This window comes from Bacidia gigantensis (genome assembly GCF_019456465.1).
Source record: "Bacidia gigantensis strain McMullin 20006 chromosome Unknown contig_156, whole genome shotgun sequence".
Classification (NCBI taxonomy): domain Eukaryota; kingdom Fungi; phylum Ascomycota; class Lecanoromycetes; order Lecanorales; family Ramalinaceae; genus Bacidia; species Bacidia gigantensis.
Window position 1 is genome coordinate 80 of NW_025408594.1, and position 941,388 is coordinate 941,467.

Here is a 941,388-nt window from a genome sequence, read left to right on the forward strand (position 1 = left end):
TTATAATAAAATAGTATATTAATTTATAAGCTTAATAATAGTTTAATTAATATAATTAAAGTATTGTTAGAATATACTTAATTAGGGCTTTAAAACAAGCTTTTATTAATATTAATTAGAGTCCTAATAGTTAAGATACAGTGTAATTTATACTCCCTTGCTGGCGGCTAATTAGTAGGGGAAAAAAGCGTATACGCTAAGCCTACCTTTTTTGCTTATAAGACTACTACCTAATCCTAACCCTAAGCTGCATAGAATTTTTAGCTTAAAATACTTAAGAGGGATCTTACTTTATAAAAGCTAACCCTATTTTTATTTTAATATATAGTTTTAAGAAGTTAGCTACTAGTTTTAAAAGCTAATTTTATAATATTAAAGTTAAGTATAGTAATAAAGTATAGATTTTAACTAAGTTCTTTTTATTATATTTTTATAGTTAATTATTAGTTTTTTTAAAGAAGAGTACTATTTTATTAAAAGTTTTTAAATAATTAAAAATTAAGTACTTTATAAGTTATAGTAATAAATAACTCTTTAGGTTATTTTTCTATTACTTAGGTATTTTCTTTAATATATAATACTATTTATTTAAACTTTATATAGAATATTTAAAAAAGATATATATTTTATTTAAAAGTAATATACTTTTATTTTCTATTATTAATATAATTATAATTATAGTATAAAGTATTAAAATATTTAAATAAATTTTATAGTTTTATAAGGGAAGTTAAATCATTATATTTATTAAATAAAAAAATAATAGTATAGTTAAATATATTGCTTCCTAACTAACTTTTAATTTATATAATCTATTTATTAGTAATAGAGTATTTATTTTTATTATAATTAAGCTTATCTATTATTAAACTCCTTTAAAAATAATATATAACTTTACTATCTAATATTACTATAAATTATTTAAGACTAATATCTTTCTATAATAGTTTAGTATAACTTTAACTATTATTACTTTATACTTTATTTTATATTTAGAAATAATTTTATATTAAAAATTTAACTTAAGCTTTAAGATTTCTTTTTTATTATAAATAAAAATTTATAAATTATTATTTACTTAGTTTACTTTTTCTAGCTCTTTCTATATTTTTTTTAGCTATTAGTTAACTTTACTAATATTTTAAGTTGCTTTTTTATATTTATTAAAGAGTGTATTTAAATATAAAATCACTTATTAAAAGACCTTAAACTTGGACTAAAGCTTAATATTACTTCTTAATTTCTTATTATATTTTTCCTATTATTTAAAAGAGTTAATATCTTAAATATTAAAATCTTTTATTTCCTTTAACTCCTCCTAAATTATACTTTAATAAGGAATATTATTAAGTTTTTTTTATTTAGCTTAGATATTTTATATACTTATTTATAAATAATATTAGTTTCTAACCTTTTAGAGATTAGTTTTTTAATTAATTATTATTCTTTATTATAATATATTTTATTTAATAAGCTTAGAAACTCTATTTATTTTTATTTAAGTTTATTATTAAGCTATTATTTCTCTTAAATATAATTATTATCTTTCCTTATAGCTTTTTTTAAATATATAAGAACTATCTTTAACTATTACTTTATTTAGCCATATAGTAGTTAGTAATTAAAGTTAAAAGTAGGAACTAATAATTATTTAGCCCCTAGTAGAATTTATTTTTATAATATTATTACTTAGATATTATAGTAATAATAATAATTTTAGTTCTAATATTAAAAGTCTATTTAAAAGTGAAAACTAACTCCTAAGGCTTAGAAAAGATAAGAAGAACTAAGATAAAGAACTAACTTTATCTTAGATAGATATCCTACTTATATATCTAATAAATATTATTATATATTAACCCTCTAATCTATATATATTTACCCTTATATAAGAGTAGTTTACGATACTTACTAAGCCTTTAATACTACTATTTCTATGTAACTAAGAGGGACGTAATCTAGATTATAATAGAAATATATTTAATATAATTTAAGAAGAGCCTAAAAATAAGGGTAATAATATTATAAAAATATAGAATAAGAATAAATCTTTTATACTACTAGAAAAGAGATTCAATAAAATAAGTAATAAATATAAAATTAAAATAAGTAAATAAAAAGGTAGGAAGAGAATACTATTAGCTATAGTAAGTAATAATTATATAATTATATACTATATTATTTATTAAGGGATTATTAAGCTAAAATAAAATTAAATATAATAAAAATTAAAAATAAACTCTATTAACTTTAAGGTATATACTATATTATTATATATAAATAACAGTTTAATTTTTAAAGAAGAATTAGTTAAATAGATTTTCTATTATAATAATATCCTCTTTAGTTATAAATTATTATTACTTTTTTAAATTAATTATTAATATTATTAACTTAGATAAAGCTAAGTCTAGTTAATATTATAATAAATACTTAGATACTTATTTATTTAGCTATACTAAAACCCTTAGAATCTTTAAAAATTAAAATAATTTTAAAGTTTTTATATTTATATATTAGTTATATTTAATATATATACTAAACTAGCGCGAAAAAAGAAAAAGAGTATTAATAAATAATTATAAATAAAAGATATATAGTTTATAATATTATATTAAATAAAGTTTAACTATAATAATAAATTAATAATTTTAAATTTAATATTAATATTTTTTAAATAATTATTAAATTAATTAAAGTTTTACTTATTTCTGCCTATTAAAAGCTTAGAAATAAATATTTATTTTTATTTAAAATATAATTATTAAAATATAAAAAAATATTCCTATAAATAGCTAATTAATAAATAGTTAATATTATATATACTAAGCTATAAAGGTTATATAGAGGCTCTACTATATAATAAATTAGTATCTTAGTTTATAAGCTTAATAGTAGTCTAATTTATATAATTAATAGCTTATTAGAATATATTTAATTAAAGCTTTAATTATTAAGATATAGTCTAGTCTATAGTATCCCTATAATAGCTAATTAGTAAGTAGTTAATAATATATACGGTAAATTTTTATTATATAAAAGCTTTACTATATAATAAACTAGTATGTTAGTTTATAAGCTTAATAATAATTTAATTTATATAGTTAAAGACTTATTAGAATATACTTAATTAAAGCTTTAAAATATATATTTAATTATATTAATTAGAGCTTTAATAGTTAAAATATAGTTTAATTTATATTCCTTTACTAGTAGCTAATTAGTAGCTAGTTAATATTATATATACTAAGCCTACCCTTTTTACCTATAAAACTATTATCTAATCCTAACTCTAAGCTATATATAATAATTAAAAATACCCTTAGTATATTTATATATTTTATTAATATTTTTTTTAGGGTTATATTATTTAAATCTTTATTTTACTTTTTATAAGCTACTACTTTTTATTCTTTTTATATTTATCTTTTTTATTAAAGTTATCTTTTTTTTTAAACCTTTTTTTTAAAAAAGCTTTTATTTTACTAGAATTAAAATTTTTTATTAATTTTTTATATAATAAAGATAATAGAATTTTATATAATAAAATAATAGAAATACAAAATATTTTTAATATTCTTTTTTAATTATTTTAATTCTAGTTAAAAGTAAAATAAAAGCCTTAAACTTATTTTCTATATACTTTTTCTTTTAAAAAATAGATATAAAAAAAGCCAATATATAATATTCTCTTTCTTTATCTTTTCTAGCTTTTAATTAAAAAAAACTTTAAAGTTTCTAAAAAGAGGAAATTTAAAACTTATTTCTATTAATTAATACTTTTAACCTTATCTTATCTATATACTTTACTTAGACTATTAACTATTTTATAATACTTTTTAATATATATAACTTTTTTATTTTAATAATAAGTTCTTATATTCTATAACTATAATCTCTATCTTTAATAGCTTTTTTAGCCTATAAATCCTTTTTTCTCAATAAAAAGAAATATTTATTAATTTTTTTAATGAATATAATATAAGGAGAAAAAAATATCTTCTATTATATATATTATTTTTAATTATATTTATTTTATTATTTAATATTAAATAATTATTAAAATTAAAATTAAAGATTATATTTAAAATTTAATATATTATTATTAATAAATTTATAATTATAAAGTTATAAAAAAAAATTTACTTTTATAATCGTATATTAAAAAACATTTTTAGACTTTTAATAAGATTTATAATCTTTACTAGCTTTTCTAAATATATTTTAAATTTTTAATATTAAAAATTATATTTAATATTTTTTATATTTATTTTATAAATCTTTTAATTTAAGCTTTTAAAGAGTATTTTCTTTAAAGAATAAAAATAAAAAGTTTTATTTTATATAAGAATATAATTTTTAAAAGAAGATATTTCCTTTATAATTTAATAGTCTTAATTTAAATAATTTATATTAATATTTTAATTAAAAAAGTTAATTAATAAATTATTTATAAATATTAATAGATTTAATTCCTTAAAGTTATAAAGCTTATAGCTCTTAAGCTTATTATTTAAAATAGAAATTTATTAAGTTAAAAGATATTAATTATTAAAGTATAGAAAGTAAGATAATAAAGTAAGAAAATTTATAATAGAATTAATATTAAAGAATTTAACTAGACTAGATATTAGTAGGCTAAATAGTTATTTTATTTAATTTCTTAAACTTTTATATAGTTATTTAATAGCTTTTACTTTATTATTCTTTTTATTATTTCTATTAGTTAAAATATTTATAAATATTGTTAAGGCGCTCTAGACACTAAATACTATATAGAAGTGTATAGAAAGTATAAGTATATTTATAACTTATAGATAAGATATAGTAGCGCAACTCTTAATAACTATTTAATAAATAAAAAAAACTTAATTTTTATTTCTAATACTACTTATTTAATATAAGGTTTATTAGTTCTAAACTTTAAGTATATATACTTTTATATATATTAATATATAAAATACTTAATTAAACCAGCTTTTCTTAGTAATATTTATTTTAAATAACTTTTTTTATTTTTTAAAAAAATTTAAAGTTTAGTAATACTACTATAAATATATATATATTTATAATTTTTAAGTTAAGAACTAATAAAACTAAGCTTAAATAAGATATTTTTTATATAATATATATAAATATTACTTAAATAGGCTTAGTTTTATTAGTATATAACTTTTGTTCCTAAAGTATACCTTTGTATAGCTATATATAGTACTATACTATATTTACTAGGGCTAGAAATGTATAGATAAAGACTTTTAAAATACTTATTTATTATTACTATATATAAATCTATAATTATAAATATTAAAGGTATATTAGTAAAGGGGTTTAGCTAGCCTAAGGGTAGCTATATAGCTTTGCTAGTAAGAAAGATAGTTTTTAGCTAGTGTAGACACTTAATAGTATAGTTTAAAAACCTTTAAACCCTAGGCCGGCACGGCCAATATTAGATTCTATAACTTATTAAATCATTATGTCTAAGCTCGTCAGACCACTAATAATGCCTAAAATTCTTAAGCTTAAGCCCATTGTCCGACAACTCCCTATTCCCTAAAATTTTTTCTTGGTCAAAGCCTCTAGAACTTCTATTCATCAGCTAACACTCCACCACTAGACTTGAAGATGAGATTGCGCATCGAAGTTGATGACAAGGAGATAGCTGGCATCATATCTCAAACTCCGGCACCGGGCTTTTGGCCTTCAGTCAGCTGGAATGTGTAAGTGTCATCCTAATCACGAAGTCTGTCGATCGGCTGTATGGACTCCCGTTCGCGTAAGCAAACCTGGGCCATATGACATCCTTTTCGTCTGCGCGAAGGTAGAATGTCTTGACTGTTTCCTACTACGAATTCCGGCCTGCCTCTTGAAATCCATTGATTTCCGTCATAGGCGAGTGTGAAATTCAGATGAGCAACATCACGCTGTCGTAGGATCGGCGCAAAGGCTTGATACAGAAGGCTAGATACAGCAGGCTATTGTATGAAGCGGTGGAGATGGTGACATAGATTCAACCCGAAATAAGAGATGTTGAGTACGTGAGAAGTATTCTCATGAGAGCTTGATGAATTCTTAGGACTTTGCTCTAGTCTAATAGTCTTCGATTTCAGTAGGAAACAGCAATTCCTCTACGTCTTCTTCGGTGGATGGGTCCAAGTGTAAACTTGAGTATGTGAAAACACTCTCGCGAGGGCTTGATGATGTCGCGACTTCGCTCTGGGCTCTCAGTTTCCGATAAGAAAAGGCATCTCGTCTTCGTCTTCTTTGGTGGCTAGCCCCAAGTGTGCACTTGGGGATACTTCATCGGCCGAACCTTGGGCTTCGATTGTTCGACTTGGACGTCTAGTGGAGCTGCAGCGGCTTGAGTATCAGGCCATGCTGCAAATGATGGCTGCGCGGACGCGGTAGACTGACTAGCTTTGAGGCGCTTTTGATTGATGTAGCAGCCCGTCCCCAGAGACTAATCTCTATTTGCATACATATTCCTCCGAGAACAAAGCAGAGACACTGTAAAGTGTCCATGCCTAACAAGCCTGTGGAGAGTGACGCTTGTTTCTCTTTCCAATCCTACGCCTTCTGCTCGTGATTGAGGGCCATTGTGAGATATGATTCCGACGGCGATCAGCCTGTTTGGAGGCAAAGTTCGTAGTGGACAACATTGAAGGTCCGAGATAAGGATGCAAAGGTGGTAGAGAGGCTTTGAGCGACTCTGAAAGCTTCTTTTACAGCAACTCATGTGTCGCTGTGTACTCTCTATCATGGGACATTTGCCAGTTTCCAGGAATGGAACGTCGCACGTTGAACCTTTATCCTCCCTCAACGCAGGGTAAGGCTTGCGTCCTTCGTGCGACACAAATCTTAAAAAATTCAAACATATTACTCACCATCCCACACTCCAGTACTTCGTTTTCCAGCGAAAGATCGAAGAGAGCATCGGTGGTCGTCGACAGGGCTCAGTGTCCACGCAAAGGGTACTAGAGACGGAAGGAAGAGCAAGGATACGGCTGACGGGTGAAAAGCCGGGGGCGTCTTCGAACCAGGGATGCGCAGCTAATCATCCAGCACCAAGATCGGTAGTCGCGCAGCCACGCCGACTTGGCTTGGCTTAAAATCCCATCTAAGGAAGATCTTTCGATCAGAGGCACAGTGTCGCCAACGTTTTGGTGGACTGCCAACGGTTGGGCAAACCAATTACTAGCAGTTCGTTTTAGCAGACTATTAGTGCTCCGGTCGTGTAGGAGAATCAATCTTGGGTCGTGATTTGGCTTGACCGCGGTATGGGACAGAGATCTGATCGATAGCAACTACGTTCAGTGGCTGCTGCAACTGGCAGGGTACAACATGATGTCTGGCTGAAGACTGCTGCAGTGGAACTTCCCCCCAAAGCTATCACTCATGATTGTTGATGAGTTGGGGGTGAATGTTGGTCAGTCTTTGGAACGTCTTCTTTTCCTAGGTCGCAAGATTGTACAGTCTCGTTGTGGACTGTCAAAGTGTTAGTGGTCCTCCTTCTTCTGTACACCAATCGCCGGAGCTGGCGACGTGGAAATCGGTTTATTTTGAGTAGCACAATCATCGTCGTGCTAGCGATGTCGTTTGGCTTACCTACTTTGGTGTACTATTGTCGAGTATCTTTTGCCTTGCCTATGCCGTCTTTCCCTGCTTTGAAGTCGACCAATTTACTCGAGGTCTCATGATGGTCATTTGGCATTTCGGAGCAAGTTCTGAAGCCGGGCCGTGTGATCGGAAGAAACTGATTCGACAGTGACACTCTGACATCGATGAAGAATGTATGAGCGAGTATTGACTCTGTGGCGGGCTTTTATTCGGCGAGATCGCATTGCCCCTACGACATATGCTCGAGACACCATCGATGGTGAAGCGCACGCTGGCGTGTGTAGCGGCACGATGTAACACCACTGTCGTGGATCCAATGTCAAGATTTGCGTTCGTAAGGGTGGATAAAGTGGCGATAGACTGGTGCTAGCCCGTAGCCTATGTACCTTTCGATGCTCTGCGCACCGTCAAGCTCTTGTGCCAGTAGTTGTTCAAGTGCAGGTTGCCAGCCAGTGATCAGGCAGTCATCGTCGCCGATTGGATTGCTTAGACGCGTAGTTTTCCGAGGCTCCGCATTCATCCTGCTTCCATCCCGCTACGATCTTGATATGAACCAATCTTGTTCCTCTGCTCTTGGAGACCTTCGTCACCGCTAACCACTGCACTTTGTCTGCGTACCTATCCGTGCCTTGGTCAGCCTGCATAGATTGAGCTGTTCGGTACCAGAGGAGAGGTGGTTAAGCAATGCGCTCCGCCTATATTCTTATCAGCTCTCATGCCTAAATTGATCGTGTAGACCTCTTACCTGCTATTATGTCTGTCGTTTGCTCGCCTCCAACTCACGGGAAATGTATCTCTTATGCCCTATTCTAAAGGTCTATCTCATCGTCACTTAGTCTCGTTAGGATGGCTAGTCCCTTGGCCCTGCATGCTCGTTCGGATCTTTGGACTATCGTCACATCGAGCGCAAAGACATTGATATTGTTTATTGGCCTATGTGCTACCTATTGCTAGTCCCAACTGATATTTGCTGACTAGAGACGACTTGTCTCATGTTTGGCACAACAGCGGCCCAACAAGGCCTTGTACCGTCAACCATCCGTGGCAATTTGCTGATACTGTATTAGAGGGATTTTTTCCTGCCCTTACTCGCTGATTTTCCACTCTCCTTCGTTTTTTTCGAGTTTTGACCTTCACCCTTCTTGCTGGGTACCTTTGCTCTCTGTGTTTGGCGTTTCCCCTTCTTCTATCTGGCATCTGCTTCTGGGGTTTGGCTTTCGCTGCTCTCGTTTAAACTACTTGCTTCTAAGTTTCGACGTTTACCCTTCTTTTTCGTTGCATTTCTTTCGGAGGTCTGACTCTCGTTTGCCTTTTCACTGTCTGCGTCTGGGGTTTGACACTTACCCTTCTTTTTCGTTGTATTTTTTGAAGGGGGTTGAGCTTTCCTCTTTCTCTTCCCATTCGACGATGACTTTTTCAAAACAGCATCGAGAAGCTTGGTAAACGAAGGATCAGCAAGCCGGCCAGTGAACTCCCCGACCTTCTCTCCAGGCACGTCTATGGTAAAGAGGTTGGGTATTACGGTAGCGAACTCTTCCCTTTCGGCTGCGACGCGTGCTGGTCTTTGATTATACAGACTATTGGTTGGTCGGGGACAATCCTTGATACAATGATAAGTAGTATTTTCAGTATCGGGATCAAGGGTAAGCTGTCGTAGATGATTTATGTATTCTAGCTAGGTTTGGCTCAAAGCCTACATCTAAATCAGTCATTTCCCTTTAATTCTGTGGACGTTCACGCTTACTCTGAATTGACGAATCGCTTCGTCCCAATGCTCACGTGTGATTTTACGACTAGCGAGTCCGAAAGACCAGAAAATGTCACGTTTCTACGTCGAGCCAGACCAGTCGATCGAGGAGAAAGGTCCCTTTATCTTTGGGTGATTTTGGATAGAGATTTCGATCGTTCGGGTCTCGTTGAACATATAATTCTGCTTCGTCATCAACAATCTGCCAACATGCACTTTTATTTTGCGACGAACTTGTAAACTCGTCGAGTCATTGCAGAACGCGAAGAAGACTTTGAATCTGGAAGTTTGATATGACTGATCACTGCTCCGAAACTCAAGCACGACATAATTTTCGTCCCAAGTGGTGAGGTCGCTATGTCTCATTCTGAGACTAAAATTGGTGTCAGGGTTTGAAACACTAGAACAGCGTGATACCTAAGGGTAGAGCTTCGGTTTGCCGCACATGGCATTATTAAGGCGTACGAAATTACTTCTCTCAGCTTTATCATCTTTACTATTAAAGTATTGTTAAGTAGCTATAAGCTTTGAATAAATTAGGTCAACAGGGCGAGCGTTGCAACGATTGTAAGAAGTGATACAGATGTTTGCATTTTTTTAGTCCCGAGGACGAGTTGAACGAGGCATTACTAGAGACTATATGACTGTCAACAGCTAACGAAATTCTGATTTCACGAGAGAATGTGATGGTGACGTGAACATGAAGGGACGAGATAATTCAAATAGGGAAACTTGCTTCTTATTTACATACGTTCGAAAAGATCACGAGTGCAAACATAGACGGAAACAATTACTGAGAACCCACACTGCGAGCATATGAGATGCTCTTTGACTGCTTACTCTCCAACCGGAGTAAAAGGCAGCGAGTGCTGGGGCTGTCGAGCTAGGTAATCAGCGTTTGTAATAATTTGACTTCGCGGTGCTTTAAAGCTGATGGTTAGTGGGCTGGACACAAATCTGCTCGACACTTTCAAAGCTCAAGATAATGGGGAAGGATGCAAATTTCATTTTGGTTTGAGCTGCACTGTGCAGCGCAAAGCGGGTTTATCATATCAAGTACTACAATCACTACTTGATGACTAAGGCAGACCCTCCCATTTCATTTCTGATTGTATTTCTTAGCAAAGGCCGCCACCCCAGTCCTTATGCTCTGAATCAATTGCTCACGCCCTTCTTCATCATCCTTTCAACATGCATTAGTTCAAACTCTCCAACGATGTTATCTAGAGAAACTTACTAAGTTTTTTACTCGCGTAGCAGCTACTGATTGGGGGTTTGGCGGTTGGCCGGTTGGGGTTTGGCGGGTTTGGGGTTGGCGGGCTGGGGGTTGGTCGTTTGCCTATCGAGCATTCAGTACACGCATCTCCGTTCGATACGTGAATACACATACAGCAAGCAAGGCAGCAAAACCAGATTCGATGTTGATATTGTTGGCGTCTGGGCCCATGATTATGGCTCTACATCTACCGGCAAGGGTTGAGCAGTCGTTGACGTAAGACTGCCACAGACCAGGAAACTCGATCTTGGGATTCTTGAGGTCTCAGTGCTACGTCAACGAGATCGAGGATACTGCACACTTACTGGGGACGACATGCTTGTTTCAGTTGACGTGATGCAAAGCAGAAGGTAAAAGTGTAGACAAAAGAAGACAAAAGAAGGTTGACGAAGGAAGGTTGGTGGGTGGGGGACGAGGTCAAACAATTCGAGGGTGGGGGACGAGGCTAGTTCGTTAGCGCGAGACTAGTCCGCTTTGCGCTTAGTAACGTCCAAGCCTGGATACATTTGTGAAGAGCATGCGCAGTCGAATCATGATTATCGAAGCTCATAAGTATTTCATTGCAACTAACTATTGCTATGGAATAAGACACATAGACGCTAACCCAGCGTAGGGGGTTTGCGCAAAGCACAGCAAAGGGTTTGAATTCTTCGCCCAAATCTGCTAATGGTGTGGATGATGAAGTTCTTCCTCGTAGTACTTGTAGACAGACAAGGGTGAATGATCATGCCAGCATGGAGAGAATCTGCATTGTTCCCCTCTAGCGAAGTAGCCGCAGATGGGTTTCACATGCACGTAGTCGGTGTCCGGAGAATGAGAGCAGATCTTCCACAGCAACTCATCAGTTTTTGAATAGTGTACAGAGTGGATGGATCACTTACTTTCTGGGCGCAGACCTTTCTCTCGAATGGACACTCCATGATATCCCTCCCCGAGTATTGGCACCTGTGTCCACGTACGATGCAAGGACACAACCATGAAGAAAGAGGCTGCCAACATCCGAACCAGTCCCAGACGTACTCTTCCGACTCGAATGAAGTGCGTTTGAGGTTTGGTCTGAGATTCGGTTGCCCGAACTCAGTGGGGTTTGCCAAAGCAAAGGGCGGAGCATCCATTATAGTAGCATACAGATCGGCTTTCAAGTTGGGTTTGAGGGGGTGGCCTTTCAACCTTTCCAGCACAATTTTCACTCCTGTGCGATAGCCAAATGTATTTGTTGACGGTCGAAGTTTGTGCTCCTTTTGCGGGGGTTCAAGGGGTTCAGTCCTGAGTTCAAGGCCGGTGTTCCGAGCCGAAATGTACTGTAAATCCGATGAGTGTGTAGCAAGTATTGTGCTGGGTATCGCGTGCCTACCAAATCTGGATGGTCTCCCAGCTCTTTTGAAATGATCTTCGGTTGCTGCCACGTCGGTGCATCCATGAGGAGGGTTTGCATTTCGATGAAGTTAGTTTGATTCATCGCTGAGAGAGATCCCTTTCTTCGTCAGTCGTCGTAGACTTCAAAAGGGGACACTCTTACACTACACCACGCGACGAGGCTAGGGTTATCATGCTCGATTCGTTCAAGTTCCTCATCCGTTGGCTCTGCCGTTGGATAGCTTGACTTAGCGATGACCCAACTACCAGCCGGGCGGACTCGATTGCTCATAATAGCTGAGTACAGAAGTTGGTGATGTGTCGGGTGGACGGAGCAAAAAGTGAGAAGTGGTATTGATGTGTTACGGGCTCGGACTTTGCGGATTGACCGAATGGCCGATTGGTTAGGGTCAGGTCGCGTGGTCATCCATCCGCTTTGGGCGAGTCGCGTCTAAACATGGAAACAGGATTTCTTGTTGACACTTTTAGACACCTTCGTCATCTTTTTTCCCCTCCATTCGCATCTCACTCGAGACGTAAATATCAAACTACGTTAAAGCGGCTTTGCGTCGCCTTCACGTTCACCCCATACATAGAAGAACCCCAAGCAAGCAAGAAGCAAAAGCAAGGAGTCAATCGACGAAGAGCACAAAATGGAAGCTACTCGTCATCTCAGACTCGAGCAGGACGAGGTTCAAATCCTCCACACAGCAGATCTGAGTAATATCACTTCCGAGATCAAACCCGGCGTGCATGCAGCCACGACCTTGCTGGTTCTCCTGGATATTGGCCACTCGAGAAAGAAAATCAGTCGGTACTTCGGGGAATGGGAAGAGATTAGCAGAATTCGTGGCAGGTACCATTGACTAATGGTCTGCTTTACAGACACATGGCCTCACTCTCCAAGACATCTTGAAATATTGAGAAACGGCATTCCGCGAGAGAACACTATACAAATAGTAAGCTTTCCAGATAGGCTTGATGTTCAGGACTGACCTGCTTTCAGCCCAGATGGCATGCTTCTCCCTCGAGCAGCAGTCACCTTTCGTCATCTAATGCATCAGGCTATACTTGCTAATAAATCCCATTTGGCACAAGAGGCCGCGGGGAAAATCCAAATATTCATGCTAGCAACCTATCTTGCTTCTGTATCCGTTAGATCGGAACGACGTTAGTCAAACGAGCGCAGTCGATGAAATACCACTTACGAAACCAGGCAAGCAGAAAGACTAGTTGCCAGACAACGAAGGAAGTGAAAAGTGGCAAGTCGAAGCTTTTACTTTAGTGCGAAGTCCTGCATCAAACCCAAGCTCAGATTAAACTAATCCTGTCCGCAAGCCCAGACATTGGAGTTGGTCACGTAGGAAGCATAGTCTTTGGTTTCATAACCCAAAGCTTTGGCTCCAAACGTGCAATACTTTGACAGTACCCAAGGTTTTGCTAATACGTCCTCGACCATAATCGCGGACAATGCAGCTATCGATTCCAGCCTCGATGATCTCTTGATAGAGCCACCTAGGTCAACTTTCAAATTTGCCGCTATCGTCGGCATGAATGAACTCAGGAAACGACTCTCATGTACGTTGAAATATCGCTATGTTCTCCACTCAAAACGTCAAAGCGAGCTTCTGACAGGAATGCTGCTCTTTGGAGAACCGAGGAATGAAAAATCCGTACCTGTCAGGTTGCTTGCTCTCGAGAACGACTGAAATTTTTATTAGATCAACGGAAGGGCTTTACTATCGAAATACGTTGGTGACACAGAGAAGTCTGTCTCCTTTCGCGCAAAAGAGAGACAATAACTGATATGGAATGTGTAGAGCTATCTCTAAAAATTTTCAGGAGAGCGGCAAAAACAGATTACACGATTCTGTTTTTGGAGGAATGAGATTTGATGCTTGCTAGGAGACCGGAGTCTCAACCCTAAAATTCAAACCATAATCCTATCTCCCATTTACAAACTAATTGGGACGAGGTAACTACCAGGGGGGTAACGTCATCATCGTGGGATCGACGAACAAACCATGGGACATCGATGAAAGTCTGATAAGCCGCTTCAGTGCTCGACTTTGGGTGCACAACCCGGATTTCGAATCTCGTTGCCAACTGCTGGAGTTAATCTTGAGAGACTTTGATCATGACATTGCTCATGAAGAAATCAAGCTTTTAGCAAGTCAGACGAATGGTCGATCCGGGCGAGATCTTCAGTCGGAAGTTCTCTCGCTTTATGTGACTTACTCGTTTTCATCATTAATCAACTCCGAATCTTAGCCTAGTGTATTGATTACGTCACTAAGGAAGCCCGAAGGGGAATTGCGAATGCTATGGTGTATGAGGTTAAGGACCCGGAGGAAGGCAGGATATTTGCCGTCTTTTGGTGTCCATTCTATCTTTTGAATATTGGGGACACTGAGGCCCGGACATTGCTCTCTAAACAGAGTTGTTACAGAAACATCAAGGCGCGCTTGGTCGGTTCGAAAACATAAAATCCGATCTACACGCCGTTTTTTTGATCGCTGCGCCCATTTGCTTGACTTCCGTGGTATTGATCTTACCAAGCGTAGGTGGCATACCCCTTGTCATTCACTCTTCTATTGCGACTCAACGCTCATGCCTTTCCTAATTTGGCTAGGCTATAGAAGAATCGAACCTCACTTTTGCATTCCTCACTCTTACACCTCACTCCTCCTCACCCACCCCATCCACTACACTATACTCTTCATACCATACCCCATACAGAGATCTCTGGATCACTGCTCTACAGAGCCAAAGCTGCATCACGTAAGTCCTCCAAAACACCATGCTGCATTATCTACACGACGCAACCAAAGCCCATATTAAATGAGATTGATGTGACATGTGACATCTGAATGAGCTGAGCCTGTTACACCCTTCCAAACATCCTGAGACCTCCATAAAGCCAAACATTACCCCATTACTCTGTTCAAGCCTGTGACGAGATCACGACAGATCGCTGACGACTCATCAGGATCCTCGAGATGGCCCCGCAAAGCAACAAACGCATCGCTTGTCGCGAGGCTAAGGTCTCCGGATACCTCGTATGTTACTTAGTACACATATCACACGGCCCTGTTGACATCGGGAAGACGAGAACGGCCAACAGAATCAACACGGTCGGCAAGAACAACGCTGCCTTTGACTACAAAGGCAGACGACACATCAAGATGGTTGCTCTTAATAGAGCTATAATTCGCGACTGCATGGTCCATCTTCCAGGTCTGACAGTGAACGGCAACATCGACCCATCTGTGGCAAGCGGCATTCTCGTCCCTATCAATTGGGGGTTGAAGCGGCAAATCGTTGAGGTTGTTTGCCATCGCAACCGAGCGGGGTATTAGCTAGTCATTAGACCACGTAGCTTCTTACTCTTCAGTACAACTACTGTTCATCATCTCCATCATTCGACAATGGCCAATAACGCAGCTACGAGCAACAATTCCGCTGTGAACCTTCCGGCCCCTTCACTTGCCGTCCATGCTTTAATGGCCAACATCTCCCAGCTAAATGGTTTTCTGCCTCGAGACGATAAGCCAAAGGGGCGTAAGCTCTACAACTTTGAGCAACCAAATCCGCTGCTGCTCGCGGACGACCCAATGGTGGACTTTTTCAACCGGGAGATTGACATGGGCCACCCTGACCAAGACTACCGGACAATAGGGAAGGTTATTTTTTTCAGAAACCATACCCTAACACCAGACGAGATTCGCCACTTCTGTTCTTCCAAAAAAATGCTCTCCCGAAGCCCCAATTGGGAAATCCACAAAGCGAACATGGGCAATGCAAAAGACGATTTCCAGCACCAGACGTTTAAGGCATATCTGGAAGGGCTAGCTGGGACCATTAGCCTCGTCGGAGGGATGGAAGTGCTCTCTAACCTCTCGTCACATGAGCGAATGGTCTTCTACAATGGGCTTGTAGCCATGAACCCATTAGCAATGGCCCACGTCGTGCTCCGGATTCTGGCCTCCAGTCTCGATCTCGACAATCTTTTTGCAGCATATGACCCACTTCGCGCCAAATGGCAAAATAAGATACGATTGGAGACGGTGTGGGCAATCGAAGATGTCTTTTCCCTTCGGTTTATGTCAACCACAAAGGCCGACAAGGATCTCTGCTTTGATAAGTGGAGAGACATGCCCCGCGACCTCGCTTTTGTTTCAATGAATCTTGGTGGACTTGGTGAAGTCCCGGTCAATGCCTCGGGGACATTGAGCCGTGTTGCGAGGAAGGGTAAGAGGGCGTAAGGCGAGCCACAAGGGATTTAATATTATGCAGACCATGGTTATTATAGCTCACCGGCTTTAAATTGTCGCCAACGAAAGCCAAAATAGGCCTTGGGGGCAGTTGCATGAAAATGAAATTTTATAAGTTCCTCATTCCAGAGTTCTTATCGGGCAGAATCGGTGACGCTGCAGCCTTTTCGTGGAGTTAGCCGCCTGTACTTCAATTGCTGTTTTGCTTAACTGACGATTGCAGGACAATCTGGCGCTATGAATGGAGACTTCTCAATCGGGCAGAGAAACATGGACCTGGTTAGTGGTGCAATCTGAATCGCACTGCCGGCCTCTAGCTGTACTTTCCGCTTTGGCAGGCTGATATTTTTCCTGCCAAGGCGTCTTTGCGTCCTCTTGCAGAGAATCTATCTCTGCTATCGGCCCGTTATCTTCCAACTCTTGTTGCATTTTGCCAATTTCTAACTGGAAAACTTGGGTCCGCGCCTTCGTTGTTTGTCCGTACCCGAACGCCGATCCTTCTGGGAGAGTGCTCGCTATGCTAGCTGTCGGGCGTTGATCAATTCTCAATTGCAGGGGGCAGCCTTTTAATCCTCATGCTTTCAGATGGAGGTTGCAAATCAAATGCCTCCTCAGATGCGACTGCAGTAGCTTTTGGATATTGATCTCCCGCTCATTGTCGGTTTTTCCGACATCAACGATAGCCTTTGAAATGGTTGTAAATTTCGTAGCCCAATCCTCATTCTCACTTCGGTTTCTCGCGTGACGGATGGCTTTGAAAGAAGGAAGCTTTCCATCAACGATTATGCCTTGAGCGGCTTGAGTTTGACACGCTTCTTCTCAGAACAGAGCTTTTTCACCGTCGTTGGAAGCTGTGAAGGTCGGGTATCCAATATTCGCCCTTCTGATCATATTGCTAGAGGGACGTTAGTCTGTCCTGTGGGTGAAGTCTTCGATGTGCTTACTAGACCGAAGCGCTTGAACTCACACGCTTTTGTTTCTGCACTGATGCGCGGGTTCTGCAAGCCTTGTGATCACGATGAGCACACGAATATGATCCACATTGGGGGCCAATGCTCCAACATGATGTCACAGGGCCAGTGCAAATACGACGGACCCAATGGATGTACCTTGAATCACAGCCCAGCTCTGCTGTACAAGTCGTATGAGCATGATAGGTGCCATCATCGGCAGCTAAGAGATTAATGGCCCACAAAACGGTGCGTGGCAGAGAAGTAGACCTACACATGAAACTGGGCAACGAGGAGAAAGACCTACAATCATGTCAATTGCCAACGACTTTTTGTACTAGCAAGTCAACACTGAACAGCTTGAGCAAATCATTCATTGTGGTAGCATTCCAAATTCTATTGAAACGAATATTCATAGGGCGTATGAGCCAAATAGAGAATAGTAGCTCATCTTTCAAGGATTTGCGTACGCACGTTCGTATTGATCAAAAGCTCGTAGCAGCCTCGTACCCGCGAGCCCGCCTCGTACCCGCCTCATGATGCTAGCGCATGACCTCGGCCGAAAGATAATCCGACGCTAAAGTCTTGTCAACACCTCTTCCTCCAACTCATAGCATCATCACAATGTCCAGCCAACCCATCCAAACCGATCATGACTGGCCGCGGCTTTAATTTGACTCGAAGGACGCGTACGGTTCGATGACAGATGGACTTGAACCCTGCACCACAGCAGCAGCAGCTCGCAGATGACCAACTACCACACCCCATAGCTGATTTGGCCTACAGCAAGCACGCGTGACAGATGATCCACCACTACGTCAAAGAGATTATTCTCCAGCGCCACGCCGTCCTGCAAATTATCCAAGAAACATCACCACCGGAATCAATGTGTTGCTGTTCGACCGAGGACCTGTAAGTCTATTTTTGAAACGCGGTCTCCATGAGATGTTGATGTCAAGACAGCCCACATCGCAAAGGCCAGGACTTGACCGCCCTCCAGAGATGCTGATGCTTCCTGACCGTGACTCACACTTCTCTGCCCTCTATGAATTTGCCTACACGAAAGATGAGGACTGGAAATGGGATATACGATCCTGGACAAAAGCTTCTCCCCAAATTTTCCAACCACCACCAATTGCCACACCTACAGAGACAGATGACCCACGACCGACTACCTCTGCTGAAGCCATTGAGCAACCACCACCACCACCAGCTGCTGCTGCAAATGTCGGGGAAGGTGTCCCATTGACTCTACAGGAGGATTTTGATCGACAATTTGGAGTGAAATCACTGGATAACGTAAGCGAATACAAGCGTGCACATATTCAAGAAGAGCAGTACTAACCTACGACGGTAGGAGGACAAATTGGCCCGCAGAATCGACCATGCGCCGGTGGCTGCTTCAATCAAGGATATTGGCCTAAGATACGCTCCTACGCCACGCCTTACGCGGTTCACCCGTGAGCCACAACTGTCCATCAGCCCCCCATTCAACGCATCTCCTGAGCTACAACCCAATGTGGCCTTAGCAGCGCCTAAAGCCCCAATCGTGCCCGCAATGCCTCAGAGGCAGACAGCACCTGAAGAGCAACAAACTAGATCTTTCCTGTCGATAGCACAGGAGCGTGCTCTCGCGGCTGGAGCTCATCTATTTGAGACAAGGAAAGCAGCTCTGATGAACGAGGACACAGAGAAAGCGGTGATCGAATATGAGTTAGAATTTGAACCAACACAGATAGCAGATGTTGAGCACCCTACGCTGTTACCGGAAGAACGTCAAGAAGCAACGAGGCACAATGAGCTACAGCTTGGCACATGCGATAAGGTGCAAAGATATCTCTGCCCTTTTGCGCTATTTATGGAGAAAGAATGCCCGGACAGACAATGCTACTACGTCCACTCTTGTCCAGAAGAACGTGTTGTGAGCATCGTCACTGCGCGTAAATCAATTACTGAAAAAGCTAATGTTCTCTAGACATGCAAATGCGGAGGCATACATCCCGGGCACCCATGCAAGCTCAGCGCCAGCACTGGCTGGTGCTCGAAAGCAGCTTGCTGCGGTCAGCACAATGCCCTACTGAGAGTTAAGTGGACGGAGCTGGCCCACTACTACGGGCATTTCATGTCACCGTAAAGCAGTTGAGCCACAGCAAAGACCCCGCAGTTGGCAATCGTGTACGTAGAAGCGGCCTAAATAAATGAATCATGTCAAGAAGTCCGTGAGTATATCACGAATCGTGTTATGAACAAGTCTTCATTTGATAGTATTTTGTGGTGAGAAAGAAGGCTTTGGCAGCCATGAAAGCCATGCTCCTTCGGCGAAGTTCAAAATGGGTGTTGCTTTTCATGACCTCGGTGTAGATGGAAATGCGAGGCACACAGATTGTCAACCAGCGCTTTGATCCGATCCTTTGACTCTGCCTATTCGCATGTTCAACGCGATGAGACATGAGCTAGAAGCGAGCGCGGACATTCTCAAAGATGTCGAAGGGGTGGTGCACACCGGTGAGAAGCTTTTAGTACTCAGAAGGTCGAGCGCTGGGTGCACAACGGTACTCAAGATGCTGGTAAGTCAGACTCATAGGCTAAGAGTCGGCTAAGACTCAGTGATAAGCGATCAAGATAAGCGTTGATCACAATGTCCTGGGAAAGAGGCTGACTCATTAAGACCTGCGCCCGAACGAAGTGCATTCCCAATTTCGCGAATAAGCGATCTATCAAGCAGAGGCTGAAGTTCATTTTTTCGCTCTCTACCCTCCATCAAACCCTCTCTCTCGCAGCAAAATCAAGCACTCCGCGATTGTCAGTCGCAGTAGTGTCGTCATCAGGATGCGAGCCAAAATGCAGACAGTCAGGTCCGTTCTACACGGACTTGGACTAGATCCTGTCTTGTACACCATGTGTGATTTGGCTTAACTAGTTTGGATTGCATAGTGTTAATGACTTGATAAAATAGGAAGCTGTCTAAGAACATGATATAGGAGCAGAATCGGATGCTCTTCTCTGCTTAAATTACGAGGTCACCCACGTGGAGATCTTAACGCCTGCCCATGGAACTATCATTGTAGATTTCTAAAGAAGTAATACGAGTCAGATCTTCGGCGACGATGCCACATGGCTCACATGGCTCGACCGAAAGCCGGTGAAGTTAAGCGCCATGATTCAGAAAGGTCTATCAAAGTTTGTATGCTGCTTAGATTGCACTTTCACATAAGTCTCGTTTGTTCCGCGGTTTGCTAGAGTCTCCCTCGCACGAACTATTTCCCCCATTGAAACCATTGCTAGCCCAGCTTTGTCTTCCCCCATCTCCTCTTCATATTGCCAACGACCCCATCTTTCTCCTAAGGCGGCGCAGCACAGACCCCACCCACCATTGGCCCGCAACTAGAAGCAGTCTGTACACAAACATTCGCCAGCGCCTTCCCCCGCTTATCCTTCACCTCCAATAACGTCCCATAAAACTCACCACCCCCAACCCCACCCCCACTCTCCCCACTAACCTCCTCCATCCTCTTCAAAAGCTCCAGCGCCTCGATCTCCTCCTCGATATGAAAGTCCGCGCCATCCTTACTCCCGAAATTGATGCACAGCCTGTCATAGCAAGCGTTGGGATCGTATGGCTCGGTCCTGTTCATGACTACGCACGATCCAGTGCTATGCACGGTCGCTCTTCCAGGGCCGGCTTCGTTGTCTTCGATGTACTTGATGCATGTGTATAGGAGGTCGTCGGTGGCGTTTCGAAACGCCGCCGCGGGGATGGGCACGGTGTTGATGTGGATGTTGAAGCGGAGGTTGGAGCTGCGAGAGAGGCAGACGTTCTGGAGAGAGCTATCTGGGTCGAAGGGCGGTGGAGCGGTGATGCAGGCTGGTGACGGGTTGTAGGGGAGTGGGACGTGGGAGGATATGGGGTAGGAGGGGAGAGGTTGGTAAGGGGTTGTGTGGTTCCTCGGCTGAAGCAGCGAGAGAGCTGAGGTCAAAGTGTGGAGGAGGGAGTTCATGATGAAAGGCGAAGTGGTTTTTGTGTTTTCGGTGTCTCTCAACGAGCCCTTATAGGACAACAAAGGGTCACGCTTGTTGAGTGAGTGGAGCGACGAGTTTTGCGCACTAATGAGCGATTGTGCCTGGATTGGAGTCTCTGTTTTCCTTCAAAGTAGTTGGATTGACATGCTTCTTTATAGTACGATTTACTGTGCATTCCAATTCTGGGTGTAGGCGAGTAAAGCGCAGCCTGAAACACCAGGCGGATGAACTGTGGATAAGGGTAACGGCTCGTTAAACATTTCGTGACGAACCTTCTGTTAGACGAAGAGACATCATGCAGTTCAGCACACCCTCAAAGATGGATTGACGGCGACTGGTCACCCTATTGTCCGGGTTTCAAAATTGGTCATTTGCGATGTGTTTGCCAAGGTGATGCTCAGCCATCAGGACCACTGATTGTTCCAAACACTGCAATCCTATAATTAGCCTAGGCTTCTGAGTAGAACATACTGCCAAGTGCTGGCAGAATGCCTGCAATATCTAGGTGGTCAAACCTCGTAGTATTGCCGTGTGGATTTCGAACCAATCGTCGCATCGTGGACTCACCGACCGCCAAGTCCCAGACAGAATGTATACAAGCGAGCCATACCCTTTGCTGTTGCGCGTAACCGAGAGGCAGAGAGCTGCAGGCTACCCACGGGGTCTTTCGGCATGCTTTCTATGCTTCTTAACCTTCGTGCCGAACACCAATACCAAAGTAAACGGCATGTAGAAACGCTTCTTGTGCACATGCTGTATAGACAGGCATAGGTGCGAAGGCTGGTTTAGGAGCTCCGTAGAATTATATATCCACGAGCATGGAGTAAATACTTATCCCGCGGTCCTTATCTCCAATCCATCCCCTAGTTGAAGCTCCGGATTCTTTGTAATCCTCCACCGGATTGGGGTGACTTAATCTTTGCCATTGATTAAGCTGCCACGAAAATTGCAGCCGTGAAGAAGATGAAGGAGGGAACCTGTTCCTGGTCTCCAACATGGGCTGCTACGTCATGGCCGATGACGTCATATGGCAGTGGTAGTGTTCAGCTCCAATCCTTCGCGGCCTCACTCGCTTCAGAATGACTCACGCATTCCCTTAAATTGAATATTGAAGCTTTTTAAGGGGTATCTGTTCCGCAACCCAACTTCTAGCAGCCCCGAACAATCAGCGTTGGCAACGGTTTGGACTTAAAGGTTAAGATATCAAAGCCTGGGACCTAATCTTTGTCTTACAGAGCATTATATAAAGCCTTGGCAAACTATCAGTCAAACCAATTCAGCCGCTAGCAATCCAATTTGCCTTCCAAACGGATTAAAGACTGTCAATTTTGCCACTGACGCCTTGGTTTGAGCTCAAAAGCAAACGGCTTAAGCGGCTGCAAACACTGCACACAATGGCAGTAGCACCCCCAGACAGCAGCTCATCCGCCACGCCAGCCCCCCGAACCCTCCCCCTCCTCAGCCTCCCAAACGAGATCCTCGCTTTGATACCGCAGCACTTCGCCAACATCGAAGATTTCAAAGAAGCCTCATCCACGCGCAGCACACTCCGAGCCGTCTTCTCCCAGACCGACCCGAACACAATCCTACGACTAGCAGCCTCATCATCGCGCATCTTCTTCCGCCCAGATCCCTATTTCCTGGTCGCCGCGACCGTGGATCAAGTAGCTGCCTGGGCGCTCCGGAGCGAAGACAACGTGCGCGCGCTGCGTCGAGCGATCAGAGATGGGGTTGAAGGACTGTTTGCTTTATGTCTTGAGGTAGCGGGGTTGACGATGCAAGATATCCGTCGGTGAGTGCGAGCGAAATGCTACTTACCTAACCCCCATATTCTGAGTGAGGCGCAAGTGAGCTGAGTGTCGTGCAGGCTACACATCTCGCGCTTCCGGATCTTCAACCCCGTGATTGACGTCGTCGACCGGTGCGCGGGCAAACAGTGGTACGCGGTGGATGATTTCTGGAACGGGGGGCGGTCCGACGCCGAGACGATCGACTGCGAGCCTGGGCGCTCGCTCTACGAGATGGCTATCTATGGTTCTCTCTTCCGGTCGACGCTGGAAGCTAATCTTCGCGGCGACCTTGGGTTCGATCTGCATACTAGACTTGATTTTGTCAAGTATTGTATTCCGGACTGGTATTGTAGGAGTTATAAGGGTTTTGAGGTGGAGATGGTTGGACCGTACAGGAATGGTAGGGATGAAGTGATGCCGCGCATGGATCAGTACGGTATCAGGCATATTCTGAAAAGCAGTACCTGGGGGCGTGAGTGGGAGAGGGTGCGTGATGAAGTTGGTCCTGCTTTCGATGATGATGTGAAACAAGAAATTTGGGAGAATGCGGTGCAGATGCAGGGATTGTTCGGGTTTGAGATGCTCAGGCCAGGAGGTGCGGAGAGCTGGAAGGAACGTGTGATCGAGCTAAGGGAAAAGGTTGCCATGGCCGATTTGAGGAAGATGAAACCCGTGGAGAAGGACGTACATGGTGAGATTTCGTGGGTTGGTTGCCCAATGTTGACACATGAGGTTTATTTCTGCGTGAGAGGCATGTGGCCGGTAGGTGGCTGCTAAAGACCCTCTCACGATGAACACTGCTGACTACCTATTCTAGGGATATGATGAGATGTAGCGATCATAAAATAATCATCCATGCTTCACGGTAGTGCCATTGACTTCGGGTCGTCTTATCTATGACAGTGAATGCTCTCAGAGTCAATTTTGAAGTCAGAAAACTCGGGGTGCAGCGCTTGTAATAGAAACCAACACTGAGGAGAATTGATTCATGATGAACCAGGACGCACAGCCGCGATGTGGCAAGTCCGTCTGGGTCTGGAAGTATTGAGCGCCTCTATCCACTACTGAGTCGCTCGCTCTTTTACATGGCATCCACTGATAGTCGAGAGCAGGACCGGCTTCAAACGGCAAGGATGAAGTTAAAAGCAGGCTATAGTTATCAAGATTCTTAAAACTCCGCAAAATGCTACCCAGACCTCAACGCCTTGTATCACGTTCCCCTAACGATACTCAATGACCAGAAGCATCCAACTGAAGATCCTGACCACTCGCTTCAGCAGGATCATTGTCCGCACTCCCCACCGTAACAACCTTATTGCAGCGCTGGTTCCAGTATTCGCCTACAACATTCTAATTAGCCATGGACTTCACCCAATCCAAAACAACGCTCCAATATCGCAATGTTCGATCTTTGCCAGGAAGGAAGCGGCTCACCTGCGACCACGAATGCAAGATTGTCAGCATTCTCGAAAGATAACTTGGGGTCACATCGACCCTTAGGGCCATTGGGGTTGTTCTTGTCTGGCCCGCATCTGACAGAGTCGTGATAACCCCCTACTAACGCTGAACAATCTCTCGCACCATAGGCGTAGTCGTCGGCTCTGTACTCATGTGGTAAGTGAGATGCTTTGGTTTTTGATGACAAGGGCACATACCTAGGAGGCTGCTCTACCCCTCCTGTGGGATATTTCGTGTGCATCAGCTCATGGACAAGGGTAAATGCTATTGCAGTGTTATCAGATCAAGTACCAATCGTTTCAGTGGCAAGGTGGTTGCATACACTTCGTAGCTTTGAATTTCCCGATATTGAACCAATCATCAGTCTTGTCGCTGTCTGGCTGGCACTCATCAGAGGCCACTGACGACCTCTTCTTGGTATTGTCATCCCACCACAGCGGGCATAGATTCAAGATATTTAACTCCGCGATCACAAAGGCAACAGTTGTGGGGTTGCATAGGTTGGCATCGCATGTAATCTTTACCTTACCGTCGGTACGTGTAAGGATCGAATATGCGTTCCTATACTTAGTGTTGACTTGGAGCTCAAACCCTACTTGGTTTTTCACTGCGGGAGAAAAGTAGACCTGGTAGAAGGCACTCGCTGCTTTTATGTCGATGCCCTTTTTCAGGATGTCTGTTGCTGTCAAAAGCTCGGTAAATAAGAGTTCCAGGTCGTCGTCACTATGACCTTGGCAACTGTTTACAAATTCAAAGGCGCCGTTGTCAGGCGCTGACTTTGGCCACGGGCTCTCCGGAGTCGCTGCAAGAGCATTTGGGTCGGTAGGACCCCCTCCAGCGGTGACAGCGCCGGGGGTATCCGGTGCGACGGGATGGGCGGTCACGCTGGGGTCGATACCAGGGATGTCGAAAGGGGTCGCATCAACAGGGACGGCGATCAGACCCGCGGTCGCAAGGAACGCAAGATTGAGTAGCATGATGAGTTGAGATCTCTGGTATCTTGCCAAAGTATTGTGTCAGGTAATTACCTGGTGCGGCTTCTATATATTGTCTGCGAACCTCCATGGTGCCGCTTCCAAGGCGCAGCGCAGTCATTCTGACATCCAACTTTTGAGGATTCCTCAACTTTTGAAAATTCCAGACGAAGGAACATCAGCCTCGAGACTGGTTTGTATATAGAACGCTGCTATTCAAAGAGGATCCTTGAGCACAGACTTTGAAGCAAGGAATCAATGTTGGTTTCGTATTACAGAGCACCACGAATGTTGTCTCGAGCCTCATAAGAGTCAAGCGCTTACTTTCATGACCCTGTTATCTGTGTCACAAAACAAGCTAGGCCTCGTGGGATTGTGTTTCATAGCCTCATAAGGCGGACTATCAATTCCTGGCGCCTAGCGAAGGATCATTACGAGTTAGTCTCATGGCGGCGGTGGTCTCGTGGCCTCGGATGTCTGGTGACTCTGACCTGATATCTCACACTTTTTGTTCTGACTCTCTTTAGGTTATGGTAATTGAAAAGACAAGACAGGTTCAACTTCACAAGAAAGGACATCCTTTCATTTCGACATGATCAATCCCAACCCTTTCGCTGAAGTGCCTTGCAGCCTTGCAGCCTATGTTCGATGGTTCATCTGGACCTGAATACTACTTTTCCAACCAACGGGGACGTCTGCCATTGGCTCTCTCTAAATCCTGTCAACCTGACATATCAGACTAGGAAAATATTCTAGACGGCCCGCACATATCTACGCGCCCAGCTAAAGAGCCCTGATCCTAGGCTTTGTTTCATCATTTCCCACATGATGTGAGAAGATAGACACATGGCCTGAGCACAGCCTCGATTTCTGCTATATGTGTGCTTACTAGCCTTACACAGCCCCAGAGACTAAGACCGAAAAGGATTCTCACTCGCGGAAGGTTTCCGTGCACCTCGCCGCAGTAACATCATCTATTAACTGTACATGACAGAGGGAAAGCAGGATACAGAGCAGGCAAGACGAGAAACTTGCCACACCAGTGAATCTCCAATATCATGCTCCAAACCCTCTCTCACCGACTCATCCCAATCCCCCCATTCAACAGCGTTCAAAAATGACCACTTCGGACAAACTAAAAGACCTCATCGAATCACACCTCTCTCTCAGCATAAGTGGCCCATCCTCCTTCCCCCACTCCACGAACGAAACCGACAATTACACCCTCACAGTCACCCTCAAGTATCACGCCCCCTCCCCCGCTCCCCATAGCCTTGACCCACCACCTCCGCTCCTCCCCGCAATAACGATCAAAGAAGCCTTCTCGCCTCTCTCCACGCTCTCGTCGCTCCTGGGTCTTTACCGTCTCTACCCTGTCCAATCTTCCACCACGCCTTCCAATCCTTCCAATCCTTCCATCAACCCTGAGACAGGGGTTAAGCACGAAGCTAGCGCCGAAGTCCCAGTGCACTTCAGCAAAGCCGACATCGATCTCGATATCACCCCCAAGCCCGTGACGGAGGATAACGGCTTCACGTGCTTGCACCCGGGTGAAGAAGTTGTGAGAGATGTGGCGATGGTGCCGATGTGCCATCGTGTTGAACAGGGGGAGAGGTATGTTATTAGGATCGTAGATGCGAGCGGGGAGGGGGTTGAGGTTGGTGAAGGTGGTGGGGATGGAGACGGCCTTGTTGAAGCAGCCGTGGAAGGTTCTGGGGAAAAGGCCAGGAAGGGGGAGTGGGAGGGCCAAGGGAAGGCATACGGCAGAATCGAATGGTGGGGCGTAGGCGAGCTGTCCGCCTTCGAAGGGGAAAAGGTCGCCGTGACGGAACGGAGTAAGGATGGAGGATTGATTGTGAGGGATTTGGGGGAGGGTGTGGAGGTTGTCGTTGAGAGTGCTGAGGAGGAGAAAGCGTAGGGGGGTGCAGGAGGGGGAGGAGAAGGGTGCAGAGAAGGGTTGGAAGGAGTAATAGTAGGGGTATGTGATTGGAACTGTCTTGAAACGGGAGGAGGAAGGGTTTACGCGGTGGTGCTAGTGGCGTTGAGAGGTGGAGGGAGATTCGGTAGAAAGAGTAAGGGTAGAATGAGTTATCGGCTCTTGTCTTCTCATGTATTCCCCACTCTTTTTATTGCAAGAATAGTATAGCTGCGGGTAACGTAAAAACGAAGGTAGGTACTTGTACGTATTTCTTCTTCTTCAAATTGTCACAAGACTAATGCTGCAAGAAATGAATTTCTTTATCGAGTTTACGGCGACTGTCGATTCAACCTTCTTGGGCTGGTGTTTGATCGTGGTCCGGAGGACTGTGGTCCATTGCAGCTTCTTCACAAGACTCTCGCTCGATAGTAATTCCTTGGAAGATGATCTTTGACTTCTTTTTGCAGGTATCTCGAACCTTCTTGGTGTCAGCCCCAGAGGCGGGCTTGTTCCGAGGCATCATGGCTTGAAGAGAACGGGATTTTGTTTGTCTCATGTTATGGTCGCTTACCTCAGCATGTGCTTATGCAGTTGGCGGTCCGGTTTGGCGATTTTATACATGACACCAACTGTACGCCTATGGCGCGCGAAATTTGACTAATGAGTTGAGGGCATAGTCAGTTTCCTACTTTATTGCATCATTGATGCTACCACCGCATCGCGTGTTGAGGCTCAATGGCTGATGAACTGTCGAAGTGGCAAACATTACCTTGCTCAAATCCAAGAAGCCCCACAGCGTTGAATCATGTGAGGGGTAAAATGCAGATCTAGACCAATGGTACTCTGCCTGACACGTCCAAATTTGAGGCGGATAAGAGCGGGCCGATCAAGAGACTGTGTTGATTCTCCACCAGTGCACGAACCCATGGCATGAACATGTTTTCGACCATACAGCACCCCCATCATAACGATTTCATACTCTCAAGGTGGTATTCGATATCTATCGTCGGCGACGATTCTGATGATGGGCAGAGGGGATGGCATTTTCACGGGTGGCAAACGAGTCGAGTGTGTATTACCCTTTTAGGCAAATACTGAAATGTTGAGGTGTCATGGCAGACTTCCCCGCTCTGCTGCTTATCTCCCCTGCCTCCTTCTTTTTGCAATTTCCTCTTGTCTTCTTCCTTTCAACTTTCAGACGAACATCACCCTTTTGCTACTGTCACCATTCCACTGCTCCTTTCATCTTACCACTGCTACCATCATCAGTCTAGTGCTAGAGCCACACGTCTTCTTTTCCTTCTTTTGCAAAAGACAATACGCAATGGAGTACACGGATCAGGCGTATCTGACAGTGAGTCAGAATGTCATTGTGATGGTGCAATGCTGACTGTCGTTACAGCTGGAGACAGTCGTGAGTCGTATTCGGGGGGCTGGGCCGTACCCTCTGCCCGATGAAAACACCATCATAGATGCGATGATGGCAGTTTGTATGAATCGAACCAAGGAAGAGAACAGTCGAAAGGAAGCGTATGACGCGGGGGCAGAAGCCCAACTACAAAGCTGCGAGGTGGCAGCGAGAAAGATCAAGCAGGAGGCTTATGAGCAGGGTCGAAAGTACCAACACGAGGCTGATATTGAGCAACTGAAGAGCAAGGAACGGGAAATCAGGCAACAAGCGTACAGCGAGGGCTGCGAAGCCCAGCGGCGAAGTGACGAGGTTACGGGGCATCGAATCAAAGAGGAAGCCTACAAGCAGGGTCGCAAATTTCAATGTGACCAAGACAATGACCAAGTCAAGCCAATGTTGAAGCAACACGAGGAGAAGGTGGAGACTTTAGAGACTCGGGTAACTGAGCTCGCAACTGAAAATGCTCGTTTGATGAACCAGAATCTTGCATTGGCTCTAACTGTCAAGAATCAAGAGGAGGAGAACGCCAAACTTGCTCAGGATATTTCACACAAAGATGGCATAATTGAAAATATGCAAGCGAGCTTGAGTGCTCCCATTGACCATTCGGCGTGCAAGAACAAGATAGGCGAGCTTGAACAGCAAGTGGGAACTCTCTTCGGACAATTTGGAAAGTTTGTTGACAAACTTCGTCTTGGCCCAGTGGTTTGCATCAATGGCGATTACACCGTCCATAGGTGCGACCATAGCACATGCGACCGACAACTCTCGGAGACGAGAGAACAGATCGGCAAGTTTGAGAAGGCCCAAAGCCTCCACAAGGAGCAGAAGGATCACCTCAAAACGAGGTATCGTCGCCTGGAGGACCAGGTTCAGGGCAAAATTGACGCGGCCGTGGCGGCGGTCAGAAACCGCGTCATCTTGCCAGTGAAGCCGAAGACCGTGCCGAATGCAGAGGCTGACAACACAATTCTGAGAAACCAGCGCAATGGGCTGAGTACTCAGCTCAAGTCTGCTCAAGGGGCACTCCAGGCGACCAATGTGGCCACTCGCGGTCTCAAGCGTGAGCTTGACGATTATAAAGCCGACGAAGTGACCCGGAAGATGAAGAAGATGTTCAAGCCGAAGAAAAGCTCGGCCGCCAACGATGACGACGGCATACGTTAAGAAGGCCCCGGGGACCCAAAAGGGCAAGAGGAGGTCACGGTCGAGTTGCTCAACCTCCTCTCCTGCCCTGCCAACGAAGCAAAGTGACATGCACGCAAAGTGACATGCACGACCAAATTCACTGCTTCTATCATCTCACACCAATCATCTCTTGTTCACTTCGTCTCGGCACTTCTCGTTGCTCGCTTCTTTCATACACACATCATCTGGCAAAGCTCTCTTACCAAATGCTACATCGAATCCTCAACGATCAGCAATATCTCCGCTTCACCACGCTCTACAAAACTTCCTCTAGATGCCAACAGGGACGCGTCGATGGCGAATATGCGCCTCCGCGCTCGAACAATCAAAGGGCTGAGAGAAGTTGATAGATACCGTTTTCTTTCGCATGCCTGCCGATCTTTACCTCACCACTGGTTCACTCCACCACTTTGGGTGATACTTTGCTCTTCCAAAAGTCCGCCTTCTCACGACACCATCTCCTGACCGACTCAAATTACTTCCTTGACCAACGATAGGCCTCCTCATCAGCATTGAGCTCACTTTCACCCTACTCACGAATCTCAACCGCTCACGCCTGGCTATTCTCACCGATATCATCATTCGATATCTCTTGAGGTCACTATCGAGTCGCTCAACCTCCTTCATCTACTTCATGGCCAATGAAGCCAAGTGACATGCACGACCATATCACTGCTACTTTCTTACAACTCCGACACCTAGCGACATCTTCTCCTGCTCAACTTGCCTCATTTTCATCACCAAAGTGTTGAAAACTCCGATACGCATACAGCACCAAGCTTACTCTGACTACGCCTACGAATCCCGACCGCGCCCACGGCTCGCTATCCTCCCCGATGTCACCACCTAAGACCTCTCCATCTCACCAACTCATTATCTCAGGTCGTACATCCTTCACCGCCTCACAGCCTCGTTCAGCGACCAATTTCCCCATATCTACCTCGGATGCGCTTACCAACATTGCACAGTCGCTTCACCGATAGTCTGTTGGTAATAGCAGTGTCTGGGTGATTGAGAAGGAGGCGAATTACAGATCGTGAAAGGGCAAAGTGTTAGAAATGATCACGGGTCCATATAGGGAGGGGCCGAGAGGTTTTTCAGGAACGCGAACGAATCCCAACCACTCACGTCTCGCTATCCGCACGAAGATTACCACCTGAGACCTTTGAAAGCCATCACATCAAGTCACTATCTCAGGTCGTACATCTCTCTCTACCTTACAGCCTCACCCTCTGAACCTCTGGTGGACTTGACCTAGCAGACCTTATTTCACCACCCATTACTCCTACCTAGTGATGGACTTGACGCAGCATATCATATCTCCAGCGACCTTTACTCCCACATCTGCCCCGAATGTGTTACCAACACTGCACAGTCCCTTCACCGACGGTCTGCTGGTGACGACAGTGTCTGGGTGTTTGAGCCAGAGGCGAATTACACATCGTGAATAGGTAAAGTGAGTCAGACTTGCTAACGATTCAATACAGGCGGGCGAGGGGAGGAGTTATATTTTAGGAACACAGACGAATCACGATCCCAAGGATCCTATCGAAATGGTTGGCAGCCAGGCGCATCGAGCCAAAAAGGCACCTCCCATCCCTTCACATGGCCAAGGGCATCGAGCAGAGAAACCACCTCATATATTCCCCTATTCACCATCTCCACCTCCCTACCGACATCCTCGCTATCCCCATCACCCATCAACCCACCCACCAACCCCTCAACATCCAACCCCACACCTCCAGGTCCAAGCCAACTTCCACACAACTCCATCAACCACCCCAATACCACCCCAATCCCACCGCCGACCCATCACATCGAAAGATGTCCCCAATCACCCTTCTCACCCCCTATCTCAGTCGCAGCTCGTTTCCGCGCTGGCTCTCTGCTTATGCTAAGCTGCCGCGCGATGTCGGCTCCTGATGATTTGGTGGGTAGATGGGTGAGGGGGGAGAGGGGTCTTTGGAGTGAATCGATGTGGGCAAGGGGGAACGGTTAAAGGGGGAAGGCATGGATAGGATGGGGAGGAAGGGGAGGAAGGGGAGGAGTAGGTGGGTTGGAGAAGACGATGTGATGAGGCAGGCATTCGAAAGAAGCCGAAGGAATAGGTATGGTAACGAAGACTGGATACATGGTGGACGGAGGAGATGATATAAGGGGGAAAGATATGGAAAGAACGAGGAGGACTAGCCGGAGCAGAGAAGAGGATGTAATAAGGCATTCGGGAGAAGCCGAGGGAATGGTCGAGCAATAAACAGAGCTCGCGGTAACAAAGGGGGGATACAGCGGACGGAGGAGACGACGCAAGCGATCTCTCGTGTATCATGCTTTCAAAAGTGATTTTCTATAGTATTACGAATATGCACTTGTCTTGCATGATACCCAAATAAAAGAATATTTACCTCTTGAATCTTCCCAACCTCTCTCCACCTCCGACAACGCTCGGCCGCATCACCGTAGCTCCAACCACTTCCAACCACGCCCCGCTCCACCAAGCCCCAGCGCTCTCTCCCTCTCATGCATCACCCACGTCACCCACGTCCTCCGCCGCTGATACCCCGGAACTCCCCCCGCCCCCCCTCTCCCCACCTAGCGAGAAGTTCCGCTGCCATGTCGACCGGCCGGCCTTTGCGCAACTGGGACGACAATGGAAGCTTGATTTGTTTGTTTATTTCTGCCTTCTTGGGCCTTGTGCTTTGCAATTTCGCAATAGCCACTTGGTAGGGGAGTCGAGAGTACGGCTGGCGGTATGAATGTGGATCGGGCCGATTTGAGGAAAGGGAGGGAGGGTTGGGGGAGCGCGACTACTAATTGCGATGGCGGTTGATGCGCAGGATATGTGTTTGCTGAGTTGATCGGATGGGGAGAGGGGGGGGGAGGGGAAGAGGGGGACGGGCGTTATGCTGGTTGCATGCCTTCTGTTTTTGGAAATGGTGTTAAGTGGGTAGGAGATTTCTTTGAGGAGCAGAAGCAGTAAGGGAAAGGGGGAGCATGGTTGGAATGTGAAAAGGAGGGTAGAGAAGGGTGTACATAAGACAGAATCCGTTCGGCGGAGAAGGAGTTATCCGGGCAGGGAGACGCTGTATCAATATCCTCGGAGTCATATATGCTGTATGAATCCAACTGGGCTACCTCGCCTTCATGTACCGTGTCATACTTTCACATCCCGCGTCGTGTGCAACCCACGTTTGAAATTCCATGATTTCGCTTCCCTCACTCCATTCATCTACGACAAACAATCCGTCTCCCCAAAGCTATAATAAGAGCTAAGCGCATTCGAGCCACCATCAGCATCCGTCGCTTGATGGCATACATTCAACGGCATGGAGTCATCCCCTCCCGCACAGGCATCATACGTCACGGGCCCTGCGCAGGCGTTCCGAGAATAGGCATTCAGTCGCTGCCCCTCTCCTCCTTTGGTCGTGAGTTTGAAAGATTGGAAACCGCCGGTGTAGGCGCACGTGTTGTCGTAGACATTTCGTTTGGCGACGGCGCCCGTGCAGCCTTTTTTGGTGTACAGTTCGGCGACGTAGGCTTGGCTTGCTGTGATGAGGCTGGTGCCGGTGAGGAGTGCGATGAGGATGTTCTTCATGGTGGATGGGGGAGGTTGGGAAATTTGTTGAGTAGGGTTTTGAGGGTGTGATGGTTGTTCTGGGAAGACGATGAGAGTGAATTGGGTGTTGTCCTGAGTTCTCAAGAGACGTTTACGATCCCTCCTTATACATCAAAGCCATGGATGACCTCGGCTTATGCGACGTAACTTCATGGCTATTCTAAAGTCAATATTCTGAGAATACGCTCTACAGACCAATTTTCGGACACTTTTATGCCATCTTTCGTGTTTAGTCACCAGCTTTGTGTTATGAACCTTCCTAGATATAGCTGAATGCTGCGCTGAGTTGAAGATATCGTGTCGCTAGGTCGACGCCAGTCTAGTCAAGTTTCAGGCCTCGTCGCAGCTTACGACCTAACTAGGCTAAAGCAATCTCACGCTCAATATTTCGATTGGCGGGTCAGGATTTTTACCGTTAACTCAGTTGGCATTAACGTCAACAGAAGACATCCGAGAAGTCAGAAAGCTCGGAATGGAAATTTCAGTAACATTATTGCTGGACTACTACGCTGTTAGTAATGCTCCTAAGTGGTGCTTACCGGGAAGGGTACTGAAATACTCGGCACGCAGCGCTCGAGCTTGCAAAGCTCAAGGGACACAGGGACAATCGCGAGAGTGTTGTGAGGGCTTCCATGTTGATAGTGTGGCGGAAGTAAGCTTTTATGAAATGGTGGTAAAGTTGATTGGCAGGTACAGAGGCATTAGTGGACGTTGCTGGTCTCCCATCGGCTTTGGTTGTCTCTTTTGCACCATTAGCGAGTCTACCAAAAGAAAGTGACCTAATGAATTGCGAGAGAATATCAGGATCGTGGGTCTCATAATGTGACTAGAATACTAGTATCATCCACTTTCCTCCTCAAGTTTCTGGCGTATCAGGCATGCCTCGACGGATAGGCGGATTGAGCCCGTAGATTGAGCCCGTAGAGGCAAAAGAGTGGCAGTGGTCATCAATCTGCCGTTTCTTCACCTCCTTGATTACTCCTCCATTTAGAGCTAGGCATACCGTCTAGATGATCATGTGACGGCACTTATCGAAGAAGACGACCTAGTAACACCGCAAAGCCTTTGATCAACCTCTGCAAAGAGCCTTTTTCGGTGATTAGGTACTCACGTGTTGTCCAGCTCTGCCTCGATAAGGCTTTCAGTACCCTGCTCGTACGTATAGATCCTTGTGATCTTCAATCCCGCCTGCGCCAGCAGCTCTCGCCACTGTGCCTCGGTTCGTTCTTTAACGGCACCCAGTGCCAACATGAGCCAATCCATTGACGTGATTGAAGATGCAGCGCCCTGATCAGGTACGACGTATTCGTTGATGAGAATCTTTGAGAAGCCGGGTTTGAGAGCCGGGACGAGGTTTTTGAGGATCTTGAGGCATGAGGCGTCATCCCAGTCGTGGAGGACTGAGTGGAGGTAGTATGCTCTTGCTCCTATTTGCATCATCTTAGCAGTTTTCTTGTCAAGTTGCGAAGGATGTCTACCCTGAACTGGCTGTGATGTAAAAAAATCGTGAGCCATCAGCTCGAATGTCTTTTGGTCGCTACCGACCTGCTTGATCACATCCGGCAGATCTTGCAGCACCAGAGTACCTGGAAGCGCGGGATACTCTGATCTTAGCTCTTCAAGATCATGCCCAAGGCCGCCGCCGACGTCAACGAGCAGGGTGGATGCTGAGTCCACGCTTAGGTGGGTCTCCAGCGGATAGAAATCTGCATCGCACCAGCTCTTTTTCCCTTGGCGGTACCCACTCATGTAGTTATTAAATTGCTGTGCCAGCTCAGGGTTTTCTGCAAGAAATATGAAGAAGGGCTTTTGCGTCTTATGTGCGAACTGGAATGGTCCGTCGGCGATATTCGTTGGGTGCTGATAGTCTGTCTGCTTCAAGTAGTCTGGAATGCCGTGGAATGAGGGTCCTGCGACGTTGCGACTTGGAGTAATCTCATGAGTCAATGCCTCCAAAGCGGTGTGGTGGCAACTTACAGATACGTGATGCCATCGCGGTACTTGGGCTCGACCAACGCGGTGCTCAATGACGTGGCTTTGTATTGGTTTGCAGCACTCTCGGAGATCATATTTGTTGCGGCCAGATGCTTGAGTACCCGAGCTGGTCATGTGATCAGCACTTTCAGATGCCTTTCAGCGAGACCCGCATGGTAGAGTGGCACATACATAGAAGTGTAACATCTTTTCCCGTCTGCTGCACGATTTCTGCAAGAGTCACAGCACTAGCACTTTGTGCTAGTATGCCGAAAATGTTGAGATCAATGGCGATTTGCGTGCAAGCGAATCGAGCAGGCTGCACCTTATGAGCATGGTGCTCTACAATCGCTTACGGGCAGTGAAAAGACGAACTTCTGTCCAGCCTATCCTCTGAATAGCGTCGCTCGGTGTTTCGAGGGAAGATCTGAGCTGCTCAGACAGCCACAACAGCTTCTCTCGCGTGCCCTGTTGAGATGGAAAATCTTGCAAGGTTGTAGCAATCTCATGCGAAATCTCTGTAAGAAAGACCTTTTGCTGCTGCTGCGATAATGAAGTCATGATTGTGATGTGTAGGTAGCCTTCACAGATGACAACGAAGGGTAAAAGCTATGGAGCAACATGGTGGACGTCAAAAGCATAGGAGGAATAGCATTGGGCAACGTCACTTCGGGGTTAAAATTTATCTCCGCCAATTCGTGCCAAGAACTCCACACGCATTTGACGCGTGGCTGTTCAGGAACACAACATCATCATCCATCATCATGCATTATCATACAGCGTGAAGTTGATCACGTCAGAAAGAGAGAGGCACAGCCCGTATTACATCAGCATCATGGCTGCAGCTATGTCAGCCCCTCTCCATCCTACAGGCTGCAGCTGTGGGCTGCCTCTCTGCCGTACGAGGGCTGAGCCATTGCCTGGATGCTACTACATGCGCCAAGTGGCTGATTGTAACGAGATCTATGGCTCTATGTATAGGTGGAGACTTTCAGGCATGATCCGTTAGAAAGTAAGTACTCAGGCGGCTGTCATCGCGATGAGACACTGCTGATCTACCGCCTACAGGGCAGATCTGTCATCCAATCAAGCCCACTGACTACACATCGTCCCACTCCAGTACTACATCCGTCGTTTGTTTGACGCCTTGAGATGGCCTCGAGCTATTTTGACTCGATCGATCATCTCCACGGGTGGTACACTCTACTGTGCTAGTTCCGGGCTGCATCTGTCCCAAGGCCAAGGGTGTCTTGCTGCCATACTCCATGACATCTGTCGACCGCGGTTGACGACTTCCTCGGCTGTGTTCTTTCAGCGTTTGGGTCATGCTGATCGCAAAAGGCCTCAAGCTTGGGATGCAGGCGGCAATGATGATTACGTTGGCCTCCACACTATCGATTCGCACGTAAATCAGCTTGTGACTTTGTGAAAAACATTCAAGGTACATACACAACCCATATCAGAAGGTCAACGGTGGCGTCTGTCATGAAAGTCAGCAATCTGCATGTCTCATTTGCGGAGACTTTTTCACATACAGGTGAAGTCAGCCAGATTGGCAAGCTCATTCAACTTGGACGTCTTAACGATGGCACAGATTGCGGCACTACAACCAGTCAACACAGAATGCAAAAGGTGCTGAGTCAGAACACACAATAAGGTGGTGCTCATCAGCAAGCACAGACCAAGCTTCTTCTGCGTCCTCAGTTGAAGCTTCCAAAATGCGAAGGCAGGGATGACCGCCAGTAAGACGTCAGTAAAGGCAGAGTATGCTACAACCTCCCGTGAGCAAGCAGAGATACATTGATTGGCACTCCTCTCACCTCCAACAAAGTATGAGTAACCTGTTATGACATCTGGAGAGAGGCACGTAGCCGGAATAGTTGGGTCCCACAAGAAGCGCGATGGGTTGCATTGAGCAAACAACAGTACACATGCTATCCCAGTGATGATGCTCTGGGCAATAGCGACACTGAAGAGGGCCCATTTCTGTAGTCGGGGGAGAGACAATATTCTGTTAAGAAAGATTGCAACCGAGATATTGGGAAGCGAGTATGCCATTATGCCAAATGGATTGGAAATGTAGTTGAGCTTGGTGGCTCTAACTCTTTGATGCGGAGACAGGAATACCGCATGCCGCCCCATCCCCTCCCCTACACTAGCAGATATGATTGAGGTACAGATGATAACCAGAGTCTGGGCGAGCAAGAAATGGTCAGCCGAATCCAATGAATCGATCCAAATGACGAATTGAATAGCTTCAATACCAGAGAGATGACTGTAAACACATCATCCAGGGCAAGTTCTCTCAGTATCCTCGCCCGTGTGAATAACTTGAGGCCAACCACTACAATGGCTATCGCCGTGAAGATCCATGTGATGGCCACCAGCTCAGGGCCTCTGCTATTATCATCAAATGGCACAGCAACGTCCATCTTCAACACTCGAATAAACGATATGGGTGCACTCAAACAAGGCTCCGAAAGACACGCTGTGATGGTTGAGGCTTTGCGAAACGACACACGCACACGAGTCACTCGACACCACAAGAAGAAGCAAACTCAGACGAAAATCCAGCGGCGAGGCACACATGATAAGCATCAGCAAACCGTCACCGCCCTTGCGGTGGACTTATGCAAGGTATCGCATCGGACGTCCAGTCTTTTTGAAGTTATCCTACCATGAGTCTGCGGCTGCTGACTGCGTGTGGACCTGATGCTCGTGTGGTCATGGCGAGGGCAAAAATCCCCACATCCCACATACCAATGGGAATCATGCAGGAGGCTCAGGATCCCGGCGTCGGTGTCCGAGAGGGCGTGGACGATGATTGGTGCGCAAATGGCGCAGATCCTGCGATCTGCGGTCAGCATTACTCCGCTCCCGGTTCCTTTATGCACAACATGGGTAAAGGATTGGCGTTAACGAAGCTGACAGCTGCCATCCCACTTCAATTGGCAAATGTACGATAAGATTGGCGTGGAAAACAGGCAGCTGCATCGATGGAGGCTAGAACCTGTGCCAGGGGGCTGAGATCTGCGTCTCGGCCGGAGGGTCCTCCCTCTAGGCTGCATCCTTCGGATATATAATTTCCTTTGAGGCATACGGATCAAAATAGAAGCATCCTCCGTGTGAGCAGGCTTTCAGGCATAAGACTGACTGAGACGTGAGTTTCATGACAAAACTCAGCCGTCGAACCTCACAGCCATGGACGGCTTCCAGGGGTGGCATTACCATTATGGGTCGTTGACAGACCTTATTGGCTCAAGGTCCATACCCTACGACCCTTGCGTTATCTTTAAACTATCGCCTAGGCCCCAAAAGGCTTGTCGGGCATCGGGCGAGCCACGCTTTCGATCCCCTGGACGTCCCGATCGTTGCACGTGGAAGAAGTCATCGAACGCGAACTGTCATACTCATAATCACGATAAGGCGAAGCAACACAGTCACAACTCCTTCTTGAGCCACCTTCCGGGGGAGCCAACCAGGGTGGAGAACGAATAGGAGCCTATGACATCAGGCGATGGTCAGCTCTATGGCAGTGGCCTTTGCCATACCTACGCCAGGCTGCCTGGAACCATCAGGGGACGGGCTGCCACAGGCCTTTATTCATATAATGGACTCTCAACGTCGGAAGCCGCTTTGCGCTTTCATCAAACTTTTACCGCCAGGAGTGCATTTTCGCTCTCTTCCTTTGAACCCGACGCGTATACAGGAGGCGACCATTTTGATGAGAACCCTCATTTCTCAATATGCTTTCGGCTTACTATGTCTATGCCTGTGCTCTGGCTCCGCTCTTCTTCATCCTCAAGGGCATCTATAACCGGTATTTCCATCCGTTGTCCAAGTTTCCGGGACCCTTCTGGGGAAGCGTGACCGATCTCCATCTCTTCCTCGCCATCAACTCTATTCCCACCAATGGTCTAGCGCTTCATGAGAAATACGGTGCGTGGCCTAAGCTTGGAGTCTTCACCGCTTCAATCATACTAATACTAAGCGTGTAGGGGACATTATTCGCATTGCCCCAAATCTTCTTTCGTTCTCCGATCCAAAACTCTTACCCGAAGTCTACCATACACAAGCAGACAAGACTCCCTTCTACAGCTCATGGCTATTTTCAGACACGGTTGGCATGTTCCAGACATTGGACCATCGCAAACATGCTGCGTTGTTCAAGATCATCAACCCATGTGTAGGTTCACGTACTCTTCAGTTTCCCGAGTTAGCTGACAATGAGTCTTAGTGCTCGTTGAAAGCGTTGAGCAAGTTCGAAGGCAGGATTGATGAGCAAATAGATGGTCTATGCGCTCAGCTTGGACAGAAGTGCAAGACGGGGAAGTCCGTCGATTTTGTGGAATATGTGAGGTGAGTCAGCCGCTCAGCTTACGCTTCTCCTGAAGACGCTTGTGGGGTGCATGGTGAACGTGTTGCGCCCAAGCCGCCATCACAATTCACTCCATCCGAGGTCCCATCTCTTCGTGTATGTTTCTGACAAGTCGGTCAGGTACTGGCTCGCGGATGTATACAGCCACATCGCCTACGGAAAGCCACTCGGCTGCGTCGATCAAGGGCGTGATGTCGGCGGACTCATTGATGCGATCCAATCCATCTACCCGATGGTCGGCACCGTAGCTGTGTTGCCTCAGATATTCATCCCAATCTTCAACAACCGCTTTTGCAGACGATTCATAAATCCGCACCTCAAGCCGTTTAGAGAAATCCAGAAACACTTTGATGTAGGTACAAGTCTCAATCAAGTCTTCACCCAGCCATCTAACATCTGACCGCCATCCAGAATTACGCCCTCCAGACCCAACCCCCCCTAACCGGTACGACTCCAAGCCACCACCTCCGCGCCTCTTCGACCCCCTCCGCTCCAACCCATCCGTATCCCCCGATCTTCTCCGCGCCGAACACATCCTCTTCACCTCAGCGGCGCTCGACGGCCTCGCGGCCTTCATCGCGCCATTCATCCACCACACGACCTCGTCCCCTCGAATCTACCACCTCCTAACCTCGGAAATCTCCCAAGCAGCAAACCTCTCCTCCCCGGTGGCCACCTACGAAGAAACGCTTTCACTCCCCTACTTCTCGGCCTGCGTAGCCGAAACTCTGCGCTTCGAAGCGCCCGCGCAGACGATTCTCCCCCGCTACGTGCCGCAGGGCGGGCTCATGTGGAAAGGGCGCCTGATCCCCTCGGGGACCGAGATGGGCGCTAGTCCGTTCATCATCCACCGCAATCGCGCGGTGTTTGGGGACGATGCGGATTGTTTCCGGCCAGAGCGGTGGTTACTACCCGATGATGACGACGACGACAACACACGACTCGAAAACGCAGCCACCTCACCCAACCCCAACCCCAATTCCCAGAAGAGCGAAACTCGCCGCCAAGCTCTCCACCGGACCAAAACAATGGAAAAGTACGGCATGTGGTGGGGGTACGGCACGCGGGTGTGCGCAGGCAAGAATCTGGCGCAGATGCAGATGCGGAAGGTGTGTTTGGAGGTGCTGAGGCGGTTTGACGTTCGCGCTGTGCTGGATGGGGAAGGGAAGGCGTTTCGCCATGAACGCTGGGCGGTGGGCATGTTTTGGGACCAGAGAATGGTTTTTGAGGAACGGGAGAGGGGGAGGGGGGAGGGGGGAGTAAGGAGCTTCTGTAATTGTGTGTGTGTATTTGCATTATTGGCATTGGGGGGGGGCACGGTTTTTCTTGAAAATTGGGCGGATATGGTGTGGTTTCGGGGAAACGTTTTGAGAGCGCAAGGCAGGCCATCACATCGATGAGTGGACGCCATTAAATGGTGCGTATAGTTTAATCTGCTGGTTGTCATCTAGTCTAGAGGATACAGACTCAGCATCACACGCCTTCCCCTTTTCCCTGTCTCGTTACTTCTGGCTCTCCCATCGAGGATCTCGTCACGGTAATATGATTTTCGTCCTACTTCTTATCGGGCGGCTTTGTGTGTAGATATTCTCCAAAGTCCGTCAAAATGCCGCAGAAGGGTAAAATGATAGAATACCTAACTGCTGTTTGTCGCAGACCCTAAAGTATCACTCTGTGAATGATGCGCTAAATATAACCTAGCGGCAATTCATATCTCCATAACCACCTGATAAGACAAATTATTGATCAAGTGTTCGCTCTTCGCGTTCGCTCCCCAGACCCGTTCTCCCTACCCGCCTCTATCGTCTCTCGTTCATGTGTTGCTCCTGAAAAAAGTGTTGCCCAGGGCCCAATGTAATAGTAGTATATACGCATTCATCCTAATTTTAAGCCAAGTTTTCTCTGCAAAATTGCCTATCTTCGACCTTCCATCGCGCACTTCGCCCCTAGACGCCCGATTTTGGCTCTCTTTCGGTCTGTATGATGTTTGAGTGTTAGACGAAGGGTTGCCGCGAACGTAGTTCGAATATATGTATGCAGATGAGGTTTCAGGTTGCGAGGGGGTTTCAAGTCTTACGAGTTGATTGCCTGGATGATGCATAGGTAATTCTGAATGTGGTTACAGAGCCTGCCTGGGCGCTTCTAAGGCTGCTGTAGGAAAGATGTCATTAAACTGTCGAAAAGATTTTCCGAGATCAGTCAATCCGTTTTAGCCTCATGTACGATGCCATGGTGAATGAAGGCAATCAACGACTTTTCCCGCTTTGTTGCCTCTATGTACCACTTCTTGACTTTCGGTCAAGATTCCTCTCCATCAAAGCTGATGACGAATCGATATATCATGTCGCTGTCTAATTTCCTCTGCAAAACCCACAGCAAGTCCATGGTGTATCGCTCAAGTCTCTTTGGGCTCAGTCACATACCAACATGACTTCAACAAAGCACGTATATGGCCGGTCCGTTCTCGCGCGGCGTTAGGAGGAAAGGCAAGGAAACTGGTTGGCTGACAGACCAAAAGGCGCTTTCAGGAGTACTGGGATCTCTCGTGTCAATCCCAACAACGAAGGCAATTGCAGAAGACTCGCAAAGGATGCTAGAATATTGACCTGAATACTGGTGATAATCCGTGGAGTGAGAATGAAATCCATCCTGGGTGCGGAGACTCGAGTATGAATATATATAGATAGGGAGAGAGAGATGAGGTAATGTTGCAGCGCACAGGGCTTAGGGAGGGACTTGGTCTCTGTAGTGGTTTCTCAGCCCTTGAAGAGGAGAGGAAGTCAGAAGAAGGCCGGGGGCAGAGAGGGTTTATATACCGCAGATAAGACCCTAGTGATTTGAGAATGCCGGGGGGCGATGACGCAACTGAGAGGGTCAGGACTATTCACCTCTGCATAGAGTTATACATCAGACCGGTGGTAAAATGCGTAGTGAGACTTTCCCCCGATATTCGAGCGCTCAAAAGTGAATAAAAGGCAAAATGAACTTTTTAAACCTTTCTCTACGTCCCTATTATACGCGCTACCCAGCCTCGGACTGGCACAAGATCAAACGTCATGACAAACGTCGTGACCTCCGCCAAAATTTCATTCGTCGCACAATACCTGCCTGGACACAACGTACTTCCACCGCCAAAAACGGAAAGCAGCTGCAGCTGCAGCTCTCTTCCCATTCTCTGTTTGCGGGATGTAGTCGCGCATAGAGCGCCGCGGTATGAAATCATCGTCCCAAGTTGCAGCATCGCGGTGAATGACGCGCTGGGCGTCTGCACCGCGCGCTTTTGCGCAGGAGATTGGTGTTGTTGAGGAGGGTGTCGGCCATGGCTTCGCGGACGGAGGAGTCCATGGAGGGGACGCGGAGGCCTTCTTGGGAAATGAGATTGAGGAGAAAACAGGTGGCTTTGAGTTTGGGAATGTCGAGGGTGTGAGTGCGCTTGTCTGTCGCGTCGATAATGGTCTTGAGGACATGGCTCATTTCTGCCCTGATGTCGTTGAGGAGATGATTGTCAGGATGGGCAAATATGTGCAGAAGCATCCAGAACGCGGCTGGGGAGGTGTTCGCGACCGTGGCGATGGTGAGCGCGGTCTCGGATTTGGCGGTGTCGGCAAGGGGTACGCCGTGGCGCTGGTGGGCGAGCAAATTATCTTGCTTGAGCTCCAAGACACTCGAGGCGTGGCCGTTGCGGTAGTATTTATCGAAGCCTGCGGCTAGGGATGAGCGTGCTGCAAGGATTTTGCGTCCGAAGATGGATGGAAGAAGGCCGACTAAGAGAGTGCCGAACTCACGCTGAAATTACCTGGTTGCCGTTGATGAGTCAGTCCGGATATTTTGACAGACAATGTTCAAGAAGGGTGCGTACATGAATGATGCATCGCAAACTTCATGCACTCGGAATGGGTTGCCATCATACAGACACTCTCCGCCGTAGCTTTCACAATTACTCTCGCCAATCACCCCAATAGACCCAATCTCATCACACCGTTCTTTTTCATCTTGTTCGCTAGACTCTCTAGCGACTCACCCACCTCCCTCACCATAATCCTGTTCATCCCATCCAACCCCCTGCCTGGTCTCAATGCCGCCTTCATCGCCGCGTGTGCCTCAAAAGTAGATCCCCACTCACCCGTGTATATTCCTTGTCTGAATGTGGTGCGCCTCAATCGCTGATGCCGCAGACTTTCTGTATGAAGTCCGCAGCCACTGGCGGGAAAGCGAGCGCTCGTGGGAGCTTTTGGACGGCTTGGAATAGGGTAGGAGTGAAGACGATGTAAAGATGTTTGCCGGGGAGACTGACGGTGAAGATGGGCGCGCGAAGACGCTTGCTAGTGGATGCGTAGAAAGGTCAGCAGATGAATAGTGTAGAGAGAAGGCTTGGAAGGTAGGAGTGAGACTGGCACGCTAGGAGAAGTTGCGTACCTCAGGGTTGGGTAATACTCGAAGCCGTGTTGGATGAGGCTAATGATGTGGCCAACGAACGGGATAGGAGTAGGCGCGGCGGAGGAGCACAAGAGTCTTTGGGGGACTTTATCCACGAGGAAAACAGAAATGTCGCTATAATGGGCAGCAGTATGGCTGTAGTTGGTAAGCTGGGAGTCCAGTATGCCATGGTGTCATTGACGCTGGTGTTGGCTTCTTGTAGTTGACCTGTGTCCAAGCGAGAGACTTTTATGCAGATTTACAACTTTATATTCACATCTCGCGACGACAAAGCCTTAACTGCAGCGACAACTTCGTTTGTGGCACCAGGCAGGAATACACCTTTACCAGCGGACCTCCAAGCATTGTCTCCCTTTCGATGGTCAAGGGGGCAGTAAGAGGCATACATTGCTAGGCTCCGCACATGGCTACCTGCGAATGAAAACATCGGTTGCTCGAATTCGTGGTAACAGCGGACAGTGCTCATTCATCGTCATCGTCACAAGAGCAGGCCTTCAAAACGATACTGGAAGTCCTTGCGCGAATCGAGCCCAGTTTCTTGAGCTTTGTCTGGTCTAGCGTGACGTTATTGTGCATCGTGCATGGTATTAAAGTTGTGCAGATCCAGATGGATGAGAGAGGCATAAGATGTATATCGAAGTGTCGGAAAGGTGTCCCGATTAGGCTTAGTCTTGCCCTAGTGGCAAAGGAACAGGGGGTACTTGAGAACATCGACATCTACGACACTTCGTGCAATTGCTTAGTCCAGCATAACTGCAGCAAACATCCTGGCCCTCAAATCTCGACTGGACATGCTTGGGATGAGATGCGTGCTTCCAGGACTCAAAGCCTTCAAGGCGACATAGCTTGTCGAGGCAGAGATCTAGCATCGTGACAGCTTTAGCAATTTCCTTGATCATGCCTGGGAGAAAGAAGAACTCGCGAGGTGATGCCACTATCCTCGTTGACTATTCGTGGAGGTATAGAATATCGATAGACGAAGACTCAAAAGACTGGACCAGATGCTAAAGACACCGCGCTGTATTCCCTCTTGCACTCTTAAGCGAGAAGGTGCAGCGGCATCGAGCTTTCTTGGCAAGAAACAAAAAAAGCTTCTACTATCACCAGCATCAGCCCTGCCATTTCCTCGGATTTTTGAGATTACTTCGTGGAATTGAATTTCTTTCGAGCATCAAGATGACGCACTCGTGATGAGACAAGCGGGATGATAGCTCAGGAGGGGTTGACATAAGTGCCTCAATGGAGTGTGTTCATTGTCTGCCTATTCCTGAACCCGGGAATAGCGCTGGCGAAACCAAGATCGCGCCTTTCTTTTACTAGTCCGAAGCTATCGTTCTGCTTCATGAATCCTTTCAACAGGCTTGCTAGGGGGATTAGTGCAGAATATCATTGAGCCGAGAAACGTGGCCGATGATCAGACAAAAGAAAAAATAAACTGGTGCCTGGCCCCTGCAATGAAGCCTAAACTGGATGCATCCTCAGAGAAAAATGTGATTTCGTTTAGCTGTTCTAGCCGAACTCTTTCAAGCAGGCTGAGAAGGATTCCAGGTCAGCTCGCTTGCGGCGCATAATTTAGGATCCTTCCAAGCAGGCTGGACGTAGGTAAGATTTTGACTGTGGTGCGCAGCCTATAAACTAATGCATTTACATCTAGGATGAGGATCCTTCGCGAGTGGATCCTGTTTCGCAGCACCGCGATTTCATGCACGAATTTGTACGGAGCCAGAGAGCCTTCTACGTCACATTAAGCCTTTTACCGGTGCAGGTACTCTAGGATCTGCCACACAAACCACGAAGACGAAGTCTGACAATAATAGTCCGCGCAACTACCTTTAACCGCTGTCCGGAAGGGAGGCACGCTCTCCCGCCCGTGCCTAAATTGACACATGTCTGTTGCCCAGACACGACGTACCTACAGCCCATTCGATGATGCTATTATCGATCTTGGCAAGACTTTCACCCGATGGATGAATACCATGTCATGTACTGCAAGAGTGGGTATTTCTCCGCAATTTTGATTCACCGCCCACGCATATCGACCTCGCTTGGCCCTGCACTCTGCCGCATGGCCGATGCAAGCCCCACTTCCACCATCCACTCAATCCATCAAATGAGCATGCAGGTCCGGACGTGCAGCTGAGCCAGCACCATTGGAGTCTTTGATCGGCACGCAAAATTCATGAAACAACCACAGGTGACACAGTAGTGGAGGAAGAGTGGGCGTGCAGGCACAAGCGTCTGACCTGAGAACTTAAGTGGGTTCCCGGCTTTCTTTGTCTGCATCGCATGTGACGCCTTATGGTCGTCACGCCGTATGCAACCGCCGCGCGTTGTACAGGCGTTCCTATGACTTATTTACTCGTGCAATGTTTCACGCTTGGGATCCTGTACTTGACTCTGGTGCGTCCATTTAGACTACGACTTAAGCTGAATTCCACAGAGCCTGTGCCTCCCAAGAAATAGTCCAGCGGCACCTTGCCTCGTCAAGCCTCCAGATGTCGGATCCAGTAAGTCCGAACCTCATCCTTTCCATCACCTTGCTCTCGCTCCCAACAAACTCAGCCTCTTACTCCCGTCCAATGACTGACTCAAGATCCGCACAGTGCGCCGCACTTTCCAAAGTGCTTCCTAACGCCGTCATTTTTCCTTCGGATGCATCATACGCCACATTCTCCGGCTCCTACTGGTCAAAGCAGGAGGAATCCGTCAGCCCCAGTTGTGTTGTGCGACCGAACAGCGCCCAGGATGTTTCGACCATTATCAAAACTTTGACACAATGCAACGATGCTAATTCAGACCCATGCTCGTTCGCGATACGAGGGGGCGGTCATACCCCATGGGCCGGTAGCGCGAACATTGAGGGTGGCGTGACTATTGACATGAAGGAGATGAATGAGATCGATGTCAACAAAGACCAGGCAATTGTATCCGTGGGCGCTGGAGCCATATGGGGGGAGGTGTACAAGAAAACGGACTCGCTTGGTCTTTCCGTTGTGGGTGGTCGGGGTGCGAGCATTGGAGTTGGGGGACTTCTCACTGGAGGTGAAGACTGCATGTCCTATGTTGTGCATCGTTCTCGACGCTGAAACTTCGGACAGGTGGTATTTCATACTTCTCCGCTCGTAAAGGGTTTGCATGTGACAATGTCGTCAACTATGAAATTGTCCTTGGGGATGGTCGCATTGTGGACGCAAGTGCTGAATCGAATCCAGATTTATGGCTTGCATTGAAAGGGGGTTCGAACAATTTCGGAGTTGTGACGAGGTTCGATATGCGCGCCTCTGAACAGGGCGATTTCTGGGGTGGATCGATAATCTATGCCGACTCAGTGACGCCTCAGCTTCTCCAATCTTTTGCGACCTTGAATGATGCTCATTCTTTTGACGAATATGCAGCTCTCATTTTCAGCTTCTCTTACACCTCAGCCTATGGCTTCCTGACTGCCGCAAACATTGAATATACTAAAGCCACACCCAATCCGCCAGCCTTTCACGACTTTACCGCTGCTAAACCTCAGCTTATGAACACCATGAGAATCTCCAATCAGACAGACTTTACTACGGAATTTGTCCAAAGCCAGCCTAGTGGCCGTAGGTGTGTAGCGTCTAGCCTTGTTCACAAGAACGGTAACCTGACTTTCGTCCGCAGACAGCTCTATCTTACCTCCACGTTCGGTAACGACTTGTCGTTTCTGAACTTCGTCTACGATCTATTCAAGTCCATGCCATTTGCGCCACTCGGCACCATCCCAAATCTCGCCATATCAGTCACAATTCAGCCAATGCCACCGGCCATAACATCCAGATCGGGTCCCCTGGGCGGTAATTCACTTGGCCTCAATCTTGCCGATGGTAGCCTTGTGCTTTGTCTGCTTTCTGCAACCTGGGACAGTGCCGCTGATGATTATCGCATCAGGAATGTTGTCAATACTTTGCACGATGGGCTTGTCGCAGAGGCACGAAAGCGTTCCTTGCTCAACGATTGGATCTATCTCAATTATGCAGATAAGTCACAAGATCCTATTGCAGGCTATGGCTCAGAAGTGAAGAAAAGACTGAGGGAGACTAGTGCGAAATACGACAGTGACCAGATATTCCAGAAGATGGTTCCAGGTGGTTTCAAATTATCTTGATCAATAGAGAAAGCATCTGTTTTAGAGGGAATAGAAAAGAGTGCAAGATAAAAATTCTCAAACCATCGCCAACCTTTTTGACAAGCTTTTTGCTTAAACGCTACTGTTTGTCTGCCACCTCAGGGCTGATCAATACAAAAATCATTCGGAAAGAATATCTTTTTTGCTCAAACCTCTCGAAAGGAGCCACTCCCCTGAAATGCTCTATCACTTAGCTTAATCCACGGTCTTCCCTCCGTCCATTCATCATTGATCACCGGAAGGTTCTTGATATCAGGCTCACGCGTGTGCAAACGGCTCGATGACGATGTATCTTCCCCCAATACTGGCTTTTGCGACGATTTTGAGGAGCGAAAGATCGATGAAAAATAGTTCGCCAGAACTGAGACCTGAAGTATTCGTTTCGGGGAGTGGCCCCGGAGCAAAGGTGTTATGACTGGCATGCAACTACAGATGATACCGGCGGAAGTCTCTGCAGCACTGGGATTATGGATCAGAGAGAGAACTTTCAGGTGTCTTCTTGTGGTTTTCACCTACCTGAACATGTAGACAGATATGCTGAACCAGGTTTGATCATGAACAGATAGTAGCTTTGTCCTGTATACTAAGCTCCCTAACGAACAGGCGACCGCTCTGGATGTTTAAATTCGTCAGCAAGCCTCTATTAAGATAGACTCGGACCCGAACCAAAAGTTGCTGGTAGAAGACTAGACATACATAATTCCTATCATAAAGACTGCACTAACTCCCATCTTCTTCTGGAGAGAGAGCTGTAACTGGAAGACCGTTCGAATCGGTATCACGAGAAGGTAGATATCGCTGATAGTACCAAATGCTCCCTGGGCGACTGCTAATCGCTCCGTCGAGACGGAGCATTTTTGCTGAAGCTTCAGCCAAGCCGTGCTGTCGCTGGGATGACCAGGCCGTGGCACGCAAAAGACGCAATTAGCGATGATGCTCGCGGTATAGAAGACCGCGCACGTGACGATTCCAGCGTAATTGAGCCAACGTGTGGTCTTGCTCGGTTTGAAGAGTCGGAGGTATAGGAGGAATAAAGAAAACTTTACAAAACAAACGGCTGCTGCATAGAGATTGACCGAAGATATTGTTATCTACGACTCTAGTCAGCCCTTTTCGCATCCTTGATTAGATCAAGGCACTCAACCGCGAAGTAGACTGGTGTTAAATCAACGATCCGCACGTCCCAAATATGCTTCCCTAAACCTCCACCATGTGGACGCATCACTGTTTCATCAGCAAAGGCTGGGCGGCCGGGCGGCTGCGAGTCACGCTTACAGATGAAGGAAAGAATGTCGTGACCCAAGATCAGGGCCTTATATGCCAGCACATCAGCTTAGCCGTCTTCTCGCCGATGAAGTAAGGCGTACAAAGCCCAAAACACAACTCCCTAAATTGTTTGAGCCTTGCAAAATTCGTGCATTCAACAGACCTACAATCTTCAATATACCAGTTGCGCGAGATGGTACTTTTCACGTAGATCCTCAATGCAAGAAAGATCGAACTTATTGCAATACAGACACCCATACCCACATGAGCAGCATATGCGCGAGAGTGTGGGTTTTGGAAATTCGGCTGCACTCCTGCCGGTGGTGTACCAGCGGGCAGATTGGCATACTCAGCCGGGCTGATACCTTGAGCCATCGTGGAGATGAGCGCACTTGAGATTTCTGGAGCTTTGGGCAGTCAAATCAGAAGTCTTAGGGGCTTCAATCAGTAATTGAAGTCGAAGGGATGAACACGAGCCTTAGACAGGCAGAAAGCGGACTTTCAAGGAAGCGCTTCAAAAAAAAGACTTGGCCATTTGCAAAACTGCCCGATAGGTACTGCCTACTCCCTGCACAGATGTGGCACTGAATCCGTGCATATCTCTAGCGTAGGATCATCAGCCCATGCAAGGTTCGTCGTGCGTTGATGCGCATTTGCGAGACGCAGTGAGACCTGTTTTGGGGAAGTGAGCTTGTCGATCCGACCTTCTCTTTTCATGTATCTTACTTAACAAGGCTACGTCGCTTTGTGAAGGGCGTGCCACGGGCACGTCATGCATATGCACCAAGGATTAATAAAGGGGGATCGTCAACCGTCGCGGAAGTGGTACTGATTGGTCTGCACCTTGACCACACAAGTGAATCTTATGTGCCCTGCCACTCTGAGAGACTACCACGATTGGCTCCCGGCGTTTCGTTTCTAAGACATCGAGATGGGCAGTCGTAGAAGCGATCTCTCTCACGGCGGAGGTGGTACTCCGCCCCGTCAAAAGCACAACTACCGGATCGAGAACAACCCGTGAGCGAACACCAGATACAGGCAACAACAACGTCCTGACCACTCCTCAGGTACTCGGTCTTATCAGCCTGGTTTCACGTCAAGAAGCTTGGTAGTTTGGGCACAGCCCGGCCAAGATTTTGTGAGCTATCCTTCAGGATCTCAGCTCGAACTACATAAAGGCGGGTATTTAAACACGCTTGCGCCGGGAGATTGACATGTCACGAAGATGTCTTTGATCTTTACACATCGCACGAATAATGGCTTCCATTCTTACCTATCTCAAAACCTACGCTGGTAAAGACCTGGGCGGTCTCATGGGCGGTCTTGGTGCCAAAGACCTTCCTATCCTCTCGGCAAGCCTGTTCCTGCCTCATGGAGCGGCAAATACTTATACCGTCAACCTTTACCAACTTGTGTGCTTATGTCTCTCGCAGGGAAATGCATTCATAGGACGAGCTTTGAATGGATTGAAGCCAAGCACAGCATTGGAATGGCTGGCTCTTCTGGTCTGCTTGACGATGCTGACCTCTCTGATCACTATATCGATCACGGGAATCCAGTCAGCTTTGGCGGTGTCGAGCTCGAAGAGTGGAAAACGGCCGCCAATGCTTCCTTATTGGATTCCTATCGCTGGCAGCATTTATCCTTTTCTCGGCGACGGTCTATCGTTGATGAGGAGATTCATGTAAGTCGCTATCAACTTTCCTGGATTGTAATTGTCACATTATACCCCCCGCGTGATTTATTTGTACTTGAGACTATATCGATAGATTATAGGATGGGAAGTACTAGAGCTGAAGCTGAATGATTAACCAGGCAAAAGTATGGATACAAAGTGCCAGCTGGACTCAAACTCGGCACCACGACGCTCTATTTCGTCAGCGATCCGCAATTCGCGCCCATCTTTTTCAAACCCAGCCCACAAATGGGTGCTAATCCGGTTCTACTGTACTTCATGCAGAATGTTCTCGGAACACCGCGTCGCGCTCTTCCCTTATATGCTGAAGACAACTCAGGAGGGCACCCGACTCCGTTTCCTGGGAGTTGTGTGGAACCCGAGAATCGCATCAGGTTCCATCACATGCAGGCGGCTCACAAATTCCTCGCTGGGTCTCACAATGGTATTCAGCTTAGCGAACGGTACACAGATATCCTTCGCCGCAATATATCCGCCAACGATACCGTCCAAGACGATTGGATAGACTATCCAGATTTTTATGCCTTCCTTCGAGACATGATGTTCTCAGCATCAACGGAAGCTCTATGTGGCTCAGAAATCCTTCGGCTGATTCCAAACCTAGCCCAAGATTTTTGGACGTACGATGACCATGTGCCGACTTTGATGAAAACGCCATACCGCTGGCTAGCACCTAAAGCGTATAAGGCTCGGGACAAAATGCTCGATGATATCAAACTGTGGCATGAACACGCAAAAGCCCATTCTGATTTCACCAAAATCGATCCGCAAGATCCAGACTGGGAGCCATATTTTGGGACAAAATACGTCAGAGCAAGGCAGAAATTCTTCCATGATATCAAGATGATGGACGCCAATGCACGAGCAGCCGAAGATGTCGGCTTGATCTTCGCGTGAGTACTTCGCTTGTCCTCGACCGTTGTAGATCTAACAAAATCCCAGGGCTTCCGTCAACTCCATCAAAGTAACATTCTGGGTCTTCTTCGAAGTCTTCACACGACCTGCCCTCCTCGCGCGGGTACGAGAGATCGCTCGCCTCATCCATGAATCATCAGAAGGAAAAGAATCGCACACAGTCGCGCGTGGTAATGATCCCTTGCTCCAATCCATCTTCGCCGAGGCGACAAGATTGCGAATCGCTGGCATCATTGGCCGAGAGGTACTTGGGAATGATCTTACTCTTGGAAAATGGAGCATCCCCAAAGGTTCCTTCATTGGTCTTTACTCAAGATCTGCAGGCCTGAATAGCGACGTCTGGAAGACGGGGACGGCTGATGATCCTCATCCAGTGGAGGCCTTCTGGGCGGAAAGATTCCTTGTATATCCCAAAGAGACAAGGCCTAGCGAATCGCGCAGCTCTGATCCCGATGGACTCAAGGACGAACAGCGCCCCCATCCAAAATCCAGGCCATGCACACCCGTTCTTCCAGAAAAATCATCCGCAAAGCCCATCTTCTCAACAAGAGGCCTGAACAACGTCTACGTTCCCTTCAACGGCGGCACGCTGGCTTGCCCAGGTCGACAGTTCGCAAGATACGAAGCCATCAATACGCTCGTGGAGTTCGCGCTGAACTTCGATATCGAGTGCAAAGTTCCAACGACGGGATGGGAGCCGAGGATGAATGGAGGGTTCTTTCCGATGGGGTCGCTGCCCCCGTTGGATGAGGTGCCTTTTCGCATAAGACGGCGCGGGCGCTGCTGAGCAAGATATAGACGATCTTTGGATGGCGAGGAGTGTGGGATCGGGGGATCGGTAGGGTTGGATGTGGTAGAGGATGGAGTTGAGGAGGTAATGTCAGATCGGTCTATGTCATGTCTTTAGTCAAAGTTTTCAGCTCTGATTTACAATATCTCTCCACTAGAAATGGAGTTGGAAGGAACATGAAGTTTTTGAGAGGGCATCATCGAGGCAGCATATGCCAGTGATTAGGATGAGAAAAGCCTTGGATCTCGTTTCAGACACACCATAGATGTCTTCCTCGATCAACCAGAAGCGCAGGCATTGACTTCCCCGCGGAGATTGATATGCGCTAAACCCTAGTCCACAAGCATCATTCACCGAACCAGGCCATGCCACCATCTCGAACCAACAATAACACCACCTGCCCTCTACGCAGACGGATTATCCTTCCAATGCGAATTACAAATATTCTTCGGCAACCCCCCACTCAGCCCATAATCCGCTGGCCAGCCTTTCCCCTGAATGCACGTACACGCCCCATAGACCTCAATCGGATGCTTATCCTCCCCACCAACATCCCAATCGATATGCTTCCCCGCGCCCATGATAGCGCCCAGATCACAAATCGGCAAGCTGAAGAACATCAGATCACTCTGCTTCAGCTCGAGCGGATTGTCCTGCAGATGCTGCACCGTAGCCGCATTCTGATCCTTGAAGGGGAAGCCCTTCTCGTTGAAGGTCTTGACGGCCGAGAGGATGACGTCAGTTCTGCTGAGGTGGTACTGGTTCATGTTGTTGGCGTTGGCATCACCGCCGCGTGATGGACCGGCTTCGTATGCTCCCCACACATACCAGTCTCGTGCCACTAGCTCTGTCGGATTTGCCATCGCGTTTGGCACAACGGGTGCTTTTGTGGCGCTGACGATCCAGCGGAAGAGAATGTGCGCGACACCGTTGATACATTCTGTCATGCTTTCCAGGGCTTTACATGCTTGGCCTGGCCCCTTGCCCCATGCTTCGTCGGTCAGTATCATGATGAAGACCTTCTCGGTTGCCCAGAGCGCATTGACAGCTGTAGCGACCAAGCCGCCAAAGACGCCGTCGTTCATGGTGCCGACGGCGGGGGTCTTTGCATAGCCACCATGAGAAAGGATCTGAGGCAGCTGGAACGGGTCGTCTGTATACTTGGTTTGACTGATATGTTTTGTGAGTTTGAGGTCTCCGACTGTCCCGCCTTGAGGGGGAAGTTGCTTGAGGGTATGGTCAAAGGTCTTGGTAAAGCCATCAGTGAGCGCTATGAAAGCGTTTGCGACCGCGTCTGTGACTTCTGCCCATTGCTCTAGAGGGCTTAATTACAATCAGCAAAGAATATGCGACATGACGACAATGAGTGTCTTGGGAAGCGGGGGAGTCGACGTACTCTGCTTTGTCCAAACCAGCCTGGGTCAAGATCCCGTTTGCGACCGATCCGGCGCCCGCAACAAGACCTGCAGGGGGAAACACCACCGAAATTGCCCCTGCAATACCGGAGACGACGGATATGGGGACGATCAGCTTGGTGGGGTCATCTTGCGGTGTGTAGAATTTCTTGACGATGTTTGAGGTCAAACCTTCAACTGCACTGTGGGTGATGGTGAGAGAGCTCTGCATCTTGCTCAGGAATTGCGCCCAATGTGTGGTCGCAAACCAAACGAAGGTGGCTTCAGGGTGTTGTTTGCATTTCTCCCAAGGCAGGCCTGTCCCACTGCAGACAGAGACTGTGATTTCATCGCACTGTTCGCTACCGTCGTTGCCCATCATGTTCAGGATGACGCTCTGGATATTTGGTTGATGCGTTCCTCCGGGCCATGTCCAATTGGCTTCTTCGTAAAGCTCGAGACTGAATCAAGTCAGCAATAATTTCGAGACGGAAAAGACCAGGAGAGCTTACGCTTGAGAAAACCAGCCCGCGATGTCATTGTTGTTCCATGTATCGGCATTCCGGTCGTCGCTTGCAACATGATCGGCGCTTTCGGAACCACAGACGTCGTCCTTCAAGTCTCGTCTAAGAAGTGATATGTCTTCCAAAAGGGGGATTCCCAGGGAGAGTGATGCTGAATTGATTAGCATTACAATATAACCGCTTCTGTGAGGATCTTACCCAGCAGACTAACACACAGTAGACGCAAGTGGATCCTCATGGCGGCCAAAGTTGTGGGAATGCCGTAATTGGTAGAGACTTCAAGTATTTGTGGGTAAGCCAGAAATGGTTCACAGCTTTTAGGACCGCCAGATATGACTGTGGACAGGTGCTGGTTGCCTGACAGAACCGGCACTCATCGTATTTATCTTCACTCATCCAACAGTTGGACTGTAGGAGAGCCCCAAGGACGAAACGGCCAAGATCGTAGTTGATGAAGAAGCCAAAGATCCGGAAGGAAAGGAAAAGCTCTGCCAACGGCATTGACTGCACACCAAGCTTTCGAGTGGTATTTCAACACCTATGGTAGGTACCAAGACTTTGCGGCAGAGTGGTTCAGGTTGTTGTTCAGAAGACGAGAGTGCTTGGAGAAAATATGTGATGATATGCCAACAATGAGCTGTCATCCGAGAAGGTTAGAGCGATATTATTGAAACGGCCCAGCGCCGTAGTCTATCAAAATAAGTCCATCAGAGTAAGATGAGGCCGATAAGGTAGGTTTGTTGGAATTCAAAGCGTTAGAAGGCAGATCAAAAGGCATGACATTTAACTGCGGGCGGAGCCGAAATTTGGAGCGGAATAGCCATTCAGCTTCTCTTGCTGCGGAGAAGCCTAGAGTGTGCGGTCGCTTCAGTGCTGTAGTGTATATTCTAAGATTCAACCAAGAAGGATGTTGATGACCCAAACGTCTTGGCTGCTGATCAAGCCAATGGTCTCGTCCAGTAGCTCGACCTAGCAGCGTCACCCCGCTGCAATAGGACTCAATAGTAGTACCGACTAACGACTTAGTATCGACTCAAGGAGCCGCAAATTGCTAGCCTGGTGGCCAACAGCTGACCCGTTGGTCTTGATGCCAAGCCAACGGGATTAGCGTTTAGTGTCGATATTTCATCATCTATCAGGCCATCACAAAATCCTCGTACTTGAGGTCAATCGTCTCGACAGATTTGTAAGGAGAAGCCCCTTATCCGGGTTCAAGGTTGTGGTCTTTAGCACATTGGGCGTGAGGCTGTGGCTATTATCGCCTTGGCATCTGGCAGAGCACGTAGTCGCGGGTTTTCAATCGGGCATGCAGCCATAAGGCTACCGTAGATATAGCACAAGGAAGATTGACCACAAAGAGGGATTTGGGTGTTACTGAGTAATGAATTTGAGTAGTTACGGATGTGAGCGAGTTGCCACAGAGATTCTTGAATAGTCAAGGTTTTTCGATGTCCAATGGATACGATCCGTCTCAAGGGTCTGCGTGAATGAGTTTCAGTAAACGACTTTCAAGGTCAATTACCTCATGCGTGAAACGTGTGGGGGCTTGACGAGGCTCGGGGCGTTTGTAGCGTACTCAGTGTTCTGATTGTTGGTGTTAGACTCCGTTTCATCTGAGAACCTATCGCCTTCCGTGACATGAAGCAACAAGCATCATCGTTTGCTACTAGTGACTATGATGATTGCGATGGATAGTTTCCACGCCGCGCCAAGCACATGTTTCAGCCGCAATGGTTGTGGGGACATTGTTGGCCAAACTCCTTGCTACGCCGCATGGGTCGATCCGTGCAACGCCAATTCGTTTGGCGTGAAGTCTCTGCCGACCTAGCTCAAGAGACTCCACCTGAGGAACGCCAGGATGTCTCCTTGTCGTAAACGCGAAGAAAGGCCCCGAGCGTCCACAGATCACGGCCCTTGCTGAGGAACCAGTCTATGTGTATGGTTCTCTTTGTGTGAGAAAAAGAAAGCACCTTCACGTTTCTCGCCAATCATCGCTCATCGGATGATCTTCTTTGTAATCGGGTGCATAGCCCGGTTTGATGACCTCCTTTAACCAAGCCAGACGTGCAGCACGCCGATGGATACTATGTAGCATCAAGCGAAACCATTGACCGTGGCCACATTTCCCGCGCAGATGAACGCAGTCTGTGTGACACTCAGCATGACCATTGTGAGATCTGACGTATGAGAGCGTATGCTGCCACAGGCACTGATCAGTAACATTTCACATGCAGCGTAGATCGATCGTGTCTTGGTAAGCTCACCGTCATCTCATGCAACAGCGTCTCAAAAACCTCCAAGTAGGGATTCAACTCTCTCGACTGCAAGAAACATTTATTGGCGTCCATGATAATATGAGCGGTACCGTTTTCACCGTGCTCTACGTGACCATAGACTGCCATGTGAGTCACGCTCGGCGACCATCGCACGTCGACGTAGCGAAAAAGATGGCCGGCGAAGAATACCGTATCGAGGTCACGGAATGCTTTGAAGATGAGATCGGGCCCAAGATGCACCATATCTCTATTGAAGAGGTCATTCAAGCGTCTGATGGCTTCTGCTTCGAGACCATGGTCGGGCACTTTCCGCAGAACCTCATTATGTGTGCACACCTCCAGGGCAGCCTCCCGCTCATCAACCGTGCGTCGCTTCTGCCTCAGCTTCGGCGGCTTTGCTACTTGATCGATAGTGCTCTGATCGACATCGTAGGGTGTTCCTGCATCTGCTCTTGGAGGCTCAAGCGCCTTCTCGTACAAAGCTTTGAATCGGCCCGGCGGCAGAGTATGCTGCGCAGTCTGATGCTTCTGGCGTTTTGGCATTGAGTGTGTCCATCAGATGATCATGAAAGGATGTGAGCTTCGGCCTGGCTGAAGGCTTGTGGTTGCCTACGGGGATTGAATTGTCAAACCAATGCCTTATCAAATAAAAGACTGCAAAAATCAGCGAGAAAATTCGAGCGGTCTGCCAAGAGGCGGAATAGATCCTTGTGACGTCATCCAAACGCCGGGCACCGCCTGTGGAAGCCGTAGTTCTAGCATTTTTCCAGATTAAGAAAATTATACGCAGCGAGCGCATGGTGATACAAATAATGATACAAATGACCAATCAGACCGAACACGGAAGTTTTCCCAATGACCATTGATTTGTCCAGACGCCGCCGATTCCTTACATGATAAAAATCTACTGCTTAAATATATAAAAGGTAACAACATGTTGAACAAAGAATAAGGGGGTCACGAATTCAGCGGCAGGTTCAAGCGGTGACTAAGCTGACTTACCTAATCACGTTTAGTGTGAATTATTCCTGCATATCTATGCAGCTTACAACAAGCTCCAGCCTTACGGCGATCTTCGGCTTCAACATCATCTCGTCCACTTGCCTCATTTCCTCGTTATCGCTCAAGCTATGGATCCCATCACAGCCATAGGCTTGACTGCTGCAGTAGTTCAGCTGCTTGACTTCAGCATCAAGGCCGCGAAAACGGTCAAAGAGGTGCGAGACCGCGGGTCAAGCACTGATGTGGAGGATACAGATCACGTGGCATCGCATCTCTCTTCGCTCTCCGAAAGTGTCAAGAGCTCACTCCAACTGTCGAGTATTCATCGATCGTTGAGCGGAGAGGAAAAAGAGCTTCTGGAGATCAGCAACAAGTGTCAAGAATGTAGCCGAAAGCTGCAGGAACAGCTGAACAAGCTCAAATTGAACGACGATGCGAAAACTTCGGATCGTCTCAAGGTTGTTGCGAGGACACTGTTCAAGAAAGACAGTATAGCCACGATGCAGGAGAAGCTGGACGGATTTCGAAGAGTCCTTGAATCAAGGCTCTTACTTAGGCTTAGGTAAGCCGTCGGCCTTTGATGAGCACGCTAACGGCAGCAAAGTCAGCGATGGGACGTCGAAAGCCTGAGAACGAGCGACAGATTCGAGGAATTGAATGATGCCGCCGAGCACCTCGTTGCCTGCCTTAGTGACTCAGAAACCAGTCTGACAAAATTAGTGCAGTATGAGGCACTCGAGACTCGACAGCATGTGACACAGGAGATAGAACGATTGAGGCAAATTCAATTGAATGATAAGTTCTATCAAGATGTGAAGGATAGCCTTTTCTTCTCCGAGATCTCCTACCGTCAAGAGCAGATTGAGCACGAATTCGACGGCTTCGAGGACAGCAATGATTGGATATTCGAAGGATCATCCCTTGGCGACTCTCCACTGGAACATCCATCTAAGCGCTCGACCGCGCCTAAATGGGACAACTTTTCGGACTGGCTTCGATCTGGAAGTGGAGTCTACTGGATCAATGGCAAAGCTGGATCAGGGAAGTCGACTTTGATGAATTTCTTGTACAGTCATCTAAGAACGAACGGTCTATTGAGGGATTGGGCTGGTAGAAGAAAACTCCTGACTCCAGCTTTCTTCTTCTGGAACTCGGGCAGTGTTCTCCAAAGAAGTGTCCAAGGGCTCTTGCGTTCGCTAATCTACCAAATTATAGAGGTGTGTCCTGAATTGGCGTCATGTGTCAAGGTACCATCCGCGCAGAATGTCCAAATTATGGGTCTCACTGATAAACGCGCCTAGAATCCACAGTTCACTTGGACGGAACAGAGGCTGCTTGATACCCTTTCGTCTCTTTTGACCCAGATATTGTTGCCGGTCGCAATATGCATGTTCATTGATGGCTTGGATGAGTTTGATGGTTCTTACAGCTCCATAATCAACATTTTACATCGTCTTGATTCTCAGACAAACACAAAAGTCTGCCTGTCTAGTCGACCACTGCATGAGTTTGAGACTGCATTTAATGCAAAACCAAGTCTGAGGTTACAAGAACTAAGCTTCGGTAGCATCAAGAGATATACGAAGACTAAACTTCTCAATAGTCTTCAAAATCAGAGCTTCTATGACGAATACGACCAACAAAAGATTTTAAATTGGGCGGAAGAGATTACATGGCGGTCGGAGGGTGTATTTCTTTGGGCTGTCCTCGCTGTGCGGGGTCTCTGTCAGGGGCTCATTGATTTTGCTGATCTCAGTGACTTGACTAAGCAAGTTGATGACCTCCCACAGGGTATTGAAAGTCTCTACAGCCAGATGCTCAAGCGAATCAAGCCTGCATATCGGCGCAATGCAATTAAGTATCTTCAGATGGCCTTGTTTGCGCTTGATGATGACTTGGATCTGAGTCTGTCGCATTTCTATCTCATTGATAATGAGACTGTAACAGAAGACTGTCCGCTCATTCCAGACAGCCAACAGCTGCCTAATCTCGAGTCGTGCCAGAACATGAAAATTCGACTGCTTTCTCACACCTTGGGACTTTTAGACATAGTTCCAAATACCGGACCTTCTGTGGCCCAGTCTGGGATCAACGACAAAGTTCAGTTCTTCCACAGAACTGCAGTAGACTTCTTGCGCCACGAGAACTCACAGTCAGCCCTGATGAATGAATCTATCACTGAAAGACATTTTCAGCTCTCCTACAGCAGAGGCATCATAGCGCACCTAATGTATATTTCTTCTGGAGCTATTACGACGTCCCCGGGTAGAGATCATAAACGACACCTGGCAGCGGTCGAGGATGACCTCGGTGCAGCGATGTCACGGATCTCTTCCATTGAGAGAGACGCTCAAGTAGCTCAGTCATGTCTGCTAAAATCGTTACACCAGTACCTTGTATACGCAGATGCCCGCTTCTTCCGCAGCATCGGCGACTTATTGCGCAGAAAAGGTTGGGGGTTCTTATTCCCAGTAGACCTCGTAGGATTGGCTGCTCAATTCAACATGCCAGTATTTGTATTCAGAGTCATTGGGAAACCGTTCTCCAGGGATCCGTCATGCGACAGGTGCAGAGAAGGCTACAAGCGATATGATGCCATTGTTCATCACAAAATCGATAACTTTTGGTGGGACTTGGAAGAAGATGTTCAACGGCTGCATGACCAAGATCGTGCGTGGCTGAAGAAACGACTGAAATGGGGGAACACTTCGCCCACAACAGGACAAATGACGACCTGCGATTGCGACGATATTCTCCCTGAGACCTATATACTTGGTCGCCTTTCAATACGTAGAATCTTATCCCGAGACTGGGTTGAAACTGAGGAGTCCAAAACAGAGGCACAATTGATGAAGGCTCTTTTGTGTGCAGGTGCAAACCCTATGTTACAAATGAGCTTCATTCAAAGTGCGAATGCTAGACTAGGCGGAGCAGAGATAACGCCATTTCAATCATGTTTCTGGCACCATTGGCTTTTGAAAATGCTTTTAGTACGAGTCCAATGGGGACATGAAATATTTTTGAAAGAGATGACGATCTACTATTGGGACTTGACTAAGTCTTTATTGACTCATGGTGCCAATCTAGACTACGAAATTCAGGATAAAGGTAGTACGATAAGCCGAAGATATGTTGCCCTTGACTTCGACTTCAAAATAAATACATGTGATGTCTTAGATATGATCTTTGGGGATTTTCTGGAATGGCGAGATATTATTGGGAATTGTGTCTCAAGCTTTTCGCAGCCAAAGAGAAGGATTATTTCCATATTTCCTAGGTCACTTACGCCTAGGCCTTCAAAATTCTCTCGTGGCAAGCGTACATACCTTAGTGACGAAGAGTCAGAAAGGTTGTGGCAAATTATAGAGGTAAAAGGAGAAGTGGACGAGGCTTACGAGGTGTACAAAGAGATGAAAAGGATTTTTTTGGCGCATAATCCAGACCTGTCCGCCTGAACCTCCACTTTCTAGCTTCACGAGTGGAAGCAGGGACGACGAAGATTGAAGACATACATAAAGACCTCTTTAACATTGTGGGAGTTTGGCTAGTATCGCTTTATAGGAACAATCGAAGTCTTTTAAGTCAAGATAAAATGATCGCTGGAGTAAAGAATGCCTTTAGCACAAAGATATCGACCTATTGCGCCCCAATGACTCTTATTGTGACGTGGACCTGGTCTTAATTCTTACCAGACACATTCTAAGCGCCAGAAAGGAAGTCATTATATCGAGCAATTGCTTTTTTAAAGGTGTACTTCCTACCGCCGGTACCGCAGAGTGCTCTAGCATTCGCTCTTGTTGGCAGCAAATTGGGCACAAAACGCGATACGATTGACCATGAAGCAGGAAGCTATGTAAAAATACCGTCTCATAACCAAACTGCGCCGATAATTAACCCCCGCCAACACCATTCCTCGCCATCTCCATCCTTTCCCGCTCCTCCCCAATCCTCAACACCAGCGTCTCCCCATCCCTTCACATCAGCGATCCCCCCAATCAAACCTCATATAGCTGCTCTCCAGCCCACCACCAAGACCACGACCCTGCGAGCCTACCCTCCGAACTCTCTACCCAGAGTTGCGCTACTACCATAGATCCTACTGGCACTGGTGACAAGGTTATAAGGCCCTGCCAGTGTTCAACGCTACCTACAAACAATCAACAATAAGACGTCCGCGACTATGCTTCGAACCATCCTAGTCAATTTGTTCCAAGGGAAGGACGTGGCAAGGCAAATACAGACACCGCGAGAGGGTGTGGATGCTTGGGAATAAACCGTGAATATTGGCGAAAGCCTTGAGACTGAATTTGTTGGGAGGAGAAAACCCAATATAGGTAAGGTTCCCTTGGGGAAACATTCTTTGTTCGGTCTGAGTATACATTCGTATCACCGTGCGCTCGCTGCGTAAGATTTTTTCTCAATCGCGCTTGTTTGAGGGGGAGGAAGTGTGGGATACAAGGATACGCTGGAAAGGTCTGGAAACGCTAAGGGGATAGGAGAGGACGGAACCAACTGAATAGCAAACGCGCCACCATCGTTTGATCAGAGCAAGGGATACTAGTCTCGCAATACCCATAGCTCTGACGTCTAAATTGTGCAGACAGACCAGTGCGATTTGAAGTCTGCCAGTCATGACATCACTACCGCTAAAGTCAGTCACGAAGAAGTTTTCCCGCCGTTCCTAGTGCCAGACTTACTCTTCTCTACTTGACAAGGACATACTCGACATTATCAAGCTCAAAGACCTGCGTCACTATATCGCCTTGTTGGAAAGTCACATTATCCACCTTACCAAAATCTTTGGATAAAACCTGGTGCTTCATTGTGGCGGACGTATTGACCGGCAATGCCCCGTCCACCACGAACTCTGTAGCCCAAGTCAGCCTCAACTAACACTCTTTTGCATTAGCAAGCATTCAACTATAGCCTGAGAAGCCACCTTCTTCCCTTCCAAGAACCCAGTCACCTGCACTGGGCAACTCACGGCGGTGTCTACCGTGCCCTCGAGAGTCTCCAGCAAGCACCCGAAGTAGAAATACTTCAGACCAAAGTATCTGGCTTGAGTGCCAATGCTCGTGATGTATGGATTGAGGGCCTGGTTGAGGAGGCGTGCGATAAGACCTGTCTCCTGATCGGTGAGCCCCAAAGCAACCATTGAACTGCTTTTGGTCAATGAAATAGGCATATGTTTGAGCTTCTGTCTTCCTTTCCCTGAGGCCATATCCGTTTGACGAAACCGCATCTCTCACTCAGCCCAGAGCCGAATCTTTTCACTAAAGATGACTATCATCAAGTTTCTCAAAACCTTTCGGTGGCGTGTTTTAGGACATACATAGCTTGGGGTATCTATCAGGTGCGGCTAATCTCAGAATACTTCGCATTCGTTGGAATGTAATGGCAAAACTTGACTTGTGGCTTGTGGGCGTTTCTTGACTTTCGCCTTTCGCAGGATTCGAAACCGATTTTGAGCTCTTCATGGCTTCGTCTGCAATGACCCGTCTGCTCTGCACCACTAGGGTGCGTTTTGGGTCTTTACATGAATGTCTGACAGATGATTGTGTGTCCTGGCTCGGCCATTGCATCAGAACGAGTGATTGATATGCATGCTATCGAACATGTTGTTGGATGGTTCGAGCCATATCTGGTCGTTTAGAACAAGGCTGGTAGGAGAGGCTACATTACGCGAATCTACATTGCGCTAGAGTATGGTCTTGCGAGTGGTGGCTAATACCCATGAGCTTGCGTCAATATGCAATCACAGTCTGACTTTGAATCACAGGACTTGCATGCTTTCAATCAAGTCTGCTCTCCCGTTGAAAGCCAAACGATGATCGTCACTACCAAGGAGCGCGGAAGTCTTCGTGATCAACCACCTTCTCCAGTGCAGTAGTTGGGGCTGTCATCGATGGAGCTAGAGACATGCCAGCCAAATGCGCTGCCCAGATGATTAATGTCGTCATCTCTCTCAGAGATTCGAGCGGCTACAATCATATTTGGGAAGGAGGTAGCACGGGTCCGTTAACAGGGGAATGGCAGCTATTTTTTTATGAAAATGAGAGCTAGCTACGGTCTTACACACTGTTATTCTATTCCGTCACCAACACTACCTGGTTCGTCAATTGCGCTTTGTTGGACGAGAGATGAGCACGTCGCATGCGAACACTGTTAATGTAGGAAGGAAGCGATGCAAGCTCAAAGCGGATTTACTGATTCATGGGAGAATGTGTTGAGCGTGGAAGTAATGGTTTGATCTAGCTACTAATGGTTTGCTCTAGCTACTGTTGGTTTGCTCTAGCACTGTTTCTCAAAGACTACACGACAAAACGCAAAGCAACGACAGCAATCCACTTTCCTTCTCCCATGATCTCAAGCAATCTTTAATAACGGGGTTTGTCCCACACTTTGCAAAGCATCGCAAATTCCACCTGGTTTGATCACGCCAGCCATTTTCATCCCTCATCTTCATGCCTTTGCTTTCTTGTCATCTTTCTTCTCGGCGGTAGGGGGTTTGCTGGATGCCTAATCTCCACGTCAGTATCACCCAAGGATTCTCAGAGAACGACACTTACCGCATCACGTTCAACAGCTTCCTTTGCCTCTTTTTCATTCGTCTTCTTGTCCTTCTCTTTGGTCACGTCTTGGTTTGACGCTGGTTTGGAAGCCATCGCGCTGTCATTGCTTGATGGTTTGGTTTTTGCAATTGTAGCTTGCGATTCTGGCACGGCAGGTTGCGACGGAAGGGGCCCATTCCAGAGCCTATCTACGTTGTTGATTTCTTCTTCGTCCGAGTCGGCGAACTCCCAGCCGGACCAAGGGTACTTTTTGTCTTCAGGTGTGATGTTCTTGCCGGGCATGGTGATGGTTGCGAGATTGGATGGTGCATTGGTTGCGATTCTTGGCAGAAGGTATGGAGGACTGTGTGATGTGTGCGAGTGATGGAGGTGAGAGATGGAGAGGGGAAAGGGCGAGCGGCGATATATGTAGGCGTCACGGACATTTCTTGAAGCCGTAGAGTCCGGTCGGAGATGTCGGTGTGTCACGGGTGAGCGGACACGTACCGTTCAACTGAGAGCATTGTCCGTTTTGGGACACCGCTTGCATGGAGGCGGCGAGGGTCACCGGAAGGAAGGTTTTGCCGGAGGATGGAGTCTTCTCATGGTACCGAGATATGGGAGAGACGTAAATAGGCGTGACGTGCCGATTGTTATGACCATCAAAAAGCATGTCTCGGGATGGGCCGAGTGTCAGCTCCCCGAATAGGTGTCAGTACAACACATCTTCAACCAAAGAGCCAGTAACAGCTGCCTTCCACACTGAGCATGAAGGTGAATCACTGCTGGGGTGACACCTGACTAAGGCGGTTCTTGCTGTAAACGGCCTTTGACATTGCATATAATCCACTGCTCGATACCGGGACTGTAGGCGAGGAGAATGAAGTGAGACATCCCGTGATGCAGCGCGGTATCAATGAAAACAAAAACGCTTTGGGAATGCAGAGTGCGTCATCCTTTCGTTAACACAACACCATCCCCGCGATGGTAGGGCAAGTCGCGGCGCGTGTCTACCCAGACTCAGTACGCTTGCCTTTTCGCTGCTTCGTGTAGATAGATATGCTCTCGGGCAATGAAACAACCCTCGACTCCCTTCTCCAGCACGAAGTAGCCAAGCCCATCGTAGCTATAGGAACGGGCATCGATCACTGGTATGAATTCAAATCATGGACACGCAAGTATTAAGAGAAGCATAAGCAAATTTGCCTGGTTCAAAGCATGTGGAACGGATCCGAGATCCTCGATTCGTTATTCATGTGTGGACGGAGGATCAATTCCTGAGCTGAAGATCGACATCAGATGGCCGGTAGTTGTTGTAGCTCTTTGTAGCTGTTGTAGCTGTTGTAGCTGTTGTAGCTGTTGTAGCTGATGAGCATCGCCAGACGGAGATATGCTACTACTGGAAAAGTACTTTCGGTCTCGCTGACCTTGCTTAGTGGGTAATGTGTTAGGTGAATGATTTCCTTGGATGGACTCCTCAAGACGAACTTTGGAGCAACATCTTCTCCCGATGCGGTGGTAACGCGCGCAGTATTCATCATCGAGATCATCATCGACAACAAAGGAGCCATGAAAGTACGGGGGAAGCTGTGATTGGTTTGCCTAGCACTATCGAATACATGCTTTCACCTGCTTGGTTTGCTTACTACTATCTCACACACACACTTCCCTCTCCCTTGCTTTGCATCTCACTATCGAATATATGCTACCTTTCGCTGGGTTTGACTACTACATTCAATCTAGACCTCGAAATTCAATGATCCGACGACAAGCCTCTTGCGGTGACATATTTGGAGGCAACCTCATAGACCTACGCTCAGCGTACTGCGCAGGCGTGAGCGTCTCGTATGGACCTAGCACTACATCGAAGTCGACGATCAGGGTTTGCTGCAAGTCCGGAGGCGAGACCGGAGGCGAGGCAGGAGACGAGACTGGAGGCGACTGGGGTTTGACGGGTGGTGATGCAGGCTTGGCTTCTTTTTCAAACCAGCCGCGAAGGTGGGGTGGTAGATTCATGTCCCAGTCTTTAAGAGGCAGCAGTGTTGGTTTGCGGGTTCTGACCTCCGTTACAGGCTTATTGTTTGTCTCTTGGCCATGGGGTTTTTTCGATGCGTCGACCGGATTATGTAGGGCCGTTTGTGGGTTGGGGGCTTCGCATGTGGCGCGTTGGCCTTGGACCGGGGTTGGTAGCGCCATTGTTTGCTACAGTGAGAAGGCGAGATTGAAACTCTCTGACACCCATTAGCCTTGGCTCTTAGATGGATACAACTTAGATGAGCAGACTTACGATTTTGATGATGGTTCTGTGTGATCTGGTTGAAGTAGATGAGGTGAGGTTGTAAGAACAACACTTTGACTTCTTGCACGCGGAAAAGTCCCGCGAGCCTATACCTTATTCAGATTAGCGCCACCCCTGACTTAATTGATGGAGCGCAATGTCAGCCAATGTTCTTGAAACGTATACATTCTGTCAATTAAAGTAGGCAGAATCACTCTATTTCAAAATGAAAGTCTACGGTACTATTTGATGACATAGAAAGCTGTGTGATTCGAGAATATATTGGTGGCTGGGTGAGACACAGCAGGGGGAACATGGAGAAAAAACACATCTAACGATGGTAGAACGGCTGGTATCAAGTTCTAAAGGCGAATTTTTAAAGAGCTTCGGGAAGAACGATGTTTCTGCTTCCACGATGTTCAGGGGTGCTGGTCTGTACATAATGAAGTTTATGTATTATCATCTCTTGCTTCTTTTTACCCTGCAACTACTCCTACTTTCTCTCCCAATCTTCTGGCCATGTCATCTGTACGACATGGATGTCCTGGTCGTGCTAGCCCAGCCTGTTGTTGTAGCAACACCATCTTCCCCTTGACGTTCTGCATCTGGCTAGCAAAGCATTTCTAACCTGAGCTTTTTGACGAGTAGTGCTAACAGATTCTGCAGAGGGAGGAATGAAGTAGTGGTGGTCAGGTATTGGAAGGCAGCCTCCGACTTTGATTTTCTGGTATTGAACGTTAAGTATCCTATCGCTCTTGCCGGCTGATCCTGTTCGCAGTAGCTCGCTTGGAGCATTGACCGTCTTCGCCTCACACCCCCGCCTTTCTATCCCTAGCGACCAGTCTCGAGCCCGCCTCTCTTTATCACCAAGCCCTTTGCTCTTTCTCTTCTCGGTGATCTTTCCGAGAATAGTGGTGCCTCAGTTCCCGATTGGGTCTCATAGCTTCCGCTGTCCTGCTGTAATTCTGCCACTGGGTTTGAACTCAGCAGAGGGAGAGTGAACTCTCTAGTGGGCTTCGGACCAATGGTTTGGTAGTGTGAGTTCTGTGATGCGCATGGGCATCGTATGGTCACCCAATTGCGGCAGGAAAATGGTGGGTCGGGAGTGTTTTCTGCGACTCTCTGAATGTCGCTACAACTCGTTAGACTGAGACGGAGATCGACCTGTGTTGTACACATTACCTAGACGCAATAAAGCTCAGACGTCCTGTGCGGCAAAATTGTAGGTCGTGAAGGGAGAAGAGGCAGGTCCACGCTTCAAGTCTCGCCTTGCGACTGAGCGTGCTTCGACCTAAAGTTGATGTCAGTATAAAAGCGTAAGATTCTGCAACAAGCCATGCTTACAGTGCCCCTCGTTACACAAAGTGCCTGCTCTAGAGATTTGGATGCAAAGATGGCGGAGTCGCAAAGCTGGTGAGCCTAAGACGTCATCTAGGCGTGTCGTCACCGCGCGACGGTGATAGAACTTCAACACGTCCTAGAAGCTCGCGGCCTTACAGTACTACCGACCAAGCGGGCGACCACAACAACGACGATGGTATGGTCGCATAGTTTGCAGCGGACCACAGGGTCGGCGTGGCTACGCTTGTAAGTAGAAGACACGTTGAGTCTCTTGCACTTGGCCGACAAGGCAGATTGCGGTAGATACTAATTATTTTACCTTTTCCTAGTATCGGCAGCCTAACGCATCTTCTCGCGTATTCCGTATCGGACGTCATATTGAGGGCTCAGTTAAAGCCACGACAAAGGCGACACATAATGTCTATTAATGAAGAATTCCAGCGCAAAATCAAAGGCGTACCCAATAGTTCAGCTATTTACATAGCAAATACAATAATAAATATCCATGCTGTACATGAATGCTAGAAATGAGCCCTACTCCACCTCTCCGCCGCCTGATGTAAAACAAGCCCAAGCCTTCCTAGCGATCTCTAGAATGTGATAAGCACTATTTCCACAGCGACCATCATTACGTAAACGTCTCTCTGATCTTAGCAATCCACCACAGAGGAGATAATAGAAAGGCTACGTTGTATCGCTGACGAATTGCATAGCACAGAATCGATAAATCTCTTCCCATCCACGATATCACAGCTCCACTCCCCTTATAAATATCCTCAAACTTCCTAAAAAGAAACCCTAATAAAGAACAGGAAAAAAAAAAGAATTCTTGCTCCAGGGCCCGGCTCGAACTTGTGCTTCCGAAACGAAAGGAGAGGTGTAAGCTTACCCGGGTATGGGCAAATTTTGAATTTTTTACTTAGTTGTTATTTATTTTTCTGACTTCTAGGTCAGTTTTTTTTGTCAAGGGGGTCATTTGATGCGATGCCTCGCGGGGTCCATCCCGGTTCAATGGGGGTTTGCTCTAACGTATCTGATTGCTTGTTTCGGGGGTTTGACGTATCTATATGCTTGGTTTCAGTCGACGGCGAGAACTAGCGTGGTTTTCTATTAGTGAAAGTTGGACTTTGGAAATTGCGCTTGTGCCCACTCGACCAGCCGGACCCGCAAGAATTAGGAACTGTATTAGTAATTGCATATATAAAGGGTTTTTCGCTACGGAAGAGTTTTTCGCGTCATTAGCATCCCTCGGTGATTTCTAGGGCCATTGAAAGGCCTTATCTACTCATAGAACCGACTCACGCTGAGCAATCTTCTCGAATTACGGCAACAATTATCTACGATCTTGGGCGAAGGGAGACAGTCAAAAGTGGAACGCAATGCACAGTTTCCAATACTTGGGAAAGAGATAGGATTCTCATCAGGGATATTGGGTCTCTCAAATGGCTTACGAGCAAGGCCGCACAAAATCAATATCCAGAATCATAATGTATCATTACTCTCTTGAAGTTGACATTCTCGAGGGGAATACAGATATCGTACCTTCCACGCATGATCTCAGATGAACAGCTCAGGAGTGCTTTGATTCTCGACCCCGTATAGCCAACGCCTTCTCCCTGACACATCCTTCGGCTTAAATTTCATGGCTTTCTGCATCTCAATTGAATTCTTTCGTATCCATGACAAAAGGCTAGATTCTGTCATGCGTCGATCGTATTATAAAGTCTGCTACGTCGTATCCCGAAGCTCTCGCTATCCTGCCGTGCTGCAGACCCATGCCAGTTCCAGGGCTCTTGAGTCTCTCGTTTCATCGCTAATTCGTTCATGCAGAGGTACCATCCGTTTTCTAAGACTGACGCTGAGTTCTGTCCTCTTCCATCAAGGTAGGATATAGCCACTGAAATGGGACTATAGAGGGTCATGTACATAGGCTCTAAGAGGTTTGCTTTTTTCTTCATCCCCTCGAATGTTCATGTCATTCCTCGCTCTTTCGTACTGACCAAAACCTTGCTTCAGCTTGTAATCGACGCTGTTGTTCATGACCGACTCAAAGGGGGAGGATCAGCGTGAATTTTTAGAGATAGGGTTGGAAATCCCATATTCAGTATCGGACAGGCGTCTCAGCATGGATGCTTGCCTTACCCACGCAGTCCCAGACTATCTAGCCAAATAGGAAATCACCGTTTATAGTCGAATGTTCTTCATCAGCAGTGAGGACTGTGTTTCGTCTTTCGAAGAGACTTCTTGTTGGGTAGGGACCAGACATCCTATGTTTTTCGAAGTAGCCAGTGAGCCTCCACATGAGGGATTTGCGATGTATGATGCTCACAATTCCCCCAGCTACTGGATCCTATCGTGCGTTATATTCGCCCAAGCTCTTGTCCATTGCCACCGTTGGTCTGATTGCTGCCTTTCAAGGTGCAAGGTTGTGGGTACTTTTTCTGAGGGAATCTCGCGCTGTGGCTTCCTGGGGGGCATCCCTGCGGTTTCCGTTGGATCAGGACAGTGAGTACGTGGCACAGGTGATTGCTTCCAGATACTTACATACCTTGCTTGTGCTACCGGCAACCGATCCGATGTATGGCGTCGCGAAGCCCTTGCAGAATAGTCCCTTAGCTTTGCGGATCTTAGGGATGCAAGCGGGATGTTCGGTGCTGTCGACTTGACTTGACTTGCGTTTCTCCCAAGCTCTGCACAAATATCACGAGACAGAGGTGAGAAGGAACAATAAATGCGCATCCGATGCGTCAATGCTGCACCACCGCTGCGTGATGACCGCGGGAAAGCCAAGTTTCTTCCTTACCCGTCTGTCAGCGACTTGCACATTCTACCATTCAACTAGGTTCACCTCTTTTCTCCTCTGGATCATGAGTCTATTCGGGAATCACCAGCGTGTTGAATGCACGTCGGGCTGTGGTACTGCTTTCGCGTTGAGGTCTCTGGACGCCAAAATGTCCAACCTCAGCGCGGAAAACCCCCACGAGAAAAGGCTCGACAGCTTTCATCTTTGACTTATAGCTTAGCGAACGAAATCGTGCTTCCGGTCTTAGGTCCTACGACCAGCGGAAGGCCACTGTGAAAAACCAGTCAAAGGAGGCTCATAGAGAAGATTTCCTTCAAAACTTGTTTCGTGGTGCTGACGATAAAGACACGGCCTTCCTGGCTGTTAGATAATAGCCCGCATCCATGAACGCTTCAGAAAAACCTCGACTCGGGCCCGTCTCTCACCTCGTCCCTCCCCTACATTAGCCTTTCACCGTCATCCTCCATTGGGTGATCGGCCCACTACGGCAATACCTCTTTGAAGACAGGCTTGAGACCACGGGGTCGAGTCTCATACAAGAAGCAGCATGGCAAAGACGTATAACGACCGAACACACCTCTGTCAGTCAGGGGCCGACCTGTCGATTGGACGGCTTGATATACCGTAGAAGAGCTTGGTCAGATCATAAAGCAAATGTTTGGCGTTTAGGAAAAACAATAAGCAGAGCATGATCTGAAAGGCTTGAAGAGCTCCGCTTAGGAAGTAGAAGGTCAAAGGCACAAAAGGAGAAGACCTCAACGTCGGGGTCAAGGCAAGGAGATCCAAGGCTGCTGAGTCCTCATCGGGCCTCCGGGAACACAGGAGAAAGAATGCCTACTCAAAGATCTCATGACTGGGGAGATGAGTGATCATGTACAGCACAAAACACTGAAGTCTTACGTAGATGGCTACAAGGAGGATTTTGCAGGCAGTCAAGTGTCCTCTTCAAGATGATCGAGTGGTATAGGTGGGAGAGAAGATAGTCTAGTAGAAGCGAAGATCGATGAAAAGCATACTGTCTTGAAACCAGGTGACATGATCGATTCTAGTTACATAATTACATGAAGAATGTAAGCCATGTGCATCATTTCCTGTAAAGCTAGCATCAATTCATGCTTATGTATGTCTGACTCTTGCATGCTGTACCCTCGCTAGCCTTCAATCACGAGAAGTGCCTTCAAGTAGAGATTAATGTAGTATCCAACCAAGTCGTTACCAAATCAAATTTTCTCAAATATCTACCACTGTCGTTCACGTACTTTCCTAGATCACTTAAGTAGCCACTAGCGCGCTAACGCCAACCGCCCAAACTCCCATCCTAGCACCACTTGACAACACTTCTCGAGTCACCTTCCACGTCACCGCAAGTCCAAAAAGAAACAGCAAGCTTCAAAGAGCAGAAAGAAAACGGACAAAAAACATATTCTTGCTTCTTGGTCCAGCTGGGTCGTGGCTCGAACTTGCGCTTTTTGGCTTAGGATGTAGGCTGGCTTACTAGTTTGTTTTTTTTGATTTCCCAATTGGGTTTGCATTTTCGGGTTTGAAGTTCCGAGCATTGAAATCGACTGGGTTTCAATATCACCGGCTTGGGGGTTTGCCCTTTTTTTTTCGCCGGGGTAGGGGGTTTGATTTTCATGGTTTGATTTTTTTTTGAGCGTCTTAGGGGGTTTGCTTTCCCGAATTGGTTTGTTTGATGCTGAACTGATCAGACTTTGTTAGCCGAAGTAGGTAATTGAAAAGCTGCGCTCGTGCCACTCGACCAGCCAGACCCGCAAGAATTGAAAAAAATCACACTAATGGTGTACATATCCTTTTGTAGCTTGCACTCTGGATGTCTAGTCTATCCCTCGATCTTAGGGCCATTGGCATAGATGCTAGCTAGAGTGCAGACTGGTTGGTTGTCAGAGTCAAGAGCCTCGATCATCACCTCGACAGTCCTTGCAAGCCAGACTCATAATGGGCGATTTCTCATACGCCTAGTCAGGGTTAAATTACGGCCATAGCTCATCTCCCGTGCAATAACGTTACAACAATACTGCTTCTGCAAAGAAAATGACCAAGCAACCAACAATCAGCTAAAGCTACCCTAGATTCAATCCGCCACATGAAAGCATCCATGCGGCGGGACGCATCTCCCACAATGATATCATGAGCGCTTTTATGGCAGACACTCGGCCGCTACCCAGTCTACAGTCGCAAAGCAGAGCAAAATATAGGGACGTTGATGATTGGAAGACACTGGGGTCATTAGCAGAAAGAAGGATTCAGTGTTAGCAGGAAGGAGAGTCTTGAACTCTTCAAAGCACCAACTAGAGGCCGGTTGAGCCTTGAATTATGTGTGGAGGACAAGAGATGTACAAAAAGCGTAACCCAATCCACCTACTTCCGTACACAGAAGTCGCGGAGCATGACGAGTACCCGAAGACCCAGCAGCCGAGCGGCAATACTATATTGTTGAAGGATAGGCTTTCATTCTAGGAGGTGTCCTTCTCCACCGACCACTCTTCCTCCTCGCCTCTCTCATGCTCCATTTCCCCAAGTCGATAGCATGATCAAATATTAGGCAAATTCGAAAGCACTAGGCTAGAAGATGCTCCCAACTAGATTGAGCCCGACCCAAGCGCTTCCGACTCGAGTCCAGCCATCTTGTAGCAAGAAGTAGCCATCTGAATATCGCCACTCTTGTTCCACTAGGTCTTTACCAAAACACTTCGATGTGGTCGTTGACGCCGAAAGTTTCACCAGGAAGGGTGAGGCTTCCGGCTGTCAAGAACATGCCTTGACTATTAGGGGTAGCGGCAGGTTTTTCAGTTCGTCAAAGAGCCCAGCCGGATGTTGTTCGCCGAATCAGTATGCCAAGTGCGAGCACACCAGGTGAAGGCATTCTGTAATTTTCCACCTCTTGCTTCATTTGTAGTCCATGCTCTTTCTATGTTTAGGATTCAGAGAGCCGGACAAGGGAGGCAAGACTGGTGCTTTGGTGAAGAGATTCTTGCTTAGATGTCAGTTACAGTCCATAGTCTTGAATAGTACATATACTTCTTTCCACCAACTGGCAGGGTTGCAGATACGGACCTAACGACCTGGGTATCGTTTCTAGGATTCAGCAAAGGTGAGGAAGATGATCCATCCACTTTCGTCAATACTGACTCGAGATAGCGCAAAATCTGTCTGGACATATTGTTATGACGCTGTAAGGTAGATGGACCGTACTGGCTGCATAAGGTAATCCATGATCGCAGCCGCTAAGAAAACACAGGGGATTATCCTGCAGCCCCACGCTAAGCCTTTTTAAATCGTGTCCAAGAATCGATTAGTGTAGGGCTACAAGCTTGCCCCTGAACCCCTGGTCGAAGTCAACTTGAGGTGGTCCACGCCGATGCTTCTGGAATGTCAAATCATCTGACTGTTGGCTCAAGGAAACTACTACAGCGCCTGAGAGTCATCAAAAACGATGGGACATTTGAAGGATGGCTACGTAAGTCACACAACGTTGGCAAAGAACGACCGTTGGCTGGTGAGAAACACTCAACGGCTGAACCATTATCCACGTCGTTGCTGCACAACAGCAACCTTCTCCCCCATTACCTCACTTCACGAATTCACTATCTAGGCGAACGCATCCACGAACCCTCCAACTCGTGCACGAATCAATCGTGAAAATCAACCCAGACAAGAGCAGAAACAAATTGACATCGCTCGAACCCTACTGTCGATGTCTATCGTCTTGCAAAGACAGCATCCAGAGCGTTACGAAGGCTGCCTAGGGGTGGGTAGGCTTACCTAGCTGGCCATCGAACGTCTCGTTCACATGTGGCTGAGTTCGTAGAGTGGGCGGAGAAGAGCGGGAACCGGAGGATGCGGTATATGGTGGTTGGAGGGGTAGGGTGTTGTTGGCAATACAGGACGGAACACGGTGCAGGGCAGCACGAGAGTAAAATGTCAGACAAGCAGTGGTGGGAGAAGGAGAGCGGACATGGGCACAAGACATTATCCTTCCTGTACCACTGGTAGTGAGGCATGCCCCTCAACGAACCCACATCTCCTCAAACACCACCCCATTCTCCAGTACTGTAAAATACTGATATCTCTCACCACCGCTCTCATTCTCGGACTCACACATCTGTCGTCCACTTCCATCCTCATCCTACCATCCTAGCTGCCATTCGACTATGCACAACGACATACCTTTCAATCTCGTCGACGGAGGTCAGCCCATGAAGAGCCATCACAAGCGTCCATAGATTACCTCCCGGCCATGAAGCAGAGCGAGAATGCCAGCACAGCCCTTAAGTGGTTTTTATTTGCCTTGCAAGGCCATTGAGAAATGTGACTCATGATGCCGCCTCCGTCCGCATGATTTTTCAGCAATAAGGTCGCACAACTCGTGGAATATCTTTCGCTGAGTAACCTTGCAGAAGTCTGCTCGTGTCCGCCTTTCTGAAAGTGCATGCGACGGCGATGTGAGCGGAAAGCTCAAGGTCTGAGCCAGGTGTGAAAGACAGTGGAGCGAGAATGGAGTTTCAAGTGGCTCATATTCTCAATAGCGTCTGTCTTGACTTGGGAAAAAGGGGGAGGGGACCGCCGCATCCTGTGCTTGATTGTCATTTATGCGTGAGGATGGCGGAGGCATGATGCTTTGTTGCTTGAGGTGGGACGGGTCGGTGGTTGAGGTATCGTAAGGCGATGTGGTTTGCGAGAGCGGCCGCCTTGGAATTCGATGCAACGAGTTGGAGGGGATAGTAGGTAAGGTCACATAGACGCGCTTGTAAGCCTTCCAGAAGTTCTACCAAGGCCCCCGTCACCTTCATCGCGATACTATTTCTCGCGGCTAGGGTGTTCAATTTCTCAAGGGTGGTTCATCCTAGAGGAAAGCATCCTACGTTGTCCGCTTTAGCTCCAGGGGTCGATCTCGCTCCGCCAGCCCGGCGTGCCGTCTTGAGTGTCGTATCTCGCGATCCCTAGCTTCGAAGGTGTCGAAATCATCCCCAGAGACGTATGTCGGGAGCTCCTCCGACTCCAAAATCCTCGTCAAGTCCGCCATGCCGGCGCTGCAAGGGAGTTGAGGGGGCTACTGGGTCCAGGCGTTTGCGTAGATGTGGATCTATTGTCGCGGCCTACGGGTAAGCATCTTTCTCAATCTAAATGTTGTTTCATGCTCTGCTTAAGGGTCATCGGAAGGAGTTCATGCTGGTGCAGATGTGGATAGCCTTGCCCCTTGAGACCATAGTATTGCAGAGGTGAACCGCGTTCTGTGGACAGAGCCGCTGAATTGACCGAAGTCTCCTGACTCCAGTATCGAATTCAGGCGGCGTCGGTACACCTTCCTCAATCCTTACTTGCACTTCACAAGTTCGACCAGTATTGTGGTGCAGTCCAATGTTGGGAGGTACGTTTGTCTGTCCAGACACTAATATCGCGTCATTTTATATATATTTAGAAATGAAAAGACTAGCTCTTCTATGAGCACGAAGTGTGTGACCTGATGTCAAGTGTGATACTGGCTCCTTTTTGCTTTGCTTCAGCTTCGGACCACAGCTGTGGGTTGCGAGCTTCATATTCCATTTGTGCTGAGGTAGCAGTGTTGGTTTGGGTTTTCTGCCTGTTCATTCAAGAGCTCATTGCCGACGGCGACAACGTTTTTGTAGTTCTGACGTTGAAATACAGAGTCTGGTTCCCAAGGCTGATCTATTGGACCCTGGGGTCTGCACCACAGTAGGCGGTGGAGACAAAACTGGAGGCGTGGCAGGGCGCGTCGCAGGAGGCGATACCAGAGGCGATTGGTGTTTGACGGGTGGTGGATTTGCTTCCATCTCCCTCTTGGGAAAGCTACGGAGGTGTGGTGGTAGTGTCATATCCTGTTCGCTCCGAGGCGGCATTCTTGGTTTTGCCTTGGGTAAGGAGGCCAGTCTCCTGGCCTCCTCACCCGCTGCAAGTACCTCTGCCCAGCCCTCCCGTAGAAAGGCGTTTTCTGGTTCCCACTCCACTGGATCCTCGACAACCATATTAAAAGGCTCCTAACATTAAATTAGCTATTCTTCTTCAAGGCATTATAGAGCAAACTTACGGGTAATTCAGCCTCTGATTCAGACGAGGAAGTCGAAGCAGCACGAGTGGGATTCGGTCTAAGTGCCTTGTTTATCCGATCAAGTACCGCATTCCGTAATTCATCATTGCCATACGGATCAGTAGAGTTTGGCAGAGAGCCTAGCGCGACAATCGGAGCAGGCATCAGGAGAAGATCCGGAGGTTCGGGCAACAGAAGAAGACGCGGCGGAACGATAAGGCTTGGTGGCGGTCCAAGCAATAGAAGACGCGGCGGTAAGACCGGGTTTGCTGGCGGTCCAGGCCCGACATATCTTGCCGGTATGTATTATATATATATATGTATATAGATCTCAAGATGATAGACACAAGAGAAGAAGAAAGTATAGAGCGGTAGGGTGCTGGAAGAGGCTTGGAGCCTCTTGAGTTTGTCGACCCATGAGAAAAAGAAAAAAGAAAGAGGAAGGAAGGACGGGGGAGGAGGGGGTTTATATACCCGAGCCCAGCCCCCCGAATTACAAATCGGGGACTATTCACCACACCCGCCGGACAATAGGAAGGTGGAAGTGTGATCAGGAATGAGGCATGAACTCAGACACGCCACAAACCTACGTGTGAAGAGGGAAAGGGAATGACGCTCTGAGACACGCCACAGACACGCCAAAGACCCACATGTGAACAGGAAAAGGGAGTGACGCTCTCAGATACGCCACAGACACGCCAAAGACCCACATGTGGAGGGAATGATGTATGATTCCCTAGTGACTCTCTCATTCAACTCCTCGCCTCCATTCGCTATTCATTCGGAAATAATCAATGAACACGCAGGTGATCTTCTGATGTCTCATGTAGGTGACTTTCCACACAGCACAAACATTCATACACTCGCTCGCACCTACCACGATAAGTACCACAATCAAGTTGCCGCGGTCACGCCTCTTCACCGTAAGGAAAACGGTATGCATGAATAAACTCGTAACGATATGTGTTCAAGAGGAACGATTCATGAGCCGAGGGGACGTCATTCCTTTCCTTTGCCCCATACATTCAATGAACACAGGCTGCATGATTCATCGTGTGAGACATAGCACATGATTGTTGTGTGTGTGAACACATATGCATTGAACAACCACAATAACGCCAGCAAACCCGTGAACCTCGCCACCATGATGAAGCAGGGAATGATACAACATGCATGTACGTGACACGATTCGTTTGCCACACGGTGAAGTTCACACTCTGCGGGTGAGACAAGCATGATACGTGATGCTGAAGCCGCATGACAGGATGTCTCTAAAGTGAAAGCATGTGAAGATGTCTCTGAAGTGAAAGCATGTGAGAAGTGAACACAGCGGAATCGCCTGAGGAGATCGCCACGCATGTCAGAGCACCGAGTGCGCGAAGAGTAGATAGTCTTTTGGGCGTTTTGTATCCCTTGAAAAAGACCGGTGGCTGTGTGGTAACCACAAAGCACTTTTCAATGATTGCTTGTCATGAGCAAATGTGGCGTGTTTGAGCAAACCTAAGTGCCAAATACCACCCCAAAAGATAAAAAGACCCGGCATTTACCACCATCGTAGCATGCGTTCAGATGTCAAGCAAAGTCGGCGTCTGTCAATTGCTTTGTCAAGAGATGAATGATTTATTATGTTCAAAGGTGACCCCGACCAACGACGAAGCCGAAAGCGTTGCACTTTCGCCATATCGTAGCAGAGCCCGAAGAGTTTACCAATATCGCTACCGTCCAAGTCATATTTGTGTTGTATGCATATGACATCACAACGTGGACTTACACCTCCTTATGCGTTACGAGAGCCGGCTTGAGTGGTTCACGGGAGAAACCAATTTGCATCGAATGACGAGCGACAACGATGCCTGCAAGAAACCGAAGAAAGCAAAATTCGATGCCTGACAGGCGGATCGAAGACGGACATTCGTGGTGGTATTAAATCGTCAACAAGCGACGACGTGCTGGCAACGCAACGAGCCAATGCCGTTTGTAATAAGTTCACATTACTTCAGGATGACGAAAAAGAAAGAACGTGACCTTAAGTCTTGCTCGTTGATAGTTTCCACAGCCACGGCACAAACGGCACAGCATGGAACGGCGATTCTTTCTGATCATCACGAACGGAAGACACGGACTGTGCGTCGAAGCTATAGCCTTTGTGCGTACAGAACCCCTTGGTAGCATTATTGGTAGCGACCTGGATACAGATAAAAAGACACACTTAATAACCACCCCTGATCGCCAGCTTCCAAAGCACGATCTCGTCCGATCCACCGCCAGATCGTTGTCGTCTCTCAGGTCAGGGTGTGGTGATCAGACTACCAGCAAAGCATTGCCCTCCAACGTTTTCAACAGCCATCCAACATGTCGGACGAAATGTGTCTCAATTACGGCCTCGAAAGTATTGCAGCTGAAGCTTGCATTCAGTCGTCATCACTACCTGGCAGGCTTGCAAGCGCCAACTGCCAATACCTGTCATCTCATGATTATTGCGCATGCAGAATCAGCATTTGAAGTCAAGAATTTCGCTAATTAGAGAAGTAGCCCCTCATCAGCGGCTCTCGGAAGGCCGCAGCCGTTGCCGGGAACATCATTTGCGGAACTATTCCGACGGGTGTCTTGTCACCTTCCCGTTCCATCCTAGTTCTTTACGTGATCTTCATTCGCAATATGAGCGTATCAGATCTACTTCCCCGCGCGAGCGAGCTCTTGCCGTCTCTTGCTTGTCACCGTTGGCGATAAGGATGCAGGATGGATGGCGTGCGGGAGGCACGTGACGCACGTCATCCATTCTTGAGTTCTCAGGCTGTGGACTGAGCTTTTCTTCACACCTGACATTCAATGATTAGGAGCTTCATCACCCCCCAGCTTGGATTTGTGTAGCTTGAGACGTCTCCGCCGACAACATGCCTGAAGAGAAGATACCTGGGGCTCCCATGCCTGAAAAGATTCCTGTGGCGCCAATGCCTGAGAAGATCCCTGTCACGTCGCCCATTGAAAAGGAGGCTACAAACGATTTCGAAGAAGAGGAGCATGTGGCTGTAATGCCCCCACCAGCCTATGGCGCGTCTGTGGACGAGGCCATGAAGGCATTCGGAGACGGGGAGGTCCTACACATCGACGAAGCTACAAACAAGCGGTTGTTGAGGCGGATCGATCTTCACATCATGCCATTGATGTGCATTGTCTATGGTCTCAATTACCTCGACAAGACGACACTGTCCTATGCAAATGTCATGGGATTGAAGAAGGATCTCAAATTGAAGGGCGATGACTACCAATGGCTTGGAAGCATGTTCTACTTCGGTCAGTCTCTACTTCTATGCTGAAGCTGCATCTCACGATAACAGGTTATCTTGCTTGGGAGTATCCCACCAACCGTCTCCTCCAGCGCCTTCCTCTGGCTAAATACTCCTCTTTCAACATCATAATCTGGGGTGGAGTCTTGTGCTGCATGGCCGCCGTTAAGAACTTCTCGGGCGCGGTAGCCGTGCGATTCTTCCTCGGTGTCTTTGAATCTGCTGTCACACCCGGTTTCGCCCTTTTCTCCAGCCAATGGTATACCAAAAAGAGCAGGGAACCAGAGTAGGCATATGGTTCAGCTTCAACGGAATGGGTCAGATCTTCGGCGGTCTGGTGGCTTATGGCATAGCGGTCGGAGCGAAAAAGTACGGATATACCATGGCTCCATGGAAGATCGTTTTCCTAGTCTGCGGCCTCATCACCTCCTTCATGGGCATGCTGTTCCTCTATTTCGTCCCGGACAATCAGCTCAATGCGCGCTGGTTGAGTAAGCAAGATAGGCGGCTTGCTATTGAGAGAGTCCGGATCAATCAACAGGGCATTGGAAACAAGCACTTCAAGATGTACCAAGTCAAAGACGCCTTGACCGATCCATTGACCTGGGCCTTTGTCTTCTACGCTCTCACGGCCGATATTCCAAATGGAGGCATCAGCAACTTCTTCAGTGAGCTCATCGTATCCTTCGGCTACACTCCGGAGCAGAGTCTGCTCTACGGCACGCCTGGTGGGGCAGTTGAGGTCGTTGCCTTGATCGTCTGTGGCTATCTAGGAGACAAGTTCAGAAATCGTCTTCTGGTTTGCACCTCAGGCCTCCTTATCGCCATTATGGGCATGCTTCTCATTGTATGCTTACCATTGTCCAATCACGGCGGCAGACTCGCTGGCTACTACTTCACACAATCAAGTCCGACACCTTTCGTGGCTCTGCTGTCACTAATTGCCACCAACGTCGCTGGCTACACCAAGAAGACAACGGTCGCCGCGCTCTATCTGATTGCGTACTGCGCAGGCAACATCATTGGTCCCCAGACATTCCGACCAGGGGATGCTCCACGATACGTGCCTGCTGAGATCACCATCATCGTGTGCTGGTCTGCTTGTCTCGTTGACATCATATTCATCTACATTTATTGCCGGTGGCAGAATCAGAAGAAAGCAGCGTTCAGGGCGCGGCCGGGCTATGTTAAGCTGGAGAATCAGGAATGGTTAGATTTGACGGATAGGGAGAATCCCGAATTTGTATATACCTTGTAGTCGAATTTTCGCCGTGGCAATACAATACATCAAATTGTACCTTTTTAAAGGTAGATCACCCGTTGCGCGTGGCCGCATTAGCTACATGCAAGGCCCGCCCTACCTCATGCATATCGGTTGTGCTCTTCCACGACCAGGCAATGGTATCCTAATTCTTATTTGTACCATATTTACGTGTGCATCAGGTTTGCACGGGTTGAAGAGGAAAATACAATGACTTGCCGCATGCTTGTTACAACATTTGCCGAAGGACGAGAAAGTCCGATTTTATTGAAACCACGCCATGTCACCGACGCCAGTGACGAAATCCGCACATCTTGGGTCAATGGCATGAAAAATTACGTCGGAAGCGAGTCAGAGCATGAACATGTCCGCCCGCTCGACTTCCTCTTCGCCCTCGACGGCTCCGTTGATATCCAGGCCCCCACTTCGACAACTTCTGACCTCCCCGACACTTATCCCGCCACGCACCGCATTCCTCCAGCAACAATCGCCGACCTTCAACCCAAGGAGAAGGTTCGCCGTGCGGAGCTCTTCGCCCTTGGAAGTCTGATATACGAGATTTACGCCGGTGAGGCACCATTTGAGAGCCTAGAGGACGACGAAATCCAGACGCGGTACCGAGGTGCAGAATTTCCGAAAGTGACGCATCTCCCCCAGTGGCCTATCATTCTAGCTTGCTGGAGCGTAGAGTTTGCCAGAGAGCTTGGCGCGATCTTGAGTAAGTACTTATGCCCATGCCCACCATTGACGAGCGAAAATCTAAGCATTTTGTTCCTCCTCTAGACAGCTCCGAAGGCACCTTCAAACGCTTCGGACGTCTGACCGGCAAATACATTGCAGCCCACCCGGTCCTCTTCGGAATGCAGTGTGCTGGCACCGTCGTCGGCATCGGAGCGGCTGTGGCCCTGCCGGTGCTTGGTTTTGCAGGGTTCGGGGCACTGGGTCCCATAGCAGGCTCGTCGGCTGCTGCGTGGCAGACATCAATAGGGGTCGTGCAGGGCGGGAGTCTATTTGCGTGGTGTCAGAGTGCGGCGATGGGGGGCGCGGCTTTGAATGGAATTGCTGCTGCTGGCGCAACGGGAGGAATTGCTCTGACTTCTACGGCAGCGGGTATTGTGACTGTGGATGAGAGTATGGAGGAGAGGTTAATGAAGGTGTTCGAGATGGTGTGTAGGAAGGCTGAGGGATCGAAGGAAAGCCTGTCGAAGGAATAATGCGTGCTATTTCTCGGATTGATTCTTTCTGGGTTTCACAGATGTGTGTCTAACAAAGGCATAGAAGAGGTTTCCAGGCCCTCAGGACAAGCAAATCGAACAAATATATACCATAATACGGTGGAAGTGGCAAGGCGGCGTTGTGGTCGCACAGGGGCTTACAGGGGCGCTCGGGGCTCTGGCCACCAAGACGACAGCCCTTAGACCAATCCTTTTAGGGGTGAGAACAGAATACTCTACATTCCTCTCGGCCCCACTTTGTACAGCAGCCCTTACCATCCCCAGGGCCACAGATCTCTCCCATGCAATCTACTCGAAATCCATGAATGCATGTATATTGTACTGCTAGACATGAAGAAACACGTCCAACGCCGGTGACGCCATCGAGCGGCTCACATTGCGGCGTAAGTCTAGCGGTAGCGCAACGCGAAGATTGAGCCGCCAGTTTCACCAGTACAGGCCAGTGAACATGAGGCCAACATTTCGTTGTCTCTTCTATTTGCACACATGTTTGGTACCTGTCACAGCCTGACGAGAGATGACACGCCCACGTCCTCACGTCCCCCAAGCAACCTACCGCTCTTCAGTCCTTTGAGGCCCACCAGATCAAGCATCCAAACGAACGCTTATGCCTCCCCAACCACAATCTACCTCTCTGTCAACACACTACTCTGAGCCCGCCGATTCTGATGCCCATTTCGACCAGCTTGACGACACTTCCCTCAAATACCCCGACCTCCGAGACCCTATCCCCAAAGTCGCCCACTTCATTTGCACCTCAGGCGATCCATTGACCTGGATCCAATGGCTCGCAATTCGCGGCGCCATCGTCAATCTACAAGTCGAGAAAGTCAGGCTATGGATACCAGCAGAAGCTCAGCTAGAAGGCGAGCTATGGAAGCTTGTCCTACAAATGAAAGAGGTGTCTGTCGAGCGGATCGTGCTCCCCACACATGTCTACAGCACCAAAGTCAAGAACGCAGGCGAATCGGCAGATCTGGTCAAATTGAAGGTGCTCTGGGAAGAGGGAGGCATATACCTTGAGAACGACTTGATTGCGCTGAGGTCGTCGGATGGCGTGCTCGATTCGACAACCAGGGCCACGATCATGGCGGAGCGGCTGCAGCCTGCGGGTGTGCCAAACTGGATGATCATGTCGAAACCGCAGAGTCCTTTTCTCATGCGTTGGATGGAAGAATATGCGGAGGAGAAGGACTTTGCTACACTGGCGACCGTGACGCCATTCGAGTTCCTGAAGAATCGAGATCCGGACTTGCGGGTGCTTGACGGGCGGACGTGGTTCTATCCGTTGGCGAGCAGTCTGGATGGGGACAGCAGTTTGAAGAAGTTGTGGTTTGGCAAGAGTTGGTATGATATTGCCGACGTCTATGGCACGCATCTGTGGCATTGGAGTGAGGCTTTTAGAAACTTGATTACGCCTGAGTTGGTGAGGACGATTGATACGCCATTGTTTTGCAGGCTGAGAGGACTTTTTGATGGGGTTGGAGGGGTGAAGAGCTTGCCGTGGGATCAGGATGAAAATTGCAACGTCACAATCATACCAGATCTGAGTATTAAGGAAGGGAGACTGTTTCTCGACTACCAGGCGCGAGGGGATCGGGAAGGCATCAAGATGTTGGACCAATCAGGGCACAACAATCATGGTTGGGCTGTCAACGGCACACAGCTGTACAGAGGCTATCGAACTATATCTGAGAACTCTTTCGCTGTCATGCCTGTTCCTGTCGGCTGGGACGCACGCGTCTGGACACTTCACACCAAACTCCGCGTCGACCCTTCTTGCCTCAAAAGTACAGAGGCCACAGGCTTGATCAAGATCCGTATGGACGATGAGAAGGAGCTTCTCATCCAGCTCCGGACAGAAAGCAACGGCCCCGCTTTAGATATACACTGGGAAAGCACGAAACAAGACAAATACCACAAAAATGAAGATTTCTCCTGGATCTCCGCCCCAAAACTCGCACCGCTTACAGAAGCAGCCCATGACCTCACCATCTCCTTCGATCGACGGGACAATGGGAGTGTTGCTGTATACCTAGACGGGGAAGATGCCGGTGGTGAAGATATTTCGCTTATTTACAGTCCGAAGATCGGGCAAGAGATATGGTTGAATTCGCGGCATTGGGACAATCTTGACACAGGCTTCCGTGGGGAACTGTATCGCTTCACGATGTTTGCGGATGCTATTGGCCCGCAGAAGGTCGTTGAGATATTGGGTAGCAAGACTGGGGGTAGGCTTCCGGCTTTCCATCTGAATACACCGTCGCTTGATATGGTGGCCATGCCGATGTCCTTGCTGCCGATCTTGTTTGTGGTGCTTCTCGTTGGACTGTCTGTAAAACAAGGGAAGGCGCTCAGGAGAAATCTGGCGGAAGTGGGCAAAATGGTCGTCGAGATTGTTAGAAAGTCAACATCTCGGTAATGTGGTATCGAACTCGGACGCCTATACGAATGATCGACGTCTTGCCAAATAAGAAGAGAGCTCGATGCTTCGCAACAGACTCTAGTAAGGCAATTACTGGATGTTCACTGGTGCTACCGTCGTATTGTCCACCTTGTTGAACATATCAGCATCAGGACGCCCAGGACCAAAAGCGCCTCTCCCGATAATCCTGCCATTGATGCGAATCAAGAAAGTGCACTGCCTCCACCTGTATGGATGGGGTACTAGTGACATTTTTATCGCCAGGTCGGCGATTGCCAACTTAACGGCCCCATGAGTGAAACGATTGGCGGCCGCAACACTGGTGGCTCCAATGCCAATTGAGGCATCACTACCGCGATCGTAACCAGTGACTGCGAGGAAAGACTCGCCGTTGGGCTTCTCCGCTTCAGCAATGATCAGGTTCATCATTACGGAATAGACGGTAGCTGCAGGATAGGTGGGTCCGTCAGGAAGGACCTTGACATCCGTGATCGCAATGCCACCGGCAGTAGCGTTCGAGAAAGAGGTCATATTCGGTCCATCCTGCGGGGGAGTAGGATCGAAAGCGAGCTGCCCGACGCCCATGTGAGGATAGCCGCTGTATTTGATTGCCCAATTGATCTCTCCATATCGATCTTCTGTTTGAAAATAGCAAGCCGTAGTCCGGATTGCCCACAGCATCTCTTTGATTGTGAATCCTGGAACGTCTGGGACCCTCGTACTGGACAAGCGAATCAACAACTCGCGATTTGAGAAGCGGAAAGTCTCTTGGTCCTTATTGAAATCTTGCAGGGCGAGTAACGACAAGGCTTCGACCATGACTATGAGGGTATCGATCTTGGTCAGTGCGATCCCGCGAGGCTTCCAATTATAAGCACAGATGAAGTCTGTAGGCTGCGGTTCTGCGAAATTGCCATCTCCGTACGATACTTCCGAAGCGGGAGGGCATGTGAAGTCTGATCCTCTGCAATTGTCAGCCCCAATCAAGACGATTATGAAGGACCTACTCCGCTGGCGAATCGTCCCGAGACCAAGTCAGGCCTGTCGAAAGCACACTGACGGCTAGTGAAGCGACAACCAAGGCCAAAACACTCACCAAAGTCTGCAGCATCGCCAACTGGGTAAAGAGGGAGGATTCCCAAGCTTAGGAGTCATCAAGACCCTCGACATGAAGTGAATTAACCCCCACGCGAAAACCAATGAAAATGACCTCAATCGAGACATAGAGGCGCAAATGATCTCCAGAGTCAGAATCGCGCGTCTTCCACGGCATGATTGCTATGTTTATCTTCATGCATACAATCATGCGTCACAAGTACGCGACGCCCTTCGAACAGGGCACCATTTTAAATCTCGTTCTCCACACAAATTTCCATTATTAAGGTATCATGATATGGCTTTTGCAAACCTATCGTAACCTCCAAACTCAACTTCCTTCACCTAACCCCTCTTTCATACTTCACAAAACAACCAGCCCCCCAACCAACGCAGCGAGTGAAACCGCCCCAAACGTCACCCATGGCACGTCCTTCACACATCCCGCGCCCGTGAAGGGTACAGGCGTCGAAGACGCCACCGTCCCATTCGTCGCGCTCGAAGAATTAGTCGTGATGTTCGCTCCACCGACAGACGAACAGAGCTGGTCGCCGAGGTATGAGGTGACTAGGATTTTCCGGTCAGCAATTCACGCCCTCGACTTCTTTCTGTCTGTTCCTGGCAAGTAGAGAGAGCAAAAAACGTACTCTCATTCTCGGTCTTGGTGCAATTCGCCAACTCGCATTTTCCGACGGGTTCGAGGAATGCGGCATTGTGGCAGATGCAGGCGCGGTTGGAGAGGCTGCTGCAGCCTGAGAGGGCGATGGCGGTGGATTGGCAGGCTGACTGAAGTGGGGTCTTGTTAGCGTGGTGTGCATGTCGAGCTGTTCTTGGTGGTTTGGAGGGAGAGGAAGGGAGGGGAGGGAACGTGGTACTTACGGCGCATGGGGGATAGTCTGCCTGTTTTGTTGGGTCTTTGTTCGCCACCGCATTCGCGGCGAACGCGGTCGCTGAGGCGATGGCTGAAGATACTGAGGAGCCTAGTGCGGTGTCATTGTTGTAAAGCGCGCCGCAAACTTCTGCGCCGAGGAGTGTGCTTTCTGTCACAAACACGCATGGTCAGATCATTTTTGGGCTGGAGTAGGCAGAAGGGCAAAGCATACTGTCATAGTCGCTGGAACTGCACGTCACTTTCTGGCACGCTGATGTGCGGCTCCGGTAGTCGGCGCTGCAGAGGTATTGGATGTTGCTCGTGTCGTAGGAGACAGTGTTGTTGACGTCGGTGTTGCAGGAGAGCGCGCATGCAGGATATGTGGAGAGGGAGAAGGGGTCGCCAAGTTCGGGAGATGGTAAGGCAGATGAGACCGCAGAGATGATGGCCGTGACGGGGGTTGCAGTGGGTGCAAGACTCGTGGGAAGGCCTGGTACTGTTATGGTCTGTGCTGCTGAGAAGGTGATGCTGAGGGCGAAGGTCGTCGAGAGGAGAAGAAATGCCATGGTGAAAATCTTGGGGTCTCTGTGGATGGATTCAGCTGGGAACGATGGGGGATATATAGCTTGATAGTTACTGTATGACGAACCTTGGCCCCTAAACAGCTTGGTGGTCCCCGTATTGAACCCCATAAAGATCTTCATCTTGCATGGAACTGTACGAAGCTGCAGGTCCGACAATTTGCTCGGCCAACCATTTTCAGGCGCGTGTAGCGGACGAACTCGGGCGCTTCGGCCGAGCTGATGGCGTTCCTCATAAGGAGATATTGTTGCGGAGAGAGTCTCATGGCCTAGAAATGAGGAACGATTTGAGGTCATAAGATGAGATGGTACCTGCATCATGACACAAAAGTGCACTGTCAAATACGAAGGAGTTCATTGTGGTCCTCACATTTCGCTCTTTCGCAGCATACAGACGATTGAAAGACTTCGTCGTTGGCCAGTCTGAATGAGCTTTTCTCGGACATGTACGGAGAACTCCTCCACCTAATGATCACCCTTTAGACTATGAATATTTCCGAGTCAGTCATACTAACTTCAATACGAAGATCCAGACCCGACTTACTTCGGAAAATGTAATGAGTTGGGAGGGCTATTACCGCCGTCTCCATCTACAGCCTTGGCTCTCAGTGCATGCCCAAAGCTTGCTGTGCAAATTCCTTCGTTCCTAACGCCGCCTTCGCCACGCTAACGTCGGCCTCAAAAACATTCACAATAGCACTTCTATACACTTCTTCCGCATCCACCAAGTGATACAGCACCAACAAGACATTATTGATTTCACCAAAGGTAAGCGTCTGACCCGGCACCTTCTTAATGTAAAAGCATGCCGCGTTGGCGCCCGGGCTAGGGTAACAGTGAACTAGGTCTTCGTCAAGCACGGCCTTCTCTTGATGTTGTGCTTTGACGATGGCAATAGCTTCTGGCAATAGCTTTTCGGCTCACATGGCGTTCAGAGGGGTACTGAAACGGATGTCGAGGTGCATTTGTGTGTCGGGAACTGTGATATTGGGCATGAAATATGACGGCGAAGGAGGGACGACTTGTGGTGCGACGGTCGTAGTATCCCGCAGGACGTTGATGAAGCTAGCTGATGAACCGCGTAGGAGCAGGAAAGATGGGAAGAGCTTGAATGAAAGCATGATGTTAAATGTTTTCGACAGAAATGAATTGCTCTTGTGAGGGGCTTTGGGCGCTTTTTGCCTTGATTTATTTGAGTGTAGGTAGCTCGCGCGTAGTCGATTGAGAATGCAGAAAAGATACGGGTCATGAAGACGTAATGACCGTCTGAATTTAGAGTCGTTCGCATCTATCCAAGGTACCTGTCGGAGTAAGTCGTCTACAGCAATCCAATGAATTTTCAGGCTCAATAAACTGTTTTCATCATTCCTTGCTTTTGTCTTGCGTGTGTTTCATTCTCATCGCTCCATCCAGAAAGAGAGGGCAATCGAGCCTGGCACATGTAACGAGAGCCAGCCGATGGTTCGGAGCCAAACAAAGCGAACTCGAACATGAACTTCGGATCTGTTATTAGCCCATAGCATCTGAATCTGTATTAGACGGGGGGACCTTTGACGGTAGATCAAAAGCTTTTGAGCCAAGCAATTCACATCACTCTTGTTGATGTGAGACATTCAGAGAGCCCCTCAAAAAGACAGACTGTTCACTCTGGGAACCATCAGGTGAAAGTGGCCTTGTGGCTTCAACTATGACATCGTGAACCCGAGGTGTGCAACCTCCCAGCCGCCAAGGTGTCCGTATTGGCCCATGGTCACGAGATGTATGTGCGGAGGGTCTAGAAAGGCCGACAGTGATTGACGATCAAGGTCAGTACATGAGTCGTCAGCAAGTAGATCGAACATCTTTTCACGGCAAGATTCTCTTGCACCGCTCAGCCTTTGGTCAAATCAATGCGCCTTCATCAGCAGGAATAACCTCGCTGGCCTTGCAACCGGACTTAACGTGCTCCGAGTTGACATAAAGAAGGCACGCTGATTCAGCTTGGTGAACATGCACACCTTGGAGATGGAAATTGTCACCTCGATCGACAGAAATATGCCAAGATGAGCCGCACGGGCTATGGTTTATCCGAGCCGCTAGACCGCAGACGACTCTAGCGCGATCCTTCCAATTACTTACTTAACCCTTACAAATGGCATTCAGGCGGGCCAGGCCACCCACGCCAATCGCATCAACATGCACTCAATGATATTCTGGCCAATCAGAAGAAAAGTGATGCAATGCACGCAACAGGCACGAGCTATTTCGAATATTCAGTCGTGGGATACATAATCAAGAGCGCAATGGAAAGCCCGAAGGACGAACCCCATCCACATCCGCCTGGACCAGTCTACGCCATTGACATGGCGGGGTTGTGGGGCGGCAAGACATCAGAGGAACATAAGAACAACCCTCGTCCCTGACATCCTGCTTGAAATACAACCTCCATATTCACACCAACCCTCCATTATCATCATACTGTCTCGACTACTTCATACCTCTATCATGTCTGCCAAGAAGATCTTTGTTGTCTTTGGAGCCACTGGCAACCAAGGCGGCGGGGTCATCAACGCTATCCTCGATGATCCCAAAGCGTCCCAAGAGTTCGCCCTTCGAGGCATCACTCGTGATCCCAATAGTGGAAAAGCAAAGGCATTGGCTGCGAAGGGTGTCGAATGCGTTACAGTACCGCCACCCTCAGTTCCGATCCTTCTCGTACTGACGGTTTAGGGCGACATCAATGACAAAGCCTCCCTCTCAAATGCCTTCAAAGGCGCCCACAGTGTCTTTGCAGTCACCAACTACTGGGAAAAGATGGATGATAGGCTCGAGGTTCAGCAAGGAAAGAATGTTGCCGATGTCGCAAAAGTACGTAACACAGGCTCTTACATGATCAATACTCATGTGCCACAGGAAGCCGGAGTGAAGCATCTCATCTTCTCTACCCTCATCAATGTCACCAAATTGAGCAATGGCAAATACAAGAATGTCTTTCACTTTGACAGCAAAGCCGAGATCGAACAGTATATTCGAGGGACTGGCATACCAGCTTCGTTCTTCATGCCTGGTTTCTACATGTCCAACCTTGAGACTATGATCAATCCCAACCCTCAATCGAAGGCCCTCACACTCGCTCTGCCAATGCCACCGACTACTCCCATCCCCTTCTTTGACGCCGCCGTCGACAGCGGCAAGTTTGTGAAGGCAATGGTGACCAAGCCTGATCAGGTATTGGGCAAGAATGTGTTTGCTGCAACCAAATACTACACTGCAGAAGAGGTTATCAAGATCTTCAACGAGGTGAAGAAGCCAGAGCCAGCGGCTCAATTCTACCCTCCAGATAAAGACACATATAAGGGATACTTGACGGGTGCAGGCATGCCAGAATTCGCTGCCGAAGAATTGTATGAGAACATGGCATTCATGAATGAGTTTGGGTACTATGGGAAGCAAAGCTTGGACTGGAGTCATAGCGTACGTCATATGACCTCTGCTGCGAAGAAAACGTTGCTAATGACAATAGTTGCTCGACGATAAGCCAACAACTCTCGAGGAGTTCTTTGCTAGCTCAAAGAAGTGGTAGTCTATTTGTGGACAGCATCTCCACTAGTCAAGATATGATGAATACATAGACGAGCGTATGCATTGTCAAAAAAGCGAACTTGGGATTGCATGCCCCAATCGAGCATTCTCTACTTTTTGCACCGTTGCCATTGCGTCTCAATGATAGTTATGGAATTGGATATTACGCAATCGTCCAGCTATCGTTACAAGGGACATCCCCAACGGCCCAATCATGACGCAAGTCGCTCATCCAATGGAGAAGGGATACTCACCCCAAAAGGCGTAGGAAGCGTATATCTGGGACAGGGTCCTAACTTCGTTGGCAGTGTACTCTGGCAATCATCATCACGAGCGTGCCCTTGACAAGAATAGAACAAACACCATGAGGCTGAGACGGGCTTGGGTCATTGTCTCACATACTGATGTTGCATTCTCAAACTGGCCCGCCCGTACCAATGTTCAGCTCTCTCGTGCACGACTCTTATCTTCCGCCGACGCCAACTTGGCTCGTCCACCTTGGGATACCTGTGCTGACGCCCACCCGACAATCTGCCTTCTTTGCTTGGCAAGTCTCACAATTAAAGCCCGAGCACAGAAAGAACCTTCTGCAAAGGTCCGGCCGTGGTGTTGTCTCATTCGGCTTGGCCCTGTATTGAGTTATCATAGCCCATTCCAACGTCTTTTCTGTGGGGTGCAGATTGCCTTATCTCATCCCCGACTTGAAGTCGTTCTTGCCGCGATTGGCGACTGGCGATACGCACTGTTCAAACGTTGGTGTTTCTCCCCTAAACGTGCTAATTCAAACCCGTTTTATTCGTGGTGTTTCGCCGCGCGATCTCGGATAAATGAGCCTAAATCCTGCAGTGGTCTTGTTTTGGACCCCTTCACAACATCTCAAGCTTCCTGACAGGCGCTTGAGAGCTTGGTCCCGCGCTCAGTATATATCTACCTCGGGTGGCAATTATGTCTCCGTCCTCTCTTTCCAATCAGCCTATGTTGCAACACAATGCCACCAATCCACATTCTCTTCGCCTGCTTCTCCCTCATCCTCCAAGCTTCGCAGGCACAATTCGTTGTGGGCTCAACCAATCAAGGAGTCGGTAGCGTCAATGGTGCTTCTGCATTTAACACCACCACCAACACCACGGATACCGAAGGCGACAACGACTACAGTGATCCAGTCATTGTAGAGTGCACTGACTACAAACGCAAAGCACTCCCTGAAGCGGATCTCTGCATTTCTGCAGTCCAGAAAATACCGAAAGACGCAGACACGAGAACCTTCACACAACCAGGGGATTTTCCGTTCCACTACGACAACGAAAAGTGCCAGGTCTCAATAGAGCTAGTGACTGACGGTCAAGAGCGGGCGTCATATTTAGACATCGTCCTCACGGTCATGCAAATGGCTGGAGGCTGTCTAAGATCAGAAGCGGACACCGGTCGAATTATGAGGACGGGAGGGGCGTTGAGGGGTATTGGGCAGAATAATCGGATGGTGCTCAAGATTGGGAAACCAGGAGAGATGCCAGATACTCCTGAACTCCCTAGGCAGGGGGCTTGAATGTGACTTCAAACCCACCTGCGACCTCGTGATCCTCAGAAGCAGAATTCGGGCGATACCTCCTTGCATTTCAGCGTGTACATACATCTCGCGAGAACATAATATTATAGCGGCGTGGAGTTTGGCGGATTGGTCAGTACGGGAAGCTACTAGTCATGGGTGTCTAGATGAACATTACAGTCTTTGTAGAAAACATCAAATGGGAGATTGTTTGTCACCTCACACGCAGTGTATTTGCTTTCAATGCTCCATATCGTCAGAGGCGAGGCAATCACACATTCGCTACCCGGCACTCGGAGATATGCCACTGCTCTGAGATCTGGTGCAGAATAAATTTTCCTTCTGTCATCATATTGCCCGAAGAATCATCCACAGGATACATATCACACCTGCATGTCACTCGAATGGTCCATATCACCATTCTCTTCTTCTTCATACGCCACGCTTGACTCGACCAAAACGGGCCTCAGATGTGCAACCAGACGCTGGGTCCATCCAGGTATGGAGAAGAGCATTTGCCCATCGTGCCGAGTTCGATTCTTACGGTACACTAATTCGGGCCCTTGACAACAGAGTGAAGCTCGTTTCAACGTCACAGCCTGCAATTCATTGAACTGCTGCCTAGCGGTGCAACGTAATCACCTTCGCTTGCTTCAGGTTCGGATTCGACTTCGAAACGGTGAGTTCATCGCGAAAGGGTGTCATGGCAATCTGACACGACTCTGACCATGGGCAGAGTCATTAGGAGCAGCCCAGCACTTATGCAGATGCTCCACGCGACATGATTAAGCAAAATGCCAATCAACCCGTTACTACCCACAGGCTAGCTTGAGGCACGTGCTGAAGCTTTCAAGTTGAGCATGTGCTTCGACAACCTGCCAGCGTCAATGGGTTGATGCCAAATGCCCTCAAAGCTAGGATCCGGCAACCTCCGGTGGCCCCAAGTCGTGGAGATTGAAGCTGGCGGCTTAGAGGCTGCCACACCTCCACAATTTATCGGTGGGTCTCTACGCTTTAGGGAACACAATCGAGAATGGGACTTTGTATGCCACGCCATCGAGAATGAAACGCCGAACCAATCAACGTACGGACGAATAATTCTTGAGTTGCATCTGCCAAACATTGACGCAGCAAATGAAAAGCTTAACCTGAACGGTTTCGACAAGCCTGAGTCTATCAATCTTATAGCACAAGGTCGTTACGATCCTTCACGTCCTATCTACAGCGTCAATCAATATGCTTTGAAGAATCGATACTTCTGGCCCTAGGTGTGGATCAAGACCAGGGGATGATTAACAAATCTCAAGAAAGAGAACAGCAAGTTCGAAAGATTTCGTTGGGCTAAGCTACCTGCATAAGGTGTGGCAATCAATTCAAATTTTCGGCCAATCATCTTTGGATGACGGCTCGACCTGCACTGGTTCCCCTCGACACACGATGATGCTACGCTGGATTAGCGGGCTGCAAGGTGTGGCTCGTTGGCAGTCTAGGTCCTGAAGAGAGATGATCTAGCGTCTAGGCTGCACGCCACGTCCAGTTTCTCGCATTTGACTTCTCCCATTCGGGCTGTGGGGAACGGCTCGCATCCTCGTGCTCCCCGCCCATAGGATCCCGGAGGAACTAGGAACGTTGCGTCAACCTGATAGCAAGTGGTTCTTATGTCAGACAAACGTCCGATGCTTAGAAAAAGATGCTTCTTGTCGATCGACTCTCTCAAACCATAGGACGACTTGCCAGGCAGTCACATCGCTTCACACCTTGTAATCTTAGAGGTTTCAAGGTCTGCAGCCTTCGCATGCCGTACAAATACCGAGCGGCGTTGCTGTCGGGCAGCTGCATAGGCCCAGAGTAGGGCTATGATGACAAAACATTCATTCCTGCAGTGGAGGACTTTTCCTTCTTGTGGACCTACAAAGCAACCCTAAGCAACGGCTCATGCTGTACCTCAGCTTACTTAGCCACCTGTGCTTGGTGAAGGAGATCTAGGAAATGATCGGCAATTTGCAGCCTCAAAGTACCAGTCATTCCTCATCTGTTTCAAAAATCACTCAATTCAACGGTTTGCGGAGCATTTGAACGGTGGTACAATGCTGCCTCTCTTCTTTGACAAAGGATAATACATCCTCGCGCTTGTCGGACACGGCGCTTGACTAATGGCGCCTCAAGCTCCCCCAGAGCTTCCCTCCAATGTCATGAATATTACAACTTCTAAAACTGCGGAAGAAACATCGAGATCTTTGCAACTCACACGGCAGCAAGGCCATACGCTCATCGGAGTAACATGTCTTCTCCTGTTCCTATGCATATGTGCAGTCGGTGGCCGCACGGCTTCTCGACGCCTTGTTCGGGCGAGCTTGTTGCTTGATGACTACCTTACTTTTGCTGCTCTTGTAAGCCACCAGGTCGAGATTTCCACGTCGGTGCGAGCTCTGATTGTGGTGAATATCTAGGGACTCTTGATTGCACTCTCGATTCAACAATTCCTCCGTAAGAGCCCTGTTATGTATGAGATAGATTCATGGACTAACGAAGAGGAAGTCTCCCATTATCTCCTTTCCATCGGCGACGCAGGGGTCCCATCTCTAAGTTTGATGCAGACTCTTGGAAGGGTGAGTCACGCTGCCAAGTATTGAAGGGCGTGGAATCTAATAGGTACAGCTTGAAATTGTCTCACAAATCTTATACATCCTCCTCATCACTGCGTGTCGCGCATCCTTGCTCTTTCTCTATCGCCGCATTTTCGGACTGGGATGTCGCTCTTTTCGGACTGCGTGGTACATAATATCATTTATGTCCTTTGGTTTCTGTATCGCCTTACTTGTGAGCCTTGCGTTCCAGTGCCAGCCTGCGCCACTATCCTCCCTGTGGACGCATCCTGAGGAATGTCGTACAAGTGCCGCTGGTCCGGTTGCCATGGGCTTTGTGAATGCTTTCATAGATTTCTTGATCCTGCTGCTTCCGATACGAATGGCTTGGGCACTTCAGATGCCTGTCAAGCGACGACTGGCGGTCTGTGGTATTTTTGGGCTAGGCTTAATGTCTGTTGACTCTTGAGGATGAGAAGCTCCGCTGACTGGTCCTGCAGTGGCGTGGCTGTCAGCATATCCCGCGCTGCTGCTTTCACCTCCACCATTCAGTCTCGTAAGCGCCCAACCCGAGATCCTGATTCCGTTACGCTAATATCCTTCAAGCAACCGGCGGTGTCACATTCGCGCTGTGGAGTACAGCAGAAGCAGCGGTCGCCCTGCTCTGCGCTTGTTTGCCACTACTGCGCCCCGTGTTCAGCGAGGTCTTTACCATGCTGTCGACCCTTACGATCAGCAGGCGGCATTCACAGGATGTGGATGAGCTGGTCAAAAAGGTGGTGCTTGAGGGGCAAATACCGGAGATCACGCCATAGATTGTCCTCTTCAAGGATGGTTCGCCCAGGATCGATAGAGGAAATAGCGGGGGAAGGGAGATGCGCCAGGGTCGAGCCGTACAAGTGTAGAGAACAGGCGCAAGAGATAGTGCTAGAGTCGGAGAAGGCTGCAAATGTCAAGAGTCGACGTTGGAGATGGCCACGCCAAATCTCTGTCGTCAGATCTAAGGCATCCCCCCGGGCTCCGGCCCCTTTTCACCCCCCCACCCAGGACAGTGTTATAAACTGTGCCAGGCCATTCTCTTCATACCACACGCAGCTGGTCTCCGTTCCAACATCAATGCTTGCGGAAAGAACTCTTTCTAAAGACTCTTATTCACTCCGGGAAGACTGATACACAAGTCTATCCATGAGCCATTGTCGCAATCCCCATTCTAGTCAGCAGAAATGACGCACTAAGCAATGCCACCATCTCCTATCACCAACCAAGCTAAGAATTTCGCGCACGCTTTTTCATCGCAGCATATATTTCCCTTGTCTTCTGATCCTTGTTGTTGTGCCATCTCACCTTTCTTGTCGGTGAAGCCCAGCCTACAACTTTTTTGGGCGCATCTGTCAGCTGAATTGAGTTGTGGCACAGTGCAAAGCGATGGGCATGAGAAAGTCGGGCTATACTCTTCTTGTGGGTAGGAGGAGGTGGTGGTTGATGTGATGGTGCAGGTCAGGCGCATAGCCTCGGTGGTGCTGGAGAATTTCGAGCTAAGCTCGTCTCATAGGTAGGAGGAGGTCGACGATGCAGATCAGGTGCACAGTCTCGGTGATGCGGGGATGAGCGTGCAATCTTTGGGTGTCGTATTAAAAGTGATTGAAGTCTGAGGGGTGCAAGAGTAGGAAGGCGGTTAGGTCTCTACATAACCTGGCGTTGTACTTGGAGTAAATGGCCACGGTCAACGCGATGGTGATAGAGGGGCTTAGGCTTGGGAGATATCTACTCATTGATAGGCTATGGACAAGGTATCTCTGGCTGGCGTGTCGTGTTGATAGGACGTCTCATCCGACAAGGGTTGGTGACTCATGGCTACAGAAGACTTTGGTCTCACAATCCGCGACATCCTTGGGTCTGGCCGGCTGTATTCATGCCTTCCACAGGAATTGATGAATTCGAAGAACCCGGCGGGACCACCATACGCGTGAGGTGCTGCCGTGTTGACAGACCTCATCTGACTGAAGAAAACTTAAATTCAACACGGCCTCGCTAATTTAGACTTCGCTGACTTCAGGACTGGCTATAGGTGGCCCACCTACGGAAGAGATTTTGCGAGCTGATACGTTGAAGGTGCAACCCTCCCCACCCTGAATATTCAAGCTGTAGTACTGATTGGGGAACCTCCAAGCAGGAGGAAACCAGACCAGAAGTACAAGTATCAAGGGAAACTGTGCCAGCCAGGGATCACATCCTGTCCAACAGACTGAAAACCAACCAGCTCAAAGATGAAATCATCGACGATCCACTCCTTCGCACCAAGGATCATCTCAAATTCCCAGAACACCAGCCTGTCCGATTTGAGTTCGAGTATGGACATCAAAAGATCCTCGTTGGAGCTGGACGATCCAGAAATAATTGGCCGAGGCGTAAGTATGATGATGTGAGAATCTTCCGAGACCTAGATGTATCTCACAAAGTCACATTCCTGATTCAGGCTACGGAAACTTTCAAGGAGGGTATGAGTCATTTTGTAGCGCAACCATCCCCAGCATTGCCACCTTGGTGTCGTTCTAGACGAGACATCGTCAACCTTAAGCCCAGTTTGATGAGTCTAGTTAATACTTATACGGCTTCGGCAAAAAGGATATCGACGAGAGAGACCCAGAAGCCAGGAGGATACTTTGCAAAAGACACAGATTTGGGGTGTGTCAATTTGCCACGAGTCCCCAGTATGCCGAGCCAAACCCAGTCTGCCCCTATCCAGCACCTACAGAATACTGAAATGAACCTCATTGCGAGCTTTGGATGGAGATATTGAGGGGCAGAGCAAATCAAGTCGAGACCGAAAGGACGCGAGTCCAAAAGGATTCTTACGCCGATGGGTCCTCGAGAGATCTGCAAGGATAATTTGCAATCATCAAAGAGACTAGAACCTTGCTATGCCGGTCAGTTCTGTGATTCATCAGCTAAACTCAAGCCCCGTCTGGCTCGAGGTTCTCATGAATCAACCATTGGAGCAAATCGAGGTGGAGGCACTCGACTCCAGAAGAAAAAAGTCGTCACCATGCTCCCACTTCCGAAGTCGACCGAAATAATTCGAAACCTATTGTTTTCACTCTTGCGAGGATGGTGTGTCGCATCAGCAGCTCTGTGTCAAGAACTTTGGGTTGTGGTGTGACTCGGATCGTGAACCCGATACGAGGTGACCAACGGTCCCGAATATATCCGTCATCTTGTGGTGGTGGTAGCAGGCTCTGAATGCGGCCATAAATAGGGCCCATGAAGTCCTCTTGCTTCATTCTTCCACATTTCTTCACAACTTCTTTCATCATCTCAGACATTAAATCCTTAATTGATCAAATTATCCCCTCACTCAAGGAATCATGAAGGCATCAATCGTGCAGGTGAGAACTCCTTCGAGGTTCATTAGCAATTGATTTCTCACCCTGACGTTTCTCCTTTCTAACGACATACCCATGCATCTCATTAACGTGCTGCTGACCTTGCTATCGAACAGCTTCTATCAGCCGTCTTAGTAGCAGCATCAACTGCGAATGCCGTTCCCGCCCCGGCTGCCACTCCAGCGCCAGAAGGTCGTATACTTGTTTTCACTCTTGTCGAGTGTATCAATGCCGCTGAACCTGGCGTCCAATTCAAGACGATTGATCTTGAGAAGGGTGTTTGCAAACCCATTAGTCCAGCTTTCACCGCCTTCAAGGCAGCGGTGGACTATCCTTGTCCTGCCGGCAAAAAGCCGTCTGTCACTGCATTTTCAGGAGACGATTGCACCGGCGGCCGGGCTGTTATAGATACATTTACTGCTGATGGAGGAGCGGGCGCCGCATGCGAGAATATCTTACTTGATACATCAGGTACTGGCCTCCCAAAAGCCGGGGGAGAAGCGCACGATTCGATTGCCTTGGCTGAGCTGCGTTCGAAAGGATGGATCTATGCTAGAAATGGTCCCGTACCTATTGCTACGAGCAGATGGATTCACTCTAGGAAGTAAACGAAGTCGAGGTCGCTTTGCGCGTTTGATCTTAAAGATGCGAGGGTGGAGGCAGGGCGGAGAATAAACGGGGTTGAGCTCGTCCATCATTCATTCATTCATTGACAAAGCTTCAATTTGGGCCCAGTAAAACAATCTTCAGCCATAGTCCGTCCCGCATGCCCGTCGTATGTTCTGTTCTCATAACTGCAATGCTTTTGGGTAGAGATGGATAGACCCATAGAAGTAAATGGGCGATGGAAGGCCAGTCTACCTTATGTATCAAGCGAGGGTTGGTTGGTTAGTCGGACGCTAAAATTCTACCGCCTTATCTCTAGGGGCTATTATAAGATGGGGCGCCTTGAAGCTCGCCCTATAAGCTGGTCTTTACGCCTAAGCGCAGCCCCTTATCTCAATCTATGGAGGTTGGCGGCGCCACCTCTAGACTAACTAATATTGCAGAACGGCTCGGGTTTAAGATCTTAAGTCCTTGGCGCGGCCACGGTTCTTTCACCTTTTCCCATTTCCTGGCATTCGCAACACATCAACTTCATCCAATATGAAAGATGGGTTGACCGCAATGTCGCTTTGGCGAGCACGTCCATACCAATCTCTCTGAAGAGATACCTACCATCCACGAATATGACGAAACTGGAGGTCGCCGCATCTGTATATCTATGATGCGTTTACAATCCTTGCAAGTCCCGCGATGACACGCGTGCCTTCTGCAGACGCACTTGAATCCTCTTTACAGGACCGATTCTACACTCTGGCTTTACATGCATTGTGTATTGAGCGTTGACGGTGCCTTTCTTTAGTCTGCTTCATCCTCTGTGATGACGTACCGCATCAGCCAATCAGTGCGATTGCATTACATCTCTACGCCGTCATTATTGCCAAAGTCTACGATCCTCTTTTTCGCGAGAACTTCTACTACCTTGCCAGTGCCTCATTCTCATCTACTGCATTCACGTCGTTCATACTCCTCGTTCCGAGATTCAACCCCTACCGAAGCAATGGAAGCAATCAAGCAGACGGTGGCTCAGAATATGGGCTTCGGCGACAAAGCTCATACCCTTGTCCCTGAATCGCAGCAGTTTGCACTCGAACAAACGCCCGACCTCTCTGGCAAAGTCGCGGTAGTGACAGGTCAGTCCACTTCAAATGTCGATCTGAATGATCGCTGACCTTCAAAAAGGAGGCTCTGAGGGTATTGGCTACGGTGCAACTCATACACTGCTCACTCATAATATCGCCAAGGTCTTCATCCTATCTGTCTCGAAAGATGTCATTGACGGGGCTGTCGACGCTATCAAGCAAGAGATGGGGGAAGCCGCGGCCAAAAAGGTCGTCTGGTTACAATGCGACATGAGCAACTGGTCTCAGGTGGTAGAAACCGGCAATATCATCCAGAAACAGACGGACAGACTAGATATCTTGATCAATAATGCAGCAAGAGGCATCATGTCATACCAAGTGACTGACTATGGGGTCGATCGCCATGTATGTACGTCTAAATCTTGACATTCATATTGCTAATAGCGGTCGCAGATGGCAGTCAATCACATGGGGCATGTCATTTTGACCTCGCATCTCCTTGGTCTCCTGAAGTCGACGGCGAGGAAAGGAGACACAGTCCGGATAGCCAACCAGGCGTCAAATGCTCACCAAGCCGCACCCGGCGATACAAAGTTTGCCTCTCTGGACGAACTCAATCAAGACCTTGGACCAAACGGGCAATACGGTCGATCCAAACTAGCCAGCATTCTCTATTCCCGCTACCTAGCAAGGCATCTTACGAAGGAGCACCCGAATATCTTGGTCAATGCAACACATCCCGGGTTTGTAGACACGAAGATGAGCACACAAGACATCCATGAGCCGTATCCGCTGGGTGGGTACGCCATGTCAGTTGGGATGGCACCGTTGAAGAAGAATATCATGCAAGGGGCTGTTTCTATTGTGTTTGCTGCAACGGCGACCAAGGAGAGCGGCCAGTACATTTGCCCGCCAGCGGTACCGGAGAGTGGGAATAGCTTGGCGCAGGACGAGCAATTGGGGGAGCAGTTGATGAAGCTCACTATCGATGTCATTAAGGAGAAGACGTATAAGGACTCGGTGGAAAAAGGATGTCCATTCCAAGCATATTGATGTAAAGTGGCCTGAGTGGCTTGAAATGAATGTACATGTAGCGCACTTGTGACCTAGCATATGACATTAACGTACCTTGAATCGATTCCCTGATTTGCCATAGGAAACCAGAGATCGTCGCTTACACCTTGATCTCACTTTCTCCATTGAGGCGATTTTTCGTCAGCTTGCGTACGTGTGGCTGAGCAACCAGGCACCCAAATTCTCGGCGGGTACAAATTTTGTCACTCCCGCGCGTTCGCAACCAAAATCATCCCCGCCCCCACCATCACTTCATCTTGCATTAGTTACAGACTACAGGATGAATGTTATAAAACTACAAAGGTATGAATATGTCCCAAGTACGAGCCGACAAGCTCTCAGTAGCTGCACTCCCCCAACGCCAATTGCTGACATGAACCTCTCGCAGAAAGTATCCTCAATTCCAGCAGCAAGACATCTTCGGCTTGCAGGATGCATTTCGCAAGCTAGACGTCGATGACAAAGGATACATTGATGAGGCTACGGTCATAAAGGCTACACAAAGCTCGGAACGACAGCCATACGATGTCGTCCGGCAGGCACTTAAAGAGGTGGAATTAGACAGCTCAAGAAGGGTTGAATTAGATGATTATGTCGACGTATGTGATGCCCCGATCATCTTCATGTTGCATACATTGAATGATCAACGCTGACGACACTTCATGCAGCTCATCTCCAAAGTCCGCCAACCCTCCTCCGCGCAACAGCCTCAAGCCGGCCTTGCACCTTCAAAAGTTGGCCCCCCAACAGTACCAGGGCACAAGCCAACAGGTAGTCTGTCGGGCAAAATTCAGATGCAAGGCAAATCATCCAATACAACGCACACCATAAATGAAGATGAGCGAACAGAATTTACAAGACACATCAATGCCGTTCTGGCGGGCGATCCAGACATTGGCCACAAGCTCCCATTCCCCACCGATACCTTCCAGATGTTTGACGAGTGCAAAGATGGCTTGGTACTTGCAAAACTCATCAACGACAGCGTACCTGACACTATCGACGAGCGAGTGCTCAATCGGCCAGGAAAGAAGATCAAAACGTTGAATGCCTTTCATATGACTGAAAATAACAACATCGTCATCAATTCAGCGAAGGGTATCGGATGCTCGGTGGTCAATATAGGTAGCGGTGACATTATGGAAGTCCGGGAACATCTCATACTTGGCTTGATATGGCAGGTCATTCGACGAGGATTGCTGGGCAAGATTGACATCAAATTACATCCGGAGCTCTATCGGCTTCTGGAAGATGATGAAACACTGGAGCAATTCTTGAGGTTGCCTCCAGAGCAAATTTTACTGCGATGGTTCAACTATCATCTCAAGAATGCCAAATGGGACAAGAGGTACGGGGCCGAGGACTTGTGAAGTACCATTGCTAACGTTGAAGCAGAGTATCGAACTTTTCGGGTGACGTGAAAGAAGGCGATAATTATACGGTACTCCTCAATCAGCTCGCCCCAGAAACTTGCTCCCGACAACCTCTGCAGACACACGACCTCCTCAATCGAGCAGAGCAAGTACTTCAGAACGCTGAGAAGCTGGACTGCCGCAAATTCCTTACTCCCACATCTCTCGTCGCCGGAAATCCTAAGCTCAACCTCGCTTTCGTTGCCAACCTCTTTAACACCCACCCTGGCCTAGACCCGATCACGGAAGAGGAGAAGGCACAAGTTGATGATTTCGACGCTGAAGGGGAACGCGAAGCACGCGTCTTCACTCTATGGCTGAATAGTCTTGACGTCCAACCAAACGTACAAAGCTTTTACGATGACCTGCGTGACGGGTGGGTTCTGCTTCAAGCCTACGATAAAGTAGTCAAGGGTTCGGTCAATTGGAAACACGTGAATAAGCCTCCGCCATCTGGAGGGCAAATTATGCGGTTCAAAGCAATGGAGAACACCAACTACGCGATCGAGCTGGGCAAGCAGATGAGATTCTCGCTTGTAGGTGTTCAGGGGGCCGACATCACGGATGGCCAGCGGACGCTCACACTTGGCCTCGTCTGGCAGCTCATGCGACGAGACATCAGCGAAACACTTTCAGCGCTCGCCCATCGTCTCGGCAAAAGCGAAATATCAGACAACGAGATGATTAAATGGGCAAACGACAAGGCACGAGCCGGTGGAAAGAGCTCCAGCATTCGTAGCTTCAAGGATCAAGCGATTGGAAGCGGCGTATTTTTGCTAGATGTTCTCAATGGCATGAAGAGCAGCTATGTTGACTACGACTTGGTCACGTCTGGACGCTCCGAGGAAGAGTCATACATGAATGCGAAACTGGCCATTTCGATTGCGAGGAAGATGGGAGCGACGATTTGGCTTGTTCCGGAGGATATTTGTCAGGTCAGGACGAGACTGGTTGTGACATTCATTGGTAAGTGTTCCTAGCCGCCATTGCAATGATACTGACTGAGAGACAGGTTCTTTGATGGCAACAGCTGAGAAGATGTGAAGAGGCAAAGTATGACAGGACGAAGACATGAGCGAGGTCGTGACGATTGTAAGTTAGCGTGCAGGACGAACATGAAGCTATGGGGTATACGGCTTTCCTGAGCTCAATGAAAGGAACGATGGACTACAAATTCTCGCCCATTGTGATTTGTTGGACATTGTTCTTCACTTTCCTTTGCTAAATCGGGTTTTAGGAGCACGGATTTGAACCGGTGGAAAAATGATTCTCGCTGACATTCACAGGACAGCGCCACTCGTGAGGCTGATCTGAAAGGATGAAACGGCTGGGAAGGATCATTCCTGGTCCTGGCTGCAATTAGATTCTGCAGTAGCTTCATGCTGGCCCTGGCGAAGTTAAATTGGCGCCGCGAAGACGCACGAATTTGTTCGCATTGTACAGGTGCATTCAGCCTTCAAATCCAACACATAGCGGGTAGAGACTTGCGAGCTAATACACCCCCAGGGAACAATTTCACCAGATATCAATATCGTCTCTACTCATCAAAACATCTCCATGTGAGCCTGTCAAGAAAAAGCGACTAGCGCCAGACTAGCAGAATCCTTCATCCTTCGCGTACCTTTCTCAGCCTCCCTCGCTCCCACTTAGTGACACGCAAAGTTTTGAGGATGTACAGAGTAGACTTCGTTTCGCCTCTTTCTCCCTCCTGCCATACCGACTCAGGTTTACTCTCGACAGGCTTATACCAATGGCAACTGCGCCACAGAGCCCCGAAGATACTCGCCTGTTGTCTGCGTCGGAGCTGCCAGTGGACTCAGTACTACACCAAAGACGCGCAGATAGCCCTGATAGAGATATTCGGCGGATGGTCTCATTCAGATCTTCGATTGGATCTCTTGAGCTGAAAACGCCGACTGACCCTCCGAACCAGTATATGCCACATCCTACACCAGAGAAGCACGGATACGACATGCCCTTTGATAAGGGCCCAATCCACCATTCCCAGCCATATTCTTTCAGACTCAAGCTTGATCAAAGCATCTATAGATGGTGGTTAGCGGAGCTCCTCTGCTATCTTGGCAGCTTGATATCTCTCATCATTATCATCGTCATCCTGAGACGCTACGATGGGCGTCCACAACCAAATTGGCCGCATAATATCACACTCAACTCCGTCATATCCTGGTTCACCACGCTATTCAAAGCCAACTTGCTTGTTCCTATTACTGCTTGTCTCAGCCAAGCAAGTTGGATCCATTTTCGTTCAAAGTCTCACGCTTTGACGGACATGGTAGTTTACGATGCCGCAAGCCGTGGACCGTTGGGCTCTTTGTTGCTGCTGTGGAGTTTTCGTGCTCAGTGAGTATATCGTATCGTCTTGAGCGCTACGGGGCAACTAATGGCTTGATATCAAGATATGTCGCTAGTATAGGTGCCCTCATTACAGTCTTAGCGCTTGGCATCGATCCAATTATTCAACAAACCATATCAATCAAGACTCGTGAAGTCAATGTTACGACGCCTGCACATATTGGTCGCGCGCAGAGCTTCCTAAGTTACGATGATTCTCCTTCCAAAGTCTTTGATCCCTATAACGGCGCTGAAGTAATGACTTTACCTTTATCCGACATGCTGGGTGCCATGTTTGCAGGCATGTTTGCAGTCGGTCCTGACACCAACGGGTCATTCTTTCAAGTAGACGCTGCATGCTCAACAGGCAATTGCACGTACCCAGCCTTTCAAACGCTTGCAGTATGCTCCTCCTGCGATGATATCACCAGCCAATTGAGTCATAATTGCTCGTTGACAAGGCCGAAGGATCCTACAGATGATGACTCCCAAGATAATGGAGGAACAGGAGAAGGAGAAGAAGATGACTCAGACCCAAATAACAGGAAGCAAAAAAGAGAAAGAAATGGTGACGGCTCAATGTCTGTACCTGAAGCGTACTGCTCGCATGGATTACCGAACGGTTTCAAATTAAATAAGACTTCCAACGACAGTGAACTAGGCGAGGTAGCTTCGAGTTGTGCTAGAAAGCCAGTTGGGAATGTGAACTTGGGCCACACTATCTTGAATTTCACCAGGATCTGGTCTGGAGGCCCTAGCAATGGTCAATCTCTGGTAGACAATGTGACTGCTACGCAGTGCTTCCTTCATTGGTGTGTGAACACAATTGAAGCATCGGTGCGCAATGGGCAACTACTGGAGATTCAACGGGACACATGGCATGATAACACTACTCAATGGTGGAATGGGACTGCCGGAGGTCTTCAGAATGATCTTGGAGACGCGTTTTACGACTTTCAAAATCAGTCAACAGCTCGCACCGACTTAAGGCCGCCTGCCATGGAGCCTAATACAAGTGCATCGAGTTTTCCAGTCGCCTGGTTTGCTCACAGAGGCGTATCTGACTGGTTGAGCCAGAAAATGACTCTTTCCACAAGCTTGGCTGTCTATAATGGAGGATTTAACCTTGATGCCTCGATTCCGAGAGACACCCCAAACAGGGAGATGATCAGGCTTCTTCGAGACGCAAATATGACCTTGACATTCGCCAACATAGCCAAGAGTATGACTCGCAACATCCGCAGCGCGTCCTCGGACCTTCAGAGGTCGGGCATGAACGCGTCGATTTGGGCGGTTCCTGATATCAGCCCTGCCGGAGGAACAGCGACTTCGGCGGATGTTTATGTTGCTGTGCGATGGGGATGGCTATCATTTCCCATCGTACTTCTGCTACTGACAATTATATTCTTTACATTGACGGTTCTGGGTACAATCAGGAATAAGCTAGCTGTCTGGAAATCTTCGCCGCTACCATTGATGTTCAATCGACTTCAGGAGCCGGTGACTAACGAAGCGGAACCACTCATGACTAACAAGGTTAGGGAGATGGAGAAGGTAGCGAGTCAGATGGACGTGAGGCTTCAAGAGAGTGATGCGGGCTTGAGACTGGCTCGATGGGAATAAGGATTTAGCCGTCAACCCAGTTCAGAAAACCAAAACATGCGGCAGTACGCGATCTCGACGAGTGGCTTGGATAACTAGAGATCATACTTTTCCCAAGAGACGTGGCTCATCGCTTGGAAGAATTCTCTCCGATGTGCTATTCAAGGCATGTGTGGCTTGCGCGAATGTATCACTCGCGACAAGCCTATGCATGAAGACAAGGACCCTTACAGAAGACACCCTGATGGCTGCTTTATCTCTCAATCTCCGGCGTGCTCGCTTTCGCCTTCAGAATGCTACATCCTCACTCCTCATCTGCGCACAGTCATCATGCTTTCCTGGTATCTGCTTCTCGCATGGTACTTCCTGTCCTGCTCATATGGGGTGAGGGCATCGGGGCCGTCCAACGCAAGTTCGATCCGGATTGCCGCACAGCTAGATTGCTTTTCAAAGGTCATCAAGCGCGAGGATACTAACAGGTGAGCTCAGCTATTTCAATCTGCAGCTCCCACTAAGGGCCTTGGCAATTGACGCAAGTGGCAAGACCACATTTCATCATCCATGATACAGTAATTCGTACCCCCAGCGGCCAAATTGTCACTCTCGAGCTCGAAATCTGTGAAGATGTCGCTTCGCAGCCGATCCCGGTCGTCGCGAGAAACCGGTTGGCGCTCAGATCGATGAATGCCGTGGGACAGGTACCAGACCAAGATCGTAGTATTGGCGGGTCAGTTGTGAGAGTCCATCCTTACTTCACTTTCGTCAGCCAAGAAGGATGCATGACGTACAAGTATGCATTTTATGGTTTCAGGGCTTTGGGCATTTGGATGCTCCAAAATCAATTCACTAGGGAGGTCGTAGCTCGAGTGTATGAAACTCGCCCTGGAAGCTCGACTGGCTTGCTGTGTGGGACTGTGCATTTTGGCAAGCTGCCGGCAGGCTCCGATGCTGATGGAACACCGCTTTCAAGCGATAGTATATCTCAGCAAAACAGCAGGTCAGCCTATTCTTATTACGTACCGCTCAAAGGGAAGACACTTCGTTCGTAGGAAAGCACTTACCCTGTGAGCAGTGATTCCACATCAACAACGGCCCTCTCAGCACGCGAATACTACGCCATCGAACGCACACCTTCATACGTAACCATCGGCCTCTCCATCAATGTAGACCCCGCTTCCCCTCCCCTCACTATCATGAATACCCCCGGCGCCGTCATGATAACCATGAACTACGCGTATAACCACCGTCGTCTCCAGAAGGTCAACTCGCCCCGGCAAGCCTTCGATTTCGGCAACGTTAATGTCAACATCTTACCAAGTCCGTTTACGAGCGATAGTATGACGTATGAAGAGGCATTTCATGCTGTGAGGGGAGCGTGGGAGTGGACGGCAGATCGGAGATGGGGGAGAGGGTTCAAGGCCAGTGTTGTTCGTGGGAGGACGCCAGAGAGGCAGGGAGTATCTGTTGGAGGCGTGGTATTTGTGCCTGTTGCTGGTGAGGAAGGGGTGGAGGCTCTGTAGGGATTCGGCTTTCTGAGGCGGGGTGGATTGGTGGGTTGGTGGTGGATCAGGCGCGAAGATGATGACGATGATGATGGTTGAGCATGCAATGAAGCTGGTGGCAGGCCTTCACGAAATATAGGCACGTCAGTAGGTAATTGTATGAATACGAAGGATCATTTACTAGACCAGCTCATGTTGGGTCCGTTATTTGCTTACGTCACTAGCGTGCCCTATTGAGCAATCTAGATTGAACGACACCAACTCGCGAACGCTGACATTTCAGTACCGGCATCGAAAGGCACGAGGGGAAGTTCGAATGCATTATTTACATGTGCAGCAAGACGGTGCAGGCTCAATGAAACGCTTTTAAGACTCCGAACAGCCAAGTCAATGACATAGCCACAGAAAGGACAGCCTTTGGCTAAGATGTGTACACCAAGGCAGACGTCACGACCAAGGAAATAACACAAGCATGACCCATCCATTTATTGACTTGATTGAAGAGAATACGCAATCAAGTCTCCTCTTTGAGCCTTCAACGATGACAGAGGTGAGCCTGATGCCATGAATGGCAAAGCTGAAACGACACCGTTCTCATAATCTCGCAAGACCTTCTGACTTGTCTCATAGTCCTCATGATCAGTACCTGCACACATTTCTCATTAACCCTAACGCACTTCAGCATTCAAGCAGAAGAAGTGGCATACCGACACATATCTCTAAAACCTTCAATGCTCGCTTTTGCCACGCGACAGCAGCCTCGAAATGTCCAGCTTTGGCATTGAGTGCGGCGAGGCCAAGACATCGAGCATCAGCTTTGAAGCAAAGCCATCGAACGACCATCACAGTAATCATGAAAACTCACGGATCAAACCTATATATGTCGTTGATACCCTCCGCCTTCAGCAGCTCTTCCATGACATTCAACACACGAAGAAGCTCCCTCTTGTCGAAGCCTGGGACTACATCAAGAATCTGTGCAGGAACGTTCAAATACATCGACAAAGCTTGCTCGATCTCAGCGAGCTGCTTCCGCCGCTCATCACTTTTACGACCAAAGGTCGTCGTTGCATCACACGCTTTACAGCCACAGATGAAGTTCTGGACGCTCAAATCCTCGGCGCGCTCCTCGCGTGTGCGACACATCGCCTTGTAGCAAATTTCGATTTCCTCACCCGCCGCAATATTTCGCACTGCCGAAACCGTGAAGAGCCCGACACGGTCGTTCCAGCAGCAATGAGCATTAGGAAGACAAGAATGATTGATTTTGGACGCTTTGGGGAAAATGCCGCTGGTGTTTCCTTGCGCGAAGGCATTGGTGTCAAAGATCCTGAGTACTCCAATCTTTACTTCGGGAGCCAAGTCAGGGAAAACACTATCGCCTAATTCCACCAATGCTTTTATCGTGTCCATATCTCGAGCCGTGTTGTCTCCGATGTGAAGACTGAGGTATGTCGCTTGTTGCTCGAAGTCTAAGGAGAGGAAGCCGTGGAGGATTCCGGCTGCTGGCGAAGGGATCAAGTCTGGGCGATTTGGCAGTGATTCAAGCGGAACAGTCATCAAGGGCTCCTCGGAGATGATTCTGGTACCTCTCCTGATGCTTCCTCGTGCGATGACGCTTAGGCCTTTCCTGGGATCTGCTTGACCTCATGGAGGTCATCTGCGATTTGGATAGGCATCTGAAGACGCACAGGGACATGAAAGGTCTGCAATGCGAGGGATTACGTTGGTGAAGATAGAAGAGAGTACAGAGAAGAAACAACGGTTCTTGAGAAGGAAGGGCTTTCGTCTTGCCTAGCAAAACATTGTTTGCTCATCTGGAGACCTGCAGGACAGTCTGCTGGAAGCCGTGGCCACAACATCATAACCCACATACTTTACACCTGCCTTACCTATACCAACAATGTATCACCAGTCATGCAGACCATATCATCTCGGTCATGTACTCTTTCTGGAGAACGTTGTCGGAATGAAGTACTGAACAGGGTCTCCCAGCCAAAGGTAGCCTCACGCAAGAGTACATCGTCTTCGGCCTGCAGCAAAACCTGTTGTCAAAGTCGGACACTGGAACTGAATCAATCGATTCTTGACACGATGATAGACTAATTATGCGCGCCTCAGTCTCGGCCCTCAATATCTATTTCCGCCGCATGAACCGCCGGTCTCATTTATGACTTGCAATTGTCGCTAAATGTCTCGAATCGGCAGACTTTCGAGAACGACTTTCTTAAAACCAATTTGGTTACTCTCCTCATCGACACTGCAGCTTCTTGACCCACATCTCGCATGATGTTCTCTAACCAGGCATCCTTTTACTGGATATCGACCAACCTTTGCGCACTCCTCGCCACGGCCTTGATGCTACCACCAAATGAAGACTTGACATTACCTACCATGACTAATAACATTGAAATCATAAATGGCACCATTCCGAGTATCAATACTACCAATCACGACGGTGGAGTCCCCGTTCGGAATCAGCCAATCCTCGTCCTAGAACCCTACTTCGATCGCTACCCTCGCAACCTCCCCTTAGTCCTTCAATCAAACCTTTTCAACATACTTGCAGAACAACTCGTGCATCAAGGAAATGATCTCGATCGGACTAGACTGCGGATCTTACCTGGGGTTGGTAGTCTAGCCATTGGACCGGCGAACGATGCGCCGCCGTACATCAGTAGCCAGGCTGCTGCAGACGTAATCATGACGCTTGAGTTTTGGATTGGGAACGGCATTGACAGGTGCAAGACGCTGACATTCTACGTCACCGAGAAAAACTTTGGGCATAGATTGGCGAAGGGAGGGCTCTATCATGTCCCTGCTGATGTCAGCGTGATTGGAAGCGAGGGTGGGGTGGAGCATGCGAATGAAACTGTTCTCTAGGTCAGGCCAGAGGCGAACGCATGTCTAAGCACAGAACTCAGCATTCCACTGCCATCAAGCATGCAGCACGGCATCATCACTCGAAGAATCATGGAATCACAAAACAACAAGATACGGAATAATGTGGAGGCTATGCCAAGGCAGACAATAACCATTCTAAACTCATCATGAGTCTGCCTTACATGCGGTTTCAGATCGTCTCACATCACTGGCTCTGGACTTCTACAGCGCCGACAGGTGGTGGCTTGGTCATACGTCGGGTCTCGATTGGTCGCGTTTGGGTCTTCTTGCGCAAGAGACAGGCGAACGTACCGAACCTTACTGCGCGATTGCCAGCCTTACACAGAGGGTTGCCGATGGGGCTATGCTATGACGCCCCACTGTGTGTCCTAATGTTGCCCTTGAGCTGGAATACCGGTCGAATAAACTTATGGAGGCGAAACGTATGAAATGGTGGTTGTCGAGAAATATACGAATGTCAGAGGTAATGGAGAGGGTTTATGTCGACCTACGTCGAACTACGGCCCAATTTTGGGCCTCGATATCAACCAAACGGGCTCACAGTACGGAAACCTACGACGCAAACGAGGACTCAAAGAACGACTTTGAGTATCCCAAGACTCCCGCGAAAACGTCGAAAAGATGCTGGTGGCAGATACTACCAGATGGTTGTCGAACGGGGGTAATTTACAGCTGCTCGATCGCCTTCACTGTCCTCCTCGCCAATCTCTGCGTCTTTATCTGGGCCATGTCAAAATACAAGACCGTTGGTGGCTCCAAGACGCTCTTCCGGGGTGGATGCAAAGATGCAAAGAGCGGCAACGCCGTGGTGCAGATCGGAATCAATGTTCTAAGTACATTGATTCTGGGAGCAAGCAATTACTGTATGCACTGCCTTGCCGCTCCGAATAGGGAAGAAGTCGACCGTGCCCATGCGAGGAAGAAGTTTCTGCATATTGGGATACCGGCGTTGAGGAACTTGAAGTGGATTAGTCGGTATCGGGCTATCGTTTGGGTTATTCTAGGTATTACTGCGCTACCAATACATTTCTTGTAAGTCGTGTCACTGTGTCTCCCAGAAACCTTTGCTGACTTCCACTACAGATACAATTCCGTCCTCATCTTGACGACGCAAGCGAATAAGTACCAGGTCATGGCAGGGCCTGAAAACCTTCTAGAACCCGAATTCAACGCCACTAATTTCTATGGAACGGGAAATCACACCCATCTTAGGGAGAAAGCCTACGAAGTTAGACATCGCATCAGCTCTGGCGAGTTTCAGCAAATGGAAGCCAAAGACTGCATCGACAATTATGTCCAACAGTATGTCTCCAAATGGGGAGACTTGATGGTGATTCAGGATGGAGACCTCGCCGGTGAGGACGGCCTCGGTCAAATTTGGGATGGGAAAAAGATACCTTACGATCACAATGCTCTCGTGGTAGTTGAGTCCGACGAACAAGACTTTCCTGACAACGGTACCTATCTGCTCCCTCACGGGTCGACGCTCTACGTTGACTACGACTACCAAGCAGACTACCAAGCAAGTAACATTGTTGAAGATGATCAATGGACCGCCCTGGCTCATGGCGGTCTTGATTTCTTGGAGTACAATTACCCTGGGAGGACGAACGTCACTCTGTTGAGAAATTTCCCCTTGACAGCGGATCCACGCATGTTTCCTACGGCCTACTGGCAATGCCTAGGTCTGATTGACTACGAGTCATCCGCTTCAAGTGACTGTAATCGCACCACATTAGCGACCATCTTGAACGGCGTTGATAAATGGAAACCATTCGGACATGAAGTGAAACACTGCTGGAGCGAGATAGTCGAGGAGGAATGCTCGCTAACCTTGAACGTGGGTATATGCATGGCAGTCATCGCATGCAACTTCGTGGAAGCATGTTGCATGTGCTTGACACTGCTTTGGATCAGAAGACCAGGTTTAATGACGATAGGAGACGCCATCGAGTCGTATCTCAATTGCGCGGACTCCCACACAGCTGGATTGTGCACTTTTCCAGCAGATCGACTTCGCGAGATCTGGAGCTTAGAGAAAGTCGCACATGCTTGGCCGGTCTTTGGTGCTCAATGGAAATCAGTAGCACGCGAGCAAGTGACGCGACCATGGCGACCTAGAGTTAGGAGGTGGTGGAGCACTGTCAGTCCAATGCGGCTACACACCTTCCTTCTGTAAGCTCTATCACTCTGAAGTTTCTTGCTTCCCAGTACTATGAATCTAATCTACTTCTGTATAGATTGTTCCTCGGGCTCACAATGTCCGCCGTATCCCTGGGCGTCATACAAGAGAAGGACGGGCAATTCCAGATCGGCATCGGCACTCAAGCCGGGAAGAACAACATCGCGAACAAGCAGACACTGGTCAGCGCCGTACTTCTCGCCAATTTCCCTCAGATATTCTCCTCCTACATTTTCATCGGCTTCAACTACATCCTCACCAGCATGTTTGCCGGGAGGGAATGGATCAGCTATTCTCAGCGCAGAAAGCCCCTCCGCGTCACAAACCCCAAGGGGCAACAATCTAGCACCTACTACCTCCAACTCCCATACCGCTTCTCTATCCCTCTACTGGCGATCTCAGGTTTGATCAGCTGGCTCACGTCCCAGGTATTGTTCGTTGTGCGAGTACAGATCCGAGACAGCTCCGGCGTGAACCAGCCGGATGACTTCATCCTGGCGTGTGGCTATTCTCCAGGCGCGATCGTTATAACGATTCTCGTTGGTACTGTACTTGGTCTTGCCGTCTTGGTCATCGGCTTGAAAAAGTTGCCGGATACGATGCCTCTTGCAGGGACGAATAGCGCGGCCATTGCAGCCGCCTGTCACGCCTTGCATGGAGATGAAGACAGTGCGCTTAAGCCTGTCAAGTGGGGTGTTGTGAGCGATGATGGAGATTTTGGGCACTGCTCGTTCAGTGCTGGACCTGTCGAGCCTCTAGTCGCTGGACGACTGTATCGTTGAGATGCCAATCGGTCATTTCATCTTGATCTTCACCAGCCGCTCCTACTCTGGGCAGACTCATCCCAAGACTGCAGAAATGCACCAGGAAGCGTTTTCATCTCAGCTGTGATGGAGTAGTCAGAGCTCGCATCAGATACTGTCTCAGCCTCGTCCGCCTGTCTCTGAGCGACCTGCCTTGATTGCAAAAGAGATCTGATGGCAGTCACGCTGGGATCTGCGCCGGCCCTGAGTAGTAACTCCACCACATCCTCAGCAGCAATTGAACAACTCGCTGCAAGCGCATTGCCGAAGCAGCCTCCAGTGGCGTTCACATCAGCGCCCCTTCGAAGCAGTAGTTCGACCACGCTCGCGTCACGGCTCCACGAGCATAGGGCTTGGAGGGCATATTCGTATTGGCTGTCAGAATGCTGGGCATTGATGTATGCGCCACGGTCGAGGAGGGTTGCGATTTTTTGCATATTAGGCCTTAGTTTGGTTTGATCTGAGACTGCCGAAAACAGCTCACTGTCCAAGATGTCCCTCTCGTACATAGAGAGATGGAAACGAGCACTGCTGCTGGCTATGACTGCCTCGCGATCTACCCCGGCATAGGTTTCTCCCGTGGGAGGCTGGACCGTTGGATTGTACCGTGAGGCAGATCGAACAGTTGAGAAGACGCTGTTGATATCGAGGGGCTTGCCTGAGGCGGTATCTGCGGGAAGCTCGACTATGACGCCTTCCAGAGGCTCGAAATGCCTAGGGGCAGAGTTTGCGGAATTCTCGACTGATATTGAGCTTGGTCGACTGGAAAGAGACTCGCTATCGTCCGGATGTCTTGCATCCTGTTCGCCAGGGAGTTGGACTTTGGGCTCGTCCTTTGCAAAGGTTTGCGTGCGTCCGGCTTTCGTTTCGGACGTTTTCGCTCTTGATATGATCTTCTCGTATTGGGAGAATGTTCTCCGATATACTTTGGAGTCGATGACTTCCTGATCAAACGCCCTCTCCGTCGTGCTGCCTAAAGACTCTGCGTCATTTCCGCTCAAAGTACTCGACCCATTGCCGCCGTCCTTAGTCCCCTGAATAATAGACTCCGGAGGTCGGACTTGTGGGTACCGTTCTCGCAAGCTCCGACTATCCGCCATCCTAGCTCTCAAGATCTTAGCCAATTCGTCCTGCTTCTGGTGCATGCTCGCCATCGTCTCGACCTGCAGGCTCTGTAGAAGTAGCTGAATCGCACCCCTCTGCCCGCCCAGATGCTGCAACAGCGCCTTTATCGCATTCTCCGTAAACATGAATTTGATATTGCCCGTCCATTTAATCGATTGAAACGGCCGCCGTTTCGACACCTTGCACAGTTCATGCTCGATACAAGAAATCACAGTCACGCAGCCCGTGAGCGCACTGTCGAACGTATCGACCAAGTCGGCCTGCGAGCTGAACCGCGTGCTGATAGAGTCTGGGTCGTTTTGACATAATCGCTCCAATCGTCGCAGCGCGTCTAGGATGGTAATGATTTCGGTCTGGATTAATGTTAGGGTTATGGGCGCGGACTTGTAGCGTGAGATCAGGTCTTTGATTAAGAAGCCCGTTTTCTCGGAGATGACGATTACGCTGAGGATGAAGGGGGCGAGGGATAGTGGATCCATTATTATTGGAGGCTGCGAGGCCGTTCAAGGTTGGACTTTCTTCAGTCCCTAAGACTGATTGTGGAGCGCATCGCGAGAGAGATATGTCGAAAATTGCACTGTAGTCAAGTCAATGATACTCGCTGCATTCGTGCTATTTTAATGCTCCTGTGCTTGTGTACGACATGCTAGACAGCGCATACGTTGTAGAGAATCGCCGTGGCTTTCGTTCATCCCGCGAGCAGGTTTTGAGATCGTACTTCTGGGTCATGATCCCTTGTTCTTGGAGTTATTTCTGATATTGAGAATTTTTGGTGGTGGTGGTGGATGGAGTTGGCCGTGCGGCAAAGCGGTTACGATGACGTTCGCAGGAAATCCTTCGAAATCAGTGAAAAGGGAAGACGGACGAACATATAAATGGGGCGGGTCCAACGCATATCTATCGCTACGGCGTCTGTCTACGCTACGAAAGGCTGCATTAGAAGCAATACCGAGATTTTATATGCGAGAGCTTTGGTAGAGTTTCCTCAAAAGTTCGTGTCATGCCTCAATTGCTTCGAGTAGAGGCCTCATTCACGTTCACTTTGCTACCTAGCCTTCCTGCATTGATGTACGTGATCCCTTTCTTGCTCAGGCTCTCTCCGCCCAGATTGCAAAGACCGTCATGCATTCCCACCCAGTCAAATACCGCTCGTCTGAATGGCCATCAACCACGTTTCTAGAACACAAGAGCCGCTCCCTTCGTCTTCTTATCACCACTGCAAAGCATATCAGCCGCTGCTCACCATCCCTATCCAGAGGAAAGGAACACATACCCCAACTCAAAGTGCTTGCATCTCTTCAACGAAAGCTGAGCCTTGTATTTGCATTCTGTGCATTCTAACCGCAGCACCACTTTCTTCGTTGTCTTCGCTTTCTTGTGGAACACCGGTTTCGTCTGTCCACCGTATCCGGACTGCTTGCGGTCGTAACGGCGCTTTCCTTGTGCGACTGTTGAGGCCTGGGGACATCGATATCAGCATTTGATCTCATCTGCCGAGGAGGCTCGTGGTATGGAGGGTGCAGTTCAAGGTCAGGGGTTTGGTGTATCTGGAGAACGTACTTTGCCAGTCTTGTATTGCGTGACCTTATGCTGTGTGTGTTTCCTGCATTTCTGGCCCTTGCAGTATGTGCGCCGGGTTTTTGGGACGTTAACCTAATTCACGAATATGTGTCAGCCGGTGGATTGAGGTCGCAAAAGTACGCTGTGTGCTGTAGTCCTTCTCTTGCGACAAGCCGGGCAATGTTGCGGTGGCGACCCGAATGCCCGGAGCTCGTCCTCCTCTTGATGAAGCCGTTGCGAACGATAATGGAGCTTGTAGGGCGTATGACGACCCGGTTCTCTCGTTGTTGATGCCTCCCTCCAGAATCGTGTGATCCTCCTCTTCTTGGGCTGATAATCTCTTCGGCTTTGTCCTCCAGCTAACCATCTTTCCAAGCTGCCTGTCGCAGCTCTCGCGAGTTGAGGGAGAGTCAGAGATAGGGGCTTACCATCTTGAATCGTTGGTGACGATTGTTCAAATAGTGTGCGTGGACTTGTTGCCGCTGTCGTGATTACTCTTTCGTAAAGTGCGGGCTCGCTTCAAGCCAAGAAATGCCAAGGCGCTATGTATAGGCGCCCTGTCCGAATCATAGTCCTATTCGTATCGAGCTCTATGCTGGATTCAAGACGAAGTTTCATTCCTCCATTACGACTATCCAATATCCAAGTCACCTATGGAAAAAAGGACTCCATCTCCACCAGCTATTGGGATACAGCTCTGCCCTCATGATGACTCTCACCGCCTCCATACCAGACCTTACCCTTCCTGCAAACCAGTCCCTTCTCCTCGCCAACAATCCATTCTAACGATTCCTCAGACCAATACTCTTGCAATCCTTCATTGATACCCTCAATCTCTTCTACGAGGTCCTTCATCTGCTTCTTCTCGAAGATGTCTTGATTCACGAAACGGGCAATCGTGAGATGCGATGATGGCACTACATATCTCGAGCCTACCTCAACGCCAGTACTCCGGCAGAGCTCGTACGCATCCCGTCGCAAGTGATGGTAGGTGTAGGACTCAGTCGACACTGGCAAAAAGCTCAGGGCGAGTGCTGCGCTATCATAGCTGACCATGGGCTTCACAAGGGTAGGGTGGTACATGGTCGTGTAGGCTGTGATCTCTGGTATCTTTGGCTCCATGATATCGATCATCTGCTGGATCTCATGCCAAGTTTTCGAATGAGCCATCTCCATCACTGTCAAGTGCAGATCTTCTGTTGGCATGAACCAGAGTGCTTTTGGCGTCAGCTGGCATCTCACCAAACGTCTATGAGCTACATACATGGAAACTGGTGTGCTAGCCTCGTCTGGATGTCTCCGATCAACTGCCGTATCCTTTCCGTTGGTCGGGCCCAGAATACCAAACAGTTTCTGGGGTCTTCGTATGCAGGATGATTCACATTGTCGATGAGCTTGGAAAGAATGGGATCTGTGTTGAAGCCTGCAAAGTCGGGTGACAAGATCTTCGCTTTTTGCTGCTCGTTCCTAGTCTCTCGATGAGTCGAATAGCGGGCTTGAATCTGACTCTGCAAGTACGTCAGACCTCAACGACCAAAGACATTGGAGCTGAGTGCGTACTGGGTCTTGGTTACATGATTGGAGTAGAGCATTGTACGGATTCGCGAACGCAGCCGTGTCTACACCAGAGAGATCTTTGAAATTTCGCCCGTCTGAAGGATTTGACTCGATAGCCATGGTTCAAGTACAGAACCCGCATCCAAAGAGGGGCCGTTGATATTTCAAGTGAGGGTCATTGTGACACTTGGTAGTGCATTTCTTAGCAATGGTAGGAAGATGCAACCAGGTTACTGTCTGTTGGCAAAGTATTACTTCTGATCAGCGCCGTTGCAGCGGAGGTCGGTTCTGGTTGCCGCCAAAAGGTCTGTGCGGGGCAGTCAATCGGACTCGTTTACAAGGAGCCTAACACCCTTAGAGCCGATTGTTCATTGTAGGGGCTCATCCAGTGGTCGCCCCTTACAGATTTTACCAGGACTTTGACCCAAAGTTAGAGGCCGATTATTGTATGGAGTCCCTGTTCTTCAACCTGTTCTCGTCTCTTCTGCCGTGAACACTCTTTGCCATATATCCATGAGATGTTGCTCTTTCTCATCAAGCTTGCTGCCAGGCTGCTTGATCTGCTTCTCGACTATTGCCTTAATTCCACTTCTGAGAGTCTTCAACACGAGCATCATCGCTCGATCCTTGACCGAGAATTTAATACGATTCCCATCCACCACAAGAACTCCGGCGTGCATCTTGAAATCCGCATCGCCGCAGCACAATGCTACTGCAAGGTCGTCGACAGCACTGGTCTCATGTGCATTGAGACTCTTGTTGCCAGATTGCATGACGTGGTAGAATGAGACCCAGCTAGGTGGATTTTCTGATCGCTTGTTGACAGACGTAGGATGGAGGGTAATGGATTGGTTGTTGGCAACATTGCGCCATGCTCGGCCTTCTCTCTTCAGGAGCTTGGGATAGAAAGACATTGCGATGGTGGTATTGAGGATCGTGTCGTTGGCACCGTTGATGTTGTATCTTGCAGGTACGTCTACAAAGTTTCGATGGCCGAAGGATGGACGGCTGCCCCTAACTCTTCCTCGCTCCTCAGCTGTCAGCGTAAGCAAACCTGCATCTATGAGCGAATTGAAAAGCTGGCCTTTGATGTCCTCAATGTTCAGGAGCGTCTGAACACTCAAGAAGCTCTTCCGACAGAACTGCTGCTCTGAAACGCCAGTTATATTGCAGACTCGCCGCCACGCTGAATAGGCGTTGTACGCTGTCAGCAGATCCGAGTCACCTCTTTTGAATGATAGTCGCGCTTGATCGACCTGTGTCCTAGAATCCATCGTCGAATTGAATGGCGATTTAGCTGAGAAAGTAGCGGCGATGGTCAATGTAGCATCAAGACACCCAAATATCGTGCCGAGAAGCAGCAATTTGCCGAGAAACACATCTAGAGGTAAGCGGGCAAGCTGTCGGCCTAGTGAGGTAAGATTCTGCATGACAGTCAAGGCCTTGACATCTTGAAGGGCATCCACTGCTCGGCGTATGTTCTTGGCTGAAGGTGGGTCAAGTGCTTCGGATAGTGTCTCCTCAATACCACCCATTTTGTAGATTTTTACACGCAGTACCAAATCTTGAAGTGATAGGCGCAGTATCTCCGGCGTTTGTTCCTTTGCCATTCTCTCGAATCTTTGTTTGGAAAAGAGATGAAAGCAGAGGCCATTTTGGACCCGTCCAGCACGTCCACGCCGTTGAGTAGCATTCGCTTGCGAGATGAAAACTTCCAAGAGACGTGATAATTGGCGACGTTCGTCAAATCTCATTTCTTTGTGCTTTCCGGTGTCAATGACGCAAGTGATGTCTGGAATCGTGATACCAGTCTCGGCGATGTTTGTAGCGAGGACAATTTTACGCATGCCCTTGGGAGGTACCAGGAAAGCCCTTTCTTGGTCCTCGGTGGCAATCGAAGAGTGCATTGCAAAGATCTCGCAGCTTTGTCGAATCGTCGGGTGGCTAGTCAACATATCATGCAGCCGCCGTATTTCTGCAATACCAGGTAAAAATATCAGAGTGGCCTTGTTGTAGTCGGACAATTGTCCAGACAAAATCTTCTCAAGGAGTTTAATTATGAGATCAAAAGGTATGCGATATTCATTAAGCTGCGCTAGCGTCTTTCGTGTCTGCAGGCTGTAATTGGCCAACTCTTTGGATGAGTGGGATTCTTTCGTACTAGCAGGTTCGCTATCATCTTCTTGATCTGCATCGTTGTCCTCGATGGGTATTGCACCCACGTCGCCGAGCTTGAAATGGGTAAGTTCGATAGCATCTTCCAGATATCTTGTCTCAACGGGAAAGGTTCGCCCGGGGACTTCGAAGATTGGCGCATCTCCCAGGTAAGCGGAGAACTTTTGAGCATCGACGGTGGCAGACATCAAGACGACTTTGAGGGATGGGCGCTTCACGAGGAGCTTCCGCAAGACAATCAGAAGGAAATCACTATCAATTGAGCCTGACAACGTAAGTATGTCAGTGACACAGATTGAGAATCGCCAACCTACGTTCATGTACTTCATCCAGGAGGAGATGCGTTATATCTTCAAGCGTTTCGGAACCTTCAAGCATTCTCATGATGACTCCAGTCGTAGCATATACAAGTCTTGTCTGCGCTGTCATCTGGCTATCAAGTCTTACTGCAAAGCCGACGAGTGACCGGGCAGTCCCGACATCGTTCTTCTGCTCGCCTAACTCTTCACTCACACGTCGAGCCAATGATATTGCAGAAATCCTACGGGGCTCCGAGCAGTAGATCTTGCAATGACGTTGGTTGGAAAGTTCATACTCAAGGATGTAAGCAGGGACTTGAGTACTTTTACCACAACCTGTTGCGCCACAAATGATGACCACTTGGTTGCTTGTTATGGCTTCGAGTATTTGCTCCCGATACTGCCAGACCGGCAGCCTTGCTCGAGAAGTGAGCATCGCCTTGTACTTCGCCGAAGAGGCTTTGCGATGCCACATTTGTTGAAGATCAGTTGGTGTTCCAGTCGCAAGCGTAGATCGTCCTCGAAGAGTACTTTCAGAATACTCAAGTCTCGTATCTTTCGACGGCGTCAAATCGATCTCACTAGAGATTTGCGCGTCTGCTACTAGTTTCCGAAGGGTACGAAGGGTTTCTCGATCGACCGTATCTTCCTGCTCCTGCCTTCTTCTCGTCATTTCCGCCCAGAGGTCTCTCCATACCCCTGGTAGCCGAAATGAAGCTTTCTCCTCTCTAGGAGAATGTGCCACTATCGAGAAAAGGGCCACAGTTGCGACGAATGTTTCGGACTGAATCGAATTGGGACAAGACACCGAGATCATCGCGAGTCTTGCTTGTCGCGAATTAGAGCCCTCGGTGCTCATCGAGTCTAGCGGAGAAGATACAATATCCTGTTGTTGCGGCTTCGACCATTGTATCTGAACGGCGTGTCGACAACTAAATGACGCTTTCGATATCACACTAAAGGTAACTTTGGCAGAAGGATCTCTAGCTTTGCAGGCGTCTTCCAAGACTCTGCGAGGTGCCATGCCGTTCCATGTACCAAAATCACGAATCTGAATTGGCCTACCTCCGTCGTCTGTAGTCTGTAGAGCACTGCCATCCTCGGGATTTGCGGACAATTCGGGAAGAGAGGAGAAGAAGTCTCCCACGCCACTCTCGGTGTCCTCTGTCGTTACAGGCTCATCTGGCAAACGAGACTTGACAGGCGAGTCCGGCTGAGTATGGTCATCAATATCCAGTCGTTGTCTTGCAGCCTTTTCCTGACATAATTCAATGTAATGTGATTCCCATAGCATTTGAGCCCGTTCGGAATCAAATAAGATATCTGAGGTGATTTTTGCTATCTGAGCCTGGAGTCGTTTAATTTTGGGGCTTATCGGCCTGACATTGTTGTGACTATTCCGCGTTGAATTAGGCACTCTATTCTTATTTATTTTTCCAGGCCTCGACTCTACAACCTTTGCATCAATTTCGAACAGTCTTCGCTGCAGTTGCAGATACCTATCCACTAGTTGTTCCGGCTCCATATCACTCGGTAAATCGCTAATTTCGGCCATTTTATCGTCATTCGTTTCCTGGTTGGTAACAAATTCCCACGATGTCGGAGTTGATGTTCCAGTACCGTGCGCGTTCGCAGTATCTAGCTTCTCTTGTAGACGAATGTCAGTGCCGGTCTGTCAATATGCATTGGCTGTAATTTACCTTCGCCGAAATTCACAGGCGTTTGCTCTATCGTCGTTACTTCTTGCCTGGAGAAGCTGTAATCTGACTCGTTTTGCCCTGCTGTCTTTCGGGCCAACCAATCAAGGCATGTTTCAAGACCCCAAACATCATCTCTGGTATCTAAAGCCAATGACGAGGGGTCATCAGAGTATCTGTGCAACGTGTGCCTTAGAACCTCCGAGATGTCTTCCTTGGGGAACGATAAGTGCGGTAACATGAGATGAAGTTGCCACATCCTTAATACAATCTCGTCACTGGAGAGTTCTTGAATGGATGAAATCCTGGATTTGTATGAATTCGAGTCTGAAGTAGCCCGTTCGGAGTGCACAAAATCAAGCACTAGTTGCACAACCTCGTCTGGTAACCACGGCTTGGTCGTCAGTCGATCAGAGTGCGTGCGAAGAAGGCGCTTCTCCGTTTCCAATCTTGACACTTGCCTTGATGCTTCTCGTTTGATCTTTTCAGCATGCTTATCGACAAGATTTTGAAGGTCTGCTTCCTCAAGGTGAGCTTCTAATTCTTCTGGACTCAGCTCATGCAGCGGCCTCTCCGGCGCTTGATCATTTGCAGTAGTTGGGCCATCTGGATTAGACGAGTCATTTCTCGACGGTAGCTTGCTCTTCGCCTCAATCCCTACTTGAGGATCTGATTCAGGGTCCGCTTCCCCCTGATCATGCTTCTTAGACGCCACAGACGTTGTGGCAACAGCACGAGCGGGATTCGGCGCAGACTTTTTCTTTTTCTTGCCATGAGCCATTATTAGGGGTAGCAAATACTTTTGCACGTGAGAGCCCGATGGGTGGTCTCCGAGGCAGTCAATCGATGAATTTAGGAGAAGGAGCAATATGATTCATCAAAACAATTGTGAGCTTAGAGCCCTGCCAAGATACAATTAGCCCTCAAGCTAGTCTTCTTTGAGAGATGGAGATCCTCCTGAAAATCTTCAGCTGTATAATGCTTCTCCCCAATCAATCTACGTGAGTGGTTAGCGGGGCCTTCCTTCCTTATGTCAAGACTCACATCTGACTTTTGTCGGTGCTCGCCCTCTTCATTCTGCCTTCTTGTTCCTTCGGAAGACCGCTTCGCTGTTTCAAAGCAAATGCCTCCATGGCTATTAAGCTATTCTGCGAGCGCAGTGGTCTTGCTACGCCGTCATTCAATGAACGTCCTTTTCTTACGTCCCGTACCAAAGATCTACAAGTTGTGAATCCATCATGCCAAGCAGGCGGTCTCATCCACGCTTGCGAAAAAAGTCACCATCATTCACTTTCTCCAAGCCTATGTTTGCCTTGGAACCCCTCAAAAATGAAAGATATATCCACCTTCCTTCCATCCATCTTCCCCTCTCAAATCACTACAAACAAATTGGATTTTCAAGCCAATTCTTGAAACCCTTCTCTGCTAGAATGGCTACTACCAACCGAATCATTAAGGGATCTCTACTTACCCAAATGTCAAAGGGGGCTCAGAAATCTACATTGAAGGCACCTACTGAGACACAATCCTTCGAACGCACCAATGAAACGGTCAACATCCCTGCGCCTAGGTTGATCGAGATTATGCAGAAACATGACAAGCTACTGCCAGCGAATACCGCGAAAGCCATCATCCGGTAAGTGTGTCCCAACCACACCAGATAGAGACATCACTGACCTTGCATAAGCGATTTCGAACATGGGGACGATAAGCACATCAATGTGGTTTGCTTTGACAAGGATGGCAAATTCATCGAAACAGTGCACATCCCGCTAGAAACTGACGTTCAATTGAAAACGGTCGCAGGTCGGCATGAACAACAAAGATTTCAAGGCTGCATTGATTAATATCTATCGTAGGCGTTGTCGACAGCACGCCTACCTAGTCGAAACAAGGGGCACGGATCTTGGTGCGCCTGGAGAATAAAGGGCAGAACGAAGGGGCGGTGAAATAGCTTGTAAACGATCTTGGCAAGACATTGAGGGTGAAGCGCCTGCAGAACTGTGCCAGACAATTTACATACAGTGAGGTAGTGATGAATGGATCATTTGGGAATCTCTATCTTTCCTTTACGCAAGTTCTGGGATGGAAAACAAGCGAAGTGTCAGCCCACCACCCCCGAAAACCATTGGTCCTGAAGAAGCTCTTTAGCTGAGGGGCGATCTCTCGGGTCGAGCTTCATGAACTTGTCGAGGAAAGTTATGGTCTCTTTACTCATATTGACAGCAAGTGTATGTCTATGTCTCCTTCTACCTCCTCGCTGCGTGACATATCCCTCCATAGAATGAAGATGTTCCATCGTGAGTTGCTCAGCGAGTTCCACATACTTGTCAGGGAAAGGTCCAAAGTATGCACATTGGAGCGCAAGAACCATGATGGTATACATCTCGTCCTTTTCATCTAGCTCTGGCGGACTGAACATCCTTGCTCCGGTAAGTCCCCACATTATCTAAGCACAGCGTCAGAGGAAATGCGGCGTGTATCTTTCAATTACTTTGATTGGCGCTTACCAACGTACCAAGAGCCCACAGATCCACATTCGTTGTCCATGGCATTCCGAACAGACTCTCAGATGGGCGGTAAGAAGGATGACTGAATTCATGGTGCGTAGTTGGCGTCAATTCGAGAGAATCACCCAAGTCTATCACTTTGATCCTGCTAAATGAGCCGTGCTGGTCGAAGTCGACGACGATATTGTCAGACCTGATATCTTTACTCTCACTTCAGTAAGACTCCGGATTGGTAAGCTCTTGGATATACCTGTATGCGCAAAATTTCTCTCATGCATTGTCACTAGTCCCTTAAGCACGATTTTGGCCACCCTTTTGACTTCTTGTTCTTCGAGCTTTTCTTGCGGCCGCGAGTACAAAACATGGTGAAGATTTTCGTCGAGATATTCATGTACTGTGATCTTCTGATCAGGAATAACGTCAACCATTTGTCGAAATGAGGCGTGGCTGCGAAGGCACCCATTAAGGAGATTGAATTCACGATCAAAAGCATCATCATCGCGTGCTTCCTTAAGAATCACACGCTGTCGATCATGACTGTCGCAGTGAGTACAACAAAGTCAAAGGGTTAGAGCTGTGCTCGACTGAGCTCAATTGGTACCATTGTCCAAGCCAAACACTTGGACAGCCTTCTCTGATCATTCGAAGCGCTGTGTACATAGCTTTTCGCCATTGGCCACGGAAAACAATGTTGGGCTGCAAGAGACCCATAGCAACGAGGCTGTCGAGTATTTTTCGAAAAAAATCTTAAAATAGGGGAAAATTTCCATTGGTCAGACGATTCCGACCTTCAACCGTCAAAGGCTCTGTCTGTCCCGGGAGTCCATCATCTATCGTTTGGTGCAGATGGAGGCAGAGTTGTGGGTTATGTATCGATTGATTGGGGTCCGAGAGCGGGGCGTTGGCTTTGGAAGTTTCCAGCCCTAAGCTAGACCATTCTGGGATTGCCCGACTTTCGACTCGAAAAATAATCAACTGTCTAACTCACATGACAATGCACGGCTACCATGGCCCAGAGTGACGAAGAGCTTGGGCGTGCAACGCGTCTAGAGGCTCTCGCTCTAGGGCTTGTATCAAGTTCCCCCAAACGGCGTCTGCCAAAGCTCGCAGAGCTCAGTGACCTGTTCGACAGTGAGGGTCTGACGCTCGATGCAGATCCCAGAACAAGACTGACATTCTGTTAGATACTCCGCAGGGGCTCAATGAGTCAATTCTCCCCCTCCTCTTCCGTACATACGCATATTACCAGGATCGAGCCTCCAGAAGAGCTGTACAACGCATCCTACAAAATGATCGATTCTATCTTCCTCACACCTCATCACTCGTGGATTTCTACACTTCGGAATGTGCAAAGCAAGGGCTAGCCTCCTCAAATGCCTTAGTGCTTGTCGAATGGGGTTCGGTGATTCTCCAACACTCGGCTGCCGACAAAGACAAATTCCCAGAGTACGGCCCTTCAATCGTAGCTGCGATTGCTCAGGCGTTGGAAATATGCCACAGACCATCAGGCAAGGCCAGGAAGAACTTAAAGTACAGCTCTCGAAGATTGATAGAACGTGCCATCCTCAAGATCGTCGATTCTCGCCGAGGACGCCCGATCGAATGGCTGGTGGGTTCACTGACAGCTAAAGGTCATGGCCTTGGGCCTAGGGCAAGTCCGTTCTTGGGCGCCTTGGCTGATGCTTGTGCCTGGCCGCATAGTCGACGTGGGGAGTTCAAAGAGCAAATGTTGCCAATCTTCGACTTCTACACACGCGAGATTCTTGGCTCACGGTCTCAGATTCCTCTCCACATTGTTGTCGGGCTACAACCGTTCTTTAGCTTCTTCGTGGACACTACAGATCTCCGCCAAAGCATTGTACCTGCGTTAGAAAAGGCACTTTTGAGAGCTCCCGAGGTCATTCTCAGCAATGTTTTCTCTTCCCTTGTGGAGGCTTTGCCCTCCTCACAAGACCTTGGACCTATTTTACATGATCATCTTCTCAAACCAATTACAATGAATATCAAATCGCAAAATGAGATCATTCGTAACGGCGCTGTGTCAGCCTACAAAGTAATAGCAGGACACACTTTCGCAGATGACGCCATCCAAAAGATCTCGAAGCAACTACTGGAAATGCTTTCCGTCACCAAAGCGCCGGTGGAACGGCAGTGCTTGTCACAGATGCTTGAAAGCACTCCGTCAATGTCATCACAAGTATCATCTACATGTATCGCTATGTGCAAGATCATCTCGAAAGAGACAAGTGAGGCTGTGCTCGGAGCTGAGATTAAGGCTCTTTTTGTGAATGTCCGAAAAGGCTCTCTCGATGACAGCATTCTATCGACAGTCAATGACGTAGCGAGTAAAGGGGCTAAAGACAAGAAGCTTAGTGTACGCAGATTGTGGATCCTCGCCTTTGGAGACTTTCTCTGGGATGCTTATGATTCTCGAGAAAGAGAGATGGCATCAAATGTCAAGCTTATTCAAAATCTGTCGAGTGTCCTGCATAATGCGTACGAAGAAGCATCGCAAAACCCTTTGAGCGCTGCCCAGAATGGATCATTGGTCGCTGCCTACATCTTCACAGCACTTTGGCCCAAGCTCAAATCAAACCAGCCTCCGACAAACGGCGTCAGCAAGGCGAAATCACCAGTTTCGGCCGCAATGGACTCCGAAATCCTTTCATCATTCCTCTTGAATCCTAAATACTTCTCGAAGGTCGATCCCATGGATATTTCATGGCTGGTCCGCGCACTGGCGGCCTGCAGTGAGACTATTCCTAAAGTGCCAACAGCAACTTCAACAGCCTGGGGCGAGACTTACATTTACACTATCCTTTGTACAAACATCCCTCCTCAGATCAGGCGCACAGCTATAAAGTCCTTGAAAAATGTGTACCTCGCGCATAGAGCTACTGTATCGGGCAGCATCATCCAAGCATTGTGGAAGTGGCGAAAAGATGGATTAGTTGACAAGAAAGATACGCCTGCTACACTGCCAAAAGCAGACCATGAGAAGCTAATCTTGGTCCTTCAATGCATTTGTCCTCCAAGAGAAGTTTTGAGTTCCAATTCTTTGGGAGCAGAGCAGTCAACCGTGACCCAGTGGCAGCTTGTACAGCTGCTGGTCCTGTGTCGTCCAGAGATCATTCCTAGAGCTCATTGGATTGAAATATGCCTGCGAATGGGCGAAGACCCCGGCGAGATTGCGAAGACAAAATCTCTGGACTGTTTAGAACGTATTGACACTATTCTCGGATCTAATCAGACCGCCAATGCAGCCTTGCCAGTTCAGGGTGCTGCCCTGCGTGCGGCTGCGGAATTGGCGTTTGTAGCCCCCGACATCATCACCCCGCTGCTCATCGACCGGATCAGAGACAATCTTCCAGGAGACGATATTTCTAAATTTGGACCTACCGAAATAGCCATCGCGCGGACTCCGGAAGGTACTGCGTTCGTCGACGTCCTCAGCTCACAGACGCAGCGTAATTCAGTGCACAAAAGCTCTCCAGACTATGAAATCGCAAAATGGGAAGAGGAGATGAGAAGTCAGATTGCTCAGAAGAAAGGTCAGACAAAGAAGTTGACATCTGACGAAAAGGCAAAGGTGGAGGCTCAGCTCCAGAAAGAGTCTGCTATTCGGCAAGACGTTCAAGTTGTGGGCAACAAGCTAAAGCTGGGCGCAGGCCTGATCCATGCCCTGGCCACCGGACCACCGACTGATGCTCTGCTATGGCTCGGGTCTTCGTTGAGTCTACTAATTCAGGTGATAAGAGGTGGTGCTGGTAGATTGGCCGGGTCTGTTCTAGACGACGCATACCTTGCGTGTGCAGATCTAGTGACAATCAGACTTGGTATGCAGAGGAAATTCATCGGCATCGCGACTCTAAGATCCGAAGGGTCATCTTCTTTATCAAACGAGCTTGTAGAGGAGCCACTTCGCGAGCTCGTTACTCGGTTGCTGCATCGGATCCACTTCCTCGGCGGCCAACGGAATTTCGATTCTCTGTCTCTCATGTACTTGCTCCCGCTAGTATTTGCGGTGTTGAACAAGGGCGGGCTTGGCGATTGCGATGCTGACGAGGCTGATGAACAAATTACACTTGCGTTGGAGTTTCTGGAATTCCACACCAATGAATTCGCCGAAACCACCTTACCGCGACAAGAGGCTCTCGACACGCTGATAACGAGCATAAAACGCTTCGGTCAACACCACAGGCTCATCAAAGATTGCATTAATGGCATCTGTGAAGCTGTTACCTCGAACATCACCGAGTCAGAGACCGACACTCTACTCAAGGGTCTTATCACGCCAGAACATAATGTCCGTACAGCACTTTTGCAAGCAATCAAAGATCATGTAGACTTGACCGATCTCGAGTTCTGCGAACAAATTTGGATAATTGCTCATGATGATGTGGAAGAGAACGCTGCACTAGGTCAAGCAATATGGCAGGAAAATGCTTTAGAAGTAGAGCCGACGAATGCCGCCCAGGTCATGCCTTATCTTGAATCTATTGAACGAACGATCCGAAGCGCAGCTTCACGGGCACTCGCAGAATGTGTTCAGGTCGACCGCGAGTCATTCACCAAGGCTATACACGACCTCGAGGAACAATACCGCCAGCTTGCGAAGCCAAGAATGCCTGAGAAAGACGCGTATGGGATGCCCAAGAAGATGGATCTTTCCGACCCTTGGCAAGCAAGAAGTGGAATTGCATTGGCCTTCAAAGAGATGGCGCCAGCTTTCGAAACTTCAGAGTTGGTCGGCTTTGTTGATTTCATGGTGAATGATGGTCCCCTCGGTGATCGCAACACAACCGTTCGAGACGAAATGGTGGAGAGCGCAACTACTGTCATCACGCTTCATGGAGCGGCCGAATTAGAGGCACTAATGCAAAAGTTTGAGTTGGCTCTCGAAGCGTCGAAAAGCAACTCAGGAGTCTCTGACCTTGTTAGCGAAGCAGTTGTCATTCTCTACGGCGCCATTGCACGACATCTGCCGGAAGGTGACGAACGCGCGCATGAAGTCGTGCAGAAGCTTTTACAGACCCTCGCAACTCCTTCCGAAAGCGTTCAGTATGCAGTCGCAGGCTGTCTACCTCCATTGATTCGAAAGTGTGGGCGAAAGACGTCCGAGTTCGTTCAGACGACGTTGGATACTTTACTCCAATCGAAGAAGTACGCCGCTAGACGAGGGGCTGCATACGGGATTGCTGGCATTGTTGCAGGAAAAGGTGTCTCCGCCTTGAAAGAGTATCGTATTCTGTCGGCTCTGAAGACCGCCACGGAGAACAAGAAAGACCAAAATCAGAGGCAGGGCGCACTCTTCGCTTACGAGCTCCTTGCATTACTCCTCGGTGATACGTTTGAGCCCTATATCATCCAGATCGTCCCTCAGCTACTTGGAAGCTTTGGTGACGCAAATGCGGATGTGCGAGAAGCGTGTCTTGACGCCTCGAAGACATGCTTCTCACATTTAAGCTCATACGGAGTCAAGGTTATCTTACCGACACTCTTGGAAGGCCTGGAGGAAAATCAATGGAGAAGCAAGAAAGGTGCATGTGATTTGCTTGGCGCAATGGCATATCTCGATCCTCAGCAGCTTGCAGTCAGCCTGCCAGACATCATTCCTCCCCTAACAGGAGTACTGAACGACAGCCACAAGGAGGTCCGGTTGGCTGCAAACCGTAGCTTACAGCGCTTCGGTGACGTCATCAGCAATCCTGAAGTCAAGAGCCTCGTGAGCATCCTCCTTAAAGCTCTCAGTGATCCGACAAAGTACACCGAGGATGCCCTTGAGGCACTGATCAAGGTCTCCTTTGTGCACTACCTTGATTCACCATCCTTGGCGCTAATCGTGCGTATCCTTCAACGAGGCCTGAATGATCGGTCTGCAACGAAGCGGAAGTCAGCTCAAATCATTGGCAGCTTGGCACATATGACCGAGAGGAAGGATGTCATATTTCACCTCCCAATCTTGGTCGCAGGCCTCAGATCTGCCGTAATCGATCCAGTGCCAGCAACACGAGCAACGGCATCGAAAGCATTAGGCTCGCTAGTTGAAAAGCTTGGAGAAGACGCATTACCAGACCTTATACCTAGCCTCATGACAACATTGAAGTCGGATACTGGCGCAAGCGATCGATTAGGTTCCGCCCAAGCTCTCAGCGAAGTTCTTGCTGGGCTTGGAACCAGCAGGCTCGAGGAGACCCTGCCTACCATTTTGCAGAACATATCAAGCGTCAAAGCGACGGTCCGTGAAGGTTTCATGACGCTGTTCATCTACCTGCCTGCCTGTTTCGGAAACAGCTTCGCCAATTATCTCAGCAAGGTCATTCCTCCCATCCTTTCAGGTTTGGCAGACGAGCTCGAAACTATCCGTGAAACGGCCCTCAGAGCAGGCCGTCTCCTAGTCAAAAACTTCGCCTCCAGGTCTATCGATCTACTGTTGCCGGAATTGGATCGCGGACTTGCTGACATCAACTATCGTATTCGACTTAGCTCCGTCGAGCTGGTTGGTGACCTACTCTTCAATCTGACAGGAATCAGTGGCAAGACGGAACAAGATGAGAACGAAGTGGAGGGTGCCGCCGAAGCAGGTCAGTCTCTGATCGAAGTTCTCGGTGAGGAGAAACGTAACAAAATTCTTTCATCGCTCTACATCTGCCGTTGCGACACATCTAGCTTGGTTCGAGGTGCAGCTATCGATGTCTGGAAAGCGCTTGTTGCTACGCCACGCACACTGAAAGAGCTTGTGCCTACTCTCACGCAGCTGATCATTAGGCGACTTGCGAGCTCCAATATGGAGCAAAAAGTGATCGCCGGCAACGCACTGGGCGAGCTGATACGAAAGGCTGGTGAAGGCGTACTATCTAGTCTCCTGCCTACATTGGAAGAAGGGCTTCAGACGTCTACAGACACCGACCACAGGCAAGGTATCTGTATGGCACTACGCGAAGTTACATCTGCTGCTTCATCCGAAGCTCTCGAAGATTACCAGAAAGTTCTTATCTCTGTTGTTCGGACGGCGTTAGTGGACAACGATAGTGAGGTCCGTGAATCTGCTGCTGAAGCATTCGACTCGCTGCAGCAGGTGCTCGGCAAGAAGGCTGTTGATCAAGTACTTCCACATCTACTCAATCTACTTCGATCCGAGGACGGCGCCGATACTGCACTATCTGCACTATTGACACTGCTCACTGACAACACGCGGTCCAATATCATTCTACCAAATCTCGTTCCTACATTACTTGTTTCGCCAATCAGTACTTTCAACGCTAGAGCAGTCGCATCACTGGCGCAAGTCGCGGGTTCGTCTATGAATCGAAGACTACCGAACATACTGAACACTCTAATGGACAACATCATCGTATGTAAGGATGAAGACCAGCGACAGACCCTCGAGGAATCTTTCGAGTCGATCTTGCTTTCTGTTGACGAATATGACGGACTGAATACCATGATGAGCGTTGTGCTCACTCTAGTCAAGGACTCGGATCACCGCAAGCGCGCCAGCATCGATTCTCGATTGGGCAACTTCTTTGCAAAAGCCACCGTCGACTTCTCGCGGTACTATCAAGATCTGATACGTGTCTTGCTAATTTCATTCGATGACTCGGACAAAGAGGTCGTGAGAGCAGCGTGGACGGCATTATCTGGACTGACTTCAAGGTTGAAGAAAGAAGAGATGGAATCACTTGTTTTGTCTACACGCCAGGTCCTTCTCCAAATCGGTGTCGCAGGGGCCAACCTTCCAGGCTTCCTACTACCCAAGGGCATCAATGCGATCCTACCAATCTTTCTACAAGGCTTGATGAACGGAACATCGGATCAAAAGGTCAATGCAGCGCTCGCAATCTCCGACATGGTCGATCGCACAAGTGTGGATTCATTGAAACCTTCTGTCACTCAAATTACGGGCCCTTTGATCAGAGTGGTGTCTGAACGATCAATTGATGTGAAAGCAGCCATTCTATTGACACTGAACAATTTACTTGAGAAGATCTCTATCCTCCTGAAGCCTTTCCTTCCCCAGCTACAGCGGACATTCGCGAAGTGTCTTGCAGATCCCTCCAGCGAGCTTCTCCGATCACGAGCAGCAAAGGCTCTTGGTACTCTCATCACCCTTACGCCAAGAGTAGACCCTCTCATAGCCGAGCTAGTCACCGGCTCGAAAACAGCTGATAGCGGCGTGCAGAATGCGATGATGAAAGCATTGTTCGAAGTCGTCAGTAAAGCTGGCGGCAATATGAGCGAAGCATCTCGAACCTCGATCCTAGGGTTGATCGATAGCGATATTGGGGGTGACAACGACACGACAGCCATAACCCATGCGCGGCTTTTCGGAGCGCTGATCAGATCATTCCCAGCTGGCAGCAGCCCATCAAGCCTGCTTAAGACCAGAGCGCTTGCACAGCACCTCACTCCGTCCACCGTTCTCAACCTGAATGCCGTGCTTGTGCACTCGCCCGAGTCACTGACGGAAGGCTTCTCTCAAGAGACACCGAGTATCATCACCGCAGGCATGCAGCATCGCAATCTCTTCATCGTCGACAATTGTATCTTGGCATCCGGCAAATATCTCCTCACTCCGTCCTCTAATCGCAACAAAGCCAGCGAATCCATTATCCCAGCTCTTACCAATCTCATATCTCCAGGCGGACCCATCGACACTCGCCGACTTGCGCTTGTAGTGATCCGCACCGTCTCCCGGGCTGACCCGGAACTCATCTCCCCTCATCTTCCGGTCCTTACCCCTCCGGTCTTTGCCAGTGTTCGCGACACCGTCATCCCAGTCAAGCTGGCAGCCGAGGCAGCATTCCTCTCAATCTTCAGTGTCGAAGAGAACGAGGGCGAAGTATTTGAGGCGTATATGGCCGAGCATGGTGGGTCAGTGGGCGCCGGACCAAAGCGGAGTATGCAGGATTACTTCAAACGAGTAGCAATGAGGCTAGGCACTCAAGCCCGGGAGAGGAGGGAAGCCGAGGGCGGTCAAGGCGGCTTGGGGCTGTCGAACGATGAGGTAGAAGATGAGCGGGAGATCTGGAGCGTGGGGAAGATGGAATTGGAGGATAAGACATTCAGCGTGGACTGAGCTGCGTGATACACATCAACTGGTGTGATTGTTGGAGAGAGGCGAAGAGGCATCTTTGCCTGCAGTGGTTAGAGAGTCTGCTGGTGTGAGGAAGTTGCGGAATTGCATAGCGAGGCGCTCAAAAGTGGATGGTTTGTTTGTATTGAACGGAGGGAAGTGGGTATAAGTCATAATATTCTGGGCTTCTTTCAGGCTCGACATATGGCGGGCGCCCACAGCATTGACGGTGTTCATCTCCTGTTCAATAATGTCAAAATCCTAATGAGCGATAACGTGATGGATGATTGATATAGCCTCCTTTATGCGGCGGGATGAATCACCTTCTTATCAACCACCAGATGCCTCCACACCGCCAAGCAGCAGGTTCCTCATCGATGACCGAGAGTTAGCGAAGTACCCTTAAGGCCCTTGATATGCTCTCGACGAATGAAGTGTCTCAATTGATAAGCTTGTCAGTCAGATCTGCGTATCGCACGTACAGTTCTGCTCCCCACCAATCACGTCGTCGCATGATGGCGGAGCCGAGTAATGACTAATTCCACCAATTGAACGCCACGCCAAGAGCTGCTATCACGCTAGGAAGATCTAGAACATTGACCAGCATGATACCCCTAACATGTCAAGCAACGGTCCAGATCCCACGGTCACCTCTCAGCACAAGCTTGTCGCTTGGGGCTGGCCGGGGATGCATCACGCCATGTCCCAATGGAGAAAACGGCGACATCGTGTTACCCTTCTCGGCTGACAGGCTGGAGGTCCAGCTGCGACGTCTTGTCCACAGCCTTGTGTCACCTTACACCGACGTTGGACTCATAAGTCACTTCAAGCCCAATTGCTCACTTACTCATTAATACCACGTCTTGCCTGTCGTTGTTTATATTGCAGACGCTTCACCCAATGGCTGCCAACACGAACCTCATCCCTCCCTACAAATATGAGGGCCCACAGCAGAATCAGTCTCAACCTGCCTCATATGGCCAGAACTTACCATATGGCCAGAATACGTCTTATCCTCCTCCTCCCACTCAACCTCCGCCCTCGGCCACCCCTCAACCCTACACTGTCTCTCCGATGACTTCTCCCGCCTTCAATCAGTCCGTCAATCCTCCTTACAATGCCTACAATCCCTCTGCCTTTGCTGGCCCACCTCAACCTTACGGCAATCCGATGAACAAGCAACAGCAACAGCAGCAAGCATTTGCTCCGCCACCCAATGCTCCTCCTACTCCACAGTACACCCCCACAAGCGCAAGCAGGCCTGTTTCAGTCATTGGGACGCCGTTCTTTCCACCACCACCAGGGCGGAGGCAGTCTTCCTACTTTCCACCTCCCGCCAACGTTCCTCCAACTCCACAGTACACCCCAACATCATACGGTCAACCGGCCCTAAGCCCTCAGAGTACGGGCTCCTCCTATTTTCCACGACAACCTCAAAACCCGCCAATCGCTCCTCAACAGCCATATCGAGCCAATTCGATTACACAAGCGCCTTACGGGCAGCCAATTCTGACACCTCAGAGCACAGGAGCCACTATAAGCTCTTTCGGCGACCCACCATCCCCGCCATCTCCACTAGCTCCTCAAACCGCACCAGGTCCAGATCAGCTTGTACATGGGGTTGAAGGGTTACACATTGAGTTGCCGGCGGTCGGAACCCCTGTCTCTGCAGCCGAGAACAAGGGCCAAGGTGTCAGCGCATTCCAGCCACCGTCTCAGCCGCCGGTTCAAGAGAACGTAATTACACCAGTCCAGGACCTACAACAAATCCCGGTTACCTCGCCAACTCAAGGGGCTACCCCTACGCAGGACAGACAAGCTCCTCAGATACAACAGCCACAGCCTATTCAGCCTTCAGTCACTGCCCAGTCAGCCTTTGCTCAACCACCTCCTACACCGTACGGCCAGCCACCAAGCTCACAACCACAATTTACGCCACCTCCAAATACAGCCCCACCGCAGATTGGCAATCCAGGACCACCCCCAACCCTTTACGGACAACCAGGCACTTATCAAAGACCTGTTCCTCCTCCCCCAAACTCAGCACCACCGCAGAATAGAGACTCAACTCAATTCATCCAGCCTCAGTGCGCGCCAGAGACTACATATCAGCCAGCACAATCGACCATTTATGGGTACAATTCTATTGGACAGCAGCCACCTCCACCTCCCCCCTACTCTCCTCCCACGCAACCTCTCCAGAACCCACCACAATTCAAGCATGAATATCAACCTCAGAGCCCTTACGGCCAAACGCAGCCGCTACCACAGTCACCTCCAATACCTCAGCCATACGGTGTCCCGCCTCAAGCTCCACAACCCTATGGACAACCTCCACCTCCACCACCACAAGGATACGGCATTCAAGACCAGAAGCAGCAATACCAAAACCAGATTCAGCACCCAGTTGAAGCTCAAAACCAGGTCCAACCTCCGCTATACTCTCATCCGCCAGGCATGCAGGTCGTCTCTCAACAACAGCAGCAGACATCCGTTCAGCAATTGGGCCAACAATATGGCATCCCAGTCCAACAAACTCCACCTCAACAACATCAGCCAGGCAAAGACGAACACCAAACGGGCAAAGCTAAGCGCTTCTTTGGTGACACGCTGGTGGGAAGATTTGCTCGCTCGTCTGTTTCAACGGTTACTACTACCATCAAGATGCCATCAGTGCTGTCTCCATGGGGTGACAACAATCCCGTCACCCTCCCTAACGTCCGCTACCGAGATGCCGTCCTCTTCGGCACATTTGCCGTAATAGGAGCCCCACTCGTCGATGGCGTCGTCGATGGCGTTGCCAGCAGTTTCGGCGCCGATCATTTCATCTCAGAGATCGTAAGCTCAGGTGGCGGATTCATCACCGGCAACACCATCGTCAAATACGGCGTATTCCAAGTCGTCGAGCAAGCAATCGACAAAGGCGTCCTGGAGAAGGTTCTCCCTGAAGTCGAAAAGACAATGCGAACAACCTCAGCCAAAACCCTCCAGGTCTCCATTAAGCATAAACTTATGGGTGTCGACGCGGACATCCAATTCGTACGAACGTACCCGACAACAAACATGATGGCTTGCGACAAAGGCTGGTTCAGCCCCTACCTCTTCGCCTCCTCACGCACACCGATGATACCGCGGAATCAGGATTGGGCAATGGCGCAGTTCTTCCGCCCATACCTCGCTGGTAGGTCTCTTCCACTCCGTCTCCACGTTTCCCTCTCCTTACCCCCTTACTCCAGCACCCCCCTGTCAACCCCCTCACTAATACCTCTGCAGCCGATACAGCACTCACCCACAAACTCCTATCCGAATCCCCTTCCACCATCCCTCTCTGCGACCCCAACCCTCACGCCGTAAACCTTCCCTATACCCGCCTCCTCATCACCTTCATTGGCATCTCCCCCTCCGAGGCGAGTCCGCGGGGATGTGGTCGTCATCCCGCCGTCCAGGCTGCGGCAGCTTACGCATCCATCTCCTCAACGGCTGCCCATCCATCGTTGTCCCTTGCCTCAAGGAGAAGACGCCCGTCATGGCCTGGAGTCCGTGGACGGTCAATCAGATGCAAAATGCCATGACGCCTGGCGCTAAAGGGAATTATAGTCCGCAGAGACATCATGAGGAAATTAGTAGCTACATATTGGGATTGGTGGATAGGAATGGGTTGTTGGAGCAGGTGAAGGTGCCAGGGGTGTTCGAGAGGTTGCTTGGGAAGGGCGTGCAGATGGTTATGAATGGGGCTATCAATGCGCCGAGGAGTATGGGGAAGGTGGTCGGGTGCGTGGATGGGGATAGGGCTGGGATCGTGTGTTTGAGGTATTGAGTGATTGCTGTGAGAAGGTGGGGTGGGCTGTGATGCTAGAGATGATGAGATCATTGGGGAGCGTAATGGATGAATGATGGACGAATGGCTGGAAAGATGAATGAGCTACCAATACTGGCAATGAAATATGGTATATCAGATCCGAAAATAATTTGGGAGAGCCCGCCTCAGATATGTGTACATACGAAATATCTACCCATAATTCCGACTCGCTCTTAACTGCTCTCGTCTATGCCTCCCTTCTACCCATATGATCCTGCGGTTACAAGGAGACACCCATCTCGTCGCTAATCTGCAGTCATGTTCTCCAGCTGCCGTATTGGTCTGGATATCCCACCTGCTTTCTCCATCGCCCTATCTCTTTCTGTCCATTGCCTTTCCCTTGCCTCCCCCGGGCCCAATTTTCTTGAGTGATAGATAAAGTTCACGTATTTCACGGCTCCCTTGAGCACGACGCCCAGAGCGTCTGTCCAGCGGAGGACTCCCGGTGTGGGGGGCGCAATTGCTGGGACTTGAAGCAGGTGACTTTTTTCGATTGAAAGAATTTGGAGAGTATTCTTGACTGGAAGGGACTGGTGGAGATGGTCCAGTTGTGTTGTGTTTTGTTAAAAGAGGAGAGGAGAGGAGAGTGGGGGGTGGATGATTTGAAGAATAAGCGAAGGATTGTGTAGATGCTGGATGCTGGATGCTGGCTGATCCTGGCTTAGGTAGCACAGCGTAATTTATAGCCACTTCTGACATTGGGAGACGTTGAAGTTGTTTCCTTCTTGTCTGGTCGGCTTATTCGATTGCTGAGGTTGTTGTGTAGAATTGATTCTTTGCGCAAAAAGATTTTCTTTGGGATTGTGCTCCTGAGTAGTCCGAGACCAGGCTTCGATGAGAGGTGGCTGGTCAGACACGGGGATTGTGTTTCTCATTTCTGGCACGAAAGCCAGATCTCATTTGACTCAGCCGATCATATTATCAGTCGTTACATCTGTATCAATGAACCATGTCGTCCTCCCTGTGACTTCACGAGTCTCCCTCACCGTCACCCACATATGTTGATCCAGCCCGCACCGGACTGAGTGACAATCATTCAACGAGAAGTCATGATCTACAGACCAGGCTACACAATCGATAGCTCCTTCAGGATAAGAGAGCCCAAGCGCGTAACAAGAAGGAGCAGATGTTAGCAGACCTTTGGGGGGCTTGTCTCCCCCTCGAGGGTCTTTCAGGAACTTTGTCGCAAAAATATAGCGAATCCTCAATTGTATCTTGTTGTCAGAATCCAGACCCCAGGATATGAGAACCATAGCGTGCTCATCAATAAATCGGATAATCAGAGCCGAAGATGCTTCTCGGAGAAGAGGGACAGGTAGGCTGGCTTGCTCCGAGTCATAGAATAGCCGTATTTGAGCATGTGGCCCTTCGAAATCGGGTAGAAGTACCAGCCCTGAAAACATGTTCGGGGCTAGTCGAAGGATGAAATATGGTGTTACTGTTCCCTTTGGATCACTCAACGGGCGCCACAAGCCATATAGAAGTATTTCTTCCTCCCAGCGAGGTTTCTCAGAGTATTTGTCTGAAAAGTAGAAAGCTAGTAGCTCTCCGTCTGGTATGGGATGATAGTCTAGCGCTTCCTCGGCGTAGTGAAATACATCGAGATGCGTACGCATGGCTAACCTGACTACATTCATATTCAGATTGTAATCTTTCGCATGGTCCTCATCAAAATTCAATAGCTTGAATTTGACGAAAAGTGACCGGCCAGTAGTTGAAGATTTGCAATTCAACGGTTTCGTGAAGTTCGGCTCGGGCACCTTTGAATTGACCCAGCTTTCGCTTTGATGGATTCGGAATTTCATTTTCAATCCAAGATTCGTTCTTGTATAAGGTGGTCGGAAATGCCCCCATGGTCTGTCGGACAAGGTTGTCACTACATTCCCAGATTCCTTGAAAGCTTTTGGGGAGCGAGCCAGCATGCCACTATGCCATAGCGTCTTATCGGTCCAGGCGAAGATGGACTCGTCGTTTGAGTCCTCGATGATCGCATGCTGCAACCTCAGAAAGGCTTTCTTTTCGCCTTCGCCATAGAGAAGTGGCATATTGACGTCGAATAGACCCAGTAGGCAATAAGCTATATCTTCGCTTCTTGAAGTCTGCCTTTTAGACATCCACGACATTTTCTGGGCAATACTGGCATATCCAGGAAACGTCAAGAAGTGGGAAGCTATACCAGTTGCAGCAGATATCTCCGCCTCAAGTTCGTGCTTCGTTCCAATCACATTCCAATACTGGTCGAAGAAATACACATTTGCAGGCGCCAGTAGCTCCTGCAAAGTCCAGCCCCTGGTAAACCAGCGACTATTTTCAAACTTCACATTTTTTCGAGACTCTTCTTTTCTCTCGACATCTACGTCAGCAAGAAAGGCATAACACTCTGCAGCCCCTTTGTACCATTGGAACATCGAGTTGATAGCCTCAGATAACTCAGCACTACTGTCACTGTTGATACAGCAGGTATCGACCCAGAGATAAGAGTATTCGTCTTTCACCGCCTGGTGACATGCAGCCTGTATCTTGTGGAACCCTTGTTGCGAAGAAGGACGAATTTGATTGTCTGATACATGCCGGAACAGGATCTCTTCTGTCCACCAAGTGTGAGACAAGATCACATATTTGGGAATATCTTGTCCAAGGAAATCATGAAGCGTCAGATTTTCGGTATGAATGAGACGCATGATGGCTCAATCTTTCTCTCTCAAGAGCATTCTCATATCCAGACTGTACAGCGAACATATACTTTGTGTGTTTGGCTCTAGGCTGGCTTCAACACAGAAAATTCAGATCCTGCATCAAGGAACCCATGAGGCAGATGTTGCTTGCTCGAAGAAAGTTGTACTCGTTACAACATAGATTACCATCACTTTCAGCTGGTGCAAGGCTGCCATACCAAAAAGTCTGTACCGGCGACAACAGAGAACGCACGTGAGGACTTCTCAACCTGAGACTCGTTCGAAAGAAAACATGATGTACGCATCATCTCGAATATCCCATGTGCAAAGAAAGCGGTCTCATTGGGTCTTGGAAGATTGATGGAATTAGGAAGAGAATCACTTGGGTTGACGGGATGGCGTCGCGTCCATAGAGCTAAGTCCTATACCAAAGAGCCTGCGTCATTTCAATGAGCAAAATTGCACAAGTTCAGCATCTTACAGCAAACTGCATAATGGCTCTTCCAGAGTCTCGTGACAATCGTCACCCAAATGAAGACAACAAGCAGCCAAGCAAGAAATCCAATAGTCGGAAAATACGCCGAAGGAATGACGACTTCGAAGAAAGATGGGGTGATGAGGAGGCCTTAGAGGAAGAAGAGACCTTCGAGGAATCACCAAACAAACGTGTCCGCTTGAACAATGGCTCTTTCTCACCGAAAACTCCCGAGCCGGAGATGGATGAGGAGACTAGAAGGCGTTTGGAGGAGGAGAAGGACATTGCAGAAAGAGACGAATTCGCTCGAAGGTTGAACCTTAAAGATGCGGAAAAGAGTAAGAAGATCACCGAAGATAGGTCCGGCAGGAAGAGTGAGAAGGAGGCTCAGAGACGGCGTGCCATGGCCGAGGATGCAGCCAACAAGGAAGCAGCTATGGAAGCTTTGCGGATCCGATCCAGGCAGGAATATTTGGGCAAGCGAGAGACTGAGCAGCTCGCCCTGCTACGAAAGCAGGTGAACGAAGAGACGGACGAGCTCGAGTCAGATCCGGACCTAAGCAAAGCTGAAAAGGCAGAATTTGCCAAGAACAGAGAGCTACTACGTCTTGCGGAGGAACGGCAGCAAATTGACGACTACAGGGATGGATATATGCTACCGGAGGACTACATCACAGAGAAGGGCAAGATTGATCGGAAGAAGAAAGAAGACGCTCTCTATAAACGGTATGTGGACAAGGACGAGCGTGGTCAGGAGCGATTCGTCACTGAGCAGGAGGAATGGGAGCAAGAGCAGACAGCAAAGGCCAAAGCACAAATTGTTTCTCAAGAACGAGTGGACGAGGGCAATTACGAGTTTGTGTTCGATGAGGCACAAAAGATCAACTTTATCATGGACACAAGACTTGAAAGCGATGCTAAGCCTATGACTAAAGAGCAACGGCAATTCCAGGAACAACTGAGAGTTGCTGAGGGGAAAGCTGAGAAGATTGAGGACACTAGGAAGAGCCTACCGATATACCAATTCAGAGACGATCTGCTTCAAGCTATCAACGATTATCAAGTGCTGATCATTGTGGGAGAGACGGGAAGCGGGAAGACCACTCAAATACCCCAATACCTTCACGAGGCTGGATATACCAAGGACGGAATGAAAGTTGGCTGTACGCAGCCACGGCGAGTCGCTGCTATGAGTGTTGCAGCTCGTGTAGCTGAGGAGATGGGCAAGAAAGTTGGCAATGAAGTCGGTTATTCCATCCGTTTCGAAGACAATACGTCCGACAAGACGATCTTGAAATACATGACTGACGGCATGCTCCTTCGAGAGTTCTTGACAGAGCCGGATCTTGGAGCATATTCAGCACTCATGATCGATGAAGCTCACGAACGTACGCTTCATACAGACATTCTCTTCGGCTTGGTTAAAGACATTGCCCGATTTCGACCTGAACTCAAACTCCTCATTTCCTCTGCGACAATGGACGCTCAGAAATTCGCCCAATACTTCGATGATGCTCCAATATTCAACATCCCTGGCCGACGTTATCCCGTAGACATCCACTACACACAACAGCCTGAAGCCAATTACCTCGCCGCAGCCATCACCACCGTCTTCCAAATCCATAGTTCTCAAGGCAGAGGTGACATTCTCGTCTTCCTCACTGGCCAAGAAGAAATAGAAGCTGCCGAGCAGAACCTGCAGGAGACAGCTCGTAAGCTAGGCTCCAGAATACCTGAAATGATCATCTGCCCAATCTACGCCAATCTCCCTTCCGAGCTTCAAGCCAAAATCTTCGAGCCCACACCCCTAAAGTCCCGGAAAGTTGTCCTCGCAACCAACATCGCCGAAACCTCCCTCACCATCGACAATATTGTCTACGTCATCGATCCCGGCTTCGTCAAAGAAAATGTCTACAATGCCCGAACAGGCATGGAGTCGCTTGTCGTCGCTCCCTGCTCCCGTGCTTCAGCTAATCAACGCTCTGGTCGTGCTGGACGTGTCGCACCTGGGAAATGCTTCCGATTGTACACCAAATTCGCTTTCCATAACGAGCTTGATGCTAGCACGATGCCTGAGATTCAACGTACGAATCTGAACTCTGTAGTCCTACTCCTCAAATCGCTCGGCATCAACGACCTCGTCTCTTTCGATTTCATGGACCCACCACCCGCAGAAACACTGATCCGCGCTCTCGAAAACCTGTACGCCCTCGGCGCCCTCAACGACCGTGGCGAGCTCACCAAGTTGGGACGACAGATGGCCGAATTCCCAACAGACCCAATGCTTGCCCGCGCCATCCTCGCCGCAGACGAATTCGGCTGCGTCGAAGAAGTCCTTTCTGTCATCTCCATGCTAGGCGAGAGCTCCTCACTCTTCTACCGGCCAAAAGACAAGAAATTGCTCGCCGATAGCGCAAGAAACCGCTTCACTGTGAAGGAAGGCGGTGACCATCTCACGCTTCTCAACATCTGGAATCAGTGGCTTGACAGCGACTTCAGCTACGTCTGGTCACGCGAGAATTTCCTACAGCAGCGTTCGCTCACTCGAGCTAGAGACGTCCGCGACCAGTTGGCGCGCCTTTGCGATAGGGTGGAAGTCACCCTCTCCTCTTCCGGCGCTAACGACATAGTGGCGATCGCGAAAGCCATGACGGCGGGGTTCTTCCCGAATTCCGCTCGCTTGCAGAAAGGTGGAGACTCTTACAGGACGATCAAAAATGGGCTGAGCGTGTACGTTCATCCGAGCTCTACGGTCAACGAAAGGGCGGGCCAGGGAGGGGAGAGGGGCAGTGCGGGAATCAAGCCGAAGTGGGTTGTTTACTATGAGTTGGTATTGACGAGTAAGGAATACATGCGGGGTGTGCTGCCGATCAAGCCGGAGTGGTTGGTTGAGGCTGCACCGCATTATCATAATAGGAAAGAGTTGGATGAATTGGGGATTGATAAGAAAGTGAGTAAAGGCACCGGGGCGGTGGGCGTGAAGAGCAAGATTTGATGCTCAGTGGATGGCTTTAGGTGCTACATGATGTTTGTGGGAAGATTTTTAAGAAAATTAGAAATGTTCCAAAACTTCAGACGAGCGAACAAAGTTTTCTGGCATGGCTCCGAGTAATTTGCTTGAATCATGCTTGATCATCTCATGTGAGCAGAGCCATACTACAGCACGTACGACCAGATTGCTTTCCTCCTTCCTCAAATTGTCCAGCTACTCCGCTGTCTGCTTTTCCTCAAGCCTCACGCCACGAAGCCAGTTCAGAACCTAGCCCCATCATCTAGACCTTGAACCCCCGACTCCTCCTCCTCCCCCTCGCCTTCTCAAACTTCCGCCCCTTACTCTCCACATAGGGCTTCTTACGACTATGCGGCCCAAACCCAAAATGCTTGATCGCCTCCCGACTCGCTGGTCCCCTGAGCAGCACACAATGAGACCCCGTGGGCGCCCTCAACGCCAACTGATCGATCGTCAAACACTCGCCTCCCGCCTTCTCAATTCTCGCACGTGCGGTGCGCGTGAAGCGGAGCGCCGCGATGGTGAGTTTTGGGATCTCCAAAGCGCGCACGTCGTCTGTGATGGTACCCACGTTGACGAGGATTTCTGTGTTTTCGGGAGCGTGCGCGAGGTGGGAGGAGAGTCGGGACAGGGAGATGGGGCGTTTGTTGATGCGCGACATGAAGAGGCGTTTTAGGATTACGCGGTTGAAGTTGGCGTCGGTGCGGCCTGGGCGGAGGGGGGTGTTAGTTGGTGGTTGGAAGATATGGGCTTGGGTTTTGAGGGGGGTGGTTGGAGTAGGTGAAGAAATGGAGGGAAGGACTCACGGGCTAGGAATTTGTACAGCTTGACAAGGAGCTTGAGGTAGGGGTTGTCGCTCTTGGGCGCTTTGCGGTGCGAGGATCGCACATGGTGCTTGTCGAGGTCGATACCTAGGAGGGTCACAGTTGTTAGCAATTGCTGTCCTGGGAGTGGACGGTGGGCATTTCAGTCGGCGTTATGGATTCGAGATGTGTGGACTCAGTCAGGGTCTATGTAGACTCACCCATTGCTGCAGTATCGCGTCTGGCTGTCGACTTCGCGGTGAAAGACTGAGGATGATGTTGTAGACATCAGGTGTGATTTTCGCTTAGTGCGTAGGGCTGGAATGCCAAGGAATAATCGCTTAGTTCGCGCTAGTGCACTCCCACTTTGTATGAGTCGACGACCACGACATCTCGTGTCCCTCACCATCAACCATTCCCCATCCACGGCGATTAGGGACAAGTCAAGATGTAAGTCGTACTCTCCCACTTTGAATCTTTCTACCACCCAGCTTTTCGGTCCCCAGTCTCTCCTGCTTTGCCACACACAACCCCTCCCCTCTCCACCATCCTCTTGACGAACCCTGAGCTAACACGTTCCTGACAGGGTCAATCTCCGCACACAAAAGCGTCTCGCATCATCCGTGATCGGATGCGGCCAACGCAAGATATGGCTCGACCCTAACGAGATGAACGAGATCTCCAATGCCAATTCCCGCCAAACCATCCGCAAGCTCGTCTCCGATGGCCTTATCATCCGTAAACAGGTCACCATGCACTCGCGTGCTAGAGCCAGGGAATTGACTGCTGCACGACGAATTGGGCGGCACAGAGGCTTCGGGAAGAGGAAGGGTACAGCTGATGCTAGGATGCCAAGGTTAGTGAGCTGCTATCCTGGTTGAGGTTGAGAGAGGGAGGAAGGTTAGGGCTGATGCAGTGTGAATATAGCCAGGTGCTCTGGATGCGCCGTCTCCGAGTCCTCCGCCGTTTGTTGGTGAAATATCGTGCTGCGGGCAAGATCGACAAACATCTCTACCACGAACTGTATCACCTATCGAAGGGTAACACGTTCAAGCATAAGCGGGCGCTCATCGAGCATGTGAGTCTACCCGACACTTATCACTCCTATTTATCGCAAGAATGTCATCTCATCATCGTCATGGAAATGATAAGACTGTAAACGGAACTTTTGTTAATACAACGAAATCCACAGATCCATAAAGCCAAAGCCGAGAAACAGCGCGAGCGTATCCTCAAGGAAGAGATGCAAGTCAAGCGTGACAAGAACAAGGCGGCGAGAGAGAGGAAGGTGGAGAGACAGACGCAGAAGAGGCAGGCGCTGCTTGGTGAGGATGAAGGTGAGGAGAAGAAGGAGGGTTGAGGTTTCTGATAGCATGTCGGCCAGACTGTGGCATGATTATTCCGGGACTTTTGATTCTCGATTTATGCATGTATCATGGATGAATGGAAGCAGCTTCATACCCTCGCTCGCGCTCTTGCATTGACTTGTGATGTTTGTTCAATTGTTTCTTGGCTTCGTATGGTAGGGTTCGTTGATGTTGATACTGGTAAGTTGGGGGAAGGAGAGTCATGACAAGTTTCTCTGCTGTCACATTGCCGAGCAACGAAATACCTGGCAATTCAGGCCACTTCTGCGCAACAGATAGCGATGTCCCGAAGGACTCTTCTATGAGCGGAAGACGTCGATTCGGATGACTGACGTGACGAGGTAGATCAGTCACTAAGAATGCCGCTCTATTCGTGTATGTCTAGGCCAACAGGCTCACTTCCATCTCGTCTAAATCTAACCGGCCCTTTCCCCCTTTACGTCACTGCATCCATCGTTCTAAACTGCAAGTAGGATATCTGAAAGGAATGCAAAAGCCCCAAAGCACGTACCCGATCCATTTCCTCCCTCATGACCAACGACTCCATTTACCCAACCATTTTCCCAAATCCTCCTTTTCATCGCATCATTTTCAATTCGTTACGCATCACTCCCTACCCATGACCAAACCACTGTGGCCCACCACTTCCACATCACGGCTTACTTCTCTCATCACCGATCAACCCCGGCGGCATCGTCTCCCCCTCCGGCCATTCTTCCCCTACACCAACCTCCTTCCCCATCTTGACCTCCAGATCGCCACCAAGCCACTCTTTGATCTCGCAAGGATCTTCAAACGCGCCCTGACACATCTTCCGTCTCCCAAGATGCTTGAATCTCGGTCCCAACGGCCCATTCACGTAGTGGTACTCCCCCACGAATCCGTACTGCCGCCCGTCGTCCAGCGGGTAGTGTTTATCCCCCCAGTGGCCATTGTAGTAGAACCAGCCTGTCTCAGCATCCGGATTACGCATAGAAGGCCGCACAGTGCAAGCGACATGGTCGAAGGTGTAACTTTTCGTATTCAACGCCGGGTCCCAGAGGGGTCCACGGTCGGTCTCATCGTGCAGCAGCCCTAGCGGGAGGATATAAGGATGCAAGCCCGAAGTGGCATACATGGCATGCGTGCCCACTGCGCTGTACAAGACCGGCCTCTTTCCAATCTTCTCGACGGCATGGTAGGAGTATGCAGAGCCGAAATTGTGCTCGGAGAAGAACACGGCGGCGGGACGACCATGTTGGAAGCGGATCAGCGTGTGCTCCCAGTCGCCGACGTGGTTGCCGAAGCGGATGTTGAAGACGGAGTTGCCGCGGTTGAAGCTGTAGAAGAAGAACCAGAAGGCGTCGAGAGTGTTGTTGCCTTTGGGGACGGTGATGAGGATGGCGGGGGCGGGGGAGTAGCCGCCGTGGGTGGGTTTGCTGCCGTTTGTTTTGGGTTTATTGTAGTCTTTTAGATTCCGAGAGTGTTTGGGTGGGTAGGTGAATTTGGTGGGGATGTTTTGCTCGCCTTTGATCCAGGGTGGGTGGTCTTCGACGTCGTCGTTGCTGGTGAGGAAGACATGTCGGCCGTGCTCGTATTGATTGAGCAGATTGAGGTTAGAGATGTTGAGAATGGGGTTTGAATTGGTGATTGGGTCGTAGCCAATGGCTGGGTGAGTATGTGGGATGTGGTCGGACATGTCAGTGGGCCAGTACTCTTCGTCGGAGAAGAGGTGGACGAATGGGGCGTATTCGAAGACGTAGTCTGGGATTTCCTGAGATGTGCGCGAAGTCCCGTTGTCGCCTGGTGGTGCGTCGTACCAGGGCGGTTGTCCCCCATTCATTGAGAATGGGAACAGCCATTTTGATGCTATGGAAAAGAACCACAATGGGCTGTAGACGACGTAGCGCCGGCAAACGAGGTAGATCAGGACCAAGAGGATGAGATATTTGTATAATCGCCAATAGCTCTTTCTCGATTGCTCCCTCAATGTTACGCGTGCAAGCCCATCCGACGTGCGTGTACTTATTCTTCCTCTACCCGAATTTCTCACCCTGCTCAGCAGACCCGTCTTTTCATCTGGCCTGGGCCCATTCTCGAGGACGGTCGGTGTCGCCACCATCGCCAATTACCTCGCGTCTTTGGAAGAGGTGGGTTCAGCGTCTTCTTTTCATATCGACCTTCTTCGACAAAATATGTTGATGATGCAGAATGAAGAATTGAATGGCGACGTCTGATGGCTGTAAGAAGCTGACTGTCTCAGTCACTGCGCCCTTTGACCGGCGTTTTTCGGAGGGCAATCGATAGGGTAATCGATAGGAATAGACTTTCGGATTGATCCGAAATGCCAAGCCTCCGCGAGATCCGATGTAATGGTTCAGGCACCATCTACATAACTAAGACGTCTAGTGCTCAAGAATTCATGTCTTCTTCATGGACCGCGATGAAATATTGTTTGAAAGCCCCATAGAATCATGACTAGATCGCACATAATTTGGAGCATTACTGTTGAACGTGTCGAAAAGCTCCCTACAAACACCTTGAAAGTGTTCGGTTTGACGTGAGCTGCTGATGATGATAGATGTTCTTCCGACTCTGAACGTAGTATACAGTCTGCGCCCTCAGCTTTGATCGAATACACCTGTCAACAACATCCCAACGATCATCACGACCGGTGCATAACCCCAATGGTTCCACTCTCCTCTGCCAATTTGAGCCTTACAAACAGCACCGTCCACGAGGGCGACGAGACCTCCTGCGATTAGAATTCCTCCTAGCGACTTAGGTTTCCCGAAATATGTTGCGGAATAGACGGCTACTCCCATGAATAAATCCCTTGCTCCGTACAGAATCATCAAGCTATCGACGAGCTTCTGGTCAACAGCTGCTGCTGGTAGGTCGAACTCGAAGACTTCAAACGCATTTCGCGGTCGGAAGATGGCATTGAGACCGAAGCCGGTCCAGATCAAGGCGAAGAGTGTGGCCGCATAGCCGAGGTAGGCAGAATTTGAGAGCTTTGATGGGGCCATGAGGAAATCTTTGAAGATGTTTTAGATCCGTAGAAATCGAGAAACTGTGGCTCTGAAAACGGGCGGTTAATACTGTAGGAAGAGTGGTGCATTTGAATACTGAGTTCCATTCGGGGGGCGGTTTACCCGTGCCGCCCCCTGACGCGCCAAGAGCTCAATATGCGGCTCTCATCGTATCAAACGCGATGTTTCTGGATCATTGCCATACCGTTTTGCTATGTATATGGCACAGCCACGCATTCACAGAGGCTGCCTTGTCAAGCGGACATTGATCGCTCCGCGTATACGGTCGCTTAATAGCCCAGAAGGCTCATATCCCCACGTCCAGCCCACAGTTTCATGTGCATGTTGCTTCAATCTTAGCTCGAAGAGCGAAGGATTTGACTTTGCCTTCGGTGATCCTTCAAGCTTCTGCTATGTCCTCGTATTCACGCCATGCAGATGCTCTCTTCTCTTTTGCCTGCCTCTACCTTGTCCTTCATCGTTCCCTTTCGTTTCCCCCTACTTCCATGAAGGATGAGGTTCAAGACCAGACAAGCACCAGCTAACAAATCGCCTGACGACTTTATACGTCGGTTTTTCCACGCAGGTAAGCCCTTGCGTTCCGTTCCATAAGCATACATGTCGACTGACTGTAACATAGCTGTGATCGCAAACACATTTCTGTACATTGATGGAGGGCAATTCTCATACATGCAAGATGGCAGCCCCGTCTATGACTGGGGTGAGTTCCGCTCTACCTACCCTTACACTACAACATATGAATGACTGTTGAGCCAGCTTCAAACACCCTCTCCCTCGATATGTCCAAGGATTGGACGAATTCTACCGTCTCTTTCGGTTCCATCGACAAGCCATCAGGCGCACCATCCCTCTTCGGCGGATCCTTATCCTACTATGCTCCCAACAACGTGATCTACTCCGGCCTTGCAGGAAGACCTGACGACTATGAAAATGACTTCAATGGAACATACCCAAACCCACCCAATCTGTGGGCTTTGAAACCAGACAATCAGGGTGGCGGCACATGGTCCCAAATATTAGACTCAGATGCTCCCGTCTTGAAGAGTGTGACTAGGCCAGTAGATGCGGCAATCGCAGCAGGACCGAGGGAAACTTGGTTCCTAGGCGGTGGTGGTCTCGATGGCAGTTCCTTGGCAAATATGCTGCAATTTGACATGGAGAACCAACAATTCAACAATGTGACGACGAAATTTGACTCAGTATGGCATGGAAAACTAGACTACGTGCCTGTCTACGGTACGGACGGTATTCTAATAGCCTTCCCAGGAGACAGCAGATACGGACTCATCGATTTCAGCACCGTGGAGGTCTATGACGTGACGACACAGGCATGGTACAACCAAACAACGACAGGAGACTTGCCAATCCCTCGAAAGGATCATTGTGTTACTGGGGTAGCTTCAAGCCAGCAAACTTATGAGATCTTTGTTTATGGCGGGTTCCGTGGTGACTTGGGGAACGAAACAGTGGCATATGATACAATCTCAATCTTGACTCTACCCGCATTCCATTGGATCAGTGTACAGTATACGGCAGAACACCCGCGCATAGGCCATTCCTGTCATGCTGTGGGGGAAGCCAGATCTTAGTAGTGGGTGGTGGTGATCCGGCTGCTACCACTGCCGACAAAGCAGACTACACCTCACAGACTGAAAAGGCGCAAATCAGTACGAAAGATCCCAACAAACAAGGTTTAGGTATATTCGATATGACGACGCTTCAATGGAATGACCGCTATTCGGCCTCAGCGTCAGCCTATAAACAGGCAGAACAGGTCAAAACGTTTTATGACGCAGCTGGAGAGTGGGTTCCCCGTCGTTACCATTTCTCGATTTAGCTGACGAAACGGCAGTTCTTACAAACAAGGTCTCCTTCCGGAAATCTCTTCACTCATGCAAAAGGCACATTTCGATCATGGTAAGTTGATCGCTTGGCTTTCGCACTTCACTCTAATCATTGTCCCGCCTTGCAGTCACCAACTCAACATCTACATCTACCACATCCGCCAAGTCTGATAGTAAGACTACCAACAAAGGCGCTATAGCAGGTGGCGTTGTCGGCGGTATCGCTGCTCTTGCGCTTATAATTGGCGTTAAAAGGCTGCTTCGGCGGCGTCGGCAGCGACGCAACAATGTTGCCGAAAAAGATGCCTTGCCGCTAAAACCAGAAGATCAGGCTTACATGAGCGAATTGCACAATACTCAAAGGCCTCACGAGATGGACAGTAGGCCCATGCATGAAGTTGATGGCAACTCCAACCAGCCGAACATGATGGTAGAGCTGCAATGACAGGAATGGCGATGGCGTTGAGGTTGGGTATGAGAGTCTTGTGAGTACGATCGCCTTAATGGATTGTATGAGAATGTACAACTAATGCTGGAGGGTTGTGCAGATACTTGTGATTGACTAGTCCTCCGAATATAGTATCTTTCTTAATTTCTCTCAGTTCATGTCTTTCAATACTTGCATTAGAGGGATAAATGCATAATGTTGTCCGGGGTAGCGGACGCGTGACCCATCGTGCACCGTGCCTTCCCAGAATGGCCAAAAAGGACGCTAGTAGTGACAGAAAACAGACTCGAAATTTTCCTTCCTTCTTTTCTCCCCAACCTTTTCAGAATATGTCGTGGATAATGCAGCTTTACACATCCTTGGTCCCTAATTTGGACCTAAAGAATTTCCTGAGCATAATCTGCGTACCACTGATTGCGTATTTCATAGGTTTGTGGTTTAAAAAGCTCGCCGGTGTTGCCACCGTGCAAGGTAAGCCCTCTTCGTCCCCACAAGCTCTTCCCAACCCATCAGCACATCTCTACCTCGTGACGCACGTCACATGTGGCCTTGCTGACGTGTCGTTCTATCAGCGGTGGGGCCACAATTCTTCTTGGCTTTGGCCATAGATACAACCAAAGGAATGATCGTTGCTCTCGTCTGCCTTTTAATCAAAGTGTTGATGTAGGCAACACCGACCCCAACTGATGACGTATCTTTTGATGCCGAGGAAGGGGGTCCCTGAAAGCTGTCATGGCTAAAGGGGAGAATCAGACTACAACTGATGACGTATCTTTTGATGCCGAGGAAGGAGTATCTCCCGAGGCTGTCACGGCCGAAGGGGGGGCACTGAAGCTGCCTGCTGTGCAGCAAAGGCTTTGGTCTCAAGGTTCGGGGTGTGTAGGCCTGTACTCGCGGCCGGGGCAACGCTGAGTACCTAGAACCACCACCGGAAAAGACCGGGATACTCGTAGACCGGGATGGACTGGGAGGGGTATATCACCCCGGGCTGTCACGGCCTGGGGCCCATTATAACTCAAGAGGGCTTTTGGTCACACAGTAGCTGGGCTGTTGATCACAGAGGGCTTTTCATCTCAAGAGGGTTTTTGGTCACAGTAGCTGGGCTGTTGATCACTGAGGGCTTTTGATCACACAGTAGCTGGGCTATTGATCTCAGAGGGCTTTTGATCACACAGTAGCTGGGCTGTCGATCTCAGAGGGCTTTTGATCACACAGTAGCTGGGCTGTTGATCACAGAGGGCTATTGACCCTATATGGGACTTTTTTTCATCCTATCCAGCGCCTAGTGCACTGATAGGAAGAAGAAATGAGCTCTAACGATTTGTCCAATAATGGAATGTCCTGTCCCAAACTCATTTCTTGGCAATCTGAAAGTACAAAACGTCGGGCTCTATAATTCTTGCATGAAATAGTGCGAACTAGCGTTACACAACAAATTGTGCCAAAGCATACAATATCATAGAATGTATCTACGTCTCCAACCCATCTAACATCAGCTCATGTCTCTAGGTCTTCGGCAACGACTGCCCTATATGTAGCTGAATACAGGTCGAGATGCAGGTAAATATCGTGCTTCGCGCTTTACACTCGAGTCATCACAAACCACACCCGCTAATCAAGACAGCCGGTAATGGCAAGCTTTCCAACAAAGATTTCTATCGTGTGACTCTGCCGCTGAATTTTGCAAGTTGGGGACACATAATCCTTGCACCCTTTCCAGCATACCGGCAAGATACTGCTTCAGGTAAGAGGCCTCTAATCAAGGTATGTTCGACTCAGCTCTACTAATCGGATTGGCGCAAAATCAGTGCATCCTCAAATGCAACAACCGATAGGTACGTGTACCTCACAAGCTTCAATCGGGAGTACGAAGCCTATGTTTCATGTTAGGATATTCAAATTGAAGTGATGTCAATCATGAAGTGTATTGTCACCGACGATCATTGCAATCAATCCCTCCGCAACTTCCAGTCTTCCCATTCATACCCAGGTTTACGTTGACGTTGGAATAACGCTAAAACCCAGAAACATAATGCCAAGAAGATCATGAGCACCGAGAACGCCTCTCCGAATTTCCGGCAACGAGTTTGCCCATATCTTACACCAATGAGGACTAAAAAGGCACCGAAAATAAGGTTGATGCAGATATAGCCACCTATGATGACAAAGCAACACCCCTGGTGCACCTGTAGTCGGGGAGGGCCTGGTGAAAAGTAGCCAAACCGATCGGGGATTCGTAATGTACGAGATTGAATGCGGTACCCGGTAATTCCAACGGCAAGGTGAAATGGGTTGAGCTGGTTGTTGACTATTTGTTCAGCGAAAACGAATTGAAGCTTTTCGCCAATGTTGATGACGAAATTGTCAATCGTAGCAGGGCGAAGAGGGTTGAGCTGATTATTGGCTATGTGATCGGCGAAGACGTATAGAAGGCTTGCGATGACGCTACTGACGAGTGTGTCAAGCATTTTCGTACGTTTTTAGTGATGTCGACTCTGTGGGAAGTGGGAAAAGATGTGACATTTTGAGGGGATGATATACCGTAAAGTGTTCAGTGCCAAGAAGACAAGCCACATTAGAAAGCCCCAAAACTCAAGGCGGAAGCCTGCAGAAGCGCTAAGTCGAATCAGGTCTAGTGACCCAGTCTCATCTTGCTGAGGTAATCGCATCATGCCAAGATATCGAAGAGCCTCAGACTCACTCACATACACTCAACGAAACGACAAGAATGATCAAGCCCATGCTTCTCTTCGGAACGCACTCAACTCTAATATAGCCACACGCTCATCAATTTGGCAGCATGGGAGTATCCAAGAAGAAGAGCGGTAGGACAAGAAAGACTCTTCCTACATTGCCTCCTTGATCCAAGTTCATCATGGGCGAGCCGAACATGCAGATGGACTCAGTAGGGAGCGAAGACACAGGATCTGAGTACGGGTATGATGAACATGAGACCGAGGTAAGCAAGACGTCAGTCTCTCAGAGCTCTTTCTGACTCCGTAAGACATTCTACGTCACCGTCGACCTCTCGTCTGCTGCTCCCTTGCGAGCCCGGAACAAACCCCACAAAGCAGCTCCAGCAAAGTCACAAGAGCCCCCAAATACTGTCAATGATGAGTCCGCCGGCGCTCTATCCCAAGATGAAGCTCAAGAGCCTCAAACGCGGCCTGAGAGCTCAAAATCCACCTCTCGCGCCCCCAAGACCAATCTACGAGCAAACCAAATACAAATTCTCGACCTACACACCACAAACCCCATGATATCCTACCAGAACCAGCTCTACACCTGTTCGTGGGGCACGGCTCTGGGAACGGACATCATCCTCGCACCCAAATATCCCTCCCCTGAAACCCCCATCACCCGTCCACTCGCAGATGCCCACGACCCAACGAGACCCGAAGCCACAGTCCTAGCAACAACCAATATCCGCCTCTCCGGGCGCCCCATAGAGGCTATTCCCCGCCCCGAAGCACCCTCAGCTCCCACTCCTCTCCCCACCTCTCTCCCGGCCTCCACCATCTCGCTACCACACCAGCCCACACTCCCACCAGCCAACCATACCAGCACAGTCAAGCATCTCGACCCGGGCCCCAACGCCTCCAAAGCCCGCACAAACCAAGCCGCCTTTCTCGAGCGCATAATGAAGAGCAAACAAGGGAAGGGGGAGACAGACCGCGTGATCACTAGCTTACCGGCGCCAAATCGGAAGTTCGATGATGAGGGGAACTTGATCCGTGGACGTGGTGGGAGGAAGGGAAGGCCGAGACGGAGGGGAAGTGGTAGGGGTGGGAGTGGAGGTAGGGGACGCGGAAGGGGCAGGGGAGGAGGAGGGGGAAGTTGGTGGGGAAGGGCGTTGGCTGGGGATGGGAAGGGGGAGGCGGCTGTGACGCCGAAGGCGTGGGAGGAATTGGAAGGCGGTGATGAGCGAACGAGGGAGGACGAGAATTTAGAGCCCAAGGGTAGCGATGGGATGGAGGACAGTATTGCGGATGTGGCTGAAGAAGAACGTGATGGTCAGGATGCAGATACCAGTGCAGGTTTGGACGGTAATGATGTAGATATGACTGACGTCTAGAAAGTTTTGAAACATAGTGCACCTGCAAGTCTCGGAATGTATCTAGAGGCTGCTGCATTCATTCCATTGCTATGTACTCTACAAAATAGTTGGATGGACCGATAGCCTACCTGTTGTTTTCGCCAAGAGATTCTGACTCTTCTTGCACGCGTGCTTTATCGATCGGCCAGGGGATGCTTGTTTCCGACACTATTGACATGACATGGTGGATGGCTCTTGTCGAGTTGTGAGCCTTGTCGGTGCTTCGGAGCTGACGGATGGTTCAGCATGGCAAGTTTCGAGGGAAAAGGGGTACGGAGGGTAAAAAAGGACGTTGGGAGGTTGTTAGTGCTTGGGATGAGTCGTCGGCATGCGCTGATGGGGTCTAACGTGGTTAGAAGTACTAAACGCTAGGAGATTACAGAGGGGCAATCGTAAGGGTAGGGATCGATGGCGGCATTCGTAGAGTTGGGAAAGGAGGAGGGCGAAGGAGAATGCTGGGGTTCAGTGACAGTGTGAATTGGGATCGATCGTTCGGGGCTGATCGTTCGACTCGAGGTACGCGATTTGTGAAAAAGGAAATGTTCGCCGTATTCGAGGACTCGACACCGTCTCGACGTGGAGATCGACCGGACTGTAGGAGAAAGCTTCTGAGTTATCTGTGAAACCGAGATCCTCCTACTTCCAATGATAAAAGCACTTCAATAAGCAAGGGAGAGTCTCCGCAAGCAGACCTGCCTGTAAATTTCCTTTTCACCTTCTCAGTATTCCTCCGCAATTCTATTGCCGCTTTGACGATAGCGAACGACATTCGAATTAGGAGCTTATTCCGCAGTGTCGAGTTCGTCGTGGGTTATGGGAACCGGGGACCTCATCTCGTCTAATGGTTTTAGCAATGCAGCACAAGGCGATGTGCCAAGTGATCTCACCTTTGCGATTGTCAACCTCTTCAAGTGGAGGTTCTTCGTCATCGCGACGACGGTCAACATCTTTCATCTCTCGATCACGGTCCTCTGGGCTACGAGAACGAGCACCATCGCGGCGATCATAATCGCGGTCCCGACGATCATCACGATCACGGCCACGGTCACGGTCGCGGTCATCATAGTCACGCTCGCGACGGTCATCTTTGCGAGGGGAATGCTCATCTCGGCGGCGGCCAGGAGAGTATGAGCGGCGACGTGGGGAGCGCTCGCGTCTGGGAGGACGACGCTCTTCACGACCAGAATCGAAGCGCCAGGAGGCTGAAGGAGGGGTTCGTGCCCACTGAATACTGTCAGTCCCTGGTTCAAACATTGTGCGTGCAGAATACTGACTTCAATCTTCAATAGATCATCACGGCCGATTCTCACGTTGTGCATCTCATGATAGGCATCATCTGCATCGCGACGACTCTCATATTCGACAAAGGCGAAACTACTAAATATATCAGTCAAGAGTTCTCCATTAGACGTGTTTCCTTACAGTCGGCTAGAGGCACTCCTAGGAGCTGGAATGTCGCAGCGCACAAGGCGTCCGTAGCTACCTCAAGTCAGCATTTGGTCCAGCCATTCTTTGTCTCCATTATCGCCGTCCACCACACCAGGACACTATGAAGACAGAAATTTCGCTATTTCGCTCTCTGTTCTCGTCCGAAGGCTTTTGATCGATTCGCTGAAGCTCGGGGGGAGGATGGGGAGGAGGGCTCGGAGGAGCGTGATCGAGGGATTTCGTACCGTTCGAATTCGTAGGCAAGATCACGAGCGCGTGTGCCTTGACCGAAGCCGGTCACGTAAAGCGTTGTTCCGCCGCGAGAACCCATACTCGATTTCAATTCAATTTGAAGTCAGTGTGAATGAAAAGGCAGGACAAGGTAACAGAATTGAATAGAGAAACAGGCATCGGCAGAGGATCGAAATTGGCAACGCTAAGGAGCTGAGTCAGCAATATCTTGGCACAATAGGACATCGAAATCCGCTTCGAGTTAGTGCCAAAGGGAGGGAACATAGCAGTAATTTTTGACGACGTTGAGCTTTGTTACACTAACATTTGATAAAAACATTCGTGCAACCTACCTATGTCTGACAAGGTTATAAAAAAGACTACTAATAATGCAATACAAGAGGAAGATCAAGCGTATGAGAGGGCAGAGCTCCTCGTCCCCAACCCTTAAATCTTAGACTTTTGCACCCCTAGACTTCAAGAACTCAATCATCTCATCCCGCCCCTTCTCACTCGCCCTCATCAAAGGTGTCCTATCAAATGGATCTCGAACCTCAATCCCAGCACCCTGATCCAGTAACACTCGCGCTATTTCAATATCTCCCCTCTCAGCAGCCTTATGCAGCGCCGTACCCTCTTGGATCTTCTTCCGCCGGTCTCCAAAATCGTGCACCCCAACCTCGTCGATAGCTGCTCCCCGCTCGAGCAGGAAGCGTACCATTTCCAGATGACCGCGGCCTGCAGCTCCGGGGAGTGCCGCCGTTCCGGACACGTGTGCGCCGTGCTCGAGAAGCATGGTCGCGAGGGGGAGGTGGCCTCGCTCGGCGGCAGCACAGAGGGCGCTTGTACTATCGGCCATCAGATGGCCAGAGTTGGGATCTGCGCCATGTTCGAGTAGCCAGCGGACAAAATCAACCTACTGCCAGTGTTAATACGACGACCGATCACGATACACGCGCTGGTTGGGGAAGGAGGACGCTGCTGCTGACCTTGAGCTCCCAGACCATGTTGATCAGTAAGTCACCGGCGGACTCGAAGTCATCGTTGATGTCCAGAAAGCCGGCTGTGATGAGGACCTTGCAGACTTCTGGAAATTCTCCGTTCTGGGCTTCGCTGATATCGTCGTCACTGGGTTTCGCACCTCCATCCAATAACCGGCGGAGGGTGTCTACATCGCCTGTCCTAATGGCGCGACTGAGCGGGCTGTTTTCTTCTTGAGTCATGGAAGTTGACATCCTTATCACTATTCGCAGCACTTGTGTGCTATGAGGGCAGGCTTGTCAGATACGTTTGCTACGTCACGCGCACAAGACTGGAAACTTACGGCTCTAATTCATTGGCGTGGATGGTGATGGTCATTTATGACTTGAGTTCTGGCTCTGAGGAGCTATGGGGGAGAGTAGCACAGAGATCCTTCCAAGCTGTCCCTGCAGACCAAGTAATTTGCTCGACAAATTTCGAAACCTTGCTGGTTGGGTATGGAGCAGCTGGAAACTTCGCCCGAGGCGTACTGGGCCCCAAATGCAAATTCGGATATGGCCCAGCATTCAACACGAAACAGGCATTGTTGACGACTCGGATCTATTGTCATGGATGATGATCGTGATGCTGCGCAAAATCAACAGAGTTTTGGGGTCCGGTGCGTTAGGGCTGACAGTCTCCGAGTATATCTGCGAATCAGCGTCGTCTCGGCGAGCTGTATCCTCAAGTACCTACAGCAGGGGCTGGCCTTGCCAAGAGCGCCGCCACAATACTAGCCTGTTTCTCGCGAGCGGAGCCGGATTCCGCTACCTGCTGGTGCCTGCCGCTTGACCCAACAAGGGCAAGCTGCGCCGCTCCGCCTCATGATGCTACAGGAAGAAGAAAAGACTAGGCCCTATTATTGGCATGTCAGCTGAACCCCACGTGTTTCAGACCGATTAAGATATCTCCAGGTTTGCCCTACGCCCCATCGCTGGAGGATGACGATCCAAAAGCTCCGAGGATAAGATTGTTAGGAGATATGCTGCCACTGACAGTCTGGCTGAGCATGTCTCAAATCGGCCCGTTCCCGATGTCTCAGATCACTACCTTAACCTTGCGGTGCAGTCTATGGGGACTTTGTATATGCATATCCTGACTTATTCAAATGGAGGTCTCGTAGTGGCTGCCTGACAGGACGAGGGTCAGCGATGCCAACCGTTGAAATCGTTTGACTACCTAAAGCTCAAACCAAACTGTCCGTAGTCCAAATTGGACCGACTCTCTAGGCAAGCGACTAGTCGGTCTGCTCAAACAGCTGGCGGTCCACCCAATCGTTAGCAACGCTAAGAAGGATATTTTGACCCTGAGGCTGCGGCACAGCCGAAGAATCACGTTTCCAAACATTCGGGTGGGTGTAGTGGCCATGGTCTTCATTTGATACTACTCGTTGCTCTGCACCTTTGCCATCTCGCCATAGGATACCCTGCTCGGAAGATTTGTCTTCTAGTTACCTTAGTGATTGAGGCCGCTCATCAACATGAGTTGGGTATCCCTACTCATCTGTGAGAGCTCGCGTTCTATTCCTCCGCCATTTCAGCATTGGGGGCTGGGCTGGGTATCTGATGTCCTTCATGTCATTACCGGTCCGTAGCGCTCGCAGGTACGGCGCTCTAAGAATTTAGCGCCCGGGCGACCGTGCTTTTCATCAGCCCAAGGACGTTTCGAGCCTCTGACGGCGTCTGCTGACTGGATCCAATCATAAGGCGTGATATTTGCATCTCTCACTCGCACATGGGTTCCTCCAGCCTCTTGGGTCATCGTAGCCTGGCTCGACATGGTAGCGCGTGGCTCTTGGTCACTGTGACGCCGCCTCCTGGGTGATGATTGTCGGCGAAAATCGCAGTGAAATGACAGCTGGTGCTCAATATGCCCTGCTAGCGTACTATTTTTCCAAGATCCTACAAGGCTAAGGCGTCACTCTCCTCACACTATTTCAGTACTATCATCATGGCAGTGAAGAGCACTGTAAGCACAACAAGTGTCCAGCTCGCCGAGCAGTCCCATTTCCCAATACTCCACCTCCTACTGCGCCGCCTCCGTCAATATCACGGGAGGCGAGGATGGGCCCCAAATGACTGGGTTTCATCAGCTCTTCCACTATGAGGCTAAACTGTGCTTCCTGAAAGATACAAATATTATGGCATCTCTCTGCATCACCTCTCAGCTCGTTCGACCACATCAACAGACTCCTGAGCCTTCGATCTTAAAACCACATTCGTGCACATTCTGGTCTCCAGCCAGTATTGATTGACCATGTATCTAAACAAAGGAGGCTCCAATTCGCTCTTCGGCCGTCTTGGCTACATCTTGTCCCTTCTACTCCTGATCGGCATCCTGCACCAGAACGTCGCCTTAGGATCTCCCCTGGCCAAGCGTGATGATGACATCGAGCCTGACGATCCAGACTCCGACAACGATGACCAAGACACCGGCTCCCCATTTTCACCTACCGTTGACAACTATCCAGATCTCACCAAATGCCGCGAGAAGGTCTCCGTCGCCAAGGATAAGTCCGTCTTCTACTCCGGTGTTGGCAAGCACGAGGACAAGCCTCAAAGTTTCGCCGATCAGCTTCCTAATGGCGTCCTTTTACGTGAAGCATATCCCAGTGGTTTTACAGATAAGAACGATGACTGGACTGGCTACAAGAAGTTCCTTGAGCGTGCCAGCCAGGCTTTTGCGGAGAAAAGTTCTGGGATAGTTTATGTCTTGTTGCCGACGGACAAGACGGATATTAGCAAGAAAGTGTGGACGAAGATCGAGAAAGACAAACTTACAAGCAATTCAGCTGTTGAGAGGATCGTCAAGGTGGACCCAGATGATTTCACGAAGAAGTGTGTACTCTCAGGATCTGCGGACAATGATTTATCGAGTTGCGATCTCGAGAATGGACCTGTGCCTGGTTTGCCTCTCTTTCCTTCTCCTCTTTCCCCACCCTTATACCCAACCCGCTGACCTTCTACCCAGGCAAAGACAGCAAAACGTTGGGCTACACCCCCGGCTGGTGCGGCGTGCACGTTATCCAATACCAGAAAGCAAACCCCAGCGACCCATCCTCACACTACCACCTCGACGTCACCATCTACGACGGCGCGCAGAAGCAGATCGGCCAAGTGACGAACCAAGACGCGCCCTCGGGACAGGGCGTCAATGTCGACAGCGCGCTGCCTTTCGTCCTTATCGTTACGGCGCAAAACGTAGATGCTGATGCTGTGCTATTCAAGTACGCAGATCAGTCTTGGGGGAGTAATGACCAGGATCATCATTGTGATTTTGGAGCTTATGACAGTGGGAACAGGTATGTGTTGATCCCATGCTATCGAATCTGGTTGAGAGGAAGAGGGGCTGACGCATTGATGTTTTAGGGACGGCAATTGTGGATTCAGTTGCTAGAGGGTCTTCAAAGCCTTCGAGCTGGTTACGCCAATCTTATCTCGGTGTTTGGTTTGGAAACGAAAAGTTGTCGAAGCGTCGGACGTTAATGACTTTTGAACGTTGCTCACTAAGGGAATTTGCGGGAGTTGGGTGCGTTAGAGCTTGGTCGGCTTCTGTTGGTACGATGTAGTCTTCGTATCAAGAACATAAAGCATATAAATTTTCAAACTCATTGAGCGTCATCTGATGGTTGAAATACTTAAGAATCTATTTTGAGCCTCTCCCAAAAGGGTTAGAAATATGTATCGTTCCGAAAAGCCCAGAGTATCCTGCCAGCACCCGAATCATAAAGAGACAATGCTACCATTACGATGAAGAAGATGGGAATTCACGGAATGGGCCATTGTCCGTGTTGACTTGAAGTCAGTCTGTACGGAAGGTGCCGTCAAAAGTTCTGACCCTGTGAAAACTGGTCCCATAAGGAACCCCGATAAACCTTTATAAGCTTCACTTATAAGATCGCTCCAGGGGACCCTTCTAGGGGACCCACCCCCTGGAGTATTGGCTGGGCTAATATTTCACGCTAAGTACGGTAGCCTGATAGGTAGGGTCAGAACTTTTGACGCCACCCGGAAAAGGCACCACAGGCGTCGGCACTCGGCAAATTGGCAACGCTAAGTAGATGAGTCAGCAATCTCTTGGCACCAAATTTGGATGCGGCGCCGAAGGGTGAATCGAGCTTCTCCATTCGTCTCCTATTGCCTCTCTCGCACTCGCCCCTGCGCTATCGAGAGTCTCGATCGCCACACAGGATGCTAGATAAGCATCAACAATCATTATAACGTCGTATCACTTCCTCCAAAACATCTCAGCCCTTTTAGGCACACCGACGCTTCAACAGCCTCGTAGCATTTCACCATCGAAACACCAACGATCACCTGCATTCTATGGCCTGTGACCTCAACCGTCAGAGCGGAGATCCCCTTTTCTTCTCCTACACCTCGTTGCCGCGACTCAGTATTCCTTGTCTCCACTTATCGACGTCCTTTGGCACACAGCCTTGCCGGAGTCAACATCATAGCCAAAGACATCTGAGAACGAGATTCGATCTCCTAAACATTACACTACTTCCTCCAGAATCGAGATAAAAATTGCACCATAACAATTTCCACTAAACGGAGAATATACACCTGAGTCTTTCAAAATGAGTGTCGATCGCCAGACCCCTTCGGCTAAGGTCAAAGGGGAAACGCCGAATCCAATTGCGAAGCTGCCTGAAGAGTTGACACGCATAATTCGCATACGACATTTTGTGTCTCAACCATTCACGTCATCCTTCATTGCTGGAGGCATGGCTGGGGCAGTCTCGCGAACGCTTGTTTCTCCTCTCGAGAGGCTAAAGATACTCTTACAAGTCCAAAGCGTTGGACGGACAGAGTACAAGCTCTCGATATCACAAGGTCTGCAGAAAATGTGGAGAGAAGAAGGCTTCAAAGGGTTCATGAGAGGAAACGGCTCGAATTGCATACGGATTGTACCATATTCTGCTGTGCAGTTCTCGAGCTACGGGTTTTACAAGAGGGTATGAATTTTACACATTCTATTTTCTGATCTGCGAGTGGTGTGACTTGCTGACACCTACTTCCCAGCATCTTGAAGCCTCACCAGGCGCAGGCCTACCACCACTCGAAGGACTTTTCTGCGGGGCATGCGCTGGTATCACGGCCGTCTGCTTCACCTACCCACTCGACATCGTCCGCACGCGATTGTCAATCCAATCAGCCTCCTTCTCTTCTCTCAGTGAACTTCAGAAGCAGCAACTACCAGGGATGGGTCGCACGCTGGTCAACATGTACAAAACAGAGGGTGGCTTACGAGCTCTTTATCGAGGCATCATACCAACCGTGGCAGGTGTAGCGCCTTACGTTGGGTTGAACTTCATGACCTATGAGCTTGTGCGGAAATACTTCACGCCCGAAGGCGACAAAGATCCGAGTGCATGGAGAAAGCTATGCGCTGGTGCTATCTCGGGAGGCTTTGCGCAAACCTGCACATATCCATTCGATGTTTTAAGAAGAAGATTCCAGATCAACACAATGAGTGGAATGGGATACAAGTACAACTCAATGTGGGAAGCAGTGGCGACCATAGTCAAGCATGAAGGTGTACGTGGGATGTACAAGGGCATCCTGCCGAATCTCCTCAAGGTTGCCCCCAGTATGGCCAGCAATTGGCTCACTTTCGAGTTGACAAGAGATATGCTACGGAGCCTGGATGACGAGGGCGAGAAACAGAAGGTCGCATAAGGGATGGTGACCATAATGAGTGGATGCTGTTATGCGTTGGATCTGAAAGGCGTTGACGAGTGGCATTGATACCCAATCCTTTATTCTCACCTTGAGTGAATATACTGACCGGCCTCCATCGATCCTTGTACATACTCATAGTTTCCAATTCTTGGGTACAAAGTGTTTTCGGATAGACAATGCTCATAGACAATCAAGGAGGCATGTAAAAGACTACTGCCGTTCACTCTCTCGTTTGCAACCAGTAAATTATGTACCTATTGCCGGAGGCGATATGTAAAGTGATTAGTAAGCTTTAGTGCCACTTTGCCCCTGGCCCAAGCGAATTCGGTGACTTGACTCACACATCATTCAAATCATCACATTCTTTTACAAATTCCTGTCCAAATAGGCGGCTCTTCATACCACGAGTCATCTTGAACCTGGTCATCTTGCAGTCCCGTTTTCTTTTAATTTGACTTGCATTTGACCTCAATCAAAGTTGATTCGCATTCCCCACATTTTCGTGAACGTTCCTTTGTATATCCAAAAAATCATGTCAGTAACAGATTCGTCTCCTCTTGAGATAGCCAAAGCAGCATCGATATCATCCCGAAACCTTGCAATCACAGACACTTCATCCCGAAACGATGCGTTGACGGCAATACATGGCGCACTCTCCGAAGCCAGAGAGACAATCCTGGCAGCCAACGCTGAAGACCTCAAAGCCGCGAACAAAGCAGCTGAGGATGGCAAGTTGAGCCAGAGCGTCATCAAACGACTAGATCTGAGTCGACCGGGCAAGTACGATGATATGTTGAAAGGAATTTTGGATGTGAGAAAACTTGAGGATCCTCGTAAGCCACCACGAAATATGTGATACTGCACTCCATGAGAACTAACGTATCGTACGATGGGTCTTAGAGGATATGCATCATCTGACTTTCATGGCACATCCACACTGTTGGTCTGGCGGGCCTCTCATGGAGGTGTGATGCATGTCCTTTGAGACCCTGTACGACTCAGTCAATCAGACCACTTTGAAAACGATCCTAGACGATGAACTGGTGCTCGAACGTGTATCGTGTCCGATTGGGGTGCTACTCATCATCTTCGAGGCACGCCCTGAAGTCATCGCCAATATCTCGGCTCTGGCTATCAAGTCCGGTAATTCAGCGATCTTGAAAGGTATGATTGACTCGGTTTTCTTCATTCTGCAATTCATAGCATTCTCCCATCAGAATATCCTCCTCTGCCCTCTTACGCAGACTCCTCACCTCTGTCATAGGCGGCAAAGAAACGACTCTCTCCTTCCTCGCCATCTCCAAAGTCATATCATCCGCCTTGTCAACAACGCAGATCCCCAATTCCAGCATCCAACTCGTCACCACCCACGCCGATATCGCCTCTCTCCTCGACTTAGACCAATACATCGATCTTGTCATTCCTCGAGGCAGCAGTGACCTTGTTCGGTACATCAAAACACACACCCGCATCCCTGTCCTAGGTCACGCCGACGGCATCTGCAATACGTACGTAACCGCCTCCGCCGACCCATCGATGGCCGTCAAGCTCGTCCTGGACGCCAAATTAGACTACTTGGCTGCCTGTAACGCACTCGACATACTCTTGATCGACGAAGCAGCCCTCACCACCGTCCTGCCACCTGTAGCCACAGCCCTGATAGAGAAGGGCGTCAGCCTCCGCTGCGACGCAAGCAGCAAGACTGCCCTCTCATCTTCACTGCCAAGGTCTCAATCCGTTCTTCTCCAAGACGCCGAAGACAAAGATTTCTCAACCGAGTTTCTGGGCCCTACCATCGCCATCAAGACTGTTCCTACCCCAACAGCATCCAGCGCAGACAACATCGCCACCGCCGCCTGCACCCTAGCGATCGCGCACATTAACGCAAATTCTTCGCATCACACCGACGCGATCATCACCGCAGTCCCATCGTCCTCTGACTCCACTGATGAGAAGATCGCACGACAATTCCAGCGCGGCGTGGACTCAGCGTGCGTATTCTGGAATACGAGCACGAGGATGTCGGATGGGATGCGCTTTGGATTCGGCACTGAGGTGGGGATCTCGACGAATAAGATCCATGCGAGAGGGCCGGTGGGGTTGGAGGGGCTGACGATCTATAAGTATCTGGTTAGTGGGCGGGGACAGGGCGTTGGTGATTATGCTGGTGAGGCGGGGAGGAAATGGAGGCATGAGAAGGTTGTGTGAAATGATCGGGGGTGGAATCTGTCATCGTGCTAATTGGAAAAGCTTCGATGTGACCTCATCTTGGTGAATTCAAGTGAGATGAAAAGGTTTGAAGATAGACATGACCTTTAGGAACCGATGTTCCCATCTACCCAATCCCATGCACATTCCGCTTCGGCGCTGTCAAACGGCCCTAGAAACTCCCTTCTCCTGCATCTTCTTCTTCCTGCTAAACCATACTCCCAACGCCCTCACCCACCACCGCACCACCATCCCCAACCCCACTCCCCTGATCACACAACCCATCACACCCCCTTCTATCCTCCACAAACCTCACCACCAACCAGCCCCACGTGCCACAAAGCCTACACCCATCATCTTCGAGCGCATGTAAGCCGTATCTAACCACCATGGCGCCCATCTTGATTCCGCCCGTCTCAGGAGGCGGCGGTGGTGGTGGGGATGGTGGTGGCGGTGGGGAGGGGGAGGAATTGAAGACGCAGTATCCGCTTTTCTTGAGGAAGGGGAGGTAGGATGCTATGGAGGGGATGCAGAGAATTTTTGCTACGGGTGGCTTCAGTTGCAGGAATGAGGAGGGAGTAGCGGGGAGGGTTGAGGGTTGGGCGATTGAGGAACGGGGGGGGAGGGTGCTTACTGCCGGGGTCGTATTGCGACGTGTCTGGCATTACGCCGTCAGCTAGGGCTGTGAGCCAGGGGATTGCGGAGACGTGGGAGGCAGGGCAGGCGGGCTCGTGATCTTCTGTAGAAGATGGCTCGTTAGTTTAGGAGATTCATGGCGGGGCGGGACTTACGGCATTGTGGAGTAGGGAGCCCTGTGGTGTTTGTTTCTTGTATCGTCGCAGAAGACAGAGATAGATATAAACATAGCAAGAGGAGCAGGTAGCGGAGAGAAGGATGGGAGTGGGGCATCTCTGTCGTGGAGCTTCGTCGAGAGAAGGAGCTAAGAAACTCCGAAGCATGGGATTTTGACTATTGCATCCTCATGCGCGTCCTAAGACGGCTGTGCCAAGGAGAATTGTTCAGAAGAAAAGGATTCGTTGAAGCGCATAATATACTATAAACGGCACTTAGACGCGACGACTGCTAGCGAAAGACCACAATACGACGTACGCAAAGTTAAAATGACCCTTTCCTCACTGTGATCTCGTTCCTCAGTCTTAGTTTGACCCAGACAGGCTCTTTCTCAATCGTGAGGAACACTTTCAGTGTCTGCCAATCCAGGATCGAGCCATGTTCCTCGGGTGCCAAAAAGTCGAAATGCCATACCAGCTTCGCAAGAATAAGTCTCATCTCACCCATCGCCAGTTGCTTCCCAATACAGCTTCTAGGGCCATGGCCGAAGGTACGAACGGCGCTGAGGTGATCGTTGATGTGTTCGGCTGGGCGGGTTGCTTCTGGGAACCATCGTTCTGGAATGAATTCTTCCGGCTTATGGAACAGAGATGAAGATCTGTAGATTGCTGCAGGAGAGACACTGACATGAGTGCCGGCAGGAAGATGAAGACCGCAGACTGTTGTACCGCCTTTCGGGGCAACGCGAGGTAGGCCCGAGGGGATGGGGTTGCATAAGCGGAGGGCTTCGTGGATGACGGCGTTGAGATATGGCAGATCATTGAGTGCAGCAATGGTTATTTCGGATGGCGAGGAGAAAGTGGAGCGAACTTCTGACGCTAATAATTCCACAACTCGGTGTTCGCGGAGGAAGTAGGTAGTGAGGCCGGTCATTGTCGTCGCTATCGTTTCGCTGCCTGCCACCACTAACATGAAAAATGATGCCTCGATCTCACCAAGGGTCATTCCTTTCCCTGCTTGATTTTCCGGGAGGATGCCTTGTTTCAGTAAAGGCGTCATTAGGTCAGCTCGTTGTTTCTCGATGCTCATCCGCCGGTGGATCTTCGCGACGGCTTCTTGATAGTGATTCTCTGCAAATTTGAGTAGACTCTTGGGGACGAGGAATGTTTCAACAAGAAACGAGAACCATGGGTAGAAGCGGGGGGCGGCCGCGAATATTGCGGCCTTGACAAATGAGAATATCAGAGTGATCCAAGGATGTAAGGCATTATTTTTGAGGCAGTCAAAAGATTCACCCAATACCAGGTCACCAATGATGTCAACAGTCGTGTAATTGAATCGGTCCACTACGTCGGTGGTGACCTCCATTCTCTCTGATCCCGATAACTCTGCCTTCTCCACTAGCTGTGAAACCAACAAATGGACGTAAGACTCAACAATCGGTTCCTGGCCTTTCAAGGCTGCTGGAGTAAATGAATGGTTGAGCGCCCGTCGCATACGAGCGTGATCTTCTATCACTGGTGTACCAACGACATTATGGGGCATATACGGCGGGGGCGTGAAGTAAACCATATCTTTCAGGCACTGATTGTAGCCTGGCCGGACACCAAGAACCTCATTCCATGCTTCTTCCTTCGCAAAAGAGATTTCATCTGGTGCCAAGCGAACGATCGTCCCATACTTCTCGTGAATCCTCTTGACGTCGTGCGATATCTGGCCACTGGCGAGCGACATGATAAACCTTAGTCGTGTGGCAGCCCAAAACTTCGGTCCCGGGACGTTGGCAAATTCATGAAAGTAGAGGTTGTAAACAAGCTGGTAGACAAAAAGCTTCGTACCGATGTTAGCGTCTTCAAAGGACCGACGGAGCAAGATTTCGCTCATTCACCACTTACCAAAAGCAGTGATGCGAAACTTATCGTCAGAAGCATGGGGAGTGTGCCGCTTAGGTCAACACCTAGGATGGCCATAACGATAGTCTTTCAGGAAAAGTACAAACGCTCGTCAAGCGGAGACACAACAGAATTGAGGGAGAATAACAAAGTGTGCTGCGAAGTGGCTCGAACGGTCAAACGCAATTTGTAGAGTAGAGAGAAGAGGATGAGTGACGGAACGTTCAGTCCTCAAATGGCTCGACTGAAGTAATGCAAAATGCAAGCGACGAAGGTACAACGCACTTGGGAGAAAGTTGATTGACAGGTGGGGTTGGAGGGGACCTGGATGCGCCTCGCAGGTGTCATTGTGTACATCTGCACTACAACCTGCATGCACCATGATGTGTCATGCGAATGCCAATTCAGGCGGTTCGCAGTCCATGGCGAGCTCCGATGAATCTGCAGTACATCTTGTGCAAATAGAACTGTATCCAGAACAGAACGGAAAGTAGGATGAAATCTACTGGAAGAGCGATGTAGTGGCCTGAAAGCTGGAGGATTGAGGGAGAATCTTAGGGCTAGATGATTAGGGTTGAACGGCTGCGACCCCGGAGTTCGCGGGGTTTAGGGCGCCTACCGCGCCTTAGACCGTTGGCGCCTAAAGTCCTCGAGGAATGGATATCACACCCATTTCGACACCACTCGGACCGTCCACAATAGCTAGCTCAAGCATGGTCATAGCTCATACTGTGTTATCCATGTAGCTAGCAGCCTCTCACGAAGCCCTCTCTCCCTCTCCATTTTCCTAGAAGCCACATCTACATCCCACATAATGGACGCCCATGTGACTCTGCTCTTCAGCTTTCCCCCGCACCCACCTCCAAATCCTCCTCTCACAGACGCAGAATATGATAAGCAAGCCAGAAACTTCACCCATTCAATACAGAAGATCCCGCTCTCCAAATTGACAGGTTCTGTTTCCGGGGGCAGCTTGCTCGACGTGAGATTGCCTAAACCGTCCCATAGCTGCAAAGTGCTGATTGCTGCTCAGATTTTGAATCCTGCCATTAACTCGATCTCCTACTCACATGTCCTGCTGGCTCACATAATCGATCCGAGTGTAAAAGGAAAGAATGCGCCTGCAATACATGACGCTTTTGCTCCTGGGACGCCGTTATGGCAAAAGATGTTAGACTTCATGTCACACTTCGATCCTGTTCAAATACGTTACGCTGGAAGCGATGTTCGTACTATCATCGAAACGACTAATCACAAAGCCTTACTGGCTCAAGAGGTACATCCGAAGCCCTCCCATATCATTCTCGCGTACTGACAGAAACCAGCCAGCATCAGCTATCAACCCAATAAGAACCGCCATCTTGCGCATCGACCCTTCCGGCGCTACCTTCACATCCTCACACGTTCTCCTGATACGCTTGTGCTTATACGCTCGAGCATACGCTGCTCCACTACAAGTCCTTGACTCCGACATTTATCACTTTCCGGCCATGACGAACAAAGGAGCTGAAGCTGTTGCTGACAGCCTTGCTCCTTTCCCTTGCTCTTTCCATGAAACAAGCTCAACTTTCATAAACACTGCATCTGGACTCACTCGAAAATTAGACTATCAAGATCATTTAGAATATTTTTTACTTGGCGCAATGTGCTACATGGCATTGAAAGATTGGGATCGAGGCATGCTATTCCTTGAGCTCTGTCTCACTTCCCCTACCACAAATACGGCGAGCCGAATACAGGTTGAGGCTTACAAGAAATATGTTCTGGTTTCGCTTCTCCTCTACGGAAAGGTTCGTACACTCCTCGCTCTTCCTGGTCGTTACTGACGAGATGTTGTAGCTAGTGCCATTACCGAAGACGGCAAATGTTCAGACAGTCCGAATGTGCCAAAATTTAAGTAAACCTCACACCGGCCTTGCTGAGGTCTTCAAGTATGGTATTGACAAAGAAGAGCCTGCGACAAAGTTGATAGCAGAGGCGCAAGAGGGGAACAAGTTTTGGCAAGAGGAGTGTAATTTGGGTCTAGTACGGCAAGTTTTGGATGCCTACCGACAGTTCTCCGTGCAACGGTTGGGGAAGACATTCGCTGCGCTTCCCATACCAGAAATATCGAAACGGACTTCGTGGGATCCGAACGATCACGTGGAAACGGGCCAATACATTATCAAGCTTATCAGCGCTGGCCAGCTCAATGCGACAATTTCGGAACCTTCTGAAGATCCATCTACCTGGGTCTTGCGGTTCTTCAGCTCCTCAAACGAGGGTCCAAAAGCGCGGTCAGGAGAGCAACAGTTTGATGACTTGCAGCGACAGGTTGCAAAGGTCCAGACACTCATGTCTCACGTGAGAGAAACCGACCGGAAATTCGGGCTCAGCAAGGAGTACATCTCGGAGCAGAAGCGGCTGAAAAAGGGGGTGGGATGGGGGGAGAAGAGTTAACCTGGGCTACACCCACAGAGGCATTTGAGAACGACGAAGATATGATGGCAGATCTTCGATGATCCATTGAGAAAGATGAGCAAGATTTATTGCATTCTCTCGGCAATGTAGTGCGGCTATTTGCATAGCGAGGCGTTGGCTAGGAAGCAGACTCATAGCGGAGACTGCTTTCGTAGCTCTATCATTCCATCTTCCATCCATCATTCGTCCACCAGAACTGCTCTTCGCCTTATTTTATTAAATACCCCTTATTTCCGACCTCCGAGCCTCCTCCGATTCGGTCCCCAGCCGAACCAATCACATCCCCCAAACCGCCATCGGGCAAAACCCATTCCGTCATCGCATTTCCATCTTACTTCAACTCCTCTCCACCACTCACCCACCTACAAAGCAACCCCCATCAACCACAATGGCCACAATACAGCGAATAGTCCGTCCAGCCTCTCGCGCCGCCGCGCGCGCTCTCACAACCTCAGTCCGCCCTCACATCGCCCCCTGCATGGGCTCCTCCATCCTTCCCCTCGCCTACCCCAACCCAAACCCAACCCCCTCCTCAACCCGCTTCTACCACGAAAAAGTGCTCGACCACTACTCCTCCCCGCGCAACGTCGGCTCTCTCCCCAAGAACGCCCAGAACATCGGCACAGGGCTCGTCGGGGCGCCGGCGTGCGGAGACGTGATGAAACTGCAGATTCGCGTGAACAAAGATGATAAGACGGGGGAAGACAGGATTGAGGAGGTGAAATTTAAGACGTTTGGGTGCGGGAGTGCGATTGCGAGTTCGAGTTATTTGACGGAGTTGGTGCAGGGGATGACGCTTGAGGAAGCCGGGAAGGTGAGGAATACGGAGATTGCGAGGGAGTTGTGTTTGCCGCCTGTGAAGTGTGAGTCCAGCTCTATTTGTTTCTTGTGGTGGTATCGATGAGGGAGGAGTGTTTGGTGTGATGAAAGAGGTGCTGACGTTGGTGGTTTGATAGTGCATTGTTCTATGCTCGCTGAGGACGCGATTAAATCTGCGATCTCAAACTACTACACCAAGAACCCGAAGGCGAAGGCGACAGATTTGGGAGGAACGAGCGCCCCGATGCCGAAGGTAGAGATCGAACAAGTCATGAATTCGCCGCCGGCAGGGCAAGTTGGAGTTGCTGCTTAGGCGGCCATATGGAAGAAGAGAGGCTTACGCGAAGAGAAGAGAGAAGAATTGTGAAAAACAGATGCGCAGCGGTAGACATCTGTGCTTGAGCTTGCGTTGTGTTGGCTTGTCATAGCATTACTTGGATGGGCGTTGAGATTGTGATGAAAGGCACGTAGCATTTTTGTATTCATTAGGTCTACTCCTTCGACTACAGCATCGATTCATTGTCCGCGTCTGGTCCAACCTTTTCTTTGGTCGCTTGTTTAACAAGAGAGTCCTCTGTCGAAAAACCTTAAGACGTGATTTCACGACTGCCGAGGACAAATTGATATTCTGCTCTGTTTCGATACATGTGTTGTTAGTTCTTCAAGAGCAATGGCAAATCTCAGATGAATTGCATATTTATGTGCATAGCCAATACTGATATCGCGATTCCACCCTGGAACAACTCAAGTACTTGATCACCTTGGGTTTCCTGGGAGGATGAGCGGCTTGGCGCAGTCATGCTTGCCTTAAGACATTCGATCAATATTAGCTTGGTGAGGTTTGGTCATCACGATATACTGTCAAATGGCTGTCTTCACATTTTGAAATCAATTTTGTTCAGTCTAGGTAAAGACGGTCAATTTGCCGATGTTCTCGAATTTGACATCATTGGCATGGGTGAGGACCTCTATCGATCGTTCGGTAAGCTAGACCGAAAGAAGTTACTCGGGCTTAGGAAAGGAATGCCCTTGAATGAAACCCTGAGAGATTATGGTGAGGTGGGGGAGGTGAGGGAGAACGGCAAAGATACCTAACGTATGAGCAGGGGGAGCGGGGACCGCCAAATGCACTTAGAGACCTTAGAACCAATTAGTAAGTGTCTAAGTGGGACGCCATCTCGCGGGCACCCGGTGCACAGCCGGCCGCGTCAGACGAGCCTGGGAGAGTTGTATGGATCGAGTCGATACGTGTTTAGCTTACGGCTCGATCTGGTTTAGAACTCTCATTCAAGGCGCACCCGTGCATCAAGGGAGTGTCAGAGTCGACAAATGCCTTGGATGCACCCAACAAATTCGTTGGCTGATCTGAATTGGAGCTTCAGCCTTATGTCGGACTTTCAGAGAGCTCAGTAGCGTCAACCTGATCCTTCACATTAGCGTAGAGACTCAGTTGATCAATGATCAATGTTGCGCGTGGAGGTACGGCAATTTTGTGTGTTGTGTGTTCGTGCTACTATTTTCGAATTTGCTAATGATTATCTACCTAGAGATGCTATCAGGTAAGCCTAAGCTGTGATCTATGGGACTCTTTTCTATAAAGTCCCTCTTGTGATCTTGGTTGATTCTTTTGATGTGACGTCCTCGCTGGCTCCCCCAAATTCGTTCCAGCTTTCTACTTGCCCTCACTTGCACTCAATCACTAGACAATCCGTCCGCAGGATTCCTTGGTGCTCACATCAGATGGCACCACTCTCCGAGGACAATAAGTCCGCCTGGACTTCGAATCAATACATCGTGGCTGTTACCCGCATCGTCATTTTCATTGTGTTCATATTCCTCATCAAAAGCTTTTATGAACTCGTGAAGTGGTCTTGCTCTAAGCACAAAAGCCCCAGGCAGCCATGTAGCAAATCAATATCTCACAGCGTGAACATAGCTGATTGTATGACAGCACGGAGGACTGGCTTCGGTGTTGCCCTCACTCTTGATCCCACAGATGAGCTGCCTGGCCTGCAAATCCAGATGCCGAATGGCAATCCTCCAGACCCTCGCCCGCTTTCTCCAGTCCATAGCTCCAGCCATCAGAGGAGAGGTACATGCTAAGAGCGTCGAAAGTCTTCAAGCTCAAGTTTATTACATCGCCTGAAGATTGCCAGTGGTGATGTGCTGATGAAGGTGAGGAGCAAGGAGGGAAGAGAGCACATCGTGTTGAATAAGGGCGGGAGGGCCGAGCTCTATGCAGATGATGGCGGGCACCGAAGGAAATAGTCGAGTCTCTCGTAGATATATAGGAGTGAGTCGTAGCTTGATGAAATCGATTGTCAGTGGAAAGTTCAGGGAGCGATCCAGACCGTTGCATCTACCCATAGTTTGGGTTCTCCCCAAAACTGCACTGCCAAGCTGGGCAATGCGCTAAGGAATCCGAACTGGGGTTAGATCCAAATTAGGGGTAAATCCTTCTAGAGCGCATTAGGCTAAGCATGCTGACACGTACGAAGCGCTGATGGAAAGTACAGCCTCGCCTGTTCTTCTCGACAATCCTTCCATGAAGCCCCACCCATACCATTTACTCTCACATAACGGATGATCTTTACCAATTCAGGTGTAGGCAGCACTCTCTAGTTGTAACAGAGGCATGGAAGCAGAGAATCAATTGTCGGTTCTACCGTGATGAGACGAGGACTTTTGTGCTCGACGAATGCTGTCAAACGTACGAGAATTTTATCTCATCAATCACCTCGAGAGACAGAGAAATAGCCCTTATAGTGATACCATTATGGCACGTCAGATTGTCCGCAGGAAGTGGACCATCTACAGCATCTTGTTTCAGTTCGATCTGAAGCATGTGCCGATCTCGTAGTGAAGAAAGTGGTGAACATTCCAGAGGCCTAAAGCCTTGTGAAGATTACATTGCCAATTATCACTGAAAACCGACCATTGGTTTATGCTTAACAAGGTGCGACCGCCGTACCCTCTGACTATGAGCAGGAGTGTGGGACTACCCCGGACTCGGCCAGTGAGACAACTAGTCGGACAACATTCGCAACTCCCTTTGATTGGGCTCGAAGCTCCATCGACTCAATGGCAGCACAAGGAGCATCGAGAGCGGGATGAGCGACACCAGTAATTCGTCCCTCGAAGCTTGCACAACGGATGACAAAGATAAGGCGGTGTACGGCCGACACGTACAACTCGACTGAGAAGGTGAGGTGCCACAGGATACCGAAGTTTTTATTCTTCATGCAAAAAGATAATTGTCTTCCATTATAAAGCCTCTCCAATTCCACTCTCTTGTCTTTCTCTAAAAATCTTTCATATTCCCTCGAACATTAACCTCTACTTCGGAAGCAACAAGCAAACTCCCTTCAGAAGTTTTGCAAGCGGAGTACGCTTTTGCTGATCTCTAAGAGATCACGTACAGTCAGTGCTGATAGCAGTCCAGATAATTGACCATGTCAGACAATCCTTTTAAATGGCACAATATCGAGTGGGAGAACCTAAGTCACGCCTCAAAGCTACTGCTCTGTGGCTGCATTCACGAATACGGCATCTCGGGCACAGGAATAAATTCCCAACAATTCGCCATCCTCTTCAACATCTTCATGGAAGACCTCCCTCGATACGTACGCGCCGAACCCGACTTAATTGACAAAGCCATCGATTCCCCCGAATTCCAAGAAATGCGTGTGTGGGACACAAACGGCACGGGCCCCATCCCCTCCTCCATTCACAAAGCCCACAAAACAGAATGTCCTCAACTGATATGGGACACCACCACCCGCTCCGCAGCATTCAAGAACAAGACCCCCATCATCGTCAAATGGGAAACTCTATCCGAGGACTGGAAGCTCCGAATCTGCGTTTACAACGTGTACCATCGGCTCGACATGGTACAAGCCGTCATTCTCATGGACTGTGTGAAAGGGAGGCAGGGGCGTGCTGTGCGGCTGGAAGATGGGTTCGCTGAGAAGGTGAGGGCGTCGAGGCAGTGGATGGAAGTGAGGGACGGCATTGTACCTCTGGCGGGGGTGTGGAAGATCCATCGAAGGGGTGATAATGCTGTAGCAAGCCTTTGTAGGCGGTATCCTGAGATCAAGTTCATGAGCCGCAATAACCGGCACAATTCATAGATGAAGCATCCGATCATCCTCCCCTCCTTGGCGTGCGCCTGTCTCACCACTGCACTAATGCCCAAGACTCAGTCTATCCATCTCTTCATCCGATAGAAAAAGGCGGTTTAGGAGCTCCTCGTTGCCTCTTTCTTCATGCGATTCGTGTACGATTATTTTGTGTTTCATATGTATTTTTATGTATATTGTTGTCCAGCATCCGTCTCCTCAATACAACCGATCATTATATGTCAACCTCTCCGACGTCTCAACCACCACATCAGTCTTCACTCCAATCCTCTTGCTCGGCACCGCCATCCCCACTCCCGCCTCCTCATCCTCTCCGCCTTTCCCATTTCCCCCAGCCATGCCTGGCCCTGGGGTTCCCGTCCTTACTTCCACCCCATGCCCAAACGGTCTTAGATCATCCATCTCCTCCAGCCTGCTGAATCTGCCATCATTTTCCGACCCAGTGGATTTTTCCGCTCCCCATTTCGGTTTCGAGGACATGACGCTTGTAATGTGAGATTTTAGGTTCTTTTGGATGAGAGGGTGCTGGAAGACGCCGTTTCGGAGGATTGTGACGAGAGGGCGGAGGGAGGGGATGCAGGCGCAGATGACGGCGATGTTGGGCTCGAGAGTGGACCAAATGCCGAAGTCAACGGCGCCCCCTAAGGCCGAGGTTTAGTGGTTTGTCTTTCCCAATATTTTACTTTTAGGCGAATGGCAGGATGATACGTACAAGTGATGTCTCGCTGAGTTACATCGGGGACGACAATGATCCAGACGATGCTGATTATGATCACACTGTTTCTATGTGAGCAGATAGCCCACTAGATGGGAAACACGTGACATACAAGCCGGCAAGCGTGAAGATAGATGTCAGGATGACCTGCTGTCTGAGAGTGACCCGAAGACGCCAAAGAAGGGGAATCGGCTATCCAATTTAGCAATCGCGTGACCAGAGCGGCGAGCCATGGAGAACAGGCTCACCAATATGAATATTATAGCGTTGAGAAGCACGTTCGCAATGCCCTTCCCCACAAAGAATTTGTGGAAGTTGACGCACGTCCCTTTCGCGGTCGGGTCTGGTAAGTCCCATTGATAATGAAGTGGACGGCTGGATGCATGCGTTAGTCGATGGCAATCAAGTTTACACAGGTCGATTACCATTGAAACAAGATGGAGACATCAATTGAGATACCGTACGCGAGGGAGAGGGCCGCTACCCCTAACAGGATGTTCCTGAACCCGCGGAAGGGGAAGATGCGATAGTAGAATGCGAGACTACATATGTCAGTGTCCGACCTTCTGCATAACCATTCGAGTGGTTTCCTACACAGAGAATTTGCAGATGGTGATCGCAGTATGGAAGAAGAGCTCGAAGACGAAAAAGTCCCTTCGCCAGTGCCTCTCTTTCTGCATGCGCTCATTTACCGGCCAGATGTAGATGTGGCGTCCGTAACCATTGCCCAATTCTTCAAGCCAGATTCCTCGTCAGCTCTTGGCCCGAGATCCCATTGGATCGTGACACATACCGCAGAACCATATGATGCAGAGGATGTTCGCGAAGATCTTGATTCCGTTAGGCCAAAGTCTTGGGTCAACTTCGAAGCCAACTCACCATTGCAATCACAGCGAGAACATCATCCCACTATAGCCCCAGACCCGTCAGCACTTTGGCATTCCATTTTGAATCCCTCTAGGTCGTATTGAAGCTCACCCAATACCCAGCTCTCGCGAGCTTCCTCGACACAAGTCTTAAGATCACGAAAATATCGGTAATAACGAATATGGCGACGCAACTCCCAATGATACGCCCACGTTGGTCGGCATGGAGATCAATGCCTAAGGGGATACCGCCAGCAGAATCCGACATCTTTTCTTTCTTCACATTAAAACTCACATGGTACATAAACCAAAAGACAAGCAGGTAACAAAAGCAGAGAGATCCCCCAGCAGCGATGAATAAGCTCTTCTTGTTTCTGCTCGTGGCGTGGGGCGTAGGTCACTAAAGAAAGATAGCTAACCTACAACAAGAGCTTCTCAGCTTGCTGCAGGAACGCCGCACACGCTTAAGACGGCACAGCATGAGATCCATATGATCACCCTGTAGTGGAGGGCGGCACGGGCCCAAGACGGGCACATCCAAGCTTGCAGCGTGCATTGGTGCGCCAGCTTGTGCTTTGTTGGAGGAAAGCTTAGTTTCATTCGATCCAGTGGTTGGTCGGTGCTTAGCAGTAGTTCTAGTGCGGACGTTCGCCGTGAGCAAAATCTTGCTTTTCCCTTTCCTTTCCTCTCCTTTCATATGACGATTCTCTTCCGAAGATGCGAGGCATGTGGAAGCATTGCTGTCAGTCTCAATCGTAGTATGGATGGCCTACGGTAATGGGGTCGAAGATGCCGCTCATATATTCGACCTGTTGGTGAACCGATCCGGTTTCCCGGGCTCCGGGTGGTAATGTCGCCTAAAGCTCCCTAGTTCTAAAGGCGCCATACGATGGTCAATCTTATTCCATTTTTCTGCTGTCTCCTCCGCCTCGTGACGTAAATAGTGACAATCGAGATCTATCGATCTGCCCTCATGTGCCTTTGCACCAATGAGCGCCCAGCTATTGCAGCCTCGATAATATCGATAGTGTCGTAGTAGAGTCCGGATGTAACAACATGCTCCGTACCGCGACCAATTGGCTTCCTCTTATTGGACCATTTAAATCACCCTCATTCCTTGATGTACATGTAACACCGTAGCGGACTTGGCTGTAGGACGGCCATCTTTTGGCCTCTTGTCCATTTATTTGACGTAAACTGTACGTTGACTGCATCTTCCAACCATTCATTTTGGTTATAGCAGTATCTCTTAGGAACCCCTTTCCTTCGGCCGCACCCCTGAGTTCATTTCAACCCCATGGATGGTTTATTCTGGGTTGGTTGAAATCTTTGGGTTGAAATTCAAGGTACTCTAGACAAGGCGTCAGATTCGTAAGGACTCCAAGAAGCCAACACTATTTGGCTTGTCCTCGGGTCGTGTTGAAGGCCAGATAACGAGGCTAGGAGGGCAAGGAAGGTTGGATAAGGCCCACGAAAGATTCGGGTTTGATCTGGTTGTGACCTGCCGAGCAGCTTCCTGTATCCCTGATCACATCTTCCGTTACCTAGTGTTCCGACTTCGCTACCATAGTTAATCTAGATCTGCGACGTTCAAGTCGACGAGGGCTGAGATAGCTTCTCACCATAGCCGACCCGCCTACTTTTCTGCGACGGCGAGTTTCGAGACCATGGCGGCTGATTGCTAAGGACAGCAACACTTGCCCGTTGTTGCAATCCCATTGAATGCGTAAATGACATCAAATCGAAAGGTGCTTGAGATGAATTGACTTGACGTGGTGATGAAAGTCGGGAGGAGAAACGCTGTGTTGACGGTAAGGAGGGTCCCGCTGATTGCTGGAAATCTGCTCCGGCACGGCCTGGTGCGGCCGATGAGGAGCCTAAAGTAGAGCATTTGGGCCCTAGAGGCTCCCCTATGGTCGTGATGGCAATGCAAAGCTACGACCACGCAGCACGCTCGATTCATGACTTCAACGAAGGATGTTGCAATTCTTGCATTCTAACGTATTTCTGTGACACACGCCGTGAGTACATCGTACTTCCTCCCACCATACCACATATCCACTCCAACAACCCTTCTCCTACCTTATTCTCGAGTACCAACCCCCCTCTCCGCTCACATCACTCACCCCCTACTGATTATGCTCCTGTCCAACCAGATTCGGGCTTCTCGTGTCCGTCCCCTGCACGCCCGCGCCCTCTTAGGTCAAGCCCCCAGTCTCCACTCCGCCTCCCTCCTCGGGCCACTTCTGGACCGGCTTCTGCAGCTCACTCAACGGGACGTCAGCATTGCCCCACCACGTACAGCTTGCCGCCTTGACCACAGCTTGCCCTTGAGCCTCAGCACCATCGGCACCCCCAGCCTCGGAACCCCGTGACGGGCGAAGCGCTGTCCACGCACTTCCCTCTGCTACTCCTAAATGACTGTTTTGCACCAAGTTTTGTATTGCCTCTAATCCCTGGATCGCTAGTGTGACCGTGCAGCCCTCGGGAGAACGACTATTGCCATCAAGGATCAATGTGGCGACGGTAGCTTGTTCGTTCTTGGTACTGTTGACGGGTCCGTCGGGCGCAGGGCCAGGTTTTGGTGCTGGACCACGGCCGAGGGTCGTTCGGGTGCCGTTAATCACTGTGGTACCTGGGAGAGCTTTGAGTTTGGTGACTTGGAGGGTGACGGCATTGAGGAAGGCATGATAGTGATTGGAGTCGGCTATAGATGGGTGGTAGTACCAGAGAGCTAGTTTTGCGACTGTGGAAAAGCTTGGGGTGCCAAGGGAGAGTGGATAGGTGACTACTGGAGGCGCAGAAATAGGCAATTGCGATGGATTTTTGGCACTTGTTAGGGAACGAATGTCGACTTGGGAGGTGGATGATAACGCGGCAGTGAGTTTGGCAGGGTTGGGTTGATTGGGGTCGGGATTTGTGGAGGGCAGGTAGGAGCTGAGAATACCGTCACTGTATATTGCTGGGTCGTTGACAGGCTCAGGACGGGGAAGGGAGAGGACTGAAGTGAGGAGAGTGCCCGCTACGAGGGCGATGAGCTGGTTACGCATGGTAAGGGCTTGTTGAGGGGCTTTAGACGCAAGAGGAGACTCTTGTAGTGATTGACAGCCAGATTCAACATTGTTGGATGAAGAGGCTGATATATGAGACCGGCGCCAATTCGAACCCTTTTTCAAGGTGAAGCTGTGTCTCTCCACCAAGCTGCCGCGTCTGTGACATGTTGAGTTCCGATTGATACAACGAGTGCTCTATTCAGTACTATTCCAGCAGGAAGCTACCGCGTTTGGTGGGGATTTACGCACGTTTCAGATGATGAGCTTGAGATGTCGCGTGTGCGCTTGTCTTCAGTCTTGTTTTCTGTATATTTTTAGCGTCCGAGCAGTCTAGCGCTGCTAGGGGACCGTGGCATTTCATAGAGGGTAATCCGGAGACCAAGACTGCATGATGAATGCTTCGAGGAAGCCTAAACCATCAGTATTTCTCGAGCCCAGATCCCGAGGCAACAGCACTTCAATGTGCTTCAACGCAAACCAGCAAAACAGATCTCGCTCCTTAAAGCAGGCAAATATATCACAACGGTAGACACTGCACCTAGACTCAATCCGTTCCTCAGCGTGAACAGCGTCGTAATCAATGCTTTATCCGCGAGTTTGGGGCTTTGCATCCAATGAGGGGGTATGGATTGGAAGCAGAGAGCGCTTTGCTTTCATCAACAGCGATCTCTCGCTCTCGACTAGGGGTGGTGGGGGCACACATACCCTCGTTGACGAGACAAGGGGACAGTTTGAGTCACGAAACGGTGGTATGTAGCCGGGTGTAGTCGTCGCTCGTCTTTAGAACCATTCATCCATATAACATGAATAGATAGTCAGGATTGAGCCCCATGTCGCATTCAAAGCAGACGAACTTCGGACGAATGATAGCACGGTGCCCATTCGAAACTCACTGTAGTCGCGATGTCAAATCTTGAAGGTGCCGCCTTAATTTTGCAGCCCATATGGCCAATCATTATATTGTGCTGCCGGCTCAACCTGTACAAAGATGAGTCAAGAAGCTGACCTGCGAGAGTCATTCTCGCAACTTCGTGTAGTGAAACAGGAAGCGCATTGGATGTGTCACTTGAGCATGCATCCCCAACATGCCGAATAATGTAGAGAATTTGAAAACCGGTCGAACAGTCAGGAGTTGAGGCCTCAACATTTCAGAGTCTCCTTGCTCATCCTGTCCGCCAAGCTTTGCTTCCGAGCGTAGAGAATCGAATAACAGACAAGAAAGCAGGCAGCGAAGCATCATTGATTGATGGTCTTATCATAAGGGAACCAACGAAGACTCTTGCAGCTGTCAAAACGTAATAGCGAGAAAAATAGAACGTCGCGGTGGATTCTGAAGCAGCACGTGAGTTTTCTCGAGACTCGGCATGCAAAACTGGTTGCCTTATTTTCGAGGACAGAGCTTTTTCGGGTATCTACATCCAACAGCCTGGTGACAGCTCTGGAGCCAGGCCGAGCTCACCGACGCAGGAATTGATCCGAATATAAATGCTCAACAGCAGGCGTACGGTCCGTGCTGATGTTGGTCACCCAAACAACGAAAACTGCAAGGGACATTTGGAATGCCTGTTTCGGTAGCAAGTGCGCTCCACTCTCGGTCGAATATCGAGTCTAAATGCTGACGGACGAGTATGCGTGAGTCAGGCACAAGTCTGGCGAACAGTCTGCCTCGTTGCAAGAGCAGGGAAGAAGGGTTGGAAAGAAGGCGAAGCAGGCGTTCATGCAAGTCATTTTCTGTTCGGGACGAGGGAGGAGCATTTAGGGGGCTTTAGGGGGCTTTAGGGGCCGGCTTTGCCGGTTTTAAGCAGTCACTAAGCCAAGACCGGCCCCGGAAACCCTAAATACTGGCTTATGTAAGGACTTAGGGGCCGGAGACGCCAATCACATCATCGACCTCCACCTCTGAAATGCTCTTCGTTGGTGCCTCCTGGGCTGACACGTTTTTTGCGCACTTTTGCCTCCCCGAGGACTAATGCATAAAGTACGTACTAGTACTCGGTACTCTATCTCGTCGTGCTCGTGTCACAGAAACAGTGGAGTGCCCTAACAATTTTCATGCATGGCGTTGCATGGACCCAGTCTTCATCCACTCTTTCGACCCCTAACCACACCCTCCTCCTCTTACCTCTTCAGCCTCGCATAACAATCTAGAGCTCGTCGCATTTCCCCTCCCCCCATAATCATGCTTAGGTGTTCTCTGTCTCATCGACACGCGTTGAACCCCCAGTAACGTCATCAAACGGGCGCCATCATGACGCCCATCAATATGACCCAGGACCGGTACCCAGACACCCTCTCTCTACTACAGACTCGAGTACTGATGAGATGGACAGGCTAGCTTCAGTCGCTGCAGCTGCCGGCGCCGGCTTTCGTCTTTCCCTCGTCCTCAATGCTGTCAAGATCAACATGCAGAATGCAGACGTGGAGATTCAGAACATTTCAAGGGGCGTGTCTGACTTTTCTCTTATGCTCAAACAGGTCGCTAGAACCATGCAAGAGGGTGGTGTACACCCCACGTCTTTAGCTGTCGAGACTGTCTTCGACATTAAAGAGCACAGCGAACACATCTTCCAGGAGATCAAAAGCATGACAGAACTCGCCCAGATCAGGGATGAAAGCGGACACCTCACAGAGATTGGAATGAGCAAGAGGATCGTTTGGTGCTTCAAACAGCAGAAGATTCCATATCTAGTTGGTCAGTTGGACTATCTCAAGTTGAATCTATCAATTATGCTACAGATACTCCAGCTGGCCAAGACTATTTCACCATTGAGGTAAGTTGATACATCCAGATCCTCAGACTATCAATCACTGACACATTGCAGGCCCCGCGTTTCGGACAAGTTCATGATGCAAGAAAGGGCAGAGATCCAGAATATGATCGTCCTTCAACACTGGTCATCTGAAGATCTGAAGAATCTATATGTCGCTGCCAATGATGATGACAGAAAAGACTCGGTCGGCTCCATCGGCGAAGATCCTCCTCCGAAGTACGATGACCACCCACCAGACGAAGTTCGGCTGGCAATTACAGCTCCACCAAGGCCACCAAAGGAGGAGGACACATCCAAAGCCCTGGTACAATACCAGGAACAGCCATTGCACGAGCTTGATGAATCTCTACATCAAGCACTTAGCAAAGAGAACCGGACCTTGGAGGCACACGTCCCAGATATTGTGAATCACCTCCTAACCCAGTGGACAATCCCAGAATATCCACAACAGATGAACCATCCTGGCGCGCGTGCCATCACCAATGGACATGGCCACCATAAGCCCAGGAAGTACGGAGCTCGCGTATCTGATGACGAGGATGATACAACTGAATCTGAATTTGATGACTCTGATGAACATCCACGAGGAAAATACATCGAGGGCCCAAAACTCAATGGAGTTAAGAAGAAGCTCCGCTTCAAAGAGCAACAAGCCAAAGTCGAATCTGATGATGATGAAGATGATCATCGCCCGCGACGATCTACAGATGGCCGTCACATTCTTCGCAATGTTGACGATGACTCCTCCGACTCTTCCGAGCTGCCTTCGCCTGTTGCATCACGTCATAAAGGGCATCGACAATCCAGCAGTAATAGCAGTCCTGAAGCCCCTTCTCATAGCTCGTATGATCGGAAAAGGCGTCCATATGCTGGAGGTCCTGTCGGAGGTCCATCCGGACCCAGGAACAGCCCACCGGAGAAGGAATTTGTACGGCAAGCCTCCGTCCGTGGAGTGCCATATCCTCCAAGACAAGCCGCGGCTCCTGTATACACTCAAGGTTGGCAGGGTCATCCCCAACAAGGTCACCATCCTCCAGGTCCAAGTCTGAGGCCTCCACCACCCCATCACTATTACACCAGCCCAGCAGGTCCAGCCCAGCGACCGCCTCAGGGAGGGCCATATGTACCGCAACAATACTATCCAGGCCCATATAGTCCAGCAACTAGCCCCACAATGCAGAAAGGCCAATTCTTTCCTCAGCAGCAGGCACGTCAGCCTGGGCCTCCTCCTTCTCACGTACCCTCAGCTGATGGACGATCGGGGAGGCCTAAGCATGATCGAAGCAATCGGAGTAGTTACGAGAGCACAGGAGGTCGCAGGGATCGACCTTCCGATCGCGTCCGAGACAAGAAGGATGCAAGCCGGAACATCAAGAGAGGCATCGGAATTGGTGCCGCTGCTGCTGGCCTGATGGAGCTACTAAGTGGACTGGACGCTATCTAGGCCTGCAAGTCTTGCGCAGTCGTCTGCTTGCCTGCCTTTGCCTTTGAAGCCAGTCAGGGGACGTCTGCAAGGGAGAGACTGGAGGTTGATTTTCTACGACAACAACATCCCATATACCCAGCCTGCGATTTCTCAATACCCAAGCATAAAGGTCTTACAACCTTCTCTTATTTTCCGCTAAGCCGTTGGGGCTTCGGCATCCCCAATTCTCTGAACGGCTACATCCATGATGTTACGGCCAGGATTCATGACAAATTTACGACCTCCATTGACGAAACCTATGGACACTTGTTGGGTAATTCACGAATTGGGCGGCAAATATGTATGCTTGTACGTTAGGGAGGTATAGGTCTTCAATTCTTTTGTACGTTCCTGTGTCCTGCACAGCTATGCCTTTTGCATAATACTACACTTCATTATCGCAACAGTCTCAGTCTATTTATTGCTTGATTTCTTTGACCTCCAAGCATTTCCATCCTCCGAGTAGATCTTCATGTCGGACAGTGTGAGGATATAGTCACTCTCACGTCGTTAACAGCCCAGCTGGGCGATCGATCTGGTCTTCGTCATTCTAAGAAAGGACTGACAAGCTTCTACCTCCCGAGCCGTCATCCCGATTATAGTATCAGGGGAATGAGCAAGGACCATGTAGGCCAAACGAATAGGCGATGCCTAATCAGTACTCAACAACACCAACCGTGGGAAAGCGCAACACTGGGCCTTTGTCAGTTAACACATTTGGCCAGATCCACAGGGGGAGGCTGAGAATTGACATATTCATGCGACCGACCTGGCTGGACCCTACAAAATTAGGTGAGACACTTCTCCACGCTTTGGCGTTCGTTGCATAATCTTTTTTGGCTTTCGCACCGCCCACCTCTTAAATTTCTGTCCTATGTCAAACAGTCTTATTTCTATTTTTGCAACTGGCAGTAACAAGTGTCCACGGCTTTGGCGCAAATTACCACTGTCTAAGCCAGTCGCATATTGATATGCCTTTGTTGGTCAGGCTCTCTCATTGGTGGATATGCGCCAAAGCTTCCAAGGCAATTGATGCTTGCGCCTTTGCGCTTTGGCGAATCGCGGAAAAGAGCCAAAATTGAGACTAATGACACAATGGCTCAAGAATAACGTAAGTAAACAACCACGAAAATGATGGCCAGATGCCCAGGTACGAGTATCCTGGTGTTTTCTCCCAACACTTGCGCTGAGGCACTGCGCCTTTCGGCTTTGACGTTTCGCGAAAAGGAGAAATTGGAAGCCCATGAGACAACAATCGATGACCTCGTACGTGAGTCTGAGCATCTGGGGAGATGGAGTGGTATATGTACCCTCCGACACCTACCTTTTGTCTTGCTCAAGCAGTGAGACTATTCAAAGCCAACCACCATACCAACAACGTGCAAAGCGAGCAGCAAACCTCTAGCAATCTAAGCACCACATCATTTCAATCTTCTTGAATCAATTGAAAAAATGCACGCCCTCCCGATGACCCTCCTATCCCTCCTCACCACCCTCATTTCACAAACCCACGCCCTCCCAGCACCGCAACAACCATTATCTACTCCCAAGCTTATTACAGCCAACTCTCTGCTCACCGATTTGATCCCCGCCCACAACCCTGATCCCAAACAATTTCCAGACGCAGACTTCACCTCCGCCCGCTCATCAGCTTCATCCCTACAGCTCTCGAAGATTTCCGCTGGGCCACAAGACACCTCAGAATTTACCCTTCCGTCTTCGACCGTAGCCTCAGGCTTCACGCCACTCTTTTACCCACTAGGCTACGAAAATTATGCCTCTCTCGATGCCAAATTCCCCAACCAAGAATTGAACATCGGCCAGCTCACGGGAGGTGCGCTGATCATCTACTACCTGAGCAAAAAAGTTGCGACGGAGACTCAGCAGACGGGCATGAACAGTGCTGCTTCGTCACTCCGAAACCAATTCAAGCTTCCCGGGTCTGCAAACGTCAAGGATGGGTTCACTCAGGCTTCGAACGGTGCGACTATATATGTTAATACCGACTTTGAGTTGACCGCCGGTCAGAAGGCTTGCCCTGGATCGTTGGGAGAGCAGGCAATGACGACCCTTGCGCTGTTGGCGAAGGAGGGGCAGACCAGTGTCAGACAGACGATTGGAGCTGTGGCGTGGGACGGGCATATAGCTAGTTGTGCTTTCACTGTCATTGGGTCGTAGTGTCAGGTACGGCAAGATTCGTTGATGAATAAAATGTTGGGAGTGGGAATGAATCGAGATAGAATCATAGAGGCTTCCTAAAGTCGAGAATATAGACGGATAGAAGTAATGCTAATTTTCAACATCATATCAACCTACTCTTCAAGCCTCGCCATCACTAATTCGATCCGAAGCAAGGACCTGTGGACGTTCACCGTCCCGGCTGCTTGGAAAGATATTACACAAATAGAAAGATCGGCAGGGACTCCCTCCTGATATCCGCTCTTTGCTGCGTCAGTTCCGAGCTGTCGAATGTCAATCAGGTACAAAAGCATTACCATCCCGAACTATCGAATCATCAACGTCCTTCAGCATAGCCACACCGGACGACGAGTCCCCGCGAAAATCGTGGCTTGGCAAGCGCCATCGATCATTGCGAATGATCGGACATCACTCTTGGGCCTAATTTCATCTGAAGACGCCCATACTTATTGCTTGTAGATGCCTGCTGAATATCACCTCCTAAGTTGATGAATACTTCATGAGTGAGAAGGCCTCAATACATCACAAGAATTGCGCCTTATCGATAAGAAGGGAATCGGTACTTAATCAGCTGCCTACACCCGCACCACGTGAATTGCTTTTGGATTAGAGATCACACATAAGCAGAGCCTCGCAATAAGTACAGAAAGAGATACAAACGCACTTTGTACGACTTGTATCACCCCATCTCGGCGATCGGCTGCGATCTCGACACAGCGTATGAGCACACCCCACCCTTGAGGAGGTTGCGCTTCGGATCGCCAAATCACAGCGCAAACACATCATGGACGGCTCAAGCCTGAGAAGAAGAGACACAACCAAAGGAACACCGTTGCGCATATTATCTTTAGGTAGGCACGATGCTCAAGAATCGATGGAGGACATGGCTGACGCCGTACAGATGGCGGCGGGGTCAGAGGCTATTCCATGCTCATCCTCCTCCATGACTTCATGCACAAAGTCTATACCGAGAGCCACGACGGCGAACCTCCAGAACCAGACAGAATACCGAAACCATGCGATTACTTCGACTTGATAGGCGGCACCGGGACGGGGGGGTTGATAGCCATAATGCTGGGAAGATTACGGATGAATACGAAAGACTGTATGAGGGTGTACGTACAAATGACGCGGAAGGTATTTGAAACAGACAAGACAATAGCAGGGATACCGTATCGGTCTACGTTGTTCAAGGCGTCGCTCTTGGAAGATGCGATTAGGGCTTGTGTCAGGACATTCGAGCATGAGAAGGATGCTGAGGAGTATGAAGACAAAGATATGCCGATGACACCTGCAAGCTATGATAGGCCGATGAGCGTGAGAAGTGGGATGGAGCGGAGTCCGACGAGTGCTACGACAGCGAATTCAAGACACTTTAGCGGTTTCTCTTCGGAGGCGTTCTCGTCGTTGGGGAATCCGAATGCTTCATTGGAAGACACGAGGAGAGAGAGGAGATGCAAGACGTGAGTATCCGAATGGACTTGAAGGAGTAATTTATCTGACAGTATGATAGAGCTGTCACAGCCGTGCTGAAAGGGCAATCAGAAAGGCACGGTACAAGCATCCTCCTCCGGTCATACCCTTCTCGGACACAACCAGCGGTCGAGCCAGACTGTACGATATGGCAAGCTGGTCGAGCAACATGCGCAACGAAGCTTGCTTTCAAAGAAATCAGGGTCGGCACCTCAACATTCCAAGATGAAGGCTACGGCCTGCTCAACTCAGACAAATCGCCCACCTACAACCCTGCACCTCAGATGCTCGAAGAAGCTACCTCAAACGAATGGCCGGGACAGTCAGTAGGCCTACTCCTCAGCATCGGCACCGGTAAAAGACCAGGCGGCACCCATCTCCAGCAATCTGAATGGTGGGAAGGCTTCGCCGGCGGACTCGGCTCCTTCGCCGAAGCAAAGCGAAAACTCATCGCCAAAATCGAAGGCTGCGAAAAGACCCACAAAGAAATGCTTTCGATCCACCTCCCCAGACGCAGCGTGAATCCCGACAACTACCTCCGCCTAAATGTCGAAGTAGGCGTGGGCGAATTCGGCATGAACGAATGGAACCGATTAGCAGACATAAGCAACAACACGCAAGCCTACCTCAACACGCCCGCCACAAAAGTTATGCTTAACAACGGCGCCATCCAGATGGCGAAAGTAGAGGCCATGCGGCGCCAAATCGCAGCGAAAATTCAGCGCGCGAATCAGAGCTTCGACAATAACAATCCCCCGCCTCCCCAGAACACCAACACAGGCTACACGCCCCCATCAGCATTCGCAGTCGAACTCCCCACCGACGACGTCCCTCCCTCCGCTCCACCCCGCCCAGGAGGCCACCACCCCCTCCCCCCGCCCTCTCACCTACCCGCAGGGTTTCGCCCAAGACGATAAATACGTGATCGAAGCCTCGGACCAGTACCCCCACCCGCACCCTCAACCCCAACCCCAATCCGGCGACGATAAATATCTATACCAACCGCCTCCCCCTCGAAGTAGCAACGAATACGACAGTGGCAGGGTAGGTGCAGGTGTAGGTGCAGGGGTGGGGGCGGGGACGGAAGCACCACCTTTACCGCCCAAGACGCCGATCAATATGCAGCAGGGAGGGCATGGCGGACAGGGGCCTAGAAGATACCATTCCCATCCCGTACACCAGCAGCAAACGGTGTTGCCGTATCCGGATAACGATGGCCCGCCGCCTGCGGTTAATATGGCGCGGAAACCGCAGATGGGGCGGTGATGAGGTGGGATGAGGTGGGGTTGGGGAGGGGTTTTGATCGCATGGCGTAATTTGGTGGATTGTTGTTTGGGAGGATTGCATGGGATGGGACGGGATGGGGTGGGATGGGGTGGGACGGGCGGTGTCATGATATGGATATGTAATGAGGGACGATATGCCTTGCATACGATATGATATGATACGAGGGGCTACAGTCCGCGGCGTTAGGTTGTGCTGTGCTTCATTTCGAGAAGTGGAACATAACAATGAGCACAGAACCTCATGATATGTATGGCATGTATATGCTTCCTCGCCCGTTTCGAGCAAGTTAGATACCACTCGTATTCAAACAATGATCTGAACACGTTCCTCGAACCGAATCTAGTTTCCATACGTATATGTAAGTATATTCATCGCCCGCTAATCCAACTGTGCACTCGAACGAGGTGCTTCCGCCCAAAAATGCATCATCGACTTCATTACTACTCCACCTCTACGCCCGGCGTCTTTCCCCAGCTCATATGAACGCCGGCCTTCCACTCCCCCCTCCCCCTCCTGCTCCGCCACTACCTCCACCCTTATCATCGCCATCCTCTCTCCCTCTGTAAGCGTAGTCATACTCCCTCCTATACCCACCCGCCCTCGCCTCCTCCTCTTTCCCCTCGCTGCTCTCGCTATCCTCCGTTTCCGTCTCTTCCGCAATACGGCCTCGCCCCACCCCAACCCCACCCCCAGCCCCACCCGCACCTAAATCACTATCCTCCCCTTCATCCTCATACCCATCCCTATAACTGCCCCTCGTCCTCTCTTCCTCCCCCAAAATATTCGAGTCACCCTTCACCAACCCCATCTGCTCCTCCTCGGTAACAGTCTTGACAGGGTATTTAGTACTCCCCCCACTCCCCACCGTCGGGCTGCGCAGTCTATTCCCGAAATTGAAGGACATGTGCGAATGGCTCGTGCTGGGCGGACTTCGTGGCGGCGACACAGTCGTGGTAACTTCATCCGCCCCGTCGGTCGAAGGCCCACGGTTCCTATGGAACACGTTCTGGAAAGAAAATTGGCGTTTTGCAGCCTGATGCGGGGGTGGTACAGGAGCCAGGGTGCTCGCTGAGGAGGAAATAGGTTTCGACTGCTCAGCCCACTGGATCGGGCGATTATTTCGTGCAGCAGTGCCAGGGGAGACGTTGGGGGTGTCGTCGACGTGGCGGAGGGTGCCTGGGAGGCCGTAGACATGGCCTGTCATTTCCATGTTGTCTGTGCCTTGCGGGTGGTAGGCTGTGTCTTCCATTTTTGGGGAGACCACGATTTCGGTGAGGGGGCGCTGAGGAAGGGAGGAGCGTTTTTGGGAGGAGGTTTGGGTGGAGTGGACGGTGCGTGTGTGGGCGGGAAGAGAGTCTTTGCGGGGATTCTTGTGCCGCCGGAAAGAGTCGAATATGCCACCGTGAAAGACACCGCCACCATGGACGTCGGTGGAGGAGGGCCGGGATTCTGGGTCATCGTTCGAGTCGTCGTCGGGGAAATGTGTCATGCCAAGGGGAGGGTGGATGGTTTTTTGTCGGCGAAGACTGCCTGGACCTTCTACGACGGTTTTTCGCCGCCGAAGACCATCCCATTCAACAGTCTCGTTTTCGCCGATGGGTTCCATCTGGTCGCGCATGCGGTCTTCGTGCACACGCTTGGCTTCTGCTGCTTCCATCTTTTGGCGCGATTGAGAGAAGCGGCGGATGATTGCTGCAGCGCCGCGGATTGCGTCCGCTTTGGGTTCTGATTCTGGTTCTGCTTGCTCAGCGACTGTTCGAATTTGATCAATGTCGCCCTTGAGCACTGCTGTATCTGGTACGTCTTTTGCTGATTTCGATAGCTGCAACAGCACCACTCCTGAGCATATGACAAAGAAGCCCATGACGACTGTGATGATGGAAGTCGGCGAGCCTTTGAAGCCTTGGAAAAGGATGGCTGATGTGACGATTGTAGCGCTGGTAAAGTAGACATAGTATGTAGGCGTGACGACTGCCGCGTTGAAAAGATTGAGAGCTTTCTGTTCAAGCGTCAGCTTCATCATCAAAGCATTCTCTCCTTTGGTACTCACATTCAGGTATATGATCTCCGTAACCAGAGTCGTGATCACGAACACCAGCAGCACATATAAGAACCACTGGTTGAACTGCGGTTTTCCAGCAGCCTGCGCAACAATCGCTGCACCCAAACCCTGCGTACTGACCACGCTCAAACCCCCGATCAAGCTGCAAATCGTGAGGTATACCAGCATGCTCTTTTTCCCATACCTTGGCCCCACCCAAAGCGCCACGAACGTACTCGCTACTATCACGAGACCCGCATAGCTCAAGAATCCCGGCGCAATCACAAAGTGCTTCATCTCCTGAATATTCGCCGCACTAGCCTGCGCGGGCGCATTCATGACAATGACCACACTCCCAATAATACAGCAAAAACAGCCCACCTTCCCCACAAAACTCAATCTCTCCTTCAAGAAGATCGCGCTCAAAATAGTCGTGATCACCACACTCAGCGCCCCCAGCGGCGTCACCAGGATGGCATCCACGAAAGCATAAGCGACGAAATTGCAGATTTCGCCGATTATCATAAGGGTCATGCCGGACCACCAGAAGGCATTCTTGAGATAGCCATAGCCCTCGCCCGCTTCTTCGTTGTATTTGATGTTGGCTCTTAGGAGGCCCGTCTTCTTCAGGACGAAGGACGTGCCAATGAAGAGGCCAGAGGCTATTGCGAGAGAGATGCCGATGGCTTTGTAGACAGGAGGGCGGCTGTCGCCAGTGCCGTGAACGTCGGCGCGGGCGTAGAGGAGTTGAGGGTCAGAGGGATGAGGGTTTCTGAAGTCCATGATTGTGGTTGTAGGAGGATTGAGGGCGGAATGGAGAGGGTGAAAGGACTCGGGTCGTGGCGGAGCGGCTGATGGCGAGTCCTATATCTTTGCCATGGCGCGCAAGGGTAGGAGTGAAAGGGGAGGATGTGGAGGACGGTGGGTTCGTTCGGGTGAGCTTTCAAGGGCTGTTATCGAGGTATCATGGAGGAAGTCGATTGTTTGGGAGGACTAGCTCTTCCTCCGCGTAATCGGTCTAAGCCGCACTCGCCTTGAATGGATGGATGACAGATGGTGGGGAAGTCAGCGGATGTAATGCGGGCCGTGATGGCTTGAGGATGTGGTCTTTGGTCTTTGGGCGCAATGAAGGTGCTTGAATGGATTATAGGAATAGTAGGAAGTAGATGGAGGTTCTTCAAGGTAAAAGTCGATAGCGTTCTGGGCCGTGAAACTGCGATCAACGAATGACGTTGTTTTTCAGGGGTTCTAGCGGCATTTGTTTACTTTTTTACGGTCGCAATGCAAAATTTGTTTCTTTCTCCGCCAACAATGTCTTTGTCTATCAAATGTTGAAGTGACTGATGTTTACGGCAAGGCTTTGGAACCCGAGCCCGTTCGTGATCGTAAATCTGTCACAGCCTCTCATGGCACGCCACCGAGACCAGTCAAGGACAATCGCTTGGCATCTGGTGTGGCAGTCTACCTCCAAAAGAGGAATGGCCATTTCGCAATTGGGGCAAGAGGATGCCAATCAGCTATTTTTAGATGCCCCCATCAAGCTGTATCCATGAGGCTGCGACCGCGTAGATATTGCTCTGACATCCAAGCCGACTCTACCCTATATGTTCATACAATAATGAATGTCAAACTTGGTGACAAAGTCCATGTGGTAAGAAGCAAGACGGAGTTGACGGCGGACTACTATGATGCTTGGAAAGCAGTCAATGTTCATCCCCTGTGTCTGGATTGTTATTCAGTGTTCCAGTGAAAGCCGCCAACGCAACTCCTGCCATCCGACAGCTCAGAGAATATTTCGACCAGAACCAGGATCCTGAAGATGACGAAACTCGACAAAGGATCCGCGACGCGCTTCATTTAGAGGGTTTTGCAGCTTGGCTTGTGCGAACTGCTCTGAAGAGGAATTTTGACAAAGCAAGGAAGGACGAGGAGAAGGCTAAAGAGACATCGACGTAGGCAGGCGGACGACCTCCTGGTGGCCGTTGTGAGGCTCCAAGCGTCCGTTGTAGGGATGACTCGTCTTCTTCATTCTTTTTTGGGACGGGTGCGAGCTTCGTCGCTGTTGCCATTGATCCACGAAAAATCATCAGCAATGCTCGCGAACTGGCTCCGGGAAAATTATGCTCCGGAAAATATATCCACCGCGAAGTAATGGCCTGGGTTTTCTCCTGGTTGGAAGAAGCCGATTAGGTGAACAGCATTTGAAGCTTAACATCAAGCAACAGGCTTTGCCCGGCCCTCTTGACAAGTAACCCCTCGGAGATGAATTATCGTCTGACTTTGCCTTTGGCCTTGATTACTGTACCATTTCCTCTCACGCTTAATAATTCCGCTGCCATGACGAAACTTTTCGTCCCTCCTTCACGTTCCCTGTTCAATCCTCTTATACTCGTTGGCTCCACTTCCATAGCCTTCAACATCCTCCTATCACATCACTACCATGTCCTCAACTCCCTCAGACCAATTGACAGCCTGGGGTCTGACCGCGGTCTCTCGCGATCTCTCCTCCCTTTTTACTCACCTGGACCCTAAGAGCTCTCCGCCCTCATTATCCCCCTCTGCCCTCGCGCTTCCCTTCTCAGAACCACTAGTGTCCTCGGTTCTTGCGTACGCAAAGAAAGAGCTGCCGGAAGAAACGTTCAATCATTCCATGCGCGTGATTCACTGGGGTAATTCCTCTCAATCAACCCTCTAGAGCCTATCCTTATAATCGATAGGATTAGCGATCCACCACCTCTATCTCACGCACCTTGCCTTGCCTCCTCAAGCACAGACAAATTTTATTATTGCCGCCCTTCTTCATGATATTGGGACCACGCCCAAGAATCTAACGTCCACGCGGCTGAGCTTTGAATTCCGGGGCGGGGTCATCGTGTTGGAGGTATTGAAAGAATTAGACGTAGACACGGATTGCGCGGAGAGTGTGGCTGAGGCTGTGATGAGGCATCAGGATATTGGGGAGGTTCGTATCCGTTCCACTATGCTACTTATGGCTCGGAATTGAGAGATCATATCGGCTGTCAATCCTCCGCTTGTTCGCCTGAGGGTATTGCTGACATTCAAATCATTGTGCAGGAGGGAAATTTGAGTCTAGTGGGTGCATTGCTGCAGATTGCTACCGTGCTTGATAATCTGGGCTTGCGGTGAGTTTGTCGAGTCCCCGCTTCGTCACACATTCGTCATAGTCGTTGCACCGCTCGAGAGTCTCGTTGCCGACTGGTGGCGTTGATGGGATTTCTGGATTGGGACTGACTGTGAGCCTTCTTGTAGGAAGGAGTTACTGCACGACGAGTTCGTGGCTGAAGTCTGTGAGAAGTTTCCCAGAAAGATTGGGGGAAAGGTCTGGAGTACTTGCTTCGCCGAGGTGGTGAAACAAGAGTGCGAGACCAAACCGTGGTCTCATACAACGAAGTTGAATAAGGAAGGGGCGTTTGAAAAGGGGGTTTTAAGTAACCGAGCGATGCAGAAATGGGAGTAGAAACAGCATCGAATCTTCTTCGCTGAGAGAAACGAAAGACGTGAGGTTTGAGAATTCGATGCAAAGCTTCTGGGATGTCTTCGTGTATTGCGAGGACTGTCATGGTGGTTCTATCAATCATCGTTCATGCGAGTGCTTTGGTAACTTCGGGAAGAGCAACCAAATGCCTAAGAGCACTACAAGGAAGGCGAGGATGATAGGCTGTAAGGTTTTCACACCTGATCCCTGGACGATTGCGCCGACCATGAAAGGAAGTCTACGTGGGTTAGTAATTCAAGCGAATGTAACCTGTAGAGCTGCGTGGGAGTGACGAGGGGCAAGACATACAAAGCGGCTCCACCACCACCAAATGCAGCAGCGAACCCGACGGCTGCCACATGAAGTTCCTTTGGCAGTAGCCTCGAGGCCATCAGGACTGCGGCAGGGAAGAAAGGTCCGATGAAGAAGCCGACGAGAGCAATTGCAACAGCGGAGATGATGAACTGCGGGACCAACCAGAAGAGTAGTTCAAGACCGATAGCGATGATGAGATAGATGACAACGGCGAGGCGTTCACCAATCTTGGGGGTGACGAAACCTAAGACGACACGGCCGACGGTGAAGCCAAGCCAGAACCCAGTCGCTGTGAGGCCGGACGAGAACGGTTGCCCATGTCTGACCTGAGTCATGAAAATGACGATGTATCCTCCAGTGGAGACTGCACACATCAGCTCTGTCAACATGCACTCGCTGAGATGGTCAACCGACCTTCAACCCCCATATATGCAAACAAGAAGATTGCCGCCACCCACGTAGTCTTCTGTTTCATCGCTCGTCTCGTCATCCCCTTCTCATCCGTATCATTCCGACTCTTCAATTTGTAAACCCTACTCGTCTCTTCCCAAAACGCAGCCGTACAGACCACCAACTCCACTACCATCAAGGCCGTCATGATATAAAAGAACTGCCACCAGCCCAGCCCATACTTCACTACCATGGCCGTCGCAATCGACGGGGCAATCACCGCACCCGCCCCGTAGCACCCGTGCAATAATCCGAGGAGCTCGTTGGCTTTATCCATTTCCGAGAGATAAGTGTTCCACGCCCCATCAAGCAGCCCATTGCCGAATCCTGCGAAGGAGAGGAAGACAATGATTACGGGAAAGGGCGGGTGGGCGTCGATGACCACGTAGGCGAGGAGGCGGGAAATGGGGGAGAAGATGGCCATGCCCCTCTTGCCAAAACGGAGGTGCAGGCGGTCGGCGACTAAGGAGGCGACAATGTAGCCGACGAAGGGAGAGAGGAAGACGAGGGAGGCGACGGTGTAGTTGAGAGAGTAGTCTTCCTGGATCTAGGGGTTGTTAGCTGCCAATTGGTTTAGTGGGACTGAGGGGGTTTACATAGGGTAGGAGAGGGCCAAGAGAGGCATCGTTCATGCCGAAGTTGATGAAGGCGAAGAAGATCGATGCCAGTCGCCAGATGTTCTGGCGGGGATAGTTCCACCTTGGGAGAGCTTCGACTGCGTTCTCTGGATCGTGGGTTTGGGTTTCAGAAAGTCTGTGGTCTTCTTTTGGCGGCTCATGTAGAGGCAATTGCTCTTTAGAGTGCTGGAGAACAGCATTTTCAGGTGCCCTTGGCTGTAGCTCGATGGTGGTTGTACCAGAGACCATGATGAGGGACGAGATGTGGGTCCTCGTGCTGGTCAATCGTTCTCGATCATTGTTACGGAGGGAGGGTTCGCAAGCCCCTCATATGTCAATTGAAGAGGGTACATCTTCGGACCTTTCCGTGTAGCACTCCAATGGTGCAGCACTAGTATGGCGTCACATCTCACGGTTGAGAAAAAGCATGTAGCGGTGAGCGGCTCGTCATTGGGTGTGCGCTGCTTCGCTTTGTAATGAAGCAAGCAAGTGTGAAGTTTGGCACGCAAGGACGTATTCGTGACTCTCCGGTCGACTAGAACGGCCTCTCGGAATTAATTATATATCTGTCTGTAGCCATTACTAGAGTCAGAAGCAAACCTCTATCAGAGCAAGACTCAAGAAGTGATTGATATCGAATCGATAATGATGGTTCTACATGCTTGTCGCCGAAAATATCCCTAATGCATTGAAATCAAGCCCAATTACTTTACAACGGATGAAATAAGAAATCACCTAACCCAACATATCCCAACATTAGACGCAGTCTCCTAATAATCACCCACCAGCACCATACCCATTCGTTCTCTCGATATCTTCCGGCCCCCACGGATCATCCGGATCCACATACAGTTCGTCCTCCACGTGCGGCTTCTTCGTTGGTGGAGCTTTGCCGTGATCGAATGCCGCGGCTACAGCTGCTGCCCATGCTTCGTCTGCGTCCTTCGGATCTGGCTCCCCTGGTCGCTGATACTTGTACAGAAAAGTCTCGGTTTCTTCTTCTGGTTGATCGGTACCTAGGATTTCTGTGAGAAAGCCGCTACTATCATATTGAGGCTCAGAGGAGTGCTGTTGCTTCTCCTTCTTGGCTGATGGTCGTGAAGGCTTCGTCAACTGCTTGTTCTCCTTCTCCCCTTCATCCACATCCGAAATTGTTTCATTGCTGCTTCCGGTTGACTGATTGGGTTCCTCGATTGGGTTTGCGGGCTTGGTCTTTGCTTTAGCCTTGGCCTTCTCCTTTCTGGCTTTTGAGTTGGCCTTCGCCGCCTCATTCATCCTGGTCTGCTCAGCTTTCTCAGCTGATTGAACTTTACTTGCTCTTGCAGCTTTCTCTTCATCTGCCGCTTCCTTCTTGAGTCCTTCTTTGTAGTGTATGACTTTATCTTGCTCCGCTTTCACAGCATCTTGGTACAATTTCTGCTGCATCTTTCTATTCTCCTCGCCTCTTTTTGGCTCATTGTCCGGGGGCCTATTTCCAGGAGAAGTTTGAGAAGAGAAGATCTCTTTCCCATCTTTTTGTTCTCCAGTATCCGTTTCGTCGTCTTCAAAAAGCTCTTGATCTTCTGAACGGTCTGCCAAGTCAGAGACTGCATTCCCCTCTTCTTCTTCTACTTCCTTGCCACCACTCCGGCCAGGCTTATCATGCTCGTTTTCGGTTTCAGCCTTGTTTTTATCGTTGCCTTGAACATGAATTGGATTCTTTTCTTCCTTGTCGTGCTCCTGCTTTGCATCCTCGGGCTCTGCATCTTGGTTATTTCCCGCTGATTTCCCTTGATCTTCCTTGTCCGATTCAGCATCATTCTTGTGGCCGGGTTTCGACTGTTCCTGCTCGTGGTCGTTCTTGGGTTCTTTTGGTTCGTCCGATTGATCTGTCTTCCTACTGCTCGCCTCATCTTTATTGTGGCTCTTCTGGTCCTCAACTTTTCGATCTTGCTTGCCCTCTTCAGCCTCTTTTTCATCCTTTTGATCTGCTTTTCTAGCCTGCTCCTTGTGCTCGTCGTTGTTTCCATTTTCGCTCTGCTGCTCTTTGCTCTTGATATTGCCTTTGTCGTCCTCTTTCGTTTCGTCCTTGCTGCTCTTTTCGTTTTCATCCACTTTCTTCTCTTCCGTTTTGTTTTCTTCAGCTTTACTACCCGAATCCTTCGATCCCTCCTTAATCTGCCCCCCATCACCTTTTCTTTCTTCGTCTTTCTTCTTCTCCTTCTCATCACTTGCCTCACCCTTATTATGTTCCTCTTTTTTCGTATCGTCCTTCTTTTCATCGTTTCCCTCCTTCTCGTCACTCTTTTCCGTATCATTCTCCTTCTTCTCGTCACTCCCATCCTTCTCGCCGTCTCCCTTCTTCTTCTCCTCCTCTCCGTTCTTGTCACCGTCTTCCTTTTTCTTGTCTTCCTTCTTCCCGTCTTCCTTCTTCTCATCTTCCTTCTTCTCGCCTTCTTTCTTCTCGTCCTTCCCCTTTTCGCCCTCATTCTTCGCATCATCCTTCTCCTTCTCACCATCCTCTTTCTTTTCATCAAGCACCGTCTTCTCATCGTCACCTTCCTTACCACCGCTTTTCTTCTTTTCTTCCTCCTTCTGCTTATCTTCCTTCGCTTGCTCCTCCATATGCGCTTTCTCTTTCGAGTCAAGCTCCTCTTGCTTCCTCATAGCCTCATCATGTAGCATCTTGTCTGCGATAGGATCTTGCCATATTTTACCCTGACCTTCTTTGGCTTTCTGAACCGCGACCCACTTCTGCAGCTTTTCGTCTTTTAGTCTGATGGCATCGGCTTCTTTCATCATCGGGTCCTTGAGGTCTTTGTTCAGGACGGTATTGCGATAGGCTTCATCTGAGGATAACAAAATTTTCTCCTTGGCCTCGATTTCGGCTTGAGCAACCTCACGTTCAATTTCATCGTCAGTTTTGTCTGGTATTTCCTCTTCGGGATCCAAAGGATGTGCATCGGTCAGGACAATTTCCTCTCCATTGCCACCTTGTTCCGCATCACTCAAATCCTTGTGGAGAAAATCGGCCATCTGCTTCTCCTCTTTCAACATATTTTCTGCTTTATCTTTGTCTCCTTCTCCATCTTTCTCATCATCTTTTTTGCCACCTAGGCCTTCAAGGTGCTGCCCACCTTCATTGTCCCAACTATGACTCCAATAGGTAATACTCCAACTACCCCATGCCTGTGTGCCAACGACCTCCTTGCATCTAGTCGAATTAAAGGCATTCTGACCTACTAGGCAGTACTCTTTGTAGGGGTCGCCATCTCGTTGCCACGAATATGGGTAGATCGCCCAAAATGGTAGAACCTCCATACCTTCTGTAGCATGACCAGGGTACAGCTTCCCCCATCCGCTCTTAGCATATCGCTCATCGATCGCGTTCTCCTCATTATGGTATTTCACCCTGTATGTCTCTACCTCCTTGTATAGAGCCGCTGGACCGGTGACATACTCTGCCTGTCCTCCACTATTGGAGCCGGTCTTGATTTTCTCGAGCGGTAGAAGCCAGAACGGGTGACCTGGAGTCGAAGCCATCCATGCATTTGGAATGCTGTGTTCGCTGCCTTCATCTGTGCCCATACGACCTAGGAATGCTTTACGAGCGGCTGGTCTAGTAGCATTGAAAGGTAGTGTGGTGCCAAGATCGTCATAGGACGCGGTGCTGACATTGTATTTTTCGAACAAGTCTGTGTACGGCTTCAAGCATTCCGTGTCAAGATCCATGTAAACACTTTCCAACTTCAGCACTGATGCGTCCAAAGAAAGGATCGGGAACATACCCTCCAAACACATGCATGTAGACATTTCGTATGGCATCCACTCGAAAGATCTCCGATTGCAGGTCCTTGTACGTTTGCAAGAACCAAGGTACATGGGTCTTGATCAGTTTTAAATTGTCTGCATCGGTCCAAAGCACATATTCCCAGTCTGGATTAATTCTGCGGCACGTCGTGCTCCAGCGCTGCATCTTGGGCGGGAGTTTGGCATCTTTCCAACTCTGATGCAGAAGCTTGGGCGCTCGTGTCACATCGACTGGGAGATCGCGTTTGAGGAGTTGTCGTGGAGAGACACGCTTTGCCTCGATAGTTGAGGGATGATTCTGTCCATTCTTTTGGATATAAGGAAAAGTGTCTTTCTTTTGGGACAGATAGCTCTGGAGACGGTCAGAGTACCTTTGACCGGGGGGATTGCCGCCTGGTCTATGATGCCCGAGGCCTGTAATGAGAGAAAGTGCAACAATGACAAGGACGAGGCTCTGCAACAATCGCGTCAAAAATATTGACCCCGGCTTCCTGAACCACATGCTTCATTATTGAATGATCATGAGGCGAGCTGTCAAAAGATTCAAGCTTTTTCTGCGAAGGTCTGGAAGGTATGAGACCCGCTGTGGAACCTTGAGATGACTGGAATGCGTTCCACTCTGTTGGAAATGGACGCGCAAAAGCATATTGAAATGACCGCGAAGCATTGAATGTGAGAAGAGAGTCATGATGCAGATACAATTGATTCGCATATCTCCTGCAAACGGCGAGATGAGATGAAAATGCATGTTTCCAGGCAAGGGAAAGCAGTGCAATAGGCGTGGACTCAGCACTAAGGTCTCAACCTTCCGCATGCAGAAGACATCGTGTAAGATGAGGACTGTAGACCACAGGTCTCCCGGGTGGTAATTGCGGAGGCCATGATCCCATCTCCGCAGCACAGCTATAGGTTGACTTCTTGTTGCTTCAACGGCAATAGGATCGTTGTTGGGACCCGCGTTGGAGTTTCCCATGACGTGGATCAAGAACAATAACATATAACCAGGCAAGCGATGCGCTCAGTCTACGATGGTGACGCTGTCAAGCAATGTGACCTTCAGGATGTCATACTTGAAAGACTGATGACTTCTCCGAGTCGAAATAATAAGATTTGGTCGCGTCCCTTGTATTGCGATGACGTCGACAACAACCATGACGACAACTTTGATGTCCGCCTGCAAATTGCAGCAGTGTCCTATGGCAATGGGAAACCCTCACCTCGATCCTTCTTCGATTGAAAACAGGAATGGCCACGATTCTGCAGTCGAATTAATCATCCTCTCGATCCCCCAGCTCCAGCTATACCATGTCGGCTGAATCACTCGCTTCAATTCCCACCAGTTACGCTACAGCCTCAATCGGTACCCCACAGACCCCCTTACAATCAAAACTTGAGGCCATAGCAAGTGCAGGATGGCAGGGCATAGAGCTGGCCTTCCCAGACTTGTTGTCCTTCGCTTCTCGAAACCTTGGCAAGGAGGTGGATTCACATGACTATGACGTGCTTTGCAATGCAGGGCAAGAGGTCAGGAGATTATGTGAAGGACTAGGATTGAAGATCGTGATGCTTCAGCCTTTTTCAAACTTTGAAGGCTGGAAGCCGAAGTCTGAAGAGAGAAAAGACGCATTCACGCGGGTCAAGGGTTGGATCAGGATCATGGAGGCTATTGGATGCAACATGCTGCAGGTTCGTCTCCTGATTACGCATGTTCGGATTTAATGGCTAAGTAATTTAGGTCGGGTCTTCAGATTCCCTTGACATCGACACCTCACGCGACGCCATCGTTTCTGACCTTAGAGAGCTTGCAGAGCTCCTTGCCCCTTACAACTTCCGCCTAGCGTACGAGAATTGGTGTTGGTCAACCCACGCACCAGATTGGCAAGATGTATGGGACATTGTGAAGAGAGTGGATAGACTGAATATGGGCCTCTGCCTCGACACTTTTCAAAGCGGCGGAGGAGAATGGGCAGATCCTACGACAGACTCAGGAGTCATTGAATCATTATCACGAGACGAGCTAGAGAACAGATTTCAGGAGAGTCTGGCAGAGTTGAGCGCTACCGTACCAGCTGAAAAGATCTTCATACTACAAATCTCGGATGCCTATCAAAAGCGGATGCCGTCTCGACCAGATGAGAGCGGCCTGAGTCCTAGGGCTCGATGGAGCTCTTGCTTACGGCCTGTGCCATTTGCTGGAGGCTATCTACCGGTCGTGGAGTTTACGAGAGCCGTTCTTAAGACGGGCTTCCGAGGCTGGTTTTCCATGGAGGTCTTCGATGGGGGACCTGAAGGCACAGACTCGGACTGGCCAGATATGCCTGGCTATGCGAAGAAAGCAATGAATGCTCATAAACAATTATTGAGTGAATCAGCAGCGTGAAAACACCGTGCTGTATCGATGAAGACACGTGTCGCTGCCTCCCGCAGTGGGCTATTCTAAAACAATTAAACGGTGATGGTCATGCCTTGGTAGCTCGCGCTGCTTAGGCAATGCAGGCTGCCGGATTATGTTGTCTGTCATCATTTATACTGAGGGAGCACACAACTCTATGCTGGATTTTGTTGGTCGAACAATTGACAGCGTTGTCACTCTTGGTCATCGAAGGAGTGCGCATCGTGGAATGATGCCTGGATATCCTGCCATCGCACTCTTTACCTGCGCAAAGTCGCAAAGAATTCAAATCGTCCAATAAGGCCTCACCTGCCATTCTTGCCACAATACTTGGTCATCAGGAGGACGAGCATGCACATTATGAACAAATCAAAATCACCAATTCACTCCTGAAGCAGGGTTTAATGATCAATTGAGATATATCAACAAAAGACATCGCTATACTATCAAAGCTTAAAGAAATCCTGACCAGCAGCAATCTTGACCCCCGCTTTAGAATTCCACAGCCTAGGTACTCTGATCCATGAATCAACTCGCATCAAGATGAAATTTGCTCAATTTCGAGTGACTCATCCTTTTGCAGCTTAGCCTTCCTATGGCAACATCAAACAAGGTGTCAGACTCGCCTGATATTATGATCAGAAAGTAAGCAAAATAGTAAGAATTCGTATCTTAGATTCCTTCACTCTTCACAACAAGCTCAACTTTTCAGAGTGGCCGACTTGGCCTGTGTCAGATGTGTCTATAGCTGACGTCGCTTCTCTTTGGGGCCGTGAACTTGCTCTTCTCGACCTCACCTGCGTCTGGAAGGTAAACTTTCCCTCAAACCAACACTTAAGCCTTATCCTTGCTTCAATATCAGGAGTCATACATTTACTTGAGGCTGGCTGGATCAAGCTCTACTGAATGAGCAATATGTTACACACGGTTGAGATCGACCGAGTTGGAAGAAGACTTCTCACCATCACCGACCAAGATGTTGAACATCGCGTTCCTCTAGACTCTCGTATTTTAAAGATCGATGGCCCCCAGGGAATATCGGAGTACAACGTCAATGATCTCCCATTAAAGATTGACATTGGGTCTCTCCGTGGACCCCTGAGGATTGAGGACCAGAACGACCAACTCATTTACGAATGCAAATATGGGAAGAGCAGAAGCATTGGATTGGGTACGACACGAAGCACATCCTCACAAACGGACCCTTCCCCGCATGATAGCTCGACCAATTTCGAGCTGGGAAAAAGGGGAGTTCAACAACATGGTTCTGCGCATAGCGACGGCGTCAGGAACAAAGTACATAGTGATAATCAAGTGAGCACGTTGGAAGCAAGCACCAGCACAACGCTGCTTCCATCTCCATGCCATATTCCCGAGATTGATCCCGAGATCATGTCATCTCCGACCATATTCAATCAGCCAAATCAGAAGAGGAAGTTTGGGGAGAGTAATGTTGTGCCCACGCCACCATCAAAATGGGTGAAGCTTCTCGTCCAACAACGTCCAGACCAAGAGCAACAAGATGACAAAACGGAAGTAGGCTCGACCACTACAACAATCAATAGTGCACCAACCGAGACCGGAAGATTGAATGCTGAGGATTGGGAATTTCATCGTCGATTAATTGCCACCATGGTGGAGATGGACCATCTCGAGGCCTTTGCAAAACCATGTGACTACGAAGAGCTCAGCAGAATTTACGATAAGGTATATCGGATGTATCCCAAAGTGGTTGAGAATCCAATGGATCTTGGTACGATACTGGCAAAAATTGACTGTGGAGAGTACGCAAAAGTTGGGGACATAAATGAGGATATTGGTCTAATTGCAGACAACGCGGCTACTTGGTACTGGCATTGTAATCGTCTGAGAGGCACGAGACGCGATATCGATGTCCGAAATGCTGCGCAAAGTATGCGCGAATGCTACAACGATGCTATCGAACAACACTACGATGACGAGGACGAAGATGAAAACTCTGAAACATCCTTGGGTAGCACGAGCCAATCTCTCAAGCGTAGGAGTATTCCTATCTTTCCTGGTGCTTTGGATGATGGTACACCTTCAGTGAACAGCTATGCGGAATGGGACACCGAGACGGAAGACGACACATCAAGTTCATTGGACGATTCCACTGATGAGACGGATGAAGACAACGATGGAAGATATCCTCACGACTCAACCTATAGGAAGTCCAGTGAGGACAGCTGATGCGGTGGCTCCGCTCTTCCAGGCGCCGAACCGACGACGGCTTTCGCAGTGAGCCAAGGCGGCGAAATTGGGAGCTGTGGAAACCCCTCGATGAGCCTACGACATGGCCGATTGTCGACCTGATTGTCCTAGCATTAACCAAAAATGACGATTGAGCATACAAATTGTCGATCAAGACTGAAATCCCGATCTGGCAGCGTACAAGCCGGATTGCAATTCAATTCACTTTTCAAACCTCACTTTGATTCAGGTGGGGCTACTCCACCAGCTTCAAACCTCGTCATGTTTTCATGATATAAAGTCCCCTTTGCCTAAGTCCATCCTACACCAACACCGACGCTTTTGATCTTCAAGTTCATTACAACATGGTGTAAGCACCTAGTAGTAGCGACTTTCGCGTGATCAAGCCTCGAAAATTACAAGCTGGGAGAGTTTGATATAGCTAAAACCTCAAAATGTCGGGTATCGTAAATATCTACCACATTGGTAGTAAAGTCTTGACTATCACGTACAATGACATCGAACATCACGTTCTACTACCAGGAGAGACAATAGTCATCCATGTCTTCGGCAGGGCAACGAAATATAACTTGACAGAACTACCATTACGACTGGCGGCCGCAAGCCTTGAAGGCCGCCGCCTCATCATCAACGACACCGATGGCAGTCTCATCTATTCCACCAAGATACCTGATAATGAACAGCATCATTCAAGACCCCGTTCAAGCCCACTTTCATCTTCAGGACAATCGCCTACCACGCCGACCATTGGCAGCTCCGCATACCAATTTCCAACGCCTCAACCATCCGAGCGGTCGTTTTCGCCACATACACACTGCTCGCCGCGGCTTTCAACGCCATCAAGTGATTTATTCGCACCCACCATATACAAAGCAACGTCGCCTATCAAGAACCGCAAGCAAGGCGAGGAGAGATCATTCATGCCGCAATCAGACACAACCAAGGTTGGCAGTGGCAGCAGGAAACGCAAGCAGGGCGAGGAGCGACCATTCATCCCGCAATCAAATTTGTCCAGAGGCAGCAATCCTTCTCCTTCAACTCCAAGACGGTCATTTGGAAGGAAGTCTATCAAAAGAGCGCCTTCTCAGCGTCGCAAAAACGATGGCGAAAGGCTTTCTAAACTTAGCAAAAAATCAATCACGCCAGAAGAAAGTCAGTGGCTTCCCAGGTTCCTCAAAGATCTGTGTAACGACATGAAATTTGCGGCCTTCTGCGAACCAGTCCGCTACAACGAACTGGCGAGAATCATTGGTCCCACTTACAATGACTACCCAGAAGTCATCAAGAAGCCAATGGACCTTCTCACAATCCGTATCAACGTCGCCCGACGTAGATACACAAACATGCGTAGCGTACAGCAAGACATCCACCTCATGGCCAACAATGCCATCGCTTGGTTTCGCTACTACAAGGAGAAGACCGGAGATGGTGACGATGAGCACGTGAAAGACGCCGCCATTGCCATGCGGGATGTGTTTGATGACCAGGCAAGTCAGTACAAGTGGTATTCTGAACTTCTGAACGACAGCGAAGCGGAAAAATTGCAGGCCGAGGGGCCGGCGAGGAAGAGGGCCAAGTCCAGCCGTAACACCATTGACAACAAGGCCAAGAGAGGTAGTCGCGCGAGGAACAAGTATCCGGCGGATCTGATAGGGAATTTCCTTATTGGTGAAGAGGAAGAAGATGATGGAAACGAAACATTCAGCCCAGATCCCGCTTCCTCGTCTGACGACAGCGACTACAGCGAGTATGCAGAGAACGAAGATGAGGCGGATGATTCGGCTTCGGGGGATGATCAGCCAGTCGACGACGAAGAGCCGGACTCGTTCATATAACGGCAAGTAGCGGAGCAACGATTTTGCGTATGAAGAGAATGATGTACGTCGCTTTAGTATACGAGATTGCGCTTGGTTAGCAGAGCCTTGGTCTGTTGTCTCTGGCTGCGGATACGTCGCGAAAAAAGGTCAATACGAAGCGCTTTCATTGCGGCTGTCCTTCTTTGGTCTATGCATGCGTTTCTCGAGTCTCTCTAGACCTATGCTTTATTATGGGGCAGCCAATTCGTTGTCATAAAGGTCTCGCAATCTCCTTTTCAGAGCTTCCTTTGCGGTCGTGATCAAGATATGCAAACCACCCCAGCATAACTCACAGCCGGGAACCGATCTTACAAACACGGAGCGAGAGCACGGAAAACCCCTCTCGAATTCTTTCGAAGGGAAGGCACCGTAAGTAACGAAGCTGAAGGTGGATGTCGCATGGCAGGAAGGAATACGGGGATGTTCATGACACGTGTAATTCCGAGATGAGAGGGGAAACGAAGCCTCAAAGAAAAAGAGCAAGATCAGTAGAACTGTCGATCTCAAAGAAAGAAAGTATCAAAACCGTCCGCAGAGACCTTATGCACAACCATCTTGCTTACTCGCCAGGGGTTCTCGCCCTCTTTCGTACCTTGCCGCACCACTTCGATCGCCATTCTAGCTCTAGCATTCGCGGTCACCTGTTTCCCATCTGGCTCGTCCCTGACGAGATAGACGTCGATGTTCATATCTACGTGCACGGCGTCGGGTTTCTTGTCGTCGTGGTACTGATTGAGCGAGAGCTGGGGCAGGATATTACTAGAAAGATGAATATTAGGGCGCATAAAACCGGGGAGTCATGGCGGCGGGGGGAATGCGGCGTCAGGAACAGAGAAGGGGGAGACTCACCTTAAAGCATGCGACGCGATGGTGATCTTTGTCCATAGGCCCTCCCATGATTTCACAATGCTATCGGTGGTATGGGTTTCGGGTGAACCGCCGAAGACTTGTGTGTAGTCGATGGCTATTTCTGAGGCGAAGGCTTCCTTTCGGCAGATCTCGAGTTGGTGGCTGTCAAATCCGTAGTACTTTTCTCGGTTAACTTCTGTGCTGCTGGACTGGGATGGGCGCAAAGGGGCGTGGATAGGGAAACATACCATCCTTTTCAGAGTGTCTTGGATTTGGGAATGGTCGAGGAGGTACTGTTGTACATGCATATTTGCTGCTGTCTTGGAATTAAAGGATTATGCGAGAATAAGATGCCTCAATTGCATTCTGGGCTCATGAAGGAAGTCATTCACGCTGGTTTATATGCCTCTCATTCGGCACCATTACAGCCAAAACGGAGTCCGAGAGTCCGTCCGGCTATCTTCGGCCTGTTAGCTTGCAGGGCGAGCTTGTCGAGGTATTCTTTATCTCTAAGAGATGATAGGTGAAGCGAAGCCTGGACGGCTTTGACATACCTTAGCCTTCCAGGCGGCCTGCTGTCACACGCATATCTTTGGGTTCGGGGCGGACAGCACATTAAGTACTTGACTCAGGGCAATCATAGGTAGTCAATGCCTTTAAGAAACCGTCCCAAGCAAGGTAAGGTGGCGTTCATGGGTCATACATATGGTGTGAAGGTGGCATTAGGGTGACGATTCGGCGGCTTCTAGACCGTTGTTCTGAAGCGGAACACTAAGCCAGGCTGCAGGCGTCAAGGTGGCTGCCGCATCCTTCTCGTCGAGGCTTTACTTAGGTCTGAGATGTAACAGACTGACGAACTATCCGCTTGAACCCCAAAAAGCTTTTTCGAAGAAGAGACAGAAGAAAAATTGGAGTCTCAACCGTGCTGTTATTACCAGGCCTTGGTGCCGCCCGCAATCTCACACATCACACATTCACTCACACCCAGACATTACAGGGGATTCTTTGTGCAATACAATAGGTCCTTGGGGGCGTGACAACATAAGGGTTTGAACGAAGGATGTAAAGGTACATGCAGGCGAGGTGGAAGGGATGTTGAGAAGTAGACGAATTCCGTCCAGTGCCGTATTCGTATTCTTACGTCCTACACCAAAGGATTTGATCATAAATTATGACGCGACATCTGGTACTGGCCCTGCAGGGCTTTATTTGCTTGCAGCGATAACTTAGACTGACGTATTGAAGATCCGGTGACAGAAATTCATACATATTCTATCTATGCATTAATTCTGAGACCGTGGTAAGAAGAGATCGTCTCTCGCTAACATTACTCGCTCGCAATGAACGCCGTTATGAATATGTACAGCATCGCCTTTCACCTGACACCATTGGCTGACTATCAGAATTCAACTCACTTCCTCCCATACCCCAACGGACTTCCATCCTCAGGGCTGCTCTGGTGCACCTCCTTGACCTCTTGTTCTGTTACCCCACTCAATCCCTTGAGCTTATGGTCCTGCATCTCCGGGAAGACCAATCCGGGGTGGAAGATCGTCAAGCACAGCGTCGCGATGACGATCATTACGCCCTCCAAGATAATGAAATCCGTCTCATCCTGCATGATGCTGTTCTTCCACCCATTCGCCATCTCCGCAATTCTGAAGACGCATCGGGTAAAGATGGTAATATAAGCAAGTGCTAGCCCGCCCAAGAACGCTCGGAAGCGCGTGGTGTGCAGAAGCTGATAGGCTTTTGGCGGGAGATTGTTCTTGTTCGAGCGGAGGCGTAAGGCGTACGATGTGCACAGACTTCCGAATACGATCAAGGTGATCACTTGCCAGACGATACCAGCCATCATCAAGTCGTTGCCCACGTCGATCATGTTGGAACCATGATCAGCTGTTGCGGCTATGCCACCGCCGGCGCCTTGGAGAACAAGAGAGAGGATGTCGCAGAGGATGAAAATCCAGGTGTACCAGCGAGCGGGAAGATGAGAGTAGGACGGGCCGAGCTCAATAACGATGTGCTTGAGTCTATTTGCTGAGTCAGCGGGGTGCTTCAAGACCAGTTGAAGGAAAGGTTGACTCACGTCAAGTACACGCCCGCAGCGAAGAATGCAGGACAAATGATCAAGCAGCAGATCTGGATGTCGAACCCATTGCCGTCCCAAGGGTTGTGGTGAAGGATTATTCGACCAGCGTAGCCGAGGGCTTCACCCAAGCAGCCAAACCAGAGAGCGATTAGGTATGTCCATGTCTTGTAGCGGAGGCCGAGGTATGTGTGAGCGACGAGGCAGGCGGCGAACAAGGCCAGGAAGAAGGCGTTGGCGCCGAGGTTTGGGTAGTAGCCGTAGATTGTGGCCTCGACAGGACATTCAGGGGTGATGTCGACGCAAAGGTCGAAGTCACCTGTGTGGGTGTTGTTGACTGTATCATTGGCACGTTTTAGGAGGGTGGGGAGGATTTCCAGCATTGGGGAGGCCATTGCGTCGTATGTTTTCTGAAGAATTGAGAGGGAGTGAGAACGAAAGTCAATTGAATTGGATGCTAGAGGTGGGTCTGAGAAAGACAAGGAAGCGGAGAATGAAGAATATATCTTTGATCCTCTGCGACATACAGAGATTATTTTAAGAAATCACGGTTGCCTAGAATGGAGAGGAGAGGGTGATGGGTCTATATAGCCCCATCACCTTATCATAGCCACAAGCAATCGCAATGTCAGAAAGGTAAAACCAGATAGGATTCGAGAGAACGAGGGTATGACTGCATGGATGTGACCCTTTTGCGCACGTTGCACGCATCGCTTGTGGGAAGCAGTGCGAATACGCTCCGCCTTGGGAGTAGGAGCGGTGAAAATTACCCTGGAAGGCAGCAATTAAAATCTGACAATAATATGAACCACAGGCTGACTGCGGGCGAACAACAGGCCCAGTACGTTTCAGCCCGGAGAGCATTGCACCGACTGCTATGATTGGTGTTTTCATGCTGACTTTGCAAAGAGGGAAGCGAATGCGAGATGAAGTGACAGGCTGGCGGAGAGCACAGCCCAGCCCATCAATTTCCAGGGTAAAAACCACGAGCCATTTCGGAGCGCATTATCTTGTATCGCCGGAGCTTGACCGCTTTTGGGGTTTCGTTGGTCGGGCCACACCTATGAGTCAGAATACGGGACCCACAGTAAGCACCTTTAGTCGAATCATACGGGGACTTTATGCGATAGCGCCGACTCGGTAGGTGGAGTGAGGACGTGTAGGGGTGGCTTTGTATGGTGTGATGTGCACATGGGGTCACAGCCTGTGATAAGTATAGCCGGAGGCAGACCAGCCCAACGCTCTTCGAATTGCTGAAGGACAAAGATTTCTCCGAATATTACACGCGCCTAGAGCCAATCCGGCATCACTCTGCGCCTGACTAAGCAGGTAGGAATGCCAAGGCTTGGCAAAATTCAAACGTCGGAGGATTCTGTCGACGAGTCACCTAAACCCATGTCAGCGACAACAAATATAGTCCATCAACGAAAGCTCATGACTCTGATCCATTACACTGACTTCTCTATCGTTCGATGGACCTGCCACATAGGTTATTGAACTATCGTTGAAACGAGCATGTCGAACAGCGGCGTGCAGGGCCAAATAGTGACCGAAAGCGCCGCGCCGAAGTCTGCATCATGGGTGGGGGCTGCTACCAATTGGCCTCCCAAGCCTACCCACGCGATCATCTTCTGTCGCTCAAGACCCGATAGTCGACCGTCCGTTCACTAGCCACTGGAAGATCATCACTTTGCCATCTTGTCAACTGTACTATCTGGTAGATCGCAATCCCGCTGTGGAGGAGAATCTGGACTTACCAGAGCGCGGGCTCGGCTTACGGAAATGTGAGCGGATTCCCGCTCCCAGCAACTTATTTTCCAACTCAAACTACTCACTCAGTCCCGATATTAATTGCGTCTGTTTCTCACTCGTTTTGAAGCTGGGCTGATACCATTCAGGAGCATCAGACCATTTTCTCCAAACTTCCCTGAAACAAGGTGCTGAACCACCTCCTCCAACTTGTGAAGATGAAGCACATGCATCATCAGGAACCTCTCCGTTTGATGTGCGAGGCACAGTTCAGGGACACAACCCCTCATGCACGAGTATACAGACCATGACCTTTCCTCACCCACCGTCGCTTCTTCCCGTACGGCTATTTCGCGATAGTCGGATATAGCCTAGAAGCCTGCAGCGTTTCGGTCCCGGAGTTTGATAGTACTAACCATGTCTAGTTTAGATGAAGAAGCTAGGTATGTCACCAAGATCTTCACTAAGTGGATGAGGCTGGGGGTTGAGCCGTAAATCTAAGCCATCTGCAGTTTGGTGGCATCGCAAGGTAAGCAGCAATAGGGAAAGCGTTTCAATGGCTGCATGCTAACTAGCATAGCTTCAAGCCTCTCCGCTTGCTTAATTTTGGGACCTGGCTCGTGCATTAGCGTTCAGCAAGTTCATTGAAGCCATCCTTAGACCGTGGCCGTTGACGATACATAATGGCCTCAAAAGCTGCATCTCTTTCCTGGTTATCAAGCAGAAAGAGGATAGCTTGCGAAAGAGCGCCTTCTACCTGACCAACGACAAATTTTTTTGAAAACATCACATTATTTGAGAAGTCTTCGTTGCGATTCGTTACTTGACATTGATCATCGTCATGGTATATCAAGGCAAGCCATCGGCTGGTTGCGCTAACTGCAGAAAGCGGAAGATCAAGGTATGGCTGTCGCTCCAAGACACTCATCATACTGATCGATCAAAGTGCGACGAAGGACTTCCCGCTTGTTCACAATGCACAAATACCAAACGGACATGCCCCGGCTACATCGCGAGGTTCGATCTCATCCTTCGAGATCAGACCAAGGCAGTCCGTCGAAAGGCTCAACGGAAAAGGCAAGAGGCCGTTGCAGCATCAACAGCTCCAGCCTCAGCCGTTTCCGCTCCCACCGCATCTTCAGCAACATCAAGCAACAGCGCACGCACTGCCTTTCCTGCCTTCAAAGGTCCACGAGCGACATCACCACCATCCTCCGTCTCTTCTGCAGAAGAAGGATCAGGCGGATACTATGCCCTGGCTGGCCCAGGGGAAGGCCCTTCATATGCTGTAATAAAACGCTCCACCTCCGATACAACCACCGTTCCGCGCATGTTTAACGACTTTCCAGAACAGCAAGCTATCTGCGCATTCTTCCTCGATTTCGTACTTCTACCACGAAACACCGATGCTTCTCGAGGACACCTGGAACACCTACTTCCCCTATACCAGCGATCCGCTCATGATTCCCCACTCGCTCTGGCAACCTCTTCCATTGCCCTGGCAATATCCGGAAACCCACATACTCGAGATTCCGACCAACAACTGGCACGAACCATATTCGGACGTGCTCTTCGTAAAGCCAGCGCCGCTATACGAGACCCTGTGGAATCCCTTCGAGACGAAACCCTTCTGGCCGTATTGCTACTAGGACTGTTCGAGCGCCTCTCCGCTGCCACTGGATCCAATACGGGCGAGTCATCTACCGACATGACATCCACCCACAATGCAGGCGCCGCAGCTCTCGTCAAGCATCGTGGGCGCGAAAATTGCACCTCTTCTTTAGCCATCGGTCTCCTCTTCGCAGTGCGTTCCCAACTAGTCGAGCACGCGATTGAAGAGGGTATGGCATTCAAAAGATGTCCAGACAAGATGTCGGCGATCTTCAGGAACCTCCCTCAAAATTCAGCGGCACGTCTTACCTCAGTGACAATCAACATTGCCGATTTACGATCTTGTGCGCAATCTGCCCTCATTCTCCCCCACTCTCAAGCCGCGGAGCAAGAAGTCAACGACTTGATCGAATACGCCATCAGTATCGACCTTCTGGTTGCTGCGTGGGCGGAAAGTCTGCCCGACTCCTGGCGCTGGCAGCGAGCTACAGGTTTCGACATGCCCATGCAACAAACGCCCAGCCTCAATGTCGACAATACAGCCTATCAATATCTCGATAAAAGCGACGTCTACACCGACTTGTGGGTGCTAAGTGTGTGGAACCAGTACCGCTCAGCCCGCATTCGCATCCAATCCATCATCCTCTCCTGCATTCATTATCTCGGTGCGGCACACGAAGCGCAATGGTATTGGCGCTCAATCTATGCCAAGATGATTGCGCAGGAGATGGCGGATGAGCTCTGCGCGTCCGTTCCGTTCGCCTTGGGCACCAAAGTATCCGGTGGGCCGGGAGAGCGAGACGCGGTCGAGTTCCCATATGTGCTTCAAGGTGCCGCAGGAAAGGGGAAAGTTGGACCAGAGCACACGAGAGCTGCTTGTGCGATTGGTGGGTGGCATCTGCTTGGGCCGCTGAGGACGGTAGCATTGTGCGAGGGAGAAGCTAGAATGGAGGGAGTGCTGAGAGAAGGACAGGGAAAATGGTGTGAGGAGCAATTGGAGAGGGTGGGGAGGGTCTACGGTATGACCAAGGCGGATGGGAAGGGAGAAGTCAAGGGGGAGAAAATGGTAGAAAATCCTCTCTACGGTGAACAATTCTTTTGATGGCGGTGAAGATTATTGTATGATTAAGACGGGAGGATTGCATGGCGCTGGCGTTTGGATAGCGAAGCTCAGAGACATGTTCACTACGACGTGATGTTCACGACGAAAATGTACGATATACTCCAGCTAGAATTGGATAATTTGACGCTCGTCTTTCATCCTCTATCTCTCCTCTTCATGTCCTCTAAAAATCCAACCATTTCCTTTTCCAGTACCCAGCACCCTTCCACTATCAAACCCGGGACCTCACTCCGACCTACCTCGATCCCCATACCCCCCTCTCCTTTCCCCCTACCGATACCGCCCGAGCATATGCGAAACATCCAAATTCTACTTGCTCTTCTGCGTCCACGAAAATCTGACACACACGTCTCAAGAACCGACCGACCGACCGACCCCCTTCCTCTCCCTGTGCACGATCCTGAATCTTCACCCCCTTCATGCACGTCAGACACGTTCGTTTGAGAGGCCCGCCGCGCACGTGGCTCTCTCTGGCCCCCGAAACGGGCGTCACCGACCCACTCACCTTACCTCGTGCGCATTTGCATATGTTACTTACTTACACGTGCGTCAAGGCTTGGGTCTGATGGCTGCGGCGAGGTCGCGAACGGGGGATGGGGGGAGAAGGGGGGGCGCCACTTGCGAGCTGCTGCTGCCGTCGATGGCTGGGTATGGATGGGTATGGGTATGGGTTTGCCACGTGCGTGCGTGAGTGTGGTAAGACTTGCGAATCTGCACTACCTACCCACCCGCGAGGGCAGGGCACGAAGGTACGGGGGTACGAGGTAGGTGTTTGTGGGAGGCAGGATGAAGGGAAGAGAGGCGGGTGTGCCTGACTAGTGCTGTGCCGCGTAGACTCCGAGACCGTCCTACTAAGGTAAGGTATGCGGGCACGCCAAGGATTGGGGGGAAGGGGGAAAGGGGGAATGGGGGAAGGGGGGGGAGTCGGTCCGTTCTATTTACGTCGTCGGTGTTGTTGGTGAGGATATTTTTGTTTGTCTCGGTCGCGGAGGATGGGGATTTGGGATGGGAATACTGTGGTGGTGGTTGTTTAGTGCCATTTTTGAGCGCTTGGGCCGTGGCGGAGATACCATGGGCTGGAGTTGCGAGTTTTGAGCAGGTCTGTGAAGGGTCCCGGACTCGATGTTGGAATTGTGAAATGTTTGGAGGATGCAGGCTGTGGCTGGTGGGTGGTTGGTGGTATTATGGGGTCGTGAAGAGGTCCCGGGTTCGATGATGAAGTTTGGGATTTCGACGAGGTTTAGTAGATCGATCACCTTCAGAATCGTTTCTGGGCGGAAAGAAAGACGGTCCTGAAAATGAAGGAGTTGTGACAATGAGTAGAGGTCTTTACATGCAGGAGCTTTCACATACCCGACATGGTTTTTTCCATTGCCTATTTCAGCATTGTCTGCCTTCTCATGCTGGGGGAGTTTCGGTACTTATACGGGCTCCTCTGCAGCGACCCACTTGTTTTTGGCTTTGATGGCACTCATGGCTGACGTCTGTCTCTGTCCGCTGCTCCGCTTCTCGCGCGCCGGTGGACACCGGTGGCTTCATTCCATTCCCCTTTCAGCATTTCCGTGTTCTTGCGTTGAACGGGGGAATGTGGAGTATAAATACTCAGGATCCCCCGTTTGCACGACAATAATATGTTCAGGGATTTGTCGGCACTAGGTGGCCGAAGCCTCTTCTCGTTTGGGCGTTCTTTTTGTGCACGTGGTATTGGACGGCTGCACGCGTGGCTGGAACTCTTCCTCTTTCAATTATTCTTGATCTCTGACGTTAAATCATTGGTTGTTGGGATAACCGTCATTGTCAATCGAGAAGAGAAGTGGTACAATTTGCTCATGAGAGATCGATGAAAAATTTGCGATAGTATTTTATAAGAAATCCAACAATGAGGCTTTTGTACAAAACACGTGAAAAAAACTTTTCACCTCACCGTGCCATTCACATCCCCTTCAAATGTCCAAACTAATTCCACCAGCTCATCCAACCTTTTATCTTGCCCAAATCTCCGATAGTACTGCCTCACCCCTCCCCCAGGCACGACCTTCGCGTCCAGAAATCTATAATGCACTTTCTCCTCCTCTAACTTCAACGCATCCCGCAACGGGCCCAAGTAATGATCATACCCCGGATTCAGACTCCCATCAACCTCGCCGCTTGTCGCCCACGTCTTCTCCATGTCGCGCCACACAATATCCCTCGCGTGTCCTTTCGGATACACCGCAATACTGTACCCATTCGTCAATACTGTGTCTTTGCCGAACATCCACCGCTGCAGGAAGCAGTTTTCCCCGCAGACATCTTGGACGAGTGACATAGCGTCCATGGGGAACCAGCGAGAATGGCGGATCATGTCCGCCCCTGCGCCGTTTTCGGACCAATACCCCTCTTTCCAGTGGTGCTGGGAGATGATTTGGCGGCCACTCTCGAAGACGCCGGAGCGGTCACCGTGCAGGTCCATCTGGTACAGCCCGTCGAATTGGGTGAGTCGCACGTCGGTGGTGTGAGCTATGCATTCGTAGAGTCTGTGGTCGCCGAAAATGCGTTTGGCAATTTTCTTACAATCCTCGTACTCTCCCTCCAAAATCTCCAGTAGTGGTGCTGAGAGGAAGATGCCACCTCCGCCCATGGCCAGAAATCCGTATTGGCAGACTGTCCACCACTCCTCACTTACGGCCCCCAGATACCAGAGTTTCTTGGGATCAAACTCTGACAGGCGAGAGACTAGACTGGATACGGAGGTGAAGAATGTGTCGTCATCTACAAAGCCGAACCATTGAGTGTGCTCGTCTCGGTGTTTCCATAGAAGTTTGATGAGTGAGAGGTAGTGGTGGATGTTCTCGCCTTTCTTCTCGAGAGGTGGGATCAAGTTGGCGTCAATACCTAGCCCTCGCATCCGCAACTCCATTTCAGATATTTGCGTCGATGTGGCGGCAACGCCCTCGTTGTTAGGTGTGACGATAATCAGGAGCCGAATGGAGGCTCGGGAAGCCCAGCGCTGGAAGAAAGTCAAAGACTGCGAAAGACGATCAAGGTTCGTTCCAAGACCGAGAAGAATATGTGAGGCATCGATGTGTCTGGGAAATGGGGGAACGTCCAGATGGATCGGTGGCTCACAGGATTTTGGCGCCAATAAGGATGCGGCGGGAGAAGCGATTTCTTGAAATCTTGGGAGCAGGGAGCCGGAAATCTTGGTGATAGATTTGCGGTCGAGGTCCGGTATTTCGCGGACAATGACATCTCGACGAGAGTATCGCAGTGGCCAGCGAAGGTCTTCCACGCCCTCGAGCTCGCGGAGCCATTCCGCCGACTCTGGACACGTGGTGAGTGGAGCGGAGGGAAACTCGGAGTCAAAGGTCTTCTCAGTTTCTCCTACATCTTCTCCTGGATGGTCGGCGGGCGTCTTGAGGGTGGTGACATGACTGATACTTTCGTGGAGGGTTGTTCGCCATAAGAAGCAAATAAGGGCGATCAAAAAGACTAGCGTAACGAATGCCGTTCTCGACCGCGAGAGCATTCTGGATCTCGCCGTATCCTAGGCTGGCAATGCATCATTTTGAAAGCATTGTGCACATACCTCTGGATAGAAGAAAAGCACCAGTCGATAATATGGGTATGATGTACGTAAAGATAGATGTAAAGCGAAGTGCAGAAATTGCGACATTTTCTTTACCCAATCTTCAATCCCCTGCCAAGCCTCCCGGGAAGGCTCCTATGAACCCTATTGGACGGCAGCGCGCGGGGCGGGAAGGCCTTAGCGAATGCGACGCCCGAGGCCAAAACTTTGCCGCAATCTTCTAATATCCGACAGAATCATTTACAGCAACCGCAACGGCAATAAGCTGTCATGATGGTACAGGAATACCGGAACATCGCTATTGATAGATTAAATCATCCAAGAATGGCAATCGAGCTCCCTCATGTTTCCTCCCACTGCACGGCATCCATCGTACCTCGGTACATAAGGCGAGTCGAGATGTAGTGATGTCAAAATGGCTGCGCACTTCTTACGCCGTAACGTGGATCCATTCATCCTCCCTAGCGATACTTCTCTTTGCAAAAATCACACCCCTTCCCCGAAATGTGAAAGAGCTCGTCTCGCGGACATTTGTCCACGTGCCTTTATCGGACGTATCCTGCAGTTGACGCCCTTTTGCAGCGCGGGCAATGGCATTTCTCATGGTCGCGGGACTGGGACGGGGAAGAAAGTGTGGTGGATATGAGGATATTGGTACCTCGACCCTGATCTTCCCAATAGTATAAGGCTGCCTAGTCCTGCGTTCTCAAATTCGATCCAACGGTAAGCCTCGAGTGCTGAGTGCCTTTTCGTGGAGGTCGACAATAGAAAATGGGGCTTGATGAACGTTGACAGAGGGGAAGATCCCTGCAGTCTACAACAGCTGGTATGAAGGTTCATCCACATCAGCTTTCAACGCCTAGGAGAAACTCCATTCGGTTGGGTGGTTTACCAGCCTTAGCATAGAAAACGCTCGAATATTAGATCCGCTTTCTCCTCCCATGTCTTGGTATTTCGCACTCAAAGCCATCTCAAATTGACTTCGAGAAACCCTTGAAGCTTGCTGATATTAATTTCGCTGCTGCCAATGTGCTGCCCGGTCGAGGTTAACACCCCTAAGCCCAGATATGACTCAGGTCGGGCTCAAAAGGTTGCCATGGTCTGGAGTCAGATGGGCCCAAGCTACGACGTGTCCTTGTCAGATACGAAATATGTATAAGTCTGCCGTTCTTTGGGATGCATACGTCCAGGAGCGCCAGCACCCAGGTGAGACAACCCGAAAGGCGATACTCGGCCACATTTCAACGTATAACATCCCTTCACTTGACGTAGACATGCATATATTAGAAATCGCCATGTCAACTTTCTCGACCTAGAGCCACAAAGCCTGCTTAATATCCTCTCGTGAGCCCAGAGTGGGACGCGACTGGTTTTTTAATTCCATCCACCCACACCGGGTCGTCTGGCCCAATTCTCGGAGAATAAAATATAAATTTGTCATTAATGTAGAGCGCCTTGCACACCAAGTCTTTTTGTGAAGCATTTGATACGACCTGGATGTTTTCTAGTTTATCCATGTGAACACGGTAGGCAATTGTCCTACGCGCACTGTTCGTCCATTGCTTGAAAAAAAGTACAAGTAGAGTGCCAGGTAAAGAGTCACGTCTGCAGCATATAGGCGCAAACAAATCGTACGCCTTGAGGGAAGGAAATGTTGTAGGCTGCGTTAAGCAATCATTACCATCAGCAGCCAGGCGGCGAATCTCGAATTGTAGTCCAAGGTTTGTCCTAGAATAAGGAGACCTATCACAGTAGGGTTTAGATTGGAGCTCACGTATGATATCTCCAGAGCCTGCAAAATAAGCCGGCGATCGTGCAAGAAAGATGTTTGTACCCGGCCTTGTGTCGTTCGATGCCCAGGCAAAGATGGACTCGTCCGTGCTGCTTTTCAAGATTTTATATTGAAGTCTTATGAATGCATTCTCTCCTTCACCATAGAGAAGAGACATGTTGATGTCAAAAAGCCCAAACAAGCAGTACGCTCGATCCTCCATCCGAGTTGTTTGGCGACCAGACGCCCACGACATTTTCTGAGCAACACTGTATCGAAAATACTTACGTTCACGGACAGCTAAAGGAGGAATACCCGTGATCGTTGAGATTTCATCTACGAACATATGCTTAGTGCCGAGCTGGGCCCAGTCACGGTCGAAGAAAGTCACATGATCAGGAGCCAGGAGCTCTTGCAGCGTCCAACCACGTGTAAACCATCGACTCCGACTAAATTGTGAAAGCCACACCAGCTGCAAAGCTTCCTTCTTCACGTCCTCTAAATAGACCAAGCAATCAGTGGACATTTCATACCAGCGATACATCGAATTTATGGCTTCAGAGAGCTCAGCACTGCTGGACTTGTCGATGCAGCAGGTATCTATCCATATCCAGTCGCTGTCTTGGAGCCGCGCCATTATGCATGCGTTTTCAATCTTCTTAAATCTTTCGCTTCCCTCATTCTTACATTTCGAGAAATCTGCAAAAGACACCTCCTGCTCGCCCCAAGTATGAGATAGAATTGAGTATTTTGGCACACTACTACCGATGAAGTCTTGCAATTCTATTGAATGGGTATTGAGAAGCCGCATTTTAATAGCTTTCCTTTACTGGCCGCCAAGTGATTCATTGCAGATCCAAGAGTCGAGCCAGCTAGCTTTAGCAAGTGCAACTAAATTAACACTTTAGCCAGCTCGTGCGCAAGCATTCTGCCGTCATTGATTCAGATTGAGAGCCGGGCTCCCTGTTTCTGGCGTTGATGAGTCGTAAAAGTCGACGTGAGAAGTGTAGTCGAAAGTGAAGCGGATAGCGCTAGAGGCCACCAATAAGGAGAAAGACCCCAGAGCCTGGCCCATATGCTCATCTTTTAGGGGCTGCCGCTTATCGATTGCGAGCTGCCGGCGTCTTTACCGTTTAATGAGGGGGAATTTCTTCGTCATACCTGCAACTCGAAGATGAAGATAACGCAAGTATGTTCACTGCAGGAGGACAAGAAGCTTGATCCTGCGGCTGACGTACTTCAAAGTTATACACGTATCCGATCAAATCTTTGCGTAGCGTACCGCTGCAAACGACGGCAGTCACAACCGATGGCTTCCCCTATGATAGGAGATTCATGGTCGTCAGAGTGCACAAAGACGACTCGACTAAGGCCCGAAGCAAGAAGCACTTCGATCCGAAGACAAGGCTCGAAAACATGACCATCACTTACTGGCCGGAATTGAGCCTCTTCCTGCAGACCCTGAACGAGTCGAAGGGGACTATCGTAGTCGAACACTGCCCACCAGATCGATCAAAGACACGCATTGAGGTCCCTTCGAAGCCTGACGTGAAGAAACTCGGCTTTGTAGACATCAATCTCCACGAAAGTCCAACCAAAGCATACAAAATGGATGACCATGTCAATGCCTGGTTCTCCAAATGCCTTGGTTTCAGTGCCATGCTGATCTATCTTGGACCCCATCGTAGGAAGCTGTGTGGCAACTTGTCGCCAGATCCTGTCTCCAAATCTTCTTCATGGGTGCCTGGTGTGGTCTCTGGATCGTCCACAGCGGAGACCAAGATCACTTTTGCAGACCTTGCTGCATATCTTGTGGTAACAGAGGAGTCCTTAGCTGATGTGTCTGAAAGACTAACAGGCAATATGAAAGCGGATGTCACCAAATTTAGACCGAACATCGTAGTTTCTGGAGCTGCAAAGCCGTGGGACGAAGATTACTGGGCTGGTCTGACTATCACCAAGCGCAATGGATCAAGCAATGATAGTACTGAGATGGTATTGACGGCAAATTGCGGTAGATGCGCAAGTCTCAATGTTGACTACAAGACGGGAAAATTCGGCAAAGGTGAAGAAGGAACAGTATTGAAGAAGATGATGAAAGACCGACGAGTGGATCCTGGTAACAAGTACAGTCCAATTTGCGGACGATATGGGTTCCTCAAGCCAGGCACTGTTTCGGCCGGCAGAAGGATTGCTGTTGGAGATGAGGTCACCTTGTCGAAACGAAACGCCCAAAGGACAGTGTTTGGTAAGTGGCGCAATCAGCTCTAGAATCTTGGTGATTATAGCTAAGAAACAACAGATTGGCCGGGTCTTTGAGATGATTGGTTGATGGCCGGTAATGAGCTGAATATCTTGATGATTCCGTGGAAATGACATGATTTTGGAACAAATGTGCGAATGAATTACGATGAGACTATCAAGGGCTATTCACGGCGTACCTCTCTTCTGTAGGTGTACCATCGACTAGGGTTTGTGATTTGAGGAATAAGTAGCAATATTTGGAGGTTGAAATGTATTGATTGATGAGACGAGACATTCCGTGAAGGATGTGTGCCCATCTTCGTCCAGTATGTGGAAGAGAGACTTCTATGCTAATAGTTTGGATAGTCTCAAGCAACCCACCATGCAATGATGACAATCTGTACAAACGCGACAACATAAGAGTTGCTCACGACAGGTGACCGAAAAGCTAGGCATTAAAGAAAAAGCATTCCGGGTTATGATCGTAATCGAAATGAAGAAGAAAGGCGACGACGCCTGCTGAGCTCCTTACCACTCCCTATTGGGCTTCTCCAATGTCGCTGCAACCACATCAGCGACTACCTTTTGCACACGAGCAAAAGACAAACCTGGCCCACCCCAGTCACTCGCAGCGTCTTCCGCTTTCAACTTCTCACTCGGTGTTGGGATCTGGATGATTTTGGGAGAGTTGGGAGGGTTTGCTGCAATCGGAGCTCCCTCGGCATCTTGAAACCCGCCATCAACCGTCGTACCACCGCTATCACTCTCGTGTCCATCGTTCCCATGGTCATGCTCGTCTTCAACTCTTGGTCTTTCGTATGAGGAGGTGCGGCTCGGCATAATCCTCATTCGCTCACCCGTACTCGAGCTTTGCGCTCCATCACCGCTATCGCTACCACCGCCGTTCATGATCATCCTACCTTCTACGATCTCCTCCTTACTACCTCTCCTACCACCACCGCCAACTCTCACCCTCTCCCTCAACTCTCGTTCCTCTCTTCCTCCCCCACCATGCCTCTTCAACAACACATGCAACATCTCCAAATCCGTCACCAACGCATCCATCTGCTTCCGTTCTCGAAATGCCATGTCACGACTATTATCCACATCCCTCGCCATCCTCGTCAGCTTCTCTGCCAGGGTCGTCCCATCCCCTTTCGACTGGTGCGTCTCATACACCGTCGCCTCAATCGCGTCATTCAGGCCCCCACAAATCCTCTTCACCAAACTCCGCGGTGCCGTTCTATCCCCGTGCCCGCTGCAATTGCGTTCAATGAACTTTAGCTTGTCGTGCCAGATGTAGTCCATCAGCTTGTCGTCGAGGTAGATTAAATGTGCGGTCTCGCTTATGAAGGAGGATTGTAGGTTGCCGAAGAGGTAGAGGGCTTCCCCGACCGTGTTACTGAGGTATTGGATTGCTTCATAGGCGGACATGGAAGGGGGAGGGGGCCGAGGGGCGCGGTAGGTTACTTGTTCCGGGCGAGGGTCGCTGATGTAGTGGACGGATCTGCTATCATCGTTGTAGCGGTGGTAGTCGCTGCGGCCGCTTGAGGAGAGGACAAGGGATGAGGAGGTGGAGCGGCGTTCGTTGGGGGGACGCATTATTGATTTTACCATAATCTTGTGGAGGGCAGGTTTGAAGGAAGAATGTGGTCAGTGCAGCTGTGGAAAGTGAAAGAGGAGAAGGAAGCGGTCTCGCAGATTTTCCAAAGGAAGTCTTCTGAAATGAACGAAGAAGGCAATAATTAGGCAGCTTGAAGGTTGCATAATGGCTCGGTGAACCTCAACGCGTACTGGGCATTCTTTGGGCAGTCAAGCAGATGCGGGCTGGCTACCTGCAGAAGAAGATGCTCATTCGATCTAGCGACATATCTCAAGGCATCAAACTTGGTCTTTGACCCCTCATCCCATCCCCAAGTATCCGTTCAAGGCAGGCGAATGCGAAGTTGCTTCCTTCGCCACAACCTCATGCACGAAGGGCCACATCCGCGCCCATTGTCGCTGCAGGGACTCCAACCACAGCTTTGAGCGATCAAGCCATATGTGGGCTTCACAGCTTCGCGTCTTTGCTCATCACGCTCTGCAAGAACTTAAGGCTCTCTTCCGCAAAAGCGAGCATATTCGCTTCTCGATCTCCACCCAGGCCTGTCTCCACTTCTTTCGTCAACACCATATCTTCCAGAGCCACGGCTAGGGCAGCGTATCCCCTGCGTTCGATAAGAGATAGGGAGTCAGCTGTCTGACCAGCATCCTTTTTGGTGCTTGGCTCACGGTGTTCTATTCCTCGTATTTCCACCAGTCGGGCCAGCAGTGCCGCTTTCACACAGACAGTATGTTGCCCCGAGCTTTGTTCTCACGTTCTGTGCCAGCCCACTGACTATCTCTTCCGTTGGGCCTCTGTAGTTCTGTATGTTTTCTTCCGTCCACCCCGCAAATGCTACCCTTGACTCAAGTGTGTACAGAGTCAAGCCACCTCTGTAGAATTTTGAGGCTCCTGGGACGGATAGGAGGACTGAGGATACTAGGCCGCCTGCAGCCTGTTGAGAGGATGACACTCATCAATAGGAGCTCAGTTATGATGCGTGCTTTGAGCATACAGTCTCAGCGACGCAGACCGTTCGCTTGTTCCATATCAAGTGCTCTGCTATCTGATCACGGATTTCTTTGAGAGATTCTGGAATAGCACTGGACATGTTGGCTTTGAATCTCCTTGAGAATTGCTACTTGCAGTGAGATGGAGAAAACAAAATTCATCCGTCATCACAAAACAACCATGGCTCAGATTACACAAGCATGATGAGAACTGCGGGCTGCCTGAAGATCTTGGCGCGGTAGGGCCGCCTGCCGCTCCGGCCGTTATCTGGGGTTTGGGGCAGAGTTTATTGTCACATCACGTCGAGATGGTAAGGTAGTCTCTGACTGTTGGCTTCTGTGGCGATATAATGCACTGTTTCATTCTGTGTGCTACATAGTCTGTTTTCTGTGATTCTGTGATTCGTTGCAGTCAAAAATACGAGAAGTTGAGCTCGTAAAGATCAAGTCTCCGAGCCTGCCACACACGACCTCCTATTGGTGTGTCCACTCTGGCTTGCGCTTCTCAAGAAATGCACTAATACCCTCAGTCTTGTCTCTTAGATCAAAGCTGGAGTAATAGAGTCCTCTTTCTATCGCAAAGCCACTTTCAAGCCCCGCATCCGCTATTTTCTTCGTCAGCACTTGCCACCTATATGCGACGACCTAAATGCAGAGGGTCCTACCGGCCAAAATTGCTTGTTTCGCAAGTGTGACAACCGGTCCAGACTTCTCGGCTACTTCTTTTGCGCAAGCCATAGCTGCTGGAAAAACTTCAGCAGCGGGCAGCACTCGGAGTCCCGGGATGCACGCTGAGAATTCCGTGGCTGGTAGAGACGTGCCACTCAGGATCAGTTTCATTGCCTGGCATGTCACTTAGTCTGACGGCTCGCAACACCTCGTCGCAGAACAGGGCTCTCACCATGTGCTTGCCAACCAGTCTGGTTAGTCTCTGGGTACCTCCGACGCCAGGAATCGTTCCAACATTCACCTCGGGCAGCCCGAGATGTGCGTTCTCGGCCACAAAGATGATGTCGCACTAGAATGATCCAGTCAAAATCTGGCGCTGAATCTCACCGCTTTCAACTTAAGGTACCATCAAAGCAAGCTCAAACCCTCCACCAAGCTACTACGCGTCAGCAGGCACGTAGCGTAAACCTTATGAACCTTACAGCAAACCCCTCAATGGATGCTATTATTGGCTTCCTGAACCGCGTCACCCCATCGGAGAGATCTTTCAGGTACTGGATCTTATGGGCTTCTGACGTGGAAATTCGCTTGAGTTCGCTGAGGTCTGCCCCCGCTGTGGTAGGTGCACGCCGATTAGTTGGATCGTTTGCTGGGTACAAGAACACACCCACCAGAAAATGGCCCTCCTGATGAACCAGTAAGAATGACAACCCTCACCGAATCCTTTCGCTCCAGAACTTGCAACGCTACATTGAGGTCTGCAATGAGGGCAGCGGACAAGGCATTGCGCTTCTGGGGGCGGTTGAGGGTGACAGTTGCCGTCCCGTCACACGATGTATCAACGAGGATCAGCTGGGTGTGGGTTGCATTTGACGTCTCTGGACGTCTCTTGATGGCCTCTTGGAGGTTGTCCATCTTGCTCAAGACTTGCGAACGAAACGTGGCAGATCGCCTCTACATTGCGAAAAGCTTACGGTATTTGAAGCGTGCAGAAACCTTACTAATGTCAGCCTGCATGAATCTTGGCGATCTCAGCCCCTTCTCGTGATGTACGGAACGGCAATGAAGCGAAGGCACAACTTTCCGCAGGATTTAGACTATTAAGTCTGCTACCCCGGCTACTGTTTTTCATTATGACAGACAACTCGCCATGGAGATTCAGACTAACCACGCTTCTTCCCTCTCGAGTGTCGATCGATCCAAGTTTGTTTGCTTTGGTCAGGGGCGTAGCAAAGACATTCCCCAAAAGCTCGTTCATGAGGCATTCAGCAAGATCGCTGCAGAAAACCCGTCGGCTGTTGCGGTCGAACACGATGGACAGCAGATTACTTATCAAGAGCTCGACTTGGCGTCGACCAATCTCTGTCGGAAACTCATTAGTCTCGGTCTATACCCTCGAAATCGCGTGGTGTTGCTGGTTCAACGCTCGATACCGATGATTGTGGCAATCTTTGCTGTTCTCAAGAGTGGCTGTCAGTATGTGCCTATGGATGGGGGTGTCGCTTCGGATACAGCTCTAGCACACGTCCTGTCAGAGGCAGAACCACCCATCATTCTATGTCTCGACAGATATTCGCAGAGAGCCCGACAATTTGCTCTGCCAGAGACACGCGTTTTGTCACTTGAAGACTCTTGGACAACTTCGACCGACTTTGATGTAGAAAGCGGTCGAATCGTCGCCGTTGATCCCGACGACGGTACCTATGTCATCTACACTTCAGGTACATCCTCCCTTCAACCTCAATCGCACATTATCGGCTAAGTGATTTAGGGAGTACTGGAAAACCAAAGGGTGTTGATGTTACACATCGCAATGTCACCAATCTGCTCACTACCGCTCCTGGGAATCTTGGCATCAAGCCAGGGCGCAGGGTGGCGCAATTGCTATCCGTTTCATTTGATATGGGTACGCCACCTGCTTAGTGTGTACCAAATCGGGTTCTGAGCTCACGTTCCTAGCTGCATGGGAAATTCTGGTAACTTTGATGAACGGTGGAACTCTTTGCATCAGAACCTCCAATTGGAATACCGTGTTGAGCAATGTAGGCGCCATCGTGACAAATCTTCTCACATTGGCTAACATAACTGCGCTAGGTTGACACGATAATCGCGACCCCGACAATCCTCGGGACCTTGAAGGAATTGGCCTTTCCAAATATAAAGACTGTTGCCTTGGCGGGCGAGCCATGTCCCCTAAGGTATTCAGCTTCGTACAAGTTTAGTATATTGGAACGCTGAAATATTACAGGCTTGCGGATCAATGGGCTCAGGGTCGCGAATTCTTCAATTGCTGTGGCCCAACGGAAGTCACAATTGTCAATACAATACATAAACATCAAGCAGGGCAATCGCTATCAATTGGTCGGCCTGTTCCAAACACGACTGTCTATATCCTGGATGAAAATGAGGAACCTGCACCTATAGGAGCCAGCGGCGTTATGTGGGTTGGGGGCTCCTGCGTCTCGAAGGGCTATGTCAATCTTCCAGAACTGACGAATGCTCGCTACAAAGCGGATAAATTTTTGAATAATGGGTAAGTTTCTTGGCATTTAGAAGGGTCAGACTAAGCACTCTCCAGGCGCAAGATGTTCAACACCAATGACTTATGCAGATGGAGAGAAGATGGCACGGTTGAGTCATTAGGCCGAGTTGACGATCAAGTCAAGATCAAGGTCCGTCCCTAATAATCTTGAGTCTTCTATGCTGTTGCTGATGTGGTGAAGGGTTTCCGTGTGGAGCTGGATGGTGTGTCAGCTGTGATTGAGGTAAGTTTCTCAAAAAACCAGCTTGATACACTGTAGTTTCGTTGATAGCTAATCTTTGCTCCTTAGTCACATCCTGATGTCACGAAAGCATGTGCTCTACTTGCCGACGGCAACCTGTGCGCATATTATGCCGGTCCCACCCCAATTAGCAATGATGAGCTCGAAGCAATTTCCGCAAAGACTCTACCGTACTACGCTGTCCCTACGAAGTGGATTTGGGTACCAGAGATTCAGCTTACCCCAAACGGGAAAATCGACAAGAAGATGCTTCAAGCTTCAATAACGGCATGCTCTGGTGACATCACTCCTCTGACGCTTTCTACACCCTCATCCATCTTGGGTTCCCAGGCATCTAAGGAAGGTATCACTGAGAAAGGTTTGGCGAGAGTATCGAAGGTGCTTACCACTCATTCATCGCCTGACAGCCAAGAGACTTTGACCGAGAAAGATTTCACCTTACCGCCAGAGAAAGGGGCACATAGCCTTATGTGGCTGCGTTACTACTTTTTCACCATGTACCGCCGTCTCTTCGGCATTGTCTTTATTGGCAACCTGGCGGCCATTCTCACCATCTTTGCTTACCGTCGAACTCTGGACAACTTGCGAATTTCCGACTTGGCTACTGCCACCGCTTCAAATGTCACCGCTGCTTTGCTTATGCGACAGGAATATGTCATCAACCTCCTCTTCACCATCGCTTGTTCTGTGCCGACCTGGATGCCACTCTTCATCCGACGAAATTGTGCGAAAGTCTTCCATATCGGAGGTATCCATTCAAGTGCCGGCGTGGCAGCTGTCTTCTGGTTTGTAATACTCACAGTTGCCGCTACAATAGGTCTCGCAGCGCCAAAAAAGACCTCACTAGGCAAAACCAATCCCGCAATCGTTGTTATCGTATACCTAATTCTCGCGCTTTTCGTCTCTATTCTCGTCAGCGCACACCCGTCCTTCCGAGCAAAGCGTCATAACGTTTTTGAAAAGACACATCGTTTCGCAGGCTGGACCATCCTCGCTCTTTTCTGGATCCTCACCGTCCTCAGCGCTGACGCTTCTCGCGGATCAGCATCCCTTTCTAAGACCCTCACCACCGACCCGACCCTCTATCTCCTCATCGTCTCCACCATCAGCGTCATCCTCCCCTGGCTCCGTCTCCGCAAAGTCCCTGTCCGTTCCGAAGTCCTTTCTTCGCACGCCATCCGTCTACATTTCACCTACACCAACACCTACCCAGGCACCGCAGTCCGCATCTCTGAGCGCCCCTTAATCGAATGGCACGCTTTTGCAACGGTCGCCAAACCGGGGGTCGACGGTTTCAGTCTCGTCGTGAGCAACGCGGGAGACTGGACTAAACGTCAGATTGGCCGTGCTCCGGAAAAGCTCTGGGTCCGTGGTATTCCCGCTTGCGGCGTCTTGAGGATCGCGCCGCTGTTTAGGCGCATCGTCCTTGTCGCTACTGGTAGCGGTATTGGCCCTTGTCTGCCTGTTCTGTTGGCAAAGAAAGTCCCCATGCGCGTGTTCTGGTCAACGCCAAATCCGGAGCAGACCTTTGGCAAGGAAATCATAGAGGCTGTCAGGGGCGCGGATCCGGATGCTGTCATTTGGAATACGAGGACGCAGGGCAAACCAGAGATGGTTGAGGAGGTGTGGAAGCTGGTGGTAGAATCTGGAGTGGGCAGCAATGGGAGGTTTAATGCGGAGGCGGTGTGCATTATTGCGAATCAAAAGGTCACGAAGAAAGTGGTCAGGGGTATGGACGTGAGAGGGATGGCCGCTTATGGCGCGATCTTTGATTCTTGATGGCGTAATCTTGTTCGAAGTACTGCACTTTTAGTTTGAGCCAGCTGGACATGTTTACTGGGTATCAGCACTGGTGCTGTAAAAAGCTGGCTTGATGTGGGATTGGTCATGTATTGGATACGTGTAAGAGTAGAGTCTTCCAACAATACCAGAGACTTCAATGCGGTGAACTCCCAAATTAATCTTTGGATATATTGAAAGCAACCTGCTCGTCGATTACAGGTTGGTGCGGCGGTTGAATAGGGATCACCGTAGGGTCCTTGTCGCGGTGAGGAGCCCCTGGAAGCCCCCCATAAGAAATCGCAATCCGGGGGCCGCCCGACTTCCCGTTGATACAAGCGGACTTCCTCGGCTTCGTTCGTGGATGACGTAGACTGCATAAGTCTGCGTAATTCTTCTCGTAGCCACCAGAACGATGCCTATCATTTGGATAGTTCAGAGAGAAGATGGTGCGATTCGTAAGAAGCTGGGCATACTCTCTGGTGGTTTCCCACCTTCAATCCATGCCGGTGAGCGCCGTACAAGACGAAGGATGCAACCACCCTAGGTAAGCAAGATGCTGTCCCAATGATCATGTAGCTGCTGATCAACATGTTTCCCAGCGGGCTGGACTCGTTGATTGGCGAACGTATCATGTCTATGGGCGATGGACAGCTGCAAATACCTTTCGCAGTGCCAATGGAGCCCACTGTCACGATAGATTCTGGCCCATTGATTGGTACCACCACTCTTCTGCCATCGTCGACGGTCACAGTGAACAAATTCCTGGGTATTCCATTTGCTATCAGCCCTCCAGAGCGCTTCTCACCACCTGTGCCCGTGCAAGAATGGGAGGCTCCAAAGAAGGCACAAGCTTTCACCAGTGCTTGCATGCAGCAATTTCAATGTATTTTCTACCGTCACATATCTCATGAAACTTCTAGGCTGATAAGTTGACATAGCCGAGTTCATAAGGATGTTCTACCAAGGTACTGGCTACCCAGGAGATAGCGAAGACTGCCTGTACCTGAACGTATATGCCCCTACTCAAGGGGCAGAGGGCAAGTCCGTCCTCTTCTGGATCTATGGTGGTAATTTGCAGGTCGGCACCGCGATGCAGGATTTGTACGATGGCTCAAGCTTTGCAGCAAATCAGGATGTGGTTGTAGTATCGGCGAATTACCGAACAAATTGTGAGTCGTGCTTATTTCTAGACCCGACAGTCTTGGGCTGAGACTGGCATAGTATTTGGTTTCCCAAACTCTCCAGATATACCTCTTAGCCAACAGAATGTCGGCTTTTTCGATCAGCGTCTTGCCCTTGACTGGGTGCAGCGTAACATAGCCGCCTTCGGCGGTGACCCTGACAAAGTGATCATCGTTGGAGAGTCATCAGGAGCTGGCTCTGTCGATCGACTAGTCCATCTTCCTCCAAAACCACTCCCTTTTAGAGGAGCTATTGCTCAGTCTGGGCAAGCTAGCGTCAGCTACGGTGGAGCAAACGGTAATGTCACAGCTTGGAAAGTACTAGCCGAGGCATTTGGGTGTTCTGCGCCTGATAAACAGCTCGCTTGCCTTCGCGAGGTAGACTCCCTTGCTATCCAAAAGCTCCTCGATGACCCCGATGGACCAAGATTTCACCCGGTAAATGACAACATTACCCAACTTGCTACCCCTGTCGATCGATCGCTTCATCAAAGCGTCCCTTACATGATCGGCTCCAACGGGCAAGAAGGGCGTGTCGATGTTGTAGAGGATGCTGATCGAACAGACATGCCGACCATATTGAGAGGATTCGCCCGTAATGTATCTGGTCTAGAAGAAGCCTACTCTATCCCATCCGCCGGGATCACTACTGCAGCGGATGCAGCAGCTCAGATCTTTACTGAGAGCATGTTTCAGTGTCCGGCTGCCGTCGTCGCTAACGAAAGTGAAGCTGCAGGGTGGCCCACTTGGAGGTACTATTACAACGCAAGCTTTCCGAACCTGGCCATCCAAGATGCTCTTGCGAGTGTCGGTCAGCCGGACTTCGATCTTCGGGCTTTTCATTCTGCGGAGATCTGGTTGGTGTTTGGAACATATGCTATGACCAACGCGACAGACGCCGAAATTAGGCTAAGCAAAGCTATGCAGACTGCTTGGGCTAATTTTGCCAAAGACCCGCATATTACTGGACCTGGATGGCCCAAGTACGGAACTAATAACGAATCCGTTGGCCAGGAGCGTATTGCACGCTTGGGTCTTGGTCCAGAGTACAATGTCACGATGATTGGAGAGAATCAGATCGATTTCCGCTGTTCACTATTCAAGGAAATGTATAAAACAGAGGAAGCGCCGCCTTTTTGACTGGCGGGTGTCATACGCATTACAAAATCTTAATGATTACATCCGGATACTGTGAGATCTTAGATTTGGAAACGGTTTCGAAAGCCACTAGACATACTTCTGTGCCTGCAGTGCGCTCATTGCCTCTCAGGCAAGGGCACTAAGGTAATGCAAGCCAATCGAAGCATGGATTAGCTGCGGTTATGTTAAGCCACTGATACACAGCATCGACTTTTTCGCCCCGTAACGCCGCTTCCAACTTGGCGACATCAATCTTTTTCATTCGCTTCATGGCTGCCACCACCCGTCTCGACACGACTGGGTCTAGATCGGTGAGACCGTGTTTGAGTTTCCATGGGACAAATTGCCACTTAAACTTCCAACGATCCACGCACCAGCCGAAGTTGAGTTCCTGACCGCCATTGTCGACGATTGCGTTCCAAAAACGATCTGTCTCCTCCTGACTCTCTGTGAACACCCTGAAAGCCACTGCATTCATGGGTCGAAAGTTCTGTGCTACGTTTACTCCAAGGAATGGCTGATTTAAGATACTGAATTCGACGGCTTTCATCTCGCTGTATTCGCCTCCATCCTCATCTTCCTCCTTGACACTCTCTTCGTCTTCCTCTTCTGTGAGAGGACCGCGTAGAAACATGTGAACTCCAACGTGGCTGTCTGGAAAGATTGCTGCATAGAAATCGGCGGCTTTTCGCGCTTCGTTGTTGTTGAAGTATAGGCAGGTGACCAGCTTCTCCATTTCTGGCATCTTGGGCGATATTTCTGCACAGCCAATAGAACAGCCGCACAAGCACAGGGTGATGCACTAGTATTACAAGTTGCTCTCGTATTTCAATTAGGACTGCGAGTATACGTTTGATGCAAGACTGAATCTGCATCAACGACGGACAGCTCACACCGTGTCAGATCTCAATGGGCTCTGGTGACATACCCAAGTTGACCTGGTAAGGTCGCTAGTTGATGGTGCGAGTCGATGATGGATGCAAATGATGATAAAATGCAAACAGTCAGATAAGAAAATGAAGATAAATGAGTGGGGCCGGTGATCAAAGGCAGTTTGAAATTAACTTCACCTTTCACATGAGGAACTACCGTAAGAAGACTGGAGCTGCAGGAGCGACCCTCACAAATGACTAATCTCCATGTTTAGGAGAACCCAACAGCCCTTGAAGCTGAACACTTCGAAAGCAGCGTCCTTTTTCATATCATCGTCTAGCTAAGCGCACCGACTTCTTAGCAAAGCATCCATCTTGCAGGCATGATATAGTGTTTTTGAGAGCTTTGTGCGACCCGTTGAGGAAAGAGTATCATCGCGGCAGTCTTGAGTGGGTCGATAAAGCCGACAAATGTTAGAGTGATCATCGGATCTTTGGAAAAGAGGCATCACGAGTTCCATCGTCAATCTTTTCTGGTCCAGACATGCCCTTGATACCGCGAGCAAGGTATACGGACGAATCTCGTTTCACACTCGAGACTTACAATTATTCCAAACTCCCAAATGGCTGTATCCGCCTACTTCGCAGAGTCCCCAACAGCCGTCCAGCTGTCTACACCCTGGAAGAAGTTGATACTTTCAGACTCGTTGATGATCCGAATTGGATAGTAAGTGCCGTGAAATACTGTGTCATATCATACGTCCGGGGCTCATCGGCTCTTACGCACTTTATCATATGCAACGACAGAAAACTTGCAGTCCCGTGTAGCGTTTATGAGCTCCTGCTTGACATTTCTGAAGCCTCCGTATGGATTGATGCCATCTGCATCAACCAAGCAGATAGTAAGGAAAAAGCGGCCAGTGTAGACTTAATGGAAATGATCTATGGCAAGGCAAACCTACTTTATGTCTGGCTTGGTCCTGGGAGCTATGACAGCCCCTTAGCAATGATAAGCCTTAAAAAGCTGGCTAGTCGTGTCCTGCACGAGACGGATGAAAGTCTTGAGCAGCCTTACTTTGACCCGCAACCGGCGCAAGCAATTGGCCTAGAGACTGGAGACGCCAGAATAAAGCGTGCTCTCGAACATTTATATTGCCGGCCATGGTTTAAACGTCTCTGGACGTTCCAGGAAATAGTGATGGGCAGGAATGTTGTTGTCGCTTGCGGTAGGGAAATGATGGGCTGGTCGTCTTTCATTGTTGCTACAAGAGCGCTTTCGAGGCTCCGATCAACCAGATATCTTGTCAAATTAAGAGAAGATGGCTCAGGTAATGTCAGCATACTGGATGGTATCCTGGAAATGGAAGACTTCATACGGCTCTATCGCGACAAGACTCAGGTATGGGATGGCGCCCCTAATTTCGTCACTTTGTTAGAAGTGGCACAAAGAAAAGACGTTTCGGATCCGAGAGACAAAATCTATGCAATATTGAATCTAGCGCGCCCTAACATAAGGCGCAGAATTCTTATTGAGTACCGGCACGAAGGTGAGGCGGCACTATTGAGGCTGATAATTGATGCTGGAAAAGCATGCATTGACAACGATAATACACTCAGCCTACTCCAACTGGTCTCATCTACAAAGCGAAATCCAAGACTACCGTCATGGTGTCCAGACATCAACTCTACGCAACCCAGAAATATGTCCTTGAATCCATGGGGGATGGCAGGAATCAAGGAATGGGGCCTACAAGAGCGACCCTGCGCTTCGTTCCAGGAAGGAAAGGATGATCTCCATGCCCCAGGCTTTAGGCTTGACAAGGTCGCCAGAGTTGTGCAAACGTCCTTCGTGTGGTCCAATACTTGCCTCGACGCTGAGCACCCGTCACGAGAAGACGCGATTCATAATTTTGAGTGGATATATGAGTGTATGGACTTTGAGTTGCTAGAAAACGTCGCACAGAAGCCAATCGCGAAGAAGGCAAGAAGGTCATTGGAGGAAATACCATTGACCTTTATCCTCACCCTTATAGGAGGTATCCTGGTTGGCAATTCCAACACTGAATCCGAAATCCGCGCTGCCTACAAACGCATCATAAGTATCTGGCGCTCTGTGTTTCTGGGTTTAAGACGAAAACCATTGACGCTCCTGGAAAATGCTACCGTAAATCGACTTCAAGCTGGCCTCATGCAGAATTGTCGTTATCGCCGTGTTTTTTCGACACAAGATGGGTACATAGGTGTAGGGCCGCCAGATACTATGGCCGGCGATACCATATGCATTCTTTATGGCAGCCGGACACCTCATCTGCTTAGATTTGGGAAAAGCAAGACGGAGCTATTGGGAGACGTGTATCTCACCGAGTGTATGTGTCTAGAAGATACGGTGACGCGGGGAGTGAAGCTCCCCCAGATGAGATGTTTGTAATAAATTGAATCATGAGTAATGCCTTGTTCAAATTTCTCGCCTGCTGAAGCCTTTCCTTGACGAATGTCCCAGCCGCTAAGTCAAAATTCGAGGAGCGTAATAGACATTACGGTTGCTAATTTACGTTGAACTATTTACGCGGCCTCTTGAACAGTGAAATTTCTTTTATTTAGATGCGCAGAAGTTGTCAGCATTCAATCTCATGCTTGATGCGTTTGAAACACGATCTTCCGAGCCTCGATCGCCGTTGCATCATCCAAGATGAGTTAGGCAACTCGCAGTGCAGAATAAGAGAATGGCACTATCACAATGATGCTATTTTGAAATTGGCGCTAGCCAATACCCCCCACGAGTTACACTGGTTTCCTGCATCCTTGAAGACATAATATGTCGTCCTTTGTTCTTAGAGAAAGACTAGAATACTAAATCCTCCAAGATATACTACCTAACAACGCTGCCTTAGATAGATATACTGCTGTTGATGAGTGTCTTTTAATTCTCCAAGATTGGCTGCTCTTGCCAGAAACCATAACTTTCACATACGATCAGCGGTTATAGCAATGTGGTGGTAGTGAACGGGGCAGCAGGTCATATTCAAATTACTTATCGATCACGCCAGGATTTCGAAATTGGATGCCAAAGGGACGGCACAATGACGATCTTGCTGCTTCAAGTCTGCCTTTGCGAAGCAGATCACCTAATATAATCAGCACAACAATTCGCTCCCATCCATGAAAGCTGAAACGGATGTATCTCCAGAAACTCATTGAAACTCGCCAGCTTCTCACCCATGCTCCCAGCAGCCCAAGTACTCTCCTTCTCCGTTTGCGGCCCAGAATACCAAAACTCCTCCCCGAAAACAAATGTCTCAGCAAAACAATCTGTCAGATTCCCCCGCTTTATCTCCCATCGCCCCCCTTTTACGGACGGCAGCGTGCTCAACACCACAAATTGCATCCCTAACTCGACCGCTGCATCCACCACCATCTTGCCCGTTTGTACTTCCTTCTCCCGTCCCCACCCCTGACCCCGACCCCGACCCCGACCCCAGCCCTGACTCTGACATTGACAAAGACACAAAGGAGAACAACGGCGTAGTCATCACAAACGCGCTATCTACACCTGTGAGCGCGATTGCATATCTGCTTGCATGACGGAGACGCCGGGGGTGGTTGCGGGTTGCGAGGAGTTGGTGGCGGGGGAGGGGGAGCTGGTGGAGCGGGTTGGGGTGCGGATTTCATAGGTGGAGGAGAGAGAGAGAGAGAGGGAGGGAGGAGGGAGGTGCTTCATTGGCCTGTTGCACCGAAGATGGCGAGGGTTTCGGGGGACATATGTGGCGGAGGTGGTTGTTGGGGGTGGGTTGGGTGTTGATGTTGGGGCTGTAGGGTAAGGGAAGACTGCAATGATATGCGAACAGTTGCTGTCACGAGGTGATTTTATGGGTATAGGGGCCGAGAAATGGAGGGTTTAAAAACCTTGGTCGAAACAAGGAAAGGATTTGCGGGCTCATGTAAAGATAGCTGTCTTTACAACTGCAGCGGCCGAAGGTCGAGCGAGATTGGGAATGGAGTTGTTCATGATCGAATCTTGTATGATGCGGACGGAATTGGGTGCGAATATGTGGATCAACAGAGATAGACGGACCTTGCATGAGGTGCTGGCTGCTTGAAAGGGTACTACCAGCACTCTCTTGTTCAATGCCTTCTATATTCCCAGAGAGATCAACAGAGGTTTCGTAGCAATCGTGCACATGCGCATAAGCACCGCTAATCAAACCTCACCATCGTCCCCTCCTTTTTCTCCCCGGGCCTCGCCTCCCTATAGAAGTTCCCATACTGCTCGTTCACCTTCTTCTTGACCGTCGTCCCAAACTTCAGCAGTTCCTCAGGAACCTCTTGCTCACAGTCCCTTAGCACATTCACCAAAGCTCCCGCCAATCCCTTCTCCTGTACTGTAAAAAATGTGACCGCTGTCCCCTCTCTCCCTGCCCTCCCAGTTCGCCCAATTCTATGCACATAATCCTCAATTGTCAACGGAAAAGTGAAATTCACTACGACTTTGACATCCGGGATGTCTAGGCCTCTAGCAGCGACGTCGGTGGCGACGAGGATGGACACGGCGCCGGTCTTAAATGAATTGAGATTTGCGGTGCGGAGGGGCTGGGACATGTCGCCGTGGATAGCGGCGGTTTTGACTGCGGCGCCGGCGAGCTTGTTGCGCAGCATGGCCTCTATCCTACTCGCCTCCTTTTTGTAGAGGCAGAAGATTAGGATGCGGTTGTGTCTTGGGTCCGAAGTCTTACGAGTTAGGTTGTTGGAGGGCGAGTGCGATTTTACGAGTTCGCGCAGGCGGCCTTCTTTGAAATACGCGTCGAGAACTTCGATGGTCTGGGTGATGTGTTTTGGAGCGTGTAATTGGCCGTCAGTGGAGGGCTGGGAGGAGCTTGAGACGGTGATGTGGATGGGAGAGGTCATGAAGGTTGAGGCTAGGTCGCGCACGGATTGTGGCCAGGTTGCTGTGAACATGCTTGTTTGGCGGCCTTTGGAGGATGAGGGGCATTGGGAGATTATGCGGCGGATGGCGTCTTCGAAACCAGTATCAAGCATACGGTCGGCTTCATCCAGTATGAGGTATTTGACGTGATTAAGTTTGGCGGAGCCTTCTTCGATAAAGTCGTTCAGCCGGCCCGGTGTGGCTACGATTATGTGGGCTTTACGAAGCGCATTGAGCTGCTGATCTTTTGGCATGCCGCCGTAGATACAAGCCGTTCGGAGAGAATATTCTGCGGCGAGAATCTCGAGTTGAGCATGGCTTTGCACAGCGAGTTCGCGAGTCGGGGCGACGATCACTGCTCTTGGGCTTGTATGCTTCGATGCTGATTGAAGCTTGCTGACCGCCTGGACACATGGGATGCCAAAAGCCAGCGTCTTGCCTGATCCTGTCTCTGCAATTCCGATAACATCGCGCCCCGAGAGAAGATGTGGCCACGCCGCTGCCTGAATTGGTGTTGGACTTTTGAAGGAATCAAATGGCGAGTCTTTCCGCGTCAAGATTGAGAATTGCGGGAGGTACCTGAACTCAGTGATGGGCCGCAACAAGGGTCGTGTAGTAGCCAAAGGGTCGGCTACTGTAATGTGTTTCGATTGTAGGAAGTCGTCGATGCTCGATTGTGGAAGTACTCTCAAAAGAGCATCTTCTACGTACTCTTCCGATGCATCGTTGCCCCCTTTGGCCTTTTTCTGTGTCCTTCCCTGCGAGTCTTCCATGCCGTTATTGGTTAGAGTCTCTGGAGCATGCGTTTCAGCACCTTTACTCGACTTCAAAGACGCTGCTTGTGCGCTCAGCTTCGTCTCTTGCTCGGGAAGGTCGTTATCCTCCGCAAGCGCATTGTGCTCTTGTGACTGGGCTTTTCGCTTTGCCTTTCGTTCTGCTTTCAGTCTTACTTTTTCGGCCTTTTTGGCTTCTTTTGATTGCGTCCCGTGTGTATCTTTTTCGCCTCGTTCAACGTTTTCTTCGTCTCCGTTCGTAACACTCTGCTCGAGCTTCTTCAGCTTCCGTTCCTCCTTGCGAACCATCTTTGCAGCGATGGTATCTGATGCTCCATCAACAGGGAGTTGCTGAGGCTTCTCCTTTGATTTGTTGTCGTTCACAATCCTTCGATCTTCTTTCCTCAACCTCTTTGCCTCTCTTCGCTCATCTTTTGACAAGTCCTTGCCCTCTGATATCGACACGACATCCTTGTCTTTCCGCTTACGTTTCCTGTGCGGTTTCTGGTCTTCATTGTGCTCTCGAATTGAGGCAATGGCCATTTTGTCATATAATGAGTAGGACGCAAATTGCTTGCAAAGCAAAATTTTGCTGCCGTAAAACCCTGCTCATTTTTTTTGGGGAAGGTGTGCCGAGACGAAGGCTTGGCATCTATACGGGGGTCCAAATTATCCGTAACGAAAAGCGAATAGAACTACGTTCAATGGATTACCGGAGGCAAGAAACCTGAGGTACTCTAGTTCAATCTCTGTCCTCCAACGCCTATGCTAATTTTACGATGTAGACTTTCCTTCTTTCACTACTGCCTCGATGAAAAAATTTGCGTCGAATGATTTGCACCCGCTTGACTCGGTGCCGATTTTACAGGTTGCCAAACAACCTTTATGGCATCATGGCCTTTGCTGATGACCTGTTTGTCTTTCGTCATGAAGACAAACTGCAAATCTGCCGCTCCAAGGACTACCTTGATGTCGAATTCTATTTTCCAGTGCTTTTTACCACGATTCCAGAAGTGCTTGTTTTTGGCCTTCCATATAACCTGCACGATATCATGCGTCAGTAAATCATTGGACAATTGTGATGATTGGCCTTGCTCGGGTAGAGGCGTACATTTGTATCCTTGAGGCTTGCTGAAACGCTACAAAGTCCCTTCGAACCGTACTGAGAAACATTTGTAGGGAGTTGGTCGCGCGGCAGCGACGACATTACAAGTCTAGTCTCCCATGGCTTATGCTCATCTCCCGGGCTCTTCTTGATTGAGTACGGTCTTATAACACCGTCTATTGAAACGGTCTTTCCCTGCAAATATGGTCTTCAGCATCTAGCGGATCTGTCATGCAGTGATGTTTACCTGTTCAATGAACCACTCAATCTGGCCTTGAACCCAGACTCTTCTATCTCTCGGGTCCCGAACAGAACGCTGTCCAATATGACTCTTGTTTTTCGGATTATACTTCTGCTTACAGACAACACCGTAGCTGAGACGACAGCATCGTTCGGAAAAGATTTCTGCCTGCTGGCTGATCGCTTGAATTCTGTCCATTACCAGACCTTGAACGACAGCCAATTGTCTACACCTCATGAGTCAGCTCGTCGCTGGATCAACAAAGTCATCACATACGGCTCAGGAACTGTTGTAAGCCTCATGCTACCGACTCCTGGTTTCATAGATCCTGGGCCGGAGACGTAATGCTGCCTCATCCGATCCTTTACGTATGCAGAACTTCCCAAGCCACCGGACAGTACCAAATATGACTAAAAGAAGATGAATATAGCAGATGACGTTACTGGAATGAACGGACTCACTATGTCAGTCCCTGGATGCTGCTGTGCAACACGGTCAACCTGCTCGTCCGTTAGTTGCAGCAGCTTTTTGATTTGAATGTCAAAGATGCTTTTGATGTCTTCTCTGCAATGCAAGTCAGTCATTATCCGCCAGGCATCGAGTCGACTACGTACTGCGACAATCGCATGTCCGCATTGAAAATCTTTGCGGCTGGGCAGCTATGACCAGGTGCTAACCCAGGAACTTTGAGTATCAAATTTGGCACTGATGCGGAAAGGGCAGTTCCGTATGAACACTTGAAACGTTCGAACTTGCCCTGCACCATATGATCTGCAACTCTGTCTAGATCCCCAGGTAGATCGTACCTCACCTGTTCCAAACGAGAGACAATGAGTCTATGGATTTCCATGTCGATTTGTGTTGAGCCTACTGGACGTCCTTCAACCCAGGAAAGCTGCTTCAGTCGTGTCGGCTCGCTTGGTGAGGAAATAAGCTTGAGCGCATTCACATCCGTAGTGCCGCCGCCGGCATCGCACACGAGCACGACGTCGTCTTTCTCATAGTCTGACTTCAAAGCGTAAACAGCTGCTGCCTCGGCCTCGGTCAGACCTATCAACACTCGATGATCTCGACCATCTCGGCCATAACCCGCCTTTTTGATGAGTCTCTCCGTATCAGCAATGACACCTGGGTCATTCCAATTGGTCGGAACACTAAATACGAACTCGACTTTCTTCTGTGTCCATCTAGGCATTGAGTCTGTGAAGGTGGTCACAATGTGATCGTGAATGGCTCGCAGATAATCCTGAAACCATTGCCGTGCCTGTTGTATGGTCGGTGCTCCGGGGTTTGCAGAGCCTTGAAAGGAAGGATCAAGGTGCAGCTTGAAACAGTCCACTATGTCCGAGTCCTGTTCACAGAGGAAACCCCATCTCTGCACCGTCTCCGAGTCAAATCCATATTTCAGCATAGTGGGTACTTTGTTAGCAAGCTCGTTGATCATCTTCCCTGGCCAGTGTTGGAAAGTCTTAGGCTCTGCCCATTGCGGCCCACGCGAGTGCGCCACCCCTATAGCGCAGCGTTTATCAAGCGTTCATTCATTCGCATTTTGGACCTACAGACCTGTGCAAGTCATCCCAAAATCGATCGCGACTACGATCTCAGGCTCCCAACCGTCGACATGTGGCATCTTGTTCCTGGTCACCTGCGGGCTTTATATGACGTGCTTTTCGAAAACGGATGATCTTCTATGGGTAATATGATTATCTGCGTCGGAGTGGCGCTGAAGAGAGTCGAGTCAGGAGAATAAAAGGATGTTTATAATACCCGTCAGGCTGAAGCGGACGGAACGGTCAGCCACGCGCTCATCCTGGACATAGCCTCTATGTTTACGCCCCTATGTCTGCACTATGCTATCATTGGCTTGCCTCACCGCCACATTTAATTTGGCCTGTAACATCCTTGAAGCCGCCTTACGAGGTCTAGACGCAGCCGGACCTGAAAAAGCACATTCTTACAGGCTAAGCTTGCGCCTTTCTTCGGGTTGCATGCATGAGCTGCCTCAAATTTGATTCGACTCTTCGTTATGTATGTGTTATCTGTCAGACGCATGACTTTATGACAGGTTTACCTCCTCCAGTTCTTTACAGTCCGCCTCCGCCTCTCCTTTGTAGCTCAATAGATTCTGCTACAAAGTGCAAAGACAGCCTATTCGACTACGAGCTTCGATGCCGCTCAACAGAGGCAACACCTGGCGCTCACACGGGCGACAGGATGAAACAGCAATACCGCAGACTACCAAACTCGTACTTGCTTCGGGTCCCCAGAAGATTGCCTCCCAGGTGGGCTTTACATCAACACCACGAAGCCAGGATGCAGAATCTCCATCAGTCTTTGAAAAGTTTGCCCACTGGCTCAACAGGGACAGGAGTCATGCTCAAATTGAATCTACAAGAGACACTTCTGAACCAAAGCTTGGGAAGAAGCGTCGCAAACACAAATCAAAACCAGATTCTCATCCGGACGCCGATTCACATCAGTCGAGATCACCTTCAACCGATTTCCAGGACTTGCTTCCACAGTCTGCAGATGATAAAGGTGTGCAGTTGAGGACCCAAACGACCTTGGATCAAATAGAGCTTTTCGTCCAAAATTTCTTTCAGGTAAAGCATTCCAAGCTGGAGGAATCACTGGACTTGGAGCTTTCCAAATTTGCCACTCCGGAGTTCAAGCAGCCATTGACAGCTTTGCTGGCCAGACCTGACTTTACACTGAATGTGATTACGCACTGTCTGGCAATGAGCGTGCTCACGGCGATTGAACCTGGGTGTGTGAGGGAGAAGTCTCTCCTCCCCTCAGATCTTAACTTCCTTCCTTACAAGCTTTACGAGGATCGAACGTATGCAAAAAGGAGAGCTGGTGAGTTTGTCGATATTTATCTACTCATTGTCAGCTGACTAGCTGTGGAAGGCCACTCCCAGTTGTTGTCACGCTGGCGTGTTCTTAGCGTCCATCTCCGCCCAGACGCGTTGACTGATGAAGAACACCTCGCAGAACGGGACCGCAAGATTGCGGCCGCAGTCCAAGCGTTCTTGCAAGCATTCAAGCCTTGGGTCAACCCAGATTTCCAAGATGAGGAACGGGCGAGGGGCTTGACCCTCCTCTACAAGGACGCGGCTCATCTTGGACTCTTTCTATTCGCTCAGCCGCCGGAGCTACTTTTTCGGCTGCCTTCTAGCAAAGAACGTCGGGAGGGTAGCCTTATTGTAATCCCTGCCTTGTACAGGTTTACCGACGAATACGGGCGGAGACTGCAACAAGACGAAATACTCGTGAAGCCACTGACGTTCGAGCCAACACATCAGACTGCAGCGCAAGACACACAGGGGCCGGTCAGACCTCCATCGGCAAGGCAGATGATTCCTCGCAAAAGCCTTGGGGCTATCTGAGAGGGGAAAGCCTGTACTATTGTGCAATGTGGAAATTGTCTTTCTTCTTTTGGGATAGTGCCGTCGTATTCCTCGCATTCGAACGAATATCGGCACATTGAATGGCAGCCATGAGACGAGGCTGAAGGTGGCTTGGAAGAGCTAAGGCATGCAACCCTACCTTATCAGAGGAACGCCAAGCGATGGTGCGCCCCGTTTTAGTTGGAGGTTGGCGGACCATGGGACTTACTAGCCCATTTAAGCTGGTTGTCGCCCCTTGGACATCTCTCATGCAGCCAAGGTGGAGGCTAGCAAGATCTAGGCCAGCCTACCTAAGCGTACCCTAGAAGGAGACTTTTCGTTGGTCAACAAACCCTGGTGATTATGTTGCGAGCCGGCAGGAAAGAAACGCTGGCTAGATCGACGTGATACGCGCCCACCAGAGTCTCATCAGCGTCCCGCCAATATTCCTTGGGCGCGGTCTTCGAGGTCTCAAGCAAGTAGCCTTACGATCAGTTTGCACGTCTACGATGTCACTTGATCCTGTTTCCACAACTATCGCAGGCCTCAATGCTTCTATCAAAATATTCGAAGTGACATACTTGCTCAAAGCTGTTGGCGAACAGACAAATGACCTACTCAGAACAATTCGGCATGTCGATCGTGGCATTCAGGAAGTGCAAAGGCTTTGCGATCTTAAGAGAGACATGATCGACAGCCAAGAGAAAGATTGGATTGAAACGACTATAGCAGATGTCAAGGATGCTCTATTGGAGATCGCGCAATTGCTTGAGCCCGCCCGTGTGAATAAAGCAACCACAGGATCCATTAACATCATCACGAAAACACTTTGGGTCTTTCGGGATAGCCCAAAGGTCAGAGACAAGCATAGTCGATTGAGTCTTTGTTATCAGACACTTATTAGTGTCCTGAACGGTCTGCAAGCAAAGTGTAGGGCCGATGCTGCGCCCGTACCCAACAATAGCTATGGCGGACCACCACCTCCTTATACTACCGAGCTGGAAAGGATGTTCACCTGGAGGAAGGAGAAGGCGCAAAGAAGGTCCTCCTCAGACGTGAAGCCGCCCGCCCTGCGTCCCGAACTCGTCTCATCAGTCTCCGATCATTCAAATTCCATTCCTAAGCACTTGAAGCCGGAGATGCTTGAACGTCAACTTGCACCCTCTCCTACACGCATGTCAAGACCGCACTCGGCCTTTTCGTACGATGAAGCCCTGTCACACCAAGCAGCACCGTCCATGTATTATTCCTCCCTCGAAAGCCCCCAGAATCTTCAATCCTCCACACCCCACTCCAGCACCCCTAGGAATGCCCGCCCCTCAAGCATCGGCTTCCTACCCGTACCAAACAGAAGATCATCCATGTCACCCTCCTCAGATACAACGTACCCCCAGTGTGGTTTCATTGGCAGTGCTGTACAGCCCTTAGCTGACAGCGAGCTGCCTCTACACGCGTCAAATGGCAACATCATGCAGGAGCCACTGATGCCAGGCTTTCCCTCCAACGATAATGGTCGCGCAATCATAAGGACAAGAGGGAAGGAATGGCTGGCAAACTATGCTGCACTGGAAATGTAGAGCACGTTGTAGATGGAGCAACAGACTACATCTGAGAAACAGGACTGGATCATTGGCGTGACCCTTCACGCTCGAAGCAGCATCTAAGCCGTGGTTTTGCAACAATGAGAGGCCCCAAGCATTACCTCATGGCTGATATGCCAATAGCTCACACGGAGGTGGATGCAGCCTGCGATTAGCAATGAGACTGCTCTATCAGTCCTGGGCACCACCAACGCCTTGAACACTGGCTACAATCCCATCATCACCATCTTAGTGAGCTCTTCACCATCATCATCCTAGAATGAATGCGAGATCAAGCAAAAGAAGCGTCATGGAATTACAGTTCGACCGACTGCTGGGATCAGCATTCTGGGTGGGACCTCCGCCCTCACCGGTCGAAAGATATTTGAGAGGAAGAAGTGATGTAAAGAAGAGTTGGTGGTTGGACGACTAAGGGCCAGAGAGATTCGACGGAAGAGTAAAGCGCGGGAGGATAGGTATGAATGATGTTGAGAAGGATGAGTGAAAGAAGGGTGAGTTGTGGACGTATGTGCGTTATCGGCTGCCGTAATTGTTGCGAGCACTTTGGCGTTCATGGTCCTCAACCAGACACTCTATCAGTATGTAAGCGCGAGGCACGTGCCTGAGAGCATCATAGTATAGTCATTGAGATGGCTGCTGTATACTTAGCAAGATAGCTTCCATATCCATCTTTGCCTCTTTCTCGCTCTCTACTTCATCCTCACCTGCTGCCCCATCTGCAACAGTCTCTTCCACCCCCTCGCCCCGCCTTGTCGTCAACATCCCCCACAATTCCCCCACAAACCTCCACTCGCACGCCAAGATCAGCACGCCCGTTACTCCCACAGTCCCCGCAAGCCTTAGCAAAACACCCGTATCCCCCACCTCTCCCTGCCCGTCCAAAACCCTCCCCACAACCCTCCGTCCCAGCACAGCAACAAGCACACTCATCGGCCTCGGCAACATCCCCACCAAATCCACCCTCCCCAATTGCACACCCCTCTCCTTCAAATCCCTCGCAACAAACCACGCACTCCACCCCGTCCTCCCCGCTCCAACAACCGCATTAACGACCACCAGGCCCTGCGCGCCCACATTCCAGCCCCGCTCTCCCCCTTCCCCTCCCAGGACAAGGTATCCCGTGCCAGCGAAGAGCAAGCTAAACGCCACCATCCACGCCGACTGCAGCCGCAACCGCGCGGGCGTAGCGACGGCGGATATGTAAGCTTCCAAGAGGCCGTTGAGGGCGAGGAAGGGGATGTAGTAGCAATACGCGGCCAGCACTGCGGGCGCGGTGGTTGAGGTCCAGCGTGAACCGGCGATTAGGGAGAGGAGGAGGGGGACTAAGGGGGGGCGAGGGTTGTGAGGGAGGAGAGAGAGGAGGGAGTAGAGGTGCAGGAGGCGGGTGAGGTATGCTATTGCTTGAGCGAGAGAGTTGCGGGAGTTTGGGGGGAGGTGGTGAGGAGGCGGGCGAAGAGCGTTCGGGAGGATTCTTCGATGGGTTGGAAGAGGATGCGGGCGAGTAGGCCGCCGTAGTTCGAGGCTAGAGCGTACGCGCCTTGGGATTCGAGCGTTGTGAGGGTCGCGATTAGGTAGCTGTCCCCGCTTGTGAGGAGCTGTTTGAAGAGGGATTGGGCGTAAAGGGTTGAGGCGAGCTTGAGGCGTGCTGTGGGCATGAGGGAAGAAGCTGGTGAGGATTTGTGAGGGTATGGAGAGGTGGAAGTCTCGACAAAGGTACTTGAGAGGCGGAAGGAGTAGCCGAGTAGGAGGGTGATGGAGTATGTAAGCTGGCCAGCAGCGAAGGGTAAGACGCCTAGGTCGAGATTGTTCTTGCTCGCCCAGATTGCGGATACGCAGGTGATGATGCAGCGGGAGAATGTTGCTTGCATTTCAGAAGACGTCCGGATGCCGTATTGGAGCTGCGATTGAGCGGCGGCGAAGTAGGGTTCGTGTAGCAGTTCAAGGATTGTTGCGATGGCATAAAGGTTCAGAGACTTTTGGATGTAGGCGGTAGAGAGGACGGCAGGGTCAGCTTTGCGAAGATAAAGGTATTGAAAAGTGAAAGCGAGGACGACCCCGAGAAGGATCGCTATGTAGGAGATGTTGACGGCTTCTTGTATGTCTTTCCGTCTGCCAGCAGATGGATCCGTCTCATCACGTTTCTTGTCTTCAGACTGCTTGTCATTGTCATTTCTTCCTCTTTGCAACACAACACGAATGCTTTCTCTTGAGAAGTACAGGGTTGAGACTGAGAAAAGATCAAGCTGTGTTGCGACTCCAAGTATTTGAGGGGACAAGAAGCGCAGGAGGGCTTGATTGACGATGAAAGTCAAGGCTCGCGACGCGACTTGCAAAGCGATCAGGGACGTTGCTCCATGGGCTGATTTGGCAAGTAGCGACATGATGGACCTCTGTACATACAGTAAGCCTCGTACGCACCAACGGGTGCTATTGTCACCTACCTGGTGGAGGGAAGTCTCTGGCGAGACCGCATCGTAAATAATTTGGGTGATTGATGCCAAGCCAGAACCCTCGAAAGCCCCGGAGATTGGCATTTTCAGGGCGTATCGCCGGGCACACCGCCGGAAAGGGCCTGGTTTAACCCCTGAAAATGAATCACATTCAATCTCCCTTTTATCACGACCATATGCCGTAGACCAGGAGACAGCTCATCTCTCAAATGCAGACTATAAGCTGGTTCCAGACTTTATTCAATTGACCAAGTGCTTCGCAGTCAAGTGAAAAATCTACACAGTCATCATGCATTTTCCACCACCCTCGCCGCCTGCCCTTCCCCCCCTTCCCCACCACCAGGAATCACCGTATCCTCGCCCACCATATTCACCAGCGTAATCAGCTGCGGCAACCCCCACGGCGCACTCACCCTCGTAACCGTAATCGCCGCTTCCTGCACATACCCTCTCAACTCCACCGCCTCCTTCATCCCCACCAAAACCCACTGCGCGACCTCCAGCGTCGTCGGCGTATCCAATAATTCCTCAAATTCGATTTTGATAAGGTTGGACTTGAAGATGCCTTCCTCATTAGGTCTGTCAGGCGCAGTGCCATTTTTGCGAAAGGGCCATTGCGGGCCGTGGATGTGGATTAGGACGTTGATCGTGGCGTAGGCGTCGTCGCAGGCGTTAGAGAGGTGGGTGGGATCGAGGATGCGGATGGGGTCGTCGGGGTTGAGCGTTATGGAGCGGTATTGGAGTATGTAATTGGGGTGCTCGGGTAGGGGAAATCTTTCTTCACTGTGGAAATCATTAGCTGTGTTTCACTGCGGGCGTTTATCGAGGTTCTGGCTTTTCTTACGGCCCGTAGCGACTGATGGTCGTGTTGGTCGTTGAGTTGACAATGGATTGTGCTGAGGGTGCTGGAAGGAAGAGTGAAAGTGCGATTGTCGAAATGGCACTTCTGACAGACCGCATTGTATTTGCTGACTTTTTTTGGTCATCGCAGGTCTGAAATGTTGTCAGTGGTCTCTGGAATCTATCATGAGCTTCTATTTAGATAAAGATTTCCCCATGTCTCACACGATTGCGCGAGGGCAAACTTGACGCCAACATCGTGTCGCGGCTATTGAGACAATATTGTTGGACCTCGCATTGACCATGTTCATGGAGATAATGCCAAGACACATCGTTCCTATTGATCAGCCTGTTGATGTTCTGAAAGTCAAAGAAATGCTAGTGAGCTTGCGGTAAGTCCTCACAATTTCCAGCTCTGCGATTTTGCATTTTCTGCGAATTGGGTGTATTTACTTGAAGTCTCATCCGAGATAAGAGCGATATTAAAAGTTCTCTCGGCCGGGAAAGACCTGTTATGGGCATGTCCCAGCGTGTTACAAAGCTCTACCAATACCATCAATGTTGAATGATGGGTTTGGTTATTTCTCTGATTCTCAGCGAAGCATACACCCGTGCAGCATTCACATAACAGTACATTGGTCACGACACCCCTCGTTATTTTCATCATTTTCATCATTTTTACCGTCATCCCCGCAACAACCAGGACAGCAGCCAGGATCACCATCACTGTCACCACAACAATCAGCAGAGCCACCAAAACAACCACCTCCACCATCACTCACATCGTCACTATCCTGAACATCACCATATGTCGGCTGCGTAGGGTTGTAAGCAAGTCCGTCATGCGAAGTTGATGGACGGGAATTGTATGCTGGATTAGCATCGTAACTCGTTTGATAGTCAATAGGCTCTGCGGGAGGAATCTCGTGAAGAGACTGATGACCACTTTCGGAGTCATTGTCGGAGTGGTCCGACTGGACCCTAGAGCTTTGATCCGAGTCTTCACTGTCGCCACTCTCTTCGTCAGAGTCATGGGCTGTTTCGCCCTGCCCGCTACTATAGCCGCCGTCCTCGTGGTCACTCGTCACTGATGCGGCTCCTGCGCCAATTGCTGCACCTGTTATGGCACCAGTAGCTACAGCAGCAGGAGCATGTGTTTCAGGATGAGCCTTGGAGGGTTTCTTTGAAGCAGGTGTTTTCGGATGTTGCTCGTGTGGTGGATGTTTCCCATCGTGACTTTGTGGGTGTCTTGGCTTGTGGGGGAGCTTTGGTAGGGTTTGCAGTGGAACAGGTGGGTCACGATGATGGAACAAGGGTGGGTCGTTGTGACGGAAGGCAGGACGCTGGAGATCTGGTTGATGTGGATGATTCGTGTGATCAAAGGCACTTGTCCTTGATGGTTGTTGATATGCCATACCTTGGGTCTCTTTGTAACCCACGGCCTCACCCTTGGGAGTCGTTACAGCTTTTCTTTGTACACCGGCTGGCCCATTGCTGCTACTCCCGAGCATCATCGTTCTTGGATCATTGGTAACATGCGAGCCTAGGACCATGTGTTGTCTCGAAGGAGGCTGGGAAGAAGGGTTTCTAGCTGGACTTGAATGTGCAGAGCGCTCTCCGAAGCCTGGTCTAGTTTGACCTAAGGGAGAGCCTCGTTGCTGTGGAGCAGGTCGCCTAGTTCCGTTCGATTGGAAGTGAAGATCGGGACTCGAGGATGCAGACCACTCTCCCAGGCCTGATCGCTCTTGGTCGGACGGCAAAGCTCTCTCATGCTCCGAAGGCTTTCCCATTGCAAAGGAAGGATTATTCATTATCGGACCCGGATTCACAGCTAAGGGTCCAAATCCCGGTTGAAGCTGGTCGGTAAGCCCTCTCCTAGACTGTGGATATGACTGTCCGAGCTCAGGGGAGCCTTGATAGCCACCATATACATTTTGGCGGTAGACAGGGTTGTTTGAATGCCCCAGGTCTTGTGTGGATTGCTGCGATACTAGTGCCGACCCAGGCTGAGGCGGGCTCGACACGACAGCCTCAGCTTTGACGATGTCTTTTCTAGGAATGATGCTCAGGAGCTTCTTCGCATACGCAGCTGCCGTTAACGCTCCATATTGCTGCCATACGTCATTTTTGTGCGAGTCCGCATAATCGCATATACCTCGAATGACCAAGAAAGGGAAACCGTCTAGTCCAGCGGCTTCCATTTCGACACATTTGACGCCACGGAGATCCTTGTTGAGCTTGTCTCTTGTCGCAGCATCTTTTATGACCCAACTCCCCGACGCAATGGTGCCATAGTGAATCCTGGATTCAGTTGGGGACTTTCGATTTGACCGCAGGACCAGGTTCTCGTTATTGCATCGGGTGCAGTCTTTTTCGTTGCCAACATGGGTATAATCAGCGCGATATAGCTCGTCTTGTGCTTGTGGTCGGCCAAATTGATCGCGTACATTGGTACGCTTTTCTTGAAGATTCGTAGTCAAGAATTTTTGGAGGTCGAAGTCATCGATGTCGCATTTTGCCTTCAGCTTTGAAATCGCACTCCGCAACACCGTAGGAGGCTTATCCAATGATCCTGTTCGTTCGAACTTTCCTCCCACCAGCTTCTTTCCAAGGTCGTACTGCACAACACCTCCCAATCTACCCTGTGGCTCACTGACGACCACATCGCCTAGCCGTATATCGTCCTGTGGTTGGGGCACGCCGCCACCGGTTCCGACCATTAGTACAATCTTAATAGACTTGAAGCTCCTCAGCATCTGCGTTGCCACCTGGGCTGCTGGTGCATTCCCAGTGACTCCAGAGGGTAGACAAGCTATAACCACTTTGTGGGTATAAATGCGTCCTAAAGTGTAATTATTCGAGTCGTGGGAGTCTTGTCTCGATATGTCCTCATATTCTTCATCGAGCATGGTCATTGCTGCAACCATTTCTTTGGGAAGTGCACAGATCCATCCCACTGTGTACTCGTCACTCTTACATCTGGCTCCCTCTTCAGCCATGATGTGTCCAGCGAGGGCCCTCTCTTGATGTTGTACAAAGTCACTCATATTGAAGGCTCATAGAACATAAGTAATTTCTAGCCGTGAAGGCCAAAAGTCGAGCTATCGATGCAAGAAACAACTTTGAGTGGGCAAATAGGGAGCTTGGAAAATAGATATTGCAGACCTGCGAGGATGCTGCTTCGATGATACCAACAGCTTTTCCACCATTGAGGCTGGGGCTGACGGTCGTAAGATACTCGTGTTGAAAAGCCATGGCATGAAGGTTGCTTGATGTCTTGAGGGTTTCATCCCAAATGGGTATCCAGGACGCCCCTCAGCAGCAGACATTAGTGCGGCTCTGTCGCAGACGAGCGATGTGTCGAGAGGGGGTATGCAAGCACCTCGCCACGTGCGCAGTCTCTGAATCAGGACACAGGGTTGCTCATTCGTTCGGTATAACCGTAAGGGTGGCTATTCCCAGCCTAGCAGCAGAAAAAAGCTCCACCTCCCATGTACAATGGCTGACTGACTGTTGTTACAGGCTTGCCGAGACCTGCAAGGCGCACACCCACTTCTGACTAGCTTCAAGATTAAGTCGTAATGCAATATTGTAAAACCGTATTCGAGGGGCACGGTACCTAGATCTAAATATACACGGACTCGGGATGAAGCATTACTAGGGTCACTTCTTTGTGTCTAGTATATACATTACTCAGACGCCTGATGGTCTGAGATTATGGAGACTGGCTGCTCATGAAGGATCGATGTTGCATGCAGCTGGCGCACTGGAGCGCCCGAATTTCTAGATACCAACATATCCTAAGTCACAGGAGTTTCGGAAGAAAGTATGATCGGCATTCCGTGGCTTGATGCCGCAGCATTCGGCTATATTTGCCCAATGTTACTTTGCTCCTCCTATTAAGGCCCTATGGAAACATTCAGCAATTTGAGTTTGGCCAACAGTCTGTCGTAGTCTTTGGAAGCGACGCTGAAGTGATATATATAGGCTAAAAGGGCTGCCAAGCATGTGAAGGGAATCGATATCGCCCAATATATCCATATTTGCTCGGAGATTCTAATTATGCCCCTTTCAGCATTATAGCAAAAGAAAAACATGCTGAAAATCGTTGCAATGAAGGTCATTGGCACGAAGCCCGCCGTGACAAGCACGATCGTCTTGACAGCAGAGCTGTCCGTTTGAACAGCATGACTGATGATGTTAGATGCATTCGCAATATTTTGTGCGACAATGTTGAAGGAGTATTGGATCTCATTGAGTAGACGATCCCTGTTAGCAGTTGCGCGAAGTCGCAAGCTTTGGATCGAGTCATGATAGAATTGAAGGCGATCATTTACATGGCACCGAGCGGTCGCAGTAACCTCATCGGTTGCCGGTATCTTCGTAGTGAAAGTATTACAGTGCTTGATCATGCGCTCAAGGGTCAGAGATGCCAGTTCTAACGTTTCGAGAACATGTATTGCATGCCTGGCCAAGTCGTGAAGGTGTGAATAGTTTGGAGCCGCAAGTGTGCGTGTCAGTTCTATATTACGGACCGAGTCACGAATTTTCCAAACAGCTTCTTCTTGAAGGGTGAAGATGATTGTCGCAGCCAACATATGAACAGTTTGAGGCTCGGCATAAGTCATCGCGTCCGAGGAGCTTGACAGAAGGTCGCGTATTTGCCTTTTGATCTCAGGTTTGGCGTCAAAAACAGCCATCATATTCTGTCTGGCCGAAGGATCCCACCGAGAGAAAACGTTGAGCTTTAGCCACTCATAGTCTTGATCAGCGCTTGAGTCCATTCTTTCAATGAGATTCTTGACAACACATCGAAACCAAGTATCTATAGCCATGTCAATTCCATCTGAAGATTCAGTGCTGGCGTACTATATCCATCCACTTGTCCCTTGTCTCCAACTGTGGATTCTTTACCAAAAATATCATTGCTTCGCCGAGACGATTCGGTCCACCAAAGAGGCGGTATTCTGAATAGCGCTGAGAGCTCGCGCTTGCAATTCGCGCACTTGCGGATTTTGTTTGCCTCAACGAAGCTTTGACCAGTCAAAAATCAACAAAGAAACGAAGATGGACCGTAGTGTACTAGACAGTCAATCCATTGCTGCTAGGGTAGTGCTTCTGTAGTCCTTGAAGTGCAACTTTTGCACAGTCCAGCCGGCCTAAATTCGTGTCACTCTCATATCACTATCTCCACAGGGGAAGCGATAGATCATGACTAGGTCATAGTGTAGGACTTACCGCGATCAGCCGTGATTATTTCGACTAAGGGACAGCCTCGGCATTCGAAGTGGGTCATGCTGAGGTCCTTGTGCAAGAATTTGATCGGAGGGAAACAAAAGCTATCCTCTAACACAACTGAGACGATGAGGAGCAAACCTGGATGATTGCATGGATCCCACGGGAAATCACAGCCTCGAAGCGGCACAGAGTGGGAGGGCTCGGACACGTCGAAGTGAAGAGGAAACTGAGGAGTCATCTCTTCAAGCCTCCGGCCCCCCTGAAGGACCGATGTGTGCGCCGACCTTGACCAGTGGCACCGGGTACTTTGGACCCCTAATCACTGGCTGAGCACCTCATTTGACATGGTGCTGCATTGCAGATCCACCTTCTCGCGTGAGTTTGCAGTGCAACAACACAGACTCAGCCGGCAATTGTTATCTTCACATGAACGGGGCGTTCCCTCCTGCACGAACAACTGTCAAATGAAGCTCAAGGTTTTGATAGGTAGATATTAGGTATCAGCCGTGCTTGGCGCTGACGGTGGCTGTCTTGGCATCTTGGCGAAGGAAGCCACCTGTGAAGATACGCGAGAGCACTCATGCATGTGCTAATCCACCAACCTCGGCGTGTGTCAGAGATGCATTGAGGATGATCTATATCGATATACTGTTGGGCTCCACACCCCCTATTCCGTCAAACTTCTCGTACTTCCAGCATGCCAGCCTCGATGCCGGGACCTATCAAGAAGGTAGCTCGGCGCCTCTACCCTCTTTCGACGCTAGTTCGTATATGCTCTACGGTGCTTGAAATCCTTCGAGTCTAAACGTGGAGTTAGAAAACGTGGCATTGCACACCACCCGCGTCATGGCTTAGCACATTTCTCCCGGATACGTTTCGCCTTTTCTATCCTAGTGTTGGCGGCCGACTCAGCCGTGAAGCATGTCAGGAACAACGAGAAGAGGACTGTTCAACGACATGTTGCGTCCAGTCGAGTGGTATATGTTCGTGGTTTTCCACAGCTATGCCATGACTATCCCCTCGAAGCACAGGAGTATTCGCACTGGAAGATCGGCGTCCAACACCTCAAATCGATTATTCCCTAACGGATACACACCTGAGAGCCATAGTACGAATAATAAGTGACAAATATGTCCCAACAATGCTCCGGGAATCATACCATCCGTTGCAGCCTGCCCAATTCGTTTGAGGCCGACAGTGACATCGCAGGCATTGGTGTATGTTCTCTGAGAATCCATTAAACTTGTTCACAGCACTGATATCCCAATCAGGTCTATGCAACTTTCGTCACCATGTCTGTGTTAGCCTTACTACTAAGTGTCACCCTCATGTTTACCAATACCACGCCATCTTACATACGGTGAGTCTGACTAAAGCCGTCAATGCTTTTTGATATTTTGAGCTAACGGATTGAATCTTCAAGAAAAATTACTATCAGTAAAATGCAACGGGTGTTGAACAATTTTTTGGTTGCTTTGATCGACACGCAGATTGTCCTAGGTCTCGCCCTCACTATTCCTACGGTGTCATTCATGAAGTGTTACATCTCCACCTACCACTTGGATCTTCTCAGTGATCTTATCACAATTGCAACTACATCGATCTTAAGCTCAGCAATGGCTGTGGACTGGCACTCGGCTTCCAAAGCGTTATGGGTCCGACTAGTTTTCGCATGGGGCATACTTCTGCTTACAGTCACAATCCTCGGTTACAAAGCAGACTCTCCAATTCTTCCCACCTTCACACCCCACGACGAGCAGACGAACAAGTCAAGCACAGGCCTAGTACTACCAGCCATGTGCTTCATAGGCCATCCGAACAAAAAGCAAGCCAAAAGCGACCTTCAGAGTTTCACCACATCCAGTCTCTGGACCAAGAGTGCATCCGGCTCCGCAGTCAACGGCACAGAAGTTACAGGCATCGACTTTGCGAACAACAGTACTGGATTTTCAACAAACTTGGAAAAAACTGCGGCCTGTCCCGCCTGTTTCGAAAGCTTCACTTCCAACGACAACCTAAGCAAAAGCGTCGACACGTTTCTCCTAGTGGCAGTCATTATGATCCTCGCACTAAGCCATCTGTATCTTTTTCTTGCCAACCGAGCTCGACACCCCAAGACACCAAAACAAAAAAAGGGCAAAGCCTCAGCGAGACCGAAAGCGCCAAACAGAAAGTTTTACATCGTCATCGGTGCAGTCTGCTGGTTACTCTCAGTCACTGTAATGATAATATGTTCGGTACGTTTCCGCCAGCTTCAGGAATGGATGCTCGCATCAGGCTGGATGAGCAACAAGGGAGAAGAGCAACCAAGCTCACTCGACACGTACGGCGAGTTCATGCCGCTCATGTTACTCATTATACCCGTCATCGCCGGATTTGAAGCCTGCTTCGAGCGTGGTAAGTCCTGTCTCGAGCTCCCCAACCCCGCCCCCGTCATCTTGCGTTGATTCACTCCATTCCCATACTCGCCTCAGACTTCTTCTTTCCGTGCTTTCGTGACGTCGAGACACGCTTCAGTATGAGCGCTGACCATTCTGCTCAGGCCCCCGCAAACACGATGGAGGAGACGCCGTGCAATCTGACGCAAAGTCAGACGGTGGATTTATGACTTTGATGCCAACATGGGTGCCGGGCGCCCATCCACGAGGTCAGTATGTGGAGATGCGCAGTCACTGAAGCTGAGTTATGGATCCTAATACTGCTCTGCTGTGGGTTAGGTTTAGGCGCCGAAGGATAAAGCCCGGGGAATATATTAGGTTTGGAATGGTGAAGCAACAGGTAGGCCAGCTTCCATTTTGAACTATCTAGATAGCAAGTAGTCATATAGAGATTGCTACCAACCCACCTTAGCTAAATTTGCTCAACCGCGCTCTTAGTAAGTCCCATCCTGATCATTCCGATCTTCAAACCCTCATCAGTTCCCTAGATACCTGAATCATCCTGGAACTCGATCTCGGCTGTCGTATTCCACAAGTTCTTCTTCTCACCGACCCACTTGTCCCACTGCTTACAAGTCTCGTTCATCGCAAGTTGGCTCGCAGCTGGAATCTTCATCTTGTCCATATTCTCCAGAATCTGGAAGGCAAGGCCAGATGAGGCGTGCCAAGCGATATGGCAGTGAAGAAGCCACGGGCCTGGGTTGTCTGCCTTGAAAGCGATGACGATGTATCCACCAGTGGGTAGGAGCACCACATCTCGTCGGGGCGGATTGTCTCTCTTCAGCTTGTGCTCAATCTGTGCCAAGGTGCCGGGATATGGGTCATTAGATGCTGCCAGGAGGGCGAAGTCGTGGCCATGAAGATGCATGGGATGACCTCCGGGAACAAAGGGACTGTCTTTTCCGCCTGTGCTGGGTTTTTTATCGGTCAATGTGATTACGAGATAGATCCATTCATCTTTGCCTTTTGGATCGTGGGTAACGATGTCGAGCCATTTTGGGTATGGTTTTCCAGGGCCGGGGTTAGGATATCTGATTGATGGCTGGCTGAAGTTCAGCCACATTGGTTCTTCGTAAGCCGTCCAGCGAGATTTCCCCTCTGGATGCCAGGGTCCTTTGATATTAGGCTTTCTCAAATTGACAAAATACTGATTGTCAGCTATGTCTACTCAGCAAAGTCTTGGTGATTTTGGGAGTGGAAATCTACCATCTGCATTCGATGCTTTGCCTACAGTCCATGGAACTTTTGGAACCAAGCTCTTGTATGGCTCATCTTGGCATTCAGTTGAAAAGTCCCGACTTGCTGAAGTAGGATCGTCCGTGTTGTTGGTATCGTATCGAATGATGCCGGTCTTGTCATCTGGATTGATATCCTGAAATCTGGCGCAAGCAATGGCTGGGGTAGTTCGTATCCAGTAATTGCCATTTGCTGATTTAACGATTGGTACTGCCTCGACGACAACATGATAACGCTGGCCTAGCCACAAACTGTCAGATGTTTGAATCAGGAACAAGGAAATTAGTATGACTGACCGATTCCGACGCGCACAGAGTCTGTGACGTAGGGTTTGACAGGCACAAAATCTGCACCAATAACGGTAACATTATGCCCGTCGATAGAGAAAACGAAGTGAGTATCTAAGGATGTATTAATAAGCCGAAGAAGATACTTCTTCCCTGGCTTAAGGACTTTGCTATAACGCTCAGACTGGGCTATTGGTAGACCTGGTTTGTTGGGGTTGGTGTAATTATATCTTCCTTTGCCATTCAGTAAGATATTTGTCATTTTTGGTGGACCTTTGAGTATTGGCCAGTCCTCAAATGCGCTTCTATGATTCCAGTCTGTCATCAGAATTGGCTCAATCGCGTGATCGTAGCCTGCCGACGATGGCCCGTAGATGGTCATGGGCCCGGCCAAGCCATCAGCATACTGCAGAGAATAATGGCTATGATACCAGGACGATCCATATTGTATAGCCTTGAATTTGTAGGTGAAAGACTGTCCAGGCGCAATTGGACATTGAGTGATTGCATTGACGCCATCCATCTCAGCTGTGTTCCATTGTCGAATTCCATGCCAGTGGATAGTCGTGCCATTGTACCAGAGATTATTGCGCACTGTGATCTCGATGTCGTCACCCCAGCACCTGTGTTGAAGTGGAGTCAGCAATGCTTACAGGTGTCATTGCTCTGCTGACATCTCTACTCTTGATCGAGATGGAAGGTCTGGAAGAGCACTTACGCTTGGATCCAAGGCCCCGGATATGAGCCATTGAACACCTTACCGTGTGCCATGCAGACACCATCTGGAGCTAATGCCATCTCCGCGACATCAAGGGTGTACTTGCGTGTCGTCCCTTGTGGCCATCTGATTTCGTAATTGGTGTCTATAGTGAAGTTTTCGGAGCCCTTTTTGAGCCAGCAACCTCGATCTTCAGGGCGATTACATTTCTCCCACCCAAGCATGGCGGAATAGTCGCATTGGATAGCGACATCATCAGGGGGGCATCTCCTGGTGGATACGGCGGAGCGAAGGTTGGTCCTGGAGGAATGACAGCTGCCACAGTAGATGCTGGAGCTTCATAAATTTGTAGGGGCTGTTGATGAGGGGGCTCATGTTTGACAGAGGAAAGAGTCACAACATCAAGGAAAGAGACAAGGTAGGAGACAAAAGCGTGAGGAAAATGCATGACGGTAACTGTGGGGGGTGCAGGCTATTCGACCTGGCAGAACGCTGTTTGGTTCAAGAAGGATGAGCAGAAGAGCCAGCGGTCAGGGGGATGGAACTTATTTGAGTCCCGTCGTCATTGGTGACGCAGCTAAGATAGGCAAGTCACAGAATTGGTGGTGGAGACGTGCTCCCCGCTCTCGACGGGAAGTAGCCGCGAGAGCGGCATGAGAACATCCTCCGCTGTACGGAATAGGAAATGTTGATGATGCAGATCCGGCATGCCTCAACCAATGGGGTGGTCGTTCCATCAGCTGGGCCGTTACCACATTTTTGTGGCATAGTCTGGAATCGTGTGACACGGCAATGGCTTGAAGATAGTCAGTGATGAAGGAGGAATACGTTGACATGCAAAGAATCTAGACCAAGTTCGGCTCAAATAGGAAATCAGCTAACCGGGCGGCGCTCTAGGCTAGCACCAGTTGGGACCTAGCGTTGGGGCGAACCTTTAATTGACATCAGGACCCACCTGTCATATCACGTCCCCTGAATCCTCCTTTCCTTGAACAGATAGCCCGTGCACAACCGTCAGCACGTGGCTAGTGAACTTGACAGCTGAATATTCTGCCTACCAACCAATCAGCCTGTGGGCAAGCCGAACGGCACATCTTTCCACTCGCTCCGTCCAGCTGGAACCCGCATTTCAGCAGAAAGGGGGTGTGGAAGTCGGCATCATGTCTGAGATAGGAGGTATCTTGGCGTACTGAAAACGGCTTGTCATGAATGACGACTTTTACAACAGGCTTTGAGGGACAACTCCCCGTCGAGCATCGCGACTCTGATGAGTGTGATGAGTGGGGTAGGCCGCACTAGCGGTCAAACCACCTTCATGCTCCGTACCATGCTTGTGGGAACCACCGGTGCTTCCGTCATAGGTTTCAGCACAGCTCTTATTACTAGTGCAAGTCGGTCACTCTATCCACGACAGACACTTTCCCCACATTTACTACTTTTGGGGGCCGGTCTTTATTTTTGCCACTGGCTTCTTACGCATACATGAAAAGATCGTCATCTGACGAGTACAGTAAACGGTACCGCGGCGCTTCCTTCCTGTATCAGCACCATACTCGGTTTCGCTGGGTCAGTCATCGCGTATTATCGGACTTGCTTGACGCAAAATCTCCAGGCGGCGTCGCAACATCAGCGTTTGATTTTCTTACATGCAAAACACCATTATCCGACGCAAGCCTGGAACGTGAAAAGGATCAGAAGACTTTGGGAACGGAAAGCCACATGGATTGAAGATAATATGATAATCGTCGGCTGGCATAGCGCTGTCACTGCCCTAGACGTAAATCTGCAAAACGTGAGCATCAAGTTTGGCGGCTAACTCTCCCAGGAGATACACATGTAACGCGAACAATCTTTGATTGAGCATTATGTACAACAGAACCACGACGAGAATCATGACCAAAAATCGACCAATGAGAGCGTTGCGACTGTATCAAGCGTGGCTGCTGCATCAAAATGAAAGATCGGTCCAACGTGAGTGCAATGGGCTGATGCACGTTCGGAGATGACGACTCAGATCTAGATGATCAAAGCGCACGGCAAACCCCTAGCAGCAACGAATCTGTGGTGTTCGTTTCGGCAGCTGAAGATCAAGCGACCATCTACCACGGTTGGCCGCATTGACTGTCAGGGGTGACGCCGGCATCGAAATTTCATTTCATGACCAGTCGAGTTTTCCTGCCAAATGGGCCGCCGTTCGGGTAAACAGTTCAGAATCAGTGCTGAGACGCCAACAAAATTTGCTGGCTATATGATTTTGATCGTCAGGTCATCTTTTATCACGGCAGGTCACCTTATTGGTCGGTCCAGCTTTGGTCGTTGGTCTGGTCACCTATATTCCTAGTCAGCTCTGCTATGGTCCTTGGTCGGGCGAGCTTTGAGCAAGTCAGCTCAGCTTTATTCGTTGGTCGGCTCAACGTTGGTCAGCTCAGCATTGGTCAGGTCAGGTCAACTTCCGACCCAACGAACGCCGGGTAGCACCCTCAAGATTTGTGACGGCAGTAGCCAGCACTCTAATTCATTATCTTATCTGATCCTCGACCGATGACGAAACGCGATGTCTTTGCAGTGGGCCCAAGATGCGACAATAAGCACTATGAATCCCCACAACTGATCACTGAGGCAAATTGCGCCCATTGGCCCGTGCTACACGACCTCCAGTCCAAGTTGTTCAGACATTGCGTCTTCTTCACTTTCCCTACCTTACTGCTCTATCTCTTACCATATCAACCCCCCCAAGTAGAGCTGCGAGAACAAACGACTTCAGATTCTAACAAAATAGTCCCTCGAACTCCCCCATCCACCCTCTTCTCCGACAAATCATTACCTACCCTCCAAAATGTCCGACACAGCAAAGACACGAACCTACTACGACTCCCCCACAGCCAACGCGTTCTACTCCACCGTCTGGGGCGGCCAAAACATCTGCATAGGCTTATACACCCTTCCTTCCCCCTCCCCTTTCCCATCAAACCCCACCACCCACCCATCATCTCCTTCTCCCCCACCAGAGTCCATCCCCCTCGCCTCCCACCGCACCGTCTCACGCCTCGCATCCTTCGCCCAACCAATCACGCCAAAGACGCGCGTCATCGATCTCGGCGCCGGCTACGGTGGCGCGGCTAGATACCTGGCGAAAACCTACGGGTGCCATGTCACGTGCCTGAATCTGTCGGGTGTGCAGAATCAGCGGAATGGGGAGTTGTGTTTGGAGGAGGGCGTGGGGGGTTTAGTCTCGTAAGTCTTGCTCTACCTTTTTCTTTTTCTTTTTGGGGGAAGAGGGGAGGGGTTGGGGTCGGGGTGGCCGTAATTGGGTTGATGCCGTGCTGTAGCATTGTCGAAGGCGCGTTCGAAGATCTTCCATTCGAGGACGACAGTTTCGATATTTGCTGGTCGCAAGATGCGTTTTTGCATTCTGTGGATAGGCAGAAGTTGGTCGCGGAAATTGGGCGGGTGGTGGTGAAGAAAGGGGGGACGGTGGTGTTCACGGATATTATGGAGGGGCCGGGGAAGAAGGAGGGCGGGATAGAAGAGTACCTGAAGCGGTTGCCTGTGAAGGAGGTGGGGACTAGGGAGGGGTATGAGGGGTTGTTTGAGAGGGAGGGGTTTAGATTTATGGAGGGGAAGGAGAGCGAGGGAGAGGGGTGGTTAAATTGGACGGAGCACCTCGTTGTGCATTATGAGAAAGTCAGGGAGGGGTTTGTGGAGTATGAGGCTCGGGAAGGGGGAAAGGAGGGATGGGATAAGGAGTGGGCGGAGCGCGTGAAGAGGAGTCTGGTGGATGCGGCGGATGCTTCGAGGGGGAGGGCATTGGTTTGGGGATGCTTCAGGTACGCAAGGTGAATTAAAGTATTCTAGGCATAAACAATGAAGGAAAAATTATGGCTCTTCTTGAAATGCATCTTGGAGACTCTGCCTTTGTTCGGTATTTGATTATTCAGAGACGGCCAGGAAAGGCGCGTGAAAAGGTGGGGACGAGAACGTAGATAATCAGGAAAGATGTGGTATCTTTGTTCATTTTGTGAAGCGAATTAGGTACACCAAACTTTCGGTTAAGCTAGATTGTGCCCTTTTGATCTCAGAGCCTCAACCTTCATTTGCATTAATTCTAATCAGTGCCGGACCTTTCAGCTCGCGAAATCATCGCTCAGCTGCCGTCATTGCTGCCTTTATGGTTATTAGAAGCAACTAGTTTTTCTTGTAAGTGATCCGAAGTATCAATCTGCCATGTTTACTGTTCGTAAATAAATATTGTCCTTACAGCATCTCTTCGCTTTGTTTCGCAAACCAATTGCCAGGTATAGTGTCGGAAGGAGAAGTCAGGCTCGTCGGAAAAGCTTCCATCTCGCGCCTCTTTTGTTGCTCGGACTCCTTTGCTTTGCGACGTACTCTTGCTACATGGCGCAGTAGCAGATCAAGTTCTTTAAAGCCGTCACCTTTTCGGTACGGGGAGGCATCCGATGACGATATAAACCCGATAGAGACGCCGGACTCTTGTGTGTAAGTACCGCAAGATTCTACAACGAGGTGGCCAAGGTGTGGTGAAGAAACCAAACTTTGAAAAACGAAAGACCAACCTGCAGTGGATCGTCTCGAGCGCGATACATCCAACTGCACCTCTTCGAGACTGACAGATCGTAGCCTTTGGTCATCTTTAAAGATCGTGAAATGCCTCAGACTCCGAGTGGATAGGCGGACACGAGTCAAATCCAAAACCTGTAAGTTTTGCATGCGTTCTCCATCAGGTATGTAAATGCTGAGTATGGAGTCGCAGTTGATACACAAAGAATCAAGGTTTGATAGTTGATTAATCAGCATGGAAAGACAGTACTCTGCATGCGATAGAACTGGATTGCTGTCCAAGGGCATTTCTTCTTCCACTAATATCAGACCGTCTTCTCGCACTTGGACTCTCAAATGTTGAATAATACTCAAACAATCTGTATGACTTGACTGTGTATCAATTTTGATATCAGCCTTCGAAGGTAGAAAGTCATCAAACAGGATCCAGAAGTTTGTATTCACGGGCATGTCCAACACAAGCTCATTGAGCTTAAGATTAGGCCAATCTCGAAGGGCGACACCAATGATGCGTGCGAGAACCTTTCCTACCATGAAGTCACGCCCATGATCTTTACACAGCCGTCTATAAGAGAGCGCAAGCGCGCGAAGATTCTGAAAACGTCCGATGAAGCCGACGAGGTTGGAAAGGTCGTTGATGTACATGGCAAAATCGGTATTCTGATCGCTAAATAAATCGTCGTATACGCGTATGTCCAAGATCTCTACGTAGTTTGCGATTGTGGGACTTTGGGAAGCCTTGTTTAGAAGCCCGAGACTACCTCTGGATGTGACACTAATCTTTCGTTGGAAACACGGGCAAATGGCACGGTAGAAAGCTTTGCTCGTAAGTTCGAGACTTCGCAGCGACTCATCGCTGTTGTGCTCCATTTGTAGCCAAGTATGCGGGCCTAGAGAGTCTTCCGGTACCAGTCCGTCGTCGACATAATACGTAATCTGAGGCGTTAGCATAAATCGTATAAGATATTGACTCGATGCTGCACTTACCAGATTACAAATCTCTTGAGGAACGTTCATATTGGACTTAGGACTGGTGTATGACGAGCTTGTTGGATTCTCTGTATTGGATGGTGGGGTAAGTCACATGCGAGAGTGTAAGGACGAAATGAAGAGCGGCTGGCTGCGGGGTTGTTGTGTCTTTGATGAAGCTGGGGATTTGCGATGAATCCTTGCTGTTGCCACTTGATAGTTGCTGAAATAGCCAATCAATTCAGAAGGCCGAAAGGAGAGCGAGGGTCCCGAGATTGCAGCAGGGCTAGTGACGCTGTGTATAATCAAAACCTGCACATTCGTTGTCTACATATCTGGTGCCCTGCCCAATACCCCCAAGCCCTTCTCACCACACTTTGCTGCGCGTTGGCACTTCTCGAATTTAAAGTCAGAAAGCAGCCGAAAGATTCATCACAAAACATGAAGTCTCGTAATCTTAATCATCTCTGGCCAGTCGTTTTGTCGTTCGCGGTGATCTGTATCCTCTTACCGACATATACGGTAATCCAGCGCAGCGAGCGTGTGGGATGGAGCAAAACGAGATCCAATGCAAATATACCTACCGCCGCTACTGTTAACAATGACTTCACCAAAGTCGGCATCCCTTTCGGAGATCCTTATGAAGCGCTCAAGCTCTCAGAGAGCAAATTAAGCAAGCGAGTAGGTTTCTGGTAAGCTGCATCACATTTCTCAAATCATTCATCGCACCTGAATTCATGTGCGTGCTGTAGGGAGACTGCCATCGCAAATGGGAAGGCCAGAATCGAGAGAATGCAAGGACCAAGGACCCAAACTCAATATAGCCACTATGAAGACCTTGCTGGCAATGTAAGTACTTTGCCCTGATATCGTTAGTCCTGCTTCTTCTTGGCTAAATTTGCTGATAACATGCAATAGGGTTGGACGTACGAAGACGAGAAGGAACCATTCATGGTGCAAGGATATAATCAGATATACAAACAGCTGGGAATCAAAAGTGATTTCGACAATCACATTACTAACGCTCAAAGCCAAAGTTTTGGCAATTGCATGTTCCAAGATCTGGTAAGAACAATGATACCGATTGGCGCACATAGGATCTCATGCAATGTCCATACTGACTGTGACGTAGGCACCAACGGGAGGAACTTTCTACAACATCTACAACCCTGCAGGGCGGATGCTCATGGGGTCCGACAATGTCAGCCCATACTCGAGGCTTCAGGGTCAGGCCAATATTACAATCGGAACCAACACCAACGTTGCGTGGTGGCAGAGACTGCCAAATTTGCAAAAGTGGTCCGACGTGGCTGGAATTGTGTGGTCTCATTTGGCAGGTGGCCAAGCTGGGTCGCTGAAATACATCTTTAAGTATATTATCTCGCTCTCTGCGTATCCTAGATCGAATGTCTGATGACACTGACTGACCCCAATCAGACAGGGAATCATCACTCCAGCCACTCAACGAATCATAATTGAGGCCGCGGGACGGCAACCGATGGTCGAACCAACCGGCAATTTTGTTTTCGACAAGCCTTGGCCGGGTTACAATTTTCTTTCCGGCTCGGACACTTTCGCGGCCCTGATGAGCACTCCCCATGGGAACGGGATTGCCTTTCTACTAATATCTCATCCGGATCAATTCGGCAGTAAGATGATTGAGAGTATCACCATATTCACTATCACCGGCCAAACACCCCCTTATCACATGCTGTTCACCCTTACAGATTAGATTCTGACACATTGATGTGACGTTGAGTCATCTAGAACGATTCTGTGTGTCAGAAAAGATACTGATTGAATATTTGAAGCAACATGCACTAAGATATGCCACTGGATAACCAATGAGGAGAGATACAATCAATTCGCTAGGAGAATAAGGCGGGAGTCAATGGTGGAAGGTGAGGTTGGGTTGCGACTGAGGCTCTTGAGGAAAGATAGGGAATATACCAGGCCTAGCACTTGATAGTTCATTCAATATCAATCTTCTCGTCCAATTTCTTGCCCTTTGAATGTACGAGCTCCCAGGCGCAAGAATTGCGATGTTTCCGGAAGCCTGCTATCATCTTTCGTTGGCGGATTGTCTGTACCTATCCGGTGATAGACGAGTTTGCATATTCGAGAGGTTTTGGTCAAGACGCCAAATCCTTTTGAAGTACTGTCCAAGACAGATCCGGCTAGTGCCTGCTTCGAATAGCTGTATTTCAAGGCTTGATCGCCGGATCACCCTCTGACTATTTCTCCTAGGAGTAAGAATTTGCTCGATCTACGCATCTTATGCTCTAAATTCTCCGATGGGTAGTTCCAGAACTATTTGCATTGACACAGACGCATGTGACGAGTCACTCCTGCTCCAATGACAAAAGCCTTCGTGGGATTGTGGGAGCCTTCAGACACCATCATGACACGCCGACGACAACATGTGTGACACATATGATAGCTGCGGCAGTGTCTAGCTCGGTCTGACTTCGGCGCCCAAAGGTACACGCTTTTCCAAAATATCGCGACTATATCCTTAGAACGGCAATTCGATCGATTCATTTGTCAAGATCGTCTCTTAGCCTTGGTATCCTTGCCCCTTCTGGTCGTAGACGGATGATGGCAAGGCAGCCACAGATGTTGAGTGTGTACGCATATGCTCGGCCCGGCACATGAGCACGGCACGCGTGAGGAAAATTTAATTAAGGGTGGCTGCATTGCACGAACCTTCTCCGCATTTTCAAAGCTAGCTTGAAGCTAGGTTATTCACTATCTCATGCAGTCAGCTCTTTTGTGATGGGTAGTGTACCTGCCTCCAATCATACTTCCTCCAGCTGAACATCCCAGACTCAGTATTGAATTCTGAACAAGCCTGTCCGATGAAGCCTGTATCTTGATTGAATCAGATCTGATATCGTCAGATGCGTCGACATCGATCAAGTTTCTTGGTTAATGCCCATAAGTCACTTGAGCTAGTCGTGTAGGCATGAGAGTCTCCATTGTTGATTCGTGGGTCGGTCATCCTCGGTAGCGTGAGACGGCAGGTTAGTCTCACACCATCTCGCAAAATGATGTGTCTCGAAGAATCAACAGCACAGCGAAAGCTTCACAACAGCTCACAAGTCAGCGGAAAGAACGACAATTAGGAAACATAGGCTCACTCAAGCGAACATTCCCGAACTCACTCTGTGGCCCTTCCCCGTAGATATAAGACCTCCTGCGGCACAACACAGATTCCACAAAGCCGATTTTCCACATCTTTAGAACTCATAACAATCTACAAACTCAGTTGACTTTTGGATCCTAGACTTATTAAAAGATGCTTCTTCCAAGCCTCAACCTTATCTTTCTCTCGGCGGCCGTTGTGGCCTGTGTATCAGCAAGCCCAGCACGGCTGGAGCCCCGACGCACCGCTACGTGCCCACGTACCCTACGGACTGTCACTGTTGACGGCATTCCAGTAAGTCGCCCTTAATTCTCACTCCTCCTTCAAAAGAACAGATCGAGTCTCTTATATCTCTGAACCAAGCTGATGACTGACTTGTCGAGAGTAATAGTTCAGTAGTACCGTTGTTGTCTGCTGCAAGCAATATGATCAGGTCAAAGGAACTGTCATTGGTGTATGTGTGGATGGCAAGATCGTCGACCCAAAGGCGTCGTGCGGACCTGAGCGCCCAAAACAGTTTTGTTGCTCTCTTGCGGTAAGTCTTGGCTTGTACGACTGAGGCGACGGTGAGAATATCGACTGATAATTTGGTCCACAGGCCGGGAGTAGTTCGAAAGGGGATATTTACCTTTTCTGCAACGGGCCTACCTATACCTCTTGATCCAGTAAGGAGGGAAGCTACTCGGAAATTGATCTCGTCACTAGTCATTCAATTATTCATGCTGTCATCTTGGAGATAATTAGAGGAGGAGATCATTCTTTGTGAAGTCATGAGCATGAGAATGGACGGGAAGAAGGAGGAATGAAAGTAGTCTTATCTTACTAGCATCAATGCAGCTCCAGTGTCTATCGGAGCTCTAGCCCCCTATGTTTAAACAGGCACGTACTCATTCTGTCGTGAGCAGTGAGCAGTGAATATGCTATCTCAGAGCCTTAAACCAATAAAGCAAATCATCCTTCCTAGAAAATAGCCTTTGAATGCAAGAACGTTCTTAATATTGCGCTTTGAGGATACTCTGCCGTCTACCCAGCGCTTTTGTCAGAGGCGATGCTAACGGGGCATTTCACGAATTTAGCAACCAGGAATATGCCCGTTCTGGCGATGTTCGGAGCAGCGACTCAACTCCTCCTCCTTTGGCAAGAGTGCAATGGCGCATACGAGCTCACTAGTCTGCCTGTCTTGGCCTGGTGTCTCATTTCCAGCTAAGCTGTGCTATTCTTGCGGTTTGACCACAGGGTCAGCCGTCTCACACGCTACTCCCACTAATCGAGATCGAAGGATACATTGATAAGAGATAGTTCGCAAGTTGTGCAAATCCGAGACTGCATTCCCAGGTCGTCGTCTCCCTTTCTCCATTAAGCAGACACCGGTTGACGAGGCTGACCCCGAGGCATACTCAAACCAACAATGTTGTTCAGCATTGAGGGACTCAGCAAATCACGACCCATTCTCTTTGTATGAATGGAACTTAAACTCCTTTATGAATCTCAAATGATGCATTTCTGGCCTCGATGAAAGCATCGATGGCAATGAGCGGATGCCCGATGTCAGACTATCATGAGAAGATACGTCTCAAATATTATGCATATTTAAAATTCTACAAGCCACTCACGACCTAACATAAAACTTGTCACTGGAGCCGACATCCTGTGTACCATTTTTCACTTCGGCAGACCAGCAATGAGGCTTCAGCACTTCCCATGAGATAGGGAGGCTGCTGATAGCTTGAATGAAGAAGCGAGGATCATACATGAGCAATCTCATAGAGCAATTTTGACGAATCCGGCCATAACATGGAATTGATAGGCTGATGAGACTATAGATACGAGTATGGTCATATCGAAAGTTCATTGCTCTGTAATCAACTGGTTCGCGAGTCCGTGCCTCAGACGAGCGGCTGACCTATAACCTTTTCAGTGTACTTGTTTGCGCTGACAAAAGACAAATCGACATGGATGATAAGTAGTCTGATTTCATACACCTGCTAAACATCGTCACTTCTAAGAATGACTAGTCCACATCAGCACTCACTCTCAATTACCACCACATCAAATACATTGCCAAAAACAAGAGCTTGAACTCAAATTCAAAGATAGTGACCATCACAGACTACCGCTCTCCATCTTTCCCCCCCTCCACCTCCCGGCTTCCTCGCCTAAAGCCCTCCCAAAATCCTCCCACCCTTTAACAAAGCTTCCCACTCCTACTACCTCTATCCCTGAAAGCCTCCCTTAGCAGGAGCATAGCGATAGGCTGGGGATTACAAGCCCGCCCACGGTTGCTGAATTGGTCACTTACGCCCTTCTGAAGGCCGGGTGCCCGACATTGGGGCTGTTGGCCGCTGGGTCGGTAGGGTAGGGAAAGGGAACGAGGAAGGCATAGAGGGGACACTCGGTATCCACTGATTCGAGGATGCTTCGGGATGACAGCCAAGAAGGGTGGACGATCACGATCATCTTTTGCACGTTGAAAGATATTCACCCAGAAAACATTTCAATTTTTTCAATTTCCTTGCACACGAACACATCTCCCCTTCTTGCGCTATTCCCGTATATCTTAATTTCTTACATCCTCATACACACCTCTCCTCGATGTGAAGATAACAGCACACTCCATTCACTCCAGCTGACCCTCCACCCCCACCCCCCCCCCTCCCCCTCCCCCCCCCTGCACCCAGAATGACAAACTCCCCTACGCACCGCTCGGACACAACTGAATCCCCTTCGGCCTCTTCGCCAAATGTTTAGGCCCATTCGTATTCGAGATACAGACGGCATACTCGGTAATAACCCTGCCCGCCGTGAGCGCCGGCGCCTGAAACACGTAGGGGTCACGTCCAATCTCCTGGCCCTTGATCGCACCACAATTATCCGCATACTTCCTGATCTTATCACCCTTGACTTCGATGTTCGTGTTCTTGTACATCAGGCCGCAGACGAAGCCGCCTTTGGGACATGTCTCGCCGACGGTGGTGGATTGCGTTGTGGTGTAGGACCAGGAGACGCTGCCGGTTACGGACAATATCTCGCTTCTGGCAGGAAAGTTAGTGGTTAAGGGGTAGGTTTTTGGGTTCATGAGGTGATGAGTGGGAGAGGCTTACAGATCCAGACCGCCTCCAACGGTGATGGTGACGCCGATGCTGACTGAGTAGCCTGCTCCGACGGTGCAGGTGTCGGACTTGGTGGAGGTACAGAATTGGTCTGTTCCTATCCTTTCGGGGGTTTCGAAGGGTGCAGATTGGGCATCGACGGAGTAGCTGGTGTCTTCAGTGCAGGTTGCTGCACCACCACTAATTTGACCGTATTGGCGCTCGATCAACTCGGTGGGAAAGGTTGAGGCTATTGCAAGGATGGCAGCGAGGGCTGCGGTGTGGAGAATCATTTTCAAGCTTATGAATGAGGAGGGAACAGGGATAACAGCAAGTATCGCTTCCTTTCAAGGGATTGAAGATGTCTGAGAGAGTGTGCTGATCAGGCCATTGCAGAGAGGAGAATCGTCCCTTTATAGCCGTCGGCATCGTGAAGGTCCTGATATTGTTTGCACACAACCCAACGTAACAGTATGGCCCAGCCGCTGATTTGCGAGCTTTGATATGTTTGAACTAAAAGATAGCGTTCCTCGAAAGGCCCTAAATAGGTCGAAAGCGACAGCATGCTCTAGTGCTGACCTCAGATGAAGCGTAAAGCAGAGCCAAGATTCAATTTAAGCTCCAAGATTAAGCCATTACCGAGATCTCTGAGGCTGCCGACGGACGTATTCCTTCATCTGCATGTAAACGAGCATCTAGCGCGCTGCTGACATGAGCAACTTCGCCTGCTACAAGCGCAACCGAGGGTCTTTCCTTGGAAGCGACAATGGTCGTTGAAGCGAACATGTGTCGTGCTGTCGGATAGATCTAAGCATGTTGTTTCCGTGTCTTCAACGTTGTCTCGGATGTCGGATCGGCGCATCGAGAGGAGTCAGAAATGGACCTAGGAAAGAAGAGCCGAGAGGACGCTTGATGAGGCACATGTCAAACTATGAAGTTGGTGTAACATCCTCGACCTCGACTATGACGACAGCTGACGGCGCTGATATGATTATTGTCTCTAGACGTAATCCTGATGTTAGCCTTATCCCTTGAAAACAATCATTAGGGGTCTCCGTTTGTAAGAAGTGCCAATTCTCAGGATTTCAAGGCAAACATCGAGCTCGAGCTATCCGGATTGGCAATTTGATAGATCATGTGCGTTTGGTCTTGAAGAAGGAGCTCGTCGACACACGAAGGAAGTGGTTTGCGCGACTGAGATACCTTCGTCTGATGCCGTTCGCAAATTTAGTTCCACCTGGTATTCTACTCTTTACGACAAGCATCAGATAGTCTTTTCATGATGAGGTGACATATGTAGCATCTAGAATCGTGCCTTTCGAGTTTTCAATGTCCAGTCTTCCATGCTACTGCTGAAGTCGTCCTGCCAAAACGTTGGACAAGGATCAACTTGGGCAACGGGAACATCCTCTTCCCAAATATGCTTTCATAATGTAGCTGCTGCTAGAGTGATATTGTCGACTTCGAAATATCCTGGTATCGTCCTATTCATGATTTCCATTTGTGGTGGTGGGACCAATGGCGGGTAATTCCTCAAAAAGCCGAGCCCTAACATGGCACGTAGGGCTCCCCTTCTTGAAGACCTCCACATCTGAAATCTTACGCTCCTCAAAAAGTCGTTCTCGATCTCTATTTCCTTCAGGCCTCGAAACACATCTACTGCATCTTGCCAGGTGAATTTATCGTCAAGGTCGAGGCGCATGATCTTAACTTCAGCGCCAAACATATCAAAATGATCGTAACCTGCAGGAATTGGTATTGGTTCCCCGTCTGTTTGGCTTCTTGCATAGTCGCTTGCAGTGTCAAGGCATGATTCGATGTCCGTACGGATCATAATGTCACCTTCGACGCTTACAACCAAGCTTATGGAGGAGCCCGGGATTTTGAATACGAAACCGGGTAGAGGTTGACACGACGTCCCTCCAGAGCCGGAATCTAATTTGCATTGCGTTATGATAGTAGTATTCGTATTCGAGGTAGTGGTGTTGAGGGGTTGCAATGCAGCAAACGCTTGACACAACACTTGGAGGGAAGAGACAAGAATAATCAGGCTCCGGCTCTGCATGGTGCGGGTTGGCACACCAGATAAATCAAACGGCCAATTCAAGGACTGCTCTCCAAGCTAGACTTTAAGTCTGCTCGAGGAAAAACTCAGCCATGCCCTTGTCTCCGCGGGTGTCAAATTTAGGTTCCCCATGGGTCTGTCGCCTAAGGACTTCTGAGACATCGGGATTGATCTGATCGCAGATATGGGTATCTTGATAGATTTGGGTCGTACTCTTATATTATAGGCGATGACATTTGTCTAGACATCGCTCGCGGAATGTGGAATAGTCAGATCTTTCCTGTATCTTTCTGTGTTTTGCAAAGGGATTTGGTGAAAGTTTCAGGATCTCTGCAAAACCCCAGCAGCTATTTGGTGCAGTACTCAGGCCATTTGAGCAGGCGAAACGTCCTGCAGGAACGGATGTCTACCCCAAAGAGCGGTGCCTATCCCTGGCGTAGATATCCACTCGACTTCTTCTTGTCTGTCTCATTTTGCTCTACACTGGACATACCAATAGATGTATCATCAGAGGAGGCTAGCTGCCGAGGGTCCATTATTGAGCACAATATCGGTAGTCTTCAATTGTGTTAGGTAAGCATAGGCCGGCCATACACAAAATGTCAACTTGTAGTGATATCGATATGATCAGCTTAGGAGAGTTATAGTTTGGGAAAAGGCGAGTGGCTGAAGGGAATCTTGAGGAGGAGAGAGGTCGGCTTGCCACAGGCCTCGTAGTAGGCCATTGGATTCTCAATTCTTTCCTGAAAGACATTGGGTTTTATCATAGTTTGTCTCACACACAGGAATATCTAGATGACGAAAAGCTAGATGCTATTAGCAAGATTTTGGGACCTCAGCGGGGCGATTTGGTGTCGGACAATCCTGGCAACGTGCTTGGTACCCACTCGCATGACGTAGCGCTGTCCACATCGAGGCATAAAAGTGGTGCTTGAATAGATGTGGAGATTTGTGGCAGCTCGCGGAAATACAGTGAAAATCTCGCCTGTGGGGGACGATGGCAATGGTGAAATTAAGGTTTGGCCCATGACCCGATTAGGCTGTACAGGGAGGAATATTGCTGAATAGAGTAATGGAATCGACACTCTCGAGTACACAGGTAAGAAGCTTGCCTCGGAAAGATTTCGAAGATTTCGAAGGTATTAGACAGCTGGGGGAAAGTGTGAGGCGGATTGGCGCTTTGTGGCGGAAATATTAGCGGGGGTGTCTAAAAGCGGAGCGTGGTTGATAGCAAAGCGAGAACATGACAGAGAATAGGGATTTGTAGCCAGAATCTGATGGATCATGTGCCTGCGCCAACGGGCGTGTGGTTCATTTAGACTTTCGATTTTTGGCTGTCACATCGGACCGTGGCGTTGATCGACATTGATATTGATGGCGCCACTTCCCAGCCGCCATTACTGTTTGCAGTCTAAGGCTCGCAGTATGCTACCACTTCTTCTTAGCAGATCAAGTCAATGCCTGAAGCCATTGAATTCTTCCTTGTATTCGCAATTGCCAGCCATCATTTGCGCGGTCTTTCTCGGTATCGCGTATCGAGAGATGAATTGCTGTTATCAAGGTTCGATTTTTTGCAAGCCAGCGTGGCGGAGAGTGGAGCTGCGGTGTGTTGCCAGAACAACCATCCTAGAAGGACGAGCCTCTCCACTCTATGCCTGTTTTTCCGAAAAGTGGAAGATTCTCGAAGATTTTTCTGAAAGCCCCACATGGTATATAAGACTTCTTGCGCTCTTCTGTCTTCTTTCTTCCTAAACATCACTTCTCCTTCGACGAATCTCAATCACAATCCACAAGATGTTCTTCAACACCACTCACATATCTTCTCTACCTTCATCATCATCATCATCATCATCATCATCATCATCATCATCATCATCATCATCATCATCATCATCATCATGTCTCATCCACATTCTATTTCATCCTCACTATCCCACCTCATCACCACGCGTGGTACACAGCCTGTCGGGCAGCACATGAAAGATGATATGAGATACACTTGATCAGGTAGGTTCGAATTCGTCGTTTGCAGCAACTCTCCTCAACTGGTAAAGCCGGGTGTGTCCAGCATGTGGCTGCATGTGATTGACGTCGGTTCAACTCCGACCAAGCCGACCGTAGTGAGACGCTGCGGCGAATGAAGCGTCCCTTGTGGTTTCTTCGTGTGTAAAAGCTACCTATGTAGTCCAGCCAGGCTGACATCCCTACGGTGTCTCAATTTAGGAATCTTCATCATCACCAACGACGGCCACAGCGGTGCCAGCCGACAACACGAATCAAACCAAAGTAGGTACATCAGCACCCTCTCTTTATACTCGCAAAATTTGGTAAAGTCCCGGGGGCCAAGCATGGCGGCTGCATGTCTTGATGTCGGTTCGACTCCGATGACGCCTAACGTTGTGAGCTACCAGAGGGGTGCAGCGCCCAATACACAAAGGTTTCCATAGGAGTAATTAGTTGCCTTCCAGTCCAGCCGGCTGATAGGTCTACGGACTTTTGATCTAGGTACCACCGCCGACGTTGCCGCCGCCGCCGCCGCCGCCGCCATCACCACCTCTCTCAGTCTCATTGAACAGTGATCGTTGGATACATGGCATTTGATCAGGTTGGTCCACCAGCACCCTTTCTTTTTATCTCCCCAGCTCGTGAAACCCGGGGGCTACGCATGTTGGCTGCATGTCGTGGCGTCGGTTCGACTCCGATATACCAACCGTTGGGAGGGACCGGGAGGGGTGTAGCGCCCAATACACAAGAGTTTCCATAGCGAGTAATTAGTTGCCTTCCAGTCTAGCCGGCTGACAGGTCTACGGACCTTTTGATCTAGGGTTTCCCAACCATCGCTGCCCTCAGCGATCCCCAACCAACGCGATACAGATGGATCTCATCAGGTAGGGTTACTCTTCCTTTTGCATTCCTGTATTTGGTGACCCCGGGGGACCAGCATGTCGGCTGCATGTGATGGTGTCGGTTCGACTCCGATGAAGCTGACCCAGATGGTGAATGGGAGAGTATAGCGTCCATTGTGTTCCACCGCGGGTAATTAGCTGCCTATTCAGTCCAGTCGGCTGATACCCCTATGGATTCATTTTAGGTACCATCGACACACTGAGCAACCTCGTCATTCACTGCACCGAAGAGCAACGCATGTCAGAACACCAGCCTTGATGTCCATCCCCAACGCAGTCGGAGGTAAGTCAAGCACCCATCTAGCTGAGCCTAGCAAATACTGACTCTGCCTGGCCGCACAGCTTATCTCCATGTTTTGGTGTCGAGTGGGTATGGCTGCTATGGCACAGTTCAGAGTTAGATCAGTTCTACCCGGGTCGGTCATTGTGAATTCGCCTCTTTTCTCTCTCCTGCACTGTGCAAAGCCTGGGGGTCAATCACGAGTAACATCGTGACTTGGCGTCCGTTCGATTCGGACTCAGCCGCCGCAGCGAGTAAGAATTTGGGGCGGACTTGTGTGTTGTATGACAAGTCAGGTCAATGTCGGTCGCTCCTACTCTTTCCTGCAAAGTGCGAAGCCTGGGGGTCAAACACGAGTAAAATCGTGATTTGGCGTCCGTTCGATTCGGACTCAGCCGCCGCAGTGAGTCAGAATGGGGTTGAACATCAACGAACTTCCTTGTCGACAAGCTTGCCATCTAAATAGTATCAAATGCAACTCACTCAACTTCTCTCAGTCAAGCTCGCAAGGCTCTTTTCGCGACAAGATCAGCTGCTTCAATCCCCGGTATTCCAACGTGTCCAGGCACCCAATGAATCTCCATCGTTATTCCAATCTTCTCAAGTTCCTGCGCCTGGCCGATGATCCTTTGCTCCGCCAGGTCACAATGCAGGCTTCCCAGCATCAGATTCCGCAGAACATCTTGGCAATCTGAATACACGACCATTAGCGAGCAAGCATCGTCCTTTCCCGAGACCGATGATCGTTCGCGCTCATCGCACTCAAAAATCATCCTGAGCGCTTTCCAAATAGCCCAAGCTTCCACCCCATGCTGATCCACAGCCTCCAGATCAACACGATACCCCTCCGCCACCCACGCCGATCTCGAATCACCCCGATCAGCCACACGCAAAACCGCGATGCTTCCGCCATGGTATCCAGCATACGTCGCCCCATCGACCCAAAACACATTCCGGCCACCCCACTGCTTATACTCAGCAAGAGCATGCGTAATCGCCGCCACCCGATCCCTGATAACAACCTTTCCCGGAAACCACACATTCTCCGCCCTCTCATCCACAATCATCCGCCCCTCGTCATCGCTGCCGCCGTACTCGGTCCCCATGCCCAAGTTCTCGGCCTTGGGGGATAAGAGGTCATCACTTGGGAGAGCCAGAATCGGAAAAGGCATACTCGCCCGCGCCGCTCCCATCGCCTTCTTCCATTCACCTCTCGACCGTAGCTTGCGGACGGTCTTCAGCACCAGCCGTTTCAGCGGCTCTCGTGCTAGTCGTTTCCGAGCGATTTCGAGGGTTTTGATGGGGCCTTTGCGACGGAGGAGTCTGGCGTGCTGTTTTTCGAGGTGGCTGGGGTTGGGGTTGGGGTTGGGAGGATATGAATTAGTGGTCTCTACGTGTTCGAGCTTTGATGCGTTGCGGAGGATGTGTTTTGCGAGGTGTAGGGTGGGCATTTTGGAGGTTGGTTGGATGGGTGGTGTGACGGATTATGGTGCGTGAAGGAGTGTTGGGGGTCAGTGACAGGGAGCTTGCTTCCGCCATTAGTGAATCTTCAGAGGATGCAACTTTTCAGAGTTTGTGGTGAAGTCGTTAGCTTGCGGCTGAGCTCAAATCATGGTCAAGAAGATGTAGAATCCTCACCATGAAGCAAACAGCATGTATAAATTTGAACGAACGATTATTTTGATTCGTAAGTTGAGTGATTTATGACGAAGTCTATACCTTGAGAATTGCAAAGACTGGCCGTTCATTTCAAGATCGTGAACCATACGTACTACTTTTTCAACTTCGCTTCGATGACCTGCTCATAATCGCTCCTCCCACCCCAGATCTTCACAATCTCCAGTCCACACCTCCCTAATAGGCTCTCCCACTGGCTTTTCGTCCGCTCAATGCCCCCGCAGAGCATCATCATGAGGAAATCTAATGAGCTGCCACGGATCGGCGCCTTCATATCAGGCAGCACATACTCATCGATCAGAAGCCTCGAGTATTCAGGTTCCATTGCCTTCGCAGTGTTGCTCAAGATCTTCTCGCTCGAGGGATCATCCCAATCGTGCAGTACGCTTCGTAGGTAATATGCCCTCGCCCCTTTGACTGGTTGCTCCTCGAAGAAATTGTAGGCCATGGGCTCCACGCCTTCCGATGTGCCATTGTCCTTCACTGTCTGGATCATGGACTCCAGATCTTGTAATATAACTCTGCCAGGGTGATCAGGGCGTGCAGCGTGGAAGCTCGCGGCTTCATGGCCGAGATTGCCGCCAATGTCCACCAGCATGACCGAGTCTGCTCTCGTGTCGGGGAATAGCTCTGTCGCGATAGGGTATGTCTCATACCACGATTGTATCCCATTTCTTCGTGCAGCCATGTAGTCGTCAAATGATTTGCGTAGCTTTGGATTGTCTGCCATGTGATCCCAGAGGTTTTGTCCGAAGGTATGTTCAAAGGCGGTCTTTTGAGGGGGTGTGGGGAATTGGTGAATCTTGGTCTCGTGGAGGTAGTCCATCAATTTCGATGCGATAGGGAAAGAGAGGTCATAACTGTACACAAATCAGATTTGCCTTCTCATGGGGTGAGGAGGCGGGGAGAAGAGTGGTCGTACATATGCTTCAGTCCGCCAGCTCCACCGGGTGCGACGATGAGTCGGGTCGTCGGATTGGCCACGTATGTTGCAGTGCCTGCCTCGTCGCAGACCCCGCACCATGTGACAAGACGCATTACGCGTTCTGGAGGTAGCACTCGTCAGTAGCATTCAGAGGCATCAGGACAGCCATGCCCACCAATCATCAAAGCATTGTAACCAGTGATCTCTGCAAGTTCTTGGGCGGTGATCTTCTCTCCATCCTGCGATACGAGAGCATCCAATGCTCCGATCTCCAACGTCAAGCGTATTGCAGCAACTTGTAAAGGCTTCACTCAATGGGATACCTTAGCGTATGCTTCTCAGCCGACGTGCAATACGATGTGAATGGGACTGGAGTGCATTTGTACCTCGAAACGAATCCTCATCAGGGTCTCCTGAGGTGCTTCTGCCACCAGATTCAGCTGTCGAACCGCCTCGAGGAAATCAGCGTGGGTTTGGCCGGTCTTGGTTTTATCTGCTTGTGCTGCTCTTTGCACATTTGCAATGGCTTCTTGCACTCCGTCATCGGGAGTAGTAGGGGCAGAAGAGACAATTGGCGACTGGCTTGAAGCCGATGATGGACGCGAGTCATTGTCCACGAAATTCATGATGATGTGGTATGATAGACTTGCTATCAGCGTGAATGTCTCGTCGGATAGGATTTTGGTTGCCACAAGGAAGGCTTGTTACTCCGAGGACAACAGATTTGCTAGCTGCAAGGGCCCCTCAAAAGATACTTTTGCGTGGAAGATATCCAGTGGAAAATTTCCTGACATTTCGAATGCCGAAAAGCGTTTGTCTGCGTTCGCATACCTGGTGCCATGGTGTTGGAAGCGCTAGTCGTCGAAGTTTGCCTATCTTGCTCTGGGCCGGCATGACCTATCGTACTACCGTACATGCCCCGCATGAACACCTGCATACTCCATCAGCCAAAACCGCCCTAGAAACCCTCCAGAAGCCGGTGATGATGGCATCCCACATAATTATTACGCATCGTGTACAAGCACGAAATTATTCTTTGCGCGCGTTTTCCCGGCAAGGTTTTGGGGGCCTTCGGGCCTAGCAGCCGTACCGTTGTTACCTGAAGGTCAATTCCGCACTAGGGGTGCCCGGCTGCTGGTCAGAGCCCCCGCTGTTACGGCTGTTACGGCATCGGAGCCAGCTATCAAATCCTTCCCCCGTCCTCCGTACCGTGGGGAGGTGGACAACCCTTTCGTTATATCGCGATACACCAGAAGCTGGACGGCGAGAAGGCTGGCCAATCAGCCAGCTACTGGACTGCCCCGAGATGAAGCCTCAGACGTAAGAGTGAGAAACATTTGAAGCTCCGCTAATCTTGACGGCGAGGAGAGGATGAGAGACACTATGCTGACTTTGGAAGGTTGTGAAGTCAACATCTTTGGCTAGGCCTTTTGTGGCACTCGTATATCCGCCCACACACAGGGGGAATTCTAAGTGACACTACGAGCCGTCGTGCATGATGCGGGACAATCACACAGCCTATCGCATGTATGGCTCTACCGTCTTCTGCCCACGGCACAGCAAGCTCAAGCCATTGGCCAATAAGCTGCAGACCCCACGTGCAGACAAGCTCGTACCAACTATGCGGGTCTCAAGTTCCTTCAAGAGGCCGCCCTCCGCGGTTGTAGGGGGCCACCTCGCCCCCTGGCAGCAAGACAGGATAGGCCACAATTAGGAGCGGAGAGACAATAGATCTTCCGCTAGATGGCTTCAAAGACGACAATTGGATTTACTCATAGCGCGAGCGTTGTGAGCTTGTACCTAACAAGTACCGAATACTGAACTAGCAAATATCTGGAATCTCAAGATACCCCAACAAGCTAGTCTACTACAGGGGGTGATTGATCGTGACGAACATGGCTGGCCGTCAAGATTTGCAGCGTACCTGATCGGCGCAACAACATCTCGGGAGGCTCCCGCCACATCTACTCTTCTCTTCACGAGATCCGATCCTGTTCCCTTTTCTCTCTTCAATTTCTACCTTTCGACAAGCAAAGAGTCGTCATGGCCGCCAGACCTCCGGCAACTCATGTCATCCTAACGGATCCGTATGGTGGGAAGGGGGCTACAATCATGGCGGCCACCTGGGCGCAGGCTGCTGTGGCCCTCACGTTCATGCTGTTGCGCACTTACACCAATGTTTTTATCGTGAAGTCATTCAAATGGGATTACTTTTGGGCCATGTTAAGCTTCGTACGTGCGGAACTTTGTGCATCGTCGATAACATCTTCCATGTGGCTGACTTGAGGCAGGTTTGTGCAATGATAGCTCAAGCAATGATAACAATATCTTGTCTGTCGGGCCTGGGCAACCACACATGGCTCTTGTGGGGACCTCAGCTGGCCAAAGCCAATCTCTACGCCTGGATAGGCCAGATTATCTGTATTCACAGCATTGGTTTTGGCAAGATTGCGGTCATTGCTTTCCTCTTGCGTATACAATCTGGTACCAATAGCAAGAGCAAAACGTATCTGAGATACTTCCTCTATTTCGTGGCTATCAGCAACATTATCCTCAACATAAATCAAACTGTCCTGATTCTGCTGTCTTGCAACCCAACGGCTAAACTTTGGGATCACTCTCTGCCAGGAAGTTGTGGAGGTGAGGAGAGGCATACTCACGGAGGATACTTTCAAGGCAGTACGTATAGACATTCATTCTGACTGTTGGTTGTGGTGCTAAGCAATCATTCCTGTAGGTTGGGCAGCCGTGAGCGATGTCGTCCTCGCCTTGTATCCAGTCATTGTTTTCTGGAATCTCAAGATATCTCTAAGAATGAAAATTGGCCTCTGCCTTCTCATGGCAGGAGGTCTGGTGGCTGCTGTTGGTGGTGTCATGAAGACGATCAACATCAAATTCATCGAAGCCCAGGACGACAAGAACTGTATGTGATCTCCCCATCAAATGCTGACCTCCGTAAGCAATCTGACCGGAACCTATAGATTTCATTGCCAACCTCGTCATCTGGGCTTACACCGAATCGTGGCTGATTATCATTCTGGGATGTCTACCACCCCTCCGTCCTCTGTTCGTCACAATGTTCTACCGACTCCATAGCACCTACAAAGGATCCTACAAGCGCTCAGGCTACTACAACCATACGTCTGATGCTGATAACGTCCCCATCCAAATGTACCCGGCGTCTCATACAGCCTCGGCACACAAGGCGACTAACATGTTTGGTGACACGGAGAGTGAAAGAAAGATTCTCCCGCCAGCAACCTTCAATGGCGATGGTATTTTGCGTACGACACAGGTGCACGTCCATGCGGATCGGAAGGAAGGCCAGACCTCGAGCGATAGCGACGACGACCTACCTCTTGCCACACCGGGAAAGGCTTATTAAGGCATACGACAGGATCGTAATTCATTTGGCGCCCTCGATGGGTTCCGCCTTTGCGTTATCTTAGAAGAGGTTACGTAAGTGCAAGAAGAACTACGATGCGCCCCACGGCTGCAACTATCAACACATTGCTTCATTTCCTACGGATGCGATACCGGGTATCTACACGAATCATGCACTCCTTGTATATTCCTTTTTCTGTGTATTATGGTCGGGACTCTGGCTGGGGAAAAGCTTATCACTGCGGATCGTCTACGTCACGCTAATGACGGTCATGGTGAACGGGTGTTCTGGAACGATGTGTCTATACTTTCAACTGGACATACGTATATACATGGAGACTCAGGGGCGTCTGGTAGAATATGACTGTACCAATAGAAATGCTGGGGCGTCTCCTGCGAAATGGATTCCTCGTATGCTATCGACGAGGCAATGGAAAATTGGAAATTCCCCAAATTACGTCCAATTCGCAATCAACCTAATGACACAAAAGGCTGACCAAGTCGTGCATGGCATTACGATAGGTGGCTTGCGCTTGCATGGAGCTACGAAAGCTACGGAGATATCGAGGATCCACCACCAACCCACGCCAAGTAGGAAGCGCGCAAGCCATTGAAAGCAACCAGACTTCTGGATAAGCCAACCACCAGGCCAACGAAATGCTGGAGCGCCCCTTTTTCACCCCGCCATCCCACATGGGCCTCATCCCACCTGCGCCAATGCGCGATGCCAGATCATGATCTTCCAGCATTATCGAGGGACCTTCCAATTGCGCTATGTGACCCGACAGCCTTGTCCTGCAGCTGCAGCTCACAAATGCCCAGCATGCTATCAATCAGCAAATCACTACGACCCTGAGTAGGATCGATAGGACAATCACCGATGAGCCAGCAAGCCTAAGCGAAGGCTAGGACGTAGTGGACGATAGTGTACAGTAGTCTGGCTCCTGCCGTGGGCGCCGCCCCCGAGATGATGGATCCGGGGGACCGCGGGATGTCGAGCTTGTAGATCCGTCCATGCGTTCCGAATTCCAGGAACAGACGGTGTCTCAACCGTCCCGTCAGTGCACCAGAATTTTACGTGGTAGCTTTTGGCTGCGCAAACTCCAACGAGATTGTACCAAACGTATGGGAGCCTCTTTGAGGTCCGTGTGGAGCTGTAATTCGTGCGCAACAGGGGCCAGGATTGGTGAGTGCCTCGGTCGCCATGATTTACCTGATTTACTCTGCTCTTACCGTTCAACAGCCTGATGCTTTAATCCATTTTTTGTTCCGAGCATGCACTGAGCTACTACAAGCTGCATAAACGGCTCATACGCCAAGTCGCAAGCGTGTTTAGAAGCTGGAAGTGAGATCAGCGGTGGCCCCAGCCATGCCATGCAGGACCATGCGTGCGAACCGCTTGGAGGCGTTCATGCAGCTCCCATGCATGAGTCCACGTTTTTCTCCAAACCTTCTGCTTTCCTTTCCTTCCACTTGCGTAATACCTGATACCATCAACTTTTAGGTGACGTTATCTCTGCGATACTTGCGCGCCGTTGGCGACGGTGAGGCTAATTTCACCTTTTTGTTGCTTTTCCATATACGCAAAAAGGTCTCACGCTCTTGAGCGTGTCGCGGACAGCCATGGCAGAGTCGCCAAAGCCTCCGTCGAATCCGATGACGGAGACCAGCTCCGACAACGAGAAGAATGTCGCGACCATCGGGACTAATGAAAGAGATGAGAACGACCAGTATATCCGAGAGCAGGGCTTCAATGGCACCCATATGCTGGATGCTCGCCAGTTGCATGACTCAAATTTGAAAACAACAGCAGATGGCAAGACCGTTCTCATCCCGCAGCCATCAACAGATCCCAATGATCCGCTGAACTGGAGCTTCATCAAGAAGCATCTCATCCTCCTGGTGATCACCGTGGCGACATTCGTTCCCGACTACACCAGCTCTTCAGGCGTCATAACCTTGCTTCCTCAAGCAAAGTGCGTATTCCATGCATTAGGCTATCTCACGCGTCACGAGCTTGCCTTGATCAACGCCTGCTAACAGTAAAGCGCAGACAATGGCACAAAACGCACAATGTCATCCAGCACAATCTCGTCGGGAATCTCTTCTGTCTGGGCGCCGGCGGTTTGTTCACAGTCTGGCTATCAGCTTATTTCGGACGTCTCCCAGTCCTCTTCATTTTCATGTCTATCGCGCTCGCCACATCAGCATGGTGCGCCGCGGCCACGAGCTTCGACTCATATATGGCAGCACGCATCCTGAACGGCTTCTTTTCGATCGTTGCGCAAGCTGTAAGCTTGCCTCATGTATGGCCTCTCCTCGTCATGCTAACATTCACGTCACAGGGTGGTCTCATGTACATCCAAGACATATTCTTCTTCCATGAGCATCCCCGAAAGATCAACATCTGGGCCGGCTCTACAATCGTCTCCCCCTACATCGGCCCCCTCATCGCGGCCTTCATCGTCAACAAAATGGCCTGGCCCAATGTCTTCTGGGTGAGTACGGGCCTCACCGCATTCGCTTGGATCCTCATCGTAGCCTTCATGGACGAAACTATCTACAACCGTCGTATTGCCCCCTCCCAGCAAGTCCCACCGAAAAATCGCCTTTTGCGCTTAGTCGGGGTGGAACAATGGAGGAGCAGACATAATCGGCAGAGTTTCGGCCAGGCGGTCATGAGGCCGCTTATTGCCATCAGTAAAATCCCAGTGCTGCTAAGCACGATCTATTACTTCCTGAACTTCGCCTGGATCATTGGTGTGAACGCGACGATATCGATCTGGCTGACGGAATTCTACAAATTCAAACCCTACAATCTCGGTAAGACTCACCCTTCCCCTATCCCCACCCCATTCCCCAACACCACCATCTACTCGACCACCCATCTCCTCAATCCCGTCTAACGCCCCTCAGGAATGTTCTACTGGAGTTTCATAATCGGCGTCCTCCTCGGCGCAGTGATCGGCCACTGGCTACACGACCTAATCGGCTCCATCTACCTAAAACGCCACAACGGCAAGATCGAACCCGAAGCACGCCTCATAATCATCTGGATCGCCTCCCCACTGATGGCGCTCTCTATCCTCCTTCTCGGCTTCGCCCTCGAGCACCGCTGGCACTACATCGTCATCGGCATCTTCGCCGCCGGCCAAGTCATCGGCATCATGTTCGCCACCACAGGCCTCAATGCTTACTTGCTGGATGCGTATCCCGAGGGTAGCGGCGAGGTCGGCGCGTGGATTAATGTCGGCAGAACTCTGGGGGGCTTCATGGCGACGTATATTGAGATCAACTGGGTGGAGCGGGATGGGGAGGTTAATGCGTTTGGGGCCCAGACGGGCATCACCGCTGCGGCAGGGTTGATTATTCTGTTTTTGGGGATGTTTGGGAAGAGGATTAGGAAGAGGCAGGGGCATATGCAGTTTGCGATGTAAACGCTGCAAGATAGCGAGAAAAGTTGGGAGGATTTTCTGGTGCATTTTTGGTATTTTGGGTTAGGTGGTTTTGATAGACCCGTTCATGTATATGATTTTGATAATCTACGTGTCTACGCCAGTAGGGCTTTCTCCTCTTTTCCATGCAGGCTAACCCTTCTGTTTAAAGTCCGTCGGAAGCGAGGCTATCGTGCACCAATACCTTCAGACCAGCACGCAGATGCGCTGCCATTTTTCTGCCAGGGCTGTCTAGTATTCGGAACGGAACATAGATGATCCGCGCATGATGAAGTCCTCGTTCGTCTCCGCACGAGTCATTGCTTTCGCAATAGAGGTTAAGGCTTGCGAAGTCACGTACATGCTCCAGCACATGGACGAGTGTAGCTGACGTGACTGGCAAGACCTCCGAGCGAACCGGCTGTTATATTTTCCTGGGACATGGCGATTCATAGTCTGCCTACCTATCTTCTGATGGGGCAAACGGGGCGTACCTGGCATGTACTGACAAAGTGCCCTGTAATGTCCATATGCAGGTCAAATGGGTCATTGCTGCGCGACAGAAGGACATCGACATTGAGCTTACGACCGCCCTGATCCTGTTGCTAGGGTTGAGATTCTTTGTCAGTATTGACTTTGTGACTGTGGAGTAATGATGATGATGAGAAAGTGCCGGAGGCATTCGTTTTACTTGAAGACCAAGAAATTTGGAGGAGGAACCCTGGGGGTCACCGTATGAAGTGCTTCTGCACACCGCCGGACGCTGATCGATTGACTGAGCATGCTGACAGCCTTCTTGATATTTCGAGTGTTCCATCGCCGTCAGTGAAGTCAGTGAACCCAGGGGCCGATTTGAGTATGGATCCGTGAAGGATGAGATGAGCCCGCATAGCAGCTGCATGATGCCATCGCACTGCGAGGTCGGTTCACAGGGAATTTCTATGCCATAAAAGAATATAAATCAAATGATACTTCTGAGGATACGCAAACGAATGTGAACCTCTTCAGCAATAAGGAAATGACGGCGTGTTGGTGCCCAGAAGTCGACCAATCCACTTTTGTTACAGCTATCTCTGGGAGCTTCACAATTAGGACGCTAGCTATGCGTTTGCCAACATGGCCGAACTTGCAAGAGCATCAATCGCCAGTATGGTATCATGAAACCCATCTTGGAAGTAGCCTCCAAGTCAGGTACAAGTATTTTGGTCTGCGTTCCTAAATGATTGTGCCCGCCTACTCTTTGGTTTGGCTGTACGGCACCCTTCCCACAGCCAACCGCTGCTTTACCTCAGGCTTATTGTTACGATGTATGGAAACGATGGGCAAACGTGTGCTTTGTCTCAAAATAACTTGGTGGTCGTAATGCTGACAAAATGCTGCATCTTCCGAAGGTTGGAAAGGAACTCGCAAAAAGCGTCACTCAGAATCTCAGCATTCACGTTATTATCAGCGACATATTCTGAGGCTATAAACGCTTTCGTACTACGTTTCCTGAGAATATTTTGGGAAGCAGCGACCGACTGCAAGCCTCACATCGAATTTCAACGGTTGCTCGGCGTACCCTTGAGGCTACACGCATCACGCAACCCCCTCAGGTAAGCATGCACCGCCCATTCTGTCGCGGACATCATCGAATATATTCGATCCATTGCACCAGCATAGTGTATCAGTATGGATATTCCACAAGTGATCCACGATGTTCTCATCATAGGCGGCGGCCCAGCAGGCCTGGCCGTCGCCGCTCGTCTGCGCGAATCCACTCCTTCAGCTGTGTTCTCGGATGCAGAGCATTCGCGATACCAATGGATCAAGAAACATGCAGAGCGAACAAACATACATCGTCCGAAAGCACACCATGCCAAAGGGGCCAAGCATACATCGACGTCTCATTTCGGCTCTGCCAGGTATAGCGACCCCACCTGATCATTGTCAAGCTCACGAACTCTTCTGACACGTCGATGATGCAGTAACAAGTCTACAAGCTCCAAAGATAAAGCCCTCGACATCAAAGTCCTCGACGCAAGCGGGCCCAATTGGATGCACACTTGGAAACACAACTTTTCGGCCCTACGCATCTCGCACCTCCGAAGCCCCATGTTCTTCCATCCTTGTCCTCGAGACCGCGATGGGCTGCTCGCGTTCGCACACGAGACTGGTCGTTCCGATACTTGTCTTGAAATTGGAGGCTGTGTGGGTAAGTCGATGAGCAAACATCGGCGAAAGAAGAAAATTGCAAGGGGATGCGGTGTGGGAAAGGAATCAGCGAAAGCGCCACTGGAGATCGATGAGAGGGATCGAAAGGATTATTTCAACCCGACTACAGATTTGTTTCATGCTTATTGTGATAGTATCGTAGGGAGGTATGGGCTGGGGAAGTTGATTGAGAATAAGAAAGTCATGTCTATTGAATTTGACTGTCTCAACCCGTCCAATCTCGATCATGAAAGGAGAACTCAGGAGTCCCCCCCAATCTTCAAGGTCGTGACCGCATGTGGAGCAGTCATGTTCTCAAAAATGGTCGTGCTCGCTATCGGTTCCGGAGGCAGCCCAATCATGCCACGACCACTTTCTACAGCAGAGCATGAAGGTGCTTGTCATAGCACGCAAATCCGAAAAGGACAATTTCTGCCCAGCAATGTGATGCGGAAACTCCAAGCACGAAGGCCAACCGCGGTCGTAGTTGTTGGAGGTGGTCTGACAGCAGCCCAAATTGCCATTAACTGCCTAGAGTCTGGAGTGTCCCGAGTTTTCATGGTCATGAGGAGTGCACTGAAGGGTTTGCAAACCCTGCCTGGACATAAACATCGCTAATGGGAGTTTTATCCAGTGAAACCATTCAATATCGATCTGGCGTGGGTAGCCAAGTACCGCAACGGCGAAAAAGCAGCGTTCTGGTCCGCCGACAGTGATGAAGGTAAGCCATGGAGAGTCTCCACATCAATCAAAAAACCTCCCTACTGAAAGGCATCCTCCAGAACGGTACGAAATGATCCAAAAGGCCCGCGATGGCGGCTCCATGACCGCCCGCTTCTACCGCAAACTTGAACCCTTCATCTCAAAGAAAACCCTCTCCATCCACCCACACACCACTATATCCACCCAATCCTTCTCCCCCACCTCCCACACCTGGACCCTAACCACCTCCCCACCTACCCCCGCCCTCTCCCCTCCCACCCAAATCGACTACATATATTACGCCACCGGCCTCTCCACCAACATCTCCACCCTCCCCTTCCTATCCGCCATCCGCGAAACCTACCCCATAGAGATCAAATGCGGCTTGCCGTGTCTAACGAACGAGTTGGCGTGGAGGGAGGACGTGCCGCTGTTCTTGATCGGTCGGCTGGCGGCTCTGAGGGTCGGGCCCGATTGTGAGACCCTGGAGGGAGCGAGGCTGGGTGCTGAGAGGGTGAGTTGGGCTGTGCAGGAGAGGATGGAACGGGAGGGTGATGCTGGGGATGGGGGTGGGGGTGGGGATGAGCAAGGGAAGTATTGTGAGATGTGTGAGAGGATTGGGGCGGGGAATATGTATGAGTGCTTAGATGGGGATGGGGGTGAGGAGGACTAGTTTGCTCGTGAGCAGCCAGCCCTGTTACTGTATCACTCGTGGGGTTGGGGTGGGGGTAGCTGTGTGTTTATCACGCACAAGTGGCAGCGGTGGGAATATCTTGGGTTGAGGAAAGAAGCTACTTGATCACTTGACTCCCATTCTCTTCGACTCAATAATGAAATATGTCTCACGACTCCATTCTTCAAGCCTGTGCGCACAACACCATTCGCGCCGCTCTCTAGCAATAAGACACTGGCGCTGATTTGGGGTGCATACATTGACTTTAAATGGGGAACAAATAGCAAGCTGCACTATCACTATCCTAAGAAAGTTCTATTCTCCATCGCCATTGCTATCAAGGCTAATAATGCTAATAATGCTAGTGTATCATGTCATCTCTACCCCAAGCACAGGCCGTCGATGCAAACAATCCTCTATCTAGATAAATCACGCAACACGCTCAATAAGTATGAAAATCCCCTTCAAGCTTTCCTGACCCTTTCCATAAACTCCTCATCAAATGTCACACGCCCACGCACCACGTATGTCTGCCTCCATATTACCCCCCAACACCAACGCCAGCTTTCCATGTCAATTAGTCGCAAACGTTGCAAGCGTTCATTCATAAGCATAAATCAATCAATCAATCAAGCACGAATGATTCTACCACACCAAGCCCTCCTGCGCCCCCTTCTCACACCCGGCCCCCAACCCCTCACAGAACATTTCATCAGCCGCACTCCCCTTCCCCCCTCCGTCTCATCCACGACCTGTCTCGCCGGCCAAATCTCCTTCCCACCCTTCCCACCCTTCTCTTTCGCCCGATGCGCCACGACCGTCTCCCTCACAACCTTCTGAAAAAACAGCGGCCCCTTTTCCATCCGTCCGTGCAATTGCCCATTCACGAACACGCCAGCGTTGAGGTTCTTCTGCGCGTGGTTGCACAGCTCTTTGTCTTCGGACATGATGCGTTTGTAGATTTGGTTCACCAGTTGGAAGTCGGTGGAGGAGGAGTGCCGGTTGCGGAACACTTGGTATTGCATGCTGGAGGAGGTGGGCGTGAGCGGGACGAAGCGTTGGATCATGAAGAAATGGGGTCTGTAGATGAAGGGAGAATTAGTGGGGTTGACGGCGCGGTGGGGTATGGAAAGGGAAAGGGGAAGGGGGAGGGGGCTTACGAGATATTAGTCGACACGTTGGGGAAGTAGTATGTGCTAGCGACCGTGAGGCCGTTCTTGCGCTGCTCGTCGGTCGTGGCAGCGTCGTGGATGATCTGGCATTTCTGCGTGCGGACGGAGTAGGATGCTAGATCCGCGAGGGCAGTAATATCAGGGTGCGTAGTGGGGCAATGGTAGCATTCATTGTAATTGTCTGCGAGAATCTTCCAGTTGTAGGAGCCGTCCATTTGCCAGGTGTGGTCGAAGACATAGTCGTCGAAGTTGTACTGCGTGTAGCGTTCCTGCTTGTCGATGCCGGCGAAGTCGTCTTCCCAGGCTACTTCGGGGGTAGGCTTGCCGTCTAGGTTGACCCAGATGAAGCCGAGGGTGTCAATGTGGACGTGGATGGGGAAGAGGCCGTTGGTGTCTTTGTCGAAACCGGTGAGTTCTTGGTAGCCGGGGGCTTTGGCGAGTTTCCCGTTCAGACCGTAGGACCAACCGTGGTATTTGCAGGAGAAGATTTTTGCGGAGCCTTCGTCATCGAGGCAGACGGGGAATGCGCGGTGTCGGCAGACATTGTGGAAGCCGTTGATGGTGCCTTGACGGTCACGGCATAGGATGAATTGGAAACCTGCGATGGTGAACTTGAGCCAGTCACGTGGTTGAGCGAGTCGAATCTTGTGGGTGATGAGCATCCACTTCCTGGAGAAGATTGCACGCCTCTCGAGCTCGTACATCTCGGGCGATGTGTACCAGCTGGAGGGAAGAGCTCGTGTCGCAGTCTTGTCATCTTCAGCAGGCGGCGGCGCGCTCACCACGCCGAGGTATTTCAACATGCCTAGTGCCATTCTTGGAGATCAGAGATGAGGCCCTGAGGTTGGAATTTGACTAGATGATAGAGATGATTATAGGATCGGTCACGTACTAGGTGGAGCGAACTTGTTGTCGCACTCAGATGCTTGGAATATATATCACTGCTGCCACGTCATACAGATAACGGTCTACCAAACCCCATGGGGGATGCAGGTCCACCCAATCTGCCTTCAAGCTGGGTTGGTCATGAGTGGATTCCGGGACCGGCAGGAACGCAAGCATTAACCTAATCCTCCTGTAAGCCGTATCTGAGACAAAAGTAATGGCTGTATGGTCAGGATTTCCCGATATGGTAGTGCTTTGGAGAAAGTAGGAGATAACACGATGATTTTCCGAGAACAGCTCGATAACAAGATAGAGGCAAAGTCTTATAACAACGCGTAGGATCTGGAGAATGATAAAGTGTGTATAGTTCTCTGAATACATGTCAACAATACAATGATTTCATCTCATCCAAAGATCATTCACAACTGTGTCTTTTGTTAAGGAAAGACTAGGTTGCTACGAAATTCCGATGTCGCTCGGAATCTTTCGATTGCCTTATCACCACGGTGGCAACGCAAGACAATTCATTCGATAATGGAGATACGAGTCTGGTCATTCGGATAGTTGCAAATTGAGGCGAATGTTCATCAAAAGGCATGTGATGTTTGGAGGTCATTCCGACTCGTGTGAATGACTTGGTTATCGCCACCGAGCGGAAGAATAGGCAGAGCTACCCAAAGCCCACCGACACTGACCTCTTCGTTGCTTGCCTGCATAGATCAGATCTCTACTTGCTTGAGTCGTCAGATGGTGAGATGGTACCTCTTGTCGATTGCCCAAGTGTAGCTGCAGTAAGGTCCCGCAGTCTGCAAGGGGAAAGAAAAACCGGCAATCAAATTCCTAGTGCTGTGCCACATATGTCGCGTATACCTTATCTGTTGATGCGCATACGCTAGGCAACAAGTGGTCGTTAGGTCCCTTTCTCCACATGATCTCGATATTTCGTATGATGGAGCTTTTCGAGTGTAGAGAAATTGCATAGCATAAGAGGTGTCTGAGAATCGTTCCCTATGCATGTGTCGCCAGTGACGTGATTGCAAGAGTAGCAACGCTCAATTGTTGTAGCTGGATTCCCCTTCCCGATCCGGTAATGACCTATTTTTGGAATGATAGTCTCCAGAATGAAGATTGAGAATTTCGTTCGCCGATAGGATGAGTTACATATGCTTGTGGCTCCAACGGACATTATCGTTAGGACTCTGCATGTCAAGGCCAATTGCTGATTCTATTTCAGTCGAGATGAAAATCACCAAAGCCTCCGACGTAAGCCTTCGTAGATTCATCCTCCTTGCATGCATTGCTATGTATGTTGAGATGAGATGAAAGGCTTTGCCCAATGGAATCATGATCTGTACATGCATGCGAAATTATGCGACGTCTTGTCGCCCAAAGAAGCCCACTATTGCAGTGAGCTCAATGTTTAAAGGCGGGCCTTGAGTAGCCCAGATGCAAGCATTTGGACTTCTTTCGCAGGTCTGACATCTGACCTCGCCGGTAGTTCTCCACGTAGATAGCTGTTCCGAGAGTCATACAGTGGCTCTGAATTTACAGTAGCCTGGATCCTCTTTCCAAAATACTCAATTTCAATTGCCTCGCCTTCCATGATTGTGCTAGGTAGATACGCGTAGGCAATAGGCTTACCGATGGTAAACCCGAACGCAGCACTGGTGACAAAGCCTACCGGTTTGCCATTGTGGAATACTGGCTCCTTGCCAAGTACCACCGATCGATTGTCATCAACAGTGAGGCAGCGTAGCCGGCGAGTGTGAGGTTTTTGAGAGCGTTTTTGAAGTCCAGCCCAGCCGACATATCCCTGCTTTGCTGTGTCAATAGCAGAATCAACTCCCGCCTCGTACGGGTCATGTTCACTCGTCATGTCTACGCCGAATGTTCGATGACCGTTCTCCATCTGTAGCGCCTTGTAGGAGTAGTTGCCAGCTGCGATCAATCCAAATGGTTGACCTGCCTGCCAAAGTACATCCCAGAGGCGCTGGCCGTTGTCGGCACTGGTGTGAAGCTCCCAACCCACTTCTCCAACGGGAGATAGCCGCATCGCGATGACAGGCACACCACCGATGAACACTCTCTTGACGCTAGAGTACGGAAAGCTTTCGTCAGAGAAATCGTCGGTGCATGCTTTCGCCATTAATTTCACGGCGCGAGGGCCCCAGAGACCGACACAGCAGGTACCACCAGTCGTGTCGCGTATTTGTACCCAATGTTGTGCTTTGAGCTCTCTTTGTTTGCTGGCTTCTCGCTTCAGATACAGCAGATCCGAAGGGCTGTTGACGCCAAGGTGGAAAGCCTCGTTCTCCATCCTCGCTACGATCACATGACTGCGAATGCCTCCGTGATCGTCCAGCCATAGCGTATGTTTGACGGCACCAGGCTTTTCGGATACATCACCTGTGCTCAGTCGTTGTAGCAAGTGGACCGCTCCAGGACCGGAAAGCTCGACCCGTCGTTGCGAGGTCAAGTCATACATAGCCACTGCAGTGCGTGTTTTCCAGGCTTCGACCGCGGCAATCGGAGAGTAATGTCGAGCCGACCATGAATCACGATCAACAGGCTGCCATTTCGCCGGCAACTCTTTCAATAGCTTTGCATTCTCATCATACCAATGCGGTCGCTCCCAGCCCCCACTTTCCAAAAACAAGGCACCAAGCTCACGCTGACGGGCATGGAATGGGCTGACCCGGAGGCTGCGCGGGGAAGTTTTTGGCTCTAGTGGGTGTATAATGTCATAGACACCAATGAAGTTTTGCTGTGAAGTCTCGTTGACGTATGTCGGGGCAAGCTGTACTTCCTCAAATCGCGAAAGGTCACAGTCTGCAATATCGATCTCGGATCTCCCCGTAGTAAGAATCTCTGCGACTGCACGTGCCACGCCAGCAGAGTGTGTCACCCATACAGCCTCTGCTACGAAGAATCCCTCCAGAGTAGGCGATTCTCCAACGAGCGGCCCGCCGTCAGGCGTGAACGAAAAAATTCCATTGAAGCCGTCAACGAGCTTACTACCTTGCAGGACGGGTAGAAGGTTTCCGGACTCATTCCATGCCGGCTCAAAATCTTCTGGAGTAAATTCAAGCCGAGACGGCATGTTCTTTTCATCAACTTGCTGTGGGGTTGGACCAAGTGCCGAGGCAGTGACAGGCATAGGGCGGTGGCCATAGTAGCCAATGCCATACTGCTCTCCATGCTCCCGATAGTAAAGATCGTGGTCTTGATGGCGTAAAATTGGTAGGCTCGCTCCATTCGACGGGCTGTTGCGGCCAGCAAGGGCTGGTATGGGGCTTGTTTTTGCGTACTGGTGGGCAAGTGGAAGGAGAGGAATCGGCAAGCCCGCCATGGCTCCAACCTCAACGCCCCAAAAGCCAGCACAGGACACCACGATATCGGCATCAATGATGCCATTAGGTGTGGTGACACCGATGACGCGGCCTTCAGATTGTTCGATACCTGTGACGGGTGTCATTTCCAGGTAACGGACGCCAGCATTGCGTGTGCGTGTGATAAGCAATTGAACCGCACGGGCAGCCATTGCCAGACCGTCACTAGGAATATGTAGGCCTCCAAGCACCATATCTCCGTTCAACTCCGGGTAAATCTTGAGGCACTCTGCAGGACTGAGCAAGGCTGAATCAATGCCCCACGATAAGCCCCATCCATGCCTGCGCTTAAGTTCTTCGAGTCGCTCAGGGGTCGTCGCTACCTCTAGACCACCCACTTGATTGAAGCAGGTCTGTCCATCCTCTTCCAGAGACAACAACTTACTTACTGTATAGCGCGCAAGTAGGCTCATAGTCCTTGAGGAATTGATTTGGAACACTAGGCCGGGTGCATGGCTTGTTGAGCCTCCAGGCATATGCAGTGGCCCTTTCTCGATTACTGTAATGTTGTCCCATCCTCGCGATACAAGCTCATCAGCAAGATTAGTGCCGACTATACCAGCACCTATGATGACAACCTGTGGTGCTGAAATCATGGTCGATTTATGTGCGCGGGCCTGGGCAGGGCTTGCTTCACTTAGGATGCCTGGCAAAACCGTTGAAAGTCTTTCCAGATGATGGAACTGTTAGCGGATACTCTTACAACGAATTTGCAGCCGCGAATGGCGCGAAAAGTATTATTGATGTAAGTTGACGGCAGTCCGTAAAAGTAATGCTCTAGCGTAGGCTGCGTGGCGCCTTCAGGGTTCTCCTAATGTGAAGCAGGCAATGGCACTGCCCATGCGAAGACAGGTGCTATAAGTCATACACTTAATCTCAGTTGTATCGGTTCAAGAGATCATCATCTCCAAGGCACTTGGATTGTACCTCCTGATTCGCTCGGTACGTGCCCCGGTGAAGTCTTTCCGAATCCGGTAAAAAAAGCCAGGACAGCAAAGTGGCGCTAAAGTCGCGGGGCCAGATAGCACTGACGTATTTCCTCCAATAGTTCGCTTGTACAACAAAGTGTTATTTTGGATACAATTCGAGTCCTTGGAGGCGGATAACACATTCCTCGGGGTGAATATGCCGGTCGTACCCGAATTCCATGTTCCACATATGAAGATATCTTAGACTGCGACTCGTTGTAGATCCAGAAACCCATTTCCTCGCGTGTTCTTGCTTTGCATTCTCAACATGGCTTCCAGCGAACAATCATATCTCATTGTTGGCGCTGGTGTATTTGGAGTGTCCACTGCCTATCATCTCATACAGAAGTACCCCAAAGCATCAGTAACCCTGGTAGACAGAGATGCATTTGATGCCGAGAGCCGCGTAGCTGCGTCTTGGGACTGGAACAAGGTCGTGCGCGCTGACTATGATGACGAAGTCTACTGCCAGTTAGGATTAGAAGCTCAAGATATCTTCACATCTGACCCTCTTTGGATGCCGTACTTTCATAAGACAGGAATCTACTGGATGTGTCGAAGCGGGGAGTATGCTCAGGATGTCATACAGAACTATAAGAAATTTGGCCGAGACAACGATCTAGCTGCCGTCCCAGTCAACGAGGCCCGTGGGATGTATGGTGGTCTTTTCGAAGATGCAGATTATACTGACGTCAAAGACGTACTCGTCAACCGGAACAGTGGCTGGGCCGCTGCGGGAGATTGCCTGAGAGCTGTCACTGACAAGACCCTCGAGCTAGGAGTTAAATATGTGACCGCTGAAATTGCATCGTTGCACTTCGATGATACCGGTCGATGTTGTGGAATCAAGACAGCAACAGGGGACCTTCTGAAGGCCACGCACGTCATCCTTTGCACAGGGGCGTTCACCCCGAAGTTGTTGGAGCTCAGTGCTCAGAGTAGTGGTCTAAGCGATCTTCGAGCAGGATCCAGGATTGTAGCGGGAGGTATTACGACGGGAATGACCCAGCTTGATGACGAGTCGTACGAGAGATTTGCTGCGATGCCAGTGGGCGTCCAAGGATACACAGCGAAACAAGGTAAAGTGCCCTTTACGTAGTACGGACTGCGCTTTCGGCTGACTACTGAGTAAGGTCCCTTCATTGGCAGTCTTCCGCCAACCAAAGACCGAGAGCTCAAGTGGTGGGGACAGACGATTTTCAGGAACACTCGAGAAGTTTCACCAGGCCATTTTATCTCCGTGCCGCCTTCAGAGCCCGACTATGCCCAGTGGGATGTCTCTGGACGATTGAAAGAAGACATCAGCTTTGCAAACCATGTGTTCTATGGTAGCAGAGGGGCGAAGTGGAAGATGGAAAAACATCGGATCTGCTGGTATGTAAAAGTGGCCCCGAATGGAGGGAAAACGGACTAACCACTCAAAGGGACGCGTTCACGACTAGCTCTGACTTCATCATCTCACCACATTCTGCGTCAAAGGGTCTGTATGTAGCAACCTGTGGCAACTTTCACGGTTGGAAGTTCTTCCCAGTGCTTGGCAAATACATACTGCAGATGTTAGAAGGATCGCTGTCTCCCAATCTAGCAGAAAAGTGGGCCTGGGACCGAGAACGACCAGATGCGTCGATGAATGCAGATTGGCCAAGATCGGAGATGAAAGATCTGCGAAAGCCTATCGTGGCTCCAAGGCTTTAGTCCTTGGCCCTGCTGATTTTGTTTGGATTTCTCGTGGATCTAAATGCGTTGCCTGTGCTATGAGATGAAAGAATCTAATGATTCTCGATACATCTTCGAATGAGAGAGTGATGCTCGCCGTAGAGTGAGACTCGATCAAGGGTCTACGAGACCTGGTGGGGATTTCTCGTTACGATAGAACCAAATTAATGGCAAGGTGGAAGAAAGGACCAAGGCAAATAGAAAGAGAGAACAGGGTGAGTGTCTTCACATAGATAGTTTGAAAGTTTGCATCGGAAATAGAGATACGATGAAGTATTACACGCCCATCTCTAATTCATACATGCCTCAAGATTTCCATATTCTTCGGTCCCGTGACATAGCAGATTCAAGGCTGGAGGTCGTTCCAATCGCGTTGGCTGGAAGTCTTCACGTGCTCAAGCGTTTGGAGAATATGAGACTGGACGCATGCAATTGCGAGAGCAATGGGTCGTTGGCAGAAGATGCAGAATTTTCAAAAAGTTCGTCACCGCGGATTATACATGTTCCGAGCCGAGTACCGGGCAGCAGATGGGAGCCCGTTGTACCCTTTTTGGTTAGCAGACTTAAGGTAGTCTGGTCCATAACCAGCCAATAGATAGCTGCTTGGCACAATGAAAATAAACAACCGACCGACAGGCCCCAATAGCAAAGTCCACAAAGCTATCGCTTCATAGGCTCACATAAAGCAAGGATATCTGTGGGTTCGAATTTTGTCGTATTGTAAACGCTGATATGTGACGCTCAGCCCATTGTCGGCGCTGCGTTGTTTTACATTTGTTATAAAGCCCGATCATCATCCACAGAAATTCACATCTGAATCAGTCAGATTGCGCATCACGTATATCAGGAGACGCTGACCTACACTAGAGCCACGGCCCTGGTCCAGTCTTACGTGATTACATCGCCCCATGTTGTATGGAAAAAGTTTGCTAAGTGCTACAACATCCCATCTGCTCATTTCGCATTCACTCAGGATGTTCACCCAAGTCAAGCCTACCACAAGCCGGTAGCTTCTCTCTGCATCGAGCCTGCAAAAATCCGGCGATTGCCAGCAAGGATTCGATTGAGTGAAAAATGCGAACATTGAGGACTGTCTGGTGTTCCTAACCTTATTGCGGCAATCATGATCACTCAATCGATCTTCAGACTGACCTAAGTTCAGCACTTTTTCTCGCTCGGAGTTTGACGCCTACCAGAGCGAATGCATCCCATAAATCATCGATTGCTGATCCACAACCCTTCGTGTGACGGCTGACATCCCTCTCCTTAGTCAGAGGCCCACCAGGGGCGAGGCCGAAAAGTAGGACAGGTCCTTTAACGTTTCTTTGAATCTGACCACAGGATAGTGTGCAGTCGACATGCATAGTTTGTGCTTGTTTCTATAATGTCATGCACTCTGTTGCCCTCTTGTACTGTTTGAATGCAGTATGAATGGATGTCTGCACACACTTTTCTTGTTTTGAAAATGCACATGATTCAAAATGAAATAATGAAATAGTAGCTACCAGCAAGCTCATATGGCTTCAAAGTAAAGCCCTTCACGGAGAGTCTAGTCAGTCTTCTTCGAGCTCCATAGAGCCGACGCCTATATCTCACATCGACCATTCCGTCTCAGGAGTCAATGCATCAGCGGCTGACAGAATTGAAGAGATTTAAGAGACCGCAATTCCCCACCAAAATAGGTGTGCTTCAACGATTTTGGTACCAATATTGCTATTCTCTTGTTTACCAAGTACTTTGAAGATTCAAATCTTAACTAGACTTTTGAGATACATATGTTTGAAACATTTTGAGCTCGATCAACGTTGAGGCGTTGTTGAACACTCTTTGGAGGACTCAAAGTGACCACAAGCCCGCGCAATCTTGGGATCGAAGGAAAATTTCACATCCGGGTCCGTCCCATCCTTTCTGACGCATACGCCATCGCAATCCTTGTCTTCGGCCATGGGATGGCAATCATCTCTCGGATCGTCAATCTACGTGACAACTCATGTCAGCATCTCATGTCTCCAGTGATTCTCCCAGCATGTGACTGGGTAGTACTCACACAATAAGATCCAGGGTTTCCACATTTCAAGTTCTGAGGCCCAGCGCATTTTGGGCCTGGTATGGCGCAGTAGCCTGGGCATGGATTGCCCACCAGACCTTTAGGACATATTTGAAACACATCGTATGTACAGATCTCGTTTGGGAGGCATTTGTCGTGAGATGAGCCGTCACAGGGGCGCGGTTTCTAAATATTAGGTGTCAGCGATCATTGGTCTTCCAGGTGGAGATGAAAGCTTGGGGCCAAAGTGAAGGAAGGAGCGGGGGGAATGATGGAAGTGATGCGCTGAGTTCAAACATGTCCGAGGAAAAGAAAGATCACAAGAAGGAGACGCGTGTATTCGACATTCAGCGAGAAAGAGGACGGGATAAAAGAATTAGTTACCTCTGAAGCTCCGGCGGTGGTGAAGTTGCTGAGGGAGAGTACCGCTGCGATGAGTAAAGTAAGTTGCATTTTTGCTGTTGAATTTTGTGTAAGGTCCCTTTGCTGTTGAACGGTGTGTAATGGTCTTTTCGTTGGTCAAAAAGTTGTTGTGAGATGAGATTCTCAAATGTCAGCATTTCGGTCTTTTTATACACCACGAATACCATTTCTGCTAAAAGCGCCATACTGTTGTGGCGGAACTGTACATTGACAAATGATAGGATGAGGAGAATCGTGAGTAAGTATGTATGACCTTGTGACTCTTAATCTGTGGGCTTAGCTGCACGGAAAAGCTTTGATTTGGCACATGTGTGGAAAGTATGAACCTCGTTAGGACTAAACTTCAGCCATGTCCTCAGAAATGTTGTGGATTTCGGGTCAATGACTCCCTTTCCACTCCACTCAACAACCATATTCGCATTCCTCTTATTGCTTGAGTTGTAGCTACGGCTTGATTCCTCTCCAAAGAGCAAAAGTAACGGTGTTGATGTCAGACAATCTCAACACGTTAGATCTTCCCCAAGCTTTAGCATGATAGAAAGTGCGTGACTGCATCCATAGTACGGAAGTTACCTAAAAATAGATCCCATATAGCGAAGAAGTTGCGAGTAGAAATGCGGCTCGCAGTGCCAAAGTATTCAAAATAAACGCCCGAAATACACCACAAACCACCTGACCCAGCCACAAAACTCACTCAGTCTCATTCGACGGCATACTCACAACCTCCGTCTCATTTCGCCCCTCGCCCCCCAGATATGGCAACGAGAAATTCTCATCCATCCAACTCCCCGTCGCCCACACAAACAGGCCGAGCCCACCATAATCCCCAAACTGCACCCACGCCGCCGTCGTGGTCGCCGAACAAGTATCCTTCACCGCGAGCGAAGCCTCATAAACGTGGCGATAAGTGGAGTGCTCAGTGGGCGGCCAACTGATACCTTTGATACCAGGCAGGTCGGACCGCCAAAGTTTCCTCATGACTTTGTCGATGGTGACGATGGCGATGTTGCAGGAGTTGACGGTGAATTTTTTGGGGGTCAGTACTAATGGGACTGTGCGAGAGGATGGGGGGTGCCGATGGGGTAGAATTCGCGTGACACGTCCGGGTTTCCTTGCCGTACTTGTTCGTTGTAGATGAGGTAGCTGGCTGCGTAGCAGTCTACGGGGATCCAGCCCTTGCGAGTGAATTTGTCGGAGGTGAGGCAGTTGGCTGTAAGTCCATTGGTTGCGTTGAACGGTTGCGTGAGAGGTGTGCTGGTGACGAGTTGTGTTAGGAAAAGCAGTAGTGTGGAGGCGTATAAAGCCATTTGCAGCTCGTTGAATTGCCTAAGCTAAAGCAATGAATTTGTTTCAAAGGATGGAAGCTCGCGATAATCACATCCTCTTATAAGTAACCGCTCGTGTGCTTATCTGTCACGTTGGCTATGTTGGACATTGATTCAGATAGGCACACATCGATCGTGATAGCTGACGAGGGACACTCATCCCACGCCCTGCGAGCACACGAGCTGTCACCCACCTTTATTCTCCGACCTGGCGCCGTCGGCAGCTTTACGAAACATTTCGGGGCTTTCCATACCCGCCATTAGGCCGTTTGAGACTGCAGAGCCAAACAATTCATCTTCATCTGACCTTAGCGATAAGCGACGGATCTTGTCTCAGTCAGAAGGATCGAGTCCACCAGAGCGATTTACTGAGTAGAACACCACTTAGTCAAGGAAACCTGATTGTTTCGCTCTCAGGCTGAGACATTGCCAATTACTAAATGTAGGTCCGATGTTGTTGGGACTGGAGCAGCACACCACCACCTTTGCTGAAAATTTGGAATGATTGTCAAGAGAGATAAGCGTGGTCTCATGCAACTCCCTCCTCTCAGCAAATTTCACCTCCATTGGTGCTCAAACTAGATGTTTGTCCTAGCGCAGGTTAGAATTCACGATGAGAAAATGTTCTGTGTCGTTGAAGTTCATGTAAGACACATAGGCCTAGTCTTTTTCCTCCAGCGTATGTCAGCAACAAAAGAAACATCTCCCTTTTGAACCAAGAAGAAATGCAGAAACAAAATCATGTAATCATCGATTGACTTCCTGCTCACCTACGAGCTCCTCTCTCTTTCTTTTCCATTACCTTTCTTTGCCATCCCTATCTCACCTTTCCTCACCTCCCTCTTCTCCCTAATCTACCCAACAAACAATCTTCCCCCTCGTCTCATTCCTCTCCATCACCCCATGCGCCTCCACAACATCCTTCCAACTAAACACCCTCTCAACCTTCACCTCCAAGTCCCCCTTCACAACCTTCGGCACCACCTCTTCAGCAAGCAAATCCCTCAAGCGGCCCTGATACTCCGGGTCCCTACTCCGCAACGAGCTTCCCAGAAAACTAACCCTCTTCTTCACAAACGCCGCAATGTCCGTCCCCTCCGGCAACTTCGTCCCTCCCATCATCCCCAGGTGCACAATCCTCCCATCTCGTGCTGCGGCGTCGAGGTTGCCCTGAAAATAGCTCGCGCCAATGAAGTCGATGATGACGTCTACGCCCTTACCATCCGTAGCCTTCAGGAGTTCTTCTGACCAGTTGGAGGTCTTGTAGTTGAATCCGTCTGTTGCGCCTAGGGACTTGCAGAACTCGATCTTCTCGGAGGAAGAAGCAGTGACATAGATTTTCGATGAAGGAGCGAGAGAGCGGGTGAGTTGAATGCCGGCGATGGATACAGAGGACGCGCCGGCGTGCCAGAGGATGGATTCGCCAGGCTGGAAGTTGGCGATTAAGTGAATGGCTTGGAGGGCGGTGATCCATGTCTGATATTGAACTTAATTGATGAGGTTCGAGGCTAGAGAAGAGGATGGGGAAATAATGGAATGGGTGTGGGTGGGGTAGGCACAAACCTCCGGCATCCCAGCAGCGACCTCCCAGCTCAATTCCTTCGGCTTATGGATCAGCATATGCGTGCTCACGGCAATGAACTCGGCATACGCGCCTGCCACAATAGCCCAAATCAGTTCAATTACTTCTCCCACTCACGCCAACGAACAAACCAAAAACCATCAAAGGAGCAAGAAGACTCACCACCATAAGCCAACCCAAAAACCTCATCCCCATCCCGAAACCCCTCCGCAGCATCCCCCTCAATCCACCCAGCAAACTCAACCCCCAAGGTCTTCGACGCCTGCGGCGGAACGGGATACATGCCCTCTCGCTGAAGCAGATCCATGCGATTGAGACCGAACGCTTTAATCTTCACGAGGGCTTCGCCTTCCTTGGGGACAGGTTTGGGGATGGAAGGGTTGATGTAGAGGGATGAGGCTGGGCCGGTGGTGTTTTTGATATCTGTTAGGTGAGTCAAGAGAGGGTGAAAAGCGTGCAGGGTACATGATGGGGAAGGGGAAAAGGGATCGAGTGAGGGTGTGCGTGAGGAGCTTGATACTGATCTGGGGCTCTATTCCGAATTTCTTTATATTTTGTAATGAATGGTATAAGAATGAGGATCGTGTATAGTGCGTGTTCGCATACTCAATGGATGAAAGTTGACTCACCAACTGCTCGCATCGTCTGTGACATCTTGAATGACTTTGATCCTAGATGTTGTTGGTGTTTGGAGATCTTCTTCGGATGTCCCGGACTCAGTGGGACTGTGTTCGCTGCGGAATTGATAATCAAATGAAATCAATGTTTGATACGTGATTTGCAATGGACAAACGATTCGTCCAGGAAGTCAAATTCTGAGGATGTTTGATATCGACGTCATCTGACTCTAGGATGTCGCGGCAATAAGAAAATGTTTAGTCGCAGGAACACACATATTCATCTGATTGAAAGCTCGTAGCATAAAGCTATTCTTCTTCATACATTGAACGCCAAGCAACGCGACAGCTATTCGGCCACAATCATAAGCTTCGAGCAGACCAGGTCAGAAATACTAGGAGCAAAGATACAACAGCAGAACCACTCATTTGATATTATACTCCTTGATCATCTCTGTCAATTTCGCACACTCGTTCGAAAAGTTGAGCTGAGATGCTCCCGAGACTTGATACCGGACCCTAAATGCCATTAGCAATGAATCAATCTCATGGAATGTTTTCAGAAAAGGCCGCTCCGTACCTCTGCTGATCCTGGAAAGTATCCATCTTCGCTCTGCACTTGAAGACCAACGTCTTACAATTCGCATCTTGGAACAGATCATCTTTACCCTTGACGTCTCCAGCATCATTCAGCTCCATGACACGATCTGCCGACACACCCATGATCATGCGTCCTACATCGTCGAAACAGCTAAGCCATAGCTGGCCAGTATGATCGCTGATGTTAATCTGCATGATATATCGGTGATCGGGCTTGGGGTGTGTCTTGTCACAGCGCTCGCACCGCCATTCGCCAGGGTCAGTCTCAACCACTTTCTTGTTGCAGCCTTCTGAGAGACAGGCTGGATACGAGACGTTTTCCTGCTTAATGTAGATGATAGTAGCTTTGACGCTGAAGTAGTCGGTTTGTTCTGACATTCCTAGGTTTTCTTCCTTGATTTGAAGGATCGTCTTCAATGGATCGCCTCGTCCGCCTGCTGCGCTCATTGTACCACCCATATTGGCATGTGACATGAAAGTGTCGCTCTTGCCCTGTGCCATGTACCAGCCCTTTAGCTTGTGGGCTTCATCAATATCTGGGTTGATGGTCATTGAGCCTGAGCTCAGCAGACTGAGGCTTCGGCCTCCGAAGTCTGAGACTTTGACACCTTTGAAAGCCACCACTGATTCTGTATTGGCGTCAAACGTGGTTGCCGTATTGCCCCATATCGTGAGGCGCACTGAGTAGCCTGTTGCGTCTACCAAAGTCAACTCTCGCTTATCGTATGGCTTGCTTGTTGTTTTTGACGTGATCTGTGACGTTTCCCCGACTTCTTTCAACACACCGATAGTATCTATCGTTGTATCTTTCTCGACCTCTTGTAGTTGCGATATACTTGTAAAGTTGAAGCGTACTTGAGGGACGTCGTTCTGCTCCTCTGCCTTCTCCACCACCGTATCCCGTTCAAACATGAGCTCATAATCATTATTGAGATTCGTAAATTGCTTCTTTGCCATGTTGACCTTACACGGGCTCGTGATGTAGTAAACTCCACCATCGTGAAACAGGTCGTATAGTTGGTCGCATTGGTCGTTGAATCCTGTTGCACGTATCTCGCCGCTCTCGTCTAGCAGATTTACACTGAACAATTTACCCTCTCCGTTCTTGTTGTGCCACGTCTTTATGTCCGTCTTGTGTGTACATCTTGCTTTGATGGTCCATTTGTGAGCGTACGGCGACAGTGCTTCTATCGGATATATATTTGCATGTGCAGTGGAGGTATTTACGGGGCGAGAGGGGGTTTCTTGTTTGACCTGCGGGCCTGGTTGGTTGCCATAGAAGCCATTTGTCGACATAGTGGTTGATTGAGGTTGCGGTTTGGCGTCTCCACCATCTTCAAATTCCAAGGCTTTGGGCTCTCCTATCTTTTCGCATACCCCAAGATTCTCCAGCACCTCAAGATCAAGCACTATGATGATCCTTCCCAGATCAGCACCGCAACATGTCGAGCCATTCGGAAGTCTCTCACCTTTTGCCCTTCACTTGGTTTGCTTGAAAAGATTTCAATCGAACAAAGCAGCCTTTCACAAGCTTTCCCTCGTGCACGACGTGGTTTGCCTCTGTCGCATATCAGTCCATGCTCTCGACAATCTGTAATGGCAATGGAACAACTTACGAGTCGCCAGCATGCTCTGCACGAAATTGCTGATGTCACTGAAGACAACCCTAAATCTTTCTGGCGTACCCTGCTGGCCTGCAAGTGGCTTGACCTGAACGCATTGTAGACATGGTTGTGCTACATTTACACCAGTTTCTTTTTGTGAGAAGATGGCCCTGTGACAAAGGTTTAGCGGGACCACTCTACGCAGAATCCTCAGACTCACTCCAGCGCCCCTTGGTCGATTGAGGCTTGCGCATTAGCTGCCATGGTTCCTCAAATTGCAATGTGAGCGATGTAACAGACGTCAGCCAGAAGCTTTTGTTGGCGAGAATGAACGAACAGGCAGACGACGCGTTGTTTGTCTGGATGTCGCGTCCTGCATAAAGTGGGTTTTGCCCCTCGCTGACGTAATCTGTCGTGGCTGCCAATATTTCGGACGCGACATAATATTCTCTCTAATGGCCTGTGGCAATTTCTTGTCCCTTAAGATTTTAATTCGGACAGTATCATGAAGACTAAGGCATGCAAGCGAAAGAAACAGGATCAAAAAAATGTGTGCGGCAGTATTCATGTGCTCCTGCTAAGTCTGGCAGATTCAGAACCATTGCAAGCATCAGCATGCAAAGGGAGCCTTTGAAGCTACTAATCAGAACTTCCTCGTGCGCCAGAAGGCGCTTGAATTGGGAGTGATCAAATCTTTTCTGGTGCAGCTGTGGCATGCCAGTCTTCTGCTGCCTTTGTATTACAATCCGTCTAAAATGCTAAAAATGTATAGCATGCTGTCAAATTCTTTGGCAGTTGGGGGATATTCACAGCCCTGTAAGGTGGTAAGTATAACATTACTGGCCAGCATTCGATGAGACTACGCGATTCAATAATAACATTGCCGTCAATCTCATGCAAATCCTGCCATAAATCTGTTCCTTGTCATTATTGAAAAGTTCGAAGCTGAAAAAGCTTTGCAAGCAGTGGCCACACTGACATTTTCTTTTGGAAAGCATTTACATTGCAGACACTTTGAGCATCCAGTGTCAGATTTATTTTCTTCTTCTCAAAATATGGCAATCTATAGTTGCTGAGGACGAGCGTGTCTCATATTCTCGAAAGTAATGAGCGCGAAAGGCTGAGGATCAATGTTCAAATAATGCATCGAGCACATTCCTCACACTTTACTTCGAAGTCAAGCCAGTACTAGCTCTGACGAAGGGTATTAAATTGGACAAAAAGCTGACAGAGATCCGTGATTGTATACGTGACGAATAGACGACCGGAGCGAGCCGATGGCTAGGTCTCATTGATCATCAAGATTTCCGATGGATTGCCCCTCAGACTTAGAAGCCTGTGAGACGGATCGGGACGGTCCAAACAGCCTCATTTGAGATATTTTTGGTGTTCATCGGCCGTTTGCGATTGGCCCCTGAGTATGCTGTTAGCCGTCGGAATGGCCGAAGTCTTTCACACTTCCATGTCAAAAAAGCGGAAACAGACAGCAAGAAGTAGGACTACGAGCTCAATTTCTCCATTATTCCGATCCCGATTGGCCATCGAATTAAAGGTCACATCACAGCGTCTGCCTGATGCAGCATCAAGCTTATCTCGTCAGCAGTAGCAGCAGATCGAAAAGCCGCCCAGTGGCAAGTCACTCAGCCATATAAACAGAACCAAAGAGCTCATCCTTCTCCCGCCATTCCCTCATCATCCACACGGTAGGAATCACACACTCGTCGGCACCATACCCCACAATCACTCACAAGACTAACCACCGCCAACCTGGAAGCAATCATCAAAGCCCCAACATCAGCCTTCTTCAAACCCCCCACATCTCCCAACATGAAATTCTTCTACCTCATGGCCTCCCTAGCCTTCGTTGCCGGGATGGCATCCTCCCTTTCCATTCCCGCAATCGTCGGCTCCAACAAGCCAGATACCCTCGAGAAGGGAGACGAAAATCTTGAGGAGAGAGAAGCAGAGCCGGCTGCGGGGGGAGACGAGTATCGTTGCGCAAGGTCGCCGGAGCCGCTTGGGGAGGGTTATAAATGCCAATGAGGGGGGCTGGGGGGGGGGGGGGAGGCAATCGAACGAGGGGACTGGAGGGAAGGGCGAGGGCGAGGGGACGAAACTAGATAGTAAGATGAAGAGGGAAGGGATGCGGGAGGGGCACAGGTAGCAGGACACTGGTTAAGATATGCAGACGGAACATGGGTATTAGAGAAATGTAGATGCCGTCTCCCGAATTAATGATCCTGTGAATTCTGTCGCCCATCCTGTATCTTCATATTACTTGATTCTTAAGGTCTTTTTCTCAATACATATGCATCGTCTCCTGTCTCCGACTTCGTAGCTCGCCGTGTTGGCCCCTCAGATGATAATGATTCGAATCAAGCGGTACGATGCACTCAAAGCATGGGCTGTCGTTCTTTGACCAAGGCACCGGTAAATCGAATCAATGGTGGCTCCTTCATACAAATCAAGGCAGTCCAACTAAGCAGCCATATCATTTTCGAGCATCAAAGAAAGCTACTGTCCCGCTTAAAGGGACTCTCAAAACATGCTCAGAGCAAGATCATATTCCGCCAAAGCGAAGACAACTCCTCAAATACCATCGATCTCAATGACAGGGCCTGAAAATGTCCTTTTGGCCCAAAAATGATAGTATAACGTGCTGAAAGATACCACAGCCCCGGTGACCACGACACTATAATTCATGGTTGCTCCTGTCGTTGGTGTCTCTTGCGGCCAGAAGCTGAAAAAGAGCAGGATCATCAGGAAAATGCAGGCGAGTAGGTTGTTGGCTATACCGAGAGCACCACGAACGCGCCAAGGGCCCCAAACGATTTCTGAGGGTTCAGCCTGGATCTGTGGCGTACCTAATTGAGTTGGTTGGACAAAGCCGGTGATCCGCCGATGAAGCAGAAGCACACACACTAAGAGGTAAGAAGAGTATAGGCAGCTGATGACGAGCGATACGACGTCATTGAACGCAGTAGTTGAGCCAATGTTAATGAGAATCAGGATACAGGAATTGAACGTTGATATCGCGACTGCGTTTAGGGGAATGAAGGTGTGCGTGTCGACCTACATGGGACGTATCAGCGAACGAATACCGATCACACTTGGACAGCAGAGGATACAGAAATACAGTAGTAATAAGATTCAGTGTTGGCTTACTTTGCTAAGGTATCGCCACCCAGGAAGACCGCGATCGCGGGCAAAGGACCACGTCATTCGCGACGAGCCGGCTAAAGCTGCGATGACGGCACAAAAAGCCAGAGCGATAACGATACTTGTCATTACGGTTGCACCAGCTTTTGATGCTGTGCCCTGTGTAAAGATTTCAATGAAGGGGTATTTTGTTGGCGTCTTGATAGCAGCGGTAATATCGCCCACACAGAATAGCACTGCTATCAGCATACCAAATGCTAATAGACCATTGATCCCGAGGCTTATGATCATCGTTCGTGGAACGACAGTAGATGCGTCTTTGATCTCTTCACACATCTTCAGAAGTGAGCGAGACTCATGATTTAATGTCGACCATGACATGTTAAAGAGGCACAGGGGTAAAATTGAATACTCACATGAATAGCTCCGTCTGTGCCTGGAAGTCTAAATCAGCGAATGTACTGGGATGTAATACTCTCAAGCGTACCGAGAAAAGCCAATGCACTTCCACTCAGTCCGATGAAAAAGGCTAATCCTCGCGAACTCCAGCCACCACCATCCAAAAACACTGTGAAGACTTCAGATGGGGAAGAGTGTGGTGCTAAGTACACCAGTGGTATCAGGATGGCAACAAATCCCAGGACGTGAAGCACCAATACCATGCCTTCAATCTTCGGTAGCACCCGAATCAATATAGTATTGAAGACGACAGCAAGCAAGATTATTGCCCATGTTAAGAGGGTACCATGCCATCTCTGGAAATCGTAATTCGAATCATTGTTTACCAGCAACCCTTGGATGAGAGTTGCACAGAAGAAGGCAGCGGTCGCAATCTCAGCTTGCCAACCGGCACAGGTGACCCACCCTACCGCTATCAGCAGATGCCTGTCTTCACTTTTCAAATACAATGTGCAAACCAGTCAGATAGCTGAGGAAGTTCCGTGAAGATTGCGGAGCAAGCATTGCCACCCAGTGATATTGCCCGCCTGCTGTTGGGGCCCTTTGGCATGTGTTACCAAGAGGTTGACTGAGGGCATTTTGTCAAGCTCACATAGATACAAGCTCTCCCATACAGATGAAGACTGATAAATTTCCAAGCCAGACAAAGACAAAGCCATATATGAGCCCGGCAGGGCCTCCGCTACGTCGATCCTCGAGTAAGAATGGTGAGTTGCGACTCAAAGAGTACTAAGCTTACTTATTGAGCCCAAGAATAAATACGCTGTGTTCTCATCTGAGCACGCCTATCACTGGTCACGCTAGTAGACTTACACGAGTGACCCTTCCCATGTGCCCATGAGGGTGCAACTGAAGCCCAGGACTGACATGAAGCCGAAATTCCTCTATGTTTACATGAGCAAAAAGTCAAGTGACTCGGCAAGAGCATCGGAGTCTACTCATACTTTGAGCACTTGCTTTTTGCCCACTCGAGCCAACTCGATCTGGTCTCTGTCTGTTGCTCCTGGTGCTTCGGCCTCTGCGTGCCAGACATTCTTGCGTTCTTCCGAGCCGCTCATAGTGTTGGGCTCGTGCACGTCACAAATGATGGTGGAATTGAAATAATTGCAGATTTAAAAGAGATGGAGTAGACTTTCACCTATAGAGCCTTTGTAACATCCTGATCGTTCTCAAGAGAAGAAAAGGGCCGTTTCGTGAGTTGGGGGGTGAGGCAAATTAGCCTTGATGGCCCCTATGAAGTCTCGACAGGGGTCTCGAACAGTTTGTGGTGACTGTGCGTGCGTGCATGGTAGTATGCAGACTGGTTGCATGATCAAGTCTCCATTTCTGCCGATGAACAATCCTTAAGGGGTGGTACGGAAACATTGCTGTTGGGATCGAATCTCGTTTGACTTGGCCACTGAAGTAGTAAAGAGAGTCCCTCAACGCGCAGACTTGGTATGTAGGAATGGCGGCTTCATGAGATCGGCAACCTGCATGCGTTGTTTGCGACACTTCCCTGCAGATGGTGGGGATCCCCTTGCGGCATGTACTCCGAACTGCTGCGCCCTCAACGTTGTGAAGATACGGCCGGGTTTTACCATTGCTTCTGGTCTCTTGCAGGGAGGGTCTGATATTCGATTCGACGACTTCACGAACTCGCAGGATTGTGTGTCTGCGTAGTCTATGCACGTAGGACCGCGCCGCAAATCATGCGGCATGACCCTACGGGCGACAAGGCCCGAAAAAGATCAAGGTTGAAGGATTTCCACTTACTTGCGAATGTTACATAGAAAGCGGCACTTGCGAGGGAACAATGCATTGCACGCTTGATGCAGATTCTCGTCAAAGATTGCAACCTTTGGGTTTCTCCTTACCAGGGTATCGCATATGTTTGGACCTCATGAGCCAGATACCTCTAGTTGGAGGGTGTAACGGAATGTGCATATTCAGCTCAGAAAAAGCGAGCCTCTGCTTCAGGACTTGGGTATGCTGTGCCACGATTGTCTGCTTGAACTGCACCTTCCGTTGGCTGCGTGTGAACTTGTTCACTTGAAAACAATGTTTTCCAGTCTAGTGACTGCTCACAGCAGTGGACCTTCCCAAGGATGAAATCCCTCGCATCTTACGTGAATGGCTAAGCTCAACCCAGCCAATTGTTACGAGGGCAGAGTGCATGTAGTAAGGCCCCCTGTGAAGTAATAATAGTGCATGTAGTCCCTCGTTCTGCCTGATAGTAAGGAACATGCCTCGGTGTATTAAACCTGAAAGCCAAACATCGCCCTCCTGGTCACATCATCTGAGGAATATATGCCCAGGACTTCACTAGCGGTTGCACATTCTAGAGTCCCCCAGATGTCTCCTACAATACCTAACCCAGTCTTGGTATCCGGGAATGAGCACAGCTCAGTCATCAGTATCACTGCATGGGTCTTGATTGTGACTGTATTCCTTGCAGTAGTGACTCGATTGTGGACCCGGTTTGCGGTCTCAAAAAGCCTGAAGGCCGATGATTTCTTCATTGTGGTGGCTCTGGTAAGTCAAAGCAGCAAAGATGAGGACCCCACTAAGTGTAATGTCAGATACTAAGCATAGCATTCGCGTTGTGCTGTTCCTCCGAGGCTACCAACGGCCTCGGGCGGTCTACAGACCCAAAGCCGTCACAGAAAGTTCAGCAGGTAATTGAACCTATATCAATTTGGGGCTTTTCAATGACAGTCTCTCTAGCTTAACTATGCATCGAAGATTCTTTACGGACTTTGCCTTTGCTTTACAAAGCTATCGGTCGTGACCTTGTTGTTCTCTCTCTCGCCTGTTGAATCCCATAGAAGATGGAGCTTTGCAGTCGGATGTACTGTCATGACATGGACAATTGCAATGGTTTTTGCGACAGCCATGCAATGTCAGCTACCGAGACCTTGGGAGATATCGAAAGGGCAGTGTATCAATATGGTAAATCTCGAGTTTGCGCACCTGGATGTTGCACCTCTGATGGCTTTCAGATCGCTTTCTGGAATACCTTCGAAAGCACAAATATCTTGACGGATCTTTTACTGATTTTGATTCCCATCAAGATCGTATGGAGCTTGCAAGCGAAGAAGGTCACAAAAGTAGTCATATGTTCATGTTTTGTAGCGCGCATAGTGTAGGTCCTGCCGGTCTTCGTTGCTTCAAGCTGACACACTCTAGAGTGGTCGCTGCTGCGCTTGTACGCATTGTTGAACTGACAAGGACCTCTGAAGCACAAGGTTCTACCCTCGAAGCGTGGTCCGTCGTTTTGTGCGCTCTTGTGGAAGAAAGTCTAGGTGTGGTTGCAGCATGCATACCATATTTGAAACCGTTCCTGGACAACTTGGAGTCTGGCATGATGAATAACGATCTGCTACGACGAGAGGGACTCAACGACCTATATGACCACTGCAGATCGGGAGTTACTTTGACTCGAGAAGCAGAAGATGCCGCGCCGATCTTCGCACGAGCTAGATCGCCCAACAGCTTTGAGCACGATTCATGGAGACATGACAACAGCATGTCCAATGTCCTCAAAGCTGATGTTATCACATGCAATAATGATATCGAATCGAGCTTTAAAGGGAACGTTGATGGACAGCCAAGGTGCACTACCAATATCATCAGGAAGACCACAACTTTGACATTGACTAGTGCGCCGTGTGAGTAAGGTTGCATATCCTACGCAACCTCCAATACAGGGCCAGATTCTGCCGGGTGTGAACACTGATTTGTGGGAGTGAAAAGTGAACAAAGGACTATTCCAGTCTCAGAGGTAGCAGTAAAGATAATGACCAGAAATTCTATCCTGGTAATAAGAGAACGTTATCAGTACTATGTCATTATGGCAACGGCCGCTAGGACTGAAAGCCTTTCGCTCAACCGTTGAGGATTAAGTCTCTGGATAGCCGACCGCAAACAGAATATATCATGCTTGCCTTATTCCTAAAGTCGTCCAATACGAACGGCGGGTCGACGCACGTGAATTCCAATGTGAACTCATACTGTGTACGACTCTTAATGGCTTTGACGGATTAGTAGCACTCTTGTTCCAAGGGCGTGCCATTGTCAGTGGGGGAACTTCTCAACAGACCGACCAGGTAGTTTTCTCATGACCCACTTGTGACCGTAAAGATCTAGCAGCCAGAAGTGCATGAAACCGCGCTCATTTGGCTTTGGATGATATGTACTGCTCCACAGTATCTGCCTCCGCGGGGTATCTCCATCAGCTGGCATGTGCTTCATAGGTCGGACTATTCTATCTGATTGAACGATCTCCCCATCTAATCTTGAGATCATACCGTCCTTCATGCATTGTGGACATTTATGAGTATCGGATGGCGTCCGATGAGTCATGAGTTCCTCGTCATAATCCTGTGTGAGGTATTCGAGCATTCGAACGATCTGAAGGAGCACAGAGCTCCGCCCCGGCCGTCGCAGAATGTGTGTCGCTACAACAGAGTGTAGTGGCGTCCGGGACTCCTTATGCACTTTCAAAATACATTCTAAAAGGCCAAAAAATTCCAAAAGTCCAGATATCGATAGCTTGCTACTTTCGGATTTCAAAGTCAACGATGACAACATTTGGTAACAATCCGAAGCATCAAATCGTGGAATGTTCAATGACTTCATCTTACTTGGGAGACCCGTTGTGTCTCCTGACATAGGACCCGCAATTGATAACGGCTGTACGCAGGCCCAGATGGAGAAGATAAGCTCCCTGTGGCATTGTCGTGTATACGGATTCTTTTCCTCGAGCCGTGGAACACGCTTATGTTTATCGCGTTGGTGCTGCACAGTCTGTGGGAACGGCCTCCACAGTTTGTAGAACCTTTTCTGCCGTACCGTTATGGTTTTCGTGGGCATGTCTTCTTTAATCGTCATTGTGTCAATCACTTGGTCTTCACTGTTGTGTTCTTCATGGCTAGTGTACTCGGTCTGGCTATCCTCGAGCCATTCCTCAATTGAACGAAGATCCTGCGATGCTAGCTGGGATGCAGCTATGCGAGTACTTGCGTAGTCAGACCAGTCAGTCTGCTGTCCCAGACTAGCAATCTGCAGCTTCCGCAAAGCAGAAAGGTCATTTCCAACGCTCTCGACGTCTTCTTTGATCATCAATCTCTGGAACGTCCTTGGAATAAGAACAAGGTCGTACAGACCGCTGACAAGCTCATGTAAATTGTGCAAAAGCTTTGCAAATCTCTCTCGGTCCTTAATGACCCATTTTTGGTGCTGCATACTTCCTTATTTGTCATCTTGGAGAAAGTTCGCGCTTGTGTCTGCCTGAAAGCAATGTCGAAATCCCCAGTACGTCTAGAGCTAATCGCTAGTGTCTGTTTCTGCTCTCCGTGAAGATTTCATTTAAGCCATAAAGCGACACAAGATCTTTCGACTTGGTCAGAAGCATTTTAACCGCCTTGAGAATCCGTTCCAATTGCGGTCGCACTGCCGGGGAAACCAGCGTGGTATCTTGGCCTTTTGGCTCCCGTGATTGGAGGCCGAAAACTTCTGCTCATTGTAATAAGCCGGTCTTCTCAATGTCTAGTGTGATCGATAAAAGCTCGTAGTCATGGCTTGCGTCTTTCGCCGTTCCAATCCAGTTGAAGGCTTCCAAGCAGGTCGAACAGAATCCAACGAGTGCTACGAAGGCAACAGCAAGACCAACAGCTCCCATAGCAATATGCCATCAACACACTTGTAATCGTAATACGCGTTCGCTGACGCGACAAATGTAAACAACGGCCTTCCTTCAACCTGATCCGCTGTAAGCCGATTGGCCTGGAATGACCACGCTCAGTATATTCAGCAGCGTAGGAATGAATACAGCTATATAATTATGGCCTTCTCGCAGTACACTCGCTCTCAGTCGACCTTCCAGTCTAGAAGGCTCCTAAGAGTGGTTTGAACCATCCTCAAGTTTTGACCGCAACGGAACTGGGTCAATAAACTCGGATAATAGTTCTTCCGAAGACCGATATCAGCGTCTCCTACTCTTCCGACCTTCTCGCTTTGTTCGCAGTAGAACGCCAAATTTCTAGCCTGTGGATGACTTACCCGAGGTCACAGCTGGCTTGAGGCCTCAGAAAGCGTGCACATGTGCTCTTCTCGCCCTGTGGCTATAACACGCCATTGGCGCAAAGTGAGACATGATGTTCATTATTTGAGGCTCGTTGAGACAACAACATAGATACATGTTATTCTTGCGAGTAACAACAGGGCCTGGGGTCAGAAAGTGAGATCTTCGCATCGCCCAAGGTCTTCATTGAAGTCTGGAAGCTCGAGAGCACACTCTGCTAGGCAAGAAAGCCGTTGTACCGCGCGGTTTCCATATCGATGGCGACAACGCCATCGCGTTGTCCCGAGTTTTCACCTGAGGTGCGCAAGAGAGCCAACATATTTGAACGCCATGTCTCCTTCAGAGAAACGGAACTCTGTTGCTTCATTGAAGACTAAAGCATGCTGTCTTTGTTAGATGATCTGAAAAGCGCCCAACTTTCCCCCCAGAAATCATTTTGTTTGCACAAGCGTCATTGCGATATTATCGACTACCATCAATATGCTCAAGATACTCCTTTTTTTAATAGCTAGTGTAGCTTTGAGTACCTGTAGACCAGCTGAGGTGGACCAAACTTCCGTGAATGACAGCTCAAAGGGCAATGCCACTCTTGGCAATCCATTTGATCCAGCTCAGCGGCCAGACATCAGAGTGACTCCCAACGCGCAATCTAGTATTAAGGCACCGGCCGCTCAGGTTCTACATCTCTGGTTTAGCACAGTCACTGCTTGCTGGCTTTCAGGGCGGGAATCACTGACGAAGTACACCTTTGTGGACACTCTTGTCCCTCAACATCTCCGGTTTGACATCGAACCGAGTTACAAAGGTCAAACCATCGACATTATGTACATAGGTTGGGCTGTCATGGATATGATCACGTTACAAACCAGCACGGACCTATCGGACGAAGATCCCTCTTGGATTGTCCCCACCTACGATCTATATATTGGTGATCTGAAATTTGGAAGACTGTCTACCAGTAGCGCCGGAGCTCTCGACATACCTCAGAACATGACATCAGCAACGAACGGCACTGGACTTGCCTCGCAGCTGGGCGGCAATAGAAAACCCGACTTGGATGCCTCCTCTAACCTATTCAATGGAGGCAATCTGACTGACAATTCGAATCCTGAGCTATCTATATTTAACCGCATCATAGAGACTAAAGAAGGACATATAGGAATCGGACCGATACTCAATCTAGCCAGTCAAGCCCTTCAGTCTCATGTTTGGAAGAATCCACCATTGGAAAGAATTTCTGCTAGGCTTCCACATAAAGTCGACGTTGTAACAGTCGAGACGGCCGAAGGTCAACGGCTGCTCATAAAATTTGACCCCGAAACCTTCAAGATTGGCGACTACGATATTATTTGGTGGATGGTAGGATCGGCACTGATATCATCGATCTCACGCTTTGCTCGAGGCAACAAAGACCTCAGACCGTTTTTGCAGGATAATTTCCTTGTTGTCGACGGACGTGTGCAAGACGACTTCTTTCTGAGATTAGCATTTATTGATGAACAACACAATGAGGAGACTATGCCTTTGATTGGAGGACAAATCGCGAATACTACCGCCGCCTCCTGAGATGGGAATTTGTTAAAGTAAGACGACCCTCAGGACGGAAGCTAGCTGAAAATTTCCAGTCAATTTCTCTCAGACTGTGGGACGCTCCCGCGTATCAATTCATCAATCTCTCTCAACGCATCAACAAAACCCACTGCTGACCAATCACTCACTCTTTCCCCATCACATCCTCCATCTTCTTCAACGCCCTATCCGTCCCACCCCAAGCCAACCACCCTTTTTCCCTCTCCATCATCTTCACCGCCGCATACACCCAGCGCTGCGAACTCGGCCACGCGCCCCCCTCCCCCTTCCCCTTCCCAGTCCCCAGCATCATATCCTCCACCTCCCCCCTCCCCACCCCCTTCTCAAACTCCCCAAGCTCCAACGCAATCTCCACCCTCCCTCCTCCCCACATCCCCCCTTTCCCTCCCTTCACAACTTTGCCCACACTCTTGAACGATTTCAACTCTACGACTTGTTTGCCGCCGGCGCTGACGATGTGGGCGACTAGCGCGGACGAGGAGGAGGAAGAGGAGGAACTGGGGAAGGAGAAGAGGAGAGCTGCGTGCGAGGTCCCTGGGGCTGTGAGAGAGGGGGAGGCGCAGATGATTATGTAGACGGTTATGCGTGGGGGAGGTTTGGAGGAGGAGGTGTAGTCGAGGGTTTTGTGGGTGGAATAGTCGTAGTAGGGTTCTTGGCGAGGCATGGTGGCTGTGGATGGTGGGAACGATGGGGTGCGAGGGAGAACAGTACGAAGGTTGGGGATCTGTAGTTGGGGCATGATCCGTTCTTTGTGCGACGCCGGGCCACACGAGGAGACGTTTGCAGAGGTCGGACACTAAGATGATGATGTATTGTGGTGAGGTGAGCGCATTGTCCAAACCGTCCGCATCCGGAAATTGGATAGAGACCGGCAGCATCATGGTGAACAAAGGTCGGTAGATCAACGAAGGTAACCATCAGAGGTCTGGATTGTGGGACTTCATACAGGATTTGAGCTTCGAAAACGTCACGAATGAGCCTGAAACTCTTTTTCAACGAGAGAGTAGCTCATCAGTTCACATCCTCTATACATAGAAAACAGCGATATACAGGCAGGGTATCTGAGTCGGCAGAATCTTTTCAGCAGCATGTACTGGATGATCTCGATGATCATGTCTGCACCATGGCTTTGGGCAGACCCAGCGTCGTAGCCTTAATAACAAATGGTCCGTCTCGTACTCGACCCCCTACTGCTCTTTTAAGTCTCTCCGATGGAGCCAAATGCTTGTATGCCATTCCCTGCGATGAGGTAAAGAATAACAGAGGGCGTTCAGAGTATCTCTACATGCCATGTCATCAAGTGACCCTTGCCCAACTTTGCAATCTCGCACCGCACAGCCTGCGGTATATTCTCACTAGAGCATAGATCTTCACAATCGGTGTCTTTGGTGTACTATTGAGTGGAGGTCGTCCTGAACGGCTGTGGTAGGACGTTCAAGCATGCGGCAGCCTCGGCCATCAGAGACGACTCGATGCCTATGACTCCCTAGCCCCTACTGCTTTAAGTCGACTTTCACTGGCGTCATTTATGTGATAATGTTCCAAGCACACGATGTTGAGTCCAGTATTGCAGGCGCCGACCGTGCAGGGCTCATCCACGTCATCATCATCACCAAAGACGTAAAGGACCCGTTCAAGCCTGTGACATAACAAACAGCTCTAATCAGAGGCCATGGGGAAAAAGTGATGACAGATCATGTCGAACTGTTGTTGGCAAATACGTGTAAGAGACAAAGTAGCAAGATCACACATCACCTCATCTCAATGTCCAAGTTGGGAGGCTGAGCTTCCAATCGACGGACAGTTTGGCTGTAGGCCGTGCGTTTGAAACGCAGTGTCTCTGTTTCCAGGCAACGACCCACAGAAGCAAATGATGCGCTTACAATTCAAACCCGTCCTGCGCCTACCAGAGCACACTCCAATCTTCTGGACCCCGTGTGTGAGACTTGCAACTGTTGTAGCGGAATCTCAAGGCTGGCCATGGAGGCGAGGGGAGTAGGTAGTATAAATCCACCACTGCTGCCCACCGAATCCTTTACTCCAGTATAAGTCATCATCATCATCATCGCCAAAACGAATAGCAATCGCTGCTTGTAACATCCTTAAAAGAGATCGAGCTTTCAAACATCCTCATCATCAAAATCGAACCAAACACCAACCAACCCACCAGAAACCTACAGCACTCACAATGCACCCCTCCCTCCTCCCCCTCCTCCTCACCACCCTCCTCACCGCCATCTCCGCCCGCTCAACCATAATCCACTCCCTCGAAACCCGGCAAGCAGCCCCCCCACCCGCACCCGCACCCATAAACGCAACCTCCTGCGCCTTCGGCACCCTCTACACCGTGCTTGCCGGGGACACCGCCACCTCAATCTCCACGACCCATAACGCCTCCACACGCTCTATAATCAACATCAACGGGCTCCGGGCCGACGGCAGCGATCTCGCCGCCGACGCGCCCATTTGCATCCCGCCGCCGTGTTGGGTGTATGCTGTGCAAGCGGGAGATATCTGTGAGGGGGTGGCGAAGCTGAATGGGGTTTCGTTGCCGGCGTTTAAGTGGTGGAATGGGGATTTGGATGGCAAGTGTACGGATTTGGTCGTGGGGTTTAATGTTTGTGTTTCGGAGCCGAAGAAGGCCGGGGGCTGTTGATGGGGGTGCTGCGCCGTGATTGAGGGGGTGGTGGTGGTGGTGGTGGTGATGGGACGGAAAGGAGGGGGAAGTGGAGGCTTGATCTGGCTTTCTTGGGAGGGGAGGCTTGCATTGGTGGGGTGGGGACATTCAGGAGGCTGTCATCTTGTGTGAATGCGAATGACGGCTTGGCGTGGCGAGGTCCTTGGGTAGGTTGTTGACTTGATGAATAAATCATGCTCCTTTAAGAGAACACAGAATCTGGATGATGCAGACGTCTATAGCTCTAGGGTACGATTAATAAAGTACTCATACCCCAGTTCAAGAACATCGTATCTCGCATTCGTGCGATCAAGAAATGATGAATCGCACTTCTGTATGATGTTGTCGGCAAGGTAAGACTCGCCCACCACTTGCGAGAAATTGATCACAACGCATGAAAAGCCCTAGGATTCGTAGTCGTCTGTGCTTTATCAGTTGCACCGAAGATACCCCACATCAGGACGTTACCATCATTCGAATTTGCTTCATCCTAGCTTCTACAGAATGACTTAGCCATCGTCCCCGTACCCTTCGGGACAAAGCGATGACTTCCGGCTCCAAAAGTCAGCCACGAATGGGCTAGAACAGTCGACACATTTTCAAAGGCTCTGACATATCGGACTTGAACGTGTGGGGCTCCTTGTAGCGCAATAGCCATTCATAGTCGCAGACAATCCTACACGGAAGTTCCCTGATGACATGTGTGGCGCTCGACGCCATTCGAAATCTGGAGGGCCTGAGGGAAGTACTAGCCAGATTTGGCTTGAAGGGACCCTCGAGTTCCCTCATATTTTCAGGTGGACGTTCTGACAGATTCATCAAATATGATGTTATTTCGTAGGATGGTCAAGCAGGTATTTGATCCGTTGCAATGACCTAAGTGTTGAGCGATGAGAAGGCTATTGGTAGGTATTTGGATGGTGATCTTCTATTCTGGAATTGTTGATAGGATTGTATATGTGAAAATGCGAATTCCTTCTCATGCAGCGCTTTTGATAGGTCATCGGCTCCAATTCCCTGCCGTGGATCATGAAGGTCGTTGTGGATTCAGTACCTTGTAATTCGATGTACTTCTTGTGCTTAACCATTTCGGGCTTTCTTTCACTTGTTCCATCTTGACAGTTGACAAGGATCAGACGTTGGATCTGCCTTCATGGATTGTCTCGTCCCGGCTTCACTTACTCTCCTTCGATCGAGGTTCGCAAGCCACCCGCTCGAACAGGAAATAAATGGCGCGAAACCCTGGCCCGAATGCGGCCTCGCGCGTAGTCTTTCCATTGACAGTAATATTGCTGATCAGTCGCCGCCAGATCTTCCTTCGTGTGAGGCTCAATGCCGAATGCAGCTAGATGAGCGAGATCAACTCGGAAAATTGCTGAGTCAGTTGCAGATGTTGATGCATGGCATCGGCACAATGCTCCGGGTCCAGATCATGAAGTCAAAGGATCGATTGGTCCGACCACGCGGATCCATCTGAAGGACCGACTTCTCAAGTGTATAGATTAAGCGACGACAGGACGAATGAGGTAGTGACAGGTTCCGAACGGAAAGTAGCGTGGGAGACTAGCCAGCGCCACTGGAATTAGCGTGATGAGTAAGACATCAATTAGGCAGGTGGTCCATCTGGGTTCGGCCTATTTAGTCTAGGTCGTGCAGTAGGGCTCGATAGCCTGGATGGAACAGGCTAGACAACTGTCCCTGTGGCCAACTTTACTCCGACCTACATCGACCACTTTCAAGCACCAAGTCGTTGACCTTCTCTCACCCTTCCATCGCCTCTTCGTGAGTTTGAATGGATTGAAAAGGGCTGATACGACGGCGTGGGGGGGCCTTCAGGGGACATATAAATGTTTCTGAACTTTCGTTAACATAAGCCATGTCCGTCGTTCACATCCACGCCATCGCCAAATTCAGTCTGGTGCCTTCGCTTCTTGAAAATAAGTTTCAATGGCCCGGGATTGTTGGTCACTGTGTTATTCGATTCATCGATGATCGTGCTTTTCATTTCGCCCGGTGCGAATCCAATGTCATAATTGTGGACTAGGAAAGCGGTCGTAAGGCGGAGGAATACCAGCGCCAGGTTTTTGCCTACGCAGCCGTACGGCCCTAGAAGTGGTGAGTCTGTAAGTTATTTGTAGATCGTAGGAAGGAAGTGGGGCACGAATGTGCTCGCCGCCGATCAACGGCGGGCAAAGTTGGCTTACCGAGCGAGAATGGCATGTGCGCACTCTTGTCTTTCGTCAGATGTGGAGCCGTGGTCCATCGCTCTGGAATGAACTCTTCGGCATCTTCGAAGCAGCTTTCCACTGTAAATCCATTTTTCAGTTTGAATCTCGAGATAAGGTAGTGTGTTTGGCACTCACGTCTTGCAATCGTATGAAAGGGTGCTAAACAAGTGACGTTTCCTGGGATATACTGTTCGCTGATAATGACCCCTTCAGATGGCGTATTCCGCTGCAAGCCATCGAGGATAGGTGGGTGTACTCGCATGACCTCATGGATGAATGCATTCAAATGTGAAAGCTTCTGCAGCTCCTGAGAATCTTGAGTGTTTGGAATCGACTTGAGCTCGTCCCGGATGATTTGGAAGTTCGTGGGATGAAGTGCAAGACGATAGACCATGAATGTAAGAACGGGAGTCATGGTTCCGCTACATGTGATGGAATCAACCAGTGACCAAGACGACTAGTATCTGAGCGTCAGAAGTTCAGAGTGGGATGTGCTGACCTTCCTGCCAGTACTGCAAGCACAGAATCGTCAGCCAACGTTGGCATCCCGCCTTGAGATGATGTCTTTCTCCCCCTAGCATCAATGAGATGGGCCAGAATCTGTCCATTGTCAGCTCACTGATAATGGTCAGACTCCGATGACTCTGTGGCTTACGTCTGGTTGTTCTGGCTCAGTCTAAAGCCGCAACTCTGTCAGATATAATTTACTTTGATCGGGGAAGCATTATCGACTTACCTGCAGTCGTCTTTCGACTTCTTTCTTGGACCACTTCACGACTCTTTGATACGGGCCCAAGAATCCAGGGACCGCCATCAAGAAGACTAGCAGCCATGGTATTGGGTTCAAGTATCCTACGGGCTTGAAGCCTGAACTCAGCAGATCCGCTGCGAAATGCTTCTTCCCAGTTCTGGTCATAGCGAAGTCTACGCCCGAGACAATGTCCCCCACAACATCAGCGACGAAAAAGAACACCAGATCTGTCGCATTAACCACATGGCCTTCGATCGAGGACAGCCTCTGGTCCAATGTGTCCAGATGTTTCAAGATGCGTGGTTCATAGCCTGCAACAGCTATTCAGTCGGCAAAGTTAGCTTCAACATCTGGTGGTCACGTCGAAAGATGTAAGTCGCACTGACCTTTGGTGCTGAACGCGCGGTCCCACACTCGCTTTCGCTCGCCGTGAACGGCTTTGATCCGTGTCGAATGCATCGAGTCGTTTGGTTTCAGGACGTCATACCAGGCAGCTTTTGTGCATCTAGACTGTGAACCATGTAGGACAGAGTACGCCTCGGGTTTGAATATGGTGAGTTCATTTGGGCCCGTGCGTACAAAATCTCCATATTCCCTTTGCAGTCGATCCATTTGTCGATGATTGTCAAGCTTACGCGACCTGACGACGTGTGCTAGCTTGGAGATTGACATAGCTTTCGGGCCTGGAAAGTGACGAAGAGGGTGCAAGTAGACCCGATAGATGATGATGCTGCTGCACAAGGCGACGCTATACGATAATGACATTGCGCAGCTGGTCTTGTAGGCATCGTAAAGCGGTACCGAATAGAGACAAACCTGAATAGTAGAGACAGTGATGAATATTGCAATCGCAAATCCGAGATGGAACGTGGTGTGTAGATCGTGCTCCCCATGCATGAAATACACAAGGTGAGAAAGGACACCGACAACGGCACAAAGCCCTAGAACAAAAGTAAAGCTGTCAAATTGGGCCATTAAGGACAAGCAAGGAGCGAAATCGAAGCTGTCGATGTTTTGCATGACCATGGCAGTGATGCTTTGAGCAAACCAGCAGAGCATTGATTCAAGAGAATCGCACGTCTCTTGAGGCGTTCTCGACGCATAGTCGCTCGGTCCCTAGATTTATCAGGCCTCTTTGGACAATAGTAGACTTCTGTTCATGGCCTAGAATCGATCAGAAGCTGGTGATTGTAATGAAAATATCCCTCGTGGGCAGACTATCGCCCAATGGCATGGGGTCATATCAAGTTTAGTCAATCGACGGTACTGACAACATAATTTGGCTTCGTAGAACCGATTCCTTTGCCCGTCTGTGGCTGATTTCGTTGAAAGATAGAGTATGTCTTCTAAGCAAGGTGCAGCGGATGGATATCCTCAAGTCTGTCTTATTGGACACCCCAGGGTTAGCGCCAAAGAAGACAAAGACTTAAGTCTCGGCCTTTGCAAGAAGCGAGCACTATAACCACCTTGCCCTCTTTATTAGATGTAATGTGTCCGTGTGAGTGCAATGTCAAAGAATTGTGGTAAGTGTTCCGATTTCTGAGAAGATTGCGTTCTGTCATTCGCAGTCACCAGTCGACAATCATCATTAGTGTCGCTGCATGCGACTTTGATAAATCCGAAATGACTGACATATCGACTAGGATACTTTAATTGCGCGGCGTAGTATGCTCATCTGTAGTGCCCTGATTGTAAACTTTAGGAAGAATACTTCAGGCAAGATCTCTTTGTCGTATGATTCGAGTCTAGACGTGCTGGTGTGAACTATTTCAACTAGATCAGCAGATAATCTAGCTTGTTAACCCGCAGAATCTCGACATTCAAGATAATCGAGGTGTGGAGTGCTTTCTCTCACATCATTACCTCCTAGCCTGCTAGACCTAATTCCCTAGCAGGCATAGCTTGACTTGAGAGTTTTCAAAGGAACGTAGTATGGTCTCGCTAGGCTACTTGCCTTACGGCATCTAATTTGGCTTGAAGGGCAGTCATGCAGCGCGTCTGGCAGAAATCCAGCGCACCTAAGTCTTCGCTGCACAAAGTGAAAGCCTGGTCCCAAGAGACTAATTTGACTCAAGGTTTGTGGTTTCTGGACGGCCTGGCTGCCAAGCCCATATGAGGAAAAGGCGAGTGCATAGACGAGAGGGACGTCACCCACGCATTCCAAGCCCAAACGTGGCGAGAAGGAACCAATCTAGTGATCAGTTCAGTCAAGCAGCCGTCGCTTCTTGTGATGCACACCGATAAAAATCGTTGACCAAACAAATTCAAGCAAGCGTTGGTGATGATTGAGGGCATCCTTAAGATCCACTCTTTTTCTGCGAGCGGAAAGATAAATTATTGACAGCAGTTGGAACGTGTGACTCGAGGCAAAACCATACGAATAAGGCAAACTGGAATACCAGACCTTTGACCTTTGAGATGAAAGCCAGCAGGACGCCCCCAATCTTTGCTCCCTCATCTAAAGCAGCGTCACTCCAGACCAGTCATTCTCGGTTCACCAGATCCAGCGTGACTACTTCAAGTAGCTTCGAAAAAAGGAGGTTTTCTAAGGTCCACGTCCTGGACTGACTCACCTCAAAGTCAGTGGTTCTTTCCATCAATTTTAGCGTACCTATCGATATCGACCGCAATATCGAAGAAATTAAATAGCCTTTATATCAGAGACAGTGCACCAATATTCATTAACAGGATTCCTTCGCTCTTAGACATTACTAGACAAGATGCATTGGATGTTGACGGCATGAATAACGGATTCTATGGGGACCTCGGGAGCACTGTCGGCCCGGATGAGCTTCTCGCAGCATTTTGGGGTGATCTCATTGGTCAGGAACTGTTGGTGCCAAGACCTCAAGTACCAACTCAGCGAGGGGCATTACCTTGCTATCCCTACAGCACGGCAACCTGCTAGCTTAACGTCATTATGGCAGACGACGCGAATGCGACGAAAGCTCCAGAGAGTGATGCTCACGAGCCGAGTGTCATCTCGCAAGATGACACGCCTGCTCAGACAGGCGCGAGTATGGGCGTCAGTACCACTACCAAGCTTTGCCCTCTTGTCAAGCTCAAAGTTGTTAGGAACACTGTGTAACGGACAGACCGTCTCGTATGTTCCCATGTCTGTACATAACAGGCTTAAATGGCTGACCCTGTGAGCAGCGACATCTGGAGAGCAGCCAAGTGGGGTACGCTCGCAGGATCAGCTTTCTGCAACATGAATGCTGACCATGTACCAGGAGCTGTCCAAGATCTCGGACATTGATGTCAGTCAGGCTCGGAGCGGTGATGACCGGCTGGACTGAAATCAGTCTGCCTAGGTGTACATCGCAAAGCCTAGCGACTACCCCCACCTACCATCAAAATTGCTACTATACCTAAGCAGTGGCACTGGCATACATTCAAAGAACAACCAGCTTCAAGCGGACAAATATGCTAGCAAGGGATTCTTGGTGGTGATGCCAGACCAGTAGGTCTTAGCACTCGCTTCCGACCATTTCGTGGCTGATTGGCCCAAGATTTGCAGGCGACCCGTTGCCCAACACGAACACAACTCCCAGCTCCGCCACAGATGAAAATGGCTCCATCATCGAGAAAGTGAAAATGGGACTTGCTACAACCGCCAAATCCTTCGTACTAGACATGTGGCTCGCTCGGCAAACACCGGAAAAGGTGCTCCCAGTCATACATAAGGTCATCGATGGAGCGAAAGAAGAGTTCGCTGATGCAGTCGCTAATGGCGGTGGGATCTATGCGGTTGGTTACTGCTTTGGTGGGAAATACGTCTGCATATTGGGCTCAGAATTACCCGATACAGTGGCACATGGACAAGCGATTAAAGATGAAGAGCAAGGGATTGTGAAGACGGGGCCACTGATAAAGTGTGGAGCTCTCGCCCATGGCACGTTGATTACGAAGGAAGATTTAGAGGCTATCAAGGCACCAATTTCATTTGTCGCTGTCGAAAATGATCAGCTGTTCCCAGATGACATACGGACAGCTGGTAAGGAACGTCTGGAGAAGGATAAGGTTGAACATGAAATGAAGGTGTACTCGGATGTCCCGCATGGATTTGCTACTGTGGGGGAGTATGAGGATCCAAAGATACAAGAAGCTCAGAAAGCGGCTTTTGAGCAAATGACAGCGTGGTTGCAGGCACACTGAAGATCTCTGTGTAGCTTTATGACAGAACTGAAGACATGAACTTTAAAATAATATTGTGATGATTCTCAGCTTTCCTTCTCCAACGCATTTGACCACTGGCAGCCACCTGTCATATTTCAGGGCCCTGACGCATGTCACGCCAAGACTTACCCCTTTGATTACATAATCTGGCAGCAGCTCCGGTGTTTAGGCGAATCTCCGAGTAGATCTATAAATCATACACCTTGGAGCCTGGATGTGTGTTTCTCAGCACCATCAAGGGACTTCTAGGGATCGCCTTTTCCGCGGGAGACTTTAGACATACACTGTCACTCAAATACACATGGCGTGCAAGCATATCGACTTAGCTGGTAAGTGTCCTCAGATAATTCGGTCAATGTACAAGGCTGAACGGAACTTCCAGAGCTACGTCCACCTACCGCTACGCAATCCGTTTACCGAGAGGACTGTACACGGTGTTTTGATTCTATCGTGCGTGAACAGCCTCAGACTTTCTACTCAATAGTCTCAATACTCACATAGGCTGTCATAGGATGATCGTCTCGGTCTGAACGTCTGTCTACAGTGCTTCAACGGTGGCTGCGCTGCCGAGCGAGCCCACTCACTACTCCATCTGCAAGATTCAGGACACACCCTCGTGCTCAACATTCAAAGAACGAGGAAAAAAGTCAAGGTCAGATTGAGAACGTCCTTGTCACGCGAGCAAGAAGTTCCGCTGTACAAGCACGGGTAAAGAGGTGAAGGCAGCGCTGACTCCCTGCAGCGTGATGAGCCCCCTCAAAAAATCACAAAGTTGGCAATAGCAGCCGAGACGGAGGAGGACCGGTATGATACCACGACGGAAGTGAGGTGCCTGGATTGTTACGTCAATTTGGATAAGACGTCGCCGAAGCTGGCACCCATCGTGCACGGAATCTTGAAGGCAAATACCTTTGCCAGGCAAGCAGAGGTCAAGGCTTGGGAACAAGAATTCACGCCTTGTGAACATACTCTTTGCCTGGAGCAAGAGCCCAATCGAAAGATCGATTCTCAGGGTAGGTCAAGCACCCTGCGCAGTCCAGCATCAACCCTGAATATGATTTAGATCTAGCCCATTGTGCAATGTGTGATCTGAAGGAGAATCTTTGGTTATGTCTCCAATGCGGTCACCTTGGTTGTGGACGCGCCCAATATGGCGGGGTCGGGGGCAACTCCCACGGTCTGGCTCATGCCGATCAGACCTCTCACCCTGTAGCTGTGAAATTAGGCTCTATAACGTCAGAGGGAACAGCTGACATTTACTGCTACGCTTGTAATGAGGAGAGAACAGACCCCGAGTTTGCTTCGCATTTAGCGCACTGGGGTATCAACATTGCCGAGCGCGAAAAGACTGAGAAAAGCTTGACCGAGATGCAGATTGAACACAATCTGAGGTGGGACTTCTCAATGACTACGGAAGATGGAAAGGAAATGCAACCTCTCTTCGGCCAAGGCTTCACAGGACTGAAAAATCTGGGTAACAGCTGTTATTTAGCCAGCATTCTGCAGTGTCTCTTCTCACTCCCTGAATTTCAACAGAGATACTACCACCCGCAAGACCCACCATTATCTACGACATATCCAGCTGAAGACCTTGAGACCCAATTGAGAAAAGTAGCAGATGGCTTGATATCCGGGCGCTACTCCAAACCCGATACAGATGTCATCGCCTCTGAGCACTCACCCGAAATTCCAACCCAGAAAGGTCTCGCTCCAGCCATGCTCAAACACCTTATCGGCAAAGGCCACGAAGAATTCTCCACTATGCGCCAACAAGACGCTTTCGAGCTCCTCCTCCACCTCTTCAAACTCATCACTCGCTCCGCCCTACCACCCGACTCTCCCACCGACCCCATCCAATCATTCCGCTTCACTCTAGAACAACGCCTTCAATGCACATCCTGCAACCGCGTCCGCTACCACGCCGACGAACAAGACAACATCTCCATCCCCGTCCCAATCCGGCGCAAACCCACACCCACACCCACCAACCCCCCAGATTCCACCACCTCCTCCAAAGAAGACCTCTTCGAACCCGTAACCCTCCGCGAATGCCTCGACATCTTCACAGCCCCCGAATCCGTCGAGCTCACCTGCCCCGCCTGCTCCAGCAATCTCGGCTTCACAAAACGCACCCTCTTCAAATCTTTCCCGCGCGTCCTCGCAATAAACGCACGCCGCTTCGAGCTTGTGAACTGGGTCCCCACCAAACTAGACGTCCCCGTCATCGTCGAAGGCGAAAGCCTCGATCTCTCCGCTTACAAATCGCACGGACTGCAAGATAGCGAGGAGGCATTGCCCGATGACGCTGCGCCTGCAGCGTCTGGGGGCTTCCAGCCGAATGAAATGGCGTTGCAGCAGCTAGAGGCCATGGGATTTCCGCGGGTGAGGTGCGAGAAGGCGCTGCATGCCACCGGCAACGCGGACGCGGAGGTAGCGATGGAGTGGTTGATCGGACATATGGAGGATCCGGACATTGACGTCCCTGTTGCGCTTCCCGCGCCTGGTAGTGGTGGGAGTGGGGCCGGGGCAGAGATCAGCGAGGAGAGTGTGGAGGCGCTTGGCGCTATGGGCATACCCGCACCGCAGGCTAGGAAGGCGCTGAGGGAGACGCAGGGAGATGTCAATAGAGCGCTTGATTGGGTGTTTAGCCATCCAGACGACGCAGGTGGTGATGAGTCTGCTGAGGCGGGAACGGCGTTGGGGGCTGGTGAGCCGGTAAAGACGGAGTTGGCGGGGAGTCAGGACGTGCCTGCGCGGTATGGGTTGAAGGGTATTGTGTGCCACAAGGGGGCGAGTATTCATGCTGGGTGAGTATTCTCCCCTTTCCCCCCTACTCTTGATGGGCAGTATTTGGAGTTGGTCACCGGATGGTTGGCTGATGAGGGCGTAATAGGCATTATGTGGCGTTTATACGTAAGCAGCTGCCGGCCGAACAAGGAGGGGAGGACGCGTGGGTGCTTTTCAATGATGAGAAAGTGGTGAAAGCGGAAGGAGATGTGGAGGAGATGAAGAAGTTTGCATATGTGTATTTCTTTGAGAGGACGTAGGCGTGGACATGAGGTTGAGGTTAGGTTTAGAAGTGGGAAAGGGCGGTAAGCGATGAGCAACGAAATTTGCATACGGTGGCGATCAAGATCAGATTGAGCTCACGCGAGAGATAGTGGGAGGATGGATGAATTAGCTCACATGGTTTGGCAACATTGATGGCTTGGATGATTGAATACACGAAGATGAAAGTAGATGAGATCGAAAAGTGATATGAATGCAAAATGTACCCGTTCAAGGAGAAAACGTCTTGCCTTTTTGAGTATCCTTTCTACTCAAAGTTTGCTTCGAAAAGGACGATCTTGTAATATATATTTGCTAACTCAAAAGAGCAGGGGGTATCACTCAGACGCCTTCTACTCTTCCCCATTGAAAATAACGCCGCTGTCTGTTTGAATATCGTGCTCCATTGCCAGGCGATTCGATACCACACAGCATTTCCCATTAATTAAAAGAATTCGAGAACAACCAAGTGATGAATGATCATCGCTTCAACACCCGCTGTCGACTCAATAGCTGGGAAACCATGAAGTGACTCACATCCTCGTCGCTCCAGTAAGATAGATGAGACGCTATACTCGCCATCGGGTTCGTCATGTCGAACATACCCCTACAGTTTATCGTCAGCGATCGGCTTCACTCATCCCAAGACATATTCAAGAGAAGCGTTCTACTTCAAGAGGGATGTAGACGAAGGAAAGAGTAACTCCCGGACACTTACGGCTGTATAGAAAAATCCACCCTCCCATTCGAATTCAGCGCCCGAACCTTCGCCTCCTCCCTCTTTAATCTCTTCGCCTTCTGCTCAGCCTCTGCCCACTGAGAGCTCTCACCTAGATCGCGGGACTCATCGCTTTGCGTCAGCTTCCTTGACTTCTCAAAGCCTGCGTACAGAGTTTCAAGCTCCTCGTCAATCAGCGTCGGAGGCGGCTCATGCGCCTCTTCTTCCGCTTTGCCCTGTTCGGAGCCTGTGACTTTAGCGTCGGGTTTCGTTTGAATTACAGGCGTCGCAGCCACCGCGGCCTGTGTTTGGGCATCCGGTGGTAGACCTAGCGTGCGATTCAGCAGCGAGGATGCCATGCCGCTAGTCACAGACGACCAGAGGCCAGAGACGCTTTGGCCAACACGATTACCAAGAGCAGAGAGGCCTTGACCCTGGATGTCGAGGATGCCGCGCTTGGTATAGGGAAGTGGCTGAGGTTTTAGTTCCGCCATAGCTGTGGAAATGAGGGGCTCGATACGGTAGGCGATCGGGTCAGCAGGATGGAAGATGTTGAAGAGTTGCGCGCACTTGGGAGAGGAGGCGCTTATGGCGAAGGAATTGGAGGAAGTAGTTGTCGGATCCGTAGATGTTGCGGCCAGGAATGGGTCGTCTGTTAGGGGTGAGTTGGATTTGATCGGACTTTGCAAAGGTCGACGGCCAACGATCTTGCGGCCATTGAGCATTTGATAGAGACCCAAGGGTGATCCAAGGCAGTAGTAATCCTCAACTTCGAAATTGAGCTCGAGGCTAGAGCTGGTCATGCTGGAAGTTCGCTTGTTTAAGGAAGAATTCCGAGAGCGAGAGGCGGTCTGATTTGGATCTTTTTGGTGACAGAGTACATCGAAGAGAATTGCCGAGCCCAGTGAATGTCCCAAGAGGCTGACCTTCCCGCGAAATTCTGGGTTTCGCTGTTTGAAGCTATCGTAGACTCGGTTGCATTCACGCACGACGATTTCTGAGATATGCTCACGATAGGCGCTTTGATACATCAAAATGTCTAACCCCAGATCTCTGATTGCTGTTCGGATTATAGTGGGAGGTTCAAGCGTGATGTTCTCCAGACTAGGGTACTCATCTTCCTCGGTTGTATCCGCAAGGTCCTGTTCTCGATTGCTCTTGTAACTCTGTTTCGGGAAGTCTAGAAGATGACGCCAGACAATTGGGAGTACCTGGATACGACTATTTTCTGGCTTTTCCATTTCTGAGTTAAGAAGTTGAAGGTCAGGTGATGCTCCATAGACTGCTTTGATATTCTTCCGCAACGTATTTACGTCCGCAATGAAGTTCAACATTTCAAGTCTCATGCCCAATTTCTGCCCTATGCCGTGAGTCACCAGGACAAGATGCTCGATCTCGCGTTCTTGATCCTCTCCTTCTGCTTGCTTATAACCGTCCTTGATCTCGGCTTCGTCCCGTTGACGAGCCTCCGCTTCTTGCTGTTCGGGATCTAAATTTGACATTTGCTTCTCCAGCTTAAGAATTGAAGGGTCTTCCTTGTCCGCTTCGGAAGTTTCAGGGGTAGGTTCTGTATCTTCGGGTACCGCTGATTTTCTTTTCGAATCTTCTTCATCTTTCTTCCCGTCCTTTCCCTTGCTGGTTTCTTTAAAGCCTCGGACTACCTTTACGCCTCCTAGATGTCCGCCGCCTGCAAATCTTTGGTAGACCGTGCTACTCATTCGAGAGAGAAAGTCATCGGTAAGAAGCCATGCTGTCATACCATCCTGATACGTTACGACTGAGTTCATGTACGAACCAAACAGACGTTGCGTCTGCAATTCGAACTTTTTGGTAACCGGCAGCTCCTCCTTCTTTCCATCTGTCACGCATTTGGGAGAGCTCCCATCTATGTTGTCCTTTTCCGGCGAGTCCGCTTGCTCTGACCCTGGCTTTGGCTTTGGTGAGGGTTCTCTGGACTGCTTTCCATCAGGCGGATTTTGCCAGGGCTTTACTTTTAAATAGCCTTGCTCAAGCTGGCCCGCAAGGTTTTCGTCGCAAGGCCTTAAATTTGATCCTTCTTGATAGAACCAACTTCCTCTGCGAACACCATAAATTGGACCAAGCCAGTACGCCGGGCCCAGTTCTCGTTTCTTGATGTCAACATCAAATAAAAAGTCTTCATTGACCGGAACCTTTATAGAAGCTTCATTGCTCGAAGTTGTCGGCCCTATGTCATTACCTTGTTCACCCAAGTCCACATCCGCTAGGGATTGGCTGCGTTTATGGCCCAGCTCGGCAGCATCATTTGCCGTTTTACTGCGCTCGAGAGCTTCTTTTTCCACCAAATCAGAGAAAGCCTTTTCTATTGCGTAGGAGTCTCGATAGGAGAATGCGGAATATTTCTTGGGCTTTGGTAGCGTCTCGTGATCCTTTGATGTATTTGCATACTGGGCTTTCGCTTTAGGTGCATCAGTTGCGTAGAACCACCTCGTGTTTAGTCTTGGACAATCTCTCGGATAGTCCTTTGAGCTAGGATAGTATCGGTGGGTTGTGGCGTGATCTTGAAGAGTCTGGCTGCTTTTGGAGGGTACACTGCTATCGTCCTTCGCTACCTTCTTCTCCTGGCCAGTAGCAGCGGGCTTTGGGGTGGTACTCCGTGAGGGCCACGGAGAGTATGCTTCCAGAAAGCTTGCTTTCTCCGTCATTCTACCCTTTCTGAGGCTCCCGAAGGATCGGAGGGATGTAAAGCGTGCCAACGCGGCAACTCAGGGTCAGTATACGCCTACATCCATAAGAGGAGGCTCCTTGCCTGCATTGCTGCTCAAAACCGGTATGGATGACGTCTGAGTTGTCTAATTACCGCGTCTGGCGCAGGAAACGCCCGGATAAGCCGCTGAACAATGCCGAATCTAGGGAAGCTTGGGGGGCTTACGGGGAGCCTATCCCTAGAGTTCCGGGCGGCCTTCAAGCCTCTACGGGCCGGAGACCGTCTTCAGCTATACTGTGCAAGACACTGTAGATTCATTTTCTCCTCTAGAGCAAAGTCTCTGTTGCAGCTTTGATGGAGACCAAAGAGCTAGAGCATGTTCGCCAACACTGGGCTGGACTCAAGGATAGAAGCGTCATCTACAAGTTCCTACTCAGTAATATCCGAATAGTCTCTGCGAGCCATGGAACCATGACCGCGAGACTTACTGTGGGTCAAGAGCACGTCAACTCTAAAGGTGGGCTTCATGGTACTGTGTCTGCCTGTCTCACAGACTGGGCGGGCGGACTGGCGATTGCTTCGACAGGTTTAGACAAAACAGGAGGTGCGTTGAACACAAGCGCTATACTCCCTTGACTAGATGTTGAAGCTAGCTGAAATGGTGTATTGAGGATGTTCATAGTCTCGACTGACATTCACACTATTTACATATCTACCGCTAAGGAGGGTGACGAGTTGGAAATTGTTGGACGTGCTAGCAAAGTCGGCAGGACGCTCGCTTACACGACGATCGAAATCTCCAAAGTATCGTCAGACGGCCAGAAGAGCCCGGTATGCCACGGGACACATACCAAGTATGTCAAGCAGTAAACAGACCGCAGAGATGGCTCAAGCCATCGATACGCATTCTTCTTTGCGTACGACGCATGATCAAGTTGTGTCGGACCTCACTCGGATTGCGAAGATCTACTCCCCTACTCAGCATTAGACATGTGCGTTGACATAATGATTGATACGCAGTCAATTTGAAAGGGGTAAATACTCGGAGTGTCATAGCCAGAGAGTTGAGGGTAGTCGACTCATTGAAGATTGTCATCCAGGAGGTTTCAATCTTCCAGAACTCACCCACTCATCCCAGATTCCATCCATTGAGGCTGCTCTTTCTTCTGCCGTCTTGCCTTCAGAATCTCTCAGAGAGCGAATGTCAGTCTTCTCCCTTGGGTCGTGCCTAATGAAAGCCAAGCCTTGTGCTGCTCTTAGCACTTCAGCTGGAAAGTGAGCCATGTCGAGACTCGAAGCGAGCAGCAACAGAAGCCAAGCCACTTCCGTACGTCCATTTTGAACCGCTACATGCAACCCACTATTCATGGTCCTAATTTGATCTTGATATCGAAGAAGCAAACTCGTTTCATGAGAAAATGTTTGACCAGTCTGTTCGTCGTCTTCACTGTCACCCTCCAGCAAATCCGCAAGAGCATCGATGTCCCCTTGTCCGCAAAACTCGAGGAATGCTTGACATTTTCGCTCTTCGGGATAGGCTTTTAGATACAGCTCTTCGGTCAGAACCGGCAGTATATCTAAATCCTCTTGTAGCCCTCCTTCATTCTTGAGATCACACAGCAGCTGGTCTCCACCTATATTTGAAGTGCTGAAGAGCATCAGCTTACAGCTTGGACATTGCCCCACTTCGTATCCATCTAGTAGACACTCCCTAACAGCCCGAGTCAACGAGTCCCCTCACCAAGTAAATGATTTTACAAACCAGTGAAAGTGACAGCCACATTTCAGTCTTACATCGTCATCTACATGCCTATCTCCGCCCGAAGTGCCAGCCCCAGACATTGCCTCATCCCCTTCCTCATCAATCTCGATCAACAATGTGAGAGGCTTATGACACGAAACACACACGTCAGCAGTTGAAGCTGCCATTCTAAATTAGGCGTACGCGGTAGACGTAGTGAAGCTTCTGTCGCATCAATTTCGACATCAAATAAATAAACTTGTGCGGAACGAGTCCGCTCACCAGTGAGGCCGGCGATGACTACCAGCTGACGGTTGTTGTAATACGGCTTATACCTGGTCAAGCTCACCTAAAAAACATTGAATCACTACTTGCAATGTGCACGAACGCTCAATGGCTGCGGTTATCCTTGATGAGGAGCCAGTCTCGGCGGAGACAGCGGGAAAAGAAAATGGTAGTCCTGGAGAACCATTGCCTGAGCTGAGGCCACCTGAGCCTTCACACAAAGAGGACATCATAGTGAATACGGAAGCGGGGTATGATGCCGTCCAAACAGCGCGCGACGTCACCAATCGCATCCTACACTTTCTCTCCACAGCCAGCAATGAGACTCTGGGCGCATGCCTCGTGGGACTTGCCGCATCGACCTACCTGATATTGGGAAGAGTTGGACTTGTCTTAATTGGCGTCGTAGCAGGCATCGTTCTCCAGGCTGTATGGGAGGGGTACGATCCGAACACACCAGCCGAGGGGGGGAAGTGGCTGAATCACAGAAGAGGAAAGAAAAGGGGCTAGATATCGTTAGGAGAATCCTAGATTTGAGGGAAGGCAAGAGGGCAGACAAGTCTCAGGATGAGGGCAAGAGCCTGCATGATCTGGACTTCGCGGATTTTCAGCCAGATACGAAGACTGCACTGGAAGGCTTCGTGGATGCTGTCATTCGTGATTATGTACACTGGTGGTATAAACCTCTGTTGCCAGATGACGCATCGTTTCCATCAGCATGTCGGCAAACACTGAATCACTTCATTTTATCATTCTCAACTCGTCTCGCTCGAAAGCGTCCCGCGGACATATTCCTTGATTTCCTCACCAATTCTTCGTCGATCGTCATCGTCTTCATGAGTGAGCTCTCGGCAGCTTTGTCTGCTTCGCGTGGCCTTGAACCTCAGCAAGCGATTAGCGATTATCTTGAAGAGAACCCAAGTGCGAGTCTAGCAAATGTCCTGGATGAAGAGCAACAGAGAAGAAAACTCAAGGCTGTATCAGAAGACGTGCTAGAGACATTCTTGGACGCAAAGGCATATGCTTGCGACCCAGTAAAAGCTTTTCTCCGTGAGGTTTTGGCCGGTCTAATCTTAACTATGACTATTACGAGTTGCTCCAGAGCTGAGTTCGTAAATGAATGGATCATTTCTGCACTAGAGGATCCAAGTTCAACGGAGCTAGTACAAGCCATCGATGCTAGTGTCAGTAAAGCTACGAACAGCAACGTCGAACAAAGGGGGCTGAGATAAGCGGTGGAACCAGGTTAGACGAGGATGCTGAGAACATAGAATCTTCAGCAAAAGCGAGCCATCGCCGGACTGTCAGCAAAGCAGAGACGGCTATGGAGGAGGCGATGCAAGAGGCTCAAAGACTGAATCAGATGATCGCAGAGGAAGAAGCGCGGAGGAAAAATGAGTCCGAAGAGACGGTCTCTTTGCCTGAAGATACTTCTCACGTACCAATTGACGCTCCTCAGAGCAATGAACTTTTCAACGACCCGACAATCTCGTTGGATAGTCCGCAAGTGAATGGCGATCAGGTTGAGGAGCCGTCTTCAATGTTGGTACAGCCATCACCAGCTTTCAAGAGCTTCAACGATATCCTTGCTGAACAGGCGCCAACCGCCCTTCGGTCGAATACTGACCCCTCTACCCCCCAGAAACCGCCCCCACTAACGTTACATAACGCCAAAATTTCTATCTTCGACGACTCAGTCCCTGGTGAGAAGGGGGCTATCAAGTCTAAGCCAGCAGCGGAATACCTGCTGCAAATTGAACCTGCTTCATCTCACCATCCTGGATGGATGATCCCGCGAAAATACTCAGATATTGAAACGCTGCATGAAGTTTTACGGCGAATATCCGTCGTTTCTGGCGTTGAGGAATTTGCGAAAATGCATGCTACACTACCGAGCTGGAAGGGCAAGTCAAAAACCTCCCTACGAGTAGAGATCGAGAAGTATCTTCAGGACGCTCTGTCATTCCGGCGGCTCGCAGAATCTGAAGGCATGAGACGCTTTCTTGAAAAGGACCAGCACACTGACCGGGCCTCACCCAACGCGCGGCAGGCGACGTTCCCAGCGGCGTTTGAGACTATGGGAAAAGGTATGCTTGATGTACTTAGTAGTGCACCCAAAGGCGCTGCTACTGGTGGTAAGGCAATTGTTGGAGGTGTGACTGGCGTCTTTGGAGGTGTAGCTTCTCTTGCTCAGAAGAAGCCGTCTCCAAAGCCGCCCTCAGATAGGACCATAGGATCTCCACCACTTTCTACCCCAATTATCCCTCGATCAGAGACGGCGACTCCATACAGGCCACAACAGTCACGGGACTCTTCGGAAAGTGTTCAACGAATAGAAACAACCTCACGAGACAGCCTGCATTCGACAAGCCTTGACTCCAGTACGACATTAGCTTCTGCAAGCCAGTCGATAATTGAATCACCAAATGCGAAGCTTGAACAACCTTCTATCGACCCTAAACCTCTTGAGAATGGTACCCAAAGTCAAGTGACCGACGAATCAAAGACGAGTCACCATCCTACCCTTGACCAAACCGACTTCAATCTCCCACCCCCTCCAAGCGAGATCTCAGACGACTACAGCACCCACCCATCTTCACCGAAACCCTCCCTCGACGGCATCCCCCCTTTTTCAAGCTCCATCGGCACCGCCCCCGCTTCATCCATGCCCTTCCCAACACCCCCACTATCCACACAACCAAAACCCAAACCCCCACCAACCACGCCCCCTTCCGCACCCCTAACCCCCCAAGAAACAACCCTCTCAATCGAGCTCTTCTTCGCCACCATAAACGCGCTCTACACCCTCTCCTCCGCCTGGTCCCTGCGTCTCACGCTCCTCAACACGGCAAAATCCTTCCTCCTCCGGGGCGGGCCCACAAATTCCAATTTCGAAGCTATCAGGCAGTTGCTGCAATCCACCATCATTGACGCCAACACCTCCGACGCCGGTATCGCCGCGCACATTGACGCGCTGCGCGCCAACGCGTTGCCTACGGAGGAGGAGTTGAGGGTGTGGGAGGAGAAGGAGAAGGTGAAGAGGGAGGGGATGGAAGTGGAGAAGGAGAGGAGGAGAGAGCGCGCGAGGGAGTTGTTGGTGAAGCGGGGAATGCCACAGGCGCTTGTGGGGGTGATGGGGCAGGCGGCTACGCAGGAGTGTCTGGGGAGGGTCTTTGATTGTCTGCAGGTTGAACGGGTGGCGAGGGGGTTGGTGTTTGCGGTGCTTTTGCAGGGGGTTAGGGCTGTAGTACAGTGAAAGTTGATGAAGAGAAGGGGGAAAAGGGGGGCAAGGAAAAAAGTGGTGATGATTCGATGACTTCTCGTATTGATTGTAGGTGGTCAAAATGGTTTAGATGGAGAAGAGCACGGGCTGTTTTGGGGGAAGTCGATGACCAATGGCAAGTTCCTAAACGAGGTGAGGGTTTCAAGGAATTCCTCACTATACATACATTTGACATTTATTGTATAAATTTATAAATTCATCCATCAAATCATATGTCATCCAACGTATACACAATAATTACCATGCTGCCTAAAATGCTCATCTCAACTCATCGTGACAAATCACCAACAACGCAACCTTCGTTTCCGGTCCTAAAATCAACAAATATCCTCCTTAGAATAGCTCGACACATAAGCCTGCCTGAGACCGATGTGATTATTACACCTCAAGCACCCTCTTCCACCAGCTCGACGTGGCCCTTGCCACCCTTCTCATCCTCTTCACTCGAAGTTTCCACGACGACGCCACCATCGACTTCCTTACCCATACCCATCGCTCTCAGTGCGTCGGTTAGCCCAATCTCCTCGTTGATCTCAGCTTGGCGTTTAGCATCCTAGATCATAGCACGTGTCAGTCAGATTTGCTCAAGACACAAGAAGTGCTTCCTCCTTCCTCTTTTCCACTTCTGCTTCTGCGCCTTCGAAACCATATGCAGGCGCAGAAAGCAGCCACAAGTCGAATAGCAGAAATGTGAGAGACGAAATAGAAGAAGAATAACTTACAGCCTCAGCGACGCCCTTACTCCCAAACACCAGATCCATCTCCTCAAGCGTCAACCGTTTCGTCTCAGGCACAACTAACCAGATGAACAGGAACCCGCCCACGCAGCCCAGCAGGCCGAAGAATATGAATGTCCCGTATTTCATGGACTCCAGCATATCAGGGGTGATTTGTCCCACGATGAAATTGGACATCCAATTCGATGAAGCGCCGAGAGCGATGCCGTACGCCCTGTTGGATATGGGCCACACTTCTGAGATGATGATCCAGCCGCAAGGACCTATGTATTGCCCCCAGTCAGCTTTCCACCATAGACAGAAAGACGGGCTTCAATCATGGCATTCCATGCGAAGGTCAAGACAAAAGGGGACGAAGAAAAGAAGAGAAGGGAGGAGAAGGACCGACCCCAGCTATACCCAAAGTTTACCACAAACAACCACACGAACACACAAGCCGCCCATCCCGCAGTCTTATGCGCCGCCCAGTCTTTATAGCACGTCCCGAAGATGGCCGCGATGATGAAGTGGCAGGCAGCCATCCCCGCCGCACCGACAAGCATTACGGGTTTCCTGCCTAGCTTGTCGATATAGAGTACTGCGGGCACGGTAGCGAGGAACATGGCGACGCCCACAACACCTGTGGCGAGCAGACTAGTTGTGTTGCTGCTTGTGCCGAGGGCGGTGAAGATGGAGGGGGCGTAATAGAGCACCGCGTTTATACCTACGAGATAGTCAGACCCAGAATCTGAACTATTCGACGCGCACTAATACCTGTGAATTGTTGGAAGAACATAGTGACTGTGGCGACAATGACGCGCTTGAACATCGCCTTCGTGCGAAACAAAGACGCAATGGCTACGAATTGCAGCTTGAAGACATTCCAGGGTTTGAGTTCGACGAGGTGCGGCCATTTGTCTGCGATATTGCGTTTCTCGAACACGGACTGGGATTTTATCTCGAGGAATTCGAGCTCGATCAGCTCGTGGTCTTCGCTCAGTCCGCGGAGAGAGGAGAGGACGTGTCTGGCTTCCTTCTCACGACCGTGGTGAAGGAGCCAACGGGGGGAGAAGGGCATGAATAGCATTCCTATACCGAGGGCGAGCCCGGGGACTAGTTGCAGGCAGATTGGGAGGAGCCACGCAGCTTCGGATTGGGTCTTGCCTGTGCCGCCGATGTAGTTCGTGCCGTAGTCGATCCAGAACGATACCTAATACGATATTAGTCATCTTACAGGTCTCTGAGGTGTCTAGACGTTTGGGCCTAGTGGAGATCAATAGTACCATGATGCCAGCGGTGATAGCGAGTTGTTGGAGCCCGACAAGGCTGCCGCGGACTTCGGGAGGTGCAACTTCAGCGTTGTAGTTGGGCACGTTGACGGACATTGCACCGATTGCGAGTCCTATTGAGATGGTGAACAAGGAGACAGGATATAATGATTCGAAGGACGGGCTAGAGAAACATACCAGTGACGAAGCGGCCGCCAAGAATGGCAGAGTAACCAGCTACAATTGCACAGCTTTGCACGATCACACCGATGACAAACAAGCCGACATTGAGAACGATGGCATATTTGCGTGAAAGAGTCTCGGCTATGAAACCTGAGTAGAGACAGCCCATCCAGGCACCCAATTCGAAGATCGAGGTCAACCAGCCCTTCTTCGTCTGGTCTTCCACCCAGTCGCCCATGTCTATTACTGTTCAGCAATGTTGTGATAATCGAGGACGAACTAATTTCATACGCCGTCCGAATACTTTCATAGTCAGTATGCCCGAGAAGACACCCTGATTGTAGCCATAGACGAAGCTGTGTAGAGTTAATGAGCTTTCTTGTGCATTGTTCTCATTTTGAACCCACGAACCCTCCCAAACAGGCAAAACAAGCAATACCAAACACTTTGCGGTTCTTGACAAGTGCTGCAGGACCTGATACTCCCGTGAGAGCCTTGCGTCTGGCTAGAGCAGCGCTCTCGGCGCTGTTGACTACGGGCGCCATGTTGTTGTAAACGCGAGGAAGCAAGGTCTCTTGCTGGACTCGATATAGTCGAAAGGATTCACCTAATGCAAGTACGTATCTTTGCTGAGACTTGGCCTCGCTTTGGCCGTTGGCTTCACTGCAGGGACGCTTTGTCTTTATGATAATTGGCTAGGTGGTCCGCATGCACGGCTTTCCTTTCTGAGCCTAGAGCCGCCCCAATGGCATCTCAAGAAGGTTCACCCACATGCGGAGGCGGGAAGACTGGAGCTGTGCGTTGAACACGGTATGCTAGGCCAGGAGAGGAATTCCGTGTATCGCAATTGACCAATCAGTGCCGTTAGACGCGATGAGTTTGCGGCAATGAGGCATGTGGCCTCTTGGAACAGCATTCTTGCGTCGCTGGCTGTAGTTCCAGGTTTTTGCTTTTCCTACAAAGGCCACGTAGATCTGTGTCGGCTCTGACCTGAACATCATAATGCACCAAGTTGGTATGTTGTATTGTTCGCTTGCTCTGCGAGCGGTCAGCACATATATAGTTTACCTTAAATAAAGGGAGACTTACCGCTCATGTATGCATTGAAAAATTCATGCGGGTCGAAATTCAGCTCGGTGTTCCCAATGTTGTCGGCTGAGAAATCATCCCATGAAAAGTTACTGGGATCAAGGAGATTGTTAGTTGGTGGGCCTCCTTGCGCTCCTGGGGGAACAATCTGCCAAGACGAATCAGCCTTTGCGAGCACGAGGACGGATCTTGTGGAGTTTTAGAAATAGACCCACAGTCTGCAAGGCAGCTTCTGATGCACCGGGTCCTCGAAGATTCTGCAGACGAATGAATGTGCTGATCGAGTCGCTGACAATCGATAGATCGACGTCTCTAAGGCCAGTCTCGCGCTGATCCAGAACAGCGTCTACCCATCCTGAGCCAGCGTAAACTCGATGTTGATCTTTGATAGCCTGACGAAGGAATTGGTGATTCGCTCGGGCGATCAGAGCAAGGAAGCCTTGCGTCGACTTCCTCGCAGTGTCTGAGGCATTCGAGAGCGGTATATTGAGTTCGTCTTGAGGCAGCACCATCGATGGCGAGGTTTGGCTGGGGATCGGGAACGCGGCTGGGGAAAGCGCATCCGGTGATTCTTCAGATTTGCTCTCGAGCATATCACGCACATAAGCAGCAGCTGCGTGGAAAAACGCCTGGTTGAGGTAAACCAAGGAGACTGTTGGCCGGTCGTCGATCAACTTTGCGATTGTCAGCAGATCGGTGATTGCCTTAATGGAGTTTTTGTAAAGGTCTTTTGCCCTCCTGTCGGCTAGAGCATTCGAATCTTGTCCGGCAAATTTCACCACGCCTTGCTCAACGAAGCTTTCTTGGCAGAGGAAGGCGATCTGAAGATGATACTGCAGGTGCAGCAGCAAGTAAGGGCCAGCTTGAGCAGCTTCCACGGCCGCTCGGTACGGCATGGCACCAAATGAGACCTCTTTGGGAAGGGTGCGATAAGTTTGCATCATGTTGCTCCGCAAGCTATTGATGCGCCCGATGCGATCATCGAGTCCTTGGTTCGACGGGTGACTAATTTGACTCGCTCCCGTGTTGAGGAAGTCGATCGATTGAGACACCTGAAGCATGATCTTGACCATCTCAGGGTAGACCTCAGCCGACCGGACTTTCGTGCGGTTACTGGGGCCCGCTCTTACTCTCGCTACGTCTACGCTGGTTGGCAGCCTCACATTCATCTCGTGGGGTTTGAGGCCAGGAACCCTTCCAGTACCGTTGCAAAGGGCGGCATCGGAAACAAAAACAGCCCAGAATAAGATGATTTCGGCTGAATCGTGGAAGGCTTCCGGCTCAACGACCTCGTTCTGAGGGCTTGTTTCTCCAGGGTCTTCAATTTGCCGACTAGGGCGCCTTTCACTGCGTTGTCGTTGCAATCCTAATTCTTGTGCCATGCGAAGTGCCATTCCTGTGTACATCCAAAGGCCTAGGTTCGTGAGCTTTATACCATATACTCATGTCATCTTACATACCTGCTTCGTTGTTGTCCCCAAAGTCTGCAAACGCCAGCAGCAGAAGACCAGCAACACCGTCTATCGTAGGCAGATTAATAGCTGAGACGACCATTGACTTGGCCTTTTCAAGAAAAGGTGAAGCATTTTCCCAAGCCTCACGCTTCGTGTCCTCTGGTATTGGCGAGAAATATGGTACAAAGATCTCAGGCTCGCAAAATCGAGAGGAAAGGGCTGCAATTGCCCAGATTAGAAACGTAGAAGCCCTGCCCTGGGCAATTGACTGATTCAGGTAGTTTCGATTCATGAAACAGTAGATGTCGCCATAGTAATTGAAATATGCATCTAGAATGTGGGAAAGTAGCTTTGATTCTGGCAGCCCTGTCCGAGAGTCAACGATGGAAAGTCCATCAATCGCTGCAGAATCGCCGCCTGAAACGCGAGGCTCTCCGGGCGGACCCAAATTGTGAGCACCCGCCGTACCCTCTGGTGCATCGTCGCGCGCTTTGAGAGAGATTTGCTTATGACCTGGAGCTATGGCAGTTGGGCCGTGATGTCTGTAATAGTGAACGGTCGTGTATGGAGTATCGCTTGCAGATGAGCGGCGGCTGTCGTCTGTGGAGGATCCTCGAGACATGTTCTTCGAGTCATCTTTCCGCGAGGCGGGCACTCCTCGTGGTGGCTCTACATTATGGAAGCTATGCTCGCTTCCCTCCTCCAGGATTGGTAAGGGAGGTGGTGCGAATTGGTCATTGAGCTCGAGAGCGCCAAAGCGATCCGCTCCACCCTGGGAGCTCTTGGCGGATGATTGAGACAAGGACCTGCTTCTCTGCCGCTTCACCTTTCGTCCGTCCTCTTCGGGCCAATCGCAGCTTTTGGAATGTTGCATGCAGTAGTCGCAAGCTAAGGGCGTAGAGCGTGGGTGCTTGTCGCCCGGTTTGCTTCCTTTGCATCGGATCTTTAGCTTGCGACATTGCGCGCATGCTATACTGGAGTGCTTGTTCTTTTGGGGGAAGATGTTGGATCCTCGAAGTCGCTCGGGGTCCTGACTTTGATTGAATCCATTGTGACTGTGGCGGATCCATAATCCTAGTAAGATCAAATCATGGAGCTACGGAAGGTATATGATATATACTTTTGACAACCTGATATGGTTGCATAAATGGCTCACTTTGAGAGAGATTCCTAACGTCGCGTGCGGCAATGATCAAAATAGGACCTGTACTAGTCATTCGGTCAAGCAATTGACCTGTGCTTTTGACGCAAGCTTGGACCAGCGTGGACCCTGCACCAGGGTGAGGGTGGCACTCAGAACGGACAAGTATCCGTAATAGGAGCTATTCGTGGTCAAACATGATGAGCCTCCGGATGACTTGGCCTCAGGCTATCAAAGCCTCTGTCCTATGTCCCGACCCGTTTGTTTATCTGTGAGGACAGTCTCAGATCAGTGTGAGGTCCTGGGGCACGATGCTCGGCAAAACCTGCCCACCACAGAATTGGTGAGGTCGCCCGGACGCGATCCGCGTCATGTCGATTTCACCTCCTCTAAATTTAGGTCCTGATTCCTAACCCTTTTCCGAACCTTCGTTTGGGAGTATCCTCTGTATGAGACTCGAGCTTCTATACTGGTCGTTGCCTTGACTAAGATGGGAAAACGCGCAACGAATCAAGAGGACTATGAGTCGGACGGAGGCTTCATCGAGGACGCACCAAAGAGCAAAAAGCAAAAGGTTGGGAAGCGCGAGCGTAGTCAGACAGGAGGTCTCGACAGCGCTCACGGAGGGACTAAAGATAAAGATGGCACCTGGTGGGAGGTATGAGGCCTCCCGTTGCCCTTTGTTGCAGGCGCCTGAGCGTCAACCCGTGGAGTCTCAGAAGCATTGATCTGATTACCACGGCCCCAGCTATCGCGGACACGCCGTATCCGCATCAACGAATTCAAGGGAAAGACGATGGTAGATATTCGTGAATACTATGAGAAAGACGGGGAGACTTTGCCAGGAAAGAAGGTGAGCCCAACCGAGCTTTATGGGTACGGCTATGGAAGAAAGGAGCAAGACTGAATGAATGTCTCCAAACAGGGTATATCCTTGAACATGGAGCAATTCAACACCGTCATAGGCTTGCTGCCCCAGATCGAGAGGGCATTGAAGGGGAAAGGGGAAGAGATTATTAGACCCGACTTCAACAAGGCTCCGGACAAAGATGCTGACGAGAAAGAGAGTTCGGAGGAAGAGGAAGAGGCTGATGATAGCGATGACGATGAGTAGGCTGGTCGCAAACAAAAGAGCGATGGCACCGGCGTGCGGTGCATATTTGGGCAGTGAGATCGTTCATTTGTCAATCGACATGCCATGTGGTACTCAATTGAGCGATATAAAATAGATGTACTGGGTACATCGGTTGCGGCGGCATGCAGGGAAAAACCGCCCCATTCTTCTAAATACCGGAGGTGAGCCTTCGGGGGAGGAGAAAACCAGTAAGTGTGATCATGGGCGCGCATTCCGTAGCATCAGGCCCTGCTCGGCTACAGACGTTGACGCTAAAGCAGGTCCCGACGCTAAAAGTCTTGCTTTGTCCTCTATTTGGCCAGGCCTCCTGTCATGTTTTCAAATACTCTGTGATTGATCTACTTGATTCAATGAACATTTGCATTTGCGCAGCTGCAAAGACCTATCCTTAATTTCGATGCTGATGAGTCTTTTATATATATTTATATATATATGTCGGTTGATTTGAACTGCTCTATCTAACGTCCAAATCCTTATCATGGCGTCACCAATTCTTCTTTCCTTAGCTGTTCTGTTCGCCTTTTACGCTCTTAATCTTTTACGACAGTTTTTCAAGAACCGAGCAACTGCAAAGGCGTCGGGCATACCGTACTACTACAGTATCGCCTATCCTGGATTTCGCTTGTGGCGAATATCTGCTCTCGTCCTTGAGCCACTTCTTCGATTACTTCCAGATAGATGGCTGGATCCATGGCTGGACCTGGCCCTGAAATTCGGTTGGTCTCGTCGCTTCGAACCATTCGCCAGAATCGGCTCTGGTTGCTTCTTGATCGTAACGCCTGGGTCCTTGACCTTGTACATGGCAGAAGCCGCGGCGATTACCCAAGTCGTGAATCGTAAAAATGACTTCCCAAAGCCAGTCGAGATGTATGGGATCCTTCGCATCTACGGCGACAATGTAGTGACGACAGAGACACAACAATGGAGACATCACCGGAAAATCACGAGTCCACCATTTTCGGAGAGGAACAATCAATTAGTATGGCTCGAGACCTTGAACCAGACTCAGAGCATGGTCGACAGCTGGTTTGACCAAGATCAAGACCGATCGAGGACTATCACTACTCTTGTTCAAGATGCCATGAGGCTGAGTCTGCACGTGATCAGCAGGGCTGGTTTTGGTGTTGGTTTGGCCTGGCCCGGGGCTAGAAGCCAAGACAACGATGCGTCAGTGATATCGCCAGACTCGAATCCTGGCCACACGATGACTTACATGGAAGCCATAAGCACGGTGCTTCATCGTCTCTTGTTCATCCTCTTACTCCCCGATTTTCTCTTGAAAATACTCCCCTTCAAAGTCACGAAGGAGGCACATGTTGCCTTTGTGGAATGGCGTCAATACATGAAGGATATATATGACAAGCGAAAGAGTCAAATTCTAGCAGGTCAAGAGGGTGACTCGACGGACTTGATGGTCTCCATGCTCAAAGGCGCCGGCTTGAAAGCTCAAGAAGATGCTCAGGACGACAAAAAAATGCAGCAAGCTTTGACGGAAGACGAAATACTAGGCAATGCCTTCATATTCATTCTCGCTGGACACGAGACGACTGCTAATTCGATCCATTTCACCATGGCCTATTTGGCTATGAATATCCCAACCCAGCGTAGGCTACAAGCCGATTTAGACGAAACCTTTGGGTCTGCGCCTGTGAGTGAGTGGCAGTACGAGAAACATGTGCCACAACTCTTCAATAATATGGCTGGCGCCGTCATGTGTGAAGAGCTACGGCTAGTTCCACCCGTCACCGATATACCCAAATGCACTCGGACTCCGCAGGATCTCGTCATTGGCGGCAAGCACTACACTGTCCCAGGCAACATTATGATCCACTTATGTGCGCCTTGCGCCGGCCGAAACCCAAATTCATGGCCAGCAGGACCCCCAGCTGACCCTGACAATCCTTCACATCCATACTCGAACCGCGACAACGATTTGGAGGAATTCAAGCCAGAACGATGGATTCTTAATTCCAGCAAGATCAATGAGACTCAAGAGCAAACCGAATCTAGTCCTCCTTCAACTGCACTTCCAAGTGTAGACTCTGGAGTAGACACAGGAGCAGGCTTGTTCAAACCCGAGAAAGGCTCTTTCTTGCCTTTCAGCGATGGTCACCGGTCTTGCCTTGGACGTCGATTCGCACAAGTCGAGCTACTTGCTTTTCTGGCTTTGGTCTTCAAGCATTACAGCGTTGAGCTCTCTGTCGAGCAGTGGGCCAGCGACGAGCAAGTAGAGAAGATGGATCCAATATCCAAGAGGGAGACTTGGGAGAAGGCTAAAGCAAAGATTGAGAAGTCACTCAGAGATGATCTGGACAGTATGATCACCCTGCAACTACAGAAAGGCCACCTCGCACTGAGGCTGGTGAAGAGGGGTAAGGAGACATTCGACTACAGGCAATGAGGCAGATTCATGCTTACCGACAATGCTCCTTGTGCCGTTCAACTAGCCGAGTGCACGTTCTGTTGAGCCATAGGAGGCTCCAAAGGCAGTCGACGGCGACAGTAGAGTCCTTCATGGGAATTGCTGGCTAGAGACAAGTCAATTCGCCAATGCCTCGGCCGGCCCTTCAGTGGAGTGAGCTCCTCAGGGGCAAGAGAACAGTGCGAGTCAGTGCGTCGGCACTACTGCAGCTTTAGCATGGTTCATGCCGTCATGCAAAGGTTGGAAAGCCCCGCGTGTGCGCACACGACATTTTACCTATTTCGGAATTTCTATCCTCTGGCTGGTGCTGGTGAGACTAAGACGAGCATTGCATCAGCGGATCTCGTCTATCGGCATAGAACGCTATATTCTTTGACATCTTCGTTCTAAACTCTTCAAAAGCAAGTTCTGGAGATTCTTCTGAGTTTTTTGGACCTTCAAGCTACCGACTGCTATCTTCTACAATGTCGCCCAATCTACCCATCATTGACCTTTCTCCTCTTTCACACTCATTTCCTTCCCCTACATCCCTCTCCCATCTCAGCGATGAATTCTCTAAAGCCATCTCCACAACCGGCTTCGCATACCTCTCTCACCCACCCCTCTCCATTTCTGAACCCCAAATCTTTCACCTAGCAAGAACATTCTTCTCCCTCCCACGATCTACAAAGCACACCCTCGCAAAGCACTCCTTCAATCCCCACAATACCAACACCTACCACGGCTACTTCCCCCGCAACCCTCCCTCGCCTCCGACAATCTAAAGGAAGGCTTCGAAATGGGCCCTCCCAATCCCATACCCAACCCTCCAGACATGCTCACCTCCCCCATCAACCTGACCGAGCCCAACATCTGGCCCCCACCCTCATCCGCTTTCAATCCCACCCTTCGCGCTCAAGCAGAGACACTCCACCATGGGCTCCAAGCGCTCGCTCAACGCCTCCTTTCCCTGCTCGCCATCTCCCTCGACCAAGAGCCGACCTACTTCGACTACATGAATAACGACAGCGTTAGCACGTTGCGCTTTCTACACTACCCTTCCCCCTCCCCTTCCAACAACACCGCCGCCCCAAAAAACGACGAAAGAAAGAACGAATTCAGCTGCACCCCCCACACAGACTCCGGCATCCTCACCCTGCTAACGCAAGATCCCACGGGCGGGCTGGAGGTCTTGGTCCCTACCCAATCCCCCACCCATACCCCTACCTCTACTGCTGACACTGGGGAGGTGACGGGGCAGGGGAGGGGGGAGGAATGGATCCCCGCCCCCTACGTGAAAGATACCCTTGTTGTTAACATCGGGGATTTGTTGGCAGAGGTTAGTGGAGGGCGGTGGAGGGCGACTGTGCATCGGGTCAGAGCTTCGCCTTTGCCCTCCCTTACCCCTGGCCCTGTCAAAGCTGTAGGTGGGGATGAAGGGGGAGGGGAGGAGGGGCAAGGTAGTGCAGGGAATGAAGGTGGGAGCGAAGGGGAAGGGAAAGGGGAAGGGGAAGGGGAAGGGAGGGAAGGCAAGGAAGGGAGATATTCCGTGCCGTTCTTTTTTGAACCGGGGGTGGAGTGTGTTGTCAGGCCTGTGGGAAAGGAGGGGGAAGAAGAGAAGGGGGAAGGGAAGGGGCAGGGCGTGGTCTATGGGCAGCATGTTTTGGGGAAGATGAAGGGGTGGGTGGAATTTGCTGATGTTGGATTGGGGCTGGGGGAGAAGAGTATGGGTGTGGCGAGGGTTGGAAAAGTGGGTGTGCAGGCTTGAGAGATGAGATTCTCTGGCGTATTGGGGTATGTCAGCGGAAGCAGCAAGTAGAAAAGGTGTCGAGTTAGTGGACGGGAATGGTCTCCATGATGAATGTCTCATTTGCTCATTGCACTTGGCTATGACGAAGCGTCTTTACATCCATCGCTCTTTCGTCCTCCCGCCACCTACTCATCCGAAGCATCATCCTCACCCCCATCTCCACCCTGAAACGCAGTCGGATACAACGTCACATTCCTCTCCAACGGCCCATGCGGCCTCAAGAACTGCACGTAAGCACCATCGATCTTCACCCTGCCATCCTTGCGCATCTCAACATACTGCTCGCGGCGTAGAGGCGTGAAGCCCCAATTCTTGCTCACGATGATCTTCTGCCGGCCTGGGAATTTGTATTGAGAGCGGCGGAGGGCTTCGATTGCTGTGGCGCGATCTATTTCCCCCAGTTATATCAGCATATACCCCAACCAACCAAACAGCAAAGGGAGCACAGGATATGGGGTTATATCATGGGGTAGGATAGACATACGATTATCTCTCGTTCTCACACTAAGCAGGATCTGTCCGATATTGACTCTAGCAACGGTCCCATTCGGCTTCCCCCACGCCCCACGCATTCCGGTCTGCAGCCTATCGGCTCCGGCGCACGACAACATTTTGTTGATGCGGACGACGTGGTAGGGGTGCGCGCGCACGCGGAGATGGAAGCCTTCTTTGCCGGCTACTTTGACGAGGTATCTGATCGCCCACCACTTGCGTTAGCCTTTGTTCTTGGTCTTCCTTCTTTCACAAAGGTGTAGAGATGTTTTGGGGGGGCGTACTTATTTGCACAAATACGCGCAGCTTCTAAGGCTTCGGAGGAAAGCTGCTCATATTCGTTCGACACCATGTGTACGCAGAGGGGGAATTCATCGACGTTGGCGCGCTTGCGGCCCAAGTCGAAGATGCGAATTTTGGGATCGGGGACACCGCGATTGAAGCGGGATTTGGGATATGGCTGTTGGAGAGAGATATGTTAGTATTGAAGGCTTAGAAAGGGGTTTTGTGAATGCCGAGCTGTTCCCACGTTGGGAATTTGCCTGCGAAGTGGGGGAGGAGGTACTGACCTTGTTCTTGCAGTATCGGTAGCAACGAGCTGGACGGCGTGCCATTTTGGAGGTGGATAGAGGATGTTATGGAGGGTTCTGAAGTGGAGGAAGGAAGATTGGGTATCCTCCTCTTGAAGCACGAACAATGAAATACTCGCTTAGCAATATATGTTGATTTACAATCTGCTCAGCCCTATAATTCTTGGCACTCTGGTCTACTTTTTGAAGGCCGTGGTAAATCGACCCTTTTCATACATGGTATCAGGATACAAATTTATGACTCACTTCGTGTCAGACTGGGCAGAAGACAAGCCGTGCTATCCCAACACTCAGCGTATGATTCGCGCTCCTATATTTGTGGGCAATTTGGCATGGTTACTTAGTCACTTTGGGCGATGAAGCCAGGCTTGTGTTGATTGGTTTTACCTATGATGCAGGCCACGATTTTATGGGGAGATTCTTAATACCTGGTAACATGCACGTCCGCCTGACGACCTCGCTTTGGCGTGAAGACATCTCTTACCGCTCACGCCAAATGGTTGAATGAGTTTCGAAGAGAAGCAAGAGGTCATTGACATCGTTTTCAGGGGTCAGTCGCAAGTATGCGTCAACCAGTCAACGATATCGGCGAAGCTCGACGGACTGAGGAAATTGCAGGTCTGTCAGGTTTAAGAGCGTGGACACAACAAGAGCTTCTGAGCTATAGAGGGATTTGGTTGGCATGGTGCATGCGAGCAAGGAGCTCGGTCCATTTAGTGATCGCAAATGATTTACGCTTGGCGGGCCATATTCTCAACGCTCGCCGCCAGAGCTGTATTCGATAGCCGGCCATCCAATTTCGATGAAACCAACCTGACGGAAAAATCGTCATGAAAGATTCGGAGTTGAAGGAGCCTGTAGTGCAAGATTGACTGGGCGTGCGACATGTGTTGCACGTGGATGATCTTCTGACTTAAAAGATTTAAAATTTTCAGATCTTTCGTGCTTCAATATGCCTAAAGTCGCTCATTCGGTCATGACTGTCCCCCAGCGCCTGATAATATGTCCGAGTCCCCAGCATCCAGTACAGCCATCGTCGAACACCTGAAAAGTTTCCCGCATGCAGTTCCTAGCTCGATCTGTAGAAATGAAGAGTCAGCTATTGAATCTTCACCGTTGTTTTCGCTGGAGGTTTGAAGATTTGAGGGAGGTTGGATTTGTCGGACTCACATTGTTGCCCGCGAAGTGGTGGACGTTCGTTTTCGACAGCATAGAATAGTCTTGAATAATATCAATTGGCTTGTCCTCTGACGACTTGCACCCTGTGTCACCTACACTCAAGCTCACTCTTCCGGAGCGGCGCCGTATTCCCAGCTATTATCACTAATTTTGCCTTGCCTGATCGGAGGGTCTTGAGGGTTGATTTGTATCCGAGCGTGACTATACTCCAGTGGGTCAGCTCCGCCGTGCTGGTAGAGCAGGCACAATTGGAAGCCGTACCTTTCCCTGATTTCATGACCAGCGCTAGGCGGGAGTTGATGCTGTCCGCTGTCTTCTTGGATTTTTTGGGCGCCATTCTGGACAGAATATCTCGCCGATGGCCTGGCAAATGGAGGTGAAATCGACACTTGCGTACGGACTGCGGACACTCACGTAGGCGAGTCCGTAGAGATATGTGTGCGCTAGGCGGAATATTTCCGCGCGCCAAGACCTTTGTCGTTGAAGGTCGGCGGTAAACTAACTTACCTTCTACAAATTGACAACAACAGAGCGCTATAATTGGTCTGAGCAGTCATGTCCACCGCGAATACAATCAAACGTGCTTTGTGCTTGTTTCCTGGAGTGCCCTTTAAATTGACTCACCATTTTTACATCCAGTTCGCGAAGTGAATGCCGACACCCAAAAAAAATCAATCCTTATCCACTTTTTATGTCGGCCAGACCCTCAAATCAAGAATTGTCGAGAGAGCTGATAATACTCTCTCATCGATTTTGTTCTGGTTTCCATCCTTCTTGAAAAAACGCTAGCGCTGAGACATCTGTTCATGGTGCAAGTCCTATCTTTGAAGATATCTCCTTCCGCTTTTGATATGGTCAAAATGAAAAATAGCACCGAATGATTCATTCGTCTTGTGCCGTCAGCCCATCCTACTAAAGATACATCAAGCAGCATTTCGAGGGCGTACCCGATACGAGGCGGCACTAACAATCATTTTCAGCCTTTTTGCTCTATTACATAACCCGTTATAGATTTCAAAAAGCTTTGATATAACTGACCCTTGATCAGATCTCAGCTAGATCCAACAAGCCACTATCTCATGAGCAGATGCTGCTATTGGATCGCGAGCATGTCTTCACTAGCTATGGCGGGCCGCGGCAAGCCACAGGTTTTCGCTTGGTTTCTGATAAAGCGCAGACAATGTCAGCTTCTTCGAACCAAGCCACGGATTTAAGGTAATGGACAGCTGACAGTACCTTCTTCGACCGCGGGGAAAAGGAACGGTCCAGGTTTTCAGCCTTTTCCAACCCGTCGACCTCTGGCCTTCTAGATCTGCAAGTTATGGACCCAAGACCGAGGACTTTAATGCTCTACTTTCCTAGGTTCGAGCGATCTTCTCATGTTGTTCAGCATGATGAATCCAAGGCCTTCTCGCATACTTTAGCCATCCGATACTTGCTCCAATCTCATGGAATCTATATCCTTCGATCCATAGTTCCGTTTTCAGCAGCCAAATCCCGCGAGACGTGCGATCAGCAGGCTTTGACTCTCCTCGTTGTCAACACAGAAGTGATCCTGCTCGTCATTCGAGGTAAAGCTGCAATAGCCTTTCAGCTAGACTTGTTTTGCACCAAGTCCTCCCATTCAGAATGGCTCCTGCTTTATTGTCTATAAAATCCTGATGTTCCAACCCATTCTTCAACAGCTTGCTCTGTGTGCGAGGATTTCAGTCTCAATCAGTTCCACCAATTTCCAGCTCAAGCTTCAGCCATGGCGGTCCCGAAAGAAGCCGCCTTCTATCTTCTCCATGTTACGCTCCTTGGGGCAGCAGCAATGGGTAAATCACTAGATCAGATCAACTACAAATCCTTGCCTATACCCCGAATTATACTGGCAAAAAGATAAACCAAGTGCTTACTCCCTTGCCATACACGGAGAATCCTGTAAGTCAACTCCTTAGAAGTTGGTCTCGTATTTGAACTGTCCAAAACATACAAAACGTGTTTGTTACATCACGTATCCATTGGGGCGGCATTTTCAAACCTGGTTTTTGCAGAGTATGTTTGTTGAGGGATTTGATGATTAGTTGAAATCCACACCATACTAGTGATCAGTCGAGCAAAGAAGTTGCTGACGAAGACGTCTTCCAGCGGTCAAATGGGGAAATACATCCTCCTCACTACCTGGAGAGACCACAGCGCAAACAGGTCCTTTTCCTTAATGAGGTCGATATTAAATTCATGATTGACAGCAACCTCTCATCCAAAGGCTCGGAGACTGGCACACTAGCCGGGTTCGGTCAATTCCTTGAGCCTGGAAATGTGATCAACGTCAGCGTGTGGTAGGTGCTGGGCAAAGACAAATTGATCAGCCACACTCCAGACAATTTCGATGTTTACCTCCAATATGTTTGTACCAACTTTGCCGTGCCGAGCATCAAGTGGACACCTTTGGATGATACTCAATCCACTCTCCCGGTCCATGGTCATTGGTCCGTGGTCAGGAGCCTTTTCTCTGGCATGCACGTTTCTCAGGGATTAATTTGCGTGCTGAATGATGGTTCATTCGTGCGCAGGAAGATTATTTTGTTCGCAGGACGACGGTCACGATTGTTTCGGTGAGCGCCATCGAAGCCGCAGTACTCTCATTATCTAGGCACTCAAATACATAGTCATTGATTTAGAAATACGTAGCCGTCATCCTTCTAGATACCAGACGGTTTTTCTTCTTTGACATTGTCCACGTTCTTGCGTTGATTGTTTTTCCCGCGCAGTTCTCATCAATAGTGCGTAATATGATGAGAGGCCCTGAGAACGACTGCTCCGGGCTTTTCTAGATGATGCATAAAACAGATAACTCCGGTGAAAGGCAGTATAAATAGATTTTAGATACGAAGCTTATATTAAATATGTTGAAATTTCCAAGGTTTATTGGTTATATGAAGAACAAATAGTCTCCAAGTTTTAAAAGCAATCAAATTTGTTGTTGTGGTTAAAATCTGAGGTGAAATTGAAGAAGATTACCCCCATAAGGCTTAGTTTTATGCATCATCTAGAAAAGCCCGGAGTAGCCTTATAAAGCGGCAAGACCCGCGCGACTTCGAAAGGGAAGTTGATGACGGCTGAGGTGATGCTTGCGGCTATGTATAGGACAACGCGCCATCTGCAAGACACATAAATTCTCCGGCTTGCAGCAGACTGTATACCCTGATCGTCACTGCTCTACTTGCAATACTTGTGTGCACTCTTTGGTCTTTCATTGCTCAGTTCGGCAGGTACGACCTATCATCTAACCCCCTCAAATCCCAGGGGCTTCTTCGGCCAGCTGCAGAAGGCGGTATCTTACTATTGCTGGATCTTGCTCTACATTCGCTCACCGACGATGCTTACTACTTGCGTGATGGAATGATCAGTAGAGAGTCAAGAGCATCGAAATACCTAAATTGATTGAACGACTCTCCCTCTTGAGACTATGGCTCCTTCAAATGCTACAACGGCCAAGCCGCTCGCAGAGAGACAGAATTCACGACCAAATACCACAAAGCCATCGACTCCAAAAGCAACGACCGTGAATGGTGCAGGAAGATCTCCATCACTGCGAGGGGGAGTGACCCGCCCTGGACGAGCTACACCAAACAGATCAGATTCTCAACACCGAGCCGATGAGCAATTTGAAGAAGAGGCAAGAGCACAAAATGCCGCACTCCTAGACGAACTTCGTGAAAGCACACGAAAAGCAGAGACTGCATCTGAGGAGCTACAGCGGCAACTGAATCTATTGCAGGCAAGACTGGAAGAGTCACAGCAGTCTCAAAGCCGATTAGAAGATCACATTCATGAACAAGACAGCAAGATTGAAGATCTTGAAATGGGCAAGTCCGATGCGGCTCGTCAGAAGCGTGATATGCAAACTCTGTACGAAAGCGAACGGACTGCGTTATTCAAAGAAAAGGAGGAACAGAATCTTCGTGAGGATGAAATGCAAGGAACCATCCAAAGATTGAAAGAAAATCTTGCACAGCGAGAAGCAAGAAAGGCGCAAGAAGGCATCAAAGATGTTGATAATGGTAAGTATCCGTACGGCGTGGGTCTTGATGTGACTGATCAAGGCTTTCATAAAGCGACTGATCAATTCGCGCCACCGATTTCTCTTCAACGTATTGGTACGGATGACCAGTCGAGACTGGTAGCAACAAAGGACCGTGTCATCGAATCACTACGATTAGAGCTTGCTGAGGCACAGATCAAGATAATGGAAATGGATGGCATGGGAGGTGGGCAGATGCATGAAGTAGAGAAAAAATTGATGGAGATAAAGATCGAGAATGCTCGCTTGTTGGAAGATAATGAGAGCTTTCAATTGCTACTTAGTGAAAAGACCCTTAATGGAGAATTCAGCAAAGCGGACGCAATGCAGTCAACTTCCGGTCTGGGATCATTAGCAGAAGAGCTCGGATCTGAAGACCTTGAAAACGCCGAAGATAAAGGGGAACCAAGACGACGTCTAGAATTGGAGAACAAATCACTCAAAGATCAGAACAGGGCTCTTGCAGTATACATCGAAAAAATCATTGGCAGACTACTTCAGCATAAAGACTTTGACACAATCTTCGACAAAAATCCTGAATTGTTAGCGGGTGCACCGCATCCGCAGTCCAGCGGGGCAGCCGATGTAGACAAGGACTTACCTCCTCCACCTCCACCCAAGGACAATCCGCCAAATGAGGGAGGTGCTGGCGGCTTCTTGCAGCGTGCCAGATCCGTCGTATCTGGCCCTGGTAAGCGCCCTCGACCAGTCAGTCAGATGCCGCCTACCACAGAGTCGCCTCTCGCGCCATCTGGACCAAATGAGGACCCATCGAAAGCACCCAGGATACCCCTTGGTCGTTCTACATCCACCCGTGCTGGCCATGGACGGTCCCGATCTGATATGCCTAATGTTGCCCCTATCGTCAATCAAATGTATAGAGGACTCTCCCCTTCAAGGGTACCAGGACCTTTAGGCAGTCCTGGGCTTTCTCCTTCATCGACAGCAGCTCGAACCTCGTTCTTCTCCCAGGCCGCTTCACTATCAGGCTCGACGCAGCGTGCAGTTTCTTCGTCACGTACCTCTAATCAGGAGAAGCCCACACAGGACAAGCCACCCGGGAGCAGTTCCAACAGCACCTTCAGTGATCGTAGTGGAGGTGTTGATGGCACACCTAATAGTGCAGCAGCAAACAACTTCACGGGAGCAGTTATGACGCAGAATCGTCTACGACCATTACGACTAGTACAAGAGAACAAGGAGATGGAGGGTGGTGATGATACCAAAGCGCAGGAAGAAGCCACTGCTGCAAGGAAGAGAGCAAATCGCACCAGCTGGATGCCCAATTGGATGGCTCAGCGCAATGTCAGTAATGAACAATCATAGATCATGGGAAGGTTTTGGGAGGAGTTTGGACACATGGCGTCGGTTGACATCTGCAGCGAAACATTTTATGACCTTATATTTTAGAGTCGGCTTCTTGGGTTTTTGGAGCTTTGCTCTGTGATTGATGTTTAGCTTGTTCAGCATCAATGAGAGAAAACGGGATTCTTTTCATGACCTGCTTATGCAGCGAGACCTCCTTCTTATCCATAATTCGCAGTCAATATTTGACAATTTTGACCCCAGCTTCACGGGTCTTACAAAGGGCTGTTCTCACCACTCTTGCTGTTACTCCCTCGATTGCCCCCTTTTCCGGTTTTCAGCCCTAGCCCTAGCTCCAATGAGAATGCCCATCCATAAACTTGAAATAGCATACCATGGCAATGCCCGCATGTTACTCCTGGTCTTCGCTTCTCAGCTTGTCCGTTTTATGTGAGAGTTGCACTAGGAAAGCCTAGCATTATGTTTGGAGCGCTCAATCGCTTCATATCCCGCCTAGACTCGGACACTCCGTCTAATGGATCTAGAGATGGTTATACAGCTTGGGGATTCCAAGTGCTTCGCAACAACAAGCCTGAAATACCTGTTGAGCCATGGTATGATTTCATCATCGGGATTAACGGCCGACAAATAGTAATAATCTCGTTCAATGGCTGCAAATTGCTTGCTAACCACAAATTAGGACAATTCTGATCCAAGTCTTTTCTCCACCGAAGTCCGCAACTGTGCAGGTGCAAATGTGACTTTGACGACCTACACGGCAAAGGTTCCCTCCATTACTGTTGTTATGGGAGAGGACGGGTAGCTTACACTTAGGGATAGGGTCAGCGAACGTCAACAGTTGACATTCCTATCGATCCTTCCTCTCCCAGTCTTGGCCTGACACTACAATGGTCACCTCTGTCAAATGTCGACCAAGTCTGGCATATCCTTGAAGTGACACCTAACAGCCCTGCTGATACTGCAGGGTTGCTTCCCTACAGCGATTACATCGTCGGCACACCGGAAGGACAAGTACATGGAGAAGCTGGCCTCGGTGAACTTGTTGAAGACTACATATCGAGACAACTGCGATTATTTGTGTACAATCAAGAATATGGTATCACAAGACTCATCACTATAACGCCGAGCCGTAGCTGGGGTGGAGAAGGAGCCTTGGGTTGTGTGCTTGGATTTGGTGCATTACACAGGCTCCCTGCTCCTCTCACTGAAGGGCCAGTGCCTGGCCCCGGCGAGTCCCTATTTGAGGGTGTGAGACTCAGTGGAGAAGGTGGTCGGCCGGTATCACCTTATAAAGAAACCTCAGGGTACAACACAAACGCTACTCCTGCACAATTTTCATCCAATGTAATAATACCAGCGTCGTTGACTTCGGCACCGCCTTTACAACCGCCGACTAGTGCGCCAGCTACTGGCCCTCCACGAGGCGGAAGGAGAGGGAAGAGGGTCTTGAGCCCAACGGTTGCGTTTGATGAGTACTTCAAGGAGGGAGAACAGAAGAGCAAGGAGGATGATTTCGTGCCGACTTCGAAATCGCCTGCACCACCACCTCCGCCTGGAACGAAAGGTGGATCCGCAGATACAAATGACGTTACCACCCATGAAGAACATAGTTCAGCAGAGAAAGACGGTAGTACTGAATGATGCTCGGACTCCGTTTGAATGACGATCAATTGGTCCAAGAATCTTACAAAAGGTGACGAAAGAGGGTCCATGTTTCTTCCCCATTGGACTTTAAGTGTCAGCCTCCATTGAATAACGAGAACACAAAGGTGGCCATCGCCAGTTCAGCATCAAAGGGCCTCCAAGAATCCTGTCAACGATCTCAACTACTCCCGCCATGCTTCTCATGGCCTGCCATGGACACCTCCATGATTCGATCTTTCAGTCCATCCACAACACTCACCACAACGCCAGCTTCCTCCAGCCGCTTCCTGCCCTCATTCTGGCCAATGAACGTCTCTGGCTCCTTGATTCCTACATACACTGTTTTGATCGCGCCGCCCAGCCTTAGTATTCTGTCAACACAGGTCCTATTACCACTCAAGCGTTCATTACATGGCTCCATGGTTGTGTACAGAGCCGTGTTTTCTGGCAGTACTTCACCTATCCTTTCCTCTGGAAGATCGAACCTTTGCGCCACTTTAATGAAGCAGCATTGTTCAGCGTGCGTGGTTCCTATCAGTCAAACGTCAGGGGATTTTGACCTCAAGCCATTTGACGGGTAATTAAGGGAGAAGCCTGCTTAGACAGATTCCGAAAAGCTTGGATCAGAGAGGTTGGGGCGTCCCGAGCTACCTTAAAGACGTCGTGCGTTACTCTTGCTTGACTTACCTGGATCCCCGAGCGAATCTCGAGGTAGTTCGAGAGAGTATCCAGTAGAGATGATAGAATTGTTCGTATGGTCGACCAGGACAGCTCCAACACAAAATTTTGTCGGTGCCGGAGGCGACAGCTTAGCAATGCTTATGGCGTACTCCATATAACCTTTATGGTCCCCTGCTGCAATACTAGGAAACGAATGTTCCGCCATTGGCTTCGCTATCGATATTACCAAGCTGCCGGAGATTATTCGCTTGGACAGCAAGTTCGGTTGCTTAGGAGCGGAGATAAAGGCTAGGAGTACGTCTACGACAGCCACCGGTGGAGGGAAGCTTGGGAAGGTATCTAGCAGCAAACAATATCTTAAGTTCATACGATTTTGAAATGGATGAAACTATGATTAGGGATTTTGAGCACCGTCCCGGGCGCCTATTTTACTTAGAAACGTCATCCATAGTCCACAGGACAATAGTGGCCGAACATCGGGCTGAGTAGTGTGAAGATTCTCACTTAAGTTCAGGCTCTTTGTGAACGCTTCATCGGAAGGAAATCTTGGCCTGTCTGCAGCATTTCCATCTTTGTCGCAGACTACATCAATCCCGAACACTGGCGATCCTGGTTGGATTGCTACCGGTCAATCCGAGCAAAAGCACCTCTCTGGATCCTTCTCGACCCACCTCAAGTGCCGCTGAATCAAGCTTGGCTCCTTTCTGCAGAGCCTATCGCGAGGCAAGACTCGACTTTCCGCCCCTTTCACTCTGCATTAGCGACCACCACCACCAGTAACGACCAAGCGCCAATGATTTACCTTGCTTATGCTTGCATTCAGAAACCACCGTTTACATTTCAATTATTCCACTCATGCATACGCAGACCAGACCCTAGGAAATAGGCATATCTGATTCAACGCTATTGATTGAGCTCATCGGGTTGAGCACGAAATGAGTACTTACTTCGGAGGTACTCTAATTCAAAGCAGTGCCTACATCCCTGTGGTCATATCAATAACCTGATTTGCAAGACGACCCATTGGCTCGGGCGAATTCAATCCGCACTCATACAGAGCGTACCAAGATGCGGCGACAGCATGGTACGCATACGACATGACATTCTGCGAGCGATCAATGGCTTTCCCATCCGAATTTGGCTGATTTTAACATAGTCGATCTTGAGTTTCCGGCGGAAGGACACCGCATTGTCCTCTGCCTCCACGCTCCTGGGCACGTCTATCACCAATGATGGCGTGAATAAGCCGGCAGGTCCTCTTGGACTGAACCTTCTTCATTCGCCTTCGAAGCCGCTTGTTGACTTTGTATTCGTGCACGGTCTAGGTGGTGGTTCGCGAAAGACATGGAGCAAGACGAAACTCATCACAGACTACTGGCCCCAGGAATGGCTTCCCAAGGACCCTGCTTTCAAAGACGTGCGGGTACATAGCTTCGGGTATGATTCAGACTGGACCAAGCGTACCGGGAGCTTCATGGATGTACATCATTTCAGCAAGGCATTACTTGGCGAGATGTTTACATCACCATGCCTTGAATCCTCAAGGACGCCTCTTGTGCTCATCGGGCATAGCATGGGAGGCTTAGTGATCAAGAAAGCTTACATGCTTTCGAAGCAGGCCAAATGCTACGACTTGCTCTCACAGAGAATTCGCACCCTTTATTTCTTAGCGACGCCTCACAAGGGCTCTGACTCGGCTAGACTTCTGAAAAACATTCTGCAGATGACAAATATGTCTGTTCCTTACGTGGCAGACCTTGAAAAAGGCTCTGTAGCTATACAACATATTAATGATGAGTTTTGCGAATTCGCTACTGATCTGGATATCTGCTCCTTTTATGAGACGAAAAAGCTGAAGTATGGACCTCTGAGCACGCTCATAGTAGATCCGGACTCCGCAATTCTAGGCTATCCTGAGGAGAAGCAAGTACCGATGAATGCTGATCACCGTTCAATATGTAAATTCGACACGCCAATGGATCCAAGCTATGTGACTCTCCGCAACGCTTTGGCGCTTACTGTTCAGCAACTTGCTAGCTTAGGTACAGTCGTTGTCTTAATCTAATCAGATATTGCTAACAGGAAATAGTAACCAAGACTGAAGAAAGTCAACGGCATAGCCAGCTCGCCCATCTGTCCACATATTTAAAAATGCCTTTTCGTGCGGAAGATGATTTTGTCAACGTTGAAGATGCCCGAATGCAAGGAACCTGTGAATGGATTACTTCTAAGGATAGCTATCGGGAATGGTGTGACACAGCTTCGAATACCCCTAGAGTACTCTGGGTGACTGGCAGACCGGCAGCGGGTAAGTCTGTACTCGCAGGCTATGTCATTAGTCAGCTAGAACAGCAAAGTTTCGCCTGTAGCCACTTCTTCTTCAGGTATGGTGATAAGACCAAATCGCGACTTGATATCTGCCTACGATCATTGGCTTTTCAGATGGCTTCTCACAACTCAGGTGTACGGGAGAAGTTTTCAGGAATGCAAAAGATGGACGAGAGGCTTGAACTCGCCAGTCCTCGCAACATGTGGCGGAGACTATTCATGTCCGGGATTTTCAAAACAATGTTGACTCCACAATTCTGGGTCATTGATGGCTTAGACGAATGTGAAGATGGTGCTCTGTTTCTTGATTCAATGCTGGCAAGTCTAGATGACGCAACGCCTTTACGGGTCTTCATTACTAGCCGGGAATCTCCTGAGCTCCAGAAGCGAGTAGATAGCTTTGGCGTCCACAGAGCCCGACATGAGCGGATGACCATTGCGGATACCCTTCCTGATATTGAATTGCTTGTCAAGACCAACATTAGGTCTGTGTCCCTGGACAGCGACGAGCAACGTCAAGACTTGGTCGGCAAGCTTCTCGCGAAATCAGAAGGCTCGTTCTTGTGGACAGCTCTTGTTTTAGAAAGTCTTTCTAAATCCTACGGCGAGCAAGAGATAAGCCAATCTCTCGAAGACCTTCCGCCGGACATTGAAAACCTGTATCAAAGGACTCTGTATACATTAAGCAAAGCTGGAAGTGGGAAGAGATTTGCTCAGGCAGCACTGATGTGGACAGCATGTGCATTCCGGCCATTGACAACAAGGGAGCTCCAAACAGCGCTACAACTCGATATCAAAGATAATTTCTCTCGGATTGAGGAAAGCATAATGGCAGTGTGCGGCCACCTAGTCGTCGTGGATAAAACAAAAAGGGTGCATATGGTTCATGGGTCGGCAAGGGAATTTCTCTTGAAGGGTAAAGTTGGGTCAGAATTTGCGATCAGTAAAGTCAAGGCACATACACGCATAGCCCGAGCTTGTCTGGCCTACCTCGTAGGACCTGAAATGAAGCCACCTCGCACAAGCAGGCGTGGCCTATCATCTGCAAGGCCTTCGACAAAGAGGGACGACTTCTCAGCTTATGCCTGCTCAGCATTCTCCTACCATCTTAGCAAAGCCGACCCGCTTTCAAGTGACATACTACTAAGCTTTGAGAAATTCTTGAAATCAAATGTTTTGTCGTGGATTGAAGCCATCGCGCAAGAGAAAGATTTGAAGCCACTGATACGGACTGCGAACAACATCAAGAAGTATTTTAGCCATTGCGCGGTCGTAAGGTCACCTCTTGGTCATTCCATGCACCTAATCAAAGGCTGGACGATAGATCTCGTTCGTGTTGTAACCAAGTTCGCCGATGCTCTAATACTTTCGCCATCAGCAATATATTCGCTCATCCTTCCCTTCTGTCCTTCGGACTCTGTTATTTGCAAGACTCCAGGTATAGTGCATAGACTGGCCGTCATAGGCATTTCGAACGCTCAGTGGGATGATCGGTTGTCCTGTATCGATTTCCGAGAACATCTGACGACCGCCCTTTCTTCTGGAGACGATTATTTTGCAGTAGGGCTGATTTCAGGAAGCATCGTGATATATCATCTATCTTCATGTCAATATTATAAAGGCTTGATGCACGGCGAAGTTGTGAAACACTTAAAATTCAAAAATAGAACAGCTATAATGGCATCTTGTGGAAGGAAGTTGATTCGAGTATGGGACGTTAGCAGTGGCGATCTGCTTCATAATTTTCAAGCGCCATTGCAGGTTTTAGATCTCTCTTTCAACCACAACTCGCTAATAGCTGCTTCCTCAAAGAATCATGTTGCAATGTGGAATCTAAATGACAATGGGCCTGAGCTTCGCGAAAAGCCATGGGACAACGCTATGAAAGATTCAAGCGCGCGGTCATTTCGAGCACCGTGCGCTATCTCCATGTCCGTCGGTCATTCCATGTTAGCTGTAGCATATAATGGCCAAGCCATCATGCTTTGGGACACCGAGGGAGAGGCGTACTTCGGTACTTGTGGCAGGAAGACGACTGGTGGCGAGACTACCACACACATGGTCACTGCTCTTCTTTTCAACCCCAATCCTGATATTGAGCTCCTGGCTGCGTCTTACCTGGATGGACAGCTTGTGGTTCTTGACCCATTTAATGATCAAGTAGTAGAAGGCTTCCGCGCAAACTGCCATATATTGGCTGCTAGTCCTGATGGCGTCCTACTAGCGGGTGCCAGTGGAAGCGGTACAATACAAGTATACGAATTTGAAACATTAAGAATGCTCTACCGAGTGAGGTCCGCCAATCTCCATATCAAACAGATAGCTTTCAGCAGAGACAGTCTTCGATTCTGCGATATCAGAGGATCGCATTGCAATATATGGGAGCCTCCAGCTTTACTTCGGGATTCCCCGGGTGATGACAGCAGCGAAGACACATCAAATTCCGTCACAGATGTCGTTGCCACTGACACCGGAATCAGGGTCAGCGTAATGGTACTAGCTCACGAGGCAGATTGTATCCTCTGTGGCAAGGATGACGGGTCTGTCTCTCTTTACGACCTCAAAACTGGAAAGCAAAAGCGCGTGCTTTATAGTCACAAAACGCAGCTACGCCTTCTCGCATGGTGGCCGGAGAGAAGAGCTGTCTGTAGCGTCGATGCTTCGAATAGTATATTCATGTGGCAATTAGAAAGGCTGCAACAAACTGACTCAGCGGTCGAGAAGGCAATATTCCAAGCTCGGGTTGATGATGGCGACGCAATTGTTCAAATCTTGATAGGGGATGCGGCAGGCAAATTCGTTCTTGCAACACGAAATACTGATTATCTCTGGAACGTTGAAGGGAAACAAGAAATGGTTCGAAGCTACGCGGATGACAGAGGACTTCGGAGGTGGGTACAACATCAAGAGTCGCCTTTTCACATCATTTGCATTGAGGCATCATGTGCTCGAGTCTATGCTTGGAGCGATTGGTCAGAATTCACGTCGGTATCTCTCCTATACGATGTGAGGGGCTTGCAACTAAAGAACGTCTACACGTGTACTGTGGATCACCAAGCGCGCCTGCTCTTAGAACTTTCGAAGATTGAGGGATCGCTCGCAACGCACGCCTTGCAATTGTTCAATGCAGAGTCTTTCGTTATCCAAGACCCCGACAGAAATGCCGCGGTACCAGGCACGGACGATGAAGACCTATTAGTCCCGCTTCCCAGTCTAAATTTTGCAGCTCTTGCCGTTCAGATGGTGCAAATTGTTGGGGTCTTGAATGATTCGCAGTTGGTGTTTTTTGACATTCACTCTTGGATTTGCTCGACCCAGCTCAACAGCCTTGATGGAGGCTTGTCATCATACTCAAGACATTTTTTCGTCCCTCATGATTGGTATGCTGGGGCAAGAGAAATTTCGTGTATTGTGACTGGCAAGGATGTGGTATTTGCACGAAACGATGAAATTGTAATTGTCAAGTCTGGACTTGAATTCAACGAAGAAGTCAAGATACAAGCTGTATAGGCAGTATGAAAGGTCCTGTAGGGTCTCTGCTGACGAAGAGAACATTCAATCCCGCATGAGCAACAACTGCGTGTAACCAGAGCCGCCAACAGCTCCCTGGCTGTGTATCTTCATTTGTAGAATTAGCAGAAGACAACGCTTTCCGGCGGCGGGCATTATCTTCAATGCCATTTATCAACCAAATCACCATTCATGAATGTGCCTATGTACTTCGAGAGACCTACCTTGGTATGAGATCGATGTGACAGGCCTTCCTTACACGCCCGGTTTATCGCTGACGATCATTGGCTGCACCATTCCAAGCGCCTCGACATATGCAGCTAACAGATGAATCACGTCGGCTCCATCCTGGTGCCGTCCTACCTTTTCAGAGCGGTGCAAGCGGGATTCAGGCCATATACACCGTCTTAGTTGTTCAGAGGGAAGTTGCTGCCATCATGGATTACAGAGGTGCGCCAGGCTTGGAATTTGGTGATGGCAACACGAGGCTTGATCCAAGTGTTGCGAAGGGTGACCTGCTCATTTCGACAGATCTTGACAAAGCTGACTTCCTCAAAGCGCTACCGGAAGGCAGCAAAGTCATCGCCACTGATGCTCATGGCATCAGTTTCTGGGCCAACACCGGCCGTCTGGATGTTGAGCTTGCCGGTGGTTCGCCACATGCGTACTTCATCAAAGTAATCTCGAATGATGTTGGTTTGAATATGGTCCGCAGGCATGTCAATTCTACTTCTTCAGCTTTTTACAAGAGTTACCGACTTTTGGTATGCTCTGTAGACGCATTGGGTCCATTAGCTCAAGTACCCTTACCAGACCTCATGCTTAAATAAGGCAAAGTTCATCAGGACAAGCCTGCGACTAACCAGAAATATGCCATGCAACATGCTATCGTGTCATGACTGACGCCATAAAAGCGAGTTTCAGGCTACAAAGGCCATCCATGCGCTACTGCCTGACTTCGCAACCAAGCCCATCGCTTATGGCACCTACGAGACGATACCCGATACGCACTTCTACATCTGCGACTTTCGAGAGATGATAGATGACATGCCAGACCCGCATAGATTTACTACTCGCCTAGCAGCACTCCATCAAAAGAGCAGGTCACCTGAAGGCAAGTTCGGTTCCGAAGACACGACGTTCAATGGCAATTTGCCACAGCTCGGTGGATGGGAAGCGAGCTGGGAGACCTACTTCAGTAAGAGTATGAGACTTGCTCTCGATCTCGAAATCAAAGCTAAAGGCCACGATACTGAGCTTGATAACCTAATCCCAACACTATTTGACAAAGTTATTCCACGGCTGCTACGCCCGCTTGAAAGCGAAGGACGGTCAGTCAAGCCGTCGCTTGTCCATGGAGACCTGTGGTACGCCAATTCTGGCATAGATGTCAACACAGGCGATCCCATCATCTTTGATGCGTGTAGCTTCTATGCCCACAATGAGTGTTAGTTCAATGGAAATTGAAATTGTAGCATGACTGACGCTCTGTGCGAGGAAAATAGATGAATTTGGCCAGTGGAGACCGATTTGCAATAGATTCGGAGCCGAGTATCTGGAAGCCTACCATTCATACGTGCAAATATCCCCTCCTGCTGAGGACTATGACGGTCGCCTAGATCTATACAAATTGTGAGATTGGACCGATTTATTCATCCGAGAAGCCTGACCTAGTACAGAAAATTCAATACGCACGTATCCGCACTCTTCACCGATAATCAGACACTTCGAGAGCAGTATGCTTCCCTTTGTAAGACATCTCATCACGGATCACTGATCGTTCAACAGGATGCTTGGTGATATCAGGGATTTAGTAGCGAGGTATGGATGATCGCTTTCAAGGCGCAGGTACAGTAAGTAGAATAATATCGTTGGTCATCGTACAGAATTCCTGTCTTTGTACAGTGGACTGTGCACACCAACATCGAATCTGTTTAAGACAGATAACACTCATGAATCAGTCTTAAGCCTTATTCCCAGTCGATCGAGTCAACAGTGAGGCGTTCATTTTCGGCTCGCTCGGAGCACTTTTGAGATGTGCCATATGACTCCATACAAAGGGCGAGTGGAAATACATCCCCATCTATCGCCGAGACTTCGATGGTGTACCCCAAACCATACATGCAAAAGATTCCTCTTCGATCTTGACTACACCACGATTCCGCTAGCAACAACATCCCAAAAGCCAGACAACCATCCTACTCATCCCCACCCTTCCTATACAAGTCCATCTCCTGATACCCACCACAAAGCTGACACTCATCCCCCGGACAGCGATAATGGCACCTCCGCGCATCCACAGCCACCGCATACGGATCCATCGCCGGCGCACAAAAACACATCGTCCCGAACAACAGCCCCACATATCTGTACGACACATCACGGCGCAGACATCCATCCAGACAGTTCTGAGGCGTTGTGTCATCGACTGCGAGGCCGTAGTGTCCCCATAGCGGACTGCCGAGCCCGGCGTAGCCGTAGCAGCCGACGTAGGAGAAATTGTGGGAGAGGGCGAGGGGGTGGTGGGTTGGGCTGCAGAGGGCTGGTGGGGGGGAGCGCGTGCTGCTTGCGTGGATAACGGTCATGTGGATGGCTTCGGTAGTGGTCGCTGTTTGGGTTTGTGTGAGGACTTTGGTGATGATTTTCCTGTGGGGATGTTTTGTTTAGTGAGTTCCTTGATTCTAGGTGGCGGGGAGGGACTTACGTCTTCTCTAAGACTGGAGTGCTTTTTGAGGAGGTTGTTGGGCTTGATGAGGTTGATGGAGAAGACGAGTCGGTGGGACAGGGTATCGAGGAGACGCCGGGAGGATTGCAGTCTGTGACCCAGATTGTGGATGTCCATGTCGATGTCGGCTTGGACAAGACCGCGCATACGTTCAAGAAAAAGAATGCGACCAGTGTATAGGTGTGCATCATTGCAAGAGGGCTTTGAGTATCTGACGATTCAGGATCTGCCTTGAATCTGTTTATGTTGGAGAAATCAGGCTTGATGGACGACAGTGCGTGGGATACGGGGCAGTTCTAAGATCGTTAAGTAGAAAGCTCTGGATATATTTTCGATCAAACGGTCGGAGTGTGTCATTTTTATGCAGCGTGGAATAAGACTCGAGCCATGACCTTCCCTTCTCCGCGAGGCTTGAGAAAAGGTATCTTTCTGTATATACGCAAAGTGGCGTTTACCACCAAAGTCTGTCATTGCACTACCACAACCAGATGAACGGACTTTTGCAAAAGTAGGACATGTATGCCAGCCATGTGCAATGGGGGGTGACAAACCGGTTTTCATACTTTGACAGACAAGTGTAGAGTTGGCAGGCGCCTTGAACATGCAACTATAATGGTCACGACTCTATCTTACAAAATGACCCTTTTCCCCCCTTTGCTCGCACCGTTCGACAGCCATAGCCCGCGAAGAGAGGATGGTGTACTCATTGCCCGAACGCCTGATGTCCATGATCTTACCGTACCGTACGAAAGAAAACGAGCCCTGGCATGTGAAAGCTCCTCACTCTACCCACTGTTCATCGAGCATAGGGATGCCATCCCCTCCCTCCACCTCGATGCCCACCCCCTCGATAGTTCGCACCAGGTTTTCCCGCATTCTTCGGCCCCGTCGGCGCATTGGCAGGCGGAGCACTCTGCGGCGTCAAATTCTTCGCATCCCCCCTCCCCCTCCTCCTCCACCATGATATCCACCCCCACCTCCTCCGCGTCCTCTTCCCCTGCCATAACCCCCTCTTCCTCCATACCCCCCATGACCGCCGCTGTCAGGCGGCGGCGCGTCATCGTACATGCCTTCCCAGCTCGTCGCTCCACCCCCACCACCGCCCCCAGCGTAACCCCCTTGCGCGCGTGCTTGCTGTTCCTCGTATTTCCGCTGTTCGAAGGCTAGTTGCTCCTGTGCGTTGAAGCCGCCGGGGGTGCCGCTGTTGGCTCGGTTGGGGGCCATGCCACCGCCGCCGCCGCCTCCACCACTACCACCCATTCCTTGGTCCATACCGCCGCCGCCGCCGCCCATTTGCTGCGCCATCATCGCTTGCATCTGCTGCATCATCTGCGGGTTCATGCCTTGCATTCCCTCTTGGCCTCCGCCGCCACCTCCAGGCATGGGGGATGCGCTTCCTCTTCCATCCCCTCCACCGCCGGCGCCGGTACCACCTTGGTTCTGTTGCATCTGCTGCATAGCTTTGAGTTGTTGCATTTGCTGCATTTGCTGCATCTGTTGCATCATGGCCGGATTCATGGCCGGATTCATGCCACCCATCCCGCCGCCGGCTGCAGCGGCCATTTGTTGCTGCATCATAGCGAAGTATTGTTGCATTTTCTGCCAGTACTGGGCCATCATTTGAGGCGTCATGCCGTTCTGACCGCCGCCGCCGCCGAAATTACCTTGTTGCATGTCATTGCCGCCTCGGTTGCCGTTCATGTGATTATCGTTGTAGCGATCATCGTAATTCTTGCGACCGCCGCGACCTCCTCTTCCGCCACGTCCGAGGGAATCGCCGCCACCTTCTTGCATGTCACCGCGAGGCTGGGCTTTCTTGACTTCGATCGGTTTGCCTAGAATTGTTAGATCGCCATTGAGCGTGTTTTCGACTGCGGCTTCGCTATCAAATGTGACGAATCCGAAGCCTCGAGGTCGGCCGGTGTCTTTATCCATCATGAGAGTGGCATCGACGACTCTACCGTATTGGGCGAAGTAATCTTTGAAAATTTGCTCGTTGGCTTCTTGGCTGACACCGCCTACGAAGATCTTGCTTGTTCGTTCTTGTTCATCGCGGGGAATGGCTCGTTTGGGATCGATCTTTGATTCGTGAAGAGACGTTAATAAATTCCTTTTGATACTCATACGAGAGCTGGGGGACCGCAGATGGAAGGGGGTTTTCTTGGAAGTAGAAATGTCGGGCCTTACGATTTTGCCATCCAGGTAGTGCTCCTTCACCATTACTACGTTGACTGTCCGAGGATCTCTGAACGTCAGGAAGCCGAAGCCACGGGAGCGGCCTGTAGCACCATCGCGCATGACGGTGCATTCTTGCACTTCGCCAAATTTCGAGAAGTATTCTTTGAGGGATTCTATAATGGATTAGATATCCATCTATGGCTATGCTTTGGATGATATTAAAAACATCACTTACGATCTGTCGTTTCCCAATTGAGGCCACCAATAAACATTTTCCTATTATATCCCAGTCGTCAGTAACCAGCAACCTTATACAACAAGAACAAAATGTAGTGATAAGCAAATGAGAAGCAGCAGCCAATATAGTCCACATTGAGTCCGTATTTGCCTCCCTGTTGAAGACCCCATTTTGACGATCGTACGTAATCCGGAGACCTGTACTCAATGATAAAGCCACTGATGCTGCATGTAGGTGACAGAAAGGCAGCACTGATCATAGTAGATTCACAAGTGACATGGCGTGTGGCTTCTCTCAAATTCCGCTACGCACTACAATGTGCGTGATTTAACTCCGTCTGTGATGCAACGCCAAGTCCAAGAGTGAAGAAGAAGTACATGGGTCGAGTGGAGAATGTATGCGGTAATCTTCGTTTCGTCTTTTGCTATAGAGTCGTATGCTAGCTTGCTCGCAAATGACTATCACCATCCTAAGGTATATAGTCATCGCCTTCTGTCTGCTAACTTGCTCTATGAAGTCCATACTGGTGATATGCTAGTATTGCTGCACTTGAGTTGCTTTAGAATCATGTCCATAGGGGCTGTATACGTCACGATTGCCCATGCCATTTGACATTCAGTCTCACAACTTCTCGAAATCAGGCGTCACAGTCCAGTTGTCAACCAAGCAACTATCCCAATTCCTTGAGCTTTCAGTACAGCCCAGTACGTCGAAGCCATCCTTCAAATTTGATGTATTCGAACATCTCCACCATGCTTTGACACGTGTTGAAGCGTTTGGATTCACGGTTCTGTGGTCACCAAACGCAGAAATTGGATATTGTTACCCACACAATGTCGGCAGATAAGCGATCGTCTCATCTACAGCATCCAAGCTGGCGACCTCAATCTCGAGGGCATCTCTCTTCATTACCTTATATCGGACTGCTGTGGGCTGGACTGCTGCTTTACTCTGGCAAGAGGAACACAGGAAACAAAGGCGCTAAAGTAGAAACAGTGATGCTAGACTTACCCATCCTCTTTGATGCCAATGGGCCGCGATTCTGGCTCCGGCTCCGGCTCCGCTTCAATTCCATAATGTGTCGGATCCACAACGCCATTTTGACCGCCGTTCCATGCACGACCAGCATCCTCATCAGAGCCCGTACCATTCATAGTCTCGTCAGGGGGCTCATATGCATTTGTCACAGGGTCTGGAGCAGGAGGGGCCTCAACGGGCGGAGGTACTTGTTCAGGCTCGAAACCTTGAGTTGCTTCTGGTTGTGGTTTTGAAGTGTCGTCTCCATCGTACCTGATTTCTGCCATATTAGCAAATCGCATATTGTACGAATGTCACTCATCAACGAGTGGATTTTGGTGATTGGGCAAGGACTGTCACTCACAAATCGGCGAAAAGGTCATCCTCAAGCTCTTCGGGTTCGGTCATCTTGGATATCACAAAGCCAAAGGAAAGGTAAAAAGGGAAGAGAGCTTGCTGTGCAGTCTGAAATCGGATTTCAAGTCAAGAACATGAAACCTTGGAGTGCAAGCCGGCCCATAGCAAGATCTTTTGAGGCACAATGAGTAGACGAGACTCCGCAAAAGATGGTGAACTGTGCGATCAGCGATCAGCGATCTAATAGAGCAAGTCACAAGAATGGGAGGTATCAGACTGCGATGAGTTGATAACGGAAGATAAAAACAAAGTGAGAAAGAGACCAAGTTTCCTGGTTCCGCGGCAAACGCGGCAAAGTCGCCGACCTTGCCTTTTCGGGAAATCTTCGACATTCGACCATGTAGCTATTGAACCTGTACAAAGATGCAGCCGGTCTGCAGGTTGCAGGGAACAGGTAGACAGTAGCAAGAAAGCTTTGTTCTCATATACAACATCATGGGGTCCAAAAATCAACCACAGCAGGTAAGACAGTCCACAAGTGTCACCTATTGGTGCAGGCAAACACTAATGTATTGCAGGAAATGGTTCAGGTCGGTTCGTGCGCATCACGGGGAGAGAACGGAGGCTCTGGGTATGACATCTGCTGACTCTCCATCTTCTTCTCGTGCAGGTTCATCCGAGTGAGCATTCATCTGTCCCAATGGCGTCATAGGAGCTCACATTTTTGCAGCAGAACCACTTCTCCCTTCTGGCGCAATAAGCCAAATCGTACAAATCAACCTTCGAAGCCTTCAGAGTCGAAGACCGTCATTGGTGCTTCCTACTCACACGCCGATATCCTGAAGTTCGACTCTTTGTATGCTTGTGCGCCATTCTCAACCTCTCGACGTGGCTGATTGCTTGTGTAGATCCTTAACACCCTCAAACTCTAGACCTCAAACTCCGCAGTCGTCGAACAAAATCAGTCCACAAGTGACACGTACTCCACCTCCCAAAAATGGTGCCATATCCTCACCTCCCAAGAAGCCCGCGTATTCACAGCTTGTGTCTTCAGCGAATAGTGATTGGAACTCGTGGTCAGATGACGAGGAGGACGAAGAGGAAGAAGATAAGTCGACGGCTTATGACTTTGATGAAGGGGTAGATGAAGATGAATTCGGATTGCCCAGCATATCAAGCATGAGGAGAGATGTCCAAAAGCGTAGTCCGGCCAAACACGTTCATGATCCGGGTGGGTCTAGTCGCAGCACTACTGGGAGCGGATCCTTTTACGGCTTAGAACCAACCCGGCCGACAGGCCGACTCAGATCAAATAGCTCTGATATCGCCCTTGAACGAGGGGCTCCAAGTTACCCTTCCGCGAAGAAGACGGAAGGGAAGATTCTCAGGCCACAGTATAAAGAGATATTACGAGGTGAGCAAAACCATTACAAGATTTGTTGCGCCTGATTGAGCCTGTTTATAGACCCTGCAAACTCTCTTCACCTCATCTCACACCCGTCGGTCCCATCAAACGCAACCCCTAAAGATGCTGAAGCCTTAAACACTCGCATTTCCCGTATCAACAAATTCAAGCGAATACTCCAAGCAAGCAACATCTCGCTGTCGGAGCTACGTGATCTAGCATGGTCAGGCTTACCCGCTGAAGTTCGCGCAATGTCGTGGCAACTACTGCTTGGATATCTGCCCACTAGTAGTGAGCGCCGAGTCGCCACTCTTGAGAGGAAGCGCAAAGCTTATCTTGACGGCGTAAATCAAGCATTTCCAGAAATCATTAGCTCAGGAAAACCTTCGAACAGACTATCTTCCGTAGATAAGACAAAACAGCGGGGGCTTGACGAAACATTATGGCACCAGATTTCTATTGATGTTCCACGAACCTCGCCGCATCTCCAATTGTACAGCTATGAGGCTACCCAAAGATCTCTGGAGCGCATTTTGTATGTTTGGGCAATAAGACATCCGGCTTCCGGCTACGTACAAGGTATCAACGACCTCTTGACCCCGTTTTGGCAGGTGTTCCTCGGCAGCTACATTACCGACAACGATGTCAGTAGCGGCATGGATCCTGCGCAATTACCGAAAGCAGTCCTAGACGCTGTAGAAGCGGATGCATTCTGGTGTCTCACTAAATTGCTCGATGGCATACAGGATAATTACATCTTTGCACAACCTGGAATCGTTCGACAAGTCAACTCTTTGAAAGACTTGACCACCAGAATCGACTCTGGACTGGCCAAACACCTTGAGAATGAGGGGGTTGAATTCATGCAATTCAGTTTCAGATGGATGAATTGCTTACTGATGCGAGAAGTGAGCGTCAATTCTATCATAAGAATGTGGGACACGTATATGGCCGAGGAGCAAGGCTTCTCTGACTTCCACCTCTACGTCTGTGCAGCTTTCTTGGTCAAATGGAGCGATCAGCTAGTAAAGCTCGAATTTCAGGTATGTCCCAGGCTTGTATTCACCTATCATTTCATATACTGACACTAATCATAAGGACATTATGATGTTCCTACAATCTCTGCCGACAACGGAGTGGACAGAGAAGGATATAGAACTACTACTTAGTGAGGCATATATCTGGCAGAGCCTGTTCAGGGGATCTAGCGCCCATCTTCGAAACTCTGGTGGTACTACCTGACATCTTCTCATCTGCCGCGGTAAGCATTGTCGAATAAGGCTCCACCAGAGGTAAATAGGCATATACTTCATAAAGTCTAAAAGCCTCAAAGGTTAGAGATGATTCATCCTCATACTTTCCACCACCGTTGCTTGTTGTCGCGCACTTCCATTCTATTTCCTCAGCCATACAAACAGAATCTCTTTGCCCGCACCGCAAATTACGTACTACATCTTCTCAAGAACATTCTTTTACTCGTTGCCTCAGGTCTGCACCTTGCCAATTCGAGGTAGTACATTACCAGACATCCCAACTCCATGGCGTCTACTTGTAAAGCTGTCCTCTCATCCTTCAACAGACAGCTCAGCGCTCTCCAATCGACCAAAACCCCAAACTTACTCCCTCAGCAAGCAGCACTCCAGACTTCCACCCCTCAAGCCAACAAGCCTTTTCCCTTCCTCTCCCTCCCCGGTGAAATCCGCAACAAAATCTACGACTACGCCCTCATCTCCGACCCCGAACACCACATCTACTACGGCCGGCTCTCCCAAGCCCAACACCGCGCACTCTGTCACGATCCCTGCCGTGAGAAAGGCCAACCACCTTTCCGCCTCGATCTGCTCCTCACCAACAGACAAATCTACCACGAAGCCTCCTCCGTCTTCTGGGGCTGGAACCTCTTCCGCGTGGAGATCGGCACGTCCAGGCTCCCAACACTAGCAGCGAGGGATTGGGCGCAGTTCTCGTCCGGATGGACGCAAGACTGCTGGGCGAGCATCGAAGAATATCTGGATGCCGCTGCCCTAGGGAAGGGGAAGGCGAAGGGGATGGGGAAGGAGATCCCCGCCCGCGCCCTCGCCAAAATCAGCACTATGGACATAATAGTGCATTTCCTGCCCGAGGCGAAAGAAGTGTACAAACACCTCTCCGACGACGTGGAGGGCGCAGGTCTCTACGAACACACGATCCGCGACGTCAGCGCGTTTGTGGAGCAATTGATGCCTGGGGGTGTGAAAGCGCATGGGCTGACTGATTTGAGGGTCGTGTATGATGGGCGACCTGAGTGGTCGAGTCGGTGGCTGGGGGTTGAGGGGGATAGTTGGGGGGTGAGTGAGTCGAAGGAACGGGTGCTGGGGCCGCTGGGGTGCCTAAGGGGGGTGGAGTACGTGGAGGTTTGTACGGGAGGTGGAGATCGTGGGTTGGAGATGAAGCTGGAGGGGGCGATGAGGAAGGCGGAGGCAGAGGTAGGGTGTGGGGAGATTGTTGAGGAAGGGGCAGGAGAAAAGGTGAAGGGAGTAGTTGAGATGTGATTGTATATTTGGCAATTGTGATTAGGTGCAGGAGTACGTTCGGGCGTTATTTGGGTATAAGTTTTCTCATATTGGCAGAGCGGCAGTATGGTTACTTTCTTGAGGGTGATATCAAATATCGTTACGAGGCGTATTTGGTTCAACAATGCTTTATGAACACTGAAGCAGACTCTTTGGATGAATAGCAGATGTCAAATATAGTCTTTTGACTCGGCGCAAAAAAATATCTAGACTTATGAAATCTGTTCCTCATGGAAACTCCACTGATATTGAGTACTCTGTAACAATAGGAATAGTGCAGCGCAGAGCTTCTGCTTATGATCGTGGCTGCAGGAATACTACAACCAACGGGGAAGCGTCAGTGATATATACTGCCAGGTTTATAAGTGATATGTCCGCCTTACTTTCAAGTATGCAATCGGCAATGAGTAACTAGAAGTCTTATTCGATGTCATAGTAGCATAAAGCTTTACCGGCTTGTAGAGGCACGAGATTAATGTGAGATTCCCATTTGCGTCTATTTGAGCAGTTGCACCACTTTGAGAAGGACATCCCCAGCTCCCAAACCAGCGTTTTCAGGCGCCTTTGCAATAGACTGCCAGACCTCGCCGAATCTTGGCTCGTTGCTTTTACACTTTTCTGCCACTTCCTGCCGTTTCTCCTCCGTCCCGTGCTCCATTAAGAATTTGAAATACCAGGCCCAGGTATCTCCAAGGCTAGAATCAAGCAAGATTGCCTTCTCAAACCAATTCGAGGCCTTCTCCAGCCTTCTCTCACCCCAGAAAACCCGCGCAACAGTCACAAATAGTGTCGGATCGTTGTCGACTTTCTTGATAGCTTCGAGAGAACGGGGTTTCCGCTGGGTTCTCGACTCGAGGTTCCAGATATTGAAGGACCAAAGGGCGCCCGAGGTTCCATGAGTCTGGAGCGATTTGGCCATGAGATTCTTCGCTTGCTGTAGATTGCCCGCGCGAAATTCGATCTTGACCTGTTCTAGGGCTATGTCTGGGCTTTTTGTAGCGAGTAAGCCGCGTTCAAGGACGGAACGTGCCTTGACCACGAGACCTTGCGACTCTTCCAGGCGGCTTAGGAGTAGATATAGCGGGACTGAGGCTGGGCAAGCATGTGTGCCGACGTTGTAAGCCTGGCGAGCCTGGGGTAATTGTCCTACGGAATGGTAGATCTGACCTTTCTGCATGTGCAAACGTGCCTGCTTTGGATACAAGTTCAGGCCTTCGATGGCTAATTTGAGAGCTTCGTCGTGAACCTTGCCTTCTCCGTCTTTCTTGGATGGATACTGCCGCTCAAAAGCGACGGATTTGTACCAGACCCGATCAGTGCCCGCTTCTTGACGAGCAGTTGCAAGTAGTTGTCGTGCTTCGTCGATCTGATTAGCGTCGGCCTCGAGCTTGACAGCGCTCAAGAAGATGTTCTCAGAGCTCGATAGCTGATTAAATGCTCTACCGAGTATCCTTCTCGCGTCGTCAGTAAAGCCAGCATCCCATCGACTCTTGGCGCTTAATTGCCAAATCTCTTCAGCGTCAGGGCATGCTTCGACTGCTTTGTCAAGCAATCTCCACATTTCATCCCTCGATCCATGATTCTTCTCTAGGTCAATGGCTGCCAGCCATGTGGATTTCGACGTTGGGAATAGCCGAAGCGTGTAAGCATAGATAGCTCGAGCGGTCGCGTACATTCCTTTCGCCAGAGAGGCTTGAGCATCAGAGTTGAAAAGCTTCTTTAGATCATCATCATCTTCGTCTAGGCCAAAGCTCAACGTTTCTTGAATGCAAGCTGTAGCTGACGAAACCATGCCGTCTGCCTCGAGCTTTTCTGATTCTGCTATCCATTCTTCTCTCTTGAGCATGGCAGAATTCTGTGCAAGGGATTGAATGGCTCTCTTCATTAATTGTCTGACTTTGTCTAATGGCTGATCCATGGCTTCTTGTAGCCTGACAGCCGCCAGCCAGATCTCGTGGCTTGTGGGGTTTTGTGTTCGAGCCTTATTAAGCACTTTCATGGCTTCATTCCCCGAACAGAGCCTGCTCAACGCCAAATGAAGTTCAACAGAGTATGGTAGCTCTTCTACCGCTCGTGATAAAAGCAGCTTAGCCTCTTCAGGGGATTCTTCTTCATTGACAAGTGCCTTCCACAAGACTACGGACTTCGGCAGCCGATCTATGGCCTTTCGTACTACACGCTTTCTGGCATTGCGATCTGTCTCCAATGACATGGCACTCTGCCATAGGCGGACGGATTCTGGGTTTTGTTTTATAGCATCCGCTGCAACAACTTTGGCGTTATGGTTGTCTCCTGACCTCCTCTCCTGAAGTCGAATGTACTCGAGCCAGAGATCTTCACTACGAGGGTTTATCTGACATCCTCTTTCAGCAATCTTGCAAGCTTGCACCAGCTTTCCGGCCACCTCCTCCAGTCGAGCAGCTGCAATGAAACCAGGCGCATGCTTTGGATTTGTTTTGATGACTGATTCCAGCAGACCCCGCACTCGAGTGATATCACCCACGTCTACGTCTGCCGATTTGAGCTCCGTTTGTGCTAGGCTTGTCAGATATCCTTTCGGATCCACATTTGTCGCAGTCCCCGACGATGTGTCTGTGCCGGATTGCTCTGCTCTATCAAGTCTGCTGTTAAGGACTCGGTTTCTTGCTGCGCCGATCGTCCTGAAATCGGTCGTTGTGCCATCAATCTCGCCATTTGCGTTTCCATTGCCATTCGCGTTGCCGTCGTCCTGGACATTGGTATCAAATTCTGTAGAGTCTCGGGCTCCTGCAATGACACTATCTGGAACAGCATAGAATCTCTCGTGGTTCTGAGTCCTTGCTCTTTTGTTTTTGCGCGTCAGGTCACCTGGTTCCGGAAGGCTTGCCCATTCCTCCTCGGTCAAGCTGGACAAACTTCTCTTCAGATCTGCAAATTGCTGCTGTATCTTTGGGTTTTTGATCTCATAGTCACGTTTTTCTTGCGCTTCTCGCGTTTCCCTAGAAGGATCGACGGATCTCAAGTCGGTAATCTGCACTTTCACAAAGGTGGCATACGATAAACCATTTGTCACATATGACTGGGGAAGGGGATAATGCGGGGCTATAAAAGTGACGACTAACCTTTGCTGTTGCCTTCTCCTCAGCATCCTCTCGTCCACTTCCTGGTATATCCTATCCGCTTCGTCATCTTCCCTGGTGAAATCTCCACTTGCGAACAACCCAGTCTCATTTTCTGGATCCTGAAATCGTTCATCATCGTCATTGCCATCATCTTCCTTCTTTTCTGGGAGCCCGTAGGCACTTGGCTGCGCCCCAAGTTGCTCCGCTCTCTTCTGGAGGGCAGCTTTAATCTGGTCCTCGCTTGGACCTTCTCTTGCAGGGCCGAGATCTGACCGAGTGGTAAAGCCAGTAGCGCCCCTGCCCAAGCCAGCGACGTAGTTTTCAGGGGCTTGTTGGCTCAGGAAATCCTGTCGTCCCGGCATGTTGACTCGTAATGCGTGTTATTGGAGGCAGAAAGAAATTCGAGGATGCCTTGGCGGGTCCGTTCCGCTGGTTACCCGGCGTTCGCGATGCCGTTCCCTGAGGCAGTAGAATCAGGGGCGGCTACCAACTTTATCCCTTTATCGCTGTTCAATAGGAATAGGTATTAGCTGTTCTGACTCAAATGCTACAATATGCTATATGGAAATGCCCTTGATATCTTCGTCCGCCGAACCCAGCTATAACGATATTACCCAAGAATTTGAGGTCGAATTACGTCCTGACTTACACTATTCAACCAGCTCTGCAGACAACGAGATCTTCACATCAGGAACGAAGACGTCTTACGCCTACAGTCACCATCTTCCGCTAAGATACTGACTAGCAGTAACATACTCTCCTAGAAAACAAATATGGCTGAGCATCTCATTACACCCCGCTCCTTGCCTGTTGTGTACTCAGAATTGCCCAGAGGCGACTCGAAGTCCTGATATCAGATAGAGCAGCTCGCGTACCATTTCTGCATTAGGATAGAATATCGCTTGTTAAAGTCATACCCAGTATTTCTGACTTTTGATTCGTGCTTACAGTGCATACGCGAGATGCTTGTCTAACTCGTTCGCGCGCCACGTTTTTTCTCCACCACAATCATCGCCTCCGGGGACAGGGGATCATGAACAAATGATGCTCTTACTCCGTCTGGGGGCAAATGCTCTTGTAGGACTGCGATCCACTGCGTTGTCGGATGACTTTTCCACGGACTCCCGTCGTTGCCATCTCCTCCCTTTACCGCCGTGAAAAGTGAAGATCCGCGGAGTCGCCGACAGTCTGTAATCATATCGCATGCCGAGAGGTTTCATGGAAGAGAATTTATAACCTCGGGTCTGAATATAGACGACAACATGACGAAAAGGAGTGCTGTGCCTCCCTGGCGGTGATGATATGGTTCCTTTTGAGTATGGATATATAAAGGAGTCCCTTTCCAGATTTCATCTCCTCATTAGACATCAGAACACAAGAACAAAAGAATTTACTTACTCGCCATCTCTGCCATAAACAACAAATAAACACCCCCAACTTCAAACAAGGAAAAACACCAACACTTTTACCAATATGCGTTTCTTCAATACCATCGCTGCTTTCTTCCAGGTTGGCGCTGCCATCGCCATCCCAGCCCCCAACAATGATCACTGCAATAATGGTTTCACTCAACCGCATCTCGAGCAAAATAGCCTTCCCCTCACAGAAATGCTGTTGAACAGAAAACTAAATCACCACCAGGTGTGCGAGGAAGACTTCTGCTTCGTTCAGAATAAGTTTGATTTCCCCTGCGGCGGCAATACTTTCGTAGCTTGATACCATATCAATGTGTATGGAGAGAACTTGCTAATCAAAGGGCAACACTACAGTGTGCTGGCCTTGATGGCAAATCTTGTGAAGCTTATTGCAACCGAGCCAGCATGTGCCCGGGAGGACACGAAGATTTAATATTGGGAGAATGACTTCTTGCACTAGACTGGTCAAATGCGAGAAAACGGCGATCTTCACTCATATAGGCGTTGCTTTGCTTAGGAAACTTCATAGACATTCTTTATAGATTGGGTAGCAAGACTGCAAACATGATTTTCTCTTGTTACTAGACTTATCGGAGCAAGGAATTCGCGGGACAAGACCAGAGTCCGCAATTTTAGCGCTCTTAGGTACAATGATCTTAATTCGGTCCCAAGTTTGGGAACCAATATTGAACGGACGAGCAGATTCCTGGCTGCACACCTACTGTTTCAGCCCTCCATTGCACTGGGCCCTTCATGCCCTTCACACCAGCGAACTAACCTTCAAATGAACCCCATCCCTCGGTCTTAGCACCAACCTCCACATCTTCACATCCTCCGGATCCTCAAACCTCTCGTTGGACTCAAACACAAACCGGCTCAACAACGCACACAGCAGCGTCTTCATCTCCGTCTCCGCAAACTTCCGCCCGATACACCCTCTAGGACCCTGCAGAAATGTCATGAACGCACTTGTGCTGTAGGTACTCGGCAGACAGTCCCAGCGATCAGGATCGAATTCCCCCGCCGTAGGGCCCCAGTATTGCGGCAGGCGATTGATGGCGTTGGCGTGGATAGCGACGTAAGTCTGCGGCGGGATCACGTGGCCTGCGAGTCGGTCTTCAGAGATGAGTTGGCGGGAGGTTAGGGGGATGGGAGGGATATAGCGGAGGGACTCGCGGCATACGTTGTCGAGGTATGGGAGGTTGTCGACATCTACGCTTGCGATGTTTACATCGTTCTCGCGGCTGTGAGGGTCGAAGAGGAAGCTCATGTGCTGCTTGATCTCTGCTCGCAGACGCTCTTGGACGTGTGGGTACTTGGCTAGCAAATGTAATGTCCAGGCCGCTCCGGTCGCTGTGGTATCGTGGCCTGCGCTGAGGAATGTCATGACTTGGTCTCTCATGGTGTCGAAGCTCAAGCGGTCCGCGCCAGCAGAATTGTTGTTCCTGATGGTCAACGCGATAATGTCCTTGTCCGTCGAATTGACTTTGTACAATTTCGATTCGATGATTTGAGTAGCTGCGTCACGAATGACCTTCCTAGATCTAGCCATATCGCGGTTCGTTTTCATAGGCAGATATTTGGCAAACATCGTGCAGGTATGGATGGCGTGATAGAATCTTGCTGCAACATCAAACGCGAAGACAGCCTGGTATGCTGCTCGTAGCGGCGCCTCTGGATATCGTAGCGAGTCAATCTCCGTTCCAAAGCCCGCTTGGCCGATGATATCGAGAGTTGTCCGATTGAGACCTTCGAGCACTTCAATAGACTTCTGATTTGTGTTGGCTTCAGCCATCCCCTGCCGCCATATCTCACTCAGTAGCAGTGCCTTGCGCCAGAAAATGGGACAGAGCGCCTTTATGGATTGTGTCGAAAAACCAGGCGCAAGAGCTTTTCGTTGCTTAATATGTACGTCGCCTTCTGCGAGGAGAACTCCATTACTACCCAATAATCTTGCCATCCAATTTCGAACTGTTGGTGGTTTGGGGTAGTTGTAAGGATTGCTGACTGTAGTTTGTTTGATAGACTCATGGTCGACAACGGAAAGCCTCTCAATACCAAAAGGATAGAAATATCTGACGATATCCCCATATTGCTGGTGCCACTTTCGCTGAGGCACGCTCATCTCGCTTGTAATGATAATGGGCGTATGACCCCAGAGTGGGAAGCACGGCGGGGTAGGGATACCGTGAAGAGGTGACACATAAAATGGATATATCCATGACTGGTAAAGAATATAGTAGGAGAGGACCACTATCAGATAGGTTACTCCAAATGCTGTGACGGGAGCTAGATTTGTGATCTTGTTCATGATGAATCCAGCAAGGACAGAAACCAAAGAAAGAGTCGTAAACGAGAGATTGTAAGACATTTCAAGCCTTCCATATATGGCCGCCATTTTTACCTTTGTAGAAGAGAGCACTTGCCTAGAGAATGATCCACAGTCATTGGGAGAGGATTTTATAGAGAAGAAATACAGTGGCACCGGCATTTGCAAAAGAGCGGCGAAATGATAGACAAAGTAAGGGGAAGCTACGTAAAGGGATGCATGACCTGTCTAGAAACCATAGCAGGCGCAGTATAAATAAAATTCGCAAGCCGACAAGGTGCTAAAGACCATGGACGCCTGACTCTAGTTCGCCTCTAGAGAATCGCTCGCTTGATACTTGAGAGATGCCGGATTATAATGGCACAGGCTTCTGTATGTCATCATGGATAGTCATAACATCTGAACCGACCTTCTCCTAAAATCACACTCTCCGTTTGAACATATACGAGGAAATGATCCATGAAAATCATTGAACATCTACCTTGCACCACACATTCGTTGGCTCCAAGCCTCTTGTGGTCAAGTTTCTTGACAAGGCGGTATTCACTCCTAGCACCCACCCCCCACCACAAACTGCAAGTAGACTAGATCATACCCAGTCCGAAACCAGCCCCTGATTTGCTGTACTTGGTGGTTATCGCTGACTAAGAGAGAAGCTAAGCAGTAGATCGTCGGCATTTAATAGAGAGCGACTCGTCGCAACTCGCAACTCGCAAGCGGGCTGTCATTAGCAATGAAATATACAAAGAGGACTTCTGTCCTTTCGACTATCTGTAACGGGTCAAGAACATGAGAACGACCTTACTCAAGCTGCCCTAGCAGCGTAAGCAGGGCTTGCGAGCTACCTCTACTACTTTTTTTCACCGCCAAGGGCTTACCGGTACTTGCGATAGCGCGTCATCTTCGACTCACAAGGGCGGCATTCGCTCGTTCTCCCATGCGCGGTGTGGCAGAGCTCAATTTCAAAGCAAGGATAATGCCTCGGACGAAATCATGATAGGTCTTGCGGTAAAGAAGAACGAATAATGTTAACAGTCTTCCTGTAACCTTACCTGCCTAGCTTGAAGTGACGAAGAACTGGTGACTACACACGCGTGATTGCATCCACCACAGGCTCTCCTCCATAAGTCCAAGACCTTGTCTCCATCTGATGGGAAAGTATTGGCACACCTGCCGCCCATGCCTATGACCGTTTCGACGCTTTCCTGAAGTTTCAGCCTTGTTGCTGGGTGGCAGGAGCTATTTATGCACGCCCCTCGTGTTGTGTGATTAAGCAATTTCCCATCCCTGTGCTGTATTCTCAGCCTGCTTTGATCCCGTGTTGAAGCCATCTATAGATGGTTGGCGATGGTCTGGAAGGATCAAGGGTCAAATAGGATGGATTGTTCAGCCTCGTTTCTTCCATCTCAGCGCAATCTAAGAGTATATAATTTTAAGAGATCTTGCGTAGTAAGAAAGTTCCTGAAAAACTTTGAAATACTTGGCTGAAGTAGAATATTCATCAGTTGCACAGGAATCGCGATATCTTGAACCTGATTAGAGTTCATAATCCCTATTATTTTCATGCCTGTCCGGGAATCGCGCCCAATGTCGAAGCTGGGGAGGCTGGTCATATCGCTGTCTCTATCGAGCCTGATTGCAAACGCCTACGCCGCCAGTGCCAAAAACTGCACGTCGTCAGCGGATAAAATTTACCAAACACTCTACATCGACTCATGGATCAATCGTGGTATCTGTGTCAGGTCAGGAGGTGAAGCAGCTATCTGCAACCAGGCACTTCAACTGAGCTTTAAAAACCTTGATGATAATAGGAAGGCATTGTATGCAGCGGCCGCCAATGTCCTGGCTCTTTTACCTACTATCGGTGCACTGCTAGGCGCTCCAACTACGGAGAGTTGGCGTCTGGTGACCGTGATACCATTTGGAGGCTTCCTTGCAATGACACTATCATTTGGAAGTTCTATCCTTCCGATAAACATAGATGATTACAGGAACGACGCAGATGGCAACACGATGACCGACGGAAAAGTTGAGCCCTCGCACAATGCTCCATCTGGACGCCTGGGAGCAGCGCAGAAAGGAATAGATGGGTATTTTGACCAAGTGGTGGACAGGATCTTGGTTCGTGTACGCCAAAACGAGAGCCAACGTCTAGCGAAAGGCCACATTTGGATAGGACTGTTAGGCATGATCGTACTCTCAGCTGGCGCACAAGTGGCGATGGCCATAACCGAGCAGGGTGGTGTTCTAGTTTGGTACTGTATCTCCAGATATTGGTTTCACCTGTGGTACTTTTTGGGTGAGCCATTCTTGTCATAACGCCTCAAACCTCCCTAATGAAGTTTCTCAGTTACCGCGACCGCGATTACTGAAAGTTTGGCTCAGCTCCCTTTCAAAGAAAACTGGAAATTATTTGTGTCAGACGTCCCATACGACATCAGCATTCAAGACGGTGATAGCATCCTTCCGAAACTCGAGGACTCAAACGCTAGCGCCAAACAGGTGCTACATCAGCTCGCCAGCGTGAAGGCCGGGGAAGCGATTCTCCATGGCTCGAAGCAATTTACTCGGCCACGGAATGCCATCTTAGTCATGATATCAGTCATAAGCAAGGGCGATCATCGATCCAAGTCAGTCTTGCGTCTTATCAGTAAATGCTTCAGTATCGGTGTCTTTGTCTTTGGTACAGCAACTTTTGCTTCGGCACAATTGATTGCATTGCCTGTTGCCACACTAGTATTGATATTGATCCTCGCTGCCGCACTTTTTGCACGGGCCATTACAGGATGGATCGTTGCTGGTGTCAACACGACCGAGCCTCTAATTCATGTAATCGTCAACACGACACAAGAGGCACAATGTTTGATCGGCCGAATTCTTTCCCTCGATGAGTATGACAGTCAAAAGACGGAAGAGAACAAGTCCGGAAAGATTCAAGTAGAGTTAGGTGGTCATGTTTTTGTGAAACAACGTCGCGTCGGCTCTCGATCTCGCTGGTACCTCAGGATTCTGGGTGTCTTGGCTGAACCATTCGATTTAAGGAAAGTAAACCAATCTGATCCTCATCTCAAAACCGTCCCTGCGGAAACGGGTAATAGCGAGGTTGAGCTGGGCTTGCTAAGAGAACAAACCCTTGGACAACATTGAAGACTGTTTGAAGAGCTTGGTATCGATGGATAGATAAAAGTAATGTTATGAAGGCCGCACCCGCTGGCGCTGGGCGGCCGTGTAGCGACCCTGAGATAAACTTCAGTACTATACCAGGCTTAAAGTTAGGAGTTTTTATTCGTTGCTGCGTTATGTCTTAACAACAGCTTGTGTTTCTTTCGACTGGAGTAGTTCCCTACTCACCTTGATATTATAGAGTCAAAGGGCCATAGAAGGCCTTGACAGTATGTGACTGTTCGAAAACCACGTACACTCTCGTTAATAGATTGTCGCTCCTAAAAAACGTATATAGCTTCCGCCCTCCGGTAGTTAATACAATCAATCTTGATTACTCTAAAGTAGTGCCTAACCCCGCCTCACATCACTGCACAGCATATGGTCTTTCGCCCAGGCCACTCCTCACTGTTTGCAAGTTGGATTACCTTATCCTTTGGAGGGTTCACCAAGTATCCATGAACACCCGTCAGACACCACTGATACATAGGGACATTACATATATGTCTCTCCTTGAATGAAAGAAAAATGGGTGTCTGCAGGGAAAATGAAGGTACAACGACGAAAGTCCGGAACAGCGTAAATCCATCTCATCACTAACTCAGTCCAGTACGCTAACCCGATATGACAGCTATGCCGAGACTACCTTCAGGAATTCTACAGCCACGACGATCTTGATATAGGCTATAGCACCACCTCGCTTTATAGGAGCTTGTTCGAACTCCGGTGAAGATAGAAAAATTGCAAGAATTACAGAAAAAGCAGGATATAAAGGAATATTTGTAGATCTGATACGCGGGTAATTTGGTTATTAAGTAAAACGCCATAAAAACCGTATTTTCACCGTTAAAAAAACTCATAATTTTCCGCTATGATGCTGAAGTCTTGGCAACCTTATGTCTTATCGATAGACATGCATAAAAATTATGAACTCAATATTTGATATCTGTGGGCTTCGAGAAGAACATAGCGTGATGGAACATTTCAATATTGCGACTGATTGGCTGATGAAATAGGTGAAAAATTGAGCTACCCACTTCTAAGATGCCGAAAGAGAGCAAAGGCAAGCGCAATAGCGCTGGCCACCAAAGCAGCCCTTATGCCGCCGTTCCAAAAAGCCATGCCGCCAATGCCATCTTTCGGATGAAAACGGACATAGGACAGCATGTTCTCAAAAACCCTGGCGTAGCGCAAGCAATTGTGGACAAAGCGGGCCTAAAGCAGAGCGACATCGTCCTTGAAGTTGGGCCTGGGACAGGAAATTTGACGGTCAAGATCTTGGAAAAAGCAAAGAAGGTCATAGCTGTGGAACTGGACCCCAGAATGGCAGCCGAGGTGACGAAACGGGTACAAGGAAAGCCTGAGGCTCAGAGGTTGGAGGTGCTGATAGGGGATGTGTGCAAAATGGAGTGGCCGTATTTTGATGTTTGCATTAGTAATACACCATATCAGGTCTGCATTCTTCTCACGTCAATCGAATTGGTCAAGTGCATTCTAAGTCCCTGTGCAGATCTCTTCACCGCTGACGACTCGCCTCTTGTCCCATCAACCTGCCCCACGAACATGCGTCCTCACCTACCAGCAAGAATTCGCACAACGCCTTACTGCTTCGTCTGCTTCTTCTCTCTATAGTCGACTCTCTCTGAACACGCAGATGTTCGCCCACGTAGCACACGTGATGAAAATCGGAAAAGCGAATTTCAAGCCTCCACCTGCGGTCGAGAGCAGCGTTGTCAGACTTGTGCCCAAGCGGCCTAGACCACAGCTGGACTTTGACGAATGGGATGGATTGCTGCGAATAGTGTTTGTGCGGAAGAATAAGACGCTTAGATCGAGTTTTCTGGGGACAACGACGGTGATGGATTTGTTAGAGGCCAATTATAAGACTTGGTGTACGCAAAATAATGTCTCCCTTGAGGACGGGGCTGGTGAAGAAAAAGAAGAAGTGAACATGGCAATTGATGATGTGCAACCTGAAAATGAGCAGTCTCTCGAAGACGAGGAATGGAAAGGTATCAATGATGTAGACATGGAGATGGACGAAATGCTGCGAGAAAAGGATGGGACGAAAAGCAAGCCTGCTGCGGCGTCCCTAGGCAAGCGAAAACGGGGCGGCAAGGTTGCACAGCTGGTGAGGGGGAAAGTGCGAAGGGTTTTGGAGGACAAGACTGGTCTTGCGGATCGTCGAGCGAGGCAATGCGATGAAGGCGATTTCCTGAGGCTATTGCTGGCTATGAATCAAGAAGGCATACATTTCAGCTGACGAATAAACAATGATAACGAAAAGAACAGCGATCCACTTAGCCAGGCGTTCAGAGGACCAATGAGATACCCAATATAGAGCGAACCGCTTCATTGCAACGTCAGATATATATACACATCTTCACAAAGCCCCATCTTTCCTCAACGTCTCATTTCCCCATGGCTCGCTTGTCAAGTTCGTGAGACCTGTGATGTTTTCACATGTTTTTCTTCCACTCATTGGACCAGGACTGGGCAACTTGATCCCCTTTGCGGCATACCCTCTCCCTTGATCACGCACGTGGCCTGGCTCTTGACCCCGATCTGCACCTTTCTTGCCTCCGTGGCCAGTATCGCTTTCCCCTACGATCCCAGCTGTCCCGCCGGCCGCTCCTGTGGTCTCGGCGCTTGCTTGCAGCGCTTTCAGTAACGTGACAGTCGTCTCTGGGGTCAGGTCTTCGTAGTAATCGTCATTGATCTGCACCATGGGCGCATTGACGCAGGCACCTAAGCACTCGACTTCCGTAAACGTGAAGATACCGTCCTTAGTTGTGTGACCGGCATGTATGCCCAAATGATCCTCAATGGCTCTCATGATCTTATCCGAACCGCATCCGCCCAATTGGCACGGTGTCGTTGTGCAAACTTGGAGGTGGAAACGTCCTACGGGCGCTCGGTTATACATGGTGTAGAAGGTCGCGACTTCATAGACTCTCATTGGGGGCATTTCTAGCAGTCGTGCGACTTCATTCATGACGCTGATGCTGGTGAAGCCGTGCTGGCGCTGGCCGAGATCTAGTAGCGGCATTACAGCGGCCTTTTTGTACTGTGGAGGGTAGCGCTTGAGGATTTCGGCGATGAGCTTTTGGTTGATGGCATTGAATGAGAAAGGTATTGAGGGATTGTTGTCGGAGGTATCGCGATGCTATACAGGGTCACTTTTGTGGACAAGAATTCTTGAATCATATACTTACTACTTGAAGCGCATCCGACGCCCGTGAGCAGGTAACACTCAGGTGTCTGCATTGCGGTAGGCGCGAGACTTTTGTATTGTGACTTATGCATCTCGATATTCGAGGCAGCAATTTGGAGGCCATATTCAAAAGTGGATGCAAAGTTTATGGCCCTTGTTGTTTGTAATGATCCATTCGTCATTGGATGCAGTCCGTAGCCGCCCCAGCCGCCGTCATCTGGAGGACCAAGACAAAGCCAAGCCGAATCGGAAATATCTGACAGAGATTCTGGAAGAGGACGTACCCGCTGATGCAAAGGGGTAATGAAGCAGACTTCTCCTCCTCCGCGGGGAAGCATCAGACCTGATATGTTCGGTGATGCCGCCTAATGCTCAGGCTATCAATGGCCAAGCGCGTCGTTCAATTGGGGAGAGACCTTCGGTAAGCTTTGACTCGTCAATGCCGTACCAGTGTGACACTAACATTTGTTCATCTTAAAGCTCCGACAAGCTACTTTGGTCTTACCAAGTGGGGAACGTGTCAAAGGAAATGTGACCTTCGGACCTCCCAGCCCTAGGGATGGCGTGTTTGAAGAGCAAAGGTCCCCTCTGTTGGGAGAATATGCTGTGTCGCCAGAAAAGCAGCAGTCTAGTGTGCAAAGGAGTATTCAATACGTCAAGCGAAGAGGGCAAGATACATTGGCCTTTGCCAATTCAAGAACCGGCAGAGGCGTCTTCAAGTGCAGCATTGCCTACCTCCTTGGTAGCATGGCAACTTTCGTTCCATGGATCTATCATTCTCTGGGCAAATCTGGCGGCAAACATGTTGTCGCTACTATCACAGTCTACTACCACCCTGCTCGCTCAATCGGCAGCGCGTGTGAAGCTCTTATTTGCTCCATGGCCGCATGGCTCTACGTTGCCGCCGTCTCGTTTTCTAGCATGGGCGTATCAATCCTGTTCGGCAAGTCCCTGGACTTGATCGTTGTCGGGCATGTCATTGTTCTGATAGTCTTTTGTGGTGGAGGCTTAGGGTTCGTCGGGTGGGTCAAGCAGAGATATAGTCATGCCGTTGTGAATATCTCATGTTCTCTAGCGGCGCTTGCATTGATCACTGTCTTGACAAAGGAAGGCGCTGTGCAAGTCGCACAGTTCTCAGTTGAAAAGGTGAACCAAGAGTTGAAAATGGTTCTCATGGGTGTCGCCTTCTCGACCATCACGTCACTCCTGCTTTTCCCCGTATCAGCGTGCAAAGACCTACGTGCAGACATGATACGAATGACGGACCTTTTTGGTGACGTCTTGGCTGTAATCACCCGTGGGTTTCTCACGGGTTCAGATGAAGAATTGCAAAGCCAGGACTACGCAGACGCTTATGCTAACTACAAGAAAATATTCGCCTCTATGAGCAAAAATCTAAAAGAAGCGAAGAGGGAGCACTACGTCCTAGGTAGTGAAAAGGTATATCATCTAGAGTCGAAAATGGTCAAGTGTATGCAACGCCTTGCACAAAATATCGGAGGCTTGCGTAGTGCTGCTACTACTCAGTTCATCTTACTTCAGCAACCAGCTATTGTGGCCCAACAATCTTATGGGAGTAATAGAAGACTTCAAACACGTTCTTCGTCATACTTCAGTCTGGATGGTCTCAACTCACCCCCCGCTCGCGGACTATGTTGGAATCCCTCGATGAGACACCTGAAGTCAGATCAATCGAGACAAATGACCCCGTAGAAATGGACTTTCGGGTGCTTTCTGATGACGATTCAAATTCCCTTCCGCCAATCCGCTCTCCTTCCGACATCTTCACACGCTTTATCGCGCAATTAGGCCCTTCAATGGTAGGTGAAGATTGAGATGTTGAAATTGAATTCTAAGTTTGAACTAGAAATCATTGGCAGTAACAATGCAGAAGATATTGAATGAGGTTCCCTTTGATCGTAAAGGAAACTTCACCACAGATGACCACTATACGTTTAGCTTAAAGGAGGCCATTGCGTTGTACAACAAGTCGCGGAGAGAGGCACTAGAACAGCTCTACAAAAGCAAAGAAATCACGCAGTCCAAGTCCATGGAAATGGAAGCAGATTTTGAGGAAGTAGCCGCGAGTTGTGGTTACTTTAGCTTTTCCCTTCAAGACTTTGCTAATGAATTAATCACGTATCTCGAGATCTTAGACGATCTCAAATTAGAGGTCGAAGAACGACCTGATGGGAGGACTTGGGCCTGGTTGAGGTTTTGGCGACCAGTGCCAGAGTCAAAACCTCCAGGAGCAGATTTCGGTAAGTATGCTAGCCAATAGCATCAAGTGCTCACAGCTTATGATTGAAGGGCAAATTAGCGCCACCGATCCTGAAACCAACAACGTTCATGGTAACTTGCCAGGTGTCTCAAAGACGAAAACGAGTGATAAATATGGCCAGTATTTGAGCAACAAGTCGCGCATAGAACAATATCGGTACAGATTATGGCGGGCCCTTGGCTTCTTTCGTCGGGACGATATCAAATTTGCTGTCAAAGTAGGAGTAGGAGCTGCGCTGTACGCCTTGCCGTCATTCTTGAGCTCTACTCGACCCTTCTATCAAAGGTGGCGCGGCGAATGGGGTCTTCTGTCATACATTCTCGTATGTACTATGACCTTGGGAGCCTCAAACACCACAGGCTGGTCTCGGTTTATTGGTACTGTGATAGGCGCTGTATGCGCTATCGTGTCGTGGGAAATTGCTGACAGGAATGTATTCTTACTCGCCTTCTTCGGCTGGGTGATGTGCCTGTGGTGCTCTTACATCGTTATTGGCAAGGGGCAAGGGCCGTTTGGTCGATTTATTGTCTTGACGTACAATCTTTCTGCGCTGTACGCATACTCCGTCGCTGTTCATGACGCCCCAGGCGACCCAGATGAAGGTGGCATTGACCCAGTCATTACCGAGATTACGCTTCATCGAACGGCGGCCGTGATCTCTGGGTAAGGACCGTCATCTCAACGAGATATTATCGTTTCGGTAGCTGACAAGATGAATAGCTGCATCTGGGGTCTCATCATTACCCGTATGATCTTCCCAATCAGCGATAGTACGAAGTTCAAGGACGGCTTAAGCCTTTTGTGGCTACGGATGGGTTTGATATGGAAGCGTGATCCCCTGAACATTCCTTTCGAGCCGCAAGCGTACATGGACCTCCGAGAGGAATTCGAACTGCACCGCTTCCTCACGCGACTCGAGAGTCTACGTGGATCCGCTAAATCAGAATTGCACTTGAGAGGACCGTTTCCTGAAGCAGCCTACGGTAAGATCTTGAAAAGTACAGGTGCTATGCTAGACGCGTTCCATGCTCTGAATGTGATGATACTAAAGAACTCGGAGGCCTCGAAAGGCGAGGCTGCGCTACACAAATACACGGAGGAGGAGCGGACTGCGGTGTGCACCCGGATCAGTCACTTATTTCAAGGTGAATTTGGCTTCTCCTAATAGAAGAACTCGACTTACGTGTACGTAGTGCTTGCTTCTTCTATGAAAATCGAGTTCCCAATGAATGGAGCTCTGCCTGGTGTCAGTCATACCCGAGACAGACTGCTGGCGAAAATGTTTCGATTCAGACGAGAGGAGAAAGAGAAGATCGGAGCTACCGACGAAGACTTTGAATCGTTGTATGCCTTCTGTAAGTGATGTATAAATATTTTACGATGCGCACTACTAATCCTCTGAAAGCGCTAGTAACGGGGCAATTGTCAGAGGAGATCAAAGGAATGGGCAAAGAGATAGAGAAGCTCTTCGGTGTCTTCGATGAAGACCTTCTTAAGTTACAATGAATAGTAATAATCAGCATACAATCAAAAGTCTGCCTTTGCTAGGCATTTCACTCTTGTAGCTTGGTCCGTGAGATTGAATTTCACTACCAATTTTTGGGCCTCTCAGCCGCGGCAAAGAAATGTGTCGCTGAGGCGCAAAATGAACGACAACCCATACAACCACACATTTGCCCATCACTTTGCGGACACAACCACGCTCGTTCATCAATAATTTTGCTTTATTGACATTGCCCACATCACATGTATGAGGGTAATCGGCTTTTCGCATCCCCCATGAGGCGGAGACGCCCATAACGATTCCGGCGTCGATAACGCTATGCCCGACATTGACCCCGCCTCCCTCAACAGCGCCGAGCCATTGCAGACATCCCTCAACCCCTCCTCACTTACACTCTCGAAACCAAATGCCATCACTACCTCTGCGGTCGCTCCCAAGGCGGCTAAAGCCTCAAACGACAAAGGGTCGCAACGAGTCGACCTCGAGCCCATATACACAAATCTCAAGACTGCCGTAGGGGAAAGATGGGCGGACTACAAGGAGGCTATCAAAGAATTTGTACTCGGTGCGTACCTGGCCAAGTCCTGCATTCTAGCGCTTCGCCAGTGCAGAAAAGCGATGAACTAACATGGACAAGGCAAGCTCAATCAATCCGAATTGTCTCTGCGCATAGACTACTACATTTGCGCATCTCCCGAGACGGAACACCTTCACAACTCACTCATCACTGCGCTCTATGCCAACGCGTATCGAGAGCCACCAGAGCCTGGCGTGGCACCATGGGTTGCTGCGAACGACAAACCCTCCGTCGTTGGAGGCGGCGCGGCGGGCAAGGGAAATGACAAAGTAGAGGAAAGGTTGAGAAGAGAAGTGATGGCCTTACCAGGAAGAGATAGGAAGAGACTGAAAGCTGTTGGTGAGGTATGAACGCCCCCGTCTCTGCTTCCTAAGAAGCGAATCATTCACTTCATTTGAACACATGCAGTTCAACTTCACGTGAACGTTATCTTGAAGCTGACGTATACTCGTGATGTGCTTGCAGCGCGATACTCATGATCCCAATACATCCGCAACAGCAATCGCCATGCACGAATATCGCGTTGCGCGCTCTATTAAATTACAGGACAGTGTGCCGGCCAGCGCCGGCGGGCTTAATAAGACCAGTGAGTTCCCTTGTATGTAGTCTGCTAAGCTTACTAATTATCGATGTAGACTGGGATCTTGAAATCCGGAAACGCTACACCCATCCTTTGTTCCATGAAACGCTCGAATTCCCGGACTCACCCTCAATCCAGAACCGAATGCTTCCAATATGTTACGAAGAAGCTTTGCCCAATGGACCAGCAGACCAGTGCGCGGAATTTATGGTCACGGCTACCGAGATGTTCATCAAAGACGTAGTCGGGAGCGTCATTTCCCTCACTCGAAACAACTTCCTCTCATCAAACGCAAAAAACGGCTATACGAATGGCCATGTAGGCAAACCCCCTCCCCTGCATTCATCAGCTAGCATGGGCGTCCCTGGCCAAAGGCCGCTTTCTAAGGCCGATTTGCGAGTCTCTCTGGGCATCGCTTCCTGCTCGCTTGGGCCAATGCCGGACATCATCACGGATGTGATGGGTAGCTGGCCGGAAGGCGTGTTGGAGGGATGGGACACTTATGATGCAGAACTGGATCTCAGCGTTCCAGGTCTTGGCCGCCCAACTTCGAGTGCTAATAGCACCACTGTACCGAAAGTTCCGGATACTGACAGCATTATGGTGAACGGAACTCACGATGTGCTTATGAATGGCGTTGCCACTCATGAAACTAACTTGACCAATGGCAACGTAACCAATGGAATAGTTTGGGAGGAGCCCGCTGTAGATGGTTGGGCCGGAAGCAGCACGCAGGACCGCGACAGGCTTTTTGATACGCTGGACGAGTGTTTGGCTTTTGGGCAATGACAATGCTACCTCTAGCCAAATCAATGATTTGAAGCAGGGTTTCAAGGGGAGCTATTTACGTGGCCGACGAGGAGAAGCGCATCTGGTGACACGAGTTGACGCATTTAGCAGGTTTGGCGTTGGGCGGTTCAGGACGGCAAAACTTTGGATGATACCCATGGCATTTGATCAAAAGGGGAGTTTTGGATTTTGATCTCGTCCCGCCAAAAGGGCCTTTGTATGTAGAAAGCATGGTCGATTTACGATAGATAAAGTGGTGTATGATAGACATCTGCTGTCACTATACTTTAGCTCTTCATAGTGACAAGCATTTTCACATCATTTTTTGAATATCGACTTCTCATATTAGTGCTGTATCAACAGTTATTTATGATTGCCAAGCCTTATATTGCTTATGTAATGAAGATCTCGCTAAAGGCGTATCATCCACATGTAGTCATTCCGCCTCGAAATCTTAGACCATTCGCAACCTCCGTACAGCTTTCTTCCGCCTAGACCTTCAAACCTCAGTGCCTTAGGCGATAGATAGCTGCACTTCAAACATAGAGCTAAGGTTCAATCGTCAAGATGGTATGTCAAGTCGCTCTTGTGCCACCTTTAGCTGCAGCGTGGCAATGAAAGCCGATCCCCTATCATTCAGCCTACACGAAGGGAATATAAGTTCATGATCGCTGACTATTCCTTGAAAGGTTCTCGCAGTAGATCTCCTGAATCCGACGCCGCAGTCTGAAGCTCGCAAGCACAAACTCAAGGTACATCAACCTCACGTGACACTTTCAAGAGCTTGGGAAATTAATACTGTCCTCAGACTCTTGTCCCAGCGCCGCGATCCTTCTTCATGGACGTCAAATGCCCTGGATGTTTCACAATCACAACTGTCTTCTCGCACGCACAGACAGTCGTTGTCTGCGGAGGCTGCTCAACTGTCCTCTGTCAACCGTACGCACAACCCTTCCCTACTCTCGTTGCTTTGTTTCAGGAACGGATGTGTCTTTATGAGTACTCCGTCTCAAGACATGGCTTTGTAAAGAGCAAGACTTCCACAAGCACATACCCTACTCATTACACTGGTTGAACGCAGGCTGACCTGATTGAAGTACTGGTGGCAAAGCCCGTCTCACAGAAGGCTGTTCGTTCAGGAGAAAGTAGATGAGTTTGAGAATTGGTTGGCAAAACTTTGATTAGCGGGATAGAAGATGGGACGTATAACCTGTCTTTGCATAGATGGGAGTTTCGGATATCCCGCAGAATGCATATTGAACTGCAATGAGTTGAGAGAGGCATGAATGTGTATAAGCGAATGAACTCTTGCTTCATTCTCCACGAGCGTTGATTCATTCAACAACATTTGCCCATCAATATAGCGTATTCTTGCAGGATACATGCAGGTCTGATTTTGTACAGTAGATCTCCCGTGTGGACCGAGGCGAACGTTTTATTTGTTTATTTCTGATGCCTATCTGCTACAAGGCCTCCATCCAATTCGCCACCAGATCTCCTCCTACATACACACATCTAACTCATTAATCGACTAGTCTAGCACCCTATTGCTGTCAAGATTTGCAAAGCCACGCAGCATTACGAATGCAATTATAAAGCATGTAGAAGCCCAGAATTTGTGCCTCTCATTACGCTATGTCTATCAAAGCTGGTATGTTGAAATCAACCCCTCTCAAGCCTTCAGCCTGACTACGGCCAGAGAGCATCTGGGCAGCTCAGCCCTCTACGACTCGAGGCCATCCCACACCTCTTTCGGCGGATCCAAAAGGGGAACGAATCGCCTATGCCGTTAGTGCCTAACGTGCCTTTCCGCAATGGGCAGTAGCTGACTACGGTCCTGGACAGTCAAACAAGTCCATTATCCTTCGCTCTATCGACGAACCTTCGTTGAGCACACAGTACACCTCTCATACGACGACAACAACGGTCGCCCGCTTCTCCCCTTCTGGCTATTACGTTGCGTCAGGCGATGAGTCGGGCACGGTCCGTGTTTGGGATTGCACAGGCAATGGCATCACCAAGGGTGAATATCCAATCATCAGCGGCCCAATAAACGACATTGCTTGGGATGGCGATAGTCAGAGACTTATTGCAGTAGGGCGGGGAAAGGAAAAATTTGGGCATTGCATAACAGCCGACTCTGGTAACACTGTAGGCGAAATCAAGGGGCACTCAGATCAGATCAATTGTGTGAGCATAAGGCAGCAGAGACCGCTGCGAGCTGCCACAGGAGGCGATGATTCCACGCTCGTTTTCTACCATGGAGCACCATTCAAGTTCAACACCAGTCTCAAAAGACATCAACGGTATATATACGGGCTTGCATTCAGTCCAGATGGTAGTACTCTCGTGAGTGTGGGCGCAGACCGGAAGATATTTCTCTATGATGGCAAAACAGGAGAGGCGAAGGGAGAGATTGGGGATGGCGAACACAAGGGTAGCATTTACGGCGTATCATGGTCTCGTGATTCCAAACGATTCACAACCTGTAGTGCCGATCAAACAGTGAAGGTCTGGGACGTTGAGACTGGAAAGGCCGCTCACTCCTGGCGCTTGGGCTCAGACGAGGGAGTAGTCAGCATTCCCGACCATCAAGTCGGCGTTGTATGGCCCCCTGCACGCTCAGACGATTTGATCATATCACTCTCCCTTTCTGGCGATTTGAACTACCTCTCAGCCTCTTCACCAAACCCCATTCGCGTAGTCCAAGGCCAGCAGAAGAATATAACCGCACTCACTACCTCGTCATCTTCATCAGACTCCTCACCAACCCTTTTCACTGGTAGCACAGATGGACGGATATATTCCTATCCTACCAAAACGGGGGCTGGCTCAAGCATTGACGGCACTGGACATTCAAATTACGTGTCCGGCCTCACCTCCGTCCCAGGAAAGATATTCAGCTGTGGCTGGGATGATTCGCAGCGCAGTATTGACATATCCTCAAATACTTTCACGGGCTCGCACCAAAAGACAGACGGTCAAGCGCGTTCCATCGCAGCAACATCCAAAGGCATCATTGTCGCGACCCACAAGGGCATCACCGCCTTCTCTCAGTCTGACGACAGCGTCCTCAAGCAAGTCTCAACCCCATCACTCTCGCCAACTATTGTAGCAGCAAATGATACTCATACAGCCGTTGCCTCAGATGACAACGTCCTTCGGATATACTCCTCGACAGATTTGCAGCTGAAACACACTCTACCGGCATTCCCGTCCGCCATCTCATCGCTCTCTTTCTCCAGCCCAGCAGCAACAAACCAAGATCACCCTTACCTAGCTGTCGGCTTCTCATCCGGCAAGATCCTTGTCTTCACTCCTACAGACAACTTCTCTGAAGCCGTTATTACGCGGTGGTCATCCCATACAGGCCGAGTGACCAGCATAGCCTGGGACGAAGGTGCGAGACGTGCTGTCAGTGGCGGCTTGGATACGAATATCTTTGTCTGGAGTGTGCAGAAGCCCGGTGGTAGAGTCAGTGTAGGTAGTGCACATAAAGAGGGTGTGAATGGCGTGGTGTGGATCAATGACTCGACGGTGAAGAGCGTTGGCGTTGATGGGTGTGTGAAGGGGTGGACGGTTGAAGGTGTTGTGTAGTGACGGAGGCCAGTAGAGGGGAAATTTGCAAGTACTGAATTGATGAAGCTCATGGTCATGAGTGATGGTTGAAGATGCTGATGAATGCGTAGGTCTCACTTTGAATGTCTCTATGTGGCCGTATTTCGTTCACAGCACCATAAATACTTCCTCCTCGTTGAAATTCTCTTTTCCTCTCTTCTTTCATCCATCCATAAGCCATGCAACTTCATCCTTTTCCCTCCTTGTTTCATTAGACAAAGACAGACCTTCCGATAGACAGACCTTCCGATATTGTGGGCTCTCTTGCCATGTTTATTCGACGGTCTGTTTGCAAAAGGCGTACCAGATACTCTGCACTGCAATGCAACTCAATGATCTCCTTTCTGAAAGTCATGGTATGATTTCCCCGTCCATTTTCTGAAGTCGAGGACTTCCTCCTCGCCCTTATTTTAGTTCTTCCAAATCATATGCCATCGCTATATATATATACGGAATGTAATTTTTTTCTCTCACTACGTCATTAGTATCTATTCTCCATCTTCAAGCATGGTGTTACCTGGAAGCGACCAGTCTTTGTTCATTGCTGAGACACTTACCCTCTAATCTACGTTTTTTACTAAGTGTGACTTTTCTATCGCGAAAGCTTCTTCGCGGTGACTACCAGTAGGCTCTCCAAAGCCGGAAGCAAAGAGGATAATCGTAATTGTTTTCTTGCGTTCTTCAATGAATCACTGGGCACAAGACGTTTCCCCAGAGCAATCGAGGAGATGGTATTTTGCGACAAGATACGCAGATGGCAGCAAACACTACTTGTTTTGCTGAGCCAGTGTTGGCCATTTCTATTGTTTTGTCTCAGAGGTCACAGAAAGAACAGAAAATCGCTTTGGGGTACCACCTCTTACAAGCTTGACGACTGGTTGGATAAGTCACGTCTTCGAAAGTCCGATCGCCAAGGATAAATCTGCGATAGTGGTGTCAGTGAACGCCGTTTCAGCGCAGCAATATTTCTGCTGGGAGACAAGTACGCAGCAAGCAGTACGTTCGAAATGCCCCAAGACTTCAGGGATCTACTGGGCCTGCCTAATCGCCAGATCGACGTTCCTAGCTGCTAAAGGCAAGGAAGCACCCGACGCTGGCCACTGATCAGATCCAAGGGCGGACCACAATTCTGAGTGCGCTGACCAGGTAAAAGCCCAGAGGTAAAAGGGGCTGACTAGTCCAGAGCTAGAGCAAATAAAACCGAGACTGGAACTTTAAGGGCAATAAAGCACTGGAGGCATATCACAAGACTACACGCGAGTGCGAGGAAAAGAAAGGACTATGCACAGAATGAAGCAAAAGTGGTGCAAAAAAAGCGTGTTTGTGTCGACAGGTGTGGCTTCTGCCAAGTATTCTCGTCCTTCTATCAGGGTAAACATCCAATTGAAGCCGCAAGGGACTTGGAGCTGTTTCTGTAATGGACACGTGCGACGATTAGATAAACCTGGCCCAGTTAAGAACGTCCACAAACTCCACAATACGTCGTCCCCTGACCGAGAGCGAGGCTTCAACTTTGTGTGGATCTTCAAGGAAGACCCTACCTTTGTTTTTGGGTACTTGACTCCACTAGCGCCGCCTGGTGAAGACCCATTTAGACGAGTTCAAAAGGAGCCTCCGCCCCTTATGCGGTATGAACAATGGGGATAGAGAAGATGAGATCGAAATTCACCTTGATTAAAAGGTATTAGGATCTCGGGGCCGTGGAGGCAAGAGCAAAAAACGGGTTCAATATCTCGTAAAGTGGAAAGGATTTGGCCCTGCCTATAATGTGTAGTATGACGAGAGCGATCTAGGGAGCGCGCGAGACCTTATCACTGACTACATCAAAAAGTTCGGTGAGCAGTCTCAAATGGAATTCAGAGCCAACCTCACATACATCAAAGCGGAGGGAAGCTGTACAGAGGATCTCAAGCGATTTCAAACCGGATGCAGCACCATGACCATAATAAGAACACAGGTTTCCGTCTAGCCTCTGAGCTTTGCAGGACTCTTTCATCTTCCATTGTGGACTCGTGAAAGCTAGTAGGCGGTGCTACCTTCTCTCTAATATTGTTGTCCATGCTATCTTTTAATTGCTTCGCACTTCTACAAGTTGTCTCGAGGCCAACGAGGAAAGGGGACATGTTCCGCCCAAGAGGGTTATTTTGTGTCAGTGAGGTGAGCTCTCCGGCTATTAGGTCGAGGCTCATGTAGCTTTGCTCAAAGCAGCCATTATCTGGGCTTTGATCACAACCTTGAAAACGCCAAAAGAGCCCTTGAAAGTGACAAGCAGCCTCGAAAGGAGACCTGGCAATGACGACAACTTGTTGTGGACGAGAAGCAGTGTCGCCACTAAAGCAGACCTTGACCTGGATATATTGGGCTTGTCTTGATCACGTCATTTTGTTGAAGCTTTGAAAGCCATGAGACCTGTTCAAGGTCGTGAGTCACCTTTTCAAAGCCACGTTCACTACTGCCTATGCCCTCAACTTTGAAACAACCGTCACGTGTTCATGGTATCAGCTTGTCTCGGTTCGTTGACGCCTCGTCTAGAGACGATCTCTCTTTCGTAAGTTCATAGAACTTCCAGGACAAAATTCAAGAACCTTCGCTTGTATCCACCATCGAATGGCCGAAATGGAACGGTGGTTGTACGGTGACAACCTCGTGAAAATAAAAGCACGCAATTTTGCCACTTCTAGAATCATTTCAAGAAGCATGTCACGTTCTTGCTTCTGAGAGTTCACACCAGACATGCCAAGGTCAAGGGCGCTGCTTGTTTTGAAGACCCCTTCGCCGGCAGCGATGAAACTTTTCCATTACCTAGTCCATAAGATCGCCTCCAGACACCGTGCGGGATGGTAGAGTAATACTACATCTCAACTGGTGAAGCATATCCTCTGGCCAGATCAAAAAATGGCGGAAAGACATTGGAAATTCTTCTTCGTCAGAAAATGATCAAGAATTCCACCTTGAAGTGGATGTCAATTTCGCAAAGGGAGCCCGAAGGCATAGCCCGATTGCTTTCTTTCCCCGGTGAAACCTCCATTGTCTGTGTCATTGCACGGTTGACCAAAAAAAGGTTGACCTTAGACATTCCTACAGACTCAAAAGTCTCTGAATTCTGGTTTCAGGGTCTGAGATCTCACTTCTTTCTTGTCTGTCTTAGGGAGCCGACGAGCTGTTGGCATAAGTTTACAGTATATAAGACTATTGCAAGAGGCAAGGACGTATGACAGCATCTCGCGTACATTTCCTTTTCCGGTTTTTGGGACGAATCATTGTCCACCAATAGGAAATTGAGCAAAAACGCTCATAGTATACACACAGGACAGAAAATTGCAGAGCGGCCGACTTTGGTGGTCGACTCCACGTGGCATAAGCTTGTTGGTAAAAATGAACCAGCAAAAGATAGAAACTAGACTTCAGGCTACGGATATTCTGACGTGATGAATGACAGGATCAATCTGGCAAGGACAGCACTTTCGCGATACTCGAAGTTGAAGTTTAAAGAGAGCCTACACCTATGCTCTCGGACAACGAGTTCAGGGGTCAACTATCAGGGAGACCAATTGTTTTGTCAATAAAATTCGGCAAGCCATCGAGCAATGTAGACAGGAAATTGTCGAAGTGATTGCGGACGAATCCATTTCATACGGATCCGGGGGTGTGGAAATTATCGAGCAGCGTATATCCTTACTCCGACAGTACGCAAGCCTGATTGTAGAGGGACAAACTCGTGTTGCCCAATTCACAGTTTTCGTTTGCAATCTCTATGTGACTCCTTTCTACTAAATTGGGCAGATTTCAACATTCTATCTTCCTAGTCAAATACCGTGATCGCCACCACCAGCTTATCTAGCTATCGTCTACTATTTTATGACTACATTCCATTCTTTTCGGGTATGAGATTAATGACTGACGGCTCCAACAGTAAGAGGGAGGCAGTAAATCAATGCAAGCCGAACACCATTACGGGCAGAAAGTCAAATGACCGACTCACAGGAAGCCAAAAGACCTGTGAAGCTCGTCCCCGGTCTCCAGCACGATCCATTACAACTCCACTTTCTCGCTCATGTACATCTTTCACATGCGTATTCCTTACCAAAACATCTTGGTTTCAATCTATATATAGCCTTTTCTCGCCATTTTCCTGCAATTTATATATAATGGCACTTCGTTCAACGGGCGAGGCTCTCGGGCACCTGGTTCGAGAACATGTGGACGCTGAATACTTCCCAACTATGATCCGCTCTAAGAGCAGAAACTCGCTCACAATCTGAATGTTTCCATTGTTTACTATGCCTTCAAAATCAGCGCGCACTGTAGCAGACAAATACTATTTCCTGCAACTATCTCTTTTGAGCTCCTCTTTAGTACCTCCAGATTTGATAAAGCGAGAACAGAGGTTGAAACACATTCAACTCGCTCCCCCACTTGACGAGCAGTCATGCTTTAATTAGCATTCTATCCCTAGATTTGCCAGCACCGCAAATTATTTACTACCTCGTCTGAGAAACATTCATGTGCTCACTGATCTTTCCGTCCAAACCAAAAGCTGCTTAGTTTCCGCCCCTGTTCGACTCTAAGGACGTTTCCAGAAAAGTCAACCGCCTAGTCTCAAATCGTGAAGCTATTCTCTCTTTCTTCACCACACAACTGAGGGAGGATTTCACCCCTTCCCCTTTCTACATTCAAGCAGCACGTTTCCCAACATTCCTACCACTGGCCTGCGCCTCATGAGACCAACTCTCTCTTCCTTCAACAGACAGCTAAGTCTGCAAATCTCGGGGCTTGACAATTCCACAGAAGTCATGAGTTATGACTTCCCACACGGGACCATCCAGAACCGTGCGTGCGTTAGGATTATGTGAAAGCAAGCGACTGCAAATCTGACAGGATGATACATCTTTGCCGTAGGGGGCATTAAACCGCAACGACGAACCACATGGTCTTACTAGAAGGAGTAAGTTCACCCAATGTCCAAGGAAGAACATTGGAAGGGGCTGGCGAAGGGACGAAAGGGGAGCATCTGAGTCCAGATTAATCAAATTCATTACATCAATAATACAAAAAAGACTGGTATCTCCGCCATGAAACTTCGTCTATCCAAGTGGTAAGTCGAGATATTCATCAAAACGTATATATTCATATCCAGAGTCTCTGGTCTGCATTCATTTGGCCATTGAGCTCAGGCCAGGTCGGCCTTCACACCTCTCCCCAGAGCCCCAATCCCGCTGGTCCGCCAACCAGACTCCCTGCTTCACTTCCTCCTCTACCTGGCGAGCCCATTCCAATGTCCCAAAAATTCCGCGATGAATAGCCTCCACTAGCAACGCTTGTCGTTGACGACAAAGCATCACTTCCTCTCCGCACCTTACTTCTTCTCAGCGATTGACTGCCGCATGTACTGCTGCCAGCATATCCTCGACTTTGGAAGCTTCTTCTTCGGTTCTCCCATTGGCGACTGACGAGAGGGTGATACTGTCTTATAACGGCTGTGCGTCGGAGCGTGTCGGCAGTTGATGTCGTGGCGAGATTGGCCTTCGTGGGCTTGGGCGTTGTAGAGGACGGAGGTCGCCAGAAGTGGTTTTGAAGGATGCGGTAGAGAGAGGAAGGGTTCGCTGGTCGAGACCAATAGTCATGATCAAATGATTTGGGTGAAGAGTCTGGTTCTTCTTCTATACCCCATAGGGACGCGTGCTTGTGGATGTCCGCTGCTGGAGCATTGAAATCGGGTGTTAGATTTGAAGGTGGGAAAGAGGGTTTAAAGTTGAAGGAGGGAGAAGCGGGAGGAGGTATCGAACGCTGATGCGTAGATTGAGAAAGGCGCGTACGCGAAGATGTAGGCTGTGTAACAGGTATCCCAGCATATTCGGAGGAGGGAGGACTGGGGGGTGGCAAAGTCGAAAATGCACCTGGATGCTCGGTCAAATGATCAATGAGGAAGCCAAGCTCTCGGGCTAATCTTGTGAGTAATCGGGTCTCCCACGAAGCATTGCCGTTCGAGCTAGTAGCTACAAGTGCAGTAGATTCGAAAGTAGGCTGAAGATCTTCTTGTATTTGTGCAGGCAGTGCTTCCCCAAATATCACGGAGAGGACATCCTCATCAATACCCACAAAGTCGCGGATGACTCGACGGGTAAAATTTTGGAGGAATGACTCGCTGTTGTCGTTGGACGGTGCACGTTGTTCATGGATGCTCTGGCTAGCAACCGTTTCCCTCAGCTGCTGGACTTTCCTGGAACCGCTCTGCCTATCGGCAAATGTGTCGGAGTTCTCAGCTCCAGTATGACTCTTCGCGATGGATTGCCGTCGCCTCCTAGTCTCTTTCTCAATCTCGTTCAGCAAGATCCTCGAATGCTCCAGCCGCCATTTCTCTATCCTCTCTCTTTTCTCATCATCTACTGGCGCTTCACTGGCTTCGATGGCATCAATTTTCCGCTTCACAATAGATGGTCTCCTATCATGTGCGACGGATAACCGCTTGCGAGGATTGTACCGTTCAAAATGCCATATCTGCCTTTGTACGTCGGAGCTGGAGTCAGGAAAGGCGCCTAGTCCATCATGCCGTGGGAAGATGGAGTTGCTCTGATCAAGATGATGAGGTTCTCGAAATGCATGTAGGCCGTCATCCAAGCTGTCTAGCTCTTTCTCGTCCTCTTCTGAACCCAGCGTTGCCTGACATGGTAGGTCGCGCTCTCTCTCTGATCTGAAAGCACTTTCAATGGAGCCAAAGTCACTAAGTCTAGACAGTCCAGCTGTCTTCGGCGTCCTGTCCGTCGAAGCAGTTTCTGTTTGGCGATGGGACTCTGCCTGAGGGAAGAGTATCCATTCTTGAGGTTCTTCGCGGGCCTGAGGGAAGCTAGGTCTGGTATAATCAAGAGATTGTTCAGGTGCTGGAGATGCGATCGTTCGTGCTGGAATTGGTATCTTAGGTTGCTGAAAGGCCATCGTTCGACGAACGGCTTTGGGGTCGGGGGTATAGCCCGAAATGGTAAGAGCGGCTCAATCGGAGACACCGGAGCTGTTGGGAGAGCTAACAAGGGACTGAACAGCCGAAGAATGCCAATTTCACTGTCGTTGCTCGATGCACAGATCTCACTACTTGTTATATCTCCTCCGCATTTGATGTTGGAGTCAGGCAAGCTTGGTGCGTGATGACAGATGGCAGTTGGGGTTGGGCCTTTGTCTTCAATAGCCATTTGCTTTCGTAGGGGCAACAGCAAGAGAATCAAGCTCCATTGGATATGTAATGGCTGTATGGCGCCTTTTGAATCGGCGGTCAGCTTATCAAGGTGAGCGGCGTTGATGGATAGTAATGATGTTGCAGATACTCATTTGCTTTACGCCAGTGCCATGGGTCCAGACTCCCGTCCAGATGACAGACAGGCCTTGCCAAGGAGCTAAGATATCATTAGCGCTAGCCCTATAGAAGCTAGTCAGTATTGGCTCAATGGATGTACCTCCACTCAGGCGATATCCATCCTACCTTCTTCCTGGCGACTTAAATCTAAACAATACCTAGACCGAGGGGACCTACATTCTACGAGAAATATCAACCTTGGTTCTATCTAGGGTCGGAAATAGCAACGCTACCAGTTCCATGTCACCCTTGTACGATCTGATCTGAGTGCGGTAGGATGGAGCATCCGATGTCTGCCTTTCATCCCGCAGCTTGCTCTTCTTGTCGCCAAGTTTGACTATGCAAAAAGGACTTTCTCTGAGTAGGGCTGCCTTCTGATGCAAAGCGAGCCCCCGACAAGGCCACGGCATCCTATCAAACCTTGGATATCCTATTGTCCGAAGGCTACCGAAGTCTCGTTCATCTGGTGGTCGTCTGGATGAAAAAGAAATCGTATTGTCAGCACAATAGATCGTGCTCAACCCCTTGTTGGAGCCATCAGATGACACCTGTGACCGTAACCAGAGAGTTGTCCAATGCAACGTGCAATGTAAGCATCACTTGGTCCCCATCTTGGTCCGATCTACTCCAGCAATAGATCTTTCGTTGATCTTTACGTACTAAGCTGTGCGAACGTACATCATGATTTGCGTATCAACAAGGTATTGGAAGTAAACCAATACCAATATTCCGATGCGATGCATCCCCGCTTCGTCCAGTCTTGGCCCGATCTGTTCCAGCGACAGGATCTACATCATTATCATCTCGTTACGTTCATGTCAACAGGACTGGAAGGTACGAATCGCGCTCAGGTAGGTTGATACATGTGGTTTGCTACCGCTGAAAACCTTAAATATTCCATACATAATGATATGATCCAATCGAAAGGTCTACGGGTTGTGTTTCTAGGTATTTGTCTGCAGAAGAAACCGATATGGTCTGCCTTTCAGCGGGGTAACGGGTGAGATTTAAAACCGAGTAGGTCCATCATATGCGACCTGCTGTGCGTGAGTGTCAGGACCGAAGAAATCCAGCGTGACAAGCGACGCAAAGCGGGGAAGTGAACAACCATGGATTATATGAGCGAGACCTCTACCGTGTCTTCTGAGAAGATAATGTTCTCAACCACTCCGTTCTTCACAATCGTCGATTCTGACGAGTCTTGTTATCATTTGACACAGGCATCCTGAATTGAGATCCAACCCGATTTTTGTTCTAATATAAAGCTTTGCCCTTTCCTATATCAAAATAGATCGTCATGCGATTTCAGGGCTTTCCAGCAACAGATTTACCGTCGCTTGTATCGAGACAAAAGATAGAAGACTCCGAGCAAGGAGCCGCCCTCTCATCGGATGACTGCCCCACCCCTTCCTCGCACACTTCGTCTGCTCAATTAGATGCCGAATCAGGAGACTTTGTGGATCTTGGGCCCTCCCGATCGGCTGAACCATGGCCGTTCAAGAGCGATATGTTCAATCAACCCATGACTGGGCCGCCCTGTGATCCAGCAAGCCCTTTATGTCCACCAATCATTCAGCATCCACTGTTTGACAATACGGACTCAATGGCTATCTCAGGTATACTTCCCGGTACAACACTGAAAGTGTTCGTCAACGGCACAGAGCAGGTCTACAATCAAAAAATTTGGCTCGGCTTCGCGAGTGTAGTCGTCACTCGAAGACTCAAGGTTGGCGAGATCATTTCCGCTACGCAGACAATCAATGGGATGACAAGCCCTCCGACTCTTCATCCTCGAGAGGTACGGCCCATCTCGGAGTCGGCTCTTGCTACAACCAAGCCTTGGATCCAGCAGCCTTACGAGTGCGCGACTTTTGTTGGTGTACAGAACCTGATGCCCAGCGCCCGGGTTTATTTACGTACTTCACAAAATCAATGGATTGGCTGGAGCTCTTTTGCCCGGCGAGCAGCCTCTGTTTCCGTACCAGCTCTACGAGCTGGTATGGAGCTCAACGCACAAGAATGGCTCCTTGAAGGCAGACCAAAAGAAGGCTCTGGTATCATGTCTAATACGGTCACCGTTAGGCCTCGCCCAAATCCTCTCCCAGCCCCGACTTTTGAAAACTCAAGTCTGTGCTTCGGAAACACTGTGTTGTTGCTGGGGGACTTGATCGGAGGTGCAACAATCTACGTCATGCAAGATGGTCAAAATCTATCCTCGGGCCAAGTGGCACCTCTCCGAAGATGCTGGGTGTTCCTTTCGCGACCGTTGTCTCAAAGCTCTGTCTCCGTTCATCAGATTATCTGCGGTCAATCGAGTTATTCTCGCCAGGGAGTACCCGAAAAGATACCACCAACACCAGAGCTTCTCGGGCCAGTTTGCCCAGGATCCAACTATGTTCTTGTTAGAAAAGGGATCATTAATGCTTACATCGATGTGTTCCGCAATGGATCAATTGTTGCTAGCAGTGGAGCATTTCCGACGGACACTGCCATTGCGTTGGGCTCAAGGGAGACCTTCCAAGTTGGAGATGTTGTCGAAGCAATCCAACGATTTGGCTTTGAAAACGGTCCTACCCATTCCGTCAGCGCTCCTTCAAAGTTCATCAAGGTTGCGAACACAAATGAGCCCCCTGTTGTTGAGATTACTGGCGGCGAACCTTTCTTCGTCAGCACCAACTCTAATGAACAGGCTATCGATGGCCCAGTATTCCCACGTGGGCGTGGTTCAGGTCCGTCCATCCGTGTGAGCGCGTGCTGCTCGAATGTCTCTTTGAAAATCATGGATCCAGCAGGCAAAGTAGTCGCCGAGCCAAGATTGGAAGAAATCGTTCCTGGCCACTACAAAGCGACGTGGGCCTGGCGCTCCAATAGCAACTGGAAAGTACCGGATGGAGTACCAGTGGGCCGTTACTCTGCTGTCGCGCGCTCTAATTGCGGCTCAAGTGAGACTAAGAAGCTCTTCTACGTTATCTTTGATCCAGGCAATGTTGGTGGGCCCGAAGCGTTTAGTTTCAATTCAGTTGCTGTATGGTTTGGGAATGGAGAAAACCGCACATTTGCCGATCGCTACTATCTACGACAATCAGACATGAGAGTCTTTTCAAAAGCAATCGAGGCGATCAATGGTCTTACTGACTCGTACGAAGCTGCCGGAGCTATTGCTCGTGCAGAAGACAAATTATTCGGTTACGACCTTATATGGCATACCAGAGACGTCTTGGACATGATTAACAATTACAAAACAGCCCAGTGTGCAGACGACGCTTGTATTTGCGTTTCATTCATGCGATGCGCTGGCATTCCTGCGCACCCGGTTACAGCTGACTCGTTCAATGAATACTATACTTTCGACAAGAAAGGGCCCGCTCACTGGGGATTCGATACGTGGCTTGAAGTGCTTGTGCCATTGGAGGGTAAGATTCAATGGGGTGTGATACACAATCACTGGACAAGCCCTGCACAAAGTGTTTACGACCCTGTGAACAGAAAATGGATGGGAAAGCATAAGAATGTAGCCGGCAAGCGCGATAATGATATCGTTATCATGGCCAATGAGAAGTGGATCGATTCAAATGTGGGCGACAACATTCCCGACGTTGGGTTCCGAAGACTTGAGTGCGGCAGACCAGCCAAAGATTTAGTATTCAAAGCTGATTGGGTTGACGAATTGTGCGAGCTTTATTGGGAGTCTCCTCACTGGCAGTGCGGTTCTACATCATCGGCAACTTGTCCTAACCCATCCGCCCATAATGCAGATACGCCCCAATTCAAGTACAGCACCAAACCTAATTTTGGTGGAAGAATTCGAGGCACAATAGAAGTTGACGCTCGAAATCGTATGATTGCCGATAGCCTATCGGAGGATTGGTCTTTAATTCTTTATAAGACCAATATCTTCGAGATGAAGGTTTTCGGCGATGAGATTGTCCACACAAGCGTTCTTCCGAAAAAAGGTACAGGTACGACGCGCTACAACGTCGACTTCGATTTTCCGGCACCGGACACGCTGTCAGAAGTCGAGCAATTAGCGTTACGTTGCGTCAGTATACCTCGATCTGCGACAGGATTGCCAAGGGAGAAGTACCACGTGATGGATATCAAAGAGCACGTCCTAGCCGAGGACACGATCGACATTGCCTCGGAGATCAAAATCGAGCCCGCCTCCAACATCAGCCTCCTCAGCCTCGAAATGCATCAGAGCCAAGCAATCAGCACCACTGTCACCAACATAGGATCCAAAACGCTCAATGAAGTCGTGGTGACGATAAGGCACCCGTTCGCTCTTCGCTGCGAACCCGAACATTATCGGCTTGCGATTCTAGAGGCCGGGAAGTCACAGAGTCTTGATTTCACGCTTGTCGCGGCTGCTTCGATGGACTTCGGAGGTGTGGATGTTGTCGTTACTACAGAGAATGGAGGCGCTGCATCGCAACCACATCAATTCAAGGTGGCGAGGAACCAGATTGTCGATATAGAGAGTGAGGCGTGCTCTGCTATAGCAATGTGGTAGGGCATCAACAGAATCATCAGTGCAGTCGCAAAATTGGGTAGAGCTCAGAATGTACAATAATCTTTGTATTGTAACTTGCGTTGGAAAAGTGTCACGTACATGACGCTTCAGACACGCCACTTCTCCAATGGCTTTGCCTGTGTAAAGATAGGAGTGATCCAACCTAATAATCCTCAGCTCTGCCTCGAGGCCTTCCTTTTGGATAGTATTCCCCCCCCGGCCCACTAATCGCAATCAATTTCTCAATACTATTCAATAAATTCTGCTTGACTTCGCAGTAAATTGTTCGTTCTTGGGTGCTTTTTCGAGCATGTCTCTTCTATTCTAGGTGTTTGGACGTCATTGCAATGATTTACGTCTTGTCGCGCCAAGACCTTGACATACATCTACATTATCTAATCTTTTAATCTAAGGTTGGGCGGCAAACCTAAACTTCGCACCTCGTCGGCATTACCTAAAGTAGGTTGCCAAGACATCTAGCCCATCCATCTATTAAACTCTCCGAACAAATGCGAAACATGCCGACGATGGACCAATCCATGTATGTCTGAACGACGATGGTACAGGTAGACTACATACACTTCATTCGCCTATTCAAAATTATACACAGAAGCCAAGACAGCTAATGCCCGTCACTTCATGACAGGCGAAGCTCCTGATTCCTAACCAATGAGCGCTTTTGCTAAATGCTTCGTACAATGATGCTTAAAAATTCTCGTTCATCTCTTCATCCTCGTACACGCACCCCCGTCGCTATTTGAACAGCTTCAAATCGGGTTACAAAGCATTGTAATCGTATCGTATCAACGTACGCCCCTCCCCCCAACTCTTCCCCCCACCTCAAGAATAACAAGGTCGTTGTTGTTGGAGTGTTATGTCAAAACCCACTCGCTACTCCTCTTGATGAATTTGTCCAGCATCAGGCTAATATCAGCCAGCACAAAGCGGCAGATGTAAAACCCGAAGAACTCTGCCGCGTGACGGATGCAAAGCTCAAGTCCCACGTGCGTCGGTGATGAATGTTTAAGGCCTGGATCTTCTGCTTGGCGAGCGACTTGATCTACATTTGTGCGGTCAGCACGACTGTTTTGTCTTAAAGCGAAGGGAATGAGTGAGTGAGCTTACCCAGGATCTGCACGGCGTCACACAATCTAGCGAGGGCGCCCATATAGCTCGGATTGGGCCCCATGCACTGGACCTGGCTGATATCACGTTTTGGAAATCTTGGATTCTGTGAGCTGCTGATGGGCAGAGATTGCATCGCAGGCGCGTCCCTCAAGTCAGTCTTGGAGCTGTTCACACCACTCGCCATCACCGTGCTCGGTCCGACCGAATTTTTGGAGCGCAATTTCCGCCATGATTTTAGGTATGATTTGTTGCTGCTCGCACTCGTAGGATTGAGGGCTTCTGAATTCGAGGTACTTTCTTCCGCAAGGTTGACGCCTCTGAAGGCCTGGAGACTTCCCTGTAAGCCCACCTCATTACCTAACTTCTTTGCAAGATTCGTTTGAGCTCGCTCCATGACATTTTCTAGAAATTGCATCTCTTCAAGCACGGCATCTGCGTTGTATGTGTCGACTTTGCCTAGCTTAAGGAGAGCAGCTGTCAACAAATCGCACGTCGAGACCTTTTCTTCAACATTCTTGAGCTTTAAGTTTTTCACCCGCCATATGTCTCGAGGCACGAAGAGCCGATTTGTGATGTAGCCTCCTCGAGGGTGGACGATAGTCTGGTAGATTGTTCGAAGGAACCAAAATGGACGAAGTAACGGAGACTCTGGGCATGGCTCAAGCGGGAGCGGCGGATTGTTGGCTAAAGGGTTGGGGGAGCCAGGACTTCTCGGTGAATGTATTTCGCAGTCGAAAAGGTGTATCCCACCCATAGGCTGCGCTTTCGGTAGGAAGCTTGACTCCAAAGGAGTCGGTAGGACTGGCACAGCGGGAGAAGCGGCCGGTCGACTTTTCGGCGTAGATGAAATGCTGCTTACAGATGTATTTGGAGAGGTATCATCGTTGATGCTGAGCGCTTTGCTTCTCAGACTGGAGGAAGAGAAATTCTTTCGCAACCCTGTAGCTCCTTTGGATGTTAAACGTGCTGGGGAGCTTGGCAACGAGGTTGCTAGAGTATCACTGTCTGCAGAAGTCACTTTTGTTAGACGACCTGTGGTTGTAGAACCTTGATCACCAGCATCAGAGCCCACGAATGGGAAAGAGCCGTTGCGACTCGGAGGCAGAGTAGCAGATGTTGGAGAGGGCTCCTGTATCATAGGACTGCTGAAAATCTGTTGCGTATCTTCGGCAATGAAAGCAGGTTGTGGAGGTTCAGGGATTGAATTTGAAAAAACTATTGGCGCCGGGACTGGAGGTGGTTGCGTCTTTGGTGCGTCAGGAACAGGGGCAAAAGCTTTAGTATTGGTCTCAATCTTCAGCTGTTTCAGTTTCAACCCGGAGAGGCGACGTTCTCGAACGCCTGGACTCGCGTTCCTTGCAGCCAAGATTCTTGGAGTGCTGTCAGATGGTGCAGAGCTCCGATCGGTAGGTGCAGGAGGTGGTGGAAGTGCTCCTGACGGTGGTGGGTGCATCAGCGGAGGTAGTGAATTGGTCTGGAGTTTTGAGGCTAGAGAAGGCAGCGCGGACGCTTCAGCCACAGTCGACAGAGAAGTGCCGGCGGTAGTAGGGTTGGAGCCAAACGAGCTGCCCATCGTTCGGCCAGAAAACCCACTGGAGTCAGATTGTCGAGGTAGTGCAGACTTTGTTTGTTCGTCGAACTCCGCATCACCCAGGACGAAACCTCGCGTCATCTCCTCGAGCAACCTTTCTTCTTCATCACCTTCGTAATCTCCAAAATCATCGTCTATGCTATCCCTTTGGACCGTAAGGTTTTGCAAACGCCCTTTCTCTTTTCCTTGTGCTTGCGCTACTGCAGCTTCCCTCTCCGCTTCCCGTACATTTTCCTTGGCTACCTCTATATTCCTTCTAATCGTCGACAGCGGATCTGGCTGATCGATCGGATACTGATCATCGTTAAGGCCGTCACCATCATCATCAGCCTCGTCATCCGGTTCGAAACCATCGTCATAGGCGGTTTCAATAGCTGCATCTAGTGCAGCGTTAAAATCCGTCTCAGTGGCACCGCTGGCAGCGCGTATCCGTTTGCGTCGAAGTCCGATCGATGATCTTCGAGAATGGACCGATGAAGCTGACGATCCACTCGACTCGTTGATAGTGTTCAGCCAAGAGGTGTGCCCATCGTCGCCTTCTCGTACCGACTCAGGCTCATCATCCAACTTGGCATCTTCAGCAAATCTGACTGGTGAGGGTTGACGGCGAGTCGTCAAAGGAGGAGGCATATATTCTTGATGCATGGGTACCTGATGGCGAAAGGCTGAATCATAATCATAAGGCGCCTCATCCTTTCTATCGTAAGGGGTTGCCCCAAGATCTCTACCCTCCACTCTATACGTTGAAGAATGTAGGGACTGCCTTCGCGGAGGAATATATGGTCGCGATGTCGCCGATTGATTATATGGAACTGACCCAGTACCTGAACTCTGGATCGCTTTCGAATTTTCTCCTGCCGTATCTTCATCTTCGTCCGTCACAATGGTGAGCTCAGTTTGTCCTGAATCTCTCTCCGCAGGTCGCGCAGGTAGTGCCTTGTTGTCTGACGACGCATAGAATGGATCATTTGTCTTGAGTTCCACAATGCGGCTTTTATAGGTATTGCGCTTGAGGATGTTAGTCTGGTCTAACACTTACATAGTCAGCAAAGGATCGAGACTTACCACTGCTTCTAATTTCCGTCTATCGTCCTCCCCTGAACTCCTCACCATTACCTGGCGGAGTAAATTACAAGCATCGCCGTATGCAAGCACGGCACCTTCCACATTTTGTTTACCATCAAGCACAACGGCATGATTGGCTTTAGCTAGAGCTTTTGAGAGTAGGGCTTTTTGAGATGGCGGCCTTCGCTTTCTTCGTCTCTGAGTACTGTCTCGACGATCTGAGGCCGAGCTTTCTCCCTCCGTTGTTCCCGTGCTCTTTGAAGAATTGGCTCGATGCCTTCGTTGCGAGCTGTGACGGCGCTCCGAATGTTTAATAAACGTTGATGCGCGTGGAGAATAGACAGATTCCGGGATTCTGTTCTGTGATAGGTTCGGGCTCAAAGGAGAGACTGGGCTTGGTTTACTTGACTTCTTCAGGTTGAGCTTCCCTGGTGAAGTGCTTGACCATTGGTCTCCAAAGTAATCTTGCTCATTCGAAGGCGACAATAGTTCGGCTGTGGCAGGCGTGTGAGCTGGGATGGTTGATGGTGATTCGGCGTCATCAACAGCCTTTGATAACGAGGACAACGTGACAATGGGAGGGAGAATAGGAGGCGGGTCTTCAGTAGGAGGTGAAACAAGATTTGTTGAGGATGAGAAAGCTATCGGTGGAGATCTGGGTCGTTTGGGCGATTTTGAGCTTGGCGGTGTTATCTGAGGATTGCCGAAATTGCCAAAGGATCCGAGGGATCCTGATAATCGTTTTGAAAGGCTACTTTTTCTCTTGTATTGAGCAGACGACCCTTTGCTCGACGTGGTCGACTGCGACCAGCGATTGAGATTGGCATTGCTATCAGACAGCCCGTTCTTGCTGTCGGGCCTGTAATAGAAAGCGCTTGACCTCCTTGTTGTTTCGGGGGATAGCCTCTGGTTGTGGTCTGGAGAGAATGTCTTGCCGGCAAAGTATGAGTGCATCGGGACCTCATTAGGACTCCCCTTTGTGCGGAGACCAGTGTAAGGAGGGCGCGGTGCTGGTGCAAGCGAAGAGGAGGGAGGTGCAGCGGGTCTTGAACCTTGTTGTTTGCGTGAGGACGGTTTGGCGAGATGGGCCATATCGATTATGCAATGCAGGACCGTTACGAAAACGTCCCTTAATCATGCATGAATTTCGATCTTTTTCTTCTTTTCATGTATTGGGCAGTTCGATGTCCCACCCCGAATACGCTCCTCGGTATGTTCCCTATTCCTCCCCAACTCGGATTGTGTTCATAAGGCTGCCATCATCATGCACGTTGCCCCTTACATCTTCGCATGCAGGTGAAGACAACGTATGTCAAGGAGGCGCTCAGGCGATGTTTCTCGCCACCGGAAAGCCCGATTCCTAAGCTTCTGTGCCGCGATCTGATATAGGCGACGCTGATGGGAGGTATCCAGGAGAGGAAAGCGGTGGCCGGTCAGAGGCTCGTAAGCGCACAGCCAGGTCCGTATAGAAGACCAATCGATGAATTAAGTCGATGTACGGTCATGCCATAAGGATTCAAATTGAGTTGCAGGGCATGCAGATCCGCATGGCTTGCAGCAACGACGCGGGCCGGGGTAGAGGCAAGGCAGGGGGTGCGACGCCTTCCGAATAGGTTAAGGATTGGAGGGCTGTGTCTGCACGTAAATGATGGTATAGTGACGGTCAAGGGAGGATTGTTGTCTATTGCCTCAAGTGGTCAATTGAGGAGTTGTCCTTCGCCCCCTTAAGTCTCTTGCTTGGTATGGGGCATTGAGACCAGGCCCGTCCTTCTAGCCCGAGTTCGATCGCCTAGCGCGGAAGCTTAACCCCGGCGTCTACCTTGTCCCCTCGTCACATCGCAAATCATTTAATAACAAGTCCATCCATTCAGCTCCTTCTTCGCTTCATCATGTGATAATGGAGGCATCAACTGAGAGAGCTCCCTAGGGTTATGGCTCTCCCGGAGCATTGCTTACCCTCCACCCGTGACCCCTGAATTCTCGTGAGCAGTATTTCACTTGATTCGTTCAATCTATCGGCAATGATAATAGGTAGATGGAACCAGCCTACACAACTAAAGGGAAGCACCTTGATTTCGTCTGACAATCATATGCGCGTCATGTCATTCGCAACGGCTTACAGGTGAGAACGCTATTTTAGGTAAGAAGGTAGATTCAAATACGCTGTCAGAAGCAAATATTCCCCAGGCCTTGAATCAGCTGATTTGATCGATATCTCAAGTATTCTACACCTCACGCTATACAGACCGTCCTCTCATGTATGAACAGATCCCATTCCCTATCCGTACGCCAACACACCCATACTGCTTAAGGCTCCGTCATCGAGCTGTCAATGTCAGCGCCTATCCAACTCTTTTCTTTCTTCATGAAAATGCTCTCCTGTTATTTCGATACTGCACAAGACTCGCCTGGTCAAGCGTCCCACTGAAAATTGCTTGAATCTGCCCATTCGTGCTTCACAGTCATGACGCGCTCCCAGACATCTTCCTCGTCCACCGACACGCTACCTGTTTGGGGGTCTGGAACGTCCCCAGATGAGCTTTTCCTTGCTCTTTTTGTCTCTACCCTCTTCGCTGTCTTGACTCCTTCGTGTTCCCTCTGAATCGTTCTCCTTGGAACCGTGTCGCCAGCAAAACCGTCCGGTCGACGTTTCTGCCATTCTGACAATGTCTGAAGGCATTTCTCTCTGTTACGTCTCTTCGCAGCGGCGATATCGAACTTTGGGTCTGCTCGAGCAGGCTGTTTCCTCTTTCGGACACTGCGTTCGGATGCTCGAAGCTGGGTAATGGCGGGAACGTCCTTCTGGGTAAGGGATAGGGTTGAGCTGCCGTCCGTCTTCCTGGCCGTGCGGTATGGCAGTGCTTGAAATAAGAACGCCATCATCGATAGCTTCTGCTGGTCAACTCGGTGACAAGGTTGAAATTGAATTGCAAGCTTTCTGGAAGAAACACGAGTGTTTAATATCAGATGCAGGAGCAGAAAACACAAATAACAGCGGCATGACAAAGGAAGTATCAATGAACATTGACGAAATACAATAACACAGTCCCAGTCTCATGTATCGTAGCCCGTGTTGTTGTGATGTGTCATTTGAGCAATCCAGCCATTTCAGAATTCCTAAATCCTATTCTCACAAGATGTCTATTTGTCAAACGCGACCGCCAGAGGGCTCTGTCCCGCTTCAGTCGCTCTACGATCGACCATCTCTCCAATGTCTCCCGCAGAACACCACTGTTTTCTCGAACCCGTCGTTCTCATTCTCTGTCTCAACTCTTGCTGGAAGGTCGACTCTTCTGACTTCTTGGTTGTTCTTCCGTAGAGCGTTGGGCGGGTGGCTTTGCTGCGGTTCTTCGCCATCATATCTCGGATCCCCCTTTGAAGCATCGATTCTGCCGAAGTTACCTGAGATGCTACCGGTGTATCATCGTCAGAAGTCTTGGGTGCAGAGATGGTCTCTTGTGCTGACGTGGCGGTCGGCTCTACTGAAGTCGCCATGGTCATTTGGGTAGTCTTAGAGCCTGGCGAGGGAGTTGTAGCAGAAGGGAACCCATGCGCGTGAGACCTCGTTTTTGTAGGATTTGAAAGAATGTCTTTGTCAGGATTGCCATGGATCAAGGTGCTTTGTGGTGTCTTTGTGCCGGAACCTGAGTCTGAGATGTCGAGTGCTAACGTTGTTTCTCTTTTGCTTGTTGGTGAATCATCAATCATTTTCACATTATGAACCAAAGTGTAATGCAATAGAGTAAGGTCTGGAGGCTTGCTTGTCAAAGTATCATAGACATAGACGAAAAGAACGAGTGACACGACACTAGCGAGAGTGAAAAGGACTTCGGAATAAGGCGTCATATTTACGCCAGCAATCAGTGCTGAACAACAAAAAGCATGCTCCATGCTGAAGTCTATAACATTTAATATACGATGGTCTTCGGAGCATGACAGCCGTCAATGGTACACGTTGACATATTCCCCAAGATGGCCTTTTCATTATGTAGGACATTAGCAGAGTAGTCAGGCGATCATGATAGACTCATGCGAACAAGCTTAAGCTGTCATGACTATTGCGTGCTCTTAAGCGTTCGTCATGAAAGCTTGATTCTGCACATTGGGCAAACGGCAAGGCCTATAATGGGAAAATGCTTCCCGAACGTAGACTACTCTTGGGGGAGAAAGGACTTTTGACTTCATTTAGATTGAAAGAGACCGTTTAGGTTACTTCACATGAAAGAAAAGAGAGGCTCCTTATTAAGGTAAAGACACATAACGCTTGCCAGGCAAGGGGTTTGCCAATCTTGGCTAGGATCACTCACGAAGAACGCGCTCTCTTCGTCCTTTCCTCCCTCACCCCATCATCTGGAATACTCCTCTTACGACATGCACCTTGTCTCCTGTTTCTCGTTCTTGGTGATTGATTTGCCTTGAATTGCAGCTCTTTGGGTAGAGGTCCGAACATCCCGTCCGGTTGCGTGCGTGATGCGCCTGCTTCTGAAGCCGTCTTGTCTCCAGGTGTTTCGAGGCGTCCAAAAAATGACACCAACTGCGATGCGATTGGCCAGAAAACGAAGATGAGCGGCAACCAGTAGAAGACGAGAGGGTGGTTTCCCGCAGCCTGTACTCCTTGTTGATGGACTGGGTCGTACATGTCCTCGCTTAGCGCGGTGAAGAAATCCTGTTTGGGGAAAGGCTTTAATTCTGGCTTTTGTTTGGGTAATTGGCGTTCGAGAAAGGCTGGTAGCTTTACAGTTCGTGGGTGCCCATGCTGGCTATTTGAAAGCCCAGCTCATTTGTTTCGAGTTACGGGGACAATTGCATTGTACATGGGAGTACAAAGGCAGTGGTAAGTAGCCTGCCATTTGTTTTGCCTCAAAGCTTGAGGAACATTGGAATCGAAAAGTATTCGAGAGTTCTGGTGGCTTGAAACCTTGCAAGACCATCGGACATGTTGCCTAGCGTATTACAGTCTGCTTCTGATATAAATGATGCAAGAGCGGCATTCATCTGCTATATCTCTAGTTTTCTTGACTTGGATTCGAATAAAAATCTTATCTGAGCTGCTCATCTTTTGACCAGTCAAATAAAAGAACAATCATATCGTCTCGCCGCTCGGATGTACGAAAGAGACCTAGCTTCGAACAAGAGGAGACAACAACACTTAGAAAGTCTTTGATTAAATTGACAGGTAATATCTAGGGCGAATAACAGCAAACACAAATCCAAATTATCGAGCACTTTACCAATAGATCCAGAAGGTATTGACAATTTTACTAAAGATCTTCATCAAAGCCTAGCAGCGTCATAATGAACACCTCGGCCATGGTTGTCTCATCAGTAAGCCAGCATCAGACGATGACAGACGAAGCAATAGAGGCTGAATGGTACAATGCTCTTTGTGAGGCGTACGGCGTAGACCCAGCTGCCTCATCAGTGGACCAGGTTCAGGCAATACCCAACAGGCCAGAATGGGAGACAGGATGGTACGAAGCTATCTGTGAGACGTACGATGCAGCCGAACTCGTTCAAGATGAATGGATGAGGTGGTCAGGCGGAGTGGACAGAGTGTTGAAGGAGATGGCAGATCGTATGACTCAGGTCGCCGTTCCAGACTCCGTCATGCTAGGCTTGATCAACATGATTAAGCACCTTCCTTGCAAGCCAGGCGTGCCACGGAATAGTATCATCGATGATGCTGACAGGAGATGTTTCGTAACGCATGCACAGAAACAAATCCACCAATATTGGCATGAGTGGGCGGATAAAGCTCAAAGCCTATGTGAACAGGTCGCCAAGGTGATGAAGAGCTATGACGCGCATTCGGAAGACGCTTCGTGCGAGGACATTGTTGAAGGGATGAATTTCGGAAGACTGTCGCTCTCAAGGAAGGTGTTGCAGAAGCACGACTTGCGACAGGATTTTCGAGAATTGCTGAAGTCGGCATTAGACAAAGGGCCAGAAACGAGCATGAGCGCGCAAAGAGAACTTAGGATACTTCTTGATATTCTTTTCGAGGGACAGGAAGAGGCCGAGAAGATGACGGATGCAGAGGCGGAAGATATTATCACTCAGCTGGAGAGTATGGATCTTAGTGTAGAGGACGCTGAGTAAGATGCGTCGAGACTTGCAGATAAAATGTTATTCTTTGTCCTAGTCCTCTTTTAGAACTGTTGCTAAAGCTCTGCGAATCGTTGGCCGTTCAATTCAATCCAGCTTGCGTGAGAGTCTGACGTTGACTTGCTAAAAGCTTCTGCGGTATGGCCGACTAATGACCCATCGTGGCAAATGCTAACCTTTCATAACCTCGTGCTACGTGTTTCCAAACACGCAAATCGTTCAACCAAAGATCTTGATCGTGCTGCGTTCAATGATGACTTCATCTCCCTCATCATAAGACAAGCATTCAGCCTCCCTGTTGAAGTTTCACACCAGCTTTCGAGCTCGAAGCCTTACTGCTCTTAGCTTCCTGGTTCTTGAAGAAACCCGCCACACTCTTGACGCCACAGGGTGCTGTACTGACGCCTGAGAATTGATGCTCAGGTAGTCTCTTGCCAGCTTTCAGACTCTCAATAAACCATTCGACTGCGACGAATTTCACGCCACATCCTCGAACTCTTTGAATCTCTTTCTCGATCTTGCTTCCTGATAGACCACCTCCAGCACCGCCCAATCTTCCGTTTGGTCTTCCCACAATGACGTGGCTGACCGACCGACGGGCTAAGCCAAGAGACACTTTCCCGCCATTTTCTGCAATCAGCTGTTTCAATTTGTGGTCCGAGATCATCGGCGCGGTGGATCCATTGATGTAGAAAGAGAGGCCGTAAAATATTCCCTTAGACTGTGGCTTTGGCCCAACAATCTCCTCACCATCCACAACGCCCAATTTTGTCTCTGGAAATTTCTGACTCTGGCGCAATCTTTCCTCTTTCTGGTCGTTTGACTCCTCTTCCGAGCCTTTGGCTATCATCGTGCCAATATCCCGCCAGCCTGGCTCTCGCAGGCTTTTGGCGCCCTTTTCCCAACTCCCATTTTCTTTTCTGCCATCTTGACCAAAATTTGGGCTACCTGCGCCGACAGTATCGAAGATCCGCTTGCCTCCGCCAGGCCCAGCGGCAAATTGATTGCGCAGCTTTAGAGTGCGGGATTGACGCCATGAAGTGGAACCAGAGAGATTGTTGTCCGCACGTTGATGCCCGGTGGACGACGAGTTCCAGGGATCAAAGATCTTACGGGTGGGAGCTGCCGGCGCAGGAAGAGCGGGATGGCCGGGAGCCATGGTGATGAGGATGGCGCAATGTGCAAGGTGATTGCATTGCAATCGGCCTAAATATTGACATCATCGAGGGAGTCTAGGCCCGACGCGTCAAACGCGTCCTCCGAGCAACCAGCAGAAGCCAACTATCCCTCTTCAAACCACCATTGGACACTGACTCCGCTATCTATTGTTGGTGTGTGAAGGTTCGGACAACTGTATTTTTGCTTTGCAAGGTGTGACATCGATGAAGAAATAGAATTGAGAGGATGAGGACAAGTGGGAAGGTAAAAAACGCGTCGTCGTCAACTTGCTGCAGCGAGGAGGGTAATTGCAGGTAGCCTTCACGCACGATCATCGAACCTCATCTGATGCAGGTATTGTCTATGACTATGCATATCTACAAAATTCGTCTACAAATTCTTCTCTTGGTTTTCTTGTTCTTGCACCGTTCGCACAGAGACGGAAGTAAGACACCATCAGCATACATTGCTAATGGACAATCTTTCTCCACGTGCGAGGTAAGGCGAATTTAGTATCCTCATACTTTATCAAGCCTGGTACAATCCGATCAGGAGCCCGCTTTTCTCCTTGCCTCAAGTCGCCGAGACCCATTGGTTCTGGACCTTTCCAGAATGATGACTGCAGTATCATCGTTATCGTTTCCCACCACAAGTACCAAAAACGAAGTCTGAGCGCAACAGCTACTCCTCCCACAACAACGTCTCTTATCAAAACGCCCATACGGGATCACTTCCTCCCGATCACATTACCCAATCCTCCAGCTCTCCCAAACCTCCGAAACCAGAAACAACTGGAGCGCGAAAAGCCCAACCACCCTCGTATAAGCGTTGGCAATTCTCCGAAGAAAAAAACACCAAAATACACCCAAAGCATCCCAGCCCATCCCGTTCCATTTTCATCCATCTTCCTTCCCCAAAACTCAATGGAAGCTCCGTAGGTCATTTGCACCATCTAACCTAACGCACGACCCACCTTCCCTTCCTGCCGCCCGCTAGCTACGTAGCCACGGACATGTTCGCAGCCCCGCTAGGTAACGCAAGGGAGCGCTGATACGAAAACCTTCGTCCCACCTTACCTTACCTTGCCCCCCTCCGGGCCCGGACCCCAAAAATGTTACCCTTGATCACCCATGCCTTGATATTGCTGCAGGCAGGACGTAATGGATGTACGGTAGGGAAGGGTAAGGATGCAAGATCATGCGCTGCACTGCATCACCGGGCGGCAAGCGTAAGCGGACGCGGATGCAAGAAATCGTGGACGTGCAGCAAGCAAGCAGCATGACTCGTATGTTACGGTCCGGATCTGTTCCGTAAGAAATTCTTCAGGACTTCGCCGTAAGGTGGCAGTGGCAGTGCCCTGCTGCTGCTGCTGCTGCTGCTGCTGCTGCCTGCGAGTCATACGTGGCGTAGACAGAAACAGCGGCGAAGGGATCGAGTACGTAGGCCTGGAAGGATTTAAACAAGACAAAGGGGGCACAGAATAAGGGTGATTGAAGTGAGTGGCACAGTAGGATTGTAAGGTAACGAAGGGGGAGCTATAGGCGGGTTTAAGCGCCGAAGCATGGCTGGACGAAGCTGTTAACGGATTGTCAGAAGAATGAAGATTAGGAGATGGCGTATGCTATACGGTGGTAGTGCTGCGGGTGTACAGATGTGGAGGGTGGTCGTGGCTTGCGGCTAAGGGGAGGGGGCGGTACGTGCGGGCTGGCTGGCTGGCTGGCTGGCTGATCCTGGGGGAGTAAAGGTAAGGTAGGGTGGGTAGCGAAAACGGTTATTTCTGGCTTGTGAGATCGCTACCGTAGGCTGGTGGTAGAGGAAGTGGAAGAGATGGCTTGGATGAAGTGGATCGTGGACATGCGTTGTTGAGGCTTTGAGCTAGGCTAGGGTCTTGACATGCACGATTATGCGCCAGATGCGGAGGTGGAGATCGAATCAAAGATAGTGGATGATTAAGTTGGGGGATTGTCGATCTGCCTTTCCGAGGAAAATTAAAAGTGGGAGATGTAGGAGTCTGGAGGCGAAAGGGGTCGTTACGACGTAGTAAGGTAGTATTCTGAAAAGGCATAGAGACGTGAAAGTGCGCAGAATACGCGAGCCAACCATGCATTGATTCTGATATAACCTTTTTCGATATTCTAGTCAGAGTTCTTTGGCAAGAGAAGTGAGAAATGCAAAATCTTCTGATATCTTAAAAAGAAGCGTAGAAAAAGTCTTCGTCACCGAGCATAGCTAACAAGAAACTGGCAACATTGTGTCTGTCCGAACTCGGTTCTCGTGCTTGCCATTGCTCTGGCTCTCTCCTAGCCTAGATCACATTATAGGCTCGCTCAAGGGATCTTTGAAGCGCAAATTAAAGGTCAACCTGCTATGAATACCATGCTTTTCGTTCCCATGTCCATACCCATACTATAGAGATAATTTCCTTTCATATCCGATCATAATAGTAAAGGAAACTCGTGATTGTAAAATGCCTGAGAGAAGAACTCCTGTAGAAGGAAGGTGTGTGATGAAGGTAATGTATCAAAAAGGTGGTACAACTGAGAATTGAAAATGTCGTAAAGTCGTCAAATATAATGACTTAGCAAGCGCTCTATCGGTAATGCGAGCGTTCTGGGGTATCCAGTAGATGGTGCTCAAGAGGTGGCTTCGAATATTGAAAGGCCCTCTGGCACATGTAGTCCAAACATTAGAAAATATGTGAGGTGAAAAATGCATGAAAGTACTCCATCAGATATCGTGACGCGCTGTCGTGATACCCATACTGATGATAATACAGTTCATCATTCGTCGTCGAGTCACATGACATTATCTCGCACGCGCAGTCTTGGTGGCAGGTCGTGCTCGATTGATAGCACGCGTTTCACCTTCAAAAGAGCCGTTAATCATGGAGTTATTGGTCAATCCGTCAGTCGTTTTACGCCGCTTCGTAGAATCCATGTCATCGTCTTCCCGGATTCGCTTGACGCCATTCATCTGAGTCGGAGCATATGGGCCTGGGACAAAGCCATCTGCGTTAGTGTTGCCATTAGCCAAGGTGCCTCTGGCGTCGCTAGTTGGATTGTATAAGCTGCTAGATGGAGCTGCTCGAGGTGGTGTGTGATAGCCTGCTGTCCACTGGGACTGTGATGTTCGTGGGGTGGCCCGACCCGAACCACCGTTGATGGTTGATGTGCCATTCACATCAGACGCAATCTGAGCATTGTCATTATACGACGCTAGATTTGCCGCTGTGTGATAAGAGGTATCAAAAGAGTTACGATGGGAAGTGTATGCTGGAGCATTGCTTTGTGGGTAGTCAGAGTCCTGCTCATGCTCTGCTTCTGCGTCTTGCGTGGTATCATTCGCCTGGCCTTGTCCGTAGTGATCAAGCTTCATATCACCAGGCTCACTTTCGGGCCTAGAGCCCGAGACGCGTGTTGAAGGAGGCCCCATTTCTTGTTTTGTGTACATGTTGGACTGAAGAGATCCGGTTCGAGCGAGGCTCTGCTGTTGAGACGGAAACTGGCCGTGCGAGCCCGCGTGGCCACCATACATATGTTGTTGGCTTTGATATGGCTGTAAGCTTGGTAAAGTCGAGCCTGGGGGTGTTGTAGCGGGTGTGGCAGGAGTAGACTGAGGATGATTTTCGATGGCAATGCTTTGTCCACTCCCGCTTATACTGCTATTTGTCCAATCATACGAGCCTTGTTGAGATCCCATGCTCGTCATTGTGCCGGAAGCGCTGGTTGGAGGGGTTGGGAATGTGTGCGCCCTCTCAATGGTCGGTCGGCCTCCTGACGAAGGGTTTGGCGCTATTGAGGTGGGCTGTGGATTCCCGCTTGAGCTATTCATCGAATGATGGTGAGTTAACGATGGCGGCTGCGTTGTAGAGGGTATCCCACCCTGCATCTTGTCGCTTCTACGACGGTCTTGTTGTTGTGTAGCAGCCATTACGGCAGACGTCCGATTCTGATTTGTAGGATGATAGAGCAAGGCCCCAATGTTGTGCACAAACAGAGGGTACAATTGCTCGGTGATCTTTTCTTTATTCGCGAAATCTAGTGCACGATCAAAGGGTATCCTGCTTGTTGTCAGCAGATCTGATTTCGACGTGCCACCGACCAAATACTGACCAGACGCCTTTGAGGTGCATGGGCCCAATCTTGACGACATGACGCGTCTTCTCACTCTTCAATATTCCATCGCGGCGGCCTCTAGTCATGCCAGCGACGTTCAGAAGCTTCGTACCATTGATCATATGATTATCTGCTAAATATGAGCTATACTTCTTCCCAGGTCGTACCACAAGGGGGTATATCGGATTGCTTACCATCTCGTCTAGCCACGCATACCCCTTTGGTCTCAACTTGAAAGCACATGCAGCCTTCATCTTCCCACAATGTCGCTGTTACGCGAGGCTTCATCCCCGCTGGAGCCACTTGGCCGGTCGGATCATGCTGCTGTTGGTGCTGATAGCCTGTAGAAGGCGCACCAGCTGGTGAGCCAACAAATTGCTGTGCGGACGCATTTCCCACCGCTGCTCTCAATTAGTGCCGTGTCATCAGGTTTGCACCGTTTGGTGCACTTACTTGGTAAGGGTGGAAGTCCCTGCGTCATGTGTGGGGGCATTGAAGAGGGAAGAGACTGCGAAGAGCCATGAGGCGACGTCATACTCGTCGAGTAAGCATAATGCCCGTATGGCGCGGGTGATTGTGCATAAGCTCCTTGACTTGGCTGCAGTACAGGGTGCTGCTGAGAATGGGGGGTATGAAGCATATTGAGCCATGCCACCTGCAGTACTTGCATGAGGTGCATATTGCTGACCAGTTGACATAGAATGGTGCGCGTCCATGTAGTTCTGCTGCTGTTGGTTCATGGCCAGCGAGGTAGGTGAAGGAGACGGCGTTTTCAATCCGATGTCGTTTGACGGAATCACCTGCTTGGGTGTGGCGAATTGGTGGCTATAATTATAATCTGCTGAAACTCTGGAGTTCTCTGAGTTCCCTGACGCACCTAGGTGCGAAAGGTGTAAATCTGGCAACCGGTCGCTAGATACGATGGGACGTTTGGAATGATGGCTCGTAATCCAAGGCTCTTCAGTAGCGCCGCGGTGCTGCACCTGGGTGACCGAAGGGCGATCCAGCGTTTCGGTATTTGCTGGTTTATGCCTCAAAGGCGGTATTGAGATCTGGATACGGTGTGTCGATTGGTGGTGCGTATGGGAGATGTCGGGACGCAGTAGAAGTGAATGATGAGGGGTGGGAGACTTGGGCGTGGTTGGTATCGCGCTCGCCGCTTGGGATAGCCCAATTGGTAGTATATCCAACCCTCAGCGTAAGCTAATTTGCGCACGCTTCTATTCGTTGGAGAGCTGTCAAGGAAGATGTGGAGGGAGCTATACTGGTATTGAAGTGTTGCTATCTGTGTGTGCGAGGCGCGTGAGGGAGAGCAATCGCTGAAAAACTGCAATGGCGGCGCTGGTATGCAAGACAAACGTGAGTCTCGTTATAGGTCGTTATCTGTATTTGTGCGAGGACTGGTAGCATAGAAGGTCGAATTGTGCTGCTGGGGGGGAACTTTTGTGGTTTTTGCTGTGGTGGCAGTAGGGACCGTGAAGGTGCAAGATCGGCAGGCGGGCAGGCAGGTAAGTACAGCAGGTATATCTATCGGATTTTCTGGCGTCGCTCTTTCAATAGAGGTCGTTGACTTCGTGAAATAATGGTTCTACTTCTTTCAACTTCGGGACTCAGAGGGTCAAGTCTGTTTCAGTCCGCAGCGGAGCTTAGGGAAGGTTAGCGCAATGCAAGCAGTGCAGCAGCAGAACATGGAGGATCAGACTGACCTCCTGGCTCTGAATTAAAGGGGCATTCGAATGAGCAACGGGGTCCAGGGGACAGAACAGTGGGTTCCCCTTCTCTCGTGGGAGAAGAGATGGAATGGGGAGGGGAAGAGAGAGAGAGGGCTGGGCTGGAGTGGATGGGCAACTCTTCGCTCTCTCTGCGTTGGATGACTAGCCTTCCGTTAGCTTCAACTACTGGCGCGCACTCCGAGAAGGCTTCGAATGCCAATGATAGGACAGAGATTGCCCGCACCAAACTCACTTTAAAACAGAATTCAGGTGATGCCGCTGTTACCACCGCTCCCTCAGGGCCTTATAGGGAGCTTGGACGTGAAGATGACGGTGGCGAAAATCTTGTTGTTGGCTCCAGCAAGATTAATGGATTTCCACCGCTGCTGTGCGGATTGCCTGTGCGGCTGATGCGAGTCGGTCGGTCTGCAAGATTGCGAGACAAGCCCCCAAGATAAGTCAATTGGCCTGCCGAGCTGGCGGGCGAGCACTCGTGGGATGTCAAGCGTGCAACAGACTGGATGCCCTCTGGATCAGGAAAGAAGGCAGTGAGCAGGAGAGACTGCTCTCGTCAGTCGTAGGTTTGTCTGCCCTGCTGCGGCGAACGTGGATTGAATGAATTCGGTGCTGGCTGCTGCAGCAGAGATGGGCAGATGCAGATGCGGGAGACGGTGCCCTTTCAATGCAGAGCGGCTCGGGGCGCCCTCTTCAAGAGGGAGGATGGCTGTTTATCGAGCTGTGCCTCACGACTGGTTAGACGACCAACGGTTCGTCGAGATCCCCATGGCGCAAGAATAAAGAGGCAAATCTCGCTCTTCTAAAGTGTCCGGGAGGGCTGGAAATTGTCGTTGAGATTGTCAATAGCTTGTCTGAGAAAGATGCGTCGTGCGTCTAGGCTGCGTCCCTAGTCGCTCTAGCATATGCACGCTGCCTGGAGTCGTCGAATCAGTGGCCAGGTGCTGCCATCGTTTGACCCTGTCAGCAAAAACGATCTACTCATGGGCTTGACTGGAAGAGAGCGAATCACTGCAGCCGCTGGCCTTAGCCCAATGGGAAGGCAACAAATCTACGGGCCGGCGCTCAGTCAAACGATGATCTCTACAATCTACGCTGCCTGCTAACGACCTGAACCTATTTCGCTTAAACCCGATGACTTGCGACCATGGGGACCGCAGCACTTCTGGCGGAGGTGGCAGACCCCACCGTCACGGTAATCCTCATAAAGAGGCAAAGGATAGACAAGGGCAGAGGCGCCCCTGGGACGTGTCCTGGAGCAGCATTGGATGGGACAACGAACTCGTTGGGCGCTCACATTATCGTGGGCGGGATCACAAGGCAAGTTTACCCTGCAAATGATGGGCAGGTCCTTGGGTTTGGGAATACCCGATCCAGGCAAACGGGTTCACCGTCTGTGGACCAGCGGTCGAGAAGAGCGTTGTGTCTCTGCCACATCCCAAACCACAGTCATTCGCAACGTGGAGCTTTGAAAAGTCTCAGCCTGCTTGTAACGTCGTTTCCATTTGATATCAGAGTGTATGCCTTCGAACAAGGTCCTCGGCTGTGATGCCGAACCGAAACGGCCAATGGTAAGTACCTTTCTACGGAGTTTCTGACGTTGGCCTCGAGTCAGTGAACGCCGAGAATTGGAATCATGAGCCGACCCACCATCATCCTCCCTTCGTAGGTCTTTCCCCAGTCGTTATTGTGGACACAAAGCATTGCGATTTCGGACTGCCAAAGTATAGGAGAATTCTGATACCTCTTTGGGGAAGAGTGGAGTAAGCTACTCAGAAAGGGAATAGAGCCCAACTTTCTCCCGCGGAAGGGTGTGTGGAGAAGCAGACAAAGAGCCGGGGTCATGATAGGCTACAATTAGCGGAGTGGGATTTGCAGTGCGCTGGCAGTCAGTTGCCAAACACTCCAGAAGGTTATCACGCAACGACAGACCCAAATGACTATCAACACGAGCGATGGCGTACACATTCCACACCGTGGCACGGAAGCGAAGTCGATGGCTCGCATGTTTCCCTTTCGGGGGTGTATGTCTCGAACATTTGACATCAAGTCCTGCACCACCCCATCAGGATCCTTGCCCATGGACTTTACACCGCATCTGACACTGAACGCTGAGAATGTGGAGACAAGGTTGACAGAACTAGAAAGCTTGCCCTTGCATTTCCACCAGAACATTCTGAAACTCAGCCTCACCGCGGCCGCTGTAAATCATCATGTACAATTAAGCTCAGGTGCAGCCGGTTCGTAGGATGCTGTGCATACGGATGCATCTCGACGAGGTGATGGTGGTCGTGACGTTTTGGCCGGTCTGGAAACATGCACTCGCCGCCCGTTTCCATCGGCATTGACAGGACAACTATCCACTTAGGGCGGTGTCTGTGCGGCAGGGCAGAGGGAGGGCCAAGGAATTGACGGATCGTTGCAAACGATGGCAAGTGCTTGCCGGTCACCTCATTGGTGTGATACATTTCGTGACTTGTGGTTAGTTCCTAGATCCCGCAAGGGACGGAAAAGCACTCGCATACCCTGCGAGCCCTGCCGAAGCAGGCTGTGCCACCTGTGGAAAGAAGAGGCGTTGCTTGTCGCCATCCCCACTGATCAGCAAGCTCATCGCCATTCTCCACGACTTGGATGACTCGTTAATTGGTGCTCACTTCTCATGGTCGCGTAGACGATGGGCATGCTGATCCAGTCTCCATCTGGCTGGAGGAAGGCGTCCTAATATAATCTCCGCAAGCCGGCCAATGAGGGCGAGCCACGATAAAGCCCCCTCAGTAAATGTCACGAGGGCGCTACTACACGATGATCTGGCCTAGCCACTGAAGATGACAGACAATGGGAGAAAAACGGGGCAGGTAGAGACGTCGACCAGGATATCTCTCTCGCGCGCTGCCCGTTATCGCTGGTAAATGCCGTAGGACAATGGACCGACCCTTCAAGCCTTTCTTATCGGGATGCCTTCCCCACACGCTGACCACTGACTAGTCACTAGTCCCTCCTGACTCGAAAGTAAGAAGATGGGGGCACGGAGTTAGCAATTAGCATACAACGATGAATCGACAGGCGAGAGAAGAGATCAACACGCCGGACGCTCCACAACGGCGTTGCAGGCTTGCAGCCGTCTCGAGGCGCCCTGAGTCGCTAGCATCATCTGGAGTAGTCTCCTCCTCCTGTCAAGCTATCGTCAATCATGCGAGATTGCAAGATCGAAGGGCAGCAGGCTAATGGATGTCGTACAGCTGCTTGCTGAGCCTTGTGTCGCAAAGGGCCACACTCACGCCTACGCGACAGCCACTGGTTCTGCCTAATGTACGAGGCAGAGACACCCTCCCGTACAGATGTCACTGTCTTAGGGAGAATCTTCCAACCTTGTTCTAGTGGATTACCAAATGAGCAGGCTTATTGCAGCTAATGAATTTGGTCTGGGGTTTGGCCATCGTCGGTACCAAGCGCGCCGCACAATTTCTGCCAAATGTAGCACTGCGGTGGTACTACACGTTTGATTCTATCAAGGCAGAAGATCTACCGCCCACTCTCGTCGAACTAAGCGACTTCTTGTTGAAACTTTCCTATCTGATTACGTTTCTGGGATGCGCAGGTCGGCCACCACTTTCCCAGCTGAATCTGGATGGCGAATGATTCTGGCATACGTCTTCACTTTGGAAGGGTCTAGTGGACCTGAGTATTGCCCGGTGAGAGGAAGAGCTTCCTTTCTTTTGAGGATGATGCGACGGTGGTAACAATGTCTTTCATACACGTGCTTTTGGACTTGCTCGTGCCCAGCTTCCTCATCCGATGTGCCTCCTGGGAGGCTACCCATGTGTTCCGCATTGGAGTCACGCCGGCAATCTGAACCAGCATATCATCACGCATCCAAAGCTCTTCGTGCTTGCACCTGCAGTGGAACACTTGAAACATGCTTTCTTTGAAATTACAATCCCCAAATTTATTTGTTTTGCGAACTTCTTACTATCGAGCGTCAAGGAAAATCATCCATTCTCCCCATACCTTGCGAAATGAACCCTACATCCAACATCCCCTGACACCCGTTCCAACATTGCAGAAAAAAAGCCATGCGCAACATTTGCTGAATATGTCAAGGCTTGCGTGCGTCAATGACCCATTGCCGACTGTCCTTGCTCACCTGCATGTCGCAGCCTTGAGCGTGTGACTTTGCGCTTACTTTGACATTCCAGTACTCTTCAAAGATTGTTTGTGAGCGATTATCTGAGGGCTGTAGGTCGTTCGGAGACAGACATGTTCTGGTGGAATGGGGGCAGGCCAAGGGATGATCCATCCACACCATTTCCAATAATCCACTTGATTTCGATTGACTCTCTGCCCAAAACACCAGAACATAGGAGCAACTACGCAAGTATCCCAGATAGAAAATCGAATATGTAGGAACAAAGGCTTGCTTCATTCCCTATAGAATCTATTACAAAACCACCTGTATCGCGATCTCGTCATCTGTGTAGGCCAATCGTCACAGCCATATACCTATCACGCTCGCGAGTGGAGATTCGCTCGCTTTCAAGTAATTTAAGAAGGCATCTTCTCCTGTCCCTTTCCCTCATCATCTCCCTGCCCTTCCACTTCCACCCTCCTCATCAAAAAGCCGATGACAGCCCAAATCCCGCGCATCGCTTCCTTGCGATCCTCCATCTTAAGTAAATCAAACCAAGGTGACCGTCTCACCTCGAGCTTATACCACGGCTGCTTGCAAGGGATACGGGGTCCTTTGCCGCCGCGCCGTTGGTTCGGGAAAACATCGATATATTTGTTGTGGATGCGTAGGTGGACGATGGAGATGTGGTGATTTAGTGCTGAGAAGAGGTAGATCTGGCATTACCACACGCATCAATCAGCACATATTTCCCGCTTCAAAGGAAATGAACTATGGTCAAGTGTAGATAGTACACAAGAAAGGGGACTCACATCATCATGCTCACACCCCTGAGCCTTCCCAACCCTCAAATACGTAATTCCCTTCTCCCACATCGTCCCCGGCGGCCTAACCTCCTTCCACAGCGCAGCCCTGTTCATCTTCCTGGGCCTCTTCCTCGCCCCGTCCGCTACAGGCACGGTCTCTTCCACCGTCTCCTCCTCCGGAATCCCCAGTTCCCCTCCAGGCCCTCCTCCCCATCGTGGTTTCGTAGCCCACCACTGCTTCTCCCCTGCCTCATCCTCCTGTGTTCCCTCTCGTGCCCGTTTCTGCGCCATCATAAGCATCAATCCCACTTCCCTCAACAAATCCAAGATCTCCTGTTTACCATCTCCAGGGGCGTCTTCGGGGCGGCGGAAGGTTACTTGGTCTCTCGTGAAGACACCGGCGAGGGGCCCCTCGAGGATGCCGCGGCGTGCTTCCCGTGAATTCTCGGGAGTGCGGTAGATATTCCCATTGTGAGGGATGGGGAGGATCATACCTTGGATTTTCAATCTCGGCTGCATGCGCGCGTGTTCGAGGCGGCAGCGGAAACACCAGACTATTGGTTCTACAAAGGCGAAGACGGTGTCTTCGCGGTACTTGCCGGGCATGTTTTTGCCGGTGTCTTTGCGGTGGCCGGTGTAGGTCTCTTCGGTCTGTGAGTCTGTGGTCTGTTCGGGTGGTGCAGCAGTCGAGGATTGCGCTTCTGAGGCGAGATCGTCGATATCCATTGCACTTGATGAAGTGTCGTTTTCGGTGGGTTTGGAATAGTTGTCCGCGCTAGCGTCCCAGTACTCAGCTATATAGGAAAGGTTCTCCCAGAACTTGCGGAAGTGAAATACTCGAGCAGGGGGCCGGTTGGGCTTGGGTTGTAAGTGGCGCATGTTACGGAAGACATCTTCGTTGTCATGAGCAAGCTCTCTTAGTCTGGTGAAGAAGGCCTCGTGCTCTGGAAGTGGACCGCCGTTGCTTAGTGTTGGATGGGGCGGTGTCCTAGTAGGTGAACGTCCAGATTGCCGCGATTTTGACGGATCCTGCTCCCATTCTGACGGTGGTAGATACGGTTGGGGTAGGAGCTCGTCAAGAGGGACGTTGTTCGCCGCATCAACATTGAGTGCCTTAAGATGCTTGTGGTTCGGTCCAGTCCTCAGAATATTGCTGAACAGCTTCACGAAATCGAGATCTTCGGCATTTTCGTCCAGTGGTTCCACCTTTGGACAGCAAACAGGGAAGTCTAATGGTGTCGCAGGAGGTGGAGGAACTCTGGGCTCGTCGTTATCATCAGCCGACTTTGCGGCGGCTGTGAAATAGTCAGCCAAGGTATTCACGCATTACGCGTTTGCAGATAGGAGAGTGAATGAAGAAACCATTTCTCAACTTGGCATGCGACTTAGAACCAACGACAGCCTAATTCTAATTGCTGTCTGAAGCACTGCCTTCGCCTCGGCTGAGCTTCATATCTCACGCTCCTAATACGTGAAGTGGAACTGTACGATTCAGCGGACGAAGATATATGGTTGAATCTCCGTCCACATCATCCGATAATTGAGGTAGCCCTAACCCATGAATTGAAATCCGGATCGCAAGGTTTGGACCAAGCAGCCCGAGCCAGAGGCCAATCTAGGTAACATCCGATACCATAAAGCGTGTGTTCAGTACCCACAGAATGTCTTAATAATCATGAGAAGAGCCAAAATTGTTATCAGAGGAAAAATAAGAACATTCCGCGCGTCTATTGATTGAGGGGACGAGGTTGTACCAACATATTGATGCCAAGTTTCCAAACATGATCCTTTGCGTCTTTCCCGCAGGTAGATGATGGTGTCGATTTAGATTGCATCACTAAAGAGCCTACTTTCCGGAAATGGCCATTCAACGAAAGAGGTGCATTGGATGGATGCTGAACGATATAAAGTCCAAATACTGATAATGAAAATTTGAGTTCAGCTTCGGGGTTTACTTTCGCCGCCCCGAGCTCTGTGTCTTGGCATATTGCACTTCCCCTTTCCAGATTGCCCCTTGGCGAACTAGGACATCAATATTTGTGCACAATAAAGGTCGAATTCATAAGAGATCATGGGTTGAGAGAGAGTAGATCGAGTCATGAGAAATCCTGCAATGTGGCGATTGCTAGAGCGTCACCAGACGGGTGCATGGCTATTTAGTCAACTACACCTCAAGTTAAGGATCAGGCCAAGGAAACCATTAGCCTCGAGTTTCCGGAAGCAAAATGTAGACAACTCCGTCAGACTCGATCGTGAGTAGAAGGGCAAGCATTTCATTGCGCATGAAGAGCAATTCGGTGCGTATGTGGTAGGTATTCATCTATAGCAGACGACTTTGACAAATATGAATCACACTCTACACAAACGCCATTTAGGACCATTTCTGAGAACCATCCCCGAAAACCAAAGATGTCACCTCCAAGTTGCACTCACATCGGCGTCCTTCCTCTTTCCCTGAAGCGGCATACTTTTCATCAACCCTCGAGCCTTGAAACATTTACAATTCATCGTGTTCCTCTGGCTGTTCCTCTCCGCTGTCCTTCACAGCCTCCTTCACAACCTCAGTAGCCTCAGCGGCCGCACTCTTCACACTCTCCGTGGCAGCCTGTGCTGCCGAACCCATCCCCTCTGCAAGTGGCACCTCACCATCCTCCACCCCTTCAGCTTCGGTCGCGTTCTCTGTGGCATCATACTTATACTTTCCGTTCTCCTTGATGAATGCAGCAAGGTCCTCAACGGTGCGAGCGCCGGAATATGTCAAGGGTTCGGACTTGGAGCCGGCGGCGAAGAGCTTGATGGTTGGGAAGCCCTGGATCTCGTCGGGGACGTCATTGGTGGTGGCGTCAACTTTGGCGATTGTGACCTTCGAGTCTGAGGGGTAGCGGGCCGCGAGTTCGTCATATTTGGGAGCCAGACTGGGGGTCGATTAGCTAAGTCAATGGAATGATAGAATGAGATTGGACGAGGAGTAGAGGAATGTGGAGGCTAGAGTGGAACATACGCTTTGCAGTGACCGCACCATGGAGCGTAGAATTCTAGAAGGACATCATTCTCATTGTCGATGACAACGTCATTGTAATTGTGAGCGACGACGACTTGAACTGGACCTTCTTGCTTCTCTGGAATTGGCTCAGACTTGACAGAGGGTTTGATTTTGCCATCGAGGAAGGTTTGGACGAATTTGCCGACTTCTTTCTCGGTGATCTTCTTCTCCTGGTCGTAAGGGAACTTCTGATTCTTGACGGTCTCCTGAATAGCGAAGGCGGGCCAGACACCATTCTTCAGATTCAAGTTTTCGGAATGAGCACCGAAGGCTTTGGCATCAATTGTTGCGAAGTTGATCTTGCCCTTGTGCTTCTTGGCAAGGGGCTTTAGAGTTTCCGCTAATTCAGCACGCTCTTCTTCTGTTTCTGCGAAGATATAGCCAAGCGGGAGTTCAGCCTGTGAATCAACTTTAGTCTAGCTCAGGCTCGTGGGGAGAAGTATAAGAACTCACGGCCATGTAGCCAGCATATGTTTCGGGGCCGACCTCACCCACAAGCGGGGTGGCTGCGTCTTTGATGAACTTGGTGATGATGTCCTTGTCAAATTTGCCGTCGAAGACATCCTTGCCTTCATCAAATGTCTTATATAGTACGATCCCTGGTTGCTTGACGCCCTCAGCTTTAGCTAGCCCCTCATCGTTGGTTGCGCCAAAGAGATAGTCGTCCCTGTGCTTCTCAGCGATTTCGTCGAAGGTGGTATTTGAGGTCTTGTCATCGGCCGGAAAGTAGGCAACGACAACTACTTTGTCTTGCGTTTTGAATTCCTCGATGGTTTCTGAGGTCAGGACAGAGACCGCGGGCATAGCCTGCTTGGTCATATATGAGATGATGCTAGCAACTGTTAGCCCCTGAACGAAGTCTCCCCGCAGATAGGTACCCACGCTGGCGATTTTCTGGCGCCCTGATACGGTTGTGTATTATCTGGGCCTCTGAAGACCTTAATGGTAGGGTATCCTTCCACTCCATAGTCTTTACATAGATCGGCTTCCTCAGTGCAGTCGACCTTCACTAGGGGGATGTCTTTCTCCTTCAACTGTGTCGCAGCTTCTTCATATTCAGGGGCGAGGGCTTTGCAATGGCCGCACCACGGGGCGAAGAACTCTGCTAGGACGAGGTCATGGCTTTTCACAAAGTCGGTGAAGGTATCTTTCTTTAATTGGTGAACGTCAGACTCAGCAGCGACTGCGGCTGCAGCAAAGAGCGCATAGGCGGCGTTCCTGAATGATCGCATCTTGAAATATACAGTCACAGTTTAGCTGCAAGAAGCCGTCAGTTCAGGCAACAAATTGAACGAGGGTGAAAAGGGATGGACTGGGTGGTGGTGGCTTACAGAGCCAGATATACAACATTAAATATATAATAATTTCTAAGCCAAAAGGTCAGGACAACTTGTCCTTCTCACGCCGCACACCCTCCTGCAAGAGGCAGACCAACTACGCAGGCGTGATGATAAATGCTGTGAGACCTCTCCCGTGGGCGGCTGCATAGGGCTGAGTGCTCGGAGGGCGGCGGGAGACTTCTGGGCTTAGGCAAAAACATGTATCATCCTTCGAGGTGAACAACACTTGGCTATGTTCACACAGCTTTGTTTTCAATTTCAAGTTTGACATGTCTTGCTACCATTCATATAATCACGTGTCTAGACTATAATCATATATTTTCTGTTTCCCCTCCAACTCGTTGCATTCCAACCAGCTAACCCCGCGCTGAACGTAAGGCTACGGCCTTATGCCTTCAGCTTGAACCCCACGGGCGGCCACAGCCTATCCACTCACGAATCATGAGGGTGGATGAGACAGGATGAACTGTTGTGCATACAACGCGTTAGAACAGAGATTGCCCTGCAAGACGGTACCAGCAAGCTGCAGTCATGGACAGGCTTGTGAACAGGATGATGGTCGCTCTAGATGGGAACGGTGACATATGGCAAGAGTTCAATGATCCGCCTCCAAATCCTATTCACAGTGCTGGCTTTTGGGCCTGGCAAACCACATGCTGGATCTTCTACGGCTTGGTTTCCCTTGTCTTCGTACCGTGGGCCCTGGCAATGCACCTCGTCTTCTTGGTGCTACTCACCATTAGTGGATGTATGCCTTTCTGGTGGAGGAACGGTCGGAAACCCTTCGTCTTCCTCTACGTCCTGACGGTGATGTTACCGGGCAAATATCTCTGGTATAACATCTTCAGGGATAATCGGAGGAGAGGGAAGGTGTGGGATTTTGAGATGGCCAAGCCGCGGCCAATACCGCTTCAAAAAAGACGTAGGCTGAGCGATGGAGGACTGCTCCAGCCACAAGAAATCTCTCCATTCTTGACCAAATTGCCTGCCGAGATCCGTCTGAGGATCTACAGCTATGTTATCGTGGGTAAAGCAGACTTTCTTAGCATCATGGAGACACAACCTCTGAAGAAGAGAGAGACTGTAAGAAGGAGACCCATGGCCGTTCCTTGCTCTATCTATGACAGTGACAATGAATGGGAGGACAATAATATCGAAAGAAATATCAGAGGCCTTCATCAAAACCCGAGAACTCGCCCGGCTACGAGCCAGCTAGCTATGGGTCTTCCGCTTCTCCGAACCTGCAAGCAAGTCTATAACGAAGCAATCGACCTATTCTACAGCCTACCAGTGTTTAACTTCAAAGATCTTCACAAACCACCATTCTTCATTCAGACGGTATTGCCTCAACGCCTGGCCAATATTCGTTCCGTCCATATCGTTTACGATCAGGCTCACGTTGTGAAACCCAACCATGTGGCATGTGGCACTGCCAAATTTCACCACAAGATTGGCGAATGCAAGTTCTGTAATCCAATACAATGGCTCAATGGCATCAGGGAGCACATGGTCAATCTCAGGTTTTTTGAAGCATACCTTTTCCTCAAGAAAGAACAGCGCCTGCCGAATATGGGAGACACCTGGATACATAGACTGCTTGACTTGCAGGTGGGCCCGAATGGACTACGACAAATGAAGATAGATGTGTCACCGAAACAAGCAGACGATGACATTGCCTTTATGGCTTTGATCGACGAAGACGAGTACGTGAAGAAAGTGAGGCGGCTGGACGATCAATTGCAGCAGAAGCTGAAAGCCGGCATTGAGAGGTACGTTGCTAGTCAACAAAAGCCTCAGGATACTGTGGAAGAGACAAGACAGCCATCGTTGACGATCGAGCCCCCTCCAGAGGCACATACCCGGAATTCTCATAACGATGACACGCAGAATACAGGCATTGGGTGAAGTATATCTTCAATGTATGACGGCAATTTCAACACGCATTTATGTATATGACACTCATTACGCTACTTCATCGAGTTGTCATGGGTGCTGTATTATTAGCGTACCCTCCGGTCTTCTGCCGCAGACGGCTTGAAATGGACATTGAAGGTTGTCAGAACTTAAGGCTTCTTTAAGGGACGGAAGCGGTAACTCCACATCGTTCGAATTCCTGAGCCTAGGGAAGATTCTATCTTATCGACAGGCGAGAGCGTCATGCAAACCATACCGAGTTTTCTTCAAATCAGCATATGGAGAGAAGTTCTTGATCAAAGAAATCGCCTCTTGCTTGGAAAGGTGGATGAAGACGATCAACGTGTCGACGGCTTTCTTGTGTGCACCAAATGAACGACTTAACGAATGATTCACGATTAGGATGAGAGGATCATATCTTGCAATTGTATTATCGACCCTCAAAAGCATTTAGCCTAGGATAGAAACGACTTCGTCTCTGGATAGAAATCGTGCAACGAAAGCCATCAAGATCATTATAACATCAGCCATTGTCTCATTGTCTTGATTCATCCCAATATCACGCGGCCCATCACCTTCTCAAACAGTCTCCTGCGCTTCAGCCCTTTGAGCAACCGAGCCCTTCCTCCAACTCGCCTGCTCATCCTTCCTCCCCATCCCCAACATCTTCTCCCCACGTACCTTTCCCCACCCGCCCCCTCCAGGCGTACAAACCACAATTCTCTCCCCCGGCTTCATAGCAGCCGTATTCTTGCCTCCCAGACTGATCCACCTCTCCTCCTCCTGACCCTCTTCCTTCACCTCGCCCCCTTTCCCACCACCCACCTCCACCCTTCCACCCTTCCTAACCCTCCTAACCCAATAATTCTTCCCCACCCCCGCGTCCCCTCCCCCTTCTAGCCCATACGGCCTATAAACCCTCCGCTCACTCAAAATACTAACCTGCACCGGGATCCTGAACTCGATATCTCTCACCACGCCCTCTCCGCCCCTATGCAATCCCTCCCCCGCAGACCCCTCCCTCAGCGAAAATTCACGCAAGATAACGGGATACCGCCGCTCAAAGACCTCCGCGTCCGTGATGCGCGTGTTGGTCATGTGCGTGTGCACGCCGCTCGTGCCTTCCCACGTGGGCCCTGCCCCGGAGCCGCCGGCTATGGTTTCGTAATAGCCGAAGCCCTTCTCGGGCTCTGCTGCTTGCTGCTTGCCATCTCCCTGCCCTTTAGCGCCACTGTCACTGCCTTTGGAGCCGCCAAAGCCGAATGTCAGATTATTGCAATCGCCCTGACTGGCTGCACAGGCATTGAAGCATTTGAGTATCACGTCCGTGACGCGCTGGCTCGTGAGCACGTTCCCACCCACCACGGCGGCCTGGTCACTCGGGGAGAGGAATGAGCCCTTGGGGATCTTGACGGTGATGGGTTCGAGACAGCCTTGGTTCAGCGGGATGTCTTCGGAGATGAGGCTGCGGAGGCAGTAGATTATCGCGGAGTAGGTGACGGCTTCGGGGGCGTTGATGTTGCCGTAGACTTCGGCGCCCGTGCCTGTGAAGTCGAAGGTTGCTTCGCCCTTTTCGGGGGAGATGGAGATGGAGAGGCTGATAGGGGAGCCGTCGTCCATGTAGTCTGTAGCTTTTAGTGAGCCTTTTGCTGAGGTGGATGTGCTGGGGAAGCGCTCAGCGATGGATTTGAGGAGGTTGCGCACCGCGAGGGAGGCGTTGGATTGGATTTGGCGCATGTAGAACTGGACGACGTCTTCGCCGTAGTCGGAAATCAGGGTGGAGATCAGGTTGATGCCTTTCTGGTTCGCAGCGATTTGCGCTTTGAGGTCGTTCATGTTGTCGGCGAGACAGCGGGTGCCGCTGCATCCTGGGTACTGGGCGGGTTCGTGATAGAGGAGGTTGGTGATTCGGGTTTCATTGAAGGTGCCGGCGCTGACTAGAAGTTCGGATTTTATGGCTGCTCCTTCTTGATAGAGCTCGCGGGAGTGAGGAGGCATGCTGCCAGGGAGAATACCGCCAATGTCAGCATGATGAGCGCGAGAAGCGACGTAGAAAACAATTTCGTTGTTGCTGAAAGAGGGGGTGATCACTGTGATGTCTGGGAGGTGAGTCCCCCCGAATTCAGGGTGGTTAGAAACGATTACGTCGCCTGGCTTCAGCTTGCCTTTCCAGATGGCGGCTTGCGTGCTTACACAAGTGGACATGCTGCCAAGATGGACAGGTAGATGGGGTGCATTGGCTACCAGACCGCCGCTGGAGTCAAAGAGGGCGCAGGAGTAGTCGAGACGCTCCTTCACGTTTGTGCTGACGCTTGTCTTTTGTAGTGCTCGGCCCATGTGTTCGGCGATGGCCATGAAGCGGTGGGCGAAAATGCTGAGCATGATAGGATCGACCTCAGTTGCGTTGACTTTCTTTCCTTGACCGCCGTCTTCGCCTATGTTGATGACGACGTGTGTCTCGATGATCAGAGCTGAAGCCCCTGGGGTGACAACTATTGTTTGCGTTCCATCAGCAAGAATTGCAGGCCCCTGAACCCGATGACCAAGATCGAGGTTCTCTAGTTTGTAGATTGGAGTGTCTAGTCGTCCACCTTCAAAGTACACCTTGGAGGTGGCAAATTTCCTGCTTTCTGGTACATTTTGAGGTTTAACATCTGCCAGCTGCTTATCGACAGTCTTTTCCAGTCCTTCAAAGCTCTTGCCGATGCCTCTAGCACGGACATCATCAATAATAATATCTCGGTCCGGCAGAGTGAAACCGAATTCTTGTTCGTGCTGCTTGACGAATGCCTTGCCGAAAGCCCAGTCATCCGCATCGAAAGACTCCTTGGCTTCTTGTTCATTGGGTCTGATGATCATCAGTGCAGACTCGGTACCTCGATACCGCATGTTAAGATATTCTTCGAATACTATACTTTCTTCAGGGAAGCCTTGATCTTTCAGCGTGGCCGTGGATTGCTTCTTTAGACCTGCCATTGTCTTCTTGAGATCATCAATTACTTCGCCTTTATCAGACCATGTCTTTGATTCCGGTAATTGATTCTCGGCCACAACATCTGCTAGTGCCATGCCGTACGCTGAAAGCACGGATGAGTATTTATGGACTAAGATCTGAGTAATTCCTAGGCTCTCTGCAATTGCAACTGCATGCTGTCCACCAGCGCCACCAAAGGTTGCCAGCCGATGTTGTGAAGTATCATGACCTTTAGCCTCCGTCAACGAACGAATAGGACGTGTCATGGTTTCATTTGCAATCTTGATGAAGCCATAAGCTACTTCATCAGCGGTCATCTCTTTTTCTTTGTCTTCTCCTGCAACCTCCATGTTGATATCAGCCGTTAGCTCCTCAAATTTCTTCTTGCTTGCTTCCTCATCGAGTCCTTGGTCTTCAGTCTTTCCAAAGATCTTGGGGAAGAAATCGGGCAGGAGCCGGCCAAGAAGCAGATTGGCATCTGTGACCGTCAATGGGCCGCCCTTACGATAGCAGGCGGGCCCAGGGTGAGCACCAGCAGATTCAGGTCCGACAACAAATAGGCCGTTGCGGAAGAAGAGACGAGAGCCTCCACCTGCCGCAACTGTATTGATGTCAAGCTGCGGAGATTGAATGGTGACGCCAGCGGTAGTTGTTTCAAATACATGATCATACCTCCCGGCTCCATATCGGCTTACATCAGTGCTTGTGCCACCCATATCAAACCCGATGACCGGAATTTTTGTAGTGGAGTCATAGGATGTCATTGCGTAGCCCACAACCCCGCCAGCAGGACCGGACAATATCGCACGCAAACCAGAGAAGCGAGCTACATCGACAAGCCCTCCATCAGATTGCATGAACTCACACCGAGCTCCCTTGGCACCTGCCTCTTTTTTACGCTCTCTGTCCCCAGACCACCTTCGAAGCCGGCTTCAAAGCCCGCAATGTACTTCTTAATGGCCGGAGTCAGGTATGCGTCTGCGCACGCTGAAGTTGCGCGAGGCACCAGCTTAATCATTGGCATCAACTCATGACTTAGACTCACATGCTCAAAACCAATGTCTCTTGCTATCGTACCGACAAGGGCCTCATGATCACGAAATGTGTAGCCATGAACGAGGCAGACTGCGATGCTTTTGAAGCCCTCCTGACGCAAATCCTGAAGTTGAGATCTTACCGTGTCCTCGGAAGGTCTCTTCAGAATACGGACCGCCTCTCTGGACAATCCCTTGACTAAGTCATTGGTGTCGGACTCGTCATCTATTTGTGTGGTATGCCTTTTGGGATCCTCTGCATAGTCTTCGAGCGTCACCCTTTCGTCGATCTCAACTACCTTTTCGTAAAGAGTCTCGGGTTTTCGTATTGCAAGATCAAAGATTTTTGGCCTTGATTGATTGCCAATGGCCAAACAGTCTTTAAAGCCCTTTGAAACTATCATCGCAATTCGCTCACCTTTTCGCTCTAGTAACGCATTAGTGGCAACCGTGGTACCCATTCGTATGCTTTCGATCTTCGATGTATCTAGGAGCTTCCCTCTGGGTATCTCTTGGCCAGTAAATGTGGACATAAGTCTTCGGATGCCTTCCTGTGGAGCATCGTCGTAATTGAAATCTTGGGACAAAAGCTTGATGATTATATCGTCTTCCATCTTACCACTGCCTGGATTGCCTACGCAGTCCGTGAAAGTACCTCCCCGCTGCATCTAGTCAGGAATGCGCTCGGAAGCATGGTGGTCAGAAAGAGTCTCACGTCTATGGCAATCCTAATGCCACGCCCTTTTTCAGTCGCCATTGCAAAGGAAGTGAACTCCTTTTATTTAGAAATTTTGAAACAAGGTAGACAAGCGCTTGATGATTATTATATCACTAAGAGAGGAGGGAAATCATGCAAATCGATATTGTACATTCGGACTTGAGATTGCGGGATTGATGCGAAAACTGTCAAGGAGTGCGGGCTCCTGGGAACACGGTCAAATATATACAAGAAGTGCAAGGCTACAATGATGAAAGACAATCACCGATCGGGCGTTGACGACAAGCCATTCATCAACTGAACGGACAACGACAGGGCAACTTTAGCCGGGCCTTCCACCATTCCCTTTGACTGCCGAGGGGACGATTTCCCCCAATTTTATGCCTTGTCGTCAGCCTCAACGATCACGTTGGAAGAACAACACTCAAGTCTGCGAGTGTGAATAGTTCTAGACAAGAATCGAGTCCGGAAACACAACTAAATGTAAGCAGAGCCAGCTTCGCTAACGGCAATGTTTATCTCACGCGTCAATCAAATTGATATTTCGAAAAATGCAGCAAGATGATAAGGAGGTGGCATAAGACAATTTGTGATGTGAGGTGTATCAAGTGAAGTAGGGAGATCAAAATAAAGGATCACGTATTCGTTTCCATGTTCGTGCGTGTGATTGCAGGTTTTGTTTGGATTCCTGTTGATTAATTTAATTTATCAATTCATTCGGTGCATATCCTGAATTACATTGTGTTCTACAGCAAAGCCTTTCGAGTTGAGAAATCTCTTTACCTGAACAAAATATCAGTAGTATAGAATAATGTGCTGCGTATTGACCTCGCATTCTCTTAGCCTTGCATACTGAGTAATTGTCAGAAAAGTCACATTTCGAATGATCGATCTTGTCATAATGGCATTTTGAGCCATTGGCTCTTCGAACATTTGTCAATCACTCTAATCTGCAATTACTTACGACTTTGGTAAAGAGACTTTCGATTGCGCCATGCATTGATCAGTCATCGACGTTGGTGGTACGACATTCCAATAGGCCTGGTGGGCCTGCCAAAACGTTCGGAAAGAGGCTGTGGTGGTAGAATTACTGCCCGAGCTCATCATGTACCACAACCCCACCGCCCGCACCTTCCGATCCACCTCCTCCATCGCCCCCGCAGTCCTCGACTTCCACAAAACCCTCCCCTCCTACGCCGCTACGCCCCTTCTCCGCCTCCCAAACACGTTCTCCACCTCGCTCGGCCTCTCCTCCGTCTTCCTAAAAGACGAATCCAACCGCTTCGGGCTCCCCGCCTTCAAAATCCTCGGCGCACCATGGGCCTGTTACCGCACAATCATCAAGAAACTTGCACTTTCGCCCACTGCGTCTTTGCAGGATATTGCTGCGGCTGCCAGAGGGAGGGAAATTAGGTTTCATGCCGCTACGGATGGGAATTTTGGGAGGGCCGTGGCGAGGATGGCGGGGACGGTGGGGGTTGAGAGCAGGATCTATGTGCCGAGGATTATGGTTGAGGAGACGAAGAGGTTGATTGGGTCTGAGGGGGCGGAGGTGGTTGTGGCGGGGGGTGATTATAATGATGCTGTGAAGACGGCGGCGCAAGGGGCTGAGGAAGATAACGGAAGATTGGGGCTGTTGGTGCAGGATGATGCTTGGGAGGGGTATGAGGAGGTGCCACAGGTGAGTCAGATGTGCTTTGAACATTATTCGCTTATTTTTGGTTGATGCTGAGGCGGAACAGTGGGTGGTGGACGGTTACTCGAGCATGATGCTCGAAATTGATGAGCAGATGCATGACGCCGTAGAAAAATCCCCTGATATGGTGGTTGTGCCGGTAGGCGTGGGTTCGTTGGCTCAAGCTGTAGTAGTTCATTTCAAATCTAAAGATCAATCCCCTATGGTGGTGACTGTGGAGCCCGACACAGCAGCTTGTCTGAAAACCAGTCTGGAAGCAGGCCACAGGGTCACCATAGAGACTGGAGACACAAATATGTGTGGTATGAATTGCGGGAGTGTTTCATTCTTGGCCTGGCCATACCTGAGAGATGGAGTGGACGCTAGTGTGACTGTGACGGACGAGGAGTCTAGCAGAGCCTTACAGACTCTAAGAGATATGGGTATCAGTACCGGTCCTTGCAGCGCAGGTACACTTGCTGCCTTACTCAAAGTTTGTGAGCGAGACAGCAGTACGCTTGGTTTGACGGCTGCCTCCAACGTCGTTATTCTGGGGACAGAGGGGCCTAGGTGATTAGTTGAATTCTAAAGCGAAGTCGTGAACGCTACCATTTTGGTTTTCATAGCTGGATTGTTTGCTTGCGAATGTTGAAGGGCAATTGGACTACTATCACTTGTCTAATTAATAGACTTGCTAAGGTGCTAGGCCACGAAAGATACATTGTAGAACCGCGACAACGAAGAGCAAAGGGCAAGGAAGGCGAGATGAAGCAGTTATTTGCACTTATGAGAAGACGAAACAACAGAATTTCGAGAATTAGAGGTCTCCTATAGCGGCCTCATCCGCAACAGCATCGGCCATATCGCCCATCGTCTTGAACTGCCAAGTGAAGGCCACCTTGTCCTTCACTTCGTCTAATGGGCCCCCGCTCCTTTCAATCCAGACGCTGGTGAGGCCTAGCTGCTTGGCAGCGACATGATCTGCCTTCAGTCCATGACCGGTGTGCAGCACCTGCTCTTTCTCAACGCCAAAGTCCTCTTTTGCATGGTTGAACAAGTAGTGAAAATTGTTCAGATCGGGTTTGTACGATCCAATATTCTCAGCAGTGTATATTGCATCAAACTTGACGCCTTTCAATGCTCCGGCAAGGGTATCTTTGAAGCTTTCGTTGTCGACGTTCGAAAGTACGACAAGCTTGTAGTCTTTTGAAAGGCGGTGCAGAGCTTCCACAGTATCTGGGAAGGCCTGCCAATTCTTTACCTGCGAGCCGAAAGCTTCGATCTCGATTTCAGAAGGCTTGGGAAGGGATAGGGTAGCTGCAAGGTTGGTGTAAGCACCAGAATATAGTGCTCTGTAATTCAAACCCGGCTGTGTACGGCATAAGGCCTCCTCTTCCTGGTGGAAAGCCGCAATAGTCCCATCAAAATTGTTCTGGAGAGGATGGTTCGTAGGAAGTTTCGCCACGAGAGGCTTTAATTGGTCAAAGGTCCCGGTTTCCCAGTCGACCAGCGTGCCGTAGACGTCGAAGGAAATCAATTTGAAATCACGGAGCTCGTTAGAGTCGTCAGGGCGAACCTTCATGGCTGCGGCAAGTACCTATCCGGAAGCGAAACAGCCTCGATGCCGGTGGTCCAACACGTGTGTTCGAATGGTCGTCAACCATGTGGCACGGGCATGCGCCGGAGAAGGTTGTCACCGATGACGTTTCGTCCCGCCATTCGACGTCTGAAAGACCCATCGCGTTTTACAGACTGTCTTGAACATCCGAACACTCCAGCAGCTCCGTCACCGACTTGATTATCTGTCTAGCCTACGATTCATCTCGTTAGATATCGCTAGTCATATAGTCGAAACCAACGCGGTACCGTTGTGCCTCAGGGGCGTGTCTTAGTTTCCTTTTATGGCTTGACATACGACCAGAGCCGGACCTGTATGCTTGCACGTGGCGTCAGTAGCATACTCCAACATCTATCTACTGGCCGAAACGGTGACCCGAAGATGTTCCTTCAGCATTATTGGTACGTACTGACAGGTTCCTGCTCTAATCATATCTTCATTTGGATCTAATCGACCATATAAGCCGTGGGGGCCTCCAATTTACTTCAATTTAGCCAATAATGCTTCGTCATTCATCCACGATGCGGATCAGCTCCCTTCTCTGACCACTATCCTCGCCTTGACCGAGTGCTGCTCTCATTTGCAGCATCACCAGGTAGCATCGCCAAATGCAGCCCTGGAGAATTACTTTCATCGTGCTCATTCTTATTCTATCCTAGCAATTGTCTTCCAGTTGGTATCCCAGTACTACGTCCATCTTCATTGTTGGTTCAGGATATGCCCCTTTCGATAGTCTCTTACGTCCGATATTTGTGGCCTGCCCGGTCTCTGGATTGACCAATCTCATTGCGGAAATCTGCCATGTTTTGGCAGAGTCCTTCTGAATATCAGCTGCGCCTCGAATGACTTCAGTGCTATTCAATGATTTAATTCAGTTGGAGACCTGGAGGGGTTTCGCCAGCCTGTTCTTTGCTTTTTTTCCAACAAGTCTGCCTAAAGATTTGTCTATCAATTAAGGCAAGTTTTTATGGTATAGCAAATTTGGATGTGTGAGAAAGCCCACTTCACAGACATGAAACGGTCTTTGAAAGCGTAATAGTCTCTTGTTCTCCGTAGGGTCTCTCTTCGACATTTTATGTAAAGGATATAAGTATTGCGTACTGCTGGAGTATTTTCTTGAAAAATCGTATGAGAATTTGCTCGTTATAGTCTTTCGCCGCTAAATTATAGAGATATTTCTCCCCTTCTGACGCTTCTCGTTGTTATTAGAAGCTACCTTTTCTTTTGATAGGCCAGGACGCCACCATGTTAGCCACGTTTTGTTTATTTCTTCTCTCCTCTATCGTATTATGCAATCCATTGGCCCCAACTCCGGTTATGAAGCGTCAAGATAGCAATGCTGCTCCGTCAATTACAGCCTCCTGTTCCTTCACGTCGACGACATATCCCACGACTGGAACATCTGCATCCTACTTTGCAAGTATGGGACTTACGGGCGAGCAGAAGTGGTGCCAGTGTGGCGGTGTCATCGCGGGCATCAATCTCGCTACCTCTAGCACGTCTACCACCAGCTACTGTGCAACGGGTGGTGGCGTACCGCTTGGTTTCACTCAGATCGCTGCTGATGGTAGTGGCAATCCCGTGGCGACTGGAGCACCGCAAGGCACCGGCTCTGGACAGTGTGACGACGGCAGCACGGTCGATGAAAAATGTTTCAACGACCTGGATCTACCTGACTACCTTACTAAGTGGTGGTCCGATAACCAGGGTAAGTGCGCTGGGTTGACCTTTGCAAATTGCTTTTACAAGGTCCAAACGAAGTATTCGCCGAGCAATTGTTCCCAGATCAATATCGAAAGCAACTGTGATCAGCCTAAGTGGGACGACTTCAAGGTAAGCTTTCTGGGATTCAAGAAGCTCTAGCGGTTTTTGGGCTCCTTTGTAAGGCTAACCCAGCAGCAGGGCACAGGAAATGCGGCACAAAACTTCTACGTTGCTTGGAACATCTATCAAACGAACGGCTTCTTCACTGATATGTGGACAGCTATAGGAAGCGGAGAGCAATCAGCACAAGCTGCTTTAGGCCAAACGATCGCTCTTCTGAAACCTCCTGAGAAGACCAATGTTCTCTTGAACGACATCTTGATGGCGCTCACCTTCGCCCTGGCACTTTATGCTGAAGGAACCATAGCCATGAAAGCATTGATTAGGACAGCACCAGGTTCCGCAACACTGTTCGGCAAAATATTTCCTGAGGGTGTGATTGACAAACAGGTAGCGACCTGGCAAGACGTTGCTGACAGTCTTGGAACGGTCACCAAAGCATGGCAGGACTCAATGGCTGAAGGTTTGCCAATCTTGCAAGACGACGTACAGCAATTTGTGAAATGGAGCCAAGAGTCAGGCTTGTCAGGAAATAGACCAAGCCTGAATGCTCTTTCCAATGATATGGCAAAGGCATTGACAGCGTATGGCACTTCAAAAGCAATCGCAGATTTAGGTTGGTCGATTTCTCACAGTTGTGACATCTGCGCGACGGCTGAAACAGTACTCTGCAGGTATTGTAGTGGTTCGTGCACCTGATGTCGATATCCATGCCCTTCAAAACAGCGGAACGAAATTGACCTGGGATACTCATTGTCAAGATGATTACCAAAGCGGTCTTTGCGGCGATGGGTATTTCTATGACGGCAAAGACACCTACGCGCTGACAGACCCAGAACATCAAACCCACTCCTACAAGGACGTTCTTGAGAAGCTCCTCACTGGCGACTCGCCCAAGACAGATGGCAAATTACTCTTCACCTCGGCATTTGACTGCATTGCGCGCATGGGCAAGAATGGAAACAACGAACCTAAGATTGACCCCCAGAATCCCGAGGCGTTATCTTGTTTGTCTACTGCAGCTGTATGTACATGGAAGATGGATGGCTTTGGACCGCTGGTAGAGGATGATACTTGTAAAAATCTACCAAACAAACAGGCTACGCTACCAAGGTTCGGGATCAGTGGTTGCATTGGGCATACTGAGTCAACCACGAGCGAAGACGTGCCCAAAGTGTACATGGGACCTGGGCTTTGGGCAGACAACAAGGGTATCACCGATTTAGAGGTCTATGACTGGTGCAACAACATTGATGTATGATGCGTATGATGCATGATGCATGAAGATCCTCCAAAGTTCATGGACTCGGGGACTAGTGATGGTGCCTTATCTTACCTTATCTTAGCGCGACACCTTCCCAGATTGGGACTAAATCTTCGTTCAATCAATGTTTACTCCATCGCCACGCAAAGCGCGTACGTATTCATCATCCATTTGTCATCCATACTCCATTAGGCATCCACTGCCTCCGTCCTCACGCTCTTTTCCTGATCATAAACCTGCGTTGGACTCGTAGAGCTACTTATATCTGTCAGAGTATTCTTTCTGGTCGTTCTTCGCTACCCGACAAGTCGGTCTTGTGTCGGCCTTGTGTATACCAGCAACCTATCGAGCCGCGCTCATACACACTCCTCACACAGGCTTTCGTCAGCTGTTGTCGATCTTGGTAAGCACTTACGCGAACGCATGGGGTGATCCAAAATTGGAGCCGTCTTGGGGTGGAAGCAAGGAGGTGGCACAACTCTACATTTCACGGCAAGACATTCCAGCGGAGTGGCCAGTGACAGGAGCAGCATCTACACCAGCCACAATATATTGTTTACCTGTGGGTTCGGTGACCTCGGGATTGCGATGCCGATATAAACAAAAGAGGACCTAAAATCAGACCATAAATTGTCGTTCAATCTTGATTCCAATTGCTGAGCATATTGGAACTCCGTAAAGTGACAACATTACCACCTATCAATAGCGCATATAGACTCCATGGTTGTCTCTTACTCTCCGCACAGCGACGCGGGCGGCACTCTTCATCTGTCGCCAACTCACATACATGATGTCGATCCCACCGCTGCGCTTCGTCAACTGCGTCGCTCGCTCTCGCGGTCGCCGTCCAAAGTTTCAGCTTTCCGCCTCGTTACATCAAAATCGACCTCTCCAGCTCCAAGATCTCCACTTTCACCGCCACGCGAAGCGATGCAAACTCGAGCCATCTCGGAAAGTTTGCTACTTCCATCCACAACAACCACACCTCAAGTTCAAAGCGCGCGAAAGGCGCGCCCTCCCAGTCGCAAATTGAGTCCTTTGCGCCACTCGCCGCGCCCAAGTAGCACACCGCGCAGCCCTCGAAAGAGGACCCTACAAGAGTCTACAAGCCAAGGGAACGCCACCCCGAGATCTTCGCCCGACTATAGCGACGATCAAGAAAATCGGCTTGCTCAACCTAGTGCCCCGAGCACCGACCACACATTTGACGCAACGTTCAAAGTGACTGCTCCATTAGGACAAAGTAGTCCTTTTCCTCCACCGCGCCCGACAGCACGATTCGAGAAGGAGCAGAATAGTTGGGGTGCGAAATCTAGTCCTTTGAAGAGGAGTGATGGCATTATGAACTTTGACCAAGGAAACATTGGTAGTCCCGCAAAGAGACGGAGCCTGCACGGGGGCGTCTTCGGGCCAGACTTTGACATCTTCGACGCTGGATCAATCTTAGATGGCCAAGGCGATACCGAAATATCTTACTCCTCAAATGATCCAGCACCCCCCATGGCTAGACAACATTCTTCACCTATGCCCGCCCGAACATCGTCTTTGCGCAAGACTACACTGCAACAGCGACACGAAAAGCCAACAATCAAGTCTAAGCCTTGCTCTGAGTATACTCTTGACCCACCTTCGCCGGGTCGTACACCGAACAGGAACAAATTCAGGATGTCTGTGGATAGCGTCTTTCCCTCTATACCCAGAGATAGTCCCTTTTCATCGCAAGGCAGCCTTCCGAACGCTTCGGCGCATCCTATAACTCAGCCACCCCTGAGAGGGCCAGAAATCCAGAGAATTGCGCAACCCCAGCGACATCCGCTTTCTCGAACGATTAGCCAGTCGACCTCTACCTCAAGTATGGCCGAAGACTCGCCGACTCACATTCCCGTGCGACAACCTGAGCAGCGGCGGGCTTTTGTTGACTTTTCGAAATCTCTACCTCTGGGTGCTCATCGCCCCTCCGGAGATTCTCAATCGAACAGCCAGGATTCTTTAGGGACCACTTTCGCGACTCCAGAGAACTACAAATTAGTCAAGCCACTTCCGGCAGCTTTCATGTCTACGGGTCTGATATCGAAGCGCCACAAGAATACTGACTCGCCTCAACAACCTTTAGGCGCAAGTACCAGTACGATGCCCGATACTCCTTGCAAGCGCCATAGCCTAGCAGACATACCTTCACCGAGCGCTCCGCGAAATGATGTATTCCCAAAAGTGCATCAGGTCAGACATTCGTTTGGGACTCCATCTACTCCATTCAACCCTAACACCTCTCACACGTCGCCAGCAAACTTTGGGAAAAGTATTGGAATATTTGGAAGCAGTATGGGCCATGGTCGTTTGCAACGTAGTGACAGCTTTCTCAGCATCGATGGTGACGACAATTCTCAATCACCGTCCAGAGGAGTCGACAGTCAATCCAGTAATGAGCTAGATGTTCCCCCAACACCAACAAGGCACTTCGGCAGCTCACACCAGGGTTTTCCTCCGTCATTTGCAAGGAGCACGTCAAGGCAGCAGGGTGGAAACTCGAGTTTGGGTTCGTCATTCGGGACGGATACTCAACGCGTTCGACAAGATTTAAACAGTAAGTTCCTTCCCCCTAAGGAGCCGGTAGGAAGTGCAGCTGGAGACAGTGACGGCGTGATGGAGGAATCACCATCAGCCAACCTGAGATTCAGAAGCTTTTCCGCGGTTCCTCGCTCCTTTACCCATTCCCGTACATTGCGCAATGCAAAATCCCCTACACCGCTCAGTCGAGCGTCTCACACTGCCCCTGCTCTTCTTGCCAGAAGGTCAATAGCTAAGCGAAGTCCTCTCTCACCAGCGAGCCCTCCGAGCAATCGATCATACCGTTTATCGCCACGGACACCCAAGGATAATATGGCACCTCCTGACCCAAGCGGCCTGTCTATCTCACAACATGGCGAGCAACATGTCCAAAGCCTCAATAGTGTCGCTAGCAGTCATTTCGCTTTTCCGCCCGCCACACCAACAGCTTCTAGAGATTTTTTCGGGTCCTCGAAGGCTTCCCGCACTAGTGTAACACCTTCTCATGTCACTGCTCCGGTTGAGGTCGACCCGGTACTTACGTCAAGGTTTGACAAGGCAGAAATAATCGGAACAGGAGAATTCTCTCAGGTATATCGGGTGAGCCGCAAGCAGGATGCCCTGAATGTTTCGCGTTACTTCGCAGCGCCAGTGAACCATAGCTCGCCAAAGCCACATCTACCTGACCATGTTTGGGCCGTGAAGAAGACACGAAATCCCTATATTGGACCCAAAGATCGCGAGCGAAAATTGCGAGAGGTACGAACGCTCAAAGTCCTTGGTCAGTCAGACCATACGGTCGAGCTTGTCGACAGCTGGGAGCATAACAATCGTTTGTATATCCAAACCGAGTTCTGCGAAGAGGGTAGTCTAGACATCTTTTTGAATCGTGAAGGATACAAGTCGAGATTGGATGATTTTCGGATCTGGAAGGTTCTGCTGGAGCTCTCATTGGTTAGTAGACACCAAGTACCGGGAGATTGAAACTGACATCTAGCAGGGCTTAAAGCATATCCACGAGTCCGGCTTTATCCATCTCGATCTGAAACCTGCAAATGTACTCATAACGTTCGAAGGAACGCTCAAGATTGCAGATTTTGGGATGGCAGCTCAATGGCCTGCTCAGCCTGGCATTGATGGGGAGGGAGACCGTGAATATATTGGTCCTGAAATTCTGAGAGGAGAATATGATAAACCGGCTGATATATTCGCTCTTGGTCTAATCATGCTCGAGATTGCGGGAAATGTGGTACTTCCTGACAACGGAGTCTCCTGGCAACGTCTGAGATCTGGAGATATGAGTGATGTTCCGAGTCTCACTTGGAGCTCCGAAAGCAGCAAATTGCGGGACTCTTCAGGCCGACCCCTTGTTCAGGACAGGTCAATGGAGACATTCTTCGCATCAGACTCTGAGGACGAAGATGTCAAGACTGCTAAACCAATGCGACACCCAAGAAGTAAATCTGCTAGGCCAACTCCTCCGCTCCCCCAACGATTGAGTGAGCTCGCAGAACCACCGCGATTCATGGTCGAACCGGGTAATCCGGAGGCTCTTGACAACATTGTAAGGTGGATGATATCTCCAGAAACAGAGGATCGTCCAATTGTCAGCCGACTTCTCTCGACAGGCAGTATTCAATGGACGGACAGCAGGCGGCGAGCTGGGGCTACTATTTTCGAGGGCAATTGGGGTCCAGCGGACGAGGTTCTAGCAGACGATGCGGAGATGATTGACGTTTGACCCAACTCTTGACGGTCATCGTGGAGAAACAAATTTGCCTATTGAGGAGGTTCAATTTTGGCTGAGAGATGCCATTGTTGGCGGTAAGGCGTTTGGATGGACGGATACCCAATGACGGTTGGTTCGGCAAGGCGCTGAGATATCAGCAGTATTTCTGACAACAGCAAACAACACCACGATCTACGACGGAGGCCAGGTACATTATTTGCTCTAATACCAAACCTTCCTAGGTAGCCGATTCACGGCGCCTGATACGCTATATCACAGCAACAACAAGGGGGGCTTCGCTTGAACAGTATCGATATAGAGAACAGACTATGTTGCACGAGCTTATGGATGATATCATACGGGACGATGTTTGGTTGCCGAAGTTTTGCATTAGCTGGGAGGATACCAATTTGCTTTTGGAGCTAGCATTGCAGGACATGTATCGCTTGATGGCTTAGATACTAGCCCAACGAGTCATTGATAGATACCGAGTATTAGATGTATATCATTAAGACCGAGAAACGATTCTTGCGTTCCTTCCGTACTTTTTCCTCTACTTGCTGTGAAGGGGTTGTTAAATATATCAGAAAGACGCTAGACCATAAATAGCAATATCAACCTTTCTCAGTACTCGACCTCTGTTTCGGGGTGGCATACTTCTTCACTATCCAATCCCTCCTGTCGCCATTAATGGAGCACACTGTGGCGAAAACCGCCATTCGCTGCATAAAACGTCCCTCTCTATTCCTCCACCCCAAACGAGTCCCATCCCTCCTCGCCTGCCCGTTCTCAACCCGCACCTCTCTCCGCGCAGACGATTGTACCTCCTTCCCATTCGCTCCTACATCCCAACACTAACCTCATCATCAGTCGACTACCCCTCCGCACTCCCAAGAAACCAACGCCCTCTCAAGAAACCCCCCAACCCAAGACCACCACAACCGCCAAACCCAGCGAAACCATCACCAGCATCTACGACCAAGCCCAAGCCGCCAAGGACTCCGTCGACGCGCAGACCTCCAAACTCGACCGCACGCTCGCGCTCCGGAAACAAGCCACCCGGCGCTGGACCAAGGGGGAAGTCTACGCGCCGCACGACCTGTCGTCCGTAGAGACAGAAAAGGGGCGGCAGTTTGCGAAGACGACGCCTCGAAGGGATGTATTTCAATTACTGGGCATGAATCCGCTGCATGAGTACAAGAATTTCAGTATCATGGCGGAGTTTGTGACGCCTATGGGACGGATCAAGCCGAGGGTTTTCACGGCGTTGACGGCCGTTAATCAGAGGAGGGTTAGTAAGGCTGTTAGGAGGGTGGTCGGGCTGGGGTTGCTGCCTAGTGTGCATGCGCATCCGGAGGTGTTGGAGAAGAGGAGACGGGGGGACCTGGTGAGGTTGTGGGGGGTTGATGGGAAGGGGGAGAATGGGGGACTTGTTAGGGGGGGAGGACGAGGTAGGGCGAAGTGGGGGAGGGAAGGAGGGAGAGAGTCCACACATGGGTGTTGATTTGTTCATGTGCATTTTATTGTGGTATATATCCCCTGTACAATGGAGACCGGTTACAGTGTAAGATCCCAGCCAAGATGTCCAATGTCGAAGAAGTACTCCTTCTCTTCTCGGACCAGCATGGTGGTTCCATATATCTCTTCTGGAACCTCTATACCTTCCTCTTCCTCATCTATGCTGCCGTCAGCGTTGCCTTTAGACGTGCAAAACATTCCGTGCTTTATCAGATCCAGATAGGGCTCAGGGTACATTTCTCGAATCCAATCTCTGACGTCTTGCTTGTCTTTGACACCCCACGCTCCGTTGAAAAAGCTTCCGATCCTGTATAATATCAGCGAAAGTCCGCGCAGAATATGATTGATACGAACAAGAATGCATCAACCTCAAACCCGTACTTCCCAGCTTCCTTGCATACCTTCACACAATCTTCGAATAGAGATCGGCCTGCCAAAGCTCCGAGGTACGCCGCATAGATCTCTCGAGTGACTTCCATTTCGCTGTCCGTGATGCGCTTCCATATCTGTCTGACTGCCTCTTCTCCCACGTGTTGCGCCCGCTCGCAACAACGCAACGCAATCCTGATGCTAGCATAAGACGGCCCTTCCTGGGATTCAACAATATCTTGCCAAAACGCCAAGGCATCGTCAGACTCGTCGCATCCCATGTATGCTAGCATTAAGCCATTACGGACCATGGTATCGGGTTCAATCTCGTTATCGAGCTTTAACAAGTTATGCACCAGCTCCAAGGCTCTGTCGTCACCATATTTTCCAATACCTGCTAGGCACAAGGCATAAGTATCCGTCGTCGGTCTGAGGGCTTTGTTGGGAGATTGCCGCATGTGGCCAAAACAATAGCATGCCATGTCTGACCGACCGCGAGTAAAGAATGCTTGCATTATATCGATGAAGATTTCAGCGGGTGTCTCATGGAAGATCCGGCGCATCATTTTATAGGTGTCCCAAGCTTGAGCCGATGTGGTTTTAGAACCCTTGATGTGGTCGATAAGGACTTGCTGAACAGATCTGCGGTCCGAAGGGCCTAAGGAGTAAGCATGTGCATTCAGCAGATCCTGTGCATCTGCAATCTCGTCGCGTTGCAGATGGAGTCTGGATAGAGCGGCTACCGCGTCTGGTGTAAATTGTGCATTTCGATCAGCCAGATCATCTACTATAGACATTATAGTGTCATATTCAGAAGGTCGACGCTCACAAAAGGCGACAATGAGGCGGTTTATTGCATGTATATTGTCTACCCTCGAAAGGTCTTGGGCTCTGAGAGATGTGTACGCAGCCATTGCTCCGCTGAGGTCATCCACCTTGACTCGATAGTCTAGTTGAAGGAGATATGTAGCAGCATCAGGCTCGAATCCCAGCTTTTGCCCCAAGTTGATATACCTTTCCGCTGTATAAGGGTCATTTTTCTTTTGGATAGCAAGTCTTATGAGTAGATTGATGGTCGTGATGTTGGGCTGCAAATCTGGCCGATCCTTATATCTTCGTGCGATGACTTCCATCATCTTGCCGATTTCATCGACGCCTCGCCCTTTGGCGGCGGCCCAGCGAAGTGTCATGTCTATGAGCTCCTTTTTCTCCAAGTCTTCTTGCATAAGGTTCTTTACAATGCTGTCTCCCCATTCGAGCTCGTCCTCTTTGATACACTGTCCGAGAACGGCTATAATGGCTTTTGACGTAGGCGACTTGTTTGTGAAAGCAGGATGATCGTACCAAGTTCTGGTCAGTTTTGGATTATTTCTGAACCTTGCGTAGTGGAAAATGATGTCGCTGTACATTTCTGGCTCAAATAATCCCTCGTTCTTCTGAAGGTATTCAACAAGCGACTCTAAATCTTGGTCTCTTTCTTCCAGAACAAGACCTCGTACAACGGGAGACCATGCAGTATAATCTGAGTCCTTGAGGAGCGTCTTGCGATACTGTTTGACAACATCTTGAGCTACGAGCGCCTTTGAATGGTACGAAAGTACTTTGATGTAGGAAAGTATAACATCCTTGAATCCTTCTTGGAAGGACTCATCTGACTGCCCGGCAGCTATAGCTGTCTCGTACTCTTGCGTTGTGTCCTCAAAGAGCATTCGAGACAGGTCAATGCACAAGTCAGATTGAAATCCTCGTGGCGGTCGAAAGGACAGAATGGCAAGCGCCCGCCGTATATCATCTAAAGATAGCCATGGCTTGGTTTCATAAAGGCTCGCGTCTTTCTTGAGAGTCGAGTATGCCATTTGCAAAAGGTGTAATTGCACTTCATCGACTCGATTGACCTTCTGCCTGTGCTTCACGTATGTCCTAAAGGCGTCTGCAATCTCCTCTGATGGCGGCGTTCGTATATCCGCTTTGATTGCTTGTTCCAATTCCATCAGGTTCTTAATGCCGGGCTCGAGGTTCGCAGGTCTCGGTTGCCTTGGCTTGCTGAACCCGAGGCCAAAGAGCGTTCGTTTTTGAAAACCGCAAGGGACAGATCGTGATTTGGCGAACGCATTGTGCTTTGGGCGGAGGCAATGACGCGATAGTGACATAGAGTGGCATCGTACTTCCGTCTGCAGAAAGCCATGAGTCAATTGGCGGAGAACGCGGTGCGTTAGATGCGATCTCATCGCGAAGGGAGAAGACGGGTAGAGCTGCAGGAGAGTGTCGAGCGGCGCTCACGCAGCTGCCACGCTCTAGTTGATACTGAAGGCAGATCAAAGGGCATTATTGAGACATGCAAATCATATCTATGCAACACGCAGTCGTTCAACTCCCAATGTGTTTCTCTATGGTTGACGGCAAAGAAAGATTGATATTGCCCTTTAGAGTTAGCGCCGGTGTGAGCTAGCCCACAAGGTGCGACTACAACGTCAGACATTCGACAATTTCTCAATCAAGCTAGAAGAGTATGTGTGCTTAGTGGCACCATCATGCCTTAGCTGTCACCTCTACTGCATTCTCTGCCCTCATTCCATTCACATCATGGTACGCAAACTCAAACACCACGAGCAGAAGCTCCTCCGAAAAGTCGATTTCACGACCTACAAATCCGATCCTTCCCACCGCACCTCTGCCATTCTCCGCCGCTATCATATCCAGAACCCACAGGATTATACGCACTATAACCGCCTCTCCGGCTCCCTCCGTCAACTTGCGCATCTCCTCGCCCTTCTACCTCCTGACTCTCCTTTCCGCACAAAACATGAATCTCTCCTACTCGAGAAACTTTACTCAATCGGCCTCTTATCCCAGGGCACGAAGCTCTCAGAAATAGAAAGAAAGATGGGCGTCAGCAGATTTGCAAGGAGGCGATTACCGGTGGTGATGACGCGGCTGCAAATGGCTCCGACGGTGAAAGACGCCGTGAAGTTTGTTGAGCAGGGGCATGTCAGGGTTGGTGTGGAGGTGGTGACGGAACCGAGCTACTGCGTGAATAGAAATATGGAGGATTTTGTTACTTGGGTGGATTCGAGTAAGGTGAAGAGGCATGCTTTAAGGTATAGGGAGAAGCTCGATGATTTTGATCTGCTGTGAGGCGAGGTCTAGAGTCTGGAATGGTTATGACATGGCTTCTGAGGAGCTTCTTGTTCATTCTCAAAGATTTGCCCTCTCATTCGAGGATGAGAATGGCTGCATAACCTCCGCGTGTCCCGTATGCGCACGGCGCAATGTTCTGACGTCTTCTGAGCATGTCATTGATTTTGAGTTCAAGGCAAGTAGAGATGGTAAAATGTCTTCAGGCTGGTTAAGAAGGCGTCAGGGATGCCAAGCAGTCTGTGTGAGCAGGTAATGCTATGTTAGATGGGCTAGATGAGATAAAGGGTTCGACAATGGGGTACTACAAGGTGTGAACATGCGTTAGACCGAGGGCAAGTGTGGCCAGAATATGTGCCAAAAGAATGAGTCTTCTATGTGAAATATGTTCCGTCGTATATAATTCGTGAGTGAGGAGAATAACGAATGTAAACTGGCCTGCGAAAATTCCATCCTTGTTCGCATGTCGTATGCATAATTCGTCCCCTTCATTACCGGTCATCATCGTCTTAGGAAACCGAACTTGGTAAACAGAAAAACTACCCTTGTATGTTTGTCATCGCTTGCGCCTTCTCCTCCCGCTTCCACTCCCACTCCCACTTGCGCCGTCATCATCCCTGGCGCTACCAAGACCCCAGCTATGCAGCAACTTACTCATACCGCCACCAGAAAGAATCTCCTCAAATCTCTCCACATAATTATTCTCTCCCTTTTCAGGCAAAGGTCGACCGTCTTTATCGAATCGATCGGGTAAGTCCTCAGTGCTATCTGAAGAGACCGGCGAAGGTGATCGTGAGTGTTGCCGGCCTTTATCTTTGTCCTGACGTCGATCAGAGCGATGACGGCGGCGATGACGATGATCTTCAGAGTCGTCACTGTCGTAGCCAGAAGTGGTCGCTCGCGACCGGCGCTCACGGATACGAGTCGGAGTATTTGGGCTGGAGGACCTGGGAGATCCAGATTTTGGTGAGAGGTTAAAGCGGACTCTTGTTCTAGGCGGCGGTTGGGATGTAGTCCTGCGAATTAGGGTGGGACGGGATGAAGAAGTCGGGGGAGTGTTAGCGCGAGGCGTTTCTAGACCTGTGGATGAATTGATTAGCCTGCAGTACGTCGAGGTGCAGGTTCGTGAATGGGTACAAATGTACGAACAGAGTCAAGGGAATAGAGGCTAGGGGTACGCACCCTCCCCGGATGACATGTAGAAGGGCACGCCATTAGGATCATACAAAGGGGTATCGGTAATATTTGCAACATCTGTGCTGGTGCTGGGCGCATTTTGAAATGATTTCTCAGCACTCACATTCTCGTCTGCCCTCCTTGGGCCAGCGCCACCCCCTACATAAGGGGCTGCTCCTGGAGGAGGAGAGTAGGCGGTAGGCTCAGGAGGCTGGTAGCCCCCAGCTTGCTGAGGTGGGTAGCCGTAGGCAGGATCAATCTGAGCTGCAGCAGGGTGACCTGGTGGAGTAGGATACTCGGCATTGGGGGAGTACGGCTGGCCAGGTTGAGGTGGGTAGAACGGTTGGTTTGCATACGGATCACCGCCCTGTGGGTAGCCTTGGCCTGGTGGCGGCGAGATCGGTGAAGCGTAATGATCTTGCCCGTACGACTCTCGTTCTGCTGCTTCACGTCCTATTAAATATTAGCCCCTGTTTCAGCGAGCAACGCAAATCCTTGTAGAAACCAACTTTTTCGTTCCCTCTTTTCTTCCTTCCTTTGCAGCTTTCTCTTCTCATGCTCAGACAACGCTAGACCAGCAGCACCAGCCCCAGCTGCCCCTAGCGCTGCCGCACCCAAGCCTCTGCTGCGGCTGCGGCTTCGACTTCGGCTGTCGCTCTTGTGACGACGATGTCGACGACGGCGTCGACGTTCGTTGTCAGAGCCGGAGGAGCTGATTGACCTCTCTCTTGCCCGCTCAGCGCCATATGCTGCACCAGCACCAGCGGCAGCGGGAACCATGGCTGCTTCACGGTTATCGTAATAACCTTGCTGGCTCGCAGGCCGGTTGCCATATTCCGGGATCCCGTTACTACCATACACCGGAGTGTCCCCATATTCGATCATGCCAGCTTGATGGGGAGGAAGATCTCGGCTAGCCTCATATCCTACAGATCTGGATCTAGATCTTGACGCACGACGAGCTTTGCGCTCTTCACGTCGTACTTCCTTGTCTTTCTTTTCCTCTTTAGCCGCTTGGTTACGCTCGTAGAGGCCAGCAATCGCTGCACTTCCAATTCCGGCAGCTGCAATTGGGATTCCTTGACGGACGCGGCTCTTTGAACGATCTCTACCACCTCGAGACTTGCTGCGAGCGCGTTCGATCAAGCCAGCTACGGCAGCTCCGGCGGCACCAGCCTGAGCAATGCGCTTCGACTTGTGTCTAGGATTGCGCGCATCATCAGCCTCTTCCGGGGGAACAGAGCCTTGCCTCGTACGCGAGCGACTCCGGCGATCGTCCTTATTCTTCTTACGCTGATTGTTGGCGTAAGCAGCAGCAGCAGCAACAGCAGCAGCACCAAGACCGAGCTCGGCGATCTTCCGCGTACGCGATTTTGAGCGGCTCCGGCTTTTAGACTTGTGTTTGCGACGTCTACGGCGTCCATCCCTTGAACCAGATCGTGAACGAGATTCGTAGCGGCCCTTGCTGCGAGCACGACTTCGACTGCGATATTTGCTGCGCGCTCGACTCACGCCTTCTGCTGCAATCGCGCCGAGAGCCATACCTCCAACATCTTTGGCTACTCTGCCACGGCGACTATCCTCGTCACCTTCCTTCTTGCGATGACGACGAATGAGCTCTGCCGCTCCAGCTCCAGCCAGGGCACCCTCGGCGAGATGACGTCGGTGATGTGGGCTATCGTCGTCGTCGGAATACCCTTCACGTGTTTCGCGTCTTTCAACATAATCATAGCTATCATCGCTGCTATAGCGGCGGCGGCTGCTTTTCCCCCCACTTGCGAAATTGAGTCGCCAGGGCTGAGGTCACGCTCTCGGCGCCTTTCATAACGATCGTCTCTATAGTTGACGTCTCGATCACGACGGTCGCTAGATACCTCGCGAGTACGGCGCTCATAATAGTATTCTTCCTCATTACCTCGGTCACTCTTCGGTTTTCTGCTGACAACCGAACGATGATCGTCATGGCTCTCCTCCACGACCTCAGAGCGTTTTACCATCTGGAATTCGGTTTCCTTTTCAGGTGCAGCGATCACTGTTGGAGCACGAGGGGCCTCCTGTATAATGATCTGTTGTGGCTCTTGGCGAATCACGATGGGCTGTGGCGGGTCGGGTCGAGGGAAGTATTCGACTTCTCTTGTATAGCGTTGCAAGTCATTGTTACGGTCATTGTTACGGTCGTAGCCATAGTCACGATACGGTGCCAGTCTATCGTTCTCGCGCTCGTACCGAATTTCTCGCTCGACGCGGCGAGGCTCAGGTTCCCGTTCTCGAGACCTTTCCTCTCTCACAATGCGAATCTCACGTCGCTCAGGCTCAGGCTCGGGTTCTGGAGTTCTCTCTCTGCGAATGATGCGGGTCTCTTGAACTTCCCGGTCACGGTCGGAACGACGATCACGGTCATCCTCTGTGCGACGGATCGAAATTCTATCTTCTTCGACATCGCGGATATCACGATCACGGTTGGGAATTCTGTATATTTTCTTGACGCTGTAAGAGCCGTCATGGTCACGGTCACGATCGCGGTCACGGTCACGGTCGCGGTCACGGTCGCGGTCGCGGTCAGACTCCCTAATTGTAGTTGTCCGGCCACTGACTGAGCGAGTATCCCAGTCACGCTCACGCTCGCGCGAGCGTTCGCGATAGATGACGGACATGGCGGGTGCTGACGGTTGCCTTCAATAAAAAGGAGCAGGCGGTCGAGTGTAATATGAAACTTATGAAAAGGAGTTGGGTGGAAATGTGAGCCGAACGGAAGACGAGAAGGCTGCGAGTAAGTGATGCCTTATCAGCTTTGGCCCCTCGATGATGCGACGATGATGAGAGTTCCCCACCTCTGCCTCTGCCGATGGCACAGCTCACCGGGCTGGGTACTGTTGATTCCCTTGATGGACAGATGAAACCTCGTGACACAACTTGTTCGAGAAAAAAGTAGTAACAGACAAGAAGAAAGGCTGAAGTCAGGTGGAAAGAAGGCAAATCGCTACGTTGCCGTTGGAGGGGCAGGAGCAGGGAGTCACAAGGCTGTGGCTGGGTCGGCTACATTCACAAATTTGCATAAGTTTTGTGCAAGTGTGCATAAGTCTATTTCATTATCACCGCTGTGACATGGCGAAGTCACCACCATCAAGCTGTAGCTTACAGCGTCTAGCTAGTATCCTGGTGGACATACTTCCTTCAATGGCAAAAATGCTCCCATTATCCTCTAGAAATCATGATTCGGCTCCTTAGATTAGACTGCCTGCGACTCGTCTTTCACAAATATCTATATCAAACCTTTCATGCAGTTTCAAGAAGCTTCTTCATGTGACTGAAAGCTACACCTCTGAGTAGGATGCAAGGTCAGCGGTCTAGATTGATCAATTTCCATTCCAGCCTCCTTTCTGATCGCGCACAAACGGATGAGACCTAAGCAACGCGCAAGGAGTCTCATTGCCTGCTTTTTAGTAGTCTCTCGAAGACGGCCCTTTTCTTGATCTTGCCATGTATAGAAATAGTTCTCTAGCAAACATGACAGTACCCGCATAATGTCCTGGTTGACTGCCAATCTAAGTGGAATAGAACACGTCAATTCGACCGTAAGAGGCCTGCTAGACCGTTGTGGAACTATTGAGACTCTTTTCAAAACGGAATGGGAGTTCAAGAAACATTGAGTTGAACAATTTCTGATCCCCTAACGAGTGAAGAATTCGGATTTATCCAGACTTTTGCTTTCTATCATCTCGCATGCTTTTTTTCTGTCGACTAATGCAATCCAAAGGGACAGGCTTGTCATACTTAGACTGTGATTCACCAGCCTCAATCTAGCCCATCGATCACAAGGAATGCTGTAACATACATGGTAGAAACTGCGTATAGCTGTAGCGTAGCTCGGTAGGTGTAAGGGCGACGGGGTGCGATTGTCTGTGGACGTCAGAATCAGGGCATGCAGTCTTGGCAGTCTGACGCTAGCCTCTTAGGCCGTTCGAGGGTCCCTTAGTACAAGGAACCCGAAAGATCCAGCGAATTACGACAGACCACGACGAAGGGCGCTCCTCTTTGAGTGTCCAACAGCCACACGTCGTGAAGCCTGCTGTGCGGGACAATTGTCATGCCCAATCGGCCAGTAACTCATCCTTCGTCATCCAATCTGCTCGTTCTTCCTCTTCACCACCTGGAGTCTGTTCAATGAGAGCCTTCGGGACGGAGTCGGCTCAGACATGGATTTGGCCGGCTGTGATTTAGAACCATGACAATTGCCGAAGAGAATCCCCATGACGGGGAGAATGGCACCTCGAAAAGCAGAGACGAGACTGTGTCGTCAGGCACCCACGATGATGCGCCTGACACTGGTACTACCTCCGCTACCTCCACTCGCTCGACCGCTTCTCCAGCTTTGAAGAGGTCCTCTACTACACCCACCCTTTCTTCCTCTACCTCTGCAACTACTTCGCCTAAGCCATCCCGAGAGACCTCACCAACAAGACCTCATGTCAAAGGTGGGCAACTGCCACCTCGTCCCACCACCCGTTCAAGAAAGAACAGCCAAGATCAAGACAAGAGCCCCATCCGCGCTGCCTCAGTAGCAGGTTCCGGCATACCCACCGTACCATCTGCTGCCGCAATACAGCGGGCTCTATCCGCTGCCGGCACTTCAAATATACCGCCTGCTGCGCAACATGAGGTCGGGTCAGACGCAAGTAGGGCGCAAAAAACAAGCAAGCCCGTTGCAAGCCCTGCGTCAAAGGCTTCGCAACGTGCTTCACGCTTGAGCTCTCCCCCTCCAGCTGCTTCATCAGGATCCAACAAGCCGATATCGACTGCTACGCGAAAAACAGAGCAATCTCAATCGACCCCTTCGACACCATCGATTGTCGTAGACCGACCAATATTAGCCCCTAAGCCGACCTTTGATCAGGCCCTGGCGGAAGAAGATCTACCACCTCCGTCGGGAATGAGAACTCCTACCCGAGGCGCGAGCGGCTCTGGCGCACCTCTGGAGACCGTACAGGAGAGCAGTCCTTCTGCAGACTCCGTTTTGAACAATGTCCGTCCGATAGACAGAAAAAAGAGTAACACGACCGAACGACCTGCACGTATCGATGAAGACCCTTCTGAAGAAGATACTACTCACGAGGCCAGGTCAAGAGTAGAAAGTGGTAATGAAAGTTCGGGAAGTAGGCAAGTAGAGACTAATAAGAGTGGGGATGGGTGGAAACCTGCGACAACAGCAAGCTCGGTCAAGGCACCAACCATACATTCAAAAAACTCCTATACGCAACTGCCAGGCAAGCTCAAGTCAGCGAGTGAGGGATCAGTAAAGAACATGACTGTGGAGACTGAGACTGTCAGCTCCATACCACAGGTTGCCGTTGGTGGAGGTGCCGGGGAGCGCGGCGCACCTGCCCGCTCTGACACTGGTGGCAGCGTTCGTTTGAAACCAAGCACGGAGACCATTCGGCCAAAGAAGGAAAAGAAGAAGGTGGTTCGCAAAGCTCCCCCCGTGAATGCAGGAAATGGTGGGTACCTATCTCGACTTTTCTTCAATCATCGTAATCTTTGTTCTCGGCGTCCGAGTCCTCTATGCTCGACAGTTTCTTCGACCGAGTCTTCTACCCTTTGCAATGATGAGGACTTAGCCGACGATGATGTCAGTCCATTGCAATCAAATTGGCCAGTGAACCCTCTCCCGAGAGTTCGAAGCCCCAAAGACACTGCTTTCAGTGCAAACCCCCGTGGTCCCATCAGGAGATATAGTTCAGGGCTAATGAAATTTTCTGGGAGAACAGCCTCTTCCAAAGCAGATGTTTTCGAAGCGAAAGTCGCAAGCGCAGTCGGCGAGGCCGACTCATCTGATTCTGAGGAAACTTTCGTCTACGAGTCAAACCCTCCTGAGCCCCAATCAGCCCGAGCGCACCGATTTCACTCACGAACCCCTAGTACTGCTTCCACGTTGAGTCAGCTTGACCATACCAAAGTAAGGCAAGACAATCACCATGATGTTGTCAAGAAAAGAAGTATGAAATTTGCCACTAATTATAGTACTATCAACTATGCAAATGATGGTGAGACGACTGTCCGAGGCCCAAGTCAAGGAAGTCGAGGGAGTGGTACACCACATCATCATCATATTGGTCGTTTTGGTCGCGGTGGTCACACTTCGATAATTGATAAAGATTCCCCTTTTGCCAACCCTTCTAAAAGCCCCCGTTCGTCGAACGCACGCTTTCAGCAAGTCACATCGCCTCGCCATAATCGTCGACAAAGTCCAGGAAATCCGCGACTGTCAGGCAGCGTACGGAAAGCAGAAGAAGCTATGTCATATGATCTTGAAGGCGAAGGTGCAGACGACGAAAGAACACCACTAGTCGGACGGAGTGGGCGCAACCGACGCCGGGCGCTACCGGGCAGTGTCAGGCAGATGTACCTAAGTGACGACCATGAAAACAGGTATTGTGGACGTATCACCGCCTTCACGTCGCTTGGGACCGTACTTGCCCTCCTTATTGCGGCGATCGTGATCACCTTAGTTCTGTGCACCAAACCACTCTACGATGTCCAGATCCACAGTATCAAGAACGTTCTCGCGTCAGAGTCGGAAATCATGCTCGACCTGCACGTTCGTGCTACCAATCCGAATATTATTGCCGTTCAGATTAGCGACTTGGATGTGAACCTCTTTGCCAAGTCACGCTATGTCCGGACTCCCTCAGCGACACCGCCCACAACATCAACGACTTCCTCATTCAAGATCCGTGAAGCGACCCGTGTGCCACACCCGAGATCAGATTTATTGAGGACTCCGAAAGGCATTCTGGACCAATTGGGCGGCATAGATGAAGGTACGGATCCAATTGATGAAGATCCAGCGGCAGACTCTCAGACCATGCTACTTGGACGAATCCTCACCTTCGACAGCCCTTTAATTTTTGACGCTTCTCCACTCCATCACAAGGAGCAGATTTCAGTCGGTGAGGTACGTCTAAGCAAACCTGGAAACAGAACTGAAGAAGGAGGCTCGGCGCGGTGGGAACGGGTTCTGCAGCATGACTTCGAACTGATTGTTCGTGGCGTGGTGAAATACACGTTGCCGATTTCATCCAAACTTCGAAGCGCGTCCATCAGCGGGAAAGTGATTGTGCACCCAACGGAGGAAGACAGCGAAGGAAATGGGAGCTTCAGACTAAGCCCTCCCAGGGGCCAGGCGGACGATGGAAGCAACGTTATCATTACGCCGCCACAGGCAGTTCCTGAGCGGGTTGCGCTCGAGCGGTTCATGGATCACGGGTAAAATAGAAGTTGCCAGAAGCAATGATGATTGACGATTTCCCTTGCGATGTGTGACGATTACATGGTGTGTTTGCATTTGCTGGTTGTAGAAAAAGGAAGCTCCCTGCGAGAGCGGTGACAATATACGGCTGGTATACCCCTTAACGCGTGGCTAGACAGCTATATCATTTTCCTCTCATGGGAGGGTGAGGAGTGAGAGACAATGTAGGCATAGACAGGCTTTTGGTGATAGCGATAGAGGTTGTTGCCCACCAGAGTTCTAGTTCTAGTCCTAGTATCAATGTGTGTGTGGCTGGCTTGCAACCTTTTCCAGCCGTGTGCAAACTCCTGTCAAATGTGACGACGACGGTTGATCTATCTTCAGACTACGTCTCTCATCCTTGCGTAAGACGGAGGCACATTCCACAATACAGCTTCCGTTACTTCTTGGTCCCCATTCGTATGTCTACCCACAGATGCACTATGGAATGTTCGATTGCTGTTAGTCCGAGTCTCTTAGGGTACGCTACCACCATTAGTTCTGTATAGCTTGAGCTCCCCGCACCTTTAGTTTGATGATCGCTTCGAAAACTTCTCTATCCAGGCAATTTCGTCCGGTCCCAGCAATACTACCAGCCGTGTCTATCACTACCGTTGCGTTTCATGAGGTCAATCAAGCTTATTCTGGGCCAATTGTCAATGATTTAGAAATACGTGGGCGTCGTCATCCAGAACCTCAAGTTTGTTAGCTCTTGGTGCTCCTTTACTTCCTGCCGTCCTGTGAGCTTTCGACTTATTATTATCCCTCCGCATCTACCCCAGATTCTGAATTCCTTAATCGGAGAATTCTTTGTATGACAGGCGCGCTTCTTACCTTGCGTCGCCGGATATCTTGCATGGCGCCGTGAGATACTGTCATGGATACTGATGGCCCCAAACCACCTCAAGGCTCGCGCGACCTGGGTCCTACATTACATGGCGTAGATTTTGTGCTCATCAGTCTGTCGACGCTCACTATCGCGTGCCGTATTTTCACTCGCGTATGGGTCACCCAGGATATGTATGTCGCCGGCAAAGTGCTTTTCAAGGCTTCACTTCTCTTATCTACTCACTCAGCACCTATTGCTTGCACACAGAACGCAAAGATGACAATTAAGCTGACTCAAACTGTCAAATATCAAGAGGATCCGATGACTACACAATTATCGTTGCATTAGCCCTAGTGTGGGTGGGCAAGGCCATGGTTTTTGTGGAAGTTGTCTACGCACTCGGCAGGCATAAAACTCAGGTTGCAATGTCTGCATACCAATCGTATCTGAAATACGACCTGCTCGATTGGGCCCAAGTATGAAGCAACGCCTCTCCTGGCAATTGGTCCATTATCGCATACCATGAGCTAACAATGAAAAGACAATAACCGTCTTGGCTGTCTCGAAGATCGCCATCTGCTTATTCTTACTACGCTTGACGCCTTTTCACAAATTGAGATACGCCATTTGGGCTCTAATAATATTCATCGTGGTGTCTCACATTCCAGTCTTCTTCCTTTTGATATTTCGATGCAAACCAGTCGCAAAGTACTGGAACGAGGAATTACCAGGGACATGCCACTCCAAAAAGAACACCGAGATTGTCATTATCGTCCAGGGAGGTAGGAACGTCCCATAAAAGTCTCAAAGTTTGAGTATGAATGGGGCTGATTGATCTAGTCATCTCAATTCTTGTTGACGTATTATGCGCCGCGACTCCAATCGTGCTATTGCACAACGCAAAGATCAAGAGAAGGGTTAAGGTCCAACTATGCCTGCTCATGGGCTTTGGCTTTCTGTAAGTATCGCTAGACGTCGATCACAGAGCTTGGTCTGATGTTACAACCCTAGTACGGCTATTGCCTGCTGTATCAGAACCGGATTTTCGTATCAAGTCACCGTGGAGGACCTTTCTTGTGAGCAAGCATTATGTGGTAGGCGCAAAAGTATCCACTAAATCGTGGCATCTAGGGGCCAGTTTTGGAATAGCAATGGCACGAGCGGTTGAAGTGAACATGGGCATTTGTGCGGCATGTGCACCGATGATGAAGCCCTTCACCCGTTTTATACGGGCGAAGCTTTTCAACGGTGACACTAGAATCCTCCACAGCAACCACCACTCAAATCTATCGTTCTGGCACGGCTCATGGTGGCGAACGAATTCGAAAGATGACACACCCCAGGGGCAGATCGTCTTGAACAGGAATATCCAAAGTGTATCTGAAGAGAAAGCCAGGATCGCTGGCAGGAACAACATCGCGCAAAAGGACTTCCGGATTCCATCCATGTCGTTAGGTACGGATTTCCAGGACCGCGTTGGAGCGTCAAGCAGGCTAGACTATGATACCGTTGAAGAATTGAAAGCGGAGTGGCCACTGAAAGATCGTCCGGAGTCGGATCTAAATGAGAAAAGCTGGTTTAGAAATGATGAGGAATCGCGCTGAATGGCCTAAGGGAAAGTGTGCATACACAAACAATGAGTATATCGTTTGAATGTGGGCCTCGCTCCAACGACAGGACAAGTCTGAGGTCAAAGTTCTAGGAAACCTGAGCGAGCTTCTTGCGGATGAGCCCTTTATCAAGGCTCAGTGGTCAGCAACAGATTAAGAAAGGCCCAGCACCATTCAGCACTGATACGCCCTGACGTGCTCTGACACCAGAGACGGCAAGTTTACGGTAAAGACCCACAAGGTCCAGTCAACAGAGAGGCCAAATCTTGACTTGATTCATGGATCAGGAGGACCTAAGTACGCTTCCATCTACAGAGGCCTGTGCAACGAAGACCGCACATCAGCGTTCTTAGAGTCATAGAAGGCATCTGAAGACCGCATTGCCGACAAGAGTGATTTCTTCTCAGGAACAGCGCGCCGGATCTCTTCCAGCTTATGAGTAGTTGGTGTATACTGCAGACACCAAGCTACTTTATGTGTAAGGTACTATGGGTCCTTCCTGCATGAATTTACAGAGTTTCCCGACGCCGAGATCTAATGCACGACTGGGAAGACTGGGGAAGCACGGGGGACCACTAGGGCCGCAGCAAGAGAGGGCCTTCCTGGCTCGTTAGATAGGCTGACTTGGCTGTGACCTATCTTCACAGCCACAGTCATCGTCGACAGCCCTCACACGTTGCCGACAATCGTTCACCCTTATCAGCAATTAAAAAACAGAATAAGCTAAGGCAGGCCGATTGCATACGGGCTTTGGCTAGTTTGTATCCTGCAACATAGTCACTAAAGACTTGGATACTTTTGTGCGTCTGACCAACATCCTGACTTACTTGGATAGCAGAGATACTTGTCCACTTCGTACTAAGAATTCAATGATCTTTCTTGAGACGGATTTCAAACCTTCTTTCGACCCCCGCTTTCCAAGACCCTATCCAAATGGCAACTCAATAACATTACAGCCTATCTCACATCTAGGCTAGCCACCTGCCCTTTCCCCTATCCTTCTACACAACTACGACAACAACCGGTACACCCATCTCTCAAACCACCGATCCCCATCCCCCATCTCCCATCCCCCAATCCCCCCCTATCTTCTCCCTATACACCCACTCCGAAAACTGGGCTGCTACAACCCTCCACTCTCCTTTCCAAACCTTCTCTTCAGGCTTTGGGTATCTAGAGCGGTGGTAAGAGATTGAGAATTCGAGTTCGATTGGGCTGCTGTTGCTGTGGTCGGAGGTAGGGGTGGGGGTGGAGAGGACCTGTTCGAGTTGTGATTTCCATCTTGTGCGGGTGAGGAAGGTGTGTGCTGTATTTTCTATAGGCCCGGGAATGGTGTTAGTGAGGGAATAGTGAACTGGGATATGGGGTTGGAAGGGGGGGAAAGAAGGGTAGCTTTGGTTTAATGCGTGAAATAAATAAAGGAGCGTTGAGGCAGGCAGGTGGGCAGACTCACCGGCGTCTTCCCCATGAAAGCACAATTGCAACGTCCTCAGCTGGTGGTGGTGCTCCCTCAGTGACTCCAGCGCCTCTTTCATAATATGCGCCTTACCCCTCTTGCCCCTCAGCTTCTCCGTCCGCTGCTGCTGGTGACGATCCAAGTGCTGTGCAAGTATGGATTGGGGCTGAGTAGCGGAAAGGGGCCGGAGAATGTTGAGGTAGAAATCGGTTTCAATGTCGACGCTGTCGTCGGGGACGTACTGGTCGTCGTCGAGGAGGAAAGCGGTGCCGGAGAAGCAAAAGGTTATGTGGCGGAGTTTTGAGACGTTAGAGGGGCCAATGGTGGTGAGGAAAGCTGGTGTTGAGTGGATGTGTTGGGTGATGAGGTAGCTGACGGGAATGAAGGTGTCTGAAGGAAATCCTGAGCCATTGCAGAGGCTGAGAAGAGACGGGTGATGGCGGACCACGTCGAGAAATTCCGAGAAAGGTATCACTTTACCCGTCGTAGACCAAAGTTGAAGCAGGCGATCCTCCGCTTCGGCATGAGGAAGGCTCTTGAAGTATGAGACACGAGATTCAGAGGTCGTGTCCGAGAAATTAAAGGTGTTGGTACCATACAGCACGGCTGTCGATTCTGTGTGGGCTTCTTTGCAAGCTCGCAAGAATGGGAGACAGGATTGGAAAGAGGGCTTTGTGGACATCAAGTGCTGGGATGCGTGGCAGCAGGACAGCGTATCCTGCAGCTTTTTTTTGCAGGACGATCGATGCGGAAACATGAGTTGGAAGATGTTGTATTTGACCTCTGGAGGCAGACTCTCGTAGGAAGCCATATTGAGGGAGTCGAGATGGTTCAAAGATCCTCAGTGAATGTTGAAGTGTGTGTAATGATGAACGTGATTGGAAGAGAGAATGTAAGAACAGGAGGAAACCAGGTTTGCTTTGTGAACCGTCGTCTTCTGGTACCGAGTGTACTTAAATGGCAAAATGTAAGTGTGTGACTTTCTCTTACAACGGAAGCAAACGGTGGTGGCACCAGGTGGCGCTCAGAAAACATGCTTTCAAAGCCAATTTCAGGCACACGCAGGAAAGTCATCAGCCCGCGTCAGCGCGGAGCTTTTGGGCTGCAGTCTCGAAAGGAACGACAATGGAAAAAGAAAGCCAAGCTCTTGGGTGAGAAGTTAAGAGGCGTGGTTCTTTCGAGAAACAAAACTGGTCTTCGATACGAGCAACTCGATCATCCACATGAATGGCTGAATTTGTATTTGAATTGCATTACAGCAGAACAGTGTTGAAGTCTAAATGTAAAAAAGCTGAGACTGCTCATGTCAAACCACTAAAGGAGTGGACAGCGAACCAAAATGGTCGATAAAGGCGACAAAAGTTTGGCTAGAAAGAAACCCGAGCATTACGGAGGCAACAGTCGTCAAATTGTAGATAGCTGTTTTCGAGTCACGAAAGTAAGAATGTTGCGGTCAGTCATTCACGCTCGTAACGGACGGTACTGAAGTCGTAGCCATAGTGGAATCCATATCCCCCAGCGCTCGATGTCGTCGGCTTAGGCGGGAGTTTGGTAGGGCTGGGGTCGCCAGGCACTGTATGTGTAGCTGACGTGCTAAGGACTGGGACGATCACTGTTACCGAGAACGATGGTGTAATCCTAGGATCGATTGAAGTTGGGTCTGCCGATGCTGATGTACCAGTCCTGCTAGACTTCGTGGTAAAGCCGGAAGAAGGATCGCCTGTGCTTGTGCCATTGGCAGAAAGTACCGAGCTACCGCTGCTTGCTGTGGGGTGAGAGAGAGTTCGGCTAGTAGCAGTCAGGTCTCCAGCAGTCGCAGAATACGATGTGCGGTTTGTTGCATAGTAGCCTGTGGAAAGGTGCTTGCCGGATGATCCAGTCGGATCGTAGATGCTCGACGCATTGTGATAAGCATAGGACTTCGTACCTGACGTGGGAGAGTATGATGGCTTCACAGATGGGCCAGTTGAGCCATAGACACTTGTTGCATTAGGGTAGGAATAGCGTCCTGTGCCTGAGGCTGAATAATAGGACGGCTTCCTAGAAGTACCAGTTGGGTCATAGATGCTTGTCACATTGGGATAAGGATACGACTTGGTTCCCAATGTTGGATAATACGTAGGTTTGCCCGACGAGCCAGTTGGGTCGTAGCTGCTCGTGGCATTGGGGTACGGGTAGGATTTCGTTCCCCAGGTTGGGTACTTTGATGGCCCTCCGGAAGAGCCAGTCGGATCGTACACACCCGTGACATTGGGGTACGGGTATGGTCTCGTGCCTGATATTGAGTAGTGTGGGGGCTTTGCAGAGGCGCTGGGGTCTACAATGCCCAAAGAGTGGCTTTTACTGGGTGTGAAGGTGGGATAGTGTCCTGTGCCTGAACTAGCCGAGGGATAGTAGTGACTGAGCACCGTTTGTGTTACATTTCCATACGGTGCGCTAGGTCCTTCTTCGGTACAAGAGGTGCTAGGCACACTCCCAAGAGTGGGATCAGTGAAGGTACTGTTGCTCGGTTTTTCAGAGACTTTAGAGGTGATTACACTGCTTCCCGAAGGGAAATTCGAGCCGGTAAAGAAAGAAGTCGACGGCGCAGCCGAAGCAGAAGACGGATCCAAGGAAGGGATCGAAGCCGTCAATAAAGCAGGATTGGTAGAACTTGGGTCGCCTACGGACTCCGTGTATTTTGGTGGGAAAGGATGAGGACCATAAGAAAAAGAGTACGGTGAGAATGATTTATGTCGATAATGTGATCTTGCACGTCCATAATCTCGCCCTAATGTTGGAGTCTTAGTCTTCTGCTAACAGCTAGAGAATCTGAACAGCATGGTCGAATATTCAGCTATGACGCGTAGCTGCAATTTCTTCTGCTAAAGAAAGAAAATGAACAGAACTTACTGATGGGCTCAGCGAGCGAAGTATAGGCCAGTAAGCCAACTAGCAAGGCGCTGTGGGTTAGCATGATGTCAAATCCTTGCTATCAGGTCAGAGAAGGAGAAACGAGCAGGCAAAACAAGTCTCGAACGAGCGAGCGAGTGGAACAGAATGGATCTCATGAGACGTTGGCATAGATCGATATATAGCCTTGCTCCTTGCTAATCCAGGCAAGGTGGATCAATCGATGCATGCGTAGGAGATTGCTTGTCTTCTCTTTAGCAATGACCTACAATGACCTGCAAGCACCCGTGGCCCCCTACTTCTGATATCCGATCATGATCCTGGCATTGATGTAGCATGGATGGTTTGGTCAAATCCATGAAGGTCCAAGAAGTGTATTCGACCATATGTGTACAAGGTACTCGGTGATTCTTCCAGAGGTGGAGTCTCGCAGCCGCCATGCAGCGCTAGGCCCACTCCGTCTGCAAGGCTTACCTACACGTATATTAGGTACGAATATTTCCGTTGCCTGGGATTTATGACCGAATTGTTCCTTGCAGCCTACAACAATCAACAATGTGACAAATGACAGTATTTCTCGGGGCTTCGCGTACCTGCATACGAGTCGAGAGCCGGTGTAGATCCTAAGGCTGGTTTACCTTACGCTTCATCGATCACCTAGAATTGCGCTGTCACTGCAGGTGAATCTTTGCACTAAGAAAGACCTGTGCTTTGAGAACAAACGTCGCCATGCAGAACACACTGCAGGTAAAACATGAAAACCAGAGATTGAATTTCCGACAGCATAATCTTGCACGTAATCATAAATGGCAGACAGCAAGCGATCACTGGAGAACAGCCGGCAGATGTGTGTCTAGGAAGGCTTGCTGGAAGCGGGCACTGATCTCAAGTATTTGTGTCGCCGCTTTCAGAGGCTCACGCTCCTCAAAGTTGGATGTAAATGCAAGTTTTCGTTCAGTCGAACGGTGCCCAAAGAGTGCCTGCCACAAGGGAAATTACGTTCTGCACAGCAAGTCACGCGATTTTGGGGCTTCTGGTTCTCGTCTGTTCCTGGAAACTACCCACCATAGTCCCTCCAGCTAGTGATCTTAAAGTCCAAGCTTCTCTTGTGTGGCATCCAGGAGCTGTCCCATCGAGTTATCGAGGCCTTCATTGGTTGACTCAATTTAGCCAGAAAGGATTCTTCTGAGCCTCTCCGGCCTTTGGAGTTCCGCAGATTGGTGGCTTTCCGTAGTGAGCAAAAGACGGGATGTTTTTGAGACCAAACAAGACGAGGCAAGTCAAATGGTCACAATCTCTTACCCTGAAAACGTAAGCTTAGACTGTGTCTATCGTGTTTTCGTCTGCGATATCCTTGGAAGCCTGAAACAAGAGGGGTCATAAAGGGTGCAAAGCTATATATGCTCGCACATGATGCTCAGTAGGGTGTGCAGGTGCTTGAAGGTGTGCTGGTAGAACTCCAGAGAACAAGTTATTAGCTCCCAGGATTTGAAATAATGTATCTCGTTGACTGACTGCCTCCATCACGTGCAACCCACCACTGTGGATGATCGAATGGATGAAGGCGGGCTTCGCTGAGATTCTCATGCATTCGACTCTATTTCGATCCACCTTTGAAATGAAGATCTCCACACATTGATGCTCGCTTTGGTATCTGCACAGCATCTGATAAGCCCGATGCTCAGAAGGGGTAGCTGAGTGTGTCGTCAGAAGCTCATTGGAGGTTTGATAATCGTACATTCCGGCTGTCGTCGCAGTCGCAAGCTAAGATATATACCATCCATACAATTGCATAGCAAATATAAGGCTTATCAGTACTCCTCGTCCTTCTTACTTGCTCAGCCAAGAAGCAATGGGAAACACGCCGAGCTCTTCTTTAGGCTCGTTCCAAGATTGTTCACCTGCCACGCAACTTCAGTACCAAATGTAGGGCCTGCCTTCTAGTTTGTGCTTCCTCCTCAGCATTTCGCCTTCTTCTTGTGCTTTCTCAAAGGCCGCAATGATTTTGGAGTTTATGGGTTCCTTGCGTACTAGCCTCTCCTCGAAGAAGTCTTGATTTCTAGCGTCGATTTTGTTCTCTCTAGGATGGTGTCCCCAGTAAGCTTTACCACCCTCGTAGGGCCAAAGATCAAATGCATTAGAGGCTCGATTCGAATATCGATTGATGTAAAGATCTTCAAAGATCACTACGTCTGCTTTGAGCTTCACTAGAATGTTAGTGAAATTTTGAGTGGCCACAGTGTCGCCTTTGCGAAACTTCTGGCGTCCACAAAATGCCACCTTGAGCAGCTCGAGTCCGGTGGCATACTTCCCAAGCACTTCGAGGCTCCTAGAAAGATCCTCGTTGTACTGAAAGCGACGATTTTCTAAGAGCAATTTGGGCTCGTCCGATGGTGTGGCGTCGTCAAATTTCAGAAATATGGTTCGAAGCAGACCGAGATTGGTAGGTCCTACAGGATATCAGTACTGTCATATATGCTCGTACCAACTCAAGATCTAAAATACAGGTGTCGTGCTCAACTAGGATACTTAAGTGGCATGCTCCCAACCCCCCTGCACCATATGTAGGCTCCTCGAGCGTTGAGCCATCAGCCATATCAAGAGAAATTCAGATGGGCAATGACAGGTTAACAACACACATACCTATCGTTTCCACGAAGTTTCGAACAATCCGATAGCCGACCCAAGTCCATTGAGTTACCCACAAACTTCCATGCTAAACTTGTGAGCGTATATTGTTGATACGTATTCCATTCGGACCTACTAAGGAGCCACAAGGCCTGAAAAAGAACTTATTCATACCATACAGTATAGGTGCAGCTTCTCGAGCAACAATGCGATTGACACTCAGCAAGGCCGACGAGTGAGGAAAATTAATACGCCGCCCAAATTCTATACAGTCTTTTGTTACCAAGACAAGTTTGTAGATGCTCAGCCGGATCTCTACAGGGAGATCCATGAAGCCAGTTTTGGAGCTGTCGTAATGCCAATCACTTGATCTAACTTCTGCTAGATGATGTTAGGTGGCAACATTGTAGTGTCTGCTCTGGAAATGCTCACGGCTTGCCCGGCTGCTGGATCCGCGGGATATGCTGCGTCCTGTTATTGCACTAGTCTTCGAAACAATTCCGTTGACATCGTCAACGTCAGTGTCGACCTTTTCGGACGGTGTTCCTAATAACACCGATTTCGGAGTGTCCTCCTCAGCAGTTTCGAGGCCGTTGTCACTTGACAGCTCGTTGTAATTGATCCGTTTGTGACTACGTCTGGATCTCATACTGCACGAACTAAGTCGAAGTCACGATGAGGATGTAGGACTGAGTGTTAACAGTGCTAACAATGTTGATAAAATGAGAACGATTCAAAGGCAAGCACGAGCGCGTTTGGTGGCGCGTTAGCCGACCTGTCTGTCACCTTGACCGTGCCTTCCTAGAATGGTAAAGCAGATGGTGGCGGTATGTCTGCGAATCAATTGTTGCATTCACAAGATCAAGTTGTGAAGGAGCAGGGGAGGATGGCCGGGACGCAAAAAAGTAGAAACAGCGATGGACTTTGGAACTGGCAATTGACGATATTCGATGATAGTGAACAAAGGACTTCGATGATCATCCCCCTGGTCCTTGTTCTCGTCACTGAGCCTAGACCTAACACCTTCAGATGTCTTGCGTGTAAGCACTGTCAGGCGCAAACAGGACAAACAACGTCTCCAATCAGAAAGTCTCCTTGCCCCTCAAAGGTGGTGAGTTGGATCCAGGACATGTCAGCACAGCCCACGTCAGACATGCAGAGACGTCGAAGTGAGAGCTATAGCAGCCGCAGAGATCGTCTACATCATCTTGGATTTAGTTGTTGAAGGAACAAAAGCAGGAGGGCAAGCGGCGGAATAGAACGAAGTAGCCGCCACCGGAAAAGGCTTAGCGTCAATTGGGACAGATGCACAGACCTACTCGTGGCAGCCCGAGGACCGGCGTCATATATGGCGACACCCTTGTGATGCGATGTAAGTGCATTGCGGCTCCTACACCACTACTCCACACACCGAAAATGCTCAATCAGGGCATTTCTAGAGCCTCGAGTACGCTTCTGCGGCGAACGAGGCCACCACAACCCTTGCAGCAAACATGCAGGTGCTTCAAGCAAGCACGCCCGTTGCGGGGCATGGCAACCGCAAGCACACCAGAGAGCCAGCAGAAAGTGGGAGATGAATATAGACTACCTTACGAGTCATACTGACGCTTCGTAGCTGCTCGGAGCGGATTTGGAGCAAGCAGATCCTACCGTTTACCAAATAATACAGAGGGTTCGTTGATGTTCATTTGGGATTGAGGCCCATCGAATTTCCGTCTCCTTGGACTGAAGAGAACTGATGACCTTGTGGTGTAGGAGAAACGGCGCCAGCAACATTTCATCAACCTCATACCTTCAGAAAATTTCACCTCAAAAGCGGTCCTTGATGCCCTGGGCAGTGTAATGCAAAGTCTGTGTCTTCGACGCCGTCTGCGGATAAAGGCTAAATTCAATCAGACAAATACTCGGAGGGATATCCTGGTGCACGTTACTATGGTGGAAATGAATTCATAGATCAATCCGAGCGATTGTGTCAGAAAAGGGCGCTAGAAACATTTGGATTGAAGGAAGAAGAGTGGGGCGTCAACGTGCAGCGTACGGTTATGATCCTAGCCATTGGGATGTCTTGCTCATTTGTTGCCAGCTCTGTCAGGATCTCCAGCCAATCTTTATGCTTATTCCGCCCTCCTCAACACCCATGACCGGATAATGGGGCTTGATCTACCGCACGGTGGCCATTTATCTCACGGCTACCAGATTCCTACAAAGAAGATCTCAATGATATCGAAATATTTCGAGACCCTGCCCTACCGTCTAGACGAATCCACCGGCATAATAGACTATCAGAAGCTGGAAGACTCGGCCATGCTATACCGCCCCAAAATAATAATAGCGGGCACCTCAGCATACAGCAAACTGATTGAGTATGCCCGAATGCGGGAGATAGCAGAAAAGGTGGGAGCTTACTTACTAAGCGATATGGCGCACATATCCGGCCTTGTCGCTGGTGGAGTCATCCCCTCACCCTTCCCACACTCTGACGTCGTCACCACCACAACGCACAAGTCGCTTCGAGGCCCAAGAGGTGCAATGATATTCTTCCGCAAAGGCGTCCGTCGAGTAGACAAAAAAGGTGTGGAAGAGAAGTACGACTTGGAAGGTCCCATTAACGCATCAGTCTTCCCAGGCCACCAGGGTGGCCCTCACAACCACACCATAACCGCCCTCTCCGTGGCACTGCAACAAGCGCAGACTCAAGAATTCAAAGACTACCAAACATCTGTCCTCCTGAACGCTAAAGCTCTCGCAGACCGCTTCTCCTCCATGGATTACACCATCGTAGGCGGGAGCACCGAGAACCACCTCGTGCTGATCGACCTCAAGAGCAAAGGCATCGACGGCGCGCGTGTTGAGCGCGTGCTCGAACTCGTGGGTGTGGCAAGCAACAAGAACACTGTTCCCGGGGACATGTCGGCCATGAAGCCCGGCGGACTGCGAATGGGCTCGCCAGCCATGACCACGCGGGGTCTACAACCTGAGGATTTCGCACGAGTAGCGGAGATCGTGGATCGCGCCGTCACCATCTCTATTGGTTTGGACAAGAGGGCAAAAGAGCATGCGGAAAGCACAGGGAGGAAGAATCCTGGAAGCGTGAAGGCGTTCCTGGAGTTCTTGGGTGAGGGGACAGAAGTGCAAGATATCGTGCAATTGAGAAGAGAGGTGGAGGAGTGGATTGGGACCTTTGCTCTGCCTTGGGATACGTAGGCATGGAAGCAAGGCGGTAGCGTGTGCGATCTTTGGGAATATTTCCAACAAAACAGAGCCCGACAAAGCTTCGGGAGAATGTTATCAGCCAGGGACAAGGTGACAGGGCGCGCCACAACTCTTATCGATTTCTTGGAGATTCCCAGAGATACGACACCCCCTCCATAGCTCCGCTCGCCTTCGAACAGCAAAGATAGGACTCTCCTTCCGCCTCATATGCAAGAGCCAGTCGATGATTTGATGGCATGAAGTGAATATACGACCATGATGGAATGAAGGTATGACTTGACGACGGTCATAGCTGGTGACAATCTTGAATCGTATCGACAAAAAGAATAGAAATCTAGCAGCAATGCAACTTTATTTGAGGAAACAATGGTATTCACATCATGCTTAATTTTGAAGTAATATACAATGCACGCAAGCCTTCAACTCCCTGCTTTCCAGAATTAGAAGACGTCGAGGAATGTCACTCCTTCTCTTCGCCTTGAAATTTTTAATCACAATAGAAGTGTCCTCATCACAACATATTCAACCCTATCCACAAGGAAGTGCCGAGAGCCGCTGCGAAAGCCAAAGTGCTCGAAGCCGCAGAGCATGGAGCCGCGTTTTTCCCCTTGATAATGTCACCTGCGCTAGGAACACCCTGATAGCTATAAGTGACAGCTTGTGGGATGGTGCTGTTAACGCATTGGCCGGCTGCGATGTTGAGGTTCGTAAGGTCGTCCTGCTGGTTGTTAGTTGATTTCTGAGGCGGGAGTCGATCAACTGAAAGGTAGCCACTCTAAGCCGCTCCCAATCGAAGAGAGCACTCTAAGGTGGCAAAATTTGGCATATCCACCTTTCGACGAACTAACGGTCGGTAGGTAGAAATAGGATAGAACTTACGGCGTGGTTGAAGAACATGTAGGTCTTATTATCCACACCCTTGAACTCGCTTGTATCGTAGGGGAACAGGTCGGAAGGGTCGGTATTTGAGGTGTTGCGTAGGCTACGAGAAGCAGTCAGCTGGGCTGTCAATTGAAGGGGTTGAGGAGAAACTTGCAATATGCATGCCACTGCGCCTGGGTATTCTTTCGCCATTTGCGGGTAATCCTTCATCACATCTGGATTGCTGGTGTCTGCAACGAGGACGAATTTTCGCTTGGGAAAAGTCTGGAAGATTTTCTCGAGGAGGAATTTTCGTATTGAGAGCGTAGCACTGACATCACTGAAGTTGAGCGGTCTAGTATCAAAGCTACCACCGGGGTAGACCTTGTAGATGAAGTCCATATAATTTCTTGTTATTTGCTCAGGAGTAGTCGTGAGGTAGTGAAAGTGGATTGCGGGTACCGAACTTGACCAATTGTAGTAAATATTAGGCATGTCTTCCCATTGGGTGAAGGGCCTGGCAAAGGAATTCAGAAGACCCTCTTTAGGCTGGAAGATTTTGGTTATACGGAGAATGTCGTCAATGTCGGATATTACTGTGATGCCATTTTCAGGCACAAGATACGCTGTGGCATTTCCATTGATATCGCCTTGTGCGTATACATCTAAGCGTTGTGGATCCTGTGTAGAGTTACCGGCTTCGAGACCATTGTTATCGATCTGGACGAACCCATCAAAGTCTCCCTCTCCAGTTGTAGGAATGGGAAATTTGACAGTCTGGTTGCCGCCTTTAGGCGTCACTGCGCCTCCACCTCCTTGTTCCCCTGGACCGGCTCCTGCTACGGTGGCAGGCTCAATGACAAATGTGACATTCTGATTACTTTGCTGCAGAACGAAGATCTCAGATGTCAGATTCCGCGCCTGCGCGGCTTGGTCGGGAGGGAGTTCTTCGACAGAAGTATCGACGAGAAAAACATTTGCAAGATCGTTGAGCTTGTCTGTCGATATATTCGGCTGCTTGTACACGTTCCCATGAAACCGCAGATTCCAGCCTTGCTCCGTCCAATTGCCATAGCCACTATTCAATTGGTAAGCTTCTTCAACAAGATTCGCCAAGGAACTTACGGTATGTTCAACACTTGAGTGGGAAGCGCTTTGACCTGGTCGTCATCTAGACCCAGACTGCTTTGGACCTTGTCGCCGGTGGGAAAGTCTTGGAAGAAATTCGGTACGCCACTGGCAACGTAGCTTGGGACAGCCGACCCTAGCTTCGACAACACTTGGCCACCATAGCTCGTGACGTCGTCAAGTAGACCTCTCCGTTGCCGTGTTCTGGTAGGACGCCAATTGGTGCTTGCTGGAGCAGGGGTGATCAGCGGATGCACAGGATCGACAGCTGCCGGCTGCAGGACGTTTTGGTCGAGGAATGCGCCGTGTACTAGAGGAAGAAGAGCGAGAAACGGCTGTAGGGTTTCTTTGCAACGCATGCTGAGATACAGATTTGAACGTGGGAGGAATTGATCTGTCTATACAACTGAATACATCTATTTACATCTTCAGAAAACAGGGAAGTCGCCTTCCCCAGAAAGCCAAAACGCCAGGACCGCGCTAAACGCCAGGGCGGGATTTGGCAGGCTGCCTCGGGCCATGATTAGCGTACAATTTGGCACAGCTTCTATTTGATGATGCGCACATCTCAGAACATAGCGCCGCCAGATTTGTGTAGCTCCTCGACACTCCTTGAAGCTCCCATACAGCGGAGGCAACAGAATGAGGGCTGCTTTTCACAGAGGAGATTAGATTGTAAACTGCCCTTGGATGGGAAGCATGACAATTGGGGCTGGCCCCAAAGGAGAGGTAGTAGAGTGTCGCGTGACCATGTTCCGCTTCTCTTTATTGTCGCTGAACTTGCCTGAAGGCTTTCTATATGGCTACGTAGCCAAGCTATTCCAAAGTTCCCTCCACAATTGTGGAAGCGTTTACGAATACCCAACGACAGCTGGATTTCACCCTACCCCTGGAAATGCAACGACAACGGCGATGCTCCCCCTTAACAACTAGACCTGGCACGTTCCGTCTAGCGTTTCCCACAGCGCTAGAAGCCAGGGTCACACAACGGCCGCTCCGGGCCTCAGACCACCTCTTTGAAAATGGGGTTCAAAAATGATGGAAAGGATGATGACAATGTCGTCGATCGCTCACCAAAGCCACACCAGAGAAATACGCGTCTCCCGATAGTTTCCCCCAAAGATTCGCTAAATGATTGTAATGCCACCTGTAGATATTATGTCCATGCAAGAATTCCTGCAATGATTCCTTTTGTGATTATGAAGGATTGTGCGTCAGCTTGCGCCGATATCGTTTCTGAGGTCTTGGGACCAGTCTTGACGTGTACAATGAAAAAATGAATGTGAATGTCGCTCGTGGTCTTGGATGCCGGGATGACCAAAAACCTTGCTTTGATGTAAAAATTGATGCCGCCCAAAGGGTATAATACAGTCGGAAAATTGTACGCCAGGCTATTATGTAAGAGTAAGTTGGAAAGATGTTGTGTCATATTGACAGGTTCGGTGATGTCTATGTCGCGTATGTAAATGTTCATGGCTGAGGCGTCAATTTCTCAGCCAAAGGAAGATGACGTTGTTGGATTCGAAGGGAGATCATCATCATCACCCTCGAAAACAACCTCACGCAAGGAGTGCAGGATGCTGCAATCCTGCGCCAGAGTTGGGGATATTGGTTTCAAACGATTCAGAAAATTGGTCGTCCGCCAGAATAAATGCTCCATATGCTTCTTCGGAGTGCTGTTCATCCGTGAATTCTGTATGAAGCGTTTAAGATATTTCGACTTGTAGACTGCGGATAAAACCAGCATGTTGCCGAATTGCCTGTAGATGATAAGTCAGAATACTTGCGAAATGCTAGCAAGGTGCACGCAAGACTTACGCATGCGCTGTCCCAAAGATATTGGTTACGATCAAGCGCTTGAGATCCATGGCTCCATCAAACGCTATAGTGCTTGAAACCGCCGCTTCAATAGCGGTCTTAGCAGAGAATATGACATCGTCAAGGAAGCCGTTGGATGGGCTCTTGGGAGGTCCCATGTTGCCACTGCTCTGCTCGCCGTCGCGAGCCGCCATGTAAGCGTCGAGCTCTCCTTTGGCTTCAAGCTCAAGTGCGTAGTGAATCATCGGCCTATTGATGATGTAAAGCGCTCCGTAGTACTTCCCTCGAAGTCGAGCAGCGTTGATTGTTCTTGGCAGTATGTCGTCATCCACCCATTTGATATCAGAGGGAAGCATTGACTGCCACTTCTCTAACCACTCGTTGAAGACCATACGGATGTTGCCATTTCGGGCAGATTCTGTCAGTCCTTGACCTGCTGCATGTGAGCTTGCGTTCCTTGATATACATTGTGAGGGTAATACCTGGCGGGTAGACTTCTAGTTGGATCCAATCAAGGAGCTTTCGCAGGTGTAGCTGGTAGCTGTAGAACTGCATGACGAGACTCTTGCTTTGATCATCGGATGATATTTCTACATCATCTGGGTAGTATCCGTCGGGATATGGAACGCTGTCGAGTTTCCTGATACCGCTTGGTGGAAGATCTATCTCCGCAAGTATGTCACTGATCATCGATTAGCTTCATCGTGCCCAGCATTGACTAAGACCTGACAATACCTTTCCAATTGCGAGGCGGTGTAAAAAGCCAGGCGAACAGAATTCTGCCTTGCTGTAGAGAGTTTTGGTAGTGAAGGGCTGAAGCACGACATTAATCCCAAGAGAATCTGAATAGGACACCTCAGGATAAGCTTACTCTCGAGCTAATATGGAGCAACCTCTTGCTGCACACTGTATCCATGCAAGACTCTCAACAGAGTTTGCCAACTGGCCAGCGTAAAGTCCAGCCAGTATGCAACACTGAACGTATGCTATGTCATGAGAGCCGGTCATATTGCCCAATATATCAGTAGCTTGCGCATAATATGCCAACCCAGGAATGATGTCGAGGTTCTTCTGACGCGGGGGCAGATCGCTAACAGAAGAGCGAGGGCTTAGGTGATTGCGAGCAAGACCAGCTGGTGAGGCAGCCGGGTTGACTGATGGTGAAAGTCTGATGGCTTGTGGGGGCGGCGAATCTGTCCCAGTACTACCAGCATATGATATGCCTGTAGGGTTGGTCTGCTCCTTTCGACTGACTGCAATAGGGCCTTGTAGCCAGTCACGCGAGTCGCAAATCTTACCTAAAGCCAAGACCAGCAATACGAGGGCGGTCGTTGGCGAGCGCTCCAGCATAGGCTTTGGGTTTAAAGGAGCTTGCCCTGTGCCGCCCTCTCCCCAGAATTGCTGATCGGAATGCTTTCGTTTAATCGGCTTATTAAAGCCCGTAGAGTCTCTCAAAGCATCCACATTAGCATTTGGAGCTGGTACTGCAAACGCAGCCTTTGACGAGCCACTCTCAGCAGGACCACTGTACCGGCGCTTGAATTGTTCCATGATCTTGGTAAGAACATTCTCGTCGAGAATTGGATGCATGACTTGCATATTTTGCAAATAACTTTGATGAAGATTATTGACTGTCCTCGAGTCGAGCTTAGGAGTATTGTCGGCACAGAGCCCACCCATCACGCTTTCCCGTGTGGAGTCACCAACAAATGGGTTGAATCCATGGCCCCATATAAGGTCAATGGAAGAAGCTGGGCTCGATGCGTCGGAAGCTTCGTCAGATAACACGCTGTTTGCACTAGTAGCTGGACTTGCAACAGCAGCGCTGGGGCCCACGCTGCTTGGGCTTGATCGATTCGTCTCGTTATCGGGACCCTGACCTCTTCCGTACAGATGCAGCGGACCCTTGTTCAATTCTGTCTTGAAAACGTAGTCTTCGAAAGCTTCCGAGAAATCAAATCCTTTGCATCTTTGAAGCAAAGCATATATCGAGGGCCAGCGAAACAATTTTTGTGCAGCGGTATTGTGTTCAATGTGAATGGCGTTCTGCCTTTCGACAGAAGGTAGGTTCTCTTTGCCGCTCGACTCAGATGTGCTGGTGTGGAAAGAACTATGAGGACTCGCGTCATCCACTTTGTGATCTTTAGGAGTGATGAAGGGCTTCTGTGATTGTTGGACGTCCGCTTTCGAATCTGTTTGCTCTCTAAGCTTTACTGCCTTAGCGTTTGGAAATTGCGCAAATAGAATTTGTTCAATACGCTCAAGCTTGCTTCCAAAATCCTCTTTGACGTCTTTGAAATCATCCTTGACGTCTTTCAGGTCCTTCTGCTGGGCTTCAAGTTGGTCAAGGATTTGTTGATTCGCACGATCCATCCTGCTCTCAGTCAGTCAATACTCGCGATTGAAAAGTCAGGCATCTTACTTTTGAGGGGCAACACTCTGATAATTGCATGGCAAATCCTGCTCCACGCAAAACCCACATCTCGGTCTACCTTCATCACATTTTGCTTTCCTCGTCCGACAAATATCGCAAGCCTTAGGAAGTCAGATTTCATTGCGGATTAAACACTGGAGTTTCTGGTACCTGTGTGGCGCGGTTCCCTTTCTTTGGGCGAAGACCCTGCTGCCCCATGGGAGGGCCATAAGGTATCCCACCGTACGGGGGCGGTCCCCCAGTCACCGGTGACGCTTGGTATCCATCATGGTAAGCGGGCGCCAGCGACGGTCCGCCCTGATCATGAGGATGGATCGGAAGCCCATGTGGCTGTGAATTGCCGTTCATTTGGGCTTCTGGAGGTGGATAGCCAGGCATTTGGGGGACTTGCTCCTGTGGATACGGAGGGGGTAGGACTGACCCTCTCCGACTGGACCGATTGTCACCGGTCGCGAGTGAGGAGGGTATTGGTGCAAGTCACCAGATGGTGACCTGGGTGTGCCAGAGGCGCTGCCTCTTCGCTGGAAATCCATTTCAGGTGGGAATCGAGCGTCTCTTGGTGTTGTGTGGCCTGAATGCGGATGTTGCTGGACATAGCTGTGAGGATCTGGGAGGTTTCTTGCGTCGAGATTCACATCATGATAGGGTGAGGGCGGTGGATGCTGCTGCTGCGGATTGGGAGGGAAGGGTGAGGGGCCAGACAGAGGCATGGGAGGATTCGACATCGGAGCCTGTGGTTGAGACGGCATTCGCTGTGGCGCATCGTAATAGTGGCGAGGCCTCTTCACTTCTGGCCCTGTTCCGTCCATCTAATCCGACATATTTTCAAGGCTGCGAGCCATTACTACGCCTGCTATCCATTCACACCACGCCTCACTTTTCCCCTCAGTTGACCAGCTACTCAATGTATCGTGCTTCGTCTCCAAGGTTCATCAAAGTATACGATGAGAAGTGTCGTGTCGTCCGCCTAGCAAAATGGTCTCCGTAAAATTTCCACGAGGCCCTCTGACGGGAGTATCCTGTATGCCGCGAGGGAGTTGACAGGTGGGGAGCTTACGGCGCGAACGGCGGGCGGCTCTCACGGTTTGAGGAGGATGAAGCTCAAGACTGGCTGCCGAATGGGTCGTCAAGGCAGTAGAAAGTCCCTGCGGCTTAGTCCAGCAATGGTGAGGTGAAGTAGGAAGCGTCGATTTGCGGTCTCGTGGTGCGGAGCAAGCTGGGTTAAAGTGTATCTGCAGATCTGCCGAGCTTTGGTTCGCACTGAATATCGGTGGGATGAGGGGGCAATCGGAGTGCAGAAGGTGGAGAGCGATATAGACCAACGCAAAGTGATTGACGCAGGAGGCGAAGATCAAGCAAATGGCAGGTCAACGGTGGTAGGTCTGGGCGGGAGTTTAGAGCTAGCGGAGGAAGCTTGCGGTAGTCATGGACTCATGTTGGTGCACTACTTTTGGTGGGGGAGAGACACCAAAAGATGATTTACCCTGCTAATCTGGTACCGGCAATTTGGATGGCAGGGATTCCGGAGCAGCCGGGACGATTGGTTCTCAGTAGCTCAGTCTCCAAGATTCTGCATCGCTTTTACTAAACAAGCACAGAATCTCTCTATGCCAGATGGATCCAAGGGCGAACGCAAGGGCCAGATTTGGGGTCTCATTGGCCCCAGTGCCACGCGAGAATAATAATGAGGTCTGAATGGGACGGTGACTTTGACTACCTTATTCCGAAACACTACGATGCCGTGGTGGAAGCTTTTCCCATGAGCTCTTACGAATATCGGCTTTGGATTATCACAATAATCATGGATTTATTCTCCTGCTAGGCTCGACCCTGATTTTCGCTGCCTGGCTGCGGCTTTGACCCCTTCTATTGCTTTAGCAGGATCCCCGCTGATTGGACTGATACATGCCAGGGCGCTGCGTGATTTTGGCGCCTGATTCTATGCAGAGAGCGGTGAGAGACCACAGCGTGATACTCTTCTTTTAGCCGCACCCCTTGACAGCTGGGGCAAGGACTCCAGACTATCGTTCCACGGAATACAGAGCCAGTAAGGGTAAGTACCACCCTCCTGGAAACGGCTGAAGGGCGCCACTCCCTCGTGGCAAGACCCTGATTTTCGAGCTAAATTCTGTTGTATCCATGGGACGGGAGGAGAAAGTAAACCCAACCCAAGAAAAAGACTGGCTCGACCTTGCCAAACATCGAATTACGTACGCCCCATGAAAGCCGGTACCTGGCCGTCGTCATCTTGCCGACTGTCTTCTTCGTATTCTATCATTTTGACTCTTGAAAACACCCATCTCAGTCACGGTGGAGGCCGGTCATTGTTCTGATTCGAAGGCTCACTCAGCCAGCCATCCGCCGCCAAAAGCCTCGGTGCGATTGTCGAAGCATGAATAGCGCCGACTCTGAAGGAGATTAAAGCCTTGCTCTAATCTGTCTAACCGAGCTTGCGGTTGATCATTTCGGGTTGGCACGAGGCCTGACGTACTTTGGCTCAAGCTCTAGAATGTTAGCCCCTTGTTCAATTTGGGCCTGTAACACAATACTTGGATCCAAGGCTCGAAACACGACCCCCAAAGAGCATCATTTCGCAGTGATCTTGCGAAAGTGGGGTGAGGTCAAGTGGTCAAAATCCGTGGGGGCTTCCAAAGGCTCATGAGGAAACAAAATTGCTCATTCGCCTATCGCCACTTAAGGAACTGGAGCACCTGTGCGGGGCGTAAGCACAGCACCTATTTCTCCGCTCGCAGTTGACAGTTGGCTATAAGCAGCCTATTTCAGACGTTGGCTGATACATCCTTCAAGCTGTTCAAGCGACCGGCAGAAGCATACGGTAGTCGAGGCTCCAAACGTCCTCATTAAGGGGCTCTAACGGTCCTACGGCGAGCTGTCGGAATCCATGCCGCGCAGACCTTCATACAGCGCCGATCATTCCAGACCACCTCTGTCACTATCGAAGTACTAACGAATTACTTGGCTCACATGATCAGCGTTGGTAACAGCAGGGAGATTATCACTATTACACCGACTCCTTTCTCCAATGATAGTGACGCATCGAGACGATACGTGTGCCAGAGCTCGGCGCCGACTTTGTCTGGTCTTATGCGGTAAACCAAAGTTTGACAGTCGTCTGATTATTGACGCATAGAGCCGCTGGCGCACAATCATGATTTGCATCGCGCATATGCAGCTCACGTAAGTCCACGCATTCGTTGACCGAGGCCGCCGCGAGCCAGCCTGTCAAAGTGTAGACTGACCAACATCCGAAACCGGAACGAGGACCTTTCCATTCCCTGTTGAAGTTCATGGTTAGAGTCTGCTGGGCCGCGCGTGACCACTGTCTCCTCGATCAGCAAGTCTTGAGAAGTCGATGATGGATTTTCCCGCCTCTCCACTGTCTCTAGCCAGATTAACCTCATTGGATCTCTCAAGTCAGATGATTCTGGACTCCGTTGGGCATCAATCCGAGAATCTTACGCCATCAGCATGATCTATCAGATCTAATCTCCCAGATCACAGCCTGTTCTTACTATGCTAATCTGAGAACCCTTGTAGTGAATGCGACTGTCCGCTGTGAGGTCTAGAGCGCTGACCAAAACGCCTCCCCAGCTATTGAAGAAGGTGCCGAATACTATGGGCTGACTGCCGAGTGGCTACATCTGATCATCGAAAATCTAGAAGCTGTGTGATCCCTGCAGCTTTGACCGACTATCGAAATGTGACAACCTCACCTATACTTTGCATGCACGTTCAAGTTGGCTGACTCGCAAATTGCAAGTCGAGACAAGGAATTATCCGTTTTCCAAGCGTTATGAAGCAATCCATACCCAAAGCCTTCGAAAGTATCAAGGGAGGCAGCCAAGCTTTACACGTGCCAGATGACAGACGCATCGGCAGCTCAGTGGTTTCGTGCCAATCGAACATTGCCCAGAGCATTCTATTCTCTATCGAGACACAGTGCTCTTTCTATAGTATTACAATTCCCTATGCTGGTCCCCGGCCTTCTCTGGCGGAGGTCTTCCCAGCTCATCATCCAAATTGACGCCAATCTTTTTTCGCCATTTCTCGAATGTCCCCCAAAATTCTTTCTCCATAGACTTTTCAATACGATCTGGAAGCACGACCGTATACTCTACGATCAGGTTTCCATACTCCTCTTCCCCAGCCTTCTCTCTCTCCTGCTCACTCGTCGGAATTGGCATTCCTTCCCCATCAACGATCTCCACCTGCCCTGGCTGCACCACCTCCCCCCTCTGTCTCCCAAGCCTCACAATATGCCCATCCAAATGCACCAAATTCCTCTTCCAATCACCCATCCACGCCTCCCTCAAACTGAGCACCTCCTTCCAGAACAAATCCCTCCCCTTCCTCCTAAAGAACGCCCCATCACTCCTCTCCCTATCCTCTTTCATCCCCGGCTCCTCCTCCATGACATGCACCACCAAATCGCCCGCCTCCCAATCCGGGCTCTCATCCGCCTCATTCTCATAAATCACATGACTCCCCTTCTTCACCCCCTTCTCCACATGCAAAACATGACTACTCACTTTCTTCACAACCCGACTGCCTCCACACACTTTACAAGGCTTCCTGATAACCTGCCCCTTACCCCCACACTTATCACACTGCATCTGCACCTGCTGAAAGATGCCCGGCGCCAACATATGCTTCTGCACCACCACCCCCCTCCCCCCACACTGCCCACACGTATCCTTCGTCCCATCCGCGCTCCCACTCCCCTCACACTCCTCGCAAACCTGCTGCTTCTCAAGACTAAACTCGTGTTCCTGCCCCGTATAGAAATCCTTCAGCGGGATCTGTATCCGCACCTCCATATCCGGCCCGCGCCGTACACCCGGGGAATGGCCAAAATGTCCGCTGCCGCCGAAGAAGCGCGAGAAGAGATCGAAGGGATCATTGCCCGGGCTGCCGCGACCGGATTTGTGCTGCGCGAGCCCCTCGTGTCCGTACTGGTCGTAGATTTTGCGGAGTTCCGGGTCGGTGAGGGTTTCGTAGGCTTCGGCGATTTCGACGAAGCGTTGGGAGGCGGTTTCATTACCACTGTAGCACGTGTGTGTGTTAGCTTGTGCTCACACATTTCTCAAGGATAGTTCCGGGGGGAGACGCCGTACGGGTTCTTATCAGGATGATATTTCTTGCTGAGGGTGCGGTAGGCTTTCTTGATCTCGCGGTCTGAGGCGCCCTTGTCGAGACTGAGGAGTTTGTAAAAGTCTTCGGCGCAGAGGACGAGGGGGGGAGGAGGAGGAGGGCGAGGAAGAAGGATTGGAGGAAACCCATTCTGGGAGGTTGGAGATATGGTGAAGCCGCAAGGGCTTACCGGGTAGTAGAGAGGTTTTATGGGCGTTGTGGAGGTGTGGGTCTGCGTGTCATTTGTGCAAGGTGTCAATTCATGTGTGGGCTCCGCGAGCGATTGCAGCGCTGTCGTTGTGTTGTTGCGGAATTATTTTATCATGTACGTGTCGATAAGCCTCAAGATTTGCCGCTAAGATGCGGCTCTGCTTTCAGGGGTTTCACCTGGGAATGTCGTTCGAAGCAAATGGCGATATCTGTTGGAATATAAAGAGACAAATTAAACTATGATGCTCGATGGGAGGCTTCAAGTGTCATGAAGTGATGAACGGGCTTCATTGGAAAACATTGATTTCCGTTCATTTTGACATACTCAAAGCTTAGCTCTGGCCTCAATCGCCTTATGTTTCCCTCCCATGCCTTCAAAATACTCCTTAATTTTCGACCTGGCTACCCCAATCACTGCTGCATCTTCTACTGTTGCGGGTACTTGGACCTCTTTTTCAAAATCGCCATGAACAGCGTTCTCCACCAACTCTCGGAGCACTCTCCGCAACGTCTTCCCAGATCTCGTCCTCGGAATCATGCCTTTCCCTTGAATCATGCCTCCTAACGCCGCGATGGCCCCGATTTGATCTCTGATCAATGCCTGAACTTCTTTGTACAGTTTTTCATCCGGTATTGCAGAATTGGGATGATTAGTCGTTGAAAGTGTGACAAACGCAAATGGAAGATGGCCCTTTAAGTCGTCAGGAATGCTCACGCAGCACGCTTCAGTCACTGAGGCATGGGACGTGATGGCCTGTTCGATGGCTCCAGTGCTGAAGCGGTGCGCAGCGACATTGATAATATCGTCAGTGCGGGCCATTATCGACAGAAATCCATCCTCATCTATCACGCCGGCATCGCCTGTGTCTATCCATTTGCCTTCGAAACGCTTCATGTAGCCTTTGTAGAAGCGTTCCTCATCATTGAACAGCGTCGTGAAGCCTGTAGGGGCTAATGGGATGCCCAGAACAATGTTGCCCATAGTGCCATTGCTGACTTCTTTCCCATCGTCGTTAACGATTCTGACGTCAAAACCTGGCATTGCTTTTCCGGCGGCGCCAGGCTTGGTTGGCAAAGCCTTGGAAGTGCCTCGACTATGGAAGTCTTTGCCAGCTTGAGCCTCAAGTTCCAAGCCTGTGATGGGAGAACCCGACTCGGATGACCACCAATTGTCGATCACTTGTGCATTTGGGGCGCAAAATGTTTCCAAGAGGCTCTGGTACATCCGGACAAGGCTTGGTTCGCTGCGTTCGCCAGCCAGAAAGAGAGCTCTCAGCTGCTTGAGGCCTCCTCGTCGACCAGCATCCTCCAAAAATTTGTTCTTTGGGTCGTCCCTCTTGATTGCACGCAGCGCTGTTGGCGCTGTGAATAAGGTGTTGACTTTATGCTCTGCAACGATTCGCCAAAAGGCTGAGGCATCTGGGGTACCAATTGGCTTCCCTTCGAAAAGCACTGTTGTGGCGCCGGCGAGTAAAGGCGAGTACAGAATATATGAATGTCCGACTAAGAGCATTTCTGAGTCAGCTGAACCATTTGAGAAGAGATCTTCGGAAGTACACTTACCTACCCAACCGATGTCAGATGCACAAAACATCACGTCGCTAGAACGAATGCCAAAGAGAAGGCGAATGGAAAGATTGAGTCCAACCGCATGACCGCCAGCTTCTCGAAGAACACCCTTCGGTTGACCCGTTGTTCCGCTAGTGTAGATGATGTACAGGCCATCATTGCTCCTCACAGGCACTGCTTCTGCCTTGATATCTCTCCTTTTGGCGCTCTGGACCAACTTCTGCCAGTCTCTTTCGCCCGCTTCCTCATTGAGCGGGGCCCATGGCATTTGGGAGCGTTGCCATATCATGACACACTTGGGCTTGTAGTCACTCCTTTTCAGTGCACCTTCAACCAATGTTTTATAACTCAATGGCCCTTTTGAGCCTTCTATGCCGCACGATGCTGTCATGATGGCTTTTGGCTTTGAACCATCAATGCGTTGTGCTAATGAAGCTGATGCGAATCCCCCAAAGACGACAGTATGAATTGCTCCGAGTCGAGAGACAGCCAGCATTGCATAGAGCGCGGCAGGAATCATGGGCACTGTGGATCTCAATTGGATGCTTGCTTGCTACTCCGCAATTAAAACATACTGTATATAAGGACGACATCCCCTTTCTTGACGTCTGATTCACGCAAGACCCCTGCCAGGACTTCAATTTCTTCGAGGAGTTGGCCATATGTAATCTTCTCAGTAGCGCCCGTGACAGGTGAGTCCCATATGATGGCTATGGCATCTGCGTTGCCAGCATTGACATGCCTGTCAACACAATTGAACGAGGTTGATATTTCGCCGTTGGGAAACCATGAGTAGCTCTGGTACGATGTGCCATCACTAAGCGTCCTTTTGTAGAGCTTCAGAGCTCGAGAAGGTTTTTTATGCCAGTGTAATTGGTCTGCTTGATGCGACCAGAAAGATTCGGGGTCGCGTAAGGAGTGAGCGTGAACTTCATCCTGAACATGACGATTCATCCTGGCAGTCAGCCGTTAGGAGGCCGCAATCCCGATACTGTATCTGTATCCAGGACTTGACCTCTCGTTCTATTGAGGTTGGCAACGATCATTTCGCACTGCAGTGACGAATGTGCCAGTGCGAAGACAGTTTGCGGCGAAATGGAGCTCCGCAGATGATCGGCAAAGACCCCTCACTTAATTCTAGCAGATAAAACTATTGTCCAGCTGTCAGAGCAACGAAACGAAAGAATCCCGACAACACATCCCAAGCTTCATTCGTTCAAGCGGAGTCAAGACAGCGATGGGAAGTCACATCTCAAATTGGAACATCATGCAAAAGTAGGGCGGCCTCACGCCTGCAAGCAGTACGTTCCAATCTGTTATCAATCTCGTGCTCCTGCCGAGATGATTATGGATTTCAGGTTGCACAGAGTCAAATAACAAACATATTATGTATATTCATTAATAAAAGAAAATTATATCATATGTTGTGTGTTCCTTGATGCCAAGCAAGAGAATGTTTACAGTATACAAGTCTTATGACACTGGTTATATGTTGATCTCACTAAGTATAAATATATTAGAATACTGTCAATCTACTCTAGATGATGACAAGGATCTACACATAAGCAGTATCTCTTGGCTATCAAAGGTTTTTGCACCGTAGACGAGGCGTGGACAAGGTATACACAGCAATGCCGGTAGAGGTTCCTCAAATGTGAGGCGACAAATAGCGCCTGACACCTCAAGTACGGCTTGCACGTTGGATCAGGGGTTGTTCAAAGGCAGCTACCTGATAATTCAGTGTCCAAGAGAGGATCGGGGAATAGAATCATTTGATTTCTTTTTCAACAGCAACAGGTCTAGAGAGAAACTCGAGAGGAAAGTTCAAATTTCGAGATTATGTTGAACACATAGAAGTCACACGCACAACGGAACAATCGTCCTGGGAATTTCGATCAAACGCAATAAACCACCTTCACCCACCCCTCCTTCCCCGTCTTACCCTGTCTTAAATGTCTTTACACACTTCACCCAAGGCAAGGCCGTCCCCCCAGGACCACGATGCTGACACCCATTCGTAAAAGACGCCGAGCCAATAATGCTACTACACAGATCCGCACTGCCACTCAATGGCTGAAAAAGTTGGATTGTGTAAAGAGAGGCCAGGGTTGTCACTTTGAAGGCGTTGAAGCCGCTGGGGAAATGCGAAGCTTCGCCATCTGGGATGGTGACAATTTGTCCGGCGCCGTTGCAGGCGCCATCGGTGAAGGTCTCGATTTGGGTTAATGCGAGGGTGAGGGGGAGGAGGGTGGCGAGATATATGAAGATCTTCATAGTTGGTAGCTGTAATTGAGTGATGAAGAAAGCTGAGCAGATGCGATGATTTGCTGGTGGTTGGTAGTGGAGGCAGGTTGGGTCCTGCATATGGCTACTTATTATAACGTGCCCATGTCATGCTCAACTCTTTGAGCGCTCGAAATAGTAAAGTTGCTCATAAAGAGATAAAGCTGAGTCGGTGTGGCTGTTACTCCGCTGAATTGGCCTTTGTCCCTCACTTTGGTCCCGTTTATTTTGAGCATAAAGAACGGATGCCTGTCAGAAGTTCTGAATGTGATCAAGTTGGTCTGGCCATGATATCTGTTCCATGCCATGATTTTATTTCGAGGCCGTAGAGAAGCAGGAAGCTTCAGTCCTCTTCCCGGCGTGGGCACCTGGCAAGCAAATATACTGACGAGGTTCTGGTTCACGACTTCCCGTCCGCAATCAACCCCTTCCCCATTTTCTTCACAAGAATAAGCCTTGCGCCAGGAACCTCCTGCCTTGCATTCAAGCTCCGAGTGTATCTAGTCACACACTTGAACCTGTAAGTGGTATGCAGACAGTGGGATATCGTCGCCGAATTCGCGGTTTCAATAAGTCTCCGTCCGCAGATCGACCCGAAGTCCAGGAGAATTCAAGACTAAATCAAGGAAACGGATTGTGCGCGTCACTGGGCACGTTGAGTATAAAGAAATCGGGCTATAGGACAGTGAAGAGATGTCAAACGAAGCGGATCGTCTCAGCGAAATGGACTTTTCATCCCAGCGCCCGCCATGCTGAAAAGCAAACACAAGGGACAAGAGAGGGAAAAGGAACGCATTTTGCTGGCTTAAAGGTCGCGGAGAAGCTTGCAAAAACCTTATTCCAAGATACAATAGCATTAAACATAGATCACTTGCCTCTCACTCTACTTGCCCATGCTCCCTCCGCACACGCTCACTCCCATCAGCCTCCTATTGCTACGCCGTAATCACGGTAGTCTTAGCAAGGGTCTACTGGGGCAGGTCGTTAGCTGGACACCACAAGGACATTCTGAGAGAGCGACGACTGCGATTTGTTGGCACCGGCCTGCGGCCTGTTCGTGGTAGATGTCGAAGGCGAAGAATGTGCCATGGATGGCTTCTATCTGACCCTCATGGGTCTGGCATCTATGGAGATCCAGCGGATACGCTGGCTGTGGAAAGTGTGGGAGCGCGTCCAAGAACTCTCAAATTCGAAGGTATTATGGCGGCGAATTGAGATCAATCGCGGTGTACTGCCATCAGAATGTATATAATATCGCCATTTTTACTGCCAAGGCCCTACAGAATCTCGATCTCACCATAGGTACTAGTCGCTATGGGCTACGATTGATATAGTAGTTAGTAGTGATGCTTCTCGTCACTCCAATGTTAGACTCTTACGTATTTGCTAGAGAAGCTCAGTGCCGCTGCTTCCATTCTTATGACCGGACAGCATGGTTAGAGCATCTGATGGCCTGATCTTCGAATGATGAGAGTGAGACGAACGTGTGGATGTCTTGCGCCTGCTAACAACGAATGTGAGGCCATGACAATGGTCAGTGCACTGATTCGTAGAATTGCAGCAGATCCTTATCTATCAACTCGAGATTTTCGAGCGATCAACAGAAAAAGCAGAACATGCGGTTGGTGGACTCGAGGCGAGCAAGTTTTAGCAAAGAGGTATGCAACTCATGCGTGAATTGCAACGTCTGGCACAGTCACTCTAAGCAACATGACTACTGAGAATGAAATCACACCATTCGTCCCAAATCGCTCGTCCCAGTCGGCTTGCTAATCTAGACGAGGATATTCGCGGCTTAGCCATGCTTCCGTGCTCGCAATCTTGCTCGTGGGAGTAAAATTCTCTCTCATTTGAGGAATGAGACCTACAGGGCGAACGGGTATTCTGCCCATCGGACTTCATCGCTTGACAGGGCTGGCGGTGAAGGCCTAAGAAGCAGGGCCTGCTGGAGAAGTCCTAGAAGGAAGCTCGGCTCGGTCACCCTACAAATTGGGAAATCGCGAAGGATTCGTGTGATCAGCAAGCGGCATGGCTTGGTGCTTTCACTCACAGTGCACGACGTCGCCAGATCCCGTCCCCGTGGATGGCTTTGCCTTCCGAACCGTCCCACCGCGGCTGGTATGAATGCTCTGCTAGCTAATAAGGGTAGCTTCTACATCGAGACCAAAACGTCAACAAAAATGAAGCTTTATGAAGCGAGCTACCCACGCATCTTGGTGCCCCCACGAGCGGACTAATCTATGAAATTGTGACGTGGACGTATGATCCAAGTTTTAACGAGGATCAGCAGAAGTCTTTGCAGATAGTTCTACGACGAGCGTTGTCTGTTGTCAGAAAAACTCGTGCCCCGATGTCTTCTCGATCGATGCAGGCAGATGGGAGCGTGATCAGAGGCTTTCGTGGCAATCTTGGCTTACGGAAGATTGCCAGCCACACACAGGAAGGGACTATGGCACAGCATTGACCGCACCTTTCACGCATGCGGAGGTTCATTCTTCGTCAATTTGCTGTGTCCTGTTAAGCCTTCGAATAACAGAAATGCCGCGTTGTGATTTTCCTCGAGCAGGACCATGATACTCGAGCCTTTTTACGCTTTCTGCCATCCCCAGAGCCTTGTCGCAAATTCTCCGCCACTGGTGGCAGCACCAGTGGGCAGGGCATAGGCGTCGCCTTTAGACGCAAAAGCGCTGCAGGAACCCAAATCGCTGGGACAGTGGTCTGTGTCCTCGGACGGATGAGCTTCTTTTCATACGGCGACGCTCATTGGGTCTCAAATGCGACTATATCCAACGTCTCAAGGGATGAAAGCCGACGGCTTTTAGCCTGTGCATTAGTTGTGGAACTTGTGGTAGGCTTGGAGTAGTAGGCTGGGGAGCTGGGAGCTCTGATGGCGAGCTAGGGACCCTAGATGTGCCTAGGGTAGAGTTTGCTTGTGCATCCGATATTCGAACTTGTGTCTCTGGGAGAGATAGCCCCGCCCTCAACCTCAACTTTGAATTCTGTCAAGGGCCATGGCTTCCCACTGCCACCTCCCTCCTCATTCTCCTCGCGTTGTTGTCACCTACGTGCCAGAACCAACACGGGCAACATACCCTCAGCCTGCCTCTCGTTGCCTCTATTGCCCCCATCCGCCGCACCCTCTGACTTCCAATCTTACCGATTGCTTGCCAATCCAACTCCCAGCCCTCCCTGGCCACCCTCCCAACTTGCCCAAGACACCACTCCTGCGTACGGACATCCTCGAAACCCAAGCATTCTACGAGCACGAGGCCGGATGACAATCCGGTAAACACTCTACGCACCGGCCCTACCCTATACTTATTAAAAGCATCCAATCCGGCCTTCTACCGCTCCTCTCGAACACTGTCTCTGTTTCGCCCTGTTTCCATTCAGGTACCTGCGTTATTTCTGATACAGCCTCTACACCATAATTACGACCACTCTTATATTTTAGGACGGTTTCAGCGGGAGTACTGCCGATAGCATCCGTCTTTCGGGAGAATGGACCGTACCTAGACCCTGAATGTGGTACTGGAAATAGTCAAAGGACAGTATCAGCGATCGACACCTATTTCGTTGTACCCAAATCATCTAGGCTATAAGTCTTCTTGCTCGATCGATCATATTGCCATCGGTTCAAGACTTGTTCAACACCCGCCTTTTTTTCAATCAAGAAGTACATTTGTGCTCCTTACAGCTCGAAGCTTACCAGTCTACTTGACATACTCACAATCCACTCTCAAACAATGGCTGGGAAAATGACTTTGTATAAATTGGTGGTGCTGGGCGATGGCGGTGTTGGGAAAACTGCACTTACAATTCAGGTACATGATCAAGTTAATCCCTCACCCGCTCAGAAATAACGATCGTTTAGCTATGTCTCAATCATTTTGTTGAGACTTACGATCCGACCATAGAGGACTCATATCGCAAGCAAGTTGTGATCGACTCCCAGTCTTGCATGCTTGAAGTTCTGGACACCGCGGGCCAGGAAGAATACACAGCCCTTCGGGATCAATGGATAAGGGACGGTGAAGGCTTCATACTTGTGTATAGCATCATATCCCGAGCTTCATTCAACCGCATCCGCAAATTCCACAGTCAAATACAGAGAGTCAAAGACGCTTCTAGCGCAAGCTCGCCTACTGCGCACAGCTCTTACCTCTCCTCGCCTCTGTCTGGAAATGTGCCTTTTGGCAACCAGGCCACCGGGCCTGCGCCTGTCATGCTGGTTGGGAATAAATCCGACAGAGTCACTGAGCGTGAGGTCTCTACACAAGAGGGTAGTGCTCTGGCCAAAGAAATGGGCTGCCAATTTGTTGAAGCCTCCGCAAAGAACTGCATCAACGTTGAAAGAGCCTTTTACGATGTCGTTAGGAGCCTCAGGAATCAACGGCAAGACTCGTCTCTGGTCAGAAGCGGGACGAATCACGGTAAAATCGGAGGCCCAAGCAGCATGTCAGATACACGGGACGGCAAACGACGTGGCCCTCGAGACACGGTGAAGAAGTCTCCGAGAAGACCGTGCAATATCCTTTAAGGCCAACTCTGCCTGGACAGGCCAACTGCACCTTTTTGATAACCAGGAATGTAACTTCCTAGGGTCCAATGGCATCTTCAAACATCCTATGCGCAATGAACGACATTCGACACCACTAGCGCTCCAACTTCGTCTATACATAGTACGATAGCCGCAAAGGCGCAAAATCATTTCAGTTGCTTTGTTTTGATCACAGGAGGACGACTCGCGCTACCGCTTTGCTCGCGCATTGCTCACACTGCTTTACTGTACAGCATGTTTGGTCTCGAATAGATTTCGCAATTATTCGTCACAACGGCATGATCGTCATTTGATATCATATATTTAGGGGGTAAAGTCGGCTTTATAGACAGGTTAAGGGGCCATGTGTGAACATCGATTGGCAAGGATACGTGGTGGGATTGATAATTATGACAGATATGATTTCACCGACAGCTCTCAGCGCATTTGAATTCCGTTGCTTCTCGCTACAGCGTGCTCATGGAGTCAACGGTGGGAAACGGGGCAGATCAATGGACATAGGAAGAAGATACCCAATATCAAGATCGTCGTCACCTAGTGAAACTTGTGCATTTGTCTCTTCATCCTCAAAGGAGCATCTCCCAATCTAGAGGTGCCATACACATAGACGACATTTCCCTCCACATACGCGCTCCGCTTGCGAACATGATCATACTAACATATTGCATTATGACACTTCATTTTATGCAACATCCATGCCGATTGCACACGGTATCCAGACGAGATGATCGCCATCATTCAAGGCTTATCTCATTTCAACAGCTTTCGTTGGGCAGTCTCCGCAAGGGTTCTGATTCTGCGGATAGCACACCGTGAATAATAATGTCTTACCAGTACCCGACCGAGCTTTCCTGGTCTACATTTAAACAGACCTTCTTTCTAAAATATCCCTTTTCACCCACAGCGGACAAACAATGGAGTTTGCCTATTTTGATGTATGCCGACCAAGAAAATGGAAGATCCCATTGAGGCCGCAAACGAGTCACTGAGGGATCCAGTGGTGGCTGTGAGAACAGTACACTCAAAGGAAAAGTCTTCATTCTTGAGGAGGAGATGATATGTTACTGTATGCTCCTCGGACAGGGACTTCCGCATACTCGGCGCGTGCGAGAGTGAGGACAATGTCGAGATGGTAGGAAGACGACAGCAATGTATCATTGCTGGTTAATTGAACAGTTGGATGACATACGGTATTTTGGCAACCGGAGAAAAGTCCTAGGTGCCGGGAGCGAATCAACGCAAGACGGGCCCAGGCTTCGCACAGGATCCCGCTGCGAGCTGCAAGCTGCATCCCTGAGGCCTGAAGGTTGGAATAATGGGGCCCTTTATATGCTTCCCATGCATGATGCATCAATCTCCGATGGGACGTGCAATCCTGGCAAATACCAGGCCAAGTCTTTCCTGCCATTCGTTGCTAATCTTCTGATCTTGCCCCAATGCGTAGAAAGTCCCCCCACCTGGAATCCTGGACGTCTGAACTTGCCCTGTGAATAGGGAGAGCTCATTAGCTTCAATCCACTGACAGTCCGTTCCAAGTAGTGGGTGGAGGTCCATGCTTGTCCGAGTTTGTAAGTCTATATTCAACCCTCCCCTAAGTGACGCCGCCCCTCAACACGTCGGTGGCTCACAGGACTAGGAGCGCTGTTTCAAAGCGTCGTCTGCTTTGTGTTCCGTGCGAAGCATTTGCAGCCTTTTCTGATCTTTAATTAGGCATGGTATGTGGTTTCCACCAAGGCGCTTCCCTCCACTGACGACTAACGCGCATTCACAGTCTTCACCTGTCACTTTTGTATATACACACAAACCCAACACACCATACGGACGCTTTTAAGAGATGCACCTACAGAGAACCAAAAACCAAACATCACAATACACCAATATCTTAGTGAGGCATGGACTCCTTCGGATGAGCCTTTGAATTGCTACATGAAGCCTAATATAAGAACGATCCTTATTTGGATCCGAGGGTCACAATGGCTCTCGAGCACGGTCAGACCATGACTCCGCACCATGTTCCTACTCCATCAGAAACGCCTTTCGAGACCCCTGGACTGGGCCTCTCCCAACACTCCTCTCGCCATGGATCAACTTCTAATTTCACGACACCGCTTGCGTTTCCTCCCGAGCACGACTCTTACTTCCCTCGCTCTCAAGTGGACAGAGACACAGTCTATGTGGAGAAGAGATCCTCGCGACGATTTACATCAGATTTGGACAACTCTCTTATCCAACAGATTCATACCTTGCGTCTTGAGCGTGACGAAAAGAATGCTGCCGTGGAAAGGTTGGAAGAAACCTTTCACGAGAGTAAGACAGAGCAAGAAAGACTTAGTCAGGAGGTTGCATCGCGAAATGCAGAAACAAGATCGGTGAAGAAGCAGATGCAATTACTTGAAAGCGGGACTTTAGCTGCGTTAGGAGATATAGCAAAAGAGAGGGATGATGCAATGGGCGTCGCTGTTGAAACGCGGAAACGGCTGGAGGCATCTAATCAAAAGCTTCGCGCTCAGGAGGAAGACGCAGAAAGGGCACAAAACATAAAAGACAAGGAACAGGAGGCATGGTTGGATGATAAGCGTAACCTTGAGCGGAAAGTTCATATTTTAGAAAGTCGACTCAAAACAATGGTCGCCGAAATGGTTGCCGCAGAATCGGCCTGGATGGAGCAGTCGGGCGCAAAGGAAGACAACGAGAGCATGCAAGAGGCGGCAGCCAAAGGAGATACGTTCAGCGTACGCTCAAACAGTCGTGCTGAATCAAGAATAAGTGTCAGAAGCAATGAGGATTACCAGGATTCGAAAGACCCACGATTTCGTGCGCCATCACGCTTGAGCGCTTTGCCTGAGTTAGGAGAGTCAACGAGTAGTTTGAGTCTGGCCGATGAGCTTGGGGACAACGATTCCGAGCAAGATGAAGTCGACAATCAGGACAGCGTACCACCAGACTCTCCTGAACGTCTTCCGGAAGAGGCCGAACATCGCGCTCGCCGCTTCTCAGGAGACTATAAAGCTCGGAAAATGATGGGTCTGCCTTTAGAATATAGTGATGCCGCAGACAAGGCACTTGATCAGCACGCTGCCGGGATCGTCAAGGATTATGTGCGCCATCCTGCAAGGGACAACAGCATTGCCTACAATGATATTGCGACGCAGTATTCCCCACCACTTTCACCCAAACATTCGAAGCAAGGTTCCTCTAGTACTGCACCGAATGCGTCCGCTCAGCTAGAACATGCAACAAGACCGAAGCGGGTTTCGATTCCGTCGGTATTCTTGGGGCAAACAACAGCGCCTGCCTTGGCGGCGCCAAAACTTGCTGTCACCATCAATGCTTCATGCCAGACGGAAGATCTGGATCAAAGTGATGCAGGTGCCTCATCGTCTTCGGCTTTTCCTGCAGAAGTGTTCGATAGCTCCACGCAAACTACCGAGCAGAATGAGGATTTGAAACTGAATGCACTTAGCCGTGTTGATCCTCTTTCGATGGATATACCATTTATAACCATTCAGCCGCCTGCTTCCAGGCCTTCCTCTTCTCACGCAAGCGTCATGCTGCCTCCGCGAACGAAAAACGCAGGCTGCCAGGCTGAGTTAGACGTACCGCGTAGTGTTCGTTCCGTTTGCATGCAAACGGAGGAGATTCGGGTGGATAAGCGGCCTCTTCGTTTGCCACCTCGACTAGCTTCAGTGTCTGCTTTGACACAACCATCTCCCAGATATGCTGATCGGCGCCAACAGCGAGGTGCACCCAGACTTGCGAAAGCTCCTAAACGAAATCTCAAGAGTCCACCTCCGGTGCTACAACATGATCCACCGCCAGAGAGTCCGCCAATAAGCAGTATTCGAGATTTCTATCCTGGTCAAAATGATGACGGGCCTTTAAACGAGAAAAACCAGACAGGCCCTCGACGGCCGGTAAGGTCTGACAGCATTTTTGCTGGCTTCTCGGACGATGACTTGCTGGAGAATGTTGAAGTCGAAATAAGCGACGATGAGATCAACACCGCTCCACCCATACGTAAAACATTGTCAAAGGTCAAAGATTCCTGGAAACTGGTGCCCCAAAATCGGGTAACGGTGCTTGATCGCCTGGAGTCCGCGTCTGAGACCGAAGCACAAGCGAATGGTGGCGCTTCTCAGCTATCAAAGGAAGAAGGGACGGTCGAAGGGACGGTCGCGGGGTCATCTAAGACATTCAATCCTAAATCTCCACCACCGGCCCCGTTGAAGCTTGCAGCGGCCAAGCATCATGGTGCTCGGAAAGCAGCCCCTCTGTCCACGGGGCCAGCGGACTACAGTCAACGGAAAAGAAGCCCGAGTGAACCAAGCGCCTCAAATGCCCCTGCAGAAATGCCTCCACCTCCGTTTCCAGTGCCTACCAGATCAAGCTCTCGGAAGATACCTATTAGCGCTAGTGAAGGTGCAGGCAGTCCGACTCCCTACTCTACGAGCTTCTTCACAACGGGTCGCAAGAATACGAAAAGGAAGCCTCCTGTCAAGCCGAAGATTCTGCGGAAAACACAATCTGCGGCTGCGGTAACACATCCTACCCCTCCCACAGAGCTTCCGCCGCCTCTGCCCGCCTCGACAGCTTCAACAGCCTCCAATCCGCCAAGCACACCTCCCCGTCGACCTCGGAATCAATTCATACTTCCGTATCCAAGTGAAGCTGAAGAGAAAAAACACAGCATCGATCCTGAAGTACCTCAGTCGCCACAGGAAGATACCGGCGTCGAATCTCAAAGTCAGCATACGAGCGTGGTCGATGCAATCGCCCAGACGATGGTTGGTGAATGGATGTGGAAATATGTTAGAAAGAGAAGCTCGTTCGGAATTACGGAAAATGCGCAGACAGATTTTCAGAATGGAAAGGTGGGTGATTCTGGTGCGGTTGGGGGAGTGCGACATAAGCGTTGGGTCTGGCTTGCACCATATGAACGTGCTGTAATCTGGAGCGGCAAGCAACCGACATCAGGGCCTGCCTTGTTGGGCAAGGGTGGAAGGAAGCGTAGGTCAATGACTCATTGTTGCTTGATAATGACTGACTTTCTGCCAGTTGCCATCCAATCTGTCTTAGATGTGAAGGACGAAACCCCTCTTCCTAAGGGATTTACACACGAACCAATTTTCAATCGGTCAATACTCATACTCACACCTGATCGGGCTTTGAAGGTCACAGCAGTAACCAGAGAGCGTCACTACATATGGCTTACTGCGCTCTCTTACCTGAGTGCTTCAAGCCAAGGTATGACGGATTTCGAGACGCCCTCACCAGAGCAACAAGCCCAGTTACCAAGACCGCCTTCACAAGAGCCCGTCGTCAACGTTCGACGAGCACCCCATCGCGATTCTATCCGAGTATCTAAATCAAAAGGCAGACCCTCAATCGGGCCGCATTCTTTCTCGTCGCCCACCGCGGAGGCTACTTACTCAAACGTCCCACAAATTTCATTTGACAGCATTGAGCGCCCATCTGAAGAGGCGGCCGAACCACCACAGATTCCACGGATTGCTGCACATGCAAGAAAGCGGAGTAGCACTGGACCGCGAATGATACCTCTTAGTTCACTTGGCAATTACCCAAATAACGCCGCCGCAACCGCCTCGAGTATTGAGTTCAACATACCAACCACTCGCGACAGGTATGAGAAAGGTCGACCTTTCTCAAGAGGTACCTCTAATCCGGCCACAACGCACACCACCATGACGCGTAGTACCACTGACACACACATCATTCCTAACGACTTCTTCGATGCTGTTGGCACTGTCAGGATGGAAGCTTTTGTGCAAGACAAAGAAAACCACCAGGCACCAAAAAGAAAGGCCAAAGAGCCACGAAGCTTCCGCACTCGACAGGGCAAGAAGAAAGACCTTTCTTACTGGGGCGTTACAGAAGGCAGTGCGGGGAGTGAGGGGAGGAGGAGCGAAGATCCTTTCCGAGGATTTTAATTGATTGCAATTGAACGGACGAATTCATCGCCCAAGAGGAACAAATAAAAGTGTATATAAGTCTGTCTCACAATAGAGCGGAACGGTATGGTGTCAGGTGCATGGACTGTAATACAGAAAGGCTTCCGCTGAGGATATGAGAGAGCGAGATAGGTATGGCGCAAGCCGGGAGGGAAAGAGGAGGACGGCGTACATAGTAGCACCTAATGATGTGATTGATGCCTCTTTGTCTTCTTTCTTGAAGAGTATACTTAGCGATGCTGTCGAAGTATGGTACGACTTATTTTTTCATCTTTTTCTCACTTCTTTTTGGAAACCTCAGAGTGGCCACGGCTTCTCAATGGCACATGTCAAAATTGTGGTGTATTATTTCAAGCTGCCCTTTAGACCACTCGATGAATTTCAGCAGAAGAAAGAATTAGACCAGATGCCTGATATCGATGAGAGCAGATTTCGGAATACAAGATGAATGCGAGCAATCTGCTAAGGAGCTACGGGGGCGAGTGATTGGAACTTAGACAGGAAGTGTCATGACGGCACTTTGAATAACAAAACAATAGGTAGACGCAAAAGTAACAAAATAGATTGTTCTTTGCGAAGGGGGGTTTCAAGTATGCCGGCGAAGAAGAGTTCCAGCTGAACATCTTCAAAGTGTCCAAATATTCTATTCATTGAGATCTGTTTCTAGACAGGCATCCATCTACTAAGGAGATAACAATCTCCTAATCACTGATCAAATCGCTAACTTCCTTTCCTAGGGCACGAATGTCACCTCCATGTATAAGTCTCACATCCAAGGGTATTCTTGACATCCAAAGGTATGGGAATATCAACCTAAAAGTCAAAATCTTTGGCAAGAAGCACTTCCCCTTCACCCAGCCTATGTCTCCGAAGACCCTTGAAATGGCTAGAGTCATTCCCCCATTATTTTGCCCATTGATCTGGATCCTTCTTTAACCTGATGGATTGGATTTTGATAAATCCTGTCGTATCTTCTGGATTAAAGTCGTCTAGTGAGTCCATTGAGGCCTCCTCCTGACTATATAGCCTTGAGCTGCTGGACCGACCGAGTATATACACATTCCCTTTGTAGCACCTCAAACGAACTTCGCCGTTCACGTTAGCTTGGCTGATGAGCAAGCACTCCTCTGTGAATTGGCGCTCCGGCGCGAAGTCTTGAGGCGTTAGTACAAGCTGAAAATGTATATGAAAGCTTTTACTTACACAGCCCGCTGTACACTATGGAGAAGGTCAGTAATTGCCATCAAAATATGAACGTATTGACTTACGCTGAATACTCCAGTTATGGGTAATGAACTGGACTCGAACATCAGCTATTATTGCAAGGACACCACTAGTAATGATGCAGGGTTTACCTGATCCCGAAGAGCCCTAACTTGCGAATCAAGCGTCAAACCCTCGAGATCGAGATGAGCGAGACGGAGGATGCTGAGCGCCGGTGACTACTCCGTATAAATGAATCAGTCAGAAGACGTTACCTATATGCAAACATATTTTTCGTGTGAAAAAGTTTAAGAAAACAATTTTCCAAGACCAAATGAAATAGAAAGGTTATCTCCCAAAATCTTAGGAGCCAGACGCAATTTTCCTTCACTTCCCTTCGATCTACCTTAGGAGAAATTCCCAAATAGCACAAATTCCACAATGGGAAACCGGAAATAACCTACGTCGTAGCCTATTCGAAAGTTAGCATGTATAGAACGACGAGAAGGTGCGTAGGCTTCATCCATCCTCGACTTTTGAGTCCAATAAATCTCGATTCTACAATGTCGATTCTGCCTATACCTAGATCGCGGTCACAAGTATTAGAATATTCCGACCCCAAAGAATCCAAAAAATGGCCAATATCCAAAAACAAGGGAGGACAATTGAGTCACGAACCATGGACCCTCCCGATCTGATTGAGCTCCTTGAAGAGCTGTACAGAGTCCGTGAACGTTTTCTGTGGCGTGACAAGCTTGGTCGGAATACCTTTCTCGAAACTAATTACAATATCGGTAGGCTCGTTAGGAGCTTTTTGAGGGTCGTCAGTCATAGTCCACATATCCTCTGGAGGGCTTTGATCTTCGTTCTCGAGCACTCCGGCTTCGTACGAGCACTTGTGAAAAATCGGAGTCAGCAATGCTTCTTCAGACTACGAGAGGGAGTCGAGAGGAGGTTGAAAAGGAGTAGTGAAGAAATCAAGAGATAATCAAAGAGGAGTTAACTTAAGTCGAGAAGAAGTCGATAGATGTCTCTCGAACTTTTACTCCCGTGACTACTCTTGACTTTCGACAGGATGGCCGCATTAGGAAAAATTGTATTCTGAAAACATCACTTACGTGCGCAAGGTTGGCATCCATTGACCAGGGCTTGGCTTTGGTAGACGTGACCGGCAGGCCTGTTTCTGCAGCATAGTCCAGCAGATCATTTCGGCCCTTGAATCTGTTGAAGAATCTACTCTCTCTCCATGGGGCGATGATCTTGATAGAAGGCTTGATTGCATATGCAGCGAGCTCGAAGCGGACTTGGTCGTTGCCCTTGCCGGTGCAGCCGTGGCTCACAAAGTCACAGCCTTCACGCTCTGCCGTTCGCATAAGACAACGTGCAATCACAGGACGTGCGAGTGCGGTGCCCAGAAGGTAGCGTCCTTCGTACTGCGAGCCTGAATCAGTCCATGCAAGCTAAATGAGCAACTGAGGTATAGGCACCTGAGCATTGCATTGTACAGCCCTAAAGCACAGTTTCTCCACAAACTCTTTCTGTAGATCCTCAATCACCATCTTTGTGGCCCCAATCTTGAGTGCCTTCTTCTCGACTGCGTCCCAATCCTCTTCCTGTCCAACGTTCGCAAGGCAGCAAACGACCTCATATCCCTCGTCTGTATCATTCTATAGTCAGTCCTCAATGATACTTTAGGAAGCTCGAGGTCGTGGGTATCCTACCAAGTAGCCATCGTAGGATACAGCTCGTATCCAGACCACCTGCGTGCCTATATCAGCAAGTGCCTCCTCACAAGATCTTCAGACGAAATCTGACCGCTGTAGGCCTAGATATAATTAGCGAGACTTTCTACAAATGTTTTTGGCCATGGGAAGGATCACGTACCAAAACAACTTTTCCCTTCGCCATAGTATCGTGAATTCGGAGCAGATGATACGGTTGCGCGGGGAGTGGACGAGTTGGTGGGAAGTGTTGTGGGATGAGTCAATGACAGTCCCAACGCCTTCTTTTTATCGACAAGGCTTGCAGAAAGTCAATTCATACTTTAGCCCACAAATTTATATATTTCCCCCGGGTCTACGTTTTCCCGCCCGCGCCGAAACTTCTTAGCGCAGAAGAGTCATTACGAGGCGGAGGAGCGAAACCCCTTGAGGCAAACCCTAGCTTTGCAGGCAGAAAATGACTTTGATGTGGACTTGATATGTCAATCTTGGCGATTGGAACGATTGAAGTGGTTACGGTCAACGGGATTCCTCCTGCTAATATTCAGGTAGCAAGAGCACGAAGCAGGTGGGAGGCCGTGCATGATACCATCTGCATGTGGGGATGTCCAACTACGGGTCGAACGGGGCAGCATAAAAGCCTGCTACTAAGTATAAGCTCCCCGAGATCAATGCAGTTGAAAGCTAGAAGCAGGTGTGAGAAGGGCATGTCTTAAGTCATGGATGGATGAATGCTGGATTTCAAGGAGGACTGGGCGGGCGAGTGAGTGTCAAGTGGTATGAGATGCCCAGATAGAAGCCTTTATGTGACCTATAGATATCACATGAATGGCACTGTTCTCCATCGAGAAGGCGACAAAATTCGCAGACTCTTGTGTCATGATGAATCGGTCTCGGATTGGTAAAGGATGAACTACCTCATTGCATTCCTTTCATTTGGCTCGCCGCTGATGGCATGGTTTCAATTTTCGAGTAGACAGTCTCAGTGCCTTCGATATTATAATCCCACGACAACACAAACCCTGCGCGTCATTTCGCGATCTAAGGATCAGATCCTAGTACTATGCAACTGTAATCGCAAAACCTAGTAGCGAGCTCAGAAGTCTTGTAGACGTTTCAAGCAAGAACAAGTATGTAACTTGAGTTCTTCAGCTGACTCTTATGTCGCAGCATCAATCGACAGCTGCCGTCATATGGATACGGATGACGATTCAAGGGGCGTTGGTGGTGCTGTGCCTTCGGCAAAGGACCAGAAGAAGTAGACCTGAAGTAGCCCCTGAATTAAATAGCCTGCAGAAACAAACGCTGACGACGATCGACATCTTCAAGCGTACGAAGACTCGAAGAGGCCCCCCGCTCCTACCTTAATTTTCCTCGTGCATGGTGATTATGACGTTTGCCAATACGACAGACGCCTGAAGCGACCGAGGATGCTCTCTCAGCTTGGTGGCCCGACTGTAGAGTATGCCCTATCATTGTTGTTGCATGCAGTTCGAGTCAGCGGTGCCTTTGTGCGACCGTGCGACCGTGCGACAGGACACCGGAACGGCTTATCAACGGCCAGATCAGCGGTTGAAACAGCGGCCACCATACTGGACCAGGCATTAGGTCCTTGAACTTTCTTCCAATCACCGAGCTGGGATCGGTCATATCTTCCCCTGACCCCAACGAACTAAGAAACAACCATACATCCCAAAAATGAAAGGACAATGGTGGAGTACACCATGCTCTCGATCTGTCATCACACTGGACAGGCCATCACCTGTAGGTGGGGCCACTCTCTCCCCCCTATCGCTTTGCTTCCGTCCTGCTACTATGCTGAATAGGGAGACCAACGCCATCTTGTCTTACCAAATATATGCCTGCTTTCTGCCCCCTCGTCTCTCTCTGCTGTTCATCACTCGTCTTGTGTGCCTCACTGTTGCGTTGTTGGTTCATCGTTCCGTTTCGGAATAACTACATTCGTTTTTATATTGGGACCTTGAAGGCCCCGTTCATTCATTCAACGCCAGGTTCATACATTACTACTCTGCCTTAAGCTAGACGTGGTACAAGTTCTCTTCGTTCGACCTCAAAAACCCGATCGTATACCACCCAGCATATACCAAAACGAAAGGACAGAACAATACAATGGCTCCATTGACTAAAACTTTTGCTCTTCTGGCCTTTGCCGCAACCGCCCTCGCCGGTCAGCATCACCAATATCCTCGTCACGCGATTTCTGGCAAGCCAACAGGGTTCCCCATTCCCACGGGGACTGCTCCTGGCACGGCTCCTTATTCCTTCTCCAACGGCTCACTGTCGTACTTCCCAACCGGCACCGGCACTGGCAGGGCAAGTCTTCCTGCCCCTACCAATGGGAGCCCGGGTCCCGGAGGCAGCCAAGGTCCTGGTGGTAGCCAAGGTCCCGGAGGGAGTGAAGGACCTGGCGGTAGCAGCCCAACGCAGGGCTCTCCTGGCAATAGCCCAGGCGGGGGTGGTGCCTCTAGCTGCCCAGCACCGAGCTCCACCGTCACCGTGACAGATGTCTACACTGTCACAGTGACTCACACAGCTTCGGCCGAGGCCACAGTTAAGCCCACCGGGCCATCATCGCCACCTTACCCCATTCCAAGCGGCAGCGGAAATGGCTCGTCAAGCTTCCCAACAGCAACGGGCACGCCCAGCGGTACGGGCACTGCTCCTGGGTCCACGGCCAGCGCCACATTCTTCCCTTTGAAAAGGTACAACAGCGACGGACTTGAGAAGGTGAAGAGAGATGAGCGACGGTCGAGGAAAGCAAGGGGGCACTGGTGGGATATCTGAGGATGTGCATTTGCTAAAGGAGTGGATGAAGGCAGGACACGGCTGCAGGAGCATAGACAGAGCTGGAGAACGAAAAAAGGAGAATCGACGTGGTGGGTGATTCGAAGATACCATGGTGTGGATGTTGTCTCTGAACAACGGGGCCCACCTTGATGACTTTCACAATTGTTGCTATTTGATTGACATAGACTTTTTACCTTTCTCTGTTTTAGACACCTTCAAGATTAGTAAAGAATCAACAAGATTCTGTCAAGCCCAGGAGGCTCTTTTTCTTGCGTGGTGTTGCACACGTGCTTGATATCCACAAAAATTACCCAGACGTAGGTGACAGATGGGTACGGATGTGGCGGTCGTTGTTGCCGCAGCCTTTCGCGGATCCGAGGCTCAACGACGCACAACAGTCGACCAACTTGCATGAGGTCTGGGCAAAGCATGCTAAAGGCGTGGGAAAAAGACATCATAAATTTATGAGTGAAAGAAGAGCAATGCACGTTGGTTGCGGGGCTTCGGTCACATATTGAGTCAAGAACGGACGAGATTCATCTCCCATGGCTCTTACACACGCACACAGCTCGCCGCCTCAGACGAACAGCGATCAAGATCCTACCCTTTCGAGCACACGAATGTGGGTTCATAGCCCTTGGAGCTGTCACTTGCTGCCTCTGCCACAATCTTTCAGTCTAGGGTCTTTCCAATGCTATCAGCCAAGCGCGCACGACGGCAACTCTAGCTCGATGGCCGATTTAGAGAGACTTGCTATCAACTAAATTGAAGACTCATACAATTTAGTTCGCTCTGCATATATTCTGCTGGAGGCTAATCACAAGGAAGACGTGCTGGGGAGATGGGGTTCATACGAAGCATTATTGAGCTGAGTGTACAGCATTCAGGGCCGAATCGCGAACATTGATGGAAGCACAATGGTCAACGCGGAAAGTCCCATGACAACGAGAGTCATATCTATCAACTTCATAATGCGGCGCGCTCAGAGTAATGAGGTATCGATAATAACCGTTTGTGCCGCAAATTCTAGATTCCGAATTTTTAAACTCAGGATACGAAGGCCGGTGCAGCCCTAGAACAGCAATTTCGCTATCAGCTGCTCTTTTGCTGCTCGGACCATAGCTCGTACAAGAGCTCTCGAACAACAGATCTGCAAGTGCGGGATGCGAGCCTCTGAGCTGTAGTCAATTGTGAGTCGCTGCAAGGTCAAATTGCGCCAATGCACTCCAGATTACGAGTTTGTATGCAGCGCCAATACTGACCACAGAAGCGTCAGCTTTCGAGAAGCACACGTGAGATCGATCCTGAAGCTGAGATGCGTCGTGGTTCTTCAAGCAAAGCTCGAGGCTGATTGGCCGTATCTATCTCAGATGGAATCTCTTGGTCTACCCAATTGTTAACGCCCGGCGATGAGAGTCCGTCGACATGTGGAAGCGACAGAGACGACAGGCTGACCAGTCGGCGTGCAGGATGCAGAGGCCTCATTTCCCCAAGCTGCAAGCACTGGAGATTCGCTGCTTTAATTGCACTGCACGGTGCATGACGCTATGGGCGGATCGAAATGAGGGTAGACGGCACACTGCAGGTACCCGCCACCGACCATGGATCTTGACGAGTGTCATTGGCAGCTCGTCGTCGACTAGAGCCGCACTAAGTAGCTAAGCTCTTTAGCGGTGAGCAATAGGAACCGAAATTGCTCGTGTGCAGTGTCACTCCTTTCCCTGGACTAGTGGAGGTAAGCCACTGGCCACTGGCCACGCGCAGGAATTTCCTACAAAGAGTCAACAAACTCCCCCTTTTCTCTCCCATCCATCTCTCTTTGATTCCATCCATACAACACCGGTGCTACACCGATTTCACTCTTTTACAGTAATCCTTAATATTTACGCTCTTTTAATACCATCAACCTAATCTGACTCTCTCCTTCACTATCACCACCAACAACGTCCAATCTATTCCACCACATCAGCAAAAATGCGTTACTCTATGATCGCTGCTCCCCTCGCCCTTGCGGCTGGCGCATCTGCCTGGAAGAATGAGACCGTCTACACCACAGAGGTCGTCACTTCCTACACCACCTACTGCCCTGGCCCGACCTCCGTCGTCCACAATGGCGCCACCTACACCGTGACTGAGGCAACCACGCTGACAATCACCGACTGCCCGTGCACCATCACCAAGCCAGTGGTGCCAACTCTCCCAGCCTACACCGCAGTTGTCCCCCCCCAGTCGCGACCTCCGTTGCACCTCCTCCAGCTGTCTCATCGGTCGCTCCCCCACCAGCCGTCTCATCGGTCGTCACACCCCCAGCAGCATCAAGCGCGGTGCCAGTCCCACCATTCCCTGTACCCTCGTCCGCCTCCCCAGCTCCCCCAGCTGGCACCGCTACATCCGCTCCCTCGGCCTCCGCTGTGCCAGTTACTCCAGGTGCCCCCACCCCCAGCCCGTTCACCGGTGCTGGAAACAAGGTGGCTGCCTCGGGTCTCGGCCTGGGTCTTGTTGCTGGTCTTGCTGCTTTCCTCTTGTAAATCTTCCCCTACTACTAAGCGGTACGGGTTTGAGCTTTACGAGGTTGGATGAGTTTTGCATACGGCCTTTTTCACCGACAGACAGGATGCTAGAAGCGATGGATGGATGGTGTTCTACCCTGGTCATCTACGGATCCAAGGGAGGGGAGTTTTCTTAATGCGATCAACCGTACTGCGCCTGCGACTCACGTGCCTGCCTGCCTTGAAGGAGGTGAAGGCCTGGGGAGCGGTGAAGCTAATTCTTAATCTATGTGGATAATGATGAGGTTGGTGTTCTTGACGAGGCAGAGATACTTGAGGAGATTGTGGGGACGAGGAGAGATGACTATTACTATCAAAATCATACGGTCTGTAGCTAGCTTTGCTGTCAATGAAGAGCCTTCAGATTCAATCTTCTTGTTCATTACAGCTGCACATCTCACTGCGTTGGCCTGGAGAAGTCATGCGACCCAAACTATCAGACCGGCAGGATTCTCATCTCCCGTGGGCGCGTACCTGCAGTAGCGCCTTCTAGTTCGGTGTGGACGTTATCAGAGAAATCATACTATTATTTGTAGTTCACCCTACGGAGTACGCCTCGTCTTTTTCGGACGGCCGGTAACGCCCACTCCGGGAAAAGAAAATGTCCGAACGCAGGTCAGAGAAAAAGGGTAAGTGAAGGTTCCTTGAAAGAAGAAGATCTGAGCACAGGCAGATACTGATAAAACCCATTTCTTGCTTTTTTCGTTTCACACCTTGCGACCGGCGGCATCAAGCTACTACACCTTCTCAAAGCGATACGTTGCCCAAGACGACGGTGGTTATATCGCGACATGGAAGACGTCCACAGAGCTCGGCGCTGGTTCGCAGAGCTACATAGTTCACTAAGATGGCGTCGGGCTTTAGTTTCAGTGCTTCATATCCTTTGCCAGTAGCCTTTCTCGAAGGCACTGAACTCAACTCTCTCACTCCATGTAGGGGCTCGTGAAAATTGTCATCTGACGTAACACGGAGGAGATCTTCCCGACCTTTTGGCATCTCCCTTAAGTGTCTCCCAAATCATGTTCGCCGCCGGATGTTTTTTTGCCCCCCGTTCTTTCATGTATTGTTGATTGGCTCTATCGTGTTTCAAGCCGATGGTTTTTCTTGATTCATCTGATGGTTCTTCTGAAGAGACCTTAGTAATGTTTGCATCCCTTCTGTCATGCCAGATACCACCATGAAAAGCAAAATCTTCTTCCCGTTGAAGGAGACCTTCCCCCAACTTCACACCACCTATTGCCACAACTTCACTATTGATGGAAATGGTCCACCCTCTTTTGCCATCAACATTCTCACGCTTGTCGTCATAAGCGGCAGCCACAACAGCTCCGTGCACACCATCCTTGAACAGAATCATAAGGACGAACTCAGGGTCAAGGGTAGACGATGAGCTTTAGTCATTTCGAGCTGGACATGAATGGACTTCCATGATTGAAGACTTGCCTTATAGATCTATTGCTGATCGCACACGTGGCTTCTAGCGGACGAGCCCAGCCTTGCGTGCAATCAGTCCGTACAATCTCCGGATATCGCCAACCAAAGGTCTCAGCCGTTGGGAACAAAGCTAGGTCGTATAGTCTGGCGCGATCTGAGAGACTGCCACATGCTAGTTGGTCTTCAGTGGCCACGGAGCGTACCGGACGAAGGATTGATAAGGTACCTCTAGACCTCGTTCTTGGGGCCTTCTAGAAGGCTGCAGGGTTTCACGAGGGTAGAAGCGAGAACGACTTATCTCTACCTAGACTGAGCTCGTCTAAAGTCAGGGAGATTGCAATGGCAAAGTGAGAGAACAAGGGACCGTATCTCGTGGGGACTTCCGAAATCCCCCCTCCCAGTGGCAACTGATCGAATAGACGGAGTACCATGATCTTTGATTAACGCTATACAAAGAGCCAGCCTGCATTTGCAGGGACTGATATACTCTCAAAATATGACATCACCAGAGGTGCTAGGCATTACTTTGCAGTGCCGGTGATATAGAAAGCAACAAGACCACATTGATTAGATTCTTTGCCGAATTGAGGTTCGCGCCAGCCTTCATATCAGGGACTCGAATCAACAACCAAAGGGGCTGTATATGAGAGATATTTCTGAAAGACGGTCGGACAGGGTACGAATGGTGTACGTGGGGATCAACGAATGGGCAGTCTCTCAGCTTTGATAACCCCCATGTGCTAAAGAGTGGGACTCCCACGCCTGAGCACGTGTATGCTCCCATTGAACTTTGAGGCTCACCATGGTGGAGCAGATTGGATTGAGTGATGGACCCTGCCTTGCCTGCCCTGACTGCGGATGATTCGCAAAGCTAGAAACTCGCCGGACTAGCCCTATGCATGTACCCCTCGGGCTACGGAAGCGGGGCTGCAGTTTAAATGAATCTCCGGCGGATGTTTAACAGCTGGCCCTGGATTTGGCCTGCCACAAAAAAAGAATCCAAAGAAATTTGATATGGCCGTGAGATTGCCCAAACCATAATGTGTTTACCGACGTTCTGTCAAAAATCGATATCACGTTGCATAATTCTTGAATGCAAATGTCAATTGTGACTGATGAGCAGCTGAACAACATCACATCGATATACTTTGACAGCACTCGGGAATCGAAGACCAGGTGGGTCCAGGAGCTCCATCGCTTTCAGTCAAATAGCTAGTCACCAATGGTCCTCACTCTCGCCAGGGAAGGGTTCACAACAATGCGATATATAGCGGCAGAAGGTAGGTAAAAGGTAGCGTGGCGTCCAAACAAACTCATGGCTGCACACGTCTGCCTGAAGTGACATGACCAAACAAATGTGATGATACCCTCTCGGCAGTTCCTGCCCTTTCAGTCCTTCCCTTCCATAGTCACCATATGAGACAGTCAACCATCTCCTCAAAGGCCCTATTTCCCGGACAGCTGCTCGACTAGCGGTGAGGCGAAGTGCTTCCCCGGATTACCTTTGCAGCATGGTTTGCTATTCATGGAGGGGTAACAAATAACATCGGGTATCGACAATCTCATCCGTGACTGCACGTCTAAGCTGACGTGGACCAAAACTATAAAGACAGCGGTATTTCTCTGGCCTCTGCTTCTTTTCCATTATTCCATAAGAACTAAAGAAAGCAATCTTTTGGTGACCCTCCAGACTACTCTTCCTTCAACACCTGGTCTGACTCGGAATTCAACGTATGATTATACTAGACCCGTAGTTGACTCAAGGACTAAGCTCGACCCTCATAGATTCGAAAGACGCTATTACCAAACCCGAGCACCTCTCATTAACTATCAACAAGCCCTCATCTCCGCACCTCTCATCCGCAATGCCGAAAGGACTACCACCAAACCGCAGACAGCTCTCTCAATCATCATCAGACACGCTCAGTGACGACCTCCACCGAGCAATTTCCTCAAGCAAGACCAAAGCTATGAAGAAGTCCCTCAGAATCAACGCCAAACTCTCATTGCAGCATCCACCACCTCCACCACCATCACCAGTCGGTTTCCTCAGCTACAAGGACCTTGCATACCGGCGATAGATACCAGCCTGCTCGGGAACTCGTAGGCTACGACTTCTTCGGATAGATATTTTGTGGGCGTTTTTACGAACAGTCAATTGGATATGACATAGGGCATGGGTGAGAAAAATGTCTTTCTAGGGGTTAGTCTCAGCTGTACGATAGTATACGAACATTTCAGGAATAGCCCCCGAAATATTTATGACATGTCATTGATCAACATTCTGTGAACTTTCCCATTGTCTTTTAGCTAGCGTAAATCCAATGATTGGCTGGTCATCCTGTATTCCCGAGTAGATGGAACCGGAGGCTTACTTTTACGTTTGAAAGGATGGATCCTATAAGCCAGCTAATCAGGTAAGCCAACGTGAATGCAACGTCAAGGTTCCCCGAGATTTAGGACCGCAGTCGGATGGAGAAAAGCAGGGAATGTGAAACGAACGGATTCCAAGTTCTGACAGGACTGTTCCTAAGGGAAAAGAAAGAAAAAAGCAATTAAATGTTTCGAGGAACAAGATACTGATTTTTGTCCAGGTGATCTGACGCAGGAAGAGAAAAGCTTGGAAAACATATGATGACTTGACAGCGTCCTATTCATATTTGGCTGTCGCTTTTCCCTCAGAAAAGGTAAGTAGGATGACAGTTGCATACGACCTGAGCCTTTTCACACGTAATTTCAATGATTCTTTGCATCTGTATATTAGAAGAAAATCGAAATATATTTCTCTATCATGCTGCGGAGAAAGGCTCGGCCCGAGCTGAGGAAGATGAATGGATAGAATGACGCACGAATTTGATATCAATCTTTCCATGCAAGAGATCATTGACAGGGCTCTGTCGGCGCCTGAAATCCAATTGATTAGTTGATGGCGCCTGCTGAAGTTATCTACCAAGAAGCGCCTCCATGGAAGGGGGCTGCAAACAATCTGCTTTTGGAAAAGGACGAGACGGAGAAGCAGCTTGAAAAACTTGTATTTGGTGACCACGTCGGCTTTCACGAGAACCTGAAGCTCGTTGGCGACCCCAATGGCCTTTCAAATGAAGAGTACAAAGATTTAGTCGAACAAGCCTCCGTTCATGGGTCAGACGAGGAAAGTTTGGGGGATGTAGACGATTCGCAGGTGCACTATTTTGATCTTGTTTAACGCGAAGACACGCTGAATTATTTTTAGCTCTTCTTTTTAGACTCAGGACCTTCTAAAGTCAATGGATCTAAGTTGGTAAAGCCAACGCTTCAGAATGAAGCGGACGGATCAGACGACGAGCCAGCCTGGATCGACAGCGACGACGAACGTCTTGTCATCTCACTCGCGTCCAACTCTCGGCTAAGAAAGTTGAGAGTCACAGAGGCAGAAGATCTAGTAAACGGCAAAGAATACACGAAGCGATTGAGACAGCAGTTCGAGCGACTCTATCCTCCACCTGAATGGGCCAATCCTTCGGCAAGAAAGCAGAAACGCAGAAAATCTAATGCATCGGACGGCTTTGAGCAATCTCCAGCTGACGACATGTCAATTGACTCAGACGATCTGTCAGCCCAGCCTCTGGACAAGCTTCTTCAATCTACCGCACCCCTCACACAACAATCCTTTACGATTCCCGGCGGAAGAAGAAAACTCCGCCCGGAAAAGATAGACGTCCACCGGCTCAAAGACATTGGTGGCACTCAGCCCGTACTCCCCCCTCCTGTCCCCTCCCATCCCTTCCCCTCCTCTTCCGCCCTATGAATCCCACTAACTTCTTCATCCTATATTTAGTCCTCAATAACAGCCCTAACCTTCCACCCCCACCACCCCCTCCTTCTCACCTCCGGCCCCTCCGGCCTCCTATCTCTATTCCACATCTCTCCCTCCCCTCCCCCCTCCTCCAACACCACACCAAACCCACTCTTGACAACCCTGCACCTCCGCCACACGCCCCTCACGACCTCCCTCTTCCTCCCCCCGGCCGGCAACAAAATCTTCCTCTCCGCCCGCCGACGGTACTTCCATGTCTGGGATCTCGAGTCTGGGAACGTGGCGAAGGTGTCAAAAGTTGTGGGGCCAGGTGGGGAGCGTTTGAGGAATTTTGAGCGGATGAAAGTGAGTCCGTGTGGGTCGTGGGTTGGGATCGTGGGGAGTGTGAGAAAGGGGGGCGGGGTGGTGCATGTGCTTGATGCAAGGACGTGCCAGTGGGTTGCGGAAGTGAGGGTGGAGGGAAATGGCGGGGTGGCAGATTTTGAGTGGTGGGGGAATGGGAGGGGGGTGTGTGTTTTGGGGAAGGGGGGCGAGGGAGTTGAGTACGCGATGGAGGAGAGGAGGGTGGTGGGGAGATGGATTGATGAGGGGGGTGTGGGTATCACGACTATTGCGTTGGGAGGAAGAGGGACAGGGGTGGATGGGCTTGGAGGGGATAGATGGCTGGCTGTGGGGAGTTCGAGTGGAATTGTCAACCTTTATGATCGGAGGGAGTGGAAGGGACGGGATGCTGTGCCCGCCAGACCGAAGCCGAGGAGAGCGTTGGATCAATTGGTTACGGCGATCAGTTCCTTGGTGTTCTCGCCTGATGGGCAGGTGCTGTGTTTGAGTAGTCGCTGGAAGAGGGATGCCTTGAGGTTGGTTCATCTGCCGAGTTGCACTGTGTATAAGAATTGGCCTACAAGCAAGACGCCGCTGGGCAGGATTAGTAGTGTGGGGTGGAATGCGGATGGGGGGATGTTGGCGGTAGGGAATGAGCAGGGCGTGGTGAGGTTGTGGGAGGTAAGGGGGTGATGAGGCAGTGGAAGGGGAGCTTGCAATGATAGATTTATTTCCCTCGCGTTGCCCCATATATCCATGCCGTTGAGCTCGTGGAAGTCACCCAGTATATATATGACAACGCATCCAGAGCACCTTTTACATAGCCGCCATATTATACCTATCTAGAAACCAGCCACCCATATTCCAGAACGGTGCGCCTTTCAAGCCTGCCGTTCCGCGTTCTTGATCCCCGCAAGATTCCCCTCCTTGACTCTCTTTATCGTCAAAGCCGCGATGAGTGCAGCACCAACACCACTGCCGTCCTCTGCACTGACAATATTCACCATATCTTTCTGCCCCTTCTCCCAGCCTAAGATCTCCCTTAGCGCCACTGCGCCCCGGGCCTTGAAATGCGGATATTTGTTGAACACGCTTCCATCCGCGCCGACGTGGCAGGTAGTGATGTTCTTTTTCTTGCAAATGGCCGCTGGCCCGCACGCAGACAGTCGGGCCGCTCTGGTGCCGATCAGTTCAGCTAGGCGGCGTATCAATTCCAATTCGGGTTTTTGGGCAGTGATGCCTAGTTCTTGCTTGAATATGTCTCCTGTCTCCTGCAGATTCTCGAAAGGATCGTTCTCGATGTCCGAGAGGAATGAGGCGTCGAGGGTGTAGGCGTCGCGGAGCTTGCTGATGTCCTGGCCGGAGAAGAAGTTGCAATTTTTGTTGTCGTGGATGTCGACGAGGACGAGGCGGAAGATCTCACCAAGGTATAGGCCTGCGATCATTTTCTCGAAGGCTTGCTGGCCTGGTCGCGGGGAGTCGTTGTCGATGATCACATCGTACTTGGTGCGAGGGAGGACGACGTTCTCGTTGTCGAAGGCGCCGTATTCGCAGTTGATGGCTATGGGCATGTCCGGGGGGAGGTTGTAGTCCGTAATCTTAGGGACGGAACCGCAATTTTCCATGTAGGCAGCGTTGCAGCCGGTGCCGAAGATGCAGCCGATTTTCATGGAGCTGTCGGTGTAGGCGGAGGCGATCAGGGTGCCGGTCGTGTCGTTTATGAGGGCGGAGAGTTTGACGGGGAGTTTTCGTTTGGCGAGGGCGGCTTCGAAGAGGGGGACGACGTCTTGGCCTTCAACGCCCTTGATGTCGAAGCCTTTGGTCCACCGTTGGAGGACGCCGTGATCGATATACTCTTGCGTTGCAGGGAAGGAGAATGTGAAGCCGATAGGGATGGTGTCAAGCTCGGCGAGGTTCTCGACTTCGTGATGGTACTCGATGAATTGTTGGATGCAGTCGGCGATGTATTCCCAAAGTTCGTCGCTTTCGCCTGTTCGCAGCTCTGAGGGCATCCGGTATTTGGATTGGATGATGTCGTATTCGCCCTTCTCTTCTAGGAGGATGACCTCGCAGACACGGAGGTTGGTCCCACCCATGTCGAGGGCGAGGAAGGTGCCTGTTTCATTGCCATCTGGGAAGCCCATTACCCATGTTGGATTCATGGGGATACTGCCTCCCTCCACACTCAAGCCTTTGTCCAGCTCTTTGACGAAGTGATCCGTGACCTGGATCAACTTGTCTTTTTCGAGGGAGAATATTTTCTCGAGCTCCTTGATCTGATCGAGGAGGTCATCCGGCACGTCGGCCATTGACCCCCTCCGGGAGGGCTGCCTTCTTGGGCCTAACGGAGGCATCTTGAATTGAAAGCCTTGAACACAAAGAGGAGACAGGAATAGCAGCTGTGGGGCAGGTCAGGTATCTCTGGAGCTCAACTAGAGCAACGGGCCTAGGTAAAGCGTTTGGAACCCGGGTCCCAACGGATAGCAGCAACGGTGGATGAAGGACAGCAGAGTCAATTTGTCGCCATCTCAAACAGGAAGCAGCATGGGTTGCACTCTTAGATGAGGAAGGAAGAGTGTGAGTTCATTGACAGTACGACTGGGCTTCGGTTGAGTATGATTGGGTTCTCACTCCCATGGATTATTTTGGGCGGGGACCCCACAGTGCCCGGCGGCTAACCCCGCGTAGACGAAGGTCTGCTTAGTCACGACTTAGCGGAACCTTGCTAGGGCTTTAGGGAGGCCTCACCGGCCTAGACCATTGGATCATGTTGGCCCAGCTCAGTGAGCTGTCAGAGTATCACGACGGTATCATGTTTGGGAGCCTCATCATCAAGACTGTTTGATGCCAATGGATTGGCGGAGGACGCGCGGGATGGAAGCACATTCTGGGCCTCTTTAGCGGCCGCACATGGCGTCACGTAGCCTTTGCCTGTAAGATTATTAACTAATTATCCTAATCATACCAGGGGGACTGCCTTGATTTATTCACCACAATGCCCTCTTCCTAGTTCCTACCTCCTACAGCCCGCTTGTTTTCACTTCTGCTTCTTGTGAACAGGTTCTTGTTCTACCTTGTCTTCTTCAATGGCACCCTCCTTCCTTCCATTGTTGTGACTTTCCTTTCTTTCCGTGAACCAAGCGCCCTGGTGCAGAAAGGAGGCAAGTAGTCCTCTATCCAGCCCATTGAGTGCTCCTCACTAACAACATGGATAGTGTAAACCCGACTCTCGTCTCGGCTGTGAGCCAGGTCACCAACCAACTGGTTGAACAGATGACCTCTACCTCCTCCACCTCTGCTACCGCAGTCCCAACCAGTGCATTGTCTGTCATCGACTCTGGAGCGGGCGAGGGTCAGTCGAAAGGCAGCTCTCTCAACACCTTCTTATCCACCTTGTCTACCGGTGCTGTCATTTTTGGCCTCGAAATCTTGCTGTTCATCATCATCAACAATAAATTGGAGCGCATCTATCTTCCAAAAACTTTCCTGGTCCCGGGTAAGGAGCGAACGGCAGCTCCTTCAAAAGGCTTCCTACAATGGATCCCCGCCGTTTTCAAGACTACAAACTCCGAATTCATTCAAAAGTGCGGCCTGGACGCCTACTTCTTCCTGCGATACCTGCGCACCCTGCTCAAAATCTTTATTCCCTGTGCCCTTATTCTTCTTCCAATACTGTTTCCAGTGAATATTGTCGGCGGCAGGGGGCCCCATTTCGCTGATCTGGGCGAATTTTCCAAGACCAAGAGCAACGGTTCTACTGACTGGAACAATGTGAATGGACTCGACATTCTTGCATGGGGCAATGTACATCCTTTCAAGAATAACAGGTATTGGACTCATTTGATGCTTGCTCTTGGTGTCATCATATACTCCTGTTGGGTTTTCTTTGATGAGCTTAGGGGCTACATCCGTTTACGGCAAGCCTACCTCACATCCCCTCAACATCGTCTTCGCGCTTCTGCTACGACAGTGCTCATCACAGCTATACCAACCAAGTGGTGTACGTTCGAGGCGCTAGATGGCCTCTATGATGTATACCCTGGAGGCATCCGCAACATATGGATTAATCGGAATTTTGACGATCTGAGCGACAAGATAAAGCAACGTAATAAGTTGGCAAAATCCTTGGAGTCAGCGGAGACGAAACTTGTTAAGAACGCCAAAGAAGCCGCTGTCAAGCAAGCGAAAAAGGACGCGAAGAGAAATAAGCCACAAGGAACCTCCGGGGCGCAGTCTTCAGTGGGAATAAATGGAGTAAATCAGTCTAGCCTTAACATGGCTCAAACGGACGGCATCAGTGCAGGTAATCCCCATCAACTCGGGCAGACGTTGGACGAAATCCTGGACGATCCCTCACCGGGCCGTTCAAGACCGGAGTCACCAGTTCACAAGAAGCCCATCATCCCGATTGCTGTCGTAGGACAAGGTATTGAAGCTGTAAGCGAAGGTCTTGATCGTCTCGGCAGAGTTGTGTTCAACAAGAAGTCGGTACCAAAACAAAAACAGCCGAACGATGTGGGTGAAGACGAGAAACCAAAAAAGAAAAAGGAGATTGAAGCAGAAAAGCCTAAAATCACGTACCGAACAGCGCATAATGAAGACTATGATCCCAATGAAGGCCAACCAAAATGGAAAGAATATCTCAAAGAAGGCGATAGAGATACAATGAGGCTTCCGATCTTTGGATGGCAGTGGATGATATCACTGCCTCTGCTGGGCCAAAAGGTCGACACGATCTACCATTGTAGAAAAGAGCTTGCAAGGCTCAACCTGGAGATAGAAGAAGATCAAAAAGATCCCGAGAAATATCCACTCATGAATTCCGCCTTCGTCCAATTCAACCATCAGGTTGCAGCTCATATGGCCTGTCAATGTGCCAGTCACCATATTCCCAAACAAATGGCTCCACGGGTCGTTGAGATATCGCCAGGTGATGTGATCTGGGAGAACATGTCCCTTAAATGGTGGGAAACTTATATTCGCACCGGAATCATCCTTGTTCTCATCGCAGGGCTTGTGGTTACGTGGGCTGCTCCTGTAACGTTTACTGGTCTCGTATCCAACCTCACATACCTTCAAAGCCTAAAAGGCTTACACTGGGTCGGCAGGATACCGGCAGTGGCCAAAGCGATCATTCAGGGTGTGCTACCTCCGGCCTTACTCGCTCTTATACTGCTGATCTTGCCACTTTTGCTGAGATTTCTCGCGAAGACCCAAGGTTGCTTGACGGGTATGTCGGTTGAGCTCACGGTACAAATATACTATTTCACGTTCCTTTTCGTCCAAGTATTCTTGGTGGTGTCAATCTCGTCGGGTATTACTACGATTATCCCGGAACTGGCAAAGTCCCCACAAAGCACACCTTCATTACTGGCCTCAAATCTGCCAAAGGCTTCGAACTATTTCTTCTCGTATATGCTGCTTCAGGCGTTCGGTACAAGCGGTGGTGCTCTGGTACAACTGGGTGAACTGTTCAAATGGTATATCCTAGCTCCAATTATGGATAGCACCGCAAGGCAGAAATTTCGACGCCAGATTAATCTACCCAATGTTCACTGGGGCAAGTTCTTTCCCGTCTACACCAACCTGGCGTGCATTGGTAGGTCAAGTCATATATCCACCCGAAAGTGGTTAAACTAATACTGAAGTAAAGGTCTAATCTATTCCGTGATCTCACCCTTGATTCTCATCTTCAATATCATCACCTTCAGTCTTTTCTGGTTCGTTTATCGCTACAACACTCTATATGTGACCAAATTCGGCTTTGATACTGGCGGTCTCCTGTATCCAACAGCGATTAATCAGCTCTTCACTGGCCTGTATACGATGGAGCTCTGCCTGATCGGGTTATTTTTCTTGGTCCGCGATGCTAAATTAGAGAATGGAGTGGCCACAACCAGCGGATCACCGTGTAAAGTTCAGGGAATCATAATGATTGTCGCCTTCTTCCTGACGATCATATTTCAATACCTGCTCAATACTGCTTTTGGTCCTCTCTTGAGATACTTGCCGATCACGCTCGAGGACGAGGCAGTCATGCGCGACGAAGAATTTTCACATGCCCAGGAGAAGCGATGGGCCGTCGAGGAACATGAGCAAGAAGAGCGGAAGTCATCCCCGGGAAGGACGCCTGACGCTGAGGACAGCCGCCCAAGTTACTCTCAGCCAGGCAGCCACCGAGGCCAGGAAAGCATTGAAATGGAGAATTTCGACGCTGGCCCAGATTTGAGAAGCGACCTTAGAAAACTATTGCCACCCAACCCTCTCTTGAACCCAAAGTCCTGGGCCGATCGTGGCAACCGCAGTCGCACATCATCACATATTTCTCCAGGCTTTGTAGAACATTTGAAAGCTCCACTCAAGTCTCCTCGACGACGGCATCACACAAAATCGTCAGATATCGAGGCACAGCACAAGGGTTCAAATCACATTGGCGAAGCTCTCTTCGCTGGCATCAACGACGAAATCGAAGACTTGACTCCCGACGACAGAGACAAGCTTGTCCGAAGGGCCTTCCAACATTCAGCGCTCCGAGCACGTCGACCAGTGATCTGGATACCACGAGATGATTTAGGTATTAGTGACGATGAGGTGAAGAGGACGAACGCTACTTCTGAGTACATATGGATTAGTAATGAGGGGACTGGCTTGGATGCCAAGGGGAGAGTGATTTACCGGAGGAGCCCACCGGATTTCTCGGAGATCGATTTGATAGAACTGTGAGCTGTATTATAATTTACTTGTGGTGGCAATGGTGCAGCGATTCAGCGAGCGTGCGAGCGTGCATGATGTACAATGCAGGAGATACCCCGATGAAGACTTCGAGCTTCAAACTTAATGCATTCGCAGAATGTCGCTGGACGATGGCATGTGTTTGCTTCGATAGCTCGCAGAATATCGTGCCTAAGGAATGGCACTTTAATGATCAAGCAATTGGAACATATTCAATCTACTTCCATCACACTAATACATAATTCGCAAACCTCATGCGCGGGCTTAAATGCTCATCCTCCTCCCTTCCTCGCCCTCATCACTCGTGCACAGGTGACCCCAACCAGCACTCTGAGACGAAAGAGGCGAAGCTTCCCTTCTTCCTTCCTCCAAACATCCGTCCTCGGACGAGGACGACGAAGGCGAAACGTCCCAGAGATCAGGCATGTCGATATCCCCATCTCCCTCACTTTCACCCCCACCTACTGCATTCCCCTCCGCGTCTTTTGCCTGCAGAGTAGAGTTCACTAAGTCCGCAAGTGAGGAGACTGGCTGTATAGTGGTGGCCGTAGCGGTGTGGGGCGTGCAGGTGAAATCGAGTTCTGGGAGGATGAAAGCGCTGTCGACGCTGCGGGATCGCGGTGGTGAGATGGGATTGCAGGAGAGAGGGTTTAGCTGTTGCCGAAATTCTTGGGTTCTGTTTTTGATAGGGTCGGTGGTGGCTGTGCTGGTGGAAGAAGAGGAGCGAAAGAGACTTTTGATCGAAGAGACAAGCTTGATGGGCTCGTAGCTGGTATCTTCTGCTCCTTCTCCTCGGCTGACTTCTTGGTCTTCATTACCGCCTCCGGCACGGGTGACGGGCGCCTGAGCGATACGATCCGGATCGAGAAAGCTGAAGTCGGCGTTCTTCGTCGCTTCTGCCGCTCTTGCGGCTTTCACCTCCTTCGCTTTCCAGTGGCAAGCGCTGGGGTAAAGACACTGGGTTGTGCAATCCTTCTTCGACCTCTTCCTCTTATGCCCGTGACTTTCTGATAGTGAAGGGGTGTGCGAATGGCACTCGCGTGCACGTTCCTTCCACGCACCTAGCTCCTCCCACCCCAAATAGTCGAATTCGCTCCCGCACGCTTTGTGTCGACGCATCCGACCCGTTCGTGGATCTGAGATCGTTCCGCCTCCGCAGAAGTAATGCCCATCGTGCAGACAGCGCCGGGTTGCACCTAGGGGGTAGCGGGAGGAACATTTGTGACAGGACCAGAGCCAGGGCATTGGGTCTGCGGTGGTTGGGGAGATAGAGACGGGAGGTGAGAAATTGGAATGGGGAGATTTGAGGGCAAGGGCGGAGGAGAAATGGGAGGAGAGGGTTGTAAAGGATTGGCGAGGCTTCTTAGTTTGTTTAAAAGTTATAGCCGTGGGTGATTTAGGGGAGGAAAGCGTTATGGAGAGTGAGAGGGGAGAGGAGCGAAGGACGTTCAGAGGGGTGTGGCGATTCTTCATTGAGTGGTGTTTGGCTGTGCAGTTGGTGGAAAGCGAGGTTTATTAGGTTATTGGCTCGGTGGAAATGGTGGGCAGTTTTCAAAGTATGAAATTGTAATGACTATGAAGGAGAGGAAGCTGTAGAAGAGAATATGAGGGAAACGAAGGACAAGAATGCTCTTCAACAGTATCTTTCGTGGAAAGACTATGTATAGCGACACTCCTTTGTTCCATATTTGGAGAATCATGAGATTCATGCTGACTGTTTCATTGCACCTTGTGTTCTTTCATCGTTTTTCTCTTTGTTCTATGCAGCTGGCGAATGGGCTCGGCTCGTCGTGGCCGCGACGGCGATCTTGAGCTTCACAAATTCAACATGAAAAATTGCATCACTAAACCCTTAGCAACTGGCGACGACGAGGTACACAATTGGATCGCGGCCAGCACTTGGAGAGACGCGAAACCGTTTGTCAGAGTTCGGCGAAGAGGCGGGCGGCCGTTGCAATTATTAATACCAATATGATCGGGTGAAATGAACGTAAGACGACTAGGAGAGGGATTCCACACAGGCGCCGGCGGTCAGATGGAATATTAATATATGAATAATGACCATCGGATGGAGCGGAATTAATGCTCGCGTGACAAGAAAGTATTTGCCCAGACATGCCGAGAAATAGGCCCAACATCTTCACGGACCACGGACCAGGGGTCAGACATATGACAGCGGGCAAGTGCTGGCTGCTGCATAGGCTTGCTCGTCTCCTTGGTTCTGCAGCGTGCCACACTCGACACTCCAAAATCTAGACCTAGTCAGCCCTTGTGGCTCGACCGGTCCTGCAGCTTCCCATTCGTCTCATTTTTATTCATTTTAGGAATGGCAATTCTGGCACAAGCCCGCCAAGACAACAGGCGAAATCAAGATCATCCTAGAATCCTCTTTCGATGCCTGGTGATTGGTGACATGGACAATGGGAGCATTATCAAGCGAGAGGATGAGGGAATCTTGCTGGATTGGGCCCGTGGGCTTAGGATGATAGCGGTAGTGAGATCTCTGAGATCTCACGTCGGGACGCGCGAGCGAGACGCTCCGGGGGGAAGAGGAGGGCCTACTGCAGTAGTGCTCCATTATTCAGGAGGCGTTAGGAGTCTAGGACAGCAGCAGCAGATGCAGGAGACCTGTTCAGGCTTGGCGCGATAAGAAGCTGGAAGGGACGAATCATAGGGCAGACAGATCCGTTTTCGGAGGCTTATACCATTACGAAACGGAGACGATGCCCTCGTGCTCCCCACGCTACCCACCACTATGATGGACTATGATGGACTATGAGACCCGGTGGGTCCGCTACCATTCACTACCTGACACTACTATTTGACTTGCATAGAAGCCCGTCCGTGCAATCAACTTCTGCAGCCAATCGCTGCCCCGAGGCCCTCTATCCCGCCACCAAAAAAGCTCCCCCCAACCTAAAAACCTCATTCCATTTTCCCATCCTTCCCTGACTGCTGCTCGTCTAGCCACACACCAGCAATCTGCTCCACAGCTTTTCCGTAATGTGGATGACCAAAATCAACTTTTCATATGCCCATCATCGTGAAATTGCTGCAGTCTGCTGTAATTCGACGCGGTCACCGCCTGGGCGAATGTTATGGCATCGCATAACGTTCCGACAGCTTTTCGCGGAGCTGAACAGCCTGAGCTGCAGTAAATAATAGACAGGCAACAGCGTACGATACCGTGTCTGACCATGGGCCACACACCCGTCTGGATCGGTACCTTAACCTTCACTTCGTGCAGAAGCTGCATCGTTCCGCCGATCAGTAGCGCCCGACCCCATCATGCGTTTGGTGGTAATCCATCAGTGATCGACTTGAGTAAAGCGTCCTTTGGAGCTGTATCTCGCTCTGCCCATGCTCTTATCAGCACCGCTCGAAATGCCCACTCATCCGGCTCTTATTCTTTCTTCTCACGGTCAACCTTGGCACATCTGCAATAGAAAACCCCTGCTCTGCCCTTCTCCATTTCTTCTTCCCTTTTCCTTCACCTCCCTCGTCGTCGTTCCTCTCAAGCGCCGTCATCCTTTCCTTTCCCGCGCCAAGCATTCGGGCCAGCCTGCCGTGGGTTCTTATTAAAGAGTACTCGAGCTCTGCAGAGCTACCTCGCCGACCATGACGACCTTTCCAGCGCCCGTGGGCTACTCGCCCTCGTATGCTTGGATTGGATCCCCGACTCAATTCAACGGATCGAGCGCACTTACCGGTGGTGATTCAAGTATGTGAATATTCTGCCCCACTCCATCACTTCTCTCCTCTATCAAGAGTTTAGTCGAGAGCCCTACAAACTCATCTTTGGCCAACTGATCACTACAACTATTTGAAGAATCAAGTTGCTGACAATTGACCTCAGCTGTGGAGAATGTCAACCAGTGGTTTGCGCCAGGTGACCAAGCCTACATCATTATTGCCAGCGCCATGGTCGTAGTCATGATACCGGGCCTGGGTTTCTTGTACTCAGGCCTAGCCCGGCGGAAGTCAGCGTTATCCATGATTTGGGTCTGCATGATGTCGATATCGATCATCACTTTCCAATGGTATTTCTGGGGTTACTCGCTGGCATTTTCGGCACAAGCCACGAACGGTTTTATCGGTGATCTCAAGCATTTCGGTCTCATGTACACTCTTGCCGCACCAAGTCCTGGCAGTCCATTGATTCCAGAGCTGTTGTACGCCTTCTACCAGGTATGATACGGAGATCTAGCCATCGATTAGGGAGTTCCGGCTAATGATATGCATCTAGATGCAATTCTGCGCAACCACAGCCGCCATCACAGCTGGTGCTGTCGCCGAGCGTGGCCGCGTCCTCCCGTGGTGCGTGTTCTGCTTCTGCTGGGCCACAATCGTCTATTGCCCGATTGCCTGCTGGGCGTGGAACATCAACGGTTGGGGCTTCAAATATGGTGTCCTCGATTATGCTGGTGGTGGCCCCGTCGAAATCGGCTCCGGCATGTCTGCATTGGCCTACAGCTTGGCTCTCGGCAGGCGACAGGAAAAAATGATGGCTAATTTCCGTCCTCATAACGTCTCTTTGATCGTGCTCGGCACAGTCTTCCTTTGGTTCGGTTGGTTAGGCTTCAATGGAGGATCGGCCTTCGGCGCCAACTTGAGAGCTGTCCAAGCTTGCTGGAACTCGAACTTGACTGCCATGTTCGGCGCCATCACCTGGGTTCTGCTCGATTGGAGACTCGCCAGGAAATGGTCTATGGTCGGTTGGTGCTCCGGCGCCATCTCTGGTCTCGTTGCAGCCACCCCTGCATCTGGTTACTGCACGGCTTGGGGGTCCGTCATTCTCGGCGTTGTGACAGGCATCGTATGCAATTACGCAACAAAGAGTGAGGATGTTTCGTCTTAGGTATAAACAAGATTTCAACTGACCTGTTCATAGTCAAATACTGGATCAAGATTGATGACACCATGGACGTTTTCGCTGAGCACGGTATCGCTGGTATGTTGGGCCTTTTGGCCAATGCCTTCTTCGGTGCCGCCTATGTCATCGGTCTTGATGGTGTTAATTCTGGCATCATCACCGGAGGCTGGATCGATCACAACTGGAGACAACTCTATGTACAGATTGCGTATATTCTCGCCGCCACTGGCTGGGCTTTCTGCGTGAGCTACGCTCTTGCCATGGGCATCAACTACATCCCCGGTCTGAAGCTCCGAGCCAGCGACGAGGCAGAGCTTCTAGGTATGGATGATGATCAGCTCGGCGAGTTTGCCTATGACTACGTTGAGGTCCGCCGAGATTACTTGGCATGGACTCCTGCCAAGGCAGAGCCGACCGGTGATGCCAACATCCCGCAGCATGAGAGACACGGTGTTGGTCAGCACTCCGACATGCTGGTCGGCAAAGCACCAAGCAGCGATCAGAGTTCAAATGGCATGGAGCACACCGGCATCGGTGGCGACAGACATGGTATGGCTGTCGAGGAGAAAGAAAAAGTCAAGCATTGAAATAGACTTGTGTGAAGTGAAAGCCTACATTTGTAGCACATGCGAGAAGCTAGGGGTTCACAATTCTATAGTACATAGTATCATGCCGGTTGAGACCACGGGGTTTTGGGGTCAAATTGCTTTTGTCTATAGCTACGGTACGGAAGATGATACCTTGGGAGCGGTTACATTTAGCAGGTGCAAATTGTTGTAATAAACGAGCTATCAAATAGAAAGGCAATCTCAACACGATCAATATACATTTCCAAATCGCTCCTCGGCAGTTCAGACATGTTTAGTGTCCCAATATCTCAAGGAAGCTTTCATATCGTTCACCTGCTGAGCAGGAGCAACAGTGCTGCAGGGCAAATACTGCCTCCTTTCCGCTACACTTACCTCCACACGAAAGACTGATTTGCATAGCTTACCCAGCCCTCCTCACAGCAAATATGAGCCGCTAACAGCCAGTTTGCACCACATCTCCACTCTCAGAGCTTGACTTGATCGTGACCCAGAGGCATCGCTAAGGAGCGTCGGCAACGGGCTTCAAGCCGTCAATTTCTTGATGGTTTATGTTGATAACTGTGGGTTGGGGATAGTCGATTTCAGCCTTACGGTGTAGACAATCAGTCAGTTCAAACATTATTGGAATCGACTGTTAAACTATTAGCCTTAAAATCCGACGAGAACTAGGCCTAATTGATCAGGAATGCTGCTTAAAGTAGACTAGCCTTTCTGTCCTTTGCCAGGTTTGGTTTAGCTTCTTTTCAATCTTTTTGCCTTTCAACACAACATTCTATGCACTCAGGGTGTTTTTGAATGAGCTGTTAAGCTTACCGCAGAAAGGCATAGCGGCAACAGCTACAAACCACTCTATGTAGAGCTTCAGTATCAAAGACTGATAAACCTAGTTAACAATTTCACTGTTCAATCGGCTGTGGCTCCACCAAGCATGAGTCCGTGTGGAAGGTTGCAATAACCAGTCAGTTTTGGCGTCAAAAACAGCTGCCAGCACTGTTTGCAAGAAGCCTGACAACTTGACTGAAGTAAAGGAAGAATAAGGGGCTGCGTAAGTCTAACAGTGAGGCACTTTAAGCTGGCTAGTTTGGGAGAAATGAAGGATGAGGTACCTCAAATCTTGATACTTGTAGGATCGCAATCGATGAAGTGGCTCCCAGAGTATTTGGACGACGATGGCAAGGCGCTAGTAGGTGGTTAGAACCCCTTGGACTCCATCCGCATTGAATTGTTCAATTATGTAACACTCCTGAAATGCATATCACGCTCTCTTCACACACCAATGCACGCCTCAATCTAGCGAAACCGTCACATGCTACTTCAGATTTCATAATCAGGTGCATCAGACTCTGTATCCTGGTTGCTTAGAGCTGAGTAGACAGGTGCATCCGACTTGCAAGTGACGGGCTTGAAGGGCTTGTCCGGCTGTTTTCCGATGCCCTGGTAGCACGCCGTGGGTATGACTGCAGTGTGGGTAGTCGTCAACTCTGTCGTGACGGTCGTTTCAGTGGTATAGTAGTGGGCCGTTGTGGTCGTGTCGATCCAAGCCGTGACCGTCGGGCGGACTGTGCTGGTGACGGGAACGAACTTCTCGCATATTCCTAGAGTGGCACTCTTTCAGCATGTACACACCAGCGGCAGGGAGCATGTGATGATGCTGACCTTGTACGCTTTGGGTAGCGAGTTCCACGACGGCTTTGTAGGAGGTCTCGGTGATTGAGTGTGTCTACTCTGGATCAGCATTCAGTCCAATCGATGCTTTCAATGACCTACTTTATTGAAGGTATGTATGCGAGGTAGATATTCAACAATGGGCTCTCCAACGTATACAGTCTCCTCCGTAAGATCCATGGGCCCACAATCCATATTTCTGGGGCATTGTGGAGCCTGCGTAACCAGGGCTGGTGGAATAGGGGCACTGAAATCTGCTGCTACAAGAGCTATCGGACGAGTTAGTCGCTGTTGAAAGGATACGTGACGGCTGTTCGTATCGAAATGCGAACGTATGCGTACCAGAGGCGGACAGCATCGCCAAAGCGATCCCTCGAAGCGACATTTTCGTTGATATGAGTATACGGTAAGGCCGGCTGAGATTTGAAATCAGTGAAGATAATGGCCACGTTTTTGGAAGATGGATCCAGGGGTCCTATTTGTACCATCTGATATTTCATTATGGTACTAGAGCAGTCCCACTTCCTAGGAGGTCTAGAACTGTTGGATTTCACAGCGTTTCCAAATGGGGAAATCTGTTTAATGAGCGTGGAGAACCTCTCCTCGTTTGTGAGGAGAGTCTCATATCCTAGTGGTCACGATCTGGACATCTGTATAGCATCTGAGGGAGATCTTTGGAGGCGCAACGGACTGAAGCTGACAACGACGTTAGCGAGCGACTAACGTCTCCACTTGTCAGTCCCAAAGAGGCAAACGTCGACTACGGGACGGCGGGAACCACGTCCTAACATCTGCCAATTTCCGCATTACCTTTTTCGTAACATTTGTGACAGGCCGATCTTATCCAAAACTTCAAGCAACTGATGAGCGACGTTCGAGATTCTCGATCTTGAGTCTGGTCTCTGGCCAGTCGAGCTTGCCTTCACCTCTAGTCCTTGAGTAGAAGGCCTGGCCTGATGTCAGCAGATACTATCGACAAAGGCTACATCGATCCGCTTCTTTCTGGACGCGTGAGCACTGCCAGTAGGAATCATCAACATTGCCAGAGTACAAAGTCCCAACAGCAAGGCCACCTTGTGTACACTTCATGCATAAATTCTTCTACCTACCTGCATGAGAAATCATGGTTATAGACTTGGAAACTTGGGCTTTCAATGCACGAACGGGTTTATACAAGGGTCGCCTTCATAGCTGCTATTACTGAAAGTGACAGTCTTAATCATGGGCTGCTCAACTGTATATATCCTTCAACATGTTCTGCGAAGGAAAATTCCAGAATCTGAGATGAGGGGCAAACAGAAACGTGACAACGCGGAAGGAGGAGAAGGAAAGGGAAATGACAAGGAGGAATCATCATCCTTCGAACGTATTTTCTCAGAGCTGAAACTAAAGGAAGCTCTCTATTCGCACAGTCGTTGCTCTACGTCGCGGCCTAATCTTCATGGGAGCGATAATTGTTCAGGCGAGGGCCGTGCCTTTCTGCTTCCTCAAGGAGTAAGCTGTATGCCACACCGGTACTTCAGACCCTTCTCCTTAGCAAGGAGGACATCAAAGCGAGTTGCGTTGCGGCGAAAAATGGAAATATGAACCAGGTCAACATCACCAGTATATTCGTCAGTGCGGCACTCTGAAGGCTGAAGATCAAAATTTCCGTCATCACTTTCGAGGCAAACGTGCTTAGCGATAAAGGCTGAAAGTAAATTGTTGCTATCTGCTTTGTTCATGGTTGAACTTGAGTCCAATTTCAGGAAGCTATCTTCGACATATACTGAAGCATAAAGTAGTCGTGCTACTGCTGCTCGGAGAATGGAAAGGCGAGTGTAGAGACGAAGGCAAGAAAATGATCATATCGTGACAGACCATCAGCCTAATTCAAGTCACGAGTCATACAACGCGCTCATTCTGACTCGCTCATTATTCCTTGAGAACGTTCCAATCGGGGCAGCCGATTTATTTCTGATTCGATTCACCAGTCCACGACCGTGAAGAGCTGATCCAGTTTGTATTTGCTGCAGTGGTCACGTTCCTAGTCGTGTTGGTGAAGGATTACAGTTCAAGTAGTTCTAGCGCGAGTTTTCTCGGCATTCCTAATGACAACTTATCCTTCAGTCCGCAGGGCAGCATGTGCACGACTTTGCGGTCATCGTCGTTCTGTCATCCAGGTATATCTCCAAATCTTGGACCCAATTTTCCAAGAAGCCATCCAAAGCATGCATGAACAAGCCGTCATTGCTTAGTCAGCTGCGTACCCTTGGCGGAAGTGCCGGCTCGCATCTCGTGAGCGTCGTCATTGCGTCCAATCACCGCCAATGTCCATGCCCAACAAGGGCATGGCACCAACGGCGCACAATCTTGTGACAGGATTAATGGCCCACAACGCCACCGACTGAGAAAAGCCTGGACTTCTGCTATAACAGCTGTAGGCTATCTCTCGAATCATCACTACACAATCAGTACAACATGGCTCTTTCCAAACACGTACGTTGAGATGGTGTGTGTGATCTTGAGAACTGAATTGCTAACGTCGGCCGTTTCCAAGATTGATCCTGATCAATTGATCCATGATCTCCACGATCACCCTTCCCAAGCTCACCGGCACCATGTCCACGTCAAGAATTCCATCTCAACAATCACCCCATACTCCTCTCGCTACGCATCGCAGTCTGAAATAAGCAAATACGTCATCCCACAGGATGGAGCCCCCGCTGATGCAGTGCGCCAAATGTTGCAGGACGAGCTTGATCTCGATGGACGGCCCAATCTCAACCTCGCCTCCTTCGTGGGCACGTACATGGAACCAGAGGCTGAGAAGCTCATGATTGCTAATCTAAGTAAAAACATGAGCGATGCAGATGAGTACCCGGCAATGATGGCAATGCATGCTCGCTGCGTCAGTATCATCAGCCATCTCTGGGGTGTCCAGAAAGGCGAGACTGCTGTTGGAACAGCCACTACTGGAAGTAGTGAGGCTATCCATTTAGGAGGTTTAGCTATGAAGAGGCGTTGGCAGGAGAAGAGAGACAAAGAAGGCAAGGATAAAAGTAAGCCCAACATCATCATGGGGGCTAATGCGCAGGTGGCTTTGGAGAAGTTTGCGCGATATTTCGAGGTCGAAGCCAGGATCCTGGATGTGAGTGAGGAGAGCGGCTATCGCCTGGACCCGGCATTGGTGAAGCAGAACATTGACGAAAATACTATTGGGGTCTTCATCATCCTCGGGTCTACGTATACGGGTCATTACGAACCAGTCGAAGAGATATCGAAGATCTTAGATGAGTATGAGTCAAAGACCGGAGTCGATATCCCGATCCATGTCGATGCTGCAAGTGGTGGCTTCGTTGCTCCATTCACTAATGCCAAAGTTGGTGGCCCGAGATGGAATTTTGCCCTGCCCCGTGTCAAGAGCATCAATACTTCCGGCCACAAATACGGTCTTGTTTATTGTGGCGTTGGATGGATTATATGGAGAGACCAGGCTTGCTTACCTAAGCATCTCATTTTCGAATTGCACTATCTTGGTGGTACCGAGGAGTCATACACTCTGAACTTTTCTCGTCCAGGCGCCCAGATTATCGCCCAATACTACAACCTGGTACATCTTGGCTTCAACGGGTATCGTGCAGTGATGGAGAATTGTATGGCAAACGCGAGACTTTTGAGTAAGAGTCTAGAAGCAACCGGATGGTATCAGTGTGTCAGTGATATTCACCGGCCCAAGGGAGTACACAAGCTGCAAAGCCCGAAAGATGTCAAATTTGGCGAGGAGGGCGAGACGAGCGCGGACTATAATGCTGGGTTGCCAGTCGTGGCCTTCCATCTCTCTGGTGCGTTCCGGAAAGATCACCCGCACGTCAAACAAATCAGCATCTCCACGCTTTTGAGGGCAAAGCAATATATCATCCCCAACTATCCGCTGCCTCCCAAGTGTGAGAAGACCGAAATCTTGCGGATTGTGGTGCGCGAGAGCATGTCCCTGGATTTGCTAGATCGACTGATCACCGACATCATCACTGTCACTGAACAATTGCTCGACTCGGATCCCGTTGATCTGACCCCATTTCAACCGGGAGCAAGCCAGGTTGGACATCTAGAGAAACAGATGCAAAGTGTAGGATTAGATTCTAAGGATCATCATAAGGCAAGGCGGCCTATGTCTAAGGGGGTTCACCGGACAGTTTGTTGAGTTAGTAGCTGCACGATGTTCTGACGAGCAGCATGGCTTTTGATGGTTATCAAGGGGTTATTTAAGCTCAGTACAGCATTATAAAAGTCTTGCCAATTACATAGATATGCATAGGTGAAATGAAGGCTCAAAGCAGCAAGACACAATTCTTCTTCGCAACAAAAGGAATTTCCCATCATTTTGACAAGATCGCCAGGTCAGTACAGTGGTAAAACCATTGTTGAAGACGCGTTGAAGTGGCATTAGGGTAGCATTATGTGGAGAAGGATGTAGGGAGGAGCCTTTTAGGACAGCGGAAAGGTTCGATTGAGGGAACGGCTAGTGCCAACAACCAGCCACTCAATAATCCTCAGCTGTTCTAGCCTTGCGAAAGTAATATTACGGTTGCACGACGCGTTTGTACATAGGAAAAGTGCTACCATCTGTCTATTCACTCCTTGACATAGCCCGATGATACGGAAGTAATGTCTGTATATATGAATAATTAGAGCGCTCCCCATCTTTGGAAGTAAGTAAACTCGCCAGCCCCGCTAATCCTAGGACTGCAGCTACACCAAGTCTTGCAACCAATCAGCTTGTGAACATGTGGAATCCGTTCAGTGGCAAGTCAGACCAGGCAAACCAGCCTCCGCCTAATAAATCATACAATCGGGGTAGCGACGGTGAAAAGCGCAGCACACGATCGCGCGCTGAGTCCTTAACATCGAAAGCGTCAAAGCAAAAGGCTGACGCTCAGCCTGGCGACAAACGCGATCGAAAGAGCCGAGCTTCCACAACCAGAGCCTTCGACGAGAACGTGAGCGACCCTTTCGTGGCTTCGAGCTATGCCACAGGCGCAAATGACGATGAGAGTCCTCTGCGGCAGGCAGCAGAAGTGAAAGGTGAGAAGAGAAGAATGCCCAGATCCGAGGATAGTCGGGACCCAGCAGGGAGAAGTCGTGATGATATGGAAGATGGATCTTACTCTCGGAGCGACCGCCGTTTTGAGCTTCCCTCACGGAGCAATACAGACCCCGTACAGGTCAGGAACCAAAAAGACCCGCGCGCAACTCAAGATCATGACTCGCAAGAAAGACGAGATCGAAAGGAGAGACGGCGAAAGAGCTCAGGCTCTAGCAAGAGCTCCGGTACTCGTCGAGATACACGTAGTTCGAAGAGAGGTCCTGTTGAATCCGATGATCAGGATGACGCGGCCGTGCCCATAAAATATTCCGTAAATCCGGATGGCATACCTCCCAGCGTTCAAGGCCAGCCACCATCGCAGACCAACGGTGGGCCACCGATCATTTCTCGACCTCCTCTGGCCGTCACTGAAGGCGGGCCTGGCCTAGCATCTGATTATTACGGGGATGCAGGGGACTCTGTCGCCCAGCAGCCAGGTGTTCGGATTCACTCTCCCTCTCTGATCGTTGGAGCGGAGCCACACTTACAACCAGCTTCGTCTGTGGCCGCTCCACCGCCCGAACCGAGTCAATCAGGAGGCGTAGGGGCTGCCGCGTCCTTTTATAGTGGTGAATTCGACGACACAGCCTCGATGACTACGCAGCAAACTCAATCTGTATACACTTCAGCACCGAGTCGTCCTCCAAATAGCCTCCATTCCTACTCAGCTCCTTCTACAACTACCTTAGGAAGTGGTGCCCTGGGAGGCACTGCTGGCTACATGATGAGTGGGGCAATCTCATCAAATCACCACGATGGAAACTCTTACTCGGCCGCAGTTGGGACCCAGGAAAATGTATCCTCTTCTAGACCTCCGAGGCCAACCAAGTCTTCCTCCCATTCATCTAACATGCCGCTCTACGCAGCAGGTGCTGCAGGTGCTGCGGGCCTAGTAGCAGCGGCTCATAGTACTCATAGTCATTCTCACCAAGACAACTCGTCTTCGCATCATCCATCTTCAGCACAGCAATACTACTCTACGCCATCGAAGCAGCGACGTCGTCCGCATGGACCTCTAGGCGCTATTGTCAATTTTGTTAGAGACCCAGATGGGGTGGCACAATACGAAGAATATTCTGAAATTATGGGAATATGTAGGAGCTGTTTTGACCCTGGCTCTACCCCTCGAGATGCTCCACGTAAACACCGTTATTGGAAAAGAGCCTCGAAGGAACATCTTGGAAGCAGAAGTCGTGTCGACAAGCAGCACCGTTACTCCGCTTCATCATCATCTAGTTCGGAAGATGAAGGCCACATGAAGAAGGACGCATCTTGGTTCGGTGCCGGTCTTGCTGGTTACGGTCTGGGCAAAGTAGGAGAGACATTATTCAATGAAAGGAACGATTTTGATGATACATACGACGTCAAGTCAGGGCGATACTCTCCAGACCCTGGTGTTCAGTCTGGTCGAAAAGAAGCCTACGACAGAAGGGTCGAGGTGACAGCAATGGACGGCAAAAAAACAAGGCCGGGATCAAAAGATGTCGTTTACACTGAGCCTATGCCCCTTCGTCCGATTCGCCAGCCAATTCCCTCAAAAGTGAAGTTAGGAGAGGGTATAAGTCTTGCCAACGATTTCCAAGAAAGCGCAGCCGTTACACCAAATACTCGACCGCGAAGTCGTTCGCCGAAGCAAGTCATCGTAGGACGGCGTCACTCGGGCGGCAGATCCCCAACACAATTTCAGAAGCATCAAAAGCCAAAGAAGAAGAAAAAAAGGGGGGTTCTTCGGCTTCCTATCCTCCTCGTCCTCGTCTTCGAGCTTAGAGACACTCGCTACCTCTCGAAAAACGAAACACAGAAAACGTGCAAGCTCATATGATCGGATCAAAAACGATCGCGAGGCCGAGGCGGCACTCCTAGGTCTAGGCGCCGCTACCGCAGCATTGGCCCTCAAAGACTCTCGCTCAAGCGGCAAAGGCAAGAAAAATGCGGTCACTGTCAAAGACTCGAAAGACAGATCACATGAACACGTAAAGAATGGAAGAGCTGAGCGCTCATCCAGCAGTCACGAGGATGGTTGGGAATCCGCTTCTGAGGGTGATATTAGCCATGTCGACTCCGACCTCGCCTTTGGCTCCCCTTCTCGACGCATGAGCTTGGAGTCGCTCTCCTCTCAGTCGTCTGGAACTGACAAATGGGATTGGCGCTGGGGCTCGAGACAAAAACGTCAGGGCTCGCAAGATAAAAGACCATCTGGTGAAGACATAGGCGAGATGATGTCCCATGCGAAAGCATCCTCTTCGTATGTAGCCTCCCCTGATGAGTTCCAAGCCTCAACAGCCCAGAATGCCAGTTCTGCGCCTCTGCAATATGTGTACCCTGTTCCGACCTCCGATCCTGGGCGCTTTGATATTCAGAGAGCTGGCTCGAATGCTTATCAAAATAAGCCAATTGCCGCATCTCAAGCGGTAGAGGTACCTATTCAGCAGCCTCAGCCTATCACGCCGGTATCTGCAAAAATATATAACTCTCAGGCTCCTGAATCACATGCTGTCACTGTGACTGATGATTCACCACTTTTCTCCCAACCTTTGTACTCTGAGCCATCCGCCGAAATTCAAAATGCTTCAATCATCAGTGGGAACACCGCGTCGTCTCGCCACGTCAACGTCGGCGAAGATATTCCTAATGTCCTAAAACGAAGAGATAGTTCCCCTGCCCGCTTCAATGAAGACGTCGTTTCTAGCGCAATGGCTCCCAAGCGCAGAGCCTCCGCCAAAGATGACTTGTCCACCGTCAAGTTTGCAATGACCGAGGAAGAAGAGCAGCGAGAGAGACGTGAGAGACGTCGCAGGAGGCGAGAAGAAAGAGAAGCCGATGATAGCAAGCCATCTCGCCGTAGATCTAGCGATGATTCGAAAGCAGACCGTGCGTCGAGTACCAAATACGAAGCGCAGCCTGAGCAGAAAGAAGAAGAAAATTCTTGGATTGCCCCTGCAGTGGGAGTCACTGCGGGAGCCGTTACTGCTGCAGTTGTTGTGGGTATGTCAGAACGTGAAGAGACCCGGGAGGAACGCCGAGAAAGGCGACGCCGAGAGCGTCAGCGTGAGGACGAGGAGGATACCTTAGCGAGAAGTGAACGCCGCAAGAGAAAAGAAAGGCAAAGAGAGCTGGATAGCATTGCTGAAGGAAATCAACCCAAGATCGAAGCTTATTCCCGTGAGGAACGGGCTGCCGATCCTCAGCACGTCGTTGAAGAAGAAACAGTAACCCCACAGACGAAGTCGGTGTGGCAAGAAGCTGGAATCCAGAAGAAGACCGTCCATGAGGACTATCAAACGTTCTTTGCGCCTGCAGAGATCCTTAGTAAAAACGCTGATCAAACAAAAGTGTCGAATCCTGACCCCAATGCCGACGTCGAGCTAAGGGATGATGCTACTGTTTTTGAAATAGTACCCAAAGTCGAACTCAGAAGACCAGATGAACCTGAATTTTCACCAGCTGACGATCGCGATTTGCACGTAGACTTAACTAAACTATCGTTTCCTTGGGAAGTCCCTGAGCTAAAGCTTGTCAATCCAACGCCACCTATCAGCAGGACCTCGACGCCTCTTTTCGAATCAAGTGGCGTTCCTAAAGACCGCTCCGAAGATCATGTTGAAGAGCCGAAAGAGTTACCGCAAGTCGATCCAGTCACCAGAGGCAGCCCTGTTAGACCAGACGAAAGTCAAAGTCAAGGCACTTCGGGATCGCGTAACCATAAAGACAGTACTCACAAGGATTTCGACCCAAGTTCTGAAAATGTGAATACACAAGCCACGACCGCTGAAATGAAACCATCTGCTAAGGTTGTAGAGAAGACCGAGCAGGCTCACACAGACGAGAATGATTTTGACTTCGCGGCAACACTCGCAGCGGGTGCTCAAGACGCTGGGTTTGACCCATCAATTGTTGTGGATGATCCGAACTATCACAGACGAGACTCTCCACCAGGTTCTAATAGTGTGCAAGGACCAGCTTCTTTCGACGAGGAAGTATCAGCCGCAAGGAGAAAGAAAGATAAAAAGAGGCGTAAGAAATCATCTCGGAATGACACCCCACCAGAGACTTCTGCGGAGCGTAAGCGGAGTGCTGTTGTGGATGACATAATCAGTCAAGTAGAGAAGCAACCCCAAGATAGTACGCTTTCAAGCAAAGACATAGGGGTTGCCTGGACAAATGGACAGCCAGATGACGACGTCTCTCCACAGGATGACCGGCGACAAAGTTCATCGATTGCTAGTGATGAGGTCACGCGCAGCATGCACATGGACGATTCCGTGAGGGAACAGAGCTCTGAAATTGGGCCGCCCACATCCTCCGTTTCGAAGACTTCTGGTGAAAAAGAAACCAAGTCTAAAGCTAAGAAGAACAGTCTTTGGAAGAGGGTCTTCGACGTCAGCAACAAGAATGAACCAAATGATGCCCCCCTGCAACTTACAACGAAAATCCCAAAAAGGACGGCAAGGGTCAAGCTGTGGACGTCGGCCTTGTTAGCGAGGTGAGATCAGGTACGAAAACCCAAGATGAAAAGCCTGAGGTATTTGAGCCATCTCTGGTGTTGCAGAAAGTTACTAATTATGCCTTAGTTCGCGAACGCACTGCCTAAAGGTGAGATTGTAACGCCCGCCTCCGTATTGCAATACCTTGAGGAAGGTCAGGAAGAACGTGATATAGCGGGAAATGAATCAGCAAGCGTTTCACAGTCTTTTTTAGGGATGCGCCCGGATCCACCGCGTCCACCTAACATAGAGTCCTCGCGGGGTGACGATGAAGATCGGGGGCAGGAGGCGATTCAAACGACACCCCGATCGCACCAGAGGCGTCCGTCTGAAATCGTCATTTCCGAAGCCCAGCAAAGTGTTAGAGGTGCACCATCTCCAACATCGATACCAGTGAGTTTTAGAAGACCACGCCCAGTTTCTGGCCCCCCACGGTCTGCTTCAGAGTCTCCGTTATCCTCGATACGGGCTACTACAGAGACACATCCGAAGCCCAAGTCACGACCTCGCTCGACGGAGTTCAAGACCTCGACAGAAATGCGTCCGCTGTGGCTTGTTGAAAGACATCAATCACACCAGAGGCCTTCGTCTACTGAAACATATCCTCCCCTTCCTGAAAGTCATAGTACCTCAGCTGCATCGTCGATACATGACCCCGAAGAAGCTTACAACGATACGCACATTGGTCGCGGCGGCTCGAGCACTGCTGATGATGTCGTTGCTACACTCACTTCAGGCCATGAGCCACCCACAGACGTTCTCGACTCGGAGCAGTCTACGCCTACTGCGACTTCTTTCGATCCTCAGCAAGTAATATTTCCACCAGCTCCTGCTCTAAAATCTCCATCGCCGCCTCGAGCCGCTCATGTAGATTGGAACTCCACACACCCCAGCTTCCAAGACACTTCAGTGAACACTGGGAGTGGAGTTGCTACTACTGCGGCTCTAGATATAGCAAGAGATTCTTCGATCAAGGAGCCTTCCGTTAGCGGAGTAGACTCTATCCAACCTTTCGGAACTAGAAACATACAGCCAAAGAATGATTTTGAGAGGCAGGAAAAAGTCTCAACTCCTTGGTCGGAAGGTGACGGTACTTTTTCGCTGAAGGAGCAAATTGGTTCTGCGATGCCTGACAGGAGCGAACTGGCCGACCGATCCCACACAGATCTGAACGTCATCTCTGCGAGTTCTGAAGATAGCACTAGGTCTATAGTGTCTACCCCGGAGCCTGGAAAAGACGCCGTGACAAGTGATTTGCCTCGAGGACAAAGCATGCAAAGCATGATTGAGTTTACTCGTGGTGAAAACAGCGCTCCACCTGTAATAGAGGAGCCAGCCGCCCAGAGTAAAGCTGAGCAAGTGCCTGGCGAAGCTGCGCAAGGAAATGTAATCTTCGTGAACTCTGTTGACACTCACACCGACCAAGAAGACTCGCAAGATGCTGCCAATGCGCACATCTTAGGGAGGCATGTAGAATCGGGAAGAAACGGAAAAGTCGACATAGTGCCTCTCGTCTTCGATGCCGAGCAAACCTTGTCTGACACCGCCAAAGGTGACGATGATTTTCAGAAAACAGGTAATTGGGCTGCTGTTGATGCCACGCGGGCCCCGAGGCGAGCTTATGATGATCTCGAGGATACTTCGAAAGGAATGTCTGCTCTAGAAACTCAAGAAAATGCGATTGCCAGCGGGGTACCCTTCGATCACAGTAATGTCACTCAGTCACTTGAAGAAACCCTCGTAGACACTACCTCCACAAATACGAAGAAAAAGAAGGGCAGGAAAAATAAAAAGGTCAAGTCTGGTAGCCAGACACAGGAATTCGCGGCTATGCCGCCAATCGAGGCTGAGGGCAGCTCCGTCGAACGAGACGAGCCAGTCTTGGACACAGCTAGCTCTGCGATTAACACTGTGGAGCGAGGGCACGAAGAATCCACAGAAGAGGGACCAATCCATCTCCCAGAAAACATACAGGCTTCTCGGAAGAAGAAGTTTGAAGAGCCAACCGCATTGGAAGTTGAAGCGTACGATTTGATTACTCCACACTCTCCAAAGACAGATCTGCAACGCGAAAAGGGTGATCTTAATACCGCCGACCTTGGTCAATCTTCTCGTCTCCAGACTTCTGCTACCGATCGTGAGGCACAAAATGCCGCTGATCTCAGTGGGCCAGAGGTAGACGAAGGTCTTGTTTTGTCCACAACACCCAGCGAAGTCGTACTTCCGGGCTCCAATTTCCCAGCTGTTGAATCAAACAGTACTCAGGATTTATCTAGTCCTGTTTCCCATGGGGTTCTACACTCCGCGATGGAAGGAAAGGAATCGAGAGGAGAGTTTGTCGAGACACATGAAGACCCCGTTCAGATTCATGGTAACAACCCGGCAACGCTCACTGAGCCAAGTCACGAGCACGCCAGCCAGTCTTTTACGGAAGAAGCTATGCAACAGAAAGAGGTCCTTGCGTCACCTGTCGCAGAGAGACCATTGGATAGCGCCAGTAAAGAAGAAGATCCAAAGATACCCCACGAGATAAGTCCAGTCCCAGTCTTAAATATTGCCACACCTGCAATCGAGGCCAGAAGCACCCAAGAAATACCCCAGGTACTTGGGCCTCAGGCTGAGACGGAACCACTAGAGACTACGTTTATACCCAAGACAATTGAGCACGGCACTAATTCAGCAGCTATTGCACAAGAGAAAGAGGTCTCTGGAAGTCGTCTAGAACAAGAAGACCATGAAAGGAGTACGACTCAAGCTGAACAAGGAATCGTTTCGTTTGTGGCAAATCCCGAGACCAAGGGCTCTTCTTCACCTCTAGTCGATGTCATGGATTCCGCGAACGCCACCAAGCCTAAGGGTATGACACCAGGAGATCTCGAACCTGATCTAAATACCTTCAGCAGGACGGAGGACAAGGATAAACATGATGAGCCGACTGTGTCTAGCATCGACTTCGACCATGAGGATTTGGTGATCCATCGTGAAAGTAACAGAATTCCGGATGCCTTCTTTTCAGCTGAACCTAGTGAAGCCTCTGTTGAACGATTGATAGCTCCCGAACAACACGAGCAAGACGCAGTAAGTGAGCCAAGTCCACAGGGATTCGCCGGAAGCAGTGCAGTAACGGAAGATTCGACCGAACAACCCGCTAACCAGAAAACGCCCTGTACTGAGCTCCCATCATCACGCGAGCCAGATAGGCAGGATGAAGATGCTCATTCTATCAAACAGGAGCATCTCAAAAATACTGACTCAACGTCAGATGAAGCGCCTATTCCTGCTGAACCTCTCGCATCTCCCTTTGGGCCGTCAGGAACAGACGACTTTCAGGCACAGATTGCCCCCCAAGAGCCAGCCAAACAAGGGTCCCCAAAAATAGCTGCCGGGTCACAAGAGGTTTTCGATATTCCGACGAAGCGGGACAAGAAGAAAAAGAAGAAAGCCAGAATCCTTGACCTCGGTGAAGCAGAGGGCAGCAGAGACGCCCAGAATCCGCCTCTTGAATCTCCAGCTAACGTGGTTGCTGACGACAGCATTAACGGTACCGATGCAACGAAAGTTGTTGAAGAAGCCCCAGAGCCCAAGGTTGCAGCTGATGCCGTTCTCACTACAAAGAGCAAGAAAGATAGGAAGAAGGAAAAGAAGAGAGCGAGGACCTTTGACTTGGGAGAAACGGACGAAAGTGGAAGCAGGGACGCTTTAAGCGTTGAGCCTTTGGCCGACGCGGCATCTGACGGCCAGCATGGAGCAATAAGTCCACTTGAATCAGGCGTAGGAGTGAGAGCTCAAACCAGGGTGCTTGGTGACGAAGCTTTCGTTGCAGAGAACGAGAGGGAAGAAGAGAAAGAGGGGAGTTACGAGCTATTCCAGGAGGAAGATAGAGACGATAAAAAGCTATCTGTTGGGCTTGTCGCCGCCCCAAGTGCTGATGGCAAAGCCTATAACGCCGATTCAGCACCAAACATTGAGATTGAAGATGCAAAGGCTGTCTTCGACGATTTCTCAGGTAGTAAGAAGAGAAAGGACAAGAAAAGAGAGGAAAAGAATTCAAAGAAGTCCAAAGCCGTGATATTTGAGAACGATGACGCAGAAATCCTAGATAGCGCCGATACAGCTGCAACACGAGATCAACCTGATGAGATCGATGGAGCACTCAGAGATGAGCCTCCTAATGAGCCGTTTGCCATGGGATTGTCACCCCGAGCAGAGGAGGAGAAAAATACCATAGACGACTACGATTCGGCCCCGCTTAGCAAAAAAGACAAGAAAAAAGCAAGGAAATCTAAGGTTGTCACGTTCGTGGAAGAAGGGACCAAAGCTGATGCAGACAAGACTCCAGCTCTGGATCAATTCGACGAGGAGGCCAGAACTCCTGGAGATGATTCTTCAAGTACGCCACCGGTATTTATTGCAGAGGATCATTCCGGTGAAAAGGAGGATCCTACTGTTGAGACTGCTCATGCGTCTAAGAGTAAGAAGGACAAGAAGAAGGGTAAGAAGGCCAAAGCAGACATACCAGACGAAGAGGAGGTAGTTGCAAAAGCGGATAAAGCTGTAGTGGCGGATACATCTGTTGAAGATGCAGAAGCGCCAGCAAACTATGATTCTGAGAAACCTGCTACAAGCATTAATATCTTCCACCCAGAAGTAGACGAAGACCCTACAGAAGAGCTCTTCCCTACGCTCAAGAGCAAAAAGGACAAAAAGAAGGCTAAGAAGACTCAGGCTTTATCCACAGGAGAACCTGACCCGAAAGTGATCAGCGAATCTGTACAAGATGAAGCCGCCGGCGGAGGATCGAGAGTTGTTGCAGTCGACAAGATTGACGAGGCCAGCGAGACCCCAGGCGCAGAAAGTCTGGTTGTAGTAGAAGACCCAGAGCTCGGTACAGATGGCTTTCTTGCTCCGAAGAGCAAGGAGAAGAAAAAGGATAAGATACAGATCGGCCGACCTCAAGAGGCGCAAGAGTCAGTTGCGACTGGTCCTTCAATGAATAATGAGGCAGCTCGTAATGCAGAGGGGGCTTTTGTCACGGATGACACGAATGACGTTCGAGCGAAAGATATTGTTGACACGACAGATGAGCCTAAGTCTGTTACGGAAAGCTTCGCTACCCCCAAGAGCAAGAAAGATAAGAAGAAGGCCAAAGGAGCCCAGATAACTCCGTTTCCAGAGGAGAGCAATGCTCTCGAAGCTGCACAAGGGCAAGTGGTTGAAGCATTGCCCGGTAAAGAAGACTCGACGGGGACTGGTGAAATAGCTCAAGAAAATTTGGCGAATTACCATCAACCTGACGAGGCTGAGGTAGCAATATTCGGCGAAAAGATGTTGATGACTCCTGGAACCAAGAAGGGCAAGAAGTCAAAGAAAGGGAAAAAATTAGATTTCGACCCTTGGCCTGTTCCCCTTAGTGAAGGTATTAGCACAGAAGAGCCCTCGACCGCACTTAGAAATCCATCGCTTGAAGATCAAGACGCGTCACGAGGATCTCAGAAATCGCAAGGGCCTAAGAATGCTTTCGACAAGGATAGTCAGCCAGCTGAAGCCTCGTCCGAAAACGGGGATGGTAAAAATTCCAAAGCCTTGAGCCGCAACGCGGACCCGCTCTTGGCGGCTGATGACGAGGCAAAGCGTGATCTGAATACAGAGACTAACGACGACAGCGTCTCAGCCAATAAAGAAAAGTCTCCAGGCGCAGAGCCCGAAGGAATCAAAGAAGATCATGCTGTGGACAAGCTCGACACCCAATCTGGGAAGTTGCGTGATGCAAAGGACCCACCTGCTGTCTCCGTCGAGGAAGATTTCTCTTCACCGCAAATTATGACAGAGGCGCAGTCTGTTCATGAACCCTCGTCGTCGTCTGTGTCAGATCAACTATTAGATCACAGTATACTTATGTCACAAGTCGAAGAAGCTCCTCAGATCCAAGGTGGCAACACACTCGTGGATGATAATGAGGCGAAAGAACAGCCTGGGTCTCATTCACATCCTGAGCAACGCACATTCAGCACTGAAGAAGCAGCTGCAGTTGAGGAAAGGCCAGAAGCAGATCGGCCGGCGCGATACGCTCAATCGTCCCAAAGCGTCAGTGTAGAAAGCTCCGCCCCACTACCAGCAGATCGCGGGGAGCAACAACGCCAAGAGCAAAATGACAATATTCATATCCCTGTTTTTGAATCTCGCCAATCTCTAGCTACTTCAGAGGATCCATCAGCGGCGACCGATGATCCACAAATGGATACGGAAGTTGCAATCGAAGACAGGATCCAGGAGATACCGACAATGCAATTGCAAGATATTCAAGAGCTCCAACCCACAGAAGTTGAGGGTGCAAGGGGCGAGTTGCTGGAATCAAATGCTATAGGATTTCCTGGCGACGAGAATGATTCTTCTTCGACACCAGTGGTACCTACCGAACTGCATCATGACTCCTCAGATCGTATGCCTGGAGCTTTCGCGGCCGACGAGGAATACGCATCCCGAACCGAGCCACCTACGTACATCGAAGAAGCCGAAAAACCGGTAGATAACCACCTATTTCGACGTGATGCTCAAAAATTCTCTCAAAGCGTCGACGAGACCTTGCAGGGTAGCAGCGATGCTCCAATTGCAGAAGACCCTCTCTTTCAACGGCCCGAAACCGAGGATGTCGAGGATGTAAATGAATTTTCGGCGTTTCTCTCTAAGAACAAGAAGAAAAAGAAAGCGAAATCTGTCAAGATTACATCAGAAGAGCCAGAAATTATTCATGGGCCACAACAGTTGCCACCGAGTATGGAGTCTCTTGACAGTGTCAACCCGGTTGATGCCGAGGAGCAGGACCAGTCTGACCAGGAATACACCAGCAAATCCAAGAAAGCAAAATCCGTCAAGATCGCATCTGAAGAGCCTGAGCTTATTGGAGAGGCCTTAGAGGAGGTTGCTATACATGGGGATACGCCACCTGGTGTAGAGACCCCAGGAAGTGTCGATCTACTAGATGCTGACCAGCAACGCCAATGGGAGGAAGCATATGCTCGCGAGTTCCAGAAACAAATCAAAAAGGAAGCAGATGACCAGAATATTGGAACAACATTTGACGTTGCAGGTGCAAAGGCCACACATTCTACAGAGCAACCTCTGCAAGATGCAGCCAGCTCGTTCAAGGTAGATACACTTGCAGAAGGAAAGTCAGTACAGAGATCACTTTCATCATCTCCACCTGCCCTGAAACAAGTCGGAATTGGCCATGAAGATTTTGTGTCCGTAGAGCCTGCTCAGCAAACCAAAACGAGCAAAAAGAGTAAAGGAATCGCCGAGGCCAAACAGGAGGAGCAGCCCATCGAGCCGAACGAAAATAGTGGCTCGCGGGAGCCAGGTCATCTCGGACTGGAAAGCGAGGCCGAAGGCAAGCCACTGGATCTGGAAGAGCGCATTGATGCCCCCAGTGAAATCGAGGATAAGTTTTCAAACGACACCTTCTTGACGGACCATCCTGTGCCACCAGCCGAAGAAATCGAAGGCGGCGACTATTTTGATATCAGGCCCCCACAAAGAGCGGAAGAAGATATCAGCCGCAAAAGGTCAAGAGAGATTCGAGCTTCCTTCATAGAGAACGGAAAATTGAAGGAGAGCAGTACTCAGGAAGACCGATTTCCTCTCCGTCAGGATGTTGAGGCTATCACTCAGCAAAGTCTGGCGGAAACCCAGGACGAATGGCCAACTAAGAAAGGCAAGAAGGATAAGAAGTCAAAAAGGAAGGAATCACAACGGGACGATATCCTTGAGACAGCTGCGGCGTCAGAGCAAAGCCCAGCCTCTAGAACAGATGACCTTCTTGAGAGACCCTCAGATGATGCCGCTCAACATGCTGCTTCTTTCTCACACAGGCGCAATGATGAGGATAATAATGAAGCCTTGGCCGCATGTGCTACCGTCGGCGGTACGGCTCTCGCCGCTGAAGGTCTCACCCGCAAGCAATCAAAGAAGGACAAAAAGAAAGACAAAAAGCGTAAGAAGAGTGATTTCGCATTTCAAGATCAGGAGCAACCAAAAGAGGACGAAACCAAGGCTGAGACTGCTAAAACTCAAGATTCTGCACAGCACGGCGACACCGACGCTCTTCCTTTGGTTGACATCCCGTCTCAGGACTCTTCACTTGAAACCGCGCGTCTAGTCAAAAAGTCCGTAGCCTTAGAGGAAGATGGTGGCAGCAAAGACACAAGCAAGACATTCACCATCCAAACGCCTGTCCAATCAGACACAAGCGCCGCTATTCAACACCGAGTAGAGAGTGAGTACCTTAACGATCTGCCAAACGCGAGGACAGCGGATGCTTCAGAACCTACGCAATCTATCGAAGAGCCAGATATTATTGACGAGTATGCGCATGACGCAGACAACCTTGGTATTCCAACACAGCGTAATGTAGCTGAAGATCAAGCAGGCGAGCAATTGAGACTGGGTACACAGACAGAACAGGACATCATCGGATCTTATAATGAGGAGACCGCAGAACCAATCGCACCGCTAATTCACGAACGAGAAGGCGCGTTCTTCGAAGATCCTGCGCTCAAAGCAGAGCCTGCGAATGAACCCACCAATAGGCAAGAGTCAGAGCGACCTGTAACGCCGGAGACAAAATCAAGACGTAGAAAATCGCGTCAGGACTCGGTTGTCTACAACAGTGATGATTCTGCCGATTCGGGGTTTGATATCCAAAGGCGTCGACGACGAATGAGTCTTCAAGCAGAAGACGTTCGTCAGCCGTCTCCTGTGGATTCGACCACGAAAGATAGATCCTCGGCTCTATTCGACTCATCGCCGTCTGGGCGCGATGCAATCTTAGCAGGTCTGCGCGACAAGGACGTATCAAGAGAAGCTACCAAACCTGACGAACAGGAGGACGACAAATCCCAAGGCCAAGCTGGGTCCTTCGCTCCATTCACCGAACCTTCACAAGATCTTGAAGAAATAACAAGTGACCGCCCATCACTGTTTGGTGGACCTTTGCACGTCGATGAGCCACCGGCCGCCTCTAGAGGTCGAGCACTCACCGAGCTCCGTGGCCGGAGAGCCCCAAGTACTATCTCAGAGCGCAGTAGCGAAGGGTCACCACGCTCACTTGCTCGACGTAAAGATAAACGTGATATATCAGACTTAGGCTCCCCTACTCAGGGCCCCAAAGCGAGAAATCTTTCCAAAGGCCCGTCAGAACAAGGCACAGGATCAGAGCTCCGTGCTGAGCCTCCTAAGCCCGCAGCACTTCGCACCAATAAGGATCTAGAGCCATCTCGAGACCACCTTCGCTCGCCTGTCAGTGGGGAGTTTGAGCGGGCCTCCAGTCGACAAAGCAACGCCTCAACGGCCCCGAGTCTTAGCGCACACTGGGGCGGACGATCACCAGGCATCGGTTCTCCCGACAGCATTCATGCCATCATCAGAACACCTGATCATGTTCGTTCTGCCAGTGGTTCAAGTTTCCGGTCGACAGGGACACCACCGCTGCGGAGAGTGGATCGCAGTGCCAGCGGAGATCTACGAGCGGCCAGCAAACGCAGTGAAGGGGGCGCTAAAATCGGCGCTAACGGTAAAATTACCGAGGTGGCTGAACCTGCCGAAACCGAAGCTGAAGCCGAACAACTTGAACAACAATCGGACATCCCATATGCTGCTTCTTCCAAATATGATCCTTTGACTGACAAAGGCAAGGGAAAGGTTGACCTTGATGAGGATATGGCGGACTACGTAAGTACCACTGTCACCCATCCCGCTGACGCTGCTGACTGCTTCCAACAGGAAGGCTGGGGTGACGTGCGGGGCCAGTCCCCAATGTCCCCAACGCGCCCGCCGAGCATGCGCAAGCGTCAGAGTATGCAGTTTGCGGACATGGAACAACGTCTTGCCATGCTAGCGTCTGAGAATGGGCTTCTGCAAACCGCCAGGTCGAAAGCCGAGAAAAGGCTGGAGGAGCAAGCGAATGATCATAGCCAACAGAGACAGAACTATGAGGAGGCTTTGAGAGAACACAAAACATACGTGGTGCAACGCGATGATACGCTAAAGGAAATGAATCAGATTCTCCAAGATTTGCGCCAGCAAGTCGTCGATCTCACCCAGGTGAACGAGGAACTCGCGCAGTCACGGGAACAGGAGCAAGGAGCTACACGTGAGGAATGGGAGCAGACATCAAGAGAATTAAAGGGTATGAGAGTGCAACATGCACGACTTGCGACAGATCATGAGGACGCACTTTCAAGGGAGGTTCAGGCCGTACGTGAACGAGACGTAGAGTTGCAACGGTTACGGAACGAGCTTGAGGACGCGAAGGATCAGATTCGAAAGCTTCAACAACAAATCTTAGCCTCGAGATCAACAGAAGATATCGTCGACCGTGACGAAGACTATTTCGAAGCGAAGTGCCAGGAGCTCTGCAAGCATCTCACGTCGTGGGTCACGCGCTTTTCGAAGCTTTCCGACAAGCACAGATGCTTCATGGCGAGTGAAATGCGTGAGGAGTCTCATAGGGATCTTTTTGAGGACTCGATACTTGATGGATCAGAAGTCGACGATTACATCCAAGACCGTGTCAAACGCCGAGACGTGTTCATGTCCGTGACGATGACTCTAATCTTCAAGCACATCTTCGCCCGCTACCTGTTTGGGATGGACCAAGAGCATCGGCAAAAATTGAAAACACTAGACAAGACTCTTGTTGAAGTCGGGCCATTACCAGCGGTGCACAAATGGCGCGCAACAACATTGAGCCTACTATCGAAGCGCCCAGCATTTCAAAGCCAACGCGAGGCGGAGTCAGAAGGTGTGGTTGAAGACATCTGGTCGACATTATCATCCGCCCTCCCACCACCATCTACAGCACTAGCCGAGCAATGCAAGGATTCTCTCCGGCGAGTGGTTGAATCGGCTGTCGACCTTCACATTAACATGCGTCTGCAACGGGCTGAGTACACCATGCTCCCACCTCCGGAACCCGACTTTGATCCAGACACTGGCGATATCAAGAACCGCATTTACTTCGCCTCCGTCTCGATGAATGAGCGCAGTGGGATAGCTACTTCGGACGAGGACCTTGAAGAGCAAGGAGCGTATCTACGAATAGTCCTCTTCCCACTCGTTGTCAAGAACACGGAAGAAGATGAACAGATTGTTGTCTGCCCTGCCCAGGTTCATGTCGCGCCCCTCAAGAAGGGCAAGACAGTAAGGGTATTGAGTGCGCAGAGTGCGAGAAGTGACGACGCTTCTTATGCTGATGGTGAGGATACGCCAATGGAGACTGGTGTGGAGGAAGGTGGGTTTTTCTAATAGGACTAGCGCAGAATAGGAAGGGGGTATACATGCAAGAACAGCTTTTTCATTGATTTTCAAAAGCTTACTACGAAGTTACGATTTATGACGAGGGCAAATTATGAATTGCATATATATCAGGTTTTGAGCGTGCATGGAAAATTTGACGAGTCTCTTTGTTGTTGCTTGACGATTTGTATATTGAAGATTTTAGATATTTACAGGCTGGATCGCTTTACGAATGTTCAACATTGTTCTCATCTGACGTGGTCAAATCTGGTTGTCGAAAAGTCTCTCTCCTGCAGATTGTGTCATTCTTCTTGCTGTAAGTTGAGACGGCAGTCACTCGAATCTTGTTCAAAAGACTGGCATCCTCTTCTGCCGTACGCTTGCTTGGGTCGAGTAATACAATAGTCAGCCAAGTACGCTGTTCCGCCAATCACCCGGCTAATTTCGTCAATGATGGAAGTAGGATCAAAGCCTTCCATCTGCGGCAATTGATTTCGTCTACGCCAAGGCAACGAAGGACTTAGGTATCATGCACGAGCACGGTCTAAAAATGCATACGATGGCTATGACTTGACTTTATTTTCTCTATATATAAGCAAGCATATGATAATTTTTTCCCCTTTTGTACACCCGTTGGTATCATATTGCCAAAGAGAAAGAATCCTATGACCAAATCCCTCTATGAACGCAACCCGATTTTTGGTGTCACAGATGCGGCATTTCCTTCATAATGTTCCGTACCTCCTCCTCAATAATCGCAGTCTCCTGATGCGGATCGTACATTTTCGACCTCACCCACTTCTCCAACTCATCATCCTTCATGTTCTTAATATGATTCTCCCTTGCCACGCCGGCCTTCTCGGCAGCTCGAATTACGCCCATAGCCACAACGACACTGACGTCCCGGATGCGGCGCAGCTCTGGATAGAGCCATCCCTGAGCCTTTTCGTCAGGATTGAGAGACTCGCTGAGAGCTACAGCTGAGGCATAGATCATTGATTGCGTTACCACGGTTGCTTTCGAAAGGATAGTGCCCAGCCCGATACCGGGGAAAACATACATGTTGTTGCCTTGGCCCGGTTGCACGAATTTACCGTTCAGCTCGACAGGGTCGAAGGGGCTCCCACTTGCGAAGAGTGCTTTGCCTTTGGTGTATCTGAGGGCTTCTTCAAATGTGCACTCGGAGTTTGCGGACGGATTTGACAGGGGAAATATGATGGGGTGCTTGTTCCACTCTCCCATTTTGGTGAGGATTTCGGGCGTGAAGGCTCCACCGATGGTTGAGAGGCCCATCAGAATTGTGGGCTTAATATGGTCAACCACTTCTTCTAAGGTTTTGTATTGCTTGCCGTTGTTATCGTCACGGGAGAAGAAGACTTTATGATCCGCGAGTTTGTCTCCTCTGTCGTTGGTGACTAGGCCTTTTGAATCGACCAGCCAGAAACGCTTGCGAGCTTCGTCTTCCGTCAAATTGTCTCCCTTCATGAAAAATTCCATAATTTGTTTTGCAACGCCAACGCCCGCGCTTCCGGCTCCTAAGAACACCAATCTTTGGTCTTTCGCCTTGATTCCAGATGTCTGAACTGCAGCTATGATGCCCCCGAGTACAACAGCTCCGGTACCTTGGATATCATCATTGAAGCAGGTGTACAGGTCGCCGTATTTCTCCAGTGAAGGGAAAGGGTTTTTGAAGTCTTCAAACTGGATAACGATGCCGGGATACTTCTCGTGCAATGCACGCATCAACTCATCTAGGAATTCCAACGACTCTTCCTCAGATACTCGCGGTCTCTTGCTTCCAAGATATAGCGGGTCTTTGATGAAGTCCTGATTACCTGTGCCCAAATCGAGAGTTAGAGGCAACGTTGACTCGGGTCGAATGCCGGCACAAGCAGTGTATAGAGACAGTTTCCCCACAGGAATGCCCATGCCATTGACGCCCAGATCTCCGAGGCCCAAAATTCGAGAGCCGTCGGTGACCACAGTGATCTCGACGTTCTTCTCGGGCCAATTGTCTAAGACTGAACGTATCCGGCCTCGGTCACTGTACGAAACGTAGAGACCCTCGGGCTGCACGTAGTTTTGGGACCATTGCAAGCAAGCCTCACCCACTGTAGGTGTGTAGATCAATGGAGCAATCTCCTTGATATGCTGTGTGACCAAACGGTAGAATAGATGCACGTCGGCATTGCGTAGTCGACTCAGATACAAGTACTTTTGAATTGGTTTCTCTTTCTCAGATAACCGAGCCATACATCGCTTGTACTGATTCTCGAGGCTTTCAACCGCTGGGGGAGTCAAGCCGTACGTTCGATTGAGTTTGCGGACTGCGGTAGGATGGGTGGTGTCAAAGTCGCCATTGGAAGGGCGATAGCCATGTGCCGTGGCCATTGTGGATCTTTGAACAGTCAATGAGCTAGCAAGGCAGTGGATGGGGAAGAAGAATGATTGGACTGATTTGGGAGAGCGTCGAGAAGAAAGAGGAATTGTTCTGCCAAAAGAGCATAGTGAGCACACAGACCTCGACATTGGGCCGCTCTCATACGGAGCAAGTCAATAATGAATCCCAGATGTGAGCCGTCCACGCCGTGATCAACCCCCGGCTATCAATTCGGAGGCCGAACGAGCTTCAAGATCGGCGGTGAGGATTCGATGGTGGATGTATTTTCTTTGCTTACTTCCCCCCGAATGCCTGCCCGCCACGTACCGCTGGGAGCATGAGAAAATTGCCCGTTATCTGCTAAGCTTTCAACGCATTGCATTTCCCCCCAAGCCCCCGCAATACCCCGAGGTGCTTATCTTCAGAGAACCTGCTCAGTTGGATGATGGAAGAAGCTATGGACACTATTGACAATTTCCTATATAATATAGTGCACAGTCATTCCCTTACTCTTATACACACAAGATGTCATTCAACCCGTGCCATCGCTTAGGAGCAGGGCTTCACCGGCGCACTCCGGGCGGGTCTGGGGCTGCCAAGCACCCAATGTCAACTTGTCAAGCTTATTGGGTGCCCTTAGCGGCCGCAGCAGCAGCTATGTCATTGCGCGACCAACTTCCTCTGCTGCCTCTGGCTGGAGGATGAAATCACGACTTTAGGTCATCGAACAGGCGACGGAATCATTCCAAGCGTTATGGACAACGTTCACAGCCTTCTTTCTTCAGGAAGCTTGAACAGATACTGATCCTCTAGGCCCGTTTCCTGATACAACATGGACGCCTTCTCGTCGTGCTGTGGCACTCGTCGAAAAAGAGATGAGGACACCGAAGCATTGCTTGCCCATTACGAGGATGATACTGTTCTCCAAAGGAGCGTTCATCAGAAATTGCATTCCTTTCAGATGTACCGAGCACTCTCCATGGGCTACCTACCTTCTACTGAGCAGCTCATTGCAAACTTACGAACTTTCCTCGCCTCCGATTTCTTGACTCCAGACGAGCCAGACCTCAGCGATTCTGGCATATTGTTACTGAAAGACACGAAGCAATGGATACGTACCTTCATCGAGATGCTCCGGGTAAAGAACGAGGAGGATCAGATACAAGATTTCCTCTGGTACTTGTCCCAGTCAAGAGTGCAATTGAACACAAATCAGCTCGCAAAATCGGCCTCAAATGCCAAAGCTCAGGCAGACGCAAGCGCAGGTTGGTTTCGGTCACTACTATTTGATCTCTGCTAATGCTTCATAGCCTATGAGAGCGTTCGCACGGTTGGGAGTCTGCTTTTGACAAATTCCGATTTTAGGCTTTTCCTTGGTGATCTGGGAACCATTGGTCGCCAGGTCTTCTCCGATACTGCATTTTCATTGTCCAATGCTGCTCAAGAGACTGGAAAGAGACTCGAGCCTTCCGATAAAGACCATGAGGCTCTTATAGACGTTGAGGTCGAGGCGGATCAACCTCCAACGGCGAAGGATTTAGGAGATGGAGCTGCTCAAATATCGAAAACAATGGGCGAGGGTTTAGTGAAGACGGGCCAAGATGCTGTGTCGAGTCTCCAAGTGAACGTCAGCGGGCAACAGAAGGATACTTTGATCCACCGTTTGAAGGAAGCCGTGAGCAAGCTGCAAACACGACGGGATTATTCAGACTCAGTTTCAACTATTGGACTGCTTTTCAAACGTTATGCTCTTGCCTATTCTCGAGTGATAGACAAGACCGTCAGTGCGACCGGAGAAAGTGTCAACGTAAATCCAGAGCTTGACAGGGCAGTCAAGAACCTCTGGCTTCTCATTAAGTCCTTTGGATCGCCAGAAGAGTGGGAAAAACTCGAACAAGCTCTGAATAAAGTGGTGCAGCATTCCCAGAGCGATCCGGAGTTTGAAAATCTTATGACAGACACTGGCAATGCCCTCCAGAAGTTGCTCAGTGACCCTAGCTTCTTTGACTCCGTGGAAGAGAGGCTGCGAGAGCTTAAGGATAAGCTACGAAGGGTCGACACCGAATCAAGTCTCCGTAATGATGTAGGGGATGCTTTGTCACAACTCCAAGTGACCACACAGTCCGTCCTTCAAGATCAGCAAGTGTCTTCACTCATTACTACAACCTCCAAGATCGTTGATATTCTCTCCCCTAAAAGTCACATTTTCAACCAAGAGCTCATACAGGATTCTCTACAAGTCTTCATTCCTCTTTTGATCAACGCCATCCAATACGTACCCATTCCGCGCGTAGAGGTCTCTGTTCCGGAGATGGATCTTCTTCTTGAGAATCTTGTCATCGAGCCTGGTCGAACAGTTAATAACACGTCTTTCCTCCCTTTTAAATTGAAAATTGAAACTTACAACGACCTTGAGATCCGGAAAGCACACACTCAGCGAACTACAGCATCAACAACTAACCTCGTTACCATTGCTGTGAATGGTCTTTCCATCCGTGCAGACGAAGTCGGCTTCTGGCTACGCGCACACAAGGGTCTTCTATTCCATCTAGCCGACGAAGGCATCGCATCTTTCCAGCTCGACGAAAAGGGTATCGACATCGCAATCGACATCGAAGTTGGCAAAGAGAGACTCGAATCCATCTTGACACTCAGGAAAGTGCGCGTGCACGTCCACAAACTGAACTACCAGCTCCGGAAAAGCAAGATATCCTGGCTTGCCTGGCTCCTGAAGCCGCTACTACGGCCTATCGTTCGCAAAGTGCTAGAGACCCAGATAGCCACCGCTATTGCGGATGGGTTGCATGCTGCGAATCGCGAATTGCTTTTTGCGAGGGAGAGGCTGCGGGCGACGAGAATTTCAGACCCACAGGATGTGCGGACGTTCTTTAAGGCGGTTATAACGCGATTGACGCCAGCAGAAGACCCTGATGTGTATGCTGCAGTGGGCGTCAAGCCGAGTAAAGGCATCTTCCGTGGTGTCTATGCACCTGGTAGTCTGGTCAAGCTGTGGGAGGAAGAGGCAAGATTCGCGAGGCAGAAGGTTGAGGATAATGAGGTGAACAGCCGGGGATGGAGGAACGAGATCTTCGATGTGAAGGGCGGAGAGAATGGCTTATTGGGAATGAGTGGCTAGAGTTGGGCGTCAACGTTTCTTGATGATATACTGCTACAACAGCGTCCATGCATATAGCGACGGACCTAAAAGTTTGATGAATACAATGGAGGCGTTCTTATGTAAATAGCAAATTTTCCTGGATGCCTGTTGACCCAGCTGCTGCATCGCTGGCAAAGCACCAACACTAGCAATGAAGTATATCTCGAAGTTTCAAAATAATTCTGAATAGTAGAGAGCCTTCTTCAGCAAACCTCATTCTTCACGATTTGTTGTCACCATCTCCCTCTTGCACGTTCAGGCCAAGACCATTAGCATCGAGGTACAGCTTGTTCTTCCCACCCTGCTCCTGGATGATACTTGCAATAGCCCTTGCATTCTCAATTCTCTTCAAATCCACATAGCTTCGGCTCTTTTTGATGGCTTCTCCGATCAGCTCAGCGGAGCGTGCCTCACCCTGAGCTCGAACAATGGTCGCCTGCTTCTCCTGACGAGCTTTGTCGACAACGAATGCTGCCCGTTGGGCTTCCTGCTGGGCGACCTGCTTGGCTTCGACTGCGGCTGTGAATTCAGGAGAGAAGGCAAGATGCTAAGTCTAAAGTTAAACCAATCATGTAAAAGGCTATATTGAAATCGTGACTTACGGTCAGGGAGACGTCATCAAGCAAGATGTTGAATCTCGATGCCCTCCTTGCTAGATTGTCCCTTACTAGTCTTGCGACGTTCTCACGCTGCGTAATCAACTGACTAGCGTTGAATTGCGCAACCACACTCTTCAGAACTTCATTCACGATTGAAGGAAGGATGCGCTCATCGTAGTCTGTTCCGAGAGTCCGATATACTACTGGCAAAGCATCGACTCGTGGTCGAGAAAGAACACGACATGTTATATTGACCATTTGGAGATCTTTGGTTCCGGTGAGGGAGGCAACGTTTCGTGGTTTGGCGCGGACATCGTAGGTGATGGGGGTTTCAAACCAGGGTATCCTGAAATGTGTGCCTGTAAATTGTCAATATGTTGCGGGGTTACGGACTGATGCATGCCATGTACCTTCGTTGTAGATTTCTTTCTGCACTCCGCCCAATCTAGTGTACTTGATCGCTCTGTGTCCACCATCCACTGTGCACAGATTAGTTCAGAGCTTTCGAGCGGGTATGCAGATGGTACTTGCCGTTAAAGAGGGCATTATTGGCCAAGAAGATGCCTCCAAAGAGCACAAGAGCACCTCCGCCTACGCCAAAAAATCGTGGTCCGCCTGGCAGGTTTCCTCTACCTCCGGATGAGTTGGCGAATCGTCTCTGGAGATTGCGCCATGCTTCTCGTGGATCTTGGCCCATCTTACAGGAGATGGCTCGTTCTGGAGGAATTGAAGTGGTCTCTGAGTTGCTAGACTAAGAATTTTGAAGCAAGGGCGCCATTGCAAGATGCGGCGGCGAAAAGTTTCGCCTGACTCCGCTTTGCGGCCGTTCGGAAACAGACATGATGGATAAGCCATTTCAAAAGCTTCCCCTGGATTTAACGAAATTACATTTATAGGACCATAGACAAAGCCAAATATTGTGTTCTGATCAAACACGTAACACTCAAGATGACTGACAACAAAAATGGAAGAGTAATTTTCATTGGTTTGTTGCATCGCACCTGGCCATTTAAATAAATGCTAACGCAACGACAGGCAATATTCCCTACGGTCCATCCAAAATCCTCCTCTGTACTTTGCTAAAACTGATGTCTTTCAGGTCTCACCGAGGAGCAAATTATTCACATCTTCAGCGGGGCCGGCAAAGTCAACAATTTCCGGCTTATCACTGAGGGAGACACAGGCAGACCGAAAGGCTATGGGTTTGCTGAATTCAACGACACAGATTCGGCTGATTCTGCTGTACGTAACTTGAACGGTCACGAAGTAATGGGACGCGAATTGCGGGTCGCCTATTCCAAAGACAGTAGCAAGGATTCAGACACAACGAACCAGAGCAACCAGCAACAGCAACAGCCATCGCAACAACAGCAATCACGGCCAATGCATCCAAATGGGTATCAGCCCCCACCACCTGGTGCTTTGCCCCCCCTCCCACCCGGGGTAGACCTTCCTGCAGGGCTGACTTGCCCTGATGCCATCTCAAAAACACTTTCGGTCTTGCAACCGGCTCAGCTGCTTGATATACTGTCGCAAATGAAAGGCCTCGTCATGGGTGACCCAGCGCGTGCTACGGAGCTTCTGAAGCAAGCTCCGCAACTTGCTTATGCGATCTTTCAAGCCTTACTTCTGATGGGACTTGTTGATACCTCCGTGCTCGCCTCCGTAGTCGAGACCAGTAATCAGCAAACCCAATCCCAACCCCCGCAAATGCACATTCCACCACAATCTCAAGCACAACCTCAAATCCCGCCTCCACCTCAAGCTCTCCAGCAGCAGCAGCAGCAGCACCTTCCACCTCGACCACCCCAAGGCTTTCAACCTCAACATCCACCTCCACCTCCACCTCAGGTATACCCTCAATATCCACCGCAAATGCAGGGTCAGATTCATGCACCTACTCCGCCAGCTTACAGTCAACCATACCAAGCACCTCCACCTCCCCAACCACCAGTTCAACAGCCACAGGCGCAAGATGAGCTTATAAGGCAGGTCATGGCGATGACACAGCAACAGATTGACCAATTACCACCGGTGGAAAGAGGGCAGATCATGGGCCTTAGAGCTCAGCTCGGAGTAAGATGAACAAAGCTTTTCATTCTAGGGATGCACAATTCTGCAGGCGGAGATAGCGCACTTTAGAAAATGAGATACACAGCGAGGCGTTGGGCAGGCTTTGTCAAGTTATATATCTGCTGCATGTGCTAATGAGTTGGCAAGAACTAATTGAAAACTTCATTCTACCATTCTCTTACGTATTTGTAGACCTATGGAGCGATGATATACAAATACTGATCATACCTCCGGATTGCCCTTCCTCGACACTTGAAGACAGTTGTGGCTGAGCAAGGCGACAGAACATACAAAAGTGGTATTCTAGACTGCTGAGTCTCGTATGCAATAGAATGGTCTGCAGATTTCATAGCCCAGGCGAGCTAGAGATTGCAGATTGAGCCAAAAAAAGATCGCGAGCGGGCCGAGCCAACAGCGCGTCTCACAGAGCCTAAATGCTCGTCACAATCTTCCACTTCCAACTACTTTCACCATGCATGCTTGGTTGCTTTGCAATCATCTCAGGTCAGGACTGCCGTGCCACTACTTTGAAAATCTGGCTTGCCGCTTATCAGAGTCTCGCAGACTCGTAGATGCCTGCCCTCAAAAGCTCGCAAAGGAACATGAAACGTCCTTGGCGCTGTCTCTGCTCCGCTTCGATGACCAGGTCTTGATTGGCTCCCGATGTTTGCCCCTGGGAAGAGCTCTACGAGCATTCGCACCCCCTGATCACAGTCTCCTCAACTTCTTTGTTACCCCACCTCATCTCTGGCATGCTTTTCCTTATGTCTTCTCTCTTTGTCATTGTTGTTTTCCTCTCGTAACGACTTTCGCTACCTTTCTTTTGCTATTCTCTTTCTTTCCTTTCAAGCCATTCACTTTGGCGTTTACATCATCTCGCTTGATCGAGGGCGCTGGTTCCGCTCTTGCATCATTTAAGACCTAAATTTATAAAAGAGTTTCTTCATACGTTGTATAGACCCATCGAACGCATAGCGGCTTTCGAAGCCAGCTTTCGGCCGGTAGCAGGGCTTCTTTTCCCCCTCGTGGAGACTGAGCTCACCCCCGAGGCTGGGAAGAGGTGGACGGATTCCAAAATGTTGTCAAGATTTTGGATAGCGGGCCTCTTTGGGCTATTATGTACGAAGGTTCTCGCTACTGATATCTTGAAAACTTCAGGCTTCGAGACATGTACTGATAATGGTACCATCACCGTTCAAAAGCTGGACATATCATTCAACAGGGCTACCAGGCAGGTTGAATTCGATGTTGCAGGGAAGAGCATGGAAGAGCAAAAGGTCACTGCAACCTTGTCAGTCTCTGCGTATGGCAAGGAGGTGTACAAAAAGGACTTCAATCCATGCGATAGCGCGACTAAAGTTGAGCAACTATGTCCTGTGCCAAAGGGGGACTTTAAGGCTCAAGGCAGGCAAGACATACCAACGACCTATGTCAGTCAGATACCGTCCATCGCTTTCAATGTGCCCGATTTGGAAGGACAAGCCAAACTTTCACTCAGGGCCATTGACGACCAGAAAGAGCTTGCATGCATACAATCAGATGTCCACAACGGAAAGACAATGGCTGTGCCTGGACTCTCATATGTTGCAGCTGGCATTGCAGGTTGCGCCTTACTCCTATCTGGTGCCGCGGCGCTCGCGAATAGTGGAAGCGCTGCAGGCGGCCATGCTCCCAATCCTGGATTTGGTACTGTCATTTCCTGGTTCCAGAGTATTGCTATGAATGGAATGATGAGTGTTCAATATCCACCAGTCTACCAGAATTATGCCAAGAACTTTGCCTTCTCTGGCGGGCTGGTTTCGTGGACGGGGTTTCAAAGCTCTATCGACAGCTTTCGAGGGGCCACTGGGGGCAATCTGACGGAAGATAACGTGCTATATCTTGCAAATGCCTCACTCGTTCACACAAGCGAACCAAATCATGAAACGAAAAATATTTCCAAACGCAGTCTGGACCTGGTTCTTGCAGCTTTCGAGCCATTATTAATTTCTCGGGATACTGCTCTTTCGGTCAACGGTATGCAGGCAGGCAATGGTACCACAAAAGGGGGAAATGGGACTAGTTTCGATAGTAAAACCACTCATTTCGTTCACGGAATTCAGGGTTATGTTGAGCAACTCACAATACCTCAAGCCAACACCTTCATGACCGTGCTTCTAGTGTTCGCGACTGTAATTGCCGTCATCGCCGTGGCAATTCTGCTGTTCAAGGTCATTCTCGAGACCTGGGCTTTGTTCGCCTCGTTTCCTAAGAAACTTACTGGCTTCAGAAAGCGATACTGGGGCCTCCTTGGCCGAACCATCACTAATCTAGTACTGTTGCTGTATGGTGTATGGACCCTCTACTGTATCTTCCAATTCACAAACGGAGACTCATGGGCTGCCAAGCTTCTCGCAGGTCTTACCCTCGCAGCTTTCACAGCTCTTCTCGGCGTTTTTACTTTCCGAATTTGGCAACTTGCGAGACGATTCAAAAAGCTGGAAGGAGATACTGCTGCACTTTTCGAGGATAAGGAGACATGGAGGAAGTACAGCTTATTTTACGACAATTATAAGCGCGGCTACTGGTGGATCTTCATACCTGCTATCATCTATATGTTCGCGAAAGGCTGTGTCATCGCCGGAGCTAATGGCCATGGCTTGACTCAAACGGCAGGCCAGTTGATCGTGGAATCCATCATGTTGATTTTGGTTCTGTGGTGTCGGCCATTCGTCCAGACTTCTGGCAATGTTATCAATATTTTCATCCAGGTGGTTCGAGTGCTCTCCGTCGTCTGTATCCTGGTGTTCGTAGAAGAGCTCGGTATTTCACAATCAACAAAAACGATTACTGGCGTCGTCCTTATCGCCGTCCAATCAGTACTCACAGCTGTACTAGCAATCTTGATTGCTGTCAACGCAATCATCGTTTGCGTGCGAGAGAATCCACATCGAAAGCAGCGCAAGGAAGCTGAAAAGCTCCTCCACGACAATCTCACCACCCTTTCCCCGCGAAATACCCTTCTAATGAATGAGACCGCCTACAAAGACAAGAAACTTTCGGTTAGAGCTTACCCTGTCAGTCAAAATGTTTCGGACGATCACGTGCCTTACGACCACGACATACCAAAACCTAGCGGGCTCTTTTACGGCAGAGATAGTATGGCTGCCAGTTCCGAGACCCTGGTCCGCCATGCAACACCCATGGGCATTGCGGCACAGAGAAACGAGAGGAGCGTAAGTAGATATAGCGCGAGGATGAGCAGGCAGCCCACTGTCCCGAATGTTGGGCAGGCAATGTAGCATTTTGGGATCGTTTGAGTTTTCACAATGTAGTAGATTGCTTTGGCTCCTGCGCTTAAGCTCACACCACCTTCCGCCTGCATGAGTACCCTTGAGGTGCCTCACATTACGCTACCAGCTAACAGTGACGCGCCTAGTCTGTGTCTTTAAGCCTTGACAAGACAACGGCTCCACTGATGACTGCTGAATATTTGGTACGATAAGTCTCTAGAACCCAAATGTCCTTACGAGAACCCAATCGAAGCTGCGCAGAATCCATCATCGAGGGTATATTGACTCGCTATGGCACTCTGACTCAGCTGGGAAGCCTTCATCCGGACCTGGCAGTCAACAATGCGTTCGCGAATGTAGTCGAGATCTGCATGCGAGTCGTGGACGAGGACGTAGTATCAGTTGTAAGCCTTTGCCCTTGGACTATGTAGGGCCAGACACGGCTCTAAGCCCCGTGCATTAAATAGGTGCTTGAGGATCCCCGAATCGTACAAATCACTCCTCGCCTGAGAGCTCTCTGCTGCGAAGGCGAATTTCAATTGGAGGTCAAATACGCTGAGAAAATCTGTGCTTGCACAACAGCAGAGGAAGGTAAACAGACCACGTCATTGAGATTGAGAGAGTCAATAGCCTGACCTAACGGTATATATCAGCATGGAGTCTGCTTCGTACCTTCCCATATTATGACAATTACATGAATCTTGTGCAGCTGGAATTGCACGCACTCATGGCTGTCAGCGGACAAGTGTTCAATTTCGTTTTTGTAGGCTCTGGGCCACTTCCACTCACAGCATTTTGCGTCCTCGAGGCTTTCGAACGTTACCCAGAAACCGCTCCACTGACCTGCTGTAACATCGATAAGAATCAAAGAGCAATCCAGCTATCTGATCGGATGCGTACAATCCTTAGCCTCAACGGCAAAGCTATGCATTTTGAGTGCACCGACATTGAGAACGACGAGGTCAGCTTGGAAAAATTCGACGTCATATATCTGGCTGCGCTTGTGGGTGATACTGCAGTTGATAAAGTACGGATCCTCTCGAGTGTGGCTTCAAGAATGAGAGCAGAGGCCTTGATCGTCATCCGCAGTGCCCATCGTCTGCGAAGCTTGCTCTATCCGGCCATCAGCGAGGCTGAGCTTCCGATAATTGGGCTAACACCATTGATCACCGTTCACCCTCATAACCATATCATAAATTCAGTCATCATAGCTAGGAAGGACAGGACATAATGGGCAATCAGCAATGACTAACTCGTACAGGAATCAAACGAACGCGTCGGGACTCTCTGCTTCAAGCTTACTACTGGTGATGGCGGTTCTTTGTCCTCATCGACGCAAGGATAGAAAATCAGAGGCAGAGATGGGCAACATGGCATTGTAGGCCAAAAAGTAATTCTCTTTTAAGACAATCACAATGCGAATCTCTGGAATTTATCTCTTTCCGCCAGTCCACAAGCAATCTATTGAACTTTTAGGCCAGCTTAGATATAATGTGGGAACCTATTGCTGCGCGGAGAAGGGAAGCCACGAACAACAGGCTTGAGCCTTCGAAATTGACATCTCTTGGGTGATATGATGATGTTGCCATTCCATACTCTTAAGAAGGGAGACATATGATCACATGTGTTCTACTGGGCTCGAATGAGAAAGTGTAGAGGGTTTCAAAGTGTCGCGGGAACTCATTGTCCGGAGAGGCGGAGTGCGGAGCGGAGGCCTTCTGCGAACTTCTCGTGTGATGACTCGTCGCTCTGACTTTTGCTCTATACTAGAAAAAGTGAGCTCAAGGAGTCACTTGGGGGTAGCAAATACTTCTTGAGAGTATTGCTGACGCCAGATAGCTTTATCCTCAAGCATTGGCCTTTGAGAGGGGATCAACTACGAGTACACGCTAAAATCTGCTAGCCACCCAAGACTCAAGTTCACCATCATTTCACATATCTTTCACTCTGTAAATCACCGTTAGCACTTGTTCGCTCTACTTCACTCTCCTATTGATTCTGGATAGTCTACCACAATGTTCCTCTTCATGAAATCTTTGCTGTTCCAAGAATGCGCAGCAGGCCTGCCATAAACGTTCCCCGCAACGCGCCCCAACTACACCTGCCTCAGAAAACGAAGCCATTATGAGCTCCTTCAAGAAGCAGCACGTGCTTTCAAGGCCGCGCGACTATGTCACCCCATCTCCACCTCTACATGCTGTAGAGCCATTGTCCCCCGTCCTGCCACCCGAGGCTCTACCTTTCAGCTTGGACCTGTCCCAACCTGCAAGATCATTGGAGGCACAAGATAAAACAAATGGAGAGGGGTCCAATTCCTCTCGATCGAATCTCGAGCTCACGCATCATGTTCATCGTTGCACTGGCTCTATGGAAATATTCGCGTCGATTGCGTTGGCTACAAGCCCACCATCCCAACTAGAAAATCGCCCAAGCAAGCGCATACTGGACGGTAACCACGAATGGGCAAGGCCGGCGAAGCGATCCAAATCTGAGAAGCTGCCGTCGCCCGAAAGTTCGAGAAAAACCACGGCAATAAGCGCCAGGCCTGTTACAAGCTGGGAGCAACCCTCGGAAAGCCGGCTCAGAGAAGCGGAGTTGTTGCTGCATTTTTCGCAAAGCGCTGTCAGTAGGTCTTCCTCTGTGATGAGTCCTCATTCGGACGGACATGGGAGACGAATGTCGAACGATCCTCCATTCACGCCACACAACACCTTTCGAGAACTCCCTCAGGCGGCGATTCAATCTTTCGAGCCGCACATTCAGCCATCCCATCAGGAGCGGAGCCAAGAAGATCTACAAGAGCATATTGAAAATGAAAGTACAATGCTCATTTCCGACAACAAGGTTGACAAAACGACTCTTCCACCCACTCCAAAACCGTCGTTGAAGGATTCTCCAACAATAAGACCTTCGCAGCCCGACCCTCTCCCGGCCAAACCACCAGAGTCCGTCGTTTGTCGAGATGGCTGGGACTTGCCGAGTGCCTCTCATGACATTAATGAAAAGAGGCAGGAATTCCCTGAGATACCCAAGACGTCTGATCCCAATGGGGACGACAAAGTATCTAATGATGTAACAGTTCATCTTGATCGTGGTCTTTATGGCGGCCCATTGGAACATGCAAGCCTACAGCCAAATGAGAGGGGAGAGACGAGCAAGCCCGAGGCAGAAACCTCCACTATGGACACAGAAGCCAAGCTCGATGAGCATGGTGACTCAAACAGTAAAGCAAGCCCAGTAGAAAGTGTTAACGATGGAATGAGCTCCCATTTGGGTCTATCGGATGACCAGGAAACGATTCAGCAGTTGGCAGCTGCACTCGGAGAAGCAACAGGTGCAACTCGCTCCGGAATTGTCCCCAAGTCTGCGATGTCGCGGACTGCAACTGCAGTCTGTGCCGCCTGCAACTTTGCTAAGAACTCCTTAGGTATGGAAGGCGACCAAACTGCGACATCATGGATCAGTTGCGACGGTTGCAAATCCTGGTTTCACTTTGCGTGTGCCGGCTTCAAGAATGAGAGGGAAGTCCGTGGCGTAGACAAGTACAGATGCCGTAAATGCAAGTCCATACATGGTGCGACGACGTACGTGCGTAAATCCTCTCGAGCTCACACAGCCATTGACTACGCGGGCTTACACCAAGGTGTGATCAAAACATCCGACGACAGACCTGAGCATCATTACATCCAGCCTATGAAGGAAGGGACGATATCATTCATGCCTGAGAATTTTGCCCGTATGAGGCCCGAGCTGGTCACGGCAGAGTTTTTTGAGAAGGGGGGCGGTATGAAAGATCCAATAGTGATACCCGCAGAGCTCAATCCTCGACCAACCTCAATCCTTTCGGATGACTCTTCCTCAATTTGTGACGATTCGAGGCCGGACGTTCCTACTGAGTCCGCGGATCTCAATGTAAGGGAGAAATCAGTTTATGATTCAGACTTGGAGCGTGCTGTGGATCATGGGCAAGACGGCTTGGATATGGTGATGCCCCAGGATCTCACAGTCCGGCGTGTAGCCGAATTATACGGCCCTGAAGAGAAGGTGGAAGTCATAGATGTGAAATCCCAGAATGGCGAAGGAAAGAAATGGAACATGCGACGCTGGGCAGATTATTACGAGAATAAGGATGACAACAAGATTGTTCGAAACGTCATCAGTCTAGAAGTCTCTCAAAGCCCACTCGGGAGGCTCATCAGACGTCCTCAAATCGTGCGAGATCTTGATCTTCAAGATGCAGTGTGGCCAGAAGATCTTAAAGAGAAGGGCGAGTACCCACATGTACAATTCTACTGCCTCATGTCAGTCGCAGATTGTTTCACGGATTTTCATATTGACTTTGGTGGATCTTCCGTGTTCTACCACATCTTGAAAGGATCAAAGACCTTCCTCTTCATTCCACCGAAAGAAAAGAATCTCAAGAAATATGAGGAATGGTGCATGTCACCAGCCCAGAATTGGACATTCCTTCCTGACCAGACCAAAGAATGTTACAGAGTAGATCTGAAGGATGGAGATACCATGCTCATACCGTCGGGCTGGATCCATGCAGTTTGGACACCTCAAGATAGCTTGGTCATCGGAGGCAATTTCCTGACCAGGATGAATTTTGGCATGCAATTACGCATAGCTCAGGTGGAGAAAAATACTGGCGTAGCTCGGAAATTCAGATATCCACACTTTCAAAAGCTGCATTGGTTTACGGTTTTCCGATATCTTGAAGAAGATCCAATGCCTTCAAGTGTGAAGACGCATCTCGAAAGTGGCTTTTCTTTCGAACGCCAAAATCCAGCATATTATGACTTTGACAATTGGGGTGAAAATTCGACTCCACAGCCTGAGAATTACCATGCGAAATATTACTCGCAACCAGAGCTCGATGGTCTACCGGAACTTGTGAAATATATTTTGAGGACAGTCTTGATTGACATGGGTGCCATCACAGAGGGGGTAAGTGCAGAAACGCGTAACGCAGTCAAGAAGTCCATTCCGCGAAGTCATGGAGACCCGCTTGATGTTGTCAAGACTTTTGCGATTTGGTGCGCTTGGAAACGAGGTAATGAGCCAATTCCACACTGGGCTTACCCTGACGCTCTCGTCGAGACTGCAGCTCCCGACAAACTCAGCGCTGCAGCATCCAAGAAGTTGGCAGAAGAAGCAGCGTTGAAAGCGCCTAGGAGACAGTCTGCACGCATGCAATCTCAGAGAGAGGGCGGTATCACTTCTCAAATCCACAAAGCCGCCGATGAAGAAACCGAGATGGCACAAGACTCGCAGGACACATCACATGCTAGTAGTGGAAACAGGTCGTTCTCGCAGACCGATGAATTTTATCCGAGGGAGGATAGTTCGGCACCTGCTGCAAATGGACCCAAAATGAATGGAGGAATTGGGTCTCACCGGAAGACAGCTTGCGATTCATGTCGTCGGAGACGAAGAGCTTGCAAGCACAAAACTCAACTCGAGAATCACAACGCCAACTTACAGAGCATCGATGCAGCGAACAGTACACCCTCAGATGTCTTACTAAGTGGAAGTGCTCTTCAAGAAAAGCTAAGTACAATTGGAGGTCTCTTTGACTCGATTGCCGCAAAGCACGAAACGAGCCGAGACCAAGCCTCGTCTGCTTCTGTACCGGATAATTCGGTCCAAAGCGGAATTTCACCTGGCTCTGCGCCTTTAGTTGCGGTGTACGATACTTTAGACATGGTCCTAGGCCACAGCGGGCCTTGTGATAATGGAGGCGCTGCAGAGAGCATGTCACCATCTCGACCGAGAACAAAGGCTTGTAATCACTGCCGTAAAAGCAAGGTAAGTAATTGATGCTTCCCTTTCCCGGCAGTGCACTAACGCGATTCAAGCGACGATGCATTCACGATGCATTTGGCAACGAGGACCCGATCAAAGTTGCGGAGACTGCAATTCCGAGGCCCCATGCTAGGAAGACCAAAGGGCCAGAATCGTCAAATACGAAAATCAAAGTCTCTCTCGGCACAAGCTCACCAAATCCAATATCAAGTTACTACGAAACGCCAGCACGCGCCGCCCCTGTAGCTAATATGCTTATTGCTCCAGTTGCAAAGATGGGTGGAGCAAATGAAGTCACGCCAGAAACATCAACCGACGATGGAGCCCATGAAACCCATTTGATAGACTCGAGCTGGCGTGCGGAAGCCAGAGATGATGGAGCGCAAACTTTGCCAGTCGACGCTGAGGCAATCGCTGTCGATTCAGCTCTGGTCATTGGTGAGTATTCCGTTGTAGCGGCCACTGAGGATCACAGAGCTAGTAAAGAAGTGACCTTGAACAATTTACCGGCTTACTCTTTGGTGTCACCACCGGCTTCGGCTCACGACGCGAATGACAGCGACTTGTCAACCACTCAAATAACACCCACGAAGTCAAGGCCGCAGTCAAGACAACTTTCACCCTCTCCTCGAGAGGACTTCCAAAGATACACACCCGAGTCTGCATCCATAGGAGGGGCAAGTCACTCCTCTGCTGGAGAAAGTCACGAAGAGGTCTTGTCGAAAGCTCAACAAACGCGGTCCCTCTCCACAGCACAGGCAGATGAAGACAGCCTTAAATTAATCAAAGAGCTACAGGCGCAGGACTTAGGGCTAAGAAGAAGGAATTGGGCATGAAATAAACATCAAAATATTACTTTGATTCTACCAGGCGTTCGGTTCAAGGAGTTCTATGATAGATGATACCCGCATGATCGTGAAGAAAGGCATGATGTTTATAGCCAGTGAGTCATATTGGGAAGGGACTTAATGAAGTAGTGATGGTATGAACTTGTATATCCAGATCGTTACTTCGTCGAAAATGGCATACGTGATTATATGAACACGTTCCAATTGATTCAGCAGAATGCTTGCCTTTGCCTGATTCCTTCTCTGCGCATAGGTCGCGAAGATCAAAGCATCACTTGCTAAAGCCGAGGCCAGATGTGAGAAATGTTATCATAGGCATATATCTACGTCGCCAACTGTCCGAGCTCTTCAAGGGGTATCGTACAAATCCACTGTCGTGATACCGCCCTCCCACTCATGCACCATCCGAAGAAGAAAACTTTGAAAGGAATGTTGACAACAGTCTCCCCTTCTCATACCCAAACAGAGACATAACCATTCATTACTCGCCTACCTACGCCCAGATTTGCCTTTTGTCGCAACAAATACCAGCGTGATCAGATATGTCCAACCCTACCCCTCGACCCACTCCGAACACCTGGCCCTCTCCCCAGAGATCAAGCAATGCGAGCACGTCCTATGCACGCTTAGCGCCCTTGCCATCCGTCCCTTTGATTTCTTTGGTCCCTGCGCCCTAGAATAGTGAAGCGCAGTCAGTCAGCATGGATTGGTCTTCTGCTCAACAAGGCGCCAAGCGACATGGGAACAACAACAACGACAACAACAGGAACCAACTCGAGGCGGCTCGTCAAACTCAAGAGCAAATGCGCAGACGACGTACCTTCTTCCCCGGTTTCTTCTCAGCCTTGCCCACCGCCTTCTTGACCGTGCCCTTCACCTTGTCCTTCGCGGTCGGGGTCCGCTTGTTCTTTGTCGCAGGTGCCTTAGCGACGCGTCCACCTGTCGTGGCCTTTGCGCGAGGCTTGGAAGTATTTGCTTTCGGTTTGGCGACCCCACCGGAGCCTGAAGCTGGTTTCTTAGTGGTTGTCTTGGTCTTGGTCTTTGTCTTGGTGGTTTTGGTACCGGCGGTGGAAGGGGCGGGGACGTAGGCTTTGCGCGGGGCAGCGTGGCCGGTGGAGCCGCGTGTGAGGGCCATTCAGCAATATTCAATCTGGCGAAGGGAACGTTGGAATTGTGCAAAAGCTACAGGAGTTGAAGCGACGAGCAATTGGGTGTTTCTTGGTTCGTGGAAGATGTGAGAGCTGGGCGCGTTGAGGAGGAAGGCGGGTGTTTGTTTACGAGAGGGAATGCGCTAAAAGAGCGAAAGTGCAAATTAAGCGCACACAACCACAACTTCGAGATGGCTGCAATTCTTAGTAGTAACAGCCTTTCGTGCTGCTGTCGAGCAATGTATTATGATCGATAGCAGATATCATACTGAGGCAGCCCGGTCGCTTCTGCTTCTCACTAGATGTCCTTAGGTGGTCCAATTTAAGTCTCAAGCAAATTCTTTCGCTCCAGTCTCTGTACCTTTACGCTCTATGCAGGGAATTGCACCACCCGATGCTCTATCAGAATGCTTATCGTACATGCAGGTCCAGAATCATCAAATCCCATTCGTGACAGCTTTTGAGGAATCGTCGTGCGCTTGACTAAGCCTCCCCATTCTTTTCGACATGCTATCACGCTAGTCAGTAAAATTTACTTCAGGGTGACAGCACAGAACTTACAAATTGAAGAAAGCAAATTGACTTGGAGTGCTGCCGAATTTGTACACGAAGCGACTCGCCAAGTAACTGCCAAATATTGCCCGTAAGTAGTTATCGGGTACCTTGCGGTAATGTTAGCAGAACGTCAAGTCCGGTGCAGGAAAGGACATACTCGTTCAATTATTGTCGAAAGTCCCACTTTCTGGAGCAGTAAATTCGGCAGGGCATCTTCAAGTACCGAGTCCCTCAATGGTATATTCGTCCATAGATCTTGCTTCTGCAATTCTTCATCGAGTTGCGTGATTGCTATGCTAAGAGTGTCGCTAAGCGTACTTCGGGGTACACCAGTCTGCTGATGCTCGCGCCATATTGCCTCGAACTCCAACGCCGCGTTCCGCTTGATAACTTCTTGGACTTCTTTCACGTATTCTGTGTAGAATGGAGGAGCATTACCGTCCTCCTTAACACACATATTCTCCACAAATCCATCTTCGTCGAAAGAGAGTGACGCAAGTACCTCGAGTGAGGATGAAGTAACGCCACCCTTGTTCGCCGAAGCATCTTTGTAAAGTATACAGCCGGCTGCTTCGAGACGAAGCTTTGCATCTTGAGTAATGAAAAGATTAGCACCTTCGACAATGTAAGGTATGACGCTTTTGCCATCGACAATAAGTTGATTAACCGTCGCCAGATCGATAGATTCCGGTCGGCCTCCACAAGGCACGAACATATCATATTGTTTGCCGCCGCGTAGATGGAAGGTGTTCCGGAAAACCATACCATTATGCACGACCTCTCCTGACGGAAGTGTGGTGCTGTTTTCTTCGACAAGCACACGATAACCTTCAGGCGATAATTTATCGAGGTCGAAATTCGATATCATGGCCCGCTTCTTTGCCAATCGCATGAGCTCCAGGTGATCCAAACCTTGCGGATCGACGAGGACCCCTGATCCGTCAACAATCGAGGTATATTTCTCGTTGCCAAGGAGTATCTCATTTGAACCCAGATCTCCATCAGGCCCTCCGGTCTGCAATTTCCGTACAGCATCAGGTTGAAGGTTAAGTTTTCGATATATCCCTTTAACGTACTCGCGTACGGATAGAGTTGTCATACCATAGGCGTCATGAGGAATACCACCCAGTTTTGGGCTTTTGCCTGTGAAGAATGACTTCCACCAGGGAGCGCCCCGAGTTCTGGCGTGCTCCGTAGCCCAGTCAACGAGGTCGGCAGTGTTCTCATCAGGACCCATGAATAAGATCTCTTGCTGACCATGCAGGTCAACAATTGGATCTTTGATACCCGGGCTCGTGGGCGGGAGTAACAGATCCAAAATACTGTCTATGTATTTCTCGAATGCCACTTTCACCTTGTCCTGATGATTGACATCGAGAAGAATGACGCCTTTCGAGCCTCCTTCTGGGATATCCTTGTTCTTGCGTTGCTGAGTGTTGGCGAGGTTGTAATTTTCGTCGAACAAAGATCGTGCGTTGATTGAATACATTTCTCGATTTCTTGACCTTACGATACGGATCCCTCCACGGGCAATGTCTCTAAATCTGAGATGAAATCCACGAAACTCTGAGCTGATGATGAGGAACATCCCGTATAGTGGCTGGGGGTATTCGATCTCGGGTAAGAAACTCGGATTTAATCGGAAGCTCAGAGCTACTTTTGTTGGGGTGTAGAAATTCGTCTTGAGGACACTGGCATTGAAAACTCTAAAAGCGGTCATCACCATTTGGTCATGCTCGTTGCTGGCAGTCTTCGCGATTGCCTCCTTCAGCTCAGTGTCGCTGAGAACTCGATCCACTTGGAGACGGAGATAGCTAAGTGTAGGTAGAAAATCGTCATGCTCTCCTCTTGTCTGTACGTAATGAGTGTTGGCGAAAGAAAGATACAGCGACCGCACAAGATCTGGGTATCTGTTTATGATCTCCAGAATATAGTCGGACGTGAATGTTTCAGCACGTAGACGTTTCTTAATCTTCGAAAGCATCTCGGCATGGGCACTGTTGGCAGGATCAAGGAGCGACAAAAGCGAGGTGTATTCAGATCCAAGTCGGTTCATGAAGTGTCCGACAAATACCCATACACAGTGCGCATAGATAGTTTCCTGAAGACTCAGACGACCTGTTGCAAAGTGGCCTTGGAACTTGTTGTGTGGGATGCAATAGAGCAGTGAAGCCTCTTTCATGATCTGATGAATCGAGGCCTCAATTGGAGGGAAACGTGCATTTGAGGCCGTCTGTGGCAGCGGACGAAGATAGCTTGACATGATAGTCATCCCATTTGAGAATTGTTCGACGTATTTTCGTGAGCTCGTACATCCATAATAGTGGTAAAGGTCAGAAAGGGCGCTAAACATGCCCATAGCTGAACCTTGTCGATAGGCAATGACCAGGCGCCTCTCCCTCGTGCCCTGAATTTCGAACATTTCTATTACTGGACCAGTCCGAGTGACAGCCTGGTTCATGATCTCTTGATATACATCCTTGGTGTTCTGAGTCGCCTTTTGGAGAAATCTCTTTTCACCGATCACGTCCAGCCGAGTCTCTTGAGGGCCAGGGTTTGCCTCTACGAAGTTGCATTTATATACGAAGTAACATCGCAGCTGCTGGCCCTTTTCGCCGGGAAGATGGCTGCCAGAGCGAAATGTCTCCACCCTGTAGCTGTTCTCTCCTAGGGAACCATTGATATATTTTTCGTCAATCCTTTGCTCATAGCGTGGCCCATCAACTACGCTGATACCGGGTCTGCTTGTATCGATATAGACAGCGTGGTCCACGGCCTCTTTATCTAAACGAATCTCCAAACGACCATCATCTCTTGCATAGGCAGCAACTTTACCAGCGTAGAGCGAAAGGATGTGATTAACGATAGCAGGCACTGACTCGGTCTGGAAGTACATGTCGTCGATCCCTAGCTCGTTGTAGAACCAATGTGTTTCCGTTTCTACGAATTCCGGCGGAATGAAGCCTTTCTCTTCGATCTGATCCATAACTAGGAGCATCGAAGTCAGTCATTAGGACCATATACGTCTCCGTGGATTTGTGTCCCTACCTTGTTCCATCTGCAATTCTTTGCCCTCAAATTTGGGAGCGACATATCCTGATCCTTGCTCGTGGAGGACCCTGGGCTGTCCTGGCCCAGGAACGCTCAAGTGCGTCGGCTGCGGTGATGGCTCCCTCCCAGGCGTTCTCACAACCTGTTCTAGTATTTTATTCTGAACACCGTTGGGCGACGTTCGGGCCAGTGATTCTGTGACCGATGGTCTCACCGGTAAATTGACGCCATTCCCAAGATCCGCCGCTGGTTTTTCTGCCATGCCGTCTAGAGAAGGCACGCGATGTAGCTTGTAATAAGAGGCGAGCGGCACCGCTTGCAGAGGTGGGTTCCAATAGCGGCAATCTTCTGTCACACCGTTCTCGGAGAGATCAATGTCAATGGCGTCCGGCGAAAGGGTATTGGCCGCAAGCTTCGTGGCCACTATTGGGTGTTTGACGTGGGTAGGCGGACAATTAGGCGGGATTGAGTCGTCGAACAGATGAAAATGGTGGACATCGGCGCTGTCCAAGATGCCATTCTGTAGCCTTTTCTTGTGGCCCAGGAGGATTTCTTTGTCGTCGGGCAGGCTCTGGGAGAGGCCTCCATCGATGCCGCAGCTGACGGGCTTATCGGCCATGGCTTGGCAGGCAGGATTCCTGAGTCCTGAAGGCTGACGGGCTCCGGGGGATCGCCTACGGTAAGCTTGTCAGGGCCTTAGCCTACTCCGTGGGTAGAGTGCCGCACCTGCTGCTGGTGGCTGCACCACCGTTGCGACTAAGGAATAATTGCCCGGATTTCGAGCCTTACGGAGGGACTGTCTACAGCGCACCTGTTCGAGTTGATGAAGGAGGGTTTTAAAATGCACCACAAGGCCAGGGGGCATACCAGATGGTGTGCACTTGGGTGCTAAGAGCCTGCGATTTTGGGAATGTGGGATTCCCGCGCGCATGCTCATCGCGAGTTTGAATCTTCTTTCAAACCGAAAGGGCGCAAGTCGTCCTTTGGCTCGAGGTTAGAGATTTTCCAGTAGCTATGTCTGAACAATGTTTCATGTATACCAGAGGTTGCAAACTCTACCGTCGCCTAAGCACTCAGCATTAAGCGTACAGCGTCAAATCCTGAGGAGCTAGAGCCCGGCCCCAACTTTGAAGCTGTTGAAGATCTAAACCCTACCGTCACTTCATCCTCGCCATCGAGGAGAACCAAGTGAGCTGCGCCTAAGCCCTCGGGCTTGCCAACCCTCGGAAAAGAAGGGCCAGGTATGCGACAGGCGATCGCAACAGATTGTTACTCTATATAACCATCAAAGACGCATTGACCATCGTCTCATTCCAGTTTCACCCCAACATCTTGTAGAGGTAACCGTGGGTCTGTGGGGTCAGCTAGCGGCCGCTGTATAGCTTAGCTCTCTGCATAGGCCTCGTGGAATACCAGCAATTTGCTACATGTTGCAGCAGAGCCGCATCTGGAGGGTGAAGCACGTGCAACGTGGCCAGAAGGGAAACTGTCCGCCTCAGAGAGACTTGATTTAGAACGGAGTGGCGAAAGAGGCGCCTAATTTGGTAGTGTATTCTGTACTCAGGCAAGCATCCGAATCAAAAGCCGACCATTTGGCCCCAATCTCGTTGGGCCCTTTCTCCGACCTATTTTGTTCGAGAAGTGCTTGCCATGAACGAATAATCCGGTTCAGAAACGCTTTTCGGAGTAGAGCACCAACATGGATTAGCGACGGTGGTGCAACTCGTCATCATGGTCGCGTCTCAGTCTGTCTTGTCATAGTCGCTGAACCCAACATTCTCCATTCTTTGAGCCTGTTCCTCTACTGCTGATGTTTGTTTGTGGAGGTATTCATCAAGTCTGTGGCAAATACCTTGATCTGACAGTGCGAGTATACGCGCACTTAAAAGCGCTGCGTTGACGGAGTTGTTTATAGCAACTGTCGCCACTGGACACCCTCTCTGCGAAACGTTAGGGTTTACATTCTCATTTGCCACCCTCGCAGCGTGCAGACTTTCTCTAGTCAAGACTTACCGGCATCTGAGCGATACTGTATAAGCTATCAACACCGTCGAGGCAGCTTGCCTTGACTGGCAGGCCAATGACTGGCAGTGGTGTGATAGCGGCTATCATACCAGGCAAGTGTGCCGCCCCTCCGGCGGCGGCAATGATGACTTTGTATCCTCGCCGTCGTGCCCCCTTCGCGAAGTCGACCATGCGATCGGGGGTCCTATGGGCTGACGTTATTGTCACCATGAATGGGATGTCGAGTTCTTTCAGAATCTGAACACCTGGCGCAAGTATGGAGCGGTCGGAGTCTGAACCCATCGTGATACTCACAAGCGGCTGCCTCGTTCGCGGTTCATCTAACATTTGATCATTGACCTGACTTTCTCTCCGAATCCGATCAATATCTTCAATGAGTGGCTGCATACGAAGTTCTGCTGTAGTCATATCGCCCGCCAGCACGGTGATGTGGCCCATTTTCCGACCTGGACGGGCTTTCCCTTTGCCATACAAGTGGATTCGCGCCCCATCGATAGCGTGAGCAGCGTGTGCAGCATGCATGTGAGAGTCCGTTTTGACACCACCAAGAATATTTAACATGATGGCATTGACACCCGGTTCTATCAAATGTAGACTGTTAAGCGGTATAGGAAGACCAAGTATTGCCTTCAAATGTGCGTCATATTGTGATAGCGGGCAAGCATCTATCGTATAATGCCCTGAGTTATGAGGTCTGGGGGCAATCTCGTTCACCAAGAGGGAGCCGTCATTAAGAAGAAACATCTCGCATCCAAAAACACCTTTGCCCCAGAACGAGGCCACCGCCTTTCGTGCCATCTCTTGGGCCTTCTGGCGGGTCTCCCTGCTTATTCGACGCGCAGGGGCATAAACCAACTTGCAAATGCTGTCTTCATGGATGGTCTCAACCACAGGGAACGCTTTCGTAATCCTTGACCAATCTGAAGACGGATCGCTTTCAACTTTCACTACCATGACTGCAAGCTCCATGTCAAAGTCTGCCCATTTTTCGGCATAGAGCGGGCGATCCCGTAAACAGTCCAAGGCATTCTGCAGATCAGAGTCTGAATTTACCTTATGATTACCTCGTCCATCATAGGCCTCTGTTCTAGACTTCAGCATGAAAGGGTAGCCTACTTCACCAGCAACCGACTTCAATTCTGCAGTGGTATTACATTGCAACGAGGACGAAAAGGTAGTTGGTATGTCATTAGCATGGAGATGTGTCTTTTGACTGAATTTATCCTGGATAACCCGGATAGTCTTCCAGCTTGGGTGAATTTGCACTTTGCCGTCCAATTGTTCGAGAATGTCGGTGTTAACATGTTCGATCTCGACAGTCAAAATATCACACAGCTTCGCCAATCGCCGCACAGCATCAGGGTCCTTGAAAGAGCCGTCGATGTGCTCACCAGTGGCATTAATCTGCTTTGCAGGTGCCTCAGGCGCATCAAGACTTAATGTCCGGATGTTAAGACGATTAGCACTTTCTGTGAGCATTCTTCCAAGCTGCCCTCCACCAAGAATCCCCACCGTTTGCTCCATAGTGACGACTTGCAAATCACGTAAAGGATTGGGGTGAGCAAGAAAGGGGCCAGACGAGCTAGCATTTAAATAAGTGCGTAGAGACGATTCAGCTATCGTAATCGGCCCGGCCCGTAGGTATTTCAAATAAAGTTAGACTTAGGGCTTGCCAAAAACAAAGTGAAGCCTCTGCCCCTGAAAGCGCCCACTCTACATTACTTCAGCCCTTCACGACATCTTCTCCATATAGCTGCTAGAGCAAGAGTCCTATAACCAACTAATTCATAGTTTTTAAAGCCAATGTAGCCAAAGGTTTTTCAGATCCCTGACAAAAGCTCTTTCATCTACTCAACACAGAACATTCTCCTAAGCAAGCTAGCTACAAAGCACAACAGACCGACGTACATCTTAGAAAGGCAATCCAGAAACAGACGGACTGAGTTTATGATCTGTATACCGAGCCAGATCGCGTACGCACAAAGGCAACTCCAGACTGCCCTTTCATCGTGGTGAGATCCTCACCTGAAAAGTGATTCGCAAGTCTTTCTGAAGTTTGCACGAATTGATCGTGATTACTTGTATAGATTGATCTCTAGCTTTTCTCGCGTTCGTCCGCATCTTCTTCATTACATCGTGCAATCAAATTCGCCAATCGTAATCAGAAGTGACTTTCTCTAACCTTTCCACGCCGAGTCTTCACATTATACTCCATCCACTGCGCAACACCCCTTTTGCCTGACATAATCAGACATCCAGGGTTCATAACATGGCAACCGTCTAATCCTATCGCAAATGCGGGAGCTTCAGCGTCCATTATGACTAGGGCTGTAGGCAGAGGATACAGATTTAAAGCGTGTGCATGATCCCACATAATTGGCCGCTGTGATACGGGGAAAGGCGACAGATGGCCCTGATCAACGAGTGTTTTCACAAGCTTACGAGAAGTTTGCGTGTGTGATGGGACTTTTGTGTGACCCAGCTCTGCATTCTTGCTCCTGGAAGCCTCAACTGCGGCCAGGTTGAGGACGTTTTCATTTTCAGCGATATCGTTGTGAAGCATTGCGGACTGCTTGTCTAAGCTTTGGTCGTTTTCGCCGGTCTCGCTCTCATGATCATTCAAGCCATCGCAGTCTGTTTGATTGAAGCGGACGGCGTGGCGGCGAAGTCGACCAGAAATGTCATCCCGAAACACAACAATCTCGTGCACTGATCCAAATAAAGTTATCCTCGTTGGATTCGTGGACCATATAGCCTCTCCGTCTGCCTTAACCCCTGTCAGTCTCTCGTTCTCGGTGTTTGCAGTCGCAAATGCCCTCCGTATTCGTGACGTGAAAAGCTCTGGTACTGATTCCCGTGGCAGGACGGTTACTGCTCCCGAAGAAAACGCTGACGGCCAAGGGTCGTGATCGCCTGGCACAAAAATGAAAGTTGTGTTGTGCAGCATGCTCGGAAAATCTGAAAGAGCAGAGGCTAGTGAATCAAAGTATTCCTTATATTCGATGCTACCTCCGCTACCTCCTCCGGCCATTGCGGCATAACGAACGAAATTACCTATCAGCACGACCGCCATTGGCGTGTTCTCCGCTGAATCTGCCGCATATATCGCAAGAACCTTTCTGAGGGCCTGAAGTGTCTTTGCCTTGTCCAGATTGACTTCACCCAGTATGATAATTCTCGCCCTGCCTTCGCCCGTTGAGTCTGGGGTCCTCTTCCTAAATACTTGCTTCTCAATAGCGCGCATGGAATTACCAACCGCCCGTTCACTCCCTACGCCTAGGAAGTCGACCCAGCCGAATCCTGCCCCAGCTCTCTCATTATTGGTCAAATCACGATTGCCGTGACCAACTGTTATCTCTCGTCGCTCACATGGTGGTCCAGTCATACCAAATGCGACAAAAACGCCGCTCACATTTCCCCCAACGCCATTGTTACCATCAAGGCCAGACCCAGATTTGGTCTCTTGGTCCTCATATTGGCCGTCGACGATTACAAGCATGCCAGGCGCAAACCAGACCCCATCTTCTGGAGAAGGACGAGCGTGATGTAGGTCGAGAACGATGCTTCCTGTCGGATCATTGATGGTCAGATGTCCTGAAGGCGACCGAGAAAGCATCCCCATGAGCAGATGGTTACTGCCTCCTCGACCTAGGAGGTTAGCAATTGGTGTAAGCTTGTAAGTTTGCTGACGCAAAGCAGATGTGGAGCGTGAGAGCTGGGAAAGCTTCTGTCTTGCCAGTAAAATTGCAGAGGTCTGGAATGATTCGTTGCGCATAAGTCGCTGGTGGACCAAATGATACCTCTGACGTGCCATGTCTGTCTTTCGACCTGGCCCTGACATGACTGATGGGCTTGTAAGACAATGCTCAAAGTGTTTTTTTTCTGGATTATATGAAAGCCTTGGCTGCTCGAATGCATTAATCACCTTGAGCCATCGCCGTGGATCGCTCGCTTCATTAGAGGGTTCCTCGTTTCGGTCGCCTGATGTCGTGCTCTCACTCATATTCTCGAGGTGTTCTCTCTTTGGGAGGTTCGTGGCGGTAGAAGATAAATCTTCTAGTGATGCGCTCATCCTGGACGCTGGAAATCCTCGCCGGCTCAAATTATTGGGCAGTTTCCCAGCTGCAGACTGAATGCCGTTGAGTATGCCGTTGAGTTCAGAACCTTCTCCAGGGACCAGGACTCCTCCACCATTCAGTTTCCATTGCTTTGCAGCGTCGTCTAGTAGTCTTTCCGCAAGACCTGCTTCGCGCCATGCAGAACCGCATTGCTTCCCAATGAACGTAGCTAGTAGCTGTAATGCGGTTGAAGTGAGGTTGAGATTGTGTTTCTTCGTAAAAACACGAAAGGCCAACGGTCTCAGTGTGGCTGGTGGGAGAGAGATAGGCAAGGTGGAGGGCTTGGGGAGGTTCTTGTGGCTTGGGTTGTGGAATGGGTTGTATAGGCGTCCCAAAGGCAGGTGAAGAAGAGGCAATAGTGTCCGGGTCATGAATGTGCCCATGGAGAGAGCCCAAATTGTTGGCGTCGACGTGCAAAGCAGGCATTGTTGATAATGTCAAGACATACAATGATCCGCAAGAAAAAAGTTATGATCTACGCGTCGCGCGTCTAGGTTCTAAGTGCACGTAACCTTCGCTCTCCCGTAATTATGGACAAATATATTTCGCTCTCGATCGAAGACCCTTGCGAACGCTGTTAGGAACCAAGCCTTCCAGGAAATCATATGATGCACGTCTGAGAGCAACATCACTTTTTATCAACCCAACACGAGAGTCAGAAAGACACCATGGCGGACGATACGAAGGACCCTGACGTGGCCAATACCGATAGCGACAATGCCAATGGTGATAAGCGAATTGATCAGCTTGACGAGTTGGTCGCCAAAGCAGCTCATCAATATTCATTAAGCAATTATGGGGAAGCAGCAGAGCAATATGCGCATGCGACAGAGCTACAAGCGGAGATCTATGGCGAGATGTCAACCCAAAACGCAGACTTGTTGTATGCGTATGGGAGGTGTCTATATCACGTTGCAGTTCAGAAGAGCGACGTTCTAGGCCCTCAAGTTGCCGGCGAGAAGCCAAAGGACGAGCCTAGCAACGAAGAGGGTCAAGTTGGAGAATTGGGTTTAGACCATAAGATTGAGACGGAGCCTGAGGGTGTCATCGCGAAAGCCATCGAGGAGAGCGAAGAATATCAGAGACCATCGGCAGAAGTCGGCAAGAGCGAGAAACCGTATTTCCAATTCGCTGGCGATGAAAACTTCGATACGTCAGAGGAAGAGGAGGCCGGCGATGCAGACCACCCAGGAGAGGATCCAGACGCGGAAGACGATGACTTAATGAACGCCTTTGAGGTGTTGGACATGGCACGCGTCTTACTGATTAAAAAAATTGAGGAAGATCATAGAACCGGCAAAGGCAAAAGTGTGGAAGTGCTGCCGCAGGAACGTCAGTTACAGGAGCGTCTAGCCGACACTTATGACCTCCAGGCGGAAATATCGCTCGAAGGAGAAAGATTTCAAAGTGCTGTGACAGATCTCAAATCGGCATTAGAGCTGAAGGAAAGGCTGTTTGTGCCATCATCAAGCCTATTGGCTGAAGCACATTATAAACTGTCGTTGGCTCTAGAATTCTCTTCGGTCACGGAGCGGCAATCTGGGAATGCAGAGACAACTTCGGAAAAGGGAGCATATGTTGACTACGCAATGCGAGAAGAAGCAGCGAAGGAGATGGAAGCGGCAATTGCGAGCTGCAAAAGCAGGATTCGGACAGAAGAGTCGGCATTGCGAGAAATGGTGGGGTCGAATGGCAAGCTTGATCGAGAGTCCAAGATTGCAAGCGGTATTGCGGAAGTAAAGGAAATGGTAATTGACATGGAACAGAGGGTGAGGTCATATCCTGGGCCCTCCGTAAGCTTGCTAACAAACAGACAGCTGTCTGAGCTTCAACAGCCTCCTGTCTCCATCAGCGACGCTCCAGACAAGGGCAGGGTAGAGGACTCTAATCCTTTGGCTAGCATTCTCGGCTCTATGTTAGGCGAATCCCCTAGTGATCAGAAGAAGATACTCGACCGCGCTGCTAAGGACGCGAACGATTTGAGTGGCCTAGTCAAAAGAAAGAAGCAGGCTAGTGAGGCAGCCATATCAAATTCAATAGCAGATGAGGCGTCTTCCTGCAGTAAGAGGAAAATTGAACTTTCTAAACTAGATGGCGTACACGACAACAAGAGGTCCAAGCTTGAGAAGCCGAGCGGCCTGTGAGATCCTTCGGTCTGATTCTTCACTTATATTCAATCGACGGATACATATCATTTGTTCAAAATTAATGATACTCAGGAAGAGAAAACTTGCCGAGACACTCGATGATTCATAGCGAAAGCCAGTCGTCACCAGGTAATAGACTCAATCCAAACATATCATCATGGTTCCACTCCAAATTAATCACAGCGGGAATTTATAGGAGATGACTGGTTATTACCGCTCTTTATACACCTGTACCTAGTTATGGATCCCAGATTACCGCTGGTCGCCGGCTCTCTAAGCCCGACTTACCATCCCGACTCAGTTTAAAGACCTGAGAAAGATTTTATCTTGCTTCCTCTTCATTGCCAGAGAAGAACTCCAAATTCCAGCAAAGAGGTCCTCGCATTCATCTTCATCTTGACTATCAAATTCAACATCACTAACATCTTTGTAACGTTCTAATGTGCTTCCTGCTTGTTGGAAACTTGATGGCAGAAGATCGAGATCGTCGTGCTCCCAGTCACTAGAAGTGCATACCATCTTCGTTTCCAAGATATATTTACCAACCTTATAACGTTGGTTTTCATCTTCGGCGCTATCGTATTTCCAACCCAGCATCGAGCCACAAAACGAGCATCGCACGTCGCTCACAGTGTGAATACCGGTCACTAATTGACGCTGAGATGGCGGGTCTGTCTTCGTATTGGGGAGACAGACCGGCTTCCCACATTGAGCGACTAATGGGAGTGCCGCGGCAGGAGGACAAGGGGAAACAAGGTATGCCCGACCATGGCGGCCTGTAAAACCTTTACTTATAATTTGGGACGTCAGACATATATCGACCGCGCATTTTGTGCATCGAAGGTGTGAAGCATGGCCTGGAAAATAGCTTCTTTTCGGGGTAGAAACTTGACTATTGTTCGTCGTAGAGGCAGGCGGCGCATTTGAAGTGACTCTTCCTTCGTGTTTGCGAGAGGGGATTGAAGGAAGCAGGTATATCGGGAAGTGGAAGGAAGTTGGCGTCCGTGTGAACATAGCGCATTCAGTGTGAAGGGAAACCAATAGCATATTGCGGGCTTTTCGCCCATGCAGCAAGGAGTTTGAACATGGCTGGGTTTTGTGCATCAAACTTGCAAGTGCTATGGGAAGCGTTTGATCGAGAAGAGATAAGGTATACCATGTTTCTTCGCTGCTGGATTCTCGTATGAGTCAGGAGGGGCAGAGTAAGACTGAGCGGGGTTGGCGTTATAGAATACGAGTGTATTAAATCTAAGAAAACGCCAAGAATTGGTTACGGCTTGCGAGAAAGATAATATATTGCCTCTAAATAGTGTGGATTTTGATCTTACTGTCCAGCTGGCCCCTAATGGTCCACCAACGCCCGGCTAAAAGCAAAAAGGCGACATTGACTAGTGTTGTACAATAGTCAGCTTCTAAGACAAATCAGAAAGAAGCCGTGGTAACAAGGGTCTGAGCACTAAATCTCGCGAAAATCTGCTGGTCGATTCTGGTTCCAATTCCGTCGATTCTGCTGTCGATTGGGATTCACTGGCTTTCGGAAGTAGGCACTTTCTTCTTCGTTATTTGACCGTTGCTGGTTTGCAAATTGACCGTACGCAATCTTGTTGCCGTTGTTGTCAAAGTTCCACTGGCTTTGTATGCTTTGTGACCCATTACTTCGCATATTTGGTTGATTGAACCCATTGGTATAAGGTGCAGAGTTTTGAGGCGCTCCCATATTCATGTTTAAGTTTGGTTGGCTGTATGGCATTCCCCAAGAATGGTTCCAGTTCTGGCTTGTAAAGGTTGCTGGTGGAATCATCATCATCGAATTTTGCATACCCATGCTCACAGGAATGCCCATGAATCCATTCATGTTCGGAAATGACATAGGATTGAGGTTGGAATTTATTTGACTTCCGTTGGCGGAGGTTGCGGGATCGATGGTTCGATCTTTTGTTCGTGACTGGTCAAAATAGCTGGGTGTCTTGTTTGCGATTCTAGCAGGCTGTTCTTTCTTTGGGCTTTGACCTGAACGGGTATTTTCTAACTCCAATTCAGCAGGGCGCTTTCTTGATTCCTTGATGGCTAGTGAGGGCTCAGGGACAGATAGCTTTGCAAGTGGACTCTTGGATTCCGATGGCGCAAAAGATGGAAGAACGTCTTCAGATTTAGTAAAGACTGGATTTTCCGGTATCTCAACTGGCCTTGCTGCAGCTTTACCCTCCTCATATTTGCGAACTCTAGCCGCCATCTCAACATCAGGTATCAGATCATCAATCGGAACATTGTCAGTAGAACATTGGGGGCAGCGAAGATCGTTATCGAGCAAGGCGGTCTGGATGCATTCATGGCAGAACGTCCTACCGCAACAAGGTGTCTTCGTGGGATCTACAAACAAACGTTTGTCCATTTGGCATTCCAAACCTAGGTCTTGTAGATCTTTAGTGCTCTTCGCAGCGACATTTTGCGCGGCTACGGAAATTTTTGCCTGCACTTGATATCTGTCCCATGCAGCTTGATCCGGCTCTGCGACAACATATTCACCCTCAGAGTTCACCATTACCCCACTTGGCTGTTTTGCGTCATCTATCGTCCCGTCATTAACGATTGCAGTCGGCCTTTCAACTGTCTTGAGAAAAGACTTAGGAATGCCCGTAGTTCGCTTGATTCGAGGTCGGTTATCAAATGCTGGATCATTATTTGTCGGGCACTCCTGTATCCAGTGACCTTTTTCGTTACAACGATGACACACATATGTTGAAGCTGGCGGATGATCGGGCACGTTCTGGGGTTTTCCTTTCATTGGTAAAGTACGGTGCACAGGGGCGGCACTAATGCAGCAGGAATGGTATTAGCAAAAATGATATTGAATGGTAAATGGGGTCATCAAAGCGTACTTGGCCATCTGCTGCTGCTGCCGTGCCCAGTCGTCCGCACCCATCTGCAAGGTAGACTTTATCCGTTCTTCCTCACTCTGCACACCACGTATGTTGCCGAGACCATGAGAGAATTGATTGGTCGTATTCTTCGACGATGAAGTCTCTTGTCGATAGGCATTCTTCGAACTTTGCGGCATTTTTCCAGACACATATCGCGCTGCTCCCCCTCGTCCAGGCTTACTAGCAGGAAGCCTCTTAGCAATTACTGTCGTCGATCGCGGGATTATTGCAGTGTCATCATCGTATTCTACTGAAGCGTTAGTAAGATCACCACGCCCTTCTGATTTTACTTACCCTCATTCGTGTCCTCTGAATTAATGATCAACTCAAAATCCGAGCCGTCTCCTAATTTGCTTTGAGCAATTATGTCTCGCTTTAGTTCGAAAACAGAGATTCCAGTACCATCGAAAGTCACTCGAGAAGGCTCCTTCTGAGATTTGAAGCGAAAAAAGACTGAGGAAGACATTTCTGGGACGATAGAATCTGATCAGGTCTACCCACTCTCGTGAATCGCCCTTTGGCTTAGGGCTCCTGCTAATCACTTCGACTGAGCCGGTTCTAGAAACGAAGCAAGTCCGTCAACGAGATGCCAATGCTAATGCTTGGAAGGAGTCTCGGCGGCTATCCCTTGCAATTTAGTGATCAGCGAGTCAAATAAGCGTAGTGCGAACGTCGTTGATTTTTTTTTAGGTTCCAGCAATAACATCTATTCAATTCTGTTATTTGCACCAGGGCACAAAGATATTGCAGCTCTCAGGATGCAGAGATTAATAAGCTAGTGACCGTACAGTAAGGCCTTCACCAAGCTGAACTCGAACCCTCACGCAGATTAAATACATCCACTTCCCATCCAGTGTATGAATCCTTTGCCTTTGATTCTTTTCACGCCTTGAAGAGAATGATTCAGGCTCTGGTGTCCGCCTTTGAATACGAGGAGCTCGAAAGCATCTACCAGCCGTCGGGAGCTGTATCAAGCAGGAGGCCGATCATATTAAAACGTAAATGGTCGAGGGTTGTAGCTGGGAAACATCGATGTGAGATGCCGATGATGATTGTAGGATGCAGGATGACTGGGAACTAAAAGAAGACAAAGGCACATTACTAATGACAACGCCGTTTGATTACGACATAGAATCTACTTGCCGCTAATGTGTTTTTTACAGCTTACTAATCAGACCCTTAGGATTTTAAAACTCATTTCGTCTGTATACTGATATTCTTCGTGGAAAGACCGCCAATTTCGAGCCGCAATGCCACCTGTACACATTCTGGATTATGTGGCTGGCAATGTCCGATCACTTTGCAACGCAATTGAGAAACTAGGCTTCACAATTTCATGGATCAAAGAGCCAAAAGACATCGACAACGCAGAAGTATGCCAAGTCGCATTCTAAATTCCTGTCTACAGCTTTATCCGATCCAATTTACAGATACTAATGAATGCGTAGTATCTTATTCTACCCGGTGTGGGTCATTTTGGGCATTGTATGACACAATTTGCTTCTAGTGGATACCTTGAAGCCATTCGTAAACATGTAGATTCTTCTAAACCATTCATGGGAATATGCGTTGGGCTACAGGCACTGTTTGAAGGATCTGAGGAGAATGCAGACGTTGAGGGTTTAGGGTTCCTACCAGGTAGGTTGTCGCGATTCGATAGCAGCGACAAGAGCGTGCCGCACATCGGATGGAACTCTGCTGCAATTTCACAAGCTATTCTCTCTTCTCGAGGATGCTTGTACGGTCTAAAGAATGACAGCAAGTATTACTATGTTCATTCTTATGCTGTGCCGTACGAAGCAGGTGTGCTCGAACAACAGGGTTGGACCGTTGCAACCGCTTCTTATGGCACGGAGACATTTGTTGGGGCTATTGCTCGTGGTAACGTTTTTGCTACCCAATTTCATCCAGAAAAGAGCGGAATCGCCGGTCTGCGTGTCATAAAGGCCTTCCTGGAAGGCAGGCAATGGGCATTACCAAATAACCCGATACAATCGGCGATGAGCCAGGGTCTGACCAGGAGGGTTATCGCGTGCCTTGACGTACGCGCTAATGATCAGGGTGATTTAGTCGTAACGAAAGGTGACCAGTATGATGTTCGTGAAAGAGGAGAAACTTCCAAAGGCGGCAACGTCAGGAACCTCGGAAAACCGGTGGAGATGGCGCAGAGGTATTATGAACAAGGGGCCGATGAGATAACCTTTCTCAACATTACGTCTTTCCGGAATTGCCCATTGGCAGATCTTCCAATGCTGGAGGTTCTACGACGTACCTCCGAAAATGTGTTCGTGCCTCTGACCGTGGGAGGTGGCATTCGAGACTCCGTAGACGCCAACGGCAAGATGGTCCCTGCCCTTGATGTTGCAACACTGTATTTCAAATCGGGCGCTGACAAGATCAGCATTGGTTCGGAAGCAGTCCTTATTGCAGAGCAGTATATGCGCGATGGAAAAAAGCCAACGGGCACAACAGCTATTGAAACAATCTCAGCGGCTTACGGGAACCAAGCCGTCATTGTGAGCATTGACCCCAAAAGGGTTTACGTTCGTTCTCCGCAAGAGACACGGCATCATACAATTAGGACAAAGTATTCCGGACCAGAGGGTCAAGTTTATTGCTGGTATCAATGCACTATCAAAGGTGGACGCGAAGGCCGTGATCTTGATGTTACCGAGCTAGCAACCTCAGTTGAGGCTCTAGGGGCTGGGGAGATATTGCTCAACTGCATTGATAAAGACGGTAGCAATAGTGGCTTTGACCTGGAGCTCATAGATGATTTAAAAAAAAGGGTCAGTATCCCAATCATCGCTTCGAGCGGTGCCGGTAACCCAACCCATTTTGAGCAAGTATTCAAATTCACATCCACAGATGCTGCTCTTGGAGCAGGAATGGTAAGGTCATTAAAAACGCTGTTACCGACCCGGTGCTAAGACGTAGTAGTTTCATCGTGGAAATTACACCGTGAATGACGTCAAAACTTATCTGTCCAAAAAGAATCTACTAGTGAGACAAATTGAGGGCAGTGTAGAGCACTGCTGAAGAAAAAAGACACCGCCATAACAAGCTCATACTAGTAATCGACTGTTTCCAATGCCACCTGGACTTGTCCGAATCGCTATTTCGCTGAACGAAACAGATCACCACAACGTAAAGACGGCAATTATGGGTCTACCAGATAGACTAGACCTTTGCGTGGCTGTTGACCTTTCAGCACATCATCTTTGATGACATGAAAGCAACCTACTGGAGAAAATTGACGGAGCCCAACGTCTGCCTGTTGAAACACCGCCGCTGTCTACCAGAGTCAGTCCCGCACCTCTACAAAAAGTATGCAACTTACTGAATCGTCCATCCCGTAATGTTGAGAATACACGACTTCTGAAATCCCTACCTGTGTGATCTTGATACTACACGTCAAACAAGGGCAGCTTTTGGTGTGTCAATCAGAGGTCCTGAAGGGCAGCAGCACACTCACGTATCACAATAGAGGATCGAGCCTTCTCTGATTCGTTCTCTACCAGCTTCGAGCAGAGCGTTTTCTTCTGCGTGAATGCACAAGCATGTTGACAAGCCGGTGCCAGCTGCAGAGCCAGAGTTGCACCGCGGACCTATTTCAATCAGCTCTTCGGCGCCCAAACATGGTTCTTTTGACCCACATCCACCTGCGTTACAATTTTTTAGGTTTCTGGGGGTTCCATTGTATCCTGTACTAATAACCCTCTTATCACGGACCAATACGCAGCCCACGCGACGTTTCATGCAATTACTACGTTGGGCGGCGAGTGACGCCAGTTGCATGAAGTACTCATCCCAATTGGGTCGCAATCGCTCTTCGTCAGCCAGCGTGAGTATCCTAAGTGATTCATGCAGTTTCTGCATAGAAGATGTCTGGTTCACCAACCGTACTTCAGCTCGATCCAACATGCGAGCAGAGCCATCGTTTAGATTGTAACGGCTCGCGTCATCCCGCATCACAAAAGCTTCAAGAGATGGTGGACTCTGGTTGCAAGTCTTACATCTATGATATGATTGAGAAAGACAGTGCTTTATGATCATAGGGTAGCATACTGTTTTATTAGTCTTCTCCATCTGAGCCACACCGGCGCTTCAATGCTAACAAGAAGGAAGAAGGGGCGACGCTGGAGACTATCCAACATGGTCTCATCCCCCACATCTTGTGTCACGAAGCGCTGATGCCAATTTTTTGTAACATATTCCAAAAGAGCCTCGAAGTGTCCAAAATATTTCTGATCCACGCCCTTTTCAGCAGGAACTACACCACTCACGCCGTCAGAAGACGGCGGTGAGATATTTCGTGCAATGCATAATTTAGTGAAATTCTGTTCGTGGACCAGGAAATCCGCTACCGATGTCTTGCCGGCGCAAATACCTTTTCAGTGTGTAAGCGAAGGTGATGCATTACTCATTGCAACATTTCTCACCACCGCAGAGACCAATGAGCATTATTTTCCGCTGCGCTACTTACATGTCTGACGAAACGTAGCCCAGAGGTAGATATTAAGATACGCGTCATTAGTGTATGATTTAATACGCTATGAGAACCCAGTAAAGATTAGATAAGGGTCACCATCGACTCTCATGTGATGCCAGGCTGCTACCTTTTACAAGCGACCAAGTGCACGCTGCCGGAATGAATTCGAGTGACTACGCTGAGTGTTCTTCATCTTATCAAGAAGCGTTTCGTTGAGAGGAGACTCAACTAAATTTGTCATATTTGCTTAGATCTTTTTTCTACTATGACCAATTTAAGATTTGCGACCTTCTCGTCCGACGTCGAACTTCCTTTCTGGATGAATCTCGCGTCGCGAAAGGTCGACGTCGATCGATTAGATGAATCTGCTCAAGCGCTGCGTGGGTTTTACGAAATTCGGCCCAGTGACCCACCGGAAGCGTCTTGTCGTATGCAGCTCCATGGCAGTGCACTGAACGGCGATATGTCTGTACGTCACCAGTGGTTTGATAGGATTCAGCTGAATTCCGGTATAGCTCGCCAAGTGGGCTCTACCGAGCCGAAGGCATGATCAAGAATGTCAATACTATTGAAAGTTACAAGAGTCTTGATAAAGCAGCTGTTCTTGCTCAAGCTGCACGGACTGTTAGCTAATGTGTTCATTCCTTTTGGTATTGTTAATCATGTTGATACGAAAGTAGATTTGGGACGCCATATCTGATGGCACGATTCTTTCATGTCCTTCACTCCTAGCTTCGTTCTCTGTCATTTGTTTTGCAGATATTAAGAAGTACAAATTCACATATCTCTTCGCATTTCCTGCACTGCACTCGGACCCAGCATGGCATGTAATGCCTTACGTAGATACGGACGGCAATGCCAATGTACATCGGACAGCCGTTGAGATCATTTCTCACCTCACAATCCCAGAGGCGACGTCTCTGACAGCCGCAGTTGAAACCTGGCGGTCGAGTGTGGACTCAGGCCAGCGTGGGTTTTTTCTTGCGAAAAGACATCCGATGCATCCGAACTCGAAGGAAACACCCACCACGACCCCCTCCAATCAACCTCTGCCAGAGTATGAAAACGAAGTCAACTGGACAATAGGTTCTCTACGCTCCTTCGAGAACGGGTTTTTTGACGGCGTCCCTGAATCTGATCGCTTCATTTCCTTCGCAGATCCATCCACATATCCCTCTCATCCGGGTTGGATGCTACGGAATCTACTCGTATTGATTCGACGACGGTGGAAACTGCAAATGGTTCAAATCTTGTGTTACAGAGACGTCCAAGGACAAGGGCAGCGCGCAAGAAGTCTAGTCGTACCGCTTAGGATGTCATCGCCAGGCACCGAAGCGACACCAGAGACAGATCCAGACAGGTTGCCCAAAGTCACTGGCTGGGAACAGAACAGCGCAGGCAAGTTGATAAACAAAGCAGCGAACCTTGGAGAATACATGAATCCGCATCGGTACTTCTTATCGCCTACAGATGAACTTCTCCCGCTGACCGCAATCAAGTTTGGCAGATCAGGCTGTTGATCTCAATTTGAAATTGATGAAATGGCGAATTGCGCCGAAGCTTAATCTTGAAAGGATCAAAAACACTAGGTGTCTGTTGCTAGGTGCTGGAACGCTCGGGAGCTATGTTTCACGCAATTTAATGGTATGTCTTATTACAGCAATCACTTCTAGACCAGATCGCCGCTCACTGATACACCTTTTCTCTAGGGATGGGGCGTTAGAAAAATTACCTTCGTCGACAATGGGAGCGTCTCTTTTTCTAATCCAGTGCGACAACCACTCTTTACGCACAGTGACTGCTTGAATGGTGGCGTTAAGAAAGCAACCCGGGCGGCCGAGAGTCTCAAAGAGATTTACCCCAGCGTTGATTCTCAGGGTTTCGTACTCTCGGTACCAATGGCAGGACACCCTATCATGGATGCAATCAAAGTTAAGCAGGACTTTGAAAGGCTTCAAGCGTTGATCGAAGCGCACGACGCATTATTCCTATTGATGGATACTAGAGAAAGTCGTTGGCTGCCAACGGTAATAGGCAAAGCCTCTGACAAGATCGTTATGAACGCAGCACTCGGCTTTGATTCTTACGTTGTGATGCGTCACGGTAGGAAAAGCTCAATATTAGACCATAAGGAACTTGGGTGTTACTTTTGTAACGATGTAGTCGCTCCAGCCGACGTAAGCTACCCTGCTCTCCTGGTTCTCATGTCTAACCTTGGTCCAGTCGATGGCAGACCGAACCTTAGATCAACAATGCACTGTAACTCGCCCTGGAATAGCACCTATCGCGTCAGCGTTGCTTGTTGAGCTTTTCGTAGGCCTGCTGCAGCATCCATTGGGCGCTTCAGCTACAGCTGTAGAAAACCCCGCCGTTGGTCATGCGGATCAGCCTCTAGGCATTGTTCCCCACCAAATTCGTGGGTTTCTTGCCGATTATCGCAATGTGCTCATCAATGGTAAAAGTTACGAAAATTGCAGTGCATGTTCCCCAAGGGTGACCAATGCATACACCGATAAAGGATGGAGTTTTGTCAAGCGAGCTCTTGAAGAAACGGGTTATGTCGAGGAGTTGAGTGGCCTTGCGGAAGTACTTCAGCTCGTTCTTTTGGCAATGAAACGAAGCGTACTAACTGAAGCTTAGGTGCAGCGTCAAGCCGAGGTGGCAATAAAGGAGATGGAGGCTGCAGAAGCGAGCGATTTTGAAGACGAGGAGGGCGAACTTCTGTGATTTGAGGCCCTTGGCGTGATCGTGTGTGGAGGTCCGCCTCTATGTTTTTGGATGTTTTCCCACGAAAAGACGACTAGGTTGGTTATGTTGTCAATCTTTCGACCTACGATCTTGGTTTTCGTCGAGACAGAGGTCATCCCTTTTCCCCAAAGCCACAAAATAGGCTTCTTTAGATTCCTAATTAGACGTCAACGGTGTTTACAGGATTGCCAGTCCTGGACCTTTACGTTGCGAGAAGAGTCCGGCTTCTCCCGGTGGACTTTGACAAAAACAGCCTTCATCCGGAGCTCCAAACTCTTGTCCTCTTGTCCTTGATAGAACTTGCAAACGAAGTGGCCTCCTGATCGCAATACCTCCATAGCGAACCGGAGGGCTGCATCGCATAGGTCCTACGAAAGCTCGAGGTAAGGCAGTGCTTCGCAAGGTGCTAGTCTGGTTGGGCTTACCATGCTTCCCGCGTGATCTCGAAAGCTCACGCCGCTTGTATTCATCATCCTAAAAGGGTCACTCAGACTTCTCTTCCAAAACCCTTCGGTCTGCGGAAAGGGTTCGGACATATCACAGAGCACGACATCTGCTAAACCCTGTCTAGAGACTCTCAACCCCTCGACACTGCCCGCCGGAGCTTCTTCAAGACCGTTCTCTGCAACTTGGTAGGGTGAAACACGGCTAGCGGCTCGATTATCTGGACAATTCCAATCTCGCAAAAATCGTTTCAACTCGTCTTGCACCCCCTGGTTTAAAAAATTGCCCTGGATAGTGGAGACTCCCTTTGGGGGTTGGGATGGAATAATATCGATGCCGACAACGCGCCCAGTAGGGCCTACACGATCGACAGCGACCTATCTTAGGTCTTAGTGTAATCTGAAAAATGTTTGCTAGGGAGTCGTGTACCTGAGACCAAGAACCTGGGGCATAACCCTCCAGAGAGTCAGCTTAGAGCGTTTGTGTTCTTAGGCAGAATCGTCGTACAAGGTCTATAATGGTTTGTCCGCGACGAAACAACTTGTGCTTCTCATTGAGCTGTCTAGGCGCATGAGATGGTTCAGTCCGAGCTTTAGGGCAGGTCTTCGAACCTCGACGAGCTTGAATGCCGCACGACTTTTCAAGCCTTGCACTTTGGCCTTGACGGCATAGGCATCTTTCGCTTTTCTAGCTTGCCATCTTTTGCTCGATGATGCGAGTCGGAGATGGATGCTAGTGTGGCCGCGAAAGATTAAGCATCTGAAGGAATGGTGTTGACAGCCCAAGACTGCGCGATTGCCCCGAGTTCCTCGTGAATACTTAGATAAAAATGCTCTTTCCGATGAAAAGAGCATAGGCTAATACGTGCTTGAGGATACACTCTTTTTCCGATGAGCCCTGGTCGGCCAAAAGCGCGCCATATGGATAAGGTAAGGTAGCCCTCGGGTACCAAAAAAACAGCACATTCTAGTCTTGGCAGAAAGTTGTATGCTTAGATATCGTCTCTAGCACTATTTTGACAGCGAGATTATTACGTATAAAGTTATTAATACGTAATTTAAAAATGGTTTATATTTTTTTGTCAAAAAACGTTTCGTTGGTTATATATAGCTAAATCTTAGACTTAGGATGTGCTGTTAGAGTAGGTATTTCAGGTTCGGCTCGGCTCCAGTCAACCTTACCCTCGTTAGAAGAGTTGACCTATCCCTCGCTAGTCATCGGACAATTTCAGTGACCGGATAGTCTCAAATATATGGCAGAAATATACAAGGAATCCCCCTAACCAAAGTCGCTAGTGATCTCCGATGATTAGCGTATACTGCGAAATTTTTATCTTGAGGAGGTCACGCGTATATCTAAGACTGTCCGGTCACTGAAAATGTCCGGTCACTAGGTCAACTCTTCGCCCAAGGGGCCTTCAATCAAATCTACGTAACTTGGAGACTGCCTGTAGTGTCCCACCCCTGGGCGAGTTCAACGCATTTTGCAATAAGTTCGGCCATCTTAAGGCACTCGCTGTCGGTATTTCTTCAGATCGAAACAATGTGTCTCATTTCATACAATATTGCTTACGTTACCGGCAGCTTGCGGAACTATCGAATCAAGTCGCACATTTAATTCATATCAAGCTTCCTGTCCCTCTTTAGAGGCGATATCACACCAAAGCCATTGGTCTCCGTGACGTTTCTCCGAGGTCCCAACTTAGATCTTCTCAAGGCTTGGACTCCTCGTTGGCCTTTTGTACCACCCTCATCTTCGTCAAACAAAGTCTTTCCTGGGCCTCCGGTGAGAATCTTTCTCTTCGCCTTTCTCACCGGCCCAGGATTGCAGTCGTCTGAACAGCTCGCCCGTTGCTCCTCATTGCTTTCTTCGACAACTTGTTCAAGCAAAGGGGCTGCATTCAAACGTCTTGCCACTCCATTTGACTTATTCGCGACTCCACTTGATGAGTTGGGTGGTCCTGGGCGTGCCTTGCCTTGCTCCTGCTGAGTGTTTGATCTACTTGGAGCAGCAGCATCGCCATCAGAGTCTACGTGGCGCGTTGTCCGGTCTTGCCTAGCGTCTTCCCTCAGTCCTGGAGAAATCGGGCTATCAGGCGCCATACTAGCTGTCCGATTGAGGAACGGCGTTATAGAAAAGGTTGACTTTTCGCCAACGGCTGTTGGGGCCCTCCTTGTCTTTTTCCCCGCGGGCAAGTCTCCTGGTGTACCAATGACCGAATTCTCATCCATTTTTCCAGCTCTGCGCTTCTTTGATTCTATCTCATTGAACGCTGCACCGTTTGAGCGCACTGAAGGACGAGCAGCAGAGGCTCGCACCTGCTGTAATTCAGTCTGTGTCTCCTTGAGGTGGGTTTTCGTGTTCTTGAGCTTGTCTCTGAGAGATTCGAGCCGCGACTCCGTTGTTGTTACTCTACTTTCCCATTCGATACAATTATTTTGGGTGTCTCGCTCAGTCTTCTGTCTCTCCCTGCGCTCTTTGTTAAGAGTCGATTGCAATGCTTGAATTTGACACTCCAATCTAGCATCGTCTTCCTGCATTTTGTTTTCCCTAAATGCGTTTCTCTGTACGACTCTTTTCTCGTTCTCCAATTCTACTTGGAGTATATTCAATTGCCGCTGCAATGATAATTTTTCCCCGAGCAATGTTTGGTACCCCGAGGCTTGTGAACGAAGATGCTCCAACTCCGGCTTCAACGAGGATATTTCACGAGCCAAACTTAACTTTTCTGTCAAGATCTTGGCAGAATCCAGTGTTATAGTTTGGACGGAGCTCAGCTCTGTCTAGGCCCCGTCAGTATGATTACGCGCAGCTGGTCTATCCAACTTACCTTCAAGGTGTCAATCTCGCGGGCTTGGACGCGTGTCTCATGTTCGGCGACTTCAATGTGCCTAGTAGCACTGACTAGCTCATCTTGAAGCTCTTGTATTTCAAATTCCATGGTGTCAACCTTGAGGTCGCGCTCTCCCAACTCCTCCCGATGGTTGTCCGCCTCGGTTTCCAAGAGGTAAACCTGAACCCGAAGTCGTCGGACCTTTTCATCTGCGAAGGCAGTCTCCAAGGCTCGAAAGCTGGTCTTGTAAGACAGCTCATATCCGCAGGTATCGAGCGAAGTCTGCAGCTGCGTACACTTCCCAAGCTGTTAGATGGAGGCCTCATCTCGCAAGACGGGTAAAGGCTCTTACATCTGCTATGAGGCTTGCTGCTGGAGCCATTCAATTGGTCGTCAAAGCTTGTAAACGTAGCTTGATTTTCTATTGTTTATGAAAGACCGGTTCCCAGTTCGAATTTTATGATTGATTTTACCAGGTAAACAAAGCGGGTCTGGAGAAGTCAACCGGTGAATTTCGTACTCACATATGATAAGAGCTGCGTGCTGCGAGGCTGCGCACTTTGAATCATGGCTGCATAGCCTCAGAACTGGCTGGTCGGAGACTCTGGTCGGCCATAGGACCTCGCGATGACCGCCAGCTGTCCTCCTCAAATACGGTGGCAATTGACTCTATCAACTTTACCTGCGATGAAGTTTTTCCATGGATTGCTGTTGGCGCTACTACCTCATATCTGTCATTGCGCTCGAAAGAGTACAGATGTCAATTTCGACGAATATCAATCCAAATTCCTAGCATCCCCTCCCTTGAAGTTAGACGACAACAGCTACGAAGCTCTGACTTCTTCGCCACGGAATTATTCATTGGTTGTGCTCCTTACGGCACTCGAAGCTCGCTTTGGCTGCCAATTATGCAAGGAATTCCAACCCGAATGGGAAGTATTAGGCAAAAGCTGGGCGAAAGTATCCAAGAACGGACAGAGTCGGACACTTTTTGGCACAGTGGACTTCAATGACGGCAAAAGCACGTTTCAAAAAGTACTTCCCGGTGTTCTCAAAGCTCAAGCTGTCGCTAACGCAATCAGTTGATGCTTCAAACAGCCCCTGTGCTCCTGCTTTTCCCTCCAACTATGGGTCCTGATTCCAAGCCCGATGATCAACCCATCCGCTACGATTTTACAGCTGGGTAAGCAGGTCCAATGTCACAAGTCAAATCGGTTAATAATCTCCCATCTCAAGCCCACAATCGGCGGAACAGATACAACATTGGATACGCCGCCATCTTTCCTCAGGACCACACATCCCGATTCGACGGCCGCTGAACTATGTCCGGGTTGTGACCATGACGACAATCGTGCTCGGCATCTTGACTTTCTTGGGTGTCGCATATCCGTACGTTGGCCCCTTTCTCCAGAACAGGAATCTTTGGGCCGCAATCAGCCTTCTCATCATCCTACTTTTCACGAGCGGTCATATGTTCAACCACATTCGAAAGGTGCCATACGTGGCTGGGGATGGTAAAGGAGGCATCAATTACTTTGCTGGTGGCTTCTCCAACCAATTTGGAATGGAAACTCAGATAATTGCGGCGATTTGTACGTATCGATCTATCTCGAACTTTCTAAACTGATTGGTTGAAGATGGCACGCTTTCCTTTGCAACTATCGCTCTCGCACTTCGTGTACCTCGGATGACAGATCCTAAGCGGCAGCAGGTTGCAGTCATTGTTTGGGGAAGTGTCATGTTCGGCATGTACAGCTTTCTGCTAAGCGTTTTCAAGGTCAAAAACGGTGCATATCCATTCCACCTTCCGCCTTTTTGATTTTGGTAAACCAGAGAGTATTATTCCACATAAACAAGAAAATGAATTAATTTAAACGATAGAGAATCTTTAGAAGTACAACAGGCCTAGTCAGAAGTCTGAATGAGTTTTCTCTATATATTGTTCATATTGAGAAAAAGCTGATTTATTATGGTATTATAAAAAAAAACAAATTTTATATCTATCTTATATTGTATCTTTTCATGACACCTATCATGTTATCATAGGAGCCACTTCCAGCAGCTACTCTTCGAAGTGCACATCCATGCGTGCTGTATACCATCGCTCGTGGTCCCCCACCTTCTCTAAATTCCCTGGATCCTTCGACTCCCCCGTCTCCCCAACAATCCTGATCCCATCCAGCTTCACCTTGTCCCTATCTCCATCCCTATCTACCACAAATATAATCAGCAAGTGCAAGACCTAGAATTTTGCAAAGCGCAGCGAAATCTTCGCCGTACCTGTCTTCTCGTCCTAATCTTACGGCGTCAGCTCGATCGACTGCAACGCCGGCAAACCCTCTGCCTTGTCGAGACGGAGCACATTTACGCGATTGGAGTAGATGCGTGTTTTCTTGATTCGCATAGGTATTTCGACCTTTCTGTCACCATCTTCGGTTTTGGGAGGCAGAGAGGTGGTATGGAGGGCGTGGATCATCAGGGTCGATTGGAGGGGGATGTAGAGCATCAGCTGCTCGTCCGTGTCGTTTTTCATACAGTCTATGCCCTTGCCACATGTCGACGTGGCTTTGTCCTTTCGCTTCCCTGCAACGCAGAGGGATGATGGCTTTGGGCCATCGAACAGCGTCCGTGGTCCCGCTGTCGCTACTCGAGTTCAGCAGTTCTATGCCTCGTATGTCAACTTGGTCGATGATGTATTGGTAGCCTTGTAGGGCAGCAAGAGCTGTCCATCTTCCAGCTGTGGTAAAGCCACCAGCACCATCTGAGTCAGCTTCTGCGGCGAGCTTCTTGACGGCTTCTTGGAGTTTTGGTGGATTGGCACCTCTTATCTTCTCAGCGATTTTCTTGTTCTTGAATATGATGAACCTAGGAAGGCTGGCCGCATTAGCTCCTCTGACTTGTTGTACTTTGGCTCGTTGTGCTCACGCTGAGACTTGGTATTGCTGGGATACTTCATGAACATTATGGGTATTTACTTCGACAGAGGTGGTCCCGTTCGGGCGAGAGAGCTAGACTGGGAGCTGTGCGTATAGAGGAGCTATGGTCTTGCAAGACCCACGCCAATTCGCGCAGATTAAAGCGTGAACTCGGTGTAGCTCACAGTTCGGTCAAAGTATTGCCAACAGGCTGAGAAGAATTGTTAAGGTGGAGAGGAAAGGGCATACCTACAGTCTCCAACAATCATTGGTGAAGATCTCGGCAAATTACTAAAATGGGCGACATGGCTCTTGTGCATGGACGGTATCAAGGACTCCTCGGACAGCCAAGGCGCTATCCGCTAGTCCCCTACTAAATTTATTAGCGATTCTAGTGTATATTTTACTATCTTTAAACATTAATATAGCTATAATTATTATATATAATAAAAGTTAAAGATTTATATTTATTAGATTTATTAAAGAAAAAGAAATTATTTTAAAAAAAAGAAAATTATTTAAATATAAATATAATTAAAATATAATTAAATAAAAGTCTTAATATTAATAAATAACTTTATATATAAGATAAAAAAAGTTTCTTATTATTATTATATTAATTATTATATAATTAAAGAATATTTCTTTTATAATTATATTTTAATACTTATTTTTATTTTTATATTAATAATAATAATATTTAATTATATTAAAAAACTAGCTTTATTAAGAATTATTAACTTTTTAATTAATTTATTAGTTTTCTATTAAAACTATTTAATAATTTATTAATTATATTATTTTTATTTATTATTTTTTTTATTTATTAATAAAAAGTTATTAATTTATTATATTTATTATTAACTTTAATTTATTTAATAATTATACTTTACTTTTAAATTATTCTATTTATATAATTATATAATTATTTATTATTAATATTTTATTAATTTACTTAGTTAAATTTATTTTATTAGTATAATTTCTATTTTTATTATTATAAAAATAAAGATTTTAATAATAATATTTATTTAAATAAACTTTATTAATATTTATATTATTATTATTTTAACTTAATTAAAAAAGAATTATTAAGAATTAATCTATATAATTACTTATTAATCTAAGTTAACTAAGGCTCTAGTAAATAGGAGGTTAAAGATAGTAAAAAAAGTTTAAAAGTAAATATATTTCTTATATAAATATTTATAGTAAAGATATTATAAATTAAGTTACTTATATATATATATATATAATATATTAAGCTACTTAGTATATAATATATTATATTAGTATATATTATATTATAGCTTTTTATTACCTTTATATAGTTTTAATATAGTTATTTTATAAGTATATAAAAACTTAGATTTCTAAGTACTATAAGAGTAGCTATTTAATATACTATCTTATATCTATTAATATATAGTTTTATTTATATTAAGTAGTACTCTCTACCTTTATATTCTATATTAATATTTTTTCTAAAATAAAAAATACTTTTATTTGTATAAGCTATATATATATAAGTATTATATTTCTTAAAAATTACTTCTTTCTAAGAAATTAATTACTAAGGACTATAATATTTAAAGACTAAATATTTTAATTTTATAATCTACTATTAGCTTTCTTACTTAAATAAGTTTATATTTTTTATATTATTTATTCTATTCTAGGCTATAGTTTTTCTAGTAGATAAAGTATTTAATAATATTATTTACTTCTATATCCTTATTAAAAACTTTACTTATCTCTTAAGACTTAAAGTAATTTAAATTTTCTTTAATAAAAATAAGTAATATAAGTAAAAGTATTTAGTAATAAAGGTCTATAGTTAGTAGAGAGTATAGTTCTAACTATATAATAATAAAAATAAAATATATTCTTTAGAATTTAAATATAATAAGCTAGTATATAAAATAACTAATTTATTTTATAATTTAAAATAAACTAATATATTATTATAATAGCTTCTTTATTATTTTTATTATAGCTAAAATAGAATAGCTTTTATATAAATAAAGTAGAGCCTAATTATTTACTTTTATAAAGTATTTCTAATATCGCTAGTTAAATAAAGCCTTATCTAATATTTATATTAATATAATAATATCTTAAGCTAATATTTATATTATAAGATAATTAAAGGAAATTTTTAACTTATATAACATATTAAAAGATAAGAGGTTTAATAGTTAGTTTAATATAAAACTACTAGCTAACTTATTTAATAATAAGCCTTTAAGTACTAAAGATAATAAGTTATTTAAAGCTAATTAAAGTTATAAGAAAATATTTAACTAAAGGTTTAGCTTATTAAAAGTATTAATATAGAACTTTAATTAATTTTCTATTACTTAATTTATTATACTTATTTAAGCTATTAGTTTAAAGGTAATATACTATTAAATAAAGTAATTCTATACTTAGCTATTTAAATAAAGTTTTTTAAAAATAAGAAAAAAATTTCTTATTATAATTAAATATAATTACTTTAAGTATTTTTTAATCTATAGTATTAAGCCTATTAATTAAAGCTAAAGCTTATTTTAATACTATTTATATTATTTTACTTAAGATATAAGTTATTTTCTTTAATTACTTATATATTATTAATATTATATAATTTAATCTTTTATATAAATAAAATAAATAATATAAAAGTAAGTACTAGAGCATAGTTATAGAGGAAATATTCCTTAATTATTTAGTAATTAATATAGGGGTAATAAAGAACTTCTTTTACCTTATATATAAAGCTATCTACCTATACTAAGATATTCCTACTAGCTATATCTATATTAATATAAATAATAGAAAAACGAAAGCAGCGTCCTTGTCGCTATATATATAGCGCTATATAATTATATTATATAGGAAAAGGATCGCTTAGACTATAATAAAGACTTTGTTTATAACCTATTATATATTAGCCTTTTATAGTTTATTATGCTTTTAAGGTACTAGGTTTTTAATTATAAGAGAAGCTAGTAATAATAGTAGTAGTATAATTGTTTTTACCTATATTAATCCTATTAGTATTCTTATTTTAGCTTAATAGAGAGCAATCCTTTTAGTCTTAGCTTTAGTAAAGGGATAGTATTTATTATAAATATTAATAAGGTCCTTAGATTTATATAAGTACTTAAGATTATATTATAAATTATCTTTATATTTATATATCTTTTATTTTATTAAATATCTTAAAAGCCTTTATAAGGAGACCTACTTATTAACTATTAATTCTATTTTATAAATTAAATTATTAAAATATTCCTTATTTTCCTAAATAACTAATAATTAATAAATATTAAAAATATAACTATATAGATCTTTTATTATAAGAAAAGGCTTAAGCTATATAATAGATATAATAAGGTATATATATATATTATATAGAAGCTTAAAATAATAAACTAGATTTCTAACCTTTTTAATAATAAGGAAAGGGCTAATATATTAAAGATTAATCTTATAATTTAGAAGGCCTAATATAGTATAACTTTAATATAAAATAAGATATACTTTATCTCTTTACTTTATATTAATTTTAATATGTTATTTATTATATTATAGTTTTAATATAGTAATAGTAAAAGCTATAGCTTCTTTTACTTCTTTATACTTAATTTAATATAACTTTTAGAAATCTTTAGCTAAGAGGTTTTATAATATAATTATATTATTATAAACTTAAAAGTTATATATAATTTTATTTAGCGCTAGACTAATAATAAAATTTATAGAATTATTAATAATAATACTAATAAATAAAATAATTAATAGCTAGTTCTTAGCTAATAATTAGCTAATATAATAGTATAAAGTAATCTTAATACTTTAATTTATTTACTTAAATTACTTATTAATCTAAGGGTAATAAGTAATAAAAATAAGTATAATAATATTAAGCTTTTTAAAGATAGCTTTTTAGAATTCTAATATAAATTTAGAATTATAATTTAATATAAATAATTAAAGAATCCTTTAATCTTATTTTATAAAAAGTACTAGTATTTTATTTACTTACTCTTTAGCTCTTTATATAGTCTTACTAAGTTTAAGAGTATTCTTTTTTAAAAACTTATAAGTAAGTATAGCTAGAATAATAAAGTTATTAATATTAAATAACTTAATAATAAAGTCTATAGTAATAATATAGAATAGAATTAATAATATTATAATTAAGTTAAAATTATTATATAATAAATCATATTTTATTTATATTATCTAGTAAAGTAAGTAATAAAAGATATAAGCCTATAGCTTATTTATTATATAATAAGTAAAAACTAAGCTAGACAACTAATTATATATTTATTTAAAGCTATTATAGCTAAAGAGATTATAAATAAAAGAAAAAACCTCTTATTCTATAGTATTAAATATATATAAGTATTTATATCTATTACTTAATATAAAGTAAAGGAGATTACTTCTAAGCTTAAAATAGATATTATATAGTTCTTTATCTTTATTAAGGATCTTATTCTCTTTTAATTAACTAGCTTCTAATTAATTAGTTTCTAATTAATTAGTTTCTAATTAATTAGTTTCTAATTAATTAGCTTCTAGCTATAAAAGATTAAATATATATTTCTAGTAGCTATCCTCCTAGTATATAATTTTAAAGTAGTCCTTAAAATTATTTAATATTTTTACTAGTATAATATAATAGACTAATAAAATATTACCTATAATAAATAGTATATTAAGATTATATATTTAAATAAGAAGAGTATTTAAAATACCTAGATTATTATTAATAGTATTATTCTTAATTCCTATTAAATAAGATAAAATATTAAGAATAATATTTAACTTCCTAGCCTTATATTAAATATTAAGCTTATAATAAGAAAGGTATTATAATACTTAGACTAGTTATAAGTTAAGCTTATTAATACTAGAAGTTAATAAAGTTATTTATTTAAAGATAAGGATAGTAGTAAAATAGTCTATATAAATAATAATAATAATATATTTAGCTAATTTAATTATATATCTTATTTTCTTAATAACTTATATAATATTAACTACTTTAAGCTTAATAGGCTAATAGTTATATTTTATATTATTGAATAGCTTGCTAAGGAATATAATAAGCTAAACTATTAAATATAGTAGGTTATTAATAAACTTATCTATATTATAATAAAGTATTATTATAAAGCCCTACGCTTTTAAAGTATTTAAATCTATATAGAATTTCTATATTATATTAAAATAAATTAAATATATAAGATTAAAAAAAGCTTTCTAAAGAGATTAATAAGAATTAAACTTTTTATTAAAGGGATTCTCTAGAGTAATAATAATTAAGTATTTTTTATAAATATTTCTTTTAATATTTTTAATATTTTTTATTAACTTAGTTTTATACTTTTATAAAGGTTCTATAAGCTATATATATTAATAAGTTATTTTATATAACTACTTAGTAAAGCTTAAATAGATTTTAAATTTTTTAAGGTTTTAAAGAAAATATAAGTTTTAGATAGTTATAATTTTTTCTTTTATAGTAATAAAGCTAAATTAATTAATATACTACTTTAGTAGTTTTATAAATAAGTAGCTAATCAATAACTTAGTAGCTAAAAGTATTATATATTTTATTTAAAATAAATTAAAAACTAATTATAGATAAGTAATATATTTAAAAAACGTTTTTAAAAAAATAATAATATTATTTATAAATATATAAATAAAGTTATAATATAAGTAAAGAAGCTTATTAATTTATTTCTATATATAAGGGGGAGAGCTTTTATAGCCTATTAATATTATATTCAATTATTCCTAACTATAGTATAATATTATAATAAACTTATTTCTATTTTTAACTTTTATTATAAATTAATAAAAATATACTTATGTATTAATAATAGTAATATAAGTATAGCTAGCTACTATTTTAATAATATTTATTTATAAAGAAAGTAGGTATATATTATTAATAGAAACTTTATTAAAAGCCTTAATATTAACTATAATATATTCTTTTAATTCTCCTTTAGGAAGTGTTTTTTAAATAATAAAATAAAAGTGCGAATATAATATTAGCTAATTTAACTAAGTTATTTTATTTTATAAATATAGCTTATTAAATATATTATTAATAACCTTATAATCCTTTAAGCTAATAGGATAAACTTAAGCTAGTTTTAAATTTATATCTAGTTTTAAAGAAATTAATATTTATTTTAATTCTAGTAAATCTATAATAGTTCTTTAATTAGTTTAAATAATAGAAACTTTTTAATTATATTTATAAATTAGTTTATTATATATATATTACTATAAACTATAATATTACTAGGGAGTTAATATTCTAAGCTAGTATTAACTATTATAAAGCTAATAATAAAAGATAAAATACTAAGAGCTACTATTATAGTAAATATAATAAAGCTCTTAATTAATTTACTTTTTTAGCTTTTTTAATAGATAGGGTTTACTATAGTATATAATATATCTTTAGGTATAGTAAGGTAATAAAAGTTTTAATTAAACTTTATAATAATATTTAGTTTAATTTTCTTACTAATTATAACTAGTTCTAGGGAAGTATTTATTATTTATATTAAATAATAATAATATATTAATAAGATAAGAGAGGATATCTTTTTTAAAGCCTAGATTAAATTAATATTTTAGTTTAAAAAATAAGTCCCTTTTTAGGAGCCTTTTAGTAAAGAAGATTAAAACGCTTATAAAAGAATAAGGAGGTATTATAATAAGCTTATAAGAATATATTATCTATTTAATAAGATTAGATAATTACTTAATAATATTAATATTAATACTAATATCTTAATATAAACTAATAATAAAAAATCACTTTATAAGATATATTATTATTATATCTTTAAGTATAATAATATCTTAACTAATAAAAAGATTAGCTTTAAGATTGTCTATAAGATAAATCTTTATAATTAATCTTATAGTAGTAAGAGTATTATTAAAAAGTTTCCCTTTAAACTATAGTAAAGTAATAATAAATTTAAAGTTTTAATATAATATACTATTAATTCTTTAAATAAGTATTAATAAGCTAAGTTTAGAAATCTTTATATTTAATATTACTTTTAAAAGCTTTCTTTTATTTATAAAGATTATAATATAACTAATATTAAAATAATTAAAAAAGATATTACTATTACTAATATTAATATTAATAGTTATATAGTAATATTTAATAAAGGTATATTCTAGCGAAATTAAAGTTTATTTATTAGTAAACTAAATAATAGTCTTAGTATTAAAAAGGGTTTAGTAAAGAATAATAAGTAAATTAATTTCCTTTTAAGTAGTAATATATTTATTATTTTTAAGATATTATAATATAAAGTAACCTTCTTACTAGTAATAATAATAAAAAGTATTCTATCCTTTAAACTATTTATAGTATTTCTAATAATTATAAATTATAGTTAAATTTATAAAATAATTATTTTAATTATTTTTATAAGTATTACTATATTAGCTATTAAGGTTTTTATTTTTATTTAATTCCTTTAAAGGCTCTTATAATCCTTAGCTTCTATTAAAGTTATTTAATAAGTCTAGTTAAATATTTTCCTTATTCTTAATATAGGCTTTATTATAATATACTTTTACTTATAAATACTATAAGAACTAAAGGCAATTATTATAGTTATTACTATAAAGGCAATCTTAGCTAGGCTATAAATAATTCAAATTACTTTAACTAAAATACTTAGTATTATTAAAAATACTTAGACTAAGCTAAGAACTTAACTTATTTCTTTTTACTATAAAGAGGTATTAAAGAAGGGGAGCTATAATTTATTACTAGTTACTTAAAAGCTAATTTCCTATTTTTAACTAATATATATTAGGAATATTATTATTCTTATAATATAAATTTTAATTTAAATAAGTATTTATTATAAACTAGATAAGCAAATAAGATAAAGTCTAAAGTAAGTATTAATTATAGAATCTATTTGCTAATAGGCTAGAAATAAGATAGGTTTTATATCTATTAATATATATCCTATATATACTAAGTATAGAGTGCTCTAGAACTATAATAATCTATACTAATAAAGTAAAGAAAATCAACGCCTTTATTAAACTAATACTCTAGAACTAATACGCTATATAGTTTAAAAGTACTTTTCTATTTATATATTAATAAAGTAAAGATAGAACTTATTATTTATTGTAAGTAGATTCTAGCGTAGTCCCTTCTAAAGTAGTAGAAGGGATAAGCTAGTTTTTTATAGCCTTTTTATACTTTTCTATAAAATTAATAGTATTATTAAAATCTTTAATACTATACTATTAATTGTCTTCTAAACTATAGCTATACTAATAAATAAAATATTATATAATAAGAATATATTTTTAACTATAGAGAATAATATACTTATTAATTAAGTATTCTATATTATATAACTTATATTTATTAATATTTCTTTTAATAGAAATAGAATTAAAATAATATAGTTAAGGTTATTTAAAAGGATTAATTTAAAAATTAAAAGTAGGTTTAAATTAAGTAATAAAAAAGATATTATATATATTTTAATATTTTAAAATATTAAATTAATATATAAATATTTTAATTTTTTTTAAAATTTTAAATAGTTTAATATATTATTAGTTATATTTTTTTAATATAGTAAATAAAATATTATAGCTATAGTAAAGATAAAAAAGTATGAAATTCCTTTCTTATATATAAAAAGGTTAATACTAGTAATTATAATAGAATTTATAGCTTCTATTTATAAAGTTAATAGCGTTTTTAGCTTTAATTTTAGCTTTAATATAATTAATATTACTAGAGAAATTATTTAAGAGCTTAAATAGTTATAGTAATATAAATCTATAAACAATTTTATTTAATATTTTCCTAGTAGCTTTAAAGACTAAATTATTAAAAAAGGCTTATAATTTTAATAGAATTTAAAGCTAATTAATAGGATTCTTAAGTATAATAAAGAAAAAATAGAATATAATCTTAATAAACTAGTTTAATTATTTATTTTAGCTATTAATTTAAAGGTAATATATAGTTAAGTATAGTAATTTAATATTAAAATATTAAAAAAGTTATATCTAAAGTTTAAAAAAAAAATTTAATTATAGTTTAATATAATAACTTATAAAATTCTTTAATTAGTAGTTTATAACTATTTAATAAAAGCTATAGCTTATTATATAACTATTTATTTAATAAAGCTTATAATTAAAGTAAAATACTTACTAAGTTTATAAGTAATAAATATAATATAATTAAAGCTTTTATTAGTAAAAGGTAAAACTAGAATAAAATTAATTATAATTATATAGAAAGGTATTAAAAAAGTTAAAATTAATTAAAGTAAACTATATAGCTAATAGTATTAAGTCTAGTAAATATAATACTATAGATAATACTTAAAATAAAATCTAAAATATTTTAAAAGCTACTATATATACTAGCTAAAAGAAACTTATTTATAGGTATACTAAAAGCTAAAGTAAAACTTATTATAAATAATATTAAAAATATTTCTAAAAAGTTTTTTTAATATATAAAAGTAATAATAATTTATTTCTCTATTGATATAGTAAATAAGTTAGCTAATTAGCTTTTTAGCTTTTAGTAAAAAAGCTTTAAATTTATATAGTAGCTTTTTCTAAACTAATAATATATTAGTTTTTTTATAAAATTTTTATTTATATATATTATAAAAGTAATATATATAAGCTAAATATTTAATTTTTTTTAATATTTTAAAACTTAAAATTAATTTTATTAAAAGTATTTTTAATAATTATATTAGCTAGGCAGGATAATATATTTAATATAATATACTTTTTCCTTAATATATATTTAATATTAAAGTTAAAGTAAAAGAAATATTTAAAAGCTTATACTAAGTATAAGTTTATTTTATTAATAAAAAAACTAGAAAATATAGTTTATTTAATAATATTAAAAGTAGTAGTATAATTAGTATAAATAACTATTTAGTATATTATTTTAACTATATTATAAGGAAACGCAGTGCGTAGAGACCTTAATAAGCAATATATACAATATGGTTAGTTAATAATAGATTAATTATAAAGCTATCTAGGAAATGTAATAGAAGTAGGGCTTTATACTAAGCCGGGTAGGGCTAAGCTAAGCCTAATCGGGATATCCCTATCCGCTTTCATTATAATCTATAACAATATGCTACTAAAAACAATAAAAAATAACGTCCTCGTTATTAGTATAGTTTTATCTTTGTCTATATATGTCCTAGCTTTTAAAAGAAGTTATCCTAGCTTAATTTAGTTAAGATTTGGTCGAGTTTTGGCCGAGATTTAATTTTGTTATATTGGGGAAGGTTTTCGTAAAAGGCTATAGCGACAGTAAGGTTGAGCTAATCAGGTTGAGGATTACGTCGGAGAGGCATATTAACGCATAGAAGGAGCGATAGTAAGCGGAAGCTAATTAGTTAAAAAGGAGTGTTGAAAATTATAGGTAGGAAATCGTCATTTTTAACTAGGAATTTGAAATTTGCAAGATTGCAAAATAACTATGTAGCTGAAAAACCGTAGCTTAAATTGTTTAAAAATAGTAGAAAAGCAATCGATAGGCTATAAGCTACGTAAAGCGTAGAAAGCTAACCGATTCTAAGCTATACAAACTAGTATGTCAAAAAAACTATATTAATTATAGTGTAAACCAGTTTTTATGCGAGGACGCAGTCTACGGAAGCATAGCAGTAGTAGAAAATTAGCTTATAAAGATGCAAGAAAAGAGCTTATTAATATATATGCTATAAAGGCTTATATATATAATATAGAGGAGGCTATTTTAAGTATATCTCTTCTAAAACGTTTTCATCTAATTAGTTAGAAACTATAGTTTTAAGCGGTATAAATATAGCCTATTTCTCTATCTCTTTTATATACGTTTTAGCTTAGGAGGACGTGTTTTGAAGTAGTAAGCTTAGAGGAGGTGTAGGAGTAGTTGTAGCCGTATTCTCCGTCTTTTTTATATACATTTGGTCTTAGGAAGACGTATTTTAAAGCGATAAGCTTAGAAAAGTAGTTATAGCCGTATTCTCTGTCTTTTTTCAGTACATTTCGTCTTAAGAACCTAATAATTGTTTTAAAATCTTAGAATCTAGCTTTTATAGTATATTATCGATTGGCCTAAGGTGTATATTTATTTCTAACATTATTATTTTTATTATTTCTATAAGCTCTATATACTAGGCCGTATTTAAAGGCGCTTCTAATTGGCTAGTAGCTGCTAGCTAGGAGGTTTGAGGAGGAGGAGGAGGAGTAGGGCGTAGTCTAGCTAAGGTTGCTTGTTTCTCTATAGTTTTTTAGTGCGATTAGCCTAGTAAAAAAGTCGGGAATAGATAGTTTTTAGTAGTTGCTAACTAGGTGTTAAGGCTGTAAATATGGATTTTCAACGTTTAAATAAATATAACAACACTTAATCTTTTAGTATTGCTACTATTTATAAGGAAACGCAATACGTAGAGACTTTAATAAGTAATATATATAATATAGTTGGTTAATAATAAATTAATTGTAAAGCTATCTAGGAAATATAATAGAAATAAAGCCTTATACCAAGCCAAGTAGGGCTGAGCTAAGCCTAATTAGGATATCCCCATCCGCTCTCATTATAATCTGTAACAAATATATTAAATTTTTTTTAATATTTAAATTAACTTAGCAACTCTTAGTTTAATTAATTAATATTTTATTTTTAATAATTTAAAAAAATATAATAAAAAAAGAATAAACTTTATTAAAACCTTTAATAAGAGAAAGTACTTAGTCTTTTTAATTTCTTTAAAGTTAGTTAAATTAAGGTCTCTTTTAATATAAAAAATATTATATTAAAATATTTAGTATAATATAAAGTTGCTAGGCTAGATTTTAATAAATAAAGTAGTTAAATTAAAAAAAAAGTAATTAAAAACTTTAAAATAATACTTTAGTTAATTTAGAATTTAATATTAATATAATTAATAAATAATACTTATATAGGTTTCCTACTTTTAATATCTCTTTTAAAAAGAGTATTTTAATAGCTTATAATAAAGTAATAATTTAAGTATAAAATAGAATATAATCTTATAGCTAGCTAGTTATACTTAAATATATTTTAAAATTATATAGTTTCTTAAGAAATAATAGCTTACTAATTACCTTTAACTTTTCTTTAAATATAAATAAACTAAAAGAATTAATTTTCTAGCTTATTAATTCTATATTTAAATAGCTAATAAATAATCTTAATAAAAAATTTAAATATATAAATATTTTAAATATTAAATATAAATATTATAAATATTTATCCTTTATTTTTAAGAAAATAATAATATTATTAATATAAGTTTATATAAAATAATAATATAAATAGAAAATTTAATTAATTTATTATTATATATAAATTAGAAAATTTTTATAGCCTATAATAAAAATATAAAAAGTTTTTTATTTATAATATAAAATAATAATAAGTTTATTTTAATTATTTAAGTAAAAATATTATTAATTAAAAAAGAAGTAATATTTATAACTATAATATATAAATAATTATATATAAAAATAATAATATTATTTTATAAAAATCCTAAATAAGTATTTATTTATATAAATTTATTAAAGTTTTTAATATTAATAATAGCCTAGCTTTTATAAGTACTATTAGCGCTAGTCTTTTAAATAATAAATATTAAATAGCTAAATAAAGTAGTGTTTTTAATTTGTTTTAGTTAATTTTAATTATATAGTTTATTAAAAATTTAATTAATAATAATATAGTCTTTTAGCCTAATAAAATAGATCTTAGCTTTTAATAATATTTTAGACTTTTAATTTAACTTAAGAAGAATTTTTATTTATTTATTTTCTAAAATATTTATAAAACCTTAATTAGTTTAAATTATTAGGAATTTATTTATAGTTTTTTTAAAAATATTAATATCCTCGCTATAGATTATAATACTATTTATTATTATAGTTTTAAATATAGTAAAAGATATAATAGATAGTATATTAAGCTCTATACTAAGTATTATAATAAAAAATATTTTTAAATTATCCTTTAATAAAATAGGATTAAATAAAGCTTTTAATAATCAAAGTATAGTAGCGGCAGCAACTATAATTATAATTACTTATTTAGTCTAATTTACTTAATAAGTTCTTTTTAAAACTTTAATAATAAAATCTTTAATACTAAATACTATATAATAAAAATTATATTTTATATTATAAATATTCTTTAAATATACTTTCTAAAAAATAATAATTAGTATATTAGTTTTATTCTAAGTAATAATTATATTAATATTTTTTTTAATAATATAAATAAAGAATATAATATTGCTTTAATTAAAAAGCTTAAAAAAGTAATTTTAAAAAAAAAGAATATTTTTATTATTATAAATAATTAGAATTGAAGTTTAAAAGTTTAATAGAATTATAATAGTTTTTTAAAAAAAAACTATCTACTTAATTTTTTAACTTTTAGCGTAAAAGGTAATTAAAGTATATATTTTATAAGTATTAATATAAGCTTATTTTTATAAAATAAAAATATTAATTTATTTTAACTTAATAATATTTATATTAATAAATATATTAACTTTTAGTTTATCTATAATATAATATTCCCTTATAAAAATAAAAAAAATATCTTTTCTTTTTAAATTCTAATTAAATATATAAATTAAAATTTTTATATATTAATCTATAGTATAGTATTTATTTTTAAAGCTTTTAATAGTAATAAATAACGCTATTTAATAGATTTTAAGTTCTAGAATCTATAAATATAAAAATAATTAATTAATTAATAAAATACTATATTTAAAATCAAAGTATATATCTTTTAACTTACTATTAAAATAAAAGCTAATAGCTATAAAGATATAATAATATTACTTAAAGCTATATCCTTTTTTATTAGATAATTTAGCGTTTAACTACATTAATATTAGTATTTAAAAAGTAGGTTTTAAAATCTTTATTAAAAAACCTTTATCTAGAATTCTAGCTTTAAAGATTTCTAACTTATTTAAGTAGAAACCTCTATTTAGACTTTCTATTAGTTAGCTTTTAAAATAATTAGTATATAAATACTAGTATAGCTAGTTATTACTTTAAAAATACTTTTAATAGCAATAGTATTAATAAGCAAATAAACTAACTATAAAACTATTAAAAAAATTTTTAGACTTATTTAAAAATATATAATATAAGTTATAATAATTTAAATTTTTATTTTTAGCTATTATATAGTAAAAAAAGGTTTTTAGTAGTAAAAAGTTATTTAGATTATAAGTAAGTTTTTTATTATATAATTTATTATATTTAAACTAGTTATTGTTTTCAATACTAGCCTAGTATACTCTTATAGCTTTAAGGTATTATAGGTAGCTACTTTAGCTTAAGCTTTAGCTTTAATAGCTTCTTTAACTTAAATATCTTTAATTATTCTAAAAGTTTAAAGATATTAAATAAAATATATTTCTAGATATATTTTTTATTATAATCTATAAAAGTAGTTTTATAGAAAAAGCTAAAAAAGGTCTTTATTATAATTGTTACTAATAAAGAGTATTAGTATTATAATTCTAATTATATAATAAATAAAAAAGCTATTTTAAATATTAATTTCCTTAATATATTTATTTATATTAATTTAAAAAATTAAAATATAATTATAGCTAAAAGGGGATAAATTATTAATACTTACCTTAATTAAAAAACTTAGTTTTTTTATATTAAAATATAAAAGAGCTTAGTACTAATATATTAACTTAAATTAAATATTTATTTTTAAATTAATCTAATTAAGAAACTATATTAATATTATTAAAGTAATTAATTTATTAATATTATATTAAAATTCTATAGCTAAGTTATTTTAAATAATTAAAAATTAATTATATATTAAAGTTATTTCTATTAATTTAGTAAAATAGAAAATATATTAAATATAAATAGAAAATAAATATCTAGAATAAGTATTTAATATAATATATTACTTAATTTAAAAATAGGATAAAGTAATAAAAGTCTATTTTTTAAACTAATATATTAAAATATAATATTAGATATTAAGTGTATTTTCTCTTAAAAAATCCTTTTTAAACTTTATAAGCTATAAAAAATACTAAAAAAATACTTCCCTATAAAAGCAGGTTATAAAAGTAGCTTTAACCTTTTACTCTTTATAAATAGAAATAAAATCTTTAATATAGTCTATAAAAATATAAATATTATAATAGAAAATATAATAACTAATATTAATAAGGGAAGTATTTCTTATATCCTTAAGTTTTAGATTAAAATATCTAATATTATTAACTTTTAATATACTATTTATTCTAGTATTAAGTATAGCTCCTCTAGTAGGAATAAACCTATTAAAATTAAAGTTAGGATTTAGATAGGCTAGAAGCTTTTATAAAACTATTTGTTATTATTAAATAAATCTAGTATTTTACTAGTTAGTGTTTTTATTGCTATAGTCTAATATATTATAAAGATCTAGAAAACGCCTAATAGTTAATACTATTAAAGTTATAATATTAATATTTTATAATAGTCTATATAATTTAGGTTTTACTAATAGTATAGTTAGAGTTAAAAACCTTAATAAAATATAAGTAAAAGTATTACCTATAGAAAGCGAATTAAAAAGTCTCTTAATATAAGCTGCTTTAGCTAAAAACTCTTTTACTACTTTCTATATAATAGGCTTATTATAAACTTAATTAAATAAATAATAAGTTATTTTAAATAAGTTCTAGCTTTTAGCACTAAAACTAGCTTTAGCTAGAATAAAAAAAAGTAATAGTTTAAGCTAGTTTTTAGTTATAAGCTTTAAGAAGATTATAATATTATTATTAAATATTAATATATATAGTCTAATACTTTTAAAATTTTATAACTAGAATATTAAAAGTAGGAGGGAGCAATCGATAAGGAACGCTAGTATAGTTTAAAAGTACTTTTAAAATAAGAGCCTTAATTAATAGGAATAAATAAATAATCTATTATAAACTAGGTAGTAATAAACAATTAAAGAGTAAAGTAAAGAGGTAAGGCAAGAAGAAGGTTAGTAGTTTATGCCTTCCTATTCTAGTGAACTATATTGCTATCTAAGTAAATAGGGTAATAATATATCTAGTTAGTAAATATACTAGGGTTAATTAATCGATCTAGCTTAGATATTCTAATATCTTCGCTCTAGAGGATAGAGGATAGAGGGTCTTAAGCTAGTGTGCTAAGAGGGGCTAGTTTTCTGCTAATATAGCTAGTGGAATAGTTGCGTTTTGCCTATAACTTTATTAAGATTAGTAGATTAATAATAATAATAAGAGGGGCAAGTATAAATATATTAAATAGGCTATTAAAGCCTTAGCTAGCGTATTACTACTAAATTATTATAAACTAGATAAGCAAATAAGATAAAGTCTAAAGTAAGTATTAATTATAGAATCTATTTACTAGTAGGCTAGAAATAAAGCAAGTCTTATATCTATTAATATATATCCTATATATACTAAGTATAGAGTACTTTAGAACTATAATAGTATTATTTTAAATAAAATTATAAAAACTAAGAAAAGGTTAAAAGAAATAAAATAATCTAGTACCGCTTTAACTATAATAAAGTCCTTAATTACTATATTAATTAACTTATTAATAAAGTTAATTATTTATTTTTTATAATTAATAACTTTATCTTTAACTAATAGTTTACTATTAATACTTCTAAGCATTAAGATTCTATAAGAATATATTAGTAAATATATTATAATTAAGTTTAAAAATATTATATTAGAAATTAACATTAAGACTATTCTATATAAGTAATAGTTAATTAATAAGAAAGCTAAATTCTATAATTTTTAATACTTAAAAAAGTAATTATATATACTTATAAAGCTTATAATATTAAATAGTATCTAAAAGTATATATTTCTTATTAAAATATAAGCTTATATTAATAGAATAAAAAGGTTTAAAATAGTAAAGTAGCAAATTTTTCTATTTTTTAATATTATTACTATAAGTAATTAGCTATTTCTTATTATCTATTAATTCTAATATATATTAGCTAAGGGCCTAACTATATAGTAAAAGCTAAAGATTATTTCTTATTAATAAAGTTCCCTTTGTCCTTACTATATTATAAACTTTATTTATAAAAGTAAAAATATTATAAAAATAAGTATTCTTATTTATATACTTTATTCTAGAAGCTATATCTATAGACTTATAATTATAAAAGGGATTAAAAAAGCCTAAATCGCCTAGGACCTATTAATCTAGATTGCTATTTATTATAGCTATAGTTTTACTAAGGCCTTAAAGGCTAAGTAGTCCTAATAGACTAGAAGGGTTTAATACTTTAGCTGCTCCTAGCTAAAGGTTAATAAAAATAACTTAAATAGTCTTATTTATAATATAGTATATTATAGCTTTATTTATATTAATAGTATTACTACTTATAGGATTCTAGCTTAAGCTAGTATTAGTAAAACTAGGTCCTTATTCTTATTCTTTAATTATTAATAAGTTAAGACTAATTCGTCTTTAATAGATTTTTTCTTTAACTAAAGTCTAACTTAAACTAATATAAAAGTTTATACTTTTATTAGTAAAAATGTTTAAAAAGGATAGGGTATATAATATAAAGTTTATTAAAATTAGAGCTAGCTAATTTATAAAAGAGTGTAACACCTTTTATAATTCTAATTAATTAATAGTTTATTAAAATAGCTAAGTAGCTTCTAGTTCTAATAATTAAGCTTAAGCTTTATTACCTTTATTAAAAAGCTAAGGTTAAGGCTAAAAGGGTTATAGTATTTATTATATAACTTAATTAAGTTTCTTAATAATATAAATATTAAAGTTTTTAATACAATTATAGCCTAAATTATAGAAATTATAAAACTAAAAAATAAGTATAATTAATTCTTAACTAAGCTAAGGTAATAAAGATATAGATACTAATAAAGCTAGCTTAAATAAGTATTATTACTAAGGTTTTTATTTCTATAATAGGAAATAAAGGTTATGTTAGTAGGGTAAGGTAAGCTAAATAGGGGGCGCTAGTAATAAATAACTAGACGCTTAAATAACTATATAAAGAAGGAATACTCTAATAACTAAGCAATTATTAAATACGCTAAAGCTAGTATAAATATAATAAGTAAATAGCCTCTTACTAGCGAGTTTAGTTAATTAATTAGTAGGAATAATATAATAAGTAAATACTTATAGTAAATTAATAATTAATAATTAATAGCTAGTAAAAAGAGACTAATAAACTAGTATTTAGCTCTAATAAAGAGCTAGTAAATTAACTAAAAGGGGTTAGTAGTCCTTAGTAAAGCTAGTTTTTAGTATAAACTAAGTATTACTATTATTAATATAAAAGCAAGTATTAAAGTATAGTTATAAAGGAAATATTCTTTAATTATCTAGTAATTAATATAAAGGTAATAAGGAACTCCTCTTACCTTATATATAAAGCTATTTACCTATACTAAGATATTCCTACTAGAGCTAATATAAAATTAATAATAATTATATAATAAAGCGCTAGTACTATAATAATAAGCTAAAGAGAGCTATAAAAGTAATAATAATATATTTATATAATTAAATATTAAGAATAATAGGAAATATATTTTTTTAAATACTTTATAAAGTTTTAAATATAATAAAAACCTATAATAATATTAAAAGTATAATAATAGTTAAGCTATCCTTTTCTATAAATAATAGTAAAAACTTTTATAATTATTAATATTAGGATATAGAGCCTTTAGACTTTTATAACCTAATCTATATAAAAAAGTAAGTTATTTATATTAAAATTATAAAGAGGTATTTGATTTTCCTTATTAGTAAGGTCCTTTCTATTTTAAGTAATAAGGTTCTTAATAAAAGTAAAGTCCTTTATCTCTTTATTTAGAGTAAAGACCTTTATTAGTCTTTAGCTTCTCTTTTTATTTATATTTCTTATATAATCTTATACTTATATAGTAATATTTATATCTTAGTTTAGTATACTAAGGTATAATATTAAGTATAGGTTAAAATCTATTAAAAATAAATTTTATCCTTTAATAAATAGAAGGGTAGCTATATTTTTACTTAAAGTATTATTATTATTAATTTATTTATATAGATAATTCTAGAAAATATCTTCTTTATAGCTATTTAAAATTTACTATAGAAATAAGAGTAAGATTTATATAAAAGATATTATAAATAGAATGTCTATTTAGAATATATTAAGCTTATTAAAGCATTTTAATAATTTTTAAAAAAAACTTTAACTTAAGTTTATTTAGCTTAAAAAGAATATTAGAAACTATATATTTTTTCTTTAATTTATATTTTACTTTAAAGTAAAATCTTTAAAAGAATTATAAAATATATATAATAAATATAGTTATTATTATTAGTTTTTAGTTTAAAATATCTTAAAATAAGGAATAATTAGTTTTTATAATAATTCTATTAAATAAGATATTTTTTTAATAATTTATATAAAGCTTAATATTTAAGTTTTATTAATTAATAGTTCTTTTTAACTTAAGTTAAAAGCTTTAATAGATAAAGGATTAAAAAGACTAATATATTAAAAAGCTATTTTTTAATATTTTATTTCCTTTAATATAAAATAGTAAAATAGTAAAGCTTAAGTCCTTAAAAATATTTAAATAAACTTATAAATACTATTTTAAGTTTAAATAAAATAATATATTTAAGTAAGCTAAAGTACTTTAAAATTAATTAAAAGATTCTTTTTATAATAAGATAAAAGGGTTTAATTTACACTTAAAAGAAAATAATTTCTTTTAATTATTTTAAAGAAAGGTATCCTTAAGTAATTTTATTTTTAATATCTATAAAGGTTTTATAATTTGCTAATAAAAAGGAATATAATATTATAAATATTTTATTAATTTTAGCTAATATTTAAACTTTAATAATATTAATAAGTATATAATAATAGCTATTACTTTAAGCTTTTATTTAATAATAAATGTACTTAAGTTATTAACTTTTTATTTAAGTAAGTTAATACTTAAATAAGCAAAAAATACTTTATAAAAGTTAATAAAAATATTATATTTTATTAAAAGTATAAAAAGCTAATATAAATAATTAATATACTTATATAGAAATTAACTTCTATAAATAATATTATTTATATATACTTATATAAAATAATAAAAACTATATAGAATCTTATTAATTTATTTTTATATATATACTATACAATTAATATAGCTTATAATTAAAATATTAAACATTTCTTATTTATAATATAAAACTATTATAAGTATAAAGTAATAGTTTAAATGAACTTATTATTAATAAAAAAATAATATAGTATTTAAGATTAAAATATAATTATATTTTTATAAAAAGGCAAAAATTTCTAATTATAAAGGTATTAAGTATATATTATATAAGAGTAAGTTATTTAGTCCTTAAATGTTTATTATTAAATAATTTTTAATATTACTTATTACTTTATATACTATAAAAATAAGAAAATTAAATAGTATTAAATATTAAATTTATTTAAAATAACCTTACTTATAAAGGTTATTAAATATTTTATTAATATTTTAATAATTTTTTAAGCTAAGTAAATAAATCTTTATTTTATTAAAAACTTTATCTTATTAACTATTTCTTAAAGTTAATTTTATTTATTTATCTTTAAATATATTAATAAATTCTATATCTTTTTATAAAAAAGAAAATTCTAATATTAATTTAGAAAATAATATAATTATAGCTTTATTATTATAAACTATAATTCTATTATATAACTCAATTTCTTTATTATTATAATAGATATCTATTAGTATATTAAATACTAAAGAAGTATATAATAAAATTTTTAATAAAATTAACTTTATTAATTCTTAACTTAAATAATAGGTTCTATAGAATATAGTTATTATATAGATAAAAGTAATAACTATTATAAAAATTAAATATATATTTTAAAACTAGCTAAAAGGTATTTTATTATTTTATAATTAATATTAAGTTAATAATAGTTTTAAGTATTAAACTCTCTAATATTTCTAAGGTATTATTATTTTAATATTTCAATAATATAATTAGTTTTATTATAAGTTAAAATCTCTTTTATTTTATAATTAATAATATAGAAAAATAGTATTAATAGCTAGTAAATAGCTAGTTTAAAAAGATAATTTTTATTTTTAAGTAAATTTATATTTAATAATCTATAATTTACTATAGCTAATATTATCTTTAAGTAAAGTAATATAATTAAGTTTTCTTAAAATAAACTTTCTTTTATATAAAAGGACTACACTACTATATATTATATATAATTATTACTTAATAACTTCCTATAAAAGTAAAACCCTTTATAATATTTATTTTAATTTACTTTAAACTAATTATATTATTATTTATAAGTATTTTTACTTTAAAGCCCTTTATAATATAAAGTTCTTTAATTATTATAATAAAAATCTTATTTTTAGAATTATTTATTCCTTTAATATAAATAAGTAATATTATATAAATATTTATAATATCCTTTAATATACCCTAGCCTTAAATGCCTAGAAGTAAAGCTATCTTATTAAACTTTATATTTAATAGTTCCTTAGTATTTACTTTAATAGGCTTAAGCTCAATAGTAATTTATATATAATTCTATAAGCTAAAACTAAAGCCTTAACCTAAATTACTTTATAGTACTAATAAATAAATAATTTTCATTTTTAAAAGTAAATTTAAAACTAATAATAGGGAATTTATTATATATTTTCCTATAATATCTTTAAATAAATTAGTTTTATCTATAGTATAGCTTTACTTAATATACTTATATAATTTTATTTTAAAAGGGAATAATTTCTTATAATAATAATAAAATAATTTAATATTAATAAAACTAATTATTTTATCTTTATTTTTACTAAAGATAAAATTATCTTAAAACTTATTAATATAGAGGTTATTTCCTATATTATTCTATTTTATATAATAGTAAGTTATTTTTTATATATACTTAATATAAAAAGGTTATAAAAAATAGAATTATTTTTTATAAAGACTTTATTTTTAGCTAACGCCTAGTAAGCTATAGCCTTAGAGTAAGTATAATTACTATAATTAATTCTATAGTTTTAATGTTCTTAAAAACTATTTAAATATCTTTAATATCCCTAATTAGATATAGTTAATAAGGAAGTAAATATATTTTAATTTAAAGGAATAATTATTTATAAAAGTTAATATAAAGCTAGTAATTCTTTTTATTTAAAATAAAGTTCTTATTTAATATATATTAAATTTTAATTAAAGTTCTATAGATAATAATAAGTATTATTCTAATATAAGTAATTTTATTATTAATAATATAGCTATTACTATCCCTTAGAATATATAAGTATTTAAAGTAATATTAGCTAATAATTACTTTAATAAAAATATAACCTATACTTACTTTATTATATTTATTAAAACCTAGCTTATATAAATTAATATAATTTAAACTATATTTTTTTTTCTTTTTATAGCCTTAATAAAGCTAGATATTAATATAGTATTTATTAGTAGATTAATAAATACTTTTAGCTTAGAGGCATTACCTTAGTAAGTAAAGGTAAGCTAATTCTTAATACTATTAATATTAGTAAATTTAATATATTAAAGGACTACTTATATATAGATTACTAGTTCTTTCTTTCTATATATATTTAAAAAGATATACTTTTCTAATATTAACGAATTAAAGGCTATACTTATAAATTCTTTAAATTAAATTTATAATATATTATACTATTCTTAAATACTATTCTTATTTACTTTTAAGCTAATATATTATAGATTTAAAAGTTTAGCTATATACTATAAAAGAGCTATTCTATATAAACTAATATTAATATTTATTCTAATTATAGTTGCTCCCTTAATAGTAATAAAGTCCTTAATTTAATTAATATAGAAATATATATTTTAGTAATAAATATCTTTTTCTATAATAATAATATTGCTTTTACTATATACTTTATCTAGATAAGGATTAAAATAGCCTAGCTCTACTAAGTTCTAGTATTTATTAAAGGCTAGAAATAAAGGGATAATAAGGCTATTAGTTCCTACCTAGTTTATTATAAAATTTCTTACTACTATTATAACTATAGTATTAATTATAGTTTAAAGCTACTCTTATAAAATATTTTTAGCTATACTTTTATTAACGTTTTATATTTCTTATTCTAGAATTTAGCATTCTTATATAGAAGTACTCTTAACTTTATTTTAAGTATTTAGTCTTAAAAGGTAATTATAGATAATCCCTTCTACTAAGGTTATATTAAATAGATTATATCTTATTTTAAAAGAAAATAATATTTATATAGTTAGTATATTAGAATTCAATATTAATATAGACTAAGTTAGTAATAAAGTTCTTATTTCTAAAAATAAAATTAATAATAAAGTCTCTTAAAGTCTTATTAAAAATTTATTTAAAAATTTAATAATATTATTAAACTCTTTAATATTATTTTTGAAGTAAGACTAATTAATTACATAGTTTTAGATTTAATAAAGGTCCTTATTTATAAAAGATTATAAATAATTTAAAAATAAAGTATAGTACTTTTATATTTAAATATATATTTTAGTAAGGAAGTAGTTACTTATAACCTTTTATATTTAAAGTTATAAATAATAAACTATAGAATTATTTCCTACTATACTAAGTTTTAATCTATAAGTTTAATATAGTTATATCTTAATAAATAAAAGCTACTTAAATAAAATACTAATATAATAGCTTTAAAGTCTAGTTTAAAAAAGGCTATAGCTATAGTATAGTAGTATTCTAATATATTAATTCTAGAAATAATTATTAATAAAAATAATATTTATTCCTTAAATATAAAAAAAATTAATTAAGCTAAGAATATAAAGTAAATAAGGACCTTAATTCTTCTATAATTATTACTATTAAATAGGTAATATAGTTAGTATAGTATTTACTATTATTATAGTAATTTTACTCTTTTTATAATAGGGATAAAATAGCTTTAATAAGAATTTCTAAAGGTAAAATTTACCTAAGGCTTAAAGTATATAATATAATTAATTATAATATATATATAGCTCTTTTCTAGGATCTATTTAATAAGGGTATAGTAGGTAAATAATATATTCTATTAAGAGTAATTTTTAATAAAAGTAGATTTTTATTATAATAGAAGTAATAATATTATAATAGTATTATAGAATACTAATTAAGGGTTTATAGATACTATTAAATAAAGAGAAGCTCTTAATATTATGAAATATAGAGTTTTAATAGTCTATAGTATTAAAATCTATAAAGTAATTAATATTAATTTAATATAGTTATTTTATAAATATATAAAAGCTTAGATTTCTAAGTACTATAAGAGTAGCTATTTAATATACTATCTTATATTTATTAATATATAGTCTTACTTATATTAAATAGTATTCTCTACTTTTATATTCTATATTAAGTTTATATTAAGTTAATTAAAATTATAATAATATTTTTTCTTTAAACTTATTTATATCTTTAGAAATAATTTATAAATTTATATTAATAATAATATAAATAATAATATAGTCCTTTATTATTATAGTTAGCTTTAAAAACTTAATTCTTATTAATATATTTTCTTTTTATATTATAATTAGCTTTAGTAAATAGTAATTATTAATAAATAGCTATTATACTTAATATTAAATATTAATAATATATTTATAAATTAGATAAATAATAATATATTTAAACTTAATTTTAAAAGTAAAATAATAAGAATATTAATTATAATTAAATTTTATTTAAAATTAGTTTTATAAATATAATAATAATAGCTAAAAGTATATTTAATAGATTAAAATTAATGTTAAAAGTAGCTATTATTTATATAATTATCTAATTATTTATAAGAATAAAAAAAATTAATATTAGCTTTAATATAATTATATCTTATTTTATTTCTTTATTATATTCTTATTTTTTATTATATAATATTAATATTAATTTAAAAATAATTATTATTATTATTATAGTATTATTTTTTATATATAGCTTTTAACTTTTTTAATTATAATTAAATTTAAATAATTAATTAATTATTATATATAAGTTATTAAAATTAGAAATTAAAATTAATATTTTATTATAAGCTTTATTAATTATAATATTATAAATAAATACCCTTCTATTTTTATTTTCTTTTTAACTTTAATATATTCTTAAATTAATTAGATAAGCTTATTATTTTTAACTTTTTCTATATTAACTTTAATAAAAATAATTTTAATTAATAGCTAAGTAGTAATAAAAAATAAGTTTATTAATTTAAAATATTATTAGTAATAACTTTAAATTAGAAAAGCTTACTATTTTTTTTAAAAATAACTATAATTAGAATTAACTAAAATATAATTATCTTTCCTTTTATTTTTATAGCTAACTTATAATTAATATTAAGATTTAATTTTTACTTATTATTTTCTAAGAATTGCATTTTTACCTACTAAGATTATAGCTCTTAACATAAAAGTAGCTAATAAATCTAAGTATATTAAAACTATTAGCAGTAGATAAGTATATTAGATAACTAATAGAGAACTTAAGCTAAGGCTTAATATAAAAGTAACTAACAAATCTAAGTATATTAGAGTATTAGCAGTAGACAAGTGCACTAGATAACTAACGGAGAACCTAAGCTAAGAATCGCATTTTTGCCTGCTAATATTGTTAGTAAAACCAACCCAATTACTAGACATAAGAGCGGCTAACAAATCTAAGTATATTAAAAGTATTAGCGGTAGACAGATACACTAGATAACTAATAGAGAACCTAAGCTAAGAATCGCATTTTTACCTACTAATATTATAAGTCTTAATGTCCTTAGAATAATAATTTTAAATAGACTAGATATAGATAGAGTATATTAACCTAGATATAATTTTTTTAATAGACTTTATATAAACTAGTTTTATTTTTAAGCTCTTTAATAAATTAGGTTTTAGCTTTTTTTTAAATACTTATAAAGTCTTTTTATTTATATATTTATAATTATATAAAACTAAATTAATAATTAATATATAGCTAAGAGTATATAAGTATTAAAAGGTTTTAATTATTAAATAAACTATAATTTTTAAAAAATATTAAGTATTATTTTTTTTTAATAATATATTTCTTATTATAAATTATATTATTAAGATATATAATATTTTTAGTACTAAGTTTAACTAATATAAAACTAGTATTATATATTAATTACTATAAATACTAATTTATAAATATTCTAAGATAAAACTATTACTTAGTAAGGCTAGATATATAGAAGTACTAAGCTTATAAAGCTAAGTAAGCTATTTTAAGTAAGGGAGTAATATTATAATAACTTAGGATATTTTTAATATTAAAATTAATTTAAATATAAGCTTAAAATATAGTATTATAACTTTAATTATAATACTCCTCTAGCTTAGCTAGAAAGCTAGCTTTAGTTATTAAAAGTATATATCTTTAAGTATATAGCTTTAGATTATAGCTAATTAAAACAAGTATTAAGGAAGTAAAGTTTTTAAAATAAAATATATATTTATATATATTATTTTAGAAGTTATAAAGGATATATAAAAGAATACTTTTCTTTATATTAATTATTTAACTTAAAAAATATTTATATATTTTTTATAAAGCTATTACTTTATTTAGAGCTTATATAAAGTCCCTAGGGTAGTATTATAAATTAGTAGAATTATAGCTAGTAAAAAAGGTAGGGTATATAATTTAATTAATTTAAATTTATTATTTATAATAACTTAGGTATATAGTTTTTTTTAGTAAAATAAGTATATTTAAAAAGACTATATAAGTATAGATATTAGAACTATTATTAGAAATTCTATAACTTAGCTATAGATAGGTAAGTATTAATAATATTAAAAGTTTATTATTATATTAAAATCTAGTTTTTTCTTAAAGCTAGTAATATATCTTTTTTATAAGCTTTAAATTTAATTAAATATTGTTTATTATAAAGAATTAATTATATTAATATAACTATAAACTTTAATAATATATTTAATTTAATAATTTCTTAAAGTATTTATATAAAGTAGCTTAAAAACTACTTTTAAATATTATTATTTAGTATTTAGCTTTTATAGCTATATACTTTATTTAAGTATAAGTAAAAATAGTAATTAGTTTATAAAAGATATTAATTTAAACTTTATTATTATTATTATTTTAGAATTAAAAAAGTTAATTCTAAGGACTAATATTATTAAGTATTTATTTAACTTTAGTAAACTTAGGTTTTATAAAAGTAAGGCTATAGTATAAAACTAGCTTAAAGTATTATAAAAAAGAAGTTATTTAATACTAATAACTAAGTTTAATTTAATATTATCTTTATCTTTATTATTAAATATTAAATTAAAAAATAAATAATATTAAAAAGTAAGTTATTATAAGCAATTCTTAGTTTAGTTAAATATTAATTAATTATTCTCTACTAATTAATATTAATCCTAAAGTAGTAGCAATATATACTAGCAATATATATATAATAACTCCTTTTATTAAAAAGAATAATTATCTTTAATTATATAATAAAGTAGTATTTAGTATATATAGATTATTTTATTAATTATTATTAATAGTCTTAGACTTTATATAATTAATACTTATAAACCTTTTTTAATTATAGCTATTATTTTAATAATATAACTAATACTTATAGACTTTATTTAATTATAAATTATTAATTTAGTTCTATTAATTAGTAATTATTAATCTATTAATTATTATTATATTAATATAATATCTATTATAACTATTATTATATTCTAATTATAGGCTTGTTTATAAAAGCGATTATTTTAAAATTAGTAAAGATTATCTTATTACTTATAATAAAGAGTAATTATTATTACCCCCTACGCTTGCGCTATCTATAAACTTTAAATATTTTACCTTAGTTAGATTACTTATTATTATTTATAGATAATTATACTTTTTCTTTATATTGCTATACCCTTTTTATCACGGATTATAATGAGAGCAGGATGGGGATGTCCCGATTAGGCTTAGCTCAGCCCTACCCGGCTTAGCACAAGCCTTACTTCCACTACAACTTGTTAGATAACTTTAAATCAATCTATTATCAACTAACCACATTGCATATATTGCTTATTAAGGTCTCTACACACTACATTTCCTTACACTTTTTTAAATACTTATAAACTTACTACTACTATATCTTACTTATTTTTAACTTACTATATACTTTATAGATTAATACTATCTTACTTTTCTTTAGCTATATATAGTTTTACTACTACTATATTTCGTTTATTTTAAACCTTTTATAAACTTAATATCTCCTTCTTTAGCTATATATTATTTTACTACTACTATATTTTATTTGCCTTAAACTTTTTATAGATTCTATAGTATAATATTACTTTACTTTTCCGCTATATACTATTTAGCTATTACTGTATTTTAATTATTTTTAACTTTCTATAAATTCTATAATATAATTTTATTTTCTATATAGAGGATATTATTAGTAAAGTTAAAATAATTAATTATTATACTATATTCTTATCTTATAGTATTAGTTTCACTTAATAGTATATATATATTTAAATTAAAATATAATTTAAGTAACTTATTATCTACTTTATAAAAACTTTCCTAAAATATTTTAAGCTTCTTAAATAATTTATTATATAATAATAGTATCTACTCTTTAAAATACTTTATTAAATCTATGGTTATAGCCTCTATTTCAACTTTTATAACTTTATAATTATTATTTAATTTTAATAGCTTAATATTTATTATATTAAGCTCCTAGCAAAGTTCCTTAACTATATTTATTTCTATTAATTATTATAATTTTTTTACTTTATATAAAAGTTATATTAACTTTATAATTACTTAAGCTTTTTAACTTTTAATCCTACTTATAAAAGAAAGTCCTTTTTACCTTCTTTATTTATTATATTTTTATACCTCTTTTTAGTTATTAATATTAAATTAGTAGTAGATAATAAATGCTTTTTAGATTCCTAGGCAATATCTAATATTAATCTCCTGTTATATAGCTAATTTTTATTATATATACTATATAGTATCTATAGTATTAGAAGTATATAATACTATACTAGCGATTTATTGCCTAGGTACTAGGTATTTTCCCTATAGTTATTAAATTTAAAGAAATCCTTACTTATATTAAACTATTTTATAAAATCGCTTTTATATTGCTTTCTTTTATAGTATAAGAAGTACTATTTTTTTATTTTACTATTAAAGATTTATATAGTATACCCTATATTAATAATAATACCCTTAATTAAATTGCCCTTTTTAATAAATTATAATCAATATTTTATATATAATTTAATACCTTTTACTTTTTTAAAATAATTAATTTAATAAGTTTACTAGTTGTTTAAAAGGATACTTTTAAAATATATAATAAAATATACTAAAATATTAACTAGCTAATAAGTAATTAAAGGTTATACTATAAACTTTAAAGCGTTTAGTTTCTATTTATTTTCTATTATTATTATTACTATATTTATATTATTACTTTTAATAATATATAAATCCTAATATTTTTTATAAGAAATATTATAATATTATATATTTTAAAATATATCTTTTAACTAAATATTTATAGGGTAGAACCTATATTTCCTTTCTAGGTTATAAACTAATATATTATTCTTTTTTTAATATAATTTATAATATAGTTTTATAGAATTATTATATTTATTATATCTTAAGTCCTATTATTTATTAATATTAGTAGCCCTATTTTTAATACCTAATTTATTATACCCCCTAAGTTATATTTAGCCTAAGGCTAATTATATTTAATAGATATTTTAGAATTTATTATAATTTCCTTTAATATAAATTTCAAGTTAATAAAAGAACTAAATTTATAATTCTTTATATTTTTATAATATATAATTAGCTTTATTAAATCTATATTATACTATTATTTATTAAAAAATTGCAAATAGTTAGAAAGTCTAAAATAGTATTTTATTTTTATTTTATATTCTACTTCTACTATAGTACCTTTTTCATTAAATTTGCCTATATAAATCTAATAATATATATTATATTATTTTATTTTTATATTAATAGGAATATTATAATATTATTTATTATCTTTAATTATAAAATATAGATTAAAAATATTAATATATACTTTTAAAAAGTCTATAAATTTATTTATATTAAATAAATTATTTCTATTAAAAAACTTTATTTTATATATAATCCTATTATCTAATTTAATTATTTATAAAACATATAGTTAGCTAATTTTATTAAAAGTATTTTAAAGTACCTTATATAAATAAAATTCATCTAATATAAAATATAATATATTATCTATATATAGTATTTAAACTAATTTTTTAATATCCTCTAGGTTTAATTTTAAATTATTTTAATAATTAATATTAATAGCTAGATACTTTTCTAAGAATATTATATTATAGTATTCTAGGTTTTTTGTTTAAACTATAAATAAGTATTATAAGTCTAATAAATAAGCTAATTACTTTTATTTTATTAGTTTATTTAAATTAATATTTATTAAATAATTTTTATAGCTTAGTTTTTAATACTATTATATTATTATATTTACTAGTTCTTCTAAGTAGTACTTCTATTTAGTTTTAATATCTAATAGTTTTCTAAAAAGTATTTATAGTTCTATAGTCTATTATAGGGATTTAACTATATATTTATACTTGTTTTTCTACTATTTAATATTAAAGCGTATTTCTAATATAGTTAATAAATATAAGCTATTATTTATTATAAATATAAAGCTAGAAAGTAATAATAAAGTAAGGTATTAAATAAATAGAATTAATTCTATTTAAAGAAAAATTTTAAAAAAACTATTTTAATAAAAAAAATAATATTTTATACTTATATAATTTATCTATACTTTTTAAATTACTTTACTATTTAAGGAATATTTTACTAAAGTTGCTATACTAGCTTAAATATTATTTCCTTATAATTCTTTTATTTTATTTAATAGTTTTATAGTTGTCTTTATTTTTCCTTTTATAAAATCTTTTTAATAATATAATATTTTATCTTATTAATAAAAATTAAAAAAAATAAAAGGATTAATTATTTATAAAAATTTATATTTATTTATTTTAAATAAATAATTAATATAATAGAATATATTTTATTTATAGCTAGTAGCAGCTTTAACTAATAGATTAAATTTTTTATTTTTTTATTAATTTTAAAAAAGTTAATTTTTTCACTTAAAATATTTAATATTTTTAGTAAATAATACCCTAATATACTAGTTTTCATTAGTTTTAAATAAATTCATTTTTAAAATTAAGGTAGCTAATATTTTTAATTAAAGTTAATTGTTATATATATTTAAGCTAAATAGATTATATTATTTATATTTAAGTAAATCTATTATTACTTTTTATAAAAATCTTTAGCTAGCTAGTTATATTTTATTTCTATATCTATTATTAAAAATAGTAAGTCCTTAGGTAAAATACTATAAAGTACTTTAAATAATATTATACTAGTAAAAGTATTTAATAATATATTTAAAGTATATTTAATTTTAAATAATATTTTACTTTATTACTCTTTATATTTATTAATTAGTAAATATTTTAAAGCTATTTCTATAGTTTAATTTATTTATTTAGCTTACTTATTTACTAAAGGATAATAAGAGGCAATTATTTCTAATTTTATCTTATATTTTATAAATAAAGTTTTCTAGAAATTAGATATAAATTTAAGGTTTTAATTTAAAATTATTTTTAATAGCTATCTTTATATATAGTATATATAATATTAATATTACTTTACCTATTATTTAGCTATTTATTTCTTATTTTTAAAAACTAATTATATAAATTTTATTATTTTTTCTATAATAGAAAGCAAAGTATTATACCTATTAAAAGTTAGTAGAAGTATAATAATAAAATCTAGCGAAACAACTTTAAAAGGAGCTATAGCTTTGTTTAAAAAGTATAATTTACTATAAAAAGGTTTTTAAAATACTTTTAATAATTAATAAGCGGGGTAGGCTTCTATATAGCTTTTAATTTATTTCTATATTTTTAGAATATATATTAATTATTTTAATTATTTATATATATAACTAATCCCCTTATAAGTATAAAAGTTATACCTATATTTGAAAAGAGTATATATAAATTTTATTAATATATATAAGTAATTAGTATTAATATTAATATAATAGAGTAAACTTGTTTTTAAATCTAAATAATAAGAATAATATAATATCTATATTCTTTACTTATTATTTTTTAATAATTTTTTAATTTTTAGTAATTTTTTATAAATTTTAATAAATTTAAAGTTAATTTTTATTTCTTTTATAATAATTTTAAAAAAATTATTATTAGATTATATTATTATTATAAAAAAAACTTATAAAACTATATCTAATAGCGGATTTTTAATTACTATTAATAGTTTAATTAATAAAATATATAATAAGCTATTTATATTACTATATATTTTTCCTATCTAATATATAATATTTATTCTTAGTTTAAAGGATAATAAGTAAAGTACTTACTTATTTAAATATACTAATTGCCTTTTTATAGTCTTATTTTATAATATTAATTTTAATACTATATAGTTTATTATTATAGTGAAATTACTTAAGTTAAAGTATTATAGTAATTTTAATAATACTTATATTAAAGTGTTAGCCTCTAATTCTATTATTTAATACTATGTTTCTACTTTTATTAAATTATAAGATAGATAGAGTACTAGTTATTCTATTTTATTTAAACTAATTTAATAAAAGGTAATACTATAGCCCTTTTTTTTGCTACTATTTATATAAAGAATAAATAATAAGTTGAAATTTAGAAATACTAAAGTTAAAGTATTATATAATTTATCCTTTAGTATCTCCTATGCTTAAAAGTACTCTAGGGTAGTATTTAATATTACTTTGCTTAACTTTATATTAAATAATTGCTTTTATAGCGATAGTTTTTTTACTTTAAAGATTAAAACTTTATAAATAGTTATTTATTTAATATAATAGTATCGCTTACTACCTTTAATTACTACATACTTAAAGCCCTATATCTTTAGCTATACTAATAGCTAAGTAATAAAGGTATAACAATAAATAAACTTTTAATAATACTTAAAAAAGCTTAAGCTTATTTTAAGTTAATATAAATTTTAAAGGAATTTTATTTTATAAATAGCTTTTATCTTTTCTTTTATTCTACTTAAATTTAGTTAAGAAATATAATAACCTAGAGCTGTAATATTAAGATATATAAAATAATATTTATTAACTAATAATATAATTCTACTCTATTTTAAAATCCTAGACATTTAATTTAAATATTTTATATAATTATTTAAAGAAAATAAAAAAAAATAATATTATTAATATATACTAGAACGAATTGCTAAAAGTATAAATTAAGTAAGTTTTCTATTTAATATTAAAAAAAACCTAGTATATTTACTAAATTTATTATTAACATAATAAGCTACTCCTACTTATAATATAGTATTATAAATATTGTTTTCTACTAGTTAGACTTTTTAGTTAATTATTAAAAAAATCTTTTTATAAAATCTATTAATAAGAATATTATTAATCTATTAAAAGTGCTTAAAATAATATTTTATTTAAATAAAAAGTAAATATTTAGATAAAGCTTAGTATTAATTTTATATAAGTTAATAATAATATATAATTTTTTATTTTTTTTAAACTACAAATACTAGTAAAGAAGCTAGGGATAGTATTTTAAAGGGGATATATTTAATATATTTATATTTAATAAAGGGGTTTAAGATTAAATTTATTACTTTTTTATCCTAATAAAATAAATTAGAAATATTTTATTTTAATCTATTTATATTATTTTTATTATAGAATAGTATTAGCATTTTAATACTATTATTAAATTTTTTTAAACTTAGTTAAAATAGCTTTTTATAAAGCTATAATACTTTTGAAATCTTTTCTATATATTTAAGTCTTTAGTGCTAGGAAATATTAGCTTTTTCTATTATTATTTTCTCTAAATAATTAATAATATCTTTAAATTTTTTTATAAATATATAAATAAAGTTAATAACTACTATTATATAGTTTAACTTTTTTAAAAGTAAAACTATTCTAAGTTTTTATTTTTTAAAAATTTTAATATTATAGTAATTAAAATTCACTATTAAAATTCTACCTAGATTATTTATAACTATACTTTAAACTATAGAATAGAATATTTTTAATACTAAATCTAGTTTTAATTTAGGAAGTAAGTAATATATATTTATTTATACTAAAAAGCAATATTTTACTAGGATATTAGTACTATATTTTATTAAAAAGACTATATTAACTAATATATAGAAGTTAATTTTTTTTATTTTAGTTCTATATATATATATAGCTTAATAAATAGTATTATTATAATATTCTTAATTATAAAAATAAATATTTTAGTTAAAGGAATAGTTACTTTTAATTTAAAAGCTATTATTTTAATAAAAACTTCTAAGCCCCTAATTTATATTATATCTTATTTAATATTCTAAATAATATATATATTATTTAGCTTTAAGATATTTATATTTAATAATAAGCTATAAAATAATAATAATATAATATATATTTTATTTTTAATTAAAATTAATATACTATTTAATATTTCTATAATAATTATTAATTTAATATAAAATAATAATATAATATTGCTTTTTACTATTTTTTTATATTTAAGGCAATAGCTATTTATTATTATATAAAAGTTTAAAGTTAGGAAGAAAGTATTATAATAAGTTTTAAATATAAGCGATACTAGAAAGCTAGTATTTAAGATAAAATCTACTACTTTATTATTATTTATATAATATTAATAAAAAATATTTATAAACTTTTAAAAATATAATCCTAACTCTAATACTTTATTAATATTATTATATTTAATATTTAAATAATAAATTAACATATTATTAAATACTTAAATAAGCAATATAAATATATTTTCTTTATTATTAATATTTATTCTTATAAATATTATATTAGCTATATATCCTACTAGTATTTTTTTAAATTTTCTTTAAATATTTTATTTTAAGATATTTTATATATAATAAGATTATAAAGGCTAATAATAATATTATTATCTTTATTTAATATCTTCTTATTTTTATCTTATAAATTAGCTTTAAAAACTTTTTTATTATTTATTAAATAATTTTAATCTTAATAATTACCTTTATAATATTAGTAAAAGTAGGGAAAAGATTACTTTAATAATAAAATATCTTAAGCTAGTACTTAATATACTTTTTAAGTTATTTTCTTTTAAACTTAATTTTTTTAAAAATTTATTCCTTTTTAAAAGTATCCTTTTTCTTATTTTAAATAATACTACTTTTTATCTCCTAAGTTTCCTTAGTAGTAACTATACTTTACTAGTATTAAAGTTTTATTTAAAGTATAATATATAATTAATTTACTATAGTATATAACTAATTAATATTTATATTGTTTATAGCTTTTAAAGCCTTTTTTATATCTTTATATATTTATCTTATAATAGTTTTATTATTTTTTACCTATTATATTATAAAAGTAAGTAAGAAATAAAAGCAAAAGATAGAATTAATAATATATATTAATTATACCTAAGAACTATAAGTTATTATAAGTAATATATACTCTACTGCATAGCGCTAGTAGCCAACTATATAGCGCTAGTAGCTATACTACAATAGTCTATACTAATAAAGTAATAAAGACTAATACCTATATTGTCCTAACTATATATACTTATACTATATATACTTTAGTTTAAAAGTACTTTTTAATTATATACTAATAAAGTAAAGATAAACCTATTATTTATTAGTAGTAAGCCTATTTCTTATTTCTATTTTATAGTCTTCTACTAGGTCTATAGACTTAATAAAATCCTTTATTAAGTATTATATATTATTTTTAAGCTTATAGCTTTGCTACTAAATAAGGTACTAAGTAATAGGGGTTTACTTATAGCTATATAAAATAATATACTTATTAATAAGTTATTAAATAATAAATAAATAATAAATATTAGTATTATTTTTAATAAAGACAAAACTAGGATAATTAAAATATAGTTATTTATATAGATTAGTCTAAAAGTCTAGTGCTAGTTTAAGTTAAGTAATAGTAAATATATTATATACTTTTTAATAACTAAGGATATTAAGCTAGTAAGTAAATATTCTAATTTTTTTAAAAATTTTAAAGGGACTAATATATTACTAGCTATATTTCTTAAATATTGTAGAAGGAATATTATAGCTATAATAAAAATATAAAAACGTATATTCCCCCTCTTATATATAAAGTAGTTAATACTAATAATTGTAGTAGAATTTATAAATTATATTAATAAAATTAATAGTATTTTTAGCTTTAATTTAAAACTAAATATAATTAATATTACTAGGAGCTAAAGTAAAAAAGTTGATTAATTATAATAGTTAAAACTTATAAATAATTTTATTTAGCATTTTACTTATAGCCTTTAAAATTAAATTATTAAAAAGTACCTATAGTTTAAATAATACTTTTAGCTAGTTTATAGGGTTAGTTATTATAATAAAAAAGAATTAAAAGGTAATTTTAATAAACTAATTAATATACTTGTTTTAGCTATTTATTTATAAGTAATAAGCAATAGAGTAGAGCAGTTTAATATTAAAATATTTAAAAAACAATATCTATATCTTTAAAAGAAACTTTTAATTATAATCTAAAATAATAACTTATAAAATACCTTAATTAATAGTTTAAAGATATTTAAGAAATATAATAGCTTATTAAGTAATACTCTACTTAATAGAGCTAGCGATAAGTATAATATATTTACTTAGCTTATAAATAATAAATATTATATAATTAAAGTTTTTATTTACTATGAGTAATATAAAGACAAAATCAATTATAATTATATAAAATAATATAAACAATATAGATATTAATCTAAAAAACTTATATAGCTAGTAGTATTAAATCTAGTAGACTAGGCACTTTAGACAATATTTAAAATAAGCTTTAAAGTACTTTAAGAAACAATATATATAAAAGCTAGTAGCGACCTTTTTAAAAGTTCGCCTAAAACCAAGATAAGACTTGTTATAAACTATATTAAAAACGGGTTTAAAAAGCTTTTTTAGGATGCAGAGGCGTTAATAATTTGTTTCCTTATTTATATAATAAATAAAGTTACTAATCGGTTTCTTAGTATCTAGTAAGTAGCACTTAAGCTTAGAAAAGAGTTTTATATAATTAATAGATAATATATTAGCTTTAGCATTTAGTATAGCTAGCGTATTCCACTAGACCTTATCTTTTTAGTAGCTTTTAATTAGTAATTTTATAAAGTTTTTATTTATATACACTATTATAGCAGTATAAGTATACTAAATATTAAATTCTTTTTTAGTATTTTTAAAGACAATACTAGAAGAGTTAATTTTAGTTTTTTTATTAAAAGTACTTTTAGAATTTATATTAGCTAGCTATAAAAGCATATTAAAAACAATATACTCTTTACTAGGAGTATATTTTACTTTAAGCTTAAAGTAGGAAAAATATTTAGAGGCATAAACTAGATAAAGGTTTATCTTATTAATAAAAAAATTAAAAAACATAGTCTATTTAGCTATTCTTAGCGTAGCGGTATAATTAGTATAAATTACTATTTAAGAGGTAGTCTTAGCTATATATTATACTTTTTTTAAGATCTAGATAAAGCTAGCCACTTCTAGTTTCGTTAGCTAATAGCGAGTTTCTAATAACTTAAGTAAGTATAATAAAAATAAAATAGGTTTAATTAAAGCTTTTATTAATATAGAATATTTTATTTTATTAATTTCTTTAAAGTTAAATAAATTAAGGTTATTTTTAATATAGAAGACTATAATACTAAACTTAAACTCTTTAAAAGTATTAAATATAATATGAAAGCGCTTTATAGGATCTTAGTAAACTAGGTAGCTAGGATATAATAGTAATAACTATAAAATATAGAATAACCTCTTGCAAACCTAGGAATCTAGTATATAAATTAATAAAGAATAGTATTTATAAAGATTCCTTACTTTTAAGGCCTTTTTAAAAGTAGAGTTTTAACCGCTTATAAAAGGGCTACAATCTAAGTATAAAAGGGAATATATCCTTTTAATTAGCTAATTATACTTAGATAAGTTTTATAGCGTTTTTAAATATATTAATTTACTAATTGCTTTTAATTTTTTTTAAAAGTAAATAAACTAAAAGAATTAACTTTCTAACCTAGTAATTTTATATAAAAATAACTAATAAATAACTTTAAAAGTTTAATAAAAATGCCTAATCTTATAAAAGTACTAAATATTAATTATAAATACTTAATATACTATTCCTTTATTTTTAAAAAAATAATAATATTATTAATATAAACCCTTATAAAATTATAATATAAATAGAAAATATAATTAATCTAATACTATATATATATAGCTAAATTCTTATATCCTATTATAGGAACTTAAAATGTTTTTTAATTATAATATAATATAACTATAAGCTTATTTTAATTATTAGGATATATATACTATTAATAAAAAAATAATATAATATTTATAATAGTAATAAAAAAACACTTATATACTAGTACTATAATATTTTCTTATAATAGTATAGGGTAAATATTAGTTTAGATTAGCTTATTAAAGCTTTTAATATTATTAATAATATAACCCTTTTAAATATTATCTATATTAGTTTTTTATACTATAAAAATAAAATAATTAAATAAAGTAGCATTTTTTATCTACTTAAGCCTTCTTTACTTATATAGTTTATTAAATATTATATTAATAATAATATAATTTTTTAAGCTAATAAAGTAGACTTTAGCTTTTAATAATATCTTTAATTCTTAGTTTAATTTTAGTAGTATCTTTATTTATTTATCTTTAAAAATATCTATAAAACCTTAATTAGTTTAAATAATAAGGAACTTATTTATTACTTGCTTAAATATAATAATATTACTTCTATAGATTATAATACTATTAGTAGTTCTTATCTTAGGAATAATAATAGGTTCTAAAACAATAAATAATATATTTATAAGGGGGACTAAATTAGAAAGTACTTTTAAGTTATTTATTAAGGTTTTTAATAGTAATAAGCTAGGAAGAAGTATAGTAGTAGTAGCTACTATAATTATAATAGCTTATTTAGTTTAATTAGTATAATATACTTATTTTAAAGACTTAAAAGCAAAATCCTTAATTTCTAATACTATATAGTATAAGTTATATTCTATATTATAAATATTTCTTAAATACACTTTCTATAGGACTATAATAAGGAAATTAATATTAGTTTAAATAAAAATAATATTAATATTTTTATTTACTATATAAGTAAATAAAGTAATATTACCCTAATTAATAAGCTTAAAAAAGTAGTTTTATACTAGCAAAAGTTCTTTACTATTATATATAATTAATATTATAAGCTAAATATTAGTAGGGATTATAGTAGCTTTTTATAAAAATATTATTTATTTAACTTTCTAGCTATTAGTATATAGTATAATTAAGGTATATATTTTATAGCTACTAATATAGGCTTTTTATTAAGAAATAAAGACATTAATTATCTTTAGTTTTATTATATTAATACTAATAAATATATTTATTTTTAGCTTATTTATAATATAATACTCCCTAGTAAATACTATAAGTATCTTTTCTTTTTTATTATTTTAGGCTAAAATATAAACTAAAAAATTAATATATTAATTAGTAGTATAGCAATTATTTTTAAATCTTTTTACTATGATAAATAATATTATCTAATAAATTTTAAGATTTAAAATCTATAAGTATAGAAATAAATAATTAATAAACAATATACTATAGCTTAAGTTAAAGTAAATATCTTTTAATTTAATATTTAATAAAAGTTAAATAAATATAAAAATATAGTAATACTGCTAAAAACTATATTTTTTTTATTAAAAGTTATAATAATAGAGTAGACTAACAAGGGCCTTATTTTTATAACTAATAGTATCTTATTATAAATAATATATTATATATTTTTAGCTATAGGGAAAATAGGAATATCTATTACTAAAAAAGGTTTATTAAATCCTTTTAAGGAGCTTCCTTTTATATAGTTAGTGCAAATATATTAGTATAACTTATTATTACTTAGAAAGTACTTTTTATAATAGCAATATATATATTTACTTTTAGGAGCAATAATAATAAACCTATTATAAACTTCCTTAGACTTATCTAGATAGTTATATAAATTATAGTAATCTAAGTTTTTATTTTTAGTAGTTATATAATAAGAAGAGGTTTTTACTAATAGCAAAGGGTTATTTAGTTCTTAATTTAATTTATTATGTTTACTAGCTTTTTATTAAAGATCGCTTTCTTTAGTATTAGCCTAGTATAACCTAGCGGCTTTTAAATATTATAAATATCTACCTTAGTTTTAATACCTACTATAGCTTAAATATTTTTAATTAAACTAAGATAGGTAGTTTAATAGTAAATATAACATATTTCCTAATATATTACTAATAATAGTTTATAGTAAAGACTTTGAAAGAGTAATTAGTACTTATTATTAAAGTAGTTAAAGAAGCTATTATTAATAAAGAATATTAGTATTATAATTTTAATTATATAAATAGAAAAGCTATTACTAATACTAGTTACCCTACTAATATAGTTATTTATATTAATTAAAGGGCATATAGTATAGCTGCTACAGCTAGAAAAAAAGTAATTACTAATATTTATTTTAATTTAAAGATATTAGTTTTTTAATATTTAAATATAAAACTTAATACTAGTATACTAGCTTAAACTAGATATTTATTTTTAAATTAACTTTATTAAGGAACTAGCTTAATATTATTAATATTATTAATATTATTAATATTATTAATATTATTAATATTATTAATATTATTAATTTATTAATATTATAATAAAACTTAATAGCTAGGTTACTTTAAGCAATTAAAAGCTAGTTATATATAAATATTATTTTAGCTAACTTTATAAAATAGAAAATATATTAAATATAAGTATAAAGAAAATAGCAAGTTTAAATATTAGCTATAGTATATTACTTAGTCTATAAATATAAAAAGGCAATAGGAGTTTTTCTTTTAAATTAGTATATTAAAGTATAGTACTAAGTATTAAAAGATCTTTCTTTTAAAAAGTCTTTTTTAAGCTTTATTAGCTATAAAAAATACTAGATAAATAATCTGCTATAGAAGTAGGTTATTAATACTAGTTTAACTTTAGCTTCTCTATAAATAGTAATAAGGTTTTTAATATAATCAATAAATATATAAATATTATAATAGAAGATATAATAGCTAATATTTACTAAAAATATATTTTCTATGTTTTTAAGCTTAGGATTAAAATAGCTAATATTATTAGGTTTTAAGATACTATTTATTTCTATATTTAGTAAAGTACTAGGAACGCTATTCCCTAGCCCTAGTTCTAGTCCTAGTCCTATAGAGAGTAAATTCCTTTAAGCTAATAGCTTTTATAAAGCTATTTATTATTATTAACTAAAACTAGTATTATTCTAATTATTAATATTGCTATTATTACTGCTATAATTAAATATATTAGTTAGTTTTCTAGAAAACTATTTAATTATTAGTTTAGTAGCTATAATAGTATTAGTAATTAAAGACAATTAATATAAATTAATATTAATCTTAATTATAAAGTTTAGTATAAGTAATAGTAATATAGAAATTAAAAGCTTTATTAAAAATAAATAAGGGGGTATATTCTTAGTAAATAATAGCTTATATAGCCTTTTAATATAAGCCGCTTAAGCTAGGAAATACTTAACTACTTTTCGAATAGCAAATTAATTAAGTACTTAGTTAGATAGATAATAGGTTACTTATAATAATATTTTTCTAGTAGAGGCTATTACTTCTATTAGTATAATTAGTAGAGGAAGCTTAGAATAATTTTTAATCGCAAGCGTTAAAAAGTTTAATACTTAAGCGTCAATAATACTAATATAAAAAATATTAATATTGTAGAAATTATAAAGCTAGAACGCTAAAACTAGTAAGTTATATTCAATTAAAAATACTAGTATAAGTAACTAATATAAAAAATACTTTTATAGACAATTTAATAATAATAAATAAATAGTCTATTATAGACTTAATAAATAATATAGGATATAAAGTCTTAAAGAAAGAATAAAGTTTATTATAAAAATAGTTCTTAGCGCCTTTTATTTTTATTATTATCTAAGTAAATAAGGCAATAGGAGAGTATAACAATAATAATAACTATATAGTAGGAGATAATTAAGGAATAAAGACCTTATTATAATATATCTATTCCCCCTAGCTATTCTAGAAGAAGGGTATTAGTTTGCCGAAAGGCTAGTTACTATAAAGCTAGTTGCGTTTTGCTTATAGCCCTATTAGTTAGTTAATTAATAGCGATAACAAAAAGGCAAGTAAGGACATGCTAAATAGGCTAATTAAAGCTTATACTAGTTATATTACTACTAAATTATTATAAAAGTAAGTAAGAAATAAAAGCAAAAAATAGAATTAGTAATATATATTAATTATGCCTAAGAACTATAAGCTACTACAAGTAATATATACTCCGCTATATGGCGCTAGCAGCTATACTGCGACATATTAATTAAAATTCTTAATTATATTAAAATCTTCTTTTAATAGTATTACTAATATTAATTATTTTTTTAATTTTTATTATAAATAGCTAACTACTATATACTTATCTATAATTTTTATATCTAATAAGTAATTAGTTTTAATAGAGAAATATTTACTTAAAGATATATCTATTTTATTAAAACTAAAATATAACTTTTTAGCTACTTAAAGAAAATTAAACTAGTTTAATTTATATTTTTATAATAGTTTATCTTCCTAGGATACTAAGCTTAAATTTAGTTTTTATTTAATATTATCTAATAAATAGTTATATTATATAATTATATCTTTTTATAAATAAACTAGTAAAATATATAATATTATTACCTTGCTTTTAATCTTAGTAATATACTTAAATTAATATATAAAGAATATTATACCCCTACTTTTTTTATTATTTAAATCCTATAGTATAATATTTAATAGCTATAATATATAAATTTATATCTATAGTTATAGCTACTCTTCTAGTAGTTTCCTATTTTTTCTATTTAAAGGCTTATACTTATTAGGTATATAATTATTCTGCTAAAGAAGTAGAAATATATAAGTATTATTTACTTACTTATATAGAGTATATTTAATATATTAATTATTAATATTTAATACTATCTTTATCTAATAGAATTTCTAAGGTATATTTACTATATTATAAATATTTCTATATAAATGTATCTTAATATACTATAATATTGTTTTATAATTATTATATAACTAGTATATTTTTGCACTTATCTCTTCTAGCTAACATTATAAAGTATTGAATTCGCTCCTTAATAAAGCTAATACTAGGTAATTATTAAAAGGTTCTAAGTAAATATAAATATAGTATATTTATTATAGTATAGTATTTATAACTTTATATTAAAAAGGACTACAATTATATAGGTAATTATATAGGCTTTATAGCTATAGGCTTTAGTAATAGAGACTATAAAGTTATTTTTTATCTTAAAAGAGTATATTTTATTCCTTAATAAGTTCTATTTCCCTAAATAGTTTTTCTGCTTTTTCTAGCTTAGTATTTTAGCGTTTAAATATAAAAGAGTTAGCATTTTTAATTTAATTTTTTCTTATATTTAAAAGGTTTTATTATATCTATTATTTAATATAAAAAAAGGATTTTTATAGTTTAGGAGGGTTGAAATTTATATTCTCTCTTTAAATAAAGGCTAGTAGAGCTTTAGCTTTTAATAGTAGCTAGTATAGTAGTATTATCTAAGCTAGAACTAATTAAAAAATATTCTAATTTATAGCTAAGAAATTATTTTATATTTAATAAGCTAGCGATATCTTTATTTAAGATATTATATTTAAATTTACCTTTAGATTACCTATTTAAGTATCTAGGCCTAATTTAAAGTAATTAAGCTACTTACTAAAAGTAATTTCTATTTTAAAGATATAAATAGTATTCTTTAGTTAGAAAAAGTCTATTTCCGCCTTTTTTTATAAACTTTTCTATTTTGCTTTAAATTAGAGTTAATATAATAAATATATTATATTTATTTCTATTTAAATAATATAATCTCTAACCTAGTAGTTGACTAGTAGTATCTTATTTTATATTTATTTTATTAATAAGAGAATATATACTATATTACGCTAATAAATACTTTTTATATATTTTGTATTTAATAGTCTTTTTTTTCCTATTATATTAATTTTTTTTAAGATATATTTAATTATATTTTTTTTATCTTTTTAATTAATAATAGCTAGTTTATTAATCTCTATAATATTATCTAATAGATTAGTAGGGGGTTTTTATAATAGTTTTTTTCTAAGTTATATAGATACTACTTTACTTATCTCTGCTATAGCTATAGCTATTTAATGTTTTTATTTATTTAATTAATTTTATTAATATATCTAATTAAATATAAAGGCTTAATAAAGATTATATTAATTTTAAAAATAAGAATTATATTTATAATATTATATTTTAAAATAGGAGAATACACTACTTATTAGCTATATAATCGCATTACTATACAATTATATTACTGCTTATTTAGGAAGAACTAATACTTATTATTTATAAAGCAATATAAATAATTATAATAGTATAATTATAGAAATATAGAGTTAGTATAATTAATATTTAAAATTGATAATAATTAGTAATTATTTAATTATATATAATAGTTTAATTATTTATTATTAAATAGCTAGGGATTTAACTTAAGTTATTAAGTATCTAACTATTACTTTTTTGAAAAGTTAAAGTTATAGCAATATCAATTATATATAATTATAAATTAATAGCTAAAGTAGTAATTAATTAATATTAAATCTAGTATTTTTTATATTAGCTAGCAAGTATTAGCCTTAATTGCCTAGTAGAGCTACTAATAAATATTAGTATAATATTATAAATATAATAAATAGCTATTAATAAATACTTTATATAAAGGGAAGAAGACTGCTAGTAGATATTTCTATCCCTATATAATTATTTAAATAACTAATATATTCTAGGCGTATTGCTACTAGATATTATAATCGATTCTTAGTTTAGCTAAATATTAATTAATTGTTCTCTACTAATTAATATTGATCCTAAAGTAGTAGTAATATACGCTAGCAATATGTATATAATATAAGTAGTATTATAAAAGCTAAGTATTATAATAACTATTAATACCTCTTCCTTAAAGCTAATATATCTTTATAGAACTATATATATAACTTTAATAGTTTTTTTTTAAAGATTTTAACTTTATTAATTATTTTAATACTTAATATAATAATAATAAAAAGTAAACCTATTAAACTAAGATTTATATTAGAGATAGCTATAGTTTAAATATCTATTTAATATTTTATTAAAATATTTTAGATTAATATTATATTAAGTACATTTACTTTATATTTTAATTTCTTTATTATATTTTTAATTTAGTAAAAATAATAATTTTAAAACTCTTATTAATTAAGCTAAGAATTATATTAGAAAGCTTTTAAATTATTTTATAATAATTATAATAAATAGAGAATAATAAGACTTTATTATTATTACTTTTCTTATTATTAAGATTTCTAACTAGTAAAGAAAGTAATAATAAAGTTTTATAAATTTAATTGAAAATTATATTAAAGAAAGTTATAATATAAATTCTTATTTAATCTTTTACTAAAATAATTTAAACTAATATTAAATTAATTATAACTTTTTTTATTCTTAACCTAGTAAAAAAAGTGAAAGTAAAATTAGTTAAATTAAATTAAGAAATATATTAGAAGATTATTAGACTGGAAATCTATAATTATAATAACTAAAGAATAATAAAATATTATTATTACTTCTCTTCTATAATTGTAATTTTTATTAATAAGGAAAATAATAATAATACTTTATAGATTTTATTTAAAACTTATATTAAAAAGCTATTAAGTTATAAATTTATAATTATAATAAATAAAAAATAATAAAACTTTATTATTATTATTATATTATTATAAGAGAACTAAGTAAATATAGTTATAATCTTCTTATTATCTAAGTTTAAAACTATATATATTAGACTTATATAAGGCTATAGTCTTATTCTTATTAAGTATTATCCTATTTATATTAAGTATCTCTACTAAAACTATAATAATATTTAATAATATAATAAAAGTAAAAAATACCTTTATTTTAATTTATTATTATATAACTTATATTATGTTTAAAACTATATAATTATATATATATAGCCCTAGGCAACATAATACTTTTATTTATTCTTAAATATTACTTATTAATAATAGCTAATCTTAATAATTAACTAGCTTTTAGCTTTTTTTAATAGTTTATAAAAGGTTTTATATTTTTTATTAGTTCTACTAGAATTATTTTAAGCTTATATATATAATATTATATATTATAATAATATTTAAAACTAACTTATTTTATAAGATATTAAAGTTTATTATAAATAATATATTTATTTAATAGTTATTTAATTTTATAAATATTATTTTTATTATTATTATTTATAATTATAATAGAAAGAATTAAATTATTATTAATTAATTATCTATATAAGTTAAGATTAATTAATATTAATTTTAATTAAGTAACTAATATAATCTTATACTATATTATTATTATATAGCCTTCTAATTTGTCTTAATAAGCTAATAAAAACTAATATTATATAACTAAACTACTAAAATCTAATAGTTTTATAATATTGTTAATATTGCTTATATTAGCTTAAAACTCTTAACATTTTATTATAAAGCCTTATTAAGCTTAAATATTAATTTATATATAATTCCAACTATTTATTACTAATTAATAAGGGGGATTATCTTTTAATAGCTTATAGTAGGCGCTAAGTAGCGTGGAATAAAATTATTATTATTATTTATACTTCTTATTCCTCCTTTTATTCTTTTTCTTATTCTTCCTCCTATATAAATAAGCTTATTAATTATATATAGCTATTAATAAGTTTAAATAACCCCTTAACTAATTAGAAAAGAGCTTAAAAATATAGAAAATAGCCTTATAAATAGTTTATAAGAAGGCTTATAAAATACACTTTTTTCTAGCTAATTTTAGGCTTAATTTAGCCTAAAAAACAAGCTTATAATTAGCTTATATTATTATATATTTATATAGCTCCTTCCCTACTATTTTTAAGCTTAATTTAAGCTTAATTTAGCTTAAAAAATAGGTTTACAATTAGCTTATAGTATTATATACTTATATAGCTCCTTTTCTACTGTTTTAAGTCTAATTTAAGCTTAATTTAGCTAGAGAAATAGCTTTATAAATAGCTTATAATACTATATACTTATATAGCTCCCTCCTCACTATTTTACTATTATTTTTAAGCTATTTTTAACTAGGAATAAAGATTAGCTTTCTCTATACTTATTACCTAGCTTTTAAAATATTTTTTTATTTAAGCTTTAACTTATTATATAAATATAATAGCGATCTACTAGTTATTCTATATTATTATAATTAATTTTATTTTTATATTACTTACTATAAATAAGGATTTTAATTATATTATATTAGTTATTTATAAGCTAAATAAATATACTATACTTATTACTAGCTCTATTAAGTAGAATGCTACCTAATAGGCTATTATACTTCTTAAATAGCTTTAAACTATAGATTAAAATATTTTATAAGCTATTATCTCTAACTATAATTAGAAGTTTCTTTTAGAAATATAGATATTACTTTTTAAATATTTTAATATTAAGCTACTCTACTTTACTACTTACTACCTATAAATAAATAGCTAAAGTAAGTATATTAACTAGTTTATTAAAATTACTTTTTAAATTTTTCTTCATTATAATAACTAACTTAGTAGACTAGCTAAGAGCATTGCTTAAGCTATAGGTACTTTTTAATAATTTAATCTTAAAAGTATAGATTTTAACTATTATAATTAATTAATTTACTTGCTTTAGCTCCTAGTAATATTAATTATATTTAGTTTTAAATTAAAGCTAAAAACATTATTAATTTTATTAATATAGCTTATAAGTTTTATTATAATTATTAGTATTAACTTCTTTATATATAAGAAGGGGAATATACTTTTTTACACTTATATTATACCTATAATATCTTTTCTACTATATTTAAAAAGTATAGCTAGTAGTATATTAGTTCTTTTAAAATTATTTAAAAGATTAGAATACTTGCTTACTAGTTTAATATACTTAGTTATTAAAGAGTATATAATATATTTATTATTACTTAGCTTAAACTAGTACTTAACCCTTAGACTAATCTATATAAACAATTATATCCTAATTTTATCTTTATTAAGGGCAATATTAATACTTATTATTTATTATTTATTTATTATTAAATAATTTATTAATAAGTATGTTATTCTATATAGCTATAAGTAAACCCCTATTACTTAATACCTTATTTAGTAGTAAGGCTATAAGCTTAAAAATAATATATAATACTTAATTACGGACCTTATTAATTCTATAGAACTAGTAGAGGACTATAAAATAGAAATAAGGAATAAGCTTATAGCTAGCAGATAATAGGTTTGTTTTTATTTTATTAATATATAGTAATTAAGTAAAAAGTACTTTTAAACTAATAATATTAGTATTAAGTAATAGGTATAAGTATATATAAGTATATAATATAAGTATCTATTTTCTTTACTTTATTAGTATAAACTATTATAGTATAGCTGCTAGCGCTATATAGTTAGCTACTAGCGCTATGTGGCAGAGTATATATTACTTATAGTAGCTCCTAGTTCTTAGATATAATTAATATATATTGCTATTTTAGTCTTTTACTTTTATTTTTTACTTACTTTTATAATAATTTTCTTTACTTATATTTATAAATAACGTTTTACCTACTTTATCTTATAAAAACATTAGAAGTATATTACTTTTAAGCCTTTTTAAAATAAGCTTATTTTAAAGTAAGAATAAGTATATTATTACTAGTTAAAAAATACTTTTTAGTACCTTTAAGCTTTTCTTTAGTATAATTATATTTTAAAAAGTATTATTAATTATAAATATATTTTATTATTAAATATACTTTCTACTTTAGAGTTTAAATTCTTAGATTATATTTTTATTCCCTTATTAAATTAATAATATTAATCTATTTAGTTTAAAAGTATAGACTTTACTTAAATAAAAACTATTTTTAAGCTCCTTCTTAGAAGCCTTTATACCCTCTAAAGTCTTTTTAAAGTTTTAATTATAATAGACTTTAAAAATCTTAGTTTAACCCTAAAGAAGGTTAAAAAGCTTTCTTTAAATAGTGAAAATTATATTCTTTAAGCTAAATTAGTTAAGAATAAGCTCCTTATACTAAAGTTTTAATAATATATCAATAGCTTTAAGACTATATAGTTTATTAATAAAAATCTATTACTCTCTAATAATTTACTAGCTAAATAAAAGAAATAAAACTTTTATAATAATATAATTTATACTAAGCTTTAAGAAATTATTAATTTTTATTTAGCTAATTAAATTAAAGATAAGCTTATAGCTAAAGAAGCTTAGCTTGTAATTAAGTCTTTAACTATCTAGAAAAAAAAAGCTTTCTTAAAAAAAACTTTTATTAACTAAGATAATTTAATAATAAAGAAATATAGCTCCTTAAAAAAATATTATAAGTAGTTTTATAATCTTTATAAAGTCCTTTTTAAGAATTATAAAATGTTAATTCTATTAGATAATAATTATCTTCTTTATAAGCTTTATAATAGTTTTAAACTTAAATATAAATATTATTTTAATTTATTTAATAAAAACTATAATCCTTTTACTAAAGTAATACTTATAAAAGCTAAATATAATTTATTTTATATAATTACTTATTTTCTAGCTTATAAAGCCTTAAATTTAATTTAAATATAAACTTCTATATTTATTATAAAAGTAAAAGCTTTTATAGTTTAATTATTTAACCTTAGTAAACTAATCTAAGTTAAGTTTTAACTTAATTTAAAAAAAAATAAGTAATAAATATCTTTAAATTTATAAAGTTCTATAAAAAATAAGGTACCTAAATCCTTATTTTTATAATATAGTAGCTTATATTTAAAAGGCTAAACAATCTTTATAAGGCAAAAGCTAAAAGAATAACTAAAGGAATAAGAAACTTTAGCTAAATAATAATAAAAAGAAGAATAAAGAAAATAACTATTAAAATAGTTTAAAAGATATTATTAAATCTTTTACTAGTATTACTTTTATTAATACTAGTAAAAATATATTAACTTAAGTATTTGTAGCTAGCTCTATCTCTAAAGTAAAGCTTATATAGCTCTTTAACTATAGTGCCTTTTATTATATTATTAATAATTTCTTAGTTTTTATTAAAATTAAATACTTTATTTAACCTATTTTAATTATAAGCTAAGCTAGTAGTAGATATATAATTACTTATAAAACTATTTAGCTTTTAGAAATTAGTTAAAATAGTATATTCTTACTTATTATTAGTAATATCCTTTATATATTAAATAACCCTTTTATTTTAATTTAATTTCCTTTTTATAGCTTTAGTAATTATATTATTTATTAAAGTTTATACCTAAAGGTATTAAAATTAGGTATAATATATCGAAGCCAAGACGCTAGGCTACAAGCGGCCTAGCGGCTTGGCGGAAATTGTCTTTGCAATTATAGCTAGTTATATTATAATTAACTAAGTTACTTACCTACTTTTAAAAGGTTATAAGCCTAGCTGCGCTAGCGTTGTATTTGCGATTATTAAATAATTATATTTAATTATTATTAACTATATATATAGATTTACTATATTATAGATGCTTAAACGTCTTATAATCGCTTTTTATTATACGTATTATATTAGAAAATTAGTAGCTAGGAACGCTAAAGCTTACTAAAATCTAGCAGCTAAAAGCTAGAAATCTTTCCGCTATAGACTTAGTTCTAAAGGGATTATGCTCTTAGTATATTATAATTATTTAAAGCTTTATCTTTTAAACTTATTTAAAAGTAGATACCTTAAATCTATTATAAACTAACTTTAGTTTAGCTTATTAAAAGCTTTAAATAATATTAATTTAAAATATAATATTTAAGTATATTTATTTTAAATTTTCATAATTAAGTTTCTAGCTAGTTTCTAAGCTAGAGCTTATAACCCTTAGCTAGCTTAATAGCTAACTAGTCTTAAAGATTTATACTAGGTTAGCTTTTTAATATTTAAACTAAAGAGATTAATATTTAAACTAACTATAGCTAATAAGTTAATTATAATATTTAAACTATTAATAAAATAGAAATATTTATTTATAAAGCTAGCTAGCTACTAGAAACTAGTGGCAGGCTAGCTACTAATACGAAAATAAATAAATCTCTAGGGGATAAATACCTTTAGAAAATTATATTATAAACTTTACTTTTTTTATAATTAAAGAATATTTTTTTTTATTTGTATTTATAAGCAATGTTTTACTTACTTTGCTTTATAAAAATAATAAAAATATATTGCTTTTAAGCCTCCTTAAAGCAAACTTACTTTAAAGTAAAAATAAGTATACTATTACTAATTAAAAGATATTTTCTAATACTTTTAAGCTTCTTTTTAATATAATTATACTTTAAAAAGTACTATCGATTATAAGTATGCTTTATTATTGAATATATTTTCTATCTTAAAGTTTTAACTCCTAGATTATATTTCTATTCTTTTATTAATTAATAATATTAATTATCTATTTAGTTTAAAAGCGTGGACGCTACTTAAATAAAGATTATTTTTAAGTTCTTTTTTAAAAGCCTTTATACTTTTTAAAGTCTTTTTAAAGCTTTAATTATAATAAACTTTAAGAACCTTAGTTTAACTTTAAAAAAAGTTGAAAAGCTTTTTTTAAATAGTAAGAATTATGTTCTTTAGGCTAAATTAGTTAAGAATAAGCTCCTTATACTAGAGCTTTAATAATATATTAATAGCTTTAAAACTATACAGCTTATTAATAAAGATCTACTATTCCTTAATAATTTACTAGCTAAATAAAAAAAATAAAACTTTTATAATAATATAATCTATACTAAGCTCTAAGAAATTATTAACTCCTATTTAGCTAATTAAATCAAAAATAAGTCTATAGCTAAAGAAGCCTAGCTTATAATTAAATCCTTAACTATTTAAAAAGGGAAAGCCTTTTTAAAGGAAATCTTTATTAAATAGGATAATCTAATAATAGAAAAGTATAGTTCTTTAAAGGAGTATTATAAGTAGTTCTATAATTTCTATAAAGTTCTTTTTAAGAATTATAAAATACTAATCCTATTAAATAATAACTATCTTATTTATAGGTTTTATAGTAGTTTTAGGCTTAAATATAAATACTATTTTAATTTATTTAATAAAAATTATAATCTTTTTATTAAAGTAATATTTACAAAGGCTAAGTATAACCTATTTTATATAATTATTTACTTCTTAGTTTATAAGGCTTTAGATTTAACTTATATATAAATTTTTATATTTATTATAAGAGTAAAAACTTTTATAGTTTAATTATTTAATCCTAGAAAGCTAATCTAAGTTAAGCCTTAATTTAATATAAAGAATAAATAAGTAATAAATATCCTTAAACTTATAAAGTTTTATAAAAATGTAGGGTGCTTAAATCCCTACTTCTATAATATAATAGCTTATATTTAAGGGGTTAAACAACCTTTTTAAAGCAAAGGCTAAAGCAATAGCTAAGGGGATAAGAAACCTTAGCTAAATAATAATAAAAAAGAAAACAAGGAAAATAACTATTAAAGTAATTTAAAAAATATTATTAAATTTTTTACTAATATTGCTTTCGCTAATACTAGTAAGAATATATTAGCCTAAGTATTTGCGGCTAGCTTTATCTCTAAAGTAAAGCTTATATAGTTCTTTAATTATAGCGCTTTTCGCTATATTATTAATAATTTTTTAGTTTTTATTAAGATTAAATACTTTGCTTAGCTTATTTTAATTACAAGCTAGGCTAATAGTAAATATATAACTACTTATAGAACTATTTAACTCTTATTAATAAATTAGAATAATATATTTTTATTTATTATTAATAATATTTTCTATATACTAAATAACCTTTTTAATTTAATTTCCTTTTTATAGCTTTAGCAGCTAGGCTATTTATTAAAGTTTATATTTAAAAGTATTAAAATTAAATGTAATAGTATTCTAATATATCTTATAAACTATAATCTTTATTATTTTAAATTAAACTATCTAGAGGTTAATTTATACTTAAAGGCGTTTTTTACCTAACTAAAAGATATTAATAAAAAGAATATAGCTTTTTAATATAAGCTTATAAATTATATAAAAAAGTAAAATGTTGCTTACCTATTAAATATAATAGATTGTATTAACTTAATTAAGCCTTTTATAATTTAGGACTATTACTATATTATTTATACTAAAATATAAATAAAGAATTTACTTTATAAAAGCTATATTTTACTTAGTTATTATTAAAATAAACTTGTTTATATAAATATTTTTAAACTAATTATAAAAGTACTTTTTATTAAAAATACTACTAAGAATATAAAGATTTATATTATAAAAGACAAGTCTAAGCTAATTTTTTAATAGATTTTCACTAGTTATAAAAAGAAGATTAAAGTTAACTTAAATATATTTATTAAACGCTTATATAATAATTATTATATTAAATATAATATTGTCTAGGAACTTATTATTTTAAATAACTTTTAAATAAGTAAAATAGCTATAAAAAATAATTAAACTATTATAACGCGCGCCTACACTTTACTTAAAAGTAGTAAGCTTTTTAGAATAATAATTATAAAAACTATTAGTATTGTAGTTTATATTTAAAACTATTACTTAATTAATAAGCTAGATATAATGCCTTATAAAGCCGCTAAGGGAGGTCGACTAGACTTTAGTTTATTTAAGAAGCTTAGTATTTATAGTATATATTAAAACTAAAATCTAGCTAGTAAAAACTAGACTAAGTTTAAAACTAAAGCTACTTAAAGAAGGCTTATTAGCTTTAAAAGCAATAATTTCTATTATATACTAATACCTAATAGTTTTATTTAACGCTACTATTATATAAAATAGCTTCTTAATAAGAAAAAATTAGCTAAAGATAAAAAGGAAATTTTTTTAATTTTATATTTCTATTATAAATGGGAAAACTTTCTATAGTGTTGCTAGTACTAAAGCGGCATCGTTTAAAAGACTTTAACACTAAATGTATTGATTTTATTTATTATAATCATATTAACTAGGGGGATTTTTTTTTAATTTACTAGAAATAATATATTAATAGTTAGGTTTAACTAATTAACTTTATATTATTTAACTTTAAATATAAGTACTTTGCGATTAGGGCGCTTAATTTTTAATTTATTTATATTTATAGAATTAAACTATATATCTATAGAATTAAACTATATTTAAATGCTTTTTCCTACTACTTTAATAGGAGATATTTAATTTAATTATTACTTTTACTTATATAGGCCTTCTAAATTACTAGATTTACTCGCTAGTATTATATTCGCTGCGATTGCCTATAAAAAGGCTAAGCCTTTATATAAGTGTTTTTTTATTTAAGTAATAATATACTTTATAATATCTAATTGCCTAGAATTAAGGGATCTTAAAATATATAATAAAGCTATAGCTAATACCTACTAAAAGATAAATTAGTAATTTGCTATAAAAAAGGAGTTTAATTCCTTTATAAAGAATAATACTATCTTAGCCTCTATATATAATTTTCTATAGTTGATTAGTATATAATTAATAGTTAATTACTAGAAGATACTTAGTTTTAGTTAATTATTATATAATTAACTATTACTATACTAATAACTATTCTAGTTTATCCCTCTCTATTTTAGGCTAATTAATAGTTATATAAATAGTAGATAAACTAAGTATTAATAGTTGAGAAATAGTATATAAATAGTTGATTATTAGTTTATATATAGCTTATTAGTATATTATATATTATTAAAGTAGATACTATACTAATTATTATTATAAAGTCTTTATTATATAGTATATACTATATTACTTATAATTATATATACTTCTTCTTTAATATAAGCTATATTATTATTAAGTATAGCTATTAATATAGTTAGTATAATATCTATATATTGCAGCAGGCAGTACTAACCCTATATTATAAATATAAAATATTATATAGCTATAAGTCTAAATATATACTAACTACAAGTCTAAGTACGCGCTAGTATATTATATATATTTAAGTTTTTACTTACTAGTAGATAACTATAGAGCTATAGGAGCTATATTAAAATATAAAGAATAAAGTCTTTATTTTTTAGTTATTTTAAATAATATTCTTAGCTTCGCTATATAAGCCTATAGAATTATTATTTATAATATCCTTTAATTCCTTATTATATATATTGTTAGCTAGGCTATTTTCTTTATTATATATATTCTCTGCTTTAGACTCTATTAAGCTTATATTAGAATTAAAATTTAGATTAATCTTTAATAGGCACTTATATTATATACTAATTAGTATTATATATTTAGGATAATTTATAATAGTTTATAAGCTAAAGAAGTTTTTATATTAGTAAAGACTATTAAAAGTTATAAGTATCTAAGTTCTAGTATACTTTATTAAATTATAGTTAGCTATATTGCAGATATAGAGGTAATTAAGGCGTTAACTAATAGTTAGCTAAAAAAATATATTTATATTATATTAGCTATTATAATAAGGTTCTTTTTAATAATATTTATATTTTAAAAATACTTTACTTACTATTATAATATCCTTAAAATTTATAGTTTTAATCCTAAACTTAAAAACTATTTTAAGCTATTTATTATCTTACTCCTACTAAATTTTATATTGCAATTCTCTAAAATTTATAATATTTATAAGTTATATGTTTTCGCTATTAAACTTAATTATAATTTATCTATTAATCTATTTCTATATAGTCTTTAATATTATTATTTTCTATTATTTATAGAGCTGCTACGCTTATTTCTTAAAATCTTTATAGATTTTATAGTTAAAATATATACTAGGTAGTATAGCTTAGACTAGTTTATTAGTAAAGTTATTTAATAGATAAGCTAGGAAATATTAATAAATTATAATATTTAGCTTTGCTAGAGCTTTATTACTATTTTTTAATATAAGTTACTATAATCTTAACTATATAATTAAATTATTTATATTAATATAAGATTTTATAGCTATAGTTTATATACTATTTTAATTATAGTTTCTCTAGCTCTTATACTAGCTATAATATATACTAGTATTTAGTAAGTTTTATAAACTAATATAATTTTTTATCTAACTATACTTTGCAGATATAGCTTATAAAGTTATAAATAAATTACTTTAACTCTAAGGCTATATATATTTAGCTTTACTACTATTAAGGCCCTTATTAGCTATAACTAGCTTTGTGTTTTTTAAGAGTCTAATCTATAAGTAGTTAAGTAGCTAGAAAAGGCTTTAATAATATATATATTTTTTTTAAAAAAGCTAATTAACTTAAAGATTTAAGTACTTGTTTTTTATAAGTATTTATCTTAGGATTAAGTATAATTATCTTTACTATAGATACTTTACTTTTTCTCTTTTTACTTAGAGGTATTTCAACCTATAAGATTTAATACTAGTATTAGAAAAAAATATTATCTATACTATAAAGTTGCTATTAGCTACCTCTATATTCTTATTATTATTATTACTTCTATTTAAATTATTTATTATTATTTCCTTATATCTTTGCTATTTATAGCTAGATCCGCTTAATACTAATTTATTATATAATGTTTTAGTATTTTTAATAACTTTATTACTTTAGCTACTTCCTTTAAGCTTAAATAGATTTTTAACTTGCATTTATAAAACTATCTATATACTACTTTTTCTTATTATTAAAGACTTAAAATAAATAAAGTTTTTATATTAAAGAGTATATATTTTATATATTAATATAGTATATAAAAAATATAAGCTAAACTTAATATTAAAATATAATACTTTACTATCCTAGTTATACTAGATTTATTAAAGGCTTAGTATAACTTAACCTATAGTATTAAGTACCTTTAAGCTCCCCTATTCTATAACTTATAGTTTTCTACTATACTAGTTTATATAATATTTAATAAGCTATAAAGAAAAGTAATATAGCTACCTAAGATACTTAGCTAAATAGTTAGTAGTAATATATATATTCTTATAAATATAAGTTATTCTTAAATAATATAATATTTCCTAATAATAAATACAGTATAGTTTAGTAGATACTAAGTTGCTTTTAATAAAAAAATATAAATTATATAAAGTAAGTTCTTTGCTTTCTAAAATAAGGATTTTATTAATAAAAAACTATAGGAAAATAGCGAATATAATATATCCTCTAAGAGTGAATTTAGGTTAGAAAAAGATAAAGTAGAAAATAATAAAAAGTGTGCCTAATTAAGTAAACTAGATATAGAAGAAATAGCATCTATTAAGTCTAGCGAAAAGGAGTTAAAAAATAAGTAAAGCTAAATTATAATATATAAAGGTAATATCCCTTAAGCTTAGGTAGAGGAGAATATAAAAATAGATTAAAAACGTTTTAAAAACTATAAATAATAGAAAATAAAGTTTAATTCTATAATAAGCTATGAAATAAGTCTCTTTAAATTAGATATAAAAGCTAGGCTAAATATAAGTCTAGTATATTAATAGTTTAAAAAATAAGGATAAAAGAGATAAAGAGATTAAAAATATTATAGACTAGGCTAAAAATCAAGGTATAAAAGTTGCTATAATTTTTTATCTAAAAAGGAAGTATATAGAAATAAATAATATATATATAAATAGATATAGATTAGGCAAAAGCTATTAAAGGAGATTAAAAACTTTAGATAATACTAGTATAAAAGTAATACTAGTAAAGAAGTAGAATAATATAATTAATAATAGTACTATCCTAAATAATAATATCTAGTAAGCATAATAAAATAGAATATTATAAATAGTTTTATTAAGGGCTTTATTCTAATAGCTTTAATTATATCTTTAATAAAGCTACTTTTATTTCTATTATATTTTCTAATTATTTTTATATTTAAAATATAAATTATATTATTAATAAATATATTATTCTAGTCCTATTTTCTATAAATTTAAATTTTAAAATATCTAGTAGCTTAAAGTCTATAATATTTAATTGTCTTTTTATATTTTCTATTTTATTTTGCTCCTCTATTATATTATTTCTTTTAATTTCTACTATATACTTATCTTCCTTTTTATTATCCTCCTCTTTAATATTTACCTTATTATTAGCTACCCTCTTTCCCTTTTCGCTTTATACTTATGCCTTAGCGCTTCTTAGCTCTAAGAATATTTTAGCTAGAGTATATTTTTACTATCTATAATATATAATAATCCCTTATATATATATTATTAAGTTTTTTATTCTTATACTAAAAACCTTTTTAATTCTATAGATAGACTTATATAGTTTTATATTTGATAGTTATAGCATAGTAATAAATATATATAAGTTTTATAAAGCTTAATATTTAAGGCTATATTTAAAGTAATAAGATTAGATTAAATTAAGTGGCTATATATTATCTAATTTATCTAGAGATAAATATATTTTTAAAAATAAGTTTACTAAGATATATACTTTCGCTTCTGCGTTATTATTATCTATATTTGCTAATAAGTAATAAGTATTCTATATATTTTATATATACTTTATAGTAATCTATATTATAGATCTATAATCTATATTATTTAATTTTATTTAATATTAGGAAGTTATATAAAAAGAATCTAAAACTATATCTAAAGGATAATAGTATTAACTGCAGTAGAAAGTATATAATAATAATACTAAGCCTATTTTCTATTATCTAATTAAATATAGCTATTACTATAAAAATCTCTTAAGTAATATACTATATTATACTTAATAAATAGTAATAAACTATTATAATAGTAATAAGGACTTTATTATATAGCCTTCTTCTTTTCCTCTTTTTCTAATAATAGTTCTCTATTTTTAGTCTCTACGCTTTTTATAGTTAAGTTATTATAGAAATTTTAAAGCTTTTTTATAAATACTAATAAATACTTAACTACACCTTTATTATAGTATATTATTATAGTAGTTAAATAATAATATACTTTATATATCTAGTACTTTATACTCTCGATATCTAGTACTTTTATAAACTATTTAAAAATATTATTAAAGCTTTCCCTTAAATATTTGTTAAGTACTAAAGTTATTATTATATTTATATATTATTATTTATATTTTATTAACGCTTCTAAGTTTTATATTATTGTTTTTAAAAATATAATAAAGTCGTTCTTAGTAATTAAAGATATAAGTCTATATTTAGGTACTATATCGCTAATAGCTATCTAAGTATACTACTTTAATATTATAGTAAACTTTTAGAAATCTTTTTTATTATATTTTTTCTTCCTAGTCTATAGTAGCTCTTTTTTTCTTCTAGTTTATATTAGGTTAGTAAAAGTTATAATATATAGCTAAAATAGTATATATATAATTATTAGCTTATTTTTAATCTTTAATACATATAATAAGGTTATAATCTTATTAATATTAATATGTATTTCTTTAACCTCTATTTAAAGACTTTATCCTTATATTAATATAAGCTATTAAGAACCTTATTATTTAGAAACTTACTTTAATAGCTATAATTATAGCTAAAATAAGCTTTAGTAACGCTTTTTTATATACTTTAAATAGCTAGATAAGAGGTTTAGTACTAAATAGGATAGGTTTAATATTTAGGTTTGCCTTTTTAAAAAAGCCTTTAATTTCCTTTAAATAAAAAGTATTTTTATCTTATTAATATATAGCTATTAGACTATATATATAGTTTACGAAATTCCGCTAATATTTAAACTCTATATATTCTAATTTATACTTCTATTTGCTTTTATTATTTTTTAAGGACTTTTTATATAAAGTAATCTTCTTGCTCTATACTTCTACTCTTTTCTTATATATTATAATATTATTTTATTAAAATTTTAGGAAAAAGAATATATTATTAATCTTAATATACTAAGTATTATATATTTTAGTATTATAAAGAATTAGCGTACAGTATTTATTTATAGTATATATAAAAACTAAGACTATTTTTAAAGCATTTAAATTATATTTAATAATTTAAAGATCTTGATTTTCTTAAATTATTATTCCCCTTTTTATTAGTTTTCCTATAAAGTTTAATATATTTAAATATATATTAATTTATATATATACTTCTTTTTTAGTTGTATTTTATTGCTTTATTATAGGTATTAAGGAAGTTTTTATTTAATTTATATATTAACTATTAAGTATTAAACCTATAACTTTAAAAGTATAAATTATATATTTTTTAAAATCTTTTTTTACTTATATATTATATTTAATATTATTAGTATTAAATATAAGCTTTTTAGGTAAGCGTGTTGCTTCTGCTATAGTAACTTAGCAAATATCTAAGTAAGTATTAGGGGTATATATAGATTATTAGAAATAAATATTAAATATAAGGTAAAAGTTTAAAGTATAAGGTTAAAGTTTAAAAAGTAAGTAAAATAAAGTATTTAATTATTCTACTTTCTAATTATTACCTACTTTTTCATTTTTTATAACTATAAGCTATTTTTTTTTAAGTTTTATAACAACTACTATTTATATTATTAATATAATGTTAAAACAAGCTTTAATAAAATATAAAAAAGCATTATTGAACTTTTACTCTTTATTAGAAGAAAAAGCAGCTACAAGCTTATTAGGCTTAACGCTAGAAGAAACGATTTTATATTATAATATAAATAGTCTTTTATATATTTTATAGTATTTTGCAACTAGGCCCTATATACTTGAGAAAGCTATTAAGGAAGAAAGCAATAATAGCAAGAATAAATTAGAAGAAAACAATATTAAAGAAGTAAATATTGACTAAAATTAAAATATATACTTTTAATATTAACTAGCTAAACAAGGTGTAGTTGTTATTAGTTCTAAAATATTATTTATATATAAGTAGTTTAGGATAAGGTCTACTAACGCAATTATATATCTACACTTAAATAAAAACCTTAATAATACTAATAGGTTTTTAGTATTAACTCCAAAGCATAAAGCCTATTGCTTAGCTAAAAAATCTTAGCTTAAAACTCTAGGAATACTAGAGAGTTGGAATTGCTAAGATTCTTAAATACTAGAAAAGGCCTTATAAATTGTACTTACTTGTTAATGAAATAGGACTAAGTAAGATAATTTAGGCTATTATAGCTTATACTTTTAATGTAGACGCAAGGCTAAGTTATTTTAATTTAATAGTAATTATAAAAACCTATATAAAGTAGTAGGCTAGATAAATTAAAATATATTTTAATAAGGTATAATAAGTTCCTTAAGTTCTTATACTTATTATAATAAATAGTCCTAACTTATATTTAATAGGCTGCTAGCTTACTAGTAAAGATTCTTAATAATAGAAGGATTATAGTAAAAGCTTTAATTACTTTAGAATATTAGTTTATTATTTATTTATATAGGTTTATACTAGTATAATATAGGAAAATACTAAAGTATAATTACGCTTTTAAGAATAGCTTTATAAGTCTGCAAACTCTAAAAAAGAAGGTTTCTTTATTATTTTCTAAATTATATAATATTTTAAATAAACTAATTAACTATTTAATTCTTAATAAAGTATAGCTAGTTAAGAACTAGAAGATAAAACGCTACACAGCTATTAAAACTCTTATTTATAAAAAGCTTTTAGGAGTAATAGGGATACTATTTGCTAACAAATAGTAGGATATTTATAGATTTATTTCTTTATATAAAAATTATTTATTTAACTAATAAAAAGACTTTTTTCGAATTTTTAGCTATTTTTCTCGACTATAAGCAGATATACTGCTATTAAAGTAACTATAACTTATCAAATTCTTAATAGAATTTATTATTTTGAAACTAAGTTCTTTTTTAATACTTTTAAATCTAAATATTATAAAAGTTGAATTTAATCTCGTTCTAGATATAAAAAATATAGTCTACTTCTAAATAAAGCTATTTTTAAATGCAATATACTAAGTATATAAAAAGAGTTATTACCTAGAAATATAATTAGTAAAGAAAGCTCTAATCTATACTATAAAAGCTTAATAAATAGCTATATATTTAGCCCTCTATAACTAGCAAAAAACAATAAAAGTTAAATAGCAAATAAAGATATTTAAGAAATAGAAAAGTAGTCTTTCTCTAGAGCAGCTAGCTAATTAAAACAAAGGAATAGCTTAATATATAAAACTTTTAAAAGAACTTAAATACCTAATATACAAACAAATATATAAGGTATACTAGGATAGCAATAATAATAAGGAAGACATAGATTATAATCCTAATAAGGACCCTATTATATAAGAAGAAGGCAATAAAAAGGAAAATAGCGAAGATAAAAAGGGTAGTAAAGACAATAATAACCTTAGAGATAATAAGGATAGAATAAGTACTAGGAAGAAATAGCTTGCAAAAGTTAAGAAGATAAAGAACTTTAAGTTAGTTTTAGAAAAAATTAATATTATAATAAAGACTTATAAATCTATTTATGTAATAGACTTAAAGGCTTAAATTATAATCTTTTTTAGGCAATTTATATTCCTAGATATTATAGATAAAGCAATAAAACGTAGCATTAATATTATCCTTATATAATTTAATAGATTATATAACTAGCGATAGAGATAGTATATTATAAATAGCTTTGTAAATAATAATAAGAACGGCAATATATTACTAATAATACCTACTACTAGTAGTGCTAGCTTAAATGGCCTAGAATATATATTAAATCTTATATATTATAAACTATAGTAAATAAAAGCTAAAGAAATCTAGGCATATATACGCCTATTTAGAGTAGGATAGATAGAGATTATATAGGTATATTATTTAGAATATAGGGACTTAGCAATCAACTTTTATATTAAGAAAATAAGTGAAAAGAAAGATATATTTAATTAGAGTATTATAGGCCCCCTCTAGCATAAGAATAATAAAGAACTATAAATCCTAAATATCTATTACTAGTATCTATAGGTTAACCCCTCTATTCCTACTATTAAAGTCTTTATTATAAAGGCTAAACGCTTACTTTATCTATTTTAGCTAATATATTTAGGATAAGGTTTAAAGTATATAGATTAGGAAAGGTTAAAGTATAGATAAAGGAGGATTACTCTCTAAAGGTAAAGTTAGCGGATATAGGTAATTAGCTAAAGTATAATTTAATTATTATTTCTTATCTTTTAATATATCCTCTATAGTATTATAAATAATTATTATTGCTTTATAGCAAGTCCCTCCTCCTTAAGCCTATATAAAAATCCTTATTATTACTTAAATTATACTATATTATAGAAGCCTACTAGGTATATTCTCTATAATCTAATAATACCTACTTATAACCTATCCTTTAAACCTCCCTATACTATTTATAAGGGTTAGCCTTTTACTTTACTATATATAATTACTAAAATAATAGCGAATAGTAATATTAACATCGCGTTTAAAATAAAAATAGGAAGTTAGGAAAGTATTTAACTTATATTAGCTGCTAGATTAGATCTAAAAATTTAAAAGTAATTATAGATAATATTTATTATAATACTTATAGTATTAATCTATATAGAGGCTAGCGCTATTAATAGCCTTTTATAGTTTAAAAGGTAGGATTAAAAGGAAATAATATATATAAAAAAAGCTCTAAAGACCCTTAGTCTAATTTTAATATAAATTACTTTAGCAGAATTTCTAAGCTATTGCAATTTCTTAATTTTTTTATACTATTATATTTAACATCTAATAAGTTTAATACCTATAGTAGTATAAAGTATTTTTCTCTTAATATTACTTATTCTTTATACGAAGTTATTATAGTATTATTTTAGCTTTAAACTATAAATCTATAGTATATATTTATATAGGAGCTCGCTAAAGAGGAGGAGAGCTTAGCAGCTGTAAATTAAACTACTTAGAATACTAATACTCTATTAGTATATAACTTAGGAGACAAAGATACTAATATAGAAGATAACTAGGACTTTATTATTAAAAAGAAGCCTATAGTTAAAGACAAAAATACCTATATAGGTAATAAATAAAGCTATAAGAATAACGATATAAGCGGTGCAGAAAGCTATTAAAATAACTATATAAGTAGTAGAGAAAACTTTATAAATAATTATATAAATAGTATATAGAATTCGGATATAGAGAGCTTTATTAGTAATAATTAGCAAGGTAATAATAAGGATCTTTTTCTTATATAGCTTTATATATTAGTCTAAACTAGCTAACTATATATAAATATATTTTAAAAACTAAATAACTTTAATTTAATTCTTTAAGAAGCCTAACCTCTTCCTTTTAAAGTATATATAAAAGACCTTAAATTAGATAGTAAAAATAAATTAGTATTGCTTATACTATCCCCTGTATCCCCTATAATTTTAGTACTATTGTTTTTAATTCTAATAATATAATCTTTATTAGATTTTCTTCCTAGTATTAAATATACTAATAAAATACTAAAGTTAAATAATAATATATTATAAAATAGCTCTCTTAGTATAATAGATAAAAAAATGGACATAGAGGCTATTATAATAAGTAGCAGAAAAAATATTATTTTACTACTTTTATATATAGTACTTAGACTTTAGTTTAAGAAATTAAGTATTTTAAAAGCTAATTATATTAGATTTTATAAGATTATATAGCTTACTAGACTAGCAGATAAAGAGCCTAATAAGGATCTTATTACTTTTAATAATATATAAAGCTTATTATATAAGCTAAATACCTTTAAAAGGTAAGTAAGACGCTATATATTACTTCTATAATTAATATATAAATTTTTAAAAGTTACTTTAGAAAAGTAGCTATTTTTACTATAATAGTAGAAGGGATTATAATAATACTAGATTAAGCGAATATTATAGCAATATTAGTATAAGCCTATTAATTTAGTATATACTATCCTCTCTACTAAATATCTATATATAAAAATATTCTTTAGGATAGTATAATATATAGATAAGCTAATAGAGTTATAGTACTCTAGTGTATAGGGCTTATTAATTTATTTAACCTCTAATAATATTTATTATATATTAGTAAGAATATTTATTATACTTAGTAATATTATATATATTTACTACTTTCCTTTCTATATTAGATATATTATTTTTATTAGTTATAATTATTGCTATAATACTACCTTGCCTAGAGATATTATTATAACTATATAAGTTATTACTAAAGGCTATAAAGAATAATAGATATAGTAAAGTATTTTAAATAAATTTAATAATCTTAATTTCACTAATAAGCAAGAACTATTTATACTTAAAGACTATAAAATTAAAGTTAAAGTTGTTTAAATATTATATTGCCTTAATATTCTACTAGATTAATAATCTAATATATATAGTAAGTATACTTATATTAAATAAAGTTTTTTCGCTATATATATACTTAATCTTTTGTTGTCTACTATTTGTTTTCTATGCAAAATAGCTCCTATATAAGGAGAACTAGAAGTATTATATTTTAGCTATAAATATCTTAAAAATCTAGTAATAGCTTAAGTACTTTAAGTATCTTAAAGTTCTTCTACTTTTATACTTTTTATATTTTTTCTATATTTTCTTTTTATTAATAACTTTAGTATCTACTATAATATATATCGAGCTTTAAAAGTATTTTATTTTATACTTATATATTTAAAATATAATAAATAGTGTAAGCTTATTAATATCTTTACTTTAATATTAGGTCTATATAATATAGAGATTAATAATATAATAGGAGTATTCTATAGACTAATTAAAAACCTTAATATAAGCTTAGAAATAGATATTAATAGCAATATAATTAAAGTATTAGCTTTTATAATAATAATATTAAGTAATATACTATAGTAAGCTAATAATTTAGGTGCTTTGCGATATATAACTTAGATAGGATATAGAAGCTACTTTTATCTAAAAAAAAACTTTAGAGATCTAGGATATAATATAGAAATAAATAATAAGTATTATTAGGATATTATAATATAGAGGGAGATAGCTATAAAAGAATATTATACTACTATAAGTAGAAATACCTTTATAAAAAATACTAGAATTTAGATATAGCTCCTATTAGTTATAAAGCTTATACCTATATTTAACCTTATTTAAATATAAGTATATAATATCCTATATTTAGAGTAGTATAGACTAGGAAAGGTACTATAGTCTTTGCTTATAACTTTTATTCTTATTAAAAATAGCTAGACTATATATTTTAAAGCGTTTTAAATATATTAATTTCCTCTAGGATAGAAAAAGATTTAAAGCTTAATATTCTATATTTATTTATAGACTCTTTCTAAGGTAGGGAAAGCTATAGTCCTAACGCTATTAATCCTTTATAGCTATATAAAAGTTAGTTAGTTTTATTTCCTATATTTAAGTAATATTATAAATATTATAGGTATTAACTTAAGTTTATTCTACGCTATTGTCAAAGCTTTTAGTATTATTGCATATATAAATACTCTGCTAAGTAGTTAACAATATATAGACTCAATAACTCTTTATTAATATGTCCTTAAATTATATAAAGTATACTAAAACCTTATCCTATATACTATAGCCTTATGTAATATTGCTCCTATTAATAATTATTATAATAGAAGGAAGAAAAACCTTATTAAAGAAGAAAAAGAAGAGGAAGGAAATAAGCTTCTAAGTATTCTTAAAGTAGCGTTAGAATTATTAGGATTAGACGTTTCAAATATTAACTTAGCTTTAGAAGAAGAAATAGTATATATATAATCCTTATAGAGAAGATTTACTGCCGCTTATAGTAAACTAATAAAATTGCTTAAAATATTAAATATTTATACTAGACTTTATCTTGCTAGTAATATAAAAGAATATATAATAGTTATAAACTTAAGTATTTTAGCTAGCGAGCTTAAGTATAAGTATTATAAACTATACTTCTTTTAAAGTTATACTTATTCTATAATTAAGTCTTTTAAGGCAATAGCTAATATAGTAGCTCCTTCTAATTTTATAGGATACTTATTTACTAAAGATATACTATAATAATCTTTAAAATTAGGCCTTGCTAATGCGTAGGAATATACTTATCTTAAAATGCTAGATATGTTTTATCTACTTAATATATAGTACTAAATATTAGTATAGGCATTTTTACTTATTAATAAATAAAATAATATTAATAATAAATAGGCTAACATAATTAGCAATATATAGTATAGGAATGCCTAGCTATTAATATATAGCTTTGTACTTAATAGTATTTATAGAATTAGGGCAACTATAAATCTAATAAAGCTCTTGTTATAGTACCTATTTATATAGTACTTTATAGCTGCTTATAGAAAACATTATAATATAACTATTATCGACATTAGTATAAAGGTATTAACTTAGTTTCGCAGGATTATATATATAAATCTATAAGTATGCTTGTAAAAACTTTAGAGAAGATTAATATAGACTTTATTCTAAGGAAAAATAAGTAGTATATATATAATATAAGGGATTATATTAATATTAATAGAGAGAAAGCTTAACTATTGCAATGCTTCTAATATATATATTAGAGATAATTATATACGTTTCTAATTGTCTAAATAATATAACTACTATTAGATAATAATAATATTAAGATAAACAATCTAGTACTTAATTTATAGGTATTTCGCTATAATAAATATAGCATTTTAAGGCTCCTTATAGTATAATTATAAGTACTATATATAATTTCTATATTAGCTAAGCTAAAATAAAAGGAGGAGGAAGAGTATCTATTAGAATATACTTAGGGAGTAGATTACTTATAGATTATAAGTAGATTATAAGTAGATTATAAGTCTTATAATAGTCTATAGATAGTTAATTAATTAGTCGATATACTAGTTATTTATCCTATCTATAAACTAGATTTTAGATATAGCAACATTATTAATAATAGTATATTAGCTAAAGATTAGCTATTAATCAACTATTAATTAATTATTAATCTTTTGTTTATAAACTAGATATTAACCCTCTTATTTGCTATTATATTAAGGTCTAAAAAACTTTAGGGTTTGGCAAGATAGTACCTAAAACTTAATTAATTTTTTAAAAGAAGTTAATATACTAAGTAGTTACTAAGTTTATACTTTTAAGAAAGGGTTTACTAGTAAAGTTATTTAGTATAAAGTTTATTAAGTTATAAAAAGCTTTTAATAATATAAAAATATTAATTTCTATAATACTTTTATTATAATTATTAAATTAATAAGCTATAAAGTACTTTTTACTATTACTATAGCTTATAATTTTAAACTTAAATAAATAAATATTAAAACTATTTTCTTCTATAGCGATATTATTAAAAATATCTATATTAAATAGTTTAAAAATTTTAAGGATAAAATAGAAAAAGTCTATAAGCTTTGTAAAGCTTTATATAGCTTAAAGCAATTACTATAAATTTAATATTAATATTTATTTAATTTCTTTATAAAGTTAGGGTACTATTTGCTTATTAAAAACTGTAGTATATTTTTATACCTAGAGTTAAATATTATTATTATTATATATATAGATAATTTCGCTATTATTAGCTTAAATATAAAGACTATTTTATAGCTAAAGGCTTAACTAAATTAAAAATTTAATATAAAAGACTTAAGCTTTTTTAATTATTATCTAAGTATAAGTTTAGTTTATAATTATTTAAAATATATTATTTACTTAAGCTAAAAAAGCTATTTTTATAATATTTTTAAGTAGTTTAATATATTTAACCCTAATATAAAAGAAAAAAGCGTAAGTATTTTAATAGAGACTATTTAGCTTTAGCTAGCTATAAATAATTATATAATTATTATAATATTTATATAAATATACTAGTTTATTATCGGCTTTTTTATATACCTAATACTAAGTACTTACTTTAATATTATATATATAGTTTTTATTATTAGCTATTATTTATTAAATTTAAATAAATTTTATTAGAAAGCTATAAAGTATATCCTTTAGTATTTATATAATACTATAACTTTTACATTTATCTTTAGGGGGCTATTAAACCTTTTATTTAATTTTTTTAATATAAACTATATTAAAGATCCTTTTACTTGCTATTTAATATTAAATTTTATTTTTAACTTAGGGAATACTACTATTAGCTAGTCCTTTAAATAATAACTTATAATAGCTTTATCTACTTATAAAACTAAATATATTAGCTAAATTAATATAACTAAAAAGGCTATCTAGCTAGAACATTTGCTTAGCTAGCTAACTAAGATTATACTTAACTTTACTATTTTATTTAATATTAATCTAAAAGATATTATCTTTAATTATATGCTCCTAGTAGAATAAAAGCTTAATAAAAATACTTTTGCTTTTATAATAATTATTTTTTATAATAATTAAAGTATTATTGCTTTTATGAAAAACTTTATAAGCTATAGCAAAACTAAGTATATATATACTAAATATATATTCCTTAAAAAGTATATTAATAATAAATAGGTTAAGTTAAAATACTACTTAACTATAGATATAGTTGCTAATAGTTTTATAAAGCTATTACCTTAAAATATATTTAAAATTTTCTATTATAACTTAAGTTTAGAATAGTATTTTTAGTACTTTATTACTTAATTTTATTAAGTAATAATAAGTTAATATTATATATTTCTAAATACTTTTTAAAGAAATTTATTAATAGAACTTATTTTAGTATTATAAAAACTATAGTTTTATAATTTAATGCTTAGTTACTTTAATATTAAAAATTGCTTTAGAAATGGCTTTATTATTATTAATAAAAAGTTTATTTCGTTTTTATATTATAGCTATTATATAAAATATAATTTCTTAATTTATTACCTAAATACTTAGATAGTTTACTCTATAAAGTTTAGCTCCTCTATTACCTATAAAAGGTTTATTTTATTTATTACTTTATTATTAATAAAGAGTACTTAAGTATAATCTTACTTAAAATTTTTAAATTAAATTAAAACTTAGCTCTATAGCTTTTTTATTATTATATTTATTATAATATAACCTACCTAGATAGCACTTATATATAGTTTTAATAAAAGCCTTTAGCTTAAATAATTTTAAATATATTTAGCTTTAATAATTATTAAATTTATTTTTATTGTTATTATTTTTATTAACTCTTATTTATTTTAAAGGAAGCTAGGCTTATAAGCTATTTATAGTTATTTTATCTATAGTAAGAGCTTATCTTTTTAATATTTAGCCGCCTAGATTATATACTTTAGCTCTAGGACTAGCTTATATCTTATAATAGGATAAGCTTACTTTAAGCTAGTTTATTTTATTTTTAAAAGCTATAGGGGCTATAGAGGGCTTAGCTTTAAGCTAAACCCCCTAAAGCTTTTTATATTTTATATAAAATACTTAGATATATTTTAATATAAAAAAATATATATATATGCTAAGCTATAAAAAAATTTTTTAAAAAACTATATTTTAATAAAAAATAATATTTGCTTTTATAAAGTATAGGACTAATTCTATATATATAAAAAGACATAATAATAATTTAAATTATATTTCTAATTACTTTAAATATAAATAATATAATAAATTATAATATATATAGTAATTAAGTAGGAGTATTAAAGCTAAGACGCTAGGCCGCTTATAGCTTAGCAACTTAGTAGAGATTGTCTTTGCGATTGTAGCTAGTTATATTATAATTAACTAAGTTACTTACCTACTTTTAAAATAATAATATTTTAATATATTTTATAAATTATAATTTTTATTACTTTAAATTAAATTAACTAGTTAATTTATACTTAAAATTTTTTTATATTTAACTAAAAGATACTAATAAAGAGAAAATCGCCCTTTAGTATAAGCTTATAAATTATATAAAAGAGTAGAATATTGCTTATCTACTAAGTATAATAAATAATATTAATTTAACTAAGCCTCCTATACTTTAGGATTACTATTATATTATTTATATTAAAATATAAATAAAGAATTTACTTTATAAAAGCTATATCTTACTTAGTTAATATTAAAATAAACTTATTTATATAAATATTTTTAGACTAATTATAAAAGCACTTCCTAAGTAAAAATATTTTTATATATTTATTAAAGATACTATTAAGAATATAAAAATCTATATTATAAAAGATAAGTTTAAGTTAATTTTTTAATAAATTTTTATTAATTATAAAAAGAAAATTAAAATTAACTTAAGTATATTTATTAAATACTTATATAGCGATTTTAATATTTATAATAATAATTTATTTAATAATTACTATATTAAATATAATATTATTTAAGAACTTATTATTTTAAATAATTTTTAAATAAATAAAATAGCTAAAAGAAATAGTTAAACTATTATAATATATGTCTACAATTTATTTAAAAGTAATAAGCTTCCTAAAACTATAATTATAAAAGCTATTTATACTATTATTTAAATTTAAAACTATTACTTAGTTAATAAGCTAGATATAATACTTTATAAAGCTACTAAAGAAAATTAACTAAACTTTAGTTTACTTAAGAAACTTAATACCTATAATATATATTAAAATTAAAATCTAATTAATAAAAACTAAACTAAGTTTAAAGTTAAAGCTATTTAAAGAAGGCTTATTAGCTTTAAAGGTAACAATTTCTATTATATATTAATATTTAATAGTTTTATTTAATACTATTATTATATAGAGTAGCTTTTTAATAAAAAAAAGTAACTAAAGATAAAGAGGAAATCCTCCCTTTTTTTATATCTCTATTATAAATAAGGGGACTTTTTATAGTATTATTAATACTAAAGTAATATTATTTAAAAGATTTTAATATTAAATATATTAATTTTATTTATTATAATAATATTAATTAAAGGGATTTTTCCTTTTTATTAACTAAAAATAATATATTAATAGCTAAATTTAATTAATTAACTCTATATTATTTAACTTTAAATATAAATACCTTAGGATTAAAGCGCTTAACTCTTAATTTATTTATATTTAAAGAATTAAACTATACTTAAATATATTTTTTTTTACTATTTTAATAAAAAATATTTAATTTAATTATTATCTTTACCTATATAAGTTTTTTAAATTATTAAATCTATTCGCTATAATTATTTATAAAGAGGCTAAGCCCCTATATAAATATTTCTTTACCTAAGCGATAATATATTTTATAATATTTAACTACTTAGAATTAAAGGATCTTAAAATATATAATAAAACTATAGCTAATACTTATTAAAAGATAAATTAGCAATTCGCTATAAAAAAAGAGCTTAATTCCTTTATAAAAATAATATCTAAGACTTAATTAACCCTTTAAAAAGAGTTAATATACTAGGTAGTTGCTAGGTTTATACTTTTAAAAAAAGGCTTATTAGTAAAGTTATTTAATATAAAGCTTACTAAGTTATAAAAAGCTTTTAATAATATAAAAGTATTAATTTTTATAATATCTTTGCTATAGTTATTAAACTAATAAACTATAAAGCGCTTTTTATTATTATTATAGCCTATAATTTTAAATTTAAATAAATAAATATTAAAATTATTTTCTTTTATAGTAATACTATTAAAGATATTTACGTTAAATAGCTTAAAAGCTTTAAAAATAAAATAAAAAAGGTTTATAAGCTTTATAAAACTTTATATAACTTAAAGTAATTACTAGAGATCTAGTATTAGTATTTATTTAATTTCCTTATAGAGTTAAAATGTTATTTATTTATGAAAAATTATAGCATATTCCTATACTTAAATCTAAATATTATTATCGCTATATATATAAATAATCTCGCTATTATTAGCTTAAATATAAAAACTATCTTATAATTAAAAGCTTAACTAAGTAAAAAGTTTAATATAAAAGACTTAAGTTTTTTTAATTATTACTTAAGTATAAGTTTAATCTATAATCGCTTAAATTATATTATTTATTTAAGCTAAGAAAGCTATTTCTATAATATTTTTAAGTAGTTTAATATATTTAATTTTAATATAAAAAAAAGGTATAAATATTTTAATAGAAACTACTTAGCTTTAGCTAGCTATAAATAATTATATAGCTACTATAATATTTATATAAATATACTAGTCTACTATTAGCTCCTTTATATACCTAATACTAAGTATTTACCTTAATATTATATATATAGTTTCTATTATTAGCTACTATTTATTAAATCTAAGTAAATTTTATTAAAAAGCTATAAAATATATCCTCTAGTATTTATATAGTATTTTAACTTTTAAACTTGTCTTTAAAAAACTATTAAACCCTTTATCTAGTTTCTTTAATATAGACTATACTAAAGATCCTTTTACTTACTATTTAATATTAAGTTTTATATTTAACTTAAGGAGTATTACTATTAGCTAATCTTTTAAATAATAGCCTATAATAGTTTTATTTATTTATAAAGCTAAATATATTAGTTAGGTTAAAAAGGCTATTTAATTAAAATGCTTACTTAGCTAGCTAACTAAGATTATATTTAACCTTACTATCTTATTTAATACTAATCTAAATAATATTACCTTTAATTATATACTCCTAATAAAGCAAAAGCTTATTAAAAATGTTTTCGTCTTTATAATAATTATATTTAATAATAATTAAGGTGTTATTACTTTTATAAAGGACCTTATAAGCTATAGTAAGACTAAATATATATATATTAAATATATATTCTTTAAGAAGTATATTAATAATAAATAAGTTAAGTTAAAATACTACTTAACTATAAATATAATTGCTAATAGCCTTATAAAATTACTGCCCTAGGATATATTTAAGATTTTCTAGTATAATTTAAATTTAAAATAATATCTTTAGCATCTCATTATTTAATCTTATTAAATAATAATAGGTTAATATTATATACTTCTAAATATTTTCTTAAGTAGTTTACTAATAGAACTTATCTTAATAGTATAAAAACTATAGTTTTACAATTTAATACTTAATTATTTTAATATTAAAACTGCTTTAGAGATAGCTCCTTTATTACTAAGAAACAATTTGCCTTACTTTTATATTATAATTATTATATAAAATATAGTCATTTAATTTATTATTTAAGTACTTAAATAGTCTACTTTATAAAGTTTAGCTCCTTTATTATTTATAAAAAGTTTACTTTCTTTAATATTTTATTATTATTAAGGAGTACTTAAGTATATTTTTTACTTAAAATCTTTAAGTTATATTAGAACTTAGCTTTATAGCCTTTTTATTATTATACTTACTATAAGGCAACCTACTTAAATAGCGTTTATATATATTTCTAATAAAAGCCTTTAACTTAAATAATTTTAAATATATTTAGCTTTAATAGTTACTAGATTTACTTTTACCTTTATTACCTTTACTAACTCCTATTTATTTTAAAAAAAGCTAGGCTTATAGACTATTTATAGTTATTTTATTTATAATAAAAGTCTATCTTTTTAAATATTTAACTGCCTAGATTATATGTTTTAGCTTTAAAGTTAGCTTATATCTTAAGATAAAATAAGTTTACTTTAAACTAGATTACTTTGCTTTTAAGGGCTATAAAGGCTATAAAAGGCTTAGTTCTAAGCTAAATACCTTAAAGCTATTTATATTTTATATAGGCTACTTAAATATATTTTAATATAAAATATATATATATATACTAAGTTATAAAAAAAAATTTTAAAAAACTATATTTTAATAAAAAATAATATTTACTTTTATAAAGTGTAGGACTAATTCTATATATATAAGGGGATATAGTAATAACTTAAATTATATTTTTAATTACTTTAAATATAAATAATATAATAAATTATAATATATATAATAATTAAATAGGAGTATTAAAGTTAAAACGCTAGGCTACTTGCAGCCTAGCGCCTTAGCAGAGATTATCTTTATAGTTATATTATAATTAACTAAGTTACTTACCTACTTTTAAAATTTAAACCTAGAATTTATAAATTTTATAGAACTAGGATAGTAATTATTTACTATTAGTATAAATTAGCTTCCTATTAAGTTTAAAACTATAGAATTACTTATATATTACTAGTTATATTATAAAACTTATTATTAAAAAGAACTATAATTAAAAAGTATATAAAATACTTTTTAAATATAGAATATAAAATTTTTTAATATAGATACTAATATAAATTCGCTCTAATAATATTTATAGCTAAATTTATATTATAGTTTTACTTTTCTAAACTATAAAAAAGTAAAAATCTTAATTATAAAAGTATATAAGCTAAAAAACTTAATATTAATATAGTAATAATAATAAAGTTTTAATATTCTTTATTTATTATAATTATAGATTTATAGTTTAATAACTTTTTAATATAATTTTTAATTAATTTTAACTACCTTAACTTAAATATTATTTTCTTTATTAAAATAATATTATAATAAAAATATTAAAATAAAAAAGACTATAATTAGCTTAGTTTTAAATTAATTTTCTTTAATAAAAAATTAGGTAAAAAAGTAAGTTATAGCTATTTCTAATACTAATTTTAAACTAAATTATTTATTTTTTATTATTAATAAAATAGCTAATACTATAAGATTTTTATTTATAAAAAATTATAAAATAATATAAATTAAAAGTAAAAAGAAAAGTTAATACTATAATATTATAGAATATAAAAAAATTAATTTTAACTCTATTATAATTTAAATATAAGTAGCTTAAATTCTTATAAAAGTAATTAAAAGTACTATTAACTATATTATAAAACTTATTAACTTTATTAAAATTTAAACCTAGTTTTTTAGTTTTAACTATATAAAATATTAATTAATAAGTATTCTGCCTATAAAATTAAAATATAATTATTTATATTATAAGATTATTTAATAAAATTAGAAATTATTAAAGAAATATTTAAATTAAAAAAATATATAATAGAATTAAAAAAAATATTTATTAAATTATTTAAATATAACTTTTATTTTAGTTTAAATCCTTTAAAAATATAGTTCTTATAATTAATAATAAAACTATTTAGCTATTTTATTAAAAAATTAAAATATAAAAATAAAATATATTATTATTATTTTTAATTATTATTAAAAAGTTTAACTTTTTAACTAATATAAAAGTTTACCTATACTTTAAACTATTTATAACTAATATAAAAGTTTATTTTAATAGAAAAAAAAAGTACTATTATAATTTAAATTATTTTTTTTTTAATTATATAGAAATAGTAATATTAAAGGCTTAATAAATATTATAAACTACTATTATGTAAAGATAAATATATATAGATTAGAAAATTAATATATAGCAATATTTATTAAATATATAAATAGGGTTTCCGCCTAAGATAGAGCTAGTTCTCTATCTTAGTTCTTTTTATCTTTTCTAGGCCTTAGGAGCTAGTTTTTACCCCTAAGTAGACTCTTAATAATTTAAAATTAATTTACTTTATTATAATAATAATGTAGTATATAATTAAAAAGTAAAGTAATAGTATTTATTAGACTATAAACTTTAAAAGCTAAAATATAGAAAATAAATTAATTTAAAAATTTTAATTCTTATTAATAAAAAAGTATAAAGATTTATAATTTTATTTATAAATACTAAAGTACTTAAAAAAATAAATATTAAATAATATTATTAAAAGTTATTAAAAATTAAATAATAATAAATTAAAAAAGGTTAAAGACTAAAAAGTTAGAAATTAAGCTTTTATTATCCGACGCTAAAAAACTCTAATAACCTTATTTAAAGATATTATCTAATTTTATTATAAGATTTATAATATTTATTAACTAGCTAGTAGCTAGCTAATAGCTAGTTAATAGTTAAATAAAAATTGGTTAATATTTAGTTTAATAAACTAAATATTTATAATATATAACTTAAGACTAGTTAAGTACTATATATATATAGACTATAAATAGTTTTTATATTTTTAAGAGAGCCTAGACAGTACGTAACTAATAAAAGAAAATTATAATAATTAGTTAAAAAGAGTAGAAACTAATAATAAATTTTATTTTATTAATATTAAAATTAGGGAATAAGTAAAGATAATATAAAGATAAAGAATTATATAATTTAGAAAGTAAGTATAAAGTTTTTATTATATTAGTTTTAATTTATAATTATTTTAAAAATATTTTATAGCTAATAAATAATTATAATACTTAAATATAATTAAAATTAAAGTACTTTAAATATATATTTATAGTTAATTAATAAATAATAATAAATATAGTAAATTTTATATATAGGTATATAAGTTGTATAATAAAAGAGATTAGCTATGTAGAATATATAAATATATTTACCTAAAGTATATTAATATTTATAAATATTAAGTTTGCTACTAGCTTATATATATTATAATATTATATAGTAAAAGTAATATTAGCTTTTATATATATATAAATATATTAAATATAACTATAATATAAGCTTTAAAAGAGCTTTAAAAATAGATTATAAAAAATAAATTTATTAACTATAAAGGCTAGTAAAGATATAATATACTAAATAATATAGACTAAGAATATAATTAAGTAAACTACTAAGTATATATAACCTAAGAGTAAAGTACTTACATTTTATATTAATTATATAAGAAAATATTTTATAAATATATTTCTATTAAGTAAGTATAGCTTTTATTAAAAGCTATTAATATTAGCTATAGTAGTAAATAATATAGATAGAAATAGCTATAAGTACTAAAAGACTAATTATTATTATTAAAATTAAATAGCTTAATATAATTAGTAAATAATATTACTAGTAAAGTAATTATTTAATAAAAAGCTATTCTAGTATTATTATTATATATAAGGGAGCTAAGTAAATATAATTATAATCTTCTTATTATCTAAGTTTAAAACTATATATAGTAGGCTTATTTAAGGCTATAGTCTTATTCTTATTAAGTACTATCTTATTTATATTAAGTATCTTTACTAAAATTATAATAATTATTATTAAGTTTTTAAACTTATATATTTTTATAATTAAGTTATTTACTTTTTTATAATTTAAGAAAGTAGAGCTATAGTATAAATTTAGCTATAATAGTTATTAATTTAAAATTTTACTAATATTTATATTAATTATCTCAGTATTATATAATTATAGAAAGTTACTATAAGTATCTATTTATAGTATATAATAATTATTTATTAATCTAGAAGATATATACTCTAAAGCGCAATACGCTAAGATAGCACTAGCTTAATAGGGCTAGCCTCTAGCCTAGCTAATAGGCGAGCTAAAAGGCGGGTAGCTAATATATATATATATAGTAAAATACTTTAATAGTTACTTTATATAATTTTATTTTATAATTTTTTATTATTAGGCCTTATAATATAATTAGTAATATATAAGGGTTTTAAAGCTTTAAACTTAATAGAAAGCTAGTTTATATTAATAGTAAGTAACTATTATTTTAGTTTTTAAGAACTTTTAACTTCTAAGTTTAAATCTTAGTAAGGCTATTTCCTTTTTATTATAATCCTTTACCTTTTTACTATTAATTTACTACTTTATAGCGCTATTAATAGTAGAAACTAGTAAAATAAATAATATATATATATAGTAAAAATAATATAAATTATAATTTATAAAGTATTTTATATAATAGTAAAGTAGTTTTTTTAAGCTATTTTCTATTATAAAGTAATAGTAATTTTCTATATATATATTATAGAAATTATAATAATAATAATTATAATTAAAGTTATTAAGTTTCTAGTTTCTATTTTTAATTTTATTCTTTTAAAGCTATTAAGCTTAGTATATTTTAGCTTTATAAAAGTATTATTCTAGTAGTAATTTAGTATATAAAGCTATAGAAATAGAGCTTATCTTTATTATTAGCTAATACTTTTAAATATAACTTAAAAGAAATTAAGTTTATTAAATATTTATTTAATTAAGTTAAAAACTACTATTAAATAAGCTTATATTTTAAGGAAGTATAACTATAAATATAACTTAGTTTATAAGTATATAAAAGTAGAGCTTATTATTACTTATTATTATTTATTTAAAAGTAGTCCTTACTTTAAAGAAATAGAAATTTAATAGTAATTTAGTATAGAAGACTATAGATATAGATTTTATTTTTATTACTAATAAATAACTTACTTAAAATATTTATCTTTAAAGCTATTTAGCTTAGATATTTATTTATAATTATAATTATAGATATATTTTATTTCTTTAGCTATTTTATATAGATTTACTCTTAGGATACTATATTTTTAAAGCTTCTACTAATCTAAATAAAGCCTAAAATAATAGTATTATACTATTTATTAAATAAAAGTAATAATATAATAAAAGTAATATTATTTTTATTATTTTACTACTAAGAACTATAGGAGTCTTTACTTATACCTTATAGCTATTTAGCTAGTTTTATATATAATATTATATTTATTTAGTATATTAATTTTAATTCTTTTATTTTAAGATATAAACTATATTATCTAGAATTTAAGCTTTTTATAAATAGCTTAATTTCTAATTAGCTTATATATTAAATAAGAAGAGCTAAGTACTATTAAAGTTACTTTAACTTTAATAAATAATTAGCTATAGTTTAGTATTATATATTATAACCCTAGTATTTAAACTAGTAAATAGTATTAGCTAATTTAACTATAGATATATAAGTTAGTTCTCTTAGAATATAAGTAGTAATTAAAAGATAAATAAAGGTAAGATATTAAAATAAAATTAAATTATAACTACTTTATTTTAAATTTTGTAATAAAGAATAAAACTTATATTAAATATAAATAAATTTATTTAAAAAGGGGAATAAAAGGTTTTATATATATAATTTTATTTAATTTATTTAATAGTATTTAACTTTTAATTACTTTAAGCTTATTTAATTTAGAAGTTATTTAGTATTCTTAGTACTTAAATATATTTAAGTACTTTAACTATTTTTTCCTCCTTTTAATTATTCTTTTTTATAACCTAGTATAGCTATAGTTTTTATCCTATAGCGGCTACCTAGTTACGCTTATTATATAAAGTTATAATAATAAGTTAGTTTTTTTAAAATATAAATAATAATTAAAAAATAAATAAAAGTAAGATAATAAGATAGAATTAAGTTATAACTATTTTAAATCTTATAATAAAGAATAAAATTTATATTAAATAAAAAATATAATTATTTTATTTATTTTAAACTTATTTAAGCTAATTAACCCTTAAGTATTTTAATTACTTTAATTTTATATTTAACTTATTTAAGCTAATTAACTCTTAAGTATTTTAATTACTTTGTTTTATATTTAACTTATTTAAGCTTTTTAATTTTAGCTTTAAAGTTATTTTATTTATTTATACTATATATAAATATATAATAAGGGTAGGAGGTGCACTGCCTAAAAACCAATAGAGACTTAAACCTATCTACCGCTCCTCCTATTCTATTTAGGCTACTATAGGGAGCGATAGCTATTATAAAAGGGTAGTCTATCTAGCCCTAGCCTATTAAAATTATCTTACACTAAAAAGAATTAAAAATAAAAACATTTGCTTAACTATTAATAAACTCCTATTACTCTAATAACTTATTAAACCTAAAGCCTAATAAAGAAGAATTATCTAGCTTAAGGGGATCCCTATTATTTATATCTATATCTTTATTATTATTACTGTTTGTAAATAGTCCTAGTATATCCGCCCTACTAGATATAAAGTACTAAGGTCCCTTATAAATGCTTATTTATATAAAACTTTTAAGCTATATTAATTAGAATATAATATTATTAAAGTATTTTCCTTAATATTATTTATAAAAGCAGGCAATACGCTTTATTATTATAATATTTCGTAATATAATTTAATAGTAGTTTGCGGTAGTTTTAGGCTACTAGTACTTTATTAAATACTTAAAAAAATATAATAGAAAAGCTTTCTATAAACATTAAACCGCGGTTTAATATATAAAAAGGAACTTCCTCTTTTCTAACCTTCTTAATCCTTAGCTTAGAGCTATATATATAATTATCTTATTAATTAATAAATAAATCTAAGGCTAGAACCTAGATATATATACTTAGATTCTAGAAAATTCCCTTTAGACTACTTTTACTATTAAGTATTTAATTTATATATATATTTTAGATAAGTTATAGTAGTAAATAAGATAAATCTTTAAAAATTTATTTAATACTTATACTAAATCGCTTCTAGTCTATATTTTTTAATAAAAAAGCCTCTAAAGTAGATTATTAGTTTTAAATATTTTAAACTAATTTTAAGCTATTTTCTAGAAGTTTTTAGTTTTTTGCTATAGGCTTACCTATATTTTATAAGCTATAATTAGTTTTATAATATAATTTATAAAGTTTATACTTTTAAAGTATTAATATAGCAAATACTAGTAAGCTTACTGAAATAATATCTCTATAAGAAAAGTTTACTAAGTTCTAAAGCTTTTAATTATTAAAAGCTATTTAAACTTAATTTAATTAGTAAATAAGTATAATTTACCTAATTAGAGGATAGTATATTATTCTTGCAAAAAGTTAGTCCTATTAGTAACTATATTTATAACTTAAGTAAAGATTTTATTTTAGGCTATTTTACTATACTTTTTACTTTATTTTTCTAAGTAGAGGTTACTATTAAAAGGAAAGTATAAAGTATTAGTTATTAAGTTTTAAATATAGCTAATAGTTCTAGCTCTATATTACTAAGCTTAAATCTAGATTTTTAAATTAAACTTTTTTATCTCTCTTTCTATACTATATCCTACCTAAGGGTTATATTATAATAATATCTATAGTAGTTTTAAAAAATTCTAAAACAAGAGGAAAGTCGCAATTTTCTTTAATTATAAGTCCCGCTAGCTTTTCTATAAAAACTATAACTCTAGCGGGAATTAATTTAAATTACTAAATCTTAATAGCTATAGGCGCTTAATAGCCTTTTTATATAATAGGTATAATTAGTAGCTATTAAATAAGATCTCTTTAAATAAAAATACCTATAGGAGCTTATTATATTAGTGTTTAGCCCTAGTTATTGCTATAATAATAATAGTATTAATAATAATATTTAAGTTAAAGCTTTTTATATTATTATTTTTAATTATATAATAAATATAAAAATCTTTAATTATACTTTTTATCTTATTATCTTAGATTATTTAATAGTAGGTTTAGTTTAAGTTATATTTAACTCGTACTAGTATTAATAGGAAGCAAATTATATATTTAGTTTTAAATATTATAAAAAAGTTAGTAATTATAATATATTTTTTAAATAATAAGTAATATTTAGCTTAGTTTAATTTAATTTTCTTTATTTTTTATAATATATTATTTTAAAAGACTACTATTTATTCTTTAATATTTAGCTTTACTAATATACTTCAGTATTTATAAAGTACTTATAGGGAAATAAGTTAAGTTCTAGGGACTTTAATATTTAATTTAAGCTATAGTAAGTACAATTTACTTTAATTAATTTTAGCCCTTAATACTATATAATATACTATAAGTATATGCTCTATTAGATCCGCATTATTTTAGTTATAAAGAATTATTATTATATTATTTATATATATTATTATTTTAATTATATAAATATTTATTTTTATTTTAAATAGTTTTAGGGTTTAAAGAAATATTTATATTAGAATTTCTATTATTATAATAAATAGAGGATAGCTAATTAAATTGCTTTAATAGATGCTATTTAATATTAGTATCTTTCTCCTTATATAACTATTTATATATACTTTTATCTTTATTCTTTTATATAGTATATATACCTAACTAATAAATTTAAAAAGGATACCTAAAGTCGATAGCACTTTTTAAAGAAATATATAACTAATATAATTATATACTTTCTTTTAATTAAAAAAGAGGATTATAAAGCTTGTTCCTTATTATTAAGAAATAGCTTTCGCCCTATATTTTATAATTTAATATTAAATTATATAAATATTATTATTAATTAGCTTTTTTAGTAGGAAAGCTAATTAATAGATATTAATAATTTCTTTTAATATTTTAATTAACTATTATATAAGAATATCTATAAAAATTTATAATTAATATTTATAATAGATAAAGGATAGTAATTATTTATATATATTTTATTCCTTTTTTTATATAAAATAGTTAAAATACTATTAACCTAGTTTTAAAGCAAGTTACTTATAGCTATTAGCTAATTATAAAAAAAAGTTAAACTTTTAATAAGTTTAAATAGTAGTTGCTTTTTATTTTTCTTCCTAGGTTTAAAAAATACTTTATAATATTTACTAAAGATCTTATTAATACTAAGTAACTTCTTTAAAACTGCCTTTTTATATTATAATATTAATTTTTTTAGTTGTTATATTCTTTTTAAAATTTATAGCTACTATAAGGGAGATTAATATTTTAAAATAGCTTAAAACTTTTATTCTTACTCTTAAATTTAATTGCTTTTTAGAGTATAAATTTTTATAGAATATAGATACTATTTCTAGTAAAGCTTTAAGTTTTATATAAAAGTCTTTATAGCTATTTATTAAAACTTTAATATATATAGATAATATATATTTTATTTTAGTACAAAACTACTTAGTTATTTTTTATTAAGTAGTAGGTATTCTACTAAGGTATTATATATATAATTAAGGTTTTTAGCTTCCGCTAAGTATTTTTTATATACTTTAATATTAGCGATTAGGCTTTTAAGCTTTTAGTTAGAAGCTTAAAATCTTTATTTTTTATATAGCTTTATCCTCTGCTTATATAAGTTTTATTTAAGTTTTATATCTATTTTATAAGCGTTAAATAGCTTGCTTATTAGGTATTATTTTATAATAATTTTATAAGTAGTTTATTTTTATAATAAATCTTTTCCTAAGAGTTTTTTTAGAAGGTTTATATAATTATATTTAATAGTATTTTATTTAAAGATTATTAGTCTTAGTTTCTACCTCCCTAAGCTTTTATAAAGTTTTTTTAGCAGGTTAATATAGACTATAATAGCTTTATAATCCGTTTTAAGGTTTAAAGGGCTTATAGTCTATTTATATATTTTTTTTATTTAATTCTTTTTAATTAAAAGTTAGTTGATTCTTGAAACTAAAATCCCTATAGTAGTAATATTATTATAGGATATAAAAGCTTTTAAAATAAAATATTTTACTTTTTAGCTATTAATTAAATTTTAATTCTTTTTAGCTAAATATTATAAAAGAATTTTATAAGCCTTTATAGTTTTAATATAATAGAGGATAAAAGACTATTTATTAATTAATAATAATATTAGATTCTAGTTGCCTTTAATTATATTATAAAATAAAATTAATTAAATTTAACTTTAATACTTTATTTACTTTTTCTAGCTAAGGCTTTTAAAAGTTAGCTTTAGCTAGGATATAAATATAACTTATTATAATATTTTTATTATAGATCCTAATATAGTAGATAATAATTCTCTTAATTTTATATATTATATATTTATTTATACCCCCGCCCTATATAATAGATTATAAATTAATAATAATAGCTATTTTAGACTTAAAAGCATTAGAGTTAATACTATTACTTTATATATAGTTTACTACTATAGAGATTAGAAGGTATTATCCTTTATAGAATAAAGTAACCTCTTTAAATAAGTTTACCTCCTATATTAGGAGGGTATTAATATTTAGAATCTATATTATATTATATATAGCTCTAAATCTAGTAGAGTTTATTACTAACTATATATTAAGTAAAACTATCCTAAATTTATTAACTTTATTTATTATTTTTTAAGAGTTTTAGGCAGCCTTTTAATATATATTACTAGAGACTTTTAAATAGAAGGAGTAAATATATAAATATATAGTTAATAATATAATAATTATTATTAAAGTATATTATATAATTCTTTATTTAGTCTACTACTATAAACTTTACTTACTATAGATCCTTATACCCTAGGCTAGCTTTGCCTATAGGGATTATAAAGTCCTTATTACTAAAAGCTTATTTAAAGATAATAAAAACTTTTAACCCCTAGGCTATTATATGTATAGCGTATTATGCAATACGCTAATAGTATTAGCGCCTATATATATATTACTTTAATTAGTTTTCTAGAGAAGAATAATATAATACTTTTAAACTAGATATAAGCTCTTAATAATTAGTAGCAACTTTTATAAACCTATTAGTAGTTTTATAAAATTTAAAGAAAGATATATTAGCAGTTTTCTACCTTCCCTACTAGATACTTAATAGTAGTTTTATAGTTCGCCTAATACTTAATAGCGGTTTTATAGCTTAAGAGGAACTTCTAGTATACTACGCTTATTTATAATTATCGATTTTTGCTTTATTATTTAGCAGAATAAACTTCTTATTAAATAGATATTCCTACTAACTATAAAATAAAAATTTTTACTAGCTAATAAAAATTCCTATTAGCTAAAACTTTCCTATTGCTAAAACCCTTTTAAATAGCTTTTTAGTCCTACTTAGCAGATATTTTTAAAAAGAGGACTATAAAGAAGTATTATATTAGTAGATATTTTAAAAGCTTTTTTAGCGCTATTTCTATTTAGTAATTTCTACTATACTAGAGGTAAATAGCTATATAGCGCTTTCCTGCTTAGCTATATACTTTTTTATTTTAGTTACTATAATATTAAATATAAGTAATTATAGATTTCTATTTTTCTTAAAAGTTTAAGTTTATTATATCTTTATCTATTAACTAACCTATTACTTACTATATATATATTTATACCCTATCTTCTTAAGTCCCTTATATACTCTTATACCTTTAGCTTTTAAAGTTAAAATATAGCTAGGGAATCTAGCAAAGCAACAAGTATAAAGCTTTTACTTTAGCTTCTTATAAACCTACTATTAAATATTACTAAAAAATAAAGCCTTCTATAAAAAGAAAAGGAAAATACTATTAACTATATCTTAAGAAGGATTAATATAATTGAAAAGAAGAACGCTCTAATAGTAGGATATGTAAAGACTTTCTATTAAAAAGATATAATAAGTATTCTATTTTTATTAAAGATAACTAGAAATAGCAATTTGCTAGCTAACTATTAAGTTTTATATTATATTATTAAGCTAAATATTTATAGTATATAGTTTCTTTATAAGCTTATAGCTAAAACTAAAAGAAAGACTTACTATTAAGCTATTATAAATAATTTATTAACTTTAGAGTATTCTAGCTATATTTTTTATATGGAAATTAATTTTAATAGCTAGCTAAACTTATTCTAAGTAGGCTTAAATATACTGCTTAGAAATCTTAATATTAATAGCGATATAATATTATATATTTAGTTAAATAATAGTCTAACTCTGCCCCTAGTACTATAAGGTTAATAAAAAGATAATATTTTATTAATTAAAAGCTTTTTCAAGTAATTCCGTCCTAATAAATACTACTTTTACCTCTATAAAATACTAGAATTCTACTAGCACCTACTTAGAAAGGGAATCTTACCCTATATCTTTTTAAGGCTTATATATCTATTATTAATAAGAAATAATATCGCCTAACATATATAAAGTAAAGCAACTTGTTATTTAAGATAAAGAATATAATATAGATAATAAAGTATTTTTCTTTAGACTATTTTATTAAGAACTAAAAGTAAAAATATATAGCTTAGTATAAGCGTTTATATACCTTAAAATTACTAATTATTACTGCTTTAATATAGTACCCCTAGCAGACAATATAGTATTTCTATATTATTATTTTAAAAAAAAAACGCTAAAATTTATTAGCTTTAGTAATTATAAAAGCAATAATTACTAAAACTATAATTGTAAAAGCTACTTTCTGCTCGGCTTTATAAACCCTAATAAGCTTATAAGCTAAAATTTTATTTAGAAATTTTTAAAGAATATTAAAAACTTAAAATAGTCTTAAATTTAAGTAACTACTAGCTGCAATATAAAAGACTAAAGAACTTATAATTCTACTAGCCTTATTAATACTTATTATTTAAGTAATTTCTTTAAGTAAATAATTAAAAACTTTTAGAGAAATATTTATTTTAGTAAGAAAAGTCGCTCTACCTTATTAATACTATATTTTAGGATTTTTTAAATATAGAAAGCTATAAAATAAACCTTTTTATTTAATACTTTAAGTATATAGCGGAAATTGAAAAAAATATAGTTATCCTTTATATTTTTCTACTATACTTTTAAAGTTAAGTAATTAAATAGTATAATAACTTTTTTAATATAATTTACTATAATTTAAATTCTAGCTTAGTATACTAAGAAAATAAACTATCAAAAGAGTATTAGCTAAACTGCTTTAAAAGTATAAAGAAAATAGAATCTCTTCGCTTTAGCTTTAAAAAAAATAATATACTTTTATAGTAATATCTTTTAAAAAAAACCAATTTTTTACTTAAAGTAGGAATTATAGATAAATATATAACAATAAGATATTTTAGTAAAGATTAAATATAAATTTAGCTTTAGTTACCCTAATAAGTAATTTTAATACTATTAAAAGTTTTAATTATTATATTAAAAAAAATAAAAAAGCAGTAAAAAAAGTTTTTATAGAATTAAAATATTAAAAAGCTTTAGCTTTAGCTAATTAAAAAAGTTATCCCCTTTAGAATTATATATAATACCTTTTTAATTTTATATTAATAGGTATAAACCTGCTAAAAAAATAACTTAATAATAATATAAAAAATTTTATTAAAAAAGAAACTTTATATTATTTATATAATTTAAATTATAAATTAAAACTAAATTATTAATATAATTAAAGCCTAGTACTTACTAGTTTATAAATACCTATTAATATACCCTAGATAAAAAGGCTTTTAGCCTATTTTTATTGTAAATATAAAAGAAATTATTAGGATATAAACTATATAAGTTTAGAAACTAAAAAAGTACTTTAAATTAAATTATAAGATAAAGAAAATATAATAGATATAAATATAAAAAATTAATAACTAGATTTTTATAATATAAAAATTTTTAAAATACTTAAAAATACTTTTACTAATAAGGAAGAAACCTACTAGTAAAGGGAAGTAATATAGGAGTTCTAGCTAACGTAGCCCCTATAATTATTAGTATTAATAATAATAATTTTATATTATTTATTTTTAATAAATCTATTCTAGTTTTTAATATTTTTAATTCTACTATAAAAATATCTATAGCTAAGCTACTTTTATTTAAAGATCTAGGAATATATTTTAAAAATTTTTCTAATATTTATTATTAGTATTATACTACTAACAGATAAATTATAAATTTCTATTTAAATACTAGTTTTCTAATATTGTTAGTATTAGAAACTTTTTATAATACTTTTTTTATAACTACTAAGCTATATATAATATTATAAGGCTAGCGATTCTAATATTAGGGTATAAGCTTAAGTAATATATTCTCTTAAATATATATTTAACTAAATATTAATTTAAAAATAAATAATAAAAAGGAAATTTATATTATAAAAGAATTATATATTATCCCTTATTTATTATATAGCTTTTTAGTTAGAATAGATATTATTAAGCTAAATAAATTATATATACTATAAAATAATAATAGCGATTTTATTTTTATAAATAAAAATTTAAAAATTCTAATTTAAGCCTTATTATTAGTTTTACCTTTTTTGAAATTATTTTCTTTGTATATTTTTTTATTTACTATTAAAAAAGTAACTAATATTTTGCTAATTAAGTTAACTATTCGCTATGAGCTTAAAAAAAAAGTAAACTTTTATATTATATAAATATATATAATACTAGTAGAATATAGTATAAATATTTTATTTAAATATAGACTTCTAGCGAAAAACAATATATATTTCCTCTTCCCTATACTTTTAATAAATTTATCTATTAGTACTTTCTACTCTTTAATATAGAGTATAGTTTTAGATAATCTATAATTAATCCCCCTAGTAAATTTTAGTAAATATAATATAAAAATATATAAAAAATAATTCTTTAGTTAAATACTTTTTTTAAAAGATTTAGAAGAAAAATTAGTTAACTTTAATTTTATTAAAATTTTTATTAGGAAATTTTAAGATAAAGCTAATATACCCTATATTATTAATTACCTAGAATTATTAATAACTTTAGTAGATATTTTACTATATTAGAGTAAAGAATATTCCTAATATATTTAATCTATTTTAAATAAATATGATAATCTCTTTTAACCTAAGTTAAGTAAATTTAATAATAGTATTAAAATGCTAATACCTTTCTAGGACAAGTTTAATTTAGAAAGCTTTAAATAAAACTTATATAATTTATTAATATATAATTATAAAGCTATTAATAGCGTTTTTAATCCTTTTATTAAATAAGGTTGGGTAGAAAAAATGCTATTAAGTATATTTTCCCTAGCGTTTTTTCCTACTTTTATAGTATAAAAAATAGTAAACTATATATAATAATTAATTTAAAGAAGATTAATACTTGGTTTTATTTAGATACCTATTTGCTCCCTAAGTAAGATACTATTCTTAGAGTGTTAAGCAGTTTAATAATTTTCTTATTAGTTAATTTAATAAAAAGTTTTTTTTAATAATTAATTAAAAAATTAAACTAGTAGAAAACTATATTTATTATACCTTATAGAGGCTAAAAATAGCTTATTATTTTTATTGTAAACCTTATAAATATGCTAGGATTTTTTAGTATTAGATAGAAGATTTCCTTTCTTTTTATTTATAGGAATTTATATTAATATATATAAATAATATTATTATTTAGTTTTCTTTAATAGAAAAATATCTTTATTACCTTAATAATATTTTTAATATTTTTAAAAAAAGCAAAGTTATATTATCTTTTAATAAATATTATTTTATATATTTTAATATTATTATATTAAGCTATTATATATTAAAGCTTAGTTTTAGTATAGTAGAAAAGAAAGTTGAAGCTATAAAAAAAATAAAATTTCCTAAAACTTTTTATAAGTTAGAAATTAGTATAAGATTCTTTAAATATTATAAGAAGTTTATATATTACTTTACTTCTATTACTAGACCGCTAATATAGCTTAAAACTAGAAGTTTTAAATATGCTACTACTAAAAGAAACTATTAAAAGAAATATATATAATATATTAAGATTAAACTTTTTACTTAAAGCTTTTACTTTAAATTATTATCTTTATTATTAAAGTAAAAAGTTTATAAGCTTAAAGATAATAACGCCTATAGCTTAATTAATAATAAAACTTAAAATAACCCCTAATTTAAGACTTTTTTAAATACTAGTCTTATGTACTTTAGAGTATAGGATTTCCTTAAATAGAAGTTATATAATACTTTAACCCTAGCTTTTCTTAATTTTAATAAGCTTTTTATTTTATATATAGATAGTAATAAAAAAAAAGGCTATAATATAACATTATATTGAAAAGGTCTAAATAGTGTTAAAAAACTAATTCTTTATCTTTCTAGGGACTTTAACCCTGCTAAGACTAGATGTTAAGCTATTAAGCTTAAAGTAAAAGCTTTTATTTAAGCTTTTTTAAGCTTCTATAATATTTTAATAATAATAACTTTATAGTAGTTATAGACTATATTACTTTAAAATTTATATTATAAAATAAAACTATTAAGAGAAGGAGTATTAGATTAGCTAAATAGGTACTTTACTTATTGTTTTTCGACTTTTAAATAAAGATAATATATTATAAAAGAAAGTTATATAGAAATATAAATAGCTTTTCTTAGATTCTTTTAGATAATTATTTTCCTACTAACCTCCTGAAAAATATAATTATATAAATTTTTTCTATAAACCTTATTTTAATTAATAATAACTTTTTAACGCAAGTATTAAAAGTACTTCCTATAAATCCCACCTTCTTAAAAGTATATAAAAAATTAGAAGAAATTACAAAAACTTCTACTAATAATAAAAATAGTATTTAAACTATATATTAATCCTTTAGATTAAATATTAAGAAAAAGCTTCTATATTATATTAATAGAAATTTAGATTATCTTTATATATTAGCTAAATTAAGTTAAGCTAATTTTAGACTATAAATATAACTCCTATATTTATAAAAGTGTTATTTATACCTATTAATAGCTTAAGTATTTGGTTTTCTTTCTTAAACTATATAAAGCTATTAAAGAATATATTAAAAGTTGTTTTTTATATTAACTTTCTAAAATATTAAGAAAGCTTTTATATAGATAACTTTATCTTATTAGCAAAGCAGTAGTACTATTAAAAGAAATTTTAATTAACTTTATTATTAAATTACTTTTAACCTCTAAAGCCTATAATATAATATTTAATACTATAAATAAAATATTTAAATTTATTAAATTAGTTTTTAGTAAAAAAACATAGATAGCAAAAAAATAAATATATATATACTAGGAGTATATCTATAGATTATAGGGCTAGCCTACTAGAATTTTCTCTAATAAAAATTTAAAATTTATTAGTAAATTTTAAAAAACTTTATTTAAAAAATATAAAGTTATTTTAGATATAATAGTAGTATATTATCTATTTATAAATAGTTAGGCAGAAAGAACTTATTAGATTATTAAAATAGTATTATATTATCTATTTATAAAGTAGTATAAAAAGAACTAAAATAAATATATTATAAAAGTTAAATATACTTTTAATATATTTATTAGCTTTATAATAGGTATAACCCCTTTCAAGACGCTTTATAAAGTTCCTCCTTATAAATTACTTAATTTTTTATTAGCTTTAGCAATAAATAAATTAATAGAAAACTTTTTATATTATTATTAATAAATTTATAAAGATATTAACTTTATTATTTATTTAGTATAAACTAGAATAGTAATTATATTTAATAAAAAATATAGGCTTCCTAATCTAGAAGGCGCAATATATATTAAACTAGTAAAGACTAGAACTTTTAAATATTACCTTTTATACTCCTCCTTGCTTTTTATAAAGAAAGTAAACTTTTTTAAAATTACTAGTAAAATAGGAAAATTCGCTTACCAACTTAAGCTTCCTTTTTCTATAGGATGAATATACTTTATTATTTTAGTTATTTATTTTAAATAAGCTTATAACAACGCTTTTAAAAGGAAAATTCCTTTTTTAAACTTATTATAATAAATAGGAATAATAACTATATTATTAAAAAAATATTTCGTTGCAAAAAGCAAGGATATATTTATAGATATAGGGTAAAATAGAAGAATTATAAAAAAATAATCTTTAAACCTACTTAGACACTAAAAGAAAATATCCCTTAGGTTGTTAAGTACTTTAAAAAAAGGCACTAAAGCTAAATACTGCTTTTTAACTTTAATAAATAAATTTAATATAATTTTAACTAATTATTATTTTTAACTTTTTTATTAATTTTATTTCTTATTTCTATTAGTATTATTATTACTTTTAAATAATAATTTTAACAAAAATTATTATTTTAATATATTTCTAATACTCTATATACTTATAAATTATAATAATAATAATAGAGCCTAAGTAACTAATATTATAAAAGGCTTAGCATATAATTTAAAGTATTTACTTAATAATAGGCCTTTTATTTATTATAATTATATAAATTTTAAATTAAAAGACTTTATAAAAATAAAAATCTAATTTAGGGTAAAAAAGCTTCTTAGAAATATTAAAGAAGCTTAGCTTTCTAGCTAGGGACCCTATACTAAAAATCTTTTAATAAAATTAAAAGCTATATAACTCCCTATACTATATTAAATATTTATTATTTAAAAATAGTTTAACTATTTTAAATATAAAGATTATATAATTAATATTAATTCTAATAGAAATAATCTATTGCAAAAACTATTTATAAAATAATCTTTTATTATTTTACTAAGCTAAGTATATTTAGCTAGATATCTTTAAGAGTAATTAAATAAAAATAGGCAAATAAAACTTTTATAAAACTATACTAATAATTTTAATCTTATTATAAAATTTAAGCTCTAATATTAGCTTAACTTTAACCTTTTTAATAAAAATAATTTAAATAATATCTTTAACTTAAACCTAGTTTTAAACTTATATTTTATATTTATAAGTAAATTCTAATATAGAAATATATTAATTATTATTAAAGCTATAGACTATAATAATTAAAATTAGCTAAATATAAATATTTTTAATTATATTAAAAAGCAAATATTAGAAAAAGCTAAAGTAAAAGTTCTATAAAAACTTTAATTAAAAAAAAGCTATTAATTAAACTAATTTAATATTTTTAAAAATAATTATATATATTTTAAACTTTAAAGGGTTGTTAGAAGTTTTAACTATTCTACTTTTTTTAGCTATTTTATTTTATTAGAGTATTTTAATTATTTTAATTAATAGCTATATTATAATTAAATTATAAATTTATTTAGCTAAAAAAGTATAAATAAACTTTCTTTTAATAAATAAAAAAATTAATATTAATATTATTAAAGAAAATAAGTAGTAATACTAATAGTAGTTTTTCTTAAGCTTTTACTATTTGCTATTAAATAACTAATATTACTTGTAAATAACTTTTTAAAATATTATAATAAAATATTAAGGTATTACTAGTAAGCGGATATTATTATAACTTTAAATCTCTATAATATTAACTATAAAGGATACTATTCTTTATTTAAAAATTTTAAAAATATTTTAAAAAAATTAAAAGTTAAGAAAATAAAGTAAATAGAAGCTGCAGAAATAGTAAAAGTACTTTTATTTATATTCTAGCTATTTTTAGATATAGGCTTAGAAATTACTAATAAATTTTATAATATCTTAATAGATAACTATATAATATATTGCCTACTATACAATTTAGCTAATATTTAAAAAATTTACTACTTTTAATTTAATAGTAATAATAAATTAATACTTACTAAACTTTTTATTAGTATTAGCTATATAGCTAAAGTATTAGGAGTAGATAAAATATAATATTATCTCTATTATAAAACTTATTAATACTTTAGAAATAAAGGTATTTAAGCTAAGAAATTATTATAAGTAGCTATTTTTTTATAAAAATATTAATATAATAGCTAATATTTAGGTAAAAATTATATTATATAGTATAGTGCCCTTTTACTTTTATATATATTAATTAGATAGCTTTATTTAAATTATAAATTTAATATCGTTTTAGCTATAAAAGTTATAACTACTATTAACGCTATAAAGAAAAAGAGTAAAAAAAGAATTAAAATTAAATAGGCAATTATTACTTTAATAAAAATACTACTAATATAAGAAAACCTTATTATAGTTAAAGATATTTTTATAGATTTCTTAAAAAACAATAATAATATAATAAATAATATAATTAATAAAGATACCCTTATAAACCTATTAAAGGCTAGCCCTAAAGATATATACTGCTAGGATAAAAGAAAAGCTATTTTTTTAAACTTATTAAAAGTTTTCCTTTTTAACTATTTTAAAAGCTAAGTAATTAAAGTTAAAAATAATTTAATATATTTCCTAGAAAGTAAAGAAAATATAATAGATAACATAATTAATAGAACTGCTTTTATAAACCTACTAAAAGCTAACTCTAAGTTTAATTGCTACTTTATTAATAGGTTAAAGGTTTTATCTTTTATGAATTCTAATAATAAAATATAACTATTTTAGAAATATATATTATAAAATATAAAAACCCTATATTTATAGAATCCTCTACTTTAAAAGAGTTAAAGCTTATTCTTTAAATATATAGAATATATAATACTTTAATAAGTAGCTATAAATTATTTAGCTTTAAAGTATTTTATATCCTAATTTTTATTAGAAAATCTAGATTTTATTATATCTTAATTTCCGCCTAATAATCTTCTGCCTCTAAAAAAGTAAAATTTATATTTCTAATAAAGATTAGTACCTTAATAAGCGGCTATAAGTATATAATATAATTCTCTAACTCTTTTAGTATAAAGTTTTTATATAGCTATTCTTTTAAAATAATTTCTAGAGTTTTTAATAAGTATATAATTTATAACTATTTTTATTTATAATATAAAAGAGTTTTAAAATATAAATAGAAAAGAATTAGTTAAAATAATCTAATATTTCTTTAGTATAGTAAGATATTTAGCTAAAGCTGCAGATAGAAGCAGAATAGACAATTATATAATAAGAATAAATTTTAATAATTTTATAGATATTAATTTTAAAGCGCTTCTTTAAAGCTATAAGTATCTTTTTAAAGATAAGTTTAATAATTATTTAGATAAATTATAAAAGGATAAGGCTAGTAATTTATAGGCTAGAAAAATATTTATTCGAAAATTTCTATAATTTAAGTTTATATTAAAACAACATAATAAATAAAATTTTTAGCTAGAATCCCTAGCTATTTAAGAATAGCTATTATAATTTAACTATAATCTACTACTACTATTTTTGCTTTTATAAAAACTAGATAAATTTAAATATTAATAAAAACTTAAGATAGCAATTAAAACTAAGCTTAATAATAATAAACTTATAAAAGATATATTTAATTAATAAAAAATAAAAATTCCTATTATCTATTGCAAATAATACCCTATTATTAACCCCCTAAGGTAAATATACTATTAACCCCCTTAAAAAAATTTTTAATATCTACTTTAATATTATCTTTTATACTTATAAATAAGCTCTTTTTAATAAGGGCAATTATTATATATATAGCGTATTATATAATATGTTAATAGCATTAGCGCCTATATATATATATTACTTTAATTAGTTTTCTAGAGAAAAACAATATAATACCCTTGAACTAGATATAAGCTCTTAATATAGGCTACTAGTATATAAGCCTTTAAAAGCTAAAATTATATTTTTTTATTAGTAATTATAATAGCTATTTTATTATCTTTTCTAGGATAATAAGTAATAAATTTATAATAAAAGATTATTAAGCTTTTTAATAGATAATAGTCTACTTTTACTTTTTTATCTAAAATTATTATTTTATAACTATACTTTTTAACTTCTTTTATTTACTTAGGTATTAAAATATAAGCTACTTAAGAGTAATTATTATATAGTCTTATAGATAGAATTTTAAAAGCCTATAATATTAAAGAGTTTATAAGCTTTAAAATTACTTTTTATAAGCTTAGTTTATATCTAAGCTTAAAACTTATTTAAAGATAAAGCTATATCCTTTTTAAGTATTTATTATAAAGTACTTTAAATTTTTTAGCTTTCTTTATTTTTTTTTTATTAAAAAGCTATTCTATATAATAATAGTATTAAATAAATATTCTTTTTATTATATTTTCTTAGCTAAAGCTAAAAGTTATTTTTAAAGCTGCTAGCTATTTAGGTATTTTTTATAGCGTAATACTATTAAAGGAGAAAGAGTTTAATATATTCCTAGAATATATAGTTTAAAGCTTTTTTACTAACTTTAAAGCTACTAGTCCTTATTAAAATTTATTCTATTAAGGTAAATAAGGAGGAAAAGAGGTAGGGTTACTAAAAGAGTAAGCTTTTCTTTTTTTTTCTTTTTTAATTTTTTTTTCTTCTTTTTTTTCTTTTTATTTTTTATTTTTTTTTTATACCTCTTTTTTATAGTTATAGTTTAAATAGTCTTTTAATTAGTATTTACCCTTATAGTATTTATATAACTTAGTTGGTTTTTTGCCTACTGCTTTTACTGCCTTAGTTTTTAATAATTTTTCCTTCTTTTCTATATTCTACTTTTTATTCTTTTTAGCTTTTTAAGAGGCTTTAGCCTCCTAGGATTTCTTTTTAGCCTCTACTCCCTATACTTAGCCTTTATAGTCTAGGGAGGGTATTGCCTTCTTCGTTATAGTTATACTATTAAATTGTCCCAACTTATTGTCTAAGTAGTAATCTAATATATATTTTTTACTTTTCTCTACTAGATTTAATTTAGGAGAATTCTTAGCAGACTATCTATTTTTAATATTTAAATTATCTAGAAAAGTTAATTTATCTATATTTTTTAATCTTTTTTCTTTGCGCTTTAAGTTCCATAGACATTGTTGAGGTAAGTAGTATAGAAACTAAATATAATCTTAAAATAGGTTTAGATTTTTAAATTTTAAGAAGGAGAGGGTATCTATTTACGAAGTTTTATATCTTTTATAGGTAATCTAACTATACAATTAAAATATAACTTAAATTTGTTAGTAGCTAACTACGTAAAGGGTTTAATTACTATTTTTTTATTAATCCTTATTATAGTTTTTCTATAGCCGCTAAGTACTTTTCCTCTTTTTTTAAAAGTTTTAAGTATATATTAATATATTTACTAGTACTTTTTTAGGTTTATATTAGACTAGCTATATTAGTATAGTAAAGAGAGCGGATTTATACTCTAGTAGTCTAGCCTATTAATATTTAATAAGTAATTTAAGTATATACTTTTTCTATTTATATTTAAAGATATATATATTTTGCTTAGGCTATATATATTCCTATAAAAGGCTATAGTTTTTTAACGTATTACCGCTATACTTAATACTTTTAAACCTTTATAAAAAGGTAATATATATAAGTTTAAATATAGAGAATTTTAGATTAATTTCTCTATATCTCTAAGACCTTATATCGCAGTAATATAGAGTCTCTCTAGGCATTTAAGCTTTTTAATAGTTAAATATTTTAATTTTCTAGCTAAAGTTTCTATAGGCTTAATTATACTATACTTCCTATATAAGTACTAAAGCTCTTATTCTTATAGGGACTTTATTTTTATATATCCCTTATATTTATTTAGTTATAATACTAGTATAATTATAATATATTAGTTTAATAAACTTATTAAATAAGAAAGGGATAAGCTAAAGAAAAGCTATTAATATATATTAAACTAAAATTAAGTTATATTAAAAGATTAAAATAAATTTAATAAAGGAAGATAAAATATTAATAAAGGAATAAAGTATTTATTTTATATTAATAAAAATTTTTTTAAAGATATTAAGGTTTTTATTAAAGATAATAATATTTATAATTTAAACTATTATTATAGAATATTTTATAATAATAAAAATACTTATATTAATAAAAAGGTATATAATAATACTTCTTCTAAAGAGGAAGTATAATAAAATTTCTATTATATAATAAATTATATTAAATATATTAGTTTCTTTATATTAAATATATTAATATTAACTAATTAATTAAAATAATATTATTATTATAATACTAGATTTTAGTCTAGTAACAAGCTATATAAATATTTAAAAATATATTTATTAATAGCTTAGAAGTAGTCTACTATAGCTATTAAAATATTTTCTAGTAAAGTTATATAATAAAGCCCTATTTTAATTAAAGAAACTACTAATATATTATTTATTTATTTATTATCTTTTTAATTAAAAGTACTTTTAAATAAAGCTTTTAAATTAGAGTCTTAGAAATTAATTAATCTTAATATCTTTTTTATACTTATTATTATTATATTAAGTTTTTTAATAAGTTAATATATATTAGAGTATAAGTATAAAGAATTTATATATAGTTATTACTTTAATAATATTAATAAAAGATTTTATAGTTAATAAGAAGTATAAGTATAAACTATCCTTTTTTATAAACTATAGTATATTAGTATATAGTTTGTATTTTAATATAATAAAAGTTTAAAATTATTATTATTATTATTAAAATCTATATTATAAAGCTTATATATTATACCTTCTACCTAGGCTAAAAAGCTTTATTATATAGTAAAATCTTATAAAATTAATCTTTTTTAAGTACTATAGGCTAGCTACCTTTTAAACTTACTATCTTATATACTTACTATATTATATACTTACTATATTATATACTTATTATCTTATATATTTACTATCTTATATACTTACTATCTTATATACTTACTATCTTATATACTTACTATCTTTTTTTTTAATATTTTTAATACTAGTATTTATATTTTTTATATTATATATTTATTAATATAGCTTTATTATAATTATTATAAGTAGGTATATAAAGCCCCTAGCTTTAAAAAGTAAAGTTTAATTATATAATTTATTATTTTATAAACTAAACTTAAAATTATATTAAAAAATTCTTAGGAAGTAAGAGTATTATGTAAAAGTAGCTATAAATTAAAATATAAAAGCTAATAAAAAATACTTATAATACTATAAAACTTATATTTAATACTAAAGAAAGAAAGCTCTAAGATAGTTATTTTAAAGTTATTATATAGATTATACTTATTTATAGTAGGTATTTAAAAGTATAAAATATTTTAAGATAGCTTAAATATCTATTATATAAATTTTATTATAAGTATAAAAGTAATAAAGTATTTAAAGGAATATTAAAAAAGAAAAGTAACTTACTTATATTATTAATATTAAATCTATCCTCTTTAAGCCTATCTTAGCTAGGAATATTAATATTATTAATATTATTATTCTTATTATTCTTTAATAGCTTTAATAAATTACTTTTACTTTTTACTATATTAAGTTTTAATAGCGTAAGTACTTTATATATTAAGAGAAATAATATACTCTAGAATTTAAAACTTACTAATTAAAGCTTTTTTATTTATAAAATTATTATCCTTTTTAATATTACTTTTTAAATATATTATATTTAAGCTAAGCTTTAATATTAAATCTAAAGTATTAAAGTTTAAGTATTTAAAGGATTTAAGTTAATACTTTACTATAATAAAAAATAAAAATAAAAATATTATAATTATTATAATATTATAATTATAGCTTACTATAATATTATTAAGAATTTATTATATAATTAAATTTACTAATAATTAATTTTAATAAAACTTATTTCTATTTTATTAACTATAACTCTTAATATAATAGTAAGTAGTAAGAGTAGCAAAAACATAATTATAGTATTTATTATTACTAATATCTAAAGCTATAAAAGCGCTTAAGTAGGACGCAAGTCCTATTTATATTAAATACTGTCCTACTTCTACTAAGTATTTTTATCTCCTTTTATTAGTGCTTTTAAATAATAAAAAAGCGACGCCCTTATTATTTACTATATATATATATTATTAGACTTATATATTATAATACTAGACTATTAAAACCTATATTATATACTTATAATTTATAAATAAAGATAATCTTTTACTAACAAGGCTATTTATAGCAGCAAGGTTACTTAAGGTATATATTATTATAGGCTTTTACTAAGTCTTTAGTATTATTAAGGTTTTTAATATTATATTAAATATATATTTATAATTATATTCTTTCTATTTAATAAGATAATAATAGCGACTTTATTAATTTATGCGCTTATTAAGTAAAGCTTTAATTTTATAGATTATATTACTTTTATTATCTTCTTTAATATTTAGGATTTTCACTTATTATAGCTTATAATATAAGTTTTACTCTACTATAATTACTTTCTTAAATTATATAACTAAAACTATAAAGTAAATATATATAGTAAATAGGAGCTTAAGTTTATATATTAGATTACTTATATATTTTAAAATATAGAAAAAACTAATATACTATTATTTTAACTTATAATTTATAAGACTAAATATTTTATAGCTATAGAAAAAAGTAAAATAAACTATATTATCCTTCTTAAATATTACTTATAAGCATTTCTAATTATACTATATCTTTATTATAAAATTAATATAAATAATAATATTAGTAGCAGCTTCTTAATATATAGCTTAAAGCTTAGTATAGTTTTTAGAAAAAAGTCTTTTAAGAAGCTTAATAAATTATTTATTCTAAAGCTATATACTATCTTATTTAAAGCTAAGCTTATAATAGAATTAATTAAGTTATTATAGAAAAAATAAATAAATAAAAGTAACTTAATTTAGTTTATATCTCCTTATATAAATAGGAAATAAAATACTATTTTAATTATTTAATTAGTTTTTTTTAATTAATTATTAATCTATAAATAATATACTATAGAAACTAATAAATCTACCTTTAAGATAGTAAATATTTAATATTTAAAAAAATAATATAAAATAAAGGTTTTAATTATTAATAATTAAATATAATATACCTTAGTTATATTTAAATAGCTTTAATATAAAAATATTAGCTTACTCTTTTATATTTTAATTAATTTTTCTTTCTTAAAGAATAATATATTTATAAAACTTATTAGTAATACTAAGGATTATATTAAAGCTATTAATTATAAATAAGCTAATAATAAAGTTAATTATAATAGTATAGAATAAAATTATAAATATCTTTATTAAATTTATTTTTTTAAAAATATATAATATTTTATTTAATATAATTAATAATTAAGATAATAATAAATATAGTTATATAAAGTCTTATTAAACTAATAGATATAGAATAAGTTAGCTAATTAATTATATATTTTATAAAAGCTATTATAGCTACTAAGATTATATATTATATAAAATATATTTTTATAAAATATCTTTAAAATTATAAAATATTCTTTACTAATAGCGCTATTTATAAGATAAAGAAGCTTATCTTTTAAAACGAATTTAATTCTATTTTTAATATAATATAATAGCGACCTATTACCTTAAAAAGTCTATAGCTTTAACGATTTTAAATCTTTAATTATTATCTATTAATTAGAAGTATTTATATAAGCCTTCTATAGATAATCTTTAAAATAAAAATCTAATTTTATTAAAGTTATATAGAAAGCTATTATAGATTCTATTTAAAAGGTATTAAATTCTCTAAAATTAGTATTAGTATTTAATTTACTTACTAGCCTAAAAAAAACATCTAGTATAATATTAATTTTCCTAGGCTTATAATAAATATTAAGTTCAAAACCTAATAAATATTAAAAAGTATAGATAAAGCAAAGATTAAGTTTATTTATATTTAAAGTCTTAAGGGTAAACTAATATAATATTATTATTAATAGTAAATAATTAGTATAAATAATAACTAATAGTACTTTAGTAGCTTTAATAAGGTACTATACCTTTTAAACTATTTATATAATAGTTATAGTTTTAAGTTTAGTTAGCTAGTAATTTTTCTTTATAATATTTAAACTTTTACTATAGAATAGAATAAGCTTTATTAATATTCTTAAGAATAGCTTACTTATATCTAGCTTAAGGTCTCCTTTTATATGATAGATTATAGCTATAAAATCCTATTCCTTAGATATATTAATATTAATATATAAACGCTATAAGATATTATAATATATAAAAAATAAAGGGCTTAAAAAGATATCCTATAAAATGCGAAAAGATTTATACTTTATAATAAAAGGCTTCTATAATATAAGATATATAATATCCTTCTTATATTTTAGTCTATTAGAAGTAATATTGTATATAAATATTATTTTTCTATTTTATAATAATTATGCTATTTAACTATAATAATAAATTAATAATTAAAGTTATTTTATAAGATTAAAATAAGTTTCTAATTTATAAAGTATATATAAGAACTTTAAATTTTATATTATTTAGATTTTCTTAGCTATAGTAGATAAATTTAATCTATTAATATATTAGCTTAAAATAATAATTAAAAAATAAGTTAAATATAATTTTATAAGGCTTAAAATAATTTTAATATATTTATAAAACTAAAAGAACTAATATAAATATAAAAAATATTTTTTTAATAATTTAGAGAAAATAATAATGTTATTAATATAGCCTTTAGCAAAATCTTTAATTAATTATAAAATAGTATTAGTTTATCTTTAAATATATAAAAGTAATCCCTTATACTTTATTAAATAAATAGTAATTTATTCTTAGCCTTAGTATAATATAATTATAACTTTATATTTATTTTCTTTTTTAATAAAAAACTAATAAAACTAAGTTATAGTATTAACTACTATAATATAGGGGTAACTTGCTATAGCTTTAATAATTACTAATTAAAGTAGTAAAAAATATATATTAAGCTTTAATATTTTATTTAACTTTTTAATATTAATTATTATATAGCCTTTTAGCTTTAGCAATATTTTCTTCTAAACTATAAATACTAAATAAATAAAATTAATTAATTACTTAGCTTAAAATATTTTACCTTATAAATAAAGCTTATTATATACCTTATCTATAATAGTATAATTTTTTAAACTTAATAGATAAAGTTTATAAAAAACTAATACTACTCTAGACTTAAAAGGTATTAGTATATAATTAATAGGATTAAGGTTAATTATATTTTTTATATTAATCTAAATATTAGGAAACTTATTTATAATATTTTTAATAATATTTACTATAGAGGGTATTCTATAGATAATAACTCTATTTAATAGAATATACTTAAATATAAAATTAATAATAATAATTGCAAATAAGTCTAATAAAGACTTTAATAAAAAAAGGAAATCTATAGAAAACTTTTATAGACTATCTTCTTCTAGGATTAAGTTAATTCCTATATTAGGAATTAAAAGCTTTATATTCATATAATTTATTAATATTAATAATAAAGTTAATATTATTATCAATACTATTATACTTGCTATTATTTTAGATTTCTATAATTAATAAAGTTTCTATTAAAGTTATTTAAAAATAGCGAAAAGTCTTAATAAAGCTTTTATTAAATAATAGCCTATTTATTAATATTTAATAATAAAACCTAGTATAGTATAAATAAAAATAAATATAATATTAATAATATAAGTATAAATACTTTTATTATAATTAAAATTATTTTAATATTATAGTTTAAATAAGAAGTTTTTATTAAATAGTAATTCCTTCTTTATAATAATAAGGATTTCTATTATAATTATAATAGGAACTATAATAAATCTTTTTAATTAAATATAATATTTTATCTAGCCGCCTTTAATATTAGAAATAATAGTATTAAAAAGTACTATTATATCTTAAAAAGTATTAATTATAAAGTATTATATAATAAGGTTAAAATATATTTTCTATAAAATAATAATATTTTTCTTAATAAGTAAATTAATATTTAGCTTTTTAATAAAATATATTTCTACTAAAATCTTAGCTTTAATATTATATTTTCTAATATAACTATAAATAAAAATTATTATATTTATATATTTTAATAATTAATAAATGCTATTCCTAACGCCTTATATAAGAATAGTTAATAAGAGGGTAATAGGCTTAATATTAAATAGAACTTTAAAAAGCTTTTTATAATTAATTAAAAAGATAGTATATTTTAAGTTAAAATAAATATTAAAAGTACTTTTATTAATTATAATATTTAATTTTATATATAAGTAGCCTTTAAATATAAAGCTAGCTAAGGCTTAAAATAATAGAATTAAAGATTTAATAATATTTAAATAATAAATAAATAATATATTTATTAAATTAATAATATCTTAAGAAAGCTTCTTAAAATAATCTATAAATAGTAATATTATTATTATTCAAATTTAAATATAAGGAAGACTATACTTTTAGCCTTTCTTTAGATATAAAAAAAGCTTATTCTTTAAAAGAAAGCTAGTTATATAAGAATAGTATTTATACTTAATAGAAGTAGGACTAGTAAAGAATATATATAAATTTAAGTTAATAGTACTGTCTTAATCTAAAGTTTTTAGTATATCTATATTAAAGTTAAATAGTTTAAAGCTATTATATTTATTAAAAGTAGTATAGTAGGTTCTTTGACTATTATTATATTCTTTATTTATTTATTCTTAAGATAGCTTATTATTATTTATATTTTTATAATAAGTCTTTTATTTATAAAGCTAATACTAACCTTAATTCTAGCTAAAATAAGGTTTTTAATTAGAATAGTTTAATATATTAGTAATAGTATTATTTCTTAAGGGAGAATTTAATATATTTATATTTAAAAGTCTTATAAGAAGCTAATAAGAAGGCAGAGGTATTAGACGCTAAATAAAAGCGTTTAAAATTTAGTTTATATTTTATTAAAAAAGTAGCTAAAAACTATATTAATCTCTATAAATATAGTTCTAGGAATTATAATAAAAAGCTTACTAATATAGCTATTAGAAATTTAGCTATCCTATATTATAATATTAACTAAGTTAAAAGTTTCTTTTATTTAAATAATTATTTATTTACTAATCTAATTAATAATAATTTAAAAAAGTAAGCTATTATAGGGTAGTTCGTAGCATATATCTTATATATACTTATTAATTATATTTTAAGTTATTTATATTTATAAGAAAAGCTTTTATAAATATATCTTAAATCAATTATTATAAATTAACTTATAGCTCTATATTAAAATTATTATAAATAATATCTAACTAATTACCTATATTATTTAATTTAATATCTTTAGTAATATAAAGGATATATTATATATATTCTTAAAACACTCTTAATAACTAGTAATATCCTTAATAATATATTATTCTTTAAGTAGACTATTAATAATAATATTAATAAGATATTAAAATTTATTTATAAGAATTCTTAATTATTTATTAATCCCTTATTTATAATATATAAGTCTTTTAGCGTCTTTATTAATTTTAGCTAACTATATTTATAGGTTAATATATATAAGATCCTCTCCTTTTACTAATATTATATCTCTAGCGTACTTAAGAAATAAATAAATATTATAAAAATATATTTCTCTAGGTATATACTCTATTATAGGCGCTTTTAATTCAATTATTTTATTATTATATTGTAGGTTAAAGAAACCTATATTACTAGGGTTTTATTAAAAGCTATAATTATTAATTATTACTAAAGGTAGTAGTTATTCTATAAGAGGGCTAAGCAATAGATTATACTATAGGAGTTAATTAAAAACTACTCTTATAAGATAGGCAAGATCTTTATTTAATAATAATATATTATTTATTATTATAGATAAGTTTTAATAACGTTTAATTAGTAATAAAAGGCTTAGTAAATATTAATAAATAACTTTTTTAGTTAATATTTTAGTTAATAGCTATTTATTTAAACTAGAAAAAGTATTATTAAATTTATTATAGGAATATAATATTAAAAACAAGCGTTAGCTATTTTAGGATAATAATAATAATTAAATAAAGAAGGTATCCTTTAGATTATTTATTTAAAGTATAAAATTCTTAATATTTATTATTAAAGATAGCTTATTAATAAACTATTAAGGTAGAAACAAGAAATTATTTAATAAAAGATTTAATAATAATCTTTTAAGCTATATTAAAATAAAATAAAAAGTATATTTAAATAAATAGTAGCTTATTAAAAGTCAACCTATATACTTACTAATCTAAGCTAGCTAAGGCCCTAGTAGATAGGAGGTTAAAGATAATAAAAGGAATTTAAGAGCAGGCATATTCTTTATATAAATACCTATAGTAAAGGCACTATATATTAAGTTATTTATATATATATAATATATTAAGCTGCTTAGTATAAAATATATTATACTAGTATATATTATATTATAGCCCTTTATAACCCCTATATAGTTTATATTAAATTAGTTAAAATTATAATAATACCCCCTCTTTAAACCTATTTATATCTTTAGAAATAATAATATAAATAATAATATAGTTAGTAATATAGTTTTTTATTATTATAGCTAGCTTTAAAAATATAATTTTTATTAATATACCTTCCTTTTATATTATAATTAATATTAATAAAAAATTATTATAATTAATAAATAATAATTATATTTAGAACTAAAAACTAATAGTATATTTATAAATTAAATAATATTTTAATTAAGCTTTATTTTAAAAGTATTATTATATTAAAAATTATTATAATTAATTATAATTAAATTTAAATATATTTAAAATTAGTTTTATAAGTATAGTAGTAATAACTAAAAATAGATATAATATATCAAAATTAATATTAAAAGTAGCTATTATTTATATAAATATTTAATTATTTATAAAAATAAATAAAATTAATATTAGTTTTAATATAATTATATTTTATTTTATTTTTATATTTTAATTTTTATTAAAATATCTAAATAACTTTTTTATCAATTATAAAAATTATATTTCTAAAGAATTTAAATTATAATAAAAGCTATAAATATATATTTTATAAATATAATTAATTAAATAGATTTTATTATATATTTAGCTTTCTATTTATTTAATATTAATTATTAATTTAAAAGTAAATATTATTATTATTTATAATATTATTTTTTATATATAGCTTTTAGCTTAATTATTTATAATTGAATTTAAATAAGTATTTAATTATTATATTTAAAATTTATAATATAATAAATCTTTAAAATTAATTTAATCTTTATAATTAATATTATTATAAATAGATATTAGTTAAGCTTATTATTTATTTTTTATTTTTTTAAAATATTTTATATATAAATTTTTTTTAAAAATAATTTTAATTAATAGCTTATATTATAGTTCTAGAGCGCTCTACGCTTAGTATATATAGGATAAGTATTAATAAAGATAGGACCTACCTTATTTTTAACTTACTAGTAAATAGATTTTATAATTAATATTTACTCTAGACTTTATTTTATTTGCTTATCTAGTTTGCGATAATTTAGTAGTAATACGCTAGTATAGGCTTTAATAGCTATTTAGTATATCCTTTATTACTTTTATTAATACTGCTAATTAACTTAAAAAGGCTTTTAGTAAAACTACTAGCTATATTAATAGTATATTAGCCTTTTAGTATACTAGCTCTCTTTACCTTCGATTAATTACTTAAAAACTTCTGCCTTCTATAAAAATACTATACCTAAGCTAAATTAATTAATTAAATCCCTTTAGTATATATTTATTAATTAATACTGTTGCCCTATTTACTTAAATAGTAATGTAATTCTAGAATAAAAAGTATAGATTACTAACCTTTTTCTTTCTTTATTATAATACTTACTTCTAGAACTTTTAACTCCTACTTTCTATACTCCTTTAATTATTTTACTTATTATAAGTATCTATTTATAGTATATAACAATTATTTATTAATCTAGAAGATACGCGCCCTAAGGCGTAATATACTAAGATAGCGCTAGCTTAATAAGGCTAGCCCCTAGCCTAGCTAATAGACAAGCTAAAAAGTAAGTAGCTAATATATATATATATAGAAGAATACTCTAATAATTTGCTGCTTTTAAAAAAAATACTTATACTTATAGAGGCTTACTTTATTAAGAAATAAAACAAAGCTAATACTAGATATTATATATATAGAAACTCTATTTACTAAAGGGGCATAGCCTAAGCTAAAGCTAAAACCTATACTTTAAATTATTCCTAAATCGCGATACTAAGATTTCTATCCTACTCTTATATATAATATACTTAAATTATAATATTATATAATTTATAATTATACTACTTGTATAAAGAGGGGGAGGGAAAAGTATAACTATAAGCGTAAATTAAAAAAAAGAAAAGTTATATTTCGAAAAATTTTAACGAAATCTTATAATAATTTGGTATAATTTAATATAGTCTTAAAGGAGTAAATAAATATTTCTTAAAAGCTAAAGTAGAAATAAAAAATACTTTTAAAGGAATCTTATATTAAATCTCGTTATATTCTAACGATTTTATCTTTATTATAAGCTAAATTAAATTATAGTTTTAATAATTCTAGTATATCCTTTAAATAAAGTTATTAATTATAGCTGCTTCCTAATCTTTTAAATTATATAAAATACTAAATAAAAGACCCGCTGCTATAATAGCGTTATATACATTTTTGTAAAATAACTAAAAGCTAATATATAAGATTCCCTTCTATTATTAAGATAAATATTATTAAATTCTAGTAATATAGATTAGATAATAAAAGTAAAGCTAACTTAAAATAAATAATAAAAATTACTAAATAAGCTTAATTTAAGAAAAGTGGGAATTATAGATAATAAGAAACTAGATTAATTTTTTTAATAACTTTATAAAAGCTAGTAAACTATTATTTAATTTTTATATTCTAGTTTTTTAGGCTAAATAGTTTATAACTATAATATAAATATAATAATACTTAGTTGCTTACTTTAAAAAACTTTTAAATATAGCAATTATTATATTGCTTTTTTATTATTATTATAATAAAAGTAATAGCATTTTATATATCTATATATATATATAATAAGAAAATCTTTTTTTAGTAGAAAGTAGAAAGTCTAAAACTATAACTAAATTTAAATCTTTAATTTTAGTTATCTAAAAAAGAAATAGAACTTATACTAAATCTAGTACTTTATAAATATAATAGCTAAATAAAACTTAAGTTAATATAATTCCTTTATTTAAGAAATAGAATTATAAACTAAAGTAGAAAGCTAGCTAAAAATGAAGGGCTATAATCTAATATTTTTTAAAAAGGCAATTATATATTAAAGAACAATTTCTATTATTTAATTAGATTATTCTAACTAACTATTAGCTTAAAGGTATTAGGCGGTAATAAATATAAGCTTAACTCCTAGCTAAGATATAATAACTTTTTAAAAACCTATAATAAATTTTTTATTTTAATTTAAAATAATTATAAGTAAAATACCCTATAAGATAAGATACAACTTTTTAATAAATATAATAGCCTACTGCTTGCTTGTTTATATAATTTTCCTAGCTATTATTATAATTACTTTTAAAAATTTATCTATAAGTAATATTATATAATTAAAAATATTTAGTACTAATATAAGTAAGGTAAAAATAAAATTAATAGTTAAGGTATTAAAAAGATAAGGAGGTAAAAAAATAGGTTATAAAGCTTTAAAGGAAGTATAATATAGTATCTTATTATTTAAATATAAAGTGTAGTAAGATAAGTATCTTTTTAGATACTTAGCTATATTAAAGAAATAAAAATTTCTTATAATATTTTTATATATATAATTGAAATTTAGATGCCCCTAATTATTATATACTGCTTTAAAGATTTCTTATTCTAGACTTAAAAATAGAATAAAATAAAGTCCTTTAATTTTATTATTATTATAAATAAGGTTGTTTAGAAGTTTAAATAGAAGATATACTATATTTTAATTCTTAGTATTATTTATTTTTAAAAGGTTTAAAATATAAATATATTTTATATTATTTTAATAATTAGCTTTAATTTAAGTTTTAAATTCTAGAGATATTTTAATAACTATAATAAAGTATACTTTAATAATCTACTTAGATCTAGTTTCTAAATAACTATATACATTGTTGATAATAGGCAGTTTTAATAGTATATTAGGGATAATATTTACCTTTCCTACTTTATACTAAATATTAAGATAAAAATACGCAAGGTATTTTAATAACTAAATATAATATAGATTTAATCTTATAATAGAAGTTATATTCAAAAAACTTTATTTTATTATATTTACTATTGCCTAATAATCTATAAAAATAATAGTAGGTTAATATAATACTTTAATTAAATACTATAACTTCTTAACTATCTATACTAAATATTTACTATTGCCTAATAATCTATAAAAATAATAGTAGGTTAATATAATACTTTAATTAAATACTATAACTTCTTAACTATCTATACTAAATATATAACTTTTAATTTCGTTAGCTAATATTTTGATTTAGCTTAAGTTAGTAGTTTAAAAAGAAATATAATAGGTTCTAGCGATTTTTACTTAATAGTTACTTTCTTATAAGGATTAAGGTCCTTAATATTAAGGAGGTATTAGTTTTAGCAGCAGGTAGATTTTTTATTAAATTTTTCTTTTCAGATTTTTAAAAATCCTAAGATAGCGAAATAATTTAATGTTTTTAATTTCTTTATTTTAATAAAATTGTAGAACTGTCTACTGCAGTAGTAGACTACAAATTTAATAATTCCTTAACAATAATACCTAGCGGGGGTATTTTGTCTAGTTTATTTATTTAAAAGTTTTTAAAAGAATTAGATTTGAAAATTCTAAAAGAATTAGGGGAAACAAAATTTTAGTTAGATTTCTTTAAGCTTTTATATAAAATAGAAAATAATTTCTTTTAAATAATAATAGGAAGAGGTACTTCCTCCTCTACTTAATAGTTTTTAGAATAGGTAGAAAAAGATTTATTTTAATAAAAATAAAACTTAAAATATCTATATAACTTATTACTAAATAAGAATCTAGTATTATACTTCTAGTATAACTAAGCTAGAATACTACTAGGTTTTCTAGGCTATAAAAATTTAGTATTTTTTATACTATTAATAGTTATAGAAAAATAATTTAGAATTTTATTTTCCTTAAAAGATAGGATATTTGGATTATTAGCGAGATTTTCATTTTTATAAAATATACTATAATAGTAGTCTAGGTTATAAATATTATTATTATCTTTAATAAGGTTTTCAATATTTTTAGGATTATTATTATTTTTTTTATTAATATAGAATAAACGCTGTATTTATCTTTTATTAGTATTATATTTTCCTTTATTAAACCTACTTTAATTTTTTAATATAGAAGCTTAATCTCAATATAATATATATTAATAGCTTTCTTTTAACTTATCTTTTTCCTACTTAATAAGTTTATTAAACTTATTATATAAGTATATAGAAATAAATTTATAATCTTTTATAGTTTATTTACTATTAGATAATAGTTATTTAGATAAATTAAAGTAAGATTTTAATAGATTAAATTACTTATTTTTATTCTATTTATTATATAAATCTAATAAAATATAGTTATTATAAAAGTTTAACTTAAAAAATAGTTTATAAAAATTAAATTAGTTAGCTTTTATTAATTAAATCTATTAAAGTAGATTAGAAATTATAGAGGTAGGTATTAGTTACTATAATAGTAGGATCTGCAGCTATATATCTATATAGTTATATACTATTATAATTTAAATATATTCCGAAATTATTATTCTAAAATTTCTACTATTAAAAATAACTTATTAAATATAATTTTTTAAATTTTTGCAATTTTAAATATTAGTAATTATATATTTTATTAATTCTAAATAAATAAATATAATATTAAGAGGATTATAAAATTATTTTTCTAGTTTAGAATATTAAAGTTCTATAAAAGTCTATAGACTAGTATAAGCTATATTTAATAATTCTTTAATATACTATCTTTTAGCTTTTTTTTAAAGATATTAATTTAAATTTTAAGTAATTATTATTATATTATTACTTATAGCTTTAATTCTTATTTTTAAAATAAACAAAAAGATATTATAATAAGTAGTTTTCTTATCTAATAACTTTATAGGAGAGATATTATTTATAGGCTTAAATAAACTAATATTATAAATATAAAATTAATTAAATTTTTAGAAACTTAAAAGAAGAGTAGGATGCTTAGGGGGTATAAATCGGAATAATACTAGGAATTATTAGAATTAATTATTAGTAAAAACTATTTAGTTTAAAAGTCTTTAATCTCCTATAATAAAAGGTATAATTATAGAAGGAATTTATATTATAGTTATTTTTAGAGCTTATTATTTAGGAATTAAAAGCTAGTATAAAGAAAAGGTATAAGCTTCTTTTTCTATATTTTAGATATTAGTTTTTTTAGAATTAATTTAAATCTAGCTAACTTTAGAAGTAAGATTCTTATTAACTAAAATAAAAATTTATTACTTAAAATTTAATAATAATATAGGCAAAATTTAAAGTAAAAATTCAATATTAAGCTTAAATATTTTAATAGTAAGATTAAAATTAGATTTATTTATACTCTAAGCTTCTAAATAAGAAAGCTAAAAAAAAGAAATTCCTACTTAAAATTTATAAAAGCAAGGTAGTCTAAAGCCTTATTTCTTAATAACTTATATAATTAGATCTTTAGTATTATTATTAATTTTTTTTCTAAATAAATATTCTAAAGATATAAAATCCTAAAAATTAAAAGCTAGAAAAATAATATATTTAATTTCTAAAAGTATTAATTTTTTAATTTTTTTTTCTAGATTAAAAAGATTAAAATCCTAATATATTTTATAGTTATAAAAAAAGGTTATAGTAAAAGCTAATAGCTAGGAAAAGTAAAGTTAAAAAAAATAATAAATTCTAAAAAATAAAAAACTTTCTTAAAAATAAGAAATAAAAATAAAAATTAAATATATACCTAGTGCAGGGCATTTTTACTATATATTATAGTTGTGTAAAATAACTATTATTATTATTTAACTATTATTTTATTTTAATTTCGAAAAGGTAAGTATATTATAAAAAGTTTTAAAATTTTAAAATCTAAAAACTTAAAAAAAAATAATTAAGTAGAAAGGAATAAATTATAATAAATTATAATATATATTATAATAGGTTCTTTTTCTTTAAGGAGGAGCTATAGCAGAAGTCTAAAAAAAAGCATTAAAATATAATTAAATTTTTTTAAATTATAGTAAAATTATAATAAAATAAACTAGAGCTAAGATATTGTTTTTTAAGCTTAAAAAATATAAGTATATACTAGTTTTATTTTTTAAATATATAGAAGCTATAATAAAAATATATATAAATATTATAATAATATAATATTTTAGTATAGAAGCTAGGGAGCTTTTTTAGTTTAGTAGTAAAAAAGCAAGTCCCTTTTTAGTTAAAGCTCTAGTAGCTAGTATATTATTTAAAGAATAAGATATAGATATAATAGTAGTCCTTAAAATTGTATAGTAATATTGTTACTAAATTATAAATATCTATTTATAATATATAATAATTATTTATTAATCTAGAAAATATACGCCCTAAAGCGCGATACGCTAAGATAGCGCTAGCCTAATAGGGCTAGCCCCTAGCCTAGCTAATAGATGAGCTAAAAGGCGGGTAGCTAATATATATATATATAGAAGAATACTCTAATACTTATTATTAGTTTAATAGACTATTTATTTATTTATCTTTATTAAAGCTCTTATTTAAAAAGTACTTTTAAGTATCTATAATACTATAATAGTATTCCCTATTAATTATTCCCTCCTACTTTTAATATTTTAGTTATAAGATTTTAAGAGTACTAGACTATATATATTAGTATTTCATAATGATAGTATAAACTTCTTAAAGCTTATAACTAAAGACTAGTTTAAACTATTGCTCCTACTTATTTTAGCTAAAGCTAGTTATAGTTTTAGAAGCTAAAACCTACTTAAAATAACCTATTATCTATTAAACTAGGTATATAATAAAACTATAGTCTAGAAAATAATAAAAAACTTCTTAGCTAAAATAGCTTATATTAAAAGACTTTTTAATCTGCTATTTATAAGTAATACCTTTACTTATATTCTATAAAGGTTTTTAACTCTAATTATATTATTAGTAAAACCTAAATTATATAGACTATTATAAAATAGTTGCAAATTCCTTAGTAATATAGCGCGCTCACAATTTTTTAATATGTGCAGCGCCCTAGGCACCCTACTGTATAGGCCTATACTATTAAGTACTAAAAGTTAATTTTAAGTCGAATTTTAATCTTTAATATTAAAATTAGGATACTATTAAAAATTAATTTTAAATTTAGTTAAAAATTAATATATTAAATTTTTAATTATTTAGCTATATAATATAAGACTAATTATTATTATTTATATATAATATAAAATTAATTATTATTATTATTATTAAAATTATTAGACCTTAAATCTATAAAAATAGTTAGCTTAGCTAAAGTTAATACTTTTATAGTTTCCCTAGTAGTAGCTAAACTATATACTTCGCTATTAAATATTTGCTAAATATTTACTTATATTTTAATTATAGTTTCTATTATAATATTATTATCTTTATAATAATTATATATATATATATAAACCTACTTTAACTAATTAATTTATTATATCTAGTAGAAAATATTTAGTTATAGTAATAAGATTAAGTCCTTTAGCTATTAATAATATAATTTTAATAATTATATCTAATATAAATTCTAGGTTTTACTTAGACTTCTCTTTTTAAAAGCTATTAATAGTATAAATCCTATATTTAGATTTTATTAAAAAGTAGTATATATAAGTAGGTATACTATAAGATTTATATTTATTAATAAACTATTGCTATATTAATAAAATTTATAACTAGCTTATAGCATATTATAGTAATAGAGTTATAGGCAAAGTTTAGGATTGCTATTTACCTTTATTATATAAGTAGCTATAATAATATCTTTAATAAATATAAGTATTTTTATATATTTTCTTTTATAATTTTATATTACTTTTTATAGTTTTAATAATTTTAAAAATCTATATCTAGTAAAGTAGATAGCTATAAAAAAAAGTAGTTCTAGGTTATTCTTTTATATATATTTATATACTTACTATAGATATTTTTAATTAGGAAGCTTTTTTTAAAATTATTTAAAGAATTTATCTAATATTTTATAAGCGGTAGTAGCGTTGCTACTATCTATAGATATTTTTATATACTTTTTAATAATATTTTATTAACTTGCTCTAGTATCTCTTAATAAGCTTTTGTTTTTACTAAAAGCTTATAATATTTTATAAAGTATACTTTATAATTTAATATTATTTTCTATTATAGGTTTATTTCTAGTGTTATAAGTTCTTTATAGTACTTAGTTAAAAATTTTATATTAATTTTAAAAGAGTATATTGGAATTAATACTTAAATAACTTTACTTAAAAATAGACTTACTAAAATATATAATATTATAAATTTAACTATTTTTACTTTAACTTATCTTATAACTATATTAGTCTTATCTATATTATTTCCTACTTTAGCTACCTTTATATATTCTATATTAAAGGTTTTAAGTTCTTATATAGTTAACTTATATAAATCTAGCCTTTTATTAATAGCCTAGCTTTTTAAGTAGATTGTAATTAAAGTGCTACTTAATATAATAAGGTTAAGTAGGGACTTTATATAATATTGTTTAAATTCCCTAATAAATATCTAAGGTTTAATATCTAAGGATTTAACTTTATAAAATTTGTTTACAAATACCTATTTTAGGTATTTAGTTAAAAGATACTATAAATTCTATATAAGCTTTTAATAAAAGCTAAAGCTAGATACTAGTATTATAGCTTTATTAAGTAACTATTTATAAAAAGTACTTACTTCCTTTATAATATAAGTTATATATAACTAAGCTATTAAGATAATAAAGAAATAACTAGCTTCTAGATTTATTATATAGTTTCTAAATATATTATTATTAATATTAAACCTTTCTATATATTAATATTATAATTTATTTTTATACTTTTTTAGAATATTTCTATTAAAGTAATTTCTATATATAATTAAGTATTTAAGGTTTAAGCTAAGTTTTTTGCTATTAGTTTTATTATAAAATTTATTAAATTCTAATAACTATTAGGTAATAAGGTTCCTTAGTACTAGTGTTATAGTAAATCCTAACCTTAGTCGAAGCTATAAGGTTAAAAAATCCTTCTTATATAAGTATGAAAAGAAATAATACTTATAATAATATATATTATTACTTACTTTGTTATAGTATAAATCCTAGATTTATTATACTAGAGATTCCTAGCTCTTCTTAACTAGAGTTTATATAATATTAAGATATTGCTTAAAGTAGAAGAGTAGCTAGGACTCTAATATCTAAATATAATTTATTAATATTTAATCTTAAATTAAATTTAAAATTAACTTTACCTTTCCTAGCTTTATTCTATCCGCTAATATACTTCTATTACAACCTTCTTATAAACTAATAAATAGCTAGTAAGTTATAAATAATTATAGCTTTATTAAAATAATATTTAAGCTTATAAGTTTAATATACTAATCTATTATTATCTCTTTATCTAATTTAAGCTTAAACATTTTATATATATTAATATAATTTTTTTTATTTAATATTTATTTATAAGCTATAGAATTAGTCTAGTTCTTTTATCTAAAATTGAGATTAACTAAATCTTTTAAAATAAAAAAGAGAATTAAGACTTATAATATAGTAATTATAGTAGCCTTATCCTAATATACTTCTAGCTTATCTTAAACTATTTTACTATTATTAATTAGATTTTTTATTACCTTTATCTTACTACTTAATCCCTTTTTATTATAAAAAGAACCCCTTATACTAATTTCTAAGTTTTCTTTTTTACTTTTAAAGTTAGATATCTTTAATTTCTTTAGCGCTAGTATTTTAAAATATTTATTTTTATTATTATTATATTCTTTTTTAAATTTATTGAGTTTTTTTTTAAATATATTTTTATACTTAAAGTCTAATAGCCTTTGCAATTATATTATTTACTTATCTAGTTTAAAGTATTATAATAATAAATTAAGCTAATCTAATCTAATATTTTCTATTAATTTAATTTTCCCTAGCTCTACTAAAGCTTAATATAACTTTAATAGGAAGTAATTTAAAGGTAATCTTTTTATAAATAATAATAATAATAGGCAATATAATGGGGTATTAGGGAAATCTATTGTAAAAAAAGCTAAAAAAGCTTAAGGAGCTAGGGAAGGTATAAAGGGATAATTAAAAGTATTATCTAGTAAAAGTAATTAGCTATAAGCTTAATATAAAAGTCTATTTCTAATTATATTTAAAGAAATAAATATAAAAATAAACTTCTATAATTATTGCTATAAAAACTATAAATAGTTTATTAAATAATAATTAAGTTCTAGTAGAGTTAGCAACGATACGTTAGGGCTATACTTATAAATAAAATAAAAGTTATTTAGAAGTAAATAGTTTTTCTTAAAAAGCAAATATAATATAGAGAGCTTTAAAATCTTAAAGCTTAGAGTTAAAAGCTTTAAAAAAGGTATATTTATATTTACTATTAAATAAAATAAATATATATAAAACCTAGCGTTGTTGCTTGGTATATCTTTAAATACTTAGATATTAAAATTTTTTTTAAGTAAGAATATATTAAAATATATTATTTTAAAATCTATTATAAATACATATTTTAATATCTAGATTAAAACATTTAATAAAGGGGAAATAGGCATATATTTATAGTGTTCTAGCCTATAGTATTCTAGTAAAGCTTTTATAGCTATTTTAATATCTATATTATTACTTTCTTTTAACTTAATATTCTAATTTATTTTAGTATATTAAAAGACTATTTTAGCTAAACATATACTATTTTTATTACTTTTAAAAAGTGATTTAAAAATGTTTAAATATTTTTTAATTAGCTTAACTCTAAGATTATATATTACTTTTTTAACCTTATTATTAAATCTATACTTATATACTTAAAAGTTGTTTTTTAAAAAAGAAATTGTACTTTTAATTATTAATAACTATATATTACTAAATATTACTAGTTTATTTTATATATCTCTTTGCTTATACTTTAGCTTTAGTTTATTTAAACTAGCTAATATAATTATAAAATAATTATTATAAAATTATTAAAAAGTATAGTAGTAAAAAAGGATAATTTAAAGAAATAAATAATAATAAGTTATTTTACTATTATTATAAGGTAATAGTATTATAAAGTTATTACCCTATAATTTATAAAATATTAAAAAGCTAGTAATAGTTATAATATACTTTTATAAGTTATTTTAATAATTATTACTATATTATTCGCTATAATTTCTTAAATAATAATTATTTATAAAGATAAAATTATATATCTAAGTAATATAAAGATTATTATCTAGTAAAGTAGGTAATAATATTTATTTATATAATTGCTTAGTATAAGGCAAGTAATTTACTTACTAATTAAGCTTAATAATTTTAAATTAATTTTAGATTATTTTTAAATTTTAAATTATTATTAATTTTATAATATTAAAAAAGTTGACTTTATATGTGCGTTATTTATAAGTAAGTATTTTAATTAGTCAATTTAATAATATTTATATTAAATATAGATTTATTAATTATATTTTAAGTAGTAGTTAAATTATAAAAGTTAAAATTAAAGATTCTTTATATTTTAACTTTATCTATAATTCTTTTTTCTATCTTTATACTATTCTTCCTATAGTAGTTATAAACATATATATATATTATATTTATTTAACTAATCTTATATATATAGCTAAAACATTGTGCTATAGTAGTAGGCTAGTTTATTATATTTAAAAAAAATATTTAGTTATATTTATAAGGATTAGCCTTTCTAATATTAATAATATAATTCTAATTACTATATTTAGTATTTATATTAAGTTTATTATATTTTTTTCCTTTTAAATCCTATTAATAAAATAAACCTTATATTTAGCTTTTATATTTAAATAATATATATAAGCTAGTAAGCTATAGTAATTATATTTTTTAAAAAATTATTATTATATTAATAAGATTTATAGCTAGCTTATAGTATATTATAGTAATAGGGTTATAAGCGGAATTTAGGATTACTACTTACCTTTATTATAAAGGTAGCTATAATAATATTTTTTATAAATATAAATATTTTTATATTTATTTCTTTATAATTTTAAATAACTTTTAATAATCTTAATAGCTTTAAGAAGTCTATATTAAATAGAGTATTATACTATAAAAAAAAAGGAAAATTGCTTTCTATTTAGTCTTATAAATTTAAGAATTTGTTATAGACCTTTTTAGCTAAGAAAACTTTATTAAAATTTTTTATTAAAATTATTTAATATTCTATAAGTAGTAGCAAAGTCGCAAATATTTATAGCTACTTTTATATATTTCCTAGTAAAGATTTATTAATTTTTTCTAACTTTTTTTAGAAAGTTTTTACTTTATAGGAAACTTATTATATTTTGCTATACCTTTTTCATAATATTAAGCTATTGCTTATTTTAAGTTTATTAAAAAAGTTTTAAGCGCTTTATAATACTTAAGTAGGAATATTAAGTTAACTTTAAATATAAATATTATAAGCAGCTTCTAGATAACTTTGCTAAAAAATAAACTTAATAAAAACTTAGCTATAAGAAAGTTAAATATTTTAATATTTACTTATTATATTATTTTATTATATATAATTACATTATTAAGTTTTTTAATTATGTTTTTAAACTTAGTACTATATTTTTAAAGCTTATTAATAGTTAATTTATATAAATTTAGCTTCTCTATTTCAACTTAACTTTTAAAGCAAGTTTATTAACTAAAAAAATCTATAGTATAAGTTATATTCAGAATATCGCTTAAAACGACAAAGTCTAAAGGATTATATATACAATGTTATTTAAATCCTTATATAACTATCTAAAGGTTTATATTTAAAGATTTAACTTTATAAAACTTTTTAATAAAGATTTACTTTAAGTATTTACTTAGAATATACTAAGTTTTCTACTTAGTACTTATATAAAAGCTAGGACTAAGACTTAGTATGAAAGCTTTATCTAGTAACAATCTATATATAGTATTTACCTTATTTATAATATATATTATATATAAAAATGCGACTAAAATAAAAAAACAGCTATTTAGCCTCTAAGTTTATTTTATAGTTATTATCTTTATTATTATAAGTTTATTTATAATTATAAACTCTTTTATATACTTATACTACAATTCCTTTAAATAAGAGTTTAGGGTTTCTTTGCTTTAGCGAATAGTATATCTAACTAAGTATTAAAAGTTTAAGCCTAGCTTTTTATTTTCGTTTTTATTACAGAATTTATTAAAGTTAAATAACTATTAAGCAATAAGACTCTTTAATACTAAAGCTATTATAATACTTAGCCTTAGTTAAAGCTTTAATATTAAAAAATCTTTATAATATAGGTATTAAAAGAAATTTAGCGGCCGATAATATATACTATTTCTTTTCTTATTATAATAAATCTTTTTAGTTTTTTACTTTATAGATTTCTAGCTTTTTATTAATAAAAACTATTTAACCCTATAATAATTTCTTAAAATAGAAGAGTTATTATAATTTTAATATTAAAATTTAATTTATTGAAATTTAATTTTAAAATAAATTTAAAATCGATTTTACTTTTCTAATACTTAACTTATTAGCTACTATACTACTACTATAACTTTTATATAAATTTTCTAGCAATAAATATATAATAAATATTTATAATTTTATTAATATAACTTTAAGGCCTAGGAGCTTAATATATTGCTTACTAGTTATTTTTTTATTAGGGTTAAATCTAAATATTTTATATATTTTAATATAATTTTACTTATCAACTATTTATTTATAAATAGCAAAATTTATTTAATTTACTTATTAAAGATTTAGGTTAAATAGATTTTTTAAGATTTAAAGGATAATTAAAACTTATAATATAGTACTCGCAGTATAGCTATTTTTATTTACTTATAAATTCTTTTAGCTTAACTATTTCTTTTTAATAAGTTTCTTATTATTTTAAATTTATTATCTATTTCTAATTTACTAAGCTTATTATCTATAGATATATTTAAATCTAGATATTTTAAACTTTATTTTTATAAAAACTCTATATTTTATAAACTCTATAAAAATGCTATTTTTATTACTTTTATATTCTTTTTTAAGTTTGTTATATTCTTTTTTAAGTTTTACTTATACTTTAAGTTTAATATACTTTATAATAATAATACTATTTTATCTAATTTAAAGTTTTATATTAATAAATTAAACTTATCTAGTCTAAAGTCTTATACTAATATAATTTTCCCTAGCTTTTTTAAACTTTTATATAATATTAACTTATAATAACTTGCGTATAATCCTATTATAAATAATATTAATAATAGATAATATAATAAAAAATAAAAGAAATACTTTGCAAAAGGAGCTAAAAAAGCTAAAAAAGCTAGGGAAGGCATAAAGGGATAGTTAAGAGTATTATTTAATAAAAATAATTAGCTATAAGCTTAAGGTAGAAGTTTGCTTTTAAACTTATTTACAGAAATAAATATAATAGTAAGCTTTTAAAATTATTGCTATAAAAATTAAAAATAGTTTATAATATAATAATTAGATTTTAGCTAAGTTAGTAGCAATATACTAGGGTTATACTTATATAAAGAATAAAAATTATCTAGAAGCAAATAGTCCTTTTTAAAAAGCGAACATAGTATAGAAAACTTTAAAATCCTAAAACTTAGAATTAAAAATTCTAAAAGAAATATATTTTATTTATTATTAAAATAAATAAGTATATTTAATCTAAAGTATTATTTATTAGTATATTTATAAAAGCTTTTATACTAAACTTATTTTTATTTTTAAGTATATTAAAAGATTTTAATATTATACTCGCTAGCTATATACCTAGTATTAAACGATTATAACTAGCTAAGAAAAAAGCAATATCTTTAGCATTAAAATTTATTATTTATTACTATAAAAGCGGTTTTATTTCTATATTTTTCTTATCTTTAATTATAATATATTTGAAGTATAAATTATATATAGTTTTAATATATTAAAATAGGTTATAGGCTATAGTTATATATACCTAATAATCTAGAAATACTTAAATAAGAAATATTTTAATATTTTTTAAATAGCTTAACTTTAAAACTGCATATTGCTTTTCTAATATTATTATTAAGCCTATACTTATATACTTTATAGTTGCTTTTTAAGAATAGAATTGTAATCTTAGTTATTTATAACTATATTTTGCTAGATATTTATAGTTTAATCTATAGGTTTTTTTTTTATACTTTAGCTTTAATTTATTTAAAAAACTTAGTGTAATTACAAAATACTTATTATAAGATTACTAAAAAGTATAGTAGCGGTAGGGGGTAATCTAAATAAAATAAATAATAATAGGTTTTCTAATTACCTTTATAAAGTATTAGTATTATAAAGTTATTTCCCTGCAATTTATAAAAGATTAAAAAGCTTATAATAATTATAATATACTTTTATAGGTTGTTTTTATAGTTATTGCTATATTACTTACTATAACTTCCTAAATAATAACTATTTATAAAAGCGAAATTATATACTTAAATAAAATAGAAATTATTATTTTATTAAGTAGGTAGCAATATTTATTTATACAATTACTTAATATTAAATAGGAGGTTTATTTAATAATTAAATTAAATTTAAATCTAAAATCAATACTAAAACCTAAAATTTAAGCTAAAATCTAAATAACTTAAATATATTAGTATTTATATAACTTATTAATTTTTAATACTAACTTAATATTATTACTTACTATTTAAAATATTATTTATAAGGAAGTATAGTATAATCTCTTTAAGTATTATAACTAATTAAGTACTTAAGTACTTAATAGCTATATAAATATATTTAATATTAAATAGAAAAACTACTAGATAATAAATATTAAAGCTACTATATAATAGACTATTACAAAGAAATAAAGCTTTTAAATAAAGTAGTTAAAATTTAATGTAATTAATATCTATATCTAAAGGCTTAAATATTGATGTTCTTTTATTTCTAATGTTTTTTTTCCTAAGTTACTATTAAAATATTTAGAAAAATAAAAAAAATTTATCTATTATTAATATCTATTCTTTATAAGCGAAACTCTATTTTCTTAATATTTAAACTTATATAAATATACTAATAGGGATTATAATTAGTTACTAAGTGTCTTAGGCTATAGATTTTTCTATAAATAATTTTTAGTATTTTTATATAATTTGCTTATAAATATTAGATACTACCTAGGAATAAAAATCGATTTTAAAATCTAATTTCAAGAAAATTCTATGCATATTAGATAGTACTAAAAGAATAAAAATCGATTTTTAAGTTTAATTTCAAAAGAATTTACAACGCAAACTTTAAGTAGGCTATAAATTATTCTTATTAATATAATATTATAATTCAATTTTATATATATTTGCGGTTATAGTACTAAAACCTAGTTAGGCTTAATATAGCACTATTTAAAAAAATATAATAATAAGCGATATATATAGATTAACTCTAAAGATATATATATTAATTAATATATAGACGCTAAGTAGGAGATCGAGTTTAGAAAAGACTAAAAGCTATATATATTATTATTATATCTTTCTAATAATCCTCTAGAAGCTAGACTTAAAGCCTAAGATTAATTTCTTAATATATTAAATAGGGCAAGAAATAAAGGCTTATAAGCTACTTTTAATAGGGTAAACTTAAATAGTCTTTAAGTAGCTAACGTCTATTTATTTATAGGGATTAAAGTGCTTTTTAAAGTAACTACTTAGAAGAGATAGATAATAACTATTAAAGTATAATATCTAATTAAACTTTGCTAAAAACTAGGCTATTATTTTTAACCTTTTCTATAAGCTAAAAATATATATATTATTTAGAAGTTATAGGGAAATTTATTAGCTTTTTAGTATTTTTAGCTACTAATTATTATAATAATAAAAAAGTAAAAGCAGTAAATTACTTTTTTACTTTATTAAAGCCTAGTGTAAAATACTATTTATTTAAAAACTACTTTAACTTTACTTTTAGTAAATAGTTTCTAAATAGTAAGATAAATAAAATATATATTAACAACTATTTTAAAAACTAAAATATTAATAAAAATTTTAAATAGCTATTATATACTAATATAGAAAAGTAGTATTATTATATTAAAGATATTCCTTTTAGCTTTCTCTCTAGTAAGTAGATTTTAAAAGAGCTTAAAGTAAAAAGCAAGGTCTAAAACTTATTAGTAATTAACTATAAAGTCTAGTATTGTAATATTGTTAATATTTTATACTTCTTTTTAAAACATTTTACTTTTAAAAATAAATTAGTATATAAACTAGTCTAATTATAGAATATAAGTATAAGCGATAATAACAAACTAGTTTCTAGCAATATAGAAAGAATATATATAGAAATATATATAAATAATTAATAATAGTTTATATAAAATTATATCCCTAAGGGGGAATAGTTATTCTAATATTATTAGTATTTAATAAAACTTTAATAATATTGTATAAAAACGATTTATTAATATAGCTAGTATATATTATAATTAGTAATTTAGACTGCGTAACTTATAAAAGCTAAGCTTAGCTAAGCCTTCTTTTTTTAATCTTATTTTTATTATTAAAATAGATAGCAATAAGTTTTTTTTAAAGAAACTATAATTAAAGCTTTATTATATAGCAATAGAAACTATTTTAAAATATAAGTTATTTTATTAGCTAATTAGTTCTTTTATAGATTATTAATTATAAGTAGCGCTTAAAAATTTTAGCAATATAAAAATTAATATCTAATATACTAACTTAAAGGCCTAACGCTACTTTCTAATAATTGCTAGTATAATAGCTAACTACCTAAAGCAGATCTTAATAATAAAGGTAAAGAGCAATTAATACTACCTAATTTATTTAATGCTTTTTAAAAAGAGGGAAATATAATAAGTTATTAGCTATTCTGTATATATAAATATATATATAAATATATTAGAGAATAGCTTTTTCAGAAGCATAAAAAAGAGAATTTAGCAATAAATAATAGTTTAAATATCTATAAAGTAGATAACTTTACTTAAAAACATTTATTTATTAATATTTATTTAGCTATAATAATAGATATATTTTATTAAGTATTGAAAATTATTATAATATAGCTAATTAGCTAAACTTAGACTTTTATCTAAGAGCTATACTTAACTAAAAAGAGGAAGTGTAGCTAAAAGCTTTTAATAGCTAATACCTTAGCGAATATAAAGCTAGAGAAGTATTTCTGTAAAATCCTAGTATTTATTAGGTTAAAAAAGTTTAAATAGTTTAATATAATAAGTTAATAGATAAGAAATAAATAAAAAGCTATAGTTTAGCAGCTAATACTTATAGTTATATTATTACTATAACTTAAAGCTTTAGAGGCACTTTAACATACCTGCACTATACTTAACTTTATTATACTAGTATTATATATAATCTATAATAAAGCGATATTAAGCTACTTATAGTAGGTAGTCTATAAAATTAACAAGTTTAAATATGTTTTTAACTGCTACTACTAGCTAAATACTATATTAAATAATAAATCTAATAATAAATAAACTAAAGAAAATTTTAATATTCTTAAATTATATATTATTTCCTATTATAAAGACTTTATCTAGCTCTATAGGAGCGCCTAGAACTATAATATATGCTATAGTAAGGCAGCCTATAAATTCTTACTAAAAGATTACTTTTCTAGGATAAATAAGTATAATTTTAAAACTTAAATACTAGAATATAATATATATTATATAAATATATTAGTATTTACTAATTTAATTAAATTCTAAGATAATTAGCAAGCTACTGCTGCCAACTATATGTTTAATACTTTTATTATATAGCTTTTAGAAATAAAGCTAATATTTAATTAATATAAAGAAGGGTTAAATTTAATATTTATAATAAACTAAGGATTAAATCCTAGGTATTAAAAACAAGCCTATTAAATAGTAGCTATAAAAAATATATAATCTATAAAGTTCCTTAAAACGCTAGTAGTCTTTCTATATAAGAATTGTAAAAAACTTAATAGTATTACTAAGCCTATAGTAAACGTTTTTTAATACGAATACAATTGCTCTTAGGCTAGTAAATATTATATTAGTATCTATACCTCTATAGTATATTAAGCTATAAATAATAAATAAAATACTAATATTAAATATTTAATAAAATATATTATTTAGTATAAGCCTAATTAGTAAAATATATTAAAGTTCTATTAAAATAGCGTCTAAATCTAGTTTAATCTACTAGATAATAATTAAGCTTAAATAGCTAATAATAATATTAAATATAAAATTAGCTAACTTAAATTAATTTTTATTATTACTAACCTAGAATATTAAAAATCTTATAGCGAAGTTTTAATATATATTAATACTTTTTTAGAGTTGTTAAAATAGTAATATAATAATAAAATAGATAAGAATTATAATATATTTAAAGTTAAATTAATATTAAAAAGTAAAGCTAAAAATCCTTGGAACTTAAGCTTTTATTATATATATAAAATATACTATATTCTATATAATATATATCTAGTTCTAGTAAAAGAATCTAAAGATTATTTTTATATTAATAATTTTATTAATTAAAATTAATATAACTAAATATATAATAAAAAGTAGCTATTTAAAAGCTTATAAAAAGTATATAATTTTAAGATATAAAAATAGTATTAGTAATAAGGTAAAATTAATCTTTAATTAAAATTTACTTATTTTATATCCTTATTAAAAGATATTTAAAATATATTAATTTTGAAATTTAATATTAAATTTAATATTTAAATTTAAGCTAGCCTAAGAAAGCTTTTATAATATTATATATTTAACATTTTAGCTACTTTTTAGTCTAACTTAATTTAAGCTATTTAAGAAGATTTATAAGCAAGAATTAATAATAATAAGCTTATATTATTTTCTACTATTAATTAAGCTATAAAAAACATATATTAGGAAACTTTAAAAGCTAGTAAGCTATTTAGCTTCTTTACTTTAAGCTTTAGTATTTCTATATTAAATTTTATTATTTAATACTTTGCTTAAGCCTTAGAATAAGAGCCTAAGCCTAAATCTAAGGTAATACTATTGCAACTTAAATAGTAATAGGCTATTCTAGTTAAAGAAGTATTATTATATAAAAGGCTTTTAACCCCTTTTTTACTAGGCTTAGAAGTATAGCTATTAAATAGACTTCGTTAATATAAGGATTTAAAGTTAATTTTCAACGAGTTGTAATATACTTAAAAAAAGCTAGAACTTATTAAGGCTATACTATTACTATTTTTTTTTAATATTTATATTAAAAGATATTAAATAAAAAAAGAATTAAAGTAAAAACAAATAAAGTAAAAAGAAAAATATAATATAATAGGAGCAATATCTACTATAGAAGACAATAAAAATCTAAGTAATAGAAGCCTTTACCTTAATAAAAAGCTTAATATTTAAGAGGAGATTTCTAATATAAGTATCTATTTTAGGGGCTTAAATTATAATATAATATAGTTTTTTCTTAAATTATCTTCTATTTATTTGTTTAGCAAGTCTACTAGTTAAGTTAGTAATATTAGAAATTTACTATATACTTTTATACTATAGTAAAGAGAATAAATCTCTTAATTATAAAGAGTTAATAGCTTATAGCAAACTCTAATAAGCTAAGCTTTTCTTTAATGAAGCTATAGGCAAAACAACTTTATATATTAATATTAAATATTAATCCTATTTTAAAACTAGCTATAAGCTTTAAACGCCTTTAGTTTAGGTTAAGGATATACTTAATAAACCTTTAAATTTTATATAATTTTAATTTTGAACTTTAGTATTGATTTTAAATCCTTAATATTAATTTTAAATTCTTAGTATTTAAACTAGATTAAGGAGGTAAATAAAATATATTAAACCTATTTTTATATTTTCTTTATTTGCTATTTTTTTTTTAGCTATTTTTTTTTACTTCTAACCTTAGTTAATTATAGTTAGTATTCTACTTTTATTAAGTATAAAAAACTATATAATAATATCTAATATTTATAAGTATTATAAAGTTTCTAGAGAAGTATATTGCTTTTGCCCCTTTTTCTAATATATATTAATTATACTAATAGTATTCTAGTAACTAATAAAATAATCTTCTATATAATAATAATTATACTAAAAAGTATAGCTTAGTTAATAAGTATAAAAATAATAATTTTATTAATATATCCTTAAGCCGAAAAAAACTTAATAAAGTAAATACAATTTCTAATAGAAATAAGTAGCTCTTACGTTTAATAGTTATATCTTGCATAATAAAAAAGGCTATTTTATTAAGTCGAATTACTTTATTAATATAGAGGGTAGTTAGAAATATTTTTAAATATACTTTTTTCTAAACTTTATTATTAGCAATTTTTAGGCAGTAGTAAAATTTCGTTAGGCTGCTAACTATTATTATATAGTAACTTAAGCTTATTTAGTTAAGCTTACTTTTTTGCTTTTTATAATAATACTTCTTTATATAATAGTAATCTTTTTTTATTATTAAATATTAATTCCTAAAATATTAATATATAATATTGTTTTAACCTAAGAGCTTAAAGCAATAAATAATAATACTACCTATAGGCTAGTATATATTATTAGAAGAAAATTATATTTATTAATACTAGATACAAAAAAGTTTTTATTATTTTAATTCCTTTGCTTAAAGCAAGGATTATAGCTAGAGCTTTAAATCCTAAGGTATTACTATAAGTAGATTTAAATAATAAAATAAGACTAAATAAACTTATATAATTAATATAAAAAAAGATAGTATTTAAGTTAAATACTAACCTAAATAAGCTAAATAATAATATTAATTTAAAGCTTAGCTTAACTAAGGCATAGAAAATATATTGTTATTAGTATTATTTATAAATATAATTAATAATTAGTTATCTTCTAGATTTTTAATAAGCTTAATAAAATTAAGGTGAAATTAATAATTTAAATATAATATATTATTAAGAATTATTATATTTTTAATAAAATAAAAAGTTTAATTTCTAAGAGTATAATAAAGCTAATTACTAAAAAACAATAAATAGTTACTAAGGATATCAACTTTATAAGTTATATTATTATTACAAATTATCCTTTAAAATTTAAATATTAATATATTTATACTAATCTACTATAGCCTAGAAATATAAAAAAAAAAGTGTAGATTCCTTAGCAATATTATTATAAAAGTATTTAAAGACCTGTTTTTTATTAAACCTAAATATACTATAGGTCTTACACCTATAATAATATATTTATTTAACTTAATTTAACTACCTTTAATCTAGTTACTATATATAATACTTTATATAATTATTCGGGATTTCTAAATAGGTTCTAAAGAAGTAGTCCCTTTCTAAGGTTTAAATATTTCTAATAATAAAATACTTATTCCTTTATATTTAAAGCTATACTAACTAGTATTATATAGAAGCTTAAAAGGAAATAAAAAAAAGCTAGATAAAGTAATTTATCTTTTAATAAATATTTATTTAGGTTACTTTAAGTAAAAGAATTAACTAATTTAAAGGTATTATACCTAAGACTAAAGACGATAAAGAAAAAATTAATAATAGTTTAAATAAGTTAGAAAAGGAGCTTAATTTTAAGGATAATAAAAATATAAATAAGGGTATAAGTAATATAAATATTCCTTATATTTTAATATATTAATAAAAAACTAACTAATAGTAAGAATAGTAAGACTTCTATATAGATATAGATAACAGTAATATAGCGGGTAAGAATAAGGAGATATTAGAGTATTTATAGTATAGGATAATTTAATTTATATATAATAAAAGCAGTTTAAATATTTTTAAAAAGCCTAAGTATACAGATATAAAATAAAAAAGTCTTAATAATAGTTTATTAGTATATACTTACGCTGTCATTTAGACTTAAGATTCTAATTTTATAATAGCTTAATCTAAACCTCTTAAAGCCTTAAGAAATTGACCCTTAACTTTATCCCTATATATAAACTATTAATATAATAAATATATTTATAAATAGAAGTCTTAAAGTATATCTATCTTAAAGCTAATATATTATAGGAAATAGTACGCTTATAGTATATTTTAATATCTTAAAAAGAAAGGGAGCTTATAAATAGTTTTAATATTAAATACTTTATTTTTTAAGTTACTAGATATAATAATAAAATAAAGATAGGCATTATATAGGTAAGCTTTATAAAAAAATATAAGCTAAAGGAAGATAGCTATATATAATACTTTAGCTTAACTTAGAAAATTATTAATAATAAATAAAGCTTCTAGCAATTTAAAAAATAGGCTTTACTTATTAAAGTTATAAGAAGTTAATTAGCAAGTAATAATAATAAATAGTCGTTATAAAAATTAATTATATAAAAAGGATTAAAATTATATATTATAATAAAAATATTATTAATAAAAGAGCAATAATATAGATATTTTACTATAAAACTTAAAAGAACTATAATTAAGTTAGTTTAAGCCCTAATTTAACTAATACTTATATACTATAGATTGTAAATATAGTATATATAATAGTAATATATAAATAAGTCTATAAGTTTAATTTAGAAGTATTCTTAAATATTTAAAATTAAATTAAATTTAGTTTTTTAATAAAATCTAATTATTTACTTAAGTTATTTAAAGATAGCTATTTATATATATACAATAATATGCTTAAAGACAGCGCTAATAGCGCTGTGTATAATAATAATACTTAGAGAGAGTTATAACTATATAGGCCGCGCTAGGAAGCGCTATGTCTACTAGCGCTTTAATATAGAATCTACTTGCAAGAAAAACGCTACTAGCTGCAGCGCTCCCTAGCGCGGCCTATATAGTCTATCGAAGTTTGTAAATAAATACTAATACTATAATATTAACTATTAAGTACTTTCTAGATCTCTATAATATATTAGACTATAGTATAAAAATACTAACTAGTAAAATACTAGATTTACTTAATAATAATAAATAGCTTTATAAAAGCTTCTAGCCTATCTAAATCTTAACTCTAACCCTAATGAATTTGCTCCTACTAAAGGAACTATACTTAATACTAGAATAAATAGTATATTAAAAGCTAATAATATTGAAAATTTTATTTTAAAACTTAAAAATATAGGAAATATATTATTTATAAATATTAATTACTATATTTTTTATTATAATATTTATACTTTTATAAACTATATTAAAAATTTTATTTTTATTTATAATAAATAAAAGATTAAAGCCACTTTTATTACTTGCTTCTATAGAAAAGCATTTATCTAGTACTCTTTATAGCTTATAGAACTTAAAAAAAACTTTTTAAAAAAAAGTATATTTAATATTTAATATTATACTTTAATTTATTAGTTTAAAGAATAGACTCTTATTATATTATCCTATCTCTAGACTAAGCAATATATTATATTAAATACTTGTTCTAAATATTTACCCTATACTTATATATAATATATTTTCTATTTTATTAAATCAATAGAAATAACCTTAATATATAATTAATTTTTAATTATTTAGAATAACTTAGCTATAGAATTCTAATATAATATTAATAAAATAACTACTTTAATAATATTAATATAGTTTTTTAATTAAATTAATTTAAAAATAAATATTTAGTTTAAGTTAGTATACTAATATTAAGCTTTTTTATAGTTTTAATATAAAAAAACTAAGTTTTTCTAATTAAAATAAATATTAATAATTTATTTTTTTAAGCTATAGCTATATTTTAATTCTTTAAATTAATATAAATAATTATATTAAAAAAATTAATATTTATAATAGCTTTTTTATTTATTATATAATTAAAATTATAATATTAATATTTTTTATTAGTAACAACTATAATAAAACCCTTTTTTAGTTTTTTTAGTAAAACCACTTTTATAGATTATAGCTAGGAATATATCTAGAAATATATCTTATTTAATATCCTTAAACTTCTAAAACAATTAAAGATATTAAGTTAAAAAAGCTATTAAAGTTAAGGCTAAAGCTAAAGCGGCTTCCTATAATACTTTAAAGCTATAAAGGTATACTAAACTAGTATTAAAAACAATAGCTAGCCTAAATATAATAAACTATATAATGAAGGGCTTACCCTTAATCTAAATAACTCTTTATTACTAGAAACCTTTTCCTATTATATAATAGCTAAAAATAAAAACCTAAATTATTATAACTTATATTATATATTTCTAAATAAATTTAAAAAAGTTTTTAATAGTTTCATAATTAACTTACTTACTTATTAATACTATTGCTATTAAAAGTACTTTTAAAGTAATAACTAGCTATATTAGTATTTATATATTAACTATATTAAAAACTAACTAATAAAAAGTTTAAATAAGGGTTTCTGCCTAAATAAGTTAGAAATTTTTAAAGTAGGAATTCTAGATAAAAGTTTTTTAATAAAGACCTTAAAACCTACTTCTTAGATATTAGTACTAATATAGTTAAATATTAAATCATCTAATAAAAAAGGATATAGCTTTAAGTAATATTATTATATTTTTATAATTATTAGCTTCTATTTTAATAGTAAGTTAAAAAATATATACTTTAATTCTAAATATAGTATTTTATTAATTAATTAATTATTTTTATATTTATAGATTTCAAAACCTAAAATCTACTAAAGAATATTATTTGTTATTATTAAAAGCTTTAAAAATAAATACTATGCTATAAACTAGTATATAAAAATCTTAATTTATATATTTAATTAAAATTTAAAAAAAAAAGATATTTTTTCTATTTTTATATAAAAATATTATATTATAAATAAGTTAAAAGTTAATATACTTATTAATATAGATATTATTAAGCTAAAATAAATTAATGTTTTTATTTTATAAAAGTAAGTTTATATTAATACCTATAAAATGTATACTTTAATTACTTTTTATATTAAAAGTTAAAAAATTAAATAAATAATTTTTTTTTAAAAAGCTATTATAATTCTATTAAACTCTTAAGCTATAATTCTAATTATTTATAATAATAAAAATATTTTTCCTACTTAGGACTATTTTTTCAAGCCTTTTAATTAGGGCAATATTGCGCTTTTTATTTATATTATTAATAAAAATATTAATATTATTATTACTTAAAATAAGACTAATCTACTAATTATTATTTTTTAGAAAATATATTTAAACATTTTAATATAGAATACAACTTTTACTATATAGTATTTAATATTAAGGACTTTATTATTAAGGCTTTAAAAGAGACTTATTAAATAAATTAAACTATATAAGTAATTATAACTATAATTACTACTACTATTACGCTTTTATTATTAAAAGCTTTATTTAATTCTACTTTTTTAGTAAACAACTTAAAAGTATTTTCTATTATAATACTTAGTATTAAGGCTAATATATTATCTATTATATCCCCTACTGCTATATTTAAAACTATAATAATAAATAGTATTATAATCTATAATAAGAATACTAGTACTTTTAAGAAAATTATAAATAAATTCCTAACAATCTAAATTAATTAAGGTTTTATAGATGTTCTAAAAAATAAATAAATAAATTTTTTTTTTAAATTAAATTAAGAGTTTAGAATATTATTAAAAACTAAAATCTATTTTATTAAGCTAAAAAACTATACTATTATTAATTAAACTTTTAATAACCTATATAATTAAGGTTAACTAGAATAAACTAAAAATATTACTTTATTTAGCTATCTAGTATTTATTATTTAGAAAATTAGCGCTAATAACACTTATAAAAACTAGGCTATTATTAATATTAGAAGCTTTAATAAATTTATATAAATAGATACTTATTTAATACTTTAATAAAAAAATATTATTACTTTTATATATAGATATTTATATATTATAGTTATAAATACTGCCTTTTTTTTTATTAATAATATATTTACTTAGATAACTATATTATAAATAAGAAATTTTTTATATTCTTATTATAAAATATAAAAATTCTCTAGCTTATATATAATAATAAATTAATTAGATTTTCTATTTATATTATTATTTTATATAAGCCTATATTAACAATATTATTATTTTTTTAAAAATAAAAAATAAATATTTATAGTATTTATATTTAATATTTAAGATATTTATATAATTAGGTATTTCTATTAAACTATTAAAATTATTTATTAGCTATTAAAATATAAAACTATTAAAGTAAAAAGTTAATTTATTTATATTTAAAGAAAAGCTTAAAGCGATTAATAAGCTTTTATTTCTTAAAAGGTTATATAATTTTAAGATATATTTAGGTATAACTAGCTAATTATATAGATATATCTTTTTCTATACTTAGATTATTATACTACTATAGTTTATTAAAATAATCCTTTTTAAAAAAATATTAAAAATAGGAAATCTATATAAGTATTATTTTTTAATTATACTAATACTAAATTTTAAATTAGCTAGAGTATCTTTCTAAAGCTTTTAATTACTTTTTTTTTTTAAATAAACTACTTTATTTATTAAGATCTAGCCTAGCGCTTTTATATTATATTAGACACCTCTAAGGAATTTAATTTTAATATAATAGTTTTTTATATTAAAGAAAACTTTAATTTAATTAATATAGAAATTAAGAAAACTAAATACTTCCTTTTATTAAAGTTTTTAATTAAGTTTAATTTTTTTTTATTATATTTTTTTAGATTACTAAAAATAAAATATTAGCTAATAAAACTAGAAATTGCTAGCTTAATCTAAGTACTAAAGAAAATCTAGTATATAGCTAAAATAGCCTGCTAAACAGTTATTTATATTAATTATACTACTATTTTTAGTATTATTAAATAAACTATATTTTTTAGCTTTTTTATTAATAAAATAAACTTATATTTAATATAAGCTTTTAAATATTTTTCCTACTTTAACTTTAATATTAAATATATACTAAAAAAAGAATATATTATTCTAGATATACTATCCTGCCTAGCTAGTATAAATATTGAAAATATTTTTAATAAAATTAATTTTAAGTTTTAAAATTTAAAAAAAAAACTAGATATTTAGCTTATATATACTACCTCTATAATATATATAAATAATAATTTTATAAAAAAACTAATAAAAGGGTATAAAAAAATAAAAACTTTAATATATTATTAGTTTAAAAGAAGTTTTTATATAAATTTAAAGCTTTCCTACTAAAAGCTAAGAAGCTAATTAGCTAATTTATTTATTATGTTAATAAAAAAACTAGTTATTATTATTTTTATATATTAAAAAAACTTTTTAAAAACTTTTTTAATATTATTTATAATAAATATTATTTTAACTTCTACTATACTTATAAATAAGTTTCTTTTAGCTAATATATATAGTAGCTTTTAAAACATTTTAGATTTTATTTTAAATATTATTTATAATACTTTATTTATTAAACTTAATACTATTAATTATATAGCTTACTCTAGTTAATCTCAACCTTTTTAATATTTTTTTATATAATTATAATTGATTTTATTTTAACTTTATTTCTTATTAATAAAAGCTTTAATTATATTATATTTATTATTTATAAACTTAGTAAATATTTTACTTTAATTATAAACTCTATTAAATAAATAGCTATATAATAAGCTATAGCTTTTATTAAATAATTATAAATTATTAATTAAAAAATTCTATAGATTATTATATTAAATTATAATTAGAAATTTTTTTTTAAACTTTAAATATATTTTTTTAGTATTTTAATATTAAGCTACTATATTTAACTATATATTATTTTTAAATTAATAGCTAAAGTAAATAATTAAACTAATTTATTAAAATTATATTTTGCTTTTTCTTTACTATACTTAAAAATCCTATTAACTAACTTTAAGTTCTACTAAAATTATAAGCTTTTTTTAATAATTTAGTTTCTAAAGCTACTAGAAAAACGCTAAATAAAATAGTTTATAGATTTATATTACTATAACTATTTAGGCTTCTAAACAATTTTCCTAGTAATATTAATTATATTAAGGCTAAAATCGAAGCTAAAAACGCTATTAACTTTATAAATATAAACTATAAATTCTATTATAATTACTAGTATTAACTTTTTTATATATAGGAAAAAAATTTTATACTTTTATATTTTTATTATAACTATAATATTCTATTAGCTATATTAAAAAAGTATAGCTAATAATATATTAAACTATTTAAAATCCTAAAAAAGTTAGAATACTTATATACTAGTTTAATATTTTAGAATATTAGAATATATATAATATTTTTTCTATTACTTAGCTTAAACTTATTCCTAATCTTTAAACTAAATTTTTTAAATAATTGTAATTATACTACCCTAGTTCTATTTTTATTAAAGGGAATATTAATAAATATAAATTATATAATATAAAGTACTTAATTAATAAGTATATTATTTTATATAACTAGAAATATATTTTTATTATATAGTACTTTGTCTACTAGTATAGCTATAGTCTAGAGGATAATTAGTAATATAATATTAAAAACTTTAATAATACTATTAATTTTATAGAAAAGTATAAGGAAGTTATAAAAAACTAGTTTATTCCTTTTACTATTCTAGAAAAGACTATATTAAAATCTACCTATAATAGATAATAAGTTCTTTACTTTATTAGTATATAGTATTTAAGTAAAAAGTACTTTTAGATAGTATAGTATATAAGTTTTAAAGTATTAATTTAATAAGGGCGTTAGTCTTCTTTACTTTATTAATATAGACTATTATAGTTCTAAAGCACTCTATACTTAGTATATATAGGATAGGCATTAATAGAGATAGGACCTACTTTATTTTTAGCCTACTAGTAGACAAATTCTATAATTAATACTTACTCTAGACTTTATCTTATTTGCTTGTCTAGTTTACAATAGCTTAATAGTAATAAAAAGTAGGTTTACTAGTTTAGAATTATTATTAAAAATAGCTATAATATAAAAAAATATATAATATCTTAAGAGAATAATTAAAATTAATATTAATTTAAATATAATTATATTTTCTATTATTTTTATAGCTAATATTAAAGTTAATATTAAAAGTTAAAATCTTTAATAATATTTTTACTTAAAATTTATATTAAAGTTTTACTAAATTATAAAAATATAATCATAATAAGTAAGCTTTAATAATATTAAAAGATTATTACTTTCTTAATATTAAGATTTTATTTTTTATAAACTTTAAATCTAGATAAATATTAATTATTATAAAGAATTAATTATATTAATATAGATATAGATTTTAAAAACATTTTTATTTTAAGCTTATAAGTAGTATTAATATAGATTTTATTATTACTATTAATTTAAAATTAAAAAAACTAATTCTAAAAACTATTATATATTTAAAAACTTATTTAGTTTTAACTAACTTAAACTTTATTATAATATAGCTATAATATAAAACTAGCTTAAAAAATTATATTAAAAAGTTATTAAATTATAAAAGTATATATATATTAGCTAAAGAATAATAGAATTTTATTATTATTACTATATTATTATTAGGTTTTTAAGTTTATATATTTTTATAATTAAGTTTTTTACTTTTTATAATTTAAAAAAGTAATTTTATAATATGGATTTAGCTATAATAACTACTAATATAAATTTTTATTAATATTTATATTAAATATTTTTATAATATAAATTTAGAAATTATTTTATATATTTTTTTTATAGTTTTTTAATATTAAGTTTTATAGTATAATTAATAGTATATTAAATGCAATTAATAGCTATAAAGTTAACTAGAAGCTAATTTATATTAATAATAAATAATTTTACTTTTAGTTATTAATTATATTTAATAGTTTTAGGTTTAAATCCTAATAAGATTAATTCTTTTTTATTAAGATTCTTTATTTTAATAATAAAGTAAATTTTATATACTTTTTTATAGGGTATTAATAAAACTTTATACGCTTAGGATAAAAATCTTTATAATAATAATTATAATTAAAGTTATTTAATTTATTATTTTTAATTTTAATTTTTTATATTTTTTTTAATTTAATTTTTTTAAAGCTATTAAGCTTTATATATCTTAACTTTATAAAAGTATTATTTTAATAATAATTTAGTATATAAAACTATAGAAATAAAGTTTATTTTTATTACTAATTAATGCTTTTTAAATATAATTTAAAAAAAGTTAATTTTATTAAAAGCTTATCTAATTAAGCTAAAAGCTACTATTAAGTAAGCTTATACTTTAAGGAAGTATAATTATAAATATAATTTAGTTTATAAATATATAGAAATAGAGCTTATTACTACTTAATTAATTATTAAAATATTATTTATTTATTTAGTTTTTTTTAGTTTTTATTTTAAAAAGATAGGAATTTAATAGTAATTTAACTTAAAAGAATATAAATATAGTATTTATTTTAATTATTTATAAATAACTTACTTTAAACTTTAAAGCTAACTAGCTTAGATCTCTATCTATAGCTATAATTATATAAATAATTTAATTCTTTTATTTTTTTATATATATTTATTTTTAAAAAACTATATTTAAAGCTCCTACTAATTTAGATAAAACTTAAAATAATAGTATTATATTATATACTAAGTAAAAATAATAATATAATAAAAGTAAAATTATTTTTATTATTTTCTTATATTATTATTAAGAACTATAATAGTTTTTGCCTATAGCTTATAGCTATATAGCTAGTTTTATATATATTTTTATATTTATCTAATATACTAATTTTAATTTTCTTATTTTAAAATATAAACTTTATTATTTAAAACTTAGTTTTTTATTTTTATTTTTATTTTAATATAAATAGCTTAGCTTCTAATTAACTTATTATTAAGTAGGAAAAACTAGCTATAGTTTATATTACTTTTTATTTTAAAAAATAATTAGTTATAGTTTAAAGTTAAAATTTTTTTTTATTTTTTATTTTTTATTATTTTTTTTATTATTAATAATATATAATTATTATTTAAAGCTTATAGTATACTAGCTTTATATATACTATTACTTTCTAATATAGCTATTATTAGTATACTAGCCTAGTCTATATTCTTTCTAATATATAGCTATTATTGAAATACTATTTCTTTTTAATATAGTTATTATTTTTTTAAAAAATTTTTAACTATTTAAATATAATTAGAAACTATAGGTACTAACTATTATTAATCTAGCTTTTAATAAAAATATAAGCTTTAATATTACTGCCTAGATATTATAATTAATTAGTTTAAATACTAACTATTATTAGTTTAGCCCTTAGTAAGGGTTTAATATTTTTTATTATAGATAAAGGAATATAATTTATAATATAATCTTTATTATATTAGTAGTTTTTAACTTAATATTAAAAATTAACCTATATACTTATGAATCTAAGTTAACTAAGGCCTAGGTAAATAGAAGGTTAAAAACAATAAGAGGAATTTAAGAGTAGGTATATTCCTTATATAAATACTTATAATAAAGGCACTATATATTAAGTTGCTTATATATATATAATATATTAAGCCGCCTAGTATATAATATGTTATGCTAGCGTATATTGTGTTATAGCCCCCTATAACCCCTATATAGTCTATATTAGGTTAGTTAGGATTATAATAATATACTTACTATAGGGTAAAGAATAAACTTTAAAAACTAAAACTACTTTTAAAACTATTTTCCTTTTCTTTTTATCTTTCTATATTTTAAATAAAAGCTATTTAAATATAAATATAAATAAAGAATTATTTAAATATATTAATATAATATAATAAATATTTTTAAACTATTTTACTTAAACTATTCTTATAAGTAGCGCTTATTTAAATAAATTACTTTTAAATTTATATACCTTTTTTATAATAGTTTAATACTTAAAATAAGATAACTTTAATTATTACTTTTATAATATATAATCTAAAGTAATTAAAGTAATAAAAGCTATTTATAAGAAGTTAATAATATAATTAAAAGGTATTAACTTTAAGGATCTAAAAATAGACTTCCTAATTATTATAACTTAAAAAAATAAAATTATTTATAAGCTTTAAAAATTCTTTAAAATATAGAAAGAATACTTACCCCTTATTTTTATATATTACTATAAAGAATTGCTATAGAAAAGAATAAAATATATAAACTTATTTTTAATATATAATTATAAATTATAAGTCTTTATTTTAAATATTTACTTTAAAGCTATTAAAGATATATAATATATATAGGAAAAGACTTTTAATAATTAACTAAAAGAGTAAAATAAGAAGTTTTAAGAGTAAGCTAAGAAAAAAAAACTAAGGTAATTAAAGTAAAAGTTTTTATTAAAATAGCTTTAAGCTTTATTTAATAATTATAAATAATAATAATATTATTAGAAATAACTTTTATAATTTAATAAAAAAAGTTAAATATTAAATAAATTAATAAAGGTATAAAATAATATTTTAATCTTTAAACTTATTATATTTATAAAAGTATTTTTTAAGTAAATACTATTATATTTTTATTAATAATACCTTTAAATTTTAGCTTATTAATTAAATATTTTTATAATATTATAAATTATAAATTATTGTTATATTCTATTTTTTTAAGGTTTTAATAATACTTTATAAAATATAATATACTTTCCTATTTTTAATTCTTTTTTATAATTAAACTTATAAATATTAATATTTTTATATTATAGTTTCTTAAAGAATATAATATTATAGTTACCTTCTATACTAGTAATATTTATTAAAAAGCTAAAATTTTAAAATTGTTCTAGGCTAACTATAATAAATCTTTATTAGTAAATATATTTTAAATACTTCTTAAATCTTTTAAAGAAATAAATAAAAGTATAATAGTATATATAATTAATATTTTTATTTATTTTAATATAGATTATAGCCTCTAAAAAATAGACTAATCCTTTAAAAGAATTTATTAAATTAATATAAAAAAAGACTATTATATTTATTAACTAGAAGCTATTTATAATAATAAGTAAAATTTTAAAATCTTATTTAATATTAAGAAAAAAATAAATAAAATATATATATATATAAAAAGAAGTTTATTTCTTAGTTTTTTATTAAGTTAAAAAAGTAAAATTAAATAGTTAAAGTAAATATAAAATTACTATATTTTTATAATAGAATATTATAATTTATTATAATTTTTATTTAATTTTTATTTATTTTATTTTTAAAATTATAATTTAATTATTTTAAATATAATACTTTTATATATTTTAATTTATATTCTTTTTTTAATATCTACTTTAATAGCCTAGTATAGCCGCTTTTTTAGCTTTATTTTATAATTTTATATTATTTTATATATATTAAAAGTTATATAAAATTTTATAAAAAATTTTATAAACTAATATAAAATAAATGTAATATTTAGTAAAATTCTTTATAAAGTCTATTATAAAATATTTTATAATATATAGAAAAAAAGATTTTAAATTTTATAAAATATTTATAATATTTTTTATAAAATCTTTATAAAACTTTAAAAAGTAATTAACTTTATTTATAAAATCTAATAAAATATTTTAAAAACTTTTATACTAAAGCTTTATTAGCCCTAGCCTTAGTATTAAAATTATATTAAACTTAATATAAAAAGAAATAAAAAAGTATTTCTTTTTATTTATAAATAATAAATAAATTATAAATAAAATTTTTATTTATTTTATATATTAAAATATATAGTATAAATAAAACTTTTTTTAAATAAATTAGCTATATTTTTATATATACTTTTTAAATTATATATATATTTATATAGCTATATTATAAATAGTATAAATATATATATAAAATATTTAAGTTTAAAAAATAGATATTAATTTTTTAATTACTTTTTCTATAAATGAAATATAAATTTATATTAAAAAGTCTTTAAGAAGTAGTATAATTATATAATACTACTTATAATTATAAATATATAAGCTAATAGAAATAGTTTATAACACTATAAAACTTATTATTTATATTAAAGAGAAAAAGTTTTAAAGTATATATTTAAAAGTTATAATAGAACTTATACCCTTTCATAATAACTATTTATATATTAAAAATTTCTTAAAATTATTAAAGTACTTTTTTTATAGTTTCTATTAAAAGTATAAAAGTAATAAACTATTAAAAAATATTATAAAGAAATATAATAACTTTCCTCTTTTTTTTATATTAAACTTAAGTTTACTAAGTTTATTATAATTATTAATATTAACTTTATTTACTTTATTACTTTTTAAACTATTTAGCTTTTATAAAAAGTTTATATTTTTTACTATTATAAGTATTACTATTATAAGTATTACTATTATAAATAATAATTAAATAAAAAAAAGAATATTTTAAAAAAGATTTATAAATTATAATTTTAATAATCTTTACTTTTTAAATTTTTTTTAATAATATAGCTTATTATATTTACTTTTTTAAAATTAACTTTTAAGCTTAAATCTAATAAATTAAAATTTAATTACTTAGAAAATTTAAATTAATATTTTAATATTATAAAAAATATTTATATTTATATTACTACTATTATATTAAAATTATTAAATTTAAATACTATATTATTTAAAATCTATTATAAACTAAAATTTTAAGATAAGTAACTTAATAAAACTATATTTTATTTAACTAACCTTACCCCCTTTAACTAGGCAAAGAATATTCTATAGAAAGTATATAGAAAGTATATCCTACTCTAAAGAGTATACTTTTTTATAATAACTTTATATATTATATGTTTAAAAGTCTAATAAGTTATTATACTACTTATTATATAAAGTATTCTTAAATTAGCTTAACTTTTAAGTAATACTTTAGTATAGAAAAATTTTTAATATAAGTATCTTATAGAAAAGATATAAATAGTATACTATATATTAATAATATTTTAATAATACTTTAATAATATATTAATTATAAATCTATAGATTTTTAAAGTATAATAGAGATTATACCTAAGAATTATTAATATATAACTAAAAAGAAAAAAAGTATTAAGTATATATATATAATATATAAGTAAAATAAGATTAGAGTAATTAAAGTTAATAAGTAGAAATATATTAAAATTATATTTATAATAATATTAAAAATTAAAAAATAAATTATTAGTAAATATATTATAATTTAATTATTATTATAAACTAAGTTATATAAAATAGTAGTTTACCCTAAGATTAATATTAAAATTATTATTTTTTAAGCTATTTTTATATTATTAATGAAATGAAAATCTTTTTATAATATAATATAATATATAAGACTAATAAATTTATTTAATAGTATCCTATTCCTAAATACTATTTATTTAGTTTTATTCTTTTTAATATATATATATAAAGAAATTTTTTATTTTAAAGTATTTTTACCTTTAATTTATATTTCTTACTTTTACTTTTTTTAACCTTCTTGAATTTTTTTAAATATAATAAAAAACTTTTATTAAAGTTATAATATTATTAATATAAATAGTATATATATAAGATAAAAAAAAAGAATAATCTATAATATATTATAATCTAATTAGTTTATAACTTAGAAATAAAAATAAAATAATTTATATAAATAAACCTTAGCTATTTAATAATATTATAAATACTAGTTATATAATAAGATATTTAATATTATTTTTATAAAGTATTTTATTAAAAGCTTTAAAAAAAATAAAGTAAATATCTTAAGTTATAAAGTATAAAATGTTAGAGAATAAACTTTATAATTTTTATATAAATATTTAATAATATAGATAAGTTAATATATAATTATTTTATATTTATATAATAATACTTACTAGTACTAGTATTTATATACTAGTATTTATAGCTACTTTACCTAAACTCTTATTAATATTAATTTTCTATATATTATAACTTAAAAAATAAATATAAGTAAAAAGATATATATAATTAAGGAATTATAGAAAAATAAGTTTAATATTTATATTTATTATATTAGGTTAAGTATAATATTACTTTATTATCTTTATTACTTATATCTTTTATTTTTATAAAAAGAAGTCTATTTTATTTTCTATTTTAATCTCTATATCTTAGCTATAGTTATATTTATTTATATTATAAAGAATTAGTATCTTAAATTAAAAAAAGTAAAATAGTATTTTATCTCTACTATAAAAAGGTAATAATATATATTTATAAAAATATATATCCTAATTTTTTATAAGTTTATAAAAGTAAATAAAAATAATTAAACTATTTATATATTTATTATATTTTATAATTATTAATTTTAAATAAAAGTATAGTATTTATAATTAAGACTATTACTACTAAAGTAGCTTAATATAATTAGTATAATAACTTCTTTTTAATAGTAAGTTTAGAAGAAAATTTATTAAATATAAAACTTTAAGAAATAAATATAAGCTAAATATTAATATTATTTAAAGCTAAATATTATTATTACTACTATTAAAGTTAAAGTTTAAATATGTAATATTTAAAAAAAATTACTTAACTTTAAATCTTAAGTAAAAGTATTTCTATTATATATAAAAAGTTTTTTAAGTATTAAAAATTAAATTACTACCTTATTACTAATTAGTTAGTCTTATATTTAATATTACCTTAGGAATAAAAAGTAGAATATATAAACCTTATTAAATCTTTAAAATATAATAAAGTCTTTCAAACTTATAATTTAGAAATAGGTAATCTTACTATTGTTAATAAAATTTTAAAAAGGGATTTTAAGTCTATTAATTTTATAATAGTACTTTAAAGTATTTTTATATTAATTTTACTAACTCTACCTATTATATTTATTTTATTTTTTTAATTTAATTATGTTACTGTCTAAGAATCCTACTACTTTTTATTAATGAAAGTTAATTAATATATTTCTAAATCTTAAAATTATATTAAAGCTTTAAAATATTATAGTATTACTAGAGCTAATTACTTTAATATTACTATTACTAAATTTAAGTTAAACTAGGATTTAGAGAATAATTTAAAAAAGGCTTAAGAAGACTTTAATACTCTATAATTTATATTTAAGTATATTTAAAAGCTTCCTTTTATTTTTTAAAAATAGATAAAAGAGATTAAAATTAAAATTAGGGAGGAATTACTAGTTATAATTTTAGTAAGCTAATTTTTTTTTATTAATATAATTTATTTTAATTATATTATTAACTATTTAAATATAATTTAATATATATATAGAAGTATTATCTATATAATAGACTTACTAAAACTAGGTATTAATATTATTATAAAATAAAAATAAAATAGTTTCTTATATTAAAATAAATTTTTTTTAATATATTAATATTTAATAACTACAACTATATAAGTATATTATAATAATTTTTTTAATAATCTATAGGCTTAGTATAATAATATATATATTCTCTTTTATTTTTAGGCTCTATACTACTTTTAATAATATATAAAAGACTTTAAAATATTTTAGAAAATATTCTTTTAATTTTACTTTTATAATTTATAATTTAAAATATCTAAATAGCTATAAATTAAACTTTTATATTATTATATTTAAATTAAAAACTTATTATTATTTTTAGTATATTCATCCTCTATTATACTAGCTACTAAATTATTAAACCTTTAAGTTCTATTTAATATATAAATTTTCTATCTTTATAACTAACTCTATTTTTAAATTCTATAATATAGCTATTAATATTATAAATACAATTAATACTATAGCTATTAATAGTATTAGCTAATTATATAAATTAAATATTATAATCCTAATAAATTAAGAAAATTTTATCTTTATATATAAATTAAAACTACTTAATATTAAGTTTCTTTAATACTATATAAAGTAAATAAATTTTTTTTACCTTAATTACTAATAACTTAATAATTTTTATTTCTTTTAATAATCTTATTAATAGTATTTTTAAAGGTAAATCTATTTAAAGTAGCGAAAGTAGAATAATAATTTTAATATATATAAATAACTAAGCTTAATTTTTTTATAAGAAATAAAAGAAAATACTTTTAAATCTATTTATCTTAGTATTATAGATAGTTATAAAGTTTTTTACTTTTAATATAACTCTATATTCTAACTTATTTAACATAAGTTAATAAATATAATTTAAAATAATTATAATCAAAAAATATTTATAATAAAAGTCTATTAAAGTTAAAAAAATAAAAGAAAAAATGAATTATACTTATTAATAAAAGTAAGCTTCTAGTATTATTAAATCTTTTTCATTCTATTTAAATACATATTCTTTTAATTATAATTAAACTTATAAGCTTATAATAATAATTTTAAAAATAGATTTAAGAATGAAAAAAGAATTTTAATAAAAAAATTTAAAATATATTTAATATACTATAAAAAGATATAATATAAAGTAAGTATATTTTAGTATTTAGTATCTAAGACTATAGATTATTAAGTAAGTTATTTTTCTAACTTATTACTATACTTATATATTAGAAATAATATATTAAATAATATTAAGTATTATATATTAATTATTTGAAAATAAGTATTAATATTAAGCTTTAAAGTATTAAATAAACTAGCAAGGATAAAGTAGAATATTTAATAAATAGCTTCTTTTAAAAGTAAAGCTTATATAACTTTATAGAAGTTAATAAGTTAAATATCTTTTTTAAATTATTTATAAACCTTAGTAACTTAGAAATTAAATACTTTAAATATAAAAACTTATTAATATTTATCTTTACCTATAAATATAATTATATTATTTAGAGTTAAGTATTTTTTAGCTATTTTATAATAATATAATCTAGTATAAATATTTAACTAACTTATAAATATTCTATAGGCCTTTACCTTATATAAAATCTTTTTATTTACTTAAGATATTTCTCTTAATACTTTATATTTTACCTTATTTAAACTTTATAGTTTACTATATTTAAAGGTATTTATATTTTTATTATTACTATTATTTTCTATATCTAATAGTATAAGAAAAGAAATATATAAAAAGGTTAATATATTACCCTTTTAGAAATTTAATAAATAAGAGAGTATAATAGCTTAAAAAAATTATTAATATAAGTTTTTATATTATATTTTTAAAATATTATAACTTAGAATAGTTATATTATTTATAGCTAAAGCTATAAAGTATATTATAATATAATTAATATTTTATAAATTTAATATAGTACTTATTATTAAAATTACTACTTATAAGTATAAAAGCTTAATATAGCTAAATTATAGCTAAATTCTTAATAATAATAAAGTAATAATAAAAAAGTATATAGCTTTTTATATATTATAAAAATTAAAATAATAAATTACTTATAGTTTTACTTAACTTAATAAAAATAAGAAATAATAAAGTATTATAAAGTACTCTTCTATAGTAATAGGTTTAAAAATTATATTAATAAAATAATACTAAGCTTATTTAATAAGTCTTTAGAATTCTAAGTATATAGTATTATTAAAGCAAAATTAAATAATATTAAATATTAAAAAATCTTAATAAATAGTAATATAAGGTATTTAATATTAAATATATAAAGGACTTTATTATTAACTTAACCTTACTTTATTCTTTATTTTTTAGCTATTATTTAATAATATAAGTAAATATTTAAGATTATATTAAATATTAGATTCTTTTATTCTACTTTTATTATAATATATTTCCTATAATACTAATTTATTTATATAGCTCTAAAACTAGAATTCTTTAATTACTATTTTATATTATTAATAAAAGCTAATATAAAAATATATAATATAGTTTTAATATTATTAATATTAATAAAAATACCTTTATCAAATAATTTTAAAAATAGCTTTAAAGTTTTAATAATATTTAAAAATTTACTTCTATATAGTTTTAAATATAATAAGAATATATTTATCTTTTATTTTCTTTCTTTCTAAGAAAGGCCTATTATTATAGTATAAATTCTTATAATTATATAATATATATTTTAGTATAAGCTAAAAGTATTAATAAAAGTTAGAATAAGTATAAAAAAATATAACTTAGAAGTAAAAATAAATAAATAAAATTTTATAAAAGTTTTAAATTTTAATTCTTTTTAAATTAAGGGTAAAAAGAAAATAAAGTTAATTTTTAAAATAATATTATTATAAAAAAAAATAGTAAAGTAAATATTATATTTTTTTAACTATTTCTTATTACTAATTCCTTTAAAATTATAATTATATATAATATTATTCTTAATAAATATAATATATTACTAAGGAAGGAATAATAAGTACTAAACTAAGAAAAAAAATTAGGATAATATTTATATTCTAGATTCTCAATATTTAAAAAAGTTAAAATTAAATATATAATATATTTAATCTTTCTTTAATTAGTTATTTTAAATATAAAGTTCTTTCTTATTATAATAACTTTATTAATATAATAATATTTAAATTCTTTATAATAAAAATATATAATAATAAAGTACTTATAATATACTATATTTAAAAATAAAATCTATTTTCCCTTTAATATTACTATAAAATTATTATTATAAGCTTAGATTAAACATATTTTTATATTAAAATAAAATAGTTTAAAGGGCTTATTAATAAAATATATTATACCTAAGTATATCTTTTTAATAAAATTTAATATAAAAATAATAATAGAAAATAAGTTAATATTATTAAAAAAAAATATAGTTTTATTATTAAGATTTAATTAATTCTTTACTTTTTATATTAGTTATTTATTTATAGCTACTAAAATCTTTTCTTTTTTAATTTAATTAATAGTAATTATTATATTATATTTTTCTTTAAAATAGCTATTAACTTTAGTAATATTTTTAGCTCTTTAAAATCTTTAAAAAGGCTAAATATTTTAAGTAAACTTATATAATCTACTTAATTAAATCTTATAATTTAGTACTATAAGCTAAAAGCTAGATAAAAAAATATAAAAGTAGTAATATTATTATACTTATATTAAATAATATTATAATAAAAAAAATATTTAAATTATAAAGAAATCTAAGTATAGATTTACTATTATTAAATTCTTTTTTAAGTAATTTTAATAGTAATAAGATAACTTCTAGAAATAAAGCTTCAAATATATTATTTTTATTATTATTAATAGCTTTATATATAAGATTAATTACTTGTATATTTGAAATATACTTATAAAAAGCTTATTGAATTATAATAGTATATTATAAGAATTAATATTAATTCTATTTATTAATTTTTAAATATATAGAATTCTTTTTATTTATAATTATATTAAATATTAATAAATATAATAACTTAATTTATTTATTTAAAAATTAAAAACTATTTTTTTTATTTAGCTTATCCTATAATAGCTTATAGTTATTATTATTATTATTATTATTTTAAGGCTTAATAGTCTAAACTTTTAATATACTATTACTATATTTTAAATGTTTTTTTTTCTTAATTTTCAAGCTATTTAAATTATTTAAAAAAATAAAAAGCTTATTAATTTAAAAAATAATAATAAAAGCTTTTAAATATAATAAATTAAATACTCTTAATATAAATAAATATAAATATAATATAATATTAGTAGATATAAAAAAAATATAATATTAGTAGATATAAAAAAAATAATATAAATTATAAAAATTTATATAATAAATAAAATAAGATTATTATTTTAGCCTATAACCTAAAGAAAAGTAGAAAGTATATTCTTATTAAATTTAAAAAATAGTAATTTTAATATAAAAAAAAAAAGTAATTAATAATAAGATAAATAAAAAGTATATAAATAATAAGTAGATTAAGGAAAGATTTACTATAAGTTAATACTTAGTATAATATATATATTAAATATATATAAAAATAATTTTAATTTTTAAAGAAAAATATATATAAAGTGTATTTAATTCTCTATAGATAGTAAATAATATAATCTTATTCTTAATATTATTAAGTTAAATATTATTAGAAAAAAAATTTAAAAATTCTAAAATAATACTAGTTTTAGTATATTAGAATTGAAAATATAAAATATAAAATTAATAAATTAAAAATAGCTTTATATAGCTTATGAATCTTATAGTTTATATTGTTATAAAATAAATTATATATATATATATCCTAGTATTATATTAATATTTAATTATTAAACTATTTTTATTCTTTTTATAATATAGCTTAAAAGCTATTATATTATTTTTAATAAAGCTTATAATTCTTTATCTTCTAATAATTTATAATACTAGTTAAAAGAGCTTAAAGGTAATAAAACTTAAAGTATTATAAAGTATATAGATTTGCTCCCCTAGTTTCTAAAATTAAAATAGACTATACTATAAAAAGATTTAAAAGGATTTAAAAAACTTAATTTTTTAATATAATATTATTTCTATATTCTTTTAGCTTTAAAAAGTATTTAGACTTTTAAGAAAAAGCTTTTAAAAGGATTAGGGGAGAGGGAGGGTTTAATATTATATATTATTATAATATTTTTCTTAAGATTTTTTTTTAATTTAAAAATTATAAGATTAATATAAAAGTTTTAAGGTATATTTTAATATTTATAAGTAATATAGGCCCTTATTATAGCTTTTTAAAAATAAAATATTATAGTTATTATATATTTAATTATTATAATATTTTTTTCTTTAAAGTAATAAAATTAATTCTTTATAAAAAGTATAGAAAAATTCTACCCCTTTCTTAGCTTTTTTTTAAGTCTAATTTTTAAAGTTTTATTTAAATTATATAAAAAGCGCGCCTACCTTATACTCTATCTTTTTATTTTTTTCTATTTACTTTTTATAATATTTACTTCTTAAACTTTACTTCTATTATATATCTTTTTACTTTTATAATAATATTTCTATTATTTTTTATTTTATAGGACTTTACTATTATTTCTTTAAATTATAATAGACTATTTATTATCGCTATTAATATCTTTTTAATTAAGATACTACTAATAAAAGAAAAATATTCTTTATATAATCCTTTTATTAAAAAGCTATATTTTAAAATATCTAGTTTATTAAAGAAATATATTATATTATTATTAAAGCTAAATAAAAAATATTAACTAAACATAAAGATAATAATAAATATAAAAATTAAAGTAATATTAATAAAAAATTAAAATTAAAATTTATAGAATTATAAATACTTTTAAATATTTATAGCTATATTTTATTAATAAGATATATAGTTAAAGTTAATACTTTTTATAAATGAAATTAATAAAATTTTAACTAAAGAAAAAAGTAAAAAAAAGAATAAAGTTATTAAAAATACTCCCCTCTATATATTCCTAATAACTAAAGCTACCTTTATAATATTAATATTTATATATATTATAAACTTAGCTATAATATTTAATACTTTAATATAAGAATATTAAATATACTATTTAAAGTATTTTAATTTTAAATATAAAAATAATATTATTAAAAAGATTTTTATACTTATAATTAAGAATATAAGCTAAGAATATATTAAAGTAAAGTATAAATTCTATTATTATAAGTTAAATTAAGAAATAAATATAATAAAGTATATAAGTATAAGTATTTCTTTTTAAAATATTATCTTTAAAATAATATTAATTAATAATATAAAAGAAAAGATTAAAAAGTAGGAGACTATAAATACTAATTTTAAAGGATTATAAAATATATACAAAATTATAGAAGTTATATAAGATAAGTATTTTATTTTAAATTTTATATTTATTTTTAATTTTATTATAAAATTAATTAATATTTTTTTAACAAAAAAGTAGAAAAAAAACTACTAAGTTTTCTTTTTTTATAAGTTATACTTTTAATTCTTTTTATATAATAGCTAATATACTTTCTAAAGCTATTTATAAATCTTATATATAGGATAAAAATAATAAAGGATTAAATAATAAATAAATTTAAGTTAAAGATAAATAAGTTTATATATAAAAAGATATTAATATAAATAAAAGCTATAAAAGACTTAGCTAAGTTTAAAGATATAAATATTAATAACTTTATATAAAAGAAAATAATAATATAAATATTAAAAAAAAAGTTAAAGTTAAATATCTAAATAATAATTCTAACTATATATATATTAAATAACTATTATATTACTATTTTATAATATCTTTTAATTCTTTTACTAACTTTTTTATTAATATTTTATAATCCTTTACTACTTTTATTATTTCCTTTTTTTTTCTTTATTACTTTTTTACTTATTTTATATAAACTATTATCTAATACTTTACTTATTATTATTATTATTAAAGTTATTATATATTAAAAAAAATATAAAAAAGATTATAATACTATAAAATTAAACCTAAAACTAAAAGACTTAATATAATATAATATAGTTATAAAAGAAAATAAATATATAAAAAATAGCTTAATATATAATAAAGAATAAGTAGCTATATTTAAAAATAAAATAACTTAAATATAAAAATTATAAGCTATATTATTAAAGAGATAAATATAAGCTCTATATTATTCTATTTTCTTTTAATTTTTCTTATTAATATATACTCTATAGAAGTACTTTTATTTCTAAACTTAAATTATAAATAAATAGATTATAAGCTTTAATATATTTTTTAATAATTATATACTTTATATATTTTAAATTATAAATATTTAGTAATAGTATAAATACTATTTTAAATAGCTTATATAAAGTATTAAAAGATAATCTTTTAAAAAATTATATTATTTTACTCTTAAAAAAATATTTATTATAATTATAATAAGGTATAATAATAAATATTATAAAATATATTATATAGTAGATATATATAAATATATATATAGAGAAGGGAAAGTATAAGTTATTTATATATTATTAAAATATTATTAAATAAATATTATATATAATAAAGTATTAAAAAGATTTTAATATAACTTTAATATTAATTTATACCTAATATAATATTATTATATATTATAGTTTATAATAATTATAATTATTATTTTATTTTATATATATTTAATATAATTATGTATTTAATATAATTATATATTTAATATAATTATATATTTAATATAACTATATATTTAATATAATTATATTTAATATATACTAATATTATAGATTTAGATAGCTTTAATTAGTTAGTGTAAATAGCTTTAATTAATCTAAAATTAATAAAAGGGATTATCTTTTAGTAGCTTAAACTAGCTAGCTAAGGAGCGTAGAATTAAAGCTACTATTATTATTTTAATTTAAGTTCCTCTTTCTATTCCTTTTCCTACTCCTACTTCTCCTCTTACTCCTCTTTTTACTCCTATATAAGTAAGCTTACTAATTATATATAGCTATTAATAGGTCGAAACAGCCTTTTAACTAATTAGAAAAGAGTTTAAATATATAGAAAATAGCCTTGCAAATAGTTTGTAAGAAAGCTTATAAACTACTTATAAAATACGCTTTTTCCTAGCTATTTTTAGGCTTAATTTAGCCTGAAAATAGGCTTACAAATAGGTTATAGTAATAAATATTTATATAGCTCCCTCCCCACTGTTTTTAAGCTTAATCTAGTCTAAAAAATAGGCTTATAAATAGCTTATAGTGTTATATACTTGTATAGCTCCCTCCCCACTATTTTTAGGCCTAATTAAGCCTAAAAAATAAGCTTATAAATAGCTTATATTACTAGCTAGTTGTATAGCTCCTTCTCTACTATTTTTAAGCCTAATTTAGCTTGGAAAACTGCTTTATAAATAGCTTGCAATACTATATAGCTATATACTCCCTTTCCCTACTATTTTATTATAGTTTTTAAGCTATTTTTACTTAAAAATATTTTTTTACCTTTTTCCCCCTTTGCTACCTAGCTTTTAAGATATTTTTTAAAAAATAAAACTTTTATGCTATATATAGTGTAGCGATCTCCTAGTATTTAATATAATTATATATTTAAAAAATATTAATTATTTTTTAAAATTATATTTATTTATAGTTATTATTAAACTTTTATACTTATATAAGTTATTTTAATATATATATTAAGTATTTGCCTATTACTATTAAATAGTATATTAAAAAGTAATTAAAGTTAAGTTAATATATAAAGTATCTCTATTATATATAATTAAGTATAAATTATATTAAAAATTACTTTATTTTTTTTTATTATATATTTAATCTATATATTTTAATATAATATATAAATATTATTTAAATAGGATATAAGTTACTTATTATTCTTTATATAATATTAATCTTTACTAGATAATCTCTAGAAAATTTCTAGTATTACCTAGTAAGTACTATAAAACTAGTTACTAAGAAGCTAATTATATTTATTTATAGCTTTATTAATTAGTTAATTAATAATAATAATAATAAGGGAAGCTATAAGAATATATTAAATAAGCTATTAAAGTTTTAACTAATATATTACTATTAAGTTATTATAAAAGTAAATAAGAAATAAAAATAAAAGATTAAAATAGTAATATATATTAATTATACTTAAGAATTAAAAGCTATTGTTATAAATTACAAGTAGCTTAATAGGAATAGGATAGCATTATATATAGGTAGGATCGCATCTTAGAAAATGGCTTTCACTATACTTAGGAAATCTAAGCTTTTTCTACTTTACAATTCTAGTTCCTATTAAATAGTAGTATATACTTATTATATTCTAGTGCTCTAGATAGTGTTCTAGACCTTTAAGATGTTCTAGTATATACTTTACTAATATATACTAATTAGCTCTTATATTAATTAACTCCCTAATTACTTTTATTAAATTTATCTTAAACTTTAAAATACTTAAAGCTAAGCCTCCCTTAAGGTAATATTTAATTAAGTAAAAATCTTAATTAGTTAAATTAAAAGAGATACTAGTCTATTATATCTATATACTTTAGGCTAGAACATATTAGTTGTTTGTCCCTTATTATTGCTTATCTTGTAATAGTAATTAATTAAGCGATACTAGCGCCTTCTAAAAACACTAGTATAATAGAATTACTAAAGTGATAATCGCTTAGCAATATTCTACTCTTTCTATAATTAGCTAGAACTATTGCTATCAACTATTGCTATCGCCCCTTAGTATTTTCTAACTATAGTAAATCTAACTTCTTTACTTTTCCTAACTTATAATTCACTTTAACTTTGATTAGCTATCTCTATTCTAGCTTCTATTATTAGTAAAGAAATAGTTAGATTAGTATTCTAGATTAAGGATTTCTTAGATATAGGATACTACTATATAAATACTTTTAACCTAACTATACTTAGTATTATTTAATATATTATTAATAGAAAACTATACTTATTATATTTATTTATATTAATATTAATTATTAATTTAATATACTAAGCTACTTAATTAAAATTAGCTTTATTTAATTTTAATAATAGAAATAAACTTTAGCTATTTATATAAATAATTAATAAAAGTACTTTTTATAAAAATAAAAAATATTTTTAAGACTAGATTAAAGCTTTTTATTAATGACTCTAAATAATAAATTATTTATTTATAGAAAATATATTACTAGATATACTATAACTATCCTTACTAAAATTAAGTCTATTGCTAATTAATAAATACTTATTATTAATAACTACTACTAATAAAAGAATTTATAATAAATTAATAGGACTAGAAAACTAATTAAGAACTTTAAAGTCTACTAATTCTCTAGTATTAAATATAGCTTAAAAATTTATAAACACTTAGTAAGCTAAGCTTAAAGTAATATTTACTAAAATAAAAAAAGGATAAAGCCTTCTTAGGCTACTAGGCCTACTAAGCTTAGCTAGTAATTAAAAGCTAGCTAGTATAGCTAGTAATATTAGCTCTAGTTATTAAAAACTAGAAGATATAAAATTCTTTAATAATAAACTCTCTATGTTTTATAGCCCTAAATTAATAATATATAATAATAAAAATATTTATTATTAGAATATCTATTTCTTTATTAAGTAAATTCAAGACTTTATTTATATAAAAAAAGAAAAAATTATTAAGATTAATTTTAATATTTACTTATATAGTAATATATAAATTTAATATATATTAGAACTTTTAGAACTAAAAGATTCTATTTTTTATTAATTTAGGATTAAAGAATAGATTAACTAGCTTATAAAATACTTTAAACTATTTTATTTTAAAGCCTTAAATTTATTTATATTAGAATAGTTTTTACTTATAAATATATATAATAAGAAAGAGCTATTTAGCTACATTTAATAAATAATTAGCTATACTAAAGATATTAACTTTAAAAGTCCTTTTTAATAAGTAACTTAAGCTTAAAAGAATTTAAATTTAAAATTTAAAAAAAATATTCTAAAACCTATAAAATAGATTAACTTATTATTATTCTTATATATAATTAAGTTAAAAAAGGATATATAGTAAGATATTTATTATAATTATAATAAAAATTTAATATAAAAATAATATATATTAGATAATAAGTTAATATATCTTTAAAGTTAATATAATATTAATTTTTATTAAAATAATTTCTATTAAAATAATAATAAATAAAGTTTTAAAACTAATTAATTATTTTAATAACTTTTTTAGCTAAGATATTTATATTAATAAAATAATTATTTTTATTATCTATATTATTTTTTATATTAAATTTATTAGTACTAGTAGCCTTTAAAGAAATTTAGAAATAATTATTAAAATAAGCTTTAATTACTTATTCCCTTTTAATTATATATACTAATAAATACTTTATTAAATTCTTAAAATATATTAAATTTTAATAATTAACTTTTATAAGTTAATAATTATTAAAAATATAGAAATAATTTATTTTTTTAAATAAATTATTTATAAGCTATTTATTAAAGTAATATTAAAAAAACTAATAATAAAAAAGATAAAGGTAAGAATATTCTAGAATATTAAAAGTTTAAGGAATAAAACTTTAAAAATAAAATATTAAATAATTATTATACTAGGATAAATAAATTATAAAAAGAAATAAATTATCTATTATATAAAGATTATTCTAGATCTCTATTAGCTTTCTTTAAAATAGTAAAGTTTTAACCTAAGCTATTTAAATATATTTATTATAAAAGTATTTTCTTTTTTAATAATAAGTTAAAAACTTATATTAAAAGCTTTATTTATAGCTAAAAGGCAGGTTTAACTAACTTTACTGCTATTAAAAAATTAATAATTATTAAATTAACTATTATATTATAAATAATATATAGTTTTATATTCTATTAATAGTATTATATTATAATTAAAACTATCTTTTTTTTATTATAGAATTTTAATAAGTTTTATATAAATAATAGTTATATAATATTATTAATTAATTAAAAATACTTTAAAGCTAAAGTTATTAATAAAATAATTTATTAAATAAAATTAAATATTTTAGTTAAAAGTATTAATAATTATTTATATAAATATAATAAATATATCCTTCTAGATATCTTTATTTTTAGAAAAGATAAAGACTATAATAAATAGCTTAGCTATTTCTATTATAAAGTTTATTTAATTAATAATCTTAAAATTAAACTTTTAATTAATATAAATATTATTAACTTTAAGGAAATAATTATTAATACTATATATTAGTAGCTTTATATTAAAATTATAATATTATTACTTTATTATAAATTATATCTAAGAGATAGCGCATTAATTAAATACTTTATTCTATAAAAAAATTATAATATTGCCTAGGTTAGAAAAATTAATATTAATTAAAATAAAGGGAAAGCTAATTCTAAGTAATTAAGACTATTCCTATTATTTTAAAACTAATTTTCCTTTATTACTAAGGATTAAAAATAGTTTTTATACCTATATTATTAATACTAATATAACTTTTATTTAAATTAAGAATATTATTAATAATTTAATTATTATTTTAAAGAATTTTAGTATTAAATATTTATATAACTTAGATAAAAAAAGATATTGTTAAGCTAAAATAAAAGAAAGTACTTTAGCTATTAAACTATTTAGTAGTAAATAATTCTATAAAATAGCTAAGCTAGCTATTACTAGCCTTGTAGCCTTTAGTAATATTAATACTATATTTATAGAAAATAAAAACTTTAATACTATTATAATCTAGATTATATCCCTCCTAGTCACATAGAAATAGCAATGTTAAAGGCTTAGCAAATGTCGCAAACTACTCTTATATAAAAATAAATATATATAGACTAGAGGGTTAATATATAATAATATTTATTAAGTATATAAATAGGGTTTCTACTTAAGATAAAGCTAGTTTTTTATTTTAGTTTTCCTTATTTTTCCTAGGCTTTAGGAGCTAGTTTTTACTCTTAAATAAACTTTTAATATTAGAACTAAGATTATTATTATTATTATAATATTTAAATAATGATATTATAAAATTAAACTTTATTAAAAGTTAAATAATAGTTAGTTTTTACCTTAAACCTTAGTTATTATTATATAGCTAAATAAAGAAATAGTTATAAATAGTTTTTATATATTTAAAGAAAATAATAAAAAAGATAATAACTATATTTAAAAGAAATAATAATTAAATAATAAATTTAAATAAAAGTAAATAAAGTTCTTAAGCTTAATAAATATTTAATATATTAATTAATAAAAAGATTAAATAAGTAAAATAATTAAGTAAAAAAATAACCTATAAAAGGTAGGAGGCTAGTATTATTTATAAATAAATATATAAAATATTTAAACTAAATAAGAAAAAATTAAAAATATTTTTTATTAAAGTATAATTTAGAAAGAATTAAAAGAATAAAATATTTAAAATATTAATATTTTTAAAAAATAAAATAATTTTATTAAAAATATAGGATATAATATTAAGCTTTATACTAAATATAAATCCTTTTAAAAAGTATTTATATTAGTTAATCTTCTTTTTAAAAAATATAAAAAAATAATATTTAATATTATAAAAATTATTAAATAGCTAAAAAAAACCTAGAAAAAGTTAAAAAAAGTAAAATAAGAAATTAGTAATTTATAAATTTTTATTTAAAGTAAAAGAAGTTTTTTAATACTTAAATTAAATTTTTAATATAAAACTATATTTAAATAAAAAATAAAATATAAAGTAATAGTAGCTAAAGTTATATTAAGTTATTATAGAAAAATTATTAATTTTAAATACTTTATAGTAATATTAAATAATAAAGTTATTTATTAATTATAAAGGAGCTTATTATTAAATAAACTTATTTATAATATAAATAATTATTTTAATATAAATAAATTAATTAAATATATTAAAAATTAATTAAAGAATAATATATTTTACTATATTATTATTTTTTTAAATAATAAATATAATAATTCTATTTCTTTTATTATATTAATAGAACTACTTAAGTATTTTAATAATTTATATTATAACTATAATTATATTAATATTATAAAATAAAAGTATATTACTTTTAAATAAAATATTTATCTTTTTCAAGCTTTCTATATAGAATTTAAATAACTAGTATATAAATTAAAGAAAATATTAAATTAATAAAAAAATAATTTAAAAAAATATTTATTATTATAAATTATAAATATATTAGTTACTAATTATTTAAATTTATTTAAAAAAATAGATAATAAAATATATAAATATAATAAGTATTTCTTAGTTAAAATTTATATTTTATTATTATAAGAATTTATATTTTATAATTACTTTTTTAAACTAGTAGTTAATTTCTTAAAGCTATTTATTAAAATAAAATCTTTTTTAAATAATTTAAACTAAAAAAAATAAAAATATTAGAAACTATTTTCTTTATTATAAGCTTAATTATATTACTAAAGAATATAAATAAAGAAGATTTTTCTATAATTTTATTATTAAAATTTAAAATTTAAAAAATATTAAGAAATATTTAAAAAAAAAATAATAAACTTAAATAAATAGAAAATTAAAAGTTTTTTTAAAAATATAGATAAAAGTAAGGAAATTATAATTTTATTATTAGTTAGTTTTTTATATTAATATTTTAACTTTTTTATATTTAAGCTATTTATAGAAGTTTATATACTAAATATTTTATTAATTTATATTTTATATAAAAATTAATAAATTAGTTTTTAATTATTATTATTTTATTATTTAAATTAAAACTAATAAAAGCTTTTAATAGAATAAATAGAAAATTTGTTATATATAAAATATATTTATTATTTATAATTTAAAGAAAAATATTATTTTTAATATTATTTTTAATTATAAAGCTTAATAATTATTTTTTAATTATTAAATTCTTATAAATAAAAATAAATTAAATATTTATTAATTATTTTAAAAATAAAGTATAATTTCTATTAAAAAAAATAAAATAGCTAACTATTAATAAAATATTAATGTAATAATAATTCCCTATTATTAAAAAATTATTAAAATTATAAAAACTTTTTTTATAATATTTTTATTAAAATTAAAAAAGTATTTAAAAAACTTATAAAAGAGAAATAATTAAAAATTTATAATTATAAAAGCTTTTATATTATTGAAAATAATATTATAATTAAAGTTAATTTTAAAATAATTAATAGTAAAAGAAAATATAATACCTAAAAATAGCTTTAATATTATAATAATTAAAATAATATTAATTTTTTTTTAATTAAAATAAAAAAAAAATTTAATAAATATTAATTATTTAATTAAAATACTATAACTATATTAAAAACTCTAATAAAATTAAATAAAATAGCTTTAACTTTAATGAAAAAAAGCTTAAAGTTAAAATATTAAAATAATTATATAATATACTAGAAGTTTTTAATAAAAAAAAACTAGCTAACTATTATTTTATTAAAATTATAATTATAAAATTAAGTTAATTAGCTTTATTAAAGAACTTTTTAAAAATAAGCTTTATAATTTAAAATATTTTAAATTATAAAAGTTAAAAGAATATATTTAAAAATATTTTATAAAAAAATTTATTATATTTTTAAAAATATTTTATATATTATTAATCTTATTTATATTTAAAAAAGATAAATTATTAAAAATATATATTAATTATTAAAAATTAAATAAAATTATTAAAAAGAATAATTATTTATTTTTTTTAATTAATAAAATAATAGCTAAAATAGCTAAATATAAATATTTTATAAAAATTAATATTATTTTAGTTTTTAATAAAATATATATAAATTTAAATAATAAAAATTATACTTTTTTTATAATTTATTTTAAAATATATAAATATAAAATAGTATTTTTTAAATTATTTAATAGACTAGCTACTTAGTAAAGCTATATTAATAATATTTTATTAAAATATTTAATAAATTTTTATTAAATATATATAAATAATATTTTTATTTATAATAAAATTTTAAAAAATATAAAAAATATATTTAAAATATTTTTATAAAACTAAATACTACTAGGTTATAAATAAATATTAATAAATATAATTTAATATAAAAAAAATAAATTTTTTAATATTATTATTAATAATAATAATATTTATATAAATTTTAATAAAATTATTATTATCTAAGAATAAATAACTTTTATAATTATTAAATAAATATAAAGTTTTTTAAGTTTTTTAAGTTTTTATTAATATTTTATATATAACTTTAATAGAATAGCTTAAACTTTAAATATATTAATAAAAAAGGATTTAAAGTTTAAATAAATAAAGCTTAAAGATATAGCTTTTAATAAACTTAAAAAATAAGTTATAAAAGCTTTAATATTATAATATTTTAATTTAAGTTTAAAATTAATTATTAAAATTAATTTTTTTAATTATATTAATAAAAGAATCCTTTTTAAAGAAATATTAATAAATATATTTATTTTATAATATTTTATAATAAAAATTTTAATTTAATTAAATATAATTATAATATTTATAATAAAGAATTAATAGCTATTATTAAAGTATTTAAATTTTAGAAACTTAAACTAAAAAGGATAAAAATTTTAATTAAAATTTTTATTAATTATAAAAATTTAAAATATTTTATAATTAATAAGAAACTATTTTAAAAATAAGCTAAATAAGTTAAAATATTTATAAATTATAATTTTAAAATTAAATATTAAATTAAAAAGAATAATATTAAAGCTAATATATTAACTTAATAAAGTTATAAAAATAGGCTAAAAAGATAATATTTAAGTTTTATTATTAAAAAAATATTTTAATTTATTTTTTTTATAGCCTAGGGAGGAATTTAAAAATAAATCCTTCTATTAAATTATAAAGAAAATAAATTATAAAAATATTAATTTTAAATAATATTATTAAAAATAAAAATATAAACTTTAAAGAAACTAGTATTAAAAAGAAGGTTTTTTATTAGAAAAATAAGTTATAAGTTTTATTAATATAAATACTTATTTTAGTTAAGAAAATTTATAATTAAGCTTTTATTAATTATTTAAAAGTTAAAAAAATAGTTAAATTATTTTAATAATATTATTATTAACTAAAAATAGTAAAAAAATAAAAATATATATTATTAATTATTATATTTATAAGAAAGGTAAATACCTTTAAAATAAATAATATAGCTTATTATATTTTTTATTTATTTTTTAATAATAATAGAAAATAATTAATATTAATTTTATTATTAGCTTTTTAAAATATAATAAAATAAATAATATTTATATTATTATTAATTTCCTAACTAAAAATTAAAAATAAAATACATTAATTATTTATAATAAAAATAGAATTTTTATAAAAGAAATAATTATTATTTTTATTAAATATATTATTTTTTATTATAAATTATTAAATATAATAATTTTAAATTAAAAGGGATAATTTATTTTTAATTTATAGAAATCAATATATAAAAGACTAAAAATTAATAATAAGCTTTTAATAGCTTATTATTTTAAAACTAATAAATAAATAAAATAAATAAATTAAAAAACTAAAACCTATTTTTAAATATTTATTAATATTTATTAAAATAATTAAATTAATCTCTTATTTATAATAAAGTTTATTTATATTAATATAAATTCTATAGCTATAAGTATATTATTATTCTTTATTTTTAATAGCTTTTATCTATAAATAAGCTTTTCTTTAAATAATATTAAATATATTAATCTTTATAACTATTTATAAATAGCTTATATAAAGAATATTTTAATAAAAATAAAAGCTATTATTAAAAAATATTAAGATTATATTATTAAAGCTTAAAAATAAATAATAATTTAAATTAATTATTATAAATAAAATATAAAATATAAAATAAATAATTATATCTAGTTAAAAATAAATAATTTTAAAATTATTTAAGCTAATAAGAAATTAAATTATAAATAAATTAATTTTTTTAAAATATTTTATAAAATTAAATATTTATATAAGCTAGACCTACTTCTTTTAATAAAATATAGTAAAATATTTTATATAAAACTTTTAAAAAAAAATTTAATAATCTGCTTTTTAAATAAATTAACTTAGAGTTTAAACTTATTATTATTAATAATAAAAAAGAATATAATATAGAATATATATTATAGTTTTACTATAGTTATATATTATAACCTTGCGTAATAGGCGTAACTAGGTAATCGCTATAGTATAGAGACTATAGCTATACTAGGTTACTAGGAAAAATAACTAAAAAAAAGAAAAGATAGCTAAAATACTTAAATATACTTAAGCGCTAAAAGTACTAAGCAACCTTTAGATTAAGTAGGCTTAAAGTAATTAAAGGTTAAGTATTATTAAGTAAGTTAAATAAAATTATATATATAGAACCTTTTATTCTTTTCTTTAAATAGACTTTCTTATATTTAATATAAGTTTTATTTTTTATTATAAGATCTAAGATAGTTATATCTTAATTCTATTTTACTATCTTATTTTTACTTATCTTTTAACTGCTACTTATATTTTAAAAGAACTAACTTACTAACCTATAGTTAAATTAGCTAATACTATTTACTAGTTTAAATACTAGGATTATAATATATTAAATATCTTTAAGATAAATATAACTAAATCTATTATAAGTAAGCAACACTCCTAGCAAAAGCATATAATACGTTAATTAACTGCTATTAAAAAAAATAGAACTAAATATTTAAAGCCTAACTTTTTTTATAAGGAAAAAAATAAGCTTAATAACTAGTTATTCTAGTTAGATTTTTACTTTAAATTAATATCTAATATTAAAAGTAAAATTAAAATAGCCTTTATAGTAAATATATATAAAAAGTAAAGCACTATTATAGATTAATTCAGACTTTAGAAAGTATATAAATAGAACTACTAATATAGAAACTTATAAATAAATTAAAAACTATTCTAAATTTAAAAAACAAATCTAATAAGTATTTAGACCTACTAACAAAGAATAATATACTAAATTAGTAATATAACAACTATAGTAAACTAAAAGAGCAGCTAACTATGTAAATATTTTCTAGTATTATATAGTAATAATAGAATAGAATAATAAAGCTTAAATATTTATATTTAAGCAAAAACTAAGGGACAATATCTAAGATAAGTTTATATACTATAGTAGAGAAATTGAAAATATTAATAATCTTATAAAAATAGCAATTAAAATTAATAATAAGCTATATTAATAATATATAAAGCGAAACAAATAATAAAGATAATATATAAAATAAATTATTATAAGATATAGCAATAATATAATAAAATACTAAGGACACTATAACTATAAAGTAAGATAGCTAGGAAGTGCTAATCTATAAAATAACCCTATAGAGCTAGATATATTAATATTATAATATAATAATAAAAGCAATTATAGGAAGCTTAATTAAAAGAAGTATTATAAATATAGTAAAATAGGATATATTATATATAACTATTAGTTAAAGAACTAAATATAAAGATAGCTAAATATTTTATAAAGACTTCTATTACTATACTTATTATTAATTAATAATAAGGAATCTAAAAGCTTAGTAAGTAATATAAACTTAGATATATTATTTTTTATAATAATAAATAATAATACTTAAAAATAAACGCTAATTAAATATAAAAAATAAAAACGAATTAATATAATAAATAATACTTTATAAAATATAGAAGAAATAAGTAAACTATTTAATATAGACTTTAATAAAATAATAGAATAATTTAAATAAGGACAATAAATGTATAGATAGTATAATTATAAATAAAGTTATTTTAAAAATAAACTATAGAACCTTTTTAATAAATTAGGATAATATAGCAATATAGAATTAAAGAATAGTAATAAACAACTTTTTAGAAAAGTACTATATTTATATATTAATCTCTAGCTTAAATAATAGATAAATAATACTATATATATACTAGAAGATAAAGTTTTTAAAACAGTAACATAATAAATTATCTATTAGGAACTTTATAAAAAAACTATATAAACTAATTATATAATTAACTAATATATATCTTATTTAATTAATAAATATAAAAATAAGTTTTTTCTAGGATATAAAAATAAATAATATAGTTTATATTATTAATCTCTATTAAAGGAACTAAAAAATAGAATATATTTGCTATATATCCTATAAAAAGAAGACTATCCTTTAATATAGCAATAGAACCTTATATAGCAATATTATAAAAGTATATTATATAAAATATATTAAAATAAGGAATTATAATAAAGAATACTACCTAAAGTAATAATTAATAATCTTAGCGAAGTATAAGATACTAGAGGATATAACTTATATATTATAATAAATATATAACTAAATAATATACTAATAACTATACTAGTAGATATAGGAGTAAAAAGAAACTATATCTTAGAATAAAAGGTATAAAAAGTATAAATTAAAATATAAGTAATAAATAAGCTATATATAATTATAATAGCTGCAAGAGATATAATAAGAATTAACTTAATTATAAAAAAAATATATAAATAATGATAGCTATTTAATAGTATAATAAGAATATAACGTTTAATATACTTAAAATAGCTATTTATAATATTATACTAAGGATACTTTAGTTAAAGAAATAAAACCTAGTTATTAATTAGCTATTTAAAAAACTAAAATTTAAAAATAAACTTATTATTAAAGCTTAGAAACCTAAGTAGTTTATAACTATAACCTTAAATAAAAAAATTTAATAGAATATTATAAGTACTTATATATTTTAGATCTTGAAAAATAAGTAGCTAAATAGTATACTAATTTTAGTAGATATAAAAGAAAGGTTAACTAATTATAAAGTTAAAAAAAAGAATATTAATAAAGCTTTTATACTACTAGAATATAAAAAATAAATATATTTCTTTAAAAAAGAATAAAAAAAAGAAGTATTATTATTATATTAACTTTAGGATTATTAGATTAAGTTAATTGATAGTAAGCAACTAATATTTAAACTTATATATTAACTATTAGAAATAGAATTTAAAGCTTTAGATAAGTACTTAAAAAAACCTTATAAAAAGATTTATAAAGCTATTATCCTTTTTAGCTAAATACCTAATTCTTTTTATTTTAAAAAAGAATAGTAAACTATAATTATATATAAACTATAAAAAACTTAATAATATTATAATAAAAAATAAGTATTTATTATTAAATATAAATGAATTTAGAGATTAACTATAAAAAGTAGAATAGTTTTTAAAGCTTAATATGCGCAGAGTATATAACCTAATATAAATAGCTAAAAACTATAAATAGAAAATAGCTTTTAAAATAAGATATAGATTATATAAATATATAATTATACCTTTTAAGCTAACTAATATACTAGCATTATATTAAGAATTAGTTAATAATATTCTAAGGAACCTACTAAACTAATATATTATTATATACTTAAATAATATACTAATATTTTTAAAAATAATATAGCAATATATAGAAAATATTAAAAAAACACTTATATATTTAGTAGAAGTAAACCTTAAGCTTAAGCTAGAAAAATATAAATTTTATAAAAAGGAAATATCCTTCTTAAAATATATTATAAATACTAAGGGCTTAGTAATAGATCTAGAAAAAATATAGGCAATATTAGATTAGCTAGAACTAATAATAGTTAAGGAATTATAATTATTTTTTAGAATAATTAACTTTAATAAAAAATTTATATAAAAGTTTTTATAAATTATATTACTTTTAATAAAGCTAATAAAAAAAATAGAATATAATTAGATTAAAGAATAATAATAAGTATTTAATTAACTAAAGAAAGAATATATAAAGACTCTAATACTAAAAACTTTTTAATTAGGAAAAATAATCCGAATTGAAACTGATATATTAAATATAGCAATAAAAGTATACTTACAATAAAAAACAAATAATAAATAGCACCCTATAGTATACTATTTATATAAAATAATAGATATAAAGTAAAATTATAATATTTATAATAAAAAACTAATAGCAATAGTTAATATATTCTAATAATAAAGAATATATATAGAAGGAATAAAAGATATTAAAGTATTTATAAACTATAAAAACTTAGTATATTTTATAACAATAAAATAACTAAACTAATAGCAAACTAAATAAGTAGAACTATTAGTATAATATAAATTCTAAATTAATTATATACTAGGAAAAAATAATGTTATTGCTAATAAACTTAATAGATAGCTAGATTTATATTAATAGAAATATAAATATTTAATAATAATATTTAGATAAAGTAATAATAGAATATTATATTTAATATAAATTAATATATTAGTAAAAGATAATTTTATTAATTAAGTATAAAGAGCATATTAGAATAATAAAATAGCTTAAAAATAGATAAGTTTAGGATAGAAGGAACTATTAAAATATTAGTAACAATACTACGTATTAAAGGAACTTCTATAGAAGCTAATATAGAAATATTATAATAATTTAAAATATAAATATTTAAAAACAGTTAGAATATATAAACTTATTAAATAAAATTAGTCTTTATTAAATATAAAAAAAGTAATTAATAAATATATTAAGGAATATTTTTTATATAAGAAAAATAAAGCTAAAAACTATAAAAAGTATAGTTATTTATAGAAAATATACTTACTAAAGTTTCTATAGTAATATACTATAATAGATTTTATAATAAAGCTACTACTATTATAAAACCTAGGAACTAAAGAGATATATAATACTATAATAGTTATAGTTAATAAATATATAAAATATATTATAATAATACTATTTAATAAAATATATAATATAATATAACTAGTATATATATTCTTAAATAAAGTAATTAGAATTAGAAGATTCTTTAAAGAAATAATTTTAAATAAAAATAAATTATTTACGTCTTTATTTTAAAAAATAATTATAACAGAAACTAGAATAAAGTTAAAGCTTTTTATAATATATTACTTAGAAATAGATAGTTAAATAGAAAGAATAAATTAAATATTAAAGATATATTTATAATATTATATTAATTAAAACTAGAATAATTAAGTAAAGCTTTTACTTATAGTAGAATTAGTATTTAATAACTTAATATTAAATACTATAAAAATAATACTATTTTATATAAATTATAAAAAAAATCTAAATATAAATAATATATTAAGAGAGTTACTAAGATCTTAGAAAGCTATTAAATATATATTGGAACTTAAATAAATATATAAAAATATTATTAATTCTTTAGAAAAAGTATAAATTAAAATAGAAAAATAAGAAAATAAATATAAGATAAATAGACTTTAGCTAAAAAAGGGAGATAAAGTATAGCTTTATATAAAAAATCTTAAAATAAAAAGACTAAGTAAGAAACTAGATTATTTATAAGTTAGCTTATTTAAAATTTAGAAATAGAAAGAACTTATTAACTATAAATTAAAACTACTAAATAATACAAAAATATACTTAGTATTTTATAGATTATTTTTTAAAAAAATAAAAAATATTAAATTAATTTTAATATTATTTAGATATAAACTTGAAAAAGATAATACCTTTAAAGTCGAAAAAATACTAGAAGAATAATATAGTTAATATTTTATTAAATAGAAGAACTACCTAGAAAAAGAAAATATATAGAAATTAGAAAAATACTTATTACTTAATTACGTAGGGAAGCTTTAGCGCTTCCGCTAGTAGCAGCAACAGGAGCAAACAAAGCTTTTACTTATTTATTAGACTAATTATAAAAGGAAAAGTTAGGATTATTAAAAAAGGAAGAATTGTTAATTGCTAAATCTAATTTAAGAGCTAAAGTCGACAGATATATATTATTAAATCGCTATTTTTACTTTTCTTTATAATATTTATCTTCTTTTATCTTTAGAATATTCTTTATATTAAAATTACCTAGTTAATCTAGCTTTTTTAAATAAAATTATCTTATCTTATAAATATATAGTAGCTTAGAACAAGTAGCTAGTTCTTGCTTATCTAAGTTATTAAGGATATTATACTATTTATTTATCTTTTTCTTAGAAAGAGCTAAATTATATTTTTAATTATATTTATTATACTTAATATAGCGAACTAACTAATTAATCTTTATATATTTAGAACTTTAAGAAATATAGTTCTTGCAATAATATATAATAATATAATAACTATAATGCTTTTTTTTCTTAGAAGTGTAATAATAGCGTTAAATACTATTATTAGAAAATTATATAATATAATTAAAAAAGTTATATAATAAAGGAAATTAGTAACTAAAAATAGTTATATTAAAAAAGGAGATAATATTATAACCTTATATAATAAGTATAACTAGGTAATTGCTATAGTATAAAAACTATAGCTACACTAGGTTATTAAAAAGAATAATTAAAAAAAGGAAAAAATAGCTAAAATACTTAAATATACTTAAGCGCTAAAAGTACTAAATAACCTTTAGATTAAGTAAGCTTCAAATAATTAAAAGTTAAGTATTATTAAATAGGTTAAGTAAAGTTATATATATAAAACTTTTTATTCCTTTTTTAAATAGATTTCCTTATATTTAATATAAGTTTTATTTTTTACTATAAGATCTAAGATAATTGTAATTTAATTTTATTTCGCTATTTTACTTTTATTTATCTTTTAACTACTATTTATATTCTAGGAGAACTAATTTGCTAACCTATAGTTAAATTAGCTAATACTATTTACTAGTTTAAATACTAGGGTTGCAATATTATAATATATTATAATATTATATTAAATAAAAAGATATTAAATATAATAATTAATAATATAATATATATAGTTTTAATTATTTATTTAAGCTAATAGTAGAGTTTTATTATTATTATTTTATAGTTATAAATAATTTTAATAAATAATTTTATTATTATATAAAATATTTTTAAAGATTATAATATTTTAATTTATACTATTTTAATTATATATATATAATATTTATTTAATTAAATAACTTTTATTAATAATATTATAATATAATAAAATAAAATAAAAAAGAAAGTAATTTTATTAGGATTTAAATTTAAAATTTTATCTTAAGAAGTAGATAGTTAAAATAATAGCTACCTATTATTAATATAAATTAGTTTCTAACCTAGCTTAAACTACTCTTTCTTTAAAAAATATATTATTATTATACTATAAAATTTAATAAAAAAGACTAATAAAAAAGAACTTACAAATAGTAAAAAAATAGCTTTACTAGGATTTAAACCTAGAATTTATAGGTTTTATAGAATAGAATAATAGTTATTTACTATTAGTATAAACTAGCTTTTTATTAAGTCTAGTTTTTAAAACTATATATATATTATTAATTATATTATAAAGTTTATTATTATAAAAAATTATAAAAAAAAGGTATATAAAGTAACTTCTAAACTTAAAATATAAAAGTATTTAATATATATACTAATAAAGGTTTAATTTAATAATAGTTATAGTAAAGTTTATACTATAATCCTACTTTTCTAAACTATAAAAAGGTAAAATCTTAATTATAAAGGTATATAAGCTAAAAAACTTAATAATAGTATAATAATAATAATAAAGTTTTATTATTCCTTATTTATTATAACTATAAGCTTATTATTTAATAATTTTTTAATATAATTTTTAACTATTTCTAATTAATTTAAATATTTTTTTTTATTAAAATAGAAGTATAAAAAAGATATTAAAATAAAAAAAAGCTATAATTAACTTAGTTTTAAATTAATCTTCTTTAATAAAAGATTAATTAAAAGATTAAGCTATAGCTACTTTTAACGCTAATCTTAAGCTAAACTACTTATTTCTTATTATTAATAAAAAAGTTAATATTATAAAATAAAACTTATTAATTTTACTAAGATTTAAAATTAGTTTTTTAGTTTTAATTATATAAAATATTAATTAATAGGTATTCTGCCTATAAAACTAGGATATAATTAACTATACTATAAAATTATTTAATAAAACTGAAAACTATTTAAAAAATATTTAAGCTAAATAAAAAAAATATAATAAAATTAAAAAAAAAATATTTATTAAAATATTTAACTATAATTCCTACTTTAGTTTAAACTTTCTAAAAATATAGTTTTTATAATTAATAATAAATCTATTTAGCTATTTTATTAAAGAACTAAAATATAGGAATAAAGTATATAATTATTAAACTTTTAATAACTATTAAAAAGTTTAACTTTTTAATTAATATAAAGCTTTACCGACGCCTTAGATTATTTATAACTAATATAAAAATATATTTTAATAAAAGGGGGGTATTATTATAATTTAGATTATATCCTTCCTAATTGTATAAAAATAGTAGTATTAAAAGCTTAATAAATATTATAAATTACTTTTATATAAAAATAAATATATATAAACTAGAAAATTAATATATAATAATATTTATTAGGTATATAAATAGGGTTTTTACTTAAGATAGAGCTAATTTTCTATCTTAGTTCTCCTTATCTTTCCTAAGCCTTAGGAGCTAGTTTTTACCCCTAAGTAAACTCTTAATAAATACCTTTACACTAGCCTAAGAATTAATTATAACTAATAAAATTACTATCTATAAAGTTAATAATATTATATATTAATTATTTTAAGTTATAAGCGCTTATTTAGATATTTAATATAACTTTAAAAGTATTATAAATATTCTAAAAAAATAATAGATATTAATTTTAATAGTTAAAAATATTAAAGTTAAAATATTAAAAATCTATTTTATTAGCATTTAAGATTATAAAATAATTAATAAGAAATTTAATAAGCTATACTATATTAGAAAAATATTTTAAATAGAAAAGCTTATACCTTTTAGCTTTCTTATCTTTATAATTTAATAAATAATATATTTACTTAATAAAGAATTAATTAAAAAAAGCTATATTATAATTAATATTTAAAGGTTTAATAAAATTATGATCTTAGATTCTTATTTATTACTACTTTAATTAGATATTACTTCTATAATATAAAGGGTAAAATTTATTAATATTATAGATTATACTAAGTTTTTTTATTAATAGATAATATATTTTAAGGATTAATATAAGCTTATAGTTTTAAGTTATTATAGAAATAAATATTAGAATATTATTATTATAAAATATTATAATAGTCTAGTTTATATATAGTATTAAATTAATAATCTTTTATATTTTTTCTAAGATTTTACTAAGGTTTATATAAATAATATTATTATTTTTAGCTATATATTAGAAAAGTATATATAGTACTTTAATACTATTTTTAAGCTTTTTACTTGTATAAATATAGTAATTAAGCTATTTAAAACTTATTTAGGATATTTAACTATTATATTGTTAAGATAAAAAGTTAATAGCTTTAGTTTTATTATTATAATAGATAAGCTAAAGGCAATCTTTTCTTTATATTTCCTAGAAATATTATAAAATATTAAAACTTATTTAGGCTTAACTAAATAGCTTTATACTTTTATATCTTATTATATATAAATTGTTAAGCTGTTATAGAAGTGGAAAATATTTATATTTAAATCTATTTTATAGAAAGGAAACGCTAGAAAGTCCTTTAGTAATATAATATTTATTAGCTAGAAGTTAGAACTTAGATAATAAACTTTAATTTTTTAATATATTATAAGTTACTTTTAGTAAGCTAACATTCTTTCTTTATATAAATTTTAAATAGCTATTATATATTAATATTAATATATTAAAATGTTTTAGCTTTAGAATAATTATATATTATATTAAAAAGGATAAAAGTACTTTTAATAAATATAATATTAAATTTATTATATTTCTAAGCTATTATCTAACCTTAGCTAAATTATACTATTAGCCTATAGAATTAGAAACTACTAGTATTATATAGGTAATTTAAAAATTTTATTATTTTATATATATAAAAAATAAAGCTAAAATTTTTAATAAAATTTTTAATTATTATTTTTAAATTATAATTTATATTAATTATATAGCTATTTTAAATATTATATATTAAATAAAATTAATAATTAGTTTCAGTAATAAATTAAAGTTATAACTAATTAAAGTATTTATATATTTATTATAATTTAATATTAATATTTATTATAAAGTAGGAAAACTATATATTATTCTTAATATATTATCCTGCTTATTTAATTCCTTTTAAGGAATAAACTATTTATTAAAAGGGATATTTAATATATTAAATAAAGTATTACTAGTCTATTATATTATATTAATAAAATTATTTAATAATTTTAAAGCTTATTTATAAAAAGCTTATAATAAAAATAATTAATAAAAAAATAATTAATATTATAAATAATAAAAACCTTATTTTAAATAAAGATAAAAATAATTAATTTATATTAAAAGGACTTTATTTCTATTTATAAAATAACTTATTATATTATATTAATAATAAAGATAGTTAAAAGCACTTATATATTTTAAAAACGCTAGTTAGAGAAATCTTTAAACTAGTATATAATTAGTAAGTATATAGTAGTTTCTATTATACTTATAATTAATTAAAATCTTTAATTTATATATATAAATTTAGTTATAGGCTTAAGAACTATATTCTATATTATTATATTTATTAAATAAACTAGACTAAACGCTACTAGCTTTATAATTCCTTTAAACTAATATAGACCTTATTAATACTATATTATATAATAATTTTAGACTTTATTATAACTTTCTTATTATCTTTAAAAGGATTTAATATACTTTTAACTTATATATATAAGTTTTCTAAAAAGGTTTTATTTATTCTAAGTTAAAATATATATTTAGCTATAAATTAAGCTATTATTCTTATTAAAGCCCTTCTTTCTTATAATTAAAAACTATTTAAATTTATAATTAATAGTTAAAATTAAAAATTTATATTAAAACTATAGAAGATGATTTTTAATATAATAAAAATAAAAATACTTATAATATTAGCGTATTACTTTTAAATTAATAATTAATTAAAATATATTAATTAAATTATTAAGATTATATTATATTTCTACTTTATAGCTAATCTAGATTATTTGTTTATTAATATATTATTATTTATATAATTAATATTAAATAATACTATTTTTATTATAATAAAACTTACTTTAAATAAAATTGCCCTAGGCTTTAAAATAAATAATTTATTATATTTTCTTTTTAAAATATTAAATATTAATAATATAATATAGTAATATATAAATTAAAACTAGGCTATAGAAGTAATTATATAAACTAATATTATAGTTAAATATTATTATAACTAAAGGTATAAACTAATTAGCTTTAATTAAAAAATCTTTTTATATTTATATAATAAATATTTTATTTTAGGCTTTTTTAACTTTAAACTTATTTTCTAGTATATTAGTCTTTTTAAAATAAAATAAAAGATTAATAAACTTATATATTAACTAAAGTTTCTATTAATTATAGCAATCTATTTAGTTATTTTTATTATATAATTAGAACTAATATTAGAAAAATATAATTTATATAATTATCTAAATATATAAGTAATCCCCTTATTTAAATATAAGATAATAATAAAGAATATAAAATTAAATAACTCTTAAGAAAACATATTATTTAAAATAAAGTCTAATACCTAGTTAAATAAGCTAGATATAGGAACAAATAGAATATTTAATATAATATTAAAAATTTTATTAATACTTTAGACTTAATTAAGGATTTTAAGGAATAATCAGAGATAGTATAAGAAAATAGGGTAGTAAGGGAAGATAATAATTACTATAGGCATATCTAGAGGAGTAGATATATATAAAAGTAATAAAGGATTAATATTTAAAAGTACTTTCCTTTAATTATATATATATATATCTTAAGCAATAAGGGCATTAGCATTTTTAGTTAGTAGTATATTATTACAAATTATAGGTAGCTTAATAGGAATAGGATAATACTATATATAGGTAGAACCACATCTTAGAAAGTAGCTTTTATTATACTTAGGAAATCTAAGCTTTTTCTATTTTATAATTCTAGTTCTTATTAGCTATTATAAGTAATATATATTCTATTATATAGCTCTAGTAGCTATACTAAAATAATATAGTAGAATATAAAAAGATTTAAATAATATTAAATGAAAAAGTTTATAAAATAATATAATTTAAAAAAATAAAATAAAATAATATTATTTTAAAATTATAAATAATAACTTTTATTATATAATATATAAATATAAATATATTATAATAAAAAGTAAAAATTAATTTTAATAATAAAAAATATTTTAATAAAAAGATTTAAACTATACTAAGAAATATTTTTATTAATTATTTAAATTAATAAATCTTTAACTTATATAAAAAATATAAAAAAAGAAAATCTAAATAATAAAGTTATATTTATAATAAAGTAAATATAATATATATATATATATATAAAAAAGTAATATAGATTAGTATTAAGATCTTTATTTATAAAAGAATATTTTTTTAAATATAAAGTTAAGGCTATAAAAAAAATATTATAATTTTCTAGAAATAAGATAAATAGTAATATTCTTAGTATATTTAAAATATTAAAAAGAAGCTAAATTTTAAAGTATATAGTTAAAAGTATAAATATTATAAAACTATTATTAATATTAGTTTTAAGTCTTTTATTATCTTTTATAATATTTAAAATAAAATTAATAAAATTAATAAAATTAATAAAATTAATAAAAATAAAAAATTAATCTATAAGTTTATTATAATAATATATTATAAGCTATAAATCTATAATATTAAAAAGAATTAAAATATACTTTTTATCCTTAAGAAAGAAAGAAATTTTAAATATAAGAATTATAATAAAATTTATATAATAAATATATTTAAATAAGAAAAGAAGTTAGATTATAATTTTAATTTAAATATATTAGAAAACTACTAGTAAACTTCTAAATAATATATTTAAAAGGTTTTATATTTTAATAATATAATAATAGTAATAACTTTAATTTAAAAAGAATAAAATAAGTAAATTAAAAAAGAATATATAAAGAAAAGAGATTATATTATATTATATTAATTAAATATATTATTAATTTAAATATATAAATAATTTATTAATTATTAATTAAAATTATATTATCTTTTAAATTAAGTTATTTTTTTCTTTTTATTTAAATTTCTATTTAATTTACTTAAACTTTTTTCTAAAAATAATTATAGAAACTTTCTATATTAATAGTATTTTAAGCTTTTATTTACTTTAAAAAATATATTAATACTTTATTCTTATAAGGCTAGGCTATTATAGCTAATAATATTAATATAAAATAATTTAATTAAAAATAATAATAAGTTTTTGAAAAGTTATCTAAAGTATTTATAAATAGATTAGCTCTACTACTCCTAGATTCCTTATATAGTAGTATTGGCCAGCTTTATAGATAAGTTTAATAGTTATAGCTATATTAATATTTTAATTATAATGGCAATAGTTTCGCGAAGTGCGCATATTAATTTGGTTGGGAATTGGCGACGATAGCGCCTTGGCTCACCGCGAGCTTAATACTCCTCAGCTGAGGGATTTTTACGAGCAGCGCTGCCTAACATTCTGTCGCATTAGTGCAGTAGCCCACCAGATGAGTACTGCACCTAGAAGCTTGACTGCGCAGAGTGGTCGTTGTTCAGGGTAGCTGATGATGGAGACATCGTCTTCAGATCTGGTATCAAGACAGGGAAGTTGTTGAGATTTGCGACTCTTGAATCTCTTGCATTGCAATATGACTGCAATGTTTGGATGATAAGCGTTGTTACCTCTACATTTGAATGCTGCTTTCTTCTAGCAAGTGTGACTTCGTTCTTTTGAATTAGTGTTCTTTCATTAAAACTTCGGAAGGTGTTTTACCAAGTCCACAAAGGGGCGAGCGAGTAGATTTGACCCCTTGATAGTAGCTGTCAGACTCCTCAAGAAGAAAGCAAATAATCTCTCCACTTTCCCGTTCCACTTTCAATCAGTCGTACTCAGCTCGAAAACGATGACCCAAGTCACGAAACGAGGAGCCCTAAAAGGGCGCATCTTTATTGCCTGTCTTGCAAGTCGCCCTTCCAGGGCTCCCCTGCAGGGGCCTCTAGCCAAGACTCATCGAAGACGCCGCACCAACAGGCGTGTTCATTGGTCAGGACCTTGGTGGGTGGTCGAGCCGGCCAATATCTTGCATCAACATTCAAGTGCTACATCCGGTAATCGGTCGAGGTACGCTGTCCTGATTGGTCCTTGATCACTGATTTGGCCATTGCTTAGGCCACAAGCGCCTCGATCTGATGAAAAGGACACCGAGGACACTCAATCTGGGACGATTGTCACAAATGGCAACCGTTCTACCAATAGCATGGAACAAGAAAATTTGTGGAGCCTTTCAATTTGCGTTCTCTGTCACATGTGCTTTCAAGGATGGCAACCTGAGAGTGTCAATAGACTGCACCAAATTTTCTCAGCACAGCCCCGTACCAGAGACTACGTGTGACGTATAGCGCCCGGGTCAATGCGCCCTTTGGGTCCTAGCCTTGAGGTTTTGGAGGGGGAAGGCTCGGAGACATTGTGAGTCTGTTTAAGTATAAGAGACGCACTTCATTTTCAAGTTCTGGTCTGCATTCGGGGCTCTCACATCTTACACGGAGGCTCTCCAGAATGGATAATACCCTCGGTCCAGACAACCATTCAGCATTTGCAGTCTCTACACCTTTAGACCTGTCTCTAGCTGTCTATCCTAGCCCCGTCAGTTCAAATGTGCGTCTCAAACGTCATCCTTGCTGCTTACTCTATATCTCGTGTCAAGGTGGCTATCTCTAACCAGATTCTAGACGAGCTCAATTGCCGAAACTGTCAGCACCGTCGAGACAACGAGCTCTAGCGTGTCAAGTATTCCGGAGGAGACGATAGTAGCTTCGCAATTCATCGACGTGGACAATCTTCGATGCCATTATCTTCCAAAATGCGAAGAGATCAAGTTCAAAGGAAGGAAGGAATTGAAGAGACATGCGAAAGGACACGACCCCGGAGCTTTGAAATACTGTGGATGTTGCAGAAACCTTGGCGACGAGTATAGACCAGTTCCTAGAAAGGACAAATTACAAGACCATTTACGGAGCAGGCATGATATGACAACCTCTGAGGACAAAAAAAGTTACGGGATCCGTTGCCCATCTAAAAGCTGCTGTACACTTCTCTTCACTGCATTGTCTTGTGTCGAGAGTCATTCAAAGCGAGAACATCCTGAGGTTCCTCTAGATTCGCTAAATTGCTCGTCAACTGGTGTGTAAGTCCTTATGCGTCATTAGCTACACAACTGAGAATCATCAGAAGCGACATGCGAATGCAGTAGCAAGGTTCAGTCAAGAGCCGCACAACTCAGTCAACAAATTGTTTCTAGGAAACACAGGGCAACATCGCCGATGGAGTCGGTTGCGAAACGGGAAAAGAATGAATTGCCATTGATCAGGCAGCACCCCTTTGAATGTCAGGCAGCTGGCATCTATTCAAGCACAACGTCAATTACAGATGATGGGAGTGGTGGGACGGCTTGTGAAGGCTTTTTGCCATTCCCTGACATTGATCTGCAGGGGTTTGGCAACGGTTTCTGTGACTTTGAAATGCTGTTACCAAATATGCAACATGACTCGAATCAAAACCTATCGGACCACTCATACTCCGAATCAGGCCCAATGTATCCGGGGTTCAATGACCCTTTCTCATTGAGGAACCTAGATTTCACGGCTCCGTTATTGCTGGACGGTCTTCATAGAGAGAGCTTAAGCAACAGCAGCTCAGATGAACTCTATGATCTTCTAGAGAACAAAGGTATATGTTCCCCAAAATTTTTCCTTCCTAATGCCACAATTTGTGAAGCTTACTGTAATTCAGATTTTTATGACTGGTGGTCTCAACTAGAATCTGAAAATGAGAATTATGTTGGTGCATGTATTCCTTCCATTCTTTATAGTCACAAGCAGCAGGCTTTCATCGTGGAAGGTTACTCAAGGCAGGCAGTTAAGGATACCAAGGAAAAACTAAGGAAATTTATTCTTGATTTGACAAGGCGTCAAGACGAGACACGGCTATTGACATCAGACACTAATCAGGCAGGCCTAGCATGTCCAAACTTTCAAACAGATGCCGCTCGTCAGATAGCTGCTGTGGACGAGCCTGATTCGGGGCAAGCTAAGATCTGGCCAGTCAAGCCCAAGGATCACCGACGTGTAGTCATCGCTTGGCTCAATATTATTCTCCCTAGCCTTCCAAAGGTCCTAAACGACAAACTCGAGGGTGATTACTCGGCGAGTCTGGTCCTTCGAGGGGCGACTCCTCGGAAATCCCGAACATGTATAATGATCGAGAGTCCTTGTGTTCCCGGACCCGAAGCTCAAAGAGTCATTCAAGACCAACTGAGTGAGCTCTACGCTCCTGAATCCGATCGAGATCGGATTAATGTCTGCTTTTTGAAAGGACGTGTGAGTTGCTTGAATGGTTCGGAGTGCGACGAAGCGAATATTTCTGAAGATACAGCCGAAGATTGCCATTGGAAACAACAACTTCAATTCAATCTCTCGTGGCCGTGTCCAGAGCTGACTATGGGTGCTTCACTTGGAATGTTGTGTTCAGAGAACATCAATGCCACACTAGGTGGTTTTATCATGGTCGACGATGTGAAGTGCATACAAACATCTGAGCATTTTATAGCGCGATCCCAGGAGTCATCGAAAGACAAGAGCTTGACGGATTCAACGAAGTTCCAAAAACTCACATCACCCTCGAGATACGACCTCAGCTGGTTGAAAGCCAGTTTGGACCAGACCAAGCTTGACAATCAATCCCAAAATGATCACCGCCTTGCAAGAACCTATGGTGAAAGCTTCGTCCCATTAGATAGGCTCTATAATCCAGCTATACGTGAAAACCGGCAACAGAAGGCAAGAATTGAAGCATTGATCAGAGAGGTAGACAAACCACTGAGTGACTTCGTCATTGGACAGACCACCTATCGAAGTACAGGACCAAGAGTTACAACTCTGCCAGTATCACTAGCAGATTACGTGGAAGACGCGCGGTTGACATTCAATTATCATATGGATTGGGCTGTGTGTGACCTGGAATCACAAATGTCGAGAACGGGCCAGAATCATCACAGATATCAATCGAACGAAGACGCAGCTATGGACAATTGCATAGAGAAGACAGATCATGTAAAGCGGAACGGTGGCATCTGCTATCAGACTTGTGCTGCTGAAGTAGGAATCACGGTTCATTTTCTTGGCCAGGGAAGCAAGCATAGAAAAGGCAAAACAGGTTTGCCAATCTATGTGCGCAGGAACTCCACTTCGACACTGGACTTTACCATAATTGGTGAAGATGGCAAAATGATACCATCGCAACAAGTGGCGGGAGATTCGGGTGCGTGGGTTTTGAGACAGGGTGATAACGCAGTCATGGGCCAGATACATTCTCACTCTCAAGGTCAAATACTCTTCACCCCAATCGAGACCATATTTGAAGACATCAAAGATAATACCACTCCTTTCGTCTCGCTACCGGCTTATCCCCGAGATGTGCAGCCTTTGGCGGAGCCAACAAGCGTCATATCGTTATGTGCTGTACGCGACAAACCTACTGGGGAGCCCCTATCTTTTCTCGGGTCACAGATTGCGCAAAAGGCTATGTATCCTGCGAAAACGAAAAGGAGAATACCACCTCCTAAGGATGTTATTCTCAATGCTACCAATAAGGTTGCCGCTGATATGCCCGAAATCTCGGTCATTCCCCCCGGAAATGACGGTCTCCCATTCTTGAGAAGAACCTCTCTACCGACCGTTTCAGACGAAGTGACACGTATTGCAATCTCCGCCTTGAAATATGAGGATCAGGCTACATCTCCAAACGCTGACTCGCTAGCTAACAAGCCCCCTTTCAAGAACGTATTTCGTTTCCAAATAAGAGCAGGGCAAAAGATGCCGACATGGCCCGCTGATCGAACAGATCTTCGAAAAGAATTGCAGCCACGGTCCAAAGTTACGTCTAGACTAAGGCGACTTGCTTTGAATACCAAATTCAGTATGAAGACCTCGTCAGCACCCAGTACACCAAGTGAAGCTGACAAATGTGGTCTAGGCAACACCAAATTACTAGAGAAGGGCTCCAGAGCTTTTCCAAACATGGCTAAATCACTGCTAGCCTTGGAGAGTACACTCAATCGTGGTATTTATATGGGATCTGCTCGCTAGACTGCTGCACAATGTCACAGGGACGGTAAGACGGATGTTGTGTTTTGGTAGGAGCAATGCAGAATGATGAATATGCAATAATGTACTCGTACTGGTATTGATTCGCACCGCAGCAGAACTTAAATCCTTTGACGGCCACTTTCCAGATATGTTAACGTCAACAACACAGTCAGGGGTAACTTTCGGTATTATATTCAGACAGTGTTTCTTCATAGGGGGCTAAGCTTTCATTTCTTTTACGCTGCTCTTTTTCATACCAGTCTTAGGCCTCATTCCCCCCATTATATGTGAGACATCGTTGTGCACGTAGGTCAATCGGCATTGAAGCCTAACAATGCCAAAAGAAGCTTATGTGCAATTCACCCCGATCGTAGTCTAGATCTTCCAATTGGCTCGTTAGATAACAATATGTGAATATTGGTCATGACCTGCACATATATTACATATGGGACACATTTCGAAAGGTTCCCACCGAAGATGGTAGTGTGATGAAGTGTACGGAAGCTTCCAACTCCTATGTCTAAAGAGATACCAAGTAAGACCTATCCTTGTCCGAAGGTTGGCGAGAACGAGGTCAGGCGAACGGGCGTACACAAGACTTGCATGACCGAGGGCACCAAGATGATGGGGCCCAAGACAATGAGGGCGACCGAGGGCTCTCCACACAGCTTGCGAGGCTTTCAGCCTGGAGATGCACTACCGACTCAGAGCTTTTGATTCTTGACTTGTCAGATTACTCTTAAATCACTAATCTTGATATCAAGGTAACATAGCAAATTCATCGTACCTCACCACTCAGTGAACTTTTCCTAGGTTCTCAGGCAGTCCCTGCCATCCTTTAGCTAAGCAGAGTGTCAATAGAAAGAATGATCTGTTAAGTCTGGTCTATCTATCCGAAGCATTCCTACAATTAAATCTTGATTCGGGTTCAATGATTTCTGCACCTTCAGCTAAACTATGACATCTTCCGACACGGCCCAGCTAGCTGTTAACATCCTCTTCGGTATGCTTGCAACAATCCTTGGCATCCTTTCAGTCAAACAGGGCAAAACCCTTTGGGACAATCATGGATTTTCTCCCAAGGATCCAAGTGGAGGCTCTAGTAAGTATGGCAGCCGAAAGACTGAACTGGAAGGATGACTGTTGACGATATATAGAGGATGTTGAGCTTGCGGTGCCGGTATTCGATGGGTCAGAGGCTAGCTAAAGCAAGGAAACGTAGAGTTTGATAGCGAAAAAGGCGGAAATGGTCTAGGAGCTCAAGATGCCTTACAGACTGGTGAATAGATTTGGACATTATAACTTGGAATTTTCAACTCTGATTGTTTTAGTACTGGACGAGGTAGTTGGAATTTGCATGTTCACCACCTATGTCGTTGTATTCACTTTGCGAAAAAAGCGCATATCGCCTGGTAGACGTGTCAAAATCTCAATGACATAAAGTAAGCCAAACGAGCATTCTTACCTTGCTCGCTCCCTCTATGCAGTAGTGTGTCACAACGACCTTACTAGAGAATCTTGCGATGGCCGCAAGCTGACGAATGTCGGACGTCCGTGGTAGATAGATAACAATGTTGTCAGTCACACTTTGGAAGCAAGCCATAAGCTGAGAAAGATGATAAGGCTGCATAGCAGAGAGGTCAAAGACCGACTCAAATCGATAACCCGGCCCTGCAGACGTCAGGCAACGAAGACTCAAGCGAAAGCTGCTCACCAACTTACCTCCCCACGGAGGGCTTGCAAAAATAACGCAGTCGTCCATTTGTTCGGGAAAGGCATCCTTTAAAATCTCGAAACAGTCCCCCTGGTACCACGAGATTCGTTCACTGACGCCGTAAATCTGAGCATTATGTTTGGCGCACTCTAGGGTAGTGGGATCTGCCTCGATAGCATGAATTCTGAGCCATCGATGAGTGCGTGCGAAAGCAATGGTGTTGCCACCGACGCCCGCGAAGCAATCAATGAGGACATTCCTCTCGGGGGAGAATGTTCCAGAAGATGCTGAGCTACCTTACTTTTGGTGATTAGGGCAGAGATAACGAGGTTTGCTAGGAAAAACCAAACTTGGCAATTGGCTCAGGTGTCACGCCAAACCATCCATCATCCGTCATCCAAATGCCATCATCGTATTTCGAAAACAGACTGTACCGTTGTTCGTAGTATCTGAGAAAATTAGATAGCACACGAGCGCCTCCATGAGGGAGTGACGAACTTTTGGACATCCCACGGGACTTCGCTAATATCGCCATAATGCCTAGATACCACCGTAACAGCATCGGCATCTAGCCTGTGTTGGTCCTTGTTCCTAAGGGCCATGGCCCCTCCTCTGTGGAAGGTTGAAAATGTACCTTATGATCGAAATAAAGCTTGTCTGAGATTGGCAGCGACGAGTCTTGGCGCCTCAGTTCTAACAAACTGGTAATGATCTACCATACAGGTCTCTACATCGGGAAATGTTCGAATTGGATGCTTTGGAGATAGTCGGCGGGAAGAGGTACTGACCGTAAATCACTCACTTGTCACGTCGATAGATATATTCTTCGAATTCAATAGAGTTGACCAAAGGGAGGGCAGCACCTCTTTGCGCCAAGCATTCCAAAGGCTTTCGAACCTTCAACACCCACCGTTCTCATCACACTTCTTCCGAACGGCCTTTCCTATTAGAAGTGACAGAAAAGCCTTTGCAAGTCACTTCCGCAGCATCAGCTCGACTTCATAGCTCGAGCCATGACGATTATTTCCTTTGTCTTCTCGTGAAGCCATGCCACCTGCGGCGACACCCCAATCTGTGCAAGGAGTACAGGATGACGAAGATGAGGAACTTATTCAACAAGCCCTGGATCCGCAGACATCGCTTGATTTCAATCGTGACCTAGAACCAGGCGAGAAAGCCGAGGATGCTATGGATTTTGAGGATCTAAGCGATAATGATCTAGCTGACGACGATGAACCGGGGTATTCGGGGGGAAAGGCAAATGCCCCGGATGATTTTGCGGGTGGAGCAAATTTTGAAACTCGTGGACCTGGATATGTTGATGAAGCACACGCGGAGAAAACCTTTGACGATTTATTTGGCGAAGAGACGTTCGCTTCGATCAAAGCCCCAGAGGACGACCATACTAATACAGCAACAGAGAATCAGGCGTCGTGGCCTGTCTTGAACTCCTCACTCCAGCAAGACTTTCCTCGCGCTGGAGATACCGATCGCCACCAACTGCAGCAGGAACTCTTCGCCCTCTCGCGGTCCGCCTATGCTGCTCATGATGGGTTGCCAGAACCGCCAACCAATCGCAACGAGCTACTCACAGCTTTGTGGCCAAACTTTGAGCACGGTTCCATACCGAAATTCATGAACTTGTTGCCACCCAAAAAAGCCAGGCATTTAGGCAAGCACATCACCAAGCCCCCTCGGCCTCTCAATCCCACCAAGGTGAATCTTGAAGTTGCTCAGGACCAAGAAAAAGCGTTCAGGGTACTTTCAGAGCCTCAGGAAGCAAAATACAGCAATAGAATCAGACTTGGGTTAGTTGCGACACAGTTAGAAGCTTCCGACACTGATAGCAACGAGAGCGATCTCGAGGACGACGATGACTTGGATAGCCACATTATACATGGAACATCATGGCATGATCTACAAATTCTCTGCGAAGACTGGAATGACTCAGCGTCCTCTGGGTTCACAGATTCTGAAACCATCGAAGCCCCAGATAGCAATCGGACCGATTACATCAATTCTGAGAACTTTGACAGCGCAGGCGCATATTGCATCTTGGAGGATGTTACAGGAGTATGCCACATTAGCTCAGTGGACCGAGCATCACTAATTTGGTAATAGCAACCACACAGGCAAAAGGATGTTGATGATGTGCTACGACGGCAAGTTCGTAAGATGCCGAGTGTCTTTGAACCCGAGCTATCGACCACGCACGTTGCGAAAAAAGCAAAATTAGACCTCAATGACCCACACCTGCTCTTCGAAACGGTCCCCACCTCAAGAGCTTCTTTTCAGGCAGGCAAATATCCCGGTCAGAACAATGGTAATCATCTGGTATACCCAAAAAGCTTGTCTTCTCGATATAATATTTCCAACGACGACGCTTACGATCTACTCAAAGAGAATCACCAGCATAAGATACGAGGAATGTTGAACACTTCTCATGTTGAGCATAGCATGGCTGCCATTCGTCTCCAGTGGCCTTTCGTGAGTAGATGCTATCTCTTGCGATTGTCTCCACTAACACTGCAAGTATAAAACGCGACTGGATAAACAAGAACTTCGCGCTTTTCATCGTCCAAGGCTACGGATGAATCGTCAAGAGCAAATCTCTTTCGAAAAACCCAATTTCGTGAAAAGAAAACATACGAAGGGCAAAGACGCACGAACACTGTTCTTCAACACAAGAGACTTATCACTCAGCGACAATTCCACGGCCTTGTTATTAGAGTATTCGGAAGAGTTCCCGACTATGCTTTCAAATCTGGGCATGGGTAACAAAGTGATCAACTATTACAGGAAAAGAAGCACCGAGGATAGCTTCCGTCCCCGAATGGACATTGGTGAGTTGCATGTCCTGCTCCCACAAGACAAAAGCCCCTTCTCTCTCTTTGGCCACGTCGACCCCGGAAAAGTGACTCCCGCCATCCATAACGCGATGTATAGGGCGCCTATCTACAAGCACGAACCTACGGGGTCAGATTTCTTGGTTGTCAGAGATAGTACGGGTGTCGAGGGTTCATCATGGTTTCTTCGAAACGTTGAGCATCTGCATGTGGTCGGCCAAGAATTTCCTTTGGTTGACGTGCCAGGGCCGCATTCTCGGAAAGTGACCACGGCTGCGAAAAATCGCCTCAGGATGATCTCGTACCGCATTGCTCGAAAGAATAGGAATCAGCGGATGAACGTTTCATCGGTCACGACGCACTTTATGGCTACGACGGACATGCAGATTCGACAGAAGATGAAGGACTTCATGACGTTCGACAGAGACCACAAAGAATGGAGAATGCAGCCCGGTGAGTCGATACCCGATGAAGATATTGTGAGGGCAATGGTAAAGCCAGAGGAAGTCTGCTTGCTTGAATCTATGCAAGTAGGACAGCAACATCTTCAAGACTCTGGATTTAGCAAAGATGACGACGACGAATCTGCAGAGGAAAACACAAATGTGGGCGAGAACATAGAGCAGCTATTGGCACCATGGTTTACGTCTCGGAATTTCTTAAACGCCTCCCAAGGAAAGGCTATGCTCAAAGTGCATGGTGACGGGGACCCTTCGGGCCGTGGAGAGGCTTTCAGCTTTATAAAGACCTCAATGAAAGGAGGCTTTCGGGCTGTTGGAGAAAGCGTGGCAGAACGATTACGGAAGCAAAAGATGAAAGACTCGGACAAACATGGCTATAATGTGCAGGATCAGCAGGATCAATACGAAGAATCCATTCGCCGAGTTTGGGATGCTCAGCAGCGGTCTTTGTCATCGACTTTGGCGCAACCTGACTCGGACAAAGAGGACGAAGGGCTCGGGGAGACGTCGGAAGATCTTCATATAGAAAGTCCCCGCTCGGGAGGACGGAACTCCGGAGCCAAACCAGGCTGGGAAGATGACAGTGCTAGTCAGTCCACCAAATGGAGCGCAACCAGCCAGGCTGGTCGGATCATGGAGATCTCGCGCGTTGTGCATGATCGGTACGGAAACGAGGAGGAGGTCAAGGACATCATCCGGAACCCACGTGTAATTCGTCAGTACCTGCGCCGTAGGCGGGCTTTAGACTCGGCAAACGAAGAGTGGGACGCACCGTCAAAGCCTCTAGTATGCCTCGCTAACAGGGTTTAACAGTGTACTTGACATCAAGCTAGGAGAGGATGCTGCAGAAAACAAGCGCAAGGAGCAAAGGTAATTGAAGTCAACATGCTTTGGCCGTTCGACTGAACCGGATTCTGACATCAGCCTAGGCTCAAGAAAGAGTTAGCACGTTTGGAACGTAATAAAGATCGAAGGATTGCTCGAGATAAGCAGAAGGGAATTTACGGGGACGGAAATCCCGATGGTGATGGCTCACCAACGTCTCCTGGCGACCCTCCAGCCAAAACCGGAGTGACAAAGCGTAAATGCGCCAACTGCGGTTTGGTTGGTCACATCAAAACAAACAAAAAGTAAGTTAAAAGTCATCCGGCGTGAAATCAATCGAAAAGCAAGCTAAAGAATTTCTTCGATAATTAGGCTCTGCCCTATGCTTAATGGCACTATGAAACCTGAGGAGGGTTTCAGTTCGTCAGCATTCACCGCTGGCTCTCCTTCGATGTGACGGAAAGTTGCAGGGACGTCCTTGCTGTACGGTCGTGGTGATACTTGGCTTCCATCTTGCCAAGGTTGAACAAATTGGACCGATGGCTGGTTCCAAGTCAAAGATCAACAAATCCACCGTCGAATGTTCTGCTCAAGGTGGATTTTGGGGCCTCCAATCTAGGCACAAGCCTCATCATACCCCCTTTACATGCAAGTTCTCAGCAAGTGCCATAATTGAAGATCTTTATGTAGCTCTAGTACCTCGGTTCCGGTCACCATGTTGGTAGAAGACGAGCCACTGCATGCCAACTCCTTTTGAATTCTTTTGCACCGGGCCTATGATAAGCTGTAGCAGGCCGAACAAGGTGATTGACCAATACCAGTGCAAGATCTGGCTAAGCACTACTAAAAAATACAGTGCAAAGGATAATTTGATGACTACCTGTCTCTACTCGAATATATCTCCCTACCGAGCAACATTCGAGGGAAAGCGGCTCGTTGTCCTTCATTTCGGGTCCTCCTCTCCTAAGGTTGCACAAGGGCTGCATGGATACCACGCTACAAGTCACGTCTCATATTCTCGAGTCAGTTGCTGCTGACTCTGCGCCCAAGTGAGGTCTGCTTGGGCCTCCGATATGTATAACCGATGAAGACACCCTTCTTCCGAACCTCTAGAGCCCTTCTCCCAACTTCGTGATCCCGAAGGACCTTATCCCGCGCCCTCTTCTTAACCTTGTGCTGGGTCTGCCTTCTTCCGTCAATGATCGGCGCCTCCGCATGTTCGATGATGCTTCGCTTTGAAAAGCATTCATGCTGCCCGTCGACGCCGCCAATTGAGGGATTAGACCTTTGTTCGATGCCATCGATGGACAATATTGACTGGTTAGCGTCTAGGCTGTCGGACTGAGTGCTAATGTCACCATTATCACTTATTGGGTCTTCCTCGTCGAAATATTTGGTATCGTCTTGGCCAGCAGTGTCAGGGACGAAAGGTGGTCTCGTGAGATGAAGTCTATCCCAGACAATGCGCTCGAAGAAAGGATGAGTTTTGATGTCAGAGGCGTCATCGGAGTAGACAAATCGACCCTTGTAGTTAGGAGCATTCGGATCGGCACACTTATTGATCAGCTTGCAAGGATCCTGTTTCGAGTGCTGATAGTCATTTAGTAGGTATTTTCGCGAACAAAGTCGATGGTGCTTCTCGTGGAGTACGCTTCTCATGAACTCAATTGCAGCGCAGGAAACTTTGTATTCACGTTCGCTAGGGAAGGACAGGAAGCTATGATGATGCTGAGGCTGTCAGCAACGTCCACAACAATGAGACCAGCCATACAAGGATTCGTGATTTCGTGTCCTCCCGCGTCTCGCACACAAAAGGGGTGTAACCGTAAAGACACTACTACCAATGAGCGAATGGTTTGTTTCCAACAGATGTTTCACACACCTCATACAAAATGATACCTAGACTCCACCAATCACATCTGCCATCGTACAATTCGCCTCGAATTACTTCTGGTGCCATGTATTGGCTAGTACCAACTATGCTGGCCGCCATTTTTCGTTTGCATTCTCGATTGCGCCACTGGAGGATGGATTCGTCCGAGGAAGGACCATCTACATTGGCTGGTATGCTTCTGGGCTGGCTTGTCAGTGTTTTTGCTGCGTTCATCTGGGAAGTCCTTTTTGCATCTTCCTTTTGGTCCTCATAGTCGCCCTTGACTCGAATCCCTAATTTTTCCATTAGCGCTGCGCGATGATCTTTGTAAAACCGTTGGTCATGCGACCAATGACCATCAAACGCAAGTCCAAAGTCCGAGATTTTAATGTGACCAGAGGCCGATATTAGAAAATTGTCTGGTTTGATATCGCGGTGGATCCATCCATGACGGTGCGTTTCTTCAACGCAAAGGATCATTTCAGCCAAATACCATCGGGCGTGCCTTTCTTTGAGCACATTTCTTCGGAACAGCAGCCCAAGAAAGTCACCACCAATCATATACTCCATCACTAGGTAAAGATTGGTGTTGTCTTGAAAGCTAGCGACCAATGGCACGACCCATTTGGATTTTTCCGATGCCACCAAGAAATCGCGCTCAGCTCGCAGGTGCCCTTCTTGACAATTTCGTAGCATGTGAGACTTCCGAATGACTTTCATTGCGAAGACTGCAATACCAGCATTATCGGAGCTTAGGCTGGATAAAGGTCTTTTGTGGTTCGTCTCGCAAGCAGCACCCACGGTCGATGGGATAGACGAAGGACTTCTTCCATGGTCCACTGTTGTTCGCATCGGCGCAATAGTAGCTATTGAGCTATTACGAGACACTGAATCCTGGTGTTTTTCGCGAACTAGCCTTACGACACCAAAGCTTCCCTTACCAAGTACCCTTACTACCTCAAAGCCTGCAATCACTGTAGCAGAACTACTAGTAGATGTCCGCAGTTTGGTCTTCTGGACTCTAGAGTGACGGAGGTACGTGCTCTCCTCGTTTGCCCATACCTTTCGCTCTCGCTCTTGAGACTCCTCTGGTAAGGCCTCGTTCCTGAGGCGATGCTCGAGCACTTTGCGTCTTACCGATCGTGGGGTTGAAATGCCCGCTAGTAACGGGTCGTAATGGGTCTCAAAATAGATTTTGGCGTTGGCAGACATCTCGACAGTCACAATCGTAGGCTCTTTGAGCGGATGTTCCTTAATAGGTGGCAACAGGTCCTCCCCCAACGTAGATGTGGGAATCGGAGATGAGAACATTCCAAATTGATCGCCCTGAAAAATAGACGCTACCGATGCAGAGTCCGGTTCTAGAGAGGTCTTGCTGGTTGAATACTGGAAGCCTGATACACTGGCGGTGACGTTAGGACTGGAAGCATCCGGTGTTTTAGCTTGATTGGTTCTCTTGGTACGCTTGGTAGGCAAAGAAAGACGGCTCGGCCTTCCACGGAGGTGTGGTCGATGAACAATCGTGGGGTTCCCAAAAGTAGAATTTATTTTGTGGGAGAGATGGTGCGCGAGACCTGACGTCAATGGATTTTGGCTAAAGCTAGAGTGCCCCATATACCTGATGTTTACCCCGTGAGCAAGAGGTGCGATCGGTCCTCGGGGCTGATAATCGAGCATCTCATGCCCATGACTGCCATAACGGGCGAAAATGAGTCCATCACACTCAGCCGCGGAGTCTAGAGGTAGACGATCTTTGGATAGTACGTGGGCATGAGCGATATTAAGCTGAGAACTTGCGGCACTCTTCGTAGTTGCGAGGGCATTTTCTCGTTCGCCGACCCTCTTCAAAGGCTCGTTGGTTATTGTAATGTCTTACAATAATGAGCATCATCCTGATGTCATGCGTCAAAACTTACCAGTATCCCTCTGCATATTGATTACATCGAGGTGCTTCAACCCATTTCTTAGCCGTCGGGCAATGTTGGATGCATGTGGGACAAGACTGGCCGCTACAGCAGTGTGGTGTGGGCAATCGTTGTCGATGTAGCCTATGATTGGGGAGGTCTCTCTCAGGCTGCAGTCTCTTGCAGAAATTTCATCATGATTTCTCAAGCCGAACAGGCTTCTTGAACTTAGGCGCCATTTCCTCTTGGATCCGCCAGGCATTGTGCTCAATGATTCTATGTAAGTTTCTGCATAAAAATACTCTGAAAAACTACCTTGTGTCGGCTGTCGCGCAACTTGTAGAGCATACGTAAAGAGAAGAAAGTTACAATGTTATGGCTGACGACTGGCTTCCGAGCCCGCAAAAGTAAAAGTCGTTGCTTTGGAAATGAAATCGGCGAACACCAGATGAGGAAAGCACGATTCAATATGTAAAGACATCTCCGAGGGAAAGCTTGATCTAGTCAGATCTACCTCGAACCTGAGCGCATATTGAACCGTCACACAGCTTCGATCATTTCTGTGAATATTGGGGAGGTCTTTCATGTGACTGACCAGGGGTGCTGTCATTCTCTTTCGACCCCAAGGCCCGATGGTGTGGATTAGATAGCAAGGGCGGCTTATCGATATTCCCTGGCGCACCAGAATTTTGATCAAGCGTATTGTGGTCCTTCGATGTGTGGATATCACTGCCTTGCGAGTCGTGCTCATATTGTGCTATATTCGCTCGTAAAAATGTTACATGATCATTCGAAATCTTCAGAGATTGGTCTACCTCGGTAGTGAGTTTCGTAATCTCGTCCTCGAGCGTCTCGTTTCTAGGCCGCAGAAGCTGATTTACTGTGCTTGTATTCTTCAGCGTAGAAGGCTTCGCCGGTGACATAATATCTTCAAGTTCTTCCATCCAATTCAAGCTTTCGGCAAGTCTTCGAACCCCGGCATCACAGTCTCCAAGCAATAGAACATCATCAGTCCGCGCGCCGAGACCCCCAACTCGCTCTAGATTGATCAAGAGTCGAGGCACACCGTCCTGACAGAGCCCCGGAAGACTTGCAAATGGTTGCACTGTCAAGCTAGTACCCATTATGATACATAAATCTGCTTCGCAGACCAATGCTCGGTTTGCATGAAACTCTTTCGGCAAGGCTTCGCCGAAGAAGACAATGTCTGGCTTGACGAGTCCATTACATCTGGCATTGTGACAATGAGGGACAGCTCGTGAGGCGATAGCCTCCTTCATCTTATTTAGCGGAAAAGGATCCTTGCATTCAATGCAGCGCTGAGACGCAAAACTTCCATGAGCCTCAACAATTTTATCGGCAGGCACACCAGCTTCCCGGTCTAGACAATCGATGTTTTGCGTGAACAGCTTCATCAGCAGGCCTTTATCCGCAAGAAGCCGGATGAAAGAATGAGCAAGCGTGGGTTGGTATTTTCCTGGATAGAGCTCATGGGCAAGAGTGTAAAATGGAAGTGGGTTTGACCTAAAGAATGATATGTCGAAAACAGCTTCGGCATACGGTAAATTGAGGCGCGCAAGGTTTGCATACAGACCTGTGTCGGGTGATCGAAAATCAGGGATTCCAGCAGATGTACTGATGCCAGCACCCACCTGATGTTTTCGTCATTAGGCCTCTCTTTCATGATCATTAGAGGTACTTCTTCGCCAGACTAACCATGACCACTATCTTCGTAGCATAACCATCTTTGATGTGTTTAGCTATCGATTCCACGGACCTATCCGTCAGTGTCTGGGACGGTACTTTCCCGCTCACTAGCGCAGACTGCTCTTGGCCCATTTTTTTACAGCTCTGTTTGCCAGCCGTTCGGCCAGATCGGGCCCGGCTTTTAGTACGGCGTCGGCCTATGATTGCAGATGTTGATGTTCCGCTTACAATTGCACAAAGTATGAGCTTCGTAATGATCCTAGTGTCTGAAAACGCACTTGGCCTTTCAAAAATGGTCTGTGAAGTGAGAGTGCCGTCGTGTGAACATGAGGAGATCGTGCCTCTCGCGTCCACTAGGTGGCACATCCCGCTCCCGCGCCTTATTCCACTAGTGGGCAGGGCCGAGGCGTACCGAACCTAGCTTGTTTTCCGACAGGTAAGGTACCCAGGTGTTGTAAGCTACTATCGTCATCCGACCGAATGCCTCACGCATTGGGTGACACGAAATCGAATGGTAGATTCACATGGCCAAGTAAGGTATCATGACGTTGCGGGGTTAGCTACCCCAAACCAGTGAATGCTGCCAATTGTGGTTAGAGGATCGAAATGTTGAAATGCCTTAGTCAAAGCCTCAGATATTATTTCGCTGAACATGAATGGGACTGTCGACTGCCTCGTTTATGAAAAAAATCCCGCCGATCCCACCTGTAACCATTCGTCGCAAAATTCGATCTTGGAAGCAAATTCTGTTGCGGACATCGAATCATCTTTGGCCTCTCTTCGACAACGTGAATCGCGGAACCAGGGTCATCTTGACGAGTATGTGGCTTTGCAGAAAGCATGGACACGCGACTTGGCACGACTAGATCTTCTGCGTGGAGGCTTGGGATCTCTTGCTGTGTCGACTAGGGTTATCAACAGTGATGTGCTAACGGAAGCTTCTGAGACAGCGGTCAGAATTTCGAGCTCAGTAAAGCGCCTTGACGTGGAGCAATTCAGGGTCAAGAGCACCCTTGACGTTGTGGAGCAGGTAGCAGAACTCAAAGCGTGCGTGCTTGGAGTGACAGGATCAATGGGTGCTCCGCAAGACTGGGAAACTGCAGCAGGATATCTGAGCAGGGCTTCCAAAATACCGAAAGAGATCACGACGGGGAGCTTTACCGAAGGAATTGTGCCGACCGCGGAGGTACCAGATCCGCCCAAAGTAACGCTTGAAAATGCAGCAGAGGCGCTCTGTGACCTTTTTCTTCGCGAATTCGAGAAGGCCGCCGCAGAAGGCAATGGTGGCAAAGTCACCCGATTTTTCAAGCTTTTTCCTCTCATTGGTAAACCCGAGGTTGGTCTTGATGTTTACGGCCGCTACGTCTGCCAAGGTGTTGCTTCGCGCGCGCGCGCAAACCTCAATTCCCACATCAACAGCGGCCTGCAGAAAGAAGGCATGTTTTATGCCAACGCGCTGACCAAGCTCTTCGAGCACATTGCTCAAATTGTTGAAAGTCACGGGGGCCTTGTGGAGCGGCACTACGGATCGGGACGTATGGTGAAAGTGATAGAGCGGCTTCAGCTGGAAGCCGACGTGCAAGGTGGTATAGTACTTGATACCTGGAGTGATGAACATCACATAGACCGCACTCTCACCGACATACGATCTTACGCATTCACCTTCCTCGTGCAGAGTTTCTTGCAAGCCCCACCGCCTCGAGCCACTATACCGAGGCCAGACTCGCCAGCCAAAAAAGGTATCATAGCAGAGGACCATTTCAAATCAGATGAAATGATAGATATGAAAGAAGTCAATAGTCTCATGAGTGAGATGGCGATGATGCTTAGCCGCTGGTCTCTGTACACTAAATTCATCGCAAATAAATGCAATGTAGGTCTTCTCCCAGGCATCAATAGGATCACTGACTTTTGGCAACAGCCAGAAAATAGCGTCCAGAACTTGAATTTGCCGTCATTGCTATCGAAATCCGCCTTACAGAGGAAGGTGACCGATAGACTAGTGGGACCTTTCAACGTGATGTCAGCTTTCTTCTTCCGCAGATCAGTTGAAAAGGCATTCCAAATGGACGAGCAACCCTTAGATCTCACTCTAAACTTAACAAAATCTATCCCTTCACATCCACCTTACATCACTTCAGCTGTCGACGATGTGATGTATATCGTGAATCAAGTGATGGAAAAAACGCTTGCCACATCACAGCTCTCTGTGATTACCAACATTGTACCTACAATAGCTCGTATACTAGGGTCTGATTTTATTGGTATGATACAAAGAAGGATGAGGGATGACTGCTATCCAAAAGCAGCTGCTCAGGGCGATTTGCCTCCCAAGCAGACAACAATTGCTTTCTTAGTACTACTTAACAATCTAGACGTGGCAGTTGATTATAACCGACGGATTGTTGAATCTCGAAGTGACATGACATTGGAAGCTGCGGAGCAACATGGCAACGCTGGTACTCCATCTGTATCTTTACATATATCATTTCCTTTGGATCATGACGCTCTTACGGTATCAGAGACCCTGAAATCACTGAAGTCAAGTTTTGACGCCAAAGCATTCGAGCTCATTGGAGATGGCATATACGTCGTTTTTAAAAACATCATGAAGCCTCGACTCCGACTGGTCTTGGCTGAAGCGTTTCGACACATCGACTATCAGATGACGCAAGAGGAGCTCGACCAGGCACGAACCCCGGCAGAAGCCGAAACAAGGGAGGATCAAGTCTCTGAGGGCGTGGTACAAGAGAATTTTCGGCAAAGCTGGGAGGTTCTCACTAAGCCCATCGCCCGATTACTAACAGAGCGTAACTTTGCTAAGTTGATCTCTCTGGTCGTATCGTATCTTGCTGAAGTCTTGGAAAAGAGGATCTGGAGTTACTATGGGCGACTTGACAATCTAGGAGCTGTCAGGCTTGAAAGAGATGTTGCTGGAATAGCAAGCGTTGCAGTCAGGGGTGGTAGATATGGGCTTCGCGAAGCCTTCACACGTTGTACTCAGATCTGCATAGTGATGAATATGGAAGACGACGAGTGGGAGGCCGTGAAAGATACGCTAAGTAACACTCAAGACAGCGACATTGATTGGCAGCTTGACCAGGACACGCGTTTTCGGGCGCGAGCTGTAGTCAAAAACAGGGTCTGAAAGCATTGGGTGGTGAAATATTTCTTCACGCTTGCGCTTTGATTGGCCGAAATTCGACATGCAAGTTGTTGAGGCTACGAAGAGCTACAGAACAAGCTGTACCGCCTCGCATTGCACTTGTCTGCGAGAGTCATACAAGTCGATGCCTAAGCGCTACTCCGGCTGGGATATAGGTTGCATGAACGGCCATGATATCGGTACACACTGAGCACACTTGACTGAAGAGCCCCGGCGCGAACTTGTTCTGGAATGCAAATATGTCTTGTTTTCCTGTTTCTCGCTGCTTTATCAAAATATCCCTATCCAAGCACCTTCAAGCCCCCCTTCACTTTGCCCTGTTTCTTCTGAATCCCCTGGCCAGGCCCTACTAGACCTGTACCGGACCTCTTACTCCCTTTCCCTCCCCTTTTATGATCTTTTGGTATTGTAGGTCTGATCTCAGTCGTACTTTTTCGCAACAATACTGGATGGCTCCCAATGTATTTACCCTGCATGTCCCGCGCTGCTTGGAAATACTCTTCGCCATCCCCAAAACTTACAAATCCAAATCCCTTACTTTTCGTGGTTCTCTTATCGCGCACTACCCTCGCTTTTTGCACCGAAGGATATCTAGAGAATGCCTTCAATAGCGATTCGTCGGTCACCTCGCCAGCTAGGTTACCCACGAAGAGGCGGAAGTGGGCAGGATCCCATTCCAGCAATGATGGATCCTGCCAGCTTTGTCCACCACCGTGGCGCACAACGGTCTTCTGCTTTCCATCTGCACCCGTAATAACCGCCGCTACACCGGAGTCGATGTTAGTTGTTGCGGGGAAAGAAGCACTAGCATTCCCCAGAGGCGTCATATTGGGGTTGGATGAAGATGTATGACTAAAAGCCCGCACTGCACTCGAAGTATTGGAATCTCTACTAGCGTACGCGGACTGCCATTGTGCAATTTGTGCCTCCATCTCTGGGTCGATTTGATCCTGACCTCGTCCCATGGCGTAATTCGCGCCCCCTTGGCCTGGAAGGGGGAATGGATTTTGGATTTGGGGCGGTGTTGACTCAGCATAAGAATCTTGATAGTGGGACTGCTGATGAGAGGGGACATTTTGGTCATTACTCGTGGAAAGGACAGCCCGAGAGTTTATGAACCCAGTCGAAGAAGTGGGTGCTGCAGAAACCGTTGGACTGTGACTCCTGAAAGGTTGAATATTGGCAGTGACTGATCGCGGTTGGAAGGCGAAGCCCTGGAATCCTCCACGGGAGCTAGTGGAACTGCCATTGTAGCTATTCGAACCTGTTGCAGAGGAGGTCAAGCTACTGGGCGGCTTGTAGGAAAGCGAGGGACCTGCTCCTGGAGGAGGTCTAGGAGGTAATGACGAGTGAGCTGAAGATGCTGAAGATGATGTAAGACCGGGAGGTGGTGGATATGACATATCGAACGGCGGTACGTTGGACTTACGTACCTCCACGCTCCAGCGTTTGAGAGAAAGGCGTTTAAGGCTCTTCAAGCATTCACAGTCAACCTTTCTCATTAAAAAGGTGGCGGCACATAGCTTGCACTGTTAGTGAACTATTGAGGAAGAGTTCATCGTCTCAGAACATAGTTCCCGGTAGGTACAGACGAAGCGCGCCAAGATTTTGGGATGACTAAACATGCTGGGTCGAGATTCCCTTCCCCCACCATCCGAGGGGAATTTTATGATACTTCTTATTGGGAGCCACGCGCCTTTTTCCTTTTTCCCATGTCACTGTTCGTCCTACTTTTTCTCGATGCGTTAAAGGGGACACCGAACAAAGATTCATATAACATTCCTAAGTCTCTGCTCGAAGCCGCATCGAATTAGAGAATATCCCCTCATCATGACTGAAAAGGCCGTGTAAGTAGTGTCTCCATACTCCCCCTTCATTTCTACGTTATGCTACGTTTCTGGACGAACCGTCTATGCGACACTTACACACTCGTATATCTGGACTCTTTACATCCTCTTTCTTCCTGCGTTCACTATTAATCGATTGAGTATTGATGAGCGTCATCGGCTAACTGTAGCGCACGTCTTGCCGGCATCAATGTCGGCGGACCCGCGCGGATCAATGCCAGTGCAGATTTTGGCCTCATTGGCCTGGCCGTCATGGGTCAGAATTTGATCATGAACGTTGCTGATCACGGGTTTACCGTATGTGCCTTCAACCGCACTGTTGCCAAGGTTGATCGCTTCCTTGACAACGAAGCGAAAGGTCTGTCCCGTTTTCTGCAGGCATTGTTTGTCACCCAAGGCCCCAAAACTGATATGTCTTCAAAGGTAACCGGAACGTCGTGGGGGCCCATTCAATGGAAGAGTTCTGCTTGAAACTCAAAAAGCCCCGCCGCATTATGTTACTTGTCATGGCTGGTAAACCCGTCGACGACTTTATCGAAGCATTGTTGCCCTTTGTTGAGCAAGGAGATATCATCATCGATGGCGGAAACTCTCACTTTCCAGATACCAATAGAAGGACTCAGGCGCTTGCAGAAAAGGGGCTTCGCTTTGTTGGAACAGGGGTCTCTGGTGGGGAAGAGGGTGCCCGCTATGGACCAAGCTTGATGCCTGGGGGAAATGAAGAGGCGTGGCCTTTCATCAAAGATATCTTCCAATCCATTGCTGCAAAAAGCGACGGCGAACCGTGCTGTGACTGGGTCGGCGATGAAGGCGCCGGCCATTATGTCAAAATGGTCCACAATGGCATCGAGTATGGGGATATGCAATTGATCTGTGAGGTATCGAACCTAGCGTTGCGTGGAGTTGTCTTGCAGTCATGCTGATCAAGGTAAAGGCGTACGATATCATGAAACGTGGAATCGGGCTATCAGATAAGGAAATGTCCGATGTTTTTGCAGAGTGGAATAAGGGTGTCCTCGACTCTTTTCTGATTGAGATCACGCGTGATGTCCTAAAGTTCGATGATGACGACGGAACTTCTTTGGTAGAGAAAATTCTTGATTCAGCAGGACAGAAGGGCACAGGAAAATGGACCGCTATCAATGCGCTTGATCTCGGCATGCCAGTGACACTAATTGGAGAGGCAGTGTTTGCACGGTGCCTAAGCTCCCTCAAACAAGAACGCGGCCGCGCCTCGAAAGTGCTTGACGGGCCACAGTCAACTTTCAATGGTGACAAGAAGCAGTTCTTGGCGAACTTGGAGCAGGCTCTTTATGCGTCCAAGATTATCTCGTACTGTCAAGGTTTCATGTTGATCCAGAACGTAAGCTACAGTGGCTAGAAGAGACAAAAGAGAAGTGTAGAGAAGAAAGCTGATCAAGTACACAGGCAGCGAAGGAGTATAAGTGGAAGCTGAATAAACCATCTATCGCCTTGATGTGGCGTGGAGGCTGTATCATTCGATCAGTATTCTTGAAGGACATCACTAGCGCCTACCGCAAGGATCCCGATCTGGAAAACTTGTTATTCGACACGTTTTTTAACAAGGCAATCCACAATGCGCAGAAAGGATGGCGAGATATCGTGGCTTCTGGCGCGCAGTGGGGAATTCCTACACCAGCTTTCAGTACTGCTCTAAGCTTCTATGATGGCTACCGCGCCAAAGATCTCCCAGCCAACCTGCTTCAAGCACAGCGGGACTATTTCGGAGCCCATACCTTCAAAATCAAGCCGGAGCATGCAAGCTCCAAATTCCCCGAAGGAAAGGACAATCACGTGAATTGGACAGGCAGAGGTGGCGATGTCTCTGCCTCCACATATCAAGCTTAAGGATCCAACAAAAGCTAAAGATCAAGTTTTGGTTTGATGTTGACCAAGTGCAGAGACAGGAGAGGCTACCGATACGCGCCGTCTGTGCAAGAAATCGAAACACGTTATCATTACCGCGCATTCATCTTGGTCTCACTGCCTGTTTGTCTCAATGGCACTGTAAGCTACCGCAGTAGAATAGTCGTAGAAGTAAAGACAAAAAAGTGAAGTGGGCGTCGTGGGTCCTCAACGAATGGCGCTACCGTATCTTGCCGTATGTACCTTACCTAAAGGCCGCTGCGGCCCGCTGTTTGAAAGCATGCGGTCTACCTCTTACAGTTTAGGTGTTAGAATCAACCTAGACCACTAGGACAGTGTCTACAAAGAATCCACCTATCATCACGCTTGCTAAGACGTCCTTGGGGAACAAGAAGCTCTCTGTATTCAGTTTGCCCTGCGAGGGGTACCCTATCCCTGGACATCCATGGTATTCCTTGAAACGTCGTCAGGAAAGCAGAGGCGCACCGTATCACACACCAAGCCATTTGTACACCTAGCCCCATGCGACAGTTGTTATATAGGGTGTCTCCATTCGAGAGACGACAGCCTTCTATCCGAATATATGATAAATGAAGCAAGTCCGGTTTTTGAATGGAAAACAAGGACACCTATCGGCGTCGTAAAGGCCAGTTGTTAATGGCGCCAGAGTATGGAGATACAACGGCGAACGAAGCGCTGTCAGAGCAACACAGCCACTCTATCTACCAGCCTGATGATGATTACATCTCGGAAGTATCGATGTCCACAAGCGACGAAGTCGAACTGGACCACTTGAATCCAGACGTCGCGCGGTCAGACGATGAAGAGGCAGGACTCACAACTAAAGAAAGAAGCAGAAGAAAGCGGCGACGGAGGCGAAGTATGGACTCGGATGCTCGAATTCTTGGTAATTCACATGCATCACAATTGGGTCAAAAGACTGCAGACCGCACTGTTATCAGAGAGTTGTTCCTCAATTCGCTATTGGTCGGATCGTGGTACCTCTTTTCGCTCTCGATTTCCATCGTAAGCCCCGCTGAACGCAGAAGATAGTATTTAAGCTAACCATACACAAGTACAATAAGTGGATGTTCACACCAAAATATCTCGACTTTCACTTCCCCCTTTTCACCACTAGTTTGCATATGCTAGTGCAACTTGGCCTGGCAACACTAGTCCTCTACTTTGTTCCCCATCTTCGTCCAAGCGAAAACGGTAGTGACGAAACACACGGGCATGCACCAGCTAGACGGGACTCGACACCCCCTGAAAAGTCTGTAATGACTCGAAGCTTCTACCTCACGCGCATCGCTCCATGTGGTGCTGCGACTGGCCTAGATATAGGTCTTGGGAATATGAGCTTGAAATTTATCACTTTGACTTTTTATAGTAAGGTCACATTCTCGTATGTAATTTGCCAATCACTCACGCTTTATAGCAATGTGCAAATCTTCCTCATTAGCCTTCGTTCTCACATTCGCATTCATTTTTCGACTTGAAAATCCCTCAGTAAAATTGATTACAGTCATCGTCGCCATGACGATCGGTGTAATTATGATGGTAGCTGGTGAAGTAGATTTTGACGCCCTTGGATTCGCTCTTGTCATCCTTGCCGCCTTCTTCTCAGGCTTCCGCTGGTCCCTTACCCAGATATTGCTTCTCAGAAGCCCAGCTACCAGCAATCCCTTTAGCAGCATATTCTTTTTAGCACCAATAATGTTTTTCAGCTTAGCCCTGATTGCCATCCCAGTCGAGGGCCCACTGGACCTGGTGAAGGGTTTGACGGATCTTGTCGATGCGAAAGGAATCTTTCTTGGGATATCAATCTTGCTTTTTCCCGGGCTGTTGGCTTTTCTAATGACAGCTTCGGAGTTCGCTTTGCTTCAGCGTACTTCAGTGGTTACGCTAAGTATATGCGGTATCTTCAAGGAGGTGGTGACGATCTCAGCAGCCGGAATAGTTTTCCATGACCCGCTTACACCTATCAATATCTCTGGCTTGCTGATCACGATCGCTAGTATTGCTGCCTATAACTACTTGAAAATTACGAAGATGAGAGAAACAGCCCGACTTGAGGTGGCAGACACACGAAAAGGCGTAGGAGAGAATGAGCTCGAGGCTGACCTAGATGCGGCAGAGCCTATGCTTCGAACACCAAGTGAAAGGCATAGAAGTATTAGTACGGTGAGAGCATCAAGCGAGCGTTCACGGTCATCAAACCGTGTCGTCTCATCCAAAGACCCGAGAGTGGTTGATTGATGTCGGTCGGCACAGTTACGGGCTGGTATTCCGGCTCCTTGCCTGCTCTTGTATCGCACGAGGGCCACAAAAGTTTGATTTGACGAGGTCGATTTTATACAGAGAAAGAGTATCTCGATCGAATCGGTGGCTTGGGCAAATAGCAAGAACAGACTCTTGAGACTGATGATAGACTTGTTAGAAATCATATGTTCTGTGTTACGGGGTAACGCCGTCGTCCCAAAGTTCCAAGTTTCCGCCTGAGCGACCGCGTTTAACAAGCTCCCCCTTTTCCCGCAGGAGGTCTTCGATCGTGAATCCTCTATCTGCAAAGATCTTTAGATGATCACTAATGACGTGCCTATTCTTACAGCCCGGACATTCGATTAATACGGTGCCATGATGATATGCTTGTTTAGTCACGTTATGCGAGGAGCGCTGTGTACACGGTTTGCAAGTAAATGTCAATTCGTAGGAGGGGGGTTTCAGTGGTTCTGGTGATGATATTATGAGTGGCGGAGTTGCTGGGAGATTTGAGGTTTTAAAGGAGGAGGAGGTGGCAAAGGCATGTCGCTGAGTTAAAGACCTTTGGAGCTTCGCCTGCAGGAAAGGTTGGCGGAAACGAAGAGTGGAATGAGCGAGTCTGTGGGATCGTAAGACTTTCAGACACGGAGACGAGAGCCAGCATGTGTGGCGAGAAATACAAATAAGACCCGGTGCTGAGTACATGCTGCGTGACTTGACTGAAATGCGACGAGGTGGATGAATCACTGAAGCGGGTAAAATTAAATGAACAAGATGCGGGCACGGAAATGGTCCCGCGCCGTCCGCGGCATCTTGTAGCACCAAACCACAAAGATGCCTACCTAGACCTCATAGAGAGGCTTACATATTACACGCGAACAGTTCGCTTTGATCGTCCTATTGCGCGGTTTGATGTCTCCAGATGGTCGAATTGAAGGCTCAGGCGTACTGGAGTCGTATCGTTGGCTGTCCTAAAACAGCACGCTCTGAATCCGCGTGCTACTCGATGAAGTGGTGAAGTAAAGATAACGCATTCTCCACTTGTGCATCTTGGCTTTGAATTGGCGAATATGATGCTCCCTGGCAAGGGTAGAGGTAAGATTCGACCGCCAAGGCGTGTAAGCAATCTTCCTCTCTTTCTTTGTGCTGCTTCAGAGTCACTTTTGATTCACACCATGTGGTGTACCAACTTGCGAGGGACATTTCACCTATCTTGACCTGCTAGTCGCTGTGTTCAATATGATCAGTTCGAGGACATCGACTAAGTCTGCGCTTGTGCAGGGTCTGTATGGAAATACCGATGCCGTAGACTTTGAAGAGGCCTGGGGTGTCTTGAAGTCGTCTCTCCTCGAGATTCATAGCAAGAACGCCTCTCGGCTTTCGTTTGAAGAGCTCTACCGGCATGCATACAAGCTGGTTCTGAAGAAGAAGGGCGATATACTCTACCAGAAAGTGAAAGACTTTGAGGAAGCATGGCTCGCAAAGACCGTCCAGCCCCAGATCACCTCTTCCCTTTCCACAAGCCTGCTTGTAGCAACACCTGACGGTACGGATGCAATGACAACAGTCAACGAGAAAAGGGTCGAGGGAGAGAAATTATTGAGGTCCTTGAAACATGCTTGGGAAGATCACAATTTGTGCATGAATATGATAACAGATGTGTTGATGTATATGGTACGTTTCAGCTACTAGTCAGACTCGGACGTCCTTGACAGAGCGACCAGGAACGTGTCTACTGCAAAGACTTCCGGAAACCCTCAATCTTCACCGCTGCAATGGGACAATTTCGTGACTTTGTCCTAAGGATTCCTCTACACGCCGATGATCACCACGGGCTCACGATTGCGCAGATGCTCAACAACGTCATTCTGGACCAGGTAGCCATGGAGCGGGATGGCGATATCATTGATCGAGCGCTACTGAAGTCGTGTGTATACATATTGGAAGGGCTCTATGAGACAGAGGAGGAAGAAGAATCAACCAAATTATACCTGACTATGTTCGAGCCTGAATTTCTAACTACGAGCCGAGATTTCTACAGGTTTGAGGGTGCTGCTCTGCTGCTGGACGCAAACGCCGGAGCGTTCTGCAGGCATGCTAAGAAGCGAGCAAACGAAGAGCAGGATAGATGCAGATCAACTCTCTCACCCCTTACATCGCCCAAAATCAAGGCAGTCTTAGAGGATGAATTAATTCGAAAGCATCTGCGGGATGTCATTGCTCTTGAGCACAGCGGTGTTCGTTTTATGCTTGATAATGATCGATTCCAGGAGCTAGAAATGATCTACGACCTAAGTGCGAGAGTCGATACTGACAAAAAAGAGTTAAAAAAAGCCGTCCAAATTCGGGTTGTGGGATTAGGGTCCGAAATCAACAAAGCAGCTAGCAATCCCAACTCTGGGACCAAGCCTGGGGAGCCAGCTGGAGAAGCCGGGAACATTGAGGAAGGGACACGTGATATAGACCGGAAAGCTCAAGAAAAGCCCGTCAATCAGCAGACGTCAGCGGCCATCAAATGGGTGGATGACGTCTTGCAATTAAAGATGAAATACGATCTTGTGCTAATTGACGCCTTCCACAGCGACCAGATCCTTCAGACGGCGATAACTCGGAGCTTCAGCGAATTTATCAATCAATTTCAGAGGAGTTCGGAGTATCTCTCGCTATTCTTCAATGAAAACATGAAGACCGGGATCAAGGGCAAGACGGAGAATGAGATAGACACATTGATTGACCAGGGTATAACGCTACTCGGATACGTTCAAGACAAGGACATGTTTGAGCGCTACTACAAGAAACACTTGTCAAAGCGATTGCTCACAAAGCGCTCTTTTAGCATGGACGCTGAGCGCCAGATGATATCGAAAATGAAGCTCGCAGTAGGGAATGCATTCACCACCAGGATCGAAAAAATGTTTCAGGATATGAACACTTCGGCTGATTTGACCTCGAACTACAAGCAATACGTCGCCTCTCTTGGCGACCCAGATCCCAAACGCGCCGCACTGGATGTAAGTGTTTTGACGAGCACGATGTGGCCTGTCGATGTCATGATGGCTCGCTTGAAGGAGGGCGAACCACGTCCTACTTGTGTTTTTCCTTCAGAGATAGAGAGCATCAAGCAAGGGTTCCAAAAATTTTACCTGGCAAAACATAGCGGTCGACAGCTTACGTGGCAAGCTGGTATGGGGACTGCTGAGATCCGTGGCTACTTTCCAGACTGCAAAGGCTCTAAAAAGACCAGGGAGCTTAGCGTGACAACGTATGCTATGGTCATTCTACTTCTTTTCAATAGCATGCCTGCGAACGAATCGATTACGTGTGAGGAGATCCAGGCACGTACAAGTATACCCATGAATGACCTACAGCGGAACCTGCAGTCTCTCTCGGTGGCGCCCAAAACTAGAATTCTCAGGAAAGAGCCAATGAGCAAGCTCGTCGAGCCTACAGACAAGTTCTCATTCAATTCGAGCTGGCACAGTCAGTATCAGAAGGTCAAGGTTTTGCTCGTCACTAGTGGCAATCATATTGAGGGCGTAGAAGAGCGCATAGAGACTGAAAAGAAGAACGATGATGAGAGGCAGGGGGTCATTGACGCTGCCTTGGTACGAATTATGAAGTATGACCCTCTCTTTCCACTTGCCTCAATATTGCTCGAAGGACGAGATGCTAATCACCCTACTTATAGGCAACGGAAGCGATTGACTCACCAAAAACTCATTGCAGAGGTCATTTCACAGCTCACGGCACGATTTAGTCCAGATGTCTCAATGGTGAAAAAGAGGATCGAGAGCTTGATTGATAGAGAATATCTAGAGCGCATAGACACGGAGCCACCCGCTTATAATTATTTGGCATGAAAGGTATTCGTTGGGTTGAGAAGCGTAAGCATTCAGGCCTATGAGCCTTCCAGCGTGGCGCTTGGTGGAGCTATTCTCATGATTCGGAGGGAGTAGGTACTATCTATAGTGTTGCGAAACGGGTGCAGACTGACTATTGATCTCAAGCATCTTATCGAAGGCACGGAGGACCTCCAAGGGTTTAGATACAGCCTTATTCGCACATATCTATGCATTCGCCTTGCCCTTCATTGCAGCCGACCATTTGCCTTAGAGGCCTTTCGAAAATGCTCACTCACTCAATCCATCAATAAATAAGATCATCCGAACATGGTTTCCCTGCCTTAAGGGGTGCAATGAATTTGCTCGCCGAGGGCGCTGAGGTCCTCATGCGATCGAATGCATCGACGACCCCCTATTCGATAACCGAAGCTCCATCATTGTTCCCCACCTTCACACGGATAGTGGACCTACCATCTCATGCAGCTGAGCAGGCTTGCGTTACGCGAGTATCATCCACCTTTTCGTAGACCTTGCGGCGCTGGTACGGCCGGCATGATATTCGGAACTGCAGGTCTGACCGTCTTTCCCCCATCCCGTTGCGAAGCCCTCTTACGTTCATTCTCTAGCTGCACAGAAACGTTAAAGGCTTTTAATCCATTTCGAAGGGAGGTTTAAACAGGGTCTCAACCTACCACTTTTCGAACTCTATCCAAAAGCCCTTCCCCATCCTTGGTGATGACCTTGCAATCCTCACTCTTGTAGCCAGGAGCCTTGACCACAACCCTCTCCATGACAATAATGTCTTTACCTCTCCATCGAGCAGAAAATTGCTTATCTAGAGCGTCAAAAAGATCCTGGACTACCTTCTCAACGCTCTTATTGATCTTTGCCGCTCTTTCCTTCGCACGTCCCAATGCTACGTTTGCACGGTTGGTAAAAGCAGCAGTGTTCACACTGCCAGGACTCAGCAGATGTTGAGATCCAGCAGAAACAGCGACGATGATGAAGGAGTTGACTGAAGATATCGGTACGATGTGGTACGCCGGAGAAGAAGCTGGACCGGTGGCGACAGCAAGGAGGGATGTCTGAGGACACGCCGTGTAGAGGATGCCTTCGAGCACAGAAGAATGCGGGTTGGTTGTATGAACCTGCACCCTTCATGAGAGGAGCTTTCAGCATGATCTCCACTGATTAATCTGACTCCTCTGGCGTTGGATGTACTCATACCTTGCCCCTATAGATGCGCGAAGCGTTTGTTCCAGAGATTGCGATCCTGCGGTGGCATTCACGGTCACTTTACCAAGTGCTACCTCGCCAGATCGTTTTGACATTTCAGCCATCCTCACACGTCTTGGTGCTCTGGCTATGGTAGTGGGACGCCCCTCAGGGACACATGGCGGGAGAGGGGCTTCTCTTGCACTTCGAAACAAGAATTAGCTTCACACGCCGTGATAAAATGAGAGATGGACAGGATTAGGGTCGAAAGTATGGCAAAGGAATGACAAAGCGTGACCTTCAGGATGTGATTTAGAACGAGAGAGTCGCGTCCTTGAGAGGAAACGGGGCGTTTTCAAATACAGCGCTAGTAAAGCTTTCACCAAGGACAATGTGCAATTGCTTCGCTTCACCACCCATGCTGTCTACTCATACTGGAGCTCGTCTAACGTGTATTTCTCAGAGGCAATTCTGCGCGGCCTTTCAAGCCTGGGAGCTGTAGAACGTATGTATATGTCTAAATAAGGTCAGGTGTTCGCCAAGCTAGCTATGATCACCGCTCGAGGGTCGGGCACGGCCACCTTTCGACTAACCGACCCTCGATCTCCCATAGCTACGGGGGTCGTCCACTTGTGCATCGTGCGTTTCTTGCCTCGAGCTCGCGCCCTGGACCATGGCTACAATGAGGGCTAGTACAATAGTCCTCCCTCTTTCGATTTCGTCCTCATGAACACCTGGTGGAACGTGCATAAACATGCAATGTCGGTTGTCCCCTGTTGGAGATCTGCGCCAGTATTCTAGCATCGCCGCGTAAAAGATGAATTCGCAGAGATATCTTCCGGCGACGTCGCTCATGCGTAGATTCAAGCCTTCGTTCGGCAGACTTTGCGTCCATCTAGTCCAAAGGTCTTGAATATCGAACGATGGGTGCAAGGTAGGCGGTGCATCATAAGCATCGTGCCAATATGTATCACCTTCAAGAGTCTTTCCATAGATGTCTTTTTTGACATAGCCATCCCTGTTCGCGCAACTCTCAATAGAAAAGTATTTTCGGCCTGGTGCTAAGCCCAGACTTAGTATCAAGTCATACTTGGGGATGCCATCATCGTCATCTCGGTGGTCATACCCCGTGCCAGAGCTGGAGGCTGAGATCGAAATGTGATTCGCAGAGCGACTTCGAGTCGTGGCAATGCTAGGGGCAAATAGAAGTTTTGGAATGAGTTCACGGACTGTATCATAGCATACATCCACGGGGTGCGGATGGGAATGTATATGTATGGACGGAAGATCTGGCAGGGTATGCGTAGATGGAAGACTGGCTGCAATGAGATACGAAGGATTGACCGAGTTGTCAAGGAAGGGCTAACAGTGTGAGAAAGCGCATCGAGACGACCTGCGTCAGGCGTTTTACGCACACCGAAGCCTGTCACCAGGACGTTCCACCGTTTCTGACTGATATCAGCTCCTTGGGCCAGGGAGCCCATTTTACTTCGAGTCTGTTGCAGGGACACCATACGAGCATTGTCGTTTCTTCAAGTCTGCTGAGTGGCGAGCAGGCTATCGGCGAGCGCGGGGTGGTGAAAATCTGCTTATCAAATGAAACCCCGCAGCAGGCTTGCAGGTTAGTGAGCTTTAGGTTCAACGGCGATGGGCCGAAGCCAGAAGTCAGGTTGGGCCTAGGTACCTTACCTCGCCTAAGGAGAAGACGAACAAAAGCAACCGCTGATGCTGTGCTCTGAATGTTGAGTTGCACTAGAGAGCAGAAGCAGAAGCATGTGGCTACGCTCTCCCAAGACAGCCTTCCTCTATTGGGGTAATAAAAACGCAAGAAGCGGACATGTGACAGGACTTGCAGCCAATGCTTCTTGGCATAATTGGCCGCGTTTTTTTTTCGCGTTTAAGGCGCGTTTTAGGGTGATTCACGCTGCATCTGCAAGTCTAGGACTGCTTCTTTGCTGCTAATTTGTCAAAAGGAGTCCATGAGGCTGCAGACCGAAAGTCTCCGTTTCACACATCACTCGGTCGCCCCTCAGCAGCGACAGTTGCCGTGCATTAGACTCGGGTCTTGAGGTGTCATTGAGACGCCACGGACTGGTTGGCAAACGGGGGCACACGGCCTGGACGACCCGCCACCGCAAACGCCGATTGGATACCTACTGAAGCTGGGAGACGCGTTTGTCAGATTCAGCGTTGTGGTATGGAAGGTCAACAACAATAATATTGAGTGGGTCTGACGCGCTAAGCGGCAAGCTAAAACTTGCCGCTCTCCCTCAGAAAGTTAGGCCGGGGCTGGTCCTTGCCTTGGTCCGTGGTCACCCTTCACCCTTCACCCTGCACCCTCCTCCTCCTCTCCAATGCACCATCTCTGCTTCTTCAGTTCTTGAGCATCCGCCGAACGGCCGCTTACACTCACGGATTGTTATCTCAGTTCTTGACGCAGCTCACAACCTCAATCGAACCGGATGCAGCGTTGGCCCTTGGATAACAGTCTTGCATTAGTCGCTCGCTATCTTTTGCTGTCAAATCTTGCACTCTACCCGCCCTTCCCTTTCTTCGACCGTGTCTTCGCTCTTGAGGTAGAAGAGCTAGTTGTGGACGGCCTCCGCCATATCACCAGCTTTCTAACAAGGCCTTCAGGCGAAAAAGTACCGCTTTTGACTGGTGTGACGGTCACCCTCAAGTCTATCACACCTACTTCAGAGACCATGTCATGAGTTTGTAAGGAAACTCTAGAAGTCTTTCTTGCCACCGAAAGTCTTGTTGGGATCAAGAATTGTTGTGGCTTGAAAATAAATGGTTACCCTGTTTGGCTCGTCCGCGACGTCCTGACGGGAAAGCCGCCCACAAGACTTCGTCAACCAAAGGATATCGAGCTGCTCCTACAACCTGCTATATCTACACGGTGACTGAGACTGTAGGCCCCAGGGCCGGAGGGAAATTAAAAGCCGCTGCTGCAGTATGGCAAAACGCTCTATCCGATAAAGCGCTTAAGGGAAGTGTCGTTCCGTTCAGTGAACGTGCATTCTTGCTTCGCAAGATATATATCGCCACGAAAAGATACTGCCGCGATGTCAAGACCTCGACCTCAACTGTCAATTACCCTTCCTCGCAACTTTACTTTCCACTACGACGGAGCTAAATCTCCGAGGACTCCTGAAGAGCAGACAGAGCTGCCTTCATTCCGTCCGTCTCAGGCGGAAGGTCCCTTCAAAGTAAAAAGACGGCCGCGTCCTGATGTCACTTCGCTCAGGTCCCAGTGCGAGATTTCATCAATCATCCCCAACAATGACACTCCACTTCCATCAATCGAAGAGCCAACGATAAATCGTCCGGCAAGACCCCTGTTCTCGCAAAGTGTATCAGACACCAGCACTGGTTTTGCAACAGTATCTGGACTCATGAGTCTACCGCGCACGCCAGAACCTGGAAATCGTTCAATGGGAAACCGTTGGACTCGTCGGCAAGACTCAACGAAGCCTAGGAGTCGGCCTCTGTCAGCTTGCTCTGTGCTCAGCAACTCCTCCGACGATTCTGACGGCAGCTTAAACTCCTCTCCAGCAGGCGAAGGTAGTTGCACAAGCCCAGAAAGCGATGCGCCAGACCCCTTTCGCCTGACAAGAAGCCGCAAGGGGAAATCCAGTTCAAGACCGACACTTCCGACCTCTTTCTTTGAATCGAGGCTACCAGAGCCCCAGAGAATGATGCGGTCGAAGTGGAGTCCTGAAATGGACCGACATCTGTGGTCGACATACCTTTTATATCTGCAGGATCCAATGGTTACCCCGTTCAAAATGCTGCCTGGTGTAGCTCCGCCATTGGGGGTGTGTCATCGTGTATCGAGAGAAGCTAGAAAGACATGGCGTGGAGGTTTTCCGACACCACGAGTACCACCGGCCTCATCAACCGCCCTTCGTTTCCAACCCCGCTCGCAGAACGTCCCATCCTCCCCCAGCATCCTGCTACCTGACAATGGTTGGGTAAATCATAGCGGTAAAGGATCTCAAATGTCACCTCCCAGTCAGGCACTACAAGCTTGGCCAAGGTCAGGGTCGAATACAAGACGGAGACTACGATACCTATGCAAACGCAAACCCTCCATTGCACCCCATTACCAGCGTTTACTGCAGAGTCGTAGCCCCTCGCCAATTTCTTCAAGCCAGAGGTCCTTGTCACGCTCAGGCTCTCGATTGACAGAAAAGTCAGGTTCTCCGGAACCTTCTGAGTTTTCATTTAATACTCGAGATATACAGCTGTCGCTTAGCACGAGCACAGCTGATTCAATGCAGCCGCATGGCCCGCTCGCTCAATTAGCGAATAACAACCGTTCAATAGGAGTAAACGAAAGCGATCCGCTTGATGAGCCATCCGCTCCGTTTGCTTCTGAATTGCCTGTCCCTTCAGACTTGAGCATTGGTCCTGAGAGTGATTCAGCCTATGATGACGCCGATGCTTCTGCAACACCGCGGCTCGGCTCTCCGTGTGGGTTTCATACGTGGGGACCTAGTCAGTCGAAGCAGCGCTACCGTGAGAGGTTGAACGGAAGTGGAGGCAGCAGCTCAGCTACCGTTGGCCCATCTCTCCTCTCCCCATTGGTATTGCGGGAAAATTTTCCGTATCCGGGAATCAACAAGCGTCGAGCATATCACCCCCTAGAAGATGAAGTAAGTCCTGGGGGCAGCAGTGTGCTACAACGTTCCTTTGTTGATCCTGGACGGACTCCAACAGGAGATCGTCATCGACGCGTTAGGTCGAGGGGTTTCTCTCTCGGAGACCTGCATGAGCACCACCCTTTGCAATCGCTTTTCTTGCCGGAAAACTTACGAATAGCTTCCAGTGCAACGCTGAACATACCCGACCTGACGGAATCTACGGATTCTGCGGACCTTTCTCCGATCAACCCTATCCGGCAGCTGGACTCGCCATTTCATGGCATCTCCCCCAGGCCAGCTCGAAGAGCTCCACGGCACTTGGCCGCCTTTAGTCTTGGGGCCTACGATCATGGTATGTTTTCTTCAATCTCAGAGACACTTGGACAAACTGCGAGCTCTCTTAATCCTGATGATGGGCACTGACATCGCAGTACCTTCATCATCTCATCCTGGTCACACAGCCTCCAAGCGAGAGGAGTTCCACTGTTCTCACTCTGGTTACGCCCCCACAACACTGACTATTATGTCAATGGCGTCGACTGCGATTACTGTCAAAATTGTCTTTCCTTTTGTCGCGAAATTCATGCATAACACGAACGGCATGGTTGAATGGATTTTTGCACCTAACATTGAAGATGAGTCAGGTGCTTCGCCTCGAGCTCTTGCACGATTAGAAAAAGCTGTGAAGTCACCACTTTGAAAACGACTCCCTATTGGCGGTGCATAGTCGATGCCCGCGGATTGATCTAACCGACTATTTCCAACCTATGATTCTTATACGACGAACGAGATGAATGAACTTACGATGAAGATGGATAGTTCCATTACTATGCTCATCAACGGAAATCTAGATGTTCACATTTTTCCTAGCGTAAGAGACTTTCTTCAAAGCGATGTCCCCATCCCGAAACGACTCATCGTGCTGCTGCCACGTACATCGCGAGTGCTACCGCGTCTTTCTCTCTCTTATTCTTCCCTCTAAGCGCAGCAGCCCGTTCTTCAAACCCCCATTTCTCCTCCCTCCTTCACCAATCAACCATCGTTCCATTTCACCTCTGACCTCTTTCAGACCCTTCGTACAAGGCATCTTCTCCCTTTCTTCTGCATCAAGGTGACATAAGGGGTTCAGTGATAGATCAAACAGCTTTGCCCATAAATCCGTCTGCCAGTATCTCTTGAATCCTTCACGGATCTTGTACTTCCTCCTTTCTCCCAACCCAGTGACCCCCTTTGTCTCAATTGCCATATCTTCAATATATTTACCAAAGAGAAGGGAGTGCACAACGCCTGCAATCCCGAAATAATCGACTTGGTAAGTCCAGGGTCTTAGCTCACGCATCTCGACACAATCTTGTTTCCCCGTCTTCCAATCGGCAATGAATTGCACATCAGACCGAAAAGCAGTCATATCAATCGAGCGACCGAAATCGATCAGTGTGAGACCTCGGGAAGACCAGCCGCCACTACCGTTTGATTGATACTGCGCGTCCCAATCTTCTTCCTTGTTTGTTATTGAACAAAGGCGAACCAAGCAATTATCCGCTTTGAGGTCACCGTGTAAAATTCCAATGCTATGCATAGCTTCTACTGTTCGAAGCAATTCGATCGTGAAGAACATGGCAATGCTCTCGTCTAGCATGCTTTGGCCAGATATTGGGTCGGACTTGGCGAGATTGACGAGATCGAGAAGAGTACCTTGGTCTATGTATTCTTCGATCAAGTACCCTTCATCCTTGAAAAGATGGAGGCAGGAAGGCTGCAATAAAGAGGCCAATGCAGGGTGATCAACGGATAGCTTTGAGCGAAGTGAGTTCATTATGTGAAATTCCCAGGCAGTGGGAGGGTCCTCGGATTTGATCGCTACAAGCGTTGTTGACTCATCATCGCCCGTCAACGATTGCTGCTCGGCCAGATAGACAGGTGCGAAAGCACCTTTGCCAAGCTCTCGCCGGATTGTGTAACTTTTGGCCGGATTTCCTGGAAACCGAAGCGTCGGCGGCAGGAAGACCGAAGCGGTTCGGTCTGACGACTTGCTCCTGGAAAGCGACTTTATGAATTTTCGAATTTCAGCACCTTTATTGAGGATTTCTTGCCGATGATCATGAAAGCTTTCACAAGATCTAAGACTTGAAACAGCGCTATTTAGGATGATTTGTCGTATGCTATCATCGACTGGATTACACTGCGGGTCTTTGATTATTGGTCCCTCAACATGGAGTTCGACGACCTTCGAAGACGGAGCCTTCAATTGCTGCAGCTGTCTGACCTTTTGGCCAATATGCTCGTCTAGGACGTCCTGAAACGGGCTGTTGAGGGCATCTAGCTCCGACGATGTATAATTAGGGATGTTGTTTCTGCAAGGAGTTCTCGAGTTGAAGTAATCTTTCTCGGTCTGGGTTGAGACTGCACCGATGGACGTTTCTGTCCTTTCTAGAATAGGGGTCATGAACGGTAGGCGAGTCTGCGCAATTACTGCAGGGTCCCTAGACAATTTCGCTGGAGGCTCATAATCTTCAGGAGGGAGTGGGATGTACTTGGTTCGTGGTCCCTCATTGCCTACATGATGGCTAGGTAGCTTTTCAGATTCATCTTCTTCAGTTCCCTCGGTACTCAACGCACGTTGAGAAACATCGCACTCAGCAATGACGCCCCTTTCAGCACTTCCCAAGGACACCTCCGTCTGAGTGCCGTCCTCGATCGCTTGAGGGACGTGCTTGCTGGCAGTAAAATCAGACCAGGGACTTACACTTTCTGGTGGGTCATCTGAATCTACTGTCGTCTTGACACTGCGCTCGGTGTCCCCGAACTCGCTTGTGCTAGATATTCTGCCAGTCCCAGTACTCTCACCTGCACTGGTATAGTCGTCATCGTCATCGAGGTCAGTCTCACTATCACTATCCGTTGGACCTGCCATGGGGTCAACATTGCGAAGTGGCTGATTGAAGATATCCAATATGTCGTCAGTTGCTGCTCTTGTATGGAGAGTCATGGTGGGCTCAGAAGAGGGTTTCCGTCGCAATTTAGGGCCTGCTGGTGAGTCCAGATTAATTCTGACTGAGATGGTTCAGTAAGATCTTCGAGAGAATGATGTTGATATTTTTTACCTGTTTGCGTCTTCTCTTTAATCTCCTTGACCTTCACTCGCTTTGGTCGTGCACCTCTACCTGCTTTATCAATCTCTATAGCTATAGTTATCTCAGGCGCATCTTTCGGGCTAATTGGGGTGACATGGCTAGTCTGTGTGGGCATCAGATGCTCCCGCTTTGTACGATCTTCGACAGTTGCAGAATCTCTAACCTTGACGCTGCGACATTCTATACTCGGAGACTTGGTCTGCTCATTCCGGTCATTCCAGGTACGATCTAGCCACCCTCGAGCCTTTGCCCTGAGCTCTTCGATACTCATCTCACAATCAGGACGGTCGAAACCTTGTGGGTAAATCGCAGTAGCAACAACGAACGTTCTTTCAATTTTGCTGGAACCAGGATGTTGGATTTGCGAGTAACATGTATCTGCGGGGGAATGCCTTTGACTTTTGCTACTTTCAAGAGATCTAGACTATCAAGAGGCGCCAGCAAGCAAACCATTAGTCCTATGATCGTAAATAAAAGGGCGAGAGATCTCTAAAAGGGTGAACTTACCCCATCCTTCCAAATTGTCATCTTCGGAGGTCCAGTTGACTTCTTCCCTGTCTTCAAAATTTCTCCTGCCCAGGGTTTGGGCTCGACCGCGTTCTCCCTCCTTCTTTCCTGGAACGTACCAATGCTGTCCCAGCCTCCTGTGTTCCCACCCAAAGAAGGCTGGTGTTGTGCAGCTGAACCTTCGGCATCACTGAAAATCGCAAGTTTTGGCTTTCCGCCCTTGGATATCGATGGACCTCCAGTGCCTGTAGGTCTTGCTGCCTGCGGATTTGCCCCTTGGGGTGTGGAAGGTGCAAAGGGGTCAACTTTCGCTGCCAACGCTGGCCGCACTGTGGGTACGGCGGGAGAAGACGGTTCGGCTCCCGTGGATACACGGGCTTCAAATCTGTGCTTGAATTCTTCGAATTTGCGGACTAAACGTTCAGTAGGTCTAGCCTCTCGGTCAATGCCCAATTGAAAAACCTCCTGAGCCTGCTGCCACCTCCCGGCCCCCTCGAACCATGTCGCAAACTCCTCGTAGAACAAAGCAAGACTTTCCCCGATACTATGCCTGGATAAATACACGAATGTTTCGCGAGGCGCGTCGGAGAAGAAGCGGATGTAGTGGAGCCATAATTTCAGGTATCTGGGATCGTTCTTGTAATGAGCTACAGACCGGAAAGTTTTCGTCGCACGCTCAAGCAGGGGTCGAAGCTGAGATTCTGACGTCGCTTGCGCTGAAGGGTATGCGCCCAGTGTCCATTTTACATAGCGGTCATAAACGTCGAGCGGATCATCAGAGTCATGACTTGACCTCAATTCTATTTCATATTCTTCTCGAATAGCGTCATTGAGTGTTCTTGTGTCTCCTGGTGTTGATGCTGGCGGTCGCAAGCTAGGGGCAAACGTTGAAAAAAGTGCTTTGGCGGACCGGCCACTGGCGAGAGGCTGAATATTTTCCTTATGGGTCTCGATGATGTCGAAGTCAATGAAGTCCTCAGACGAAGACATAGAGAGCGATGGGGTGAAAGAACATTAGAAGGAAAGAAGTAATTGTCGATTTCTTTTTTTCAAGTGAAAAGATCGTTTTGGATTCGGCTCTCACATGAGTAAACAGACGGAGGGGGACGGTTGCTATGCGCCAAGCCCCGGATTTAAGCAGCCTAAGATCGGCGATTGCGCGCGTGAGGTAGGCCAACTTCGCCACCGGCCAGAGTAAATGTTCCTACCCTTGGTCGCCAAATAGAGTCTTCGCCGCAGTGGTAATTGAACGTCATGCCGGCATCGCGAATAGGGGCTGTCACTCAGGCTTCTCCGCCCACAGAAGCCAAGAGCAGTGAGTCTTACGATTTAAACACAGAAAGTGTTGCTTCCCCTGAATCGATCTCTCCTTGTGCAATCACTCCCTCACCTGGTCTGCGCAAGTCCAAACGTTTGACAGTATTACATGATAACCAAGTGAAACCTGTGAATGCAGCTGTAGCTGTATCACATGGTCAGAAAAGAAAACGAGGCGAGGAAAAGGGGGAAGCTGTGATCGAAAGTCCAACGAAGCCAAAATTTACAAGAAGGGGAGATTGTAGTAAGGAAGCAGATTCATCTATGATCTATTCGAAGATAGAGGAGACAAGTGAAGAACGAAAGGAAAAAGATAACGAGATAGAGAAGACTATTCATCAGATTCCGCAGAGAAGATCAAAGGAGATCAAGGTTGAGGAAGAAATATCGGAGAACGAAGCCACAACTGTTGTGAGAGCAAAAGGATCGGACATCAAAACAGAAAAAAAAGTAAATAGCGAGGGCACGAAGAAGATCAAGAAGAAACGAAGGACAAAAGAAGAAAAAGAGGCAGATGCGATGCCATTAGCGGCGCGGACAAATGGGCTCCGCATGTTTGTTGGGGCCCACGTGAGTGGTGCAAAAGGAGTCCAAAATTCCGTTACCAATGCCGTCCACATTGGCGGTAATGCCTTTGCAATGTTCCTCAAGTCTCAACGTAAGTGGGAGAATCCACCTTTACAGGACGATCACTGCCAGCAATTCCGGCACAATTGCGGACAGCATAGCTATGATAAATCTAGGCACATTTTACCGCATGGATCGTATCTTGTCAATCTCGCACAAGAAGACACTGAGAAGGCAGCTCAGGCATACAATGCTTTTCTAGACGATTTGAAGCGTTGTGAGGCCTTATCTATTGCCCTGTACAATTTCCATCCTGGATGGACGGGCTCGGCTCCACGTTCGTCGGCAATTAGTCGTATTGCGAGTGCGCTGAATCGCGCTCACGCCGCAAGCCATACCGTTGTGCCCGTTTTGGAAGCTATGGCGGGTTCTGGGAATGTGATTGGTTCGACCTTTGAAGATTTACGAGATATAATCGACCTGGTGGAGAACAAAGCAAGAATAGGTGTCTGTATAGATACTTGCCATATTTTTGCTGCTGGATACGATCTTCGAAGTCCTGAGGCTTTTCGAGGCACGATGCAGAAGTTTGACGACGTGGTAGGCCTGAAATTTCTCAAAGCACTCCATATCAACGATAGCAAGGCCCCACTCGCGTCCCATCGGGACCTGCACCAGAACATCGGACTCGGATTTCTTGGTCTACGAGCTTTTCATAATGTAATGAATGAGAAGCGCTTCGAAGACCTACCACTAATCTTAGAAACCCCAATCGACCACAAAGACGAGAACGGTAAAGCCATAGAAGACAGAAGTGTGTGGACTAAAGAAATAAAAATGTTGGAAAAGCTCATAGGTATGGATGCAGACGGCGAAGAGTTCAAGGACATGGAAAAGGAGCTATCTTCTAAGGGTGCTGATGACAGGAAGATGTTTGCGGACGCATTTGACAAGAAGAAACTTAAGGAGAAGAAAGCTGCCGAAAAGGGGCAAGCTAGGCTCAATTTTGGTCCGAAAGAATAATTGGTGGTAGAACAGTGGCAGCAGGGCGAAATACGAGCCTCATCCCATGGTCTGGCGTTGCCTTTCGAGGCGAGGTTTATTCTCCAGCGGCCCCTGGGAAGATTGTAGGCGAGCTTCCGCCCAGGGGGGCTACCACGCCAGACTAAAGAATGATGACTTCGGTCTCGAGTCGCAAGGATAGCTACTTCGTGAGAGTAGCATGCACCTGGCCAAGTTGACAGGTATATCTTACGACAGAGCGAGCTGTATAGTCCATGACTATTAGATCCTTTACGCGGCGAGAAGCCGACAGCCTGTCATTTCTTTTCCCTGAAAGGGTCTGACAACGACACATCGTAGATCATATGTATACCTTCTCTTTGGTAAAGATCTGCTAGCCATTGGCTCTTGTGGTGAAGAGATCCCTTATAAGGGAGGACGCAGTCTTCGAGTGATTTCATACGGCCCCCATTGGTTTTCGTAGGGTCGCTACTTAGCTTGGTGCCAAACATCACTTCGGCGCATTGCTGCACCAGTTTAGCCAGTCTTTAAAGAACGCTGCTTTGATTTTGAAACCAGCGTCGAGCAATGACCTTTCTTGCGAGTTTGCATACAACCTGACCACCTGACGAAGGTACTCTCTGTCCAAAGCGGCCAACGTCCTGACCACCAAAATACTCGCTTGGCTGCATGCACCTGCGTGTGCATTTGAAGCTTCTTTAGCAGCTTCTTCATGTATCGAGCCCAGAAGTTCCATTGCGGATGCTGAATCTGCTATTCTAGCAATTCCATCACCTCTACATCGGCGTGAGTATTCTCGGATAAGGTCACAGGCTTTTCGGGATACAAGTGGGCTGCCCGATTTTCTTGCAAGCTGCAGAAGAGGGAGAATGACCTTCAAGGCGAGCGGATTGGCATGCTCCTGTTTGAGGTACACGTCAAGCAGCTCCAAGACTCTACATTTGAAATTAACAATTGTTTCTCTCGCTCTTCTTTGCTCGTTCTTTCTGTTTGTAGTCTTCTTGCGTTCCCGGAACATATGCTCTAATTGCTCATCGAGCTCCCCCATTTGGTCATCGTTCATGTCTCCGTTCGATGACGAGGTCTCACCGTCCACCTGGGAAGTATGCGTTTTTAACGCTTGAGCTAGTTTGAGGTCAAATACTGCCAATTCCTCCGGGTCATCCTCTCCCTGATCATCATTAGAGAGTTCCGAGGATAGAAATTCCATTGCTGTGTCGCTATGCTCATCTTCAAAAGTAGATGAGTCTCGAGAAATCTCAATTTTGTCTTTGCCGTCTTCAACATTTGAAGAACAGTCCGTCTCTATGTCGCCCTCACCAAACTCTTCCTCTTCTCCTTCTGCTTCTACTTCTGCTTCTTCTTGATCAAAGACTTCGTCCTGGCCGGCCAAGGTCTCTTTCGTATTGAGGACCTTTTGCTGTTAGCTTTGGGACTCTAGTAGCCATGGCCTTGATTGATTACCTTGAACAAGTATCGTAGGCCAATTTCGTCGACACAGTCAGTGAATGAGCTAAATACCTGATTTGAGATGCGACGAAAAAGGAGTGACGGTTTCGATACGAAACTCAGAAGAATATCGACAAGGGTACTGGATTCTTGTAGTACGATAGCTATGTCACCATGATCTCCTCGTTTGTCAAAAGCTTCATTCAATTCATCCAGCAGTCTGGCTGCATCGACGTCTTCATTATAAACCTGTAGGACAATCAATGAAAGCAAAAGCATGGCAGACTGCAACATTTTCTGGTTTGGCGAGCCTGCCCTAATTTCGCGATCTAGCTTACTCAACTTTGCGAGAGCTTTTTCTAACGAACGTTTCACGCTCGTATCAGCTCTATGTAAAAGCCTTGAGGATCTATGTTCGCTCTCGTGGCCGTTGAGATCGCATATGAGTGTGTAGGTGACTTGTTGAATGGCAGGAACTTTGTCCACAAGATATGTTAGACAAGAAGACAAACGCGCTCTTACCAAGGAGCGAAAGCTTGCGAAGGCTTCATCGGGCAACGTGGCATCTCCATTCCCTGAGCCAGAGCTCACGTCAATATATGCATACTTGCCGAGGATGTAAAGAGCTCCCCGAACGAAGCCTCTGGCAGCAATATTACCGGAAACATGTTCAGAGGCAGCTTTGAGGGCAGCAGCGACATGATCGACGAGAAGCTTTTGCCCCGTGAGCGCAGCTTTTACGTCTCCCCTAGCAAGCTGCTGCTGCATCACTGCGTCATAGAATTCAACAATGGGCTGCGGTTCCGTTAGGGCAGCTTTTGACATTAATTTCTCGACAGTCTTTGTTTTTGTCTTGCCGTCGAAGTTAAGCTCACCCCCAGAAGCAGCTGAAATGCACGAAAGTATTTTGGGAATGACACAATGCTCCACGCTGGCCCTACTTAGAATGGCCTCTTGTGTCCGCTTAGCTGCTCGATGTAAATATCGGTCCGATGAAGCTAAGTGATTAACCAGGCATTGCATGAAGTTGTTACTGAATAAAGAATCAAGCTTTGGGCATGGAACTTCCTTAATGCACTGCTGAAAGAGCAAGAAGCCCCAATACTTTCGTTCCAACGAGGAAGATGGATGAAAAAGACTCGCTACAGCCGTCAGCAAGCTCATACAGTAGACAACGGTACCCACAATCAACACATCCGTCCCAAAACTCCTGAAAGCTCAGGAGGTCGTGAGATCCTTGATGATCCTTTTCTAAATCTCCTTTCTGGGAAACCCCCATATAAGAAAGAATGACAGACCAGGCGAAGTGAATCTTAGCATTCCAATGACCAATTTGTGCGGAAGCCGAAGTAGCGTCTTCATTTTCACCTTTTGCAAAAGCTTGCTTCATGACTTGGCAAAGTTGAGTTTTATTTTTGCGGCTCAATGGGTTACCCTCGCGCCAGGTGTCACATGGGAGCTGTCTTGTAGGATGCTTTAATAAAGCAGCAATCCATGTTGCGACGCCCTCAGGAGTTTGGGCCAGACCAAAGGCTCTAAACTTCTCTGCAATTACTTCGACCAAGCGTGGCTCATCGCTTGGAATGTTGGATTCTTGGATCGTACGATAAAGCACGTACCCGCACTCCTCTCTCAGCCATTCCTTGTCTCTCGCAAGACCTAGTATGAGATCCACAATTGCCTCCCAGGCAGATGCTTCGCCAGACTTGGTTTCAATTATGTTAGCTCGAATGATAGCTTCGGCACCAAAGAGGCGCCCCAGAGAGTAGTCTCGTTCTTCCTTTAAAGAGGCATCAGATTGGGAAAAACCGACGCGTTGAGCCTCGTCACTCACCTGGCTCGAAAGTCCACCAGTAGCAGTGGTCTGCTCTCTTAGCACATTGAGAACACCAGAGACACTCGGCCAAGCAGACGAGTCATTTGGGACGTGCTCAAACGTCTTGATTAAGCTCTCGGTCAGGGCGACTGAAAACCCAATACGAGCAGCTTTGCGACCGCTGCAGAGACCTCTTATGAGTCTCTTCAATATCTGGTAAATCTCGTGGCCACGGGAAGCACTGTGATTATCGATAATGTGTTGAGCTACTAGTGAATGAGCAGCTTCAAGCCGGATCGTTTCATCTAGGTCTGCAAGATCCTCAAAAATTTCAACTAAATGCATATGACTTGATAGATCTTCTCTGCGTCTTTTCCTCGACGTAGTGTCTGATATTTTCGTCATGGATGTGATCGACTTGTGGTAGGACGATCGTCTGCCACGGGCTTTAAGGTTTCTGGCTTGTGACGGCTAGCAGCAAAATCCTCCACGGTGGTAGCGAGAATCGTACAAGGCGTGTAGACAAGATTGACAGGCAGCCAGTAGTAGAGCCTAGAGTTGATGGCTGTAACGTTACGCCACAATGCGGATCCCACTTGTGTTGAGTACGTAGATTAAAACATAGGATACCAACCATATGCTTGCATTAAGCTCTGCTAATTAGTCTGATTCGAGCAAAAGATTGAGGCTGCAGGTGTTGCTCCAAAGCATCTAACAATAATTCCATATTTGCGGGCGCCAACAATTGATCAGTTTTACGAGGCATTGAAGGCAAGGCAAGGAAGAATCGGCTAGTGGGAGAAGTCACGTGTGCGCGATGCCTAGCGTGTTTCGATTGTTTACTTCTCACATTTCACGCGGATAATGGACTCCCGCGAGTCGTGCAAGTCAGCCACACCTTCTACCGGCCGAGAGGGATTTGTTTTATGCAGAAGATGATCCTTTTTGCTACAGGTGAAGTCTTTGCTTATCCTACACCGTCACTCCAAAGGCAAGTCACATGGTGCAGGTTTGAATATTCCTGTTTGAGGACCTGAGTTTCTACCAACGCTCCGGATTGAGACATGCCAGCAAATCAGAAAGCTTCTCGAGGGGAGCGCTTAAGTACCCAGACCAACAAGAATGCAAGCATTTCCGGACTGGTGGAGATTACCTTAGCTGAAGGTTCCCGCATAAAACGTGGAACACCGCGGGCTGAAAGATTGCGTCAGATAGATACACAGATACCGGCCGATAGGGCAACGCTTTACGGGAGGAATGTCAGGCCTTCGGTACTGATGAGTGAGGAAGTGGTATCATTAAATGCCTGAACGTCAGTGTTCCTGTCTGTTGAATCATGGATATCGTCAGCAGCGTTGGAGAAGCACCGAGGGCCTTGCAGCAGAGAAAGACTCTGGTTTGCTGGCACAGCAAGAGCGAAATCCTATGCATTGACCAATGGAAATCTCGTGTCACACAGTTGCCGGCCTGTTAGCGGCTAAGGAAAGAGCTGGGTTCTGGGAGCTGAGTGCTTCTCTTGCAAGGGTCACTCGGTAAGCCAAAGGCTTCGTCTGCCTGGGTAATGATAAACGCCATGCTTGCTCACACTGAACGCATCGTTATCCCTAGCGATTGTAGAGGATGATCATAAATAATAATAGATCAGGTCCATGCCTGGCGTTTAAGAGAATTGAAAAGACCTTGTAGATAATGCCATTGGCCATTCTCGCAGTCTTTTTGCTTTTTGGCGGCATCCGTCGAGCGAGACTTTCCGTCCGCTTACCAAGTCGGCGCCCCGCCATGTTCCCTTGACAACCTTACACCAAGCCTCACATAATCTGTCTACCGTACTGTTTTTCCTTCCCCAACTCCTTCCGTGCCATTACCTTCACCTCCGTGGGACCTGTCATCCTCCCACTTCGACGCTGCGGTGGAACAGACAAGGACCCGGGACCCGCCATAGCCTCGAGAACCTTACATCTCACCGCAGCGTTCCTGCCCGTTGGGACCCATCTCGTCATCTCCTACGATTTCTGCAAGCAAGAGCTTTCGCTGGGCCTACACTTCCTGGCAATTGAATTGAGCATTGTTATTGTTCGAAGACTCATTGGCAAAACCCACGGGACCGACCGGTTTCAGTCACAAGCTGCTGGAATCAATGCAATGCTTGCGTGATAGACCTAATATATCATAGTCGCATATCAATGCAGTAGCTGCAAAGCGAAACTCTTCAATCATCTATCAAGATCTAGCATGGAACGTTCATCGCCTCTCGCGGCCGTGCAGCCCACAGCCATACCATTCTGGGGTTGTCGAGCAGATGCCCTCCCATCCTATGGAGACTTCAAAGGAAACTTCCCTGAGCGATTCGGCTTTGGACCTTCCAATTTTAACTTCAAAGATCTTAGCATGGAAAGAGCTCCCATGGATTATTTCAACTTCAAGCCTATTCGCGGCTCGTCGCCGACTGCAAGCCTTGCTGCAGACCTGTCGTCAAATTTCCATATCGACCAAAGGTCTGTCACTGTCAGTCGATTAGGGCCATCTAGACTGATTTTCGCTTTTTAGTCCTCAATTGCCTACACCGCGCCGATCACTATTCTCCTCTTCATTATTCGGCACTTTCAATGGCCGAGGTATTACCCCTTCTCCAAAACGGGATACCAGAATTGCTGATGGTTCTCCAAGAAGCCGCAAGGACACCGCCATTACCTTCTTCCTCTCCAGGTCCTGGCCTTGAGTCAATGGAGATCTCTCCCCTTCCTCACAAGCAACCCTTTGTGGCGGAGACCCAGATAGATACCACTCCCATGGAGACATCAATTGAAGAGGACGAAGATATCATAACGGCCAATGTTGTGATGCAAGATTCCTACACAGGCTCTCCGGGACACGGGGCAATCCAACCGTAAGCACAAAACTGACATAGAAAAATCATCTTGATGAATCCTAACCATTGCCCTAGACGCCCACGAGCGTCTCTCTTAAGATCTTCGTTATCCCGAACAAAGGGTTTCACCACATCAGCAGTATCTCTCAAATCGGCTAGAGCCGAGCAGCCTCCGTTCAAATTCGGGAACGGAGTAACCTTGAAGTTTCCACCGGTGATGACTCCCGAGCAGTGCTTCGCAGCTTCTCCTCAAAGGGATGGGCGACCGCAGTCTGCCGACTCTCCATCTTCAAGGCCTATGGGACCCCCCCCGAAATTCAGAACCTCCACTTCGAATTTGCGCGGACCACCACCGCCAGTCTCGGGCCATGTGCGGAAGCCTTCGAATCCAATGCAGCGCCCGCGAAAGCAGTTTCGTCGATCTCTCTCCATGTTCGAGCATCCTGAAGATGTTATGAAACAACAAGCAGCTCATTTTGCCGTACCCAGACTCGACCCCGTTATGGATATTGATGACCCTCCTAGGCGTCAACTTCCTCATTTCCTCTTGAACGATGAAAGCTTACCTCGTATCACAAGAGAAACTATGGTCGATGTACTCGATGGCAATTTTAGGCAACAATATGACGAGTTCTTAATTGTTGACTGCCGTTTTGAGTATGAATACGAAGGTGGGCACATTGACGGAGCGATTAATTACACCGACAAGGAACAGCTGGCTAGTCGGCTTTTTAAGAACCCGTGCTCAGGCCGCACTTTGATCGTTTTTCATTGTGAATATTCAGCATGTCGGGCTCCCCTAATGTGAGTTCTTTTCACATTCTGTCCCTCAAGCTTGCTGATATATCTAGGGCCAAGCACGTTCGAAGCAGTGACAGAGCCTGCAACGCCCATAGATACCCAAATCTGACATATCCTGAGATGTATATTCTCGATGGGGGATACAGTCTTTTCTTCGCGAGCCACAAATTACGATGCTCTCCACAGGACTATGTGGAGATGGGAGACAAGAAGCATGAAAATGCATGCGAGCGTGGTATGGGCCGCGTCAAGCAACAACGAACCAAACTCAGCAGAGCACAAACCTTTGCGTTCGGCCAGCATGAGCCACCTACCGATGATAGTCCTACAGCCTCAAGCCGACGGTGCAATACCATTGTGGGCAGCATGGATCTTGCCTTTGAGAGTCCCTTAGAATCTAGACGAAATCAGACGAGACGACTGGCGTCATTCTAGTAAATTAAGACAGTCGTATGCGGAGTCACTTGTCATCATCAGGGATTGACACATGATCACAGGCGTTAAAACGATGCCGTACATATAGTATGTGTCCATTTTGGGCTTGCGGGCACAGTACCGACTACCGAGTAGGTGCTTCGTGTGGGCCTTGTTGAGATATCACTCAGTCCCAGGTCTGATCTGTTATGATGGGACTTGTTCCTTGCTCGTTTTCCCCTAAAACTTACCAGGGTTGAGCTGAGGGGTGTGCCAACATATTGGCTCGAGTTCATGGCGCGGGATACTTCACTACCGCTTGAGCTACACGACTGGGTGGATCCACATGACGTGGATGAGTGTTAAGAGTATGCTTGATCAAATCGAAGTGAGAAGCGATACCCTGACATCTCGAGATTCCGCCTGCATCTACGGGCAATCAGTCGAACGAATGGCCATTATGCGGTCCACTATGTGTTTTCCAACTTGACTTGAGAGATATACCAAAGATACCAAGCAATGAAGCCATATTCTTACCGTAAAACCATTTGGCCGTGCCTTCATCTTGATTTTCTGTATACCGACCGACCCTGTCCATGTCTATAATCCATTGCTTCTATCCAATGTGGCCACTCGACATTTCCCTAACACGCATGGTAGACAGCGGCCCGTAGCAGGTGACCTTCCTCGTGAATCCTCTACCGACCTCGTCATGGATATCGAGGACATCCTTGCCTCGGTTGATGACCATGCGCTTCCGACGGAGACTACTGAGGTCCAGCAATTGGCCCGATTGTGGGTGGCTGAGCGTAGTGCTCCAGAGATATTTCCCTGGCCAGCGGCTTTGATGGATCGCATGTTGGAGAGGATTAAGCAACAGGTGCAACACAGATACCCCTCCGTACCAGTCCATCTACTCACCACGACATTTTCAGATTGAAGTTGTCGAGGAACAGACAGGCAACGCAGACCCCAGGGCCAATTTCCATCTGATCATCATTCAAACGGAGCTCGAGCGCTTTAAATACCTCGTGCGCTCCTTTTTACGTACGAGGATTGCAAAAGTACATGCTACGCCTCCCAGTTTTGGGCTTGTCATTCTCGCTATGAGTTTGCTTTGCTGAGACAAGATCGCTCAGATCGATGCCCATCCCTTCTACTACCTACAAACCCCCGCCGCCAAATCCCTTCTCTCCCCTTCCGAACTCTACTACTTGACCACCCACACCGCCCTCCTACACGACCATTACCATAGCTCGTTTCTCAGCCAATTCCCCCAGACTCTTCAAAAACTTGATGATAAGGCCGCAGGAGGGATCAGTATGGTAGAAGGGCCAGATGTAGATAAGGCGGTATTCGTGAGATGTTTGAAGAGTATGGAGGAATCTGTGGAGGTGCCAGGGACAGATATCAGGTTGGAGATGGGAAGGGGAGATGTTGTTGTTACGAGGTGGAGTGTAGTCAGGGAAATGGTGGGAAAGGGGGAGTGTGAGTTGGTTTGAGGGGGATAGAAATGGCATGCGAAGGAACGAAGTTTGCGGCAATGATTTCACCAGTAGCTCGATGATGATGGCTGTTCTGGGGTTCCGCGTGGAGCGAGTTGAAAGGTAGATCGGCGTGTACCAGCTTAGGTTGGAAGTTATGATCAGGAACATGAGCAAAATCTTAAAGAAGACCGATAGCCGGAGTTGTAGAGTACGACGGTATTACATGATGTGGCACCTGGACACTGCTCGAAAGTTCTGCGGTCGCAGAGGTGGGACGGCCGAAAGAGAGCCTGTTGACAAGAGGCGGCGGAATGGCAAATATGGGCACATGAAATACATAGAGGGCATGGTATCTACGATGCCTTTTGCCCTCGGGCAGAAGCACCTGAAATATGGAAGCTTGAACTCAGCACGCGTGCCACCGTACGGGCGACGTAATGTCAAAGATCATTCGCTCAAGCAACACATGACCACAAGAATGTTTTCACTTCGTTAGCGCTATGTCCGTTGAATGATAAACTCTGTAGAAAGAACGAATTTACAGCGCCTGACCATCCCAACTCTATGTCCATCCGATTCCGATCAAATCAAACACATGTCATCTAACCTTTAATTCTTCCCTGGCGGCGGTCCAGCAGGCGGATTATAGACCGGTTGGCCACCAATTCCTGGCTGGTAAGTATTTCCCGGTGACTGTAATTCAACGCCAGTCTGTTGTCCACCGAAATAGCCTTGGTTGGCACCTCCATATTGATTGTAGCCCTGCTGTTGAGGTGGTGGCGAATAGACTGGCGGTTGTGGACCCGCTTGTTGTCCGTACGGTTGAGGGGGGCCTGTGTACATAGGCGCGCCATGTCCAGGGGCAGTCTGTCCAGCAGCCCAGCCAGTGCCACGGAAGGGTTGCATGCCTCTACGGCGGCGACGGCGGGCTGAGATGCAGCTGTACATTATAGTAAGTAAGGAGAAAGTGCGTTTCTGAAGGACCGAGTAAACTTACGCAAAGAGTAGGAACAGCAAGAACGCTCCTACGATGATGGCTGCGAGGACAATCCAGCGACCATAGCTGTACCATGGGCTGTAATAGTTGCAATCGTAATTACTGCCATAATACGAATCTGAACATCTACAACAGCTTTGTCAGTTGGGTTCGAGCTGGGCCGCGAGTGCGAAGAATGCGAATGAAATGTGCGAAACCGAAACGCGAGGGGGAATTGAGGGTATGTACGTACGTGTATCGAGGATGGAGCGCCGGTGCCATGATACAAGCAGCGAAATGTGCAGATACTGTTGAGGTAGAAGATGGTCTGAAGAGATCTTCACGGGAAGGTTCGGATGGCGCGATGAAGTAATAAGACTGATGCTGTTGGCCTCAGGGTAGAAGGATGGTGTTTATATTGTCTTCTTCCTCGGGTGGATCGATCAATAGCGCAGAGGCTGAAATGGATGATGTTTTGAATGATGTAGAGATGAGGAATCTCTTCTGACGATGAACGAGTGCGAAGGGTGGCTACCTCAGTATTATTATTTTTTTGGTAATTTAATTTGAGAAAGGGCTGCCTTAAGGCTTTTTTAGCCCTCTTGCCCTCTACCGCGCAGTGGCGTGTCCTCTCTCTCTGGGGCTGTGCTCTTCTGCTATTACTTGATCACTCCTAGTCTTCTAGAGCCTACCTAGGGCTGCATTGGCCAAGCACACACACCGCTCGGAACTACTGCTGGAAAAGCCCCCTACCTTATTAGAAATGGCCCCAGGCGAGTCCGTAAGGTAGTCTTGGGCTTGGCATCCCCTGCGGCTTGCGTACTTCCCGTTCTCGTTCCTTACCCGAGGACCGTATTCTCCCATGACTTGTTGCTCGACGGAATTCGGAAATATGCTGATTCACCGTGGCCCGACGCGCTACAGTGCGGATGATGAGTTGTCAAAAGGTGGACCCAAACCGTGTGGGCCTGTCCTCATGAGCCGATATAATAATAATAGAACGACGACCTCACATCGTTCCTTCATCACATTTCAGGATTTTCGAGCCGAAAGCCTGAATACCCTGGTCGAACCTCGTTACTGCTCTGTGAAACTCAACGTTTCGATATTTCAATTCGCCTAGGCGGGCAGTGACATGGAATTAGTTATGATGCAATTATTCCTACAAAATTTGCCATACAAAACCCCCTTTGTGTTATGTAAATGCGTTTGATTATACAGTTTGCGAAATGTGTTTGGTTCGAGCAAGATGTTGTTCCAATCGCTCTCACGGATTGCTCCTTCAAAAGTAATATGTTGTGCCGTCAGCCGCGTACGTCTTGTCGCTCTCTGTTGGATTTCCTGTCTACCCACACCCTTTGAACCTCGCAAAACCTAGCTCACCGTGGAATTCGAACGCAACACCGCCGTTAGTGCGCCGTTTTCTTGATCAGCCATTGCAAGACGGCGTCCAAGTTTGTTTCTTCTTTCGCACTGATTCCGTAGCAGCTGACCTCGCGGTGTGAGATTGACTTCATGTCTAGGGCTTCAATCAGCTCGTCCACAGCAAGCTTATCTGGAAGGTCAGATTTGTTGCCCAGAACGAGCAACGGGATTCCCTCAAGCACCTGCTTCTCCAGGAGTCCATGGAGCTCTTCTTTCGCAATGAGAAGCGCGTCCCTATCGGCAGCATCCACAATATATCTGCAACATAATACTTTCAGCCAACGCAGACAGTGCAGCTGGGAGCTCCGTCAACTCACACGATCGCGTTGACTCCACGGCAGTATCTTTCCCACATGGACCGAAAGCGAGGCTGGCCACCGATATCCCAGCTTCCAACCAAGTCAATCGTCAAGTCTCGTCACCCACAGCTTTGCAAAACTTACCACTTCAAGGTCACGTGTCCCTTTTGGACTTTCTTCATGTTGAAGCCTACCGTGGGGATAGAACTTTCGACTGTGAGCGCTGGCGAAGTCACTTATGCTTCAAGTGCGAAAACTTACTCTATGGTGAACTCGCCACCCTAAGGCATCGCTAATCAGCAAAGCTCGAGGCGCAAGGCATTCTTACCTACAGAGAGAACCCTAAGCAAAGACGTTTTGCCGGCATTTTGCAAGCCAATCATTGTCACATCCATCTCCGTCGACCTTACATCCTTGTCAGCAACTTCTTGAAGACGCAGGCTTGGCCGATGCATGGTAGCTCGCTGCCAGCGGACAAGAAAACACGCCGCAACACAAAAGGACAGGGCCGGTGTCCTACCAGAACGTTCTCAAAAGCCAATCATAGATGACTCTGAAGAGACCAGCCATGGTGATACTTGGATCTGCGCAAGGTCTATGTCATCGACAATGCGTTTGGCACAGCGTTGCAGCGTGGATCGAGGGCCAGTCAATGGATTTTGCTGTTGCTTGACCCCTGGTCGATTTCTGACCGCGGCGGGGACTTTGCCTCTAATGTCGTAGACTGACTTGACTGAAAACGTGGTGGCTCGTTGTCCTGCGTTTTTGCGCCAAAATTCAAACCATCAAAATACCATTATAGCAAGACGAAGTAAATCATACGCATCGTTTTGACTGCTGTATAAGCTTTCGCAGCGATATCATATGTGCGGACAAGCTCAGCTTGGGCGCTTGTGCAGGTGATCAAACTTGACAGTGGCTGCAGACTTCTGCCGCCCGGGTAGTTCTCTGTCTCGGAAAGTTTCCGTTCATGCACATCATTTTATGCCTAAATCATATATTTTCTTCGCGCCCTAATGCTTTTGCAGCGATTGCTTTGCCCGAGAACAGCAGGCAATTGATACGCAACTGGGAGAATGGAATTTGTGAGATCGCGCGATGTCTTCCACCACCACGATGACCAGGCTTGTCAAGCCCACATGGACCGCCGAATTCGAGACTGTCAAGCGTCAAAAATTGTTCCAAAAACCTCCAAAGGACACTACAGCATATCCCGCACTCTCGGATGCTATTGATCCTCATATCGAGTCTTTCAACGCTCTGTTGGAGGGGAGCAAGCTGCTTGAAGCCGGCTTAAGAGATATTGGAGCCAAGATCTGCCTCGACGGCGAACGAGAGACGCCAGAACAACGAAGGCAAAGGAAGGAAGTTGGCAGATCGCGCCCTCACAGGAATCGCTTGAGTATCAGGGTCCGAAACGTCTTCTTAGACAAAGCTACTCTGCCGATCACGAATAGGGTCAGCACACGAAATCGCGAGGTACTGCCCGCAGAATGTAGAGAACGTCACGTAACGTATAGAGGCAAATTCCGCTGTACGTTACAGTACAAAGTCAACGATGGCAAGTGGGATGAGTCTATCCGCGAGTTAGGTCAGCTTCCTATTATGCTTCGAACAAACCGCTGTCATACGCAAAAGTTTACTCCGGCTCAGCTGGTACAGGCGAAAGAAGATTCAGAAGAGTTGGGGGGATACTTCATCGTGAACGGAAATGAGAAGCTGATACGTATGCTCATATTACAACGACGTAATTACCCAATGGCAATCATTCGCGGATCTTTCCTCAAGCGCGGACCTTCGTATTCAACATTTGGAATGCAAATCCGCTCTGTGCGGCCCGACCAGACATCACAAACTAACGTGCTTCACTACCTCAGCGATGGCAACGCGACATTTCGATTTTCTTGGCGCAAGAACGAATACCTTGTTCCCGTTATGATGATACTCAAAGCACTTGTCGAGACAAACGATAGGGAGATTTTTGAAGGCTTGGTAGGTCCAGTGGGCTCACAAGCAGTGCACAATACCTTCTTGACTGAACGTGTGGAACTACTCTTGAGGACTTACAAGGCGTATCAGCTACATGGTAGGTCAGAGACACGAGCATACCTAGGAGAGAAGTTCAAGCCGGTCCTCGGCCTCCATGAAGACATCTCAGACTACGATGCGGGATCAGAGTTTTTGCGTAAAATCGTACTTGTTCATCTTGGCAATGTTGATGTCACAGAATCTCAGGACTGTGACAAGTTTAAAATGCTACTGTTCATGATCCATAAATTATATACTCTAGCTGCCGGAGACTGTACAGCAGACAACCCAGACGCAGTATCCAGCCAGGAGATCCTGTTACCCGGGTCACTCTACGGAATGATTATCAAGGAGAAAATCGACGAGTATCTGAAAACCATCCAAAGTGCGGTTCAGGAGGGTGTTTTGGGCAATGGGAAGCCCCTGTTTACAGATCCAGGATTTTTACAGCGCTTCTCTTCCGATTTCTTAAAAAACGTGAATGAGAATATTGCAGGCAGTCTAGAATATTTCTTGTCCACTGGCAATCTTGTCAGCCCCACAGGCCTAGACCTCCAACAAACTACTGGTTTTACAGTCATGGCAGAAAAAATCAATTTCTACCGCTTCATCAGTCACTTTCGCATGGTCCACAGAGGCAGCTTCTTTGCTGAATTGAAGACCACAACGGTCCGTAAGCTCTTGCCCGAGAGCTGGGGTTTCCTGTGCCCTGTGCATACCCCTGACGGTGCTCCTTGTGGCCTATTGAACCACCTTGCGCACAAATGCAAAGTCGTTACAATTCCCTCGAATGTCACTTCGATACCCAGTCTCCTTACTCAGTTCGGTATTGACTCTGCATTGTCTGCTTCTATGGGTGATCAATTGGTTGTCCAGCTTGATGGACGAGTATTGGGATACTCCACACCGAAGCAGGCTCGTATGATAGCCGATGTATTGAGGCACTGGAAGGTCGAAGGCACTCACGGTATCCCTCTTGATCTTGAAATTGGCTACATCCCCGGACAGCATGGGGGTCTATATCCCGGAATTTACCTTTCCTCGCAAGTTGCTCGCATGATCCGGCCTGTGACATATCTCCCACTCAACAGGACAGATCTGATCGGGCCCTTTGAACAACCGTTCATGTCCATCGCATGTACAGAACAGGATATTGAATCAGGAGAATCCACGCATCTCGAAATATGCCCCACGAACATCCTTTCCATTGTTGCCAATCAGACCCCTTTCTCAGACTTCAATCAGTCGCCGCGAAATATGTACCAATGTCAGATGAGTAAGCAAGCCATGGGTACTCCAGGAACCTCACTTCGATATCGTACAGATAATAAAAGCTACCTACTACAAAATGGTCAAACACCCGTTGTACGACCGCCACTATATAACGAGTATGGTCTCGACAATTATCCTAATGGCATGAATGCTGTCGTCGCTGTCATATCATACACAGGTTACGACATGGACGATGCTATGATTATCTCCAAATCCGCGCACGAGCGTGGATTTGGGCATGGTACTATCTATAAAACCAAAGTGATAGATCTATCAGAGTATCGAAAGGGCAAATCTGTCCACGGTATTGGGCAACTCTTCGGCTTCGCACCGAACGGTTTTGTATCTGCCAATACCAAACGCTTGCTCGATGGAGATGGTCTACCCTACATCGGCACCATGATCCGAGAGAACGAGCCTCTTTGTGCTTCTCACACAGTTACGTATGACCCAGCGCAAACTCACGTTGACGGCATCCCTTACATCAACCGGGACGGTCAAACCAAATTGCACCCATACAAAGACCCAGAACCCGCCTTCATTGAGAGTGTGACGCTCATGGGCTCTGAATCAGGGGCCGAGCCCCTGCAAGCCGTCAGTATCAAGTTACGTGTCCCGCGTTCTCCGGTCATTGGCGACAAATTCTCTTCGCGGCACGGCCAGAAAGGCGTATGCAGCCAGAAATGGCCAGCAATAGACATGCCCTTTAGTGAGAGCGGGATCGTCCCCGACATCATCATCAATCCGCACGCCTTTCCCTCACGCATGACAATTGGTATGTTCGTTGAGTCTCTGGCAGGAAAGTCTGGCGCGCTTCATGGACTGGCGCAAGATAGCAGTCCGTGGCGTTTCAGCGAGGAGGACACTGCAGCTGAGTATTTTGGTACGCAGTTACGTACTGCGGGTTATAACTATCATGGTAATGAGCCCATGTACTCGGGTATCACGGGGAAAGAGTTCGCGGCTGATATCTTTGTTGGGGTGGTGTTCTATCAGAGGTTGAGGCATATGGTGAATGATAAATTTCAGGTACGAACGACAGGGCCGGTTAGCCAATGGACCGGTCAGCCGATCAAGGGAAAGGCAAAAGGTGGTGGCATTAGGGTGGGGGAGATGGAGAGGGACGCTCTTCTGGCACACGGCTGTGCGTTTTTGTTACAAGATCGCTTGCTGAACTGTTCGGACTACAGGAGAGAGTGGATCTGTAAGACCTGTGGAAGCTTCTTATCTGTGCAGCCAACAGTGTTCGGGGGTGCTGGATCAGTGAAAAATAATATTTCCAAGGGCACAGGTGTGGTGAGATGCCGACAGTGTGCAAAAAGGGTGGAGGACGTGATAAGAGAAGGCGGTCAAGTGGGTGTTGGGGAAGAATGGGCTGACGGACAAGGAGATCTGTGGATGGGTGGAGAGGATACAACCGTCGTTGCTATCCCTGGGGTCTTGAAGTATTTAGATGTGGAACTCGCTGCTATGGGAGTAAAGCTGAGATATCGAATCGAGCCTTGATCAATCTTACTAGCGCCAAAGATTAGCTCACATTTACCATCGACTTTAAATGGCTATTGATCTTCACGTTGGAGTACCGAGACATCCACGCACATAGCCCAACCACTTGTGTGGTGCGGCTGAGCCTTCCTTTTCCCTAGCTTTCTTAATCTCTGGGCTAAGTCTTCGACATAGTTTGAATCGTCGGGGCCCGCTATCGAGACTTCTACCACAAATCTTAAAGTGCCCTCATCCCTAGTGGCTGCTTCTTGTTGCTCCCAATGCTGGTCTTGATCTCCCTTAAGAGCACTTGTGATCTTCACGGGTTCTTCGTCCTCAGGTACCAAGCCCGCTGGGTAAAGATCGGCTAGAGTACTTGCAACGTATCCCACGAATTTTGCCCACCATGATTTTTGAGGACCTACGACGGCTTCAAGACTCTCACGAAAGCTTTGGTCGAGCCGGGAAATCTTGCCACCGTAACGCTCGCAAAGGACCAATGATAGAAGGGCCCGATCTTGATGTAGCAGCCCGTGAGCATTCGCAAGGGCGCCTGTGATGGCGAATCGTAGCGCAGAGGAGGCCTGTATGTCTTTCGGATAGGATGCGTGCAGACAGAGGAGATTCACTGTAGCTTCAAGGACGCCATGGTCTATGATATCCTCCCGAGGTAATGCCTCCTTGAGGCATTTGAAGATCTGTGAGGCAGACGGAGGGCCGTAACACTTGGTAGCTGCTACCAGTGGGTGCTGGGCTTGAATCTCTTTCGAAAGCTCCCTGAACAAGAGGCCCTCTCTGATTCCGCCTTGACAGAATGTGACATTACCGAGCTTGATAGGAGCCAAAGCTGTTTGCAGGGCTTTCAGGGCCATTTGAACGGAAGGTAGTTGGCTGGCTCGACGCTTCGAGATACGATGGCTGTCAAGCATCGTCTTCGAGATTCCTCCATCAGGCAGAAGGCGCGAGCCAACAATGGAGTAGCCATTGATAATAGGTATGGGGTAGTCTTGTATCGGGTCTGAAGCCATGAGTGCATGACCCCAGCCCCTGAAACCTCCACCGCTTAGGTATAGATCTATGGATGCAGTAGCATCAATGACGAGTCCCTCAACAGCTTTGCGTATTTGCTTGACGATCGACTCACGATGCGAGTCTCGATCCTTCGCCGTCTTGCACTGAGATATCTCAGCACTCAAGGCTGCCGCACCAAGAGGGAGACTGATAGGTCCTTCTCTCCCTATATAGATACCATCTACACCAGTATCATACACGCGTGATAATTGTATACTTCCCCCACCCATGTCGATGACTAATCCCTGCAGTTCAGGTAGACTGCTAGCGATGCCCAAAGCACCGAGCCTACCTTCCTCCTCTTTAGATAGCAATTGAACCCTCCACCCAACATCACGGTCAATCAGATTCAAAAATTCTTTGCCGTTGATGGCGTTCCTCGTCGCTTCTGTCGCCACTATCCGAACATTCTGCTCCGGGACGAGAAAAGCTTGATATGTTCTTTTGAACCGATGAAAAGCAGAAATGACTTTTTGAACGACAGAATCTGGGATTGGAACTTTCTCACCGTTGGAGTACTGGGCATCGTAGAGAGAAATGGGGCTGCGATCTTGGTAAATTGTTGGTAGAAGGCGGGCTGTCAAGGGATTTAAGTCTGAAATACTGAACCTGATGCCATTACTTCAAAGCATCAGCTTTGATCGACTGGTGAGCGCAGACACTCTCTGTACCTCCCCATGTCAACAAGAGCATGGTAGTTCTCCTTCATGGCTAGAGATACCAACTAAAGTGGTTCAAGCTTCATGTAACGGTATTACCGGCGACGTGTATGATGTATCCTTGCTCATTGAAAGGTGGTGATATCTTTGAGGTTAGTGCGGGGAGGCAACAAGAATGAGAACCCTACTGTTTTGAAGGTTTCTCCTAGACGCTCACTCAACAGCTTTGTCTGTACAAGTTCTAAAGGTGAGATGGTGATCCTGGGCATGAGGGCCGTCGTTCAGACCCTCCGGTATCCCCTTAGCACTTCGTATGCGTAGCTCTTGGGGCTGCCAGACACTCGAGGCCCCGCAAAGTAACCTATAAGCGAGTCCTCCAGGGGCATGATTGCCCCTTATTTCGCGCTATTGAGACTTCGCGCGGTTACGTCCAGGCATGTCCTAGATTGGGATGGCTTCCCAAGTTGAACTGACACAAAAACATCATCATCATACATCTATAGAATATATCTGTAATTGGGCCCGTAGTTTTCTTCTCCAACCTCCATGCCTTCACCTGTTGACCCTGGCTGGTTTACACCCCGATCTTTGATTGAGCCGTACTTTTGATCAAGCCTCAGATTTTCATAGACAAGCAATGATCTCAAGCTCAAAGCAAGAGCACCAGTGAAGAAGGTGAACGCCGCGCTGATAGCCATGCCTTTGATGTAGCGTGGCCCTTCTTCTGGGGGAAAACGTTTGTGCCCAGCAGAGGACCGCATTGTCCTATTAGGTTCAGGAGCATAATGCCGGCCCCGCGTCTTGTATCTGATCCCTGGTTATTGGTGACCCAAGGCAAGATGTTTGCAATGCTTGGGAAGATTCCTGAGGCAGCAAGGAAGACGCCAAAGTATCTCACACCAATCGTCTTCACTGTTGCTAGAATTATGTAGCCAATTCCACCCATACACGTGAGAAACACTATTGTGTAGCCACGCTGCTGTGTTTTGTCGGCAATCCAAGTCGAAAAGATCGTGACGAGGAAAGACAGAAAAAACGGCGGTGCACTTAAGCCCTGTGCGTCAACCTTTTCGAATCCCATATCTTCCAGGATTGTTGGCAAGAAAACGGGCAGCGAGGCGAAACCCACGTTGCAGGAGAAGTACATGAAAGCAGTGAACCAGCACTTCAAATCTGTCAAGGCTAACCAAATGTCCTTGAAAACGATGCCGCCAACTCTTTCGACAGCGCCTACCTGTCTGACACCTCTGGCTTTAGCGACTATCTTCTCTTCCTCCTGAAATAATGTTATAATGGGGTTTGAGAGCATGATTTGGGTGTCAAACCGTAAGAAAGCGCGCCTTGTCGGGCGTGTCGGGAAGAAAGAAGAAGGCAACAACCGCCATACAGATGGTGGGTAGTCCTTCTACCAGGAAAAGAAGTCTCCATTTTGCAAGGTGCGGATGTCCGCTCGTGATCCCATATGCCAGCGCCCCAGAAAAAGTCGTTGCCAACGGAGCCGCGGAAAGGAAGACAGCGATCCTCACGCCCTAAACATCCCAATATCAACAAATTACATGGATTTTCGTCGGTCAACCCAACGCTGGCAAGATAATTGATAGGGGAAACCAAAGGAACGACTCACAACTTCATGTCTGAGGTAGAAAAAACTCAGTAGATAGGGAATACCAGGCCCAAACCTGGTGGAAGTGTTAGAATGATAATTTCATGACCCCCATTCGAACCAATTCGGAGATTGCTACACGAACCCTGCTTCGGAAATGCCAAGGAAGAAGCGACATGCCATTAATCCTGACCAACTATGCACACCACTTTGCGCGGTAGCTATCAGGCCCCAGCCAAAAACAACGAAGCTTGCCCAAATATGGGGTGGCACAACCTTCCACATGAGAGTTTGCCATTCGAACAGGATGTAAGTTATGTAGAAGATGGTCAACAGCCACTGATAGCGATTGCCGACCAAATGTAATTCCTCTCGCATGCCGGCTATGCGAGCATTCCCGATATTTGAGCGATCGAGAAAGGACAGAATATACAAAGCTGACACGAGCGGTACGATACGAAAATCCATTTTTCTGACAACTCTTCTCTCAAGCTCTGGATCGATGTTCTCATTATGTGTCTGCGGAAGGGACTCGGAGACAGAAAGCTCGTCTCGATGTTTCTCGAGATCTTGGGCAGCCGGGAGAGGCTTGTCCTCTAGAACCACATCTGTCGCTGTAGGCGGTGGAGCGGCCTTGAACCTCTTGAGAAAGGCCATGATCTTTTTACATAGAGAAGTAGAAACGGATCGAAGTCAGGTACTAAACTGGGTAAAATTGTTTACTTCCCATTGTTCAAATTGTAACAGTTGTTGTTGATTTTACAGAAGGATGACACCCCTCGAGAAGCAAGAGGTTTGGAAAGCGGCCTGATGACCCGCCACCTGGAAAGGACCATGAGCCGTAGTCGCATGATCAGTGGCCAATGATGGTCACTGCGCAGCGTCCACCAGGCCTGAGGGGTTGATCAATGCAGCAACGGAGATTTAGCCTGGCCTTACTCCGCATTTTCGGCGACGTTTTGCGGCAGCTAGGCATTCCGGAACGCAAGGCTTCAATCAACCAAGCTTTCTCCCCATATTTCATTGTTCACGAATGAATCATTGGCTGCGCTAAGGAGCCAAATGGTATCTACTAGATTACACAATTAAACCCTTGACACCTGTGATGCGAATCCTCTATGCACCTGTAATCTAAAAGCCTGCCATCCGGACTAATCCACCGAGTACAACCAATATGACTCCAGGTCCTGGAACCAAGAATCAGAGTTCTGAAGTGACATTGCTAAACTCCCCCGCTCTAATTTAGTCTTCCAGAATATTGGATTGGTATCCTGAAGTGACAAATTAGCAAAGCTCTAGAACAAATGCCCATCAAGCATCACATACGTTGAAACCGTGCTTCACCCATCCGTCTTCTTTGACGTGGTACAGATTAATGAATCCCCCAGAGAACGCGTCTCGGTGTGTAGCAGCTAGGATGCTTCTCCTCCCTAGCTCTAAAGCTTCATCTTCTTTCAAGTCGTAGTGATACTCTGCGTCCAAAACTCCGTATGCGAATGTCTGACCGGAGCCAACGCAGAATAAGTTGCCGGCGAGTCGGGTACCCTCTGAGTCGATGTAGTATAATGCTGGACCTTCCTGTGGTGTCACACCTGCACACATAGTTCCCATACTCAGTCCCATGCCTTTGTAGCCATACACGATATTGGAGAGTATCTTCGACGCCGCAGCGACTGATATCCTCCGTTTGTGGCGAAGTTCATGCAATCGACATTGCATGCCAAGATATGCTAGCCAGTACTGACAGTCCTGAGCAAATGCATTGTCAGTCAACGCATCCTCAATGTATTTGAACTTTGAATTGCTCACAGCTGCACCGCCAGCCATCGTTCCAAGCAAGCAATCATTTATCTCAATGACCTTCTTGACTGTCTGACTGGCGATCCAGTTCCCGGCTGTAGCTCGCGAGTCGGTGGCTACGATTATACCGCCTTGGAACCTGAATGCTAGTGTCGTGGTACCATGGGCAAGTTTGATCGGACAACTTGGATTGGCGTGGTCATCTGTAAGAGCGCGGAGGAAGGCAGAGGGCTGTCGCAGGATTAGCAGATGTATAACCTCGTATGTATCGAAAAGCACACATTTGGCATAGGAGGAAGAGCGAATTTGAGTGATAATGGAGGTGTTACTTGAACAAGCTCTCGCTGTTCGTCTGACGAGTAGCCTTCGTCCTCGAAGGCCGACCGACTGTACGTTGAGACTAATGTATCCATCTTTGAGTCAGAAGGTAAAGAGAGGCAAAGGAGCGTGAAGAAGAGGTCTGGAGTGTAAAAGCCTGAATATTAAGACAAGAGGTAGAAAGATGGACAATGACAGCATAGGCAATGGGAGCTTGCGAGTCGCGTTAGTTGCTAGCCCAGGATGTGATGACTAATATTCGATTTAATCAGCCTTATGGACAACCACCGAACAATGGTACAGTGACAAGCTTCTTCTGCCATTCACCCATTGCCTTTCACTACTCAATATTTGCGCCATCTGATTACTGACGGCCTTCAATATCTCGCAACATAACCACAGCACAAGGCGTCAACGGCGAACAACAAAGCAAAAAGCTACCGCTCTTACCACGCTACTTCACCCAAACAATTTCAGAATGGCTGTTGAGGTCGCCCTCAACACGCCGCTTGCCGATGCGCTTGGTAATGCCGTCCAATCGAAGTTGATGGAGACTGGTTGGGCAGCTGGCGGACTTGACGACTCTGCGCTAGGCGAATACATTATCCTCATGTTAGTGAATGGCAAAACCCAAGACCAAATAGCAGAAGAACTCTCAACGGATCTATTGTCACTACCGCTGGAGGATACCGGACCAGCAGAGTTTTCAAGATGGTTATTCGAACAGGTGGGAGTCCTCGACGATGAATTGAACGGGAGACTGCCAGAACAGCTACCTCAGATGCAATCAACACATCACGCAGAAGACCAAGGAACATCAATAAGGGGCGCAGCCTCGAGACAATCGGGTGACGCTTCCGGTGGGGACTTCGAAATGCGGGAAGCAATTGATGACGTGCAAGATGGGAACATGTGCGTGTTCTCCCACCGTGTTGCATTACCAGCTCGCGTACTGACCCTTTTTTTCAGCCCAACAGGCCCAAAATCTATGCGGAACGGTTCGAGAGCTGGGGTTGGCAACAAAAGAATGGTGGGACAGTTAAATAAAGCCATGGATCGCTCAGGAGAGGCTTCTTTGCATCGCGTACGCGCACAGCAAGGAAGCGAGCGCATTAACATGCACAATCGACAGCCCCCGAAAGGGCCGCGGAACGATCAGTCCTGGAACAGTCGATTACTAGCAAATGGCAGACCAACAGGTGGACCTAATGGCGCAAAGAATGGGCCCCCAGGCGCTGCAACAATGCAAATGACACCTCAACAGCAAATGCAATTAATGGCAATGCTAGAGCAACAGGCGCAGATGATGGCGCAAATAATGCCGCAGCAAATGCCAGGAATGTCTCTGCCAGGCGTAAACCCTGCATTTCAGAATGGAGGGCAGGCACCTGGTAAATCCCTTTTGAGAGAGTCGAAGGTAATCCGCGACGGCAAGGGGGGTTTCGCAGCCAAAGTATCGGCAACAGCTTTCACTCTCGCCAAAACGCTCAGAATCAAGCCGATATCGACCAGCCTACGTCAAATGGAAATACATCATCATCCATGGAAGTGGAAGTCTCTCAAATCGGCGAGTCCTCCCCTGATACAATTTGCAAATTCAACCTCAAATGCACGAAAAAGGACTGCTCGTACGCGCATCAGTCGCCAGCCGCACCGCCCAATATCACGGTCGATGTTCACGATATCTGTCCCTTTGGCGCCGCCTGCAAGAACAAGAAATGCGTTGGTCGGCATCCGTCCCCTTTCCAGAAAGTCGCCCATGCGTCCGAACAGGATTGCAAATTCTTCCCCAATTGTACAAACGCGTCGTGCCCCTTTCGACATCCGACAATGCCAATGTGCAGGAATGGCGCGGACTGCAACCGGGAAGGCTGCAAGTTCACGCATGTTCGGATAATGTGCAAGTACAACCCTTGCCTCAACCCTGACTGTGTGTATAAGCACGCTGAGGGTCAGAAGCGGGGCAAATATGGGGACAAGGTATGGACTGCGGACCAAGAAAAGGAGCACGTTAGCGAAAGAAAATTCATCGATGATGAAATGGGAGAGGAGGAGCTCGTTAGGCCGGATGAGAGGGCAGACGACTCAGCACATGGTGGAAGTCAGCATTCGGCTGAAGTAGTGGCGTGAGAAAAGCATGAATGCACAAAGATTTCTCTGGGTGCATCTCGTCGATGGATTTTCAGGATCAAGGAGTTCAATAGCTATACATATAGAGGCCACATTCCAAGGCGGGAGTTTGGCGTTGGCGGGGGCACGATTGCATGAAGATACCAAATTTAGTCACGCATTCAATTACATCTTGACGTTCGGACTGGCTCGTACTGCAACTGTTTATGATCTGTAATGTCTCAGCAAGGCCGAACAAAGTAACTTTCTGCCCACAAGTGATCTAGCAAATCGCTGGTCGATTCAGGAGCTGCAACTGGTGCAATAATGGTGCAGAACGGATCGGATGCCCATTCCAGTTAGCGCTCGACTGGAAATGCGGTCGTCATTGCTTTACGCACCTCAGCATCCTTTCTTTTCATGATCTCTGTAAGATTTCCACCTGGGTATGCTCTTTCGTCCATATTTCTAGCTCGAAGGCGTAGATATCGTACGCAGGTATGTCTTTACGGCACTGACCGCCGAACACATGAAGATAAAACGCTTCTACCTCGAGAGGACATCCCCGATGTTGCCATTCTGGGAGGAGGCATCACTGGACTCGCTACTGCATACTATCTAAGAAAGTACTTACCGCACTCAACGCGTATCGAACTCTTTGAGGGAAGCTCTCGCCTGGGCGGCTGGTTGAATTCTACGTCGATTGATGTAGGAGATGGAAAGGTGGTGCTCGAGAGTGGACCAAGGACTTTGAGGCCAAATCCGCCTAATGGCGCTGTCACACTTGATTTGGTGAGTCGTTTTTGACTCATATGGCTTGAAGCGCTGCGGCCTGCAATTTCCTTCAAAATAGAAGCAATCACGCATTTCCCTCTACAATTTTCATATTGACCTTTCTTGAGTTGATGTAGGTTCATGATCTGGGCCTGAACGATGAAGTGATTAGTACAATCAAGAATTCTCCCGCTGCACGTAATCGTTATGTATACTACCCTGATCATTTGGTGCGTATGCCTGGTCCTGGTTCCAGCATACTGGCGAGTCTCACTTCGATTTTGCGGGAACCGCTCTTCGAAAAGACTCTCTCGCACGTCTTGTCCGAGGCTGCTGTTCAGCCACGCCCGGAGGACTTGGAGGATGAATCAATAGGATCTTTTATTTCGAGAAGATTCGGTAGAGGGATTGCAGACAACATCGTCTCGGCTCTGTTTCATGGAATCTACGCTGGAGACATCTACAAGTTGAGTGCTCGTACGATCATTCCGTCACTCTGGCATACAGAGTCGCATCACAACTCGATCATGGTCGGAATGCTTTCTATGCTTTTTGGGGGAGGACGACCCATTAGCGACGAAGACTTCTTGCTGCTGTATGATTTCAACGGACCTCTCCGGAACAGAAGGAACCACTCCGAGGAAGCAAGGAAAAGCAGTGTCTTCACTTTCCACGGTGGGCTTGGACGACTCGTCAGTAGACTAGAGGCGAAACTTTGCGAGAGCCCTAACGTGTTCATACACAAGCAAACCGCTGTACGTAATTTAAAGCTAAATTTTAGCACAGAAGGCTCGAGGGTAAGAATCACATCTTTCGAACTTCGCCGAATCGTTCGTGCAGCACTTCCTGCTTACCTGACTATAGGTTTCTTTTGACGTAAACGAAAGCGATCCAGAAGGCGGAAACCTAGAAGAAGCCCATGGAAGTCGAGACTTCAGCCATGTCGTTTCAACCGTATCTAGCTCGGCCCTCGGTCAATGCCTTGGAGATCATAGAATCGCATCCAACCTTCTCGAAACCAAGTCGGTTACTGTCATGGTCGTAAATCTTGTCTTTGCGAATCCATCTATACTTCCCGTTCAGGGCTTTGGATATCTTCTCCCCCGTTCTCTTCCCTATGAGCAGAACCCTGAGTTAGCACTGGGTGTAATATTCGATTCAGATGCCACCCCAAGACAAGACACTGCTCAGGCGACTAAAGTCACTGTGATGTTGGGTGGCCACTGGTGGGATGACTGGCACGATTATCCTGATGAAGAACAGGGGGCAAGCATGGCCAAGGCTATCCTCAAGAGGCATCTCAGCATCGAAGAGGATCCAATCGTAATCAGAGTAAGTCTGCACAAGAACTGTATTCCTCAATACCATGTCGGTCACGACGGTCGAATGGCAAGTCTTGGCCAAGAATTGGAACGGGCTTTCAGCGGCAAACTCAGGGTAGCAGGCAGTAGTTATACCGGCGTTGGCTTCAACGATTGTGTGAGAGCTGCACGAGACGTTGCCCTAGGGCTTACTACTGGGCAAGACAAAACGGGACTGGACACATTTGTTCGTGGTCGAAAGTGGAGCTGGCTACAGCCTCACTTAGTCAAGTATGATTAGACCAGATATATCAAAACCAAATGAGACTGTCAAGACTCTTTCCGCAGAGAAGACACCACCATTGAGACCAAGTTTTATCCTGATCAGTCCTTGCGACAGTTACTTGAAAATCAAAGGCTTGAAACACTTGCAAAGATCTAGATCGTCTGTCAATCGGTCCGGGTCGATAGCACTACGTAGCAGGTCAGGATTGGACAAGTGGATGAGCAGTCTTAAATGACTATCGTTACATGACTCGTGGTATACTGAGCGCCGCACGTTGATGGTAAGATCAACACATCAAGCTCACTTGCAAGGGTTGGTTTGATGGCTTGGGGAGATCACGGTCGTCTTGAGTCACCACTGTGATTATCACAGTACAGATTCGGAACCCAAGCAAATTGATCATAAAGTTATGCTTTTGCCTGACTTTATGATCTATATAAATACAATTTTAAAATACAAGTAATCGTGATAGCAGAGTAACGAAGAATGCCTGTAGACCTTCTTCAGTCTCTAGCAATTCATACATCCTGCAAGAATTGCTGTCGTGATGCCGTTGGGTGTAGACGAGACATCGCAGAGCACGCTGGAGGCACGTGCGATAACTCCTGTAGAGATTATGCTCTATAGTGTAGTAGTAGGGACACTGTCCACAGCTACCGATCCATGCTCCAGATCGTGGTAGCAGCTCAAATACGAAGTGGCTCGGTCTCCTAGTGATGCTCCAAGGATGATATTGCTTGGTGGTAGCAAGGAATTCTTGTAGGCTTCCTAAAGTCCTGCTCCTGAATTTTAGCCTATGAAGGCCTCTGGCTTTGTCGAGGAGCCAGCCTTGGTCTCTGACACAGACTCATAGGGGCTCACTTCGTAAAAGCAAAGGCTCTGATGTCGTAGACAGCATAAGGTCGTTTCTTATTGGGCGAGTCAGTAGATGACAGCGACGCTTTGTATATCATCGGACATCTGCAAGCTTCCTTGCTCCGTCGCTATCAAACCCCAAAGAATCCAATTGCCGAATCAATTCTTGGATCTTGATCACCTTGGCAAATTGTTCTGGTAGCAGTGACTCTCCTGATTCCTTCTTCTCCTTGAGCTCTCTTGCTTGCCGCAACTTTTTCTTAAGATTTCTTGCTTGCTTCTCTCTTTCTGCTTCTGCATCTGGCTCTTCTTCGACTGTTAATGGTTCAACGCGCTCGCTACGTTTCTCCGTGCTGACTTGGGTTTCTGGGCCGGTAGGTTTTGTATTGCCGCCTCTGGATGTCTTGTCTTCTCCGATTTCCTCATTCTTGTCAGACTCTTCAGCTGCTCTCGCCTTCTTTCGTGCTTCTCTACGTTTTGCGTTCTTTCCCTTGGTCCCTTCACCCGTCTCTTCAGTGTCCTTCAATCCCTCAGCTCCAGGTACACCACCGCTGCCTCGCGTCTTCCAAACATCGGCAGTGCGATTTTTGTAGACTTCCACATCTTCAGGCGGCCGGTATCCTGGACGAACTCTGATCTCCTTCCGTACCGAGCCGTCCGCCCGCACAGACTGAGGGATGTGTTGTTCTCCAGAGGATGTAGTCTGAATGCCAGAGCGCGCAGGGGCCAAAACTGAGGCTGGAGAAGGCATGCCAATTTTTCAGACACGAAATAGCTCGGTCTCCGCAGGCAAGCTGTCGTTATCGAACCTTCATGGTGAAATAATCAAGCCATCCTCGATCCGTAGTAAGTAACATTTAGATTACCAAAACAAGGAATGCGCTCTCATGATGTGAAATGCTACCAAGTCTTGGCAAGCCTTGGTAATGTTGAGGACCCCAAATGTTAGAAATGTTTCCAATCTGATCAACCAATTAAGAGACAAACTTAAGATCATCGCATAGGTATTAGGCTCTATTATGGCTGGCGTAAGTGACTGAATCCTCAGATTCCAGGGTAATGCTACATGTGCTGATCTAGATTGAGACACAGATCGCAAGCAGCGTCTACAAGTATCTCATCGCTACTTGACTCCCAGAGAGCTGGCTAATTAGCTGAAGCACCATATTTCGCCGAAATACCGTCTTCCTTACAACAGTCTTTGCCGGTGCTTTTCTTTTTGAAGTGTGAGCGAGTGGGGAGTGCGATGCGTTGCTATGAATCAATACTAAGACGAAGCACAGTGGCTTTGATCAATCCTTGACGAGGTTTTGGGATTGGAATAATAGAGGGGTTAGTAAATTGTTGACGATATGGGACAATTTGGTGTCTGCCTTTCTGACCTCTCTCTAGCGGCAATGGAAAGACATACGCCACAAATACGTTGAGGGTGAGGAAGACTAGATGGAATACGAAGATGAGCGAGGGATGTGGGGTATGGGAATACAGATTACTGTATATGATACGTTGTGAAAGGGATGCTGCATAGCATCTGGAGTCTTGAAAGTATCTGGTCACAAGCATAGTATTGTCACAGCGGTGTTGATGCGCAAAGAGGCATGCTTGTATATTGCATTAATCGTGATCTCAAAGGAGCTCGAGAAGCTCTGCCATTCTACGTGAGACCTCTTCAAGTTGTATCAGCAGGCAGGATTGTAGGGCAAAACATAAGTATGTACAAGCGGCATCGGCCAAGCCTTAAAACACATTCAGTCAGGTAATCATCGTAAAACTTCTTCATCATCGAGGTCCAGGTGCTTCTTTCCGCAAATGTTCGTCACCGACAGCCAAGCAAAATCAAAGAAACTTAAATAAGTTTCCGAGGTTTCGTGGCCTACGTCTTCCACACCGAGGCGGCGTCTGATAACGATGACCATCCACCTTCAATTATGCATCTAACAGATCGAGAAATCCAGCTTTGTCAAACGCTCCGCGCCTTCCCCTACCAACATTTTCTACGTTATACTGGCCAAGCTAGCCAGGCGCTTCAGCGGACTCTCTTCACTTCGCTCGTTGCGAACAATGATGAATACTTGCAGGCACTATTTCATGGCCGAGAGCCTGGGCCAGGGGAGGAATGGAATCTCTCGAAAGCACAAGGATTGTCGGAAGATATGGAATACACGGAAGCAGCGAGGGGAAAAGCTTGTGGACATATATTCAAAGCGGGCGACTCAGTTTTTCGGTGCAAAACTTGCACAACGGATGACACAGCGGTCCTTTGTACTCGCTGTTTCGAAGCTTCAGACCATACAGGACACATCGTGAATCAGTCCATCTCCATGGGTAACACTGGCTGCTGTGACTGCGGAGATGCTGAGGCTTGGAAAATACCGGTGGAATGCGCCATTCATACCGCTCACAAGTCGAAGAAGGCCGGAAAACAAGCCCAGGTGCCAGCCCTGCCAGAAGAGCTCTTGGAGTGTATCAAAATGACCATTGGTCGCGCTTTAGATTACGTGATTGATGTCATAGCCTGCTCGCCTGAAAACCTGAGATTACCCAAAACAGCTGAGACTATTGAGCAAGACGAGAGCCAATCACGACTAAGTTCTGCTTGGTATGATGAGCCCGAAGATCCAAGCCCAGAATACTCATTAGTCCTCTGGAATGATGAAAAGCATACTGTAATCGAAGTAGAGCAACAGGTAGCTCGAGCTTGCAAACAGAAGCGCGCATTTGGGCGGCAGCGCGCAGCTGAGGCCAACGATTATGGAAGGAGCGTTGTCGAACATTCAGACAATATACCACGCCTCCTGAAGATTGCAAAGATCATAGAGCAGATCAAGATCACGGTGACCATACGTTCGTCTCGGGACACCTTCAGAGAACAGATGTGTGGTACCATAATTGAATGGCTCAACGATATCGCAGGATGCAGTGTCGGTCCACATCATGATATCCTTACGCAGACTGTATGTGATGAACTACTCAAGCCGTGGCGTTTAGGAAGTACAGGATCCAACAAGCACATTGGTAAAGGCGGCCTGGACGACCATGAGATTGAAGAACACAGCAGCAGCAGTTTTCTTCGTCGGCAGCAGATATTACGAGGTTGGACTACGAGATTGGCTCGAGAAGACAGCGATACTGACTCTGTAAATAATGACGCGGAAGAAGACGACGAAGAAGAAGACGAAGATTTCCAGCATTCGGTCACTGAGGAGTCTGTGGGCGTCGATCAGATGGATTTAGATATCATGACCTCTGCAAATACGGGTGCGAGCAGGGACCAGGAAATGCGAGCGCCAAATGACATGGAAGATGGCGCTGAGTTGTCTGAAGCCACATTTGCTGGTTACCCTCCCCCACCACCTCCCCCACCACCTGCTCCTGTACATCAACATTCTCGGAACCTCTCTATAGGATCGCAGATTAGTGGGTCTTTTGCAAACATTTCCTTTGCACCTTTTACCTCAAAGACCAATGTATCCATACCCTCGACCCCAAAGGTAGCTCGGAAAAAGACGCAACCGCGACCACCAGGATACTGGCTGGAACAACCCGACCAATTTGCACCAGGCGATTCCATGTCTGTTCAAGAAGATCTACTTCGACGAATTCGTCTCGATTGGCTCCTACTATATGATCTGCGACTCTGGAAAAAGGTGAGGGTCGACCTTCGCGACTTGTACATCTCAACGTTGATTGCTACTCGGGAGACAAAACGCATATTTGGGCTACGTTTAGCCGGTCTTTACAGCGTTCTCGGTCAGCTCTATCTAATTGCAGATCGCGAACCCGATCTTTCAATCATCAATCTCTCTGTACAAACATTACACCACCCCTTCAGTGACACAGGAAGTTATTGAACGCGGGAACTTTTTAACCACCTTGATGTCTATGTTATACACCTTCTTAACTCAACGCGCCGTCTTGCAGCCGTGGCAAGTATCCGTGGATGATTCAATGGCATCGGAGAATAATTCCGTGCACAATAGGCGCATGTATCACTTTTTCGCCGATCTGAAGTATATGTTTTGCGCGGAGTACGTCCAGAACGAGTTGCGGACGCAAGAAAGATACCAACTTCAGTTTTTGGATCTGATCAGACTTCCTCAAGGCATCTGCCCAAATATGAGGGCGGTCGGTGACCACGTAGAGTACGAAAATGACATCTGGATATCTGCTCAGATCCTCACGAAAGAAGTCAATAAGCTCGTACGACAATTTTCCGAGATATTCAAGATACAGGAAAGCCTCAAAGACCATGAGAATCTTTACCGCGCAATACGATTGGTCGCGAAAGCGGTCATAATCAATTCAATGGGGGAGAACGAGTCAGATTTGATCAGGCGGAGATCAGACGTGAGACTCGCTTCAAAGAACTGGAACTGTACTACTTTGAGCGCGCTACCGACCCACTCAACAGTCATTTGGTTGTGGATTTTCTTGTGGAGACAGAGGCGATCAGTTTTCATCACCCACTCCATTACATGCTGTCCTGGCTAGTTGACTGTGGCAAAGGTATGCCGTTGCAAAGACTCAAGAGTCTGCTCACATTCGAGCTTCAAGAACTCCAAGAGCCCCCACCATACAGAGCTCTTGTAACAAGTCAGACATCAGAAGATTATCTCATGGCCGTGTTTGACTTCCCCTTGAGGGTGTGCGCATGGTTAGCTCAAATGAAAGCGGGCATGTGGGTGCGCAATGGTCTTAGCCTTCGCCATCAAATGAACACGTATCGAGGTCTGGCGCATCGAGATTTGGCGCACCATCGCGATATCTTCCTTCTTCAAACCGCTCTTGTCGTTTGTGACTGCAGTCGAGTTCTCGCATCGATGATCGATCGTTTTGCTCTAGATCAATGGATGAGAGGTATTTATACAATCAGAGAGGGCTTTGAAGTTAACCAGCAATTGGACGTTGCGGAGGATTTTATACACCTGTTCATAGTTTTGCTAAGTGATCGAACTTCCTTGCAGCATCACGAGAGTGCGGAGAGTGCCAGAGCCGCAGCAATACGTCGCGACGTTGCTCACATTCTTTGCTTTAAGCCACTCTCATTCTCTGAGCTAGATCAGCGCTTTGCCGACAAATCGACTGATTTAGAGGTTTTCTCGGATATCCTCGATGAGATGACATCCTTCAAGCCCCCGGAAGGTCTGTCAGACACTGGCACTTTCGAATTGAAGCCACAATTCCTTGCGGAGATTGATCCCTATGCCGCCCATTACACTAAAAACCAGCGGGACGAGGCTGAGAACACATACCGTAATTGGATCTCCAAGCAGTACGGCAAGCCAGCAATAGAGGTTGTGTACGAACCAAGACTAGTGAAAATACACCACGGCATATTTCAGCATATAGCGCAATTCACGAGATCGCCTCTTTTTTCACAGATAGTTTTTCATTCTTTGTTCGTGAGCTCAAACACTCACAAGATGCCTGACATACCAAGCACCAGAATAGAGGCCTATCTTCATGTTGTCCTACACCTGGTCTTGATTGCAGTCATAGAGGACAATTCACAAGAAACAGATTCTTCACCGACAGGACAAGGCACAGAAGATTCTTTTATTTCGAATGCTCTCGAGATAAGATCAGAGCTTGGCATGACCATCTTCGACCTTCTTGTTAAGATGTTGGAAACTTCCGATCTCAGGTTATGTCATCCCCAAATACGTCTCATCTTAAGGCGAATTCGACAAAGGCAGCCGGCGACTTTCGAATCGGCCGCTTCTCGAATCATTGGCGAGTTGTCTGTAGAGAACCTTGGCGTAGATGCACCGATGACACCCGGCGAGGACGAACAAGAAGCAAGGCAACGAGAAGCACGAAAATTAAAGAAACAGCAAGCTTTGGACCGACAAGCGAGAGTTATGGCCCAATTTCAGCAGCAGCAGCAGAATTTCCTCAAGAACCAGGATCTTGCTGAATGGGACGACGAGGATGATACAACCCTCGGGATCAGCTCGGAAGACCAGAACCAGGTTTGGAAATTTCCTGCGGGAAATTGTATCCTGTGTCAGGAGGAGACTAATGATGCCCGTCTTTATGGAACATTCGGCTTGATTATGAATAGCAATGTCTTCCGCAACACCGACGTAAAAGATCCTGCTGCCCTCGCTGAGGTTTTGAAAACCCCTGATAACCTAGATCAAGCTGCCGAAGATCTACGGCCCTTTGGAATTGCTGGCTCAAACCTAAGTCACGTCACTAAGCGATCCGCAGACGGGCGTGAGGTTACGAAGGAACATCAAGGGCTTGCTAGTGGCTTTCCGTCTCACCTCACTATTCGAGGTCCAGTATCGACAGGCTGTGGGCATATCATGCATTATTCCTGTTTTGAAATGTACTGTAGTGCTACTCAAGTTCGACAAAACCACCAGATTGCACGACAGCATCCAGAGCGTACGGATCTCAAGGAATTTGTCTGCCCATTGTGCAAGGCTCTTGGCAATGCCTTCCTGCCCATAATCTGGAGAAGTAAGGAGGAAGTGTCTAATTCCATCTTGCACTGTCAGGATAGCTTTGAGGAGTGGCTCTCATCTCGAGTCGGAGTCACAGTGTCAAGATTCTTCAAAACTCAGGAGGGACGGTCAGACAACGAGCGCTTGCAGGAACTCTCTGCCAGATACATTTCGGCATCTATGATCTCATCAATAGCCAACAACGTTTCCACTCTCTCGCAAGAGTCTCTGAAATCACCAATTTCTCCGCAGGTTTCCTCTCGCTCCTTCTTCTCTGGAATGCCAGGGCTTTGGCAGTCAAATGCTGAGAACTTACGGTCACCTGATCGGCACTCGACTGGGGACGCCACCCAAGCGAGCGAGCTCATGGTAGTGTATAGCCGTCTTAAGGATACAATGATAACGAACCACTTGCCCTCCCGTTTTGCGGTAGCTCCAGAAGTAAATTCGGCTGCTTGCCGAAGACTTAGTAATATAGATACACTTGCTAGGATACTTGGAGAATCAATTACCAGTGCAGAGATCGCCCAGCGAGGTGTTCAGTCCGAGCTTGGTCAAACTCTGATCGAAAAGATGCCTCTCTCTGTCCTGACGCACCTACGAATCTTCGCCGAGACCGTTTCGTCTTACACAGCGCTCGGTGTGAAGGCAGCAGGAGAACCGAACATGATCGCATCAGAGGTTTCGGACATCACCAGATCGCAGCTATTCCAGCTTTTCAACGGCCACCCTCATGTTGAGAACGATGCGACAGGATCGCTACAGCGAAAGGAACCCTCCGTTTTCGTGTACGATGCTTTCGCTCTATTGGTTGAATGCACATTCACTCTCGCACCTGTCTTCAACTTCGAATTTGGACATCTTCTTCGTCTGTGCTACACGCTCGAGACTGTGAAAGTGGCACTGTATCTTGCAACCTCACCTGCTACGTTCCAAGCATGCTACGAAGGTAATGAATCGATATCGTCCTACCGCATCTCAAGTTCGCAGCAAACAGCCCTCCAGCATTTCCTGCATCAATTATATCATTACAGTCTGCCTAATGTTCCCACTCATGCTGATCATGATGGGCATTGGGAGGATGTTATAGGGCTGCCTTCATCTCCAGAGTGGTATTCATTGTTGTACAGAGCAGTCTCGAGGTATGCTCTGACCTTCCTCCGCAAAGTTACCATATTGGCACATGTGCGATACAGTGTAAATTTTCCCGACAGCGAGCCCGAATCTTCCAGTGTAGGACTCTCAGAGCTTGAAAGACTCACCCATCTCCTTCAACTTCCTACGCTATCCGAGATTTTCCTTTCGATAGGCCAGAACGAGTACCCTCCTACCATACTCCAGAATGTAACAGCGGGATGGCTCGACTTTTGGCGATACACTAGAGGCAGTAATGAGCAGTCGCTACATGCAAGCGATGACCGAGCATCTTTTGCTCAGTCGGTCTACGAATCGTTCAAACCTAGGCATCCAGCTATCTATGAGCTTATTGGCCTTCCAAAACACTTTGATACGCTAACGTATGAGGCAACTCGGCGACGTTGTCCGACGACGGGTGGCCGGTTGGAAGACCCTAATCTATGTATTTTCTGCGGTGACATCTTCTGTGGGCAAGCTCTATGCTGCACGAGTAAGCAAGGGAAAGGCGGCTGCTTCCAACACATGCTGAAGTAAGTTTTCTCATACCTCCCCTGCCTTTATTCTCCACTACTTCCCCCGAGGGCATCCAATGACTGACCATGTGTAAATCAGATGCTGCGTAAAGGTGGGCTTGTTCCTCAATATTAGGAAATGCACTGTGCTCTATCTCCACAACCAGAACGGTAGCTGGAACCTCGCACCATATCTGGATAAATTTGGAGAGCCTGATCCAGGCTTGCGAAGAGGAAGGCAATTGACCCTGAATCAAAAACGGTACGATAAGCTCTTGAGAGACGTGTGGCTACAGCAAGGTATTCCAACGATGATTGCAAGGAAGTTAGAGGCCGAGTTGAATAATGGTGGATGGGAGACTTTATGATTATGAATCTGGACACGACAGTTCGAGTCTTGGGGGCAGGATGGGTTTGGAACATGTCCTAATGTCACCAAGGTGGAACACACTAAACATAATTACGGTAATTCTCTACGTGGTAGAATTGGTATCTTTGACTGAGATGTATACCTGCTATTGCGACAGAAAGGAAGTGGGCTTCTTGGGCTTCTTGGGATTGTTTGTATTGTATGATTCACGACCTGAACGTTGGTGTAAGAGTATTCTCGTTTCTTTAAGAACGCACTCGCTCGCTCACGGCCTGGTGGTGCTCCGAGCATCTCGGTGACTTCTGACAGGAGACGGATCTTCCTCAGCTGCTGTTTGAATTCAAATATCTCTCTCTCCATTTGCACCCTTCCTTTCCATGTGCAGACGCAGCGAACCAAGAGCGCATTTCCCCATGACAATGAGTCTTGGAACCTGTTGTACTTTCCGCAATTGATGGCGTGTTGATGGCGGCTCTCATTCTCGGGAAGCCTCGGAGTTACACTGCGCTGATCTCATGAAGACAAGGTGAAGATTTGCGCTGGCTAGCTGCTCTCACTTAGAAAGACGTCACAGTCATCCGCGCCATCATCCTATAAAGAGAAACTAGAGAAACGCCCCACTGCAAAGGTTCTAGGTTCAGCCTTCCTTCGTGACTTGGTTTTGATCCGAGTGAAAGTGTTTGCCTTCGCCACTTTTGCTCCGCGTAGCCTTAGCATTCGTGATCTCCCACTGAAACTCCTTGAGAGCCCGTATCTCAGAGCCTACGAAGAGACCACCAATCAAACCGTCAACAATACCGGCACCCAGTCCGAATGTACTGAGAATCATCAACAGGAAGGAAACAAAATTCCTGGGTGACCACCAAATTGCAATTAGGCAGCTAAGGGAAGTGACGACAGATAGACCAAAGTGCCTCAAGCGCCAACGTCGTTGCTTCAGCTCACGTGTGTGGTACGTAGATATCATTGAGAGTATGGTGTCGTAAAAGGACGGATCAAGTTTAGTAGCGCTGGGTTGTTCACTTGCAGCTGATTCTTCAGCCTCTCGGCGACCCAAGGTTGCCTCAACAGAAAAGTGATCGCTCAGAGAACAGCCAAGGGCCGGATGGCGCTCCGTCATGCCGACCTTGATATCCAGTACTCCCCATTTGTGCCCGTGCAAGGTATCGGGTGGAGGCTGGCTACCGACGAAAATGTAATCAAGGCGCTTGGCCTTTGGGTCGGGCCATGTATCGTCGACCGCAGGTCTATGGCCTTTGAAGAGCTTTTGTTGCTCTTGCTTCGACCATCGCCACGTGTTGGTGATGCCATCACTCGCAGTCCCGTTTTCCGATAGATTGAATGCCGCGGTGGGCATTTTTCGCCCTCGCTGCTTCTCTTCTGGGTGATTTACTGGACCTAATGAAGACTCTGGATGAAGCAATCTCCACGCATCCTTCACGGGCGCATGTGCCTCTATTAAGCGATGAGCAAATGACGATGGCAGCATGTTAAAGTCTCCAAGTCCTAAGACCAGATGACCCCTTTCAGCAGCTCCACGCATCAGCTTGGCAATCTCCCATGCCTGAGCTGTTCGATGACAGATGTAGGAGTCATGAGGTTCGCTTTCGTAGGGCGCATGTAAATGCGTGCAGAAGACCTCCACGATATCTTTCGGTTGGGGACCGATCCGGATTCGTGCAGAAGCCACGCCTTTGCCTACATACCAGTCCCCTCTCCAGAATGCGGTAGGTCGCCCGTTGAGTGGATATCTGAACATGCTGGACTCCTCAATCGGCCATCTGGACAGAATGGCCAGGCCGCCGCCGAAGATGCCACTGAAGTAGTACTTCGCGTATGGGAGAACTTCCTTCGTCTGGGAATGGATAGACTGATAATCCTCCTGAGTCCAGCATTCTTGGAGAGCTACGATATCTGCTGGGGGAAAACGGGAAGCAAGGACGTGTCCGATCTCCTGGCAGCGCTCGCGCCTGTACTTCGATATGACTCTCAGGCCAAAGACATTGTATGTTATTACCTCGATAGAAGGCGGATTTGAAAAGTAAATATCAGCCCGGTTAGCTGCAGAAGTGCTCCTCACGCTTTCCTGCATAGTAATCATATGCTACGTTGGCATTCACTTCGTAGCAGACATATTCCATCAGATTGAAATGTAGCTCATGCCTGATTGTTGTAAATAGCCATGCACCAATGCGTGAGGGCGAAAGTGAATGACACTGTTGAAATGGACTAACACCATCTTGACACAGAATGGTTTGAAAACATTCATACAACACAAACGAAATTAGATCACTATTACATACGGGTCGCTAACATAAAAAGATGGACGAGATCACAAGAGGGCAATGGCAAGGTCTGGCAGCGAAAGCCATCATGAATCCACGATCACGTGCCGCCAAGAGGAATCGCGTCTCAGCCAACGAGCTTCGAGGTTTAGGGATAACTTCAAATCCATCCAATTCCCTGCTCCCTCGCAAAATGGACGGCACCATTGAGACCCGCGCAACACGAGCCTCAAAGCGCCGCCGAATTAGTCCCCCGGAACCACCACAATCCCTCCCAAAAGCTGTGCGCTCCCCTTCCCCTGACGAGCTTGCCAGCGGGCCCCCAACGCCTCGAATACTCTCGCGCAATGGTTCCACGCCTTCTCTACCCCAGCACCCATCTGCCCCCGTGACGGAGGGAGAAGGGGAGGACATTCGCCGCCCTTCCTTCTCCCCAGTCTCAGATTCTTCACCCGACGAGCTCGACCATACCGCCAACCCTCACACCTTCTACCGGCACAATGAACCCTACCGGCGCTCATTTAGTGAGAGGGCGCGGCAGCATGATGCCAGCGCGGGAATGCTGTTGGGGTCGGACGGACTGCTGAGGGTTCCGGCATCGCCGCAGACACCGGAATATTCAAGGATCAGCACACCGGTTGCGAGTCCTGCTCCAGAAGCGATGAGGGAGGTTGTGCAGGAGGCGGTGTTCGTGCCGTACAGGTGTCGAAGGGTGCTGAGGGGTCATGGGAAGGGTGTAGCGCAGGTGAGATTTAGTAAAGATGGCAGGTGCATCGCCAGTTGTTGTGAGTGCAGGCCCGCCTAATTGTTTTTGGTTCCCAATTTGGGGAAGGGGAAAGGGCTAAGGGGTTTGGTGTCACCGAGTGGCTAACGCGGACGCTGGTGTATAGCTGCCGATGCAACGATAAGAGTCTGGGAAGTGAGCACTGGGAAGTGCTTGCAGGTACTGGAGGGCCATTTAGCTGGTATATCTGCGCTAGCATGGGCGCCGGACTCGAACACTATCGCATCTGGATCGGACGACAAGTCTATATGGTTGTGGAATGTCTCAACAGTAAGCTTTCTATTCCTACGGCGATCCATGCAATAGTGGAGTTGTGAAGGCTGATACATTGTGGCATTCAGGGCAAACCGTACCCCAAGCCCCTCCTTGGTCATCACCACTACATCTACTGCCTCGCGTTCCACCCCAAAGGCAACATCCTCGTCTCTGGCTCCTACGACGAAGCGGTGATCCTTTGGGACGTACGGACTAGGAAAGCGCTACGTACCTTACCTGCCCACTCCGACCCAGTGGGCGGCGTTGACTTTGTACCTCCCCCCCCCGCCCTCTCCCTTCCTCTCCTATCACGTATAATTTCATCATAAACTGATAGACCTATAAAACTAGTGCCAAGACGGCACTCTCATAACCTCCTGCTCAGGCGACGGCCTGATCCGGATCTGGGACACGGCAACGGGCCAGTGCTTACGAACTCTCGTCCACGAAGATAACGCTCCTGTGACCAGCGTGCGTTTCTCGCCTAATGGGAAATTCGTGCTTGCATGGACACTGGATGCTTGCGTGCGGTTGTGGAACTATGTGGAGGGCAGATGCGTCAAGACGTACCAGGGCCATGCAAATGAAAAGTTCTCGATTGGAGGGGCTTTTGGTACTTATGGGGGTGAGATGGTGGAGGGCGGGAGGATGGAGAGGAAGGCGGCGGTCTTGAGTGGGAGTGAGGATGGGAGGGTGGTCTGGTGGGATGTGGTTAGTAAGGAGGCGATTGGGGAGGCGAGAGGTCATGACGGCGTGGTGTTGGGGGTGGATACTAGGGGTGATGGCTGTGTTGTTACTTGTGGGATTGATAGGACGGTGAGGGTTTGGGAAAAGGGTCTTGGGGGGACGGACACACGGGTAGACCGTATGGGATTCAAAGAAGAAGACGTGGGTAAGCATGCGGATGCTAACGGGGTTGAGGCAAATGGGAAAATGTTGAACGGAAATATAGATCACCATGTAAACGGAGATATGGAAGTTGATAAGTAACCAATACAACATTAGTTACAACGAAGGAAGCGGCACGGTGCAATGCGATCCTACGAGGGTAGAGTTTGTACACGTTATTTGGTTCTCCATTTTCATCACTGACGTGACAACCGATGACTTGGCTTTGTACAATAAAAAACAGCCATGCAAGCTTGTCCATTAACCGGCCGAGTATGCATAATCAGAGACAAGGAAATGAAAAATGTACATCGCGGCCACCATCGCCCCTTCTATTGTTGTCAGATCACAAGGGCACCCAACCCTCCAGGCTTTTTCGTTCATAACGAAGCCAAGTTACCAAAGAGTAAGGTTGTCGTCAGGTCCTTCCTTTCCAATCACTTTCCCCATCAGACCTCTCCTTTTGCCATTGATACAATCATCTAGTTGCCCCCAATCAAAGAAGCAATAGCCTGGTAAGCCTCCTTGAGACCCGCTTGGACAGCCATCTTCTCTGCGTTGTAGGCATACCTGTCGACACCACTGCTCTCGAGATAGCTGAGCAGATCCTGCATGTCACTAGGTGCGAGACCGCCATTGACCGCGAACTCAGAGAGCCAGAGCTCGGGAACACCGTGCTTCGACTGCAGATCCTTGAAAGTGTCGACGATGCCCTTCAATTCGTCTTTGTTCTGACCATACCAATGGAAGCAAACGGCGTCTGGCTTGAGACTGGTTGCGCTAATGAAGGTGTCGAGCCATTCGTGAGCCTCGTTGCTGACGCAAGGTGAGACAATCTTCTGACCGGCGTCCTTGTTGGCCTTGAAATTGGATTCATAAGGACCAACCGCAGCAATGGCATCCATGGGACCGCACCCACCAGCGCCCTGGGGCTGGTTGGGTTCGTTGAAGGCCATGACGTATTTGGCTCCCTGGGAGTTGGCAGCCCAGATGCTGGTGTGGACGTCCTCGGGACCCCAAAGCTGAGGCACGAATTCGAAATCCAAACTGCCTTGAGCGTGGCCGACGGCGGGCATGGGGGAAGAGTCCCAATTGCAGCCCCATGACATGCCTTTCATACCGTTGGCTTCATCAAGTGTCTTGTAAAGGATGCCTCTCTTTCCACCGGACGGAGAGCTCTTTTCTTCAGTCGGTTTGGAGGATGGACTAGGCTGTGCGGACTGTGACACCTTTGGCTGTTCCTTCTTCTGCTCAGTCTGGGGTTTGCTGGGTGACTGTTGGTTGTTGGAGCCAATGGGGCTTGAGTTCTGAGTAGAGGCCTCCGCAGGCTTAGTCTCTGGCTTGCTTGCAGGTGAGCTCGCAGGCTTCTCCTGCTTCTGTTCAGTCGGAGGTTTTGGCTGGGTGTTTGCGATAGGGCTGCTGTTCCCAGTGGACTTCTGCTCAGGCTTGGATTCTGGCTGAGTCGTAGGTTTGCTCTCGGGCTTGGTCTCCGCTTTGGCTTCAGGTTTCGGCTGAACCGGCGATGAGCTTTCATTTGAGGATGGAGAGCTCTGTACAGGAGCTGGACCTTGTGATTGGGCACCAGCGGCTGGCACTGTGACAGTGACAGTCTTCGCAGATGTGACAGTGACAGTAGCAGGACCACATTGATCAGATCCTGAGCCCGAGCCCCCATTCCCTCCTGGTCCACCAGACGCACCAGACCCGCTTGGCTGCGTGGGGGAGCCGCCATTCCCGCCTTGTGATTCTGCGGGTACGGACTGACCACTGCTTATGGGCACCGGAACGATACTGATGACCGACGAAATTGTCACCACTCCTCCTGGCACGCTTGCGCCGGTACCAGTGCCGGTCGGCGCAACGGTGGTTGTGTTTCCTATCGGGAATGGCGCACCGGAGGTACCGGTGGGGTGAGGATAGATGTTGGTTGGTGGACCGCCATGAATGCCGTCTGGGTGAATGTCAGAGAAATCCCCGTGGCGCTTGTGTTTCATATGCAGCCTTTCATGCTGATTAGGCCTGGCCAGCACCGCGGCAGGGAGCAGCAGGGAAAGTAAAGCTGAAGTGAGGACGACCATGTTAGGAGAAAAACTAATAAGTAGCAGAGTCGTATGGATTGGAGCTCAATGTTCCGCACTGTGTTGAGCTTGGAGGATAGTATTTGAAATCTTCGAATGTTATTTATTCACTGGTGTTGTTGCTGTTGCTTGAAGCCGACCAGGGCCGTTCTGATGGAGCGATTGCAAGTGGTCCAAAGGACCAAATGAATGGAACGAGCGAGTGCTCTGAGGGTTGGGAAAGAGTGACTGAACGACGGACGGGCTTGCAAGAACGACGACGGTGGGTGTTGAAAGGAAGAAGAAAAGGCGAGTAAGAGGAGGGAGCATTAGGGGGCGCTGGGGGTGGATGGCGCGGCGACTAGGACGGGTTAGTGCGTGTTGAATGGGATTACGGCAGGGGCCATTTAATTTCGGCTGAAGAAAGTCCTAGTGTTTGGGCCAAATGAGCAAATCACCATCATCCTCATCCACCATCAAGCAGCATCAACAGACAGCCGCCGACCTTACTTCAGGCGCCGAGTCCGTCATCAATCGATTAACATTCAGCAGTAGTATTCCATTATTCGGTTTTTTGTAAGAGAGAAGACGAGTCGCCTGACGGAGTTGGCGTCGACCAGCAAAGGGGCGCACAGACAGAATGGCTGCTTAGCCTGCTGAAACGACCGCCCTAGCTCTGCACTCACGGACTTTTGGAACGCCATCTCAGCCTGTGCAGACAGATCGAGGTCGGAGAAAAGACTCGCTGGCGAACTGACCCATAGGTCTAGTCCATATTATTATTCCAGCTTGACGATGAGGTCAGGGGATCCAAATAAAGGCAATAATCTGCTGGATCCCATCATCTCATAACCGCCTTTAGGGCGCATTAAGATTATGAGGGGGCGAGCCAGTCGAGGGGGGCGCCGTTGGTTGCTTGCATCGGTAGCCAGGTACTAGGGCAGGGCACTCACAAAGTCAGCATCCTAAGTGACCAATGATGAGCCAGACCTACCCAAGCTTGTCCAAGCTACCTTTGACCCCAACTAGTCAAGCTGGTCCAACCCCAACTATCCTCATGACCGTCCTTGTATTATTCTTTACATTATTGCTCTCTTGAACCCGCATAACTCTGGGAACCTCATCCATAAAGCCAAGTCGCAGAGGCCAATTGGTGCTAACATGGCCCGTCGACGTCAAGCTGTAACGCGAGTTCTGCATTCAAGAACTTGACGGAGGTATTGAATTGCCCAATCTCGACACTAATGGAGAAAGTGCCACCACGTTCTCGTGTCCATGGAGTATTTTGCAAGACCTAACGGGGATTGGACTGCTTTCCTGAATTGCGTGACAACGGCATTCGGGAGAACTTGAGAGGCTTCCTCCTTGAGATATATCATCCGTGGCTTCTATGGAAACACAGCACATTCTCACTGTTTGTGGATATCGGCTACTTCGACAAACTTACACATGGAGGGAGAATGTACTCCTCCAATCTTTTCATGAGGTTTTGGTGAGCTTGGATAAAGCCAACGAAGACTCCAAGCTAAAAGGCGAGTCTGGCAAGAACACATCCTTTCAAGGAGAATAGCAGGAATGCATATGTGCGGGTAGTCGTTTATTTTGTTCCAGGATAGTCTCATCTCTTTTCACCTTTTCTTCTCTCTAGCACCTTGAGAACGTCTGACGCGTTTTCTCCATCCCCTTTTCGCTTCTTGGGACCCCTCTTCCGTTTCTCCTTGCCAGCTTTAGCCGTATCACCTTCATTTTGACCCCAGATAGACAACTTGCCCTTCCGTCCCTCTTCTACGTCGTCCTCATCATGAAAGCGGCTACTGCCAAACCCCATATCCATGTCTTCAGCATCGCGGTCACCTGATTCGAGCAGCTTCCGATGGCGCGCAATTTTGATTGCATCTTCGTCGTCCTCCAGAGGCATAGAAGCTCCTACTTTGAGTTTGGAAGCTTTCTTAAATGCAGCGAGAAATGTCGGATCTGCGAGTATGTTCTGAGATTGACTTGCTGGGTCATCTGATTTGCGAGAGTCGTTGAAATAGTTCCGCGCCTGGTCATTCTCTGCGTCCGTCCGTTCTGTAGCGACAGAAAGCTTCTCACCATGCTGTATGGGTTGCTCTTTCGTGCCGACTTCGCCCTCGTCTGTATTGTCTCCGTCGGAGTCCAAGACCTCATCACTCATGATGTCACCCAAGGGATTGAAGTCAGTCCCCACACCCTCGAATATATCTAATTCATCTTCGGGTTGGGCCTCTACTGGTGACGACGGAGTTACTTCCATGCCTAATGGTGCAACACTCTTGTCTGGCATGAGCAGACCACTGTTTGTGAGAGGCTGTGCTATAGTTTTAGTCTTCTTCATCTTCCGCTTCACATTACCGTCAGCGTCGACCAATATCAATATCTCTCGGCCTTGCTCGTCCTTCTCTAACCGTGATCGTTCCCCCATAGACCCGACCCTTTTGAATTTGGAACCCAGGCTTGGCTTTAGCGCTTTTGCTTCTGCCGCTGCTGCCACTCTTGCCGCTTTCAGTTCCTTCAAAATATCATCTCTTGTACGCTTCTTACCAGCCACAGGAGGCGGTGGAGCCATTAAACCTCTCTTTTGCCTTTCCTCTTTCACAGGAGCACTGAGCTCCTGCACCTCAAGCTCCTCGAGTTCATTATCAACATTTACGTCAGAGCTGGGCTCAATTGCCTTCAAAGCTTCATCGTCCATGTCTCCCTGGTCGGCTAGGACATCTTCGCCCCTCCTGACCCTTTCGAGTAACCTATAATCGAGACCTTTCACAAGATGCGTATTCTTGGCGTCTCCGCTAACAATCTCATCTCTCAACTTTTGAAAGGTTGTTTCGTCCATTTGTCCTAGCTTGACCATTTCCTCAAGGGCTCTGATCCTAATTGCCTTGTCATCATCCTCTTCAGATACCCGTGTCTTCGTTCGATCTTGATACCCAAATGCCAGCTTAGTTCCCTTGGGTGCAGTAGATGCACGGGACTTCTTGGCTTGAGTCCCATGAAGCTCGGCATTTCGTTCCGCAAGTTGACGGGTAAAATCATTATGGGAAATCCCTCCGACTGAGCGTCTACCTGTTAGTCAGCTCATTGACCTTTCGTGGATTATGAGGGACTCACGGAGTCATAGGAATGCTCGAATGCATACGCGAGCCCAGAGCAGACGGGGTTGCTCCATTTTGCCTTGTGGTCGCGACTGGTGTGGATCCATCGTTTTTTGAAGCTACAGGTGTATCGAGGACAAGACGGCGGAACTGAGTGTTGTTCATTTCCTAGGTAATGATGACAGCTTAGAGATGTCAATGCAATTAATAAAGTAAAAATAGCTGGCTCTGGGGCCTCCACCGAGGGCTGATTTAATCTGAGGTTGTTGAGAGTTCTGTACTGAATCGATATTCCACGCCGGAACAGTCCCGCTCTTCGCCCTAGCCCCCAGACTGGGATGACTTCAATTAAGCTTGCTGTCCTACACCAATATAAGACCTCTGCCAACTCGCATTTTGCTTGACCGATAACATTTACTGGACGTGTCAATAATCATACGGCAGCTTCTATGAATCTGTGATAGTGCCAAGCTTCACATGAGCCTCTTGGACCTTCATAGCGAAAATGAACGACCCAAGCGGCGCCGTCCCTCCGCAATTGGTATGCCCTGCGTAATCTCCTTACTTGAAGCCGTAGAGGAGTAGCTTATCATTTTCTCCAGCTTCGCCACATTCACCTCGTGTGCAATCATCGATATGCGTTGATGCCACATCCAGACATCCAGTTAATGGCAAAGCACCTGCTTGAGGCTCCCAAGATCGTCTTAGGGGTGAGCACTATGACGTGGATGGCATTTCTTGAGCCTCCGCGTGACGGCACATTGATGCTGGTCTGGCAATCGCCTCGAGTAAATCAATTCGCGAGTGATGGATATCTTTGGGCGGATGACGAGAGAGCCTTCAGCCAGCCTATGAAGGGCTACGTGAGTTTTTCCAGTGCCTTCGGTCGATGTTACTCACATTTGCAGACAATGGAGATGTATGTAAGACAGCGTGGTTTTCGTCTGCGCTTCGAGCCTAGCACCATGCACGCACGCCGTCGCTTTCGACTTGTGCCGAGCCCAGAGCCCGGTCAACCTTCACCACAAGTCGACCCCTCCCTTTGGTTGATTCATTATTACCGTCAACCTGATCTTGAACATCAAATTCCAGCCAGCAGCGTTCGACCATCCATTCACGACCAGCAACTCATGCAGGAACGAAATATGCTACAACAGCAGGGACAATTGCTGCAATTGCAACACAAAGAGTTTATGCTACGCGATCGAGAAAACTGGCCTACGATCAATATGCCTGGAAATTCTGCTCAATCGTATCCACAGCAAGGAATGGGGTATCCTGGTAATGTGATGGCACATATGAATCGAAGCCAGCAATCAGCGTATATGCAAAATCCTCCAGCATCAATGGCATCCGGATCTACAGGCCCTGTCGCAAAGCGACCGCGCCATGGCTCAGTCAACCAGGCACATATTTCAAGCACTGCCATTCCAATGCGCAGTGCCGGACAGGACGCAACGCCAGATGATGAAGACTCGCTGGTCGGAGTGGACTATATGGATCTTTTAACACCTCGGGAAATCAGCTCTCAGAGATACAAGCAACATCACCAATGGCTCGAAGAAGTTCTTAGCTCTCCATTTGACACAAATCAGATCATCCCTGGAGAATTAGGACTTGGGCGGAAGGGTGAGCTTGAATCACTTACCAAAGATTTCTTCAATGCACATACTGAGGCAAACACTGGAGAAGAACGAGGAACACCTGAAGGTTTGGTGACAACCGAAATGTACAGGAATCGAGAGATGTTTGCAGAAGAGACACCTGCTGCTCGCGTCGGACAACTGGAGGACGGGAAATTCGATGATTTTAGAAAGCGAGCAGCACAGCGAGTGGAAGACCTACGCAGCGAAATGGAGCAGCTCAGATTGAGGCACTCTAGGAGAATGGAAAAATTGGCCAGGGGTCGCTCTTGGGGAGACATGGACCTAAAGCTCAAAGACGCTACACCAGACTTACTCAATGGATCTGGTCTCAAAATGAATGCAGCGGATGCCATTGCAATAGACTCGACGACTGAAGTCGCTGAAAGTAAAACCAAGAAGAAGATCAGGCTCATCAAACCCGTTGAGTGCACAGACAAAGGTGGACTGGAGGAAGGAATTCAGAAAAACGTCACTAAAGAAGTAGACGTCGAGATGAACGGTACTCCAACAGACACGAATGGGTTACAGGAACGAGAGATTTCCGAATCCCAATCTGAATCTCAATCCCAATCTCAAGCTTCAGCATTATCTCCAAGCGCCGCCGTCAACAGCACAGAGCACCAAGCATCGGAACTCTCTGTCAAGACGAGTGAGGTGTCCCCTGCTCCAGAATCCCAGGCATTTACGGAAGCTAAAGACCCTTCTCCTGAGGACTGGATCATGATCGATAAAGAAGCTGACGAGACCGAGAAAGATGATAGGAAAATTGCTTTTGACAGCTTTACAAATAATGACACACTGGAAGCTAGGGTGAGGCCAGAGGAAACTCCTCAAGTATCCGGGGACGTCGGAACAGTGGATGAAGACTTGACATTCGAAGACAATGACTTCGCTAGTGGTATCGACTTCGGGGATTTAGATGCTGCGGGAGATATGATGTCGTATGCGCAAGAAATCGAGACCATGGTTCCTAAAAACCAGGATGACATCAATCTAGGGGACCAAACATCCTTTCAAGACAACCCCGGTCCCGTAGCATCATCTGTCGCAGAAGAAGCTAACGGAGACATATCCTGAGGTTGAGCATGCGTTGCGTGCTTCCCTAAAGATTGAGCACTGGCCCGCGGACTAGGAGCGTAAGATAATGTTCAACTCTTGCACTTGGATTTCACCTTTATCAATGCAACCAACGTGAATGTTCTTCACATTTCGACCGCGTAGATGATGCAAAACCCCACCCGAAGACAAGAGAAATCTCTTGATGTGTTTCTTTAAGATGAAGAATGAACGCGAGTGAGGGCTAAAATGGCGCAGCAGTACTAAGATTGTATTTTGGACTAGAGCCAAATCGGTGGTGTGACTGAATGAGAAGATGCATTGATTGCCGCCGTGCAGCCATGAGTATAACACGAAATCTGTGCCTGTGATTGAGCACTCTGTCGAAGCCATTGGGGGGCCGGGGGTCAGCATTGTTCTCAGGTGAGAGAAGGAGATCAAAAGACCAAGCAGAGACAGAAGCTTATAAACCTACTGTCTTTCTGATTGATCCAAATGGTCTTTCTTCTTGCTTTTGGCGTAATCATTCGCGCAGTCAGATATCCTCGAAGTCTTTGCACAGCCCCTCGCGTTTGCCAACAAGGTGACTCGAGAGGGAAGCCACAATCTCAGCCTTGTTTTGACGAGATTTAGGCCATGATAGAAGTATGAAGAAATCATTTTCCAGCTTCGAGCATCCTTCTACAAACGGGCGTTCTCCTCCTCGCGGGCTTGAGTCTACTGTTCAATCCATTAATCACACAAATCAACCAAGTCTTGATAATCTCCTTGTGAGAATGCGTCTCCCAATACCTCTCGTTTCATCCTCCCATCGCAGTCATCAATCTGGGACACCTATCCGTGTGGTGGAGACCAGACGACCAGCGCCAAGATACGGCATCATTGTTTCTACGCCGCATGGTACTAGATCCCATCGGTCCCAAGGGGCGACTCGAATCAGGGAGAGAAGGACAACAAGATGGCGAAACTAGGTGGACTGCAAAGTTGAAGAAGTCACTTCGACCGAGACGGTTGAGATCATTTATAAAAGATGACACAGTATTGATAGTACCACAAGCGGTTCTGGAGGTAGTCACCTCAACGGCGTTCTAACTTTTGTTATCTGGAGGGATTGCCAGGGGCAGAGCATTCTGAGGGCTCTCACTTCCCGCTGCAACTTGATCAAGGATGTGCGTTTGGAGATGAATAGCACCTTGTAGAGATAGCATAATCAACAAGGGATTACATCTAGATAGGATGGACTGCCAGTGCTTCGAAATCCAATTGCTTGAATGGCCTATTTTTATGGCTTGACGGCTTCCTGAAGACGAACTGTCATTTTAAGAAGCTTTGAAGGGATTCGTAGACATCTCTACCCCCATGATATCTACGTAGATGCATCAGGACAAAACATCGCTTCTTCAGACATGCGAATCTTAAGAAAGCGGTTCTGCGGAGTAATTGCTGTGCCGATCAGGGTCCGACATCAAAGTAAGGTCACTTCTCAAGCTTCTACCCCTCCTCCTCTTGTTATAAGATCACACTACTGGTCGCAACCTCTTTATACCTTCCGGCGACGTGTGAATATCGCGTTGTTCGTATATCTCACAACAAGCTCAAATCTATTCTAGTCGCCATGTAAGGATTACCCTCGTTCATGACTATGTTGCGACAATTGGCAGCCTGCTGACTTGCCCATCCTCGTCAGGAATCGTTCACTATCAATCCGATCCAAGAAGGATAAGGAAAATTCTTCGGGGACCCAAAGCACACCTAAGCATCGTTTCACCATGGCGACTCTTCGGGGCATACAACAACCAGAGCTAAGCAAGAAGCTTTTCAAGATGATCAAGTCCGAGAATCATGCAATCGGCGCCTACGAAGCTGCTAGCCGTGAACGTATCTCGATTGCTTCTCAGCTTTCCGATTGGGGCGAAGCTACGAACGATGACTCCATCTCTGATATCTCAGATAAGTTGGGTGTGCTACTTTCAGAGCTTGGGGAGCAAGAAGATTTGTTTGCCCAGAACCTGGAAGACTCCCGCGGTGTCTTAAAACAGATCAGGAATACGGAGAGCTCTGTGCAGCCAAGTCGTGATCAGAAAGCAAAGATCTCGGATGAGATTGCCAAATTGAAGTACAAGGAGCCCACCAGCCCCAAGATAACGCAATTAGAGCAAGAGTTGGTACGAGCCGAAGCACAGAACCTCGTTGCGGAGGCACAATTGACGAACATCGTACACTTTCCCCTCTTTCTACCACCAACATCGCTAACCAAGTCCAGACTCGTCAAAAACTCAAAGAAGCCTACGACGTGCAATTTGCGGCCACCATCGAGCGCGCCGAGAAACAGATCATGCTCGCTCGCCACGGGCGCCGAATACTCAACCTTCTCGACGACACGCCCGTGGTACCGGGTGACACACGCCCCGCCTTCGAGCACGGTGCACAAGCCCGGCAGATCTTGAACGATGCTGAGGAAGACCTACGCGAATGGGCGCCGAATCTGGAACCTGTCACAAGCTCTGCAAAGGACATGACATCGAACCTGATGCCCAGCCAGGCCGGGACCGTTGCGCACAGTGATGCCGGTGACACCGTCACTACCACGCAAGGAAGCACGGTAGGAGATGTTGGATCACCAACGCACGGTGGGAGTTCGCACGTTGCACAGACTTCAGCATGAGGTTAGTCCAAGTGAGAATGGAAGGCGTGTCAGATATGTGAGTGAAGTTGGTTGATGAAATTGGGTTGTGCACCGCAGAGCGTGGACGCAGTACGATGGTACGGTTGGTAATGAGTAGCATGCATGGTTAAGTTTCTGATACCACTTTGCAAGAATTTCAATGAGGGCTGCTTCTAACTTCATGTTGTTTGATTTGTTCTAGCGATTGTGAAGGGGTACTTTAGTATTCCTAAATGCTGACGTGCAATACTCTCTTATCGTCTGTTCCCTTACTTAATCCTTCATTGCTTTTCTTTACTCTCAATTCGTTGAAAGATCTGCCCTTTTCTCTTTCATTTCCCTTTCCTTTCCAAAGACTTCTGGCGTTGCCATAGACTTCGGTCGACATCCGCGGCGCTTGGATCACTGCTCGAGCTTTGGGTGTGACTGGCTCCGCTTCTGCGAGGCGTTGCTGGTGATATCTACGCGAAAGTCTTATAAGGAAGCCGGGCCATAATTTCCTTCCTTCCATAGCATCAAGGTTCATATCAGGGCTGAGCATCATTGGTGAGGCAATCGTTTCTCGTGGGGGACTATACCAGTGCTGTCAGTCTAGTGAGACAGACGGGTGGTTCGACATTAGGATCTCACCCTCCGAGGTTCTTCATTTCAATTCGTTATCACACTTGATGCAGTGGTAGCGCTCCCCCGGCAGTGCCCCGAAGACAGGCAGGCATTGCCCTCCAGAACATCCGATTGTGCATTCATGGTCCGAGTAGCCGACTTTGCAGAAGGGCTCGGCTAGTGTTGATGCTTGCTGCTGCGAGGTGGCCGCGGGCTGAGCATTGGGAGGAGCTTCGCTAGATTGGTCGGAGCCAGTGGGTAAAGATGTGGCGGATAGGATGAAGGAAGTGAAGAGGAGTATGGTCGAGAGAGTGGGATAATGCATGGCCACAGGTGAGGGTATTGGTTCAGAGAAGCTGATATGAAGTACAGAGAGAACTAGACAAACCAAGCTTGTTACTCGACGTGGTGATTCGAGGAAATGACGCGTGCAGTTGGATGGAGGGAAGCTGGAGGCTGGGATGGATATTATAACGGTTGATAGAAAGGTCCCATCCCCTCTCTAACACGACTAAAGTCTGCCCACGGCGTCGCATCGATCCTCTGATTCTTCAGTTGCCTTCATTTATGACGGCAGGCCCTGCCAAGTGCCTAGAAGGAGAGAATGTGGAAAGCTTGCAGGGTCTGGTGGGGGGTGGCCGTGCCGCTGATTGGGCCCCAGGCCAATGGGGGACCGTGCCTGGAGGAGCCTGCGATCAGCCTAGGGAGCTGAAACCACTAGAGGGTACTCCTCTGACAACTTTGCGACATGACTTCTTCGCTCCTGTCTTCTCTTCATTTCAACCTGCTGTCCATCAATAATTTCGCTGCCGTGCGACAAGGTCAATACTAGCAATGGCATGCGCAAAGCAATATGCGACCTAATAGGAACGGATTTGAGCATGAACACTCGTGCATCATTCAACATCCTCGTGCCTGCTCTATCACAACTTCGAGCTGGGAACAGACTTTTCTGATTATTGTGCGAGTGCTTCACCAACTCGCTATTGTACCCTGATCTGGTAAGGCTTCTGTGATTTGGACGGTCCTTCAATCGACGTACGCTTTCAGATGTGCCTGCATCGACCTCACGTACGACCTTGGTTACCAGGGGTCGATGGCCCACTGGCTCGTGCTGTCTTTCATTCTTTCTTGATTGCATCGTCGTTAGCACCATGACTACTGCCTGCCTGCCTGCCTGCCTGCTGCTCTGCCTGCGTGGTGGTGGGATACCACCATACCTACTTAGTGCCTTCAGACTTCTGCTTCTGCACTGCTACGGCCCAGCAAACGACATAGTGGGGCCTGGCAGGAAGGAAAGTCTTCTTGTAAAGGAAAGGTTTGACTTGTTATATACTGCTAGACATAGTGGATACGCTGTTACAGGGGAGGGGGCCCCCACCTTGATAAGAGAGCTCGTCCTGCAGACAGAAAACATTCCCCTTCTTCTCCTTCATATGGCCACGGTGTATGTCCCGGGCTCAACACTGGCGCCTTGGCGCGACAACGCTAGATCACTCAATTGGTGCAAGCGATTTACGGGTGCCTGAGAATACTGACCGAGGGAAGGATGTGTAAAGCTGATCCAAGGCGATCACATACAGTTTGTCTCTATTTTCCCCAAAGTAGCTGTATGAACGCAATGGGCGAAGCTTTCTTTTCACGTGAGTACTCATTCTTGCGCTCCTCCACGGACTGTGATCCATTAAGCCGCGACTGGACAGCGATGATTTGTCGAACGGCGTATGATAATTTCAGGTCGTTGCAAATTGTATGTAGGCAACCCGCATGCATACTATGTGCATCAATACTGTGGCAGAGATCTGGTTAGACGGAGGGGAGCCACGCTCGAGATAATTGCCTACTGCAGCCCTGAAGATCTGATTTTTAGGGGTTGCGAAAGGGGGCCAGTTGGCTCTGAAGTACAGGTGGTAGCTAGAACCTTTCGTGGCCATGTTCCAATTATCTAACCCTGGGGCGATAAGTGCGATTCTTCCAAGGCTCAGCGTCCAACATGCATTTGTCATTGGACTTTCGTTGCCCAGAAGCCAACTCTTACCCCGTCCACAGGTGACAGCACAACCTCGCTCTTGTATTGAGGACCATCATTCGAAGAGTGACAATCAACACGCTCGAATCGCTGCAGAATTCGGACCGTTGTATAAGCTTTTCAGGTGGTCAGCACATACTATCGAGGCAGATACTAGGGTGTGGCCAACCTATCTCTGCCAGGGCAAATTGCTGGCCAATACATATTCTGGGCCCTCCATTGAATGGAATATAATGCCAAGTTTTGGGCGTCCATTTCTCCCAGCGTTCAGGGCTGAATTCGTGGGGATGCGGTAGATCAGGAGTATCGGGATATAGATCTTCTCTTCGCTGCATGTAAAGTGCCGAATATCCTATTGGAGTATCTTTGGCTATTCCGAGCGGGAGAGATCCGTCGTGGCCGCCTCCGCGTGGCAGAGTTGTGTCGCAGAACGACCAGCGGACCTTTTCGGAAGAACAATCAGCTCTGGCTGCTCGACAGATCCTCCCGTTGTAAACTTACGTTGAATGGTACACTAGGGTACAATCGTAACACCTCATTCATCACATTCTTCAAGTAAGGCATACTCTTCAAATCCTCGTAGCTTGGTCTCTTAAAATTTCCAACCTTCTCTAATATCTCCTTTCTCAATTTCGCCATCATCTCAGGGTGTTTGGATAATTCCATGAAAAGAAAGCTCAGTGTCCCAGCTGTTGTATCTCTACCAGCCAATAGAATGTTGACGCATTGGTCTCGGATGACTTTCCTGTCTCGTGTCCCTGTTGCGGCGACAGCTTGAAGGAAAGACTGGTTCGAAAGTTGTTTTAAATCTTGGAGGTTCATACGCAGGGCTTGCTCCACGTATGGTTCCACAAAGGTATTGATGCGCTTGAGAGCACGCCAGAAAGAGTTTCGTGGAAGCAGCACATTGAGTGGGCCCACCCTAGCTACCTGGCTTTGGAAACGCTGTACCTCGTTGAAACTCTCAGCAAAGTCAGTCTGCGGATTGTCTTGACTGTCGACACTTTGACCAAGAAGGTAGTCGGTTGCTCCATCGAGGGTGTAGCGGTAGAAAAGTGCCGCTACGTCAACCTCTTGACCTTGTCCGCCAAGTCTTACAATGACGCTCTGCACATGTTTCTCGAAAATGTCTAGATCCCGCATGCGTTCCTTCACGAATTGCGGCCGGATGAGCTGACGGCTTGCGTGCCAATTCTCATGGTCGCTATTGAAGATGCCATCGCCAAGGAAGTGCTTCCAATCTTCATGGAAAGATTTTCCTTTGCCATAATCCTGGAACTGCGTTGCTAAAATTGCTTTGATATTCTCGGGGTCTGCAGTGAAGATGAACCGTTGTCGACCGATGTACGTTTCCACTGTGGGAGAGCTTTTGTTTGGACTGTGGGAAAAGAGCCAGGTCCAGAGATTTAGATCCTCATGTTTGTAGGTTGTATACAAGCCGCGGAAGGCAATATCAAGACCAAACGGCAGATAGAATGGGGCCCGTGGAGGTAGAGAGCCTAGGCGTTGGATATGGATACGTTCTCGGTAGGAGTTCAAGAGCAAGTAGCAAGTGAAAACCCCGAAGACGGAGGCGAGTGAAACCCAAGGGTTTTCGAATATAATTTTGAGCATGACGGGAAACAGAAACTTGACAACACAGTGGAGATTTATAGGAGAGGATATGAAAGGACGTTTGTGTAGCCCAAGCTCATTTTACACAGAAAGAATAGGGGATGATGTAATTGTTAACTTACACGCGCATGAGTGAATCAAGCAGGTTGACAATAGCTAATCAAGCTCATACAACACAGTGAAGGCGACATCCACCTACGTGGGGAGATCTACCCCTCTCTGTGTCTCTCTTGCTCTTTCCCCGCGTGATATCAGCCTAGTCATCAGTCTAGGAGCAACAATGCCTCGGCGGAGGCGAAGCGAGCCGCATTTTCTACAGCCGCAGGGTGACACGTCATGGACAGACTCGACAATCTCGCCGACTCGATTTCAATCTCCGTCATCTATTTTGTCTCCATGAAGAAAGACAGCTGCAGGACCCTATGGAATGGTGGCAAAACGACTTTTCGTGCGCCAGTCACAATGATCACCCCGAGGTCCGTTACAGTGAAGATACTCACTCACTGGCAAGAAAGACGAGCTGGTCCCTCTCAATTTTGGTGAGAGGCGGAGTCCCCAAATGCAAAGAATGATCGGCTACATCTTCTTTAGAGGTGGGTAGGTAATTCAGCTGACTTCCCCTCGGATGTCTCTTTGCACTGGTCGGTCGACGCAACGAGAACATTGAGTTCTGATTTGAGGGAGGTCAGATCTGTCATTCACCTTCCGAATAGATTTGAATGCGATAGGGTGACCTGGAATCCCCCGTCAATCCAATCGGAACATCACTGCGGGATATGTACCCAGATATGGAAGGCCTGCACAGAACGGAGGTCACACGCAGAATGAGCCAGTCAGCTCCACCCTCCATCATACAGCGCACCAATTCGAACTCGAGATAGTAGCGGGCGAGTCACAAGAGTAGAGAAGCCATCAGTAAGAAAGTCTCGCAACTGAGCTTTGCATCGTTTGCACTCCCCTGTTCAGTCCACACCCATACAGCCAGGGAATTAGCCATGATGGCGGGCGAATGCACAGTGGAGGATATCACGGCTGGAGAGAATGATTAATTATATTATTACTGTATGTATTTGATCGCTCAGTCTATGCCATTTCAATCATTAGTCCCGTAAGTGAGCACTTGCCTTCCGAGCCGTTTCCGAAGTACCTTGTACCTTAGCCTATCCTGTTCTTCGTTCCACGCTATGCTAAAAAAAAGCAAATCCCTCATAGTGTATATAGACAATCAGAATGTGAGCATCAGTATTGCCATTAAAGCCAGCGCCACCGTCAAAAGTGGTCCAGAGGCGCCGAGACTAACGGCGGCGCCCTCCGGCTTCGAAGTCGACTTGGATATGGCCGGACTTGTCGAAGCCGAAGATTCTTCCGCTGCTTGTGCCTGCACGGGCGAAGTCGTCGCCGGTGTGCTCTGTGCATTCTGTGCTGCCGCAGCCGGGGATGAAGCCCGTGTATCCAGAGCTGGAGTGTCGACTATCAAGAAGCCTTTGTCGTCGTAATGTTTTTGAGACCCACTAGAGATCTTTACTGGAAACCCTTGGCCGTCGTATGCCGTCTCTCCATCAGACCCACCAGCTGCCGCACCCTGTTGCGAGCCCTGTGACGACGAAGATGGCGAAGTAGGTGGGGGCGTTACCTTGAGTACACCGGTTAGTAAGGTATGTCGCCGGAAAGATTTGAGGGTGGCTCACTTACAGGTGCAGCACTAGGAGGTAGAACTTTCCCAGCGCTAGTCACAGTCCAGCCTTCTGGTAGTCCAGGATAGGTTGTGACAGTGGGCGTTCCGCTAGTTTGCAGGGTGGTCGGTGACCAATTTCCGGCGTTGGGTTGATACGTATTTGTCGCAGATTCCTTGTGGGTGCCGTCAAAGGGCATCGGTCCACTGTTGGTACTCGCTGAAACTTGGGGCGCCTGTTGATTAGTACTTGAACCCTTGCCGCCTTTCGAGTTCACTGAACCGCCAACAGCTTGGATCGATTCCCAAGTTCCGTCGCTGCCTGTATACTTGTACTGCGAGCCGGTAGAGTAGTCGGTAACTTTGATTGATTTAAGTTGCATCACCGATCCTCCATTGGTGAAACTTGATGCCCCCCCAGCCCATTGCACCGTGCCAGGCGCATTTGAACTGCAGCCGCCACACCAAGCACCAACTTTCACCATCATAGGCGTTTGAGGATACGGATATTGGCTTGCTGTCGAAGATGAGAGTGATCGTACAGGTGATCCATCGATTGACCAGACAACCTGATCTGCGGTCCAGTCGATGCTGTAGGTCTTGAAACCATCGTGATTACCTGGCGCTGCATGGAAAGCCCCTCGATTGTAGTTGAGAGTTTTACCCTGGCCAAAATAGTTGGTTTGGACTTGGTTGTCGTCGCCACCCAGCCATTCCCAATCTATCTCGTCGAGGTCGTCAGACTGTAAGACAGCACTACTGACGATGCCAGTACCGGGTGCTGCTTTGATCACGAAATCTACATGACCAAACATGATGTACCACTTCGAAGCTAGCTGAGGTGAGTCGCCATCTTTGGCAACTGTAAAGGAAGCGCCGTTTGAGTCGTAAGTCGGATTGCCTGTTGGTGTGAAGGAGTCTGATGAGCCTTTAGTGAAGTCTATGCTAACATCCGTTTTGCCGAGTGCTGAATCTGGTGGGCAACTACCTACAGCAATAGTGAGTTTTTAGGACAATAGAGAACATTCTACAGATTTTAGACTTACCACCTGTGAGAGGATTACATGTTGAATATGTCTGAGCTGAAACTTGTGAGATGGTAATTGCGGCGGTTGTGATAATGCTGATAACTGTCGAGGACCTCATCGTGAGGCTCACTAGTGATGCGGAAAAGTGCAGAGCAGACCAAAGCCGCGCGAGTTTTTCGGTGACCTAGAAAACGCGGCAGTGATGATGTTCGCGGAATGACAAGGCAAGAATGGTGACTATGATACAAGATGGGGAATGGAATCGCGCTGTGACTGTTTGCAGCAATGGGAATCGGAAAGGAGAGAGAGCACTTAGCGAAGTTACCGGTTTTCTATGCTACCATAATTATTCTGACCACCGAATTCTTTCCAGCCTCGTTATCGTTAATTAGGTTAGGAGTGACGTGGATATTGTTTCTAGACGAATGGCATTGTACAAGCGGGTCGAATATTTAATTGATGGCTGCGAACATCCGTAGCGCCAGGGGCTGGTAAATGTTTACCAAGATATCGTCGGCTGGGAGATGAGATTAGATAGCGGCTCGGACCGTGCCTCGCTCTCGGGACTTGAGCGCCAAGGACTCACTAGCACTTAGTAGGACTAGCGCCTGCTCTCTCGGCTGGAGCTCGAAAAGATTCTTTTCACGTTCTGTGACCGATACAATGGCCGAAGGACTAGCTCCTGAGGAGCGCCTTGCTCTCATCAAGGAGAATCTGCAAGAAGTTCTCAAGCCTGAGATCATAGACAACATCATACTCACAGAACAACGCCCACTCAAGATTTACTGGGGAACTGCTACCACCGGTCGACCACATTGCGGCTATTTCATATGTATAGTAAAAATTGCACATTTCCTGAAAGCCGGCTGCAATGTCAAGCTCCTCCTTGCGGACATACATGGTTTTCTTGACAACCTGAAAGCTCCCTTTGAGCTTGTTCAATTTCGTGCGGAATACTACAGGCGATTGATAGTATCAATGCTCAAGTCAGCCAAGGTACCAATAGAAAAGCTTGAATTTGTCACTGGTAGTGATTATCAGCTATCGTCGAAATATTCCATGGACCTTCTTCGTATGAGCGCTGTCTGTACGGAACACGACTCGAAGAAGGCTGGGGCAGAAGTTGTAAAGCAGGTGGATAATCCCTTGTTGTCAGGCCTCATCTATCCACTCATGCAAGCATTGGATGAAGAATATCTGGGTGTGGACGTGCAATTCGGTGGTGTGGACCAGCGCAAGATCTTCACGTTGGCTGCGGAGCAGCTTCCGAAACTTGGGTACAAGGAAAGAGCACATCTGTTGAATCCCATGGTCCCAGGTCTGGCTGGTGGCAAGATGTCAAGTTCAGAGCCCGACAGCAAAATTGACGTCTTAGATTCTCCAGATGTGGTAAGAAGGAAGTTGAAAAAAGCACATGCCGCGCCAAAAGAAGTAGAGGGCAACGGTGTCATAAGTTTCGTCGAACATGTTGTACTCCCGGTCAGCCGACTCCAGGGAGATGGGCAGGGGAAGTTTGTTGTCGAGAGGAAGGATCAAGAGCCCCTAATCTATAGTAACATCGCAAAAGTAAAAGAAGATTACCTTGCTGACATCGTAAGTCCCCATCACTACTCATACACGCTGTTCTGGGCCATACTGATCTTCTTAGTTGACACCACAAACCCTCAAACCCGCGGTGGCAAACGCTTTGCTTGACCTACTGGCACCAATACAAGAGGAGTTTAAATCGTCACAAGAGTGGCAAAGTATCGAGCAGAAGGCCTATCCGCCTCCAGAAGTCAAAAAGAAGGAAAAGAAAGCCAAAAAGCTTGGCACAAGGTTCCCCGGCGGTGCAAGAGGAATCGAAGCCAAGGCAGATGGACACGTCGAAGGTAAAGGTAAAACTGAAGTAGACCTAACAACGAGTTCTGCGCAGGCGATGCAGAAACTAGCGATCAGATCTGACGAAGCTACACCGAGCACATGAATCCACCTGCTGCATATCACTAAGTAAAGGCATCGACTTAAAATCTCCCTAACATATTGCAAATAGCCGGCGAATACAAGAGGACTCAATATTTCCTCCTGCGGTTACTTTTACCATGCTACTGTCTGTCCGTGTAATTCTAGAGGTCTTATCGCTTTGTACCAAAACGATGAGCACATTCATGCTGCTTCCACAAGCATGCGATTCTCCCAGAGCCTGTCGCAAAATCCGAAAGCTGGTCCATCGCGACCTAGAATCTGACTTTCCTCGCATGCTGCTTTCATCAATGTCAGCTTGCTGGCTTCGGCATCACGGTTTTCAAAGACCTTCAGCCTCAAATAAGTACACAGTCTGTGAGACCTACTGCGGGTTTGCGAAGCCGGGCAAGTTCAGGTCCCATTGACCAGAAGACAGCTGGCAGATATGGCTCCACCCGACGAATTCTTTCAATGAACTCCTGGTCTTCAGGGTCGTCGGTCCAGAATCTGAGCCACGTTTTCCAAGTCGCCAGGCGGATAGGACTAAACCAATGTTGCCGCATACGTGTAAACAAAGTGGCCGGCAATCGCTCCCCCGCCTTCAACTGAGACAGGCCTCGCTGCTCAAAGTCCTCTGTACCATCGTAAATATAGCGGCGGTACTTGTCCTGTCTCTCCAAGATTTCATCGCGCTCTTGAAGAACTTCCAACGCTACTGATTTGAAGGAATTCATGTAATTGACAAAGTCATTCTCGTTGAAGCGTCCACATCTACTTGGGGTACCTTTTAGGCTCCAAATTGTCCTCTCGAATGTCACTAGTACGCAGTATCGACTCTCGGGAAACATTGGTAGTAGTTTTATGAGGCCTCTGAGCTCCTCTTGAAATGCCTCCGATAGTTCTTTCATAGCCGTGATCGGAGGTGTGTTAATGGACTCGATGAACTGGCCATCTCGTATGCTCTTGAGAAATGGCAGCGGCGCTAGACCCATCTCAAATCCTTGCAGCAGGATATCGGCAAGGCAGTAGAGCTTCAATATCAACACACTTCTCATGGGCGGGGACGTGGCAACAACAAGGGCAAGGTCGATTTCTCTATTCACATCTGTGTGAACGTCCTCAAGGGCCATCGGTGTTGAAAGAGCGGGTAGCACTGAGGGATCAGACGAATGCATTAAAGGTGCCATACTGCTCGTTTTACCTGTAGTGTGAAATTATGCTCGCGGTATAAGAGCTAATGTTTTTCAATTTCTCTGTACTTGAAACTACATTCATACTAAGTCCTGAGCCTTTAAAGTAGAAAAGGGGATGACTGGAATATGGTGTGGCTTCCTTTAAGTTCAAGATCGTAAAGCTTATGGTACTTCGATACTTCCGGGGCTTTTAAAGTCATATCGAAAAGAAACGGAAAATATTCTCAATCTGCAATTTGATGTTGCTTTGACAGCATTTCTTCACAAAGTAGCTATTGCTTTGGATACATATTTATTGATGCGATCGGTGCACCTAGAGAACGCGCGCACGACACTTGAGCCTTAAAAATAACGTAATTCTTCACGAGGTAGGAACATCAAGTAGATTTGCCTATATTAGAGTAATTGCAACGAATTGAGCGTCACCTACCGACAATTTGTCCATCTCTTGAAGGAGTCTCCATCCAGCGAGCATTCACCTGCGTTGCACAGGCCATGACGGGGTCGGGGAAAATGAGCTTCTAGCCGCCTTGCAGTTTGACTGCATAGGTGCAGTTGAGATCTAGAAATTGAGAGAAAGATCAGGTTGAAGAAGGAGAGAGCACGTATGCGATGATTCCTCAAGGTGAAGACAGGCACGCCAGCTCGATTCAATGCCTTTCAGGGGCAAGGCCGTCTCAGACTTGAGAATGAAGGCGAGGGTGCATTCGATATATACGGCAATATGCCTAGTACCACCTTGAAAGAGGGACTATTTACATCTGCCTCTGATTGTCATGATTGGCAGCAAAGACTGCCATAGAACCAGTCTATCGGACGCTTGCTCCTGGACGCTTGCACGGTTATGGTCTAAGTCCTTGGGGATTGAGAGCAGTACTCCCCTTCGATCTGTGCTTTGACGTCCTCGAAAAGTGCGTTTCAAGTCCAATGATGAAGATGTTGGCGCTATCATCTGATAATTCAAATGTCTTGAGTAAGTGAAGTCCTCGCTTGCTTTAACATCTGAATCTGTTCAGTTCAGGCATCTAGTGACCTCGAAAGTCTGCAGTAGCATGCATATGACTTGATCACTGGTTATGTAGATCCACTGGTACTATCCACAACGTGCAGGACAATCATATGCTTTGAATTTTAATAGAATGTGTCAGGAAGGTATCTGAGGAGGCAGATCAGCATGCTGAGAGCTGCGTTCAATTCTGAAATATGCGCGGCTGATCTTGGCCCCGCCGCCCACTTCGCTCCTAGTGCCCCGCAGAAGCCTGCTTTTGCCAAAGAAAAGCGAATCGAGGTGGCGATCTCACGTAAATAATGAATCTTCAACACCTTCCTTTGTTGATCTCCATCCCTTTTGCGCGTATCATATGCGTCTGACACATACGCGTGCATTCGAGTGTCCCTTCAAATTCTGTGCGCCTGCTCTCTCCCCCATCTCAACCTGTCGAACCCACTATCTACTCTCGCCCAAAATTTGGTAAAGCCTCCAAAAAGTTCACAAGATGGCGGACGACATGGAATACTTACAACCCTCATTTAATCCTTCATCCGTCACCATGCCCCGGTTGCGCAATATTCTCATGACCCACGAGATACCTTATCCAGCGTCGGCAAAAAAGGCCGATCTCGTTACTATCTTTGATCAAAAGCTCAAGCCGCAAGCCCGCAAGCTGCTTGCTGCACGTGATCGTGTAAGGCGAACGAGCGAAGGCATCACTCATGTCCCGAGTAGTCAAGACAGCAGCGTGGATGGCAAAAGCGACTCTAGGTCGTCCATGGCCCCTCCGCCTATTCCAGACACACCTCGGTATCGCAAACCAAGGAAGAACAATCGCGTGAGCTCAGATGGTACAGCATCAGCATCGGAGTCTAGGGACTCAACTCCTGGGGGAGACGAAGCTCGACTAAGCACGCTAGACAGTCAGACACCGAAACAGAGCCAGAGCTCCCCAAGCCAGCATCGCGCAAACCTCGGAAGAGTGAAGCAACACCCAAAATAAAGGTAGAGGACGCCGATGACAGACAGAGTCGACCTCAAATGCCCGAGAGCGCTTTCAGTAATGAGAATCCGTTTCAGAGTGGAAGTTCGCCATTAATCGAGGCTAATCGGCGAAAGACTGCCGGCTCGAGCGGTGAAAGAAGAAAGACCTCTTCGAGTCGAAGGAGAACAGAAGGGGTTTCGAATCCAAGAGTCAAACAGGAGCAGACAGATGGCATTGTGGTGCCCACGTCGAGGACATTCGAGATACCGGTGTCAAGGTTAAAAGCTGAGAGTGAAGAAGACCCGTCAGGTGTTGAGGCCGGAGAGGACTTTACACCGGAAGAGCAACTGGAGCTTGTAAGAGACAGAGCGAGAAACGGTGAAAGCGATATATTGCCTCCCAGGAGAGTGCGGAAGTCGAAGACTTCAAGCAATGTTCCGAAATCACTGCCTTGGATGTTCCTTACAGCACTTCTAGGAGGCTTCGCTACTTGGTATCGACAAGAGAAATTAGCTGTAGGCTACTGTGAAGTTGGAAGGTCTTCAGACGCATTGACTCCGATCAACATACCAGAATGGGCTAGCGACCTGCAACCGACATGTGAGCCGTGCCCACAACATGCTTTCTGTTTTGAAAACTTGGGGACAGAGTGCGAAGAGGGGTTCATCCTACGATCTCATCCTCTTTCGCTGTCTGGTCTCGTACCACTACCACCAAGCTGTGATCCTGATGGCGAAAAGGCACGTAAAATCAAAGCCGTGGCTGATCGCGCCGTGGAGGAGCTTCGTAAACGCAATGCTGAAGCTGAATGTGGAACACTAAAAGATTCGGATGGTAAGGCGCAGTCGCCAGAGATTGCAGAGCAAGATCTCAAAAATAGAGTAGGGGAAAAGAGGAGACGGGGAATGACTGAAGCAGAATTCGAAGACTTGTGGAAAGGCGCTATAGGCGAGATCATCGGCCGTGAAGAGGTTGTGCAGGGTAAAGAATCTCCAGATGGGTAAGTCCGATTCTTCTCGTACCCTTGCTACCCCTCTGTTCATGTTTTCTCTATTCCCAACACGTCAAACGACTTATTCTGACCTGCGAACCCAACTAATCAGACTCGCCTCTTCGGAAACAGAACCCGACTTGCAAGCACCTCTCTCTCCAGACTCCCCTTCGTCTGCTCCGTCAGACGATCCGCGCGCCTCACGCTGGCGCGATATCGAGTCCCTCTTTCCGTCGTAGCACTCATCACCTTCATTGTCCTGTACATCCGCAACAAAATAAGGCAGAGACGTGCAGACGCCGCTCGTGTACCGTCCCTTGTCGCTACTACCCTGGATCGATTGGCCACACAAGCTGCGCTGTACTCTCGAGGTGACAGTATCGAGAGCTGGATCAGCGTCGGACAACTCAGGGATGACGTGCTAAGGGATGAATTCAGCGAAAAGCGGCGAGAGAATGTATGGAAAAAGGTGAGAGCTGTAGTGGAGGGGAACGCGAATGTTCGAGCAAGCTCGAGAGAATTGAGAGGTGGAGATGTCAGTCGAGTGTGGGAATGGATTGGGAGTATTGGTCTAATAGACGATCCCGGATTCTTGGGGAGGAAGAGTGGCGGAAAGCGGGTCAGCTGGGGTGAAGTCGTCGAGGAAGACGGCAAGCCCGAGGGAAGGCTGAGTCCACCCGCTGAGGACGGCGTACCTGAAGGGAAAGGAAAGGCCATGGAACAGAGGAGATGGGATGAGGGAAGACCCATCTACTAATTCAAATTGCCAAGCATTCACGGGCATGAGGTCTTGGAGTGGATTGGCTGGGCGTTGTGTTCAAGATTCTGCAATTGATGGTCGTTTTCAGAGATACCACTATGCCTTGCGTGGCGAAAGGGAGGTTGAAGTACCTGAAGGAAGTAGCTTGAGTACAAGTCCTGCAGATTTGGTGAATGCAGTTTACCACGTTATGAATGCGAAAAGTCCGTGCTACAAGATGATGTTCCTTTATTTGACAGAAATCTTTAACTTTATGGCTCCGTGGAATAAGTATATACATAAACAGCCTCTCTCTGTCTCTGAATGCTATCTATTATCATTTTACATAACTTCGTATGCATTTCTTGCCGTCTCTGCTCTACACCACAGGATGACCACAGATGTTCTAAAGCAAAAACATCCCAACCGATCCCATAAGCAACCATCCAAACCATTTCTTCAGTCTAACCTCGGCCCTACCGGAGCCTCCTGTGAAGGTCGCAGGTCCCGTTGGTAACGGTATCACACTGCTACTTCCCATATGTATCCCGTCACCGCCTACAGTAATCGGCGTCCCACTGACTGTAGCTGCGGGACCACCTTGGCTAAGGGTAGTCCCTCCAACAACAACATCGCCGTCACTTTCAACAGTGAGGATCTGCCCATCAGTGGTCATAGTGGTTGGAGTTATGGCCCCGGCTTTATTGGAGGCTGGAGTCGCGAAGGCATAGGTCGAGGAACCGACAACAAGGCCACCTGAAGCAAGGGAGATGGGGGTTCCGTTGCTGTCTGTGAGAGGCGCACCATTAATGGAGAGTGTAGAGCCCGAAATTAAAACTTGCGAGTTACCAATCGGCGTGAACGTCTCCCCGGCTGCGGTTAGTGGACCAGATGAGTTGCCGGCATTAGGGGGGAAGTGGCAAGAGGAATAGTGGAGGTGCCCACTACGAGTGCGGAGGCCGAGGGGGCAAGAGAGTAGGGTGTACCACTTATGGTGACGGCTGGTGAACCTGGGAGAAGGGTTGTACCAGCGATGGTGTAGCCGCCGTTGGGTGCCTGGACTAGGCTCTGGCCTGCTGCGATGAGAATGGGGGGAGATGATGGTGAGACCTGGTTGACGGGGACGGTGTTAGTGCCAATGACCAGGGCTGAAGGGCCAAGAGAGACAGGAATTGAGTTGCTGATGGTGATGGGTGCATCACCCGCGTGCAGAATGTGACCGCCGATTGAGACGCCGTCAGGTAATGGAACGATATTTTGACCTGCCACATTTGTGCTTGGAGGTGGTGTAATTTGAGGAAGACTGAACGCTTGATCATTGACGTGAATGCTGTTGGAGGCATCAAGAGAGTACGTAGAGCTAGATACCACAACAGGGGGTCCGCCTTGCTGGAGAGGCTTATTTTGAATTTGGTATGCGCCATTGCTGACTTGTACAATCTGTCCACCAGGAAGAGTAGTTACTGCTGATGGTGCATTTGCTGGCAATTGGATACTCGGTTGCTGTTCCCCTGTACCTACTGCACTGTGGGGCACAACGTAAGCCGGCTGTCCTCCGACTAATTTGGGCGCTGCATCATTTCCAGTTGGCAGTGGAATACCATCAACATATACTCGACCATCTCCGTTGTTCACGATTGTATGTCCTGAAGCAACATTCGTAGCAGCTACTGGTGGGGGCTCAAACGTCTGTCCATTGACAATGGCGTTACCTTGCGGATTGACCTGTACCGTAGACCCTTCGACTATTGCAGAAGGTCCTCCTGGACTGAAAATCTGATCTCCGACCTGCTGCTTTCCATCTGGCAAACTCACAATTGGCTGGCCGTTGACAACCGCAGCCGGTTTAGCAGGTATTTGAGGGACCTCAAAAGTATTGCCGCCGATAACGACATTTTGAGGTTGCGAGGGAGGCTGTGATTGTCCAGCGGAGTTTCCTTGAGCATCGGAACCACCTGCACCACCTTGAGGAGAGCCTTGCGGTTTATTTGGTGCGGGTTGTTGTTGCGCTGGCAGAGAAGCGCCTGCGTTGATCTGCGGATCGCTATTCGCCGCCCCTTGTTGTGGTAATTGATTTTGTCCGGGCTGCTGTCCTTGAGAACCTGATTGTGGTTGAGCTTGAGCTTGGTTTGGCTGAGGCGCAGGATTCTGCGCTTGCGGCTGCGCGTTTGATGGGTCATTAGCAGCTGGTGATAGAGCTTGCTTCAATTGACCCATCTGCGCATTGTTCAAATTATTAGGGTCTGCATTACCCTTATTCTGGTCTGTGTTGCCATTATTAGGGCCGAATTGAAGGGCAGGCTGCGAGTCACTAGGCTTTGTTGAAGGGTCTGCAGGCTTCTGAGGGTCTGCAGGTTTCTGGGGGTCTGTGGGCTTCGGAGGATCTGCAGGCTTCTGGGGGTCTGCAGGCTTCTGGGGGTCTGCAGGCTTCTGGGGGTCTGCAGGCTTCTGAGTTGGATCATTTGGAGCTTTGCTACCACCTGGTTGTGGGGTTGGCGCAACTATCGGCTGGTCAGGAACAGACGCAGGTACTGCCGCAGCAGCTGGAGTCTGCGCAGGAGGAGCCAGAAGCGTCTCTTTACCCTGGCAGTCTTTGCAATCGCCCGGTTTTTTGGGTAGATCCGGCATTACCTGATTTGGGTCTCCGGCTACTTGGGTAGCTCCAGCAAGGGCTCTGGGTGGATCAAGACCGGTAAAGTAGTACGGGTCTGTGCAATCATGCCATGATGGATCCAAGTCGAGTACTTTTTGAGGGACTGCCAACAATGGGCGATATGGTTCGCCAGGTGCGGGTTTGTACCAATCAGCTTCCATGATTTCCCTTGAAGGACAGGGAAGATCAGCAAAATCGAAGACTTTCGTTGCCGTCTGTGGTAGGTTATAGCCTGGTCCTAAAACATGGCCCTGTACGGTAGAAAGCTCTCCCGGAGTGAATGCTAACATAGTGCTATGAATAGTACCAACTCCCCGGTGTCCACAAAAGTCTTTTGCTTCTAGATCGGTAAATGCAACGTAGATCGATGGAGAGATGAAAGTGTGGCCATCGGAGACTATAACACTATCGTGTCCAGTTTCCCCCTGTGACTTGGTGCCATTTATGCCTAGGGGTGCTTTTTTGATAAGTTTTGGACGCGCCCTTATAGACACTGGAGGCGAAGTGATCGTCGAAGTATCTTTGGATTTATCTGCACTCAGAGGTCTCGTAGTAGTCACTGAGGGCATATCCGTGCCCTCACCATCATCTGCCCAGGGGTTCACCAAAGCCTGTTTAATAGTAATGCCGTTGATCGTCATAATTCTAGCCGTAGTTTTAGTTCCCACATAAATATCAAGCGGATTTGTCACGGTGCCCCAAAAGATTTCGCCGCCCTCGTCCGTCATCGCCCCTTCAAGAACGGGGTTCACTTTATCACCTATAATCGATAGGCACGATTCGTCCGCATCTGGTTCTGGCCAGTAGTAAACATCAACATTTGGTCCAAACAGTTGGCACGAGCCGCAACCGCAGTCACTTGTAGAAATTGGAATCGGCGGATGAGTCACAACCCTGGTACCGGGCGGATAAGTAGATATCTCGTTCGAGCGCCAAGTGACTTCTTGGCTGTCAAAAGTGTCGGTGAGAGTTGTTGTTTTCGAGGTAAGAAGATCTGTAGCATATGAAGCGTAATACAAATTCTGGTCGGACACGCACTGGGAGCCCCTCATGTAAGACTTAGCGGCAACGCTCAAAGAAGAACTTTCGGGCTCAACTGCCAAGCCTCTACAGGATGTCAGGTTGAAACCAAGGTCATCGAAGCAAGGGTCTTCCTGCAATGCATAGTTGGTCCCGTTCGGACCAAACCACTTTTTGCGTGCCTCAGCCTTTGTCAGATCGGACTGACATGTGGGATCCCACAGTATGCATTGTTCTTTAATCCTGGTAGTAGCAACAGCTGGTGTTGTTGAGGTGTTACTTGAGGTCTTGTTTTGGTTCTGTAAGTCTAGCATCGCAGCGTAGTAGCAGGCGGGGAGTGGGCATTTCACTGAGATTGCAGTAGGGATGAGAGGTTTGGAGTTGCTGCTACCACCGGAGGGCGGGGGGGTTTGCGAGGGGATTGGGCGTAGGCTGGACGCTGGTGATCCAGTAGTAAGATAATAAGGGGTGTTTGCTGTGGAACTGGCACCGGAGGTAATCGAGCTCGAAGGTTGCGCGCCTGACGAGGATGACCGAGAGCTGGACGATGGCGAAGATTGGGAGCTTGATGAGGACGAAGCGCTGGATGACGCATTCTTAAGACTCGAGGAGGATGATTCATCCTGTACCTCCCTCCATCTTATCACGCTCACGAAAGTCGTAGGCCCGGTCAGAGGTATTTTCTTGAACTTGTTCATTTGCCATTGTATATCGATCTCCACGGTAGTCGGGCTGGAGAGAGGCACTGACACTGTATACTCGCCCTTTATTATTTGATCGATATCAGGGGTGACGGTGCTGTGAGGTATGTCATCTGGGGCAAATCAACTCTCATTATCATGTACAATGGAGCCCTTTGGAGCGAGACATACCTTGGGCTGGATTGTTCTGTGCGAGAGCAAGGCAAGAAATACAGAACAGCGCAAGTAACGATTGGACGACGCATGCTCGCAGCATCGTATGAGAGGGCGCTCTTTGCAATCATAGGCAATTGAAACAAATGACTGAGAAAGAAAAGAACGCACAAGGAGAGCGTGTGAAGCCAACAAACAAGATAGTCCATGTCATGTTCGGGCTGATCGATACATTAGATGCCTGTGCCATTGTTACCATTGTGAAATGCTGGCAAACTCCACACGTTTCACGCGCTTTAGCAAGCGGAACTAGAGCTGGGAGACAAATCCTTCGAGCCTGCACGAGCATGCAAGGTACCGGGCTGTGAGGCACAGGTGAGTAAAGGGCTGATTGACGAGGAAGCGGAGGAGGAGGGCGTGTTTCCCCCTCCGCTCAAACTAAGAAGCCAATGAGAGGGAAGGAAAGAAGCACAACATGAGGCGAAGGATCTGACTTGCATCTCGGGACGCCGAGCGTTTATGTCGATGCTCGATAGCTCCACTGCAGCGGCGCAGGTAATATCACAGACATGCGAAAGCGACGTCAATTGGTTTACGCGATGGTAGTGGGTGGTAGTGGAAATATGAAAGGGGCAGAGAAAGAAGGACAAGCAGTGGGGGGGTTAGCTTCTTCGAGGTAAGTGCTGACTCGCATGTTTCACATCGCCGTCGACGGTGCCAAGGCTGCTCCGCCCGGCTGGGGACCCTCGGACGGGAGATCTAGATCAGGTGCAGATAGAGATCTACGATTCGTCAATTATGACTATTAGTCAGCACTCTCTGGTCTGCCCTATGGCGGTCCCGCGCTTGATGTATTTTCGTTTATGTTCAGTCGAGCTAAGGATGACTATTCCCGTTCGCACGTTACTACGTGCGAGGCGGAGGGCAGGAACATTGAAGTTCGTTCGACTACTAAAGTATCGCGTCGGATGGACCTTACACTGCCGTCATAGCTAGCTAAGATACGCTTCAGGCAGGTCTTTACGAATCATGACACAGTCTTTGAATAATGCTAGAGATGGGAGCCGTAATTACAGGCCGATCTTATGAGCGGTTTCCTTACGCTCAACACAGAATTAGCTGACTAGACTCGCGATGAGAGGTTTGATGGCAGCAGGGATAATAGCAAATTCGAAGGATGCGTTTACTGAAGCGGTACAGATGGGCCACCGTCTGTAAATTGCTTTCGCGTGCCCGGTGCACCAGGGAGTTGAGCTGCACTTTCAACAATAAAGACCTGGAGGATCCTGTATGAACTACCCAAGGTAGGTAGCTTACCGTAGCTCACCTTACGTCTAATGCTCATTTGCTCGGCCGGGCCGCTCGGCGGCTCTTAGACTTTGTTTAAACGTCAACTCCATCTTTGTGAAGCTGTCTATCCAAACATCGTTGCATAAGTTCGAGTATATACAGATATTGCCGTGTAACAAGTTGGCGTCACAAATTTAATCGGCTGTGCTGCTCCCATTGGCTCACCGTTGCAATTGCTTACCTCTAATGGCTTCTGTTAGACAGATTTGATGAGAATTACGAACTGGATTCATTCACTGTTGCATGTTACTACAGTTTCAGAATCATGAGTGACCATTTGGAGCCTTTGCCCTCTTCAATGAATTACTGTGTCTACTTGTCCGCGCCATCATGATGGTCACTTCACCTACATTTTTTTAGGAAGTAGGCCTCCAACACATTGCCGCACTTTGAAAGCAGCAATCGCTTTTGCAACAAAGCCTCACAAAGATATATGTGAACGGGGGCTGATTGGACCACGTATCACGCCAATATGACAATTGAGGTCAGTGTTGTTGAAGTTCGATGCGTGCAACTCCTACGTTCAGCGAGTTGCTTTCCTGTTCCCTTTACCTCTGCGCAGTTCCTTCATACCTCAAGCGCAAATTAATTTTGTCATCATGTATTACCATGAGCCTGTGGCTTTTGCGGAATCAAAGTCATACCACGGAGAAATGTATTGCCAAGATGACTTACCAAATAAATGTAGGCCCACCACAAGCGAGCCAATTCCCGAAAGAGTCTGGGTAACGATGGTGGGTGCCCGAAAAAGCAGCTTAAATATTTTGACTGATATAGGCTTAAGACAGCTTTCTTTTTGCCGATCGAAAGCTTGTTCTTGCAGTTGATACAACCAAGGAGGCATTGCTAGAGCATGAGGATCTTGACGGGGACGGGCTAATCACCGTAGAAGACACCGGGCCGAAGGTGACTTCCAGAATATTACCTAACTCACCTGGCAATGCGAAGCTGACTCTGTACAAGTGCTTTGTTACTTCTAATTTATCACCTGACGACAATCAGGTTGTTTGTATTAAGGGAAACTATGCACTAGCAAATCTTTTGCAGGAGCTTTTTCTTGCTGAAAAAAGGGGTCAGAAGTACCTCGAGGTCAACACTGGCCATTTGAGTGAGGACCCCATCCGGCGGCTGGAGCGACTCATCAAGGGTTCTTGGTGGGACAACCTCACTAGAACTACTGACGCGGCGGGGGTCGCAAAGGCAACGTTGGACTCGAAGACAAAAGGGACTGAGGAATCTCCTCGAAGAATCTACATCCCAAGTGGAGCTCCAGAGCAGTACACCTATTTCAAGCGCCTTTCGGAAGAAAATCCAAGCATGCATCTAGACGTGCAAAAGCTTCCCGATGGCGGACTTGATTCGGATTTCATCCACAGCCTCAATGCAAAGCCTGGTCTCCTTGCTCTTGACATGAAACAAGATCCAAAAATCAAAGGGGCTCTCACAGGGACTCCGTTTATCGTACCTGGCGGTCGCTTCAACGAGCTATATTATTGGGATACAGCCTTCTGTGCCTGGGGTATGATGGAAACCCATGTCGAAGTGGTCAAGTCGATTATTAAACATTTCGTATTCGAAATAAAGCACTACGGCAAGATCTGTAATGCAAATCGCTCCTACTATCTTGGGAGATCACAGCCCCCTTTCCTCACGGATCTTGCTTTACGAACGTATAAGACCTGTCAACACGAGGTTGACGCCAAAGATCGTCTGCGCCTTGCACTGCTTGCTGCTATAAAAGAATACAACGAGTATTGGATGGCACCACCTAGACATGATATTTCCTCAGGACTCAACACATACAGACCAATCGGTGTAGGCTTTCCCCCCGAATGCGAACTCGGTGCCTTCAATCATATTCTCGCACCCTATGCAAAAAGATACGACATCAACATTGAGCAATTTATTACGAAATATGATACCGGTGAGATCTCAGAAGCGGAATTGGATACATTTTTCCTTCACGATCGAGCCGTTCGTGAATGTGGTCATGACACTAGCAACCGAGTCGAAAGCGTGTGTGCAGACATGGGAACGATCGACTTGCAATGTCTTCTTTATAAGTACGAGAAAGACATCGCCTGGGCTATACGCAGCATTTTCGATGATCAACTTTCCGTGCCAGCCGACTTTAGTTCCTCGAACGAGGGTCAAGTGAGTATTGAAAAGTCTGCCAAATGGGATCGGGCGGCAAGAAAACGAAAAGAGTCAGTCAACCAGTACTGTTGGAACGAAGAAAAGGGCATGTACTTTGACTTCAACATTCGAACCCGTAAACAAAGTGATCACGAATCGGTCACAATGTTGTGGCCTCTGTGGTGCGGCATTGCAAGCGCGCAACAGGCAGGCAAGCTTGTAGAGAAAGGGCTGCCTCATTTTGAATGCATTGGTGGACTGTCAAGTACAACAGAGAAGTCTCGTGGTCTCGTTGATGATGCGAATCCACAGAAGCAGTGGGACTACCCTCACGGCTGGCCTCCGCATCAAATGCTTGCTTGGGAAGGTCTGAAGCAGTATGGGTACCACGAAGAGGCTGAACGCTTGATATATCGCTGGCTCCATATGGTTCTCAAGGTCTTTGTTGATTATAATGGTACGGTTGTGGAGAAGTACAACGTCACGACTCTCGACGCACCACAAAAAGTAGACGCGGAGTATGGAAATCAGGGACTGAATTTTAAATACGCACCACAAGAAGGGTGAGACTCCCCTCCCGGCTTCCATGCCCTGAATTAATGGCGGACTAATAAAGCTCATCAGTTTCGGGTGGACTAACGCGAGTATCATATATGGCCTGTCCCAGCTCAACGTGCATGCGAGACGTGCCCTCGGAGTCTGTGCGCCATATGAGACGTATGCTAGAGCAGTAAAAGACATTTGAGGCCTATTAAAAGGGCTATTTCTTGGAAAGAAGAAGAAGAAAATGATTAAATGGATTGGATCATCATAGGTATGACAGATTTCATTGAAAACAAGCTGGTGATACAGTCACCTTGAAGTGAGTTGACATTCTTGATTCATACACACATTCATAGGTCAAATCATCATTCGATCTCCTATTATACAAATTTCGACAGTGATGTCTTGCGTAACCAGTGGTGCTTTGTAATTTCGTGAACCGTGCCGACCATGACCTCGTAATAAGAATGTGTTTCCCCCAACCTGGCCCACTTGGCCGCCATCAAGTAGCATTCTTGCACACCCTTGCTAGTGAATATAAGTATTCCGTTGTTCTCAACATGGGATTCCCGTACGTGAGGATTGTAACTTCACTCCCTTCTCCATCTCGCGAGCCGCTCATTCTCCCTTAGCTTGTCCTCCAACGCATTGTGTGCAGCTATGCATTTCTGTTTGTACTCCTCCGTATTTGGTTGACCCGCTTTGGGCGCTGCTTGTTCCGACCCCGCTGATGTATCCTTTGGCGGATTTCTCCCATCAGGAGTGTTCAGCTTCTCCGAGCCAAGAATGTTGAAAGCTCCGTCCTTAGAACTTGTATCTGCCATTTTGAAGGCTTATGAAGGTAGCAATGGGTATGTTGTTTCGAAGACGATGTGCCTAAGGAAACAGAGGGTTACAGTGTGTTTGTGTCAAAGATGAAAAACCCCTCTTATACAAAAACAAATGGCGCTTACAAAAGGCGTCCTTGATATTGGCATGTGGGGCAATGGCCTGCAACGTCATCTGGTATTAATACAGCACCGCTAGGCGACTCACTAACATAGACCGTAAAGTATCTGTACCGACAAAATTATCTTGTGCCTTGATCACAGACATAAAGCCATGCAGGGCTAGGACATGATCAGAGGATGGACGCTTCGGAAGGATGTAAGCCTCTGCAAAGGCATCAAGAACAGATATTTCGCATCTATATCTCCTGCTGTGACGACGATACAGCACCGTGCGTTCGCCCCTACGAGCGGTCAGAAAAGGGTCGACGACGAGACTCTCCGTAAAGTGTTCGATTCGAGATTGTTTTGGAATGAATTCGGTCAAACCTCGAAGAATATCAAATCCTCAAAAGGTCTCTTTCAGAATCGATATTTGATAAGGCCTACTGGCTTTCATAGCTTCGCACGCGATATACAGGAAAAGTGCCGGGATATCGTAGACGATGTGCTACGAGCTTCGTCGACTGAGGAGTACAACGCTCTTCCTCGAAAGCTAGACCTTTTGAGTGATTGTCTCTGTCGAGTACTCGATCTTGCCGACTTCGTCCGCAATACTCATCCCAATACTGAATGGCAGCGGAGCGCTGCAAACGCGCACGCACACCTTTGGGAGTATATGAATATCTTGAACACCACACCAGGTCTTCATTCTCAGCTCAAAAAAGCCTATGCTTTTCACGATACAAATCTATCGTGGAATGAAGAGGAAACGTGTGTGGCTCGCAATCTACTTAAAGATTTCTCTCAATCAGCCATTGATCTACCTGCAAAGGACAGACAACGCTTTATAGATCTTTCAAACAGATCCAAATATCTAGGTATCCAATTTACCCAGAATATGATGCCTCAAGAGCCCTATGTTCGCTTCCGCAAGGAAGCAGGGGAAGGCTTGGACCCAGTCATTTTACGAAGATATACTTCGAGAATGGGCAATGTATCCTTGCCATTGACCAATGATATCCTTTATGTTGCTCTTGGATCTATCCATAGCGAGCAAATAAGAAAGACCATCTACACAAACATGAAGACTGTGGCACAGCCTCAATTAGACGTGCTCTCCGAACTGTTAAAGACTCGCACTGAATTGGCTAGCTTGTCGAAGTTTAAAGGTTACGCAGAGATGACCCTCGTGGACAAGATGGCGAAGACTCCGGAAGCGGTCAATTCTTTTCTTGCTGCTCTGAGCTCAGATAACGCCCCTGGCGTGGCTAAAGAGCTTAGAGCTCTGATGGCAAAGAAGAGCTCAGATGGAACGACTTCGTCATTGCAGCCATGGGATATCTTGTACTATGAAAATCGAATAAGGGACGATCTGGATCAGAAGCAAAATGAAGCCGATAATTTCTCTGCCTACTTCTCACTCGGGACCGTCATACAAGGCCTTTCGCGCCTCTTCGACCGGCTTTATGGTATACGCCTAGTTCCCCGCGAGACAGAATCGGGAGAGACATGGTACAACGACGTTCGTCGCCTTGACGTTGTCAATGAGGGCGGTAACCAGATCGCTGTTCTGTACTGTGACTTATTCGAACGGGATGGAAAAACCTCGAACCCCGCGCACTTCACTCTTCGCTGCTCTCGTGAAATATCTGAGGAAGAAGCTGCAGCTAGTACGCCTTTAAAAGATGATGGAATGGCGCGAGCTACGTCCTCGTCCAGTGGAAAACTTTTCCAATTGCCTACGATTGCTCTCATTTGCAACTACGCGCAGGCGCTCCATCCGGAAAAGCCAACGCTGCTCTCGTTTCGTGATGTGCAGACGCTCTTCCATGAAATGGGGCATGCACTTCATTCGATAATGGGGCGAACATCATTGCACATAGTCTCAGGTACCCGATGTGCAACAGATTTTGCCGAACTCCCATCTGTGCTTATGGAGAGCTTCGCGTCTGATGAGTCGGTACTTGGTCTCTTTGCGCGCCACTGGAAAACCGATGCACCTCTACCTTTTTATCTAATACGCGATTTACTCGAGCGACGAAGCCGGGAGCAAGGTTTGTCTACAGAGTCGCAGATTCTGTACAGCTTGTTGGATCAAGCTTATCATTCCTCACTTCCCGCTAACCAAGACTTTGACACGACGAAGACTTTCTACGATATCTACGATAGGTATGGAAGTATTCGCGAGCCACGAGATATATCTCCACAAGGTTTCTTGGGCCATTTTGTGGAGTACAGCGGCACGTACTATAGTTATCTCTTCGACCGTGCAATTGCCGGAAAAATCTGGCGAGAAGTTTTCCAAGGTGGACAGAACGGTGGTGCAATCAATAGAGAGGCAGGTGAGAAATACAAGAACGAAGTTTTGAGATGGGGTGGATCCCGTGATCCTTGGGCGTGCGTGAGTGGTGTGCTTGGTGACGAGAGACTCAAGTATGGCGGTAAGGAGGCGATGGAGCTGGTTGGACAATGGGGCGTCAAAGATTATCCCAGCTACTAAAAAGCGGTAAAAAGCTTTGCACAAGCAATCAAACAAATAGTCGACTATACGAAAGTCATCTCTTCATCGACGATTGCGAGACCTTGCAATCCTGTCGTTCGTCCGCTATTCGTCCGGTCCGTTGGCTGCAGGACGGGCACAAGCATTTTTCCCCTGTTACGCCCACCTGATTTCAACGTTGTATTCATGAATTGCCTGCAGCCTGTCGTGGATAGGAGCTTCAAGGGGGAATAATGATCTCGAATACGAAGTGAACCCGTCTGACCTCATTCGATACGGCCGTTGCAATGCGCGTCATGGGACCCCGCGCAACGAATTCATTACCTTCATAAAGCGCGTTCATGCTTGTATCGCTTCCTTCTCAGATATTAACCCAAGCACATCACACATTTCCAGTACTGTGATCACTGATCAGTGGAAAATGAAACTCATCCTCTTCGGCGCCACCGGCTTCATCGGTGGCGAGATCCTCACCCATGCTCTTGCCAATCCCTCCATAACCTCCCTCATCGTCATATCACGCCGTCAACTCCCTTCGTCGCCTCCAGACGCCAAACTGAAAGTCCTCATCTCCGAGGACATCATTGCCCTTTCTCCTTCCATCCTCTCCGAATGTGCCGACGCGGACGCATGTATCTGGGCAGTTGGCACCAAGCCCTTCGGAGCCACGCTAGAAGATGCAAGGAGATTTGACGTGGAGGGGACTATGAGCGTGGCGAAGAAGCTTGCGGACGTAGCCAATGAGGGTGGGAACAGAGAAGGCAAATTCAGATTTGTGTATACGAGTGGGATTCTCGTTATCAAGGACCAGGAAAGCAGTGTCTGGGTTCTGGGAAAGTTTCGGAAATTGAGGGTATGTGCTGTCTGCCTGCGCCTCAACAATTATGATGGTGGTCGGCTAACAGAATTGTGTAAAGGGCGAAGTGGAGATTGGACTGTCTGCCTTAGGCAAAGAACGTGGGGATGTTCTCGAAACCTACGTCACGAGGCCTGCTTTCGTCTTGAGGAGGACTCTCCTCAGCTCGTTCTGGAGCATCTTTCCGAGTATCAAGGTCGATGAGCTGGCTGCTGCGACGGTGCATTTGGCTCTTGAGGGCAGTCCTGATCAAACGGTGGAGAACGCGACTTTAGCAAAGAGGGGAGCCGAGCTCTTGAAGCAGAAGGTCTGATAGGAGACGCTCTGCGCTTGCAAAGAAAATAATGCGATGTCCATTCACCATACCACTCTAGCTTTGTTAGTAAGGGAATAAAGCTTTGGAGGGCTTTACTTCTAGGTGCTCAAGAAACGTCCTCATGAGCACGATCTGATTGTCCTTGCTCGCCATGCCACTCCCTTGATCTTTCATTATCTTCTCTCGCTCCCGAGCCTATTATGAGAAAGTGTTGAAGGCGACTAGGCTGTCTTTTCAGTCGTCTCAAGGTGAAAGGGGCTATGATCTGATCAGGCTAAGCAGCGTCATTGGATGAACGACATTTCTGCATATGAGAATGCCCCTAAATACGGCGACAGATCATGACGAATATTGAGACGTGCATGTACCAGGATCGAGAAGCTTTGTGTGATCATATCACGAGCTTGACTTTCATGGGATACGATGCAGTTAGAGTATATCAGGATATGTTTCAATATTTCTAGTCGACATATCTCGACCGGTCTGCCACTCTGCCACACAATTCTTATTCAGCAAATATTGATGTATCATTGAATCTAAGTCTGAAGCTGATGCTATTCTCTCTGTCCAGTCATTCAAGCCGAATGTTATACCCAATTTAGTCGTCGCTGCGCCTTCGCAAATTCGTCTCTTGGGTATAATAAATAATGAAGAAATGCCCCCCCTTCCCGTTTGACTCCGGCTACCATTGATCCTTCCTTAAGCAAGATGAAGCTATATCATAATACAAAATATCCTTGCCGTCTAATCTTCGCTCATGCCCAAAGTGTGGGCGGCTTTAGTCGATCTCTACAACTTCATCTTCAGCTTTTCGTTTCCCCTTTCTTGATTGTCCGGCAGCGTGCTCTGCGGCTCTAGAGTAAACGGCATCAAGCCTCTCCATAGCTTCGTGGATACCATTCAGCTCAGTGATGATGCCACCCTTAACACCTCTCCAGCCATTGCCCTTTCCTCTTCGGATATCCTTCGCTTCATCGTAAATAAAAGGAGGCTTGATAGTGTCTTCCGGTATGAACCACATGGCTGTATCTCTTCGCCTCCTCAAGACTATGTCAAACCCACCTACTGGTGAAGTGGCTGAGTAGATAACCTGGTACCATGACTCTGATCGAACCAGTATATTCATATTTGACGATTTTCTTGCAGACTCGAGCCTTGCAAGGGTGAACAGTAGAGACAGCGTTATTTGCATGATTGAGAGGACGTGTGCTAAACCTTTAGTGCGAAAGCGAGAGTTTAGATGATCCAGGATGCGAAGATGAGGATTCGGCTGTAAGAGCGACATCTGAAGCGGACCGTCTGCAGGGAAGTGGATCACAGCCTTGAGTTTTTGTGGATTCTCGAGATAGGTGAAATCGAGAGAGCTTATGGAGATTCGTGTGACGAGTAGTTTGTAGCCTTTAATAATAGTAATGAAATCATGAAGACGTCCTATTCCAGAAATACGCTGAGAAAGCTGTGGTATCACACTCTGTCCAATTTGAGTTTGAAGCTGAAGTGCGAAAGCGCCGGACGAAGGATGGAAGGCAGCTCCAGGCACATTCGCAGCAAGGTCCTTCATATTAGGCAATGGCTGTTCTAAGCACGTCGTCGCTAAATGCACAGCACATGAATGAGAAATACTGAGCCCTTGGTAGTCGAGCTTGACAAGCTCTTGGGCCCACCGAAGATCGAGTGGCTTTGACGTAGTAAGATCTTGTGGATCCTTTTTCGCTGGTAGTCGTAGATAGAGACTTGGACATTGTGGTATCGCATCTAGTGACGTCGCCGCTTGCAACTTATGGGGCATTCGCGTCGAAGCCATATATCGCGAGTCAATGGACTGAGATATCGTGCCAGCCGCGCATCGCTCTACCTCAATCAGATATGAACTCAGAGGCTCCGGCGAGGAGCTAGGCTGAGCAGTGTTGATGCTGTATGCTTTGCGTATCGTCGACTCCAGTGTTGTCTTGGAGCTCTGTTCTCCATCGATTGGGGTTTCAGACGTCTCAACAACCCACCACTGGTCGCCGTCCAAACTTGCCGAAAAGGCGAGGGCCCAACCAGACGCCCAGGAATGCCTTTTGAAGAACTTTATGTGTTGATTACCCTTGGTGAAAAGCCTCTGGATTGTCTCTTGATTTGGTCTTAGTGAAGGTAAAGGATCCCAACCAAGACGGATTGCGCCCGCGCTTACTTCTTCGTGTGTAGTGAGCGCACGGAGGAAGGATAGCTGGCTGGCACCTTCGTTCGCAGGCACTGCAAGCCGATTGAGTTCATATTCTGCGCGGCTACTTAACTTGGAGGAGGGTAGTATCGCGAATCGGCCTGAGACGGGCTCTTGCGAAAGTTTGATAGCTTTTGAGGATGTGAGCTGGACTAGCAGGTACGCCTCGGAAGGCTTGCTGATGCCCTCTTGAGCTTTCAATCGCAGTCGGCCGCTTGAATAAGCTTGTCCACGACGGAGACCGGTAGCCATCTCGGACATGTCCGAGTTTATGTGTCGTGTAATGACTTGTTCAAGAATATGGCGCATCGATATTTCCCCTAATCTGAGATCGACCTGGACATCCGAGACTTCCTTCCCTCCTCGGAACCATCTTACTCCGAGCTTTGGTATCCTTTGCTCTTCATCCGCGTAAGCTATTCGCTTCGTCTTGCCGCGTATAATCCCAATTTCGATCCAATGCTTTGCCCCTTGCCTGTCACACCAATATTGAACGACTACCGATCGTCTCAAGGGTTCAACTTTCAAATGTTCAGCCCAGTGTCCTCTTGCTAATTCCTGTGCTTGATTTCTCAAGATTGTAAGTTTCTGTGTCAACACTATGTTATGAATGTAATCGAAGAGACCAAGAAGGCCGTCTCGACCAAGGGCGTCATTCGCTTTTGCTTCGAACTCGTCTCGTAGTCGCCCTGCTGGCAACGATGTAACCATTGGTGAAAACGTGAAGCGCAAATCGATGAAGTAGAGCTGCTTAGAGGTGTCCTCATCAGCTATAGATAAATCGACTTCAAACTCCTCCGAGACTCGGAAAGTGGCTCTGCCAGACGAAATCGAAAAATCTCTCAGATTTGAAGGAATCTTTTCGTGTAGGCGAAGGCGAATCGACAGAAGGGTATTGATTCTTCGGAGATTTTCCAACATTCGTGGAGGCGTTAGCGCTTCTGCAGGTAAATAGGTAAGATCTGGTATCCATGAAGCACGTCCAAGCGACAGGATCTCGAGGGCAGTATTTGTGTCCGGCGAGGGTTCCTTGATTGTTGCCAACTTCCTCTTCAATTCCCCCATCCAGTCAACGGCACTCTGAAAAGCCGTCTGTTTATCTGTGAGCCATACGCGCAGATCTATGACTTTACTGATGTTATCGGCATGGCGCGCCCAACGTGAGAGGACCAGAAGCTTGATGAATTGCGCTCTTCTGCTGTTTGCAAGATCGAACATACGGACCTTCTTCTGCACATTAGGGGGATATTCATCTGCTTTGGCGGATCCCTTCGCGTTATTCACGTTGCCATTTGACTGGGGTGGGACAACTTGGATCTCAGACATTTCGGAGATGGTATCTTGTAGATTGTTGAAGGTCTCTTGCACGAGTCTTTCAATTAAGGATGCGATGGGGCGATAACTCATTGTTATGTGGTTGATCTCGGGGGGAGCTGACCATAGCGGTTCTGCAACGCATCACTGCTACGATGCTCTCGTCCCTCGTGCTGCTCTTCTGACTGGTCTAACGCCAGGCCGTTCGTCAACACTCCATTAGACAGTGAATGGACTCCGTTGATCTTTGGGACATCTCCATTTGGGACAGCCATGGCGTGGTCTTGAGGAGCCTTGTGATTCATTGCTTTTACAGAGCCGATGCTACCTCTACCATGTGCCGGCTGTCCAGTGAGTCCAGGCATCCTCTCGGCCGCCCCATCAGCCTGCGCTTGACCACCAACAGTCGCCTCATTCCCTTTTTTCACACCCTCCACTTCCCCCAGTTCCCCTCCCGACTCCCCTTCTCTTACGTGTTGGTTCAGCTCGATAGTGCCGTGAGGGTACGCATTCGTGACGGGTGTCAGAGACTCGGCGGTCCTCGGGAGGACTTAGAAGGGCTTGCTGTGCGCCTTCAGGGCAAGACAATCGCTCTCAGCGCGTAAGTCGTATCGCGACGTTGTCAGCAGGTGCTAGTGTCGTCCTTGACGGGCTTGCAAAAAATGCGAGGGCGGTGGAGCTGAGATTTCAGGATGCGTTGTTCAGGCTATTCTCGCCTGCAAGGTTCCGCGAAGACTGCAGCGGGATGTCGTCGGCAATGGAGGATGGTACCGCGAGAGTAGAGTGTCGGTAGTCAGGAAAAAGAAGAGCCAGGCTAGACAAGTCGCAAAAGGTGGAATAAATGAAGGTGAAGGGAGCAGAGCGCGCGAGGTTCAGGTGAAGGAAGGCGAGTAGGTGTGAAGGTGAGCAGGTGAGTGGATGCAGAGTGAATTGGGTCTCATCCAACTTGCGGCTAACAAATTGCAGCGGCGGGCGGCGCCTGCTCTTTGTTGTTAGCCCAAACCTTTAGAGTGGTCTCTAAGTCTAGGGCCTTAGGAACATTCTACTCGTACACTCCCACCTTCCCCGCCAATAGTGGACATGGCACTACCGACACACACTACTGGACACTGGATACGCATTGAACACCCAATTCACAGGGCCCCAATAATATCTCAGGTGTTTAGAAGTTCGGAGCCACAAATCATCCCTGGTGAGTTGCAAATCTACTACTGGGCGCCTCTTGGCTTGACCTACCTGATGCTACCTACTTGGAGGGCTACCCTTACGCTACCCTTTAGCCTTACCTTACCTTACGTGAAAGCCTTTCCCAGCCTTTCTTTAGCTCGGATGACTTTAATGATGATGATACCGTACTGACTCATGGAGACACTAACGCACCTTGAAACTCGTGATCTGACCGTTGGCAAGACAAGGCAATGCATTCGTCTGCTGCGACAACTCGGCCAGGATGAAAGTGTCCCAGAGCTCGTCGACGCTGCAACGATACTGCGCTGAAGGGGGGCGGCGAAGTCGCGTTTCTGTTATCTAGTTCGGCTCGAGGCAGTCCTTAGCCTGTAGTAAAACTATGTTCCACTGCTAAGAGATTGCAGATGACCTTAGCGGACCCCGCGTGTGTTTATCCTCTACGATCTCTCTCCCACTGTGTCCTTCACCTGCTCAAGTGCATGGGTGAGCACGATGTTGCGTGCTGCTGCGCCGAATGGACAAAGAATGAGGGTCGGCATCTGCTGGAGATCGGCCGCAGGGATCATGTTCTCCGCTAGGCCAAGTCGGGGGAGCCAAGCCTGCCAGACCTCATCAGGACAGAAGTAGCATCATCTTGAGATCCTCTGTCTTTCAAAATGGTGCTCCAATAACATCTACACTGCATGTGTATGCCTTCATCTTTACTCATGTAACCAGGTCCCTCGCAATGATCCTCTACCAAGACCCGAGCTCCATTCTCAACAGCCTTCTTCCTCCAAAGCTTGGCTGTACAAGTCCCCCGCTCCCTCTTCCTTTGCAGATGACGAAGCATCTTTGAGATCGGCCTCTTCCTCACACACTATGGACCACAACAATGACTTCGGAGAGGATGGCGACCCCCCGCAATTTCCCGGTGAAGACACACGCAGCACCAGTCAGAAAGAAATCTCCGGGTGGTACAGCTACGGTTTCGCGGCCGAGGTTTTCGTCATTTGCGGTGTGGGGAGCTTCATCCCCATAGCTTTAGAGCAATTAAGTCGCGAAAGAGGATCGCTTCTTCTAGACCGCACCAAACCGTGCAAAGGTTCCAGTGTCGACCTCACGCCGCCTGCGGCCGCCGTTAGAAGACACGCAGCATTCGCTCCCCGTGCACCAAGAGGTGAAGCAGGTCAATGCATCGTCAAATTTCTCGGTATCGACATCAACACTGCCAGCTTTGCTATGTATACATTTTCTCTGAGTGTTCTTGTACAGGCTCTGTTGATCATTTCCATTTCAGCAGCTGCCGACCACGGCAGGTCTCGGAAAAGCTTTTTACTCTCATTTGCTTTCACAGGAGCCGTCGCAACGATGCTGTTCTTGGGTGTTGTACCCAGTATATATGCATTCGGTGCGCTGTTAGCGATTGTAGCAAACACCTGTTTTGGCGCATCCTTTGTATTGTTAAATTCATTTCTACCAATTCTTGTCCGGCGACATCCGTCAATAAGGCCCGAGGAAAAATCGAATAGCACCAAAACCGCAAGTCGGGAGCTTACGCGGGACAGCCAGGAGGCAGAAGACGCAGATTTCGATGGACCTACCGATTCACTGTTACAAGCCTCAAACGTCAAGTATAAGATGGCGCCTGGAACGCCGCAAGGAACGGTATCCCCAGCTCTTCGATTGTCAACTCAAATCTCGTCTTACGGCATTGGTATCGGTTATCTCGCCGCTGTAGTTGTACAAACCCTTGGCATTGTGATTATCATAATAGCGCAGCCATTGACTAGCTCCACTACCCTAGTCCTACGTATTGTCTTGTTTTTCATAGGACTATGGTGGCTGCTTTTCACGATCCCTGCAGCGTTGTGGCTCCGACCGAGACCTGGCCCACCACTACCGTTTACCAGTGATGGAAAGCAGAAGAGAACCTGGGCTGGATACTTTGTATATGCTTGGAAGTCTCTGTGGAAGACGATATTGCGAGCTCGCCGTCTGAAGGATATGATGTTCTTTCTGGCCGCATGGTTCTTACTCAGTGATGCTATTGCAACCATCAGTGGTACCGCCGTACTATTTGCAAAAACCGACCTGGAAATGAAACCTGCGGCTCTGGCTATGATCAGTCTGACTGGGACCGTAGTCGGCGTGATAGGCGCTTTCACGTGGAGTAAGCTCTCACGTTGGCTCGGCCTCAAGCCGTCACAAACAATAATTGCCTGCATCTGCCTCTTCGAAATCATACCGCTGTATGGCCTTCTTGGCTTTGTCCCGGCGATCAGGAGGCTTGGTGTGCTTGGGCTGCAACAGCCTTGGGAGATGTATCCTCTAGGAGCAATCTACGGTTTCGTGCTTGGAGGAATATCCTCGTATTGCCGCAGCCTGTTTGGTGAACTTATACCGCCCGGCTTCGAAGCAGCATTCTATGCACTCTACGCCATCACTGATAAAGGCTCAAGTGTGTTTGGGCCTGCTATTGTTGGTGCTATCACAGATCGCTACGGGGAGATCAGACCAGCTTTCGTCTTTTTAGCAGTACTAATCTTCATTCCGCTGCCGTTGATGCTGATGGTAGATGTCGACAGGGGGAAGCGGGAAGCTTCGGAATTGGCGGACCTACTGGAGGGCAAAAAGGGATCGAGAACACCTCTAGGTAATGACGATGGAACTATAAGGCTTGTGGACGAAGAAGTTGAAGGTCGAGATACGTAGTGATCAGTGCGATCACAGCTCTAGCTGCTGCTGGGTGTAATCGCTTCTTGGTCGCTAAGCGTAGGTGTTATGGGCGCTTTGGATACCATACTATACAGCATGACCACATTTCATTCCAAGTCTGTACTTCTTCACTTGGAGACTGTTGTTCATCTTGCGTCTCTCGAAATGTCCCCACAATTACCCGGATCTCCAGTATGATTACCTTATCCTGTTATCAGCGGGAGCGCCCACTAGCGTTCCGGACCCTGCATCTGGCGTCATGCCGAGTGCGTCTTATTTTCCGTCCTGCGTTCACCATCTCACTTGAACAAACTCTTGAGATGAATCGAGCTGGTAAACTTGCACCTGAAGTCAATCGGTAAGTTACCCATGGCTCCTGCGCAGGTGTACACGTGTGTCTGCTGACCGCGGACAGCGCACTGTTTGTCAAGAACCTGAGGTAGGCACAGCAGAATGCAAGGCCTTGCATGGATGGAGTAGCTGACCTACATTACAAAGCTACAATGTCACAGCCGAAGAATTGTTTGAGCTTTTCGGCAAATTCGGCCCTATACGGCACGTACAGCATCTTGCATGACTCCCTCTCATGTATCATGTTGCTAACGACGACTCCAGGCAGATAAGGCAGGGCATGGCAAACAATACGAAAGGCACCGCATTTGTCGTCTACGAAGACGTGATGGATGCAAAACAGGCTTGCGACAAATTGAACGGCTTCAACTTTCAGAACCGCTATCTCGTTGGTGGGTGCCCTTGCCCCTCCGTTTCTGTTCTTATTTGCTAAATGAGGGTGCAGTATTATACCACCAACCGGAGAAGATGCTCAAGTCAAAAGAAGATCTAGCAGAAAGACAAGAGAACCTTGAGCGACTGAAGAAGGAACACAACATAGAGTAGAATGGCAGCCCAAACTGGCGTTGAGACTGGCTTAACGTAGGAAAGGGTTGATTGCTGGCGATGGCAGTCTGTGAAATGATCCAGCCAGAATTGCTGCAAATTATAGCTATGCGCCCGCAGACGATGCGTCAATGCATGCGCTACTTGAATTTATAGAGTACAGCAATCTTTTAACCGTTTTGCAAGTACGTCACGTGGGCGTTTTGGATTTCATGCTTGGCGTGGAGAATCCGCGGCTATGTTTTGAGATGGTTTGAACTTTGAACTTTGCCCCTTCACTGCCTCACCTTGACAACGACTATCAAACACATCTTGCGAATTCCTAAATACACCAGACTAATCGCAGCAATGTAAGCGGACGCATATCAAGCTTCTCACAGTCGTTTTGGCTTGACTTTGTGCCTCGATGCGAGAACCTGGCTGGGCAAACGTAGTCGATTTTGAAAATAAGCCAGCAAGCGAAGAGTCGACTTCCTCAAACCCTCTATGATCTACACCAATCCTCCTATGATTATGGATATACTCTAGATTGTGCAAAGACGCCTACAGCCTCTGACGGGCAGAATGTACCCTCCTTCGAAACCATCAGCCTTCGTATCCTCAACCCTCAGCCAATCCATCATACACGCTTCTACATCCACGGTATCCCCTTTCAACACCACAACAGACGGCGTAAAGCAAGCTGGAGCGGAAAATGGAGACTGTAGATTGCTTGGACCTTTCGCCCTCTTCATACAAGGGGCACTGGGGATCTTGGCTTTAAGTTCACTGGTCTTTAAGCGGTGGCGCGAGCGACCACAAAGACCTGTGAGGATATGGGCCTTCGACGCCTCGAAGCAGGTTGTCGGTTCAGGCTTACTGCATGTAGCGAATCTGCTCCTGTCCATGATCTCATCCGGAGAGCTCACCCCCAGTCCAAAGGCAGGAGACTACCAAGCCAATCCTTGCTCATTCTACTTACTGAACCTGGCCATGGATGTAAGTGCCACTCAGGATTCTATGAATGGCAAGACTGACTAGCGGTAAAGACTACGATAGGCATTCCCATCCTGATCATCTTGCTGCGCCTCCTCACCCATGGATTCCTTTTGACGCCATTTGGTGAGCCCCCCGAATCAATCGAATCTGGAAACTATGGCAGACCGCCGAAAACCAAGTGGTGGTTCAAACAATGTTTCATATATTTCCTCGGCTTGATAGGGATGAAACTCTGTGTATATTTCATTTTCAAACTCTGCCCTTGGATCATTCAAATCGGCGACTGGGCTCTAAAATGGACGGAGGGCGACGAGAGAATTCAAGTATTCTTTGTCATGCTATTTTTCCCTCTCGTCATGAATGCTTTACAATACTACATCATTGACAGTTTTATCAAGGACAAAAAGCCAAGCGATCACGAGGCTGTCCCAAGTGAAGAGGGAAGTGATGATGATAATGACTCCCAATTAAGGCAGCGTCGATCTCAAGAAGTTGAGCATCCAGAGACACTCTCCGGAAATGACGAAGTCAATGCTATCAAGGAGCACAACGCAGTTGCAGGCGTTGGGGACGCTGTAATACCGCCAACTTCAGGCAGACTACCTCCCAAACAGGAAGAGGGCAAAGGGGCAGAGGAATATGATCCTGCACTCGATGGTGAAGCGAGCGGTTCCAGCGCCAGTGTTACCCCTAAAGATCCTCCATCCTCTCGCGGTAAAGACGGCGCGGCAGAAAGCAGACGATAACTTGTTACATCCTACATGATACCCCGAATTTTGGATGGAGTATGGGCGATGCACCAAATATGGTACAATTTAGGGTTGGGAAAATGCGTGTACTTGAGTAACTGGAGTATTATAGCAAAGTATATATTGTTTTCACTGTTGAAAAGCCCGTATTGGTGGCTAGAATGCCAAATCAATTTGTCTGTGTTGCTGCCGAGCCCAGAACGTTCAACTGCATCTGCCACCACGCAACCTCCCAAACTTCTGCGAAGCTAGCACCAAATCAACATTATAACTTGAGTGATAGAATCATCATGATACGAACATAAGATTTTCGCTCCTCTTACCATCTACAACCCTACCATAAGCGCACTTACTTCAATTCCCAAAAAATGTCGCCCAACCTATCCCTCTTCTCCTTGAACGCCATCCTCCTCCTCTCCACCGACGACCGTACGCGTATCCTAACGAAATACTACACTGCCCCGCACCAACCGCCCTCTACGCCGAAAGATGCTCCCGGCACAAACCCTTACCCGACAGTGAAAGAGCAAAAGGCGTTCGAAAAAGGGCTACTTGAGAAGACGAACAAGAACACGGGGGATGTGATATTGTATGATGGGAGGGTGGTGTGCTACAAGATGGAAGGCGATGTCATGATGTATGTGGTTGGCGGAGGGGAAGAGAATGAGATTCTGCTTTTCCAAGTGATACTGGCCTTGAGGGATGCGTTGAGTATTTTGTTAAAGTGAGTGATCATCCTATGTGTTTAGGAGGATTAGGATCCCAAGAGTCGCACGTTTGTCTCTGTCATATCATAGGATGAGTGTGAGATAGCACGGTCTAATGGGCTGTTTTCCCTAGGAATTCTACGGACAAGCGAACGCTGATTGAGAATTACGATCTTGTTTCTCTCGCTATTGATGAGATATGTGACGATGGCATTATCCTTGAGGTCGACCCTGTGGTGATAGCTAGTCGAGTAAGCAGGCCACCGGCGCAGGACGTGCAGCTCCGAGGCGTGGATTTTAGTGAGCAAGGGCTACAGAATCTGCTGGAGTTAGGGAAGTCGAAATTGGCTGAGAGGATGAGGCAGCTGTGATTGATGAGATGAGACAGTCGAGATAAATAGTAGTTAATCTTGTCTTGATGGATGTTCGTCCCATTGATGCCATCGAAACAATCATGTCACGCTTGCACCAGCCAGGACTGTGAAATTAACAGAGATATACAATGAGGTATCGTCTGGATTTATTGGCAAGACTGTTTCATCGAATGGCTATATACAAAGTTGTCTATCAAAATGGCGCTCTATTTATACACTGGCACTGTAGCCTCCTAATCCTCTCCGCCTTCTATCCCTTGCCTTGAGGAATTTTCGACCTTCGTCAACCCAGAATACAGTGCTCGCTATGCATAACAAGAGAGCCAAGTCCCGAAAACCCAAGCCTTCTGTGTCCGCATATGCTTGAAAGAAAGGAAGGTAGACAATGGCCATTTGTCCCAGTAAACTTAGACCAACTGAGTAGTTGAAATTGCGGTTCCGGAAAAGCTGTACTTCGCCAAATAAAACGCTTTTACTTTCGCTCCTGCAGGTCAGGGCGTTGAACATGTCTGAAAAGACGAAGCAAGTAAATGTCATAGTCGTGTCATGCTTGCTGACAGTATTGTCTGCATCCATTTCATAACGGTAGACTAGTAATGTACCTAGCATGATGATGATTCCGGACGTCATAACTCGATAAAGAACGCGCCGGGTTAGGACTTTGTCGCCTTTCGAGCGTGGAGGTCGATGCATAACTGAGGGGTCGACTGGCTCTCTTCCAAGAGACTGAGCCGGTGGACCATCCATCAAAACATCTGTCGGTGGTCAGCACGTTCATGGGCCCGGATAGTCTTCAAAAAAACTCACTAATCCATAGTATTTGTGTTGGATTCAAAGGGGTCTGGTATCCAAGAGCAGTGCTGACGAAGACAAGCGTTAACGCAGCGAGACTAGTGCTTAGCTGAAATGTCAGGAAGTTTTGGATGTTGTAAAAGATGCCCTTGCTTTCTTCAATCGCCACAAGGATCGTTGAAAAATTGTCGTCAGTCAAGACCATATCTGCTGCCTCTTTCGCGACGTCAGTGCCAAGCACGCCCATTGCAATACCAATGTCTGCCTTTTTCAATGCAGGGGCATCGTTGACACCATCACCTGTCATGGCAATGATATCACCACGCTTCTGCAGAGCTTTGACGATCTTGAGCTTGTGCTCTGGGCTGGTTCGCGCAAAGATTGACGTCTGCGCCATGGCATTCGCAAGTTCATCTTCTGACATCCGATCGAGCTCATCACCCCTGAGAACAGGTCGATAACCATCCCTCGGAGTACTAAGTGGCATGCCTATTCGCCTTGCAATTGCCAAGGCTGTTGTCTCAGCGTCTCCAGTAATCATCATTGCCTTGACGCCTCCTTTCATGAGTCTTCGCATTGACTTGTCAACATCTTTCCTTGGCGGGTCATTCATACCAACCATGCCTGCAAATACGAGGCCGTTGTAGGTCTCTTCGTCAGCAGGTTTGCTGGTACTTGCAGTAGCCCCTGGTCTAGGCGTACCGCTGCGGCTGATTGCTCTATTTGACTTCAGAGCGTCTCTACTACTGCCACTGGCAAATCCTAGAACACGAAGACCCTGCTGAGCCATTGATTCAGCAGCATCGATGGCCTCTTTCCGCCTTTGTTCGTCCAGAATGATCTCGCGACCATCTTTCGAAAGGTAAGTGTCGCAACGCTTCAGGATCTGTTCTAAAGCACCCTTAATATACGGTACGTCAATGCCACTACCGTGATCGGAACCTTGATTGTGGCTGACGATGACTCCCATCCATTTTCTCTCTGAACTGAACGTAGTTTCAGCGGTTCGAGTGCCAAGGTGTTCACGGATATCGTCTTCGCCGAACGTATCCATGAGGTCCAGTAGCGCAACATCAGTTGGTTGTCCCACCCATCGACTCTTTGCGCTTACTAAATCGGGATCATGGCCCAATGTTGATGACATGATGGCTGCAGAGGATGCGGATGCAGGAGTACTCGAGTGATTCCTGGACAAGCGAGCGTTATTAGCCACATTTCCGATGCGCATAACGGTGCGAGTGGCCTGGTCTGGGCTTGAAGACGCAAAGTCTTTGTTGACATCAATTACGGAAGGTGCGTCAAAATGCCATATCTTTGTGACAGTCATGTGATTTAGGGTCAAAGTGCCTGTTTTGTCACTGCAGACGACATTGACTGAACCCAGGGTCTCCACATGAGGGATCTTCTTGACAGTTGCACCGCGCTTTGACATTCTTCGAACGCTTAAGGCCAAGGTGACGGAAACTGTGAGAGGAAGTCCCTCAGGTATCGCTGCTACAGCAAGCGATATGCCAATCTTGAACATCTCGAATATGGCTTTACCTTGAAGCCATCCAATAAGAACAATCAGCGTTATCACAATCAGAGCCATGTAAGTGAGTTGTTGACCTAGGACATCCATTGCCTGTTGCAGAGGTGTGCGGGGACTCTCTATTCCCCGCAGAGAGGCTGATATGGCGCCGAATTTGGTGGATTTCCCTGTGCCAACCACAATACCTCTTCCATGCCCCGATCGCACCATTGTCCCTTGGAAAGCAATATTGACTTGCTCAGTCAGGCTCACGTCAACGCCAACAGTACCAGCTGCTGGAGAGGTGAAGTCTGAAGGAGTTGCAGGTCTATCATCATTCACTTGTCGATTGTGATTTGAAGGTCGGACAACATCCGATTGTTTTTGGGTGGGTTCATTCTCACCAGTTAAGTTCGACTCGTCGATTGTCAGGTCTGTCGCTTCTGTGAGTCGCACATCGGCGGGTACTTGATCACCAGTGGAAAATATGACAAGGTCACCGGGTACTAACAGTCGCGCAGGCACCGTTTCTGAGGCGGTGTCGGCAAATTGAGGGGATATGGGAGTCTTTGGCTGATCTTCACTTGAAAAGGAATCGCTTCTTCGCCCGTGCTTTCTTCTATAGTCTGAAACGCCTCGAATGAGGTGGGCGTATTTGGGAAGCAGCTTACTGAGGGCGTCAATAGCCTTGTTGGATTGGTATTCTTGGTAAAACCCAACTGTGACGACTAAGAGCACTGCGAAAAATATACTGATAGCGTCGTGTATGTCACCCAAGAAGACAGATATCACCGCAGACGCCAGTAGCATCAATATGAAGCGTTCCTGGAATTGCTGGGCGAACTTCTGCCATAACGGCTCATCATCTTCATGCTCCAATTCATTAGGTCCGTAGTTCAGGAATCGTTGTTCAGCGTCGGAAGGGGGAGGCCAATGATCGAAGATGTATTCAGGCGTCGTTCGGTTTGCTCAGCGGTAAGAAGTGAGTAGGTTGATGTTTCTGACTTCATGAATGTCAGTCACTAGTGCCATGAAGATGATAGAGTGGGCAAAATACAGAATAGGATAATTCATTAGGCGTTCCCGGCTTAGGGCTCCCTCGCCGTGAATTTCCAAGATGACCATTTGGCAAAGTTGACAGAGGCGTTTGTGACCTAGACATCATTTCATGGCAGGGTCATCAGGTCCAGATAGGGTCGATCGCGCACTCGAGAGAAGTGCGCGGCCGACGAATGGAAAGTTTGCTCCTTTCCCAGCTCTTTCTCAACGCCCGTTACTGCATGTTGTTATCCGAATGCACTCAAAGCGCCCAGTGAAGGTTTCAGTTCAATGTCGATCTTTGTTTGTGAATAGACAAGACACACGGGGAAGAAGGTAGATTGCTGAAAGACACCTCATTCTCTCTCAAGACGCTTACGGTCCGCAAAGGTCGGGACACCAGGGCAAATCTGCGATTTCCTGATATGGAAAGGTGCAGGGCTAGAGTCAACTAGCGTGCGGAGCCCAGCCTCTTCCGCAGATCAACATCTCGCCCTGTCTGCTTCCTGCTTGCGACCATCTTGTTGACAATCGCCATCTTCCTTCGCTTAAAGGCCTCCTTGCTGTCGCTCGCATGCGCGCAATGATATCCTAGCAATTACTCTGCAATCTGTTCGGAGAGACTGAGCCTTCGCATACCGAGAAGAGGAGACTTGCTACACGTCCTATTGACGCGCCTCTTATCAACAAAGCCCCAATTTTCTCTGATAATTTGCTTGTGCAGGCGTTCCTTCTCATTCCTTCAGGATACACCTCACGAATAGTTTCACGCTCAGATCAACGACGCGATGTTTTACTCGGAGACCCTCCTGTCGAAGACCGGGCCGCTGGCTCGCGTCTGGCTGTCTGCGAATTTGGAGCGCAAATTATCAAAAACGCACATTTTGGGCGCAAACATAGAGAGTAGTGTCGACGCGATCGTGGATCAGGGTACAGCGCCAATGGCGCTACGTCTCAGTGGTCAACTTCTGCTGGGCGTGGTGAGGATATACAGCAGAAAGGCGAGGTACCTGCTGGATGACTGTAATGAAGCATTACTCAAGATTAAAATGGTACATACACATCTCCCGCTGCCATAAAGTCTCTTCGCTAATTGTTACAAGGCCTTTCGACCTGGAAATGTCGATTTGCCCGCTAACCTCCATATGCCCAGCGCAGCCGCACTCACCATTGAAGACAAGATCAGTGATCCGATAATGCCCGACTTAGACCCCTCACTTTTGGACTTCCGTCCTATGGATATCGATTTCAATTCTAAAAAGGATGACCCATTGAATTGGAACAGCCAGATCTTGTCCGATCCGACCAGTGTAGAGATAGGCCGCCATGCACCCGCCAGAGACCCCCGCGAGGAGTTTGATGAAGAAGCTATGAACATTGATCTCGATCTGGATCTTGGTTTGGATGACGTCCCTACTTTGGATTTTGGGCGCAAAGCAACGCCGCTGTCGCTAGACAACGAAGAAATGGAGATGAATGACCCTTTGACTGACGATTTTGGTTTTGGTGGCCAAACGCGACTTAGTAGTCGGGTACCTTCATTGATTGAAGACGATGGCGGCAAGGAGCCTGATAATGATCCCATCCTGTTCAACGAAGACGACAACGTTCCAGCTCTATTTGACGACCCTATCAATGTCCCAAATCCGCCTACCAACCCTCGTCTTCAGAGGAACTCTCAATCACCCTTGTCGTCCGCGCGAGAAAGTGTGACCCGAGAATTTGAAGTATCAAACATACAGGACGTGGAGGAATCCCCAATACGTCAGGCTCGGCACAAGGCGAAGAAAAGAAAGGTGATGCAAGCTGACTCCATCACTATGATCTCCTCGGACGACATCAAAAAGCAGCAGAAAGATAGATCAGCGATTCTTAAACCAGTGTCCTTTCTTTCTCGCGATCCTGCTTTACAGAATCTGATCAACATGCAAAAGAATGGTGGGTTTGTGTCAAGCATAATGGGCGATGGCAGAGCAAAAGGGTGGGCCCCAGAGCTACAGGGCATTCTGTCGATAGAAGCCGTGCGCAAATCAGGCGAATTAAAGCGCAAGCGTGACAGTGGGGTTGCGGACGTCAGCGAAAATGAGCCCCAAGATGAAGACACCAGACCGCAACTCGAGATTCCAGACGAGACATTTGGTGCCCCTGAACAAATGGGGGACGCAGGGTTTGATGTTGAAAGCCGAGAACGAAGCGAGATTCATCTTCCAGCAGATGACGGGATGCTACCAGGCGACGAAGATGCCATTGCGGACCAACGTAACGAAGAGGACTCTGACCCAGGGCAAGATCGATTTGACGAGACTACTGCGCCACTCTTACATCCATCCGAGCAAGGAGCAGTATCACAGGGAACGAAGCACGCGGTTCATCTTCTGAGAGACCGGTTTGGGTCCACAGCGGATGGCAGCCCCTCGAAACAGAAGAAAAGCCACATCATTTTTCAAAATTTGCTACCACAAGCAAGCACAAGCAAGGCTGATGCGACGAAGATGTTCTTCGAGGTACTCGTGCTTGCGACTAAGGACGCGGTCAAGGTAGAGCAGAACAACCAAGACGTAGGCAGCGATATTCGGATACGATCGAAGCGAGGACTATGGGGTGCGTGGGCAGAAACTGAAGCTGGTGGGGAGATTGCGGAGCAAGAGGATGATGACGCACCTCCAGCGATAGCAACAGCGTCTTAACGAATCCTCTTTAGCCTTCTTGTAATGATATATATTCCGGCCCACTGATATCTCCGTGACATCTTCTTCTGCGAATTGATGCGCCCCGGGGCAGATGTGACCCATCAGGAGCTTGTGTCTTTAAATTTCCAAGGGCTTCGTCAGGGCTGCAGGGGCGCCTTCACGCCCGGATCTCCGGGGCAGGCGTCCGATGAGCGGGCCGTTCCCATGCGAGGACGATGACGCACGAGGGCATTGAAAACAATCTCTGAGAAGTGCCCATACGGTATACTATCCTAGCTGCTTTCTGTATTACTTTCCGTTGTGCTTTCACGTATCTTAATTTGTGAAGAGCAAGATGAAGCAACGGTTCTCCTCTCTAGATGTGAAGGTAAGCTCTTCTTCGCGGACATGCTGTTTCAATGCCAGCTGGTGCCAGACTAAATGGCCTCTAGACTATTGCTCAAGAGCTCTCGTCCGCACTATGCTCTCTTCGGCTTTCTAACGCGTACGACCTTTCTTCTGTAGGTGCCCTTGCTGGCGTTGAAGCCCCTCGTTAATACCATGAGAAGCGCATCTTCCTTCTTAAATTCGCAAAACCCGACTCACGTCAGTCCTTGGTCATTGACTCTGGTTTTAAATGCTATCTCACCAATTTTACCAGAACGACAGCTCCTGCGCCTTCTGCATTTGTATCGAGGCTGAGGAAATTTCTACGTTCGAGACGAGTGACTTCGGTGTCTCAAGTTGGGACTGACAGAATCATTGAAATTCAATTCAGCGATGGTCAATACCGATTGTTCCTAGAATTCTATGCCAGTGGAAATATCGTCCTTGCCGACGCCGACTTATCCGTTCTCGCCCTTTTTCGGAATGTTTCCGAAGGTGTAGATAACGAACAGCTTCGAGTGGGGTTGAAATATTCGCTGGAAAGCCGACAAAACTATCATGGTATTCCGGCCTTAAGTCGTGACAGGATCAGAGATGGTTTGGAGGCAACGCTTCGAAAGAGGAGCGAAGGCGTCTCTCAAACCCGCAAGAAGGGAAAAGAGAAGCCAGGGGACGTGTTACGCAATGTAGTAGCCGCCGCTGCCACAGAATTCTCACCTATGTTGATCGATCATGCTTTGCGATTCGCTCAGATTGATCTGGCTACCCAGCCAGATACAATTATTGCGGATGAGGCTATCTTTGACAAGATTATGATTGCATTAAAGGAAGCACAGAGAATCGTTGACGAAATCTCATGTTCTGGCATGAAGAAAGGCTATGTTGTCGCTAAGCCTGCAAAAGGCGTCTCGATCTCTTCAATCGATCACTCAGATCCGATGGAGTCCGTCAATAAAGGCCTCCTGAAGTATGACGATTTCCATCCTTTCAGGCCACAGCAATTCACCAGTAGAACAGATATATTCCTTATACCCTTTGAAGGTTTTAATAAGACGGTTGACGAATTCTATTCTTCGATTGAATCGCAGAAACTTGAGACGCGACTGACAGACAAAGAAGAAAGCGCTCGAAAAAAATTGGAGAATACAAGGTTAGACCACGAGAAACGTATTGGTGGTTTACAACAAGTTCAGGAATTGAATGTTCGAAAAGCCCAAGCGATTGAGGCCAACGTTCAACGAGTGAGTGAGGCCATCGGTGCTGTCAACTCATTGCTTACACAGGGAATGGATTGGCAAAATGTAGCGCGACTCATTGAGAATGAGCAGCAGCGTCATAACGCTGTTGCGGAGATCATTAAGTTGCCGCTTAAATTTTATGAGAATAACATCACCCTGTTATTGGCAGAAGAAGACACTAATGACGAGCTGGACTTCGAAGGTAATGAGACAGATAGCGAGGTGTCGGATAGCGACAGCGGAAGCGAAAGTCAAGCAGTCGCTGCAAAAAAGCCTACGAAGACATCTGAAGACAAGCGTCTAGCAATTGATGTTGACCTTTCACTCTCCCCCTGGTCGAATGCACGTCAATACTATGATCAGAAGAAGACTGCGGCCGTCAAAGAACAGAAGACGCTTCAGTCATCAGAGAAAGCTCTCAAGAGTGCTGAGAAGAAGATCGGATCCGACCTAAAGAAGGAATTACAGCATGAAAAGGACTTGATGCGACCTCAAAGGAAAGCCGTCTGGTTCGAAAAATTTGCTTACTTCATATCATCAGAAGGTTACCTCGTGCTGGGCGGCAAGGATCTTCAACAAAGTGAGATTTTGTACAATAGACATCTGAAGAAGGGCGATGTCTACGTCCATGCGGATCTACAGGGGGCTGCGTCTATAGTTATAAAAAACAAGGCTGGCAAACCTGATGATCCTATCCCACCAAGCACGTTATCGCAAGCCGGTACTCTAGCTATTGCAACCTCAAGTGCTTGGGACTCGAAAGCGGTCATGTCAGCATGGTGGGTTCCAGCTTATCAGGTTTCTAAAACGGCCTCCCATGGAGACTTTCTCCAAGCTGGAAACTTCAATATCAAAGGTGAGAAGAACTTTTTGCCCCCGGCACAATTATTGCTAGGCTTTGGGCTTCTCTTCAAGGTCAGTGAGGAGAGTAAGGCTAGACACCTGAAACATCGGGTTCACGATGATCCGCTCCTGGAGATTCAACAAGTAAAAGCGTCGAAGGAGGAGTCCGAGTTAGAATCCACCGCCGACGGACGGGACAATCAAACGACAGACCATCAAGGCAATAGTGGTAGCGATGAGGTAGATGACAGCGGGGATGACTCTCGTAAAGATGACAATGTAGACAAGCACGCACTGAATGAAGAGGAGGATGAAGATAAAGGCTCGGATAGAGAAGTCGTGAACCCGCTGCAACCTGGTGGGCCTCAAGGAGAAGATCCAGAAGCGGAAGGTGAAGACGTTCTTTCCGAGCGTGCTGATAACGACGATGCGATCACTGAGCATGTCTCACAAACAGGAGATTCCGATTCAGGAATTGCGACGCCTGATCTTGTTGACGCCGAAGGCGTGAACCCTGGTCCTCGTACGGACGGTCCAGGCTCGGCTGACCTTGCAGAAATCAACACCGAGAAGGCCGAGATGCCATCCGACAGCAAGATCCAAACAGATACTGCTTCTAATCCTGATGCAAAACAGCAACAGAAGCAATCCCATGTTCGAGGAAAGCACGGCAAGCGACAGAAGCAGAAAATCAAATACGCCCATCAAGACGAGGAAGATCGAGCCCTTGCCATGCGCTTACTGGGCTCAGCCGCTGCCCAAGAGCGCGCGAAAGAAGCCACCGAAGCAAAAGCCAGCAAGGAACAAGAGCTGGTGGAGCAAAAGGAGCGAAGGCGAAAACAGCACCTCAAAGCTGCCGAACGAAGTAAGGAAGCAGAGGAAGCGCGAAGGCGGCGGTTTGAAGCCGGTGAAGATGGTGATGATGGTGAGGAGAACGAAGGCACAGACGTGGCTGTGGACCTAGACTCCTTCATCGGCGCACCGTTACCAGGTGACGAGATCCTGGATGCACTGGTGGTGTGTGGCCCATGGGACGCAATTGGAACGCGCTGTCGATGGCGGGCTAAACTGCAGCCTGGCGCGACGAAGAAGGGAAAAGCCGTGAAGGAGATCTTGACAAGGTGGAATGCTCTTGCTAACGAAGAGATCAAGAGGAAACGCGGGGGAAGTGGTGAGGGGAACGACCTCATGGTTGAAGAGGAAAGAATAAGGAAACGGGAGGCGGAGTTGATTAAGCAGATTCGAGATGTGGAGGTCGTGGGGACTGTGCCGGTAGGCAAGCTCCGAGTTGTGATGGGCGGAGCAGAAAAGGGGGGAAAGGTGGTGGTGGAGGGAAAGGGAAGGCAGGAGGCAGGGGTGGGAAAGGAGGGAAGAGGAAGTGAACACAAGCATTCTTGTGCTGTATAATAGTTGTTCTCATGAGAGCACTTCTGTTTCCGCAGCTTTGCGGAGGCGATTCATCACTGCGGCCGCTGCATCGCCTTGATTCTCGTCTATACCTTCTACTAGGATTAAGTCCACCCTTTTATCGTCAAGCTCTCGAAGAGCTGAGAATAGGCCGCGTGCAATGTCTGCGATGCTTGGTCCAATCGATATTGTCCAGACAGACATATTACCGCGCTGATGGCAAGCTGCTTCCGATCTTAAATGTCGACAACTCTCACCATTGCTGAGCACTCGTGTACCAGTCAGTATGATGCCCACTGACTTCGTGGTATCCTCAAAGCTAGCTAGCACCCCTTCACTCGGCGGCCCTTTCACGAGTATCACGCGCGCTCTCGGAGAGTAGTGTCTATACTTCATACCAGGTGCCTTGGGTGCTTCGTCAAGCCGAGTTTCTGAATAGCCGACTTGAACGTCTTCCCATCCGGGGAATTGCCGTAAGACTTCGAGAGAGATATGTCCCGGCCGAAGTATCAGTGGTGGTTTCGAAAGACCGTCGACGACTGTGCTTTCTACGCCAACCTCGCAAGGGCCACCGTCCAGGATCAGTTCAATTCGCCCGTCAAGATCATGTTTCACGTGGCTTGCTGTCGTAGGCGATGGTTTGCCGGATGCATTTGCAGATGGAGCAGCGACTGGCACTCCAGCCATCTGGATAAGAGCCAGGGCTAGCTTCTGAGAGGGCATTCGCACACCGACAGTCTGCAGCGTAGATGTCACCTCTGGCGCGAACGGGGACGGTCTTGGTAATGGCAGCAGTATCGTCAGTGGACCAGGCCAAAAATGGTCGATAAGCGGATGATAAATCTGTGGTATTGGGTCTGAAGATTTGTCCTCAGATTTTTCACGCAGCAGTTTCCTCAGTTGTGGAAGAGAGCTGATATGGACTATCAGAGGGTTGTCAGATGGCCGATTTTTCGCTCGGTAGATGCCTTGCACCGCAGAACTCCTTGTGGCATCTGCGCCCAACCCATAGACCGTCTCCGTGGGAAAGGCGACAGGTACGTCAGAATGCCGAATGAGAAGAGCTGCTTCCTGTACCTTGGCGTAGTCGGAATTGTCTGAACCCTGCTGTAATGACCAATCATCCAGAAAGGGACGGGCATCATCGCTGAAGGTAAAGTCGCCAATCTTGGAGATGTCGACGGGTAATACTCGTGTTGTATACATGCCCCCCAACAGCTGTGAGGGTTGTGAGGCCATTGCTGACACCAAAACAAGCAGATGTCTTGGAACTGCAAGAAGTGAAAATCTAGATCATTTGGCTGACGAGGAGAAATAGCATGAATCTCCTCCGTCGATTCCACAGCCAGGACAGGGGCTATCAATCATGCTGTGTTGGTAAATCATCCATCAGTAAACATGGTCTTTTGCCGCAGAAATGACGAGCTAGATAGTTCGATAACTTCATCAAATGACGCCGTAAATATGTTCCAATATTTTACCTAATACGTACTTCAATGATGGACAATTTTGTAGCGTGAAATATAAAGTCTGCGACTCATCAAGAACTGAAAGTTATCATCGAGTCAACTCTCGTGACAGTAATGCATATTTACAGTTTTCAATTGGAAGTCTGACTCAATTTGAGAGTAAGGTAGAGAAGAAGTGAGGTCGGGTATTGATTACTTGGCGTCGTCTGATGGAAGGCTTGTAGGGTAATGCATTCAATAGTACTACTTCTAGCTCTATGTCTACGCATTTAGTTTCTTCGTAGCTCATGGCTCGTAATCACATCAGACATCACTTTTCAGATGACCGCCAAAAACGGAGATATCGTTGTGTTGCTGAATTGGGTGACTGCAAATAATCTACCAACCCCGCCTCAACGCTCTATGACCGCTGCTCCTCTCCTTCCTCTTTTCCTTTTTCTTGTCACTTTTTCTTCTTTTTTGCCTCCCAGCCTGCTCAGGAAACGCTACTCGTTCAATCGCTCGTTTTGCTCGCCGGGCTTCTCTTTTTCTCCTAACTATCTCAATGATACGCTGCAATTCTTCAACATAAGCTGTTGTGCCCACTTTGTCCTGCAGATTAGACATCAGATCTCCTACATTGGATACGAGGACACCATAGTCCTCGGTGAATCCAGCGTCTGTGCTGAAAGGTATGGTACTGTTTGTATTCGTCATTTGGTAGAGGGGCAACAGGATAGTGGCCATGTGTGCGCACAACATCGGCACAGACATGTACTTTGTAATGAGCGCCAGTAGCTGTAACGAGGATTTCAAGGGTGTTAGAGAGGAAGCACGAGTCGTGGACGGCGGGCGACGCAAGAATCTCGAGACTTGCTGAGTCATATAAGTGATCGCAAGCTTTTGCTTTGGTTGCTGGGTAGAGTTTTCGTCATCGCTATCCGTACAACAACTTCCCTCTCCCCCAATGCGACAACCATTCTGGGTGCCTGGATGGAGTTCCGGCCAGATTAGGGATGTGCGTATCATGAGTCGTCCTAGAAATAGAAGATTGCGCACACATTGATTAGCAAGCTCATCACAACCGGCAGACCCTTGAAGGGAGCTTAATGAGACTTGAACGATTTCAACGACTTCATCTTCACTGATGGAAAGACCAGTTGCACCTTTGACGGGAAAAGTGATTCCTTCATCACTTACATCAGAGCCCCAAATATTGGTAAAGTAGGCGCCCATTAGCTTTGCTGCCGACAGTTTTATCCAGGAATGGGGATATGACAAGCAGTGGCGAATCTTTGACCACACCGGCGCAAAGGAAGTCGTGAACGCGAGCGCAGGAAGATGATGGCAAATCTTTGAGATGGTTTGAAGTACAACATATAGCAGTTGCCAATCAGTCCTGGTTGCGTCGTCCGTCGCGGCTTCCAGAACGGTCGTAAGCTGTGGTTGGAATCTACGGATCTGTCTCTCACTCTGGCTGCAATTTGTGTCGAGGTAGATGCAGAACGTTTGAAATGCAGCCCTGTGTAAAAGTGGTTCTTCAGCTTGATTCAGCCATGAGCTCATTGTGTTCAGGAAGAGCTGTTTGCGTTCGGGATCTGCACACTTGAATAAAGTATGCAACAGCAGACTAGCTATTTCCCGACATTTGTCAGATTCATCATTGATGATGACCATTACGAGTGGTCCAAAGAGGCTCCCGAGCATTTGTTGCGATGTCGAATCTTCCATTTTGATGAGCAAAACATTGATCAATTCCAACACGGATATGCGACCTTCCATATGCTTGTAATCTAAGTTGTTGATGAGGAAGTTGATTTGCTTCGAAAACCGATCCTTGCTTTGGGGATAATTCGTGAAGAATTGGACATAAACGCCACGAGCCTGGTCCCGGACATCTTGCGTAGGATTTGTCACCAGCATAGTCCTTATCAGATCCATAACCTCGTAAACTTCTGGAACAATGGCTCTGTAACTCATGATTGCCTTAAGGAATTTGAACGCCGAACCCTGTTTGCTAGGTTCTTCTAGGTCAGGGATCAGTCGTTTTAGCAGAAAGGCAAGGTCGCCTTCGCGCAGATCTGTAGGTTGTTTTTCCTGTAAGATGGTCGATATCAACTTGTATGCTGCTTGTGCTAACTCTGCAGTCGTCGAGGAAGAGCTCCTGATTATCTTCACGCACTCCATAAAATATACATTCGTATTATCGTCGATTGCTTTCAAGGGAACTTTGATTATGGCTGTCAGCAGTCTTAAAGCAGCGATCTGGATTTCTTCAGTTGGTGTTGTGATTGCGTCTCCAATTAGAGGCATAAAGCCATGCAGATTTGTCGGAGTCTGTAGATTATTGTGTTTGTGAAGGATCATGCGAAGGACATCGAGCGCAAAACTAACAAGCTTAGGGGAAGTTGAAAGATCATGACTCATACGTTTGTTTGCCGTCTTGTGGCTAGATGCGAAGCCAGGGACTCCAGCTTCGTCTTTGTCAACGGCTGCAGAGGCACTAGCCCTCGATTTGTAACCATGAAGAAGAATCTCATGGCAGAACACCAGCACGCGCTGGTCTTCTATTGCCTTGTTTTGAGCCAGTCCGGCGCTTATGCGGCGAAACAGCTCGTTCACCTTGTTGGTGGTGCGTACATCATGCTTCTCTCCAAGCATGGCCTCGAGTGGCTTGATAAGATTGCCGAGATGGGTGACAGAAGTAAGCTTTGCGGCCAATTCCATTGAGTCAAGAGCTTTGCTGCCTCGGACTTCTTTCATTCTGCTGATGTATTCCTCGGCATCCTTTTCTTGACCAACTGACCCGAAGATGTCATCCATCATAATCCTAACGATTTGGGGAAGACAGTAGTCAAGATCACCAGGAGCATAGACAGAAGAAGTGGTGACTAGGAGCGAGTGGACTGTATAAGACAGGACGTGCAGCTGATAGCCTCGTGCAAGGGCGCCACGTAGTTCTCGCAAGGCGAAGGAAAAGTATCTAGGGCCCATGTATAGAAGCATCTCGGCTAGAGATTTCCTTGAGAGATCTCTTGAATCTTGTGCACGACTGCGTAGTATATTGCACACATCTGTCAATATTGAGGGCAGTTGACTGTCCATGTGGATATGGGGAAGTATTGTGAGGAGCTTGCTCAGGGCAACCGCTACTGATACACGAAGGCTAACCCTTGCTTCATCTTTGTCGTGGACAAAGCTCGTCAAAGGTGGTAAAAGATTGTCGACTATGTCACCTGCAAGCCCACCTGTTTTTGGAAGTGTCTTGCTGAGCGTAGTCAATCGTGAGGTGTCACATGCAACGAGCGGATTGACAGTCGGAACATTTCCCTCTTCCTCCTTCTGTCTTGCCTTCGCTGCCTCCATCAACGTGCCAACAAATAAACTAAGCAGTCTGGTGACCTTCTTCAGGGCGTCGGGCTTACTAACCAAATAGCTGCTGTACCTACGAAAGACTGCTTTGTATTGTGGCCACTCCAAAGACGAAGCAACCTCTGCAATGGCTGTAGAAGCTTCGCCACTCAGATCGTTTCCTGCGTCGTCTCCGGTAGCATCAAAAATGAAATGTTCAATTAGGGGAATCAGGAACTGAGAGACATTATGGCTGCGGAGCAGACACTGATTCGCGCACGCTGCGAGACGGCGCAATGCTCGAATTCGTCTGTGTTGCTGAATATGTAATATGTTTGAAAAGACAGAAGCTTCGTCGTCATTGTCCATGAGCAAGGGGCGCATATCACTAATTTCAGACCACGATGGGTTTTCGCGCACCAGAAACGCCATGATACCAATATATTCTGAGCGGACTAACTCAGACGTTGCAAATGCGCCCTTGCGGAGGGCTGGCAAAAGTACAGCATGTGAAAGCTCGCATAGGTCCCTTCGCTGAGTGCCGTCGTCTAGTGATGCTGCTTTGACAAAACGACGCAAGCTCAATCCAGCAGACGACCGTAATGCAAGCTCTTCTTCATCGCGGACGAAGAAAAGCATGTTGTAGAGCAAGGGTGTCCAGCTTTTCGCCGAAAGATCTTGCCATCTGAATTCATTGATTAGGTTGAAAGCCTTGAGCCTTGTATCGAAATCTGGCTCTCCAATTTTGCGATCAGAGAATGCATTTAATTTCTCGCATATAGACGCTGTCTCTGCGAGCTCGAGATCTTCATCGAGAAGGGCGGAAAAGGCTTTGCACAACCTCTGGCGACTTTCACGGTCCTTGAAGTATCCGAACAGCGATGAAAGGATCTTGAACGCACAATCCCATGTTTCTTTCGGCATTTGAGATTGGTCGATCTTCAAGAAGCGCTCTACAATCCGCAAAAGCTCACCTTTTGACTTTGGACCAATACGGTGAGATGGTAGACCTAATAGCTGTATTGACAGAGCTAGTATCGGACGAATTGAAGCTGAACTATTCTCCACTAATGATGCTATTTCAGCCACAACCTGGATACTGACATCTAAAAGGAGCTTGTTAGAGTTCGTTTCGAGGACGTGTGCCATTGTATACAATATGCAGTCAGTATATGTGCCGAGGAATTTAACTCTCAAAGTTGTTGAAGATGCCGTCGCGATTTTACCATCAGATTCGGATGTCGTAGCTTTGAGTGCATGTAAGATGTGCATCAGGATGTCATCTATTATGAAGACCACGACCTCATCTTTGCATGAGCTAGCGAGTGGAATTTTGGATACTGATTCAAGCGTTCTTTGGTCGAAGTCTAAGAGGAAATGGACACCAACCAAGGATTTTGCCCACGTCGCAAACAGTTGCAAGATTCCCGAGATGGACTGTGACGACTCTACGGCAAGATTTTCTAACCTGCAACTCAGAATATGCCTAAATGTCGTCGAGACATAGGGCTCCAGTGTTTGAGGCGAGAAGCGAGAAGCTATGAGAACGAGGCAGTTCATACTTGTCTGTCGAACATCTTTCAGGAGTGACGTGCAAGAAGCGGCATCTGGCCCCTGCCTTTCACCATCCCGGCTAGATTCGAGCAAGCGAGCAGCACGAATACCGCAATACAATGTCGCTTCTATGAGAGATCGCGCGCAAGGCAGAAGATCACTGCCAAGCACTTCCAGAAACGTCTTGATCATATTGAGAACTCCGATTTGTTTTCGTGGTGGTATAATCTGTTGCTCAAGAATGGCCTCGTTCACAGCTTTACCGTCAACTAGCTCCAGATGCCAAAGTCCCTCCAAAGCAATGTGCAGATATTCTGCAAAATACGGGGCGCCCAAATTGGAAACGGCTTGTAGAATTGCTTTTCGCCTTGATGATTGATTTCCTCGGGCCCCTTTGCTACCTGTACGTACAATCATGAGGCCGTACAGGAGCCTTAGCAATATTGGCATCACTTTAGCACGGTGATCTTGTCGCACGGAAATTCCGCCGTCTCCACTTAGAAAAGCAGTAATCTCATCCCTTAGTCGAGCTTCGTCCAGGAGGTTCAAAAGGTTCTCCTTGTACGGTACAATCTCTGGAAATTTCCAATTGAATATAGCCTGCAGCGCGGTTTTTTGAAATTCAGTATCACCACATGCAAGAATTTGCGTTAAGGCGTGGAGGACTCGATCTGCCATGTAGAGATTCTGAGGCCAGGAACATTTGGCAAAGATGTTGACCATTATCTTGCGCTCCCTCGATGGCCAGGAGCTAGTGACCTCGCAATTCGTGTCACCAGGATTTACGTCCGCAGCCCACGATAAGAAATGCGGGACAAGTCTTCCAGAGGATCGCTCGACAAGACATGGGACGGTGAGCAACACCTTCAAAGCTAGGTAATGAGCATCTGGTACTTCTCGAGATATCTCTGCCGAATCGGCATAATAACTTTCTTTGAGTAATTTTGGAGCATCTTTAACCTCCGATCTGCTCCGTTTTAGCAAGCGCATGAGGTCTTTCACATTCGAGCATTCGAATTCTGTAGACCAGTTAGGCAATTCTAGGTGCATCTTGTCGGTATTGACAGCCTTGTTGCTGCTGCTTTCTGGACGAGGTTTCGCGAGCCATTCAAAAACAACTGTAGAAACAATATCCTCGCCGACTTTGATCTCACAGATTTCCCTTAATGCTTCCAAAGCGGCTTCCTGAGCTTGTGCAAGCTTATATGTTAGCATGCCAAAGCAAAAATGAGGAAATGCCTGCCTAAATATGCGATCTGTTGAAGCTGTCTTGTAGTCTGAGGCTAGAGTCCGAACTCGCACCGCAACTGAACGGGCCGATTGGAGACCCAACGGGGTCTCTTCTATAGCTATTGCACTGCTGAGGAAGTGCGCGCGCTTTTTACCGTCACTTGGACCAAATGAATCCAGTATTTTCAAAGAGACTAGCCTGAGTGCAGAAGATGAGGATTGCAGATTATACATGAGCTGGTCAATCAATGTTTCAGAATTGAGAAATTCGGCCGACTCGTTTCGAATATTGGAAAGACTAAGCATTGCCTCCAAATAGGGCATTTGGGTGCTGTACTTTGTAGCATCGCGGCACAACGCAGACCACCATGCGCCAAAGCGAGTAATCTTGCCTGAGTTGCAATTGAGATACTGCTTCACGAAAGAGATGACAGTGAAGTTGGGCGTAGAGTCAGCACGGTCTTCGCTCAAGCAATGATCAATGTGGATTCCAAGACTCTCCACGACGTTCTTCTGGATGCTGTTTGACATGGACATAAACTGTAGGGACGTCACAGTGTGGAAAATTTCGACCGCCTCTTCGGTGTTTTCAGGGAGTTTTTGGGATTGTTCGAGCATATGCTCCTGCCATGCGTCAGGTATCTCAAATTTCCTCTGGCTTGCATTAGCGGCGAGTTTGTTGATAAGCAACAACAGCTGCAGTCTCTTGTCTTTCCACTTAAGAGCGACGAATCTTTCGAAATGTGGCATAAGAAGTTCGTGAAATCGCTCTTCTCCAGTGTCGCTGAAGGAGTTACAAAACGACAGGAATATTTGTTCATGATCATCAGTAGTGATCATTGTCATTGCTGAATTGAAGTATGGTAGAACTACCTCGAGCGGTGCGGTTTGGAATATGAGAGCAGCCATTTCGAAGACACGCAAGGTTTGTTCTGTGCCTACAGCCATAGAGCATCGTAGTAATGTCAGACTCGCGTCTAGAATATTGTGCCATTCGCCTATACGCGAACCTTTCCGTACAGCAGATACCAGGAACAACAGATGCGTCAATGAATCTAACATTACATTCGTAGAACTTGAATTTAATTGGTTGATCTCGTTCAGGATGTCATCCACAATAGGTCCTAGACCTTCAATGTTTGTGTGGTGAATCAAAGCGATTGTTGTACCATACAGAGCGTCTCGACTCGCTTGGCCTGTCGTGTCCTCAGACATAGTAGACTTCAGCAGACAAGAGTATATCCGCAGTCCATACGCATGCAACCTTCGATCGACGCCCTTGATTGCATGGAACAATAGGGTCATGATGCCGAATTTGTAGCCACCGATACCGCTGATCCCATTTGAACTCTCAATAGTGTCGTCGAGGTCGCTGCATATGGCTTGAATAATATCTTGTAATGGCTTAGGATGTCGAACATAGGCGCTAGCAGCCTTTCTGATCAGAAAAGCCAGCGATTCGGCAGCGAACCTTGTAGTGTACGTCTTGTGAGTTTCCTTGCCAAGAAGGGGCGCCATGATATAGAACAAAGGCCTGAGGTGCGGAACCAACAGTCGGGATAAGAACTTGAATATCCAAGAAAGAGAATTGAAGCTCCATTCTATGGCTTCCACCTCTTTGTGTGTCGCAGCAATTGAAGTTACCAACTCGACAGCTTTCATGAAGTGATGCTCAAACTTCGTTCCCAAATCGCGAGCAAACTGGCTAAGGAGATCTAATAATGGTTCAAGGGATAATACATCGCGTTGCTTTAAGTGATTCAAGAGGATCTCGAAGAGACGTTCGTTGTTGTGTACAATCTGCGGTAAGCTCTGGCAGAGACCATCCACTTCGGGGACGAAAGATCGAAAACTCTCGGATAGATTACAATCTTTCCATTCACTTAATGCGGCTTTGAAGTAGGAACCATGTTCCAGAACATCCCCATCATTATACTTCTCTTGTCTGCGTCGCCTGACTGGATCAATCCGAATCCTTGCGATTCGCTGATTGAAAGACTCAAAAGTGTGCTTTTTCTTCGATGTCGTGCCCCTCTTTGCCACTCGTCCCGCGAGCTTTTGCTTCTGTATGGAATCACGCTCCATATCTCATCTATCGGCACTCGTTGGTCGCTTAAAGAGGCAGTTTCCATTTCACAGGCGATGTATCGAAGATGTGAGGGAGACATGAAGCAAAACCAAAAAAAGAGGACGGAAGCTTGACAACCTAAGGCCGGACTTAAGTCCGGGTGAGCCCGCTCGGAGGCGCTATTTTGGGACTAGTCTTATGAAGCCTTGATTTTCTTACTCTCAGCAGCAGACCAAACAACCCTACCACTTTGGATGTCAGCCGCTCACCACTAAGCCTTTACGCCTAGCCATGATGGATAGTTTACTTCTCTACTATGATCTCATGTTGTTCTATTGCTAGCTTTCGTCAAGTGGATTCAACATGGTCGCTTTCACAGACCTGGTAATATGCTTGTGAAATCAAAACTCAATTAAAACGATTGCGAGCTTCAGGTTAAACATGGTCTGCAAAATGTGAGCTCTTGTCTTACAATTCTAAGTCGTTAGCATGCTGCGTTTCACATTTTAAATCAGAATTTCAAGAAGTAAGAGTAGGCTGACCAAATGCTGGCTTCAGAGTCGCAATTGGTGCTATTGAGGGACACTTTGAGATCTTTGCAAAGCTGACCAAATTGCACAAGAAAACTTCTTTCTCCTTCGGGCTAGCTTTGGGAGACTTGTTTGCAGATCCTGCAGTTGACAGCGACCAGACGAAGGACGCTATTGCGTCTCTTGTGAGTGGTGGTCTTGATGTTCCTTTTCCCATTTACTTCTCCCTTGGTCGACACCCTCTGCCAGTCCAGGTCAGAAGTAAGCTCGAAGATTCAGGAAATGGTGAACTTTGCCCGAACTTGTATTACTTGGGAAAGAGGTCCACTACGATTACGTCGGAAAGGATTCGAATTGTAGCTTTGGGTGGTGCAATGGACAGTGCGCTCACTGCAGGACATTCGAAAGACGATTTCTTGCCCTTGCACACCGAAAGCGATGTCAGATCGCTCTATGGTGCCCATAAAGCTGATATTTTGATCAGCAATTACTGGCCGGCAAATGTTCTTTCACACTCAAATGTCACTGTTCCGGCCACTTTTGAAGAGCCACCCAGCGAAGCATGCCTGGCAGAACTATGCGCAAATCTTCGACCGCGCTACTACTTCAGCTCGTCCCCTCAGTTCTTCTTTGAGCGAGAACCCTTCATCCATAATGCAGTGGACACCTTGGAGGTCACCCGCTTCATAAGCATAGCAAGTTTTGTAAACAACGCAAATCAAAAATCTCTGTATGCATTCTCTTTCAATCCTTCGGCCGTCGCAATAGACACTACGCCACCTAACGCAACAGCTACACCTTTCGTTGCAAATAGGCAAAAACACTCCAGAAGCGATGATCGGAGGGACAGTCAGCACCGCTTCTCGCAAAATAACGACCAACACTATCGCCGCGATACCAAGCGAGCTCGACGACCACTTCCTGGTCCGGAGTCATGTTTTTTCTGTCTGTCAAATCCAAATGTGGCAACGCACCTTATCACATCGATCGGCAACGATAGCTATCTTACGACTGCCAAAGGTCCTCTCACAACGTCCAAGACTTTTCCGCATTTAGAATTTCCAGGGCACATACTGATAATACCCCTGTCGCACTCACCGACTTTCACCAGCATCAATCCTCCAGAGACTGCGGCATCTACCTATCAGGAAATGACAAGGTACCGCAAGAGTTTGCAATCTCTTGTCTCTGCAACCTCAAACGGGACTCTTGGGTCGGTAACGTGGGAGATTAGCCGTGCGAACGGTATTCACAATCACTGGCAATTCTTACCCGCACCAGTTGATATGATTCGTAAAGGCCTTGTTGAAGCGGGCTTCAAAGTAGAAGCAGAAAACGAACGGTATGCAGCATTCAAAGAGAAAGACATCGGAGACGGCGCGCAAGAAGAGGATTTTTTGCGAGTTTGGCTATGGGATCCTCACGACCCAAACGTGAATGTCGCCGCCGAGGAGCTTCGCGTAGGTGAAGATGGCAAAGAACAGTCACTTATTCTTCAGCTGCACCAAGATGCCAGGTTCAGTCTACAATTCCCTAGAAAAGTCATGTCGCGACTGCTAGGTCTAGAGCACCGCCTGCAATGGCAGGACTGTGAACAGAACGACGTGGAGGAAAAAGCCGAGGCAGACACATTCAAAAAAGCATATGAAGCATTTGATTTCACATTGAAGGAATGATGATACCCCTGCCATTGCGTGCGTGAGCGCTATTACCCCGATGAGCCATCAATAGGAAGATGGAGGCAAGATATGAAAGAACCTAGTATTGGATACTACCTTCAGTACCTTCCATTATAAGATAGCCAAGAAATATATCGAAGGCTTGGCACAAATCGGAACCCCGCTGTGGAGTTTCGGCTAGATCCGATCTAGCTAGCCTCTCTTGACTTAGCTCTGGTTAGCTCGCCTTCTCCACGCTTTCCATGATGCGATTTGCTTTTCGCCGTGCTGGTTACTTGCATGGCTAACTTCCTTTACATGCAGATTCCCTCAATCTTCATGTATTCTGCCTGACTGCTGGAGCGCTTGCTGTTCTGGCATTGTTCAAAGGCTCTTAGCATTCCAACGCAAACATCCGACTGCACGCCACCGATGCAATTGTTCCTTAAGCTGCCTGTTCTCCCGCTTGCCGCTGCATTGACGCATAACAGAACCCGTCCAATGCTTTGGCATTGGTGAACCCCCCAACTCTGAGGTCGCCCCACGTTTATCTATCCGCATCTTCTGAGCCTCGCAAACGACCTGTTGGGTTAGAATGACCAAGAAGGATCATGGGGCTTCAAAGTACAGTTCCGACAGGAATACCAATTCTCCGTTAGCGGATCCGATGTCTGGTGCCGCTGCAGCACGGGCAAAGCAGATGTCTTCGCTGCAGACTGCTCCACAAGATCTGTGAGTACAATCGTGTCTATCTACGCTGCAGTGGCTCTCGAATGCGAGTCGCAAGTTTTATGGTCGCGGGCGACGAATATGTAGTTCACAAGGCTCATTACCATTTGATCTTGTAGCGTGATATCCTGCCTCCCTTGCTCAAATTGCTGACTGTCCTTGATTTCCCAGATCCTTTAGCGATCCTTCTGGTCTGTTGGGAGATAGAAACCCTTTGACAGCATCGCCTTCAGCTGCAATCTCAAGAGAAACTTACAGAGAGACACGGCAGGGTGGGTTACGAGATGAGGCAAGACAGGATAAGAGCAGACCCAACAATCAATCGCGCGCAAAGCTTTCTGCGCCTACCGAGGCGCCAAAGTCGCAGATAGCGCCCTGGGCCACGGAAGATCCAGCGATGCTGAGCACTCACGATCTTACTTCAGGAAACTTCTTCGAAAATGGACCAAGCAAGGTGCAGCTGTCTCCAATCTTCCGATCTGGGGCAGGCCGTACCAACAACAGTGGCTCCCCATCAGAGCTCGTGTATCAAGATGACGACCGTCGCCCGTCTATTGTGAGTGAAAGCACGCTTTCTAGTCAGAATTCGATGCCAAAAACGACTTCGCATAAGAACGCAAGTTCGAGGAAGAAGGCTGCATTGTTCGGTGATGAAGGACGGAAGCCTTCCTGGAGCTCTGGAGCGAGCACTCCAGGTAGTCTGCGGAGGGAGTCGACCCAAGCATCTACCCAAGGCTCAATGCATTCGACAGGTACTGACGGACGATCCAAGTCACCACCTTCGTCCAGTACGCGATATCCTCAGGCTTCCAGTGAAGTTACACCATGGATGTTTCAGGACCCTAAGGTGAGCACACGCCAATCTTTCTTTCCGGACATGCTTTGGCTGCACCCTGCCCTCAGACAGACCGTTTTACTCTTTCTTTGCGCCCTGTCATTGCATTGAACGGCGCAAAGGGCAGTCTGATGTATCCCCAAAGTCGAATCTCTGCTACGCCAGTAAATGTCTTTTCATATGGTCGCTTGGGGGAACTTCTTTGTGCAGGGGGTGTCCCAATACTTCAGAAGGTTGCGTGGAAGGAGCGACCGAGAGCTGACAGTGTATCTCATATAGGATATACGACACTATGGTGACGCACCAGTGAGGCAGATGCCTGCAGGTCTAGACAAAGGCCGTCTTGGAGAAGAAGAAAGCTCGTCTACTGATCAACAGCACCACCACCACCATCGCCGCCTCCATTTACCAGGTCATCGCCATAATCGAAGTAGAGAAGAGCCTCCAAAACCCCCGCCCAAGGAACCATTCAACGGCAACCCTATACGACCAACCCCTCCTCGGCACGAATCTGCGAACAATGTACGCTCCTTGAAAGATCAGAATCCATCACCTATACCTTCGCGCAGTACATTGCCCATCGGAGGCTTCAATGGAAGTCCAGCTTCAAGCACAACAAGCAACAGAAGCCCTTCTAATCGAGCCGAAACCATGCCTAGCCATAGGTCACCTGTGGAAAATGGTCATAAGAAACGGACATTGCTGGACAAGCTTCGCGGACATAAAGGAGACCGAGGCGCTGGAGACTCTCTTGACCGTCTCCCACCTTCGTCTAATTCATTACTGCCCGTTCAGACGAATGAGAGCTACAAACAATATAATCCGGAGCTAGTCAAAAAAGCATCGCGAAAAGATAGTATTGCTACTTTCGACAGCCAATCGACCCTTAAAGGGACCGATCAATTCAGCTTTGGTGAAGAGTCCCCACTTTTGAAGAAGGACACTGCGGGTTCAAAGATCTTACACAGCCACTCCAAATTTCCAAAACCAAAGCGTGGCTTCAGTACCGACAGTCAGAACAAACAGGATTTTGAAAAGGTCCGCAATGGATCGATTACCCATGATCCGTCCCTACATGCGCTGGACATGAATTTCGACGATATGAGCGGCATTGTAGACGCAAATGCCGTTGGTCCTAACGCTCCTCATGGTGGTATCTTTACTGGAGAGGCGATGCCTGAGGAGCCCAAAAAAGAGGTCAAAGAAGATGGGCCAGGGTCTTGGGACGCGCCGGATTCATGGGCTGTCAAAAAGGTTGGTGACGTGAACATGGGGCGTCTACCAGAGATCGACGAGGCTGGAATTCCTCCTAAGCTAAATGATGATGGCACACCGCATTGTGTCCGCATTTTTCGCATCGATTCTACCTTTGCTACTCTCTCTCAGACGATCAATACCACCGCTGCAGAAATTCTCCAGCTTCTTGGGCGGAAGTCTTTCTTACAAGATGACCTTGATAATTACCAGATAATCATGAGAAAACATGACCTGCACCGACAACTAGCGCCGGGTGAGAGGCCTATAGCCATACAAAAGAAATTACTCGAGCAAGCTGGTTATCAACCTTCGGACCGGGTCGAGGAGATTGGACGCGAAGATAATAGCTATCTTGTCCGGTTCACTTTTGTACCAACAAAATTGACTGGATACTACAGTCTGGAGAAGGAACCCGGACAGGGTAAGATGCAGAAATTCAGTCACGTAGATCTATCCGGTAGAAGCCTCGTCACAATTCCCATTACGCTGTACCAAAAGGCGACAGAGATCGTATCGCTGAATATCTCGAGGAACCTGGCAATTGACGTCCCGAAAGACTTCATCACAAGTTGCACCAACCTCCGAGAGATTCGATTTATCAGTAATGAAGCATGGCAGGTCCCAGCAAGTCTATGTTTGGCAAGTCGCTTGACTGTACTTGACATTTCTAACAATCGCCTTGAACAACTTGAGCACGCCGAGTTAAACAAGCTGTCGCACCTCGCAAGTCTAAAGATGTCGAACAATAAGTTGAAAAGTCTACCCGCGTACTTTGGCCAGTTCAGCTCGTTGCGTAGCTTGAACATGTCCTCAAATTATTTTGAGGCCGTCCCAGAGTCTTTATGTGATCTTAGGACTCTGGTCGACCTTGACATAAGCTTCAACGGCATAAAGAATCTGCCCAAGCTAGGTCGACTCACGTCTCTAGAGCGTCTTTGGGCAACGAACAACACGCTTTCCGGAAAATTTGCTGAAGAGTTCAAGGGACTGAAAAATCTCAAAGAGGTTGACTTACGTTTTAACGGCATTACTTGCATAGAGGTCTTCACTTCTCTTCCTAAATTAGAGCAACTGATGGTCGGACACAACACGATTTCCAAATTTGAAGGTAGTTTTGAAAAGATTCGTATCTTACATGTAGATCACAACCCGATGACACGATTCGATTTCAAGGCACCTGTCCCATCATTGACCGCACTCAACATCGCCTCTTGCAAGGTCGCCCAACTAGACGATAGCTGCTTCGAGCGGATGCGAAATGTCACCAAACTAATTTTGAACAAAAATCATTTCTCGTCCCTCTCCAATCAGATTTGCAAGCTACAAAGACTAGAGTATCTCAGTATAGCCAAGAACCCGCTGAACAGCCTTCCAGCGACCATTGGGGGGCTGTCCGAATTGCACTTTCTAGACGTAAGAGAATGCAATCTCACAAAACTTCCTTCCGAGTTATGGTTCTGCTATCGTCTAGACACCCTCAATGTCTCCGCCAATGTTTTGGAGTCGTTCCCAAAGCCCCCAACCTCTCAGCCAGCAAATCAAATCGAGGAACAGGCAGGCGTTGCAGATGCTTCAGCTGAAACAACATCAATACCTGCAGCAACGCCAGAGCACGAAGAGCTTGGATCAACAGACGCTTATAGCGAGCGGCGACCAAGTCAGTCATCCACGGGTCTTCTGAACTCCGCTAGAAACGGATCAGTCGCGTCCGTTATAGGACCTACGCCACGCAAAGGCTCTATCATCTCAAGAACTACGACAAGCGACACATTGACACCAATCAGCCGAAAAGACTCGAACCTGCAGCAAAGATACATGAACACTTTTGCCGCCTCTCTTCGCAATCTTTACTTGGCAGATAACAGACTGACTGACGATGTGTTTGACCAGATAACCCTGCTACCTGGCATTCGTATACTCAATCTATCATATAATGACCTCGATGACATTCCTGAACGCTCACTCCGCAGGTGGCAAGAAATCAATGAGCTATATCTGTCCGGCAATGAATTGACCTCTCTACCGTCAGATGATCTAGAACAGATTGCGTCGCTCAAAGTCCTCCACATCAATGCGAACAAATTTCAAGTACTCCCTGCGGAGCTATGCAAGGTTAAAAAGCTACAAGTGTTGGACGTAGGGAGTAACGCACTCAAGTACAATGTCTCTAATTGGCCTTATGATTGGAACTGGAGTTGGAATCATAACCTACAATATCTCAACTTCTCAGGTAACAAACGTTTGGAAATAAAGCCGACACGATCTTTCGGAACGCATAACGCAAACAAAGACGAGACTGATGATCTTACGAATTTTAATATGCTCAGTCATCTTCGGGTCCTAGGGTTGATGGATGTGACTTTGACGATTCCGTCAATCCCTGATCAGACTGAGGACCGAAGAGTCCGAACATCAGGCTCTGTAGCTGGTCCAATGGCGTACGGTATGGCGGACAGTATAGGCAGACATCAGCACTTGTCGACAATTGACATGGTAGTACCCAGGTTTAGGGGCCATGAAACAGAGACACTTCTTGGTATGTTTGACGGGCAAGCACTCTCGAACGGTGGGTCACGAGTGGCCAAATATCTGCATGAGAATTTCGGCTTTCACTTTACCGAGGAATTAAGTCGCCTTAAGCAGAACGAGTCGCCAACTGACGCTTTACGACGATCATTTCTTGCACTGAACAAAGATCTTGCCACAATCGCTAGCCAAAGCTTTGACGAGAAAGAGCACCGTCTGCCCCAGATGTCCCATAGAGGTTCCACAACCGCGCAGTCGCTCAGCGCTGATGATCTGGCTTCTGGTGGGGTTGCGACTGTCGCTTTCCTTGATAACATGGATTTGTATATAGCCAATTGTGGGGATGCGCAAGCAATGCTGATGCAATCTGATGGCGGATACAAGATCCTTACGCAGAAGCATGAGCCAGCAGATAGGAGTGAGCGTGAGCGGATCCGCGAAGCAGGTGGCTATGTTTCTCGTCATGGCAAGCTCAACGATGTGCTTGAGGTCTCGAGAGCCTTCGGATATGTTCAGATGATGCCAGCAGTCATGGCTGCACCAAACATCACTCATCGTACTCTGAAGGAATCCGATGAGATGATTTTGATTGCGTCTAAAGAACTATGGGATTATATGACCGCCGATGTAGTCGCCGATGTTGCTCGGTCTGAGCGAGGAGACCTCATGCGTGCCGCGCAAAAGCTCCGCGACCTGGCAATGGCATTTGGTGCCACAGGCAAGATAATGGTGATGATGATTGGGGTCAGTGATCTCAAGAAACGCGAACGCAACCGCTTCCGTGGGCAATCTCTTTCTATGGTGCAATCACAGATCCAAGAAGAACAGATGATTCAAAGCAAGCGACCGAGAAAAGCACGAGATCGTCCTGACGATTCGACGCTGCAACGACTAGACCCTGAAGTCGATCCACCTATTGGCGACCTCGTACTTGTCTTCACCGACATCAAGAACTCTACCAACCTTTGGGAGACTGTGCCGGTCGCAATGCGATCTGCCATCAAGTCACACAACGAGATAATGCGTCGTCAACTTCGTGTGATAGGAGGTTACGAAGTGAAGACGGAAGGTGATGCCTTTATGGTGGCATTTCATACGGCCACATCAGCGCTGCTGTGGTGCTTTGTTGTACAGCAGGGACTACTCGAAGTTGACTGGCCTCCTGAAATCTTGAACACGATTCACTGCCGCGAAGTCTGCGACGCAGATGAGAGCACGATCTACCGTGGTCTGTCTGTGCGGATGGGTATGCACTGGGGTCAACCCGTCCACGAGCTCGACCCGGTGACTCGACGTATGGATTATTTTGGTCCTATGGTGAATCGAGCAGCCCGAATCGAAGGTGCTGCAGACGGCGGCGAAATTTTTGTCTCATCCGACTTCATAGCAGAAATTCACCGAGTGCTGGAAACCTACGCAGACGACGAACGCAGTGGCTCTTTTGATTCGGATGACAGTTTCAGTGATGACCCAACAGCGCAACAAATCCGGAAGGAACTACGTGCTTTATCTACCCAGGGTTTCGAGGTAAAAGACATGGGCATGATGAAACTCAAGGGTCTCGAGAATCCCGAAGTCATCTATCTCATGTATCCACACACCCTCGCAGGCCGCTTGATCGTCCAGCAGCAGCATAAGGATTCGGCTGCCGCATTAGCTAGCACGGAGCCAGCAAGCTTGGCTCAGGGCGAGTCTAAAGAGCTGGATACACAGTACGTTTGGGATGCCTGGAATATCTCTTTGAGGCTCGAAATGATCTGTAGTGCTTTGGAATCGCCTGGTGCGATGGGGGTGAAACCTCCTGAAAGAAGCGTGTTGGAGCGGATGAAAAATCGTGGTGGAGAAGTCACCGAGCGGTTTTTAGTAAGCTTATTGGAGCATCAGGTTACAAGGATTGAAGTAAGTAAAAAACCCCAATCTGCATAATATTGGTGATACTAATGACCGTGGCACTAGACATGTATATCTACGCTCGCAATTCGAAACATGGTGGCACCGTTTGTAAAGGGTCGGCTTCTTGCTAACGCGTGTCCGATGGATGATATTTTGGGCAACCTTGCTTCCCAGTTGGCGGAGTATAAGGCGTTCAAGGAAAGGTCGTCGAGTACCCGTGTCGCGGCGCGATGATACGGAATGTGTATGAATTGTATAGGTTCTCGTCCGTTTGGGTTGGTATCGCTGTCATATCTTTTGGATGGCACACTTACTTTTATGGCGAGGCGTTCTAGGAGCTACAAGCTGGGCCCATGAAGTGCACGTGTACATGACCATGCCGACTCTGGACCAAGGAGCGGAAAGAGCATGATGGGTTGAGAACATCATGGTGTCTTTCAGTATGAGTATGACTAGATATAGCTAAATCTATCCAGCTGAGATTTCAGCCGTCGTTTCTCCAGCTTTCGTCCTCATTGAATAAATACTGCACCTGTTGCCAGTCTAGAGCGGATCCTAATGTCGCTCGACGACTTTTGTCTCCGCGGCAGCTTTCCTCTAACGATTCGAAGACATATTCACTCCTCTTCGCCACTTATGACGCAACGATTCTTTAACACTCATAATTTTTGGAGTGTCATCATTACCACCTACTGGCAGCAGAAATCTGGCGCTACGGGGCTCGACTCCTGCCACCTTCACATCGCTCTCTCTACCCGTTAATTCTTACCATACTCTGAATATATAGAGATTATACATCATCCAACGTCAGCCAAGTCGCCGCATTTGGTTCGTCATGGCAGCTCCTCCCTATTTCACACCTGCAGTGGAACCCCCAGCCGGCGTGATCCCCAATCCGAATCACCCGGAGTCCCTGGCCGTGTGGAACACAGTATGTGCCGTAACGTGCCTGTCTGTGGCTACCACTGTCTTTGCTGCTAGAGCATATGTCCGACTTCATCTCAAAAAGCAATGGATCCTCGAAGATTGGATGTGCCTTCTTGCGTGGCTGGGGCTAGTAGCATATTGCACACTGACGACCATGACCTTCCATCACCATGGTGGGATTCATGTGTGGGATTTGACAGCAAAGCGATTCGTTGAAGCTTCATATTGGTTCTATGTGGCCTCGATTGTTTATGGGCCTACAATTCTCTTTGCGAAACTAGGGATTCTGCTGTTTCTTCGCCGCATTTTTGTGCCTCACAAAGGAACACTGATGTGTATGACAACCCGGGCCTTGATCTTGATTATTTGCCTTTTCTACACCGCTCTGACCATCGTCAAAATCTTCGAGTGCACACCAAGAGAGAAAATCTGGGAGAAGCATATACCTGGCAAATGTGTCAACGTTCCGACTTTATTGACTACGAGTGGAATGTTCAACACTATTAGCGACTTCGTCATACTGGTCATACCTATTGGGAAGGTTATGGGATTACGCATCTCGAAGGTCCAGAAGCTGGCCATTTTGGGGGTTATCACCGTCGGGCTATCGTACGTATCGTCTAGCAGAAGAGAATGACTGTGCTCATACCTCTCAGAGCACCCATCTTCAGCCTTGTTGGCGTCGTCGTTCGCTTTCAGGTCAGCGCAAGTCCAGATCAGACTTGGTTCCAACCAATAATGCTCTTATGGGCGTAAGTCTAGGATAAGATGCGATACGAAGAACTAGACTAACCCAATGTTGACAGGACGGCAGAAATTACTAGTGGACTTATATGCGTCTGTGTACCAGGATTGCCTACAATATGCCATAGAAACAAGCCTGATCGCTCTGGACCAAGCTACGTCCATACAACACTCGCGGCAAACTTCTCAAGCCAGAGCGTACTGTCGCCACGGAAAGCCGGAAAATATATGTCTCAAGCTCAGGGCTTAGTGTCGAAGGAGCCCAGTAAAATGTGTCACAACGCACGGGACGCAGGGTATGTACCATGTGCACTGACAAAGATTGATGAGAAAGACATTGGATTAGGAAACTCCAAAGGGCGTGAGAATCGGGAGGCTTACGCTTCCGAATGCTCTGAGGCTGAGCTGGAGAAAGGTGCTCCGATCGCGGGCCGTACCAACTTCTTCTGATCTGGATATTCACCAGGAGAACTTCACGAGTGTCGCAAATGGTATGCATTAAATTCTTCTTCGACGAGACGAACTTATTTATTCTTCATTTATGAATTGACTGCGCAAGCGGGGAATACGAGTTGAATGGATGGAAGAGGCATTTTCTTTTGAATTTGAATGAGAGAGATACGACAGTTTAGTACTGCAATTGAAGTCTTTTAGGGACATATCAAGTATAGTTGACTATGACATGGAGGAGGCAAGGAAATAATCAAAAGCAGAGCCAGAACTGAAGGGAAAATTGTTCAAACCAAAGCATTCTGATGCGATTGCTCCGTCAAAGTTGATGAGAGCCTTGCCGCGTAGCATAAATGCCTCTCATCTTGGAACTCTAAGCCGAGCATCTCAAGCCCTTCCTAGAAACTTACCCGAATCCTACTTACAA

General features: G+C 43.2%; 243 protein-coding genes across 243 annotated transcripts; 129 read left to right on the top strand and 114 right to left on the bottom strand.

Annotated features, from left to right (window-relative positions):
• Positions 1 to 15,424: 15,424 nt before the first annotated feature.
• KY384_002310 (uncharacterized protein) lies at positions 15,425 to 16,261 on the top strand (the record flags this gene model as incomplete). The annotated part of the gene is made up of 1 exon (XM_044810833.1): positions 15,425 to 16,261. One exon carries the CDS (start codon positions 15,425 to 15,427, stop codon positions 16,259 to 16,261), a length of 837 nt encoding a protein of 278 aa, XP_044671716.1.
• A 1,611-nt stretch (positions 16,262 to 17,872) lies between these two features.
• On the top strand, positions 17,873 to 19,301 carry KY384_002311 (uncharacterized protein; the record flags this gene model as incomplete). The annotated part of the gene is made up of 5 exons (XM_044810834.1): positions 17,873 to 17,914; positions 18,007 to 18,519; positions 18,578 to 19,045; positions 19,131 to 19,141; positions 19,196 to 19,301. 5 exons carry the CDS (start codon positions 17,873 to 17,875, stop codon positions 19,299 to 19,301), a joined length of 1,140 nt encoding a protein of 379 aa, XP_044671717.1.
• A 3,333-nt stretch (positions 19,302 to 22,634) lies between these two features.
• Positions 22,635 to 23,865, top strand: KY384_002312 (uncharacterized protein; the record flags this gene model as incomplete). The annotated part of the gene is made up of 3 exons (XM_044810835.1): positions 22,635 to 23,032; positions 23,108 to 23,735; positions 23,848 to 23,865. 3 exons carry the CDS (start codon positions 22,635 to 22,637, stop codon positions 23,863 to 23,865), a joined length of 1,044 nt encoding a protein of 347 aa, XP_044671718.1.
• Positions 23,866 to 24,260: 395 nt separating this feature from the next.
• On the bottom strand, positions 24,261 to 25,465 carry KY384_002313 (uncharacterized protein; the record flags this gene model as incomplete). Its single annotated transcript, XM_044810836.1, has 3 exons — positions 24,261 to 24,370; positions 24,465 to 24,631; positions 24,813 to 25,465. The coding sequence occupies 3 exons, from the start codon at positions 25,463 to 25,465 to the stop codon at positions 24,261 to 24,263; spliced, it is 930 nt and encodes a 309-aa protein (XP_044671719.1).
• A 1,114-nt stretch (positions 25,466 to 26,579) lies between these two features.
• KY384_002314 (uncharacterized protein) lies at positions 26,580 to 27,380 on the top strand (the record flags this gene model as incomplete). Its single annotated transcript, XM_044810837.1, has 1 exon — positions 26,580 to 27,380. One exon carries the CDS (start codon positions 26,580 to 26,582, stop codon positions 27,378 to 27,380), a length of 801 nt encoding a protein of 266 aa, XP_044671720.1.
• Positions 27,381 to 28,704: 1,324 nt separating this feature from the next.
• Positions 28,705 to 29,958, top strand: KY384_002315 (uncharacterized protein; the record flags this gene model as incomplete). The annotated part of the gene is made up of 2 exons (XM_044810838.1): positions 28,705 to 28,734; positions 28,783 to 29,958. The coding sequence occupies 2 exons, from the start codon at positions 28,705 to 28,707 to the stop codon at positions 29,956 to 29,958; spliced, it is 1,206 nt and encodes a 401-aa protein (XP_044671721.1).
• Positions 29,959 to 33,205: 3,247 nt separating this feature from the next.
• On the bottom strand, positions 33,206 to 36,127 carry KY384_002316 (uncharacterized protein; the record flags this gene model as incomplete). The annotated part of the gene is made up of 6 exons (XM_044810839.1): positions 33,206 to 33,671; positions 34,132 to 34,353; positions 34,704 to 35,516; positions 35,570 to 35,693; positions 35,759 to 35,885; positions 35,942 to 36,127. 6 exons carry the CDS (start codon positions 36,125 to 36,127, stop codon positions 33,206 to 33,208), a joined length of 1,938 nt encoding a protein of 645 aa, XP_044671722.1.
• A 2,117-nt stretch (positions 36,128 to 38,244) lies between these two features.
• Positions 38,245 to 41,567, top strand: KY384_002317 (uncharacterized protein; the record flags this gene model as incomplete). The annotated part of the gene is made up of 7 exons (XM_044810840.1): positions 38,245 to 38,523; positions 39,409 to 39,505; positions 39,565 to 39,752; positions 39,804 to 39,925; positions 40,089 to 40,300; positions 40,356 to 41,203; positions 41,529 to 41,567. 7 exons carry the CDS (start codon positions 38,245 to 38,247, stop codon positions 41,565 to 41,567), a joined length of 1,785 nt encoding a protein of 594 aa, XP_044671723.1.
• A 1,626-nt stretch (positions 41,568 to 43,193) lies between these two features.
• KY384_002318 (uncharacterized protein) lies at positions 43,194 to 43,872 on the top strand (the record flags this gene model as incomplete). The annotated part of the gene is made up of 2 exons (XM_044810841.1): positions 43,194 to 43,631; positions 43,780 to 43,872. The coding sequence occupies 2 exons, from the start codon at positions 43,194 to 43,196 to the stop codon at positions 43,870 to 43,872; spliced, it is 531 nt and encodes a 176-aa protein (XP_044671724.1).
• Positions 43,873 to 46,960: 3,088 nt separating this feature from the next.
• On the top strand, positions 46,961 to 48,513 carry KY384_002319 (uncharacterized protein; the record flags this gene model as incomplete). Its single annotated transcript, XM_044810842.1, has 2 exons — positions 46,961 to 47,423; positions 47,480 to 48,513. The coding sequence occupies 2 exons, from the start codon at positions 46,961 to 46,963 to the stop codon at positions 48,511 to 48,513; spliced, it is 1,497 nt and encodes a 498-aa protein (XP_044671725.1).
• A 2,543-nt stretch (positions 48,514 to 51,056) lies between these two features.
• On the top strand, positions 51,057 to 53,426 carry KY384_002320 (uncharacterized protein; the record flags this gene model as incomplete). Its single annotated transcript, XM_044810843.1, has 4 exons — positions 51,057 to 51,484; positions 51,616 to 52,389; positions 52,439 to 53,162; positions 53,394 to 53,426. 4 exons carry the CDS (start codon positions 51,057 to 51,059, stop codon positions 53,424 to 53,426), a joined length of 1,959 nt encoding a protein of 652 aa, XP_044671726.1.
• A 179-nt stretch (positions 53,427 to 53,605) lies between these two features.
• Positions 53,606 to 57,938, bottom strand: KY384_002321 (uncharacterized protein; the record flags this gene model as incomplete). Its single annotated transcript, XM_044810844.1, has 4 exons — positions 53,606 to 54,524; positions 54,598 to 55,056; positions 55,108 to 55,208; positions 57,384 to 57,938. The coding sequence occupies 4 exons, from the start codon at positions 57,936 to 57,938 to the stop codon at positions 53,606 to 53,608; spliced, it is 2,034 nt and encodes a 677-aa protein (XP_044671727.1).
• Positions 57,939 to 58,525: 587 nt separating this feature from the next.
• Positions 58,526 to 61,852, top strand: KY384_002322 (uncharacterized protein; the record flags this gene model as incomplete). The annotated part of the gene is made up of 3 exons (XM_044810845.1): positions 58,526 to 58,959; positions 59,002 to 59,644; positions 59,699 to 61,852. 3 exons carry the CDS (start codon positions 58,526 to 58,528, stop codon positions 61,850 to 61,852), a joined length of 3,231 nt encoding a protein of 1,076 aa, XP_044671728.1.
• A 1,248-nt stretch (positions 61,853 to 63,100) lies between these two features.
• On the bottom strand, positions 63,101 to 63,552 carry KY384_002323 (uncharacterized protein; the record flags this gene model as incomplete). The annotated part of the gene is made up of 2 exons (XM_044810846.1): positions 63,101 to 63,264; positions 63,378 to 63,552. 2 exons carry the CDS (start codon positions 63,550 to 63,552, stop codon positions 63,101 to 63,103), a joined length of 339 nt encoding a protein of 112 aa, XP_044671729.1.
• A 1,307-nt stretch (positions 63,553 to 64,859) lies between these two features.
• KY384_002324 (uncharacterized protein) lies at positions 64,860 to 65,251 on the bottom strand (the record flags this gene model as incomplete). Its single annotated transcript, XM_044810847.1, has 2 exons — positions 64,860 to 64,916; positions 64,967 to 65,251. The coding sequence occupies 2 exons, from the start codon at positions 65,249 to 65,251 to the stop codon at positions 64,860 to 64,862; spliced, it is 342 nt and encodes a 113-aa protein (XP_044671730.1).
• Positions 65,252 to 66,682: 1,431 nt separating this feature from the next.
• KY384_002325 (uncharacterized protein) lies at positions 66,683 to 67,144 on the bottom strand (the record flags this gene model as incomplete). Its single annotated transcript, XM_044810848.1, has 1 exon — positions 66,683 to 67,144. One exon carries the CDS (start codon positions 67,142 to 67,144, stop codon positions 66,683 to 66,685), a length of 462 nt encoding a protein of 153 aa, XP_044671731.1.
• Positions 67,145 to 76,988: 9,844 nt separating this feature from the next.
• On the bottom strand, positions 76,989 to 77,602 carry KY384_002326 (uncharacterized protein; the record flags this gene model as incomplete). The annotated part of the gene is made up of 2 exons (XM_044810849.1): positions 76,989 to 77,384; positions 77,438 to 77,602. 2 exons carry the CDS (start codon positions 77,600 to 77,602, stop codon positions 76,989 to 76,991), a joined length of 561 nt encoding a protein of 186 aa, XP_044671732.1.
• Positions 77,603 to 80,331: 2,729 nt separating this feature from the next.
• On the top strand, positions 80,332 to 81,014 carry KY384_002327 (uncharacterized protein; the record flags this gene model as incomplete). Its single annotated transcript, XM_044810850.1, has 2 exons — positions 80,332 to 80,731; positions 80,776 to 81,014. The coding sequence occupies 2 exons, from the start codon at positions 80,332 to 80,334 to the stop codon at positions 81,012 to 81,014; spliced, it is 639 nt and encodes a 212-aa protein (XP_044671733.1).
• Positions 81,015 to 81,037: 23 nt separating this feature from the next.
• On the top strand, positions 81,038 to 83,199 carry KY384_002328 (uncharacterized protein; the record flags this gene model as incomplete). The annotated part of the gene is made up of 3 exons (XM_044810851.1): positions 81,038 to 81,933; positions 82,168 to 82,703; positions 82,769 to 83,199. The coding sequence occupies 3 exons, from the start codon at positions 81,038 to 81,040 to the stop codon at positions 83,197 to 83,199; spliced, it is 1,863 nt and encodes a 620-aa protein (XP_044671734.1).
• A 628-nt stretch (positions 83,200 to 83,827) lies between these two features.
• Positions 83,828 to 85,642, top strand: KY384_002329 (uncharacterized protein; the record flags this gene model as incomplete). Its single annotated transcript, XM_044810852.1, has 1 exon — positions 83,828 to 85,642. The coding sequence occupies one exon, from the start codon at positions 83,828 to 83,830 to the stop codon at positions 85,640 to 85,642; it is 1,815 nt and encodes a 604-aa protein (XP_044671735.1).
• Positions 85,643 to 85,735: 93 nt separating this feature from the next.
• KY384_002330 (uncharacterized protein) lies at positions 85,736 to 88,177 on the bottom strand (the record flags this gene model as incomplete). Its single annotated transcript, XM_044810853.1, has 4 exons — positions 85,736 to 86,601; positions 87,281 to 87,307; positions 87,616 to 87,780; positions 87,844 to 88,177. 4 exons carry the CDS (start codon positions 88,175 to 88,177, stop codon positions 85,736 to 85,738), a joined length of 1,392 nt encoding a protein of 463 aa, XP_044671736.1.
• Positions 88,178 to 90,676: 2,499 nt separating this feature from the next.
• On the top strand, positions 90,677 to 91,754 carry KY384_002331 (uncharacterized protein; the record flags this gene model as incomplete). The annotated part of the gene is made up of 3 exons (XM_044810854.1): positions 90,677 to 90,856; positions 90,902 to 91,645; positions 91,695 to 91,754. The coding sequence occupies 3 exons, from the start codon at positions 90,677 to 90,679 to the stop codon at positions 91,752 to 91,754; spliced, it is 984 nt and encodes a 327-aa protein (XP_044671737.1).
• Positions 91,755 to 92,741: 987 nt separating this feature from the next.
• On the top strand, positions 92,742 to 93,299 carry KY384_002332 (uncharacterized protein; the record flags this gene model as incomplete). Its single annotated transcript, XM_044810855.1, has 1 exon — positions 92,742 to 93,299. The coding sequence occupies one exon, from the start codon at positions 92,742 to 92,744 to the stop codon at positions 93,297 to 93,299; it is 558 nt and encodes a 185-aa protein (XP_044671738.1).
• Positions 93,300 to 97,996: 4,697 nt separating this feature from the next.
• On the top strand, positions 97,997 to 99,875 carry KY384_002333 (uncharacterized protein; the record flags this gene model as incomplete). The annotated part of the gene is made up of 2 exons (XM_044810856.1): positions 97,997 to 98,595; positions 99,394 to 99,875. Coding segments are annotated over 2 exons (1,081 nt in total), but the record flags the coding sequence as incomplete, so codon positions are not given.
• A 995-nt stretch (positions 99,876 to 100,870) lies between these two features.
• Positions 100,871 to 102,005, top strand: KY384_002334 (uncharacterized protein; the record flags this gene model as incomplete). Its single annotated transcript, XM_044810857.1, has 3 exons — positions 100,871 to 101,003; positions 101,053 to 101,357; positions 101,406 to 102,005. The coding sequence occupies 3 exons, from the start codon at positions 100,871 to 100,873 to the stop codon at positions 102,003 to 102,005; spliced, it is 1,038 nt and encodes a 345-aa protein (XP_044671740.1).
• Positions 102,006 to 102,306: 301 nt separating this feature from the next.
• SAC6 (Fimbrin, actin-bundling protein) lies at positions 102,307 to 104,482 on the top strand (the record flags this gene model as incomplete). Its single annotated transcript, XM_044810858.1, has 5 exons — positions 102,307 to 102,329; positions 102,415 to 102,625; positions 102,695 to 103,374; positions 103,422 to 104,404; positions 104,451 to 104,482. The coding sequence occupies 5 exons, from the start codon at positions 102,307 to 102,309 to the stop codon at positions 104,480 to 104,482; spliced, it is 1,929 nt and encodes a 642-aa protein (XP_044671741.1).
• A 706-nt stretch (positions 104,483 to 105,188) lies between these two features.
• Positions 105,189 to 107,413, top strand: KY384_002336 (uncharacterized protein; the record flags this gene model as incomplete). Its single annotated transcript, XM_044810859.1, has 2 exons — positions 105,189 to 105,799; positions 105,856 to 107,413. 2 exons carry the CDS (start codon positions 105,189 to 105,191, stop codon positions 107,411 to 107,413), a joined length of 2,169 nt encoding a protein of 722 aa, XP_044671742.1.
• Positions 107,414 to 108,343: 930 nt separating this feature from the next.
• Positions 108,344 to 108,912, top strand: KY384_002337 (uncharacterized protein; the record flags this gene model as incomplete). Its single annotated transcript, XM_044810860.1, has 2 exons — positions 108,344 to 108,389; positions 108,494 to 108,912. The coding sequence occupies 2 exons, from the start codon at positions 108,344 to 108,346 to the stop codon at positions 108,910 to 108,912; spliced, it is 465 nt and encodes a 154-aa protein (XP_044671743.1).
• An 843-nt stretch (positions 108,913 to 109,755) lies between these two features.
• KY384_002338 (uncharacterized protein) lies at positions 109,756 to 110,454 on the bottom strand (the record flags this gene model as incomplete). The annotated part of the gene is made up of 1 exon (XM_044810861.1): positions 109,756 to 110,454. The coding sequence occupies one exon, from the start codon at positions 110,452 to 110,454 to the stop codon at positions 109,756 to 109,758; it is 699 nt and encodes a 232-aa protein (XP_044671744.1).
• A 729-nt stretch (positions 110,455 to 111,183) lies between these two features.
• Positions 111,184 to 111,777, top strand: KY384_002339 (uncharacterized protein; the record flags this gene model as incomplete). The annotated part of the gene is made up of 1 exon (XM_044810862.1): positions 111,184 to 111,777. The coding sequence occupies one exon, from the start codon at positions 111,184 to 111,186 to the stop codon at positions 111,775 to 111,777; it is 594 nt and encodes a 197-aa protein (XP_044671745.1).
• A 748-nt stretch (positions 111,778 to 112,525) lies between these two features.
• KY384_002340 (uncharacterized protein) lies at positions 112,526 to 114,762 on the top strand (the record flags this gene model as incomplete). The annotated part of the gene is made up of 3 exons (XM_044810863.1): positions 112,526 to 112,830; positions 112,882 to 113,751; positions 114,039 to 114,762. The coding sequence occupies 3 exons, from the start codon at positions 112,526 to 112,528 to the stop codon at positions 114,760 to 114,762; spliced, it is 1,899 nt and encodes a 632-aa protein (XP_044671746.1).
• Positions 114,763 to 114,791: 29 nt separating this feature from the next.
• On the bottom strand, positions 114,792 to 116,387 carry KY384_002341 (uncharacterized protein; the record flags this gene model as incomplete). The annotated part of the gene is made up of 1 exon (XM_044810864.1): positions 114,792 to 116,387. The coding sequence occupies one exon, from the start codon at positions 116,385 to 116,387 to the stop codon at positions 114,792 to 114,794; it is 1,596 nt and encodes a 531-aa protein (XP_044671747.1).
• A 697-nt stretch (positions 116,388 to 117,084) lies between these two features.
• KY384_002342 (uncharacterized protein) lies at positions 117,085 to 119,145 on the bottom strand (the record flags this gene model as incomplete). The annotated part of the gene is made up of 7 exons (XM_044810865.1): positions 117,085 to 117,124; positions 117,182 to 117,366; positions 117,469 to 117,561; positions 118,222 to 118,685; positions 118,733 to 118,757; positions 118,812 to 118,976; positions 119,029 to 119,145. The coding sequence occupies 7 exons, from the start codon at positions 119,143 to 119,145 to the stop codon at positions 117,085 to 117,087; spliced, it is 1,089 nt and encodes a 362-aa protein (XP_044671748.1).
• Positions 119,146 to 119,489: 344 nt separating this feature from the next.
• Positions 119,490 to 123,977, bottom strand: KY384_002343 (uncharacterized protein; the record flags this gene model as incomplete). Its single annotated transcript, XM_044810866.1, has 3 exons — positions 119,490 to 121,465; positions 121,515 to 123,137; positions 123,200 to 123,977. The coding sequence occupies 3 exons, from the start codon at positions 123,975 to 123,977 to the stop codon at positions 119,490 to 119,492; spliced, it is 4,377 nt and encodes a 1,458-aa protein (XP_044671749.1).
• A 694-nt stretch (positions 123,978 to 124,671) lies between these two features.
• Positions 124,672 to 125,043, top strand: KY384_002344 (uncharacterized protein; the record flags this gene model as incomplete). Its single annotated transcript, XM_044810867.1, has 2 exons — positions 124,672 to 124,832; positions 124,884 to 125,043. 2 exons carry the CDS (start codon positions 124,672 to 124,674, stop codon positions 125,041 to 125,043), a joined length of 321 nt encoding a protein of 106 aa, XP_044671750.1.
• A 257-nt stretch (positions 125,044 to 125,300) lies between these two features.
• Positions 125,301 to 126,348, bottom strand: KY384_002345 (uncharacterized protein; the record flags this gene model as incomplete). The annotated part of the gene is made up of 4 exons (XM_044810868.1): positions 125,301 to 125,645; positions 125,707 to 125,906; positions 125,957 to 126,243; positions 126,308 to 126,348. 4 exons carry the CDS (start codon positions 126,346 to 126,348, stop codon positions 125,301 to 125,303), a joined length of 873 nt encoding a protein of 290 aa, XP_044671751.1.
• A 365-nt stretch (positions 126,349 to 126,713) lies between these two features.
• On the top strand, positions 126,714 to 134,785 carry KY384_002346 (uncharacterized protein; the record flags this gene model as incomplete). The annotated part of the gene is made up of 2 exons (XM_044810869.1): positions 126,714 to 126,837; positions 126,891 to 134,785. 2 exons carry the CDS (start codon positions 126,714 to 126,716, stop codon positions 134,783 to 134,785), a joined length of 8,019 nt encoding a protein of 2,672 aa, XP_044671752.1.
• An 897-nt stretch (positions 134,786 to 135,682) lies between these two features.
• KY384_002347 (uncharacterized protein) lies at positions 135,683 to 138,599 on the top strand (the record flags this gene model as incomplete). Its single annotated transcript, XM_044810870.1, has 2 exons — positions 135,683 to 137,963; positions 138,190 to 138,599. 2 exons carry the CDS (start codon positions 135,683 to 135,685, stop codon positions 138,597 to 138,599), a joined length of 2,691 nt encoding a protein of 896 aa, XP_044671753.1.
• A 947-nt stretch (positions 138,600 to 139,546) lies between these two features.
• Positions 139,547 to 141,322, bottom strand: KY384_002348 (uncharacterized protein; the record flags this gene model as incomplete). Its single annotated transcript, XM_044810871.1, has 1 exon — positions 139,547 to 141,322. The coding sequence occupies one exon, from the start codon at positions 141,320 to 141,322 to the stop codon at positions 139,547 to 139,549; it is 1,776 nt and encodes a 591-aa protein (XP_044671754.1).
• Positions 141,323 to 141,810: 488 nt separating this feature from the next.
• On the top strand, positions 141,811 to 144,786 carry CDC28 (Cyclin-dependent kinase catalytic subunit; the record flags this gene model as incomplete). The annotated part of the gene is made up of 1 exon (XM_044810872.1): positions 141,811 to 144,786. The coding sequence occupies one exon, from the start codon at positions 141,811 to 141,813 to the stop codon at positions 144,784 to 144,786; it is 2,976 nt and encodes a 991-aa protein (XP_044671755.1).
• Positions 144,787 to 145,213: 427 nt separating this feature from the next.
• RPL19A (60S ribosomal protein L19A) lies at positions 145,214 to 146,964 on the top strand (the record flags this gene model as incomplete). The annotated part of the gene is made up of 4 exons (XM_044810873.1): positions 145,214 to 145,290; positions 146,191 to 146,460; positions 146,532 to 146,682; positions 146,797 to 146,964. 4 exons carry the CDS (start codon positions 145,214 to 145,216, stop codon positions 146,962 to 146,964), a joined length of 666 nt encoding a protein of 221 aa, XP_044671756.1.
• A 659-nt stretch (positions 146,965 to 147,623) lies between these two features.
• On the bottom strand, positions 147,624 to 149,072 carry KY384_002351 (uncharacterized protein; the record flags this gene model as incomplete). The annotated part of the gene is made up of 1 exon (XM_044810874.1): positions 147,624 to 149,072. The coding sequence occupies one exon, from the start codon at positions 149,070 to 149,072 to the stop codon at positions 147,624 to 147,626; it is 1,449 nt and encodes a 482-aa protein (XP_044671757.1).
• Positions 149,073 to 150,495: 1,423 nt separating this feature from the next.
• KY384_002352 (uncharacterized protein) lies at positions 150,496 to 152,292 on the top strand (the record flags this gene model as incomplete). Its single annotated transcript, XM_044810875.1, has 6 exons — positions 150,496 to 150,568; positions 150,623 to 150,703; positions 150,760 to 151,469; positions 151,586 to 151,806; positions 151,856 to 151,920; positions 151,976 to 152,292. 6 exons carry the CDS (start codon positions 150,496 to 150,498, stop codon positions 152,290 to 152,292), a joined length of 1,467 nt encoding a protein of 488 aa, XP_044671758.1.
• A 2,878-nt stretch (positions 152,293 to 155,170) lies between these two features.
• KY384_002353 (uncharacterized protein) lies at positions 155,171 to 156,370 on the top strand (the record flags this gene model as incomplete). Its single annotated transcript, XM_044810876.1, has 2 exons — positions 155,171 to 155,254; positions 155,300 to 156,370. 2 exons carry the CDS (start codon positions 155,171 to 155,173, stop codon positions 156,368 to 156,370), a joined length of 1,155 nt encoding a protein of 384 aa, XP_044671759.1.
• An 803-nt stretch (positions 156,371 to 157,173) lies between these two features.
• Positions 157,174 to 157,645, bottom strand: KY384_002354 (uncharacterized protein; the record flags this gene model as incomplete). The annotated part of the gene is made up of 2 exons (XM_044810877.1): positions 157,174 to 157,229; positions 157,279 to 157,645. 2 exons carry the CDS (start codon positions 157,643 to 157,645, stop codon positions 157,174 to 157,176), a joined length of 423 nt encoding a protein of 140 aa, XP_044671760.1.
• An 859-nt stretch (positions 157,646 to 158,504) lies between these two features.
• Positions 158,505 to 159,273, bottom strand: KY384_002355 (uncharacterized protein; the record flags this gene model as incomplete). Its single annotated transcript, XM_044810878.1, has 2 exons — positions 158,505 to 158,966; positions 159,040 to 159,273. 2 exons carry the CDS (start codon positions 159,271 to 159,273, stop codon positions 158,505 to 158,507), a joined length of 696 nt encoding a protein of 231 aa, XP_044671761.1.
• A 2,053-nt stretch (positions 159,274 to 161,326) lies between these two features.
• On the top strand, positions 161,327 to 162,438 carry KY384_002356 (uncharacterized protein; the record flags this gene model as incomplete). The annotated part of the gene is made up of 2 exons (XM_044810879.1): positions 161,327 to 161,975; positions 162,041 to 162,438. 2 exons carry the CDS (start codon positions 161,327 to 161,329, stop codon positions 162,436 to 162,438), a joined length of 1,047 nt encoding a protein of 348 aa, XP_044671762.1.
• Positions 162,439 to 163,652: 1,214 nt separating this feature from the next.
• KY384_002357 (uncharacterized protein) lies at positions 163,653 to 164,754 on the top strand (the record flags this gene model as incomplete). The annotated part of the gene is made up of 2 exons (XM_044810880.1): positions 163,653 to 164,030; positions 164,098 to 164,754. 2 exons carry the CDS (start codon positions 163,653 to 163,655, stop codon positions 164,752 to 164,754), a joined length of 1,035 nt encoding a protein of 344 aa, XP_044671763.1.
• A 535-nt stretch (positions 164,755 to 165,289) lies between these two features.
• Positions 165,290 to 166,965, top strand: KY384_002358 (uncharacterized protein; the record flags this gene model as incomplete). Its single annotated transcript, XM_044810881.1, has 3 exons — positions 165,290 to 165,590; positions 165,760 to 165,921; positions 166,022 to 166,965. 3 exons carry the CDS (start codon positions 165,290 to 165,292, stop codon positions 166,963 to 166,965), a joined length of 1,407 nt encoding a protein of 468 aa, XP_044671764.1.
• A 1,116-nt stretch (positions 166,966 to 168,081) lies between these two features.
• KY384_002359 (uncharacterized protein) lies at positions 168,082 to 169,727 on the bottom strand (the record flags this gene model as incomplete). The annotated part of the gene is made up of 2 exons (XM_044810882.1): positions 168,082 to 169,587; positions 169,653 to 169,727. The coding sequence occupies 2 exons, from the start codon at positions 169,725 to 169,727 to the stop codon at positions 168,082 to 168,084; spliced, it is 1,581 nt and encodes a 526-aa protein (XP_044671765.1).
• A 736-nt stretch (positions 169,728 to 170,463) lies between these two features.
• Positions 170,464 to 172,088, top strand: KY384_002360 (uncharacterized protein; the record flags this gene model as incomplete). The annotated part of the gene is made up of 3 exons (XM_044810883.1): positions 170,464 to 170,925; positions 170,975 to 171,439; positions 171,489 to 172,088. 3 exons carry the CDS (start codon positions 170,464 to 170,466, stop codon positions 172,086 to 172,088), a joined length of 1,527 nt encoding a protein of 508 aa, XP_044671766.1.
• Positions 172,089 to 176,380: 4,292 nt separating this feature from the next.
• Positions 176,381 to 177,058, top strand: KY384_002361 (uncharacterized protein; the record flags this gene model as incomplete). The annotated part of the gene is made up of 1 exon (XM_044810884.1): positions 176,381 to 177,058. The coding sequence occupies one exon, from the start codon at positions 176,381 to 176,383 to the stop codon at positions 177,056 to 177,058; it is 678 nt and encodes a 225-aa protein (XP_044671767.1).
• Positions 177,059 to 180,846: 3,788 nt separating this feature from the next.
• On the bottom strand, positions 180,847 to 181,698 carry KY384_002362 (uncharacterized protein; the record flags this gene model as incomplete). The annotated part of the gene is made up of 1 exon (XM_044810885.1): positions 180,847 to 181,698. One exon carries the CDS (start codon positions 181,696 to 181,698, stop codon positions 180,847 to 180,849), a length of 852 nt encoding a protein of 283 aa, XP_044671768.1.
• Positions 181,699 to 183,949: 2,251 nt separating this feature from the next.
• KY384_002363 (uncharacterized protein) lies at positions 183,950 to 185,916 on the top strand (the record flags this gene model as incomplete). The annotated part of the gene is made up of 3 exons (XM_044810886.1): positions 183,950 to 183,978; positions 184,032 to 184,472; positions 184,524 to 185,916. The coding sequence occupies 3 exons, from the start codon at positions 183,950 to 183,952 to the stop codon at positions 185,914 to 185,916; spliced, it is 1,863 nt and encodes a 620-aa protein (XP_044671769.1).
• Positions 185,917 to 187,389: 1,473 nt separating this feature from the next.
• KY384_002364 (uncharacterized protein) lies at positions 187,390 to 188,115 on the top strand (the record flags this gene model as incomplete). Its single annotated transcript, XM_044810887.1, has 1 exon — positions 187,390 to 188,115. The coding sequence occupies one exon, from the start codon at positions 187,390 to 187,392 to the stop codon at positions 188,113 to 188,115; it is 726 nt and encodes a 241-aa protein (XP_044671770.1).
• Positions 188,116 to 188,920: 805 nt separating this feature from the next.
• Positions 188,921 to 190,875, top strand: KY384_002365 (uncharacterized protein; the record flags this gene model as incomplete). Its single annotated transcript, XM_044810888.1, has 4 exons — positions 188,921 to 188,987; positions 189,038 to 189,599; positions 189,650 to 190,436; positions 190,507 to 190,875. 4 exons carry the CDS (start codon positions 188,921 to 188,923, stop codon positions 190,873 to 190,875), a joined length of 1,785 nt encoding a protein of 594 aa, XP_044671771.1.
• Positions 190,876 to 191,371: 496 nt separating this feature from the next.
• Positions 191,372 to 193,720, bottom strand: KY384_002366 (uncharacterized protein; the record flags this gene model as incomplete). Its single annotated transcript, XM_044810889.1, has 1 exon — positions 191,372 to 193,720. One exon carries the CDS (start codon positions 193,718 to 193,720, stop codon positions 191,372 to 191,374), a length of 2,349 nt encoding a protein of 782 aa, XP_044671772.1.
• Positions 193,721 to 194,555: 835 nt separating this feature from the next.
• On the top strand, positions 194,556 to 194,893 carry KY384_002367 (uncharacterized protein; the record flags this gene model as incomplete). Its single annotated transcript, XM_044810890.1, has 2 exons — positions 194,556 to 194,656; positions 194,677 to 194,893. 2 exons carry the CDS (start codon positions 194,556 to 194,558, stop codon positions 194,891 to 194,893), a joined length of 318 nt encoding a protein of 105 aa, XP_044671773.1.
• A 1,734-nt stretch (positions 194,894 to 196,627) lies between these two features.
• On the bottom strand, positions 196,628 to 198,064 carry KY384_002368 (uncharacterized protein; the record flags this gene model as incomplete). The annotated part of the gene is made up of 3 exons (XM_044810891.1): positions 196,628 to 197,112; positions 197,163 to 197,745; positions 197,795 to 198,064. 3 exons carry the CDS (start codon positions 198,062 to 198,064, stop codon positions 196,628 to 196,630), a joined length of 1,338 nt encoding a protein of 445 aa, XP_044671774.1.
• A 528-nt stretch (positions 198,065 to 198,592) lies between these two features.
• On the bottom strand, positions 198,593 to 202,577 carry KY384_002369 (uncharacterized protein; the record flags this gene model as incomplete). Its single annotated transcript, XM_044810892.1, has 3 exons — positions 198,593 to 201,533; positions 201,583 to 202,058; positions 202,398 to 202,577. The coding sequence occupies 3 exons, from the start codon at positions 202,575 to 202,577 to the stop codon at positions 198,593 to 198,595; spliced, it is 3,597 nt and encodes a 1,198-aa protein (XP_044671775.1).
• A 332-nt stretch (positions 202,578 to 202,909) lies between these two features.
• Positions 202,910 to 203,984, top strand: KY384_002370 (uncharacterized protein; the record flags this gene model as incomplete). The annotated part of the gene is made up of 2 exons (XM_044810893.1): positions 202,910 to 203,290; positions 203,340 to 203,984. The coding sequence occupies 2 exons, from the start codon at positions 202,910 to 202,912 to the stop codon at positions 203,982 to 203,984; spliced, it is 1,026 nt and encodes a 341-aa protein (XP_044671776.1).
• A 918-nt stretch (positions 203,985 to 204,902) lies between these two features.
• KY384_002371 (uncharacterized protein) lies at positions 204,903 to 206,207 on the top strand (the record flags this gene model as incomplete). The annotated part of the gene is made up of 1 exon (XM_044810894.1): positions 204,903 to 206,207. One exon carries the CDS (start codon positions 204,903 to 204,905, stop codon positions 206,205 to 206,207), a length of 1,305 nt encoding a protein of 434 aa, XP_044671777.1.
• A 455-nt stretch (positions 206,208 to 206,662) lies between these two features.
• On the top strand, positions 206,663 to 208,063 carry KY384_002372 (uncharacterized protein; the record flags this gene model as incomplete). Its single annotated transcript, XM_044810895.1, has 1 exon — positions 206,663 to 208,063. The coding sequence occupies one exon, from the start codon at positions 206,663 to 206,665 to the stop codon at positions 208,061 to 208,063; it is 1,401 nt and encodes a 466-aa protein (XP_044671778.1).
• A 445-nt stretch (positions 208,064 to 208,508) lies between these two features.
• KY384_002373 (uncharacterized protein) lies at positions 208,509 to 209,241 on the bottom strand (the record flags this gene model as incomplete). The annotated part of the gene is made up of 3 exons (XM_044810896.1): positions 208,509 to 208,549; positions 208,611 to 208,843; positions 208,934 to 209,241. 3 exons carry the CDS (start codon positions 209,239 to 209,241, stop codon positions 208,509 to 208,511), a joined length of 582 nt encoding a protein of 193 aa, XP_044671779.1.
• A 1,103-nt stretch (positions 209,242 to 210,344) lies between these two features.
• On the bottom strand, positions 210,345 to 211,417 carry KY384_002374 (uncharacterized protein; the record flags this gene model as incomplete). Its single annotated transcript, XM_044810897.1, has 2 exons — positions 210,345 to 210,966; positions 211,023 to 211,417. 2 exons carry the CDS (start codon positions 211,415 to 211,417, stop codon positions 210,345 to 210,347), a joined length of 1,017 nt encoding a protein of 338 aa, XP_044671780.1.
• A 2,684-nt stretch (positions 211,418 to 214,101) lies between these two features.
• On the top strand, positions 214,102 to 215,484 carry KY384_002375 (uncharacterized protein; the record flags this gene model as incomplete). Its single annotated transcript, XM_044810898.1, has 1 exon — positions 214,102 to 215,484. One exon carries the CDS (start codon positions 214,102 to 214,104, stop codon positions 215,482 to 215,484), a length of 1,383 nt encoding a protein of 460 aa, XP_044671781.1.
• Positions 215,485 to 217,420: 1,936 nt separating this feature from the next.
• Positions 217,421 to 219,013, bottom strand: KY384_002376 (uncharacterized protein; the record flags this gene model as incomplete). The annotated part of the gene is made up of 1 exon (XM_044810899.1): positions 217,421 to 219,013. The coding sequence occupies one exon, from the start codon at positions 219,011 to 219,013 to the stop codon at positions 217,421 to 217,423; it is 1,593 nt and encodes a 530-aa protein (XP_044671782.1).
• A 1,391-nt stretch (positions 219,014 to 220,404) lies between these two features.
• KY384_002377 (uncharacterized protein) lies at positions 220,405 to 221,655 on the bottom strand (the record flags this gene model as incomplete). The annotated part of the gene is made up of 1 exon (XM_044810900.1): positions 220,405 to 221,655. One exon carries the CDS (start codon positions 221,653 to 221,655, stop codon positions 220,405 to 220,407), a length of 1,251 nt encoding a protein of 416 aa, XP_044671783.1.
• A 363-nt stretch (positions 221,656 to 222,018) lies between these two features.
• KY384_002378 (uncharacterized protein) lies at positions 222,019 to 223,115 on the top strand (the record flags this gene model as incomplete). The annotated part of the gene is given in 2 exon segments (XM_044810901.1): positions 222,019 to 222,078; positions 222,090 to 223,115. 2 exon segments carry the CDS (start codon positions 222,019 to 222,021, stop codon positions 223,113 to 223,115), a joined length of 1,086 nt encoding a protein of 361 aa, XP_044671784.1.
• A 501-nt stretch (positions 223,116 to 223,616) lies between these two features.
• Positions 223,617 to 224,522, bottom strand: KY384_002379 (uncharacterized protein; the record flags this gene model as incomplete). The annotated part of the gene is made up of 2 exons (XM_044810902.1): positions 223,617 to 224,053; positions 224,099 to 224,522. 2 exons carry the CDS (start codon positions 224,520 to 224,522, stop codon positions 223,617 to 223,619), a joined length of 861 nt encoding a protein of 286 aa, XP_044671785.1.
• A 1,632-nt stretch (positions 224,523 to 226,154) lies between these two features.
• On the bottom strand, positions 226,155 to 226,418 carry KY384_002380 (uncharacterized protein; the record flags this gene model as incomplete). The annotated part of the gene is made up of 2 exons (XM_044810903.1): positions 226,155 to 226,285; positions 226,346 to 226,418. 2 exons carry the CDS (start codon positions 226,416 to 226,418, stop codon positions 226,155 to 226,157), a joined length of 204 nt encoding a protein of 67 aa, XP_044671786.1.
• Positions 226,419 to 226,746: 328 nt separating this feature from the next.
• KY384_002381 (uncharacterized protein) lies at positions 226,747 to 227,264 on the bottom strand (the record flags this gene model as incomplete). Its single annotated transcript, XM_044810904.1, has 2 exons — positions 226,747 to 226,785; positions 227,067 to 227,264. The coding sequence occupies 2 exons, from the start codon at positions 227,262 to 227,264 to the stop codon at positions 226,747 to 226,749; spliced, it is 237 nt and encodes a 78-aa protein (XP_044671787.1).
• A 235-nt stretch (positions 227,265 to 227,499) lies between these two features.
• On the top strand, positions 227,500 to 228,111 carry KY384_002382 (uncharacterized protein; the record flags this gene model as incomplete). The annotated part of the gene is made up of 1 exon (XM_044810905.1): positions 227,500 to 228,111. The coding sequence occupies one exon, from the start codon at positions 227,500 to 227,502 to the stop codon at positions 228,109 to 228,111; it is 612 nt and encodes a 203-aa protein (XP_044671788.1).
• A 51-nt stretch (positions 228,112 to 228,162) lies between these two features.
• KY384_002383 (uncharacterized protein) lies at positions 228,163 to 230,911 on the top strand (the record flags this gene model as incomplete). Its single annotated transcript, XM_044810906.1, has 5 exons — positions 228,163 to 228,221; positions 228,598 to 228,882; positions 228,928 to 229,021; positions 229,073 to 229,114; positions 229,181 to 230,911. 5 exons carry the CDS (start codon positions 228,163 to 228,165, stop codon positions 230,909 to 230,911), a joined length of 2,211 nt encoding a protein of 736 aa, XP_044671789.1.
• A 591-nt stretch (positions 230,912 to 231,502) lies between these two features.
• KY384_002384 (uncharacterized protein) lies at positions 231,503 to 233,235 on the top strand (the record flags this gene model as incomplete). The annotated part of the gene is made up of 3 exons (XM_044810907.1): positions 231,503 to 231,797; positions 231,853 to 232,083; positions 232,136 to 233,235. The coding sequence occupies 3 exons, from the start codon at positions 231,503 to 231,505 to the stop codon at positions 233,233 to 233,235; spliced, it is 1,626 nt and encodes a 541-aa protein (XP_044671790.1).
• A 139-nt stretch (positions 233,236 to 233,374) lies between these two features.
• KY384_002385 (uncharacterized protein) lies at positions 233,375 to 233,980 on the bottom strand (the record flags this gene model as incomplete). The annotated part of the gene is made up of 1 exon (XM_044810908.1): positions 233,375 to 233,980. One exon carries the CDS (start codon positions 233,978 to 233,980, stop codon positions 233,375 to 233,377), a length of 606 nt encoding a protein of 201 aa, XP_044671791.1.
• Positions 233,981 to 234,651: 671 nt separating this feature from the next.
• KY384_002386 (uncharacterized protein) lies at positions 234,652 to 236,535 on the top strand (the record flags this gene model as incomplete). The annotated part of the gene is made up of 1 exon (XM_044810909.1): positions 234,652 to 236,535. One exon carries the CDS (start codon positions 234,652 to 234,654, stop codon positions 236,533 to 236,535), a length of 1,884 nt encoding a protein of 627 aa, XP_044671792.1.
• A 1,766-nt stretch (positions 236,536 to 238,301) lies between these two features.
• Positions 238,302 to 240,344, bottom strand: KY384_002387 (uncharacterized protein; the record flags this gene model as incomplete). Its single annotated transcript, XM_044810910.1, has 1 exon — positions 238,302 to 240,344. One exon carries the CDS (start codon positions 240,342 to 240,344, stop codon positions 238,302 to 238,304), a length of 2,043 nt encoding a protein of 680 aa, XP_044671793.1.
• Positions 240,345 to 240,601: 257 nt separating this feature from the next.
• On the bottom strand, positions 240,602 to 242,777 carry KY384_002388 (uncharacterized protein; the record flags this gene model as incomplete). Its single annotated transcript, XM_044810911.1, has 7 exons — positions 240,602 to 240,841; positions 240,913 to 241,101; positions 241,154 to 241,373; positions 241,424 to 241,557; positions 241,609 to 241,711; positions 241,762 to 242,656; positions 242,711 to 242,777. 7 exons carry the CDS (start codon positions 242,775 to 242,777, stop codon positions 240,602 to 240,604), a joined length of 1,848 nt encoding a protein of 615 aa, XP_044671794.1.
• Positions 242,778 to 243,315: 538 nt separating this feature from the next.
• Positions 243,316 to 244,536, top strand: KY384_002389 (uncharacterized protein; the record flags this gene model as incomplete). The annotated part of the gene is made up of 2 exons (XM_044810912.1): positions 243,316 to 244,006; positions 244,058 to 244,536. 2 exons carry the CDS (start codon positions 243,316 to 243,318, stop codon positions 244,534 to 244,536), a joined length of 1,170 nt encoding a protein of 389 aa, XP_044671795.1.
• A 509-nt stretch (positions 244,537 to 245,045) lies between these two features.
• On the top strand, positions 245,046 to 246,113 carry KY384_002390 (uncharacterized protein; the record flags this gene model as incomplete). Its single annotated transcript, XM_044810913.1, has 1 exon — positions 245,046 to 246,113. One exon carries the CDS (start codon positions 245,046 to 245,048, stop codon positions 246,111 to 246,113), a length of 1,068 nt encoding a protein of 355 aa, XP_044671796.1.
• Positions 246,114 to 247,531: 1,418 nt separating this feature from the next.
• KY384_002391 (uncharacterized protein) lies at positions 247,532 to 248,671 on the bottom strand (the record flags this gene model as incomplete). Its single annotated transcript, XM_044810914.1, has 2 exons — positions 247,532 to 248,527; positions 248,579 to 248,671. The coding sequence occupies 2 exons, from the start codon at positions 248,669 to 248,671 to the stop codon at positions 247,532 to 247,534; spliced, it is 1,089 nt and encodes a 362-aa protein (XP_044671797.1).
• A 203-nt stretch (positions 248,672 to 248,874) lies between these two features.
• KY384_002392 (uncharacterized protein) lies at positions 248,875 to 249,732 on the bottom strand (the record flags this gene model as incomplete). Its single annotated transcript, XM_044810915.1, has 2 exons — positions 248,875 to 249,370; positions 249,719 to 249,732. The coding sequence occupies 2 exons, from the start codon at positions 249,730 to 249,732 to the stop codon at positions 248,875 to 248,877; spliced, it is 510 nt and encodes a 169-aa protein (XP_044671798.1).
• A 315-nt stretch (positions 249,733 to 250,047) lies between these two features.
• Positions 250,048 to 252,682, bottom strand: KY384_002393 (uncharacterized protein; the record flags this gene model as incomplete). Its single annotated transcript, XM_044810916.1, has 2 exons — positions 250,048 to 252,447; positions 252,593 to 252,682. 2 exons carry the CDS (start codon positions 252,680 to 252,682, stop codon positions 250,048 to 250,050), a joined length of 2,490 nt encoding a protein of 829 aa, XP_044671799.1.
• Positions 252,683 to 253,227: 545 nt separating this feature from the next.
• Positions 253,228 to 254,211, bottom strand: KY384_002394 (uncharacterized protein; the record flags this gene model as incomplete). Its single annotated transcript, XM_044810917.1, has 2 exons — positions 253,228 to 253,293; positions 253,558 to 254,211. The coding sequence occupies 2 exons, from the start codon at positions 254,209 to 254,211 to the stop codon at positions 253,228 to 253,230; spliced, it is 720 nt and encodes a 239-aa protein (XP_044671800.1).
• A 1,746-nt stretch (positions 254,212 to 255,957) lies between these two features.
• On the top strand, positions 255,958 to 257,112 carry KY384_002395 (uncharacterized protein; the record flags this gene model as incomplete). Its single annotated transcript, XM_044810918.1, has 2 exons — positions 255,958 to 256,025; positions 256,104 to 257,112. 2 exons carry the CDS (start codon positions 255,958 to 255,960, stop codon positions 257,110 to 257,112), a joined length of 1,077 nt encoding a protein of 358 aa, XP_044671801.1.
• Positions 257,113 to 257,587: 475 nt separating this feature from the next.
• On the bottom strand, positions 257,588 to 259,568 carry KY384_002396 (uncharacterized protein; the record flags this gene model as incomplete). The annotated part of the gene is made up of 4 exons (XM_044810919.1): positions 257,588 to 258,261; positions 258,310 to 258,579; positions 258,636 to 259,249; positions 259,345 to 259,568. 4 exons carry the CDS (start codon positions 259,566 to 259,568, stop codon positions 257,588 to 257,590), a joined length of 1,782 nt encoding a protein of 593 aa, XP_044671802.1.
• A 4,030-nt stretch (positions 259,569 to 263,598) lies between these two features.
• Positions 263,599 to 264,939, bottom strand: KY384_002397 (uncharacterized protein; the record flags this gene model as incomplete). Its single annotated transcript, XM_044810920.1, has 1 exon — positions 263,599 to 264,939. The coding sequence occupies one exon, from the start codon at positions 264,937 to 264,939 to the stop codon at positions 263,599 to 263,601; it is 1,341 nt and encodes a 446-aa protein (XP_044671803.1).
• A 393-nt stretch (positions 264,940 to 265,332) lies between these two features.
• Positions 265,333 to 266,623, top strand: KY384_002398 (uncharacterized protein; the record flags this gene model as incomplete). Its single annotated transcript, XM_044810921.1, has 5 exons — positions 265,333 to 265,583; positions 265,644 to 265,740; positions 265,810 to 265,956; positions 266,024 to 266,262; positions 266,329 to 266,623. 5 exons carry the CDS (start codon positions 265,333 to 265,335, stop codon positions 266,621 to 266,623), a joined length of 1,029 nt encoding a protein of 342 aa, XP_044671804.1.
• Positions 266,624 to 270,728: 4,105 nt separating this feature from the next.
• Positions 270,729 to 271,418, bottom strand: KY384_002399 (uncharacterized protein; the record flags this gene model as incomplete). The annotated part of the gene is made up of 2 exons (XM_044810922.1): positions 270,729 to 271,068; positions 271,138 to 271,418. 2 exons carry the CDS (start codon positions 271,416 to 271,418, stop codon positions 270,729 to 270,731), a joined length of 621 nt encoding a protein of 206 aa, XP_044671805.1.
• Positions 271,419 to 272,551: 1,133 nt separating this feature from the next.
• KY384_002400 (uncharacterized protein) lies at positions 272,552 to 273,190 on the bottom strand (the record flags this gene model as incomplete). Its single annotated transcript, XM_044810923.1, has 1 exon — positions 272,552 to 273,190. The coding sequence occupies one exon, from the start codon at positions 273,188 to 273,190 to the stop codon at positions 272,552 to 272,554; it is 639 nt and encodes a 212-aa protein (XP_044671806.1).
• A 3,683-nt stretch (positions 273,191 to 276,873) lies between these two features.
• Positions 276,874 to 277,827, bottom strand: KY384_002401 (uncharacterized protein; the record flags this gene model as incomplete). The annotated part of the gene is made up of 1 exon (XM_044810924.1): positions 276,874 to 277,827. The coding sequence occupies one exon, from the start codon at positions 277,825 to 277,827 to the stop codon at positions 276,874 to 276,876; it is 954 nt and encodes a 317-aa protein (XP_044671807.1).
• Positions 277,828 to 278,147: 320 nt separating this feature from the next.
• Positions 278,148 to 279,604, bottom strand: KY384_002402 (uncharacterized protein; the record flags this gene model as incomplete). The annotated part of the gene is made up of 4 exons (XM_044810925.1): positions 278,148 to 278,913; positions 278,976 to 279,099; positions 279,154 to 279,283; positions 279,335 to 279,604. The coding sequence occupies 4 exons, from the start codon at positions 279,602 to 279,604 to the stop codon at positions 278,148 to 278,150; spliced, it is 1,290 nt and encodes a 429-aa protein (XP_044671808.1).
• A 1,417-nt stretch (positions 279,605 to 281,021) lies between these two features.
• KY384_002403 (uncharacterized protein) lies at positions 281,022 to 282,363 on the top strand (the record flags this gene model as incomplete). Its single annotated transcript, XM_044810926.1, has 4 exons — positions 281,022 to 281,210; positions 281,270 to 281,657; positions 281,716 to 281,901; positions 281,960 to 282,363. The coding sequence occupies 4 exons, from the start codon at positions 281,022 to 281,024 to the stop codon at positions 282,361 to 282,363; spliced, it is 1,167 nt and encodes a 388-aa protein (XP_044671809.1).
• Positions 282,364 to 284,018: 1,655 nt separating this feature from the next.
• Positions 284,019 to 285,799, top strand: KY384_002404 (uncharacterized protein; the record flags this gene model as incomplete). Its single annotated transcript, XM_044810927.1, has 4 exons — positions 284,019 to 284,338; positions 284,416 to 284,653; positions 284,708 to 285,185; positions 285,279 to 285,799. The coding sequence occupies 4 exons, from the start codon at positions 284,019 to 284,021 to the stop codon at positions 285,797 to 285,799; spliced, it is 1,557 nt and encodes a 518-aa protein (XP_044671810.1).
• Positions 285,800 to 287,467: 1,668 nt separating this feature from the next.
• On the top strand, positions 287,468 to 289,364 carry KY384_002405 (uncharacterized protein; the record flags this gene model as incomplete). Its single annotated transcript, XM_044810928.1, has 4 exons — positions 287,468 to 287,700; positions 287,764 to 288,572; positions 288,624 to 288,710; positions 288,772 to 289,364. The coding sequence occupies 4 exons, from the start codon at positions 287,468 to 287,470 to the stop codon at positions 289,362 to 289,364; spliced, it is 1,722 nt and encodes a 573-aa protein (XP_044671811.1).
• Positions 289,365 to 289,993: 629 nt separating this feature from the next.
• On the bottom strand, positions 289,994 to 291,351 carry KY384_002406 (uncharacterized protein; the record flags this gene model as incomplete). The annotated part of the gene is made up of 2 exons (XM_044810929.1): positions 289,994 to 290,444; positions 290,525 to 291,351. The coding sequence occupies 2 exons, from the start codon at positions 291,349 to 291,351 to the stop codon at positions 289,994 to 289,996; spliced, it is 1,278 nt and encodes a 425-aa protein (XP_044671812.1).
• A 1,490-nt stretch (positions 291,352 to 292,841) lies between these two features.
• KY384_002407 (uncharacterized protein) lies at positions 292,842 to 295,406 on the bottom strand (the record flags this gene model as incomplete). Its single annotated transcript, XM_044810930.1, has 1 exon — positions 292,842 to 295,406. One exon carries the CDS (start codon positions 295,404 to 295,406, stop codon positions 292,842 to 292,844), a length of 2,565 nt encoding a protein of 854 aa, XP_044671813.1.
• A 640-nt stretch (positions 295,407 to 296,046) lies between these two features.
• KY384_002408 (uncharacterized protein) lies at positions 296,047 to 297,192 on the top strand (the record flags this gene model as incomplete). Its single annotated transcript, XM_044810931.1, has 2 exons — positions 296,047 to 296,857; positions 296,912 to 297,192. The coding sequence occupies 2 exons, from the start codon at positions 296,047 to 296,049 to the stop codon at positions 297,190 to 297,192; spliced, it is 1,092 nt and encodes a 363-aa protein (XP_044671814.1).
• A 3,815-nt stretch (positions 297,193 to 301,007) lies between these two features.
• On the bottom strand, positions 301,008 to 303,525 carry KY384_002409 (uncharacterized protein; the record flags this gene model as incomplete). The annotated part of the gene is made up of 7 exons (XM_044810932.1): positions 301,008 to 301,290; positions 301,343 to 301,361; positions 301,484 to 301,616; positions 302,157 to 302,765; positions 302,853 to 302,944; positions 303,034 to 303,294; positions 303,501 to 303,525. The coding sequence occupies 7 exons, from the start codon at positions 303,523 to 303,525 to the stop codon at positions 301,008 to 301,010; spliced, it is 1,422 nt and encodes a 473-aa protein (XP_044671815.1).
• Positions 303,526 to 303,913: 388 nt separating this feature from the next.
• Positions 303,914 to 305,956, bottom strand: KY384_002410 (uncharacterized protein; the record flags this gene model as incomplete). The annotated part of the gene is made up of 5 exons (XM_044810933.1): positions 303,914 to 304,007; positions 304,069 to 305,508; positions 305,558 to 305,648; positions 305,705 to 305,862; positions 305,913 to 305,956. 5 exons carry the CDS (start codon positions 305,954 to 305,956, stop codon positions 303,914 to 303,916), a joined length of 1,827 nt encoding a protein of 608 aa, XP_044671816.1.
• A 6,412-nt stretch (positions 305,957 to 312,368) lies between these two features.
• On the top strand, positions 312,369 to 312,968 carry KY384_002411 (uncharacterized protein; the record flags this gene model as incomplete). The annotated part of the gene is made up of 1 exon (XM_044810934.1): positions 312,369 to 312,968. The coding sequence occupies one exon, from the start codon at positions 312,369 to 312,371 to the stop codon at positions 312,966 to 312,968; it is 600 nt and encodes a 199-aa protein (XP_044671817.1).
• A 398-nt stretch (positions 312,969 to 313,366) lies between these two features.
• KY384_002412 (uncharacterized protein) lies at positions 313,367 to 314,536 on the bottom strand (the record flags this gene model as incomplete). The annotated part of the gene is made up of 1 exon (XM_044810935.1): positions 313,367 to 314,536. One exon carries the CDS (start codon positions 314,534 to 314,536, stop codon positions 313,367 to 313,369), a length of 1,170 nt encoding a protein of 389 aa, XP_044671818.1.
• A 1,318-nt stretch (positions 314,537 to 315,854) lies between these two features.
• On the top strand, positions 315,855 to 316,940 carry KY384_002413 (uncharacterized protein; the record flags this gene model as incomplete). Its single annotated transcript, XM_044810936.1, has 1 exon — positions 315,855 to 316,940. The coding sequence occupies one exon, from the start codon at positions 315,855 to 315,857 to the stop codon at positions 316,938 to 316,940; it is 1,086 nt and encodes a 361-aa protein (XP_044671819.1).
• Positions 316,941 to 321,505: 4,565 nt separating this feature from the next.
• Positions 321,506 to 322,284, bottom strand: KY384_002414 (uncharacterized protein; the record flags this gene model as incomplete). Its single annotated transcript, XM_044810937.1, has 2 exons — positions 321,506 to 321,747; positions 321,846 to 322,284. The coding sequence occupies 2 exons, from the start codon at positions 322,282 to 322,284 to the stop codon at positions 321,506 to 321,508; spliced, it is 681 nt and encodes a 226-aa protein (XP_044671820.1).
• A 22-nt stretch (positions 322,285 to 322,306) lies between these two features.
• KY384_002415 (uncharacterized protein) lies at positions 322,307 to 323,232 on the bottom strand (the record flags this gene model as incomplete). The annotated part of the gene is made up of 3 exons (XM_044810938.1): positions 322,307 to 322,333; positions 322,606 to 322,940; positions 323,007 to 323,232. The coding sequence occupies 3 exons, from the start codon at positions 323,230 to 323,232 to the stop codon at positions 322,307 to 322,309; spliced, it is 588 nt and encodes a 195-aa protein (XP_044671821.1).
• Positions 323,233 to 325,540: 2,308 nt separating this feature from the next.
• KY384_002416 (uncharacterized protein) lies at positions 325,541 to 326,778 on the top strand (the record flags this gene model as incomplete). The annotated part of the gene is made up of 4 exons (XM_044810939.1): positions 325,541 to 325,645; positions 325,854 to 325,880; positions 325,935 to 326,083; positions 326,175 to 326,778. The coding sequence occupies 4 exons, from the start codon at positions 325,541 to 325,543 to the stop codon at positions 326,776 to 326,778; spliced, it is 885 nt and encodes a 294-aa protein (XP_044671822.1).
• A 322-nt stretch (positions 326,779 to 327,100) lies between these two features.
• Positions 327,101 to 329,846, top strand: KY384_002417 (uncharacterized protein; the record flags this gene model as incomplete). The annotated part of the gene is made up of 4 exons (XM_044810940.1): positions 327,101 to 327,226; positions 327,542 to 327,812; positions 327,863 to 329,606; positions 329,693 to 329,846. The coding sequence occupies 4 exons, from the start codon at positions 327,101 to 327,103 to the stop codon at positions 329,844 to 329,846; spliced, it is 2,295 nt and encodes a 764-aa protein (XP_044671823.1).
• A 481-nt stretch (positions 329,847 to 330,327) lies between these two features.
• KY384_002418 (uncharacterized protein) lies at positions 330,328 to 333,249 on the bottom strand (the record flags this gene model as incomplete). Its single annotated transcript, XM_044810941.1, has 2 exons — positions 330,328 to 330,454; positions 330,566 to 333,249. 2 exons carry the CDS (start codon positions 333,247 to 333,249, stop codon positions 330,328 to 330,330), a joined length of 2,811 nt encoding a protein of 936 aa, XP_044671824.1.
• Positions 333,250 to 334,110: 861 nt separating this feature from the next.
• On the bottom strand, positions 334,111 to 335,180 carry KY384_002419 (uncharacterized protein; the record flags this gene model as incomplete). Its single annotated transcript, XM_044810942.1, has 3 exons — positions 334,111 to 334,197; positions 334,377 to 334,874; positions 335,046 to 335,180. The coding sequence occupies 3 exons, from the start codon at positions 335,178 to 335,180 to the stop codon at positions 334,111 to 334,113; spliced, it is 720 nt and encodes a 239-aa protein (XP_044671825.1).
• A 205-nt stretch (positions 335,181 to 335,385) lies between these two features.
• KY384_002420 (uncharacterized protein) lies at positions 335,386 to 338,533 on the top strand (the record flags this gene model as incomplete). The annotated part of the gene is made up of 3 exons (XM_044810943.1): positions 335,386 to 335,717; positions 335,738 to 336,461; positions 336,497 to 338,533. 3 exons carry the CDS (start codon positions 335,386 to 335,388, stop codon positions 338,531 to 338,533), a joined length of 3,093 nt encoding a protein of 1,030 aa, XP_044671826.1.
• A 412-nt stretch (positions 338,534 to 338,945) lies between these two features.
• On the bottom strand, positions 338,946 to 344,144 carry KY384_002421 (uncharacterized protein; the record flags this gene model as incomplete). The annotated part of the gene is made up of 12 exons (XM_044810944.1): positions 338,946 to 339,113; positions 339,283 to 339,560; positions 339,686 to 340,000; positions 340,051 to 340,486; positions 340,560 to 340,678; positions 340,743 to 340,967; positions 341,019 to 341,083; positions 341,139 to 341,390; positions 341,580 to 341,763; positions 341,817 to 341,964; positions 342,032 to 343,230; positions 343,277 to 344,144. The coding sequence occupies 12 exons, from the start codon at positions 344,142 to 344,144 to the stop codon at positions 338,946 to 338,948; spliced, it is 4,257 nt and encodes a 1,418-aa protein (XP_044671827.1).
• A 757-nt stretch (positions 344,145 to 344,901) lies between these two features.
• Positions 344,902 to 345,525, top strand: KY384_002422 (uncharacterized protein; the record flags this gene model as incomplete). The annotated part of the gene is made up of 3 exons (XM_044810945.1): positions 344,902 to 345,069; positions 345,160 to 345,264; positions 345,337 to 345,525. 3 exons carry the CDS (start codon positions 344,902 to 344,904, stop codon positions 345,523 to 345,525), a joined length of 462 nt encoding a protein of 153 aa, XP_044671828.1.
• A 499-nt stretch (positions 345,526 to 346,024) lies between these two features.
• On the top strand, positions 346,025 to 347,947 carry KY384_002423 (uncharacterized protein; the record flags this gene model as incomplete). Its single annotated transcript, XM_044810946.1, has 1 exon — positions 346,025 to 347,947. The coding sequence occupies one exon, from the start codon at positions 346,025 to 346,027 to the stop codon at positions 347,945 to 347,947; it is 1,923 nt and encodes a 640-aa protein (XP_044671829.1).
• Positions 347,948 to 351,813: 3,866 nt separating this feature from the next.
• RPL30 (60S ribosomal protein L30) lies at positions 351,814 to 352,355 on the bottom strand (the record flags this gene model as incomplete). Its single annotated transcript, XM_044810947.1, has 4 exons — positions 351,814 to 351,918; positions 352,010 to 352,059; positions 352,115 to 352,219; positions 352,280 to 352,355. 4 exons carry the CDS (start codon positions 352,353 to 352,355, stop codon positions 351,814 to 351,816), a joined length of 336 nt encoding a protein of 111 aa, XP_044671830.1.
• A 3,114-nt stretch (positions 352,356 to 355,469) lies between these two features.
• Positions 355,470 to 357,410, top strand: KY384_002425 (uncharacterized protein; the record flags this gene model as incomplete). Its single annotated transcript, XM_044810948.1, has 1 exon — positions 355,470 to 357,410. One exon carries the CDS (start codon positions 355,470 to 355,472, stop codon positions 357,408 to 357,410), a length of 1,941 nt encoding a protein of 646 aa, XP_044671831.1.
• Positions 357,411 to 357,869: 459 nt separating this feature from the next.
• On the top strand, positions 357,870 to 359,051 carry KY384_002426 (uncharacterized protein; the record flags this gene model as incomplete). The annotated part of the gene is made up of 3 exons (XM_044810949.1): positions 357,870 to 358,040; positions 358,090 to 358,173; positions 358,230 to 359,051. 3 exons carry the CDS (start codon positions 357,870 to 357,872, stop codon positions 359,049 to 359,051), a joined length of 1,077 nt encoding a protein of 358 aa, XP_044671832.1.
• A 181-nt stretch (positions 359,052 to 359,232) lies between these two features.
• On the bottom strand, positions 359,233 to 359,940 carry KY384_002427 (uncharacterized protein; the record flags this gene model as incomplete). The annotated part of the gene is made up of 2 exons (XM_044810950.1): positions 359,233 to 359,585; positions 359,742 to 359,940. 2 exons carry the CDS (start codon positions 359,938 to 359,940, stop codon positions 359,233 to 359,235), a joined length of 552 nt encoding a protein of 183 aa, XP_044671833.1.
• Positions 359,941 to 360,816: 876 nt separating this feature from the next.
• KY384_002428 (uncharacterized protein) lies at positions 360,817 to 365,573 on the top strand (the record flags this gene model as incomplete). Its single annotated transcript, XM_044810951.1, has 3 exons — positions 360,817 to 360,819; positions 360,892 to 361,777; positions 361,825 to 365,573. The coding sequence occupies 3 exons, from the start codon at positions 360,817 to 360,819 to the stop codon at positions 365,571 to 365,573; spliced, it is 4,638 nt and encodes a 1,545-aa protein (XP_044671834.1).
• A 437-nt stretch (positions 365,574 to 366,010) lies between these two features.
• On the top strand, positions 366,011 to 367,025 carry KY384_002429 (uncharacterized protein; the record flags this gene model as incomplete). Its single annotated transcript, XM_044810952.1, has 2 exons — positions 366,011 to 366,280; positions 366,543 to 367,025. 2 exons carry the CDS (start codon positions 366,011 to 366,013, stop codon positions 367,023 to 367,025), a joined length of 753 nt encoding a protein of 250 aa, XP_044671835.1.
• A 2,053-nt stretch (positions 367,026 to 369,078) lies between these two features.
• Positions 369,079 to 372,139, bottom strand: KY384_002430 (uncharacterized protein; the record flags this gene model as incomplete). The annotated part of the gene is made up of 5 exons (XM_044810953.1): positions 369,079 to 369,211; positions 369,323 to 370,649; positions 370,712 to 370,752; positions 371,726 to 372,004; positions 372,096 to 372,139. The coding sequence occupies 5 exons, from the start codon at positions 372,137 to 372,139 to the stop codon at positions 369,079 to 369,081; spliced, it is 1,824 nt and encodes a 607-aa protein (XP_044671836.1).
• Positions 372,140 to 372,583: 444 nt separating this feature from the next.
• On the top strand, positions 372,584 to 376,024 carry KY384_002431 (uncharacterized protein; the record flags this gene model as incomplete). Its single annotated transcript, XM_044810954.1, has 7 exons — positions 372,584 to 372,610; positions 372,667 to 372,719; positions 372,822 to 372,944; positions 372,997 to 373,502; positions 373,554 to 374,536; positions 374,592 to 374,724; positions 375,051 to 376,024. 7 exons carry the CDS (start codon positions 372,584 to 372,586, stop codon positions 376,022 to 376,024), a joined length of 2,799 nt encoding a protein of 932 aa, XP_044671837.1.
• A 517-nt stretch (positions 376,025 to 376,541) lies between these two features.
• On the bottom strand, positions 376,542 to 379,508 carry KY384_002432 (uncharacterized protein; the record flags this gene model as incomplete). The annotated part of the gene is made up of 1 exon (XM_044810955.1): positions 376,542 to 379,508. One exon carries the CDS (start codon positions 379,506 to 379,508, stop codon positions 376,542 to 376,544), a length of 2,967 nt encoding a protein of 988 aa, XP_044671838.1.
• Positions 379,509 to 381,321: 1,813 nt separating this feature from the next.
• KY384_002433 (uncharacterized protein) lies at positions 381,322 to 382,959 on the bottom strand (the record flags this gene model as incomplete). The annotated part of the gene is made up of 1 exon (XM_044810956.1): positions 381,322 to 382,959. The coding sequence occupies one exon, from the start codon at positions 382,957 to 382,959 to the stop codon at positions 381,322 to 381,324; it is 1,638 nt and encodes a 545-aa protein (XP_044671839.1).
• A 1,494-nt stretch (positions 382,960 to 384,453) lies between these two features.
• On the top strand, positions 384,454 to 386,037 carry KY384_002434 (uncharacterized protein; the record flags this gene model as incomplete). The annotated part of the gene is made up of 2 exons (XM_044810957.1): positions 384,454 to 385,189; positions 385,241 to 386,037. The coding sequence occupies 2 exons, from the start codon at positions 384,454 to 384,456 to the stop codon at positions 386,035 to 386,037; spliced, it is 1,533 nt and encodes a 510-aa protein (XP_044671840.1).
• Positions 386,038 to 387,096: 1,059 nt separating this feature from the next.
• On the top strand, positions 387,097 to 388,315 carry KY384_002435 (uncharacterized protein; the record flags this gene model as incomplete). Its single annotated transcript, XM_044810958.1, has 2 exons — positions 387,097 to 387,504; positions 387,563 to 388,315. 2 exons carry the CDS (start codon positions 387,097 to 387,099, stop codon positions 388,313 to 388,315), a joined length of 1,161 nt encoding a protein of 386 aa, XP_044671841.1.
• A 120-nt stretch (positions 388,316 to 388,435) lies between these two features.
• On the bottom strand, positions 388,436 to 389,390 carry KY384_002436 (uncharacterized protein; the record flags this gene model as incomplete). The annotated part of the gene is made up of 2 exons (XM_044810959.1): positions 388,436 to 389,218; positions 389,268 to 389,390. 2 exons carry the CDS (start codon positions 389,388 to 389,390, stop codon positions 388,436 to 388,438), a joined length of 906 nt encoding a protein of 301 aa, XP_044671842.1.
• A 234-nt stretch (positions 389,391 to 389,624) lies between these two features.
• On the top strand, positions 389,625 to 391,101 carry KY384_002437 (uncharacterized protein; the record flags this gene model as incomplete). Its single annotated transcript, XM_044810960.1, has 3 exons — positions 389,625 to 389,687; positions 389,747 to 390,706; positions 390,883 to 391,101. The coding sequence occupies 3 exons, from the start codon at positions 389,625 to 389,627 to the stop codon at positions 391,099 to 391,101; spliced, it is 1,242 nt and encodes a 413-aa protein (XP_044671843.1).
• A 50-nt stretch (positions 391,102 to 391,151) lies between these two features.
• KY384_002438 (uncharacterized protein) lies at positions 391,152 to 393,053 on the top strand (the record flags this gene model as incomplete). Its single annotated transcript, XM_044810961.1, has 5 exons — positions 391,152 to 391,527; positions 391,577 to 392,210; positions 392,268 to 392,692; positions 392,741 to 392,902; positions 392,953 to 393,053. The coding sequence occupies 5 exons, from the start codon at positions 391,152 to 391,154 to the stop codon at positions 393,051 to 393,053; spliced, it is 1,698 nt and encodes a 565-aa protein (XP_044671844.1).
• Positions 393,054 to 393,369: 316 nt separating this feature from the next.
• On the top strand, positions 393,370 to 394,997 carry KY384_002439 (uncharacterized protein; the record flags this gene model as incomplete). Its single annotated transcript, XM_044810962.1, has 4 exons — positions 393,370 to 393,616; positions 393,689 to 393,972; positions 394,094 to 394,214; positions 394,264 to 394,997. 4 exons carry the CDS (start codon positions 393,370 to 393,372, stop codon positions 394,995 to 394,997), a joined length of 1,386 nt encoding a protein of 461 aa, XP_044671845.1.
• Positions 394,998 to 395,564: 567 nt separating this feature from the next.
• KY384_002440 (uncharacterized protein) lies at positions 395,565 to 398,594 on the top strand (the record flags this gene model as incomplete). The annotated part of the gene is made up of 3 exons (XM_044810963.1): positions 395,565 to 395,567; positions 395,687 to 395,749; positions 396,843 to 398,594. The coding sequence occupies 3 exons, from the start codon at positions 395,565 to 395,567 to the stop codon at positions 398,592 to 398,594; spliced, it is 1,818 nt and encodes a 605-aa protein (XP_044671846.1).
• Positions 398,595 to 403,802: 5,208 nt separating this feature from the next.
• Positions 403,803 to 405,548, bottom strand: KY384_002441 (uncharacterized protein; the record flags this gene model as incomplete). The annotated part of the gene is made up of 1 exon (XM_044810964.1): positions 403,803 to 405,548. The coding sequence occupies one exon, from the start codon at positions 405,546 to 405,548 to the stop codon at positions 403,803 to 403,805; it is 1,746 nt and encodes a 581-aa protein (XP_044671847.1).
• Positions 405,549 to 406,775: 1,227 nt separating this feature from the next.
• On the top strand, positions 406,776 to 410,470 carry KY384_002442 (uncharacterized protein; the record flags this gene model as incomplete). Its single annotated transcript, XM_044810965.1, has 2 exons — positions 406,776 to 406,811; positions 407,252 to 410,470. The coding sequence occupies 2 exons, from the start codon at positions 406,776 to 406,778 to the stop codon at positions 410,468 to 410,470; spliced, it is 3,255 nt and encodes a 1,084-aa protein (XP_044671848.1).
• Positions 410,471 to 411,342: 872 nt separating this feature from the next.
• On the bottom strand, positions 411,343 to 415,346 carry KY384_002443 (uncharacterized protein; the record flags this gene model as incomplete). The annotated part of the gene is made up of 3 exons (XM_044810966.1): positions 411,343 to 411,530; positions 411,596 to 414,197; positions 414,255 to 415,346. 3 exons carry the CDS (start codon positions 415,344 to 415,346, stop codon positions 411,343 to 411,345), a joined length of 3,882 nt encoding a protein of 1,293 aa, XP_044671849.1.
• A 1,320-nt stretch (positions 415,347 to 416,666) lies between these two features.
• KY384_002444 (uncharacterized protein) lies at positions 416,667 to 418,100 on the bottom strand (the record flags this gene model as incomplete). Its single annotated transcript, XM_044810967.1, has 2 exons — positions 416,667 to 417,192; positions 417,409 to 418,100. The coding sequence occupies 2 exons, from the start codon at positions 418,098 to 418,100 to the stop codon at positions 416,667 to 416,669; spliced, it is 1,218 nt and encodes a 405-aa protein (XP_044671850.1).
• Positions 418,101 to 419,564: 1,464 nt separating this feature from the next.
• KY384_002445 (uncharacterized protein) lies at positions 419,565 to 420,353 on the top strand (the record flags this gene model as incomplete). Its single annotated transcript, XM_044810968.1, has 1 exon — positions 419,565 to 420,353. One exon carries the CDS (start codon positions 419,565 to 419,567, stop codon positions 420,351 to 420,353), a length of 789 nt encoding a protein of 262 aa, XP_044671851.1.
• Positions 420,354 to 420,645: 292 nt separating this feature from the next.
• On the bottom strand, positions 420,646 to 421,518 carry KY384_002446 (uncharacterized protein; the record flags this gene model as incomplete). Its single annotated transcript, XM_044810969.1, has 1 exon — positions 420,646 to 421,518. One exon carries the CDS (start codon positions 421,516 to 421,518, stop codon positions 420,646 to 420,648), a length of 873 nt encoding a protein of 290 aa, XP_044671852.1.
• Positions 421,519 to 424,322: 2,804 nt separating this feature from the next.
• Positions 424,323 to 426,372, bottom strand: KY384_002447 (uncharacterized protein; the record flags this gene model as incomplete). The annotated part of the gene is made up of 4 exons (XM_044810970.1): positions 424,323 to 425,577; positions 425,630 to 425,762; positions 425,827 to 426,033; positions 426,288 to 426,372. 4 exons carry the CDS (start codon positions 426,370 to 426,372, stop codon positions 424,323 to 424,325), a joined length of 1,680 nt encoding a protein of 559 aa, XP_044671853.1.
• Positions 426,373 to 428,506: 2,134 nt separating this feature from the next.
• KY384_002448 (uncharacterized protein) lies at positions 428,507 to 428,831 on the top strand (the record flags this gene model as incomplete). Its single annotated transcript, XM_044810971.1, is given in 2 exon segments — positions 428,507 to 428,751; positions 428,765 to 428,831. The coding sequence occupies 2 exon segments, from the start codon at positions 428,507 to 428,509 to the stop codon at positions 428,829 to 428,831; spliced, it is 312 nt and encodes a 103-aa protein (XP_044671854.1).
• A 3,388-nt stretch (positions 428,832 to 432,219) lies between these two features.
• On the bottom strand, positions 432,220 to 433,744 carry KY384_002449 (uncharacterized protein; the record flags this gene model as incomplete). The annotated part of the gene is made up of 2 exons (XM_044810972.1): positions 432,220 to 433,586; positions 433,720 to 433,744. The coding sequence occupies 2 exons, from the start codon at positions 433,742 to 433,744 to the stop codon at positions 432,220 to 432,222; spliced, it is 1,392 nt and encodes a 463-aa protein (XP_044671855.1).
• A 1,044-nt stretch (positions 433,745 to 434,788) lies between these two features.
• On the bottom strand, positions 434,789 to 436,566 carry KY384_002450 (uncharacterized protein; the record flags this gene model as incomplete). The annotated part of the gene is made up of 4 exons (XM_044810973.1): positions 434,789 to 435,206; positions 435,293 to 435,732; positions 435,788 to 436,183; positions 436,213 to 436,566. The coding sequence occupies 4 exons, from the start codon at positions 436,564 to 436,566 to the stop codon at positions 434,789 to 434,791; spliced, it is 1,608 nt and encodes a 535-aa protein (XP_044671856.1).
• A 639-nt stretch (positions 436,567 to 437,205) lies between these two features.
• On the top strand, positions 437,206 to 438,579 carry KY384_002451 (uncharacterized protein; the record flags this gene model as incomplete). The annotated part of the gene is made up of 1 exon (XM_044810974.1): positions 437,206 to 438,579. The coding sequence occupies one exon, from the start codon at positions 437,206 to 437,208 to the stop codon at positions 438,577 to 438,579; it is 1,374 nt and encodes a 457-aa protein (XP_044671857.1).
• A 588-nt stretch (positions 438,580 to 439,167) lies between these two features.
• KY384_002452 (uncharacterized protein) lies at positions 439,168 to 443,264 on the bottom strand (the record flags this gene model as incomplete). The annotated part of the gene is made up of 2 exons (XM_044810975.1): positions 439,168 to 442,403; positions 442,430 to 443,264. 2 exons carry the CDS (start codon positions 443,262 to 443,264, stop codon positions 439,168 to 439,170), a joined length of 4,071 nt encoding a protein of 1,356 aa, XP_044671858.1.
• A 1,155-nt stretch (positions 443,265 to 444,419) lies between these two features.
• On the top strand, positions 444,420 to 445,563 carry KY384_002453 (uncharacterized protein; the record flags this gene model as incomplete). The annotated part of the gene is made up of 2 exons (XM_044810976.1): positions 444,420 to 444,995; positions 445,057 to 445,563. 2 exons carry the CDS (start codon positions 444,420 to 444,422, stop codon positions 445,561 to 445,563), a joined length of 1,083 nt encoding a protein of 360 aa, XP_044671859.1.
• Positions 445,564 to 445,806: 243 nt separating this feature from the next.
• Positions 445,807 to 446,571, bottom strand: KY384_002454 (uncharacterized protein; the record flags this gene model as incomplete). The annotated part of the gene is made up of 1 exon (XM_044810977.1): positions 445,807 to 446,571. The coding sequence occupies one exon, from the start codon at positions 446,569 to 446,571 to the stop codon at positions 445,807 to 445,809; it is 765 nt and encodes a 254-aa protein (XP_044671860.1).
• Positions 446,572 to 448,029: 1,458 nt separating this feature from the next.
• KY384_002455 (uncharacterized protein) lies at positions 448,030 to 449,692 on the top strand (the record flags this gene model as incomplete). The annotated part of the gene is given in 3 exon segments (XM_044810978.1): positions 448,030 to 448,440; positions 448,510 to 449,047; positions 449,067 to 449,692. 3 exon segments carry the CDS (start codon positions 448,030 to 448,032, stop codon positions 449,690 to 449,692), a joined length of 1,575 nt encoding a protein of 524 aa, XP_044671861.1.
• A 723-nt stretch (positions 449,693 to 450,415) lies between these two features.
• KY384_002456 (uncharacterized protein) lies at positions 450,416 to 453,983 on the top strand (the record flags this gene model as incomplete). Its single annotated transcript, XM_044810979.1, has 2 exons — positions 450,416 to 453,196; positions 453,243 to 453,983. The coding sequence occupies 2 exons, from the start codon at positions 450,416 to 450,418 to the stop codon at positions 453,981 to 453,983; spliced, it is 3,522 nt and encodes a 1,173-aa protein (XP_044671862.1).
• Positions 453,984 to 455,528: 1,545 nt separating this feature from the next.
• On the bottom strand, positions 455,529 to 458,008 carry KY384_002457 (uncharacterized protein; the record flags this gene model as incomplete). Its single annotated transcript, XM_044810980.1, has 2 exons — positions 455,529 to 455,796; positions 455,844 to 458,008. The coding sequence occupies 2 exons, from the start codon at positions 458,006 to 458,008 to the stop codon at positions 455,529 to 455,531; spliced, it is 2,433 nt and encodes an 810-aa protein (XP_044671863.1).
• Positions 458,009 to 458,441: 433 nt separating this feature from the next.
• Positions 458,442 to 458,993, top strand: IMP3 (Small subunit (SSU) processome component; the record flags this gene model as incomplete). Its single annotated transcript, XM_044810981.1, has 1 exon — positions 458,442 to 458,993. One exon carries the CDS (start codon positions 458,442 to 458,444, stop codon positions 458,991 to 458,993), a length of 552 nt encoding a protein of 183 aa, XP_044671864.1.
• A 1,168-nt stretch (positions 458,994 to 460,161) lies between these two features.
• Positions 460,162 to 462,823, bottom strand: KY384_002459 (uncharacterized protein; the record flags this gene model as incomplete). The annotated part of the gene is made up of 3 exons (XM_044810982.1): positions 460,162 to 460,622; positions 460,679 to 461,646; positions 461,733 to 462,823. 3 exons carry the CDS (start codon positions 462,821 to 462,823, stop codon positions 460,162 to 460,164), a joined length of 2,520 nt encoding a protein of 839 aa, XP_044671865.1.
• A 1,571-nt stretch (positions 462,824 to 464,394) lies between these two features.
• Positions 464,395 to 467,436, top strand: KY384_002460 (uncharacterized protein; the record flags this gene model as incomplete). The annotated part of the gene is made up of 1 exon (XM_044810983.1): positions 464,395 to 467,436. One exon carries the CDS (start codon positions 464,395 to 464,397, stop codon positions 467,434 to 467,436), a length of 3,042 nt encoding a protein of 1,013 aa, XP_044671866.1.
• Positions 467,437 to 468,331: 895 nt separating this feature from the next.
• Positions 468,332 to 469,887, top strand: KY384_002461 (uncharacterized protein; the record flags this gene model as incomplete). Its single annotated transcript, XM_044810984.1, has 2 exons — positions 468,332 to 468,413; positions 469,319 to 469,887. The coding sequence occupies 2 exons, from the start codon at positions 468,332 to 468,334 to the stop codon at positions 469,885 to 469,887; spliced, it is 651 nt and encodes a 216-aa protein (XP_044671867.1).
• Positions 469,888 to 472,806: 2,919 nt separating this feature from the next.
• Positions 472,807 to 474,011, bottom strand: KY384_002462 (uncharacterized protein; the record flags this gene model as incomplete). The annotated part of the gene is made up of 1 exon (XM_044810985.1): positions 472,807 to 474,011. A coding segment is annotated over one exon (1,205 nt), but the record flags the coding sequence as incomplete, so codon positions are not given.
• A 2,144-nt stretch (positions 474,012 to 476,155) lies between these two features.
• On the bottom strand, positions 476,156 to 477,518 carry KY384_002463 (uncharacterized protein; the record flags this gene model as incomplete). Its single annotated transcript, XM_044810986.1, has 4 exons — positions 476,156 to 476,691; positions 476,943 to 477,001; positions 477,049 to 477,250; positions 477,302 to 477,518. The coding sequence occupies 4 exons, from the start codon at positions 477,516 to 477,518 to the stop codon at positions 476,156 to 476,158; spliced, it is 1,014 nt and encodes a 337-aa protein (XP_044671869.1).
• Positions 477,519 to 478,362: 844 nt separating this feature from the next.
• On the top strand, positions 478,363 to 480,073 carry CBS2 (Cytochrome B translational activator protein cbs2; the record flags this gene model as incomplete). The annotated part of the gene is made up of 3 exons (XM_044810987.1): positions 478,363 to 478,435; positions 478,823 to 478,903; positions 478,962 to 480,073. 3 exons carry the CDS (start codon positions 478,363 to 478,365, stop codon positions 480,071 to 480,073), a joined length of 1,266 nt encoding a protein of 421 aa, XP_044671870.1.
• An 852-nt stretch (positions 480,074 to 480,925) lies between these two features.
• On the bottom strand, positions 480,926 to 482,430 carry KY384_002465 (uncharacterized protein; the record flags this gene model as incomplete). Its single annotated transcript, XM_044810988.1, has 2 exons — positions 480,926 to 482,021; positions 482,069 to 482,430. The coding sequence occupies 2 exons, from the start codon at positions 482,428 to 482,430 to the stop codon at positions 480,926 to 480,928; spliced, it is 1,458 nt and encodes a 485-aa protein (XP_044671871.1).
• A 1,133-nt stretch (positions 482,431 to 483,563) lies between these two features.
• Positions 483,564 to 486,701, bottom strand: KY384_002466 (uncharacterized protein; the record flags this gene model as incomplete). Its single annotated transcript, XM_044810989.1, has 7 exons — positions 483,564 to 483,831; positions 483,890 to 484,322; positions 484,372 to 484,571; positions 484,625 to 484,702; positions 484,761 to 486,263; positions 486,312 to 486,328; positions 486,474 to 486,701. 7 exons carry the CDS (start codon positions 486,699 to 486,701, stop codon positions 483,564 to 483,566), a joined length of 2,727 nt encoding a protein of 908 aa, XP_044671872.1.
• A 3,599-nt stretch (positions 486,702 to 490,300) lies between these two features.
• On the bottom strand, positions 490,301 to 491,624 carry KY384_002467 (uncharacterized protein; the record flags this gene model as incomplete). Its single annotated transcript, XM_044810990.1, has 3 exons — positions 490,301 to 491,387; positions 491,459 to 491,558; positions 491,621 to 491,624. The coding sequence occupies 3 exons, from the start codon at positions 491,622 to 491,624 to the stop codon at positions 490,301 to 490,303; spliced, it is 1,191 nt and encodes a 396-aa protein (XP_044671873.1).
• Positions 491,625 to 492,009: 385 nt separating this feature from the next.
• KY384_002468 (uncharacterized protein) lies at positions 492,010 to 494,207 on the bottom strand (the record flags this gene model as incomplete). The annotated part of the gene is made up of 2 exons (XM_044810991.1): positions 492,010 to 493,778; positions 493,829 to 494,207. 2 exons carry the CDS (start codon positions 494,205 to 494,207, stop codon positions 492,010 to 492,012), a joined length of 2,148 nt encoding a protein of 715 aa, XP_044671874.1.
• Positions 494,208 to 494,785: 578 nt separating this feature from the next.
• Positions 494,786 to 495,527, bottom strand: KY384_002469 (uncharacterized protein; the record flags this gene model as incomplete). Its single annotated transcript, XM_044810992.1, has 2 exons — positions 494,786 to 494,808; positions 495,302 to 495,527. 2 exons carry the CDS (start codon positions 495,525 to 495,527, stop codon positions 494,786 to 494,788), a joined length of 249 nt encoding a protein of 82 aa, XP_044671875.1.
• A 3,755-nt stretch (positions 495,528 to 499,282) lies between these two features.
• RAS1 (Ras GTPase) lies at positions 499,283 to 500,076 on the top strand (the record flags this gene model as incomplete). The annotated part of the gene is made up of 2 exons (XM_044810993.1): positions 499,283 to 499,360; positions 499,411 to 500,076. 2 exons carry the CDS (start codon positions 499,283 to 499,285, stop codon positions 500,074 to 500,076), a joined length of 744 nt encoding a protein of 247 aa, XP_044671876.1.
• Positions 500,077 to 502,070: 1,994 nt separating this feature from the next.
• On the top strand, positions 502,071 to 506,045 carry KY384_002471 (uncharacterized protein; the record flags this gene model as incomplete). The annotated part of the gene is made up of 1 exon (XM_044810994.1): positions 502,071 to 506,045. One exon carries the CDS (start codon positions 502,071 to 502,073, stop codon positions 506,043 to 506,045), a length of 3,975 nt encoding a protein of 1,324 aa, XP_044671877.1.
• Positions 506,046 to 506,969: 924 nt separating this feature from the next.
• On the bottom strand, positions 506,970 to 509,177 carry KY384_002472 (uncharacterized protein; the record flags this gene model as incomplete). The annotated part of the gene is made up of 10 exons (XM_044810995.1): positions 506,970 to 507,220; positions 507,270 to 507,284; positions 507,335 to 507,362; positions 507,422 to 507,508; positions 507,734 to 507,741; positions 507,948 to 508,164; positions 508,388 to 508,702; positions 508,757 to 508,936; positions 509,062 to 509,094; positions 509,154 to 509,177. 10 exons carry the CDS (start codon positions 509,175 to 509,177, stop codon positions 506,970 to 506,972), a joined length of 1,158 nt encoding a protein of 385 aa, XP_044671878.1.
• A 1,511-nt stretch (positions 509,178 to 510,688) lies between these two features.
• KY384_002473 (uncharacterized protein) lies at positions 510,689 to 511,795 on the top strand (the record flags this gene model as incomplete). The annotated part of the gene is made up of 2 exons (XM_044810996.1): positions 510,689 to 510,758; positions 511,089 to 511,795. 2 exons carry the CDS (start codon positions 510,689 to 510,691, stop codon positions 511,793 to 511,795), a joined length of 777 nt encoding a protein of 258 aa, XP_044671879.1.
• Positions 511,796 to 518,707: 6,912 nt separating this feature from the next.
• Positions 518,708 to 519,568, top strand: KY384_002474 (uncharacterized protein; the record flags this gene model as incomplete). The annotated part of the gene is made up of 2 exons (XM_044810997.1): positions 518,708 to 518,962; positions 519,014 to 519,568. The coding sequence occupies 2 exons, from the start codon at positions 518,708 to 518,710 to the stop codon at positions 519,566 to 519,568; spliced, it is 810 nt and encodes a 269-aa protein (XP_044671880.1).
• Positions 519,569 to 520,779: 1,211 nt separating this feature from the next.
• Positions 520,780 to 522,252, bottom strand: KY384_002475 (uncharacterized protein; the record flags this gene model as incomplete). Its single annotated transcript, XM_044810998.1, has 1 exon — positions 520,780 to 522,252. One exon carries the CDS (start codon positions 522,250 to 522,252, stop codon positions 520,780 to 520,782), a length of 1,473 nt encoding a protein of 490 aa, XP_044671881.1.
• Positions 522,253 to 523,105: 853 nt separating this feature from the next.
• Positions 523,106 to 526,621, top strand: KY384_002476 (uncharacterized protein; the record flags this gene model as incomplete). Its single annotated transcript, XM_044810999.1, has 2 exons — positions 523,106 to 525,497; positions 525,552 to 526,621. 2 exons carry the CDS (start codon positions 523,106 to 523,108, stop codon positions 526,619 to 526,621), a joined length of 3,462 nt encoding a protein of 1,153 aa, XP_044671882.1.
• Positions 526,622 to 526,894: 273 nt separating this feature from the next.
• Positions 526,895 to 527,749, bottom strand: KY384_002477 (uncharacterized protein; the record flags this gene model as incomplete). The annotated part of the gene is made up of 1 exon (XM_044811000.1): positions 526,895 to 527,749. The coding sequence occupies one exon, from the start codon at positions 527,747 to 527,749 to the stop codon at positions 526,895 to 526,897; it is 855 nt and encodes a 284-aa protein (XP_044671883.1).
• A 2,802-nt stretch (positions 527,750 to 530,551) lies between these two features.
• On the top strand, positions 530,552 to 532,090 carry KY384_002478 (uncharacterized protein; the record flags this gene model as incomplete). The annotated part of the gene is made up of 3 exons (XM_044811001.1): positions 530,552 to 530,818; positions 530,877 to 531,468; positions 531,522 to 532,090. The coding sequence occupies 3 exons, from the start codon at positions 530,552 to 530,554 to the stop codon at positions 532,088 to 532,090; spliced, it is 1,428 nt and encodes a 475-aa protein (XP_044671884.1).
• Positions 532,091 to 533,407: 1,317 nt separating this feature from the next.
• KY384_002479 (uncharacterized protein) lies at positions 533,408 to 534,143 on the bottom strand (the record flags this gene model as incomplete). Its single annotated transcript, XM_044811002.1, has 4 exons — positions 533,408 to 533,688; positions 533,750 to 533,813; positions 533,861 to 534,068; positions 534,091 to 534,143. The coding sequence occupies 4 exons, from the start codon at positions 534,141 to 534,143 to the stop codon at positions 533,408 to 533,410; spliced, it is 606 nt and encodes a 201-aa protein (XP_044671885.1).
• A 2,075-nt stretch (positions 534,144 to 536,218) lies between these two features.
• Positions 536,219 to 543,370, top strand: KY384_002480 (uncharacterized protein; the record flags this gene model as incomplete). Its single annotated transcript, XM_044811003.1, has 5 exons — positions 536,219 to 536,236; positions 536,298 to 537,866; positions 538,388 to 538,407; positions 538,482 to 540,284; positions 540,685 to 543,370. The coding sequence occupies 5 exons, from the start codon at positions 536,219 to 536,221 to the stop codon at positions 543,368 to 543,370; spliced, it is 6,096 nt and encodes a 2,031-aa protein (XP_044671886.1).
• Positions 543,371 to 543,583: 213 nt separating this feature from the next.
• On the top strand, positions 543,584 to 554,668 carry KY384_002481 (uncharacterized protein; the record flags this gene model as incomplete). The annotated part of the gene is made up of 1 exon (XM_044811004.1): positions 543,584 to 554,668. The coding sequence occupies one exon, from the start codon at positions 543,584 to 543,586 to the stop codon at positions 554,666 to 554,668; it is 11,085 nt and encodes a 3,694-aa protein (XP_044671887.1).
• Positions 554,669 to 555,364: 696 nt separating this feature from the next.
• On the bottom strand, positions 555,365 to 557,050 carry KY384_002482 (uncharacterized protein; the record flags this gene model as incomplete). The annotated part of the gene is made up of 1 exon (XM_044811005.1): positions 555,365 to 557,050. One exon carries the CDS (start codon positions 557,048 to 557,050, stop codon positions 555,365 to 555,367), a length of 1,686 nt encoding a protein of 561 aa, XP_044671888.1.
• An 821-nt stretch (positions 557,051 to 557,871) lies between these two features.
• KY384_002483 (uncharacterized protein) lies at positions 557,872 to 560,175 on the top strand (the record flags this gene model as incomplete). Its single annotated transcript, XM_044811006.1, has 2 exons — positions 557,872 to 558,304; positions 558,350 to 560,175. 2 exons carry the CDS (start codon positions 557,872 to 557,874, stop codon positions 560,173 to 560,175), a joined length of 2,259 nt encoding a protein of 752 aa, XP_044671889.1.
• A 241-nt stretch (positions 560,176 to 560,416) lies between these two features.
• PHB2 (Prohibitin-2, subunit of the prohibitin complex (Phb1p-Phb2p)) lies at positions 560,417 to 561,341 on the bottom strand (the record flags this gene model as incomplete). The annotated part of the gene is made up of 4 exons (XM_044811007.1): positions 560,417 to 560,743; positions 560,799 to 561,154; positions 561,206 to 561,274; positions 561,323 to 561,341. 4 exons carry the CDS (start codon positions 561,339 to 561,341, stop codon positions 560,417 to 560,419), a joined length of 771 nt encoding a protein of 256 aa, XP_044671890.1.
• Positions 561,342 to 561,743: 402 nt separating this feature from the next.
• KY384_002485 (uncharacterized protein) lies at positions 561,744 to 566,149 on the top strand (the record flags this gene model as incomplete). Its single annotated transcript, XM_044811008.1, has 3 exons — positions 561,744 to 561,780; positions 561,895 to 562,871; positions 563,996 to 566,149. The coding sequence occupies 3 exons, from the start codon at positions 561,744 to 561,746 to the stop codon at positions 566,147 to 566,149; spliced, it is 3,168 nt and encodes a 1,055-aa protein (XP_044671891.1).
• A 685-nt stretch (positions 566,150 to 566,834) lies between these two features.
• Positions 566,835 to 572,784, top strand: KY384_002486 (uncharacterized protein; the record flags this gene model as incomplete). The annotated part of the gene is made up of 3 exons (XM_044811009.1): positions 566,835 to 567,237; positions 568,251 to 571,951; positions 572,002 to 572,784. 3 exons carry the CDS (start codon positions 566,835 to 566,837, stop codon positions 572,782 to 572,784), a joined length of 4,887 nt encoding a protein of 1,628 aa, XP_044671892.1.
• A 628-nt stretch (positions 572,785 to 573,412) lies between these two features.
• KY384_002487 (uncharacterized protein) lies at positions 573,413 to 573,931 on the bottom strand (the record flags this gene model as incomplete). The annotated part of the gene is made up of 2 exons (XM_044811010.1): positions 573,413 to 573,469; positions 573,617 to 573,931. The coding sequence occupies 2 exons, from the start codon at positions 573,929 to 573,931 to the stop codon at positions 573,413 to 573,415; spliced, it is 372 nt and encodes a 123-aa protein (XP_044671893.1).
• A 450-nt stretch (positions 573,932 to 574,381) lies between these two features.
• On the bottom strand, positions 574,382 to 578,169 carry GDH1 (glutamate dehydrogenase (NADP(+)) gdh1; the record flags this gene model as incomplete). Its single annotated transcript, XM_044811011.1, has 4 exons — positions 574,382 to 574,454; positions 574,506 to 574,606; positions 574,657 to 577,487; positions 577,548 to 578,169. The coding sequence occupies 4 exons, from the start codon at positions 578,167 to 578,169 to the stop codon at positions 574,382 to 574,384; spliced, it is 3,627 nt and encodes a 1,208-aa protein (XP_044671894.1).
• Positions 578,170 to 579,548: 1,379 nt separating this feature from the next.
• On the bottom strand, positions 579,549 to 581,099 carry KY384_002489 (uncharacterized protein; the record flags this gene model as incomplete). Its single annotated transcript, XM_044811012.1, has 1 exon — positions 579,549 to 581,099. The coding sequence occupies one exon, from the start codon at positions 581,097 to 581,099 to the stop codon at positions 579,549 to 579,551; it is 1,551 nt and encodes a 516-aa protein (XP_044671895.1).
• Positions 581,100 to 581,736: 637 nt separating this feature from the next.
• KY384_002490 (uncharacterized protein) lies at positions 581,737 to 584,076 on the bottom strand (the record flags this gene model as incomplete). The annotated part of the gene is made up of 1 exon (XM_044811013.1): positions 581,737 to 584,076. The coding sequence occupies one exon, from the start codon at positions 584,074 to 584,076 to the stop codon at positions 581,737 to 581,739; it is 2,340 nt and encodes a 779-aa protein (XP_044671896.1).
• A 285-nt stretch (positions 584,077 to 584,361) lies between these two features.
• KY384_002491 (uncharacterized protein) lies at positions 584,362 to 585,837 on the top strand (the record flags this gene model as incomplete). The annotated part of the gene is made up of 2 exons (XM_044811014.1): positions 584,362 to 585,462; positions 585,511 to 585,837. The coding sequence occupies 2 exons, from the start codon at positions 584,362 to 584,364 to the stop codon at positions 585,835 to 585,837; spliced, it is 1,428 nt and encodes a 475-aa protein (XP_044671897.1).
• Positions 585,838 to 587,296: 1,459 nt separating this feature from the next.
• On the bottom strand, positions 587,297 to 589,227 carry KY384_002492 (uncharacterized protein; the record flags this gene model as incomplete). The annotated part of the gene is made up of 3 exons (XM_044811015.1): positions 587,297 to 588,653; positions 588,720 to 589,008; positions 589,056 to 589,227. The coding sequence occupies 3 exons, from the start codon at positions 589,225 to 589,227 to the stop codon at positions 587,297 to 587,299; spliced, it is 1,818 nt and encodes a 605-aa protein (XP_044671898.1).
• A 784-nt stretch (positions 589,228 to 590,011) lies between these two features.
• On the top strand, positions 590,012 to 591,691 carry KY384_002493 (uncharacterized protein; the record flags this gene model as incomplete). Its single annotated transcript, XM_044811016.1, has 2 exons — positions 590,012 to 590,134; positions 590,210 to 591,691. 2 exons carry the CDS (start codon positions 590,012 to 590,014, stop codon positions 591,689 to 591,691), a joined length of 1,605 nt encoding a protein of 534 aa, XP_044671899.1.
• Positions 591,692 to 593,518: 1,827 nt separating this feature from the next.
• On the top strand, positions 593,519 to 595,980 carry KY384_002494 (uncharacterized protein; the record flags this gene model as incomplete). The annotated part of the gene is given in 6 exon segments (XM_044811017.1): positions 593,519 to 593,762; positions 594,013 to 594,703; positions 594,753 to 594,897; positions 594,963 to 595,430; positions 595,477 to 595,875; positions 595,894 to 595,980. 6 exon segments carry the CDS (start codon positions 593,519 to 593,521, stop codon positions 595,978 to 595,980), a joined length of 2,034 nt encoding a protein of 677 aa, XP_044671900.1.
• A 2,078-nt stretch (positions 595,981 to 598,058) lies between these two features.
• On the bottom strand, positions 598,059 to 599,660 carry KY384_002495 (uncharacterized protein; the record flags this gene model as incomplete). The annotated part of the gene is made up of 3 exons (XM_044811018.1): positions 598,059 to 599,228; positions 599,276 to 599,584; positions 599,631 to 599,660. 3 exons carry the CDS (start codon positions 599,658 to 599,660, stop codon positions 598,059 to 598,061), a joined length of 1,509 nt encoding a protein of 502 aa, XP_044671901.1.
• A 305-nt stretch (positions 599,661 to 599,965) lies between these two features.
• Positions 599,966 to 601,097, top strand: KY384_002496 (uncharacterized protein; the record flags this gene model as incomplete). Its single annotated transcript, XM_044811019.1, has 4 exons — positions 599,966 to 600,313; positions 600,361 to 600,461; positions 600,515 to 600,870; positions 600,916 to 601,097. 4 exons carry the CDS (start codon positions 599,966 to 599,968, stop codon positions 601,095 to 601,097), a joined length of 987 nt encoding a protein of 328 aa, XP_044671902.1.
• A 243-nt stretch (positions 601,098 to 601,340) lies between these two features.
• KY384_002497 (uncharacterized protein) lies at positions 601,341 to 602,462 on the bottom strand (the record flags this gene model as incomplete). Its single annotated transcript, XM_044811020.1, has 3 exons — positions 601,341 to 601,485; positions 601,814 to 602,152; positions 602,443 to 602,462. 3 exons carry the CDS (start codon positions 602,460 to 602,462, stop codon positions 601,341 to 601,343), a joined length of 504 nt encoding a protein of 167 aa, XP_044671903.1.
• Positions 602,463 to 781,935: 179,473 nt separating this feature from the next.
• KY384_002498 (uncharacterized protein) lies at positions 781,936 to 784,758 on the top strand (the record flags this gene model as incomplete). Its single annotated transcript, XM_044811021.1, has 1 exon — positions 781,936 to 784,758. The coding sequence occupies one exon, from the start codon at positions 781,936 to 781,938 to the stop codon at positions 784,756 to 784,758; it is 2,823 nt and encodes a 940-aa protein (XP_044671904.1).
• A 1,382-nt stretch (positions 784,759 to 786,140) lies between these two features.
• On the bottom strand, positions 786,141 to 787,074 carry KY384_002499 (uncharacterized protein; the record flags this gene model as incomplete). The annotated part of the gene is made up of 5 exons (XM_044811022.1): positions 786,141 to 786,167; positions 786,224 to 786,429; positions 786,481 to 786,764; positions 786,823 to 786,921; positions 786,971 to 787,074. The coding sequence occupies 5 exons, from the start codon at positions 787,072 to 787,074 to the stop codon at positions 786,141 to 786,143; spliced, it is 720 nt and encodes a 239-aa protein (XP_044671905.1).
• Positions 787,075 to 787,519: 445 nt separating this feature from the next.
• Positions 787,520 to 790,913, top strand: KY384_002500 (uncharacterized protein; the record flags this gene model as incomplete). Its single annotated transcript, XM_044811023.1, has 5 exons — positions 787,520 to 788,545; positions 788,594 to 788,959; positions 789,006 to 790,540; positions 790,593 to 790,649; positions 790,709 to 790,913. 5 exons carry the CDS (start codon positions 787,520 to 787,522, stop codon positions 790,911 to 790,913), a joined length of 3,189 nt encoding a protein of 1,062 aa, XP_044671906.1.
• Positions 790,914 to 791,627: 714 nt separating this feature from the next.
• Positions 791,628 to 794,643, bottom strand: KY384_002501 (uncharacterized protein; the record flags this gene model as incomplete). Its single annotated transcript, XM_044811024.1, has 3 exons — positions 791,628 to 792,338; positions 792,487 to 794,348; positions 794,394 to 794,643. The coding sequence occupies 3 exons, from the start codon at positions 794,641 to 794,643 to the stop codon at positions 791,628 to 791,630; spliced, it is 2,823 nt and encodes a 940-aa protein (XP_044671907.1).
• A 292-nt stretch (positions 794,644 to 794,935) lies between these two features.
• Positions 794,936 to 796,220, bottom strand: KY384_002502 (uncharacterized protein; the record flags this gene model as incomplete). Its single annotated transcript, XM_044811025.1, has 2 exons — positions 794,936 to 796,033; positions 796,098 to 796,220. The coding sequence occupies 2 exons, from the start codon at positions 796,218 to 796,220 to the stop codon at positions 794,936 to 794,938; spliced, it is 1,221 nt and encodes a 406-aa protein (XP_044671908.1).
• A 520-nt stretch (positions 796,221 to 796,740) lies between these two features.
• Positions 796,741 to 799,236, top strand: KY384_002503 (uncharacterized protein; the record flags this gene model as incomplete). The annotated part of the gene is made up of 1 exon (XM_044811026.1): positions 796,741 to 799,236. The coding sequence occupies one exon, from the start codon at positions 796,741 to 796,743 to the stop codon at positions 799,234 to 799,236; it is 2,496 nt and encodes an 831-aa protein (XP_044671909.1).
• Positions 799,237 to 799,535: 299 nt separating this feature from the next.
• KY384_002504 (uncharacterized protein) lies at positions 799,536 to 800,657 on the bottom strand (the record flags this gene model as incomplete). The annotated part of the gene is made up of 1 exon (XM_044811027.1): positions 799,536 to 800,657. One exon carries the CDS (start codon positions 800,655 to 800,657, stop codon positions 799,536 to 799,538), a length of 1,122 nt encoding a protein of 373 aa, XP_044671910.1.
• Positions 800,658 to 801,084: 427 nt separating this feature from the next.
• GND1 (phosphogluconate dehydrogenase (decarboxylating) gnd1) lies at positions 801,085 to 802,970 on the top strand (the record flags this gene model as incomplete). Its single annotated transcript, XM_044811028.1, has 5 exons — positions 801,085 to 801,101; positions 801,272 to 801,459; positions 801,525 to 801,979; positions 802,036 to 802,464; positions 802,530 to 802,970. 5 exons carry the CDS (start codon positions 801,085 to 801,087, stop codon positions 802,968 to 802,970), a joined length of 1,530 nt encoding a protein of 509 aa, XP_044671911.1.
• Positions 802,971 to 803,645: 675 nt separating this feature from the next.
• On the top strand, positions 803,646 to 805,247 carry KY384_002506 (uncharacterized protein; the record flags this gene model as incomplete). Its single annotated transcript, XM_044811029.1, has 3 exons — positions 803,646 to 804,014; positions 804,065 to 804,377; positions 804,427 to 805,247. 3 exons carry the CDS (start codon positions 803,646 to 803,648, stop codon positions 805,245 to 805,247), a joined length of 1,503 nt encoding a protein of 500 aa, XP_044671912.1.
• Positions 805,248 to 806,489: 1,242 nt separating this feature from the next.
• On the top strand, positions 806,490 to 809,110 carry KY384_002507 (uncharacterized protein; the record flags this gene model as incomplete). Its single annotated transcript, XM_044811030.1, has 2 exons — positions 806,490 to 806,924; positions 806,975 to 809,110. The coding sequence occupies 2 exons, from the start codon at positions 806,490 to 806,492 to the stop codon at positions 809,108 to 809,110; spliced, it is 2,571 nt and encodes an 856-aa protein (XP_044671913.1).
• Positions 809,111 to 809,775: 665 nt separating this feature from the next.
• On the bottom strand, positions 809,776 to 810,432 carry KY384_002508 (uncharacterized protein; the record flags this gene model as incomplete). Its single annotated transcript, XM_044811031.1, has 2 exons — positions 809,776 to 810,247; positions 810,320 to 810,432. The coding sequence occupies 2 exons, from the start codon at positions 810,430 to 810,432 to the stop codon at positions 809,776 to 809,778; spliced, it is 585 nt and encodes a 194-aa protein (XP_044671914.1).
• Positions 810,433 to 810,732: 300 nt separating this feature from the next.
• On the bottom strand, positions 810,733 to 811,791 carry KY384_002509 (uncharacterized protein; the record flags this gene model as incomplete). The annotated part of the gene is made up of 3 exons (XM_044811032.1): positions 810,733 to 810,803; positions 810,901 to 811,368; positions 811,434 to 811,791. The coding sequence occupies 3 exons, from the start codon at positions 811,789 to 811,791 to the stop codon at positions 810,733 to 810,735; spliced, it is 897 nt and encodes a 298-aa protein (XP_044671915.1).
• Positions 811,792 to 814,587: 2,796 nt separating this feature from the next.
• On the top strand, positions 814,588 to 815,379 carry KY384_002510 (uncharacterized protein; the record flags this gene model as incomplete). Its single annotated transcript, XM_044811033.1, has 1 exon — positions 814,588 to 815,379. One exon carries the CDS (start codon positions 814,588 to 814,590, stop codon positions 815,377 to 815,379), a length of 792 nt encoding a protein of 263 aa, XP_044671916.1.
• Positions 815,380 to 815,902: 523 nt separating this feature from the next.
• On the bottom strand, positions 815,903 to 819,587 carry KY384_002511 (uncharacterized protein; the record flags this gene model as incomplete). The annotated part of the gene is made up of 3 exons (XM_044811034.1): positions 815,903 to 818,010; positions 818,061 to 818,514; positions 818,598 to 819,587. The coding sequence occupies 3 exons, from the start codon at positions 819,585 to 819,587 to the stop codon at positions 815,903 to 815,905; spliced, it is 3,552 nt and encodes a 1,183-aa protein (XP_044671917.1).
• A 264-nt stretch (positions 819,588 to 819,851) lies between these two features.
• On the top strand, positions 819,852 to 821,504 carry KY384_002512 (uncharacterized protein; the record flags this gene model as incomplete). Its single annotated transcript, XM_044811035.1, has 1 exon — positions 819,852 to 821,504. One exon carries the CDS (start codon positions 819,852 to 819,854, stop codon positions 821,502 to 821,504), a length of 1,653 nt encoding a protein of 550 aa, XP_044671918.1.
• A 490-nt stretch (positions 821,505 to 821,994) lies between these two features.
• KY384_002513 (uncharacterized protein) lies at positions 821,995 to 825,174 on the bottom strand (the record flags this gene model as incomplete). The annotated part of the gene is made up of 3 exons (XM_044811036.1): positions 821,995 to 822,918; positions 822,969 to 824,095; positions 824,139 to 825,174. 3 exons carry the CDS (start codon positions 825,172 to 825,174, stop codon positions 821,995 to 821,997), a joined length of 3,087 nt encoding a protein of 1,028 aa, XP_044671919.1.
• Positions 825,175 to 827,001: 1,827 nt separating this feature from the next.
• Positions 827,002 to 830,355, top strand: KY384_002514 (uncharacterized protein; the record flags this gene model as incomplete). Its single annotated transcript, XM_044811037.1, has 8 exons — positions 827,002 to 827,264; positions 827,317 to 827,384; positions 827,437 to 827,656; positions 827,714 to 828,442; positions 828,490 to 828,783; positions 829,514 to 829,733; positions 829,789 to 829,917; positions 829,993 to 830,355. The coding sequence occupies 8 exons, from the start codon at positions 827,002 to 827,004 to the stop codon at positions 830,353 to 830,355; spliced, it is 2,286 nt and encodes a 761-aa protein (XP_044671920.1).
• Positions 830,356 to 830,949: 594 nt separating this feature from the next.
• On the bottom strand, positions 830,950 to 831,446 carry KY384_002515 (uncharacterized protein; the record flags this gene model as incomplete). The annotated part of the gene is made up of 2 exons (XM_044811038.1): positions 830,950 to 831,280; positions 831,370 to 831,446. The coding sequence occupies 2 exons, from the start codon at positions 831,444 to 831,446 to the stop codon at positions 830,950 to 830,952; spliced, it is 408 nt and encodes a 135-aa protein (XP_044671921.1).
• Positions 831,447 to 832,725: 1,279 nt separating this feature from the next.
• KY384_002516 (uncharacterized protein) lies at positions 832,726 to 833,407 on the bottom strand (the record flags this gene model as incomplete). The annotated part of the gene is made up of 2 exons (XM_044811039.1): positions 832,726 to 832,999; positions 833,373 to 833,407. 2 exons carry the CDS (start codon positions 833,405 to 833,407, stop codon positions 832,726 to 832,728), a joined length of 309 nt encoding a protein of 102 aa, XP_044671922.1.
• Positions 833,408 to 834,156: 749 nt separating this feature from the next.
• ACR2 (DNA-directed RNA polymerase I subunit RPA2) lies at positions 834,157 to 837,846 on the top strand (the record flags this gene model as incomplete). Its single annotated transcript, XM_044811040.1, has 1 exon — positions 834,157 to 837,846. One exon carries the CDS (start codon positions 834,157 to 834,159, stop codon positions 837,844 to 837,846), a length of 3,690 nt encoding a protein of 1,229 aa, XP_044671923.1.
• Positions 837,847 to 837,899: 53 nt separating this feature from the next.
• On the bottom strand, positions 837,900 to 840,864 carry KY384_002518 (uncharacterized protein; the record flags this gene model as incomplete). Its single annotated transcript, XM_044811041.1, has 2 exons — positions 837,900 to 839,446; positions 840,237 to 840,864. 2 exons carry the CDS (start codon positions 840,862 to 840,864, stop codon positions 837,900 to 837,902), a joined length of 2,175 nt encoding a protein of 724 aa, XP_044671924.1.
• A 429-nt stretch (positions 840,865 to 841,293) lies between these two features.
• On the bottom strand, positions 841,294 to 841,815 carry KY384_002519 (uncharacterized protein; the record flags this gene model as incomplete). Its single annotated transcript, XM_044811042.1, has 1 exon — positions 841,294 to 841,815. The coding sequence occupies one exon, from the start codon at positions 841,813 to 841,815 to the stop codon at positions 841,294 to 841,296; it is 522 nt and encodes a 173-aa protein (XP_044671925.1).
• A 494-nt stretch (positions 841,816 to 842,309) lies between these two features.
• Positions 842,310 to 843,371, bottom strand: PRE2 (Proteasome subunit beta type-5; the record flags this gene model as incomplete). Its single annotated transcript, XM_044811043.1, has 4 exons — positions 842,310 to 842,429; positions 842,485 to 842,907; positions 842,968 to 843,189; positions 843,240 to 843,371. The coding sequence occupies 4 exons, from the start codon at positions 843,369 to 843,371 to the stop codon at positions 842,310 to 842,312; spliced, it is 897 nt and encodes a 298-aa protein (XP_044671926.1).
• Positions 843,372 to 843,754: 383 nt separating this feature from the next.
• Positions 843,755 to 845,406, top strand: KY384_002521 (uncharacterized protein; the record flags this gene model as incomplete). The annotated part of the gene is made up of 2 exons (XM_044811044.1): positions 843,755 to 844,729; positions 844,768 to 845,406. 2 exons carry the CDS (start codon positions 843,755 to 843,757, stop codon positions 845,404 to 845,406), a joined length of 1,614 nt encoding a protein of 537 aa, XP_044671927.1.
• A 216-nt stretch (positions 845,407 to 845,622) lies between these two features.
• Positions 845,623 to 847,761, top strand: KY384_002522 (uncharacterized protein; the record flags this gene model as incomplete). The annotated part of the gene is made up of 4 exons (XM_044811045.1): positions 845,623 to 845,645; positions 845,871 to 846,177; positions 846,297 to 846,914; positions 847,024 to 847,761. 4 exons carry the CDS (start codon positions 845,623 to 845,625, stop codon positions 847,759 to 847,761), a joined length of 1,686 nt encoding a protein of 561 aa, XP_044671928.1.
• Positions 847,762 to 848,695: 934 nt separating this feature from the next.
• KY384_002523 (uncharacterized protein) lies at positions 848,696 to 849,352 on the bottom strand (the record flags this gene model as incomplete). The annotated part of the gene is made up of 1 exon (XM_044811046.1): positions 848,696 to 849,352. The coding sequence occupies one exon, from the start codon at positions 849,350 to 849,352 to the stop codon at positions 848,696 to 848,698; it is 657 nt and encodes a 218-aa protein (XP_044671929.1).
• A 1,177-nt stretch (positions 849,353 to 850,529) lies between these two features.
• On the top strand, positions 850,530 to 853,092 carry KY384_002524 (uncharacterized protein; the record flags this gene model as incomplete). Its single annotated transcript, XM_044811047.1, has 2 exons — positions 850,530 to 852,248; positions 852,373 to 853,092. 2 exons carry the CDS (start codon positions 850,530 to 850,532, stop codon positions 853,090 to 853,092), a joined length of 2,439 nt encoding a protein of 812 aa, XP_044671930.1.
• A 125-nt stretch (positions 853,093 to 853,217) lies between these two features.
• KY384_002525 (uncharacterized protein) lies at positions 853,218 to 857,070 on the top strand (the record flags this gene model as incomplete). Its single annotated transcript, XM_044811048.1, has 2 exons — positions 853,218 to 856,720; positions 856,839 to 857,070. The coding sequence occupies 2 exons, from the start codon at positions 853,218 to 853,220 to the stop codon at positions 857,068 to 857,070; spliced, it is 3,735 nt and encodes a 1,244-aa protein (XP_044671931.1).
• Positions 857,071 to 857,709: 639 nt separating this feature from the next.
• Positions 857,710 to 859,173, bottom strand: KY384_002526 (uncharacterized protein; the record flags this gene model as incomplete). Its single annotated transcript, XM_044811049.1, has 1 exon — positions 857,710 to 859,173. One exon carries the CDS (start codon positions 859,171 to 859,173, stop codon positions 857,710 to 857,712), a length of 1,464 nt encoding a protein of 487 aa, XP_044671932.1.
• Positions 859,174 to 859,394: 221 nt separating this feature from the next.
• On the top strand, positions 859,395 to 861,386 carry KY384_002527 (uncharacterized protein; the record flags this gene model as incomplete). The annotated part of the gene is made up of 4 exons (XM_044811050.1): positions 859,395 to 860,125; positions 860,267 to 860,411; positions 860,483 to 860,668; positions 860,748 to 861,386. The coding sequence occupies 4 exons, from the start codon at positions 859,395 to 859,397 to the stop codon at positions 861,384 to 861,386; spliced, it is 1,701 nt and encodes a 566-aa protein (XP_044671933.1).
• A 380-nt stretch (positions 861,387 to 861,766) lies between these two features.
• Positions 861,767 to 863,362, bottom strand: KY384_002528 (uncharacterized protein; the record flags this gene model as incomplete). The annotated part of the gene is made up of 1 exon (XM_044811051.1): positions 861,767 to 863,362. One exon carries the CDS (start codon positions 863,360 to 863,362, stop codon positions 861,767 to 861,769), a length of 1,596 nt encoding a protein of 531 aa, XP_044671934.1.
• Positions 863,363 to 864,959: 1,597 nt separating this feature from the next.
• On the bottom strand, positions 864,960 to 866,619 carry KY384_002529 (uncharacterized protein; the record flags this gene model as incomplete). Its single annotated transcript, XM_044811052.1, has 2 exons — positions 864,960 to 866,421; positions 866,471 to 866,619. 2 exons carry the CDS (start codon positions 866,617 to 866,619, stop codon positions 864,960 to 864,962), a joined length of 1,611 nt encoding a protein of 536 aa, XP_044671935.1.
• A 503-nt stretch (positions 866,620 to 867,122) lies between these two features.
• Positions 867,123 to 869,177, top strand: KY384_002530 (uncharacterized protein; the record flags this gene model as incomplete). Its single annotated transcript, XM_044811053.1, has 2 exons — positions 867,123 to 867,317; positions 867,363 to 869,177. The coding sequence occupies 2 exons, from the start codon at positions 867,123 to 867,125 to the stop codon at positions 869,175 to 869,177; spliced, it is 2,010 nt and encodes a 669-aa protein (XP_044671936.1).
• Positions 869,178 to 870,925: 1,748 nt separating this feature from the next.
• KY384_002531 (uncharacterized protein) lies at positions 870,926 to 871,821 on the top strand (the record flags this gene model as incomplete). The annotated part of the gene is made up of 2 exons (XM_044811054.1): positions 870,926 to 871,372; positions 871,420 to 871,821. The coding sequence occupies 2 exons, from the start codon at positions 870,926 to 870,928 to the stop codon at positions 871,819 to 871,821; spliced, it is 849 nt and encodes a 282-aa protein (XP_044671937.1).
• Positions 871,822 to 874,912: 3,091 nt separating this feature from the next.
• KY384_002532 (uncharacterized protein) lies at positions 874,913 to 876,067 on the bottom strand (the record flags this gene model as incomplete). Its single annotated transcript, XM_044811055.1, has 1 exon — positions 874,913 to 876,067. The coding sequence occupies one exon, from the start codon at positions 876,065 to 876,067 to the stop codon at positions 874,913 to 874,915; it is 1,155 nt and encodes a 384-aa protein (XP_044671938.1).
• Positions 876,068 to 877,292: 1,225 nt separating this feature from the next.
• On the bottom strand, positions 877,293 to 878,885 carry KY384_002533 (uncharacterized protein; the record flags this gene model as incomplete). The annotated part of the gene is made up of 3 exons (XM_044811056.1): positions 877,293 to 877,700; positions 877,760 to 878,727; positions 878,786 to 878,885. 3 exons carry the CDS (start codon positions 878,883 to 878,885, stop codon positions 877,293 to 877,295), a joined length of 1,476 nt encoding a protein of 491 aa, XP_044671939.1.
• A 545-nt stretch (positions 878,886 to 879,430) lies between these two features.
• On the top strand, positions 879,431 to 880,733 carry KY384_002534 (uncharacterized protein; the record flags this gene model as incomplete). The annotated part of the gene is made up of 2 exons (XM_044811057.1): positions 879,431 to 880,360; positions 880,416 to 880,733. The coding sequence occupies 2 exons, from the start codon at positions 879,431 to 879,433 to the stop codon at positions 880,731 to 880,733; spliced, it is 1,248 nt and encodes a 415-aa protein (XP_044671940.1).
• Positions 880,734 to 881,067: 334 nt separating this feature from the next.
• Positions 881,068 to 881,841, bottom strand: KY384_002535 (uncharacterized protein; the record flags this gene model as incomplete). The annotated part of the gene is made up of 1 exon (XM_044811058.1): positions 881,068 to 881,841. One exon carries the CDS (start codon positions 881,839 to 881,841, stop codon positions 881,068 to 881,070), a length of 774 nt encoding a protein of 257 aa, XP_044671941.1.
• A 1,613-nt stretch (positions 881,842 to 883,454) lies between these two features.
• Positions 883,455 to 885,628, top strand: KY384_002536 (uncharacterized protein; the record flags this gene model as incomplete). Its single annotated transcript, XM_044811059.1, has 3 exons — positions 883,455 to 883,877; positions 883,925 to 884,880; positions 885,004 to 885,628. 3 exons carry the CDS (start codon positions 883,455 to 883,457, stop codon positions 885,626 to 885,628), a joined length of 2,004 nt encoding a protein of 667 aa, XP_044671942.1.
• A 388-nt stretch (positions 885,629 to 886,016) lies between these two features.
• On the bottom strand, positions 886,017 to 889,597 carry KY384_002537 (uncharacterized protein; the record flags this gene model as incomplete). The annotated part of the gene is made up of 2 exons (XM_044811060.1): positions 886,017 to 886,475; positions 886,556 to 889,597. The coding sequence occupies 2 exons, from the start codon at positions 889,595 to 889,597 to the stop codon at positions 886,017 to 886,019; spliced, it is 3,501 nt and encodes a 1,166-aa protein (XP_044671943.1).
• A 2,362-nt stretch (positions 889,598 to 891,959) lies between these two features.
• On the top strand, positions 891,960 to 894,190 carry KY384_002538 (uncharacterized protein; the record flags this gene model as incomplete). The annotated part of the gene is made up of 3 exons (XM_044811061.1): positions 891,960 to 891,971; positions 892,176 to 892,221; positions 892,272 to 894,190. 3 exons carry the CDS (start codon positions 891,960 to 891,962, stop codon positions 894,188 to 894,190), a joined length of 1,977 nt encoding a protein of 658 aa, XP_044671944.1.
• A 1,092-nt stretch (positions 894,191 to 895,282) lies between these two features.
• On the top strand, positions 895,283 to 897,595 carry KY384_002539 (uncharacterized protein; the record flags this gene model as incomplete). The annotated part of the gene is made up of 1 exon (XM_044811062.1): positions 895,283 to 897,595. One exon carries the CDS (start codon positions 895,283 to 895,285, stop codon positions 897,593 to 897,595), a length of 2,313 nt encoding a protein of 770 aa, XP_044671945.1.
• A 421-nt stretch (positions 897,596 to 898,016) lies between these two features.
• On the top strand, positions 898,017 to 898,764 carry KY384_002540 (uncharacterized protein; the record flags this gene model as incomplete). Its single annotated transcript, XM_044811063.1, has 2 exons — positions 898,017 to 898,448; positions 898,513 to 898,764. 2 exons carry the CDS (start codon positions 898,017 to 898,019, stop codon positions 898,762 to 898,764), a joined length of 684 nt encoding a protein of 227 aa, XP_044671946.1.
• Positions 898,765 to 899,545: 781 nt separating this feature from the next.
• Positions 899,546 to 902,592, bottom strand: KY384_002541 (uncharacterized protein; the record flags this gene model as incomplete). The annotated part of the gene is made up of 2 exons (XM_044811064.1): positions 899,546 to 902,313; positions 902,412 to 902,592. The coding sequence occupies 2 exons, from the start codon at positions 902,590 to 902,592 to the stop codon at positions 899,546 to 899,548; spliced, it is 2,949 nt and encodes a 982-aa protein (XP_044671947.1).
• Positions 902,593 to 904,336: 1,744 nt separating this feature from the next.
• On the top strand, positions 904,337 to 906,169 carry KY384_002542 (uncharacterized protein; the record flags this gene model as incomplete). Its single annotated transcript, XM_044811065.1, has 1 exon — positions 904,337 to 906,169. One exon carries the CDS (start codon positions 904,337 to 904,339, stop codon positions 906,167 to 906,169), a length of 1,833 nt encoding a protein of 610 aa, XP_044671948.1.
• A 323-nt stretch (positions 906,170 to 906,492) lies between these two features.
• KY384_002543 (uncharacterized protein) lies at positions 906,493 to 908,793 on the top strand (the record flags this gene model as incomplete). Its single annotated transcript, XM_044811066.1, has 5 exons — positions 906,493 to 906,530; positions 906,788 to 906,915; positions 906,969 to 907,065; positions 907,609 to 908,047; positions 908,098 to 908,793. The coding sequence occupies 5 exons, from the start codon at positions 906,493 to 906,495 to the stop codon at positions 908,791 to 908,793; spliced, it is 1,398 nt and encodes a 465-aa protein (XP_044671949.1).
• Positions 908,794 to 909,164: 371 nt separating this feature from the next.
• On the top strand, positions 909,165 to 909,874 carry KY384_002544 (uncharacterized protein; the record flags this gene model as incomplete). Its single annotated transcript, XM_044811067.1, has 2 exons — positions 909,165 to 909,520; positions 909,637 to 909,874. The coding sequence occupies 2 exons, from the start codon at positions 909,165 to 909,167 to the stop codon at positions 909,872 to 909,874; spliced, it is 594 nt and encodes a 197-aa protein (XP_044671950.1).
• Positions 909,875 to 910,087: 213 nt separating this feature from the next.
• KY384_002545 (uncharacterized protein) lies at positions 910,088 to 912,989 on the bottom strand (the record flags this gene model as incomplete). Its single annotated transcript, XM_044811068.1, has 2 exons — positions 910,088 to 910,632; positions 910,685 to 912,989. 2 exons carry the CDS (start codon positions 912,987 to 912,989, stop codon positions 910,088 to 910,090), a joined length of 2,850 nt encoding a protein of 949 aa, XP_044671951.1.
• A 1,016-nt stretch (positions 912,990 to 914,005) lies between these two features.
• Positions 914,006 to 915,904, top strand: KY384_002546 (uncharacterized protein; the record flags this gene model as incomplete). Its single annotated transcript, XM_044811069.1, has 2 exons — positions 914,006 to 914,269; positions 914,321 to 915,904. 2 exons carry the CDS (start codon positions 914,006 to 914,008, stop codon positions 915,902 to 915,904), a joined length of 1,848 nt encoding a protein of 615 aa, XP_044671952.1.
• A 337-nt stretch (positions 915,905 to 916,241) lies between these two features.
• KY384_002547 (uncharacterized protein) lies at positions 916,242 to 919,761 on the top strand (the record flags this gene model as incomplete). Its single annotated transcript, XM_044811070.1, has 2 exons — positions 916,242 to 916,274; positions 916,498 to 919,761. 2 exons carry the CDS (start codon positions 916,242 to 916,244, stop codon positions 919,759 to 919,761), a joined length of 3,297 nt encoding a protein of 1,098 aa, XP_044671953.1.
• A 9-nt stretch (positions 919,762 to 919,770) lies between these two features.
• Positions 919,771 to 921,000, bottom strand: KY384_002548 (uncharacterized protein; the record flags this gene model as incomplete). The annotated part of the gene is made up of 1 exon (XM_044811071.1): positions 919,771 to 921,000. One exon carries the CDS (start codon positions 920,998 to 921,000, stop codon positions 919,771 to 919,773), a length of 1,230 nt encoding a protein of 409 aa, XP_044671954.1.
• Positions 921,001 to 921,608: 608 nt separating this feature from the next.
• On the bottom strand, positions 921,609 to 929,429 carry KY384_002549 (uncharacterized protein; the record flags this gene model as incomplete). The annotated part of the gene is made up of 1 exon (XM_044811072.1): positions 921,609 to 929,429. One exon carries the CDS (start codon positions 929,427 to 929,429, stop codon positions 921,609 to 921,611), a length of 7,821 nt encoding a protein of 2,606 aa, XP_044671955.1.
• Positions 929,430 to 929,853: 424 nt separating this feature from the next.
• Positions 929,854 to 931,618, top strand: KY384_002550 (uncharacterized protein; the record flags this gene model as incomplete). The annotated part of the gene is made up of 2 exons (XM_044811073.1): positions 929,854 to 929,867; positions 929,971 to 931,618. The coding sequence occupies 2 exons, from the start codon at positions 929,854 to 929,856 to the stop codon at positions 931,616 to 931,618; spliced, it is 1,662 nt and encodes a 553-aa protein (XP_044671956.1).
• Positions 931,619 to 932,267: 649 nt separating this feature from the next.
• On the top strand, positions 932,268 to 938,873 carry KY384_002551 (uncharacterized protein; the record flags this gene model as incomplete). Its single annotated transcript, XM_044811074.1, has 4 exons — positions 932,268 to 932,332; positions 932,501 to 933,176; positions 933,444 to 938,810; positions 938,832 to 938,873. 4 exons carry the CDS (start codon positions 932,268 to 932,270, stop codon positions 938,871 to 938,873), a joined length of 6,150 nt encoding a protein of 2,049 aa, XP_044671957.1.
• An 802-nt stretch (positions 938,874 to 939,675) lies between these two features.
• On the top strand, positions 939,676 to 940,523 carry KY384_002552 (uncharacterized protein; the record flags this gene model as incomplete). The annotated part of the gene is made up of 2 exons (XM_044811075.1): positions 939,676 to 939,872; positions 940,424 to 940,523. The coding sequence occupies 2 exons, from the start codon at positions 939,676 to 939,678 to the stop codon at positions 940,521 to 940,523; spliced, it is 297 nt and encodes a 98-aa protein (XP_044671958.1).
• Positions 940,524 to 941,388: the final 865 nt, after the last annotated feature.